The sequence below is a fragment of the Mastigoproctus giganteus genome, chromosome 4 (assembly GCF_048544385.1).
Source record: "Mastigoproctus giganteus isolate SK-2022 chromosome 4, ASM4854438v1, whole genome shotgun sequence".
Classification (NCBI taxonomy): domain Eukaryota; kingdom Metazoa; phylum Arthropoda; class Arachnida; order Uropygi; family Thelyphonidae; genus Mastigoproctus; species Mastigoproctus giganteus.
Genome location: NC_143578.1, coordinates 141,095,613 through 142,054,955, shown reverse-complemented (window position 1 = coordinate 142,054,955; position 959,343 = coordinate 141,095,613). Strand labels below are relative to the sequence as shown.

The 959,343-nt window shown below is 38.6% G+C and overlaps 2 protein-coding genes across 5 annotated transcripts; one reads left to right on the top strand and one right to left on the bottom strand.

The window, feature by feature from the left end:
- Nucleotides 1-60,810: 60,810 nt before the first annotated feature.
- On the top strand, nucleotides 60,811-621,845 carry Dbct (Dihydrolipoamide branched chain transacylase E2). 3 transcript variants are annotated; one of them, XM_090372955.1, is made up of 11 exons: nucleotides 60,811-61,052; nucleotides 102,231-102,304; nucleotides 159,571-159,646; nucleotides 240,617-240,801; nucleotides 317,111-317,250; nucleotides 385,389-385,485; nucleotides 477,197-477,465; nucleotides 548,898-548,975; nucleotides 558,357-558,548; nucleotides 587,139-587,210; nucleotides 621,537-621,845. In XM_090372955.1, exons 1-11 carry the CDS (start codon nucleotides 61,030-61,032, stop codon nucleotides 621,702-621,704), a joined length of 1,374 nt encoding a protein of 457 aa, XP_090229081.1. In that variant the 5' UTR covers nucleotides 60,811-61,029; the 3' UTR covers nucleotides 621,705-621,845. The 3 variants fall into 3 exon arrangements, with proteins under 3 accessions (XP_090229081.1, XP_090229079.1, XP_090229080.1); XM_090372953.1 differs by having other exon boundaries at nucleotides 102,196-102,304; XM_090372954.1 differs by lacking the exon at nucleotides 587,139-587,210 and having other exon boundaries at nucleotides 102,196-102,304.
- Nucleotides 621,846-642,423: 20,578 nt separating this feature from the next.
- Nucleotides 642,424-891,833, bottom strand: LOC150087101 (tRNA (guanine-N(7)-)-methyltransferase). 2 transcript variants are annotated; one of them, XM_090372957.1, is made up of 6 exons: nucleotides 891,705-891,833; nucleotides 857,529-857,662; nucleotides 838,227-838,411; nucleotides 776,190-776,303; nucleotides 722,498-722,599; nucleotides 642,424-642,640 (listed from the first exon to the last, which is right to left on the bottom strand). In XM_090372957.1, exons 1-6 carry the CDS (start codon nucleotides 891,785-891,787, stop codon nucleotides 642,530-642,532), a joined length of 729 nt encoding a protein of 242 aa, XP_090229083.1. In that variant the 5' UTR covers nucleotides 891,788-891,833; the 3' UTR covers nucleotides 642,424-642,529. The 2 variants fall into 2 exon arrangements, with proteins under 2 accessions (XP_090229083.1, XP_090229084.1); XM_090372958.1 differs by lacking the exon at nucleotides 722,498-722,599.
- Nucleotides 891,834-959,343: the final 67,510 nt, after the last annotated feature.

Sequence of the window (959,343 nt, the reverse complement as noted above, 5' to 3'; positions counted from 1 at the left end):
TACAAAATTGTGAAAGAAAGTTCCTCCACTCTGCATTTACATAAAGGCTTATGACCTTCAAACATAAAATGTAAACACTTTTTTTTGGCAGCACTAAAGGGATGAAAAAAATTAGTAAGAGTAAAAGATAGGAAGACATAAAAAGTAAGAGGTTGCAGATACGATTAAAGGGAATTTATCATAGGGTCCTGAGCTGGATATCATCATTCTTCTCTTTCTTGGTGATTCCTTTCTACTTCTCTCTCTCTCTCTTTTGGGTAATTCAGAATTTTTTTTTTTTTTTTTTTTTTTTTAATTTTTTTTTGCCTGGTGCAGCATAAGCCTCAGGCTTCCTTGCACCATAGGGCTAATAATAATAATAATTTTAAAACCTTTATTTTGACAAAATAAATTATAAAAACCTGCTTCTGCATGACTCAGTACATTCACTTTGTTACACACTACTAGGTGTGCAATATAAATTTATTGAAGCAAATGTTAATGGATGGCACAAATTCTACATCATCTGGATCTTCTTCATCTACAGGCCAAACACTTTCTTGAAAGCAATTTGGATGGACTTTTTGTATGCCTAGCTTATTCTCGAGAAGGACTTTCAGTTGATGTTGAAGATTTGAGAGGATGCTGGTCTTTTATAAAGTAGGAATCTAATGAGTTTTGAATTGTGGCTTTTCTTTTCTCTGTAGATTTCTCTATAACAGGCATATTTATCTAAAATACCAGCATTTACTTTGGAACCTCTTTCAAAATTGGGATCCACCTCTTTTCAAAAATGGACATAGCTCTTTCTAAAAGCCTGAATGCTTTTGAAAATTTCTTGCAAGTTTAGGAATGGGATTCGATACATCCTCAGGATGAGAATCCTCTTTTAAGTTCTAGAAGATATTCATTACTTAGGGGCTGTAAATGTGACCTAAGCAGTTCAGTAACATCTTCAGGCTCCACTTTTAACCCATAACTGCCTTGCTATATCTTTAAAAATATTTGTACTAGCCTCTATAACAGGCATATTGATCTAAAATACCAGCATTTACTTTGGAACTTCTTTCAAAATTGGGATCCACCTTTTCAAAAATGGACATAGCTCCTTCTAAAAGCTTGGTTTTCAAACCCTTCAAAATCATCAATAGTAATTGGGGACACAACTTCTTCCAAACACCTTTAAGTGTTGACTTTCACTTCATCTCATGCGTCCCTAATAGTCTTGATGGCATCCAAGATTGTGAAGTCTTTCCAGAATTCTTTAACTACATTTGCTCTATGCATACTTTCAGATTCACTGTCTATTGAAGCTACAGCCTTGGCAAATGTTCTCCTTAAGTAATATGATTTAAATCCAGCAATAACACCTTTGTCCATTGGTTGAAGCATTGTTTGCAGGGAGGAAAATTACTTGAACGTTTGGGTTAAAGTCATCCAGTGATTAAGGTGGCCAGGTGCATTATCCAAAAGAAGTAAAATTTTGAAGGGAATTTTCTTTTCTGTACAGTATTCCTTAACTGCAGGCACTAAATAATTTGAAAACCACTCTTAAAAAAAGTGGCAAAAAGTAACCCATGCTTTTGAATTTCATTTCCACTAAACAGGTAGACTGGATTTTGCATAATTCTTTAAAGCTGTTTGGTTTTCTGAATGATAAATTAGCATAGGCCTCAATTTAAAATCACTTTGCAGCATTGGAACCTAAAAAAAAAGGGTTATCCTATCTTTTGCTACTTTAAATCCCGGCATTGACTTCCTTTGCTATAAATGTTCTTGGAGGCATTTTTTTTCCAGTAGAGGCCGGTTTCATCAACGTTAAAAATCTGCATTTCAGAATAATCTCCCTCATCCCTGATCTTGGCTAGCTCATCAGGAAAATTAGCTGTAGCTTCTGTATATGTATACTGGCTGCTTCACTTTGAACTTTAAAATTATAGAGGTTGCTCCTGTGCTTAAATCTATTAAACCAGCTTCTACTGCCAGCAAATTCAGAATCCTTAGCTGCCTCCCCTCTCCTGGCTTTCATGATCAGTTGGCTTAAAGGAACACACTGGCTAACTTGATCATCTATCCACACCATTGAAGGTTTTTTCATATCAGCAATAATATTGTCATGTTTACGAATTACTGTTATACTGACTGGAGAAGCACTTCACTTAGAATTTTCTCTTTGTTTTTAAGAACAATAATAACTGTAGTGTGAGGTAAGCTTAGCCTACAACCTATCTCATTTTTGATACACTATCATCACTCGTTTTAATAATTTTACTCTTGGTATCTAATGTGAGAGACTGATGGCTCTTCTTCTTTTCACTTTTACTATTATCTGCCATTATTAACGTATAATTATTATATTATAAATATATATACTTATTATAATGCATAAAAGTTTGTACAATAATCAATGCCAAAATACAGAAATAAACAGCACGCAACAATGCCGAATTACAAACTGGGTTTGCCACATGGAGTACACGTCGGTTGATTTCTCATTCCCGTATTATAATACAGGAACGAGATGTCGTTAGTGCAGATCATGTGTCTCAGGAACAGAACATGTGGTATAATTAAAAAGTGTCTTAAATACAGACCATCATAAAGCAGGGTATGCCTGTATAATTTTTGCAGTTCAAATGGGAGAGAGGAAGTTACAGGTAGATGCGATACTGTGTACCTATCTCAGAGTGAAGAATTTCAGAATAGGAATTGTAATAAAGTAATTGAGAGGGGGAGTTATGGTAGGATGCAAATTTTTTTTGATACATTAAAATTTAGGGCATGGATTGAGCCTAGTAGAGAAGGGCCTAGAAAAGAAAAATTTTAAAGTAAAGTATGAAATAATATATTGTCAGTTATACAAGGTAGAATCAAGTTAGTGGAATTAAGTAATGACAGGATAAGTTATAAACTCAATTTTCTTCAGACCATGGTGTGGGGGGGCCTATTCACTGTGTTAATTTCACACATTCTGCTGTTACTGATGTGAGCAGAATATTAATTATTATCCTCATTCCATTATCAAAATTTTGGACTATGTACTTGATTATTGCCTTTGCTCTTATTGAGATGTACTTTTCATAGAGTGCAGTTATTTGGCAATATGATAAGCAATAGCACATTTCTTATAATATGATTAATATGTCATCCTACCTCTTCAGTGTGATAGCTATACTTCCCCTCTACCCCTCCTCCACATCTTTCTGGTAGTCACTGTTCATGGTTTGCATCTGTTATGTTTTTCAGTCATGTTCTGTAACATAATGATGGTATGCCACCTCTTTTCATTAAAGTTAATAAAGGAGTGCATCACTTTGAAATCGACTTTTGTACATAATTTGTTTTTATTACTTTAATCCTTGACCTGTGCATTCTTATAATTTTTTTTGTTTGTATATATTAGCTTTTATCTTACATAATTACCAGTACATATAATAAATTTTTATTTTGTAGTGTGCTTATTCACAATGCACTAGCCTTTATACTGACAGTATAATTTTTATGGTTCAGGTGGAAATTTTCAGGTTACAGTTCAGTGAGACACCAGCAGACCTATCTCAGAGTAAAGAACCAAAAGAATAGGATCTCTATTAGAGTCTTGGGAGGAGGGGGGGGGGTGATAGTAATAAAGTCTCTTAGAATTTATGTTAAGACAAATTTTTTGGTATGTTTTGAGGGTTGGTAGGTTTGAGAGCAAGGATTGTGCCTAGGGCTCACAATACCGGTCAGAATCTTAATACCAGTATTTCGGTATTTTTAACTTATAAAACCGGGATTCTGATTTTAATCCGGTATTCCAAAAAAAAAAAAAAAAAAAAAAAAATTTCTCAAAATTAGGTGCGATAAATTAAGAAAAAAAAAAAAGTAATTGCTTGAATTCATGTTTGAAATCAAACTTTTATTATAATAATAAATATAACAAAAAATTATTTTACATACAGTTATTCTAAAAACAAAAAAATATATATACATATTTAAACTGTAAATTTGGTTATGTCTAAGCATCCACACTACCTGTCCGAATAAAGTGAGTTCTTAAGAAACAAGCAATCAATAGTGTTATCATTTAAACTGGATCTAATTTTGGTACATATTTAATTAGAGGCAGAAAACGTCCTTTTGGATTCTGTGCTGGTTGGTGCTATCTTACTGAGATAGTCGTAGATGAGTTGCAGTTTACCCCACACACACACACACACACACACACACACACACACACCCCTTATTCCCACATCTTAAAAAATTCTTTTCTTTTTTTACTTTTTATGGCACTGTATCCATATTAACGAAAGAAAGGGATTGACATTTAAGCTTGGTGAGGAAACCAAATCTAAGATGTGGGTTATTTATTAATATTTATTTTCCTGTATCGTAGTATTGCCGTCAGAGGCCATTGTTATGATTTTCGTACAGCAGCTCCCCTCAAGTACTAAGGCCCACAAGGTACCTGACTGCGTTAAAAAATCAGATTTTTCAGGAGCTGAGGGATTTTCCCATAGTTTCTCATGAGCAATGGCACAAATATTATAAAACAAAAGTCATTTATCATATAAAACGGCACCTCCGTAGCCAGGTGGGAAGGAGCAGTAGTGCGTAGCACACGCTTCTTGATTAGGCCGGGGTTCGAGCCCGTCACCACCAAATACGGAGGATGCCGAAAGGTCAGGGAATGACCACCGCATATCCCGGAGCAATATGGCCTTAGTTGCTAATGCTCCTAAAAGCCAAATAACAACAATAACAACAACATCATATAAAACTACTTACACATATGTCCATACATAATTGGCATTCATTTACATCTAATCTATTCATTTTTCTCATTTAATCTGTTAATACATGCAATCATTTCCATAAAATTTCTCTCAATTAACAGTATCAACTCTCTACAGCTCAATTCTCTTCACAACAGCAATCCATAAGCTGACTTTATACTAACAATTCCATATATATATATATATATATATATATATATATATATATATATATATATATATATATATATATCTCTCTTAATTTAGCAATACCAATTTTCTTTACAACTTCAACGAATACTAAACATTTCTGTAAATTTCTCGTTATTTCTTCAACTTCATCCTTACTTTAAAATAATTATAGTTTTATCTAAGCACCCTTTTCTATATAACACAGTTAAGAGGACTTACCTTCCTTCTCTTTCATGGTGGGATTTCTTTGTGCGGATTCCTTCCACAGAGTGTGGTGAAGTCTTTCTTCTTAGTTGAATTTAGCCGTATAGCTCTTCCAGTACTAGTACTGTCTTATTTCAGGAACAGTTCTCTGTTAGGAGAACTGTTCCTGAAATAAGGAACAGTTCTCCTAAGAAATCAGCAGTATTAGGAGCCAGGGCACTATCTGACTGACGTGTTACTCAGCTTCCTCATTAACTTCTAGCACAGGAACATGCCCAACAGAACTCTTCACTATATTGCTTGACACTTCCAGAACTACTACTGCAAGTCTGCAACCCCTCCCCACTCTTTTGATGTGAGAACCTTATTTATTTCCTTTTCATTTACATATCTCCTCCAATCTAATTTAAACCTGCCACAATCACAGTGTTATTCTTTAAACTCGCTCTTCTTCTTTCTTTGGTGGGAAAAACAGAATGTATTTCCCACAACAAAACTCTTTCATCTTTTACCTCTAGATCCCCTGCTGACAATACATTTGAACTGCTCTATACCGACGCCCTTTCCCAAAATGCACCAAGTGTCGCATCTTCAAATAGCGGTGTAATAGAGGGAATAAACTATTGTTCAGAAGCTTTTAATTTTAACCCTTCCACACCTCCCATGCAGTGTTCACCATATTCCTTAAGTGCCCTACCAGGCCTACTCCCACTAATGGAAATATTTCCGTAATGATATTTTTGTTATTCTTCAAGTGTTTTACTTCCACACAGTAAATATTTCTTACTAAGAGAAATATATTTGTAAGATTTTATGTCTTTGTTTCATGAGTTTGCATGTTTCCGTTGCTTTTGTATTGCGTATAACACATTTGTATTGTGTATCCCTCATTTGCAAATTTAGTATTAATGATTTATTGTTGTCAATTTTATAACCTTTATGTGAATAAATCATAAACAATTATTTTTTAAATTAGTACCAAAAAAAACGGCATTTTGTATCAATACAGGTATTTCAAATCCTGAAAAATAATGACCAGGATCCTGGAGTCTCGGTATTGTAAGTCCTAATTGTGTCTAATACTTGAGAAGCCCCTAGAAAAGAAAGATGAGTAAATAATGGAAATTGCTTTTTGATTGCCCATGGATTATGCCAAGTTTGTGTTAAGACTTATTTGTCTAATTTCTGTAAAATTGTAAAGGTAATTCTTGATGCTGTATTTTATTTTTCTATTTTGTAAGTTTAAATTCTTAAGTTTCAATAGTAACTAAATTTTTTTCCCCTCTTTAATTACTGAAATATTTTATGAATTTAATTCTGTAATATGTTGTAAGTTTAACTTGTAACATATTGAATTTCTATTATATCTATACTAAGGTAAGAATTTAGTTTTATTATCTTAGCAATTGGTTAAGGGAACAAAGGGGTGCTCTCGCCACAAATGCAATTCTGCAAACTGCAGTGTTTGGAGACTAGACATCTGCAAGGCGATCTGAATGAGGTGTTTAAGGCTTTGAATGGATTGAGAAAGCTCAGTGCTGGTGGGATTCTTCCTTTTGCTCAGACTTCACCCATGAGAAGGCATAAATTCAACTTGGGGAGGCTGCAGAATAGATGTGTTGAAGATTACCTTCAGCTAGGTAGTGTTTGATCATTCGAACAAACTCCATCTGTTGTTGTGGAAGTGGATAGCTTAAATAAATCCAAGGAAGAATTAGACAAACTATTGAAGGGAATTGATAGGTGAAATGGGAAGAGTTTTTTTTTTTTTTAACTTATTTTTTCTTTTTGACTGAACAAATATTTGTGGAATGATGAAGCTTACCACCTATCTGTATCTCTTTCAAAGTGGCATATGACATACATACATTCCATCACTTCTGAAGCTTCTGGAAGCATTACTGACAAGCTTCTTTTGGAATTGACAATACATTCTATGCCCTGTTCTGAATAATTTCCTCAGTTGTTACAAATCTGTTTCCCTTCAAAGGGTCTTTAAGCTTGGGGTGAAAAAAAAAAAGTGTGTGTGTGTATATATACACACACTTTATATGTAAGGTTTACCTTACTCTGTATTGCATATATTAGTAAAATAATAAGAGGAGTTTACCTCAATATAGTGCGTAGAACCCTTCCATATGATACCCTCCAGAAATTAAAACGGAAAAAACGAAAAAATCGACAACTTACCGGTACATTAGAGTAAAATATAAATAATTAAATAATCAATTTAACACGGTTCAAATCAATTTAAAACAATTAAAAATCAAATTAACGCAATTAAAAGAATCTAACGGAAATATTCAAAACGATTTTCCTTCCTGAAGCTGACAACGCTTCAGGAAGAATTTTCATTCCTGTGATCACGACATACGGTCGAAAAGCGTTGTCAGCTTCAGGAAGGAAAATCGTTTTGAATATTTTTGTTAGATTCTTTTAATTGCGTTAATTTGATTTTTAATTGTTTTAAATTGATTTGAATTGTGTTAAATTGATTATTTAATTATTTATATTTTACTATAATGTACCTGTAAGTTGTCGATTTTTTTCGTTTTTTCCGTTTTAATTTCTGGAGGGTATCATACGGAAGGGTTCTACGCACTATATTGAGGTAAACTCCTCTTATTATTTTACTAATATTATTATCAACGTAGAACATATTGAGCAGTACAGCTCTGATTCATACTATCTAATTTGTATTGCATATTTTTTTTTTTTTTCCAGGATACCATTGCCGCGTACATAAGATTTTATGTTTCTTGGGCCGTTACGTTGTACTGGTTTTTCTCGGTTTGCACTATAACCTGCAATTTTTGTGTAAATTACACCATTAGCCTCTACCACTATTACTAACATCTTTAACAGATATTATACTTAGACTATATTAAATATATATATATACATATATCACAGAGCTAAATCCACTAAGTACAGAGAATTGAGACAACAGTTGGTAGAATGCTTCACAAGAAATTCTTCAATGGAAAGTGCCATTCGTGGAATTGTTGCTTTGAATCATGACATTTATCATGATTCAAAGCAACCAGTTCCATGAAGCTCACTTTTCTGGCCGTTTTTCTTTAAAACAGCATCATGAAATTGCCATAAAATTGTTTTGTGGCATTCCTGGCTCACTGTTAGACCATGTGAGACTGATTCATATGAATAATGCCCTATGAGTCATAAAATACTTAAACATAATATACTCTTTTGATAAAGATTGTGTTGCTTTTTTTTTTTTTTTTTTTTCTTCTTCTTCTTAAGAGTAAAACTAGAGACTCAGAAAACTAAGAAACTTAGAGAACCAAACACACTCACCAGAAATGACAAAAAACAATGTGTGACTTGTGATCATCATAAGGATGCAAATTACAAACTTTGTTTAAATACTTCACATTCCCAAATATTTTATTAAAATTGATTCACATTGCCCAAAAGAATTACACAGATTTCACTAGCAACTTCATGGATAGAATGTCAGTCAATCCTGATCAGATCATGAGCACAAGCAATTGAAATTATTAGTTTTTTTTTTTTTTTTTTTTGAAGTTGAATAGCAACCAGAACAAAGACCATCTTTAACAGAAAAAAGTAGCTCTCTTTAAACTTTGGAAACTTCTTGAATAACACACCATCTTCTCTGAAAGCTGGTTTTAACATTTCATGTATTTCTGTTGCAATTTTCCCTAATTTGAAACAAAATTTGCTGCAAATTCCGTAATTAATAAGATAACTCATTTAAAATGTAATGAATACACAAAATACCTTCTATTCAATGCACACTAATTAAGACTGACTGCAGATAAATGGATGATTCATGCATTACTATATCTAGATGAAACAAAAATTGTTGCAACTCATTACAATGCTACAATTATAAGGTACAGTTAGTCTCCATACTTTTTAATCATTCCTCATATGTATATTTATGTAAATACTTCTTCATTATGTTCTGTATCACATAATTGTCTGAACCAGACAATTATGTCATGCAGTTTCCATGCAATATTGTTAAACTTTAGAGAAATTAAATTCATTACATAAATTACCATATTTGATGGCATATAAGACACATGAGCACCCACATGTTAGAAAGGAAAATTAAGGGAAAAACGTTCGTGTATTTAGGCATTTAATATTTATTCTGTGTGTATAGTAGAAAACAGCTCATTCTAAACATGCGACCAGAATAGCAAGAAAAATATTAATACAATATTCATTCAATTATTATTAATTTACCAATACATCAATTTAAATGAGAAGCCTTAGAAAATATTTTTTATGAAGCAAACTACCACTAGAGTTGAAAATGAACAAAAAGACAGTGAGGGAATGGTAAAAAAGCATTAGTGTTCAGCAAAGAGAGAAAGTTCAGTCATTTTGAAAACCAAAAAAATTGTCGCCTTCAAATCCCAAAAACTCTTCCTCCCTGATGTTGGTATCACTGCCTTCAAATAATGCAGTGTGTTCAGTGCCATCAAGGGCATTACTAATTCCAGTCTTCTTGAAAGACTTTCTAATTATTTTACTACTTATATTTCTCAAAGATTCCTTAACCTGTGAAATGGTGGGCCTCTCATACATTTTTTTCACTGTTCTTTCATATTTTGCATAAATGGCTTGTTTATAGACACATCCAAAGGCTGCAGTTGGCTTGTCAGTCCACCAGGAATGGTAACTGCCTCTTTTTAATTACTTCAGGTTCTATGAGCTCTGAACTTAGCCTAAATGAGAAGAGATGATTATCTTAAGAGACCACCAAGGATGCCTTGCCCATATTTTTTTGAGCCATAAATTCATTACAGATTCATCCATCCATCCTTTTGGATGAACATGAATAAAACAAGAAAATAATTCATAATGTTGGGGAAAGAGAAACTTTGTAGCTGCCACCCTCAGAGCTGGAGATCACCTGAAGAAGAATATGAATATTCTTCTAGAATATTCCTTTGCTAGAAGAATTAATTGATGACAATACAGGTGTACCCCGCAGTTACGACAGATTAATTTCTGGGCCTTTGTCGTAAAGTGGATCACTACCCTTTTTTACTCGCAGGTGCACATGATGCTCGAAAGTCACACAAAATTAAGCATAGCACTTACCATTAATGCTGCAATTAAATATTATTGCAAAATTGTGGAAGAAAATCCCTCCACTCTGCATTTACGTAGAGACTTGTGATCTTCAAACATAAAATGTAAACACTTTTTTTTTTTTTTTTTTTGCAGCATTAAAGGGATGAAAAAAATTATTAAGAGTAAAAGATAGGAAAACATAAAAAGTAGGAGATTGCAGATATGATTAAAGGGGATTTATCATAGGGTCCTGAGCTGGATATCATCATTCTTCTCTTTCTTGGTGACTCCCTTCTACTTCTCTCTCTCTCTCTTTGGGTAATTCAGAATTTTTTTTTTTTTTGCCTGGTGCAGCATAAGCCTCAGGCTTCCTTGCACCATAGGGCTTAATAATAATAATAATAAAATACACCTGGAATTTTTCCTTAGGTGGAGTTTTTCTTTTAAATATTAAAAATGGTGTTAGTTCTATGCCATCAGCACAGGCCGAAACTACAATATAATGTTTTCTCATGCCCGGTGGTTTTTATTGACACCATTTTAGACCCTTTAATATTGACAGTTTTGTTGGATGGTGCATCAAAAGTTTAGTGGGACCTCATCCATATTTCCTATTTGGCCAAGTTTAAAAGAAGTTCATTTTCATGCCTTTATTACTAATTTATGGAATTCAGTATTTTTGTTTCATAATCTGTGGTAATTTTTGTGCAATTGATGTTTTTGTATTCATTGATAAACCATACCTTTGCATGAATCGGTAACTTCAACCTTCTGTTCCAGAAAAATTCGAAATTCTCAATAATTCTTTAGTCCTCCCACCCAATGTGGGGTGGGACGACTAAGGTTATGTTTACTTTTTTTAGCAGCTTTAAGTTCTTTTTCTTGTTTCTGCCAGACTCATATCATTTTTCCATAGGCTGTCGCCCAAAAAACTTTTCCACAGCTCTGTTACCATGTTTTTAGCGTGATCTGTTATGTTTAGTTTATATCCGATAGTGTAACTCAACCTCTTTTCTTCTGCAGCCATTTTCCGAGGGTAAAATACTTTAAAATAATACCAAATGTCAAGGTTAAACAATATTGTTATGAAAAGGGTTCTGATTAAAAACAACTGGTATACAATTAACGCTGTTCTTTATTTTATTTCAGTCACCTACAATGATTAAAATTCATTGTCGTGTTTATAGTCACTTCACACACAAATTACACTATCTTACACAGAGATGCACTCAACATCACAAAAGCCTGCACAGAACTAACTGGCCCACAGATTGTGCCACCTTTTAAAGGATCAGTGAACTATTGAGAAACTTGGAGAAGAATCTTGAAGCTTCCACTGCCTTCTAAGGCTTTTTCTGTGTTCCCTGGTTTTTGGAACTGATTCCAAACAACTCTGCAAGTCCAAAAGTACCCTAGGGTGTCCCGTTATCCTTCAGAAATAAAAATATTCTGACTGAACAGCGAAATACAATGAGGGAGGGCTCACTTAAGCATATTATTATTATTTATGATTATTATTAACCATATGGTGCAAGGAAGCCTTATACTGCACCAGCCAAAAAAAAAAAAATTCTGAATTACCCCGAGAGAGAGAGAGAGAGAGAGGTAGAAGGGAATCACCAAGAAAGAGAAGAATGATGATATCCAGCTGGGTGTGCCAAGCCCATACTCAGCAGATGTGAGCCCCTAGTAGGACACGGTGATTTTTCAAGGCATTTTTTTGGAAAAAAAGTGCCTTATATGCCATCAAATACGATATAATTGAATATTTAAAAAATTTGCACAAGCAAATAAAAGGTGGTAATTTTTTAAGTAGTTTGAATTTTATTATTTGCAATAACAACATTATTTCAATAGCGCAGGAGAGGAAAGAAATTTAAATATTCAAAACATAATTATATTTCAGAACAACTAGATTCTGACATGTTCTAAGAAAATTGGTTGGTGGTTCACAATTACCATCTGAACTGAGCGCACTGCATTGGTCAGCCTGAGCTGCATAATATCATTCATCATTTCCGAGAAAAGTTTTTCTTTCATTGTATACCAATACATTTTCAGCATAAGTAGACTTGGAAATAATTCTTTGTACTGAATTTTTATTTCAAACTGTTTCCTTCAAATATGAATTACAAAGAAGTAATAATAGCTTCTAGAAACAGCACCCGAGAGGAGAACTAACTGACTTATTTAAGGCATTGAATGGGCCGAATAAACTAAATGCTGATGGCATCTTCTCTAACGACATGCACAAAAGGGACATACATTTAAGCGAGGTAAACCCTGGCTATTTTCCCGATTGGGTTCTGTTCTTTAAGATTTGTCACAAATAAACGACTTCCCCGATTAACTGGTGGCCCAAATAATTGGAATCCACTGTATTTATTAATAAAATAATTTAAATAATACAATGAATATAACAAAAGAAAAAGAAACTTATGAATATTCGTTTATATCTACAGAGAATTTAACAGCAAATAAAGTACATATAACTACAAAGAAATTAGAAAACCAAATAGTTTGTTTATATATCTAGTATAAAATTATAGAAATAAAATACTGTGAAAATATAGTATGTACTTTTAACGTTATAACATAAATTAAAAATATGCACTGAAGGTGCATTATTTTAATTCAATTTTTCTCCTTTTGAAGGACCTTTTACAAGAAGCTACTGTTACAGGCAGGGTAAGAAAAATTCATAGCGCTATTTCTATATTAAGATAAGATTCTATTAGACAATACTCATGAACGAATTGGAGAAGTTGTAAAGGGGTTACAGATTTTATTCATGTGGAATTGATAAAACATAATTTTTCAAATATCTGTTGAAATATCAACAGATATTTGATAATTTTGTTTGTCCTCAAACAAAATTGTCAAACAAAATTTTTTTTCCAGTGGTTAGCACTGCAGGACAAACCAAAAAGCTCAGAGGTAATAATGACCTCACAAAATGGGCCACACTTTATTGAAGTTTGTAATTCGAGTTTTTGTTATTTTCGAAATTTGTAAAACACTGTTCCTTCCTGATATTTTTTTCCATAAGTGATATTATAAATTGGAGATTATAAATCTTGAATTTATAATTTGTTTTACTTGCACAAAATCACAAAAATTTCTGGAATCATAAGTAGCATGTACAAAGATAATGCAGTATTTCTTTTAATAAAATTTTTATTTTAAACAAAGAACTCGAGTTGACGAGAAGCTATTATCCATGTTGAGAATATGCCTTAAAAATACTGGCTATAGAAAGAAGTTGACTAGTGTGACTTCTCGATTGTGGGATAGCTGGCTGCATGCGTCTTTACATTCCACTTACATTGTGGAACAGTAATCCCTTTAACCCTTAATTTACACTTTTCTAATTGCTTAAATTGCCCAAAGGCCGGAGATGGAAGCAAAGCATACAAAGTTAAGTCTCTCATAATTCGTTCGTTATATGGAAATTTTCTTCATTTTACAGAAACTTTTAAATGTAATTACCAAAAGGAATTAAAAAAATTCCCTATAAAGAAGTTCGTAAAACACAGGTCCGACCATAATTAAATCAAAAATGAAACAATTTAAAATATATAACTGGTCGGATGCGTCCTTAAAATGCTGGATGCATCCGACTTGGGGGCTGAGGCCCTGCTCACCCCACCCTAATTCTGGCTCAGAGTCAGAACTAGGGTGGGGTGAGCAGACTTCCATCTATTATAGTAGCAGTGGGTAGGATAAATAAATTTAAACGATTGAACAAAGCTTATATAGCATCAGCCAAAAAAAAAAAAAAACTTCCCATTTCACCCCTCCATTCACTCCAATTGTTTGTCTAGTTCTGCCTTGAACTTATTTAAGTTCATGAATGAGAGTAGCTCCGTACAGGCGAAGTTTTTCTTAAATTTTTGCCATTTTATTGACTTAAATTGGCATATTAATTTATTTTATAGAAGTAGCTTTATACTGCTAGTTACAATACTTAGTTTATTTTAAACATAGAGATTTTGTAGGTTATAAGTAATAAGTAAGTATCCTACATATATACTTGCATAAATAACTGTATGTAGGTTGTAAGTAATAATGGTATGTAGGTTATAAGTAATAATAGTAAGTAGTATTGGTAAGGGCACAGAGTGGACACTCCCATAAGCGATAATGTTAATATCTTTTACCTGGTAAAGCGCATAGAAAGTGGAGCCATCATTGTATGAACATGGAAACAAGCCGGAACATTCCAAAGAGTTTCTGGAGAATTTTCTACAGTTTTGCAGTTGTGATAGACACTATATCGATTCACTCATTATTAGTATGAGATATTCATAATTAATTATTATTTTTATACAAAAAAAGACACTATGAAAGATGGCAGTATAGTGAAATATAAACATATGTAAATATTTCGAGAATGCCGAAACAACGGTTATCATAGCCATTCAGGAACGCTGCAGACAGCGGTTTTCTCCTTCCTCAGTTCAAATCCATTTATTTTTGCCCCTACATTTTTCTTCCCCCTTTTTTTTTCCTCCTTCTTACACTTGATGTATATTTCTTCAGTGTGATATGGTAGTGTGCTTATGTTTTCACACATATATAATATAATAAGCAGTTTTTTAAAATATTTTTAATGGTTTTTTGATACAATGGCCACTCATTGGCTAAAATGCAGCCTCATCATCATCAGCCATTTTCAATCCACTGCAGGATGAAGGCCTCTCCAGCAACTTTCCAGTTCCTTCTGTTTTGAGCACTGGCCATCCGTTTACTACCCAAAAACTCATGAATTTCATCTATCCATCTCCGCCTTTGTCTTCCAGGTTTTCTTCTAGCTCCTCTTGGGTACCATTCTGTTATTTTCTTAGTCCATTTGTCATCATGTCTTCAAGCTATGTGTCCTGCCCAAGACCATTTTAGTCCTTTAGTTTTGATAAGAATGTCCTTTGCTTGAGTTTGCTGCCTAATCCATGTGTTTCTCTTCTTAACTAACATTCTGATTCCCAATATGATTCGTTCCATTCTTCGCTGTGTAGTTCTCAGCTTCTCTTCCATTCTTTTGGTGAGTGCCCAAGTTTCACTTCCATAAGTCATGGTGGGGAGTATACATTGATTCATTATTTTACGTTTCAGACAAACTGGGATATTGCTCTTCAGTATGTGACTATATTTCCTGAATGCTATCCATCCAAAATTTATTCTTCTCTTGACTTCCAGCCATTTATCATTATTACAGCTAATAACTTGTCCCAGATAAGTATATGACTCCACCTTTTCAATTACTGCTCCTCAATCATTATTTCCCTTTCTGTGGCATACTTGTTCATCATTACTTTTGTTTTAGCCATATTCATCTTTAGTCCAAAATCCTTACTAACTGTGCATAACTGATTAAGATTTTCTCTAATTCTTTGGGATCGTGGCTCATGACCACAATGTCATCTGCAAATCGTAAATGGTTTAGGTACTCTCCGTTCACATTGACTCCTTTCTGCGACCAGTCTAATCTGCTGAAAGCTTCCTCAAGGGCAGCAGTAAACAGCTTTGGAGATATTGTTCTCCTTGTCGAACTCCCTTCTCAATTTTAAATTTGCTACTGTCTTTGTCTAGTCTAATAAAGGAGGTAGCACTCTCATATATTTTCTTCAAAATCATAATATAGCAGAATCATAAAATGCAGCCTAGAAGGAGATTAAGATGACAGTCATGTGTGCCAGTTGCAATAAACATTAATAAATACAGAATTTTATGTACACACTACTGGGTTCAGGTTTGTAATAATAGCAGGTTTCAGTCAGTACAGTGAGACTGGTCTCACTGTACTGAAACCTGCTATAATTGCCCACAATTTTATGTACAGTAGTATATATATATAAATTCTTTATTTATTAATGTTTATTGCAACTGGCACAGAAGACTGTCATCTTAATCTCCTTCTGGGCTGCATTTTAGCCAGTGTCTGGTCATTATATTTTAAAATATTACTTATTTGATCTAAACTCCATAAATCTACATCTGGTCACTTTGACTAGCCTCAACTCTTGTTTCAGGTTTTGATTTAAGTTTTAATTTTTATTTAATTCTTTCCTTTATTTATTTATTATTTTAGGCATGATGCCATCATCCTATGAAACGAACTCTGCATCATTTAGCTGCTAACCAGAGCCACACATATATATATATATATATATATATATATATATATATATATATTTGTATACTACACAAAAATACAAAGAATCTGGAATTAGTGGAAAATTTGGAACACAATTATCTGTGACTAAATTTTGACTGCCGTATTACTGAGTTAGTTATCTTTAACAAAGTAATTTAGCATTCTTTCATATATATTTATATTAGTAAATTAATAAGAGGAGTTTACCTCAATATAGTACGTGGAACACTTCCGTATGATATCCTCCAGAAATTAAAACGAAAAAATCGACAACTTACCGGTACATTAAAGTAAAATAAAAATAATTAAATAATCAATTTAACACAATTCAAAATCAATTCAAAACAATTAAAGTTCAAATTAACGCAATTAAAAGAATCTAACGAAAATATTCAAAACGATTTTCCTTCCTCGGAAAAAAGGAAGGAAAATCGTTTTGAATATTTTCGTTAGATTCTTTTAATTGCGTTAATTTGAATTTTAATTGTTTTGAATTGATTTTGAATTGTGTTAAATTGATTATTTAATTATTTATATTTTACTTTAATGTACCGGTAAGTTGTCGATTTTTTCGTTTTAATTTCTGGATGATATCATACGGAAGTGTTCCACGTACTATATTGAGGTAAACTCCTCTTATTAATTTACTAATATTATTATCAACGTAGAACATATTGAGTATTACAGCTCTGAGTCATACTATCTAATATATTTTTATAGTATGAAAAAAGTGTGAAGAGGGTGCTACAATTACATTCCACCCCTTATGATCAAATTAATCCAAAAATTAAATAGAAAAATAAAAATTACTGAAATATATATTAAAATACATAAGAAAAATAATAGAAAAAGCTAACATCAGTGGCAGCAGAAAAGCACAATCCACTACATGTTGCGTATAATAAGCTAAATTAAAATAGGATATTGCCAGTAGCATAGCAAACCAGTAGAGTGAAAATGAACTGAACCAAATAAAATAACAATAACAGGAAAATATAGGGGGGATAAAGAAGAAAAGGGTAGTGTTGAAGCAACGTTCCTAAAATAATTTAGAAATTAAGCCAATTAAAAGAAATTTAGCGGCGCCCCCCTCGATGGCACTCGTTTCCGAATTATGTGAAATCTCACTAAGGTGGAAACGTAAACTAACAACATTACATGACCAAATAAACTGAAAATTAATAAAACAAAATAGACTGACCATTACACCCCATCTCGACAGAGGACTACGAGGCCAATAATAGGCAGAGAATCACTGCATATCTAATGCTAAACAAATCCATGAAACAACGGAATGATACTAAGATCAAACAGCGGATGCAATAGATTTGCATAGCGGTGCAGCGAAAAATAATAAAACAGAAATCCTAGTACTCGCATGGCCAAACCACCACTGATAAAAAAAAAAAAAAAAGGCCCCAGGTGCCAAGCGATTTATAGAGAGTTAGAAAAAAATATATCAGTTTCTTTAATTTTCATCGTTAACTTTCATTTTTTGCGACACAGCTCTGTCTTACAATCAGTAAGTGAAGACACAGGAAGGAAACTCACCTTTCTTATTTTTTCTCTTAATCTCACTTTACTAACCTAACACAGTAGCTGCTTGGTCACTAAGTGGCACGGCTCTTGCCTCCACGTAGCGGGGCTGGTAACCTGGGAGAGGAAAGTAACACTCCCAGGGTCAAAAGAGCAAACATGAGTAGTAAAATAACTGCTGATACTACAGGGCTTCAAGAGAAAGCCCTACCAAGTAGAGATACAGAAAAGGCAAAGAGACAGAAGACATATGGACCCACCAAAAATACCGACATTCATTGTTATACATGCAACTGGAGATCAGACATTAGGACGTATGTCTCCCTTCGTAATTGAGAAAACGTTAGAGGGTCTAGTAGGATCTCCCAAGTCTGTTCGCAGCCTGAGATCCGGGGACATACTAGTAGAAACAAAGTCCTAATCACTCCCAGAAGTTGCTAGCTACGACAATCTTTGGAGGATTACCAGTAGTTGTAACACCACACAACACGCTGAATTCTTCCAGAGGAGTGATTTCCGAGTGGGACCTCTTAAATGTGTCAGAAGAAGTGCTCACAGAAGAATTAAGTAGCCAAGGGGTAACAGCAGTGAAGAGAATCAATATCCGAAGGGATGGAAATATAATTCCAACAAGACCTCTAATCATAACCTTTAATACTCCAAAACCTCCAACAACAGTCAAAGCAGGATATCTGAACTGCCAAGTAAGACAGTACATACCAAATCCATTGCGATGTTACAAATGTCAGAAATTTGGACATTCGCAAATGGCATGCAGAAACTCGACTACCTGTGCAAAATGTGGTTCTAAAGAACACGAGACTACAGTTTGCTCAGCCAACACCTTGAAATGTACAAACTGTAAAGGGGAACACCCAGCCTACTCAGAAACAGGAGAAACTAATTCAGAAATACAAAACAACGTACCAAGGAGCAAGAAGAATAATGCAGCCATGACCTACAAACGAGCCATCATATGCACAAGCAGTCATCCAATACAAATCAGTAGAAGTTCAAACTGAAATTTCCATGCTGCCAAAAGAATCACTTAGTGGAATGAAGGCACAAAAACAGGAGAAAATGGTGAATACTCCAATTTCTATTCACACAGAACAAATACCAACAAATCAGCACCACAACAAAGCAACCGAACAGATGGACATAGGAAAAATACACACATCCAAAGAACCAGTACTAGAAATTTTCACAGAAGAAGACATGGACAGGCCTCTATACCCTAAAAAAGATGACAAAATATAAGAATGTTCCATTTCGGAAGCAACCCGAAAGCCCTAGGAAAACCCAATAATGGATCAGTTCATCCAGTGGAACTGTAGAGGACTACGAACCAATTACGACGATGTCCAGTATCTAATTACACACCATACGCCAGTATGCTTCTGTCTTCAAGAGGCATACCTTAGAAAACAAGAAACCCTTTCAGTAAAAAATTATACAATGTATAGGAAAGACAGAATAAGAGATGGGCCAACAGATGGAGGAGTAGCAATCTTGGTTCATAATCACATCCCAACCAAACACATTCCTTTCAACAGCAACCTCGAAGTGATAGTTGTAAGAATAACACTAAGATTTCAGTGTACCTACCACCAGGACCAGATATAAATTTTGAAGAAATAGACCAACTAATCTCTGAACTCCAATCACCTTTCTGTATAACGGGAGATATGAGTGGGCACAGTCATCTGTGGGGAAACACTGACATCAACAGACGAGGACGAATAATAGATCACCATAATCTTTCTCTACTTAATGGTAAACATACTTATTTTCACTTTCCTAGTCGTACAACCTCAGCAATAGACCTAACCATATGCACCCCTTCACTCCTACCAGAATTAAAGTGGCAAGTAATAGAAAACCCATACAGCAGTGACCACTACCCAGTAATCACCACACTGATCATGAAACTTCCCTGCCATCCCAGCAGACCATCACGCTGGAAAATAGAAAAGGGCAACTGGGAAAAATTTAGAGAACTCGCAATATTTAATCCACAAAGCATTCAAGAAAAATCAGTCGATGAAGCTGTGAAACACGTCACAGTTACCTTAATACAGGCAGCTGTGCAAACAATACCCAGAACTTCAACTCGTTTTCCGCTACATCCAAAATCCTGGTGGAATGAAGACTGCATGACAAAAAAAGACAACAAAACAAAGCATGGAATAAGTTCCGGAGATGTCCTACAACGGATAATCTCCGAAAATATCAACAAGCACAAGCGCTAGCCAGGTATACCAGGAAACAAGCCAAAAAAAATTCCTGGATCCAGTTTACTTCCTCAATAAATAGAACAACAAATACACAGACAATACGGAAAATGAACGGGAAATACAAAAACCAACCATCCTTAGTATTACACTGGAATGGAGAAAGCATTACTAAACCTTCAGAGACAGCTAATATACTAGGAGAAACATTTGCCAAAGTATCGTCAAAACAATCATATCGTGAAGAATTTTTGACCTATAAAGAGAAAACTGAAAAAAACAGAATTAATTTTAACACCAAACATATTGAATCCTATAACCAACCAATTACATTGCATGAATTACGTGAAGCATTATCAAAAACAAAACCAAGTGCAGTTGGACCAGACAACATACATTATGATATGCTTAAACATCTGAAGCAAAAAGAAATAGAAAACCTTAAACTGTACAATCGCATTTTCCAAGAAGTGCAATATCCTGAGGCATGGCAATATGCAATAGTATTAGCTTTCCAAAAACGCAATAAAGATCAGAACAACCCAAACAACTATCGACCGATAGCGCTCACTAGCTGCTTGAGCAAAGTTTTGGAGAAAATAATCAACAAACGATTAATCTGGTTTTTAGAAACAACCAACTGGTTCAACAGTATGCAATGCGGGTTTAGAGGTAATAGATCCACCTTAGATCACCTTGTAAGAATAGAAACAGACATAAGAGATACATCTAGGAGACCGGCAGAATTGCTTAACAAGTACAGGTCATTGTTGAAAAAAAGCCATGAAATAGGGTTGAATTTGAAAGTGTCTGCAATTCTGCCCAGACACGATAGGAGGGAGTATATGATGAGAGCCTTGTCGATTAATTCGGCCCTGGAAAGATTGTGCAAGTCTCAAGGGGTAGAATTTTTTTCAGCCTGGACTGTACTTGTTAACAGGAGAGATTGCTTGTACAGGGATGGGATACACTTAAATAGAAAGGGTGCAAGAATATTTGCTGATGCTATCGAGGCAGTGTTAGGCGGGTCGGAAAACTGCTAGCTTGGGGGAGACAAAGACGAATAGATTAACAGTACCCACTGGCAGAGGTGAAAGAGATTCTTGCACTGCTTCTATTGGAATGAGCAGAAGCCTGAAAAGCAAGATGCAGGATATTTCAGAGACTGCCGGGAGTCATTGCGGTACAAGTAAACACATGGGTTGTGTTAGGGTAGCTAAGAATAGAAATAGGTGCATGTATACTTGCGTGTACACCAATGATAGGAGTTTAGTAAATAAATTTGATGAATTTGAGGTATTGATCAAAGGCAGATATTGTTGGGATATCAGAGATGTGGTGTCACACAGATATAAGGAATGCAGAACTGGAATTTCGGGTGTACAACGTCTACAGAAAGGATAGACTGGATAGGAAGGGAGGAGGGGTTATGCAATTAGTTAAGGAAATACATAAAATTCAAGGGAGTGAAGCCAGTGGACATCGCTGAACAGTGCAGTGTGGAGTCAGTTTGGTGTGACATAAGCATTGGGAGATCAAAATTGAGAGTAGGAGTGTGCTATAGGCCTAATGACTCTGATGAGTAAAATAAGAAACTGTACAGGGAAATAGAGTGGGCCAGTAAATCAGAGAGTCTTATAATGGGAGATTTTAATTTCCCAGATATTGACTTTAATTTGCGGGTTGGTCACTCACACACTAGCAAGGCTTTTGTGGATTTATTGGATGATTGTTTTCTACATCAGCATGTTCGGGAGGCAACTAGAGGGAGTAATACTCTTGATTTGATTATCAGCAGTGATTCTCCAGGCATTAAGAATCTGCAGATAAATGAACCACTAGGTGGCAGTGATCACAGTATGCTGAAGTGGGATTTACTCAAAGAGGTAACTACCATTAGGGGTAAAGGGAAGGGTTATTGCTTTCGTAAAGGCGACTACGATGGACTGAGACAGTATTTAAATTCTATACAGTGGGACCAACTGATGATGTTACCAACAGCAAATGCAAAATGGGAAGCATTCAAAGAACTTATCTTGGAAGCTACTAGGCTTTACATACCAACTAAGAAATATTGTTCAAGGTTTAGGCCTAAATGGATGTCAGATGAACTGATGAGGCATATGGCAGAGAAGAAACATGCATGGGATACATACAAATTAACACAGAAGCCTATGGTAGATACAAGTTGATCTGTAACCAAGTTACAAAGGAGGTTAGGCAGGCGAAGGCAGATTACGAGAAATCTTTGGTAAGGGATGCAAAGAAAAATAGCAAAGAGTTCTTTACTTATGTAAACTCTAGAAGGAAGGGGATGAATCAGATTGGTCCACTTGATATAGATGGGTCAATTGTTGACGATCCTGCTCAGGTAGCTAACAAACTAAATGAATATTTTGCATCCACATTCACACATGAGAAGTTATTTAGCGAGGGGAAAGCCAGAGGTGTATTCAACTCTAGCAGTAAGCTAGAGAATTTTGTAATAACTGAGAGTAAAGTGGAGGAGAATTTGTTGAAGATAAACACAAGAAAGGCACCCAGGGTGGATGGGATCTATCCAGTTATATTAAAGGAGAGAGCAAAAGAAGTAAGCAAACCCTTAGCCATAATTATGAGAGCTTCCTTGGACTCAGGGGAGGTACCCACAGACTGGAGATGTGCAAATATGACCCCCAATTCACAAAGGAGGATCAAAGGCTGACACTATTAATTATAGACCTGTGAGTTTAACTTCTGTTCCAAGAAAATTAATGGAGGCACTAGTTAAAGAAGCACTGCAGGATCATTTAGACAAGACTTCAGTTATAGCTCGGACACAGCATGGTTTTGTTAAGGGGAAGTCTTGCCTGACCAATTTGATTGGATTCTATGATGCAGTCACAAAGGAACTGGATGCAGGGAATAACTTTGATATTATATACTTGGATCTTAGAAAGGCTTTTGATACTGTTGCACATGGAAGACTGCTGCACAAATTGGAGTAGTGTGACATTGGAGGCAAATTGCTGCTGTGGATAAAGGGGTGGCTGAGGGGGAGAAGACAGAGAGTGGTAATCAATGGACACTGCTCGTCGTGGACGATGATGATGGTATATCAAGCTTAATGCCGAAGTTTGCAGACGATACAAAGGTAGGCAGGGTTGTCAAGGACACTACTGACTCTATGCTGCTGCAACGTGGATGATGGTATATCAAGCTTAATGCCGAAGTTTGCAGACGATACAAAGGTAGGCAGGGTTGTCAAGGACACTACTGACACTATGCTGCTGCAACAGGATCTGGAAAGGTTGAGCAGATGGGCCGAGAGGTGGCAAATGAAGTTTAACATTGACAAATGTAAAATACTACACATGGGAAACAGCAACCTCAGAGCAACGTATCAACTCTGTGGTACTACACTGACAGTGGTAGAGAATGAAAGGGACCTGGGGGTGGTTGTGCAGGCAGATATGAAGTTCTCTGAGCAGTGCAGACGGGCTGCAAGAGTGGCTTATGGTATATTGTCAGTGATATATAGGAGTTTTTCTAACAAGGATAAGGAGGTGATTAATTCCCTTGTATAAGGCAATGGTCAGGTCACACCTAGAGTACTGTATACAGGTCTGGAGGCCTCATTTCAAGAAGGATGTAGAGCTGTTGGAACGAGTACAGAGAAGGGCAACAAGATTAGTGAATGGAACAAAGGGGTGCTCTTTCGAAGAAAAGCCTAAGTTTTGCAAATTACAGTGTCTGGAGACTAGGCACCAGCGAGGTGATCTGATAGAGGTGTATAAAGCCTTGAATGGTTTGAGCATGCTCAGTGCGGATGGGATTCTTCCTCTCGCTCAGAATAATCATCTGAGAGGGCATAAATTCAAATTGAGAAAAGACAGATGTAGGATAGACGTGTGGAAATTTGCCTTTAGCCAGCGGGTGGTTGGTTGGTGGAACAGACTTCCATCCCTTGTTGTGGAAGTTGATAGCCTAAATAAGTTTAAGGCTCAGCTGGACAGGTATTTTGAACGAACAGAGGGGTGAAGTGGAAGTGGTTTTTTTTTTTTTTTTTTGGCTGATGCTGCATAAACTTGCTTTCTTGCATCAAATGCCTCTACTAATGCTAATGCTAATTTATAATTTCAAAACATATGGTTACCATATTTTTTGATATAGAAAAGGCATATGACACACCGTGGAGATACGGTATACTACAAGACATCCACGATGCAGGCCTCAGAGGACATTTACCGCACTTCATCCAAAACTTTATGAAAAATAGAACATTTCAGGTCAGAGTACAGAACACCATGTCAAAAACATATAAACAAGAAGGAGTTCCCCAGGGGTCTGTCCTCAGTGCTATACTATTCGTCATAAAAATAAATGGCATCACAAAACAACTGCCATCCACGGTGTCGCATGCGGTATATGTAGATGACTTCAGTATATCGTATCAAGCACAGAATATGGGAACAATAGAAAGGCAACTACAATGCGCAATTAACAGAATCAGTAGTTGGGCCCAGAAAAACGGATTTAGAATTTCACAACAAAAAACAGTCTGCGTACATTTCTGTAGAAAAAGAAATTTACATCCCGACCCTGAACTAACAATAGAAGGTCACAAAATAGCCGTCAAACAAAGCGTAAAATTTCTTGGACTCATTTTAGACAAGTTAACCATCGTAGAGCATATAAAGCAATTACGAATAAAATGTATGAAACGACTTAACATCCTTAAAGTCTTAACATCAGTATCTTGGGGAGCAGACCGTTATACCCTGCTCAATCTGTACAAAACTAGTAAGATCAATAATAGATTACGGAGCACCTGTTTATGCTTCCGCCAAAAAGAGCGCCCTCAAATGGTTAGATCCAATTCACCATAGTGCAATACGAATAGCAACAGGAGCCTTCTGCACCTCACCTTCATACAGTCTTTGTACAGAAGCTAATGAACTACCATTGTTCCTCAGGAGACAACAGCTGGCCCTACTCTATGCATACAAGATAAGATCCACAAGAAACCATCCGACTTGGACATCATTATTCTCACCAAAATGGGAAAACATATATAGGAATCGCAAAAGTGCAAACAAGCCTCTAGGAATCAGTATACAAGAGCTACTGACAACATATTGTTGATCCATCTGTATAATTTACAACATTTTCAAGATTTACAACATATAATGTTGTAAATCTTGAAAGGCAGATAATACCACCATGGATAAACCACTCCACAACTTGTGAACTCTCCACACAAACCTGGAATAAAAATAATTTGTCAGACATTAACTTTCAACAACTGCATGCAGCACACAGAACTAAATATCCCAACCATGTACCAATATATACAGATGGATCAAAATCAGAGAACCATGTAGGAGCATCGGCAGTAGTCCCAGACACTACACTGGCACGCCAACTTCCAAAAGAATGCAGTGTCTACACTGCAGAATTAGTTGCAGTTCAGATAGCCCTGGAGTACTTCAGAACCACATATCATTTGAGAACAGTAATATACTCTGATTCATTAAGTACAATACAAGCCATTCAAACCACGACCAATATAACCCATCCAGCTCTCGTGCAAATTAAACAGATATTAACAGACTTAACAAAAGAAAAACAAGAAATATTTTTCTGCTGGATACCAGGACACAAAGGGATAAAAGGAAACGAAGAAGCTGACAGAATTGCAAAATCAACAACTAACCTCCAGAAACAACCTTTCCCAGTGCCGTATCAGGATTACAAACCAATCATTCAAAACCGCTCTCTAACACAATGGCAAGAACTCTGGCAAAAACGAACTTCAAATAAATTATATGAAATAAAACCAAAAGTTGAACTTTGGAAAACAAGCACAAGGAAATCAAGGAGAGAGGAAGTCGTTCTGACCAGACTACGAATTGGACATACACACATTACACATGGCTATTTACTGCGTGCCGAAGAACCTCCAAGATGTCAAACATGCAATACTACCCAAACAATCAGACATATACTCATAGAATGCCCAACCTATGAAAATGATCGACGAAAAATTTTCTCATCATTATATAAAGGAAATCAAGACATCACCCTCAAAGATATCCTAGGTGACAAGGAACGTGTATCAGACATTTTCAGATTCATGCAGATAATCAACGTCTACCCTCTACTGTAAATAATGATAGGGTATATAATCACAGAAAATATTTAACTCCCGTGCTTTCGACCAAGATACAGAGAATGAATATGCATACAAAGACATAATATAACAAATGAACTGGCGCACTGTGATCTCCGTTGTCAATGCCAATAAACACAAAACAACACAACCAGCCAACCAACCACTGATAAAACAATAGTTGAACTGAAAATATATAGGAGTGTGATGATGTGCTAACGAAATTGTACTGCCATCTATAGCCTAATTGTTTCTATACAGGGTGTTTCAGTTAAACGTTTCAGAACTTCTAAGAGGGGTAGGGTACATCCTGACAACTCGAAATCATATAGCAATGTGGGGTCGGAAATGCTTTCCTGAAGCGGTGTTGTACACAGAAGCACCATAAAAAGAAAAGAGACCGTAAGTGAGAAATCGTTTTAATAATACATGAAAAGAAGCAAAAGGTACATAGATTAAAGTAAGTGTTCGAAGTTTCTTCAACCTCGTATTGCTTTCGCACAGTGGTATCTTGGAAAATGTGCTATAAATCCCCTTTTTCCTGCTGAAGTGTTGTTTTCCGATGAGGCATCCTTCACAAGGGAAGGAATTTTCAACACGCATAACGACCATATCTGGGCGGTCGCGAACCCGCATGCAATACGACGCTGTGCAGCACAGATTCGATTTTCGGTCAATGTGTGGGCCGGTATTATGGGAGATCACCTCATCGGACCTCACCTGTTACCGTGTCGTCTAACCGGACCTATCTACTTGATCTTTCTGCAGCAAGTATTGCCACAACTTTTCAGAGATGAACAGATTTCTGCATCGACGCAACAGACAATGTGGTTCCAACACGATGGAGCCCCTCCCCATTATAGCGGAGATGTTTGTAACTACCTGGATGTCACATTTGGTCAACAGTGGATCGGACGTGGTGGTCCCGTGCGTTGGCCTGCTCGGTCACCCGACCTATCATGTCTTGATTTTTATTTCTGGGGTCATATGAAATCGCTAGTTTATGACACCCCTGTTGACAATGTTGAGGAGCTGGTTGCAAGAATCGCAGTAGCTGCCGAAGAAATTCGAAATTCGCCGGGAGTATTCCAGAATGTTCGGATGTCCATGCGTCGGAGATGTGAGGCGTGCATTGTAGCCCGTGGAAGAAACTTCGAACACTTACTTTAATCCATGTACCTTTTGCTTCTTTTCATGTATTATTAAAACGATTTCTCACTTACGGTCTCTTTTCTTTATGGTGCTTCTTTGTACAACACCGCTTCAGGAAAGCATTTCCGACCCCACATTGCTATATAATTTCGAGTTGTCAGGATGTACCCTACCCCTCTTAGAAGTTCTGAAACGTTTAACTGAAACACCCTGTATATTTTCAGTTCAATGCTTGTTTTGTCAGTGGTGTGGTTTGGCCATGCGGGTACTAGGCTTTCTGTTTTATTATTTTTTGCTGCATAAGGACCACCGCTATGCAAATCTATTGCATCAGCGGTTTAATCTTAGTATCATTCCGTCGTTTCATAGATTTGTTTAGTGTTCGAAATGCAGTGATTCCCTGTCTATTATTGGCCTCGTGGTCCTCTGTCGAGATGGGGCATAATGGTCAGTCTATTTTATTTTATTAATTTTCAGTTTATTTGGTCATGTAATGCTGTTAGTTTATGTTTCCACCTTAGTGAGAATTCACATAATTCGGAAATGGGTGCCCATCTAGGGGGCGCCGCTAAATTTCTTTTAATTGGCTTAATTTCTAAATTATTTTAGGAACGTTGCTTCAACACTACCCTTTTCTTCTTTAACACCCCCCCCCTATATTTTTCTGTTATTATTATTTTATTTGGTTCAATTTATTTTCACTCAACTGGTTTGCCATACTACTGGCAATATCATATTTTAATTTAGCTTATATATATATATATATATATATACAGTCGAACTTGCCTATAACGAATTCGATAAATCCAGCGAAAAGATTCGTTATAGAGAAATTTCGTTATACAGAGAATATCTTTTTTATTAGAAATTATCTAATTAGAAAAATGAAAACGAATCTACATTTATTTTTAATGTATTTTATTTCAAAAACATACTTATTTAAATTACGTTTACACAATTTTCGCCGGTAAGTATTACAAATTAAAAAAAAAAATCTGTAATTTTCGTTTGCACAGTACAATTAAAAAATTGTCTGATTCTCAAAGAAAACCTCACATTTGTTCAGAGCATTAAAAACATTATCAGGAACATTTTCACAAAACTGTAAACCCATACGAACCGGCGCCTCCGTAGCCAGGTGGGAAGGAGCAGCAGTGCGTAGCACACACTTCTTGATTAGAGTGGGGTTCGAGACCGTCACCACCAAATATGGAAAGGTCAGGGAATGACCACCGCATATCCGGGAGAAATATGGCCTTAGTTGCTAATGCTCCTAAAAAAAAAACCAACAAACCAACCCATACGAATCAAGCGTTAATCATTTCTTCGCGAGTTGGCTTTTCTACAGGTTGTTCTGATGCGTCATGGTTAATTTCTTCGTGATCATGGTCGCATTTAACACTGTTCAGCAGTATTTCATCTTCATTTGGATGTTCTGCTGTGATCTACATAAACAGAACTATCCAGTGTTATTTCATTTTCGATGTTTCCGGACGATTCTAATAATGTCCAAAAGTTTTTCAGGTGTGAAAGAGGCAGTTCATCTAGTTCGTCCAGTCGTTGTTCGACTTCTGTATTCAATGCAAATCCCGCTTTCGAAAAACAATTTTGAATAGTGTATTCAGTGACATCGTTTGTCCAAACTTTTGCCAGTTCAGAGATGCAATCTCTAAGGTTAATTGTAACCTCCAAGTTTCTATTTTCTGATAACGCATTGACAATCTTCATTATTATTCTCTTTCGATAATGAAATTTAAAATTTTTAATAATGCCTTAGTCCATTGGCTGGAGTTTTGACGTTACGTTTGGTGGTAAAAACAACTTCGCACTTTTAACTTTGGCAGAAATACTGGCAGGATGTGCCGGACAGTTGTCAGCTACCAACACGATTTTCCTTTTTTCTTTTGTTATACGCTTGTCTAGTTTTAATATCCATTCTTCAAAAATATCACTTGTCATCCATGCTTTTTTTTTATTAAAAGGTGTAGTCAACTTCCAAAGATTTTGTGCCTCTAAAACATCTTGGGTTTTTTGATATTCCGATGAGTAAAAGTCTTAATTTTTCACTTCCTGTCATATTTGCTCCAACTAGCACAGTGATTCTTTCTTTGCTTTGTTTTCCGCCAAAACATTTATTATCCTTAATGAAATATACATTGGTTTATTTATTTAAATTTCAGCATTTAGCGACTAATTACACCACTTCTCTACTTAAGTAGCATTATATAAGTTAACATACAACTCTAACAGCTCTATTGATTAACCCTATCAAAAGGTTTTTATTCTACATTCATTAAAGTTAGGCAGATGAAACGTAACTATGAACTACCCTCTTATTAAACAATCCTTATGACATTTCTGCACTTATCTATAGAATAAGTATAGAATCAACTATATGCATCCCAAAAGAATTCCCTTTAACTATTATCTATCTTTAGCTACAGTCTTTTGTACTACCTAATGGTACAAATGCCGTTCAGCACTTACTTCTGGTGAGCTGAATACCTCAGCCAATAAAAGGATTTGTCTTTGACGTTCTGCTCTGCATCGGGTTCCACCCTCAGTCTGAGATCGCTTTTCTTCAGCTTCGGAACTGCTAACATCTGCCAGGGACACTATCCGCTTCGCCGATCATTCCTGGTGTCACATCTTTCTTCGCTGTGCCTGATCATTCAGTAGGAGTCGCTTCCCTTTACTTTATTTCTCTCTGTAGGCTGCAGGACGGTCCGGTGTTCTTCCGTAATCATTATCTTGCTGTTTTCCTAAATATATCTCTCGGTGGGCGCTTTCGGACTTCTATGTCCCATCTCGAGAAAGTTCCTTTACTAAAGCTTTAATACTTTACTAAAGCTATCAGAACTTAGTCAACTCACCATAACTGGTTCTACTGGTGGATCACTTCCGGGGACTGTTTCCCGAGCCTACCTCTCCGAAAAACACTTTCATCACCCCTTCTAAAGTATACCTCTCCGAAAAACTTTCATCACTCCTCCGAAAAAACTTTTATCACCCTCTGAAAAAAAAACTTTATCACCCTCCGAAAAAAACTTTATCTCCTCTTTCGCGCTCTTCCCCTTTTATTTCCCAAAATTTTGTAACGCCCCTCCTTTCCTCAACCAATCATTTCTATCGGACCTTCATCATCTCCATTCTCATTAGCCTCGACCCATGACAGGAAGTTCGAGCTCCTTCCGGTGTAGAAAGGAGACTCCCGTTTTCCAGAAATTTCTCGAACTTGAAATTTCTCGCAATTCCACCAAATCAGAATCCTAGAACCATCCAGAAAACACCTGCGTCCATTTACTTGGTTCGTCTCGCCTTATTATGAAATGACCACGCCTGCTCTGTTAACGGTAAACCAGGCTGCACCCCGCTGGCACCCCTATCGTAATCTCTGGAGCACTCCTTCCCTTGCCATGCTATCAATTGACCCCCACTGTTCCGTCTCAATATCTTCACTTGTTGCTTCAGGTAGTGGGGCTGATCGTATATCTCTTTCTAATGTTTATTTTCACGGTATATTTACATTAACTATAGCTTCCACTTAATTTAATTCCATTAGCGTGAGACCTACTATCTATTTGTGACTTTAAGTGTTTTCTTGTAAGGTTTACAATATCACTCTATCTAGCGTTCTTTTTTTAATTATATTGATATTTAATTTAATTTGTAAGACTTTGTGTCTTACAAGAATTAAAATTCAATTCACAAACGTGATCACAATGACCGGCACTTACTGCACATCGTATAGCGAACGGTACTTTACTATGTTGAGTTCGTCGTAACGTGATTTGATTGTACAGTGAACCAATTGTAAAGGGGAGGGTGCATTGTATTTTTAACTATTTACATGAAACTTCTGATAATTGGGGCAGCCGCTTAATCGGGCCAAAATGCACTAGTCCCGATGTGTCCCAAATAATCGGAATGGACTGTATATGACTTTCGTTGGGAAAAGACAGTAATGTCAAGAAGCATACTTCAGAGTGAAACCTGAACCTTATAACTACGGTGTGATTGTTGTCTGCAAATTCCTTGTGTAGGAACGAACGGACTTTAGATCTAGTGACTACCGCTGGGCAGTCTGGAAATTCCACCCCATGCAGCTGTGATGCAGCTGTGAAGTCCCTCTTTCTCCTCATAAATTTTCGTTTACTTACTATGATTAGATTTGTGTAGCAGTTCCTTGCTTCTCTATATAGTTGTCTTAAGGCTTCCACCTCCGATGGAGGTTGACGATTGTCTGGATCTCTGAAATTGTTTCCTTTCCTTTCCTTCGTGACGTCTTTCCTGAGGGCCTGTATCTCTGCTATCTACCATGGTGTCATCCCTAGGGCCGGCGTCTTTCTCTATATGGCTGCTTCACTAGCCTGGGTTATTTTCTGGTCACCTTACTTTGCAGGTAGTCCGGATCCATGTGAGTTATAGCATTTTCATGCTGGGGTCTACCATCTGTCATTAGCAGCTCCTCGAAGAGGTTCCAATTTGCTGACAAAATATATGTTTACCTGTTGCTTGAGTATTGGCATTCTAGTTAGGGATTGGAACATTTGAAAGGAAATAACCCTGTTGTTAGACATGGTCCAGGTGTCTTGAACCTTCCAGTCGGAGATATAACCAGTGAGGTTCCTTGTAGCAAGGGTGACATCAATGTTCACTTCCAACAGAGTGTTACAATAGGTTGAGAGTTTGATTTGGCATGTTAAGCACAGCCAACGGAGAGTTTCCCAGGTACTCCTCAGAAACGACAAATGGCCAGGTACTGGCCATTTGTCGTTTCTCGCTGGTCCTCTGTGGTGCTGTCCCTTGTGGGGGAGTGACAATTTGCTTCCACACCCAATACATGGTCATCAAAAAGGTATCCGTGATTTCCCTTTTAATTATATTCTGTCTGCTCGGGTGGCACAGTGGTATTGTCACCGTCCTCCCCACACTGGGTGGAAAAGGCCCAGATTCGAGTCCCGTCAATGACGCGAGGACCTGCTAACTCTGTAACCAATTTAGTTAGTCTCAGGCGCAGATAGAAAGTGTTTTCCCCCAGAAACGGGTTTTTTTTCTTCTAGCAAGAGAACACTCGCAATTTACAAACACAAATACAGGTTAATGTATAAAATTACGAGTAACTCTAATAAAATAATTATATTCGGAAATATTTGATCGATAGCTGTGACCTTAGCAGCAAACAGTGTGGTAACTCACTAAGTCATTGTTGACACATCAACAATGACCGTGGTTGTGCCATGAGTGTGAGCAGAATGACTCCTATGTGCACCTTAGTCAGTGTCAGTAAGATGGCCGTGCAACAGAAAGCGCAGTGTGTTGTCGTACACTGAATTCAGCGTACCACGTTACACTGTTGTGACAGATTTAAATTCAACGTGCACAATACACGCTGCGCTTTCTGTTGCACAGCCATCTAACTGAAGCTCACTGAGGATGTTGTCAATGGATGTATAAAAATTCTTGAGACCGTATATAAAATTGTTTGTATAATAAGTGACATTTTGTTGTTGTTTGTTTGGTTTTTAGGAGCATTAGCAACTAAGGCCATATTGCTCCGGGATATGCGGTGGTCATTCCCTGACCTTTCCGCATCCTTCGTATGTGGTGGTAACGGGCACGAACCCTGGTCTAATTAAGCATATGATACGCACTGCTGCTCCTTCCTACCTGGCTACGGAGGCGCCTAATAAATGAAATGAGGCACCTGGGGTCTGTGTGAGTAGCACAGTGGTGGCGTCACTGTCATTTCCGCGATGGCGCGAGGAACTTTAATGGGTTTTTTCATTCCGTGGCTGAGTTAGTCGGTCTCAGGCATAGATAGCAAGGATTTCCCCCTGGTAACTCAGTGGTTCGTCCAGCAAAATAGGCAAATCGTCAGCCTCTGACCTGTATAGCGAAGGTATAGGGCTCTTGCAGAATGAAGATATCTTCATTTTCCTCTGCTTTCTTTCGGAGTTGTATTGCCACTGTTCTGTCCCTCTGTGTTTTGTTTGAACATCTTTAGCATGGTGAATTTGTAGTTTTTAAGGCGTGTCCCCATAATCTGTTCTTTTTTGGTGGAAACTCTTGCCTTGATGTAAGTGGGGCATTGTGGGTCCCTAATTGAGTGGGTGTGGTCGATCTTCAGGGACTTGCAATTTTCACAGATCGACTCTTGTCTTATTCGGGCAGTGGGTGCAATCATGCCTTTTCCAGAGCAGTGATCATAAGTGAAGGTGGCCTGGGTTGGGAATTCTGGCTGAATTTTCAGCAACAATAGCATTTAGAGACGGCCACATGTACCCTGAAATGGTGATTTCCCCATTCGATGTGTCTCCTAGACTACTGTTTAAATACTTGCCAGGCGGGTGGTATTAATTCCACAATCCAGTTTTTGGTTGTACAGTTCTTGTCTTGGTAGAGTATTTTGATTGAACCAGGCTTTGTTGCTCGGCCTGTAGGATAATGCCTTGGAGTTCCGCTGGAGGATTTCCTCAGCCAGTTGTTGCGGGGAGAGGTCTTTATCGATATCAGATGTGGAGGGAAACTTCCTTTTCAGTGTTTTTACAGTGAGACCTAGATAAAGAATTTTTGGATTTGCAATTATGGTGTCTATGATGTCCGCTTTCGTCTCGGTTTCAATTAGCATTCCTGCATTTCTAGTTTTCCTGATCACTCTAATTTTAGTAGGTTTAAATCGTCTTTGCGATTGGTCATAACTTTAGCTTTTATCTCTTCGCTCGTATGAGCTCTGTATTTCTCCGTTGGTCTCAGGATGACCAGTTTGACAGTCTAGGCAATGACGGTTTTCCTGTTATTTGGGTTCTTCAGAGCTTCGGCTTATGAGGGAGCATGGTGTGGCATTTGTTTCGCCCCTCCTTCCACGAAGGCTTCAAGTTTGACTTACACCTTCTCCTGCTTAAAATGTTCATTGACGTGTATAGTCTCCATCTTCCAGAGAGTAATTATCTCGCTGCATAGTCTTGCCGTTATCTTGCTGGCTTGCTCAGCCATTAGCTGTACGGTATGCATTTTCTCTAATGTTCTTCCATCTGGGAGGGTTAGATCCAGGGGGTAGGCTCAGGTTGTATGGTCCCTTCCTCCAAGCAATTTGACTGTGCACAACTAGTGTCACTGTGATTCTTAGGTTCAGTTGCAGCTCTTGTCTCCCAGTCACTCTTGAGAACTATAATCTTCTCGTTACGCTCTTTACAAACTTGTTCTGGTTTACCATCGTCAATGTTGTTAGCCGTTACATCAGTGGTCTCTGTATTCTTTTCTTGCTGCAAGCAGTTAAGAAACATGATTTCAGGGTTTGCCATTTTTCGGATAATTAAGGGTTCAGGGATTATCGAGATTAAGCTTTATGACTAAGAAGAGGTTTCCAAATGGAGTTTATTAGTACTAACTACAAGACTTTAGCACAATTTTGAGCTGAATAGTCCTTCAGCAAAGTTTTGGATTACCCCACACACTACATGTGAAGGGGAGGATGCTCACGTGACGAAATACCCCTAGGAGAACGGGAATACGTTCTTATGTTTTATGTGGTGAGGAACATGATAGTGATACTTACTTTACTGTTAGAATAGCAGAAACAATCTTGGTCCATCGAATAAATCTCCCAAATAAAATCAAAAAATCTCGCCACTAATCCACTGATGAAACGTGAACTTTGAGTATTCGACTTCACTTCACGGCCGAATTCCCCATTAGGCACCATAGACAGAGTGCCTAGGGCCTAAGAAGGAAGGGGAAAAAAGCAGTTTATTCTTTTCACTGTGACTAATGAAAAACGAGCTGAGACAACATGCACGCAATCGATTCTAGGAGCTTGAATTCAATACACATAAGCAATCTAGCCACTGTTCTCAAAAAAGTACTGCGTATGGGAAGCAGTAACCCTAGATTAACATATCAAATGCATGGTACAGTGCTAGAGAATGAAAAGGACCTAGGTGTAATTGTGCAGGCAGATATGAAGTTTTCTAAGCAGTGCAGACGGTCTGCAAGCATATGGTATCTTGTCAATGATACAAGAATTCTTCCAGCAGGATAAGGAGGTGATTATCCTCTTGTATATTGCAATGGTCAGGCCACACCTTGAGTACTGTATACAGGTCTGGAGGTTTCATTTTAAGAAGGATGAGCTGCTGGAAGGAATACAGAAAAGGGCAACAAGATTAGTGATGGAACAGAGGGTTGCTCTTAAGAAGAAAGGCTTAAGTTTTGCAAATTACTGTATCTGGAAACCAGGCACCTGTGAGGTAATATGATTGATGTGTATAAAGCGTTGAATGATTTGAGCATGCTCAATGCTGATTGGATTCTTCCTCTTGTAAGAATAATCGCCTGAGAGGGCATAAATTCAAATTGAGGAAAGACAGCTGTAGGATAGATGTGCGAAAGTTTGCCTTTAGCCAGTGGGTGGTTGGTTACTGGAACAAACTTCCTGGCATTTGTCGTTATAGAAGTTGATAGCTTATATAGATTCAAGGGAGAAAAATACAAACAGTGGGGGCTAGTGGATGGGTGAAATGCGAGGGTTTTTTTTTTTGTGCATGGTTTATAAGCTTGCTTTTTCCATCGTGTGCCTTTACTAATGCTAACCCCACTACAACATCAGCTTCAGACGATCCAAAATGGAAAGGTTTTTGCCGAAGCTAAATTTTGTGTTGTGGAAATAGTTATTTCCTTCTAGCTAATATACAGTGTGTCTCAAAAATATTGGTACAAACGTTTAGGGGAGGTAGGTAAAATCTAAAGGAATGTGATTCGCATAGGAACCCATAACCGGAAAAGTCACGAGAAAGTATTAGCAGAGGCACAAGAAGCAGAACGTTTGGCACAAGTGGCAAACATTTATTTGACATAATATTAACAATGGAGTACAAGATGGATGCATTTCATGATGTTAAAACAGATGCTCGAAGGTTCCACCATGAGACGCGATGCATGCGTGACATCGACGCAGCATGGATTGGCGGACACGGTCGAACACACCTGGAGTTTCTTTGACAGTAGCAGCAGCGCAGAGGAGTCTCGCTACGAGATACATTTCAGTCTCCACAGCCAATTTATACATGATAGATTTGAGGGCCCCCCCACAAAGAAATCAAGGCTCTATATAGCAGGTGAGCATAGGGGCCAGGCAACGGGTCCACCACGGCCATTCCATCGATGCGCAAAATGCCTGTTCAAATGGTCACGAACACACCTTCCATAATGGGCAGGCACCCCGTCATGTTGAAACGAAATGTTGCATCTCGCGTTTGCTGGAACATCGTCAAGTAACCCTGGTAGAACGTGTTCAAGAAAGATCCGATATTTAGCGGAGTACATGTGGGACTGTAACAGGTATGGGCCGACTAAGCAGTCACGACCATACCTGCTCACACATTTATTGCGAAGCGATGTTTTGCGCATGGGGGCGCACACCGTGTTGGTTGTCGTGAGCCCACAAATGAGCATTGTGGGCTCACGACACACATGAGCATTGTGGGCTCACGAAATAAGCCTCATCCGTGACCAAACAGGACGGAAAATTCAAGTCTCGAACACTTTCTTGCAAAAAACCACACGTGCAGGATGATCTTGGTGGGAGCAGTAACTGAAACCTTTGGACATGAAAGGGGTGTAACGAATCGTCGTGCCAGACATGCTGTACACTTCAACGAGGAACTCCTAAGGCAGAGGCAACGGCACGTGTGCTGGTAGTAGGATTATTCTGGATGGCATTCAACCCACTTTCTTCCAGGGCAGGAGTTCGCGTCAAACGTGGTCTGCCCGCACTTACTCCTGTTAGCTCTAAATGACCCATAATCGCACAAATTTTGATGCACACGAGCAAACAAACGGTGGTCCGGTACATGTTTGTCTGGGAAGCATTCTCCATAAATTCGTTGAGTGGCTCGTCCATTGCCCTCTGCTAGTCCATGCACTAGGTGCATGTCTGCCAGCTCACAGTTCGTATATCGATGCATGCTCTTTGTGCGGTGACTACTGCTTGGATGAGTAAACCAGAAATTTTCCCTCTCGCGAACTGATAACAGCGCCGTATACCGACTTACAGTGACGTTTCCGGTTATGGGTTTCTATGCGATTCACATTCCTTTAGATGTTACCTATCTCCCCTAAACGTTTGTACCAATGTAAGGCGAGCATGGACCATTTTTAAATTTTAATCAAGATCTTAAAGGTAGGAGGGTTAACCTAAGTTATTAGAATGTGCTACAACAACAAGATCTGAGAAAATCGTGTCAGTGGGCCGAGAAATGGTCGGGGCCATACTGATAAATAGGCTGAGGAGGCGCTAGCTTCGGGCCTCGTGATAAAGGGGCCTGTAATAGGAAATTTTTAAAACGATTTCTTTTTTAAAGCCCTGATCTAAACTAGGGCCCACTTATGCCTACAATGTTTACATTGTAACCAGAGACAGGGGAAATTTACTGAAAGTGTGGATGACTAATTTCTCCGAAAGAACAGATTAATTTCCAGAATAAAGGAAAATCATTCTCTGCTAATTATCTAATACGGTGTAACAATAGAACACAGGCTGGCCGTGGCATATTATCCGCGTCGGGAATATGCCTTAAACTTTTCCACTTACTATGAACACATGAAACCAATGACCAGTGCGAGTTCTCAATATAGTATGTTGGAGAGGTGGTTGTAGATGTATTACGAACAGTAAATTGCGAAGTGTTAATTTTTAGAGCTTTTAATTAGTGTGTTCTATAGCAGCAGCTCTACGGCCAGAGGTGCGAACAATTTGTATCCAGCTCCTGTACAGATTGTTCGCACAAAGAACAATTTCTACCTTTTATTCGCTCTGCAGATCTATTTTAATTGGACCACCCATGGACTTCAGAATCTATATAAGCTGAGACTTGAAAATTTTTACATTTATTTATGTATATATCTATCTCCCTGAAAGTAGTGTTGTAGTTTAATTAATTTTCATTTTGTTGTAACAGATTTTTTTAAATATCAATGTTTCCTTATCTATTGAGACTGTGGCATACGTTTCCTTTACTGAAATATTTTTGTTTTCTCGCTTTAAAATATGAATTGAATCGTGTTAATTTTTATATTGAATCATTATCAGTTGTATTACTTTTAAGCTGATTCTAAAATCTCATTTTAATTAAAAATCTGAAATTGTCAATAAACAATGAATTAAATGAAGCCCTAATTAAAACAATGATATATTAATATTTAAAAAGGCATTGATCATAATAGCAGCAATTCCAAAGAAGAAAATGTTTCAAATATTGAGAATATGTACAATTCATGGATTTAGATTGACATTTCCGAATGTCGAAACAATTCTGAAAATATTTCTCGCAATGCCTGTGACAAACGCAAGCGGGGAACGGTCATTATCTGTTCTAAAACGAGTAAAAAACTATCTGAGAATTAATTTAATTCAAGATAAATGAGTAATTTGCCATTGTTATTTTTTGAACCTGAACTAGTAAAGAGAATTACGATGATTTAATAGATATTTTTGCAAGCAAAAAATATTTATGCACATAAATTGTATGAACTCATAATTTAGCTATTGCATTGCTGTTTTTTAATGCACCTGCTGTGGTGCATTAAAAATTTTTAATTCATGTGGTGCAGGTGCATTAAATGTGGTGCAGGTGCATTAAAAATTTTTAATGCACCTGCACCACATAACACAAGATGTGGATGTATTAATAATATTTTTTAAACACAATTTTTGATATTATTTATATATGCAAGTTTTTTTTTTTGTTTTTTTTTCGAAATATTATCCTAAAAGGGGACTCGCAAGAGTTTAGCGACTCAGTCCCCGAGAAGTGTAAGTACGATCCTGGAAATGGCAGTTTAAGTTTAACATTAACAAATACAGTACTAGATACTTCATATGAGCAGCAGTGATCCCAGAGTAACTTATGAACTGTGTGGTACTATACTGAGAGTAGTGAAAAATGAAAAGGATCCAGTGGTAATTGTCATTCAGATATGAAGATCTCTCTTACAGTGCAGACAGGTTACTAGGGCAGCAAAGTAGCGCCGCGTTCCTAAGTGCATAGTGACATAGTGTTTTTTGACAAGCGGCGCCGGTGCTTTCGCACAACTCCGCATTTGAATCTCTTGTGAAGTAAGACAGTACAGTACTGTCAAGGCCAGATAGCATATGTTAGTGTATGTTCATGTTTGCTTAGTGCGGGTTATGTTGCTCATCTGGCCGCTTGGCCTAGGGTCCGTGGAACACCACAGACCGTTAGTTACCGTCACTGGCACTGGGAGCCGGACCAGGTACAGTCTGTCCTCGTATAGCACGATAGTTGTGTTCCTAGAAACTCTCGTGCAATGCAAAATCGTGCAATATAAACAACAGTCCCTATGGGAAAAGTGGGATTAGGTGCCGACCACCCAAGATTGAACACACATTTGGAACCAAAACATTACCAAATACAATAAATAATCGGGTAATTTTAATCGTTATAAAAAATAATATAATATTTTTTTATTTTTATTATACAATAAATAATAAAAAATATTTATTTTTATTATATTATAAAAAATTTTTTTTTAAATAAAATACGTATTTTATTCGTAAAAAAATTATTATATTAAATAAAATAGTCGTAATAAAATACTTACGTATTTTATAATACGTAAGTATAAATTATAATACGTAAGTCGTAATAAAATGCTTACGTATTTTATTACGTAATAAAATATTGCTACTGCTTTTGCTTCTATCGTAAGCAAACTTGTTTTTTGTTTGATTTTCTATCCAAACAGATGACAGCCGTTCCATCTCTTCCAATTCTTGTGTCTTAATCTAATGGATTTTAATTACACTTTGAGTTGTTCCCGCTATGAAAGTTGTTTTTATTTTCTCCGCATTCTTTGTATTAATTCTCGGCGTTGCCTCATTTAGGTCTGTAGCACGTGCAATATCACATGGTCTTTCATTTCGCTCAAAGCGTTTCACAATTTCATATTTTTTTTCTCTATCGACAGAGGCGGACTGGCCATAAGCCTTACCCGGGAAATCCCGGTGTGATTTTGGCCATAAACTGTAGTATGAGGCCACTATAAATTTTCCCGGGTAAGAATTTTTGATCCAGTCCACCTCTGTTTATCGATATTGCTTTTATTTTTCTCTCTGAATCTGTAGTGTCTTCACCAGGACGCTTCCTTTTCACACCTTTTAAGCATTTTACTCATTTTTAGGGAATAAAGCACAATTACAAAACGAGGAGGCACCCTTAATACACATAACCAAAGCTGCGCACGTATAGCAACTGAATAAACAACATGGTAAAGGCCGAGATACGCTATTAACATCTCACATTTTACTAAAGCACATTTCTAGGGGTTACTACCATAAAACAATAAAAACAATTTCCAGTTTCCTTTCTGCTAGTGGAATCTGTTATAAACTGGTAGTAAACTCCATCTAATTGCATTTGCGATAATACCGATAGCTGGAATTGTGTTAGTTTTTACGTTATTATGGTGAAATGTGTTTCCCCTTCACTGATATAAAACATAAATACATTTTCAGAATCTTCTTCATTCCTATCGTGTTGCGTTCGGTTGGGGTGATTTCGCATTTGACTGCCATTTCTTGTAAATACAAAGGCGAATCGTGCATAAGCGAATTCGGTTCGTGCTATATAAGATAACATTCCCCTATTTATAAATCGTGTATGATCGAATTCGTGTAATGTAAACACCTGTTATACGAGGACCGACTGTATGTGGGAAGAGAACTCTGGCTGGCCGACCCTGGGGTTCGCCTGAGCTTCCCAGGGAGAGCCAAAAAAATAAAAAATAAAATAAAAAAATAATAAATAAAATAAAATTAAATTAAATTAATTTTAAAAAATAATAATAAAAAAAAATAAATAAAAAAATAAATATAAAATAAAATAAAATAAATAAATAATAATAAAAATAAATAAAATAATAAAAAAAATAATAAAAAAAATAAAATAAAATAAAATAAAATAAAAAAAAATATATATATATATATATTTTTTTTTTTGAAATAGGAGAAGGGGTGAGAGATTGAGGTGAAGAAAGAAGGTAAGCAGAAGAAAGAGGACGTGGTAGGGTGGGCTCCCCCCTTTGGGGAGCCCACCCTACCTCGCCCTCAAAGTGGGCTCTCCCTTTGGGGGAAGCCCACCCTACCTCAGGAAGAAGAGAAAAGATTGTGAGGTCAAGTGACCCACAAAGTCAGATTGCCTAATAGCATGACCCTGCATTTGATGTCAAATGCCAGTCCCACTCCCAGAGGAGTATTTATATGAGTTCCTACACAAGTAGGAAAATCAGATATTGTCCTGCAACTTGAAGAGAAGAGGTGCCGGCAAGTGAGTCGGTCCCACATTGGGCAAGGGTCCAGTGTCAGCAATTTAATCTTCTTCATCCAAGGGTGACTTGTAGGCAATGAGCAGTGTCTCACACTGTGTAGAGGACTTGGATAATCTTCTCTTAGGTGATGAGAGGAGGCACATGGATTCATGAAGCTCGAGGATTGCTTGGAGTTCTTGTGTCTATTGTAGAAAAGTCCTTTTTTGGGTTCGTGGGTTTGTCAGATAGTTTCCTTTGTGAACGTCGAGAAATTCCTGTTAGGTCAGGATAAAGATCAATATCCTGTTTGTGTTTTTTTTGATTCCATTCAGGATATGTTCTGTGAATTGAGTTTTGGGTTCATTATAAGATGGGGTGCGTTGAACAGTTTGCTGTGGGTGAATTTGGCGCATTTCAAATACAGTCTGGGCAAAAGGCTTTGTAGTTGGTTTCGTCAATTATGTAGAGATGTTCCTGCCCACTTGGTATATTTCCAGTTCTGGTAATTAGGAGACTTCTGGGTAAATCATAAAGAGGGCAATTATACATGAGGTGAATCCAGTCTTCATTGTCACCGCATGTGCAGAGAGGAGAATCGGTGAGACCCAGGGCATGCAGCTTGGCCCGAAACGATCCATGACCAGGGAGGAAGAACGAGACGTGAAGGCCTGGTGAGTACCACGGAGGAGGTTTTGGTGCAGTTATCATAACTTGTGGAAGAAATCTTTTAGTTGTTTCACCTTTGGTTGTTTGCTCCCAAGATCTTTGCCAATGCTGGAAGAGTTTAGAGTAAATCTGTTTCATTTCGTTTTTTGGATCATTAGCTAGATCGAGTGTTATATCCAGAATGGTGGTGGGAATTCCTCTCTTTATGCGGTATGCAAGGCCGCGACGAATAACCTCCAAGTCCAGAGGAAGAGTACCTGCTAAGACCTGCAGGGCAGGATTACTGACTGTGCGGCAAGCTCTAGTCAGAGTGAGTAGGATATTGCGTTGAATTGTATGTAGCTTTGCTTTATTACGGGCAATGATGGCACGAGGGAACCATATGGCTGCACCATAGCACACAGCTGGTAAGAAGATGGTTTTGTAAAGTAGCATGAGAGTCCTCCTCTTCAAACCTCAGTCTGCTCTGCTAATTCTTACGATCATGGCAGTATAACGACGTATTTTGTTGGAGAGGTAATTAAGATGAGGTAAGAATGTTAATCGGGAGTCGAAGGTTACTCCTAGATATTTTAGTTCTGTTTTGAGTTGCAATGTCTGCCCAGAGATTTTAATTTGGGGCGGTCTTCTTATGTCCAAGGATCCTTTGAGGAGGATAGTCTTCGTTTTTTCCCCAGAGATGACTAACTTGTGGTTGTTTGCCCAATTTTGAAGGATCGTTAAGGCAGGGGAGGCAATTTGCTCAAGCTGAGTTCTAGAATCAGCTTTGATAAGGAGGATGAGGTCATCTGCATAGGCCATGCAGTCCACAGGACCTAGATCCATAAGAAGGAATTCATCTTGTAACAAGTTCCAGAAGTAGGGCCCAAGAACTGAGCCCTGTGGACACCCTCTAACAACTGGTCGGGAGGTTTTCTGAAAATTTGTTTGAACAGTTACTGAGCGGTTGAAGAGGTAGTTCTGGAGACAGGGGTAGAGGTTGAGTGGAATATTGAGTTGACGTAATCTCCTGACAATGCTGGGCCACCAGATGGAATCGAAGGCACCAGCAAAGTCAATGGAGATAGCCAGTAGATATTTTTCTGTGGTTGAGTTTGCTGTGTTGAGGAGATTGTTCATAGCGTCTTCAGTGGAGCATCCTGGCTTAAAGCCATACTGCTTTGGAGAGTCTAAGTTACCTGTCTGGTAGTAGGTGGATAATCTGGATTGAAGCAGCCGCTCCATTACCTTTCCCAAGACCGGGAGAAGAACAATGGGGCGGTAAGATTTGGGTAGAGTAGGATCTTTATCTGAACCTTTTAGGATGAGTCGAAGCACTGCCTGTTTCCAAGAATCAGGGAAAATTCCTTTCGCAAGGCATTTGTTGAACAGTGCTAATAGGTGGTTTGAGAGATGTGTTGCTGCTTTCTTGATGACCTCAGCCTCAATATTATCATGACCAGGGCATTTATTTATTTTTGTTCTGTCTAGTGCTTTGTTCATTTCCTCAGGGGTGAAAGGAGGTTCTATTTTATTGTTGGAGAAGGCCTGGTTGTCTTGTTTAATTTGCTTTTGTTCATCATTGAAGGGACTCTCATCAGTCTGAAGTAGGGCATTCAGAATATTATTCATGGATTCAGCCCATGTGTGTGCCCTAAATGTTGAGTTTTCATAAGCATTAACCAATCTGAAAACAATATCAAAAAAATTTCGGCCCCATCTTGAACTGCCGCCCGTAAGTGATGCTTACCTCACTTACCCACTTGAAGCGGCCATGGGACAGCTAATGAAATTTTGTCAATTTTATACAGCAGGTATAGGGCTAAACTTCGCTAGCAGGGTTAAAGGAGAGCATTAACCTTTTCTAAAAGGGTTAATGCCAGATTTTCAGTATTGTATACAGGTCTGGAGGCCTCACTTTAGGAAGGAGGTATATCATCTGGAATGGGTGCAGAAAAGGCAACCAGATTGGTGAACAGAACAAAAGACTGATCCTACCTACAAAGGCTTCAGTTCTGCATTTTGCAGCTCCTGGATATTAGGCACTTGCAGGGCGAAATGGAACAGCTGTTTAAGGCGTTGAATGGATTAAGTATGTTAAATGTTAGCATTAGCAGTTTTAGTTGTGGCATAGGATGCAAGAAAGAAAGCTTATACGGCATCACCAAAAAAAAAAAAAACTTTGCCCATTTCACTAATCCATTCGTTCCAAAACTAAACCAAACTATTATTTTTAGGCCACCTGAATAATTAAATTCATCTGCCGTGCAGTGTGTCTATTGTCTGTTGATTTTTTTTTTTTTTTATGAAAACCGCAAACACGAGAGATATTAGAACCTATAGTACTTACCACCGTGCTTGGGTTGGAGGTTGAGAAGATGAAAGAAGATATTTGTTGACATTAGACTTGAACTTCTGTAGCCTGTAATGTTCAGGAAATACGTATGTCGGGACGTTGGTCCAGAAAATGGCAGTTGAATGACTAAACGCGGAAGGTGAAAAGTTGGTTCTGTCAGTTTGACGTTGGACAGTAAATGGATGTTGGCTGGAGGCGGCAAGTGTTCAGACTATGTTGAAAGAGGGAGCGGGAATTATAGAAGCCAATTCAGAAGAACAGTGCCCATGGAAGTATCTGTAGAAGAGGCATGCAGCAGAAACAGTACGTCTATGAGACAGCGAGTGGAGAGACTCTGTTAGAGATGAATCATTAATTAACCTAACTGCCCTCTTCTGATTAAGAAGCCTGAGGGAGGTTTTGGGGACACCACCCCAGTTGTGGGAACAATGTTCCATGGCAGGGCGGATTTGCGATTTATACAGAGTGAGCAGCTGTTTGGAAGAAAATTAACGCTGAGAGCGAAAGAGAAAACCAAGTTTTTTTAGATGTAGAGGAAGCAATATTTGTAATGTGCTTGTGCCAAGAGAGATTAGAAGTCAGGGTAATCCCCAAAAGGGATATATCATTTTGCCTAGAAATCGAAGTGTCACTAAAGATAAGCATAGGAGCAGTAGAATCCTTTTTGCGAGATATAAGACAAGACTGAGTTTTAGAAGAGTTGAAATCAACTAAGTTGTCATTGTCCCAGTGGAGAATTACTTGAAGATCGGCATTTAAGGAATTGGTAGCAGATTTTCGAGAAGTTGAAGCTGATTGAGCAGGACAAGGTTTCTCAAAATGGAAAGTGGAATGCAATGTGCTATCATCGGAAAAACTATTGATAGGATTTTCAGTCAACGGAAGAAGGTCGTTAATATACAAAAGGAAAAGAGTGGGAGAAAGAACTGAACCTTGGAGGACACCGACATTAGTGGAGAAGTTACAAGACAGACCACCATCCTACATCACACTGAGCGAGCGATCAGAGAGAAAACTGGATAACCAATTACTAAAAACAGTAGGTAAACCATAAGATGGAAGGTTGTTTAGAAGACCATTCTGCCAAACAAGATCGAAAGCTTTTGAGATGTCAAGAGCAACTACTTGTGTTTCTCCGAACCTTTCCATTGAATTAGTCCATAAACGGGTAACATAAGCCAGCATACCACAAGTGGATCGACACTGACGGAATCTATACTGGCGATCGTTGATCAGACAGAAGGTTTCTAAGTAGTTTAAGAGCTGGCGGTTAATTGATTTCTCCATTACTTTAGAAAGAGTACAAGTAATTGCAATGGGACGATAATCGGATGGGAGGGATTTGTCACCCTTTTTAGAAACTGGCTGGATATGAGCAAATTCCCAAGTAGAAGGAAAAACATCGTTTGAATAAGAAAGTGAAAAAAAGGCAGCAAAGAATAGGAGTAAGTTCAAGAGCACAGGTTTTCAGAACAAGTGGAGAAATACCATCAGGACCTGAAGCTTTCTTAGCATCAAGATTCGTCAAAATACTTCTCACATCCTTTTGGCGGAAGACCACAGGCGGCATTGAACTGAGCGTGTTGGGAATGGTGGGAGGTGTTTTACCAAGATCATTAATACATGAGTTGGAAGAAAAATGGGATGTCAGCTGGTCAGCTTCATCCTTGGCTGAAGCGACAACAGAACCATCTGATTTGGACAGAGATGGGCAAAAGTTGCGGCCGATATCTTTGGCAAGAGACCAGAATGCATGGCTACCATGAGGACAAGAAGCAAGTTTTCTACTCCTAGCCTGTTAAAACTCTAGTTTGGAGTGATTAATAACTGCTTTACAATCATTGCGAGCAGTGGTGTAGGCAGAAAATGAAACTGGAGAATTAGAAACATGCCAATTACGAAATGCAACATTCTTCTCTTGAACAGTCTTAGCACATTTATTGGAAAACCAAGGTTTAATTAAAGGACGAGAGTTTAAAGTGGAGTGTGCAATAAAGGATTCCATTCCTGCAAGAATAATTTCACTGACACGATCTGAACAAACGTTGACAGCAGAAGTTTTGAAACAGTAATCCGACCAAGGAAAAGAAGAAAACAAGTCTCACAGGTCATCCCATTTTGCATTCTTGTAATAACAAACAACACGAGGTTGGGAATAGCCATGAGATAAAAGTTCCATTGGAGAAGAGACAATCACAAAGTTGTGATCTGAAGTGCCTAAAGGACCTCTCACTTCGAATGTGTACTTAGAGGGGTTGTTTGTGAGAAAAAGATCAAGCATATTGGCTGTATGATTGGGATTGTCCAGTCTTCTGGTAGGAAAATGAACAACCTGTGCAAGGTCATTAGTAATTCCAAAAGCCTCAGCATTTCGACCAGCTGGGTCGGTGTGACTAGAAAACGGAAGCCAGCTGGAATTGTGAACATTAAAATCACCAAGGAAAATTACCTCACTGTTAGGAAAGTTGGACTGGAGAAAGTCAAGTTGCAAAGAGAGGAAGTCAAAGAGTTGCAAGGGACTAGTGGAGTTGGGAGAACGGTAGTGACAACAGATGAATTTGACACAATAACGTGGAGAGATTTTAAGCCAGAGAAGATGAAAGAGAGGAGATTCCAAATTGCCAAGCCTCTGGCAGGGAATATCAGAATGGACATATGCACAAGTACCACCTTTGAGGCGAAAGGAATCATACAGCGAATAATTTGGGCACCTGAGATGAGCCGTACTTGAATCATCCGATAACTGAGATTCTGCCAGAAAAAGTACATCGGGTTTGGCAGAATGCAAGTGGAAATGGACATCGTTGAGATTAGAATTGAGACCACATATATTTGTGAAATGAATTAAGAAGTGCTTGGGAAGTTTAGATCTTTTCGCAGATAAGCTTGCTCTATTAGTTTGACAATTCATGGTGTATTCAATAGTAAGAAAAAGTGGATGGGACATGCTGTATGAAGTAATGAAATTTTTGGATATGGTGTACACATGGTAAGAATATACTCAGATCCTTGACATAACGTGGCCTCGACAATGCTTCCCGCATACGCACTACTCGGACTCCCTCCAGTCACTACCTGGCAGAGTAGATTTATCAAGAATAGAAACTAGCTGATCCGGAAGCCTCCTAGAGAGTTACCAATAGGTTCGGTCCGGAGTACTAACTAGCGGCCGGCCTACGAATACCGGTTTAGAGCTGTACACTCAAAATGTAAGGAATATTGGATCTCGCCAGGAAGTTCATCATAACCTCAAAAGTCATCAATCATACTGCATGATGGATTTTTTTTTTTTTTTTTTTTTTTGGTAATTGTTGGCGCATCGGCTTCTGTGGCCATAGTGCACCTCCCAAGGTTTTTGCAGTACTTTGATCCAAGCCCGAGACGGGATTCGAACCCACGACCTTTGCGTTGCCAGGCAAGCACTTTACCTACCCGGCTAGCCCGGTCGGCATTGCATGATGGAAGAGATAAGGAAGGGTTGACCGGGATATTGGATCTCGCCACGATGTTCATCATTACCTCAGAAGTCATCAGTCATACTGCATGATGGAAGAGATAAGGAAGGGTTGAGCGCAGAGGCGGATTTAACGCGGGCGCATTGCGCGCACGCCCTGGTCCCCGACTTCTGAAGGGTCCACGCAAAATCCCAACTTTATACGCAAAACCCCAACAAATTAGTTGAACTAATATGTTCAACTATTAGTTCAAAACTTTTTGATTATTATTAAGCTATTATTAATTATATTATACATATATTGTATTCAAATTTTATTGGAAATAAAACATTAATAGTACATAATAATTTTCATTTATTTAAAAAAATGGTTAACATGTATTGTTATTTTCCCTGTCTCTCTCTTTTTTTTTTAAGGGCACAAAATTTTCTTCTGCGCCCGGGGCCTGAACCGACCTTAATCCGCTACTGGTTGACCGGAAATTAGCTCTAGAGACTAAACACGGGTTCCACCACTTCAAGCCTCCAATAGGCAAAGTGGTGGTATTGCACCGGTTGATGAGAATCAACTACCACATAGTACTGCCTGGTAACATAGAGGGGCGGAATTCCTCCATGTGGTGTTGGTGCCACACCTGGACCCCTGGTTCGTTGGTTCACACGTGCACAAGTACATGGTCACCCACCATGTACTTGTGCATGGAGGTTATGCCCAGGATTACTAACAGTCCCACCGTCGTGAAGGTGCAAGCAGAGGATTTGGCTGTCACAGACCGTCCGGACTTCGTCGAAATTGGGTCCACTTGACTTGAACGTCACCGAATATCAGTTCCATCAGCGTTTTAGACTCCCAGGTAGCAAGTACAGCTTGTCTGGCATATCTGAGAGAATGTCTGTGACAACTTCAAGGACCAAATTAATTGATCACTCCTCTCTGTTAGAGAGGAGTCATTAATTAATCTAACTAAACTCTTCTCAATGGAATTCAGAAGCCAAAGAGAGGTTTTGGGAATACCGTTCCAGATGTGGAAACAATATTCCATGGTATGGCGGATTTTCGCTTTGTACAGAGTGAACAGCTGTTTGGAAGAAAAGTAATGCCGAGAACAAAAGAGAAATCCAAGTTTTTTAAATGCATAGGAAGCAATAATTGTAATGTGCTTGTGCCAAGAGAGATTATCATTAGCATTAGCATTAGCATTAGCATTAGCTTTAGGAGAGGCAATTGATGCAAGAAAGCAAGCTTATGCAGCATCAGCCAAAAAAAAATAAATAATAAATAAAATAAATAATTAAATAAAAAATAACCACTTCCACTTCACCCCTCTGTTCGTTCGAAATACCTGTCCAGCTGAGCCTTAAACTTATTTAGGCTATCAACTTCCACAACAAGGGATATAAGTCTGTTCCACCAACCAACCACCTGCTGGCTAAAGGCAAATTTCCTGACGTCTTTCCTACATCTGTCTTTCCTCAATTTGAATTTATTCCGTCTCAGATGATTATTCTGAGCAAGAGGAAGAATCCCATCAGCACGGAGCATGCTCAAACCATTCAAGGCTTTATACACCTCTATCAGATCACCTCGCCGGTGCCTAGTCTCCAGACACTGTAATTTGCAAAACTTAAGCCTTTCTTCGTAAGAGCACCCCTTTGTTCCATTCACCAATCTTGTTGCATTTCTCTGTGCTATTTCCAGCATCTCTACATCCTTCTTGAAATGAGGCCTCCAGACCTGTATACAGTACTCTAAGTGTGGCCTGACCATTGCTTTATACAAGGGAATAATCACCTCTTTATCCCTGCTAGAAAAATTCCTATATATCATCGACTATACACCATGAGCTACTCTTGCACCCGTCTGCACTGCTCAGAAAACTTCATATCTGCCTGCACAACCACTGCCAGGTCCCCTTCATTCTCTACCACTGTCAGTGTAGTACGACAGAGTTGATACGTTGCTCTGGGGTTGCTGTTTCCCATATGTAATACTTTACATTTGTCAATGTTAAACTTCATTTGCCACCTCTCAGCCCATCTGCTCAACCTTTCCAGATCCTGTTGCAGTAGCATAGTGTCAGTAGTGTCCTTGAGAACACTGTCAACCTTCGTATCTTCTGCAAACTTGGACATTAAGCTTGATATACCATCATCAATATCATTTATAAATACAGAACACAATAATGGACCCAATACTGAACCCTGAGGGACTCCACTAATAACATTAGTCCACGATGAGCAGTGTCCATTGATTACTACTCTCTGTCTTTTCCCCCTCAACCACCCCTTTATCCATAGCAGTAATTGCCTCCAATGCCGCACTGCTCCAATTTTTGCAGCAGTCTTCCATGTGCATCAGTATCAAAAGCCTTTCTAAGATCAAAGTTATTCCCTGCATCCAGTTCTTTTGTGACTGCATCATAGTATCCAATCAAATTGGTCAGGCAAGACTTCCCCTTAACAAAACCATGCTGTGTCCGAGCTATAACTGAAGTCTTGTCTAGATGATCCTGCAGTGCTTTAACCAGTGCCTCCATTAATTTTCCGGGAACAGAATTTAAACTAACAGGTCTATAATTCCTTGTGTTGCCCTTTGATCCTCCTTTGTGAATTGGGGTCACATTTGCACATCTCCAGTCCATGGGTACTTCCCCTGAGTCCAAGGAAGCTCTCATAATTATGGCTAAGGGTGTGCTTGCTTCCTTTGCTGCCTCCTTTAATATAACTGGATAGATCCCATCCACCCCAGGCGCCTTTCTTTTGTTTATCTTCAACAATTTTCACTCCACTTTACTCTCAGTTATTACAATATTCTCTAACTTACTGCTAGAGTTGAATACACCTCTGGCATTCCCCTCGCTGAATAACTCCTCATGTGTGAATGTTGATGCAAAATATTCGTTTAGTTCGTTAGCTACCTGAGCAGGATCATCAACAGTTGACCCATCGATATCAAGTGGACCAATCTGATTCATCCCCTTCCTTCTAGAGTTTACATAAGTAAAGAACTCTTTGCTATTTTTCTTTCATCTCTAGCCAAAGATTTCTCGTAATCTGCCTTCACCTGCCTAACCTCCTTTGTAACTTGGTTAGAGATCAACTTGTATTTATCATAGACTTTTGTGTCATGTGTTAATTTGTATGTATCCCATGCATTTTTCTTCTCTGCCCTATGTCTCATTAGTTCAGCTGACATCCACTTAGGCCTAAACCTTGAACAATATTTCTTAGTTCGTATGTAAAGGCTAATAGCTTCCAAGATAAATTTTTTGAATGCTTCCCATTTTGAATTTGCTGTTGGTAACATCATCAGTTGTTCCCACTGTATAGAATTTAAATACTGTCTGAGTCCATCGTAGTCGCCTTTACGAAAGCAATAACCGTTCCCTATACCCCTAATGGTAGTTACCTCTTTGAGTAAATCCACTTCAGCACACTGTGATCACTGCCACCTAGTGGTTCATTTATCTGCAGATTATTAATGCATGAAGAATCACTACTGATAATCAAATCAAGAGTATTACACCCTCTAGTTGCCTCCCAAACATGCTGATGTAGAAAACAATCATCCAATAAATCCACAAAAGCCTTGCTAGTGTGTGAGTGACCAAACCCCAAATTCCATTCAATATCTGGGAAATTAAAATCTCCCATTATAAGACTCTCTGATTTTCTGGCCCACTCTATTTCCCTGTACAATTTCTTATTATACTCATCAGAGTCATTAGGCCTATAGCACACTCCTACTCTCAATTTTGATCTCCAAATGCTTATATCACACCAAATTGACTCGGCACTGCACTGTCCAGCAATGTCGACTGGCTTCACTTCCTTGGATTTTATGTATTTCTTAACTAATAGCATAATCCCTCCTCCCTTCCTATTCTGTCTATGCCTTCTGTAGACATTGTACTCCCCAAATTCCAGTTCTACATTCCTTATATCTGTGTGACACCACGTCTCTGAAATCCCCACAGTATCTGCCTTTGATGTTTTGAGCAATACCTCAAATTCATCAAATTTATTTACTAAACTCCTAGCATTGGTGTACATGCAAGTATACATGCACCTGTCCTTTTTCTTAGCTAACCTAACACAACCCATGTGTTTACTTCTACCCCAATATTTCCCAGCAGTCTCTGAAATATCCTGCATCTTATTTTCCAGGCTGCAGCTCATTCCAATAGAAGCAGTGCAAGAATCACTTTCACCTCTGCCAGTGGCTACTGTTAATCTATTAGTCCTTGTACCCCCTCCCCCAATCTAGCAGTTTTGCGACCCACCTAACACTGCCTCGATAGCATCAGCAAATATTCTTGCACCCTTTCTGTTTAAGTGTATCCCCTCCCTGTAGAAGCAGTCTCTCCTGTAAAAAGTAGAAGTCAGGATAATCAGCAAAAGAGATATATCATTTGCCAGGAAATTGGAGTGTCACCAAAGACAAGCACAGCAGCAGAAGAATCCTTTTTGCGAGATATAAGACAAGACCTAGTTACAGAAGGATTGAATTCAACTAATTTGTCTTTGCCCCACTGGAGATCGCATTTAAGGAACTGGTAGCGGATATTCGAGAAGTTGAAGCTGATTAAGCAGGGTAAGATGTCTCAAAATGGAAAGTGCAATGCAATTTGCTATCATCGGCAAAACTATGGATAGGATTTACAGTCAATGGAAGAAGGTCATTAATATACAAGGGGAAAGAACTGAACCTTGGAGAACACTAGTATTAGTGGAGAAGTTAGAAGACAGAGAGCCATCTACGAACACCCTAGGCGCCTTCGTAGCCAGGCGGACAGAGCAGCAGTGCGTAGAACACTCTTCTTGATTAGACCGGGGTTCGAGCCTGTTACCACCAAATACGGAGGATTCGGAAAAATCAGGGAATGACCACCGCATATCCCCGGAACAATATGGCCTTAGTTGCTAATGCTCCAAAAAACCAAATAACAAACAAACAACAACAAACCATCACCCTGAGTGAGCGATCGGGGAGAAAACTGGATAATCAATTACTAAAAACAGTTGGCAAACCATAAGATGGAAGAATGTTTAGAAGACCTTTATTCCAAAATGATCGAAATCGTTTGAAATGTAAAGAGCAACTGCTTGTGTCTCACCGAACCTTTCCATTCAATTAGTCCATAAATGGGTAACATAACGCCAGAATATCACCAGTGGATCGACACAGACGGAATCCATATTAGCGATCGTTGAACGGACGGAATGTTTCTAGGTAGTTTAAAAGTTGGCGGTTAATTGATTTCTCCATTACTTCAGAAAGAGTAGAAGTAATTGCAATTGGACGATAATTGGATGGGAGGGATTTGTCACCCTTTTTAGGTACTGGCTGGAAATGAGCAAATTTCCTAGCAGAAGGAAAACCTTTTGAACAAGAAAGTGAAAAAAGGCGGCAAAGAACATGAGTAAGTTCAGGAGCACAGGTTTTGAGAACAAGTGAAGAAATATCATCAGGACCTGGAGTCTTCTTAGCATCAAGATTCGTGAAAATCCTATTTACATCCTTTTGACGGAAGACCACAGGAGGCATTGATGGAACACGTTAGGAATGGTGGGAGGTGTTTTAGAAAGATCATTGATACGTGAGTTGGAGGAAAAATGGGATGCTTGCAGGCCAGCTTTATCCTTGGCTGAAGAGACAACAGAACCATCTGGTTTTGACAGAGGTGGGAGCAGAGATGGGCAAAAGTTGCGGCTAATAGCTTTGGCAAGATTCCAGAATGCTTTGCTATCATTAGGGGAAGAAGCAAGTTTTACATTCTCAGCCTGTTCAAAATCTAGTTTGGAGTGTTTAATAACTGCTTTTCAATTGTTGCCAGCTTTGGTGTAGGCAGAAAATGAAACTGAAAATTTGGAAACAAGCCAATTACGATATGCAGCGTTCTACTCTTGAACAGCCTTGGCACATTTATTGGAAAGCCAAGGTTTAGATAAAGGACGAGATTTTAATGTGGACTTTGAAATAAAGGATTCCATTCCTACAAGAATAATTTCACTGACACGATCTGAGCAAACGTTGACATCAGAAGTTTTGAAACAGTAATCCGACCAAGGAAAAGAAGGAAAGAAATCTCGCAGGTCATCCCATTTTGCATTCTTGTAATGCCAAACAATTCGAGGTTGGGAATTGCCATGAGATAAATGATCCATTGGAGAAGAGACAATGACCAAGTTGTGATCTGAGGTGCCTAAATGACCATTCACTTCGACCGTGTACTTAGAAGGGTTGTCTGTGAGAAAAATATCAAGCGTGTTGGTGGTGTGGTTAGTATAGTCCTGATTCTTTTAGGTAAAAGAACAATCTATGCAAGGTCATTAGCAATTGAAAAGCCTCAGCATGTCGACCAGCTGGTTTGGTGTGACTAGAGAACGGAAGCCAGCTGGATTTGTGAACATTAAAATCAACAAGGACAATTACCTCACTGTTAGGAAAGTTGGTATGGAGACAGTCAAGTTGCAAAGAGAGGAAGTCGAAGAGCTCCAAGTGACTAGTGGAGTTTGGAGAACGGTAGAGACAACAAATTAATTTGACAAAATGAGGTAGAGAGAGAGAGAGTTTAAGCCAGAGAAGATCGGAAAGAGGGGTTACATATTACCAAGTCTCTGACAGGGAATATGAGATCTGACCTATGCACAAGTACCACCTTTTAAGGGAAAGGAATCATACAGAGAATAATTTGGGCAACTGAGATGAGCAATAATTGAATCAGCCGATAACTGAGATTCGGTATCTCACACACACACACACACACACACACACACACACACACACACACACACACACACACACACACACACACACACACACACACGAGAACATTTTTTTGTTCTATGGTCGATTTGTCTGTTTCTGGAAGAACCACTGAGTTACCAGGTGGAAAAACCTTGCTATTAACGCCTGAGTCCGACTAACTGCGCCACGTAGTGAAAAAAGCCCATTAAAGTTCCTCGTGTTATCGACGGGATCCGAACCCGGGCCTTTTCCAACTGCTGTAGGGAGGACGGTGACGATACCACTGTGCTGCTCCCCAGACATTCCATTGGTTACAAATGTTTGTCTTGGTCTGCCTTGAATTTATTTAAACTATAAACTTCCACAACAGATGGAAGTTTGTTCCAGCAATCAACTGTCCGCTGGCTAAAAGCAAATTTCCGCACATCTATACTACAACTGTATTTTCTCCGTTTGAATCTTTGCCCCATCAGGTATGTAATCTGAGCAAGAGAACCCATCAGTATTGAGCCTGCTCAATCCATTAAAGGCCTTATACCCTCAATCGGATGGCCTTGCAGGTGCCTAGTCTCCAGAAGTTGCAATTTGCGGGATTTAGGTTTTTATTTCTAAGAGAAACCCCTTTCTTCCTCTCACCAATCTTAGTTGCCCTTCTCTGTAATCGTTTTGGGACTCTACATCCTTCCTAAAATGTGGCTTACACACTTGTACGCAGTACTCAAGGTGTGGGCTGACCATTGCTTATAAAAGGGGATAATCAACTCCCTATTCCTGCTAGTCAAATTACTGTTTATCACTAACAAGACCACATGACCTACTCTGGCTACCTGTCTGCACTGCTCAGAAATCTTCATGACTGCACAATTACTCCCAGGTCGTTTTCGTTTTCTACTGCCTTAAGTATAGTACCACACATTTGGTACACTTTTGTTGGGTTACTGCTACTCATATGGAGTAATTTGCATTTGTCCATGTTAAACTTCAGTTGCCACTTCTCAGCCCATATATCCAAATTTTCTAGATCCTGTTGCAATAGCACACTTCCATTGCTGTCACTAGAACCTGCACAAACCTGCCAACCTTTGTATCATCTGCAAACTTTGACATTAAGCTTGGTGTACCTTCATCAATAGCATTGATAAATATGCTAAACAACAATGGGCCCTACACCGAACCCTGAGTGACATCACTTATAATATTAGTCCACATAGTGCAGGTCCATTGATTACCACTTTCCGTATTTTCCACTCAACCATCCTTTTAACCATTGTAGCAACTTGTCGTTAATACCATACTGCTCCAGTTTGTACAATGGTCCTCCATGTGCAAAAGTATCAAGAGCTTTCCTGAAATCCAAGTATATGATATCAAAATTATTTTTCGCCTGCAGTTCGTTCGTGACCACATCGTAATATCTAATCAAATTGGTCAGACAAGACTTCCCCTTAACAAACCCACGCTGTTTCTGAACTATTATTTTATTCTTGTCTGAGTGATCCTGCATCACTTCTTTAACCAGTCACTCCATTATTTTCCCCTGAACAGAAGTTAAACTAACAGGTATGATATTACTCGTGTCATCCTTTGTTTCCCCTTTTGTGAAGTGGAGATACAATTGCACGTCTCCAGTATGTGGGGACCTCCCCTGAGTGCAAGGATGATCTCATAATTATGGCTAAGGGTTTGCTTACTTCCCTTGCCACCTCCTTTAATATAACTGGACAGATCCCATCTACCCCAGGTGCCTTTCTTATGGAGACTAGGCAGACTAGGCCCCTGAGTGCAAGGATGATCTCATAATTATGGCTAAGGGTTTGCTTACTTCCTTTGCCACCTCCTTTAATATAACTGGACAGATCCCATCTACCCCAGGTGCCTTTCTTATGGAGACTAGGCACCTGCAAGGCCATCTGATTGAGGTGTGATCTCTTGCTCAGTATACATACCTGATGGGGGCAAAGATTCAAACTGATGAATGACAGTTGTAGCCTATATGTGCGGAAATTTGCATTTAGGCTGCGGACAGTTGATTGCTAGAACAAACTTCCATCTGTTGTGGAAGTTGATAGTTTAAACAAATTCAAAGCGAACTAGACAAACATTTGGAACGAATAGACTGTCTGCGTGGTAGCACAGTAGTATTGTCACCATCTTCCCCACACCGGGTGGAATCCCATCGATGACGCCAGGAACTTTAATGGCCTTTTTTTCACTCCGTGGCTGAGTTAGTCTGTCTCGGGGGTAGATAGCAAGGTTTTCCCCCAGAAACGGGTTATTCGTCCAGCAAAACAGAGAACCCGACCATAGAACACATGCAATTAGCAGACATAAGAAATTTACATTTACTTAATATATATACCTAAATACATTGAAAATTTCCATTTAGGTATATGGTGTTGCAATAATGACAATCGAGTTGCCAAGTATAACTCTACAATATGAGAGATTCCTGATGGTGTGGATTACACTAATATAGATTATGATATACAGTAGTTTAGGGCTGGAGCCTCAAGTTATGTAGGGAAGTTACTAGTGTACAGGTTAGTGGATTTGCATCATATCTGAATGTAGCCAACTACTTTGTAGTTATAAATCGGCATCATTAAGTATATCTCATATTGTGAATACATTCAGAACGAGTCGCCATGATATTGCACTACCTTGAATAAATAATGCTTCAGTATAGGAGCAGACAATAGTCTTCTGCTATGCTGAATAGTATCCGCTGAGAATAAGAAGACTTATTCTCATTGGATACTATCACCCATTGGCATCGTTTCGGACCTTATTGTATATGTATACTGGACAGATCCCATCTACCCCAGGTGCCTTTCTTATGTTAAACTTCAACAATTCTATCAAAATTACAAATCCACTTTGCCCTCAGTTATTACAAATCATTTAACTCCCTGTTAGAGTTTGATAAACATCTGGCCCTCTCCCTGAGTAACTCCTCATGCGTGAATGTAGATGCAAAATACTCATTCAGATTATCAGCTCTCTGAGCAGAATCATCAATAGTCAAACCATTGCTATTTAGTGGACCGATCTGATTCATCCCCTTCCTTATAAGTAAAGAAGTATTTGCTGTTTTTGGTTGAAATCTTTTCCCAAAGATTTCTCATAATTTGCCTTTGCTTGCGTAACCTCCTTTGTGACTTGATTATGGACTAGCTTTTACATAGCATAGTCTTCTATGTTGTCTGACAATTTATGTGCATCCCATGCATTTTTCTTCTCTGCCACGAGTGTCATTAGTTCCTCTGACTTGTGCCTAAATCTAGAGGAGTATTTCTTCGAACAAAAATCTTAGTAGCGTTAAAAATTACTTCCTTTAATGCTTCCTATTTAGAATTTGCTGTTGGCAACATCATCAATGGGTCCCACTGTTTAGAACATGTACCTCTCTATATATGTTGGAGGCATTCTGTAGGGAGATTAACTACCATACAAGTTAGCTCAATTGCGTGATATCTGTACTTAGTCAACTACTTAAATAGTTATAAATTGGCATCATTAAATATATCTCATATTGTGAATACCTTCACAACGAGTTGCCATGATACTGCAGTACCTCGAATAAGTAACGCTTCACCATAGGACAAGACTCTTGTTACTTATTATCATCGGATACCATCACCGAGTTGTAGCTTATTGGGTCTTCATCAGTGGATGGGCAGCAGAGGTTTAGCGCTAAAAAAAATAGTACCGGAACGCTCGTTCTCCAGAAGACTATATGATAACGCCATATCGACTGTACAGTAACTGAATCAGAATTCGGACTCACGGTTCATAGAACAATCAGTTCTAGCATTCAGTTCATGGCGAATCAAATTGAGCATTCGCACGCATCACAGTATATTTCATTCGTTGGATCCCTTTATCTTACAAATTGTACTTGAGTAAGAAACGTTCAAGTTTCATTGCGAAATTTATATTTTTGTTTTTAAATAAAGTTTTAAAGAAATCTATTAATTTTAAAGATTGCTATTAATATATATTTTTAGTAGCAATGAGTAAAATAGATATTTCTCCCTTACCTTTGATTATGCCATTGTTTCATAATATTAGTTAGGTGTATAAATTTAAGGATTTTCTATTATGGCATTTAGAAAAAAGTAACGCCTCCGTAGCCGAGTGGGCAGGAGCGGGAGTGTAGTAGTACACGCTCTTTGAGTAGACCGGAACGTCGTTCTGGTACGTTCTGGGCCCAATACACCACTGGTGGGCAGGTACCCTTGTGTTACAACGATGACAACCCAGTTGCGAAGTATAACTCCACAATATGAGAGATGCCTGATGCACTAACTTGTACACTAGTTAAGCTCCCTATGTAACTTGAGGCTTTTGCCCTAAACTATATCGCAATCTAAATTACTCCACACCATCAAGCATCTCTCATATTGTGAAGTTATACTTCGCAACTGGGTTGTCATCATTGCATCACCAGGGTACCTGCCTACCCACTGATGAAGAGCCAATAATCTCCGAATCGGTGATGGTATCCGCTGATAATAAGTAACAAGAGTCTTGTACTATGGTGAAGCGTTACTTATTCGAGGTAGCGTAATATCATGGCAATTCGTTGTGAAGGTATTCACAATATTAGATATACTTAATGATGCCAATTTATAACTGCTTAAGTAGTTGGCTATGTATAGATATGATGCCATTGCACTAACTTGTATGGTAGTTAAGCTCCCTACGTAACTTGAGGCTCTAGCAGAACTAGATTCTAGTCAGAACTAAACAAACATTTGGAGCGAGTGGATGGGTGAAATGAGAAGGGGTTTTTTTTGGCTCATGCTATATGAGTTTGCTTTCTTGAAACATATATACCTTTACTAAAGCTTATGCTAATACATTGGTCACTTCGAAGTTATTGTCTAGAAAATTTATTGAGTTTTCTTGAACAGTTTGCATTTATATCATAAAGTGTTGTGTTCCATTTCAGTCTAAGAATTCCATGGTTGTTTTCAAATTTTTGTAACCCTAATCCCCAAGCCCTCCATTGGGTGGGGGAAAGCAACAAAATCTCTGAAAATTATGCTTATTTCCGAATTTTGCTTATTTCCTCACTCTCTGATCTTTGTAGTCTCTCCCAAAATAATATTTCTCTTCGAAAATGGGCTTACTTCCTAGTTTTACCATTTGATTTCGCCCACGAGGCACTGAATTTTCAGTTGGTATGATCGCTGTCCTCCACAAACCGATAGAAAAGACTTGAGTTAGAATGATGTCAATGACGTTAGCAATTTTTTAGTCTTTTTTTACAACGTTTCTATGTTAGTCGGTCACAGGTGAGGGTAGCATGATTTTTTTTTCTCCCGGAAGCCTGGGTTTTTATTTCAGCAAACTGCAAATTGATCGCAGAATACACCCAGATTGCAGACGTGGTTATGCACTGCTCAATGTAGCCTAAGTTGCTGATGCGGCTGAAAAAAAAAAAAAAAGAAAAGAAAACAAGCTAAACTTGAGACTTACGCACTCAGCACACACAAACACATGTAACTGTGACAGCCCTAGCACAGGTGGTAAATCGCTGTCACACGGGACGGAAAAAACCCGAGTTCGAGTCCTGTCGCGAGGAATTTTTATGGGTCTTTTCCACAACGTTTCTGTGTTAGTCGGTCTCAGGCGAAGATAGCATAGTTTGTTTTCCTTGGGAAACGCGGGTTTTTTTGACTAACAAGCAGAAAATCTACCAAAGAACACAAGCAATTTACAGATAGTATACACTGAGCAATATGGCCTTAGTTGCTGAAAACTGTACTACTGCTACACACAACAGTAATGAATTTATTGGAAAAATAAAATAAATAACCACAAATCAGCGGTTTAAAACCTCCATCCGGTAGTGTTCCTAGTAGGTGATTCTGTTCAGTGGAAGCTATGTTACATGACGTGAGAGAGTAACATGTCACATGTAACTGTGTTAAATAGTGGACGACGGATTTGGAACTGGACGGAATTGAAGCCTCAGTGTACGTAGTAAAATGAGAAATATGGCGACAGTTTCCAGGTGTATTGGTGTGTTATCAGCTAATATGTGGAAGAATTTCATATATGGAAATTGCAAAGTCACGTGTGTATGTATTAATGTTAAATCTTCTACTTTATTTGCTTATGTTGTGAGATTTTGATTAGATTAAAAATATATATATATATCCCGGAGAGCTTTTATTTGTTAGGAAACCTTATATGAAAAATGAAACATTTTATTTTTTGATGAACGCATGATATGTTATAACATGTTATTAGAACACTTGAAAACACAAGGACACGTGATGTGATTGTTTTTTATCGCTGCAAGCAGGGACGTCGGGTCCCCTTCCCTCCAAATTTCTATTCCCTGTAAAAAGGAATTAATTATTTGCAAGAATAATTAAGATTATGCCTACTGTATGGGATTTCTTGCGTCGACAAGATCACACTCACATGGCACTCACTTGTTTGTGACGTTTGTTTGACCTTAACTTTGGGCCTCACATTGCCATCTCCAGTAGTAAGGAATTTCTTGTGCATTGGCACAACCTTTCAATTTATGGTTGAACTCCAGTACACTGTACCCCGATGAAAGCGAAGAAAGAGTGCGGTGATTGACAGGTGGAGTCACCTCCCACTCAATGCTGTGATTGGGTGATTATTGTGGAGGCATTTTCTTTCTGATTGTTTTGTGTTGTCGAGGAGTGGGGGGTGCTTAGCTTAGGTAGGGTGTTTATCTCCCCCATCCTGCTGTTTTTGAATCGGAAAATGAGTTCGCGATCTAAAAACAGCGGCAAATGGAGGAAAAACACCCTAGGCATATCAGCCTAGGTGGAATCACAACTTGTCAATCGGTGCTTTCCCGCTGTTTTGCCATGTTGGATGGGGTAACCTAATCATGAGTTTTACCCAATTTTGTTTTATATCACTTAAAATACATTGAAGAGCATGGTGTGTGTATATGTATACAGGGTGTCTCAAAAATATTGGTACAGACTTTTAGGGGAGATAGGTAACATCTAAAGGAATGGGAATCGCATAGCAACCCATAACCAGAAACGTCACGGGAAAGTAGTAGCAGAGGCACAAGAAGTAGAAATGACACAAGACAGTAATTAGTGGCAAACATTTATTTGACAATATTAACAATGGAGTATGAGATGGATGCATTTCATGATGTTACAGGTATGGGCCAGCTAAGCAGTCACAGACCATACCTGCTCACACATTTATTGCGAAGCGATGTTGTGCCGTATGGGGGCGCACACCGTGTGGGCCCTCTGCTAATCCATACACTAGGTGCATATCTGCCAGCTCACAGTTCATATATCAATGCATGCTCTTCGTGTGGTGGCTACTGCTTGAATGATTAAACCAGAAATTTTCCCTCTCGCGAACTGATGAACAGTGTCGTATACCGACTTACGGTGACGTTTCCGGTTATGGGTTCCTATGCGATTCACATTCCTTTAGATGTTACCTACTTCCCCTAAACATTTGTACCAATAATAAATAATGTCAAATTTGCATAAATCTTTTTCGGAACAAGTTTTTATAATATTTTGATAAAACTAAATAAGTGCACAGTTAACATCAGAAAAATGTTTAAAAACTCCATGTGAATTTTAAAAACGGGGGTGTCATGACAAAGGAGTTGATTACTCGCTGTTTGAAATTTTTTTTTAAATTTTGAAAAATGGGATTGCACTGTTTCTCTGATTTTTTTTTTTTTTTTTTTATTCTTCTCCTGGTAGCTAGTGTAACTGCCAGGTAAAAATTGTTGAACCAATTAATTGATTACATGGAGATTTGAGTTCTTGTGGAATCTGTGTCCTGTTAGTTCTTACAGAACTCAGGATTGTAAGTATGTCTTTGAACTTCTTGCTCAGTTAACTTGGACCCAGTCATATGCAGTAATCTATCTGTTAGTTTTTCTTATTGGAATAATAAGATGCAGAACTGAATGTATAGTGATTGAAAGTTTGCCTCTTCTTTTTCTCTCCTAAACATTAGTGAACTGGTAAAGGTTTCTTGAATTCATCAGACATTACCTTGATATTGTTGGTCACCTTAGTTTTAGCAATGGCCACATGGTGCAAGGAAGCCTATGGCTTATGTGCACCAGCCAAAAAAAAAAAAATAAATAAAAATAAAATAATAATAAAAATAAAATAACATTAATAAGAAAATTAAAAAAAAGAAAAGAAAAGGAAATAGACAACCAACCATTAGGTAATATTGAATTATCCAGCTGACCTTTGAATTTCCCCAAGCTATCAGCCTCTACTACCCATGTAAGCAACTTATTCCAGTAATTTATAACTCTTTTAAAACTAGTTATTAACCGGCTAAAATAAAATTATTAACAGCACTGAAAAGTAACTAACATTTTACCAATTAATTATAATTATGTGGAACTAATTCTTTTCACTTCATTGCACACATTTTACAATGTAATATTGATTCAACTTTTTAAAATATTTATTTCCTCTTCTGGATGTTAACAAAAATTGAAATGCAACCCATGTTTCATGGATCTTCTGATTTAAAAAAAACAAACATGGCAACAGCATGCACCTGACAACTTAATATGTAATCAAACTTTTTTTACCAATTTTCTACTGAATTAAAATTTGTAATACAACTCATATTTCAGACATTTTGTGATTAATGGAATAAGCAAATAGTTCAAACAAATAACAGGATAATGAAATAATTCATTTACATAAATAGTAAATTCATAATATGAACATCTCACTAAAAAGAAATAAGAGCAACCACTAAGAATCTTTAATTTCTGCATGACTATCATATTAGTATTACCAGTGGCAAATGATGCAAGAAAGCAAGCTTATACAGCATCAGCAAAAAAATAAAATAAAATAAAATAAATACACCTCAAACCTTCGGATATTACCTGCAATCAGCAATATTAAAACAAAGTCCTACACATAGTCAAAAAATAATTTACTACCTGAGCAGGATCCTTAAACAATTTTCACTTGGTATTAGGAAAGAAAAGATTGCAGAAATTTTCTTTCTTATACATTGTTCTTCATTATATAACATGTTAGTACCACTGTCATCATATAAAGCCAGTTCTGCAGAATTAGAAATTGGATCAACATTAAAAATGAAATCTTTACAAAACTTTATTAAAAAAAAAAAAAAAGAATGTCATTAAGAGTTTTCTAAAAATTAAAGTTTTCAAAACCTTGATATTTTTATATGGTTTCTCTGTGAGATATGTGAGGTGTGATCAAAAAATTTCAGTGACTGATTTTGTATATGAAGTTATATTGAATTGTAGCAAGCTGCAACTTGTCACATGTTGGTGACTATCTAGACATAGTAATGCATGAATTGCTTGTTTATCATAATCTTAATTAGTGTGTATTGAATAGAAGGTGTTTGTTTCATTGCATTTAAAATTAGTGATTTTAATGTGCAGAAAATTTGAATCAAATTTTGTTTCAGATTAGAGAAAACTGCAAAACAGAAACCTATGAATGTTAAAAGTTTTTGGAAATTCTGTCATTTGAAGACACTTCAGTAGTTCAGAGTTCAAAGTGGGCCTCGTATTCATTGAAGATGATTCTTGTCCTACCCAACCTTCATCTTCAGAAATCATGATTCATTCATTTGTGATCTGATTGATGCTTAAGTATGGAGTTACTAGTGAAAGCAGTACTTCTTATGGTTGTGACAATCAATTTTAGCATAAGGTTCATTTCAGTGTATTTCAACGAAGTTTGTTCTTCGCATCCTCACTGAGATCAGAGTGAATGGCAAAGTCTCGTATGTTGGATCTTGGTTAACTTGCTCTTGCCATTGACTCGCTGTTTCTTACATCATCCACATACAGGAGCACATACGAATAATATCGAAGCCCAGTGGAAGAAACTAAAAAGTGTAACTAAAGGAGTAAATGGCAGCTGTAAACATATGTTGATGGATCACATTAATGAATATATGTGGTTTCCCAAATTTATGGAAAAAAAAAGAAGATACTTTTCACAATATTGTTACTCAAATTGCGAATAGCTATTCAGGTCCAACTGTATGATTTGTACTCATGAATTTTTTTTTCTGAGAAAGTTTTGTTCTGTTCATTTTTATGTTCTTCATTGTGTTTTTTTTTTTTTTTTTTTTTTTTCTCATTATTAAAAGCAGATTTTTGGAGTTGATGCGTGCTTTTACTGTATTGATTTAGGTTTGGTTACGAAAAAAGGAAAATGTTTCTTTGTTTTTCGTTGTATTTCATAACTTGAGCTTAAATGGTAGGTTAGGAAATAAAAGAAAAGGTTTCCTTGTACAGTCAGTCCTCGTATAACATGTGTTTGCACTACACGAATTTGATCATACATGATTTATAAATAGGGGAACGATATCTTATATAACACGAACCGAATTCACTTGTACACGATTTGCCTTTGTGTTTACAAGAAATGGCAGTCGAACGCAGAATCACCCCAACTGAACGCAACACGATAGGAACGAAGAGAAGGTTCTGAAAAGTATTTGTTCTTTATATCAGTGAAGGGGAAACACATTTCACCATAATAACGTAAAAACCAACACAATTCCAGCTATCGGTTTAATCATAAATGCAATTAGATCGAGTTTACTACCAGTTTATAACAGATTCCACTAGCAGAAACGCAACTGGAAATTGTTTTTATTGTTTTATGGTAGTAATCCCTAGAAATGTGCTTTAGTAAAATGTTAATAGTGTATCTCTGTCTTTATGGTGTTGTTTATTCAGTTGCTACACAGCTTTGTTTATGTGTATCAAGCGTGCCTCCTCGTTTTGTAATTGTGCTTTATTCCCTAAAAATGAGTAAAATACTTAAAAGGCGTGAAAAGGAAGCGTCCTGGTGAAGACACTGCAGATTCAGAGAGAAAAAGAAAAGCAATATCGATAAACAGAGGCAGACTGGGTCAAAAAGTTTTACCCGGGAAAATTTATAGTGGCCTCATACTATGGTTTATGGCCAAAATCACACCGGCCTCCTCCGGCCCACCGGGGTTTCCCCGGTAAGGCTTATGGCCAGTCCGCTTCTGTCGATAGAGAAAAAATATGAAATTGTGAAAGGCTTTTAGCGAAATGAAAGACCATGTGATATTGCACGTGCTACAGACCTAAATGAGGCAACCCCGAGAATTACAAAGAATGCAGAGAAAATAAAAACAACTTTCATAGCAGGAACAACTCAAAGTGTAATTAAAATCCATTAGATTAAGACACAAAGAATTGGAAGAGATAGAACGGCTGTCATCTGTTTGGATAGAAAATCAAACAAAAAACAAGTTTGCTTACGATAGAAACAAAAGCATTAGCAATATTTTATTACATAATAGTCATAATAAAATACTTACGTATTTTATTACGATTATTTATTGTGTTTGGTAATGTTTCAGTTACAAATGTGTGTTCAATCTTGGGTGGTCGGCACATAACCCTATTTTTCCCATAGGGCCTGTTGTTTATATTGCATGATTTTGCATTGCACGAGTGTTTCTAGGAACACAACTATCGTGCTATACGAGGACTGACTGTATTTCGCAACCTAAACTTAAACGTTAGGTTGGGAAATAAAGAAAAAGAAAGAAAGAGTCTTTATATATATATACTGAATAGCTATTAAGGTGCTGATTGACATTATGATACGTGTGTATCCGTATGAGTGTCTTTAAAAATAAAAGTACAGTAATAAAAAATATTAATATTTTATTAATAAACAATTTATGTGCTAGTCCACTCATGATTCTAAATGAAAAAAGGTTAGGTTACCCCCTCCATTTCGGGAGAGGTTTAAGCTCCCATGGGATTCAAGTGGAGGTAACCTGTTATCGTGTGTTGTGTTCGCGCATCAATCAGCACGGCGTTTGCCATGCCTACCTGTCAATCAGTATATTGTTCTCGACTTTGCTCCAGACCGATAACATCTACCATCTGTTTACCGAGTGAGCAGCGCTAGAGTGCCGTATCGGCAAACTAATTTTCCGGGTATGTTATCCGGCGTTTCTCGTCATTCTTGTGCAGGCTTTCTTTACCTTTGCCGCTAAGGCAGTTTATGAGAAATGTGTGGCAAAGAAAGCGAAGAAAAACAGCAAAGACTTCTGTTCTTATCTTAGCAGGTTTTGAATCACACTGGGGCTATGGGTGCCAAGGGTTACAGTGATCAAGGAATTCCCTGAGTGATTTCTAGATCATTTTTTCTCAAAGTTTTATTCATTTGTAGAAGTTTTCTTATGTTCCCATTAATTAATTGTAAACTTAGTATTATGAATTGTAACTAATTTACAGAAAGGAAAACCAACTTTATTTTTCCATCAAATTAACTTACTAACTTTTACATGCCTGGTGACTGTAGTGGCACTGCTCCTGCCTCCCCGTGGTTGGGCCAGTAACCGGAGAAGATCCACTCTCTCAGGGCTGAAAGGAGCAAAGATGGAAAACACTGTTTCCACCTTTAGAGCCATTGAGCTCAAGGCTAGCAACAAGTGACAGCAAAAATTACTATTCTCAACCCAAAAGATTGAAAACAACCCCTCAAGAGGACATACTAGCTTTCCTCATACTGCACTGTCTATTTGAGCAGCCTTTGAGTAAACAATCCCCATTCCTTGTTCAGAAATGCATTGAGTCTTCAGCAGGTTCACCAAAATCAGTAAGCTAACTCCAGTCTGGGGATTTTCTGGTAGAGAGCATGAAATCCCAGCATTCTGCAAAGTTATGAAACATGACTAGTTTTGGCGGACAACCAATAAAACTTACTCCCCATGCCACCCTAAACTCCTCGAAGGGAGTAATTGCAGAATGAGACTTATTAACTGTATCAGAGGAGGAAATAGTTCAAGAGCTACGTGAGTCATCCAAGCAAGGAGAATTATGACAGGAGCATAATCCTCACTTTTAGCTCTCCCATCCTACTGTCATCTGTTTAAGCAGGCTATCTCCATTACCACGTCTGTCCTTACATCCTGAATCTATTTGGGTGCTACAAGTGTCAAAAATATGAACACTCCTAAACTGCATGTCGAGGTGGGGCAATATGTCCTAATTGTCGATCAAAGAAGCACAATCAATCTGAATGCACTGCTAGGGTAATCTAGGGTAATCACCCGCTTTCTCCAAAATATGCAAACAATGGAAGCAAGGGAAAAAAATACAATATAAAATTGAAAACAAAGTCACGTATTCAGAGGTCAGAAGACAAATAATCAAAACAGAGCTAAAACATGCATATGCCAGAGCCACTGAACAATTTCAGTCAGTAGGTATTCAAACAGGTATTACAGTTCCTCCAAATCTATCTCTAATTGGGCATGTTCCATGCTCTGCTTCCAAACAGTGTCCTTTGCAACAAGCCAGTAATACCTCAGTTACCATTCCAGCCGATGTAACCTCCGACAGCAAAACCAAAAGTTACAGAAACCATGGTATCGAAATCACCGATTTTAACCGGAATAGATATTGAACAACAGCATAATTCAAATGATGGAATATTAGAACTTCATGTGACAAATGAAATGGATGTAACACACCCCTTCTTTTCAAAAAAAGACAAAAGTAGATTGATACAAACAAGTCACAACTAAAAAGCAGTCAGAAACAAAAACAACCATCAAAACTGCTATTAGGAAAGGCTCCTTCAATGGAATTATAGAGCCTTTTGCAATAAAAAAAGGCTATTTACATGAACTCATTGACTGTTATAAACCAGCAGGCATATCCCTACAGGAAATTTATTTAAATTCACAAGTTTGTCCAATGTTTAAAAATTTTAATATCTTCAGGCAAGATATCTCCTGTCCGTGGATGGGTGGCAGTTATTGTTAGAATCAGTGTACCATCCAAACATATCGCTCTTCAGACTCCTTTTGAAGTAGTGGCAGTAAGCATTGTAATTGGCATCACTACAATAGCATCTATATATATATATATATATATTCCTCCAAATTTCTCATTCTCTTCAGATGACCTAGAAAATCAAATAGAACAGCTGCCATCTTCATTCTTCTTACTCGGAGACTTCAATGCTCATCATCTGATATGGGGATCTCCAACAATTGACAAGAGAGGTAACACAGACAGCTGACAGAATCCTTTCTTGATACTTATCAACTTACCCTTTTCAACACTGGTGAACCGCCGACCGGGCTAGCCGAGTGGGTAAAGTACCTGCCCGGCAACCCAAAGGTCGCGGGTTCGATTCCCGCCTCGGGCTTGGATCAAAGTACTGCAAAAACCTTGGGAGGTGCAATATGGCCACAGAAGCCGATGCGCCAACAACTACCAAATCAAAAAAAAAAAAAAAAAAAACTGGTGAACCTACCTATATTCATTTTTTGACAGGATTCACGAGTGCAATAGACCTACCAATCCGCTCTCCTTCCATGTATACTATTATGGAGTGGTCTGTTCTTGAGAACTCGCCAAACCGTGATCACCTGCCGATTTTCTGCAAGCTCCAAACACGGGTACACGGGCAAACTTCCTTCACTGTGTCACTCCACTGGAAAATTTGGTGGAGCACACTAGAATGAATATGCCTCTCATGTCCAGTTAGGTGATAAAATAATCCAATCCCAGCCCATAGACAATGTCAGAGAACATGTAACTAACCAAATATTACAAGCTGGCTACCTCTGCAATACCAAAATTTTTATGGGAAAATGGAAACACAGTAATTACTGGTGGAATAAAGATTGTATCACACTGTATCACATTGTACCAAACAGGGAAAAAATAGAGCTTGGAATTTAATTCATAAATTCCCCACAACTAGTAACCTAATTAACTTCAAAAGACTGAAGCCAAGTTCCACCAAATAAGAAGAAAAGCAAAGAAAGATGCTTGGATTAGCTTTTCCTCAAGTATAAACAAGTAAGTAATTTCTAAGAATACTTACCCTTGTATTCTTAGAAAATACAAATACTTAATGGCAGATAGGTTCAGCCCCCAGCTAAAACTGGGGGCTGATTAGTATTTGTATTTTCTGAACTGGGAAGAGAAGGAGTTGTCATCACTGGGAGAAATAGCAAATGTCTTAGTGGAATTGTTTGTCAGTATATCAGCAATATCCACCTACAATGCAACCTTTCAACAAATTAAAGAATCTGGAGAACAGCATAAGATTAATTTTTCTACAATAGTTTCACACCCATACAACCAGCCATTCACATTAACAGAACTTTTAGAGGTGCTCAATAAAACATCCAGTAGTGCTTCTGGTCCAGATGGGATCTACTACATAATGTTTAAACAACTTAACAACAGAGCAAAAAGAACATTGTTAAACTATTACAACTGAATATTCTTAGAAAATACTTATCCAATCTCATGGTGTCACTCTGTAGATCTAGCCTTCCCAAAGCCCGGAAAGGATTGTACCATTCCACACAGGTCGATTCCACTGACTAGTTGTTCAGGCAAAGTCCAGGAAAAAATAGTTCACAGGTGGCTAATGTGGCTCCTAGAAACAAACAACTTGCTAAACAATAACCAGTACATGTTTCAAAAGAATCCGTCCATACTAGATGTGATGTTAAAGACAGAAGCAGACATCCATAATGCCTTCATTAGGAGACAACATCTGGTCATGATTAATCTCGATATTGAGAAAGACTTCGATACCACCTGGCGATATGGAGTACTTCAAGATCTTCATTTGTTCGGCTTGTGAGGTCACGTACCCCAATTTATACAAAACTTGCTACGCCCCAGAACGTTTATACAAATCATTTGAATAAGTGGAAGGTGTACCACAGGGATCTGTGGCACACCTTCCACTTATTCATACCCAATGCAATGGACTGAGAGGTGGCAACTGAAGTTTAACATTGACAAATGCAAAGTAATGCATATGGGTAGCAGTAACCCAAGAGAAACGTACCAACTGTGTGGTACTACACTGACAGTGGTAGAGAGTGAAAAGGACCTGGGGGTAATTGTGCATGAGATATGAAGTTTTCTGAGCAGTGCAGATGGTTTGCAAGAGTAGCTCATGTTGTCTTGTCAATGATATGCAGGACTTTTTCTAGCAGGGATGAGGAGGTGATTATCCCTTTGTATAAGGCAATGGTCAGGCCACACCTTGAGTACTGCATACAGGTCTGGAGGCCTCATTTTACGAAGGATGTAGAGTTGCTGGAATGAGTACAGAGAAGGGAAAAGAGATTGGTGAATGGAACAAAGGGTTGCTGTTACCAAGAAAGGCTTAAGTTCTGTAAATTGCAGCGTCTGGACACTAGGCACCTACGAGGTGATCTGATTGAGGTGTATGGGATTCTTCCTCTTGCTCAGAACAATTGCCTGAGAGGTCATAAATTCAGATTTTGGAAAGACAGTTGTAGGATAGGTGTGTGGAAGTTTGCCTTTTGCCAGCAGGTGGTTGATTGCTGGAACAGACTTGCATCTGTCGTAGAAGTTGATAGCTTAAATAGATTCAAGGCAGAACTAGACAAACAGTTGGAGTGAGTGGATGAGTGAAATAAAAATGGTATTTTTTTTTTTTTTTTTTTTTGGACTGATGCTATATAACCTTTCTTTTTTTGCATCATGTGCCTTTGCTAATGCTAATCTCTGGAGAAAATTCTTATTGTGTAACTATGCAGCAAAGATTAAAAGTATTCCAACCCTTCCCGTTTGCAGTACCTGTTTGACCCTCATTACGTCATATTATATCACAGTAAACTTAATGAAAACTGCTCCACAGGGTTCAACTGCAAGAACTCCTGCTTAGCTGGGACATTAACTTTCACAATATATTCCAAGACCTTGCTACTCCTGAACTTCTCTGGGCCAAATTCTCACCTCTCTGCCACAGTTTTTTTGTATGTTGGGGAAACTCCTCCTTTGCAATCGCCAACTTTGAACAATTACATAGAGCACATTCCTTGGAAAATTCATATGAAGTGCATATCTATACCGATGGTTCCTAAACAGATGCAGCCATAGGTGCTGCAGCATTTCTTCCATCTTCTCAGTAGCTGTGTCTCTTCCTACTGAATACAGTACCTCAGAATTATTTTCAATAAAACTAGCTCTGGATAACATAAACAACCACCGTATCAAGCAATACAGTAATACCCCGAAGTTACGCGATAGGTGGGTCCGACGAAAATCGCGTAAGTCGAATTCGCGTAAGTCGGGGTACAACTTTGCATATAAATACATATAAATTTTGCTTAATTGGGACCAAGGACTAACAAAAACACTAGTTTAGAAGAAAAATATTAATAAAATTGCAGTTCTTTATACATATTAATACAAAATATGTATTAAAAAAAAACAAATGACTTGCGTAAAAAAGTTATTTCGATGTCGATGGCTTCATAAAATCTAACAAATTCGTCTGACGACACAGCGCGTTCTTTTTTTCACGCAGAATTTCTTCGTAGCAAGCTAATAATTTTTTTATTCCTTGCTTTGTAGCTATAACGCGTTCTTCGTTGGAGTCTATGTTTTCTAAAATTTTTAAGCCCTTTACAATTGAGCCCTTTTCAATTTTCAACCTGTCAAGTTTGCAATTGTCATGAGCTTTTCGCCGTTGCTTCATTTAGGCCTGTAGCACGTGCAATATCACATGGTCTTTCATTTCGCTCAAAGCGTTTCGCAATTTCATATTTTTTCTCTATCGACAGAAGTGGACTGGCCATAAGCCTTACCGGGGAAACCCCGGTTGGCCAGTGTGATTTTGGCCATAAACCATAGTATGAGGCCACTATAAATTTTCCCGGGTAAGAATTTTTGACCCAGTCCGCCTCTGTTTATCGATAATTGCTTTTCTTTTTCTCTCTGAATCTGCAGTGTCTTCACCAGGACGCTTCCTTTTCACACCTTTTAATTAAGTATTTTACTCATTTTTAGGGAATAAAGCACAATTACAAAACGAGGAGGCACACTTTATACGCATAAACAAAGCTGCGCGCATGTAGCAACTGAATAAACAACACCATAAAAGCAGAGATACACTATTAACACCTCACATTTCTAGGGGTTACTACCATAAAACAATAAAAATCCAGTTGCGTTTCTGCTAGTGAAATCTGTTATAAACTGGTAGTAAACTCGATCTAATTGCATTTGCGATTATACCGATAGCTGGAATTGTGTTGGTTTTTACGTTATTATGGTGAAATGTGTTTCCCCTTCACTGATATAAAAAAACATAAAAGCAGCAAAGTTGAATTTTGTTCATCTTTCGCTGTCATTCTCCGCCGTCGCACCGTATATCGATAACATATGAAAAACGACCTTGAAGATAGTGGGCGGCAGCGTTGTAAACGAAAAAAATCAAGAACCGCGTAACTCCGAGTTCGCTTAAGTCGGGGTAGCGTAAGTCGGGGTATTACTGTATCTGATATATACAAACTCCTTAAGTGCAATCACTGCCATGCAATCTACCTTTTCTTCCTCTCATCCCATTCTTAAAGAGATCCAATTTAAATTATTTTACTATCAAACAGCGAACCAAAAGGTTATATTCTGCTGCCTCCCTGGTCATGTCGGCATCCCAGGTAATGAACATGTGTATGGGGCTGCTAAACATCTTAATTATGGATCTTCCAATCAACTGAAAGTGCCTTACACTGACTGCAAATCCATTATTAAAACAACATATAGGAAACAATGATCTCACTTCTGGCAAACTGAAATCAATAATAAACTGTTGCAGATAAAAAAGAGCCACATCAGTGGATTTCCACTTTCAGGAGAAGGCGGCGAGAAGAAGTGATTCTGGCAAGACTCTGCATTAGTCATTTCCATCCAACCCATCTGTATTTGCTTCTGGGAGAGAATCCTCCTCAGTGCTTCTTTTTCCATTCACAGTTAACAATAAACCATATTCTCATTGAATGTCCCCAGCATTAATCTATCTGAAAATCCAACTTCAGCTCCCTGAAGCTGGATTTTCAGATAGATGAATGTTGGGTCATTCAATCCAACTTGCAGGAACTCTTAACCTTATCGTACTTCTTAGCAATGATAAAATTTTGCTTAACTGTTTGGCCCCGAGTGCCAAGCGATTTTCTTCCTGTGATTATAGAGTGATCTCCAAAGTGATATAGTTTCTTTATTTTCCAGTGCGGCTGTTATTTATTTACTTGAATTGGTTCTGCACTTTAAAAGTCAAAAGTAAGAACACAGGAAGGCAATCCACCTTTCTTATTCTTTATATATATATATATATATCACTAACCAAATCCACTAACTTAAACAACCGCTTGGTCACTGGTGGCACCGCTCCTGCCTCCACGTGCCGGGGCCGGTAACCTGGGGGGAAAACCAACCCTCGGGGCTGAAAGGAGCAATAATGGAAACAAGTGAATTTCCACGTTTAGAGCCGAAGTGCTCTCAACATGAACATGACAATGACACCGACCATGACTTTTCTCTTTCAAAGAGACTTAAAAAAGACACTAGGAAGCAGGAATCTCCAGCTTTCCTCATAATGCACTCTTTGTCATCCCAACCTGTGAGCAAGCTCTCACCTTTCATCATCCAGACATGCCTAGAAAACGCTGCAGGTTCACCAAAAATGGTTAAACGTCTCCAATCAGGAGATCTACTTGTTACTCAAGACATTCTGATTTATTACTACAACTTACTTCCTTAAGCGGAATACCGATTCAGGTTACCCCACACAACACACTGAATTCTTCCAAAGGAGTGATCTCTGAATGGGATCTATTAAACGTTTCCGAGGAAGAAATTGTCCAGGAGCTAAAAGATCAAAATGTGTCTCATGCAAAACGTATCATGATCAGAAAAGACGGCAACTTAACTCCCACGCAAAACATAATCCTGACTTTCAGTACTCCAAATCTACTGGGTTCAGTCAAAGCAGGTTACTTGAATTGCCGCATTAGGCCATATATCCCAAATCCGCTCAGATGCTATAAATGTCAAAAGTTCGGCCATTCTCAGACAGCATGCCGTGGAGACACTATATGTCCAAACTGCAGCTGCAAAAATCACACACAAGCAGAATGCAAAGCTCCAACACCACAGTGTCCTAATTCTAGCAGCAAGCATCCAGCTTACTCAAAAGACTGTGAATTATGGAAGATAGGCAAAAAAATACAAAAGTATAAAATCAAAAATAAAGTCTCTTACCAAGAAGCGAAAAAACAGATCAACTTAAGTATGCCAAAACGCACTTATGCTTCTACCATTCTCAGACATGAATCAGTGGCATGTCAGACTGAAGTATCCATCTCTCCAAAAATATCAATATCAGACTGGGCACGATCAGTACTCTAGGTCCAGCATCCATCTAAACCAAATTCAATAGACCAAAGCAATAACACGCCACTTACAATTCCAACCCAGAGACTTCCGCATCATCAGGCAGCAGATAATTTGCAAAGATCGTATTCTGCCGAGACGAAAGTATCGTGCCTAACAAGCATGGATACAGATGATACTATCGGTCAAGAAGAACTGCTTGAAATACACACAGAATATGATATGGACGATAGCAATGAATCAGGACGTCCCACTTTTCCCCGAAAAGAAAAACCAAAACCGGACCGTCATAAACAATCAACTTATAAAAAGCAGTCAGATACATCTTCCACGAACAAAACCAAATAATGGAACACATCATTCAATGGAATTGTAGAGGTTTTCGCAGCAACATCGATGATATCAATGAACTAATTCACTGCTTCAATCCTGTTGCCATGTGCCTACAGGAAACCAACTTGACGCCCCATGTTTCCACTACAGTCAAAAATTACACTATCTACAGACAAGATAGATCTGACACTAATAGTGCTCATGGAGGAGTAGCCATCCTGTTGGACTCAAGAGTTCCTTCCAGATGCATTTCATTGCAAACCTCTTTAGAAGCTGTTGCCACACACATAGTAATTGGAATCACCGTTACATTGCATTAGCATTAGTAGAGGCATTTGATGCAAGAAAGCAAGCTTATGCAGCATCAGCCAAAAAAAAAAAAAAAAAAAAAACCACTTCCACTTCACCCCTCTGTTCGTTCAAAATACCTGTCCAGCTGAGCCTTAAACTTATTTAGGCTATCAACCTCCACCACAAGGGTGAAGGTGAAGGCAAGGGTGCTGGCTAAAGGCAAATTTCCGCACGTCTATCCTATATCTGTCTTTCCTCAATTTGAATTTATGCCCTCTCAGGTGATTTTTCTGAGCTAGAGGAAGAATCCCATCAGCATTGAGCATGCTTAAACCATTCAAGGCTTTATACACCTCTATCAGATCACCTCGCTGGTGCCAAGTCTCCAGACACTGTAATTTGCAAAACTTAAGCCTTTCTTCGTAAGAGCACCCCTTTGTTCCATTCACTAATCTTGTTGCCCTTCTCTGTACTCGTTCCAGCAGCTCTACATCCTTCTTGAAATGAGGCCTCCAGACCTGTATACAGTACTCTAGGTGTGGCCTGACCATTGCCTTATACAATTGAATAATCACCTCCTTATTCCTGCTGGAAAAATTCCTGTATATCATTGACAATACTCCATGAGCTACTCTTGCAGCCCGTCTGCACTGCTCAGAGAACTTCATATCTGCCTGCACAATCACCCCCAAGTCCCTTTCATTCTCTACCACTGTCAGTGTAGTACCACAGAGTTGATACATTGCTCTGGGGTTGCTGTTTCCCATGTGTAGTACTTTACATTTGTCAATGTTAAACTTCATTTGCCACCTCTCAGCCCACGTGCTCAACCTTTCCAGATCCTGTTGCAGCAGCATAGTGTCAGTAGTGTCCTTGACAACCCTGCCAACCTTTGTATCATCTGCAAACTTGGACATTAAGCTTGATATACCATCATCAATATCATTTATAAATACAGAAAACAATAATGGACCCAACACTGAGCCGTGAAGGACTCCACTAATAACATTAGTCCACGATGAGCAGTGTCCATTGATTACCACTCTCTGTCTTCTCCCCCTCAACCACCCCTTTATCCATAGCAGCAATTTGCCTCCAATGTCACACTGCTCCAATTTGTGCAGCAGTCTTCCATGTGCAACAGTATCAAAAGCCTTTCTAAGATCCAAGTATATAATATCAAAGTTATTCCCTGCATCCAGTTCTTTTGTGACTGCATCATAGTATCCAATCAAGTTGGTCAGGCAAGACTTCCCCTTAACAAAACCATGCTGTGTCTGAGCTATAACTGAAGTCTTGTCTAAATGATCCTGCAGTGCTTCTTTAACCAGTGCCTCCATTAATTTTCCTGGAACAGAAGTTAAGCTCACAGGTCTATAATTACTTGTGTCAGCCTTTGATCCTCCTTTGTGAATTGGGGTCACATTTGCACATTTCCAGTCTATGGGTACCTCCCCTGAGTCCAAGGAAGCTCTCATAATTATGGCTAAGGGTTTGCTTACTTCCTTTGCTGCCTCCTTTAATATAACTGGATAGATCCCATCCACCCCGTGTGCCTTTCTTGTGTTTATCTTCAACAGTTTCTCCTCCACTTTACTCCCAGTTATTTCAAGATTCTGTAGCTTACTGCTAGAGTTGAATACACCTCTGGCATTCCCCTTGCTGAATAACTCCTCATGTGTGAATGTCGATGCAAAATATTCATTTAGTTTGTTAGCTACCTGAGCAGGATCATCAACAGTTGACCCATCAATATCAAGTGGACCAATCTGATTCATCCCCTTCCTTCTAGAGTTTACATAAGTAAAGAACTCTTTCCTGTGTTTCTTTGCATCCCTTGCCAAGGATTTCTCGTAATCTGCCTTCGCCTGCCTAACCTCCTTTGTAACTTGGTTGCATATCAACTTGTATCTATCATAGGCTTCTGTGTCATGTGTTAATTTGTAAGTATCCCATGCATTTTTCTTCTCTGCCATATGCCTTATTAGTTCATCTGACATCCATTTTGGCCTAAACCTTGAACAATATTTCTTAGTTGGTATGTAAAGCCTAGTAGCTTCCAAGATAAATTCTTTGAATGCTTCCCATTTTGAATTTGCTGTTGGTAACATCATCAGTTGGTCCCACTGTATGGAATTTTTAAATACTGTCTCAGACCATTGTAGTTGCCTTTACGAAAGCAAATACCCTTCCCTTTACCCCTGATGGTAGTTACGTCTTTGAGTAAATCCCACTTCAGCACACTGTGATCACTGCCAAGTAGTGGTTCCTTTATCTGCAGATTCTTAATGCATGAAGAATTACTATTGATAATCAGATCAAGAGCATTACTCCCTCTAGTTGCCTCCCAAACATGCATGATGCAGAAAACAATCATGCAATAAATCCACAAAAGCCTTGCTAGTGTGTGAGTGACCAACCCACAAATTCCAGTCTATATCTGGGAAATTAAAATCCCCCATTATAAGACTCTCTGATTTACTGGCCCATTATTTCCCTGTACAATTTCTTATTATACTCATCAGAGTCATTAGGCCTATAGCACACTCCTGCTCTCAATTTTGATCTCCCAATGCTTACGTCACACCAAACTGACTCGACATTGCACTGTCCAGCAATGTCGACTGGCTTCCCTTCCTTGGATTTTATGTATTTCCTAACTAATATCATAACCCCTCCCCCCTTCCTATCCTGTCTATCCTTTCTGTAGACATTGTACTCCCCAAATTGCAGTTCTGCATCCCTTATATCTGTGTGACACCACGTCTCTGATATCCCAACAATATCTGCCTTTGATATTTTTAGCAATACCTCAAATTCATCAAATTTATTTACTAAACTCCTAGCATTGGTGTACACGCAAGTATACCTGCACCTGTTTCTATTCTTAGCTACCCTAACACAACCCATGTGTTTACTTGTACCGCAATGGCTCCCAGCAGTCTCTGAAATACCATGCATCTTGTTTTTCAGGCTTCTGCTCATTCTAATAGAAGCAGTGTAAGAATCTCTTTCACCTCTGCCAGTGGCTACTGTCAATCTATTGGTCTTTGTCTCCCCCCCAAGCTAGCAGTTTTCCGACCCACATTGGTCTCAATTTATCTTCCACCTAATCGTCCATATTCTATTCAGGAAATCGAAGATCTTGTGTTGCAACTACCAGTTCTGTCTACTAGGTGACTTCAATGCTCACCACCCATTATGGGGTTCTTCCAGCTTAGACAGGCGTGTAAAGCTTGTTGAAACGTTAATAGATAGACAGGATTTAACATTGTTGAATACTGGCTCTCCTACCTATGTTCATTTTCCTACCAGATCAACCTCCGCAATAGACCTTTCCATTTGCTCTCCAGTGCTCTATCCAAGTATCCAGTGGGTAACTCTTAACGACCCTCACAACAGCGATCATTTTCCAATAATATGCAAAGTTCAAACTTCCTGTTCATTACCAACAGACAATCCAGTAAAATGGAAATTTCCAAAGGCTGACTGGATAAAATATAGCACGCTTGTGTCGTTCGACAACCATATCATATAGTGCTCTTCTATGAACCATGTTACTGAACATATAACAAACCAAATTCCAACAGCTGCAACCGCTGCAATTCCACAATACCAAGTCAGGAAAAGGCGAAAATTAAATTATTGGTATAACGAAGAGTGCAACAATGCAAAAAAAGAGAAAAACAAAGCTTGGAATCAATTCCACAAACATCCAACCACTTCCAATCTTATTAATTATAAGCGACTTAGAGCAAGAGCCCGTTATATCAGACGGAAAGCAAAAAAAGAATCTTGGATTAAATTCGTTTCCTCAGTTAATAAAAATACAGACATCAGACTGATCTGGAATAAGATAAAATTGTTAAATGGCAAAATTCCTCCAACATCTACTCCACTAATTAACTGGAATGGACAGGAACTCTCTACTCCTGCAGAAATCGCAAATGTACTAGGATCTGTATTCTCTCAGTTGTCCTCCTCAACTGAGGACAACTGAGAGAATACAGTTGTCCTCCTCAACTTCTTATGACCAATCATTTCAAAAAATTAAAGGTGTAACTGAAAAATCCAAACTAAATTTCACTGACAGATGTGCACTAACATATAATCAACCATTTACCATGGTTGAACTTCAGCATGCTCTTACCAACACAAGGAACAGCGCCGCTGGCCCTGATGGGATATTTTATATAATGCTCAAAAATTTAAATCCAAAGTCACAGTCATCACTGCTGTTCTTCCTCAATCGAATATTCACTGAACATACATACCCAAGCTCCTGGCGTCATTCCTACGTTCTGGCTATCCCAAAACCTGGTAAAGACTATTCTGTTTCTCAAAACTACAGACCAATTTCATTTACCAGCTGTCTGAGCAAAACCCTTGAAAAAATGATTCACCGCCGACTGACTTGGTATCTTGAGTCCCAAAATTTAATCAATAACAACCAATTTGGATTCCGAAAAAATCGATCATCATTGGACCTTATGATTAAAGCCAAAGCAAACATCAGAAATGCATTCATCAAAAAGGAGCATCTCGTTATGGTCTGTCTGGATATTGAGAAAGCCTTTGACACCACATGGCGTTTCGGCATTTTAAAGGATCTGTATTCTCTTGGCCTGAGAAGAAATTTGCCTTATTTCATCCAAAATTTCTTAGAACAAAGATCCTTTCAAGTTCGCTACCGAGGAACTCTCTCTAAAAACTTTGTTCAGGAAGGAGTCCTTCAAGGGTCCGTTCTCAGTGCCACTCTATTTGCAATTAGAATTAATCACTTAACTGAACTTATTCCGAAAACAGTGGACTCATATCTTTATGCCGATGATCTCACAATCTCCTGCCACTCTCAAAACATGAACTACATTGAGAGACAATTGCAGATATCAATAAATCAGATCCAGATTTGGATGACACAAAACGGTTACAGACTATCCAGCCAGAAATCTACTGCCATTCATTTCGGTACCATATGTAAAATGCATCCTGATCCTGAACTCCAATTAGATAACCATCTTATTCCAATAGCAAATAGTATTTGTCTGCTTGGCTTAATTTTTGACAGTAAGTTAAATTATCAAAAACACATTGAACATCTCCAGACAGCTTGCCAAAAGAAAATGAACATACTCAGAGCCTTATCAGCAACAACCTGGGGAGCAGATCATTACACCTTGCTTCACTTATATAGATCCATAATTAGATCTCATCTGGACTATGGCACACCTGTCTTTGATTCTGCTAGGGAAAGTGCCTTATCTCGTCTCAACCCTATTCAACATTCAGCTCTAAGAATAGCTGTAGGTGCGTTCAGAACATCTCCAGTGCAAAGTCTCTATGTAGAAGCCTACGAAGCTCCTCTAAACATCAGAAGAAAGATGTTACTACTGAACTACGCAACCAAGATCCAAAGTCAGTCGACCCATCCTAATTGGTCAATATTTAATGATCCGCCACTCACGATGTTTTATAGAAACAAACCACAAGCAACTAGGCCTGCAGGTATTAGGTTAATGGAACTAGCAGAAAACTGGAATATACAACTCAATAAAGTCCACCAAGAACCTACAGATCACATTCCTCCCTGGTCTGTCATCATGCCGTGTTGTGACTATTATTTCCACCAATGGGGGAAACACTCTTTAATGGGTATTAACATCCAGCAGCTGCACACTGCACATTTACAAAGTTATCCTGACTTTGCGAAAATATATACTGACGGTTCAAAGTCTGAGAATGGATCAGGTGCAGCAGTGGTATTCCATGACACTATCACTTCTGTGTCACTTCCGACAGAATGCAGCAGTTACACCACTGAATTATATGCCAGAAAGCTTGCTCTGGAAAACATTTCCCATCTCTCAATCGAAAAGAGCATAATCTACACAGACTCACAAAGTGCCCTATTAGCAATGCAAAAGATTTCCCCATCTACTCATCCGTTACTACAGCCAATCAGATCACAGTTGATTCGTCTCCGAGATCATCGGCAAAATGTTGTCTTCTGCTGGATCCCAGGCCATTCTGGAATACCAGGAAGCGAAATTGCAGATGATGCTGCCAAGCATCCATCCAGCACATCCCCAATGAATTTTCTGGTCCCGTTCAGCGATTACAAAGTACATATACGAAATATATGTAAGGAACGATGGAAACTACAGTGGCAAACGCACATTCATAACAAACTCTTTGAAATTAAACCTATACCGCAATTATGGGCCTCCAATTTTCGCACAAACAGGCAAGAAGAGGTAGTCCTGGCCAGAGCCCGAATAGGCCACACCCATCTGACCCATCTATTCCTGTTATCAGGTAATGACCCTCCACAGTGTTCACATTGCCACAAGCCACTCACAATAAAACACATACTCCTGGAATGCATCTTGTATAACAACTCCCGTCTAATTTCATTCACTTCTCTCCCAAATTTACAAGAATTGTCACTTAGCCATATCATAGGCGAAAATTCAAACCTTACAGAATTTTTTTTTCTTTCTGAAACGAATAGGATTATATAACCATTTCTAACTGCTTCCATAGAAGCCAATCATATTAGTACTAACTACTATGATAGGTGCAATATGGCCTAAGTAGCCTTTGCACCAGAAAAATCCAAACACAACAACAGCTTAACTGTTTAAGTAGTCAAAATGTATAAGTTTTGTATAACAGCATCTGACCATTAGTGATAAGTAAATCATGAACAAGCACAATATGGCCCAAGAGGCTGTTGTGCCAAAAAAACCTCAAATACAGCAACAATCACATTGGGCCACTTAATGTTTGTGGGTTAACTGTAGATGACCCTGCTCGGGCTGTGACAAATTGAATAGGTATTTTGCATCTACATTCACACATGAGGAATTCTTTAGAATAGGGATGTTAAAAGTTTTTCAAACTCAAGACAAAGAGATAAATGACCTTGTGATAACTGTAAGGAAGGCGCAGGAAAAATTGTTGTGGATGGAAGCAAAAAGGACACCCGGTGTGGATGGTATCTATCCAATTATATTAAGGGAGGCAGTAAAAGAGGTAAGCAAACCCTTAGTCATAATCATGAGAGCATCCTTGGATTCGTGGGAGGTCCCTATTTACTGGAGGAGTGTGATTATATCCTGAATTCATAAAGGGAATCAAAAGGTGACATGAGTAATTATAGACCTGTTAGGTTAACACTTGTTCCAGGGAAAAACAGTGCAATCACTGGTTAAAGAATGCAGGACCATTTGGACAGGCATGCAATTATACTGCAGTCATAGCATGGATTTCAACCAGCTACTTCTATTTTACATCATTTACTAATGACAAGGATGGTCCTGGCAGCCTATGTGTTGTTAAACTCCACCTCCACACAACAACAGCATTGATTTGTCAAGGGGCAGTCTTGTCTAACCAACCTAATAGATTGGTTGTCTAACCAACAGTCTTGTCTAACCTAATAGATTTTTTCCATCCAGTTCCTTGGTCAATTGATCAAGGAATTGGATGGAAAAAATAATTTTGACATCATATACATAGATTTCAAGAAGACTTTTGATACTGTTGCACATAAAACATTGCTGTACAAACTGCAGCAATCTGGCATTAAGGGCAAGTTACTGCTATGGATAAAGGGATGGTTAAGTGGGAGAAGACAGAGACTGGTTATCAGTGGCACTACTCTTTGTGGACTAATGTTATAGTGGAGTCCCTGGGTTTGTAGTTGGGCCCATTGTTGTTTTCAGTATTTATAAATGATGTTGATAAATATCATTGCTTGCTGGCTAAAGGCAAATTTTCGCACATGTATCCTACAAACGTTTTTCCTCTGTTTGAATTTATGCTCTCTCAATTGTGTAATCTGAGCAAGATGAAGAATCCTGTCAGCACTGAGCTTGCTCAAACCATTCAAAGCCTTAAATATCTCAATCAAATCTCCTCGCAGGTTTCTAGTCTCCAATTCTGCAATTAGCAGAACTGAAGCTTTTCTTGGTAGGAACACCCACAAATCTAGTTGCCCTTCTCTGTACTCGTTTCACCAGCTCCACACCTTTCCTAAAATGAGGCTTCCAGTCCTATATGCAGTACTCAAGGTGTGGCCTGACCATTATCTTATATAATGGGATAATCACCTCCTTATCCCTGCAAACAAAATTCCTGTACATCGCTGAAGAGCTTTCCTGGCAGCCTGTCTGCACTGCTCGCAGAACTTCATATCTAACTGCACAATTACCTTCAGCTCTTTTTCATTCTCCACAATTCTGAGTGCAGTACCACACAGTTTGTATGTTACTCTGGAGTTACTGCTAACCATATGCAGTACTTTGCATTTGTCAATGTTACACTTTAGTTGCCATTTCAGAGCCCGTATGCCTAACTTTTCTAGATCCTGTTGCAGTAGCATACTGTCATTAACATCTCTGCCAACCTTTATATCATCTGTAAAATTTGACATTGCCCCTTCATAAATATCATTGATAAATATAGAAAACAACAATGAGCCCAACACTAAATTCTGGGGGGGCTCAACTAATAACGTTAGTCCCTGGAGAGCATTGTCCATTGATTGCCACTCTGTCTACCAACCTTTTTCCATAGCAGTAACTTGCTCTTAATACTGCAATGTAACAAATTGTACAGCAGTCTTTTAAGTGCAATGGCATCAAAAAGCTTTTCTGAAATCCAGTTATATGATATCAAAATTTTGTTGCTTTTCAGTTCTTTGTGACAACATTGTAGTATCCAATCAAATTTGTCAGATGTGATATCCCCTTACATCATCAATATCATTGGACTTTACATCATTGGTGATGTAAGGGGAAATCTTGCCGACAGATATGTTTAGAACTTGGCTTGTTTAGACATGCTGTCTGAATTATAACGGTAGTCTTGTCTACATAACCTTGTACCTCTAACCAGTGACTCCATTATTTTCCCTGGAACAGAAGTTAAACTAATAGGTCTGTAATTACTTGTCACCCTTTGATCCCCCCCACTTTGTGAATTGGCGATACATTTGCAAATGTCTAGTCTGAGGGGACCTTCCCTGAATCCAAGGATGGTCTCATAATTATGGCTAAGGGTTTTCTTACATCCTTTGCTGTCTTCCTCAATATAATTGAATGGATCACATCTACCACAGATGCCTTTCTTAAAACTTCAACAATTTCGCTTTCAATTTCCTCTCAGTTGTTACAAATTCATTTAGCTCCCTGTTAGAGTTCGAGAAACTTCTAGCCTCCTCTTCCCTAGAGAAGTTGTCATGTGTGAATGTAAATGCCAAAATACTTATTCAGTTTGTCAGCTACCTGAGCAGGATCATCAACAATCAAACCGTTGCTATCAAGTGGACCAATCTGATTCATCCTCCCTCCTTCTAGAGTTTATATAAGTAAGTTGCTGTTTATCTTTGCCAAAGATTTCTCATAATCTGGCTTCGCTTGCCTATCCTTCTTTGTGACTATTACAGACTAGCTTATACCTACCATAGACTTCTTTGTGTGACACCTGATATGCCTTATGCATGCCTTCCATGAATTTTTCTTCTCTGCCACAAGTCTCATTGGTTCATCTGACATTCACTTAGGGCTACACTTGAAACATTATTTCTTAGTTATTATGAAAACCTTAGGTTTTTTTTTTTTTTTTTGTTAGTTGTTGGCGCATCGGCTTCTGTGGTCATATTGCACCTCCTAAGGTTTTTGCATTTTCTACTTTGATCCAAGCCTGAGGCGGGATTCGAACCTGCAACCTTTGGATTGCCAGGTAGGCACTTTACCCACCCGGCTAGCCCAGTCGGCGAAAACCCTAGTAGCTTCCACGATTAATTGATTCCTTGAATGCTTCCCATTTAGAATTTGCTGTTGGTAACGTTATCAGTTGATTCCATTGTATGGAATTTAAAAACTGTCTGAGACTACCATAGTCACCTTTACAAAAGCAAAAACTGTTCCCTTTACCCTTGATTGTAGTTACATCTTTAAGTAAATCCCACATTAATACACTGATTACTGCCACCTAGTGGTTCCTTTATTTGCAGATTCTTAATGCATGAATAATCACTGCTGATAATCAGATAATTTCGAACATGCTGCTGTACAAGAACAGTCATGCAATAAATCCACAATTGTTTGTGCAAATGACCAATCCAAAAGTTCCAGTCGATATCTGGAAAGTTAACCTCCCATTATAAGTCATTATGATTTTCTAGCCTACTCTATTTCTGTCCTGTTGTTCATTGTACTCATCAGAGGCATTAGGCCTATAACACATTCCTGCTCTCATTTTTCCTTTTCCAGTTTTTATGTCAAACAAAACTAACTCAACATTGCACTGGCCACCCATACCCATGTCAACTGTATGCACTGTCTTAGCTTTTGTTTCTTAACTAAAAGCATAATCCCTCCTCCCTTCCTGTTCTGTTGTATCCTGTCTGTTCTTTCTTTACGCGTTATATTCCCATATTCAAATTCTGCATTCCTTATATTTGTATGACATCACATCTCTGATATCCTAATATTGTTCACATTTGGTATCTTGACCAGCACTTCAAATTTATCAAATTTATTTACTATGCTAAACTATGTTCACAAAGAGGGCAAGTAATGGAAATAACTGTGCATGTGGAAGTTCTTTCCGAAATCAAGACATACTTCTCTCCCTCATGTTCTTTGCAACAATAGCGTACACACACACACACACACACACACACACACACACACACACACACACACACACACACACACACACACACACAGGAAACCCATATGCCTCTATCATTTTCTGCTGAAAATAGATTCACAAAGAGGGCACAAGTAATACAAATAACATAATTCTGATTTGTAGGATGGCTGCATATCAGAGTTCTTTCCAAATTCAAGACAATTCCTGCTACTTTTAGCTATTTGCTTTGCTGTTCTTATCTAACTTTAATTTAAAAACAATTCACAAAACTAAGAGATCAAAACGAATAACACTACACTTATTTGACGGGCAGTACAAGCTGCACTATTTCAGATTATATGCATGTAGACTAAAGCAACTATGCTATTTCAGATTATGTGCATGTATACTTGCACATATACCAAAGCATGTGTACATGAAAGTCTAGTTTAGTGTGGTTTGTAGTTTATTAGAAATAGTATAGTTTGTGCTACCCAACAAATAAGGGGGATAAGTGTAGTGTTATTCGTTTTGATCTCTTAGTTTTGTGAATTGTTTTTAAATTAAAGTTAGATAAGAACAGCAAAGCGAATGTTTATACCAACTAAGAGATACTGTTCAAGGTTTACACCCAAATGGACTTCAGATGAACTGATGACTTGTGGCAGATTAAAAACATGCGTGGAATGAGTTCAAGTAATCAGTGATATAGATGCCTACAATAGATATATGCAAGGCTGCAAAATCAGCCTCACAAAGAAGATTAGGCAACCTAAGACAGGACACTTTCTTACAGAAAGTCTCTGGCAAAGAAAAGCAGCAACGACTTCATTACTTATGTAAACACCAAAAGAATGAGGATAAATCACATTGGTGCAATATAGCCTGTTCATAGGCTACCAGAATTTTTTGCATCGGCTTTAATTTTGACTTGGTGCATTATGGCTTCATCTGCCAATGCACCATTAAAAACCAAACCAACCAACATTGGTGCAATACACAATGAATGGTTTGACTGTTGATGATCCTGCTCAAGTTGCTGATAAATTCATTTGGTATTTTGCACGTACGTTCACACATTAAGAATTTTTTGGGAATTTCTTGGATGGATGTCAGAAGGGTGTAAAATTTTAACTGGGAGTTTAATTTCTGTTTATACTCAGGGAAGATCACACGGTCAGAGGAGCTCACAAGGTAGAGAGAATACAAGAAACAGCACCGTATTCAGCAGTCACGGGCTTGAACCCAGGTCACTCAAGGCACGTGTACTTATGCATCCACGCGCTTGACCACTCTGCTACAGCATTTTTGTTATAACTGAGAGGAAAGCAGAACAGAAATTGTTGAAGCAAAATGTAAAAAAGGCACCTCAGATGGATGAAATCTGCCCAGTTATATTAAATGTGGCAGCAAAAGAGGTAAGCAAACCTTTAGCCAAGATTATGAGAGCATCCTTGGATTCAGTGAAGTGTGGCATTGGAGGCAAATTGCTGCTATGGATAAGGGGATGGTTGAGTGGCAGAAGACAGAGAGTGGTAATCAATGGACACTGCTCAACGTGGACTAATGTTATTAGTGGAGTTCCTCAGGGTTCAGTGTTGGGTCCGTTGTTGTTTTCAGTGTTTATGAATGATATTGATGATGGGATATCAAGTTTAATGTCCAAGTTTGCAGATGATACAAAGGTTGGCAGGGTTGTTAAGGACACTACTGATGCTATGCTGCTGCAACAGGATCTGGAAAGGTTGAACAGATGGGCTGAGAGGTGGCAAATGAAGTTTAACATTGACAAATGTAAAGTACTACATATGGAAAGCAGTAACCCCAGAGCAATGTATCAACTCTGCGGTACTACACTGACAGTGGTGGAGAATGAAAAGGACCTGGGGGTGATTGTGCAGGCAGATATGAAGTTCTCTGAGCAGTGCAGATGAGCTGCAAGAGTAGCTCATGGTGTCTTGTCAATGATATACAGGAATTTTTCTAGCAGGAATAAGGAGGTGATTATTCCCTTGTATAAGGCAATGGTTAGGCCACATCTTGAGTACTGTATACAGGTCTGGAGGCCTCATTTCAAGAAGGATGTAGAGCTGCTGGAACGGGTACAGAGAAGGGCAACAAGATTAGTGAATGGAACAAAGGGTTGCTCTTACAAAGAAAGGCTTAAGTTTTGCAAATTACAGAGTCTGGAGACTAGGCACCGGCGGGGTGATCTGATAGAGGTGTATAAGGCTTTGAATGGTTTGAGCATGCTCAATGCCAATGGGATTCTTCATCTTGCTCAGCATAATCACCTCAGAGGGCATAAATTCAAATTGAGGAAGGACGGATGTCGGATAGATGTGCGGAAATTTGCCTTTGGCCAGCGGGTGGTTGGTTGGTGGAACCGACTTCCATCACTTGTTGTTGAAGTTGATAGCCTAAACAAATTTAAAGCTCAACTGGACAGGTATTTCGAACGAACGGAGGGGTGAAATGGGAGTGGTGTGTTTTTTTTTTTTTTTTTTTGGCTGATGCTGAATAAGCTTGCTTTCTTGCATCATATGCCTCTACTAATGCTACTAAATGCTACTAATGCTACCTGTGGATTGGAGATCTGCAAATGTATCTCCAGTTCACAAAGGGTGGGTGATCAAAGGGTGACATGAATAATTACTGACTGGTTAGCTTGACTTCTGTTCTAGGGAAAATAATCGGAGTCACAGCTTATAGAGAACCATCTAGAGAGGATTGCTGTTATACTGTCGTTACAGGATGGATTTGTTAAGATGCAATCATGTCTGACTAAGCTGATTGGATATTGTGACACAATAACAAAGGAACTCTATGTGTGAAAAATAACTTTTATATACTTAGCTTTCAGGAAAGCTTTTGATGCTCTTTCATATAAAAGTTTGCATTAGCATTAGTAGAGGCATATGATGCAAGAAAGCAAGCTTATGCAGCATCAGCCAAAAAAAAAAAAAAAACACTCCCATTTCACCCCTCCGTTCGTTCGAAATACCTGTCCAGCTGAGCCTTAAATTTATTTAGACTATCAACTTCCACAACAAGGGATGGAAGTCTGTTCCACCAACCAACTACCCGCTGACTAAAGGCAAATTTCCACACAATCTATCCTACATCTGTCTTTTCTCAATTTGAATTTATGCTCTCTCAGGTGATTATTCTGAGCAAGAGGAAGAATCCCATCAGCATTGAGCATGCCCAAACCATTCAAAGCTTTATACACCTCTATCAGATCACCTCGCCGGTGCCTAGTCTCCAGACACTGTAATTTGCAAAACTTAAGCCTTTCTTCTTAAGAGCAACCCATTGTTCCATTCACTAATCTTGTTGCCCTTCTCTGTACTCGTTCCAGCAGCTCTACATCCTTCTTGAAATGAGGCCTCCAGACCTGTATACAGTATTCAAGGTGTGGCCTGACCATTGCCTTATACAAGGGAATAATCACCTCCTTATCCCTGCTAGAAAAATTCCTGTATATCATTGAAAGCTTATAACACAGGTATTTATTTTATCTTGGGTAGATTGTACAAATCGTAATCAAATATTTTAAACAAAATCTGTCACCTCTTATAGTAAAAAAAATAAAAAAATTAAAATGCTCCAAAAAAGTAACCAGCTTGAGATTATACAAAATTACAAATTGTATTCAAATCCTTTGAATAAAAACTATCTTCTTGTATAGTAAACAAAAAAATAATAAGCCCTATAATAATAATAATAATAAATAAATAAAAATAATGTGAAAAAAAAAAAACAGCTTTGGGAAATTACTTTACTATTTATTGCTCAGCTTTTTTCTGAAAATGATCCTTTAAAAATCACAGTATATTAAGCATATTTCCTGATAGACTTGACCTTATTTTTGTGTTAAAGAGACCAGTGATCGAAAACACTCTCTCAGATTGGACACTTGTTGGTTTAATTGTCAGCAGTGCTCTATAAACTTCCTCCAGCTTTTCACTTCTACTACTAGTTGCCTCCAAAATTTTAAATTCTTTGCTGATTTCCAATTCACTCGGATATTTTGAAGGCTCTTCAGTTAATCTCTTTATTACACTATCATACGCTCGCATGAGTGTATCTCCAACATCGGAACTAGACGAGTCTTTGTTTTCTTCTAAAAGAACAGTTCGTTTATTTTCAGTTTCTTCATTCAACGCTAAGACTCCTTTGGAATGTTTTGCGAATAATCTCTGATAAATCTCTTCAGCATGCTTTTTAAAAACTTGCTGACTTGGAAAATCAAAAGTTCTTGAACCTGAATCTTCTTTCCAAAACTTTTTGGGGTTGTGTAGATAGCTCAGCAAAGCCACAGTTGGGCAGTTTCATCTTACATTGTAACGCTGCAAAAGGCTTTGGTGAAACTTTAAAGCAAATGGGTTTTCTGCTGTATCAAGTAGCAAGCAGAAATTCTATTGAAGACTCTGCTTTAAGTAAGTCTGTATCTTCTGAGGTTATAGCCTTCAGAATCATTTCAACTGGTTGCAAAGTTTCACATAGCAATTCAAGTGGTTTCCAGTCATTGTCAGACACAGCTTCAGTTGACAGTGCTGCACATAGAGCATTTGGAATGCAATTTTTCAGTTTCAAAAATCTGTCAATCATATAGAATGTGCTATGCCATCTAGTCTTACAATCTAATATAAGTTTATATTCTTTCCCATTAAATTTTGCTTTAACAAAATTTTGTAATATGTCATTTTTCGTAGGCGATTTTCGAAAAAGCTTGCAAATTTTTCTGACTTTGTTAATAGTTTGTGCAAATTGGCCATTGGATTGAAGAAATAAATGAGCTCATCGGTAAAGTCGGTTTGATAAAACATGCCTTGCTGTCTTTCTTCAACTTCTTCATCATCACTACTTTCTCATTATTTTCATTTTCTTCATTGTCTTTGGGAGACTCAGAGACTGTGGCACCATAATTGATTGCTTTTTCATAAAGTACCTCTATAACTGACAGATGTATACAATTGGCTATACATCGTTGATGATTAGGCGTAATTTGCTTGCCAAACTTTAAGTTTAAGTTAGGCTTAAGTTTTGCAAATTACAGTGTCTGGAGACTAGGCATCGGCGAGGTGATCTGATAGAGGTGTACAAAGCCTTGAATGGTTTGAGCATGCTCAATGCTGATGGGATACTGCCTCTTGCTCAGAATAATCACCTGAGAGGGCATAAATTAAAATTGAGGAAAGACAGATGTAGGATAGATGTGCGGAAATTTGCCTTTAGCCAGCGGGTAGTTGGTTGGTGGAACAGACTTCCATCCCTTGTTGTGGAAGTTGATAGCCTAAATAAATTTAAGGCTCAGCTGGACAGGTATTTCGAACGAACGGAAGGAAGGGTTTTTTTTTTTTTTTTTTGGCTGATGCTGCATAAGCTTGCTTTCTTGCATCATATGCCTCTATTAATGCTAATCATTGCTGCTCCATCACAAGTTCAAACCAAATTCCTTCAAGTGTCCATTCACAATTTGCTCAGTTCTTCTGCTATCAAGTGAACCATTAATCTCAATAAGACCTAATGACCAATGAATGTCTTTTGAATGCACATTTATATTCATATACCTTTTATTTTGTATAGACGTATATTCGTCTAGAGTGAATGAATACCGTGCACCCAAAACCAATGAATTTTTGAAATTCAGAACGAGTTCTTCTTTCTTAGTTTTATAATAATTCAGAACCATATTTTTAATTCCATTCACTGAGGCTTGGTGGTAATTTATCGTATTTATTTCTCTGAAGGTGAAGGCTTGATTGTATAAACTCACTCTTGGCAATTGAATTAAAAGAAAATCCATCTAAAGCAGCTAATTTTGAAATCTCTTCTTCAATAGATTTTTTAACGATAAAGTTTTCTAATGTTCTTATCATTTTTACGGGAGGTTCACTGTTATCTTGTTTAATGTCAATCTGATGCATTTTCTTTAAATGCAACATCAAAGATGATGTAGATCCTCCAGACGACTTCATTATCTTCTGACATTTCGAACATTGTGCTTCATCTTTTCTTTTTCGAGCAAAATAATTCCATACGTTTGATTTCATTTTAGACATATTAAGAGTAATAAATATTAATTAGTAGGAATTTATATCACCGACAATTTTAAATAAAAATATTGATGATAACAAAGGCACAATACTATGCGTCACTCCTGCAAGCACTGAATGAAGAGTCTAAATGAGGTAAGTTTCAAAATTTTCACGAAAGAAATTTTTTATTTATTTACTTGCAATTTTTTCCCCAATTAAATCTATTGTATTTTCAAAATTACATAAAAGCTAAATTTGGTGAAGCTGCTTTTTGGAGAACATTTGATCGCAAATTTAATAGGAATAAAGAAGCAAAAAACTTTCTACGATTGAAATTTGATGCAATATTCAGCGAATCTGTTTCTAGTGGGTAACCATCAATAAGGCGCGTTCCATAATTTGCCTGGCGAACAAGATAGATGGAACGGAGAATTTGTTGAGCATTTTCTTTTACGCTATCGCTCCGACTCACTCAGTCGTAAATGAGTACACCTGCATCGTGCCATGATACAGGTGGGAAGATAAAAGGTACCCCTCCTAGATTTGGGCCACTTGCCCATGAGATTCGTACCGAAACATAAAATAAAATAAAAAACATGTTTAACACATAAAGCAGTTGAACGATCCAGACAAACGAACAAACAAAAGAAAATGTGCGTAACAAAAAACTATATTCGAGGGCTAACTAAAAAAATATTCGAATCCGGTTTTAGAAGCTCGGTTTTGGTTTTAACAACTCAATATGAAAACCGGATTTAATCGGTTTATAAAACCGGTTTGCAAGCCCTAGTTGATACGTTACTCTGGGGTTACTGTTTCCCCTATGTGTACTACATAGGGGAAACAGTAACCCCAGTACTTTACATTTGTCGATGTTAAACTTAAGTTGCCACCTCTCAGCCCATCTGCTCAACTTTTCCAGATCCTGTTGCAGCAGCATACTGTCAGTAGTGTCCTTAACAACCCTATAGCTCAGACACAGCATGGTTTTGTTAAGGGCAGGTCTTGTCTGACCAATTTGATTGGATACTATGATGTAGTCACAAAAGAACTGGATGCAGGGAATAACTTTGATATTATATATTTGGATCTTAGAAAGGCTTTTGATACTGTTGCACATGGAAGACTGCTGCACAAATTGGAGCAGTGTGGCATTGGAGGCAAATTGCTGCTATGGATTAAGGGATGGTTGAGTGGCAGAAGACAGAGAGTGGTAATCAATGGACACTGCTCAACGTGGACTAATGTTATTAGTGGAGTTTCTCAGGGTTAAGTGTTGGGTCCATTGTTGTTTTCTGTATTTATAAATGATATTGATGATGGTATATCAAGCTTAATGTCCAAGTTTGCAGACGATACAAAGGTTGGCAGGGTTGTTAATGGCACTACTAATGCTATGCTGCTGCAAAAGGATCTGGAAAGGTTGAGCAGATGGGCTGAGAGGTGGCAAATGAAGTTTAACATTGACAAATGTAAAGTACTACACATGGGAAACAGTAACCCCAGATCAACGTATCAACTCTGTGGTACTACGCTGACAGTAGTAGAGAACGAAAAGGACCTGGGGGTAATTGTGCAGGCAGATACGAAGTTCTCTGAGCAGTGCAGACGAGCTGCAAGAGTAGCTCATGGTGTCTTGTCAATGATATACAGGAATTTTTCTAGCAGGGATAGGGATGTGATTATTCCCTTGTATAAGGCCACACCTTGAGTACTGTATACAGGTCTGGAGGCCTCATTTCAAGAAGGATGTAGAGCTGCTGGAAGGAGTACAGAGAAGGGCAACAAGATTAGTGAATGGAACAAAGGGTTGCTCTTACGAAGAAAGGCTTAAATTTTGCAAATTACAGAGTCTGGAGACTAGGCATCGGCGAGGTGATCTGATAGAGGTGTATAAGGCTTTGAATGGCTTGAGCATGCTCAATGCCGATGAGATTCCTCCTCTTGCTCAGAATAATCACCTGAGAGGGTATAAATTCAAATTGAGGAAGGACGGATGTCGGATAGATGTGCGGAAATTTGCCTTTAGCCAGCGGGCAGTTGGTTTGTGGAATAGACTTCCATCACTTGTTGTTGAAGTTGATAGCCTAAACAAATTTAAGGCTCAGCTGGACATGTATTTCGAACGAACGGAGGGGTGAAATGGGAGAAGTGGTTGTGTTTTTTTTTTTTTTGGCTGATGCTGAATAAGCTTGCTTTCTTGCATCATATGCCTCTACTAATGCTAACCCTGCCAACCTTTGTATCGTCTGCAAACTTGGACATTAGCTTGATATACCATCATCAATATCATTTATAAATACAGAAAACAATAATGGACCCAACACTGAACCCTGAGGGACTCCACTAATAACATTAGTCTACGATGACGCCTCCGTAGCCAGGTGGGAAGGAGCAGCAGTGCGTAGCACACGCTTCTTGATTAGACCGGGGTTCAAACCCGTCACCACCAAATATGGAGGATGCGGAAAGATCCAATTTGCGCAGCAGTCTTCCATGTGCAACAGTATCAAAAGCCTTTCTAAGATCCAAATATATAATATCAAAGTTATTCCCTGCATCCATTTCTTTTGTGACTGCATCATAGTAATCAGTCAGATTGGTCAGGCAAGACTTTCCCTTAACAAAACCATGCTGTGTCCGAGCTATAACTGAAGTCTTTTCTAGATGATCCTGCAGTGCTTCTTTAACCAGTGCCTCCGTTAATTTTCCTGGAACAGATATAAACTCACAGGTCTATTATTACTTGTGTCAGCCTTTGATCCTCCTTTGTGAATTGGGGTCGCATTTGCCCATCTCCATTCTATGGGTACCTCCCCTGAGTGCAAAGAAGCTCTTATAATTATGGCTAATGGTTTGCTTACTTCCTTTGCTGCCTCCTTTAATATAACTGGATAGATCCCATCCACGCCAGGTGCCTTTTTTATGTTTATCCTCAACAATTTCTCCTCCACTTCCCTCTCAGTTATTACAAAATCATGTAGCTCACTGCCAGAGTTTAACTCATCTCATGGGTGAATGTAGATGCAAAATACTCATTTAGTTTGTTATCCACCTGAGCAGGATCATCAACAGTTGAACCATCAATATCCAGTGGACCAATCTGATTCATCCCCCTCCTTTTAGAGTTTATATAGGTAAAGTACTCTTCTGTTTTTCTTTGCATCCTTTGCCAAGGATTTCTCATAATCTGCCTTTGCCTGAGTAATCTACTTTGTGACTTGGTTACAGACCAGCTTATATCTATCATAGGCTTCCATGTCACCCATTGATTTATATGTATCCCGTGCATTTTTCTTCTCTGCCATATGTCTGATTAGTTCATCTGACGTCCATTTAGGCCTAAACCTTGAACAATATTTCTTAGTTGGTATGTAAAGCCTAGTAGCTTCCAAGATAAATTCTTTGAATGCTTCCCATTTTGAATTTGCTGTTGGTAACATCATCAGTTGGTCCCACTGTATGGAATTTTTAAATACTGTCTCAGACCATTGTAGTTGCCTTTACGAAAGCAAATACCCTTCCCTTTACCCCTGATGGTAGTTACGTCTTTGAGTAAATCCCACTTCAGCACACTGTGATCACTGCCAAGTAGTGGTTCCTTTATCTGCAGATTCTTAATGCATGAAGAATTACTATTGATAATCAGATCAAGAGCATTACTCCCTCTAGTTGCCTCCCAAACATGCATGATGCAGAAAACAATCATGCAATAAATCCACAAAAGCCTTGCTAGTGTGTGAGTGACCAACCCACAAATTCCAGTCTATATCTGGGAAATTAAAATCCCCCATTATAAGACTCTCTGATTTATTGGCCCACTCTATTTCTCCGAACAGTTTCTTATTATACTCATCAGAGTCATTAGGCCTATAGCACACTCCTACTCTCAATTTTGATCTCCCAATGCTTACGTCACACCAAACTGACTCGACACTGCACTGTCCAGCAATGTCGACTGGCTTCCCTTCCTTGGATTTTATGTATTTCCTAACTAATATCATAACCCCTCCTCCCTTCCTATCCTGTCTATCCCTTCTGTAGACATTGTACTCCCCAAATTCCAGTTCTGCATTCCTTATATCTGTGTGACACCACGTCACTGAAATCCCCACAATATCTGCCTTTGATGTTTTGAGCAATACCTCAAATTCATCAAATTTATTTACTAAACTCCTAGCATTGGTGTACACGCAAGTATACATGCACCTGTTCTTTTTCTTAGCTACCCTAACAACCCATGTGTTTACTTGTACCCCAATGATTCCGAGCAGTCTCCGAAATATCCCGCACTTATTTTCCAGGCTGCGGCTCATTCCAATAGAAGCAGTGCAAGAATCACTTTCACCTCTGCCAGTGGCTACTGTTAATCTATTAGTCCTTGTATTCCCCAATCTAGCAGTTTTCCGACCCACCTAACACTGCCTCGATAGCATCAACAAACATTCTTGCACCCTTTCTATTTAAGTGTATCCCATTCCTGTAGAAGCAGTCTCTCCTGTTAACAAGTACAGACCAGGCTGAAAAAAATTCTACCCCTTGAGCCTTGCACAATCTTTCCAGGGCCGAATTGATCGACAGGGCTCTCATCATATACTCCCTCCTGTCGTGTCTGGGCAGAATTGCCCAGACAAGATAGGAGGATATAGGAGAACAAAATATTACTTTTACCAGGAAAGGTTTCAAATTGCAGTGGATTGAGACTAGGCACCTGTGAGTCGATCTGTTTGAATAAGCTCAATTCTAATAGAATTCTTCCTCTTGCTCAGATTATGCACATGTTAGGACATAAATTCAAATTGATGAATGATGGTTGCAGGGTAGATGTGCAGAAATTTGTCTTCAGCCAGTGGGTGGATGAACTTTGGGAATATGCTACTGTCTGGTGTTGTAGATGTGGGTAATTTGAATAAATTCAAGGATGAACCAGACAAACTGTCGCTGTGGGGGATGGGCAGTTGATATGGGAAGTGTTGATTTTATTTATTTATTTTTTTTTTTTAATGCCATGGAAGCTTACTTTCTTGCATCGTTTGCCACTGCTAATACTAATGTAACTTGCTGTGTTATATTCTTGAAATTTGCCAATAAATTTTTTTTTTAAATGGAATATGAATAAATTCAATTATTATAAATATCTGATAAACGAATTCTAGTGAAAACCTTCATCATTCAAAGAAAGCTTGTGAATTACTCTGTGCTTTTATCATGAAGGCTTCTTTCAATATTGGGATCATTAATTCTCTACGATTCCCACTGCATCTTTTATCTTCTTCATGATTTCTTTTAAATATTTGCTTCAGTCTCTTTGAAGGGATAATGGAGATTTTGTTATCACTATTATCTCCATCTTCAGTCAAATCATTGGTCATGAAATCTTCTTTCTGAGACTCCAGACTCCTCGTGTCTCCAATATCCCTTTCTAGGTTTTCATTCTTGAGGTTTTTTGCCATATTTGTAATATTTTGTGACAATTTTTTTTTTTTTTTTGGAATCTTCATAGTCATGGACAAACTGCAGGTAAAGAGTGCTCCAGTAACCCTTCATAGAAGATTGCTTGGTGATTTCATTCGTTCTAGCTTCTCACTGTCTTTAGAATGTTTCACGATAGGAGGGAGTATATGATGAGAGCCCTGTCAATCAATTCGGCCCTGGAAAGATTGTGCAGGGCTCAAGGGGTAGAATTTTTTTCAGCCTGGTCTGTACTTGTTAACAGGAGAGACTGCTTCTACAGGGATGGGATACACTTAAATAGAAAGGGTGCAAGAATGTTTGCTGATGCTATCGAGGCAATGTTAGGTGGGTCGGAAAACTGCTAGATTGGGGGGATACAAGGACTAATAGATTAACAGTAGCCACTGGCAGAGGTGAAAGTGATTCTTGCACTGCTTCTATTGGAATGAGCCGCAGCCTGGAAAATAAGATGCAGGATATTTCAGAGACTGCTGGGAATCATTGGGGTACAAGTAAACACATGGGTTGTGTTAGGGTAGCTAAGAAAAAGAACAGGTGCATGTATACTTGTGTGTACACCAATGCTAGGAGTTTAGTAAATAAATTTGATGAATTTGAGGTATTGCTCAAGACATCAAAGGCAGATATTGTGGGGATTTCAGAGACGTGGTGTCACACAGATATAAGAAATGCAGAACTGGAATTTGGGGAGTACAATGTCTACAGAAAGGATAGACAGGATAGGAAGGGAGGAGGGGTTATGCTATTAGTTAAAAAACACATAAAATCCAAGGAAGTGAAGCCAGTCGACATCGCTGGAGAGTGCAGTGTCGAGTCAGTTTGGTGTGACATAAGCATTGGGAGATCAAAATTGAGAGTAGGAGTGTGCTATAGGCCTAATGACTCTGATGAGTATAATAAGAAACTGTTCGGAGAAATAGAGTGGGCCAGTAAATCAGAGAGTCTTATAATGGGGGATTTTAATTTCCCAGATATTGACTGGAATTTGGGGGCTGGTCACTCACACAGTAGCAAGGCTTTTGTGGATTTATTGGATGATTGTTTTCTACATCAGCATGTTCGGGAGGCAACTAGAGGGAGTAATACTCTTGATTTGATTATCAGTAGTGATTCTTCATGCATTAAGAATCTGCAGATAAATGAACCACGTGGTGGCAGTGATCACAGTGTGCTGAAGTGGGAGTTACTCAAAGAGGTAACTACCATTAGGGGTAAAGGGAAGGGGTATTGCTTTCGTAAAGGCGACTACAATGGACTGAGACAGTATTTAAATTCTATACAGTGGGATCAACTGATGATATTGCCAACAGCAAATTCAAAATGGGAAGCATTCAAAGAACTTATCGTGGAAGCTACTAGGCTTTACATACCAACTAAGAAATATTGTTCAAGGTTTAGGCCTAAATGGTTGTCAGATGAACTAATGAGGCATATGGCAGAGAAGAAAAATGCATGGGATACATACAAATTAACACGTGACACGGACGCCTATGATAGATACAAGTTGATCTGTAACCAAGTTACAAAGGAGGTTAGGCAGGCGAAGGCAGATTACGAGAGATCCTTGGCAAGGGATGCGAAGAAAAACAGCAAAGAGTTCTTTACTTATGTAAACTCTAGAAGGAAGGGGATGAATCAGATTGGTCCACTTGAGATCGATGGGTCAACTGTTGATGACCCTGCTCGGGTAGCTAACAAACTAAATGAATATTTTGCATCGACATTCACACATGAGGAGTTATTCAGCGAGGGGAATGCCAGAGGTGTATTCAACTCTAGCAGTAAGCTAGAGAATCTTGTAATAACTGAGAGCAAAGTGGAGGAGAAATTGTTGAAGATAAACACAAGAAAGGCACCTGGGGTGGATGGGATCTATCCAGTTATATTAAAGGAGGCAGCAAAGGATGTAAGCAAACCCTTAGCCATAATTATGAGAGCTTCCTTGGACTCAGGGGAGGTACCCATTGACTGGAGATGTGCAAATGTGACCCCAATTCACAAAGGGGGATCAAAGGCTGACACAAGTAATTATAGACCTGTGAGTTTAACTTCTGTTCCCGGAAAATTAATGGAGGCACTGGTGAAAGAAGCACTGCAGGATCATCTAGACAAGACTTCAGTTATAGCTAGGACACAGCATGGTTTTGTTAAGGGGAAGTCTTGCCTGACCAATTTGATTGGATACTATGATGCAGTCACAAAAGAACTGGATGCAGGGAATAACTTTGATATTATATACTTGGATCTTAGAAAGGCTTTTGATACTGTTGCACATGGAAGACTGCTGCACAAATTGGAGCAGTGTGGCATTGGAGGCAAGTTGCTGCTATGGATAAAGGGGTGGTTGAGGGGGAGAAGACAGAGAGTGGTAATCAATGGACACTGCTCATCGTGGACTAATGTTATTAGAGGAGTCCCTCAGGGTTCAGTATTGGGGCCTTTATTGTTTTCTGTATTTATAAATGATATTGATGATGGTATATCAGGCTTAATGTCCAAGTTTGCAGACGATACGAAGGTTGGCAGGGTTGTTAAGGACACTACTGACACTATGCTGCTGCAACAGGATTTGGAAAGGTTGAGCAGATGGGCTTCGAGGTGGCAAATGAAGTTTAACATTGGCAAATGTAAAGTACTACATATGGGAAACAGCAACCCCAGAGCAACGTATCAACTCTGTGGTACTACACTGACAGTGGTAGAGAATGAAAGGGACCTGGGGGTGGTGGTGCAGGCAGATATGAAGTTCTCTGAGCAGTGCAGACGAGCTGCAAGAGTAGCTCATGGTGTATTGTCAATGATATATAGGAATTTTTCTAGCAGGGATAAGGAGGTGATTATTCCCTTGTATAAGGCAATGGTCAGGCCACACCTAGAGTACTGTATACAGGCCTGGAGGCCTCATTTCAGGAAGGATGTAGAGCTGCTGGAACGAGTACAGAGAAGGGTAACTAGATTGGTGAATGGGACAAAGGGGTTCTCTTACGAAGAAAGGCTTAAGTTTTGCAAATTACAGTGTCTGGAAACTAGGCACCAGCGGGGTGATCTGATAGAGGTGTACAAAGCCTTGAATGGTTTGAGCATGCTCAATGCTGATGGGATTCTTCCTCTAGCTCAGAAAAATCACCTGAGAGGGCATAAATTCAAATTGAGGAAAGACAGATGTAGGATAGATGTGCGGAAATTTGCCTTTAGCCAGCGGGTGGTTGGTGGGTGGAACAGACTTCCATCCCTTGTCGTGGAAGTTGATAGCCTAAATAAGTTTAAGGCTCAGCTGGACAGGTATTTCGAACGAACAGAGGGGTGAAGTGGAAGTGGTTATTTTTATTTATTTATGTTACTTTTTTTTTTTTTTTTTGGCTGATGCTGCATAAGCTTGCTTTCTTGCATCAAATGCCTCTACTAATGCTAATGCTAATGTTCTTTTTCCAAAATGGCACGAGTCTGCTACTGATGGGAATTCAGTTGCAGCAGCAGCTTGAGCTGTAATTCTTCTTGAATAATGTTGCTTAAAAGTGAAAATGACTCCTTGATCCATAGACATTTCTTTTTAACTTCAGCAATTCCAGGGGAGTAACTTCACCTTGATTTTGCTTTTTACTCATGTGAACCACATGGTAAAAAGCCCTTCTACAAGTATCTTTTTGTTACTAAAACTTGAGTAGCAGCATTCTTGAGACTGCAGAATAGTGAACGATACCAATGATAACCAACAAAATGATACCAATAGTAAAACCAAAATCTTTGTTTTAGTTTTGCTTTTGGATTTAGAAGGAACGTTAGCTTCTAATCTCATAAATAAATTAATAAATTTTCTCATCACATGCTGAAGGAATATGAACACAAAATCAGGAATATGCAATTTACTGTAATTGTTTACTATGATAACATCATAGTGTGTCAAAGATAGAACTGTACATAACTGCAGATGCATTATTGGTATGGAATACACATATCATTAGATGTGCAGTTACTGAGCATTAGGTGTATACCTGTTTATATTCATTTTTATTTTTATGACTGCACTTGAGCAATCATTTTGAAATGTTGTAGTAATGTTTTCTGGATAAAATTATATTAATTAATTAAAAAAAAAATATATATATATATATCTTTTTGATTGATTCCATTCATACCTTAGTATACTGAGTGTTTTTAAAATTATTAAAGCTAATGATATTTCTAACCTTATTGTTATAGAGAAATTCTCCTGTTCTCTGTTCTCATTCCTGTAGCAGATCCAGTTATTTTTCCATCAGAAGAGTGCTGTCATTTACATTATTTGGAAAAAATATTCATATGACTGCTGGTAAGAATTGTTTTTCTGTTGTAACAGATAGTTAAACATGTATTCTAAATATAGGTTATCCTTTCAAAAATCCCAGGACTCTTCCTGCTTGTAAGAAATCTTTATCATGGAATGTGCAAATAATTTGGCATTTAATGGTGATAATCGATAAGAGCAGAATTGATTTCAAAAGTGTACGATGCCTATATAGAAAGAGCTAACAGAATTTGAAAAGGAAATGAGTGCCACATGTAACATTGAAAAAAATATCTGTATGTACTCAGGAATTAAACATCTTCTATTCTATGTTTGGGCAAGAGCTGATGTGATAGTTAGTTAGCTGATTGATTGTGTATATTGATTAACTGAATGCTTGAACTATTATATCAAAAATTATTTAATTATTTAATCAAATTATTGATTAAAATATACAAGCCTTTGATAACAAAAAGAAACTGCATACCTTTGATTGGCAAAGTGCAAGTTACACTGAACATGAACTTCACTTGAGGAGACATTCTATCCTGATGTCAATGAGGCCAAAGTCTGTGTATAAAATAATACATTTCAAAATATAACTTTAACAACGTTGAGTACAGCAACATGCAAAGTGAAACAAACATAAAACATGAAAAAAGCACTTTACAAACAAATAATTCAACATAAAATGTTAATATAAGAGAGCTAAGCTATTTAGCCTTCATGTAAGGGAATGATACTCTTATGTTATCCATTGGCTGGAGTTTTCATCCCTACCATTGAGGATATGGATCTACTGTCAAGCATATTTGCTCCCCTATGAAAGACTGCATTGAAAAACTTATTAATTAATCTAAAATCCCTCTGGGAATTGAAAGAAGATAAAAATTATTTTTGTTAAAAATCGGTTTAGTCTCTATCCGAGCTGTAGACGATTGTAAATCAGCAGGCAAGCCACAATTTAGCATAACGTGGAGAGTAGGCTCAGGATTTCCATGCTCACACATTGTTGCATTTAGTTTTGCTTCACACAATACACTCGGCCAGACTCAGTTGACTCGAACCATCTCTAGTCACGAGAAGCAGTTTCGAAGTTCAAATTGGAGCCAAGACTTTCTTTTTTTATATGAGACTCCTGTAGGCTTCAGAGTTGAGCAGCCTCTTACAATCAATGTTGTGATAATTTATGAGGTGAAGGGATGCATTGGGGAACATCCTGTCCATTTGTTTTAGTCTGGAGAGTTTGGATTTGAATTGTTGTTGGTGGGAGCTATTATGTTGCCTAGGTTTGGTGAATTGGTTGAAGAAGTAATTAACTTTGCAAGAAGCATGACTCCAGACTCGTTGATCATCTGTATCAGTGGCTTTGTTTTTAAGTTTTTATAAAGCTGTTGCCAGGATATTGTACGGGGAAAACAAAGTTTATTGTTCAGCCATCTAAGGACCCAATAGTCTATTGCAAGGAATTTTTTTACGGTAACTTGAGGAGCGCCAGACCAGATTTCGGAGCTGTAAGACAGAATGGGAAAAATGCATCTCTGAACATGGTTTATGACTTTTTCTATCTTGAATCGCCGCTGTTTCTTGCTTGATCAGCCATTTTGATTTTTGAATTTTTTTAGCAACATATACATAGTGAGAATTAAATGAAAGATTTTTGTCAAAAACAACTCCTAGGTCTTTGTGAGCATATACATTGGGAATTGAAACATTTGCAATTTTAATTTCTATGTGGTTTGGTTGTTTCTGTAAGGAATAAGTTATTTGAGCAGATTTGTTTGTATTTATAGTCAGATTGAGATTCTTCAGATACTTGATGATTCTGCACATCTGTAAATTCGCATCATGGCTAACCTTGGAAATGTCATCACAGGATTTGGAAATAATAAACAATTTTAAATCATCGGCATAAGCAAGCAGATTTGGATTTTCTTGTAGAAGTGGTTGTAGAGATGCTGAAAATATAACACTGGAGAGAACACCTTGAGGAATGCCTGTTGTGGTTGTGACGAGAATATTATCAGTATTAGTGGGGAAGATGAGATTTCTATGATTTAGGCTGTACTGTAGATAGGATATAACCATTCTGTCAATGAGGAAATGATTTTTCAGTATTTCAATGGCTTTCTTGTGATCAATGTTGTCGAAAGCACCTTTGATGTCTAAGTAAAAGACATCACATTGTGCTTTATCCTGAAATGCAGTTTGGATGCGCACAATGGTGTCAGCTAGGCTTGGACTTGTTGTTGTGGGGCGCCCTGTAGGACCAAAATGCATGTCGACAGGTGCATTAGCGAAGATCGCATCCTGAAGATATGGCAGCATGATCTTATCAATAATTTTAGCAATTATTGACGATACAGAAATTGGATGACAGCTTATATGGTTATCACTACTAGCCTGTTTTGGAATCAGGGTAATTCTAAAAGTCTTTCATAGTCTTGGAAGGAATGGCTGGGAGATGCAACTGGAAATAATATAAACTAAAGAATCAATGATGAATGCACTGGACATTTTAATAATAAAACTAGGGATGCTGTCAGGGCCTTCACTACTATCAATTCTTAATTGGTTAATAATTTTGTGAACTGTTGTTTTGTTTACAAGTTGGTTGATTAGCAGGGCTTGACTAGGAAGCATTTCATGTTGCACGCTATTTGCGTGTTTATAAGAATTGAATCTTTTAAATCTGTTTTGCATATCTTCATTGCAGATGTTAAAATTGCATGTTACCATATTGAATTTTATCCATTCCAAAGTCTGGTCATGCTGCGAAGTAGCTCTTGTTTTTGAAGAAAGTGCTCTTTTATTATGCTTGAGCCTGAACGTTAAATAATTTTTGTACGCCTGAATTTTTTTGAGCTGGAACAATGCTCTGCTCTTTTTATACTTTATGTATGTATGTTGATGAAGTGCTGTACTTCTTCCACTGCCTGTGGCATTTTTGTTTCCTTTAAAAGTATGGTTTTAGATGAGATTTGAACTACGGTTTGGATTGAGAAGAAAGTCTTACAAGTTTGGATGAGGCGCTGCCGTAGCCAGGTGGGCAGGAGAAGCAGTGCGTAGCACACTCTTCTGGATTAGACCGGGATTCGAGTCCGCCACCACCAAATACGGAGGATGCGGAAAGGTTAGGGAATGACCACCACATACCCCGGAGCAATATGGCCTTAGTTGCTAATGCTCTTAAAAACCAAATAACAAACAACAAAATTGTGGAATATGAAAGAACTTTTGTCTCAGTGGCAAGACTGTGAAAACCGAATAAAATTTCATATGTCTGATAAAACATGAAATAAAAATTAATGATTTAAGAGATTTCGTCAAAGACAGTTTATCTTTAAAAATCAAGTGAAATTCTCTTTTCAATTAAGAAAGCCAGAAATATCTTTGAAACCATTGTGATTAGCAGTGCTGAAGCTGAGCGAGTTTTCAGTGTAATGAATAATATTGTGTGAACGAACGAATGAATGAATGAATAATGTTGACAATTAAACACGTTGCAGATTATGAAAACCATTTCTTCAATTTGATCCGGATCGTTATGTCAAATCATTCCTCTGTAATCATCACTCTGCTATTGAACAAAGCAGAAGATTGATAACAAATATTGATAATATAATATATATAACAAATATTGATAATATATTGCCATATAGAAAATTCTATATGGCAATTTTTAGAATAAATTTTTCTTGAGTATTTATATAATAATTTATTTTATGTAATCTGTGATTTTTGCGTACCTTTACTAGAATAGTTTATTTTTTATGTAATATTTGTTTTTTTATTGTGGGATGTTTTGTGATAGTTTTTATGTTATTTGTGATATGGGAAATATTTCTTGTTATTATTTATTCGCAATATTAAAATTTTATCATGAAAAAAATGTATCCATTATATTTCCCTAGTTATAAAAAAAAAAAAAAAAAAAAAAAAAAGAATAAAAAAGTTGCGGGTGTGCCGAGCACTCGCAGTAGATGGTTTATTGAAACATTCTTACCGTTTCTTTTAGTTATTTTGATTTGTATATATATTGATTATGAAATAAAAGATTTTTTTTATTGTAAATATTTTATTGATCATTCACAAATTTTCATAATTTCTGGAAGATAAGTAAGAGATGTATACGGGTGATTACAACATATCTAAATATCTCTGGAAAACAGCGTTGATTTAAGTACCGATCTTGTAGATGAAGTGACATACGCAACTGTTAGGGGCACCTAACAATGGAATGTAATGAAAATGTGAGATGAAAAAAATAAATTGTTGACAAATATTTGTATTGTCGCAGTCATATGACAAATACGTGTATTGTTGCAATCATACTTACTGCAGTAGTAAACTCAGGAAGTATGATGTGACATTATACTGTACAAAAATTCTAAAAAGTTAGAACTCCAGACACTGTTGTATCCAGGTATCGTCATAAGGGGAGTTATGACAACCAGGTTTTAAGTTTTTTTTTTTTTTTTTTGAATGGACCTAGGAACATTATACACATACCCTTATACACATGTTTAAGGGGTAATAAGCCCCATCCATTATGCACCAACATAGAGCCATAATGATGAAAAGGTTGAAGAAATGTACACTGAAATTGAGAGTCTTCTAGATGAGCAGAAAACCCACCACACTATTATTATGGGGGACTTCAATGCTAAGATTGGAAAAAGACAAAACAGTGCAGAAAGGGGAACTATAGGAAATTTTGGAATTGGTGAAAGACTTGTGGAATTTGCAGAATCTCAAGGATTCAGTAATCAACCCTTTTTCAAGAAAAGGGTGAACAGAAAGTGGACATGGAAGAGTCCATATGGCTTAACAACTAATGAAATCAACTTCATTCTCACTAACAGAAGATATATTGTGAATGATGTTACCATCCTGAATAAGGTAAATGTTGGAAGTGATCACAGAATGGTAAGATGTACACTTGATATAGATGTAGGAAAGGAAAAAAACTGACTCGAGTAAATAATACAAAGGTCTTTGAGATAACAGAAGAGGAGAAAAAGCAGTATGTTCTGGAACTTAAGAACAAGTTTGAGCTTCTGCAGACTGTTCAGGACCAAGATATCGACGAGGAATATTACGACTTTCTGGAAGTGATAAAGCCCAAGAAACCTATAGGGAAAAAAAAAAAATCCAAAGAAGAAAAAATTAGTCAAGAAACACTAGTTATGATGAACCAAAGGCGACAAATGAAGAGCAAGATAAACACTGACAAGGAGAAAATTGATTATACTGCAGTTATATAAAGTTATACATTAGAAAGAGACTCAGAGAGGACATAAGAAGATTTAACACAAGAAAAGTAGAACAAGCATTAAGGGAAAACAATGGACTTAAATCAGCAGCCATGAGCAGTAATACAGAAACACAAATGATACTGAAATACACCAAATGTCTGAAACGTAAAATAATGAACCAATGTGTACTCCCCACCACGAGTTATGGAAGTGAAACTTGGGCACTCACCAAAAGAATGGAAGAGAAGCTGAGAACTACACAGCGAAGAATGGAACGAATTATTCTGGGAATCAGACTGTTAGATAAGAAGAGAAACACGTGGATTAGGCAGCAAACTCAAGTAAAGGACATTCCTATCAAAACTAAAGAACTAAAATAGTCTTGGACAGGACACAGCCCGAAGACATGATGACAGATGGACTAAGAAAATAACAGAATGGTACCCAAGAGGAGCTAGAAGAAAACCTGGAAGACAACGACGGAGATGGATAGATGAAATTCATGAGTTTGTGGGTAGTAAATGGATGGGCATTGCACAAAACAGAAGGAACTGGAAAGTTGCTGGAGAGGCTTTCATCCTGCAGTGGATTGAAAATGGCTGATGTTGATGATGAAGCCTGACTAGATGTCTACCTCCCTGACTCGAGATATCATACTGGTCACGAAAAATGCGTCACACACTCTAATCTCACTACAAGTAGTGTGAGCCTGGGAAGCACCACTAGTGGAAGCCACGGATGACGTCACTTCTGTGACTGATCAGATTTACTCGGTAGAAAGTCAGAAAAACTGTGAGCCCATTGTTAAAATATTCACAGCTCACCACTGAATACACTTATGTATGAACTTTCCCAAAGCACTGTCGCTGTAATGGGTATTGCCTCAGGCATCCATGTAACTATTCACTGAATGCAATAAAGATATAATTATAAATATGCTGCCAACTTATTAGCACCCTTGTTGGGAAAACAGTTTACATTGTTTCTAGTAGTATGCAAATTTTCGTATTAAAGATTTTACTATTTCTGAGACTGAGGTTATGGTCTCCTTTGATGTGGTTTCTCTGTTCACTTCTGTTCCTGTACAACAGTGTATTTCTGTGTGAGACGTTTTTTGAGCAGGGATATGACATTGGGAGACAGAACCTCACTCTCTACAGACGATATTTGTACTGCTCTCAACCTGTGTTTAATGGGGACATGATCATGTTCAATGACTCTCTGTTTTGCAAATACAGGGCACAGCTATGGGTGCCCTTGTTAATCTTATTGTGGCTAATATCGCCATGGAAGAACTTGAGAGTCAGATTTTCTTGAACTTACCGGTTCCTATCACTCTCTGGTGTTGTTATGTTGATGATATCTTCGCCATTGTCCCTTGTAGATCAGAAACTCGACTGCTGCAGTTCTCTTCAATACTCTTCTTTTGCAATACTCTTCCTTTTTTGGATGTTTTAGCCCAACTTGTGAGTTCTTGTTTTGTAACTTCCGGTTTTAGGAAGCCATATGTGTGCCGGCCAATTTACCAATTATGGGTCTGTGCACGCCCCTGGTCATTTGCTTAGCACCGCTCCCATTTTAGTCTCCCACGCTTGGATGCACTGTAGTTCGATTGGTGACAGGCAATTGGAGATTTCCAAAATTAGGGCAGAGCTTTCAAATTGCAGTTATCCACCTCAGGTTCTAGATTGATGTGAGCTCTAGGCTCACGAATTTGTTGCGCAATCTATCCCTCCTCACATCAATTAATTTATTTCTACCGCCTACATCCCCTATTATCTGGGTGTATCGGAACGTCTTTTTAGGATTTTGCGTCTCCACCTATATATATATATATATATATATATATATATATATATATATATATATATACAGGGTGTCCCAAAAATATTAGTACAAACATTTAGGGGAGGTAGGTAACATCTACATGATAGATTTGACGGCCCCCCACAGAAAGAAATCAAGGCTCGATAAATCAGGTGAGCATGGGGGCCAGGCAACGGGTCCACCACTCCCAGTCTCTCGACGCCCAAAACGCCTGTTCAAATGGTCACGAACACACCTTTCATAATGGGCAGTCGCCCCGTCATGTTGAAACCGAATGTTGCATCTCACATTTGCTGGAACATCATCAAGTATATATATATATATATATATACAGGGTGTCCCAAAAATATTAGTACAAACATTTAGGGGAGGTAGGTAACATCTACATGATAGATTTGACGGCCCCCCACAGAAAGAAATCAAGGCTCGATAAATCAGGTGAGCATGGGGGCCAGGCAACGGGTCCACCACTCCCAGTCTCTCGACGCCCAAAACGCCTGTTCAAATGGTCACGAACACACCTTTCATAATGGGCAGTCGCCCCGTCATGTTGAAACCGAATGTTGCATCTCACATTTGCTGGAACATCATCAAGTAACCCTGGTAGAACTTGTTCAAGAAAGATCCGATATTTAGCGGAGGTTATGCGGGATGGTAACAGGTATGAGCCGACTAAGCAGTCACCGGCCATACCTGCCCACACATTTATTGCAAAGCGATGTTGTGCCGCATGGGGGCACACACCGTGTTGGTTGTCGTGAGCCCACACATGAGTATTGTGCTGATTGAATAAGCCTTTCCGAGTGAAATAAGCCTCATCCGTGAAGAAAACATAATAGGCTGGAAAATTCAAGTCTTGAACACTTTCTTTGAGAAACCACTGCACAAAAGCCACACGTGCAGGATGATCTTGAGGGAGCAGTAACTGAACCCTTTGGTGATGAAAGGGGTGTAAGGAATCGTCGTGCCAGACATGCTGTATACTGCAACAAGACACTCCTGAGGCAACGGCACATGTGCTGGTAGTAGGATTATTCTGGACGGCATTCAACAAACTTTCTTCCATGGCGGGAATTTGCGTCGAACATGGTCTGCTCGCACTACTCCTGTTACCTCTAAATGACCCATAATCACACAAATTTTGATGCACACGTGCAAAAAAACGGTGGTCCAGTACATATCTGTCTGGGAAGCGTTCTCCATAAATTCGTTGAGCGGCTCGTCCATTGCCCTCTGCTAATCCATACACTAGGTGCATGTGTGCCAGCTCACAGTTCGTATATCGATGCATGCTCTTTGTGCAGTGACTACTGCTTGGATGAGTAAACCAGAAATTTTCCTTCTCGCGAACTGAAGAACAGTGCCATCTACCGACTTACGGTGACGTTTCCGGTTATGGGTTCCTATGCGATTCCCATTCCTTTAGATGTTACCTATCTCCCCTAAACATTTGTACCAATATTTTTGAGTCACCCTGTATAAATGATGAGTGCAATTTCCAGGGAGGAAATTATAGTATTATTTCTAAGGTGAAAACACTTGTCCCTCCTCTTCTTCGGAGTGGTTCAGTATACTGCATTACATGTCCGGGTTGTGGGGGGGTGTTATGTAGGTGAGTCAGGTAGGAAATTGAAAGATCGGGTTTCTGAACATTAGGTGGCTCTTCAAACTGCTAATTTTGAACGCTCTGTGGTCGCCGAGCATTATTGGGTTGAGCAGCACAACCTTGATTCCAGACAGGATATTGAAATGTTTACTTGATTACCTCCAGCATTCATGGCTTGAGGCACTGCACATAGCTGGCAGTAATAGTACCATGAATCGCACTAGGGCCAGTGTACGTGTACCCCATTATGTAATCCACTGTTTTGCAGTATGCTTAGTGCTGGCAATCATCACGTACATAATTCTGCTCTACCGACACCAGACTCGTGATGTGTGATCATGCTCAGCTGACTTTTGCTGTTGTAACCAGCTATATACTGTAGTGCACCATTCACCGACTAAGTTGATGAAGAGGCACTTCATTTCGAAAGCTACTGTATATTTTATTAGTTTTATCCATATTTTATTGTATTTAACTGCTTTTATGTTATTGTATTTTAATGCTTTTATTTTATATTTTATCTTTTTGCCTATTTGACTGTGCCAATAAATCGTTTCTTTTTCTTAACGATGCTTCCCTCTAGAGGATGGCTCCTTCCACAGGGATGTCCCTCTATTCCTTTAAATTTCAACTTCCTATTTACAGGTGGAAAGTCTTCCTATCATCCACCATCTTCATCTTCACCCGTTCCTCTTCTCTTCATCTGTCTCCCCTTTTTCCCTTTCCAGAGTTTTTTTTTTTTTTTTTTTTATCAGTGCCGTCTTTAGCAAGCTTAGGTGATGTCCAGGGTTAGCCCCAGCCAGACACTTCTTTACTCCCTACTACCCCGGACTGTCTCCACGGGGTTGAAGGAAGAGCAATGTGGGGTCACAAGGTGCCCTGTGGCTAAATGGCCGGAACAATAGGCCAACAGTACACAAAAAACTTCACTGTCTCTGGCTTTTACAGAATTTGTATTGTGTCACAGAGTACACTATGCAGAGTTGGGGGAACCCCTGGTGCTTCTTGACAATCAACACTATACAGTATATACCAGTAGTACCAACAAGCATTTGTCAGGATTCCATTTTTTCATGCTTTATAAGGCTGATTCCTAAAATTCTGGTAAGTTCCCCTTCTGGCATTTACTTCTACTGGTGGTCAATTTGCTCTGGATCTCTGGAAATGTTTTCTAGCATGATTAAACCTTCACCAGAAAATATCCACTTCAGAGCAGCAGCAGCACCACTGAACTGCATATGATCTTGGTTGTTTCTTTGTCATAGAGATATGCAGCTCTCTGATAATGATTTCTATCAGTTTATTGACCTGTGGATTTGGTTGCATTTCATTATTCCCTTCTGAGGTTTTCCCTGAAAGGAAAGATTTAAGGGTGTCTTAGTATCTTTGCCAGTTTGCTTTTTTGATGTTATATCTGATATCATATATTGGAGAGGGGGGGGGTCTCTGATCCAGTTGGTGCACCAGCTGAAAGATAATAACAAGGTGGTTGTACATAGCCCAGGCCAGTTTATGAATTTGTGTGCTATGGCTGGTGTTCCCATATTATGTCTATCACACTTTCATGCAGCGTACTGCCATATATTGGGAGATTGTGTGGTTGGTTTAAGATTTGTCAGGATTCCTTCTTTTCGAAATTGTGGCTATGATGTGTTCCAGTTTCTGCCCATTGAAGGTTCCTGATCTATCTGGAATATGGTTGTGCCACATAGGACATCTGTAGTTTGAATCCATTGATATAAGAATTTTGGTTAAAGCTGGTTTAGAGTTGTTTTAAGGTACTTGGTAGATGGGCTATACAGGCACTCTCTGACTTACATAAAACTCGACTTACATAAATTCGACTTTAGGTAAGTTTTTGCTGCCCTGTAAAAACTTAAAAAAATCATGGAAACATATTTTGCATACTATAGGAATAAATGGAGATATTGCAAAAATATCGTAATGTGAACCCAATCACATGTTTTTTTGTTAATTTGTTCCAAGACCTCAGAAGTTAATTTTTGCTATATAACTAAGCTATTTATCTAACTAAAAGGTAATTTTTATAATGGAAATTGCACTACACTTTCATTGTTATCATATGTTCTGTTATAAGAATCAATTTTAAATGCCTTTGTGATATTTTTCTAAAGCACATTTCTGGAGGTCACAACCATAACATAATAAAAACAATTTGCACTTTCCAGTTTATTGGGCTTTTCTGTTAGCACAATCTGTTTTAAACAGGTAGTAAACTCGATCGTTTCACCATAATAACTAATAACGATATTAGTTATTATGGTGAAATGTGTTTCCCCTTCACTGAAATATTCAGTCATATAAAAAACATAAATAAATTTTCAGAATCTTCTCTTCATTCCTTATTTTCTATTTCCTATTTACTTATTACAATGATGGAGGGAAAGCTACCAAAGGAAAGTGCATGTGGCGGCAGTACTAGGAAACAAAACAAAATTGATTTTGAAATGAAGGTGAAAATGATTAAGAAGTACAAAGGAGGACAAAGTTTGTCATCTAGTGCAAGGGAATTAGGTCTCGCTGCTTTAATAGTGAATGCTATTTCAAAGGACAGTGCACATATAAAAGAACATGTTAAAGGATCAGCAGTGATCACAAAACAACCTACAGATGCTATACTGGAGATGGAAATGCTATTAATAATAAGGATGGAAAATCAGATTCAGAAGCGAGTGCATCTGAGCTGTTTGTACTGGCACTTGTCTTAATCTTTTTATTGTACATTTCGAAGCACACTTTTGTAATTTTTCCTGCTCGTTAGATAAAAAAAAATTGAATTGAAAAATTGAACATGTACTATTTACATGTTTTTCGAACATTTATTTTTTGCTTCAATCAAATTCAGTGAGCATGTTTGTGAGTGCTGCATAAGCATTTAGGGAAATTCTGACTTACATAGAGTTCCATGAAACGCAACCTTACATAAGTCAGGGAGTGGCTATACTCTGATTTGGTCTGCAGTACATTGATATAATGTGAGGTGATTCCAGAGGGGAGGTAATTTTTGTGCAAACTGCTGGGTACACAGGGTATTTATCTTAGTGACTGTAATGTTGCTATTTCTTATTACTATGGCAGCCACATAGTTTCCACAGTAGCTTCAAGGGTAGGGCTCCTTTGTACATGCTATATCTTTTCGATTTTCTTCCATAACTATTTTTAGCTGATCGATCAACTGGCTATCACAGGTCACCTCCATAGCCAGGTGGGCAGGAGCAGTAGTGCGTAGCACGCTTTTTGATTAAGACCGGGGTTCGAGCCTGTGACCACCAAATACGGAGGATGCGGAAGGTCAGTGGAATGACCACTGCATATCCCCAGCCCGGATAAAGGGTGAGGGTTGGCATCAGGAAGGGCATCCGGCCGCAAAAATTTCATGCTAAAACAATAAAAAGTGCTAACCCCATATAAATGGGAAAAAGTGAGGACAAAAAAAAAAAAAAAAAGACAACTGTCTGTCACAACTGTGTGTTCTTTCTAGACTTTCGTCTGTAAGAATTTCAAAGCCCTGGTCATTATTGTGATTATGGAGAGTATCCATAGGTAGGTTATTTTCTATTTTAGATGGTTTACTGCCTTAGTATAGAATGGTCCTTTAGGATCTCTTACGGAGTGATTATATGATAGCCTAGAAGATTTACATGCATTTTGCTTCCTGTGTTTTTCTGCATTCTGTAGTAGTGCCTTCTGTCTGCTTAGTGGCTCCTTTTTGGGTCTGATTGTTTGTGCGTAGTATGCCTGAAATTCAGACACCTTTATCATTTAGGTAGAGCTTATAATACCGAGATTCCGGGATCCTCGTAATTTTTTTTCTGGTATTCAAATCCCGGTATTGATACAAAAATGCCGGGTTTTCGGTACTAATTTAAAAAATAATTATCATGATTTATTCACATAAAGGTTATAAAATCGACAACAATAAATCATTAATACTGCTGAATTTGCAAATGAGGGATTGTTATACACAGTACAAATGCAACAGAAACCTGAAAACGTCATGAAACTGTTAGACATAAAATCTTACAAATATATTTCTCTTAGTATGCAATATTTACCGTGTGAAAGTAAAGCACTTAAGGAATAACGAAAACATCATTACAGAAATATTTCCATTAGTGGCAGTAGGCCTGGTAGTGCAATTAAGGAATATGGTGAACAATGGTATGGCAGGTGCAGAGGGGTTAAAATTAAAGCTTCTGAACAATAGTTTAATCCCTCTATTACACCGCTACTTGAGGATGAGACACTTAGTGCATTTTGGGAAAGGGTGTTGGTGTGGAGAAACACCCTTCAAGGTATTGTGAACAGGTGATCTTGAGGTAAAAGATGAAAGCGTTTCGTTGTGTGGTAAAAATATCCTGTTTTCCCACCAAAGGAAGAAGAGCGAGTTTAAAGAATAACACCGTGATTAAGGTTGGGTTTGAATTAGATAGGGGGAGATATGTAAATGTGTGCAACCCCTCTGGGGTTTCCACACAAGCTTGCATATAAAAAATTAGTACAAGGGGTGATTGTAACTTGCAGTCAATTCAATAAATAAATGAGAAGGAAATAAATAAGGTGCTTGCACCAAAAGAGGGGTTTGTGTTGTTGTTCAGAGGGGTTGCAGATTTCCAGTGGTAGTTCTGGGAGTGTCCAGCTATATAGTGAAGGGTTCCACTGGGCATGTTTCTGTGCTAGAAGTTAATTGGAAGTTGAATAACAAGCCAGTCAGATAGTGCCCTGGCTTCTGTTACTGCTGTGGTAATTTCCTTCAGTATTAACAGAAAGCTGTTCTCGAAATCCCGAAATAAGTACAGTACTGGAAGAGCTGTACAGCAAAAAATGCAGAGTTCAACTAAGAAGAGAGAGAGAGAGAGACATCACTGCACTCTGTGGTAGTCCTTTGTACCCGTACAAAGGAATCCAACTGTGAAAGAGAAGGAAGGTAAGTCCTTTGAACTGTGTTGTTTTGGAAATGGTACTTAAAGTGGGAGATTATTTTAGAGTAAGGTTGAAGTTGAAGAAACACGAGAAATAAAGAAATGTTTAGTATTGAGTTGGTTTATTGGTCGAAGTTGTAAAGAAAATTGATATTGTTAAATTAAGAGAGATTACGTGGAATTGTTAGCATTAAGGTAGCGACTTATGGATTGCTGTTGTGAAGAGAATTGATATTGGTAATTAAGAGAAATATGAGGAAGTGATTAAGATTGAATTAGTTTAGTGTTTGAAGCCGTAGAGAGAGTTGATTGTTAATTGAGAGAAATTTTATGGAAATGATAGCATGTATTAACAGATTAAATGAGAAAAATGAATAGATTAGATGTAAATGAACACCAGTTATGTATTGTAAGTAGATTTGTATGATAAATGACTTGTGTCATTGCTCTTGAGAAACTGACAGCTTACATATAATATATATATATACAGGCATACCTCGAATAACGAATAGGATGCGTTCCACGAAATTACTTTGTTAAGCGAAACTTCGTTTTCAGAGGTAAAAATACTATGGCCAGAATAGGAATACGTTCCTACGTAAAGAAAATGAAAAGCTTTTTTTTCGAACAAAGAAAAGTTTTTTATTAAATAAACAGTCAACTTACATACAAAGTGAAATCACATTTTAAAATATGAGTCTCAAGTTGATTGTTTATGCTTTTTTTCTCTTTCATTTAACAATTGCCTATACGGAGTTATTGCATTTAACACTGATCGCTTAACAATAACACTTCTTCCTAAATCAGGATCATTTTCACTAAAAAAATTTAAAACGTTTTCAATGTCATTTAAGCACCTTTTTAAATCTTTGGTTGTTAACACTTTTTCGGCAGAAACTTCTTTAACTTTGTCTTCATTATCTTTGTCTTCATTCCTAACAAGGTTTTCTAAATCTTCCACTGAAAAACCATCATCTTCTGCATTCAATAAATTTCTAACATCCTCTTCATCGACATTTTCGAAACCTATTGATTGAGACATCTGGATAACTTCATTTCTAATTTCTTGGATGTTATTTTCTTCTTCTAGTACAACTTCTGGCCATATTTTGCGCCAAATTCCATTTAAGCATTTCTTAGTGACTTCTTTCCAAGAACTATCAATGTTTTCAATTGCGTTTTTAATGGTGTAGTTTTTCCAAAAAAGTTTTAACTGTCATTTCCTCTTTATCCTCTAGTTCATTTATATTGCTTAATGTTCGACGCAGATAATAAGCTTTAAATGATGCTATTACTCCCTGATCCAATGGTTGAATCAGGGAAGTTGTGTTTGCTGGAAGAAACACAACTTTGACAGGAATGCATGTGTCTAATGTTAAGATCAGTAGGATGTCCCGGAGCATTGTCTAACAACAAAAGAGCTTTTTCTTCAAAGTTGTTTTTTTGACAATACCGTTTTACTTCAGGACAAAAGTGGTTAACAAACCAATCAGTAAATAACTCCTTGGTAACCCACACTTTTCTATTTGCTTTCCATATTACAGGTAAATTCATTTTTATGTTACCTTTTAAAACCCTCGGATTTTCTGAATGGTAAACTAATAACAATTTTAATTTATAATCGCTAGAGGCATTTGATCCAAAGAGTAACGTTAAACGGTCTTTGGCTGCTTTGAACCCAGCAGCTGATTTTTCTTCAATAGAAATGAAATTTTTTGTTGGTAGCCGTTTCCAGAACGAACCGCTTTCGTCAACATTGAACACCAAATTTGGTGGAAAATTTTTACGTTCAATTATTTCCTTTAGTTTTTCTGGACACTTATTTGCAGCTTCAACATCTGCACTTGCAGCTTCTCCTGTTAATTTTACACTATGAATCCTGGCCCGTTTTTTAAATTTCTCGAACCAACCATGAGAAGACCCAAAGGTTTACGTAATTTCTTCAGTTTGTTTAGATTTCAGGTGATTAAACAAAAATAATGCTTTTTCTTGAATCACCATTTGACTTAAAGGCATATGACGTTGTGACATATCATCTATCCACAAACTTAACATTTTCTCCATTTTTTCTAAAATTGGATTCCTTAAGCGAGTTAATTTTGCCGCTGTAACATCTGTACAATTCTGAGCAGACTGTTTTATTTTTTCTGATTGACTTAGTATGTTAAAGGTTGTTAAAGTTGATTGCGCTAATCCTAAAGAATGTGCCACATCGGATTTTCTTCCGCCGCTTTCAACACATCGTACGATATTTAGTTTAGTTTCCAAAGAAATTTCTTTTCTTTTCTTTGATTCTGACATTTTAATTAACTAAAACAAAAATATTTCTATTAAAATTTACAAAATCTACGTTATGTAATGCTATCAAAGAACCTACATCGATTATTGCAATGCGCCACACTGAAACAATGTCAATCATGTAAAGGAAATGGAGGACAGTTAAAAATCACGATCTGGCATACTAAGAAAACTGACAGATACAGATCATTGCAATGCACCACACTGAAACACACCCTATGAAGTGTAAACAACAACTAAATTAGGCGAATGAAGTGCAAAACTGTTATAACAGACACACCCGCTGCACTCGGGAGTACGTAACAAGTCGCCGTCAGTCACCAATTGGATGATTGTCGGGCGTTGGCCTTAAATTGGAATATATTTTTTAAGATAAATGGGGCTTGAAATTGCGGACTTCGTTATATCGAAGCTTCGTTATCAGAGGTAACGTTAACCGAGGTATGCCTGTATATATATATATATATATATATGTGATATATATACTCGTGTGTGTGTCTTGGGGGGGGGGATATCCCTCAGCTCCTGGAAATTCTCATTTTTAATGCAGTCAGGTAGCTTGTGGGACTTAGTTATTTGTTATTTTATTTATTTGGTTTTTAGGAGCATTAGCAACTAAGGCCATATTGCTCCGGGAGATGCAGTGGTCATTTCCTGACCTTTCCGCATCCTCCGTATTTGGTGGTGACGGGCTCGAACCCCGGTCTAATCAAGAAGCGTGTGCTACGCACTGCTGCTCCTTCCCACCTGGCTACGGAGGCGCCTATGTGGGGCTTAGTGCTTGAGGGGGAGCTGCTCTATGAAAATGATAAAAATGGTCACTGATGGTGATACTAAGATACAGGGAAATAAAAATTAATAATTAAATTAATAACCTCCCCCACAACTTAGATTTGGTTTCCTCACCAAGCTTAACTGTCAGTCCCTTTCATTTGTTAATACGGATATAGTGCCATAAAAAGTCAAAAAGTAAATAAGATTTTTTGAAGATGAGGGAATAGGGGGGTGAAAATTAAACTGTAACTCATCTACGACTATCTCAGTACAAAGCACCAACCAGCACAGAATCCAAAAGGACGTTTTCTGCCGTTAATTAAATATGTACCAAAATTAGATTTAGTCTAAATGATAAAACTATCATGTTTCTGAAGAGCTCACTTTATTCGGAGAGGTAGTGTGGATGCTTATTTTTTTGTTTTTAGGATAACTGTATGTTCAATAAATTTAAAACGTGAATTCAAGTGATTACTTGTTTTTTCCTTACTTTATTGCACCTAATTGTCATCAAAATTTATTATGAAAAATGTTTTTTTTTTTTTTTTTTTTTTTTTGGGAATACTGGTATCCCGGTTTCATAAATTGAAAATACCGGTATTAAGATTTTGACTGGTATTGTGAGCTCTAGTTACAGGGAAAGTTTCCCCCCATACCTATGGTTACCCATCCTATGTAAATCTCTCTCTCTTGCTTTGTTAGTATTTGCCAGATTCTGAGAGATAACTAGTTATAGGATTGACTGATTGTACTGGATTTGGTTGAGTATTTCAAGTGAAATTCTGAGATTAGGTCATCCCTGGTTATGTAGTCTTGAAAATTTTTGGTATTATTCTCTGTCAAAATCTTGGTTTTAGATTTTTCAATATCAAATATGAGAATATTAGGGCTTCTTGTCATGGGTTCTTCAGTTTTGAAGCCTTGGTTTAGGGCTATTCTTTATTTTTTCAGCATTTTGGAGCTGCCTCAATAACAATCCTTATAGTTCTGATTTTTCTTAATCTTTTTATTTTAATTTTTTGAATTCAGGTTCTGAGTTGGTAGTAACAACCTGTTTTATGGGCTCACTGGAGTCCAGTGTGCTGATTTCAGTTGGCCTTATAATGACTATGTTTACATGAGCTGGTTGTGGTGGGGGCAGGGTCTTTACCACCTGTACAAAAGTCATTTGCTGATTTTGGCATTCTAATTTCCTAGATTCTAGTTTGACTTTGAGAATCTCATTTTGAACATGTAATTTGATTACTGTATTACTTAATATGATACTTCTGCAGACTATAGCAGTTATCATATTCATTTTGTCAGCCATTAATTCTTCTAACTGCAATCTAAAAGAAATTACCTTGTCCAGGGCAGAGCCAGCTGACTGGTGTGTTTTTTTCCGTGCCCTATGTGGTATCTTCATTTTCTTGGTCTATTTCTTTCTCTTTTGGATGCAGTCCTTGATCTGGTTTTAATTCTATTTTTTTGGCGGAAGCATTGTCTGTATTTTTGTTAGATGTTTGTGTTTACCCACTGAAATCAAAACATTATAACAACATTGAGAATCTTTGGGTGGCATTGCAGTTGTGGAGGTGAACAGCGGGTGAAGTTTGAAGCTCCTAATGATAAGTGTTTTGCATACTTTTACCGTATTTTTGATTAATTAACATATTAAATTGTATTTTACAAAGATATTAAATAGGCTTAATAGCGTTCGTAGCCTATTTTTAAATTTAACTAGTGATTATTGTAAGTTACGACTCACTGCTCATGCCACTATTGAATCGGTGTTTGGCAGGAATATTGTAGAACGTAATTAGTAGGGCAGAAGAATACTAGGATTTTAATCATGATTAGGGTTTGAAGGTTTTAATCGCTTATTGGGCATATATCTTTTATATTTAGCTAAAGATATAACTAATTTAACATTGTAATCATTACAGTATAGATTAACTTGATAGTATATATCTCATACTTGATAGCATAAGGTATAGCATAAGAATTTGATAGCGTAAGGTATAACACAAGAACTTGATAGCATAATATGTATTGTTGCATTAGCATAGTGCAGTATTGTAAATAAAATTTATCAACTTTATTACTTTTCATTGTTAATCAATTAAATTGTATTCAAATGGAAATCATGCTCCAGACTCTAGTCTGGGCATGATGGAGCAGCAAAGCGACAGGTACCAAGTAGTGTGAGTGTTGTGACTCAGGGGAGAACTAAAGTGGGCACTTCTTCAATGCATTGTAGCCTAAAAAAATGGGCAACTTGTGAAATGTTTGCAGAGAACAGGACATGATCTAGCCAAGGAATATGTCTTTTTGTGTGCAGAGAGTGTAAAGACATTAGTCGCCAACTCAATGTTCTGATGATAGTTTGAAGAGTTGGGTAGATACCTTTGAAGAAATTAAAATGGGGGACTGATCAAGCTCTCAGTTGCCCGACTCAATGCCACGTCAGTGGCAATCTTCAAGGCAGAATGCACTGGTCCTACAGGAGCTAGTTTCATTGGTCACTGTATCGTCAGGGAAATGGGTAATGTATTGTGCCAGAAGCATAGGGGGAACAGGACCAGGGTATATCTGCCATGGGCAAAAGTTGATGACATTGTAGATCAGATATCATCTTTTAAGGGCACAAATAGTAATATTGTTATACACGTTGGCACTAATGACATTAAGAATAGATCTGCAGATTTATTTAAGAAGAACGGTTCAATGTTGAAAAAGCTGCAAGTTAGGGTTAAATTTGAAAATGTTTGCAATTCTGCCCAGACACTACAAGAGGTATTATGATGTGACCCTAGTCAATCACTTCAGCCCTGGAGACATTGTGCAAGGGTCATGGGGTAGAATTTTTCTCAGCGTGGTCTGTGCTTATTGTAGAAGATACTGCTCCTATAGGGATGGGATACACATAAACAGAAAGAGTGCAAGAATATTTGCTTATGCTATCAAGGTAGTGTTAGGTTGGTCAGAAAACTGCTAGCTTGGGGGGGGGGATTCACAGACAAAAAGATTAACAGTAGCCACAGGCAGAAGTGAAAGTGATTCTTGCACTGCTTCTATTGGAATGAGCAGTAGCCTGGAAACAAGAGTGCTGGAAATGTCAAGGATTGCTGGGAGTCATCATGGAACAAGAAATACATGGGATGTGTTAGGGTAAATAAGAGTAAGAATAGGGGCATGTATACTTGCATGGAATATAGTAAATAAATTTGAGGAATTTAAAGTGCTGTTCATCAAAGGCAGATATTGCTGTGACGTCAGAAACATGGTGTCACATGGTGGTTCCGAAGTGGAATATGGGGATTACAGGAACTCTTCGACTTACATAAGGGTTGTAAGTGGAATATGGGAATTACAGGAACTCCCCGACTTACCTAGCATTCCACGGAATGCTAGATAAGTTGGATTTTATGTAAGCCAGAATTTCCACCATGCTTATACAGCACTTGGAACTGTGCTCCCTGAATTGACTGAATAAAAAAAGAAATGTTCGACAAACATGTAAATAGAATTATTTATTGTATTTATTCAATTTTTTATCTCATACGCAGGAAAAATTACAAAAAAGAGAGGATACAGGCATAACATCAGTAAGTTTTACCTCTTGAGCATCATTGCCAGAATGGATGTCTTCAGCTAACAAGTACGCCGCTGGGGAGGTTGAGTGTTGAAGAGAATCTTCACCAGAAAAGATGGCAATCTGATCTTTATCTGCAATCTGACTTGACCTTTAATACACCGAATTGTCCATCATCCATTAAGGCTGGATATCTGGTATGCTATTAGTATTAGTAATGACCAACATAGTGCAAGGAAGCCTGTGACTTACGCTGCACCAACCAAAATAAATAAAAAATAATAAATAATAATAAAATAAAATAACAAAAAAATAAATAAAATAATAAGAATAAAATCAAATTAATAATAAGAATAAAAAAAAAAAATAATAATAATGAATAAGAGAAAAGGAAATGGACAACCTATGCATTTCCCTCCTCCCTTAGGTAATTATCCAGGCGACCTTTGAATTTCCCCAGACTATCAGCCTCTACCTCCCATGTAGATAACTTATACCAGTAATTTATAACTCACTGGCTAAAATAAAACTTCCTGCAATCCAATCTAAACAACTCCCGCCCGTAACTTGAAATTATGCCCCCTAGTTCTAGAATGATTTATAACCGTGAAAATTTTGGCCTAATTCATTTTGTTTATGCCTCTCAGTGCCTGAAACAACTCAATCGAGTCTGCTGTAAGGTGCCTAATTTCCAAGCTCAGCAATCCACATATTCAAAGTGTTTCTTCATATGGACTCCCTTTTGCCGATCTGACCATGCAAGTTACCCTTCTTTTGGACCCTTTCAAGAAGAACAGTGTCTTTCTTCAGGTGTGGTCTCGATACTTGATCACAGTATTCCAAGTGTGGTGTGGTCTAACAATAGCATTATATAATGGGATTTGACGTCCTTATTTCTACTAGCGATTGTTCGATAAATCATTGATAGAACACTGTGGGCCCTCCTTGCAACCAGTCTACAAAGCTCGGAGAACTTCATATCTGATCGTATCGCAATACCCAAGTCCTTTTCCTCTCCTACCAGCTTTAGTTTAACTCCTCTAAGTACTGTATAACTTATTTTGGGGTTACTGTTCCCCAGGTACAATACTTTAAACTTTGCTAGATTAAAGCATAGCTGCCATTTTTCTGACCCTCTCTTAAGTCTATCTAGGTCATTCTGAAGAAACTCTGCTTGTCGGCACTCATTAAGTACTCTACCAATCTTTACATCATCTACAAATTTAGATATCACGCCTTCTATCCCTGCATCAATGTCATTTATGAAAATCAAAAACAACAGTGGTCCTAATACTGATCCTCGAGGAACCCCATTTCTTACATCAACCCAATCTGAGGAATAACCATTTATCACAACCCTCTGCCTCCTTCCCTGAAACCACCCTGCTATCCATCTAAGGATTTTCCCTGTGATTCCAACCTGTTGCAGCTTATAAATTAACCGCTCATGTGGGACTGAGTCAAATGCTTTGCTGAAATCCAAATAAACAACGTCGAAATTATTCCTAGAGTCCAGCTCTAGAGTGACCCTGTCAAAATAGCTAACCGATTAGTTAAACATGAAACTTAGATATAAATGGAATTCTGAGCATCCTTCAGAATTCCATTTATATCTAAGTGATCCTGAATTCCACCCTTGATCACAGTCTGCATGATTTTCCCTACTACTGAAGTTAGACTAACCGGTCGCTAATTTCCCACTTCACTCTTAGAACTGCTCTTATGTATTTGGAGATACGTTGGCACTTTTCCAATCAAACGGAATCACTTCCGAGTCCAATGATGCTCTCATAATTAGCCTCGAAGTTAGTGCACTCACTTGCTGCCTCCCTTAAGATTATTGGGTAAATGCCATCAACCCCAGGAGCCTTACTGGCCTGTAGGCTCGAAAGTTTTTTCATTAAATAAACGTGAAATTTTAACATCATTAATTACATTTTTTTCAACTTCACTCGCATAATTTCTCATTGACGTGAAGGGTTTTCCTTCTGTAAATATTGATACAAAGTAACTGTTTTGGTTCATGTGCAACTTCAGCCGGGGTTTCTAATACCGTCCCACATCCATTACATAAGGGTCCGATCTAGTTTGTCCTTCTCTTCCAAAAGACGCACCTTTTTTCGAAAAATTTGGGTCTAAAATCTGGGTGCGTCTTATACAGTGGTTGTAGATTTTTTTTTACTTGCATTTCCCGCTTTTTCGCGCTTGTTGTCTTTGCGCTCATTGTTTCGCACTTGTTACCGGTATATTAGGTTACGTTTTGCCACGTTCTGCCCAGAAATGGCTCAGAAAAGAATTTCGTAGTGCTGAATTCAAGTTAAAAGTGATCCAGTTTGCAAAAGTGAATGGAAATCGTGCTGCTGAACGTAAGTTTGGTCCTCCAACTGAGAAAACAATCTGAGACTGGCTACGGGAAGAAGAAATCCTACTGAAAACGCCATGGCAGAAGAAGGCCATGAGAGGCAAAATGGCCTCTCAGCAAAATGGCCTGATTTAGAGAGGGAATTGAAGATATGGATTGAAGAGCAAAGGTTAATTGGAATTCCTGTGTCCACAAAGATGGTTCAGCATGAGGCAAGAAGAATTGCTAATGAAAAAGAAGTTACTGATTTCAAAGGAGGACAATTGGTGCTTCAGGTTCATGAAACGGAATGGACTAAGCATGCGTGCACGCACCAGACTTGCCCAAAAGATGCCTGAAAGCTATGAGCAGGTCATTGAATTTCATCGTTTTGTCATTCAATGTTGGAAGACACATCAGTTTGAGTTGGGACAGATTGCAAATATGGACAAAGTCCCCCTTCAATTTGATGTCCCAAGTAAGAAGGGGGTGAAAACTAATTGTGAAGACAAGTGGACATGAAAAGAGCCATTATACAGTTGTTCTAACTTGTTGTGCCGACAGAACCAAGCTGCCTCCTATGCTGATTTTCAAACGCAAAACAATGCCAAAAGAAGACATTCTTCGAGGAGTGATTGTCCACATTCATGACAAGGGTTGGATGGATCAGGATGGGATGAAGATCTGGTTTGAGAAAGTTTGGAGCAGGAGACCAAGTGAGCTCTTACACAAACCTGCCCTATTGGTGCTTGATCAGTTCAGGGCACACATAACAAAAAACACAAAGAAGATTGCTCCAGAGCAAAAAACAAAATTTGCTGTCATACCTGAAGGCTTGACATCCCAGCTCCAACCACTTGATGTCAGCATTAACAAACCCTTCAAAGCTGCCATGAGAGATGAATGGAACCAATGGATGAAGTCTTCTGGGGACAATTTGACATCAGCAGGAAGAGTGAAGAAACCAACTATAGGAGAAGTTTGTACCTGGGTGAAAAGATCCTTGGATAATATCAAGATTGAGATCGTTGTCAAGTCATTTAAGAAGTGTGGCATTTCAAATGCCATAGATGGAACTGAGGACGAGGCAATATATGAAGACAGTGATTCGTCATCAGACACAGATGAGGACAAGCTAATGGATGGAAGTTTTGACAATGATGAGCAGTTGTATGAATTTTATGATGAATAAAACTTGAGTTCAATAACTTTATGTAATGCATTTTTTTTTTTTCAAATTTCGTGCCCCAAAATTAAGATGCGTCTTATACATGGGGAAATATGGTATATGTGTGAAGAATTCTGTATCCCCCGCTTTGTTCTCTTTGCTAGCGATTTCTCATAAGGCCTTTGCCAGCCCTCTCAGTGTCATTATTACAGATCAATTTGTAGATGTTATAGGCTTCAGTACTTTTTATTGCTCTGTAACTTTTCCATGCCATCTTTTTCTGCTCAAGTAATTTGGTAACTTCATTATTCTTCCAACTAGGAATCCTCCTCATGGAGTATTTTTTTAATGGTATATAAGCATTCAAGGCTTCTGTGATTAATGCTTTAAAGGTATACCATAATTCAATTGTATTTGCTCTCTGTGAGAGATCTACCCAGTTACTAGAGGCCTTATAGCACCTTAAGGCATCGTAATTTTCTTTGCTGAAATTATAACCCATTCTTTTGTCTTTAACTACTGCTACCTCTCTCTTCATCATCCACCGTAGAACTCTGTGATCATTTCCTACTACTGGTTTCTGTACTGTCAGCCCTATTATGTCATCTGATTCATGGATAATGATGAGGTCTAGAGTATTCTATTCTCTAGTACTTTCCCTGACATGCTGATACAAATAGCAATCATCTAGTTGATTTAAAAATTGTCCCTCAAGTGGAGTTTCCCATTTGCTCCAATCAATTAGAAGCAAATTGAAATCGCCCATAATAAGACATTCATGCTTACTTGCCCATTCCATTTGCATGTAGAGGCCCTCATCATAATTTTCACAATCACCTGGCCTGTAGATTACTGCCACTCTCAACATACGTTTGCTTCCAACTATTTCACATCATACAGATTCTATACTACCATGTGAAACATCTGAATCTGGGAAAACTTTCATTGCGCTCATGCTACTTTTGATAAGAAGCATGACCCCCACTACCCCTTCTATCTTCCCTGTCCTTACTAAATAAATTATTCATACCGTACTGAAACTCATCATCCTGTATCTCTGGGTGGTACCACGTTTTCATAAGCTGTATTATGTCAGCGTTACTTGTCCTAACCAGCAGTTCGAATTCCCTCATTTTATTGACGACATTTCTGACATTACTGTATAAAGAATTAAGACTTAGTGTTCTGGTATAGTTAACTACCCTGACACACCCCTTAAAGTTATTTAAGCTCGCTTCCCTGGCATTTGCTGCTCACTCATTTGAAACGTTTTTGCCCTCAGAGCATCTTGCTACTTGAATGTGAACCTTGCTAGAGCTGAATGTGAAATGGTCTGCAATTCTGCCCCGGCATGATAGGAGGGAGTATATGATGAGAGCCTTGTTGATCAATTCAGCCCTGGAGAGATTGTGCAAGGCTCAAGGGGTAGAATTTTTTTAGCCTGGTCTGTGCTTGTTGACAGGAGAGATTGCTTCTACAGGGAAGAGATACCCTTAAATAGAAAGGGTGCAAGAATATTTGTTGATGCTATCGAGGCAGTGTTAGGTGGGTCGTAAAACTGCTAGTTTGGGAAGGATACACAAAATAAAAGGTTAACAGTGGTTGCAGGCAGAGGCAAAAGCGATTCTTGCACTGCTTCTATTAGAATGAGCAGCAGCCTGGAAAGAAAAGCAATGGAGATTTCCAGGACTGCTGGCAGTAACAGTGGAACAAATAAATAAGTGGGCTGGTTAGGGTAACTAAGAGTAGAAACAGGTGCATGTATATTTACATGTACACCAATGCTAGGAGAACAGTTAATAAATTTGATGAGCAGCACTCCACCAGGCCATAAGAAATATAGACAAATGGTATACCCACTCAACCTTCGAGAGGAGTCCCCTCCCAGCCAGGAGGTGGAAAACTAGAAAGATTTACATAAGAAGACACTACGTGGCGGACACTACAATGATCTCCATCAGGACCACATAGATAAAATTTGATAAAATAGATAAGTAAAACACATAGATAAAATACATATGGGAAACAGTAACCCCAGAGCAACGTATCAACTCTGTGGTACTACACTGACAGTGGTAGAGAATGAAAAGGACCTGGGGCTAATTATGCAGGCAGATATGAAATTTTCTGAGCAGTGCAGATGGGCTGCAAGAGTAGCTCATGGTGTCTTGTCAATGATATACAGGAATTTTTCTAGCAGGGATAAGGAGGTGATTATTCCCTTGTATAAGGCAATGGTCAGGCCACACCTTGAGTACTGTATACAGGTCTGGAGGCCTAATTTCAAGAAGGATGTTGAGCTGCTGGAACGAGTACAGAGAAGGGCAAGTGAATGGAACAAAGGGTTGCTCTTACGAAGAAAGGCTTAAGTTTTGCAAATTACAGTGTCTGGGGGACTAGGCACCAGTGAGGTGATCTGATAGAAGTGTATAAAGCCTTGAATGGTTTGAGCATGCTCAATACTGATGGGATTCTTCCTCTTGCTCAGAATAATCACCTGAGAGGGCATAAATTCAAATTGAGGAAAGACAGATGTAGGATAGATGTGCGGAAATTTGCCCGTAGCCAGTGGGTAGTTGGTTGGTGGAACAGACTTCCATCCCTTGTTGTGGAAGTTGATAGCCTAAATAAATTTAAGGCCCAGCTGGACAGGTATTTCGAATGAACGGAGGGGTGAAATGGGAGTGGTTTTTTTTTTTTTTTTTTTGGCTGATGCCTCATAAGCTTGCTTTCTTGCATCATATGCCTCTGCTAATGCTAAAATTGCTTCCAATGCATGGCTCACGAGCGGGACGCTTTTCCCCGAGACTGAAGGATTCATGCTTGCCATTCAAGACCAGGTAACCAACACCAGAAACTATAGAAAATACATCGCCAAAGAGCCTGGAGTGTCCGATGATACCTCTCGACGATGCCACCTGGCCTCAGAAATGATCCAACATATCACAGCGGGATGCAAGTTGATCACCCAGACTGAGTTCACTCATAGACATGACCAAGTGGCCAGGATAATACATCAGAAGCTAGCAAGGAAATACCAGTTGATCGAAGAAAGTGTACCATACTACAAGTATGAATCCTGGGCAGTACTAGAGACTCCAACCCACAAGCTGTACTGGGACGACGCCATAATAACAGATAAAACACTCTCGCACAACAGACTGGACATAACTGTTGTGGACAAGAAGGAAAAAGCTACTTATCTGATTGACATAGCGGTACCACTAGCAACCTGCAAAGAGATGTGGTATATGCAACAAATTACGACCATTGTGATCATCGTGTCAACCACAGGTATGGTGCCAAAGACCCTACATAACAGCCTAGCAGCAATAGGTCTCTCAGCGAACACCTACAAGGAACTCCAGATAGTCGCAATCCTGAACACCTGTAGGATAGTCAGAGAGTTCCTCGACCAACACCAGTAAAACCAGACATAACAACCACCACTCTGTGTACTTGGTAGCAATACCCATCACAAGGTGGAACTTCAAATCTGGGAGAAATATTATAAGATAATAATAATAATAAAGGTTTCTATCTTTTTTGTCAAAGTGTATTGTCAGGTAGTGGAACAGATAGTGGATAGAATCTAGTAGAACAGATAGATGCCTTGGATGGGAGGAACTTTTATGGGTTTCTGTTGCCTTCAAACAGACAGTAGAACAGATAGTAGAGATACATCATGAATGCTTTGGATGGGAGGAACATTTTGGGTCACTCCATTAATGGCAACTTTTATGGGTTTTAATTGCCTTCAAAGGACATGTACTTTGAATGGGTGGAAATTTGAGCTTTTTTTACATGATGGGTATAGGCGCATTATTTTAGCCCCGAAAGTTGGAATTTTCATCCAGTGAAAAAACTCACTGATAATTGTACTTAGAATATACATCTTTATTCACAATATACTGATATATAGTATGGGCTTAGTTGTTTTAATGTAAATTCAAAATAACACAAAAGGAAAACAACTTGGGCCTGCATAGGGTTGCTCTGGTTTCAGTCAGCTATGGAGATGTTTGAATTCACCCTTGGAATATGGTCTGTTGAACAGTTGTCAAATACTGATACTTGTTTTCTTATCTTTATTGCAAGAAACATTACTCATAGAGTTTTCCTCTCTTTCTTTTATTTTTAGTTTATTACTATTATTGTACAAGTTTAAATCAACAAATTTCTGCTCTTTATACCATATTCTCTGTGTCATTACACAAAGAAAATAGAAACCCACAGTTATTTGTTTATATTTTTATTAGCTAATTTAATAATAAGGTATTATTAGTCATTTATTTATTTGTTAAGTGAATAATTTATATAATATGTAACTAGTTATTAGTGGCTTTTTTGTATCTTGGCAGCCAAGAATATATTTAGCATATGAATATGATGTTATATTCATTCTTGAATATGACATCATAAATGTCATATTCAAGAATAGAATATGACATTTATGTCGGTAGCCACCAGACACTTTGCCCATATGGTCGAGTAAATTAGTGCTCCGTTATTTGAGTTAAATTGAGTTAATTATTTTGCGTTTCTCGGATTAAATTCTGGTGTACTACAATCCATATGAGAAGGTGAGTCTTTTGGTGTCTTTTTCATGCTGAACTTCTAAGGCGTTGAACAGAAATGGAGATTTTAAAATTTTCACATCATGTCATTTTTCTCTACGACGTGCACTATGGCGACGCCCTATAGGTTCGGCCGTTGTTCTTCAGATTCTAATTAAGTATAAATTAGAGGTGCTTCAGAGGAAATAACTATAACCATTTTAAATCTTCTAATAGAACTGCAATGCCTTTTTAAATTATGTAACCTGTGAGTTTATCATTGTGTACTCGTCCAGTTTTTTTTTTTTTTTTTTCCCCCGGGAGCTGCTAACTGCTTAGAAAATACAACCACGTGGAGGTGACCATTCCTTCTTCCCTAGTTGAAGAACAAAGGGGTTAGTCTGCGGTGCTTCTGTCACGTGACTCAGTTCCCATTGGCTGACAGTTCGGAGGTTAAAGTAGCGTTGGATAAATTATTTTAGTAATCAAACTGAACCCAATCTAATGATGATATCACGATATGGAATTAATAGTTGATTTTTATTAATATTGTATTATTGGCATCTATTAATAATGATTTTTGATCTTTAATCGGGTGCTAATTAGTGCTAGTTTGTACTGATGTCATACTCCACTGAACTCGTATTACAGTGACGTGTCTTCTAACAGAATACTGAATTAACTATGGTAGATTATGATGCCCCCTTCTAAAAGTAATTGGAACTAATAAATACCAGAAGTAAATCTTTAGCCTAAAATAAATTATCTGGAAACCGACACTAAAATTGGTAGACTGCTCTACCTTATCGGATTTTCATCCAAACCAGCACAAACATAACGTATGAGTTCTCGAGAAGAGTCCAGCTCCTCAGCTCCAGAGGATGTTCCTCAGGATGCGGGGGATGAGGCTGAGGCTTCGGGCCCCCTCCTCCCTAGGGCGCCAGTAAGAACTGCTTCCAGGAAGAAGAAAAAGAAAACTAAAAAGAAATCCATGTACCGGGAGCCGCGCTCTCCCCCTCTGCTTCCCCTTGATGATAACAGTAAGTCTCCTTTTGCCGAGCCCCCAGATTCCGACCCAGACCCGCTGATGTCATCAAAATTAGAATTTAGCATGTCGACACCAGTTGCCAATTCAACTACTAAAAATCCAGCTTCAGATTCTTCTCATCCACAAGCCTCCCCACCACTTCTGAAACTGGCCACTAAGGCTTCTTCTGCATCTCCAGCAGCCTTCCAACTTGCTGCAGTTCAACCGATATTGCCAACCCCAAAAGCAGTTTCCGCATTACTCTTAGCAAGCGATGCTACCCCAGTTCCTGCAGTAACTAGCAATACAGCCTCTACTGCCCAACCAAGCTATTCAGCTGCAGCCACTCCTGCTACTCTAACTGCGGCTGCTCTGACACAATCGGCCCTTGATCAAACTATAGCGGCTGGAATTCAAACCTCCAGCAAGCTGGCAATTCCATCTACATTAGTCCCAACTCTGACTGTCAACACTGATAATACTTCATCTCTATCCCTGCATCAGGTAGTAGCAATGCTACACAAAAAACTGGTTGCATTCCTTAACCAAGACTCCAATAGGATTACAAAGTCAGCTAGCAATACGGTACAAGAGCTTTGGAATAATTTGGAGACTATCTCCACAGCTCTCCTAATAGACAATGAGAAACTAAAAGCAGTTAATGCTGAACTCAAGTCCAAAATCCAGCTATTAGAAAAAGTGGTTGATACAGTCTCCAAGTTCTCACCAAATCTCTCAGAGAGTTCTGAACAAGACATGAGCCCTCCTTTGGAAATTCCACTGGCACGCACCTATGCTGCTGCAGTGAAAACACAGTCCTCCGGAACCAGACCAGAACCAACCTTCAACCTACGGATAAATAGATCAGAAATGCAGAGCCCACAGTATGTCCTACTACTGAGAGCCATTGAAGATTCTGAGTTAAAAACAAGTAGCGCGGTAAAGGACCTTGTTCAAAACACCCCGAAGAAAGAATTTAAATCAATCAAAGTCAAGTCACTGCGCCCTGTAAGAAACAGAGGAGTTATTATTGAAACTGCCTCAAAACAGGACCTGGAAAACATCTCTACAGCGAGTTCATTTCAAACTGCTGGGGTTACAGCTGGTCCTCCAAAGATGAGTAACCCATCAGTGATCATCTATACTATCCCCAATTCAATGACCAACGACGAGTTGGCAGAAGACATGTACCACAAAAACCTGGTGGACTATGGAGTCACCTTGGATGAAATAAAGAAAGGAGTAACATTCAGCTTCTCCACAAGTGCGAAAGGCAGCTCTACTGCCCATAGAGTCATAACACTAGACCCCTATCTTTACAAAAAAGTTATATCGCTCAACAGAATTTTTCTGGGCTGTAGTTCCCACAAGTTCAGGCCATTCACTGTGGTAACCAAGTGCTTCCTTTGCCTGGGCTATGGGCACACTTCTGTCCACTGTGCCCGAAGCGGACACGTTCATTATAAGTGTCCGTACCGAGACGAACTTCCAAGCTACATCAACTGCAAACGGAGAAAGAAAGACCATCAACACTCAGTTAGAGAGGTAAATTGCCCAGAGTATCAACGAGTTCTAGAAACTGCACGGCAAAGGACCACTAATGTATAAGAACCTAATTTCTCAACAACAGCTCACCAGACCTGCCCCGGCAGCATCATCCTCAGCAGCCAGTAATAGTCAGAACTCCAGCCAAATTAAATTACGCATCATGCAGATAAACGCTCACAATTCCCGCACAGTTGCGGATGAAATAAGACAGGCAGCCGAGACTCACCAAATCGACATAATTGCAATACAGGAGCCATACACCATCAAAGTCCCAGCAGAAAACACACACAAGATAGTGGGCTATTCAATGCAGACAAGACTCATACAGCCAGCTAGCACTGACCCTAAGACCTGCATAGTTGTACTCAATAAGCAAATTGATGTCCTTATAATTCACGGGCTCTGCACAAAGTTTGCTACTTGCATCCAGGTTAGGTTCTTTTCAATCACACTATATATCATCTCCCTCTACTGTCCGCCTTCCAGGGATATAGATGACTTCCTAAGATATATTGAGTTTGCCATTGACCTTCTTAACTCTAACAGTATACTAATAACAGCAGACGTTAATGCCAAATCCCCATTGTGGTTCTCAACTTCCTTGGATGCACGTGGGCAACTTCTAGAGGAATTAATTCTGAACAGAAATTTAACCATCCATAACCTACCCAACAATCTTCCGACATATTGTAGCACCACTGGACAATCTAATATTGATGTCACACTAACCACCAATGACTTACGGACATGCATCTGGGATTGGGTCACAATACTGGACTGGACGATAAGTGACCATCGGGTCATCTATTTTCACATTGGGACCAGGTGCCTTCCGACAACTACTAAGGAAAGAGAGACAGAATTAGTCAGGTTTTCCCTAAGAACAGTCGACTGGGATGCCTTCGACTTCTCCATCAATAGAGACTTTCCAACACATGACCCTCTCCAATATGAAGAAGCAACACCAGAAGAATACAGTGAAGTAATACAAACAGCAATTACCAGAGCTTCGTATAGAGCAACAAGGAAGAAAGTCCCATGCAACAGACCTTGTGCATGGTGGAACACAGAACTTATGACACTAAGGAGGGAAGTCCACCGCGCACGAAAGCAGTATCAGAACCGACAAAACTGGCCAGCAGCAGACGTCGAAATACTACACAGGGAATACTTGAATAAAAAGAATACATACACCAAGGCAATAGCAACTAGAAAGCGAGAAACCTGGGCTACATTCGTCCTAGAATCTGGAAATTCAAACCCCTGGGGGTTACTGTATAAAATCACACGGGGAAAAACCTTCACAACAGATATCTCTGGCACTGTCCAGGCTGATCAAAATGAAACCACCAACTGGACTGACTCTGTCAGTGCCATCATAAATAAGCTCTTCCCGGACGACAACCCTCAGAATGACTTGCCGGAACACAAAAGTATCCGGAAGAAGAATGCCGAATATATAACACAGACCCAAGCTGAACCCTTCACCGGTCTGGAATTGAATCAGGTCCTCAAAAAAGTAAATACGAAAAAGTGCCCAGGACTGGATTTAATTGAATATGCCTTCATCATTAGATTTCACAAATTAAAGCCAGAACATCTTCTATTATTGTACAATAAATGCCTCCAAAAATCAAAGTTCCCCCAGCCCTGGAAGGTTGCACTTCTCTGCCTAATACCAAAACCAAATAAACCAATAACAAACCCTCGTTCATACAAACCAATTGCCCTGCTGGCAAACCTGGGCAAGACCTTGGAAAGACTAATGGCCATCCGAATCACGAATCTCTTTCTCTCCAAAGGTATGATTTCACCAGCCCAATATGGATTCACCCAGGGCAGATCATGTGAAGATGCCCTCTCTGATTTGATCCTGCATCTGGAAACTTCGCAATCCAAATATGAACTCGCTCTGTTTATTGACTTCGAAGGGGCCTTCGATAATGTATGGTGGGAAAGTGCACTAGAACGTCTTCGCACAGCAGAATGTCCAAACAATCTTTACTGGCTGTTCAGAAGCTACTTCTCACAACGTACAATAGTAGTTAAGTCGCCGACCGGGCTAGCCGAGTGGGTAAAGTACCTGCCCGGCAACCCAAAGGTCGCGGGTTCGATTCCCGCCTCGGGCTTGGATCAAAGTACTGCAAAAACCTTGGGAGGTGCAATATGGCCACAGAAGCCGATGCGCCAACAATTACCAAATCAAAAAAAAAAAAAAAAAAAAAAAGTAGTTAAGTCAAAATATCGCCAAGTCCTTAAACCCATCCACCGTGGGTGTCCCCAGGGCTCTGTCCTTGGGCCCTTAGTGTGGAATATGGTGCTCCAGAGCTGGCTCAGTAACAGTTTTGAAAAAACGAAAATCATAGCATTCGCCGACGACCTCACCATCGTGGTCGCTGGTCATTCCAGAGCAGCCCTCGAATCCATAGCACAGCGAGTACTCAACCATCTCTCTACCTGGACAACAATCAACAAATTGCAAATCAACCCTGCCAAAACTAAGATGATGGTGTTTAAAAACCGACTCGACTTACAAAGGCCTCCCCAGGTCAAAATCAACGGAACCCAGCTAACCTTCGTAGAACAGACAAAAGTCCTGGGAGTAGTAATAGACAGCCGCCTGTCTTTCTTCCCCCATCTACAGCATATGAGTTCCAAGACCAAAAGATTCTCTGCCGCAATTATACGGATCTCAAGAAGTGAGTGGGGACTATCAAAACGAACCCTTCTTCTTTATTATAAAGCTGTCTTTCTCCCAATAGTAACCTATGCTGCCGGGGTCTGGTTTCACAGAGGTCCCATCATTAAGATGAAAGAAAAGCTAAACTCTATACAAAGAGCTATGTTACTGGCGACCCATCGAATCTGCCATACAGTCTCTACAGCTCTCCAAGTTATAGCAGGCACCCTCCCTCTCGACCTTTACACAATCTACAAGGGGCTCTGCTATCGAATTAAAAAAGGTATTCCGGCAACGATCCTGGATATAGAACTCTCACTAACTACGGATATAAAGCAGGAGAAATCTCGATGTCTCAATGAACTCTTCAATGTATGGCAGACCAGATGGGATTCTTCTACTGTAGGGGTTGTAACTCGGAGTTGTCTTACGGAGGTAACCTTTGCAACCACTAAAAATAACGGCCGATGGTTCTCCCTCAACCTCGAATCTTCCTTTCTCATTACCGGACACGGTTCTCTAAATGAGAAACTGCATACACTGGGACTCATCGACACTCCCTACTGCTTTTGCGGACAAAGTGAAAGTTGGAAACACTTGCTTCTTGAGTGTGTACATTACAACGATATCAGAAACCGTCTCCAGAATAAGATCCAGGACTTCCCACCAGCAGATCTGCATCAACTGATATGTACCCAAAACAACCTCAAAGCCTTCCAGACCTTTGCAGCTGAGGTATTTGCCTGGAGGAGGAGGACACTGATCGCCAATCACCGATGTGAAAATGCCGATCATTAACAATTCCACTGCCAACTGAAAGTCACCCCTTCTACTGACTATTTTTTTTTTTTTTTTTTTTTCTAACCTCCGTTCTGCATTGTTTCCGGGTCCTGCCCTGGAACTAGGAGCAGCTTTGGCTCACCTTTTCTTCTTTCTCACTCTGTGCAGGATAGATAACCACTCTCCCATTTTTTTTTTTTTTTTTTTTCCATTCTCTCTCTGCTGGCACCCGATTTACATCTTTCTCTTCACTGTAGCCAGGGTGTGGGATTAAAATTATTTATTTATTCTTTAATTATTTTTATTTTTTATTTATTTTTATTTTATTTTATTTTTTTATTTTTATTTTATTTTATTTTTTTATTTTTTATTATTTTTTTTTTACTTGAGCTGCTTCTTTTTTTTTTTTTTTTTTACCTCTAACCTGCGTTCTGCACTGGTTCCGGGTCCTGGAACTACGAGCAGCCTTGGCTCACCTTTTCTTCTTTCTCACTCTGTGCAGGACAGATAACCACTCTCACATTTTTTTTTCTTTTTTTCTTACTCTCTCTCTGCTGGCACCCCGACTTACATCTTCCTCTTCACTGTGGGATTAAAATTGTTTAATTATTCTGTAATTATTATTATTATTATTTTATTTTATTTTATCTTTTTTTTTTTTACTCGTGCTCTGTTCTGACACCTGGGATGTGGACTATCATTGGTGCCAGACAGCTCTCACCTTTTTTTTTTTTTTTCATCACAGGGAATTTATTTTATTTTATTTTTCTTATTTTATTTATTTATTTATTATTATTTTTTTTTATTTATTTATTTAATATATTTTCTTTTTCACCTCGGGGAATTATTATAATTATATATTTGTTTATTATTATTATTTTATTTTATTTTATTTTATTATTTTTTTTTTGCACCATGGGAAATAGATTTTGTTTTTAGTTTATTTAATTTTTATTTATTATTTTTTATTTTATTTATTTATTTTTTTACCCTCTCTGGAGTGGGCCCCCAGAGAAATCTGACCCACCTTTTGGCAACGTCAGGTGGTTCAGAGTCTCGTATCGAGACAGTATGTGCTCCATTGGGACTGGCCCACCTTCCCGTGGTGTGGACGAGTACCCAGAATCATCATCTGTCCAGGTGACTGATGCTTCTGGGTAGCCAAGAGGCCAGAACAGAACAACAGAACACACACACAATACACACAAACCGACGTCACACACATCTGGCCCATTTGTAGTGATACTGTTCTTCACAGAGATACGAGGCAGAGTTGAACTCACGTTCTAGGAGCCGCCCTTTACAAAAACACATGTCCACATGACATTTATGTCATTATATAATTTTTACCTGAAAAGTTTAATAATTTTGTTTGTAAACTATCAGTGTGTCCTATATGTGGATTCCAGAGAAACTATTTCTGTATCTTGAAAATTTTCAACTATGTAACAGAGTGATTAGTACGAAAGTACAGAATTATACATGGAAAATGGTCAAATACGAATGATATCACAAAATATGACAGTATTCTAAAATAATGATTTTTAGCGTTTCTCACAAACCATTGAAGTAAAAACGAAAACCTAAATCTTAAAAAGCTTTATATTCAAATTTACAATAAATTTACAGTAGATCAAACAAAATAAATATGATTATACAAATAAAATGTTACTGATAATAAAATAAAATACTGAATTAAGATAGAATAAAACAAATGTAGTTTACAGTGAATGTACAAATAAAATACTGAATTAAATGCAATAAAATATACTAGATTAAAAGCGCTAAAATAACTGAAGCTTTCAAAGGCTTCTGCCTTCTTTCTCAACAGTGCACTTCTATTCTACGGTGCCTCATTATATACCAGCAGGTTCACGGTGCATCTCACTTAAACGTGTACTGTTCCCATACATGTTGGAACTGGAAGCGGCTCGGGAGCGTTCCAGGCAAAAACGTTCATCTCCTCCAAGGATTACCGCCTCAAAGAGGGGATGAATGCGTGTACCCCTGTCTCTATTTATATTATTCCCAATAGAACTAATTCGTAGGCTCTCGAGCCACTTGCGGTCCCAAAATCTATGCACCCGATCAGTGATGACTGCTTCGTCCGGGGAGATATGATGTTGCTTCTCCCAAAAATGTTCAGCTACGGTGGATTTACCATAATCCGCATTTCTTATCGCGTTTGTGTGCTCCCCCAGACGATCTTTGAGGCATCGTTTTGTTTCCCCCACATAACACTCCTCACAATCCGGGCACTTGATGCTATATACGACCCCACTTATATTTTCGTGTGAGATGGGATCTTTCACCTGTGACACGACCGTGTGCAGCTTCCGACCTGGGAGCTGCACACGGCGCGTCTGGTAATTCCTTAGTATACGAGCTATACGCTCGGTTAAACCTGGATAGTAGGGAATGTATGCGGTGGCTATCGGTGTGAAGGACTCACATCTGCTCTGCCCTCCACTAATGTATTTCTCTATGATCCTCTGGGGGTACCCACACTTCAAAAGATCCGACGTAACACGCTCATTCTCTATTTTTCTGTCCTCTGAGGTACTGCAATGCGATTTTGCCCTATCTACTAGTGCTCTTATCACACTGTTCCTGTGATGGTTGGCCTGAGCTGAGTTGTAATGTGAGTATTGTCCTTTGCACATAGGTTTTCTAAACACTTTTGTTTTCAAACGCTGGCCTTCTCTACAGATCAACACATCCAGGAACGGCAAAACCCCTCCTTCTTCTACCTCAGAGGTGAATTGTATGAACGGTGAGAAGCTGTTAAGAAAATTCAACGTCTCATCTTCACTCCCCTTCCGAATAATTGAAAACATATCATCAACGTATCTTTTCCATGGACACATAGGAAGAACCATATCATTGAATAGTCTAGCCTCGAGCTCCTCCATAGCTAAATTAGCTATGATCGCACTGATGGGGGAGCCCATGGCTGCACCATTAACCTGCTTGTACATGGTGTTACAGAACACCATAGTGGTGCTTGAAAGACATAACTCTATTCCCTTACATATATCCTCTAGGCTTAATTGTGTCCTACTATTCAAGGTGGTGTTTCTCTGTAAGGCCATGTACGCACAACATACCCCATGGTCAGTTGGAATGCATGTAAACAGAGATGTCACGTCGAAGGATACCATAATTTCATTTTCTTCTATGCATTGTCCTCTTATAAATTGTGCAAACTCCTTGCTGTCTCTGATACTATGCTCAGAAAGCCCTACTAATGGTGACAGCAGTTTGTCCAGGAAATCAGATAGCGCATACGTGGGGCTGCTTATAAACGAAACTATAGGTCTGAGTGGCATGCCCACTTTGTGTACTTTTGGCAAACAATAAAATCTCGGTATCTGGCTTCCTGTTGCATGTAATCACATGTATAATCACATTTATTTTGTTTGATCTACTGTTAATTTAAATATAAAGCTTTTTAAGATTTAGGTTTTCGTTTTTACTTCAATGGTTGGTGAGAAACGCTAAAAATCATATTATGAATATACCCAACCCCAGAGGCCTATTTGAAGTATTCTAAAAATTTATTTAATAATATAGAATCATTTATTCTATTATTATTATAAATATCAGGGGGCAAAAAAAAGAAATTTTTTTTGGCCCCTGTTAACATTCGGGGTGATCCTTGTAGATTTGATGTTGCTGAATCGCATATTGCAACCATATCGCAGTAACACCCACTAATTAGTGAGAAGAGATTAAAGTCAAAAGGGAGAAGGGATTAAAGTCAAAAACTAAGTTTCTAGTAAAACAGATTTCATATATTTTAAGAAAATATTACACACAGTACCAAATATTGAACAACAGGTCTATTAACCTTATTCTATTTACAAAAAATATTTATCTGATAACAAAACTCTTATTTTTAGCCCTTTATTGTTTTCGTCTATTGGTGTCTCTCGTATGAAATTCAAACAGTAGTTTGAATACAACATATTTGGACTCCATTTTTCCTAGTATGTTTTTTCCTTATAAGAAATATCTTGGTGAAACCTTTTACTCTGTTCATTGGAGACTGCTCCCAGGTTTTAAGGAAAAAAGTCTAAATAGGAATATAGGAAATGACTCTTTAATGACATGTTGCATCCCAACACGCTGTACACCAAATTAGCTCATTCACAATTTCACTGTAATTTTTGTGTAGAAAATTCCATTGTCTAGGAAGTTCCAGCAGGTGTTTTAAAATGCCTTCCAGGCTCTTATTTTGGTATCATTTAATTTTTTAGTGAATTCCTCATCTTGGAATAGCAGTTTGATTTCAGGACCCACAAAAATTCCATCTTTTATCTTGACCTCACTGATTGGGAGGAAAATTTTTGCCTCGAACAGGAAAATCCTTTTTTTGTCCATAGCTTTCACAAATATTTTTATCAAATGTAGACTGATGTGCAATGGAGGTAAATTAGCATTAGCATTAGTAGAGGCGTATGATGCAAGTAAGCAAGCTTATGCAGCATCATCCAAAAAAAAACATTCCCATTTCATCCGTCCATTCGTTCGAAATACCTGTCCAGCTGAGCCTTAAATTTATTTAGGCTATCAACTTCCACAACAAGGGATGGAGGTCTGTTCCACCAACCAACTACCCGCTAGCTAAAGGCAAATTTCCGCACATCTATCCTACATCTGTCTTTCCTCAATTTGAATTTATGCCCTCTCAGGTGATTATTCTGAGCAAGAGGAAGAATTCTATCGGCATTGAGCATGCTCAAACCATTCAAGGCTTTATACACCTCTGTCAGATCACCTCGCCGGTGCCTAGTCTCCAGACACTGTAATTTGCAAAACTTAAGCCTTTCTTCGTAAGAGCAACCCTTTGCTCCATTCACTAATCTTGTTACCCTTCTCTGTACTCTTTCCAGCAGTTCTACATCCTTCTTGAAATGAGGTCTCCAGACCTGTATACAGTACTCAAGGTGTGGTCTAACCATTGCCTTATACAAGGTAATAATCACCTCCTTATCCCTTCTAGAAAAATTCCTGTATATCATTGATAAGACACCATGAGCTACTCTTGCAGCCCGTCTGCACTACTCAGAGAACTTCATATCTGCCTGCACAATTACCCCCAGGTCCTTTTCATTCTGTACCATTGTCAGTGTAGTACCACAGAGTTGATACGTTGCTCTGGGGTTACTGTTTCCCATATGTAGTACTTCATTTGCCACCTCTCAGCCCATCTGCTCAACCTTTCCGTATCCTGTTGCAGCAGCATAGTGTCAGTAGTGTCCTTAACAACCCTGCCAACCTTTGTATCACCTGCAAACTCGGACATTAAGCTTGATATACCATCATCAATATCATTTATAAATACAGAAAACAATAATGGACCCAACACTGAACCTTAGGAACTCCACTAATAAAATTAGTCCACAATGAGCATTGTCTATTGATTACCACTGTCTGTCTTCTCCCCCTCAACCATCCCTTTATCCATAGCAGCAATTTGCCTCCAATGCCACACTGCCCCAATTTGTGCAGCAGTCTTCCATGTGCAACAGTATCAAAAGCCTTTCTAAGGTCCAAATATATAATATCAAAGTTATTCCATGCATCCAGTTCTATTGTGCCTGCATCATAGTATCCAATCAAATTGGTCAGGCAGGACTTTCCCTTAACAAAACCATGCTGTGTCGGAGCTATAACTGAAGTCTTGTCTAGATAATCCTGCAGTGCTTCTTTAACCAGTGCCTCCATTAATGTTTCCGGAACAGAAGTCAAACTCACAGGTCTATAATTACTTCTGTCAGCCTTTTATCCTCCTTTGTGAATTGGGGTCACATTTGCACATCTCCAGTCTATGGGTACCTCCCCTGAGTCCAAGGAAGCTCTCATAATTATGGCTAAGGGTTTGCTTACTTCCTTTGCTGCCTCCATTAATATAACTGGATAGATCCCATCCACCCCGGGTGCCCTTTTATATTTATCTTCAACAATTTCTCTTCCACTTTCCTCCCAGTTACTACAAAATCATCTAGCTCACTGCCAGAGTTTACTTCACCTCTGGCATTCCCCTTCCTGAATAACTCCTCATGTGTGAATGTAAGTGCAAAATATTCATTTAGTTTTTTAGCCACCTGAGCAGGATTCTCAACTGTTGAACCATCAATATCCAGTGGACCAATCTGATTCATCCCTTTCCTTCTAGAGTTTACATAGGTAAAGAACTCTTTTCTGTTTTTCTTTGCATTCTTTGCCAAGGATTTCTCATAATATGTCTTTGCCTGTCTAATCTCCTTTATGACTTGGTTACAGACCAGCTTATATCTATCATAGGCTTCCATGTCACGCATTAATTTATATGTATCCCATGCATTTTCTTCTCTGCCATATGTCTCATTAGTTCATCTGACATCCATTTAGGCCTAAACCTTGAACAGTATTTCCTAGTTGGTATGTAAAGCCTAGTAGCTTCCAAGATAAGTTTTTTTGAATTTGCTGTTGGTAACATCATCAGTTGGTCCCACTGTATAGAATTTAAATACTGTCTCAGACAATCGTAGTTCCCTTTACGAAAGCAAAAACCCTTTCCTTTACATCTGATAGTAGTTACCTCTTTGAGTAAATCCCACTTCAGAACACTGTGATCACTGCCACCTAGTGGTAACTTTATCTGTATATTCTTAATGCATGAAGAATCACTACTGATAATCAGATCAAGAGTATTACTCCGTCTAGTTGCCTCCCAAACATGCTGATGTAGAAAACAATCATCCAATAAATCTGCAAAAGCCTTGCTAGTGTGTGAGTGACCAACCGACAAATTCCAGTCAATATCTGGGAAATTAAAATCCCCCATTATAAGACTCTCTGATTTACTGGCCTACTCTATTTTCCTGTACAGTTTCTTATTATACTCATCAGAGTCATTAGGCCTATAGCACACTCCTACTCTCAATTTTGATCTCCCATTGCTTATTATTATTATTATTTATATGATGCAAGGAATCTTGAGGCTTATGTTGCACCAGTCAGAAAAAAAAAAAAAAAAAAAAAAATTCCCGAATCACCCTGAGAGAGAGAGAGAGAGAGTCAAAAGGGAATTACCAATAAAGAGAAGAATGATGATATCCAGCTTAGGGTGCTGGATGTAGTAGTATTTAGGATATTTCAGAGACTGTTATTAGTGGAGTTTCTTAGGGTACAGTGTTGGGTCCATTGTTGTCTTCTGTATTTATAAATGATATTGATGATGGTATATCAAGCTTAATGTCCAAGTTTGCAGACGATACAAAGGTTGGCAGGGTTTTAAGGACACTACTGATGCTATGCTGCTGCCACAGGATCTAGAAAGGTTGAGCAGATGGGCTGAGAGGTGGCAAATGAAGTTTAACATTTACAAATATAAAGTACTACATATGGGAAACAGTAACCCCAGATCAACGTATCAACTCTGTGGTATTACGCTGACAGTGGTAGAGAATGAAAAGGACCTGGGGGTAATTGTGCAGGCAGATACGAAGTTCTCTGAGCAGTGCAGACGAGCTGCAAGAGTAGCTCATGGTGTCTTGTCAATGATATACAGGAATTTTTCTAGCAGGGATAGGGATGTGATTATTCCCTTGTATGCCGACCGGGCTAGCCGAGTGGGTAAAGTACCTGCCCGGCAACCCCAAGGTCGCGGGTTCGATTCCCGCCTCGGGCTGGATCACAGTACTGCAAAAACCTTGGGAGGTGCAATATGGCCACAGAAGCCGATGCGCCAACAACTACCAAATCAAAAAAAAAAAAAAAAAAAAATTCCCTTGTATAAGGCATTAGTCAGGCCACATATTGAGTACTGTATACAGGTCTGGAGGCCTCATTTCAAGAAGGATGTAGAGCTGCTGGAACGAGTACAGAGAAGGGCAACAAGATTAGTGAATGGAACAAAGGGTTGCTCTTATGAAGAAAGGCTTAAGTTTTGCAAATTACAGAGTCTGGAGACTAGGCATCGGCGAGGTGATCTGATAGAGGTGTACAAGGCTTTGAATGGCTTGAGCATGCTAAATGCCGATGGGATTCTTCCTCTTGCTCAGAACAATCACCTGAGAGGGCATAAATTCAAATTGAGGAAGGATGGATGTCCAATAGATGTGCGGAAATTTGCCTCTAGCCAGCAGGCAGTTGGTTTGTGGAATAGACTTCCATCACTTGTTGTTGAAGTTGATAGCCTGAACAAATTTAAGGCTCAGCTAGACAGGTATTTCGAACGAACGGAGGGGTGAAATGGGAGTAGTGGTTGTGTTTTTTTTTTTTTTTTTTTTGGCTGATGCTGAATAAGCTTGCTTTCTTGCATCATATGCCTCTACTAATGCTAATGCTAATTTATGTCACACCAAACTGACTCCACACTGCACTGTCCAGCAGTGTCGACTGGCTTCATTACCTTGGATTTTGTGAGTTTCTTAACTAATAGCCGAACCTGTCCTCCATTCCTATCCTGTCTTTTCTTTCTGTACACATTGTACTCCCCAAATTCCAGTTCTGCATTCCTTATTTCTGTCTGAGACCACGTGTCTGATATCCCAACAATATCTGCTTTTGATGTTTTGAGCAATACCTCAAATTCATCAAATTTATTTACCAAACTCCTAGCATTGGTGTACACACAAGTATACATGCACCTGTTCCTATTCTTAGCTACCCTAACACAACCCATGTGTTTACTTGTACTGCAATGACTCCCAGCAGTCTCTGAAATATCGTGTATTTTGTTTTCCAGGCTGCTGCTCATTCCAGTAGAAGCAGTCCCAGAATCACTTTCACCTCTGCCAGTAGCTACTGCTAATCTATTAGTCCTTGTATCCCCCGAAGCTAGCAGTTTTCCGACCCACCTAACACTGCTTCAATAGCATCAGCAAAAATTCTTGCACCCTTTCTATTTAAGTGTATCCCATCCCTGTAGAAATTAATACATAACAGCTGCAAAGGCTCAATACGTTCTATGTTATATATCAATTAGTTAAGAAATGATGTCTTGAATTACCTCTATGATGTCTTGTAGTATCAGCACTTCAGTGCTGATACTCTCAGTTGTTGAATAACGATACAAATAGTTTACGTGAATTCCACACCCTCGTAGACAAAATCAGTGATCCAATGCACAATGGAATCGGAGGGTCGCAGATCCCAAGCCTGACCCCAAAATATATTGTGTGATTTGATGTATTTTGGGCTTGGGATCCACATGCCTCCAATTCTGTGGTTCATTGTATCATTGGTTTTTTTTTCTATGAGGGTGTTTGTTTGTTATTTGGTTTTAGAAGCATTAGCAACTAAGGCCACATTTCTCCGGAGATATGCGGCGGTGGTCATTCCCTGACCTTTTCGCATCCTCCGTATTTGGTGGTCACAGGCTTGAACCCCAGTCTAATCAAGAAGTGTGTGCACTGCTGCACCTGCCCGGGACAACAGGTGTTGCTAGTGCATGCTGTACATCTTTCTTGAACTCCTCAAAAAAGTCTCTAAATTGTGATATAAATTGTGATTTATAGCTGTAAAGGTGGCCATTGAGTTCCATTCATAGTACTTCTGTGTGAAATCTTGTAGGGATATCGAAGCTAGAAGCGTTTTTAATTAACGTCGCTCTGTTGTTCTTGCTTGTGTTGGAACGGCTGTCAAAATGGCTGCTCCACATAGGACTGACTATTGTTAATATATTCGTGGAATTTTCTAATTGATATTGTTGCTGTTTTGTACTGTAGAATATTGATTTTTATTGCATTTTTGTTCAGTATGGCTAATTTTTGTAATTGCGCATTTGATTGAGAAGCCTTTGAGACTGTATGTTTTGGCAACTTAACTATAGTTGTTTTGACCATGAAATTAAGTAAGCTTCAAGTCGTCATTGCTTCTTTCCCGTGAGGCGCCTCCGTAGCCAGGTGGGATGGAGCAGCAGTGCGTAGCACACGCTTCTTGATTAGACCGGGGTTCGAGCCCGTCACCACCAAATACAGAGGATGTGGAAAGGTCAGGGAATGACCACCGCATATCCCGGAGCAATATGGCCTTACTTGCTAATGCTCCTAAAAACCAAATAGCAAAAAATAACAGCTTCTTCCCCGTGAAGAACAAAGGCCTTTGTTCCAGGAGTTCTCCTTTGTTTGACGCCATCTTGCCCTGTTGTCATTGGGTGACCACGTGTCTGAAGCAGTAGGTACTTGATTATTGTTACTTATCATAAAGATATTGAATCGATTTTCATGATTATATACAAGATGCATATTTTGGTCTGTAACTTGGTAACTGTTGACTGATTGATTATTGCATTGTAAGCTAGCATAAGGAATACTGTAGTCGTTTTAGGCTGCCTAGTTATAAACTCTAACTGGACATAAACATTGGAAGATTAATATGATTTTTCGCTGCGCCCCTTGACGAGCGTAGTGAGAAACGCAAATTATCGACATCCAACACAAACTTATACTGTTGGCAATTGGCTTTTCATCCCGCACTTTAATCCCGAATTTTTCATCCCAGATTTTGTAACCGCCCTGTCTCAACACGAGCACAGTGCAAAGTTCATCTACCACCACTCTGGATGAACCAGAGGCACATCATAGCCTCATACAACATAAGAACCCCTCAAAAGTCTGTCACTCAACCACAAAAAAGGAAAAGAGAAAAAAGTGCACCGATTATCATTCTCAGGAAGAACTTTAAGAGTGCTCCAGGCCCCCTGACTTTGGTCCTGATGAGACCCAATGTAGTACTGCATGTACGAGAGCTTCCACAGCCACGGACCCCAAACTCTCAACTCTTACGCTTCCTCCTTCAGCCCTTGACCAGACGATTGTAATGGGTCTAAAACCTTCTGAACAATTGGCCATCTCGTCCTCGCTGATGCCCACTGATTGGGAAACCTCTGCTGAATCTACCACGCTTCATCAAACCATCTGCAAGTTCTGCCTCATACTTGTCTCCTATCTGAATAACGACACCAACGGGATTACCAAAACGGCTAGCACTTATGTACAGGAATTGTGGACTAAATTGGAATTGATAGTGACAGAATTAATAATAGATAACGAGAAACTCCGAGCAGTAAATGATGAGTTGAAGACAAGAACAACTATTTTCGAGAAGGTGGTGGATACCCTTTCCAAGCTCTCGCCTTCTCCTGACCAGGCTTCCCCTCTTGGAATGAATGACCTGACTATGACTACACCTGATCCCACTCCATTCTCTTATGCAGGAGCAGTGAAAGCTAGGAAAGTGACCCATGCTGAGGCTGGAAAGCAGCAACTACAACCCCCATCAACTTCTGATAGGAAGATGCAGCATGTGCTACTACTCCGTGCTAGTGAAGACTCGAACCTCAAGACTGGTACTGAGGTGCAGGAGATGGTTGCTAACACGCTAAAGAGTGATTATCGAAATGTCAAAGTCAAATCGCTTAGACCCATCAGGAACAGGGGAGTCATCCTTGAAACTACCACTGAAGAGGACCTGATAAGCATCTCCTCCAGCGATTCCCTCTCATCTGTTGGTGTCCAGGCAGCACCACCAAAGAAAGCTAATCCATCGTTACTCATTTACGATACTCACAAGGATTGGTCTAATGAAGAAATTTTAGACGACCTCTACTACTAAAATCTGGCCGACTATGGGTACACTAAAGAAGTCAAAAGCGAAATTACATTCAGATTTCAAACAAAAACAAATTCCAATCCAACGGCGCTCATGGTCATTAGCCTTTCACTCAAAATCTACAAGAGAGTTCTCTCAGCTGATAGAATATTCTTGGGTTGCTGTGCATACAGATTTCAACCCTTCACAATCGTCACAAAGTGCTTCTTGTGCCTAGGATATGGCCACATCTCCCAACACTGTACCAATAACTCCCCCATGTGTGGCCACTGTGCACGTAGCGGGCATGTACACGTGGAGTGTCCCCGTCAAGATGAGCAGCCTTGCTGTGCCAACTGCAAACGACGGAAGCGAGAGCATTCCCACTCAGTCCGTGATGTTACTTGCCCTGAGTACCAACGTGCACTAGAAATGGTACGACTGAGAACCTCTAATGAATAGTCCAAATACAGTCAAACCAAGCCGAGCCACTGCAAAAAACTTTGATTCTAATCCACAGGCTTCCACCAACTCAGTGTGGTCTAGGGCAAAGCTAAGAATTATGCAAATAAATGGACAGAGATCACGATCCGTCTCTGACGAAATTCGTGTCTCTGCTGAGGACCATGAGATCGATGTTATCGTCATCCAGGAACCCTACACTGCTAGAATACAATCTGGACCATCAACGAGGATTATGGGCTTTCCCATCACCACCAGAGTCATTCAGCCTGTCCCAGAGGAACCAGAATCCTGCATTGTCGTCTTCAACCATGAACTGGACATCTTGGTCGTGCATGGGCTCTGTAACAAATTTGCTACATGTGTTCAAATCATTAGCCCAGTACTGACCTTTTATCTTATTTCACTGTACTGCCCACCATCTGCAGACTTCAATGACTCACTGAATTACCTAGAATTTGCACTCAATTTCCTTGAAAACAAGTCAGTCCTTCTTGTCTCGGATGTCAATGCCAAATCCCATTTCTGGCATAGCAATATCATGGACCTTCGAGGAATAATGCTAGAGGATTTCATTGTCTCCCACAAACTCATAGTCCATAATCAGCCAAACCAGCACACCACCTACAGCAGCTCCACAGGCGAATCTAATATTGATGTCACTGTCACCACCAACAATTTAGGCCCATGTATCCATGACTGGCAGACTATACCAGATTGGACCCTTAGCGATCATAGAGTTATCACATTCGATCTAACCCCAAACGCAACTAACACATCTGGGATGCCCACACCACCTGCATTAGTGCGGTTCTCCATCAAAAGCATCGACTGGTCTTCGTTTGATGACTCTATAGTCAAAGACTTTACTCCACATGAACCAAACTGCCTGAACTCCTGCACAGCCACTGAAATAGCAGACATGATGCAGCAAGTGTTGTTGAAGGCCTCCTACAGGTCGGCTAGGAAAAAATCTATCCGTCCCACTGCCTGCTCTTGGTGGTGTCAAGAGCTTACTGCACTCCGCAGAGAGAGGTCCATCATGCCCGTCGACTTTATCAACGCCATCGCGACTGGCCTCCCTGTGAAGTAGCTAGATTCCACAGCAATTATATCGCTAAAAAGGACGAATATACCAAAGCCATAGCTACCCAGAAGAAAACCACCTGGTCTGAGTTTGTCCGAGACTCAGGGAATTCCAACCCCTGGGGACTTCTATACAAAATAGCGAGGGAAAAGACTTTCAGGCCTGAAATCTTTGGCACTGTAACTACTGGGAACACCGAGACTTCTAACTGGACCGACTCCATCAACTCCACAGTTGACAGACTGTTTCCTGAAGATAATCCAGCAGACGATCTACCTGAGCACAGAGCAATACGATTAGCTAATCAAACCTGTGCTTCTGAGGAAGAAACAAATCCCTTTACAATGGAAGAGCTCACAGCCGTCCTCAACAGGATCAGTCCTCAGAAATGTCCAGGAATGGACCTCATTGAGTACTTCTTTGTCCTTCGTTTGTTCAAGCTTAGACCCCTATATCTCCAATTGCTCTACAACAAATGTCTTCTTGAGGGAGTTTTTCCCAAGGCGTGGAAAGTGGCCCTGCTGCGACTCATAAGGAAGCCCGGAAAACCATCAGGAGATCCGCACTCCCTTAGACCAATTGCATTCTTGGCAAATCTAGGCAAAGTTCTAGAAAGGCTCATGGCTCTCCGAATCACACAACTGTTCCAGGAAAAGAACCTATTCTCCTCAGCGCAGTATGGCTTCACACCAGGGAGATCTGCAGAAGAGGCGCTGTTTGACTTCGTCCTCCATATTGAAAACTCCACATCTAAATTTGAACTGGCCATCTTGGTGGATTTTGAAGGTGCCTTCGACACTGTCTGGTAGGACAGTGCATTAGCATGCCTCCGCCTAGCTAACTGTACCTCCCATCTCTACAAGCTCTTCCAGAACTATTTCACAGAGCGCACTATCATGGTTAAATCCAATCTTCTGCAGATAACTAGACCAACCTCTCGGGGGTGCCCACAGGGTTCTGTCTTGGGGCCCTTTGTGTGGAACATGGTCCTGCACAGCTGGCTTTCTAAAACTTTTGAAGGATGCAAAATTGTGGCGTTTGCAGACGACCTGACTATGATTGTTTCTGTGAAATCATGCTCCGACCTTGAAAACAAAGCAAATCTTGTCCTAGCAGATCTCTACTCCTGGACAGTTCTCAACAAGCTTCAAATCAGTACCAGCAAAACAAAAATGATGCTTTTTAAATCAAAGCTTGACCTACGTCGCCCACCACAAATCAAGATCTCCGGAAAACAGCTTCTTATTGTGACACAGGCTAAAGTCCTAGGGGTGGTCATTGACCATAAACTGAGCTTCCTTCCACATCTACAATACCTAGGGGTCAAAACGAAAAGATTTTCAGCTGCAATCATGAGGATCTCCAAGAGCAACTGGGGACTCTCCAACAAAACACTCTCTCTGTATTATAAAGCTATTTTCATCCCCATTGTGACCTACGCAGCAGGAGCGTGGTTTCACTGAGTAAAACGAGTACATATGAAAGTCAACTCCATTCAATGTGCTATGCTCTTGGCCATGCACAGATTATGCGGAACAGTGTCTACAGCTGCCATCCAGGTGATAGCTGGAACTCTGCCGCTTGATCTGTTTGTTATCTTCAGAGGGCTTAACTTCAGAATTAAAAAGAAAATACCAACGAAGATACAAGGCCTAGAACTAAATCTCAATGCTGACCCCAAAGCAGAAAGAGCTCGCTGTTATAAGGAACTTGTCAACATTTGGCAGTCTAGATGGAACACCTCACATACAGGCTCCGTTACCAGAAAATTCCTCCCTGATGTCACTTTCACAACCCTGAAAACGGTAAAGACCTGGCTTTCCCTCACCTTGGAATCATCTTGCTTGGTTACTGGACACGGGTCCCTCAATGAAAAGTTACATCTACTGGGTTTGCTACCAACAGATCGCTGTTTCTGCGGCAGTTCAGAGAATTGGAAACATCTTCTTTTCGAATGCAGGTTGTACAATGACTTAAGAAGGACCCTGCTGCAGACTGTGCCAGGTATCTCAGAACAGCAACCAGAGCCTCTACTCCAAACACCTGACAATCTAAACGCATTCCAATCCTATGAATCCGAAGTCTTTGAGCGCAGGAAGCAGAGCTACATAGTTGTAACTGCACCTAACAATACCTCTTCAGTGACTTAAAGAGCTCTATATTCGCATGCCACCATCCTCTTCATTTTTTTTTTTTTTTTTTCCCTTCTCCACGTACTGTCTGGAGTTCCCACTCTACTGCAGCCAGTTTATTTATTCATTCATTTCATTTCATTCATTTATTTATTTTATTTTATTTATTTTTCTTTCTTTATTTTCTACATCAAATTATTCTTTTCTTTATTTTCTAAATCAAATGTTAATCAAATGTCAAATTATTCTTTTCTTTATTTTTATTAAATTATTTTTTTCTTATTTATTTAATTTGTTCCTCACGCGCTCTGCCTTGAGATCCCACTCTAGCGCAGCCAATTTATTTATTTATTTTATAATTTTTATTTCTATTTTTATTCTTTATTTTATTTTATTTATTTATTTTTTATTATTATTATTTTTTTATCATTATTATTTAATATATATATTTTTATTAATTAATTTATTATTATTATTTTACTTTTTTTTTTTTTTTTTTTTTTGGGCTCTTCTGTCTTTATCTCCTCCCTCTGGAATGGGTCCCCAGAGGAATCTGTTCCACCTTCTGGCAACAGTAGGTGGGTCAGAGTCTCTCTTGAGACAGTACGTGTTTTTCTGGGACTGGCTCACCTTCCCGTGGTGGGGACGAGTACCCAGAATCATCTGTCCAGGTGACTGATGCTTCTGGGTAGCCAAGTGGCCAGAACATAACAACAGAACACACACATAATACATACAAATGTACGTCACACACATATCTGGCCCATTTGTAGTGATACTGTTCTTCACAGAGACACGTTCTAGGTGCCACCCTTACATATACACATGTCCAAATGCTGCACCTGCCCACCTGGCTATGGAAGCGGCTCTACGAGGGTGTTTGTTTGTTATTTGGTTTTTAGGAGCATTAGCAACTAAGGCCATATTGCTCCGGGATATGTGGTGGTCATTCCCTGACCTTTCCGCATCCTCCGTATTAGGTGGCAATGGGCTCGAACCCCGGTCTAATCAATAAGCGTGTGCTACGCACTGCTGCTCCTTCCCACCTGGCTACGGAAGCGCGACTGCGAGGGTGTGGAATACATGTAAACTATTTGTATAGTTATGCAACAATAGAGAGTATTTTACAAGTCATCATAGAGGTAATTCCTCCATTACTCAACTAATGGAGTTAAATAGATTTTTGACTTATCCACCAAAGAAGGATGTGCTACATTTTTCTGGCCTGGTGTAGTTTCTGAATGGTCTGGCCATTTTCTTACCCTGTAGTGGCAATCCTTTGCTCTGTTGTCCCACTTGCATAAAACCACAGTATTTAGTGTATCCACCTTGCAGCCTAGTCATCAAAGTTAGCATTAGCATTAGTAGAGGCATATGATGCAAGAAAACAAGCTTATTCAGCATCAGCCAAAAAAAAAAAAAAAAAACACACACCACTCCCATTTCACCCCTCCGTTCGTTTGAAATACCTGTCCAGTTGAGCTTTAAATTTGTTTAGGCTATCAACTTCAACAACAAATGATGGAAGTCGGTTCCACCAACCAACCACCCGCTGGCCAAAGGCAAATTTCCGCACATCTATCCGACATCCGTCCTTCCTCAATTTGAATTTATGCCCTCTGAGGTGATTATTCTGAGCAAGATGAAGAATCCCATTGGCATTGAGCATGCTCAAACCATTCAAAGCGTTATACACCTCTATCAGATCACCTCGCCGGTGCCTAGTCTCCAGACTCTGTAATTTGCAAAACTTAAGCCTTTCTTCGTGAGAGCAACCCTTTGTTCCATTCACTAATCTTGTTGCCCTTCTCTGTACCCGTTCCAGCAGCTCTACATCCTTCTTGAAATGAGGCCTCCAGACCTGTATACAGTACTCAAGATGTGGCCTAACCATTGCCTTATACAAGGGAATAATCACCTCCTTATCCCTGCTAGAAAAATTCCTGTATATCATTGACAAGACACCATGAGCTACTCTTGCAGCTTGTCTGCACTGCTCAGAGAACTTCATATCTGCCTGCACAATTACCCCCAGGTCCTTTTCATTCTCCACCACTGTCAGTGTAGTACCGCAGAGTTGATACGTTGCTCTGGGGTTACTGTTTCCCATATGTAGTACTTTACATTTGTTAATGTTAAACTTCATTTGCCACCTCTCAGCCCATCTGTTCAACCTTTCCAGATCCTGTTGCAGCAGCATAGCATCAGTAGTGTCCTTAACAACCCTGCCAACCTTTGTATCATCTGCAAACTTGGACAATAAACTTGATATCCCATCATCAATCTCATTCATAAACACCGAAAACAACAACGGACCCAACACTGAACCCTGAGCAACTCCACTAATAACATTAGTCCACGTTGAGCAGTGTCCATTGATTACCACTCTCTGTCTTCTGCCACTCAACCATCCCCTTATCCATAGCAGCAATTTGCCTCCAATGCCACACTACTCCAATTTGTGCAGCAGTCTTCCATGTTCAACAGTATCAAAAGCCTTTCTAAGATCCAAATATATAATATCAAAGTTATTCCCTTCATCCAGTTCTTTTGTGGCTACATCATAGTATCCAATCAAATTGGTCAGGCAAGACCTGCCCTTAACAAAACCATGCTGCGTCTGAGCTATAACTGAATTCTTGTCTAGATGATCCTGCAGTGCTTCTTTAACCAGTGCCTCCATTAATTTACCTGGAACAGAAGTTAAACTAACAGGTCTATAATTACTTGTGTCAGCCTTTGATCCTCCTTTGTGAATTGGGGTTACATTTGCACATCTCCAGTCTATGGGTACCTCCCCTGAGTCCAAAGAAGCTCTCATAATTATGGCTAGGGGTTTGCTTACTTCCTTTGCTGCCTCCTTTAATATAACTGGATAGATCCCATCCACCCCAGGTGCCTTTTTTATGTTTATCCTCAACAATCTCTCCTCCACTTTCCTCTCAGTTATTACAAAATCATCCAGCTTACTGCCAATGTTTACTTTACTTACATCATTCTCCTTCCTGAATAACTCCTCATGCGTGAATGTAGATGCAAAATACTCGTTTAGATTGTTAGCCACCTGAGCAGGATCCTCAACTGTTGAACCATCAATATCCAGTGGACCAATCTGATTCATCCCTTTCCTTCTTGAGTTTAAATATGTAAAGAACTCTTTTCTGTTTTTCTTTGCATCCTTTGCCAAGGATTTTTCGTAGTCTGCCTTTGCCTGCCTAATCTCCTTTGTGACTTGGTTACAGACCAACTTATATCTATCATAGGCTTCCATGTCACCCATTAATTTGTATGTATCCCATGCATTTTTCTTCTCTGCCACATGTCTCATTAGTTCATCTGACAACCATTTAGGCCTAAACCTTGAACAATATTTCTTAGTTGGTATGTAAAGCCTGGTAGCCTCCAATATTAGTTCCTTGAATGCTTCCCATTTTGAGTTTGCTGTTGGTAACGTCATCAGTTGGTCCCACTGTATAGAATTTAAATACTGTCTCAGTCCATCATAGTCGCCTTTACGAAAACAAAAACCCTTCCCTTTACCTCTGATGGTAGTTACCTCCTTGAGTAAATCCCACTTCAACACACTGTGATCACTGCCACCTAGTGGTTCATTTATCTGCAGATTCTTAATGCATGAAGAATCACTACTGATAATCCGATCAAGAGTATTGCTCCCTCTTGTTGCCTCACGAACATGCTGATGTAGAAAACAATCATCCAATAAATCCACAAAAGCCTTGCTAGTGTGCGAGTGACCAACCCACAAATTCCAGTCAATATCTGGGAAATTAAATCCCCCATTATAAGACTCTCTGATTTACTGGCCCACTCTATTTCTCTGTACAATATCTTATTATACTCATCAGAGTCATTAGGCCTATAGCACACTCCTACTCTCAATTTTGATTTCCCTATGCTTATGTCACACCAAACTGACTCGACACTGCCCTGTCCATCGATGTCGACTGGCTTCACTTCCTTGGACTTTATGTGTTTCTTAATTAATAGCATAACCCCTCCTCCCCTCCTGTCCTGTCTATCCTTTCTATACACATTGTATTCCCCAAATTCCAGTTCCGCGTTACTTATATCTGTGTGACACCACGTCTCTGATATCCCAACAATATCTGCCTTTGATGTTTTGAGCAATACCTCAAATTCATCAAATTTATTTACCAAACTCCTAGCATTGGTGTACACGCAGGTATACATGCACCTGTTTCTATTCTTAGCTACCCTAACACAACCCATGTGTTTACTTGTACCGCAATGACTCCCAGTAGTCTCTGAAATATCCTGCATCTTGTTTTTCAGGGTTCTGCTCATTTCAATAGAAGCAGTGCAAGAATCACTTCCACCTCTGCCAGTGGCTACTGTTAATGTATTAGCCCTTGTATCCCCCCCAACTAGCAGTTTTACGACCCACCTAACACTGCCTCGACAGCATCAGCAAAAATTCTTGCACCCTTTCTATTTAAGTGTATCCCATCCCTGTAGAAGCAATCTCTCCTGTTAACAAGTACAGTCCAGGCTGAAAAAAATTCTACCCCTTGAGCCTTGCACAATCTTTCCAGGGCCGAATTGATCGACAAGGCTCTCATCATATACTCCCTCCTATCGTGTCTGGGCAGAATTGCAGACACTTTCAAATTCAACCCTAATTCACGGCTTTTTTTCAACAGTGACCTGTACTTGCTAAGTAATTCCGCCGGTCTCCTACTCTTAATATCATTTGTGCCAACGTGTACAACTATATCACCTTTTGTACCCTTAAAAGATGATATCCGCTCTACAACGTCATCAACCTTTGCCCCTGGCAGACATACCCTGGTCCCTGGTCCAACCTAAAAGTTATCACTTTTAGGTTGGCACCGATATTCCATTTGTATTCTTGATAGTATATTTTCTGTAAAAGAATCTGTAGGTTCTCGTAACTCTCCTTCACGTTGACTGCATGGCCAATGGTACAGTGGATATTTATTTTAATTATGGAGTAAAACTGCTTTCAAACTGATCTTGGATGAATCAGGGAAAAGTCTCCACTGCTTGGGGACGTGCTGCAGATGTAACTCTTTCAGTAATACCTTGGGATTATTACAATAAACCAAAGCACCATGCATGGAATAATAGGCCATTATGTTAGATTGCCTCTTCCTATCAAAAGACACCTTGACACCCTTTTCAAGAGGATTCCACTGCTGAAGCCGTGATCCTAGTAACTGAGCCTTGGTTTTGAAGAGATGCAAATCTCTGACCAAGAAATTCTGCCTGAGCGATTAGATGTGGCCTTGCAGTATGAAGAGTTGAAAAGTCTGGATCTGTACTCATTCTAGGTTCTGCATCTCCTGGAGACTCCTTTCCTGATCCTGAATCAGAGTCAGGTCCTTCAGTTTCTGGTGGTTTTGTCATGGCATTGTATCATCATGAGGAACCGGCCTTAGAGCAGAAGGTATATTGGGATACTCTACGTCAGTGTTTCTCAAACTTTTTAAGTCCCGGAACACTTTTCAACACTTTTCAACACTTTTGCAACATATTCACGGAACACTTACAAAACACAAGTTTATGAGGAAGCCAAAGAACTGTTTGCTAATATTTTATTACATTTGACACACTGTGCATCAGGAGCATCTTTATTTCCAACATATATAAAGCAGGAATTCAAGTAACTTTCATTATACTTTCGTTTTGGTCTTTTATTAGTTGGTTCCTGTTTTTTCACTTTGGATTTTTGGGGAACAAAAGGCTGCGATTGTACATCCTCCCTTTGAAGTGTGACAATATTGTGTTCGTTTTCATCAACGACAGTTGCAATACTAGAAGTACTTTGCTTCTCGTTTTAAAGTTACTTTTTTTAACCACCAATCCATGGTCACATATTTTAATAATAATATTTTGAAATACTAATAATTATCAAAAAAAAATTTATACAAGGAAGTGAGTTTAGTTATGATATCGGTTCGCTTCCTCCTCTCCTTCAACCCATGTACTCCAGGCTAAATCGCATGCAAATGGCATACTAGAACACCATATTACTACTTTTTTTCCGTAGGTGTCATTACCTCTACTCACACTTCTCTATATAAAAGCCCGCAAAAATAAAGTGTTCTGCGTTCTATTTGATTATTAGTCTATGCCAGTATATTAATAGCTGAAAAAAAAATTATGTTAAATGTTATAATGATACAAAGTGGTGTACTCTACAAATATGCAAAATTTATTTATTTTATTTTATTTCTTTAATTATTAATTGTGATTTTTAGCACTTGTTCACAACTCACGGAACACAGTTTGCTTGGATTTCCCAGAAAAGCCAGAATTATTGGTCCTGCAAAAGTAAAAATCTTTGTGGTTCTTGAGTTTCCCACAATATCACTAGAACATCAAAAGGCATCAATTAATATTATATCTAAGCCAGCCTTTTAATGTCCTAGAACACGAGATAGAGGAAATATTTGGAACCCATACTTTATCTTGATCTCTGACCCTACATCCAAAATAGAGTTTATAGGCTTTTCTCACAAGTTGTGACAGTAGCTTCTGTTGTGTGATTTTAATATCACATCAGGCTTATTTCGGAAAGAATGGGAGATTTTCCATGCAGTTGAGGCATGTGCATTTAAATACAGTTCACGACTTAAACATGCACACACAACACTTGCTTACAAACACTAATTCACTAAAACACTTGTTCACTTTGTTCACCACATGTTCTCTGAAACACGTACACATTTAGAAATATAAAATGCTTGCTTGGTGCAAAACTCACTCATATATACAGGTATTGAAGTTTCTAGAAGGCTCACAATATTCCTAGAGAACTCTGCTTAATTAACCCCGGGGGCTCACACCTAGTGAGTATGGGCTTGGCAAACCCAGGGTCCAGAGCTGGATATCATCATTCTTCTCTTTCTTGGTGATTCCTTTCTACTCTCTCTCTCTCTCTCTCTCTCTCTCTCTCTCTCTCTCGGGGGTAACTTGGGAATTTTTTTTTTTTTTTTTTTTGGCCGGTGCAGCATAAGCCTCAGGCTTCCTTGTACCATATTGCCATTAATAATAATAATAATAATAATAATAAATAATAATGTTATAGAACTTTACAGAAACATCACAACCATTTCCGCTACATGTGACAATATTCTAGAATGTTCCAGAACATTCTCAAATGTTGTAGAAAGCTCCCAAATGCTCTAGAAACCCCCAAATGTTCTAGAAAAAATATAAATAGATAAAATATATGGAAAAGATGATTAAACCAACTACACCTCTTGGTTTTCAGTTATTAACCTATGATATTTGAGAACTCGGGGTGATGAGAACTTGTTGAACATATTTCCTACAAGAATCTGTCAATTATTTCAGGGAGGAAATCGATTATGACAAGTGTAATCTTAAGTTCTTCCAGCTCAGTAGAGCAAGCTAAGTTCCAATATGAATTAGAGAATATGTTATAGATCAATATAACTTTTGGTGTATGTTTTATGTAGTAGTAAGCTTTCAATTGTTAATGTGCATATTTTTCTTTAAAAGGTTTTGAAGTAATTTCTCCAATCATTGATAGGATTTGAATGCAAGAATAGTTTTGAATTATTCATCATTACTAGTAATAATAAAGCTGCTTTAAAAATTACCAATACTTTCTTAGTATGATTTTTCTTCTGTTTTAGGGCACTGGGGAGAATTAGTGTCATTTAAACTTTCTGATATTGGAGAAGGTATTAGTGAAGTTACCGTTAAGGAATGGTAAGCTATGCTCATATAACAAAAAAAAAAAATAAAAAATAAAAAAATGGTTTCAGGAGTGAATCAGATTTAGTTAAGTCAAAAGTTCCTGCTTTTTTTATTAGATAGAACTGACGTGCCGAGGATTTCAGTTATAGTGAACCGAGATTCTGTTTATTTCATTATTGTTACTAGCAGTGGTATGTGATACAAGAAAGCAATCTTATAAAGCATCAGCTAATAAAAAAAATAAAGCATCAGCTAATAAAAAAAAAAAAAAAAAATTATATATTGCAATTTACTGTTAATCTAAGTTAATTTACTTGTTAATCTAAGTACTGACAGATTAACGTGTATATAATCTATATGAAGTATTAACATTTGTTGACAGAAGTGCATTAATGGCATTAGATTTAATGCATTTATTTATATAACTAGGTATATTTATAAAACCTCGGTTGTGTTTTAATTCAGATCTTCTAGTTTGTTCTTATATGTTACCACTCAAAAACTGCTTTTATATATAGAGCAGTATAGTTGGTCATGTCCAGACTTTCAGGGTCAGTCTGATCGTTTGATTATTAGAGATTATGTTTGTAAGTAAAGGCTATCAAAAGAAAAAAAATGGATAAAGTAACTTTTTTTTTCAAAGTAAATTTATTGCTCTAATTGATTTATAGGTGGTGAAAGTGTTATTGTTTTTGATATTGTTTAATTTTTCTTTCCTTGATACTTAGGGACTTATTAATTACAGATCTGCTAGAGTTTTCTGATCTAGTCCCAGTTAGGCTAAATGAATGTTAAATATTGGCCACAAATTGCTATGATTTCCATCACCCAAAATTTGTATTTGAGTAGAAAAGGAAAACATGAAAAATATTCATATTTTGCCACAATATAAGCTTCCAAATACACAATATAAGCTTGGAATACAGCATGAAAAAAAAAAAAAACCCTCTTAATTAAACTATATATTGGGTTCTTCTTGTTAAAATCATATTGGGTAATTAAAATTTCATTAATTTAACCAATTTTCCAATTATCAGGATTTTTTTTGTAATTTCAATTTTGCAATTGCAATTTCATTCATTTAATCATTATTCGATTATCAGGATTTTTTTTTTTATAAATGTAATGTTAGAAGAAAACAGTTTTTTTACTTGCAGTACAATAATTATAAATTTTATAAATCGCATACAGTAAATTAATTTGAAAATATACTTAATATAAGTGAACATAATAAAAAACTAATAAAATATTAAAAATTACGAAAAATATGTCTTGTACATAATGTGTAAAATCGTAATGTACCATGTAATGTAAAAAGAAGAAAATACTGATTAATTAATTAAAAAACTGTCTAAAGTTGATTTTTTCATGTTTCCTTTAACACAAGAAAGTTTTTTTTTTTTTTTTTTGTGAATACCTTAGAAACAAGAGGTATTAGAATCTATAGTACTCAATACCATGAATTGGGTGGAGATTGAGAAAATGAAAGAAGATATTTGTTGACATTAGACTTGAACTTCTGTAGATTGTACTTTACAGGAAATGCATATGAAGGAAGTTTGTTCCAAAAAAACAGAATTTGAATGAATAAACTAAGAAGAAGAAAAGTTGGTTCTGTGAGTTTGAAGTTGGACAGTAAACGGATGTTGACTGATTGCTGCACGTGTTCAGACTGCTTTGAAATAGACAGCAGGAATTATAGAAACCAATTCAGAAGAACAGTGCCCATGGAAGTATCTATAGAAAAAGCATGGAGACGATACAGAACATCTATGAGACAGAGTGGAGAGACTGTTAGAAGAGGTTCTCCACTGATCAGTCATTAATTAATATAACTGCCTTCTTTTGAATGGAATATAGAAGCCTGAGAGAGGTTTTGGAGGCACTACTCCAGATGAGGGAACAATATTCCATGGTAGTGCGGATTTGCGATGTGTACAGAATAAACAGCTGTTTGGAAGAAAATTAACACCTAGAGTGATAGAGAGAATCCTATTTTTTAGGTGCAGAGGAAATAATATGCTTATTCAAATAGAAATTAGAAGTCAGGGTAATCTTCAATAGAGATATATCATCTCGACTAGAAATTGGAGTGTCATCAAAGATAAGCATAGAAGCAGAAGAATCCTTTTTGCGAGATATAAGAGAGGACTGAGTTTTAGAAGAATTGAAATCAACTAAGTTATCTTAGCCCCACTGGACAATTATCAGGAGAAGAGCATTTAAGGAATTGGTAGTGGATATTCATGAAGTTGAAGCTGTTTGGGTGGATGCAATGTGCTATCATCAGCGAAACTATGGATAGGATTTCCGGACAATGGAAGAAGGTCATTAATATACAAGAGGAAAAGAGTGGGAGAAAGGACTGATCCTTGGGGAACACCAGCATTAGTGCAGAAGTTAGAAGACAGAGAGCTATGCCGACCGGGCTAGCCGGGTGGGTAAAGTACCTGCCTGGCAACCCAAAGGTCGCGGGTTCGATTCCCGCCTCGGGCTTGGATCAAAGTACTGCAAAAACTTTGGGAGGTGCATTATGGCCACAGAAGCCTATGCGTCAACAACTACCAAAAAAAAAAAAAAAAAAAAACAGAGAGCTATCTGCTGCTTGGGTTTCACAAAACTTTTCCATTGAATTTGTTCACGAAGGGGTAACATAACACAGAATATCACCGGCGGATCAACACTGATGGAATCCATACTGGCGATCATTGATCAGATGGAAGGTTTCTTAAGAAAATCAATTAACCACCAACTCTTAAGCTATCTTCCATTGATCAGCTGGAAGATAGCTTAAGAGTTGGTGGTTAATTGATTTCTTCATTAATTTAGAAAGAGTAGAAGTAAGTGGAGTGGGAGGGATTTGTCACCCTTTCTTTGAACTGGCTGGATGTGAGCAAATTTCCAAGCAGAAGGAATAAGAAAGTGATAACTGGTAATGTAGAACAGGAGCACATGTAATGTACAACAGTTCAGGAGCACAGGTTTTGAGAACAAGTGGAGAAATACCATCAGAACCTGGAGTTTCCTTAGCCTCAAGATTTGTCAAAATCCTTCTGACATCCTTTTGACAGAAGACCATAGGAGACATTTAATGCTGACTGGGCTAGCCAGGTGGGTAAAGTGCCTGCCTGGCACAACCCAAAGGTTGCGGGTTCGAATCCCGCCTCGGGCTTGGATCAGAGTAAAATGCAAAAACCTTGGGAGGTGCGTTATGACCACAGAAGCCGATGCGCCAACAACTAACAAAAAACAAAACAACAAAGAGACATTTAATGAAGCATAATAGGAATGGTGGGATGTGATTTATCAATATGTAAGTTGGAAGAAAAATAGGATTCTAACATGGTAGCTTTATCCTTGACTGAAGTGGCACCATCTGGTTTTGACAGAGGTGAGATCAGAGATGGGCAACAGTTGTGGCTAATAGTTTTGGGAAGAGACCAGAATGCTCAGCTACCATTTGGACCAGAAGCAAGTTTTCTACTCTTAGCCTGTTCGAAATGTAGCGTGGACTGGCTAATAACTGCTTTATAATTGTTGTGAACTTTAGTGTAAGTAGAAAATGAACCTAGAAATTTCGATATGAACCAATTAGGATATGCAAATTCTTAGTACGTTTATTTGAAAAGCAAATAAAGGACTTGATTTTAAGGTGGGGTGTGTAATAAAGAATTCCAATAAGAATAATTTCACTGACATGATCTTAGCAAACTTTGACATCAAAAGTTTTGAAACAGTAATCTGAAAAGGAGAAAAGAAATCTTGCAGATCATGCCAGTTTCATTTCTTGTAATGCTAAACAACATGATGTCGGGAATGGCCACAAGAGAAAGGCTCTATTCAAAAAATATGCTATCACCAAGTTGTGATCTGAGGTGCGTAGAGTACTCGCTCAACCATGTCCTTAGAAGGGTTGTTTGTGAGAAAAAGATCAGACATGTTGACTGTGTTGTTAGGATTGTCTGGTATTCTGGTAGGTAAATGAACAATCTGTGCAGGGTCATTAGTAATGGCAAAATCTTATGTATCTCAACCAGCTGGGTCCATATGATTAGAAAATGGAAGACAGCTGCTGTTGTGAACATTAAAATCACCAAGGAAAATTACCTTACTGTTAGGAACGGGAAAGTCAAGTTTCAAAGAGAGGAAGTCAAAGAGTTCCAAATGATTAGTGGAGTTGGGAGAATGGTAGAGGCAACAGAAGAATTTGACAGAATATGGTAGAGTGATTTTAAGCCAGAGAATATCAAAAAGTGGTGATTCCAAATTACTAAGTCTCTGACAAAGAATATCAGAATGGCACAAGTAGCACCTTTGCAGTGAAAGGAATCATACAGATGGCTGAGATGAGCAGTGGTTGAATCAATCAATAACTGATATTCTGTCAGAAAAAGTACATTGGGTTTGGCATAGCGTAAGTGGAAATGGACATTGTTGAGATTAGAACTGAGACGATGTTTTTTTGTGAAATGAATGAGGAAGGGTTTGGGGAGTTTAGATCTTTTCGCAGATAAGTTCTCTCTATTAGCTTGACAATTCATGGTATATTCAGTAGTAAGAAAAGGTGGGGGGGGTATATTCTTACCATGTGTATACCATATTTGGATATGACGTACACACGGTAAGAATATACCGTGTGTACCCTTTGACATAACTTGGCCTTGAAAATGTTCCCGCATTCTCAAGGCCAAGTTACTCGGACTCCCTCCAGTTACTATCTGGCAGATTAGAGGCAGTGAGATTATGCACTAGCTGATTCAAAAGCCTCCTAGAGAGGTACCAATAGGTTTGGTCCAGTGTACCAATTAGTGTCCAGCCTGCAAACACCATTTTAGAGCTGTACCCTCAATGTAAGGAAGGTTGGATCTCGCCATAATGTCCATCATAACCTCAAAAGACATGAATCATACTGCATGTTAGAAGAGATTGGGGAGAGTTTACTGGAGCTTTGTGTTCTGGAGACTAAATGTGGGTACATTATATTCGATAGCTTATACAAATGTCAGAACTCTTCTGGCTGTAGCACCTTTCAATTCTGAATTTTTCCTTAAAATAGCCAAAGCTATAACTGCTTTTGAAGACGGTTCTGGCAATGGGGCCATCACTTCCCTGGTATGGCCCTGAGTGCCAAGTGTTTTTTTTTTTTTTTTTTGGTGCAATTGGTAGAGAGGTCTTTCCAAGTGATTACATTTAAAATGCCATAAGCCAACCACTACTTGTGCAGTAGCACATCCGTGGCTTGGATCTTCTTTCAATGGCATGAGAGTTTAAGAATTTACAATTTTGTTGTAATTTAGCTCAAATTTACAAAACAAACTAAACACGCAGCACTTGGCCCAATCTGCATAACTTAATAAGCATAGGTTCCATCCCTGCTTTGTAGTGGCAGGCTTCTACTATCTAGTATTCTAGAAATGTTTTCGGAAAACCACATCAACATAATTATTGAAGTAGATGAAAAGTCTGTTATTAGAAAACAGGGCAAAAAGATGATCCCTCTCAAAAACAACACTGACAGAGCTTTCTAAACTATTTCTCAAATTAACGTATTGTATACAATGTAACGTTATATGTGTTGAAGTTTCTACATTGTCACAGGAACAAAGTCAGAATCACTTAGTTCTAGTTGGGACAGCTTATAAGCCAAGCTATGACCAGTTAGCATTAGCATTAGTAGAGGCATTTGATACAAGAAAGCAAGTTTATGCAGCATCAGCCAAAAAAAAAAAAAAAAACCACTTCCACCTCACCCCTCTGTTCGTTCCAAATACCTGTCCAGCTGAGCCTTAAACTTATTTAGGCTATCAACTTCCACGACAAGGGATGGAAGTCTGTTCCACCAACCAACCACCCGCTGGCTAAAGGCAAATTTCCACACGTCTATCCTACATCTGTCTTTCCTCAATTTGAATTTATGCCCTCTCAGGTGATTATTCTGAGCGAGAGGAAGAATCCCATCAGCATTGAGCATGCTCAAACCATTCAAGGCTTTATACACCTCTATCAGATCACCTCGCTGGTGCCTAGTCTCCAGACACTGTAATTTGCAAAACTTAAGCCTTTCTTCGTAAGAGCACCCCTTTGTTCCATTCACTAATCTTGTTGCCCTTCTCTGTACTCGATCCAGCAGCTCTACATCCTTCTTGAAATGAGGCCTCCAGACAGTACTCTACGTGTGGCCTGACCATTGCCTTATACAAGGGAATAATCACCTCCTTATCCCTGCTAGAAAAATTCCTATATATCATTGACAATACACCATGAGCTACCCTTGCGCCCGTCTGCACTGCTCAGAGAACTTCATATCTGCCTGCACAACCACCCCCAGGTCCCTTTAATTCTCTACAACTGTCAGTGTAGTACCACAGAGTTGATACGTTGCTCTGGGGTTGCTGTTTCCCATGTGTAGTACTTTACATTTGTCAATGTTAAACTTCATTTGCCACCTCTCAGCCCATCTGCTCAATGTTTCCAGATCCTGTTGCAGCAGCATAGTGTCAGTAGTGTCCTTGACAACCCTGCCTACCTTTGTATCGTCTGCACACTTCGACATTAAGCTTGATATACCCTCATCAATATCATTTATGAATACAGAAAACAATAATGGACCCAACACTGAGCCCTGAGGGACTCCACTAATAACATTAGTCCATGACGAGCAGTGTCCATTGATTACCACTCTCTGTCTTCTCCCCCTCAGCCACCCCTTTATCCACAGCAGCAATTTGCCTCCAATGCCACACTGCTCCAATTTGTGCAGCAGTCTTCCATGTGCAACAGTATCAAAAGCCTTTCTAAGATCCAAGTATATAATATCAAAGTTATTCCCTGCATCCAGTTCCTTTGTGACTGCATCATAGTGTCCAATCAAACCGGTCAGGCAAGACTTCCCCTTAACAAAACCATGCTGTGTCCGAGCTATAGCTGAAGTCTTGTCTAAATGATCCTGCAGTGCTTCTTTAACTAGTGCCTCCATTAATTTTCCTGGAACAGAAGTTAAACTCACAGGTCTATAATTACTTGTGTCAGCCTTTGATCCTCCTTTGTGAATTGGGGTGATATTTGCACATCTCCAGTCTGTGGGTACCTACCCTGAGTCCAAGGAAGCTCTCATAATTATGGCTAAGGGTTTGCTTACTTCCTTTGCAGCCTCCTTTAATATAACTGGATAGATCCCATCCACCCCGGGTGCCTTTCTTGTGTTTATCTTCAACAATTTCTCCTCCACTTTACTCTCAGTTATTACAAGATTCTCTAGCTTACTGCCAGAGTTGAATACACCTCTGGCTTTCCCCTCGCTAAATAACTCCTCATGTGTGAATGTCGATGCAAAATATTCATTTAGTTTGTTAGCTACCTGAGCAGGATCATCAACAGTTGACCCATCGATATCAAGTGGACCAATCTGATTCATCCCCTTCCTTCTAGAGTTTACATAAGTAAAGAACTCTTTGCTGTTTTTCTTTGCATCCCTTGCCAAAGATTTCTCGTAATCTGCCTTTGCCTGCCTAACCTCCTTTGTAACTTAGTTACAGATCAACTTATATCTACCATAGGCTTCTGTGTCATGTGTTAATTTGTATGTATCCCATGCATGTTTCTTCTCTGCCATATGCCTCATCAGTTCATCTGACATCCATTTAGGCCTAAACCTTGAACAATATTTCTTAGTTGGTATGTAAAGCCTAGTAGCTTCCAAGATAAGTTCTTTGAATGCTTCCCATTTTGCATTTGCTGTTGGTAACATCATCAGTTGGTCCCACTGTATAGAATTTAAATACTGTCTCAGTCCATCATAGTCGCCTTTACGAAAGCAATAAACCTTCCCTTTACCCCTAATGGTAGTTACCTCTTTGAGTAAATCCCACTTCAGCACACTGTGATCACTGCCACCTAGTGGTTCATTTATCTGCAGATTCTTAATGCATGAAGAATCACTTAGGTGGCAACGAACGTGTAGAGTGGTTCTCTTCAAGATGCCTGGTCAGCATGAAGAGGAAAAGACCAACCCCTCCAGCAATATGAAAATCAAATCAAGAGTATTCTTCCCTCTAGTTGCCTCCTGAACATGCTGATGTAGAAAACAATCATCCAATAAATCCACAAAAGCCTTGCTAGTGTGTGAGTGACCAGCCCCCAAATTCCAGTCACTATCTGGGAAATTAAAATCTCCCATTATAAGACTCTCTGATTTACTGGCCCATTCTATTTCCCTGTACAGTATCTTATTATACTCATCAGAGTCATTAGCCTATAGCACACTCCGACTCTCAATTTTGATCTCCCAATGCTTATGTCACACCAAACTGACTCGACACTGCACTGTCCAGCGATGTCCACTGGCTTCACTTCCTTGGATTTTATGTATTTCTTAACTAATAGCATAACCCCTCCTCCCTTCCTATCCAGTCTATCCTTTCTGTAGATGTTGTACTCCCCAAATTCCAGTTCTGCATTCCTTATATCTGTGTGACACAACGTCTCTGATATCCCAACAATATCTGCCTTTGATGTTTTGAGCAATACCTCAAATTCATCAAATTTATTTACTAAACTCCTAGCATTGGTGTACACACAAGTATACATGCACCTATTTCTATTCTTAGCTACCCTAACACAACCCATGTGTTTACTTGTACCGCAATGACTCCCAGCAGTCTCTGAAATATCCTGCATCTTGTTTTTCAGGCTTCTGTTCATTCCAATAGAAGCAGTGCAAGAATCTCTTTCACCTCTGCCAGTGGCTACTGTTAATCTATTCGTCTTTGTCTTCCCCCAAGCTAGCAGTTTTCCGACCCACCTAACACTGCCTCGATAGCATCAGCAAATATTCTTATTTCCTGATGCAGTTATTAAGAGTGTGTCTTTAAGATCAAATTGTAACCATTGGTTGTCAGTTCCTTGGATTGACAGTGTTCACAAAGGGAAAGAACAGAAAAGTCTTTCTTCCTTTTTCAGACATTTGCCATTTTTCTTACCACAGACCTGTAATTTCCTATAACTTTTAAGATCTGCTCAAGAATATACACAATTGTCTTGTGGACATGATCAAGGATTGGCTTTCTTATGTTGTTCTTAATATAATGTAACAAACCTCTAAGCACACTTCATATTATATAGGCAGTCTCCCTGCAACATCCTGCAGGGCATCAGAAGAAACGGTCCGACAAGCACAAGTGACAGTAACACAAACCTATGGCCTTGAGGGGAACAGGGGCTTAGAGGGGAACAGGTATCCTGTGTGTTATCAGACACTCAGCCTAAAACACTGATGGATCCAATATCTCTCTATTACAGAAGATTTAGGAGAAGTCCGCTTGGCCTGCCTCCCTAAAATCCACTCATGCACACCTTCTCGATGGTAAGCCCTGTTACGTCACTTAGGTGGCAACGAACGTGTAGAGTGGTTCTCTTCAAGATGCCTGGTCAGCATGAAGAGGAAAAGACCAACCCCTCCAGCAATATGAAAGCACGACGAAACAAATGGCCCTCAGTCCCCAGCAGCTTTCACTCTCCCTCTTACGGCAGCGAGAGGATTGGAGTGGAAGCAGAGGGTGCTAAGAATCTCTGGGTACGACCAGGCTGCCATGCACGGAAACTGAACTTGGCCTGTTATAATGTAAGAACACTCATCGGTGAAGACAGGATATTAGAGCTGGAAAAGGAATTAGAAAATGTGAATTGGAATATCATCGGTTTGGCTGAAACAAGAAGAAGAAATGAATCACTTATAAGTTTATCAAGTGGAAATCTGCTGTACACCAATGGAAACAGTGAAAGGAGTGAAGGTGGAATTGGGTTTCTGGTCCATAAAGATTTTAAAAACAACATTTTGGAATTCAAAAGTACATCACAAAGAGTGTCAAGACTAATACTCAAGATTTCTAAGAGATACAAGCTAAAGATTATAATGATTTATGCACCAACATCGAGCCATGATGATGAAGAGGTTGAAGAAATGTACACTGAAATTGAGAGTCTTCTAGATGAGCAGAAAACCCACTACACTATTATTATGGGAGACTTCAATGCTAAGGTTGGAAAAAGACAAAACAGCACAGAAAGGGGAACTATAGGAAATTTTGGAATTGGTGAAAGAAATGAAAGAGGTGAAAGACTTGTGGAATTTGCAGAATCTCAAGGACTGTCAGTAATGAACACTTTTTTCAAGAAAAGGGTGAACAGAAAGTGGACATGGAAGAGTCCAAATGGATTAACTACTAATGAAATCGACTTCATCCTCACTAACAGAAGATATATTGTGAATGATGTTACCGTCCTGAATAAGGTAAATGTTGGAAGTGATCACAGAATGGTAAGATGTACACTTGATATAGATGTAGGAAAGGAAAGGAAAAAACTGACTCGAGTAAATAATACAAAGGTCTTTGAAATAACAGAGGAGGAGAAAAAGCAGTATGTACTGGAACTTAAGAACAAGTTTGAGCTTCTGCAGACTGCTGAGGACCAAGATATCGATGAGGAATATTACAACTTTTTGAAAGTGATAAAGCCCAAGAAACCTATAGGGAAAAAGAAATCCAAAGAAGAAAAAATTAGTCAAGAAACACTTGTCATGATGAACCGAAGACGACAAATGAAAAGCAAGAAAAACACTGACAGGGAGAAAATTGAGTATACTGAGTTATGCAAAGCCATTAGAAAGAGACTCAGAGAGGACATAAGAAGATTTAACACAAGAAAAGTAGAACACGCATTAAGGGAAAACAAAGGATTTAAATCAGCAGCCATGAGCAGTAATACAGAAAGACAAATGATACTGAAACTGAAGAATAGCGATGGTGTACTTATAAACAGCAGAGAAGGCATAATTCAAATAGCAGAAGACTACTATAGAGAATTATACAAGGAGCAGGGGAATGATGCCAGCAGTGGGGAAGATGGATTGCAAAGTAGCAACACATACGACATACCCAATATTCTTCCTGATGAGGTAGAACATGCATTGAAGAAAATGAAGAATCAGAAAGCCCCGGGGGAAGATGAAGTTACTGTAGAGTTGTTAATATTGGGAGGAAGAGACATAACACAAAAACTGGCAAGTCTCTTCACAGAGTGCATTAGAAAAGGTGTGACGCCTAAGCAGTGGAATAATGCAATCATAGTTTTGCTGCATAAGAAAGGAGATAAATCAGAAATTGGAAATTATAGACCAATTAGCTTGTTATCCCACATCTACAAGTTGTTCACAAGGGTCATTACTAACAGATTAGAAAGAATACTGGATGAGAATCAACCGAAAGAGCAAGCTGGCTTTAGGACAGGATTCTCAACTATGGATCACCTTCATGTAATATCACAGCTAATGGAGAAAGCAAATGAATATAAAACACCATTATGCCTGGCATTTGTGGATTATGAAAAGGCATTTGACTCCATACAGCATAAGGCAATGTTTCGGGCACTGGAAAGACAAGGCATTGATACCCCATATATTATGATTTTGAAGAAAATATACGAGAGTGCTACCTCCTTTATTAGACTAGACAAAGACAGTAGGAAATTTAAAATTGAGAAAGGAGTTCGACAAGGAGACACAATATCTCCGAAGCTGTTTACTGCTGCCCTTGAGGAAGCTTTCAGAAGATTAGACTGGTCGCAGAAAGGAGTCAATGTGAATGGAGAGTACCTAAACCATTTACGATTTGCAGATGACATTGTGGTCATAAGCCATGATCCCAAAGAATTAGAGGAAAATCTTAATCAGTTATGCACAGCTAGTAAGGATTTTGGACTAAAGATGAATATGGCTAAAACAAAAGTAATGATGAACAAGTATGCCACAGAAAGGGAAATAATGATTGAAGGAGCAGTAATTGAAAAGGTGGAGTCATATACTTATCTGGGACAAGTTATTAGCTGTAATAATGATAAATGGCTGGAAGTCAAGAGAAGAATAAATTTTGGATGGATAGCATTCAGGAAATATAGTCACATACTGAAGAGCAATATCCCAGTTTGTCTGAAACGTAAAATAATGGACCAATGTATACTCCCCATCATGACTTATGGAAGTGAAACTTGGGCACTCACCAAAAGAATGGAAGAGAAGCTGAGAACTACACAGCGAAGAATGGAACGAATCATATTGGGAATAAGACTGTTAGATAAGAAGAGAAACACATGGATTAGGCAGCAAACTCAAGTAAAGGACATTCTTATCAAAACTAAAGAACTAAAATGGTCTTGGGCAGGACACATAGCTCGAAGACATGATGACAGATGGACTAAGAAAATAACAGAATGGTATCCAAGAGGAGCTAGAAGAAAACCTGGAAGACAAAGGCGGAGATGGATAGATGAAATTCATGAGTTTGTGGGTAGTAAATGGATGTCCAGTGCTCAAAACAGAAGGAACTGGAAAGTTGCTGGAGAGGCCTTCATCCTGCAGTGGATTGAAAATGGCTGATGATGATGATGATGATGATGATGATGATGGCCTTGAGTAAGATACTTCTAAGTACTACTTATTACATATTAATTACTAATATTTCTAACATTTCTAAGTACTTCTTCTTACTACTTATTACATATTACTTACTCTGTGAACCCAAGCTCCAGAGGCTTAGGTCACAATCAGGACAAATAGACAATTATAGAATTAGCAAGGGCACATAATGCAAGAAAGCAAGCTTATATATCATCAGCCAAAAAAAAAACAAAAAAAAAAAAAAAAAAACACACCCACTTCTCATTTCACCCATTCACTCGCTCCAAATGTTTGTCCAGTTCAGCCTTGAATCTGTTTAAGGTATCAACTTCTACAGTGACAGATGGAAGTTTGTTCCAGAAATCACCACGTGCTGGCTAAAAGCAAACTTTCACACATCTATCCAACAACTATCTTTCCTCAATTTGAATTTATGCCCTCTCAGGTGATTTTTCTGAGCAAGAGGTAGAATCCCATCAGCATTGAGCATGGCCAAACCATTCAAGGCTTTATAACCTCAATCAGATCACCCTGCAGGTGCCTAGTCTCCAGACACTGTAATTTGCAAAACTTAAGCCTTTCTTCGTAAGAGCAACCCCTTTGAATGGATTCTATGATGTGGTCACAAAGGAACTGAATGCAAAGAATAATTTTGATATCATGTATTTGGATCTTAGAGAGACTGTTGACCCTGTTGCACAAATTGGAGCAGTGTGGCATTGGAGGCAATGCCACACTCTTCCAATCACTAATCTTGTTGCCTTTCTCTGTACTCGTACAGAAAACAACAATGAACCCAACTCTGAACCCCGGGGGACTCCACTAATAACATTAGTCCACGAAGAGCAGTGTCCATTGATTACTATTCTCTGTCTTCTCCCACTCAACCATCCCTTTATCCATAGCAGCAATTTGCCTCCAATGCCACACTGCTCCAATTTGTGCAACAGGGTCAACAGTCTCTCTAAGATTCAAATACATGATATCAAAATTATTCTTTGCATTCAGTTCCTTTGTGACCACATCATAGTATCCACTCAAATTGGTGAGACAAGACTTCTCCTTAACAAACCCATGCTGTGTCCGAGCTATAACTGAAGTCTTGTCTAGATGGTCCTGCAAACGTGCAGTGTCTCCATTAATTTCCCTGGAATAGAAATTAAAATGACAGATCTGTAATTACTTGTTGCCCTTTGATCCTCCTACTTTGTGAATTGGAGTCACATTTGCACAGCTCCAGTCCATGGGTACCTCTGCTGAGTCCAAGGAAGTTCTCATAATTATGGCTAAAGGTTTACTTACTTCCTTTGCTGCCTCCTTTAATATAGCTGGATAGAACCCATCCACCCCAGGTGCCTTTGTTATGTTTATCTGCAACAATTTCTCCTCCACTTATTATTATTATTATTATTATTATTATTATTATTAGGCTTATGCTGCACCAGCCAAAAAAGAATTCCCAAGTTACCCTGATGAGTGAGTGAGAGAGAGAGAGAGAGAGAGAGAGAGAGAGAGAGAGAGAGAGAGAGAAGAATGATTGTTTGTTTGTTTATTTTAGGATTTTATGGCGCATTAGCATCTAAGGCTATAATGCGCCAAGTCAAAAAGATGTAAAATATAAAACTATAATATTACAATTGTTTGTATATTGCGAAAGAGTATACGATATAAAATGTTCATAAAGCATAAAACAATAAAAACATTCTAGATAGAGTTATTTAGATTAATAGGTTGTAAAAACTTAAATATAGCTGATACGTTGTCATTGTATGATAAAATCTGTCTGAGTGTATAAGGTTCAGGCAGATGGCTAAAACATAAACGACGGTCATTATAAAAAGACGGACATTCAATTAAAATATGACGAACTGTTAAAATGGTGTCACAATTTCTACACATAGGATGATCATCTGCCCTCAGCTGATAGCAATATGACAAGTGACAATGTCCTATGCGGAGCCGAGATAGAACAACTTCCTGTTTTTGGTTCCTGCGCAGACTTGACTGCCAATGTTCAATTACAGGCTTAATCTCATATAACTTGTTTCCAGCCTGTCCATGCCATTAGTGTTGCCATTGGGATACCAGTTTATTTCAAATTACTTGCCTGTAGTCTGTATAGGGGACTAACATACAAGAGTTAAAGAGGTTCACTGATTTGGCTGTAAAGTCTGCCATATCATTTCCTGAGATCCCAATGTAGCCTGGGATCCAGCAGAAATGAACATCAAATTCAGATTATGCAAGGAAGTGCAGCTTCTGCTGTATCCGGATCAGGACAGGATGAGGGTTGGAACTCATCGATGATAAAGCCTGTAATGAACTCAGAGAATCGGTATATATAATATATATTTTTTTCTTGGTGGTTTGTATACGATCTAAGGCTAGCTCAACCGCGTGCAGCTCTGCAGTGAACACACTGCATTCGTTGGAGATCTGTTCAGATGCCGTGGTGTCTGGGAAAACAGCTGCAGATCCGACAGACATTTCTGACCTCGAGCCATCTGTGTAGACGGGCAAGAAGTCAGCATGTTCTGAGTGCTGTGCTAAAAAGAGCTGCAGGTAGATGGTGGATGGAGTATTAGCATTAGTAGAGGCATTTGATGCAAGAAAGCAAGCTTATGCAGCATCAGCCAAAAAATAAAAAAAAATAAATAATAAATAAATAAATAAAAAATAACCACTTCCACTTCACCCCTCTGTTCGTTCGAAATACCTGTCCAGCTGAGCCTTAAACGTATTTAGGCTATCAACTTCCACGACAAGGGATGGAAGTTTATTCCACCAACCAACCACCCGCTGGCTAAAGGCAAATTTCCTCACGTCTATCCTACATCTGTCTTTTCTTAATTTGAATTTATGCCCTCTCAGGTGATTATTCTGAGCAAGAGGAAGAATCCCATCAGCATTGAGCGTGCTCAAACCATTCAAGGCTTTATACACCTCTATCAGATCACCTCGCTGGTGCTTAGTCTCCAGACACTGTAATTTGCAAAACTTAAGCCTTTCTTCGTAAGAGCACCCCTTTGTTCCATTCACTAATCTTGCTGCCCTTCTCTGTACTTGTTCCAGCATCTCTACATTCTTCTTGAAATGAGGCCTCCAGACCTTTATACAGTACTCTACGTGTGGCCTGACCATTGCCTTATACAAGGGAATAATCACCTCCTTATCCCTGCTAGAAAAATTCCTATATATCATCGACAATACACCATGAGCTACTCTTGCAGCCCGTCTGCACTGCTCAGAAAACTTCATATCTGCCTGCACAACCAACCCCCAGGTCCCTTTCATTCTCTACCACTGTCAGTGTAGTACCACAGAGTTGATACGTTGCTCTGGGGTTGCTGTTTCCCATATGTAGTACTTTACATTTGTCAATGTTAAACTTCATTTGCCACCTCTCAGCCCATCTGCTCAACCTTTCCAGATCCTGTTGCAGTAGCATAGTGTCAGTAGTGTCCTTGACAACCCTGCCAACCTTCGTATCGTCGGCAAACTTGGACATTAAGCTTGATATACCATCATCAATATCATTTATAAATACAGAAAACAATAATGGACCCAATATTGAACCCTGAGGGACTCCACTAATAACATTAGTCCATGATGAGCAGTGTCCATTGATTACCACTCTCTGTCTTCCCCCCTCACCACCCCTTTATCCACAGCAGCAATTTGCCTCCAGTGCCACACTGCTCCAATTTGTGCAGCAGTCTTCCATGTGCATCAGTATCAAAAGCCTTTCTAATATCAAAGTTATTCCCTGCATCCAGTTCTTTTGTGACTGCATCATAGTATCCAATCAAATTGGTCAGGCAAGACTTCCCCTTAACAAAACCATGCTGTGTCTGAGCTATGACTGAAGTCTTGTCTAGATGATCCTGCAGTGCTTCTTTAACCAGTGCCTCCATTAATTTTCCAGGAACAGAAGTTAAACTAACAGGTCTATAATTATTTGTGTCGCCCTTTGCTCCTCCTTTGTGAATTGGGGTTACATTTGCACATCTCCAGTCCATGGGTACTTCCCCTGAGTCCAAGGAAGCTCTCATAATTATGGCTAAGGGTTTGCTTACTTCCTTTGCTGCTTCCTTTAATATAACTGGATAGATCCCATCCACCCCAGGTGCCTTTCTTGTATTTATCTTAAACAATTTCTCCTCTACTTTACTCTCAGTTATTACAAGATTCTCTAGCTTACTGCCAGAGTTGAATACACCTCTGGCATTCCCCTCGCTCAATAACTCCTCATGTGTGAATGTCGATGCAAAATATTCATTCAGTTTGTTAGCTACCTGAGCAGGATCATCAACAGTTGACCCATCGATATCAAGTGGACCAATCTGATTCATCCCCTTCCTTCTAGAGTTTACATAAGTAAAGAACTCCTTGCTGTTTTTCTTTGCATCCCTTGCCAAAGATTTCTCGTAATCTGCCTTCGCCTGCCTAACCTCCTTTGTAACTTGGTTACAGATCAACTTGTATCTATCACAGGCTTCTGTGTCACGTGTTAATTTGTATGTATCCCATGCATTTTTCTTCTCTGCCATATGTCTCATTAGTTCATCTGACATCCACTTAGGCCTAAACCTTGAACAATATTTCTTAGTTGGTATGTAAAGCCTAGTAGCTTCCAAGATAAGTTCTTTGAATGCTTCCCATTTTGAATTTGCTGTTGGTAACATCATCAGTTGTTCCCACTGTATAGAATTTAAATACTGTCTCAGTCCATCGTAGTTGCCTTTACGAAAGCAATAACCCTTCCCTTTACCCCTAATGGTAGTTACCTCTTTGAGTAAATCCCACTTCAGCGCACTGTGATCACTGCCACCTAGTGGTTCATTTACCTGCAGATTTTTAATGCATGAAGAATTACTACTGATAATGAAATCAAGAGTATTACTCCCTCTAGTTGCCTCCCGAACATGCTGATGTAGAAAACAATCATCCAATAAATCCACAAAAGCCTTGCTAGTGTGTGAGTGACCAAACCACAAATTCCAGTCAATATCCCGGAAATTAATAAATCCCTCATTATAAGACTCTCTGATTTACTGGCCCACTCTATTTCCCCGTACAGTTTCTTATTATACTCATCAGAGTCATTAGGCCTATAGCACACTCCTACTCTCAATTTTGATCTCCCAATGCTTATGTGACACCAAACTGACTCGACACTGCACTCTCCAGCAATGTCGACTGGCTTCACTTCCTTGGATTTTATGTATTTCTTAACTAATAGCATAGCCCCTCCTCCCTTCCTACCCTGTCTATCCTTTTTTAGACATTGTACTCCCCAAATTCCAGTTCTGCATTCCTTATATCTGTGTGACACCAAGTCTCTGAAATCTCCACAATATCTGCCTTTGATGTTTTGAGCAATACCTCAAATTCATAAAATTTATTTATTAAACTCCTAGCATTGGTGTACACGCAAGTATACATGCACCTTTTCTTTTTCTTAGCTACCTTAACACAACCTATGTGTTTATTTGTACCCCAATGATTCCCAGCAGTCTCTGAAATATCCTGTATCTTATTTTCCAGGATGCGGCTCATTCCAATAGAAGCAGTGCAAGAATCACTTTCACCTCTGCCAGTGGCTACTGTTAATCTATTATTCCTTGTATCCCCCCAATCTAGCAGTTTTCCGACCCACCTAACACTGCCTCGATAGCATCAGCAAACATTCTTGCACCCTTTCTATTTAAGTGTATTCCATCCCTGTAGGAGCAGTGTCTTCTGTTAACAAGTACAGACCATGCTGAAAAAAATTCTACCACTTGAGCCTTGCACAATCCTTCCAGGGACGAATTGATCGACAGGGCTCTCATCATATACTCCCTCCTATCGGGTCCGGGCAGAATTGAAGACACTTTCAAATTCAACCCTAATTCACGGCTTTTTTTTCAACAGTGACCTGTACTTGTTAAGTAATTCCGCCGGTCTCCTACTCTTAATATCATTAGTGCCAACGTGTACAACACTATCACCTTTTGTGCCATTAAAAGATGATATCCGCTCTACAACGTCATCAACCTTTGCCCCTGGCAGACATACCCTGGTCCTGTTCCATCTATCCTTTTTACAAAGCATGTTTCCCGTTCCCCTGACAATAGAGTCACCAAGAACTACTATATCCTTTGGGACCAGCGCATTCTGCCTTGGGGGCTGCTGCTGTGTCGCGCGATGACCAAGTGCAAGCTCTGGCATTAGTGTGGGCAGCTGAGAGCTTGATGGGCCCCTCAATTTTAATGCTGTGAGCGCATCCACCCTGTCCTTCAAGCTCTCATATAGGCCCATAACAATGCTGAGTTGTCGATTACTGAGTACTGTCCTTTCTCCAATTTTTAAGGGAGAAGTTGCAGTTGGGGACACGAGCATGCCAGGGTGGAGAAGGTTGCCCTGGTGATGGGGTAGCATTGTCTAATGTGATATTGAAATCATTGAATAGCCTTTGGATGCAAATACCGAATGGTTGATTGGCAGTCTGGCGAATGTTGTACAGATTTTCCCAACGTGGCTCAAAAATGGGTGTCCACGTCGGATGGTCTGGCAGGGATTTCATTTCCAAAGCATACTGTAGAGACAACTGATTCCTGCGAAGCAAGAACAGTTTGGTGTGACATAAGCACTGTAAAAGCAAAAATAAGAGTAGGAGTGTGTTATAGGCCTAATGACTCGAATGAGTACAGTGAACAATTGTACAGAGAAATAGAGTGGGCTAGTAAATCGGAATGTCTTATAATGGGGGATTTTAACTTCCCAGATATTGACTGGAACTTGTCGGTTGGTCACTCACCCACTAGTCAGACTTTTGAGGATTTATTGGATGATTGTTTTCTGCAGCAGCATGTTCGAGAGGCAACCAGGGAAAGTAATACTCTTCATCTGGTTATCAGCAGTGATCATTCATGTATTAAGAATTTGCAGATAAAGGAACCACTAATTGGAAGTGATCACAGTGTACTGATATGGGATTTACTTAAAGATTTAATTACCATCAGGGGTAAAGGAAAGGGTTTTTGCTTCCATAAAGGTGAGTGCAGTGGTCTCCGACAGTTTTTAAATTCTGTACAGTGGGATCAACTGACGATGTTACCAACAGTAAATTCTAATTGGGAAGCAGCAAGGAATTAATCGTGGATGCTACTAAAAGTTTCATACCTATTAAGAAATATTGTTCAAGGTTTAGGCCTAAATGGTTATCTGATGAACTAATGAGACTCGTAACAGAGAAGAAAAATGCATGGGATGCATATAAATTTTCAAGCGACTCAGAAGCCTATGGCAGATATTAGCTAGTCTGTAATAAGGTCACCAAGGAGGTTAGGCAGGCGAAGGCAGATTACGAGAAATCCTTGGCAAAAGATGCTAAGAAAAACAGCAAGGATTTCTTTACTTATATAAACTCTACAAGGAAGGGGATGAATCTGATTGGTCCATTTGACATCGATGGTTCGACTGTTGATGATACTGCTCAGATAGCAAACAAACTGAATGAGTATTTTGCATCTACATTCACACATGAGGAATTATTAAGGTTTGAAAATGGCAGAAGGTTATCAAATTGTAGCAGGATACTTAATGATTTTGTAATAACCGAAAGCAAAGTGGAGGAGAAATTGTTGCATAAGAAAAGCACCTGGGGTAGATGGGATCTATCCAGTTATATTAAAGGAGGCGGCAAAGCAACTAAGCAAACCCTTGGTCATAATTATGAGAGCAGCCTTGGATTCAGGGGAGGTCCCCACGGACTGGAGATGTGCAAATGTATCCCCAATTCACAAAGGGGGATCAAAGGGTGACAAGTAATTACAGACCAGTTAGTTTAACTTCTGTTCCGGGCAAAATAATCGAGTCACTGGTTAAAGATGCATTGCAGGATCATCTAGACAAGACTGCAGCAATAATTCTGGCACAGCATGGGTTTCTTAAGGGAAAGTCTTGTCTGACAAATTTGATAGGATATTATGATGTGGTTACAAAGGAACTGGATGCAAAAAATAATTTTGATATCATATATTTGGATTTCAGGAAAGCTTTTGACACTGTTGCGCATGGAAGACTGTTGTGCAAATTGGAGCTGAATGGTGTTAAGGGTAAGTTGCTACAATGGATAAAAGAATGTTTAAGTGGGAGAAGACAGAGGGTGGTAATCAATGGGTGCTCCTCTTCGTGGACTAATGTTATTAGTGGAGTCCCACAGGGTTCGGTGTTGGGTCCACTGTTGTTTTGTTTATTTATCAATGATATTGATGAAGGTATATCAGGCTTAATGTCGAAGTTTGCAGATGATACAAAGGTTGGCAGGGTTGTTAATGACAGTAATGGCAGTATGCTACTGCAACAGGATCTAGATAATTTGGGCAGATGGGCTGACTAGTGGGAACTGAAATTTAACCTCGACAAATGCAAGGTATTGCATATGGGTAGAAGTAACCCCAGAGAAATGTAGCAACTGTGTGGTACTACTCTTAAGGTGGTAGAAAATGAAAAAGACTTGGGAGTAATTGTGCAGTCAGATATGAAGTTTTCTGAGCAATGCAGACAGGCTGCCAGGACAGGTCATGGGGTTTTGTCAATGATATATAGGAATGTTGCTAGTAGGGAGAAGGAGGTGATTGTCCCTCTGTATAAGGCAATGGTCAGGCCACGCCTTGAGTACTGCGTACAGGTCTGGAGGCCTCATTTAAGGAAGGATGTAGATTTACTTGAGCGTGTACAGAGAAGGGCAACAAGATTGGTTAGGGGAATGAACAGATCGTCTTACCAAGAGAGGCTTAAGTTCTGCAAATTGCAGTGGCTGGAGACTAGGCACCTGCACGATGATCTGATTGAGGTATATATGGCCTTGAATGGGTTGAGCACGCTGAATTCTGATGGGTTCATTCCACTTGTTCACATTACGAACCTAAGGGGGCATAAATTCAAATTAAGAAAAGGCAGAAGTAGAATAGATGTGCAGAAATTTGCCTTTAGCCAGCAGGTGGTTAATTGCCGGAACAAACTTCCATCTGTCGTTGTGTAAGTTGACGGGTTAAATAAATTTAAGGAGGAACTGGACAGGCATTTGGAGGGAATGGTGTGATTTTTTTTTTTTTTTTTTGGCTGATGCTATGCTGCTTAAGCTCATACACTTGCTTTCTTGCATCACATGCCACTACTACTACTACTATGAAGGCTCATTCGCTACGACATATAGGCTATGGACAGGAGAAGTTCGAAAATCTCGAGTGGCGATACGGATCGCCTGATGATGGATGGAATCCAACCTTCGGAGTATGCTGTCTAGAGGATGTGTATATCTGGCACCCGTAATCTAACTTAGATCGTACGAGTGCACGATAGAGGGCAAAAGGATACATCGGTCAGCGCCCCAAGAATGTGAGAAGATTGCACGTAGGATATTCAAGCCTCTCGTGCACTTCGCACGTAGTTGACGGATGTGTTGTAGAAAGGTCAACTTTCTATCAAATATAAGCCCCAAAAATCTAGTCTCAGGTACTACTGGAATAACATTTTGTCCAAGCCTCAGTTTAGGGTGAAGACTACGCTTTCTGCAAAAATGCATGCAAACAGTCTTTTGTGGAGAGAACCTGAATCTGTTATTCATTGCCCATGAGTTCAGATGGTCAATGGCACGTTGCAGTTGCCTCTCAATTACCCTCATGTTGCAGGAATGACAGAATATGCTAAAATCGTCAACTTAGAGGGCACAGTTTACAGTTGGAGGAAGTTGTTCTGTGATGGAATTCAGTTTGATGGCAAAAAATGTAACACTTAAAACGGATCCTTGAGGTACTCCCTCCTCTTTGCTAAAAGAATGAGAGAGAGTAGATCCTACACGGACTTGGAAAGAACGATGACATAAAAAGTTTTTAATAAAATTGGGGAGATTACCTCTAAAGCCGATGCTGCAGAGGTCTTTCAAAATTTCAAATCTCCAAGTTGTGTCATACGCTTTTTCCATATCGAAGAACACGGACACCAGGTGTTCTCGTTTTAAAAAGGCATCTCAAATGGAAGTTTTGAGCCTGATTAAATGGTCCAAAGTTGACCTATTCCTACGGAAGCCACGCTGCAATCTGGAGAGGAGCGCATTTGCCTCCAAATATCAGATAAGGCGGGCATTGACCATTCTCTCCAGAATTTTGCACAGACAGCTAGTCAGAGCAATAGGACGGTAATTCGTTGGGATTTTAGGATCCTTTCCTGGCTTAGGAAATGCAAGCACATATTCTGTTATATAGAAAAAGTAGTTGGTCCATGGATTTTGCAGACAGATGTTTGATCATATCATAATGGATAAGATCTGGTCCAGCAGCACTTGCCTTGGTAAGAGTTAGAGCTGTTTCTAACTCTTCCATAGTGAAGGGCCCGTTATAGGGATGAGACCTTTTAGATTTAAAGTTAATTGGATGCTTTTCAAATTTATCTTTCCAGACCAGAAATTCTGGGGAGTAAGCAGATGTTGACGAGATAGCAGAAAAGGTCTCCCCAAGTACATTGGCTATTGCTATTGGGTCTGCAATAACGCATCCATTACACTCCAGGACTGATGAATGGTGCTATGTATATTTACCCTTCATTTTCCGGATTTTGTCCCAGATATCTTTACTGCTGGTTGACTGGGTAATAGTGGATGTAAAGCGGATCCATGATTCCTTTTGGCTCTGACGACGAATATATTGTGATTTCGCACGTGCACGTTTGAAGGCTAAGAGATTGGCTGTGGTAGGATATCGTCAGAATATCCCCCAAGCTTTATTTTGTGCCTTATTTGCTGCTATGCATTTAGTATTTCAACAAGGTTTTGGAAATGGCGGAAACCGGGTAGATGTTTTTGGAATTGTAATTGTAGCTGCATGGACAATGCTTTCTGTGATGTACGCCACTGCATCATTGATAGTCTCCTGACTGACTGTACTGATGTTAAAGTCTACCAAGTGTTGAAAGGTATTCCAGTCAGCCTGATCAATCTTCCAATCTGGTAACCTAAAAGGTGGGCAATTAAGTAGGCTGGTTATCACGGGAAAGTGATCACTTCCATAAAGGTTCTCCTCTACCTCCCAAGTGATTGAAGGAAGGAGAGAGGGGGGAGCATATAGAGAGGTCAATAGCAGAGAATGTACAAGTAGGCATGCATTAGCATTAGTAGAGGCATTTGATGCAAGAAAGCAAGCTTATGCAGCATCAGCCAAAAAAAAACCCACTTCCACTTCACCCCTCTGTTCGTTCAAAATACCTGTCCAGCTGAGCCTTAAACTTATTTAGGCTATCAACCTCCACTACAAGGGATGGAAATCTGTTCCACCAACCAACCACCCGCTGGCTAAAGGCAAATTTCCTCACGTCTATCCTACATCTGTCTTTCCTCAATTTGAATTTATGCCCTCTCAGGTGATTATTCTGAGCTAGAGGAAGAATCCCATCAGCATTGAGCATGCTCAAACCATTCAAGGCTTTATACACCTCTATCAGATCACCTCGCTGGTGCCTAGTCTCCAGACACTGTAATTTGCAAAACTTAAGCCTTTCTTCGTAAGAGAACCCCTTTGTCCCATTCACCAATCTAGTTGCCCTTCTCTGTACTCGTTCCAGCAGCTCTACATCCTTCCTGAAATGAGGCCTCCAGGCCTGTATACAGTACTCTAGGTGTGGCCTGACCATTGCCTTATACAAGGGAATAATCACCTCCTTATCCCTGCTAGAAAAATTCCTATATATCATTGACAATACACCATGAGCTACTCTTGCAGCTCGTCTGACTGCTCAGAGAACTTCATATCTGCCTGCACCACCACCCCCAGGTCCCTTTCATTCTCTACCACTGTCAGTGTAGTACCACAGAGTTGATACGTTGCTCTGGGGTTGCTGTTTCCCATATGTAGCACTTTACATTTGTCAATGTTAAACTTCATTTGCCACCTCGAAGCCCATCTGCTCAACCTTTCCAAATCCTGTTGCAGCAGCATAGTGTCAGTAGTGTCCTTGACAACCCTGCCAACCTTCGTATTGTCTGCAAACTTGGACATTAAGCCTGATATACCATCATCAATATCATTTATAAATACAGAAAACAATAAAGGCCCCAATACTGAACCCCGAGGGACTCCACTAATAACATTAGTCCACGATGAGCAGTGTCCATTGATTACCACTCTCTGTCTTCTCCCCCTCAACCACCCCTTTATCCATAGCAGCAACTTGCCTCCAATGCCACACTGCTCCAATTTGTGCAGCAGTCTTCCATGTGCAACAGTATCAAAAGCCTTTCTAAGATCCAAGTATATAATATCAAAGTTATTCCCTGCATCCAGTTCTTTTGTGACTGCATCATAGTATCCAATCCAATTGGTCAGGCAAGACTTCCCCTTAACAAAACCATGCTGTGTCCTAGCTATAACTGAAGTCTTGTCTAGATGATCCTGCAGTGCTTCTTTCACCAGTGCCTCCATTAATTTTCCGGGAACAGAAGTTAAACTCACAGGTCTATAATTACTTGTGTCAGCCTTTGATCCCCCTTTGTGAATTGGGGTCACATTTGCACATCTCCAGTCAATGGGTACCTCCCCTGAGTCCAAGGAAGCTCTCATAATTATGGCTAAGGGTTTGCTTACCTCCTTTGCTGCCTCCTTTAATATAACTGGATAGATCCCATCCACCCCAGGTGCCTTTCTTGTGTTTATCTTCAACAATTTCTCCTCCACTTTGCTCTCAGTTATTACAAGATTCTCTAGCTTACTGCTAGAGTTGAATACACCTCTGGCATTCCCCTCGCTGAATAACTCCTCATGTGTGAATGTCGATGCAAAATATTCATTTAGTTTGTTAGCTACCCGAGCAGGGTCATCAACAGTTGACCCGTCGATCTCAAGTGGACCAATCTGATTCATCCCCTTCCTTCTAGAGTTTACATAAGTAAAGAACTCTTTGCTGTTTTTCTTCGCATCCCTTGCCAAGGATCTCTCGTAATCTGCCTTCGCCTGCCTAACCTCCTTTGTAACTTGGTTACAGATCAACTTGTATCTATCATAGGCGTCCGTGTCACGTGTTAATTTGTATGTATCCCATGCATTTTTCTTCTCTGCCATATGCCTCATTAGTTCATCTGACAACCATTTAGGCCTAAACCTTGAACAATATTTCTTAGTTGGTATGTAAAGCCTAGTAGCTTCCAACATAAGTTCTTTGAATGCTTCCCATTTTGAGTTTGCTGTTGGCAACATCATCAGTTGGTCCCACTGTATAGAATTTAAATACTGTCTCAGACCATCGTAGTCACCTTTACGAAAGCAGTAACCCTTCCCTTTGCCCCTGATAGTAGTTACCTCCTTGAGTAAATCCCACTTCAGCACGCTGTGATCACTGCCACCTAGTGGTTCCTGTATCTGCAGATTCTTAATGCATGAAGAATCACTACTGATAACAAAATCAAAAGTATTGCTCCCTCTAGTTGCCTCCTGAACATGCTGATGTAGAAAACAATCATCCAATAAATCCACAAAAGCCTTGCTACTGTGTGAGTGACCAGCCCCCAAATTCCAGTCAATATCTGGGAAATTAAAATCCCCCATTATAAGACTCTCTGATTTACTGGCCCACTCTATTTCTCCGAACAGTTTCTTATTATACTCATCAGAGTCATTAGGCCTATAGCACACTCCTACTCTCAATTTTGATCTGCCAATGCTTATGTCACACCAAACTGACTCGACACTGCACTGTCCAGCGATGTCGACTGGCTTCACTTCCTTGGATTTTATGTGTTTTTTAACTAATAGCATAACCCCTCCTCCCTTCCTATCCTGTCTGTCCTTTCTGTAGACATTGTACTCCCCAAATTCCAGTTCTGCATTTCTTATAACTGTGTGACACCACGTCTCTGAAATCCCCACAATATCTGCCTTTGATGTTTTGAGCAACACCTCAAATTCATCAAATTTATTTACTAAACTCCTAGCATTGGTGTACACACAAGTATACATGCACCTGTTCTTTTTCTTAGCTACCCTAACACAACCCATGTGTTTACTTGTACCCCAATGATTCCCAGCAGTCTCTGAAATATCCTGCATCTTATTTTCCAGGCTGCGGCTCATTCCAATAGAAGCAGTGCAAGAATCACTTTCACCTCTGCCAGTGGCTACTGTTAATCTATTAGTCCTTGTATCCCCCCAATCTAGCAGTTTTCCGACCCACCTAACATTGCCTCGATAGCATCAGCAAACATTCTTGCACCCTTTCTATTTAAGTGTATCCCATCCCTGTAGAAGCAGTCTCTCCTGTTAACAAGTACAGACCAGGCTGAAAAAAATTCTACCCCTTGAGCCCTGCACAATCTTTCCAGGGCCGAATTGATTGACAGGGCTCTCATCATATACTCCCTCCTATCGTGTCTGGGCAGAATTGCAGACACTTTCAATTTCAACCCTAATTCACGGCTTTTTTTCATCAGATTATCTTGTTGCCCTTCTCTGTACTCGTTCCAGCAGCTCTACATCCTTCTTGAAATGAGGCCTCCAGACCTGTATACAGTACTCTAGGTGTGGCCTGACCATTGCCTTATACAAGGGAATAATCACCTCCTTATCCCTGCTGGAAAAATTCCTGTATATCATTGACAATACTCCATGAGCTACTCTTGCAGCCCGTCTGCACTGCTCAGAGAACTTCATATCTGCCTGCACAACCACCCCCAAGTCCCTTTCATTCTCTACCACTGTCAGTGTAGTACCACAGAGTTGATACGTTGCTCTGGGGTTGCTGTTTCCCATGTGTAGTACTTTACATTTGTCAATGTTAAACTTCATTTGCCACCTCTCAGCCTATCTGCTCAACGTTTCCAGATCCTGTTGCAGCAGCATAGTGTCAGTAGTGTCCTTGACAACCCTGACTAGGACTTTCTCTCCAGCATTAAATATTTTCATAAATGAATAAGCATGCTCCTTTTCTTCATCCAATGCACGATATGCAAGTTTGTAATGTTCAATTCTCTGAATGAAATCCCTGAGTGCTTCTTCTTTGTTGCTATCCTTGTAGTCAGGACTGTGAATTTTAACTTCCCTAACATTGGCTTCAATGATCTTTGGGTCATTACAGACAGATTCTATGTAAAAGAGCTTAAATCCATACTTTTCAAACACTACATTATAGATTAGCCATCTTCTATCAATTGTTGTATTGGTTGCATCATAAACTGCTACTTCTCCCTCTTCTTCCAACCAACCACACATGTCTTCCAAAGCATCTAATGCACATTTGTTGCGGATAGCCATTGCCTCTTTATTATCTGGACGGAAAAAGTCATGGCTTTTGTATGCTTCTGTAGCCTGCCTCCGATATTCACCAACATTAAACACTGTTAAAACGAAACTCTTGTTTTGATGCCAATCCAATTCAAATAATGTGTAAGCTTCTTGGCAATGTAAGTCTTTCCACGAGCAGGTAAGCCGACCATTGCAATGACATGAGGGAGATTAACATAATTGGTGCGATCTCCTCTCATAGAAAACGGCTTAGTTCCATTGATGCAAACATCAACTGAAAACATGCCGGCAAACAGCTACAAAACCAAACGTCCACCGACGTTTGGTTTTGGAAAAAGGTGTTAGTCCCCACATTTAGAAGGGATAGGTCGTTGTCATTGAGCATATGCTCTATGATAATTAACGTTTGCACTATCAGAGGGTGTTTTGTCCATTGAAATCGACCAGGAGTAAGACAGGAGTAGGCAGCTGCACAATGAGATCAAGGTCTTTCTGGGAGATATCAGCCCCAGGTGGCAAATAAACTGAACAGACTATTAATAAGAACTCTACCGTAAGGGGAACCACTACTGCTTCTATGTTGGTGGTGAGCGCAATAGTTTGAAATGGGGTATGGGTGCCCAGCCCAGAAGTATAGCAACACCCCCATGAGCAGGTCCATCCCCAGTTCTGTCCTTTCGAACGATCGTAGTGTTACGAAGGGAAGGGTTTTCATTTGCCTTCAGGTATGTCTCTTGTAAGCAAAAGCAGACTGGCTTATGCTTTTGCAGAAGGACCTTGATGTCATCATTGTTTCGCTGGAATCCACGATGATTCCATTATAGGAATTTAGGCATTATTTTGGCTTGGTGGGTCCATGAGGCGGCTTCTGAGGTGCTGAGGGCTTTCCTTTTTCAGTCCTGGCTTTATCCTTCCTGGGGAAGTATGGGCACTGGACAGTGCCCATATCCTCCTTATCAAAGAGCTCTAAGACTGAATCTTCTTGTATCTCCTTCTCCTCGACATCCATGTTTTCTTGGATACTAGAGGATACTTCAACTTTCTTAGTCTTTTCTTTCGCAATTGCTTTTTTTACTTGTGGAGCATTAGGAGGTACCGATATCGGAGTGGCAGCTGATTGGTCTTTCTGTGCAGGTTTTTGAGGACTTAAGATATAACGTGCGATGGGAGTGAATGATTCTTTTGGAGGGATGGTCATGTCCATCTGAGTTCCAATGGTACATCTCCCTGCTACCTTCTGGCCGTAGGTAGGTTTGTTGATATTCAGAGGTTTCACCGCTTTCCTTGCCTCCTGTTATGATATATTTAGCTCTGCCTTCAGCCGTTGAATTTCTTTTTCTTCTTTCCACCTCTGGCATGCTCGTGAATAGGCTGGATGTTCTCCCTCACAGTTAATGCAGGTGGGTTTTGCGGCTGAACATGCTGTTGTTTCGTGGTCCTTTGCACCACATCGAGCGCATGCAAGGACTCCATGGCAGGCCATTTGAGAATGTCCATATTTCTGGCATTTAAAATACCATAAAGGGTTTGGAACATATGGATGCACTGGACAGTTGATGTAGCCAGCTTTAATCTCATCAGGAGACTTAGGTAAGTTAAATGTCAGGATAATGTTTCTGGTTTTAACAAGTTTCCCATCCCTATGCACATTAATTCTCTTAACAGCAATAACTCCCTGTGGTTTCGATTCCAAGCAGATTTCCTCCTTGGTAACGTCGAGAAGGTCCCACTCTGAAATTACACCTCTCGAATTGGGTGTTCTGTGTGGTGTCACTCTTATGGGTATTCCTCTGATTGATGTTACTCGGAGTAGCTGTTCAGACTGCCTGTTATTTTTAGTTTCAATTAAGAGATCACCAGAATGGAGCCTCTTAACTGATTTGGGTGAATCTACTAACCCATCTAACCCTTTCTGTATAAAGAAGGGTGACATTTTACCAATCGGTTTTTCGCTGGTGGAGTGTATAATTAAGAACCTTGGGTCAGGTCCTGATGGTATTTCAGTTCGCTGCCTCTTTGTAGCAATAGTGCTGTCTGTCATTGTCTATGTTTGCAGATAGAGACCGGGTTGGGTCTCCTGAAGAAGTAAGTTTATCAGGATTCATGGAGTTTTTGAAGTGGTTCAGTGCCCGGGCTCCCCACCCACCATGGAGCCCAAAGGGACGCCCACTACCCGGCATGCAATAAATGCACTTGGGAGTGGAATGGCAGGGCTATCCAGACACCGTACCCGCACTGCCGCCAGCCTGAATCCTGACACTCAGACCATTGAGGGTAGGAGCATGGCATTGACACAGTTAACCCTCGCTGGCGAGCCTACTAGCCGATTGATCCGAGCCGGGCCTTCCAGGACCACCCATCTTGTTGAAGCAGAGGCCAAAGTGGTGTATTGAAGCTGGGCCCCTCAACCATCAGGATCCCCCTTTCCGAATTTCCACGGGTTGCAGCACACTGCAAACATGCCGGATTCCAATTGATGTTAGCCTGGAACCTAGGCTGTGGGCGTTGGATCCCAGTGATACTAGTCTGGAAGTCCAGCAGAGTCACTGGGAGGTTCTCTCACCACGTACAGGTGCCCACGTCGAGGGGAAAAGAATGATGATATCCAGCTCAAGAACCTGAGTGTGCCAAGCCTATACTAACCAGATGTGAACCCCTGTGGTGGATTTTTCTCTCAGTTATTACAAAATCATCTACCAGAGTGTAATTCACCTCTGCCATTCCCTTCCCTAAATAACTCCTCATGTGTGAATGTAGATGCAGAATTCTCATTTACTTTGTTAGTTACCTGAGCAGGATCATCAACAGTTGAACCATCGATATCCAGTGGGACCAATCTGATTCATTCCCTTCCTTCTAACTTGGTAGAGTTCAAGATCAAATCAAGATTTTAGATCATCACTTCCACTTCACATGCAAGAACCACGATAAGGCACAAAAGCAATAACATAAACTGAAGTGCTGATTACAATAAACATCCTTTTGTTTGCATGTATTAGTATACATGTGATTGTGACTTTATAATAATGATAACATTATCTGTGATCACAATAAGTAGTGTGGACTGTAGTTTTGTTTCTTTTATACTGCCATTTTCTCTTTAAGTGCTTCTGAACTGAAAAGGCTTTCAAGTAGGAAGCCAGAAAGGCTAAGAACTGTGCAGATGAAGAATTTTGAGTTCTTTAAAACAGATGTTTTTTGAAAAATTTTTTTTTTTTTTTTTGAATTAATTAACATATTAAATTGTGTTAAATAAATAGTTTTATAGTCCTAGTCACATTCTTTAGCTTATTTTTATGTATATCTAGAAATTTTATAGGTAACAACTTAATGTTTGCTGAGCTTTTGTTCTCGTGAGTTTTTCCAAATATTGCATTACAAAATTAGTATATATGGTAGTGGAATTGTAGGGCTTTAATTGTGGTAAATAAGTAGCCCAAAAGTTCTAATCCTGTAGGTTGGTATATTAGTTTTGTTTTAGCTAAAATTTTTATTTATAGTAAGGCCCTGTTGCTGGACTGGAAACCTCGAAGAAGAAAAAATCACTCTAAAAGGGCTGAAAGGAGCAAAGATGGATAACATGTTTCCATATGTAGAGCTTTCGAGCTCAAGATTAGAGACAAATGATACAATGTGATATTCTCAACCCAACAGGTTGAAAACAACTCGTCATGGGGAGATTTAAGTATTGCTCCTTATGCACGCTATCAAAACAGGGCTGCCGAGTGATTCTTTTTTTTTTTTTTTTCATCCCTTGACAAGCGATTCTTCTCTACATGAATGTAGAGTGCTCTCCAAAGTGATATAGTTTTGTTTATTTTCTAGTCTGCCTGTTATTTTGTTTACGTGATGTGGTTCTGTGTTTTAAAGTTCAAAAGTAAGAACCCAGAAAGGGAATCCACCTTTCTTTTCTTGTTTGTTAGTTTGTTATTTGGTTTTTAGGAGTATTAGCAAATAAGGCCATATTGCTCCGGGGATATGCGGTGGTCATTCCCTGACCTTTCCGCCTTCCTTGTATTTGGTGTTCGTGGACTCGAACCCCGGTCTGATCAAGAAGCGTGTGCTAACGCACTGCTGCTCCTGCCCACCTCGCTACGGAGGCGCCTTTCTTTTCTTAGTCTTTATATTTATTACTAACCAACTCTACTAACTTTAACAAATGCTTGGTCACTGATGGCACTGCTCCTGCCTCCTTGTGGCAGGGCCAGTTACCTGGGGGATAAACCAACCTTCGGGGCTAAAAGGAGCAGAGATGGAAACATATGAATTTCCATGTTTAGAGCCAAAGAGCTCTCAACAAAGTGACAATTCACGAAACTGACCATGACTTCTCTCTCGAAGAGAATGAAAAAGACACTGACAGACAGAAGTCACCAGCATTCCTGATTATACATTCTCTGTCAACAAAACCTGTGTGCAAGCTCTCCCCTTCATTGTATAATGAACTCCCTCATACAGAGATGCCTCAAATGCTGCAGGTTCACCAAAAATGGTGAAAAGTCTCCAAGCTGGAGATTTACTAATAGAGACCAGTCATTCACGACATAACTATTATTACGGCTTACATCCTTGAGTGGAGTCAGTTCAAATCTCACCACATGCCACACTCAATTCTTCTAAGGGAATGATTGCTGAATGGGATTTACTGAACACTCCTGAAGATGAAATGGTTCAAGAAGTCACTCAAGCCCAAAGAATCACGATCTGAAAAGATGGCAGTTTAGTCCCTACCTGGAGTATAATTTTAACTTTCAGTTCTCCAAACCTACCAGCTTCAGTCAAGGCAGGTTATTTTAACTGCAGCATTTGGCCATATGTCCCTTAGGCCTTGAATGGGTTGAGCCCGCTGAATTCTGATGGGATCCTTCCACTTGTTCAGATTACGAACCTAAGGGCATAAATTCAAATTAAGAAAAGACAGATGTAGAATAGATGTGCAGAAATTTGCCTTTAGCCAGCGGGTGGTTTTTTGCTGGAACAAACTTCTATCTGTCATTGTGGAAGCTGATAGGTTAAATAAATTTAAGGAGGAACTGGATTGGCATTTGGAGGGAATGGAGTCATTTTTTATATATATTTTTTGACTAATGCTGCCTAAGCTCATACACTTGCTTTCTTGCATCACATGCCACTATTACTACTATCCCGAACCCCGTAAGATATTTTAAATTTAAATGGCAGAAATTTAGGCATTCCCAGACAGCATGCCGTGGAGATGCAATATGTGCAAACTGTGGGTGTAAAATTCATACATAAACAGAATGCAAGGCACCAAACCCAGCCCCTCGACTTGGGCACTTGTATATGGTGAGGGGACCTCCCAGTAATACGGCTGGCCTTCCAAACTAGTATCACTGGGATCTAATGGCCATACCTTGGTTCCAGGGTTACATCTTTGGAATCTGGCGTGTGCAGCCATGCGCCGTGACCTGTGGAAACTCAGAAAGTGGAATCCTGGTAGTTGAGGGGCCCAGCCTTAACACTTTGGTGCCTGTTTCAACAAGATGGGAGGTCCTGGACCGGTCTGACTGGGATCCGTCGGCTGGTGGTTCGTACTACTAGGGCAAACTGCATTCCAATAAGTCTCCCTCCCTTTGGTCCTGGGACAGGATCAAGGCTTATTGGAAACGTGGGTATGGTGCTCCTAAACGAACTTGGCATCCCATTTGTGTATGCAGTACCTGTTAGTTCACTAGCGGGCATCCCCTCGTAGAGGTACTTAAGGCATCGGAAATTTTTATCTTACTCATATGAGTAATTTAAATCCTTTTTCTTCTGGAGCCCCAACAAGGGCTCCCCCGACCAAATCGATCAGATGAGAATGGCACCAATTCTGTCAAAAGAGCCAGAACTGAGGATAAAACGCCATCTGTGACACTGCTTTTCCTCAGTCTCCATTCCACCGGAGAGCAGTCAATCGGGTAGATGTCACCCTTCTTCATTCAGAAAGGGTTGGCAGGATCAGCTAAATCTGAAAATGACTATGTTCTGGCAACCTTTTAGTCAGAGCTTCAAGCACAAAGCAAGCAGAAAAAATCCTGATAACTACATCCATAGGAAGAATACTGATCAGCGTAACACCACACAAAACTCTAAACTCTTCATGAGGTGTCATATCAGAGTGGGACCTTCTTCATGTTTCTGAAGAAGAGATCTGCTCTAAATTGAAAGAATAAGGACACAAAACTCTGATCTCTTCACAAGGTGTCACATCAGAGTGGGACCTTCATGTCTTTGAAGAAAAAATCTACTCTGAATTGAAAGAACAACGAGTGATGGCTGTCAAGAGAATATCAATGCGAAAGGATGGGAATCTCGTCCCTACCTAAATTCCCATCCTAACATTTAACACTCCATGGTCTCCAAGTTCCATCAAGGTAGGATACTTAAACTGTCCTGTGAGGATTTACATTCCAAACCCACTGAGGTGTTTTAAATGTCAAAAATACGGCCACTCACAAACAGCTTGTTGTGGTAACCCTACCTGTGCTCGATGTGGTGTGAAAGACCAGCAGAGCAAGGAATGTTCAGCTTCCAAAACCGATCTAGTAAATTGCCAAGGAGAGCACCCTGCCAACTGTAGAGCATGCCAGCAGTGGAAGGATAAAACAGAAATTCGAAAACTAAAAACAGAGATGAATATCTCCTACCCAGAGGCCAGAAAATGCATCCAACCAATAAATAGCGGGAAGCCTTCACACAAGGTTTCTGCAAAATGCACTATCGGTACACAAACTGCCTTAGTCGCTAATGCGCCAGTAAAACCCAACAACAAACAAACAAACAAAGTACACAAACTGAGATGACTATACCACTAAGAAAGTCATTCACTCCAATTGCACTCTGTTTATTGCATTCACAAAAGCCTGCCCACTCAAAAAACACAGTCGGCTGCCACTCCTATATCCGTACTTCCTAATGCTCCACCACTACTAAAACTAAGTGGTAAAGAAAAGCCAAAAACATTGGAAGAGCCACCCGTAATACTAGAAACAATAGACGTAGAGGATAAGGAGGTTTTGGATGAATCAGTCTTGGAACTCTTTGCAGAGGAAGAAATGGACACGGGACAATATTCGTACTTCCCCAAAAAAGATAAATCCAAGACTGACTAAAAGGAAGCCCTCAGCACCTAGGAAACTGCCCGATGGACCCACAAAGCCAAAATAATGGCTAAATTCGTACAATGGAATTGTCATGATTTCCGGCAAAATATTGATGACATCAAGGCCCTCCTGCAGAAACACAAGCCAGTCTTTTGTTTGCAGGAGACTTACTTAAAGGCAAATGATGACCCTACCATGCATAACGTCAGAATTTTTCGTAAGGATAGAATTGTGGATGGGCCTGCTCGTGGAGGAGTAGCTATCTTTGTGGACGACCAGACTCCAGTGCAGCCTGTGTTACTTACAACCAGTATGCAGGCTGTTGCAAATCGCCTTACAGTGGGTTTTTTGTTAACCATTTGCTCTATATATTTGCCACCTGAGACTGACATTTTCCAGGAAGACCTTGATGATCTTATAACGCAGTTGACTCCTGCTTTCTTACTTCTTACGGATTTTAATGGACATAACATCTTGTGGGGTAGTATTAGCAACAATGGAAGGGGATGAGTCATAAAGCATATGCCAAATGACAATGACTTCTCCCTTCTAAAGGTGGGAACAAACACTTTCTTCCACATGCCTACCCGTACGTTTTCTGCCATTGATCTTTCTATCTGCTCCCCTTCTCTATTCCTTCACTCACTTGGGAAGTGGTGGAGAACCCATATGAAAGTGATCACTTCCCTGTGATAACCTGCTTACACAGCAGGAAACAGTGTCTTCCTTTCAGGTTATCACAGTGGAAGACTGATCAGCTGACTGGAATGCCTTCCAACATCAGGTAAATTTTGACCTCAGTGCAGTCAGCCAGGAGCCTATCAGTGATGTAGTTATGCACATCACAGAAAATATCATCCAAGCAGCTGCTAATTCCATTCTGAGAATATCCACCCGGTTTCCACTCTTTTCCAAACCATGGTGGAATTCGCAATGCACAGCAGCGAATAAGGCTCAAAACAAAGCCTGGGGGATATTCTGATGATATCGTACCACAGCCAATCTAAAGCTTTTAAACGGACGCATTAGCATTAGCATTAGCATTAGCATTAGTAGAGGCATTTGATGCAAGAAAGCAAGCTTATGCAGCATCAGCCAAAAAAAAAAAAAAAAAAAAACCCACTTCCACTTCACCCCTCTGTTCGTTCAAAATACCTGTCCAGCTGAGCCTTAAACTTATTTAGGCTATCAACTTCCACGACAAGGGATGGAAGTCTGTTCCACCCACCAACCACCCGCTGGCTAAAGGCAAATTTCCGCACATCTATCCTACATCTGTCTTTCCTCAATTTGAATTTATGCCCTCTCAGGTGATTTTTCTGAGCTAGAGGAAGAATCCCATCAGCATTGAGCATGCTCAAACCATTCAAGGCTTTGTACACCTCTATCAGATCACCCCGCTGGTACCTAGTTTCCAGACACTGTAATTTGCAAAACTTAAGCCTTTCTTCGTAAGAGAACCCCTTTGTCCCATTCACCAATCTAGTTGCCCTTCTCTGTACTCGTTCCAGCAGCTCTACATCCTTCCTGAAATGAGGCCTCCAGGCCTGTATACAGTACTCTAGGTGTGGCCTGACCATTGCCTTATACAAGGGAATAATCACCTCCTTATCCCTGCTAGAAAAATTCCTATATATCATTGACAATACACCATGAGCTACTCTTGCAGCTCGTCTGCACTGCTCAGAGAACTTCATATCTGCCTGCACCACCACCCCCAGGTCCCTTTCATTCTCTACCACTGTCAGTGTAGTACCACAGAGTTGATACGTTGCTCTGGGGTTGCTGTTTCCCATATGTAGTACTTTACATTTGTCAATGTTAAACTTCATTTGCCACCTCGAAGCCCATCTGCTCAACCTTTCCAAATCCTGTTGCAGCAGCATAGTGTCAGTAGTGTCCTTGACAACCCTGCCAACCTTCGTATCGTCTGCAAACTTGGACATTAAGCCTGATATACCATCATCAATATCATTTATAAATACAGAAAACAATAAAGGCCCCAATACTGAACCCTGAGGGACTCCACTAATAACATTAGTCCACGATGAGCAGTGTCCATTGATTACCACTCTCTGTCTTCTCCCCCTCAACCACCCCTTTATCCATAGCAGCAACTTGCCTCCAATGCCACACTGCTCCAATTTGTGCAGCAGTCTTCCATGTGCAACAGTATCAAAAGCCTTTCTAAGATCCAAGTATATAATATCAAAGTTATTCCCTGCATCCAGTTCTTTTGTGACTGCATCATAGTATCCAATCAAATTGGTCAGGCAAGACTTCCCCTTAACAAAACCATGCTGTGTCCTAGCTATAACTGAAGTCTTGTCTAGATGATCCTGCAGTGCTTCTTTCACCAGTGCCTCCATTAATTTTCCGGGAACAGAAGTTAAACTCACAGGTCTATAATTACTTGTGTCAGCCTTTGATCCCCCTTTGTGAATTGGGGTCACATTTGCACATCTCCAGTCAATGGGTACCTCCCCTGAGTCCAAGGAAGCTCTCATAATTATGGCTAAGGGTTTGCTTACCTCCTTTGCTGCCTCCTTTAATATAACTGGATAGATCCCATCCACCCCAGGTGCCTTTCTTGTGTTTATCTTCAACATTTTCTCCTCCACTTTGCTCTCAGTTATTACAAGATTCTCTAGCTTACTGCTAGAGTTGAATACACCTCTGGCATTCCCCTCGCTGAATAACTCCTCATGTGTGAATGTCGATGCAAAATATTCATTTAGTTTGTTAGCTACCCGAGCAGGGTCATCAACAGTTGACCCATCGATCTCAAGTGGACCAATCTGATTCATCCCCTTCCTTCTAGAGTTTACATAAGTAAAGAACTCTTTGCTGTTTTTCTTCGCATCCCTTGCCAAGGATCTCTCGTAATCTGCCTTCGCCTGCCTAACCTCCTTTGTAACTTGGTTACAGATCAACTTGTATCTATCATAGGCTTCCATGTCACCCATTAATTTATATGTATCCCATGCATTTTTCTTCTCTGCCACATGTCTCATTAGTTCATCTGACAACCATTTAGGCCTAAACCTTGAACAATATTTCTTAGTTGGTATGTAAAGCCTAGTAGCTTCCACAATAAGTTCTTTGAATGCTTCCCATTTTGAATTTGCTGTTGGCAATATCATCAGTTGATCCCACTGTATAGAATTTAAATACTGTCTCAGTCCATTGTAGTCGCCTTTACGAAAGCAATACCCCTTCCCTTTACCCCTAATGGTAGTTACCTCTTTGAGTAACTCCCACTTCAGCACACTGTGATCACTGCCACCAAGTGGTTCATTTATCTGCAGATTCTTAATGCATGAAGAATCACTACTGATAATCAAATCAAGAGTATTACTCCCTCTAGTTGCCTCCCGAACATGCTGATGTAGAAAACAATCATCCAATAAATCCACAAAAGCCTTGCTACTGTGTGAGTGACCAGCCCCCAAATTCCAGTCAATATCTGGGAAATTAAAATCCCCCATTATAAGACTCTCTGATTTACTGGCCCACTCTATTTCTCCGAACAGTTTCTTATTATACTCATCAGAGTCATTAGGCCTATAGCACACTCCTACTCTCAATTTTGATCTCCCAATGCTTATGTCACACCAAACTGACTCGACACTGCACTGTCCAGCGATGTCGACTGGCTTCACTTCCTTGGATTTTATGTGTTTTTTAACTAATAGCATAACCCCTCCTCCCTTCCTATCCTGTCTATCCTTTCTGTAGACATTGTACTCCCCAAATTCCAGTTCTGCATTTCTTATATCTGTGTGACACCACGTCTCTGAAATCCCCACAATATCTGCCTTTGATGTTTTGAGCAATACCTCAAATTCATCAAATTTATTTACTAAACTCCTAGCATTGGTGTACACACAAGTATACATGCACCTGTTCTTTTTCTTAGCTACCCTAACACAACCCATGTGTTTACTTGTACCCCAATGATTCCCAGCAGTCTCTGAAATATCCTGCATCTTATTTTCCAGGCTGCGGCTCATTCCAATAGAAGCAGTGCAAGAATCACTTTCACCTCTGCCAGTGGCTACTGTTAATCTATTAGTCCTTGTATCCCCCCAATCTAGCAGTTTTCCGACCCACCTAACATTGCCTCGATAGCATCAGCAAACATTCTTGCACCCTTTCTATTTAAGTGTATCCCATCCCTGTAGAAGCAGTCTCTCCTGTTAACAAGTACAGACCAGGCTGAAAAAAATTCTACCCCTTGAGCCCTGCACAATCTTTCCAGGGCCGAATTGATTGACAGGGCTCTCATCATATACTCCCTCCTATCGTGTCTGGGCAGAATTGCAGACACTTTCAATTTCAACCCTAATTCACGGCTTTTTTTCATCAGTGACCTGTACTTGTCAAGTAATTCCGCCGGTCTCCTACTCTTAATGTCATTAGTGCCAACGTGTACAACTATATCACCTTTTGTGCCCTTAAAAGATGATATCCGCTCTACAACGTCATCAACTTTTGCCCCTGGCAGACGCGAGCCAAAGCATGTTACGTTTTACATCATCTATTAACCAGTCCACCAGCACTAAGGTGGTCTGGGATAAAATCTGGAAAATGAAGGGAAAATATATATCTTACCCTTCATCGATTCTAGAATATAATGGATGCACAATTGCAGAGCCAATTTCAATTGTCGATGCTCTTGGGGTAATATTTGCAAACATCTCTGCAACATCTTCCTGTTCCCCAGAGTTTCTGGTCCTGAAACATAAAATCAAAAAACAGCACTTAATTTCATTTACTAAACAGGAACTGAAAAGAGCTTTTATTGTTTCTAAGGCAAGTGCTATTGCACCAGATGGCATCCATTATGAAATGATTAAGCATCTTTCACCAAAATCTATGGATCACCTGCTCTTTCTATATAACAGAATCTTTATTGAAGAGCAGTTTCCAGATGCTTGGCACAAGGCAATTGTTCTTGCCTTTGCCAAGCAAGGAAAGGATACTAAATTCCTTACTAATTATTGTTATATCTCTCTGACCAGCTGTCTGTGCAAAATTCTGGAGAGAATGGTTAATTTTCATTTAACATAGTATTTAGAATCAAACAACCTTCTCTCCAGCATCCAGTGTGGCTTCCAAAAAAAACAGGTCAACTCTTGATCACTTAATTAGACTGGAAACATCCATCCAGGATGCTTTCCTAAAATGAGAACATTTGATGTCGGTATTCTTTGACATTCAGAAATCGTACTTGGAGATACGGCATCTTAAAAGATTTGCATAGCCTCGGTCTTAGAGGACATCTCCCTATTTTTATTAAAAACTTTTTAACCAACTGGTTTTTCCAAATTCATGTTGGATCCTCAATCTCACGTTTTTTTTTGCCAAGAGGAGGGAGTACCACAAGGATCAGTATTAAGTGTCACACTTTTCACCATCAAAATAAATTCCATCACAGAACAACTTTCTTCAACTGTAAACAGTGCCTGCTATGTTAATGACTTTAGCACAGTGGTTTTCATCCGGGTACCGCGACAACATTCCAGGGGTGCCACATAATTTGAGTTTAAGTTACTTAAACTTATTATTATTATTTAATTTATATGTTTATTTCATTATAAAAAAGTGTACGGTATCTTTTTTAATGATCAATTGTGGTGATCTATAATTGATGTTTACTTAGTACCTCTATATAAAGAATAAAATTATATACTGTATATATATATATATATATATATATATATATATAATTTGTATTATGAAATGTAATTTTTATGAAATGTAATTTTTATAATTATATTATTGTGATAAATATCATGTAACATATATATTTTTTAATATTTTATATATATATATATATATATACACAGAGAGAGAGAGAGAGAGAGAGAGAGAATTGGATCTAACAGGCAGAAAATTGAGTAGGAGTGCCACAAAATAAAATAAATTACTTAGGGGTGCTGTTATTAAAAGAAAGGTTGAAACCACTGCTTTAGCATATTCTCTCAGTCATGCAACATAGGGGTTACTGAAAGACAACTGCAAAAAGCCATTGTTCGCATTAATTCTTGGGCACTAGCTAATGGATTGAGGTTCTCGCCATTTGCATACACTTTTGTCTGAAGCGTAATCTTCATTATGAACCTGAATTAGGGCTTGGACAAAATGCTATTCCAGTAGCGTCAGACACAAAATTCTTGGGACTCATTGTTTAATAAGAAGTTGACCTTTCTAGATCATATTCATAAACTCCGTACAAAGTGTACAAGAGGACTAAATATTCTTTGTTCTCTGTCTTGTACATGTTTGGAGAGCAGACCAGTACACCATTGATGCATTGCAGGATCATCTAGACAAGACTGCAGCAATAATTCAGACACAGCATGGGTTTGTTAAGGGAAAGTCTTGTCTGACAAATTTGATAGGATATTATGATGTGGTGACAAAGGAACTGGATGCAAAAAATAATTTTGATATCATATATTTGGATTTCAGGAAAGACACTTTTGACACTGTTGCACATGGAAGACTATTGTACAAATTGGAGCAGAATGGTATTAAGGGTAAGTTGCTACAATGGATAAAAGGATGGTTAAGTGGGAGAAGACAGAGGGTGGTAATCAATGGGTGCTGCTCTTCGTGGACTAATGTTATTAGTGGAGTTCCACAGGGTTCGGTGTTAGGTCCACTGTTGTTTTGTATATTTATCAATGATATTGATGAAGGTATATCAGGCTTAATGTCGAAGTTTGCAGATGATACAAAGGTTGGCAGGGTTGTTAATGACAGTAATGGCAGTGTGCTACTTCAACAGGATCTAGATAATTTGGGCAGATGGGCTAAGAAGTGGCAACTGAAGTTTAACCTTGACAAATGCAAAGTACTGCATATGGGTAGAAGTAACCCCAGAGAAACGTACCAACTGTGTGGTACTACACTTAAGGTGGTAGAAAATGAAAAAGACCTGGGAGTAATTGTGCAGTCAGATATGAAGTTTTCTGAGCAATGCAGACAGGCTGCCAGGGCAGGTCATGGGGTTTTGTCAATGATATATAGGAATTTTGCTAGCAGGGAAAATGAGGTGATTATCCTTCTGTATAAGGCAATGGTCAGGCCACGCCTTGAGTACTGCGAACAGGTCTGGAGGCCTCATTTTAGGAAGGATGTAGATTTACTTGAGCGTGTACAGAGAAGGGCAACAAGATTGGTGAGGGGAATGAAGGGATCCTCTTACCAAAAGAGGCTTAAGTTTTGCAAATTGCAGTGGCTGGAGACTAGGCACCTGCGCGGTGATCTGATTGAGGTATATAAGGCCTTGAATGGGTTGAGCACGCTGAATTCTGATGGGATCCTTCCACTTGTTCAGATTACGAACCTAAGGGGGCATAAATTCAAATTAAGAAAAGACGAATGTAGAATAGATGTGCGGAAATTTGCCTTTAGCCAGCGGGTGGTTAATTGCTGGAACAAACTTCCATCTGTCGTTGTGGAAGTTGATAGGTTGAGTAAAATTTAAGGAGGAACTGGACAGGCATTTGGAGGCAATGGTGTGATTTTTTTTTTTTTTGGCTGATGCTGCATAAGCTCATACACTTGCTTTCTTGCATCACATGCCACTACTACTACTACTCCCACCTTACTACGTATCTATTGTGCACTTGTACGATCCAAATTAGATTCCAAATTAGGGTCCCAGGCAGCCGGAGAGATATGCTTCAGCCAGAGACACTGTCCTTTGATGGCCGGACCCTATCCACCATCAGCCTATCCAGATTGCTACCAGAGCATTTCGAACATCTCCTGGCCAGAGCTGATACATCGAAGCAAATGAACCGCCACTCTCCCTTCGACTTAAGCAGTTGTCTTTAAAGTATGCTTTTAAACTGAAATCCCTGCCAGACCATCCTACATGGACATCCATTTTTGAGCCACGTTGGGAAAATTTGTACAATGCCCAGACTGCCAACCAACCTTTTGGTATTCGTGTTCAAGAGCTACTCAGAGAGTTTGACATCACAGTAGACAAGGTTGCCCAAACACCAAAGTAAACTCTTCCATCCTGGCATGCTCGTTTTCCATCTTACAACTTTTCCCTTAAGAACTGGGTAAAGATGATGGAGTCTGAGATTCCATCATCTGTCTATCTGCACTTCTATTCAGCACACTGAGCCCAACACTCTGACTTCCTGCCAGTTTACACAGACTACTCAAAGACAGAATCGTGTGTGGTTCTGCAGCTGTCTTTCCAGACACTATTATATCTCAGCAGATTCTTCCAGAGTCTTTGCATATACACTGCAGAGCTGCATGCTATAGAGTTAGCCTTGGATCTCATTAGAATTAGTGAATACCAAAGGTCAATAATATATTCCGATTCTTTGAATATATTACAGGTTTTATTTTCTTTGAGACACAACTTCCATCCAGTTCTCTGTTCAGCAGAAGATACATTCTTTTTATGAACGAAAGTTTGATATTCACTTCTGCTGGATTCCTAGCCACATTGGGATTAGGGTAAATGATTTGGCTGATACTGCAGCCAAATCAGCAACTCCCACTGATAATCTTTGCATGTCAGTCCCCTATACAAAATACAGGCAAATAACACACAACAAGATATATTCCCAATGGCAAGAACTATGGCATAGAGAGAGAACAAATAAGTTAGCATTAGTAGAAGCATATGATGCAAGAAAGCAAGCTTATGCAGCATCAGCCAAAAAAAAACCCCGCTCCCATTTCACTCCTCCATTCGTTCCAGATACCTGTCCAGTTCAGCCTTAAATTTATTTAGGCTATCAACTTCCACAACAAAGGACGGAAGTCTGTTCCACCAACCAACTACCCGCTGACTAAAGGCAAACTTCCACACATCTGTCTTTCCTAAATTTGAATTTATGCCCTCTCAGGTGATTATTCTGAGCAAGAGGAAGAATCCCATCAGCATTGAGTATGCTCAAACCATTCAAGGCTTTATACACCGATGCGCCTCCGTAGCCAGGTGGGAAGGAGCAGCAGTGTGTAGCACATGCTTCTTGATTAGACCGGGGTTTGAGCCTGTCACCACCAAATACGGAGGATGCGGAAAGGTCAGAGAATAAACACCTCATATTCCCGGAGCAATATGGCCTTAGTTGCTAATGCTCCTAAAAACCAAATAACAACAACAACAACAACAACAGCTTTATACAACTCAATCAGATCACCTCGCAGGTGCTTAGTCTCCAGAAACTGTAATTTGCAAAATTTAAGCCTTTCTTCTTAAGAGCAACCCTTTGTTCCATTCACTAATCCTGTTGCCCTTCTCTGTACTCATTCCAACAGCTCAAAATCCTTCTTAAAATGAGGCCTCCAGAGCCATTTAGCTTGTAGCCTGACCACTGCCTTATACAAGAGGATAACCACCTCCTTATCCCAGCTAGAAAAAATGTATGTCATTGACAAGACACCATGAACTACTCTTGCAGACCGTTTGCACCACTCAGAAAATTTCATATCTGCCTGCACAATTACCCCAGGTCCTTTTCGTTTTCTACCACTGTCAGTGTAGTACCACAGAGTTGATACGTCACTCTGGATTTACTGCTTCCCATATGTAGTACTTTACATTGGTCAATGTTAAACTTCAGTTGCCACCTCTCAGCCCATCTGCTCAACTTTTCTGGATCCTGATGCAGCAGTATACTTAGTGTCCTTAACAACCCTGCCAAACTTTGTATTGTCTGCAAACTTGGACATTAAGCTTGATATACTATCATCAGTATCATTTATAAATACAGAAAGCAACAATGGACCCAACACTGAACCCTGAGGGACTCCACTAATAACATTAGTCCACGATGAGCAGTGTCCATTGATTACCACTGTCTGTCTTCTCACACTCAACCATCCCTTTATCCATAGCAGCAATTTGCCTCCAATGGAACACTGCTCAAATTTGTTCAGCAGTCTTCCATGTGCAGCAGTATCAAAAGCTTTTCTAAGATCCAAATATATGATATCAAAGTTATTCCCTGCATCCAGTTCCTTTGTGACCACTTCATAGTATCCAATCGAATTGGTCAGGCAAGACTTTCCCTTAACAAAACCATGCTGTGGCCGAGCTATAACTGAAGTCTTGTCTAGATGATGCTGCAGTGCTTCTTTAACCAGTGTCTCCATTAATTTTCCTGGAACAGAAGTTAAACTAACAGGTCTATAATTACTTGTCACCCTTTGATCCTCCTTTGTGAATTGTTGTCACATTTGCACATCTCCAGTCCATGGGTACCTCTCCTGAGTCCAAAGAAGCTCTCATAATTATGGCTAAGGGTTTGCTTACTTCCTTAGCTGCCTCCTTTAATATAAATAAATAAATAAAAAATAAATAAATTTTCTGTTTATACTCCGGCACGACAACCAAGTCAGTAGAGTTTACAATAAAATCATCAATACAAATATTTATCGTATTTAGTGGTCACGGGCTTGAACCCCGGTCCACTCAAAGAACGCGTGCTATGCACTCTCGCTCCTGACCACTGGGCTATGTCAGGCCTAAACTGGATATATCCCCCCCCCCCCCCGGTGCCTATTTTATGTTTCTCTTCAACAATTTCTCCTCCATTTTCCTCTCAGTTATTACAAAATCATCTAGCTCACTGCCAGAGTTTAACTCACCTCTGGCATTCCCCTCCCTGAACAACTCCTCATGGGTGAATGTAGATGCAAAATACTCATTTAGTTTGTTAGCCACCTGAGCAGGATCATCAACAGTTGAACCCTCAATGTCCAGTGGACCAATCTGATTCGTCCCTTTCCTTCTAGAGTTTAGTAGGTAAAGAACTCTTTGTTGTTTTTCTTTGCATCCTTTGCCAAGGATTTCTCATAATCTGCCTTTTCCTGCCTAATCTCCTTTGTGACTTGGTTACAGACCAGCTTATATCTATCATAAGCTTCCAAGTCACCCATTAATTTGTATGTATCCCATGCATTTTTCTTCTCTGCCATATGTCTCATTAGTTCATCTGACATCCATTTAGGCCTAAACTTTGAACAATATTTCTTTAGTTGGTAGTAAAGCCTAGTAGTTTCCAAGATTAATTCTTTGAATGCTTTCCATTTTGAATTTGCTGTTGGTAACATCATCAGTTGGTCCCACCGTATAGAATTTAAATACTGTCTCAGACCACCGTAGTCTTTTTTTGAAAGAAGAAACCCTTCCCTTTACCCCTGATGGTAGTTACCTCTTTAAGTAAATCCCACTTCACCACACTGTGATCACTGTTACCTCGTGGTTCCTTTATCTGCAGATTCTTAATGCATGAAGAATCAGTACTGATAATCAGATCAAGAGTATTACTCCCTCTAGTTGCCTCCAGAACATGCTGATGTAGAAAACAATCGTCCGATAAATCCACAAAAGCCTTGCTAGTGTGTTGACCAACCCACAAATTCCAGTCAATATCTGGGAAATTAAAATCCCCCATTACAGGACCCTCTGATTTACTGGCCCACTCTATTTCCCTGTACAGTTTCTTATTATACTCATCAGAGTCATTAGGCCTATAACACACTCCTACTCTCAATTTTGATCTCCCAATTCTTATGTCACACCAAACTGACTCGACACTGCACTGTCCAGCGATGTCGACTGGATTCACTTCCTTGTATTTTATATGTTTCTTAACTAATAGCATAACCTCTCCTCCCTTCCTATCCTATCTATTCTTGCTGTACACATTGTACTCCCCAAATTCCAGTTATTCATTCCTTATATCTGTGTGATACCACATCTCTGATATCCCAACAATATCTGCCTTTGATGTTTTGAGCAATATTTCAAATTTATGAAATTTATTTACCAAACTCGTAGCATTGGTGTACATTCAAGTGTATACATGCACCTGTTCCTATTCTTAGCCACCCTAACACAATCCATGTGTTTACTTGTACCGCAATGACTCCCAGCAGTTTCTGAAATACTCTGCATCTTGTTTTGCAGGCTGCTGCTCATTCCAATAAAGCAGTGCAAGAATCACTTTCACCTCTGCCAGTGGCTACTGTTAATCTATTAGTCCTTGTATCCCCCTCCCCAAGCTAGCAGTTTTCCGACCCACCTAACACTGCCTCAATAGCATCAGAAAATATTCTTGCACCCTTTCTATTTAAGTGTATCCCATCCCTGTAGAAGCAGTCTCTCCTGTTAACAAGTACAGACCAGTCTGAAAAAAAATTCTACCCCTTGAGCCTTGCACAATCTTACCAGAGCCAAATTGATCAACAAGGCTCTCATTACATACTCCCTCTTATTGTGTCTGGGCAGAATTGCAGACACTTTCAAATTCAACCCTAGTTCATGGCTTTTTTCAACAGTGACCTGTACTTGTTAAGTAATTCTTCCGGTCTCCTACTCTTGATATTGTTGTACAACATGTATAACAATATCACCTTTTGTGTCCTTAAAAGATGATATTCGCTCTACAACGTCATCAACCTTTGCCTCTGGCAGACATACCCTGGGCCTGTTCTACGTTCCACCTATCCTTTTTACATAGCATGTTCCCCGTTTCCCTGACAATAGAGTCACCAACAACTACTAGTTCCTGTGGGACCAGTGCATTCTACCTTGGGGGTTGCCGCTGTGTCACGCGATGACCAAGTTCAAGCTCTGTTGTTGATTTGGGCAGCTGAGAGCCTGAAGGGCCCCTCAATTTAGATCCTACGAGGGCATCCACCCTGTCCTTCAAGCTCTCATATAGGCTCATAACAATTCTGAGTTGTCACCTCATTTCTTCACGCTTCTTATATCGTGCACACACACAAAGACAACCCCCTTGGTAATGTCATGTTCCGTACCTGATTTCTCCGCAAACATCAAGCAAGCAGTGCATTTTAAAAGGCTGTGATTTCGAGGGCAATTGTCCCTTCCCTCAGTTCTCCTCTGAGCCCCAGCATTCCATTTGGCTTGAGCCTTTTGCTTTGCTGCTCTGGTCTGAGTCATGATTTCGACTCAATTTCAGTACAAAAATTATAACCCTAAACTTGTATCCCAATGCAGTTGTAACACTATATATATTTTTCAGTATCATAACAATTCTTCGAGTATTATCTTCGAGTTTCTTTATATAACTTCCATATCAGTTATGTATGAATTAATTAAGTTATGTTTGTAAAATCGTTATATGTACTTAGTTAAAAAGTACAATTTAATTGACAGTGAAGTCCAACAAGATTAATAAATTTTACTGATTAATTGATAATATTATATACTGTGCTATACTATAACTAAGCTAACGCTATCTAGTTTGGGATATAACGTATCATATAACAGTGGCGGCAAGTTACAAACTAAATACTACGGACACTTAAGTATTAATTAACTTCCCAAATCTCGTTATCTCAATTCAGAATAAACCAAGGATCTTGACTTGGTCTATAAGCTACTTATAGAAAATAATTTAATATAACAATTAGTCAATAAAGCTGCTAAATATAGCAAAAAAATTTCCCGTTCGCCGGCTCTGCAAAATTTGTAAAACATGGATTGGATACCCTTATCGATACTAAGTAATAACCTACAAAATCTCTATCTAAGTTAAAATTTAAACTAAGTATCGTAACTAGGAACATAATGCTACTCTAGAAAATAAGTTAATATGCCAATTTAAGTTAATAAAACAGAAAAAAACTTCTCTATTATCCTGAGCCGTAAAAACTTTGCCTGAACAAGGCTACTCTCATTCCCAACCTGCACCAGATATATAGTTATAAAGTTATACCAGATATAGCCTGTAATAGAAACATGGCAGTCTAGTCTGTACAGTAATTGTAACGAGGATGTTGTTCTTGCACTCTATATAGCACACAGCCATCTAACATATTCTTTCCTGCTGAGGGAAGATGACTCTCATATGTGCAAGTCTTGTGACACCATTTTATCTATAAAGCATATTTTAATTGATTGCATTAATTTACCCGTATTAGCAATATATATTTTCCCGCTTTTACCCATCCGACTGGGCTTTATACACTCAGTCAGATTTTATCAGACAGCAGCCATGTGTCAGCAGTTTTAAAGTTTTTACAAGCCATTAATATATTTAGATATGTGTTCAGATATACACACGTATCTAAATTAGATAATTGATTTTTAAACTTATACTGATTCTATTTATATACATATAATATTCTGAAGAGGTAACCTTTTTAAAAGTTATCAGAATCTATTGTTTTTCGTATTTTAACTTTTTCCTGGTTCAGTATAATCACAGTAAAATTGCGCCATTAAAATCAGTCAATCAATCAACCAAACCCGCAGCATTCTTATTGCAAGGACAACCATCTGGCACACTCCAAAGATTGTGACCTCTGGAAATGAGGGAAAAAATTCAAAAATATAAAGTTTAAAAAAGTTCTATCAAGAAGCAAGAAAACAGGTAAAAGTAAGTATGCCAAAATGCTCTTATGCTTCTGTTACTTATAATCCCCAATCATGTCAGACAAAAGTGCTCATCCCTCCAAACACATCGATCTCAGGCTGCTCTCGATAAATCATCTCAGTCCAGCATCCATGTCCACCAAATGTAGTAGACCAAAGCAGTAATACACCACTGACAATTCCATCCCAGAGACTTCCCTATTGTCAATTAGTGGAAAATTTGCAAAAGTCAAAAGCAACCTTCCCTATCAAACATGGATACAGATGATACAACCAACCAAGAAGATCTTGAAATATGTGCAGATGGTGATATGGAAGAAAACAATGATTTGGTATGCCCTGCTTTTTCAAGAAAAGAAAAATTAAACTTGACTGATATAAACTACCCACTCACAAAAAGCAGACACCCATCTGTCTGCTTTTTGCTCATTCCGCTCATAAAACCAAATAATGGAACAAATCGTGCAATGGAATTACAGAGGTTTTTCGCAGCGATATTGATGATATGTATGAATTAATTCACTGTTACAATCTTGCTGCCATGTGCCTACAAGAAACGAATTTAACACCAAAAATCTATTTCAATCAAAAATTAACTATCTTCAGACAAGATCAATCTCTTTCTAACAGCTCCCATGGAGGAGTAGCTGTACTCGTGGACTCAAGAGTCTCCACCAGGTGCATTCCATTGCAGACACCATAAGAAGCTGTTGCCATACATATAGTAATCGGTATCACATTGACACTGGTCTCAGTATATCTTCTGCTGAACTATCCACGTACAATTTAGGAACTGGAAAATCTTATTTTTCAATTACCTTCTCCTGTCTATCTATTATGAGATTTTAATGGACCTCATCCGTGATCCATTGTAGGTGTTCTCTGGTCTCAGATGGAGGTGGTGAGCTAATTGAAATGCTATTGACAGAGAGAATTTGACTCTATTAAACACCAGCTTACCCACTTACATCTATTTTCCTACAGGGTCAACCACTGCAGTAGATCCGCTCTTCGATCCTCTTCCCAACTCTACAGTGGGCAGTACACAACAACCCTCTAATCAGCAGTTGCAATTCGCTGATTTGTAGCATTCAAACCACCCATTCCAAGCAAACAGAAACAAAATGGAAATTTTCCAAAGCGGACTGGACTAAACTCACCAGTCATATCATCTTTTGATGATGACATCATTGAGTCTTCTGCTATTGACACTGCCACCAATCATGTCATAATGCAGATACTGACAGCTGCAACAGCCGCCATTACACAGTCTCAAATAAGAAATCATCAGCATACCAATCACTAGTGGAATGATGATTATAGTAAAGCAAAAAGAGAAAAAAAATGCTGCATGGAACACCTTCTGCAAATATCCTACCACTGCCAACCTTATTAGCTTCAAGAGACTGAAAGTCAAAGCTTGTTACATCCGGTGAAAGGCCTAAACAGGCACATGGATAAAATTTGCCTCCTCAATCAAAAAGATACTGATATCTGAATAATCTGGGAAAAAATAAAGAAGCTAAGCGGTAAATATCATATGTTACCTTTTCCTATTATTAACAGGAATGGGAAAGAGATCTCTTCTCCTGGGAGATTGCCGATGCCTTAGGAATTGTCTGCCTCAACCTCATATGAACAGTCTTTTAAAAAAAAAAATTAAAGCCAAAGCTGAGAGAAGGAAACTGAACTTCAAAGGTACATGTCCTTTTAACAACCACTCACAATATCTGAACTGAAAGAATCTATATATTCCTCAAGAAACAGTGTTCCTGGCCCTGATGGAATTTACTATATAATGCTTCAACATCTCAATCAAAAATCACTATCATCATTGCTAAACTTTTACAATTGGATATTCTTAGAACATATATTCCCCACTTCCTGGAAACATTCTTATGTAATAACTATACTGAAACCTGGAAAAGACCATTTGATTCCTCATAACTATAGACCAATTTCTCTAACCGGCTGCTTGAGTAAGACTGGAAAAAAATGGTTTGCCATCGGCTCTCCTGGTACCTTGAATCCCAAAACATAATCAGTAACAATAAGTTCAGCCTTTGAAAGAATAGATCTTCCCTAGACTTCATGACAAAAAATGGATCAAACATAAGAAATGCATTTATCAAGAAATCAACATCTTGTCCTGATATGCCTCGATATTGAGAAAGCTTTTGATACCACATGATGATACAGCATCCTAAGAGATCTTCATTCTATTTATATTAGAGGCCATTTACCATATTTTATTTAAAGCTTCATTTGGCACGATCTTTCCAAGTTAGGTACTGGCAGGTTTAACTCAAACATACATACAAGGAGTCCAACAAGTTTCTGTTCTTAGTACTACTCTATTTGCAATATGAATAAACAATATCACAATCAGCAATCCAAACACTGTTGACTCGTATTGCAGATGATCTTACCATATCCTTCCATTCCCAGAATATGAACTATATTGAGAGGCATCTGCAAATATCCAAAAATAACATTGAATTATGGATGAAACAAAATGGATGCAAACTGCCAATCGACAAATCTATAACCATACATTTCTGCACAAAGCACAGAATGCATCCTGAACCTGAGTTGCACTGGCCAATCATCATCTACGAATCATGAACAGTATTCACCTCTTAGAGCTAATTTTTGATAAGAAGTTAAAACTTCCATTAGCAATCAGATATCTGAGAACCACTTGCACAAAGAAAATGAATATACTCCAGGTCATCTCCAGTACAACAAGTAGTGCAGGGTATAACAATCTTGGAGTGAAGATTGTTATATCCTACCCTAATTGTATAAGTCCCTAATTAGATCTCGGCTAGATTATGAAGCACTTCTTTTTGACTCAGCTAGGGAGAGCATCTTAGCCTGTCTTCTGCCTATCCAACATTTTTCTCTCAGGATAGTTCTAGATGCATACAGAACATCACCAATTCAAAGTCTAAGTTTGAGGCTCACAAACCTCCACTTAGCATCAGAAGATGTTGCTGAAGAACTACTCAGCTAAAATTAAAAGCCTGCCCACTCATCCTATTTGATCACTACTACGTGATCTTCGGTGGAAAACCAACTATGCAAATAAACCCAGAACAATTTGGCCTACTGGTATTAGACTGCTGAATCTAACAGAATGCTAGAACTAACAGTTCCAACAGCTTGAAAATCTAACAGCCTGATGATATCCTCAGAGAAACAAAAGATCTGGATCAACCGTTGACTACCTTCACGTTTACTTCTAATGAATACTTTGAGCAATGGGGTAAAGATTCTATAGAAAATATTAACATTCAACAACTACATTTTGCTCACATACAAAAGTACCCCCACTTTACCAAGATTTATACTGATGGTTCAAAGTCTGAGAGTCAGGTGGGTGTAGCTGCTGTCTTCCCTATTGTTTCAGTTTTACTTCTGGCTAAATGCAGCAGTTAGACTGCTGAGTTTCATGCCATTAAGCTTACTCTGAAAAACATCTCACTCCTGTAAATAAATAAAAACATAATATATACTGACTCACAGAGTGCTCTTTTAGCTTTGAAAAGCACTTCTTCACCTAACAATCCTTTATTAAAGTTCATAAGACATGAGCTGATATGGCTTCTTGAGCATCAGGCAAACTGTTATCTTCTCCTGGATCCCTGGCCACAGTGGTATTCCAGGAAATGAATGTGCAGATGATGCTGCACACTGTGGAAAATGAAAACAAATCACAAGCTATTTCAACTAAAACCTGAACCACAAGTATGGACTTCTAGCCTTCGTAAAAATAGAAAAGAGGTAATCTTAGCCAGAACCCGAATAGGTCACACACGCCTCGCACATCTCTATCTGTGTACAGGTGTCACGCTTTTCACCATCAAAGCAAATTCCATCACAGAAGAGCTTCCTCCAATGGTAAACAGTGCCCTCTATGTTAATGACATTAGCATATTTTGTTAATGTAACATGAGGGTTATTGAAAGACAACTGCAGTAAGCCATTAATCACCTTAGTTCCTGGGCACTTGCTAATGGACTCAGGTTCTTACCACAGAAGACCTTTTGCATACACTTGTCATAAGTGTAATCTTCATCCTGAACCTGAATTAAGGCTTCTTCAAAGTGCTATTCCAGGAGTCAGACACAAAATTCTTGGGACTCATTTTTGATAAAAATTTGACCTTTCTGGAACATATCTGCCAACTCTGTATAAAATGCACAAGAGGCCTTAATATTCTCCGCTCTCTGCCCTCTACATGTTGGGGTGTGGACCAATGCACCCTACTGTGCATTTACCGTGCACTTGTACGATCCAAACTAGATTATGGTCCCAGGTATACAGTTCAGTCGGAGAGAGAGCACTTCGATGGCTGGACCTTGTTCACCCACAGGCTATCCTTATCGCTTCTGGAGCATTTCAAACGTCACCTATTCAGAGCCTATAGGTTGAAGCAAATGAACCACCACTCTCGCTTCGACATAAGCAGTTGTCACTAAAGTATGCTTTTAAACTTAAATCCCTTCCAGACCATTCTACGTGGTCATCCATTTTTGAGCCCTGTTGGGAAAATTTGTACAATTCCCACCGGATTGCCAACTGACCTTTCGGTATTCGTGTCCAAGAGCTACTGAGAGAGTTCAACATCACGACAGACAAGGTTCCCCAAACACCAAAGCAAGCCCTTCGAATATGGCATACTGATATTCGATCATGCAACTTTTCCCTTAAAAACTGGGCAAAGCCTGAAACTCCATCATCTGTCTACCTGCAGTTCTATTGAGCACACTGAGCTGAACACACTACCTTCCTGCCAGTTTACACAGGCAGCTCGAAGTCCGTATGGGATATGCGTCTGTCTTTTCAGACACTACAATATCTTAGCAAATTCTTCCTGAATCCAGCATATACACTAGTAGTAGTAGTAGTGGCATGTGATGCAAGAAAGCAAGTGTATGAGCTTATGCAGCATCAGCCAAAAAAAAAAAAAAAAAAATCACACCATTCCCTCCAAATGCCTGTCCAGTTCCTCCTTAAATTTATTCAACCTATCAATTTCCATAACGACAGATGGAAGTTTGTAACAGCAATTAACCACCTGCTGGCTAAAGGCAAATTTCTGCACATCTATTCTACATCTGTCTTTTCTTAATTTGAATTTATGCCCCCTTAAGTTCGTAATCTGAACAAGTGGAAGGATCCCATGAGAATTTAGCGTGCTCAACCCATTCAAGGCCTTATACACCTCAATCAGATCACTGCGCAGGTGCCTGGTCTCCAGCCACTGCAATTTGCAGAACTTAAGCCTCTCTTGGTAAGAGGATCCCTTCATTCCCCTCACCAATCTTGTTGCCCTTCTCTGTACACGCTCAAGTAAATCTACATCCTTCCTAAAATGAGGCCTCCAGACCTGTACGCTGTACTCAAGGCGTGGCCTGACCATTGCCTTATACAGAGGGACAATCACCTCCTTCTCCCTGCTAGCAAAATTCCTATATATCATTAACAAAACTCCATGACCTGCCCTGGCAGCCTGTCTGCATTGCTCAGAAAACTTCATATCTGACTGCACAATTACTCCCAGGTCTTTTTCATTTTCTACCACCTTAAGTGTAGTACCACACAGTTGGTACGTTTCTCTGGGGTTACTTCTACCCATATGCAGTACTTTGCATTTGTCAAGGTTAAACTTCAGTTGCCACTTCCTAGCCCATCTGCCCAAATTATCTAGATACTGTTGCAGTAGCACACTGCCATTACTGTCATTAACAACCCTGCCAACCTTTGTATCATCTGCAAACTTCGACATTAAGCCTGATATATCTTCATCAATATCATTGATAAATATACAAAACAACAGTGGACCTAACACCGAACCCTGTGGGACTCCACTAATAACATTAGTCCACGAAGAGCAGCATCCATTGATTACCACCCTCTGTCTTCTCACTTAACCACCCTTTTATCCATTGTAGCAACTTATCCTTAATACCATTCTGCTCCAATTTGTACAATAGTCTTCAATGCGCAACAGTGTCAAAAGATTTCCTGAAATCCAAATATATGATATCAAAATTATTTTTTGCATCCAGTTCCTTTGTAACCACATCATAATAACCAATCAAATTTGTCAGACAAGACTTTCCCTTAACAAACCCATGCTGTGTCTGAATTATTGCTGCAGTCTTGTCTAGATGATCCTGCAATGCATCTTTAACCAGTGACTCCATTATTTTACCCGGAACAGAAGTTAAACTAACTGGTCTGTAATTACTTGTCACCCTTTGATCCCCCTTTGTGGATTGGGGATACATTTGCACATCTCCAGTCCGTGGGAACCTCCCCTGAGTCCAAGGATGCTCTCATAATTATGGCTAAGGGTTTGCTTAGTTGCTTTGCTGCCTCCTTTAATATAACTGGATAGATCCCATCCACCCCAGGTGCTTTTCTTATGTTTAACTTCAACAATTTCTCCTCCACTTTGTTTTCTGTTATTACAAAATCATTAAGTATCCTGCTACAATTTGATAACCTTCTGCCATTTTCAAACCTTAATAATTCCTCATGTGTGAATGTAGATGCAAAATACTCATTCAGTTTGTTTGCTATCTGAGCAGGATCATCAACACTCGACCATCAATGTCAAGTATTTGTCAAGTGGACCAATCAGATTCATCCCCTTCCTTTTACAGTTTATATAAGTAAAGAAATCCTTGCTGTTTTTCTTAGCATCTTTTGCCAAGGATTTCTCGTATACTGCCTTCGCCTGCCTAACCTCCTTTGTGACCTCATTACAGACTAGCTTATAGCTGCCATAGGCTTCTGAGTCGCTTGAAAATTTATATGCATCCCATGCATTTTTCTTCTCTGTTACGAGTCTCATTAGTTCATTAGATAACCATTTAGGCCTAAACCTTGAACAATATTTCTTAATAGGTATAAAACTTTTAGTAGCATCCACGATTAATTCCTTGAATGCTTCCCACTTCGAATTTACTGTTGGTAACATCGTCAGTTGATCCCACTGTGCAGAATTTAAAAACTGTCGGAGACCACTGTACTCACCTTTACGGAAGCAAAAACCCTTTCCTTTACCCCTGATGGTAATTAAATCTTTAAGTAAATCCCACATCAGTACACTGTGATCACTGACACCTAGTGGTTCCTTGATCTGCAAATTCTTAATACACGAATGATCACTGCTGATAACCAGATCAAGAGTATTACTTTCTCTGGTTGCCTCTCAAACATGCTGCTGCAGCAAACAATCATCCAATAAATCCCCAAAAGTCTGACTAGTGTGTGAGTGACCAACCCACAAGTTCCAGTCAATATCTGGGAAGTTAAAATCCCCCATTATAAGACATTCTGATTTACTAGCCCACTCTATTTCTCTGTACAATTGTTCATTGTACTCATTCGAGTCATTAGGCCTATAACACACTCCTACTCTTATTTTTGCTTTCGTAGTGCTTATGTCACACCAAACTGACTCAACGGTGCACTGTTCATCTATATCAACTGGATGCACTTCTTTTGATTTTGTTTTTCTTAATTAACAGCATAACATCTCCTCCTTTTCTATCCTGTCTATCCTTTCTGTACACATTGTATTCCCCAAATTCCAGTTCAGCATTCCTTATATCTGTGTGACCCCACGTTTCTGTTATCCCAACAATATCCGCCTTTGATGCCTTGACCAACACTTCAAATTCATCAAATTTATTTACTATACTTCTAGCATTGGTATGCATGCAAGCATACATGCTCCTGCTCCTATTCCTAGTTACCTTAACACACCCCATATACCCACCTATTTCGGATGACTGCCATCTGTCCCTGAAACCCCCATGCTCCAGGTCGCTACTTATTTTAATAGAAGTTGTGCAAGAATCACCTTCACCTCTGCCTACGGCTACTGTTAAACTATTAGTCTTTATATCCCCCCAAGCTATCAGTTTTCCGACCCACCTAACACTGCCTCGATAGCATCAGCAAATATTCTTGCACCCTTTCTATTTAAGTGTATCCCATCCCTATAGAAGCAGTCTCTCCTGTTAACAAGTACAGTCCAGGCTGAAAAAAATTCTACCCCTTGAGCCTTGCACATTCTTTCCAGGGCCGAATTGATCGACAAGGCTCACATCATATACTCCCTTCTATCGTGTCTGGGCAGAATTGCAGACACTTTCAAATTCAACCCTAATTCTCGGCTTTTGTTCAACTGTGACCTGTACTTGTTAAGTAATTCTGCGTCTCCTACTCCTAATATCATTAGTGCCAACGCGTACAACTAATATCACCTTTTGTGCCCTTAAAAGATGATATCCACTCTAGAACGTCATCAACCTTTGCCCCTGGCAGACATACCCTGGTCCTGTTCCACCTATCCTTTTTACAAAGCATGTTTCCCGTAGAGTTGCATGTTATAGAGTTAGCCTTGGATCACATTAGAACTTGTCAATCCCAAAGGTAATATATTCTGATTCTTTGAGTGTATTACAGGCTTTATTATCTTTAAGACACAATTCCCAATCCAGTTCTCTTTTGGATTCAGCAGAAGATACTTTCTCTTTATGAACACAAGTTTGTTATCCATTTCTGCTGGATTCCCAGCCACATTGGGATAAGGGGAAATAGTTTGCAACAAAATAATATGCAACAAAAAAATACTCCCAATGCAAGAATTGTGGCCCAGACAGACAACAAATAAATTATACCAAATAAAGCCTGTAATTGAAACATGGGAGGCTAGTCTGTGCAGGAATCATAGCGAGGAAGTTGTTCTTGCTCGACTGTGCATAGGACACAGTTATCTAACACATTTGTTCCTGCTGAGGGTAGATGACCCTCCTATGTGCGATGTTCCACTATGGCCATAGATGCCGATGCACCTAAAAAAATCCCTTTACAAACATCTTGTATTGTGACACCATTCTATTTGTACAACATTTTTAATCGATTGCATTAATTTTACTCATGTTCGCAGTATATATTTTATTCATCTGACAGGGCCTTATACACTCAGATTTTATCAGATAACTACCATGTCTCTGCAGTTTACGTTTTTACAAGCTATTAATATATAGACACATATCTAAATTAGACATTTTAAACTTATACTGCTTTATATATATATATATATATAAAAATAAAGTGTCGTTTGTAACATAAATAGTGTCTGTGCAAATGGAAATGAAAAATACACAAAGTGCCTGAACTAAGAGAAGTTTAAAGAATAGTAGAAAGCGAAGTAAAGTAGTGGTGAAAAAGTGAAAGAATTTGAAAAAACCTAGTACTAAAATCAACTGGGACTAAGGAAGCAAACAATATACAAAAATAATTTTGTACAAATAAATAAAAAAGAAATGAATAACAAAGGAATAAATAAATAACACTATATTCAGATATGGGAGGGCAATTTTAGCAAGAGGTCGAATCAAGGGATGGCAAATATGCAAAATCTGAATACAGAAAATGAAAAAATGATGAATGGCCAGGAATTCCATCGGGCGGCTGCTCCTGACCATGTATCAGGCACTGCGTTTCCAAACTTGTCTATAGTATTAGAAAAAGGGGAGAAAAGCAAATATGCAGCCTTTATCGTAATACTAGCACACAATGTAGTCCCTACTCAGTGTAAAAATTAAGTTAAAAATGTAATTTAAAATTAAATATAAATATACAAATGTGTAATGTGAAATATAATACAAATGTTTGTACCGTGCAGAACTGTGCGTGAGGTAAAAGTTAAAAATCATATTAAAAAATTCAAATATACAGCAGAGAAACTTGAATTTAAAAGTGTGGACAAGCAAATGGTATAGGGAATGGTAAAATTCCTGGGGTGGGGAAGGGGAGAAAAAGATGGTCAAAATAAGTGCGAATAGCTAGCGATAGGATGCAAGATAGTTGGAACGTTCATATCACCCTCGTATTACAGTAATAGTGTTACGAATGGGAAAAAAATAGAAAAAAAGACAGTATAAAGATAAACAGTGTAGAAAAAGTTATTAAAAATACTGAACTTACTGGGTGTGTAAGGACCAACCTTAAAGAAAGGGTTCTGGTATTAGCAAGCATTAGTAAAAATGAGTGTTAATACCATAGGCTTGTAGAGAAGGGGAATTGAAACCAAAACTAAAGTGGGTGTTACCTGGAGTCATTAAGTCAAGCGGAGGAGACATGTACACAGCCAAGATGCAAAAGGGGAAACAATGTCAAGTCACCAAATTATATAGCTTTAGAAATACAGATAGTGATGACCTCTATCATTGGGGAAAAAAAAAAAAAAAAAAAAAAATTGTGGGAAAGATGGCCTAAAAACATGAACTTAAGCCCACAGGAATACAAATATGTGAAGGGAACATGTGAAACAAAAAGTAAAACAAGAGTAATTCCGATCTACAAGATGAAAATTTAGTGAAATTTAGGAGATAAATTCTGGTGAAACCTGCATCATTTAACCAGGCCTTTTGGTGAAAACATTTTATCATGGATACGAAAATTCTTCTTCATGGTTTTCAATTTTGCCCTTGTGTTGCCAGGTTTTTTGTCATGCTCTTCAATGGATTCACTCAACCTTAGATGTAGCCAAACAGTGCCTTTCTCTGGCTACAGCAGCTATTTAACTTGGAAGTCTGGAGCCGTGATCAGTAGGCCCTGTTTTCTGATCATCTAAATTTTCACCAGAATTTCATCTCCTAAATTTCATTAGATTTTCATCTCCTGTAGATTGGAATTACTCTTGTTTTACTGTTTTACTTTTTTGTTTCACATGTTCCTGCACATATTTGTATTTCTGTGGCCTTAAGTCTGGCGTTTCATGTTTTTTTGCCATCTTTCCCACATCTTTTTTTTTTTTTTTAAATGATAGAGGTCATCACTATCTGTATTTCTAAAGCTATATAACTTGGTGATATAACTTGGTGACATTGTTTACCCTTTTGCATCTTGGCTGTGTATGTCTCTCCTCCACTTGACTTAATGACTCCAGGTAACACCCACTTTAGTTTTGATTTCGATTTCCCTTCTCTAACGCTTGCTAATACCAGAACCCTATCTTTAAGTTCAGTAATTTTAATGACTTTTTCTACACTTTTTATCTTTTTTTACTGTCTTTTTCTATTTTTTTCCCCGTTCGTAAACCTATTAGCGTAATACGAGGGTGATAAGAAAGTTACTACTATCCTGCATCTTATCAGTATTATCGCTTATTTTGACCATCTTTTTCTTCTCTTTCCCACCCCAAGAATTTTATCATTCCTTATACCATATGCTTGTCCACACTTTTAAGATCAAATTTCTCTGCTGTATATTTGAATTTTTTAACATGATTTTTACCTTTTTTTCCCCCTTTGCACATGGTACCAACATTTGTATTATATTTCACCTACACTTTTGTGTATTTGTATTTAATTTTAAATTATATTTTTAAAAACCCAGGGGCTCACATCTAGTGAGTATGGGCTTGGCACACCCAGGGTCCTGAGCTGGATATCATCATTCTTCTCTTTCTTGGTGATTCCCTTCTACTTCTCTCTCTCTCTCTCTCTCTGGGTGGTTCAGAAATTTTTTTTTGGCTGGTGCAGCATAAGCCTCAGGCTTCCTGTGCACCATATTAGCATTAGCATTAGTAGAGGCATATGATGCAAGAAAGCAAGCTTATGCAGCATCAGCCAAAAAAAAAAAAAAAAAACCCCTTCCACTTCACCCCTCCGTTCGTTCGAAATACCTGTCCAGCTGAGCCTTAAATTTATTTAGGCTATCAACTTCCACAACAAGGGATGGAAGCCTGTTCCACCAACCAACTACCCGCTGGCTAAAGGCAAATTTGCACACATCTATCCTACATCTGTCGTTCCTCAGTTTGAATTTATGTCTTCTCAGGTGATTATTCTGAGCAAGAGGGCAGTATCCCATCAGCATTGAGCATGCTCAAACCATTCAAGGCTTTGTACACCTCTATCAGATCACCTCGCTAGTATAGTATAGTACATAATATAATATTGTCAATTAATCAGTAAATCTATTGGTCTTGTTGAACTGCATTGTCAATTAAATTGTACTTTTAACTATATACATATAACGACTCAGATTAACGTAACATAAATAATTAGCAAAAATAAATAATTAATACTTAACTTGATACGGAAGTTATATAAAGGGATTTCGTAGATAACACTCGAAACTGAAACATAAATATAGCGTTATAACTGTGTTATACTAGTTTAGGGTTCTAATTTTGTACTAAAATTGAAATTAAATCGAAATCATAACTCAGACCAGAGCAGCAAAGCAAAAGGCTCAAGCTAATGGAAGTGTTGTGGCTCAGGGGAGAACTGGGGGGGCAGTTGCCCTCTGAATCACAGCCTTTTAAAATGCACTATTTGCTTGATGTTTGTAGAGCAGTCAGGTACGGGACATGATACTGCCATGGGGGATATCTTTGTATGTGCGCGATGCAAGGAGTGTAAGGAAATCAGGCGACAACTCAGCGTTTTTATGGGCCTATATGAGAGCTTGAAGGACAGGGTGGATGCCCTCGAAGAATTAAAAGTGACGGGTCCATCAAGCTCTCAGCTGCCCACACCAATGCCAGAGCTTGCATTTGGGCATCGCGCAACACAGCGCCAACCCCCCAAGGCAGAATGTGCTGGTCCCAAAGGAACTAGTAGTTGTTGGTGACTCTATTGTCAGGGAAACGGGAAACATGCTTTGTAAAAAGGATAGGTGGAACAGGACCAGGGTATGTCTGCCAGGGGCAAAGGTTGATGACGTAGAGCAGATATCATCTTTTAAGGGCACAAAAGGTGATATAGTTGTACACGTTGGCACTAATGATATTAAGAGTAGGAGACCGGCGGAATTACTTAACAAGTACAGGTCACTGTTGAAAAAAAGCTGGGAATTAGGATTGAATTTGAAAGTGTCTGCAATTCTGCCTAGACACGATAGGAGGGAGTATATGATGAGAGCCCTGTCAATCAGTTCGGCCCTGGAAAGATTGTGCAAGACTCAAGGGGTAGAATTTTTTTCAGCCTGGTCTGTGCTTGTTAACAGGAGAGACTGCTTCTAGAGGGATGGGATACACTTAAATAGAAAGGGTGCAAGAATGTTTGCTGATGCTATCGAGGCAGTGTTAGGTGGGTCGGAAAACTGCTAGACTGGGGGGATACAAGGACTAATAGATTAACAGTAGCCACTGGCAGAGGTGAAAGTGATTCTTGCACTGCTTCTATTGGAAAGAGCAGCAGCCTATAAAATAAGATGCAGGATATTTCAGAGACTACTGGGAATCATTGGGGTACAAGTAAACACATGGGTTATGTTAGGGTAGCTAAGAAAAAGAACAGGTGCATGTATACTTGCGTGTACACCAATGCTAGGAGTTTGGTAAATAAATATGATGAATTTGAGGTATTGCTCAAAGCATCAAAGGCGGATATTGTTGGGATATCAGAGACGTGGTGTCACACAGATATAAGTAATGCAGAACTGGAATTTGAGGAGTACAACGTCTACAGAAAGGATAGACAGGATAGAAAGGGAGGAGGGGTTATACTGTTAGTTAAGAAACACATAAAATCCAAGGAAGTGAAGCCAGTCGACATCGCTGGACAGTGCAGTGTCGAGTCAGTTTGGTGTGACATAAGCATTGGGAGATCAAAATTGAGAGTAGGAGTGTGCTATAGGCCTAAAGACTCTGATGAGTATAATAAGAAACTGTACAGGGAAATAGAGTGGGCCAGTAAATCAGAGAGTCTTATAATGGGGGATTTTAATTTCCCAGATATTGACTGGAATTTGTGGGTTGGTCACTCACACACTAGCACGGCTTTTGGGGATTTATTGGATGATTGTTTTCTAAATCAGCATGTTCGGGAGGCAACTAGAGGGAGCAATACTTTTGATTTTGTTATCAGTAGTGATTCTTCATGCATTAAGAATCTGCAGATACAGGAACCACTAGGTGGCAGTGATCACAGCGTGCTGAAGTGGGATTTACTCAAGGAGGTAACTACTATCAGGGGCAAAGGGAAGGGTTACTGCTTTCGTAAAGGTGACTACGATGGTCTGAGACAGTATTTAAATTCTATACAGTGGGACCAACTGATGATGTTGCCAACAGCAAACTCAAAATGGGAAGCATTCAAAGAACTTATGTTGGAAGCTACTAGGCTTTACATACCAACTAAGAAATATTGTTCAAGGTTCAGGCCTAATGGATGTCAGATGAACTAATGAGGTGTATGGCAGAGAAGAAAAATGCATGGGAAACATATAAATTAACATGTGACACAGAAGCCTATGATAGATATAAGTTGATCTGTAACCAAGTTACAAAGGAGGTTAAGCAGGCGAAGGCAGATTACGAGAAATCTTTGGCAAGGGATGCAAAGAAAAACAGCAAGGAGTTCTTTACTTATGTAAACTCTAGAAAGAAGGGAATGAATCAGATTGGTCCACTTGATATCTATGGTTGAACTGTTCATGATCATGCTCAGGTAGCTAACAAACTAAATCAATATTTTGCATCTACATTCACACATGACTAGTTATTCAGGAAGGGGAGTGCCACAGATGAAGTAAACACTAGCAGTGAGCTAGATGATCTTGTAATAACTGAGAGTCAAGTGGAGGAGAAATTGTTGAAGATAAATACAAGAAAGCCACCTGGGGAGGATGGGATCTATCCAGTTATATTAAAGGAGGCAGCAAAGGAAGTAAAGCAATCTGTTAGCCATAATTATGAGAGTTTCCTTGGACTCAGGGGATGTACCCACAGACTGGAGATGTGCAAATGTAACCCCAATTCACAAAGGAGGATCAAAGGCTGACACAAGTAATTATAGACCTGTGAGTTTAACTTCTGTTCCAGGAAATTTAATGGAGGCACTGGTTAAAGAAGCACTGCAGGATCATCTAGACAAGACTTCAGTTATAGCTCAGACACAGCATGGTTTTGTTAAGGGAAGGTCTTGCCTGAACAATTTGATTGGATACTATGATGTAGTCACAAAAGAATTGGATGCAGGGAATAACTTTGATATTATATATTTGGATCTTAGAAAGGCTTTTGATACTGTTGCACATGAAAGACTGCTGCACAAATTGGAGCAGTGTGGCATTGGTGGCAAATTGTTGCTATGGATAAAGGGATGGTTGAGTGGCAGAAGACAGAGGGTGGTAATTAATGGACACTGCTCATCGTGGACTAATGTTATTAGTGAAGTCCCTCAGGGTTCAGTGTTGGGTCCATTGTTGTTTTCTGTATTTATAAATAATATTGATGATGGTATATCAAGCTTAATGTCCAAGTTTGCAGACGATACAAAGGTTGGCAGGGTTGTTAAGGATGCTACTGACGCTATGCTGCTGCAACAGGATCTGGAAAGGTTGAGCAGATTGGCTAAGAGGTGGCAAATAGTACTACATATGTGTAGTGCTATTTGTCTACATATAAATAATTTGTCTATATATAAATATTTGTCTACAATAGTACTACATATAAATGACAAAAGTACTACATATGGGAAACAGCAACCCCAGAGCAACGTATCAACTCTGTGGTACTACACTGACAGTGGTAGAGTATGAAAAGGACCTGGGGGTAATTATGCAGGCAGATATGAAGTTCTCTGAGTGCAGATGGTCTGCAAGAGTAGCTCATGGTGTGTTATCAATGATATACAGGAATTTTTCTAGCAGGGATAGGAAGGTGATTATTCCGTTGTATAAGGCAATGGTCAGGCCGCACCTTGAGTACTGTATACAGGTCTGGAGGCCTCATTTCAAGAAGGATGTAGAGCTGCTGGAACGAGTACAGAGAAGGGCAACAAGGTTAGTGAATGCAACAAAGGGTTGCTCTTACGAAGAAAGGCTTACATTTTGCAAATTACAGTGTCTGGAGACTAGGCACTGGCTAATATGGCTAATAACAATAATAAACTTTATTTTTACACTGTGTAGGGACTACCTTGTCTGCTAGTATTTCGATAAAGGCTGCATATTTGCTCTCCCCCCTTTTTCTAATACTGTAGACAAGTTTGGAAATGGTGTGCCTGATACGTGGTCAGGAGTAGTCCCCTGATGAAATTCCTGGCCATGCATCATTTTTTCATTTTCTGTATTCAGATTTTGCATATTTGCCATCCCTTGATTTGACCTCTTGCTAAAATTGCACTACCATATCTGAATATAGTGTTTTTTTTTTATTTGTATAAAATTATTTTTGTATATTGTTTGCTTCCTTAGTACATTTCATTTCATTTTAGTACTAGGTTTTTCAAATTCTTTCACTTTTTCACCACTACTTTACTTCACTTTCTACTATTCTTTAAACTTCTCTTAGTTCAGGCACTTTGTGTATTTTTCATTTCCGTTTTCACAGACACTATATTTATGTTACAAACCACATTTTGTTTATACACTTTTGCTTCCTTTACTGCTGCCATGCATGTTTTGGAGCATTAGATCTATGATTACTTTTGCTTTTTTCCTTTTTCTGCTTCTTAACAATTTAATATTACTACTATATATATATATATATATATATATATATATATATATATTACATATTTATTTATATATAATTTCATAATAAATTATATTATTTATATATACAGCAGACTCTTGATTTACTGGGATCGGATTAACCGGGAAGCGAATTAACCGGGACACTTCAAGACTCCAAATTTAAAAAAAAATCAACCAGAAATCATAAAATTCAAGTAATAACTAGAATACGTATAAACAGATGTTTTGCAAGTCATAAATAAGCGACAAGAAGTGCTGTTATAATAAGTCATCGGAAGATTAGTGTACCTATTATCTTGCAATCCCTGCTGTCATTGGAAGCCATGTCATTGACATCCGCTGCTCAAAAAAAAAAAAATAAATAAATAGAAGAAATGTTTAGTGTGTCGCATCGACTGTTGTGCTCTGTCGCACTGCAGAAGGACAAATTTTGTTTTGTTATTTATGTGAAGGATTTTAGATTTTTTTTTGTTTAGAAATCACAAAAATGATGGGCAAATGCAAGAGTTGTGCTTTCAATTAAAAACTTGAAATTATTCAAAAGTTTGAAAACAGTGCATCCATTAAATCTCTAATGAACCTTTATAATGTTGGTGACCAAACCATATGCAACATTGTAAAAAATAAAGGGAAGCTATTAGATTTAAAATCGACATTGTAAAAAATAAATTCCTGTCCAATACGCACTACTCGCGTATTGGACACGCGAGTAGTGTTTGGTAAGTTTTTTCGTTTTTTATCTATCGCCATATTTTTATGTAGGTTGCTGAACATTTTTCGATACGGTAAGCCCCCGACTTATGTAGCTTTGGACTTACGTTACGTAATTTATATATTTTTTATATGACTGAAGATTTCACTGAAGGGGGACACACATTTCACCATAATAATGTAAAAACCACAGAATTACATCTAGATCTATTGGTATTATCACAAATGCAATAAGATCGAGTTTACACTCGTTTATAATGAATTGCACTAACAGAAAAGCCCAGTAACCTGGAAAGTGCAAATTATTTTATGGCATTGACCTCCACAAATGAGCTTTAGTAAAATGTGATCGCATGGGGTGATAATAGTGAGTTTCCGCCTTAACCCTGTGAAGTTCTTTACAGAAAATTTAATTTTGACCGTTATCATGGTACCGACTAAGAGAATAAGTGACAGCGGTACTAGTAAGTCTATCAAGAAAAGGAAAGTGATAAAGTTGGATTAGAAAATTAAAATAATAAGGATGTATGAAAATGGCCAAACATTAACAAGTATCGCGCAGAATTCAGATTTGTCAGTGGCAACCGCAAACACAATAATAAAGGACAAAGAAAGAATACGATAAGGGGTGAAGGGATTGGCATCAATGAAGTCAACTATAATAACCAAGGCTACGAAATAAATATATCAGTTTTTACTGTACAATAACATGCATTTTTCCTTCCTTTTGTTTTCTTTTCTTATGTGCCAAACTGGCTACTTCCCCGCTGTCTCCAGATAAAGTTTTTAATTGAACTAATTAAAAATATATAAATATTTTTCTTCATTCTTCTGGGGATACTGTGGTTTTTGTAATTTTGGCACATCAGGGATATAGTAGCATTATTTTATTAGCCATTCCTGAGTTATGTAAATTCTACTTATGTAAGAAGGCCTGGAATGTACTTCTTACATATGTCCTGGACTTGCTGTATTTTTGAATTATCCGGGAATTTTTTTACCATCTATCCCGGAAAATCGAGAGTCTACTGTATATATAAATAATATAATTTATATATAAATATAATTCTGTTAACCTTTTTGAAGGTTAGCAGAATATATCTTTTTGGTATTTTTATTTTCTTCCCGGCTCAGTATAACCATAGTCGTTTTTGGGCCAGGAAATGATCCTCCGTAGTGTTACGCACTGCTCGCAACCACTTACAGTAAAACATATTCTTGGAATGTAGCTTGTTCAGTAATGCCAGCTGCACTTTTTTCAGTTCCTTTTCAGATCTACAAGAACCTTTGTCTCTCAATAGCCTCATGGTCGTTGACGTTGTCACAGACATTCTCTCAGATATGCCAGACAAGCTATACTTGCTACCTGGGAGTCTAAAACGCTGATGGAACTGATATTCGGGTGACACTCAAGTCAAGTGGACCCAATTTCAGTGAAGTCCGGACGGTCTGTGACAGCCAGATCCTCTGCTTGCACCTTCACGATAGTGGGACTGTTAGTAATCTTGGGTATAACCTCCATGCACAAGTACATGGTGGGTGACCACCCAGGTGTGAACTAACGTAAGCAGGGGTCGAGGTGTGGCACCCACACCACATGGAGGAACGCTGCCCCTCTATGTTACCAGGCAGTACTAAGTGGTAGATGACTCTCATCAACCGGTGAAATACCACCACTTTGCTTATTGGAGGCTTGAAGTGGTGGAACCCATGTTTAGTCTCTAGAGCTAAGTTCTGGTCAACCCTTCCCTAACTCTTCCATCATATAGTATGATTGATGACTTTTGAGGTTATGATGAACGTCGTGGCAAGATCCAATATTCCTTGCATTTCGAGGGTACAGCTCTAAAATGATGTTCGCAAGCCGGCCGCTAGTTAGTACACCGGACCGAACCTATTGGTAACTCTCTAGGAGGCTTCCAGATCAGCTAGTGTATTGCTACCATCCTTTTGACGGAAGCTACCCCTACAGTATTGCTACCTCTACTCTGCCAGATAGTGACTGGAAGGAGTACGAGTAGTGTGTATGCGGAGAGCATTGTCGAGGCCACGTTATGTCAACGATCTGGGTATATTCTTACGTGTACGCCATATCCAAAATTTCATTACTTCATACAGCATGTCCCACTCACTTTTTCTTACTATTGAATACACCATGAATTGTCAGACTAACAGAGCAAGCTTATCTGCGAAAAGATCTAAACCTCCCAAGCACTTCCTAATTCATTTCACAAATATACGTGGTCTCAATTCTAATCTCAACGATGTCCATTTCCACTTGCAGTCGGCCAAACCTCATGTACTTTTTTTGACAGAATCTCAGTTATCAGTTGATTCAACTACTGCTCATTTCAGATGCCCAAATTATTCACTGTATGATTCCTTTAGAGGGGAACAGGTATCCTGTGTGTTATCAGACACTCAGCCTAAAACACTGATGGATCCAATATCTCTCTATTACAGAAGATTTAGGAGAAGTCCGGTTGGCCTGCCTCCCTAAAATCCACTCATGCACACCTTCTCGATGGTAAGGCCTGTTACGTCACTTAGGTGGCAACGAACGTGTAGAGTGGTTCCCTTCAAGACGCCTGGTCAGCGTGAAGAGGAAAAGACCAAACCCTCCAGCATATGACAGCACAACAATACAAATGGCCCTCAGTCCCCAGCAGCTTTCACTCTAACTCTTACAGCAGCGAGAGGATCAGAGTGGAAGCAGAGGGTGCTAAGAATCTCTGGGTACGACCAGGCTGCCATGCACGGAAACTGAACTAGGCCTGTTATAACGTACGATCACTCATCGGTGAAGACAGGATATTAGAGCTGGAAAAGGAATTAGAAAATGTGAATTGGAATATCATCGGTTTGGCTGAAATAAGAAGAAGAAATGAATCCCTTATATAAGTTTATCAAGTGGACACCTGCTGTACACCAATGGAAACAGTGAAAGGAGTGAAGGTGGAGTTGGGTTTCTTGTTCATAAAGATTGGAATTCAAAAGTACATCACCAAGGGTATCAAGACTAATACTCAAGATTTCTAAGAGGTACAAGCTAAAGATTATAATGATTTATGCACCAACATCGAGCCATGATGATGAAGAGGCTGAAGAAATGTCTCTACCGTTCTCCCAATTCCACTAATGTCATGCACACCTTCTTGTCATGCTTCACATCGAGCTCTTTAACTTCCTCTCTTTGCAACTTGACTTTCTCCAGTTCAACTTTCCCAACAGTGAGGTAATTTTCCTTGGTGATTTTAATGTTCACAACTCCAGCTAGCTTCCGTTTTCTAGTCACAATGACCCAGCAGGTCGAGATGTTGAGGCTTTTGCAATTGCTAATTACCTAGCACAGATTGTTCATTTACCTACAAGAATACCGGACAACCCTAATTATACAGACAATGTGCTTGATCTTTTTCTCACAAACAACCCTTCTAAGTACGCGGTCGAAGTGCGAGGTCCTTGAGGAGGCACTTCAGATCACAACTTGGTAATTGTCTCTTCTCCAATGGAGCCTTTATCTCATGGCTATTCCCAACCTCGTGTTGTTTGGCATTACAAGAATGCAAAATGGGATGACCTGCAAGACTTCTTTTCCATGGTCGGATTACTGTTTCAAAACTTCTTATGTCAAAGTTTGCTCAGATCGTGTCAGTGAAATTATTCTTGCAGGAATGGAATCCTTTATCCCATACTCCACTTTAAAATCTCGTCCTTTATCTAAACCTTCCTTTTCCAGTAAATGTGCTAAGGCTGTTTAAGAGAAGAATGTTGCATATCGTAATTGGCTTGTTTCTAATTCTTCAGTTTCATTTTCTGCCTACACCAAAGCTCGCAACAATTGTAAAGCAGTTATTAATCAGTCCAAACTAGAGTTTGAACAGGCTAAGAGTAGAAAACTTGCTTCTTGCCCTAATGGTAGCTGAGCATTCTGGTCTTGCCAAAGCTATTGGACGCAACTTTTGCCCATTTCTGCTCCCACCTCTGTCCAAACCAGATGGTTCTGTTGTCACTTCAGCCAAGGATAAAGCTGACCCGCTAGCATCCCATTTTTCTTCCAGCTCATGTGTTAATGATCTTGGTAAAACACCTCCCACCATTCCCAACACGCTCCATTCAATGCCTCCTGTACTCTTCCGTCAAAAGGATGTCAGAAGGATTTTGATGAATCTCGATTCTAAGAAAGCTCCAGGTCCTGATGGTAATTCTCCACTTGTTCTCAAAACCTGTGCTCCTGAACTTACTCCTATTCTTTGCCGCCTTTTTTCACTTTCTTATTGCAAAGGTGTTTTTCCTTCTGCTTGGAAATTTGCTCATATTCAGCCAGTTCCTAAAAAGGGTGACAAATCCCTCCCATGCAATTATCGTCCCATTGCAATTACTTTTACTCTTTCTAAAGTAATGGAGAAATCAATTAACCGCCAACTCTTAAACTACTTAGAAACCTTCTGTGTGATCGCTAGTATGGATTCCGTCAGTATCGATCTACTGGTGATATTCTGGCTTATGTTACCCATTTATGGACTAATTCAATGGAAAGGTTCGGTGAAACACAAGTAGTTGCTCTTGACATCTCAATGGCTTTCGATCGTGTTTGGCGTAAAGGTCTTCTAAACAAGTTTGCATCTTATGGTTTACCAACTCTTTTTAGTAATTGGTTATCCAGTTTTCTCTCTGATCGCTCACTGAGGTTGATGGTAGATGGCTCTCTGTCTCCTAACTTCTCCACTAATGCCGGTGTCCCCCAAGGTTTAGTTTTTTCCCCCCACTCTTTTCCTCTTGTATATTAATGACCTTCTTCCATTGACTGGAAATCCTCTCCATAGTTTTGCCGATGATAGTACACTGCATTCACTTTCCATTTTGAGAAACCTTGTCCTGCTCAATCAGCTTCAACTTCTAGAAAATCTGCTACCAATTCCTTAAATGCTGATCTTGAGGTAATTCTCCAGTTGGGCAAAGACAACTTAGTTGATTTCAACCCTTCTACAACCTAGTCTTGTCTAATATCTCGTTAAAAAGATTCTTCTGCTCCTATGCTTATCTTTACTGACACTCCGATTTCTAGGCAAAATGATATATCTCTTTTGGGGATTACCCTGACTTCTAATCTCTCTTGGCACAAGCACATTACAAATATTGCTTCCTCTCCATCTAAAAAACTTGGTTTTCTCTTTCGCTCTCGGCATTACTTTTCTTCCAAACAGCTGCTGACTCTGTATAAATTGCAAATTAACCCTGCCATGGAATATTGGTTCCACATCTGGGGTGGTTCTCCCGAAACCTCTCTGAGGCTTCTTGATTCCATTCAGAAGAGGGCAGTTAGGTTAATTAATGATTCATCTCTAACAGATGTTTGTTTGTTTGTTATTAGGAGCATTAGCAACTAAGGCCATATTGCTCCGGGGATATGCGGTGGTCATTCCCTTATCTTTCCGCATCCTCCATAGTTGGTGGTCATGGGCTCGAACCCCGGTCTAATCAAGAAGTGTGTGGTACCCACTGCTGCTCCTGCCCACCTGGCTACGGAGGCGCCATCTCTAACAGAGCCTCTCCACACGCTTTCTCATAGTCAGTCCTCGTATAGCATGATAGTTGTGTTCCTAGAAATCCTCGTGTAATTTAAACAACAGGCCCTATGGGAAAAATAGGTTTAGGTGCCGATCACCCAAGATTGAACACACATTTCTAACCAAAACCTTACCAAACACAATAAATAATCGTAATAAAATACGTAAATATTTTATTACGACTATTACGTAACAAAATATTGCTAATGCTTTTGCTTCTATCGTAAGCAGACTTGTTTTTTGTTTGATTTTCTATCCAAACAGATGACAGCCGTTCCATCTCTTCCAATTCTTTGTGTCTTAAGCTAATGGATTTTAATTACACTTTGAATTGTTCCTGCTATGGAAGTTGTTTTTATTTTCTCTGCATTCTTTGTAATTCTCGACGTTAACTCATTTAGGTGTGTAGCACGTGCAATATCACATGGTCTTTCATTTTGCTCAAAGTGTTTCACAATTTCATATTTTTTCTCTATCGACAGAGGCGGACTGGCCATAAGCCTTACCAAAGGCTGGTGTGATTTTGGTTTGATTTTGGTCATAAATCATAGTATGAGGCCACTATAAATTTTCCTGGGTAAGAATTTTTGATCCAGTCCGCCTCTGTTTATCGATATTGCTTTTCTTTTTCTCTCTGAATCTGCAGTGTCTTCACCAAGACGCTTCATTTTCACACCTTTTAAGTATTTTACTCATTTTTAGGGAATAAAGCACAATTACAAAACGAGGAGGCACGTTTGATACACATGAATAAAGCTGCTCGTGTGTAGCAACTGAATAAACAACACCGTAAAGGCAGAGATTAACACCTCACATTTCACTAAAGCATATTTCTAGGGGTTACTACCATAAAACAATAAAAACAATTTCCAGTTGCGTTTCTGCTAATGGAATCTGTTATAAACTGGTAGTAAACTCGATCTAATTGCATTTGCGATTATACCGATAGCTGGAATTTTGTTGGTTTTTACGTTATTATGGTGAAATGTGTTCCCCTTCACTGATATAAAAAAACAAATACATTTTCAGAATCTTCTCTTCATTCCTATCTTGTTGCTTTCAGTTTGGGTGATTCAACGTTCAACTGCCATTTCTTGTAAACACAAAGGCGAATTGTGCATAAGCGAATTCGGTTTCTGTTATATACGATTTCATTTCGCTTCCCTATTTATAAATCATGTATGATCGAATTCGTGTAGGTTAAACACGTATTATACGAGGACTGACTGTACTGTTCCTGCTGCATGCCTCTTCTGCAGATACTTCCATGGGCACTGTTCTTCTGAATTGGCTTCTATAATTCCCGCTCTCTCTTTCAAAACAGTCCGAACACGTGCTGCCACTAGCCAACATCCATTTACTGTCCACTTTCGAACCTACAGAACCAACTTTTCATCTTCTTCATTTATTCATTCAACTGCCGTTTTCTCGAACAACGTTCCTTCGTACGTATTTCCTGAAAATTACAATCTACAGAAGTTCAAGTCCGATGTCAACAAATATATTCTTTCGTCTTCTCAACCTCCAACCCAAGCACGGTACTAAGTACTATTGGTTCTAATACCTCTCATATTTGAGGTTCACATAAAAAAAAAAAAAAAAAGGTAAAGTAGCAAATCTCTCTGAATTCATTCTCTATTTAAAACAAATTCAAATGTATGACCATTTATAATTGATCCATAGACATCTCTCATATGTAAATCCAATTGATTTGGGAGGTGCAATAGGGCCTAAGTAGCCTTTGTGCCAGAAACTACTATAGACCAGCCCCCTGAGTAAGTAATCGGCATTCCTTGTGCAGAAATGCATTGAGTCTGTTGCAGATTCACCAAAATCAGTAAGGCGATTCCAGTCTAGAGATATTCTGGTAGCGACCACAAAATCTCAACATTCTGCAAAGCTATTAAAGCTGAATTCCTTTGGCAGGCATCCAATTAAAGTTACTCCACATGCCACTGTAAACTTCTTAATGGGAATAACCATAGAATAGGACTTAGCTGTATTAGAGGAGGAAATTGTCCAAGAGCTGCATGAACAAGAATCTTCTAAGCAAGCAGAATCATGACTTGAAAAGCTGGTATTCTTGTTCTCACAAGGAGCATAATCCTCACTATTAACTATCTCTAACTACCAACATCTGACAAAGCAGGCTATCTTCATTGCCATGTCTATCTTACAGGCCCCTAAGCGTCAAGTGATAGTTCTCAAGCAATATTTCTAGTGCGATTTTCTAGCATTTTTCCTAGGGCAAGTACTAGTGCTTTCATAAACCCTCCTCAGCTCGCAACATTACTGCTTCCCTTGATGAGCAACATCACTGATACACCTGTTAGCAACGTTAGTGCTAACCCTGCTTGCAGCATTACTGCTACGTCCGCTAGCAAAGTTCTGCCCTCTCCTCCTCTTCTCTCGATCACTTGGTTACTGGCTGGAACCTCTCCTGCCTCCACGTGCCGGGACTGATAACCTGGAAGAAGAAAGTCCCTCTTCCAGGGCTAAAAGGGGCAAACATGGACTTATATAACTTTCCACCGTTAGCACATACAAGCTCCAGACTGGAAATGTTTGATGTCAATGATTCTAACTAACCAAAAAAAGGCTTCAAAGGGAAGCACATTGCAATGACATGCCAAACTTTCTGGTGATACACTCCCTCTCCACCCAACCCGTGGGCAAGTTACCACCTTTTTTTATTGAAAGATATTTGGAATCCATAGCCGGGAACACCAAAAATGATTAAAAGACAACAATCCGGAGTCCTCTTGTTTGAAACAGCGAACAAAAATCATTCTGAATAGCTGCTCAAAACAATGACATTTGGTGAATTTCCAGTATCTGTCACTCCCCACAATACCTTAAATTCCTTGAAAGGTTAGATCACACCTTTTGAGAACCTACTAACAGTATCTAAAAAAGAATTACTTCAGGAACTGAGCAATCAAAAAGTAATTAATGCCATACTCACTAGGTAGTAGATGATTCTGATCAACCGGTGCAATACCACCACTTTGCTTATTGCAGGCTTGAAGTATTAGTATTAGTAATGGCCGTAGGGTGTAAGAAAGTCTATGGCTTATGCTGCACCAGCCAAAAAAAAAAAAACAAAAAAAAACCCGAATAACACAATGATAAAAAAATAAAATAAATAATAATAAATAATTAATAAAAGAAAAGGAAATTAAACCTATCATCCTATGCGCTTCCCTCACCCGAAGGTGCTATCCAGATGACCTTTGAATTTCCCCAAACCGTCAGCCTCTACCACCCATGTAGCCAACCTATTCCAGTAATTTACAACTTACTGGCTAAAATAAAACTTTCTGCAGTCCAATCTAAACGTTTCCCTCCGTAACTTGAATTTATGGCCCCTAGTTCTAGCATCATTTATAATCTTGAAAATTTCGTCCTCATTCATCTAACTGATGCCTCTCAGAGCCTTAAACACCTCAATAAAATCTCCTCTAAGGTGTCTAGTTTCCAAACTCTGCAACCCACATATTCAAAGTCTTTCTTCATAAAGACGCCCTTTTGCCGATCTCACTAGGCGAGTTACCTGTCTTTGCGCCCTTTCAAGAAGCTCTGTCTTTCTTTAGGTGGGGTCTCCATACTTGAACACAGTATTCCAAGTGTGGTCTAACAAAAGCCTTATATAATGGGATTATCACGTCCCTATCTCTACTTGCAAAAGTTCGATATATGATTGATAGGACACCATGGGCCTTCCTTGCAACCTGTTTACAATGCTCAGAGAATTTCATGTCTGACCGTATCTTAACACCCAAGTCCCTTTCCTCCAGTACTGGGTTTAGTTGAACTCCACCAAGTGAATAAGTTATTTTGGGATTACTGTTTCCCAGGTGTAATACCTTACACTTTGTTGGATTAAAGCATAGCTGCCATTTTACTGACCATTCCTGAAGTCTATCTAGGTCTCTCTGAAGAAGCTCAGCTTGACTGTGATCATTAACTACTCTACCAATTTCAACATCATCTGCAAATTTAGGCATCACGCCCTCTATTCCTTCATCGATGTTGTTTATGAAAATTTAAAACAACAGTGGTCCTAATACTGATCCTTGGGGAACCCCACTTCTTACATCAACCCAATCTGAGGAATAGCCATTTATCACAACCCTCTGCCTCCTGCCCTGAAGCCATCCTGCTATCCATCTAAGATTTTTCACAGTGATTCCAACCTGTTCCAGCTTATAAAGCAACCGCTCATGTGGGACTGAGTCAAAAGCTTTGCTGAAATCTAAATAAACAATGTTGAAATTATTCCCTAAATCCAGCTCGTGAGTGACCCTTTCAAAATAGCAAACCAGATTTGTTAAACATGATTTGCCCTTTACAAAACCATGCTGAGTATCCTTGAGAATTTCAATTCGATCCAAATGATCCTGAATTCCACCCTTGATAATTGCCTCCATGATTTTCCCTACCACTGAAGTCAGATTGACAGGTTGATAATTTCCCAATTCACTCTTAGAGCCACCCTTATGTATGGGAGATACATTGGCACTTTTCCAATCCAAGGGAATCTCCCCAGAGTCTAGTGATGCTCGCATAATTAGCCTCAATGGTTCAGTGCACTCACATGCCGCCGCCCTTAAGATTATAGGGTATATTCCATCAACTCCAGGAGCCTTACTGGCCTGTAGGCTCGAAAGTTTTTTCATTAAATAATCTTGCGAAATTTCAATATCACTAATTACATATTTTTAAACTTCGCTCCCACAATTTCCCATTGCCACAAAAGGTTTTTCGTTTGTAAATATTGATGCAATATAACGGTTGAGTTCATCTGCAACGGCAGCTGGTGTATTTAATACTGTCCCCTTTCACTTACGTAAAGGGCCGATCTGGTTTGTCCTTCTCTTCTTGGCATTTATATATGTGAAGAATTCCTTATCTCCCCTCTTTGCTCTGTTTGCTAGTGATTTCTCATAAACTGCCTTTGCCTGTCGAATCTTTTCTGTGGCTCTATTCAGGTGTATAAAGCTTTGTGAATCAACAGTAAGCCTTGAATGGTTTGACCATGCTCAGTGCTGATTGGATTCTTCCTCATGCTCAGAATAATTGCCTGAGAGAGCATTAATTGAAATCGAGGGAAGACAGTTGTAGGATAGATGTGTGAAAGTTTTTCTTTAGCCAGCTGGTGGTTGATTGCTGGAACAAACTTCCATCTGTCGTTGTTGAAGTTGATAGCTTAAATAGATTCAAGGCAGAACTAGACAGTTATTTGGAGCAAGTGGATGGGAGAAATGAGAAAGGGGGGATCTGTTTGTTTTTTTTGCTGATGCTATATAACCTTATTTTCTTGCCTCATGTGCCTTTACTAATTGTAATGCTAAAGGCAATTATATTTAGCACAGCATTTCATGTTTTTGTGGAAGCAATGTTAATAAGCAGTGCTTTTTTTTTGAATGGTACTGTGTACCAACACCTTTAATAACAGTGACATTTGGACACAGTGCACTTCGAAATTTGTAATATTTGGCAATTTTTTTTCACATGTTTATGTACTGCTCAAATAAGCTTAAAATTATTTAACTAAATTTGCATTTTTTACTGTCTATTTTTGAGATATTTTCTATATAAAATTGTATAACCATTTTTATAATTCTCAGTTATGCAGCCAGGCCTCTGTTTAACGAAATCCCTTTATTGCGAATTATTTTGAATTCCCCTTTGGAAGTTACGTTTAAAATACTCTCCGTTGAGCGAAGAAAATTTTGATATAGGGAACGGATTAGGAGAGAATTAACTCGGTATGCACTGTTCGCATTTCTGGCCTTCAGGTAATTAGTGCTGCTGCATGAATAATGCATTCTACAACTTACTTGTAACCAATAAAACCTATCTAACCACCTGTCCCACATATGGAGGAGTTGCGCTAGTCAAAAGTGAGCAGATCAAAGTGTATTCCCAGTGGGCTCTGGCCCACCTTCTACTGCAGTGGTGTCCAATGTTTTCCAGTATGGGGGCCATATTCAAAAAAATTCAGTTAGATTTCTTTAGTGTGTTATATTTTCGATATCTTGTTGCATGTAAAATTGAAATATTCAAATATTTTATTAAGTACAATACACTGTTACATTTACTGAAGAAAACATTTAACGAGAAAATTTTTTTGATACTTGAAAAAATTTAAAATGCTGTTTTAGTTCACCTTCTTCGTGGACTGTAGGTTGGAGATCTTTGTGAATCAACCGTAAGTTGATTCACAAAGTTGTCCAACCATTCAAGAATTAGAAAAGTGATTTTCTTTTACCCTGGCAAATAACCATCTGTTGTTTTGCAGAAGTGTGAATCACAGTGTTATCCACATTTTTCCATAAAATTTCCTTATCTCTGTTTACATGGTCACAATACCTGAATATCCGAATGACACTGACATTTTGGACAGTTTCAAAAAAAAAGAAAAGAAAAAAATTAAAATTTAAGAACTAGTGACAATACCGATGACGAGAGAAGGAAAATGAGAACAATGAAGGTATTAATCCTTCTAACCATGAATTGTTGGCATTTGGTGAAAGTGAAGTTAGAAAATTGTCAATTAGGTTACAGTTAAACAAAAGAGAAGCAGTTCGTCGATTTTGGGGATACCTAATTGATAAGAAGGTTTCAGAAGAATTAAAGCATTTGATGAATGCTCTTTAGTACGATACCAATTTCATCGAGTGAATTTGAATAAGGATTTTCACAAATGAATCTGATCGGCAACCCAACCAGTGCTTCTTTGATGACAAAAACAGTTTCTTCGCTACTGTTTCTTAAAATTGTAGGCCCACTGCTGACCCGCTTCGATCCATCAAAATATGTCGATTCGTGGCTGCTTCGGAAATGTCATTCAGCAACCGACACACAAAGAGGAAGAAAAGAAGTCGGCATAGGGTAGGGGTCGGCAACCTGCGGCTCATGAGCCGCATGCAGCTCTTTTAACATGTAACTGTGGCTCTTTAACTTTACAGCTCACATGAAGCACAATTTGAAATGGAGTTAGAGGACTTAAAAATCAAGGACGTGGAGTGCAAGACTAAAATGCCTTAAAACTTAAATTGAGGATTTGGAGAGGCAAAAGGCTGCCCTTGAAATTCTACACAAATGGACGGCAGTAGATGAGTTTAAAATGCAGACCAAATTGTGTTCGATGAGTGGAGTAGCTTACTGTACCCATATATAAATTTGAAAATATTTGCGTTTGTGTTTTTGGTTCGACGTATTTCTGCAAGCAAATATTTTTGAACATGAACTATATTTAAAATAAATCAAGAAACTGTTGTCTGAATAATTCGAGCATGTTTAAAGTTCAGCAAGTTTAATTGCGACATACTCACATGATGTTGGAAGACACTTGCTCAAGAAGTTTATCAGCAAAAGTCATTAATTTGTCATTAATTGGATGTTTGTTGCGTTTTTTCAGTATTAATAAATAATATTTCAAAAAATATATTTTTTTTTTAATAAACACCTTCCCACTCTATTCCATTTCTTAAACAACACTAGCCCCCCCTCTCCTCTCTTTTCTCTCTTTAAAAAAAGAGAGATTCTCTCTCTTTTTTTAAAATCAGATCAAAAATGACCCTTCACTCAAAAAAGGTTGCCGAACCCTGGCATAGGGTGTCGGATGAGAACTTAATAAAAATTTGGAATATTCTACAAAAATTTTATTACGAAATTATTTTTTACTTATTTTACTCACATTTTACTTATTTTTTTATATACTTGAATAATAAATTTATGCTGAATAAACTGTGTGTTAATACATTTAATTTGTTGTTCTTATTCTGAAAACATTACTACTAAAGTAACAATATCAGAGAAAAAAATTTTCAGAGTACTTTTCATATCCTTTTAATTTTCAATTTTTCCTGATAGCAAAGAATGAGTACTGGCACCTATTTTTTTACAAAAAAAAGCGCTGTTAATAAGTAAACAGTCATAAGTGTATTTAAATAATATTAAGTACTGATGTAAACTTTTTATTTCGTTCCATTTTAAGTAGAAGCAAAACAGTGTTAAAAATGACATATTTGAACAGAAAATTCTTGAAATTGTAATTTGGCTAAAAAATATTTATTTGGTATTTCTGCAAAAAGGCCTCTAAGGTTGGGGTTATACATACCACAAGTTTAGACAAATACACCAACTGTTTAAATAAACTGATTTAATGATAAAATAATACAGAATAGTATACTGAAATGATACAATAAAAACTGTAAAATAATAATTTACCAAAAACTGATTTACTTTAAAACAAATAAAAATGAACTGATGAATTTAAAATACATTAAAAGTTATAAATTTAAAAGCGATAAAACACCATTGAAGCTTTCGGGGCCATCCGCCTCCTTTCTCAACAGTGAACATGAAATTGTTGAGAAAGGAGGCAGATGACCCCGAAAGCTTCAATGGTGTTTTATCGCTTTTAAATATATAATTTTTAATGTATTTTAAATTCATCAACTCGTGTTTATTTGTTTTAAAGTAAATCAGTTTTTGGTAAATTATTATTTTACAGTTTTTATTGTATCATTTCAGTATACTATTCTGTATTATTTTATCATTAAATCAGTTTATTTAATTGGTTGGTGTATTTGTCTAAACTTGTGGTATTTGGTATTTGTTTTGAATAAAATAATTATGAGATTTCCCTTAATTTTTTTTTTGCTCTGAATTGCCCAAAAATTTGTCTCTTATCAGTTAACCAGCATTGGAGATTAATGTATACATTAATTTGTAGTAAATTAAAATATTTCTCTACTGAAAATTGTGCTTATTGTGTCCTTCCACTGCATTAGCAGTGGGAAGAATAAAGGAAACAGAAGTACAGTTAGTTGTTGGATAAGTACATACACAAATCATTTTGCAATGAATAGTTTTGTAAATCTATATTTTTATTATTACATACTCTAGTTAGGATACATGTTTCTTATGTCAATTGTAGGTTTGTAAAGGAAGGTGACACAGTAAGCCAGTTTGATAGTATATGTGAAGTTCAGAGTGATAAAGCATCAGTCACGATTACGAGCAGATATGACGGTGTCATACGTAAGATCTATTATGAAGTAGATGCGATAGCCAAAGTTGGGCTACCTCTAGTTGACATTGAACTTGAAGACGAGGCATCTGGTTAGTAAATGCTTTCTTTACAAATAATGTAAATAGACTGGTTAATAATAGCTTCAAAATTGTTAGTATACTTAAAACCTTTAGAAGTGTAAGATGCAGATCATTTTCTGACTGGATTTTGTACATGTTGGAAATCCTTTCTAATTGCACAGTATATAAAGGGAATAAATATTTTATGTATAAATTTTGATGATTTAAAAAAGAAATCATGAGTTACAGCTGAATTCGAAAGTGTCTGGTTTTTTGTGAAGCCATTACAGTCAATAATGACTTCAATCAATCAAGCCTTGTCAATCAATTAAGCCAGGGAGAGAAAATAGTCGGAGGCTCATGGCATAGAGTTTCTCTTAGAATGGACATGGCTTGCTAACAATGCCAACAAGTGGGACTGTTTTTATAGAGTTAGGATGCCCTTAATTAAAATGGGTGCAAGAATATGTGCTGATGCTGTCAAGGCAAAGTTAGGAAGTTTGGAAAACTCCTGATGTGTAGGTATGGTGTGTGTGTGTGGGGGGGGGGGCTCAGACATAATAATAATTCTCTATGTAACAAATATTCAAAGAGATTCTGTTTATATGAATTTCTTGGTATTGCTCTATGAATTTCAACATACTGATTCTGATTATGAAGTTAATTTTTGCAATGCATCAGTTGTTTCCCCCAGAAATTAAAGAAAAATAAATATGAATAAAACCCTTTTTAATCACTGTTAATAAAACCATTTACATTTAATTGGATCTTGCTGTGATGTCCATGATAACCTCAGAAGACATGAATCATGCTGCATGTTGGAAGAGATGGGGAGTTGCCAGAGCTTTGCTGTGGAGACTAAACATTGGTTCCACTACTTTCAGCCTGAAATAAGCAAAGTGGTGGTATTGCACCAGTTGAGTCATCATATCACCTTGTTTTGCTTGCTTTTTTTTTTTTTTTTTTTTTTATGAAACCCCTAAACACGAGAGGTGTTAGAACCTATAGTACTTAGTACAGTGCTTGGGTTGCAGGAAGACGAACAATTGGTTCTGTGAGTTTGAAGTTGGACAGTAATGGATGCTGGCTGGTGGCAGCACGTGTTTGGGCTGTTTTGAAAGAGAGAGTGGGAATTATAGAAGCCAATTCAGAAGAACAGTGCCCATGGAAGTATCTGTAGAAAAGGCATGCAGCAGAAACAGTATGTATGAGACAGCGAGTGGAGAGACTGTTAGAGAGGAGTTGTTAATTAACCTAACTGCCCTCTTCTGAATGGAATCTAGAAGCCTGAGAGAGGTTTCGGGGGCACTGCCCCAGATGTGGGAACAATATTCCATGGTAGAACGGATTTGCGATTTTTACAGAGTGAACAGCTGTTTGGAAGAAAAGTAATGCCAACAGCAAAAGAGAACACCAAGTTTTTTAGATGCAGAGGAAGCAATATTTGTAATGTGCTATCGCTGCCTTCAAGTCAATAAGTTCTTCGTTAGATTATTCCTTCTCTTCTTCTTCTGTTAACTCCTTCCTGTCTTTGGCATCAACCTCCAACTGAAGTACCTTTACAACCTTATCTGTAACCACTTCATATGATTTGTCTTTTTCAAATTCTTCAAAGCCTTTTACATACCATGGGCATATTTTATTTCATGCGCCATTTAAACAACTTCTAGTAATTTCTGCCCAGGCCTTATGAATGTTTAAGATGGCGTGGTAAATATTATAAGAATTCCAAAAGTCTCTTAACGTAAAATTTTTCTCATCTTCTACTGCAGGCAATGCCTGAGCAAATGTTGTACGTAAATAGTATGCTTTTAAATTCGAAATAACACCCTGATCCATAGGTTGGGCGAGTGAAATCGTGTTTTGCGGTAGAAATATGACTCTCACGTTCGAATTGATTCTAGATGCGTAGGATGTCTAGGAGCATTATCTAATAGAAGCAAAATCTTGAAAGGAATGTTGTTGTCTTTACAATATTTTTCAACCTTGGGAATGAAACAGCATTTAAACCAATCCTCAAAGAGAGATATTGTTATCCATGCTTTCTGATTCGAACGGAAATGCACGGGTAGGGTGGCTTTATTGATGCCCTTAAATGCACAAGCATTTCCAGAATGGTACTTGAGTAGTGGTTTTAATCTGTAATCTCCCGCTGCATTAGCCCCAAGCAAGAGTGTGGCCCTACCTTTTTATGCCTTGAAAACTGGCATTGTATTTTCCTCTTTGGCAATGTATGCTCGATCCGGCATTTTTTTCCATTACAGAGCAGTCTCGTCAACGTTAAAAATTTGCTGCATTGAATAGCCAGCCGCCTTCATCAATAATTTTTTCCGACACATCACAATTTCTCTGCAGCTGCAGCACGGGCGACTTCACTGCATACTTTAACGTTGTGGAAACCAGCACGATGCTTGAACCTATTAAACCACCCGTTGCTTGCCACAAACTTGTGTTGGGGTTTGCTCTACTTATCCTTAATATCTTTATAAATACTGTACTTGTTGCTGTTGCTTGAATGGTTATTAGACTCAGGGGCACTCGCTTCTGAATCTGATTTTCCATCCATATTATTAACAGCTGTTCCATCTTCGATATAGCACCTGAATGCTGTTTTGTGATCACTGTTGATCTTAAATGCATTGATCCTTTGGCATATTCTTTTATGCACGCACTGTCCTTTAAAATAGTATTCGCTGTTGAAGCAACAAAACCTGATTCCTTTGCAATAGATGACAGACTTTGTCCTGCTTCGTACTTAATCATTTTCATCTTCATTTCTAAATCAATTTTGTTTCATTTCCTGGACTACCACCACTTGCACTTTTCATTGGTCGCATTCCCTTCATCATTGTAATAAGTAAATAGGAATGAAGAGTTTCTGAAAATTTGTTTTTTATATGATTGAAGATTTCACCATAATAGCATAATAACATTTCACCATAATAGCATAAAAACCCACACAATTGCAGTATCGGTATTATCGCAAATGCAATAAGATAGTTTACTACCCATTTATAATTAGATGCACTAAAAGAAAAGCCCAATAAACCGGAAAGTGCAAATTGTTTTTACTGTTTTATTGTCATGACCTCCAGAAATGAGCTTCAGAAAAATATCACAAAGGCATTCAAAATGGATTCTTATAATGGGAACATATGATAAGAATGAAAGGGTAGTGCAATTTCCATTATAAATATCACCTTTTGGAGAGATAAATAGCGTAGTAATATAGTGAAATTTTAAACTTCCAAGGACTTGGAATGAATTACAAAAAAAAAAAAAAAAACCCACAATGAGTTATTGGGTTCACATCACAATGCATTTCAATGATTTTTTTAACTTTGCACTGGCCTGCAAAAACTAGGCACCTCCATAGCCAGGTGGGAAGGAGCAGCAGTGCGTAGCACACGCGTCTTGATTAGACCGGGGTTCGAGCCCGTCACCACTAAATACAGAGGATGCGGAAAGGTCAGGGAATGACCACCGCATATCCCAGAGCAATATGGCCTTAGTTGCTAATGCTCCTAAAAACCAAATAACAAACAAACAACAAACCGCAAAAACGTGCGTAAAGTTCAATTTCTTTAAGTCGAGTATTACGTATGTCGGGGAGTTCCTGTATATGATATCAAAATTATTTTTTGCATCCAGTTCCTTTGTGACCACATCATGGTATCCATTCAAATTGATCAGACAAGACCCCTTGACAAACCCATGCTGTGTCTGAATTATTTCTGTCTTGTCTAGATGATCCTGCAATGCTTCTTTAACCAGTCACTCCATTATTTTCCCTAGAACAGAAGTCAAACTAACAGGTCTGTAATTACTTGTGTCACCCTTTGTTTCCCCTTGGTGAATTGGAGGTACATTTGTACCTCCAATTCACCAAGAATACTCTCATAATTATGGCTAAGAGTTTGCTTACTTCCTTTGCCACCTCCTTTAATATAACTGGATAGATCTCATCTACTCCAGGCGCCTTTCTTATGTTTTACTTCAACAATTTCTCCTCCACATTGCCCTCAGTTATTACAGAATCATTTAACTCCATGTTAGAGATTTGATAAACATCTGGCCTTAATGCCAAGCATAACATGAGCAGCAACTGCTTCTAAAGAAGTTTAAAGGGTAATATGCCTGGAAGTGGTTTTGTGGTCTCTTAAGATTAAGATTACTACACCCCCAATTACTACACTCCCATGCACAGAAGGTTTTTTTTTATATATATATATACAGTTAGGTTTCTAATCTTTGGAGTAATTTGTGGTGTTAATTGGGCCACTTTCAAAAACACAGCTACGAGGTCATGTTGAGAGATCAGATGATGACCATCAATGTTACTACATTAACCTCTGCTTTGATTGATTTCTATTTTTCGGTACAAAAGCAACTGAGGCTATAGTGTACCACCACCAAACCATAACAGATAAAAAAAAAAAAAAATTTTTTTTCATAACCTTTCAGAAATGTTACATCATCAAAAAAAAAAAAAAAAAAAAAAATATATATATATATATATACACAAATATAAAACACAGAGACTAAAAATAAATGCACAATATTACATAAAGCTCTGTAATTCCACTGAATGATCTGTTCCATTATTTACTTTTTAAGAAGGAAGATGAGTCTATCTGATGTTTGTGAGATTTTGTTTTCTGAGAAATGTATGGCTTTGCTTTTTTTGCTGTGTCATTGTCTTTCTTTCTTCTGTACCTTTGTCTCTTGAAGCATATCCAGTTTCTATGTCATCACCTGCATGGATTTCAAGCAGTTCATCTGGAGTGGCAGTATTATCCTCATCCATACTAGTTTAGTTTGGCTGTCTTGCTTTGAAAGTATCTAGTTTATTTGATTTCTCAGCTACCTCATTATCTTAATTATTAGGTGGAATGTGACTAGTGTGTTATTGGTCTGCTCTACCTCAAGAGTTGTTATCTGTTACCCCAACTGGACATATTATCTAGATGTTCTGGGGGCAGAAACGTTTCAAGTGAGCAGGTAGCTAATGCCATGGAAGCGAGCCTGAAAACAAGGGTTGTGTTAGGGTAGTTAAATATACAAGAACAGTAAGTCTTAATTGTTTATATAGTAATGTTAGAAGTGTCATCAATAAAATGAGCGAATTCGAACTACTGGTTAAAACAAGTAATATGGACATAATAGGGCTTACGGAGACATGTTGTCACTCGGAAATAGGGGATGATGAGTTTCAGTACAGCTTGTATAATGTATTTAGGAAGGATAGGGCAGATAGAAGGGGTGGTGGGGTAATGCTTCTTATCAGAAGCAGCCTGAGTACAAAAATAGCTTTCCCGGATTCAGACGTTTCACATGCTAGTATAGAATCTGTATGGTGTGAGATAGTTGGAAATAAAGGTATAATGAGAGTAGGAGTAATCTACAGACCAGGTGAAGATTATGACGAAAGCCTCTACGTGCAAATGGAATGGGCAAGTAAGCGTCAATGTCCTATTATGGGTGATTTCAATTTTCCTCTAATTGATTGGAGTAAATGGGAAGGAAACTCAACATGGGGAACAAAATTTTTAAATCAACTAGATGACTGTTATTTGTATCAACATGTCAGGGAAAGTACTAGAGAAAAGAATATCCTAGACCTCATCATCACCCATGAATCAGATTACATAACACGGCTGACAGTAGAGGAACCAGTAGCAGGAAGTGATCATGGAGTTCTACGGTGGATGATGATGAGAGAGGTAGCAGCAGTAAAAGGCAAAGGAATGGGTTTTAATTTCAGAAAAGGAAATTATGATGCCTTAAGGTACTACATGGCCTCTATTAACTGAGTAGATATCGCACAGAGAATGAATACAATTGAACTGTGGTATGCTTTTAAAACATTAATCACAGATGCCTTGAATGCGTATTTACCCTTAAAAAAAATACTCCACGAGGAGGGTTCCAAGTTGGATGAATAGTCAAGTTGCCACATTACTTGAGCAGAAAAAGGTGGCATGGAAAGGTTACAGAGCAATAAAAAGTACTGAAGCCTATAACAGCTACAAGATGATCTGTAAAGAGCCACAGAAAAGGTTCGACAGGCAAAAGCAGTTTATGAGAAATCACTAGCAAAGAGGAGGGGATAAGGAATTCTTCACATATATAAATGCCAAGAAGAGAAGGACAAACCAGATCGGACCTTTACGTAAGGGAAAGGGGATAGTACAGCGACCCATATGCTGTACTTTGCATTTGTCAATGTTAAACTTCAGTTGCCATTTCTCAGCCCACTTGCCTAAATTTTCTGTTGCAGTAGCAGACAATCATTATTAACCATGCTGCCAACCTTTGTATAATCTGCAAACTTGGACATCAACCCTGATATGCCTTTATCAATATCATTGATAAATATCAATGATATTGATGAGTGACAGTGACAATACAGTTAACAGTGATTGTCATAAGGAAGACTTGTGCCAAGATGCTGAAGGTACAGGAATGCTAATAATGAAAATCTCTTAAGATTGTGACATTTCATCTGGAAAGAGTTTGGATTTCTTCTGGATGAAGATATAAAGCTATGTAACGAATGGTCTATATTCAATGAACTGGATAATGAGCCAGAAGGACCCTCTACTTACCTTAATGGAATTAGCTGATTCTCTGTTTGGGTGAGGTTCTTGGCACAATAAAGAAAATTTAAGTTACTATCAACTATAAAGCCAGATTTGGGTCCTCATATTTAAGAAGCAGTGAGAGGGAAGTGAACCTTAATGGTGAAAATTGCAATTTTCACCGAGGCTAACTCTATAGCATGAAGCTCTGCAGTGTTTATTGCTGCATTCAGGGAGAATCTGCTCAAGTATAATTCTGTCTGGAAAGATAACAACAGATCCTACATGTGATTCTGACATCAGACCGTCTATATAAACTAGCAAGAATTCAAAATGTTCAGCACAGTGTGCTGAGTAGAGATGCAGGTAAACAGATAATGGAGTAACAGACTTTGCCTGGTTCTTAAGGGAAAAGTTGCATGCTGGAATGTAAGCATGCCAAGGTGGAAAGGTTTGCTTTGGTATTTGGGCAATACAAATCTTAGATTAACACTTGGACATGAATACCAAAAGGACAATAGACAGTGTCATGGCATTGTTCAAATTCTCCCATCATGGCTCAAAACCAGCAGTCCACACGGTCTGGCAGGGATTTCAATTTTAAAGCACACATCAGAGACATCTGTTTCTGTCAAAGTGATAACAGTGGTTCTTTTGCCTTGTGTATAGGCACTGGACAGGAGATGTTCGAAATTCGTCAGTAGCAGTATGAATAACCTGATGATGGATGGGGTCCAGCCATTGATGTACACTGTTTCTGGCTGATGCATATACCTGGGACCTGTAATCTAGTTTACACTGCACAAGGGTAAGGCAGATGAGTAGTAAGGTGCATTGGTCTGCACCACAAGAAATAGAGAAGAGAGCACAGAAAATATCAAAGCTTCTTGTGTAATTTGTGTGGAGTTGATGGATATGTTCAAGAAAGGTCACCTTTTATCAAATACAAATCCTAAGAATTTTGTGAGTAGTACTAGTGGAATAGCATTTTGTCCAAGACTCAATTCAATTCAGGATGAAGATTAAGCTAATCATAAAAATGATCTAAACTGATCTAAATTAAAAACTAATCTGGAAAAAAAGTCAGACAACTCAATGGCAAATTTCATAGAGTTGCTTCCCCAATCTGGAATGGACAAAAACTATCCTCTCCTGATGAAATTGCAAATGCCCTTGGAGAAGCATTTTCTGAGTATTCACTTTGGAGAAGCATATTCTGCAACAAATGCATATGATCCTTCTTTTCAAATAATTAAAAATGCAGCAGAAAAATGTAAAGTAAACTTTAACATCCACTTAACTCTGCCTTATAAACAATCACTCACAATGTTGAACTATGACAATCATCAAAAGATCAAACAGTAGTGTAGCTGGTCTTTGTGAACTGTACTATTTCACCTAAATGTCTTGCATCTTTTATTAGTGTTTTGTTTAATTGAATATTCAGTGAAAACATGTATCCCAGCTTCCGAAGACAATTGTTTTACCCTTTCCCAAACCCAAAAAAGATCATTCTGATCCTCATAATTACCAACCAGTTTCTCTTACCAGTTGCCTTGGGAAAACTTATGAAAAATTTATACATAATCATGTGGTATCTTGAATCCAAAGTCCTGATGAATAACTAACAATTTGGCTTTTGCAAATATAGATCTGCCTTAAATCTTATGATCAAACATTCAAAGAATGAAACATACAAAATGCCTTTATATCAAAGCAATATGCCTTTGCTTTGTTATTGATATACTTTGATTGAAATCCTCACATTTCAGGATTCTTTGCTATCTATATTCCTTAGGATATCATGATAACTTTCCATGCCCAATTCAGAATTTTCTGCAAGATAGATACTGTGACAGTGGACTTGAAAGGTTCACTGTCACAATATCTTCTCTCAAACCTTTATTCGGGAAGAAGGAGATGTCCAGGGATCAGTGCTAACCTATTTGCAGTTTGAATAAAGAATATGACAAAAAGATATTGTAAATACAATTGACTCATCATATATGCTGATAACCATTCTACATTGTACCACTCCCAGAATATCCTTAGAGAGGTAGCTCCAGCTTTCAATAAATGAAAATTTACTTGATTAAGTGAATGGATAAACATTCTCTGAGAAAAAAAACATTGCAATAAGCATAAAATGTATTCTGAACGAGAAGTATAATTGGATAACCCAAACTTTGGTTGTCCAGTTTTATCATACCAATTTTTAGTAGCTTTTGATTCATTGGCCTGATTCTCAATAATAAAATTAACTTTTTTGAGCTTTTTTTAATGAAAACCCCAAACATGAGGTATTTGAACCTATAGTGCTTAGTACTGTGCATGGGATGATGGTTGAGAAGGTGAGAGAAGATACTTGTTGACATTAGGCTTGAACTTCTGTAGGTTGTAATTTTCAGGAAATATATATGTGGAGGAATGTAGTTTTAGAAATCAGAATTTGAATTAATAAATGAGAAACAAGAAAAGTTGGTTCTGTGAGTTTGAAGCTGGATGGTAAAAGGATGTTGACTGGTTGTAGCACTGGTTGTTCAGACTGCTTTGGAAGAGAGAGCGAGAATTATGGAAGCCAATTCAGAAGAGCAGTGCCCATGGAAGTATCTATAGAAAAGGCAGGCAGCAGAAACAGAACATCTATGAGACAGAGACTGGAGAGACTATTAGAGATCAGTAATTAATTAACCTAACTGCCCCCTTTTGAATGGAATCTAGAAGCCTGAAAGAGGTTTTGTGATTTGTACAAAGTGAACCACTATTTGGATTAAAAGTAATGCCAAGATAGAAAGAGAAAACCAAGTGTTTAGATGCAGTGGAAGCAATATTTAAAATGTGCATATACCAAGAGAGACTAGAAGTCAGGGTAATTCCCAATAGAGATATATGATCTGCCTAGAAATTGGAGTTTCATCAAAGATAAGCATAGGAGCAGAAGAATCTTTTTTGTGAGATTTAAAACAGGACTGAGTTTTAGAAGGATTGAAATCAACTATGTTACATTTGCCCCACTGGAGATTAGCATTTAAGTAATTGGTAGTGAATATTTGAGTAGTTGAGGCTGTTTGTGCAAGGGCAAGGTTTCTGAAACTGGAAGGTGGAAGGCAATGTGCTATCATCAGCAAAACTATGCATAGGATTTCTGGTCAGTGGAAGAAGGTTATTAATATACAACAGGAAGAGAGTAGGAGAAAGAACTGAACCTTGGGGAACACCAATACTAATTGAGAATTTAGAAGACACTTGCAGTCAGAAGGAAAACTGGATACCCAATTTGTGGGGGGGGGACACCCATAACATGGAAGCTTATTTAGAAGACCTTTATGCCAAGAGTAACTGATTGAGCTTCACCACTCTTTTCCATTGAATTTGTCCGTAGATGGGTAACATAAGCCAGAATATCATCATTGGATTGACATTGGCGATCATTAAAGGTTTTTAGATAGTTTAAGAGCTAGTGGTTAATTGATTTCTCCATTAATTTAGAATGAGTCGAAGTGCCGTATTTCCCCATGTATAAGATGCACCCTTTTTTGAAAAATTTGGGGTCTAAAAACTGGGTGCGTCTTATACAGTGGTTGTAGATTTTTTTTACTTGCATTTCCTGCTTTTTCGCACTTGTTGTCTTTGCGCTCATTGTTTTGCACTTGTTACCGGTATATTAGGTTATGTTTTGCCATTTTCTGCCTAGAAATGGCTCAGAAAAGATTTTTGTACATGCTGAATTCAAGTTAAAAGTGATCCAGTTTGCAAAAATGAATGGAAATCGTGCTGCTGAATGTAAGTTTGGTCCTCCTCCGACTCAGAAAACAATCCGAGACTGGCTACGGGAAGAAGAAACCCTACTGAAAGCGCCACGGCAGAAGAAGGCCACGAGAGGCAAGTCAGCAAAATGGCCTGATTTAGAGAGGGAATTGAAGAGCAAAGGGCAATTGGAATTCCTGTGTCCACAAAGATGGTTAAGCATGAGGCAAGAAGAATTGTTGATGAAAAAGAAGTTACTGATTTCAATGGAGGACACAATTAGTGCTCCAGCTTCATGAAGCAGAATGGACTAAGCATGCGTACACGCACCAGACTTGCCTGAAAGATGCCTGAAAGCTATGAACAGAAGGTCCTTGAATTTCATCATTTTGTCATTCAATGTCGGAAGACACATCAGTTTGAGTTGGGACAGATTGCAAATATGGACGAAGTCCCCCTTCAATTTGATGTCCCAAGTAACAGAACTGTTGATAAGAAGGGGGTGAAAATTGTAACTGTGAAGACAAGTGGACATGAAAAGAGCCATTATACAGTTGTTCTAGCTTGTTGTGCCGACGGAACCAAGCTGCCTCTTATGCTAATTTTCAAACGCAAAACAATGCCAAAAGAAGACATTCCTCGAGGAGTGATTGTCCACGTTCATGACAAGGGTTGGATGGATCATGATGGGATGAAGATCTGGTTTTAGAAAGTTTGGAGCAAGAGACCAGGTAGGCTCTTACACAAACTTGCCCTATTGGTGCTTGATCAGTTCAGGGCACACATAACAAAAAATACAAAGAAGATTGCTGCAGAGCAAAAAACAAAGCATGCCGTCATACCTGGGGGCTTGACATCCCAACTCCAACCACTTGATTCCAGCATTAACAAACCCTTCAAAGCTGCCATGAGAGACGAATGAAACCAATGGATGAAGTCTTCTGGGGACAATTTGACACCAGCAGGAAAAGTGAAGAAACCAACTATAGGAGAAGTTTGTACCTGGGCGAAAAGATCCTGGGATAATATCAAGATTGAGATCGTTGTCAAGTCATTTAAGAAGTGTGGCATTTCAAATGCCATAGATGGAACTGAGGACGAGGCAATATATGAAGACAGTGATTCGTCATCAGACACAGATGAGGACAAGCTAATGGATGGGAATTTTGACAGTGATGAGGAGTTGTATGAATTTTATGATGAATAAAACTTGAGTTCAATAACTTTGTATGTAATACATTTTTTTTTTGAAATTTCGGACCCCAAAATTAAGGTGCGTCTTATACATGAGGAAATACAGTAAGTGCAATGGGACAATAACTGTATGGGAGGGATTTGTCATCCTTTTTAAAAGGAACTGACTGGATACAAGCAAGACGCAGAACAGGAGTAAGTTCAGGAGCATAGGTTTTGAGAACAAGTGCCTCTCATGGTTTACCAAAATCATCAATAACTGAGTTGGAAGAAAGAGAGGCTACTAGTAGGTCAACTTTATCTTTGGCTGAAGTGGCAATAGGACCATTTGGTTTTGCAAAGGTAGGAATGGAGATGGGCAAAAGTTGCAGCCAATAGACCAGAACGCTCGACTACCATTTGGATAAGAAGCAAGTTTTTTACTTTTAGCCTGTTTGAAATCTAGTTTGGTCTGATTAATAACCTGCTTTACAATTGTTGCAAGCTTTGGTGTAGGTAGAAAATGCACCTGGAGATTTGAAAACAAGCCAATACAGTATGCAACACTCTTTATTTTGAACAGCCTTAACACATTTATTGGAAAACCAATGTGGGATTTTATGATGGAGTGTGGAATAAAGGATTTCATCCCAACATGAATAATTTCACTGACTTTTCCAACTAAGGAAAAGAAGAAAAGAAACCTCACAGATCATCCTATGTTACATTCTTGTAATGGCCATTATTATTTATTATTATTATTAGCCATAAGGTGCAAGGAAGCCTGAGGCTTATACTGCACCAGCAAAAAAAAAAAAATTTGATTTACCCTGTGACCCAGAGAGAGAGAGAGAGAGAGAGAGAAGTAAAAGGAAATCACCAAGAAAGAGAAGAGTGATGATATCCAGCTCAAGACCCTGGGTGTGCCATGGCGCATAGGCTGTACTTGCTTCATGCGTCTCTGTTTGCTCACTGAGGAGGATCTTCCCCAGCGAGCAAACAGAGATGCATTAAGCAAGTACAGCCTATGCGCCATGGCAAGAATAAATTCCTCCCTTCTATTTAAATGGATAGCTGATTTCCACAATCTGTCTTAGTTTGTTGTTGTTAGTTTGCTTGCGTGGGACTGCTGTATTTGTATCCATTTGGCTTGATACGCAGTTTGCACAACAGGCATAATAATTAGTGGATGGGACTTTTATTTGAGGCATATCGGTTTCTGTTGGGGGTGTTTGCATTATCATTTCCGGGTATCTCTAAGTGAGCTGCAATCCAACAAAAGATGACTGTTTGATTAATCTTTTGTTACTGAATTAGTATTGGCAATTTCTTTTCATAATAGACTAAGAAGTAGTACAGTTTGGTAATGCCGACATTGTGATGCAGCACTTTGTGAGTCTGTACATATAATATTATTGGAAGAGGATACAATGTTTAAGTTTTCTATTGCTAACTTTATTGCATACAGTTCAGCAGTATAGTTGCTGCATTCAGCTGGGAGCTGTACTAAGATGATGCTGCACCTACAGTGGTATCTGATTTTAATCCATCAGTATGGGGAGTTGTTCGATATAATGACTGGCAAGTGATAGCTTTCCCCACTGACTGACGTAGTTATCTATAGTTGGCAAGTACTGTACCAATGGTAGGCCAGGTTTGAAGTATCTTATGAAGATGTAAATTCCAGCACTCAGTTATCTCTTTCAGCTGAATACTAGAAGGTTTAGTCACATTGGGTTGATTTCCATAATGCATTGTCCATTGAAAATCAAAGAGGTATGAGTGAACATGATGAGATGGATACAACAAGATTCATTAACATACAACAAGATTCATGAGGAAAAGCATCTTCCTCGTACAAAGAAAGAGGAAGTCGAAAAAAAAAAGAGTTCATTTTTTTCAATACATGTATTTTGAACTGGAGAAATTCAAAAAAACAACCAGGACAGTCCTAAGTGTATTGTGCTGAATAATGTTAAGCCATCTTAATGTACTCTCTTGTGAACCATATACTGATATACTGTAGTTCAAGAAATGGACCTGATTAAAGCACAATGCAGAAGTAAACAAGGTCAGTAAACAGTGCCTTACAACACAGACAAGAGAATTCTAAGTAAATTCATTTTCTTTAAACAACTGGTATTTGTATATTTTATATATATATATATATATATAAAATACATAAACAGGGGTCAAGGTGTGCCACCAACACCACCAGGGGAATGCCACTGCTCTGTGCTACCAGGCAATACTAGGTGGTAGATGCCACTCATCAACCAGTGCAATACCACCACTTTGCTTACTGGAGGCTTGAAAATGTTGAACACATGATTAGTGTCTAGAAAAAAGCTCTGGCAATCCCCTCATCTCTTCCATCATGCAGTATGATTAATGTCTTTTGAGGTTATGAAGGACATCATGAAGAGATCCAAACTACATTACATTTTGAGAATACAGCTCTAAAACGATGTTTGCAGGCTGGCCACTAGATAGTCCACCAGAAAAAACCTATTGGTAACTCTCTGGAAGGATTCCGGATCAGCTAGTGTATAATCTTGCTGTCCCATATGCTTCTTGACATAAGGTGGCCTGGACAAACCCCTCCCCCCTTGATACACTACTGTCGCTGAGTAGCATATATGCTGGGGGAGGCATTCTTGAGGTAACGTCATGCATATTTTAGTATATGTACGCCATATATAAAAATTTCATTACTTAATACAGCACATCCTCACCACCTTTTCTTACTATTGAATACATCATGAATCATCACACTAATAGAAAGAACCTTCTAAAGAACCTCTAAACCTCCAAAAACTTGCTCGTTCATTTCAGAAATATACATGGTCTTAGTTCTAATCTCAGTGATGTCCATTTCCACTTATAGTCTGCCAAACCCCATCTACTTTTTCCTGACAGAATCAACCACTGCTCATCTCAGTTGTTCACAACTACAGCTAGCTTCCAGTTTCTAGTCACATGGACCCGGCTGGCCAAGATACTGAGGCTTTTGCAATTATTATTGACCTTGCATAGATTGTTCATTTATATACCAGTGTACCAGACAATCCTAACCACACAGCAAACACGCTTGATCTTTTTCTCACAAACAACCCTTCTAAGTATATGGCTGAAGTGAGTGGTCAACTAGACACCTCAGATCACAACTTAGTGATGGTCTCTTCTCCAATGGAGCCTTTTGCAAATGGCAACAACGAGGTTGCCATTTGCAACCTCTTTGTTGAGAATGACCACGAGAATTCTTGCAATGCCCACACCCCAGGGGCTCACATCTGGTGAGTATGGGCTTGGCACACCCAGGGTCTTGAGCTGGATATCATCACTCTTCTCTTTCTTGGTGATTTCCTTTTACTTCTCTCTCTCTCTCTCTCTCTCTCTCTCTCTCTCTCTCTCTCTCTCTCTCTCTCTCTCTGGGTCACAGGGTAAATCAAATTTTTTTTTTTTTTGCTGGTGCAGTATAAGCCTCAGGCTTCCTTGCACCTTATGGCTAATAATAATAATAAATAATAATGGCCATTACAAGAATGTAACATAGGGTGATCTGTGAGGTTTCTTTTCTTCTTTTCCTTAGTTGGAAAAGTCAGTGAAATTATTCATGTTGGGATGAAATCCTTTATTCCACACTCCATCATAAAATCCCACATTGGTTTTCCAATAAATGTGTTAAGGCTGTTCAAAATAAAGAGTGTTGCATACTGTATTGGCTTGTTTTCAAATCTCCAGGTGCATTTTCTACCTACACCAAAGCTTGCAACAATTGTAAAGCAGGTTATTAATCAGACCAAACTAGATTTCAAACAGGCTAAAAGTAAAAAACTTGCTTCTTATCCAAATGGTAGTCGAGCGTTCTGGTCTATTGGCTGCAACTTTTGCCCATCTCCATTCCTACCGTATAAACTGCTAGATGCATTCGCGTCTCCACCACATCTTTGGTAAACCCATGTAAACAAAGATGCCAAAGCATCAGTATTCTTCATATTTCAGAAGAGAATTGGTATCTATACTTGTTTTTAATTGCCATTTGAAAATTTAACTGGAAATGAACTCAAACACCAGCACTGATTATGCAACCTTGAAAGGTAAATTATGGAAATGAACCTTAGCAATAAATAGGCATAGCAGACTTGTACCATTAAATACTTGATACCAACAACAACTAATGTCCTGTGAATTATATCCCATTTTCTGTTGCCACTCACCAACTTAATAACATTATCACACTCCTTCAAATCTCTATTGTTACCTTTGCTCACCCATTTTCGTAATGGCTGAGTATCAGGTTGGCACTTCATGATGAAATTGCAAAGGATCACAGGAACTTACATTTGGATGAAAAGATGTCACTCTGATCTTTACTTGTATTCTTTACTTCACTTGTATTGTGAAGGTCAGTGTATCATCTTTATATCCAAAGAGCCAACAGCCCGAACTTGCTGCATCAGTGCGCATGCACCTAATCCCCCTTTATCAGAATTCATATGTCCCTGTGAAGTCCTGCATATTAATTACTGTTATTTTTCCCTGCATTGTCATTATTCAGTCTATTTTTACCAATTTGAACATCACAGTTCATCAGAGTTGTTCCTCTTATAATGTGGTATGGATTTACAAATGTCAGTTTTCCCAGTTGATAAATAGGCAAAGTAATTATACTGCACTGGTGAATCGTCTTTTTTTTTTTTTTGTTTGTTTGTTTGTTTTGTTTTGAATGTTCAGTAATAAATAGTCACACAGAAATAAGCTAAGCACACTTGTGATGACATAAACAGTATTTCACATTCATCAAATTTATTTACTATATTAGCATTAGCATTAGTAGAGGCATATGATGCAAGAAAGCAAGCTTATTCAGCATCAGCCAAAAAAAAAAAAAAAACCCACTCCCATTTCACCCCTCCGTTCGTTCGAAATACCTGTCCAGTTGAGCTTTAAATTTGTTTAGGCTATCAACTTCAACAACAAGTGATGGAAGTCGGTTCCACCAACCAACCACCCGCTGGCCAAAGGCAAATTTCCGCACATCTATCCGACATCCGTCCTTCCTCAATTTGAATTTATGCCCTCTGAGGTGATTATTCTGAGCAAGATGAAGAATCCCATTGGCATTGAGCATGCTCATTGAGCAAACCATTCAAAGCCTTATACACCTCTATAAGATCACCTCGCCGGTGCCTAGTCTCCAGACTCTGTAATTTGCAAAACTTAAGCCTTTCTTCGTAAGAGCAACCCTTTGTTCTATTCACTAATCTTGTTGCCCTTCTCTGTACCCGTTCCAGCAGCTCTACATCCTTCTTGAAATGAGCCCTCCAGACCTGTATACAGTACTCAAGATGTGGCCTAACCATTGCCTTATACAAGGGAATAATCACCTCCTTATCCCTGCTAGAAAAATTCCTGTATATCATTGACAAGACACCATGAGCTACTCTTGCATATTCCTAGTTAGTTGCATGTACCTGTTCTTACTCTTATCCAGCCCATGTATTTGCTTGTTCCATGAGCCTCCTCTCCCAGCAGGCCTTGGAATCCCCAATATCATGCTTTCTAGTAGGGCTTGCATAAAACCGAGAAATTTGAAAACCGAGTTTAACCGAAGTTTACTCTTAAAACCGGTTTTAAAACCGATTTTCTCAGACTTAGGGAAAATAATTAAAAGCTTATAACACAAGTATTTATTTTATCTTGGGTAGATTGTACAAATCGTAATCAAATCTTTTAAACAAAATCTATCACCTCTTATAGTAAAAAAAATTAAAATGCTCCAAAAAGCTTGAGATTATACAAAATTACAAATTGTATTCAAATCCTTTGAATAAAAACTATCTTCTCGTATAGTAAACAAAAAAATAATAAGCCCTATAATAATAAATAAATAAAAATAATGTGAAAAAAAACAGCTTGGGGAAATTACTTTACTATTTATTGCTCAGCTTTTTTCTGAAAATGATCCTTTAAAAATCACAGTATATTAAGCATTTTTCGTGATAGACTTGACCTTATTTTTGTGTTAAAGAGACCAGTGATAGAAAACACTCTTTCAGATTGGACACTTGTTGGTTTAATGGTCAGCAGTGCTCTATAAACTTTCTCCAGCTTTTCACTTCTACTGCTAGTTGCCTCCAAAATTTTAAATTCTTCGCTGATTTCCAATTCACTCGGATATTTTGAAGGCTCTTCAGTTAATCTCTTTATTACACTATCACACTCTCGCATGAGTGTATCTCCAACGTCGGAGAAAGACGAGTCTTTGTTTTCTTCTAAAAGAACAGTTCGTTTATTTTCAGTTTCTTCATTCAACGCTAAGACTCCTTCGGAATGTTTTGCAAATAATCTCTGATAAATCTCTTCAGCATGCTTTTTCAAAACTTGCTTACTTGGAAAATCAAAAGTTCTTGAACCCGAATCTTCTTTCCTAAACTTTTTGGGGTCGTGTAGATAGCTCAGCAAAGCCACAGTGTGGCAATTTCGTCTTGCATTGTAACGCTGCAAAAGGCTTGGGTGAAACTTTAAAGCAAGTGGGTTTTCTGCTGTATCAAGCTTAGCAAGCAAAAATTCTATTGAAGACTCTGCTTTAAGTAAGTTTGTATCTTCTGAGGTTATAGCCTTCAGAATCATTTCAACTGGTCGCAAAGTTTCACATAGCAATTCAAGTGTTTTCCGGTCATCGTCAGACACAGTTTCAGTTGACAGTACTGCACAATAGAGCATTTGGAATGCAATTTTTCAATTTCAAAAATCTCTCAATCATATAGAATGTGCTATCCCATCTAGTCTTGCAATCCAATATAAGTTTATATTCTTTCCCATTAAATTTTGCTTTAACAAAATTTTGTAATACGTCATTTTTGGTAGGCGATTTTCGAAAAAGCTTGCAAATTTTTCTGACTTTGTTAATAGTTTGTGCAATATTGGCCATTGGATTGAAGAAATAAATGAGCTCATCGGTAAAGTCGGTTTCATAAAGCATGCCTTGCTGTCTTTCTTCAACTTCTTCATCATCACTACTTCCTTCATTATTTTCATTTTTTTAACTCATTGTCTTTGGGAGACTCAGAGACTGTCGCACCATAATTGATGGCTTTTCCATAAAGTACATCTATAACTGACAGATGTATACAATGGACTATACATTGTTGATGATTAGGTGTAATTTGCTTGCCAAGCTTAACCATCATTGCTGCTCCATCGGTGGTGCAGGCAACAGTATCCTCATCCAAGTTCGAACCAAATCCCTTCAAGTGTCCATTCACAATTTGCTGAGTTCTTCTGCTATCAAGTGAACCATTAATCTCAATAAAACCTAACGACCAATGATTGTCTTTTGAATGCACATTTATATTCATATGCCTTTTATTTTGTATAGACGTATATTCGTCTAGAGTCAATGAATACCGTGCACCCAAAACCAATGAATTTTTGAAATGCTGAATGAGTTCTTCTTTCTTAGTTTTTTAATAATTCAGAACCATATTTTTAATTCCATTCACTGAGGCTGGTGGTAATTTATCGTATTTATTTCTCGGAAGGTGAAGGCTTGATTGTATAAACTCACTCTTGGCAATTGAATTAAAAGAAAATCCATCTAAAGCAGCTAATTTTGAAATCTCTTCTTCTATAGATTTTTTAACGATAAAATTTTCTAATGTTCTTACCATTTTTTACGGGAGGTTTACTGTTATCTTGTTGAATGTCAATCTGATGCATTTTCTTTAAATGCAACATCAAAGATGATGTAGATCCTCCAGACGACTTCATTATCTTCTGACATTTCGGACATTGTGCTTCATCTTTGCTTTTTCGAGCAAAATAATTCCATACATTTGATTTCATCTTAGACATATTAAGAGTAATAAATATTAATTAGTAGGAATTTATATCACCAACAATTTTAAATAAAAATATTGAAGATAACAAAGGCACAATACTATGCGTCAATCCCGCAAGCACTGAATGACGAGTAAACGAGGCAAGTTTCAAAAGATACAAGTGGGAAGATAAAAGGTACCCCTCCTAGATTTGGGCCACTTGCCCATGAGATTCGTACCTAAACATAAAATAAAATAAAACACATGTTTAAAACATAAAGCAGTTGAACGATCCAGACAAACGAACAAACAAAAGAAAATGTGCGTAACAAAAAACTATATTCGAGAGCTAACTAAAAAAATATTCGAATCCGGTTTTAGACGCTTGGTTTCGGTTTTAACAACTCAATATGAAAACCGGATTTAACCGGTTTATAAAACCGGTTTGCAAGCCCTACTTTCTAGGCTGCTGCATGTTCCAAGAAACAGTGTAGTAATCACTTACACCTCTGCCTATGGCTGTTGTTCACTTGTTTCTCTGTGTATAGTCCCCCCCATGCTAGCATTTTTCTGACTTACCTAACACTGCCTTGACAGCATTAGCATAAGGTACTTGACTCAAGAAAGTGTTTTGCTGATTGGACTGGGGTGGGTGCTGTCAGAGGATGCTGTTGATATTTTGAAATTTTATATGTTTATGTAGTAGTTGATTTTAAGTGTTTCGTGGTCAAAGAAAATTGTATTATCCAGCCATTTTAGCTTCTCCCTCAACCACTTAAAAGGATGACAGTGGTGCCACAGGTTTTTGGGCACTGGTTTATTAATTGAAAAAAAAAATTGCAAATATTTTTGTAAAAACTTAAGTCAGAATGTGTGATATCATCTTCTTTTCCTTTGTGACAGTAAATCTTTCAAAGTTCTGCAGGTTCATCTTCATCAAATATCATTGTAGACCAAAGTCTGTGCCTAGCAATTAATGTTTCTATGATAATCTGTTAATGATGGTTTATCAACATCATTCCAAGCATTAGAAACTGTGTAAATGGCATTCTTAACATTACTCTTTTAGAAAGCCCTGGATTCCCATGCCTCTTTTGACTGCATTGTGCATATAGTTAAAAAAAATACATCTTTATATTGGCTCTTCATGGAGTGTGTGTACAATTCCTTGGACATAAAGCTGTCTTTAAAGATGTCATATATTGGCTCTTCATGGAGTGTGTGTACAATTCCTTGGACATAAAGCTGTCTTTAAAGATGTCACATTGGTGGGAAAGTAGATGCTGAAAACATTGCTTTTCACAAGAAGTGATATCATTTTACAATGCTAGTTATCAGGGCCAGATTTAAACTTGTTGTGGTCTTAAGCTATAACATGTATGAGGCACTTCTCTCTTTACCTGTGACAATATTAAAAAAAGGATTTTTTTTGGGATGGAGCGAGGCCCTAAGCTGTAGCTTGTTTAGCTTATGTGTAAATCTGACCCTGCTGGTCGTACAGGGTGCCTATAAATTATCCACCTGATTATGAAGTTTGATTAAAATTTTATTATAGTTTTATTGTAAAAATTAGAGTAAATGCTTGGTATCGGCCTAATGCCTATGATGAGTATAATGAACAACTATGCAGAGAAATAGAATGGGTCAATAAATCCTTAGATATATATATAAAGGGGGATTTTAACTTCCCAGATATTGACTGAAACTTGTGGGTTGGTCGCACGCACGCACGCACGCACGCACGCGCGCGCGCACACACACACACACACACACACACACACACACACACACACACACACACACACACACACACAAGCAAGACTTTTGTGAATTTATTAGGTAACTGTTTCTATTGCAGCAACAAGGGTTTAATTAACAGCAAAAAGGGTTTAATTAATTAGCTCTTGGTCTAATTAACAGCAGTGATTCTTCATGCATTAAGAATTTGTAGATAAAAGGTGCAGTACTTTCAAGGATAAAGGGGAGGGTTTTTGGATTTGCAAGGGTGATTACAGTGGTTTCAGACAGTTTTAAATTCCATACAGTGGTATTATCTGATTGTTACCAACAGCAAAACACTAAATGGAAACGTTCAGGGAAGCAATTGTACTTTTTGTACAAACTACGAAATTTTGTTCAAGGGTTAGACTTGGATGGATGTCAGATGAACTAATTAGACTCATAGCAGAGAATAGAAATGCATGAGTCATGCATGAATTATAAACTAGATAGCAATCAAGTAACAAAGGAGATTTGTCAAGCTAAGGTAGATGAGGGGAAGTCTTTGATATAAGTCGGAAAGAAAAGTCCTTAAAAAATTAAGGACGTCTTTACTTATATAACACTAGAAGAAGCAGGATGCATCATGTTGGTCGCTTGATATCAATAGTTTAACCGTTGACAATAAGTGATCAATACTACTCACATTGACGACAAATTGAATAGGAATTTTGCATCTACATTCACACATGAGAAATCCCTAAGAGAAAGGGTGATGCAAAAGGTTTATCAAACTATAACAGGAAGCTAAATGATTTTGTAATAAATTAGTGGAAAGTGGAAGAGAAATTGAAGCTAAAATGTAAGAAAGGCACCTGGAGTGGATGTGATCTATCAAATTATACCAAAGGAAGCAACAAAGGCAATAAGCAAACCCTCAGCCATAATTATGAGAGCATCTTTGGATTCAGGGTTCCTGTAGACGGGAGATTGTGCAAATGTATTCCCAATTCATAAAGAAGGATATCAAAGGGTAAGGTAAGTAATTACAGACCTATTAGCTTAACTTCTGTTCCAGGGAAAATAATGGAGTCACTTGTTGAAGAAGTAATGCAGAACCAGCTAGACAAGAATGCAATTGCAGTTATACTGCAGTCGCAGCATGGATTTGTTAAGGGGGGGGATCTTGTCTGACCAATTTGATTAGATACTATGATGCAGTAACAAAGGAACTGGATATTATGCACTCGGATTTTTAGGCAAGCTTTTCATATTGTTTCGCATTAGACTTCTGTAAAAATTGGAGCACTGTAGCATTAGGGACAGGTTATTGCTATGGATGAAGGGATGGATGAATGGTGGACGACAGAGAGTGGTAATCAATGGGCATTACTCTTTATGGATTGATGGAGTGGAGTAGCCCACAGTTTAGTGCTGGGCCCATTTTTGTTTTCTATATTTATTATTGATGAAGGTATATTAGACTTGATGTCTAAGTTTGCAGTGATACAGAGGTGTGGTTATTGACAGTAAGCAAGGTATACTACTGCAACAAGGTCTAGAAATTTGAGATTGGCAACAAGATCTAGAAAAATTTGGCAGACTGGCAAAGAAATGGCAATTGAAGTTTAACATTGACAAGTGCAAGATACTGCTTATGGCTGGCAGTAACCCCACATTAGTATACCGACTGTGTGATTCTAAACTCAGGGTAGTGGAAAATGAAAAAGACCTGGAGGTAATTGTGCAGTCAAGTATGAAGTCTGCTGAGTAGTGCAGTACATTCAGGAATTTTGCCAGCAGGGATAAGGAGGTGACTTGTATAAGGCAATGTTTATTCTGCATCTTGAGTAGTGCATATATGTCTGGTGGTCTCATTTTAGGACGGATATAGATCTGCTGGAATGCAGATCTACATCGGGTGCAGAGGAGGGTAACGAGATTGGTAAGAGAACGCAAAGGTACTTTAACTGCTTCATTTCTCCAAATTGCAGTGTTGTCTGGAGACTAGTCACCTACAAGGTGATTTGATTGAGGTGTTCAAGGCTTTGGGTGGATTGAATAAGTGCTATGCTGATGGAATCAGCCCTCTTACACATGTGGGGCATAAATTCAAGCTAAGATATTCATTATTGAGATGGGTAGATGTGTGGAAATTTGCCTATAGCCAGCAAGAGGTTGATTGTTTGAACTTTGCATTGTGGAACTTGGTGTTGTGGAATTGGGTTGGTTAAATAAATCAGGAAAGAACTAGACAGGCTATGTACGATGAATAAGTAATGTGAGTGATTTTAGTGATTTTTTTTTTTTTTTTTTTTTTTTGGCTGATGCTATATAAGCATGATTTCTTGCTTAATTTGCCATTTCTAAAACTTAGTTTGTATTTCCCGAACACTGATATAATCAGAAGGAAATATGATATTTGGAAGATTATGCTGAGAAACCAGTTAGAAACCAGTCTTGAAATGTACTTATAACTTGCAAAAGAAACAATCCCTAACTCCATAGACTTAATGCTAGGTTTTCCATAATTTACTTTATCCAGCTTGTTATTTTTTTATTTATTATCCTAAATTGCTTCTTTTTGATGAAAATTGCAGTTCAAAAAGTCTGATAACATGTGTATCACCATTTAGATGACTGATCCAACAGCATTAGTGATATTCAGATCCTCTTATGTCTGCTAGGCATGCATCAATAGTGGCAAGAAAAGCAAGCTTATACAGCATCAGCCAAAAAAAAAAACCTTCCATTTCACCTATTCGTTCACTCCAATAGTTTGTCTGGTTATAGAATTCAGTTCCAGCAATCAACCACCTGCTGGCTAAAGACATAATAGGCTTAGAATGTCACTATTGCTCTGAATGCCACAGCTGATTATTGAGACCAGCCACCAATTCTGGAGGCATGGATAGGATGTAACGTTAAAAAATAACACTGACAATATTATAGCATCATAGAAGGAGGTCAGGGCTGCAGTGATGGTGTTTGGCCACTTGTAGGGCAGATATTTGTTTGTGTTTAGCTAAAGATATAATTAATTTAACATTGTGATCTTATGGTATAGCATAATGTACACTGGTATTCAAAGAAGAACGGTCATCACACCTTAAAATTGTAATTGTCGTCCGAATAACGTAAGTATATGGCAATATTTCTTACAGATTGCATCAGATAAGATTGACATGCGTAGGTGATGATGTAATATTGCATCATCTGTTACTTTCAGCTATATAAGCATGCTCTGCAAGAGTTAGTCATTCCTTGCTTGTGTCAGGATGGTGAGTTACATGCAGTTGACGCCACGAAGAAAGAGTACTATTGTTGCTTTATGTGAGGAAGGATGTTCTTCCTGTCATATTGCTTATAGAGTGTCTTGTAATCAGTCGACAGTGAGTACATTTCTTTCCAAATTCAAGAATACTGGTTCTGCTGATAGGAAAAAAAAGGGACCAGATGCAAACGAGTCTCTAAGTCAAAACAGGACCGCGTTTTGAAGCACTTATGTTTTAAAAACTGTAAAGCTTCTTTGTCTGAGCTGAAAAGAGAATGGGAAGAACATACAGGAGTGGTAGCAAGTGCAGTAAAAGTCAGAAGATACCTCCTCAAAAATGGACTTGTAGCCCATCGTCCTAAGAAGAAGAAGCCACTCCTACACAAAAAATGAAAAAGGCCCAATTAATTTGTTACAGGTGAAAAAATGGTTGGAAGAACGGTCCATTACAACTCTTAGCTGGCCAAGAAACATCCCAAACCTGAATCCTATAGAGAACTATTGGCATCGTGTGGAATCTGCAGTTGCCAGAAAGAAACCAAAGACCACTTGTGTGAACTTCAGAAGCCATAATTTGTGTTTGGAGCCACAAACTATCAGTTGATTATCTTCAGAAATTGATCTTGTCAATGCTTCAACAGTGTGCTGCTGTCATCTGGGCCAGAGGCGGTTTAACTAAATATTAGTTTGCACCTGGTGAACTTTTCATTTTGTTTTCCATTTAAAATGATAAACTGAAGCAAATTGAGGGCTTCTGATAACATTTCAGCCATAATTGTCGTGTTTACCAAAACTGTTGTATAAAGTTTGCAAATGCTCATTTTGGAATATTTTGAGAGCACCTGTCAAATATTACTTTGCTTTGCCTTAACTATTAATAAATATCTTTTGTTTGTGATGCTAGTCATTAATGTGCTAGTCACTACTACTACTAATGTAACGTACCATCGCAAAAAAGGGTTAGAAATGTGAAATTCCTAGGTGATGCACTTTCTTTGAAGACCAGTGTATATCTGGAACTTGATAGCACTAAGGTATAATGCAAAACTAGATGTTGTAATACATATCACTGCATTTAGTAACCTATTAGCTTAGTTCAGGCCCGTACAAAGCTGGTAATAGGCCCAGGCCAGATGGGAAATGTAGGTCCCATTTCAAACTGCTCATTAAGTATTTTTGTAATCATTGCTAAATACATATGATATATGTATGGGTATGTACATGTAGTGTACATGATGTTCTTACAAGTAATGGAATAAAAGAACAAGAACAATTTATATAAAAAGGTAATGGCAAGCAGTTTTATTCAAAATGTACAAGTACGGTAATAAGAAGCAGTAAATACAATAGTACATTCATGTTTATTCTGTATTCGGAATTTCAGATCAGAAATGGTCATCACTTCTTCGCATTCAGAAATGCTTTCCATGCTTTTCTTTGGGCAAATTCATCTATTTCACCAGAAAAATCAAGCAAATTTGCCTTCTCACTGTTGATGTTCAAAATTACTAATGCATTCAAATGTTCTTGCACCATTGTGGACTGAAAGTATAATTCAATTTGTTTTAAGACACTGAAGCTCCTCTCATTAGAGGCCACTGTTGCTGGAAATGACAGAAAAATGTGCAACGCGATGAGAACATTTGGGAAAACATTGCCTAATCTCAGGTTCAATATTTGACCATAAATTTTCTTCCGTAACACAGCATCGAATTTGAAATTCACATCAAAAATTCTAGTAACGAATGGGCCTGGTGTACTGGGGTCCATGGTTGAGAGAAAAGATCCCCTTATGGAACATGACAGAGCAATCCCGCTTGCCGAAACTGACTAGTCCGCAGTCGCAGAACATTTTTGGGCCACCAACCACGATCTTGATCCCAAACGTGACTTTGAAATAGTAGACCACTCACGACACTTTCGCTACCGCCTATGGCTAGAGTCACTTTACATATTAAACAATCCAAATGCAATAAACCGCCACAAAGGCATACGTTTACACCCCATCCTAGAGACAACCATTTTAATGCTAGATGATCAGTGGTGTAAAAAACAGCGCACGTCCATGCAACAGTAGCAAATGAATAACGTGCCTCACTCAGCTCATTGCACTTATCCGTTGTATTTGTATTTGAATTCAGTTAAAAAAGAGACTCGTTAGTCTTGAAAGCTACTGCCTGTTACTTATTAGTATATTTTATTATTACATTAAACTGGGTTATAATTATACGTATCTATATTTTTTTCTCTCATCAAAAATTCTTTTAAGAAGAAGCACTTCACTCTGAATATCACTTGAAATATGACTTAGGTATCACAGCTGAAACTGTTTAGCTTTCTGTATCAACTCATTCTCATTCTAACTGCTTAAAGTATTTCGAACGAACGGAGGGGTGAAGTGGAAGGGTTTTAGCTAATGCTAAAGTGACACAAAAAATCCACAAACATCCCTGACTGCAGAAAAGCGACGTGAAAGGCCATCAATAACAAAGTCATTTATGATGTAGAAAACATTTACCCTGAAGTAATTTTCGGCATCCTTTTGAGTTCGGTACCCCATGTGAGTTGCAACACTGTCTGGCACACCAATATTGATTGACACATGCCATGCTTCTTTAAGTATATCATTCCATTTCTCTCTTAGTTTCAGGATATCTGCCCATTGTTGATAAATGTTCTCCCTTTCTACATCTAATGTGCTGTCACGAGATTCTAAAACCAAATTGATCTCATGGATCATTGTGAGAACTTTAATCCAAATGACTGACATCAGTTATTCAAAGGTATCCAAGTATTTTTTGATACCCACAAAGATCAGACTTACACTATGCTGTCGAATCAGTAACTTCACTCAGCTCTGCCACTGCATTTCTAACACTATCCAAATGCCATGCAGTTGGTCTTACACATTTAATTCTCGCTGACCATCTTGTTTTTGACATTTTATGCAGTGAGACAGGAAGGTGTTCTTTCAGTATCTCCCACCGCTGGAGACTTGAACTGAAGACATTGAACATTTTCTGTATGATTCCAAAGAATGTTATAGCTTCACTGCAGGCTTCAGCACAATGTGTAACAATGAGATTCAGAGTATGATTTCCACAATTAGTGAAAATGCAGTTCTCATTCTTCTCCTTTAAGATAGTCTGTGCACCACTGTACTTTTCTGCCATATTGGAGCCATTGTCATATGTTTGACCCACACAATCTTCAAAGTTCAGATTGAGACCTACTAAGAATTCTAAGATTTTCTCTACAATTTCTTCATCGGTCTTTTTGGAAAATTCATGAAATTCAAGAAAGCGTTCTTCAATTGAAAAACTGGTATCTTCCCTCTTCACATATATGATGATGAATGATAACTGTTCTTTGTGAGAACAATCAGGCATTCCATCAACAGCAATTGCAAAATACTTTGCAGCTTTTATTTCTTCAATAATACTCCTTTGCACAAATGATTCACAAATTTAATGCACTCATTTTGTATTTTATTTGATAGGAAGTTTACCTGGAGCCATGTTTCATTCTCCTGTGCATTCCATACACGTGCAACATGTTCAGCTAATACTGAATCATATTTGCTCAGAAACTCAACAATACCCTAAAAATTTCCATTATGGCTATCGTCAATTTGTTCAGAAGAACCATGGAAAGCAACCCCCCCTCTCTGACAAAAATAGGATGATATCAAGAATGCGATGAAGAATTTTCTTCCATTTATTACTTTCAGCCTTGAGCTGGTGAAAAATATAATTGTCAATTGAAGTTGAAGCAGCGCTCATTGCTGCCTTACTTACTTCTTTCCATGCAATATAGTTTTCCTTGTTTGGTCCTTGAGGTTCTCACAGACATTCTCTCAGATATGCCAGACAAGCTGTACTTGCTACCTGGGAGTCTAAAACGCTGATGGAACTGATATTCGGGTGACACTCAAATCAAGTGAACCCAATTTCGGCGAAATCCGGACGGTCAGTGACAGCCAAATCCTCAACTTGCACCTTTACCATCGGGGGATTGTAAGTAATCCTGGATATAACCTCCATGCACAAGTACTTGGTAGGTGACCACCCAAGTGTGAACCAACGTAAGCAGGGGTCGGGGAATGCCACCCCTCTGTTACCAGGTAGTACTAGGTGGTAGATGACTCTCATCAACCCGTGCAATACACCACTTTGCTTATTGGAGGCTTGAAGTGGTGGAACCGATGTTTAGTCTTTAGAGCTGAGTTCCGGTTAACCCTTCCCCATGTCTTCCATCATGCAGTATGATTGATGACTTTTGAGGTTACGATGAACGTCGTGGCGAGATCCCATATTCCTTACATTTAGAGGGTACAGCTCTAAAACGGTGTTCGCAGGCCGACCACTAGTTAGTACACCGGACCGAACCTATTGGTAACTCTCTAGGAGGCTTCCGGATCAGTTTGTGTATAATCTTGCTACCTCTACTCTGTTAGATAGTGACTGGACGGAGTCCGAGAAGTGTGTATGCAGGGGGCATTGTCGAGGCCAGGTTATGTCAAGGATTTGGTATATTCTTACTATGTGTATGCCATATCCATAAATTTCATTACTTCATACAGCTTGTCCTACCCACTTTTTTTTTTTTCTTAATATTGAATACACCATGAATTGTCAAACTAATAGAGCAATCCTATCTGGGAAAAAGATCTAAACCTCCCAAAGACTTCCTAATTCATTTAACAAATATACGTGGTCTCAATTCTAATCTCAATGATTTCCATTTCCACTTGCAGTCTGCCAAACCCCATGTACTTTTTCTGACAGAATCTCAGTTATCGGTTGATTCAACTACTGCTCATCTCACATGCCCAAATTATTTGCTGTATGATTCATTTCGCCTCAAAGGTGGTACTTGTGCAAATGTCCATTCTGATATTACCTGTCAGAGACTTGGCAATTTGGAATCTCCTCTCACAAACAACCCTTCTAAGTACACGGTTGATGAGAGAGGTTCTTTAGGCACTTCAGATCACAACTTGGTGATTGTCTGTTCTCCAATGGAGCCTTTATCTCATGGCTATTCTCAACCTTGTGTTGTTTGGCATTACAAGAATATAAAATGGGATGACCTGTGAGATTTCTTTTCTTCTATGCTTTGGTCAGATTACTGTTTCAAAACTTTTGATGTGAACGTTTGCTCAGATTGTGTCAGTGAAATTATTCTTGCAGGAATGGAATCCTTTATCCCACACTCCACTTTAGAATCTCTTCCTTTATCTAAACCTTGCTTTTCCAATAAATGTGCTAAGGCTGTACAAGCGAAGAACATTGAATATCGTAATTGGCTTGTTTGTAATTCTTCAGTTTCATTTTCTGCATACACTAAAGCTCGCCACAATTGTAAAGCAGTTATTAATCAGTCCAAACTAGAGTTTGAACAGGCTAAGAGTAGAAAACTTTCTTCTTGCCCTAATGGTAGCCGAGCATTCTGGTCTCTTGCCAAAGGTATTGGCCGCAACTTTTGCCCATCTTTGCACCCACCTCTGTCCAAACCAGATGGTTCTGTTGTCATTTCAGCCAAGGATAAAGCTGACCTGCTAGCATCCCATTTTTCTTCCAACTCATGTATTAATGATCTTGGTAAAACACCTCCCACTATTCCCAACACGCTCCATTCAATGCCTCCTGTGGTCTTCCATCAAAAGGATGTCAGAAGGATTTTGACGAACCTTGAGGCCAAGAAAGCTCCAGGGCCTAATGATATTTCTCCACTTGTTCTCAAAACCTGCGCCCCTGAATTTATTCCTGTTCTGTGTTGCCTCATTTAATTTTTCTTATTCCAAAGCTGTTTTTCCTTCTGCTTGGCAAATCCCTCCCATACAATTATCGTCCCATTGAAATTACTTCTACGCCTTCTTAAGTAATGGAGAAATCAATTAACCACCAACTCTTAAACTACCTAGAAACCTTCCTCCTGATCAACGCTTGCCAGTATGGATTCCGTCAGTGTTAATCCACTGGTGATAATCTGGCTTACATTACCCATTTATGGACTGATTCAATGGAAAGGTTCGGTGAAACACAAGTAGTTGCTCTTGACATGTCAAAGTCTTTTGATCGTGTTTGGCATGAAGTTCTTCTAAACAAGCTTCCATCTTATGGTTTGCCAACTATTTTTTGTTATTGGTTATCCGGTTTTCTCTCTGATCGCTCATTGAGGGTGATGGTAGTTGGCTCTCTGTCTTCTAACTTCTCCAATAATGCCGGTGTCGCCCAAGGTTCATTTCTTTTCCCCCACTCTTTTCCTCTTGAATGTTAATGACCTTCTTCCATTGACTGGAAATCCTATCCATAGTTTTGCCGATGATAGCACATTGCATTCTGCTTTACATTTTGAAAAACCTTGCCCTCCTAAATCAGCTACAACGTCTCGAAAATCTGCTGCCAATTGCTTAAATCCGGATCTTCAGGTAATTCTCCAGTGGGGCAAAGACAACTTAGTTGATTTTGGTTTTGTCTTATATCTTACAAAAAGGATTCTTCTGCTCCTATGCTTATCTTAGGTGACACTCCGATTTCTAGGCAAAATGATATATCTCTTTTGGGGATTACCCTGACTTGAAATCTCTCTTGGCACAAGCACATTACAAATATCGCTGTATAAATTGCCCTCTGTATAAATCGAAAATCCACCCTACCATAGATAATACCATCTGCTATTGTTCCCACATTTGGGGTGGTGCCCCCAAAACCTCTCTCTCAGGCTTTTTGAGTCCATTCAGAAGAGAGCAGTTAGGTCAATTAATGATTCATCTCTAACAGAGTCTCTCAACTCGCTGTCTCATAGATATACTGTTTCTGCTGCATGCCTTTTCTACAGTTATTTCCACGGGCACTATTCTTCTGAATTGGCTTCTATAATTCCTGCTCTCTCTTTCAAAACAGTTTGAACATGTGCAGCCAACATCTATTTACTGTCCAACTTCAAACTCACAGAACCAACTTTTCATCTTCCTCATTTATTCATTCAACTGCCGTTTTCTGGAACAACCTTCCTTCATACATATTTGAGGTCCTTGACGTTGTCACAGACATTCTCTCAGATATGCCAGACAAGCTGTACTTGCTACCTGGGAGTCTAAAATGCTGATGGAACTGATATTTTGGTGACACTCAAGTCAAGTGGACCCAATTTCGGCAGTGTCCGGATGGTCTGTGACAGCCAAATCCTCTGCTTGCACTTTCACGATGGTGGGACTGTTAGTAATTCTTGGTATAACCTCCATGCACAAGTACATGGTGGGTGACCACCCAGGTGTGAACTAACGTAAGCAGGGGTCGAGGTGTGGCACCCACACCACATGGAGGAACGCCGCCCCTCTATGTTACCAGGCAGTAGGTGTAGTACTAGGTGGTAGATGACTCTCATCAACCGGTGAAATACCACCACTTTGCTTATTGGAGGCTTGAAGTGGTGGAACCCATGTTTAGTCTCTAGAGCTAAATTCCGGTCAACCCTTCCCTATCTCTTCCATCATACAGTATGATTGATGACTTTTGAGGTTATGATGAACGCTGTGGCGAGATCCAATATTCCTTACATTTCGAGGGTACAGCTCTAAAACGGTGTTCGCAGGACGGCCGCTAGTTAGCACACCGGACCGAACCTATTGGTAACTCTCTAGGAGGCTTCCGAATCAGCTAGTGTGTAATCTTGCTACCTCTACTCTGCCAGATAGTGGCTGGAGGGAGTCCAAGTAGTGTGTATGCGGGGAGCATTGTCGAGGCCACGTTATGTCAAGGATCTGGGTATATTCTTACCACGTGTACGCCATATCCAAAAATTTCATTACTTCATACAGCATGTCCCACCCACTTTTTCTTACTATTGCATACACCATGAATTGTCAAACTAATAGAGCAAGCTTATCTGAAAAAAAGATCTAAACCTCCCAAGCATTTCCTAATTCATTTCACAGCCAACCGGGCTAGCCGGGTGGGTCAAGTACCTGCCTAGCAACCCAAAGGTCGTGGGTTCGAATTCCGCCTCGAGCTTAGAATAAAGTACTGCAAAAACCTTGGGAGGTGCATTATGGCCACAGAAGCCGATGCGCCAACAACTACCAAAAAAAAAAAAAAAAAAAAAAATTAATTTCACAAATATACGTGGTCTCAATTCTAATCTCAACGATGTCCATTTCCACTTGCAGTCTGCCAAACCCCGTGTACTTTTTCTGACAGAATCTCAGTTATCGGTTGATTCAACTACTGCTCATCTCAGATGCTCAAATTATTTGCTGTATGATTCATTTTGCCTCAAAGGTGGTACTTCTGCATATGTCCATTCTGATATTCCCTGTCAGAGACTTGGCAATTCGGACTCTCCTCTCACAAAAAACCCTTCTAAGTACACGGTCGAAGTGAGAGGTCCTTTAGGCACTTCAGATCACAACTTGGTGATTGTCTATTCTCCAATGGAACCTTTACATCATGGCTATTCCCAACCTCGTGTTGTTTGGCAAGAATGCAAAATGGGATGACCTGCGAGACTTCTTTTCCTTGGTCAGATTACTGTTTCAAAAGTTCTAATGTCAACGTTTGCTCAGATCGTGGCAGTGAAATTATTCTTGCAGGAATGGAATCCTTTATCCCACACTCCACTTTAAAATCTCGTCCTTTATCTAAACCTTGCTTTTCCAATAAATGTGGTAAGGCTGTTCAAGAGAAGAATGTTGCATATCGTAATTGGCTTGTTTCTAATTCTTCAGTTTCATTTTCTGCCTACACCAGAGCTTGCAACAATTATAAAGCAGTTATGAATCAGTCCAAACTAGAGTTTGAACAGGCAAAGAGTAGAAAACTTGCTTCTTGCCCTAATGGTAGCCGAGCATTCTGGTCTCTTGCTAAAACTATTGGCCGCAACTTTTGCCCATCTCTGCTCCCACCTCTGTCCAAACCAGATGGTTCTGTTGTCACTTCAGCCAAGGATAAAGCTGAGCTGCTAGCATCCCATTTTTCTCCCAGCTCATGTATTAATGATCTTGGTAAAACACCTCCCACCATTCCCAACACGCTCCATTCAATGCCTCCTGTGGTCTTCCGTCAAAAGGATATCAGAAGGATTTTGATGAATCTTGATGCTAAGAAAGCTCCAGGTCCTGATGGTATTTCTCCACTTCTTCTCAAAACCAGTGCTCCTGAACTTACTCCTATTCTTTGCCGCCTTTTTTCACTTTCTTATTCCAAAGGTGTTTTTCCTTCTGCTTGGAAATTTGCTCATATCCAGCCAGTTCCTAAAAAGGGTGACAAATCCCTCTCATCCAGTTATCGTCTCATTGCAATTACTTCTACTCTTTCTAAAGTAATGGAGAAATCAATTAACCGCCAACTCTTAAACTACCTAGAAACCTTCCGTCTGATCAACGATTGCCAGTATGGATTCCATCAGTGTCGATCCACTTGTGATATTTTGGCTTATGTTGCCCATTTATGGACTAATTCAATGGAAAGGTTCGGTGAAACACAAGTAGTTGCTCTTGACATGTCAAAGGTTTCGATCATGTTTGGCATATAGGTCTTCTAAACAAGCTTCCATCTTATGGTTTGCCAACTGTTTTTAGTAATTGGTTATCCAGTTTTCTCTCTGATCGCTCACTGAGGGTGATGGTAGATGGCTTTATGTCTTCTAACTTCTCCACTAATGCCAGTGTCCCCCAAGGTTCAGTTCTTTCTCCCACTCTTTTCCTCTTGTATATTAATGACCTTCTTTCATTGACTGGAAATCCTATCCATAGTTTTACCGATGATAGCACATTGCATTCTACTTTCCACTTTGAGAAACCTTGTCCTGCTCAATCAGTTTCCACTTCTCGAAAATCTGCTACCAATTCCTTAAATGTTGATCTTCAGGTAATTCTCCAGCGGGGCAAAGACAACTTAGATGATTTCAACCCTTCTAAAACTCAGTCTTGTCTTATATCTCGCAAAAAGGATTCTTCTGTTCCTATGCTTATCTTTGGTGACACTCCGATTTCTAGGCAAAATGATATCTCTCTTTTGGGGATTACCCTGACTTCTAATCTCTCTTGGCACAAGCACATTACAAATATTGCTTCCTCTGCATCTAAAAAACTTGGTTTTTCTCTTTCGCTCTCGGCGTTACTTTTCTTCCAAACAGCTGCTCACTCTGTATAAATTGCAAATCCACCCAGCCATGGAATATTTTTCCCACATCTGGGGTTGTGCCCCCAAAATCTCTCTCAGGCTTCTTGAATCCATTCAAAAGAGGACAGTTAGGTTAATTAATGATTCATCTCTAACAGAGTCTCTCCACTCGCTTTCTCACGACTGTTTCTGCTGCATGCCTCTTCTACAGATACTTCCATGGGCACTGTTCTTCTGAATTGGCTTCTATAATTCCCGCTCTCTCTCTTTCAAAACAGTCCGAACACGTGCTGCCACCAGCCAACATCCATTTACTGTCCAACTTCAAACCCACAGAACCAACTTTTCATCTTCCTCATTTATTCATTCAACTGCCGTTTTCTGGAACAACCTTCCTTCATATGTATTTCCTGAAAATTACAGTCTACAGAAGTTCAAGTCTAATGTCAACAAATATCTTCTTTCGTCTTCTCAACCTCCAACCCAAGCACAGTACTAAGTACTATAGGTTCTAATACCTCTCGTGTTTGGGGTTTACAAAAAAAAAAAAAAAAGAAAAGTTTGAATTTTGATCACTTGGAATGCAGTCCTTTAATTTTCTCAGTACCTCATCCTGGATGACTGGTTAATACACTCATATTAGAAGAGACATCCCCCTTGGTAAACAAAAAAACAAGGTGCACAATACAGTGATTGCTTCGCTTGACTCCAATGCAGCTAGTCGCTAGGCGCCTCCATAGCGAGGTGGGCAGGAGCAGCAGTGCGTAACACATGCTTCTTGATTAGACCGGGGTTTGAGCCTGTGACCACCAAATATGGAGGATGCAGAAAGGTCAAGGAATGACCACCACATATCCTTGGAGCAATATGGCTCCAAGTTGCTAATGCTCCAAATAACAACAACAGCCGTTCACGTTCATATTTCTCTCCATTTATCAATGTTACTGTAAAAAGGCGAGTTGGAAATGAGTGATTATCCTTATCCCTGGGGACATCAGTTGGTACTTCAAAGTCCTGAACTTTTAGAAATGATTCAGAATTCTGTTCCTCTTATCAATAAGTCCAATGTCGATTTGTGATGTGGACTCTTTTTCATTATTATCAGCATCTGCTTTAGTTGGCAATTGTGGTTCCTGTTCGCTCCATCAGTTTATCATCAGTTTTTTCTTTGGGAGTTTCGCCTTTCTATCTTGGATTGGATATTTTACTGGTGCATCAGCTTCTGTGGCTATAATGTGCCGCTTTTGTATCTGTAGCCGGTCCTGGTCCAACAGCCTGGTTATCAAGTTGTGTCGTTATTCTCTGATTCACATTGATGGTGATCTCTAATTATGAAGTCAGTAATTGATTTGTATTTTTCGCAGCTTCTTGCAATTTGACATGCTTTCTCTTTGCTGTACCACTTCCATATTTAGATCATTGTCAGAACTGATCTGAAGTGAAAAAAAAATATTAAATAACACATCTTAATTTTGTTCAATCTACCAGGGGGAGTAGCCACCTCAAAACCATAGGCCCATGCTAACTGGCCCACCTGGCTTAGTGTAGTATTTTCAGTTAATCAATTAAATTTATTAATCTTAATAATTTTCATTGTTAATGAATTAAATTGTGTTTAAATGGAAACCACACCCACCCCAGACTTGAGCAGCAAAAAATACGAGCACAAAGTAGTGCCGTGGCTCGGGGAAGAACCGAAGGGGTGATTTTCCAACGCATCACATCCTAAAAACGTGCTTGCGGACCTCTCTAGAATGGACATGATCTAGCCAAGGAGGCTGTCTTTGTCATCATGACTCCTTATTATTTATTATTATTATTATTATTAGCTATATGGTGCAAGGATGCCTGAGGCTTATGCTGCAACAGCCAAAAAAAAAAAAAAAATTCCCTAGTTACCCTGAGAGAGAGAGAGAGAGAGAGAGAGAGAGAGAGAGAGAGAGAGAGAGAGGGGGGGGGGGTTAGAAGGGAATCACCAAGAAAGAGAAGAATGATGATATACAGCTCAGGACCCTGGTTGTGCCAAGCTGATACTCACCAGATGTGAGCCCCCTGGGCAGATCAAACAGTGACCAATCTATTCTCCATAGAACATGACATCAAACATAGCCTTGATAATAACAATCAGATAGACATTTTATATTTGGACCTACAAAAATCCTTTGATTCAGTACCACACAATTTGCTTTGCCTCAAATTAAAGGACATAGGTATATCAAGTAATGCCTTATCACTTATGTTAAACTTCTTCTACAACAGGAAAAGCAGAGTTCTTTTTGATGGAAGTTACTCCTCCACTTTTCATATACAAAGGGGGTCCTGCAGGGTTCTCCTCTCGGACCACTATATTATGACTGAATATATATGAATAAGGTAAAGTTTACAGTATTAGGTATTTGTCAGTTGTGCAACGTTAATGCTACTGTACATAGGGCAATTAGACATTATACGTGCATGAAATTATATTGGTCGATTTTATTTAATTAAATGGTATTTATGTGTAGGGAATTAGGTGTATATGGACCAAGCTAATAAAAAGTAAACTAGCTTTAGCCTGGGTGGCTTATATAACTTTATATTAATGAAATGGAAATAAAATAAAATAAATATAAAATGATGCTAAAAAATGAAAATATCAATAAAAATGACAATAAACAATGCAAATTGCAAAAAGCAAATAACATTCCCTCACTTGGCCATCTCTCTGCTACTTCAATGGGGGCTTTGAGCAAAATTAGCAGACAGATGGCCAAGTGAGGGAATGTTATTTGCTTTTTGCAATTTTTATTGTTTATTATCATTTTTATTGATATTTTCAGTTTTTAGCATAATTTTATATTTTATTTTATTTCCATTTCATTAATATAAAGTTATATAAGCCATCCAGGCTAAAGCTAGTTTACTTTTTACTAGCTTGGTAGCTTGGTCCATATACACCTAATTCCCTACACATAAATACCATTTAATTAAATAAAATCGACCAATATATATATATATATATATTATGACATACAAGATTGTATGCAACATGTAGACCTCAAAGTTCTCTCATATGTAGACAACTTGAAAATATACAAAGCCATCAAATCAATAAAAAATTGTGAAATACTGGAAAATGGATTAGACACTATCACCCAGTGGATTACAAATAATGGCCTAACACTCAACTTAGACAAATGTTGCACCATCTCTATTGCAAACTGTCATAAAAAACATAAAATTAATTATTCCTATAAAATCAACAATCATGAGATAATGAGAGTACAAGAGGTTTCAGATTTGGGGGTATGGTTTTCTGCCAAGGGAAACTTCAACATACATATAAATAAGACTACAGCAAAGGCCTCCAAATTTCTTGGACTGCTTAAAAAATCTGCTTTGACTTTTCTAACGTACAACTCATAAAAACAGCATGCATAATTATCATTAACCGGTACTAGAATATGCCTCACAGATCTGGAATCTGTGAGGCACACACCAAAATTCTCATAAAACAACTGGAACATATTCAGAAATCCATAGTCATATTCCTAGACAAGACAAGACATCTAGACAAGACTTCATTTATAGCTCGGACACAGCATGGTTTTGTTAAGGGGATGTCTTGCCTGACCAGTTTGATTGGATACTATGATGCAGTCACAAAAGAACTGGATGCAGGGAATAACTTTGATATTATATACTTGGATCTTAGAAAGGCTTTTGATACCGCTGCACAAATTGGAGCAGTGTGGCATTGGAGGCAAATTGCTGCTATGGATAAAGGGGTGGTTGAGGGGGAGAAGACAGAGAGTGGTAATCAATGGACACTGCTCGTCGTGGACTAATGTTATTAGTGGAGTCCCTCAGGGTTCAGTATTGGGTCCTTTATTGTTTTCTGTATTTATAAATGATATTGATGTATATCAAGCTTAATGTCCAAGTTTGCAGACGATATGAAGGTTGGCAGGGTTGTCAAGGACACTACTGACACTATGCTGCTGCAACAGGATCTGGAAAGGTTGAGCAGATGGGGTGAGAGGTGGCAAATGAAGTTTAACATTGACAAATGTAAAGTACTACATATGGGAAACAGCAACCCCAGAGCAACGTATCAACTCTGTGGTACTACACTGACAGTGGTAGAGAATGATAGGGACCTGGGGGTGGTTGTGCAGGCAGATATGAAGTTCTCTGAGCAGTGCAGACGGGCTGCAAGAGTAGCTCATGGTGTATTGTCAATGATATATAGGAATTTTTCTAGCAGGGATAAGGAGGTGATTATTCCCTTGTATAAGGCAATGGTCAGGCCACACCTAGAGTACTGTATACAGGCCTGGAGGCCTCATTTCAAGAAGGTTGCAGAGCTGCTGGAACGAGTACAGATAAGGGCAACAAAATTAGTGAATGGAACAAAGGGGTGCTCTTACGAAGAAAGGCTTAAGTTTTGCGAATTACAGTGTCTGGAGACTAGGCACCAGCAAGGTGATCTGATAGAGGTGTACAAAGCCTTGAATGGTTTGCGCATGCTCAATGCTGATGGGATTCTTCCTCTTGCTCAGAATAATCACCTGAGAGGACATAAATTCAAATTGAGGAAAGACAGATTTAGGATAGATGTGCGGAAATTTGCCTTTAGCCAGCGGGTGGTTGGTAGGTGGAACAGACTTCCATCCCTTGTCGTGGAAGTTGATAGTTTAAGGCTCAGCTGGACAGGTATTTCGAACGAACAGAGGGGTGAAGTGGAAGTGGTTATTTTTTATTTATTTATTTTACTTTATTTTTTTTTTGGCTGATGCTGCATAAGCTTGCTTTCTTGCATCAAACGCCTCTACTAATGCTAATGCTAGCGTACAAGTCTAGGTTGGAAATGGACACAAAATCTTATTATGAATGGTGCACTCACTTCGGGATGGTACCACTCTCTCAAAGAATTGCTGTGGCAGACTGCAAATTCCTGATGCATCTTGTGGCTGAAAGATGGATCCCCCCCCCCCCAGCTGCTCTACCTCATCAATTTTAGCTGCCCTCCCTCCAAGAGCCTTGAGAAGACACAATCTGCTGGCACTAGAGCCATTCAGAATTGATAATCTTAAATTCCACTATTTCAATAGACCTGCAAGATTGCTAAATGAATCCAACATTGATATTCTAGCTGAAGATATCAATATCAAAAAAAGAATTGCAAAGGTTTTACAATCAAGTAATTAGAAAATGAGAATAAATGATTAATTTAATAATTAAATGTTCACTTTCGACTCCCATCGTTCCAAGGCTTTGATGGGGGGAACGGTTAAGGGCTTGTAAACAGAAGTGTCCTGCAAGAGCAGCAAGGCTTTTGTCTCGTAATCTGCGCGGTTCATTACGACTGTTCGACGTCCTTTGTCTGCCAGTAGGATGATGATGGATGAGTCTCGTTTCAGTGTCTTAAGGGCAGAAATTTGTTTGTGGCTGAGATTGGAAGGGACGTCGTACAGTCCTAATGAACTGCGCAGATTACGAGACAAAAGCCTTGCTGCTCTTGCAGGACACTTCTGTTTACAAGCCCTTAACCATTCCCCCCATCAAAGCCTTGGAACGATGGGAGTCGAAAGTGAACATCCTCGTCAACAGTTGGCTCAAACAGAAGAAAATAACATTCTACGGACTACCGAAAGTACACAAAGAAGGCACACCACTAAGACCCATTGTATCCTGTTGTGGCTCACCGAGTTATGAATTATTTAAGTTTGTCTCGAGGCTCTTTTCTCCCCTAGTATGCAAGACCACCAACACCGTCTCCAACAGTAGTGAGTTCATAGAAAGGATCCCTACCATATCCATCTCACAAGATCAAGTTATGGCATTGTTTGATGTAATTTCACTTTTTACCTCCATCCCAGTAGAACTTGCCATCACATTTGCAAAACAACTCTTAGATAGTGACGAAACCCTTGGCAGCAGAACCAAACTAACACCAGACGATATCTCCACCGCCCTCAGACTGTGCTTAACAGGCAGTGCAATCATGTTTAATGACTCCATTTACCAGCATGTACACGGCACAGCCAGGGGTTCCCTGGTTAGTTCGGTCACGGTAAACATCGTGATGGAGGAATTAGAGGGTCGTGCATTTACAAACGTACCAGATCGCATTGCCTTTTGGTGTTGCTATGTGGACGATGTGTTCGTAGTTATTCCCAGAAATTCAGGTAACCGAATCTTAGACCACCTCAACTCTCTGTCACCTTTCATAAAATTCACGATCGGGCTAGAGTCGAACAACACCATACCATACCTAGACACCCTTGTCTGGTGCGAGGGCACGTGCTTGAAGACAACAGTCCATCGTAAACCTATGTGTGCTGGCCAATTTACCAACTTCCGGTCAGCACACGCACGTAGCCATCTTCTTGCCACTGCATGAATCTTACTAACTCGCGCCTGGACACACTCTAGCTCCGTAAATGAGAGGCGCATCGAAATCGCTAAAGTCAAGGCGGATCTTACGAGGTGTGGCTATCCCATCAATACCCTTGACAGGTGTGACCTACAGACACGCGACCACGTAGCAACCAACAGAAACATCCAAGGTGATGACTCAGCCACGAGCGCCTTTATCCCATACTATCCAAACCTATCACAACAGGTCTGTAGAATCTTAAAATCACATGGGATAAAGTGCATACAGCTCCCAGGCAAAAAATTACGATCCCTCATCTCTAAGGTAAAAACACCTGTCCCCACCCTACTACAGAGCGGATTGGTCTACCGCATCTCTTGCCGTGACTGCGCTAGCTGCTACATCGGGGAAACTGGGAGATGGCTCGAAAAACGCCTTTCCGAACACAAAAGAGCAATCCGCTTAGCGGATGTAGGGGCACTCAGTTATTGTCGAACACGTTTGGGCAACTCACCACGACATTGACCCACACCGCAACGTCGTGACTGTGGATAAGTCCCGCCATTATCTGTACCGCACCTGGTTGGAGTCGTTAAACATCAAATGCTCCAATACCTCAGTGAACAGGAACAGTGGTTGTCAAGTCCACCCTATCACCGAAGCAACGATCCTGTCCATGTTGGCCACGTTCACATACATCACAGCCACAGGCTTCAACATCAAACAAGCCATGCACTTCACGTACAAGATTGGCAGTACATGCCTCCATTCTAACTGTCATTTCATTTCAACTGAAGAAGGTTTACTAAACAACCGAAAGTTTTTATTTGTATGTATCTAATCTAATCTAATCTAATATATGTACATTTCCTATTATTAAACCTGTCACAATCTATATTTTTGTATCCGTTTCGCTCTGAGCAACTGTAATTTAGTAATAATAATGAATCCAGAGCGCACAGGTCTCTTTAATCAAACAGGAAATATATTGTGCAAAAAGGATAGGTGGTATAGGACCAAGGTATGTCTGCCAAAGACAAAACTTGTTGATGTCAGAGAGCAGCTATCATCATTTAAGGGCACAAAAGGTGATACTGTTGTACATGTTGGCATTAATGACATTAAGAGTAGGAGAATTGCAGACAGACTTACTTAAAAAGTACTGGTCAATGTTGAAAAAAAGTTGAGTTAGAGTTAAATTTGAAAGTGTCTGCAGTTCTGTCCAGACACGACAGGAGGGAGTATATGATGCCTTGTCAATCAATTTGGCCCTGGAGAGATTGTGCAAGGCTTGTGGGGTAGAATTTTTCTCAGCTTGTTATGTTTGTTAACAGGTGAGGGGGGCCCCCTGAGTGCCAAGCGATTTTCTTGAGCGATAAATAGTGATTTTCTGAGTGATTTCAATCCGTTTTCTTTCCAGTGCCTTTCTTATCCTCAGTTCTTTTTAAGTGGTTCTGTACGTAACAGATTTTGAGTAAGAACTCTGGAAGAAAAATCGCCTTTCTTTTCTTAATGTATTAATTAATTATTTTCACTAAAACACTAACCTCTCCAGGCGCTTTATCACTAGGTGGCACTGCTCCTGCCTCCACATGTCGGGGCCGGAAACCTGAAAGGAAAAATAACCCTTTCAGGAAAAAGGAATAACGGTGGACTCTACAAACTAGGTTTCACCTGGATCTATGGATCAAACTGAACACTATCAGCGATAAGATGATCCTAACCCCTCTACTGCCAAGAGACAGAAGAAAGATGTGACCCAGACCATCTCTCCACTGTTTCTAATTTTACATTCCTTATCAGACCAGCTAGTTAGTAAACTTTCTCCCTTTGTAATACAAGGGTGTCTAGAACATATAGCTGGTCCACTGAAAATGGTTTGTCACTTGAAATCAGGTGACCTGCTGATAGAAATGACCAATCACTGAGATTCGGTAATTGGTCAGGACCAGGGTATGTCTGCCAAAGGAAAAATTTGATTACGTAGAGCAGATATCATCTTTTAAGGGCACAAGAGGTGATATTGTTGTACATGTTGGAACTAATGACATTAAGATTAAGAGATCTACAGATTTACTCAAGTACAGGTCAATGTTGAAAAAAAGTCATGAGTTAGTGTTGAATGTGAAAGTGTTTGCAATTCTGCCCAGACACGATAGGAGGGAGTATATGATGAAAGCATTTTCGATCAATTCTGCCCTGGAGAGATTGTGCAAGGCTCAAGGGGTAGAATTTTTTTCAGCCTGGTCTGTGCTTGTTGACAGGAGAAACTGCTTCTACAGGGATGGGGTATATTTAAATAGAAAGGGTGCAAGAATATTTGCTGATACTACTGAGGCAGTGTAAGGTGGGTCGGAAAACTGCTAGCTTGGGGGGGAGGAATACACAGACTAATAGATTAACAGTAGCCACAGGCAGAGGCGAAAGTGATTCTTGCACTGCTTATATTAGAATGAGCAGCAGCCTGTAAAGCAAGTTGCTGGGAATTTCCAGGACTTCTGGGAGCCATAGTGGAACAAGTAAATGCATGGGCTGTGTTAGGGTAACTAAGAGTAGAAACAGGTGCATGCATTGCATGTATACCAATGCTAGGAGTATGGTTAATAAATTTGATGAGCTTGAAGTGCAGGACAAGTCAAGACATCAAAGGCAGATATTGTTGGTATATCAGAGATGTGGTGTCACACAGATATAAGCAATGCAGAATTGGAATTTGGGGAGTACAATGTGTACAGAAAGGATAGACAGGACAGGAAGGGAGGAGGGTTATGCTGTTAGTTAAGAAACACATAAAATCTAAGGAAGTGCATCCAATTGATGATGGTGGAAAATGCAATGTTGAGTCTGTTTGGTGTGATATATATAACCCCGGGGGCTCACATCTTGTGAGTGTGGGCTTGGCACACCCAGGGTCCTGAGCTGGATATCATCATTCTTCTCTTTCTTGGTAATTCCCTTCTACTTCTCTCTCGCTCTCGGGGTAATTCAGAATTTTTTTTTTTTTGGCTCCTGCAGTATAAAACTCAGGCTTCCTTGCACCATGTGGCTAATAATAATAATAATAAGGGACACGATGGCCCAGTGGGTAAGACACTGGACTTCCAACCTGATGGACCCGGGTTCAAATCCTGCCTTGGTGGAAGCGAACACGGCTCTATTACGCTGGGAGACCAATATAATAATAATAAAAAAAACATTGCAAAAGTTGCTCCATTGGACTTGCCTTCCCCAAAGCAAGAGTGATGGCTAAGGCAGATAGTGGTGCCATCTGGTGTCACTTGCGAGAACTAAAAAAAAAAAAATGGACGTAAGCCAAAGCTAAACATGTCCACTCCATAGATAGATGATGTCGCAGAGAAATATTAATTGTACTGCATCGAGTGTGGCGCAGGATAAGGTCACTCGTGTTCAGGCCTTAGGCAGAGGAGTCGGCTCGAAAAGTTTGAGACTCTCCCGAGCAAGACAGTGGAGCAAGTGGCGCTGTCCCCCATAAGGCCACCACAAGAGAAGGGCAAGACCATCCAGCCCCACTAACTGGAAGTGCTTCCTGTGCAACTGCGCTAGTGACCACCCAGGAAGGAAGAAGACACCAACGCATGAAGTGGAGCATTGAAATGAATACGTACATCATGCGAGCATACTATGAAATAACCAGACTAGAGACCGATATGACAATGTACAGGTCGCACTACATATCAAGTGGCTGGAACGATTCCCGGATATTCAAGTCAGCGATTAGCGGACAAAAGGACCATCATCACGAAGAACCTAATAGCTCCAGCCATCTTAAAAAAAATCAAGCAGGATGTGAGCGATCAACTACATAGCACAAAGAATATCGCCAATATGGAACCAGAGGACGAAGAGCAAGAAGAAATACAACCCAGAGTAGGTGAAGTGGAAAGAGATGAAGTCATGATATCCAGAATAGAAGACGAGTGGAAGAAGGCCCTAACAGAATTTGAAGAATGGACTCCACAAGAACCCACGTGATACCTAAGCAGAGGCCAAATAAAATCCTGTGGAGAATAACAGACCAGCTCAATCAGCAAATAATGCCACATTACGTTGACAACAATGGTGCAACGCTGGAGGCTATCCACACAGCCATATACTGTGCTGCCACAGCAGCCACTAGGATTAATGGAAAAGAAAGGAGAGACCAGCAGCAGAAGAATGAAAAACAGAAGGAACTGCCAGCTTGGGAAAGAAGACTTCAGCAGAAGATAGAAGAATTAAGGCGTCAAGATAGGTCAGTTGACCCAGTACGAACAGGGTAATAGAAGTAAGAAATTGATTGGAAAGGTGAAGAGCATTCTCAAGAGACACAGCATCCACAACAAACATGAAATCAGAGAATAGGAGAATACTTGGACACACTGAAGCAGAACCTCCTCGTAGCAGCAAGAGACTACGCCTATACAAAGAGAGCTCCCAAAGGAAAATAAACAACTGAATCTTCATTGAGGATCAAAGAGGTTTGACCCGGACTTCACCCAGTTTCCTTCTACAGGAAACTGGGTGAAGATGAGAAAGCAGGAAACGGACCACCTGAGAAGAAAACGATTGAGGAGTTCTGGGAAATATCTGGAACAGTGAAGTAAGACATGACAGTAGAGCCGCCTAGATGGAAATAGAATGGAAAAAAACCAAGGACATACAAGAGATGAGAGAGTGGGAGATTCGAGAAGAAGAAGTAAAACAGTTGATCAGGAACACCCACAACTGGCGAACCCTAGGAATTAATAACATCCACAACCACTGGTACAAGAAGCTCACTTGCATACACAAGTACGTAGCAGAGCAGTTCGCTTGAATGATAAGGCACCCGGAGACAATCTCGAAGTTTCTCACTGAAGGAGTCACAAACCTGAAATCTAAAGATGAAGATACAAGAAACCCGGCGAAATACAGGATATTTCGCCTGGCTTCTTGTATCAAAACCAAGAAGATATCAGACCACTTAGAGAGTCAGAACATAATGGCCGAACAGCAGAAAGGATGCAAGCAGAGCAGCAAAGGATTCAAGGAGCAATTAACGATAGATGCCGCAGTTATGGAGCAAGCCTACAAGAAGCACCGCAACCGATACATGGCCTACATGATTACCGCAAGGCCTTAGACTCCATACCTCATCGCTGACTAATAAAGACCCCGAAGATCTACAAGGTCAATCCGATAGTGACAAACGTCCTAGGAGCAACAATGGCAAAATGGAGTACCACCATTAAGATTGAGAACATCACAACCTGTCCAATTCCCATTAGAAGAGGAATCTTTCAGGGCCCACTGGGGTTCTGTCTAGCATTCAACCCGCTTTCCACCCTGCTTAATGGCAGCAAGTATGGATATAACCTCAAAGAAGGAAGAAAGAACCTGTACACCCTCACCCACCTGATGTCCAGATGATTTCAAGGTCTACGTGGCAACCGAGAAGCAACTCCAGAAACTACTCTGGATCACTGAAGAATACAGCAAGGATATCAGGATGATGGAATTTGGTTTAGACAAATGCAAGACCCACACACTGCACCAGGGAAAAATAGTCAGCTGAAGCTACCAGCTGCTGACTGTTAAAGAGATCGAAGCTATGACAGAAGGAGAGACCTACAAATATCTAGGGATGATGCAGGCTTAGCAGTTAGAGCACAAGGAAATTAAGAAGTGCCTGACTGAAAAATATCATCAGAGACTCGGAAGTCTGCTGAAAGCAAAATCGAACAGAGGGAATACAGTTAAAGCCATAAACACCTATGCAGCTCCAGTACAGGCGCCTCCATAGCCAGGTGGGAAGGAGCAGCAGTGCGTAGTGCACGCTTCTTGATTAGACCAGGGTTCAAGCCCGTCACCACCAAATACGGAGGATGCGGAAAGGTCAGGGAATGACCACCGCATATCCCAGAGCAATATGGCCTTAGTTGCTAATGTTCCTAATAACAATAACAAGCAGCTCCAGTACTAACATACACCTTCGGGGTCATAGATTGGACTAACACTGAGCTAGAAGGTATAATGCAAAAGACAAGGACAGTGATGACCAAGAGCTGCCAAAACCACCTGAAGTCAGCAGTGGAGAGACTAACAATAGCTCAGAAAGAGGGAGGAAGGGGCCTGATAGAGCAACAGAAAACAGCGATAGTTAACCTGAAGGATTACTTCGAGAACAACATAGCACCACTCCACCAGGCTATGAGGTAGATAAGTGGTATACCCTACTCTACCTAAAAGAGGAACTTCAACCTGCCCAGATGGCACAAGAAACGAAGCTAGAAAGATGGGCAAAGAAGATACTCCATGGCAGACACTACAATTATCTCCATCAAGATCACATTGATAACATTGCCTCCAGTGCATGGCTCACAAGCAGGACACTGTTCCCCGAGACTGAAGGATTCATGCTGGCCATCCAAGACCAGGTAATCAACACCAGAAACTATAAAAAATACATCACAAAGGAGCCGATCCAACACATCACTGCGGGGTGCAAGGTGATGTGTTGGACTCATAGACACAATCAGGTAGCCAGGATAATACATCAGAAGCTAGCAAGGAAATATTAGTTCACCAAAGAAAGTGTACCGTACTACAAGTACGAACCCCAGGCAGTACTAGAGACCAGAAACCACAAGCTGTACTGGGACCGCACCATAATAACGGATAAGACCATCCTGCACAACAGACTGGACATAACCCTTGTGGACAGGATGGAAAAAGCTACCTATCTGATTGATATAGCAGTGCCCAACACTAGCAATGTCCAGAAAACCCAAGAGGAAAAAATTAGAAAGTACTCGAACCTGAGACATGAGGTCGAGATGCGGCACATGCAAGAAGTAACGATCATCGTGTCAACCACTTGTATGGTGCCAAAGACTACATAGCAGCCTAGCAGCAATAGGTCTCCTAGAGAATACCTACAAGGAACTCCAGAAAGTCGCAATCCTGCACACCTGTAGGATAGTCAGAGAGTTCCTCGACCAACAGTAATAACAGACAATACAATCACCCTGTGTACTTGGTAGCAGTACCCGTGATGGAGTGGAATCCCTCAATCAGGGAGAAATAATATAAGAGCAAGAACAATAATAATAATAAGCAGTGAGAAAGGAAAAATGAGAGTAGGTGCGTGTTATAGGCCTAATGAGTATAATGAGAAATTGTGCAGAGAAATAGTGGGCCAGTAAATCAGAATGTCTTATAATCGGGCATTTTAACCTTCCAGATATTGATTGGAACTTGTGGGTTGGTCACTCGCACACTAGCAAGACTTTTGTGGAGTTATTCAATGATTGTTTTCTACAGCAACTTGTTCGACAGGCAACCAAAAGGAGTAATACTCTTGATCTGATTATCAGCAGTGATTATTCATGCATTAAGAGTTTGCAGATAAAGGAGCCACTGGGGGATAATGATCACAATGTTCTGATGTGGGAATTATTAAAGATGTAACTACCATCAAATCTAAAGTGAAGGGCTTTTGCTTTTGTAAAGGTGACTACACGGGGTCTGAGAGTTTTTAAATTCTGTACAGTGGGATGAACTGATGAAGTTACCAACATTGAACTCTAAATGGGAAGCCTTCAGGGACTTAATCTTGGAGGCTACTAGGCTTTTCATTCCAACTAAGAAATACGGTTCAAGGTTTCGGTCTAAATGGAGGTCAGATGAATTAATGAGGCTCGTGGCAGAAAAGAAAAATGTATGGATGTTTATAAATTATCAGGAGACACAGAAGCTTATGGCAATTATAAGCTAGTCTGAAATCAAATCACATAGGAGGTTAAGGGAGGCAAAATCAGATTATGAGAAATCTTTGGCAAAGGATGCAAAGAAAAACAGCAAAGTGTTCTTTATTTATGTAAACTCTAGAAGGAAAGGGATGAATCAGATTGGACCACTTAACATAGATGGGTTGACTATTGATAATCATGCTCAGGTAACTGATAAACTGAATGAGTATTTTGCATCTGCATTCACACATGAGTAGTTATTAATGAGGGGAGTGTAAGAAGTTTATCAAACTCTTACAGGGAGCTAAGTGATTTTGTACTAACCAAGAGCAATGTGGAGGAGAAATTGTTGAAGTCAAACATAAGAAAGGCACCTGGGGTAGATGGGGTCTATCCATTTACATTAAAGGAGGTGGTAAAGGAAGTAAGCAAACCCTTTGCCATAATTATGAGGGTGTCCTTTGGCTCAGTGGGAATTCCCTATGGACTGGAGATGTGCAAATTTATCCCCAACATGAGTACCGTATTTCCCCATGTATAAGATGCACCTTTTTTCGAAAAATTTGGGGTCTAAAAACTGGGTGTGTCTTATACAGCGGTTGTAGATTTTTTGTACTTGCATTTCCCGCTTTTTCGCACTTGTCTTTGCGCTCATTCTTTCGCACTTTTTACCTATATATTAGGTTACGTTTTGCCATGTTCTACCCAGAAATGGCTCAGAAAAGATTTTCGTACAGTGCTGAATTCAAGTTAAAAGTGATCCAGTTTGCAAAAGTGAATGGAAATCGTGCTGCTGAACTCAAGTTTGGTCCTCTTCCAACTGAGAAAACAATCCGAGACTGGCTATGGGAAGAAAAAACCCTACTGAAAACGCCAGGGCAGAAGAAGGCCTGCCGTTTCGGACCCCGGTCTAATCAAGAAGCGTGTGCTACGCACTGCTGCTCCTTCCCACCTGGCTATGGAGGCGCCCCAAAAGATGCCTGAAAGCTATGAGCAGAAGGTCATTGAATTTCATCGTTTTGTCATTCAATGTTGGAAGACACATCAGTTTGAGTTGGGACAGATTGCAAATATGGACGAAGTCCCCCGCTTCAATTTGATGTCTCAAGTAACAGAACTGTTGATAAGAAGGGGGTGAAAACTGTAACTGTGAAGACAAGTGGACATGAAAAGAGCCATTATACAGTTGTTCTAGATTGTTGTGCCGACGGAACCAAGCTGCCTCCTATGCTGATTTTCAAATGCAAAACAATGCCAAAAGAAGACATTCCTCGAGGAGTGATTGTCCACGTTCATGACAAGTGTTGGATGGATCTGGTTTGAGAAAGTTTGGAGCAGGAGACCAGGTGGGCTCTTATGCAAACCTGCCCTATCGGTGCTTGATCAGTTCAGGGCACACATAACAAAAAACACAAAGAAGATTGCTGCAGAGCAAAAAACAAAACTTACCGTCATACCTGGAGGCTTGACATCCCAGCTCCAACCACTTGATGTCAGCATTAACAAACCCTTCAAAGCTGCCATGAGAGACGAATGGAACCAATGGATGAAGTCTTCTGGGGACAATTTGACACCAGCAGGAAGAGTGAAGGAACCAACTATAGGAGAAGTTTGTACCTGGGTGAAAAGATCCTGGGATAATATCAAGATTGAGATCGTTGTCAAGTCGTTTAAGAAGTGTGGCATTTCAAATGCCATAGATGGAACGGACGAGGCAATATATGAAGACAGTGATTCGTCATCAGACACAGATGAGGACAAGCTAATGGATGGGAGTTTTGACAGTGATGAGGAGTTGTATGAATTTTACGATGAATAAAACTTGAGTTCAATAACTTTATGTAATACATTTTTTTTTTCAAATTTCGGGCCCCAAAATTAAGGTGCGTCTTATACATGGCGAAATACGGTAATTACAGACCTGTTAACTTCTCTTCCGGGGAAAATAATGGAGTCACTTGTTAAAGTGACTCCATTATTTTTTCCATTCTTGATGAGAGTCCTGTCGATCAATTCGGCCCTGGAAAGATTGTGCAGGGCTCAAGGGGTAGAATTTTTTTCAGCCTGGTCTGTACTTGTTAATAGGAGAGACTGCTTCTACAGGGATGGGATACACTTAAATAGAAATTGTGCAAGAATATTTGCTGATGCTATCGAGGCAGTGTTAGGTGGGTCGGAAAACTGCTAGATTGGGGGGGGGGATACAAGGACTAATAGATTAACAGTAGCCACTGGCAGAGGAGAAAGTGATTCTTGCACTGCTTCTATTGGAATGAGCAGCAGCCTGGAAAATAAGATGCAGGATATTTCAGAGACTGCTGGGAATCATGGGGGTACAAGTAAACACATGGGTTGTGTTAGGGTGGCTAAGAGGAAGGGCAGGTGCATGTATACTTGTGTGTACACCAATGCTAGGAGTTTAGTAAATAAATTTGATGAATTTGAGGTATTGCTCAAAACATCAAAGGCAGATATTGTTGGGATTTCAGAGACGTGGATTTCAGAGACACAGATATAAGGAATGCAGAACTGGAATTTGGGGAGTACAATGTCTACAGAAAGGATAGGACGGGAGGAGGGGTTATGCTATTAGTTAAGAAACACATAAAATCCAAGGAAGTGAAGCCAGTCGACATCGCTGGACAGTGCAGTGTCGAGTCAGTTTGGTGTAACATAAGCATTGGGAGATCAAAATTGAGAGTAGGAGTGTGCTATAGACCTAATGACTCTGATGAGTATAGTGAGAAACTGTACAGAGAAATAGAGTGGGCCAGTAAATCAGAGAGTCTTATAATGGGGGATTTTAATTTCCCAGACATTGACTGGAATTTGGGGGCTGGTCACTCACACACTAGCAAGGCTTTTGTGGATTTATTGGATGTTTGTTTTCTACATCAGCACGTTAGGGAGGCAACTAGAGGGAGTAGTACTCTTGATTTGATTATCAGTAGTGATTCTTCATGCATTAAGAATCTGCAGATAAATGAACCACTAGGTGGCAGTGATCACGGTGTTCTGAAGTGGGATTTACTCAAAGAGGTAACTACCATTAGGGGTAAAGGGAAGGGGTATTGCTTTCGTAAAGGCGACTACGATGGACTGAGACAGTATTTAAATTCTATACAGTGGGATCCACTGATGATGTTACCAACAGCAAATTCAAAATGGGAAGTATTCAAAGAACTTATCTTGGAAGCTACTAGGCTTTACATACCAACTAAGAAATATTGTTCAAGGTTTAGGCCTAAATGGATGTCAGATGAACTAATGAGGCATATGGCAGAGAAGAAAAATGCATGGGATACATACAAATTAACACGTGACACAGAAGCCTATGATAGATACAAGTTGATCTGTAACCAAGTTACAAAGGAGGTTAGGCAGGCGAAGGCAGATTACGAGAAATCCTTGGCAAGGGATGTGAAGAAAAACAGCAAAGAGTTCTTTACTTATGTAAACTCTAGAAGGAAGGGGATGAATCAGATTGGTCCACTTGATATCGATGGGTCAACTGTTGATGATCCTGCTCAGGTAGCTAACAAACTAAATGAATATTTTGCATCGACATTCACACATGAGGAGTTATTCAGCGAGGGGAATGCCAGAGGTGTATTCAACTCTGGCAGGGAGCTAGAGAATCTTGTAATAACTGAGAGTAAAGTGGAGGAGAAATTGTTGAAGATAAACACAAGAAAGGCACCTGGGGTGGATTGGATCTATCCAGTTATATTAAAGGAGGCAGAAAAGAAAGTAAGCAAACCCTTAGCCATAATTATGAGAGCTTCCTTGGACTCAGGGGAGGTACGCATGGACTGGAGAGTTGCAAATGTGACCCCAATTCACAAAGGAGGATCAAAGGCTGACACAAGTAATTATAGACCTGTGAGTTTAACTTCTGTTCCTGGAAAATTAATGGAGGCACTGGTTAAAGAAGCACTGCAGGATCATCTAGACAAGACTTCAATTATAGCTCGGACACAGCATGGTTTTGTTAAGGGGAAGTCTTGCCTGACCAATTTGATTGGATACTATGATGCAGTCACAAAAGAACTGGATGCAGGAAATAACTTTGATATTATATACTTGGATCTTAGAAAGGCTTTTGATGCTGTTGCGCATGGAAGACTGCTGCACAAATTGGAGCAGTGTGGCATTGGAGGCAAATTGCTGCTATGGATAAAGGGGTGGTTGAGGGGGAGAAGACAGAGTGGTAATCAATGGACACTGCTCATCGTGGACTAATGTTATTAGTGGAGTCCCTCAGGTTCAGTATTGGGTCCTTTATTGTTTTCTGTATTTATAAATGATATTGATGATGGTAGATCAAGCTTAATGTCCAAGTTTGCAGACGTTGACAGGGTTGTCAAGGGCACTACTGACACTATGCTGCTGCAACAGGATCTGGAAAGATTGAGCAGATGGGCTGAGAGGTGGCAAATGAAGTTTAACAATGATAAATGTAAAGTACTACATATGGGAAACAGCAACCCCAGAGCAACGTATCAACTCTGTGGCACTACACTGACAGTGGTAGAGAATGAAAAGGGCCTGGGGGTGGTTGTGCAGGCAGATATGAAGTTCTCTGAGCAGTGCAGACGGGCTGCAAGAGTAGCTCATGGTGTATTGTCAATGATATATAGGAATTTTTCTAGCAGGGATAAGGAGGTGATTATTCCCTTGTATAAGGCAATGGTCAGGCCACACCTAGAGTACTGTATACAGGCCCGGAGGCCTCGTTTCAAGAAGGATGTAGAGCTGCTGGAACGAGTACAGAGAAGGGCAACAAGATTAGTGAATGGAACAAATTGGTGCTCTTATGAAGTAAGGCTTAAGTTTTGCGAATTACAGTGTCTGGAGACTAGGCAACAGCGAGGTGATCTGATAGAGGTGTACAAAGCCTTGAATGGGTTGAGCATGCTCAGTGCTGATGGGATTCTTCCTATTCCTCAGAATAATCACCTGAGAAGGCATAAATTCAAATTGAGGAAAGACAGATGTAGGATAGATGTGCGGAAATTTGCCTTTAGCCAGTGGTGGTTGGTAGGTGGAACAGACTTCCATCCCTTGTCGTGGAAGTTGATAGCCTAAATAAGTTTAAGGCTCAGCTGGACAGGTATTTCGAACGAACAGAGGGGTGAAGTGGAAGTGGTTATTTTTTATTTATTTATTTTACTTTATTTTTTTTTGGCTGATGCTGCATAAGCTTGCTTTCTTGCATCAAATGCCTCTACTAATGCTAATGCTAAAGAAGCATTGCCGGATCATCTAGACAAGACTGCAGTAATAATTCAGACACAGAATGGGTTTTTTAAAGTGAGGTCTTGTCTGACCCATTTGATTGGATGCTATGATGTGGTCACAAAGGAACTGAATGCCAAAAATAATTTTGATATGATATAATTGGATTTCAGGAAAGCTTTTGATACTGTTGCTCATAATAAAAAAAATAAATAAATAATACTGCTGTACAAATTGGAGAGGTATGGCATTAAGGGTAAGTTGCTACATTGGATAAAGCGATGGTTGAGTGTGAGATGACAGAGAGTGGTAATCAATGGACACTGCTCTTCATGGACAAATGTTATTAGTGGTGTTCCCCAGGGTTTGGTGCTCGGCCCATTGTTGTTTTGTGTATTCATCAGTGATATTGATGAAGGTATATCAGGATTAATGTCCAAGTTTGCAGATGATACAAAGTTGGCAGGATTGTTAAAGACAGTAAAGACACTATGCTACTCCAACTGGATCTACATAAGTTGGGCAAATGGGCTGAGAAGTGGCAACTGAAGTTTAACATCGACAAATGCAAAATACTGCATATGGGTAGCAATGACCGAAGAGAAATGTACCAATGGTGTGTGTTACTACACTGAAGGAAGTGGAAAGTGAAAAAGACCTGGGGGTGATTGTGCAGTCAAATATGAAGTTTGCTGAGCATGTACAGTCGGGCTGCCAGAGCAGGTCTTGTCAATGATATATAGGAATTTTGCTGACAGGGATGTGATTATCCCATTGTACAAGGCAATGGTCAGGCCACTCCTAGAGTACTGTGTAATGGTCTGGTGGCCTTATTTTAGGAAGAGTGTAAAGGCTTAAATTTTGCAAATTGCAGCACCTGAAGAGTAGGCACCTGCGAGGTGATCTGATTGAGTTATATAAGGCCTTGAATGGGTTGAGCAAGCTGAATGCTGTTGGGATTCTTTCTCTTGCTCAGATTAAGAGCCTGAGGGACATAGATTAAAATTGTGGAAGACAGTTGTAGAATGGATGTGTAGAAATTTGCCTTTAGCCAGCGGATAGTTGAATTGTGGAACAAACTTGCATATGTTGATTTGGAAGTCAATAGTCTAAATAAATTTAAGGCTGAGCTGGACAGGCATTTGGAACGAATGTAGGGGTGAAATGGAAGGTTTCTTTTTTTTTTTTTTTTTGTGCCGATGCTGCATAAACTTGCTTTCTTGCATTTTATGCTTCTACTAATTCTAATGCTGATTCTAAGCTTCTACTTAAAACAACAACTTTTGGCAGGATTCCCATCAAAGGTGCCCCATATGCCACTTTAAATACATCAAAAGGGATAATCGTGGAATGGGACCTCATAAACAATTCTGAAGTGGAAATTGTACAAGAGTTACAAAACCAGAACGTCATTAATGCGAAAAGAATGCTTATCAAAAAGGATGGTAACCTGTTACCAACCTGTACTATCATACTTTCAAAACACCAATCCTACCAACTTCAGTGAAAGCGGGATACCAGAATTGCCAGGTAAAGCCGTACATCCCCAATCCAATAAGGTGGTTCAAGTGTCGAAAATATGGCCATTTGCAAACAGTGTGCAGAGGAGTAGCTATTTGTGCTACCTGTGGCTCAAAAGATCATAACAATAAAGAATGCAATATAGTCTCCTCGCTGCCCAAACGTCAAAGGAAACCACCCTGCTTATCCCAGAGACTGCAGTATTTGGTAAAGAGAAAACCAAGTACAGAAATATAAAACTGAGTATAAGGTTACATACTAAGAAGATAAAAGGCAGATACCATTACTCCCAGCAGTGAGTTCATATGCAGCTGCATTAATGGCAGTCCAGAAAACAAAAGTAATTGCATCACAAACTGACATCTCAGTTTGTGATGCAATAGCAGACTGGGCACACCTAATAGCTCAGTAGCAGATTGGGCACACCTAACATCTCATTAGTAGACTTGGCATGTACTCTACTCTTACAGACAAAAACTGATCAGCAATTAATACTCCCATTATAATCCCACCATGTGCTAAAGATCCAACACCAACCAGCAATACAAATCCCGCCAGACCTGTAGATAAAAAACAGAAAAATACTGGTACTATGGAAATTGATGAAAAGGAGCAAAATGAACCAGTCCTGCAACTGTACGCTACTGATATGGACAGTGGTGGTGGTTGACCAAATTTCCCTAGAAAAGAAAAAATCAAAACAGATCGGTGCAAACAGGCATCCCATCGTAAATCATCGGAATCATTAACTAAGTCCAAATAATGCATACACTTCTTCAGTGGAATTGTTGTGGGCTTCGAAGTAACCTTAATGATATCAAAGATCTGATTTCCATCTATAATCCTGCAAGTGTGTGTTTACAAGAAACAAACCTCACTCCACATATAACATTTCAATCAAGTACTACAATATAGAGTGATTTTAAATTATTGTTGGGGTTTCTGTGGCCTATAATTTTCAAACCGGAAACAACAAAATAAAACTGCTTACGGAATATGAAAGTGTAACTCAAAAAGTTTTATTACTTATAGAATCAATACTTCAACATGCACGCTTTTCGTGGCACGTCAGATGTCCAAGCAATATTCAATTTCCCTCTAAATGTTCTCCAGCATTTATTATTATTATTACTAGCCATATAGTGCAAGGAAGCCTGAGGCTTATGCTGCACCAACTAAATAAAATTTCCAATTTACCCTGAGAGGGGGGGGGAGAGAGAGAATCATCAAGAAAGAGAAGGGTGATGATATCCAGCTCAGGACCCTGGGTGTGCCAAACTCATACTCACCAGATGTGACCCCCTGGGGTTAATATAAACCATTAACCAGCATTCTTAGTGCCACCTTGTTTGCAATGAGAATGAATCATATAATTGAACTCATTCCGAAAACTTTTTGGAGACCATCTCACAATTTCTTATCATTCTCAATATACGAACACATTACATTGAACGCCAACTACAAATATCAATCTATCACATCCTGACACGGATGACACAAAATGGTTATGGACTATCCAGCCAGAAATCTACTGACATTCACTTCTATACCAGATGCAATATGTATCCTGAACTCAAGTTCCACTTGAATAACCATCCTCTTCCCATAGCTAATAGTATTCGTCTACTAGGATTGTTCTTTGACAGTAAGTTAAATTTTCAAAAGCACATTGAACCTCTCCGGACTACTTGTCAAAAAAACTGAACATACTCAGAATCTTATCAGCCACAACATGGAGAGCAGATCGTTACAGCCAGCTTCATTTATATAGAACCATAATCAGATCATGACTGGACTACGGCGTGCCTGTCTTCAGCTCTGCTAGGGAGAGTGCTTTATCTCGCCTCAACCCTGTTCAACTTTCAGCTCTCAGAACAGCACCGGGTGCATTCAGAACATCTCCAGTCAAAGCTTGTACGTTGAAGCCCATGAACCTCCTAAATGTCAGGAGAAAGATGTTGCTGTTGAACTATAAGGTATTCGTGTCAGACAGCACCTGGGAATTCTCTCATCTCCGCAGTTGAACTATGAAACCAAGATCCAAAACCCAGACGACCCATTCTAATTGGTCAATACTTTATAATCCTCAGTTTTTGACCTTCTATAGAAACAAACCACAGACAGGCTGGTATTAGGCTAAAGCATCTAGCAGAAGATTGGGATATACACTTCAATAAAATCTTGCAAGATCCTATAGATCCTGACCCTCCATGGTCTGTCATCATGCCATCTTGTGACAATTATTTCCACCAGTGGGGTAAACACTCTCTATCAGACATTAGCATCCAACAGCTACACATTGTACATACTCAACGTATCAAGAGATGTCAGAACTTATTTTGACAAACCAAAAGATGTCAGAACTTATTTTGAATAGGTAACAATATGAGCAAAAGGTTTAGAATCATGGTGAAGTAAGTCTGACATATGCCATTCTGTCCCGAAACAGCTTGTATGATGGAGGTTGTTTCAAGTTTATACTGTTATTATTATTATTATTATTAGCTATATGGTGCAAGGAAGCCTGAGGCTTATGCTGCATCAGCCAAAAAAAAAAAAAAATTCCTGAGAGAGAGAGAGAGAGAGAGAGAGAGAGAGTGAGAAAAGTGTAAGGAAATCAACAAGAAAGAGAAGAATGATGATATCCAGCTCAGGACCCTGGGTGTGCCAAGCCCATGCTCACCAGATGTGAGCTCCTGGGTTGAAATCTCAATAAATGGAGGATTTTCAGTGAAATCTCAAGAAATGGAGCACGTGAAGAGGCCAACCAAGTAGAAGAAGCATCCCAGAAAACTTCCTTCAGACCTAGAAAACATAAAAGGAAAGAGGCAAAAAGAGCTGTAGCCAGAAGATGTCACAATTCAGGTCAGGCATATATGAACACAAATTGAGTGTAAGCAGTTTGAAAACTTAGATTGTGGTCATAAAAAAAGATGCATAGAGTCCTTAGCCTAACAGAAGAGAACAATTTGATAATTTTATATCCATGGCTGATTTTTCTCGACAGAATGTATATTTATGCAGTCTTATACATCACGAACCTATAAAGCAAAGGCAGCCTCGGAATGGCAGTTAGGGAGGAAAGCAATGTACAAATCTGTCTTACATTCAAAAAGAAAATACCATAGTACATGTTTGTAAAAAAAAATTTTCTCGACACTTTTGTTGTTATCTGATCGAAGAGTGGCATGAGCTTTAGAAAAAGTAAGGAGGGGAAAGTCTGCAGGAGAACATTTAAGGGGTAAACACATAACGGCTACTCTTACCTTCCAAATGATATCGACAAACAAAAACAATTACGTAAGAATTATATTAATATTTCCCCAGCATTTCAGAGTCATTATACTCGAAAAGGTAATACAAACAGGAAGTTTCTTAGCCTTGACTTGAACGTAAGAAAAATGTATGTGCTTTATTGTGAATGGTGTAAGCAAAAAGACACTGAACCTCTTAAAGTTGTCTGAACTTCTTAAAGTTTATTAAAGAGTATTGCTGTAGGCATGTCTTCAACACAGAATTTAATTTACATTTTCACATTCCCCAAAAGGACCTTGCATGGCCTGTGGCAAGTATAAACAATCAATTGATGTAGAAAAGGACAAAGAAAGGACAGGTGATTTGGAGGGGTAACATGTTTTGCATTCGGCAAAAGCAGAAAAAGCAAGAAATCAATTAAGTGCTGATGAGGAAATTCTGACATTATACAATCGCAATAGATTTACAAAAAGCCCTACCATTCCCAAAATTAACTGTTTCTGAGGTCTACTATAGGCACAATATATGCTGCTATAATTTAGGTTTGCATGACGTCACAAATAACCTTGGCTACATGTATGTTTGGTGTGAGACCATTGCATCCAGAGGTTCACAAGAGATTGCTTCTTGCCTGATTAAGCATATTAAGTTGAACCAAAAAAAAAAGCATGTGATGATACACTGGCCAAAATCAGAACATCAAGAACAAGAAAATCAGAACCTTATCATTAATGAAACTGATTCAAGAAATTTCAGTTGAAGTCATAGACCACAAATTCATGGTTTCTGGCCACTCTTACCTTCCAAATGACCCAGACTCTGGGCTGATTGAGCCAGCTGGGAAAAACAAGATCATCTATGTTCTGAATGGATGGTATGATACTATGAAGTCTGCCAGAAGACACAACAGGTTTATGGTTGTAAAGATGCAACTAGTTGACTTTTTGAAAACATAAGCTCTTGAAAAAGGCATAACAAAATGAAAGAAGAAGAATGTTGAAGGCAAAAGTGTAAACTGGTTGAAGATACAGTGGCTCCATTATGGAAAAGGAAAACCCGTTCACGATTTTCTACAAGTGTACATTGGATGAAGACATCCTTTTCAGGGAACTGAATGTCGAACCCAAATAGGAAGGTCAACCTAAGAGCTTGAAAAGTACTGAACAAGAAAAGTTGTATGATGGTCCTACAGTGTTGAACTTTCTAAAGAAACGAGAAATGCTATATCTTCTCAAATACCTTCTTTAAAGGTATTAGAAGCTCAAAAAAAGTTGATGAATTAGGTCCCTTATCTGACTACGAGAAAGAAAAAAATTAAGCATAAACAGTAGTTTGTTTGTGTTGACAGTGTTTTATGATTATTGAATTAGTGATGACGACTTTTTAATTGCTTTTAAAAAAAATGAGAACATCAACAAAAAGCAACTATATTATATATTTTTTAATTTTGCGACCATCTTTTACATTATAATTAAATTTATTATGTTCATCTTAGCTTTTTTATGATCATTCTGCAACAACTGAGACAGTCTTAACTATTTTGACAAAAAATGCTCAATGTGCCTATCATTGAGGTTTTTAAAATTTTTCATAATGTACTTTTTACAGGGAAAAAATATAATCTCTTCTGTATGAAAATCATAGTGTTGATAACACAGTCATCTCCTTACAGTAATTAACCATTTTAAAATAGGTAAATTACTTAGAAATATAATGATGTAAGCCTATATAAACACTGCTGACCAAAAAAATTGAATGTTAACAAAAATTGTCAAGCTCATGTAAATTTTTAAATTTTTTTAACCTCCAGGCATATCACAATTCATTAAATTAAATTTGTTGAGTTTTTTTATGAATGCAAACACAAAACACCTTGTTCTCAAAACTCAGAATAGACTGACTTACACCACTATGAATCTCAGCCCTCCATATATAATGTAATTACAGTTTTTTGTTCCAACTGAGAATTATTGTTCTAGTTTTAGGCCCAATTGGATATCAGATGAACTAATGAGACTCGTGGCAGAGAAGAAAAATGCATGGGTTGCATTTTTCTTCTCTGCATATTGGGTGACACAGAAGCCAGTGGTAGATATAAGCTAGTATGTAATAAAGTCACAAAGGAGGTTAGGCAAGCGAAGGCAGATTATGAGAAATCTTTGGCAAAGGATGCAAAGAAAAACAGCAAAGATTTCTTTACTTATATAAAGGGAAGGGGACGAATCAGATTGGTGTACTTGATATTAATGGTTTCACTGTAGATGATCATTCTCAAATAGCTGCCAAACTAAATGAGTACAGCCAGGGCTCGCATAACACGAGTTCGATTAACGCAATTTTCAGTTAACGCTATTTGAAAAATTATACCACTTTTCACTTTACACGATGCAGATTTCCATTTAATGCGATCTTTTTTTTTTTTTATGTGATAGTTGAAAAAGATTTGAATCGCACGTTAAGCCTACCGCGAGTCGTACAGGCAATAAACAAACGTTTGCCTGCTGCCCGCCTTGGTGTGTTACTCGTTTGTCTCCTGCTAACAAAGTCAATGCACACTTGCATAAAAATTCAAATTTTTAAATGAGCCAGATAAAAATGTTACCGCAAAGGAGATAACGGTAAAAGAATTAGATGAAATCTTTCGTATCGCATAGGACCTCAAACAAAAGGTTTGAGGTTCTCTGCAATACTTATTTCGCCAGGGTCCAGAGAAGATTGTTGTTGGCTATCGGAAATTGATTGATGAAAAGAGAAAGTCAACACTGTTCAAATATATCCGCAAAAGTCATTTCTTCATTGTGTATTTCATTGTGTGTCATAGGTTCCCAAACTTTCTCGGTTCATGGCGCCCGTCCTTTGTGTCTCAGTAAATTTTTCAAGGGGCACTCAGACCAAAAGAAATACCTAACAGTTCCCTTTAGTAGTTAGGTCCAAACAACTGAATAAGAAATGCTAAAACTGTGAACTATCTCGAGCTAGTAGTTCGCGCAGTGTCCGACAGATGTCAAGTATCGCTGTGTTTCCTTCGAAAATTTTAAATATTCCGCTGCACACAGTTTGGGAACCGCTGTTTTATGCAATAAACATTTAATTCCATAATTATTTTCATTATCTTTTACATTGTATACAGTTAAAAAGTTATTTAAAAGGTATTTTTAAAATTCTTTATGGACATTCCAGAAGATCAAGGACCAATTATAATTTTCCTATTGATTATTATATTCAATTAACGCATTTATGTTTTGCGCGATGTGCTCGCAGGGCGAATTAATCACGTTAATCGAGGCCAGCCTGTATTTTGCATCTACATTTGCATATGAGAAGTTATTCAAGGAGAAGAAGGCCAGATGTTTTTACAAACTCTAACAGGGAGTTAAATGATTTTCTAATAACAGAGCAAAGTGGAGGAGAAATTGAAATTATTAAACACAAAAAAGGCACCTGGGGTAGATGGGATCTATCCACTTATATTAATGGAGGTGGTAAAGGAAGTAAGCAAACCCTTAGCCATAATTATGAGAGCATCCCTGGACTCAAGGGAAATCCCCACGGACTGGAGATGTGCAAATGTATCTCCGATTCACAAAGCGGGATCAAAGCGTGACACAAGTAATTACAGATCTGTTAGTTTGATTTCTGTTCTAGGGAAAATAATGAAGTCACTGGTTAAAGAAGCATTGCAGGATTATCTAGTAATAATTCGGACCCAGCAGTAATAATTTAGACTGCAGTAATAATTCAGACCCAGCATGGGTTTGTTGAGGGGAAATCTTGTGTGACCAATTTGATTGGATACTATGACGTGTTCACAGAGGAGCTGGATGCAAAAAATAATTTTGATATCATATACAGGAACTCCCTGACTTACGTAATACTCGACCTACGCAAATTCGACTTTACGTAAGTTTTTGCTGGCTGGTACAAACTTGAAAAAAAAAATCATGGAAACGTATTTTTCATCCCATAGGAATTAATGGTGGTATCGTGAAAATATCGTAATGTGATCCAACAACACGTTTTTTTTTGAAATTCATTCCAAGTCCTTGGAAGTTGAAAATTTCGCTATATTACTAAGCTATTTATCTCTCTAAAAGGCCCATTTTTATAATGGAAATTGTGCTACACTTTCATCGTTAACATATGTTCCATTATAAGAATCAATTTTATATGCCTTTGTGATATTTTTGTAAAACACATTTCTGGAGATCACTACCATAAAAACAACTTGCAATTTCTTGTTTATTGGGCTTTTCTGTTAGCGCAATCTGTTATAAACGGATAGTAAACTGGATCTTATTGCATTTGCAATAATCCCTATAACTGGATTGTGTGGGTTTTTACGTTATTGTATTATGGTAAAATGTGTTCCCCTTCACTGAAATCTTCAGCCATATAAAAAACATAAATAAATTTTCAGAATTTTCTCTTCATTCCTATTTACTTATTACAATGATGAAGGGAAAGAGACCAATGGAAATTGCAAGTGCTGGCAGTGCTAGGAAACGAAACAAAACAAAATTGATTTAGAAATGAAGATGATGAATTAAGAAGTATGAAACAGGACAAAGTTTGTCATCAATTGCACGGAATTAGGTCTCGCTGCTTTAACAGTGAATACTATTTTAAAGGACAGTGTGTGTATAAAAGAACATGTTCAAGGATCAACATATTTCACACAGCTGCCAGTCTGTTCAGATGCTATATTGAAGATGGAAAAGCTATTAATAATATGGATGGAAAATCAGATTCAGAAGTGAGTCCCCCTGAGTCCAATGGACATTTATGCAAAAGCAAGAAGTATTTATGAAGATATTAAGGATAAGTATGGTAAACCCCAAGCCAAATTCGTGGCAAGCAGCGGGTGGTTTAATAGATTCAAGCTGTGCGCTGGTTTCCAAAACATTAAAATGTGCAGTGAAGTCACCAGTGCAGATTCTGCAGCTGCAGAGAAATTTTGTGATTTGTTGGGAAAAAACCCCTTCTAAATCTCCACAGACCTCGACTTCCACAGCGGTGTGCTTATCAGTTGGAGAGTTAATTCTGGCAACGATGCTCGAAAGTTAAAACTTGTTGATGTTATGTCTGTCAACTCTCTCTTTTTGTAATTTTATAATTTTGAAATTTTTCCTGCATATGAGATAAAAAAAAATTGAATAATTCTATTTACATGTTCATCGAACATTTCTTTTTTGCTTCTATCAAATTCAGCACGCATAGTTGCGAGTGCAGAATTTCTCTAAAGGCTTATTTAGGGAAATTCTGACTTACATAGCATTCTGCAGAATGCAACCCTTACGTAAGTCGGGGATTTCCTATACTTGGATTTCAGGAAAGTTTTTGATACTTTTGCACATGGAAGACTACAAATTGGAGCAGTATGGTATTAAGGGCAAGTTGCTACAATCGCTAAAAGGATGGATGAGTTGGAGAATACAGAGAGTGGTAATAAATGGACACTGCTCTCTGTGGATTAATGTTATTAGCAGAGTCTTTCAACGTTCGGTGTTGAGTCTGTTGTTTTCTGTATAAATACAGAAAAATATATCAGGTATATATTAGGCTTAATGTCCAAGTTTGCAGATGATACGAAGGTTTGCAGGTTTGTTAATGACACTAGTGACAGTACACTATCGCAACAGGATCTAGAAAAGTTGAGCATATGGACTGAGATGTGGCAACTCTACTTTAACTTTGACAAATGTAAAGTACTGCATATGGGTAGCAGTAATCCCAGAGTAACATGTCAACTGTGTGATACTACACTCAGTGTGGTAGACGATGAAAAACACCTGGGGATAATTTAGCAGTCAGATATGAAGTTTTCTGAGCAGTGCAGACAGGCTGCCAGAGTTCATTGGGTTTTGTCAACGATATATAGGAATTTTGCGACCAGGGATAAGGAGGTGATTATTCTCTTGTATAAGGCAATAGTCTGGAAGCCTCATTTTAGGAAGGATAGATTTGCTAGAACGAGTATAGAGAAGTCCAGCAAGACTGTTGAGGCGAACAAAGGGGTGCTCTTACGAAGAAAGGCTTAAGTTCTGCAAATTGCATCCTCTGGAGACTAGACATCTGCGAGGTGATCTGATAGAGATGTATAAGGCCTTGAATGGATTGAGCAGGCTCATTGCTGATACGATTCTTCCTCTTGCTCAGATTACAAACCTCAGGGGCCATAAACTGAAATTGAGGAAAGACAGTTGTCAAATAGATGTGTGGAAATTTGCCTTTAGCCAGCGGGTATTTGATTGCTGGAACAAACTTCCATCTGTCATTGTGGAAGTTGATAGCTTAAATAAATTCAAGGTAGAATTTAAGAACTAGACAAACATTTGGAATGAATGGATGGGTGAAATGGGAAGGGTTTTTTTGGCTGATGGTGTATAAGCTTGCTTTCTTGCATCATATTCCTCTAATAATGCTAAAGTTGTTGTTTCACCTGCCTCATCCATACAAACATAAAACATCGTATCACTAACAGCATTTTTCAATGATAATTTTGTTTACTGTACTCTAGGGATCCGCATTGCAATCTAGCTCTACAAAGTTTTGCCTGCACTTTCTTTACATTTTATAATTTCCTTGGAGTGTAGTGACCTTAAATTACAATATATATTTTAAAAATCTTCTATTGTGATGGAATTTGCAACTCTGCAGGCCCTTTGATATATCACTTACGAGCAACACATACACATGTTCTCAATTCATTCAGTTTGGTTTCACCAGGGAATACTCCTAGAACATTTCCTCCTGGCTTTACCCTCCGCACCAATATCATTCCAATTTGTTAATCAGGTTGTCAGAATCTTCATTCTGACAACCTCCTCAAAGCCATTCCATTTAAGTTTTTATGGCAAACTGTTCTATTTACAGCTAGGTACAAGTAACACTGTACTTAAACAAGATAGGTCTGTGGTCATTAGTAACCAGAGCTTCCCAAACCTTCCACTCAAACGATTTTTTCCCATCTACTCCAGAATACAAAATTATGTCAAGATAGGATTTTTCCATGGACAATGGGGAAGGTAAGAAGCTGCTGCATGTCGTTTGCCACTCCCCACTCATTTGAGTAAAGGAATTCCTCCAGGAGTAAATATCTGTCATTGCAAGAACCCCCCCCCCCAGAGCATAGAGCGAGCATTTTAATCTGCAGCAACTATCCTAGGTTTACCATTCAATATGACATCAACCTGCTCAAGATAATTAATATAGGGTTGTATATCATTCCCATATTTACAGTACAAGGACACCAGATAGACAGAGCCAGTAGGAATACCAATTTCGTAGCACATGCCAGATGCAAAACATAATGATGTAATCATAGTAACCACTAAATTTGGGTTAACCACAATAATCACAGCATATGGCATGTCACCAATCTGTATAATTCTGTACATAACTGGGTATCCCTGGACCTTATTTAGATAAGCGTATAGCTCCAGAACAAGTAAAATGCCATATCACAACTCCACTACCACACAAGTGAGACGAGCAGCAACATCTCATCTTTTGCACGCTGGGTATTCACCTGTAAAATCTTTAGAATAAAGGTATTCATTTCATACCATTTATAAACTACCTTCTTTTTATGGGAGCATTTTTTTTTTTTTTTTGAATGATGCTGCATAAGCTTGCTTTCTTGCATCATATGCCTATGCTAATGCTAAATATTCAGGACATAGTTAAGAACAGCCGAATGCCCAGCGTCAAGCTTCTTCCGACTACAGTTGACTCATCTGGCGGGAAGCTGTCAAGTTAGAACAATTTTTATAAGAATGTGCCTGTCAGGCACACCGACCACAGAAGTTCTCATTCTTACAATAATTAGAGATGTGTCCATTTATTCTGAGGACTGAGCAACAGACTTCTGAATTTATTTATCCATATCCTTCTTAAAGTGAGGATTAGTGGAGAAGTTTGTATGGAGTATTCACAATGTGGCTAAACCATTGTCTTATACAGTGAAATAATTACTTCCTTGGTCCTGCTGGCAAAGTTCTTGTATAATCATTGGCAGAATTCCATGAGCTGTTCCAGCAGTCTGTTTGCACTGCCCAGAGTACTTCATGCCAGAATGTATAATTACCTTTAGATCATTTTTGTTTTCATTTTAAGATGGTGTAAAATGAAAGGAAGCCATAAACATTGGTTGGTATTCTTATAATAATGCTGCTATACAGCACTCTGCTTTTATCACTGTTTAAACAGGTACAAGTACAGCTGCATTTATCAAGGTGCAATTGCAACTTTTCAGCCTATCTGCCTAATTTTTTTGGATATTGTTGCATCTTGATTCCTGTCAATAACCACATTAACCATTGTGTCATCTGCAAACTTAGACAATATGCTTGACATATCCTCATCAGCAACGTTACTAAATATTGAAAACAGTAAGAGGCCCAGCACTGCATCATGAGGGACTCCGCTAATAACATTAGTTCAAGAGGAACAGTGCCCATTATAATCACCCTACCCTCTATCTCTGCTACTTGTCCATCCCTTTATCCATAACAGTAATTACACCAGTACATGATGAGAGCCTTGTCAACAGCTCATTCCTGGAGAGACTGTACTCATGGAGTAGAGTTTTCCTCCATGGTCTCTGTGTATTATCAGGAGAGACTGTGTTTTACAAGGATGGGATACATTTAAATAGAAGGAGTGTAAAACTTTTGCTGATGCTATTAAGGCAGTATTAGGTGGATCAGAATATGGCTAGAGAGGGTGGAGGAAATACACTAGACTTAATAAATTAACAGCAGCTGCAAGTAGAAGTTCCAGGGATTTCAAAGCCAACTGTGTGGAGGGGTGGGGTAAACATGGAACAAGTGAATACATTGGCTATGTTTTGGATACTAAGAGTGAAAACAGGTGTTTTTTTTTTTTTTTTATGAAAACTCCAAACACCAGAGGTATTAGAACCTATAGTACTTGGTACCGTGCCTGGGTTGAGGGTCGAGAAGATGAAAGAAGATATTTGTTGACATTATTAAGGCAGTATTAGGTGTAATTTTCTGTACTGTAATTTTCAGGAAATACGTACGAAGGAAGGTTTTTACAGAAAACAGCAGTTGAATGAATAAACAAGGAAGATGAAAAGTTGGTTCTGTGAGTTTGAAGTTGGATAGTAAATGGATGCTGGCTGGTAGCGGCATGTGTTCGGACTGTTTTGAAAGAGAGCGGGAATAATAGAAGTCAATTCAGAAGAATAGTGCCCATGGAAGTATCTGTAGAAAAGGCATGCATCAGAAACATCTATGAGACAGCGAGTGGAGAGACTCTGTTAGAGAGGAGTCATTAATTAACCAAATTGCCCTCTTCTGAATGGAATCTAGAAGCCTGAGAGAGGTTTTGGGAGCACTGCCTCAGATGTGAGAACGATATTCTAAGGTAGGGCGGATTTGTGATTTGTACAGAGTGAACAGCTGTTTGAAAGAAAAGTACCGCCGAGAGCGAAAGAGAAAACCAAGTTTTTTAGATGCAGAGAAAGCAATATTTGTAATGTGCTTGTGCCAAGAGAGATTAGAAGTTAGGGTAATCCCCAAAAGAGATATCATTTTTCCTAGAATTTTGAGTGTCACCATAGATAAGCATAGTATCAGAAGAATCCTTTTTTGCGAGAAATAAGACAAGACTGAGTTTTGGATGGATTGAAATCAACTAAGTTGTCGTTGCCCCACTGGAGAATTACCAGATCAGCATGTAAGGAATTGGTAGTGGATATTTGAGACGTTGAAGCTGTTTGTGCTGGTCAAGGTTTCTCAAATTGGAAGGTAGATTGCAATGTGCTATGATCAGTAGGACTATGGATAGGAATTTCAGTCAGTTGAAGAAGGTCATTAATATACAAGAGTAAAAGAGTGGGAGAAAGAACTGAACCTTTGGGGACACCAGCATTAGTGGAGAAGTTAGAAGACAGAGAGCCATCTACCATCAGTAAGCGATCAGAGAGAAAACTGGATAACCAATTACAAAAAACAGTTGGAAAACTATAAGATGGAAGCTTGTTTAGAAGACCTTTATGCCAAACACGATCGAAAGCCTATGAGATGTCAAGAGCATCTTGCTTGTGTTTCACCGAACTTTTCCATTCAATTTGTCCATAAATGGGTAACATAAGCCAGAATATCACAAGTGGATTGACACTGATGGAATCCATACTGGAAATCATTGATCAGATGGAAGGTTTCTAAGCAGTTTAACAGTTGGCAGTTAATTGATTTCTCCATTACTTTAGAAAGAATAGAAGTAATTGCAATGGCACGATAATTGGATGGGAGGGATTTGTCACCCTTTTTAGGAACTGGCTGGATTTGAGCAAATTTCCAAGCAGAAGGAAAAAAACGACTTTGGAATAAGAAAGTGAAAAAGGCCGCAAAGAACAGGAGTAAGTTCAGGAGCACAGGTTTTGAGAACAAGTGGAGAAATAACATCAGGACGTGGAGCTTTCTTAGCATTGAGATTTGTCAAAATCCTTCTGACATCCTTTTGATGGAAGACCACAGTAGTCAATGAATGGAGTGTGTTGGGAATGGTGGGAGGTGTTTTACCAAGATCATTAATACATGAGTTGGAAGAAAAATGGGATGCTAGCAGGTCAGCTTTATCCTTGGCTGAAGTGACAACAGAACCATCTGGTTTTGACAGAGGTGGGAGCAGAGATGGGCCAAAGTTACAGCCAATAGCTTTGGCAAAAGACCAGAAGGCTCCGCTACCATTAGGGCAAGAAGCAAGTTTTGTACTCTTAGCCTGTTCAAAATCTAGTTTGAACTGATTAATAACTGCTTTACAATTGTTGCGAGCTTTGGTGTAGGCAGAAAATGAAACTGAAGAATTGGAAACAAGCCAATTACGATATTCAATATTCTTCGCTTGAACAGCCTTAGCACATTTATTGGAAAACCAAGGTTTAGATAAAGGATGAGATTTTAAAGTAGAGTGTGGAATAAAGGATTCCATTCCTACAAGAATAATTTCACTGACACGATATGAGCAAACATTGACATCAGAAGTTTTGAAACAGCAATCCAACCATGGAAAAGAAGAAAAGAAGTCTCGCAGGTCATCCCATTTTGCATTCTTGTAATTCCAAACATCACCACTTTGGGAATAGCCATGAGATAAATGCTCCATTGGAGAAGAAACGATCACCAAGTTGTGATCTGAGGTGCCTAAAGGACCACTCACTTCGACATTGTACTTAGAAGGGTCATTTGTGAGAAAAAGATCAAGCGTGTTGGCTGTATGGTTAGGATTGTCCTGTATTCTTGTAGTTAAATGAACAATCTGTGCAAGGTCATTAGTGATTGGAAAAGCCTCAACAACTCGACCAGTTGGGTCTTTATGACTAGAAAACGGAAGCCAGCTGGAGTTGTGAACATTAAAATCACCAAGGAAATTTACCTCACTGTTAGGAAAGTTGGACTGGAGAAAGTCAAGTTGCAAAGAGAGGAAGTTCGAAGAGAAGATCGAAGAGAGGAGATTCCAAATTACCAAGTCTCTGACAGGGAATATCGGAACGGACATATGCACAAGTACCACCTTTGAGGCAAAAGGAATCGTACAGTAAATAATTTGAGCAGCTGAGATGAGCAGTAGTTGAATCAACTGATAACTGAGATTCTGTCAGAAAAAGTACATGGGGTTTGGCAGACTGCAAGTGGAAATGGACATCGTTGAGATTAGAATTGAGACAATGTATATTTGTTTTCACAAATATACATTGTCTATTATATTTGTGAAATGAACTGGGAAGTGTTTGGGAGGTTTAGATCTTTTTGCAGATAAGATTACTCTATTAGTTTGACAATTCATGGTGTATTCAATAGTAAGAAAAAGTGTGTGGAGGTGGGGGAGGAATGCTGTGTGAGTAATTAAATTTTTGGATATGGCCTACACATGGTAAGAATATACCAAGATTCTTGACATAACGTGGCATTGACAGTGTCTCCCCCCACCCCTCGCATACACACACAACTCAGACTCCCTCCAGTCACTATCTGTCAGAGTAGAGGTAGAAAGATTATACACTAGCTGATCTGGAAGCCTCCTAAAGAGTTACCGATAGGTTCGGTCTGGTGTACTAACTAGCGGCCGGCCTGCGAACACTGTTTTAGAGCTGTACCCTCGAAATGTAAGGAAGATTGAATTTCGCCTTGATGTTCGTTACAACCTTAAAATTCATCAGCCATGCTGCATGAATGGAGGAGATGAGGAAGGGTTGACCGGAACTTAGCTCTGGAGACTAAACATGGGTTCCACCACTTCGAGCCTCCTACACAGTGGGGCAGCATTCCTCTATGTGGTGTGGGTGGTACACCTCGACCCCTGCTTATATTGGTTCACACCTGAGTGGTCACCCACAGTGCTTTTGCATGGAGGTTATACCCAGGAAGGTGCAAGCAAAGGATTTGGCTATCATAGACCGTCCGGACTTCGCCAAAATTGGGTCCACTTGACTTGAATATCACCTGAATATCAGTTCCATCAGCATTTTAGACTCCCTGCTAGCAAGTACGGCTTCTTTGGCATATCTGATACTTGCGTGTCCATTAATTCTAGTAATTAAATTCAATGAAGAATGAAGTACCAGTAAAGTCAAGAAAGGTAAACATGCGGGGTGAGGTGGAATTGGAGACATGATAATATTCAGACCTAACAGAGGCAAAATTTGAATATGCTGAGCACAATGTGTATAGAAAGGTGTAGTGTACGATGTTTCTTGTCTACCAGCACCAGGAGATCCCCCCCAACTCCACATCGTAATTTTGTGATATAATACAAAATCCGTGAAGGCTAGATAAGGTGTGTGATTTGTGCTAGTATGTTATATTGTTTTTCTAACCACTTGGTTTAGGGGGAGGCTCCTCACGGAGTATCGCCAGCCCCTAGTTTCTGTCCTCGGCACTGGGAGCCAGGCGAAGTAAGTAGGGACACACCATAGCTTTGGAATGGCAAACCCCTGTATCAACTGAACTTATCGAAGGAGAGCCCAGTACAGAAAGGACAGTTTAGACAAGATTGAGAGTAGTGGGGGTAGATAATGCTCTGTTTAAAAAAAACTTAAAATCTAAGGTACGTCCAGTTGAAATGTGTGGCCAGTGCAATGTGGAGTCGGTCTGATGTGGCATAAGCACTGGGAAAAGAAGAATGAGAGCAGGAATGCATTTTAGGCTTAATTAGTATAACAAGCAGCTATGCAGACATGTAGTTTGGACCAGTAAATCAGAATATGTGATAAAAATGGGAGACTTTAACTTTAGAGATATTGACTGCAACTTTCATGTTGGTCACTCACACAATAACAAGAAGGTTACGGATTTATTGGAAGACTACACCAGCATGTTACAGAATTAACGAGAGTGTGCAATACCCTTGAACTGATTATCAGCATAGACTTCTTCATGCATTAAGAATCTGCAGATAAAAGAATCACTAGGTGGCAGTGGTCATAGTGTATTGATGTGGGATTTATTTAATGGTATAACTATTGTCAAGGGCAGAGGGAAAGGCTTTTGCTTTCATAAGGTATCTTATAGTGGTCTTAAACAGTTTTTAAATTCTGTGCAGTGGAATTGAATTAAATTCTGTGCAGTGAAATTCTGTTGATGTTACCAACAGCAAATTCTAAATAGGAAACATTTAGGAAAGTAATCGTAAAAGCCACTAGGCTTTTTATACCAATCAAGTGATACTGTTCAAGCCTTATACTTAATTCAGTGTGAGATGAGACTCATAGCAGAGAAAAAAAAATTCATAAGATGCATATAAATTATCAGGTGATATGGAAGCTCACTGTTGATATAAACTAGTCTGCACTCAAGTCACGAAAGAGGTTAGATGAGCTAAGGTGAATATGAAAATTCCTTGGCAAAGAATGAAACTGAAAAGTAGCAAATATTACTTCTTTCTTCATCCCCTTCCGTACAGTAAACACTGGAAGGAAGGGGATGAATCACATTTGTCTATTGCATGCAAATAGTTTAACAGTTAATGATTTTGCTCAGGCTTCTGAAAGACTCAATAGGTATTTTGAATCTGCATTCACACATGAGGTGTTTTTTATGGTTTATGAAATTCTAACAGGTTACTAAATGATTTTGTGATAACCGCGAGAAAATGCTGAAGCTAAACATAAAAAAAGGTACTGGGGTGGATGGTCTTATCAGTGATATCGAGGGAAGAAGCAAAGGAGGTAACCAAACCTTTAGCCATAATTATGAGAGCATCCTTAGACTCAGGAGAGGTTCCTATCTAGACAGGAATGTAATTATATTGCAGTCACAGTATGGATTAGTTATAGGGCAATCTGACTATGCTATATCCTGAAAAAGGCCTCTGAGGTTGGGCAAATTCATATCTTAGCAATAAATAAACTGATACACCAATCATAAGAATAAGTATTTTACTGTAACTGAAAATTTACAAATTAAAATAAATAAAATTACTACACTATGTATTTACAAAAACTGATATTATAATAAATTAAATTATGTACATTGTGAAAACATTAAAACTGTAATAAAATCCTTGCAATAAAATATACTAAAATAAACCGGATTAAAAGCGATAAAAACGATAAGAAACCTGGAGCTTTCGGAAGAATCAGGCTCACGGTACTTATACACTTGGTTCAGTCAGCGGATGGTCTGAACTGGAAGCGGAAACAGCTCGGGAGCGTGCCAAGCAAAACCGTTCATCCGTACTTAGGACAGTGGTTTCAAACAGAGGATGCATACGCATACCTCTGCCCCTATTCATGATATTGTTGTCGGATGAACTCATTCGTAAGCTCTCGAGCCATTTATGGTCCCAGAACCCATGCGCTCGATCCACAATAACCGCATCCTCTGGGGGAGATTTGATGCTGCCTCTCCTAAAAATGCTCGGCCACATCAGATTTGTTGTAATCAGTGGTTTTTATAGCATTTGCATGCTCCCCCAGACGATCCTTGAGCCGCCGTTTTGTCTCGCCCACATAACATTCCCCACAATCCGGGCATTTTATCCTGTATACTACTCCACTACTCAGGTCTTTTACTTGGGACACAACTGTGTGCAACCTCTGCCCAGGAAGCTGCACATAGCGTGTTTTATAACCACGCAAAATTCTCGCTAGATGCTCAGTAACGCCCGGATAGTAAGGAATGTATGCGGTAGCCACAGGAACAAACGGTTCCCGACAGTTGGACTCTTCCAGTTCAGACCATCCGCCGACTGAACCACGTGTATAAGTACAGTGAGCCTGTTATATAAGGAAGTGTTGCAGGAAGTTTTGTTACTGCTGAGGAAGGAAGCCGATGCTTCCGAAAGCTCCAGGTTTCTTATCGTTTTTATCGCTTTTAATCCGGTTTATTTTAGTATATTTTATTGCAAGGATTTTATTACAGTTTTAATGTTTTCACAATGTACATAATTTAATTTATTATAATATCAGTTTTTGTAAATACATAGTGTAGTAATTTTATTTATTTTAATTTGTAAATTGTCAGTTACAGTAAAATACTTATTCTTATGATTGGTGTATCAGTTTATTTATTGCTAAGATCTGACTATGCTATTTGGACACTGTGATGCAGTAACAAAGGAACTGGATGCAAAAAATAATTTCTACATTGTATACTTGGATTTCAGGAGAGCTTTTGACACTGTTACATATAAAACACTTCTGTACAAACTAATTAAGGGATGGTTGAGTGGGAGAAGACAGAGTGTGGTTATCAATAGGCACTGTTCATTGACTGTTGTTATTGGGTTCCACAGGTTTGAGTGCTAATCCGTTGTTGTTTTCTGTGCTTATTAATGATATATTGTATGAAAATAAGGTATGATATTGCAATAAGACCTAGAAAAATTAAGCAGATTGGCTGAGAAATAGCAATTGTAGTTTAATATTGAGAAATGCAAGGTATTTCACATGAGCATGTACCAAATATGTGGTACCACACACCGGGCAGTGGAGAATGAAAATGACCTGGTAGTAATTGTGCAGTCAGATATGAAGTTCTTTGAGCAGTATAGACAAGCTGCCAGGGCTACTCATGGGGTTTTGTCAATGTTATGGAGGAGTTTTGGTAGCAGGGATAAGGATATCCTGTTGTATAAGGCAATGGTTAGGCCACATCTTGAGTATTGCATACAGGTCTCATTTTAGAAAGATGTGGATCTGTAGGAATAGGAATGAGAGATGTGCAGAGGGATCAGTAAGGAGAAGAAACGGTTGTTCTTATCAGGAAACACTTCACTTCTTTTGCAATGCCTGGAGAATATCTGATTATACTGAATACCTGCAAGGAGATCCGATTAAGTTGTTTAGGTCTTTGAATGGCTCATACCATCTGAAATTGAAATTGAGGAATGATGGTTGCATGTTAGTATGCAGAAATTTGCCTTCAATGATCAGGTAGTGTATTGTTAGAATACACTTCCACTGTTTTTGTTGTAGAAATGAGTAGCTTGAATAAATTCATGGAAGAACTAGACAAACTATTAGAGGAGATGGTGAGGTGATATATGAAAGTTTTTTTCTTTTGATTTTGTTGATGCTCTGTATGCTTGTTTTCTTATATCATTTCCGCTAATAATACTAATGTGGAATAGTATGAAAAGCTGCTGAAATCTAAGTATATGATGCAAATTAATTATTTATTTTTTCATCTGTTTCATTTATTACTACATCATAGTAACTATTCAGGCCTCTGTAGCTGAGTGGTCAGGTGGGAGTGCAATAGTACATGCTCTTTGAGTAAACCAGGGTTCAAACCCTGACTGCTAAATACAGTTGATCTGATCTGCAAACCCACACTGGCAGCTTATGGTCCATTTCCCTCAACGTGAATCATTGAGGAGGCCTTCATTCTGCAGTGGTTTTGATAATGGCTGCAGTTTATATATATATTTTTAGTAGCTATTCAAATTGCTCACACAATCAAATCTGTACTATGATTTCTACATAATTATATTCCCTGGAATAGAGGTCAAACTTTACAGGTCTGAAAATTAATCACTATGACCTTTGATTTCCCTTTGTCGAGACATCTTTCCAGTCTATGGAGTACCTCATAGATTGGAGGTGTACAAATGCAGTGATGCCCTTACAGTTATTGCCAGTGGCCTGCTACCCTCTCTTGCTGTTTCTTTCAATATAATTGAATAGATTTCTGTTTAAACATGGGTGCCTTGTTTACTTTTATCTTAAACAATTTCTCTTTCACTTTCTTATCTCAAAATCACTTTGTTTCTTCTGTTATTCCCATTCCAAAAATGTCTTTGTTTGTGAATGCAGATCTAAAACATTTATTCAATTTGTCAGCAATCTGAACATGCACATCAATAGTTATGCCATTCATTCTGGTGGGCCAGTGTTGTTCATCACTTTCCTTCTTATTTTAATGTAAGCAAAATGTTCTTCAATGTTTTTTTTTTTTTACATTCTTAGCCAAATATTTCTCATAATCTGCCTCATCTTGCCCCCCACCTCTTAGTGACCTGATCCTAGACTAGTCTGTAGTTTTGAAGTTTACTTAGTTATTCAAGCTTATTTATTGTGACTCAGTCAGATTGTCTTAGTTTATTTATTTATTATATTTTAGTTGCTTTCAAAATCAAATGGAAAATAGATGATAGTTCTATGGAAGATTATAATGATTTCCTCTGTAGCTTTGTGGAGGGTAAAATGCTCTATATATTCAGCCCTTTCTCCATTTATTGAATGATTGTTATGGTTTGTTTTATTGCTTTTAATATTACACATATGTATAATATGAACTTTAATTATAATATTTTTAGCTAGCATTGAAGAGCAGGTTGATCAAGTTCAGGATCAAGATGCAACACCTAACACTCCAGGAATTGAAACAAGTTTCAATGCTTATTCTAATAAGGCTTTGGCTACCCCTGCAGTTCGTAGATTAGCAGCTGAGCACAATGTATGTATTTCTATGGATGGATATTTACTGTTAGAGCTTTAAATAAATATACATGGGCATAACCAGAAAATCTTCAAAAATTACTATTTACAGAAATTTTTAAGTCTGTTGTCAACAAGTATCATCTTTCATCTTCTCAACCTTTAACCCATGCACAGTATAATACTATAGGTTCTAATACCTTTCGTGTTGTGGGGTTTCATAAAAAAAATCTTCTGGTTTAAAGTATTATTATTTTTATGACAGGTTTTTGTTTGTTTGATGATCTTGTTTGATTGAAAATTTTGTTTGATGAGCTTCAATACAGATTCACATCCAATAAGTGTCATGCTGTATAATAATTATACATCGAGATATAATGCAACATCGGACATAAATTGTTGAAACCATCAGATTTTAAATATTTTTAACACATCATTTTATAAATTGTAGAAAAATAAAATGGTATCAGTAAGTAAATTGGAAATTAAATAAAATCATATGTTTTTAAAACATGAGTGTTTTTTTTTTTTTTTTTTATATATTTCTTTGTTTTTAATTTAGTTCCACCTCTAAGCTGCATTGAGTAGTCATTCAGTTACGAACATTAATTGGCTTTAATCATTCATACAATAATGTTAATCTTTATGCCTGTTTTTAATACATTGCTTGAGACAAAATTACCAGAACACACAGAAAATGTATAACTCGTGCAGCTTGCAATGAAGTGGGACAAAATTTGGTATGACAGTGTACCATAGAATAACAATGAAAATGAGGAGACAACGAGAAACTTCAGACAGGTACAAGGGACATTTATAGGGTCTGTATCAGAATTGCCAAAAGGTCACATTACAGAAGTCGATACAACGCTCAAAAATATCATCACATAACATCAGTGTGGCATATGAACCCTTCAGCGGCAAAACAGGCCTAACAATCGTGCAACAAATCCCATTCTTCCACCAGTGCAGACCTGCGGAGCTGGCTGTTGACTTGCAGCGTGATGCCCAAGGGATTTAAGTCTGTTAATCGTGCTGGCCACAGCATTCATTGGATATCGTCCTTTCAAAATATTCTTCCATCACTTGAGCTCTATGTGTAATGGCATTGTTACGCATGAAAAGAAAATCTTAGCCAACTTCATCCTTAAGGAGTCACACATAGGATTCGAGGATCTGTATTCAAGGATATATAATTTTCTATGAAATAATAATGGAAAAGTAGGATAAGTGTCCCAGATCAGATTAATGCCATTAAATTATCGATTAAACATTACATCAGTCTGTAAAATAATTACTACAGTAAGAGTATATTAAGCACAATAGAGGTATTCAAGAGAGCAGACGTATGATAAGACTTAAGCATGATGATTTAGAATAAAAGTATACAAAGTGAACCATTAGGTCAAAAGAACCAATAATTTAGAATAAATAATTAATAATAAAATAAATATCAATAATTAGCCTCATCAACACTGTTTTATTTCTGCTTTTTATTTTATTTTTATTATGTTGTTATTAATTATTTGTTTATTTATAGAGTATAGCACATTAAACCAACTCAGGCTATCTTAGCCTCTATCATTTCTTTCATCAAGGGTTGGCAGCCAAAACCAAAGAAAACACAGCAATAACCAAGGCCTCTGTTTCTGTTATGATGTATACATGGCAGACAGAAAAAAGCGAGCAAACGTATACATCAAAACTGACCTGACAGAGACCAAAAAGGAAAAGAAATAAACTATACCAAAAACAAAAAATACTATAATACTAAAATAAATAAGTAAAATGCAAAAGTAAGCTAAAATTAAAACCAGTTGATTCCAGTTAAAGAAAAAATTAATGAACAGCAAACAGCCCTACCTGAATTTTAACAAAGGGAGAGAAATATCAGAACGAAAGCAAATAGTCAGGACATACCCCAGGGTCTCATATCTGGAGAGTATAGGCTTGGCACCCTGTGCTCGATACTATCATTCTTCTCTTTCTTGGTGATTCCTTTCTACTTCTCTCTCTCTCATAGGGTATTCAGAATTTTTTTTTTTTTTTTTTTGGCTGGTGCAGCATAAGCCTCAGGCTTCCTTGCACCATATGGCTAATAATAATAACAATAATGTGTCAACTTATTGATGAACCGAGTGAAGCGAATATAACAGGGCTGTAACAGTGATTAAAGAAGTAAACCGATAGTTACCAGCAAATTTATAACAGTAAAGTAACCTTGAGTGTAGGGGGGGGGAAGAAGGTGTGAATTGGTCAAAGTGAACCGTACACGTGTGACAATGGAGTAGGCAATTAAACTGGGAGAAAGTCTTAGAAGAAAAAAAGAAGCAATAGCAGAAAAATAGTATCTTGAATATTGCTTTTGGCTAGCCTAATCACGCACGAGATATAAGATGTAGTGTATAAGAACAGCAAATAGTAATTGGAAGAAGGGGAATGTAGTGGTGCTCGGGCAGTCCAGGATTGCATAACCCCTTACCTAAAGCAGGTCCCTGGACATAGAACTGGCCATATGCCTCATGTATTAAGTCAGTAATGGTATTGTTATTACAAATATGAGACAGAAAAATGTCTAAAAAGAACAATAAAAATAAGACGACAAAACAGTTAGCAATATAAGGCAAACAAAACATAATACCCCCATAGTTAGTCAATCCATGAGCACAGGCTTTCTAACCATGAGACACAACAAAGCCTGGGGGATATATGACTATACATTATGTACACTCCTGAATGTAAAAAGAAGATATCAGCCAGTAATTACGTTGTTGATATCAATAAGTTTTTTAAATTTCATGATATTCAGTTCTTTCCTAAAATGATGGTAAAGGAAGGCTATTACTGAGCAGTTTATTATGGAATACTTTGATATTGTCTAAAAGGTTTGATATTGTTGTTATTGCAAATAGTGGCAATTCTTATGCATTGGGAGAGTATTATATTTGAATGCACATTTTTTGAAATGTAGGAGTGCCAATGTGTGAAACCGACAACATTGAAGTTAAAATCATCTCTTTTATTATATATGTTAATTGCAGTTTGAGGACCGTTGATATTAATGTGCAGGTCTAAGTAATTAGCTGAACAGTCATTAGTTTTCTCCAGAGTAAGTCCTGTGTAAATGTAGGGTAGTTGATTACTAACAAGTCATCTATATATCTGTAAATCTTTGTCTGAGGAAATGGAAGTCTCAGACCGGTATAGGTAAGCTAAAACACAGCCAGCTGGGATACCCATAGTGGTACCTTTGGTTTGCAAGTATACAGTTTTGCCATCAAAAATGTAATTATTGGAAATGAATAAGTTTATGAGATTGTTCCAATATACAGAATTACAACTAATAATATGTTTATAGTTATTGTAAATTTCATTCATCACTGATTTTTGGTTGGTTAGGTCAATGCTGGTGAATATACTATTGAAATAAAACGTTTGAACATGAGTGATGTTACCATTATTTAGAGCATTAATAACTGGTATATTATTATTAATTATTAATAATACATGTCCATTATAGGTTTAACTAACAGTTCTAATGTTTTGAGAATAACTAATGCTTATGAGAATAACTCATAATGTTTATGAGAATAACTGTATTTATAAAAAGTGATGAATCTGAAACCTATGGGGTTTTTGTGGAACTTAGGTATGAAGTAAATAAAATTAAATTTGTAATTATTAATGCTGATTTTTAATTTCTTGCTGAAAGAAGTTAATTTCTTAGTAATTATATACTATTATTTGAGATGGACTTGTAGGTGGCACTGGAATTTATTTCTGCATTTAATGTTTGCAAATAAAAGGCCTTACAGATAATGGCATAGTTGCAAGGAGGCTTTATCCACTGGAGTGATTGACAAAATGTTTGTGTAAATCTGCTAATTTTTGTTTTCATTTGGAAAAATGGAATTTTAATCTAATAGTTGCTTACCACTATGGCACAGATGTCTGATATTGATGCAGCATCTCAGCTAAAGCAGAATTTTGTCCTTGATGTTGTTACAGATATTCTCTCAGATATGGCAAAGCTGTACTTGCTACCTGGAAGTCTAAAACGCTGATGGAACTGATATTCAAGTGACATTCAAGTCAAGTAGACCCAAGTTCAGCGAAGTCCGGACGGTCTGTGACAGCCAAATTCTCTGCTTGCACCTTCATGATGGTGGGACTGTTAGTAATCCTGGGTATAATCCCTATGCACAAGCACACTGGGTGACCTCCCAGGTATGAACCAACTTAAGCAGGGGACAAGGTGTGGCACCCACACCACATGGAGGAATGCCGCCCTTCTGTGTTACCAGGCAATACTAGGTGGTAGATGACTCTTGTCAACCGATGCAATACCACTGCTTTGCTTATTGGAGGCTTGAAGTGGTGGAACCCATGTTTAGTCTCTACAGCTAAGTTCCAGTCAACCCTTCCCCATTTCATTCATCATGCAGTATGACTGATTATTTTTGAGGTTATGATGAGCATCATCGCGAGATGCAATCTTCCTTACATTTCGAGGGTACAGCTCTAAAATGGTGTTCGCAGGCTGGCCATTAGTTAATACACCGGACCGAACCATTTGGTAACTCTTTAGAAGGCTTCCAGAGCAGCTAGTGTATAATCTTGCTACCTCTACTCTGCCAGATAGTGACTGGAGGGAGTCTGAGTTGTGTGTGTGTATGCGGAGGGGGGCCATTGTAGAGGCCACGTCAAGGATCTGGGTATATTTTTACCATGCGTATGCCATATCCAAAAATTTCATTACTCACACAGCATGTCTCCCCCCCCCCCACATTTTCTTACTATTGAATATACCACGAATTGTCAAACAAATAGAGTAAGATTATCTGTGAAATGATCTAAACCTCCCAAACACTTCCTAGTTCATTTCACGAATATGCATGGTCTCAATTCTAATCTCAACGATGTCCACTTCCACTTGCAGCGTGCCAAACCCATGTACTTTTTCTGACAGAATCTCAGTTATCGGTTGATTCAACTACTGTTCATCTCAGTTGCTCAAATTATTCGCTGCATGATTCCTTTCGCCCCAAAGGTGGTATTTGTGCATATGTCCGTTCTGATATTCTGTGTCAGAGACTTGGTAATTTGGAATCTCCTCTTCTTGAACTTCTCTGACTTAAAATCTCTCTACCTCATTGTGTCAAATTCATCTGTTATCTCTACCATTATCCTAACTCCACTAATCACTTGGAGCTCTTTGACTTTCTCTCTTTGCAACTTGACTTTCTCCAGTCCAACTTTCCTAACTATGAGGTAATTTTCCTTGGTGATTTTAATGTTCACAACTCCAGCTGAATTCCGTTTTCTAGTCACACCGACACAGCTGATCAAGATGCTAAGGCTTTTGCAATTTCTAATGACCTTGCACAGATTGTTCATTTAACTACAAGAATACTGCACGATCCCAGCCATACAGCCAACATTAGCATTAGTAGAGGCATTTGATGCAAGAAAGCAAGCTTGTGCAGCATCAGCCAAAAACAAAAAAAAAAAAAAAAACCACTTCCACTTCACCCCTCTTTTCGTTCGAAATACCTGTCCAGCTGAGCCTTAAACTTATTTAGGCTATCAACTTCCACGACAAGGGATGGAAGTCTGTTCCACCAACCAACCACCCGCTGGCTAAAGGCAAAAATCCGCACGTCTATCCTACATCTGTTTTTCCTCAGTTTGAATTTATGCCCTCTCAGGTGATTATTCTGAGCAAGAGGAAGAATGCCATCAGCATTGAGCATGTTCAAACCATTCAAGGCTTTATACACCTCTATCTGATCACCTCGCTGGTGCCTAGTCTCCAGACACTGTAATTTGCAAATTGCTTGATTGATTTTTGATTTTTTCTTAACAACAACCCTTCTAAGTACACGGTCGAAGTGAGAGGTCCTTTAGGCACCTCAGATCACAACTTGGTGATTGTCTCTTCTCCAATGGAACCTTTATCTCATGGCTATTCCCACAGGAACTAGTAGTTGTTGGTGACTCTATTGTCAGGGAAACGGGGAACATGCTTTGTAAAAAGGATAGGTGGAATAGGACCAGGGTATGTCTGCCAGGGGCAAAGGTTGATGACGTTGTAGAGCGGATATCATCTTTTAAGGGCACAAAAGGTGATATAGTTGTACACGTTGGCACCAATGATATTAAGAGTAGGAGACCGGCGGAATTACTTAGCAAGTACAGATCACTGTTGAAAAAAAGCCGTGAATTAGGGTTGAACTTGAAAGTGTCTGCAATTCTGCCCAGACACGATAGGAGGGAGTATATGATGAGAGCCTTGTCGATCAATTCGGCCCTGGAGGGATTGTGCAAAGCTCAAGGGGTAGAATTTTTTTCAGCCTGGACTGTACTTGTTAACAGGAGAGATTGCTTCTACAGGGATGGGATACATTTAAATAGAAAGGGTGCAAGAATTTTTGCTGATGCTGTCGAGGCAGTGTTAGGTGGGTCGGAAAACTGCTAGTTGGGGGGGGATACAAGGACTAATAGATTAACAGTAGCCACTGGCAGAGGTGGAAGTGATTCTTGCACTGCTTCTATTGAAATGAGCAGAAGTCTGAAAAACAAGATGCAGGATATTTCAGAGACTGCTGGTAGTCATTGCGGTACAAGTAAACACATGGGTTGTGTTAGGGTAGCTAAGAATAGAAACAGGTGCATGTATACCTGCGTGTACACCAATGCTAGGAGTTTGGTAAATAAATTTGATGAATTTGAGGTATTGCTCAAAACATCAAAGGCAGATATTGTTGGGATATCAGAGACGTGGTGTCACACAGATATAAGTAATGCGGAACTGGAATTTGGGGAATACAATGTGTATAGAAAGGATAGACAGGACAGGAGGGGAGGAGGGGTTATGCTATTAATTAAGAAACACATAAAGTCCAAGGAAGTGAAGCCAGTCGACATCGATGGACAGGGCAGTGTCGAGTCAGTTTGGTGTGACATAAGCATAGGGAAATCAAAATTGAGAGTAGGAGTGTGTTATAGGCCTAATGACTCTGATGAGTATAATAAGATATTGTACAGGGAAATAGAGTGGGCCAGTAAATCAGAGAGTCTTATAATGGGGGATTTTAATTTCCCAGATATTGACTGGAATTTGTGGATTGGTCACTCGCACACTAGCAAGGCTTTTGTGGATTTATTGGATGATTGCTTTCTACATCAGCATGTTCGTGAGGCAACAAGAGGGAGCAATACTCTTGATCTGATTATCAGTAGTGATTCTTCATGCATTAAGAACCTGCAGATAAATGAACCACTAGGTGGCAGTGATCACAGTGTGTTGAAGTGGGATTTACTCAAGGAGGTAACTACCATCAGAGGTAAAGGGAAGGGTTTTTGTTTTCGTAAAGGAGACTATGATGGTCTGAGACAGTATTTAAATTCTGTTCAGTGGGACCAACTGATGATGTTACCAACAGCAAACTCAAAATGGGAAGCATTCAAGGAACTAATCTTGGAGGCTACCAGGCTTTACATACCAACTAAGAAATACTGTTCAAGGTTTAGGCCTAAATGGTTGTCAGATGAACTAATGAGACATGTGGCAGAGAAGAAAAATGCATGGGATACATACAAATTAATGGGTGACATGGAAGCCTATGATAGATATAAGTTGGTGTAACCAAGTCACAAAGTAGATTAGGCAGGCAAAGGCAGACTACGAAAAATCATTGGCAAAGGATGCAAAGAAAAACAGAAAAGAGTTCTTTACATACTTGAACTTGAGAAGGAAAGGGATGAATCAGATTGGTCCACTGGATATTGATGGTTCAACAGTTGAGGATCCTGCTCAGGTGGCTAACAATCTAAACGAGTATTTTGCATCTACATTCACGCATGAGGAGTTATTCAGGAAGGAGAATGATGTAGGTAAAGTAAACATTGGCAGTGAGCTGGATGATTTTGTAATAACTGAGAGGAAAGTGGAGGAGAGATTGTTGAGGATAAACATAAAAAAGGCACCTGGGGTGGATGGGATCTATCCAGTTATATTAAAGGAGGCAGCAAAGGAAGTATGCAAACCCCTAGCCATAATTATGAGAGCTTCTTTGGACTCAGGGGAGGTGCCCATAGACTGGAGATGTGCAAATGTAACCATAATTCACAAAGGAGGATCAAAGGCTGACACAAGTAATTATAGACCTGTTAGTTTAACTTCTGTTCCAGGTAAATTAATGGAGGCACTGGTTAAAGAAGAACTGCAGGATCATCTAGACAAGAATTCCGTTATAGCTCAGACGCAGCATGGTTTTGTTAAGGGCAGGTCTTGCCTGACCAATTTGATTGGATACTATGATGTAGTCACAAAAGAACTGGATGCAGGGAATAACTTTGATATTATATATTTGGATCTTAGAAAGGCTTTCGATACTGTTGCACATGGAAGACTGCTGCACAAATTGGAGCAGTGTGGCATTGGAGGCAAATTGCTGCTATGGATAAGGGTTGAGTGGCAGAAGACAGAGAGTGGTAATCAATGGACACTGCTCAACGTGGACTAATGTTATTAGTGGAGTTCCTCAAGGTTCAGTGTTGGGTCCGTTGTTGTTTTCGGTGTTTATGAATGATATTGATGATGGGATATCAAGTTTAATGTCCAAGTTTGCAGATGATACAAAGGTTGGCAGGGTCGTTAAGGACACTACTGACGCTATGCTGCTGCAACAGGATCTGGAAAGGTTGAACAGATGGGCTGAGAGGTGGCAAATGAAGTTTAACATTGACAAATGTAAAGTACTACATATGGGATACAGTAACCCCAGAGCAACGTATCAACTCTGCGGTACTACACTGACAGTGGTGGAGAATGAAAAGGACCTGGGGATAATTGTGCAGGCAGATATGAAGTTCTCTGAGCAGTGCAGACGAGCTGCAAGAGTAGCTCATGGTGTCTTGTCAATGATATACAGGAATTTTTCTAGCAGGGATAAGGAGGTGATTATTCCCTTGTATAAGGCAATGGTTAGGCCACATCTTGAGTACTGTATACAGGTCTGGAGGCCTCATTTCAAGAAGGATGTAGAGCTGCTGGAACGGGTACAGAGAAGGGCAACAAGATTAATAAATGGAACAAAGGGTTGCTCTTACGAAGAAAGGCTTAAGTTTTGCAAATTACAGAGTCTGGAGACTAGGCACCGGCGAGGTGATCTGATAGAGGTGTATAAGGCTTTGAATGGTTTGAGCATGCTCAATGCCAATGGGATTCTTCATCTTGCTCAGAATAATCACCTCAGAGGGCATAAATTCAAATTGAGGAAGGACGGATGTCGGATAGATGTGCGGAAATTTGCCTTTGGCCAGCGGGTGGTTGGTTGGTGGAACCGACTTCCATCACTTGTTGTTGAAGTTGATAGCCTAAACAAATTTAAAGCTCAACTGGACAGGTATTTTGAACGAACGGAGGGTTGAAATGGGAGTGGGTTTTTTTTTTTTTTTTTGGCTGATGCTGAATAAGCTTGCTTTCTTGCATCATATGCCTCTACTAATGCTAATGCTAATTGTATGACAGGATAGCCAGTTCTTTAAATTCCCTAAATTCATGATTTTATTTTCAACTATTTTCTGAAACAAATTCTAAAAATTACTTTTGGAAATTAAACTTACTTTGGTCATACATGTCTTTGGTCAAATCTTGAGTTATAAGGGCCTTTGGTTACATGTCTTTGGTTATATCTCCAGGTCTTGAGGCTGCCAGATTTCAGGTAAACTCAGGACCCGGAAATTGCCAGATTTTGTATTTTTACTGTTTCTGTACACTAAATCTAACCATAATGAAATGTCAAAATTCAAGCAAAGATAGAGTGAGAATGCAATTGGCAGTGCAGCTGACTACCTTTTAATTCTACTTCTACATAATTAACTTAACTTTATTAACCTGTAATTGTTCATGCCAGTAGTTTGGAGGATCTTTGCACTCAGGAGAAGTAATCCTGTTTATAATCTTAAAAATCTCTCTCTCTCTCTCTCTCTCAGGGTAACATGGGATTTTTTTTTTTTTTTTTTGGCTGGTGCAGCATAAGCCTCAGGCTTCCTTGCACCATATGGCTAATAATAATAATAATAATAATAACCTTGTATTGTGTGGCATTACAAGAATGCAAAATGGGATGACCTGCGAGATTTCTTTGGTCGGATTACTGTTTCAAAACTTCTGATGTCAACGTTTACTCAGATCGTGTCAGTGAAATTATTCTTCTAGGAATGGAATCCTTTATTCCAAACTCCACTTTAAAATCTTGTCCTTTATCTACACCTTGGTTTTCCAATAAATGTGCTAAGGTTGTTCAAGAGAAGAACGTTGCATATCGTCATTGGCTTGTTCCCAATTCTTTAGTTTCATTTTCTGCCTACGCCAAAGCTTGTAACAATTGTGTGTGGCACCTCCGTAGTCAGGTTGGCAGGAGCAGCAGTCCGTAGCACACGCTTCTTGATTAGACCGGGGTTCGAGCCCGTGCCCACCAAATAAGGAGGATGCAGAAAGGTCAGGGAATGACCACCACATATCCCGGAGCAATATGGCCTTAGTTGCTAAGGCAACTTAAAAAAAAAAAACCAAGACATCAACAACTGTAAAGATGTCATTAATCAGTCCAAACTAGATTTTGAACAGGCTAAGAATAGAAAACTTGATTCTTGCCCCATTAGGAAGCCGAGTATTCTGGTCTCTTGCCAAAGCTATTGGCTGCAACTTTTTGCCCATCTCTGCCTCTGTCAAAACCAGATTGTTCTGTTGTCACTTCAGCCGAGGATAAGGCAGACCTGCTAGCATCCCATTTTTCTTCCAACTATCTTCTTTTCTTCCAACTATCTTTTTTTTTTTTTATATGAACCCCAAACACGAGAGGTATTAGAACCTGTAGTACTTAGTACCGTGCTTGGGTTGGAGGTTGAGAAGACGAAAGAAGATATTTGTTGACATTGGACTTGAACTTCTGTAGATTGTAATTTTCAGGAAATACGTACGAAGGAAGGTTGTTCCAGAAAACGACAGTTGAATGAATAAATGAGGAAGATGAAAAGTTGGTTCTGTGGGTTTTAAGTTGGACAGTAAATGGATGTCGGCTGGTGGCGGCACGTGTTCGGACTGTTTTGAAAGAGAGAGCTGGAATTATAGAAGCCAATTCAGAAGAACTGTGCCCATGGAAGAATCTGTAGAAGAGGCATGCAGCAGAAACAGTACGTCTATGAGAAAGCGAGTGTAGAGACTCTGTTAGAGATGAATCATTAATTAACCTAACTGCCCTTTTCTGAATGGAATCAAGAAGCCTGAGAGAGGTTTTGGGGGCACCACCCGAGATGTGGGAACAATATTCCATGGCAGGGCGGATTTGCAATTTATACAGAGTGAGCAGCTGTTTGGAAGAAAAGTAATGCCGAGAGCGAAAGAGAAACCAAGTTTTTTAGATGCAGAGGAAGCAATATTTGTAATGTGCTTGTGCCAAGAGAGATTAGAAGTCAGGGTAATCCCCTAAAGAGATATATCATTTTGCCTAAAAATCGGAGTGTCACTAAGATAAGCATAGGAGCAGAAGAATCCTTTTTGCGAGATATAAGACAAGACTGAGTTTTAGAAGGGTTGAAATCAACTAAGTTGTCTTTGCCCCACTGGAGAATTACCTGAAGATCGGCATTTAAGGAATTGGTAGCAGATCTTCGAGAAGTTGAAGCTGATTGAGCAGGACAAGGTTTCTCAAAATGGAAAGTGGAATGCAATGTGCCATCATCGGCAAAACTATGGATAGGATTTCCAGTCAATGGAAGAAGGTCATTAATATACAAGAGGAAAAGAGTGGGGGGAAAGAACTGAACTTTGGGAGACACCAGCGTTAGTGTAGAAGTTAGAAGACAGAGAGCCAACTACCATCACCCTCAGTGAGTGATCAGAGAGAAAACTGGATAACCAATTACTAAAAACAGTTGGCAAACCATAAGATGGAAGCTTGTTTAGAAGCCCTTTATGCCAAACACGATCAAAAGCCTTTGAGATGTCAAGAGCAACTACTTGTGTTTCACCGAACCTTTCCATTGAATTAGTCCATAAATGGGTAACATAAGCCAGAATATCACCAGTGGATCGACACTGACGGAATCCATACTTGATCAGACGGAAGGTTTCTAGGTAGTTTAAGAGTTGGCGGTTAATTGATTTCTCCATTTCTTTAGAAAGAGTAGATGTAATTGCAATGGGACGATAATCGGATGGGAGGGATTTGTCACCCTTTTTAGGAACTGGCTGGATAATGAGCAAATTTCCAAGCAGAAGGAAAAACACCTTTGGAATAAGAAAGTGAAAAAAGGCGGCAAAGAATAGGAGTAAGTTCAGGAGAACAGGTTTTGAGAACAAGTGGAGAAATACCATCAGGACCTGGAGCTTTCTTAGCATCAAGATTCATCAAAATCCTTCTGATATCCTTTTGACGGAAAACCACCGGAGGCATTGAATGGAGCATGTTGGGAATGGTGGGAGGTGTTTTACCAAGATCATTAATACAAGAGCTGGAAGAAAAATGGGATGCTAACAGGTCAGATTTATCCTTGGCTGAAGGGACAACAGAACCAACTGGTTTGGACAGATGTGGGAGCTGAGATGGGCAAAAGTTGCAGCCAATAGTTTTAGCAAGAGACCAGAATGCTCGGCTACCATTAGGGCAAGAAGCAAGTTTTCTACTCTTAGTCTGTTCAAACTCTAGTTTGGACTGATTAATAACTGCTTTACAATTGTTGTGAGATTTGGTGTAGGCAGAAAATGAAACTGAAGAATTAGAAACAAGTGAATTACGATATGCAACATTCTTCTCTTTAACAGCTTTAGCACATTTATTGGAAAAGCAAGGTTTAGATAAAGGGCGAGATTTTAAAGTGGAGTGTGGGATAAAGGATTCCATTCCTGCAAGAATAATTTCACTGACACGATCTGAGCAAACGCTGACATCAGAAGTTTTGAAACAGTAATCCGACCAAGGAAAAGAAGAAAAGAAGTCTCGCAGGTCATCCCATTTTGCATTCTTGTAATGCCAAACAACACGAGGTTGGGAATAGCCATGAGATAAAGGTTCCATTGGAGAAGAGACAATCACCAAGTTGTGATCTGAATTGCCTAAAGGACCTCTCACTTCGACCGTGTACTTAGAAGGGTTGTTTGTTAGAAAAATATCAAGAGTATTGGCTGTATGATTAGGATTGTCCGGTATTCTTGTAGGTAAATGAACAGTCAGTGCTAGGTCATTAGTAATTGCAAAAACCTCAGCATCTCGACCTGCTGGGTCAGTGTGACTAGAAAATGGAAGCCAGTTGGAGTTGTGAACATTAAAATCACCAAGGAAAATTACCTGACTGTTAGGAAAGTTGGACTGGAGAAAGTCAAGTTGCAAAGAGAGGAAGTCAAAGAGCTCCAAGTGGGCATCTCCGTAGCCAGGTGGGAAGGAGCAGCAGTGCGTAGCACACGCTTCTTGATTAGACCGGGGTTCGAGCCCGTCACCACCAAATACGGAGGATGCGGAAAGATCAGGGAATGACCACCGCATATCCCCGGAGCAATATTGCCTTAGTTGCTAATGCTCCTAAAAACCAAAAAATAACAATAACAATAGCTCCAAGTGATTAGTAGAGTTGGGAGAACGGTAGAGACAACAGAAGAATTTGAGACAATGAGGTAGAGAGATTTTCAGCCACAGAAGATCAAAGAGAGGAGATTCCAAATTGCCAAGTCTCTGACAGGGAATATCAGAACGGACATATGCACAAGTACCACCTTTGAGGCGAAAGGAATCATACAGCGAATAATTTGGGTATCTGAGATGAGCAGTAGTTGAATCAAACGATAACTGAGATTCTGTCAGAAAAAGTACATGGGGTTTGGCAGACTGCAAGTGGAAATGGACATCGTTGAGATTAGAATTGAGACCACATATATTTGTGAAATGAATTAGAAAGTGCTTGGGAGGTTTAGATCTTTTCGCAGATAAGCTTGCTCTATTAGTTTGACAATTCATGGTGTATTCAATAGTAAGAAAAAGTTGGTGGGACATGCTGTATAAAGTAATGAAATTTTTGGATATGGCGTACATGTGGTAAGAATATACCCAGATCCTTGACATAACATGGCCTCGACAATGCTCCCCGCATACACACTACTTGGACTCCCTCCAGTCACTATCTGGCAGAGTAGAGGTAGCAAGATTATACACTAGCTGATCCGGAAGCCTCCTAGAGAGTTACCAATAGGTTCGGTCCGGTGTACTAACTAGCGGCCGGCCTGCGAACACCATTTTAGAGCTGAACCCTCGAAATGTACGGAATATTGGATCTTGCCATGACATGCATCACAACCTCAAAAGTCATCAATCATACTGCCTGATGGAAGAGATAGGGAAGGGTTGACCGTAACTTAGCTCTAGAGACTAAACACGGGTTCCACCACTTCAAACCTCCAATAAGCAAAGTGGTGTATTTCACCAGTTGATGAGTGTCATCTACCACCTAGAACTAGCTTCTATATTAATGATCTTTGTGAAACACAACGCACCATTCTCAATACGCTCAATTCAATGCCTCCTGTGGTTTTCCGTCAAATGGATTTCGATGAATCTCGATGCTGAGAAAGCTGCAGGTCCTGATGGTATATTTCCACTTGTTCTCAAAACATGTGCTCCTGAACTTACTCCTGTTCTTTGCCGCCTTTTTTCTCTTTCTTATTCCAGAGGTGTTTTTCCTTCTGCTTGAAAATTTGCTCATATCCAGCCAGTTCCTAAAAAGGGTGACAAGTCCCTCCCATCCATTTATCGTCCCATTGCAATTACTTCTACTCTTTCTAAAGTAATGGAGAAATCAATTAACCGCCAACTCTTAAACTTCCTAGAAACCTTCCGTCTGATCAACGATAGCCAGAATGGGTTCCGTCAGTGTCGATCCACTGGTGATATTCTGACTTATGTTACCCATATATGGACAAATTCAATGGAAAATTTTAGTGAAACACAAGCAGTTGCTCTTGACATCTCAAAGGCTTTCGATCATGTTTGACATAACAGTCTTCTAAACAAGCTTCCATCTTATGGTTTGCCAACTGTCTTTTGTAATTGGTTATCCAGTTTTCTCTCTGATCGCTCACTGAGGGTGATGGTAGATGGCTCTCTGTCTTCTTACTTCTCCACTAATGCTGGTGTTCCCCAAGGTTCAGTTCTTTTCCTCTTGTATATGAATGACCTTCTTCCATTGACTGGAAATCCTATCCATAGTTTTGCCGATGATAGCACATTGCATTCCACTTTTCATTTTAGAAAACCTTGCCCTGCTCAATCAACTTCAGCTTCTTGAATATCCACTACCAATTCTTTAAATGCCGATCTCCAGTGGGGCAAAGACAACTTAGTTTATTTCAGTCCTTCTGAAACTCAATCTTGTCTTATATCTCGCAAAAAGATTCTTCTGCTCTTATGCTTATCTTTGGTGACACTCCAATTTCTAAGCAAAATGATATATCTCTCTTGGGGATTATCCTGACTTCTAATCTCTCTTGGCACAAGCATATTACAAGTACTCCTTCCTCTGCATCTAAAAACCTTGGTTTTCTCTTTAGTTCTCAGTGTTACTTCTCTTCCAAACAGCTGTTCACTCTGTATAAATCACTAATTCACCCTTCCGTGGAATATTGTTCCTACATCTGGGGCTGTGCCTCCAAAATGTCTCTCCGGCTACTAGATTCCATTCAGAAGAGGGCAGTTAGGTTAATTTATGACTCCTCTCTAACAGAGTCTCTCCACTCGCTGTCTCCTAGATGTACTGTTTCTGCTGTATGCCTTTTCTGCAGATTCTTCAGTGGGCACTGTTCTTCTGAATTGGCTTCTATAATTCCTGCTCTCTCTTTGAAAACAGTCCAAACACATGCTGCCACCAGCCAACATCCATTTACTGTCCAACTTCAAACTCACAGAACCAACTTTTCATCTTCCTTGTTTATTCCATTCAACTGCCATTTTCTGGAACAACCTTTCTTCACATGTATTTCCTGAAAATTACAGTCTACAGAAGTTCAAGTCTAATGTCAACAAATATCTTCTTTCGTCTTCTCAATCTCCAACCCAAGCACGGTACTATGTACTATAGGTTCTAATTCCTCTCATGTTTTGGGTTTTCCTAAAAAAAAAAAATAAATAAAAATAATCTATAATTGGAAGCCTTTAATGGGGACGTTATGTTGGTAAGAAATCTTAAAACAAAGTTGAGCAAATCTTGATATATCTGTTTTTTGAAAAGTGGGAAGCTGATTTTAGAGTATAATCTGTATTTGAAGCCATAAGACATGATGCTTCTCAGTTCCTGTTTTGGAATAATATTTAGGTTTCCTGTTATGATATGACCAAAATGTGCATCAATAAAAGGTTGAAATTTGGCTGGTGGCCAATACATCAATGGGAAGTGGGCTCAAGAGCAAATTTATCCACGTGGTTGGTTTGATGTTTATAATTACAGACTATGGATCTGAATGGTTTTGCATATCTGAATCTAGATATAATGTTCAAATTCTGGCAGCCAGCAGGAAGTATTTCAGCAAATTGTTAATGCAGCTGTTAATATTGAAGTTATCCAAGCCAGTATTGTATTTAAATATGATGGTAGTATTATCTTGGCTATTCGGATTGATGCTGTATTTTAATGTAAATTTACAAATGTCTGTTATAAGGTGAAGTATTTGTTTAGAAGTGAAATTAAAGGTGAGGATGAACCTGTAAAGGGCCTTTAGGATGCTGTGTTGAGAACAAAATAGCAGATCGTGAATCATCTGTACATTAAATTGACTGTTATTCCATTCAGTGATCGTTTGTTGAAAGTCACCTAGCTTGTATTTATGCATAAGAATAATGGTACTTTTGGGTTTGTGTTTCCTCTAAGGTCTGGATTTACCAAGACCTTTGATTTTGTGATTAAACTTATTGAGTCCTTATGGATAAAGAGTTTTTAATTTTAGCATGAATAATTCTTCCTGTCTATTTGTGGTGCTAGTATCAGGTATTTGTGCTAGTATGGAAATATGAATGTTGGTAAAGCAGCATGACTGGAAGTGATAGTATTTGATTTCTTGTTCAGTCCATATGGATAAAGAGTTTAATTTTAGCATGAATAATTCTTCCTGTCTATTTCTGGTGCTAGTATGGAAATATAAATGTTGGTAAAGCAGCATGAGTGGAAGTGATAGTATTCAATTTCTTGCTCAGAGTTGTTATTGCAGTTATTGTAATTCTTGATATCTGATCTATGTAGGTTAAGCCCGAGGTGAGGTTTATTACCAGTTTTTCCTACATATTGCAGGTTATCAGGTAAGCCACTTTTCTGCATTTTCTGAAAATAGGTTCATCAGTACTATTAAAAACATGCTGTGGATGTATATATGGGCATGTAAGGCAGAACTTGTTAGAACATTTGTTAAATTTTAAATAGGAGTGGGAATGACTGGAATCGGAGGTTGTAATCCCAACACAATTCAGGCTAGAAGCATTGGATGCTGGTTTGCTCTGTTTAGTGTGTGATAAATGTGAATGTTGTAGGCTTGAGGAATATGTTGAGAAGCTGTACAGAGCATAAGCCCCCGGGGTCAGATTTATCCTACTCTGCCCATGTAGTATGTTATTATTGAGTTGACAATTCATAAAAAGCATATAAACAGTTCTAAAATAAAAATACGATAGTATAAAAAATGAAAAGTAGTAATGCAAAAAGAAGCACAATCATAATATTATCAGTAATATTCCAAAAACAATACCAAAGGCAAAGTGCTCAAAAAGAAGAAAAAGTTTATCTCCGAAAAGTCTCCGAAAGGTTTGTAAATGTGAAAAATAATGTTTTTTCACAGGCTACAAAGTTCCAAAGTCAGCAAGGTGAAAAACTGAGTTTGATGGGAGTATAAAGCAATTCAAGTCAGCATAAACAACGCCAAGACAATGTTTATGAAATACATTATATAATTAATAATAATAATAATAAGTTGTAGTGATAAAACGGAATATCTAAAAAAAAGAAAAAACATAATAATAATATATAAAAATGAATTCTGGATCCAGGACACTGCTAGTGATAGCAGAAATGGCTAGCAACCATAATGAAATATAGGCAAATGGATTAAATAAGTGTATGGGCAGTAGTGCTGACCTGACAGGTGTAGCTACAATGTAAAAAATTAAACGTACCCGAAAAATAAAAGCAGATTACCTAAAAAAATTATATGAATAAAATTAAATGAAAATATATAAATGGTACTTAATGCTGTAGGTCCCAAGATTTTAACTATGTTATCAAGGGCCAGCAACCAAAACCAAAGGAAACACAGCAATAAGCAAGGTCTCTATTTCTGTTATAATGTATACGTGGCAGACAGAAAAAGTGAGCAAAGATATTCATCATAGTTCATCTGACAGAGACAGAAAAAAAAGAAAAAACTCTACCAAACTCTATCAATAGTACTGGTCACTAGGTAATATATTATGAAATTCATTATAATAGCAGTTAAAGACTTATTTCAAATTATTATGAGATATACTTGTAAATAGGTTTTTAAAATCAAATGTGCTTATATGTTTGATGATTTGGGTGTTATCATTTAAATAATCTGTATTACTGGTGCATTGTTCATAATAATTTTTGATTCTCCTATGTTACTATAGATAGCGATTCCAGTTTTTTGTGTGGTAACTTTGCATAACTATTTCTGCACGACGTAGTGAATCTAAATCCCATGGGTGCTTTGTGGAATTTTGGTATCCAGTGTATATAAGGAAATTTAGTATTTGGGTTATTTAATTTTAATTTTTTGCACATAGCCATTATTTTCTTAATGATAATACTGCTTTTAACATTCTCAATGTTATATGTGGTACTATTGTTAAGTTCATTCAATAAGTTGGAGGGCTAGAATTTTTTGCATATAATACTATAATTATTTGCTGCTTTATCAATGGTGGTAATTATAAATTTAGATTGTAATTCTAGTAGTTATTGCTTGATCAGTCTTAAATCAAATATCCTGGCTGGTTTAATCCTTTTGTACATATGGCATATTTTCTTTTCTAAAGCTTCGTAAGTAAGTGTAATCCACATTTGATTGGCCTCCAATGGTGTATTATACTTGTAAGCCATTTTTAAACTAAACTGTATCCAGTCATTTCTCAATTGCTTTTTAATTAGATTTAAACTATTTTTTAGGCTAACATTTTTCTTAATTCCATATGTGGAAGTATTGCTAAATTACCTGTTATAAAATGCTTATGGTGTTCATCAAAAATGCTTGATATTTGGGGAGATAACATAAGCATTCTGATTCTTTATCACTTTTGATTAGATTATTAGCCACTTGCTTGTAATTGCAGACGGTTAATCCTATTGGGTTAGTGTAACTAAAATGTATACTGATACTAGGACTTGCAATAGGCAGAGCAAAGTTAAATTGTTTGATAATTTGTTCAGCATAAATATTGTCCATGACTATGTTTATAAATCTTGAGGTGTATAAAGCTTTGAATGGTTTGAGCATACTCAATGCTGATGGGATTCTTCCTCTTGCTCAGAATAATCACCTGAGAGAACATAAATTCAAATTGAGGAAAGACAGTTGTAGGATAGATATGTGGAAGATTGGCTTTAGCCAGCAGATAGTTGGTTGGTGGAACAGTCTTCCATCCTTTGTTGTGGAAGTTGATAGCCTAAACAAATTTAAGGCTGAGCTGGACAGGTATTTGGAATGAACGGAGGGGTGAAATGGGAGCGTTTTTATTTTTTTTTTTGGCTGATTCTGAATAAGCTTATTTCCTTGCATCATATGCCTCTACTAATGCTAATGTAATGCTAATATATAATTCAACATTTGTAATCCATAAATTCCTGGTGATATTGCTAAATTTTGGTTACCACCATTATATCATCCTGGCACTAAATTTACCATATTATGGCTATTAGTAGAAGGTAGTTATAGCTCATAGTTGGCTTCAGTTGTTTTACTCTATTATGTTATATTAATTGGCTAATAATAACATTATGAGCTATTATACTACAAATAATAATAAGATACTACATCGGTTGCGTAGGATAAATTGTACATACAGCATTTAATGCTTTAAGTTCTCAGAATTACTCAAATAATGAGACACACTCATTTACAGATAATTTTGAGACAGGCAATACTACAGATATTAAAGGTAATTTAAATTCTGTAAGTAGACCATTGCTTCTAGCAACTCAGCTAAAGCAACATATAAATCACAATTTTCTAAAAATTAATTCATGTGGTAAACAGCTTTGTCAAACATGTCCAGTCATGTATCCTATGCATAAAACATCAAATGTGGATTATCCAGTTTTTTGCCACACTAGTGGGGTAGTTTGCCTAATCAAATGTAACGAATGTGAATAATAATGTGAATACATAAGAATAAACGTGCTACACATAAGAATAAATGTGCATAGATCACATATAAAAACTTTCAACAATAAAAAAGATATAGAATTGCTGCATTTTCAAGTACATAGTTTCAAAAATATAACTATTACTATTTTAGCTATAGAAAATAATACTGTTAAAAGATTGGGTTTAGAAAACCTCAACATTCTAAAATATAAGTTTCTCTATCCATATGGGCTGAACAGCATATTCAATGGACAATGTTTTACCAGCAACAAGCAAGACCAATGTGTTTATAAAATTTTCCAAATGGTAAAAAGACCAACATTAAGAAACGCACATGTTAGGAATAAAATTATTGACACGTTTCAATAAAATGTACAAAAAAAAAAAAAAAAAAAAACCATGTACAGCCAGCAAAATAGGTAAATTTGCAGAACTTTTAAAATCATGGGATAGTTCAGTTATAAATATTAAGCATATACACGACATTGTTTTTGGTCTAAAGAATAGTATACTAAGAGCCCTTTTAAAAGTAAGTTGCACTTATAGCTATAATAATCATCATTTAAATCACTTATTGATAGGTATATTAAAATTCAGATTGGGTAATATAACACTTGTTTCACCTTATGTTACCCATTTATGGACTAATTCAATGGAAAGGTTTGGTGGATCGAACGAGTGGATCCACTGACTGCACAGGTGGATCGACACTGACTGAATCCATAGGTGGTAGATGACTCTCATCGACCGGTGCAATACCACCACTTTGCTTATTGGAGGCTTGAAATGGTGAAACCCATGTTTAGTCTTTAGAGCGAAGTTTCCGGCATCCCCCCCCATACTTCTCTTTCAACCCATGCATGGTACTAAGTACTATAGGTTTGATACATTTCGTGTTTGGGGTTTCCATAAAAAAAAAAAAATAAAAAAAATTAAATACCAAAGAATATCTTAACTTCAGTTTTATAAACATAGTCATGGACAATATTTATGCTAAACAAATTATCAAACAATTTAACTTTGCTCTGCCTATTGCAAGCCCTAGTATCAGTATACATTTTAGTTACACTAAGGCAATAGGATTAACCATCTGCAATTACAAGCAAGTGGCTAATAATCTAATTAAATGTGATCAGGAATCAGAATGCTTATGTTATCTCCCCAAATAATCAAGCATTTTTAGATGAACACCATAAGCATGTTATAACAGGTAATTTACTAATAGTTCTGCATATGGAATTAAGAAAAATTTTAACAAAAAAGATTAAATCTAATTAAAAAGCAATTGAGAAATGACTTTAGCATTAGCATAGACATATGATGCAAGAAAGCAAGCTTATGCAGCATCAGCCAAAAAAAAAAAAAAAGAAAAAAAACGCTCCCATTTTGCCCCTCTGTTCATTCCAAATACCTGTCCAGCTCATTCTTAAATTTATTTAAGCTATCAACTTCCACAACAAAGGATAGAAGTCTGTTCCACCACTCAACTACCCGCTGGCTAAAGGCAAACCTCCGCAAATCTATCCTACACCTGTCTTTCCTCAATTTGAATGTATGCCCTCTCAGGTGATTATTCTTAGCAAGAGGAAAAATCCCATCAGCATTGAGCATGCTCAAACCATTCAAGGCTTTATACACCTCAGTCAGATCACCTCACAGGTGCCTAGTCTCCAGACACTGTAATTTGCAAAACTTAAGCCTTTCTTCGTAAGAGCAACCCTTTGTTCCATTCACTAATCTTGTTGCCTTCTCTGTACTCATTCCAACAGCTCTACATCCTTCTTAAAATGAGGCATCCAGACCTGTATACAGTACTCAAGGTGTGGCCTGACCATTGCCTTATACAAGGGGATAATCACCTCCTTATCCCTCTAGAAAAAATTCCTGTATATCATTGACAAGACAGCACAAGCTATTCTTGCAGACCATCTGCACTGCTCAGAAAACTTCACATCTGCCTGCACGATTACCCCCAGGACCTTTTCATTGTCTGCCACTGTCAGTGTAGTACCACAGAGTTTATACGTTACTCTGGGGTTACTGCTTCCCATATGTAGTACTTTACATTTGTCAATGTTAAACTTCATTTGCCACCTCTCGGCCCATCTGCTCAACATTTCTAGATCCTGTTGCAGCAGCGTACTGTCATTATTGTCCTTAACAGCCCTGCCAACCTTCGTATCATCTGCAAACTTGGACATTAAACTTGATATACCATCATCAATATCATCATCAAATTTATAAATACAGAAAACAACAATGGACCCAACACTGAACCCTGAGGGACTCCACTAATAATGTTAATCCACGAAGATCAGTGTCCGTTGATTACCACTCACTGTCTTCTCCCAATCAACCATCCCTTTATCCGTAGCAGCAATTTGTGCAGCAGTCTTCCGTGTGCAATAGTATCAATTGCACACAATTGATACTATTGCACACAATTGATACTATTGTATCAATAGAAATTTGAATTTAAAAATTCATATTTTTAAATGAGCCAAATGAAAATGTTACCATGAAAGAGATAATGGTAAAAGAGCTAGATAATCTTTCGTGTCGCAGAGAACCTCAAACAAGAGGTTTGAGGTTCTTTGCGATATTTATTTCGCCAAGGCCCAGAGAAGATTGTTGTCAGCTTTCAGAAATTGATTGAGGAAAAGAGAAAGTCAACACTGTTCAAATATTTCCGCAACAGTCATTTCTTCATTGTGTATTTTATGTCAGAGGTTCCTAAACTTTCTTGGTTCATGGCGCCCTTAGTGTATCAGTAATTTTTTCCTGTGCACCCAGACCAAAAGAAATACCTAACAGTACCTTTGTAGTTAGGTCCAAACAACTTAATAAGAAATGCTGAAACTGTGAACTACCTAGAACTAGTAGTTCGCGCAGTGTCCGACAGATGTCAAGTATCACTGTGTTTCCCTCGAAAATTTAAATTATTCTGCGGTGCACAGTTTGGGAACCACTGTTTTATGCGATAAATATTTAATTCCATAATTGTTTTCATTTAAAGTTATTTAAAAGGTATTTTTAAAATTCGTTATGGACAATCCAGAAGGTCAAGGACCAATTATAATTTTTCCTATTGATTATTATATTTCATTAATGCGTTTCCGCTTTGCACGATGCTCTTGCGGGACGTATTAATCGTGTTAATCGATTCCAACCAGGCCAGCTTGTATTTGCTGTTTGATTACATATTACTTTCAGGCATATACATAATGCATAGTTATATACCCCCTAGCCCCTGTTGTTTCTCACATTATAGAAAGCATGTGCCCACGGATTGGCTATGCACAGGGGTATTGTGTTTTTTTATGTCAGTGTCATTATTTGTATTTCAATTTTTTCTTCATTTTGCATTTCCTCAATGCAGACTCTGCTATACAATATCAATACCTCTGCTATCACTCCTTTTTTCTTATTAAACAAAGTTTAGTTGCTATTTTACACCCCCTTGTTAGTCATTGGTTCTCCCTTTGCTGCCACTTTGCCTCATTTGTTTAATTGTTTCCCCATCACAGGCATGGTTTACTTTGACGATTTCACACCTTCTTTCCCCCCCCCTCACTTAGGGTTACTTCCAACTGAAATAAATATACTGTACAGAGAACTATCGGCTTTCTTCTTTGGGTCTCCGATGTTGCTCTGTAATCACCACACGTAGCTAACTTCACCGATTACAGTCTAAGTAAACTGTAATTTGGCATTAATTTGACTTTATTCTGTTATCTAAAGTTACTTAGTTTAAATTTCATACTGTATGAAATCATACTGTATTTTCATAGTGACGTTTCATACTGTATAGCTAAAAAAATGTCAATTAAATCATTGGCATTTTTTTAGCATTTTAGTTCTATTTTATACTTATATTTTTCTTTATGTTTCAATTTTATAACTTCCTCTTGGTCAATATCGGATCAGCTATGATGTATACGTTTCGCACGTATCATAACAGAACGAGAGACCCTACTATTAGCATTAGTGGAGGCATATGATGTAAGAAAGCAAGCTTATTCAGCATCAGCCAAAAAAAAAAAAAAAATCCTCCCATTTCACCCCTCTGTTCGTTACAAATACCTATCCAGCTCAGCCTTAAATTTATTTAAGCTATCAACGTCCACAACAAAAGATGGAAGTCTGTTCCACCAATCAACTACCCACTGGCTAAAGGCAAACTTCCGCTTATCTATCCAACAACTGTCTTTCCTTAATTTGAATATATGCCCTCTCAGGTGATTATTCTGAGCAAGAGAAAGAATCCCATTAGCATTGAGCATGCTTAAATCATTCAAGGCTTTATAAACCTCAATAAGATCACCCTGCAGATGCCTAGTCTCCAGACACTGTAATCTGCAAAAATTAAGCCTTTCTTTATAAGAGCAACCCTTTGTTCCATTCACAGATCTTATTGCATTTCTCTGTACTCATTCCAACAGCTCTAAATCCTTCTTAATGAGGCCTCCAGACCTGTATACAGTACTCAAGGTGTGGCCCGACCCTTGCCTTATACAAGGGGATAATCACCTCCTTATCCCTGCTAGAAGAATTCCTGTATATCATTGACAAGACACTATAAGCTACTCTTGCAGACCGTCTGCACTGTCAGAAAACTTCATCTCTGACTGCACAATTTCCCCAGGTCCTTTTCATTCTCTGCCACTGCCAGTGTAGTACTACAGAGTTGATACGTTACTTGGGGGTTACTGCTTCCCATAAATAGTACTTTACATTTGTCAATGTTAAACTTCATTTGCTACCTCTCAGCCCATCTGCTCAACTTTTCTAGATCCTGTTACAGCAGTGTACTGTCATTAGTGTCCTTAAGCCTGATATACCATCATCAATATCATTTATAAATACAGAAAACAACAATGAACCCAACACTGAACTATGAGGGACTCCACTAATAACATTAGTCCACAAAGATCAGTGTCCATTGATTATCACTTTCTGTCTTCTCCCACTCAACCATCCCTTTACCCATAGAAGCAATTTGCGGGCACCTCTATCGCCAGATGTGAAGGAGCAGCAGTGCGTAGCACATGCTTCTTGATTAGACCTGGTTTCGAGCCCGTCACCACTAAATACAGAGGATGCAGAACGGTCAGGGAATGACCACTGCATATTCCCAGAGCAATATGGCCTTAGTTGCTACTGCTCCTAAAAACCAAACAACAACAACATAACAACAATTTGCCTACAATGCCAGACTGCTTTAATTTGTGCAGCAGTCTTCCATGTGCGCCAGTATCGAAATTCTTTCTAAGATTCAAATATATGATATCAAAGTTATTCCCTGCATCCAGTTCCTTTGTGACCACATCATAGTATCCATTTAGATTGGTCACACAAGAATTTTCCTTAACAAAACCATGCTGTGTCCTAGCTATAACTGAAGTCTTGTCTAGATGATCCTTCCATGCTTCTTTAACTAGTGCCTCCATTAATTTCCCTGGAATAGAAGTTAAACTAATAGGTCTGTAATAACTTGTTTTGCCCTTTGATCCTCCTTTGTTCACTTGGTTTACATTTTCACATCTCCAGTCCATGGATATTTCCCCTGAGTTCAATGAAGCTCTCATAATTATGGTTAAGGGTTTGCTTACTTCCTTTGCTGCCTCCTTTAATATAATTAGATAGATCCCATCCACCCCAGATGCCTTTTTTATGTTTATATTCAACAATTTCTCCTCCATTTTCCTCTCAGTTATTACAAAATCATCTAACTCACTACCAGAGTTTAATTCACCTCTGGCTTTCCCCTCCCTGAATAACTCCTCACATGTGAATGTAGATGCAAAATATTCATTTAGTTTGTTAGCCACCTGAGCAGGATCATCAACAGTTGAATCATCGATATCAAGTGGAACAATCTGATTCATCCCCTTCCTTCTACAGTTTACATAAGTAAAGAACTCTTTGCTGTTTTTCTCTGCATCCTTTGCCAAAGTTTTCTCATAATCTGCCTATGCCTGGCTAATCTCTTTTGTGACTTGGTTACAGACAAGCATATATCTATCATAGGCTACCCATTAATTTATATGTATCCCATGCATTTTTATTCTCTGCCACATGTCTCATTTGTTCATCTGACATCCATTTAGGCCTAAACCTTGAACAATATTTCTTAGTTAGTATGTAAAGCCTAATAGCTTCCAAGATTAATTCTTTGAATGCCTTCCATTTTGAATTTGCTGTTGGTAACATCATCAGTTGGTCCCACCGTATAGAATTTAAATACTGTCTCAGACCACTGTAGTCACCTTTGTGAAAGCAAAAATTCTTCCCTTTACCCCTGATGGTAGTTACCTCTTTAAGTAAATCCCACTTCACCACACTGTGATCACTGTTACCTTGTGGTTCCTTTATCTGCAGATTCTTAATGCCTGAAGAATCAGTACTGATAATCAGATCAAGAGTATTACTCCCTCTAGTTGCCTCCCGAACATGCTGATGTAGAAAACAATCGTCCGATAAATCCACAAAAGCCTTGCTAGTGTGTTGACCAACCCACAAATTCCAGTCAATATCTGGGAAATTAAAATCCCCCATTACAGAACCTCTGATTTACTGGCCCACTCTATTTCCCTGTACAGTTTCTTATTATACTCATCGGAGTCATTAGGCCTATAACACACTCCTACTCTCAATTTGGATCTCCCAGTGCTGATGTCACACCAAACTGACTCGACACTGCACTGTCCAGCAATGTGCCTGGCTGCACTTCCTTGGATTTTATGTGTTTCTTAACTGATAGCATAACCCATCTTCCCTTAATATCCTGTCTATCATTCCTGTATTCATTATACTTCCCAAATTCCAGTTCTGCATTCCTTATATCTGTGTGACTCCACGTCTCTGATATCCCACAATATCTGCCTTTGATGTTTTGACCAACACCTCAAATTCATAAAATTTATTTACCAAACTCCTAGCATTGGTGTATACACAATGCTAGTATACACACACCTGTTTCTATTCCTAGCTTCCTAACACAACCCATGTGTTTATTTGTACCGCAATGACTCCCAGCAGGCTCTGAAATACCATGCATCTTGTTTTCGAGGCTGCTGTTCATTCCAATAGAATCAGTGCAAGAGACACTTTCACCTCTGCCAGTGGCTACTGTTAATCTATTTGTCGTTGTATCCCCCCAATCTAGCAGTTTTCCGACCCACCTAACACTGCCTCGATAGCATCAGCAAACATTCTTGCACCCTTTCTATTTAAGTGTATCCCATCCCTGTAGAAGCAGTCTCTCCTGTTAACAAGCACAGACCAGGGTGAAAAAAATTCTACCCCTTGAGCCTTGCACAATCTTTCCAGGGCCAAATTGATTGACAAGGCTCTCATTACATACTCCCTCTTATTGTGTCTGGGCAGAATTGCAGATACTTTCAAATTCAACCCTAATTCACGGCTTTTTTTCAACAGTGACCTGTACTTGTTAAGTAATTCCGCCGGCCTCCCACTCCTAATATCAATAGTACCAACGTGTAAAACAATATCACCTTTTGTGCCCTTAAAAGATATCTGCTCTACAACATCATCAACCTTTGCCCCTGGCAGACATACCTTGGTCCTGTTCCACCTATCCTTTTTACATAGCATGTTTTCCGTTTCCCTGACAATAGAGGCACCAACAACTACTAGTTCCTGTGGGACCAGCGCATTCTGCCTTGGAGGTTGCCGCTGTGTTGTGTGATGATGAAGTGCAAGTTCTGGCGTTGATGTGGGCACATGAGAGCTTGAATGGCCCCTCAATTTAGATCTTTCGAGGGCATCCGCCCTGTCCTTCAAGCTCTTATTGCAGTGGCTCCTACGATTTTGGCTGCCAACTCTCTGAAGAAGCTGTTAAAGCCCTAGGACCTGCTGCTTTAGGTAACATTGTTATTATCATTATAATTTTTATGTTAATCTAATTTAATTTCAGGTTATTTGCTTTTACTTTGCTAGCATTCTCAATTTTTTCCATGGTAATTACAATTGATAGTTCAGCACCCCTATCCAATACATGGAAAATAAACATTTGTCTATATTTCATTATGGTTGACGGGTATTTCTGCTATAACTACTAGTGCACCAGATCCATAACTCAGTTTAATACAGGTTGAGCATCCATTATCCAAAATGCTTCGGACCAGAAATGTTTCGGATTTCAGATTTTTTCGGATTTTGAAATATTTGCAAGTACAGTTGGTCGTCGACTTACGACCGACTTCTGTTCTGACTGACAGGTCGTAAGTCGATCTGGTCGTATGTCGGCCATATATTTATTAACAGTATTTTTTAACCTTTCTAATCTTTTTATCATCTTTATAATTTATTTTTATAATCTTTTAAATTTTTATCATCTTTTATTTTTCATTTTAAATACAGTAATGTTTTCATCTTTTATTTAGCGATACTGTACATACCTTCGTTTCTACGCCTAGTTGCGGCCGGTCGTAATTCGCATAGGTCGTAAGTCGACGACCAAGTGTATAGGCAGTTCCCGCTTTACGAGTTTTTTTCTTTCAAGTATCAACAAAATCAAAAATATGAACATTAATTGCAAAAAACGAACGTTAGCATACAGAAATACCGCATTTCAAACCACACTCATAGCTATACAATGCAGTGTACCCCTGCTTTACAATATTAAACCATTCCGGAGACACCATCATATCGTGAAAATATGTGAACCCAATAACACATTGCTTTTTTGGTAATTTGTTCCACAACCTCGGAAGTTGAAATTTTCGCTATATAACTCTCTCTCTGAAAGGTCATTTTTATAGTGTAAAAAGTTTCCAGTTTTATAGTTTCCAATTCAAATAATTAATATGCACTACACTTTCATTGTTATCATATTTTCGTTTTAAGAATCAATTTTGAACGCCTTTGTGATATTTTTCTAAAACACATTTCACGTCACGAGCACGAGCATAAAACAATAAAAACAATTTGCACTTTTTGATTTATTGGGCTTTTTTGTTAGTGCAAGCAGTTATAAACAGGTTGTAAACTCCATGTTATTTCATTTGCAAAAATACTGATACTGTAGCTGGAATTGTGTGGTTTTTTAAGTTATTATGGTGAAATGTGTTTCCCCTTTACTGAAATCTTCAATCATATAAAAAACAAACAACAATCAGAATCTTCTCTTCATTTTGTTTTTTTAAGCTTTGTAAACTTGTTACTCTGTGCAAATCGTTGCTTGGGAGAATCTGGGCGTGAGTGAAAATGTGTATTGCAACTGAAGGGGGCTGGGAGGGTCTTTTTTCCCTTGGGGATGCTGAATAAATTGTCTGTTGTGTGCTTGCATTTTGACTGCAACCTGTCACATGAGGTCAGGTGTGGAATTTTCTACTTGTGGCATCATGTCGGTGCTAAAAAAAAGTTTCGGATTTTCGGATTAGTGATGCTCAACCTGTAATTTAATACTTTTTCTTGCTTGCTTAGTCCTTCAGTGATGTAATCAAATCCTATTATTTTTATCAATATTATATTTATGTGTAATTATATTTAATCTTTTATGAAATAATAATGGAAATATGTCCCAGGTAATGCTATCAAATTATTGATTAAACATTACATCAATTTGTAAAATAATTACTACACTACGAGTGTATTAAGTACAATAGAAGAATTCAAAGTGAGCCTTTAGGCCAAAAGAGTAGATGTATGATAAGACTTTAGAATGATGATTTAAAATAAAAGTATACAAAGTGAGCTATTAGGCCAAACCGATAAAGGCTAATTTAGTCTGAGTTTCTTTAATGCATTATACCCTATAAATAAATTAATAATAAAATAAAAATAAAAAATAAAATAACGATGATACTAATTATTTATAATAGGATACATTGAATGGTATTTTTTTCTATTATTTTTAATCTTTCCTCCATTACCATAAGTTTGTATAGAAATTCAGTGGTTTGGTACATGACCAGGTGTAGTCCACTGATGAAATACCTGATCTATGTATCAGCTTCCTTTAATTTGCATCAAACTTTTTCTTTCCCTGAGTTATCATCTTCCCACCCTCAGTTTGATGCTCTCTATTTTTCTTTACTTATTAATCATATATTTTTGCTTTCCCTTTCAGCTTGTGATGAGGGCTAACACCATTCAATATATCCAATTAATAATCAGAAAGCTCTCTGTTTCTTATCTGCTTTATATGAAATTATATATACCGTATTTCCCCATGTATAAGACACACCTTTTTTCGAAAAATTTGTGGTCTAAAAACTGGGTGCGTCTTATACAGTGGTTGTAGATTTTTTTACTTTCATTTCCCGGTTTTTCACGCTTGTTGTCTTTGTGCTCATTGTTTCGCACTTGTTATCGGTATATTAGGTTACGTTTTGTCATGTTCTGCCCAGAAATGGCTCAGAAAAGATTTTTTTACAGTGCTGAATTCAAGTTAAAAGTGATCCAGTTTGCAAAAGTGAATGGAAATCATGCTGTTGAACGTAAGTTTGGTTCTCCTCCAACTGAGAAAACAACCCGAGACTGTCTACGGGAAGAAGAAACCCTACTTAAAATGCCATGGCAGAAGAAGGCCATTATAGGCAAGTCAGCAAAATGGCCTAATTTAGAGAGGGAATTGAAGATATAGATTGAGGAGCAAAGGGCAATTGGAATTCCACAAAGTCCACAAAGATGGTTCTGCATGAGGCAAGAAGAACTTCTGATGAAAAAGAAGTTACGGATTTCAAAGGAGGACACAATTGGTGCTTCAGGTTCATGAAGCAGAATGGACTAAGCATGCGTACACGCACCAGACTTGCCCAAAAGATGCCTGAAAGCTATGAGCAGAAGGTCCTTGAATTTCATTGTTTTGTCATTCAATGTCGGAAGACATCAGTTTGAGTTGGGACAGATTGCAAATATGGACAAAGTCCCCCTTCAATTTGATGTCCCAAGTAACAGAACTGTTGATAAGAAGGGGGTGAAAACTGTAACTGTGAAGACAAGTGGACATGAAAAGAGCCATTATACAGTTGTTCTAGATTGTTGTGCCAACGGAACCAAGCTGCCTCCTATGCTGATTTTCAAATGCAAAACAATGCCAAAAGAAGACATTCCTCGAGGAGTGATTGTCCACGTTCATGACAAGGGTTGGATGGATCAGGATGGGATGAAGATCTGGTTTGAGAAAGTTTTGAGCAAGAGACCAGGTGGGCTCTTACACAAACTTGCCCTATTGGTGCTTGATCAGTTCAGGGCACACATAACAAAAAACACAAAGAAGATTGCTGCAGAGCAAAAAACAAAACATGCCGTCATACCTGGAGGCTTGACATCCCAGCTCCAACCACTTGATGTCAGCATTAACAAACCCTTCAAAGCTGCCATGAGAGACGAATGGAACCAATGGATGAAGTCTTCTGGGGACAATTTGATACCAGCAGGAAGAGTGAAGAAACCAACTATAGGAGAAGTTTGTACCTGGGTGAAAAGAACCTGGGATAATATCAAGATTGAGATCATTGTCAAGTCATTTAAGAAGTGTGGCGTTTCAAATGCCATAGATGGAACTGAGGACGAGGCAATATATGAAGACAGTGATTCGTCATCAGACACAGATGAGGACAAGTTAATGGATGGGAGTTTTGACAGTGATGAGGAGTTGTATGAATTTTATGATGAATAAAACTTGAGTTCAATAACTTTATGTAATACATTTTTTTTTTTTTTTTTTTTTTTTCAAATTTCGGGCCCCAAAATTAAGGTGCGTCTTTATACATTGGGAAATACGGTATATATATATATATATATATCCAATATTTTAAATAAAATAAATGTAAGCCAGTAGTATGGCAAAAACTGTAGAGCGAAAATTAACATAAAAATAACCCAAATAAACAAATGAACGAAAAAAAGAGTAGACATAAATAGCAGCCCAGAAACCCTTATATAATTTTGAACTTTAATTCCAATTAACAAAACTATACAAAATTTAGAATAATACCAATTTCAAATTAATTTAGCGGTACCCCCCCGAGAGGTACCAGTTCCGAAAGACGTGAAATATCACCAAAAAGAGGGTTAAAGGAACTACCAAACGATAACAAAATCAAAATAAATTAAAATAAAATAGACTGACCATTATGCCCCATATTGACAGAGGACCACGAGGCCAATAATGGTCATGGAATCGCTGCATTTCAATCGCTATACAAATCGTCACCATGGTGAAAAGATCAAAGTACCAATTCACCCTTCCTCCTCCGATCGATCCACCAGTGCAGAGGATTTGCACAGCGGTGGTCCTTATGCAGCGAAAAATAAACTATAGAACAGACAGCACTCTGGAGCAGAGCCACACCACTGACATACTCTAAGCTGAACAGCTTATATAGAAGAACAAAGGAAAATAGATGGCGACACGGGCGCTGCTAAATTAGCATATCGACCCATTGCTATTGAATTATATTAAATGTTAACGAAAGTTAAATTATAATAAAATAAATAAATAATTAAGCTTTCATTAGAGGCAGCAACTTGCAATTCCTCCATATGAAGCCGAAATATATACTACCATTGAATTATATTAAATATTAACATAAGTTAAATTATAATAAAGGAAATAAATGAATAAATAATTAAGCATTCATTAGAGGCAGCGACATGCAATTCCTCCATATGAAGCTGAAATACATCCAATATTTTAAATAAAATAAACTTAAGCCAGTAGTATGGCAAAAACTGTAGAGCGAAAATTAACATAAAAATAACCCAAATAAACAAACGAACGAAAAAAAGAGTAGACATAAATAGCAGCCCAGATACACCCCCCCCCCCGAGAGGTACCAGTTCGTCTTTCGGAACTGGTACCTCTCGGGGGGGGGGGGGGGGGGGGGTACCGCTAAATTAATTTGAAATTGGCATTATTCTAAATTTTGTATAGTTTTGTTAATTGGAATTAAAGTTCAAAATTATATAAGGGTTTCTGGGCTGCTATTTATGTCTACTCTTTTTTTCGTTCGTTTGTTATTTATGTTAATTTTCGCTCTACAGTTTTTGCCATACTACTGGCTTACGTTTATTTTATTTAAAATATTGGATGTATTTCAGCTTCATATGGAGGAATTGCATGTCGCTGCCTCATTAGAGGCAGCGACATGCAATTCCTCCATATGATTCATTTGGTGAAATCCATATGATTTCACCAAATGAATAAATAATTAAGCATTCATTAGAATGCTTAATTATTTATTCATTTATTTACTTTATTATAATTTAACTTATGTTAATATTTAATATAATTCAATGGTAGTGTATATATATATATATATATATATATATATTATGTGAGGTAAAAGTTAGACAAAAGTAATAAAAATAAATAAATATGGCTATGTAGCTATCATTAGAGGCAGCAAATGCACATCCTCCACATGATGCCTAATTATATCTGATAATTAAAATAAATATGATATTTAAAATAAAAACATCAGCCAGTAGTACGGCAATAATACAGAGCGAAACGAAACGCAAAATAATATAAAATAAACAAACAGGGAAGGGAAAGTAGAGATAATAGGACCAAAAGGTAGTCGATAATCCCCTGTATAATTTAGTCAATTAAGTCATTAAACCCAATTAATAAAAAATGATGTAAATTTAAAATAATGCCAATTATAAATAATTTAGCGGTACCCCCCTCGAAGGTACCAGTTCCAAAAGACGTGAAATATCACCAAAAAAAGGTTAAAGAAACTACCAAAAACTAAAATATCAAAATAATAGATCAAAATGATAGACTGACCATCATGCCCCATATCGACAGAGGACCACGAGGCCAATAATGGTCATGGAATCGCTGCATTTCAATCGTCATACAAATCATCGCAAAGGCAGAAATATCGAAGAACCAAACCACCCCTCCATTCTCCGATAGATCAACCAGTGCAGAGGGTTTGCATGGCGGTGGTCCTTATGCAGCGAAAAATAATCTATAGAACAGACAGCACTCTTGATCAGAGACACACCACTGACATAATGCAAGCTTATTTTATTTTATGATATTTTAAATATCATATTTATTTTAGTTATCAGATATATATATATATATAATTACGGTAATTTTGGGGCAGTGATCAATCACTGCCTCAAAATTACTGACCAATCTTCCTCACTAGCTGCCTAAGTAAAACCCCCGAAAGAATGACACACAGATGACTTACACGGTTTCTGGAAACTAAAAACCTATGAACAGCAATCAGTTTGGATTCCGACAAAACAGATCCACTTTAGATCTAATGGTGAAAGCCGAGACTAACATCCATAATGCTTACATCAAAAATGAACGTCTTGTAATGCTTTCGACTCTACCTGGGCTTTCGATTCTACCTGGAGATATCGCATATTGAGAGAACTTTTTTCCGTAAGATTGCAAGGGCACTTACCAGAATTCATCAGAAATTTTCTTCAACAAAAGACCTTTCAGATCTGCTATCAATCTGTACTTTCTCGGTCCTACACTCAAGAAGGTGTTCCCACAGGGATCAGTACTTAGTTCTACCCTATTCTCACTTAGACTGAATAATATAACACAGAACATCCCCAATACTGTAGAACTATATATGTATACTGACGATCTTACTATATCTTGCTGTTCACAAAATATTCATATTATTGAAAGACAGCTGCAAATTTCCATAAATAAGTTGGAGACAGGGGCATAGCAGAATGGATATCATTTATCTGAACAAAAATACAATTGCAGTCCATTTCTGCAATTGGACTGCAATCCAATTGCAATCCAATTGCAGAAATGGACTGCAATTTTATTTTTGTTCAGATAAATGATATCCATTTATCTGAACACATGCTACACCCCTGAACCAGCACTCCAATTAAAAAACCATCTGATCCTTCTCACCAGTAACCTTCGTTTCCTAGGTTTAATGTTGGACACCAAACTACTTTGTTTCACATATCACATACCTCCGAACTGTTTGTTTAAAGAAACTTAATATACTCAGGTCCATTTCTGCAACAACATGGGGTGCTGATAGATATACCCTTTTACAGCTGTATTGGGCTCTTATCAGGTCTCGTTTAGATTATGGTGCTGTTGTCTATGACTCGGCCAGGAAAAGTGCACTGTCCAGACTTAATACCATCCAACACAGTGCCCTTCGTACTGCTCTGGGCGTGTTTAGAACATCCCCTGTCCAGAGCCTGTATGTAGAGGCACATGAACCTCCACTTCACCTTAGAAGGAAAATGCTGCTCCTCAACTGTGCAGCCAAAATTCAAAGCCTTCCAACCCATCCTGTTTGACCGATACTTACCAATCCTTAATGGACAGCATTCTGTAACAGTAAACTGACTGAAAATAGACCCACTAATATTAGATTAAAAAATTTGCTTCATACTTGGAATATTCATTTTGACAATATACTTCAAGAGATTGATGTATCTGATCCACCTTGTTCTGTAAACCTCCCTTACTGTGACACCTACTTTCAGCAATGGGGAAAGAAATCCCCGGCGGACGAAAATATAAAACAGATACATAAAGAACATGCCCCCAAGAATACGCAAAGCTGCCTAATATATACAGACGGCTCAAAAACAAGTTCTGCCGTTTGGGCCGCAGCTGTCTTTCCTTCTTTTCCTTGTCACTTCCGGTTGAATGTAGCAGTTACACTGCAGAATTGAATGCAATTAAATTAGCCCTAGAGAAAATCAACACTTTCCTCTAATGCTAGTAGTGTAATATACACAGATTCCATGAGTACTGTGTCTTCACTGGACAATAAATATTCAGTATTTCATCCCATCATAAAACAAATCCTTTCCTGTTTAAACCATCTAAGGAATAAAAATCATTCGGTGAAATTTTGCTGGATCCCAGGACATACTGGTATCGCAGGTAATGAAAGAGCAGATCAGGCAGTCAAAAAACCAAATAGTACAGCACCAGAAATTTACCAAGTACCATACATGGATTATTTGAAGTATATAAAAGACGTGTGTACATTTCAGTGGTCAGAAATATGGAAGTTGCAAAAGAATATCAAACTGCTCCAAATCAAAGAGGAACCAACATTATGGAATTCCAGTTTCAGACAAAACAGACAGGAAGAAGTTGTACTCTCAAGACTCAGGATAGGACATACGCACCTAACCCATATATTTCTTCTCATCAGGAATGAACCACCCCGATTTATGTATTGTACATCACCACTTACAGTCAAACATATACTTTTAGAATGTACGCACTTTTCCTTTCTTAGAAAAAAATACTTTCCACTCTCAGTCACGATTGCAAGGATCTTTATCGCTTACCCACATCATTGGAAATAATGCTAATCTAGTTGAACTGTATACCTTCCTTAAACAAATACACTTATATGAATCTCTTTGATGCTAAACTGGACCAAATTATTATATAATTATACAATGACAATATAGGAACTGGCACATTTTGGCCTATGCTGCCCTTGTGCCCTTAAACACCAAAACCATTACCATTCACTGTAACACTCATTCACTCTGTCATTCCCTCATACTGGGTTACGCTTTCTTTCACTAAAACTGACATTTATTCCCTTTTACCATAATTCCTATTTCACTCAGTGCTCAGCTTATTCATTCTGTCCTTCATTCTCATTCATTCTACATTACATCCCTTTGCTACCAGCTTACTGATATTTTTCAGCTAATCAGCTTCCCTGGCTGCCAGTACATCTCCCTCTCCTACATGGTTACTTATTTGGTGTGGTACCCCAGATTCCCATTCCCACATATGATATGATAGGTATTTTGGGGATACCCAGGTCAATCTGGTTTTGTCATGTCAAGTTTCTGTCAGGTTGTAGAATACTGCAATCCTGACAGTTTTTAAGTCGTCATCTGGGCGTCATGGGAAATGTGGGCAATTTTAACTTTTGATTATTGTTTAATTGCTGGGGGGGGGGGGTTGAAATGCCATTCTTTGGATAGTTCTGCACATTTCAAATACTTGATGTGTGAAGATTGTTAAAGGCTTTATAATTTTCCTCTTCTATGATGAATAGATGTTCTTCTCCCTTGGGATGGTGGCCAATCTGGGCTATTAGTTGTGTTCTGGGGATGTCATAAGTTATACATTCATATAGAATGTGTGCCCAGTCTTCACTCTTGCCACAGGTGCAGTTTGGGTCATCAGTCAGCCCTAAGGAGGTTAGTTGCACAGCAGCCAGAAAGGCTCAAAACAAAGCATGGGGAATATTTCATCATTACTTCACCACAAATAACCTAATAGCTGTCAAATGTGCACTTGCTAAAACACGTTATGTTAGACCTCAGAGTCAGAAGAAGTCGATCCTAGAACATAATGGATGTACAACTGCAGATCGAACTGCAATTGCAAACACTGTGGGGAGGAGGCATTTGCCGAAGTGTCTGCCAAAACATCATACAACCCTGAGTTCCTAGCAATGAGAAAAAACAAAAAAAAGCTGAAGAGATGCCTTTGAAGTTGTCTTCAAAAAATTGTGAGGTATACAATCAACCATTTACAGAACATGAATTAAAAACGACACTATCTCTATCCAGGGCGAGTGCTGTTGGGCCAGATGACATCCATTATGAGATGGTTAAACATCTTCCATCTGAATCTACTATGGATCGGCTGCTCTGTTTGTACAACAGAATATTTAGAAGACTAAATGCACAAGACATAGTATGTTATGGGTTGAAATTAATTATATAATATTGGTGTAACTACACCACAGTTTACCCATAAGTTTAACTACAAAAGTAGTGTAAAGATGCCTTTACACTACTTATGTAGTTAAACTTATGGGTAAACTATGGTGTATTTACACCAGTATATCTCGTATAAAATCTCGTATAAAACTGATCTTCGAGATATATTCTCGAAGATCAGTTTCCAGACTCCTGGCATAAGGCAATTGTTCTTGCCTTCTCTAAGCCAGAAAGGATCCCAAAATTCCCAATAATTACTGTCCCATCGCTCGGACAAGCTGCTTGTGCAAACATCCTGGAAAGCATGCCCAACTGCCATTTGCCATGCACTGCGACTCATGGAAATTTGGAAAGAGGCGGATCCTGGTAGTTGAGGGGCCCACCACTTTGGCCCCTGCTTCGACAAGATGAGTGGTCCTCAATGGCCTAACTAGCATTAATCAGCTAGTGGGTTGGCTTGCAAGGGTCAACTGTGTCAATGCCATGCCCTTACTCGCATGGTCTGAAGGACAGGATTTAGATGGCGGTGTGGGTATGGTGTCTCCACAGTCCTGGAATCCCACTCCTGAGTGCATTTATTGCTTGCCAGGTAACGGGCGTCCCTTTGGGCGCCATGGCATGTGGTATACCTGGGAACTGAACTAATATTATAGACATGAATCCTGATAAAATTATTTCTTCTAGGGCCCTGACCCGGTCCTTAACTGAAAACAAATATTCCAGAAACAGACAAACAGACCACAAACTACTAAAGTTGTCTCAGGTCCCACTCCCAGATTTCTCTAAATGCTTTTAAACACTGAGAAACCAATTGGAAAAATGTTGCCCTATTTCATTCAAAAGGGTTTATAGGGATTAGCAGGTTCCCCTAAATCAGTTAAGAGGCTTCATTCTGGGGACATCACTTGAAATCAAAAATGGCAAGCACTCTGAGCAGCTACTCCGAGCAACATCAATCAGAAGAATACCAGTTACTGTGACCCCCACACACAACAATAAATTCATCAAGGAATGTCATCTCAGAATGCGACCTCCTTGAGGATTCTGAGGAGGAGGAAAATCTCTCTGAACTAAGGCTACAGGGAGTGATAGCTGTTTAAAGAATCTCTATACATAAGGATGGGAAGGCAGTACCAACTAGGAACCTCATCCTTGAATTTAATTCTACGTCTCTGAATTAGATAAAAGCCGGGTACGTAAATTGCAATGTTAGGCTACATATTCCAAACCCATTGCATTCTTTTTAAATGCCAGAAATATGGGCATTCGCAAATGGCCAGTCATGCAGCACCTGCCTCTGTTCATTGATTTTTCAGTCTTTTGCAGTTCAAAAGACTGGAAAATCAATATATGTAAAGCCACCAAACCCACCTGTGTCAACTGTGAAGGTAAGCACCCTGAATATGCAACGGCATGCCAGCGGAGGAAACAAGAAAAGGAGATACAGTGAAACAAAGCAGAGCTGAATATTCCTTATTAGGAGGCGAGAAAACTGGTAATGCCACTAAGTAGTAATAAACCCACATATGTGCAGAAGTCTGCAGGAAAGCAATGTGTTGGAATTCAAACAGATATAACAGATATATTCCACCAAAAGAATCCTTTGCTCCCATTGCACACTACTTACTGTACACTTAAAAGCCAGTTAGAAACACTGTCAGCTGCCACTCCCATATCTATACCACCTACTGCTCCACCTCCACCTCCACCTAAACAAAATAAAACAAACAGAGGAAACAAAAAAACCTGATTCGCTGCCTGTGACAAATGAAAAAAATGGAGATAGTTGTGACAGAAACAAATGATGACACAGTCTTGGAACTTTTTGTGGGAAAATATATGGACACTGGACTGCATTCATTCTTTCCCAAAAAGGATAAAACCAAGACCGAGAAAGTAAAGCCCTCAGACCTTCAGAAGCCCACAGACCGACGAAATCTGAGTGATGTTCACTTTCAAATTCCGGCAGTGGAACTGTCATGGTTTCTGTTGAACCAGGGAAGACATCAAGGTCCTCCTATGTATGTATGAGCTTGTTTCTGCTTGCAGGAGACATATTTAAAGGCAAATAAGGACCCTCATATGCATAGCTCTTCTATCATCTGGAAAGACAGAACTGGGGATGGACCTACCCATGGAGGAGTCTCCATCCTTGTGCGTAACCATACCTCCCATTCAAACTACGCCACTCGCTACTAATTTAGAGGCTGTAGCCATATGTCTTAGATGATAGTTAGATGAAACCATAGGGTTTCATCTAACTATCTGTTCAATCTATTTGCCACCTGGGAATGACATCTCCCAGGCAAACCTTGATAATCTCATTAGGCAATTGCTGTCCCCTTTTCTGTTACAACGGGATTTTAATGGACACAATACTCTGACAGGTTAGTGCTAATATCAGTGGAAGGGGTTGAACAATAGAACGTGCTCAAAAATAATGACCTGGCCCTGCTAAACATATGATGTGACATCTGTTTCCACACGTTCTATATCGTCCCCCCCCTCTAGTTACTTACTGAACAAGGGGTATCATCCCAGAGTGGGATCCTTGAGGTTACTGAGCAGGAAACCCTCTCTGAACTAAAGCTACATGGAGTTATAGCTGTCCTTCCTGTTTGTACATGGGAAATTGAAGACAACCTTTATGGTAGTGATCACTTCCACATGATATCCACCCTTTGGAATGGAAGACCATGCCACCTGTCTAGGATACCACTGTTGAAGATCTATCACATTGACTGGAATGCCTTCAAAGATCTGGCATCATTTGATACCATCACAGTCAGCAAGGAGCCAATTAATGATGTGGTAAAGCACATTACAGACATGCCCAAGAAGCAGCAATTGCAATTCCGAAGACATCAACTCGGTTTCCATCATTTCTGAAACCATGGTGGAGCATAGAATGCAAAGCAGCAAGAAAGGAAAAAATAAAACAAGGTTCAGGGGGATATTTTGTTGATATCCTACCACAGAAAATCTAATAGTCTTTATACGTGCACGTGCCAAGGCACATTATATTAGATGTCAGAGTCAGAAACAGTCTTGGATCCACTGTACATCTTCCATCATCTGGGTGGCTACACCAAAGGTTGTCTGCGACAAAGTTCAAAAATGAAAGGAAAATACACATCACCCCTTTAACAATTATAGAGCATAATGGATATGCAGTTGTAGACCTAACTGCAATTGCAAACACTCTTGAGTAGACTTTAGCCAAACTGTCTGCCATAACATCCTATACACCCAGAGTTTCTAGCCATCAAACAAAAATTTGAAAAGCAGCAATTAAAACTGTCCTCAAGTGGCTGTGAGCCATATAATCAACTTTTTACACATCGGGAAGTGATGGTGGCACTCATTCTCAGACAATACTGTCAGGTCACATAAAATCCATTATGAGATGATTAAATATTTTTTTGTCAGAATCTCCTTCTGTGGATTGTCTTCTCTGTCTTTACAATCAAATTTATATCGAAGAGCAGTTTCTAGACTTTTGGCATAAGCCAATCATAATTGCTTTCCTAAACCAGGAAAGATCCAAAAATATTGTAAAATTATCATCCTATAGCTCTGACCAGCTGTTTGTGCAAGATCCCGGAAAGAATGGCCAATGCTAAACTCATGATTTTTGGAGGCTAACAACCTTCTTTCCAGGACACAGCGGGGCTTCTGGATAAAATAGGTCAACACTCCACCATTTAATTCACCTGGAAACATCTATCCGTGATGCTTTCTTGAAACGCGAGCATCAGGTGTTGGTTTTCTTTGATATGGAAAAGGCATATGACATGGCTTGGAGATATGGAATTTTAAAAGACATATATAAATGTGGTCTCAGGGGACACATTTTCACCTTTATTAAAAACTTCCTCTCAAACCGGTCGTTCGTTCCGAGTTTGTGTGCGATCTGTTCTCTTTTGGCCATTTTTCCAAGAGGAGGGAGTTACAAGGTTCAGTATTAAGTATAACGTGTTTTGTTATCAAAGTTAATTTTATTACTGAACAACTTCCTCCAACTGGAAACAGTGCTTTCTTCGTTCATGACTTTAGCATCTTTTTGCAGTCATGCAACCTTTATTGAAAGGCACTTGCAGCATGACATTGAACATGCTAACTCTTGGGCAATGGCTAATGGTTTCAGGTTCTCAACTCAGAAGACCGTCTGCATATGCACACTATAGCCACAGCAGCTTGTGTGCCATAACACACACACACACACACACACACACACACACACACACACACACACACCGTCTGTACACTTTTGTTGCAAATGGAACCTTCATCCTGAACTCAAGCTTGGAAAAAACACCATTCCAGTAGCACCCAAAACAAAATTCTAGGGGTTCATATTTTTTAAGAAACCACATATCCCTCAAATACGAACAAAATGCAAAAGGGGATTGAACCTCCTGCGTGCTATCTCCTCCAATAAATGGAGTACAGACCGCTGAACTTTACTCTGCCTTTACCATGCACTTGTCCAATCTACATTAGACTATGAATCCCAAGTGTACCCATCAGCTAGAAACACAATACTATGGTGGCTAGACCCAGTTCACCACCAAGTCATCTGTATTGCTACTGGAGCATTTAGAACTACCCCTGTCCAGAGTTTATATGTCACAGCAGATGAACCGCCACCGTCCCTGCAATGAAAGTAGTTGTCACTAAAATACACTTTTAAATTAAAATCTCTTTCAGACAACCCTACGTGGACATCTGTCTTCAAGTCATGAGGGAAACTTTTTATAACAACCATTATGGCGAACTGTCCCTTTGGTATCTGTGTCCAAGAACTGCTCAGAGAGATCCACATCATTGTTGACAATGTTGCCCAGTTACCAATGCAACTACTTCCACCCTGGCATGCTCGCTTACCAGATCTGTGTCAACCTGGTGGTGCAAGTGGTGTACTGCACCAGGGCGGCAGAGACTGAGGCAGTAAAGACCAATGTTCTGTAAACACTAAAAGAGACGACAAAGACTAAGGGGACTAAAAGTTCAATGTATCGAAGAATGTGTTTTGTTGTATTTTATATTAACAAATAATGAATTTTAAATTTAAAACTTTTGTTTTCAATATTTCTCAGATGTCTGAGGAAGGAAACGACTCTCTGGTTATGATTACAGAAAAAGAAAAAAAGAAAAAAAAAATTAAAAGCAACCAAATAAAAGAAGCAACAAGTTCAGTTACTAGGTCCATTGACTTTGATTTCCTGTAGCTTTACTACTGTTGATGAAGAAACTGAAACATGTGATTTATCACCTGCCCAAGATGTTGACATTCCACTTCAGAAAGAAATACTAGGTGCAAGTGAAACAAATTCGAATGAAGAGGAAAGTGAAGATCACAATAGAGGTATACAAGATCAACTAATTTCGCTTAATGATTCGGTAAATGGCCACAAATTTTAAATAATAAAATAAGAATGACGTTAGTTGAAAACAAAACTGAACAATTAAAAAAAAAAAAATAGATTTTTCCAAAAGATAAAGATAATAATAGAAGAAACTTTTCTATTGAATATTACACTAAAAATTACAAAACAGTGAATCATTTGCGTAATTGGTTACTGCATTCGATTTCATAAAATGATGTCTTTTGTTATAATTGTGAATTATTTTTAAATAGTACTGTTTCAGTTCCACATGTAAACGGTGGATTCAAAGATTGGTGGCATTTAAACAAGACATTCAGATATTCACCAAAGAGCAATGTGCACACTGAATGCACTAACAAATCATTTAATTTGCGTGAAAATTTAGAATTGCAAAATACAGTAGATGCACATCATCAAAGTCTGATAAATCAAGAAAAAATAAGATGGAAATCGGTATTAAAAAGAATTGTTCTTAGCATTCAATATTTGGCAAAACAAAATTTGGCTTTAAGGAGTACTAATTCAAAATTATTCGATAACAATAACGAAAACTTTTTGCAGTTAATACAAATGATTGCCAAATTTGATTCAACTTAATCGGAACACATCCATCATATTCAGATTGATAAACTTCACGTGCCACATTATTTAGGAGACAAAATTCAAAATGATATTTTAAATATAATAGGAAAAGTATAAGAACAAAAATTTTAGATAAGTTACAGGAAGCTAAATATTATTCTTTGATTTTATATTGTACACCTGATGCCAGTCATCAGAAACAATTGACACTTATTTTAAGATTTGTAATTCATAATGATGAAACACAAAGTTTGCACTGTATATAGTTTGAATTTAGTGGTGAATGATGCAGCCAAAATATCTTTTCAGACAATTGTGTGTTTTTTTTTTTACTAGTAGTACTAAACGGTGGACAATATTAAAAAACAAAGTTTTTTTTAGCATTAGCATTAGTAGAGGCATACGATGCAAGAAAGCAAGCTTATTCAGCATCAGCCCAAAAAAAAAAAAAAAAAAAACCCCTCTCCCATTTCACCCCTCCGTTCGTTCGAAATACCTGTCCAGTTGAGCTTTAAATTTGTTTAGGCTATCAACTTCAACAACAAGTGATGGAAGTCGGTTCCACCAACCAACCACCCGCTGGCCAAAGGCAAATTTCCGCACATCTATCCGACATCCGTCCTTCCTCAATTTGAATTTATGCCCTCTGAGGTGATTATTCTGAGAAAGATGAAGAATCCCATTGGCATTGAGCATGCTCAAACCATTCAAGACCTTATACACCTCTATCAGATCACCTCGCCTGTGCCTAGTCTCCAGACTCTGTAATTTGCAAAACTTAAGCCTTTCTTCGTAAGAGCAACCCTTTGTTCCATTTACTAATCTTGTTGCCCTTCTCTGTACCCGTTCCAGCAGCTCTACATCCTTCTTGAAATGAGGCCTCCAGACCTGTATACAGTACTCAAGATGTGGCCTAACCATTGCCTTATACAAGGGAATAATCACCTCCTTATCCCTGCTAGAAAAATTCCTGTATATCATTGACAAGACACCATGAGCTACTCTTGCAGCTCGTCTGCACTGCTCAGAGAACTTCATATCTCCCTGCACAATTACCCCCAGGTCCTTTTCATTCTCCACCACTGTCAGTGTGGTACCGCAGAGTTGATACGTTGCTCTGGGGTTACTGTTTCCCATATGCAGTACTTTACATTTGTCAATGTTAAACTTCATTTGCCACCTCTCAGCCCATCTGTTCAACCTTTCCAGATCCTGTTGCAGCAGCATAGCGTCAGTAGTGTCCTTGACGACCCTGCCAACCTTTGTATCATCTGCAAACTTGGACATTAAACTTGATATCCCATCATCAATATCATTCATAAACACCGAAAACAACAACGGACCCAACACTGAACCTTGAGGAACTCCACTAATAACATTAGTCCACGTTGAGCAGTGTCCATTGATTACCACTCTCTGTCTTCTGCCACTCAACCATCCCCTTATCCATAGCAGCAATTTGCCTCCAATGCCACACTGCTCCAATTTGTGCAGCAGTCTTCCATGTGCAACAGTATCAAAAGCCTTTCTAAGATCCAAATATATAATATCAAAGTTATTCCCTGCATCCAGTTCTTTTGTGACTACATCATAGTATCCAATCAAATTGGTCAGGCAAGACCTGCCCTTAACAAAACCATGCTGCGTCTGAGCTATAACTGAATTCTTGTCTAGATGATCCTGCAGTGCTTCTTTAACCAGTGCCTCCATTAATTTACCTGGAACAGAAGTTAAACTAACAGGTCTATAATTACTTGTGTCAGCCTTTGATCCTCCTTTGTGAATTGGGGTTACATTTGCACATCTCCAGTCTATGGGTACCTCCCCTGAGTCCAAAGAAGCTCTCATAATTATGGCTAGGGGTTTGCATACTTCCTTTGCTGCCTCCTTTAATATAACTGGATAGATCCCATCCACCCCAGGTGCCTTTTTTATGTTTATCCTCAACAATCTCTCCTCCACTTTCCTCTCAGTTATTACAAAATCATCCAGCTCACTGCCAATGTTTACTTTACCTACATCATTCTCCTTCCTGAATAACTCCTCATGCGTGAATGTAGATGCAAAATACTCGTTTAGATTGTTAGCCACCTGAGCAGGATCCTCAACTGTTGAACCATCAATATCCAGTGGACCAATCTGATTCATCCCTTTCCTTCTCGAGTTCAAGTATGTAAAGAACTCTTTTCTGTTTTTCTTTGCATCCTTTGCCAAGGATTTTTCGTAGTCTGCCTTTGCCTGCCTAATCTCCTTTGTGACTTGGTTACAGACCAACTTATATCTATCATAGGCTTCCATGTCACCCATTAATTTATATGTATCCCATGCATTTTTCTTCTCTGCCACATGTCTCATTAGTTCATCTGACAACCATTTAGGCCTAAACCTTGAACAATATTTCTTAGTTGGTATGTAAAGCCTGGTAGCCTCCAAGATTAGTTCCTTGAATGCTTCCCATTTTGAGTTTGCTGTTGGTAACATCATCAGTTGGTCCCACTGTATAGAATTTAAATACTGTCTCAGACCATCATAGTCGCCTTTACGAAAACAAAAACCCTTCCCTTTACCTCTGATGGTAGTTACCTCCTTGAGTAAATCCCACTTCAACACACTGTGATCACTGCCACCTAGTGGTTCATTTATCTGCAGGTTCTTAATGCATGAAGAGTCACTACTGATAATCAGATCAAGAGTATTGCTCCCTCTTGTTGCCTCAGCCGACCGGGCTAGCCGAGTGGGTAAAGTACCTGCCCGGCAACCCAAAGGTCGCGGGTTCGATTCCCGCCTCGGGCTTGGATCAAAGTACTGCAAAAACCTTGGGAGGTGCAATATGGCCACAGAAGCCGATGCGCCAACAACTACCAAATCAAAAAAAAAAAAAAAAAAAAAAAATCTTGTTGCCTCACGAACATGCTGGTGTAGAAAACAATCATCCAATAAATCCACAAAAGCCTTGCTAGTGTGCGAGTGACCAACCCACAAATTCCAGTCAATATCTGGGAAATTAAAATCCCCCATTATAAGACTCTCTGATTTACTGGCCCACTCTATTTCCCTGTACAATATCTTATTATACTCATCAGAGTCATTAGGCCTATAGCACACTCCTACTCTCAATTTTGATTTCCCTATGCTTATGTCACACCAAACTGATTCGGCACTGCCCTGTCCATCGATGTCGACTGGCTTCACTTCCTTGGACTTTATGTGTTTCTTAATTAATAGCATAACCCCTCCTCCCCTCCTGTCCTGTCTATCCTTTCTATACACATTGTATTCCCCAAATTCCAGTTCCGCATTACTTATATCTGTGTGACACCACGTCTCTGATATCCCAACAATATCTGCCTTTGATGTTTTGAGCAATACCTCAAATTCATCAAATTTATTTACCAAACTCCTAGCATTGGTGTACACGCAGGTATACATGCACCTGTTTCTATTCTTAGCTACCCTAACACAACCCATGTGTTTACTTGTAACGCAATGACTACCAGCAGTCTCTGAAATATCCTGCATCTTGTTTTTCAGACTTCTGCTCATTTCAATAGAAGCAGTGCAAGAATCACTTCCACCTCTGCCAGTGGCTACTGTTAATCTATTAGTCCTTGTATCCCCCCCAACTAGCAGTTTTCCGACCCACCTAACACTGCCTCGACAGCATCAGCAAAAATTCTTGCACCCTTTCTATTTAAGTGTATCCCATCCCTGTAGAAGCAATCTCTCCTGTTAACAAGTACAGTCCAGGCTGAAAAAAATTCTACCCCTTGAGCCTTGCACAATCCCTCCAGGGCCGAATTGATCGACAAGGCTCTCATCATATACTCCCTCCTATCGTGTCTGGGCAGAATTGCAGACACTTTTTAAATTTTTTAAACCATTCCCTGAAACTTGTCTGCAGCCAAAGCAATTTAATGTATTATCATTATTTTATTTTTAACATATTTACTTCATGTATCATAATATATGTTATTTTGTGTTTAAAAAATAAAACTTCTCCATCGAAAATTGTGGTAAGGCCACCACCTCACCTTCTATCTACCGACAACTCTGTGCTGCCCACTGAACCAAATACTCTGAATACTCATGCCTGTCTCTGTCTTCACTGATGGCTTGAAGTTAGAGCTGTCTGTGGGATCTGCTGCTGTTTTTTCAGATAGTACTATATCTGAGAATTTTCCCCAGAAATGCATCATATATACAGCCAAGTTGTATGCTATACAATTAGCCTTGGAGTACATTAAAACCCACAAGTCCCAAAGGTGTATACCGACCCTCTAAATATACTTCAGGCTTTATCGAGAATGAGGTATAATACTCATTATACCTCATTCCTGGATCCAGAAGATGCTACAGTCTCTTTCCAAGTGTTCATTCAACATTTGTTTCTGCTGGATTCCAAGCCACATTGAGATCGGGGGAAACTGAACTGGCAGATGCTGTGGCCAGGTCACCAGAACCCCCAACACTCATGGCCCGTATAGAGACTACTGGAAGGTGATAAACCTTACATTACTGTCCCAATGGCAATGACCTTGGCATGGGCAGGTCATGAACAAACTGTATCACATAAAATCTGACACTGGCAGTCTAGTCTGTGCAGGAACCGCAGTGGGGAAGTTGTTCTAGTTCGACTCTGCATAGGATACAGTCATCATATGCATCTATTTCTGCTGAGGGAAGATGTGAGCCTTTATACACTCTGAGATTTTATCTGATAATGACCATGTGTCTTCTGTTTTTAGTTACTTAAAATCCATTAACCTTTATACTCATATTTAAAATTTAATTTTTATTGTTAAATTTTATATATTTTTATGCATTTATTATCATATACAGTTGATTCCGGTTAATTGGGACACATCGGGACCAATCACTTTGGCCCAATTAAGTGGCTGCCCCAATTAAGCGAAATTTTAATGAGCTGAAAAGCACATTCTAACGGAGGCAAAAAAGGTATGAATAAAATAAAGGGAATGTGGTATTTAAAGAAAGCACACTGTATTTAAGTTATATTGGTACAAACATTTATTTAAAAATAACTAAAGCTAAAAGCAAACAAAATGTACGTATGTACATGTGTAAAACGAAGATACAGTACAGAATAATGTCCGTGTCAGGCAAAGGTTACACATTACTTAAGGGTTCTTACTTTGAAAAAATTATGAAGTGTACCCTGACGTGTCCTCTTTATGGACTGCAATTGAACAAAGTCGGCGCAGGTATCTAATGCTGATAAAGGACTGCCTTCATTGCCTTCCTGCATGAAATAACATCTCAATTTAGCGATACATTTCCTGGCATCCTGGTTAGTCACTCGCTTAGGTATATCATCGTCATCATTTTCTTGGTCTTTTGGTGTCTCTGAGTGTTTTGCCGCAATTTGTTCAATAATCGTTTCCTCATAATCTTCATTTCATTTTCATCGTGGCATTGAAGGTTATCGTCAATCGTTAAAAATTCTTCACAATTTTGGACCTGTTGCAGTTCCAAAGCCATTTCATTTTCTGTACAGCTTATCGCGTCTGAATCACAATTAGTCGCGAAACCACATTTAGCAAAACAATTTCGAATTGTTTTACTGGTTATTACTCGCCAACTATCGGCGATAAATTGTACAGCTTTTAACATTGAAACTTTTGCACTAACCTCTATTGATTTCGAAGATGATGTCAGCAGATTTTCCTCAATTGCTTCAAGGATGTGATTAACAAGCTTTCCGCGATAATAGGTCTTCAAATTTTTTATAATTCCCGCATCCATAGGCTGTATCAGGGATGTGGTGTTAGGGGGTAAAAATTCCAGTTCAATATTTTTTAAACCAGCTACATTAGAGTGTGCAGTGCAGTTGTCCAATATCAACAGAATTGTTCTGGACTTCCGTTGCAGTTCCGCGTCCCAGTTCGTCCCAGCCATTGCGTAAAAATATATGTGGTCATCCACGCCTTCTTATTGGCATAATACGAAACTGGCAAACTGCCTATTGTAAGCCCCTTGAAACAACGAGGTTTGGCACTTTTACCAATAACCAAAAGTTTGAGTTTATCATTTCCTGACATGTTTGAGCAGCACAACACTGTTACACGATCCATTGCTTTCTTTGAACCAGACAGTGTTATGTGTTTATAGCTGAGGGAACCATCTGGCGTAGCACGATAATATAGACCTGTTTCATCGGCATTGTAAATGTCATCCCCACTAAATTTTTTAAGCAACTCTGGCAGTTTTTCACATTTCCATTGCTCAGCACTCGTAGCATCAGCACTGTCCTTCTCACCATGTGCTTTTTTGTAACTAATGTCATGTCTACACTTCCATCGAGACAACCAACCATCCGTTGCTTTGAAATTTACGTGACCTAGCTTTTTGGCCAACTCTTCTGACTTGTTTTTTAGCATAGGGCCGCTTACACGCACTCCTCGTTTAGATACAGTGGGAAACCATTGATTCAAAGCATCTTCGACGTCTGGATCTTTGCCTTCCCTCTTTCGCTTATGAGATGTTTTCTTTAAATCCACGCGCAATGTCCACTCCTCTCTAAGTTTTTCTTGTTGCTGTAGCAGTCGTGAAATTGTAGATTTTGGCACCTTTATTATCTCTGCTAGCTGATGATGACTGATGTTAGGAGGTTGACTTTTTATCTTGTCAAGAATAGCGATTTTTTCTGAAAGTGACAAATCTTTACGTGGCATCTTGACAGGGGTCTTAAATGTACTGAAAAAAAGGGGAGGGGGGAAACCAAAATCAGTGCACTGTTCGGTACGGTTTTTAATCTCTTCTAACCCACAAGATGTATACATATGTACCGAGTGTGATCGTAAACAATTGCAAGCAAAATTTCTTCAGAATCCGATTACCACAACACAGAACAAACGTAAAACAACCACTGTACAGCACGACTTCGCAATAACTGGTTCCGCTGCTGCCCACATGATCTCTTTGTTACGAACCATCTAAATTAGTTTATTGTTCAATAAAAAAAATTTTCTGTTTACAGTCCGGCACGACAACCAAGTCAGTAGAGTTTACAATAAATCGCCAATTATCGTATTTAGTAGTCATGGGTTTGAACCCCGGTCCACTCAAAGAACACGTGCGATGCACTCTCGCTCCTGACCACTGGGTTAGGTCAGGCCTAATAAACTATTTTAGATGTTTGTGCGTGCCATCTAAATATAGTTTATTGTTCAATCAAGACCTTCATTGCCCCAATTAATTGGCGAGTTGGCCCAAATAAGCGGAACAAATTCAGGCTAAATATTTGTTTTGTTTCTGTTCTTCATAATTTGCCCCAAATAAGCGGCTGCCCCGATTAACCGGAATGCACTGTATATACTTTGACATAGTGACCTAATTCTTTAGGTCACTGAAATTTTAATTGTATACTTTTGTGATCTGGTTTTACCACATTAAGCACTGAATCCACCTTATTAAAGCTTGAAAATCAGTAGAAACTACTATCTTGGTCCTTGAGGTTGTCACAGACATTCTCTCAGATATGCCAGACAAGCTGTTCTTGCAACCTGGGAGTCTAAAACGCTGATGGAACAGATATTCGGGTGACACTCAAGTCAAAGTGGATCCAATTTCGGCGAAGTCCGGACGGTCTATGACAGCCAAATCCTCTGCTTGCACCTTCATGATGGTGGGACTGTTAGTAATCCTGGGTATAACCTTCATGCACAATTACATGGTGGGTGATCACCCAGGTGTGAACCAACGTAAGCAGGGGTCGAGGTGTGGCGTCCACACTACATGGAGGAACGCCGCCCCTCTATGTTACCAGGCAGTACTAGGTGGTAGATGACTCTCATCAACCGGTGAAATACCACCACTTTGCTTATTGGAGGCTTGAAGTGGTGGAACCCATGTTTAGTCTCTAGAGCTAAGTTCCGGCCAACCCTTCCCTATCTCTTCCATCATGCAGTATGATTGATGATTTTTGAGGTTATGATGAATGTCGTGGCGAGATCCAATATTCCTTACATTTCGAGGGTACAGCTCTAAAACGGTGTTCGCAGGCCGGCCGTTAGTTAGTACACCGGACTGAACCTATTAGTAACTCTCTAGGAAGCTTCCGGATCAGCTAGTGTATAATCTTGCTACCTCTACTCTGCCAGATAGTAACTGGAGGGAGTCCGAGTAGTGTGTATGCGGGGAGCATTGTCGAGGCCACGTTATGTCAAGGATCTGGGTATATTCTTACCACATGTACGCCATATCCAAAAATTTCATTACTTCATACAGCATGTCCCACCCACTTTTTCTTACTATTGAATACACCATGAATTGTCAAAATAATAGAACAAGCTTATCTGCGAAAAGATCTAAACCTCCCAAGGACTTCCTAATTCATTTCACAAATATACGTGGTCTCAATTCTAATCTCAATGATGTCCATTTCCACTTGCAGTCTTCCAAACCCCATGTACTTTTTCTGACTGAAACTCAGTTATCAGTTGATTCAACTACTGTTCATCTCAGATGTCCAAATTATTTGCTGTATGATTCCTTTCGACTCAAAGGTGGTACTTGTGCATATGTCCGTTCTGATATTCCCTGTCAGAGACTTGGCAATTTGGAATCTCCTCCCTTTGATCTTCTCTGGCTTAAAATCTCTCTACCTCATTGTGTAAAATTCATCTGTTGTCTCTACCGTTCTCCCAACTCCACTAATCACTTGGAGCTCTTTGACTTCCTCTCTTTGCAACTTGACTTTCTCCAGTCCAACTTTCCTAACAGTGAGGTAATTTTCCTTGGTGATTTTAACGTTCACAACTCCAGCTGGCTTCCGTTTTCTAGTCACACCGACCCAGCACGTCGAGATGCTTAGGCTTTTGCAATTACTAATGACCTAGCACAGATTGTTCATTTACCTACAAGAATACCGGACAATCCTAATCGTACAGCCAATACGCTTGATCTTTTTTCTCACAAACAACTCTTCTAAATACAAGGTTGAAGTGAGAGGTCCTTTAGGCACTTCAGATCACAACTTGGTGATTGTCTCTTCTCCAATGGAACCTTTATCTCATGGCTATTCCCAACCTTGTATTGTTTGGCATTACAAGAATGCAAAATGGGACGACCTGCGAGACTTCTTTTCTTCTTTTCCTTGGTCTGATTACTGTTTCAAAACTTCTGATGTCAACGTTTGCTCAGATCGTGTCAGTGAAATTATTCTTGCAGGAATGGAATCCTTTATCCCACACTCCACTTTAAAATCTCGTCCTTTATCTAAACCTTGGTTTTCCAATAAATGTGCTAAGGCTGTCCAAGAGAAGAACTTTGCATATCGTAATTGGCTTGTTTCTAATTCTTCAGTTTCATTTTCTGCCTACACCAAAGCTCGCAACAATTGTAAAGCAGTTATTAATCAGTCCAAACTAGAGTTTGAACAGGCTAAGAGTAGAAAACTTGCTTCTTGCCCTAATGGTAGCCGAGCATTCTGGTCTCTTGCCAAAGCTATTGGCCGCAACTTTTGCCGATCTCTGCTCCCACCTCTGTCCAAACCAGATGGTTCTGTTGTCACTTCAGCCAAGGATAAAGCTGACCTGCTAGCATCCCATTTTTCTTCGAGCTCATGTATTAATGATCTTGGTAAAACACCTCCCACCATTCCTAACACGCTCCATTCAATGCCTCCTGTGGTCTTCCGTCAAAAGGATATATCAGAAGGATTTTGATGAATCTTGATGCTAAGAAAGCTCCAGGTCCTGAAAGTATTTCTCCACTTGTTCTCAAAACCTGTTCTCCTAAACTTACTCCTATTTTTTGCCGCCTTTTTTCACTTTCTTATTCCAAAGGTGTTTTTCCTTCTGCTTGGAAATTTGCTCATATCCAGTCAGTTCCTAAAAAGGGTGACAAATCCCTCCCATCCAATTATCGTCCCATTGCAATTACTTCTACTCTTTCTAAAGTAATGGAGAAATCAATTAACCGCCAACTCTTAAACTACCTAGAAACCTTCCGTCTGATCAACGATCGCCAGTATGGATTCCGTCAGTGTCGATCCACTGGTGATATTCTGGCTTATGTTACCCATTTATGGACTAATTCAATGGAAAGGTTCGGTGAAACACAAGTAGTTGCTCTTGACATCTCAAAGGCTTTTGATCGTGTTTGGCATAAAGGTCTTCTAAACAAGCTTCCATCTTATGGTTTGCCAACTGTTTTTAGTAATTGGTTATCCAGTTTTCTCTCTGATCGCTCACTGAGGGTGATGGTAGATGGCTTTCTGTCTTTTAACTTTTCCACTAATGCCGGTGTCCCCCAAGGTTCAGTTCTTTCTCCCACTCTTTTCCTCTTGTATATCAATGACCTTCTTCCATTGACTGGAAATCCTATCCATAGTTTTGCCGATGATAGCACATTGCATTCAACTTTCCATTTTGAGAAACCTTGTCCAGCTCAATCAGCTTCAAGTTCTCGAAAATCTGCTGCCAATTCCTTAAATGCCGATCTTCAGGTAATATTCCAGTGGGGCAAAGACAACTTAGTTGATTTCAACCCTTCTAAAACTCAATCTTGTCTTATATCTCGCAAAAAGGATTCTTCTGCTCCTATGCTTATCTTTTGTGACACTCCGATTTCTAGGCAAAATGATATATCTCTTTTGGGTATTACCCTGACTTCTAATCTCTCTTGGCACAAGCACATTACAAATATTGCTTCCTCTGCATCTAAAAAACTTGGTTTTCTCTTTCGCTCTCGGCGTTACTTTTCTCCCAAACAGCTGCTCACTCTGTATAAATCGCAAATCCACCCTGCCATAGAATATTGTTCCCACATCTGGGGTGGTGCCCCCAAAACCTCTCTCAGGCTTCTTGATTCCATTCAGAAGAGGGCAGTTAGGTTAATTAATGAATCATCTCTAACAGAATTTCTCCACTCGCCTTCTCATAGACGCACTGTTTCTGCTGCATGCCTCTTCTTTGCGCCTCCGTAGCCAGGTGGGAAGGAGCAGCAGTGCGTAGCACACGCTTCTTGATTAGACCGGGGTTCGAGCCCGTCACCACCAAATACGGAGGATGCGGGAAGGTCATGGATGACCACCGCATATCCCGGAGCAATATGGCCTTAGTTGCTAATGCTCCTAAAAACTAAATAACAACAACAAATAACATGCCTCTTCTACAGATACTTCCATGGGCACTGTTCTTCTGAATTGGCTTCTATAATTCCCGCTCTCTCTTTCAAAACAGTCCGAACACGTGCCGCCACCAGCCAACATCCATTTACTGTCCAACTTCAAACCCACAGAACCAACTTTTCATCTTCCTCATTTATTCATTCAACTGCCGTTTTCTGGAACAACCTTCCTTCATACGTATTTCCTGAAAATTACAATCTACAGAAGTTCAAGTCCAATGTCAACAAATATCTTCTTTCGTCTTCTCAACCTCCAACCCAAGCACGGTACTAAGTACTATAGGTTATAATACCTCTCGTGTTTGGGGTTCTCATAAAAAAAAAAAAAAAAAAAATCTAGGCAATTTTTTTTCTTCTAGACCAACGTCAAAAGGAGAATATGCACTGCTTCTTCCTTTATTTCTGCTACCTTTGACTCATTTGCTGTTGATCCTCTGATACCTTCTGCTCCAAAACTATTACCGTATTTCAGGATCCCTTACTTGCAAGTGGTTCGACAGTTACTTTGCGATTGCGCATTTATCTTCTCTAACCAATCCACACACTGTATTTGGAATATTAGCTTAGGCCTGCCCCAAGCAAGAGTCCTCTTGGCCTTGCTCTTTTCCTTCAAGTGAACTGAACCTGATCTTCAGATTTTATGCTGATAACATTTTCTATATTTTTCAGGCCCTTCTGGCAATGTTGGTGTTTTAAATTCTTTTTGCTCAACAACTGAGTGATAACTTCCTGGATTACATTGAACTTTTTGGTTTCCATATCAATCACTTGAAGACCAAGTATCTACCATTTGCTCTTTTGATAGACTCCTCTTTCCTAAACAATACAATCTAAATTAATTTCACTATACTCTAAATTACATTTTTAGAAGTATATCCAGATTCCAAACTTCTTTTCTGAGTCCATTGCACAAAGTTATAACCTATCAATTCAACAACATTTTAGTTTATGAAGTGCGACTCACTTGGATGAATATAGTTGTCAAACTTAGACATCCTACCATGTAATCTTGACATCAACTGTACCAAGAATTGAATACTGTTGGTATGAGAGAAGAAAGAAGAAAGTTGAAAGAAGATATTTATTGACATTAGACTTGAACTTTTGTACACTACAATTTTCAGGAAATACATATGAAGGAAGGTTGTTACAGAAAACGTCAGTTGAATGAATAAACGAGGAAGACGAAAAGTTGGTTCTGTGAGTTTGAAGTTGGACAGTAAATGGATGTTGGCAGCATGTGTTCAGACTGTTTTGAAAGAGAGTGGGAATTATAGAAGCCAATTCAGAAGAACAATGCCCATGGAAGTATCTGTAGAAAAGGCATGCAGCAGAAACAGTACATCTATGAGACAGAGAGTGGAGAGACTCTGTTAGAGATGAGCCATTAATTAACTTAACTGCCCTCTTCTGAATGGAATCTATAAACCTGAGAGAGGTTTTGGTGGCACTGCCCCAGATTTTTGGAACAACATTCCATGATAGGGCAGATTTGCGATTTGTACAGAGTGAACAGCTGTTTGGAAGAAAAGCAACACTAAGAGCGAAAGAGAAAACCCAGTTTTTTAGATACAGAGGAAGCAATATTTGTAATGTGCTTGTGTAAAGAGAGATTAGAAGTCAGGGTAATCCCCAAAAGAGATATATCATCTAGCCTAGAAATCAGAGTGCCCCCAAAGATAAACATAGGAGCAGAAGAATCCTTTTTGTGAGATATAAGACAAGACTGAGTTTTAGAAGGATTGAATTCAACTAAGTTGTCTTTTCCCTATTGGATAATTACCTGGAGATCAGCATTTAAGGCATTGGTAGCAGATATTCAAGAAGTTGAAGCTGATTGAGCAGGATGAGGTTTCTCAAACTGGAAAGTGGAATGCAATGTGCAAATCAGCAAAACTATGGATAGGATTTCTGGTCAGTGGAAGATGGTCTTTAAAATACACAAAGAAAAGAGTGTGAAAAAGAACTGAATCTTGGAGGATACCAGCATTAGTGGAGACGTTAGAGGGCAGAGAGCCATATGCCATTACCCTCACTGAGCAGTCAGAGAGAGAAAACTGGATAACCAATTGCAAAAAAACAGTTGGCAAATGATAAGATGGAAGATTGTTTAGAAGACCTTTATGCCAAACACGATCGAAAGCCTTTGAGATGTCAAGAGCAACTGCTTGTGTTTCACCAAACTTTTCCATTGAATTTGTCCATAAGTGGGGAACCATACTGGCAATCGTTGATCATATGGAAGGTTTCTAGATAGTTTAAGAGTTGGCGGATAATTGATTTCTCCATTACTTTAGAAAGAATAGAAGTAATTGCAATGAAACAATAATTGGATGGGAGGGATTTTTCACCTTTTTTAGGAACTGGCTGGATATCTGCAAATTTCCAAGCAGAAGGAAAACCACCTTTGGAATAATAAAGTGAAAAAAGGCAGCAAAGAACAGGAGTAAGTTCAGGAACACAGGTTTTGAGAACAAGCGGAGAATCACTGTTAGGACCTGGAGCTTTCTTAGCATCAAGATTCATCAAACTCCTTCCGACATACTTTTTATAGAAGACCACAGGAAGCATTGAATGGAGCATGTTGGGAATGGTGGGAGGTGTTTTTACCAAGATCATTAATACATGAGTTGGAAGAAAAATGGGATGCTAGCACGTCAGCTTTATCCTCGACTAAAGTGACAATAGAACCATCTGGTTTTGATAGAGGTGGGAGCAGAGATAGACAAAATTTGCGGCCAATAGCTTTGGCAAGAGACCAAAATGCTTGACTACCATTAGTGCAAGAAGCAAGTTTTCTACTCTTAGCTTGTTCAACATATAGTTTGGATTGATTGACTGCTTTACAATTTCTACGAACTTTGGTGTAGGCAGAAAATGAAACTGAAGAATTGGACACAAGTGAATTACGATATGAAACATTCTTCTCTTGAACAGAGGGGCTGCATTCCTCCATGTGGTGTGGGCACCGCACCTCGACCCCTGCTTACATTGGTTTACACCTGGGTGATCACCCACAGTGTGCTTGTGCATGAGGGTTATATCCAGCATTACTAACAGTCCCACCATTATTAAGATGCAAGCAGAGAATTTGACTGTCTCAGACTATCTGGATTTCACCGAAATTGAGTCCACTTGATTTGAGCATCACCCGAACATCAGTTCCATCAGCATTTTAGACTCCCAGATAGCAAGCACAGCTAACATATCTGAGAGAATGTCTGTTACAACATCAAGGACATAATGTACAAAAAAGTATTTTAGATTCACTCACATCAAACTTTTTTAACTTTTATAAACTTCTTATCTCCATTTTGTTAAGCTTGTTACATTTTTATTTTATTCATTTTGTTAAAGCAAATTACACTTACCTATTTCATATGATATTATTATCACTTAATTATTATTATTATTATTAGCTATATGGTGCAAGGAAGCCCAAGGCTTATGCTGCACCAGCCAAAAAAAAAAAAATTCCCGAGTTACCCAGAGAGAGAGATAGAGAGAGAGAGAGAGAAGTAGAAGGAAGAATGATGATATCCAGCTCAGGATCCTGGGTGTGCCAAGCCCATACTCATCAATGTGGCCCCCAGTGGTTTATGTAATCCCATCTAGCTTTTTTAATGGAGTATTGCCCTTACTTTTTTGGATATCAATAAATGATTTTATATCTGTATAGTTTCTTAATTCAGCATATTTAATCACACATCTAAATTCCTCGTAAATACAAGTACATGAATAAGATTCAGATCTATAATTGGCATGCACCATTCTATGGCAAACACAATTATTATCAGACACTTCTTCTTCAGTAACATGGCAAGTTTTAGGAGTATAGTAAATGAATTTGATGTGCTGATAAAGACATTCAAGGGGGATATTGTTGGAATATCCCCCTTGAATGTCTGGAATATCAGAGACTTGGTGTCACACAGAGATAAATAATGCAGAATTGGAATTTGGAGAGTACAATGTGTAGAGAAAGGATAGAAAGGGAGGATGGGATGATGCTGTTAGTTAAAAAACACACAAAATCTAAGGAAGAACATTCAGTTGACATGGGTGGACAGTGCACTGTTCAACAAGTTTGGTGTGACATAAGTACTGGGAAAGCAAAGTTCAGAATAGTGAGAGTATTGAGAGCTGATGAGTACAACGAAAAACTGTAGAGAGAAATAAGAGTGGGCCAGTAAATCAGATTGTTTTATATTGGGGAATTTTAACTTCCCAGATATTGATTGGAATTAGTGGGTGGGTCACTCACATGCTAGGAAGACTTTTATGGATTTATTGGATGATTATTTTCTACAGCAGCATGTTCGAGAGGCAGACAGAGGGAGTAATACCCTTGATGTGATTATCAGCAGTGATTATTCATGCATTAAGAATCTGTAGATAAAGGAACCACTAGGTGGCAGTGACCACAGTGTACTGATGTGGGCTTTACTCAAAGATGTTACTACCGTCAAGGGTAAAGGGAAGGGTATTTGCTTCAGTAAAGGAGAATATAGTGGTCTTTGAAATTTTTTAAACTCTATCCAGTGGGACCAACTGATGATGTTACCAACAGCAAATTCCAAATGGGAAGCATTCAAGGAATTAATCTTGAAAGCTAGTAGGCTTTTCATACCAACTAAGAAATACTCTTCAAGGTTTTAGGCAGTGGTGGGATTCAAATAATTTAACAACTGGTTCGCTGCCCTAATGACCGTTCTAAGTATAAAAAAAACTATATACCGAAAGGTAGTTTATTATTTCATGCAGTTAATACTTAAATAAGAACAATAAAAGAGGTCCAAAACTAGATTATGTTATAAGAAAGAGTTTTAAAATATTAAATAATACCTGACAAAAAACCAAAACTGTTATTTATGATATTTCCATATTGCTTCTTGATTGGCGTCCTCGCTTGCAATTTTCTTTGCTTTTATCCGAGCATCATTGGCTGAGTGATTTATCCTTAACCACTGTAGGAGTAGGATCCCATTCCTTTAGAGGTAGGCGGATTAGACTAATAGTCATTGTGTTTGATATATTAGAAACAGTTAAGCGACTTCTCTTCTCTGACCATATTATGTTCATCTTTGAAAAACCTCTTTCTGCTTCTGCTGAACTTACAACAATTGTTCTGACAATATTTTTAGCTCTTTGAACACTTTCAAGAATTGCATAATTCTGGGAATTTTTTAAAACGTTTTCCAAGAAATCTCGATAATCATTAATATCAATTTGGTAATTAAAAATGTCATTAAATACGAGCAATTGTTCTTCAGCTGCTTTCCATGGAACTAGTACTTCTTCAATATTCCAGTAATCTGGCTCCAAAAAATTGAGAAATTGTAATTTATTCCTATCTTGAAATTGGCTACAACTTGCTTTTAAATGTTCACAATCCATTAGTCTTTTTTTTCAAATTCGTTACGATGTTTTCTAAAAGTCTTTCTCGAGGAAGCCCGAAACAAATCGATGATTTTCTACAAATTTTATATTTTTGAAGGTTTCTGAAGTAATTAATTCATCAACTTTTTTTTCGTATGGACCCTTTTCCTTTCCAAGCATTTGAAATGCTTTAATAGATCTTATCACGAGTTTTTCAGCCTTTATTATGTCTATATTTCTTGCTTGCAGTGCATTTGAAAGAAGAGAAATTTCGTTTAAAATATCAATCATCAATGCCAAATCAGTTATAAAATATATATTTTCAAGATGGGCAGCCATACCTAAGTACTTTTTATTTGAATAAAAATAGTGATGTAGCGCTGGATAAGCGCCACACAGCTAGGGTTTACCTTAAACTACAGGCAACCCATCTTGGTCCCAAAACTCTACCAATCTTTATAATTTCAATTCCAAGTTGTTCGGATATTCTGGAAAGTTCAATTTGGTTCTTATTGGATTGATGAAAAATAGTATATATCTTATCAATAAATATTTTAAAATGATTTACTTGCTTTGTTTCCTTTATCGAATCATCTAAAACAAAATGGAGGCGATGATTTAAACAGTGCCATATTATTATGTTTGGAAACTCTTTTGCAATCCTAGTGCTCACTCCAGATTTTCTCCCAAGCATAACGCTGGCACCATCGGAGCAAAATCCTATTAAATTTTTTTGTAGGTAGTTCTTAGTAAGCCCAACATTATTTAAACTTTTCATAACTGAAGAACATATTGTCTCTGCATCTTGTTTTTCCAATTCAACTAGTTCAACGAAAATTGTTGGTGATGTAACTGAATCCAAGACCAATTCTAATACAACAAATTCTGATTTTAGTTTCTTATTGAAAAAAATCTGTCAAACTCTGTTGCCTTTTCATCCTTTTAAGGGCTACTGCAAAAAATTTTAATAATGTTTTATTTTAATATATTATAGAGCAGGAGCGGATATGTGCCAATATATTTGAATATTTTTACTGGTTCTGTCCACGTGTGGTCATATCTAAACTTTTATAAACAAAGCACTATGCTTATACCATTGATAAACATCAGTCAGAACATACATTTTCTTCATTTTATCGATACTAAACGAAAATTTCTTGCTGAATTAATAAATGGCATAGAATACCAGGCATCCACCTTAGAGAGAACCCTAATCACAAGTGCCATTTTAACAACCGGTTCGCCGAACTCAACAAAAAATTAGGTATCGGTTCTGCCGAACCGGTGCGAACCGGCTGAATCCCACCACTGGTTTTAGGCCTTATTTATATGTTTTATATCAAAATGGATGTCAGATGAATTATTGAGTCTCATGGCAGAGAAAAAAAATGCATGGGATATATATAAATTATGAGGAGACACAGATGCCTATGGTAGATAGGATAGTTTGTAATCAAGTCATAAAGGACATTATAAGAATGCTTTGGCAAAGGATATAAAGAAAAACAGTAAATACTTCTTTATGTAAATTCTAGAAGAAAGGGGATGAATCAGATTGCTTCACTTGATATTGATGGTTCGATTGTTCACGATTCTGCTTAGGTACCTGACAAACTGAATGAGTATTTTATTTGCATCTACATTCACACCTGAGGAATTCTGGTGGGCAGTGGAGGCGAGAAGATTATCCAGCTCTAACAGGGTTGTTTAATAACTGAGAACAAATGAAAAAGAAATTGCTCTTGTTAACAATAAGGAAGGCACCTGGGGTGGAAGGGATCTGTTCAGTTATACTAGAGGAAGGAGCCAAGACTCAGGGGATTTCCCCACAGACTGGAGATGTGCAAATGTATCCCCATTTTACAAGGGGAGGATTGAAAGATGACACAAGTAATTACAGACCTGTTAGTTTAACTTCTGTTCCTGGGTTAAATAATGGAGTCACTGGTTAAAGAAGCACTGCAGGATTTTGACAAGACTGCAGTTGTAGTTCAGACATAGCATGAGTTTGTTAAAGGTTTTGTCTGACCAATTTGATTAGATACTATGATATGGCCATAAAGGAACTGGATACAAAAAATAATTTTGATATCATATACTTGGATTTTAGGAAAACTTTTGATATTCTTGCACATGGAAGACTACTGTACAAGTTGGAGCAGTGTGGCATTGAGGGCAAGTTGCTACAATGGATAAAACGATGGTTGAGTGAGAGGAGACAGAGAGTGATAATCAATGGACACTGCTCTTCATGGACTAATGTTATTAGTGTAGTTCCCCAGGAGTCCGTTTGGACCCATTGTTGTTTTTTGTATTTATCAGTGATATTAATGACGGCATATCAGGCTTAATGTTCAAGTTTGCAAACAATACGAAGGTTGCAAGTTTGCAAACAATCACATTAAGAATGGTACAATATTGCTGCAGAATCTAGGAAAGTTGAGCAGATATACCGAGAAGTGGCAACTGAATTTAACATTGACAAACCCAAAATATTGCATGTGGGTATCAGTAACCCCAGAGTAACATACCAACTGTGCAGTACTACACTCAGAGTAGTACCATGGAGAATGCAAAAGACCTGGGGCTAATTGTGCAGTCAGGTATGAAGTTTTCTGAGCAATGCAGAAAGGCTGCAAGAGTAGCTCATGGGGTCTTGTCAGTGATATATAGGAATTTTTCTAGAAGAGATATGGTGGTTATTATCCCCTTGTATAAGGCAATGGTCAGGCCACACCTTGAGTACTGCATATAAGTCTGGCGGCCTCATTTTAGGGAAACTGTTCCGCTACTAGTACAAGTACAGAGAAGTGGACCAAGATTAATGAGTAGAATGAAGGGTTGCTGCTACCAAGATAGGCTTAAGTTCAGTTCTGTAAATTGCAGTGTCTAGAGAACGCAAGGTGATCTGATTGAGGTGTATAAGGCCTTGAATCTCTTGCTCAGATTCAGCACCTGAGGGGACAAATTCAAATTGAAGAAAGACATTTGTAGAATAGATCTGGGGAAATTTGCCTTTAGCCAGCGGGTCAATGATGACTGGAATAAACGTCCCTCTGTTGTTGTGGAAGTTGGCAGCTTAAATAAATTCAAGGCTAAACTAGACAAACTTTTGGAGTGAAAGAATGGATGGATGAAATGGGACAGATTTTTTTTGGCTGATGCTAATTGAGCGTGCTTTCTTGCATCATATATGCCTCTACTAATGCTAATGTTTTTAGTTACATGCTAATAGCTCTATAGGTTGCATGTGTCTGTATATAATATTAGTGTTTTACTGGTATTAGTTACAGATACATTATGGGTGCCAAGTTTCTATTAATTTTATTTTTGTATAATATAATTAATATAAATTTTGATAGTTATATAAATAATGTTGAAATCTTCAAGTATGGGCTTGCCAAACCCAGCGTCCTGAGCTGGATATAATCATTCTTCTCTTTCTTGCTTTTTCCCCTTCTATTTTTGACACACACACACACACACACACACACACACACACACACACACACACACACACACACACACACACACACACACACACACACTCTCTCTCTCCTCTCTCTCTCTCTCTCTCTCTCTCTCTCTCTCTCTGTAATGCGGAAATTTTATTTTTGGCTGGTGTAGCATAAGCCTCAGTAGCATAATAAATTTTAATGTATCCTCTATAAGGAGCTTAAAAACCAGGTTACGAAATTTATAGTTCTTATATATTTTACCTGTATCTTTTACCTTTTATATTTCATACAAAATAAAACATACTTTATTTAGCATTAATTGAGGAACATGATGCAAGTTGAGGCATATGATGCAAGAAAGCAAGTTTGAACAGTATCAGCAAAAAAAAAAAAAAAAACCCTTCCCATTTGACCCATCCAGTCACCCCAAATGTTTGTCTACTTCAGCCTTAAATTTATTTAAGCTATCAACTTCCACAACAATAGATGGAAGTCTGTTTCAGCAATCAACTACCCATTGGTTACAGGCAAACTTCCGCACATCTATTCTACAACTGTCTTTCCTCAATTTGAATCTATACCCCCTCAGGTTCTTAGTCTGAGCAAGTGGAAGTATCCTGTCTGCATTGAGTCTGCTCAAACCATTCAAGGCCTTATACACCTCAATCAGATCACCTCACAGGTGCCTAGTCTCCAGATGCCACAACTTGCAGAACTTAACCCTTTCTTAATAAGTGCACCCCTTTGTTCCTCTCACCAATCTTGTTGCCCTTCTCTGTACTCATTCCAGCAACTCTACATCCTTCCTAAAATGAGGCCTCCAGACCTGTATACAGTACTCAAGGTGGCCTGATCATTGCCTTATGCAAAGGGATAATCACATCCTTATCTCTGCTAGCAAAATTCCTATATATCATTGACAAAACTTCTTGATCTGCTCTGGCAGGGCTCCTGCACTACTCAGAGGACTTCATATCTGACTGCAAAATTACCCTCAGGTCTTTTTCATTCTCCACCTCCCTGAGTGAAGTACCACAGAGTTGGTAAGTTTCTCTTGGGTTACATATTATCCATATGCGGTACTTTGCATTTGACAGTGTTAAACTTTAGTTGCCACTTCTCAGCCCATCTGCCTAACCTTTCTAGATCCTGTTGCAGTAGCATACTGTCTTTAGTGTCGTTAACAACCCTGCCAACCTTTGTATCGTTTGCAGACTTGGACATTAAGCCTGATATATCTTCATTGATATCATTGATAAATACACAAAGCAAGGGTCCAGCATAGAACCCTGCCGGACTCTGCTAATGACATTAGTGCACGTTGAGAAATGTCCATTTATTACCACTCTCTGCCAACTCCCACTCAACCATCCCTTTATCCATTACAGTAACTTACCTTTAATGCCATACCGCTCCAATTTGTACGGTAGTTTTCTATGTGCAACAGTATCAAAAGCTTTCTTGAAATCCAAGTATATGATATAGAAATTATTTTTTGCCTCCAGTTCCTTTGTGACCACATCGTAGTAACCAATCAAATTGGTCAGACAAGACTTCCCCTTAAGAAACCCAAGCTGTGCCTGAATTATTGCTGTTATCTTGTCTAGGTGATCCTGTATCACCTCTATAACCAGTGCCTCCATTGTTTTTCCCAGAACAGAAGTTAAAGTAACAGTTCTATAATTATTTGTGTCACCCTTTGAACCCTCTTTGTGAATTGGGGATACATTTGCACATCTCCAGTACATGGGGAACTCCCCTGACTCTAAGGATGCTCTCATAATTATGGCTAAAGGTTTGCTTACTTCCCTTGCTGCCTCCTTCTTTATAACTGGATAGATTCCATCTGCGCCAGGTGCCTTTTTTTTATGTTTAACTTCAACAATTTCTCCACTTTACTCTTAGTTATCACAAAATCATTTAGCTCCCTGTTAGAGTTTGATAAAGTTCTGGCATTTCCCTCCTTGAATAATTCCTCGTGTGAATGTAGATGCAAAATACTCGTTCAATTTATCAGCTAATTGAGCAGGATCATCAATAGTCGAACCATCTATATTAAGTGGACCAATCTGATTCATCCCCTTATTTCTAGAGTTTACGTAAGTGAAGAACTGCTTGCTGTTTTTCTTTGCGTCCTCTGCCAAAGATTTCTCTTAATCTGCTTTTGCCTCCCTTAACCTCCTTTGTCACCTGATTACAGACTAGCTTATATCTGTCGTAGGCTTCTGCGTTGCCTGATGATTTATATGCATCCCATGCATTTTTCTTTTGTGCCACGAGCCTCACTAATTCATCCGACATCCATTTAGGCTTGCACATTATTTAATTTTCTGTTTATACTCCGGCACGACACCCAAGTCAGTAGAGTTTACAATAAATCATCAATACAAATATTTATCGTATTTAGTAGTCACGGGATCGAACCCCGGTCCACTCAAGTAACGCGTGCTATGCACTATCGCTGCTGACCACTTGGCTGCGTCAAGCCTATTGGTTGGTATGAGATATCATACCTCTTAGTTGGTATGAAAAGCCTAGTAGCCTCCAAGATTACGTCCCTGAAGACTTTCCATTTAGAATTCCCCATTGGTAACATCATCAGTTGATCTCACTCTATAGAATTTAAAAACTGTCTGAGACCTCTGTAGTCACCTTTACGAAAACAAAAACCCTTCCCTTTGCCCTTGATGGTAGTTACATCTTTAAGAAAATCCCACATCAGTACAATGTGATTACTGTCACCTAGTGGTTCCTTTATCTGCAAATTCTTAATGCATGAATAATCACTGCTGATAATCAGATCAAGGGTATTACTCGCTGTGGTTGCCACCCGAACATGTTGCTGTAGAAAACAATCCTCCAATAAATCCACAAAAGTCTTGCTAGCATGCAATTGATCAACCCCCAAGTTCCAGTCAATATCTGGAAAGTTAAAATCCCCCATTACAAGACATTCTGATTTACTGGCCCATTCTATTTCTCTGCACCACTGTTCATTGTACTCATCAGCATCATTTGGCCTATAACAAACTCCTACTCTCATTTTTCCTTTCCCAGTGTTTGTCACATGAAATTTACTAAACATTGCACTGCCCTCCCGTGTCAACCGGATGCACTTCCATAATTTTTTTGTGTTTCTTAACTAACAGCATATCCCCTCCTCCCTTCTTACCTGTATATCCTTTCTGTACACATTGTATTCCCCAAATTTCTAATTCTGCACTGCTTATATCTATTTGACACCATGTCTCTGATATCCCAACAATATCTGCCTTTGATGTCTTGATCGGCACTTCAAATTCATCAATTTTATTTACTATGCTTCTAGCATTAGTGTACATGCAAGTATAGATGCACTTGTTCTTACTCTTAGTTACCCTAACACAGCCCATGTATTTACTTGTTCCATGATGACACCCAGCAGCTCTTGAAATCCCCAGCAACTTGCACTGTAGGCTGCTGCTCATTACAATAGAAGCAGTGCAAGAATCACTTTCACTTCTTCCTGTGGCCACCTTTAATCTTTTAGTCTGTGAATCCCCCAAAAATATATATAATTTTTTTAGTGGGGAAATTACATTTGAAATAGGAATTTATGTACATGTATTTGTTATATTTGTGCAATTTTTGTCTACATCATATTTGAATCTCCTTTTGTTTGTATATTTATAAGCCTCTCAATATTTAATTGTTTTGTAGTGATATTGGAGGAGTATTGTACAAATGAAATGCATCACTTTAAATTTATATGTATTTGATTTTTTCTGATTAGGGTGTATGTATATCTGTGAGCTGTTTGAAATTGCACTCTGAGAAATAAAATGGTCTAATGTCATAATTGATCTGTGAGATTTTTTTTTTTTTAATTTAAATAGCTGCAAACCTAAAATTAAAATATAAATTTTAATAATTTTAGCAACCACATAAAATATTCTTCAAAATTTAGATGTCTGGAAATGTTCGATTTAATTGATCACACCATGAATGGTATGTTTTGGTTTTCTTGAAATATAAAGCTTCCATTATATAATTAACAATTTACCTTTATGATCCTTTTTTACTTTTTAATTAACAGCTCCATATTGCAGATATTCGGGGAACAGGTAAAGATGGACGAATTCTGAAAGAGGACATATTCAAATTTTTAGAGGCTAAGAAATGGAAACACCAAAGTAAGTAATTATTATTATTTTTCTTTATTGATCTTAAACATTAAGTTGTGGTAAGCAATAGCACTCTGCTAACATTGGATGGGTTAAGGATAGGCTCATGATAATTCTTTGAGGCCAAAATGGGACGATGAATGAGTTGATGCTTTGAACCGAATTCAAAGTTTTCTCTCAACATCCTTATGTTTCTAGCTACATAGATGTTGGTTAATGTCACTCCTACCTTCATGAGCAACAGAAAACTGAACATTACAATGTTGACAAACCACTTTTGTTTTGTAATACCAGTTGTCCAGTTTCATAAATTTGAATTCTTTTTGAAGGTTAAAAGTAAAATTTTTCATTTTCGTCATCTTAAATTTGAGGCTTAAAACTTAAAATTATAAAATAAAAATTTTCAAGTGTGTGCATGTGACAAGCATACAGAACAAATGCCGACTGTGGGCTACCGATCAACTACTGACACTGAACTAATGTTAAAGGCCTATTACAAAAATTGTCTGTCTCTTTCAGTTATGGTGGTAACCACCGGCAGATGAAATTCTCGGAATTCAATCAACGTGCCACTAGGTGTGGACTCAGGGGAGCTTCCCACGGACTGGAGATGTGCAAATGTATCCCCAATTCACAAAGGGGGATCGGAGGGTGACACAAGTAATTACAGACCAGTTAGTTTAACTTCTGTTCCGGGTAAAATAATGGAGTCACTGGTTAAAGATGCATTGCAGGTTCATCTAGACAAGACTGCAGCAATAATTCAGACACAGCATGGGTTTGTTAAGGGAAAGTCTTGTCTGACAAATTTGATAGGATATTATGATGTGGTTGCAAAGGAACTGGAGGCAAAAAATAATTTTGATATCATATATTTGGATTTCAGGAAAGCTTTTGACACTGTTGTGCATGGAAGACTGCTGTTCAAATTGGAGAGATATGACATTAGGTGTAAGTTGCTACAATAGATAAAGGGATGGTTAAGTGGGAGAAGACAGAGGGTGGTAATCAATGGGTGCGGCTCTTCGTGGACTAATGTTATTATTGGAGTCCCACAGGGTTCGGTGTTAGGTCCACTGTTGTTTTGTATATTTATCAATGATATTGATGGAGGTATATCAGGCTTAATGTCAAAGTTTGCAGATGATACAAAGGTTGGCAGGGTTGTTAATGACAGTAATGGCAGTGTGCTACTGCAATAGGATCTAGATAATTTGGGCAGATGGGCTAAGAAGTGGCAACTGAAGTTTAACTTTGACAAATGCAAAGTACTGCATATGGGTAGAAGAAACATACCAACTGTGTGGTACTACACTTAAGGTGGTAGAAAATGAAAAAGACCTGGGAGTAATTGTGCAGTCAGATATGAAGTTTTCTGAGCAATTCAGACAAGCTGCCAGGGCAGGTCATGGGGTTTTGTCAATGATATATAGGAATTTTGCTAGCAGGGAGAAGGAGGTGATTGTCCCTCTGAATAAGGCAATGGTCAGGCCATGCCTTGAGTACTGCGTACAGGTCTGGAGGCCTCATTTTAGGAAGGATGTAGATTTACTTGAGCGTGTACAGAGAAGGGCAGCAAGATTGGTGAGGGGAATGAAGGGATCCTCTTACCAAGAGAGGCTTAAGTTCTGCAAATTGTAGTGGCTGGAGACTAGGCACCTGCACGTTGATCTGATTGAGGTGTATAAGGCCTTGAATGGGTTGAGCACGCTGAATTCTGATGGGATCCTTCCACTTGTTCAGATTACGAACCTAAGAGGGCATAAATTGAAATTAAGAAAAGACAGATGTAGAATAGATGTGCGGAAATTTGCCTTTAGCCAGCAGGTGGTTAATTACTTTAACAAACTTCCATCTGTCGTTGTGGAAGTTGATAGGTTAAATAAATTTAAGGAGGAACTGGACAGGCATTTGGAGGGAATGGTGTGATTTTTTTTTTTTTTTTTATTTTGGCTGATGCTGCATAAGCTCATACACTTGCTTTCTTGCATCACATGCCACTACTACTACTACCTACGATGGCAGCCATCCTAAAAATATAGGTTATGTTGCACCCATATTTAAACGTTTTTTTAAACTTTTTTTTTTAAAAATGGGACAAATGATATTTTTACTAAAACAACAGGACGGTTGGGTTATAGCAAAAGAAACGGCACTGTCCTGTTGAAAACAGGACATATGGTTAGCCTTGTTAAGGATCATAAAAAAACTTGTTAATATTTGATTTGAAGTTTGGCATGTTATAGTTTTCTTGAAATATAAAAAGATAAGGGAAAGTTATAGTTTTCTTGAAATATAAAAGGAAAAAGCTGGTTCGCTAAGTTCGTAAGTTTGAAATTGAACCATGAAGATGCTGGCTATTTAACCTAAAATGTTTGGATTTGTGTGTGGAATTGCTGAATACTAATTGAAAAGGTGGGAATTCTTACTGATTGAAGTTTTGACTGGGACTTCTTTTTTTTTTTTTTTTATGAAGATGTCAAACACAAGAGGTATTAGAACCTATAGTACTTATTACCATGCATGGGTCGAAGGTTGAGAAGATAAAAGAAGATACTTGTTGACATTAGTCTTTAACCTCTGTAGATTGCAATTCTCAGGAAATGCTGTATGAAGGAAGATTGTTCCAGGAAATGGAAGTTGAATGAATAGATGAGGAAGAAAAAAAGTTGGTTCTGTGAGTTTCAAGTTGAACAGTAAAAGGATCTTGACTGTTGCAGCAAGTGTTCAGACTGCTTCAAAGAGAGAACAAGAATTTTCAGAACAGTGCCCATGGAAGTATCTATAGAAAAGCCACGTAGCAGAAACAGAATGTCTATGAGACAGAAAATGTTGCGACTCTTTTGGAGATGAGTCCATTAATTAACCTAACTATTCTCTTTTGAATGGAATCTAGAACCCTGAGAGAGAGGTTTTGGAGGCACTGCGTCAGGTGTGGGAACAATATTCCATGGTAGAGCAGATATACGATTTGTACAGAGTCATTAATCCCGGGGGCTCACATCTGGCGAGTATGGGCTTGGTACACCCAGGGTCCTGAGCTGGATATCATCATTCTTCTCTTTCTTGGTGATTCCCTTCTACTTTTGTCTCTCTCTCTCTCTCTCTCTCTCTCTCTCTCTCTCTCTCTCTCTCTCTCTCTCTCTCTCTCACACGGTTACTCGGGAACTTTTTTTCCCACCTGGTGCAGCATAAGCCTCAGGCTTCCTTGCATCATATGGATATTAATAATAATAATCAGCTGTTTCGAAGAAAAGTAATGTTGAGAGTGTTAGAGAAAACCCAGTTTTTTATACGTAGCAGAAGCAGTATTTCTAATGTGCTTGTGCCAAGAGAGATTAGAAGTCAGGGTAATCCCCAGTAGAGATATATGGTCTTCCCTAGAAATAGGAGTGTCATCAATTGTAAGCATAGGAGCAGAAGAATCCTTTTTGCTAGATATAAGACAGGACTGAGTTTTAAAAACGTTTGTAATCAATAGTTATCTTTGCCTCAATGGAGAATTACCTGGAGATCAGCATGTAAGGAATTGGTAGTGGATATTTGAGAAGTTGAAGCTGTTTGTTCAGGTCAAGGTTTCTCAAATTGGAAGGTGGATTGTAATGTGCCATGATCAATAGGACTATGGATAGGATTTACAGTCAGTGGAAGAAGGTCATTAATATACAAGAGGAAAAGAGTAGGAGATAGAACAGAACCTCGGGGAATGTCAGCGTTAGTGGAGAAGTTAGAAGACAGAGAGGTATCTACCGTAACATGTAATGAGCGGCGCCTCCGTAGCTAGGTGGGAAGGAGCAGCAGTGCGTAGCACACGCTTCTTGATTAGACCGGGGTTCGAGCCCGTGATCACCAAATACGGAGGATGCGGAAAGGTCAGGGAATGACCACCGCATATCCCGGAGCAATATGGCCTTAGTTGCTAATGCTCCTAAAAACCAAAATAACATAACATAACAACATATGTAGTGAGCGGTCAGAAGAACTGGATACCCAATTTAAAAAAAAAAACAGTTGGGAAACCATAGGATGGAAGCTTATTTAGAACACCTTTATGCCAAACATGATCAAAAGCTTTTGAAATGTCAAGAAGTTTTAAAATGCTTGAATTTCACCAAACGTTTCCGTTGAATTTGTCCATAAATGGGTAACATAAGCCAGAATATCACCAGTGAATTGACACTGACAGAATCCATGCTGGTGATCGTTGATCCGATGGAAGGATTCTAGGTAGTTTAAGAGTTGGCGGTTAATTGATTTCTCCATTACTTTAGAAAGTGTAGAAGTAATTGCAATGGGATGATAATTGGATGGGAGGGATTTGGCACCCGTTTTAGGAACTGGCTATATATATATATATATATGTGCAAATTTCCAAGTAGAAGGGAAAACACATTTGGAATAAGAAAAATTAAATGAGGCAACACAGAACAGGAATAAGTTCAGGGACACAGGTTTTGAGAACAAGTGGAGAAATGTCATCAGGCCCTGGAGCTTTCTTTGCATCAAGGTTGATCAAAATTCCTCTGACAGCCTTTTGATGGAAGACCGCAGAAGGCATTGATTGGAGTGTAATGGTAGGAGTTGGTTTTTTAATATTATCAATGCACAACTGTTTAAAAGTTTCTTTTAGCATTAGCATTAGCATTAGTAGAGGCATTTGATGCAAGAAAGCAAGCTTATGCAGCATCAGCCAAAAAAAAAAAAAAAAAAAGTAACATAAATAAATAAAAATAACCACTTCCACTTCACCCCTCTGTTCGTTCAAAATACCTGTCCAGCTGAGCCTTAAACTTATTTAGGCTATCAACGTCCACGACAAGGGATGGAAGTCTGTTCCACCCACCAACCACCCGCTGGCTAAAGGCAAATTTCCGCACATCTATCCTACATCTGTCTTTCCTCAATTTGAATTTATGCCCTCTCAGGTGATTTTTCTGAGCTAGAGGAAGAATCCCATCAGCATTGAGCATGCTCAAACCATTCAAGGCTTTGTACACCTCTATCAGATCACCCCGCTGGTGCCTAGTTTCCAGACACTGTAATTTGCAAAACTTAAGCCTTTCTTCGTAAGAGAACCCCTTTGTCCCATTCACCAATCTAGTTGCCCTTCTCTGTACTCGTTCCAGCAGCTCTACATCCTTCCTGAAATGAGGCCTCCAGGCCTGTATACAGTACTCTAGGTGTGGCCTGACCATTGCCTTGTACAAGGGAATAATCACCTCCTTATCCCTGCTAGAAAAATTCCTATATATCATTGACAATACACCATGAGCTACTCTTGCAGCTCGTCTGCACTGCTCAGAGAACTTCATATCTGCCTGCACAACCACCCCCAGGTCCCTTTCATTCTCTACCACTGTCAGTGTAGTACCACAGAGTTGATACGTTGCTCTGGTGTTGCTGTTTCCCATATGTAGTACTTTACATTTGTCAATGTTAAACTTCATTTGCCACCTCGAAGCCCATCTGCTCAACCTTTCCAAATCCTGTTGCAGCAGCATAGTGTCAGTAGTGTCCTTGACAACCCTGCCAACCTTCGTATCGTCTGCAAACTTGGACATTAAGCCTGATATACCATCATCAATATCATTTATAAATACAGAAAACAATAAAGGCCCCAATACTGAACCCTGAGGGACTCCACTAATAACATTAGTCCACGATGAGCAGTGTCCATTGATTACCACTCTCTGTCTTCTCCCCCTCAACCACCCCTTTATCCATAGCAGCAACTTGCCTCCAATGCCACACTGCTCCAATTTGTGCAGCAGTCTTCCATGTGCAACAGTATCAAAAGCCTTTCTAAGATCCAAGTATATAATATCAAAGTTATTCCCTGCATCCAGTTCTTTTGTGACTGCATCATAGTATCCAATCAAATTGGTCAGGCAAGACTTCCCCTTAACAAAACCATGCTGTGTCCTAGCTATAACTGAAGTCTTGTCTAGATGATCCTGCAGTGCTTCTTTCACCAGTGCCTCCATTAATTTTCCGGGAACAGAAGTTAAACTCACAGGTCTATAATTACTTGTGTCAGCCTTTGATCCCCCTTTGTGAATTGGGGTCACATTTGCACATCTCCAGTCAATGGGTACCTCCCCTGAGTCCAAGGAAGCTCTCATAATTATGGCTAAGGGTTTGCTCACCTCCTTTGCTGCCTCCTTTAATATAACTGGATAGATCCCATCCACCCCAGCTATTCTTCTTCTATTTATTTTAAAACAGTACTTGATTTACAAACTTTAAGCAGGTTTTCAGAAAGGAAAATAAACTTCATTTTTTTCCCCTCTTTTATAGTAACACTAACTGTTAAACTGATTTGTCACTCCACTGGCACTGTTTCTGCCTCCCTGTGGCAGAACAATAACTATCCAGTAAATAAAATCAATTTGCATTGTCTAGCTTCCAGCTAGACAAAGAAGCTTCTCAATTTGTTTTGTATAGCTGGAAGCTAGACAAAACAAATTGAGAAGCACAAGCTACTTGCCATCTTATAACAGCAACAAACCTCCATTGATTCCAACAAGCTACTGAATACTGCAGAATTCACAAAACCAAAAACATCTACAAAATTGCCCACACATCTGAAACCATAATGGAATGAATCATGTCACCAAGCAAAATGAGAAACTCAAAGCATGGAATACTTTTTGAAAATATCCTACCACAGACAATTTAATCAAATACAATTAAGCAAGAAGTAAAGGCAGACACATAAATACTGAGTCATGTCATCAAGCAAAATAAGAGAAAATCAAAGCAGGAAATATATTTTCAAAATATCCTACCACAGGCAATTTAATCAAATACAAAAAAAGCAGGAGGTAAAGGCAGACACAATATAAATACAGGAGCCTCTTGATGTACCGGATTTGGATTAATTGGGACACTTCAAGACTCCAAAAAAAAAAAACAGTTGAAAGAGAACAAATGTTTAGTTTGTTTTAGTGCATCACATGGATTATTGTGTTCCATTGCACTGCAAAAAGACAAATTTTGTTTTGTTATTTATTTTGTTGTTATTTTTTGGCATATTTAATTTGGTATATAAAATTTTTTTTATAATAAATATATATTTTTTTTTTTTTTTGTTTAGAAATCGCGAAAATGATGAGTAAACACAAGAGTTGTGCTTTCAATTGAACAAAAACTAGAAATTATTAAAAATTTTGAAAATGGGGCATGCATTAAATATTTAAAGAACCATTATAATGTTGGTGACCAAACAATATGCGACATCATAAAAAATAAAGGGAAGCTATTAGATTTTGCGGTCACATCTGATAGCATTAAAGGCATGACTATCAGAAAACGACAAAACAGTCGACATACGAGGATCTTGACAAGGCAGTGATGTTGTGGTTTAGCTAATAATCAGCAGGAAGAGCCAAGGCAAAATATTTTTTGATGAATTAAATTAACATTGCAGGAAGATTTTACCGCATCTTCTGGGTGGTTTATGTGGTTTAAACAGAGGCACAGCATTCATCAGATTGCCGTTCAAGGTGAAAAACTAAGCAGTGATGGCACCGGCTGCCCAAGAATTCGCCAGTGAGTTTCAAAAATTTATTGAAACCACTGAACTTGTGCTTGAGAAAATTTACAATGCAGATGAAACAGGATTGATTGTAAACTGTCTATTCCAGTGCTTCACAATGCCATAGGATGGGGCTTCATCCTAATACAACAGTCATCTCCTCGTGGATATCTTTAGGAGATTTCCCCTTCAAGAACAGATAACGGATTACAGCTCTGGCTTCACCTTTGTTCATGATGCTACTTCATCACACATTCATGGGGTGAAATTTTACACCTTTAGTACAGAGATATGTATGATGCTACACACAAAATATCATCACTTTGCGATATGTGGAAGTAGGTGAGGGTGATTCTTTGTTTGAACCACCCTCATAAGTCACTGACACAAATCCCAGACATGCTGTACCTTGCAACACCTTTTGGGTGATAGAAATAATTCATCAAAAGCCTTTGACTATCTAAAATTAACATATAACCTAATATAATGTAAGACACCAAAAATAGATATTGAAAACTTTCCTTCAAAAAATGTGTAAAACAGGACCTTATAAGGTAAACCAGAGTAAGATAGATGATCAAACTGTGAGAGGCACATTATAGCCACAGGAACTGTTGCACCAATAAACACAACAACATACAGCTGAGAAAGTTAAACATAAATTTTATAAATATTTCAGCACTGGTCAATATTTAAATAAAATTTTGTGCAGACATTTATAAATTCTTGGTTTTCAGAAAGAATGAATGTGTTTTCAGTGACGTTGAAAAACCAACAGGGCACTAGAGGATAACTGTGCTTAATGGGAGAACATTTGCTAAAGTTTAGTGAGTTTCAATTTGTATGTTGTTACATTTGCTAAACTTACAATTTTCATTCTGTTAACTACATAACTAATAGTTAGTTATGTAGTTAACTAATTAAACAATTAGTTTCTTTAAATTGGTTTAAAGAGTTTTTTTTAATGAAATGGATGCAAGGGCTAAGGTAAAGAAAGCCAACACGAGAACCATGGAAAATTACTGAAAACTTAATGTACAAAGTGGTTTGTTGCTACCGCACTTTCTCCCTGCATTCTCGCTAAACAGACAGTACGTGTTATTGGTAGTAGCAGTAGAAGTTGAGAACGATATATTGATTGACACATAGGTGGTAGGTTCTAGATCAGTGGTTTTCAACCGGGTGCCGCGGCACATTAGGATGCCACAACAACATTCCAGGGGTGCCACGTAATTTGGATTTAAGTTACTTAAACTTAGTATTATTTTCTTTTTTAATTTATATGTTTATTCCATTATAAAAAAGTGTACAGTATCTTTTTAATTTTGTGATTATCTCTAATTGATGTTTACTTAGTACCTCTATATAAAGAATAAAATTATTATATATACTGTATATATATATATAATTTGAATTAAATTTGAAATTATGAAATGTAATTTTTATAATTATATTATTGTAATAACTAATCATTTAACATATTTTTTTTATATTACACACACACACACACACACACACACACACACACACACACACACACACACACACACACACACACACACACAGATAAACGGATCTAACAGGCAGAAAATTGAGTAGGGGTGCCGCAAAAAAAACATAAATGAGTTAGGGGTGCCGTTATTAAAAAAAGATGGAAAACCACTGTTCTAGGTGGTAGATGACTTTCATCAACCGGTGCAATACCACCACTTTGCTTATTGGAGGCTTGAAGTGGTGGAACCCATGTTTAGTCTCCAGAGCTAAGTTCCGGTCAACCCTTCCCCATCACTTCCATCATGCAGTATGACTTTTGAGGTTGTGATGAACATCGTAGCGAGATTCAATCTTCCTTACATTTCGAGGGTACAACTCTAAAACGGTGTTCACAGGCCAGCCACTAGTTAGTACACCAGACCGAACCTATTGGTAACTCTCTTGGAGGCTTCCGGATCGGCTAGTGTATAGTCTTGCTACCTCGACTCTGCCAGATAGTGACTGGAGGGAGTCCGAGTAGTGTGTATGTGGGGGAGCATTGTCGAGACCACGTTATGTCAAGGATCTGGGTATATTCTTACCATGTGTACACCATATCCAAAAATTTCATTACTTCATACAGCATGCCCCACCAACTTTCTTTTACTATTGAATACACCGTGAATTGTCAAACTAATAGAGTAAGCTTATCTGTGAAAAGATCTAAACCTCGCAAACACTTCCTAGTTCATTTCACAAATATACGTGGTCTCAATTCTAATCTCTGTCCATATCCATTTGCAGTCTGCCAAGCCCCATGTACTTTTTCTGACAGAATCTCAGTTATCGGTTGATTCAACTACTACTCATCTCAGTTGCCGAAACTATTCGCTGTATGATTCCTTTCGCCTCAAAGGTGGTACTTGTGCATATATCTGTTCCGATATTCCCAGTGAGAGACTTGGTAATTTGGAATCTTCTCTTTTCTATCTTCTCTGGCTTAAAATCTCTCTACCTCATTGTGTTAAATTCATCTGTTGTCTCTACCGTTCTCCCAACTCCACTAATCACTGAAGCTCTTTGACTTCCTCTCTTTTCAACTTGACTTTCTCCAGTCCAACTTTCCTAACAGTGTGGTAATTTTCCTTGGTGATTTTAATGTTCACAACTCCAGCTGGCTTCCGTTTTCTAGTCACACCGACCCAGCTGGTCGAGATGCTGAGGCTTTTGCAATTACTAATGTTGTTGTTATTATTTCATTTTAGGAGCATTAGCAACTAAGGCCATATTGCTCCGGGGATATGCGGTGGTCATTCCCTGACCTTTCCGCATCCTGCGTATAGTGGTTGTGGGCTCGAACCTCGGTATAATCAAGAAGCGTGTGCTATGCACTGCTGCTCCTTCCCACCTAGCTACGGAGGCGCCCAATTACTAATGACCTTGCACAGATTGTTCATTTACCTACAAGAATACCGGACAATCCTAACCATACAGCCAACATGTTTGATCTTTTTCTGACAAACAACCCTTCTAAGTACACGGTCGAAGCGAGAAGTCCTTCAGGCACCTCAGATCATAACTTGGTGATTGTCTCTTCTCCAATGGAGCCTTTATCTCATGGCCATTCCCAACCTCGTATTGTTTGGCATGACAAGAATGCAAAATGGGATGACCTGCGAGATTTTTTTTCTTCTTTTCCTTGATCGGATTACTATTTGGGTGAAATATATGTCACCCAAAACTTCTGATGTCAACGTTCGCTCAGATCGTGTCAGTGAAATTATTCTTGCAGGTATCGAATCTGTTATCCCACACTCCACTTTAAAATCTTGTCTCCTTTATCTAAACCGTTGTTTTCCAATAAATGTGCTAAGGCTGTTCAAGAGAAAAATGTTGCATATCGTAATTGGCTTGTTTCTAATTCTTCAGTTTCATTTTCCGCAAAAACCAAAGCTCACAACAATTGTAAAGCAGTTATTAGTCAGTCCAAACAAGAGTTTGAAGAGGCGAAGAGTAGAAAACTTGCTTCTTGCCCTAATGGAGCCGAGCATTCTGGTCTCTTGCCAAAGCTGTTGGCCCCAACTTTTGCCCATCTCTGCTCCCATCCAAACCAGATGGTTCTGTTGTCACTTCGGCCAAGGATAAACCTGCTGGCCAAAGATAAACCGGCCAAGGTTGACCTGCTGTATCCTATTTTTCTTCCAACTCATGTTGGTTCTGTGAGTTTGAAGTTGGACAGCAAATGGATGTTGGCTGGTGGTGGCACGTGTTCGGACTGTTTTGAAAGAGAGAGAGCAGGAATTATAGAAGCCAATTCAGAAGAACAGTGCCCATGGAAGTATCTGTAGAAGAGGCATGTAGCAGAAACAGTACATCTATGAGACACTGAGTGGAGAGACTCTGTTAGAGATGAATCATTAATGAATGATCACCAGTATGGATTCCATACTGGCGATTGTTGATCAGATGGAAGGTTTCTGGGTAGTTTAAGAATTGGCGGTTAATTGATTTCTCCATTACTTTATAAAGAGCAGAAGTAATTGCAATGGGACGATAATTGGATGGGAGGGATTTGTTACCCTTTTTACGAACTGGCTGGATATGAGCAAATTTCCAAGCAGTAGGAAAAACACCTTTGGAATAAGAAAGTGAAAAAAGTTGGCAAAGAATAGGAGTAAGTTCAGGAGCACAGGTTTTGAGAAAAAGTGGAGAAATACCATCGGGATCTGGTTTGGACCGAGGTGGGAGCAGAGATTTGTTTGGTTTGTTGTTTGGTTTTTTTTTAGGAGCATTAGCAACTAAGGCCATATTGCTCCAGGATATGCGGCGGTCATTCCTTAACCTTTCCGCATCCTCCGTATTTGGTGGTGACGGGGTCGAACCCCGGTCTAATCAAGAAGCGTGTGCTACGCACTGCTGCTCCTTCCCACCTGGCTACGGAGGCGCCTGGGAGCAGAGATGGGTAAAGGTTGCAGCCAATAGCTTTGGCAAGAGACAAGAATGCTGGGCTACCATTAGGGCAAGAAGCAAGTTTTCTACTCTTAACCTGTTCAAACTCTAGTTTGGGCTGATTAATAACTGCTTTACAATTGTTGCGAGCTTTGGTCTAGGCAGAAAATGAAACTATAGAATTAGAAACAAGCCAATTACGATATGCAACATTCTTCTTTTGAACAGCCTGAGCACATTTATTGAAAAACCAAAGTGTAGAAAAAGGACGAGATTTTAAAGTGGAGTGTGGGATAAAGGATTCCATTCCTGCAAGAATAATTTCACCGACACAATCTGAGCAAACGTTGACATCAGAAGTTTTGAAACAGTAATTCGACCAAGGAAAAGAAGAAAAGAAGTCTCGCAGGTCATCCCATTTTGCATTCTTGTAATGCAAAACAACACAAGGTTGGGAATAGCCATGAGATAAAGGTTCCATTGCAGAAGATGCAATCACCGAGTTGCGATCTGAAGGGCCTAAACGACCTCTCACTTCGACCGTGTACTTAGAAGGGTTGTTTGTGAGAAAAAGATCAAGCGTATTGGCTGTATAATTAGGATTGTCTAGTATTGTTGTAGATAAATGAACGATCTGTGCAAGGTCATTGGTAATTGCAAAAGCCTCAGCGTCTCGACCAGCTGGGTCGGTGTGACTAGAAACGGAAGCCAGCTGGAGTGGTGAACATTAAAATCACCAAGGAAAATTACCTCATTGTTAGGAAAGTTGGACTATAGAAAGTCAAGTTGCAAAGAGAGGAAGTCAAAGAGCTCCAGGTGACCATTGTGGAGTTGGGAGAACCATAGAGACAACAGATGAATTTAACACAATGAGGTAGAGAGATTTTAAGCCAGAGAAGATCAAAGAGAGGAGATTCCAAATTGCCAAGTCTCTAACATACAACATCAGAATGGACATATGCACAAGTACCACCTTTGAGGCGAAAGGAATCATACAGCAAATAATTTGGGCATCTGAGATTAGCAGTAGTTGAATCAACCAATAACTGAGATTCTGTCAGAAAAAGAGCATAGGGTTTGGGAGACTGCAAGTGGAAATGGACATCGTTGAGATTAGAATTGAGACCACGTATATTTGTGAAATGAATTAGGAAGTACTCGGGAGGTTTAGATCTTTTCGCAGATAAGCTTGCTCTATTTGTTTGACAGTTCATCGTGTATTCAATAGTAAGAAAATGTGGGGTCGGACATGCTGTATGAAGTAATAAAATATTTTGGACGTGGCGTACACGTGGTGAGAAAATACCCAGATCCTTGGCATAATGTGGCCTCGACAGTGCTCCCCGCATACACACTACTCAGACTCCCTCCAGTCACTATCTGGCAGAATAGAGGTAGTAAGATTATACACTATCTGATCCGCAACCTCCTAGAGAGTTACCAATAGGTTCGGTCTGGTGTACTAACTAGTGGCCGGCCTGCAAACACCGTTTTAGAGCTGTACCCTCGAAACGTAAGGAATATTGGATCTCGCCACAGTGTTCATCATAACCTCAAAAGTCATCAATCATACTGCATGATGGAAGAGATAGGGAAGTTTTGACTGGAACTTAGCTCTTGAGACTAAACATGGGTTCCACCACTTCAAGGCTCCGAATAGCAAAGTGGTGGTATTGCACTGATTGACGAGAGTTATCTATCACCTTCTACTCTTTCTAAAGTAATGGAGAAATCAATTAACCGCCAACTCTTAAACTATCTAGAAACCTTCCATCTGATCAACGATCGCCAGTATGGATTCCGCCAGTGTTAATCCACTGGTGATATTCTGGTTTATGCTACCCACTTATGGACTACTTCAATGGAAAGGTTCGGTGAAACACAAGCAATTGCTCTTGACATCTCAAAGGCTTTCGATCGTGTTTGGCATAAAGGTCTTCTAAACAAACTTCCATCTCCCAAGATTCAGTTGTTTTTCCCACTTTTTTCCTCTTGTATATTAATGACCTTCTTCCATTGACTGGAAATCCTATCCATAGTTTTGCCGATGAAAGTGCATTGCATTCCACTTTCCATTTTGAGAAACCTAGCCCTGTTCAATCAGCTTCTACTTCTCGAAAATCTGCTACCAATGCCTTAAATGCTGATCTCCAGGTAATTCTCCAGTGGGGCAAAGACAACTTAGTTGATTTCATTCCTTCTAAAATTCAGTCTTGTCTTATATCTCGCGAAAAGGATTCTTCTGCTCCTATGCTTATTTTAGGTGACACTCCGATTTCTAGGCAAAATGATATATCTCTTTTGGGGGATTACCCTGACTTCTGATATTTCTTGGCACGAAAACATTACAAATATTGTTTCCTCTGTATCTAAAAAACTTTGTTTTCTCCTTCGCTCTCAGCGTTACTTTTCTTCCAAACAGCTGTTCACTCTGTACAAATCGCAAATCCACCCTACCATGGAATGTTGTTCCCACATCTCTGGTGGTACCCCCAAAACCTCCCTCATGCTTCTTGATTCCGTTCAGAAGAGGGCAGTTAGGTTAATTACTGATTCATCTCTTTAACAGAATTTCTCCACTCGCTGTCTCATTGACATACTGTTTCTGCTGTCTACTTCCGTGCACACTGTTCTTCTGAATTGGCTACTGTAATTCCCGTTCTCTCTTTCAAAACAGTCCGAACACGTGTCGCCACCAGCCAACATCCATTTACTGTCCAACTTCAAACTCACAGAACCAACTTTTCATCTTCCTCGTTTATTCATTCATCTGCCATTTTCTGGAACAACCTTCTTTCATACGTATTTCCTGAAAATTACAGTCTACAGAAGTTCAAGTCCAATGTCAACAAATATCTTCTTTCGTCTTCCAAACCTGGAACCCAAGCACTAAGTACTATAGGTTCTAATACCTCTTGTGTTTGGGGTTTAAAAAAAAAAAAAAAAAAAAAAAAACATAGTTTAGCATTAGCATTAGTAGAAACATTTGATGCAAGAAAGCAAGCTTATGCAGCATCATCCAAAAAAAAAAAAAAAAACCCACTTCCACTTCACCCCTCTGTTCGTTCAAAATACCTGTCCAGCTGAGCCTTAAACTTATTTAGGCTGTCAACCTCCACCACAAGGGATGGAAGTCTGTTCCACCAACCAACCACCCACTGGCTAAAGGCAAATTTCCGCACGTCTATCCTACATCTGTCTTTCCTCAATTTGAATTTATGCCCTCTCAGGTGATTTTTCTGAGCTAGAGGAAGAATCCCATCAGCATTGAGCATGCTTAAACCATTCAAGGCTTTATACACCTCTATCAGATCACCTCGCTGGTGCCTAGTCTCCAGACACTGTAATTTGCAAAACTTAAGCCTTTCTTCGTAAGAGAACCCCTTTGTTCCATTCACTAATCTTGTTGCCCTTCTCTGTACTCGTTCCAGCAGCTCTACATCCTTCTTGAAATGAGGCCTCCAGACCTGTATACAGTACTCTAGGTGTGGCCTGTCCATCGCCTTATACAATGGAATAATCACCTCCTTATCCCTGCTGGAAAAATTCCTGTATATCATTGACAACACTCCATGAGCTACTCTTGCAGCCCGTCTGCACTGCTCAGAGAACTTCATATCTGCCTGCACAACCACCCCCAAGTCCCTTTCATTCTCTACCACTGTCAGTGTAGTACCACAGAGTTGATACGTTGCTCTGGGGTTGCTGTTTCCCATGTGTAGTACTTTACATTTGTCAATGTTAAACTTCATTTGCCACCTCGAAGCCCATCTGCTCAACCTTTCCAGATCCTGCTGCAGCAGCATAGTGTCAGTAGTGTCCTTGACAACCCTGCCAACCTTTGTATCGTCTGCAAACTTGGACATTAAACCCGATATACCATCATCAATATCATTTATAAATACAGAAAACAATAATGGACCCAACACTGAACCCTGAGGGACTCCACTAATAACATTAGTCCACGATGAGCAGTGTCCATTGATTACCACTCTCTGTCTTCTCCCCCTCAACCACCCCTTTATCCATAGCAGCAACTTGCCTCCAATGCCACACTGCTCCAATTTGTGCAGCAGTCTTCCATGTGCAACAGTATCAAAAGCCTTTCTAAGATCCAAGTATATAATATCAAAGTTATTCCCTGCATCCAGTTCTTTTGTGACTGCATCATAGTATCCAATCAAATTGGTCAGGCAAGACTTCCCCTTAACAAAACCATGCTGTGTCTGAGCTATAACTGAAGTCTTGTCTAAATGATCCTGCAGTGCTTCTTTATGAAAGTTAGTTATATTAGTTGTGAATTAGTTGATTATTTTTTTATGATTAGTTTTTTTATGATTAGTTTTTTCCTCATTATTAAAAGCAGATTATTGGAGTTCATGTGTTTTCACTATTAAAAAAACATATTACTGATATTTGTATGTTTTTAAGGAAAAACCTGAAATCTTTTTTCTTAAACTAACTTTTTAAGTTTATTTTAGGAAAAAAGTAAAAGATTTACCGGTTTTTGCCAACTTCAGAAACGGGTGTGCACCCCAGACTATCAGTATTTTTAAATTGTGTGGGTTATTTTTAGTATGTGTTTTTTTTTTTAATACTTTCATTTTTTGCTAGTGAAAAAAGGTGAGGTTATGTTATGCTGGAGTGTGCAGCGTCTTATGAAGTTTTACCACGGTTTCTTTGTAGTTCCAGTATGTTTTCCATTAAGGTTATTATTAAATTAAAACCACTACTACATGAAAATTAATAATATAGTTTATTAGTCTGTTTGCCTATATGACTATACATTAAGATGATGTTTCGGATATCATACCCATCATCAGACCAAGCTGTTTTGGGGAACAGAAAAATATAAAGAGTTACAAATTTGAATATTTTAGAATATTTCAATGCCAATAATACAATTACAGTTACCAATTTACAATTATACTGAGTGGACGGAAATCATGGGATACCTACCAAGCAATGGGTAGGCCCAACTTTCTTCCAGATAAGGGCAGTCACATGGCGAGGCATCGAGTCCACTAGTTCATGAAAGCGTTCCACAAGTATTTCCATCCATGCTTAATGCATCACTGTCCATAATTTCGTTGCATTCATATGAGGGTGGACAATCCAAAGCTCGAATGGATCTTTCCACAGCATCCCGAAGATGCTCCACACGGTTTGAGTCTCGTGAACAGGGAGGCCATTCCACGGTGGTAAAATCTGCGGAATGCTCTTCAAACCATGTTCTAGTCACCACAGCTCTGTGGGAAGTGCATTGTCCTGCTGGAAGAGTCCATTGCCCTGTGGGTGGATGATGACCATGATGGAATGCAGATGGTCTGCAAGGATGGATGCATAACCTGGACTGGTTCATGTCCAGGTTATGTGTCCCAATGTATGCCAGTTGAACATGCCCTAGACCATTACCAACCCTCTGCATGCCTGAACATTTCCTTGTTGACATGATGGGTGCATAGCTTCGTGCGGTTTCTGCTAGATATGCACCCTCCCATCTGCTCGAAATAACTAGAAATGGGACTCATTGGACCAGGAGACCCATCCTCAATCATCCAAGTTCCAGTGCCGATGTTCTTTCGCCCAGTTGAGGAATAGAGTCCTGTGTCATGGTGTTAGCAATGGGACTCTGGTGAGTCAGTGGCTCCCATAACCTATTGCAGTTAATGATCGCCTGATGGTCTTGGTGCAGACATCAATGGCCATGTTCATCCACCACCTTTCTCCGCCCACAGCACTGTCCACGATATTCCAGAAATGGCATATTCCCGATACACTTTTGATACTGTCAAATGGGAATAGTGCAATTTCTGTACCACCTCCTTTATAGAGTGACCCATGCTTCGGGCACCCACTATCATCTCTCTTTCAAAGTCGGTTAACTCAAGGTGTTTATCCATATTGTCATTGAATTACTGTCTACACGGATGCAGTCATGCAGTGTACCTATATACCTGCCAAGCGGTGGGTTTGTCCACCAGTGAGAGGGGGTGACAGCGTGGTATTTCCCAGGAACCAAGTATCCCATTAATCCTGTCCTTTCATTGTACAATATTACTATTACAATTACCAATTTATAATTACAGTATTACTATTACAATTACCAATTTATAATTACAATATTACAATTACCAATTTACAGATTATGGTTCTAAAGTATTAAATTTTAATTTTTGAATTGCCGTTACAATATAAAACAGGAAATCTAAGATAATTACGAAGAGATTAAATTCTTATCTGCTGTCAGACTCCTCTTGCAGAATTAGAGAAGCCCGGTTGGCATGCCTCCCAAAAATCCACACTTTCTCGTTGGTAGATTCCTCTTCTATCTACACTAAAGGGTAGATAGTATGAATCAGAGCTGTAATACTCAATACGTTCTACGTTGATATTAATATTTGTAAAATAATAAGAGAAGTTTACCTCAATACAGTATGTAGAACACTTCCGTATGATACTCTCCAGAAATTAAAACGAAAAAATCAAAAACTTACATTAGAGTAAAAAATAAATAATTAAAAACCAATTTAACACAATTAAAAATCAATTTAACGCAATTAAAAAGAATATAACAAAAATATATTCGTTAAATTCTTGAGAGTGTCAGTAATGAACACTTTTTTCAAGAAAAGTGTGAACAAAAAAGTGGACATGGAAAAGCCCAATGGATTAACAACTAATGAAATTGACTTCATCCTCACTAACAGAAGATATATCATGAACAATATTACCTTCCTAAACATGGTAAATGTTGGATGTGATCACAGAATGGTAAGATGCACACTTGATATAGATGTAAGAAAAAAAAGCCCAATGGATTAACAACTAATGAAATTGACTTCATCCTCACTAACAGAAGATATATCATGAACAATATTACCTTCCTAAACATGGTAAATGTTGGATGTGATCACAGAATGGTAAGATGCACACTTGATATAGATGTAAGAAAAAAAAAAGGAAAAAATTGGCACGAGTAAATAATACGAAGTTCTTTGAAATAACTGAAGGAGAAAAATGGAGTATATATACTGGAATTTAGGAACAAGTTTGAGCTTTTGCAGACCTTTCAGGACTAAGGTATCGATGAGCAATACAACTTTCTGAAAGTGATTAAGCTCGAGAAACCTATTACTTATAAGTATAAATTGAGAAATTCAAGGAAGAAAAAATTAATCAAGAAACACTTGTCGTGTTGAACCAAAGACGACAAATGAAGAGCAAGATAAGGACCTGACAAAGACAAAATTGAGTAATACTGAGTTATGCAAAACCATTAAAAAGAGACTCAGAGAGGATATAAGAAGATTTAACAGAAGAAAAATAGAGCAAGTATTAATGAGCAGTCATGAGCAAAAAGACAAATGATACTGGATCTGAAGAATAGTGATAGTGTCCTTATAAATAGCAGAGAAGGCATGATTCAAATAGCAAAATACCACTATAAAGTATTACATACGAAGCAAGAGAACGATGCCAGCAGTGGGGAAGATGGATCACAAATTTGCAACTCATACAACATACCCGATATCCTTCCTGATGTGATAGAACATGCATTGAAGAAAATGAGGAATCAAAAAGCCCCAAGAAGATGAACTTATTGTAGAGTTGTTAAAATTGGGAGGAAGAGACATGACACAGAAACTGGCAAGATGCTTCACGCAATATAATAGGAAAGGCATGAGCCCTAAGGAGTGGAATAATGCAATCATAATTTTGCTGCATAAGAAAGGAGACAAAACAGAAATTTGGTAATTATAGACCAATTAGCTTGTTATCCCAAATTTACAAGTTGTTCACAAGGGTCATCACTAGCAGATTAGAAAGAATACTTGAGAGCTGGCTTTAGGACAGGATTGTCAATTATGGATCACCTTCACTGAATATTACAGCTGATGGAGAAAGCAAATGAATATAAAGCAACACTATGCCTGGCACTTGTGGATTATGAAAAGGCATTTGACTCCATACAGCATAAGGCAATGTTTCAGGCAATGGAAAGACAAGGCTTAGACACTCCATACATTATGATTTTGAAGAAAATATATAAAAATGCTACCTCCTTTATTATACTAGACAAAGACAGTAGCAAATTTAAAATTGAGAAAGAAGTTCGACAAGGAGACAATATCTCTGAAGTTGTTTACTGGAGTTGTTTACAATATCTCTGAAGTTGTTTACAGGACTGGTCGCCAGAAAGGAGTCAGTATGAATGGAGAGTACCTAAACCATTTACGATTTGCAGATGACACTGTTATCATAAGCCACCATCCCAAAGAATTAGAAGAAAATCGTAATCAGTTATGCAGAGTTAGTAAGGATTTCATACTAAAGATGAATATTATTATTATTAGCTATATGGTGCAAGGAAGCCTGAGGCTTATGCTGCACCAGCCAAAAAAAAGTTCCTCAGTTACCCTGAGAGAGAGAGAGAGAAAGAGAGAGAGAGAGAGAGAAAGAGAGAGAGAGAGAAAGAGAGAGAGAGAGAGAGAGAGAGAGAGAGAGAGAGAGAGAGAGAGAGAGAGAGAGAGAGAGAGAGAGAGATCACCAAGAAAGAGAAGAATGATGATATGCAGCTTAAGACCCTGGGTGTGCTAAGCCCATACTCACCAGATGTGAGCCCCTGGGGATCTGGCTAAAACAAAAGTAATGATGAACAAGTATTCCACAGAAAGGGATATAATCGTTGAAAGAGTAGAAATTGAAAAGGTGGATTCATATACTTAACTTGGTTGGAGAGCGTCCCCAGGTCATTAAGGTCTGCTGACTGTGATCATTACATATATGCCATTCTTAGATCCTACTTTGAAAGGTTTGTAAAAGTTTGTGCAAAACATCTTAATTACAATGCCCAGATCTCCAGAGGATGTTCCCGTGGGTCGGTTTTGGGACTGCTTCTCTGGAATGCTGTTTTGGACCAGTGGTTAATACAGCAACATCCAGAGGTATTAAAGATTGCCTGTGTAGACTATCTTGTGGTTTTTATTGAAGGCCGTTCTCGTAAAATACTACAAGAGAAAATGCAGTCATTACTTGATGACCTTGTAGCATGGGCGAGTATGAACAAGCTAAAAATCTCTACAAGTAAATCCAACTTCATGACTTTTAAAAATCACTTCAATTATGCAAGACCCTTTAATCTTCTGAACCATTCACAATTACCGTACATCTCACAAACCAAATATCTTATTATTGGATAAAAAACTGACCTTTTTGCCACATGCAACTAATTTGGTACATAAAATCTGAAATTTTACGCCTGCTGCTACAAGAATTTCTAAGAAAGAATGGGGTTTAAATTAGGAAACATTGAGACTGTATTACAAGACGATATTCTTACCTATTGTCTCGTATGCTACAGGCATTTGGATCAGAATGTTGTTAAGGTTGCTCTGAAGAGGAAGTTAACATCAATTCAAAGATCTGTTGTTCTAACTATTCACTGCATCCCTCATATGGTTTCAAATAATGCACTCCATAGATTTATATATTTCATTCAGTGGCACAGCCTACAAGTTAAAGAAAAGGATATCTACAATGTTTTTGGACTTAACATCAGACCCAGCAAATGATATTAAAGTAGAAAAGAAAAGAATCTGGATTGAGATAACAGCTGTTTGGCAATCCAGATGGAACAAATCTGTGTCTGGACTGGTAATAAAAAAAGTTCATTCAACAAGTGACTTTTGTGACTTCTGTGGGAATCTGTTCATGGTTCACACCATCTATGACTACAGCATATTTACTAAGGTCATGGTTCTCTCAGGGCTAAGCTGCATAAGATGAGGCTGGAGCCAGATCTGTTCTGAACTTGTGGTCAGGATGAGAATTGGGAACATGTCCTGTTAATGTGCCCACTGTACTCGGAACAGAGACGACATCTTTAAATTGTTTCCCCAACCTATTGGTGGATAATGTTCATATCCTTATAGAAAATGAACAAAATTTTAACAAAATTTTACCGCCCTCCAGATCTTCTCAGTGTCAGTTTTTCAGAAGAGATCTGAACTTAGGAATCAGCTTGGTTAATTAATTTGAAATCAAATTGGTGTGCAAGTTTTCATGAGCTGCATTTTAATGAAAGAAATAGCCTAATTTGATTTATTGGAATACCTGATTACACTTGTTGTACATAAGGCAGATATCAAGTAAACAATGTTAATAATAAAACTATAATACTAGGAGGGAAGGCGTTCTTGGGATACTTGGGGGGGGGGACTCTTAAGTTCATTATTTGAATCTTGTAACCTCCCACTTGTTAGACTCCGGAAATAGATACCATACTGATCCGACACCACATAGCCCAATATAAAAGTCAAACTACATGCTCAAAAATGCCACTTTTGGATTAGATAATATAAATTGTGCCATGACAGTCTCATTATGACTATTCACAGCAGCTTTCATCACTCGTAATTTTCTGATCAAATGATTTCCTAGACTTGACTACTTGGGAAATGATGAATTGTGAAATAATATATTATAGAGGCACTGTCTCATTGTGACTGTTGACCTCCTTCCTGACTCTACAGGCTTTTGTCATCTGCATCCAGTACATCTCTTCTGTGGAAGATTGAAAAGCAAGATATCTAATTGTTGAGTACTTTTGACTTGGAGGATGATAAGGATCATTATGCTCTTCGTGGCAGTGGTCTCTTGTATGGTTATATTTCAAGTTGAGTAACATCGTTTTGGACCAGCTAATGTTAATGGGCTGTGACAGTCTTATTGTGGCTGTTCATAGCAATCATCATCAGCATTAAATTTTTGATCAAATTTTCCTGAATTTGATTGCGTGGCAATCAGTGCTTTATAAAGAAATAGTCTCATTGCGGCTGTTGTTTCCCTGTTGATGCTGCTGGCTTTATCATCTGCTTCCAGGACGCCTCTTCTCGTGGAAGATTGTAAAGACATATTTCATTGCCGTGTATCTTAGAGCAGAAGTGACGAATATCAACATGCTTCCTATGGCAGTAGTCTCATCATGACTACTTGCCTCCGCCTATCCTTTTTAAATGCTTTTGTATATAGTTAAAGTGTTAACTTTTAAATTTTCCTTGCGTTGTACTATCTAAAAGTTAAATCCAAGTAAGGTAAAATTTCAGAGTAAAATAATTACTTTGTTAATTTACACAGATTTTTTTTTTTTTTTTTTTGCTGGCTCCTCATTTGGGCAACCTGGGAGTGGGATTGCTGGTGTCCACCAGTATAGCATTATCTCTGGTGGTTGTGGGATTTTGTGCATTTCAGCACTACAGGTGATAGCGGACCCAAACCAGCACATAAGGTTGACACGAGCACTAGCACTTTTTCAGACCCAATCTGCAGAAGTTCTGCACCACCACCACCATCACAGGTGAACAAGGTGGAGATAGGCAAATGCCTAGGAGCCACGACACACACACACACACACACACACACACCCTTGAACAAGTCATTAGCTGTAACACTGATAAATGGCTGAAAGTCAAGAGAAGAATAAATTTCAGATGGATAGCATTGAGGAAATATAGGCATATACTGATGAGCAACGTCCCAATTTGTCTGAAATGTAAAATAAAGAACTAGTGTATACTCCCCACCATGACTTATGGAAGTGAAACTCTGGTACTCACCAAAAGAATGGAAGAGTAGTTGAAAACTACACAGCAAAGATTGGAACGAATTATATTAGGAATGAGACTGTTGGGTAAGAAGAGAAACAAATGGATTAAGCTGCAAACACAAGTAAAAGACATTCTTATCAAAACTAAAGAATTGAAATTGGCTTGGGTGGGACACATAGCTCGAAGACATGATGACATATGGACTAAGAAAATAACAGAATGGTACCCAAGAGGAGCTAAAAGAAAACTTGGTAGACAACACTGGAGATGGACAGACATGAAATCAAGAGTTCGTGGGTAGTTAATGGATGACCATTGCACAAAGCAGAAGAAACTGGAAAGTTGCTGGAGACGCCTTCATCCTGCAGTTGATTGAAAATGGCTGATGATGACATCTCACATCATCACAACAGCCATTGAAAATGGCTGATGACATTTCACATCTCCAGTTTGTGGGGACCACCCCTGATGTGTTACCCATAGTGCTTACACCCTTCCACATTCATTCAGCACACAGTCCAGTCATACTGCTTGCATTCCACTCCAACCAGTCATTCACTCACTTTCTAACATTCCACACATTCAATTTTTTTCTGAAGCATTGCATTCCCAGGAACCTCAGCTTACCATTGTTTTTAAGCTGAGGTACAGCCCCGCCCCGCATGTACTATTCCGTCCCTTATAATCTGATTAGTTAGTATGGGCAACCCCAATTTCTGAGGCTCCCCACCATGGCAGGGCAGCCCAGGGGAAGATGCCCTGTCACCAATCCAGTAAATAGTCAAACCTTGGTGTCTTTGCAGGATGTTGGAGACTATTCCAATTTACCCCATCAAATAAAAGTGTCAATGTCTGGAGACATGAGCAGCTTTAACTACTGGTTATTGTTTACTGTGGGGGAGACTATAGGACTTATCTTTGCAGGTTTGTTCTTATTTAAAAAACTTTTTTAGTAAAATTTGCAAAAGCTGTATATATTTATTTTCCTCTAGTATGAATAAATGTTCTTGTCCACTGGGCAGGGAGCCAATCTCTACTATGAGCTGTGTTCTTGGTATCTCATAAATTGTCATTTCATATATAAGGTGTCTCAAAAATATTGGTACAAACTTTTAGGGGAGGTAGGTAACATTCAAAGGAATGTGAATCGCATAGGAACCCATTACCGGAAACGTCACCGTAAGTTGGTAGATGGCACTGTTCTTCAGTTCGTGAGAGGGAAAATTTCTGGTTTACTCATTCAAGCAGTAGTCGCCTTATGAAGAGCATGCATCGATATATGAACTGTGAGCTGGCAGACATGCACCTAGTGTATGGATTAGCAGAGGGCAATGGATGAGCCGCTCAATGAATTTTTGGAGAACGCTTCGCAGACAGACATGTACCGGACCACCGTTTGTTTGCGCGTGTGCATCAAAATTTGTGCGATTATGGGTCATTTAGAGGTAACAGGAGTATTGCAAGCAGACCATGTTTGACGCGAACTCCCGCCATGGAAGAAAGTTTGTTGAATGCCGTCCAGAATAATCCTACTACCAGCACACGTTATTGTTATTTTATTGTTATCGTTTTTAGGAGCATTAGCAACTAAGGCCATATTGCTCCGGGAATATGCGGTGGTCATTCCCTGACCTTTCGCATCCTCCATATTTGGTGATGACGGGCACGAACCCCGGTCTAATCAAGAATCGTGTGCTACGCTCTGCTGCTCCTTCTCACCTGGCTACGGAGGCGCCTACCAGCACACGTACTGTTGCCTCAGGAGTGTCTCGTTGCAGTGTACAGCGTGTCTGGCACAACGATTCCTTACATCCCTTTCATCTCCAAAGGGTTCAGTTACTGCTCCCCCAAGATCATCCTGCACGTGTGGCTTTTGTGCAGTGGTTTCTCCAAGAAAGTTTTCAAGAATTTTCCAGCCTATGTTTTGTTCACGGATGAGGCTTATTTCACTAGGGAAGGCTTATTCAATCAACACAATGCTCATGTGTGGGCTCACGACAACCCACACGGTGTGCACCCCCATGCAGCACAACATCGCTTTGCAATAAATGTGTGGGCAGGTATGGTCGGTGACTGCTTAGTTGGCCCATACCTGTTACCATCCCACATGAACTCTGCTAAATATCAGATCTTTCTTGAACAAGTTCTATCAGGGTTACTTGACGATGTTCCAGCAAATGTGAGACACAACATTTGGTTTCAACATGACGGCGCACCTGCCCATTATGGAAGGTGTGTTCGTGACCATTTGAACAGGTGTTTTGGGCATTGATGGATTGGCCGTGGCGGAAAGCTCATCTGATTTATTGAGCCTTGATTTCTTTCTGTGGGGCCCTCAAATCTATCGTGTATGAATCGCCTGTGGAGACGGAAATGGATCTCGTGGCGAGACCCGTCTGCACTGTTGCTATTGTCAAAGAAACTCCAGGTGTGTTCGACTGTGTCCGCCAATCCATGCTGTGTCGGTGTCATACATGCATTGTGTCTCATGGTGGAACCTTCGAGAATCTGTTGTAACATCATGAAATGCATCCATCTTGTACTCCATTGTTAATATTATGTCAAATAAATGTTTGCCACTAATTACTGTCTTGTGTCATTTCTGCTTCTTGTGCCTCTGCTACTACTTTCCGGTGACGTTTTCGGTTATGGGTTCCTATGCGATTCACATTCCTTTGGCTGTTACCTACCTCCCCTAAACGTTTGTACCAATATTTTTGAGACACTCTGTAGAATACATTTAAAAGAGTAAGAGATTACCTCAATCTTTTGCATAGAATGCTTCCAGTCAATGCTCTCTAAATGCAAACAAATAAAATAAAACAAACGGATAAATGATTTTAATGAATTCTCTCATTCATAGAGACAACTGATCTGATGCACAGCAGAATCAAAAGCCGACAGCCCCAGCCCATCCCAGAAACACATCAAACCAAGTCAGGAAAAATCATGAGTGTGAGAAGACATTCTGTCAGAATAATTAAAATAGTTAAAATCAGAAAACCATATACAAGAATAAATAATTTAAAATCACGATTATAAAATTTGGATACACATATTGACCTACAAATTAAACAAAATTCACTGCATTTTCCTCCTTAAGCAGACAACACTTTGACTATCCGTCTTGATCACAGGATGGAAATAATGCAGAGTCCGTGTGTGTTAAGTTCTTAAATGGAGAGATTATTTATATTGGCACATGTGTAAAAAAGACCAGAAATCTAAAATTAGGTAAGGATGCAACATGTTGATAGAATTTGAGTGAAACTTCATTTCAAGGGTCTGGGAAATCAATAATTTTAAGTAATTATTTTGTATATTTAAGATTTTCGCTTCATTAAATAGGAATACATGGCCTTCATTGATGGCATGAAATGCTAATTCCAATACGTTTGCATGTGATGTGTGGACCGAAGCAGCGTGTTGTTTCACGCATAAATCAAGAGTACACTGAGTTAACCCTTGATACAATGAATTGCACTGACCACAAGAAATAATCATCAAAAAGACAGTGTGCCCCGAACCTGTTGCTCAAAATCATCTTCACCCCAACAGTCACATATTCATCTGGCACATGGTATCACAATGTCACAACTGTTGTCAATAAACGAATCATTCTCTCGATTCACCGATCAATCCTTCTGACCATTACTCGAGCTTGCAGCACAGTGAACACGCATGCCCTGCAAGTCCTTTCTGGTGTCCTTAGCATTAGCATTAGCAGAGGCATATGATGCAAGAAAGCAAGCTTATTCAGCATCAGCCAAAAAAAAAAAAAAAAAAGAAAACAACCACTACTCCCATTTCACCCCTCCGTTCGTTCGAAATACCTGTCCAGCTGAGCCTTAAATTTATTTAGGCTATCAACTTCAAGAACAAGCAATGGGAGTCTATTCCACAAACCAACTGCCCGCTGGCTAAAGGCAAATTTCCGCACATCTATCCGACATCCGTCCTTCCTCAATTTGAATTTATGCCCTCTCAGGTGATTATTCTGAGCAAGAGGAAGAATCCCATCGGCATTGAGCATGCTCAAGCCATTCAAAGCCTTATACACCTCTATCAGATCACCTCGCCGATGCCTAGTCTCCAGGCCCTGTAATTTGCAAAACTTAAGCCTTTCTTCGTAAGAGCAACCCTTTGTTCCATTCACCAATCTTGTTGCCCTTCTCTGTTCTCGTTCCAGCAGCTCTACATCCTTCCTGAAATGAGGCCTCCAGACCTGTATACAGTACTCAAGGTGTGGCCTGACCAATGCCTTATACAAGGGAATAATCACATCCCTGTCCCTGCTTGAAAAATTCCTGTATATCATTGACAAGACACCATGAGCTACTCTTGCAGCTCGTCTGCACTGCTCAGAGAACTTCATATCTGCCTGCACAATTACCCCCAGGTCCTTTTCATTCTCTACCACTGTCAGCGTAGTACCACAGAGTTGATACGTTGATCTGGGGTTACTGTTTCCCATATGTAGTACTTTACATTTTTCAATGTTAAACATCATTTGCCACCTCTCAGCCCATCTGCTCAACCTTTCCAGATCCTGTTGCAGCAGCATAGTATCAGTAGTGTCCTTAACAACCCTGCCAATCTTGGTATCATCTGCAAACTTGGACATTAAGCCTGATACACCATCATCAATATCATTTATAAATACAGAAAACAACAATGGACCCAACACTGAACCCTGAGGAACTCCACTAATAACATTAGTCCACGTTGAGCAGTGTCCATTGATTACCACTCTCTGTCTTCTGCCACTCAACCATCCCTTTATCCATAGCAGCAATTTGCCTCCAATGCCACACTTCTCCAATTTGTGCAGCAGTCTTCCATGCGCAACAGTATCAAAAGCCTTTCTAAGATCCAAATATATAATATCAAAGTTATTCCCTGCATCCAGTTCTTTTGTGACTACATCATAGTATCCAATCAAATTGGTCAGACAAGACCTGCCTTTAACAAAACCATGCTGTGTCTGAGCTATAACTGAATTCTTGTCCAGATGATCCTGCAGTGCTTCTTTAACCAGTGCCTCCATTAATTTTCCTGGAACTGAAGTTAAACTAACAGGTCTATAATTACTTGTGTCAGCCTTTGATCCTCCTTTGTGAATTGGGGTTACATTTGCACATCTCCAGTCCATGGGTACCTCCCCTGAGTCCAAAGAAGCTCTCATAATTATGGCTAGGGGTTTGCTTACTTCCTTTGCTGCCTCCTTTAATATAACTGGATAGATCCCATCCACCCCTGGTGCCTTTTTTATGTTTATCCTCAACAATTTCTCCTCCACTTTCCTCTCAGTTATTAGAAAATAATCTAGCCCACTGCCAATGTTTACTTCACCTACGACATTCCCCTTCCTGAATAACTCCTCATGTGTGAATGTAGAAGAAAATACTCGTTTAGATTGTTAGCCACCTGAGCTGGATCCTCAACTGTTGAACCATCAACATCCAGTGGACCAATCTGATTCATCCCTTTCCTTCTTGAGTTTAAATAGGTAAAGAACTCTTTTCTGTTTTTCTTTGCATCCTTTGCCAAGGATTTCTCATAATCTGCCTTTGCCTGCCTAATCTCCTTTGTGACTTGGTTACAGACCAACTTATATCTGTCATAGGCTTCCATGTCACCCATTAATTTGTATGTATCCCATGCATTTTTCTTCTCTGCCATATGTCTCATTAGTTCATCTGACAACCATTTAGGCCTGAACCTTGAACAATATTTCTTGGTTGGTATGTAAAGCCTGGTAGCTTCCAAGATTAGTTCCTTGAATGCTTCCCATTTTGAATTTGCTGTTGGTAACATCATCAGTTGGTCCCACTGCATAGAATTTAAATACTGTCTCAGACCGTCATAGTCGCCTTTACGAAAGCAAAAACCCTTCCCTTTACCTCTGATGGTAGTTACCTCCTTGAGTAAATCCCACTTCAGCACACTGTGATCACTGCCACCCAGTGGTTCCTTTATCTGCAGATTCCTAATGCATGAAGAATCACTACTGATAATCAGATCAAGAGTATTACTCCCTCTAGTTGCCTCCCGAACATGCTGGTGTAGAAAACAATCATCCAATAAATCCACAAAAGCCCTGCTGGTGTGTGAGTGACCAACCCACAAATTCCAGTCAATATCTGGGAAATTAAAATCTCCCATTATAAGACTCTCTGATTTACTGGCCCATTCTATTTCCCTGTACAGTATCTTATTATACTCATCAGAGTCATTAGGCCTATAGCACACTCCTACTCTCAATTTTGATTTACCTATGCTTATGTCACACCAAACTGACTCGACACTGCGCTGTCCATCAATGTCGACTGGCTTCACTTCCTTGGATTTTATGTGTTTTTTAACTAATAGCATAACCCCTCCTCCCCTCTCTATCCTTTCTATACACATTGTACTCCCCAAATTCCAGTTCTGCATTCCTTATATCTGTGTGACACCACGTCTCTGATATCCCAACAATATGTGCCTTTGATGTTTTGAGCAATACCTCAAATTCATCAAATTTATTTACTAAACTCCTAGCATTGGTGTACACACAAGTATACATGCACCTTTTTCTATTCTTAGCTACCCTAACACAACCCATGTGTTTACTTGTTCCGCAATGACTCCCAGCAGTCTCTGAAATATCCTGCATCTTGTTTTCCAGGCTTCTGCTCATTCCAATAGAAGCAGTGCAAGAATCTCTTTCACCTCTGCCAGTGGCTACTGTTAATCCATTAGTCTTTGTCTCCCCCCAAGCTAGCAGTTTTCCGACCCACCTAACACTGCCTCGATAGCATCAGCAAATATTCTTGCACCCTTTCTATTTAAGTGTATCCCATCCCTGTAGAAGCAATCTCTCCTGTTAACAAGTACATTCCAGGCTGAAAAAAATTCTACCCCTTGAGCCTTGCACAATCTTTCCAGGGCTGAATTGATCGACAAGGCTCTCATCATATACTCCCTCCTATCGTGTCTGGGCAGAATTGCAGACACTTTCAAGTTCAACCCTACTTCACGGCTTTTTTTCAACAGTGACCTGTACTTGTTAAGTAATTCCGCTGGTCTCCTACTCTTAATATCATTAGTGCCAACGTGTACAACTATATCACCTTTAGTGCCCTTAAAAGATGATATCTGCTCTACCACGTCATCAACCTTTGCCCCTGGCAGACATACCCTGGTCCTGTTCCACCTATCCTTTTTACAAAGCATGTTCCCCGTTTCCCTGACAATAGAGTCACCAACAACTACTAGTTCCTGTGGGACCAGCGCATTCTGCCTTGGGGGCTGCCTCTGTGTTGCAAGATGACCAAGTGCAAGCTCTGGCGTTGATGTGGGCAGCTGAGAGCTTGATGGGCCCCTCAATTTATTTCCTTCGAGGGCATCCACCCAGTCCTTCAAGGTCTCATATAGGCCCATAACAACGCCGAGTTGTCCCCTAATTTCCTTGCACTCCTTGCATCGTGCACACACAAAGACATCCCCCATGGCAGTATCATGTCCCGTACCCGATTGCTCCGCAAACATCAAGCAAACAGTGCATCTTAAAAGGCTGTGATTCAGAGGGCAACTGCCCCCCTCAGTTCTCCCCTGAGTCACAGCACTCCCATTAGCTTGAGCCTTTTGCTTTCTGCTCTGGTCAGAGTCATGATTTCAATTTAAATGTCAATAAAATTACAATTTCAGAACAAAATTAAAACCTTAAACTTGTATCTTAACACAGTTATAAAGCTATATTTATTTTTCAGTATCGAGTGTTATCTACGAGTTCCCTTTATATAACTTCCGTATCAAGTATGTACTAATTATTTGTTACGTTTGTACTCTAAGTCGTTATATATATATAGTTAAAAGTACAATTTAATTGACAATGAAGTTTAACAAGATTAACAGATCTACTGATTAATTGACAATATTATATTATGCACTATACTATAATTCTGGATATGCTGTATTGCGTTTCCTTAACGAGTGTTATCTACGAAATCCCTTTATATAACTTCCGTATCAAGTTATGTATTAATTATTTATTTTTACTAATTATTTATGTTCCGTAACCTAAGTGGTTATATGTATAGTTAAAAGTGCAATTTAATTGCCAATGAAGTTCGACAAGATTAATAGATTTTACTGATTAATTTTCACGCAACAATGGCGGCTGTTTATGAACGGTAAACACGTGGATTTGATACCCTTTCCGATACAAAGTAATACCTACAAATCTCTATCTAAGTTACTTTAACTTTAAATACCGTAAATAGGAATATAAAGCTACTCTAGAAATAAGTAATATGTCAATTTAAACTAATAAAGCAGAAAATAAATCAGAAAAAACTTCTCTGTTCCAGGAGCGGCAGAAAGGCACGTCCGCACAGGAAACTCTCGTCCTCAAACTTTCGACCTAGTTGTACACTTTGGCACTAATGATATTAAGAGCAGGAGACCGGCGGAATTACTTAGCAAGTACAGGTCACTGTTGAAAAAAAGCCCTGAATTAGGGTTGAATTTGAAAGTGTCTGCAATTCTGACCAGACACGATAGGAGGGAGTATATGATGAGAGCCTTGTCGATCAATTCGCCCTGGAGAGATTGTGCAAGGCTCAATGGGTAGAATTTTTTTCAGCCTGGACTGTACTTGTTAACAGGAGAGATTGCTTCTACAGGAATGGGATACACTTAAATAGAAAGGGTGCAAGAATTTTTGCTGATGCTGTCGAGGCAGTGTTAGGTGGGTCGGAAAACTGCTAGTTGGGGGGGATACAAGGACTAATAGATTAACAGTAGCCACTGGCAGAGTGGCCACTGGAAGTGATTCTTGCACTGCTTCTATTGAAATGATCAGAAGCCTGAAAACAAGATGCAGGATATTTCAGAGACTGCTGGGAGTCATTGCCGTAAAAGTAAACACATGGGTTGTGTTAGGGTAGCTAAGAATAGAAACAGGTGCATGTATACCTGCGTGTACACCAATGCTAGGAGTTTGGTAAATAAATTTGATGAATTTGAGGAATTGCTCAAAACATCAAAGGCAGATATTGTTGGGATATCAGAGACGAGGTGTCACACAGATATAAGGAATGCGGAACTGGAATTTGGGGAATACAATGGGTATAGAAAGGATAGACAGAACAGGAGGGGAGGAGGGGTTATGCTATTAGTTAAGAAACACATAAAATCCAAGGAAGTGAAGCCAGTCGACATTGATGGACAGGGCAGTGTCGAGTCAGTTTGGTGTGACATAAGCATAGGGAAATCAAAATTGAGAGTACGAGTGTGCTATAGGCCTAATGACTCTGATGAGTATAATAAGATATTGTACAGGGAAATAGAGTGGGCCAGTAAATCAGAGAGTCTTATAATGGGGGATTTTAATTTCCCAGATATTGACTGGAATTTGTGGGTTGGTCACTCGAACACTAGCAAAGCTTTTGTGGATTTATTAGATGATTGTTTTCTACATCAGCATGTTCGTGAGGCAACAAGAGGGAGCAATACTCTTGATCTGATTATCAGTAGTGATTCTTCATGCATTAAGAATCTGCAGATAAAGGAACCACTAGGTGGCAGTGATCACAGTGTGTTGAAGTGGGATTTACTCAAGGAGGTAACTACCATCAGAGGTAAAGGGAAGGGTTTTTGTTTTCGTAAAGGCGACTATGATGGTCAGAGACAGTATTTAAATTCTATACAGTGGGACCAACTGATGATGTTACCAACAGCAAACTCAAAATGGGAAGCATTCAAGGAACTAATCTCGGAGGCTACCAGGCTTTACATACCAACTAAGAAATATTGTTCAAGGTTTAGTCCTAAATGGTTGTCAGATGAACTAATGAGACATGTGGCAGAGAAGAAAAATGCATGGGATACATACAAATTAATGGGTGACATGGAAGCCTATGATAGATATAAGTTGGTCTGTAACCAAGTCACAAAGGAGATTAGGCAGGCAAGGGCAGACTGCGAAAAATCCTTGGCAAAGGATGCAAAGAAAAACAGAAAAGAGTTCTTTACCTATTTAAACTCAAGAAGGAAAGGGATGAATCAGATTGGTCCACTGGATATTGATGGTTCAACAGTTGAGGATGCTGCTCAGGTGGCTAACAATCTAAACGAGTATTTTGCCTCTACATTCACGCATGAGGAGTTATTCAGGAAGGAGAATGATATAGGTAAAGTAAACATTGGCAGTGAGCTAGATGATTTTGTAATAACTGAGAGGAAAGTGGAGGAGAGATTGTTGAGGATAAACATAAAAAAGGCACCTGGGGTCGATGGGATCTATCCAGTTATATTAAAGGAGGCAGCACAGGAAGTAAGCAAACCCCTAGCCATAATTATGAGAGCTTCTTTGGACTCAGGGGAGGTACCCATAGACTGGAGATGTGCAAATGTAACCCCAATTCACAAAGGAGGATCAAAGGCTGACACAAGTAATTATAGACCTGTTAGTTTAACTTCTGTTCCAGGTAAATTAATGGAGGCACTGGTTAAAGAAGCACTGCAGGATCATCTAGACAAGAATTCAGTTATAGCTCAGACGCAGCATGGTTTTGTTAAGGGCAGGTCTTGCCTGACCAATTTGATTGGATACTATGATGTAGTCACAAAAGAACTGGATGCAGGGAATAACTTTGATATTATATATTTGGATCTTAGAAAGGCTTTTGATACTGTTGCACATGGAAGACTGCTGCACAAATTGGAGCAGTGTGGCATTGGAGGCAAATTGCTGCTATGGATAAGGGGATGGTTGAGTGGCAGAAGACAGAGAGTGGTAATCAATGGACACTGCTCAACGAGGACTAATGTTATTAGTGGAGTTCCTCAGGGTACAGTGTTGGGTCCGTTGTTGTTTTCGGTGTTTATGAATGATATTGATGATGGGATATCAAGTTTAATGTCCAAGTTTGCAGATGATACAAAGGTTGGCAGGGTTGTTAAGGACACTACTGACGCTATGCTGCTGCAACAGGATCTGGAAAGGTTGAACAGATGGGCTGAGAGGTGGCAAATGAAGTTTAACATTGACAAATGTAAAGTACTACATATGGGAAACAGTAACCCCAGAGCAACGTATCAACTCTGCGGTACTAACTGACAGTGGTGGAGAATGAAAAGGACCTGGGGGTAATTGTGCAGGCAGATATGAAGTTCTCTGAGCAGTGCAGACGAGCTGCAAGAGCAGCTCATGGTGTGTTGTCAATGATATACAGGAATTTTTCTAGCAGGGATAAGGAGGTGATTATTCCCTTGTATGAGGCAATGGTTAGGCCACATCTTGAGTACTGTATACAGGTCTGGAGGCCTCATTTCAAGAAGGATGTAGAGCTGCTGGAACGGGTACAGAGAAGGGCAACAAGATTAGTGAATGGAACAAAGGGTTGCTCTTACGAAGAAAGGCTTAAGTTTTGCAAATTACAGAGTCTGGAGACTAGGCATCGGCGAGGTGATCTGATAGAGGTGTATAAGGCTTTGAATGGTTTGAGCATGCTCGGTGCCAATGGGATTCTTCATCTTGCTGAGAATAATCACCTCAGAGGACATAAATTCAAATTGAGGAAGGACGGATGTCGGATAGATGTAAGGAAATTTACCTTTGGCCAGCGGGTGGTTGGTTGGTGGAACCGACTTCCATCACTTGTTGTTGAAGTTGATAGCCTAAATAAATTTAAGGCTCAACTGGACAGGTATTTCGAATGAACAGAGGGGTGAAATGGGAGTGGTGTGTTTTTTTTTTTTTTAAGCTTGCTTTCTTGCATCATATGCCTCTACTAATGCTAATGCTAAATGATCTTGTATACTATATATAAATCATCTTATATAAATGATCTTGTATACAATATATAAATCATATTATATAAATGATCTTGTATACAATATATAAATCACCTTATATAAATGATCTTGTATACAATATTTTTTGTGGTCAGTGCGATTCATCGTATCAAGGGTCAACTTATTGTACTCTATTTACACGTGAAACAACACTCTGCTTTGGTCTGCACATTGCGTGAAAATGCATCGGAATTGGCATTTCATGCTGTCAATGAAGGCCATGTATTCCTATTTAATGAAGCGGAAATGTTAAACATACAACATAATTACTTAAAATTATTGATCGCTGAGACCCTTGAAATGAAGCTTCACTCAAATTCTATCAATGTGCGTCATCCTTACCTAATTTTGTTTTTCTGGTCTTTTTTATGCAACATTCATATGAGATACAAATAATCTCAATACAAATAATCTCTCCATTTAAGAACTTAACACACACACACACACACACACACACACACACACACACACACACACACACACACACACACACACACACACACACACACACACTTTGCATTACTTCCGTCCTGTGATCAAGACAGATAGTCAAAATGTTGTCTGCTTAAGGAGGAAAATGCAGTGAATTTCGTTTAATTTGTAGGTCAATATGTTTATCCCAATTTTATAATTGTGATTTTAAATTATATAATCTTGTATATGGTTTTCCCATTGTAACTATTTTAATTATTCTGACAGAATGTCTTCTCACACTCATGATTTTTCCTGACTTGGTTTGATGTGTTTCGGCCATGGGTTGGGGCTGTCGGCTTTTGATTCTGTTGTGCATCAGATCAGCCATGTCTCTACGAGTGAGAGAATTCATTAAAATCATTTTATCCATTTGTTTTATTTTATTTGTTTGCATTTGGAGAGCATCGACTGGAAGCATTCTATGCAAAAGATTGAGGTAATCTCTTACTCTTTTAAATATAATGTTTAAAACTTAGAAGTTATTGAGCCTAGTAGCTCTGTATTTTTTACAAATTCATATAGAATGTATGCTCAGTCCTAACTTTTGCCGTTTGGTTCATCAGTCAGCCCCGAGGAATTTAGTTTTGCCTTTTGAGAGTCGTGACCAGTTGAAATGTAGGTGTCATATAGTTCAAGTAAATACCACTTTGATGTCTTTGGGCTGACCATAGCCACCTGTGGAAGAAACCTCTTCATGACTGTATCTCATGTTTCCTGCTCCAAATTGTTTTGCCATGTCTCAAAGAGTTTTGGGGCAACTTTTTTCCTTTTAGCCTTGATGACATTGGCTGTGTCTAAGGCTATCCCCAGCAATTCTGTTGGTATGCCCTTCCTGAATCTATAGCAAAGTCCTCTGCAGACAAATTCCAAGTACAGTGAAAGAGTACCAGCCAGCACCTTGCAATGCTGTTGTGCTCACAGTGCAACATGCTCTGGTGATTGTGAGAAGTATTGTTCTTTGTATAGTTTCCAATTTATTCTTGTTTTCAACCATGACTATATGGGTGAACCATTCTCCAGCTCCATAGATGACAAATGGAAATTGATATTGTGGAAAGTATCCCTGAAAGAGAGCTTATAAAGACTTATTTTTACTACAAAAATTTAAAAAATATAATGACAATTGATGAATTTTTTTCTGAGCAATTCCAGTTAAAGAGAGGTACTAAGAGTATAAAAAATGGCCAGTTGAACATCTCCTTTTCCCTCATCTCCTTTCTTGCATCACATGCCACTTGTATGCTTATGCAGCATCAGCCAAAAAAAAAAAAAAAAAAATCACACCATTGCCTCCAAATGCCTGTCCAGTTCCTCCTTAAATTTATTCAACCTATCAACTTCTACAACGACAGATGGAAGTTTGTTCCAGCAATTAACCACCCGCTGGCTAAAGGCAAATTTCCGCACATCTATAATACATCCGTCTTTTCTTAATTTGAATTTATGCCCCCTTAGGTTCGTAATCTGAACAAGTGGAAGGATCCCATCAGAATTCTGCGTGCTCAACCCATTCAAGGCCTTATATACCTCAATCAGATCACCGCGCAGGTACCTAGTCTCCAGCCACTGCAATTTGCAGAACTTAAGCCTCTTTTGGTAAGAGGATCCCTTCATTCCCCTCACCAATCTTGTTGCCCTTCTCTGTACACGCTCAAGTAAATCTACAGCCTTCCTAAAATGAGGCCTCCAGACCTGTACGCAGTACTCAAGGCGTGGCCTGACCATTGCCTTATACAGAAGGATAATCACCTCCTTTTCCCTGCTAGCAAAATTGCTATATATCATTGACAAAACCCCATGTCTGCATTGCCCAGAAAACTTCATATCTGACTGCACAATTGCTCCCAGGTCTTTTTCATTTTCTACCACCTTAAGTGTAATACCACACAGTTGGTACATTTCTCTGGGGTTACTTCTACCCATATGCAGTACTTTACATTTGTCAAGGTTGAACTTCAGTTGCCACTTCTTAGCGCATCTGCCCAAATTATCTAGATCCTGTTGCAGTAGGACTAAAAGGACAACAGAGAATTTAGCTGGCTGGACTAGCCATAGGTTCTGGAAGCACTTCCCTGTTAAAAAGTGTTTTAACTGTCTTAGGTATGGTCATGCTGCCAGTGACTGCACTCAGAAAACTCCTGTCTGTGGCCACTATGCAGTCATTGGTCATAATTTTAAAAATTGCAACAAAACTTGGCATCCAAAATGTGCTACTTGTAAGTCAGCCAGGCTGTCTGACTCATTGTATGGTATCAGGGATATAAATTAACCCTGTTATCAAAACATGACCAAGTTAATCCAATCTAGAACTAATTATGGGTCAGACTGAGAACATGAATGTGATTAATGCTCTAAGCTTCATCCATTTGAATGCTCAGAGAGCACATACAATTGTTGATCAGATGAAGCTCAAGCTAGAGCCAAGTGATATATATATATATATATATTTTGGTACTCCAAGAACCCTATACACACATTGGTAGAGTTCATGTATCATAGAACACACTACAGGCATCCCTTCTACTGCAATAGTTGTAAAAAATGCAGACTTCACTGTCACAAGTGGTGCAATATAATGTGATAGTTTTTGCACCATAAAAATCCAAACCGAAACAAAACTTGCGTTGGTAATTTGCTGCCATTGTTATACGATACAATGTTATATCCCGAACTAGATAGTGTTAGCTTAGTATAGTATAGTATATAATATTACCAATTAATCAGTAAAATTTATTACTTTTAACTGTCTTAGATATTAATCTTGTTGAACTTCATTGTGAATTAAATTGTACTTTTTAACTAAATACATATAACGACTTAGATTTTACAAACGTAACATAATTAATTAATACATAACTGATATGGAAGGTATATAAAGGAACTCAAAGATAATACTTGATACTGAAAAATATATATAGTATTACAACTGTGTTGGAATACAAGTTTAGGGTTATAATTTTTGTACTGAAATTGAAATTGAATTGAAATCATGACTCAGACAAGAGCAGCAAAGCAAAAGGCTCAAGCTAAATGGAGTGCTGTGGCTCAGAGGAGAACTATGGGGGCCAGTTGCCCTCTGAATCACAGCCTTTTAAAATGCACTGCTTTATTGATGTTTGTGGAGCAATTGGGCACGGGACATGATATTGCCAAGGGGGATGTCTTTGTGTCTCTGCACGATATAAGGAGTGTGAGGAAATAAGGCAACAACTCAGCATTGTCATGCCAATATGAGAGCTTGAAGGATGGGGTGGATGCCAACGAAGGATCTAAATTGTGGGGCCCATCAAGCTCTCATGTGCCCACATCAATGCCAAAGCTTGCACTTGATCATCATGCAACACAGTGGCAACCCCCAAGGCAGAATGTGCTGGTCCCACAGGAACTAGTAGTTGTTGGTGCCTCTATTATCAGGGAAATGGGGAACATGCTATGTAAAAAGGATAGGTGAAACAAGACCAGGGTATGTCTGCCAGGGGCAAAGGTTGATGACATTGTACAGCAGATATCTTTTAAGGGCACAAAAGTTGATATTGTTGTACACGTTGGCACTAATGATATTAAGAGAAGGAGACCGGCAGAATTACTTAACAAGTACAGGTCACTGTTGAAAAATAGCTGTGAATTAGGGTTGAATTTGAAAGTGTCTGCAATTCTGCCCAGACACGAAAGGAGGGAGTATATGACGAGAACCTTGTCGATCACTTCGGCCCTGGAAAGATTATACAAAGCTCAAGGGGTAGAATTTTTTTCAGCCTGGTCTGTATTTGTTAACAGGTGAGACTGCTTCTACAGGGATGGGATACACTTAAATAGAAAATGTGCAAGAATATTTACTGATGCTATCGAGGCAGTGTTAGGTGGGTCGGAAAACTGCTAGCTTAGGGGGATACAAGGACTAATAGATTTACAGTAGCGACTGGCAGAGGTGAAAGTGATTCTTGCACTGCTTCTATTGGAATGAGCAGCAGCCTGGAAAACAAGATGCACGGTATTTCAGAGACTGCTGGGAGTCATTTCGGTACAAGTAAACACATGGTTTGTGTTAAGGTACTAAGAATAGGAACAGGTGCATGAATATATGCATGTACACCAATGCTAGGTAAATAAATTTTGGTAAAAAAATTTGATGAATTTGTAGTATTGCTCAAAACATCTAAGGCAGATATTGTTGGGATATCAGAGACGTGGTGTCACATAGATATAAGGAATGCAGAACTGGAAATTGGGGAGTACAATGTATACAAGAAGGATAGACAGGATAGGAAGGGAGGAGGGTTTATGTTAATAGTAAAGAAACATAAAATCCAAGGAAGTGAAGCTAGTCGACAGTGCAGTGTTGAGTCAGTTTGGTGTGACATAAGCAATGGGAGATCAAAATTGAGAGTAGGAGTCTGTTATAGGCCTAATGACTCTGATGAGTATAATAAGAAACTGTACAGGGAAATAGAGTGGGCCAGTAAATCAGAGAGTCTTATAATGGGGGAAATTTTAATTTCACAGATATTGACTGCAATTTGTGGGTTGGTCACTCACACACTAGCATGGCTTTTGAGGATTTATTGGATGATTGTTTTCTACATCAGCATGTTCGGGAGGCAAATAGAGGGAGCAATACTCTTGATCTGATTATCAGTAGTGATTCTTCATGCATTAATAATCTGCAGATAAAGCAACTACTAGGTAGCAGTGATCACAGTGCGCTGAAGTGGGATTTACTCTAAGAGGTAACTACCGTCAGGGGTATAGGGAAGAATTTTTGCTTACATAAAGGTGACTACGGTGGTCTGAGACAGTATTTAAATTCTATACAGTGGGACCAGCTGATGATGTTACCAACAGCAAATTCAAAATGGAAAGCTTTTTTGTTTGTTATTTGATTTTTAGGAGCATTAGCAACTAAGGCTATATTGCTCCGGGATATGCGGTGGTCATTCCTTGACCTTTCCGCATCTCCGTATTTGGTGTTGATGGGCTTGAAATCTGCTCTAATCAAGAAGCGTATGCTACGCACTGCTGTTCCTTCCCACCTGGCTACGGAGGCGCCAAAATGGAAAGCATTCAAAGAATTAATCTTGGAAACTACTAGGCTTTACATACCAACCAAAAAATATTGTTCAAGGTTTAGGCCTAAATGGATGTCAGATGAACAAATGAGACATGTGGCAGAGAAGAAAAATGCATGGGATACATATAAATTAATGGGTCACATTAATTTATGGGCCTATGATAGATATAAGCTGATCTGGAACCAAGTAACAAAGGAGATTAAGCAGGCAAAGGCAGATTATGAGAAATCCTTGGCAAAGGATGCAAAGAAAAACAACAGAGTTCTTTACCTATGTAAACTCTAGAAGGAAAGGGATGAATTAGATTGGTCCACTGGATATTGATTTTTCAACTGTTGATGATCCTCTCAGGTGGCTAACAAACTAAATGAGTATTTTGCATCTACATTCACCCATGAGGAGTTATTCAGGGAGGTGAATGCCAGAGGTGAGTTAAACTCTGGCAGTGATCCAGATGATTTTGTAATAACTGAGAGGAAAGTGGAGCAGAAATTGTTGAAGATAAACATAAAAAAGACACTCAGGGTGGATGAGATCTACCAGTTATATTAAAGGAGGCAACAAAGGAAGTAAGCAAACCCTTAGCCATAACTATGAGAGCTTCTTTGGACTCAGGGGAGAGGTACCCATGGACTGGAGATGTGCAAATGTGACCCCAATTCACAAAGGAGGTTCAAAGGGCGACAGAAGTAATTATAGACCTGTGAGTTTAACTTCTGTTCCAGGAAAATTAATGGAGGCACTGGTTAAAGAAGCACTGCAGGATCATCTAGACAAAACTTCAGTTATAGCTCGGACACAGCATGGCTTTGTTTAGGGAAAGTCTTGCCTGACAAATTTGATTGGATACTATGATGCAGTCACAAAAGAACTGGATGCAGGGAATAACTTTGATATTATATATTTGGACCTTAGAAAGGCTTTTGATACCGTTCACATGGAAGACTGCTAAACAAATTGGAGCAGTGCGGCATTGGAGCCAAATTGTTGCTATGGATAAAGGGATGGCTGAGTGGGAGAAGACAGAGAGTGGTAATCAATGGACACTGCTATGATGCAGTCACAAAAGAACTGGATGCAGGGAATAACTTTGATATTATATATTTGGACCTTAGAAAGGCTTTTGATACCGTTCACATGGAAGACTGCTAAACAAATTGGAGCAGTGCGGCATTGGAGCCAAATTGTTGCTATGGATAAAGGGATGGCTGAGTGGGAGAAGACAGAGAGTGGTAATCAATGGACACTGCTCATCGTGGACTAATGTTATTAGTGGAGTCCCTCAGGGTTCAGTGTTGGGTCCATTGTTGTTTTCTGTATTTATAAATGATATTGATGATGGTATATCAAGCTTAATGTCCAAGTTTGCAGACAATACGAATATTGGCAGGGTTGTTAAGGACACTAATGACAGTACACTGCTGCAACAGGATCTCGAAAAGTTGAGCAGATGGGCCCGAGAGGTGGCAAATGAAGTTTTATATTGACAAATGTAAAGTACTACACATGGGAAGCAATAACCCCATAGTGATGTATCAACTCTGTATTACTACACTGACAGTGGTAGAGAATGAAAAGGACCTGGGGGTAATTGTGCAGGCAGATATGAAGTTTTCTGAGCAGTGCAGACGGTCTGCAAGAGTAGCTCATAGTGTCTTGTTAATGATATACAGGAATTTTCCTAACAGATATAAGGAGGTGATTATCCCCTTGTATAAGGCAGTGGTCAGGCCACACCTTGAGTACTGTATACAGGTCTGGAGGCCTCCTTTTATGAAGGTTGTATAACTGTTGGAATGAGTGCAGAGAAGATCAACAAGATTAGTGAATGGAACAAAGGGTTGCTCTTAAGAAGAAAGGCTTAAATTTTGCAAATTACAGTGTCTGGAGACTAGGCACCTGCGAGATGATCTGATTGAGGTGTATAAAGCCTTGAATGGTTTGAGCATGCTCAATGCTGATGGGATTCTTCCTCTTGCTCAGAATAATCACCTGAGAGGGCATAAATTCAAATTTAGGAAAGACAGATATAGGATAGATGTGCAGAAGTTTGCCTTTAGCCAGCGGGTAGTTGGTTGGTGAAACAGGCTTCCATCCTTTGTTGTGGAAGTTGATAGCCTAAATAAATTTAAGGCTGAACTGGACAGGTATTTGGAATGAATGGGAGCGTTTTTTTTGGCTGATGCTGCATAAGCTTGCTTTCTTGCATCATATGCCTCTACTAATGCTAAAATGCTAAAACAACAACAAAAAAAAAAATCACTGTCACAAAGTTGTGTCATCTCTGCTTTGGCAATGATTTGCACACATCATCAGTGCTGTAGGGTAGTGTTACATTATTTCATTGTATTTCAGGCAAGGTGAAGGTATAGATCTTACCATTCAATAACTACAAACAGTTACAACTCTCTTGCCAAATTCTTACATAATAGTTTGTGCCGACATTATAGGTACCTGCTCTGTTATCTGCCTTATGGCATAGCTGTGCAGAAGACAGAGCAGGTACCTATAATGTCCAAACCCTGTCAGTATATTGCTATATTCACATTTCATGTGAATCAGCCTTACAGCCTATATAGTTTTAGCAGTGCTATGTGGGATAGTGACATTGAGTTACTCTTCCTATGAATTCCATAGCATATAGATTTTCAAACTGGTTTGGCCAGCCAACCTGGACAACATAACATCATAAAGCAATAACCTTTACACTAAACATACAACTACAGACTGCTAACCAGTCTCTTTCTCTCTTGGATGTAAGAAGATATAACGTAAGGAAAGCAAACTGGAACATTTTCACTGAACTGACAGCAGCATAGCTGCAGAAACAGGAAAATGAGTAGTCTTGATGAAACAACAGCTATAGCCTGGACGACCATGCACTATGACTGTGACTGACATGATTATTAAAACTTCAAACCTGTCCATCCCAAGGAAAAACCCAGGAAGCAGGTAATCCTCTGGTGGTGCCCTGAACTGACTATACTCGTGAGAAGAGTAGTAGTAGTAGTGGCATGTGATGCAAGAAAGCAAATGTATGAGCTTATGCAGTATCAGCCAAAAAAAAAAAAAAAAAAATCACACCATTCCCTCCAAATGCCTGTCCAATTCCTCCTTAAATTTATTCAACCTATCAACTTCCACAACGACAGATGGAAGCTTGTTCCAGCAATTAACCACCCGCTGGCTAAAGGCAAATTTCCGCCGCACATCTGTTCTACATCTCTGTTTTCTTAATTTCGATTTATGCCCCCTTAGGTTCGTAATCTGAACAAGTGAGAATTCAGCGTGCTCAATCCATTCAAGGCCTTATATACCTCAATCAGATCACCGCGCAGGTGCCTAGTCTCCAGCCACTGCAATTTGCAGAACTTAAGCCTCTCTTGGTAAGAGGATCCCTTCATTCCCCTCACCAATCTTGTTGCCCTTCTCTGTACCCGCTCAAGTAAATCTACATCCTTCCTAAAATGAGGTCTCCAGACCTATACGCAGTACTCAAGGCGTGGCCTGACCATTGCCTTATACAGAGGGATAATCACCTCCTTCTCCCTGCTAGCAAAATTCCTATATATCATTGACAAAACCCCATGACCTGCCCTGGCAGCCTGTCTGCATTGGTCAGAGAACTTCATATCTGACTGCACAATTACTCCCAGGTCTTTTTCATTTTTTAATTTTTTACCACCTTAAGTGTAGTACCACACAGTTGGTACGTTTCTTCTACCCATATGCAGTACTTTGCATTTGTCAAGGTTAAACTTCAGTTGCCACTTCTTAGCCCATCTGCCCAAATTATCTAGATCCTGTTGCAGTAGCAGACTGCCATTACTGTCATTAACAACCCTGCCAACCTTTGTATCATCTGCAAACTTCAACATTAAGCCTGATATACCTTCATCAATATCATTGATAAATATACAAAACAACAGTGGACCTAACACCGAACCCTGTGGGGCTCCACTAATAACATTAGTCCAAGAAGAGCAGCACCCATTGATTACCACCCTCTGTCTTCTCACACTTAACCATCCTTTTATCCATTGTAGCAACTTACCCTTAATACCATTTTGCTCCAATTTGTACAATAGTCTTCCATGCGCAACAGTGTCAAAAGCTTTCCTGAAATCCAAATATATGATATCAAAATTGTTTTTTGCATCCAGTTCCTTTGTAACCACATCATAATATCCTATCAAATTTGTCAGACGAGACTTTCCCTTAACAAACCCATGCTGTGTCTGAATTATTGCTGCAGTCTTGTCTAGATGATCCTTCAATGCATCTTTAACCAGTGACTCCATTATTTTACCCGGAACAGAAGTTGAACTAACTGGTCTGTAACTACTCGTGTCACCCTTCGATCGCCCTTTGTGAATTGGGGATACATTTGCACATCTCCAGTCCGTGGGAACCTGCCCTGAGTCCAAGGATGCTCTCATAATTATGGCTAAGGGTTTGCTTAGTTGCTTTGCCGCCTCCTTTAATATAACTGGATAGATCCCATCCACCCCAGGTGCTTTTCTTAAGTTTAACTTCAACAATTTCTCTTCCACTTTTCTCTCAGTTATTACAAGATCATTAAGCACCCTGCTACAATTTGATAACCTTCTGCCATTTTCAAACCTTAATAATTCCTCACGTGTGAATGTAGATGCAAAATACTCATTCAGTTTGTTTGCTATCTGAGCAGGATCATCAACAGTCGAACCATCGATGTCAAGTGGACCAATCAGATTCATCCCCTTCCTTTTAGAGTTTATATAAGTAAAGAAATCCTTGCTGTTTTTCTTAGCATCTTTTGCCAAGTATTTCTCGTAATCTGCCTTCGCCTGCCGAATCTCCTTTGTGACCTGATTACAGATCAACTTATATCTGCCATAGGCTTCTGAGTCGCTTGATAATTTATATGCATCCCATTCATTTTTCTTTTCTGTTACGAGTCTCATTAGTTCATTTGACAACCATTTAGGCCTAAACCTTGAACAATATTTCTTAATAGGTATGAACCTTTTAGTAGCTTCCACGATTAATTCCTTGAATGCTTCCCACTTAGAATTTACTGTTGGTAACATCGTCAGTTTATCCCACTGTACGAAATTTAAAAACTGTCGCAGACCACTGTACTCGCCTTTACGGAAGCAAAAACCCTTTCCTTTACCCCTGATGGTAATTAAATCTTTAAGTAAATCCCACGTCAGTACACTGTGATCATTGCCACCTAGTGGTTCTTTTATCTGCAAATTCCTAATACATGAATGATCACTGCTGATAACTAGATCAAGAGTATTACTTTCTCTAGTTGCCTCTCGAACATGCTGCTGCAGAAAAGAATCATCCAATAAATCCACAAAAGTCTGACTAGTGTGTGAGTGCCCAATCCACAAATTCCAGTCAATATCTGGGAAGTTAAAATCCCCCATTATAAGACATTCCGATTTACTAGCCCACTCTATTTCTCTGTACAATTGTTCATTATACTCATTCGAGTCATTAGGCCTATAACACACTCCTACTCTAATTTTTGCTTTCGCAGTGCTTAAGTCACACCAAACTGACTCAACAGTGCACTGTTCATCTATATCAACTGGATGCACTTCTTTTGATTTTATGTTTTTCTTTATTAACAGCATAACACCTCCTCCCTTCCTATCCTGTCTATCCTTTCTGTACACATTGTACTCCCCAAATTCCAGTTCGGCATTCCTTATATCTGGGTGACACCACATCTCTGATATCCCAACAATATCCGCCTTTGATGTCTTGACCAACACTTCAAATTCATCAAATTTATTTACTATACTTCTAGCATTGGTATATATGCAAGTATACATGCACCTATTCCTATTCCCAGCCACTCTAACACATCCCATATACCCACCTGTTTCACGAGGACTGACATCCGTCCCTGAAACCCCCAACACCCCTCGCTCTACGGCTACTGTTAAACTATTAGTCCTTGTATCCCCCCCAAGCTATCAGTTTTCCGACCCACCTAACACTGCCTAGATAGCATCAGCAAATATTCTTGCACCCTTTCTATTTAAGTGTATCCCGTCCCTGTAGAAGCAATCTCTCCTATACAGTCCAGGCTGAAAAAAATTCTACCCCTTGAGCCTTGCACAATCTTTCCAGGGCCGAATTGATCGACAAGGCTCTCATCATATACTCCCTCCTATCGTGTCTGGGCAGAATTGCAGACACTTTCAAATTCAACCCTACTTCACGGCTTTTGTTCAACAGTGACCTGTACTTGTTAAGTAATTCTGCTGGTCTCCTACTCTTAATATCATTAGTGGCAACGTGTACAACTATATCTCCTTTTGTGCCCTTAAAAGATGATATCTGCTCTACAACGTCATCAACCTTTGCCCCTGGCAGACATACCCTGGTCCTGTTCCACCTATCCTTTTTACACAATATATTTCCCGTTTCCCTGACAATAGAGTCACCACCAACTGCTAGTTCCTTTGGGACCAGCGCAATCTGCCTTGGGGGTTGCCGCTGTGTTGCGTGATGACCAAGTGCAAGCTCTGGCGTTGATGTGGGCAGCTGAGAGCCTGAAGGGCCCCTCAATTTAGATCTTTCGAGGGCATCCACCCTGTCCTTCAAACTCTCATATAGGCCCATAACACCAGACATGGAAACTTTTAGAGAGCCAGAACATCTTGTCCCCAAAATGAAGCTGGTGCCCTGAGAGATACCTATAGGACTCTCAGGAAACAATGCACAGCCCTCATTAGAGAAAAGAAAAAGGAATCCTGGTGATACTTGATGGGGAAATCTGTAAACACTTATCCTTGGGGAGTTGTGTGCAGAATTGTCACCAGCAAGCTGCCAAGAAGAGATGGCACACAGAAATCACACTTAAACCAGACAGAACTCCAACACTGTATTGGGCAGACTCTATTAATAACATATTAAACACTGTTATCCAGACTGAGGCTGAGGATTATTCTCCTACTCAAAATGCCATAATCAATTAGAATACACACTATGGAAATGCTAACATAGAGCCTTTATTTACAGTAGAAGAATTACAAGCAGCTTTAATTAAAACCAAAAATAGTAAATGTCCTGGATTTGATCTCCTAGAAATGGAAATAATTTTAAAAAATTCTGAAATTGTACCTGATAAACTAATAGCTCTGTATAATCACTGCTGACTAAAAGAAAATTCCCTAAAATTTGGAAAACAGACTCATACTGAAGAATCCTGAGAAATACAACCAACAGATCCAAAATCATATAGACCTTTAGCTCTCCTCTCAGTAATGGGGGAAAATATATGAAAGATTGATCTATAATAGAATATCAGCATACTACACTGAAACAGGATATCACTCAATCAGTATGGCTTTAAGCAGGGCAACTCTATGGAGGATACCATGCATCACCTATTAACAACAGTATAAAGCACATGTATAGTCTTAAGAGTAATGTGGCTCCGGGGGTTTCTCCCAACTCGTGTGAAGCAATGCGACGAATACAAAACTATGTAAAGGCCAGATTTATGTAGGTTATTGAGTGTTCGTTTAGTATTAGTGTGGGAGTTGTGGGAGATGTCATCATCGTATCCATGGGGGGGGTGGGAGAGACACACATTTACTTCATTCATAATCCGCATTCTCACTCTACTTACATTCTATTTTTATACTTTTTTCTTACATTTTTTATAATTTTATACTTTTTTAAAATATTTTCTGTTATATATATATATATACAGTCCATTCCGGTTATTTGGGACACATCGGGACTAGTGCATTTTGGCCCGATTAAGCGGCTGCCCCAATTATCCGAAGTTTCACGTAAATAGTTAAAAATACAATGGACCCCCCCCCTTTACAATTGGTTCAGTGTACAATCAAATCACGTTACGACGAACTCAACATAGTAAAGTACCGTTCACTATAATGTGCAGTAAGCGCCGGCCATTGTGATCACGTTTGTGAATTGAATTTTAATTCTATTAAACAGCAATTCTAATTAGCGAAAATAGGAGGAATATTATCCACAGGCTATAAAAGCAAAGATATATTAAGCACAAATTTACGTGAAAATCGGAAGAATATACGTGATAATCGGAATAATTAATACGTACTGTACAAAGGGTACTAGGAAAGTTTTGCAATATGACACAACAATGAATCACAGGAAGCTGCTTGTTGCTGCATGTTGAGACATGTTCATACGTGCATAGTAGCCGCCGCGCCAAGTCGATGGGCTTAGTTATTCATTAGTAGTGAGAGTGTAAAGTGCTTGCGATGGCATCGTGGTCACGAAATGAGATAAGGACAGTTTTGCGGTATAATTTCCTGCGTGGTTTAACCATAGACCAGTGCTTAGAAGAAATGACTCTTGCACTAGATGATGATTGTCCACATCCTACAACGATATTCAGGTGGTATAGAGAATTCCAAAGGGGAAATTTCACTCTGGAGGATTCTGAGAGGCCGGGAAGGCCACGAACGTCAGTTACGGAGGAAAACGTTACTGCTGTGAGGAAAATGCTTGACGAAAACAGGCGAGTGACCTACCAACAGATAGAGGATACTTTGGGCCTAAATGCACCAGCAATTCGTTCGATTCTGCAAGATCATTTGCACGTGAAGAAACTTTGTTCTCTCTGGGTGCCGCATCAACTGACTGAAGAGCAGATGACACGACGTGTGACTTGGTGCCGGGAGATGTTAAAAAAGTTTGATAAGGGACAATCTCGGTATGTGAACAACATCGTGACAGGTGACGAGACTTGGCTGTACTATTACGATCTGCCGACCAAGGCTCAAAACAAAGTTTGGGTCTTTGATGATGACGACACACCCTTAATTGTCAGAAAATCCCGATCTGTAAAGAAGAAAATGATAGCTGTATTTTTCAAATCGAGTGGAATTGTGGAACGTGTCGTTTTGGACACGCAGAAGACAGTCACAGCTAAGTGGTATACTGAACAATGCCTGCCTAAAGTCATTGGATCTATGAAGAACCTGTGGCCAAAGTCAAGAATGGACACCTGGTACCTCCATCACGATAATGCTGCAGCTCACCGCGCCAAAGCCTGCACCGAATATTTGACCACGACAGGACTGAAACTTCTCGAGCACCTCCCTACAGACCAGACCTTGCTCCCTGCGACTTTGCACTGTTCCCGCATGTGAAAATGAAGCTAAAAGGGAGGCGGTTTTCCAGTGATGAGGACCTTCTACGGGCTTGGGACAACGAGTGTGCTTTACTCCCTAGTGAAACTTGGCAGAACTGGTTTAAAGATTGGTTTCGGAGGATGGAGAGGTGTATTGAATGTAGAGGAAATTACTTTGAAAAAATTAAATAAACAAAGCTTTATTGCAAAACTTTCCTAGTACCCTTTGTAATATGTACATACGAACTAGTTGATTGACATTTCTGTTCACTGACATTTGTGGGTGGGGGTTAAAATTTAAAACAGTAAACAGATAAGCAATCAATAACAAAGAACAGGGCACACACAAATTGCAAGTAACACAATACGCGCAAGTGAGAACGGAGTAACGAGTTGAAAAGCTTTAAAAATAGGAATGAAGAGAAGATCTGAAAATTAATTTTTTTATTTGATTGAAGATTTCATGGAAGTGTAAACGCATTTCACCATAATAACCCACAGAATTCCAGTGTCGGTATTACCGCGAATTCAATAAGATGGATTTTACTGTCCGTTTATGATAGATTTCACTAACAGAAAAGCCCAATACACAGGTGACTGCTAATTGTTTTTATTGTTTTATGGTTGTGACCTCCAGAATTTCGAGCGAGCCACGTGGTACCGTCGGAGACAATCGTAGGGTAATCTCCAGTGCTGCGGTCTCCTGCCCCAATTAAACGGCATGCTGTCCCAATTAAGCGAAGTAAATCCTGGCTATTTTCTCGATTGGTTTCTGTTTTTTAAGATTTGCCCCAAATAAACGGCTGCCCCGATTATCCGGTGGCCCAAATAACCGGAATCCACTGTATTATACAGGGTCATTATAAAGTACTTGTACTACAGTTTTAAATTTTCATAACTTCCATTCTGTACATATTAAATTAATCTGCAAACAACATAAGTGTAATTTAGTGAATTTTAGTATGTACTAAGAGTGATTCATTTATTTTATTAATATTATTAAGTTTTATTTATTTATTTATTTATTTGCAGAATTAGGCTTGAAACCATAAAAACCATAAAAATGGCTTCAACAGAAGAGAAAGTAAATTGAGCGCTGTGGTTGGCTGAGTTAAAGTCTGTACTCACAGTTAAAAAAATATTTAGAACCCATTACAACAGAGATGCACCACACAGGAATTCTAAAACTAACTGGATAAAAAAGTTTAAAGAAATAGGTTCCGTCGATGATAAACTATGATTTGGAAGACCATGGATGCTAATAGTGAGAGTTATTTGGAAATGCTGCAAAATTACTTTATTCCTGGACTAACATGTTTAGGACTTATAGGTGATACAGTGTTCCAGCAGGATGGTGCACCTTGTCACTTTTCTCTCAGTGTTAGGCAGTTTCTAAATGAAAATTTTCCTGACAGATGGATTGGAAGAGGTGGACCGATCTCTCTTGGCCACGACGTTCACTAGATTAGAGCCCATTGGATTTTTTTCTATGGGGACACGTTAACAACAAAACCTTGCTCTTTAGACGATCTTCTGACTAGGATAGCTAATGCGTGATTCAGGGTATTACTGAAAATCAACTGCAAAATGTATTTGTAAAACTTCAGAATCGTATCTCAGTTTGTATATGTAATGGCGGTGGACATGTTGAGAATTAACAATTCTAAGAATAAATGTATGTAAAACTGTAATAAGTTCTTTCCCTTACCCTTTTTACAGATTAAATTTATCATGTATAGAATGGAAGTTATGAAAATTTAAAACTCCACAAGGACTTTCTAATGACCCTGTGTATATATATTTTTTTATTTTATTATTTTTTTTTCTCATATAATAAGATTATATGAGAAAATAAGATAATATAATAAGATTATATGATATATTTCATCATATAATCTTATTATTATATGATGTGTAATGTAAATTTGAATGCTAATGCAGAATAATTAAGCAAAATAAGTTAGAATATTGAAGGTTAAAACTAGGGTTAATGTGTACTTAAATGTAATATTCATTGTTTGTGTTCTTTCTCTTACGTACTTAGGCTCATTCATTCTTCAGGCTTTCATATCATTTGTTCAACTCTTGCTTTCTGCACTGTACACTCTTTGGGCTTACTATTATTCTTCATTTGTGGTGCAGGCCTAGATGCAAATTTTTGCAGGCCAAGGGAGAATGCAGTGATGGTGTTTGTGTTTTTAGTAAATATTTGTTAATATATATAAAGTAATATAAGTTTGTATTCTTTTGGCCAATTACATTCACCCTTTCACTCTTCCATTCACTATAACACTCATTCTCTCTCTCTCTCATGATGGGTCACTCTTGCTGCTAGCATACTAATATTTTTCAGCTAATCTGCTTCCCTGGCTGCCTGTATACTCCCTCCCCTATATGGTTACTTATTTGGTGTGGCGCCCCAGGTTCCTGCACATGGCAGGGTAGTCCTGGGGGCTACCCACGTCAATCTGGTTTTGTCATGTCAGGTTTCTGTCAGCGTGCAGTATATTTGTTAATATTTGTTTGTATATATCTATTGTCTTGACAGGTGTTTTTTTTTTTTTTTTTTTTTATGTCATCGTCTGGGAGTGATGGGAGACTTGTGCAATTTTAACTATTGATTATTGTTTAATTGCTTGGGCTGAATTGCCCTTCTTTGGATAGTTCTGCACATTTCAAATACTTTTTGTATGAAGATTGTTTATTTAGTCTTTATAATTTTCTTCTTCTATGATGAATAGATATTCTTCTTCCCTGGGAAGGGGGCCAATCTGTGCTATATTTGTGTACTGGGGATGTCATAAATTATACATTCATAGAGAATATGCCCAGTCTTCACTTTCGTCACAGGTGCAGTTTGGATCATCAGTCAGCACTAAGGAGGTTAGTTTTGCCTTTAGGGTGCCGTGACTGTCAATATAAATGTAAAAACTCGAGGGGCGTACCATTTTGGTAGCTTTTGGGCTAACCGTTGCCACCGGTGACAGAAACCTTTTGGTAACCAGACTTCTGGTTTCCTGCTCCCAATTTCTTTGCTAGCTAATGGAGCTTTCTGGCTATTCTTTTTGTTTCAGACTTGATGGTGTTGGCTGTGTCAAGGGCTATCCCCAGAAAGTGGGTATGCTTTTTTAAGTCTATAATATAAGCCTCTTTTGGCTACTTCAAGGTGAAGTGGGAGAGCTCTAGCCAGCACCTGTAGTGTAGGTGTGCTTACTGTGCAACATGCTCTGGTAATAGTGAGAAGTATTGCCCTTTGTATTCATTCTAATTTATTATTGTTTCTTACTATGGCTGAGTGGTTAAACCATGCACCAGCTGCATAGGTGATAACAGGTAAGAACACTGCACAATATATTGCTGCCAGGGTCTTTCTTTTGAGCACCTAGTCTGCTCGACTGACCCTGACAATCATACTTGCATAATTTCTGACTTTCTTCGCCAAGTTGGTCAAATGGGGATAAAAAGTTAATTTTGGATCAAAGACTATTCCAAGTTATTTCAATTCTGTTACCATTTTTATAGTGTTTATGTTAATTTGTTGGCAAATTGCCTTTTAGAAGTATTTGTTTGGTTGAAAGCACAGAGGACAAATATATGTTGACAATTTCAATAGACTTTGCCAGGCATTTGTTCCTTCTGGTGGCATAGTGTCCTCAGGAGACTCCACCGAAGAAATGTCCCACAAAACCTCTATCAAGTAATCAATAGCTGTCACAAAGACAGAAGTGTTTCAGTTTGTAGAAGGCTCCAGGAATTGTTCACACTCCCTGTGAACAAAGGTTGTCCTCAGGGCTCAATCCTTAGGCCTTTCTTCTGGACAGTTGTTCTGGATGAATTTTCTGGATCTGGTCCCAATGGAAACCTTAGCCTTTGCTGATTTTCCTTTTAAAAGGAAACACAAGTGTGGTTGTAGAGCAAAGATCAAACGCCTTCCTCATGCAACTGCAAGAGTGGGCACAAATGCACATGCTCAGGAAATTACCTGAAAAAACTAAATCCCTACCTTTGAAAGGAAAGTTAAGGAGAGTCTCCTCAAATTAAAATGAATGGAAAAACCATAAAAATGGTATCAGAACTAAAATTTGACTCAAAATTAACTTTTTATCCCCATATAGCATACTTGGTAAAAAAGTGAGAAACTATGCAAGCATGATTGCCAGGATCAGTTAGGGTGACTGGGGGCTCAAAAGCAGGACCCTGGCAATCGTATGCTAAACAATGTTCTTGCCTCTATCAATGTTCTTGCCTCTATCTTATCACCTATGGAGCCGGTGTATGGTTAACCCCACATTTTCATAGTCAGAAACAGGAATGCATTAGAGAACAATACTTATCACTATCACCAGAGTATTTTTCACTGTGAGTGCACCAGCACTGCAGGTGCTCGCTGGCATTCTCCCACTTCCTTTGGAAATAACCAAAAGAAGCTTATATTATAGACTCAGGAAGGGCATACCCACAGAATTTCTGGGGATAGCCCTTTACACAGACAATAGCACCAGGCTGAGAGAAAGAGAAAGCCACAAAGCTCCATGAGCAATGACAATCAAATTGAGAGCATGAAACTGGAGGTGCTGTTACTAAAAGGTTTCTGCCACAGGTCACAGTGGTTAGCCCAAAGCCACCAAAGTGATATACCCCTGAACTTTTTACAACCTTCATATTTGACAGGTTATGGTTCCCTAAATGCAGTACTCACTTCCTTAGAGTTGAGTGATGATGCAAATTGTACCTGTGGCGAGAGTAAAGACTGGGCACCCATTCTTTATGAATGTACATTCTAATGTAAATATTAGATTAATGTAGTAAAGATTAATGTAATGATGTGTAGAGAGCTTTATCTTAAAGTTCTCTACACATCATTACTACCCCCAGGTTTGAGAAAGAAGGTGGATACATGACAGAAAAAAAATAAATAAATAAAATACAGGCGATCCCCGCTTAACGCTGATAATTTGTTCCCAAAAAAACAGAGTGCTAAGCGAGCATTGTATTCCCATAATGTAACATGTGTATCTGTGAGATAGTGAAAAGATGCACAAATGTCAGTCAAAATATTTAATATTAAAAAATTTGTACATATAAAATATTCTCCATTACATACATACATATATAATTATGTGGGAATTAACTACATTTCATATCAAAATTAAAGTTAAAATGCCAATTAAAATCATGAATTTATTAATCCGATAGCCTGGGCTGTCAGGTTCTCATAACTTTGGCCGATTTTGGGTTGTACTTTGGCCATCTTCCTAGTAAACTAAAAGGGGTTTTACTTTAAAATCCTAGCAGCATTACCACATAACAATAAAGTCAACCAATCCTTCGCTGTTTTGAAGCCTGGCATGTTTTTTTTTTTCTCCCTTCTTTCGAGATGAAACTTCTTTTAGGCATTAGTTTCCAAAAAGTCCTGTTTCATCTATGTTAAAAACTCGTTGAGAAGTTTAACACCACTCTTCAATAATTTTTAGAAATTCTATTTTGAAAGTTTTGGCTCCTTCTTGATCTGCATTTGCGGCTTCTTCCTGGATTTTAAATCTATCTTACCAGCTCTTACTAGCTTTAAATGGTTCTTTTTTCTTTTATTTTTTAAAGGTGAGCTTTCATCATATAGGCTAATCGCTTTTTCTTTAATAATATTTCTTTAATTAATAATATTAATAATTAATTAATAATAAATTTCTTTAACTTAATGGAATTGTGCGTTGGATATTGTCTTCAATAAAATTGTTTAGAAATATCTCCATTTCAATTATAATAGTCGGCCTAGTTGCTTGCAGTGGAACAGCTGTCTTTCCCACTGCTAAAATTAATTCTCTATTTTCTAATTGTTCTTACAGTTGAACTGGCAGTCTGAAATTATTGCACACATCCACTTATTGTTGAACGGAATCGATTCGCCTCAAAACGAATAATTAAATTTTCAAATTCAGTATTTTTTTCTAACCTTGGTAGGCTTCATACCACATCCAGACATTGTTCCTTTTTAATTCTTATTCGCCATTATTAATCTTCAAAAATGTAACTGCATTGCATTAATTATGATACAATGTTTGAGTAAACTGTCCAGTCTAATGGTACAGTCTAACACTGTACCGAGTGATGACTAGACTTCGGATAAATGCATATAACACAAATATTACAAGGAATATACTTGATAATTTTTTAAAATGTTGATCTCGGAACCATGTCGATCCACTAGTGATATTCTGGCTTATGTTACCCATATATGGACAGATTCAATGGAAAAACTTGGTGACACACAAGCATTTGCCCTTGACATCTCAAAGGCTTTCGATTGTGTTTGGCATAAAAAGGTCTTCTAAACAAGCTTCCATCTTGTTTCAGCTTCCAGCTTCCATTGGAGGCTTGAAGTGGTGGAACCCATGTTTAGTCTCTAGAGCTAAGTTCCGGTCAACCCTTCTCTAACTCTTGGATCATGCAGTATGATTGATGACTTTTGAAGTTATGATGAACGTCGTGGCGAGATCCACTATTCCTTAGATTTCGAGGGTACAGCTCTAAAACGGTGTTCGCAGGCCGGCCGGCCGCTAGTTAGTACACCAGACCGAACCTATTGGTAACTCTCTAGGAGGCTTCCGGATCAGCTAGTGTATAATCTTGCTACCTCTTCTCTGCCAGGTAGTGACTGGAGGGAGTCCGAGTAGTGTGTATGCGAGGAGCATTGTCGAGGCCACGTTATGTCAAGGATCTGGGTATATTCTTACCATATGTACGCCATATCCAAAAATTTCATTACTTCATTCAGCATGTCCCACTCACTTTTTCTTACTATTGAATACACCATGAACTGTCAAACTAATAGAGCAAGCTTATCTGCAAAAAGATCTAAACCTCCCAAGGACTTCCTAATTCATTTCACAAATATACGTGGTGTCAGTTCTAATCTCAACGATGTCCATTTCCACTTGCAGTCTGCCAAACCACATGTACTTTTTCTGACAGAATCTCAGTTATCGGTTGATTCAACTACTGCTCATCTCAGATGCCCAAATTATTCGCTGTATAATTCCTTTCGCCTCAAAGGTGGTACTTGTGCATATGTCCGTTCTGATATTCCCTGTCAGAGACTTGGCAATTTGGAATCTCCTCTCTTTCATCTTCTCTGGCTTAAAATCTCTCTACGTCATTGTGTCAAATTCATCTGTTGTCTCTACCGTTCTCCCAACTCCACTAATCACTTGGAGCTCTTTGACTTTCTCTCTTTGCAACCTTGACTTTCTCCAGTCCAAGTTGACTTTCTCCAGTCCAACTTTCCAAACAGTGAGGTAATTTTCCTTGGTGATTTTAATGTTCACAACTCCAGCTGGTTTCCGTTTTCTAGTCACACCGACCCAGCAGGTCAAGATGCTGAGGCTTTTGCAATTACTAATGACCTAGCACAGATTGTTCATTTACCTACAAGAATACCGGACAATCCTAATCATACAGCCAATACGCTTGATCTTTTTCTCACAAACAACCCTTCTAAGTACACGGTCGAAGTGAGAGGTCCTTTAGGCACTTCAGATCACAACTTGGTGATTGTCTCTTCTCCAATGGAACCTTTATCTCATGGTTATTCCCAATCTCGTGTTGTTTGGCATTACAAGAATGCAAAATGGGATGACCTGCGAGACTTCTTTTCTTCTTTTCCTTGGTCGGATTACTGTTTCAAAACTTCTGATGTCAACATTTGCTCAGATTGTGTCAGTAAAATTATTCTTGCAGGAATGGAATCTTTTATCCCACACTCCACTTTAAAATCTCGTCCTTTATCTAAACTTTGGTTTTCCAATAAATGTGCTAAGGCTGTCCAAGAGAAGAATGTTGCATATTGTAATTGGCTTGTTTCTAATTCTTCAGTTTCATTTTCTGCCTACACTAAAGCTCGCAACAATTGTAAAGCAGTTATTAATCAGTCCAAACTAGAGTTTGAACAGGCTAAGAGTAGAAAACTTGCTTCTTTCTTGCCCTAATGGTAGCCGAGCATTCTGGTCTCTTGCCAAAGCTATTGGCTGCAACTTTTGCCCATCTCTGCTCCCACCTCTGTCCAAACCAGATGGTTCTGTTGTCACTTCAGCCAAGGATAAAGCTGACCTGCTAGCTTCCCATTTTTCTTCCAGCTGATGCATTAATGATCTTGGTAAAACACCTTCCGCCATTCTCAACACGCTCCATTCAATGCCTCCTGTGGTCTTCCGTCAAAAGGATATCAGAAGGATTTTGATGAATCTTAATGCTAAGAAAGCTCCAGGTCCTGATGTTATTTCTCCTCTTGTTCTGAAAACCTGTGCTCCTGAACTTACTCCTATTCTTTGCCGCCTTTTTTCACTTTCTTATTCTAAAGGTGTTTTTCCTTCTGCTTGGAAATTTGCTCATATCCAGCCAGTTCCTAAAAAGGGTGACAAATCCCGCTCATTCAATTATTGTCCCATTGCAATTACTTCTACTCTTTCTAAAGTAATGGAGAAATCAATTAACCGCCAACTCTTAAACTACCTAGAAACCTTCCGTCTGATCAACGATCGCCAGTATGGATTCTGTCAGTGTCACTCCACTGGTGATATTCTGGCTTATGTTACCCATTTATGGACTAATTCAATGTAAAGGTTTGGTGAAACACAAGTAGTGCTCCTGACATCTCAAAGGCTTTTGATCGTGTTTGGCATAAAGGTCTTCTAAACAAGCTTCCATCTTATGGTTTGCCAACTGTTTTTAGTAATTGGTTATCCAGTTTTCTCTCTGATCGCTCACTTAGGGTGATGGTGGATACTCTCTGTCTTCTAACTTCTCCACTAATGCTGGTGTCCCGCAAGGTTCAATTCTTTCCCCCACTCTTTTCCTCTTGTGTATCAATGACCTTCTTCCATTGACTGGAAATCCTATCCATAGTTTTGCCGATGATAGCACATTGCATTCAACTTTCCATTTTGAGAAACCTTGTCCTGCTCAATCAGCTTCAACTTCTCGAAAATCTGCTACCAATTCCTTAAATGCCGATCTTCAGGTAATTCTCCAGTAGGGCAAAGAGAACTTAGTTGATTTCAACCCTTCTAAAACTCAGTCTTGTCTTATATCTCGCAAAAAGAATTCTTCTGCTCCTATGCTTATGTGACACTCTGATTTCTAGGCAAAATGATATATCTCTTTTGGGGATTACCCTGACTTCTAATCTCTCTTGGTACAAGCACATTACAAATATTGCTTCTCTCTTTCGCTCACGGAGTTACTTTTCTTCCAAACAGCTGCTCACTCTGTATAAATCGCAAATCCGCCCTGCCATGGAATACTGTTCCCAAATCTGGGGTGGTGCCCCCAAAACCTGCCTCAGGCTTCTTGATTCCATTCAGAAGAGGGCAGTTAGGTTAATTAATGATTCATCTCTAACACAGTCTCCTCATTTGCTTTCTCATAGACGCACTGTCTCTGCTGCATGCCTCTTCTACAGATACTTCCATGGGCACTGTTCTTCTGAATGGGCTTCTATAATCCCCACTCTCTCTTTCAAAACAGTCCGAACACGTGCCACCACCAGCCAACATCCATTTACTGTCCAACTTCAAATTCACAGAACCAACTTTTCATCTTCCTCATTTATTCATTCAACTGCCGTTTTCTGGAACAACCTTCCTTCATATGTATTTCCTGAAAATTATAATCTACAGAAGTTCAAGTCCAATATCAACAAATATCTTCTTTCGTCTTCTCAACCTCCAACCCAAGCACGGTACTAAGTACTATAGGTTCTAATACCTCTCGTGTTTGGGGTTCACATAAAAAAAAAAAAAAAAAAATCTTATGGTTTGCCGACTGTTTTTTGTAATTGGTTATCCATTTTTCTCTCTGATCGCTCACTGATGGTGATGGTAGATGGCTCTCTGTCTTCTAACTTTTCCACTAATGCTGGTGTCCCCCAAGGTTCGGTAATTTCCCCCATTCTTTTCCTCTTGTATAATAATGACCTTCTTCCATTGACTGGAAATGCTATCAATAGTTTTGCCGATGATAGCACATTGCATTCCACTTTCCATTTTGAAAAACCTTGCCCTGCTCTATCAGCTTCAACTTCTCGAATATCTGCTACCAATTCCTTAAATGTCGATCTCCAGGTAATTCTCCAGTGGGGCAAAGACAACTTAGTTGATTTCAATTCTTCTAAAACTCAGTCTCGTCTTATATCTTGCAAAAAGGATTCTTCTCCTCCTATCCTTATCTTTGGTGACACTCCGATTTTTAGGCAAAACGATATATCTCTTTTGGGGATTACCCTGACTTCTAATCTCTCTTGGCACAAGCACATTACAAATATTGCTTCCTCTGCATCTAAAAAACTTGGTTTTCTCTTTCGCTCTCAGTGTTACTTTTCTTCCAAACAGCTGTTCACTCTGTACAAATTGCAAATCCGCCCTACCATGGAATATTGTTCCCACATCTGGGGCGAAGCCCCTAAAACTTCTCTATGGCTTCTAGATTCCATTCAGAAGAGAGTAGTTAGGTTAATTAATGACTCTTCTCTAACAGAGTCTGTCATAGTATATCTCATAGATGTACTGTTTCTGCTGCATGTCTTTTCTACTTCCATGGGCACTGTTCTTCTGAATTGGCTTCTATAATTTCTGCTGTCTCTCTCTTTCAAAACAGTCCGAAGACGTGCTGACACCAGCCAACATCCATTTACTGTCCAACTTCAAACTCAGAGAACCAACTTTTCATATTCCTCGTTTATTCATTCAATTGCTGTTTTCTGGAACAACCTTCCTTCACATGTATTTCCTGAAAATTAGAGTCTACAGAAGTTCAAGTCTGATTTCAACAATCTTCTTTCGTGTTCTCAACCTCCAACCCAACCATGGTACTTAAGTACTATAGGTTCTAATACCTCTTGTGTTTGGGGTTTTCATAAAAAAAAAAAAAAAAAATGTAACAAGTCACCATAGTGCAATTAAATTAGTTTGGGAGAAAATTTCACTGAGCGTGGGAAAATTTCGCAAGTCAGCATGGGAAACTTTGCTATTCATTTTCTATCGATTACATCAGATGAAATGTTTTCGTTAAACGTGCCAAAAATTCAATATGTATGCTGGTAAAAGAGCATTATAGTGAGTTGTGAGATGTGGGTTATAATATAAGAACAGCATTTTAGCGAATCAGTGTAGAGCAAACTGCGTTATAAGGAATCAGCGTATAGTGAACTGCGTTATAGCGAATCAGCGTGGAGCGAAGTTTCGGAAACAATGTCGAAGAGAAAGTGTTAATGATAAAGAAAAGATTCTTCGTGATATTGACCAGGGTTTTAAGAAAAAAGATATTGCAGAGAAATATGGCATACCTGCAAGCAGTTTTATCTACGATTTTAAAAAATCGAGTATCAATTTTAAATTGAAGGAGGAGCAGACAAGAAGCAAATTAAGTTGTGTACATACGAAGATGTTGATAAAGCTATTCTAAAATGGGTGCAAATGATACGTGAAAAGAATATACCAATATTGGGTCCAATAATTAAGCAACAAGCTCTGAAATTTGCACAGTCCCTTGGACATACAGAATTTAATGTGAGCACTGGGTGGTTAGATAGATTTAAGAAGCGCCACAGAATTGTGGAAAGGGTTATTTGTGGAGAAAGCATTAATGTAAGCGAAGAAGGTTGCAACAGTTGGAGGAACAATCCCTTAAAGAAGATTTTGGAAGAACATGACCGTAAGGATGTTTTTAATGGTGACGAAATGGTTTTATTCTTTAAATGTTTACCGAATAGAACATTTGTTTTTTAAGGATGATAAATGTTTTGGCAGAAAACAAAGCGAATAACGAATCACTGTGCTAGTTGGAGCAAATATGATAGGAAGTGAAAAATTAAGACTTTTAGTCATCAGAAAATCAAAAACCCAAGATGATTTAGAGGCACAAAATCTTTGGAAGTTGACTACACCTTTAATAAAAAAAAAAAGCATGGATGACAAGTGATATTTTTGAAGAATGGATATTAAAACTAGACAAGCGTATAATAAAAGAAAAAAAAAAATCGTGTTTGTAACTGACAAGGTCAAGGTGTATTTGTTTCACTTGCGGTCTCCAGGGTTCCCCTATACCTTTTCAGATGCTGTAGCATCTGGAAAGGTGAAGGCTGGCAAGTGTATGTGTGTAGGTGTGTAAGTATGTATCTTGTTATGCTGAGTGCCAGCACTGGCGACTTTGCAGCCAGGGGGCAGGGGACCCCCTGACTCCCAACCTTGGCCATGAGGAGGCACGCCAGGGTCCACTTTCCAGCTGAGATTCTTACTGGGGCTATCAGGCAAGCCTGGGAGCCCCAAGGTGTTTAGGGAAAGGAAGTTATTTGGTGTTTTTTTTTTTTTTTAGGAGCATTAGCAACTAAGGCCATATTGCTCTGGGAATATGGGAATATGCGGTGGTCATTTCCTGACCTTTCCACATCCTCCGTATTTGGTGGTGACGGGCTCGAACCCTGGTCTAATCAAGAAGCGTGTGCTACGCACTGCTGCTCCTTCCCACCTGGCTACGGAGGCGCCCGGAAAGGAAGTGGGGATAACAATTGAAGTATGGGGATTGGAAGGGATGGGGAGGTTGGATAGAAGATAAGGGGAAGAGATAGACCTCCCATGAAATAGAAAAGTTTACAATAGTGTATAGAGTGGAAAAAAATAATAATAAAATTGAGTAAACCCCCGCTATTCACGGTCGCTGATTTAATATAAAATGAAACCTAAAAAGATGTGAATTTTAAAGCGCCGTGAACAATTTCCGCCATAAAAAAACATGGGCGTGGCTAAAATTATCTTTCCCGGTCAAAACAGCACTCAGTGATTGGGGGAGAGGGGTGACAAAATTGCGATCATGAATGTTTCTTGCTAATCCTTGTTCAGTATGTGTTATGCACTTGTCGTGGAAGGTTTTGTCATTTGCTTTTAATTTATATGATTATAAATTGAATAAATTTATCAATTGATATGCTTACAAAAGTGATAAATCTACCGTTTTGCAGTGTAAAACAGACTTTTTCTAGTGTGTTAATGGAAGAAAGTGACTTTATTGTGGACAAGGTCTTTCTAACCCGTACAAAAATATGGCTACGAATAACAAGGGAAATGTGAAAAGATCAAAGATGACATTAGTGAATAAAATTGAGTTATTAGATAAATTTCTAATCGTGAAAGTGTCTCCTCAGTGGCAAAACATTATAAAATCAATGAGTCAACGGTACGATCAATCAAGAAATCGGAAGAAAAAATCCGCCATAGTGTCCGTGAAAACGCGCTAATTGCTTCAAAAATTTTCTATGTAACTCCTGATGTTAAATTCAAAAAAATGGAAAAAGCTTTAAATCTGTGGATAGAAGACCGAATTCAAAATAAAATTCCGTTAAGTTCACTCATCATTCGTGAAAAGGCAAAACTCCTTTATCAACACTTTAGCGAAACTGGTGATAGCACTGGCTGGATAAGTTTTTTAGCTAGCAAAGGTGCTGGTTTGAAAGATTTGTTTGAAATTTCTAATAAATATTACATTTAATATTAAATTGTGTCTTATTTTCATTTCGATGCCATATGCTTGCATTTCACTATGTACTGTCTATGTACATAGTCATATTATGAAGGTACATATAATACATACATAGACAAAACTTTAGACTAGTTTTTCTTATATATATTACCCCAGGGGCTCACATCTGGTGAGTAGGCTTGGCACACCCAGGGTCCTGAGCTGGATATCATCATTCTTCTCTTTCTTGGTGATTTCCTTCTACTTCTCTCTCTCTCTCTCTCTCTCTCTCTCTCTCTGGGTCCTAGGGTAAATTAATTTTTTTTTTTTTTGGCTGGTGCAGCGTAAGCCTCAGGCTTCCTTGCACCATATGGCTAATAATAATAATAATAATAATAATAATATTTCATACTTTGGAACGGAACCCCTTTATAACTATGGGAGCCATAACTCAGTATTTGCGGCATTTCTCAGGAGCGAATAGCGGGGTTTACTGTATAATAAAAAATATATATATAAAAATAAAATAAAATATAACAAAAAAAAAAAAAGTACCTATATACAATGTTTACTATAGCTAAGTGAGTACGATCACCACTCCTGAGGGGCTTAATCAGAAAACCAAAACTATAAATAACACTTCATTACATTAATTAACACCATTTCAAAAGTATTACTCTTAGGCCACAGCAACCAGACACACTTGTCCAGTCATTGTAGAGGGCTGAACCACTTTGCTTCTTAACTTTTTTTTCTTTCCTTCTCTCTTCCTTCCTTCATTTTTTTTTTTTCCTTGTATTTTTTGCTCCTTCTCTCTCTTTCTCTTTTTTTTTTTTTTTTTTTTTTTTTGCTGATGCTATGTTTGCATTAAACTCAGACAGCAAATGGCAAGACACTAGGTAGCACCTTGTCAGCATTTTACAATTCAATATCATATTTACAACATGCATAGCCAACTTTTCCTCTGTACACAAAATCGCTATTAATATCCTGATAGTCTTTACAAGTCACATCTTGACAGAAACCACACTCGGCTCAAGAACCATTAACACAACCAACAGACAACCTCTCTGTTAATTCTACTAAATCCAATTTTATATTTATAGCAAATAATCTACAAAACACAACATCATTACCATCGTGGAACCAACATATTTACTTAAGAAAAGAAAACTAAGTACTGATTTACAGAAAACTTATTTAATGGACAAAAAAGCATAATAGTTCTTGTCCTTGAACACAAACTCTGGATTACTTGGCATTACTCTTTACAGATCAACTCCAATTAGTCTCTTCCTACGTGCAAACAATTTATCTGCAAAATTAGAAAAAGCTAGGAAATTTTCTTTATCATTGACAAAACATGGTAGGTCATCTTCATTGTACACTTCTGTAAGAAGCTGTAAATTATTTCTTAAGTCTATATTGAGATAGCAGTTAAATATTAAATGCTCCAATGTCTCAGGAGCACCACACTTACATAATGGAAAGGCAGCCAACCCCAGAGTGAACAGTTTGGAGTTCAAGCTGCCATGCCCTGTTATTAGAAAAGATACATTCAGACCTGGGCAAAACCAGGCCAACCGTTGCTTGGTAAATTCTAATAGGTTAGGAAGGTAACTAAAAGTAACTCTACCAACCTCTGCATTGGACCAAGTTAATTGCCAACTATTAACAAACTCTCTTCTAATTCTACAATTATCATCCTTAGTTGGTATGTCTAAATTAATTGAATAGTTGCTCACTCTTGCAGGCAGAGCTTTCCGACGATAATATTGTAAGTAATGGTACATAACTTCAGATTGAATGGGAAGTTTTCCACTCAGTACTTGGAGTGCATTGTCGACACTGTTCTGCAATTTCTTGTGATTTCAAATAGAAAGAAATGTTGTGCTTTAGTCAAATACTTCAAGACTAAACAGTTATTAACACGATAACCCCATGCATCTGCAGCATAACAAATTATTGGTATAAAAATAGACTCTTAGTATAACTTTAAAGTTGCGGGTTTAATTACCCAGACATTTTTAGTTATTTTAATGATTTTACCAGTTAAGACTTTTATTTTGTTCAGCACATATTTTTGCGTGGGCTACAAAATTAAATCTATCGTCCATCGTTATTCTAAGATATTTATACGTTCTTATAATTTTAATGGATTGATTATTAATTTTTACATTGGGGGGGACTTTTCAGGTTCAAATGACCTTTCAAAAGCATTTGTTTAGTTTTGTCAATAGAAATCTGTAGTTTGTGCACACTACACCAACCATCAAGGTCTCCCAAATTTCGTTCGCACGTTTTTCAAGTTCCCTATGAGACTCTTCAAAAACCAATACGGTCAAGTTGTCTGCATATGCTGCCTTGAAAATTTTGTCGTGCTGTACTCCGATCCACCCATCAAGAACCAAATTCCAGCAGACTGATCCTAGGACTGATCCCTGAGGGCAACCCCAAGTAACAGCACGAGTAAACGAACAGACACCAGAATACACCACAAGGCTACGACCATGGAAATAATCAGAAAACTAGACGATAAAGGGGAGCAGACACTTTGCCACCATAAGGTGTCAAAGGCCCCTTTGAAGTCCACAAAGAGGCCGAGGACATACTTGGAATCCGCATTTGAGACCGAATCCATTACAAACTTTATAGCATCAACAGTTGAACAGCCTTTTGTAAAGTCAAATTGAGTGTTTACTTGTAAATTTTTAGTCTTATAATATTTCATAAATCTAGTTACAATAACCTTTTCTAAAATCGTGCCTAGCACTGGTAGTAATGCAATAGAATGATAGGTAGAAGGAACATTGAAGGGTTTGTTAGGATTTTTAACCAGAATTTTAAGATTGTCTTGCTTTCAGGGAGTTGGAAAATGCCCATCAGCTAAACAGGAATTAAGAAAATTAACAATTAGTTGTGGTTTGATTTTTCCAGATTATTTTTAATATTGCAACTTCAAGTAAATCTAAGCCTGGGCATTTGTGATCCTTCAAAGAATCAATAGCTGTGCCAATTTCAAGATTAGTAAATGGGTCCTCATCAGTTAATCCAGAATACATCAAGTGCTCCAACCTTAAATTTGTTTGTTCCATACTCTCTGGTACACAGATGTCCTGGCAAATAATGCCATCCAATATTGCATTCATAGACTCTGTCCAAGAAAGAGTCTCTTGCCCATCAGCCAAGATAGACGAAGCGATCTCAATAGGGTGCAATTTCTCCGCTACAATTTTGTAAGCACGTCCCCATGGTTCATCCTTTAGTGTCGATTTAACCAGTTGGTAACCGACAACTGTCCGGCACATCCTGCCAGTATTTCTGCCAAACTTAAGTGTGAAGTTGTTTTTACCACCAAACGTAACGTCAAAGCTCCAGCCAATGGACCAAGGCATTATTAAAAATTTTAAATTTCATTATTGAAAGAGAATAATAATGAAGATTGTCAATGCGTTATCAGAAAATAGAAACTTGGAGGTTACAATTAAACCTTAGAGATTGCATCTCTGAACTGGCAAAAGTTTGGACAAACGATGTCACTGAATACACTATTCAAAATTTTTTTCCGAAAGCAGGATTTGCATTGAATACAGAAGTCGAACAACAACTGAATGAACAATGCTAGAAGTATAGTAAATAAATTTGATGAATTTATTTTGTTGGGATAGCAGAGATATGGTGTCACACAGATATAAGGAATGCAGAACTGGAATTTGGGGAGTACAATGTGTATATAGAAAGGATAGGAAGGGAGGAGGTGTTATGCTGTTAATTAAGAAAAACATAAAATCAAAAGAAGTTCATCCAGTTGATATAGATGAACAGTGCACTGTTGAGTCAGTTTGGTGTGACATAAACACTGCGAAAGCAAAAATAAGAGTAGGAGTGTGTTATAGGCTTAATGACTCGAATGAGTACAATGAACAATTGTACAGAGAAATAGTGGGCTAGTAAATCAGAATGTCATATAATGGGGGATTTTAACTTCCCAGATATTGACTGGAACTTGTGGATTGGTCACTCACACACTAGTAAGACTTTTGTAGATTTATTGAATGATTGTTTTCTGCAGCAGCATGTTCGAGAGGCAACCAGAGAAAGTAATACTCTTGATCTGGTTATCAGCAGTGATCATTCGTGTATTAAGAATTTGCAAATAAAGGAACCACTAGGTGGCAGTGAGCACAGTGTACTGATGTGGGATTTACTTAAAGATTTAATTACCATCAGGGGTAAAGGAAAGGGTTTTTGCTTCCGTAAAGGGGAGTACAGTGGTCTCAGACAGTTTTTAAATTGTGTACAGTGGGATCAACTGACGATGTTACCAACAGTAAATTCTAAGTGGGAAGCATTCAAGGAATTAATCGTGGATGCTACTAAAAGGTTCACACCTATTAAGAAATATTGTTCAAGGTTTAGGCCTAAATGGTTATCAAATTAACTAATGAGACTCGTGACAGAGAAGAAAAATGCATGGGATGCATATAAATTATCAAGTGACTCAGAAGCCTATGGCAGATATAAGCAAGTCTGTAATCATGTCACAAAGGAGGTTAGGCAGGTGAAGGCAGATTACGAGAAATCTCTAGCAAAAGATGCTAAGAAAAACAGCAAGGATTTCTTTACTTATATAAACTCTAAAAGAAAGGGGATGAATCTGATTGGTCCACTTGATATCGATGGCTCGACTGCTGATGATCATGCTCAGATAGCAAACAAACTGAATGAGTATTTTGCATCTACATTCACACATGAGGAGTTATTAAGGTTTGAAAATGGCAGAAGGTTATCAAATTGTAGCAGGGTGCTTAATGATTTTGTAATAACTGAGAGCAAATTGGAGGAGAAATTGTTGAAGTTAAACATAAGAAAGGCACCTGGGGTGGATGTGATCTATCCAGTTATATTAAAGGAGGCAGCAAAGCAACCAAGCAAACCCTTAGCCATAATTATGAGAGCATCCTTGGACTCAGGTGAGGTCCCCATGGACTGGAGATGTGCAAATGTATCCCCAGTTCACAAAGCGGGATCGAAGGGTGACACGAGTAATTACAGACCAGTTAGTTTAACTTCTGTTCCGGGTAAAATAATGGAGTCATTATTTTACCCGGAAATTGCAGGATCATCTAGACAAGACTGCTGCAATAATTCAGACACAGCATGGGTTTGTTAAGGGAAAGTCTTGTCTGACAAATTTGATAGGATATTATGATGTGGTTACAAAGGAACTGGATGCAAAAAATAATTTTGATATCATATATTTGGATTTCAGGAAATCTTTTGACACTGTTGCGCATGGAAGACTATTGTACAAATTGGAGCAGAGTTTTATTAAGGGTAAGTTGCTATAATGGATAAAAGGATGATGGAGTGGGAGAAAACAGGGGTGGTAATCAATGGGTGCTGCTCTTCGTGGGCTAATGTTATTAATGGAGTCCCACAGGGTTTGGTGTTGGGTCCACTGTTTTGTATATTTATCAATAATATTGATGAAGGTATATCAGGCTTAGTGTTGAAGTTTGCAGATGATACAAAGGTTGGCAGGGTTGTTAATGACAGTAATGGCAGTGTGCTACTGCAACAGGATCTGCATAATTTGGGCAGATGGGCTAAGAAGTGGCAACTGAAGTTTAACCTTGACAAATGCAAAGTACTGCATATGTGTAGAAGTAACCCCAGAGAAACGTACCAACTGTGTGGTACTACACTTAAGGTGGTAGAAAATGAAAAAGTCCTGGGAGTAATTGTGCAGTCAGATAAGAAGTTCTCTGAGCAATGCAGACAGGCTGCCAGGGCAGGTCATGGGGTTTTGTCAATGATATATAGGAATTTTGCTAGCAGGGAAAAGGAGGTGATTATCCCTCTGTATAAGGCAATGGTCAGGCTACGCCTTGAGTACTGTGTACAGGTCTGGAGGCCTCATTTTAAGAAGGATGTAGATTTACTTGAGCGTGTACAGAGAAGGGCAACAAGATTGGTGAGGGGAATGAAGGGATCCTCTTACCAAGAGAGGCTTAAGTTCTGCAAATTGCAGTGGCTGGAGACTAGGCACCTGCACGGTGATCTGATTGAGGTGTATAAGGCCTTGAATGGGTTGAGCATGCTGAATTCTGATGGGATCCTTCCACTTGTTCAGATTACGAACCTAATGGGGCATAAATTCAAATTAAGAAAAGACAGATGTGCTGAAATATGCATTTAGCCAGCTTGTGGTTAATTGCTGGAACCAACTTCCATCAGTCGTAGTGGAAGTTGATAGGTTAAAAAAATTTAAGGAGGAACTGGACAGGCATTTGGAGGGAATAGTGTGATTTTTTTTTTTTTTTTTGGCTGATGCTGCATAAGCATACAAGTGGCATGTGATGCAAGAAAGCATACACTTGCTTTCTTGCATCACATGCCACTACTACAAGATGAACTGCCCCTTTCACAACTGAAAAATTTTGGACATTATTTGAATTGTCCAGAAACTTCGAAAAAGAAATAACATTGGATAGTTATGTTTATGTAGATCAAGATCTGACTACAACAGAACATCCAAATGATGATGAAATACTGCTGAATGCGACCATGATCACGAAGAAATTAACGGCGGCGCTGAAGACGCATCAGAATAACCTGTAGAAATCCAACTCGTGAAGAAAAGATTCACACTTTTAACATGGTTTGCCTGGGTCTACAGTTTTATGAAAATGTTCCTGATAATGTTTTTAATGCTCTGAATAAATGTGTGGTTTTCTTTGAGAATCAGACAATTTTTTAATTGTACTGACTGTGCAAACGAAAATTACCGATTATTTATTTATTTATTTTTTAAATTTGTGATACTTTCCGTCGAAAATTGTCTAAATGTAATTTAAATAAGTGTGTTTTTGAAATAAAATACATTAAAAATAGGCGCCTCCGTAGCCAGGTGGGAAGGAGCAGTAGTGCGTAGCACACGCTTCTTGATTAGACCGGGGTTCAAGCCCGTCACCACCAAATACGGAGGATGCGGAAAGGTCAGGGAATGACCACCGCATTTCCCGGAGCAATATGGCCTTAGTTGCTAATGCTCCTAAAAACCAAACAACAACAACATTAAAAATAAATGTAGCATTTTCTAATTAGATAACAATTTCTAATAAAAAAGATTCTCTGTATACCGAAATTTCTCTAACACAAATTTTTTCACTGGATTTATCGAATTCGTTATAGGGAAGTTCGACTGTGTATATATATAAAGCATTTACAAACTTTACTCAACAAATATTTGAGATTAGATGAAGCATACAGAGACAGGTCCTGCAGTCTCTGCCACAGCCAGTCAATAGCCAAAGTGGCCATGTCTTGCACCACGCCAAGATGATGACATTTTAATCTAACAGGGCAGCCATAACCAACACCCTAAAAGACTTCTGACAAGACACGAGTGAATTGATGATTGAGCACTGCCACCAGGGTCACCCCACCATGAGTAGGACTCACTCACCACTCACTCACTCACCAAGTAAATATAAAGGGAGATATATACAGGAAACCAGGGAAGCAACTTTGCTGAATAATACAAGTAAGCTTGTTGCAAAGGGATGCAATGTAGAATGAAAGAAGATTGAAAGACAGAACTGAGTGAATGTGATAGGGTGCAATCGAAATCGTGGTGAAAGGTAAAGAATGTGGAGTTATGGTGAAAGAGTGACCCAGCATGGAAGCTAAATGAAAGCAGGGGCTCACATCTGGTGAGTATGGCTTGGCACACCCAGGGTCCTGAGCTGGATATCACATTCTTCTCTTTGTTGGTGATTCCTTTCCACTTCTCTCTCTCTCTCTCTCTCTCTCTCTCTCTCAGGGTAATAGGGAAAATTTTTTTTTTTTGTCCGGTGCAGCATAAGTCTCAGGTTTCCTTGCACCATATGGCTAATAATAATAATAAAAGTTTTGGTAAGTGGGAGTGAATGAAGGTGTGAATGTAATATAGTCTATGGAAACACACTTGTTATATAGTTTAACTGTATACATACTAACATAAATGAATTTAGTGAATAACAACACCAACACATCCGCTGCATACCTCCCCAACATGCAAGACCTGAAGCACCCCTCTGGATAGTAATAGTAAGCTGAAGGGCCTTCATCTATTCCAATCTCTTTGCACTACAGGATGTAGTGCAAAGAGATTGGAATAGATGAAGCATTGGAATAGATGTAGATGAAGTATTGGGGGCATCCAGCTCTCCAGCCATGAGATGCATCAGTAATTTGCAGTCTGCCACAGCCCTTCTTTGAGAGAGTGGTACCATCCCGAAGTGAATGCACCATTCATAATAAGATTTTGTGTTCATTTCCAACCTAGACTTGTACACTAGAAATCTGACTATGGATTTCTGAATATGTTCCAATTGTTTTATAAGAATTTTGGTGTGAGGATTCCAGATCTGTGAGGCATATTCTTGATTGGGTTAATTATCATTATGCATGCTGTTTTTATTTTTATTTTATTTTATTTTATTATTTTTTTTTTTGGTAGTTGTTGGCGCATTGGCTTCTATGGCCATAATGCGCCTCCCAAGGTTTTTGCAGTACTTTGATCCAAGCCCAAGGCGGGATTCGAACCCGCGACCTTTGGGTTGCCAGGCAGGCACTTTACCCACCTGGCTAGCCCGGTCGGCAATGCTGTTTTTATGAGTTGTATATTGGTAAAGTCAAAGCAGATTCTTTTAAGCAGTCCAAGGGATTTGGAAGACTTTGCTGTAGTCTTATTTACATGTGTGTTGAAGTTTCCCTTGGCAGAAAACCATATACCCCCAAATCTGAAACCTCTTGTACTCTCATTATCTCATGATTATTGGTTTTATAGGGATAATTAATCTTGTTTTTTTATGATAGTCTGCAATAGAGGTGGTGTAGCATTTGTCTAAGTTTAGTGTTAGGCAATTGTTTGTAATCCATCAGGTGATAGTGTCTAACCATTTTCCAGTATTTCACAGTCTTGCATTGATTTGATGGTTTTGTATATTTTCAAGTCATCTGCATACGAGAGCACTTTGATGTCTATATGTTTAGTCTATGGAAACACACTTGTTATATAGTTTAACTGTATAAATTAATATATATTGCAAAAAATAGTGGTCCGAGAGGAGAACCCTGTGGGACTCCCCTTTGTCTAGGAAAAGTGGAGGAGTAACTTCCTTCAGAAAGAACTCTGCTTTTCCTGTTGTAGAAGAAGTTTAACATAAGTGATAAGGTATTACTTATTATACCTATGTGTTTTAATTTGAGGCAAAGCAAATTGTCTGATACCAAATCAAAGGCTTTTTGTGGGTCCAGATGTAAAATATCAAGGCTATGTTTCATGTCATGTTCTTTGGAGAGTAGGTTGGTCACTGTTGACCTGCCCATAAGGAAGCCATGATGAATGTGGCTGAATTTGTTTTTCATAAAGCAGCAGAGCTGAGAGTATAAGATGTTCTCAATGATCTTGTTTAGGGAGTTAGCTTTGTGTATGGGTCGAAAGGAGGCAGGGTTGTCTTTTGCACCCTTTTTAAAAAGTGGGGTAATGGTGGTTTCCTTTAATCTTGCGGGGAGCGATCTCTTTTTGAAAATGGCATTTATCAGATGTAGAAGTTGTTGCAGGACAACAAAGCAGTGTTTCCAGAAAGCCATGGGAAGACTGTCAGTGTTTGTGTCATAGCTTAATTTGAATTTATTAAGGGTATACAATAAAATCTTTGGATTGACTTCAAATTGTGTCAGGATATCACTGAATTATGAGGAGGAAGAGCTGTTATCCAGCTTACTATTGTGATCAGAATTTTCAGTATATAGTTCACTGTAGTATTTTGCAAATTCGTCTAATTTAATGGTCTCCATTTTGTTCGTATGTTTGTGATTTTTATAACCCATTTTCCAATGCCTCCAGAATGGACCTATATCATTGCATTTTGTAGGTTGGATAAGTAATTTTGGTAGGCCAAATTGATATTGTTTTTTATCTGACTTCTTAGATTGGAAAACTGGATATAGTTGTCATGTCTCTGTATTGTTGTTGTTGTTATTTTGTTTTTAGGAGCATTAGCAACTAAGGCCATATTGCTCCGGGAATATGCGGTGGTCATTCCCTGACCTTTCTGCATCCTCTGTATTTGGTGGTGACGGGCTCAAACCCCGGTCTAATCAAGAAGCGTGTGCAATGTCTCTGTGTTTTTGTATTTGATGAACATTTGCTTTTTTTTTTCCTTAAGTAATTGAATTATTTCTTTTGTGAACCACACAGGAAATTTTTTAGTGTTTGACTTCTGTTCCGGGTAAAATAATGGAGTCGCTGGTTAAAGATGCATTGCAGGATCATCTAGACAAGACTGCCGCAATAATTCAGACACAGCATGGGTTTGTTAAGGGAAAGTCTTGTCTGACAAATTTGATAGGATATTATGATGTGGTTACAAAGGAACTGGATGCAAAAAATAATTTTGATATCATATATTTGGATTTCAGGAAAGCTTTTGACACTATTGCGCATGGAAGACTATTGTACAAATTGGAGCAGAATGGTATTAAGGGTAAGTTGCTACAATGGATAAAAGGATGGTTAAGTGCGAGAAGACAGAGGGTGGTAATCAATGGGTGCTGCTCTTCTTGGACTAATGTTATTAGTGGAATCCCACAGGGTTCGGTGTTAGGTCCACTGTTGTTTTGTATATTTATCAATGATATTGATGAAGGTATATCAGGCTTAATGTCGAAGTTTGCAGATGATATAAAGGTTGGCAGGGCCAACCTTTATATCATCTTGTTAATGACAGTAATGGCAGTGTGCTACTGCAACAGGATCTGCATAATTTGGGCATATGGGCTAAGAAGTGCCAACTGAAGTTTAACCTTGACAAATGCAAAGTACTGCATATGGGTAGAAGTAACCCCAGAGAAACGTACCAACTGTGTGGTACTACACTTAAGGTGGTAGAAAATGAAAAAGTCCTGGGAGTAATTGTGCAGTCAGATATGAAGTTCTCTGAGCAATGCAGACAGGCTGCCAGGGCAGGTCATGGGGTTTTGTCAATGATATATAGGAATTTTGCTAGCAGGGAAAAGGAGGTGATTATCCCTCTGTATAAGGCAATGGTCAGGCCACGCCTTGAGTACTGCGTACAGGTCTGGAGGCCTCATTTTAAGAAGGATGTAGATTTACTTGAGCGTGTACAGAGAAGGGCAACAAGATTGGTGAGGGGAATGAAGGGATCCTCTTACCAAGAGAGGCTTAAGTTCTGCAAATTGCAGTGGCTGGAGACTAGGCACCTGCGTGGTGATCTGATTGAGGTGTATAAGGCCTTGAATGGGTTGAGCACGCTGAATTCTGATGGGATCCTTCCACTTGTTCAGATTACGAACCTAAGGGGGCATAAATTCAAATTAAGAAAAGACAGATGTAGAATAGATGTGCGGAAATTTGCCTTTAGCCAGCGGGTGGTTAATTGCTGGAACAAACTTCCATCTGTTGTTGTGGAAGTTGATAGGTTGAATAAATTTAAGGAGGAACTGGACAGGCATTTGGAGGGAATGGTGTGATTTTTTTTTTTTTTTTTTTTGCTGATGCTGAATAAGCTCATACATTTGCTTTCTTGCATCACATGCCACTACTACTACTTTGTATGGCTCTTGGGTGCATAATTTTTGATAATTGAGTCTAAGTTGTCATACAGCACATCCAAAATTGTTTTGAGATCTTTGACTACTAAATAAGAATTGCCAGTTAGCATTTGAAATTTCATTTCTAATTTTGTCCCAGGGGGCTCTCCTAAAATTATAGGAGCATTGCCTGACTTCATTGATGATGTTTGGTTTTGAGATCAAAGTCAAACAGTAAGGCTAGATGATCTGAATGGAAATAACTGGAAGTATAATTAATATTTATGTCAAAATTTGTGAATACTAGGTCAAGGAGTTTCTCTTTTCTGGTAGAGAGTTTGCATTTTTGTTTCAGGTTCAGTCTGAGGAACATATCCTTCAAAAACTGCAATAAGTAGCTATTTTTATTATTAGGGTCTTCCTTACCCAATCCATACTCTAAGTGAATGTTGAAGTCACTTAGCACTATCGTTTTGACATCACTCCTGGAGGAAATAAGTATGAGTTCTAGTCCCTGCTCAAGTTTTTTTTTAAGGTGGTCTTTTTTGACTGGGGGGTGGTAGGTATAGTCCTACCAGCTGCACTGTTATGTTGCCAACTTTAGCTTTGATGTAAATGCCCTCAATATCTTCTTGGGAGATGATATCAGAGATGACTATTTTTTGGTGCAGTAAAATCATTACTCCTCCCCCTTTCCCTATCTTTTCTGATAATTTGAAAATCAGAGTTTAGCTAGGTTTCCGTAAGGACCCAAATATCAAAGTCAGAGTGGCTAACCTCTGTTTTAAGTTTATTGAGCTTCTCAATGATGCTTCTACAATTTTGGAGGTATATATTTATGAAGATTCTTTTCTATTTGTTTCTGCCATGAGTATTAATATTAGTTGATTGCTATTTAGTGTGGTTGCTTTTAGCCGTTCCAGGGCGATTTTTATTGTAGAAGGTATTGTCCTTATAATGTTTTCTGAATCTAAAGACCTGAACTGTAACCCCATCAGGGAAGTTATGTTTATATTTCATTAGTTCTACATCCTTTTGATCAAAGCTGATCTTAAAGGAGGAGTATATTTTGGGATAAAGTGACTTAATTTTCTCAGCTGATATATTAACGTTAATTTTTTTCTTGAAGTGGCATTCTAGGTCAGCCTCCTTCATGGAGGGTGCCAGCTGGAGACATGCCAGGAAATCTTTTTAGGAACAACTAAGAGGTTTCCTCTATCAACCTTTCCAATGAATTTTATTTTGCTATCATTGGAGTTACTGAAAGAGACATGATCAGTAGTGACCTTGACCTGGTGAGTTTTCATTCCATCATCACCTATCCCCTTCTCCTTTCAGTGAATTTGACTTTGTTTTTTTAGATGTATTCAGAAATCCATCATCAGGAGTGTCACTGGTGTGTTTAGGTTTTGAATGATCATCCTTAGTCTTATTATTGGATCTGGGTTGGTTTTTAGGACCCTTTGATGTCAGGGCTGTGGATTGACTGGAGTGAGTGAGAAATGTAGTACTAAATTGTATAGAGTTCTCACTTTGAGAAGCCTATTTCAGATTCTTCAATGGATGAGAAGAGGAACTATAGTTCTGAGAAATGTACCTGGGGTCAGGTTTGATGGCTTTGTTCACAGGTTATTCCTGCTCTTTGGGATGGCCGCTAGAGTTATATCGCAGGCAGTCTGGGTTTGCTTGTTGGAAGTCAGTGATGAAGCCTCAATGTGAGTTTGGGTTGAGGCAGATTTTTTATTATGGCTGTGGTTGTACTCAGTGTTGGTTCTTTTATGTGAGTACACTTGATTTGAACTGAGTGTTGCCCAGGGTTGAATTGCTGTTTCATTCAGCTGACATTGGCTCCTTGTTTATTCTCCTTTCACTATCCTTTCCTGCTTGGTAGAAGTTAGAGTATGTATCCTGCAGCGGGCTAACCGACCGTGACAGGTCTATTAGGCTCTTGTTAAGGTTTCTGAATTCTTTATTAATATTGTTGTTTAGGTTGGCAAGACTTGCCTTGAGTTCCTCAAACTTCAAGATTCAATGGGATTCTGAATTGTGCGTTTTCTCACCTTTGGGAGTTGGATCTTCAGAGCAGCTGTTCCTCTGTTCCAAATCCTTATGGGAAGGAGACAGCAGTGCTCGAGGAGAGCCTTGGTCACAGGAATTCTTCATCAGCATTATTAGGGTTGTAAGGTGCTGGGTTAGGAACTCATTCCTGTTTTCCAGTTGGTGAAACCCCTTTTCCACTGTCAGTTTTAATTTGGAAATTTTGATGACAAAGTGTCTGGTTTGCGCATTCGGAATGCTTTTGAGTGTCATCCCTATACGGGATTTTAAATTATTATCGAGAGCTTCCTCAGTGCCTGAGCATGCTTCGTCAAAGTCCAGGGCAGGAAATGGTGATATATAAGAGGTTTGCATTTCTTTTATGGATTGTTTTGGAAGTAAGTTTATCTCTGCTAGTATGCAAGTCAGTGAGTTCATGATGTTGGCACTGTCGCAGGTTTTACATAGATGATTTAATGTTGGGACGCATAGGCCGCCGTAGCCTAGTGGTCAGGCGCGCGGGTGCATAAGTACACGTGCCTTGAGTGACCGGGGTTCAAGCCCGTGACTGCTGAATACGGTGCTGTTTCTTGTATTCTGTCTATCTTGTTAACTCCTCTGACTGTTTGGTCGTCCCGGAGTATAAACAGAAAATTTATTTATTTATTTATTTACTACAGTAAGGCTTACTGCAGATAAAGCAGGAGGTTAAATTAGATTTTGAATCTAGGCAATAGTTGCATAAACTAATATTATGCAGGATGCCTTGGCACGAAAAATTAATCCCTCCATCCGAAGTTCCGTTATTGCCATTGCTCCAGGGTATGTACTTCCGCACTGACTTCTTGTTTTGCAGTTCATAGCCGCCATCTTAGTTGCTTCATAACGTTGAAATAGAGACACGCGTGTGCAAATATGATGATAATAATAGCTGATAGTGGGAGAGCGTTATTCCACTTTCTGAGTCAGTAGCATGCAAATATTGTAGACTGAAATCATCACTTAATTTCTAGAGTACAGTTTCTCAGGCTGCACTGATACGAGAGGTTCTACTTTCTCGAGCACTTTTCTGGGTCTTCGCTTCCGCGTTGTTTATGTATTTCACATTAGGAAGCCGCCATCTTAGCAAGCACATATCGTTGAAACATAAACCATCTTAAAATATAAGAAATAAATACCTGTATGAGTGGAAGAGACTGCCCGTAGATATAATTTCACTTCCAGAGTAGGCAGACTACTTTTATAAGAGTATTAAAGCACAATTTGATATCAATAATTCACTATTTAAACAGCACTAAACACATTGTGTCTCCGTCAACAAGAGGCATCAGCCCCCACTATCTTTTTTTTATTAATACTAGCCCTTATTTTAGCTGTTCTTTAAACAAATTTTCTTATTCAAGTTAATCTTAATTTAAATATTTTATCTTAAAGCTCTTTACACATTATCATCGGACATTTTCAATCCACTGCAGGATGAAGGCCTCTCCAGAAATTTTCCAGTTCCTTCTGTTTTGTGCAGTGGCCATCCATTTACTACCTACAAACTCATGAATTTCATCTGTCCATCTCTGTCATTTTCTTCCAGGTCCTCTTGGGTACCATTTTGTCATTTTCTTAGTCCATCTGTCATCATATCTTCGAGCTATATGTCCTGCCCAAGACCATTTTAATTCTTTAGTTTTGATAAGAATGTCCTTTCCTTGAGTTTGCTGCCTAATCCATGTGTTTCTCTTCTTATCTAACAGTCTGATTGCCAATATAATTCTTCCATTCTTCGCTGTGTCATTCTCAGCTTCTCTTCCATTCTTTTGGTGAGTGTCCAAGTTTCACTTCTATAAGTCAGGGTGGGGAGTATACATTGGTTTATTATTTTATGTTTCAGACAAATTACGATATTGCTCCTCAGTATGTGACTATATTTCCTGAATGCTATCCATCCAAAATTTATTCTTCTCTTGACTTCCAGCCATTTATCATTATTACAGCCAATGACTTGTCCTATTTATAATTATTACAGCCAATGACTTGTCCCAAATAAGTATATGACTCCACCTTTTCAATTACTGCTCCTTCAATCATTATATCCCTTTCTGTGGCATACTTGTTCATCATTACTTTTGCTTTACCCATATTCATCTTTAGTCCAAAATCCTTACTAACTCTTCATAACTGAGTAAGGTTTTCCTCTAATTCTTTGGGATCGTGGCTTATGACCACAATGTCATCTACAAATCGTAAATGGTTTAGGTACTCTCCATTCACATTGACTCCTTTCTGCTACCACTCTAATCTTCTGGAAGCTTCTTGTAGGGCAGCTGTAAACAACTTCGGAGATATTGTATCTCCTCGTCGAACTCCTTTCTGAATTTTAAACTTCCTACTGTCTTTGTCTAGTCTAATAAAGGAGGTAGTGTTCTCATATATTTTCTTCAAAATCATAATATATGGGGTATCAATGCCTTTTCTTTCCAGTGCCCGAAACATTGCCTTATGCTGTATGGAGTCAAATGCTTTTTCATAATCCACAAATGCCAGGCATAATGGTGTTTTATATTCATTTGCTTTCTCCATTAGCTGTGATATTACGTGAAGGTGATCCATAGTTGAGAATCCTGTCCTAAAGCCAGCTTGCTCTTTCAGCTGATTCTCATCAAGTATTCTTTCTAATCTGTTATTAATGACCCTTGTGAACAACTTGTAAATGTGGGATAACAAGCTAATTGGTCTATAATTTCTAATTTATCTCCTTTCTTATGCAGCAACACTATGATTGCATTGTTCCACTCCTTAGGCATCACACCTTTTCTAATGCATTTTGTAAAGAGTCTTGCAAGTTTTTGTGCCATTCTCTTCCTCCAAATTTTAACAAATCTACAGTAACTTTATTTTCCCCTGGAGCTTTCTGATTCTTCATTTTCTTCAACACATGTTCTACCTTATCAGGAAGGATATCAGGTATGTCGTATGTGTTACTAATATGCGATCCATCTTCCCTACTGCTGGCATCATTCCCTTGCGCCTTGTATTAATATACTATAATTCTCTATAGTAATACTACTATAATTCTCTATAGTAGTCTTCTGTTATTTGAATTATGCTCTGCTAGTTATAAGTACACCATCAATATTCTTCAGTTTCAGTATCATTATCTTTCTGTATTACTGCTCATGGCTGCTGGTTTAAGTTCTTTACCTTAATGCTTGTTCTACTTTTCTCGTGTAAAATCTTCTTATGTCCTCTCTAATTCTCTTTCTAATGACTTTGCATAACTCAGTATACTCACTTTTCTCCTTGTCAGTGTTTTATCTTGCTCTTCAATTGTTGTCTCCGGTTCATCATGACAAGTTTTTCTTGACTAATTTTTTCTTTGGATTTCTGTTTACATATAGGTTTCTTGGGCTTTATCATTTTCAGAAAGTTGTAATATTCCTGGTCGATAAGTTGGTCCTGAGCAGTCTGCAGAAGCTCAGACTTGTGCTTAAGTTCCAGCACATACTGCTTTTTCTCCTCTTCTGTTATCTCAATGACTCGAGTATTATTTACTGAAGTTATTGAGAGTAAAAAAAACTGACTTTTTTCTTTTTCTTTTCAGTTTCTTTCATTTCAAAAGAAAGTCAGTTTCTTTCATTTCTTTTCTTACATCTATATCAAGTGTGCATCTTACCATTCTGTGATCACTTCCAACCTTGTTCAGGATGGTAACATCATTCACAATATATCTTCTGTTAGTGCGAATGAAGTCAATTTCACTAGTTGTTAATCCATTTATGCTCTTCCTTGTCCACTTTCTGTTTACCCTTTTCTTGAAAAAAGTCTTCATTACTGACAATCCTTGAGATTCTGCAAATTCCATGAGTCTTTCATATCTTACATTTCTTTCACCAATTCCAAAATTTCCTTTCTGTACTGTTTCGACTCTTTCCAACCTTTGCATTGAAGTTCCCCATAATGATTGTGTAGTGGGTTTTCTGCTCGTCCAGAAGACTCTGAATTTCTGTGTACATTTTTTCAACCACATCATTACTACCCCCCAAGTGTGAGAAAGAAAATGGATACATGATGGAAAAATAAAAAAAAACATAATTTAACAAAAAAAAAAAAAATTATAAATATGTAAGAAAAAGCATAAAATAAAATTAAATGCAGAGTGAATGAGAGTAAGTGTAACAAATCTTCGGGTGCCACTCAAATCAAGTGGACCAAATTTCAGTGAAGTCCGGACAGCTTGTGACGGCCAAATCCTCTGCTTGCACCATTACAGTTGTGGGACTGTTAGTAATCCTGGATATAACCCCCATGCATAAGCACACTGTGGGTGACCACCCAGGTGTGAACCAACGTAAGCAGGGGTCGAGGTGTGGCACCCACACCACATGGAGCAATACTAGGTGGTAGATGACTCTCATCAGCTGGTGCAGTACAACCACTTTGCTTATTGGAGGCTTGAAGTGGTGGAACCCATGCTTAATCTCCAGAGCTAAGTTCCTGTCAACCCTTCCCCATCTGTTCCATCATACAGTATGACTGATGACTTTTGAGGTTATGATGGATACCATGGCGAGATCCACTCTTCCTTACATTTCGAGGGTACAGCTCTAAAACGGTGTTCGCAGGCTGGCTGGCTGCTAGTTAGTACACCAGACTGAACCTATTGGTAACTCTTTAGGAGGCTTCCGGATTAGCTACTATTGTATAACCTTGCTACCTGTACACTCTGCCAGATAGTGACTGTAGGGTGAGTACTGTGTATGGGGGGGGCATTGTTGAGGCCATGTTATGTCAAGGATCTGGGTATATTCTTACCATGTGTAGGCCATATCCAAACCCCCCCCCCACACACTTTTTCTTACTATTGAATACAGCATGAATTGTCAAACTAATAGTTTAGAGCTTATCTGCGAAAAGTAGTAGTAGTAGTAGTAGTAGTGGCATGTGATGCAAGAAAGAAAGTGTATGAGCTTATGCAGCATCAGCCAAAAAAAAAAAAAAAAAATCACACCATTCCCTCCAAATGCCTGTCCAGTTCCTCCTTAAATTTATTCAACCTATCAACTTCCACAACGACAGATGGAAGTTTGTTCCAGCAATTAACCACCCGCTGGTTAAAGGCAAATTTCCATACATCTATTCTACATCTGTCTTTTCTTAATTTGAATTTATGCCCCCTTAGGTTTGTAATCTGAACAAGTGGAAGGATCCCATTAGAATTCAGCGTGCTCAACCCATTCAAGGCCTTATACACTTCAATCAGATCACCACACAGGTGCCTAGTCTCCAACCACTGCAATTTGCAGAACTTAAGCCTCTCTTGGTAAGAGGATCCCTTCATTCCCCTCACTAATCTTGTTGCCCTTCTCTGTACACGCTCAAGTAAATCTACATGCTTCCTAAAATGAGGCCTCCAGACCTGTACGCAGTACTCAAGGCGTGGCCTGACCATTGGCTTATACAGAGGGATAATAACCGCCTTTTCCCTGCTAGCAAAATTCCTATATATCATTGACAAAACCCCATGACCTGCCCTGGCAGCCTGTCTGCATTGCTCAGAGAACTTCATATCTGACTGCACAATTACTCCCAGGACTTTTTCATTTTCTACCACCTTAAGTGTAGTACCACACAGTTGGTACGTTTCTCTGGGGTTACTTCTACCCATATGCAGTACTTTGCATTTGTCAAGGTTAAACTTCAGTTGGCACTTCTTAGCCCATATGCCCAAATTATGCAGATCCTGTTGCAGTAGCACACTGCCATTACTGTCATTAACAAGATGATATAAAGGTTGGCCCTGCCAACCTTTATATCATCTGCAAACTTCGACATTAAGCCTGATATACCTTCATCAATATCATTGATAAATATACAAAACAACAGTGGACCTAACACCGAACCCTGTGGGATTCCACTAATAACATTAGTCCAAGAAGAGCAGCACCCATTGATTACCACCCTCTGTCTTCTCGCACTTAACCATCCTTTTATCCATTGTAGCAACTTACCCTTAATACCATTCTGCTCCAATTTGTACAATAGTCTTCCATGCGCAATAGTGTCAAAAGCTTTCCTGAAATCCAAATATATGATATCAAAATTATTTTTTGCATCCAGTTCCTTTGTAACCACATCATAATATCCTATCAAATTTGTCAGACAAGACTTTCCCTTAACAAACCCATGCTGTGTCTGAATTATTGCGGCAGTCTTGTCTAGATGATCCTGCAATGCATCTTTAACCAGTGGCTCCATTATTTTACCCGTAACAGAAGTTAAACTAACTGGTCTATAATTACTCTTGTCACCCTTCGATCGCCCTTTGTGAATTGGGGGTACATTTGCACATCTCCAGTCCGTGGGAACCTCCCCTGAGTCCAAGGACGCTCTCATTATGATTAGCATTAGTAGAGGCATTTGATGCAAGAAAGCAAGCTTATGCAGCATCAGCCAGAAAAAAAAAAAAAAAAAAACCCACTTCCACTTCACCCCTCTGTTCGTTCAAAATACCTGCCCCGCTGAGCCTTAAACTTATTTAGGCTATCAACCTCCACCACAAGGGATGGAAGTCTGTTCCACCAACCAATTATGGCAAGGGTTTGCTTAGTTGCTTTGCCACCTCCTTTAATATAACTGGATAGATCCCATCCACCCCAGGTGCTTTTCTTAAGTTTAACTTCAACAATTTCTCCTCCACTTTGCTTTCAGTTATTACAAAATCATTACGTATCCTGCTGCGATTTGATAACCTTCTGCCATTTTCAAACTTTAATAATTCCTCATGTGTGAATGCAGATGCAAAATACTCATTCAGTTTGTTTGCTGTCTGAGCAGGATCATCAACAGTCGAACCATCGATGTCAAGTGGACCAATCAGATTCATCCCCTTCCTTTTAGAGTTTATATAAGTAAAGAAATCCTTGCTGTTTTTCTTAGCATCTTTTGCCAATGATTTCTCGTAATCTGCCTTCGCCTGCCTAACTTCCTTTGTGACCTGATTACAGACTAGCTTATATCTGCCATAGGCTTCTGAGTAGCTTAATAATTTATATGCATCCCATGCATTTTTCTTCTCTGTTATGAGTCTCATTAGTTCATTAGATAACCATTTAGGCCTAAACCTTGAATAATATTTCTTAATAGGTGTAAAACTTTTAGTAGCTTCCGTGATTAATTCCTTGAATGCTTCCCACTTAGAATTTACTGTTGGTAACATCGTCAGTTGGTCCCACTGTACAGAATTTAAAAACTGTCGGAGACCACTGTACTCACCTTTACGGAAGCAAACACCCTTTCCTTTACCCCTGATGGTAATTAAATCTTTAAGTAAATCCCACATCAGTACACTGTGATCACTGCCACCTAGTGGTTCCTTTATCTGCAAATTCTTAATACACGAATGATCACTGCTGATAACCAGATCTAGAGTATTATTTTCTCTGGTTGCCTCTCGAACATTCTACTGCAGAAAACAATCATCCAATAAATCCACAAAAGTCTGACTAGTGTGTGAGTGACCAACCCACAAGTTCCAGTCAATATCTGGGAAGTTAAAATCCCCGATTATAAGACATTCCGATTTACTAGCCCACTCTATTTCTCTGTACAATTGTTCATTGTACTCATTCGAGTCATTAGGCCTATAACACACTCCTACTCTTATTTTTGCTTTCGCAGTGCTTAAGTCACACCAAACTGACTCAACAGTGCACTGTTCATCTGTATCAACTGGGTGCACTTCTTTTGATTTTATGTTTTTCTTAATTAACAGCATAACACCTCCTCCCTTCCTATCCTGTCTATCCTTCCTGTAGACATTGTACTCTGAAAAGATCTTTACCTCCAAAACACTTCCTAGTTCATTTTACAAATATACGTGGTCTCAATTCTAATCTCAACGATGTCCTTTTCCACTTTCAGTCTGCCAAATCCCATGTACTTTTTCTGACAGAATCTCAGTTATTGGTTGATTCAACTACCGGTCATCTCAGTTGCACAAATTATTTGCTGTATGATTCCTTTTTCCTCAAAGGTCATACTTGTCAGAGACTTGGTAATTTGGAATCTCCTCTTTCCAATCTTCTCTGGCTTAAATCTCTCTCTACCTCATTGTGTCAAATTCATCTGTTGTCTCTACCGTTCTCCCAAATCCACTAATCACTAAAGCTCTTTGACTTCCTCTCTTTGCAACTTCACTTTCTCCAGTCTAACTTTCCTAACAGTGAGGTAATTTTCCTTGGTGATTTTAATGTTCACAACTCCAGCTGGCTTCCGTTGTCTAGTCACGCCGACCCAGCTGGTCGAGATGCTGAGGCTTTTGCAATTACTGATGACCTTGCACAAATTGTTCATTTACCTACAAGAATGCCGGACAATCCTAACCATACAGCCAAAACGCTTGGTCTTTTTCTCACAGTCAACACTTCTCAGTAGACGTTCAAAGTGAGTGGTCCTTTAGGCACCCCCAGATTACAACTGGGTGATTGTCTCTTCTCCAATGGAGCCTTTATCTCATGGCTATTCCCAACCTCATTGGGAATAGCCATGGTTTTTGAATAAATGTGCTAAGGCCATTCAGGAGAAGAATGTTGCATATCATAATTGGCTTGTTTCCAATTCTTCAGTTTCATTTTCTGCATACACCAAAGCATGCAACAATTGTAAAGCAGTTATTAATCAGTCCAAACTAGATTTTAAACTTGCTTTTTGCTCTAATGGTAGCCAAGCATTCTGGTTTCTTGCCAAATCTATTGGCCGCAACTTTTTCCCATCTCTATAAAAACCAGATGGTTCTGTTGTCATTTCGGTCAAGGATAAAGTTGATCTGCTAGCATCCCATTTTTCTTCCAACTCATGTATTAATGAACTTGGTAAAACACTTCCCACCATTCCCAACATGCTGTATTCAATGCCTCCTGTGGTCTTCTGTCAGGAGGATATCAGAAGGATTTTGACAAATCTTGATGCTTAGAAAGCTCCAGGTCCTGATGGTGTTTCTCCACTTGTTCTCAGAACCTGTTCTCCTGAACTTACTCCTGTTCTTTGCCAACTTTTATTCACTTTCTTATTCCAAAGGTGTTTTTCTTTCTGCTTGGAAATTTGCTCATATCCAGCAGTTCATAAAAATTGTGACAAATTCCTCCCATCCAGTTATAATTCCATTGAAATTACTTCTATTCTTTCTAAAGTAATGTAGAAATCAATTAACCACCAACTCTTAAAAATCTACCTAGAAACCTTCTGTCTGATCAACGATTGCTGGTATGGATTCTGTCAGTATCTATCCAGGTGATATTCTGGCTTATGTTACCCATTAAGGACAAATTCAATGGAAAAGTTTGGTGAAACACAAGCAGTTGCTCTAGTCATCTTAAAGGCTTTCGATCATGTTTGGCATAAAGGTTTTCTACACAAACTTCCACCTTATGGTTCATGAACTGTTTTTTGTAATGGTTATCCAGTTTTCTCTCTGGTAGCTCACTGAGGGTGATAGTAGATGGTTCTTGGTCTTTTAACTTCTCCACTAATGCTGGTGTCCCCCAAGGTTTAGTTCTCTCCCTCACTGTTTTCCTCTTGTATATTAATGACCTTCTTCCATTGACTGGAAATCCTATCCATTGTTTTGCCAATGACAGCACATTGCATTCCACTTTCCATTTTGAAAAACCTTGCCCTGTTAAATCAGCTTCAACTTCTAGAATATCCACTACCAATTCCTTAAATGCCGATCTCCAGTGGGGCAAAGACAACTTAGTTGATTTCAATCCTTCTAAAACTCAATCTTGTCTTATATCTTGCACAAACGATTCTTCTTCTTCTATGCTTATCTTTGATGACACTTCGATTTCTAGGTAAAATGATATATCTCTTTTGGGGATTACCCTGACTTCTAATCTCTCTTGGCACAAGCACATTACAAATATTGTTTCCTCTGCATCTAAAAAACTTGGTTTTCTCTTTCACTCTTGGCGTTACTTTTCTTCCCATCAGCTATCTATAGTGTACAAATCACAAATCTGCCCACTGTTTCCACGTCTGGGGTGCTGCCCCCAAAGAGTTTCTCAGGCTTCTAGATTCCATTCAGAAGAGGGCAGTTAGTTTAATTAATGATTCATCTCTAACAGAGTCTTTCCACTCGCTGTCTCACAGATGTATTGTTTCTGCTGCATGCCTTTTCTACAGATATTTCCACAGGCACTGTTCTTCTGAATTGGCTTCTATAATTTCCAATCTCTCTTTCAAAACAGTCCGAACACGTGCCACCACCAGCCAACATCCATTTACTGTCCAACTTCAAACTCACAGAACCAACTTTTTATCTTCCTTGTTTATTCATTCAGCTGCTGTTTTCTGGAACAACCTTCCTTCATATGTATTTCCTGAAACTTACAATCTACAGAACTTGAAGGCTAATGTCAACAAATTATTATTATTATTATAGTTACGGCTTTTGCTGCACCAGCCAAAAAAAAAAAAAAAAAAAAATTCCGCAGTTACCCCTGTGTGTGTGAGAGAGAGAGAGAGAGAGAGAGAGAGAGAGAGAGAGAGAGAGAGAGAGTCAGAACTAAAAGGGAATCACCACGAAAGAGAAGAATGATTGATATCCGGCTCAGGATCCTGGGTGTGCCAAGCCCATACCCATCAGATGTGGCCCCCACTGTGGTTTATGTAAACCCATCCAGCTTTGTTTAATGGAGTATTGCCCTTACATTTTGGATGACAATAAATGATTTTATATCTGTATAGTTTCTTAATTCAGCATATTTAATTACACATCTAAGTTCCTTTTAAATACAAATACAATCCAGCTCAGCCTTAAATTTATTTAGGCTATCAACTTCCACAACAAAGGATGGAAGTCTGTTCCACCAATCAACTACTCGCTGGCTAAAGGCAAACTTCCGCACATCTATCCTACAACTGTCTTTCCTCAATTTGAATTTATGCCCTCTCAGGTGATTATTCTGAGCAAGAGGAAGAATCCCATCAGCATTGAGCATGCTCAAGCCATTCAAGGCTCTATACACTTCAATCAGATCACCATGCAGGCACCTAGTCTCCAGACCTGTGTACAGTACTCAAGGTGTGGCCTGACCATTGCCTTATACAAGGGGATAATCAACTCCTTATCCCTTCAAGAAAAATTCTTATATATCATTGACAAGACACCATGAGCTACTCTTGCAGACCGTACTGCACTGCTCAGAAAACTTGAGATCTGCCTGCACAATTACCCCCAGGTCCTTTTCATTCTCTACCACTGTTAGTGTAGTACCGCACAGTTGATACATTACTCTGGGGTTACTGCTTCCCATATGTAGTACTTTACATTTGTCAATGTTAAACTTCATTTGCCACCTCTCAGCCCATCTGCTCAACTTTTCTAGATTCTGATGCAGCAGCATAGTGTCAGTAGTGTCCTTGACAACCCTGCCAACCTTTGTATTGTCTGCAAACTTGGAAATCAAGCTTGATATACTATCATCAGTATCATTTATAAATACAGAAAACAACAATGGACCCAACACTGAACCCTGAGGGACTCCACTAATAACATTAGTCCACGAAGAGCGGTGTCCATTGATTACCACTCTGTGGTCCAAGAGCTCTGAATTGGCTAGTTAAATTTTTTAATGACATCTTGCAGAATGGTAGGTTCCCGTCTTTGTTTAAGAGAACTAAAATAGTTGCCATCCTAAAGCCTGGGAAAAGTGGATCTTGCCCTGAAGATTATTGCCCAATTGCACTTTTAAATATATGTTATAAATTAATTGAAAGAATGGTTTACAATAGAATTTCAACCACAACCTTCCAACACATACCAATTGAACAAGCCGGATTCCGACCAGGCCGAAGCTGCTGCGATCAGGTACTGGCACTTACCAGCCATATCGAGAACGGATTCCAAGATAAGAAGAAGACCCTTGCAGTCTTTGTGGACTTGACATCAGCTTATGACACAGTATGGCGACAAGGAATGATTCTGAAGATTATTCCTTGTAAGCCCCTTGCGATCCTACTTAACAATATGTTATGCAACAGAGTGTTTGAAGTACACTTAAATGGCAGAGTGAGCAAGCCCTATATATTAAACGATGGTTTACCACAAGGATCAGTTCTAGCCCCATTATTATTTAATATCTATACTGCAGATCTTCCAGCAACTGCTTCTAGGAAATTCATGTACGCAGATGACATAGCCCTGACTGCCCAGTCTACTGACTTCAGTGCAGCCGGAATTGTACTTACAAAGGATCTTCATAACCTGAATAGATATTTTCACACATGGCGACTTAAACCTAATTTAAATAAAACCGAAGTTAGCTGTTTTCATCTGGATAATCATAGGGCTAACTATATGCCACAAGTGGAATATAAAGGTCAACGACTGAAACACAACCCTTGCCCAAAATATCTGGGAATTATAATGGACCGAACACTGACATATAAACAACACCTTTGTAATATTGCAGCAAAGATAAAAACTAGGAATAACATCTTGCATAAACTCAGTGGAACAGGCTGGGGAGCAAACGAAACGGTGCTACGAACATCAGCTCTTGCCCTAGTCTACTCAGTTGCAGAATATTGTTGCCCCGTATGGCTTAATAGTGCACACTCTGTAAAAGTTGATACCCAACTGAATGACACAATGAGGACAATATTAGGGACCATTAAATCGACACCTTTAAAATGGCTACCAGTGTTATCTAACATCTACCCCCCTCATATAAGAAGAGAAATAGCCTTGCTGAAAGAATGGCAGAAATGTCAAAGAAATCCTCAATTGCCCATACATCAGGATTGCAAGCCCCAGAAGCCGGAGAGATTGAAGTCTAGGAACCCCTCATGGAAGCTAGGCGAGAAACTTATCAAGTCACATTTTAATGCTGACCACACCTGCCGCAAAGACTGGACTACTTCAAATCCCGACCACCTGGGCTTAGTCAGTGATCCATGCAGAGCTGTTCCAGGTTTCAACTTGCCAAGAAAGGAATGGACATCCCTGAACAGAATCCGAACAAATCACGGAAGATGCAAGTTTTGGCTGCATAAGTGGGGAAAAACTGAAAACCCATTCTGCGAATGTGACAACGTGCCCCAGACCATCCAGCATGTCATCTCGGAGTGCCCAAAGAGGAGATTTGAAGGCTCCATCCAAGATCTACATAGTGTTACTGATTGATGCTATTAAGTGGCTGAGTAAACTGGACGTTACATTTTAATTCATCAAATGTTACTTATAATTTTTTTCTGTAAATATTGTTTTTAGGCTTATTGTAATTTATTTATTTATTTTTTGACATTGTTTGTTACAAATGTATCCTCATTTTTGCCATACGAAATAATAATAAACCACTCTGTTGTCGCCCACTCAACCATCCCTTTATCCATAGCAGCAATTTGCCTCTAATGCCGCACTGCTCCAATTTGTGCAGAAGTCTTCCACGTGCAACAGTATCAGAAGCCTTTCTAAGATCCAAATATATGATATCAAAGTTATTCCCTGCATCCCGTTCCTTTGTGACCACATCATAGTATCCATTGAATTGGTCAGACAAGACTTCCCCTTTACAAAACCATGCTGTGTCCGAGCTATAACTGAAATCTTGTTTAGATGATCCTGTAGTGCTTCTTTAACCAGTGCCTCCATTAATTTCCCTGGAACAGAAGTTAAACTAACAGGTCTATTTTAGTTGTATTCGCATTTATATATGCGTTTTCTTTTGAATATTTGTGTTAATCAACATGCGGCCTCAGCTCATGCTTCTCGTTCAGCAGCATCAGAATTAGCTTTTCACGCCGTTAACGAAAAACATACTTTTTTATTTAATGAGGCTAAAATACTAGTGTCCAACGTAATTATATGCAACTATTAATTGCAGAAACAGTAGAAATTAAATCACCCAAATATTCTGTTAATTTTCGTCTGCCATATCTGATCTCCGATTCATGGGCTTTTACATGCATGCGCGAAGACTAAATATCCCTATTTAAGTGTCATGCACAACCCTATTTGGTAATTTTCATTCCTGTGATCACGACATATTGTAGAAAAGCGTTGTCAGCTTCAGGAAGGAAAATCGTTTTGCAATTTTTTCTTTAAAATTCTTTTATTTAATTTTCTTATTTTTAATTGCATTAAATTGATTTTTAATTGTGTTAAATTGGGTTTTATTGGATTAAATTAATTTTTAATTATTTGTTACTCTAATGTAAGTTTTTCAATTTTTTTTCGTTTTAATTTCTGGAGAGTATCATACGGAAGTGTTCTACGTTCTATATTGAGGTAAATTTCTCTTACTTTAGAAATACATAGTTTAAATTTATGGGTAAACTATGGTGTATCTACAGCGATATTATATAGTTTATTAATACTTAAAACCCATATATAATTATGCCTTGAGCATTTTGTGTTTGAATATATTAAATATTATAAATAATACACCATTAATAATAATTTTACTAATTTATTTTTCTAAAATATCAGATCATGCTTCTCTGTCATCGGATGAAGTTTCATCTACAAAATTACCTCTACCAGTATCTGTGACTGCAATAGCTGAAAAAGATAAAAGAGAGCCAATTAAAGGATTTAGAAAAACTATGGTAAAAACAATGAGCCAATCTTTGCTTATTCCACATTTTGGTTACTGTGATGAAATTGATGTCACTACATTATGTAAATTAAGACATGAATTGAAGAAATTAGCAGAGAATCATGGAATAAAATTTTCTTACATGCCTTTCTTTATAAAAGTAAGTACTAAAAAGGGATAAAGTTTTCTTATTTCTATTTGCAATTAAGTTTCTGTTATCTAAACAAGATCAAATTCAAATAATTGAATATTTATAAATGAACATAAAGAAAATCTGATTCATGTTTAATGGATGCATGCAATATATATGAAGGTTACTGAAAAATATTTTCCTACCCACAGTGTTTTACCCATTAAAAATGTATTAAAGCTGAAAACTAGTTTACAATAAAACTCAACTTTATCCCCGTCAGATTAAAGAATTTCAAACATTCTGATAGACAGCACTAAAATAGACTGTTTCCAAAATGGAATCAGAAACAAGGTTGAGTATCAAACTAAAGAATTTAAAACTAAAGATTTAAAAATGTTCTGATTGATAGTGCTAGAATAGTCTGTTTTTAAAATGGAGTCATAAATAGTTTTCAAATGGAGTCAAGGTTTGAGTGAAGGAGATGAAGGGCATTAGTTAAAAATGCAGGAGCCATCAATTTGTAAAACATTGTTTTACAAGCATTATACTGATTGCAAAGACATAATTTGGAAAACTTTAATTTAATAAGGTTTTCTGAATATAATCAGTATTTAATTAATGTTTTCTTAATATTTTCTAAATTATGTCCTCATTCTGAGTAATTTGTTTGTTTTATTAATGGCAAAGATTCAAACATTCAAATTAACTAATATTCAAATTGTCGATGTCTTAAGGTTTTACACATGAAAATTATAACTGGAAGTAACGTCATTAAGTTCAGACCAAAAGCTTCAATTTGTCACAAGCTATGAAATCTATAAAATGTCTTTGTATGTGTTGGGTATAGTTAGCTGTGAGCAAACTGGGTTTGCTACTTATGCATCAGTATCGTATTATGGAGGCAATTTGTCACAAGTTTCCTCTGTATAATACTAGTCTAAATGAAAAGCACTGATCCAATGGAGAAGTATACCACTACTCATACCCGGCCTTTTATCCTTTTAGAAATCTCGTTGGTGGGCAAAATAGCGATTTTGAAGACCTGAACAGCCCAGTGATGAGATATATCTGCAATATGTGAGAAGAAAGATGGGACAGTAAGTGATGTATACATAATTAAGTTCAGGACAAAAGCCTCAAGGTGTGATACTTACAAAAAATAATTTTTCATATATTCTGTATATAGCTGTTTGAAAATAGTGCATTGGTCTCATGTTATGGAGGCATTTTGCCTTGAGTTGCCTTGCCTTGGTATAACACTAGTCTAAATAAAAAGCACTGCTCCAATGGAGAAGTATATTGATTTTTATTTAAACTCCATGCCACTACCCCGATCTGGGTTTCGATTTTGGGATTTAAAAAAAAAAAACTCCAAAATCTCAAAAAGTCATCTGATAGAGAGTAGACAAAAGTAGACAAGAGTAGACAAGAGACAGCCATAAAACAGAAGAGGCCACTTCAAACGAGCAAGCTCTCAACCTCTGCTTAAACTTAGCCCAGGGCTGACTTTACCCAGACTCGGCTTTTACTTTTGGAATTAAAAAGAACCTCAAAATAAATCTTCTGATAGATAGCAAAAAAATTGGTAGAAAAGAAAGGGAAAGAGATGGACATGAGATGTGAAACCCCAGTCAAACAGAAGACGCCTCTGCAAACAATCCAACTTAAACAGTTCTACCCAGACACAGGTTTCCATCCATTTTTGGCCCCGGGTGCCAAGCGTTATTGTGATCGAGCGATTCTTTGAGCGATTTACAGAGCGTCTTCTCAGTGCTACAGATCTTGTTAATTTTCAAAAGTTTTTCTTACGTTTAAGGTAATTTACCATTAACTTATTCTTACGATTTGTAAGTAAGTTTAAGAAAGGAAAACCACCTTTCTTTTCTTTTCCTTAAAACTAACAAATTAACTTACACCGCTTGGTCACTCTAGCGGCACTGCTCCTGCCTCCCCGTGGCGGGGCCGGTAACCTTGGCAGAAAAGGTTCTCTGCCAAGGGCTAAAAGGAGCTAACGGATCACGAAGTCCGTAATCCATCTGTTGAGCCTCATGCCTCAACTTATTCAAGGACAGATCAAACTGACTTTGACAGTTCCCATCCCAAGAGACAAAGAACAGAAGGATCCAAAAAGGAAACACCACTGTTTCTTATTATACATTCTCAAACAAGTCAACAAGTAGGTGCACTTTCTCCATTTCTTATCCAGAAATGTCTCGAGAATGCTGCTGGGCCACCTAAAATGGTGAAAAGACTCCGCTCTGGAGATCTACTTGTAGAGACAATGAATAGCAGGCACTCTGAAGCCCTGCAAAGAATTTCAAAATTCGTGAATATTCCTGTCACAGTAACTCCACATTCCTCCTTAAATTCATTTAAAGGAGTGCTGTCTGAATGGGACTTAATAAATGTTACCGAAGAGGAATTAGTCCAAGAGCTACAAGACCAAAAAGTTGTACGGGCAAAGCGAATTAAAATCAAGAAAGATGGTGAATTAGTTCCCACTCGCAGTGTTATACTGACCTTTTCTACACCAATCCTTCCAGCTACAGTTAAGGCTGGATATCTGAACTGCCATATTTGACCTTATATCCCCAATCCTCTCAGGTGCTTCAAGTGCCAAAAATTTGGCCATGCTCAAACAGTGTGTAGAGGGGTTTCAGTGTGCCCCAACTGTGGATCTAAGGAACACACACAAACAGACTGTCCAGCACAAACATCAGTATGTCCAAACTGTAAAGGTAACCATCCAGCTTACTCGAAAATCTGTGAAACCTGGAAAACTGGAAAGAAGATACAAAAGTACAAAATAGAAAACAAAGTGACTTACCAAGAAGCAAGGAAACAAGTTTTACTCTCAGTACCAAAACTCACATATGCAGCCGCAACATAAAAACACAAAACGGAAGGAACTCAAACTGAAGTGTCTATACCACCAGCTACATCCATTTCCGACTGGGCACGAGCTGTCCTAGCAAATCCGCTGGAGTCCCCTAAAGAACATGTAAAAGACCAAGCAAATAATACCCCAGTCACCGTACCACCAGCTATTACTCCATCACACTCAGATATTGAGAGTCTCAGAAATATTAAACCTCAAAAGATTCTAACCGCAGATATGGAAATCGATGACAAAATTCATAATGATGAAACAGTTTTAGAAATACATGCTGAAGAAGACATGGATACTGCACGACCCACTTTCCCAAGAAAAGATAAAATAAAATTGGAATGCCATAAACAGATTGGATCTAAAAAACAGTCAGAAACGCCTACTTCAAAACTAAATAATGGATCAGTTGATTCAATGGAATTGTAGAGGCCTCCATAGCAACATAGACGATATTCACAATTTGATAAACCGGCATCATCCAGTAGGCATCTGTCTACAAGAAACGAATCTTTCTCCGCAAGTGACACTTTCAGTTAAAAACTATACAATATTCAGGCATGACAGGATCTCTCCACATGGTGGTGTAGCTATAGTAAAATCCCTTGATAGTAAAATCCCTTCCAGACGCATACCCCTACAAACCACATTAGAAGTTGTTGCAGTACGCCTTGCTCTTGGTAAAACGCTTACACTTGTATCAATATATATCTCACCAAATCAGATCTGTTCGATAACTGAACTAAATGACCTTATCCTACAACTACCCTCTCCATTCTGCCTGTTGGGCGATTTTAATGCGCATCACCAGTTATGGGGATCTTTGCAGACAGACAATCAGGGTCGCACGATAGAGGCTTTTCTTGTAAAGAATAATCTCACTCCGCTTAACACAGGCTCCCACACATATGTCCATTTTCCAACAGGCTCAACCTCTGCTATAGACCTGTCGATATGCTCACCCACATTATTTCCAGACTTCGATTGGAGAGTCTCAGAGAACCCATTAAATAGTGATCATTTCCCTATAATCTGTAAGCTCTGCACAAGGACAAACTTACCAGTAAGCAGTCGATCTAAATGGAAATTCTCAAAAGCTGACTGGAATAAATATGCATCTAGTATTACACTAGAGGATGATATTATCCAACATCACTCCATAGATAACGCCGTTAAACATATCACAGAACAAATGTTGACAGCTGCTGCTACTACCATTCCTCGAACTTCACATAAAGGATCCAAACACAAAAACTATTGGTGGAATTCAGCATGTAACACTGCTAAGAGAGAGAAGAACAAAGCGTGGAATCAGTTTCGAAAGAATCCAACCACTGCTAATTTCATTATATACAAGGAGGTTAGGCAGGCGAAGGCAGATTACGAGAAATCCTTGGCAAGGGATGCAAAGAAAAACAGCAAAGAGTTCTTTACTTATGTAAACTCTAGAAGGAAGGGGATGAATCAGATTGGTCCACTTGATATTGATGGGTCAACTGTTGATGATCCTGCTCAGGTAGCTAACAAACTAAATGAATATTTTGCATCGACATTCACACATGAGGAGTTATTCAGCGAGGGTAATGCCAGAGGTGTATTCAACTCTAGCAGTAAGCTACAGAATCTTGAAATAACTGAGAGTAAAGTGGAGGAGAAATTGTTGAAGATAAACACAAGAAAGGCACCCGGGGTGGATGGGATCTATCCAGTTATATTAAAGGAGGCAGCAAAGGAAGTAAGCAAACCCTTAGCCATAATTATGAGAGCTTCCTTGGACTCAGGTGAGGTACCCATAGACTGGAAATGTGCAAATGTGACCCCAATTCACAAAGGAGGATCAAAGGCTGACACAAGTAATTATAGACCTGTGAGCTTAACTTCTGTTCCAGGAAAATTAATGGAGGCACTGATTAAAGAAGCACTGCAGGATCATTTAGACAAGACTTCAGTTATAGCTCAGACACAGCATGGTTTTGTTAAGGGGAAGTCTTGCCTGACCAACTTGATTGGATACTATGATGCAGTCACAAAAGAACTGGATGCAGGGAATAACTTTGATATTATATACTTGGATCTTAGAAAGGCTTTTGATACTGTTGCCCATGGAAGACTGCTACACAAATTGGAGCAGTGTGACATTGGAGGCAAATTGCTGCTATGGATAAAAGGGTGGTTGAGGGGGAGGAGACAGAGAGTGGTAATCAATGGACACTGCTCATCGTGGACTAATGTTATTAGTGGAGTCCCTCAGGGCTCAGTGTTGGGTCCATTATTGTTTTCTGTATTTATAAATGATATTGATGATGGTATATCAAGCTTAATGTCCAAGTTTGCAGATGATACAAAGGTTGGCAGGGTTGTCAAGGACACTACTGACACTATGCTGCTGCAACAGGATCTGGAAAGGTTGAGCAGATGGGCTGAGAGGTGGCAAATGAAGTTTAACATTGACAAATGTAAAGTACTACACATGGGAAACAGCAACCCCAGAGCAACGTATCAACTCTGTGGTACTACACTGACAGTGGTAGAGAATGAAAGGGACTTGGGGGTGGTTGTGCAGGCAGATATGAAGTTCTCTGAGCAGTGCAGACGGGCTGCAAGAGTAGCTCATGGAGTATTGTCAATGATATACAGGAATTTTTCCAGCAGGGATAGGGAGGTGATTGTTCCATTGTATAAGGCAATGGTCAGGCCACACCTAGAGTACTGTATACAGGTCTGGAGGCCTCATTTCAAGAAGGATGTAGAGCTGCTGGAACGAGTGCAGAGAAGGGCAACAAGATTAGTGAATGGAACAAAGGGGTGCTCTTACGAAGAAAGGCTTAAGTTTTGCAAATTACAGTGTCTGGAGACTAGGCACCAGCGAGGTGATCTGATAGAGGTGTATAAAGCCTTGAATGGTTTAAGCATGCTCAATGCTGATGGGATTCTTCCTCTAGCTCAGAAAAATCACCTGCGAGGGCATAAATTCAAATTGAGGAAAGACAGATGTAGGATAGACGTGCGGAAATTTGCCTTTAGCCAGCGGGTGGTTGGTTGGTGGAACAGACTTCCATCCCTTGTGGTGGAGGTTGATAGCCTAAATAAGTTTAAGGCTCAGCTGGACAGGTATTTTGAACGAACTGAGGGGTGAAGTGGAAGTGGGTTTTTTTTTTTTTTTTTTTTGGCTGATGCTGCATAAGCTTGCTTTCTTGCATCAGATGCCTCTACTAATGCTAATGCTAATGCTAAGAAACTAAAAGCCCATGCCCGCTACACCCGGCAAAAAGCTAAAAAGGAATCTTGGATTCGTTTTGCTTCATCTGTCACTAAAGACACAAGTGCAGGACTAATCTGGCGGAAAATAAGATTCCTTACTGGTAAATTTCCATCAATTCCTTCCCCAATCATCGTCTATAAAGGACAAGAGAAAACCCTTCCAGAGGATATTGCAAACATCCTCGCGGAATCTTTTGCTCACCATTCTTCCTCAACCGCTTATGATCCAACTTTCCTAAAAGCCAAAACAATAACTGAAAAATATAAAATAAATTTCGGAACGAAGTCAGCCCCCTCTTATAATAAACCACTAACCATGTATGAATTAGAAGAATCCTTAAAAAATTCAGCCAATAGTGCACCTGGTCCAGACGGCATATACTACCTAATGTTAAAGAATCTAAATGAGGGCACACGTTACTCCCTCCTAAAACTTTTTAATCGAATATTTGTTGCAAATTATTTTCCTATTTCCTGGAGACATTCTGTTGTTCTACCCTTTCCAAAACCTGGAAAAGACCAATCAGACCCGCATAATTATAGACCAATCTCACTTACTAGCTGTCTGGGTAAGACTCTGGAAAAAATGGTACACAGTCGCCTCACCTGGTATCTTATAACTCAAATTACTATGAACAACGATCAGTTTGGATTTCGTAAAAACAGGTCTACCCTAGATCTTATGATTAAGGCTGAGGCAAATGTGCGAAATGCATTCATAAAGAACGAACATTTGGTCATGGTGAGCTTAGATGTAGAGAAAGCTTTTGAAACCACGTGGCGTCATGGCATCCTTCGTGACTTACATGCCCTAGGACTAAGGGGGCATTTACCATCATTAATTCAGAGCTTTCTCGAATATCGAACATTTCAGGTTCATTTTCAAAGTTCACTCTCGAAAATCTGCATACAGGAGGAAGGAGTCCCACAAGGGTCAGTCCTCAGTGCTACACTCTTCGCAGTTAGAATACACACTCTAACAACAGCATCCCGAATTCGGTAGAAACTTATCTTTATGCTGACGATCTCGCTATATCCAGTCACTCGCAAAATATGTTCTCCATTGAAAGGAAACTCCAGCTGTCAATAAAAAAACGCAATCATGGATGTTACAAAATGGCTACCGACTATCACCTCAGAAAACGTTTGCTATACACTTCTGCAAGAAACGAAAACTGCACCCTGATCCTGAATTGCGCCTGGGAAATCATGCTATTCCAGTCAATGACAATATTAAATTCCTAGGTTTAATATTGGACAAGAAATTAAACTTCCTAAAACACATACAGCATGTACGAACTATTTGTTTGAAAAAAATGAATATCCTTAGAGTTCTTTCTGCATATCCTGGGGAGCTGACCGATACTCCCTTCTTCACTTATATAAAACCATAATCCGATCCAGACTAGACTATGGTGCACCTGTATATGACTCAGCTAGAAAGTCAGCATTACAGTCCGTAAATACCATCCAACATAATGCACTTAGAATAGCTCTAAGTGCCTTCCAAACATCTCCAGTGCATAGTCTATATATTGACGCACATGAACCTCCATTATCCTTAAGGAGATAGATGCTGCTGCTTATGTACGCTGCAAAACTTCGGAGTATGCCCTCGCATCCTATCTGTCCTTACCTCTTTAACCCGTCTTTCATAAATTTCTACAGGAATAAACCAAATGAAAATAAACCTGCTGGAATCAGATTGAAGTATGTTGCTCAGTATTGGAGTGTCCCACTCGACAATATCCACCAAGATACAGGAGAAATAGAGCCTCCATGGTCCACTTTTAAAACTTTATGTGATGACTTTTTTCGAAATTGGGGAAAACAACAATGAAAATATACAGCAGCTACATTGAGCTCATGCATCAGCAAACAAACACTGTCTGCAAATATATACTGATGGATCCAAATCTGATACAGATGTGGGCGCTGCAGTAGTACTTCCCACTTGTGCAATCCCTCAAAAACTTTTCCCAAGTTGCAGTATTTACACCGCTGAACTTCATGCAATAAAAATGGCTATCGAAAACATCAAAAACAGGTCTAATGAAGAGATAATAATCTATACCGATTCCTTGAATGCAGTAACCGCTTTACAACATAAATGTCCGAACTCTCACCCTATCCTGAAAGAAATCAGAGCAGAGTTAATTAATCTCACAGAGTATAACACAGACGTAAGATTCTGCTGGATTCCCGGGCATGCTGGAATCCAGGGAAATGAAAAAGCAGATCAAGCAGCAAAAAATCCAATCAACCCACTTACCTCGATTCCTTATATAGACTGTAAACTCATCATAAAACAGTTATGTATTGACCAATGGACATCAGTATGGCAGCAACAGACCCATAACATAACAAACTTTTCCAAATAAAGCAAAAGCCACAATACTGGAAATCTAGTTTGCGATTAAACACACGAGAAGAGGTTGTCCTTGCAAGGACACGCATTGGCCATTCCCATCTGACCCACCTCCATTTGTTAACAAGGGGATCAACCTCCTCACTGTTGTCATTGTTCAGCCCTACTTACAGTGAAACACATTCTCCTTGAGTGTCCCCACAATCATGCTGCTCGACTAACAAATTTTAAATCGGTTTTAACTCAAAACAATTCATTAGAGATGAACCATATTCTCAGTGATGACGCGAATTTATCCGATTTATTTAATTTTTTAAAACAAATTTATTTATATGAACTTATCTGACATATGACTGGAAAAAAAAAAAAAAAAATATATATATATATATATATATATATCATTTGCAGAATTACTGTGACAGGCACAATTTGGCCTTAGTTGCCCTTGTGCCAATAAACTTCCATTAAACCAACCAACCATCCATTTTTGGGAATCTTATCAGGCATGTTAGATTTCATATTCAAGCTTTAAACTTTAAACAGTATTTTCCTCCTGTAGTAAAGCAAATTAAAGTGGAAGTAAAATGGAATGTTTGACCTCCCCCCCCCACATTGTGAAGATATGAATAACCATAGACAAGATATAGCCACAATATGTAAGATGTTATTGCTATATCTCAGAGCAAAAGCCTCAAGTTGTATGATAAGTCATTATTGGGAATAGCCCCTTTCTCTCCATATCTGCAAGGTGGATGTACTAAGTAGCAAGCTCAGTTTGCTTACAGTTTTATACAGAATGAGGGTATGCCCAACATGTTCATTGACTTTTTATAGCTTTCATAGCTTAAGGTCTTTAGCCTGAAGGTATGAAAGCAATAAAAAGGCCTCTTGGGTTTTAATAGGGTGTTACATGCCTAATGTCTATTCTCTTTTCTTTTTGCCAACTTTTTGCTTTCATCTTACCTATCAGAAGCCTTTTCTATTTGAAATTTGAAGTCTTTTATGTCCCAGAATTAAAGCCTGTCTGGATAGCAGCATATACTTTAAAGTAAAAGCAATGTATGCCTTCATTTGACTTTTATTTATAGTATGCATTATGTAAAGTTTCTCCAAAAATGAGATTAGTTTACTTAGTAGACAGATTTCGTATTTTGGAAATCAGTTTAACTGGGAAATTAACTTAAAAAAAAAATAAAGGTAAACTGCAGCCATTATCAACTCACTGCAGGATGGAAACCTCCTCAACAATTCATGGTGAGGGAAATGGACCATAATCTGCCACACTGGTCCAGTGCGGGTTGGCAGATCGACCGTATTTAGCAGTCAGGGGCTTGAACCCCAGTCTACTCAAAGAGTGCGTGCTACTGCACTCCCGCTCCTGACCACTCGGCTACGGAGGCCTCGGGAAATTAACTTACTTCAGTTTAAAAGATCATGAGAATGCTGGAATCCTTCCCTGGAAGATTCCTGTGCACTGCAGACTGACACTGGAAAGGAGCAGGCGTCCACTTCAGGCTGAAGAGAAGGGTTGTCAGGCAGTTCTTCTATATTCAGTGGGTGATTAATGTGGGAGTAATATTTTCTTCTGCAAGAAACTGTAGGAAAGGAATGGAGGATGGGGTATGTATATATCTTGTTTGAATGTTACAAGGCATTCTTGACAGATATCACTTTTCCAAGAGTGAAATTTAATTAAAAACAGGAGGGAGGGGGGGGATGGCTCTTTATAAGTGGTTACTTTTCTGTTTATCTTACCCTGGCATGTTAGATGTGGAATTCATATTCAAGCTTAAAACTGGAAACAGTATTTTCCTCCTTTAGTAAATTAAAGTGGAAGTAGATGGGAATGTTTGATCCCCCCTGCATGCGCACGCACGTGCGCGCGCGCGCACACACACACACACACCCCAATGAAGTGTACAATGATCTCATATGATCTTGCTAGCCTGCTGAACAAGTTATTCAGGTTTTGGATTGTGCAGATTTGTGGTGGGGAATGATATTCCAATTGTCAAGTTGTGTAGTGTTTAGATATTAATAAAATGAGCAAAAATACCAGAGGATTTATTTCTGTTTTAAGTCCTCTTTAACTTGCCAACATTTATTCAAGAACCACTTAACACAATGTAAAAATGACTGTTGTCCTCTTAGCTGAAGGCAGTTATTTATAAAAACTAGAAAAGGACAAAAGACGCTTGAAACAGTTAAAAACAGTTAAAGAAACAGTTGAAACAGTTGCATGAACTGTTTATGTTACTTGCATGGAACAGTTAAAACTGTTCCATGCAAGTAACATAAACAGTTCTTTAAAATGACTGTACCTTTAAAACTACAATCGAAAAATTAATTAAATATTGCAACTGTTCTGCAGTGACCAGAAAGGGTTTTCCTTATGTCACAAGTGTGAAATTATTATTAGCTATATAGTGCAAGGAAGCCTGAGGCTTATGCTGCAACAGCCAAAAAAAAAAAAAAAAAAAAAAATTTCCCCAGTTACCCTAAGAGAGAGAGAGAGAGAGAGTAGAAGGGAATCGCCAAAAAAAGAGAAGAATGATGATATCCAGCTCAGGACCCTGAGTGTGCCAAGCCAATACCCAGGGTTAATGCTAGAGTTTAACTTACTGTCAACTAATAACATTAAACTGGGGTTCAACTTACTGTCAACTAATAACATTAAACTCAGTTCAACTAACTACATATAACAACTTTTAAAGATTATTGAATATCTTTTAGTAAATGTTTTCTAGTGTATACAAAATTTTGAGCATGCTAATTACAGTTACTTTAACTTCTCTCTCAAAACAAGTTTACAAAAGCCAAACAAGAATAATAATATGGTGGCCACTGGATTAAAACTATACATTATGTAAGGGTAATATTTAGTTTTAATCGTGTAAAAAGCTAGTTATCTTTGACACAGATGAAGAACTTGGTCTCTTATTTAACACCATTTTTATGTGTTTTCTTACCAAAATTTTTATATTACATCATTAAATTCCTTACTTCAATGTATGCATTTTGAGAATGCCACAAACTTAAACACTTCTTTAGCGACCTCTTTTCTTGTTTATGAAAATATTAAGTTGTATCCTTTTTTTACTGTGAATAATACTTTTATGTAATCGTAAAATATATTAAATGGACCTCAAATGCAAAATTAAATTTCTTGTGTTATCCTTCATTGTTTAAGATTTCTATTTAAGTTTAATTTAGAATAAAACTTCTGACATCCATTTAATTTCTTGAACTATTGAATTATCTATGCCTTCATTTATAAATGATAGTTGTGGATAATGTTTCTTTAACAGTTGAACTGATCATTTAATGGCATTATTTAGAATGTTGATACAGTCGGTCCTCGTATAAAAAGTGTTTACATTACACGAATTCGATCATACACGATTTATAAATAGGGGAACGTTATCTTATATAACACGAACCGAATTCGCTTATGCACGATTCGCTTGGTGTTTACAAGAAATGGCAGTCGAACGTGGAATCACCCCAACCGAACGCAACACGATAGGAATGAAGAAGATTCTGAAAATGTATTTATGTGTTTTATATCAGTGAAGGGGAAACATATTTCACCATAATAACGTAAAAACCAACACAATTCCAGCTATCGGTATAATCGCAAATGCAATTAGATCGAGTTTACTACCAGTTTATAACAGATTCCATTAGCAGAAACGCAACTGGAAATTGTTTTTATTGTTTTATGGTAGTAACTCCCAGAAATGTGCTTTAGTAAAATGTGAGGTGTTAATAGTGTATCTCGGCCTTTACGGTGTTGTTTATTCAGTTGCTACACGCGCGCAGCTTTGTTTATGTGTATCAAGCGTGCCTCCTCGTTTTGTAATTGTGCTTTATTCCTTAAAAATGAGTAAAATACTTAAAAGGTGTGAAAAGGAAGCGTCCTGGCGACGATACTGCAGATTCAGAGAAGAAAAAAACAGAAGCAATATCGATAAACAGAGGCGGACTGGATCAAAAATTCTTACCCGGGAAAATTTATAGTGGCCTCATACTACGGTTTATGGCCAAAATCACACCGGCCTCCGGCCCACCGTGGTTTCCCCCGTAAGGCTTCTGTCCGCCTCTGTCGATAGAGAAAAAATATGAAATTGTGAAACGCTTTGAGCGAAATGAAAGGCCATGTGATATTGCACGTGCTATAGACCTAAATCAGGCAACACCGAGAATTACAAAGAATGCAGAGAAAATAAAAACAACTTTCATAGCAGGAACAACTCAGTGTAATTAAAATCCATTAGATTAAGACACAAGAATTGGAAGAGATGGAACGGCCGTCATCTGTTTGGATAGAAAATCAAATAAAAAACAAGTTTGCTTACGATAGAAGCAAAAGCATTAGCAATATTTTATTACGACTTACGTATTATAATTTATACTTACGTATTATAAAATACGTAAGTATTTTATTACGACTATTTTATTTAATATAATAATTTTTTTACGAATAAAATACGTATTTTATTCGTAAAAAATACTTTTTTAGTATTAAAAAATACTAAAAATACTTTATTATAATATTTTTATTACGTATTTTAATCGTTATAAAATACTTACATTTTATAACGATTAAAATTACCCGATTATTTATTGTTTGGTAATGTTTTGGTTCCAAATGTGTGTTCAATCTTGGGTGGTCGGCACCTAACCCTACTTTTCCCATAGGGCCTGTTGTTTATATTGCACGATTTCGCATTGCACAAGGTTTTCTAGGAACGCAACTATCGTGCTATACGAGGACAGACTGTATTATATTTTTTAAAAAAATGCAAATATAGAAGATCATAGAAGATCAATGCAAATATAGAAAATAACTAATCAGATGTTGAAATTTTATGCAAAGCAAACTAAACTGTCATCAACATCTCTTCTAACCAAATTTCATGCTAATAATACAATAAACTAGAATAATATGTAACAAGATAGCACCAGAAATACTTCTCTTGAACTGTCAAATATTACTTTTAATTCATAAAATCTTCTCTTTTGTTTACTCTAATTTTAATATCGTTGCTATTTAAACCCATTCTTTGTGAGTTAATGATGGCAGTGATGAGGAAATCCTCCAGTAATGCTACTGGGATTCCAGATTAGCATTACTGGGATCTAATGCTCATACAGGATTTCCAGTGTGTGTGTGTGCAGCCATGTACTGCTACCCATGGAAACTCAGAAAGGGAATTCTGATGGGTAAGGGGCCCAGCCCTAATACACTAAATTGGCTCTGCTTTGTCAAGACAGGTCTGGTACCATCATCCTGACTAGGATGAATCGGTGCGTGGTTCTTACTAGTAATAGTAATGGCCATATAGTGTAAGGAAACAACAGGCTTTCACTGCACTAGCCAAAAAAAATGGTATATAAGAAATATAAATTATTCACTTCCCTCCTCACACACATAAATTTATCTGAATTTATGTAAAGGCAATCTGTTCCAGCAATGAAAGACTCATTTGGCTAAAAGAAAAACTTCTTACAATCTAGTCTAAACCTCCTCCCTGTAATTTGAATATATTCCCCCAAGATCTCCAATTCTCTATAAAAGTGAAAATTCAACCTTCATTCATTTTAATAACCCCCTTGCAGAGCATTATAAACCTCAATCAGGTCACCTCTGAGTGCCTGGTTGCCAAGCTCTGTAGCCCACATAATTGGAGTCTTTCCTCATATGGTCACCGTTTTGCCATTCTCACCATGCAAGTTGCTTGTCTGTGGATCATTTCAACAAGCTCAATATCTTTTTGAAAGTGAGGTATCCATACTTGAAAACAGAATTCCAAATGTGGTCTTACAACTGCATTCTACAGTGTGATTATCTCTAGAGAATAATGTTTGACAGTAGGATAACATGGGCATTCCTGTCTGCCTGTTTACACTTCTCAGAAAACTTCATATCTGCCTAAGGTATAACTCCCAGATCTCTTTCTTTATCTACTGTTTTTAATTCAACCCCACAAAGTGTAAAATTTATTTTATTTGCTATTCCCCAAGTGCATGATCATGCATTTTATTGCATTAAAACATGCTATTACTATTGTGACCATTCTTGTAGTCTGTTCAAGTCATCCTGAAAGAGCACTGCTTGGTACTGATCATTAACTAGGGCACCTCCATAGCCAGGTGGGCAGGAGCAGCAGTGCATAGCATATGCTTCTTGATTAGACCGGGGTTCGAGCCCGTGCCCACCAAATACGGAGGATGCGGAAAGGTCAGGGAATGACCACCGCATATCCCCGGAGCAGTATGGCCTTAGTTGCTAATGCTCCTAAAAAACAACAATAACAATAACGATCATTAACTATTTTACCAGTATTTACATTGTTTACAAATTTTGACATCAAATCTTCTACTCCATCTTCAATGTTGTTTATAAAAATCAGAAACAACAGTGGTCCAAAACCTGACACTTGGGGACTCCCGCTTCTAATGTTACCACAATCTGAAGAATATCTGTTAATCACACCCTTCTACCCAGCAGCCACCTGGTAATCCAACTTAGAATTTTTTCCAATAATCCCAACATATTCAGGCTTATACAGTAACCTCTTGTACTTATACAGGTACCTATTTGTACCTGTACAAGGGAACCGGGTTTGAACACCCAGTTCATATCGCCAAATGGCATGTTGGCAGCAAAGCCGCAGTATGTCTCCGTCGGTGATCGTTGTCAGGTCCCTGCAGTGCCGAATCTGGTTGGAAGGTCAAACTGCCCATCCTGCTCTGGGAGTGGGATATATTAGCTGACAGTGGGGAACGCACCAGGCGAAGGGAGAGGAATAATCTCTCCTTGCCAGGTGGGGGTGAAATACATATTTACTTCATTCATAATCTGCATTCTCACTCTACTTCCATTCTATTTTTATACCTTTTTCTTATAGTTTATAATTTTTTTTCCTCCTAGGTTATATATATATATATATATATATATATGTATTACAGGAAGTAACAGTTTAAAATGTTATTAATAATTATTATGGATTATGGACCTATTGTTCTCCATAATTAGCTTTACTAGTAACGTAACGTTAACACATTGCCTTTCATGACTACTAACTTAGATATATATATATATTTTTTTTTTTTTTTTCACTCATCTTTTTTCTCACACACTAGGGCTCCCCTAGTGTGTGAGAAAAAATTTCATCCCTAGTGATGAAATTGTGTATAATGTAAATTTAAATACAGTAAGACCCATGTATCCACAGGGGATATGTTATAAGACTTACGGTGGATATGAGCGAACACCTGCTGACCCCATATATGACGTGATTTTCTTGTAAGTACAGTAATACCCCGAAGTTACGCGATAGGTGGGTCCGACGAAAATCGCGTAAGTCGAATTCGCGTAAGTCGGGGTAAAACTTTGCATATAAATACATATAAATTTTGCTTAATTGGGACCAAGGACTAACAAAAACACTAGTTTAGAAGAAAAATATTAATAAAATTGCAGTTCTTTATACATATTAATACAAAATATGTATTAAAAAAACAAATGACTTACGTAAAAAAGTTATTTCGATGTCGATGGCTTCATAAAATCTAACAAATTCGTCTGACGACACAGCGCGTTCTTTTTTTCACGCAGAATTTCTTCGTAGCAAGCTAATAATTTTTTTATTCCTTGCTTTGTAGCTATAACGCGTCCTTCGTTGGAGTCTATGTTTTCTAAAATTTTTAAGCCCTTTACAATTGAGCCCTTTTCAATTTTCAACCTGTCAAGTTTGCAATTGTCATGTGCTTTTCGCCGTTGCTTCATTCAGGCCTGTAGCACGTGCAATATCACATGGTCTTTCATTTCACTCAAAGCGTTTCACAATTTCATATTTTTTCTCTATCGACAGAAGTGGACTGGCCATAAGCCTTACCGGGGAAACCCCGGTGGGCCAGTGTGATTTTGGCCATAAACCATAGTATGACGCCACTATAAATTTTCCCGGGTAAGAATTTTTGACCCAGTCCGCCTCTGTTTATCGATAATTGCTTTTCTTTTTCTCTCTGAATCTGCAGTGTCTTCACCAGGACGCTTCCTTTTCACACCTTTTAATTAAGTATTTTACTCATTTTTAGGGAATAAAGCACAATTACAAAACGAGGAGGCACGCTTGATACGCATACACAAAGCTGCGCGCATGTAGCAACTGAATAAACAACACCATAAAGGCAGAGATACACTATTAACACCTCACATTTCTAGGGGTTACTACCATAAAACAATAAAAATCCAGTTGCGTTTCTGCTAGTGAAATCTGTTATAAACTGGTAGTAAACTCGATCTAATTGCATTTGCGATTATACCGATAGCTGGAATTGTGTTGGTTTTTACGTTATTAGGGTGAAATGTGTTTCCCCTTCACTGATATAAAAAACATAAAAGCAGCAAAGTTGAATTTTGTTCATCTTTCGCTCTCATTCTCCGCCGTCGCACCGTATATCGATAACATATGAAAAACGACCTTGAAGATAGTGGGCGGCAGCGTTGCCAAACGAAAAAAATCAAGAACCGCGTAACTCCGAGTTCGCGTAAGTCGGGGTAGCGTAAGTCGGGGTATTACTGTATAATAAAGTTTAATTGATAAAGTAAACACACAGTAAAACATTACCAACATTAAATATAGTAATAATGAAGTGCAGCACGACTCTCGATTTACCAGGATTGGATTAACCGGGACACTTCAAGACTTGAAATAAAAAAAAATAATAAAAAATAAAAATAAATCGACCAGAAATCATAAAATTCAAGTAATTACTTGAATAAGTATAAACAGATATTTTGCAAGTTGTAAATAAGTGACAAGAACCGGCATTATAAGTCGTCATTGGGAGATTAGCATTAGCATTAGTAGAGGCATTTGATGCAAGAAAGCAAGCTTATGCAGCATCAGCCAAAAAAAAAAGAAAAAAAAACCCACTTCCACTTCACCCCTCTGTTCGTTCCAAATACCTGTCCAGCTGAGCCTTAAACTTATTTAGGCTATCAACCTCCACCACAAGGGATGGAAGTCTGTTCCACCCACCAACCACCCGCTGGCTAAAGGCAAATTTCCTCACGTCTATCCTACATTTGTCTTTCCTCAATTTGAATTTATGCCCTCTCAGGTGATTTTTCTGAGCTAGAGGAAGAATCCCATCAGCATTGAGCATGCTTAAACCATTCAAGGCTTTATACACCTCTATCAGATCACCTCGCTGGTGCCTAGTCTCCAGACACTGTAATTTGCAAAACTTAAGCCTTTCTTCGTAAGAGCACCCCTTTGTTCCATTCACTAATCTTGTTGCCCTTCTCTGTACTCGTTCCAGCAGCTCTACATCCTTCTTGAAATGAGGCCTCCAGACCTGTATACAGTACTCTAGGTGTGGCCTGACCTTATACAATGGAATAATCACCTCCTTATCCCTGCTGGAAAAATTCCTGTATATCATTGACAATACTCCATGAGCTACTCTTGCAGCCCGTCTGCACTGCTCAGAGAACTTCATATCTGCCTGCACAACCACCCCCAAGTCCCTTTCATTCTCTACCACTGTCAGTGTAGTACAACAGAGTTGATACGTTGCTCTGGGGTTGCTGTTTCCCATGTGTAGTACTTTACATTTGTCAGTGTTAAACTTCATTTGCCACCTCTCAACCCATCTGCTCAACCTTTCCAGATCCTGTTGCAGCAGCATAGTGTCAGTAGTGTCCTTGACAACCCTGCCAACCTTTGTATCATCTGCAAACTTGGACATTAAGCTTGATATACCATCATCAATATCATTTATAAATAGAGAAAACAATAATGGACCCAACACTGAGCCCTGAGGGACTCCACTAATAACATTAGTCCACGATGAGCAGTGTCCATTGATTACCACTCTCTGTCTTCTCCCCCTCAACCACCCCTTTATCCATAGCAGCAATTTGCCTCCAATGTCACACTGCTCCAATTTGTGTAGCAGTCTTCCATGTGCAACAGTATCAAAAGCCTTTCTAAGATCCAAGTATATAATATCAAAGTTATTCCCTGCATCCAGTTCTTTTGTGACTGCATCATAATATCCAATCAAGTTGGTCAGGCAAGACTTCCCCTTAACAAAACCATGCTGTGTCTGAGCTATAACTGAAGTCTTGTCTAAATGATCCTGCAGTGCTTCTTTAACCAGTGCCTCCATTAATTTTCCTGGAACAGAAGTTAAGCTCACAGGTCTATAATTACTTGTGTCAGCCTTTGATCCTCCTTTGTGAATTGGGGTCACATTTGCACATTTCCAGTCTATGGGTACCTCCCCTGAGTCCAAGGAAGCTCTCGTAATTATGGCTAAGGGTTTGCTTACTTCCTTTGCTGCCTCCTTTAATATAACTGAATAGATCCCATCCACCCCAGGTGCCTTTCTTGTGTTTATCTTCAACAGTTTCTCCTCCACTTTACTCCCAGTTATTTCAAGATTCTGTAGCTTACTGCTAGAGTTGAATACACCTCTGGCATTCCCCTTGCTGAATAACTCCTCATGTGTGAATGTCGATGCAAAATATTCATTTAGTTTGTTAGCTACCTGAGCAGGATCATCAACAGTTGACCCATCAATATCAAATGGACCAATCTGATTCAACCCCTTCCTTCTAGAGTTAACATAAGTAAAGAACTCTTTGCTGTTTTTCTTTGCATCCCTTGCCAAGGATTTCTCGTAATCTGCCTTTGCCTGCCTAACCTCCTTTGTAACTTGGTTGCATATCAACTTGTATCTATCATAGGCTTCTGTGTCATGTGTTAATTTGTAAGTATTCCATGCATTTTTCTTCTCTGCCGTATGCCTCATTAGTTCATCTGACATCCATTTTGGCCTAAACCTTGAACAATATTTCTTAGTTGGTATGTAAAGCCTAGTAGCTTCCAAGATAAGTTCTTTGAATGCTTCCCATTTTGAATTTGCTGTTGGTAACATCATCAGTTGGTCTCACTGTATAGAATTTAAATACTGTCTCAGTCCATCGTAGTCGCCTTTACGGAAGCAATAACCCTTCCCTTTACCCCTAATGGTAGTTACCTCTTTGAGTAAATCCCACTTCAGCACACTGTGATCACTGCCACCTAGTGGTTCATTTATCTGCAGATTCTTAATGCATGAAGAATCACGGCTGATAATCAAATCAAGAGTATTACTCCCTCTAGTTGCCTCCCGAACATGCTGATGTAGAAAACAATCATCCAATAAATCCACAAAAGCCCTGCTAGTGTGTGAGTAACCAGCCCCCAAATTCCAGTCAATATCTGGGAAATTAAAATCTCCTATTATAAGACTCTCTGATTTACTCGTCCACTCTATTTCCCTGTACAGTTCCTTGTTATACTCATCAGAGCCATTAGGCCTATAGCACACTCCTACTCTCAATTTTGATCTCCCAATGCTTATGTCACACCAAACTGACTCAACACTGCACTGTCCGGCGAGCAATACCTCAAATTCATCAAATTTATTTACTAAACTCCTAGCATTGGTGTGCACGCAAGTATACCTGCACCTGTTTCTATTCTTAGCTACCCTAACACAACCCATGTGTTTACTTGTACCGCATTTAGTGTACCTATTACCTTGCAACCCCCACTGTCTTTACACCTATGGCTCAAAAAAAAAAAAAAAAAAAAGAGAGACCAAATGTTTAGTTTGATTTAGTGCGGCGCGTCGATTGTTGCGTTCTGTCACACCTCAAAAGAACAAATTTTGTTTTGTTATTTATGTCAGGAATGTCAGAATTTTTTTTTTTTTTTATATTAACTAATTTTTTTTTTTTTTTTTGTTTTGTTTAGAAATTGCGAAAATGATGGGCAAACACAAGAGTGAAATACAGCCACTTTGCTTATTGGAGGCTTGAAGTGGTGGAACCCATGTTTCGAGTCTAGAGCTAAGTTCCGGTCAACCCTTCCCTATCTCTTCCATCATGCAGTATGATTGATGACTTTTGAGGTTATGATGAATGTCGTGGCGAGATCCAATATTAATTACATTTCAAGGGTACAGCTCTAAAACGGTGTTCGCAGGCTGGCCGCTAGTTAGTACACCGGACCTAACCTATTGGTAACTCTCTAGGAGGCTTCCGGATCAGCTAGTGTATAATCTTGCAACCTCTACTCTGCCAGATAGTGACTGGAGGGAGTCCGAGTAGTGTGTATGCGGGGAGCATTGTCGAGGCCACGTTATGTCAAGGATCTGGGTATATTCTTACCACATGTACGCCATATCCAAAAATTTCATTACTTCATACAGCATGTCCCACCCACTTTTTCTTACTATGGAATACACCATGAATTGTCAAACTAATAGAGCAAGCTTATCTGCGAAAAGATCTAAACCTCCCAATGACTTCCTAATTCATTTCACAAATATACGTGGTCTCAATTCTAATCTCAACGATGTCCATTTCCACTTGCAGTCTGCCAAACCCCACATACTTTTTCTGACAGAATCTCAGTTATCGGTTGATTCAACTTCTGCTCATCTCAGATGCACAAATTATTCGCTGTATGATTCCTTTCGCCTCAAAGGTGGTACTTGTGCATATGTCCGTTCTAATATTCCCTGTCAGAGACTTGGATTTTTGGAATCTCCTCTCTTAGATCTTCTCTGGCTTAAAATCTCTCTACCTCATTGTGTCAAATTCATCTGTTGTCTCTACCGTTCTCCCAATTCCACTAATCACTTGGAGCTCTTTGACTTCCTCTCTTTGCAACTTCACTTTCTCCAGTCCAACTTTCCTAACAGTGAGGTAATTTTCCTTGGTAATTTTAATGTTCAGAACTCCAACTGTATTCCGTTTTCTAGTAACACCGACCCAGCAGGTCGAGATGCTGAGGCTTTTGCAATTACTAATGACCTAGCACAGATTGTTCATTTACCTACAAGAATACCGGACAATCCTAATCATACAGCCAATACGCTTGATCTTTTTCTCACAAACAACCCTTCTAAGTACACGGTCGAAGTGAGAGGTCCTTTAGGCACTTCAGATCACAACTTGGTGATTGTCTCTTCTCCAATGGAACCTTTATCTCATGGCTATTCCCAATCTCGTGTTGTTTGTCATTACAAGAATGCAAAATGGGATGACCTGCGAGACTTCGTTTCTTCTTTTCCTTGGTCGGATTACTGTTTCAAAACTTCTGATGTCAACGTTTGCTCAGATTGTGTCAGTAAAATTATTCTTGCAGGAATGGAATCTTTTATCCCACACTCCACTTTAAAATCTCGTCCTTTATCTAAACCTTGGTTTTCCAATAAATGTGCTAAGGCTGTTGAAGAGAAGAATATTGCATATCGTAATTGGCTTGTTTCTAATTCTTCAGTTTCATTTTCTGCCTACACCAAAGCTCGCAACAGTTGTAAAGCAGTTATTAATCAGTCCAAACTAGAGTTTGAACAGGCTAAGAGTAGAAAACATGCTTCTTGCCCTAATGGTAGCCGAGCATTTTGGTCTCTTGCCAAAGCTATTGGCCACAACTTTTGCCCATCTCTGCTCCCACCTCTGTCCAAACCAGATGGTTCTGTTGTCACTTCAGCCAAGGATAAAGCTGACCTGCTAGCATTCCCATTTATCTTCCAACTCGTGTATTAATGATCTTGGTAAAACACCTCCCACCATTCCCAACACGCTCTCATTCAGTGCCTTCTGTGGTCTTCCGTCAAAAGGATATTAGAAGAATTTTGATGAATCTTGATGCTAAGAAAGCTCCAGGTCCTGATGGTATTTCTCCACTTGTTCTCAAAACCTGTTCTCCTGAACTTACTCCTATTCTTTGCCGCCTTTTTTCACTTTCTTATTCCAAAGGTGTTTTTCCTTCTGCTTGGAAATTTGCTCATATCCAGCCAGTTCCTAAAAAGGGTGACAAATCCCTCCCATCCAATTATCGTCCCATTGCAATTACTTCTACTCTTTCTAAAGTATTGGAGAAATCAATTAACCGCCAACTCTTAAAACTACCTAGAAACCTTCCTTCTGATTAACGATCGCCAGTATGGATTTCATCAGTGTCTATCCACTGGTGATATTCTGGCTTATGTTACCCATTTATGGACTAATTCAATGGAAAGGTTCAGTGAAACACAAGTAGTTGCTCTTGACATCCCAAAGGCTTTTGATAGTGTTTGGATAAAGTTCTTCTAAACAAGCTTCCATCTTATGGTTTGCCAACTGGTTTTAGTAATTAGTTATCCAGTTTTCTCTCTGATCACTCACTGAGGGTGATGGTGGATGCTCTCTGTCTTCTAACTTCTCCACTAATGCCGATGTCCCCCAAGGTTCAGTTCTTTCCCCCACTCTTTTTCCTCTTGTATATCAATGATCTTCTTCCATTGACTGGAAATCCTATCAATAGTTTTGCCGATGATAGCACATTGCATTCAACTTTCCATTTTGAGAAACGTTGTCCTGCTCAATCAGCTTCAACTTCTCGAAAATCTGCTACCAATTCCTTAAATGCCGATCTTCAGGTAATTCTCCAGTGGGGCAAAGACAACTTAGTTGATTTCAGCCCTTCTAAAACTCTGTCTTGTCTTATATCTCGCAAAAACGATTCTTCTGCTCCTATGCTTATCTTTAGTGACACTCCGATTTCTAGGCAAAATGATATATCTCTTTTGGGGATTACCTTGACTTCTAATCTCTCTTGGCACAAGCACATTACAAATATTGCTTCCTCTGCATCAAAAAAACTTGGTTTTGTCTTTCGCTCTCAGCGTTACTTTTCTTCCAAACAGCTGTTCACCCTGTATAAATCGCAAATCCGCCCTGCAATGGAATATTGTTCCGACATCTGGGGTGGTTCCCCCCAAAACCTCTCTCAGGCTTCTTGATTCCATTCAGAAGAGGGCAGTTAGGTTAATTAATGATTCATCTCTAACAGAGTCTCTCCACTCGCTTTCTCATAGACGTCCTGTTTCTGCTGCATGCCTCTTCTACAGATACTTCCATGGGCACTGTTCTTCTGAATTGGCTTCTATAATTCCCGCTCTCTTTCAAAACAGTCCGAACACGTGCCGCCACCAGCCAACATCCATTTACTTTCGAACTTCAAACCCACAGAACCAACTTTTCATCTTCCTCATTTATTAGGCGTCTCCGTAGCCAGGTGGGAAGGAGCAGTAGTGCGTAGCACACGCTTCTTGATTAGACCGGGGTTCGAGCCCGTCACCACCAAATACGGAGGATGCGGAAAGGTCAGGGAATGACCACCGCATATCATAGAGCAATATGGCCTTAGTTGCTAATGCTCCTGAAAACCAAATGACAACAACATCCTCATTTATTCATTCAACTGCCGTTTTCTGGAACAGCCTTTCTTCATACGTATTTCCTGAAAATTACAATCTACAGAAGTTCAAGTCCAATGTCAACAAATATCTTCTTTCGTCTTCTCAACCTCCAACCCAAGCACGGTACTCAGTACTATAGGTTCTAATACCTCTCATGTTTGGGGTTCACATAAAAAAAAAAAAAAAAAAAAAAAAAACTTGAAATTATTCATTGTAAAAAATAAAGGGAAGCTATTCCATTTAAAATTGACATCATAAAAAATAAAGGAAAGCTATTTGGTTTAAAATCGACATCATAAAAAATAAAGGGAAGCATTGTACTGGAGAAGCGAGAGTATCTGTTAATTTTTTTCATTTTTTTTCCCGTGGTTAACCGCAGGCAACTGAATCAGTGGATACGAGGTCACAACTGTACTAATGCTTAATAATTGAGCTAAATAAAAAGAATATAAAACATTAAAACTAGAGTTAATGTGTACTTAAGTGTAACATTTATGGTTTGTGTTCTTTTTCTCATGCACTTACACTCTCATTCATTCTTCTGGTATTCATTTCATTTCTTCGACTCTTGCTTTTTGCATTGCACTCTCTGGGCACTTCAATTTACTGTTATTCTTCCGTTGTGGTGCAGGCCTAGCCACAAATCTTTTGCAGTCCAGGAGAGAGAATGCAGTGATAGTGTTTGTGTTGTTAGTATATATAAAGTAATGTAAGTTATTATTAACTTTGTATTCTTTCAGCTACATTTGCTCTTCCACTCATTCCCATTCACTGTAACACTCATTCAGTCTCTTTCCCTCATGCTGGGTCACTCTTTCTTTCACCAAAACTGACATTTATTCCCTTTTATCATAATTCCTAATTTATTCTTTCATTTAGTGACTAGCCTATTTATTCTGTCTTTCATTAGCATTAGAATTAGTAGAGGCATATGATGTAAGAAAGCAAGCTTATGCAGCATCAGCCAAAAAAAAAAAAAAAAAAACCTCCCATTTCACTCTTCCATTCATTCCAAATGCCTGTCCAGCTCAGCCTTAAAATTATTTAGGCTATCAACTTCCACAGCAAAAGATGGACGTCTGTTTCACCAATCCACTACCTGCTGGCTAAATGCAAATTTCTGCACATCTATTCTACAACTGTCGTCCTCAATTTGAATCTGTGCCCCCTCAGGTTCTTAATCTGAGCAAGAGGAAGAATCCCATCAGCTTGCTCATCCCATTTAAGGCCTTATACACCTCAATTAGATCACCTCGCAGGTACCTACTATCCAGGCACTGCAATTTGCAGAACTTAAGCCTTTCTTGGTAACAGCACTCCTTTGTTTCCCTCATCAGGTGAAGTATGTTCTTCTTTGTACTTGTTTTAGCAACACTGTATCCTTCCTAAAATGAGACTTCCAGACCTGTACACAGTACTCTAGGTGTGGCCTGACCATTGATTTGTAAAAAAACGGGTTAATCACCTCCCTGTCCCTGCTAGCAAAATTTCTATATATCATTGACAAGACTTCATGATACTGTTTGTCCTACCCTGTCCATGTCCTACCTTGGCAGCCCATCTGCACTGCTCAGCAAACTTAATATTTGACTGCACAATAACCCCCAGGTCTTTTTCAATTTCCACTTCCCTGAGTGTAGTACTACACAGTTGGTACGTTTCTCCTGGGGTATTGCTATCCATATGCAGTATTTTGTATTTGTCATGGTTAAACTTCAGTTGCCACTTCTCAGCCTACTTATCTAGATCCAGTTGGAGTAGCATACTGTCTTTACTGTCGTTAACAACCCTGCCAACTTTTATCATCTGTAAACTTGGACGTTAAACCTGATACACCTTCATTAATATCATTGATAAATATAAAAAACAACAATGGGCCCAACACCGAACCCTGGGGAACTCTACTAATAACATTTGACTGTGAAGAGCAGTGTCCATTGATTACAACTTTGTCTTCTCCCACTCAACCATCCCTTTATCTATTATAGCAACTTACCCTTAATGCCATACCTCTCCAATTTGTCTTCCCTGTGCAACAGTATCAAAAGCTTTCCTGAAATCCAAGTATATGATATCAAAATTATTCATTCTCATTCATTCATTGGCCGAGTTATTTGTTATTTGTTATTTGGTTTTTAGGAGCATTAGCAACTAAGGCCATATTGCTCCGGGATATGCGGTGGTCATTCCCTGACCTTTCCGCATCCTCCGTATTTGGTGGTGACAGGCTCGAACCCCGGTCTAATCAAGAAGCGTGCGCTACGCACTGCTGCTCCTTCCCACCTGGCTACGGAGGCGCCCAATTCATTGGCCGAGTGGCTATAGTGATTCTTGAGCAATTGTAAGCTATTTTCTTAAAAGAGCGATTGATTGTAGTTGAGCGTTATTTTCTAATTTCTGAAGTTATATAATTTTGCTCTCCTAAAGTAAAGAAGTCAGCTTACTCAACAGAAAGGAAAGCCACCTTTCTTCTTGTATATAAGACTAACTGCTAACGCACTAACACTAACAACCTTATCACTTGGTCACTGGTGGCACCGCTCCTGGCTCCATATGACGGGGCTGGAAACCTGGGAGAAGAAATCCACTCTCCCGGGACATGGACAGTGCTGACTATGGACAGCACAAAACAATCCAACTATGGATCTATTGATCCCGATTCAAATAGACATGATGACCATGATAATTTGAATATATCCCATGCCAAGAGACAAAAAAGAAGGGACAGATCTTTCTGCTCTGCTCTTTTTAATATAACATTCCTCCACAGACCAACCACTGAGTAAGCTTCTCCCCATTTTTGATTCTGAAATGCATTGAAAATGTGGCTGTCCCTCCAAAAATGCTTTGGCGAATTAGATCTGGAGACTTATTAGTGGAGATGAGTGAACACAGACATGCTGAAAGACTTGAAAATATCTAACTTTAGTGGAATTCCCACAAAGGTTACTCCACATTCCACCCCTTAATATCAGAATGGGATCCTAAATGTATCAGAGGATGAACTTGTCTGTGAACTAAGCAACCAAAATGTAGTCTATGCAAAAAAAAAAGAATTGTCATCAAAAAAGATGGAGAGTGTAAGATTAAGCTTAATTTTTTCTGAAAAAGAAAAAATTTAAAAAACTTTACGTGGAAAGTTCGACTTACCTAGGGGAGGTCAGGTCAAAATTCAGGGAATCATCGGTAAAAATGGGATATATAAGGACTGGTTTAGTAGCATTAAGTTAGTTAAAGAGGGAGGAGTTGTAGAGGTGGTAGTGATAGAGGGAGGAGTTGTAGAGAAAGGAGTTGTTCCATGAGAGTAATAGTCGGGAAACAGTGAGAATATTGTCGGATTACAGACGAGAGGATTTGCCAATGTAAGGGCATGAGTCATTCATGCAGCGAGTAAGTTAGTAATCGAGGAAAGTCGTGTTTGGGTATTGTAATTAGTTACAGTTATGCAACTGGTAGTTTCAAGTGTTCATAAAGTTAAAATAAGTGGGCAGTTAATAAGTATATACCACTTCAAAGTGGTTTGATAGAGGAGAGTTTAATCTGATGTGGAAACCATTAAAGAAAGTGCTAGAAGATAAAGGAACTGGTCCAAAAGGTCGGAGAAGTGAAAATCATTGTAAGTACTGTTTTTTATTATTATTTCTGGTCAAGAGAAGATCCAAAAAGGGGAAGAAAGGCATTCTAAAATCCTAACTGTGATATTTTGAACTAGCCCAAGGAATAACGATAAATAAATTGGACATTGTAAAGGAACTATTGTTTCAATTTAGTAACAAGATATGCTGAATGAACTTATTGTTTTGGCTTATCCCAGTGAGGAATGTTTTGTAATATGAAGAGTTTTGTTGATCAATTTTGGGCGCCTCCATAGCCAGGTAATCAGGAGCAGCAGTGCGTAGCACATGCTTCTTGATTAAACTGGGGTTTGAGCCCATGAGCCACCAAATACGGAGGATGCGAAAAGGTCAGGGAATGACCACCACATATCCCCGGAGCAATATGGCCTTAGTTGCTAATGCTCCTAAAAAAAAAAACCAAATAACCAAATATTGATCAATTTTGTAAACCTTTAAGTCAATTTCTATAATTAAGCATGTTAAACTTTTTAAGTGTATTTGTCAATTGCCTCACTCAATTCCTAGCTAAAAATGCAATTAAACCTGAAATCTTGTAGAAGCAGTCAGAGGTCTACTAAGTTTAGCTTAGTAGCCAAGGATATATGGTTAATAATAAAAACCAAAGAATTTATGCCTACAATTGGCGAGGCAAAGTATAAAACCCCTTACGATTGACGAACCAACCAGGATTACAATTGGCAAGTCAATACAATAAGGTAAAAAGAGCCTGTCCCTACTCGAACAGTCATATTGACATTTAAGTCACCAAATCTCCCCACAACTATAAAAGCTGGAGATCTCAGGTGCCACGTTCAACCATACATTCCCAACTCAGTCCGGTGCCGTAAGTTGTGATATTCGGAATTTAAGAATGACCAAAAATTCTGTCAATCGCAAACTGTGTGCAGAAGTGTAGTCACTTGTGGTTCAAAAGAACACACATGTGGTCTGTAATAATGAAACTTAAAACTGTCCTAATTGCCATGGTAATCATTTTGCCTTCTCTAAGGACTGTATCCAATGGAAAAGAGAGAACATTCAGAAATACAGTCAGTCCTTGTATAGCATGATAGTTGTGTTCCTAGAAACCCTCGTGCAATGCAAAATCGTGCAATATAAACAACAGGCCCTATGGGAAAAATAGGGTTAGGTGCCGACTACCCAAGATTGAACACACATTTGTAACCAGAACATTAGCAAACACAATAAATAATCGTAATAAAATATGTAAGTATTTTATTACGACTATTACGTAATAAAATATTCCTAATGCTTTTGCTTCTATCGTAAGCAAACTTGTTCTTTGTTTGATTTTTCTATCCAAACAGATGACAGCCATTCCGTCTCTTCCAATTCTTTGTGTCTTGATCTAATGGATTTTATTAAACTTTGAGTTGTTCCTGCTATAAAAGTTGTTTTTATTTTCTCTGCATTTTTTCTAATTCTCGGCATTGCCTCATTTAGGCCTGTAGCATGTGCAATATCACATGGTCTTTTATTTCGCTCAAAGTTTTTCACAATTTCATATTTTTTCTCTATCAACAGAGGCGGACTAGCGATAAGTCTTACCGGGGAAACCCTGGTGGGCCGGATTCCAGTGTGATTTTGGCCATAAATGCTTGTATGAGGCCGCTACAAATTTTCCCGGGTATGAATTTTTGACCCAGTCCGCTTCTGTCTATCGATATTGCTTTTCTTTTTCTCTCTGAATCTGTAGTGTCTTCACCAGGACGCTTCCTTTTCATACCTTTTAAGTATTTTACTCATTTTTAGGGAATAAAGCACAATTAAAAAATGAGGAGGCATGCTTGATACACATAAACAAAGCTGTGTGCGCGTGTAGCAACTGAATAAACAACACCGTAAAGGCAGAGACATTATTGACACCTCACTAGCTCAAATTTTACTAAAGCACATTTCTGGGGGTTACTACCGTAAAAAAATTCCAGTTGCGTTTCTCCTAGTGGAATCTGTTATAAATGGGTAGTAAATTCGATCTAATTTACTACCCATTTGCGATAATACCGATAGTTAGAATTGTGTGGGTTTTTACGTTATTATGGTGAAATATGTTTCCCCCCTTCACTGATATAACGAACATAAATATATTTTCAGAATCTTCTCTTCATTCCTATTGTGTTGCGTTCAGTTCGGGGAAAGAATAACTTTTCCGAAAATGGAGCAATGGGGAAAGAATAACTTTTCCAATATCAACATTAGACAAATACATATGGCTCACTCCACCAAGTTTAGTAGTTTCATTCAATTATACACAGATGGATCGAAAACTGGTAATAAAGTTGGCACAGCTATGGTGCCACCATTTCCAGACAGCTCCAATCAGATTGAAGTACTTATACCTCAGAGTTGTATAGTATTCTACTAGCCCTAGAGAATATAAAAGAAGCCTTGTGCACTAAATCCATCATATATATGGACTCGTTAAGTGCTGTTAATGCTCTACAGTGTAAATCCTTCCCTAGTTATCCTCTGATACAGAAAATTCAGTTATTAGCACTTCATGGACATGGACAGCTCATTTCCTGGACACGTTGGAATCCTAGGAAACAAGCAGGCAGATTTAGCTGCTAAAATTGCTACAATTGTGATGCCGTCTAATTTCAGGACTCCTTATAGTGATCATAAGTCCTTTACCAAACAGACATATAAAGAACTGTGGACATGCATGTGGAAAGATCAAACAAATAATAAACTTTTTGAAATCAAGAGAGAACCTAAACAGCAGCAATCCAGCCTGAGATGAAACAGAAAGGAAGAAACCATCCTAGCCAGATTATGCATTGGTCATACATTCCTCACTCATAGCTATCTACTAACAAACAGTGATCCTCCACAATGTAGTAATTGTTTATGCCCATTAACAGTAAAGTGTATCATCATAGAATGCCCGCAATATCAAAAAGAACGGAAGACAGCTTTTTCCTCTAATTTTCATAATTTCAATCAGTTAACACTACAGTGTGTCCTAAGAGATCAAGAGAACATGGATGACATTTTTCTTTTCCTAAAATTGATAAATAAATATCACCTTATCTGAACTCCTATCACCTGTAAGAAAAACACAGGAGGAAGAAGTACAGGCAGCCAGGGAAGCTAATCTGCTTTCCTGCGTGCCTGTACTTCTTCCTCCCCTATATAGTTACTTATTTGGTGTGGGGCCAAAATATGGCAGGGTAGTCCTGGGGAAGGGGGGGTTACCCAGATCAATCCAGTTTTGTCATGTTGGGTTTCTGTCAGGGCACAAAATACTGCTGCCCTGACAGTTTTTAAGTCATCGTCTGGGCATGGTAGGAGACATGAGCAATTTTAACTATTGATTATTGTTTAATTGCTGGGGGGCTGAATTGCCATTCTTTGGATAGTTCTGCACATTTCAAATACTTGCTTTGTGAAGGTTGTAAAGGCTTTATAATTTTCCCCTTATATAATGAACAGATGTTCTTCTACCCTTGAAAGGGGGCCAAACTGTTCTGTGTTCTGCAGATGTCATAAATTATACATTCATATAGAATGTGCCCAGTCTTCACTCTTGCCACAGATGCAGTTTTGGTCATCATTCAGCCCTAAAGAGGTTAGTCTTGTTTTTAGAAAAAAAAAATGGACATACCCACTGAATTTCTGGGGAGACATACCTGTCAATATGAATGTTGTAAAAAGTCCAGGGGCGTACCACTTAGGCTGCCCATTGCCACCCATAACAGAAACCTTTTGGTAACTAGACCTAGTTTCCTGCTCCCACTTTGTTTGCCATAGCTCATGGAGCTTTGTGGCTACTATTTTTCTTTCAGCATTGAAGTTGTTGGCTGTATCAAGGGCTATCCCCAGAAATTCAGTTGGTATGTCCTTTTTAAGTCTTTAATACAAACCTCTTTTGGTTACTTATATAGGTTTGTGGGGCATTTGCCTGGCGGAGTCTCCTAAGGACACTAGGAAACCAGAGTGAGTCAAATAGAGATTGCTAGCATATCTTTCTCCTCTGAGTTTTTAATTGTTGTCAGTAGATGGTGAATGGCATCCTCCATACGGTTGCCTGCTTAAAACCATACTGATTGTTGGAATGTAAACCTGCTTCTGTGTAGTATTGAGGTAATCTGCCATTTATTAGTCTTTTGTGTATTTTCCCTAGTACAGGTAATAGGACTATTGGTCTATATCATTTGGGATCATCAGGGGGTTTCTCAGGGTTTTGAGAATTAATCTTGACACAGCTTTTTTTCCATACTTTTGGGAATATACCTTCTGTCATACAGTTATTATATAGTGCTATTAATTTGTCTGGTGCTATTTTTGCTAATTTTTTGATAATCTCAACCTCTAAGACTTCAAAAACTGGGCATTTATTGTTTTTGGTTTTAGATAGTGTTGTTTCTAACTCTTGTATAGTAAACAGAGGTTAAATATTGGCATTGTCATATTCAGTATTTTTGTTTATAAGGTCTAGCTAGGTGGGTGAATGATCCCCAGTTTCAGTCTGAATAATACTGTCTAGGATGTTATTTACAGAGTCTGCCCAATACAGAGTTGGGGTTCCATCTTGTTTGAGAGTAGTTTCTAGACATCTCCTCTTGGCAGCTTGTTGGTCACTATTCTGTAGACCCAAGGGTTATCGTTTCCATTAGTTCCCACCAAATGCCTCCAGCATTCCTTTTTCTTGTCTCTTATGAGGGCTGTATACTGATTCCTGAGAGTTCTATAAGAATCTTTCAGTGCATCTACCTCATTTTGTGGTCAAGATGTTCTGGCTCTTTGAAAATGTCTCCTCGCTTGGTGTATCCTACTTCTGAGTATAGTCAGTCTGCGGCACCGCCTGGGAACTGCCTGCTTCCTCGTTTTTTTCCGTAGGATAGACAGGGTTACTGTTTTTGTTAAAATGTTTGTCATAGTCAGTGTTTGCTCATCTGGGCTACAGTTGCCTAGACTCGTTTTTTTGTTTTTGCAGCTGAGCTGCTGTATGTTCTGCGAAAATCTGCCAGTTTGCCTTTTTGAGGTTATACCTTTTGATATCCAACAAGGAGTGTTGGGGTGCTTATAATTGCCTGTTTAGTTTGAAGGTGATGGCTCTATGATCCGATGTGGTCTCGACCGGCTGGACACACTAGTCTGTAATTTTATAGCTATTGAATTAGTGGCAAGAGTAACATCAATGTCACTCTCCCACATGGTACTGCTAAAGGTTGGGTGGTTATTTGGTTGGTTTAGCACTTGAAAGGGTGTGGTGGCTATATAGTCTGAAAGTATCTGGCCGTTGTGTGTGCCTGCTCTGTCTTCCCTATGGCTATGCCATAAAGCTGACCGGCAGTTGACATCAGCACACACTATGTTTGCAGTAGGTAGCAGCGTGTGCGAGAGGCAACCAGAGGGAGTAATTTCAAAGATAATCAGCAGTGATAATTCATGCATTAAGAATCTGCAGATAAAATAACCACTAGATGGCAGTGATTACAATGTACTGATGTGGGATTTACTTAAAGATGCAGCTGCCATCAGGGTAAAGGGGGGGGGGATTTGATGTGAAAACATCTTTATCAGCACCTACTAAATTTCAGATTGAAGTAAAACCAATTTGTCATGAAAATGTGATATGGAAATGACATAAATTATGTCGCTTCCTAAATGACTTTCCTTCCTGAATCAACTAATGTTGATTCGGTAGAGTAAGCAGCGGACTGAAGTAACGTGGTATCAGAAATGTGAGTGGAAATGACAAAAATGATGTCATTTCCGTAAAGATTACTAATCTTCTTGTTTCTTTTAGGCATTTTGGGATCATTTTGGATGAAAAATTGCCATTCTTACCACATATCCGGAATCTTTCCAAAAAAGTTAAACCTTTTACGGCCATGTTATTCAAAATATCTCAGCAGGATTGGGGTTAATTCCAATTAAACCCCTTTTTTTAAAGGGAACTCCCAGAATTCTATACTACACAGTTTTATTCCAATCGTTAAACTCTTGATGTTTTCCCAAAAAAATGGGAGTAAATGCCAAATGTAGAACATCTGCCGGTTTTATAAGTTATGCAGCCAGGACATGGTTTCACGGGACCAAACTTATTACAGTTCAAACCAAACTAGACTATTCAATAGACCTTTTTGCTGGCTCTTCTGAGAACATATAGAACAGTTTCAACTGCATCTGTACTAGCTATCACAGCTTGTTACCTCTGGATCTATATATCATGTATACAAAGGTTTCTCTTACTATATTCCAAAAGGATATCCTCTGACTTTTTCTGATTTGATCTATAATCCCACTTCCAGTCCAGAGAATGAAAAAGCAAAAAGTGGGACTGAGTTACATAAAAGATTGCAATGGAGATGGAATTCCTCGACCAAATGAGCAGTGAACAGATGTTTTATACCTTAAACAGATATTTTATGCCTTATTAAACTCACTACCACAAAAAGTAATAGGTTTTCTTCTACCGAAACGTTGTTACTTCATAATTTTAGCTAGCCATGGTTCTATGAATGCTCATCTTCTTAAATTCAATCTAGATACCATCAAGATACAGGTTTCTGTGGCACTGCTGAAGACTGGAGTCATGTCTTATTCTTTTGCCCAGTTTACCAAGACTTACAGCAAACCTCTAGCACAGTACATAATTTCTCTCCTAGAAATTAAAGATATCTTATTACAATTCAAAATGCCTTCTCAGCTCTACAGGATTTTGCTTCACAGGCTTTTAATAGACAACGCTCACGACTGAATTGACTTCTGTACTCAATAAAACTACTCTTACAACCCTCTTGAGTTGAAGTTCAGCTTTATTTACTTGGGCTTCATTATTTTCTTATGGTAATGATAAATTTTTTACTCTCTCTCTCTCTCTCTCTCTCTCTCTCGCCCTTCCCTTTTTTCTTTTTTTTTTTTTTCTTATATTTAATTTTTGTTATTTTAATATTTCATTTATTTATTTATTGTTTTATAATTTTCTTTTATCATATAAGGTTTTTTTTTTTTTTTTAATGCTAACCCATTTGGGGGCAGGATTCACCGGTCTCCAGTTTTCTAGAGACATGATTTTGACTTGTTTGTACCCAGATTTGGGTTTCCTGGATATGGGAACTGCTGGCTGGTATTACACTATCTGCAGTGGATGCAGGATTCTTTGGATTCCTACGTGATTGTAGGAGACTGCTGCAGCCATGTGGGTAGCGCTTCTTCGTATTGGGTGCTAGTAATAATAATAATTTAGTTTAATGTGTGTATAGTTGTGACCCGCCATCTCGCATCGTGGATTGCTACTAGAAAGCAGCCTTCCTGATGATCGCTACTTCCTGCTAGCTAAGTGACCAGAAGCAGCTAAACAACACAACAAACATGAACTATGCAAACATAGCACTAAACTCATTTCTGGGGATTGTGCAGAGTTTTGTTTATCATCACAGAGAAACATCACAGAGTTGAACTAACGTTTAGAGACTGCATTACATAAGACACAACACACGTCCATATTCTTTTAGGTATTTTGATTTCTATATATTGATTACAAAATAAAAGAGCTTCAGTATTGTAAATATTGTATTGATCATTCACAAATTTCCATAATTTCAACTGCGCCTGTGTAGCCAGGTGGGCAGGAACAGCAGTGCATAGCACATGCTTCTTGATTAAACCGGGGTTTGAGCCTGTGAACCACCAAATACAGAGAATGCGGAAAGGTCAGGGAATGACCAATGCATATCCCCAGAGCAATATGGCCTTAGTTGCTAATGCTCCTAAAAACCAAATAACATAATTTCAAATGGAAGACGAGATACAATAGATTTGCTAGCTAAGTGACCAGAAGCAGCTAAACAACACAACAAACACGAACTATGCAAACATAGCACTAAACTCATTTCTGGGGATTGTGCAGAGTTTTGTTTATCATCACAGAGAAACATCACAGAGTTGAACTAACGTTTAGAGACTGCATTACATAAGACACAACACACGTCCATATTCTTTTAGGTATTTTGATTTCTATATATTGATTACAAAATAAAAGAGCTTCAGTATTGTAAATATTGTATTGATCATTCACAAATTTCCATAATTTCAACTGCGCCTGTGTAGCCAGGTGGGCAGGAACAGCAGTGCATAGCACATGCTTCTTGATTAAACCGGGGTTTGAGCCTGTGAACCACCAAATACAGAGAATGCGGAAAGGTCAGGGAATGACCAATGCATATCCCCAGAGCAATATGGCCTTAGTTGCTAATGCTCCTAAAAACCAAATAACATAATTTCAAATGGAAGACGAGATACAATAGATTTATGCCTATATGGATTTGTGCATAATTGTCTAATTTCTGTGTGATTGTCATCAAAGAATGACTGATCTATTGGGATTTTAAACGATTATCAACCAAATATTGAAACCTTTAAACACTCGCTTTCTTTCTAACCCAATCAAATAGCTGGACTCTGTTTTCTTTCGTTTTACATGCAATTTTATACAATAATATTCTTCAGTCTCCCTTGGCAAGTGACGTGCATTCGTGTTGACTGAAACAGGGACATTTATCACTTGGCCAAGAATGCTGTGTTATCCATATGCATGTCTCAGGCACCTTATCTGCATAAATGATAAGCAAGGAGAAATAAGCCTCTCAGTGAATCCAATTTCGGTAAATTCGATGGAATTTTTGGGTAGATAAAGATATTCGATTTAGATAGCTCTGGAATGATATTGTTCTCAAGTGATCCTCTACAGATACTACACATAAGGATCCTTTCGACGTCAACATCAGGAAAAGCAGTGCATATCAATGGTGCATTTTTAGGAGCTGCTTTCTTTGTGTAGTTTTCCAACCATAGAGGATCACAAATGTAGCATACAGAACAGAAATCATTTTTTATAAATCCCCTTTCACACTCTTGATATGTGTTCTTATGTAAATAGTAGTCATTGTAAGGAAAAGCAGTTTGATCATTTAAACTTATCTGCTCCACAGTTGGAGAAATGTTCCATTGTACATAATTAATATTGACTTCAGAAACATCAGTGTTAGATGGAGTGGCATTGCTAAATCCAATGCTGGATTTTATGTTCATCTGTTACGCAATCTGTGAACCACCAAATACAGAGAATGCGGAAAGGTCAGGGAATGACCAATGCATATCCCCAGAGCAATATGGCCTTAGTTGCTAATGCTCCTAAAAACCAAATAACATAATTTCAAATGGAAGACGAGATACAATAGATTTATGCCTATATGGATTTGTGCATAATTGTCTAATTTCTGTGTGATTGTCATCAAAGAATGACTGATCTATTGGGATTTTAAACGATTATCAACCAAATATTGAAACCTTTAAACACTCGCTTTCTTTCTAACCCAATCAAATAGCTGGACTCTGTTTTCTTTCGTTTTACATGCAATTTTATACAATAATATTCTTCAGTCTCCCTTGGCAAGTGACGTGCATTCGTGTTGACTGAAACAGGGACATTTATTACTTGGCCAAGAATGCTGTGTTATCCATATGCATGTCTCAGGCACCTTATCTGCATAAATGATAAGCAAGGAGAAATAAGCCTCTCAGTGAATCCAATTTCGGTAAATTCGATGGAATTTTTGGGTAGATAAAGATATTCGATTTAGATAGCTCTGGAATGATATTGTTCTCAAGTGATCCTCTACAGATACTACACATAAGGATCCTTTCGACGTCAACATCAGGAAAAGCAGTGCATATCAATGGTGCATTTTTAGGAGCTGCTTTCTTTGTGTAGTTTTCCAACCATAGAGGATCACAAATGTAGCATACAGAACAGAAATCATTTTTTATAAATCCCCTTTCACACTCTTGATATGTGTTCTTATGTAAATAGTAGTCATTGTAAGGAAAAGCAGTTTGATCATTTAAACTTATCTGCTCCACAGTTGGAGAAATGTTCCATTGTACATAATTAATATTGACTTCAGAAACATCAGTGTTAGATGGAGTGGCATTGCTAAATCCAATGCTGGATTTTATGTTCATCTGTTACGCAATCTCAATAGTCTTTGTCATGCTTGCACACTCATTAATATCTCTGTCTTTATTTTCTTAGGTTGGCTTGCTTGATTCTCTGGACAACACTCTGCATTTGACTTCGGCAGTGTTGAACACATATGATGAGGTCAAGAATGTGGTCAAGTAGTGCGGCATTCAGTCTATTTTGCTGTACAAATGTATCCCTAATTGACAAGGGGGATCAAAGAGTCCAACTTATTCCAATCAATATGTGACACAAGTAATTGCAGATCTATTAATTTAACTCTAAGGAAGTAATGCAGGACTGTCTAGACAAGACTGCAGCAATATGGCCTTAGTTGCTAATGCTAAAGTTGGTGCTAAGGATAAAGGGATAGTTGAGTGGGAGAAGACAGAGAGTGGTAATAGTTCACACACAACATAGGGTTTTTTTTTTTTTTTTTATGTAAACACAAACACGAGAGGTATTAGAACCTATAGTACTTGGTACTGTGCTTGGGTTGGAGGTTGAGGAGAAATCTTGTCTGACCAATTTGATTGGATACGATGGTGTGGCCACAAAGGTACTGGATGCACATAATAATTTTTATATCATAGACTTGGATTTCAGGAAAGCTTTTGATACTGTTGGACATGGAAAACTGCTGTACAAATTGGAGCATTATGGCATTAAGGACAAGTTGGTGCTAAGGATAAAGGGATAGTTGAGTGGGAGAAGACAGAGAGTGGTAATGAGTGGACACTGCTCTTCATGGACTAATGTTATTAGTTGAGTCCCCCAGGGTACGGTGTTGGGTCGATTGTTGTTTTGTTTATTTATCAGTGATATTGGCAAAGGCATATCAGGCTTATTTTTCAAGTCTGCAGATAGTATAAAGGTTGGCAGTGGTGTTAATAGCAGTAACTACGGCATGCGGCTGCAACAGGATCCAGTAGAGATGGGCTGAGCAGTGGCTGCTGAACTTTAATATTGACAAATGCAAATTACTGCATATGGGTAGCAGTTACCTCAGCGTAATGTACTAACTCCATGGTACTACACTCACAGTAATGGAGAATGAAAAAGATCTGGGGGTAATTGTGCCATCAGATATGAAGTTTTCAAAGCAGTATAGACAGGCTGCCAGAGCAGTTCATGGGGTCTTGCCAATGATAAACAGGAACTTTGCTAGCAGGAATAGGGATGTGATTATCCCTTTGTCTAAGGCAGTGGTCTACCTTGGGGTTACCTCATACAGGTCTGGAAGCCTCATTTTAGGAAGGATGTAGAGCTGCTGGAACAGACACAGAGAAGGGCAAAGAGATTGTTCAGGTGAAGAAAGGGGTGCTCTTACCAATTGCAGCATCTACAGATTAGGCAAATGCGAGGTGATGTGATTGAGGTGTTTCAAATATTAAATGGTTTGAGCAAGCTCAATGCTGATGGATTTTTCCTCTTATTAAGATTATGCACATGATGGGGCTTAAATTCAAATTCAGGAAAGACAGTTGAAGAATAGATGTGTGTGGAAATTTGCCTTTATCCAGCTAGAGGTTGAGTGCTGGAACAAATTTCCATCTGTAGTGAAAGTTTATAGCTTAAATAAATTCAAGAACTGGACAAAATTTTGGAGCAGTGGAGAGGTGAATGGGAAGTGGATTTTTTTTTTTTTTTTTTTGGCTGATTCTGTATAAGCTTGCTTTCTTGCATCATATTAACATTAGCATTAGTAGAGGCATACAATGCAAGAAAGTAAGCTTATGCAGCATCAGCCAAAAAAAACCCCTCCCATCACCCCTTCATTTGTTCCAAATGCCTGTCCTTCCACAACAAAAGATGGAAGCCTGTTCTACCAATCAGCTACCCACTGGCTAAAGGCAAATTTCCATACATCTATTCTACAACTATCTTTCCTCAATTTGAAACTGTGCGCCCTCAGGTTCTTAGTCTGAGCGAGAGGAAAAATCCAGTCAGCATTCAGCTTGCTCAACCCATTCAAGGCCTTATACACCTGAATCAGATCCTCGCAGGTGCCTACTCTCCAGGCACTGCAATTTGCAGAACTGAAGCCTTTCTTGGTAAAAGCACCCCTTTGTTCCCCTCACCAATCTTGTTGCCCTTCTTTGTACTCGTACTAGCAACTCTACATCCTTTCTAAAATGAAGCCTCCAGACCTGTACACAGTACTCTAGGTGTGGCCTGACCATTGCCTTGTATAATGGGATAATCACCTCCATGTCCCTGCTAAAAAAATATGCCACTACTAATGCTAATACACTCTCTGATAGCCTCCCTCAAAATTACTGGGTATGTGCTATGAACTCTGGGAGCCTTAATGCACAAAATTTTTCTAACAAATGCAGCCATCTAATTTGAAAATCACTAATTTCATATGACTAAGCCTCACTCATGCACAGCCTCTTCTCAGCACAAAGGGCTGTTCTTCAGTAAAGACAGATGCAAAGTACCTGTTCAATTCATCTGCAACAACAGCCTGGTTGTCTAAGACTTTCCCACACGTGGTACACAAGTGTCCAATTTGATTTGCTTTTTTCTTCCTTGTATTCACATACGTGAAAATTTCCTTGTCACCTTTCTTTGCTCTCTTAGCCAGTGCATATGACAATGCACTGGCTAAGAGAGCAAAGAAAGGTGACAGTGCATTGTCATATGCAGCGTTTGCCTCTCTAACTTTATCTGTAGTAATATTACAAATCAACTTGTAGTTGTCGTAGGTTTCAGTAATTTTCATCACTCTGTAACTATCTCCTGCTATCTTTTTCTGTTCTAATTGACTGGCCTACACTGCATTCATCCATTTTGGCATACTTCTTCTGTAATCATTTCTTAATGGTATGTATGTCTTCATGGCTTCTATGATTTTAGCTTTAAAGGTATTCTATAATTCAAATGTATTTCCCCTCACTCTGCAATCTGCCCAATTAATAGATGCCATATAGCAGCTTAAACTGCTGAAGTCCCATCTTCTGAAATTAAAACCCTTTCATTTACCTTTAACTGCTGCAGCATCTATCTTCACTTTCCAACTGATGACTGCTTAATCACTACATCTCAGTGATATCAAGAAAAATGTTTCCCTCCAACTTATTCCAATAAATGTGGGACAGATTAAAGTCACCCATAATAAGACATTTGTGCTTGCTTGTGCATTCCATCTGCATGTAAAGACTCTCATCATACTCTTCACAATCTTGTGGTCTGTAGATCACTCCCACTCTCATTATGCATTTACTTTCAACTAACTCAAGCCCCAGGTGCCAAGCGTATTTTGAGGGTTTTTCCTCAAAATACGCTTGGCACCTGGGGCCTGAGTTTTTAGGATTTATAGAGTGCTCTTGTAAAGTGACTAAAGTTATTTTTTAAGTTCCTACATTTCTATCAGCGGTCTTACTTTAAAAACAGTTCTGTACTTGAAAAGCCATAATTAGAACACAGAAAGGAAACACACCTTCTTTACCTTTTATATTTCTAGTTCTACAAAAGAACTAGCACTTCAACTGCTTGGCCTCCTAGTGGCAGTACTCCTGCCTCCCTATGGTGGAGCCGGAAACCATTGCAGAAAAGTCCTCTTGACAAGGGCTAAAAGGAGAAAACATGGCAAACAGGAATCATCAGGACATTGAGAATGACAATTCAAAGATAGAGAAGACTAATCGGATCGAGCAACCCTTCCCACCGTTTTTTAATCTTCCACTGTCTCCCTATTCAACCTATGAGTAAACTGTCTCCTTTTCTCATACAGAAACATCTGGAGGATATTGCAGGATTTCCTAAGATGGTTAAGAGACAGCAATCAGGAGACACTACGAACCACAGACAGTTCGAAAAGCTTTTACAACTAACACTTTCCTGACATCCCATAAAAATATCTCCTCCTTACGCAACCCAGCTGGTGATTTTACTTACAGCAAATTCTAAATGGAAAGCATTCAAGCATTTAATTTTGGAAGCTATTAGGCTTTTCATACCAACTAAGAAATCCTGTTCAAGGTATAGGCCTAAATGGATGTTAGATGAACTAATGAGACTCGTGGCAGAGAAGAAAAATGCATGGGATGCATATATCATATGACACTGAAGCCTATAGTAGATATAAGCTAATCTATAATCAAGTCACAAAGGAGGTTAGGCACAAAGACAGATTACGAGAAATCCTTGGCAAAGGATGCAAAGAAACACAGCAAAGACCTTTACTTTGCAGAATTTTAGAGGGGATGAATCAGATTGGTCCACTTGATATCGATGGTTCTGCTGTTGAGGATCTTGCTCAGAGAGCTGAGAAACTGAATGAGTATTTTGCATCTAGATTTACACATGAGGAATTCTGTAGGGAAGTGGAGGACAGAAGCTTATTAAACTCTTTGAAGGGAGCTTAATGATTTTGTAATAACTGAGAGCAAAGTGAGGAGAAATTGCTGAAGTTAAACAAGAAAGGCACCTAGGGTGGATGGTATCTATATAGTTATATTAAAGGAGACAGAAAAGAAGTAAGCTAAACTTTAGCCATAATTATGAGGGCATCCTTAGTCTCGGGAGATCACCACAGACTTTAGATGTATCACCAATTCACAAAGGAGGATCAACAGGTCACACGAGTAATTACATATATGTTAGTTTAACCTCTGTTACAGGGAAAATAATGGAGTCACCGGTTTAAAGAAGCATTGCAGAACCATCTAGACAAGACTGCAGTAATAATTCAGACACAGCATAGGTTTGTTAAGGGGACGTCTTGTCTGACCAATTTTATTGGATACCATGATGTGGTTAGAAGGGAACTGGATGCAAAAAAGAATTCTAATATCATGTATACTTGGATTTCAGGAAAGCTTTTGATACTGTTGCACATTTAAGACTACTGTACAAATTGGAGCAGTATGGTACTTTATTTGTACTTTATTTGTTAATAAATATCTGGGTATAACTGTATATATCTGTATTTGAATCAAAAAGTTTGTCCAGTTCTTCCAACCATTCGCTCTAAACGTTTTTCCAGTTCTTCCAACCATTCGCTCTAAAAGTTTCTCCAGTTCTTCCTTGAATTTATTTACGCTATCAACTTCCACAACAACAGATAGAAGTTTGTTCAAGCAATCAACTACCTGCTGGCTAAAGGCAAATTTCCAAACATATATTCTACAACTGTCCTTCCTCAATTTGAATTTATGCCCTCTCAAGTTCGTAATCTGAGCAAGAGGAAGAATCCCATCAGAATCAAGCCTGCAAAACACATACAAAGCGTTCTACATCTCAATCAGATCACCTCGCAGGTGCCTAGTCCCCAGATGCTGCAATTAACAGAATGTAAGCCTTTCTTAGTAAGACCACCCCTTTGTTCCCCTCACCAATCTTGTTTCCTTTCTCTGTACTCATTCTAGCGCAACTCTGCATTCTTCCTAAATGAGGCCTCCAGATCTGTACGCAGTACTCAAGGCATGGCCTGACCATTGCGTTATACAAAGGAATAATCACCTTCTCCCAACTGGAAAAATTCCTGTATATCATTTACAAGACCACATGACTTGCTCTGGAAGCCTGTCTGCACTACTGAGAAAACTTCATATCTGACTGCACAATTGCACCCAAGTCTCTTTCATTCACCACTACCCGGAGTGCAACACCACACAGTTGGTACATTTCTTGCCCTTCAGGTTATTGCTACCCATATGCAGTACTTTGCATTTATCAATGTTAAACTTCAGTTGCCACTTCTTAGCCCACATGCCCAACTTTTATAAATCCTGCTGCAGTAGCATACTGTCATTATCAACCCTGCCAACCTTTGTATCATCTGCAGACTTGCACATTATACCTTCATCAATATCATTGATAAATAAACAAAACAACAATGGGCCAAACACCGTAACCTGGGAAACTCCACTAATAACATTAGTCCGCGAAGAGCAGTGTCCATTAATTACCACTCTCTGTCTTCTCCCACTCAACTACCCTTTTATCTATTTGTAGCAACTTGCCCTTAATGTCTAATTGTGTCGGTGCTGGAGCCATTCCAGCACCGACACAATTAGACGAGCCATTCCAGCACCGACACAATTAGACGAGCCATTCCAGCACCGACACAATTAGACGAGCCATTCCAGCACTGACACAATTAGACGAGCCATTCCAGCACCGACACAATTAGACGTAACGAGATCTCCCGTGTGAAGGCGGACCTAACCAGATGCGGTTATCCATCCCATGTACTAAACAGATGCTTGTTACAGGCAGAAGAACTTACATTCAACCCAAGACCTCCGAAGCAAGTCGGCATATCGTCCGCCTACATTCCGTACTATCCAGGAGTGTCAGGACGTATCTCGAAGATCCTTAGAAGTTACAACATCAAATGTGTACAATTACCCGGTAGGAACCTACGTTCACTTGTCTCCAGTGTGAAGACCCCTGTCACACCTGCCTTACGCAGCAATGTAGTGTACCGTATCACCTGTAAGGCCTATAACAGTTGCTACGTAGGTGAGACATCGAGACGTCTCCAGGATCGCCTCACGGAACACGACAGAGCAATCCGGCTTGCCGAAACTGACCAGTCCGTGCTCGCAGAACATTTTTGGGCTACCAACCACGATCTTGACCCCAAGCGCGACTTTGAGATAGTGGACCACGCGCGACACTTTCGCCACCGCCTATGGCTAGAGTCACTAAACATAATAAACAACCCTAAGGCATTAAATCGCCAGAAAGGCATGCGTCTGCATCCCATCCTAGAGACAACCGTTTTATTGATGGATGATCACTGGCATAAGGCAGCACACGTCCGTGCTACAACAATGACGCATGATTAACGTGCCGCACTTTGCTTGTAGTGTATTCAAAATTTTATATTAACTTATCAGTTGATAAAGGGACACGTGTTCCGAAAGCTACTGGTTTTTGTACTTATATTTTATTTTATTTGTACTTTATTTGTTAATAAATATCTGGGTATAACTGTATATATCTGTATTTGAAACTATGGACCCCAGTAGTTGGGATGTATTAAATGTCACAGAGGAAGAAATAATCCAAGAGCAGAAAGGACAAAACATAATTGAAGCAAAACGAATAATTATTAAAAAAGATAATCAACTTAAACCTACCAGGAATATTATTTTCACCTTCAATACACCCAACTTACAATCCTCTATAAAAGCAGGTTATTTACTCTGCTGCATTTGCCCCTACATTCTCAACCAATTAAAATGTTATAAATGTCTTAAGAATGGTCACTGTCAAACTGTATGCAAAGGAGTTTCTGTCGGCTCCAACTGTGGGTCCTCAGACCACATTCAAAGTGACTGTTCGGCTACAAAAATGACCTGCCCAAAGTCTCAAAGGTCCGGCATATTCCAAGACGTGTAAATTACAAAACTGAGAAAAAAAAAACAGTGAAATACAAGGTTGAGAACAAAGTCAGTTACCAAGGAACGAAAAACTGGTTGCACCTACTATAAATAAAAATATTACCTATGTGAAAGCCATAAAAAAGTATTAGTCTCCGTTTAAACTGATGTCACATTTCCCACTAATAAATCAGTTTCTGATTGGGCTAGAAATGTCCTCTCTGAGCAACAACGAAGTGTACCTAAGCAACAATCCAACTTCTCAGACCAGGCAAATAATACTACTCTGACAATACCAGCAGCATCTCCTCCTTCAATGATTGCTATCATACCTTATATTACAAAAACTCAAATATAATGAAAAATATTCAGGACACAGATGGCACATCCATACAGGAAAATCCTATTTTAGAAATCTATGCTGAAGAAGGAATGGACAGTGGTTGGCCAATTTTCCCAAAAAAAGTAAACTAAAATTAAAACATCATAAGCCACTCACCTTCAAAAAAGCAGTCAGATACAGCCCCATGAGCTAAATTCAAATAATGCCTTGAATTTTACAATGAAATTGCAGAGACTTTTTTTGCAACACAGATGATATCCAGATGTAATTAACTGATATTCTCCAGTTGCCCTAACCAATATTTTCCAGTTGTCTTTAGGAAACTTATCTAACCTCACAAATTTCTCCTTTGATAAAGAACTATTGCCTTTATTGAAGAGATCATAATACAACTGATGCTGCCCATGGTGGTGGGGCAATCCTGATAAATACTAACATCCCAACTAAACATATCCCACGTCAGACAGCCCCTCAATGTGGGCACTATCATGGTGAGAGGACCTCTTAGCTGGTCCTCCAGATTAGCATCACTAGGATCCAGCACCCACAGCCTAGGTTCCAGGCTAATATCAGTGGAATCCAGCATGTTTGCCATGTGCTGTGACCCATACAAATTTGGAAAGGGGGGATCCTGGTGGTTGAGGGCCCAACTTCAACACACCTGGATGGCCTGGCTAGTGGGTTTACCTGCAAGGGTCAACCGAGTCAATGCCATGCCCCTACAGTCATGGTCCAAGGGACAGGATTCAGGCTGGCAGCAGTGCAGGTATGGTGTCTGGGTAGCCCTGGCATTCCACTCCTGAGTGCATTTATTGCTTGCCAGATAGTAGGCTTCCCTTTAGCCTCTGTGGTGGGTGGGGAACCCAGACAATGAATCATATTAAATAACATTGTGAATCCTGATAAACTTATGTCTCTCAACCACCCCTTTATCCATAGCAGCAATTTGCCTCCAATGCCACACTGCTCCAATTTGTGCAGCAGTCTTCCATGTGCAACAGTATCAAAAGCCTTTCTAAGATCCAAGTATATAATATCAAAGTTATTCCCTGCATCCAGTTCTTTTGTGACTGCATCATAGTATCCAATCAAATTGGTCAGGCAAGACTTCCCCTTAACAAAACCATGCTGTGTCCGAGATATAACTGAAGTCTTGTCTAGATGATCCTGCAGTGCTTCTTTAACCAGTGCCTCCATTAATTTTCCGGGAACAGAAGTTAAACTCACCGGTCTATAATTACTTGTGTCTGTCTTTGATCCTCCCTTGTGAATTGGTGTCACATTTGCACATCTCCGGTCCATGGGTACCTCCCCTGAGTCCAAGGAAGCTCTCATAATTATGGCTAAGGGTTTGCTTACTTCCTTTGCTGCCTCCTTTAATATAACTGGATAGATCCCATCCACCCCAGGTGCCTTTCTTGTGTTTATATTCAACAATTTCTCCTCCACTTTACTCTCAGTTATTACAAGATTCTCTAGCTTACTGCTAGAGTTGAATACACCTCTGGCATTCCCCTCGCTGAATAACTCCTCATGTGTGAATGTCGATGCAAAATATTCATTTAGTTTGTTAGCTACCTGAGCAGGGTCATCAACAGTTGACCCATCGATATCAAGTGGACCAATCTGATTCATCCCCTTCCTTCTAGAGTTTACATAAGTAAAGAACTCTTTGCTGTTTTTCTTCGCATCCCTTGCCAAGGATCTCTCGTAATCTCCCTTTGCCTGCGTAACCTCCTTTGTAACTTGATTACAGATCAACTTGTATCTATCATAGGCTTCTGTGTCATGTGATAATTTGTATGTATCCCATGCATTTTTCTTCTCTGCCATATGCCTCATTAGTTCATCTGACATCCATTTAGGCCTAAACCTTGAACAATATTTCTTATTTGGTATGTAAAGCCTAGTAGCTTCCAAGATAAGTTCTTTGAATGCTTCCCATTTTGAATTTGCTGTTGGTAACATCATCAGTTGATCCCACTGTATAGAATTTAAATACTGTCTCAGTCCATCGTAGTTGCCTTTACGAAAGCAATACCCCTTCCCTTTACCCCTAATGGTAGTTACCTCTTTGAGTAACTCCCACTTCAGAACACTGTGATCACTGCCACCTAGTGGTTCATTTATCTGCAGATTATTAATGCATGAAGAATCACTACTGATAATCAAATCAAAAGTATTACTCCCTCTAGTTGCCTCCCGAACATGCTGATTTAGAAAACAATCATCCAATAAATCCACAAATGCCTTGCTAGTGTGTGAGTGACCAGCACCCAAATTCCAGTCAATATCAGGGAAATTAAAATCTCCCATTATAAGACTCTCTGATTTACTGGCCCACTCTATTTCTCTGTACAGTTTCTTATTATACTCATCAGAGTCATTAGGCCTATAGCACGCTCCTACTCTCAATTTTGATCTCCCAATGCTTATGTCACACCAAACTGACTCGGCACTGCACTGTCCAGGGATGTCGACTGGCTTCACTTCCTTGGATTTTATGTGTTTCTTAACTAATAGCATAAACCCTCCTCCCTTCCTATCCTGTCTATCCTTTCTGTAGACATTGTACTCCCCAAATTCCAGTTCTGCATTCCTTATATCTGTGTGACACCCCGTCTCTGAAATCCCAACAATATCTACCTTTGATGTTTTGAGCAATACCTCAAATTCATCAAATTTATTTACTAAACTCCTAGCATTGGTGTACATGCAAGTATACATGCACCTGCTCTTTCTCTTAGTCACCCTAACACAACCCATGTGTTTACTTTTACCGCAATGGCTCCCAGCAGTCTCTGAAATATCCTGCATCTTATTTTCCAGGCTGCTGCTCATTCCAATAGAAGCAGTGCAAGAATCACTTTCTCCTCTGCCAGTGGCTACTGTTAATCTATTAGTCCTTGTATCCCCCCCAATCTAGCAGTTTTCCGACCCACCAAAAAAATTCTACCCCTTGAGCCCTGCACAATCTTTCCAGGGCCGAATTGATCGACAGGGCTCTCATCATATACTCCCTCCTATCGTGTCTGGGCAGAATTGCAGGCACTTTCAAATTGAACCCTAATTCACGGCTTTTTTTTCATCAGTGACCTGTACTTGTTAAGTAATTCCGCCGGTCTCCTACTCTTAATATCATTAGTGCCAATGTGTACAACTATATCACCTTTTGTGCCCTTAAAAGATGATATTCGCTCTACAACGTCATCAACATTTGCCCCTGGCAGACGTACCCTGGTCCTGTTCCACCTATCCTTTTTACAAAGCATATTTCCCGTTTCCCTGACAATAGAGTCACCAACAACTACTAGTTCCTTTGGGACCAGCGCATTCTGCCTTGGGGGTTGCCGCTGTGTTGTGCGATGACCAAGTGCAAGCTCTGGCATTGGTGTGGGCAGCTGAGAGCTTGATGGGCCCCTCACTTGTAATCCTTCGAGGGCATCCACCCTGTCCTTCAAGCTCTCATATAGGCCCATAACAACGCTGAGTTTTTGCCTGATTTCCTTACACTCCTTGCATCGCGCACATACAAAGACATCCCCCATGGCAGTATCATGTCCCATACCTGACTGCTCCTCAAACATCAAGCAAATAGTGCATCTTAAAAGGCTGTGATTCAGAGGGCAACTGCCCCCCTCAGTTCTCCCCTGAGCCACAGCATTCCCATTAGCTTGAGCCTTTTGCTTTGCTGCTCTGGTTTGAGTCATGATTTCAATTTACTTTCAATAAAATTTCTATTTTAGTACAAAATTAAATCCTAAACTTGTATCCCAACACAGTTATAACGCTATATTTATGTTTCAGTAACGAGTGTTATTTACGAAATCTACGAGTGTTATCTACGAAATATTTATGTTTCAGTGACGAGTGTTATCTACGAAATATTTATGTTTCAGTAACGAGTGTTATCTACGAAATATTTATGTTTCAGTAACGAGTGTTATCTACGAAATCTATGAGTGTTATCTACGAAATATTTGTTTCAGTGACGAGTGTTATCTACGAAATATTTATGTTTCAGTAACGAGTGTTATCTACGAAATCTACGAGTGTTATCTACGAAATATTTACGTTTCAGTAACGAGTGTTATCTATGATATATTTATGTTTCAGTAACAAGTGTTATCTACGAAATCCCTTTATATAACTTCCGTATCAAGAGTTATGTATTAATTATTTATTTTTACTAATTATTTATGTTACGTAACCTAAGTGGTTATATGTATAGTTAAAAGTACAATTTAATTGCCAATGAAGTTCGACAAGATTAATAGATTTTACTGATTAATTTTTCCGTAACAATGGCGGCTATTTATGAACGGTAAACACGTGGATTTGATACCCTTTCCGATACTAAGTAATACCTACAAAATCTCTATCTAAATTACTTTAAACTTAAGTACCGTAAATAGGAATATAAAGCTACTCTAGAAAATAAGTTAATATGTCAATTTAAACTAATAAAGCAGAAAATAAACCAGAAATTGCTCAGAAATTCTGAGCAAGATTCTTCCTCTTGCTCAGAATAATCACCTGTGAGGGCATAAATTCAAATTGAGGAAAGACAGATGTGCAGAAGTTTGCCGTTAGCCAAACGGGTAGTTGGTTGGTGGAACAGACTTCCATCCTTTGTTGTGGATGTTGATAGGCTAAATAAATTTAAGGCTGAGCTGGACAGGTATTTGGAACAAATGGGGGGGGTGAAATGCGAGCAGTTTTTTTTTTTTTTGGCTGATGCTGCGTAAGCTTGTTTTCTTGCATCATATGCCTCTACTAATGCTAACATATCTGCTGTCAAGGATAATGGGAAAGGCTTTTGTTTTTGTAAAGGAGACTACAGTGGTCCCAGACAGTTTTTAAATTCTATGCAGTGGCACTAACTAATGATGTTACCCAGGGTCCTGAGCTGGATATCATCATTCTTCTCTTTCTTGGTGATTCCTTTCTACTTCTCTCTCTCTCTCTCAGGGTAACTTGGGAATTTTTTCGGCTGGTGCAGCATAAGCCTCAGGCTTCCTTGCACCACATGGCTAATAATAATAATAATAATAATATGGTGCAAGGAAGCCTGAGGCTTATGCTGCACCAGCCAAAAAAATTTCCCGAGTTGCCATGAGAGAGAGAGTCAGAACTAGAAAGGAATCACCAAGAAAGAGAAGAATGATGATATCCAGCTCAGGACCCTGGTTATGCCAAGCCCATACTCACAAGATGTGAACCCCCTGGTGTGAATTTGTTAGTCTCCATGTGAATAATAATACTCTCTTTAACTCTCCCTCAAAATCTGACAGTTTGTTGGGAACATCATCAATTGTTGCTTCCATCAAACACACCTTGTTTCTGGTCCACCTATCTTTATTACAAAAAATCTTTCCTGTTTCCCTAACAATAGAGTCTCCTTATAAAACTAGATTACTAACAACCAGAGCTATATGCACTTAACTATTCTTACCTGACCTAAATCAGGGTGCATCGCTTGATAGATCATGAGATACTTGAGCTCTACCCTGCTGAGCTCTCAGTTATAATGGTTTCTAGGGCAGGTACTCATTTTTTCAGTGATTCAAATTTTTCTCGTAATGCACCATTCTAATTTGAGGTTGGACCACTTGTTACATCAGGTGCAAAGAAAAGAACCTAGGTTTATTAGATCAACCCTAGAATATATTCCACAAATGAAGGTATCATCACTCACACCAGAAATTACCACAGGCATTTTTTCTGGTCATGATGTCCTTGGACTTTGTACTGTTAGTGGATCTTGTAGCAACCATTATTGGTTGCTACAAGAAACAAAATAATATTAACTGCCCTACCATTCATTGGATCATTCATCAAGAAGCACTCTGTGGGAAATCTCTACGTAAAGTCAATGCCATGAAAGTAGCTGTAAAAGTAGCCAATATTATAAGAGGAGCTTATAGATCTCTAACCCATCGTAAGTTTCACAATTTCTTGAGAAAAATGGATGCTGCATATGGCGATTTGCTGATTAAGTGCCGGAAAATGTCTGGAGCGCTTTTTTGCCATTCAGAAAGAAATACCCATATTTCTTAAAAACAAAGTGAAGTTTGACACAACAGAACTTGAAAATCAAATGCAAGAACCCACCTTTTTTATCTGACTTGCATTGTTAACAGATATGACCAACCATTTGAATGAGTTGAACTTAAAGCTGCAGGGCAAACAACACAATATTGTCAACTTATATGGTCATTTGAATGGTTTTAAAAGTAAATTAAAGCTTTTGAAATCAGCATTGGCCAATAATATTTTTACTTTTTTTTCTAATTGCAAAAAACATTTTGAAGAAATGAAGAATTTTGAGAGAACATAATTTTCAGCTCACATAAAGTGCATTGAAACAACAATGGAGGATTTTGAGAATCTATTTAGCGATATTAAGGAAATTGAAGAAGATATTTCAGTTTTCATTCAACCATTGACTGTCGGCATTGAAAACGTAAGATCTTACCTCCAAGGCGCCTCCGTAGCCAGGTGGGCAGGAGCAGCAGTGTGTAGCACACGCTTCTTGATTAGACTGGGGTTCGAGCCGTGCCCACCAAATACGGAGGATGCGGAAAGGTCAGGGAATGACCACCGCATATCCCCAGAGCAATATGGCCTTAGTTGCTAATGCGCCTAAAAACCAAATAACAACAACAACTGACCTCCAACTGGAATTGTGCGATTTGCAATCCAACCCTTTTTATACTGGAAGAATCAAAAAAGCAGAAGTTTTTTTAAATTATTACCAAGAGAGCACTATCCGAAATTTGAGGGACTTTAGACTCAAGATGTGCTCAATGGTCAGGAGCACATATCTTTGCGAAAGCATTTTTCAACGATGAAATTCATAAAATCCAAATACAGATGTTCATTGACTGATAAATCACTTTTACATTTTACATTGTGGGCACCTCCGTAGCCAGGTGGGCAGGAGCAGCAGTGCATAGCACACGCTTCTTGATTAGACTGGGGTTTGAGCCTGTGACCACCAGATGCGGAAAGGTCAGGGAATGACCATCGCATATCCCCGGAGCAATATGGCCTTAGTTGCTAATGCTCCTACAAACCAAATAACAACAATAATAATAAAAAATTGTATCTTGTCTACTGTTTCAATAAAAACTTTTATAAGCAACATGACTCCTTTTATTATGAAATAAAGGAAAAGCCACGATGCTTGCTAAAACTAACGGTAGGACTCTCCAAATATTTTAATATCTGTACTGTATTTATTATTCAGAATGTGGCCCTCGGATTACCTAAGGTTTGACAACCCTGATCTATAGAATCAATACTGCAGAATGCTAAACAACTTCAACATGCATGCCTTTCATTTCACGTAAGATGTCCAAGCGATATTCAATTTTCTTCCAAGTGTTCTCTAGCAATTGCAGTGTAGCTGTTTCAATCGCAGCAACAATTCTGAGCTCCAATTCACTTAGGGGAGGTCACAGTGATCTTGTACACAATGTCCTTCTCATATCCCCACAGGAAGAAATTAAGCGGCATAAGATCGGGTGAGCGCAGAGGCCACAGAATCCGTCCACCACCCAAACCAGCGCCCAGGAAAATGCATGTCAAGAAATTCTTGGACAATAAGAGCCCAATGGGCCATTGCACCATCTTTCTGGAACACCACATTTGGCTGATGATTTTCCAACCGGCGTAATAGATACAACTGTAGCATGTCCAGATGGGTCACTGCTGTCTGTTTTTTCCGCAAATAAAAAGGGCCCCAAAACTTCAGAACATAACAAAGCACAGCAGACATTGACCTTTGGACTATCTCTTTCGAATTTTTGAATGGCATGAGGATTTTCTGATCCCCATATTCTGTAGTTATGACGATTTATCCTCCCTGATATGTAAAACATTGCTTCATCACTAAATCTCCATCTCCGAAAGGTAATTTTCATCAGCTTCTACGTTTGACAAAATGTTGTGGGCAAATTGGAAATGGCGGGGTTTATCGTTCGGCTTTAAAAGCTGCACAATCTGCAGTTTGTAGGTATGGAGGTGAAGGCGGTTAGAAACAACCCTCCAAACAGTCGTTTGTGGTATAACTAACTGCAAAAAAGCTCGTCTATCTGATTTTTGTGGGCTTCGAGAAAACACTTTGTGGATTCAATCAACATCTTCCTGGGAAGTGCTCGGTCTTCCTGCTCCTTTTCGGTGCAGAACACTACCAGTCTCTTGAAATTGCTTTAACCAATGTTGGCTAGCATTATCTGAAGGTGGATCTTTTCCATACTGAGTTCTGTAATGACGTTGCATTTTGATAACAGACTTTGTTTCGAAAAAACAAAGTACGCACATTGCCTTCTCTTGACCAGTCGCCATTTTGAAGTAATGCCGTCAATATTTCCCAGACATCAATGTGACGAGTACAGTGTTGCCAAATGAAACTTTTTCAGTTACACTTTCATATATGGGCACCTCCGTAGCCAGGTCGCCAGGAGCAGCAGTGCATAGCACATGCTTCTTGATTAGACCGGAGTTCGAGCCCGTGACCACCAAATACGGAGGATGCGGAAAGGTCAGAGAATGACCACCGCATATCCCCGGAGCAATATGGCCTTAGTTGCTAATGCTCCTAAAAACCAAATAATATCAATATTAATATATACTTTCATATATTCCTAAACAGTTTTACTTTGTTGTTTCCAGTTTGAAAATTATAGGCCACGGAAACCCCGACAATAATTTAGAATCACCCTGTATTGTTCAAGGTTTGGGCCTAAATGGATGTCAGATGAACTAATGAGACTTGTGGCAGAGAAGAAAAATGCATGGGATGCATATAAATTATCAGGTAACAGAATCCTATGGTAGATATAAGCTAGTCTGTAATCAAGTCACAAAGGATTTGAGGCAAGCAAAGGCAGATTACAAGAAATCTTTGGCAAAGGATGCTAAGAAAAACAGCAAGGATTTCTTTACTTATATAAACTCTATAAGGAAGGGTATGAATCAGATTGGTCCACTTGATATCGATGGTTCGACTGTTGATGATCCTGCTGAGATAGCTGATAATCTGAATGAGTATTTTTCATCTACATTCACACGAGAAGTTATTAAGGGAGGAAAATGCCAGAAGTTTATCAAACTGTAACAGGATGTTTAATGATTTTGTAATGACTGAATGCATAGTGGAGGAGAAATTGTTGAAGTTAAACATAAGAAAGGCACCTGGGTGGATGTGAATTATCCAGTTATATTAAAGAAAGCAGCAAAGGAAGTAAGCACACCCTTTGCCTTAATTACAAGAGCATCCTTGGATTCAGGGAAGTCCCCATTGACTAGAGATGTGCAAATGTATCCCAAATTCACAAAGGGCGATCTAAGGGTGACATGATCAGTTAGTTTAACTTCTGTTCTGGGGAAAATAATGGAGTCGTGGGTTAAAGATACATTGCAGGACCAGCTTGAGAAGACTGCAGTAATAATTCAGACCCAGCATGGGTTTGTTATGGAAAAGTGTTATCTGATCAATTTGATTGGATACTATGATGTGGTTACAAAGGAACTGGATGCAAAAAAATAATTTTGATATCATATACTTGGATTTCAACAAAGCTTTTGACACTGTTGTGCATGGAAGACTACTGCACAAATTGGAGCAGTATGTTATTAAGGGTAATGGAGAGTAGCTACAATGGATAAAAGAGTGGTTGAGTTGGAGAAGACAGAGTGGTAATCAGTGGATGCTGCTTTTCTTGGACTAATGTTATTAGTGGAGTCCTCCAGGGTTCGGTGTTGGGCCCACCGTTGTTTTGTATATTTATCAATAATATTGATGAATGTATGTCAGGCTTAATGTCGAAGTTTGCAGATGATGCAAAGGTTGGCAGGGTTGTTAATGATAGCAATGGCAGTGTGCTACTGCAACAGGGTCTAGAAACTTTGGGCCGATATGCTGAAACATGGCAACTGAAGTTTAACATTGACAAATGCAAAGTTACTGCTTATGGGTCGAAGTAACCTTAGAGAAACGTTCCAGCTGTGTGGTACTACATTTAATGTGGTGGAAAATGGAAAAGCCCTGGGAGTAATTGTGCAGTCATATATCAAGTTTTCTGAGCAAAGACAGACTACCAGAGCAGGTCATGAGGTATTGTCAATGATATTCAAGAATTTTGCTAGTAGGGAAAAGGAGGTGATTATCCCTTTCTATAAGGCAATGATCAGGCCACACCTTGAGTAATGCGTACAAGTCTGAAGGCCTCAATTTAGTAAGGTTGCAGAGTTGCTTGAACGTGTATAGTGAAGGGCAACAAGATTGGTGAGGGGAACGAAGTGGTCCTCTTACAGTGGTCCATCTGTCATTGTGGAAGTTGATAGCTTAAAGAAATTCAAGGAGGAACTGGACAAACTTTTAGAGGGAATGGATGTGTGAAATTGTGTTTTTTTTATTTTATTTTTTAGCTGATGCTACATAAGCTCATATGATTGCTTTCTTGCATCACATGCCTCTATTATTATTATTTCCTACTGTATGAGGATGTAATTTGTCTATCAGTTAAATTTAGCATTAGTTTAACTTTCAGTGCAGTGAAACAACATAAACAAGACTTCCTGACTGTTTGACCTGATTAAGGTGAGGTGTGATTTCAAAAACACTGGTCAGTATGACCATGTGCTGGATAGCATTCTGCAGGCTATTATGCGATTGAAGGGTTGGTTGAACAAATCAAGATCTGAAATTCAAGTTTTAAAACTGAATTTAAACAGATCTTTGAATAAAACAATTGAAGATCATTTTCTGTGTTGCAATATATGAGAGGTTTTTACCAAACTGAAAATAAACAAAAAAAAAAAAATTGTTTAATCCACAAAATCTAATAGTATCTTTTGCTTTTGACTTGAACTGTTTGGTTGGTTGGTCTAAAACAAAACAAACTAATAGCTCATTTGGGATTTTCCAATTGGCACTTTAGGCCTCACATATACAAAACTGTAAAAAATGGTTTGAATTAAAAACACCATTGGACAAAAATTGTACAATTGATAAACAATAACAACGTTAATTTCACACTGGAAAAAAGGCAATGGCAAGCCATTAATGAAAGAATGATATCAATTGTACAGTTTTTAGCAGGCCAATGGTTAGTCTTTAGGGGTGAAAATGATAAATTATATCAAGCAAATAATGGGAATTTTTGGAAGGCTGTAGAAAAATTGGCAAAATTTAATCCAGTTATTTCAGATCATGTTAATAGCATAAAAAAATCTGAACATCTTAAAAGCATATCCTCATTACATAGGCCATATGTTTCAAAATGATATTATACCTGTATTAGCAAATGGTATTAAATCAAAAATTGAGAATTTTGAAAAACACTCTAAATATTTTTCTGTAATTCTCAACTGTATGCCAGACATCAGCCACACTGAACAGATAGCATTTATTATTACAATTGTCAATATTAGCACTTGTAATGTTGCAGTTCAGGAATTTTTCTACAGTTTTATCCAATATTAGACACTACTGCGGAAAGTTTACATAATTACTTTTAATTACCTTTAAATGAACTTTTAAAACATGATTTAGACATCCAAGATATGGGTGGACAAGGTTATGACAACATATTGACCTAAAAAATAGAATTAAAAAGAAATCAGAGCACTTTATTTATACATTGCACCTCATTCACTGAATTCAGTTGTAAATGATGCCGCCAAGATAACATTTGAACCCTTTAATTTTTTCAACATCGTTCAAGAAATTATACACATTTGCTTTTGTATCCCCTTACAGATGGGATATATTGAAATGTAATGTCACCAGATTAACATTAAAAATTTTAAGTGATACTCAATGGGTGAGTAGAATAAAAGCAGTGTGACCTCTCAGATTGGAATTAAATTAGGATATTAAAAGTTTGAATGACATAACAGAAGGCAATTCTAGAGAATTGCCTTGTTATGTGAGACAAAAACAAAACATAAAAACGTGATATCAATTCATTGTTAAATCAAGTTGTATCTTTTCAGTTTTTATATTCTATGGAATGACATTTTATCAAAAATAGATATTGTAAGGTAAATGATACAATTCCCACAGTTTAATATAAATGAATGTATTTTCCAATATAAATGAAAGTTTTGGATGAATTCGTTAAATTTTTTAATGGCACTACATCCAGTGAAGCTTTCAATGAATATGATAGTGATGCAAAAGCTTTTCAATAGAGGAAGAATTTCCAGCCACACAGAGTAGAATCAGACTTCGTCATTTTATTTTAGAATATGTTGACGTCTTAAAAATCCAAAAGAAGATGTTTTTAGTTGAATTTTTTCTAACAGTTGTAGATACAGCTTTAACTGCTATCCAAGAACAGTTTCAAATGTAATGTTTTATTTTAATTTCTATGCAAATTTTATGATATGTCTGAAGATAAAATAAAAAAGGGCTTTTGCTTGCCAATGGTTTCCAAAAAAGGGCTTGCTTTGATTTTGCCCTGCAAGTTGTTAAAGAAAATATGATTTCTAAAGATATTTATTGTGGTATTGGGTTGTTTAATGAGTTAATGTCACATAGAATACTACAAAGGACACAGTAGACTCATTAAAAAAAAACTTGGAATATATTGTACAAAATAATTACCATTTCCATTTAAATCATTTTATAATTTAAAATTTTGATTTCCATTTAAATCATTTTATCATTTAAAATTATTTCCAAATCTGTTTATAGCTTTGAGAATTTTTTGACATTACCGATTACTGTAGCATCCAGTGAAAGAGGTTTCTCAAAATTAAAAATAACAAGAAATTATTTAAGATCTTCTATGAGGCAAGAGAGGCTAAGTTATTTGAGACTCCTATCAGTCAAACATGAATTGTGTGAAAGTGTAGAGATATCCAACATCACAGATGAATTAATGAATAACAAAGCTAGAAGGGTGCAATTTTAATAATAATTTTTTAAGTGCAAGTTTTTTTCTATTGTTTTTTATGTATATTTTTTATATTTTGGTTTCAATAAAAATGACATTAGAGGAGAAGTTAGAGACATGTACCATCACTCTCTGAGAGCAGCCAGGGAGAAAATTACCTAGTTTCTACCCAGTAAGATACAAAGTAGTTACATAGAATGAAAGCTTGTAGGAAAGACCTACAAGACCTAAAGAGCAGCTGTCTGAGTTTCACCAAACTTACCATTGAATGTGTTCATAGATGGTTAATATAAGCCTTGGTGCTTCTGTAGCCAGGTGGGAAGGAGCAGCAGTGCATAGCACACGCTTCTTGATTAGACCGGGGTGCGAGCCCGTCACCGCCAAATACGGAGGATGTGAAAAGGTCAGGGAATGACCACTGCATATCCCAGAGCAATATGCCCTTAGTTGTTAATGCTCTGAAAAACCAAACAACAACAATATAAGCCTTATGTTACCAGTGGATCAACACTGACATAATCCATATTGCTTGTCATCAGTTAGATGAAAAATTTCAAGATAGTTTAAGAGTTGGCTGTTGGATTTCTTGGTTCCTTTGGAAAGAATTGCCCTAATGCACTTAGTTCTGATCTTGTAAGTTAAATGAGAATTTGTAAAAGGCAATATAGACACAAGCAGGCATGGAAGCACAGGTTTTAAAAACAAGTGAAGAAATGTTATCAAGACCTGCATCTTTCATGGCATCACGATTGCTCTGAATGCTTCTAACATTCCTTCTGTTGGTAGACCGTAGGAGACACTGAGCATACTGAGTACAGTAGGAGAATGTTTACCAGGATCAGCCATACAAGAGGTAGAAGAAAAGCCATATCCCAGTAAGTCAGCTTTTGTGTTTAGCTGAGGATTCAGTAGCACCATGATTTTAACAGATGTGGTGGTATAGATGGATAGAAGTTGCAGCTAAGAGCTTTGGTACTAGACTACAATGTTGGACTGTTATTTTGACAAGAAGTAAGTCTTTTACTCATAGCCTGTTCAAATTAAGTTTGAATTGATTAATAACTGTTTTACAGTTGTTGCAAGCTTTAGTGTAGACATAAAATGAAGCTGTAGATTTGGATGCAAGCCAACAGCTATCTTGAACAGCACTGACTACATTAATTGGAAAAACAAGGTTTAGATATAGAACAAGGTTTTAAGGCGGTGTGTAAAATAATGGGCTTCATACCTAGAAAGAATAATAATACTGACATAATCTGAACAAAATTTGGGATCAGAAGATTTAAAATAGTAATCCTGCCAAGGAAAAGAAATATGTCTTGCAGATCATCCAATTTCACATTATTATGGGGCAAAAAATAGGCCAAAAATGGCTACAAGAACAGTCCATCACCATGTTTTTGTGATAACTGAGAGCAAAGTGGAGGAGAAATTGTTGAAGTTAAACATAAAAAGGACACCTGGGGCAGATGGAATCTATCCAGTTATAATGAAGAAAGCAGCAAGGGAAGTAAGCAAATCTTTAGCCATAATTATGAGAGCATCCTTAGAGTCAGGTGAGGTCCCCATGGACTGGAGAAGTTCAAATGTATCCCAAATTCAGAAAGCGGGGAGATCAAAGGGTGACACAAATAATTATAAACCTGTTAATTTAACTTCTGTTCTGGGGAAAATAATGGTGTAACTGGTTAAAGAGGTGATTCAGGATCACCTAGACAAGACAGCAGCAGTAGTTCAGACAACATAGGTTTGTTAAGGAGAAGTCTTGTCTGAACAATTTGATTAGATACTACGATGTAGTCACAAAGGAACTGGATGCAAAAAATAATTTTGATATCATATACTTGGATTTCAGAAAAGCTTTTGATAATGTTGCTCATGAAAGACTGCTGTACAAATTGCAGTGGTATGGCATTTAAGGGCAAGTTACTGCAATGGATAAAGGGATGGTTGAGTGCGAGATGGAAGAGAGAGTGGTAATAAATGGATACTGCTCTACATGAACTAATGCTATCAGTGGAGTATCAATGGGCCCAGCACTGAACCCCAGGGTTTGGTGCTGGGCCCATTGTTGTTTTGCATATTTATTTATGATATCAGTGAAGGTATATCAGGCTTAATGTCTAAGTTTGCAGATGATACAAAGGTTGGCAGGATGGTTAATGACACTAAAGACAGTATGCTACTGCAACAGAATCTAGAAGTTAGGCAGGTGGGCTGAGAAGTGGCAACTGAAGTTTAGCATTGAAAAATGCAGAGTACTGCATATGGGGTAACAGTAACCCAAGAAAAACGTACACACTCTGTGGTACGACACTCAGGAAGGTGTAGAATGAAAAAGAACTGGAGGTAATTGTGCAGTCAGATATGAAGTTCTTGAGTAGTGCAGATGGGCTGCCAGAGCAGGTCATGGAGTTTTGTCAATGATAAATAGGAATTTTGTTAGCAGAGACAAGTAGGTTATTATCCTTTTGTATAAGACAATGGTCAGGCCACACCTTATCAGTACTGTATACAGGTCTGGAAGCATCATTTTAGGAATGATATAGAGTTGCTAGAATGAGTACAGAGAAGGGCAACTAGATTGGTGAGAGGAACAGAGGGGGTGTGCTTATTAAGAAAGGCTTAATACCTACAAGTTGCAGCTTCTGGAGATTATGCACCTGCGAGGTGATATGATTGAGGTGTATTTTCTTATTTATTATTATTATTATTTTTTTTCTGAAAACCCCAAACACAAGAGGTATTAGAACCTATAGTACTTGATATTGTGCTTGGGTTGGAGGTTGAGAAGACGAAAGAAGATATTTTTGACAGTAGACTGTAACTTTCAGGAAATATGTACAAAGGAAGGTTTTTCCAGAAAACAGTAGTTGAATGAATAAATAAGGAAGATGAAAAGTTGGATCTGTGAGTTTAAAGTTGGACAGTAAATGGATGTTGGCTGGTGGCGGCACGTGTTCGAACTGTTTTGAAAGAGAGATTGGAAATTATAGAAGCCAGTTCGGAAGAACAGTACCCATGGAAGTATCTGTAGAAAACACATGCAGCAGAAACAGTACATCTAGGAGACAGCGAGTGGAGAGACTCTGTTAGAGAGGAGTGATTAATTAACCTAACTGCCCTCTTCTGAATGGAACCTAGAAGCCAAAGAGAAATTTTGGAGGTGACGCCCCAGTTGTGGGAACAATATTCCATGATAGGGTGGATTTTCGATTTGTACAGAGTGAACAGCTGTTTGGAAGAAAAGTAACACCAAGAGTGAAAGAGAAAACCGAGTTTTTTAGATGCAGAGGAAGCAATATTTGTAATATGCTTGTGCCAGGAGAGATTAGAAGCAAGGTAATCCCCAAAAGATATATATGAACTTGTCTAGAAATCGGAGTGTCACCAAAGATAAGCATAGGAGCAGAAGAATCCTTTTTACGAGATATAAGACAAGACTGATTTGTAGGATTGAAATCAACTAAGTTGTCTTTGCCCCAATGTATAATTACCTGGAGACCGGCATTTAAGAAATTGGTAGCAGATAGAGCAGGGCAAGGTTTCTCAAAATGAAAAATGGAATGCAATTTGCTATCATCAGCAAAACTATGGATAGGATTTCCAGTCAATAGAAGAAGATCATTAATATACAAGAGTAAAAGAGTGGGGGAAAAAACTGAAACTTAAGGGACATCAGTATTAGTGTAGAAGTTAGAAGACAGAGAGCCATCTACCATCACCCTCAGTGAGCGATCAGAGAGAAAACTGCATAACCAATTACAAAAAACAGTTAGCAAGCCTGTTTGATGGAAGCTTGTTTAGAAGACCTTTAAGCCAAACACGATTGAAAGCCTTTGAGATTTCAAGAGCAACTGCTTGTGTTTCACCAAACTTTTCCATTGAATTAGTGCATAAATGGGTAACATAAGCCCAGAATATCAACAGTGGATAGACACTGATAGAATCCATACTGGCGATCGTTGATCAGAGGTAAGGTTTCTAGGTAGTTAAGAGTTGGCAGTTATTCGATTCCTCCATTACTTTAGAAAGAGTAGAAGTTATTATTGCAATAGGACGATAATTGGATGGGAGGGATTTGTCACCCTTTTTAGGAACTGCCAGCATATGAGCAAAATTTCCAAGCAGAAGGAAAAACACCTTTGGAATAAGAAAGTGAAAAAGGGCAGCAAGGAACAGGAGTAAGTTCAGGAGCACAGGTTTTGAAAACAAGTGGAGAAATACCATCAGGACCTGGAGCTTTCTTAGCATAAAGATTCGTCAAAATCCTCCTAACATCCTTTTGAAGGAAAACCACAGGAAGCATCGAATAGAGTGTGTTGGAATGGTGGGAGGTGTTTTACAAAGATCACTAATACACGAGTTAGAAGAAAAATGGGATGCTAGCAGGTCAGCTTCATCCTTGGCTGAAGTGACAACAGAATCATATGGTTCAGACAGAGGTGGGCAAAAGTTGCAGCCAATAGCTTTGGCGAGAGACCAGAATGCTCAGCTACCATTAGGGCAAAATGCAAGTTTTCTATTCTTAGCTTGTTAAAAATCTATTTTGGACTGATTAATAACTTCTTAACAGGAGAGACTGCTTCTACAGGGATGAGATACACTTAAATAGAAAGGGTGCAAGAATATTTGCTGATGCTATCGAGGCAGTGTTAGGTGGGTCGGAAAACTGCTAGCTTGGGGGGGGATACAAGGACTAATAGATTAACAGTAGACACTGGCAGAGGTGAAAGTGATTCTTGCACTGCTTCTATTGGAATGAGCAGAAGCCTGGAAAAAAAGATGTAGGATATTTCAGAGACTGCTGGGAGTCATTGCGGTACAAGGAAACACATGAGTTGTGTTAGGGTAGCCAAGAATAGGAACAGGTGCATGTATACTTGCGTGTACACCAATGCTAGGAGTTTGGTAAATAAATTTGATGAATTTGAGGTATTGCTCAAAGCATCAAAGGCGAATATTGTTTGGATATCAGAGACGTGGTGTCACACAGATATAAGGAATGCAGAACTGGAATTTGGGGAGAACAATGTCTATAGAAAGGATAGACAGGCTAGGAAAGTAGGAGGGGTTATGCTATTAGTTAAGAAACACATAAAATCCAAGGAAGTGAAGCCAGCAGACATCACAGGACAGTGCAGTGTCGAGTCAGTTCGGTGTGACAAAAGCATTGGGAGATCAAAATTGAAAGTAGGAGTGTGCTATAGGCCTAATGATTCTGATTAGTATAATAAGAAACTGTACAGGGAAATGGAGTGGGCCAGTAAATCAGAGAGTCTTATAATGGGGGATTTTAATTTCCCAGATATTGACTGGAATTTGTGGATTGGTCGCTCACACACTAGCAAGGCTTTTGTGGATTTATTGGATGATTGTTTTCTACATCAGCATGTTCGGGAGGCAACCAGAGGGAGTAATACTCTTGATTTAATTATCAGTAGTGATTCTTCATGCATTAAGAATCTGCAGATAAAGGAACCACTGGGTGGCAGTGATCACAGTGTGCTGAAGTGGGATTTACTCAAAGAGGTAACTACCATCAGGGGTAAAGGGAAGGATTATTGCTTTCGTAAAGGTGACTATGATGGTCTGAGACAGTATTTAAATTCTATACAGTGGGACCAACTGATCGTGTTACCAACAACAAATTCAAAATGGGAAGCATTCAAAGAACTTATCTTGGAAGCTACTAGGCTTTACATACCAACTAAGTAATATTGTTCAATGTTTAGGCCTAAATGGATGACAGATGAACTAATGAGACATATTGCAGAGAAGAAAAATGCATTGGATAAATATAAATTAACATGTGACACAGAAGCCTATGATAGATATAAGTTGATCTGTAACCAAGCTACAAAGAAGGTCAGGCAGGCGAAGCCAGATTACGAGAAATCTTTGGCAAGTGCTGCAAAGAGTTCTTTTCTTATGTAAACTCTAGAAGGAAGGGGATGAATCAGATTGGTCCACTTGATATCGTTGGTTCAACTGTTGATGATCCTGCTCAGGTAGCTAACAAACTAAATGAATATTTTGCATTGACATTCACATAATAGAACCATGCTAAGACACAGCATGGTTCTATTAAGGGGAAGTCTTGCCTGACCAATATTAAAAGAGGCAGCAAAGGAAGTTAGCAAACCCTTAGCCATAATTATGAGAGCTTCCTTGGACTCAGGGGAGGTACCCATAGATTGGAGATGTGCAAATGTGACCCCAATTCACAAAGGAGGATCAAAGGCTGACACAAGTAATTATAGACCTGTGAGTTTAACTTCTGTTCCAGGAAAATTAATGGAGGCACTGGTTAAAGAAGCACTGCAAGATCATCTAGACAAGACTTCAGTTATAGCTAGGACACAGCATGGGAAGTCTTATTAAGGGGAAGTCTTGCCTGACCAATTTGATTGGATACTATGATGCAGTCACAAAAGAACTGGATGCAGGGAATAACTTTGATATTATACAGGGTGTTTCAGTTAAACGTTTCAGAACTTCTAAGAGGGGTAAGGTACATCCTGACAACTCGAAATCATATAGCAATGTGGGGTCCGAAATGCTTTCCTGAAGCGGTATTGTACACAGAAGTCGTCGTGCAGCACAGATTCGATTTTCGGTCAATGAATGGGCCGGTATTATGGGAAATCACCTCATCGGACCTTATCTGTTACCATGTCGTCTAACCGGACCTATCTACTTGATCTTTCTGCAGCAAGTATTGCCACAACTTTTGAGAGATGAACAGATTTCTGCATCGACGCAACAGACAATGTGGTTCCAACACGATGGAGCCCCTGCCCATTATAGCGGAGATGTTCGTAACTACCTGGATGTCACATTTGGTCAACAGTGGATCGGACGTGGTGGTCCTGTGCGTTGGCCTGCTCGGTCACCCGACCTATCATGTCTTGATTTTTATTTCTGGGGTCATATGAAATCGCTAGTTTATGACACCCCTGTTGACAATGCTGAGGAGCTGGTTGCAAGAATCGCAGTAGCTGCCGAAGAAATTCGAAATTCGCCTGGAGTATTCCAGAATGTTCGGATGTCCATGCGTCGGAGATGTGAGGCGTGCATTGTAGCCCGTGGAAGAAACTTCGAACACTTACTTTAATCCATGTACCTTTTGCTTCTTTTCATGTATTATTAAAACGATTTCTCACTTACGGTCTCTTTTCTTTATGGTGCTTCTGTGTACGACACCGCTTCAGGAAAGCATTTCCGACCCCACATTGCTATATGATTTCGAGTTGTCAGGATGTACCCTACCCCTCTTAGAAGTTCTGAAACGTTTAACTGAAACACCCTGTATATTTGGATCTTAGAAAGGCTTTTGATTCTTTTGCACATGGAACACTGCTGCAGAAATTGCAGCAGTGTGGCATTGGAGGCAAATTGCTGCTATGGATAAAGGGGTTGTTGAGGAGGAGAAGACAGAGAGTGGTAATCAATGGACACTGCTCATTGGGGATAAATGTTATTAGTGGAGTCCCTCAGGGTTCAGTGTTGGGTCCATTATTGTTTTCTGTATTTATAATTGATATTGATGATGGTATATCAAGCTTAATGTTCAAGTTTTCAGACGATACAAAGTTGGCAGTGTTGTTATGGACACTACTGAAGCTATGCTACTGCAGCAGGATCTGGAAAGGTTGAGCAGATGGGCTGAGAGGTGGCAAATGAAGTTTAACATTGACAAATGTAAAGTATTATATATGGGAAACATCAACCCCAGAGCAACGTATCAGCTCTGTGGTACTACACTGACAGTGGTAGAGAATGAAAAGGACCTGGGAGTAATTGTGCAGGCAGATATGAAGTTCTCTGAGCAGTGCAGACGGGCTGCAAGAGTAGCTCATGATGTCTTGTCAATGATATACAGTAATTTTTCTAGTAGGGATAAGGAGGTGATTATTCCCTTGTATAAGGCAATGGCCAGACCACACCTTGAATACTGTATACAGGTCTGGAGGCCTCATTTCAAGAAGGATGTAGAACTGCTGGAACGAATACAGAGAAGGGCAACAAGGTTAGTGAATGGAACAAAGGGTTGCTCTTACGAAGAAAGGCTTAAGTTTTGCAAATTACAGTGTCTGGAGACTAGGCACCTGCGAGGTGATCTGATAGAGGTGTATAAAGCCTTGAATGGTTTGAGCATGCTCAATGCTGATGGGATACTTCCTCTTGCTCAGAATAATCACCTGAGAGGGCATAAATTCAAATTGAGGAAAGACAGATGTAGGATAGATGTGCAGAAATTGCCTTTAGCCAGCGGGTTGTTGGTTGGTGGAACAGACTTCCATCCCTTGTTGTGGAAGTTGATAGCCTAAATAAATTTGTAAGGCTCAGCTGGACAGGTATTTTGAACGAACGGAGGGGTGAAGTGGAATTTTTTTTTTTTTTGGCTGATCCTGCATAGCATAAGCTTGCTTTCTTACATCATATGATGTTGTTATGTTTGCAGATGATGTTAAAATTGTTATTATGTTGTTATGTTTGCAGATGATGTTAAAATTGGTAGAGTAGTTAATGATCACTGTCAAGCTGAGCTTCTTCAGAGAGACCTAGATAGACTTCAGGAATGGTCAGAAAAATGGCAGCTGTGCTTTAATCCAACAAAGTGTAAGGTATTACACCTGGGAAACAGTAATCCCAAAAAAACTTATTCACTTGGTGGAGTTCAACTAAACCCAGTAGTGGAGGAAAGGGACTTGGGTGTTACTATACGGTCAGACATGAAATTCTCTGAGCATTGTAAACAGGTTGCAAGGAAGGCCCATGGTGTCCTATCGATGATCTATCGAACTTTTGCAAGTAGAGATAGGGATGTGATAATGATAATCCCATTATATAAGGCTTATGTTAGACCACACTTGGAATACTGTGTTCAAGTATGGAGACCGCACCTAAAGAAAGAAAGACATCGAGCTTCTTGAAAGGGTGCAAAGAAGGGTAACTTGCTTGGTGAGATCGGCAAAAGGGCGTCCTTATGAAGAAAGACTTCGAATATGTGGGTTGCAGAGTTTGGAAACTAGACACCTTAGAGGAGATTTGACTGAGGTGTTTAAGGCTCTGAGAGGCATCAGTAAAATGAATGAGGACAAAATTTTCAAGATTATAAATGATGCTAGAACTAGGGGACATAAATTCAAGTTACAGGGGGAAATGTTTAGATTGGACTGCAGGAAGTTTTATTTTAGCCAGCGAGTTATAAATCACTGAAATAAGTTGCCTTCATGGGTGGTAGAGGCCGACAGTTTGGGGAAATTCAAAGGTCATCTGGATAGTACTTTCGGGTAAGGGAATCGCATAGGATGATAGGTTTTATTTCCTTTTTTTTTTTTTTTTTTTTTTATTAATGATTATTATTTAGTTATTTATTTATTTATTTTTTATTATTATTTTTTTTTGTTTTTAATCATTGTTTTGTTCGGATTTTTTTTTTTTGGCTGGTGCAGCATAAGCCATAGGCTTTCTTGCACCATGCGGCCGTTACTAATACTAATATGCCTCTGCTAATGCTAACTTCTTTACAATTGATACAAGCTTTGGTGTAGGCAATAAATTAAACTGAAGGATTGGATACAAGCCAATTTTTTATATTCAACTTTTTCTCTTGAACAGCTGTTTGTTTGTTTGTTATTTGGAGCATTAGCAACTAAGGCCATATTGCTCCGGGATATGCCGTGGTCATTCCCTGACCTTTCCGCATCCTCCATATTTGGTGGTGATGGGCTCGAACCCCAGTCTAATCAAGAAGCGTGTGCGATGCATTGCCGCTCTTTCCCACCTGGCTACGGAGGCGCCTCTTGAACAGCCTTAGCACATTTATTGGAAAACAAAGGTTTAGATAACAGACAAGATTTGAAAGTAGAGTGTGGAATAAAGGATTGCATTCCTACAAGAATAATTTCACTCACACGATCTGAGCAAACGTTGACATCAGAAGTTTTGAAACAGTAATTCAACCAAGGAAAAGAAGAAAAGAAATGTCGCAGGTCATCCCATTTTGCATTCTTGTAATCCCAAGCAACATGAGGTTGGGAATAGCCATGAGATAAAGGCTCCATTGGAGAAGAGACAATCACCAAGTTGCGATCTGAGGTGCCTAAAGGACCACTCACTTCGACCGTGTACTTAGAGGGTTTGTGAGAAAAAGATCAAGCGTGTTGGCTGTATGGTTAGGATTGTCCAGTATTCCTGTAGATAAATGAACATTCTGTGCAAGGTCATTGGTAATTGCAAAAGCCTCAGCATCTCGACCAGCTGGGTCGGTATGACTAGAAAATGGAAACCAGCTGGAGTTGTAAACATTAAAATCACTAAGGAAAATTACCTCACTGTTAGGAAAGTTGGACTGGAGAAAGTTAAGTTGAAAAGAGAGGAAGTCGAAGAGCTCCAAGTGATTAGTGGAGTTTGGAGAACGATAGAGACAACAGATGAATTTGACACAATGAGGTAGAGAAATTTTAAGCCAGAGAAGATCGAAAACAGGAGATTCCAAATTACCAAGTCTCTGACAGGGCATATCGGAATGGAAATACGCACAAGTACTACCATTGAGGTTAAAGGAATCATACAGCGAATAATTTGGGCAACTGAGATGAGCAGTAGTTGAATCAACTAATAACTAAGATTCTGTCAGAAAAAGTACATGGGGTTTGGCAGATTGCAAGTGGAAATGGACATTGTTGAGATTAGAATTGAGACCACGTATATTTGTGAAATGAACTAGGAAGTGTTTCGGAGGTTTAGATCTTTTCGCAGATAAGCTTACTTTATTAGTTTGACAATTCATTGTGTATTCAATAGTAAGAAAAAGTGGGGGAGGGACATGCTGTATGAAGTAATGAAATTTTTGGATATAGCATACACACGGTAAGAATATACCCAGATCCTTCACATAACGTGGCCTCGACAATGCCCCCCCCCACATACACACTACTCGGCCTCCCTCCAGTCACTATCTGACAGAGTAGAAGTAGCAAGATTATACACTAGTTGATTCAGAAGCTTCGTAAAGAGTTACCAATAGGGTCTGTCCAGTGTACTAACTTGCGGCCAGCTTGCGAACACCGTTTTAGAGCTGTACTCTCGAAATGTAAGGAAAATTTGATCTCGCCTTGATGTTCATCATAACTTCAAAATTCATCAGTCATACTGCATGATGAAAGAGATGGAGAAAGAGATGGGTTGACAGGAACTTAGCTCTGGAGACTAAACATTTGTTCCGCCACTTCAAGCCTCCAATAAGGAAAGTGGTGGTATTGCACCGGTTGATGAGAGTCATCTACCACCTACTATTGCCTGGTAACACAGAGGGGCGGCATTCCTCCATATGGTATGGGCGATAAACCTCGACCACTGCTTACATTGGTTGACACCTGGGTGGTCACCCCACCATGTACTTGTTCATAGAGGTTATACCCAGGATTACTAACAGTCCCAACAACATGAATGTGAAGCAGAGGATTTGGCTGTCACAGACCGTCCGGACTTTGCCAAAATTGAGTCCACTTGACACGAATGTCAGCCTAATATCAGTTCCATCAGCTTTTTAGACTCTCAGATAGCAAGTACAGCTTGTCTGGCATATCTGAGAGAATGTCTATGATAACCTCAAGGACCATATATATAAGGCCTTCAGTGGTTTGAGCAGACTCAATGCCGACGGGATACTTCCACTTTCTCAGACTATGAACCTGAGGGGGCATAGATTCAAATTGAGGAAAGACAGTTGTAGAATAGATGTGCGGAAGTTTAACCTTAGCCAACTGGTAGTTGATTGTTGGAACAGACTTCCATCTGTTGTTGTGGATGTTGATAGGTTAAATAAATTTAAGGCTGAACTAGAGAAATATTTGGAGTGACCAGATGGGTGAAATGGGATGGTTTTTTTTTTTTGGCTGACGCTGTATAAGCTTGCCTTCATTTCTTGTATCATATCTGGTTAATATGGGCTTGGCACACCCAGGGTCCTTAGCGTAATATCATCATTCTTCTCTTTCTTGGTGATTCCTCTCTCTCTGAGGGTAACTCGGGAATTTTTTTTTTTTTTTTTTGGCTGATGCAGCATAGGCCTCAGGCTTCCTTGCACCATATGACTAATAATAATAATAATAATAATATGCCTCAGCTAATGCTAAGTTGTGATCTGAGGTACTTAGAGAATCACTAATATTGATCATGTATTTTAAAGGGTTTGTGAGAAAAATATCTGAGGTGTTGAGTGTGTATTTAGTATTGTTTGGTCTTTTGGTAGGTAAATGAACAATCTCAGTGAGATTATTCGTAATTGTAAAATCCTCCACATCTCAAGTAGCTGGGTCCATGCACTATAAAACTAAAACCAGCTAGAATTATGGACACGAAACTGATCAAGGAAATTACATTACTTTCATTAAAGTTAGATTAAACAAAGTTGAGCTTCAAAGAAAGGAAGTCTAACGATTTCAAATGATTAGTGGAGTTAGGCAGCAGAAGAATCTCACAAAATGGGGTAGAGAGATTTTAAGGTGGACGAGATCAAAATGAGGAGATTCCAAATTAGGAAGTCTGGCAATAAATACTAGAGCAGGCATATGAGCAATTATCACCTTTCCAAAGTGAAAGGAATCTCAGAATGAAAAATTCTGGGAACTGAGGTGGGTAGTGGTTGAAACAGCCGATAATTGAAATTTTGTCAGAAAAAGTGCATCAGGCTTTACAGGCTATAGGATGGAAATATACATCATTGAGAGTAGAATGCTAACTGTTATGCTGATTAACATTTCATATGTGATCCTGCAATTTTCTTGATTTCTCAGCAATTAATGAAGATGCGTTGAATCTTTAATAGAGAAATTAAGGAAAACACATGTTTTTGAAGATTTCGTTTTGAAGATTGGGTGAATAAGGCGGTTGAATAGTGTGAAGGACCAATAAAGGTAACACAAATGTTTCTTTTGTGCAACATGTATATTTTTATAAATATGTGCTATCTCTTGTATCACACTAATAACTTTATTCATATTTTTGAATTAATTTAAATTAACTTTTTAAATTTATTTCTATTATTCATTCTTAATAGATTATAATGTCAAAATCAAGTTAGCATTACAAAGTGCAGAAGTTTAAATTATTCATGCCTTTATTACAAGTATAATTGAATGGTGGAAAAGTCTATCTTGTGCCAACAAATATACTTTTTCACACATGCAGTAGATAGTTAACATAATGAAATTCTGCTTGCATAAACAACTTATTGGAATATGCAGATTCCTAATGGTTGTGGACATAGCAGCATTTGAAAACAAATTGGAGAAAAGTAAATTTGACTATTCTTCTTTATTGTTGTGATAAAATTAATAATGTATTTCCATAATAAACATGATCCACATATTTAACCTTATCCTGTTGCTTTTTTGAATTCTAGGCTGCATCAATTTGCTTACTTCAGTATCCAATATTAAATGCTTCACTAGATGAAAAATGTGATAATATTATCTATAAGGTAAGAATCTTATTCTCCCTTCCATTGGATGTATATTTTGATACATACTGTATTAATAACAAGCAAGCAAGCCATATGTGCTGTAATTCTGGCATATATAACCTTTGAAACACTAAAAAATCATCTAAACTTTTGAGGTCAACTTATGTAACAGGCATAAAATTCTTAACATTAATTAGTGTTGTATGCTTTAGAAAGATATACAGGCAGTTTTCGCTTTATGAGTTCCCGGGTTTACGAGTTTTTTTTTTCAAAAATATGAACATTAAAAAAATGAATGTTAAATGTTTTTATGAACGTATTAAGTGAACGAGTGTTAAACGTAGTTATGAACATTTAGTTCATAAGTAGTGCATTTCAAACCACGTGCGTAGCTATACAATACAGTGTACCCTGCTTTATGATGTTAATCTGTTACCATTCTATTGCAAAAATATCATGTGAACCCAATAACACATTGTTATTTGTCCGCAACTTCTGAAGTTCAAATTTTCGCTATGTAACTCCCTAAAAGGTCGTTTTTATAGTTTAAATTGTATTAGTTACCAATTAAAATCATTAAATGCACAATGTAGGTGGTAGATGACTTTCATCAACCGGTGAAATACCACCACTTTGCTTATTGGAGGCTTGAAGTGGTGAAACCCATGTTTTGTCTCTAGAGCAAAGTTTCCGGCATCCCCCCCATACTTCTCCTTCAACCCATGCACGGTACCAAGTACTATAGGTTTTGATATACAGGGTTTGTACGTGTTTGGGGTTTTCATAAAAAAAAAAACACTTTCATTGTTATCATATGTTATAAGAACCAATTTTAAACGGATTTGTGATATTTTTCTAAAGTATATTTCTGGAGGTCACAACCATAAAACAATAAAAACAATTTGTACTTTCCAGTTTATTGGGCTTTTCTGTTACTGCAAGCAATTATAAACGGGTGGTAAACTCAATGTTATTGCATTTGTGAAAATACCAATAACTGGAATTGTGTGGGTTTTCATGTTATTATGGTGAAATGTGTTTGCCATTTACTGAAATCTTAAATCATATAAAAAACAAATAAATTTTCAGAATCTTCTCTTTATTCTTTTTTTTTTTTTTTAAGCTTCGTAAACTTGTTACTCCACGCAAATCGTGTTAGTTGCAATTTGTGCGTTCCGCTAAAAAATGCTTATGCATCTTTTGAAATTTAAAAAGAAAAGAAGATTATCTTGGAAATAAATGCCTCTTGAAGCATTTCTGAAGAAGACGACTCCTTGAGCAACAAACCAACGAGTGCGCATTTAGTCGATGATGATGATGATAAAGAATAAACATTCTTTAACATTTGTAAGTCATAAATAATTTCTCTGTTATTATAATTTTTTGATTTTCAGTCTATGTTTTCATTTCTTTGGATAAATCAATCATTGTTTAAACATAAAGTGATTAGCTAACGAATTTTATTGTTGAGAATGTAACCCCTATTTTTAACATTGTGTATGGGAAATAAATTCCCACTTTACGAGTGCATCTAGGAACGAATTAACTCGTAAAGTCGAGAACTACCTGTACATATATTTACAATTTATTACATATATATTTTTACACAAATATGCAGTGTTGCACACCTTTTAATGCATAATAATTTCTTTTTCTTCTTCGTCATCATCATCAGGGAATTATGTTTTCAGGTTTACTTTTGAAGATTGTCATTTTTATAGTAAATTCTGTATTCTACATTTAATAATTTTTATTCTTATATTGAGGCATTGTTTACTGAATAAACTAAATAGCAGTACAGCACAAATTGGCAACAAGGAGTGGCTAAGTCCATGTAGTGTAAATCCAATAATAACAAGCAAGCCATACAATACATATATAGCATCAAAAAGAGCAATATCATATCATCATCCGTGCCTGTAGATTTTAGTTTTTATAACCTTCTACATAAGGTAGTTCTTGTATACACATATTGCTTTCTTTAAAATTCCAATGAATTTGCACACATTGACATCTAAACTATGAAATACTATGTAATGTATTAAAATATAAAAACTGAAACACTTTCTTTCACAACAAATGCTTACCTTCTGTAGGAATTTTTTGTTGAAAAAATAAGTAATTATTTATTACAATTATAAAATAAAATTTTGAAATAAAAATACAAACTGGGAGAAAAGTGAAATTTTAAACAATTCAACCTGTTTAAAATAAAATCTGGTTTAATTTACACAGGCAGCTTTAAATTAAGATAGTATGTGAAATTAATGATGCTTATGCAAGCCAAAGCATTGTATATGCACAGTAAAGTCCACTGCATTTATAAATGGTCATCAGTGATTTTGCACAAACACTGTATTTTGTAATTAGTCACTTGTAGTTTAAAATACATTGTAGTATTTTACATTGTAGTAAAATACAGCATTTTAAAATGTAGTAAATAAGTAGCTTTGACGGAAAGTAGTAAATAAGTAGCTTGTATTCAACTATGAATTGAGAAAGTTAGTATTGTATCTAGAAACATGATAATGTACTATGTACACTGTCTAAGCTATACAGCAGAATATTAAGAATGATAATCACCCTCACTCAGACAGATCTGGAATATCCGGACTAAGTTAAATCAGAAAAAAAAAACCCCTCTCACATTTCACCCCTCCCTTCGTTCCAAATACCTGTCCAGCTGAGCCTTAAATTTATTTAGGCTATCAACTTCCACAACAAAAGATGGATGTCTGTTTCACCAATCAACTACCCACTGGCTAAAGGCAAGCTTCCGCACATCTATCCTACACCTGTCTTTCCTCAATTTGAATTTATGCCCTCTTAGGTGATTATTCTGAGCAAGAGGAAGAATCCCATCAGCATTGAGCTTTCTCAAACCATTCAATACACCTTAGATAAATTATAGAATTCTTAAAGTACCGGGTTGTTTCAATCCCATCAGCATTGAGCTTTCTCAAACCATTCAAGGCTTTATACACCTTAGATAAATTATAGAATTCTTAAAGTACCAGGTTGTTTCAATAGATAAAGCTTAATATATGGTATAAATCTTAATATACGATACTTATATACGGTATAAAGCTTAATATACTCACCTTAAACGATCTGAAAATTGTTATTTGGGTGAATTGATGACTAAAATTTTTTTTTTTTTTTTTTTTTTTATGAAAACCCCAAACACGAACGGTATCAAAACCTATAGTACTTAGTACCGTGCATAGGTTGCAGAAGTATGGGGGGGGGGGGATGCCGGAAACTTTGCTCTAGAGACTAAACATGGGTTTCACCACTTCAAGCCTCCAAAAAGCAAAGTGGTGGTATTTCACCGGTTGTTCGGGTTTGGGTAATTTAAAAATTGGAAAGTTTTATGGGATGAGAATAAAGAATAGGCTTTCAATGTTTTCAATGTCGATGAGATAGGTCTTTGGTGGAGAAAAATGGCCAACGTTATTTCAAAAAAAGAGAAAACTGCACCAGATTTTAAGGCATCAAAAGTTCGTGTAACTTTGCTTATATGCAATAGATTACACATCAGGAGATTACATGATAAAACCTATGCTAGTTCATAAGATCCCCTAATCCTCATGCAATTAGAGGTGTAAATAAAATTGAGTTACTGGTATATTGGAAAGCAAATAAAAAAGCTTGAGTAACTTCCAATTTATTTAAAGAATGGTTTCTAAGTTGATTTGTGCCAGCTGTAGAAAATTGTTTGAAGTGAAAAACATCTAGCTTTCGAAGTTTTATTACTATTGTGTAATGCACCAGGCCATCCAAAAGATTTAAGTCTTCCAAATGAAGTGATGTTCCTACCACGTAATACAACTTCTTTAATTCAGCTATTAGATCAAAGCATTTTATCTGTTCCTTTAAAACTTATTACATCAGAAAATCATTACAATGGATTTGACAATGGGAAAAATGTATGGGCAGAGAGAGTTCATTCAAGAATCATGGTTGAACTGGCAGAAAATGGATTTGGTGTGATAGAACTTGCTAAGTCCGTACGAGGTGAAGGTTTTGGTGATATATTAGCATTAGCATTAGAAAGCAAGCTTATGCAGCATCAGCCAAAAAAGGAAAAAAAAAAAACTTCCACTTCACCCCTCCATTCGTTCGAAATACCTGTCCAGCTGAGCCTTAAATTTATTTAGGCTATCAACTTCCACACCAAGGGATGGAAGTCTGTTCCACCAACCAACTACCTGCTGGCTAAAGGCAAATTTCTGCACAGCTATCCTACATCTGTCTTTCCTCAATTTGAATTTATGCCTTCTCAGGTGATTATTCTATTAGATCAAAGCATTTTATCTGTTCCTTTAAAATTTTTTACATCAGAAAATCATTACAATGGATTTGACAATAGGAAAAATGTATGGGCAGAGTGAGTTCGTTTAGGAATCATGGTTGAACTGGCAGAAAATGCATTTGGTGTGATAGAACTTGCTAAGTCTGTACGAGCTGAAGGATCCCTTCAGCATTGAACATGCTCAAACCATTCAAGACTTTATACATCTCTATCAGATCACTTCACTGGTGCCTAGTCTCCAGACACTGTAATTTGCAAAACTTAAGCCTTTCTTCGTAAGAGCAACCCTTTGTTCCATTCACTAATCTTGTTGCCCTTCTCTGTACTCGTTCCAGCAGTTCTACATCCTTCTTGAAATGAGGCCTCCAGACCTGTATACAGTATTCAAGGTGTGGTCTGACCGTTGCCTTATACAAGGGAATAATCACCTCCTTATCTCTACTAGAAAAATTCCTGTATATCATCGACAAGACACCATGAGCTACTCTTGCAGCCCGTCTGCACTGCTCAGAGAACTTCATATCTGTCTGCACAATTACCCCCAGGTCCTTTTCATTCTCTACCACTGTCAGTGTAGTACCACCGAGTTGATATGTTGCTCTGGGGTTGCTGTTTCCCATATGTAGTACTTTATATTTGTCAATGTTAAACTTCATTTGCCACCTCTCATCCCATCTGCTCAACCTTTCCAGATCCTGTTGCAGCAGCATAGCATCAGTAGTGTCCTTAACAACCCTGCCAACCTTCATATTGTCTGCAAATTTGGACATTAAGCTTGATATACCATCATCAATATTATTTATAAATACAGAAAACAATAATGGACCCAACACTGAACCCTGAGGGGCTCCACTAATAACATTAGTCCATGACGAGCAGTGACCATCGATATTGTGATTTTAAATGTTTCTTACCAACCAATAATAAAATAAAACACAGAAACTAGAATTTTGAAAACTATGTTTACTACTATATATTTAAAATAACTTGACTACTAAAAAAGATAAAAAATATTTATATACATGGAATAAAATACATTAAAATATCGGGTGTTAAAAGCGATAAAACCGACCGTCTTTTGAAGGCTGCCAGGTGGGACGGAGCAGCAGTGTGTAGCACACGCTTCTTGATTAGACCGGGGTTCGAGCCCCTCACCACCAAATACAGAGGATGTGGAAAGGTCAGGGAATGACCACCGCATATCCCCGAGCAATATGGCCTTAGTTTCTAATGCTCCTAAAAACCAAATGACAACAACCTTCTTCCTCAGCGGTAGCTTCCTTGTACTGCAGTGCATCTTAAGTACCAGCAGGTTTACGGACTAAATCACGTGTTTATCGCCATGTGTTCTCCTAGGTACTGGGACCGGAAGCTGCTCGGGAGCGCATCATACGAAATCGTTCATCTGTTCTGAGGATCGTAGCCTCAAAGAGGGGATGAATCCTCAAACCTTTGTCTCTATTAATGTTCTCTGTTGAATTAATCCGCAAACTCTCGAGCCACTTGCGGTCCCAGAACCTATGCGCCCGATCAGTGATGATAGCGTCATTGATTACCACTCTCTGTCTTCTCCATCTCAACCACCCCTTTATCCATAGCAGCAATGCCACACTGCTCCAATTTGTGCAGCAGTCTTCCATGTGCAACAGTATCAAAAGCCTTTCTAAGATCCAAGAATATAATATCAGAGTTATTCCCTGCATCCAGTTCTTTTGTGACTGCATCATAGTATCCAATCAAATTGGTCAGGCAAGACTTTCCCTTAACAAAACCATGCTGTGTCCGAGCTATAATTGAAGTCTTGTCTAGATGATCCTGCAGTGCTTCGTTAACCAGTGCCTCAATTAATTTTCCTGGAACAGAAGTTAAACTCACAAGTCTATAATTACTTGTGTCAGCCTTTGTCCTCCTTTGTGAACTGGGGTCACATTTGCACATCGCCAGTCTATGGGTACCTCCCCTGTGTCCAAGGAAGCTCTTATAATTATGGCTAAGGGTTTGCTTACTTCCTTTGCTGCCTCCTCTAATATAACTGAATAGATCCCATCTACCCCTGGTGCCTTTCTTTTGTTTATCTTCAACAATTTCTCCTCCACTTTACTCTCAGTTATTACACGATTATCTAGCTTACTGCCAGAGTTGAATACACCTCTGGCATTCCCCTTGCTGAATAACTTCTCATGTGTGAATGTCGATGCAAAATATTCATTTAGTTTGTTAGCTACCTGAGCAGGATCGTCAACATTTGAACCCTCAATATCAAGTGGACCAATCTAATTCATCCCCTTCCTTCTAGAGTTTACATAAGAAAAGAACTCTTTGCTGTTTTTCTTTGCATCCTTTGCCAAAGATTTCTCATAATCTGCCTTCGCCTGCCTAACCTCCTTTATAACTTTGTTACTAATCAACTTATATCTATCATAGGTTTCTGTGTCACATGTTAATTTATATGTATCCCATGCATTTTTCTTCTCTGCCATGTCTCATTAGTTCATCTGACATCCATTTAGGCCTAAACCTTGAACAATATTTCTTTGTTGGTATGTAAAGCCCAGTAGCTTCCAAGATAAGTTCTTTGAATGCTTCCCATTCTGAATTTGCTGTTGGTAAAATCATCAGTTGGTCCCATTGTATAGAATTTAAATACTGTCTCAGACCATCATAGTCGCCTTTACAAAAGCAAAACCCTTCCCTTTACCCCTGATGGTAGTTACCTCTTTGTGTAAATCCCACTTCAGCACATTGTGATTACTGACACCTAGTGATTCCTTTATCTGCAGATTCTTAATGCATGAAAAAATCACTACTGATAATCAAATCGAGAGTATTACTCCCTCTAGATGCCTCCCGAACATGCTGATGTAGAATCCAATAAAAGCCTTGCTAGTGTGTGAATGACCAACCCACAAATTCCAGTCAATATCTGAGAAATTAAAATACCCCATTATAAGACTCTTTGATTTACTGGCCCTCTCTATTTCCCTGTACAGTTTCTTATTATACTCATCAGAATCATTAGGCCTATAGCACACTCCTACTCTCAATTTTCCTCTCCCAGTGCTTATGTAACACCAAACTGACTTGACACTGCGCTGTCCAGCGATGTCGACTGGCTTCACTTCATTGGATTTTATGTGTTTCTTAACTAATAGCATAAACCCTCCTCCCTTCCTATCCTGTCTATCCTTTCTGTAAACATTGTACTCCCCAAATTCCAGTTCTCGCATTCCTTATATCTGTGTGACACCATGTCTCTGAAATCCCAACAATATCTGCCTTTGATGCTTTGAGCAATATCTCAAATTCATCAAATTTATTTACCAAACTTCTAGCGTTGGTGTACACGCAAGTATACATGCACCTGTTCCTATTCTTAACTACCCTAACACCGGCGCCTCTGTAGCCAGGTGGGAAGGAGCAGCAGTGCCTTGCACATGCTTCTTGATTAGACCGGGGTTCAAGCCCATCACCACCAAATATGGAGGATGCGGAAAGGTCAGGGAATAACCACCGCATATCCCGGAGCAATATGGCCTTAGTTGCTAATGCTCCTAAAAAAACCAAATAACAATAATGACAGCTACCCTAACACAACCCATGTGTTTAGTTGTACCGCAATGACTCCCAGCAGTCTCTAAAATATCCCTCGATAGCATCAGCAAATATTCTTGCACCCTTTCTATTTAAGTGAATCCCATCCCTGTAGAAGCAGTCTCTCCTGTTAACAAGTACAGACCAGGCTGAAAAAAATTCTACCCCTTGAGCCTTGCACAATCTTTCCAGGGCCGAATTGTTCGACAAGGCTCTCATCATATACTCCTTGCTATCGTGTCTGGGCTGAATTGCAGACACTTTCAAATTCAATCCTGATTCATGGCTTTTTTTCAACAGTGACCTGTACTTTTTAAGTAATTCTTCTGGTCTCCTACTCTTAATATCATTAGTGCCAACGTATGACTACTGAAGGTGTTCAAGAATGGCTGACGAAGCAGATTTGGTGGAAATGGTATCGGAGGTAAACCAAATGAATTCAGAGGATGATAGCACAGATGAAAATTCTGAAGTTCTAAATTTTACATTAAAAAAAAAACATAAAGGAAGGAATAAACTTAGCCGAGCAATTATAGTCTTAATTTTTGAATGCAGATCCTTCGACTGAAAGGAGCACAAAGTTCAAAGGGGAGCTTCAAAAATGCTTAGCTGCATACCATGAAATTTACAAAGATCTATCAAGCAAAAGCAAAACAAACTCAGATTACTGATTTTTTTATAGAGCAGAAGTACACAAAATCTAGTTGCCGCAGAAGAAAGTTCAGAACTTGAAGATATTTTGCAACAGGGAAAACATTCTAATTTGAATGTGCTTATCAGTGATGAAAGGGAAGAAAATCAACTTTCATTTAATTTAGTTTGTGACCTATAAGTATCACAGTTTGTGATACTTCCAGGTCAGAAATTTTACTATTTTTAATAAAAATTAAATTTCCAATAGTTAAAAAAATGGTCTTTTTTCTTAGCTTTTGGAACATAACCCCTCCCCCCTTTTGCATTGGTTCTTAGTCCCGTATAATATGGTTTCGCACTACACAACATTTTATGGGAATCTAACTACCGTGTTATATGAGGGTTACCTGTATTTAACTTTACTATAGTTAGGTGCATTATGGAATTTTTGGCCTTACACTGTAAAGCTCATAAACAAACAACAGCCAATGTGTATCTCACTTCTCAACCAACACACAAGAAAATACAATAAAATCTCAAATGAAAATGAACTACAAACATCAAGTGCACATCATTGTGATGCTACTCAATATTTCTCTTACAAATTAGACCAGAGAGAAATTAAAATTAAATTAAACCAGAGAGTGCTATTGAAGACAGCAAGTGAATTATAACTATTATTACTTCTGAAAAGATTACACTGTATGGTGTATTCTTTTCAGAGTCAGCTCTTTAAATTGTAATATACAATTAGTTATTTATCAGTAAACGCATTTACATAAAGTAAATGAGACAAGTTGAATTAAAGTTCATAAAGAATTAAGTGTACTTTACATAATCATTGCTTTTTTTTTTGATAGGCATCCCATAATATTGGCATAGCAATGGATACACCCGAAGGATTAATTGTTCCAAACATTAAAAACGTACAGAACTGCACTCTATTGCAAGTGGCATCAGAGCTTAACAGATTACAAAAGTTGGGATCATCTAGTCAACTGAGAATGGATGATCTTTCTGGTGGTACATTCACACTCTCTAATATTGGTACAGTAAGTAATTTTAATCAGTAAGCATTTAGTTTTCTGCAAAATATAATGTAATTTTTTTTATTTTTTAACATTTGGTTGATCATAAATTAAAATGGCTATGAAACCTCTATCTAGTACTGAGGTTTTAATTAACAACCACAGAGCAATGTTGAAAAAAAAATCATGAGTTAGGATTGAAATTGGGATCATTTGGGTCCAGACAATATAGAAGAGAGTGTGGAAGCATTTGCATTTGGGTACAGACATTATAGAAGATAGTACGTGATGAGAGAGCCTTGTCAATCAATTTGGCCATGGAGAGACTTGTGCAAAGTTCATGGAGTAGAATATTTTCAGCATGCTGTGTGCTTGTTAACAGCATAAAGGCTGTTTCCAGGATAGCATAAATTTAAATAGAAGGGTTGCAAGAATATTTGCTGATGCTATTAAGGGGGTGTTAGGTGAGTTGGAAAACTGCTAGCTTGGGGAGTACACATACTAATAGATTGACAATAGCTACAGGCAAAGATGAAAGTGATTTTAGCACTACTTCTTTCCAGCAACCTCGAAGCAAGGTGTCAGGGATTTCACAACCTTCTGAGGGTCCTTTGGGAACAAGCAAATACATGGGCTACATTAAGGTTACTAAGAGCAAAAACAGTTGCATGTGGGTACTTGCAGGTACACTAATGCTAGGAGTATAGTAAATAAATTTGATGAATTTGAAGTTCTGGTCAAATGATCAAATGCAGATATTTTGGTTGTTGTTTGGTTTTTAGGAGCATTAGCAACTAAGGCCATAGTGCTCCGGGGATATGTGTTGGTCATTCCCTGATCTTTCCACATCCTCCGTATTTGGTGGTCACGGGCTCGAACCCCGGTCTAATCAAGAAGCATGTGCTACGCACTGCTGCTCCATCCAACCTCGCTACGGAGACACCAGGTCATTTTGGTGTCGCTCAAATACATGGTATTCACAAAGTTTGGAGAGTACAATATGTCAGCAAAGATTGACAGGATGTGGTGGGTGGGGATATGACCTTAGGTAAGAAGCATATAAAACCATAGGCAATGTGCAATGTTCAGCCAATGTGGTGTGACTTTAGCACTCAGAAAATAAAAATCAAAAATAAGAGTAGGAGTGTGTTATAGGTCTAATGATTGCGATGAGTAGTAGTAGTAGTAGTGGCATGTGATGCAAGAAAGCAAGTGTATGAGCTTCTGCAGCACCAGCCAAAAAAAAAAAAAAAAAAAAAAAAAAAATCACACCATTGCCTCCAAATGCTTCTCCAGTTCCTCCTTAAATTTATTCAACCTATCAACTTCCACAATGACAGATGGAAGTTTGTTCCAGCAATTAACCACCCGCTGGCTAAAGGCAAATTTCCGTACATCTATTCTACATCTGTCTTTTCTTAATTTGAATTTATGCCCTCTTAGGTTCGTAATTCGATACTAAAGGTTCGTAGTTCGATACTAAAACATAAATATAGCGTTATAACTGTGTTGGGATATAAGTTTAGGGTTTTAATTTTGTACTGAAATTGAAATTTTATTGAAATTAAATCGAAATCATGACTCAGACCAGAGCAGCAAAGCAAAAGGCTCAAGCTAATGGGAGTGCTGTGGCTCAGGGGAGAACTGAGGGGGGCAGTTGCCCTCTGAATCACAGCCTATTAAACTACTTGCTTGATGTTTGTGGATCAGTCGGGTACGGGACATGATACTGCCATGGGGGATGTCCTTGTGAGTGCGCGATGCAAGGAGTGTGAGGAAATCAGTCCGCAACTTAGCGTTTTTATGGGCCTATATGAGAGCTTGAAGGACAGGGTGGATGTCCTCGAAGGATTAAAAGTGAGGGACCCATCAAGCTCTCAGCTGCCCACACCAATGCCAGAGCTTGCACTTGGTCATCACGCAACACAGCGGCAGTCCCCAAGGCAGAATGCGCTGGTCCCAAAGGAACTAGTAGTTGTTGGTGACTCTATTGTCAGCGAAACGGGAAACATGCTTTGTAAAAAGGATAGGTGGAACAGGACCAGGGTATGTCTGCCAGGGGCAAAGGTTGATGAAGTTGTAGAGCGGATATCATCTTTTAAGGGCACAAAAGGTGATATAGTTGTACACGTTGGCACTAATGATATTAAGAGTAGGAGACCGGCGGATTTACTTAACAAGTACAGGTCACTGTTGAAAAAAAGCCATGAATTAGGGTTGAATTTGAAAGTGTCTGCAATTCTGCCCAGACAAGATAGGAGGGAGTATGTGATGAGAGCCCTGTTGATCAATTCGGCCCTGGAAAGATTGTGTAAGGCTCAAGGGGTAGAATTTTTTTCAGCCTGGTCTGTACTTGTTAACAGGAGAGACTGCTTCTACAGGGATGGTATATACTTAAATAGAAAAGGTGCAAGAATGTTGCTGATGCTATCGAGGCAGTGTTAGGTGGGTCGGAAAACTGCTAGATTAGGGGGATACAAGGACTAATAGATTAACAGTAGCCACTGGCAGAGGTGAAAGTGATTCTTGCACTGCTTCTATTGGAATGAGCCGCAGCCTGGAAAATAAGATGCACAATATTTCAGAGACTGCTGGGAATCATTGGGGTACAAGTAAACACATGGGTTGTGTTAGGGTAGCTAAGAAAAAGAACAGGTGCATGTATACTTGCGTGTACACCAATGCTAGGAGTTTAGTAACTAGGTGGCAGTGATCAGTGTGCTGAAGTGCGATTTACTCAAAGAGGTAACTACCATTAGGGGTAAAGGGAAGGGTAATTGCTTTCGTAAAGGCGACTACGATGGACTGAGACAGTATTTAAATTCTATACAGTGGGACCAACTTATGATGTTACCAACAGCAAATTCAAAATGGGAAGTATTCAAAGAACTTATCTTGGAAGCTACTAGCCTTTACATACCAACTAAGAAATATTGTTCAAGGTTTAGACCTAAGTGGATGTCAGTTGAACTAATGAGACATATGGCAGAGAAGAAAAATGCATATGATACATACAAATTAACACGTGACACAGAAGCCAATGATAACAAGTTGATCTGTAACCAAGTTACAAAGGAGGTTAGGCATGCGAAGGCAGGTTACGAGAAATCTTTGGCAAGGGATGCAAAGAAAAACAGCAAAGAGTTCTTTACTTATGTAAACTCTAGAAGGAAGGGGATGAATCAGATTGGTCCACTTGATGGGTCAACTGTTGAAGATCCTGCTCAGGTAGCTAACAAACTGAATGAATATTTTGCATCGACATTCACACATGAGGAGTTATTCAGCGAGGAGAATGCCAGAGGTGCATTCAACTCTAGCAGTAAGCTAGAGAATCTTGTAATAACTTAGAATAAAGTGGAGGAGAAACTGTTGAAGATAAATACAAGAAAGGCACCTGGGGTGGATGGGATCTATCCAGTTATATTAAAGGAGGCAGCAAAGGAAGTAAGCAAACTCTTAGCCATTATTATGAGAGCTTCCTTGGACTCAGGGGAAGTACCCATGGACTGGAGATGTGCAAATGTGACCCCAATTCACAAAGGAGGATCAAAGGGCGACACAAGTAATTATAGACCTGTTAGTTTAACTTCTGTTCCTGGAAAATTAATGGAGGCACTGGTTAAAGAAGCACTGCAGGATCATCTAGACAAGACTTCAGTTATAGCTCAGACACAGCATGGTTTTGTTAAGGGGAAGTCTTGCCTGACCAATTTGATTGGATACTATGATGCAGTCACAAAAGAACTGGATGCAGGGAATAACTTTGATATTATATACTTGGATCTTAGAAAGGCTTTTGATACTGTTGCTCATGGAAGACTGCTGCACAAATTGGAGCAGTGTGGCATTGGAGGCAAATTGCTGCTATGGATAAAGGAGTGGTTGAGGGGGACAAAACAGAGAGTGGTAATCAATGGACACTGCTCATCGTGGACTAATGTTATTAGTGGAGTCCCTCAGGGTTCAGTATTGGGTCCATTATTGTTTTCTGTATTTATAAATGATATTGATGATGGTATATCAAGCTTAATGTCCAAGTTTGCAGACGATACAAAGGTTGTCAAGGACACTACTGACACTATGCTACTGCAACAGGATCTGGAAAGGTTGAGCAGATGGGCTGAGAGGTGGCAAATGAAGTTTAACATTGACAAATGTAAAGTACTACATTTGGGCAACAGCAACCCCAGAGCAACGTATCAACTCTGTGGTACTACACTGAAAGTGGTAGAGAATGAAAGGGACCTGGGGTGGTTGTGCAGGCAGATATGAAGTTTTCTGAGCAGTGCAGACGGGCTGCAAGAGTAGTTCATGGTGTATTGTCGATGATATTTAGGAATTTTTCTAGCAGGGATAAGTAGGTGATTATTCCCTTGTATAAGGCAATGGTCAGACCACACCTAGAGTACTGTATACAGGTCTGGAGGCCTCATTTCAAGAAGGTTGTAGAGATGCTGGAACGAGTACAGAGAAGTGCAACAAGATTAGTGAATGGAACAAAGGGGTGCTCTTACGAAGAAAGGCTAAGTTTTGCAAATTACAGTGTCTGGAGACTAGGCACCGGCGAGGTGATCTGATAGAGGTGTATAAAGCCTTGAATGGTTTGAGCATGCTCAATGCTGATGAGATTCTTCCTCTTGCTCAGAATAATCACCTGAGAGGGCATAAATTCAAATTGAGAAAAGACAGATGTAGGATAGACGTGAGGAAATTTGCCTTTAGCCAGCGGGTGGTTGGTTGGTGGAATAGACTTCCATCCCTTGTCGTGGAAGTTGATAGCCTAAATAAGTTTAAGGCTCAGCTGGACAGGTATTTCGAACGAACAGAGGGGTGAAGTGGAAGTGGTTATTTTTTATTTATTTATTTTACTTTATTTTTTTTTGGCTGATGCTCCATAAGCTTGCTTTCTTGCATCAAATGCCTCTACTAATGCTAATGCATTTTTGTTCTCTGCCATATGTCTCATTAGTTCATCTGACATCCACTTAGGCCTAAACCTTGAACAATATTTCTTAGTTGGTATGTAAAGCCTAGCAGCTTCCAAGATAAGTTCTTTGAATGCTTCCCATTTTGAATTTGCTGTTGGTAAAATCATCAGTTGGTCTCACTGTATAGAATTTAAATACTGTCTCAGTCCATCGTAGTCGCCTTTACGAAGGGAATAACCATTACCCCTAATGGTAGTTACCTCTTTGAGTAAATCCCACTTCAGCACACTGTGGTCACTGCCACCTAGTGGTTCATTTACCTGCAGATTCCTAATGCATGAAGAATCACTACTGATAATCAAATCAAGAGTATTACTCCCTCTAGTTGCCTCCCGAACATGCTGATGTAGAAAACAATCATCCAATAAATCCACAAAAGCCTTGCTAGTGTGTGTGACCAGCCCCAAATTCCAGTCAATATCTGGGAAATTAAAATCCCCCATTATAAGACTCTTATTTACTGGCCCACTCTATTTACCTGTACAAAGGGTACTAGGAAAGTTTTGCAATATGACGCAACAATGAATCACAGGAAGCTGCATGTTGCTGCATGTTGAGACATGTTCATACGTGCATAGTAGCCGCCACGCCAAGTCGATGGGCTCAGTTATTCATTAGTAGTGAGAGTGTAAAGTGCTTGCGATGGCATCGCAATTTCGTGCGTGGTTTAACCATAGACCAGTGCTTAGAAGAAATGACTCTTGCACTACATGATGATTGTCCACATCGTACAACGATATTCAGGTGGTATAGAGAATTCCAAAAGGGGAAATTTCACTCTGGAGGATTCTGAGAGGCCGGGAAGGCCACGAACGTCAGTTACGGAGGAAAACGTTACTGCTGTGAGGAAAATGCTTGACGAAATCAGGCGAGTGACCTACCAACAGATAGAGGATACTTTGGGCCTAAATGCACCAGCAATTCGTTCGATTCTGCAAGATCATTTGCACGTGAAGAAACTTTGTTCTCTCTGGGTGCCGCATCAACTGACTGAAGAGCAGATGACACGACGTGTGACTTGGTGCCGGGAGATGTTAAAAAGGTTTGATAAGGGACAATCTCCGTATGTGAACAACATCGTGACGGGTGACGAGACTTGGCTGTACTATTACGATCTGCCGACGAAGGCTCAACACAAAGTTTGGGTCTTTGATGATGACGACACATCCGTAATTGTCAGAAAATCCCCATCTCTAAAGAAGAAAATGATAGCTGTATTTTTCAAATCGAGTGGAATTGTGGAACGTGTCGTTTTGGACACGCAGAAGACAGTCACAGCTAAGTGGTATACTGAACAATGCCTGCCTAAAGTCATTGGATCTATGAAGAACCTGCGGCCAAAGTCAAGAATGGACACCTGGTACCTCCATCACGATAATGCTGCAGCTCACCGCGCCAAAGCCTGCACCGAATATTTGACCACGACAGGACTGAAACTTCTCGAGCACCCTCCCTAAAGTCCAGACCTTGCTCCCTGCGACTTTGCACTGTTCCCGCATGTGAAAATGAAGCTAAAAGGGAGGCGGTTTTCCAGTGATGAGGACCTTCTACGGGCTTGGGACAACGAGTGTGCTTTACTCCCTAGTGAAACTTGGCAGAACTGGTTTAAAGATTGGTTTCGGAGGATGGAGAGGTGTATTGAATGTAGAGGAAATTACTTTGAAAAAATTAAATAAACAAAGCTGTATTGCCAAACTTTCGTAGTACCATTTGTACAGTTTCTTATTATACTCATCAGACCTATTGCACACTCCTACTCCCAATTTTGATCTCCCAATGCTAATGTCACACCAAACTGACTCGACACTGCACTGTCCAGCAATGTCGACTGGCTTTACTTCCTTGGATTTTGTGTATTTCTTAACTAATAGCATAACCCCTCCTCCCTTCCTATCCTGTCTATCCTTTCTGTAGACATTGTTCTCCCCAAATTCCAGTTCTGCATTCCTTATATCTGTGACATCTGTCTCTGAAATCCCCACAATATCTGCCTTTGATGTTTTGAGCAATATCCCAAATTCATCAAATTTATTTACTAAACTTCTAGCATTGGTGTACACACAAGTATACATGCACCTATTCTTTTTCTTAGCTACCCTAACACAACCCATGTGTTTATTGGTACCCCAATGATTCCCAGCAGTCTCTGAAATATCCTGCTTTTTTTTTCCAGGCTGCGGCTCATTCCAATAGAAGCAGTGCAAGAATCTCTTTCACTTCTGCCAGTGGCTACTGTTAATCTATTAGTCCTTGTATCCCCCCCCCAATCTAGCAGTTTTCCGACCCACCTAACACTGCCTCGATAGCATCAGCAAACATTCTTGCACCCTTTCTATTTAAGTGTATCCCATTCCTGTAGAAGCAGTCTCTCCTGTTAACAAGTACAGACCAGGCTGAAAAAAAATTCTACCCCTTGAGCCTTGCACAATCTTTCCAGGGCCGAATTGATCAACAGGCCTCTCATCATATACATCATATACTCCCTCCTATCGTGTCTGGGCAGAATTGCAGACACTTTCAAATTCAACCCTAATTCACGGCTTTTTTTGAACAGTGACCTGTACTTGTTAAGTAATTCCGCCGGTCTCCTACACTTAATATCATTAGTGCCAACGTGTACAACTATATCACCTTTTGTACCCTTAAAAGATGATATCTGCTCTACATCGTCATCAACCTTTGCCCCTGGCAGACATACCCTGGTCCTGTTCCGTCTATCCCTTTTACAAAGCATGTTTCCCGTTTCCCTGACAATAGAGTCACCAACAACAACTACTAGTTCCTTTGGGACCAGCGCATTCTGCCTTGGGGGCTGCCGCTGTGTTGTGTGATGACCAAGTGCAAGCTCTGGCATTGGTGTGGGCATCTGAGAGCTTGATGGGCCCCTGATTTTTAATCCTTCGAGGGCATCCACCCTGTCCTTCAAGCTCTCATATAGTCCCATAAGAACGCTGAGTTGTCGCCTGATTTCCTTACACTCCTTGCATCGTGCGCGCACACATAAAGACAACCCCCATGGCAGTATCATGTCCCGTACCCGACTGCTCCACAAACATCAAGCAAGCAGTGCATTTTAATAGGCTGTGATTCAGAGGGCAACTGCTCCCCCTCAGTTCTCCCCTGAGCCACAGCACTTCCATTAGCTTGAGCCTTTTGCTTTGCTGCTCTGGTCTGAGTCATGATTTCGATTTAATTTCAATAAAATTTCAATTTCAGTACAAAATTAAAACCCTGAACTTATATCTAAACACAGTTATAACGCTATATTTATGTTTCAGTATCGAGTGTTATCTACGAAATTCCTTTATATAACTTCCGTATCAAGTTAAGTATTAATTATTTATTTTTTACTAATTATTTATGTTACGTAACCCAAGTCGTTATATGTATAGTTAAAAGTACAATTTATTTGACAATATTATGTAATGTACTATACTATATTAAGCTCATGCTATCTATTTCGAGATATTTTGTATCGCGTAATAGTGGTGGCAATTACGAACGATAAACACGTGGATTTGATACCCTTTCCGATACTAAGTAATACCTACAAAATCTCTATCTAAGTTACTTTAATCTAAGTATCGTAAATAGGAATATAAAGCTACTCTAGAAAATAAGTTAATATGCCAATTTAAGCTAATAAAACAGAAAATAAATCAGAAAAAACTTGTCTGTTCCAGGAGCGGCAAAAATGTACATCCACACAGGCTGCGCTCGTGAAACATCCTGATATATCTGGATGTTTTATCTGGATTTATCTGGGTTTATCTGGATATATCTAATCATGATATATCTTTCTTCGAAATTGAAAACATGGGAAAGCAGTAAGGGGAACCAAGAGATCTATTTTGTAATTTAAAAAATTTGCGATATGTCAGCTTACTCTCATTCATATGAACAGACGCAGATTAAAAAACCACCACATTGAGCAATGTATACATAAACCATTTGGAATGGATTTCAAATTAGCACACTTCAAAATTCATAAATTCAAGAATGTTAGTATCACAATTGTTACTGGAATTAAATGTACTAGCAAATAGGCTTATTACACAGCATTTCTAGAATTAGAAATAATTATTATTCCTTATTCTTATTCTTAGCAATGGCAATCTAAGCAAGGGAAATAGCATACATAACCTATTTAAACTCAGCCTAAAATATTCAACTGAGAGAAAGGGCAAATAAGAAAAAAAAATGAGTCAACAAATCACGTAAAAATACTGACAGCAAATCAAATAAAAATACAGGCAACCAAAAACTCCATTTCAACAAATGCAGAAAGATTGGGATCATGCTATCCATTGCAAAAAAATGTTTGTTTTTCATTTGTGGTGTAATATTTGTGCCTGCTGTACTGACAGAATTATTGTAGTATCATACATTTCACATAAACAGCAACATTTAAATTTATTAATGTTGTTTCTATTCAGTTGTTTTTTATAGTCATGGCACTGTCAGCATTAATAATTATAACAAATGTGTTTACCTAGAATTCTGGCTGTCATCTATTTATATTTCATTTAAACAATCAGAATAAACTGTGTTTATGTTCAGTATTTAATGGCTATCAGTGTTTTCTTTTTTTCTTTGTCTTCCTCTTCCAATTACAATGTTCTCAATGCACAACTCTGTTTTCCAATTTTAAAATTGGTTTCCTCTCTGTATTGCCATCTATTTATGCTTTTTATAAATTATCTCAAAATTAATTGATCTTTATTTTTGCTAATGGCAGACTGCATTTTTTTTTCAGTGTAGAAATCACAAAATAACATATACAGGTATTTCTCGATTTATGTCGGGGTTAGTTTCCTTGGGGAGACAGGCACAAATGGAATTCTCCAAGGTTCAGTTCTTTCCCCCACTCTTTTCCTCTTGTATATTAACGACCTTCTTCCATTGACTGGAAATCCTATCCATAGTTTTGCCGGTGATAGCACATTGCATTCCACTTTTCCATTTTGAAAAACCTTGCCCTGCTCTATCAGGGCAAACCTTGCCCTGCAGATATCATCTTTTAAGGGCACAAAAGGTGATATAGTTATACACGTTGGCACTAATGATATTAAGAGTAGGAGACCGGCGGAATTACTTAACAAGTACAGGTCACTGTTGAAAAAAGCCGTGAATTTGGTTTGAATTTGAAAGTTTCTGCAATTCTGCCCAGACACGATAGGAGGGAGTATATGGTGAGAGCCCTGTTGATCAATTCGGCCCTGGAAAGATTGTGCAAGGCTCAAGGGGTAGAATTTTTTTCAGCCTGGTCTGTACTTGTTAACAGGAGAGACTGCTTCTACAGGGATACGATACACATAAATAGAAAGGGTGCAAGAATGTTTGCTGATGCTATCGAGGCAGTCTCAGGTGGGTCAGAAATCTGCTAGATTGGGGGGATACAAGGACTAATAGATTAATAGTAGCCACTGGCAGAGGTGAAAGTGATTCTTGCACTGCTTCTATTGGAATGAGCAGCAGCCTGGAAAATGGGATGCAGGATATTTCAGAGACTGCTGGGAGTCATTGGGGTACAAGTAAACACATGGGTTGAGTTAGGGTAGCTAAGAAAAAGAACAGGTGCATGTATACTTGCGTGTACACAAATGCTAGGAGTTTGGTAAATAAATTTGATGAATTTGAGGTATTGCTCAAAGCATCAAAGGCGGATATTGTTGGGATATCAGAGACGTGGTGTCACACAGATATAAGTAATGCAGAACTGGAATTTGGGGAGTACAACATCTACAGAAAGGATAGACAGGATAGGAAGGGAGGAGTGGTTATGCTATTAGTTAAGAAACACATAAAATCCAAGAAAGTGAAGCCAGTCGATATCGCTGGACAGTGCAGTGTTGAGTCAGTTTGGTGTGACATAACCATTGGGAGATCAAAATTGAGAGTAGGCGTGTGCTATAGGCCTAATGACTCTGATGAGTATAATAAGAAACTGTACAGGGAAATAGAGTGGGCCAGTAAATCAGAGAGTCTTATAATGGGGGATTTTAATTTCCCAGATATTGACTGGAATTTGTGGGTTAGTCACTCACACACTAGCAAGGCATTTGTGGATTTATTGGATGATTTTTTTCTAAATCAGCATGTTCGGGAGGCAACTAGAGGGAGCAATACTCTTGATTTGATTATCATTAGTGATTCTTCATGCATTAAGAATCTGCAGATACACTAGGTGGCACTGATCACAGTGTGCTGAAGTGGGATTTACTCAAGGAGGTAACTACCATCAGGGGTAAAGGGAAGGGTTATTGCTTTCGTAAAAGTGACTACGATGGTCTGAGACAGTATTTAAATTCTATACAGTGGGACCAACAGATGATGTTACCAACATCAAACTCAAAATGGGAAGCATTCAAAGAACTTATCTTGGAATCTACTAGGCTTTACATACCAACTAAGAAATATTGTTCAAGGTTCAGGCCTAAATGGATGTCAGATGAACTAATGTGACATATGGCAGAGAAGAAAATGCATGGGATACATATAAATTAACATGTGACACAGAAGCCTATGATAGATATAAGTTGATCTGTAACCAAGTTACAAAGGAGGTTAGGCAGGCGAAGGCAGATTACGAGATATCTTTGGCAAGGGATGCAAAGAAAAACAGCAAGGAGTTCTTTACTTATGTAAACTCTAGAAGGAAGGGGATGAATCGGATTGGTCCACTTGATATCGATGGTTCAACTGTTCATGATCCTGCTCAGGTAGCTAACAAACTAAATCAATATTTTGCATCTACATTCACACATGAGGAGTTATTCAGGAAGGGGAATGCTATAGATGAAGTAAACACTGGCAGTGAGCTAGATGATCTTGTCATAATTGAGAGTAAAGTGGAGGATAAATTGTTGAAGATAAATACAAGAAAGGCACCTGGGGTGGATGGGATCTATCCAGTTATATTAAAGGAGGCAGCAAAGGAAGTAAGCAGTCCGTTAGCCATAATTATGAGAGCTTCCTTGGACTCAGGGGAGGTACCCACAGACTGGAGTTGTGCAAATGTAACCCCAATTCACCCGTGAGTTTAACTTCTGTTCCAAGAAAATTAATGGAAGCACTGGTTAAAGAAGCACTGCAGGATCATCTTGACAAGAATTCAGTTATAGCTCAGACACAGCATGGTTTTGTTAAGGGAGGGTCTTGCCTGACCTATTTAATTAATTGGATACTATGATGTAGTCACAAAGGAACTGGATGCAAATAATAATTTTGATATCATATATTTGGATCTTAGAAAGGCTTTTGATACTGTTGCACATGAAAAACTGGTGCACAAATTGGAGCAGTGTGGCATTGGTGGCATATTGTTGCTATGGATAAAGGGATGGTTGAGTGGTAGAAGACAGAGAGTGGTAATTAATGGACACTGCTCATCATGGACTAATGTTATTAGTGGAGTCCCTCAGGTTTCAGTGTTGGGTCCATTGTTGTTTTCTGTATTTATAAATAATAATGACGATGGTATATCAATCTTAATGTCCAAGTTTGCAGACGATACGAAGGTTGGTAGGGTTGTTAAGGACACTACTGACACTGCTGCAACTGGATCTGGAAAGGTTGAGCAGATGGGCTGAGAAGTGCCAAATGAAGTTTAACATTGACAAATGTAAAGTACTATATATGGAAAACAGCAACCCCAGAGCAACGTATCAACTCTGTGGTACTACACTGACAGTGGTAGAGAATGAAAAGGACCTGGGGGTAATTGTGCAGGCAGATATGAAGTTCTCTGAGCAGTGCAGACGGGCTGCAAGAGTGGCTCGTGGTGTCTTATCAATGATATAAAGGAATTTTTCTAGCAGGGATAGGGAGGTGATTATTCCCTTTTTACCTGGAGCTTTCTTAGCATCAAGATTTGTTAAAATCCTTCTTACATCCTTTTGACGGAAGACCACAGGAGGTATTGAATGGTGCGTGTTGGGAATGGTGGCAGGTGTTTAATCATGATCATTAAAACAGGAGTTGGAAAATAAGGCAATGGTCAGGCCGCACCATGAGTACTGTATAAAGAGGCCTCATTTCAAGAAGGATGTAGAGCTGCTGGAACGAGTACAGAGAAGGGCAACAAGGTTAGTGAACAGAACAAAGGGTTGCTCTTACGAAGAAAGGCTTAAGTTTTGCAAATTATAGTGTCTCGAGACTAGGCACCGTCGAGGTGATCTCATAGAGGTGTACAAAGCCTTGAATGGTTTGAGCATGCTGAATGCTGATGGGATACTGCCTCTTGCTCAGAATAATCACCTGAGAGAGCATAAATTCAAACTGAGGAAAGACAGATGTAGGATAGATGTGGGGAAATTTGCCTTTAGCCTGCGGGTAGATGGTTGGTGGAACAGACTTCCATCCCTTGTTGTGGAAGTTTATAGCCTAAATAAATTTAAGGCTCAGCTGGACAGGTATTTCGGAAGAAAGGAGGGGTGAAGTGGAAGGGGTTTTTTTTTGGCTGATGCTGCACATAAGCTTGCTTTCTTGCATCATATGCCTCTGCTAATGTTAATGCTAAACAAGTGGAGAAATACCATCAGGACCTGGAGCTTTCTTAGCATCAAGATTTGTTAAAATCCTTCTTACATCCTTTTGACGGAAGACCACAGGAGGTACTGAATGGAGCGTGTTGGGAATGGTGGCAGGTGTTTTATCATGATCATTAAAACAGGAGTTGGAAAAAAAATGGGATGCTAGCAGGTCAGCTTTATCCTTGGCTGAAGTGACAACAGAACCAACTGGTTAGGACAAAGGTGGGAGTAGAGATGGGCAAAATTTGCGGCCAATAGCTTTGGCAAGAGACCAGAATACTCAGCTACCATTAGGGCAAGAAGCAAGTTTTCTACTCTTAGTCTGTTCCAATTCTAGTTTGGACTGCTAATTAATAAACGTTTCATACCTGTTAAGCAATATTGTTCAAGGTTTAGGCCTAAATGGTTGTCAAATGAACTAATGAGACTCGTTGCAGAGAAGAGAAATGCATGGGATGCATATAAATTATCAGGTGACACAGAAGCCTATGATATATATAATCTAGTCTGTAATCAAGTCACAAAGGAGGTTAGGCAGGTGAAGGCAGATTTTGAGAAATCTTTGCAAAGGATGCAAAGAAAAACAGCAAGGATTTTTTTACTTATATAAATTCTAAAAGGAAGGGGGTAAATCTGATTGGTCCACTTGATATCGATGGCTCGATTGTTGATGATCCTGCTCAGATAGCAAACAAACTGAATGAGTATTTTGCATCTACTTTCACACATGAGGGGTTATTAAGGTTTGAAAATGCCACAAGGTTATGAAATTGTAACAGGGTTCTTAATAATTTCGTAATAACTGAGAACAAAGTAGAGGAGAAATTGTTGAAGTTAAACATAAGAAAGGCACCTGGGATGGATGGGATCTATCCAGTTATATTAAAGGCGGCGGCAAAGGACGAAAGCGAACCCTTAGCCATAATTATGAGAGCATCCTTGGACTCAGGGGAGGTCCCCACAAACTGGAGATGTGCAAATTTGTCCCCAATTCACAAAGGGGGGATCGAAGGGTGACATGAGCAATTATAGACCAGTTATTTTAACTTCTGTTCCGGGTAAAATAGAGTCGCTGGTTAAAGATGCATTGCAGGATCATCTAGACAAGACTGCATCAATAATTTAGACACAGCATGGGTTTGTTAAGGGAAAGTCTTGTCTGACAAATTTGATTGGTTATTATGATGTGGTTACAAAGGAACTGGATGCAAAAAATAATTTTTATATTAGCTAATGCTAATATAGTAGAGGCATATAATGCAAGAAAGTAAACTTATGTAGCATCAGCCAAAAAAAAACCTGCTCTCATTTCACCCCTCCCTTCGGTCCAAATACTTGTCCAGCTGAGCCTTAAATTTATTTATTCTATCAACTTCCGCAACAAGGGATGGAAGTCTGTACCACCAACCAACTACCCGCTGGCTAATGGCAAATTTTTGCACATCATTTACTTGGATTTCAGGAAAGCTTTTGACACTGTTACGCATGGAAGACTACTGTACAAATTGGAGCAGAATGGTATTAAGGGTAAGTTGCTACAATGGATAAAAGGATGGTTGATTGGGAGAAGACAGAGGGTGGTAATTAATGGGTGCTGCTCTTCGTGGACTAATGTTATTAGTGGAGTCCCACAGGGTTCGTCTTGGGTCCTCTGTTGTTTTGTATATTTATCAATGATATTGATGGAGGTACATCAGGCTTACTATCGAAGTTTGTAGATGATACAACGGTTGGCAGGGTTGTTAATGACAGTAATGACAGTATGCTGCTGCCACAGAATCTAGAAAAGTTGAGCAGATGGGCTGAGAAGTGACAAATGAAGTTTAACATTGAAAAATGCAAAGTACTGCATATGGGTAGAAGTCACCACAGAGAAACGTACCAACTGTGTGGTACTACACTTAAGGTGGTAGGAAATGAAAAAGACCTGGGAGTAATTATGCAGTCAGATATGAAGTTTTCTGAGCAATGCAGACAAGCTGCCAAGATAGGTCGTGGGGTGTTGTCAATGATATATAGGAATTTTGCTAGCAGGGAAAAGGATGTGATTGTCCCTCTGTATAAGGCAGTAGTCAGGCCATGCCTTGAGTACTGTGTTCAGGTCTGGAGGCCTCATTTTAGGAAGGATGTAGATTTTCTTGAGCATGTACAGAGAAGGGCAACAAGATTGGTGAGAGGAATGAAGGGATCCTCTTACCAGGAGAGGCTTAAGTTCCTGCCAATTGCAACAGCTGGAGACTAGGCACCTGTGAGGTGATCTGTTTTCAGGGTATAAGGCCTTGAATGGGTTGAGCACGCTGAATTCTAATGGGATTTTTCCACTTTTTCAGTTTACGAGCCTATGGGAGAATAAATTGAGGAAGGAGAGATATAGAATAGATGTGCGGAAATTTGTCTTTAGCCAGTTGGTGGTTAATTGCTGGAACAAATTTGGTTGATAGGTTTATTTATCCTATCAACTTCCATCTGTCGTTGTGGAAGTTGGTAGGTTAAATAAATTTAAGGAGGAACTGGACAGGCATTTGGGGGGAATGGTGTAATTTTTTTTTTTTTTTTTTTAGCTAATGCTGCATAAGCTCATACACTTGCTTTCTTGCATCACATGCCACTACTACTACTGCTTTACAATTTTTGAAAGCTTTGGTGTAGGCAGAAAATGAATCTGAAGATTTGGAAACAAGCCAAATATGATATGCAACGTTCTTCTCTTGAACAGCAGCACATTTATTGGGAAACCAAGGTTTACATAAAGGATGAGATTTTAAAGTCAAGTGTGGAATAAAGGATTCCATTCCTTCACTGACACAATCTGAGCAAATGTTGACATCAGAAGTTTTGAAACAGTAATCTGACCAAGGAAAAGAACAATACAAGGTTGGGAATAGCCATGAGATAAAGGCTCCATTGGAGAAGAGACAATCACCAAGTTGTGTTCTTAGGTGCCTAAAGGACCACTCTCTTTGACCGTGTACTTAGAAGGGTTGTGCGCCAACCGGGCTAGCCGAGTGGGTAAAGTACCTGCCCGGCAACCCAAAGGTCTCGGGTTCGATTCCCGCCTCGGGCTTGGATCAAAGTACTGCAAAAACCTTGGGAGGTGCAATATGGCCACAGAAGCCGATGTGCCAACAACTACCAAATCAATCAATCAGAAGGGTTGTTTGTGAGAAAAAGATCAAGCATGTTGGCTGCATGGTTAGGATTGTCCGGTATTCTTGTAAGTAAATGAACATTGAACAGATTCAAGTTCATTGAACAGATTCTTCAAGGTCATTAGTAATTGCCTGAGCATCTCCACCAGCTGGGTCGGTGACTAGAAAACGGAAGCCAGCTGGAGTTGTGCACATTAAAATCACCAAGGAAAATTACCTCAGTTAGGAAAGTTGGACTGGAGAAAGTCAAGTTGCAAAGAGAGGAAGTCAAAGAGCTCCAATTGATTAGTGGAGTTGGGAGAATGGTAGAGACAATAGATGAATTTGACAGAATGAGGTAGAGTGATTTAAGCCAGAGAAGATCGAAAAGAGGAGATTCCAAATTACCAAGTCTCTGACAGGGAATATCGGAACGGACATATGCACATGTACCACCTTTTTGAGGCTAAAGCAATTTGGGCAACTAAGATGAGCAGTGGTTGAATCAACCAATAACTGAGATTCAGTCAGACAAAGTACATGGGGTTTGGCAAACTACAAGTGGAAATGGACATCGTTCAGATTAGAATTGAGACCATGTATATTTTTTAAATTAACTAGGAAGTGTTTGGGAGGTTTAGATCTTTTCGCAGATAAGCTTATTCTATTAGTTTGACAATTCATGGTGTATACAATAGTAAGAAAAAGTGGAGAGGGAGGACAAGCTGTATGAAGTAATAAAATTTTTGGATATGGCGTACACATGGGAAGAATATACCCAGATCCTTGACATAACGTGGCCTCGACAATTCCCCCCCTCCCCCCTCATACACACTACTCGGACTCTCTCCAGTTACTATCTGTCAGAGTAGAATTAGCAAGATTATACACTAGCTGATCTGGAAACCTCCTAGAGTTACCAATAGGTTCAGTCCAGTGTACTAACTAGCGGCCGGCCTGCATATACCATTTTAGAGCTGTGCCCTTAAAATGTAAGGAAGATTGTATCTCACCGTGACATTCATCATAATCTCAAAGGTCATCAGTCATACTGCATAATGGGAGAGAAGGGGAAGGGTTGACCGGAACTTAGCTCTGGAGACTAAACATGGGTTCCACCACTTCAAGCCTCCAATAAGCAAAGTGGTGGTATTTCACCGGTTGTTGCCTTGTAACACAGAGTAGTGGCATTCCCCCATGTGGTGTGGGTGCCACACCTCGATCCCTGCTTACGTTGATTCACACCTGGGTGGTCACCAACAGTGTGCATGTGCATGGAGGTTATACCCAGGGTCACTAACAGTCCCACTGTTGTGAATGTGCAAGCAGAAGATTAGGCTGGCACAGACCGTCCGGACTTCGCCAAAATTGGGTTCATTGACTTGAATGTCACCCGAATATCAGTTCAATCAGCGTTTTAGTCTCCCAGGTAGCAAGTACAGCTTGCCCTGGCATATCTGAGAGAATGTCTGTGACAACCTCAAAGACCGAACTTTTCGAATATCTGCTACCAATGCCTTAAATGCCGATCTCCAGGTAATTCTCCAGTGCGGCAAAGACAACTTAGTTGATTTCAATCCTTCTAAATCTCAGTCTTGTTTTATATCTCGCAAAAATGATTCTTCTGGTCCTATGCTTATCTTTGATTACCCTTTGATTTCTAGGCAAAATGATGTATCTCTTTTGGGGATTACCCTGACTTCTGATCTCTCTCCTGACACAAGAACGTTACAAATATTGCTTCCTCTGCATCTGAAAAACCTGGTTTTCTTTCTTGCTCTTGGCATTACTTTTCTTCCAAACAGCTGATCACTCTATAAATTGCAAATCCGTCTTACCATGGAATATTGTTCCCACATCTGGGGCGGTGCCCCTAAAACCTCTCTCTCCAGCTTATAGATTCCATTCAACAGAGGGCAGTTAGGTTAATTAATGACTCCTCTCTAACAGAGTCTCTCCACTCTCTGTCTCATAGACGTACTGTTTCTGCTGTATGCCTTTTCTACAGATACTTCCATGGGCACTGTTCTTCTGAATTGGCTTCTATAATTCCCGCCCTCTCTTTCAAAACAATCTGAACACGTGCTGCCACCAGCCAACATCCATTTACTGCCCAACTTCAAACTCACAGAACCAACTTTTCATCATCCTCATTTATTCATTCGACCGCCGTTTTCTGGAACAACCTTCCTTCATATGTATTTCCTGAAAATTAGTCTACAGAAGTTCATCTAATGTCAACAAATATCTTCTTTCATCTTCTCAACGTACAACCCAAGCATGGTACTAAGTACTACAGGTTCTAATACCTGTTGTGTTTGGGATTTTCAATAAAAAATGAAACTCACCAAAATGGAACCCTTTATATAATCGAGTCAATCAGAAATCACAGGGTTAGGTTCCGGGCACCAAAAATTTTGCATACTACTTTGCATCGATTGTTTTATTTTATTAGCATTCTTCATAGTGTAGTAATAGTTGACGGAGGCATATTCATAGCCCTACACACATTAGGGTGGCTTTCAGCAGATTCCATCCTCCAAATATTGTACTAGGATTCAATGAACTTCTTTTACCAGACATGGCGGGTGCAATATGGCCTGAGGAGCCCTTGTGCCAAAAATAACAATAACAATAATGGGCATAGGATTTATTTATTCTATTAAATTAAAAACTTTAGAACACGATTGGCAAAATCTGCACACGGATATCACTATTAATTTTATTCAATATATAAAAGCACAATTAATAAAAAATTCTACCATAATAAATTTCCAACGTGGGAATAGCGTAAACAACAACCAACTGAATGGTTCACCGTATGGACCTTTACTATCCGGATCCACGAGTGTTTAGTTTGAGGGCAGGAATCTTTCTCGTCTCTGATACGGATGTGCTAATTGTGAATTGCCTCAGATTGTCCTAAATCATGTGAACAGTGGATAGCACAGTATGATGTCGATAAATTTTGTCTGACGATTTTAAACTTTCAATTTATAAAAAATTTGCGAAAAAAAAAAAAAATTGAAAAACAAAATAAATAAATAAAAATGGCATTATGGTTAGTGATTGGTGCTATTGCGAATTGGCGGAAATCGGACCAGCGCAAAACGAGGGCTACCTGTACTCTGTGTTACGTTGAACTATTTAAGCATGCCATCACAATCTTCTGAAGGCCTCTCTGTTGCTGGCGCCTCCGTAGCCAGGTGGGCAGGAGCAGCAGTGCATAGCACACGCTTCTTGATTAGACCGGGGTTCGAGCCCGTGACCACCAAATACGGAGGATGCGGAAAGGTCAGGAAATGATCACCGCATATCCCCGGAGCAATATGGCCTTAGTTGTTAATGCTCCTAAAAACCAAATAACAAATAACAAACAAGCCTCTCTGTTGCTGAAAATTGAGAAATTAGTAGACCTTACTGAAGAAAATCAGATTAAAAATAGGAAACCCATACAAATAAGTTAGCTTCCAACTGTTCCATGTGTTGTTTATGGGTTTTTGTTTTATTAAAGGATTTTTTGGTGTTATCATGACTAAATGGAAAAAACTGATATAAAGAAGTATTGGTCTATCTACAGGCAACATTCATTTTAGAAGAATGTATTTAGCAGGAAGGGATATTTATAAACATTTTGGATGTCACATCGCTGTCCATGTACAAAAAGACAAGTAAAAGGAATTCAAAATATATACTCTAAAATAAAAAAATATTTTCGGATATCTAGATGGAAAATTTTGTGGAAAAAAAATTTTTCAAGGAAGAAATTTTGCTTTAGAGCTTTTAACATGTTTGCTTCCACCTTTATTTCAGGGAGTGCATTTAGTGTGACATAATTTTAGGTATGTTGAAAAATAAAAACATTCCAAAAATGTATAAATAATCATCGTAAAAGTCCGGAATTCAATAGTTAAAAGTGAATGCTTACTTTTGGACTGAGCTGTAAATCAGAACAGAACTTAAAAAAAATTTATTGAAAGTTTATTCTATGTATATAAACTGTCCTCAACACAAGCAAAAAAGAAAATAAAACTGTTTCAAGTACTGTTATGCTTATAGCCCAGATTTTTCAGTCAGTTCACACAGTGTGCTGACAGAATTGTGCAGTTAATTTCACCTGCCCTTATATTTTTACACCACTCATTGATTGCTTAATGACTGCCTATATGTGGTGTGGCACGTTGGGTGCTACTATGCATTACTACAGAGATCATGTTGAACTGTGTTCTTGTGGTATTTTTTCATGGTATTTTCTTTATTTTTATTAGTTTTAGTGTAAACTTAAAAATAAATTTTTTGAACATCCTATTTCAACTTTTTTTCTTTTTTTCATGAAACCCCCATACACCAAAGGTATTAGAAGCTATACTACTTACTACTTGTGTGCAGATTAAAGATTGAGAATATAGAAAATACTTGTTGATATCAGACTTAAATTTGCATAGATTGTAATTTTCTGATAGCACATGTGAAGGAATGTTGTTCCAGAAAACAGTATAAGAGATAAATAAGAAAAGGTTGCTTCTGTGGGTTTTTGGATTGGACAGTAAATGAATGCTGATTGCTGGCGTGCAAAATCTATGACACAGATAATAAGAGGTGGGTCATTAATTAACCTAACTGTCCCCTTTTGAACAGAGCATAAAAGATTGAGAGAGGTTGAGGGCACTGCCCAAGATTTGTGAACAATATTTCATGGTAAAGTGGATTTGAGATTTGCGTAGAGTGAATAGTATCTAGAAGAAAAGTAACCTCAAGAAAGAAAGAGAAAACTTTTTTTTTAATACAGACAAGGCAATATTTATGCTTAGGCTGTGTTTATGCCAAGAACTCTGGGTAAACCCAGTAAAGAAAAGTGAATTTGTTTGGAAATCTAAGTGTAACCAACGATGAGAATAGAAGCAGTAAGATTCTTTTCACAAAAAATAAAACAATTAATATACATACAATACAAACAATGAATATAGCTTGCTTCAGAAATTTGTTTTTAAAAGAAAACCCTAAACACAAAAGGTATTAGAACCTATAGTACTTAGTACCGTACTTGGGTTGGAGGTTGAGAAGACGAAAGAAGATATTTGTTGACATTAGACTTGAAATATATGCACAAAATTTAAAATATATGTTTAGAAAAATTTTGAAAATGACAGTGAATAAAAGTATCTAATATTTATACTCATTTTGGCTCCTGTGGTCCCATGTCACTGTCTTTGCAACTCTGATTTGCACTGCCACAACCATCACTACTGCTGGGTTGGGTAAAATTCCCTCATTTTCACACTGTTAAAATGCAGCAGTCTGAAACCTTCCTTTCTTTCTTACTTACAGAAAAGTGAATTTGTTTGGAAATCTAAGTTTGGAAATGTATGTGTTTGTTTTAAATAACAAAGCATTTTTTTAAATATTTCATTTTTTATTTAAAAATGAAAAGTTTCATACATTAAATATTGCAATTCATTCAGAAAAGATGAAATACAGTAAAGTGTCAGTTATCCAAAATAATTAATTTTAGACCTCTTCTGGATAGCCAGATTTTCCGGATAATCGAATGCAAGGTAAGATTAAATAAATTCTGTTATAATGTATTAAGGTAAAAGAAAAATACTTTAAATATTGTGAAAAAAATGAATTTATTTAATTTAAAAAATAATAAAAATTTGTGCATTTACATATTCGTAGCCGAGTGGTCAGGAGCGGGAGTGCAGTAGCACACGCTCTTTGAGTAGACCAGGGTTCAAGCCCCTGATTGCTAAATACGGTCGATCTGCCAACCTGCACTGGACCAGCGTGGCAGATTATGGTCCATTTCCCTCACCATGAATTGTTAAGGAGGCTTCCATCCTGCAGTGGGTTGATAATGGCTGCACTTTACTTTTTTTTTTTATATGTATATTTGTACAGGTATTTTACTTCAAATTTTATGTAGAAAAATTTTAAAGTAATTTTTTTAAATAATGTTCAATCATTTTTTGTTTTGTTTGTTGTGGTCTTTTTTTGCTACTAAAATTCCTTAACAATATCACTTTGATTATATTGCATTCTTCCTGTTTTCCTGTCTCCTCGTCCTAATTTTAGCGCTGGTTTCTTTTTGTTGATATTTTACTGTAAAAAATTGAGAAAAATAATAAATTGCACACATGGGTGTCAACAGAACATTTTCTGGGGGGGGGGGGCAAAGTTTGGAGACAAATAATTACATCAATAAATTTTTATTTAATTTTTTTTTCACAAGTAGATCACAAGTAGAATACAGTATTGCATCAATACAAAATCGACCTAATCTACCTGTTAATAAATCAACTTTTAAAAAACTGTTATATCTAGATTTATTAAAATACTGCTATGAAACAACAGGGATTACCTTTATTTTAGATATAGGAAGCTTCTTTTCCAACCAACTCTCCTAGTCCAACGCGCTAATAATTCTTTGGGAAGGCGATATCAATTTTACAAAACATGTGGAACATCTTCCCCACTGTCAGAACCGTAGGGTTCAGCCCCCTCGGTCTCAACATTGAGCGCTCAAGACTTCTGTCTTCAAACACCATACCTCTGGCAGCAAGGAAACCATTACGTGGATTGACATAAAATTAAATTTTTAGGTCTAAACCGCTTAATAACAGGGATTACCTTTATTCTTTCACCCAGATTTCTCTAACGACAGAAATAAATGAATTAACTAGAAGATTCTCAAATAGGGGTTACCCGCTAACCTAATATAAACAAAGTTAAAACAATAGCCCGTGAAAAAATAAATAACAACAACCTCACAACAAACATTGCACAAAAATCCAACAAGACCAAAATGCATTTCATCACCATTCTATGTCGAGTGCTGGTACAATAAACTTAACCAAATATGCAAGGGAACTGACATGAAAATCATAGCAAAACCTATGAACAAATTATACACATTCTTCAGAAATCGACCTTCAAACACAACATTCCAATCACAGCATGACCTGGTATACAGCATTCCATGCAAAAATTGCGACACTGTTTATATAGAATCTACCATGAAAGTGGCACAGCTTCGAGCAAAACAACACGAAGCTTCTGTGCAGGCGGGTCGTTCAAATGCATCGGAACTTTCGTTCCACACAATAAATGAACGACATTCATTCGGGTTTAATGAAACAAAAATTATAAATATTCAACACAACTACCACAAACTACTTATTGCGGAAACCTTAGAGATGAAACTACATGAAACTTCAATCAATATCCGTAGACCATTCCTACTGTCCGACAATTGGTCACTTATACACATGCGTGAAGAACAAACACTACAACATAAGACAAAAGTTTCAGATTAATTGTGAGTTGCTCTATTCCTGTGAACTTGACGCTCCGAAAATTTATAGTCCGACTTAAGGAATGTAGAGAATAAACCTCCCATATCCATTAAACTTTTTAGACCCCTAAATTTAACTCTAATATCAAGCTACAGGACCGAAGAAAATAATTGGTCCATATTTATTAAGCGGTTTAGACCTTCAAAATTTAATTTTATGTCAATCCACGTAATGGTTTCCTTGCTGCCAGAGGTATGGTGTTTGAAGACAGAAGTCTTGATCGCTCAATGTTGAGACCGAGGGGTCTGAACTATGGTTCTGACAGTGGGGAATATGTCCCACATGTTTTGTAAAATTGATATTGCCTTCCCAAAGAATTATTAGCACGTTGGACTAGGAGAGTTGGTTGGAAAAGAAGCTTCCTATATCTAAAATAAAGGTAATCCCTGTTGTTTCATAATATAACAGAATATAGGAATTATCGAGCACTTAATAGCTCTCTATTATCAAATCTATAAAATACTGCATACAAATATAACATGCCGGTTGAGGCATACCACATGTGGCTGTTCACAATGCTAAATATCATATTTAACAAATATGATATTTAGCATAATCTAAATAATACAAAATTAATAAATAAGTAGCTCAAAGAAATACACAAACATTTTGTAATTACTCCGGTTGACAAAGCTGCTTGCAGTTATGCGTAAGTCATATTACATAGAAATTATTAAAAATGAACTGCAGTCCAGTAGCACATACAAATACATAGCATCTTCCCCTAATGTAATAATCAAAAAACTAATAGCATTGCATAAAAAATTAAAATACAATAACCTAAAATATCTATTTATATAGGGTATACCTACATTTCATAAATCACCTATTGCATTTAGAAACATAACATCATGTAGAGATAGTTATGCTAAAATTCCAGGTAAAATGTTAGAAAAGTTACTAAAAACTATATTAAATAATGTAAATAAAACTATTATAATAAATAACAATTTACCGATTATAAATGCAATAAAAAATAACAATATTCAGCAAATACAAACATTTGACTTTAACCGTTTATTCACTTGTATCAATCTCGACAATTTAAAAGATGTTTCCAAAAATTATATTTGGAACATAAAAATGCTATAAAGTTTGATTTAACCTACTGTGATACTCTAATAAATTTATGTATTTTTAAGAATTACGTATATGACGGAACTTCGTTATACTTGCAAGTGAACGGCACCCCCTATGGGAAGTCCAGCATCCTGCATAATTGCAAACCTCTATCTATATTCTACAGAAAGAACATTCCAAGATAACCTACTTATGTTCAGATACATAGATGATCTATGTGGGTGTAATTGTCCGCATTTCATTCAGGATTACAGCAAATTATATCCAGAAGAACTTGTATTGGAAAACACTAACAGTTCTGATACTATAGCAAATTACCTGGATCTTCGTATAGAAATATTCCATAATAATATAGATGTAAACGTATATAATAAAAGAGATGCATTTAATTTCAATGTAGTCGGCCTTACAAACTGGAGATCTAATATATCAAAATCAGTGCATGCTAATATCATTTTATCCCAATGCCTGAGGATTGCTTCTATTTGCAGTAAAAACACAACCTGTGCAGCAAACATAATAGCATTGTACAATAAGTTGATAAATAATAATTTCCCTATCGCTTACCTGAAATACTACTTCAGGAAGGCGATAAATATAATTAATTTCAGAAATTTATTTTCTGGACCCATTGCTTCAATATAATTACCATAATTATGGATTTAGAGCCATGTATATTATGTACATAGGATACGCTTTGCTTTCTTGGTGTCTTACGGCTTAGAAAACTTGTACCCACTGGCCTGCAAATTATAGTGTATCATTTATTTTATTTTATCTTATCTTATCATCACACTGTATATACTTAAGTTCACGCTAAGGTGACATGCAAATTCAGCTCAGGGTCCGACTATAGAAACGGGTTTGCAATCCTGGGCATACCCGAGCTACCACTTATATCTTGTATTGTCTTTAAGCTGTCCTACACTCTTTGTTCTTATTTCTCCGAAATTATTAGGGTAATCCGAGGATGTAGGAGAAACTATTTCTTATTTGTACTGCTATATTTTCGCCTTTATGGAGTTCAGGTTCTATTATTCCTACTCTATTAGTTTTTATTCTTCTTACTATCTGCATGTTTCTCTTTGCGTTAACTTAACTTTAATTAATTAATTATTTTTACCATAACCATCACATAGGGGTCAGCACATATATACTCACTAGAGGGATTATTATTTCATAACGACTAGTTGTTACATTATATCCTGGATATGGTAGATATGCCTTATACTTTACATTTATTCTTATTTTAATTATTAAATTACATTCTCTATTGGGTCAACGATGTTCAATATATGCTTACATTTATAATATCTTTCTTTTGGTTATAAAAAATTTTTAACTACCTTTAATTGGTTTAGATTCAAATTACTTAATCTCAGAATGTTTATATACCTTAGCAGATATTGATCATTACAGAAACAGAGAACTCCTTGTCGTTTTTTGCCTTCAGTCTGGGTGGGTGGTTGGCCCCAGTTGAAGTCATCTAGATTTTGGATAGACAATGATAAGTTTTATGTGTGTATATATATATATATATATTTTTTTTTTATATATATTTATATCCCTTGCATTTCTTTAAATTAGCTTGGTATTGTCTGCTTGAATTAACTTCTATATTATTATCTTCAATATTATACAAAATATTTTATATATATATTTGTAATTAACCTTTTTTTTACAAATCAGAAAAAGATGAACCAAAATCAGGAACACGTGTTTTATTGCTGCAATAGATGAAACACGTTATAGTTTGTTCGATGGTTACCCTACCGAGGGCCGAAACTGGCCAACCTGTAATAAACGTTTAAGGCAGACAAAGTGTCCCATAGTCAAGGGTGTAAGGTTACCTACCTCAATCACTTTTACGATTATAATTAGTGGAATTTTTTCTTGATCCCAGGGGAGGACAAGTGCCTTGTTTGCCCCCCCCTCTGCAGACGCCCATGATTGCACAGCTTCAAGCTGAAACCAGATTCTTACTGAATCTGGAGCTAAACTAAACATAATATGAAATGAAAAGAACAAAATATGCCATTGAAAATTGGATTCACAGAAACGAACGACTAAACTCTATCACCCATGGTTTCCTAATCCAACACTTCACCAGATATATGAAGTAAAAAAACAGATAGAAATGCTCTTGTAACATAATAAAAATTTGTCTCGCATACTACCATTAATTTAAAAAAAAAAAATCAGCCTTTAAAATTATTACAGATGACTGACATTCTGGATAACCGACCTTCTACTGTTACAGTTACAGCAGAACACTGGTAACAGAGGTAATATCTAAGCAGAATTCAAATCATTTTTTTTAGAAATAATAAAAGAAAGCAGGCGCTTGTGATCCCAAGAGTGTTGGGTAAAACTCTGTCATTGAAAGCCATGTTGTTAAAATGCAGTGATTGTGGAACTAAGGAAAAGAAAGGAAGCACTGCTTCCACAGAATTGTCAGGTCCACTGTATTCAAAAAAAAAACTTATTCACTGTACTGAGCAAAATATCAGAATCAGTTTAAAGCACATTCATAATATCAGTATGGTATGTAGGCTTGAGTAAAGTTTCTTTATAATGTTATAAGTTATAGTTTGTAACTTCCTTAACCAGTTCCCATTTTGTTAAAAACATTTAGTCTCAATGAGAATTTTACAAATGTCCATTTCAGAAATGTGCTCTTGTAATCACCTTTATGGAAAAAAAAAAAAAAATTCCTTCTCTACTTTAACATAAGCTGTTTATAACAAAATCTGTTTTAGGAAGCTGTGGTCTCCTTTTGACTTGATAAAACCCCAACACACACACACACACACATGAAATGCTTATAAGCATTGCTAGAAATTGTTTCCTGGTAGTCCTTTCAGTAGCGCCTGCACTCGGAAACTGTGCTGATTTCCTATTTTGATAATAATCAACCAAGTATTCTATCTTCAAGGATTGGAATGATTATGGAAGCACAATGATAAAAAAAATTGGGTGTTTAGTGGATTTTATGTTCAAATGTGCATCCCACACAGCTGTTTTGAATAATAAAATTAAATAAATATAGCCATACTTGCCTAAGAGAATACCATGCTTGCAACTTTGATTTTATATTCTCGAAACTGAAAAAAACTTCTGGAAAGGAGTGTTTAAAGGTGAAGGATCTCCAGAGAATTATCTCCAGGCATGGTAAGATGTGTTCATGTGTATGTGTGCTTGTGTTTAAGGAAGGTACTTTGAGGGTACACTAAAGATTATCTTTAACACTAAAGATCAGATTTCAGAAACATTTTATAATAAATAAATAAATTTTCTGTTTATACTCCGGCATGACAACCAAGTCAGTAGAGTTTACAGTAAATCGTCAATACAAATATTTATCGTATTTAGTAGTCACGGGCTTGAACCCCGGTCTACTCAAGGAACGCGTGCTATGCACTCACGCTCCTGACCACTGGGCTATGTAATTTTTATTTTATTATAAAAAGGTACATTTCCTAAAAGTACAATAATTAAAGAAAAATTTGTATATGTGTGATTTCAGTTAGGTGGTACATATGCAAAACCAGTTATAGCACCTCCTGAAGTAGCTATTGGAGCAATTGGAAAAATTCAAGTAAGAAGTTTAAAATTGATTCGTAACATCATTTTGTTATTTCATATGCAGATGCAGTCAGATTCAAACTAAGTAAGAATATAATTTACATACATGAAAATTAATTTGCAATATTGTTAATATGAAAAAGAAAATGAAGAGAAAGTGTTAATGCATAGAGGGAATTGTCAAAGTAAGTTATAAAATAGGGTGCTCATTTCAAAAGTAAACTCAAAAAGAATCTAATATTATTTATTTATTATCAGAATAATTAACAAATAATAGTTTATAAACAATGCTGGAAGTGTCCTCCATGCAATACATACAAAGTTTTTGTCACTCCTGACTGTATTTTTTATAATGTGCTTGCTTTAAACTGCTGAATGCTATGTGGCTTGTTTTTACAAGCCACATAGCATTCAGCATTGTTTTAATAATCCCTGAAAAAAGAAGTCTGGGGATGTTAAATCAGGAGACATAGGTGGTCAAAGGCCTTATGATTCAATCTCCAAAAAACTTACAGCATTTTGGTGATTTAGCATGTGGTATAACAGATTTCCCCATCCTGTTGGAATCAGATGTCTCTTTCATTTTACTCTATCATTATGATTCTTTGGTAAACATCTGAGGTGACAGCCTATTCAAAAATTATGGGCCCAGCTAACCTTCTTCTAGATCTTTTGTTGGGCCCATAAGTATATGGGCCCAACAAAAGCATACACTAACTTTAAGATATGCCATCTTAAAGTTAGTGTATGCTACACCTGATGGTGTGGCATAAACTAACACCAATTTTTTTAGACATGTAATGTGATTTCCAAAAAAATGTACAGATTTTCAGTATTCTCCATACTCTCCAATTTTGAGAGTTGCTACCAACAGTGGCTGTTGATGTAGCCACTAAAACAATGCTTTATCAGTGGGCCCCAGGTGTGAAGCAGTTTTTTGCTTCACACAATTGATAGCCCATAGTTTACTAGTTCAGGAAGGAAATTAACCTACTTTTTTCCTTTTTCCATTCTTAATACTAATCCACCAGTTGGTTACAAGGTGGCTCTACTCCAAAGTATCAAAATGAAGCAAGCGACATCAATTCCCAGAATCCACTGGATTTTCAGACTAGAATGTAATAGGTTATAAACAGGACGAATCTGGTTCTCCCTATCTCACCAAAGTGTGAACAGACTGATGTAGATGGAATCTGTGACCCAACTTTCCTAATTATCAATTCAACCTATTGGAAAACTCTCCTTTTCTGGTACAAAAATTCCTAGAAAATGTAATAAGGTCTCTACTCTAAAGACACCTGAGATCAGGGGGACTTACTAGTTAAAATTTCCACTGCTAGACAATCTGAGAAAAGCTCACAATAGCTTGCCTCCCTGAATACACCAAAAGGCATCATTACCAAGTGGGAGCTGGATCAATCTATCAGACGAAGAACATGATTTGTTCAACAAATCATAAGAAAAAAAGAAGGTATGTTACATAATTCTTACCTTCAATAATCCCAGGCTGACAACAGCGATCAAGGCTGGCTACCTAAATTGTCATGTGAAAGCCTACATTCTGCATCCCTAATGTTGCTGCTAGTTTGGGCACTCACAGGCAGTCTGCAAGTAAGCAGCAGTGTGCAGTACATGTGGTTTACTGTGCATAACCAAACTGACTGCAAAGCCACAACACCAAATGTCTAAACTGCAAACAAGAACATCCTGCCTATTCAAGGGAATGTCTCCTCTGGAAACAAGAAAAAAAGAGATTATTATTAGCTACATGGTGCAAGGAAGCCTGAGGCTTATGCTGCACCAGCCAAAAAAAAAGAAAAATCTGTATTACCTTGAGAGAGAGAGAGAGAGAGAGAGAGAGAGAGAGAGAGAGAGAGAGAGAGAACAAGAGTCAGAAGTAGAAGGGAGTCACCAAGAAAGAGAAGAATGATGATATCCAGTTCAGGACCTTGGGTGTGCCAATCCCATACTCATCAGATGTGAGCCCCAACAATATTACAAAACTGAATATAATGCGACTTCACAGGAAGCCAAAAAATCCTACCAGTCCCAACCATAGACAAGCAAATATACGCTTAAGCAACCTTAAGAAAAGGAGTATCAGCAGCCACTCAAACGGCAGTAATCATCCCACTCAGCAAATTTAGATAGAAATGGAATTCTGAGAGATACACAGCATGGTTTTATAAAGGGAAAATCATTTTTGAAAAAAATCTGGTTAGCTATTTTTATGGGGTCACTCATGAGCTGGATTTAGGAAATAATTTTGACATTGTTTATTTAGATTTCAGCAAAGCATTTGACTCAGTCTCACATGAACGGTTACTTCATAAACTGGAACAGGTTGGAATCACAGGGAAAATAATCCTTAGATGGAAAGTAGGATAGCTTCAGGGTAGGATGCAGAGGGTTTTCTCAATAACCATTAATGATTATTCCTCAGATTGGGTTAATATAAGAAGTGGGGAGAGGGTCCCAAAGGATCAGTATTGGTACTACTGTTTTTGATTTTCTTAAATGACATTAATGATAATTAATGTCATTTAAATGATACATTTGCAGATGGTGTAAAGATCGGTATAGTAGTTAATGATCACTGCCAAGTAGAGCTTCTTCAGAATGACCTAGACAGACTTCAGGGATGGTCAGAAAAAAGTGGCAGCTATGCTGCCAAATGCACGGTCTTACACCTGGAGAACAGCAACTCCAAAATAACTTATGCACTTGGTGGAGTTGAACTAAAGTCAGTAGTGGATAGTTACCTATGGGAGGAAGGAAATGCATAGGTTGTCTATTTTCTTTTATTTATTTTATTATTATAATTTTACTGTGTTTTTTTTTTTTTTTTTTTGGCTGGTGTAGCATAAGCCTTATGCTGCGGTATTGGCGTGAGATAGTTGGAAACAAAGATATAAGGTAAGGTATGTTCGTGTCAGATGGCACCTGGGATTTCTCCCATATCCGTGTGTGGGCCATGTCTGTGCAGTGTGATGTGTTGTGCCCATTGTTTGTCCAGCTTATTGGCTGCCAGGCCCCTAGTGGGGCCCGACATTGCCCATACCTCGCCACGTGGAGGCTAGCTGGGTGTGTCCAGTATCAACAACAAGTTACTCTGGCAGGTCCTGCCACCTAGTTTCCTGGGATTTCAGTGGCTAGGACCTAAAAAAAAAAAAAAAAAAAAAAAAATCACACATTTGACATTAATGCTTAATGGGAATGCTGTTAGGAAATCGCTGGTTGAGGTTGAACACTAGAGAGGTGTTAAAAGGCCTAATTAGGTCGGGCAAAATTTTGATGTTATTAAATTTAGATGTGAGGCTATACACTAGATGAAAGATAATAATGTTAGTTGTCCCCTATTGGGACCCACCCTTGCTCACACTTTGCCACAAGGAGGCAGGTCAGGCACCCAGCAGATATAAAAAAAAAAAAAAAAAAAAAAAAGGAAGGGGTGTACACTAGAATTTGGCCGAAAGAGAATTACACGAAAGCCATAGAATTTGGACGTTGATTAGAATTTGGTGGCATTGTTAAGGGGTGTACTCAGTTGGTTTAGTGAGATAGCGGGAGAATGAAAACCTGGGGGGACAGATAGAAGAATAGGGACAATAGAGTGGGCATTCCCAAAGAGGTCAGTGGAGACAAGCCCACCAGGCGAGGTATGGGGGTCAGGCAGGTCTCTGTATCCTCCCCTTCCTGCTTGGGGGGAACTGGGTTAGAGTACCCAGTTCAGATCACCAAATGGCATGTCGGCTGCAAAGCCACAGAATGTCTTTGTCAGTGATGGTTGTCATGTCTATGTAGTGTCGAATCTGGTAAGAAGGTCAAGTGCAGATCCCGCTCTGGGGGTGGGATATGTTAGGAACCCACCAGGCGAAGGAGTGGAAAAGACACTTTATTCATAATCTGCATTATTACTCTACTTGCATTAATTTTTTTTCCTTTTATACTTTTTTTTCTTATAGTTTATATATATTTTTTTTTTTACTCACACTCATTCATCTTTTTTCTCAAACACCAGGGGAGAATGCAATGATGTGTAATGTAAATTTAAATACTAATTAAAACTAGGGTTAGTGTATACTTAGCTGTAGCATTTATGGTTTGTGTTCTTTTTCTCATACACTTACACTTTCATTTCATTTATTTGACTCTTGCTTTCTGCACTCTGGGCACCTCAACTTACTGCAATTCTTCAGTTGTGGTGCGGTACTAGCCGCAAGTTTTTTGCAGGGCCAGGAGAATACAGTGTCTGTGTGGTTAATAAATGTTTGTTAGTATATATAAAGTAATGTAAGTTATTCCCAATCTCGGCCGACCACATTTGCTCTTCCACTCGTTCCCATTCACTCTCTCTTTCCCTCATGCTAGGTCACTCTTTCTTTCACCAAAACCGCCATTTATTCCCTTTTCAGATAATTCCTAGTTCACTAAGTGCCCAACCTATTAATTCTGCCTTTCATTCTCATTCATTCATGCTACATTGCATCCCCTTGCTACTAGCTTACTGATATTTTTCAGCTAATCTGCTTCCTGGTTGCCTGTACATCTCCCTCCCCTACATGGTTACTTATTAGGTATGGGGCCCCAGGTTCCTACACATGGCAGGGTAGTCCCGGGGAGTTTTGTCATGTCAGGTTTCTGTCATGAATCATGTTTAAATCATCATCTGGGCATGGTGGGAAACTTGGGCAATTTTAACTATTGATTATTGTTTAATTGCTGGAGGGCTGAATTGCCATTCTTTGGATTGTTTTGTGCATTTCGAATACTTTCTATGTGAAAGATGTAAAGGCTTTAATTTTCCACTTCTATGATGAACATATGTTCTTCTCCCCTGGGAAGGGGGCCAATCTGTGATATTAGCTCTGTTCTGGGGATATCATATATTATACATTCATATAGAATATGTGCCCAGTCTTCACTCTCACCGCAGGTGCAGTTTGGGTCATCAGTCAGGCCTAAGGAGGTTAGTTTTGCCTTTAGGGAGCCGTGACCTGTCAATATAAATGTTGTAAAAAGTCCAGGGGCATACCACTTAGGTGGCTTTGGGCTAACCATTGACACCCATAGCAGAAACCGTTTAGTAACCAGACCTCTGGTTTCCTGCTCCCACTTTGTTTGCCATAGCTCATGGAGCTTTGTGGCTATTCTTTTTCTTTCAGCGTTGAAAGTGTTGGTTGTATCAAGGACTAGCCCCAGAAATTCTGTGGGTATGCTCTTTTTAAATCTATAACTTAAGCCTCTTTTGGCTACTTCCAGGTAAAGTGGGAGAGCTCCGGCCAGCAACTGTAGCACAGGTGTGCTTACTGTGTGACATGCTCTGGTAATAGTGAGTAGTATTGTCCTTTGTATCAATTCTAATTTATACCTATTTCTTACTATGGCTGAGCGGGTGAACCACGTATCAGCTCCATAGGTGATAACAGGTAGGAACATTGCACTGTATATGAATGCCAGGGTCTTTCTTTTGAGTCCCCAGTCTGCTCAACTGATCCTGGCAATCATGCCTGCATAATTTCTCACTTTTTTCGCCAAATAGATCAAATGAGGGAAAAAAGTTAATTTCGAAACAAAGACTACTCCAAGATATTTTAGTTCTGTTACCATTTTTATAGTGTTTGTGTTAATTTTGATTTGTGGACGTCTTCTTATGTCCAAATTGCCTTTTAGAAGTATTCGTTTGGTTTTTTCAGGCGGTATTTTGAGCATGTGCATTTGTGCCCACTCCTGCAGCTGCAAGAGGGCGGCATTTGATCTTTGCTCCACAACCACTCATGTGTTACAAGGAAAATCATGTCATCTGCAAAGGCCAGGCTTTCCATGGGGCCCAGATTCAAGGCCAGAAATTCGTACAGAACAATGTTCCAAAAAATAGGGCCAACAATTGAACCCTGCGGGCAGCATTTATTCACAGGGCGTGTCAATTCCTGGAACCTTGTGTGTACTGAGACACTTCTGTCTGTAAGGTAGCTGTTTATTACCTTATAGAGGTTTTGTGGGGCATTTGCCTGGTGGAATCTCCTAAGAACACTAGGCCACCAGATTAGCAGAAAAAGCACCAGAAAAATTAATAGCACTATATGATAACTGTATGACAGAAGGTATATTCCCAAAAATTTGGAAATTCCCAGAGTGAGTCAAATGCCCCAGCAAAGTCAATGGAACTTGCTAGCATATATTTCTCCTCTGTGTTTTTAACTGTTGTCAGTAGGTGGTGCATGGCATCCTCTGTAGAATTGCCTTGCTTAAAACCATACTGATGGTTGGAATGTAAACCTGCTTCTGCATAATATTGAGCTAATCTGTTATATATTAGTCTTTCATATATTTTCCGTAGTACAGGGAGTAGGGCTATTGGTCTATATGATTTGGGATCAGTAGGGATTTTTCACGGTTTTTGAGAATTAATCTTAACACTGCTTTTTTCCATACTTTTGGGAATATACCTTCCGTCACATGGTTATTATATAGTGCTATTTCCGCTAATTTTGATAATCTCAACCTCTAAGAGATCAAAACCTGAGCATTTGATTTTGGTTTTAGATAGTGCTATTTCTATTTCAGTTTGAATGATACTGTCTAGGATGTTTTTTACAGAATCCACTCAACACAGGGTTGGGGTTCCATCTGGTTTGACAGTAGTTTCTAAGACATCTCCTCTTGGCAGCTTGTTGGTCACTATTCTGTAGACAACTTCCCAAGGGTTATTGTTTCCAGTAGTTCCCACCAAATGCATCCAGCATTCCTTTTTCTTGTCTCTTATGAGGGCTGTATACTGATTCCTGAGAGATTCTATAAGAATCTCTCAGTGCATCCACCTGAACACTTCCCTATCCAGGTGCTTCCGCTATGCACTGCTGCTCCTTCCGTGGGAAGGAGCAGCAGTGCATAGCGCATGCTTCTTGATTAGACCGGGGTTTGAGCCTGTCACCACCAAATACGAAGGATGCAGAAAGGTCAGGGAATGACCACTGCATATTCCCGGAGCAATATGGCCTTAGTTGCTAATGCTCCTAAAAACCAAAACAACAACAAACAAACTTCCCTGAATCTATGACTGGTCCAGCCAGCATAGATTCTCTGTTCCCTCCATTCCTTTTGTTTTTTGTTGCTCTTTTCAGCAGAAACTCAGCAACAAATTCATCTATTGTCATTTCATTGTTAAAGTTTTTGAAGTAGATGTCCATCACGAATTCTTTTTCTATTACTGACACAGGTACATCAAGGATTATAATATTTGGGTTTTTCCCTTTTGGGTTTTCAGGGAGCAAGCCCAGTTTTTCCATCTCAGGATGGTTTTCTATTTTTCTTAGATCTTCTTTGGTTGCTACCTCGATCAGGACTCCATTATTCATAATTTTCCGCATGTTGTTTATCTTTTATTTCTCTCAGATGAGGCCTCAACTTTGTTACCACTGTGTCCTTAACTGCCTCACTGGTTTTTTGGGTAGAGTCACTTTTTTGCTTTCAGAATAATAATGTTGCTTTCCTTGTTTATATTAGGTTGCTTAGTAGCTATTTGTTTTGCTCTAGTTATGTCCTGTTTGCCATTAACCTTTGCACATTGGGCATAGGTTAATGTGTTCATTGTTTTATAGTTGTTCTTCTCCTCAGTTGTAATCTCTAATTTTGATTTTAACACTTGGTTCTCTGTGTTTAATTCAATCAGGCACTGCTCAAGCAGTGACCAACAGTTCACTATCTGCAGCTTAATTGCAGAAGTAATCCTGTTGGTATGCTTGTGCTATATTCTTCTAGATACATTCTGGTTTCCTTTGCCTGTTTGATTAGGGTTACCATCCGTCCTCTTTTAACTGGATTTGTCTGGATTTTCTGTCTAAAATTTTTGTCCGAGTGGATTTTTATAAATTCGTCTAAACGTCCGGATTTTTATATTATACGCCATTTTTTTTTTTTAATGCAAGCTCGACGAAAACTACTGAGTTACGTTATACAGAATCTTTTTCGGAATAGGAGACGATTCTTCAATTCGAATTTCTGTGTTGACAATTAGGCGGAAGACCCCGACGATGCTCAGTTTAGTGCATTGAGATTGTTACCAACCCATGCCTGCTTCAGAATTTATGCACATATAAATTTTATATAGTCTAGCAATACAGTATTTTGGTTTAGAGAGTAGATAACGCGTGAAGATCAGATGGTGTGCTAGAAAAAGATATATAAATTACACGAATTTCAGCATGTCAAATAAATATTGACAGTTAGTGGGACTGTTTTCTATAGAAATTGATTGCAGTATATGAAAACGTGGATTTGAGCTGTGTGCACACAATTGATTGATCGAAAGTTGCGTACTGTCGACTAAATTTGGTATACTTATCAACGATCCAATCAATAGGCAGACACTAGTTTATTTAATACCAAAGTTTACCCTTTTTTTTTATATACTGTTTTTCACTTTAATTACAAAAATATTTATTATCCATCTTTATACCTGTAGCTACTTTTCTGCAATTAGGTTAGTTTAGTTATTTTTTATTGTAAGTAGTGAAGCATAAAATTTATGCTTTATTATTTACAATAAAAATATTTATTATTATTTCAATTATAAAAATTAATATTATAAAGAAGTGCATGTTTACAGAAGAGATGAAAAACAAATTTCCATTATTTCCATATTTTGTATCTGGCCAAGAGGAATGGGAAGCTGAATGTAAAGTTTGCAGAATGGGGACTTTTGTTTCAGTTAGCCAATAAAGGGGTTGGTGATTTGAAGCATCACATTGAAACTGAAAAGCACAAGAAAGCAGTTCAAGGTGAGGCCTCTTCTGGAAAGATTACAGATTTTTTTTGTCAAAGCTGTCAGTAAAATAGAATATGATCTGGCTGCTGCAGAGGGTACCTTTTGCTTTTCACACTGTTAAACATCATAGTAGTTACAAATCAATGGATTGCACTTCTGTCATGTTAAAAAATGTATTTTTTGATTCTGAGATAGCAAAAAGATTTTCCTGAGCTAGAACCAAGACAGAAGCCATTGTAAACTTTGTACTTGCAAATCATTCTCTTAATGTTACTGTAAAAACTTTAAAAGAAAATAAAATTGCATACTGTGGGGTCTCAACTGATGGAAGTAATCATGGTTCTGAAAAAATCTTCCTATTAATTATTCAGTATTTTGATGTAAATGAAGGAGGGTTACAAACAAAATTAATTGAATTCCAGAAGATGCCTAATGAGACTGCAGATACCATTTCTACATATGTTAAAGAAACTCTTGAAAACAATGGTTTGTGTCAAAAATGTATTGCATTCACTGGGGACAGTTGCAATACAATGTTTGGAGGACTGAGACGAAATGAAGAACGGAATAATGTCTTTGCAAAATTAAAGAAATTGTTGCATAACAAGACTTTGATTGGAGTGGGCTGCCCTGCACATATTTTGAACAATTTGCTTCAGAATGCCAGAGAACTTTGGGAAGTTGATATAGAGAACATTGTTTTTAAAATTTACCAGTATTTTCATAATTATACAGTCCAGACTGAAGAGATTAAGGAATACTGTAAGTTTGTTGAGATTGAATATAGACAGCTCCTTTCTCACAGCAAGACGAGATGGCTTTCATTATTTCCAAGCATCACAAGGCTCATAGATATGTTTCCAGCTTTACAGGCTTATTTTCTGTCCCAAGAAAAATCTCCCATTGTGATTAAAAGGTTCTTTGAAAATGGATTTAGTGAGATTCATCTTTGGTTCATGCAATCACTTATGAGTGTATTCCATATACACATACAACGAATTGAAAGGGAAAGTAACTCAGCTGCAGAAGTGCTAGATGTCTTAGTCTCAGTGAAAGAAATTATCTCGAAACGGATGGATCACAACTTCATGCCATTAAGGGGAAATGCTATACAAAAAAACATGATGAAGGACTTGTACTTGAATGTGAGAAATTTTCTAGTGATACAAAAAGTCTGTATAGAGATTGCATGGAATATTTAGATAAGTGGCTTCACCATGTGGAATCCATTTCCTGTTTTATGTGGATGAAAATGGATGCAGTACCAAGCTGGAATGATGTAGAATGTTCTATTTCCTACTTGATTGACAAAGGGGTAACAATTGATGATGTTAAGTGTTTTGACCAATTTAACAATTTGAAGAAATTTTTTGAGGGTCAAATGCACGCTTATACATAAAAAGTGGGCCAAATATTTTAGTAATTCACAAAATATTGAATTCCATTCAGAATTGTTGAAAATTGCCCAGTTTTTCTTTGCAATTCCTCCTCACAATGCAAATGTAGAGTATTCTCTCTAATGCAAAGTCAGTGGACGAAAGAAAGGAATAGGTTAAATGTCAATTCTGTAAAAGGTATTTTGTTTTTGCAGTACAATTTCAAACATATGTCATGCGTTGATTTTGGAATTGGTGAAAGAAATAAAAGAGGTGAAAGACTTGTGGAATTTGCAGAATCTCAAGGAATGTCAGTAATGAATACTTTTTTACACATATTTGAGAGGCAATCCAGAGCTATTGAAAGAAATAATTTCTCAAGACAAATATAAATGTACTAATCCTAAACATTAGTAAATGTGGTTTACATTGTCTTTATTTTATTATTTGCATAATATATTTGTCCTCTTTTTTAATCCAAGATGAACTTTTTGTCCTCTTTTATTCGCCGCAAAACATGTAAATGTCTTCTTTTTATGAGTGCAGAAGATGGTAACCCTATGTTTGATAGCGTCAGCTAAATTTGTTAAGTAGTCTAGTTTTAGTTCTTGTTCTGTCTTTTGTTGCATCTCTGGAATTTCTATAGTTTCTTGATTTTTCCCTCTCCTGCCCTTCTTAATACTGAGGAGGCCAGCTATCCAGTTCATTACCATTTTCCTCATTAGTAGGGGCTTTCTCACTGAGCACTCTAGCTTCATTTTCAGAGGAGTCTTTTAAGTCATTGTTCAGAATTTTGTCATTATTTGATTTTTCAGTCATAATTTCTGAATTAAGTTCACTTTGGAGTACTTATTTCCAGTGTAGGCCCACTAGAAGTCAAAATCGCGATTTTTCAGTTTTCACGGGAAACGCCAGTAGACTATACTTAGCTTATAAGAGAAAACTCTCTTATAAGCTAAATATAAGTTTATTCTGGCACTAGCATTATATTTTCCATACAAAATAACCTTATCACAAGCAGTCTGAAGTATAATATATTCAAAATTTTTGGACTTTTGAGATCAGTACTCAAATCAGTGGCTACGCCCAGTAGGTTCGCTGGTGCTATAGCAAGCAAAAATAGGCAAATACAATCACAAAAAATTTTCTTACCCGACTTAATTTACTTACCTTCATCTCTGATACTCTTCAAACCTGAAAAATCCATGTCGTAATACTTGAATAAATCGAAGATCGCGCAATATCGTCATCAATCGCCGTCCGCCGTTTACATCAAGTGGAGCGTCGTGCAGATGCGTCCGTAGACTTCTGCGACCGCAGCGCCCTTATCAAAGATATAATGAGAGCCTCTCATGCAAATGGAATGGGCAAGTAAGCGTGCATGTCTTATTTTAATTTGCCTCTAATTGATTGGAGCAAATGGGTAGGAAACTTCACAGGGGGACAAAAGTTTTAAATCACCTAGATGATTTTTATTTGTACCAGCATGTCAGGAAAAGGGGACTTAGAAGGGAACAGGTATCCTGTGTGTTATCAGACACTCAGCCTAAAACACTGATGGATCCAATATCTCTCTATTACAGAAGATTTAGGAGAAGTCCGGTTGGCCTGCCTCCCTAAAATCCACTCATGCACACCTTCTCGATGGTAAGCCCTGTTATGTCACTTAGGTGGCAACGAACGTGTAGAGTGGTTCCCTTCAAGACGCCTGGTCAGCGTGAAGAGGAAAAGACCAAACCCTCCAGCAATGAGAGCACAACAATACAAATGGCTCTCAGTCCCCAGCAGCTTTCACTCTCCCTCTTACGGCAGCGAGAGGATCAGAGTGGAAGCAGAGGGTGCTAAGAATCTCTGGGTACGACCAGGCTGCCATGCACGGAAATTGAACTTGGCCTGTTATAAACGTACGATCACTCATCGGTGAAGACAGGATATTAGAGCTGGAAAAGGAATTAGAAAATGTGAATTCGAATATCATCGGTTTGGCTGAAACAAGAAGAAGAAATGAATCACTTATAAGTTTATCAAGTGGAAATCTGCTGTACACCAATGGAAACAGTGAAAGGAGTGAAGGTGGAGTTGGGTTTCTGGTCCATAAAGATTTTAAAAACAACATTTTGGAATTCAAAAGTACATCACCAAGGGTGTCAAGACTAATACTCAAGATTTCTAAGAGGTACAAGCTAAAGATTATAATGATTTATGCACCAACATCGAGCCATGATGATGAAGAGGTTGAAGAAATGTACACTAAAATTGAGAGTCTTCTAGATGAGCAGAAAACCCACTACACTATTATTATGGGGGACTTCAATGCTAAGGTTGGAAAAAGGCAAAACAGTGCAGAAAGAGGAACTATAGGAAATTTTGGAATTGGTGAAAGAAATAAAAGAGGTGAAAGACTTGTGGAATTTGCAGAATCTCAAGGAATGTCAGTAATGAACACTTTTTTCAAGAAAAGGGTGAACAGAAAGTGGACATGGAAGAGTCCAAATGGATTAACAACTAATGAAATCGACTTCATCCTCACTAACAGAAGATATATTGTGAATGATGTTACCATCCTGAATAAGGTAAATGTTGGAAGTGATCACAGAATGGTAAGATGTACACTTGATATAGATGTAGGAAAGGAAAGGAAAAAACTGACTCGAGTAAATAATACAAAGGTCTTTGAAATAACAGAGGAGGAGAAAAGGCAGTATGTACTGGAACTTAAGAACAAGTTTGAGTTTCTGCAGACTGCTCAGGACCAAGATATCGACGAGGAATATTACAACTTTCTGAAAGTGATAAAGCCCAAGAAACCTATAGGGAAACAGAAATCCAAAGAAGAAAAAATTAGTCAAGAAACACTTGTCATGATGAACCAAAGACGACAAATGAAGAGCAAGAAAAACACTGACAGGGAGAAAATTGAATATACTGAGTTATGCAAAGCCATTAGAAAGAGACTCAGAGAGGACATAAGAAGATTTAACACAAGAAAAGTAGAACAAGCATTAAGGGAAAACAAAGGATTTAAATCAGCAGCCATGAGCAGTAATATAGAAAGTCAAATGATACTGAAACTGAAGAATAGCGATGGTGTACTTATAAACAGCAGAGAAGGCATAATTCAAATAGCAGAAGACTACTATAGAGAATTATACAAGGAGCGAGGGAATGATACCAGCAATGGGGAAGATGGATTGCAAAGTAGCAACACATACGACATACCCGATATTCTTCCTGATGAGGTAGAACATGCATTGAAGAAAATGAAAAATCGGAAAGCCCCGGGGGAAGATGAAGTTACTGTAGAGTTGTTAAAATTGGGAGGAAGAGACATAACACAAAAACTGGCAAGGCTCTTCACAAAGTGCATTAGAAAAGGTGTGATGCCTAAGCAGTGGAATAATGCAATCATAGTTTTGCTGCATAAGAAAGGAGATAAATCAGAAATTGGAAATTATAGACCAATTAGCTTGTTATCCCAAATCTACAAGTTGTTCACAAGGGTCATTACTAACAGATTAGAAAGAATACTTGATGAGAATCAACCGAAAGAGCAAGCTGGCTTTAGGACAGGATTCTCAACTATGGATCACCTTCATGTAATATCACAGCTAATGGAGAAAGCAAATGAATATAAAACACCATTATGCCTGGCATTTGTGGATTATGAAAAGGCATTTGACTCCATACAGCATAAGGCAATGTTTCGGGCACTAGAATGACAAGGCATAGATACTCCATATATTATGATTTTGAAGAAAATATATGAGAGTGCTACATCCTTTATTAGACTAGACAAAGACAGTAGGAAATTTAAAATCGAGAAAGGAGTTCGACAAGGAGACACAATATCTCCGAAGCTGTTTACTGCTGCCCTTGAGGAAGCTTTCAGAAGATTAGACTGGTCGCAGCAGAAAGGAGTCAGTGTGAACGGAGAGTACCTAAACCATTTACGATTTGCAGATGACATTGTGGTCATAAGCCACGATCCCAAAGAATTAGAGGAAAATCTTAATCAGTTATGCACAGTTAGTAAGGATTTTGGACTAAAGATGAATATGGCTAAAACAAAAGTAGTGATGAACAAGTATGCCACAGAAAGGGAAATAATGATTGAAGGAGCAGTAATTGAAAAGGTGGAGTCATATACTTATCTGGGACAAGTTATTAGCTGTAATAATGATAAATGGCTGGAAGTCAAGAGAAGAATAAATTTTGGATGGATAGCATTCAGGAAATATAGTCACATACTGAAGAGCAATATCCTAGTTTGTCTGAAACGTAAAATAATGAATCAATGTATACTCCCCACCATGACTTATGGAAGTGAAACTTGGGCACTCACCAAAAGAATGGAAGAGAAGCTAAGAACTACACAGCGAAGAATGGAACGAATTATATTGGGAATCAGACTGTTAGATAAGAAGAGAAACACATGGATTAGGCAGCAAACTCAAGTAAAGGACATTCTTATCAAAACTAAAGAACTAAAATGGTCTTGGGCAGGACACATAGCTCGAAGACATGATGACAGATGGACTAAGAAAATAACAGAATGGTACCCAAGAGGAGCTAGAAGAAAACCCGGAAGACAAAGGCGGAGATGGATAGATGAAATTCATGAGTTTGTGGGTAGTAAATGGATGGCCAGTGCTCAAAACAGAAGGAACTGGAAAGTTGCTGGAGAGGCCTTCATCCTGCAGTGGATTGAAAATGGATGATGATGATGTCAGGAAAAGAATATTCTATACTTCATCATCACCCATGAACCAGATGACATAATAGGTCTGACAGTAAAGGAAACGGTAGTAGGAAGTGATCTTCTACTGTGGACGATGAAGAGAGAGGTAGCAGTAGTTAAAGGCAGTGGTTAAAGGAAATGGGTTATAATTTAAGAAAAGGAAATTCCTAAGGTGCTACGAGGCCTATATTAACTGGGTAGATATTGCACAGAGAGCGAATACAATTGAATTATGGTATACCTTTAAAACATTAATCACAGAAGCCTTGAATGTGTATATACCATTAAAAAAATACTCCATGAAGAGGATTTCAAGTTGGATGAATAATAAAATTGCCAGATTACTTGAGCAGAAAAAGACAGCATGGAAGGGTTACAGAGCAATAAAAAGTAATGAAGACTATAACAGCTACAAAGTGATCTGTAATAGTGCCACAGAAAAGGTTAAGCTAGCAAAAAGAGATTATGAGAAATCGATGGCAAAGAGTGGGGATAAGGAATTCTTCACATATATAAATGCAAAAAAGAGAAGGATAAACCAGATCAGAACCTTATTTAATAGACACGGGATAGTATTACATACCCAGCATCGATATTTATAGAAGAAAAATCCCTTATGTCAAAAAGAAATTATGGGAGTGAAGTAGAAAAATATGTAATTAATAATATTGAAATTAATTTCACGAGTATTTAATGAAAAAACATTCGAGCCTACAGGCCAGTAAGGCTCCTGGGGTTGATGGCATATACTGATTGGCAATCTGTTCAAATGATATACAAGCTACTGTCCCTTGTACTATGGCTTCCTGGACATCTCAACATGGCAAAAAAAAAAAAAAAATCCCAATGGAACATATTGAAATTGAATGTGTTACTGACAACCCAATACGCACAATTCACCCTGTTGTATACAGATGGATCTGAATCTGACAGTAATGTTAGTGAAGGAGCAGTTCCCCCTCAATATCACCCTAGCTAAGAAACTTGCAATTAATTGTAGAGCTTCACTACAGAACTCTGTGCAATTATCACAGCATTAAATTTCATATGCTAAATTTCATATTCAATCAGACTATACAGTGGAAGAACAAAAAGAATGATAAAAGAAAAAAAGGAAAAATGCATTAGTAATCATAATCTATTAATAATAATAATCCATTAAGAATAATCCTACAGATATGGGATAATATAACTAAATGTAAATAGGCAGTGCATCACCTTCTGCTTGATCGCTGATCAAAGCCTATCCTAGAAAACAAGTGTGCAGGTTTAGCTGCCAAAACTGCAAGTAACACCATTGATTCCTCCTTCAGTGTACCACCCTCAGATTACAATTTTATTATTAAACAGCAATGTGAAACAAACTAGCAATGAATTTGGGAAAACCAAACCAACAACAACTTATTACATATAACTTGAGTCCTGAAAACAGGGAAATCCAGCATCAGAGAGAACAGCCAAGAAGAAGTTATACTCACTAAACTATTAGATCACACCTACCTAACTCATCTGTATATACTTAAAACCAATCCAAATTGTAATACACAGTTCATAATCTACTTATGGATTTCCCATACAGACTAAGAACATATCCAAAATTTTAATACTTCATGGTAAAATTTAAAACCAGTGACAGTACCCTAGCCTGAAAACTTATCCTAAAATCAAAATTTACCATGGATTTCGTATGTGTAAAAAAGGTTTTGGCATTTTCTTACAAAGAAACCCAGTGATATCTAATTTTTAAGGCCGAGTTTCTATACCAATTTCTTTGTAGATTGTAAAATTGTTTGTGATGTGGTCTAAAGAGCAGCATATAAGACCACCTTTTCTTCTTTTGTGTTCATCATTCACCGGTTCCACACTTACAAAACTTATTTAAATATATATATATATCTTGAAAATTGCAGCTGTTCATGGACAGTTTAGGGATTTTACAGACATTATAAATTTTTCCCCCCAACAAACTTTTATTGACGTGGACTATCAGACTTTGATTCCAAGTAAGATTCCGCTAAAAAAACGTGTTTCTTGATACAGCATGGTGTTTATTCACCAGTAGTAATGCGTAGTGTAAAAAGTTATGGAAATCCTAAAGTCTCAAAACTTATTAGACATATTAGACATATTGGACCGCTTCTTGATTAGACCGGGGTTCGAGCCCGTCACCACCAAATACGGAGGATGCGGAAAGGTCAGGGAATGACCACCGCATATCCCCGAAGCAATATGGCCTTAGTTGCTAATGCTCCTAAAAACCGAATAACAACATATTGGACAGAGAAGTTGTATGGTCGAGACCCACTAATTTTTGTCAAGTCGGACAAATGCTAATTTATTGTGATTTTCTCTTGTAGATTTGTTCTCATTTTGAATTGAGAATAAGTGGTATGAATTTAACCTAATAGGATAGTGTAGGCTGTTAAGAAGTATATTTGGAATATTAAATTTTATATTTTAAGTCAGAAATTCTCTTACCTGAGATTAATCAGGTATAGCTGCATCCAGTTGAGATGTAATTAGAATAGTATTGAAATGAAATGGATGAAGGAATAAAAGCAATCTTTGATCCTAAATCCATGTATGGGGAAATAATTAGAAGTATAGAGTCCCTTTATAGTGAAAGTCTGACTGCACAATTACCCCAGGAGTCTTTTATATGCAACAGTATCAAAAGCCTTCCTGAAATCCGAGTATATGGAGTCAAAATTATTTTTTGCACCCAGTTCCTTGGTTGCTGTATTATAGGAACCTATCAAATTGGTTAGTCAAGATTTCCCGTTAACAAAACGTACTGGGTCTGACTGCAGTCTTGTCTAGGTGATCGATCCTGCATTACTTCTTTAACCAGTGATTCCATTGTTTTCCCCGGAACACAAGTTAAACTAAGTGTCTATAGCTACCTTTGAACCATCTTTGTGAATTGGGGATACGTTTGCACACCTCCAGTCCATGGGGACCTCCCCTGAATCCAAGAATGTTTCATAATTATGGCTAAGGCTTTGCTTACATCCTTAATATAATTGGATAGATTCCAATTATTCCCCAGGTGCCTTTTTTATGTTTATCTTTAACAATTTGTGCTCCACTTTCCTTTTAGTTATCAAAAATCAAAAAGTTATTTAGTTCCTTGTTAGTTTGTTAAACTTCTGGTATCTCTTCCCTAAAGAATTCCTCGTGTATGAATGCAAAGTACTCATTCAATTTTTTCCTCAACAGTTGAACCATTCATATCAATTTGATTCAGCCCCTTCGTTGTATTATTAATATAACTAAAGAAAACTTTGCTGTTTTTCTTTGCTTCATTTGCCAAAAGATTTCTTGTTACCTTTCTTCGCTTGCCGTACTTCCTTTGTGACTTTATTTACAGGCTAGCTTATATCTACTATGGTTCTGTGCTGCCTGCTAATTTATTTGCATCACTTTTCTTCTCTGCCACTTGTGTCACAGTTCATCTGACATCTATTTAGGTCTAAGGCCTTGTGAACAGTGGAGAGTGGGTGCGAGAGTACATTTGAACAGGCGAAGTCTTTACGGCTCCAGCAAATAGAGATGTTTTTGCTTTTTTATTGACTTAAATTGGCATATTAATTTATTTTTTAGAGTTGCTTTATATTCCTAGTAGCAATACTTTAGTTTAAATTGAATTTAGATAGAGATCTTGTAGGCTATTACTTAGTATCGGTAAGGGTATCAAATCCACATGTGGACAGGTTTTGCAGCTCGCGCGGAAAAAAGTTTTTAATTATACTTAGCCGCTTTATTGACTTAATTGTTAGGTTAATTATTTTCTATAAGTAGCTTATAGACCTAGTCAAGCTCCGTGGTTTATTTTGAATTTAAATAGTGCAATTTGGAAAGTAAACAATACCTCGTGTCCGTAGATTAACCGTTCGTAACTTGCCGCCATTGTTATAACATAAGTGTGCTAGCATAAGGTTTAACTGAAAACTAGATAGCGAGTATAGTAGTATTAATTAACCAGTAAAATTTATTAACCTATAAGCTAGATAATTTATGATGTTGCAAATGTAACATCATAAATTAATACATAATAAGTTGATAGGGGATAAGAAAGTTATATAACGTAACTCTGAGATAATATTCGATACCGAAATACATATATATAGTGTTATAACTGCATTGGGATATAGGTTTAGGGAATTTTATTCAACTTGAATAGAAATCATGACTCAGACCAGAGCAGCAAAGCAAAAGGCTCAAACTAGTCAAAGTGCTGTGGGTCAGGGGAGAACTGAGGGTGGCGGTTGTCCTCTGAATCAGTCTATTGAAATGCACTGCCTGTTTCATGTTTGTGGAGCAATCAGGAACGGGACATGATATTGTCAAAGGGAATGTCTTTGTGCATTTGCGCAATGTAAAGAGTGCGAGGAAATAAGGTGCCAACTCGGTATTGTTTATGGGCTTATATGAGAGCTTGAAGGACAGGGTGGAGGCTCTCAAAGGATTTAAATTGAGGAGCCCATCAAACTCTCAGCTGCCCACATCAATGCTAGAGCATGCACTTGAACATCATGCAACACAGCAGCAACCCCCCAAGACAGAATGCACTGGTCCCAAAGGAACTAGTTGTTGTAGGCGAATATTGTCAGGGAAACGAGGAACATATTGTGCAAAAAGGATAGATGGAACAGGACCAGTATATGTCTGCCAGGGGCAAAGGTTGATGACGTTGTGCAGATATCATCCTTTAAGGGCACAAAAGTTGATATTGTTGTACACGTTGGCATTAATGATATTAAGAGTAGGAGACGGGCAGAATTACTTAACAACCCCAGTGGCTCACATCTGGTGAGTATTGGGCTTGGCACACCCAGGTTCCTGAGCTGGATATCATCATTCTTCTCTTTCTTGCTGATTTCTCTCCCTCTGGGAAACTCAGAATTTTTTTTTTTTTTTTTTGCCTAGTGCAGCAAAAGCCTCAGGCTTCCTTGCACCATATGGCTAATGATAATAATGATAATGAAAGTACAAGACAATGCTGTGAGTTACAGTTGAATTTGAATGTGTGTACAATTCTGCCCAGACACAATAGGAGGGATTATATGATGAGAGCCTTGTTGATCAATTCGGCCCTGGAGAGATTGTGCAAGTTCAAGGGGTAGAATTTTTCTCAGCCCGGTCTGTGCTTGTTAACAGGAGAGACTGCTTCTACAGGGATGGGATACACTTAAATAGAAAGGGGGAAGAATATTTGCTGATGCTATCGACGCAGAGTTAGTTGAGTCGGAAAACTGCTAGGTCGGGGGGGAATACACAGACTAATAGATTAACAGTAGCTGCTGGCAGAGGTAAAAGTGATTCTTGCACTACTTCTATTGAAATGCAATTGAGCAGCAACCTGAAAAGCAAGACAATAGGTATTTCCAGGACTGCTGGGAGTCATAGTGGAACAAGTAAATACAAGGGCTGTTTTAGGGTAACTAAGAGTAGAAACAGGTGCATGTATACTTGCATGTACACCAATGTTAGGAGTATAGTTAATAAATTCGATGAGCTTGAAGTGCTAGTCAAGACATCAAAGGCAGATATTGTTGGGATATCAGAGACGTAGTGTCACACAGACATAAGCAGTGCAGAACTGGAATTTGGGGAGTACAATGTATACAGAACTGATAGACAGGACAGGAAGGGAGGAAGATTTATGCTGTTAGTTAAGTAACACATAAAATCTAAGGAAGTACATCCAATTGATGTGTGTGGACAATGCAATTTTGAAAGGAAAAATAAGAGTGGGTGTGTGCTATAGGCATAATGAATATTATGAGTATAATGAGCAATTGTGCAGAGAAATAAGAGTGGGCCAGTAAATTAGTGTCCGAATATTGACTGGAATTTGTGGGTTGGTCACTCACACACTAGCAAGGCTTTTGTGGATTTATTGGATGATTGTTTTCTACAGTAGCATGTTCGGGAGGCAACTAGAGAGAGTAATACTCTATCTGATTATCACTACTGATTCTTCATGCATCAAGAATCTGCAGATAAAGGAACCATTAGGTGGCAGTGATCACATGAGCTGAAGTGGAATTTACTCAAAGAGATAACTACCATCAAGGGTAAAGGGAAGGGTTTTTGCTTTCGTAAAGGTGACAAGGTGGTCTGAGACAGTATTTAAATTCTATATGGTTCAACCAACTGATGATGTTACCAAATTCAAAATGGGAAGCATTCAAAGAATTCAAATCTTGGAAGTTATTAGGCTTTTCATACAACAAAGAAATATTGTTCAAAATTTAGGCCTAAATGGATGTCAGATGAACAAATTAGACATGTGACATAGAAGCCTATGATAGATATAAGCTGGTCTGTAACTAAGTTACAAAGGAGGTTAAGCAGGCGAACGCAGATTATGAGAAATCTTTGGCAAAGGATGTAAAGAAAAACAGCAAAGAGTTCTTTACTTATGTAAACTCTAGATGGCAGGGGATGAATCAGATTGGTCCATTGATATCGATGGTTCAACTATTGATGATCCTGCTCAGGTAGCTAACAATCTAAATGAATATTTTGTATCGACATTCACACATGAGGAGTCATTCAGGGAGAGGAATGCCAGAGGTGTATTCTACTCTGCCAGTAAGCTAGATAATCTTGTAATAACTGAGAGTAAAGTGGAGAAGAAATTGTTGAAGATAAACACAAGAAAGGCACCTGGGGTGGATGGAATCTATCCAGTTATATTAAAGGAGGCGGAAAAGGAAGTAAGCAAACCCTTAGCCAAACCCTGAGAGCTTCCCTGGACTCAGGGTAGGTACCCATGGACTGGTGATGTGCAAATGTGACCCCAATGCACAAAGGAGGATCATAGGGAGGCACAGCTAATTACAGACCTGTTAGTTTAACTTCTGTTCCAGGCAAAGTAATGGAGGCACTGGTTAAAGAAGCATTGCAGGATCATCTAGACGCTTCAGTTATAGATCGGACACAGCATGGGTTTGTTAAGAGGAAGTCTTGTCTGACTAATTTGATTGGATACTATGATGTAGTCAAGACACAATGGAACTGGATGCAAAGAATAACTTTGATATCATATATTTGAATCTTAGAAAAGCCTTTGTTACTGTTGATACTCCAATTTGATACAAATTGGAGCAGTGTGGCATTGGAGGCAAATTGCTGCTATGGATAAAGCGATGGTTGAGTGGGAGAAGAGAGTGGTAATCAATGGACACTGCTCTTCGTGGACTAATGTTAGTGGAGTCCATCAGGGTTCAGTGTTGGGTCCATTGTTGTTTTCTGTATTTATAAATGATATTGATGACAGTACACTGCTGCAACAGGATCTAGAAAACATTGAGCAGATGGGCTGAGAGGTGGCAAACAAAGTTTAACATAACATTGGCAAATGTAAAGTACTACATATTGGAAGCAGTAATCCCAGACTAATGTATCAACTCTGTGGTACCACACTGACAGTGGTAGAGAATGTAAAGGACCTGGGGGTAATTGTGCAGGCAGATATGAAGTTTTCTGAGCAGCAGTGCAGATGGTCTGCAAGAGTAGCTCATGGTGTCTTGTCAATGATATACAGGAATTTTTCTAGCAGGGATAAGGAGGTGATTATCCCCCTGTATAAGGCAATGGTCAGGCCATACCTTGAGTATTGTATACAGGTCTGGAGGCCTCACTTTAAGAAGGATCTAGATCTGTTGGAACGAGTACAGAGAAGGACAACAAGATTAGTGACTAGAACAAAGGGTTGCTTTTATGAAGAAAGGCTTAAGTTTTGCAAATTACAGTGTCTGGAGACTAGGCACCTGCGAGGTGATCTGATTGAGGTGTATAAAGCCTTGAATGGTTTCAGCATGCTCAGTGTGGATGGGATTCTTCCTCTTGCTCAGAATAATCGTCTGAGAGAGCATAAATTCAAATTGAGGAAAGATTATTATTTTTATTATTATTATTAGCCATACGGTGCAAGGAAGCCTGAGACTTATGCTGCACCAGCCGAAACAAAATTTCCGAATTACCCTGAGAGAGAGAGAGAGCAAAAAAAAGTCAGAAGTAGAAAGTAAAAAGGAATCACCAAGAAAGAGAAAAATGATGATATCCAGCTGAGGATCCTGGGTGTGCCAAGCCCATACTCACCAGATGTGAGCCCCTGGGGTAATGGTTGTAGGATGTGCGGAAGTTTGCCTTTAGCCAGTGGGTGGTTGATTGCTGGAACAAACTTCCATCTGTCGTTGTAGAAGTTGATAGCTTAAATAGATTCAAGACAGAACTTGAGAAACATTTGGAGCGAGTGGATGAGTGAAATAAGGGTGGTTTTTTTTTTTTTTTTTTTTTTTTGGCTGATGCTATATAAGCTTGCTTTCTTGCATCATATGCTTTTCCTAATGCTAATAGCATTTCTTTGTTGGTATATAAAGTATGGTGGTGAAAAAAATAAAATGTTGGTATATAAAATATGGTGGTGAAAAAAATAGTCATCCAAGAAGTCTGCAAAATCTTGCTAATGTGTTAAACCCACAAATTCCAGTCAATATTTGGAAAGTTAAAATCTCCCATTATGAGACATTCTGATTTGCTGGCCCACTCTATTTCCCTATATAGCTGTTTTGGCTAGTCATCACAGTCATTAGGCCTATTATTATTAGCACTATGGTGCAAGGAGGCCTGAGGCTTATGCTGCACCAGCCAAAAGCCTTCTCCGTAGCCAGGTGGGAAGGAGCAGCAGTGCGTAGCACACGTTTCTTGATTAGACCGGGGTTCGAGCCCGTCTCCACCTAATACGGAATATGCGGAAAGGTCAGGGAATGACCACTGCATATCCCGGAGCAATATGGCCTTAGTTGCTAATGCTCCTAAAAAAAAAGAGCCAGCCAAACAAAATTCCCGAGTTACCCTGAGAGCAAGAGCAAGAGTCAGAAGTAGAAAGGAATCACCAAGAAAGAGAATAATAGAAAACAGGCCTTGTGTGTCAGGTTGCATTATACTATCAAAGTTTCTTGTGACAACTGACTGACTGGGTAAAATAAATTTATTAAAATAAAAAGATATATATACATAAGATAAAAGAGTTAAAATATAACATAATAAAAGCGTTAAAATACATAGTAGCTTTCAAAGTGAAGTGCCTCTTCATCAGCTAGTCTGTGAATGGTCGTTACAATAGCACAAGTCAGCTGGGCATGATCACACTCCCTGTTAAACCCAGATTGAGAGCACTCAATCTGGGTTTAACGGCGGGCGTGATCATGTTCAATGACTCTGTTTCGCCAAATACGGGGCACAGCTGTGGGTGCCCCTGTTAGTCCTATTGTGGCCAATATCGCCATGGAGGAAATTGAGAGTCAGATTTTCTTGAACTTACATATTCCTATCACTCCCTGGTGTCTATGTTGACTATATTTTTGCAATTGTACCCCAGGGATCAGAAACTGGGCTGCTTCAATATCTCAATTCCATGTTGCCCATCATTCAGTTTATGACTGAACTAGAGGTTGATAATACCCTTCCTTTTTTGGATGTGTTAGTCCAATGCGTGGATTCGCATTTAGTAACTTCCATTTTTAGGACGCCAATGTGTGCAGGCCAATTTTTTCTTTCTTTTTTTTATGTGAACCCCAAACACGAGAGGCATTAGAACCTATAGTACTTAGTACCGTGCTGGGGTTGGAGGTTGAGAAGATGAAAGAAGATATTTGTTGACATTGGACTTGAACTTCTGTAGATTGCAATTTCAGGAAATACGTATGAAGGAAGGTTGTTCCAGAAATCGGCAGTTGAATGAATAAAGGAGGAAGATGAAAAGTTGGTTCTGTGGGTTTGAAGTTGGACAGTAAATGGATGTTGGTGGCACATGTTTGGACTGTTTTGAAAGAGAGAGCGGGAATTATAGAAGCCAATTCAGAAGAACAGTGCCCATGGAAGTATCTGTAGAAGAGGCATGCAGCAGAAACAGTACATCTATGAGAAAGCGAGTGGAGAGACTCTGTTAGAGATAAATCATTAATTAACCTAACTGCCCTCTTCTGAATGGAATCAAGAAGCCTGAAAGAGGTTTTGGGGGCACAACCCACATGTGGGAACAACATACCATGGCAGGGCAGATTTGCGATTTATACAGAGTGAACAGCTGTTTGGAAGAAAAGTAAAGGTGAGAGCGAAAGAGAAAAGCAAGTTTTTTAGATGCCAAGGAAGCAATATCTGTAATGTGCTTGTGCCAGGAGAGATTAGAACACAGGGTAATCCCCAAAAGAGATATATAATTTTGTCTAGAAATCGGAGTGTCACTAAAGATAAGATTAGGAGCAGAAGAATTCTTTTTGCGAGATATAAGACAAGACTTGAATTTTAGAAGGGTTGAAATCAACTAAGTTGTCATTGCCCCACTGGAGAATTACCTAAAGATCGGCATTTAAGGAATTGGTAGCAGATTTTCGAGAAGTTGAAGCTGTTTGAGCAGGACAAGGTTTCTCAAAATGGAAAGTGGAATGCAATGTGCTATCATCGGCAAAACTATGGATAGGATTTCCAGTCAATGGAAGAAGGTCATTCATATACAAGAAGAAAAGAACTGAACCTTGGGGAACACCAGCATTAGTGGAGAAGTTAGAAGACAGAGAACCATCTACCATCACCCTCAGTGAGCGATCAGAGAAAAAACTGGACAACCAATTACTAAAAACAGTTGGCAAACCATAAGATGGAAGCTTGTTTAGAAGACCTTTACGCCAGACACAATCAAAAGCCTTTGAGATGTCAAGAGCAACTACTTGTGTTTCACCGAACCTTTCAATTGAATTAGTCCCTAAATGGGTAACATAAGACAGAATATCACCAGTGGATCGGCAGAGACGGAATCCATACTGGCGATCGTTGATCAGACGGAAGGTTTCTAGGAAGTTTGAGTAGAAGTAATTGCAATGGGACGATAATTGGATGGGAGGTATTTGTCACCCTTTATAGGAACTGGCTGGATATGAGCAACTTTCCAAGCAGAAGGAAAACCACCTTTGGAATAAGAAAGTGAAAAAAAGCGGCAAAAAATAGGAGTAAGTTCAGGAGCACAGGTTTTGAGAAAAAATGGAGAAATACCATCGGTACTTGGAGCTTTCTTAGCATTAAGATTCGTCAAAATCCTTCTGACGTCCTTTTGACGGAAGACCACAGGAGGCATTGAATGGAGCGTGTTGGGAATGGTGGGAGGTGTTTTACCAAGATCATTAATACATGAGCTGGAAGAAAAATGGGATGCCAGCAGGTCAGCTTTATCCTTGGCTGAAGTGACAATAGAACCATCAGGTTTGGACAGAGGTAGGAGCAGAGATGGGCAAAAGTTGCGGCCAATAGCTTTATCAAGAGAATAGAATGCTCGGCTACCATTAGGGCAAGAAGCAAGTTTTCTACTCTTAGCCTGTTCAAACCCTAGTTTGGACTGATTAATAACTGCTTTACAACTTTTGCGAGCTTTGGTGTAGGCAGAAAATGAAACTGAAGAATTAGAAACAAGCCAATTACGATATGCAATATTCTTCTCTTCAACAGCCTTAGCACATTTATTGGAAAACCAAGGTTTAGATAAAGGACGAGATTTTAAAGTGGAGTGTGGGATAAAAGATTCCATTCCTGCAAGAATAATTTTACTGACACAATCTGAGCAAACGTTGACATCAGAAGTTTTGAAACAGTAATCCGACCAAAGAAAAGAAGTCTCGCAGGTCATCCCATTTTGCATTCTTGTAATGCCAAACAACACGAAACCAGTTGGAAATAGCCATGAGATAAAGGTTCCATTGGAGAAGAGACAATCACCAAGTTGTGATCTGAAGTGCCTAAAGGACCTCTCACTTCGACCGTGTACTTAGAAGGGTTGTTTGTGAGAAAAAGATCAAGCGTATTGGCTGTATGATTAGGATTGTTCGGTATTCTTGTAGGTAAATGAACAATCTGTGATAGGTCATTAGTAATTGCAAAAGCCTCAGCATCTCGACCTGCTGGGTCGGTGTGACTAGAAAACGGAAGCCAGCTGGAGTTGTGAACATTAAAATCACCAAGGAAAATTACCTCACTGTTAGAAAAGTTGGACTGGAGAAAGTCAATTTGCAAAGAGAGGAAGTCAAAGAGCTCCAAGTGATTAGTGGAGTTGGGAGAATGGTAGAGGCAACAGATGAATTTGACACAATGAGGTAGAATATCAGAACGGACATATGCACAAGTACCACCTTTCAGGCGAAAGGAATCATACAGCAAATAATTTGGGCATCTGAGATGAGCAGTAGTTGAATCAACCAATAACTGAGATTCTGTCAGAAAAAGTGCATAGGGTTTGGCAGACTGCAAGTGGAAATAGGCATCGTTGAGATTAGAACTGAGACCACATATATTTGTGAAATGAATTAGGAAGTGCTTTGGCGGTTGAGATCTTTTCGCAGATAAACTTGCTCTATTAGTTTGACAATTAATGGTGTATTCAATAGTAAGAAAAAGTGGGTGGGACATGCCGTATGAAGTAATGAAATTTTTGGATATGGCGTACACGTGCTAAGAATATACCCAGATCCTTGACATAACGTGGCCTCGGCAATGCTACTCGCACACCCTCCACTAGAACTCCCTCCAGTGACTATCTGGCGGAGTAGAGGTAGCAAGATTATACACTAGCTGATCCGGAAGCCTCCTAGAGAGTTACCAATAGGTTCGATCCGGTGTACTAACTAGCAGCCGGCCTGCGAACACCCTTTTAGCGCTGTACCCTCGAAATGTAAGGAATATTGGATCTTGCCACGACGTTCATCATAACCTCAAAAGTCATCAATCATACTGCATGATGGAAGAGATTGGGAAGGGTTGACCGGAACTTAGCTCTAGAGACTAAACATGGGTTCCACCACTTCAAACCTCCAATAAGCAAAGTGGTGGTATTTCACCCGTTGATGAGAGTCATCTACCAGCTAGTACTGCCTGGTAACATAGAAGTGCGGCGTTCCTCCATGTGGTGTGGGCGCCACACCTCGACCCCTGCTTACGTTGGTTCACACCTGGGTGGTCACCCACCATGTACTTGTGCATGGAGGTTATACCCAGGATTACTAAGTCCCACCATCGTGAAGGTGCAAGCAGAGGATTTGGCTGTCACAGACCATCCGTACTTCGTTGAAATTGGGTCCACTTGACTTGAGTTTCACCCGAATATCAGTTCCATCAGCATTTTAGACTCCCAGGTAGCAAGTACAGCATGTCTAGCATATCTGAGAGAATGTCTGTGACAACCTCAAGCACGCAGAGCCATAATTTACCAATTATGGCTCTGCGTACGCTCCTGGTTATTTACGTAGCACTGCTCATACTTTGTACTCCTGCGCATGGACGTACTCTAGCTCGATTGGTGACAGGCAACTGGAGATTTCTAAAATTAGGGCGGAGCTTTCAAATTGTGACTATCCACCTCGTGTTCTAGATAGATTCGTGTGAGCTTCAGGCTCACGAATTTGTTACGAAATCTAACCCACCCTGTGTGAATCAATTTATCTCTACCGCCTACATCCCCTGTTATCCGGGCATATCAGAACGTCTTGTTAGGATTTTGCGTCTCCATCATATACGATGTGTGCAACTTCCGGGGAGGAATTACAATCTATTATTTCTAAGATGAAAACACCTGTTCCTCCTTTCCTACGGAGTGGTTCCATATACCGTATTATGTGTCCATATTGTGGGGGGTTGTTATGTAGGTGAGTTTGGTAGAAGATTGAAAGATCGGGTTTCTGAGCATGAGGTGCTTTGCGAACCACTAAGTTTGAATGCTCTGCAGTCGCCAAACATTATTGTGTTGAGTAGCACAATCTTGATCCCCAGTGGGATATTGAAATCATCGACTATTCACGTGATTACAGCCCGCGCTCTTGGCTTGAAGCACTACACATAGCCACCAAGAATATTACTATGAATCTCACAAGGGGAGTACACTTACACCCTATTATAGAATGTACTGTATTGCAGTGCGATGAGCGCTGCCGATCATCACGAGTACGTAATTCTGCTTTACTGACACCAGACTCATGATAATGCCCAGTAAACATCATTATATACTGAAGCACACTATTCACAGATTAGCTGATGAAGAGACACTTCACTTCGAAAGCTACTATGTATTTTAATGCTTTTATTATATTATATTATATTTTAACTCTTTTATATTATGTATATATCATTTTTATTTTAATAAACTTATTTTAACCAGTTAGTCGGTTGTCGCAAGTAACTTTGAAAGAAAGCGAAGAATGATGATATCCAGCTCAGGTCCTGGAGTGAAATTAAATACACTCCAACTCTCATTTTTTTCCCCAGTGCTCATATCATCTCCTTATCGCTGAAAAACTTCCTGTATTTCCTGGCAGCCAAATTACTGATAAATATTGAAAAAGGATAGATTATGCTCAGAGAACTTCACATACAATTACACATTTACCTCCAGGTCATTTTCATTTGCCACTATCCTGAGTGTAGTACCACATAATTTTGTACATTAATCTTGGATTACACTATGCATGTGTAGTACATTTGCATTTGTCAATGTTAAACTTCATTTGTTAGCCCATCTGGTTAATTATTTAACTCTCCATATATTCTTATATCATCCTGATGTTGGGTTGATGAGATTAATCAATATATTTTAAATCTACATAACTTTATTTCATGCAGTTAAATAGTTCAATTATTGCTTTATTATATATATATATATCAGCCGCCGACCGGGCTAGTCGGGTGGCTCCCTTTTCGAAAAGGGAGTATCCGTTAAATCTTTAATGAACCATTATGATGTTGGTGACTAAACCATACGCAACACGTAAAAATAAAGGGAAGCTATTAGACTTAAAATCAACATTGTCAAAAATAAAGGGAAGAATCGGATTGGACACGCGAGTTGTGTGTGGTAAGTTTTTTGTTTTTTTGTTATTTTTTACATAGGTTGCTGAGCATTTTTCAATACAGTAAGTTCCCGATTTACGCAATTACGGATTTACGTAACATTTTTTTGAACTTAATTTTTTTTTAGGATTGTAAAATTTAAAACAAAAAAAAATAAATAAAATACGCAATCAATAACCACAGAATTACAGCTATTGTTATTTCTGCAATTGCAAAAAGATAGTTTACTACCTGTTTAAAATTAGATGCACGAACAGAAAAGCCCAATAACATGGAAAATGCAAATTGTTTTTGTTTTATGGTAGTGAGCTCCCGTGACGTGATAATAGTGAGTTTTTGCCTTAACTCTGAGTTTTTTACAGAAAATTTCATTTTGATGATTATCGTGGTCAAATTAATTAAGTTGCAGCGGTACTAGTCAATTTACCAAGAAAAGGAAAGCGATCGATTTGAATCAGAAAATTAAACTAATAAGGATGTATGAAAATGGTCAAACATTAACAATTATCACGCTGAATTCAGATTTGTCAATAATATAATATAGTAGCAGTATGTTATTAGTCATTCCCGAGTTACGTAAAACTCGACAAAGTCCTGGAATGTATCTCTTGCATATGTCGGGGACTTCTGTATTTTTGGGGCGCCTCCGTAGCCAGGTGGGAAGGAGCAGCAGTGCGTAGCACACGCTTCTTGATTAGACCGGGGTTCGAGCCCGTGACCACCAAATACGGAGGATGCGGAAAGGTCAGGGAATGACCACCGCATATCCCCGGAGCAATATGGCCTTAGTTGGTAATGCTCCTAAAAACCAAATAACAACAACAACTGTATTTTTGGATTAACCGCGAAGTCGATTATCCGGGATTTGTTTTTTACCATCTACACCGGAAAATATGGGGTATCTGTGCCTTCTTTCCAGTGCCCGAAACATTGCCTTATGCTGTATGGAGACAAATGCTAGGCATAATGGTGTTTTATATTCATCTGCTTTCTCCATTAGTTGTGACATTACGTGAAGGTGGTCCATAGTTGAGAATCCTGTCCTAAAGCCAGCTTGCTCTTTAGGTTGATTCTCATCAAGTATTTTTTCTAATCTGTTAGTAATGACTCTTGTGAACAACTTGCAGATATGGGAATACAAGCTAATTGGTCTATAATTTCCAATTTCTGATTTATCTCCTTTCTTATGCATTTTCTGAAGTCTTGCCAGTTTTTGTGCCATATCTCTTCCTCCCAATTTTAACTACTGTACAGTAACTTCATCTTCCCCTGGGGCTTTCTCATTCTTCCTTTTTTTCAATGCATGTTCTACCTCATCAGGAAGAATATCGGGTATGTCGTATGTGTTGCTACTTTGCAATCTATCTTCCCCACTGCTGGCATCATTCCCTCGCTCCTTGTATAATTCTCTATAGTAGTTTTCTGCTATTTGAATTATATCTTCTCTGCTATTTATAAGTACACCATCACTATTCTTCAGTTTCAGTATCATTTGTCTTTCTGTATTACTGCTCATGGCTGCTGATTTAAGTCCTTTGTTTTCCCTTAATGCTTATTCTACTTTTCTTGTGTTAAATCTTCTTATGGCCTCTCTGAGTCTCCTTCTAATGGCTTTGCATAACTTTGCAGTATACTCAATTTTCTCCTTGTCAGTGTTAATCTTCCTCTTCATTTGTCATCTTCGGTTCATCATGACAAGTGTTTCTTGACTAATTTTTTTCTTCTTTGGGTTTCTAGGGTGTCATCATTTTCAGAAAGTTGTAATATTAGTCATCGATATCTGTCCTGAGCCGTCTGCTGAAGCTCAAACTTGTTCTTAAGTTCTAGTACATACTGCTTTTTCTCCTCTTCTGTTATCTCAAAGACCTTTGTATTATTTACTTGAGTCAGTTTTTTCCTTTCTTTTCTTACATCTATATCAGTGTGCATCTTATCATTCTGTGATCACTTCCAACATTTACCTTGTTGAGGATGGTAACATTCACGATATATCTTGTTAGTAAGGATGAAGTCAATTTCATTAGTTGTTAATTTGAGCTCTTCCATGTCCACTTTCTGTTCACCCTTTTCTTGAAAAAAGTGTTCATTACTGACAATCCTCGAGATTCTGCAAATTCCACAAGTCTTTCTCCACTTTCATTTCTCTCATCAATTCCAAAATTTCCTATAGTTCACCTTTCTGCACTGTTTTGTCTCTTGCCAACCTAGCATTGAAGTCCCCCATAATGATAATGTAGTGGGTTTTCTGCTCATCTAAAAGACTCAATTTCGGTATATATTTCTTCAACCTCTTCATCATCATGGCTGATGTTGGTGCATAAATCATTATAAACTTTAGCTTGTACCTCTTAGAAATCATGAGTACTAGTCTTGACACCCTTGGTGATGTACTTTTGAATTTCAAAATGTTGTTTTTTATATCTTTATGGACCACAAAGTCAACTCCACTTTTGCTCCTTTCGCTCTTTCCAACGTTCTACAGTAGATTTCCACTTGATAAACTTAAGTGATTCATTTCTTCTTGTTGTTTCAGCAAAACCGATGATATTCCAATTCACATTTTCTTATTCCCTTTCCAGCTCTAATATCCTGTATTCACCTATGAGCGATCTTATGTTGTAAAAGAGCAAGTTCAATGTCTGCGCATGGCAGCCTGGTCGTACCCAGATTCTTAGCATCCTCTGCTTCCACTCTGATCCTCTCACTGCCGTAAGAGGGGGAGTGAAAGCCGCTGGGGACTGGGGGCCATTTGTTTCGTTGTGCTGTCATGTGCTGGAGGGTTTGGTCTTTTCCTCTTCGTGCTGACCAGGTGTCTTGAAGAGAACCACTCTACATGTTTGTTGCCACGTAACAGGGCTTATCATCGAGGTGTGCATGAGTGGATTTTAGGGAGGCAGGCCAATCAGACTTCTCCTAAATCTTCTGATATAGAAAGAAATTGGATCCCTCAGTGTTTTAGACTGAGTGTCTGATAATACACACACACACACACACAGTGGATTCTGGTTATTTGGGCCACCGGTTAATCGGGGCAAATCTTAAAAAACAGAAACCAATCGAGAAAATAGCCAGAGTTTACTTTGCTTAATTGGGACAGCATGCCGTTTAATCGGGGCAGGAGACCGCAGCACTGGAGATTACCCTATGATTGCCTCCGACGGTACCACGTAGTTCGGTCGAAATTCTGGAGGTCACATCCATAATGCAATAAAAACAATTAGCAGTCACCTGTTTATTGGGCTTTTCTGTTAGTGAAATGGACAGTAAACTCGATCTTACTGAACTTGTGATAATACCGACAGCTGGAATTCTGTGGGTTATTATGGTGAAATGTGTTTACACTTCCATGAAATCTTCAATCATATAAAAAAAATTAATTTTCAGATCTTCTCTTCATTCGTATTTTTAAAGCTTTGTAACTCATTACTCGGTTCTCACTTGCTCATATTGTGTTACTTGCAATTTGTGTGCCGTGTTCTTTGTTATTGATTGCTTATTTTTTACTGTTTTAAATTTTAACCCCCACCGACAAATGTCAGTGAACAGAAATGTCAACTAGTTCGTATGTACATATTACAGTACATATTAATTATTCTGATACGATTCTCACGTATTTTTTAATTGGTAAGGTTTCTGCTTAATATATCTTTGCTTTTATAGCCTGTGGATACTATTCCTCCTATTATCGCTAATTAGAATCGTTGTTTAATAGAATTAAAATTCAATTCACAAACGTGATCATAATGATCGGCGCTTACTGCACATCGTATAGTGAACGGTGGTACTTTACTATGTTGTGTTTGTCGTAATGTGATTTGATTGTACAGCGAACCAATTGTAAAAAGGGGGGGATACATTGTATTTTTAACTATTTATGTGAAACTTCGGATAATCGGGCCAAAATGCACTAGTCCCGATGTGTCCCAAATAACCGGAATGGACTGTATATAGTTCCAGAAAGTAAAAATAGCACGCATTGACTGCTGCATACATCTACACAGCTCAATTTATTTGATAAAATTATAATATATTATGAGGAAACTCAGTTTTTGAAGATGAAAATGCCCCATATGACATTTGTATTTAAAATATAACAGAATTATAGCACAGTAATGGGTGGTGCTTCCCTTTGGGCCAACTAGACACTGAAGGTTTCAGAACATCTTCCTGGAAGGTCAGGAATCATAATGCTGAAGAAGATCATTGTTCTCTGATGGGTATTTAAAGTCTAAGCATGATTAGTCATACCATTAAAGAGAATGTAAGGTTTTTTTCAAGAAGTTGTCAATTTTATATAGATTTTAGTGTTGCTGACCTCAGAGTGTTCCTTATAGGTTATCAGAAAGTTATTGTGCTATTTAGCATAAATCCATCAGCCACTCAAGAATTTTTTTTTTTTTTATTATGCCTAATAATTAAAATTCTACATTTAATGTAAGGAACTGTTTTCATTCTAGGAATGCTTATTTAAATATGATAGATTATGAGTATCATTAGGTATATCGTTTGCAAAAACGTATGTTTGAATAACTTATCAGATTTTATTTCTTAAACCCTTAGGAAGTTCCTCGTTTTGATACTAATGACAAGGTGGTGAAAGTTCATGTAATGCATGTTAGTTGGTCAGCTGATCATAGGATAATCGATGGTGCTACAATGTGTCAGTTTTCCAATCTGTGGAAATCCTATCTTGAAAATCCAACATCAATGCTATTAAGCATGAAATGATTCTTTTTATGGAATTTCAAAAAAAATTTTCAAATAAATTGTATATTGACTAATTTATCATGTTTTCAAACTTTTTTTTACATTTATCACAGTCACTTGATAGAATTTTTTTGAGAAGAAATAAAGTATATTGCTTGTTCATTTGGAGATTTGTTTAATGAATAATGTATATAATGAATAATATATACATGAATAAAGAGTATTATAAAAATATTTATAATACTCTTTATTCATATGTTTCTTCCTATGACCACAAAGCAAAAGATACAATTCTTTCTTATGCTCAGCAAGCAGGTGTCTGATGATGGGTATCGGTAAGATGCCTGAAGTTATACATTACTTACAAGTTATACCAAACAACTATACATTTCCCCGTCTCTTCCATTATGCAGTATGACTGATGACTTTTGAGGTTATTATGAACATCATGGCAAGATCCAATCTTCCTTACATTTTGAGGGTACAGCTCTAAAACAGTGTTTGCAGGCTGGCCACTAGTTAGTACACCTCTTTAGGAGGCCTCCAGATCAGCTAGTGTATAATCTTGCTACATCTACTATGCCAGCTAGTAACTGGAGGGAGGAGTCTGAGTAGTGTGTATGCAGGGAGCATTGTCGAGGCCACGTTATGTCAAGGATCTGGGTATATTCTTACCATGTGTATGCCATATCCAAAAATTTCATTGCTTCATGCAGCATGTCCCCCCCACACTTTTTCTTACCTACTGAATACACCATGAATAGTAAAACTAATAGAGCAAGCTTTTCTGCAAAAAGATCTAAAAAATATATAATTACTTAAATGTATAGTTGTTTGGGCTATAAGCTAAATAAACATTAATTATCAAAATTCTCATTGTTATTAAAATCAAAATTTTAAATTCAAAATTTTCATTGTTATTAAATATAGTAATTAATCATCATATGAATTCTTTGTTAGATGAAAAGCTGGATGATTGGAAAAATATTTAAAAAATTAATGATAAATCCAGAAATAAAGTTATCTAGTCTATAGAAGAATTTACAATTAATATGAATATGTTTGTTGGCATGTAAAACAATTCTTAAAATTGTTCTACAGAGTGTTTTATATTCTCGAAATTGCGGGCAAGTCTAATAAACATTTAATTAAGTTCAAGAATATTATTACTAAGTCTGAAAGATTTAATAAAGATACTTTTCTGCACTACTTATCTTTGCTAATCTGGATTAAATGCATGAGAGATCATCCGTATTAGTGAACCAAAAGATAGCCTTAAAAGGCATAAAAACTTAGGATAGAAATATATGGAAGATTAAATGATATAGTTAGTGATATAGATAAATGATATAGGGTCTTAGAGGGGGAACAGGTATTCTGTGTGTTATCAAATACTCAGTCTAAAACACTGATGGATCCAATATCTTTCTATTACAGAAGATTTAGGAGAAGTCCAGTTGGCCTGCCTCCCTAAAATCCACTCATGCAGAACTTCTCAATGGCAAGCCCTGTTATGTCACTGAATACACCATGAATAGTAAAACTAATAGAGCAAGCTTTTCTGCGAAAAGATCTAAAAAATATATACATTACTTAAATGTATAAAAAAAAGTACCCACATGAAGCGATATAAGCAATAACATTCGTCCAATTCAAAGTCAACAATGATACTGAACATCACGCAAGACAATGCGATATATATGTTCTGCCTCTCTTTGCGCAGTCAGAGGGAGTCATCTTCTTAAATCTTGCGTGTCTTTCAGTGTACTCTAATGTTTGTCTAGTTCTGCCTTGAATCTGTTTAAGCTATCACCCTCAACAATGACAGATGGAAGCAATCAACCACCCACTGGCTAAAGGCAAACTTCCGCACGTCTTTCCTCAATATTTTTTAAACTGTAAACAGAAAATTTCATATTTCGATCTGGATTAGCAAGGGTTTACTGTAGTTTAGTAGTTTATTGATATGCAAAGTGCTGGGCTTTAACTACAGTAACAATCTTTCTATTATCTGTAGACTTTGATGGTATGCCCTCTATTGGTGTCATATAAGAAAATCAAAAACACAAGACTGGTCTTAGCAAGCAATTTATCATAATATGCTAATCTGCCCAAGGAGGGCTTTCCTGATGCTGCTGTTCTACAGAGTAGCATCATCGATCCAACACCAACAGCCAACTGTTTTTCTTAATTGGTTAACCAGTTTTCTAGGTGATCGCTTGCTGCAGGTGATGGTACTCTGTCTTCTAACTTTTCCACTAATGCTGGTATTTTACAAGGTTCAGTTCTTTCTTTTCCTCTTGTATATTAATGAATTTCTTCCATTGACCGGAAATCCTAACCGTAGTTTTGCTAATGATAGCAGTTACATTCCACCTTCCAGTTTGAGAAACCTTACCTTGCAGCTTAAACTTTTCAAATATCCAACTACCAATTCCTTAAATGCTGATCTCCAGTGGTGCCAAGATAACTAAGTTGATTTTAAACCTAAAACTTTGGCCTGCCATATCTTGCAAAAAGAATTCTTCTGCTCCTATGTGTATCTTTGAAGACACTCCAAGTTCTAGACAAGATATCTCTATATTGGGGATTAATTATCCTGACTTCTAATCTCTCTTGGCAATAAGCACAAAAAACTGGGTTTTCTCTTTTGCTCTCAGCATTATTTGCTTCCAAAAAGCTGTTTACTCTGAAGAAATCACAGATCTCCCCTACCATGGAATATTGTTCCCACATCTGGGGGTGGTGCCCCCTCAAAACCTCTCCCTCTTTTGACCAGAATCTACTAGGTTCCATTCAAAAGTTAATTAATGATTCATCTCTAACAGAGTCTCTCTGCTCTGTCTCATAGACATTCTGTTTCTACTGCATGCCTTTTCTACAGATACTTCCATGGGCACTGTTCTTCTGAAATGGCTTCAATAATTCCCATTCTCTTCCAGAGCAGTTCAAGCAAGTGCTACAACTGGTCAACATCCTTTTATTGTGCAACTTCAGTTTTTGGAACAACCTTTCTTCATACATATTTCCTGAAAATTACGATCTACAGCAGTTAAATCTAATGTCAACAAATATCTTTTATCTTCTCAACCTTCAACCCATGTAAGGTACTAAGTTTGTTTGTTTTAGAGTTTTATGGCGCATTAGCATTTAAGGCTATAATGCGCCAAGTCAAAAGGATGTAGAATATAAAATTATTTGTATATTATTGTAAAAGAATATACGATATAAAACATTCATATAACATAAAACGATAAAAATATACTAGATAGAATTATTTAGATTAATAAGTTGTAAAAACTTAAAAACAGCTGACACGTTGTCATTGTCCAATAAAATCTGTCTGCGTGTATAAGGTTCAGACAGATGGCTAAAACATAAACGGCAGTCATTATAAAAAGACGGACATTCGATTAAAATATGACGGACTGTTAAAATGGTGTCACAATTTCTACACATAGGACGATAGTCTGCCCTCAGCAGATAGCAATGTGTCAAGTGACAATGTCCTATGCGGAGTCGAGATAGAACAACTTCCTCTTTTCGGTTCCTGCACAGACTAGACTGCCAATGTTCAATTACAGGCTTAATCTCATATAACTTGTTTGTAGTCTGTCCATGCCATGAGTGTTGCCATTGGGATACCAGTTTCTTTCGGATTACTGGCCTGTAGTCTGTATAGGGGACTGACAGGCAAGAGTTAAATAGGTTCGCTTATTTGGCTGCAGTGTCTGCCAAATCATTTCCTGAGATCCCAATGTGGCCTGGGATCCAGCAGAAATGAACATCAAATTTGAATTCTGCAAGGAAGTGCAGCTTCTGCTGTATCCGGGTCAGGACAGGATGAGGGTTGAACCTCATCGATGATAAAGCCTGCAATGAACTCAGAGAATCGGTATATATAATATATTTTTTGTGGTGGGTGGTTTGTATACGATATAAGGCTAGCTCAACCGCATGCAGCTCTGCAGTGAACACACTGCATTCGTTGGAGATCTGCTCAGATACCGTGGTGTCTGGGAAAACAGCTGAAGATCTGACAGACATTTCTGACCTCGAGCCATCTGTGTAGATGGGCAAGAAGTCAGCATGTTTCGAGCGCTCAGCTAAAAAGAGCTGCAGATAGACGGTGGATGAAGTATTGTCCTTTCTCCAATTGTTAAGGGAGAAGTTGCAGTTTGGGACACGAGCATGCCAGAGTGGAAAAGGTTGCCCTGGCGATGGGGCAACATTGTCTAATGTGATGTTCAAATCATTGAGTAGCCTTTGGATACGAATACCGAATGGTTGATTGGCAGTCTGGTGAATGTTGTACAGATTTTCCCCAACGTGGCTCAAAAACGGGTGTCCACGTTGGATGGTCTCGCAGGGATTTCAGTTTCAAAGCATACTGTAGAGACAACTGTTTCCTGCGAAGTGATAACGAGGGCTCATTCGCTTTGACATAGAGGCTATGGACAGAAGTTCGAAATGCTCCAGTGGCAATACGGATCGCCTGATGGTGGATAGGATCCAGCCATTGGAGTACGCTGAGTCTAGAGGACGCATATACCTGGCACCCGTAATCTAACTTAGATCGTAAGAGTGCACGATAGAGGCACACGAGGGTACATCGGTCAGCGCCCCAAGAATGTGAGATTGCACGTAGGATATTCAAACCTCTCGTGCACTTCGCACATAGTTGACGGATGTGTTTCTAGAAAGGTCAGCTTTTTATCTAATATAAGCCCCAAAAATCTAGTCTCAGGTACTACTGGGATAGCATTTTGTCCAAGCCTCAGTTCAGGTTCAGGGTGAAGATTGCGCTTTCTGCAAAAATGCATGCAGGCTTTTGTGGAGAGAACCTGAACCCGTTATTCGTTGCCCATGAGTTCAAATGGTCAATGGCACGTTGCAGTTGCCTCTCAATTACCCTCATGTTGCAGGAATGGCAGAATATGCTAAAATCGTCAACATGGAGGGCACAGTTTACAGTTGGAGGAAGTTGTTCTGTGGTGGAATTCACTTTAATGGCAAAAAGCGTGACACTTAAAATGGATCCTTGAGGTACTCCCTCCTCTTGACTAAAAGAGCGAGAGAGTAGATCCTACACGGACTTGGAAAGAACGGTGACATAAAAAGTTTTTAATAAAATTGGGGAGATTACCTCTAAGGCCGATGCTGTAGAGGTCTTTTAAAATTCCAAATCTCCAAGTTGCGTCATACGCTTTTTCCATATCGAAGAACACTGACACCAGGTGTTCTCGTTTTAAAAAGGCATCTCGAATGGAAGTTTCGAGCCTGATTAAATGGTCCAAAGTTGACCTATTCCTACGGAAGCCGCACTGAAATCTGGAGAGGAACCCATTAGCCTCCAAATACCATATAAGGCAAGCATTGACCATTCTCTCCAGAATTTTGCACAGACAGCTAGTCAGAGCAATAGTTCGTTGAGATTTTTGGATCCTTTCCTGGCTTAGGAAAGGCAAGCACAATTGCCAGGAATCCGGAAACTGCTCTTCTTGAAATATTCTGTTGTATAGAAAAAACAGTTAGTCCATGGATTTTGCAGCAGATGTTTGATCATATCATAACGGATAAGATCTGGTCCAGCAGCACTTGCCTTGGTAAGAGTTAGAGCTGTTTCTAACTCCTCCGTGGTAAAGGGCCCGTTATAGGGATGAGACCTTTTAGATTTAAAGTTAATTGGCTGCTTTTCAAATTTATCTTTCCAGACCAGAAATTCTGGGGAGTAAGCAGATGTTGACGAGATGGCAGAGGTCTCCCCAAGTACATTAGCTATTGCAGTTGGGTCTGCAAAAACGCATCCATTATACTCCAGGACCGATGAAGGGTGCAATGTATATTTACCCTTCATTTTCCGGATTTTGTCCCAGATAGCTTTACTGTTGGTTGACTGGGTAATGGTGGATGTAAAGCGGACCCACGATTCCTTTTGTTTCTGACGATGAATATATCGCGCATTCACGTTTGAAGATTGGCTGTGGTAGGATATCGTCGGAATATCCCCCAAGCTTTATTTTGTGCCTTTTTTGCTGCTGTGCATTCAGTGTTCTACCAAGGTTTTGGAAATGGTGGAAACCGGGTAGATGTTTTCTGAATTGTAGCTGCAGCTGCATGGATAATGCTTTCTGTGATGTACACCACTGCGTCATTGATAGGCTCCCGACTGACTGTACTGATGTTAAAGTCTACCAGGTGTTGAAAGGTGTTCCAGTCAGCCTGATCAATATGCAATGGTGGTAACCTAAAAGGTGAGCATGGCGTCCCTTTAAGTAGGCTGGTTATCACGGGGAAGTGATCACTTCCATTAAGATTCTCCTCTACCTCCCAAGTGATTGAAGGAAGCAGAGAGGGAGAGCATATAGAGAGGTCAATAGCAGAGAACGTACAGGTAGGCATGTGGAAAAAGGTGTTTGTTCCCACATTTAGAAGGGATAGGTCATTGTCATTGAGCATATGCTCTATGACACGTCCCCTTCCATTAACATTTACACTACCCCACAGGGTGTTATGACCATTGAAATCGCCCAGGAGTAAGACAGGAGTAGGCAGCTGCACAATGAGATCATCAAGGTCTCTCTGGGAGATATCAGCCCCAGTTGGCAAATAAACTGAGCAGACTTAAGAACCCTACTGTAAGGCGAACCGCTACAGCTTCTATGTTGGTGGTGAGCGCAATAGTTTGATATGGGGTAGGGTTGCCCAGAATTATAGCAACACCCCCATGAGCAGGTCCATCCCCAGTTCTGTCCTTTCGAATGACAGTAGTGTTACGAAGCGAAGGGTTTTCATTTGCCTTCAGGTATGTCTCTTGTAAGCAAAAGCAGTGTTTAGTAAGAGTACCCTCTTGTTCCCTTCACCAGCCTCGTTACCTTTCTCTGCACCCATTCCAGCAGATCCACATCCTTCCTAAAGTGTGGCCTACAGACCTGTATACAATACAAAAGAAAAATCACTGCCTTATTCCCTGCTAGCAAAGTTTCTGTATATTATTGACAAGACCCTGTCAGCTGTCCTGGCAGCATGTCTGCACTGCACAATTAGCACCAGGTCTTCTTCATTCTCCACTACACTGGGAGTAGTACTACAAACTTGATAGTTACTCAGCGGTTATTGATACCCATATGCAGTACCTTCCATTTGTCAACTTCAACTACCATTTCTCAACCCATCGACCCAATTTTCCTAGATCTTGTTGCAGTAGCAGTTGAAGTCTTGGTCCTCGTGACCATTATTAACCAATCAGCCAACCTTTCTATCATCTTTCTAATATATAACCTTTCTAATCCACAAATTTAGACATTAAACTTGATATACCTTCATCAATATCATTGATATTGATGAAGGTATATTGATTAACAACAATCGTGTGCACTGAACCTTTTGAAACTCCACTAATAACATTAGTCCAGAAAGAGCAGTGCCCATTAATAACCACTCGTATTCCACTTAACCATTCCTTTATCCATAGCAGCAACTTGCCCTTAATGCAGAATTTCTCCAGTTTGTAGCAGTGTTATATGTGCAACAGTATTAAAAGCTTTCCTGAAATCTAAGTATGCAGTGTCAAAATTATTTTTTGCATCCAGTTCATTGCATCATAGTAACCTATCAGGTTGGTTACACAAGACCGCTCCTTAACAAATCCATGTTGTCATTTCAGTATAATTGCATGTGTATCCAGATGGTCCTGCATTACTTCTTTAACCAGTGATTCCATTATTTTCACTGGAACAAATGTTAACCTAAACAGGTCTGTAATTACTCATGTTCCATTTTGATCCCCCTTTATGAATTGGGGATATATTCACACATCTCTAGTCCATAGGGAATCCAAGGATGCTCTTATAATTATGGCTAAGGGTTTAATATAATTAGATAGATTCCATCCAGCTGCTCTTTCGTGACCATCGTAAACAATTTCTCCAACACTTTCCTTTCAGTTATCACAAAGTCATTTAGCTCCACGTTAAAGTCTGATAAACTTCTGGAATTCCCCTCCCTAACAAGTCCTCATGCAAAACACCTATTTAATTTGTCCACAACTTGAGCAGTGTCATAAACATGTTAACCCATAGACATCAAATGGCCCATGTGATTCTACCCCTTCCTACTGTTAATATAAGCAGAGGTCTTTACTGTTTTTCTTTGCCAGAGACTTCTCATAATCTGTCTTAGCTTGCCTAACCTCCTTTCTGACTTGATTACAAAACTAATTTATATCTACCATAGGCTTCTGGATCACGTGATAATTTATATGCATCCCATATAAATCCAAATCACCCATTATGAGACATTCTGATTTGCTTGTCCACTCCATTTACCTGTATAGATGTTTGGTTAGTCATCACAGTCCTACACTCAATTTTGTTTTCTCAGTGCTTACATCACACCAAACTGACTCAGAATTGCACTCATCACCCATGTGGAATTGGATGCACTATTTTAGATATGCTTCTAAACTAAGCACCTAACCTCTCCTCTCCTGTCTGGCCTTCATGTATACATTGTACTTCTCATTTAAACTTCGGCATCACTTGTGCCCAATACCATGTTCCCGCTTTTCCTACAATGTCGGCATCATGATCATCCATTTTCAATCCACTGCAGGATGAAGGCCTCTCCAGCAACTTTCCAGTTCCTTCTGTTTTGTGGCACCTCTGTAGCCAGGTGGGCAGGAGCAGCAGTGCATAGCACATGCTTCTTGATTAGACTGGGGTAAGAGCCTGTGCCAACCAAATACGGAGGGTGCGGAAAGGTCAGAGAATGACCACCACATATCCCCGGAACAATATGTCCTTAGTTGCTAATGCTCCTAAAAACCAAATAATAAACAAACAAACCTTCTGTTTTGTGCAGTGGCCATCCATTGCACAAAATGTTATTTTTTGTTATTTTCTTAGTCCATTTGTCATCATGTCTTCAAGCTGTGTCCTGCCCAAGACCATTTCAGTTCTTTAGTTTTGATAAGAATGCCCTTTATTTGTGTTTGATGCCTAATCCATGTATTTATCTTCTTATCGAATAATCTGATTCGTAATATAATTCATTCCATTCTTTTGCTGAGTGCCCAAGTTTCAGTTCCGTAAGTCATGGTGGGGAGTATACATTGGTTCATTATCTTATGTTTCACACAAATTGGGATATTACTATTCAGTATGTGACTATATTTCCTGAATGCTATTCATCCAAAATTTATTCTTCTCTGTATTACCAGCCATTTATCGTTATTACAGCTAATGACTTGTCCCAGATAAGTATATGAATCCACCTTTTCAATTACTGTTTTAGCCATATTCACTTTTAGTCTGAAATCCTTTACTTAACTCTGCACAACTGATTAAGATTTTTGTCTAATTCTTTGGGATTGTCGCTTACGATCACAATGGCATCTGCAAATAGTAAATGACTTAGGTACTCTCCATTCATATTGACTCCTTTCTGGTGACCAGTCCAATCTTCTGAAAGCTTCCTCAAGGGCAGCAGTAAACAGCTTTGGAGATATTGTGTCTCCATGCCAAACTCCTTTCTCAATTTTAAATTTGGTACTGTCTTTGTCTAATCTAATAAAGGAGATAGCATTGACATATTTTTTTCAAAATCATAATGTATGGGCTATCTATGCCTTGTTTTTCCACTGCCCGAAACATTGTCTTATGCTGTATGGTGTCAAATGCCAGGCATAATGGTGTTTTATATTCATTTGCTTTCTCCATTAACTGAGATATTACATGAAGTTGAGAATCCTGTCCTAAATCCAGCTTGCTCTTTTGCTTGATTCTCATCAAGTATTCTTTCTAATCTGTTAGTAATTACCCTTGTGAACAACTTGTAGATGTGGGACAGCAAGCTAATTGGTCTGTAATTTCCAATTTCTGATTTATCTCCTTTCTTATGCAGCAAAATTATAATTGCATTATTCCACTCCTTAGGTGTCACGCCTTTCATAATGTATTTTGAATCTTGCCAGTTCAATTTCAACAACCCTACAGTAACTTAATCTTCACCCGGGGCTTTCTGTTTATTAATTTTCCTCAATGCATATTCTGCCTCATCAGGAAGGATATCGGATATGTTGTATCTGTTGCTAATTTGTGATTTATCTTCCCCACTGCTAGCATCATTCCCTTGCTCCTTATATAATTCTTTATAGTTGTCCTTGTCAGTGTTTATCTTGCTGTTCATTTGTCGTCTTCGGTTCATTGTGACAAGTGTTTCTTGACTAATTTTTTCTTTTGATTTCTTTTTACCAATAGGTTTCTCGGGCTTTATCACTTTCAGAAAATTGTTATATTCCTCGTCAATATGTTGGTCCTGAAAGGTCTTCAGAAGATCAAACTTGTTCTTAAGTTCCAATACACACTGCTTTTTTCTCCTCTTATGTTATCTGAGAAATCTTTGTATTATTTATTCAAGTCAGTTTTTTTCTTTTCTGTTCTTTTCTTACATCTATATCAGGAATTCTCAACGGGGGCAAAAAAATCATGGATATTTCGGTGCTTTGTGGCCCTCAAGTTCAACCCTACACAACATCTTATTCCTTAATATAAGTCTGTGTGGGTAGCACAATGGAATCGTTACTATCCCACACCGGGTGGAAAAGTCCCGGGTTCAAATCCCATTGATGAGAGAAGTTAGTTGGTCTGAGGTGTAGATAGCAAGGGTCCCCCTTCCCCAGCAAAACAGGCAAATTGACCATAGAACACATGAAATTACTAGACCTAAGACACAGCACAGTAGATGAATTTAATTATTCGGGTACCCTAAAAATAATATTTTAGTTTAATTTTTAGTTATTCCTTAATATTTAATTTCTCTCATTGGGTTTTCTTTTCCCGAGACAAGTGATTTTTAAGATATATGTATATTATATTAGGAGTGAGTGAGAAATTTTGATAAAAGAAAGATAGAGGGCACGATTTAATTCAACCATGTTTGCTTTTCATAGGCATTAAATGCCTAAGTGCTTTCAGAGGTAATATCTCCAAAATCCTTGCCATTTGCACCTTTTCAACAGCTGCGACCCTTGGAGGCAGCGTTGGTGGGCATGGTTTATTTATTTATTCTTTTGTTTCATTGGTCAATATAGAAGGCGCCATAGTCACGAATAGTTGTTAGTATAGTATCTCAAATAGAGAGCTTTATGGTAACTGAAAAAGGTTTCTAGTACCCCAGCTTGGCCTAAAACTGGGGAACTAACGAACACGCTGTCTATTTGAGTCTTTCCAGTTTGTACAATATGTTGTGAATGACAAGGGTGGGAGAAGCAACTCCGCTTTCTTCCTGGAGAAGTGATTCTATTCATAATATTGCAAAGCTGTTGAGTATCTTGGAGTCATCATCATCAGCCATTTTCAATCCACTGCAGGATGAAGGCCTCTCCAGTTCCTTCTGTTTTGAGCACTGGCCATCCATTTACTACCCAAAAACTCATGAATTTCATCTATCCATCTCCACCTTTGTCTTCCAGGTTTTCTTCTAGCTCCCCTTGGGTACCATTCTGTTATTTTCTTAGTACATCTGTCATCATGTCTTCGAGCTATGTGTCCTGCCCAAGACCATTTTAGTTCTTTAGTTTTGATAAGAATGTCCTTTACTTGACTTTGCTGCCTAATCCATGTGTTTCTCTTCTTATCTAACAGTCTGATTCCCAATATAATTTGTTCCATTCTTCGCTGTGTAGTTCTCAGCTTCTCTTCCATTATTTTGGTGAGTGCCTAAGTTTCACTTCCATAAGTCATGGTGAGGAGTATACATTGATTCATTATTTTACGTTTCAGACAAACTGGGATATTGCTCTTCAGTATGTGACTATATTTCCTGAATGCTATCCATCCAAAATTTATTCTTTTCTTGACTTCCAGCCATTTATCATTATTACAGCTAATAACTTGTCCCAGATAAGTATATGACTGCACCTTTTCAATTGCTGCTCCTTCAATCATTATTTCCCTTTCCATGGCATACTTGTTCATCATTACTTTTGTTTTAGCCATATTCATCTTTAGTCCAAAATCCTTACTAACTGTGCATAACTGATTAAGATTTTCCTCTAATTCTTTGGGATCGTGGCTTATAACCACAATGTCATCTGCAAATCGTAAATGGTTTAGGTACTCTCCGTTCATATTTTTCTGCGACCAGTCTAATCTTCTGAAAGCTTCCTCAAGGGCAGGAGCAAACAGCTTCGGAGATATTGTGTCTCCTTGTCGAACTCATTTCTCAATTTTAAATTTCTTACTGTCTTTGTCCAGTCTAGTCTAGTCTAATAAAGGAGGTAGCACTCTCATATATTTTCTTCAAAATCATAATATATGGGGTATCTATGCCTTGTCTTTCCAGTGCCCGAAACATTGCCTTATGCTGTATGGAGTCAAATGCCTTTTCAAAATCCACAAATGCCAGGCATAATGGTGTTTTATATTCATTTGCTTTCTCCATTAGCTGTGATATTACGTGAAGGTGATCCATAGTTGAGAATCCTGTCCTAAAGCCAGCTTGCTCTTTCAGTTGATTCTCATCAAGTATTCTTTCTAATCTGTTAGTAATGACCCTTGTGAACAACTTGTAGATGTGGGATAACAAGCTAATTGGTCTATAATTTCCAATTTCTGATTTATCTCCTTTCTTATGCAGCAAAACTATGATTGCATTATTCCACTGCTTAGGCGTCACACCTTTTCTAATGCACTTTGTGAAGAGCCTTGCCAGTTTTTGTGTTATGTCTCTTCCTCCCAATTTTAACAACTCTACAGTAACTTCATCTTCCCCCGGGGCTTTCCGATTCTTCATTTTCTTCAATGCATGTTCTACCTCATCAGGAAGAATATCGGGTATGTCGTATGTGTTGCTACTTTGCAATCCATCTTCCCCACTGCTGGTGTCATTCCCTCGCTCCTTGTATAAATCTCGATAGTAGTCTTCTGCTATTTGAATTATGCCTTCTCTGCTGTTTATAAGTACACCATCGCTATTCTTCAGTTTCAGTATCATTTGTCTTTCTGTATTACTGCTCATGGCTGCTGATTTAAATCCTTTGTTTTCCCTTAATGCTTGTTCCAGTTTTCTTGTGTTAAATCTTCTGTCCTCTCTGAGTCTCTTTCTAATGGCTTTGCATAACTCAGTATACTCAATTTTCTCCCTGTCAGTGTTTTTCTTGCTCTTCATTTGTCGTCTTTGGTTCATCATGACAAGTGTTTCTTGACTAATTTTTTCTTCTTTGGATTTCAGTTTCCCTATAGGTTTCTTGGGCTTTATCACTTTCAGAAAGTTGTAATATTCCTCGTCGATATCTTGGTCCTGAGCAGTCTGCAGAAGCTCAAACTTGTTCTTAAGTTCCAGTACATACTGCTTTTTCTCCTCCTCTGTTATCTCAAAGACCTTTGTATTATTTACTCGCGTCAGTTTTTTCCTTTCCTTTCCTACATCTATATCAAGTGTACATCTTACCATTCTGTGATCACTTCCAACATTTACCTTATTCAGGACGGTAACATCATTCACAATATATCTTCTGTTAGTGAGGATGAAGTCGATTTCATTAGTTGTTAATCCATTTGGACTCTTCCTGTTCACCCTTTTCTTGAAAAAAGTGTTCATTACTGACAGTCCTTGAGATTCTGCAAATTCCACAAGTCTTTCACCTCTTTTATTTCTTTCACCAATTCCAAAATTTCCTATAGTTCCTCTTTCTGCGCTGTTTTGCCTTTTTCCAACCTTAGCATTGAAGTCCCCCATAATAATAGTGTAGTGGGTTTTCTGCTCATCTAGAAGACTCAATTTCGGTGTACATTTCTTCAACCTCTTCATCATCATGGCTCAATGTTGGTGCATAAATCATTATAATCTTTAGCTTGTACCTCTTAGAAATCTTGAGTATTAGTCTTGACACCCTTGGTGATGTACTTTTGAATTCCAAAATGTTGTTTTTAAAATCTTTATGGACCAGAAACCCAACTCCACCTTCACTCCTTTCACTGTTTCCATTGGTGTACAGCAGATTAGTATTAGTAACGGCCGCATCGTGCAAGAAAGCCTATGGCTTATGCTGCACCAGCCAAAAAAAATAATAATCCGAACAAAACAATGATAAAAACAAAAAAAATTAAATAAAATAAATAAATAAATAAATAAATAATAATTAATAAATAAAAAAAAAAAATAAAAAATAAATAAAAAGGAAATTTCCACTTGATAAACTTATACGTGATTCATTTCTTCTTCTTGTTTCAGCCAAACCGATGACATTCCAATTCACATTTTCTAATTCCTTTTCCAGCTCTAATATCCTGTCTTCACCGATGAGTGATCGTACGTGGAGTATGTTTGATTAATTTTAAGTTGAAAAAGCATTGAAATATGCATAGGAGTATTTTTGACAATAAAATAATTTGGAAATCAAGTAGCTCTCTCATTCAAGCAAGAAATTCCAGGATTTTCGAAGGTTTTCTAAAGTATGAAGCAGCAAGATCTAGAAAAAATTAGGTAGATGGGCTAAGAAGTGGCAAGTGAGGTTTACCATTGGTAAATGCAAAGTACTGCCTAACGGATAGCAGTAATCCCAGAATAACATACGAATTAGGTGGTATCTCATTGTGGGGATGGAGAATATAGAGACTTAGCGTTAACTGTACAGTCAGACATGAAGTTCCCTCAGCAGTACAGACAGGCTGCCAGAACAGCTTATGGGGTTCTGTCAATGATATACAGGAACTTTGTCAGAAGGGAAAAGAGGTGATTATCCCATTGTATAAGGCAATGCTTAGGCCATTTTGAGTAATGACCACAAGTCTAACATCCTCGTTTTAAGAAAAATCGGTTTCTTAGAATAAGTAAAGAGATGAGTAACTGTTAAGCAAGAAGATTCTGATAATTTATTTGTTTTTTTATATGACTGAAGATTTCATAGAAGAGGAAACATTTCACCATAATAACATAAAAATCCGTAGAATTCCATCTATTGATATTATCATAAATGCAATAAGATTGAGTTTACTACCGTTTATAAACTGGAAACTGCAATTTTTTTAAATTGTTTTATGATTGACATGTACTTTAGAAAAATATCACAAAGGCATTCAAAATTGACTCTTATAACGAAATACAATAATGATGAAAATGTAGTGCATTTTAATGATTTGAATTGGTTTTTTGGAAATTTGATTTTATAAAGTGACTGATTCTACTATCCACTCATCATGTTAACCAGTGCCTACATATTTCACTTTATGATGGACTTACAATTATCTCCAACTGGACCATATGGTCCTTCCCTCAGCCAATAGCATTTGTAAACGTGTTGGCTGTGTGTTTTGTTTTTGCATTCTTTAGTTGAAGTGATTTTTTGTGTTGTGCTTTAATCAATATATTAGTTTTAATTAATTTTTTTTTAATATGTACAATTTCCATTATAAAAATCACCTTTTAGAGATATAGTGAATGGTCATATAGTGAAATTTTAAACTTCTGGGGTCTTTGAACAAATTACCAAAAAACAGTGTTATTGAATTCACATTACGATATTTTCATGATACAATGGTGTCTTTGCAATGGATTTTTCTTCTTCTTCTTGGTCCTTAGCTGGCAGCTGGGGGAAGCGGTTGGCCACGCAACCAGTATGCTGCTGTAGGTGCTGCAGGGTTTCGGACTTGCTCTGTGATGTTCTTCCATACTTTACGATCCTTGCAATGGATTAATATCATAAAGCAGGAGTCCACTGTACTACTACTACTAATAGTAATAACTGTGGCTCGCAAGGAAATGTGGACTAGAAAAATTCATGCCTAATAATTCATACCTTACTATTAATAATAATAACATGAAATTTAAAAAAGTTGTTAAAATGATGTCGTTAACTGATTTTGAAATGGTTTCAGCTGAAAAGTAAATTTTTACTGCATAAACAATTTTTTGTTTATTAAAAATCACCTACACATTTCTAAGACTAGCATCTCTCAAATCTTCAAACATTATCTTGTTTCACCTATTTTCAGGATTTATTCTTGAACTTGAACATGTTGTGTGTCTGGTTATTACCACTGCTTCATATGGTTGTTAATATTCTTACTCCATGAAAGAAAGTATCTGTACTCCTATCAATCTGATTACTTTATATTAACGCTTTTATAATTCTTGATTTCAGTATTTTGGTTTTCATGGATTTTCAAAAACACCAACTTTCTCGAAGAAATACAGTGGACAATTAAATTTATTTTGTAATATTTTATTTCTGTCCACTATACCTTTTTATGTACAGATTTCTGCTCTGCATCAATAAAGCTGCATTCTTGTTTTCATCGGTTACTGTTATAAAGCAGTGTCCTGAAGTGATCACAATAAGTGGTATCCAAACACTTAAGAAACAGACGTATTGACATTGTTTCTTCTCGAGTGAATGGCTTTCCAACCAAATTATGTATTGATCATTATAAATAAGACCGATTTTATTCTGCCATGATCTAATATTGCATACAAACACTTACTTATAAGGCCACTGATTCACTTTCCTAATTGTTGAATGGACACCCACAGCTGAATAAAGGCATTAGTTCCTCCTTTAGTCAATTTTATGGGCCAGTCATTATGATGCTCAAGAGTAGTTTTTGTGTGTGTGTGCGCGCGCGCATGTGCATTAGCCCAATGTTTTTTACTCTAGTCAAAAACAAACTAAACATGTTCTATTGATACTCAAAAAGGACTTGAGTACAGTCAGTCCTCATATAACACGTGTTTACATTACACGAATTTGATCATACACGATTTATAAATAGGGGAACGATGTCTTATATAACACGAACCGAATTCGCTTATGCACGATTCGCCTTTGTGTTTACAAGAAATGGCAGTCGAACGCAGAATCACCCCAACTGAACGCAACACGATAGGAATGAAGAGAAGATTCTGAAAATGTATTTATGTTTTTTTATATCAGTGAAGGGGAAACACATTTCACCATAATAACGTAAAAACCAACACAATTCCAGCTATCAGTATAATCGCAGATGCAATTAGATCAACTTTACTACCAGAAATGCAACTGGAAATTATTTTTATTGTTTTATGGTAGTAATTCCTAGAAATGTGCTTTAGTAAAATGTGAGGTGTTAATTTCTGCCTTTATGGTGTTGTTTATTCAGTTGCTACACGCGCGCGCAGCTTTGTTTATGTGTATCAAGCGTGCATCCTCGTTTTGTAATTGTGCTTTATTCCCTAAAAATGAGTAAAATGCTTAAAAGGTGTGAAAAGGAAGCGTCCTGGTGAAGACATTGCAGATTCAGAGAGAAAAATAAAAGCAATATCAATAAACAGAGGCGGACTAGGTCAAAAATTCTTACCCAGGAAAATTGTAGTGACCTCATACTAGCGTTTATGGCCAAAATCACACCGGCCTCTGGCCCAACGGGGTTTCCCCGGGAATGCTTATGGCCAGTCCGCCTCTGTCGATATAGAAAAAATATGAAATTGTGAAACGCTTTGAGCGAAATGAAAGACCACGTGATATTCCACGTGCTACAGACCTAAATGAGGCAAAGCCGAGAATTACAAAGGATGCAGAGAAAATAAAAACAACTTTTATAGCAGGACTAACTCAAAGTGTAATTAAAATCCATTAGATTAAGACAAAGAATTGGAAGAGATGGAACGGCTGTCATCTGTTTGGACAGAAAATCAAACAAAAAACAAGTTTGCTTACGATAGAAGCAAAAGCATTAGCAATATTTTATTACGATTATTTATTGTGTTTGTTAATGTTTTGGTTACAAATGTGTGTTCAATCTTGGGTGGTCAGCACCTAACCCTATTTTTCCCATAGGGCCCGTTTTTTATATTGCACGATTTTGCATTGCACGAGGGTTTCTAGGAACACAACTATCGTGCTATATGAGGACTGACTGTATTCCTTTCTTATATTTTCCCAAAGTTTCTAGGCTTGTAAATATACACACTGGGCTTGTAAGTAAACAAATAATATAATTTATCAACAATATACCTGGGTTATTTTGACCTAAACAATACTAATATTAATAATAATATCCTGAACAGTGCACACAACTGAATTTCCTAACTCATAAGGCTCAAATGACATTCATGAAAAGTTACATGACAGTGCATACTACCATCCTGTTAAAAATTTGCTTGTGTTATTTTGTATACTAGTGGAGAAAAAGTTATGTCCACTTTAAATATTACCTAGTAAACAGAAAGGAAGATACGTGTGATATATAGCTCTGCAGGATTACTTTACTTTTGTTATATAAAGGTAAGTTGTTCTGATTTCCAGATCCTTTATCAATACCAACTCCTCCTCCACCCCACCCCTGCCAAACTCTCACTTCAGCAAATGCCTTGCCAACAGTATTAGAATTTTAAATGTTCAGACTAACTCTAATGCAAGAATTATTGTCTAAAATCAATGGACCACCAACCCACCCACCCACTTATAAAACTTTTGCTAAAGGAAGTGTTTATTTGCATGAAGAGTGGACTAACAACATAATCATTATGAATTTTGCATGATTACTGAAATTAACTCCAAAAGAAAGAGTCTGTATTGCAAAGTATTGTCTAATTATCATTAACATAAGCTAGATATTTAAAAGGTGGCCACTGTTAGGTTTAAAAAAGCTAATGTTAGTCAGTCTGAATTTTTGCATGTAGTTGGCAATCATCATGATAATGCTATAACTTTGTATGTATATACAGGTAGCCCTCGTTTTGCACTGATTTGCGATAGTACCATTCACTAACCACAAGGCCATTTTTATTTATTTTTGCAATTTTTTTATAAATTGGAAGTTTAAAATCCTCAGACAAAATTTATCAGCGTCGTACTGTACCATGTACTGTTCACGTGATCAAGGACAATCTGAGACAATTGGGGATTAGCATGTCCATAGCATAAGCCAACCAGAGACGAGAAAACTTCCTGCCCTCGAAGTAGCCACTCGTGGATGCAGGTGCTAAAGGTCCATGCAGTGAAGCATTCAGATGGTGATTGTTTACACCATTTACACGTGTTGGAAATTTATTAAGCTAACATTTTTTATTAATTGTGCTATTAATACATTAAATAATAATAGTGATAGCTGTGTGAGTTTTTGCCAATCGTGTTATAAAGTTTTTAATTTAATAGAATAAAGAGACACCATGTCTGGTAAAAGAAGTTCAATGAATCCTAGTGTAAATGAAAGTGTGAAAAAGGCAAGTCGATCCATCACATTGGAAAATAAGATGGTTTTTCGGATGATGGAAGCTGGTGAAAGCTGTCCTAATGTATGTAGGGCTATGAATATGCCTCCATCGAATATTACTACAATTATGAAGAATGCTGATAAAATAAAACAATAAATGCAAAGTGGTAGGCAAAAATTTTGGTGCCCCGAACCTAACCCTGTGATTTCCAATTGACTCCAGGATATAAAGGGTTCCATTTGTGCCAGGCCACAGCATAAATCAAGGGCTACCTATATTTAGTTGTAACTTTAAAGATTCAGAATATAATCTTTTTTAGAATATATATATTTTTTTTTTATAGAAAAAAAGGTCTGTTTATTCATTTCCCCAACACATTACATTCTTTCACATCAAGTCAGTAGTTAACAAAAATGAAATGTTTCTGGGCTAGGAAACCCATACTAAACTACAGATTAATTCTGAGAACACAAATAGCAAAAGGGAGAGGGAGCAGTTATCGAAGTTGTCTTTTCAACTTTATGATCGATTTTGTTTAGTAAATAGTCCAAATCTGTTTGTTAGACAATGGATTTAGTTTGAATTTCCTTTTGCCATTCTTGGAAATTATAGTAAAAGACAAATGTCAGGGATTACAAAAACCAGAAGGAAATCAGAAGAGAGTGGCATGCAGGTCCTTGTTGAATACTCTAAAACAGGGGCCACGGAAATTGATATTAGTTCCAGAATAATATGCGAGGAGCTGCATGGCAATAGATTTTACAGACAAACTTAACCACAAAAACCAAATATCACAGTGTTCAATACACAATATTTACTTACTTGTGTACAACTCAATGAATTGGCCCTTGGAACAAGGGACAGATGTGTTATGGAGTGTTGAAATCATAATACACAGTTCTGTAATCTGGTGACCATATTTAAATCTGGCAGGTGCTTGGACAATGCTATTTAACAGAATGTGTTATCCAAACTGTAAAGTTTGGAGGAGTTGTTGCCACTGCCTGCAGTTGATTTTTGTGATTTGCACTTGGACAATTTTTTGTGGAACAGTGAATACCAAGTGGCATGGAGAAGGCCCTTTGCTGTTTCAGCTTGTAATGCATCATATGCAACCCCGGGGGCTCACATCTGGTGAGTATGGGCTTGGCACACCCAAGGTCCTGAGATGGATATCATCATTCTTCTCTTTCTTGGTGATTCCCTTCTACTTTTGACTCTCTCTCTCTCTCTCTCTCTCTCTGGGTAACTTGGGAATTTTTTTTTCCCTGGTACAGCATAAGCCTCAGGCTTCCTTGCACCATATGGCTATTAATAATAATAATATCATACTATGACAAAGCTTTTATCATGTCTTCAATCAATGGCATGAAAACATGATAAGTTTCCTTGACATATGCAGATGCCCAGATCTTTGTGGTGACAATATAGTGTAAATTACATAAGTGACATTATACTGTCACAAATTGAAATTTGAAGGTTGTATGAGTTTTCATTGGAGTGCTAATATTTTAATGGCATATTATTTCAGTATTGTATCAGAGAATTCACAATACCACTTAATAATTTATTAATCTATATATTGTTAATGACACACAATCCATATAACTTTGTACCAAATGATAAATCACTCTCTCTTCCCACCCCAATCTTCATTCTTTAATTCTTCTGAATACTGCTATATATTTATTCCCATTATTTCTTGTAACCTTGCTACCTTCCTCAGTGGCACTACAAATCTTCTCTATAATTATATCCCCTTCCTGAAATTATACATTCACTATATCAAGATCTTTAGTGATACAGTTCATGTCATTCATTTAATTAACTCAAAGTTATAGAAAGAAGAAAAACAGAATACTAAGCATTATTGAAAATTCTATTTACAATCAAATTTTAACTTCTTTTTGTATAAACAAACTGCAAAAAATAAAATAGCATCCAAAATTTAAGAAAACTGTTTCACAGCTAAAGAAATGTATTAATAAAGGACTGTAAAGGCAACCCAACAGCGATTATTTATTTTATTATTTGTTTTGTTTTTAATTTTTTATTTTTATTATGTTTTATAATATTGAGCCCATTAATATTCACTAATACAAAAACAGTATATTTTAATTTATGGTTCAGTTTATTTTCAACAAAGTTACAAGTGCACATGATATGGAGAGAAGCAGCATCTTAATAACCAAATCTTGCCCACTGCAATCCCCCCCCCCTTTGTTAAAGTAGTGTACAACATTCTATATGTATGTGATTGAAGCAAATCAGCAGACTATGTTTACAATCATAGAACGGTGTTCTTCTTACAGATGGTTTTATAACAAATGTTAAATATTTCTCATTTCACATTTATGTAATTAAAAAGTATAGTAGAGCATCAGTTATCCGGAATAGCTGATGTCAGACTTCTTCCGGATAACTACATTTTCTGGATAATTGAATTGGAAAATTTTTCTCGTAAAATTAAATAAATTTAATCTTACTTTACGATTAAATTAAATAATTAAGATTAATTAAATTTTAAAAAATATATAAACTAATCTCAGAAAACAGAAACATCCATGCAGGCATTTTTATGATTTTTATACAAAATAGGAAAATTAGAAAGATTTTTAAATGCTCTTGGTTTTTTCGACTTACCGATAACAAGCAAGGACAAGCTGTGCATCCCAGTGATATTTGCGCACATAGCAATTGTAACTCGCTCTTTTCTCATCTTAAAACTTGGTGCAGGCATTTCCATTTTAGTGGCTAGAGTTTTTCTCAGTAATGCTTGCCATAATAAGCCCATATCATCATTATAAATGTTTTCTTTCTTGTAATTTGCTTAACTGAAATTTACAGTAATCAAATTCTGCATTTTAAAAAAAAATTCACAGATGTTTTCTCAGAAAAGGATGATTCCGAATTATTTTGTAATGCTGATTTCAAAAATGACTTCTATTTGTTTCCATCATGTTAGGTTTCTTCAAAAACCATGAAAGAAAATTTGATTTTTCACGAATTTTTATTAATTTTGGCAGAATTTGTGCATTACAATTATAACAAAATGCTACTTTTACTAGACTTTTATATTTAAATACATATTAAGAACTGAGGGGGGGAGTACACAAAAACACACATTTTAAAAACCGATCAATGATGGGTCAAATTTTCTTATACTTTATAGTCCCTCTTCAACATCCATCATGTTGACATTCCACCTCCTGTGGTAACTAATCTCCATGTCTTTAATATCCTGGTGAAACCTCTCACCCTGTTTTCTTCCCTAACACTTCCTAAATTTTCTGAGATATTCAATTAACTCAAATGCAGATGGGTAAAAAATGTACCTCAACACTCATCTTGCATCCCAGCTTCTTGAAGTTTGCCAACATATATTCAATTATGTTCTTATAGTCTGGTTCCTTGTTATTCCTAAGATGTTCTCAACAACAGATGTGAAGCTAATCATGCCTGTTTCTCTCTTTTATTCATAGTTCCCTTGAAATCTCAGTCCCTCATCAGTTTATGGTATTGAGGTCCAATAAAAATACCTTGTTTTAGTTTTTCTTGGGTGATCAATGGAAATTTAGTATAAAGTAGCTGAAGCAGGGACCTTCCTGAGATAAAACTTTCAAAAACTGTTTCATCAAACCCAGTTTGATGTACAAGGGTGAAAGGGGGACAGTTTTAGTGCTTATCAGTGGTTTATGAACAATGCTGTTTGATTCAGGCAACAAACTGCCACTATGTTCAGACCATTACTCGACTGTCTCGCTCACACAAAAAAGCAAGGCATTTATGTTCTTTGATCCAGACAACAAACTGCCCATCTTTGGCTAGACCCAGATATCCCAGTACTTACCTGATTGCTGTCCAAGTAACATGCCTATCACTTTAAAATCAGCACAGACCAAACAACCATGCTCTTCACAGTTAATACTTGTCAGCATCTTGAAGTTCTCATAATATTTCTTTCAAATGCACAGAGTGAGCTACTGGAATTGACCCATATTTATTTTCATTGTGTAGAAAAACAACTTTGGGACTCCTCATGAGTCAATAAAACGTCTCCACTGTTTAGGATTGTAACTAATTCCTAAATAGTTAATCATAAAATCTCAGAAAAGTAGGGGACTAGTTTTCATTCTCTGTGTCTATATAATGTGAAAAATGTCCCATGTGCTAGAATATTTTTACTTACATCTGGAACCAAGGAGTTCTGCACATTCAGTTTGTAAATTTAAATCTTTTACCAGATCATTGAATTCATGCTGCAAAAACATTGAGGGCCGGATTCAACGTCTCCAGGCATGTAGGCTTCACTTTCAGCACTCTCTGCTACATTCTCAAATATAAGTGGAGGACATGGAATTGGCAGGTTATCTTCATGTGGGACTGGTCTAATGGCAGATGGAATATTAGGATACACATTGTATATCCCTCTAGCTCTACATCCTTCTTCGCAAGATTATCTACCAAGATGATCTTGTAATCATCAGAGTTTAGTACACCCCTGGCATTCCCTTTCCTGGATAACTCCTCATGTGTCAATGAAGACGTAAAATATTCAATTAGTTTGTTAGCTATCTGAGCAGGATTATCAACAGTTGAACCATCAATATCAAGTGAACCAATCTGATTCATCACCTTCCTTCTAGAGTTTACATAAGTAAAGAAGTCTTTGCTGTTTTTCTTTTCATTCTTTGCCAATGATTTCTCCTAATCTGCCTTTGCCTGCCTAACCTCTCTATGGCTTGGCTACAGACCAGTTTATATCTATCATAGGCTTCTGTGTCACCTGTTAATTTGTATGTATCCCATGCATTTTTTTTCTATGCCACATGCCTAATTATTTCATCTGACATCCATTTAGGCCTAAATCTTGAAGTATTTCTTTGTTGATATGAAAAGCCTAGTAGTTTCCAAGATTAATTCTTTGAATGCTTCCCATTTTGAATCTGCTGTATAGTAACATCGTCAGTTGGTCCCACTGTATAGAATATAAATATTGTCTCGGACCACCGTAGTCACCTTTACGAAAGCAAAAACCGTTTCATTTACCCCTGATGGTAGTTACCTTTTTGAGTAAATCCCACTTCAGCACACTGTAATCACTGTCACCTAGTGGTTCCTTTATCTGCAGATTCTTAATGCATGAAGAATCACTACTGATAATCAGATCAAGGGTATTACTCCCTATAGTTGCCTCCTGAACATGCTGCTGTAGAAAACAATCATCCAATAAATCCACAAAAGCCTTGCTAGTGTGTGTGTGTGAGTGACCAACCCACAAATTCCAGTCAATCTCTGAGAAATTAAAATCCCCCATTATAAGACACTCTGATTTACTGGCCCACTCTATTTCTCTGCACAATTGCTAATCAAATTCATTAGGCCTCCTATAACACACACCTACTCTCATTTTTCCTTTCCCAGTGATTATGTCACACCAAACAGACTCAACATTACATTGTACACATTGTACTCCCAAAATTCGAATTCTGCACTGCTTAATATCATTGTGACATCATGTCTCTGATATCCCAACAATATCTGCCTTTATGCACTAGCACATCAAGCTCATCAAATTTATTAACTATACTCCTAGCATTGGTGTATATGCAACTATACATGCACCTGTTTCTACTCTTACTTACCCTAACATAGCCCATGTATTTACTTGGGCTGTGTTAGAATCACTTTCACTCTGTCAGTGGCTACTGTTAATCTATTAGTCCGTGTATCCCCCCCCCCCAAGCTAGCAGTTTTCTGACCCACTTAACTCTGCCTCGATAGCATCAGCAAATATTCTTGCACCCCTTCTATTTAAGTGTATCCCATCCCTGTAGAAGCAGTCTCCTGTAAACAAGCACAGACCAGGCTGAGAAAAATTCTACCCCTTGCACAATCTCTCTAGGGCCGAATTAACTGACAAGGCTCTCATCGTGTCTCCCTCCTATCGTGTTTGGGCAGAATTGCAGACACTTTCAAATTCAACCCTAACTCACAGCTTTTTTTCAACATTGACCTGTACTTGTTAAGTAATTCCGCCAGTCTCCTACTCTTAATATCATTAGTGCCAACGAGTACAACAATATCACCCTTTGTGCCCTTAAAAGATGATATCTGCTCTACGTTATCAACCTTTGTACCTGGCAGACATACCCTGGTCCTGTTCCACCTATCCTTTTTGCACAATATGTTCCCCGTTTCCCTGACAGTAGAATCACCGACAACAACTAGTTCCTTTGGGCCCAGCGCATTCTGCCTTGCCACTGTGTTGTGTGCAAGCTCTGGCACTGATAGCTTGATGGGCTCCTCAATTTAAATCCTTCGAGGACATCCACCCTGTCCTTCAAGCTCTCATATAGGCCCATAACAATGCTGAGTTGGTATCTGATTTCCTCACATTCAAAGACAGGAATATCATGTCCCATTCCTGATTGCTCCACAAATATCAAAGGGGGTGGTTGTTCTCTGCGATTCAGAGAACGACTGCCTCCTTCAGGTCTCCCTTGAGGCACAGCAATCACATTAGTTTGAGTCTTTTGCTTTGCTGCTCTGTTCTGAGTCATAATTTCTTTTCAATTTCAAATAAAATTGTAATACAAAAGATAACCCTAAACTTATATTGTAATGCAGTTATAACACTATATACAGGTCAACTATCACTAATCCGGTTCCACCGCTAATTCGGACATAATTTTCTCGAAAGTAATTTCAAATTTTTCAGGTTGGCACACCGACCTCCTCCTGATGTTTTGGTGGCATTGGTTGCAGCATCAGCTGTTGGCGCGAACTTGTAAACACTGGCAAGCCATTTCCACTTGTTTTTCTGCATTTATTATTATAACCTGCTCGTATTTAGCCCCGGAAAGGGTTCTAATGCATAAAGGAAGTGCCTCTCATGGTGTAAAGCGCAAACACTGTACATTGTCTATAACAGATATAAAACTTCTGAAAAAACTCGACGGTGGTGTGTCTGTGAGAACTTTAACTCTGCTTAATTTTAAATTTCAGCAATTTCTCTCACTTTCATCAACCGGTGAAATACCACCACTTTGCTTATTGGAGGCTTGAAGTGGTGAAACCCATGTTTAGTCGCTAGAGAAAAGTTTCCGGCACCCCCCCCCTCCCCCCATACTTCTCCTTCAACCCATGCACAGTACTAAGTACTATAGGCTTTGATACCTTTCGTGTTTGGGGTTTTCATAAAAAAAAAAAAAAAAAATTTTTAGTAATTAGCCATTCCTTTTTATTTATTTATTATTTTTTTTTTTTTTTTACAACACACTGTACAAACTTGCAACACAATATGATGATAATATAGCGAGCTAATGAAGTTGTTTTCACAAAATCTAACAATACTGATAAACATTGCAACGTTTGAGAGTTTATTTTATCGCAATTAGTTTTGTGGCACTCGCCATGTGTGCAATAAACTAATCACCAACGACCTTCATATGTATGCCATAATAGCATCACACGTATGTGGCTGATATGGCTTCTCAAGATTTATTAACCTACTGGGCCATGTCGGCCACATATGTGACAAAAAAAAAAAAAAAAGACTTTTTTTTCATATTTTAAAGGAAAAAATGACATCACTGGTATTACAATCTTTATTTTAGAATCACTAATCAAATAATTTGCTAAATATTTTTGGCCCATGGGGAATTTGTCGTTGCCCCACTAGATATCGACATTTAAGGAATTGCTAGCGGGGCAAGGGCAAGGTTTCTCAAAATGGAAAGTGGAATACAATGTGCTATCATCAGCAAAACTGTGGATAGGATTTCCAGTCAATGGAAGGTCATTAATATACAAGAGGAACAGAGTGTGAGAAAGACATGAGCTAAAAGATGGAAGCTTGTTTAGAAGACCTTTATGCCAAACACATTGAAAACCCTTTGAGATGTCCAGAGCAACTGAACTGTGTTTCACCGAACTTTTCCATTAAATTAGTCCATAAATCGGTGGCCAAAATATCACCAGTGGATCGACACTGATGGAATCCATACTGGCGATCGTTCATCAGACGGAAGGTTTCTAGGTATTTTAAGAATTGGCAGTTAATTGATTTCTCCATTACTTTAGAAAGAGTAATTGCAATGGGACGATAACTGGACAGCAGGGATTTGTCACCCTTTTTAGGAACTGGCTGGATATGAACAAATTTCCAAGCAGAAGGAAAAACACTTTTGGAAAAAGAAAGTGAAAAAAAGCAGCAATGAACAGGAGTAAGTTCAGGAGCACAGGATTTGAGACCAAGTGGGGAAATACCATCGGAACCTGGAGCTTTCTCAGCATCAAGATTCGTCAAAATCCTCCTGACATCCTTTTGATGGAAGACCACAGGAAGCATTGAATGGAGTGTGTTGGGAATGGTGGGAGGTGTTTTACCAAGATCATTAATCCATGAGTTGGAAGAAAAGTAGGATGCTAGTAGGTATTCGGGTGACACTCAAGTCAAGTGGACCTAATTTTGGCGAAGTCTGGATGGATCTGTAATAGCCAAATCCTCTGCTTGCACCGTCACGATGGTGGGACTGTTAGTAATCCTGGGTATAACCTCCATGCACAAGTACACGGTGGGTGACCATCCAGGTGTGACCAACGTAAGCAGGGGTCGAGGTGTGGTGCCCACACCACATGGAGAAATGTGACTCCGCTATGTTATCAGGCAGTACTAGGTGGTAGATGACTCTCATCAACCGGTGCAATACCATCTGGCACATTATAGCCTTAGTTGCTGATGCACCAATAAAACCGAACAAACCAAACCAAGCAGTACCACCACTTTGCTTATTGGAGGCTTGAAGTGGTGGAACCCATGTTTAGTCTGTAGAGATAAGTTCTGGTCGACCCTTTCCCATCTCTTCTATCGTGCAGTATGATTGATAACTTTTCAGGTTATGATGAACATCGTGGCGAGATCCATTATTCCCTACATTTTGAAGGAAAAACTCTAAAACGGTGTTTTCAGGCCAGCCGCTAGTTAGTACGCTGGACAGAACCTGTTGGTAACTCTCTAGGAAGCTTCCGGATCAGTTTGTGTATAATCTTGCTACCTCTACTCTGGCATATAGTGATGGGAGGGAGTCTGACTAGTGTGTGTGCGGGGGGCATTGTCCAGGCCATGTTATGTCAAGGATCTGGGTATATTCTTACCGTGTGTACGCCATATCCTAAAATTTCATTACTTCATACAGCATGTCCCACCTACTTTTTCTTACTATTGAATACACGCTGAATTGTGAAACTAATAGAGCAAGCTTATCTGCGGAAAGAAGTAAACCTCCCAAACACGTCCTAATTCATTTCAAAAATGTACGTGGTCTCAATTCTCATCTCAACAATGTCCATTTTGCAGTCTGCCAAACCCCATGTTCTTTTTCTGACAGAATCCCAGTTATCAGTTGATTCAACTACTGCTAATCTCAGTTGCCCAAATTATTGGCTGTATGATTCCTTTCGCCTCAAATGCAATACTTGTGAATATGCCCGTTCTGATATTCCCTGTCAGAGATTTGGTAATTTTGAATCTCCTCTCTTCGATCTTCACTGACTTAAAATCCTCATTGTGTCAAATTCATCTGTTGTCTCTCCCAACTGCACTAATCACTTGGTGCTCTTTCACTTCCTCTCTTTGCAACTTGACTTTTTCTAGTCCAACTTTCCTAACAGTGAGATAATTTTCCTTGGTGTTTTTAATGTTCACAACTCCAGCTGGCTTCCGTTTTCTAGTCACACTGACCGAGCTGGTCAAGATGCTGAGGCTTTTCCAATTATTAATGACCTTGCACAGATTGTTCATTTACCTACAAGAATACCGGACAAACCTAATCATACAGCCAACATGATTGATTTTTTCTCAGAAACAACCTTTCTAAGTACACGGTAGAAGTGAGAGGTCCTTTAGGCACTTCAGATAACAACTTGGTGATTGTCTCTTCTCCAATGGAGCCTTTATCTCATGGCTATTCCCATCCTCGTGTTGTTTGGCATTACAAGAATGCAAAATGGGATGATCTGCGAGATTTCTTTTCTTCTTTTCCTTGGTCGGATTACTGTTTCAAAACTACTGATGTTCACGTTTGCTAAGATCGTGTCAGTGAAATTATTCTTGCATTACAGGAATGGAATCGTTTATCCCACACTCCACTTTAAAATCTCGTCCTTTATCTAAACCTTGGTTTCCCAATAAATGTGCCAAGGTTGTTCAAGAGAAGAATTTTGCATATCATAATTGGCTTGTTTCTAATTCTCCAGTGTAATTTTCTGCCTACAGCAAAGTTGCAACAATTGTTAAGCAATTATTAATCAATCCAAATTAAGAGTAGAAAACTTGCTTCTTGCCCTAATGGTAGCCGAGCATACTGGTTTCTTGCCAAAGCTATTGGCCGCAACTTTTGCCCATCTCGGCTTCCACCTCTGTCCAAACCAGATGGTTCTGTTGTCAATTCAGCCAAGAATAAAGCTGACCTGCTTTATCCTTGGGTGCGAGACTACATGTGAACAGGCAAAGTTTTTACGGCTCCAGCAAATAGAGAAGTTTATACTTTTTTCATGACTTAAATTGGAATATTAATATATTTTTTAGAGTTGCTTTATAACCCAAGTACTTTAGTTTAAATTGAATTTAGACAGAGATTTTGTAGGTTATTAATTAGTACTGGTAAGGGTAATCTAGGTGTGGACAGGTTTTGCAGCTCTCGCGAACAAAAACTTTTTAATTACACTTAGCTGCTTTATTGACTTAATTGTTACATTAAATTATTTTCTATAAGTAGCTTATAGACCTACCCAAGCTCCGTAATTTATTTTGAATTTAGATAGCGTGATTTTGAAAGTAAATAATACCTCGTGTCCGTAGATTAACCATTCGTAACTTGCCGCCATTGTTATAAGATACGTGTGGTAGCGTAAGGTTTAACGGAAAACTAGATAGGGAGTATAGTAGTATCAATTAATCAGTAAAATTTATTAATCTTATTAAATTTGATTGTCAATTGAATTGTACTTTTTTAACTAAATAAATATAGCGACCTAGTTATAACAAACGCAACATCATAAATTAATACATATAAGTTGACAGGGGATAAGAAAGTCATATAACGTAAATAGGAGATAATATTCCATACCGAAATACATATATATATTGTTATAACTGCATTGGGATATAGATTTAGGGTTATATTTTGTATTGGAATTTAATTGAACTTGAATAGAAATCACGACTTAGACCAGAGCAGCAAAGCAAAAGGCTCTCAAACTAGTGGAAGTGCTGTGGCTCAGGGGAGAACTGACAGGGGCGGTGGTCTTCTGAATCACAGTCTATTTAAATGCAGTGTTTGTTTGATGTTTGTGCAGATATCAGGAACAAGACATGATATTGCCAAGGGTCTTTGTGTGTGCGCGCGCGTGATGTAAGAGAAGTGCAAGGAAATCAGGCACCAAGTCGGTATTGTTATGGTCTTATATGAGATGTTGAAAGACAGGAAGGATGCCCTTGAAGTATTTAAATTGAGGGCCCATCAAGTGCTCAGCTGCGCACATCAATGCTAGAGCTTGCACTTGAACATCACGCAACACAGCGGCAACCCCTAAGGCAGAATGCACTGGTCACAAAGGAACTAGTTGTAGGTGACTCTATTGTCAGGGAAATGGGGAACATATTGTGCAAAAAGGATAGCTGGAACAGGACCAGTGTATGTGTGCCAGGGGCAAAGGTTGATGATGTTGTAGGGCAGATATCATCCTTTAAGTGCACAAAGCATGATATTGTTGTACATCTTGGCACTAACAATATTAAGAGTAGGAGACCGGCAGAATTACTTAACAAGTACAACACAATGCTGAAAAAAAGGCGTGAGTTAGGGTTGAATTTGAAAGTGTCTGCAATTCTGCCCAGACACAATAGGAGGGAGTATATGATGAGAGCCTTGTTGATCAATTCGGCCCTGGAGAGATTGTGCAAGGCTCAATGGGTAGAATTTTTCTCAGCCTAGCCTATGCTTGTTAACAGGAGACACTGCCTCTACAGGGATGGGATACACTTAAATTTGTTTTTTTTTTTTTTTTATGTGAACCCCAAACACGAGAGGTATTAGAACCTTTAGTACCGTGCTTGGGTTGGAGGTTGAGAAGACGAAAGAAGATATTTGTTGACATTGGATTTGAACTTCTGTAGATTGTAATTTTCAGGAAATACATTTGAAGGAAGGTTGTTCCAGAAAACGGCAGTTGAATGAATAAATGAGGAAGATGAAAAGTTGGTTCTGTGGGTTTGAAGTTGGACAGTAAATGGATGTTGGCTGGTGGCAGCACGTGTTCGGATTGTTTTGAAAGAGAGAGCGGGAATTATACAAGCCAATTCAGAAGAACAGTGCCCATGGAAGTATCTGTAGAAGAGGCATGCAGCAGAAATAGTGCATCTATGAGAAAGAGAGTGGAGAGACTCTGTTAGAGATGAATCATTAATTAACCTAACTGCCCTCTTCTCAATGGAATCAAGAAACCTGAGAGAGGTTTTGAGGGGCAACACCCGAGACGTGGGAACAATATTCCATGGCAGGGCAGATTTCCGATTTATACAAAGTGAGCAGCTGTTTGGAAGAAAAGTAACGCCGAGAGCGAAAGAGAAAACCAAGTTTTTTAGATGCAGAGGAAGCAATATTTGTAATGTGCTTGTGCCAAGAGAGATTAGAAGTAAGGGTAATCTCCAAAAGATATATATCATTTTGCCTAGAAATCGGAGTGTCACTAAACATAAGCATAGGAGCAGAAGAATCCTTTTTGCGAGATATAAGACAAGACTGAGTTTTAGAAGGGTTGAAATCAACTAAGTTGTCTTTGCCCCACTGGAGAATTACCTGAAAATCGGCATTTAGGGAATTCGTATCAGATTTTCGAGAAGTTGAAGCTGATTGAGCAGGGCAAGGTTTCTCAAAATGGAAAGTTAATTGCAATGTGCTATCATTGGCAAAACTATGGACAGGATTTCCAGTCAATGGAAGAAGGTCACTGATATACAAGAGGAAAAAGGGTGGGGGAAAGAACTGAACCTTGGGGGACACCGGCATTAGTGGAGAAGTTAGAAGACAGAGAGCCATCTACCATCACCCTCAGTGAGCGATCATAGAGAAAACTGGATAACCAATTACTAAAAACAGTTGGCAAACCATAAGATGGAAGCTTGTTTAGAAGACCTTTATGCCAAACACGATCAAAAGTCTTTGAGATGTCAAGAGCAACTACTTGTGTTTCGCCGAACCTTTCCATCGAATTAGTCCATAAATAGGTAACATATGCCAGAATATCACCATTGGATCGACACTGACGGAATCCATACTGGCGATCGTTGATGAGACGGAAGGTTTCTAGGTAGTTTAAGAGTTGGCGGTTAATTGATTTCTCCATTACTTTAGAAAGAGGAGAAGTTAGCATTAGCATTAGTAGAGGCATTGATGCAAGAAAGCAAGCTTATGCAGCATCAGCCAAAAAAAAAAGAAAAAAAAACCCACTTCCACTTCACCCCTCTGTTCGTTCAAAATACCTGTCCAGCTGAGCCTTAAACTTATTTAGGCTATCAACCTCCACCACAAGGGATGGCAGTCTGTTCCACCAACCAACCACCCGTTGGCTAAAGGAAAAATTCCGCACGTCTATCCTACATCTGTCTTTCCTCAATTTGAATTTATGCCCTCTAAGGTGATTTTTCTGAGCTAGAGGAAGAATCCCATCAGCATTGAGCATGCTTAAACCATTCAAGGCTTTATACACCTCTATCAGATCACCTCGCTGGTGCCTAGTCTCCAGACACTGTAATTTGCAAAACTTAAGCCTTTCTTCATAAGAGCACCCCTTTGTTCCATTCACTAATCTTGTTGCCCTTCTCTGTACTCGTTCCAGCAGCTCTACATCCTTCTTGAAATGAGGCCTCCAGACCTGTATACAGTACTCTAGGTGTGGCCTGACCATTGCCTTATACAATGGAATAATCACCTCCTTATCCCTGCTGGAAAAATCCTGTATATCATTGACAATACTCCATGAGCTACTCTTGCAGCCCGTCTGCACTGCTAAGAGAACTTCATATCTGCCTGCACAATCACCCCCAAGTCCCATTCATTCTCTACCACTGTCAGTGTAGTACCACAGAGTTGATACGTTGCTCTGGGGTTGCTGTTTCCCATGTGTAGTACTTTACATTTGTCAATGTTAAACTTCATTTGCCACCTCTCAGCCCATCTGCTCAACCTTTCCAGATCCTGTTGCAGCAGCATAGTGTCAGTAGTGTCCTTGACAACCCTGCCAAACTTTGTATCATCTGCAAACTTGGACATTAAGCTTGATATACCATCATCAATACCATTTATAAATACAGAAAACAATAATGGACCCAACACTGAGCCCTGAGGGACTCCACTAATAACATTAGTCCACGATGAGCAGTGTCCATTGATTACCACTCTCTGTCTTCTCCCCCTCAACCACCCCTTTATCCATAGCAGCAATTTGCCTCCAATGTCACACTGCTCCAATTTGTGTAGCAGTCTTCCATGTGCAACAGTATCAAAAGCCTTTCTAAGATCCAAGTATATAATATCAAAGTTATTCCCTGCATCCAGTTCTTTTGTGACTGCATCATAGTATCCAATCAAGTTGGTCAGGCAAGACTTCCCCTTAACAAAACCATGCTGTGTCTGAGCTATAACTGAAGTCTTGTCTAAATGATCCTGCAGTGCTTCTTTAACCAGTGCCTCCATTAATTTTCCTGGAACAGAAGTTAAGCTCACAGGTCTATAATTACTTGTATCAGCCTTTGATCCTCCTTTGTGAATTGGGGTCACATTTGCACATTTCCAGTCTATGGGTACCTCCCCTGAGTCCAAGGAAGCTCTCATAATTATGGCTAAGGGTTTGCTTACTTCCTTAGCTGCCTCCTTTAATATAACTAGATAGATCCCATCCACCCCGGGTGCCTTTCTTGTGTTTATCTTCAACAGTTTCTCCTCCACTTTACTGCCAGTTATTTCAAGATTCTGTAGCTTACTGCTGGAGTTGAATACACCTCTGGCATTCCCCTTGCTGAATAACTCCTCATGTGTGAATGTCGATGCAAAATATTCATTTAGTTTGTTAGCTACCTGAGCAGGATCATCAACAGTTGACCCATCAATATCAAGTGGACCAATCTGATTCATCCCCTTCCTTTTAGAGTTTACATAAGTAAAGAACTCTTTGCTGTTTTCCTTTGCATCCCTTGCCAAGGATTTCTCGTAATCTGCCTTCGCCTGCCTAACCTCCTTTGTAACTTGGTTGCATATCAACTTGTATCTATCATAGGCTTCTGTGTCATGTGTTAATTTGTAAGTATCCCATGCATTTTTCTTCTCTGCCATATGCCTCATTAGTTCATCTGACATCCATTTTGGCCTAAACCTTGAACAATATTTCTTAGTAAAGCCTAGTAGCTTCCAAGATAAGTTCTTTGAATGCTTCCCATTTTGAATTTGCTGTTGGTAGCATCATCATCAGTTGGTCCCACTGTATAGAATATAAATACTGTCTCAGTCCATCATAGTCGCCTTTACGGAAGCAATAACCCTTCCCTTTACCCCTAATGGTAGTTACCTCTTTGAGTAAATCCCACTTCAGCACACTGTGATCACTGCCACCTAGTGGTTCATTTATCTGCAGATTCTTAATGCATGAAGAATCACTGCTGATAATCAAATCAAGAGTATTACTCCCTCTAGTTGCCTCCCGAACATGCTGATGTAGAAAACAATCATCCAATAAATCCACAAAAGCCCTGCTAGTGTGTGAGTAACCAGCCCCCAAATTCCAGTCAATATCTGGGAAATTAAAATCTCCCATTATAAGACTCTCTGATTTACTGGCCCACTCTATTTCCCTGTACAGTTCCTTATTATACTCATCAGAGTCATTAGGCCTATAGCACACTCCTACTCTCAATTTTGATCTCCCAATGCTTATGTCACACCAAACTGACTCAACACTGCACTGTCCAGCGATGTCGACTGGCTTCACTTCCTTGGTTTTTATGTGTTTCTTAACTAATAGCATAACCCCTCCCCCCTTCCTATCCTGTCTATCCTTTCTGTAGACGTTGTACTCCCCAAATTGCAGTTCTGCATCCCTTATATCTGTGTGACACCACGTCTCTGATATCCCAACAATATCTGCCTTTGATGTTTTGAGCAATAGCTCAAATTCATCAAATTTATTTACTAAACTCCTAGCATTGGTGTACACGTAAGTATCCCTGCACCTGTTTCTATTCTTAGCTACCCTAACACAACCCATGTGTTTACTTGTACCGCAATGGCTCCCAGCAGTCTCTGAAATACCATGCATCTTGTTTTTCAGGCTTCTGCTCATTCTAATAGAAGCAGTGCAAGAATCTCTTTCACCTCTGCCAGTGGCTACTGTCAATCTATTGGTCTTTGTCTCCCCCCAAGCTAGCAGTTTTCGACCCACCTAACACTGCCTCGATAGCATCAGCAAATATTCTTGCACCCTTTCTATTTAAGTGTATCCCATCCCTGTAGAAGCAATCTCTCCTGTTAACAAGTACAGTCCAGGCTAAAAAAAATTCTACCCCTTGAGCCTTGCACAATCTTTCCAGGGCCGAATTGATCGACAAGGCTCTCATCATATACTCCCTCCTATCGTGTCTGGGCAGAATTGCAGACACTTTCAAATTCAACCCTAATTCTCGGCTTTTGTTCAACAGTGACCTGTACTTGTTAAGTAATTCTGCCGGTCTCCTCTTAATATCATTAGTGCCAACGTGTACAACTATATCACCTTTTGTGCCCTTAAAACATGATATTCGCTCTACAACGTCATCAACCTTTGCCCCTGGCAGACATACCCTGGTCCTGTTCCACCTATCTTTTTTACAAAGCATGTTCCCCGTTTCCCTGACAATAGAGTCACCAACAACTACTAGTTCCTTCGGGACCAGCGCATTCTGCCTTGGGGGTTGTCTCTGTGTCACGTGATGCCCAAGTGCAAGCTCTGGCGTTGATGTGGGCAGCTGAGAGCTTGATGGGCCCCTCAATTTAGTTTCTTCGAGGGCATCCACCCTGTCCTTTAAGCTCTCATTTAGGCCCACAAGAACGCCGAGTTGTTGCCTGATATCGATACACTCCTTGCATCGCGCACACACAAAGACATCCCCCTTGGCAGTATCATGTCCCGTACCCGATTGCTCTGCAAACATCAAGCAAACAGTGCATTTTATAAGGCTGTGAGTCAGAGGACAACTGCCCCCCTCAGTTCTGCTCTGAGCCACAGCGATTCCATTAGCTTGAGCCTTTTGCTTTGCTGCTCTGGTCTGAGTCATGATTCTATTAATTTATTAATTAATTATAATTAATTACGTTATGTTTGTAATCTAAGTCGTTATATGTATTTATTTAAACGTACAATTCAACTGCTAACGAAGTTCAACTAACGCTATCTAGCACGGCATACAACTATCGTATCACAATGGCGGGAAATTTACGAACGGTAACGGAGTTGAAACACGTGGAAACCTTTACCGATACTTTTATGCAATTACAAGGCCGAGTAAAGAATAAATACACCAAGTTAATCAGAAAATCACAAAATAATGTTATACTACTAAATTTAAATCAAACGTTTTAGAAAAACAATAATTTCAAATCAATAAATAAGAAAAATCCACTTAGCGGCTTGGAACACGACCGTCTCTAGTAGCCTCGTCAGCAGACTGCAGAAGTAATTACAATGGGACGATAATTGGATGGGAGCGATTTGTCACCCTTTTTAGGAACTGCTTGGATATGAGCAAATTTCCAAGCAGAAGGAAAAACAACTTTGGAATAAGAAAGTGAGAAAAGGACGCAAAGAATAGGACTAAGTTCAGGAGCACAGGTTTTGAGAACAAGTGGAGAAATACCATCAGGTCCTGGAGCTTTCTTAGCATCAAGATTCATCAAAATCCTTCTGATGTGCTTTTGACGAAAGACCACAGGAGGCATTGAATGGAGCATGTTGGGAATGGTGGGAGGTGTTTTACCAAGATCATTAATTAATACATGAGCTGGAAGAAAAATGGGATGCTAGCAGGTCAGCTTTATCCTTGGCTGAAGTGACAACAGAACCATCTGGTTTTGACAGCGGTGGGAGCAGAGATGGGCAGAAGTTGTGGCCAATAACTTTGGCAAGAGACCAGAATGCTCGGCTACCATTAGGGCAAGAAGCAAGTTTTCTACTCTTAGTCTGTTCAAACTCTAGTTTCGACTGATTAATAACTGCTTTACAGTTGTTGCGAGTTTGGTGTAGGCAGAAAATGAAACTGAAGAATTAGAAACAAGCCAATTACGATATGCAACATTCTTCTCTTGGACAGCCTTAGCACATTTATTGGAAAACCGAGGTTTAGATAAAGGTCGAGATTTTAAAGTGCAGCGTGGGATAAAGGATTCCATTCCTGCAAGAATAATTTCACTGACACGATCTGAGCAAACGTTGACATCAGAAGTTTTGAAACAGTAATCCGACCAAGGAAAAGAAGAAAAGAAGTCTCGCAGGTCATCCCATTTTGCATTCTTGTAATGCCAAACAACACGAAACCGGTTGGAAATAGCCATGAGATAAAGGTTCCATTGGAGAAGAGACAATCACCAAGTTGTGATCTGAAGTGCCTAAAGGACCTCTCACTTCGACCGTGTACTTAGAAGGGTTGTTTGTGAGAAAAGGATCAAGCGTATTGGCTGTATGATTAGGATTGTCCAGTATTCTTGTAGGAAAATGAACAATCTGTGCTAAGTCATTAGATTGCAAAAGACTTAGCATCTTGACCTGCTGGGTCGGTGTGACTAGAAAACGGAAGCCAGCTGGAGTTGTGAACATTAAAATCACCAAGGAAAATTACCTCACTGTTAGGGAAGTTGGACTGGAGAAAGTCAAGTTGCAAAGAGAGGAGGTCAAAGAACTCCAAGTGATTAGTGGAGTTGGGAGAACGGTAGAGACAACAGATGAATTTAACAGAATGAGGTAGAGAGATTTTAAGCCAGAGAAGATCAAAGAGAGGAGATTCCAAATTGCCAAGTCTCTGACAGGAAATATCAGAACAGACATACGCACAAGTGCCACCTTTGAGGCGAAAGGAATCATACAGCGAATAATTTGGGAATCTGAGATGAGCAGTAGTTGAATCAACCAATAACTGAGATTCTGTCAGAAAAAGTACATGGGGTTTGGCAGACAGCAAGTGGAAATGGACATCGTTGAGATTAGAATTGAGACCACGTATATTTGTGAAATCAATTAGTAAGTCCTTGGGAGGTTTAGATCTTTTCGCAGATAAGCTTGCTCTATTAGTTTGACAATTCATGGTGTATTCAATAGTAAGAAAAAGTGGGTGGGACATGCTGTATGAAGTAATGAAATTTTTGGATATGGCGTACATGTGGTAAGAATATACCCAGATCCTTGACATAACGTGGCCACAACAATGCTCCCCGCTTACACACTACTGGGACACCCTCCAGTCAATATCTCGCAGAGTAGAGGTAGCAAGATTATACACTAGCTGATCTGGAACCCTCCTAGAGAGTTACCAACAGGTTCGGTCCGGTGTACTAACTAGCGGCCGGCCTGCGAACACCGTTTTAGAGCTGTACCCTCGAAATGTAAGGAATATTGGATCTCGCTACGACATTCATCATAACCTCAAAAGTCATCAATCATACTGCATGATGGAAAAGATAGGGAAGGGTTGACCGGAACGTAGCTCTAGAGACTAAACATGGGATGGGTTCCACCACTTCAAGCCCCCAATAAACAATGTGTTGGTATTTCACCCGTTGATGAGAGTCATCTACCACCTAGTATTGCCTGGTAACATAGAGGGGCGGCATTCCTCCATGTGGTGTGGGTGCCACACCTCGACCCCTGCTTACGTTGGTTCACACCTGAGTGGTCACCCACCATGTACTTGTGCATGGAGGTTATACCCAGGATTACAAAAGTCCCACCATCATGAAGGTGCAAGCAGAGGATTTGGCTGCCACAGACCGTACGGACTTTGCCGAAATTGGGTCCACTTATTTGAGTGTCACCCGAATATCAGTTCCATCAGCGTTTTAGACTTCCAGGTAGCAAGTACAGCTTGTTTGGCATATCTGAGAGAATGTCTGTGACAACCTCAAGGGTGCAAGAATATTTGCTGATGTTATCGAGGCAGAGTTATGTGGGTTGGAAAACTGCTAGCTTGGGTAATACACGGACTAATAGATTAACAGTAGCCGCTGGCGGAGGTAAATGTGATTCTTGCACTACTTCTATTGAAATGCAATTGAGCAGCAACCTGAAAAGCAAGGCAATGGGAATTTCCAGGACTGCTGTTAGTCGTAGTGGAACGAGTAAATACACGGGCTGTGTTAGGGTAACTAAGAGTAGAAACAGGTGCATGTATGCTTGCGTGTACACCAGTGCTAGGAGTATAGTTAATAAATTCGATGATGTTGAAGTGCTAGTTAAGACATCAAAGGCAGCTATTGTTAGGATATCGGAGACATGGTGTTACTCAGACATAAGAAGTGCCGAACTGGAATTTGGGGAGTACAATGTGTACAGAAAGGATAGACAGGACAGGAGGGAAGGGAGGGGAGGTTATGCTGTTAGTTAAGAAACACAGAAAATCTCAGGAGGTGCATCCAACTGATGTTGGTGTACAATGCAACGTTGAGTCCGTGTGGTGTGACATAAGCACTGGGAAAGGAAAAATGAGAATAGGTGTGTGTTATAGGCGTAATGAATATGATGAGTTTAATGAGCAATTGTGCAGAGAAATAGTGGGCCAGTAAATTAGTGCGTTGCATAATGGGGGGATTTTAATTTCCCGGATATTGACTGGAATTTGTGGGTTGGTCACTCGCACACTAGCAAGGCTTTCATGGATTTCTCGGATGATTGTTTTCTACAGCAGCATGTTCGGGAGGCAACTAGAGGGAGTAATTCTGATTATGAGTAGGGAATCTTCATGCATCAAGAATCTGCAGATAAAGGAACCACTAGGTGACAGTGAACACAGTGTTCTGAAGTGGGATTTACTCAAAGAGGTAACTAAAAAATGAATAGCAAATGAAATAGAAAACGGTACTCACCTTGTATAAATCTGCAATAAATTTTGTTGGTAGATGGTGGTTAAATTTAGGTTGGAATAAGCATTAAAGAGAACTAAGGTGGGGAATGGGGTGGAAATATTTTAAACAGATTTTAAAATGAGCGCAAGGAAGTAGAAATGCAGATCTCCAATCCTTGGTTGTCATAAAGAGGTTAAAAGACGTAAATGAAAAAAAGAGAGAAGACTGGTGATGCCAATAGTCATTACGAGGGACTTTCATAAGTAAACCGTCATTGGTTGGCAAATGGAAGAGAAGTGAGCGCGTGTTGTATTTAAAAGTTTATCTAAAGTCCCATGATACTCTTTGTGAACTTTAGCCGCGAGAGGTTCCAAGCCGGTGAAAGGTTGAAGGGAAGTTTAGCGTTAATAATGTTGAGATCGGAATGGTGTCGGTACCATTCGATGGTGAGGGCTTCGTATTGAAGAATTCTGTAGCTCGATCTAAGTTTAATTATAGTGATCGCAGAGTCAACAAGGGGGGGTGTGGTTGTGGGTTTGAGCATGGGTTGTTAACTCAGTGCAGGATTGACTTGTCTTGAAACTGTTGAAGTGGTAGTATGCGCGGGTATTAGAAGTTGGGGAGGAACCGAATTTGGTGGTAGTGCTGCTGATGTAACAGGTGTCGCAGTTTGGTTGGCATTTTATGAGATATATTATGTTACTGAGATCATTGATGGGATATTTGTGTGTATCTTTATAAGAATTAAATAGGGAACTTAGTTTATTGTAAGTGGAGAAGGTGAGGGAGATGTCGGTATCTTTGAATGTACGTCGGAATTGTGCTGCGAGTTCACTATGGTAAGGGAGAACTATGCGAGTATTTGTCTTGTGACTGTGTCTGGTGGGGTTATTAATACTGTTTTTAACGGTGGATATTGTGTGTTGGATGTGTTGAGGGGGGTAGCTCCTGGCTATGAATTAATCAGTAATGTTTTGAAGTTCATTGTGTAGATCGTTTTGTGAAGAGGTGAATTTGATAGCGTTGTAGATTTGGTTGTGTAGGATGGCTTTTTTGGTACTAAGGGGATAATGTGAAGTGAAATGTAGATATTTACCGGTGTGCGTGTGTTTTCTGAAAATCTTGGTATTTAAATTTGTGTCTGTTGTATAAATAGTGAGATTAAGAAAATTAATCTGGTTGTCCGTTGCGATTTCGAGGGTAAGGTTTAGCCTGTCATGTATTGTATTGAATTTTAAAAAAAGATTATGTATGGTTGTTCTGTTGCCTATTATTAGGATATAATCGGCATAGCCTCGTAATTTCAGAGGTGAAAGGTTGTAAAATTTGGTTTTCAATAGTGGCGAGATAAATTTCAGAAAGGGGGCAGAAATGCCTAAACCCATTGGTAAACCAAATGTTTGTCGATAAATTTTATTGTTCAATCTAAATTATCTAGCGTCTAGTAAAAGAGTTGTAAGTTCAAGGATGTGGTCAACTGAGAGGTATGTTTCGTTAAAGTGTCATCAGCTGTTAGAAGTACGCGTAATGCTTGTAGGGTGAAAGGGATATGCACATTAGTGTATAGGGATATGACGTCAAAAGAAGCTAATACGTCTTCATCGGATATGGTGGTGTTGTTGATTTTTTGGAATCCTTGCTTGGTATTATTAATTTTGAATGTAGGGAATCGAGTGAGTGGGGATATAATTTTGACAAGGAACGTGGATAAATTAGCAAAAGCTGACTTACTAAACAAAACGATAGGTCTTAGTGGGTGGCCAGGTTTGTGTAACTTGGTTATTCCGAACAAGTGGGGCAGAATGTTGTTGCGAATACCTATTTGTTGTAATGTAAAGAGGTTGATTTCTTTGTTCTGTCTGAGTTTTCTGAGAATTGTGTCAAGTTTATTTTTAAGTTTTGTAATGTTGCGTTTGCTGTCATTTGTATATGTATCTTGGTCGGCTAAAATTAACTCCATTTTTCCTGTGTAGGTGTTCTTGTCCAGGATAACGATTGTGTCTCTTTTGTCAGCTTTTTGGATGATAATATTAGGGGTTTTGCTTAGTCTTAGTAAATCCGAGAGTCGTTTTTTTATGTTAGGGAGAGATGTGAGTTTAGAATTTATTATCCTATTAGACTGGTGTATAAATTGCCACTTATCGGGATGTTGATCGAGTTTAGACTGGAGTTCGATTATACAATCTTTTATTGGATAGTGTTGTTCTGTAATCGCAAAATTGAAGCCAAGTTCTAGGCCGGAGAGTTCGGAAGGGGTGAAGGATTTTGAGGAGAGGTTAATGGTGGAGATTTTTGGGGGGGTTTTGGATGTGAGTGTGTTCCATTTTTTGGTGTCTTTTGGATGTGAGTGTGTTCCATTTTTTGGTGTCTTTTTGTGCTATGTGTTGGATGGTGGCGTTGATATTTTTGTGATTAATATATTCAATGCAGGCGTCCAGTGGCATGTCTCTTTTGAGGAAGAATCATAATTGGAGTATACACTTTAAGAGTTGGTGTTTTTTGTTAAATACAGCATTCAATATGAAGCTACAGAATTCTTCAATATGAAGCCCTCACCATCGAATGGTACCGACACCATTCAGATCTCAACATTATTAAATCATGGGAGTTTAGATAAATTTTTAAAAAAAACACGCGCTCACTTCTCTTCCATTTGCCAACTGATGACGGTTTACTTACGAAAGTTGCTCTTAATGACTATTGGCACCACCAGTCTTCTCTCTTTTTTTCATTTGTGTCTTTTAACCTCTTTATGACAACCAACGATTAGAGATCTGCATTTCTACTTCCTTGCGCTCATTTTAAAATCTGTTTAAAATATTTAAAATATTTTCACCCCATTCCCCGCCTTAGTTCTTTTTAATGCTTCTTCCAACCTAAATTTAACCCCCATCTACCAAAAAAATTTATTGCAGATTTATACAAGGTGAGTACCGTTATACAAGGTATTTATACGCGGTGGCAAATGAAGTTTAACATTGACAAATGTAAAGAACTACATATGGGAAGCAGTAATCCCACAGAAACGTACCAACTCTGTGGTACCACACTGACAGTGGTACAAAATGAAAAGGACCTGGGGGTAATTGTGCTGGCAGATATGAAGTTTTCTGAGCAGTGCAGACAGTCTGCAAGAGTAGCTCATGGTGTCTTGTCACTGATATACAGGAATTTTTCTAGCAGGGATAAGGAGGTGATTATCCCCTTGTATTAGGCAATGGTCTGGCCGCACCTTGAGTACTGTATACAGGTCTGGAGTCCTCATTTTAAAAAGGATGTAGAGCTGTTGGAACGAGTACAGAGAAAGACAACAAGATTAGTGAATGGAACAAAGGGTTGATCTTACAAAGAAAAGCTTAACTTTTGCAAATTACAGTGTCTGCAGACTAGGCACCTTCGAGGTGATCTGATAGAGATGTATAAAGCCTTGAATATGATCAATGCTGATGGGATTCTTCCTCTTGCTCATATTAATCACCTGATAGGGCATAAATTGAAATTGAGGAAAGACAGTTGTAGGATAGATGTGCCGAAGTTTGCCTATAGCCAGTGGGTGGTGGATTGCTCGAACAAACTTCCATCTATTGTTGTAGAAATTGATAGCTTAAATAGATTGAAGACAGAACTTGACAAACATTTGGAGCGAGTGGATGGTGAAATAAGGGTGTTTTTTTTTTGGCTGATGCTATATAAGCTTGCTTTCTTGCATCATGTGCCTTTGATAATGCTAGCATCCCATTTTCCTTCCAACTCATGTATTAATGATCTTGGTAAAACACCTCCCACCATTCCCAACACACTCCATTCAATGCCTCTTGTGGTCTTCCGTTAAAAGGATGTCAGAAGGATTTTGACGAATCTTAATGCTAAGAAAGCTTCAAGTCCCGATGGTATTTCTCCACTTTTTCTCAAAACCTGTGCTCCTGAACTTACTCCTATTCTTTGCTGCCTTTTTTCACTTTCTTATTCCAAAGGTGTTTTTCCTTCTGCTTGGAAATTTGCTCATATCCAGCCAGTTCCTAAAAAAGGTGACAAAACCCTCCCATCCAATTATCGTCCCATTGCAATTACTTCTATTCTTTCTAAAGTAATGGAGAACTCAATTAACCGCCAACTCTTAAACTGCCTAGAAACCTTCCATCTGATCAACAATCGCCAGAATGGATTCCGTCACTGTTGATTCACTGGTGATATTCTGGCTTACGTTACCCATTTATGGACTAATTCAATGGAAAGGTTCAGTGAAACACAAGTAGTTGCTCTTGACATCTCAAAGGCTTTCAATCGTGTTTGGCTCAAAGGTTTTCTAAAAAAACTTCCACCTTATGGTTTGCCAATCAGTTTAACTTCTCAAAAATCTGCTACCAATTCCTTAAATGCGTATCTTCATGAAATTCTCCAGTGGGGCAAAGGCAACTTAGTTGATTTCAATCCTAAAACTCAGTCTTGTTTTATGTCTCGCAAAAAGGATTCTTCTGCTCGTATGCTTATCTTTAGTGACACTTTGATTTCTAGGCAAAATGATATATCTCTTTTGGGGATTACCCTGACTTCTAATCTCTCTTGGCACAACACATTACAAATATTGCTCCCTCTCCGTCTAAAAAACTTGGTTTTCTCTTTCGCTCTCGGCGTTACTTTTCTTCCGAACAGCTGCTCACTCTGTATAAATCGCAAATTCGCCCTGCCATTAAATATTTTTCCCACATCTGTGTTGGTGCCCCCAACACCTCTCTCAGACTTCTTGATTCCATTCAGAAGAGGGCAGTTAGGTTAATTAATGATTCATCTTTAACAAAGTCTCTCCACTCGCTGTCTCATAGACGTACTGTTTCTGCTGCATGCCTCTTCTACAGATACTTCCATGGGCACTGTTCTTCTGAATTGGCTTCTATAATTCCCCCTCTCTCTTTCAAAACAGTCCGAACACGTGCCGCCACCAGCCAACATCCATTTACTGTCCAACTCCAAACTCACAGAACCAACTTTTCATCTTCCTTGTTTATTCATTTAACTGCCATTTTCTGGAACAACCTTCCTTCATACGTATTTCCTGAAAATTACAGTCTACAGAAGTTCAAATCCAATGTTAACAAATATCTTCTTTCGTCTTCTCAACCTCCAACCCAAGCACGGTACTAAGTACTATAGGTTCTAATACCTCTCGTGTTTGGGGTTTACATAAAAAAAAAAAAAACTGTATCCAGGAATGTTTTTATGGCTTTTCTTCTAATTTGTCATGCTTTAGCTTAGGGTTTCCTATATAAGGTTTGGAGGAAATGGGAGAACCTTTGAAACAGATTACAGACTGTGTTGGAAGTGGGTTTTTTTTTTTTTTTTCTTGCATTGGTACAGGCTTCATTGAATCAGTACTTTTGGGTGTTCGTAGTATTGTAGTATTGCTTCAGTACTTTTGGATGTTCGTGTTTAGCTACAGAAGATTGCAGTATTGCTTCAGAAGCTGTTGTCAGGTTTGGTAGCATGCTCAGAACAGGATCCACTGTCCTTTAATAAGTTGCCCATCAAAAGAGACAACAGATAAATATTTGGCATAATTAACCTTTGAGAAATTCTTTGTTTCTTGATAATTTGGGCATGGGTTTTGCTGGTTGGATTCTATATATCATTGGAATAATCTAAAACTATCCACTCTATACTTGATACTAGAGTGGGGAGGCAAAATGAATAGGTCAACTTCTGAAGTGGATCCTGTGGGAGGGCAAGTTTAGGTATGCAGGCCAATCTTTGATAGAATTAGATACTGTAAAATCCCAATTGGTTCATTTAGGTTCAGGCTGTCCCCAGTATTCATGAATGCAAAGGGAGGCTTCTTATTTCTACTGATGTTTGATGTTATTGTTACTGAATTGTTGGGCTGAAATTGAAATATTGTTCCCTTGTTCAGCATTCCCATCCAGGAAGCTCAGACGACCCCGGGGGCGTCCAGCCAGAGAATAATGGGCTTATCTCGTAGTGGTGTGTGGCAACATGGGGTCCTACAAGGGGTTCTGTGGCCAAAAGCTCGAACACATCAACAGAACCCAGCATAATACCATACACATAGAACACTTTTTCTGGCTTTTACAGGTACTGTACTGTATTTCTTCACAAGAGCACTTATGGCATAGATGCGGGAAACCTTTTGTGGTGCCCTCTCCCCAGATGCTATATGTGCTTTTTTCAGTAGCCTGCTACTGAATCATAAGCATAGACCACACCTATTCTGTAATAGAGATAAGAATGATTTGTATGGAGCATTTGTGCACAGTTACACTTTGGCAGGGTTGCAGGATACTTTTTTTTTTTATGTGAAACATCCTTGGGGCACCTACAACTGAGAAAATCTGTACGTTACAAAAAATGTGTTCCACCAGAAGTGCTTCCAACACTCCCACCACTAGTTTATGCCTCACTAGTAGTGTGATTAGAGTGTTTGACGCATTTTTTGTGACTGGTAAATCTCTAATTCTAGTGAACCGATTTACAAAATTCAAACGCCAATAGTTTGAATTTCGTCGAACTGAATTAAAAAAAAAAAAATTTTTAATTAAAAAAAAAATAAAAAACCACTTGTGTACCATGTATGCAAGAAAGAGATTTTATTTTATGTGAAAACATCCTTGGCTTGGAAGAGGTTATAGAAATCCAAACCACTAGCCTAATTATCGATTTGATTGTAGCCATTTGTTGAATAGTACGATTGCAACAATACAAGTATTTATCATATCACTGCAACATTACAAATATTTGTCAAAATTTATTTTTTCATTTTGCATTTTCATTACACTCCATCGTTACGTGCTGCTATAGAAGTTTTCACAACAATAATTTTGGAAATGGTGTTCAATGATGCTGAAGTCAAGTGCAGAGCATTCTCGTATCGAGAATGCTCTGCACTTGAGTGTCGAGTATCAAGTAAAAATGAAAGCAACTTGACCTAAGAAAATAAAGACAAAGGTAGCAATGAGTGTGCAAGAATGAAAGACTCAAGATTGTTTAAAGAAGAAAGAAAATCAAGTGTTGGATTTACTTTCAACCAGCAATCTTCTTACTTACGTACAATGCAACATTTCTCCAATTGCAGAGCAGATGAGTTTAAATGACCAAGCTCCTTTTCCTTATGCTGACTACTAAGAACACGCATTGAGAGTTTGAAAGAATATTTATGAAAAATGATTTCTGTTCTGAATGCTACATTTGCAAACATGTAGGGTTTGAAAACGATGCAAAGAAACCAGCTGCTAAAGATACACCATTGATATGCACTGCATTTCCTGATGGAATCCTTGTATGTAATAGCTGTAGAGGATCACTTGAGAACACTATTCCAGTGCTCTCAAGTCGAATGGCTTTGTCTACCCAGAAATATCATTGCATTTACCAAAGTAGGATTTAGTGACAGAGGCTCATTTCCCCTGCTTATAATTCATGCAGAGACACCTAAAACATATGGACAATACAGCATTCTGGGCTGCCAAGTGATCAATGTTCCTGTTTCAGCCAACACAATGGTCCACCGCTTGCAAAGGGATATTGATGATTGTATAAATGTGCATACAAAATGCAGGAAAAAACACAAGTCCAGCTATTTGATCAGGTTAGTAAAAAAGTGTGGCTTCAGCATTTTGTTGACACACCTCTCTACCAATTGTATCAAATCATGATAAATCAGTCATCCTTTGATGACAGTCACATAGAAATTAATTTTGGCTAAAGACAACATAAGCAAAGTGGTTCCGATCGAGGAAAGTCTCATTGCCCAGCAGCAGACATTGTGGAGGGACGATATGTTGTTGTTGTTGGTACTGGGTTTAACAACACAACGGTTACCAAGGCCAACTTGTGTCTGTTCATTGTTTATTTACAGGCAACATATAGTTATACATGTAGCATTTAATTGTCTAATTGTACAATCAAATCACTGTACGATGGATTCTATATAAAATACACTTCACTATATGACATATAGTAAGTGCAGAGGTGAACTGGGTCAAAAATTCTTACCAGGGAAAACTTGTAGTGGCCCCATACTAGTGTTTATGGCATATTGTTTACGGCCAAAATCACACCAGTCGTCTCTGGCCCACCGGGGTTTCCCCTGTAAGTCTTATGGCCAGTTAGCCTCTGAGTGATTAGCATTAATAGAGGCATATGATGCAAGAAATTAAGATTATGCAGCATCAGCCAAAAAACAAAAAAAACTCCCATTTCACTCCTCCATTAGTTCCAAATGCCTGTCCAGCTCAGCCTTAAATTTATTTAAACTATCAACTTCAACAACAACAGATGGAAGTCTGTTCCACCAATCAACTACCTGCTGGCTAAAGGCAAATTTCCACACATCTATTCTACAACTGCATATCCTCAATTTGAATCTATGCCACCTCAGGTTCTTAATCTGAGCAATAGGAAGAATCCTATCAGCATTCAGCTTGCTCAACCCATTCAAGGCCTTATGCACAGTGGTGAGCTATGAATATTTTAACAAAGGGCTCGCAGTTTTTCTGACTTTCTACTGAGTAAATCTGATTGGTCATGGAAGTGCCTTCATCTGCAGTTTCCGCCAGAAGCGCTTCCCACACTCACACTACTAGTAGTGTGATTAGAGCGTGCGATGCATTTAACATGACCTGTATGATATCTCGAGTCAGGGGCGGATTTAGGGGATGGACAGATGCAGCATATTACCCCCTTAACCATGCATATAAGTGAACGTGTTAAACATTCCTAGGTCTATCTAAAAAATAAAAAAATAAAAAAAACAACTTAAAAACCTGGTCATCATGCCTTACCTTACGATGATAATTGGATACAACAGTGTCTGGAGTTCTAACTTTTTAGAATTTTTGAATAGTATGACGTCACAACATACTTCCTGAAGTTACCACTGCAGTAAGTATGACTGCAACAATACAAATATATGTCAACAATTTCTTTTTTCGTTACATTCCATTGTTAGGTTCCCCTAACAGCTATGTATGTCACTTCAGCTACAAGATCCGTACATCAATCGGTGCTATTTAACAGAGATATTTAGATAAGTTGCACTCACAAGTATACATCTCTTACTTTAGTTATCATAAATCCATTGTATCTTGTCTTCCAGAAATTATGAAAATCTGTGAATGATCAATAAAATATTTACAATAAAAAACCTCTTTTATTTCGTAATCGATATATACAAATCAAAACACCTAAACGAAACGCAAAGGATATTTCGCATGAACCATCTACCATGCGTGCTCAGCACACGCACAACTTTGTCTTTTTTTTAACAACTAGGGGAAATATAATGGATACATTTTTTTCATGATAAAATTTTAATATTGTGTATAAAAAATAAAAATAACATGAAATGTTTCCCATATCACAAAACATTCCACATTATAAAAACAAATCTAGAAAAGTTACACAAAAAAAAATCACAGATTACATTAAAAAAAATTATTTCACAAATATTCAAGAAAAATTTATTCTAAAAATTGCCATATAGAATTTACTTCTTTATTAATATTTGTTGTTTTTGTTGTCGATCTTCTGCTTTGCTCAATTGCTGAGCAATGATTACAGAGGAATGATTTCACGTAACGATACGGATCAAACTGAAGCTCACTCAGCTTCCGCACTGCTAATCGCAATGTTTTCAAAGATATTTCCTGGCTTTCTTAATTGAAAAGGGAATTTCACTCGATTTTAAGGATAAACTGTCTTCGACAAAATCTCTAAAATCATTAATTTTTATTTCATATTTTATCAGAAAACTTAAATTTCTTATTCGGCTTTCACCGTCTTGCCACCGAGATGAAAGTTCTTTCATATTCCACGATTTCAGTTACATCATATTTTTAAAATTTCTTTCATCAGTATCGTTATTTTCTTTATTTAATTTTAAATCACCCAGTTGCATTAATAACTTATCCTTTAAGGATAAAACAATGCCCTTAATAATTTGTCACGAGGTAAATTTTTTATTTTCGATTTTGATTCCGTCAAATTCTTTCTACTTCAACATGCTCTCAATTTTAGCTTCATAATTTCATTCAGAATTTTTCAAATTAGCAATAGCACTAATAGTTCGAATAATTAATTTATATGCTTTTACAATTGTGATTCTGTAAAGCTACTGAAAGGTAAGAGAGCTCCCTGCAGGATGTCGATCATTAGTGCTAAATGGTTAATAAATTCCAGATTTAAAAGTCGATTTAATAATCTGGAATATTTAACTTCTGATTCAAAATGTTTGCACAAAGCGGGATAATTCCTCCAACCCACAATATCCGTCTGCAAGCTACAAGCTGCTCATCGTGGCCCAAACGTTTTCACATCAAGTTCTTTAGCAATCATCCTTAATTCGCACTAGTTTTTTGGAGATTGGAATTATTTTTTAATTATTGCTTGTATGCCATTATATTTTAGAACATTTTCTATGCAGTGAAAGGCCTGACAAATTTTCAAAATCTGCCAACATTTCATCTTGTTTATATAATATCTTAGTTGCCTCAATCCCCCCCCACCCTCTATGATGCTACTCTCACTAGTACTTTGAATACAGTGCAACATGTTGGAATCACATGGATATTCAGCTAATGTGACCATGTAAACATAGACAGGAGAAATTTACCGGAAGACATGAATCACTCACTTCTCCAAAAAACATATGCCTGTTTGTAGGAGTAAAGGGGAACCGCAACGCAGGTTGATCAGAGGCTATAATCCGTGTCGAGAATCTTCTTAATCCTCTGACTGATTTTTTTTTTTTTTTTTTTTTGATTTGGTAGTTGTTGGCGCATCGGCTTCTGTGGCCATATTGCACCTCCCAAGGTTTTTGCAGTACTTTGATCCAAGCCCGAGGCGGGAATCGAACCCACGACCTTTGGGTTGCCGGGCAGGTACGTTACCCACTCGGCTAGCCCGGTCGGCTTCCCCTCTGACTGACTATGGAAAGAATATTGACCAGCACGACTTCTCGGTATGTGTCTTGCATAGGTTTTACGGACACCACTAACGCTGTAAAATGGTAATCCCTTTCGCCCTTAATTTGCACTTTCTAATTACCTAAAGGTCAGAGGTGAGAACAACGCATACACGGTTGTCCCTCCGAATCCGTTCATTATATGAAAATTTTCTTTGTTCAACGGAAACTATTTTAAATGTAATTACCAAGGGGAATTCAAAAAAATTTGTTATAAAGAAGTTCGTTAAACAGTGGTCCGACTATAATTAAATCAAAAATGAAGCAATTTTAAAATACATAACCGATCGATTGCACCATTAAAATGCTGGGAATGAAACCCCGCTTGCCCCACCATACTCTCAAGTCTGGATACTCAATAATTGCATTTGGGATTTCATTTGTAAAATAAATCATCATTTCGACAATGGGCTCGCAAATTTTCAAAAAAACAACAATGGTCTCCCACGAGCCCACTAACCTCATCACTTCTTATACACCTCAATCAGATCACCTTCAGATCAATCAGATCTACTCTCCATGTGCTGCAGTTTGCAGAACATAAGCCTTTCTTGCTAAGGGCACCCCTTTGTTCCCCACACCAATTTTGTTGGCCTTCTTTGTACTCGTTCTAGCAACTCTACGTCCTTCCTAAAATGAGGCCTCCAGACCTGTACACAGTACTCTAGATGTAGCTTGACCACTGCCTTGTACAACGGAATAATCACCTCAATGTCCCTGCTAGCAAAATTCCTGTATATCATTGACAAGACTCCATGACCTGCATTGGCAGCCCATCTGCACAGCTCAGCGAACTTCATATTTGACTGCACAATTACCCCCCCCCCCCCAGGTCTTTTCCACTTCCCTGAGTGTAGTACCACACAGTTGGTATGTTTCTCTTGGGTTATTGCTATCCATATGTAGTACTTGGCATTTCTCAATGTTAACCTTCAGTTGCCACTTCTCATCCCATTTGCCCAACTTATCTAGATCCAGTTGAAGTAGCATACTGTCTTTACTGTCGTTAACAACCCTGCCAACCTTTGTATCATCTGCAAACTTGGACATTAATCCTGATTTACCTTCATCAATATCATTGATGAATACACAAAACAATAATGGGCCCAGCACCGAACCCTGGGGAAATGCACTAATAACATTTGTCCACGAAGAGTAGTGTCCATTGATTACCATTCTCTGTCATCTCCCACTCAACCATCCCTTTATACATTGTAGCAACTTACCCTTAAAGCCATACCTCTCCAAATTGTACACCAATCTTCCATGGCAACAGTATCAAAAGCTTTCCTGAAATCCAACTATATGATATCAAAATTATTTTTGACATTCAGTTCTTTTGCAACCACATCATAGTATCCAGTCACATTGGTCAGACGAGACCTCCCTTTATCAAACCCATGCTGTGTCTTAACTATTACTGCAGTCTTGTCTAAATGATCCTGCAATGCTTCTTAAACCAGTGACTCCATTATTTTCCCCTGAAACACTAGTTAAACTAACAGGTCTATAATTACTTGTGTCACCTTTTGAACCCCCCCCTTTGTGAATTGGTGACACATTTGCACAACTCCAGTCCATAGGGACCTCCCCCTGAGTCCAAGAAAGCTCTCATAGCTAAGGGTTTGCTTACTTCCTTTGCTGTCTCCTTTAATATAGGAGACAGCAAAGGAAGGAACAAACTGGATAGATCATGTACATCCCAGGTTCCTTCCTTATGTTTAACTTCAACAATTTCTCCTCCACGCTCTCAGTTATTATAAAATCACTTAGCTCCCTCTTAGAGTTTGATAAATTCTGGCATTTCCCTCATTGAATAACTCCTCGTGTGAATGTAGATGCAAAATAATCATTCAGTTTATCAGCTACCTAAGCATGATCATCAATAGTCAACCAATCTATGTTAAGTGATCCAATCTGATTTATCCCTTTCCTTCTAGAGTTTACATAAGTAAAGAAATCTTTGCTGTTTTTCTTTGCATCCTTTGCCAAAGATTATTCGTAATCTGCCTTTGTCTGCCTAACCTCCTTTGTAACTTGATTACAGACAAGCTTATATCTGCCACAGGCTTCTGTGTCACCTAATAATTTATATGCATCCCATTCATTTTCCTTCTCTGTCACGAGCCTCATTAATTCATCTGACATCCATTTAGGTCTAAACCTTGAACAGTATTTCTTAGTTGGAATGAAAAGCCCAGTCGCTTCCAAGATTAATACCCGAAGGCTTCCCATTTAGAATTCAACGTTGGTAACATCAGTTGATCCCAATGTACAAAATTTAAAAACTGTCTGAGACCTCTGTAGTCACCTTTACGAAAGCAAAAGCCCTTCCCTTTAGTCTTGATCTTTAAGTAATTTCCATATCAGTACATTTTGATCCCTGTCACCCAATGGTTCCTTTATCTGCAAATTCTTAATGCATGAATAATCACTGCTGATAATCAGATCAAGAGTATTACTCCCTCTGGTTGTCTCTCGAACATGCTGCTGTAGAAAATAAGTCATCCAATAAATCCAAAAATGTCTTCCTAGTGTGCGAATGACCAACCCACAAGTTCCAGTCAATATCTGGAAAGTTAAAATCAGCCATTATAAGACATTTTGGTTTACTGTCCCACTCTATTTCTCTGCACAACTACTCATTATACTCATCACATTCATTAGGCCTATAACATACACCTCCAATCATTTTTTCTTTCCCAGTGCTTATGTCACACCAGACTCAACATTGCATTGTCCACCAACATCAAATTATTATTTTATTATTATTATTAGCCATATGGTGCAAGCAAGCCTGAGGCTTATGCTGCACCAACCAAAAAAAAAAAAAAAAATTCTGTATTACCCAGAGAGAGAGAGAGAGAGAGAGAGACAGAGAGAGAGAGAGAGAGAGAGAGAGAGAGAGAGCGAGAGAGAGAGAGAGAGAGAGAGAGAGAGAGAGAGAGATGTATGCACTTCCTTAGATTTTATGTGCTTCTTAACTAACAGCGTAACCTCTCCTCCCTTCCTGTCCTGTCTATCCTTTCTGTACACATTGTACTCCCCAAATTCCAATTACACACTGCTTACATCTGTGTGACACCACGTCTCTGATATCCCAACAATACCTGCTTTTTGATGTCTTGAATAGCAGCACTTCAAGCTCATCAAATTTATTAACTATACTTCTAGCATTGGTGTACATACAAGTATACATGCCCCTCTTTCTACTCTTAGTTACCTAAGAGTAGAAACCTAGCCCATGTATTTATTTGTTCCACTATGACTCCCAGCAGTCCTGGAAATCTTCGTTGCCTTGCTTTTCATGTTGCTGCTCATTCTAATAGAAGCGGTGCAAAAATCACTTTTGCCTCTGCCTGCGGCCACTGTTAACCTTTTAGCCTGTGTACTCCCCCCCCAAGCTAGCAGTTTTCCGACCCACCTAACACTGCCTCTATAGCATCAGCAAATAATTCCGTTATGTCTTGCATAAATAATTCCATCAAAGCATAACTGTGTGATCATCAGTGGCACAAAGGAGAAAGCGGAATCAGTTGTGCAAGATATCTTCATGGGTTGCACGAATGGACAGCAAGAAGCATGCAGTCACCAGAAACTCAATAAAATGTCAGTTATCGACATTAGCAGATTACCCTATGAGCTCCCACTGGTCATTGGAAAGCTGTATATTGTCACTACTAATGTGGACATTATTGATGGGTTCACTAATGCCACTGTGAGTAAATTATCCAAGTCAAATACAATGAAGAGCAACAGATATAACAATTGTGACCTGAATTTACCATCCAGCCTAAGATCGGAAAATTAGCTCGCAAGAAGGTGGAGAGATACATGAAAACATATATCCTGCAGCCATGCTGCTTGCAATACGAACTACAAGTATATCATTGAACAATAATCACTCAATCTGTGCTAAAAGTACTCTTTTCTTTCATATCAACTTGTGCAATGATGATACACAAGTTGCAGTTTCAATAGTGGTTTAAGATTATGAAAAGGGGCACAAACAGCAGCTGGTTTATGCATCACGTGACTGACATCAATGGACTTGACATCATCGTGCTGACTGGCAACAAGATTCTACCACAGCCCGAGAAATGCTACCTCAACCATCGATCTACAAAATGAGTTTGCCAGGCACACGACTAATTGGCTACAAACAAGACAGACACCTTGCTCAAATTCATCCACGATAAGAAGGAACTCTCAGTTCTTATACTCAATTGCCAAAGCCTACAGGCTCATCACACCAACCTCACCGACACTGTTACACAGCAATGCCAAATCTTGTTGCTATCTGAGACTTTGTTAGACAATAAAGAGAGTGTCAGTATCCCAAACTTCAACTGCATGGTTCAATTCAAGCATGAAACCAAATGGACAGCTGGAATCACAATATATCACAACAAGATGGACAAGGTACATGTTGTTACACCATACTTTGATGTCATCTATCGACAAACGACTAGTTCCACAGGTGTTTCTTTCTTTAATCTTTATTGTATACAAACATGGTATATACAATAGACCCTTCACAGCAGCAATGCCAGGGGTTAATGTTTGGCCAATTGGTGATATATGTACAAGGTGTAACAAGTTAGGTAACAAGGAGTGCTTGTTACCCAACAGCAAAATGATACAACATTTGTCTATATTTCTTCTAACGGTGACATACAGAATATAATTGACTTCATTTTGTTTTGCTGCTATACTCAATTCAAGGTGCAGCACTGTTAAAGGTAGATTTACATAAAATATCCATGATTTTGAATGGCAATTTCAACTAACTTCATATTGGAAGAAACTAAACTGTTAATATCTTTCCTGCAAGAAATGTTTTATCAACTCTAAACACTAATCCCTCAATTTCAACTAAAAGTTTGGGTACCATAATCAACATTTTCCAGAGACATTTATATATGTTGAAATCGCAAGTATACGTCTCTTACTTTAGTTATCACAAATCCATTGTATCTTGTCTTCCAGCTGTAATTATGGAAATATGTGAATGATCAATAAAATATTTAAATGCTCATTTATTTCATAATCAATATATACAACTCAGAATACCTAAAATAAACACAAAGAATGTTTCACATAAAACCATCTACCATGCGTGATTGGCACAAGTGCCATTTTTATTTATTGTTTTTTTTTTCTTCTTGGTAGGTTATTCTTTGTTCTGTTTTGTACTACTGAATTTTGCTTTCCTTTTTTCAACAGCTATTTTCTGAGTAAGCTAGTTGATTGCATTAACTGGAACAAAAATAAGGACACAGGTGCCATCAGCTTGAGGGCTGGTCGTTGTCATTCAATTTATTGGTGCAATAGCAACTAAGGCCATAATGTGCCTATCGCAGCCTTAGATGGTACAGGTTTGGTCTACTAAGTGGGTGAATTCAGAGAAGACGGTATTTCGAGGAAAGTTTATCAGTTTTACGAAAGTGAAAAATGATCAATCTCATCCGCCTCCCAGAATCTGCTGTAATGTTAGTTTGATTAGAACACAGATAAAAAGAGAATGATATTTGTAGATCTCTTGAATACAATGGGCATTCAATGGCTTTGAGAATACTAATACAATACAATGACACCAGCTAAAACAGGGTAGTAATTCTCACTGCAGATTCTACTTAACAGTTGCAGAAGAAGAGGTAGAGATTCTCCATTCAAATGATCGATCACAGGACAATGAACACATTCAGAGACTGCAGCATAATTCTTTGGTTGTGCAAGTGCACTGCATAATTCCGTCATGGTAAGAGGTACTTTATATGGAAGGTGGCATTTGGTATTAAAATTCAGATTTTTTTTGTGTACTTTGTGTGATTGGCTCATATGCCGTTACAGCTGAAAGCATTTCAAATGTTTCAACTAAAGAATTGTAAATTTCAAGAGGATCAAGGATTTCTTTTAGATGTAGTATTAGAGCAGCCACAGGAGGTTATTTCCCATTAATTCTTCTGATTTTATTCCAGACTGTTTCTATGTCTGTAAATCTGTTTATAGCAAAAATATATTGGGTTCATGCATCTTTCTTAGTCATTCATAGTACATGATTGGCTTTAACTCTTGTTATCTTAAATGGTAACAGGTTAGCAGTAATTGGGTAATTGCAAAATAAATTCCAGTATTTATTCTTCGATTTTTTTTCCGCAGTTACAGGCTCCGTTGCACATTTTCAGGTGGCACTCTATTTTAATAAGCGATTTTGGTATAGTGGATTCTGCTGCTGCCATTATCTAGTGCTTGATATAGTTTACTGCAGAGTCAATGGTGAATTTGCATATCTAAATGTGCCTTTTTCGATATTTCATCCAGTTAGTTTTGTAAAATTTACACTGTTTTCTAGTGATAAATGCGAATGTTCTATATATGTAGATTGTTGTACCCTGAATATGTACATAAAAAAAAAAAAAAAAGTTATACATGCAGGTAAATATGTGAGTGGCATTCACTCATATGTATATATGGTGAGTGAATAACATGTCATCTGTGTAAACTATGCAGTGACTGAGTGAATATTTGTGAATAGTATACAGTCTGTCACCAACATACATAAGAGATACGATCGGGAATGACTAATAAAATATTGCTATTATATCCCTGATATGTCCAAACTATAAAAACCACTTAATATCCTCAGAAGAATGAAGAAAAATAGTTATATACTATAACAATTAAAAACTATTTATCTGAGGACGGCAGTGAATTCACCGCAGTGGCACATAAGAAAAGAAAACATACAGGGATGAAAAAAAGCATGTTATTGTACTGTAAAAACTGATATGTATTTCATACGCTGCACAGGCTACTAAGGGAATCAAAACCAAAGTGTACATATTTAAGAATATTGGTTTATACCACACAATGAATCAAAGTTTCAGGTGTGATGAACTGAAGGTAGCTTAAAATTAACCTGAAGCATTAATAAGGTGGTGGATGACTCTCATCAACCAGTGCAATACCACCACTTTGCTTATTGAAGGCTTGAAGTGGTGGTCCCCGTGTTTTTAGTCTCCAGACCTAAGTTCCGGTCAACCCTACCCCAACTCTTCCATCATGCAGTATGACTGATGAGAGATCCAATCTTCCTTACATTTCAAGGGTACAGCTCTAAAACGGTGTCTGCAGACTAGCCACTAGATAGTACACCGGACTGAACCTATTGGTAACTCTTTAGGAAGCTTCCAGATCAGCTAATGTATAATCTTGCTACCTCTACTCTGCCAGCTAGTGACTGGAGGGGGGGGGGACTTTGTCGAAGCCACGTTATGTCAAAGATCTGGGTATATTCTTACCAGGTGTATGCCATATCCAAAAATTTCATTACTTCATACAGCACGTCCCCCCCCCCTCTTTTTCTGACTGTTGAATACACCATGAATTGTCAAACTAATAGAGTAAGCTTATCTGAGAAAAGATCTAAACCTCCCAAATTATTCCTAGCTCATTTGACAAATATACGTGGTCTCTAATTTCGACAATGTCCATTTTCACTTGCAGTCCGCCAAACCCCATATTCTCTTTTTCTTTTCCTGACGGAATCTCAGTTAGCGGTTGATTCAGCTACTACCCATCTCAATTGAACAAATTATTCGCTGTATGATTCCTTTTACCTCAAAGGTGGTACATATGTCCGTTCTGATATTCCCTGTAAGAGACCTGGTAATTTGGAATCTCCTCTGGCTTAAATCTCTCTACCTCATGTCAAATTCATCTGTTGTCTCTATTGTTCTCTCACCTCCACAAATCACTTCCTCTCTTTGCAACTTGACTTTCTCCAGTCCAACTTCCTTCACAATGAGCTAATTTTGCTTGGTGATTTTAATGTTCACAACTCCAGCTGGCTTCCGTTTTCTAGTCACACCAATCCAGCTGGTCGAGATTCTGAGGCTTTTGCAATTACTAATTACCTTGCACAGATTGTTCATTTACCTACAAGAATACCCGACAATCCTAACCACATTTAACCCCGGGGGCCCACATCTGGTGAGCACGGGCCGGGCACACCCAGAGTCCTCAGCTGGATATCATCATTCTTCCCTTTCTTGTTGATTCCCTTCTACTTTCTCTCTCTCTCTCTCTCTCTCTCTCTCTCTCTCTCTCTCTCTCTCTCTCTCTCTCTCTCTCTCGGGATAATTCAGAATTTTTTTTTTTTAGCTGGTGTAGCATAAGCCACAGGCTTCCTTGCACCATCCGGATAATAATAATACAGCCAACACGCTTAATCTTTTTCTCCCAAACAACCCTTCTAAGTACACAGTCGAAGTGAGTGGTCCATTAGGCACCCCAGATCACAACTTTGTGATTGTCTCTTCTCATGGTGCCTTTATCTCATGGCTATTCCCAACCTCATGTTGTTTGGCATTACAAGAATGCAAAATTGAATGACCTGTGAGGTTTCTTTTCTCCTTTTCCTTGGTTGGATTGCTGTTTCAAAACTTCTGATGTCAACATTTGCTCAGATCGTGTCAGTGAAATTATTCTTGTAGGAATGGAATCCTTTATCCCACACTTCACTTTAAAATCTCGTCCTTTATCTAAACCTTGGTTTTCCAATAAATGTGCTAAGGCCATTCAGGAGAAGAATTTTGCATATCGTAATTGGCTTGTTTCCAATTCTTCGGTTTCATTTTCTGCCTACACCAAAGATCACAACAATTGTAAAGCAGTTATTGAACATTCCAAACTAGATTTTGAACAGGCTAAGAGCAGAAAACTTGCTTTTTGCCTAATGGTAGCCGAGCATTCTGGTTTCTTGCCAAAGCTATTGGCCACAACTTATGCCTATCCCTGCTCCCACTTCAGCCAAAGATAAAGCTGATCTGCTAGCATCCCATTTTACTTCCAACTCAGTTAGTAATGATCTTGGTAAAAAACCTCCCACCATTCCCAACATGCTCCATTCAATGAATCCTGTGGTCTTCTGTCAAAAGGATGTCAGAAGGATTTTGATGAATCTTGATGCTAAGAAAGCTCCAGGTCCTGATGGTATTTCTCCACTTGTTCTCAGAACCTGTGCTCCTGAACTTAGTCCTATTCTTTGCCGCCTTTTTTCACTTTCTTATTCCAAAGGTGTTTTTCCTTCTGCTTGGAAATTTGCTCATATCCAGCGAGATCCTGAAAAGGGTGACAAATCCCTCCCATCCGATTATCGTTCTATTGCAAATACTTCTACTCTTTCTAAAGTAATGGAGAAATCAATTAACTGCCAACTCTTAAACTGCGTAGAAACCTTCTGTCTGATCGACGATCACCAGTATATATTCTGTCAGTGTCGATCTACTGGTGATATTCTGGCTTATGTTACCCCTTTATGAACAAATTCAATGGAAAAGTTTGGTGAAACACAAGCAGTTGCTCTTGACTTCTCAAAGGCGTTCGATCATGTTTGACATAAAGTTCTTCTAAACAAGCTTCCATCTTCATCATCATCAGCCGTTTTCAATCCACTGCAGGATGAAGGCCTCTCGAGCAACTTTCCAGTTCCTTCTGTTTTGAGCACTGGCCATCCATTCACTACTCCTCAAAAACTCATGAATTTCATCTATCCATCTCCGCTTTTGTCTTCCAGGTTTTCTTCTAGCTCCTCTTGGGTACCATTCTGTTATTTTCTTAGTCCATCTGTCATCATGTCTTCGAGCTATGTGTCCTGCCCAAGACCATTTTAGTTCTTTAGTTTTGATAAGAATGTCCTTTACTTGAGTTTGCTGCCTAATCCATGTGTTTCTCTTCTTATCTAACAGTCTGATTCCCAATATAATTCGTTCCATTCTTCGCTGTGTAGTTCTTAGCTTCTCTTCCATTCTTTTGGTGACTGCCCAAGTTCCACTTCCATAAGTCATGGTGGGGAGTATACACTGATTCATTATTTTACGTTTCAGACAAACTGGGATATTGCGCTTCAGTATGTGACTATATTTCCTGAATGCTATCCATCCAAAATTTATTCTTCTCTTGACTTCCAGCCATTTATCATTATTACAGCTAATAACTTGTCCCAGATAAGTATATGACTCCACCTTTTCAATTACTGCTCCTTCAATCATTATTTCCCTTTCCGTGGCATACATGTTCATCATTACTTTTGTTTTAGCCATATTTATCTTTAGTCCAAAATCCTTACTAACTGTGCATAACTGATTAAGATTTTCCTCTAATTCTTTGGGATCGTGGCTTATGACCCCAATGTCATCTGCAAATCGTAAATGGTTTAGGTACTCTCCATTCACATTGACTCCTTTCTGCGACCAGTCTAATCTTCTGAAAGCTTCCTCAAGGGCAGCAGTAAACAGCTTCGGAGATATTGTGTCTCCTTGTCGAACTCCTTTCTCGATTTTAAATTTGCTACCGTCTTTGTCTGGTCTAATAAAGTATGTAGCACTCTCATATATTTTCTTCAAAATCATAATATATGGAGTATCTATGCCTTGTCTTTCCAGTGCCCAAAACATTGCCTTATGCTGTATGGAGTCAAATGCCTTTTCATAATCCACAAATGCCAGGCATAATGGTGTTTTATATTCATTTGCTTTCTCCATTAGCTGTGATATTACGTGAAGGTGATCCATAGTGGAGAATCCTGTCCTAAAGCCAGCTTGCTCTTTCGGTTGATTCTCATCAAGTATTCTTTCTAATCTGTTAGTAATGACCCTTGTGAACAACTTGTAGATATGGGATAACAAGCTAATTGGTCTATAATTTCCAATTTCTGATTTATCTCCTTTCTTATGCAGCAAAACTATGATTGCATTATTCCACTGCTTAGGCATCACACCTTTTCTAATGCACTTTGTGAAGAGTCTTGCCAGTTTTTGTGTTATGTCTCTTCCTCCCAATTTTAAAAACTCTACAGTAACTTCATCTTCCCCCGGGGCTTTCCGATTCTTCATTTTCTTCAATGCATGTTCTACCTCATCAGGAAGAATATCGGGTATGTCGTATGTGTTGCTACTTTGCAATCCATGTTCTCCACTGCTGGTATCATTCCCTCGCTCCTTGTATAATTCTCTATAGTAGTCTTCTGCTATTTGAATTATGCCTTCTCTGCTGTTTATAAGTACACCATCGCTATTCTTCAGTTTCAGTATCATTTGTCTTTCTGTATTACTGCTCATGGCTGCTGATTTAAATCCTTTGTTTTCCCTTAATGCTTGTTCTACTTTTCTTGTGTTAAATCTTCTTATGTCCTCTCTGAGTCTCTTTCTATTGGCTTTGCATAACTCAGTATACTCAATTTTCTCCCTGTCAGTGTTTTTCTTGCTCTTCATTTGTCGTCTTTGGTTCATCATGACAAGTGTTTCTTGACTAATTTTTTCTTCTTTGGATTTCTGTTTCCCTATAGGTTTCTTGGGCTTTATCACTTTCAGAAAGTTGTAATATTCCTCGTCAATATCTTGGTCCTGAGCAGTCTGCAGAAGCTCAAACTCGTTTTTAAGTTCCAGTACATACTGCTTTTTCTCCTCCTCTGTTATTTCAAAGACCTTTGTATTATTTACTTGAGTCAGTTTTTTCCTTTCCTTTCCTACATCTATATCAAGTGTACATCTTACCATTCTGTGATCACTTCCAACATTTACCTTATTCAGGATGGTAACATCATTCACAATATATCTTCTGTTAGTGAGGATGAAGTCGATTTCATTAGTTGTTAATCCATTTGGACTCTTCCATGTCCACTGTCTGTTCACCCTTTTCTTGAAAAAAGTGTTCATTACTGACAGTCCTTGAGATTCTGCAAATTCCACAAGTCTTTCACCTCTTTTATTTCTTTCACCAATTCCAAAATTTCCTATAGTTCCTCTTTCTGCACTGTTTTGCCTTTTTCCAACTTTAACATTGAAGTCCCCCATAATAATAGTATAGTGGGTTTTCTGCTCATCTAGAAGACTCTCAATTTCAGTGTACATTTCTTCAACCTCTTCATCATCGTGGCTTGATGTTGGTGCATAAATCATTATAATCTTTAGCTTGTACCTCTTAGAAATCTTGAATATTAGTCTTGACACCCTTGGTGATGTACTTTTGAATTCCAAAATGTTGTTTTTAAAATCTTTATGGACCAGAAACCCAACTCCACCTTCACTCCTTTCACTGTTTCCATTGGTGTACAGCAGATTTCCACTTGATAAACTTATAAGTGATTCATTTCTTCTTCTTGTTTCAGTCAAACCGATGATATTCCAATTCACATTTTCTAATTCCTTTTCCAGCTCCTGTCTAATATCCTGTCTTCACCGATGAGTGATCGTACGTTATAACAGGCCAAGTTCAATTTCCGTGCATGGCAGCCTGGTCGTACCCAGAGATTCTTAGCACCCTCTGCTTCCACTCTGATCCTCTCGCTGCCGTAAGAGGGAGAGTGAAAGCTGCTGGGGACTGAGGGCCATTTGTATTGTTGTGCTCTCATTGCTGGAGGGTTTGGTCTTTTCCTCTTCACGCTGACCAGGCGTCTTGAAGAGAACCACTCTACACGTTCGTTGCCACCTAAGTGACGTAACAGGGCTTACCATCGAGAAGGTGTGCATGAGTGGTTTTTAGGGAGGCAGGCCAGCCGGACTTCTCCTAAATCTTCTGTAATAGAGAGATATTGGATCCATCAGTGTTTTAGGCTGAGTGTCTGATAACACACAGGATACCTGTTCCCCTCTAAGCCCCGCTTCCATCTTATAGGAAGTGCTCATGGCCGTCATTCAGTGCAGCCACGATTTCTCGAGCTCCTGAATTTTGAATTATTTAATGTGTTTAAAGTGTTTTCTTCCACTGGGAAAGTGTGCCAGCTGAAAGAACTAAGTAAGCGGATTATGTGGGTGAGAAAATTTTGTCATTACCAGAGTTATCTTGAGAGAACCCTCTCGTTATCTACTTAATCTCATTAGGCTTAACATTCTGCTGACCGCATGCTAACGCGTTTTGCTGTAATCACATACGCATTGTTGAAAATTAGGCTTAGCGGTTTCACTATTTCAATTTAAAAATAAGAAACTGGGGTTTCAATGATATTGGCTCGTTCCCACTAGATTGCTTCTTAGTTTGGACAATAACTATCAACCGTTTTTGTGTCCGTGGAGTTTTCATAACGACGAAGCTCATCCTGCCTCCTGAATCAGGTAAATAGAATTTACTGTTTTTCCATATTCGTATCACTGCAAACGAATAAGAACGCTATAGCACGTTGTATTCTGCCAGCCTTTGTTCACCAGCCATAGCCCCGGGTGCTGAAAAGCTTACTTTCTGATCACAGCATTAGGCTGAAGTGCGCCCTTTCTTTTCACTCAGCTTCCCGCTTACTCTGCTTGCTGTACTATTTCGACTGTGCGGAAAGTTCGCAATCCCTAGCCCGAAGCCAACTCACAGCAAGACATCCACGTAGACTACGCAAACGCCCGTCCATTGAATATCCCCCACTGCTTTCCTCCCAAATATGAGCAGAAATGGAAAACCCCTAAACTCGACACAGAAATGTGCCCTTTGCTATCATTTGGCTGTTGACGTCATCCTCTGTACCAGCTGTGATAACCCCATCTGTCCCGGATGTTCGGGCCTGTCCCCATCCAGCTGGAAGAAACTTTCCCTTGCTGCCAGGCTGAAATTCAAGGGATCATGCTGCAAGAAGCTACGCTCATTAGGCCACAAGGACAACCCGAAAATTTCCAACAATAACTCACAGAACTCGCCATGCACAGCCCAAAGCGCAAAGCAAAAACAGCCTAGTGAGGTAGATTTCACGGAAGTCGCGTCACCACTAGATAATACTCAGCACTATGCCAAGCTGCAAGAAAATATGGGCAATAATACCTACGAGACTGACATCATCGCTACAGATATAACGACTCATACCGACGCCTCCTACAGACCAACACCAGGCCACCTGAACCTGCCCACATCACATGCAAGCATCGATGACGTCAACAGCCAAATGATAGCAAAGGGCACATTTCTGTGTCGAGTTTAGGGGTTTTCCATTTCTGCTCATATTTGGGAGGCTTCAACAACCCCTCAGACACCTTATATCATGCCAATATCTGAAAATAGCCAAAGCGCACCTGCGCGGAGGGACGAAGGGTGCCAAACCGAAGCAGAAATTAACATCCAATACTTAAAGTCATCCCTAAAGCAAATCTTTGACAGCAAAATCAACGAAATAGTGGAAGTCCTCATAGATAAAATAACTAGTTGCCTAACAAGTCACGAAATCAATGCCAGTCCGCAAGCCAACTCTCACACACTGGAAAGCATGACGTGCAAATGTGCTGATACATCAGCATCACCCCAACATGGCTGCACAGCCCTAAGAAACATCCATGATGCACAACCTTCAGAGTCCCCCCGGGATAAGTCATACGCAGAAATCCTGGCCACCGAAGTGAGCAATAGTGACAAAACCATCAAAGGTCAAGCTCTAACATGCACCGCGATAAAATTGCACAGTTCCCTACAAACTTCAATCCATCACAGTGACCTAAACCCATCGCTGACTTCCCAACGCAGTCAAGAAAATATACCGACAATCTCGTCAAGCCACGTCAACGCCCAAGCGAGCTCAATCGACATAATTCAAAATCAGACGAATGGCAACCACGATAACAACACTGCCCAATCTGTAGCAGCTTCACTAAACGGCGATACCAGACAAGAAACCGGCACTCAGAGAAACTCTATAAAGTACGGCATAGCAATAAACTCCAAGCTACGAGCTTTCAGGACTCAAGACACTATCAGAAACAGTACAACCAGCCTTTTCGTATCTCGACTGGATCCATGCACAACCCCTGAACTAGTCAAACAGGTTATATATGAAGAGCTGAATCTACGGCCAACTGTACATAAACTACAAACTAGGAGTTAACAATATGCTGCATTCAAAATTGACTGTAGCCGACAGCAAGTAGACCTGATAGGAAGCGTCGCCATTTGGCCTGTCGGAACGAGGATCAGGCCATTTGTTCACTATCAATCAACCTCGAAACCTAAAGCGACTACTCAGATCCGACAAAAGTACTCCCACCGAAGCCCAGCTGACTTGGCGAGTATAATTGCCTGCCAGAAAGGATGCCAGCACCAGAATCTTCCCACACCAACATACTGGAACAAACTCCGCCCAAGGTTGGTAATACCATCCTCCAACGCGAGAGAACCCGAGGTCGCCTCATCCCTGTCCTGATCTCTCATTATCGAGAGCCTCTACTTGTTCACAGCCGGGAAGCAAGGCTCCCTCCTGTGAGGATAAACATTACAACCTCTCCTACCATCCGCGTAATGTTCCCGAATATCAGGTCCTTAAGAAATAAACTTAATACACTGGAAGAGATTCTACTCTCAAACTCACTAGACATATTGTGCCTCGCTGAAACGTGGTTAGAGGCGAACCAGACAGATATCAGCTGCTCCATTCCTGCAGGCTTTCATGTACTGGCTGCCTCTCGCGATAACCACAGAGGGGGTGGAGTTGCTATAATTTTCAATACGACAAAGTTCTCCATCATACACTCTGTCTCAAATATCTCTCAAGACGTGGAAGCCTTAATGATAACTCTGGAACATCAAGGTACCACTATAGACGTCGCGTCCCTGTACCTTCCTCCAACGCCAACTATGATGGCCATTGATGCAGCCACTAACTGGTTAATAAATATTCTCCACCCAGCAGCCACTCACATCGTATGTGGGGACTTCAATCTTCCGCCATCTACCCAACACCTCAAAAGTCGTCTCACAGAATCTCTCCAATCAATCCAAGTTAACTACCAGCCAACGAGAGACCGAAACCTACTGGACATAGTCTATTCCTCGGCAACATGCCAAGTCGAAGAAACCACAGCCGACATGTTTCAAGCAGACCACCAACCAATCATATTTACAGCTCTTCTACCCAAAAAATATTTCAATACCCCCAAAACCAAATCTGTAAAAAAGGTCACTGCCCCAAAATTTCTGAATCCAGCACTCTGCATTGAAGCCGCATCCACAGTCCCATGGAACATCTTAGATGGATGTGAACTGAGCCTCGCAATCGATTTAATGACCAAATGGATCAATACCATAGCCCTTCACACCGCTACCAAGACAGTCACCATTACTCCGCGCTCCAGAGCATGGTGGACTCCCCAGCTCAACCAAAGTTTCCACTACAAACAATTACTACACGCCAAATGGAAAGCTTCCGGCGATGTCCAAGACCGCATTTCATTCTCCAAAGCCAGGGCCGAATTCAACAGAAACAAATCAGCTTCAATTAAAAAGCACCTCGAAAGAACCCTAAAAAGGGAAAAACCATTCTACAAAATAAAGGCTAGTTCTTCCAGCAACATCGACCCAATTGACTGGCTCAACTACGTCGCCAGATTTTCTAATCAACCTCCAGCTCTACCTAATCGGCCACTCCTCAACCGCTCTCATCTCACTGATAGTCTCGCTACGATCCGAATTTCCAAGCAACAACTGATGCAGGCCATTAATACTCTCCCTCTCACAACAACCACCGGTGACGATGGCAACCCCCAGTTCATAATCAAATGTTTAAGTGTCTTCATCATCGACTCACTCCTCAACCTATACAACAGATGCCTCGAAGTTCATTTCTTTCCACCCCAGTGGAACAGGTACTCTGTCTGGCCCCTTCCTAAGCACCAACAATCGACGCTCCCAAGCCAACATAGGCCCATCGCTTGCGCCTCTGTATTGCTAAAAATTCTGGAGTAAGCATTGCTACCGTCTGTCACCCATCAAATTCTCCGTGACAGTCCTCAGCAAATACACTATGGGATATCAGGAAGGTCAACTATAACTAACCTTGTAACAACCACTCTGCACATCTTAGATGCCTTCGAACAAAGACAGGAATTGTCAGTTATATATCTTGACATCCATTCCGCTTTTGATGCCATCTATATACCTAATCTCCTACGTCTCTTAGAAAACTACTTCAATTTTCGCGACGATGTTCTCTGGTTCCTAGAATCTCTCCTATCGAAGAGGACCCTTGTTCTAAAGATCGGAACAAAGACCTTCACGCGCCACATAACTGCCGGTGTACCTCAAGGGGGGGTCCTGTCTGGCATTCTCTTCTCAGCAATCATGGTGCCATTTGTGACCAATAAGTGCAATTGGATCACATATGCTGACGATGTCAAGCTCCTTACTAAAATATCGCCATCCAACTCGGCAGCCGAAATCACTCAGCAAATCACTAGCAAACTGCAGGACATGGCTGACTACCTCAATACCTTCAACCTCCAAATCAACCCCCTAAAATCAGCACAAATAAGTTACTCTCTAAAGGGCAGCCCAACAACGTTGGAGCCTGTGCTTAACGGCTCCTCAGTTCCAAGTGTTCAAACACACAAAGATCTGGGGGTCGTTTTCGATTCCAAACTATCTTTCAACGATCACATAAACCTCATACAGTCGAGGCTGAACTCACTACGCTGGGTCGCCAAACAACAGCTGCTCCACACCACCGACCCACAACTGGTAAAAAGATACATCGTATCAATCCTTTACCCGACAATACTGTATGCTTCAGAGATATGGGCCTCGGCCGCCGAATCCAACATAAAAAGAATATTCTCTGCCGAATTCTGGCTTCTAAAATGGGCCAACAGCAAACTCTACCTTCCCCCAGCTCTCAGATCAACGCAGTTAGCAGAAGCTCTTCAACTACGCAGGCTCCGGTCCTACATCGCAGAAAGAAGGCTGCTGTTCACCATCAAGATGGCCACCGGTAAAATTACAGAGCCGAACTTCTGGGATCACTGCTCTTGGCGCATTCCTCCTCCTTATCTCCGGTCTTCAGCACAGCTGCTAGCAAACCGTAACCGGCTAGTACTAACCGACAGATTCCTGCCAAAGCAAATGCTGCCCTCACTGCAAGCCATTGATGGGGACCTCCAAGAAGTGGTCAATAATAAAAAATACAGGAAGGGTATCCTCGTCGAACTGAAAATGTAAAACTGTGCTTTGTTAATAATCTGATTTATCTTTTTTTCTCATGTGTATCTCTTTTGTAAATATGTTTTGTTAACCCCTGGCACCACCATGCCGTGACGGGACTAATTGTATGTCTATCATTGCTGCAATTAAAGATTCTATTCTATTCTATTATGGTTTGCCAACTGTTTTTGTAATTGGTAGTCCAGTTTTCTCCCTGATCACTCACTGAGAGTGATGGCTCTCTGTCTTCTAACTTCTCCACTAATGCTGGTGTCCCCCAAAGGTTCAGTTCTTTCCCCCACTCTTTTCCACTTGTATATTAATGACCTTCTTCCATTGACTGGATATCCTATCCATACTTTTGCCAATGATAGCACATTGCATTCTACTTTTCATTTTGAGAAACCTTGCTCTACTCAATCAGCTTCAACTTCTCGAATATCCACTACCAATTTCTTAAATACCGATCTACAGGTAATTCTCCAGTGGGGCAAAGACAGCTTAGTTGATTTAAATTCTTCTAAAACTCAGTCTTATATCTCTCAAAAAGGATTCTTCTGCTGCTATGCTTATCTTTGGTGACACTTCGTGTTTTGGGAAAAATTTATATCTCTTTTTGGGATTACCCTGACTTCTAATCTCTCACGGCACAAGCACATTACAAATATTGTTTCCTCTGCATCTAAAAAACTTGGTTTTCTTTTTCCTTCTAGGCATTACTTTTCTTCCAAACAACAGCTGTTCACTCTGTACAAATCACAAATCCACCCTACCATGGAATATTGTTCCCACGTCTGGGGCAGTGACCCCAAAACCTCTCTCAGGCTTCTAGATTCCATTCAGAAGAGGGCAGTTAGATTAATTAATGACTTATCTCTAACAGAGTCTCTCCACTCGCTGTCTCATAGATGTACTGTTTCTGCTGCAAGCCTTTTCCACAGATACCTCCATGGGCACTGTTCTTCTGAATTGGCTTCCACTCTCTCTTTCAAAACAGTCCAAACACGTGCTGCCACCAGCCAACATCCATTTACTGTCCAACTTCAAACTCACAGAACCAACTTTTCATCTTCCTTGTTTTCTGGAACAACCTTCCTTCATACATATTTCATGAAAATTAAAGTCTACAGAAGTTCAAGTCTAATGTCAACAAATATCTTCTTTCGTCTTCTCAACCTCCAACCCAAGCACGGTACTAAGTACTCGAGGTTCCAATAAATATATCTCATGTTTGGGGTTTTTATTAAAAAAAAAAAAAAGACTCATTAAACACATTGTGTTGTAGGCTGAGTAGAGGGCATGAAGGTAGTATGTCATATGAACTCTTTGATCTTTGTCTGTTTTGTATACTTTTTTTTTTTCTCTTCAGAAATTTTGCAATAAGCAATCTTGAACTTTTCTATTTTCAAGAAATGTTCAGTGTTCAGACATAGAGACCTTTCTCAATTTTACAAAATGCTTCTGCCATTTCCTTTAATTTGAACTGCTCAATTTTGAATTTCCTCAATGGATTTGGCTCTTCCTTGCTCCTGAACTATTTGCACATTCAACTGGGTTCCATCTTCTGTTTTTAAATCTTCACCTTGTTCATCCACAAGCTCATTTACATTTTTGTTCTCCAGGACTAGCTGGAACTTCTGTGCTAAGTTTACAATTTCTTTGGTAACAGAAGACATCAGCTCATCTTTGTTGAAACCTTTGTTGTTAAGCCCGGAATTTTTTTAGAAGTTTTTTCCGAACTCTGCTCATACAAGTCGTTGTCAAATCATTAGGCTCTTTAAATGTTGTGCATTCCTTCAAGGATGTTAAAGGACTAGAGTGTAATTCTCCGAAGAAATAGCCGATGGGACACCGTTCAAGTGGCTTAAACATTGTGGGGGTTTCTCTGAAGTGCTTCAATGTAGTTCACCTGTCTCAAACACATGTCGAATATCGTTAAAAATTTTTAAAGCAAAAAATGAAATTTATTTACCTAGATTCTAGTTACGCCGCAGAGTTATTATCCAACATAGTTTGTATGGGAATGAAAATAAAAACTTATACCGATTGTTCCTTCATTTGACTTCACTCTTAAAAATTATACAGAAAGTAACTTTACGATTTTACCAAAAAAATTTACATAGTCCGAATTTATGTAAGTCGGAGATTAACTGTACTTTAAAAAAAATGTGATTGTCTGAAAATTGCCATGTTTAGGTGGCATCATTCTAGCTGAATGACGATGCGTGTGAGAGAGTTTTCCTATATTATACTATTCAGTCTGCCCCTATATAAGTCAGTAAATAAAAGAAAAGTGTGTAGTTGTGTGACAGGTGTATACATGAGTCAAATATATGTGGAGTGTGCGTATTCTGACAGCCCCCCCCAAATTAGACTGCAGTGGACAACCTATTAAGAAACCCTCCATGCCATGCTGACATCATCCCTTTTCCCTCCTTGAAGCATGGTGTGGGAAGTGCTGACACTAGCCCACTGGTGTGGCCAGTGTGGGATCTCATACAGAGAGAGATCCACTGTGCATCCACAGTGTGGATCTCCCCCCCACAGCGCATTCTGGTCCTATATGGGGGAGGATCACACTGTGGATGCACAGTGACTTTATCCTCAACCAATCCCATATCCCTTTTCCCCACCCAAATATTTCACTCTCCACCACTAACTGTTCTCCCCTAACTTCCTATGATCCACCTTCTTTATCTTCATCTGTTCCCTCCTACCTTCACTCCCCCCTCTTTTTTCACCCAGTTTTTCTTTCCGTTCTGGCACCCTCCCTGGCAAGCTAAGGCACAGACCAGAGGGTTTGCCCTGCCAGAGACTACATCTATCTGTTACTATAGCAGCTTTCCCATCCACTGATGGGCAATATGGGGTCCCACTAGAGCCCCAAGGTTAAATGCTAGAGGAACACCAGAACAATACAACCCAACACTATACAGACCAATACCATCGCTGGCATTTACAGAGTTTGTACTGCAACACAAAGTATACTACACAGTTTTAAGGGAGACCCTTGGTGTCACTTTACAATAAACACTATACTATGTCCTATCTTACTAATTGTTATGCTGAAAAGGGAGGACAACAAGCCTTCCTGCAAAGTGGATCAATATTTGGTGATGACTAACTATTATCTAGAAAGCAGTGCCAAAAGGAAAAGATAGATTTATACAGTTTCAACAGATATATGGATTCAAGTAAAAAAGATTTTGAAGTACCATTTTTCCCCATGTATAAGACGCACCTTTTTTTGAAAAATTTGGGGTCTAAAAACTGGGTGCATCTTATACAGTGGTTGTAGATTTTTTTACTTGCATTTCCCGCTTTTTCGCGCTTGTTGTCGTTGCACTCATTGTTTCGCACTTGTTACCAGTATATTAGGTTATGTTTTGCCACGTTCTGCCCAGAAATGACTCAGAAAAGATTTTCGTACAGTGCTGAATTCAAGTAATGAGGAGTTGTATAAATTTTATGATGAATAAAACTTGAGTTCAATAACTTTATGTAATACATTTTTTTTCAAATTTCAGGCCCCAAAATTAAGGTGCGTCTTATACATGGGGAAATACGGTATGTCTTTGGTTATATGTAACTAGACTTGCAGGGCAGTAGAATTTGTCATTACTCTTTTTTTTTAAATCACTAGTAGTGGCACTGACTCTTGTTCAAATCCAAATAATTGAAATTTTGAAAGATCTGAAAATCCAAAAATTTTGAAAGAAGACAAAATGATGAACTCAAAAACTTTACATTGCAAACTTCTGGTAAAAAAAATCCTAGAGAAGCCAAGTAAGCTGATAATCCTAGGTATGCTTCACTCATGCAGAAAGTCTGTTCATGTTCCTCTCTTCTGGCTTGAACAAAGCAATTTCCTTATTTGCATCAGTTCCACAGACTGATGTTGCTACTCTTATACATATTGAAGAAAATCACTGTGCAAATTATTATACCAAAAGTGTTTACGTTTTCAACTTCCAGTTTGGACACTGATTATCATAACAGACTAAACCATAAGGATGATCCAGACTTCATCATAGGTATTTCTAATGCAAAGGTTGTGGAGAATCTAAAACAAGGAGACGATTCTGTTCTTGTGTTTAGTGCGGAAGTACTTCATTGCTACTTAAACTTACTTTAAGTCAAAAGACTTACTGGTAGAAATAGTTGAATAAAAACCTACAGAAAAAATACAAAAAGCAAAAACCTTTGGAAGAATATACTGATAACACATCAAAAGGAGCCACCACAGAATGGGACTTCTTGACATCCCAAAAAAAGATATTCAATAAGAAATAGAAATGCAATGGGTTATTTAAATGAAAAGAATCACATTCAGAAAAAATGGAATGACCATCCGAACAAGGAATATATCCTTGCTATCAACACACAAAATTCTCCAACGGCTCTTAATGCTGGGTATCAAAACTGCAAAATCAGGCCTTATGTACCAAATCCAGTTCAATGCTGCAAATGCAAAAAAATAGAGGGATAGCAGTATGTGCTACATGTAGATCATGAGACCACAAACATTAAGGCTGCAGAGCTCAAAACCCAAAATGCCACAAATGTAAAGATTAACCATAGTTGACAACTATTGGCCTTCAAAAGGTTTTGGGCTAAATAAGGTTAAAAACAGGATTTCTGCAAAAAGCAGATTGTCAAGGAAAACAGGACAATTTTTGCAAAAAAAAGAAGCAGACTCTCAAGTAAAATATGAGATTTTTTTGAAAACAGGAAATTTTTGGAATTCACATTACATCCTAAATTAAATTTTGTTGGTACACATTTTATATAAAATACAGCCATAGGGGTTTACCAATATAATATGCTTTTAAACATTAGCTTTGCTAAATTTTTTTGGCTTTTTATTTCTGTTTGGATTGTCTGATATCAACTGATCATGATTGCTTCAAGAAAATTAATTTAATTGGTTTTGTACTCCTTCAGAAATGTTTAGTCACAGGTTATAACAGTGGCACTGCTGTTCAGACTTGGCTGTCAAGCGCATTTCTAAAACTGCACCAGAAAAATCGAATTCACTTTTTTTTTTCACATGATTGAATATTCTCTGACAACTTCCTATTATTATGAGTAATTTAATTATTAAAATATCAAGAATGACTTGGAGTAAATTGTTATATTTCATGCTTTCTCTTACACTTGTCAGTTTCCTGTCCAAGAGCCGCTGTATCTCAATTCTTTCCACTTTCATAATAGTGTCTTGTATTTTCTCAATTAAGATTGACAAAACGATGTGCAAAATATCATTTCTTTAGCTTACAGATATTGAGTGTCAGGTATGTTCTCACATTAAAACTGACAAAGGATAGTGCAAAACATCTATTACTTCATCTGTTTATTTATCTTTAATAATATCTTCACACCTAATATGGTATACTTTTAATTTATGGGGTTTTTATATTAAAAAAAATTTCAATGAATAAACAAGCAGATGAAAAAGCATCTCCCTTCTTAAAAAGGTTTTAGAAAAATTTCAGGACTTCCTATCTGTTTTTTCTTTCGACCTGTTTTTTTTTTTTTTTTTTTTTTTATGAAAACACCAAACACGACAGGTTGAAGAACCTATAGTACTTAGTCCCGTGCTTGGGCGTGAGGATGAGAAGATGGGAGCAGATGTTTGTTGACATTGAGACTTGAATTGCTGCAGACTGTAATTGTCAGGAAATACGTATGAAGGAAGGTTGTTCCAGAAAACAGCAGTTGAATGAATAAATGAGAAAGATAAAGAGTTGTTTCTGTGAGTTTGAAGTTAGACAGTAAATGGATGTGGCTGGTGGCGGCACGTGTTCGAACTGTTTTGAAAGAGAGAGCGGGAATTATAGAAGGCAATTCAGAAGAACAGTGCCCATGGAAGTATCTGTAGAAAAGGCTTGCAGCAAAAACAGTACGTCTATGAGACAGCAAGTGCAGAGACTGTTAGAGATGAGTCATTAATTAGTCTAAATGCCCTCTTCTGAATGGAATCTAGAAGCCTGAGAGAGGTTTTGGGGCCACCGCCCCAAACGTGGCAACAATATTCCAGGTTAGGGCGGATTTGCGATTTCTGCAGAATGAACAGGTGTTTGGAAAAAAAGTAACACCGAGAATGAAAGAGAAAACCAACTTTTTTAGATGCAGAGGAAGCAATATTTGTAATGTGTTTGTGCCAAGAGAGTTTAGAAGTTAGGGTAATCCCCAAAAGAGATATATCAACTTGCCTAGAAATCGGAGTGTCACCAAAGATAAGCAAAGGAGCAGAAGAATCTTTTTTGCGAGATAAATAAATAAATTTTCTGTTTATACTCCGGGAAGACGAAACGGTCAGAGGAATTCACAAGATAGACAGAATGCAAGAAACAGTACTGTATTCAGCAGTCACAGGTTTGAACCCCGGTCACTCAAGGCACGTGTACTTATGTACCCAAACGCCTGACCACTAGGCTACGGCGACATAAGACAAGATAAATAATTTTAGGATTGAAATCAACTAAGTTGTCTTTGCCCCACTGGAGAATTACCTGGAGATCGGCATTTAAGGAATTGGTAGCAGATATTCGAGAAGTTGAAGCTGATTGAGCAGGGCAAGGTTTCTCAAAATGGAAAGTGGAATGCAATGTGCTATCATCGGCAAAACTATGGATAAGATTTCCAGTAAATGGAAGAAGGTCATTAATATACAAGAAGAAAAGAGTGGCGGGAAAGAGCTGAACCTTAGGGGACACCAGTATTAGTGGAGAACTTAGAAAGAGAGCCATCTACCATCACTCTCAGTGAGCGATCAGAGAAAACACTGAATAACCAATTACAAAAATTGTTGGCAAACAATAAGATGGAAGCTTGTTTAGAGTACCTTTATGCCAAACACAATCGAAAGCCTTTGAGATGTCTAGAGCAACTGCTTGTGTTTCACCGAACTTTTTCATTGAATTTGTCCATAAATAGGTAACATAAGCCAGAATATCACCAGTGCAACATTGATGGAATCCATACTGGCGATCACTGATCAGACGGAAAGTTTCTAGGTAGTTTAAGAGTTGACGGTTAACTGATTTCTCCATTACTTTAGGAAGAGTAGAAGTAATTGCAATAGGACGAAAATTGGACGGGAGGGTTTTGGAACTCTTTCACACTTTTTAGGAACCGGCTGAATATGAGCAAATTTCCAAGCAGAAGGAAAAACACCTTTGGAATAAGAAAGTGAAAAAAGAAGGTGGCAAAGAGCAGGCATAAGTTCAGGAGCACAGATTTTGAGAAAAAGTGGAGAAATACCATCGGGACCTGGAGCTTTCTTAGCATCAAGATTCGTCGAAATCCTTCTGACATTCTTTTGATGGAAGACCACAGGAGGCATTGAATGGAGCATGTTGGGAATGGTGGGAGGTCTTTTACTAAGATCAGTAATACGTGAGGTGGAAGGAAAATGGGATGCTAGCAGGTTAGCAACCAACGTGACAAGGTTGACCAACGTGACAACAGAACCATGTGTTGTGATTTTTTTTTAAATGTTTCTCACCAAACACATTAAAATTAAATAAGAAACGGAAACTGAAATTTTAAAAACTGTGTTTACTACTATATATTTTCAATTAAAATAACTTACAAAAAAAAAAAAAAAAAAATACATAAAATATTTAAAATATATATACAGTGGAACTTCCCTTTAACGGACAGCCATGGGGAATGAAAATTTGTCCGTTAGAGAGAAGTGTCTGCTAACAAAAAGTCTGAGGGAGGAAACAAAAAGAAAGAAAAATCGTTAAACATTTAATGTAAAATTAAATTAAAATATATACAGATTTTGAACAATATTTTTGTAAATAATATACATACAATTGTACTATGCATATTATGACTTTATCTTCAGAAAAATGCATACAGTAATCACTTATTTTCTTCTGCACCTTTTTCCGGCTGATAATTTTGTTTTCAACATTTGTTTGGAGTGAAGAAACCATCGAAAGTCCTTCAGTATCTTCTTCAGTGGCGAAAATCATTTTTAAACGATTGATTTGTGTGAGCACTTCTATTTTCATCGGTGGTTCGTCGTTAATATGTTCTTCGGCAGAATGATCTCCTTCCATTTCTTCATCCTCATGAGGAACTTCATGAAAAATATCGATGATAATGTCGTTGATATCTAGAGCACCATCTTCTGTAGTGAGGTTCGAGTCTATATCTTTGTAGCCAGGGTCACTTGTAGCAGAAGTATCGTACATTATCAATAGCTGTTGAAGTTCTTGTTCTTCTTGGTGCTCCACATTGCTGTTCACAACTTCAATTTTTGCGTTTGAGAAGCCAGACTTTACAAAACAGTTCACGACAGTTTGTTTTCTAATTGTGTTTACTGAAGAGGAAATCCACTGAATCGCATCTAGGATGCTGAGTTTCTTTGCAAGGTCACTCGCACATACATGTTACATCGTTCATGTTTGCAATGAGATGTCTTAAAACACTTTCTGTAGTGAAGTTTAAAATTTTTTATTATCCCTTGATCCAAGGGCTGACACTCTGCAGATGTGTTTGGTGGCAGAAAAACAATTTGAATGTTGGACAATTCAATGTGCAGGTGAGATGCAGCATTATCCATGAAAAGAATCATTTTTTTGTTTTGATGAATCATGTTTTGGTTAAAGTGACTTATCCATTCGCTCATGATATCTCGTGTCATCCACGCTTTTTTATTAGACTTCCAGTCAACATTCAAAAGATTCAACTTTATGCCCTTGAAACAACGAGAATTGTGTGGTTTTCCTATAACAAGAGGTTGTTCAAAGTCTCCCAGCATATTTGTACACAATAGTACAGGTCAAGCGTTCCTTAGAAATTTTTCCGCCCTGGCACTTTTCGTTTTTTAGACTCATTGTTTTTTCAGGAAGAGCTTTAAAAATCAACCCTGTTTCATCACAGTTGTAAATATCCTTAGCTTCAAAATCACGACATAAATCTTCCAATTTGACGGTCCACTCTGTTACAACCCCAGTATCAACAGATCCACCTTCACCACTTACGGTTTTCCAAGAAATTTTATGCCAAGTTTTGAACTTGTCTAGTCATCCTACAGAAGCTTTGAACTCATTTACTCCCATAGATTTCGCAACCTCCAAAGCATTTTCCCTAATAATAGGCCCATTAATGGGAATTTTTTTAGCACATGCATGACAAAACCACTCATACGTAACATTGTCAATTTGAAGTCCAACAGTTTTCAGGAATGATTTTTGAACCTGATCATTTCCATGTTGCCAAAATTGTTTGAGCAGTTCATTTTTTTTCTTTAGGATGTCGCTTACCGATTTTGAATTTTGCAGCGAGATTGCAAACACTATTTTTTTGCTAAAGTTCAATAAAGTTTGATAAAGTTCAACTTTATCTTTTAAAGTTAAATGTTTACGAGAAGACATTGTGCACTTCACACGACACTGAACAAAACTGAAAACTGAAACTCAAAAGACGAAAGGCCAACAAAATTCCAACAAGCGTGTTGGCTGTACGGTTAGGATTGTCCAGTATTCTTTTAGGTAAATGAACAATCTGTGCAAGGTCATTAGGAATTACAAAAGCCTCAGCATCTCGACCAGCTGGGTCAGTGTGACTAGAAAACGGAAACCAGCTGGAGTTGTGAACATTAAAATCACTAAGGAAAATTACCTCACTGTTAGGAAAGTTGGACTGGAGAAAGTCAAGTTGTAAATAGAGGAAGTCGAAGAGCTCCAAGTGATTAGTGGAATTGGGAGAACAGTAGAGACAACAGATGAATTTGACACAATGAGGTAGAGAGATTTTAAGCCAGAGAAGATCGAAAAGAGGAGATTCCAAATCACCGAGCCTCTGGCACGGAATATCATAATGGACATATGCACAAGTACCACCTTTGAGGCGAAAGGAATCATACAGTGAATAGTTTGGACAATTGAGATGAACAGTAGTTGAATCAACCGATAACTGAGATTCTGTCTAGCACTCAATCCGCTACCCACCATGCTCAACACCAGCAAGTATGGATATAACTTCAAAGAAGGAAGATGGAAGAAAGAAGGAAGGCCAGATATGCAATTTGAACAGAGTGAACAGCTGTTTGGAAAAAAAGTAAAGCCAAGAGCGAAAGAGAAAACCAAGTTTTTTAGATGCAGAGGAAGCAATATTTGTTATTTGTTTCTGCCAAGAGAGATTAGAAGTCAGGGTAAAGAGATATAGCATCTTGCCTAGAAATCTGAGTATCACCAAAGATAAGCATAGGAGCAGAAGAAACTGTTTGCGACAAATAAAACAGGACTGAGTTTTAGAAGGATTGAAATCAACTAAGTTGTCTTTGCCCCACTGGAGAACTACATGGAGATCAGCATTTAACGAATTGGTAGCGGATATTCAAGAAGTTGAAGCTGATTGAGCAGGGCAAATGTCTAAAACTGGAAAGTGGAATGCAATGTGGTATCATCAGCAAAACTATAGATAGGATTTCCAGTCAACGGAAGAAGGTCATTAATATACAGGAGGAAGATAGTGGGGGAAAGAACTGAACCTTGGGGGACACTGGCATTAGTGGTGAAGTTAGAAGACAGAGAGGCATCTACCATCACCCTCAGTGAGCGATCAGAGAGAAAACTGGATGACCAATTACAAAAAACAGTTGGGAAACCATAAGATGGAAGTTTGTTTAGACCTTTATGTCAAATATGATCAAGAGCCTTTGAGATGTCAAGAGTAACTATTTGTGTTTCACCTAACCTTTCCATTGAATTAGTGCATAAATGGGTAACGTAAGCCAGAATATCACCAGTGGATCGACACTGATGGAATCCATACTGGCGACCGTTGATCAGACAATGTTTCTAGGTAGTGTCAGAGTTGGCGGTTAATTGATTTCTCCATTACTTTAGAAAGAGTAGAAGTAATCGCAATAGGACGATAATTGAATGGGAGGGATTTGACACCTTTTTAGGAACTGGCTGGATATGAGCAAATTTCCAAGCAGAAGGAAAAACACCTTTGGAATAAGAAAGTGAAAAGAGGTGGCAAAGAATAGGAGTAAGTTCAGGAGCACAGGTTTTGAGAACAAGGAAAGAAATACCACCGGGAACTGGAACTTTCTTAGCATCAAGATTCGTCAAAATCCTTCTGACATCCTTTTTAGCATTAGCACTAATAGAGGCATATGATGCAAGAAAGCAAGCTTATGCACCATCAGCAAAAAAAAAAAAAGATCACATCTCACCCCTCCATTCGTTCCAAATACCCATCCAGCTCAGCCTTAAATTTATTTAGGCTATCAACTTCCACAACAAAGGATGAAAGTCTGTTCCACCAACCAACTACCCGATAGCTAAAGGCAAACTTCCGCACATCTATCCTACATCTGACTTTTCTCAATTTATATTTTTGCCCCCTCGGGTGATTATTCTGAGCAAGAAGAAGAATCCCAGCGGCATTAAGCATGCTCAAATCATTCAAGGCTTTATACACCTCAATCAGATCACCTCTCAGATGCCTAGTCTCCAGAGACAGAATTTGCAAAATTTAGACTTTCTTCGTAAGAGCAACCCTTTGTCCCATTAACTATTCTTGTTGCTCTTCTCTGTACTCGTTCCAACAGCTCTAGATCCTTCTTAAGTTGATGCCTCCAGACAAGTATACAGTTCTCAAGGTGTTGCCTGACCATTGCCTTATACAAGGGCATAATCACCTCCTTATCCCTGCTAGAAAAATTCCTGTATATCATTGACAAGACACCATGAACTACCCTTGCAGACCGTCTGCACAGCTCAGAAAACTTCATATATGCCTATACAATTACCTCCGGGTCCTTTTCTTTCTCTATCACTGTAGGTGTGGTACCACAGAATAGATACGTCACTCTGGGGTTACTGATCCTGTTGCAGCAGCATACTGTCATTAGTGTCCTTCACAACCCTGCCAACCTTCGTATCGTCTGAAAACTTGGACATTAAGCTTGATATACCATCATCAATATCATTTATAAATACAGAAAATAACAACGGACCCAACACTGAACTCTGAGGGACTCCACTAATAACATTAATCCACGATGAGCAGTGTCCATTGATTACCACTCTCTGTCTTCTCCCACTCAACCATCCCTTTATCCATAGAAGCAATTTGTCTCCAATGCCACACTGCTCCAATTTGTTCTGGAGTCTTCCATTTGCAATAGTATCAAAAGCTTTTCTAAGATGCAAATATATGATATCAAAATTATTCCCTGCATCCAGTTCCTTTGTGACCACATCACAGTATCCAATCAAATTGGTCAGGAAAGACTTACTTAACAAAACCATGCTGTATCCAAGCTATAACTAAGTCTTGTCTAGATGATCCTGCAGTGCTTCTTTAACCAGTGCCTCCATTAATTTTCCTGGAACAGAAGTTAAACTAACAGGTCTATAATTACTTGTGTCGCCCTTTGATCCTCCTTTGTGAATTGGGGTCACATTTGCACATCTCCAATCCATGGGTACCTCCCCTGAATCCAAAGAAGCTCTCATAATTATGGCTAAGAGTTTGCTTATTTCCTTTGCTGCCTCCTTTAATATAACTGGTAGATCCCATCCACCCCCCGGTGCCTTTCTTGTGTTTATCTTCAACAATTTCTCCTCCACTTTTCTCTCAGTTATTACAAATTCATCTAGCTCTCTGCCAGAGTTTAACTCACCTCTGGCATTTCCCTCCCTATATATCTCCTCATTGGTGAATGTAGATGCAAAATTCTCATTTAGTTTGTTAGCCACCTGAGCAGGATCATCAACAGCAATATCCAGTGTACCAATCTGATTCATCCCTTTCCTTCTAGAGTTTACATAGGTAAAAAACTGTTTCATGTTTTTCTTTGCATCTTTTCCAACGATTTCTCATAATCTGCCTTTCCCTGCCTAATCTCCTTTGTGACTTGGTTACAGAACAGCTTATATCTCTCATAAGCTTCCATGTCACCCATTAATTTATATGTATCCAATGCATTTTTCTTCTCTACCATGTTTCATTAATTCATCTCACATCTATTTAGGCCTGCCTTGAACAAAATTTATTAACCTTGAACAAAATTTCTTAGTTGGTATGTAAAGCTTAGTAGCTTACAAGATTAATTCTTTGAATGCTTCCCATTTTGAATTTGCTGTTGGTAACATCATCAGTCGCTCCCACTTTATAGAATTCAAATACTCTCAGACCACCCTAGTCGCCTTTATGAAAGCAAAAACCCTTCCCTTTAACCCTGATAGTAGTTATCTCTTTAATAAATCCCACTTCAGCACACCACCTAGTGGTTCCTTTATCTGTAGATTCTTAATGCATGAAGAATCACTACTGATAATCAGATCAAGATTATTATTCAATCTAGTTGCCTCCTGAACATGCCGATGTAGTGACCAGCCCACAAATTCCAGTCAATATCTTGGAAATTAAAATCCCCCATTATAAGACTCTCTGATTTACTGGCCCACTCTATTTCCATGTACAATTTCTTATTATACTCAAAAACGTCATTAGGCCTATAACAAACGCCTACTCTCAATTTTGATCTCCTAATGCTTATGTCACACCAAACTGACTCGACACTGCACTGTCCAACGATGTCTACTGGCTTCACTTCCTTGGATTTTATTTGTTTCTTAACTAATAGCATAACCCCTCCTCCCTTCCTATCCTTCCTGTACACATTGTACTCCCCAATTCCATTTCTGCATTCCTTATATCTGTGTGACACCATGTCTCTGATATCCCAACAATATCTGCCTTTGATGTTTTGAGCAATACCTCAAATTCATCAAATTTATTTACCCAACTCCTAGCATTAGTGTATATGCAAGTATACATGCACCTGTTCCTATTCTTAGCTACCCTAACACAACCCATGTGTTTACTTGTACCGCAATGACTCCTAGAAGTCTCTGAAATACCTTGAATCTTGTTTTCCAGGCTGCTGCTCATTCCAATAGAAGCAGTGCAAGAATTACTTTCACCTCTGCCAGTGCCTACTGTTAATCTCTTAGTCCTTGAATCCCCCCCCCAAGCTAGCAGTTTTCCCATCCACCTAATACTTTTGACGGAAGACCACAGGAGGCATTAAATGGGGTGTGCCGGGAATGGTGGGAGGTCGTTTATCAAGATCATTAAAACGGGATGCTAGCAGGTTAGCTTTATCCTTGGCTGAAGTGACAAGAGAACCATCTGGTTTGACAGAGGTGGGAGCAGAGATGGGCAAAAGTTGCGACCAATAGGCAAGAGACCAGAATGCTCGGCTACCATTAGGGCAAGAAGCAAGTTTTCTACTCTTTGCCTGTTCAAAATCTGGTTTGTACTGATTAATAACTGCTTTACAATTGTTGCGAGCTCTGGTGTACGCAGAAAAGGGTGACACAAATAATTATAGACCTGTTATTTAACTTTTGTTCCGGGGAAAATAATGGAGTCACTGGCTAAAGAGGTAATGCAGGATCACCTAGTCAAGATTGCAGTAATAGTTCAGACACAGCATGGGCTTGTTAAGGGGACGCCCTTGTCTGACGAATTTGATTTGGATACTATGATGTGGTCACAAAGGAACTGGATGCAAAAAATAATTCTGATATCATATACTTGGATTTCATGAAAATTTTAGATACTTTTGCACATGGAAAACTGCTATACAAATTGTACTGGTATGGCTTTAAGAGCAAGTTGCTGCAATGGATCAAGGGATAATTGAGTGGGAGACAGCAGAAATTGGTAATAAATGGACACTGCTCTACGTGGACTAATGTTATTGGTGGAGTACCCCGGGGTTCGGAGCTGGGCCCATTGTTGTTTTGTGTATTTATCAATGATATCAATGAAAGTATACAAAGGGTACTAGGAAAGTTTTGCAATATGACGCAACAATGAATCACAGGAAGCTGCTTGTTGCTGCATGTTGAGACATGTTCATACGTGCATAGTAGCCGCCGTGCCAAGTCGATGGGCTCAGTTATTCATTAGTAGTGAGAGTGTAAAGTGCTTGCGATGGCATCGTGGTCACGAAATGAGATAAGGACAGTTTTGCGGTATAATTTCGTGCGTGGGTTAACCATAGACCAGTGTTTAGAAGAAATGACTCTTGCACTAGATGATGATTGTCCACATTGTACAACGATATTCAGGTGGTATAGAGAATTCCAAAGGGGAAATTTCACTCTGGAGGATTCTGAGAGGCCGGGAAGGCCACGAACGTCAGTTACGGAGGAAAACATTACTGCTGTGAGGAAAATGCTTGACGAAAACAGGCGAGTGACCTACCAACAGATAGAGGATACTTTGGGCCTAAATGCACCAGCAATTCGTTCGATTCTGCAAGATCATTTGCACGTGAAGAAACTTTGTTCTCTCTGGGTGCCGCATCAACTGACTGAAGAGCAGATGACACGACGTGTGACTTGGTACCGGGAGATGTTAAGAAGGTTTGATAAGGGACAATCTCGGTATGTGAACAACATCGTGACAGGTGACGAGACTTGGCTGTACTATTACGATCTGCCGACCAAGGCTCAAAACAAAGTTTGGGTCTTTGATGATGACGACACACCCGTAATTGTCAGAAAATCCCGATCTGTAAAGAAGAAAATGATAGCTGTATTTTTCAAATCGAGTGGAATTGTGGAACGTGTCGTTTTGGACACGCAGAAGACAGTCACAGCTAAGTGGTATACTGAACAATGCCTGCCTAAAGTCATTGGATCTATGAAGAACCTGCAGCCAAAGTCAAGAATGGACACCTGGTACCTCCATCACGATAATGCTGCAGCTCACCGCGCCAAAGCCTGCACCGAATATTTGACCACGACAGGACTGAAACTTCTCGAGCACCCTCCCTACAGTCCAGACCTTGCTCCCTGTGACTTTGCACTGTTACCGCATGTGAAAATGAAGCCAAAAGGGAGGTGGTTTTCCAGTGATGAGGACCTTCTACGGGCTTGGGGCAACGAGTGTGCTTTACTCCCTAGTGAAACTTGGCAGAACTGGTTTAAAGATTGGTTTCGGAGAATGGAGAGGTGTATTGAATGTAGAGGAAATTACTTTGAAAAAATTAAATAAACAAAGCTGTATTACAAAACTTTCCTAGTACCCTTTGTATCAGGCTTAACGTCCAAGTTTGCAGATGATACAAAGGTTGGCAGGGTTGTTAATGACACTAAAGACAGTATGTTACTGCAACAGGATCTAGAAATGTTAGGCAGATGTGCTGAGAAGTGGAAATTGACGTTTAACATTGAACAAATGAAAAGTACTGCATATGGGTAGCATTAACCCAAGTGAAACGTACTAACTGTATGGTACTACACTCAGGGAGAAGGAGAATGAAAAGACCTGGGGGTAATTGTGCAGTCGGATATGAAGTTCTCTGAGCAATGCAGACGGGCTGCCAGAGCAGGTAATGGAGTTTTGTCAATGATATATACGAATTTTGCTAGCAGAGACAAGGTGGTGATTATCCCTTTGTAAAGGGTATTGGTCCGGCCACACCTTGAAGGAGATGTACAAATGTATTCCCAATTGTACTACATAGAGGTCTGGAGCCCTCATTTTAGAGAGGATGTAGATTTGCTAGAACAAGTACAGAGAAGGGCAACAACACTGGTGAGAGGAACAAAGGGGTGTGCTTACAAAGAAAGGGTTAAATTCTGCAAGTTGCAACATCTGGAGACTAGTCACCTGCAAGTCTATAAGGCCTTGAATGGTTTGAGCAGGCTCAATGCTGACATGATACTTCCGCTTGCTCAGACTAAGAACCTGAGGGGACATAAATTCAAATTTTGGAAACACAGTTATAGAATAGACATGTGAAAGTTTGTCTTTTGCCAGGGGTAGTTGAGTGCTGGAACAGACTTCCGTCTATTGTTGTGGAAGTTGACAGCTTAAATAAATTTAAGGCTGAACTAGACAAACATTTGGAGTGACCGGATTGGCAAATGGAAAGTTTTTTTTTTTTTTTTTTGTCTGATGATGTATAAGCTTACTTTCTTGCATCATATGCCTGAACTAATGCTAACAATGGGCTCCACCTAAAGTTTGCTAACCTGTGTTGAAGCACTGAGATTGTGGAAAAATGGCAAAAAGCATATACCATTAGTTATTCGCACGATTTGGCAGGAGCCTGCAAACCACTGTAATGACTGTTACTTTTCTTAGTTAATGTAGAGGGATACAGTGCAAAGAGTAAGAACTGCATTATGTATTCTAATATTCCATCTACCATTAGATGAGTCCCACATGGAGATAACCTGCCGATTCCATGCCGTCCACTTATATTTGAGAATGTAATAGCAGAGGGTGCTGAAAGTGAAGCCTCTAAAAAAGAAACTGATCTTCACGTCTCCAGGAGTGTAGATGAAACCAATCTACATGCCTTCAGGCTGAGTCCAGCCCTTAACTGTTTTCGCAGCATGAATTCAGTGATCTGGTAAGAAATTTAAATTTACCAAAGGAATCTGCAGAACTCCTTCATTCTAGACTTAAGCCAAAAAATCCGCTAGCACATTGAGATGTTTTTCTCATTATATAGACATGGAGAAAGAGAACTAGTCCCCAAGTTTTCTGATAATTATTCTATGGTTTTTTGCAGGAATATTAATGAAATAATGAACTATTTAGAAATTATTTGTTCATTAAAATACTTTTTATTGATTCATCAAAGAGGAGTCTCAAAGGTATGTACAAAGGTATTTATGTTCATTATGTACTTCGTAATGAACATAAATATGGGTCAATTCCAGTAGCAAATTCTATGCATTTGAAAGAAACATATGAGAACTTGAAGAAGTTGCTCACAAATATTGAGAGTGTTGAACATGGTTGGTTGGTTGGGCTGTGCTATCTTTAAAGTGAGGCAGGTTACTAGGAAAGCAGTCTGACTACACCAATGCCTTGTGTTTTGCATGAGTGGGGCAGTTGGGCAATGAGTAACCGCTGAGATATCAAGGTATGGCCAAAGAGAGGCAGTTTGTGACCTGGATCAAAGAATAGTTCATAATCTTTCAAAAAAAATAGTTTAAACCCAAAACTGTCCTCTTTCCACATCAAACTGTGTTAACATTAGTAGAGGCATATGACGCAAGAAAGCAAGCTTACATGATACAGCATCAGCCAAAAAAAAAAAAAAAAAAAAAAAACCCATTCCCATTTCACCCATCTATTCACTCCAAAACTTTATACAGTTCTTTTTCTTTGAATTTATTTAAGCTTATCAACTTCCATGACAAATGGAAGTTTGTTACAACAATCACCTGCCCGTTGGCTAAAGGCACATTACCACACATCTATTCTACAACTCACTATCCTCAATTTGAATTTATGTACCCCCCCCCCCCAAGATTCGTAATCTGAGCAAGAGGAAGAATCCCATCAGCACTGAACCTGCTCAAATCATTCAAGCCCTTATACACCTCAAACAGATTACCTCGCAGGTGCCTAGTCTCCAGGTGCTGCAATTTGCAGAACTTAGCCTTTCTTGGTAAGAACACCCCTTCGTTCCCCCCTCATCAATCTAGCTGCCTTTCTCTGTACTCATTCTCGCAATTCTACATCCTTCCTAAAAAGAGGCCTCCAGACAGGTAAGCAGTACTCAAGGCACATCTTGACTACTGTCTTATAAAAAGTGATAATCACCTTTTCCCTACTAGAAAAATTCCTGTATATCATTGACAAACCCCATGGCCTGCTCTTTTTGTAGTACACTGACAAATGCAGTATTTTGCATTTGTCAATGTTAAACTTCATTAGCCATTTCTCAGCCCATCTGCCCAACTTTTCTAGATCCTGTCGCAGTAGCATACTGTCATTATGATCATTAACAACCCTGCCAACCTTTGTATTATCTGCAGACTTGGACATTAAGACTGATATACCTTCATCAATATCATTTATAAGTATACATAGCAACAATGGGCCCAACAGCGAACTTAATGTTATTAGTGGAATCCTAGTGGATTCCACTAAAACCATTTGCACATGAAGAGCAGTGTCCATTGATTACTACTCTCTCTCCCTCTTCTCCCACTCAACCATCCCTTTATCCATAGCAGCAAACTGGCCTTAATGCCAAACTGCTCCAATTTGTAATAGTCTTCCATGTGCAACAGTATCAAAAGGTAAAGATAAACTGCAGCCATTATCAACCCACTGCAGGATGGAAGCCTCCTCAACAATTCATTGCTGAGGGAAATGGACCATAATCTACCATGCTGGTTCAGTGCGGGTTGGCAGATCGTATTTAGTAGTCAGGGCCTTGAACCCCGGTCTACTCAAAGAGCATGTGCTACTACACTCCCGTTCCTGACCACTTGGCTGCGGATCCAAGTATATGATATCAAAATAATTTTTTGCATCCAGTTCCTTTGTGCCCATATCATAATATTCAATTAAATTGGTCAGACAATACTACCCCTTGACAAACCCATGCTGTGCTTCTTTAACTAGTGAATCCATTATTTTCTCTGAAACAGAAGTTAAACTAACAGGTTTGTAATGAATCGTGTTATCCTTTGATCCACCTTTGTGAATTGGGACATCTGCACATCCCCTGAGTCCAAGGATATTGTCATAATTATGCTAAATGTTTGCTTAGTTTATAACAGGATAGATCCCATCCATCCCAGGTGCCTTTCTTATATTTAACTTCAACAATTTCTCCTCCACTTTGCTCTCAGTTCTTACCAAATCCTTAACCTCCCTGTTAGAGTTTAATAATCTTCTATTCTCCAATTCCCTACAGAATTCCTCATGTATGAATGTAGATGCAAAATACTGGTTCAGTTTGTCAGTGATCTGAGCAGGATCATCAACGTTTGAACCATCAATATCAAGTGGACCAACCTGATTTATCCCCTGCTTTCTAGAGTTCATATGAGTAAAGAATTCTTTGTTATTTTTCTCTGCATCCTTTGCCAAAGATTTCTTGTGATCTGCCTTTGCTTGCCTAACCACCTTTGTGACTTGATTACAGACCAGCTTGTATTGTCATAGTCTTCTGTGTCACCTGCTTATTTATATGGATCCCGTGCATTTTTCTTCTCTTAGATTTTCTAAGAGAAGAAAATGGTCATATGGCACAAGGAAGTCTAAGGCTTATGCTGCACAAGCCAAAAAAAAAAACAAAAAAAAAAAAAATAGTAAAATAATAATAAAATTAAATAATTAATAAATAATAAAAGAAAATGAAATAGACAACCTATGCATTTCCCTTCTCCCATAGCTGACTTTTGAATTTCCCCAAACTGTCAGCCTCAACCACCTATGTAGGTAATTTATTCCAGTAATTTATAAGTCGTTGGCTAAAATAAAACTTCCTGCAATCCAGTCTAAACAACCTCTCCCCCATAACTTGAATTTATGCCACCTATTTCTATAATCATTTATAACTGTGAAAATTTCAGAGTAATTCATTTCACTTTTGCCTCGCAGAACCTACATGACCCCACCTCCCTTTCTATCTGCCTTATCCTTCCTAAATATGTTGTACATACCACACTGAAACTCATGTTTCAGTATGGTATCCCACCTGGATTTCTAGGTGGCACCACATTTCAGTAAACCCTATTATGTCGGCATTACCTGTCCTAACTAGCAGTTCGAATTCACTCATTTTATTGACGACACCTTCTGACATTACTGTATAAACAATTAAGACATTGTTCTTGTATAGTTAACTACCCTGACATACACCCCTTGAAGTTATTTAAGCTTGTTTCCAGCTCATTTGAAACGTTTCTGCCCTCAGAGCACCTTGCTAATATGATCTGGTGCAATAGCAAACAAGAACTCTTGAGGTATATACAAGTGATACTTTGACCAATATCAATAAATAGTTTGTGAAAGCTTTACTTCAGGGAGGTCCCTGCTTCAACTACCTTTGTACTAAATTCCCATGAATCACCCAAGAGAAGCTAAAACAAGGTATTTTTATTGAACCTCAGATTCACAAACTGATGAGTGACTGAGATTTTGAAGGAATTATGATTAAATGAGAAAAACAGGCATGGATTAGCTTCATATCTGTTGGTTGAAAACTTCTTAAGGAACAAAGAGGAACCAAGCTTCATATCTGTTGGTTGAAAACTTCTTAAGGAACAAAGAGGAACCAAACTTCAAGAATATAGTTGAAAATATGCTGTGGCAAACTTCAAGAAGCTGGGTTGCAACATGAGTTTCAAGGTACAGTTTTTTTCACTGACTACTTCCCAGAAAATCTAGGAAGTTTTAGTGAAGAATAGAGCAAGATTTCACCAGGACATTAAAGACATGGAGATTAGCTACCAGGATAGGTGGAATGTCAACATGATGGCTGACTATTGCTGGATGTTGAAGAGGGACTGTAAATTAGAACAATATACTAGAAAATCAAAAAAATGAAATTTTAACCGATTGGAGATCAGTTTTTAAAATGAGAGGTGAGTGTTTAGTAGACTTTTTACTACACTGTCCTTTTTAACATCGTTTCAACACGTATTTAAATATAAAAGGCTGGAAAGAGTAGTATTTTGTTAAATGTCAGAGCGCAAACTCTGCCAAAATTAATAAAAATTTGTGAAAATTTAAATTTTCTTTCGTGACTTTTAAAGAAACTTGATGTGATGGAACAAACAAAAGTTATTTTTGAAATCAGCATTAGAAAATGATTCAGAAGCAGTGATTTTTTTCAAAATGTAGAGTGATGTTTTCCTTCAATTATTTTCATGTTTTGATTATAAGTGCAGTTCTGTATGTATTTTATCAATGAAATGTCTGTCTACAAATAAACAAAATACACTTACCACAGAATCCATACACACACACCTCATTTTGCATACGGATTTGGCCCAGAGTTATCACGAATTATGTTCCAAATGTGTCTAGATTTTGAAGTACATTCACTGTCCACTGATAGACACATATAGGTTTTGCAATTATGATGCCACGTATTATCACCTACAGAGTCACTTGGTCTACAAGGATCAGAAGTATCGTTTTCACTACTATTAGATTCCTTGCCTCTTTCATTAATTTCATTTCATTTCCCTCTTTCATTTCTCTGGACATTTTTTAATCTGCTCTTGGGTAAGACCACAAGATTGCCACATTTAATAACGCAATCTAACTAGCACTGCAGAAATTGTTGAAATACCATTCCATCTATAAAGTTTCACCCAGACTAAACTAAAATGGCACAGTGCAGCAGCATATAGTAGTGGGCATGTTCTTGCACAAACCATAGGGTGATTTGATTCACAAATGTTTGTCACAGAGTAAATAAATGCAAAAACTTGATTAACTGCATAAAAATTAGCTAATTTTATCAAAATTTTACACACAGTCAAATGGAATGCTTTAGCGGTTTTAGATACAGACCTAAAATTTAAAAGAAAAATGTGTTCACAAATAATTTTGATCACATTTATTTGCAATTGTGCATGTTCATAGTAAGTTAAGTAAAATTAAGTGCAACTAGGCATCATATTTTTAAGAGTATACATTATCTATATAATATTGGTGTTTAAGAGTTGTCTGTGGTGTATTTACACCAATATTATATAGTAAGTTAATGGAAAGTTAGGAAATGTCATGGACTCACACTTCTGTAGTTAAAAGGGTTGCAAAACTGCATTAATTTAAATAGGCAAATGATAAAATTGACCATTGCAGCAGTTCTAGTGTTAAATAAGTGCATTGAAAAATTGTGATTTTGTAGATCTGGTAATTAGTTTGAAGTTTTTAGTTATTAGTATCAGAAAAATGATGCAAGGGAAAACATTGGGAATCACCCATGGCTATTTCCATTTTTGTATATCTGTCATTAATAAAAATTAAAAGTTCTATTATAAATTAATGACTGTATTAACTAGCAAAGAAAGGGTAAATGTTTACAAAGATTTGCAAGTTTATAATAGAGCTTGTTGAAAATTAATTATTTATAGAAAAAAAATTTTTTTAATTACTAAATTATAAGGGTATGAAATGTGTCCTTAAATGGAAATGTACTAAAATATTTCAACATAAGTCACTTGTAAAAATGTTACAATTCAAGTTGTTGCCTCTACTTATGACATCAGGATATTAGCATTAGCATTAGTAGAGGCATTTGATGCAAGAAAGCAAGCTTATGCAGCATCAGCCAAAAAAAAACCCACTTCCACTTCACCCCTCTGTTCGTTCAAAATACCTGTCCAGCTGAGCCTTAAACTTATTTAGGCTATCAACCTCCACCACAAGGGATGGAAGTCTGTTCCACCAACCAACCACCCGCTGGCTAAAGGCAAATTTCTGCACGTCTATCCTACATCTGTCTTTCCTCAATTTGAATTTATGCCCTCTCAGGTGATTTTTCTGAGCTAGAGGAAGAATCCCATCAGCACTGAGCATGCTTAAACCATTCAAGGCTTTATACACCTCTATCAGATCACCTCGCTGGTGCCTAGTCTCCAGACACTGTAATTTGCAAAACTTAAGCCTTTCTTCGTAAGAGCACCCCTTTGTTCCATTCACTAATCTTGTTGCCCTTCTCTGTACTCGTTCCAGCAGCTCTACATCCTTCTTGAAATGAGGCCTCCAGACCTGTATACAGTACTCTAGGTGTGGCCTGACCATTGCCTTGTACAAGGGAATAATCACCTCCTTATCCCTGCTGGAAAAATTCCTGTATATCATTGACAATACTCCATGAGCTACTCTTGCAGCCCGTCTGCACTGTCAGAGAACTTCATATCTGCCTGCACAATCACCCCCCCAAGTCCCTTTCATTCTCTACCACTGTCAGTGTAGTACCACAGAGTTGATACGTTGCTCTGGGGTTGCTGTTTCCCATGTGTAGTACTTTACATTTGTCAATGTTAAACTTCATTTGCCACCTCTCAGCCCATCTGCTCAACCTTTCCAGATCCTGTTGCAGCAGTGTAGTGTCAGTAGTGTCCTTGACAACCCTGCCAACCTTTGTATCATCTGCAAACTTGGACATTAAGCTTGATATACCATCATCAATATCATTTATAAATACAGAAAACAATAATGGATCCAACACTGAGCCCTGAGGGACTCCACTAATAACATTAGTCCACGATGAGCAGTGTCCATTGATTACCACTCTCTGTCTTCTCCCACTAAACCACCCCTTTATCCATAGCAGCAATTTGCCTCCAATGTCACACTGCTCCAATTTGTGTAGCAGTCTTCTATGTGCAACAGTATCAAAAGCCTTTCTAAGATCCAAGTATATAATATCAAAGTTATTCCCTGCATCCAGTTCTTTTGTGACTGCATCATAGTATCCAATCAAGTTGGTCAGGCAAGACTTCCCCTTAACAAAACCATGCTGTGTCTGAGCTATAACTGAAGTCTTGTCTAAATGATCCTGCAGTGCTTCTTTAACCAGTGGCTCCATTAATTTTCCTGGAACAGAAGTTAAGCTCACAGGTCTATAGTTACTTGTGTCAGCCTTTGATCCTCCTTTGTGAATTGGGGTCACATTTGCACATTTCCAGTCTATGGGTACCTCCCCTAAGTCCAAGGAAGCTCTCATAATTATGGCTAAGAGTTTGCTTACTTCCTTTGCTGCCTCCTTTAATATAACTGGATAGATCCCATCCACCACGGGTGCCTTTCTTATGTTTATCTTCAACAGTTTCTCCTCCACTTTACTCCCAGTTATTTCAAGATTCTGTAGCTTACTGCTAGAGTTGAATACACCTCTGGCATTCCCCTTGCTGAATAACTCCTCATGTGTGAATGAAGATGCAAAATATTCATTTAGTTTGTTAGCTACCTGAGCAGGATCATCAACAGTTGACCCATCAATATCAAGTGGACCAATCTGATTCATCCCCTTCCTTCTAGAGTTTACATAAGTAAAGAACTCTTTGCTGTTTTTCTTTGCATCCCTTGCCAAGGATTTCTCGTAATCTGCCTTCGCCTGCCTAACCTCCTTTGTAACTTGGTTGCATATCAACTTGTATCTATCATAGGCTTCTGTGTCATGTGTTAATTTGTAAGTATCCCATGCATTTTTCTTCTCTGCCATATGCCTCATTAGTTCATCTGACATCCATTTTGGCCTAAACCTTGAACAATATTTCTTAGTTGGTATGTAAAGCCTAGTAGCTTCCAAGATACGTTCTTTGAATGCTTCCCATTTTGAATTTGCTGTTCGTAACATCATCAGTTGGTCCCACTGTATAGAATTTAAATACTGTCTCAGTCCATCGTAGTCGCCTTTACGGAAGCAATAACCCTTCCCTTTACCCCTAATGGTAGTTACCTCTTTCAGTAAATCCCACTTCAGCACACTGTGATCACTGCCACCTAGTGGTTCATTTATCTGCAGATTCTTAATGCATGAAGAATCACTGCTGATAATCAAATCAAGAGTATTACTCCCTCTAGTTGCCTCCTGAACATGCTGATGTAGAAAACAATCATCCAATAAATCCACAAAAGCCCTGCTAGTGTGTGAGTAACCAGCCCCCAAATTCCAGTCAATATCTGGGAAATTAAAATCTCCCATTATAAGACTCTCTGATTTACTGGCCCACTATTTCCCTGTACAGTTCCTTATTATACTCATCAGAGTCATTAGGCCTATAGCACACTCCTACTCTCAATTTTGATCTCCCAATGCTTATGTCATACCAAACTGACTCTGCACTGCACTGTCCAGCGATGTCGACTGGCTTCACTTCCTTGGTTTTTATGTGTTTCTTAACTAATAGCATAACCCCTCCCCCCTTCCTATCCTGTCTATCCTTTCTGTAGACGTTGTACTCCCCAAATTGCAGTTCTGCATCCCTTATATCTGTGTGACACCACGTCTCTGTTATCCCAACAATATCTGCCTTTGATGTTTTGAGCAATACCTCAAATTCATCAAATTTATTTACTAAACTCCTAGCATTGGTGTACATGCAAGTATACCTGCACCTGTTTCTATTCTTAGCTACCCTAACACAACCCATGTGTTTATTTGTACCGCAATGGCTCCCAGCAGTCTCTGAAATACCATGCATCTTGTTTTTCAGGCTTCTGCTCATTCTAATAGAAGCAGTGCAAGAATCTCTTTCACCTCTGCCAGTGGCTACTGTCAATCTATTGGTCTTTGTCTCCCCCCCAAGCTAGCAGTTTTAAGACCCACCTAACACTGCCTCGATAGCATCAGCAAATATTCTTGCACCCTTTCTATTTAAGTGTATCCCATCCCTGTAGAAGCAATCTCTCCTGTTAACAAGTAGAGTCCAGGCTGAAAAAAATTCTACCCCTTGAGCCTTGCACAATCTTTCCAGGGCCGAATTGATCGGCTCTCATCATATACTCCCTCCTATCGTGTCTGGGCAGAATTGCAGGTGCTTTCAAATTCAACCCTAATTCTCGGCTTTTGTTCAACAGTGACCTGTACTTGTTAAGTAATTCTGCCGGTCTCCTACTCTTAATATTATTAGTGCCAACGTGTACAACTATATCACCTTTTGTGCCCTTAAAAGATGATATTCGCTCTACAACGTCATCAACCTTTGCCCCTGGCAGACATAACCTGGTCCTGTTCCACCTATCATATTAGAGCTATATTAGAGCTGGAAAAGGAATTAGAAAATGTGAATTGGAATATTATCGGTTTGGCTGAAACAAGAAGAAGAAGAAGTGAACCATTTATAAGTTTATCAAGTGGAAATCTGCTGTACACCAATGGAAACAGTGAAAGGGTGAAGGTGAAGGTGGAGTTGGGTTTCTGGTCCATAAAGATTTAAAAAACAAAATTTTGGAATTCAAAAGTATATCACCAAGGGTGTCAACACTAATACTCAAGATTTCTAAGAAGTACAAGCTAAAGGTTATAATGATTTATGCACCAACATCGAGCCATGATGATGAAGAGGTTGAAGAAATGTACACTGAAACTGAGAACCTTCTAGATGAGCAGAAAACCCACTACACTATTATTATGGGGGACTTCAATGCTAAGGTTCAAAAAAGACAAAACAGCGCAGAAAGGGGAACTATAGGAAATTTTGGAATTGTTGAAAGAAATGAAAGAGCCGAAAGACATGGAATTTGCAGAATCTCAAGGATTGTCAGTAATGAACACTTTTTTCAAGAAAAGGGTGAACAGAAAGTGGACATGGAAGAGTCCAAATGGATTAACAACAAATGAAATCGACTTCATCCTCACTAACAGAAGATATATTGTGAATGATGTTACCGTCCTGAATAAGGTAAATGTTGGAAGTGATCACAGAATGGTAAGATGTACACTTGATATAGATGTAGGAAAAGAAAGGAAAAAAACTGACTCGAGTAAATAGTACAAAGGTCTTGGAGATAACAGAAGAGGAGAAAAAGCACTATGTACTGGAACTTAAGAACAAGTTTGAGCTTCTGCAGACTGCTCAGGACCAAGATATCGAAGAGGAATATTACAACTTTCTGAACGTGATAAAGCCCAAGAAAACTATAGGGAAGAAGAAATCCAAAGAAGAATAAATTAGTCAAGAAACACTTGTTATGATGAACCGAAGGCGAAAAATGAAGAGCAAGATAAACACTGACAAGGAAAAAATTCAGTATACTGAGTTATGCAAAGCCATTAGAAAGAGACTCAGAGAGGACATAAGAAGATTTAACACAAGAAAAGTAGAACAAGCATTAAGGGAAAACAAAGAATTTAAATCAGCAGCCATAGGCAGTAATACAGAAAGACAAATTATACTGAAACTGAAGAATAGCGATGGTGTACTTATAAACAGCAGAGAAGGCATAATTCAAATAGCAGAAGACTACTATAGAGAATTATACAAGGAGCGAGGGAATGATGCCAGCATTGGGGAAGATAGATTGCAAATTAGCAACACATACGACATACCCAATATTCTTCCTGATGAGGTAGAACATGCATTGAAGAAAATGAAGAATCAGAAGGCCCCAGGGGAAGATGAAGTTACTGTAGAGTTGTCAAAATTGGGAGGAAGAGACGTAACAACAAAAACTGGCAGGGCACTTCAAAAAGTGCATTAGAAAAGGTGTGACGCCTAAGCAGTGCAATAATGCAATCATAGTTTTGCTGCTTAAGAAAGGAGATAAATTGGAAATTATAGACCAATTAGCTTGTTATCCCACATCTACAAGTTGTTTACAAGGGTAATTACTAACAGATTAGAAAGAATACTTGATGAGAATCAACCGAAAGAGCAAGCTGGCTTTAGGACAGGATTCTCAACTATGGATCACCTTCACGTAATATCACAGCTAATGGAGAAAGCAAATGAATATAAAACACCATTATGCCTGGCATTTGTGGATTATGAAAAGGCATTTGACTCCATACAGCATAAGGCAATGTTTTGGGCACTGGAAAGACAAGGCATAGATACCCCACATATTGTGATTTTGAAGAAAATATATGAGAATGCTACCTCCTTTATTAGACTAGACAAAGACAGTAGGAAATTTAAAATTGAGAAAGGAGTTCGTCAAGGAGACACAATATCTCCGAAGCTGTTTACTGCTGCCCTTGAGGAAGCTTTCAGAAGATCAGACTGGTCGCAGAAAGGAGCCAATGTGAACAGAGAGTACCTAAACCATTTCCAATTCACAGATAACATTATGGTCATAAGCCACGATCCCAAAGAATTGGAGGAAAATCTTAATCAGTTATACACAGTTAGTAAGGATTTTGGACTAAAGATGAATATGGCTAAAACAAAAGTAATGATGAACAAGTATGCCATAGAAAGGAAAATAATGATTGAAGGAGCAGTAATTGAAAAGGTGGAGTCATATACTTATCTGGGACAAGTTATTAGCTGTAATAATGATAAATGGCTGGAAGTCAAGAGAAGAATAAATTTTGGATGAATAGCATTCAGGAAATATAGTCACATACTGAAGAGCAATATCCCAGTTTGTCTGAAACGTAAAATAATGAACCAAAGTATACTCCCACCATGACTTATGGAAGAGAAACTTGGGCACTCACCAAAAGAATGGAAGAGAAGCTGAGAACTACACAGCGAAGAATGGAACAAATTATATTGGGAATCAGACTGATAGATAAGAAGAGAAACACATGGATTAGGCAGCAAACTCAAGTAAAGGACATTCTTATCAAAACTAAAATGGTCCTGGGCAGGACACATAGCTTGAAGACATGATGACAGATGGACTAAGAAAATAACAGAATGGTACACAAGAAGAGCTAAGAGAAAACCTGGAAGACAAAGGCGGAGATGGATAGATGAAATTCATGAGTTGTGTGTAGTAAATGGATGGCCAGTGCTTAAAACAGAAGGAACTGGAAAGTTGCTGGAGAGGCCTTCATCCTGCAGTGGATTGAAAATGGCTGATGATGATGACATCATGAACTTGTTAGGCTTGTTATTCGGTTGATGTTGCTCTCAGCCCATTTAATTTACGTCTTAAGTCCACATCTGAAAATACAACTGAAAGAAAGATAAACTTCCCATAGAACTAGAAAGGATACACAATTTCCAAAAATTTTCTAGAAAAATAAGATAATTTCATAGATCTTTGTGTTGTAATCTTAGCATTAGTAGAGGCATATGATGCAAGAAAGCAAGCTTATGCAGCATCAGCAAAAAAAAACAGATCCCATTTCTCCCCTCCGTTCATTCCAAATACCTGACCAGCTCAGCCTTAAATTTATTTAGGCTATCAACTTCCACAACAAGGGATGGAAGTCTGTTCCACCAACCAACTACCCGCTGGCTAAAGGCAAACTTCAACATCTGTTGTTATAGCTGTAGCTATGCTACATCTGTCTTTCCTCAATTTGAATTTATGCCCTCTCAGGCGATTATTCTGAGCAAGAGGAAGTATCCCATCAGCATTGAGCATGCTCAAACCATTCAAGGCTTTATACACCTCTATCAGATCACCTCGCAGGTGCCTAGTCTCCAGACACTGTAATTTGCAAAACCTAAGCCTTTCTTCGTAAGAGCAACCCTTTGTTCCATTCACTAATCTTGTTGCCGTTCTCTGTACTCATTCCAACAGCTCTACATCCTTCTTAAAATGAGGCCTCCAGACCTGTATACAGTAGTCAAGGCGTCGCCTGACCACTGCCTTCTACAGGGGGATAATCACCTACTTATCCCTTCTAGAAAAATTCATGTATATCACTGACAAGACACCATGATCTACTCTTGCAGACCATCTGCACTGCTCAGAAAACTTCATATCTGCCTGCACAATTACCCCCAGGTCCTTTTCGTTCTCTACCACTGCCAGTGTAGTACCACAGAGTTAATACATCACTCTGGGGTTACTGCTTCCCATATGTAGTACTTTACATTTGTCAATGTTAAACTTCATTTGCCACTTCTCAGCCCATCTGCTCAACTTTTCTAGATCCTGTTGCGGCAGTGTACTATCATTAGTGTCCTTAACAACCCTGACAACCTTCGTATCGTCTGCAAACTTGGACATTAAGCTTGATTTTTTTTTTTTTTTTTTTTTTTTTGATTTGGTAGTTGTTGGCACATCGGCTTCTGTGGCCATATTGCACCTCCCAAGGTTTTTGCAGTACTTTGATCCAAGCCCGAGGCGGGAATCGAACCCGCAACCTTTGGGTTACCGGGCAGGTACTTTACCCACTCGGCTAGCCCGATCGGCTATTAAGCTTGATATACCATCATCATTATCATTTATAAATACAGAAAACAACAATTCTTAAGTCTTCTCCCAATAAACCATCCCTTTATCCATAGCAGCAATTTGCCTCCAAAGCCACACTGCTCCAATTTGTTCAGCAGTCTTTCATGTGTTATTTCTGTGTGACACCACGTCTCTGATATCCCAACAATATCTGCTTTTGATGTATTGAGCAATACCTCAAATTCATCAAATTTATATACCAAACTCCTAGCATTGGTGTATACACAAGTATACATGCACCTGTTCCTATTCTTAGCTACCCTAACACAACCTATGTACTTACTTGTACTGCAATGACTCCCAGCAGTCTCTGAAATACCCTGCATCTTGTTTCCCAGGCTGCTGCTCATTCCAATAGAAGCAGTGCAAGAATCACTTTCACCTCTGCCAGTGGCTAATGTTAATCTATTAGTCTTTTGTATCCCCCCCCCCCAAGCTAGCAATTTTCCAACAAGAATATTTGTTGATGCTATTGAGGCAGTTAAATATTCTTGCACCCTTTCTATTTAAGTGTATCCCATCCCTGTAGAAGCAGTCTCTCCTGTTAACAAGTACAGACCAGGCTGAAAAAAATTCTGCCCCTTGAGCCTTGCACAATCTTTCCAGGGCCAAATTGATCAACAAGGATCTCATCATATACTCCCTCCTATCATGTCAGGGCAGAATTGTAGACACTTTCAAATTCAACCCTAATTCACAGCTTTTTTTCAACAGTGACCTGTACTTGTTAAGTAAGTTTTGAATGTTAAATATGTTTTGAATATTATTGAATGGGAAAAAAATCTCACAGAAATATCTACTTATGGCCATTTTTAACTGTAAGTTTCGAAAACTTACAATTTAAAAAAATAATTATGTATAAAAAGCATTTAACAGTTTTCTATCCACTTTAGTCAAGTTATTTTTTGTGAAAATTAATGACTTACTAAATCTTCATTAAGTATTCTTTCAAATAAAGGGTGTTCAGTAAGATGTTTTATCATCCATTCATGAAGATCTCTGACATCAGTAACAGTATACAACATTCCCTATAATAAAGAAAGTTGTAATTTATATCATAATATAAATAAGACAAGGTAATTTGATTACCAGACAGAATGCAAATTCCTTCCTTAATACCTGTACAAAAATATAGTACAATATTATGCAGTTAATCATTAAAGATATCACTCTAACTGAATCATTATTATGGAGATTTAAAGGAAATTTTGTGATATACATTTAATACACAGAATGTCTCTTATATAAGACGTAAATGTGATAATTTAATGCAAGGCTTAAGCGATATTCAATTAAACATATCACTTAAACTTATATGATAATTTCAATATGTTACTTTGTATGGTAAGTTTAACAGAATTACCGATAACCCTCATATAAAACAGTAATTTGGTTCCTACAAAATCTTGTGTAGTGCAAAACTATGTTATATGGGACGAAGAACCAGTACAAAAAGGGGAATTATGCTCCAAAGCTAACAAAAATGCACCATTATTTTTATAATAGTAATAACTTAAATAGTAATAACTGAACAAATGTTTTACCTTACAAACTGTGATGTGTCATATATGTCAGATAATGTATGTTCATTTAATTTTCTTCCTCTTCGTTGCTGCTAAGAACAATCAAACGAGAACATTTTCTCTGTTGCAGAATATCTTCACCTTCTGAACTTTTCTCTGTCGCAGAATATCTTCACCTTCTGAACTTTTCTCTGTTGCAGAATATCTTCACCTTCTGAACTTTGCTCTGCAGCATCTAGATTTCGTCTACCTTCTGCTCGCTTTAAAAAATCAGTAATCTGGGTTTGTTTGCTTTTGCTTGATAGATATTTGTAAATTTCTTGGTATGGAGCTAAACATATTTGAAGCCCCCTTTTGAACTTTGTGCTCCTTTCAGTAGAAGAATCTGCATTCAAAAAATAAGATTCTAATTGCTCAGCTAGGTTTATGCTTTTTATAGTGTGAAATTTGGAACTTTCAACTGCGCTACCATCCCTGAATTGAATTGGCTTACCTCCGATGCCATTTCCATCAAATCCACTTCGCCGGCCTCTTTTTCTACCAATAATTCGTGAACGTCTTTATTAATCATATCATCAAAACCTTTCCCTCCTACCGACGTAGCAAGTTCTACTATCGCACAATTGCATTTTCTGCCAATTCGACCATATTTATGTAATGAACTGACTCTGGCCATACATTTTTCCAAAACACGCATTTGGTGTTGACAGTTTTACTTCTTTGAGCGATAAAGCTATGATTCCAATACAGTCACAATTTAAAAACTGTTTCCATGCCTCCATCACTTCAATAGATTTGGAATCTATTTTTTCCAAAATACTTTGTAATGATTTTCTGATGTAATGAGTTTTAGAGATAGATATAATGCCTTGATATAATGGCTGAATTAAGAAGTTGTATTAGGTGGTAGGAACATTACTTCAACGGTTGGATGATTTAAACCTTTTGGATGGCCTGGAGTGTTATCCAATAGTAATAAAACTTTGAAATCTAGATTTTTCCACTTTAAATACTTTTCCACAGTTGGCACAAAACAATTTAGAATCCATTCTTTAAAAAAAATCAGTAGTTACCCAAGGTTTGGTTTGGTTTTTAATGGCGCATTGGCAGCTGTGGCCATAATGTGCCAAATCAAAAATAAAACATACAAAAATATTGGTATTAATATTGGTATCAAAAAGGTAAATATGACACTATGGTTAAAGGTATAAAATATAAACTTAAATCTTTGTGTATAAATTGATCGAGTGTAAAAAGTTAAAAACGTCAGACATGTTGTCTCTGTCACCTAAAATCTGACTGAATGTAAATGGTTCAGCCAGATTATTAAAAGTTCTAAAAAAAAGATTGTCTAAAGACAGGGCATTCGATAAAAACGTGAGAAACAGTTAAAATAACGTTACACATCTCACACATAGGTGGGCCATCTGCCCTCAGCAAAAAGGAGTGTGTTAGATGGCCATGACCTATGCACAGCCAAACAAGAACAACTTCCTCTTTTCGGACCCTGTGTAGACTGGACTGCCATTCCATGATAACAGGCTTAATATGATGTAGTTTATTTGCGGTCTGTTCGTGCCAAGAGTCTTGCCATTGGGAACATAATTTAGAGCGTATTATTTGCCTGTAGTCTGTATAGGAGACTGACAGGCATTGATTATCCAGGGAAATGGCTGATTTGGCAGCAGCATCAGCCAATTCATTTCCCCAGATCCCAATGTGGCTTGTGATCCAGCAGAAGCAAATGTCAAATTCTGGTTCAACAGCAGAACAAAGCATCTGCCGGATCTGGGGCGGGACCAGATGAGAGTTGCACCTCATCGATACTAGAACCTGTAACACGCTCAATGAATCACAGTAAATCATGTACTTTTGGTAATCGCTATTTATAATGAACTCAAGGGCTATTTCAATTGCATGCAACTCTGCAGTATAAATGCTAGTTTCTTGTGGGATCTTAAATGATAATGTCTTGTGAGGAAATACGACAGCAGATCCCAAATAAGATTCTGACTTTGAGCCATCTGTATAGACTGGCAGAAAATCAGAGTACTGCTCCCTATGTGATGCAAAGAGTTGTTGGTAGACGGCCGGCGACATACTAGCGTTCTCCATGATCTTAAGGGAGAAGTCACACGTTGGCAGATGTGCATACCAGGGTGGAAGGAGTTGCCTTGGTGACTGGGCAACGTTGTCTACCGTCATGTTTAGTTCATTTAACAGCCCTTGGATCCTAATATCAAAAGGTCTGTTGGCAGTCCGACGGGTGTTATAGAGATTTTCCCAATGTGGCTCAAAAACTGATGCCCACGTGGGATGATCAGGCAGGGCTTTCAATTTAAAGGTGTAATGTAAAGACAACTGCTTATGTCGAAGAGATAGGGATGGTTCATTTGCTTCAACGTAAAGGCTTTGGACTGGAGATGTGCGAAATGCTCCTGTGGCTGTCCGAATGGCCTGATGATGGTATGAAGTACGCTATCTCTAGCAGATCCATATACCTGGGACCCATAATCGAGTTTAGAACAGACAAGGGCTCGATAGAGAAGAAGGGTAGACCGATCTGCGCCCCGTGAAGCTGACGAAAGGGCACGAAGGACGTTAAGCCCTTTAACACACCTTGTCCTAAGCTGACGAATATGTTGAAGAAATGTCAGCTTTCTGTCGAAAATAAGTCCAAGGAATTTGACTTCTGCTACGACTGGGATGTTGTTTTGTCCAAGCCTTAAATCTGGTTCAGGATGAAGATTATGTTTGCGACAGAAGTGTACACAAAGTCTTCTGTGATGAAAATCTGAACCCATTAGCCAATGACCAAGATGTAAGGTGATCAATGGTTTTTCTGCAGTTGCCTTTCAATGACCCTCATATTGCATGAATGACAAAATATAGTAAAGTCGTCAACATAGAGGGCATTGTTTATCGTGGGAGGAAGTTGTTCTGCGATAGTTTATTTTGATTGCAAAAAGCATGACACTTAGAACGGACCCTTGTGGGACTCCCTCCTCTTGACAAAACTCTCTCGAGAGAGTGGATCCTAAACGGACTTGAAAATGGCGATTTGAAAGGAAGTTTTTAATAAAGATAGGGAGGTTACCCCTAAGACCAAAGTTGTAGAGGTCTTTTAATATTCCAAATCTCCAGGCTGTGTTGTACGCTTTTTCAATATAAGAGAAAACTGCTACCAGATGCTTGGATTTAATAAAAGAGTCACGAATGTATGTTTCAAGTCGGATTAAATGATCCAAAGTGGTTCAGTCTCTTCGGAAGCCACACTGTCCTGGAAAGCAGACTATTTGTTTCCAAATACCACACAGGGCGGGCATTAACCATTCTTTCCAGGACCTTGCACGAACAGCTTGTCAGAGCAATAGAACGATAGTTACTTGGATTTCTAGGATCCTTTCCTGGTTTTGGGAAAGCAAGAACGACTGCTTTCCACCAGGAATCTGGAAATTGTTTATTAAGAAAAATTCTGTTAAACAAAATTAATAGGTGACACGGTGGGTATTTTCCCTTCATTTTCCGGATCTTGTCCCAGACTACTTTTGAGTTGGCAGTCTGGGTTATGGATGATGTAAAACGGATCCAAGATTTCCTTTGGCTCTGACATTGGATATAACGTGCTTTTGCACGTGCACGTTTAAATTATATTAGATTATTGGTCGTGGGATACTGGCGGAATATCCCCCAGGCTTTGTTTTGTGCCGTTTTTGCTGTTGTGCACTCTGAATTCCAGAAGCCTCCTAAGCATAAGTTCGGTCCGGTGTACTAGCTAGCGGCCAGCCTGTGAACACCGTTTTAGAGCTGTACCCTCGAAATGTAAGGAATAATGGATCTCGCCACGATGTTCATCATTACCTCAAAAGTCATCAATCATACTGCATGATGGAAGAGATAGGGAAGGATTGACCGGAACTTAGCTCTAGAGACTAAACATGAGTTCCACCACTTCAAGCCTCCAATAAGCAAAGTGGTGGTATTGCACAGGTTGATGAGAGTCATCTACAACCTAATACTGCCTAATAACATACAGGGGCAGCATTCCTCCATGTGGTGTGTGTGTGCCACAACTCGACCCCTGCTTACACCACCCAGGTTCACACCTGGGTGTTCACCTGCCATGTACTTGTGCATGGAGGTTATACCCAGGATTACTAACAGTCCCACCATCGTGAAGGTGCAAGCAGAGGATTTGTCTGTCACAGACCGTCTGGACTTTGCCGATATTGGGTCCACTTGGTTTGAGTGTCACCCGAATATCAGTTCCATCAGCGTTTTAGACTCCCAGGTAGCAAGTACAGCTTGTCTGGCATATCTGAGAGAATGTCTGTGACAACCTCAAGGACCAACGAGTTAATCTGTTCCTAGCACGCACGCTCGTAAAGTGGGAATTTATTTCCCATATACATAAAGTTAAAAATAGGGGTTATGTTTTCAACAATGAAATTAGTTAGCTAATTAGTTTGTTTAAACAATAATTGATTAATCCAAAGAAATGAAAACATTGCCTGTAAAATCAAGCAAATTATAATGACTTAGAAATGTTGAAAAGAATGTTTATTCTTCATCATCATCGACTAAATGCACACTCGTTAATCATTCATTATTGACTCGGCACTCAGTTTGTTGCACAATGAATTGTCCTCTTAATAAATGCTTGAAGAGGCATTTGTTTTCAAGATAATCTTCTCTTTTCTTTATAAATTTCAATAGCATGCATGAGCATTTTTTAACGGAACACACAAACACGATTTGTGCAGAGTAACAAGTTTACGATGATTAAAAAAAAGGAATGAAGAGAAGATTCTGAAAATTTCCTCATGATTTTTATACGATTGAAGATTTCAGTAAAGGGGAAACACGTTTCACCATAATAACATTTAAAAACCACACAATTCCAGCTATCGGTATTTTTGCAAATGCAAAATAACATGGAGTTTATAATTGCTTGCAGTAACAGAAAAGCCCAACAAACCGGAAGGTGCCGTTCAAAATTGGTTCTTATAACAGAACATATAACAATGAAAGTGTAGTGCATATAATGATTGATTTGAATTGGTAACTAATACAATTTACACTATAAAAACCACCTTTTAGAGAGTTATATAGTGAAAATTTCAACTTCTGAGGTAAAAAAAAAAAAAAAAAAAAAAGCAATGTGTATTGGATTCACATTACAATATTTTTACAATACAATGGTGTCTCTGGAATGGATTAATATCGTAAAGCGGGGTACACTGTATCGTATAGTTACGAGCGTGGTTTGAAATTCGGTATTTATGAATGTTCAGCATTCATTTTTTGTAATTAATCTTCATATTTTCGATTTTGTTGACATTTAAAAAATAAAACTCGTAAACTGCCTGTACTTGGATTTCAGGAGAGCTTTTGACAGAGTTGTGCATGAAAGGTTACTGTACAAATTAGAGAGCAGAATGCTATTAAGGGTAAGTTGCTAAAATAGATAAAAGGGTGGTTGAGTGGGAGAAGACAGAGAGTAGTAATGAATAGACGCTGCTTTTCGTGGAATACTATTAATAGTGGAGTCCCACAGAGTTCAGTGTTGGGCCCACTGTTGTTTTGTATATTTATCAATGATATTGATGAAGGTATATTAGGCTTAGAGTCAAAGTTTGCAGATGATACAAAGGTTGGGAAGGTTGTTAATGACAGTAATGACTGTGTGCTACTGCAACAGGATCTAGAAAATTTGAGTTTTGCAGATGGTGTGAGAAGTGGCAACTGAAGTTTGACAAATGCAAAGTACTGCATATGGGTAGAAGTAACCCCAGAGAAACGTACTAACTACGTGGGACTACACTTAGGGTGGTAGAAAAAGAAAAGGCCCTGGGAGTGATTGTGCAGTCAGATATGAAGTTTTCTGAGCAATGCAGACAGGCTGCCAGAGCAGGTCATTGGGTATTGACAATGATATAGGAATTTTGCTAGCAGGGAAAAGGAGGTGATTATCCTTTTGTATAAGGCAGTCAGGCGACACCTTGAGTACTGCATACAGGTCTGGAGGCCTCATTTTAGGAATAATGTAAAGAGTTGCTTGAGCATGTACAGAGAAGGGAACAAGATTAGTGAGGGAACGAAGGGGTCCTCTTACCTAGAAAGGCTTAAGTTCTGCAAATTGCAGCAGCTGGAGACTAAGCACCTGCAAAGTGATCCGATTGAGGTGTATAAGGCCTTGAATGGGTTGAACACACTGAATTCTGATGGTATTCTTCTTCCACTTGATCAAATTACGAACCTGAGGAGGCATAAATTCAAATTGAGGACAGACAGTTGTATATTTGATGTGTGGAAATTTGTCTTTTGCCAGCGGCTGGTTTAATTGCTGGAACGAACTTCCATCTCTCAATGTGGAAGTTGATAGCTTAAATAAATTAAATTCAAAGAAGAATTGGACAAGCGTTTAGAGGAAATGGATGAGTTAAATTGTTTTTTTTTTTTTTTTTTTTTTTGGCTGATGCTACACTTGCTTTCTTGCAACACATGCCTCTATTACTACTACTTCTACTAATACATTAATTCCTTGAATGCTTCCCATTTAGAATTTGCTGTTGGTAACATCATTAGTTGGCCTCACTAATGATGTTACTGATGATAGAATTTAAAAACTGTCTGAGACCACTCTAATCACTTCTGCGAAAGCAAAAATCCTTTCCTTTACTCCTGATGATAGTTAAATCTTTGAGTAAATCCCACATCTGTACACTGTGACCACTGCCACCTCGTGGTTCCTTTATCTGCAGATTCTTAATAGATGAATAATCACTGCTGATAATCAGATCAACAGTATTACTCCCTCTGGTTGCCTCTTGAATGTGTTGCTGTAGAAAACAATCATCCAATAAATCCAGAAAAGTCCTGCTAGTGTGCAGATAACCAACCCACAAGTTCCAGTCAATATTTAGGAAGTTAAAAATCCCCCAATATAAGACAATCTGATTTACTGGCCCACTCTATTTCTCTGTACAACTGTTCATTGTACTCATCAGTCATTAGGTCTTTATCACTCCTACTCTCAGTTTTGCTTTCCAGTGCATATGTCACAGCAAACTGACTCAATATTGCACTGACCACACATGTAAACTGAATGCACGTCCTCAGATTTTGTGTTTCTTAACAAACAGCATAACCCCTCCTCCTTTCCTATGCTGCCTATCCTTTCTGCACACATTGTACTCACCAAATTCCAATTCTGCATACCTTATATCTGTGTGACATCACGTCTCAGATATCCCAACAATATCCGCCTTTGATGTCCTGACCAGCCATTCAAATTCATCAATTTATTTACTACACTCCTAGCACCGGGGCACATGCAAGTATACATGCACCTGTTCTTACTCAGAGTTATCCTAACACAGCCCATGTATTTACTTGTTTCATGATAACTCCCATCAGTCCTTGAAATCCCCACAACCTTGCTTTCCAGGCTCCGGCTCATTCCAATTGCAAGAAACACTTCAATCTCTGCATGCGGCGACTGCTAATCTATTAGTCTGTGAATCTCCCCAAGCTGACAGTTTACTGACTCACCTAACATTGCCTCGATAGCATCAGCAAATATTCTTGCACCCTTTCTATTCAAGTGTATCCCATCCCTGTAAAAGTAGTCGCTCCCACTAACAAGCACAGACCATGCTGAGAAAAATGCTACCCCATGAGCCTTCCACAATCTCTCTAGAGCTGAATTGACTGGCAAGGTTCTCCTATCATGTCTGGGCAAAATTAACAGACACTCTCAAATTTAACCCTAACTCACAACAGGTGAGGCATATGATGAATGAAAGCAAGCTTATACAGCATCAGACAAAAAAAAAAAAACTTCCCATTTCACCCATCCGGTCACTCCAAATGTTTCTCTAGTTCATCCTTAAATTTTTTTAAGCCATCAACTTCCGCAACAACCGATGGAAGTTTGTTCCATCGATCAACTACCTGCTGGCTAAAGGCAAACTTCCGTCATCTATTCTAAAACTGCCATTCCTCAGTTTGAACCTATGACCATCAGGTTCTAAAACTGAGCAAGCAGAAGTATCCCATCACCATTGAGCTTGCTCAAGCTCATTGGTGATGGGATACACCTCAATCAGTTCAACTCGCACGTGCCTAGCCTCCAGATGCTGCAACTTGCAGAACTTAAACCATTCTTGGTAAGAACATGCCTTTGTTCCTTTCACCAATCTTTTTGCCTTCTTTGCAACTCTATATCCTTCATAAAATGAGGGGTCCAGACATGAATGCAGTACTCAAGGTGTGGCCTGCCTATTGCCTTATACAAGGGGATAATCACCTCTTTGTCTCTGCTAGCAAAATTTCTATATATCATTGACAAGACTCTATGACCTGCTCTGGTAGGCCATCTGCACTGTTCAGAGAACTTCATATCTGACTGCACAATTACTCCCAGGTCTTTTTCATTCTCTACTTCCCTGAGTGTAGTACCACACAGTTGTTCCGTTTCTCTTGGATTACTGCTACCCATACGCAGTACTTTGGATTAATTGTTAACTCAATGTTAAACTTTAATTGCTACTTCTCAGCCCTTAAATGATGATATCTGCACGTCATCGACTTTGGCCCCTGGCAGACACACAATGGTCCTATTCCACCTATCCTTTTTGCACAACGTATTTCCTATATGGTCAGAAAAAAGGTCAGAATGGTCAGAAAAATGGCAGCTATGCTTTAGCATTAGCATTAGTAGAGGCATATGATGCAAGAAAGCAAGCTTATTCAGCATCAGCCAAAAAGAAAAAAAAAAAAAACCCTCTCCCATTTCACCCCTCCGTTCGTTCGAAATACCTGTCTAGTTGAGCTTTAAATTTGTTTAGGCTATCAACTTCAACAACAAGTGATGGAAGTCGGTTCCACCAACCAACCACCCGCTGGCCAAAGGCAAATTTCCACACATCTATCCGACATCCGTCCTTCCTCAATTTGAATTTATGCCCTCTGAGGTGATTATTCTGAGAAAGATGAAGAATCCCATTGGCATTGAGCATGCTCAAACCATTCAAAGCCTTATACACCTCTATCAGATCACCTCGCCAGTGCCTAGTCTCCAGACTCTGTAATTTGCAAAACTTAAGCCTTTCTTCGTAAGAGCAACCCTTTGTTCCATTTACTAATCTTGTTACCCTTCTCTGTACCCGTTCCAGCAGCTCTACATCCTTCTTGAAATGAGGCCTCCAGACCTGTATACAGTACTCAAGATGTGGCCTAACCATTGCCTTATACAAGGGAATAATCACCTCCTTATCCCTGCTAGAAAAATTCCTGTATATCATTGACAAGACACCATGAGCTACTCTTGCAGCTCGTCTGCACTGCTCAGAGAACTTCATATCTGCCTGCACAATTACCCCCAGGTCCTTTTCATTCTCCACCACTGTCAGTGTAGTACCGCAGAGTTGATACATTGCTCTGGGGTTACTGTTTCCATTATGTAGTACTTTACATTTGTCAATGTTAAACTTCATTTGCCACCTCTCAGCCCATCTGTTCAACCTTTCCAGATCCTGTTGCAGCAGCATAGCGTCAGTAGTGTCCTTAACGACCCTGCCAACCTTTGTATCATCTGCAAACTTAGACATTAAACTTGATATCCCATCATCAATATCATTCATAAACACAGAAAACAACAATGGACCCAACACTGAACCTTGAGGAACTCCACTAATAACATTAGTCCACGTTGAGCAGTGTCCATTGATTACCACTCTCTGTCTTCTGCCACTCAACCATCCCCTTATCCATAGCAGCAATTTGCCTCCAATGCCACACTGCTCCAATTTGTGCAGCAGTCTTCCATGTGCAACAGTATCAAAAGCCTTTCTAAGATCCAAATATATAATATCAAAGTTATTCCCTGCATCCAGTTCTTTTGTGACTACATCATAGTATCCAATCAAATTGGTCAGGCAAGACCTGCCCTTAACAAAACCATGCTGCGTCTGAGCTATAACTGAATTCTTGTCTAGATGATCCTGCAGTGCTTCTTTAACCAGTGCCTCTATTAATTTACCTGGAACAGAAGTTAAACTAACAGGTCTATAATTACTTGTGTCAGCCTTTGATCCTCCTTTGTGAATTGGGGTTACATTTGCACATCTCCAGTCTATGGGTACCTCCCCTGAGTCCAAAGAAGCTCTCACAATTATGGCTAGGGGTTTGCATACTTCCTTTGCTGCCTCCTTTAATATAACTGGATAGATCCCATCCACCCCAGGTGCCTTTTTTATGTTTATCCTCAACAATCTCTCCTCCACTTTCCTCTCAGTTATTACAAAATCATCCAGCTCACTGCCAATGTTTACTTTACCTACATCATTCTCCTTCCTGAATAACTGCTCATGCGTGAATGTAGATGCAAAATACTCGTTTAGATTGTTAGCCACCTGAGCAGGATCCTCAACTGTTGAACCATCAATATCCAGTGGACCAATCTGATTCATCCCTTTCCTTCTCGAGTTCAAGTATGTAAAGAACTCTTTTCTGTTTTTCTTTGCATCCTTTGCCAAGGATTTTTCGTAGTCTGCCTTTGCCTGCCTAATCTCCTTTGTGACTTGGTTACAGACCAACTTATATCTATCATAGGCTTCCATGTCACCCATTAATTTGTATGTATCCCATGCATTTTTCTTCTCTGCCACATGTCTCATTAGTTCATCTGACAACCATTTAGGCCTAAACCTTGAACAATATTTCTTAGTTGGTATGTAAAGCCTGGTAGCCTCCAAGATTAGTTCCTTGAATGCTTCCCATTTTGAGTTTGCTGTTGGTAACATCATCAGTTGGTCCCACTGTATAGAATTTAAATACTGTCTCAGACCATCATAGTCGCCTTTACGAAAACAAAAACCCTTCCCTTTACCTCTGATGGTAGTTACCTCCTTGAGTAAATCCCACTTCAACACACTGTGATCACTGCCACCTAGTGGTTCATTTATCTGCAGGTTCTTAATGCATGAAGAATCACTACTGATAATCAGATCAAGAGTATTGCTCCCTCTTGTTGCCTCACGAACATGCTGATGTAGAAAACAATCATCCAATAAATCCACAAAAGCCTTGCTAGTGTGCGAGTGACCAACCCACAAATTCCAGTCAATATCTGGGAAATTAAAATCCCCCATTATAAGACTCTCTGATTTACTGGCCCACTCTATTTCCCTGTACAATATCTTATTATACTCATCAGAGTCATTAGGCCTATAGCACACTCCTACTCTCAATTTTGATTTCCCTATGCTTATGTCACACCAAACTGACTCGACACTGCCCTGTCCATCGATGTCGACTGGCTTCACTTCCTTGGACTTTATGTGTTTCTTAATTAATAGCATAACCCCTCCTCCCCTCCTGTCCTGTCTATCCTTTCTATACACATTGTATTCCCCAAATTCCAGTTCCGCATTACTTATATCTGTGTGACACCACGTCTCTGATATCCCAACAATATCTGCCTTTGATGTTTTGAGCAATACCTCAAATTCATCAAATTTATTTACCAAACTCCTAGCATTGGTGTACACGCAGGTATACATGCACCTGTTTCTATTCTTAGCTACCCTAACACAACCCATGTGTTTACTTGTAACGCAATGACTACCAGCAGTCTCTGAAATATCCTGCATCTTGTTTTTCAGACTTCTGCTCATTTCAATAGAAGCAGTGCAAGAATCACTTCCACCTCTGCCAGTGGCTACTGTTAATCTATTAGTCCTTGTATCCCCCCCAACTAGCAGTTTTCCGACCCACCTAACAAAGTGTAAGATATTACACCCGGGAAACAGTAATCCCAAAATAACTTATTCACTTGGTGGAGTTCAACTAAACCCAGTACTGGAGGGAAGGGACTTGGGCGTGTTACGATACGGTCAGACATGAAATTCTCTGAGCATTGTAAACAGGTTGCAAGAAAGGCCCGTGGTGTCCTATTGATGATCTATCGAACTTTTGCAAGTAGAGATAGGGACGTGATAATCCCATTATATAAGGCTTTTGTTAGACCACACTTGGAATACTATTCAAGTATGGAGACCGCACTTAAAGAAAGACATTGAGCTTCTTGAAAGGGTGCAAAGACGGGTAACTCGCCTGGTGAGATCGGCAAAAGGGCGTCCTTATGAAGAAAGACTTCGAGTATGTGGGTTGCAGAGTTTGAAAACTAGACACCATAGAGGAGATTTGATTGAGGTGTTTAAGGCTCTGAGAGGCATCAGTAAAATGAATGAGGATGAAATTTTCAAGATTATAAATGATGCTAGAACTAGGGGAAATGTATAGATTTGACTGCAAGAAGTTTTATTTTAGCCAGCAAGTTGTGGCTGGCTAAAATAACTGTCAGCCTCTACCACATGGGTGGTAGAGGCTGACAGTTCGGGGAAATTCAAAGGTCATCTGGATAGTACCTTCAGGTGAGGGAAGGGCATAGGATGATAGGTTTAATTTCCTTTTCTTTAATTAATTATTATTATTTTTTTTTTTATCATTGTTTTATTCGGGTGTTTTTTTGTTTTTTTTTAGGTGGCTGGTCAGCATAAGCCATAGGCTTTCTTGCACTGTGCAGCCATTACTAATACTAATACAGAGAGGTCTGACTGTATTTCTGTTCATCAATAGAAATTTAACTTAAACACACCTTATATTTGGATAAACAGTTTTTTTTTGTTTTTTTTTTTATGTATAAAATATGATGTTAGCATCAATACAAATATGGATGATAGCTTAATGGTGTTGTTACACTTAGGCAGCAATCTTCAAACAACCAAACAAAGAAATCTGATACAATCAATAAAACCGCTAAAGACAAACTGGATTATGAGTAAAAGTAAAGTAAATAGTTAAGGACAATCCATCATTTGATAACAACTGTGAGGAAATGAACAGCATCAATGTTACATTACACGTAATCATTCGACAGTACCACATTATGATCAATTTCTACCAGTTATGCAAAACACAGTAAAATCAGAAAGGCTTCACAATAATAAAAAAGCAAAACAGAAAGAAAAAGTACTCTTCAACAAAAAAAAAAAAAAAAAACATCAGTAATGCTAATTTGTGCATGATGTGGTGTTAACTAAATATATTGACAAATAAAGTGGAGTAAAAGTTGAAGTAAATAAAATGAAATCAAAATCCACTCATTATTTAAAGTGAAGTTAAAACAGCATGAATATAAGATTACTGATAGTGAAAACTGGTTGGAAGGAATTCTAATTATGCCTTTCAATTTCACATATACAGTCGGTCTCTCTTTAACCAAAATCTGTATAGCGAATTCTTTTGATTTCCCCTCGGTCATTACATTGCAAATAGCTTCCGTAAAATGACGCAAATTTCCATATAACAAACTGACTTCGAGAGACCTGGTAACGCATTGTTCGCCCCTCTAGCATTTAGGCAATAGAGCTCATTCTGTAGAAAGCATGAATTAAGAGCTAGAACATTCCACAATTTAGCGGTGCCCGTAAAACCTATACAACCGTCTCTACTGTACCGAGAAGTTGCACTGGTCAGCTGATATCTATGTGTCCACAGCCATTGGCAAACATTAAGGCACATTCCTGACATGGACTTTGATTCCAGTCAACCTGTTTTGTACTACGAGCACCCTTTAGAGCATCGTTTCCCAAACTTTTTTAGTCACGGAACACTTTTCATCTCACAACATATTCACGTAACACTTTCAAATCAAAATACAAATTTAGTGGGAGCCAAAGAACTGTTTGCTAATATTTTATTACATATGGTGCACTGTGCATCAGGAGCATCTTTATTTCCAACATATGTAAAGCCGAGATTCAAATAACTGTCATTATACTTTTGTTTTGGTCTTTTATTAGTTGGTTCCTGATTTTTCACTTCAGAATTTTGGGGAACAAAAGGCTGCAATTGTTCATCACTTTGAAGTGTGACAATATTGTGTTCGTTTTCATCGACCACAGTTGCCCTACTGGAAGTACGTTGCTTCTCGTTTTAATGTTCCTTTTTTCAACTACAAATCCATGGTCACATATTTTAATAATATATCGAAATACTGATAATTATCAAAAAAAATTTATACAAGTGAGAATTTATAAAAATTTATACTCCAGGCTAAATCGCATACAAATGGCATATAAGATCACTAAACTGCTACTTTTTCTAAGATATCATTACCTCTACACATACTTTTCTATGCAAAGCCCACCAAAATAAAGTGTTCCGCAGCATATTTGATTATTAGTCTATGCCAGTATATTAATAACCAAAAAAAAAAAAAAAAAATATTAAATATAATGATGCAAAAGTGGTGTACGCTACAAATATGCTAAATTTATTTTTTTTTAATTATTAATTACAATTTTTTACGGAACATTAGTGTTCCGTGTAACACAGTTTGGGAAATGCTGCTTTAGAGAATTAGCAAAGAATGAATTTCCTTTACCCCAGAAATTCATCTGTTGTTTCGCAGAAATAAGTCAACCACACTTACACTAAATTTCACCCGTCTCTGTTTACGTGGTGGGTACAAGTGGTCCCTAAATCAGTTTTGTTTTAGCTGCTGTGCAAGTCACCTTACAATGTCTAAGAGGAAATCCTTCAGTGTAGTGGAAAAAGTGGAAGTGCTTAAAGCATATATTGGGGTGTTTAAAAAAAAAAAAAGAGAGAAAGAAATGGTTTTAAAATTTGGTATCCCTGACAGTAGTGTGTCAACCATTCTGGAAAACGATGCTTTGATTCTCAAACTATTTGAGGAAAACAGGATCCGATAAGAAGTATGCGAAAAAAGCAGATGAAGCAGTTTTTAAGCGAGTGAAGTTAATTCAAGATAAAAATATGCTGATGTCAGGACCATTAACAAAAGAAATGGCTATGGAGTATGCATCTTTTCTGGAGCATAAAACATTCCAAGCCAGTTCTGGTTAGCTGAACAAATTTAAAAAGCACCGTAGCTTACTTGAAAAAGTTAATTCTAGTGAAAGTGGAGTTGTAATCAAAGAAGACTGTATCCATTGGAAAGAAACAGTTTAGAAAAAAAAAAAAAAAAAGTTATGGAGGATGACGAGCCGACAGACATTCCACATTGAAGAAACGGGCCTATTTTTTAAATGTCTGCTGAACAAAACATGATGTTTAAAAGGTGATAAATGTTTACGTGGTAAAAATTTACAGTCTCGGTTGGTGCAAATATGGCTGGTAATAAAAAACTGAAGCTTTTGGCAATAGGCAAAAGTAAACAACCACAATGTTTCAAAGGAGTAAAGTTGGTTAGAGTTGGACTACAACAAAAAGTCTTGGATGACAAGTGAAATTTTTGAACAGTGGAGTTTAAATTTTGAAAGATGATGAAAGAAAACAAACAAATTGATTATTGATAACTGTCCTGCCCACCTTCACTCGGTAATTTGAACTTACAGGTGAAGCTGGTTTTCTTTCGCCTGAATACCTTGTCTAAACTGCAGACAATGGACCCTAGCATTATCAGGAATTTGAAAATGCACTACCAAAGGTGAATACTGAAAAAAAAAATTATACTGAGAACAGAAATCAACCAATCTATAGATTCTATTATAGAACTGCAGATGTGCATATCAGAGTTGGCAAAAGTGTGGAGTCAAGATGTGACGAAAACAGTGATTAAGAAATGTTTTGCAAAAGTAGGTTTTGCTAAAACACCAATTAACAGCGATGAGAGGGATGAACTACTAAAAGATATTGAGCAATCTTGGGAAGAACTCCAAGTGAGAGGTTGGATCAGTGGAGAAATTGTTCTTGAAGGATTTTTTATGAGTCGATAAAAATGTCGTAGCAGCCAAATATACAACTGACTCCAACATTTTGGAGAGTATTCAAACTGGTGACAATATCGATGATGAGTTGGATGAAAGTGAGGACAACGAAGGCAAAGATAGCAATATTAAATCTTTCAAACATGAAATGTTTGCAGCATTTGAAACTTTGGATCAAGGCCTTCAGTGTGAAGAAAATGAGCTAAGAAAATATATTTGAGTGTTTAAACAAATGCAAACATTTTTACGAACGATGTACAGTAAAATCCAGGGTACAATAAAAAATAACCAAACATTTTACAAAATAATTCTTAAAAATGCACTAATATATTGTGTGTACCAGGTAAGTAGTCATTTCTTGATATACAGAGTGATCACCCCTATGAAAACTGAATGCAACCCGTTGACCACGTGAGGTACAAGAGTGCAGAGATAGTCGACGTATGTAGCATAGATAAGGTGTCAGTGGTTCAGTAGGTAGTAAAATTCCGAGCGTGATGGGTAAAGGAAGGATTTATCGGACTTTGATAAAGGCCAGATTTTGGGTGCTCGACGAGCTGGTGCCTCAATTTCCCAAAACGGCTGAACTGGTGGGGTGTTCAAGAGCCACCGTAGTTAAAGTGTACCAGGACTGATGTCAAAATGGTCAAACAATTTTGCAGTTTTGCTATCGGGTCAAACCCGACAGCAAAACTGCAAAGATCAGTGAAAGGTTGATGTTAGAGGTGAGTGCCAGGTCCGACGACTCGAACAGGTGTGGCACTGTTGAAGAGTTGTGTGCCCAATACAACATGGGCCAACCCAGAACAATATCTGGCATGACCATGCGTCACACGTATGGGCTATACCGGCAGATGACCCATGCAGCATCCTCTTCTAACCAAGGTTCATCGGCATAAAAGACTCACCTGGTGCAAAGAGCATGCAAGTTGGACGTTAGAAGACTGGAAGGTGTGCTGGTCGGATGAGTCACATTATATACTCGACACCATGGATGGTCGTGTACGGATTTGGCATCAACAACATGAAGCTCTTGATCCATCATGCATGGTATCAAAAGTGCAGGTTGGTGAAGGCAGTTGTATGATGTCACGCATGTTTCACTGGCAGGACCCCTGGTGCATGTGGAACAACGTATCGGTGGTCTCCACTATTGTCAATTGCTTGCTGACTGTGTACACCATGCTATGCCGACCGGGCTAGCCGAGTGGGTAAAGTACCTGCCCGGCAACCCAAAGGTCGCGGGTTCGATTCCCGCCTCGGGCTTGGATCAAAGTACTGCAAAAACCTTGGGAGGTGCAATATGGCCACAGACGCCGATGCGCCAACAACTACCAAATCAAAAAAACACCATGCTATGTTACACTTTTCCTAAATGGCAGATTTTTTTTGGTAGTTGTTGGCGCATAGGCTTCTGTGGCCATAATGCACCTCCCAAGGTTTTTTTGCTGTACTTTGATCCAAGCCCGAGGCGGGAATCGAACCCACGACATTTGGGTTGCCAGGCAGGCACTTTACCCACCCGGCTAGCCCGGTCGGCCTGAATGGCGATGGTGTCTTCCAAGAATGAGCAGAGGCCTGAAAAACAAGATGCATGGTATTTCAGAGACTGCTGGGAGCCATTGCGGTACAAGTAAACACATGGGTTGCGTTAGGGTGGCTAAGGATAGAAACAGGTGCAGGTATACTTGCGTGTACACCAATGCTAGGAGTTTAGTAAATAAATTTGATGAATTTGAGGTATTGCTCAAAACATCAAAGGCAGATATTGTTGGGATATCAGAGACGTGGTGTCACACAGATATAAGGGATGCAGAACTGCAATTTGGGGAGTACAACGTCTACAGAAAGGATAGACAGGATAGGAAGGGGGAGGGGTTATGCTATTAGTTAAGAAACACATAAAAACCAAGGAAGTGAAGCCAGTCGACATCGCTGGACAGTGCAGTGTTGAGTCAGTTTGGTGTGACATAAGCATTGGGAGATCAAAATTGAGAGTAGGAGTGTGCTATAGGCCTAATGACTCTGATGAGTATATAAGGAACTGTACAGGGAAATAGAGTGGGCCAGTAAATCAGAGAGTCTTATAATGGGAGATTTTAATTTCCCAGATATTGACTGGAATTTGGGGGCTGGTTACTCACACACTAGCAGGGCTTTTGTGGATTTATTGGATGATTGTTTTCTACATCAGCATGTTCGGGAGGCAACTAGAGGGAGTAATACTCTTGATTTGATTATCAGCAGTGATTCTTCATGCATTAAGAATCTGCAGATAAATGAACCACTAGGTGGCAGTGATCACAGTGTGCTGAAGTGGGATTTACTCAAAGAGGTAACTACCATTAGGGGTAAAGGGAAGGGTTATTGCTTCCGTAAAGGCGACTACGATGGACTGAGACAGTATTTAAATTCTATACAGTGGGACCAACTGATGATGTTACCAACAGCAAATTCAAAATGGGAAGCATTCAAAGAACTTATCTTGGAAGCTACTAGGCTTTACATACCAACTAAGAAATATTGTTCAAGGTTTAGGCCAAAATGGATGTCAGATGAACTAATGAGGCATATGGCAGAGAAGAAAAATGCATGGGATACTTACAAATTAACACATGACACAGAAGCCTATGATAGATACAAGTTGATATGCAACCAAGTTACAAAGGAGGTTAGGCAGGCGAAGGCAGATTATGAGAAATCCTTGGCAAGGGATGCAAAGAAAAACAGCAAAGAGTTCTTTACTTATGTAAACTCTAGAAGGAAGGGGATGAATCAGATTGGTCCACTTGATATTGATGGGTCAACTGTTGATGATCCTGCTCAGGTAGCTAACAAACTAAATGAATATTTTGCATCGACATTCACACATGAGGAGTTATTCAGCAAGGGGAATGCCAGAGGTGTATTCAACTCTAGCAGTAAGCTACAGAATCTTGAAATAACTGGGAGTAAAGTGGAGGAGAAACTGTTGAAGATAAACACAAGAAAGGCACCCGGGGTGGATGGGATCTATCCAGTTATATTAAAGGAGGCAGCAAAGGAAGTAAGCAAACCCTTAGCCATAATTATGAGAGCTTCCTTGGACTCAGGGGAGGTACCCATAGACTGGAAATGTGCAAATGTGACCCCAATTCACAAAGGAGGATCAAAGGCTGACTCAAGCAATTATAGACCTGTGAGCTTAACTTCTGTTCCAGGAAAATTAATGGAGGCACTGGTTAAAGAAGCACTGCAGGATCATTTAGACAAGACTTCAGTTATAGCTCAGACACAGCATGGTTTTGTTAAGGGGAAGTCTTGCTTGACCAACTTGATTGGATACTATGATGCAGTCACAAAAGAACTGGATGCAGGGAATAACTTTGATATTATATACTTGGATCTTAGAAAGGCTTTTGATACTGTTGCACATGGAAGACTGCTACACAAATTGGAGCAGTGTGACACTGGAAGCAAATTGCTGCTATGGATAAAGGGGTGGTTGAGGGGGAGAAGACAGAGAGTGGTAATCAATGGACACTGCTCATCATGGACTAATGTTATTAGTGGAGTTCCTCAGGGCTCAGTGTTGGGTCCATTATTGTTTTCTGTATTTATAAATGATATTGATGATGGTATATCAAGCTTAATGTCCAAGTTTGCAGACGATACAAAGGTTGGCAGGGTTGTCAAGGACACTACTGACACTATGCTGCTGCAACAGGATCTGGAAAGGTTGAGCAGATGGGCTGAGAGGTGGCAAATGAAGTTTAATATTGACAAATGTAAAGTACTACACATGGGAAACAGCAACCCCAGAGCAACGTATCAACTCTGTGGTACTACACTCACAGTGGTAGAGAATGAAAGGGACTTGGGGGTGGTTGTGCAGGCAGATATGAAGTTCTCTGACAGTGCAGACGGGCTGCAAGAGTAGCTCATGGAGTATTGTCAATGATATACAGGAATTTTTCCAGCAGGGATAAGGAGGTGATTATTCCATTGTATAAAGCAATGGTCAGGCCACACCTAGAGTACTGTATACAGGTCTGGAGGCCTCATTTCAAGAAGGATGTAGAGCTGCTTGAACGAGTACAGAGAAGGGCAACAAGATTAGTGAATGGAACAAAGGGGTGCTCTTACAAAGAGCACCCCTTTGTTCCATTCACTAAGGGGTGCTCTTACGAAGAAAGGCTTAAGTTTTGCAAATAACAGTGTCTGGAGACTAGGCACCAGCGAGGTGATCTGATAGAGGTGTATAAAGCCTTGAATGGTTTAAGCATGCTCAATGCTGATGGGATTCTTCCTCTTGCTCAGAATAATCACCAGAGAGGGCATAAATTCAAATTGAGGAAAGACAGATGTAGGATAGATGTGCGGAAATTTGCCTTTAGCCAGCGGGTGGTTGGTTGGTGGAACAGACTTCCATCCCTTGTGGTGGAGGTTGATAGCCTAAATAAGTTTAAGGCTCAGCTGGACAGGTATTTTGATCGAACAGAGGGGTGAAGTGGAAGTGGTTTTTTTTTTTTTTTTTTTTTTTGGCTGATGCTGCATAAGCTTGCTTTCTTGCATCAAATGCCTCTACTAATGCTAATGCTAAAGATTGACAATGCATCGAGCCAACGGACACTTGTTGTGCAGGAAGGGTTTGAGAAACACAGTTCTGACTTCCAGCATATCGACTGGCCTCCGAACTCCCTCGATATCAATCCCATAGAGTACTTGTGGGGCATTATGGAAAGGCATATCAGGTGCCTGGATAAACAAATCACCACCATACCTGCATTGCTGACCGCATTACACACAGCTTGGTTGGCCATACCTCCCAAACGCTTCCGACATCTTGCTGAATCAATGCCATGTCGAATAGCTGCTGTACTGAGGTCAAAAGGAGGACCTACGAAGTATTAGGTAGGTGGTCATAATTCAGTAATCACTGAATTATGACCACCTACAGTGTGTATATATATATATATATATTATATAAATTAATTGTTTTAAAATGAGGAAAAATTTATTCATTCCCACAAATTTCTGAATCATATCCTGTCTTTTACTATTATATTTCTGAATGTTGAATTACATTATTTTTCATTGTTGAAAAGGTTATATTTCTTTATAATGAAATTTGTTTAATGAATTTTCCAAGCAAACAATCGATTTTGTTATATAGACATTAGACTATATTAAAAACACCTATGACAACATAGAAAGCAGCAGGAGATACAAAATCAATGGAGGCCATAAATCCAGCAGAAGGTTGACAGCTATCAAATAAAAAATCATTCATATGGAAAAAATAACATCTCCTGCTATTACTGTAATGGGAAATAAATTAAAGGATATCCATAATTTAATACACGTGATGAGTGATTGTTGGGGGAGGGGGGGAGAGAGAAGGGTGTTTGTATAGAAATTGTATCAAACCACACCAAAATGATGATACTTTTAGTATATATTCCTTCTAATGTAGATAACAGACTTCCAAAACTTTGAAAAGAGAGATCAGATAATTAGTCTAAGAGCAAAAGCTCAAATATGAATGAGAATTTGTGATTTTAACATGTTCACTGCATACCATGCACCGTCTCCCACAAATGCCAATTCATGATCTCTGATCAGTAAGTTTCAATGCATTTCACTCACTTATTTGTTGTATAGGATAGATACCCTTTACCTATCAGAATGAACCATTGCCTCAATCTTATATTTATTGATTTAAGTGAATACTGTGCAGCCCAGTGCTCTCTCCAAATCACCTCACAAACCCATAGTATCCACCATTTCCAGATTACAATAGTCATATTTATGACCAATGCTTACAAGTTTAATAAGGTAAATTTGACCCAAATAAAGTCATATAACATCATATCCTGAAACAATATTTATGGAGATAATATCCTATAGCAGAGGTTCTTAACCTAGCGAGCAAGATTTTGCAGCTTACAATACATGCAAGCACCATATATTAAAATATAAATTTTTTTGTTTAAAGATTAAAAATGCATTTTTTAATTAATTTTTTAGCCGTATTTTGTAATATTTTTAGCCATATACAAGAATTATATTTCTCAATTAAAATTTTTGGGAGCGAATATTTATTACCTTATCAGTGTGAACCTTGGCTTTGAAAAGATGATGCCAAACTTCTGAAATTAATTTCTCTATTATAAAGAGATAACCACAAATTTCTTCCAAATGTGATGTCAACAGTCTTGTCCTTTTTTTTTTTTTTGATTCATATTGTTCATTATTGAAAAAGCACTTTCACACGTGTACGTTGATCCGAACATAGAAAGTACTTTGAACGCTTCTCTTTGTAATAAAGGAAATTTTTTGCAGTTGGAAGAACCCCAGAATTTTAAAATAGCTTTGTGTTGAGAAAGACATTTCAGAGCTAAAGATGACCGCATATCAACAAGTTCTAACTCGGCAGCTGCTACTTCATTTTGATTGAAAATTTGTTCCAAGTTGCTGGAACAAATTTTCAAATTGCTCTAATTTATCGTTAACTCAAATTTTGGGTGCTTCTCTTTCAAGGATTAAAATCTTTCTTGGAATTGGTCACTAAGGTCTTTGATTACATTCATTATAAACGATGGGCACTCTCCAGCAGTTTCCTCCAGACATTTTGAAGAGCAGGAAAATGAAGCAAATTTTCTTTTAAAACTTTATTCTGAAACACTTGAAGTTTTTTCTCAAATGCTATAATCTCCTCGTATAAAACTACCACAAATTTTTGCGAGGTAACCTGTAAGTTGAAATTTTTCTTTTCCCTGTAGCCTCGAATTTAACTCATTTAAATGGCTGAAAATGTCCATGAAGAGCAATGTCTATTAACTACCACTCTGTGTCTTCTTCCACTCAACTATCCCTTTATCTATAGCAGCAATTTGCCCCCAGTGCCACACTGCTCCAATTAGTACAGCAGTCTTCCATATGCAACAGTATCAAAAGCTTTCCTAAGATCCAAGTATATGATATCAAAATTATCCTTTGCTTCCTGTTCCTCAGTGATCACATCATAGTATCCAATCAAACTGGTCAGACAAGATTTCCCCTTAAGAACCCAATTCTGTGTTTGAACTATAACTGAAGTCTTGCCTATATGATCCTGTAGCGTTTCTTTGACCAGTGCCTCTATTAATTTCCCCGGAACAGAAGTTAAATTAACAGGTCTGGCATTATTTGTGTCATCCTCCTTTGTGAATTGGGATCACATTTGCAAATCTCCAGTCCATGGGTACCTCCCCTGAGTCCAAAGAAGCTCTCATAATTATGGCTAAGGATTTGCTTGCTTCCTTTGCGGCCTCCTTTAATATAACTGGATAGATCCCATCCACCCCAGGTGCCTTTTGGTATCTTCAACAATTTCTCCTCCACTTTCCTCTGTTATTACGAAATCATTTAGTTCACTGCCAGAGTTTAATACACCTCTGACGTTCCCCTACCTGAATAACTCCTCGAGTGTAAATGTTGATGCAAAATCAGTTTGCTAGCTACCTCAGCAGGATCATTAACACTTGAACCATAGATATCAGGTGGACCAATCTGATCATCTCCTTCTTTCTAGAGTTTACATAAGTAAAGAACTCTTTGCTGTTTTCTTTGCATTCTTTGCCAAATATTTCTTGTAATCTGCCTTTGCCTGCCTAATGACTTGTGACTCGATTACAGACCAGTTGAATATATATATATTCTGCATGTGTATAACATGATCGTCAAACTAATGAGATGCAACATCTATTTTTTCATATCTTTCTTTGCAGTGTATGCTGTCTTCACACTTATTTATTTGCAAATGTCTGATATCATATTTTTCACCACTTGAATTTCATAAATCACATACAAACATGGTAAACAAGGCAAACATGTCATCTTATTCATTTTAACAATACATGAAAATCTTGCAAATACATCTTTGAAATTTTACACAGTAAAGAAATTTTACATAGTGCCAAAGAACTTTCAGGCTATTATCACGTGTATTTTTCAACATAGATCATCATTCTTGGTTTCATGCGGGACCACTAGCTGTTGTGATAGTAACAGTATTGCCATTTAGTGCAAGGAATCCAAATGTTTTTCCTACACTGACAAAAAAAAAAAAAAAAAAAGTTGATAAAATACAAATTATATGCTTTCCTCCTCACACAGACAACTATCCAGTTGACCTTTGAATTTATTCAAACTGTCAGCCTTAACTAACCATGAAGGCAACTTGCTCTGGCAATCTACGACTCCCTGGCTAAACGAAAACTTCATACAATCTAATCTAAACCTCAACCCTGGTAATTTGAATTTTTGATCTCTAGATCTAGAATTATTTATAACAGTGAGAATTCTGCCTTTGTTCATTTTCCTAATCCCTCTCAGAGCCTTATAAACCTCAATCAGGTCACCTCTGAGGTGCCTGTTCACCAAACTCTGTAGCCTACAGAATCGAAGTCCTTACTCATACGGGTTTTCCTTCTGCCGATCTCACCATTCGAGTTGCTCATCTTTGGACCCCTTCAAGAAGCTCGATGTCTTTTTTTCAGATGAGGTCCCCATATTTGAACACAGTATTCCAAATGTGATCTTACAATTGCCTTATGCAGTGGGATTATGACCCTGTTTCTACAGGATAACATTCAATAAATCATTCGATAGAACACAACGGGTTACCTGGCTGCCTGTTTACACTGTTCAGAAAATTTCATATCTGCCCCTATTGTAACTCCCAGATCCCTTTCCTCCTCCACTCTTTTTAATTCAACTCCATCAAGTATATATAATTTTTTTGTGGGTCGCTATTCCCACATGCAAGAGCGAGCTTGAATTTAGCAGCATTAAAAAAATAGCTGCAACTTCTCTGATCCTCTTTGAAGTCTGTTCAAGTCATCCTGAAGGAGTGCTGCTTGGCACTGATCATTAATGACTCAGCCAATCTTTATGTCATCTGCAAATTTTGCCATCATGCCTTCTATCCCTTCATTGATGACATTTATGAAAATGAGAAACAACAGTGGACCAGGAACAGGTCCTCGAGGGACCCAATCCAGACAATAAACCAATCTGAAGAATATCCATTAACTGAAATTGAACCCTCTGCCTTTTTCCCTGCGCCACCCAGCAATCCATCTTAGAATCTTACCAGTAATCCCAAGCTTATACAGTAACCTCTCATGAGGGACCGAGAGAAATGCTTTGCTAAGATTCAAATAAACTATGTTGAAGTTGTTCCCTAAATCCAGCTCATGAGTAATTGTGTCAAAATAGCTAAGTTTGGATAAAAATAAAAATCAGGAATCATGATATTTATCCATAAATCAATTCAAGTAATATTTCTTACGATAAATATTTAAATGACAGAATCCTAGGAAGTAATGCTGAAAAAAGTACAGAAACTCCACGACTTATGTAATAGTCGACTTACAGAAATTCCACTTTACATAAGTTTTTCCCGGCCCGTGCAAACTTAAAAAAATCGTGAAAACGTATTTTGCATCCCGTAGGAATAAATGGAGGTATCGTAAAAATATCGTAATGTGAATCCAATAACACATTGTGTTTTTTTTGTAATTCATTCCAAGTCCGTGGAAGTTGAAAATTTCGCTATATTAATAAGCTATTTATCTCTCTAAAAGGTCATATTTATAATGGAAATTGCACTACCCTTTCATCGTTATCATATGTTCCCATTATAAGAATCAATTTTGAACGCCTTTGAGATATTTTCTAATGCACATTTCTGGAGGTCATGACCAAAAAACAATATGCACTTTCAGGTTTACTGGGCTTTTCTTTTTTTCATGCATCTAATTATAAATGGGTAGTAAACTCGATCTTATTGCATTTGCGATAATACCGATAACAACTGTGTGGGTTTTTACACTATTATAGTAAAATGTGTTCCCCTTCACTGAAATCCTCAAATCATATAAAATACAAATTTTCAGAAATTTCTCTTCATTCCTATTTACGTATTACAATGATGAAGGGAAAGCAACCAACGAAAAGTGCAAGTGGTGGTAATGCCAGGAAACGAAAAAAAAATTGATTTATAAATGAAGATGAAAATGATTAAGAAGTACAAAGCAGGACAAAGTTTGTCCTCTATTGCAAGGGAATTAGGTCTCGCTGCTTCAACAGTGAATACTAATTTAAAGGATAGTGCCCGTATAAAGGAACATGTCAAAGGAACAATGCACTTAAGATCAACAGTGATCACAAAACAGCGTTCAGGTACTATATCAAAGATGGAACAGCTGTTAATAATATGGATCGAAAATCAGATTCAGAAGCAAGTGCCCATGAGTCTAATGACCATTCAAGCAAAAGCAACAAGTACAGTGGAACCTCTACATTCGTCAGCCCCTATATTCATCACGAAAAGTCACCCACCGTGGTCATCCTAGCCTCGTGCAATCGCCCACGTAAAGGTCTTCTTGGTTTGGACAATGCTCCTGGTCATCCCCCTGGCTTGGAAGACAATTTGGCAGGGGAATACAGCTATATTCGCATTAAATATCTACCACCAAACACAACTCCTCTAATCCAATCCATGGATCAGCAGGTCATTGCCTGTTTTAAAAAACTTTATACAAAAGCTCTGTTTTAAAGGTGTTTTGAAGTGATGTCGGAGACAGAACTTACATTGAAAGAATTTTGGAAAAAAATCACTTCAATATCCTCCATGTTTGAGGATAACTGATAAGACATGGGGGGGGAAGTGTCTTCCAGGACAATGAACTTGGCCTGGAGGAAATTGTGGCCAGAGTGTGTACCACAAAGACTTTGAAGGTTTTGGGTCAGAGCCTGTTGATGAAATTGTGTCTCTGGGCAGGTCCATGGGATTGGAGGTTGATAGTGAGGATGTAGAGGAATTGATGGAGGACCATGGAAGGAAGCTCACCACAGAAGAACTATTGGACCTTCATAAAGATTGATTTGATTTGATTTTTTGTGGCACAAAAACAGCAAGGTTATAATGCGCCATGAAAAGATTAAAATTCAAAAAAGATAAGACTGGTTACTTCTAAAAAGGTTACTTCATCTAAAGGTGCATATATATACAGACATATCAATAAATAAAATCAGTACAATGATAAAAGCAAATTGTATATTTCACATGAGTGTATACATATTGATCGATTTTAAAAATTTAAAAACTGCTGACACATTGTCATTGTCATTTAAATTCTGAGTGTATATAGCTCAGTCAGATGGGTAAAAACAGTAAAATGAGCATTTCTAAAACTGGTACAATCACATAAAATATGTTGAATAGATAAAATGGTGTTGCACTGCTCGCACATAGGAGGGTCATCAGCCCTCAGAAAAAAGGAGTGTGTCACATGACAGTGTCCTATGCTGAGCCCAACAAGAACAACTTCCTCTTTGCGATCCCTGCATAAGCTGGACCGCCAAGGATGGATCACAGGCTTAATTTGACATAGTTTGTTTGTAGTAATCAGGCGGTGCCACAAATCTTGTCACTGAGATTGTAAGTTACTACGGATCACTTGCCTGTAGTCTGTATAGGGGACTAACAGATCAAGATTATCCTCTCAGGGCTGCCGATTTGGCTGCTATGCCAGCCAAATCATTTCCTCTAATCCCGATGTGGCTGGGGATCCAGCAGAAGTGGATATCGAATCCACTTGCATAGAGGCTATATATTATCTGCTGAATTCGGGACTGGGTTGGATGATTAGTGCATGACATCGCTGATAAAGCCTGTAGTGCACTCACTGAATCTCCATATATAATACACCGTTGGTATCGGTGTTTTCTTATGTGATCTAGAGCTAACTCTATAGCATGCAGCTCTACAGTGTAAATGCTGCAGTCAAGGAGTATCTGCTCTAATATGGTATTATCTGGAAAATCAGCAACAGATCCCACATACGATACTGACTTCGAGCCGTCTGTGTAAACGGGCAAAAAGTCCGAATGTTCTGCACCGTGTTGTGAATAGAGCTGAAGGTAGACAGAAGACGGAGTATTAGACTTCGTCGCAATCTTGAGCGAGAAGTCATATGCTGGTGTTTGCGCATGCCAGGGTGGAGGGGGCTGCGATGGTGATCAAGCAACCTTGTCTACCGAGATGTTAAGCTCATTGAGTAGCTCTTGAACACGGATGGCGAATGGGCGATTGACGGTTCATTGTGTGTTATAAAGATTTTCCCATCATGGCTCAAAAATGGATGTCTACGTGGGATGGTCTGGCAGGGACTTCAGCTTGAAGGCATACTGTAGAGACTACTGCATTCGTCGAAGCGACAAGGATGGTTCATTTGCTTCGGCATACAGACTTTGGACAGGTGAAGTTCTAAATGCACCGGTAGCAATATGAATGGCTTGATGATGGATGGGGGTCAAGCCAACGGAACAGTGCTATTTCTGGCAGATGAATACACCTGAGACCCATAATTTTGAGTGTATTAGTGCACGGTATAAATGGAGTAGAGTGCATCAGTCTGCACCCCAAGAGGTAGAAGAGAGAGAGCGGAGAATGTTAAGCCCTCTCATGCACTTTGTGCGTAGGTGACGAATATGTTGGACAAATGTCAACTTTTTGTCAAAAATGAGTCCAAGGAATTTTGTCTCTGATAAAACTGGAATGGTGCTTTGTCCAAGTCGTAATTCAGGCTTAGGGTGGAGGTTATGTTTGTGACAAAAATGAATGCAAACGGTCTTCTCCGGTGAGAACCTGAAACCATTGGCTGTAGCCCAGGAGTTAAGATGGTCAATAGCTTGTTGCAGTTGTCTCTCAATAACCCTCCTATTGCATGATTGAGAAAATATGCTGAAGTCATCGATGTAGAGTGCGCTGTTTATAGTTGGAGGAAGTTGTTCGGAAATAGTTTATTTTAATGGCAAAAAGCATGACACTTAAGACAGATCCTTGGGGTATCCCCTCCTCTTGGCAAAAAGACCGAGAAAGGGCGGATCTTACATGAACTTGGAAATAACGGCAGGATAAAAATTTTTTAATAAAAATGGGAAGGTGACCTCTTAGACAGAGGTTGTAAAGGTCTTTTAAAATACCATATCTCCAAATTGTGTCGTATGCTTTTTCCATGTCAAAGAAGATGGACACCAAGTGTTCTCTTTTTAGGAAAGCAACTCAGATAGATGTTTCCAGTCTAATTAAGTGGTCTAGTGTGGACCTGTTTCTTCGAAAGCCGCACTGAAAAGCGGGAGAGAGGGTCGTTCGATTCTAAATACCATAAGAGATGAGCATTGACCATTCTCTCCAATATTTTACACAGACAGCTGGTCAGAGCAATAGATCGATAGTTTTTTGGACATTTAGGATCCTTTCCTGGCTTGGCAAAAGCAAGAATAGTTGCCTTGCGCCAGGTATCCGGAAAATGCTCTTCAAGAAAGATCTGTTGTATAGGAAGAGCAGACGGTCCATGGATTCTGGTGAAAGATGTTTGATCATTTCATAATGAATGTTGTCTGGTCCAACAGCAGTAGCCTTTGTACAGGCAAGTGCTGTTTTCAGCTCATGGATAGTAAATGGCCCATTACATGGGTGGGAACCCTTCAATGTGAATTTAAGGGCCTGTTTTTCAGTGTTGTGTTTTAAGACCAGAAACTCTGGGGAGTAAGATGATGTTGCAGAGATGTTAGAAAATGTTTCCCCAAGAGCATTGGCTATTGCAGTAGAGTCTGCAATAGTACATCCATTATATTCAAGGACCGATGAGGGGTGTGCTGTGTATTTTCCCTTCATTTTCCAGATTTTTTCCCAGACCACCTTAGTGCTGGTCATCTGGGTAGTGGATGATGCGAAACAAATCCACGATTCCTTTTGACTCTGACGGCGGATGTAGCATGCTTTGGCTCGTGCACGTTTAAAGGCTAATAGGTTGACTGTGGTAGGATATCACTGAAATATCCCCCAAGCCTTTTGAGCCTTTTTGGCTGCTGTGCATTCTGTGATTTTAGAAAGGGAGGAAACCGTGTGGATGTTTTTGGAATCGTGGTTGCAGCTGCATGGACAATATTTTCTGTTATGTACGTGACTGCATCATTGATAGGCTCCTGACTGACTGCAGAATTGTCAAACTTTGCCAGGTGTTGAAAGGCACTCCAGTCAGCCTGATCAATATTCACCGCGGTAACCTGACAGGAAGACAAGGTCTCCCAGTAATTAAGGTGGTTATCACGGGGAAGTGATCACTTCCCAACTCTACCTCCCAAGTAAGTGAAGGGAGAAGGGAAGGCGAGCTGATAGAAAGATCAATGGCAGAAAATGTACAGGTAGGCATGTGGAAACAGGTGTTTGTTTCCACATTAAGAAGGGAGAGGTCATTGTCAATGAGCATAGGATCTATGACTCGTCCTCTTCTATTAATGCTAGCACTACCCCACAGGGTGTTATATCCATTAAAGTTCCCAAGAAGTAAGAAAGGGGGAGGCAACTGCATTACGAGATCATCAATAGCATCCTGTTGATGATCAATCACTAGCATCCATCAATAGCATTACAATAGCATCCTGGGGTCTTTCTGGCAGATGTCAGTACAAGGTGGCAAATATATAGAGCAAACAGTTAGTAAAAACCCCACTGTTATTCAAGTTGCTACTGTCTCTATGATGGTAGTAAGTCGCAGATGTTTAAAAGGGGTATGGTTGCCCACAAAGATTGTGACTCCTCCATGAGCAGGGCCATGCCCAATTCTATCCTTGCAAATGATAGTAACATTATGCATCCTGGGGTCATCATTTGCCCTTAGGTAAATCTCCTGTATGCAAAAGCAAGATGGTTTGTGCTTTTACAGGAGTGCCTTGATGTCTTCTGCATTTTTCTGGAATCCACAACAATTCCATTGTAGGAATTTAGCCATTATTTTGGCTTTGTGGTTCCTTCAGGCGACTTCCAAGGTGCTGAGGGCTTATTTTTGTCAGTCTTAGATTTATCCCTCCTGGGGAAGTATGGACGCTGTCCCGTGTCCATATCCTCCTCAGGAAAGAGTTCCAAGACTGTTTCTTCGTGTACCTCCTTCTCCTCAACATCCATTTTTTCCTGAGAACTAGGATGTACGTCAGATTTCTTATTCTTTTCTCAAGAAACTGGTTTTCTAACTGGTGGGGCATTAGGAGGTAGATATTGGAGTGGCAGCTGATTGGTCCTTTTGTGCGGGTTTTATTGAACTTAGCAGGTAGCGAGCAATAGGAGTGAATGACTCCTTTGGTGGTATGGTCATTTCGGTCTGAATTCCGATGGAACATCTCCGTGCTACCTTCTGAGGGTAGGTTGGTTTATTTGTATTTAAAGGTTTCAGCGTTTTCTTTGCCTCTTTAAGATATGTTCAGCTCTGCCTTAAGTCGTTGAATTTCTTTTTCTTGTTTCCAACTCTGGCATGCCCTTGAGTAGGCTGGGTTCTTGGCAGTTAATGCAGGTTGGTTTTGCAGCTGAACATGTTGTTTTGCGGTCCTTTGCACCACACCGAGCGCATACAAAGGTTCCACAACAAGCCATCTGTGAGTGTCCGTATTTCTGGCACTTGAAGAACCGTAACGGATTTGGGACATACGGACGCACTGGGCAGTTAACATAGCCAGCTTTGATTTCATGAGGAAAAGTTGGTGAATTGAATGTTAAGATGATATTTCTAGAGGGAACTAATTTCCCATCCCTACGCATGGATATATGTTTAACAGCTGTCACTCCCTGTGGTTTTAACTCGGAACAGATTTCCTCTTCAGTTACATCCATCAGATCCCATTCAACGATGACACCACGGGATGAGTTCAGTGTCTTGTGGGGGGTTATAGTTACAGGCATTCCCCCAACAGATGTAGCACGGAGGAGCTGTTCTGAGTGTATATCACTTCTGGTTTCTACAAGTATGTCACCTGAACGAAGCCGTTTGACAGACTTAGGAGAGCCTGCCAACCCTTCCAAACCCTTCTGGATAAAGAAGGGTGACGTTTTTCCTATAGGCTTTTCACTAGTTGAGTGAATTATCAGCAACCGAGGTGTTGGACCTGATATAACCTCCTTTTTCTGTCTTTTTGCAGAAGTGATGTTCTCTTGGTCTATGGTAAAATTTTCAGTTAGGGACCGGGTTGGGGCCCCAGAAGAAATTAGTTTATCACGGATTTAGTTTTTTAAGGGATTCAGTGCCTGGGCTCCCCACCCACCACGGACCCCAAAGGGACACCCACTACCCAGCATGCAATAAATGCGCTCAAGAGTGGAACGCCAGGGCTACCCAGACACCATACCCGCACCGCCGCCAGCCTGAATCCTGTCCCTCGAACCATGAGGGTAAGGGCATGGCATTGACACGGTTGACCCTCCCAGGCAAGCCAACTGATCCTAGCCGGGCCTTCCAGGACCACCCGTCTTGTCGAAGCAGGGGCCAAAGTGGTGTATTGAAGCTGGGCCCCACAACCACCAGGATCCGCCTTTCCGAATTTCCACGGGTCGCAGAGGACGGCAAACATGCCAGATTCCATTGATGTTAGCCTGAAACCTAAGCTGTGGGCGTTGGATCCCAATGAAGCTAATCTGGAAGCCCAGCAGCATCACTGGGAAATCCCCTCACCACGTACAGGTGCCCACGTCGAGGGGCCTTCATAAAGAACAGGAAGCTGAAGCAGGGGAGGAAGGGTCAAGTAAAGGCAGCATCCCAACTTCTGACATTAAGGAAATGCTGTCCAATTCCATTGACTGGAAATCCTATCCATAGTTTTGTTGACGATAGCACATTGCATTCCACTTTCCATTTTGAGAAACCTTGTCCAGCTCAATCAGCTTCAACTCCTCTAAAATCTGCTACCAATTCCTTAAATGCCGATCTTCAGGTAATTCTCCAATGGGGCAAAGACAACTTAGTTAATTTCAACCCTTCTAAAACTAAGTCTTGTCTTATATCTCGCAGAAAGGATTCTTCTGCTCCTATGCTTCTCTTTAGTGACACTCCGATTTCTAGGCAAAATGATATATATATTCGTAGTGAGACGAGAGTAGCCTGTGCAGACGTACATTATTGCCGCTCCTGGAACAGAGAAGTTTTTTCTGATTTATTTTCTGTTTTATTAGCTTAAATTGGCATATTAACTTATTTTCTAGAGTAGCTTTATATTCCTATTTATGATACTTAGTTTAAAGTAACTTAGATAAAGATTTTGTAGGTATTACTTAGTATCGGAAAGGGTTTCAAATCCACATGTTTACCGTTCGTAAATTGCCGCCTTACGCGATAATAGATAGCATAAGCTTAATAGAGTATAGTATAGTATAGTATAGTATAGTACATAATATTGTCAATTAATCAGATAATTAATCTTGTTGAACTTCATTGTCAATTAAATTGTACTCTTAACTATACATATGACTTGGGTTATGTAACATAAATGATTAGTAAAAAATAAATAATTAATACTTAACTTGATACGGAAGTTATATAAAGGGATTTCGTAGATAACACTCGATAATGAAACATAAATATAGCGTTATAACTGTGTTGGGATATAAATTTTGTACTGAAATTGAAATTTTATTGAAATTAAATCGAAATCATGACTCAGACCAGAGCAGCAAAGCAAAAGGCTCAAGCTAATGGGAGTGCTGTGGCTCAGGGGAGAACTGAGGGGGGCAGTTGCCCTCTGAATCACAGCCTATTAAAATGCACTACTTGCTTGATGTTTGTGGAGCAGTCGGGTATGGGACATGATACTGCCATGGGGGATGTCTTTGTGTGTGCGCGATGTAAGGAGTGTAAGGAAATCAGGCGACAACTCAGCGTTGTTATGGGCCTATATGAGAGCTTGAAGGACAGGGTGGATGCCCTAGAAGGATTAAAAGTGAGGGGCCCATCAAGCTCTCAACTGCCCACACCAATGCCAGAGCTTGCACTTGGTCATCACGCAACACAGCTGCAGCCCCCAAGGCAGAATGCGCTGGTCCCAAAGGAACTGGTGACTCTATTGTCAGGGAAACAGGAAACATGCTTTGTAAAAAGGATAGATGGAACAGGACCAGGGTATGTCTGCCAGGGGCAAAGGTTCATGAAGATGTAGAGCAGATATCATCTTTTAAGGGTACAAAAGGTGATATAGTTGTACACGTTGGCACTAATGATATTAAGAGTAGGAGACCGGCAGAATTACTTAACAAGTACAGGTCACTGTTGAAAAAAAGCGGTGAATTAGGGTTGAATTTGAAAGTGTCTGCAATTCTGCCCAGACATGATAGGAGGGAGTATATGATGAGAGCCCTGTCGATCAATTGGGCCCTGGAAAGATTGTGCAAGGCTCAAGGGGTAGAATTTTTTTCAGCCTGGTCTGTACTTGTTAACAGGAGAGACTGCTTCTACAGGGATGGGATACACTTAAATAGAAAGGGTGCAAGAATGTTTGCTGATGCTATCGAGGCAGTGTTAGGTGGGTCGGAAAACTGCTAGATTGGGGGGATGCAAGGACTAATAGATCAACAGTAGCCACTGGCAGAGGTGAAAGTGATTCTTGCACTGCTTCTATTGGAATGAGCCGCAGCCTGGAAAATAAGATGCGGGATATTTCAGAGACTGCTGGGAATCATTGGGGTACCAATAAACACGTGGGTTGTGTTAGGGTAGCTAAGAAAAAGAACAGGTGCATGTATACTTGCGTGTACACCAATCCTAGGAGTTTAGTAAATAAATTTGATGAATTTGAGGTATTGCTCAAAACAGCAAAGGCAGATATTGTGGGGATTTCAGAGACGTGGTGTCACACAGATATAAGGAATGCAGAACTGGAATTTGGGGAGTACAATGTCTACAGAAGGGATAGACAGGATAGGAAGGGAGGAGGGGGTTATGCTATTAGTTAAGAAATACATAAAATCCAAGGAACTGAAGCCAGTCGACATTGCTGGACAGTGCAGTGTCGAGTCGAGTCAGTTTGGTGTGACATAAGCATTGGGAGATCAAAATTGAGAGTAGGAATGTGCTATAGGCCAAACGACTCTGATGAGCATAATAAGAAATTGTACAGGGAAATAGAGTGGGCCAGTAAATCAGAGAGTCTTATAATGGGGGATTTTAATTTCCAAGATATTGACTGGAATTTGGGGGATGGTCACTCACACACTAGCAAGGCTTTTGTGGATTTATTGGATGATTGTTTTCTACATCAGCATGTTCGGGAGGCAACTAGAGGGAGTAATACACTTGATTTGATTATCAGTAGTGATTCTTCATGCATTAGGAATCTGCAGGTAAATGAACCACTAGGTGGCAGTGATCACAGTGTGCTGAAGTCGGATTTACTCAAAGAGGTAACTACCATTAGGGGTAAAGGGAAGGGTTTTTGCTTTCGTAAAGGCGACTATTTTGGTCTGAGACAGTATTTAAATTCTATACAGTGGGACCAACTGATGATGTTACCAACAGCAAATTCAAAATGGGAAGCATTCAAAGAACTTATTTTGGAAGCTACTAGGCTCTACATACCAACTAAAAAATATTGTTCAGGGTTTAGGCCTAAGTGGATGCCAGATGAACTTATGAGACATATGGCAGAGAAGAAAAATGCATCGGATACATACAAATTTGTCTGTAACCAAGTTACAAAGGAGGTTAGGCAGGCGAAGACAGATTACAAGAAATCTTTGGCAAGGGATGCAAAGAAAAACAGCAAAGAGTTCTTTACTTATGTCAACTCTAGAAGAAAGGGGATGAATCAGATTGATCCACTTGATATCGATACACAAAAGAAAGGGGATGAATCAGATTGATCCACTTGATATCGATAGGTCAACTGTTGATGATCCTGCTCAGGTAGCTAACAAACTAAATGAATATTTTGCATCGACATTCACACATGAGGAGTTATTCAGCGAGGGGAATGCCAGAAGTGTATTCAACTCTGGCAGTGAGCTAGATAATCTTGTAATAACTGAGAGTAAAGTGGAGGAGAAATTGTTGAAGATAAATACAAGAAAGGCACCTGGGGTGGATGGGATCTATCCAGTTATATTAAAGGAGGCAGCATAGGAAGTAAGCAAACCCTTAGCCATAATTATGAGAGCTTCCTTGAACTCAGGGGAAGTACCCATGGACTGGAGAAGTAGAAATGTGACCCCAATTCACAAAGGAGGATCAAAGGGCGACACAAGTAATTATAGACCTGTTAGTTTAACTTCTGTTCCCGGAAAATTAATGGAGGCACTGGTTAAAGAAGCACTGCAGGATCATCTAGATAAGACTTCAGTTATAGCTCAGACACAGCATGGTTTTGTTAAGGGGAAAGTCTTGCCTGACCAATTTGATTGGATACTAATGATGCAGTCACAAAAGAACTGGATGCAGGGAATAACTTTGATATTATATACTTGGATCTTAGAAAGGCTTTTGATACTGTTGCACATGGAAGATTGCTGCACAACTTGGAGCAGTGTGGCATTGGAGGCAAATTGCTGCTATGGATAAAGGGGTGGTTGAGGGGGAGAAGACAGAGAGTGGTAATCAATGGACACTGCTCATCGGGGACTAATGTTATTAGTGGAGTCCCTCAGTGTTCAGTATTGGGTCCATTATTGTTTTCTGTATTTATAAATGATATTCATGATGGTATATCAAGCTTAATGTCCAAGTTTGCAGACGATACGAAGGTTGGCAGGGTTGTCAAGGGCACTACTGACACTATGCTACTGCAACAGGATCTGGAAAGGTTGAGCAGATGGGCTGAGAGGTGGCAAATGAAGTTTAACATTGACAAATATAAAGTACTACATATGGGAAACAGCAACCCCACAGCAACGTATCAATTCTGTGGTAGTACACTGACAGTGGTAGAGAATGAAAGGGACCTGGGGGTGGTTGTGCAGGCAGATATGAAGTTTTCTGAGCAGTGCAGACGGGCTGCAAGAGGAGCTCATGGTGTATTGTTGATGATATATAAAGGAATTTTTCTAGCAGGGATAAGGAGGTGATTATTCCCTTGTATAAGGCAATGGTCAGGCCACACCTAGAGTACTGTATACAGGTCTGGAGGCCTCATTTCAAGAAGGATGTAGAGATGCTGGAACGAGTACAGAGAAGGGCAACAAGATTGGTGAATGGAACAAAGGGGTGCTCTTACGAAGAAAGGCTTAAGTTTTGCAAATTACAGTGTCTGGAGACTAGGCACCAGCAAGGTGATCTGATAGAGGTGTATAAAGCCTTGAATGGTTTGAGCATGCTCAATGCTGATGGGATTCTTCCTCTTGCTCAGAATAATCACCTGAGAGGGCATAAATTCAAATTGAGGAAAGACAGATGTAGGATAGACATGAGGAAATTTGCCTTTAGCCAGCGGGTGGTTTGTTGGTGGAACAGACTTCCATCCCTTGTCGTGGAAGTTGATAGCCTAAATAAGTTTAAGGCTCAGCTGGAAGGTATTTCGAACGAACAGAGGGGTGAAATGGAAGTTGTTATTTTATATTTATTTATTTATTATATTTTTTTTTGGCTGATGCTGCATAAGCTTGCTTTCTTGCATCAAATGCCTCTACTAATGCTAATATCTCTTTTGAGGATTACCCTGACTTCTAATCCTTCTTTTGGCACAAGCACATTACAAATATTGCTTCCTCTGCATCTAAAAAACTTGGTTTTCTCTTCGCTCTCAGCGTTAGTTTTCTTCCAAACAGCTGCTCACTCTGTATAAATCGCGAATCTGCCCTGCCATGGAATATTGTTCCCACATCAGGGCTGGTGCCCCCTTTTTTTTTTTTTTTTTTGTAGTTGTTGGCGCATCGGCTTCTGTGGCCATAATGCACCTTCCAAGGTTTTTGCAGTACTCTAATCCAAGCCCGAGGCGGGATTCGAACCCGCGACCTTTGGGTTGCCAGGCAGGCACTTTACCCACCCGGTCGGCTGGTGCCCCTAAAACCTCTCTCAGGCTTCTTGATTCCATTCAGAAGAGGGCAGTTGGGCAGTTAATTATTCATCTCTTACAGTCTCTCCACTCGCCGTCTCATAGACGTACTGTTTCTGCTGCATGCCTATTCTACAGATACTTCCATGGGCACTGTTCTTCTGAATTGGCTTCTATAATTCCCGCTGTCTCTTTCAAAACAGTCCGAACACGTGCCGCCACCAGCCAACATCCATTTACTTTCCAACTTCAAACTCACAGAACCAACTTTTCATCTTCCTCGTTTATTCATTCAACTGCCGTTTTCTGGAACAACCTTCCTTCATACGTATTTCCTGAAAATTACTGTCTACAGAAGTTCAAGTCCAGTGTCATCAAATATCTTCTTTCGTCTTCTAAGTCTCCAACCCAAGCATGGTACTAAGTACTATAGGTTCCAATACCTCTCGTGACAATAGTGTTGAATCTCTTTAAAAGTTACAGCTGACAGTTACAGTCTCCGCAAAAACGATAAGTGTTTGCCTTTTATTTACATGATTGTTATTTTATATTGTACTTAATACGTAGTCATATAGTTATAGTTACGCTGGTTATTTTTTATTTTTGATTTAGATAAAGAGTTTTTGTGGATTTTACTTACGATAGGTAAAGCCGTTATTTCGTTCCATTTGTAGCCATTGTTTTTGGATATAGTGGTAGGGAATTCAAAATTTTTAATTGAGGTAGCTAGGTAGCTCTAACGCATAATTATATAGTAATACGCTTCACTGTTTCTATTTAATAGTTTCTATTCAAATACTATTGATATTTTTATTGATTTTATTAATTTAAACTACCATGCCCCAGACTAGAGCAGCAAAGCAACGGGTACAAAGTGGCAGGAGTGCTGTGAATCGGGGGAGAACTGAGGGGGGCAATTCTCCAACGCATCACAGCCTAAAAAAATGTGCAACTTGTGAAATGTTTGCCGAACTCTCTGGAACGGAACATGATATTGCCATGGGGGATGTCTTTGTGTGTGCGCGATGTAAGGAGTGTAAGGAAATCAGGCGACAACTCAGCGTTGTTATGGGCCTATATGAGAGTTTGAAGGACAGGGTGGATGCCCTCGAAAGATCTAAATTGAGGGGCCCATCAGGCTCTCAGCTGCCCAACTCAACGCCAGAGCTCACTCCTGAGCATCAGGCAACACAGCGGCAATCTCCAAAGCAGAATGCGCTGGTCCCAAAGGAACTAGTTATTGTTGGTGACTCTATTGTCAGGGAGACGGGGAATATATTTTGTAAAAAGGATAGGTGGAACAGGACCAGGGTATGTCTGCCAGGGGCAAAGATTGATGACGTTGTAGAGCGGATATCATCTTTCAAGGGCACAAAAGGTGATATAGTTGTACACGTTGGTACTAATGATATTAAGAGTAGGAGACCGGCGGAATTACTCAACAAGTACAGGTCACTGTTGAAAAAAAGCCGTGAAATAGGGTTGAATTTGAAAGTGTCTGCAATTCTGCCCAGACAAGATAGGAGGGAGTACATGATGAGAGCCTTGTCGATCAATTCGGCCCTGGAAAGATTGTGCAAGGCTCAAGGGGTAGAATTTTTTTCAGCCTGGACTGTACTTGTTAACAGGAGAGATTGCTTCTACAGGGATGGGATACACTTAAATAGAAAGGGTGCAAGAATATTTGCTGATGCTATCGAGGCAGTGTTAGGAGGGTCGGAAAACTGCTAGTTTGGGGGGATACAAAGACTAATAGTTTAACAGTAACCGCAGGCAGAGGTGAATTTGATTCTTGCACAACTTCTATTAGAATAAGAAGCAACCTGGAGCGAGGGGTGTTGGGGGTTTCAGGGACGGATGGCAGTCATCATTAGCATTAGCATTAGCATTAGTAGAGGCATTTGATGCAAGAAAGCAAGCTTATGCAGCATCAGCCAAAAAAAAAAAAAAAAAAAAAAAGTAACATAAATAAATAAAAATAACCACTTCCACTTCACCCCTCTGTTCGTTCGAAATACCTGTCCAGCTGAGCCTTAAACTTATTTAGGCTATCAACTTCCACGACAAGGGATGGAAGTCTGTTCCACCCACCAACCACCCGCTGGCTAAAGGCAAATTTCCTCATGTCTATCCTACATCTGTCTTTCCTCAATTTGAATTTATGCCCTCTCAGGTGATTTTTCTGAGCTAGAGGAAGAATCCCATCAGCATTGAGCATGCTCAAACCATTCAAGGCTTTGTACACCTCTATCAGATCACCCCGCTGGTGCCTAGTTTCCAGACACTGTAATTTGCAAAACTTAAGCCTTTCTTCGTAAGAGAACCCCTTTGTCCCATTCACCAATCTAGTTGCCCTTCTCTGTACTCGTTCCAGCAGCTCTACATCCTTCCTGAAATGAGGCCTCCAGGCCTGTATACAGTACTCTAGGTGTGGCCTGACCATTGCCTTATACAAGGGAATAATCACCTCCTTATCCCTGCTAGAAAAATTCCTATATATCATTGACAATACACCATGAGCTACTCTTGCAGCTCGTCTGCACTGCTCAGAGAACTTCATATCTGCCTGCACCACCACCCCCAGGTCCCTTTCATTCTCTACCACTGTCAGTGTAGTACCACAGAGTTGATACGTTGCTCTGGGGTTGCTGTTTCCCATATGTAGTACTTTACATTTGTCAATGTTAAACTTCATTTGCCACCTCGAAGCCCATCTGCTCAACCTTTCCAAATCCTGTTGCAGCAGCATAGTGTCAGTAGTGTCCTTGACAACCCTGCCAACCTTCGTATCGTCTGCAAACTTGGACATTAAGCCTGATATACCATCATCAATATCATTTATAAATACAGAAAACAATAAAGGCCCCAATACTGAACCCTGAGGGACTCCACTAATAACATTAGTCCACGATGAGCAGTGTCCATTGATTACCACTCTCTGTCTTCTCCCCCTCAACCACCCCTTTATCCATAGCAGCAACTTGCCTCCAATGCCACACTGCTCCAATTTGTGCAGCAGTCTTCCATGTGCAACAGTATCAAAAGCCTTTCTAAGATCCAAGTATATAATATCAAAGTTATTCCCTGCATCCAGTTCTTTTGTGACTGCATCATAGTATCCAATCAAATTGGTCAGGCAAGACTTCCCCTTAACAAAACCATGCTGTGTCCTAGCTATAACTGAAGTCTTGTCTAGATGATCCTGCAGTGCTTCTTTCACCAGTGCCTCCATTAATTTTCCGGGAACAGAAGTTAAACTCACAGGTCTATAATTACTTGTGTCAGCCTTTGATCCCCCTTTGTGAATTGGGGTCACATTTGCACATCTCCAGTCAATGGGTACCTCCCCTGAGTCCAAGGAAGCTCTCATAATTATGGCTAAGGGTTTGCTTACCTCCTTTGCTGCCTCCTTTAATATAACTGGATAGATCCCATCCACCCCAGGTGCCTTTCTTGTGTTTATCTTCAACAATTTCTCCTCCACTTTGCTCTCAGTTATTACAAGATTCTCTAGCTTACTGCTAGAGTTGAATACACCTCTGGCATTCCCCTCGCTGAATAACTCCTCATGTGTGAATGTCGATGCAAAATATTCATTTAGTTTGTTAGCTACCCGAGCAGGGTCATCAACAGTTGACCCATCGATCTCAAGTGGACCAATCTGATTCATCCCCTTCCTTCTAGAGTTTACATAAGTAAAGAACTCTTTGCTGTTTTTCTTCGCATCCCTTGCCAAGGATCTCTCGTAATCTGCCTTCGCCTGCCTAACCTCCTTTGTAACTTGGTTACAGATCAACTTGTATCTATCATAGGCATCCGTGTCACGTGTTAATTTGTATGTATCCCATGCATTTTTCTTCTCTGCCATATGCCTCATTAGTTCATCTGACAACCATTTAGGCCTAAACCTTGAACAATATTTCTTAGTTGGTATGTAAAGCCTAGTAGCTTCCACGATAAGTTCTTTGAATGCTTCCCATTTTGAATTTGCTGTTGGCAATATCATCAGTTGATCCCACTGTATAGAATTTAAATACTGTCTCAGTCCATTGTAGTCGCCTTTACGAAAGCAATACCCCTTCCCTTTACTCCTAATGGTAGTTACCTCTTTGAGTAACTCCCACTTCAGCACACTGTGATCACTGCCACCAAGTGGTTCATTTATCTGCAGATTCTTAATGCATGAAGAATCACTACTGATAATCAAATCAAGAGTATTACTCCCTCTAGTTGCCTCCCGAACATGCTGATGTAGAAAACAATCATCCAATAAATCCACAAAAGCCTTGCTACTGTGTGAGTGACCAGCCCCCAAATTCCAGTCAATATCTGGGAAATTAAAATCCCCCATTATAAGACTCTCTGATTTACTGGCCCACTCTATTTCTCCGAACAGTTTCTTATTATACTCATCAGAGTCATTAGGCCTATAGCACACTCCTACTCTCAATTTTGATCTCCCAATGCTTATGTCACACCAAACTGACTCGACACTGCACTGTCCAGCGATGTCGACTGGCTTCACTTCCTTGGATTTTATGTGTTTCTTAATTAATAGCATAACCCCTCCTCCCTTCCTATCCTGTCTATCCTTTCTGTACACATTGTACTCCCCAAATTCCAGTTCTGCATTTCTTATATCTGTGTGACACCACGTCTCTGAAATCCCCACAATATCTGCCTTTGATGTTTTGAGCAATACCTCAAATTCATCAAATTTATTTACTAAACTCCTAGCATTGGTGTACACACAAGTATACATGCACCTGTTCTTTTTCTTAGCTACCCTAACACAACCCATGTGTTTACTTGTACCCCAATGATTCCCAGCAGTCTCTGAAATATCCTGCATCTTATTTTCCAGGCTGCGGCTCATTCCAATAGAAGCAGTGCAAGAATCACTTTCACCTCTGCCAGTGGCTACTGTTAATCTATTAGTCCTTGTATCCCCCCAATCTAGCAGTTTTCCGACCCACCTAACATTGCCTCGATAGCATCAGCAAACATTCTTGCACCCTTTCTATTTAAGTGTATCCCATCCCTGTAGAAGCAGTCTCTCCTGTTAACAAGTACAGAACATCATGGAATGATGTTCACCATATCATGGAAACACCATATCATGGAACAGTTGGGTATATGGGATGTGTTAGGGTAACAGGGAATAGGCATAGGAGCATGTATGCTTGCATGTATACCAATGCTAGAAGTATAGTAAATAAATTTGATGAATTTGAAGTGTTGGTCAAGACATCAAAGGCAGATATTGTTGGGATAGCAGAGACGTGGTGTCACAAAGATATAAGGAATGCAGAACTGGAATTTGGGGAGTACAATGTGTACAGAAAGGATAGACAGGACAGAAAGGGAGGGGGTGTTATGCTGTTAATTAATAAAAACATAAAATCAAAGGAAGTGCACCCAGTTAATATAGATGAACAGTGCTCTGTTGAGTCAGTTTGGTGTGAGATAAGCACTGCGAAAGGAAAAATAAGAGTAGGAGTGTGTTATAGGCCTAATGACTTGAATGAGTACAATGAACAATTGTACAGAGAAATAGAGTGGGCCAGTAAATCAGAATGTCTCATAATGGGGGATTTTAACTTCCCAGATATTGACTGGAACTTGTGAGTTGGTCACTCACACACTAGTCAGACTTTTGTGGAGTTATTGGATGATTGTTTTCTGCAGCAGCATGTTCGAGAGGCAACCAGAGAAAGTAATACTCTTGATCTGGTTATCAGCAGTGATCATTCGTGTATTAAGAATTTGCAGATAGAGGAACCACTAGGTGGCAGTGATCACAGTGTGCTGAAGTGGGATTTACTCAAAGAGGTAACTACCGTCAGGGGTAAAGGAAAGGGTTTTTGCTTCCGTAAAGGGGAGTACAGTGGTCTCAGACAGTTTTTAAATTCTGTACAGTGGGATCAACTGACGATGTTACAAACAGTAAATTCTAAGTGGGAAGCATTCAAAGAATTAATCGTGGAAGCTACTAGACTTTATATACCGATTAAGAAATATCGTTCAAGGTTTAGGCCTAAATGGTTATCAAATGAACTAATGAGACTCGTGACAGAGAAGAAAAATGCATGGGATGCATATAAATTATCAGGTGACGCAGAAGCCTGTGGCAGATATAAGCTAGTCTGTAATCAGGTCACAAAGGAGGTTCGGCAGGCGAAGGCGGATTATGAGAAATCTTTGGCAAAAGATGCTAAGAAAAACAGCAAGGATTTCTTTACTTATATAAACTCTAAAAGGAAGGGGATAATATGATTGGTCCACTTGACATCGATGGTTCGACTGTTGATGATCCTGCTCAGATAGCAAACAAACTGAATGAGTATTTTGCATCTACATTCACACGTGAGGAATTATTACAATTTGAAAATGGAAGAAGGTTATCAAATTGTAGCAGTGTGCTTAATGATTTTGTAATAACTGAGAGCAAAGTGGAGGAGAAATTGTTGAAGTTAAACATAAGAAAGGCACCTGGGGTGGATGGGATCTATCCAGTTATATTAAAGGAGGCAGCAAAGGAACTAAGCAAACCCTTAGCCATAATTATGAGAGCATCCTTGGACTCAGGGGAGGTTCCCACGGACTGGAGATGTGCAAATGTGTCCCCAATTCACAAAGGTGGATCGAAGGGTGACACGAGTAATTACAGACCAGTTAGTTTAACTTCTGTTCCGGGTAAAATAATGGAGTCGCTGGTTAAAGATGCATTGCAGGTTCATCTAGACAAGACTGCAGCAATAATTCAAACACAGCATGGGTTTGTTAAGGGAAAGTCTTGTCTGACAAATTTGATTGGTTATTATGATGTGGTCACAAAGGAACTGGATGCACAAAACAATTTTGATATCATATACTTGGATTTCAGGAAAGCTTTTGACACTGTTGCGCATGGAAGACTATTGTACAAATTGGAGCAGAATGGTATTAAGGGTAAGTTGCTGCAATGGATAAAAGGATGGTTAAGTGGGAGAAGACAGAGGGTGGTAATCAATGGGTGCTGCTCTTCGTGGACTAATGTTATTAGTGGAGTCCCACAGGGTTCGGTGTTGGGTCCACTGTTGTTTTGTGTATTTATCAATGATATTGATGAAGGTATATCAGGCTTAATGTCGAAGTTTGCAGATGACACAAAGGTTGGCAGGGTTGTTAATGACAGTAATGGCAGTGTGCTACTGCAACAGGATCTAGATAATTTGGGCAGATGGGCTAAGAAGTGGCAACTGAAGTTCAACCTTGACAAATGCAAAGTACTGCATATGGGTAGAAGTAACCCCAGAGAAACGTACCAAGTGTGTGGTACTACACTTAAGGTGGTAGAAAATGAAAAAGACCTGGGAGTAATTGTGCAGTCAGATATGAAGTTTTCTGAGCAGTGCAGACAGGCTGCTAGGGCGGGTCATGGGGTTTTGTCAATGATATATAGGAATTTTGCTAGCAGCGAAAAGGAGGTAATTGTCCCTCTGTATAAGGCAATGGTCAGGCCACGCCTTGAGTACTGCGTACAGGTCTGGAGGCCTCATTTTAGGAAGGATGTAGATTTGCTTGAGCGTGTACAGAGAAGAGCAACACGATTGGTGAGGGGAATGAAGGGATTCTCTTACCAAGAGAGGCTGCTTCATTCCCAAGGTTGAAAAATATTGTAAAGACAGCAACGTTCCTTTCAAGATTTTGTTTCTATTAGATAATGCTCCTGGACATCCTATGCTTCTAGATAATTTCAATTCGAATGTGAGTCGCATTTCTACCGCCAAACACGACTTCACTCATCCAACCTATGGATCAGGGTATTATTTTAAATTTAAAAGCATACTAATTACGCACAACATTTGCTCAGGCATTAGACTTTGAGAAATATTTTACATTAAGAGACTTTTGGAAATCTTACAATATTTACCATGCCATCTTAAACATTAATAAGGCCTGGGCGGAAATTACTAAAAGTTGTTTAAATGGCCCATGGAAGAAAATATGCCATGGCACGTAAAAGGCTTTGAAGGATTTGAAAAAGATGGTATCATACGAAGCGGTTACAGATAAGATTGTAAAGGTTGCAGAGGAACTTCAGTTGGAGGTTGATGCCAAAGACATGGAGAAGTTAATTGAGAAAGAAGAGAAGGAATAATCTAATGAAGAACTTATTGACTTGCAGGCAGCGATAGTAAAAGAAGAAAATGCTGACGAAGCTTAAAATGAACCAAATGAGGTGCCAAGACGTTTCATCACGTGAAATTGCATCGGCAATGACGAGGTTTGAGAAGATGGATCCTGGCAACGAACAATTCTTAAAAGTTAAAAGAAGGGTGAATGATATGCTTGCTTGCTACAAATAAATCTATGATAAAAAGAAAAAAGCCATCGTCCAGTCATCCATTAATATGTTCCTTTCATAAGGTTGAGTGGCTTCTAAATCTCCACAGCCCTCAACCTCTGCAGCGGCATACTTATCAGTTGAATACATTGATTCTGGCAATGATGCTCGAGAGGTAAAACTTACTGACATTATGCCTGGCCTGTCTCTGCAGTTTTTTTGTAATTTTATAATTAAATTTTTTTTTTTTTAAATTGCACGCTTTTCTAATTTTTCCTGCACCTGAGATAAAAAATTGAATAAATACAATAAATAATTCTATTTACATGTTCGTTGAACATTTCTTTTTTGATTCAATCAATTCAGCGAACATAGTTGCGAGTGCTGCACAAGCATGGCCTAACTTACCATGGCCTATCATTCCACGGAACACAACCCTTACATAAGTCGGGTAATTCCTGTAAAGGATATCTCATAATTATTGGCTTCTATGACCTGAGGAAGGAAGAGGAGGAGACAATGATCAGTTTTATTTACAGTTACAAAGGATCAAAGTTGAGGTTAATACTAATGACTATCTTCTTATAATGGGTAATATGATGCCCGAGTGAATACCCCATATGGAGCTAATATAGGGACAAATGGAGAATCAATTTGTAATAAAAATGAGAATGGATTAAGAGATTTTGTTATCGGTAATGAATTAAAAATTATAAATACATTTTTTAAACATAAAGAATGTCACAAGTATACATGGGAAGTTAGCAATGTTAGAAGTGTAATAAATTATATTATTGGCAATAGGAAAATAGCAAATATGATTACGGATGCCAGGGTATACACAAGTAATGAAATTGAATCGAATTATTATCTGCTAATAGAAAAAAATGGAAAAAATGAAATCAGAAAAGTGAATCAAATTTGACTAGAACTTTCAGAGTTATTCTATTAGATGAAGAAGGTATTCTGCTGGGAGTCATTGCGGTACAAGTAAACACATGGGTTGTGTTAGGGTAGCTAAGAATAGAAACAGGTGCATGAATACTTGCGTGTACACCAATGCTAGGAGTTTGGTAAATAAATTTGATGAATTTGAGGTATTGCTCAAAACATCAAAGGCAGATATTGTTGGGATATCAGAGACGTGGTGTCACACAGATATAAGGAATGCGGAACTGGAATTTGGGGAATACAATGTGTATAGAAAGGATAGACAGGACAGGAGGGGAGGAGGGGTTATGCTATTAGTTAAGAAACACATAAAATCCAAGGAAGTGAAGCCAGTCGACATCGATGGACAGGGCAGTGTCGAGTCAGTTTGGTGTGACATAAGCATAGGGAAATCAAAATTGAGAGTAGGAGTGTGCTATAGGCCTAATGACTCTGATGAGTATAATAAGATATTGTACAGGGAAATGGAGTGGGCCAGTAAATCAGAGAGTCTTATAATGGGGGATTTTAATTTCCCAGATATTGACTGGAATTTGTGGGTTGGTCACTCACACACTAGCCAGGCTTTTGTGGATTTATTGGATGATTGTTTTCTACATCAGCATGTTCGTGAGGCAACAAGAGGGAGCAGTACTCTTGATCTGATTATCAGTAGTGATTCTTCATTCATTAAGAATCTGCAGATAAATGAACCACTAGGTGGCAGTGATCACAGTGTGTTGAAGTGGGATTTACTCAAGGAGGTAACTACCATCAGAGGTAAAGGGAAGGGTTTTTGTTTTCGTAAAGGCGACTATGATGGTCTGAGACAGTATTTAAATTCTATACAGTGGGACCAACTGATGATGTTACCAACAGCAAACTCAAAATGGGAAGCATTCAAAGAACTTATCTTGGAAGCTACCAGGCTTTACATACCAACTAAGAAATATTGTTCAAGGTTTAGGCCTAAATGGTTGTCAGATGAACTAATGAGACATGTGGCAGAGAAGAAAAATGCATGGAATACATACAAATTAATGGGCGACATAGAAGCCTATGATAGATATAAGTTGGTCTGTAACCAAGTCACAAAGGAGATTAGGCAGGCAAAGGCAGACTACGAAAAATCTTTGGCAAAGGATGCAAAGAAAAACAGAAAAGAGTTCTTTACCTATTTAAACTCAAGAAGGAAAGGGATGAATCAGATTGGTCCACTGGATATTGATGGTTCAACAGTTGAGGATCCTGCTCAGGTGGCTAACAATCTAAACGAGTATTTTGCATCTACATTCACACATGAGAAGTTATTCAGGAAGGAGAATGACGTAGGTAAAGTAGACATTGGCAGTGAGCTAGATGATTTTGTAATAACTGAGAGGAAATTGGAGGAGAAATTGTTGAGGATAAACATAAAAAAGGCATCTGGGGTGGATGGGATCTATCCAGTTATATTAAAGGAGGCAGCAAAGGAAGTAAGCAAACCCCTAGCCATAATTATGAGAGCTTCTTTGGACTCAGGGGAGGTACCCATAGACTGGAGATGTGCAAATGTAACCCCAATTCACAAAGGAGGATCAAAGGCTGACACAAGTAATTATAGACCTGTTAGTTTAACTTCTGTTCCAGGTAAATTAATGGAGGCACTGGTTAAAGAAGCACTGCAGGATCATCTAGACAAGAATTCAGTTATAGCTCAGACGCAGCATGGTTTTGTTAAGGGCAGGTCTTGCCTGACCAATTTGATTGGATACTATGATGTAGTCACAAAAGAACTGGATGCAGGGAATAACTTTGATATTATATATTTGGATCTTAGAAAGGCTTTTGATACTGTTGCACATGGAAGACTGCTGCACAAATTGGAGCAGTGTGGCATTGGAGGCATATTGCTGCTATGGATAAGGGGATGGTTGAGTGGCAGAAGACAGAGAGTGGTAATCAATGGATACTGCTAATCAATGGACACTGCTCAACGTGGACTAATGTTATTAGTGGAGTTCCTCAGGGTTCAGTGTTGGGTCCGTTGTTGTTTTTGGTGTTTATGAATGATATTGATGATGGTATATCAAGTTTAATGTCCAAGTTTGCAGATGATACAAAGGTTGGCAGGGCTGTTAAGGACACTACTGACGCTATGCTGCTGCAACAGGATCTGGAAAGGTTGAGCAGATGGGCTGAGAGGTGGCAAATGAAGTTTAACATTGACAAATGTAAAGTACTACATACAGTGCAGACAGTCTGCAAGAGTAGCTCATGGTGTCTTGTCAATGATATACAGGAATTTTTCTAGCAGGGATAAGGAGGTGATTATCCCTTTGTATAAAGCAATGGTCAGGCCACACCTTGAGTACTGTATATAGGTCTGGAGGCCTCATTTTAAGAAGGATGTAGAGTTGTTGGAATGAGTACAGAGAAGGGCAACAAGATTAGTGAATGGAACAAAGGGTTGCTCTTACGAAGAAAGGCTTAAGTTTTGCAAACTTAAGCCTTTTTGCAAACTTAAACCCAGGTGCCTTTCCCAGGTGTCTGGAGACTAGTCACCTGCAAGGTAATCTGATTGAGGTGTATAAAGCCTTGAATGGTTTGTGCATGCTCAATGCTGATGGGATTCTTCCTCTTGCTCAGAATAATCGCCTGAGAGGGCATAAATTCAAATTGAGGAAAGACAGTTGTAGGATAGATGTGCGGAAGTTGCCTTTAGCCAGCGGGTTAAGATTGCTGGAACAATTTCCATCTGTCATTGTAGAAGTTGGTAGCTTAAATAGATTCAAGGCATGACTTGCAAACATTTGGAGTGAGTGGATGGGTGAAATAAGGGGTTTTTTTGGTTTTTTTTTGGCTGAAGCTATATAAGCTTGCTTTCTTGCATCATGTGCCTTTGCTAATGCTAATGTTAATTCTAATTCACGTTGGTAGCATCATTAGTTGATCCCTCTGTATAGAATTTAAAACTGTCTGAGACCACTGTAGTCACCTTTACGAAAGCAAGAGCCTTTCCCTTTAGACTTGATGGTAGTAACACCTTTAAGTAAATCCTACATCAATACACTGTGATCACTGTCACTCAGTGGTTCCTTTATCTGCAAATTCTTAATGCATGAATAATCACTACTGATAATCAGATCAAGAGAGTTACTCTTGTTGTCTCTTGAACATGTTACTGTAAAAAACATGTCATCCAATAAATGCACAAAAGTCTTTCTAGTGCGCGAGTGATCAACTCATAAGTTCCAGTCAATATCTGGAAAGTTAAAATCTCCCATTATAAGACATTCTGATTTACTCGCCCACTATTTCTCTGCATAACTGCTCATTATACTCATCATATTCATTAGACCTAAAACACACATCTACTCTCATTTCCCCTTTCCCAGTGCTTATGTCAACACCACACTGACTGAACATTGCATTGCCCACCAATGTCAATTGGATGCAGTTAGTTCTTTAAAAAATTTCATGTGTTTCTTAACTAGCAGCATAACTCCTCCTCCCTTCCTGACCTATCTATCTATCCTTTCTGTATACACTGTACACTCCCCAAATTCCAATTCTGGCCTGTTTATATCCGTGTGACACGACATCTCTGATATCCCAACAATGTCTACTTTTGATGTCTTGACCAGCCCTTTAAACTCATCAAATTTATTAACTATACTTCTAGGATTGGTGTACTATACTTCTAGGATATATGCACCTTACTCTTAGTTACCCTAACACAACCCATGTATTTACTTGTTCCATGATGACTCCCAGAAGCAGTTGAAATCCCTAGAACCTTGCTTTCCAGGCTGCTGCTCATTCCAGTAGAAGCAATGCAAGAATCGCTTTCACCTCTGCCTGTGACAACTGTTAATCTTTTAGTCTGTATATCCCCCTCCAAGCTAGCAGTTTTCTGATCCACCTAACACTGCTTGATAGCATCAGCAAATATCCTTGCACCCCTTCTGTTTAAGTGTATCCCATCTCTGTAGACGCACTCTCTCCTGTTAACAAGCACAGAGTAGGCTTAGAAAAATTCTACCCCATGAGCCTTGCACAATCTCTCCAGGGCTGAATTGGTTGACAAGGCTATTATCATATACTTCCTCCTATTGTGTCTGGGCACGATTCCAGACACTTTCAAATTTTACTCTTTATAACTCGAGACGTTTTTTCAACCTTAACCTGTACTTGTTAAGTAAATCCACAGATCTTCTACACTTAATGTCAATAGTGCCAATGTCTACAACGATATCACCTTTTGTGCCCTTAAAAGATATCTGCTCTACAAAGTCATCAACTTTTGTCCTTGGCAGACATACCGTCATCCCATTCCACCTATCCTTTTTGCACAATATATTTCCCATTTCCCCTAACAATAAGTAGCATAAGAGTCACTGACAATATGTAGCTACTGTGGGACTAGCGTATTCTGCTCTGAAAATTGCCACTGTATTGTCTGGTGCACAAGAGGGAACTCTGGCATTGAGTTGGGCAGCTGAGAGCTTGGTGGGCAGCTTTTTGATTCCCCGTTTTAATTCCTTCGAAGGTGTCTACCCAACTCTTCAAACTCTCATAGATGCCCATCAGAATGCTGAGTTGCCACCTAATTTCTTAGTGTGTGCACCTAGCACATACACAGAGATATCGTCTATGGCTAAATCATGTACTGTTCCAGAAAGATCCGCAAGCATATTACAATTTTTTTTAGACTGTGATGTGTTGGAGAATCGCCCCCTTCAGTTCTCTCCCGAAACACAGCACTTCCGCTACTTTGTGCAAGTTGATTTGGTGCTCTAGTCTGGGGCATGATTTCTGTTTAAATACAATGTAATTAAAAATAACAATTAATAAGATTTATAAATTTAACTGATTAAATGACAATACTATATTAACAGATTCCTAATACAATGCTACGTATTATGCTATCTAGTTTTAGTTATACCTTATGCTATCAAGTTTGAGATATACATTACGCTATTCCATATCGATCTAATATACTACAGCAATGGCGGCAAGTATTGAATGGTACAATGCTCTTCCAGTACTAAGTACTAACTTACAAAATCTCTATCTAAATTAAAAATAACTAAGTAGTGTAACTAGGAATATAAAGCTACTTCTAGAAAATAAATTAATATGCCAATAAGTCAATAAAACAGCAAAAATTTAAGAAAAACTGCATGTTAGCTGGAGATTTTATGGCTGGAGCCATAAAATCTTCGCCCGCTCAGAGATAATTCCAGCACATTGAAGTTTATAGAGTAATGTTTCATGTAGGATTTGAAATAATACTTTGCTGAAATCCAAGTAAACAATGGCAAAATTATTTCCTAGATCCAGCTTATGAGTGACTGCCAAAATAGCTAATCAGGTTGGTTCAACATTCTTTTCAGTTCTTCACAATTCCATTTCTATCTAAATGATCCAGTACTGCAATTCTGATTGCTACTTCCAGTATTTCCCCTAACACTGAAGTCAGACTGATGTTCAGTAGTTACCCACACATGCAAACACAAACTAGCACACACAGCTACTCTTCTCTCTCTCTCTCTCCCTCCCTCCCTCCCTCCCTCCCTCCAGGAAAATGCCTCAGAATTCCTCTAGCATTCCAATCCATCACCATGATTATTCCTTCTCTTCAGTGACCACTTTATGAACCTCATATACTCATATATAGTAGTACTTTATGAGGTGACCACTTTATGAACCTCATAAAGTGGCCACCTCATAAAGTGGAAACTAATCAGCTTTCAGAAATGAAACTATTTACAACAAATGTATTTTGAACATTTTATATTTTTAATGTAGTTTTTTTAGATATTTTATTTTTTTTACCAATTTTTGTATTTAACAAAAACTAAGTACAAATGTGAAATGGCAGTGAAGGTTGGTTGTTAACATGGTTGAAATAACACTAAGGACTATCTCAGTATGGCAAGTATTAGCTACAATTCATTATAATAAAAAAAAACTACCTGAGCTATTATTAGTTCCTGAAACAGCCATTAGCTGGCATTAATTAATGCACACTAAAAAATTATAATGTAGAGAGATTATTACAGAAGTAGTACATTCATAGAACCATAGCTTATGATTTTATGATATATCGAAAATAAAATTTCAAAATATTAAATTGATATTTTATAAGAAACACTGTCAGGTAACACAGCTTGTAATGTAACAAAAAAAAAAAAAAAAAAAACACTTAAACACTTACACTTTCACAAAGAACATAAGCATATTCTGCCAATAGCTGCGAACTGATAATTCTCCACTTGTGTTTTTGCTTTTTGAAATGAGGGTCAGGAAAGAGAAAAAACATCTTGCTCAGCTGAAATAAGTCACAGTAATAATCATGAGAATTTAAGAATAATCAACACATAACATTATTTAATGCATTTTGCTTTAAGAAAATTTGCATGCTAACCATAAACTAGATAGGCCAGTCAAATGAAAGTGAGAGTCCACACTTTGAATGTTTAAAGACTTGATAATAACAATGATGAATTACACAATTGTTAGAACTCAATTGTGACAGTTATGTGCACCACACAGGTGATAAACCTATGGAAAATCAAAAGATTCAATATGATGTAATTAATTCCTACTAGACAGAGTAACAACGCAAGATGTGGAGACTACTATGTCCCTGGCAGCAGTAGGGAAAAACAACCGCTTCATCTACTGAGGGTGAATACAAATGTGAGGGACAATGAATTAAGATGATTCGCAATTAGAAAGTTGAGAGTTGTTGTTATTTGGTTTTTAGGAGCATTAGCAACTAAGGCCATATTGTTCCGGAGATATGCGGTGGTCATTCCCTAACTTTTCCGCAACCTCCATATTTGGTGGTCACGGGATCGAACCCCGGTCTAATCAAGAAGTGTGTGCTACGCACTGCTGCTTCTGCCCACCTGGCTATGGAGGCACCTACAATGAGAAAGTTTTAAGTGGATAAAAGCAGATATAAAGTTTCTCCTTACTGTAGTCAGGTGGTCAAGAAAACTCGGAGCATATTATCAAGATCTACAAGACCTTTGCTAGCAAGAAGAAAGATGTTATTTCTCTTACCAAATTTTTGTGAGAACACATTTGGGATGTTGTATTCAGGCTTGAAAACTTCAGTAAAGAAAGTACACAATGCATCATATTTCAGGCATGTTTAATTTTTTTTCTTAAATTGTTTTTTTCTTCTTTTTCTGTGATTAGCAGAAGTAAAAAGTAAACATAGTTATCTCCTTATAAATTAATTGTGAAAATAATTAATTAGAAGTGAAAAGTAAATATAGTTATCTCCATAAATTAATTACTAAGATTATAACTTTATACGATACTTAATAAAACCATATAGTTTTACAAGGCCATTCAACTTAGCCATTCAATTTAATTACAACTGTATAATTTTTACTCTCTATATATACAGTAAGTGCCGGCAGTTATAGTGATCACTGGTTATTAGAATCAGCTGCTTTACAGAATCAAATTTCAAAGAACCGATTCAAAACAATAAAATGCACTACATTTTCATTGTTAATTAGAATCACATCTTTGGTTATAAGAATCAATTTGTGATATTTTTCTGAAGCACATATCTGGAGGTTACATTCAAAAAACAATAAAAACAATTTGCAATTTCCAGTTTATGGACTTTTCTGTTAGTGCAATAAACTCAATCTTATTGCATTTGCAATAAGACCAATAGCTGAAATTCTGTTTTCACTTTATTATGGTGAAATGTGTTTCCCTTCACTGAAATCTGCTCTTCATTTCTATAACTAAACTTCATCTCACTTGCGCGTGTCGTGTTAGTTCCAATTTGTGTGTGCTTTGTTATTAATTGAAGCTTATTTTTTTACTATTTTAAATTTTACTACCAAAAAAAAAGATGTCAGTGAAAAGAGCATGAATTTGAGTGTAAAAGAAAAGTTATGAATTATAGAAACATAAGATAAATTAAACTTAGGCAGTAAGTCTCAAAGGGAAGAGGCAGTAAAATTAGGAGCGCCTCAGTCATCTTTTTCAAAATTATTAAAATCAGATCACACATTAAACACTAATGTAATTAGAGAAACCAGAAAAGGGAAGCATGAAGGTAAATGCAAAATAGTAGGTGAAGCTCTACTGATAGTAGATGAATGCTTGTTTGGTTCAAACAGGCCCGCTCATTTAATGCACCAATGAATCGTAGCATTCTTCTTTAAAAAGCTAATGATTTTGCTGAAAAACTACAGAGTTTAAGGCGATGGACAGATGGCTGACAAGATGGAAGGAGAGGCATAATATTGTTTACAAAAAACTTCACAGAGAAAAACAGGATTCCAATAGTTCTGCAAGTGACAACTGGTTGAAAACCTCTTGGAAAACTGTGTTAAGCACTCATAATCCTGAAGACATTTTTAATACACATGAAACAGGGTTGTACTACTGGGCTATCCCAGACCATTGCATGATTTTTAAAAATTCCTCTACGTCTGCAGAAATAGGATCAAAGACATGATTACAGTTCTTTTAACATGCAACATGATGGGAACAATCAAGATGTAGCCATTAATTATAGGCAAGAGGAAATCGCCTAGATGTTTTAAAGGAGTAAAACAGCTGCCTGTTGAATACGCCAACAATGCCAATGCTTGGATGACAGCTTCTTTATTTGAATATTTTCTTTGTAAATGGGATTTGTAATTGGATAACAAAAACAGAAAAATGGCATTGGCTTTGGCCAACTGCTTAGTTCATCCAAAGCTGACTTTCAAAAACATTGAATTAGTTTTTCTACCTTCGAATACCACATCACTGATTCAACCTTTCGACCAGGGAATAACAAAAACCTTTAAGACCTTTTATAGATCAGATATGAGGTGAAGAATCATCCAGTCTATAGATGAAGGTTTGGAAACATCATCATCTGATATCACAAAGCAGATGACTGTTCTAGATGCACTTCATATGACAATGAGTTCCTGGAATGAAGTTTCCAAAACCTACATTAGCAATTGTTTCAAAAAATGTGGATTAATTATTCATGATGATCAACTAAATCACGATACTGAAAAGCCTGAAGACATAAGCAAACAAGAGTTTAATGATTGGATGGACATAGCTGGTGATCTGGAGTTACTACAGCCTTAACAGATGAAGAATTGCCCAGTCTGTTACTCATAATTTCACCAAGTAGGAGGAGGAAAATGAAGATGAACCCGAACAAATTCCAATTACAAAATGTCAAACTCATGAAGCTATAGCCATCCTAGGGAGAGCGTTAAAAGAAACTGGTGCAAGTGATCGTGAATATAGACTATTATAAAATCTATAAAAAAACTTTGTAGTGATAATTTAAAGCAATCTAAAAAATAAGTGACTTTTAAATTATAATCATATTACAAAGTGCTATGTTTAATTATGTATATTAATTAAGCTATGTATGTAAGTATAAATTCATTTTTATTTTGCTAACCTGTGGATAATATTATTCTGATTTTCATGTATCATTTAATTGGTAATATTATTCGGTAATAAAGTGTAAATTTGTGCCTTATATCTTTATTTTTATAGTCTTTGGAATATATTTGGATATTTTCCATTTATTAGCATCAAAAAAGGCACTTGGGGCAGACAGGCATTTAACAAATTATACTGAAAGTGGCAAAAAATAAAATATCAGCAATCTTTTAGCCACAATAATGAGAGCATTTTTGATTCAGCAGAGGTTTACAGGGACTAGAAATATGCAAATATATCCCAAATTCACAAAGAAGGGATCAAATTTTAACATAACAATTACAGACCTGTTACCTTGACCTCTTTTCCAGGGAAAATTATGGAGTCACTTGTTAAAGAAGTAATGCAGAGCCATCTAGATCAGTGTCTTTTAACACATTGACTGCCAAGGCTTATTTGGGTGAACTAGTCTCCGACACCAATTTGAGTTAGGCAGGTTAAATTATTCAAAATCCAAATTATAATATATATTTATCACCAAAACTTATAAAAAAAGCTTAATGTTGTAAAAAAAGCATCGTGAATTATCTTGTAGTTGGCGTATGTAATAGAAAATTTTTCATGGCAGCCAACTATGAGTTAACTCGATTAAATCAGATGTGTTGTAACTTGCAGAATTCTCTGTATATGAATCAGTGCTGTGCTTAATCCTGCTGCAGTGACACAGACTTTGCCATGTACGTTGTATTTACTACTTCGTTACGTACTAAAAAGAACCTAAAACACGGATAAGAAGAGACCAGTGATCAAAGAAGAGCTTGAGCTCTATGTTAATATGAGTGACTCGGATTTTGAAGTTTTTTGACGAGTCATACGGTCCTGGTTCACAGATCGATCAGATCAAATGCTCTCGTATTATTTAGCGCTAAGAAAAACCATGAGATGTCCAAAAAAACTGCATTACATATTATAGAAATATATATGCATAACACATACATGCTTTTCCGTCAAGTTACCAATTTCTCTGAATTTCGGACGTTTTTGGTGGAACCCGTAACTTGACGGAAAAGTTACATTGAATCTTTGATTGGAGAAAAAATTCTAAACCACGGCCGACTAAGCTGTGCTGAGTATGTACGAGAAATAAAAAATGCCACGGAACATGCTATTATTGTCCAGTGCGCTAAGAGAAGCTAGCTCTTTGTGTGAAGAAAATTTCTTTTTGTGACTAAATTCTGTATGCTGATGCTGTGGTTCATTTTTTCATTCTTATCTCAGAAGCCAACTATCCATCAGTTGCATATATTTGCTATGAATATACTCGTAGCTGCGTCTGAAAGGCAAGTCAAAGCAGTTCGAGTTAACTCGTAGTCGGCATCCTGGGCCAGATCGCCAAGTACAAATTAACTCGTAGTCGGCATTCAACGTGTTAACAACCAGTCTGTGAACTGGCACCAGCCCATGGCCTATCACTTGCCAGTCTGATTAGCAAAACCCTGTAGAAAGTTTAAGAGAAGCTGTATACCTCTGAAGTCCTGTACTTTAAAGGAGGATGAAAAAAGGCCCTATGATCTTTCGCCCTTTTCCCTTTCTTGTTACATTTGACTGTAGAATTCACAAGCCCCCAACCTTTCCCCTCCTTTGATGAATTTTTGCTTACATGTGGTATTCAAGTGGTTTTGCTGAATACATTGTTTTACAAACATTTTATTTGTACTTATCTATTTTACAAAAGCCAGACTTTTAAACAACTTAACTAATTAATTTAAGCTAATTAAAAAGGGTTTTTTCCAGTGACATTTACTCTCAAGGTTATTACCCATAACTTTTCATCACTGAAAAAGTATTTTGTGCACTCCTCTGCCAGTCTTGGCTTGCTAGTTACTGAAGGAAAAACTCTACGTTTTTGCACTGTGCTCTTTCTTATGCACAGATTAGTAGTGTTTTTTGGTGATCTATTCAAACAACTAATATCAGATAACTAACTATTCAAACAGCTAATATCAGATAACTAACAACTAAAACAACTAATAATATCTATAAATTAAGTAAAATAAATATTGGCTGAATTGTGTGGTAATTTCAAAAATTCATACAACCTATGTATAAGAAGTCAGAAGTTGTAAAGTCATTTTTCATTTTTTTAAATAGCTAAATTGCTCAAATATGATATTTTCATCATTAGTGTAATTCCATTTAATTAAATTAAAGCTGCCTACAAAATAAGACATTACCAATATTTAATTTACTGTAAATAATTACTATATAATATGAACACTTCCTCCGTAGCTCCGTAGCCAAGTGGTCAGGAGCGGGAGTGCAGTGGCACACGCTCTTTGAGTAGACCGGGGTTCAAGCCCCTGACTGCTGAATACGGTCGATCTGCCAATTCGCATTGGACCAGCGTGGTAGATTATGGTTCATTTCCCTCAGCATGAATTGTTGAGGAGGCTTCCATCCTGCAGTGGATTGATAATGGCTGCAATTTACTTTTTTACTTTACTTTTATGAACACTTCATTTTGTTTTTACTTATAATAAATTTTAATGAGAAGCTTGTTTTCTGCAGACTTGTAACTTCTCATTAAAACTCAGAACGGTAAAATAATTGATAATCAAATACTGATAACCAATGTTGTTTAAAATGAGTGACAAATGGAAGAAAGGAACATTGCTTATTTATTTATTTATTTTTTTTTTGTAAAGACAAGCCAAATACTACAAATCCATCAATCAGTAAGAACAAACTAGTTTTGTTAAGAGATATAATAATGGATATTTAAAATTTGATTTCACTGTATGTCCAGAGGCAGAAATGCTTTTAACAAAAACCACATTGTCTAATTTATGGAAATATTCTATTAAATGAATGCTTGAAACCTGCAAAGCTTTCTCATTGCTAAATGCAAGACACCATATTCAATTGGTGAAGAATTGATAAAACCTTGTTTGAAGTTTGTAATGAAGTTTTAGGATCAACAGTTGGGGCCAAAAAGAGAACACCTTCTTCCAATGATACTGTTGAGCAAAGGATTTAGCAACAAGAAAGCTAAAAGACATACTCATGCAATCAGTAAAAATTGTACATTTTATGTAAAGAATTCACAACTTTTTTCTATCTCATTAGAAGAAATGGGCACTGATCATGCGCACTTACTATTTGCATAAGTTCGATAGCTATTGAGAGGAAAAGTTTTGAAAGCATTGTTTGAACTAAAGTAAGAATATGGAAATATTCTTACTCTCAGAGCTTGAAGGATAGGGTGGATGCACTCGAAGGATCTAAATTCAGGGATCCATCAAGCTCTCAGCTGCCCACATCAATGCTAGAGCTTGCACTTGGTCATCACACAACACAGCGGCAACTCCCAAGGCAGAATGCGCTGGTCCCACAGGAACTAGTAGCTGTTGGTGACTCTATTGTCAGGGAAACGGGGGAACATGCTTGGTAAAAAGGATAGGTGGAACAGGACCAGGGTATGTCTCCCAGAGGAAAAGGTTGATGACATTATACAGTAGATATCTTTTAAGGGCACAAAAGGTGATATAGTTGTACACGTTGGCACTAATGATATTAAGAGTAGGAGAACGGCAGAATTACTTAACAAGTACAGGTCACTGTTGAAAAAAAGCCGTGAATTAGGGTTGAATTTGAAGGTGTCTGCAATTCTGCCCAGACACGAGAGGAGGGAGTATATGATGAGAGTCTTGTCGATCAATTCGGCCCTGGAAATATTGTGCAAGGCTCAAGGGGTAGAATTTTTTCCAACCTGGTCTGTACTTGTTAACAGGAGAAACTGCTTCTACAGGGATGGGATACACTTAAATAGAAAGGGTGCAAGAATGTTTGCTGATGCTATCGAGGCAGTGTTAGGTGGGTCGGAAAACTGCTAGATTGGGGGAATGCAAGAACTAATATATTAACAGTAGCCACTGGCAGAGGTAAAAGTGATTCTTGCAATGCTTCTATTGCAATGAGTGGCAGCCTGGAAAACAAGACGCAGGATATTTCAAAGACTGCTGGGAGTCATTGGGGTACCAATAAACACGTGGGTTGTGTTAGGGTAGCTAAGAAAAAGAACAGGTGCATGTATACTTGCATGTACACCAATGCTAGGAGTTTGGTACATAAATTTGATGAATTTGAGGTATTGCTCAAAACATCAAAGGCAGATATTGTTGGGATATCAGAGATGTGATGTCACACAGATATAAGGAATGCATAACTGGAATTTGGGGAGTACAACGTCTACAGAAAGGATAGGCAGGGAGGAGGGGTTATGCTATTAGTTAAGAAACACATAAAATCCAAGGAAGTAAAGCCAGTCGACATCGCTGTACAGTGCAGTGTCGAGCCACTTTGGTGTGACATAAGCATTGGGAGATCAAAATTGAGAGTAGGAGTGTGCTATAGGCCTAATGACTCTGATGAGTATAATAAGAAACTGTACAGGGAAATAGAGTGGGCCAGTAAATCAGAGAGTCTTATAATGGGGGATTTTAATTTCCCAGATATTGACTGAAATTTGTGGGTTGGTGACTCACACACTAGCAAGGCTTTTGTGGATTTATTGGATGATTGTTTTCTACATCAGCACGTTCGGGAGGCAACTAGAAGGAGTAATACTCTTGATCTGATTATCAGTAGTGATTCTTCATGCATTAAGAATCTGCAGATAGAGGAACCACTAGGTGGCAGTGATCACAGTGTGCTGAAGTGGGATTTACTCAAATAGGTAACTACCACAGGGGTAAAGGGAAGGGTTATTGCTTTCGTAAAGGCGACTACGATGGTCTGAGACAGTACTTAAATTCTATACAGTGGGACCAACTGATGATGTTACCAACAGCAAATTCAAAATGGGAAGCATCCAAAGAATCCTTCCCATTCAACACAGTGATCACTTGCACTAGGTGGCAGTGATCACAGTGTGCTGAATGGCATTTACTCAAAGAGGCAATTTGATTTACTCAAAAAGGGATTTAAAAGGGGGATTTACTCAAAGAGGTAGTTGGTTGGTGGAACAGACTTCCATCCCTTGTTGTGGAAGTTAATAGCCTAAATATATTTAATTCTCAGCTGGACAGGTATTTCGAACGAACAGAGGGGTGAAATGGAAGTGGTTTTTTTTTGGCTGATGCTGCATAAGCTTGCTTTCTTGCATCGTATGCCTCTACTAATGCTAATGAAGTTGAATTATGCAGTTGAACTTGGTTATAACAAGATCATGAGCAAAACAATACTGGACAATCCTAATCATACAGCCAACACGCTTGATCTTTTTCTCACAAACAACCATTCCAAGTACACAGTCGAAGTGAGAGGTCCTTTAGGCACTTCATATCACAACTTGGTGATTGTCTCTTCTCCAACGGAACCTTTATCCCATGGCTATTCCCAACCTCGTGTTGTTTAGCATTACAAGCACTTCCTAATTCATTTCACAAATATACGTGGTCTCAATTCTAATCTCAACGATGTCCATTTTCACTTGCAGTCTGCCAAACCCCATGTACTTTTTCTGACAGAATCTCAGTTATCGGTTGATTCAACTACTGCTCATCTCAGATGCCCAAATTATTCGCTGTATGATTCCTTTCGCCTCAAAGGTGGTACTTGTGCATATGTCCGTTCTGATATTCCCTGTCAGAGACTTGCCAATTTGGAATCTCCTCTCTTTGATCTTCTCTGGCTTAAAATCTCTCTACCTCATTGTGTCAAATTCATCTGTTGTCTCTACCGTTCTCCCAACTCCACTAATCACTTGGAGCTCTTTAACTTCCTCTCGTTGCAACTTGACTATCTCCAGTCCAACTTTCCTAACAGTGAGGTAATTTTCCTTGGTGATTTTAATGTTCACAACTCCAGCTGGCTTCCGTTTTCTAGTCATACCGACCCAGCAGGTCGAGATGCTGAGGCTTTTGCAATTACTAATGACCTAGCACAGATTGTTCATTTACCTACAAGAATACCGGACAATCCGAATCATACAGCCAATACGCTTGATCTTTTTCTCACAAACAACCCTTCTAAGTACACGGTCAAAGTGAGAGGTCCTTTAGGCACTTCAGATCACAACTTGGTGATTGTCTCTTCTCCAATGGAACCTTTATCTCATGGCTATTCCCAACCTCGTGTTGTTTGGCATTACAAGAATGCAAAATGGGATGACCTGCGAGACTTCTTTTCCTTGGTCGGATTACTGTTTCAAAGCTCCTGATGTCAATGTTTGCTCAGATCGTGTCAGTGAAATTATTCTTGCAGGAATGGAATCCTTTATCCCATACTCCACTTTAAAATCTCATCCTTTATCTAAACCTTGGTTTTCCAATAAATGTGCTAAGGCTGTTCAAGAGAAGAATGTTGCATATCGTAATTGGCTTGTTTCTAATTCTTCAGTTTCATTTTCTGCCTACACCAAAGCTCGCAACAATTGTAAAGCAGTTATTAATCAGTCCAAACTAGAGTTTGAACAGGCTAAGAGTAGAAAACTTGCTTCTTGCCCTAATGGTAGCCGAGCATTCTGGTCTCTTGCCAAAGCTATTGGCCACAACCTTTGCCCATCTCTGCTTCCACCTCTGTCCAAACCAGATGGTTCTGTTTTCACTTCAGCCAAGGATAAAGCTGACCTGCTAGCATCCATTTTTCTTCCAGCTCATGTATTAATGAACTTGGTAAAACACCTCCCACCATTCCCAACTCGGTCCATTCAATGCCTCCTGTGGTCTTCTGTCAAAAGGATATCAGAAGGATTTTGATGAATCTTGATGCTAAGAAAGCTCCAGGTCCTGATGGTATTTCTCCACTTGTTCTCAAAATCTGTGCTCCTGAACTTACTCCTATTCTTTGCCGCCTTTTTTCACTTTCTTATTCCAAAGGTGTTTTTCCTTCTGCTTGGAAATTTGCTAATATCCAGCCAGTTCCTAAAAAGGGTGACAAATCCCTCCCATCCAATTATCGTCCCATTGCAATTACTTCTACTCTTTCTAAAGTAATGGAGAAATCAATTAACCGCCAACTCTTAAACTACCTAGAAACCTTCCGTCTGATTAACGATCGCCAGTATGGATTCCGTCAGTGTCGATCCACTGGTGATATTCTGGCTTATGTTACCCATTTATGGACTACTTCAATGGAAAGGTTCGGTGAAACACAAGTAGTTGCTCTTGACATCTCAAAGGCTTTCGATCGTGTTTGGCATAAAGGTCTTCTAAACAAGCTTCGGTCTTATGGTTTGTCAACTGTTTTTAGTAATTGGTTATCCAGTTTTCTCTCTGATCGCTCACTGAGGGTGATGGTAGATGGCTCTCTGTCTTCTAACTTCTCCACTAATGCCGGTGTCCCCCAAGGTTCAGTTCTTTCCCCCACTCTTTTCCTCTTGTATATCAATGACCTTCTTCCATTGACTGGAAATCTTATCCATAGTTTTGCCGATGATAGCACATTGCATTCAACCTTCCATTTTGAGAAACCTTGCCCTGCTCAATCAGCTTCAATTCTCGAAAATCTGCTACTACTTCCTTAAATGCCGATCTTCAGGTAATTTTCCAGTGGTGCAAAGACAACTTAGTTGATTTCAACCCTTCTAAAACTCAGTCTTGTCTTATATCTCGCAAAAAGGATTCTTCTGCTCCTATGCTTATCTTTAGTGACACTCCAATTTCTAGGCAAAAGGATATATCTCTTTTGGGGATTTCCCTGACTTCTAATCTCTCTCTCTCTTGGCACAAGCACATTACAAATATTGCTTCCTCTGCATCTAAAAAACTTGGTTTTCTCTTTAGCTCTCGGCGTTACTTTTCTTCCAAACAGCTGCTCACTCTGTATAAATCGCAAATCCGCCCTGCCATGGAATATTGTTCCCACATCTGGGGTGGTGCCCCCAAAACCTCTCTCAGGCTTCTTGATTCCATTCAGAAGAGGGCAGTTAGGTTAATTAATGATTCATCTCTAACAGAGTCTCTCCACTCGCTTTCTCATAGACGTACTGTTTCTGCTGAATGCCTCTTCTAACAGATACTTCCATGGGCACTGTTCTTCTGAATTGGCTTCTATAATTCCCGCTCTCTCTTTCAAAACAGTCCAACACGTGCCGCCACCAGCCAACATCCATTTACTGTCCAACTTTTCATCTTCCTCATTTATTCATTCAACTGCCGTTTTCTGGAACAACCTTCCTTCATACGTATTTCCTGAAAATTACAATCTACAGAAGTTCAAGTCCAATGTCAACAAATATCTTCTTTCGTCTTCTCAACCTCCAACCCAAGCACGGTACTAAGTACTATAGGTTCTAATACCTCTCGTGTTTGGGGTTCTCATAAAAAAAAAAAAAAAATTCCCCAGTGCGGCAAAGACAACTTAGTTGATTTCAACCCTTCTGAAACTCAGTCTTGTCTTATATCTCGCAAAAAGGATTCTTCTGCTGCTATGCTTATCTTTAGTGACACTCCGATTTCTAGGCAAAATGATATATCTCTTTTGGGGATTACCCTGACTTCTAATCTCACTTGGAACAAGCACATTACAAATATTGTTTCTTCTGCATATAAAAAACTTGGTTTTCTCCTTCGCTCTCACCATTACTTTTCTTCCAAACAGCTTCTTACTCTGTATAAATCGCAAATCCGCCCTACCATGGAATATTGTTCCCAATATTCCATGGTAGGGAATATTGGGATACACCCCAGATGTGGGAAGGTGCCCCCAAAACCTCTCTCAGGCTTCTTGATTCCATTCAGAAGAGGGCAATTAGGTTAATTAATGACTCATCTCTAACAGAGTCTCTGCACTCGCTGTCTCATAGACGTACTGTTTCTGCTGCATGCCTCTTCTACAGATACTTCCATGGGCACTGTTCTTCTGAATTAGCTTCTATAATTCCTGCTCTCTCTCTCTCTTTCAAAACAGTCCGAACATGTGCTGCCACCAGCCAACATCCATTTACTGTCCAACTTCAAACTCGCAGAACCAACTTTTCATCTTCCTCGTTTATTCATTCAACAGCCCTTTTCTGGAACAACCTTCCTTCATACGTATTTCCTGAAAATTACAGTCTACAGAAGTTCAAGTCCAATGTCAACAAATATCTTTTTTCATCTTCTCAACCTCCAACCCAAGCAGGGTACTAAGTACTAAAAGTTCTAACACCTCTCATGTTTGGGGTTTACATAAAAAAAAATTTCTAATATTTCTTGTTATAATGAGCATTCTACACTGATATACCGTACAAATTTTGGCAACTATGCAAACAGACTTAATTGCTCGGGGTCGAAAATTGTCAAATACAAGACAATCGGGGTCGATTGTCTTGTATTCACTGAACCATAAATTTATTTCGGGACCTATAAGAATTTGTATGCATTTCAGGACTTCTAAGAATTTTGTATGCAGATCACTTTACTGTCATTTTAGATAAAATCAGTTAGAAACAAACCCTTCCTTCGGAAACATTTCTACTAACAAAAGAAGGTGTCTGTCGATTGCAAAAAATTCGAAATTATTCGTGAGTTAGAACTTGGTGCAAAAAAATGTTGAAGTGTGTAAAACGTTTTTGTCCTCTTCAGCAGTAATGACATTGTGTATGTTTACATATCGGCACGGGAAAAGGACATAACCAGAAAAAAATAATGATAAAAAATTTAGAAAGCGTGAAGTTACAAACACCGATGAAGCGTTGCATCAATGGTTTACTACAAAGAGAAATGCTGGATTTTCAATAGGTCCGATCTTGAAGGATCAAGCGGAAAAAATTTGCTAAACAATTTGGATGCGACAATTTTGTATGGATCCAGCCAACTGTTGTTGCAGTTGGCTGGATCAATTAAAAAACAGAATACAAGCATATTAATAGAAATAATATGTACATATATACTAATATTTTTTTTCTCTAATATTTCTTGTTTTTTGAATCTGTATTTTTACCAAGTTATTGAGAATTAAAAAAAAAAATAGGAGGTAGATTTAACTCATCACTGATATAGTGATATAGTGAGACGGTTGTAACAACAAAATTATGCCGGTCCCTTGATGCTCTTTATAACCAAATTCGACTGCATTTACATGGAAAAAGAAATGCATTTCCTAGCTGTTTCAGTTGCAAAGAATGGATAAACAAATTAGCATATTTATCTAATATAGTTTCCCATGTACATGAGTGAAGCTCAGCCTTCAAGGGCACATGACAGCTGCTTTTAATTTGAACAAGAGACTGAGTTAAAAAAGTTAATACTTTGGCATGCAAGCAAGTACATGAAAAAATTATGTTTTCTTTATTTTCTGATTTTATGGATTCAGCAAAATTGAATATCATAAGCATTAGGAGAATTATTTGTGAACATTAGCATTTTAGCATTAGTAGATACATTTGATGCAAGAATGCAAGCTTATGCAACATCAGCCAAAAAAAAAAAAAAGACTTCCACTTCACCGCTCTGTTCGTTCAAAATACCTGTCCAGCTGAGCCTTAAATTTATTTAGGCTATCAACTTCCACAACAAGGGATGGAAGTCTGTTCCACCAACCAACTACCTGCTGGCTAAAGGCAAATTTCTGCACATCTCTCCAACATCTGTCTTTCCTCAATTTGAATTTATGCCCTCTCAGGTGATTATTCTGAGCAAGAAGCAGATTACTATCGGCATTGAGTATGCTCAAACCATTCAAGGCTTTATACACCTCTATCATATCACCTCGCCGGTGCTTCAATTCCAGACACTGTAATTTGCAAAACTTAAGCCTTTCTTCGTAAGAGCAACCCTTTGTTCCATTCACTAATCTTGTTGCCCTGCTCTTTACTCATTCCAGCAGCTCTACATCCTTCTTGAAATGAGGCCTCCAGACCTGTATACAGTACTCAAGGTGTGGCCTGACCATTGCCTTATACAAGGGAATAATCACCTCCTTATCCCTGCTAGAAAAATTCCTGTTTATCATTGATAAGGCAACACAAGCCACTCTTGCAGCCCTTCTGCACTGCTCAGAGAACTTCATATCTGCCTGCACAATTATCCCCAGGTCCTTTTCATTCTCTACCACTGTCAGTGTAGTACCAGAGTTGATACGTTGCTCTGGGGTTGCTGTTTCCCATATGTAGTACTTTTCATTTGTCAATGTTAAACTTCATTTGCCACCTCTCAGCCCATCTGCTCAACCTTTGCAGATCCTGTTGCAGCAGCATAGCATCAGTAATGTCCTTAACAACCCTGCCACCCTTTGTATCGTCTGCAAACTTGGCCATTAAGCTTGATATACCATCATCAATATTATTTAAAAATACAGAAAACAATAATGGACCCAACACTGAACCCTGAGGGACTCCACTAATAATATTAGTCCACAATGAGCAGTGTCCATTGATTACCACTCTCTGTCTTTTCCCCCCTCAACCACCCCTTTATCCATAGCAGCAATTTTCCTCCAATGCCACACTGCTCCAATTTGTGCAGCAGTCTTCCATGTGCAACAGTATCAAAAGCCTTTCTAGGATCCAAGTATATAATATCAAAGTTATTCCCTGCATCCAGTTCTTTCGTGACTGCATCTTAGTATCCAATCAAATTTGTCAGGCAAGACTTCCCCTTAACAAAACCATGATGTGTCTGAGCTATAACTGAAGTCTTGTCTAGATGATCCTGCAGTGCTTCTTTAACCAGTGCCTCCATTAATTTTCCTGGAACAGAAGTTAAACTAACAGGTTTATCATTACTTGGGTCGCCCTTTGATCCTCCTTTGTGAATTGAGGTCACATTTGCACATCTCCAGTCCATGGGTACCTCCACTGAGTCCCAAGAAGCTCTCATAATTAGGCTAAGGGTTTGCTTACTTCCTTTGCTGCCACCTTTAATATAACAGGATAGATCCCATCCACCCCCGGTGCCTATCTTGTGTTTATCTTCAACAATTTCTCCTCCACTTTACTCTCAGTTATTACAAGATTACCTAGCTTACTGCCAGAGTTGAATCTCTGGCATTCCTCTCACTGAATAATTCCTCATGTGTGAATGCCGATGCTAAATATTCATTTAGTTTGATAGCTACCTGAGCAGGATCATCAACAGTTAAACCATCGATATCAAGTGGACCAATCTGATTCATCCCCTTCCTTCTACAGTTGATATAAGTAAAGAACTCTTTGCTGTTTTTCTTTGCATCCCTTGCCATAGATTTCTCGTAATCTGCCTTCGCCTGCCTGACCTCCTTTGTAACTTGGTTACAGATCAACTTATATCTATCATCGGCTTCTGTGTTACTTGTTAATTTATATGTATCCCATGCATTTTTCTTCGCTGCCATATGTCCCATTAGTTCATCTGACATCCATTTAGGCCTAAACCTTGAACAATATTTCTTAGTTGGTATGTAAAGCCTAGTAGCTTCCAAGATAAGTTCTTTGAATGCTTCCCATTTTGAATTTGCTGTTGGTAACATCATCAGTTGGTCCCACTGTATAGAATTTAAATACTGTCTCAGACCATCGTAGTCGCCTTTACGAAAGCAATAACCCTTCCCTTTACCCCTGATGGTAGTTAATTATTTGAGCAAATCCCACTTCAGCACACTGTGATCACTGCCACCTAGTGGTTCCTCTATCTGCAGATTCTTAATGCATGAAGAATCACTACTGATAATCAAATCAAGAGTATTACTCCCTCTAGTTGCCTCCCGAACATGCTGATGTAGAAAACAATCATCCAATAAATCCACAAAAGCCTTGCTAAGTGTGTGAGTGACCAACCCACAAATTACAGTCAATATCTGGGAAATTAAAATCCCCCATTATAAGACACTCTGATTTACTGGCCCACTCTATTTCCCTGTACAGTTTCTTATTATACTCATCAGAGTCATTAGGCCTATAGCACACTCCTACTCTCAATTTTGATTGCCTAATGTCACACCAAACTGACTCGACACTGCACTGTCCAGCGATGTCGACTGGCTTCACTTCCTTGGATTTTATGTGTTTCTTAACTAATAGCATAACCCCTCCTCCCTGCCTATCCTTTCTGTAGACGTTGTACTCCCCAAATTCCAGTTCTGCATTCCTTATATTTGTGTGACACCACGTCTCTGACATCCCAACAATATCCGCCTTTGATGCTTTGAGCAATACCTCAAATTCATCAAATTTATTTACCAAACTCCTAGCATTGGTGTACACACAAGTATACATGCACTTGTTCTTCTCCTTAGCAACCCTAACACAACCCATGTGTTTACTTGTACAGCAATGACTCCCAGCAGTCTCCGAAATATCCAACATATTAATATTAGGTGGCAAATGATGCAAGAAAGCAAGGTTATACAGCATCAACCATAAAACAATAATGACACTTCCCATTTCACTTGTTCATTCCATCCAATAGTTTATTTGGTTCTTCCTTGAATTCATTTAAGCTTATTCCAGCAATCAACCACCCACTGGCTAAAGGCAAACTTCAACACATCTATTCTGCAACTGTTCTTCCCAATGAATTTGTATCCTTCTCATGTATGTAGTCTGAGCAAGAGGAAGAATCCTATCAGCACTGAGCTTGCTCAATCCATTCAAAAGCCTTAAACACCTCAATCAGGTCACCTTGCAGGTGTCTAGTCTCCAGATGCTGCAATTTGCAGAACTAAAGCCTTTCTTGGTAAGAGCATCCCTTTGCTCCACTCAACAATTTCATTGCTTATCTGTACTGAGCACTAGTATTAGCAGTGGCATATGATGTGAGAAAGCAAGCTTATACAGCATCAGCCAAAAAAAAAAAAAAAAAAAAAACTTTCATTCACTTATCCATTTACTCCAAAAGTTTGTCCAGTTCTTCCTTGATTCTATTTAAGCTATCAACTTCCACAATGACAGATGGATGTTTGTTCTAGCAATCAACCACTCATTGGCTAAAGTCAAATTTCCACACATCTCTTCTGCACTTGTCTTTGCCCAATTTAAATGTATGCCTGCTCAAGTACATAATCTAACCAAATGAAAGAATCCCATTAGCAATCAGCTTGCTCAAACCATTCAAACCCTTCTACAGCTCAGCCAGATCACTCACAGGTGCCTAGTCTCCTTAAGCCTTTCTTGGTAAGCACACCTCTTTGTTTCTCTCCCTAATCTTGTTACCCCTCCCTGTACTTATTCCAGCAGCTCTACATCCTTCCTAAAATGAGGCCTCTCCAGACCTGTATGCATTGCTCAAGGTGAGGCCTGACCATTTCCATATACAAAGGAATAATCACCTCCTTATCCCAGCTAGCAAAGTTCCTGTATATCACTGACAAGACTCTGTGAGCTGCTCTTTCAGTCTGTCTGCACTTCTCTGAAAACTCCATATATGATGGCATAATTACTTTTTCATTCTCCATTACCCTGAGTGTAGTACTGCACAGTTGGTACATTACTCTGGGGTTACTGTTATCCATATGCAGCACTTTGCATTTGTCACTGTTAAACTTCGGTTGCCACCTCTCAACCCCATCTGCCCAACTTTTCCTGATCCTGTTGCAGCAGTATCATCGTGACTGTCATTCGCAACGTTGCAACCTTTGTATTATCTGCAAATTTGGACATTAAGCCTGTTATACCTTCATCAATATTACTGATAAATATAACAAACGACAACCGTCCCAACACTGCCACCCAACAGAGGAATATGTACGATTAGGAAATCTGTAGATCATTTGCTTAAAACCAGCCTTTAATTCAATGAGTGTGTATCAATTTTGGCTAAATCTCAAGGCTGAATATACTTTTTAGAGCAGCTCTACATCCTTCCTAAAATGAGACCTCCAGACCTTTATGCAGGACTCAAGATGTGGTCTGACCATTGCCTTATACAATGGGATAATTACCTCCTTATTCCTGCTAGCAAAATTCCTGTATATATATCATTGACAAAACTCCATTAGTTGTCCTGGCAGCCTATCTGCACTACTCAGAGAACTGATATCCAATTGAAACTCTTTCTCACCTACTTTGTACCTGGAAGTTGTTCTAAGACCATAGTCACAAAAGTGCAGTTAAATGGGTGTTCGCCTTGGTCACAATAAGTACCTTTACAATCTACTGTTTGCAAATGACCAAGATGTGGTAGCATAGGACGATGATGATGTCTTCTAGTAACTTTCTGCCCACTACATGGGCAGAAAGTTACTAGAAGAATATAAAACATGGGAACTGACAGTTAATTTTAACAAGACAGAGTACATGAATCGTAGTGAGGGGGTTCTGGATTTCGATGGAATACAGATGAAACTGTACAGCAATTTAAATACCTGGGTGCAGTTATTCAGGCTGATGGATCATCTGCACAGGAAATTGAGAGAAGACTGGGTGAAGGTATAAAGGTCATAGGAATGCTTAATTCTGTGCTAGGGAATAAAAATATTATTAACAAAATAAACATCAAATATATAATGCAATATTACAAAGTGTTTTATTATATGGAAGTGAGAAAATAAACTCCTGGCCATTGAGATGGATTTTTGGGGAAGATCGGCAAGAAAGCCTAGGACCAAAAAAGTTAGAAATGAGGTGATAAAGAATACAATATGCCCAAAAAACCATCAATAATAAAATAGAGCATAAAAGAGACTGGAGTGGTTTGGCCATGTGAAGAGAATGGAGGACGACAGATTGCCCAGAGGAGCCGTGGAGAGGAAGACCAAGAAGGACGTGGATAGAGGGCGTGAGAGCAACCAACAAATAGAAGAGGACCGGTGGACGGAGATCGGGAAGACAGAAGAAAATAGAAAAAAAGAATAAAGGAATGACTTTTCGATGTTACGTTGAGGAGAACCTTATTACTAATAATGGAATAAATCCTGAGAAGAAGCTCTTTCTCAAGCATTCAACGTCTATTACAATTAGAAAATTTGTGGGTTATAGATCTGCTTGCAGTATATGAAAACAACAAGCTGATTAACACCGATTTAGACTTTAGACTTCAGATTCAAGATTAAACCGAGCCTTCAACTCAATGAAAATGTGTCTCAATTTAGGCTGAATCTCAAGACTGAATTTACAGCACTGTATGAAAAGTAAATACAGTTTTACTATCAATTTCAACGACCAATTTCATGCAAAATCACCTTTTAAACCATGACTGCAATAAAGAAAAAAGAAAGAAATCAGCTTGATGATACTCATACACACTATGTTTTGCAGTTGCACCTCAGTAATAGAAAAAGTGACAGGCTAGAAGGACATGTGTTTTGTAAACGGCGGCTCCTAGAACGTCAGTTCAACTCCACCTCATATTCCTGTGAAGAACAGTATCACTACAAATGGGCCAGATATGTGTGTGACTTAGATTTGTACACGGTGGGTGACCACCTAGGTGTGAACCAACGTAAGCAGGGGTCGAGGTGTGGTGCCCACAGATGGACGAATGCCACCCCTCTGTGTTACCAGGCAATACTAGGTGGTAGATGACTCTCATCAACTGGTGCAATACCACCACTTTTCTTATTGGAGGCTTGAAGACTAAACCCATGTTTAGTCTCCAGAGCTAAGTTCCGGTCAAACCTTCCACATCTCTTCCATCGTGCAGTATGACTGATGACTTTTGACATTACGATGAACACTGTGGCGAGATCTAATCTTCCTTACATTTCGAGGGTACAGCTCTAAAACGGTGTTCGCAGGCCAGCCGCTAGTTAGTACACTGGACCGAACTTATTGGTAACTCTTTAGGAGGCTTCCAGATCAGCTACTGTGTAATCTTGCTACCTCTACTCTGCCAGATAGTGACTGGGAGAAGTCCAAGTAATGTGTATGCAGGGGGCATTGTCGAGGCCACGTTATGTCAAGGATCTGGGTATATTCTTACCATGTGTATGCCATATCCAAAAATTTCATTATTTCATACAGCATGTCCCCCCCCCCCACTTTTTCTTTCTATTGAATAAACAATGAATTGTCAAACTAATAGAGTAAGCTTATCTGTGAAAAGATCTAAACCTCCCAAACACTTTCTAGTTCATTTCACAAATATACGTGGTCTCAATTCTAATCTCAATGATATCCATTTCCACTTGCAGTCTACCAAACCCTATGTACTTTTTCTGACAGACTCTCAGTTATCAGTTGATTCAACTACTGCTCATCTCAGATGCTCAAACTATTCGCTGTATGATTCCTTTTGCCTCAAAGGTGGTACTTGTCCATATGTCTGTTTCGATGATCCCTGTCAGAAACTTGGTAATTTGGAATCTCCTCTTTTCGATCTTCTCTGGCTTAAAATCTCTTTACCTCATTGCCAGAGGCGGATTTAATGGTGGGCACACCGGGCGGATGCCATGGGCCCCGACTTCTGAAGGGCCCCGCTAATCCCCAACTTTACACTTTTTTCTAATGACACCAAGTTTGGTTTCATATGTGCAATTTTAATTACGTACAAGTTTACAATCAGCGGTAAAACCTGATAGTAAAGAGGACATTGATTCAAGTAATTTTAAAGATGAGTTGGAACAGTTTTTAATCTCTTTAGATGAAGAAAACAAGCGATCAATTAATAATATATACAAAAAAGCATTAGATATGAAAGCAACTTTTCCAAATGTGGAAATTATTTTTAAAATTTTGTTAACCATGCCAATTTCAAATGCATCGGGGGAATGCTCATTTTCTTGTCTAAAAAAGAATAAAAAATTATCTAAGAAATTCAATTTCGGAGGAAAGACTAAATAATATGACTATTTTATATATAGAGAGCGATTTACTTGAAATTATTGATTGAAATGAGATAGTTTAAGTGCAAAACGAAAAGCAAGAAATAAATTTATTTAAATATTTTCACATTTGTAATTTTAATTTCAAGTAAAATTCTATGATTTTTTTGTTCAAATTTCTAATTGTTACTCCTATTATATGTATACTATCAATAATTATAATAATACTATTACATATGCTCAACGATTAGTTCAAAACTTTGTGATTATTATTATGCTATTATTAATTATATTATACATATATTATATTCAAATTTTATTGGAAATAAAACATTAATAGTACATAATATTTTTTATTTATTTAAAAAAATGGTTAACATGTATTTTTATTTTCCCTGTCTCTCTTTTTTTTAAGGGGGCCAATATTTTCTTCTGTGCCCGGGGCCTCAACCGACCTTAATCTGCCTCTGCTCATTGTGTCAAATTCATCTGTTGTCTCTACCGTTCTCCCAACACCACTAATCATTTGGATTTGGTTTGGTTTTTACTGGCGCATTAGCAACTAAGGCTATAATGCGCCAATCATTTGGAGCTCTTTGACTCCCTCTCTTTGCAACTTGGCTTTCTCCAGTGAAACTTTCCTAACAGTGAGGTAACCTTCCTTGGCGATTTTAATGTTAACAATTCCAGCTGGCTTCCGTTTTCTAGTCACACCGACAAAAACTTCTGATGTCAAAGTTTGCTCAGATCCTGTAAGTGAAATTATTCTTGCAGGAATGGAATCCTATATCCCACACTCGACTATAAAATCTCGTCCTCTATCTAAACCTTGGTTTTCCAATAAATGTGCTAAGGCTGTTCACAAGAAAGAACGTTGCAGATCGTAATTGGCTTGTTTCCAATTCTTCAGTTTCATTTTCTGCCTACACCAAAGCTCGCAACAATTGTAAAGCAGTTATTACTCAGTCCAAACTAGAGATACTACTTGAGATACTGATTCTTTACCAATTACTAATGACCTTGCACAGATTGTTCATTTACCTACAAGAATACCAGACAATCCTAAACATACAGCCAACATTCTTGATCTTTTTCTCACAAACAACACTTCTAAGTACACAGTCGAAGTGAGTGGTCCTTTAGGCACCACAGATCACAACTTGGTGATTGTCTCTTCTCAAATGGAGCCTTTATCTCATGGCTATTCCCAACCTCATATTGTTTAGCATTACAAAAATGCAAAATGGGATGACATGCAAGATTTCTTTTCTTCTTTTCCTTGGTCTCATTACAGTTTCAAAACTTCTGATGTCAACGTTTGCTCAGATCCTGTCAGTGAAATTTTTCTTGCAGGAATGGAATCCTTTATCCCACACTCCACTATAAAATCCCGTCCTTTATCTAAACTTTGGTTTTCAATAAATGTGCTAAGGCTGTTCACAAGAGAAGAACGTTGCAGATCGTAATTGGCTTGTTTCCAATTCTACAGTTTCATTTTCTGCCTACACCAAAGCTCGCAACAATTGTAAAGCAGTTATTATTATTATTAGGCATATGGTACAAGGAAGCCTAAGGCTTATGCTGCACCAGCCAAAAAAAATTTTCTGAACCACCCCGAGAGAGAGAGAGAGAGAGAGAGAGAGAGAGAGAGAGAGAGAGAGAGAGAGATAGAGAGAGAGAAGTAAAAGGGAATCACCAAAGGAGAGAAGAATGATGATATCCAGCTCAGGACCCTAGGTGTGCCAAGCCCATACTCACCAGATGTGAGGGTTTACTCAGTCCAAACTAGATTTTGAACAGGCTAAGAATAGGAAACTTGCTTCTTGCCCTAATAGTAACCAAGCATTCTGGTCTCTTGCCAAAGCTATTGGCCGCAAGTTTTGCAAATCTCTGCTCCCAAGTCTGACAAAACCAGATGGTTCTGTTGTCACTTCAGACAAGGATAAAGCTGACCTGCTAGCATTCCATTTTTCTTCCAACTCACGTATTAATGATCTTGGTTAAACACCTCCCACCATTCCCAACATGCTCCATTCAATGCCTCCTGTGCTCTGAAAAGGATGTCAGAAGAATTCTGACAAATCTTGATACAAAGAAAGCTCCAGGTCCTGATGGTATTTCTCCACTTGTTCTCAAAACCCGTGCTCCTGTTCTTTGCCGCCTTATTTCACTTTCTTATTCCAGAGGTGTTTTCCCTTCTGCTTGGAAATTTGCCCATATCCAACCATGTCCTAAAAATGGTGACAAATCCCTCCCATTCAATTATCCATTGCAATTACTTCTACTCTTTCTAAAGCAATGGAGAAATCAATTAACCGCCAACTCATAAACTACCTAGAAACCTTCCATCTGATCAACGATCGCCAGTATGGATTCTGTCAGTGTCGATCCACTGTTGACATTCTGGCTTTTGTTACCCATTTATGGCCAAATTCAATGGAAAAGTTCGGTGAAACACAAGCAGTTGCTCTTGACATCTCAAAGGCTTTCGATCTTGTTTGGCATAAAGGTCTTCTAAACAAGCTTCCATCTTATGGTTTGCAAACTGTTTTTTGTAATTGGTTATCCAGTTTTTTCTCTGATTGCTCACTGATGGTGATGGTAGATGGCTCTCTGTCTTCTAACTTCTCTACTAATGCTGGTATCCCCCAGTCTTTTCCTCGTGTATATTAATGACCTTCTTCCATTGACTCGAAATCGTAAACATAGTTTTGCTGATGATAGCACATTGCATTCCACTTCCAATTTTGAGAAACCTTGCCCTGCTCAATCAGCTTCAACTTCTCGAATATTCATTACCAATTCCTTAAATGCCGATCTCCAGGTAATTCTCCAGTGGGGCAAAGACAACTTAGTTGATTTCAATCCTTCTAAAACTCAGTCTTGTCTTATATCTCGCAAAAAGGATTCTTCTGCTCCTATGCTTATCTTTGGTGACACTCCGATTTCTAGGCAAGTTAATATATCTCTTTTGGTGATTACCCTAACTTCAAATCTCTCGTGGCACAAGCACATAACAAATATTGCTTCCTCTGCATCTAAAAAACTTCGTTTTCTCTTTCACTCTTGGCGTTACTTTTCTTCCAAACAGCTGTTCACTCTTTACAATTCGCAAGTCCACCCTAACATGAAATATTGTTCCCATATATGGGGCGGTGCCCCCAAAATCTCTCTCAGGCTTCTAGATTCCATTCAGAAGAGAGCAGTTAGGTTAATTAATGACTCATCTTTAGCAGAGTCTCTCCTCTTGCTGTCTCATACACTTATTGTTTCTGCTGCATGCCTTTTCTACAGATAGTTCCATGGGCACTGTTCTTTTGAATTGGCTTCTATTATTCCCGCTCTCTCTTCAAAGCAATCCAAACATGTGCCGCCACCAGCCCACATCAATTTACTGTCCAACTTCAAACTCACAGAACCAACTTTTCATCTTCCTCATTTATTCATTCAACTGCCATTTTCTGAAACAACTTTCCTTCCTATGTCTTTCCTGAAAATTACACTCTACAGAAGTTCAAGTCTAATGTCAATAAATATCTTCTTTCATCTTCTCAATCTGCAACCCAAGCACGGTACTAAGTGCTATAGGTTCTAATGCCTTTTGTGTTTGGGATAAATAATAAAAAAATAAATTTGTGTGTGTATGTTTTGTTGTTGTGTCTGGCCGCTTGGCTACACAGAAACATCAATCACCTGGAGAGATGATTCTGGGTACTCGTCCACACCACGGGAAGGTGGGCCAGCCCCATAATGCTCGTACTGTCTTAATTTGAGACTGACCCACTTGATGTTGCCAAAAGGTGATACAGATTCCTCTGGGGGGCCCGCTCCAGATGAGAAAAAAATAATAAGGAATGAAATGGAAGAAAGTATGTGTTCCTGTGGTGTTAAAATATAATAATAATAATTATAATAATAAAATAAAACAAAAATAATAATAATAGTAAACAACAAAAAATAAATAAATAATAATAGTAAAAAAAAAGAAATAAAGAAATAAATGTGGGTGTGTATATATATATATATATATATATATATATATAATTATTGATAAAAAAGGAAAGAAAGAAAGTTAAAACGACAATAACTGTAACTAATATGTAACTAATATTTATGGGTCAATGCAATTGCAAGCAATCATGCAATACACCCATAATGTCTATAGAATATTAAGGATAATATAAAGAATTATTAGAAAAAGTAAATCAATCCAATAATAATACCATCAGGGACCTAAGAAAATGCAAAAAAAATATATATATATCTTATCGCTTTTTACTGACAATCTAGATGACTTCAACTGGGGCCAACCACCCAGAATGAAGGCAAAAAACGACAAGATGTTCTCTGTTTCTGTGATGATCAATATATGCTAAGTAATTTTATTTTATATTAACTTTGCTTTTATTTTATTTTATATTAACTTTGCTCTTATTATGTCACTTTAATATAACAATAATAATATACTACATCGGCAGAGTAGGATAAAAGTGACCGAGGATACTATTGTTGCCCTGGATAGTAATCCTAACCATGTTAATACATTGACACATACACAAATATCACACACTTTACAGAGCAGTTTAGCATATAATGCTTCTGGCACTAATATCCGATTACCATCTCTTAAATTTCAACCTTGTAACAACAAATTATGTCTTACTTGCCCCTATATGCATCCAAATCATGCTACAATTAATACGAATTCACATATATTCTGTAAAATGAATAACGTCACATATATGATCACTTGTCGTACTTGCAATGTTAAATATATTGGTCAAACTTGCAATAAACTAAATATTAGAATGAACCTTCATCGTTCCGATATTAAAACTTATAATAACAAATCCAGTAAGAAAACAGGTAATCTGGAATGTGATATTGAATTCAGACATTTCCAAAAACATACTTTTGGTAATATTTTCATTTCAATACTTAACGTAATTAATAACGCAAATGAAAGATTATTGCAAGAAGTAATTAGCATGTTACAATATAAAACACTATATCCATACGGTCTAAATAATAAATTTAATCAAAAATATATGATGAATAGTTTAAAAGATATTTGTGTTTATAATATGTTTCAAATTGCCAAACTTCGTAAATATAATCGCAATAGGAAATATAGTAAATCCAATACATATAAAAGCAACCGAGAACATCTAGGAGACTTCATAGATTTATTCAAAATACTAAGGCCATATTGCTCCGGGATATGCGGTGGTCATTTCCTGACCTTTCCGCATCCTCCGTATTTGGTGGTGACGGGCTCGAACCCCGGTCTAATCAAGAAGCGTGTGCTACGCACTGCTGCTCCTTCCCACCTGGCTACGAAGGTGCCCCAACATCTTCCTCTAATATAATAATCAAAAAAATTAATTGCATTGCATAAAAAATTAAAGTTAAAGTATAATAACCTAAAATATCCATTTATATATGGCATACCCAAATTTCATAAATCACCGATTGCTTTTAGATTCATAACATCATGTAGAGATAGTTATGCTAAATTTCCAGGAAAAACGTTAGAAAAGTTACTTAAAATTATATTAAATAACTTAAATAAAACTATTATAATAAATAACTTACCGATTATAAATGCTATAAAAAATAACAATATTCATCAAATACAAACATTTGACTTTAACAGTCTATTTACAAGCATCTTGTAACTTAAAAGTCGTCCTCCAGAAACTATATTTAGAAAATAAAAATGCTATAAAGGTTGATTTAACCTATTGGGATTCTCTAATAAAATTATGCATCTTTAATAATTATGTATATGACGGAACATCGTTATACTTACAAGTGGCTGGCACCCCTATGGGAAGTCCAACATCAAGCATAATCGCAAACCTTCATCTATATTATACAGAAAGAGCATTCCAAGATAACCTACTTATATTCAGATACGTAGATGATCTATATGTGTTTAATTGTCCACATTTTGTCCAGGATTACAGTAAATTATATCCAGTAGAACTTGTATTGGAAAAAACTAATAGTTCCGATACTATAGCAAATTACTTGGATCTTCATATAGAAATATTCCATAATAATAATATAGACGTAAACGTATATAATAAAAGAGATGCATTTAATTTTAACGTAGTCAGCCTTACAAACTGGAGATCTAATATATCAAAATCAGCGCATGCTAATATAATTTTATCGCAATGTCTAAGGATTGCGCAATAGTAATAAAAATTGTTCAGCGGGCTTAACAGCGTTGTACGGCAAGTTGATTAATAATAATTTCCCTATCGCTTACCTGAAATATCACTTTAGGAAAGCGATAAGCATAATTAATTTCAAAAATTTGTCTTCTGAACCTATTGTTTCAATATAATTGTCATATTTAGTGGCATGTATATATGTACATAGGATACACTTTGCATTCTTGGTGTCTTACGGCGTAGAAAACTTGTACCCACCGCCTTGCAAATTACAGTGTATCTTTTTTTTTTTTTTTTTTTTTTATATACATATAGTTAAATTCATTTAAATTTACTTAAGTTCACGCTGAGATAACATGCAAATTCAGCTCAGGGTCCTACTATAGGAACGGGTTTGTGATCCCGGGCATACCCGAGCCACAACTTATATCTTGTAATGTCTTTAAACTGTCCTACACTCTATTTTTATTTCTCTGAAATTATTAGGGCAATCCGAGGACATAGGAGAAACTATTTCTTATCTATACCACTATTTTTTGCCTTTGTGGAGTTCAGGTTCTATTATTCCTACTCCTTTAGTTTTTCTTCTTACTATCTGCATGTTTCTCTATGCATTAATTTAATTATTTATTTATTTTTACCGTATCCATCACATAGGGGGCACCACATATTATTTTGACGACTATTATATTATGTCCTAGATACGGTCAATATGTAGTATGTATTATATATTTAATCTTTATTTTAATCATTAAATTACGTTCTCTGTCGGGTCAACGATGATTAATATATGCTTACATTTATATTTTACTTATATTTCTTACCTTTGATTCTAATATTTCTAAATTTTCTTAACTTTTATCATTCAATTTATATTTGGCTTATATTGGTTTATATTTGGTTTAGATTTAAATTACTTAGCATATATTGATCATCACAGAAACAGAGAACATCTTGTCGTTTTTTGCCTTCATTCTGGGTGGTTGACCCCAGTTGAAGTCATCTAGTTTGTCGGTAAAAAGGAATATTATTTTTTTTTTTTTTTGGCGTTTTCTTAGGTCCCTGATGGTATTATTATTGGATTGATTTACTTTTTCTAATAATTCTTTATATTATCCTTAATATTCTATATATATATATATATATATATATATATAAAAAGCAGGGATAAGGAAGTGATTATCCCCTTGTATAAGGCAATGGTCAGGCCACACATTGAGTACTGTATACAGGTCTGGAATCCTCATTTTAAGAAGGATGTAGAGCTGTTGGAACGAGTACAGAGAAGGGCAAGAAGACTGCTGAGGGGAACAAAGTGGTTCTCTTATGAAGGCAGGCTTAAGATCTGCAAATTGCAGCTTCTGGAGACTAGGCACCTGCAAAGCAATCTGATTGAGGTGCATAAGGTCTTTAATGGATTGAGCAGGCTCAGTGCTGATGGGATTCTTCCTCTTGCTCAGATTACAAACCTGAGGGGGCACAAATTCAAACTAAGGAAAGACAGTTGTAGAATAGATGTGCAGAAACTTGCCTTTAGCCAGTGGGTAGTTGATTGTTGGAACTAACTTCCATCTGTTGTTCTGGAAGTTGATAGCTTAAATAAATTCATCAAAGAACATTTGGAATGAATGGATCAGTGAAATGGGAAGGTTTTTTTTTTTTTTTTGCCTGATGCTGTATAAGCTTGCTATATAAAACTATGTGGAAGATGTGATGGCATATCTAATGGCACAATAGGATGTGCGCCGACCGAGCTAGCCGGGTGGGCAAAGTGCCTACCTGGCAACCCAAAGGTCGCGGGTTCGAATCCCGCCTCGGGCTTGGATCAACGTACTGCAAAAACCTTGGGAGGTGCATTATGGCCACAGAAGCCGATGCACCAATAACTACCAAAAAAAAAAAAAAAATAGGATGTGCAAAAAAATTTTCCAAGAAGCCAAAAAAGAAGTTATGAATTTTAAAAAAAATAATTTTACAAAATTTATCTTATGCTTATGGACTTCAAAAATGTGTTTGCCAAGGCTCCAAACTGTCAAAATCTGGCAGTGAGAGTAATTTAAATTCATCTTTAAAATTCAGCATGAAAAATTTTTAAATATTAAAACTTGTAAAAATACAGTAGGCCCTCGATTTAACAGACTAATTGGGAGAAGGGGTGTCCGCTATTGCTGAATGTCTGTTAAATCTAATGTATTTTAAAAACAAACTTATAATGTACAGGATGTACATTACATTATAATGTCAGAAGTGTTGTCAATAAAATGAGTCAATTTGAACTGCTGGTTAGAACAACTAATACTGACATAATAGGACATACAGAAACGCAGTGCCACCCAGAGATAAGGGATGATGAGTTTCAGTATGGTATGTATAATATATTTAGGAAGGACAGGGAAGATAGAAGGGGTGATAGGGTCATGCTTCTTAGCCTGAGCATGATGAAAGCTTTCTGGGATTCAGACATTTTGCATGCTAGTATAGAATCTATATGGTGTGATATAGTTGGAAGCAAAGGTATAATGAGAGTGGGAGTAATCTACAGGCCAGGTGATTGTGAAGAAATGGGAAGGAAACTCCACAGGGGGACAAATTTTTAAATCAACTAGATGATTGCTATTTGTATCAACATGTCAGGGAAAGTACTAGGAATAAGAACACTCTAGACCTCATCATCACCCATGAACCAGATGACACAATAGGGCTGACAGTACAGGAACTAGTAGCAGGAAGTGATCATGGAGTTCTACAGTGGACGATGAAGAGAGAGATAGCAGTAGTTAAAGGAAAAGGAATACGTTATAATTTTAGGAAAGGAAATTACAATGCCTTAAGTGCTACATGCCTCTATTAACTGGGTAGATATCTCACAGCAAGCAAATACAATTAAATTATGGTATACCTTTAAAACATTAATGTGCATTGAATGCTCATATACCATTAAAAAAATACTCCATGAGGGTTCCAAGTTGAATGAATAATGAGGTTGCCAGATTAAAACAGCATGGAAAAGTTACAGAGCAATAAAAAGTACTGAAGCCTATAACAGCTACAAATTGATCTGGAATAGTACCACTGAAATGGTTAGGCTGGCAAAGGCAGATTATGAGAAATTGCTGGCAAAGAGAGCAAAGGGTGGAGGGGGATAAGGAATTCTTCACATATATAAATGCAAAGAAGAGAAGGAAAAACCAGATTGGACCCTTGTGGGGTAGTATTAGATACCCCAGCTGAAGTTGCAGATGAACTCAACAGTTACTTTGCATCTATATTTATAGAAGAAAACCCTTCACGTCAAAGATAAATTATGGGAGTGAAGTTGAAAAAAATGTAATTAATGATGTTGAAATTTCAAACGTTTATTTAATGAAAAATCTTTCGAGCCTACAGGCCAGTAAGGCTCTGGGGGTTGATGGCATTTACCCTATAATCTTAAGGGAAGTGGCAAGTGAGTGCATTGAACCATTCAGGCTAATTATGAGAGCATCACTGGACTCGGAAGTGATTCCGTTGGATTGGAAAATTGCCAATGTATTTCCAGTACATAAGGGCAGTTCTAAGAGTGAAGTAGGAAATTAGCAGCCAGTTAGACTAAGTGCGGTAATAGGGAAATCATGGAAACTATGATCAAGGTTGGAATTCAGGATTACTTAGATAGAAATGGAATTCTGAAGGATACTCGGCATGGTTTTGTAAAGGGAAAATCATGTTTAACTAATATGGCAAAAGGGTACCAATATGATGAAAGACTTCAAATATGTGGGTTGCAGAGCTTGGAAACTAGGCACCTTAGAGGAGACTTGATTGAGGTGTTTAAGACTGAGAGGCATAAGGAAAATGAATAAGGACGAAATTTTCACGGTTATAAATGATTCTAGAAATAGAGGTCATAATTTCAAGTTACAGGGGGGGAAGTTGTTTAGATGGGATTGTAGGAAGTTTTATTGTAGCCAGCGAGTTATAAATTACTGGAATGGGTTACCTACATGCAGTGGTGCGCTAAAGTGGGCTCGCGAGAACCCATTGTTATTTTTTTTTTTGAAAAATTGTTGAGACGATCATTTATTTCACAAAATCCTGAATTCAAATATTGAGTATCCAGAGTTGAAACTAAAGTGGGACGAGCGGGGACCCACCCACAGCATTTTAATGGCACAATCGATCAGTTATGTATTTTAAAATTGCTTCATTTTTGATTTAATTACAATCGGACCTCTGTTTAACTTTTTTATAGCAAATTTTTTTGAATTCCCTTGGTAAATACATTTAAAATGGCTTCTGTTGAACGAAGAAAATTTCCATGTAACTAACAGATTAGGAGAGACAAATTTGTATGCTTTGTTCTCACTGCCTGCCTTTAGGCAATTTGGGTAATTAGAAAGCGCGAATTAAGGGTGAAATGGATTACCTTTTCACAATATTAGTGGTGTCTGTAAAACATATGTAGTCACATACCGAGAAGTCACGCTTGTCAATATGCTTTCCATAGCTCAGAGGATTAAGAAGATTCCCGACACGGATAATAGCCTCTGGTCAATTTGTTTGTGGTTTCCCCCCTTTACTGCAACACACAGGCAGATGTTTTTCGGAGAAGTGAGTGTCTGCGCCTTCCAGTAAAAGTAAATTTCTCCCGTCTATGTTTACTTGGTCACAGTAGCTGAATACTGTGTGATTCCGACATTTTGCACAATATTCAAAGAACTAATGACAGTAGCAACATAAAGGGGGCAGGGGATTGAGGCAACTAAGATATATAAAATTTATGAAATGTTGACAGATTTTGAAACTTCGTGGAGGCTTTCACCGTGTAGAAAATGTTCTAAAATATAATGGCATACAGGCAATAAATTTTAAAAAAAATGTATCACCAATCTCAAAAAAACCAGCACAAATTAGGGATGATTGCTAAAGAATTTGATGTTGAAACTATAAAGATCGGTGATGTGTTCAGGCCACGATGACCAGCTTGTAGCTTGCAGACGGCAATTGCAGGTTGGAGGACTTATCCAGCTTTGTGCAAACTTTTTGAATCAGAAGTTTAATATTCTAGATTATTAAATCGACTTTTAAATCTGGAATTTCTTAACCATTTACCACTAATAAATTCGACATCCTACAGGAGCTCACTTACCTTTCGGAAGCTTTACAGAATCACTATGATAAAAGCAGTTAAATTAATTATTCGAACTATCAATGCTATTGTTAGCTTGAAAAATTCTGAAGGAAATTATAAAGATAAAATTGAGAGCATGTTGAAGTGGAAAGAATTTGAAGGAATCAAAATTGAAAGTAAAAAAATTACCTCATCAAAAGTTATTAAATGCAGTTTTATCCTTGAAGGATAAGTTATTAATGCAACAGAGTGATTTTAAATTAAATAAAGAAAATAACGATACTATTGAAAGAAATTTTAAACATATGCTACCCGTAATCTTGGAATATGAAAAACTTTCATCTCGGTGGCAAGACAGTGTAAACCGAAAATAAGAATAAAAATACAGTTCCTGCCAGAGTTGACATGAGTGCAATCTATAAACTGAGCATGTAATTGGGTAGAAATCTACCTGATTAATGATTACAGTTAAAACCTTAACAAAAATTCTTAAACACACACAAGAAATTTAAGTTTTCTTCATTTTTTTTTATGTAAACCCCAAACACGAGATATGTTAGAACCTATAATACTTAGTACCATGCTTGGGTTGGAGGTACAGAACACGAAAGAAGATATTTGCTGACATTAGACTTGAACTTCTGTAGACTAATTTTCAGGAAATACATATGAAGGAAGGTTGTTCCAGAAAACAGCAGTTGAATGGATAAATGAGGAAGATGAAAAGTTGGTTCTGTGAGTTTGAAGTTGGACAGTAAATGTTGCCAAGTGGCGGCATGTGTTCGGACTGTTTTGAAAGAGAGAGAGCGGGAAATATAGAAGCCAAATTATAGAAGAACAGTGCCCGTGAAATATCTGTAGAAGAGGCATGCAGCAGAAACAGTACATCTATGAGACAGCAAGTGGGGGGAGACTGCTTGAGATGAATCATTAATTAACCTAACTGCTCTCTTCTGAACGGAATCAAGAATCCTGAGAGAGGTTTTAGGGGCACCGCCCCAGATGTGGGAACAATATTCCATGGTAGGGCAGATTTGCGATTTGTACAGAATTAACAGCTGTTTGGAAGAAAAGTAACACCAAGAGCGAAAGAGAAAACAGAGTTTTTTAGATACAGAGGAAGCAATTTTTGTAATGTGCTTGTGCCAAGAGAGATTAGAAGTCAGGGTAATCCCCAAAAGAGATATATCATTTTGCCTAGAAATCGGAGTGTCACTAAACATAAGCATAGGAGCAGAAGAATCCTTTTTGCGAGATATAAGACAAGACTGAGTTTTAGAAGGGTTGAAATCAACTAAGTTGTCTTTGCCCCACTGGAGAATTACCTGAAGATCGGCATTTAAGGAATTGGTAGCAGATTTTCGAGAAGTCGAAGCTGATTGAGCAGGACAAGGTTTCTCAAAATGGAAAGTTGAATGCAATGTGCTATCATCAGCAAAACTATGGATAGGATTTCCAGTCAATGGAAGAAGGTCATTGATATACAAGAGGAAAAGAGTGAGGGAAAGAACTGAACCTTGGGGGACACCGGCATTAGTGGAGAAGTTAGAAGACATAGAGCCATCTACCATCACCCTCAGTGAGCGATCAGAGAGAAAACTGGATAACCAATTACTAAAAACAGTTGGCAAACCAGAAGAAGGAAGCTTGTTTAGAAGACCTTTATGCCAAACACAATCAAAAGCCTTTGAGATGTCAAGAGCAACTACTTGTGTTTCACCGAACCTTTCCATTGAATTAGTCCAAAAATGAGTAACATAAGCCAGAATATCACCAGTGTATCGACACTGACGGAATCCATACTGGCGATCGTTGATCAGACGGAAGGTTTCTAGGTGGTTTAAGAGTGGTGGTTAACTGATTTCTACATTACTTTAGAAAGAGTAGAAGTAATTGCAATGGGACGATAATTGGATGGGAGGGATTTGTCACCCTTTTTAGGAACTGGCTGGATATGAGCAAATTTCCAAGCAGAAGGAAAAACACCTTTGGAATAAGAAAGTGAAAAAAGGCGGCAAAGAATAGGAGTAAGTTCAGGAGCACAGGTTTTGAGAACAAGTGGAGAAATACCATCAGGCCCTGGAGCTTTCTTAGCATCAAGATTCATCAAAATCCTTCTGATATCCTTTTGATGGAAGACCACAGGAGGCAATGAATGGAGCGTGTTGGGAATGGTGGGAAGTGTTTTACCAAGGTCATTAATACATGAGCTGGAAGAAAAATGGGATGCTAGCAGGTCAGCTTTATCCTTGGCTGAAGTGACAACAGAACCATCTGGTTTGGACAGAGGTGGGAGCAGAGATGGGCAAAAGTTGCGGCCAATAGCTTTGGCAAGAGACCAGAATGTTCGGCTACCATTAGGGCAAGAAGAAAGTTTTCTAGTCTTAGCCTGTTCCAACTCTAGTTTGGACTGATTAATAACTGCTTTACAATTGTTGTGAGCTTTGGTGTAGGCAGAAAATGAAACTGAAGAATTAGAAACAAACCAATTACGATATGCAACATTCTTCTCTTGAACAGCCTTAGCAAATTTATTGGAAAACCAAAGTTTAGATAAAGGACGAGATTTTAAAGTGGAGTGAGGGATAAAGGATTCCATTCCTGCAGGAATAATTTCACTGACACGATCTGAGCAAACGTTGACATCAGAAGTTTTGAAACAGTATTCCGACCAAGGAAAAGAAGAAAAGAAGTCTCGTAGGTCATCCCATTTTGCATTCTTGTAATGCCAAACAACACGAGGTTGGGAATAGCCATGAGATAAAGGTTCCATTGGAGAAGAGACAATCACCAAGTTGTGATCTGAAGTGCCTAAAGGACCTCTCACTTCGACCATGTACTTAGAAGGGTTGTTTGTGAGAAAAAGATCAAGCGTATTGGCTGTATGATTAGGATTGTCCGGCATTCTTGTAGGTAAATGAACAATCTGTGATAGGTCATTAGTAATTGCAAAATCCTCAGCATCTCGAACTGCTGGGTCGGTGTGACTAGAAAACGGAAGCCAGCTAGAGTTGTGAACATTAAAATCACCAAGGAAAATTACCTCACTGTTAGGAAAGTTGGACTGGAGAAAGTCAAGTTGCAAAGAGAGGAAGTCAAAGAGCTCCAAGTGATTAGTGGAATTGGGAGAACGGTAGAGACAACAGATGAATTTGACACAATGAGGTAGAGAGATTTTAAGCCAGAGAAGATCAAAGAGAAGAGATTCCAAATTGCCAAGTCTCTGACAGGGAATATCAGAACGGACATATGCACAATTACCACCTTTGAGGCAAAAGGAATCATACAGCGAATAATTTGGGCATCTGAGATGAGCACAAGTAGAATCAACCGATAACTGAGATTCTGTCAGAAAAAGTACATGGGGTTTGGCAGACTGCAAGTGGAAATGGACATCGTTGAGATTAGAATTGAGACCACGTATATTTGTGAAATGAATTAGGAAGTCCTTGGGAGTATTAGTATTAGTAACGGCTGCATGGTGCAAGAAAGCCTATGGCTTATGCTGCACCAGCCAAAAAAAAAAAATCCGAACAAAACAATGATAAAAACAAAAAATAGATAATATATAAAAATAAATAAAACGGAAATTAAACCTATCATCCTATGCGCTTCCCTTACCCGAAAGTACTATCCAGATGACCTTTGAATTTCCCCAAACTGTCGGCCTCTACCACCCATGAAGGCAACTTATTCCAGTAATTTATAACTCGCTGGCTAAAATAAAACTTCCTGCAGTCCAATCTAAACATTTCCCCCCGTAACTTGAATTTATGTCCCCTAGTTCTAGCATCATTTATAATCTTGAAAATTTTGTCCTCATTCATTTTACTGATGCCTCTCAGAGCCTTAAACACCTCAATCAAATCTCCTCTAAGGTGTCTAGTTTCCAAACTCTGCAACCCACATATTCGAAGTCTTTCTTCATAAGGACGCCCTTTTGCCGATCTCACCAGGCGAGTTACCCTTCTTTGCACCCTTTCAAGAAGCTCGATGTCTTTCTTTAGGTGCGGTCTCCATACTTGAACACAGTATTCCAAGTGTGGTCTAACATAAGCCTTATATAATGGGATTATCACGTCCCTATCTCTACTTGCAAAAATTCGATAGATCATCGACAGGACACCATGGGCCTTCCTTGCAACCTGTTTACAATGCTCAGAGAATTTCATGTCTGACCGTATCGTAACACCTAAGACCCTTTCCTCCAGTACTGGGTTTAGTTGAACTCCACCAAGTGAAGTTTTGGGATTACTGTTTCCCAGGTGTAATACCTTACACTTTGTTGGATTAAAGCACAGCTGCCATTTTTCTGACCATTCTTGAAGTCTATCTAGGTCTCTCTGAAGAAGCTCAGCTTGACTGTGAACATTAACTACTCTACCAATTTTAACATCATCTGCAAATTTAGACATCACGCCCTCTATCCCTTCATCAATGTCGTTTATGAAAATTAAAAACAACAGTGGTCCTAATATTGATCCTTGGGGAACCCCACTTCTTACATCAACCCAATCTGAGGAATAGCCATTTATCACAACCCTCTGCCTCCTGCCCTGAAGCCATCCTTCTATCCATCTAAGGATTTTCCCAGTGATTCCAACCTGTTCCAGCTTATAAAGCAACCGCTCATGTGGGACTGAGTCAAAAGCTTTGCTGAAATCTAAATAAACAATGTCGAAATTATTCCCTAAATCCAGCTCGTGAGTGACCATTTCGAAATAGCGAACCAGATTTGTTAAACATGATTTTCCCTTTACAAAACCATGCTGAGTATCCTTGAGAATTTCAATTCGATCCAAATGATCCTGAATTCCACCCTTGATCATTGCCTCCATAATTTTCCCTACTACTGAAGTCAGACTGACAGGTCGATAATTTCCAACTTCACTTTCAGAGCCACCCTTATGTATGGGAGATACATTTGCACTTTTCCAATCCAAGGGAATCTCCCCAGAGTCTAGTGATGCTCGCATAATTAGCCTCAATGGTTCAATGCACTTGGTTGCTGCCTCTCTTAAAATTATAGGGAGGTTTAGATCTTTTTGCAGATAAGCTTGCTCTATTAGTTTGACAATTCATGTTGTGTTCAATAGTGGGAAAAAGTGAGTGGGACATGCTATATGACATGCTTTACCCCGCTGGAGAATTACCTGGAGATCGGCATTTAAGGAATTAGTAGTGAATATTCAAGAAGTTGAAACTGATTGAGCAGGGCAAGGATTCTCAAAACTGGAAGTGGAATGCAATGTGCCACCATCAGCAAAACTATGGATAGGATTTCCAGTCAGTGGAAGATAGTTATTAATATACAAGAGGAAAAGAGTGGGGAAAAGAACTGAACCTTGGGAGACACCAGCATTAGTGGAGAAGTTAGAAGACAGAGAGCCATCTACAATCACCCTCAGTGAGCAATAAAAGAGAAAACTGGATAACCAATTACAAAAAACAGTTTGCAAACCATAAGATGGAAGCTTGTTTAGAAGACCTTTATGCTAAACAAGATCAAAAGTCTTTGAGACGTCAAGAGCAACTGCTTGTGTTTCATTGAACTTTTCCATTGAATTTGTCCATAAATGGGTAACTTAAGCCAGAATATCACCAGTGGATCGACACTGATGGAATCCATACTGGCGATCGTTGATCAGACGGAAGGGTTCTAGGTATTTAAGAGTTGGCAGTTAATTGATTTCTCCATTACTTTAGAAAGAGTAGAAGTAATTGCAATGGGACGATAATTGGATGGGAGAGATTTGTCACCCTTTTTAGGAACTAGCTGGACATGAGCAAATTTTAAAGCAGAAAGAAAAACACCTTTGGAATAAGAAAGTGAAAAAAGATGGCAAAGAACAGGAGTAAGTTCAGGAGCACAGGTGGAGAAATACCATCAGGACCTGGAGCTTTCTTAGCATCGAGATTCGTCAAAACCCTTCTGACATCCTTTTGACGGAAGACCATAGGAGGCATTGAATGGAGCATGTTGGGAATGGTGGGAGGTGTTTTACCAGAATCATTAATACATGAGTTGATTGTTTTTTTTTTTTTTTTTTTGGTTGTTGTTGGCGCATAGGCTTCTATGGCCATAATGCACCTCCCAAGGTTTTTGCAGTACTTTGATCCAAGCCCAAGGCGGGAATCGAACCGCAACCTTTGGGTTGCCAGGCAGGCACTTTACCCACCCGGCTTACATGAGTTGAAAGAAAAACAGGATGCTAGCAGTTCAGCTTTATCCTTGGCTGAAGTGACAACAGAACCATCTGGTTTGGACAGAGTTGGGAGCAGAGATGGGCAAAAGTTGCGGCCAATAGCTTTGGAAAGAGACCAGGATGCTCGGCTACCATTAGGGCAAGAAACAACTTTTCTACTCTTAGCCTTTTCAAACTCTAGTTTGGACTGATTAATAACTGCAATTGTTGTGAGCTTTGGTGCAGACAGAAAATGAAACTGAAGAATTAGAAACGAGCCAATTACGATACGCAGCATTCTTCTCTTGAACAGCCTTAGCACATTTATGTGCTAAGGCTGTTCAATAAAAATTAATGATTTTAGAGATTTTGTCAAAGACAGTTTATCTTTAAAATCGAGTGAAATTTCCTTTTCAATTAAGAAAGCCAGAAATATCTTTGAAACCACTGCGATTAGCAGTGCTGAAGCTGAGTAGCTTTCAGCATAATGAATAATGTTGACAATTAAAAACATTGCAGATTACGATGACCATACATCTAAATGTAAAACCATCGCTTCAACTGGATCAGGATTGTTACGTCAAATTATTCCTCTGTAATCGTCGCTATTGAGCAAAGCAGAAGATCAACAACAAATATTTATAGAGAAGTAAATTGTATATGGCAATTTTTAGAATAAATTTTTCTTGAATATTTGTGTAATAATTTTTTGTGTACTTTTTCTAGAAAGTTTGTTTTTTATGTAATATTTGGTTTTATATTGTGGAATGTTTTGTGATAGTTTTTATGTTATTTGTTATAGGGGAAATATTTCATGTTATTTTTTATTTGAATTTTAAAATTTCATCATGAAAAAAATGTATCCATTATATTTCCCTATTTGTTAAAAAAAAAGACCATCTACCGAGCATGCGCAGTAGATCAAGACAAAAAAAAGAAATTGTTGACAAATATTTGTATTGTAGCAGTCATGCTTACTGCAGTAGTAACTTCAAGAAGTATGATTGTGACGTCATACTATTCAAGAATTCAAAAAGTTAGAACTCTAGACACTATCGTATCCAGTTATCATCGTAAAGGGGGCCATGACAACCAGGTTTTTAAATTGTTTTTTTTTTTTTTGATAGACCTAGGAACTTTTACACATTCACTTATACACATGGTTAAGGGGTAATAAGCCCCATCTGTCCACGACCCTGAATCGAGATATCATACTGGTCACGAAAAATATGTCACGCGCTCTAATCACACTATTTGTAGTGCGAATGTGGGAAGCTCCTCTGGTGGAAGGCGCAGATGATGTCACTTCCGTGATCGATCAAATTTACTCGGTAGAAAGTCAGAAAACTGCAAGCCCATTGTTAAAATATTCACAGCTCACCACTGCCTACATGGGTGGTAGAGGCTGACAGTTTGGGGAAATTCAAAGGTCAGCTGGATAATTACCTAAGGGAGGAGGGAAATGCATAGGTTGTCCATTTTCTTTTCTCTTATTAATTTTTATTATTTTTGTTTTTCATTTTCTTCTTATTATCATTAATTTGTTTTTATTGTTATTATTTTTTTTTATTTATTATTATTATTATTTTTTTGGCTGGTGCAGCATAAGCTATAGGCTTCCTTGCACCGTGTGGCCATTACTAATACTATAAGTATGAATAAAATATTATTATAATGTACATTGAGTAATTTACACACTCCACTAAAACATTTGTTAAAAATATAAAAATAAATTTATGAGAGGAACCAAACTTTATCTTAATTAACCATGTCAAAAACTATACAATATAGCTAATGGAGTTTTCCCAAACTTTTTTTTGTCTTAAAGCTCACACAAAGTTGTTTTCAATGTGAACATTAGTTTTTTTCATTTAAATCGATTTTAGATGGGAAAAAAATACTTTAAAATTCTTAAATTCCACTTAATAAAAAACATCAAAAAAAAGCTACATAATATTCAATATTAACTGAAATAATCACAATTTTCAGAGTCATAAACAACTGTCATATGGAGGGAGAGCTGTTAATTCCTTGCCTGGTAGAGGGTTCTGGTGAAACAGATCCAGTTGATGAAGTGGTCTTGAAGAAATCATCAAGCTTCAGTTGCCTTACACCTTGGTGCTGCTTCCTTATTAATGTAGATCGAAATTCTCTAAAATGTTCATAAGTCAAAATTTAGGACTGAAAAGCCTCAAACTACAGAAAAGATTTCTGACATACAAGTTGGTGCTATGTATCAATTCTGGATGTAATAAAAATAACTGAAGTTATTTACAAGACATCGTTTTGTTGAATTTCGTATTGCGAATGCCTTCACGAGTTGTCTGTCGTTGTACTGCTTCTAATAAGTAACACTTTCCTAATAAACAAGGCTATTTTTACTTATCAGTGTCTGATGAAGATTCAATATAATGTATTATGTCATCCATATGTTTTCTAATAACAGACAATTTAGGATGAGGTGCAACTGATTCTTCGTCTTTGTCATCATCGACCTCTTGTTCTCCATGAAGAACATTTTCCGCAATCGCTACCTCAGAAAAAATTTGATAGCCCGGATCACCTTCATCATTTTCGAGCCACTGTTCCACTTCATACTCAGTTGCATTTTTTTGCCGGCCCTCAGAAGAGTGGCCCAAAAATTAAATGCCTCAACTCCCTCAAAGTCCATTTTAGGTTCTTTTTTTTTTTTTTTTTTTTTTGTTAGTTGTTGCCACATCGGCTCCTGTGGCCATAATGCACCTCCCAAAGTTTTTGAATTTACTCTGATCCAAGCCAGAGGCAGGATTCAAACCCACGACCTTTGCATTGCCAGGCAGGCACTTTACCCACCCGGCTAGCCCAGTCGGCCATTCCAGGTTCTACCTCTTACAACAACTTCTTCGAAGCATTGGACAAGGTAGAAATTTTCATATCTTTCCACACAGCTGTTAAGTTGAAGATAGCAGATCTGATGTTGCATGCATGTAAATTTTGGAGTGTCCTGGTGCTTCTGCATCTTCTGTTTCTTCCAAAACAACCATCACCTCTTCCAAAAACTTCTTATACAACCTCTTACATGCAATGATTACATCTTGATCCATCGGCTGTAACAGTGAAGTAGTGTTAGGAGGCAGAAAAACACACAATTCTCCCATCCCTGCTAACTAACCTCTCAGCATTAGGGTGAGCAGGTGCATTATCTAGCTGTAAAACACGTTTTATTTCATGAGAAAGAATTTTCAGCACATCTGTCTGATAGCATTGTGCATCAGGAATAAAATGGCTAAAGAACCAGTCACAGAAAATATCCATTGTAAACCAGGCATTTTTTGAGTGGGAATATATCAGCAGTAAACTGGTTCATTAAATCCTTTAAAGCATGAGGTTTTTTTTGCCTTACCAACTATCATAGGCTTAAGCCAATACAAGCTATCAGCATTTGCACAAAATAAAACTGAAATTCGCTCCTTATTTAGCTTATGACCAGGGGTGCTTGTTTCATGCTTGTAAGCCTGGGTATTTTCAGGAACACACAATAAAAAAGTCCAGTCTCGTCAACATTATAAAGCTGTGATAAAATAAGGCCTTCATTTTTAATGAGCTTATTTAGATATTTTCTGAAAGCATCAACTTGTTCTTCATCTGCACCAAAAGATTCACCACATGTTCTTTTATTAACAATGCTGTTGTGCTTTCAAAAACACCACATCATCATCATCAGCCATTTTCAATCCACTGCAGGATGAAGGCCTCTCCAGCAACTTTCCAGTTCCTTCTGTTTTGAGCACTGGCCATCCATTTACTACCCAAAAACTCATGAATTTCATCTATCCATCTCCGCCTTTGTCTTCCAGGTTTTCTTCTAGCTCCTCTTGGGTACCATTCTGTTTTCTTAGTCCATCTGTCATCATGTCTTCGAGCTATGTGTCCTGCCCAAGACCATTTTAGTTCTTTAGTTTTGATAAGAATGTCCTTTACTTGAGTTTGCTGCCTAATCCATGTGTTTCTCTTCTTATCTAACAGTCTGATTCCCAATATAATTCGTTCCATTCTTCGCTGTGTAGTTCTCAGCTTCTCTTCCATTCTTTTGGTGAGTGCCCAAGTTTCACTTCCATAAGTCATGGTGGGGAGTATACATTGGTTCATTATTTTATATTTCAGATAAACTGGGATATTGCTCTTCAGTATGTGACTATATTTCCTGAATGCTATCCATCCAAAATTTATTCTTCTCTTGACTTCCAGCCATTTATCATTATTACAGCTAATAACTTGTCCCAGATAAGTATATGACTCCACCTTTTCAATTACTGCTCCTTCGATCATTATTTCCCTTTCCGTGGCATACTTGTTCATCATTACTTTTGTTTTAGCCATATTCATCTTTAGTCCAAAATCCTTACTAACTGTGCATAACTGATTAAGCTTTTCCTCTAATTCTTTGGGATCGTGGCTTATAACCACAATGTCATCTGAAAATCGTAAATGGTAATTTACGATTTTCAGAATTTAAAAATAGTTAAAGTAAAATAGTTAAAGAATTTAGAATTTAAAAATAGTTAAAGTAAAAAAAAACACCACAGCCATCCATTACTCCACTGAAATTTTAGACCCATATGCTTAGCAAGCCTTTCAGCAGCTTACTTTAACTCAACACCTCTAACAACAACAACACCACTTGAGCACTGATGAACAAACCACTTATACACTGCTTCCTCTAGGTTTTTATCTTCGGCCACTTGCATATGTTTCCTACCAACAACTGTAGAAGTAATCTTGGAACAACCATCTACACTGTATTTTAATGCATACTCCTTAAGTTTTTTATTATTTTTATTTTTGCAAATGTCTGAAACTTTGCTTTTTGACTCTATAAATCTCGCACACACGTGCAACAGTTACACCACTTTCAAGCTTCTCAATCAGTTCTAATTTTTGTGCAACACTTAAGTTAACACGTTTACACTTTAGTTCTTTATCACACAAGGCCATAATGATAGACAAATATTTCATAATTCACAAAAACAACCAAAATGTAAACAATAGAACAGGATGAACTGTACCGGAAGACTGACAGTGTTGACACACACCGCTAATCACTCCACCTCTATTAAGCCCCTCCCTCACCTAGATGACGTAATACCCCGAGCCCAACACCGGATGCATGATAAGATAATGCTGACTCATTGACCTAACCTTTTAACATGCTCTATTTGCGAATAAAAAAACAAAAAAGTTCTAAATTTTTCCTTTAGGACAGAAATGTTTTGTCTGTTAAATCCGAAGTCCGTTAAATCGAGGGCCTACTATACTATACTTTCTACAGGGCAGATTACATCCTGACATTGTATGCACAGTATAACCTCAGGGTGATTTCTGCAATCATTCCAAATAAGAAAAATATTCATAATATTAATAAAAATTGTATGTGCATGAAAAAAATAATAATAAAAAAATGAATAGCATCCATGTACCAAATAAAGCACAAATTATTCACACCATGTATATGTCTGCTTATTGTTTTCTTTTTAATATTTCATTATTATTTTTTATCATTGTTAACTCCATAACCATTTTTAGGTTTTTTTCAGACCACTTCAAATTTCATTAAAATTGCATCAACAGAAATCCAACAATTATTATTCCTTTGCCTTTGTTGATCCACATGTAATAACTTGACTCTGAGAAGGTGGATTTTTATAAAATTTTAAATTTGGACCTACTTAGAAAGATTTGTTTAGCCATGCCAAAAATTTCATTGAAACTGGACTAACAGAAAACAGATAATTATTATTTTTTTAACTGTCCACCTGTCTGGATGTAATAAATTATCATGACATTTTATATTTCACTCTTTAAGAATGAAATATAATTTTCTTTTTTTTTTTTCATATTTTAGCTGAAACATTTCTAAATTGCAGCTATTGCTTGTCACCATGTGCTGGTTAGAAGAATGAATTAGAAACAGTTATAAATTATGAATTTATACCTGTTCTATTCATGAATCTATTTGCTAATGAGCCTGAAATGTAACGAACTATGTACATCACATAACTTGTTCAAAATTCAAATAGTTACCGTATTTCCCCATGTATAAGACGGCACCTTTTTTCGAAAAATTTTGGGTATAAAAACTGGGTGTGTCTTATACAGCGGTTGTAGATTTTTTTTACTTGCATTTCCTGCTTTTTCGCGCTTGTTGTCTTTGAGCTCATTGTTTCAACTTGTTACCGGTATACTAGGTTACGTTTTGCCAAATGGCTTTTCTGAGCCATTTCTGCCTAGAAATGGCTCAGAAAAGATTTTCGTACAGTGCTGAATTCAAGTTAAAAGTGATCCAGTTTGCAAAAGTGAATGGAAATCGGGCTGCTGAACGTAAGTTTGGTCCTCCTCCAACTGAGAAAACAATCAGAGACTGGCTACGGGAAGAAGAAACCCTACTGAAAATGCCACGGCAGAAGAAAGCCATGAGAGGCATGTCAGCAAAATGGCCTGATTTAGAGAGGGAATTGAAGATATGGATTGAAGAGCAAAGGGCAATTGGAATTCCTGTGTCCACAAAGATGGTTCAGCATGAGGCAAGAAGAATTGCTGATGAAAAAGAAGTTACTGATTTCAAAGGAGGACACAATTGGTGCTTAAGGTTCATGAAACGGAATGGACTAAGCACGTCTACACGCACCAGACTTGCCCAAAAGATGCCTGAAAGCTATGAGCAGAAGGTCCTTGAATTTCATCGTTTTGTCATTCAATGTCGGAAGACACATCAGTTTGAGTTGGGACAGACTGCAAATATGGACGGAGTTCCCCTTCAATTTGATGTCCCAAGTAACAGAACTGTTAATAAGAAGGGGGTGAAAACTGTAACTGTGAAGACAGTTACAGTTTGAAAAGAGCCACTATACAGTTGTTCTAGCCTGTTGTGCCGACGGAACCAAGCTGCCTCCTATGCTGATTTTCAAATGCAAAACAATGCCAAAAGAAGACATTCCTCGAGGAGTGATTGTCCACGTTCATGACAAGGGTTGGATGGATCAGGATGGGATGAAGATCTGGTGTGAAAACGTTTGGAGCAGGAGACCAGGTGGGCTCTTACGCAAACCTGCCCTATTGGTGCTTGATCAGTTCAGGGCACACATAACAAAAAATACAAAGATTGCTGCAGAGCAAAAAAACAAAACTTGCCGCAGTACCTGGAGGCTTGACATCCCAGCTCCAACCACTTGATGTCAGCCTTAACAAACCCTTTAAAGCTGCCATGAGAGACGAATGGAACCAATGGATGAAGTCTTCTGGGGACAATTTAACACCAGCAGGAAGAGTGAAGAAACCAACTATAGAGAAGTTTGTACCTAGGTGAAAAGATCCTGGGATAATATCAAGATTGAGATCATTGTCAAGTCATTTAAGAAGTGTGGCATTTCAAATGCCATAGAAGGAACTGAGGACGAGGCAATATATGAAGACAGTGGTTCGTCATCAGGCACAGATGAGGACAAGCTAATGGATGGGAGTTTTGACAGTGATGAGGAGGTGTATGAATTTTATGATGAATAAAACTTGAGTTCAATAACTTTATGTAATACATTTTTTCAAATTTCAGGCCCCAAAATTAAGGTGCATCGTATACATGGGGAAATACGGTATATCTCAGTAACCACTTATTATCAGATCTCTCTTAATAACACTTTTTTTTTTTTTTTTTCCAATTCACAAAATGACGAAATCGCATTCTGCAGTAATCATATTCTTCATAAGCATAGTTACAGAGGGAAGCAACAGAGGTGATGCACTTGACGCGATTTTCCAACACTTGGAAACACTTTGGTAAATCAATTTTTAAATCACCTGAAAACCAAGTTATTTTATGCACATTATCAATTCATCGTCCTTCTTGGGTTTCTTTCTTATCCCCCCCAGTCTAAGAAACAAACGTTTAGGGTTTCTTTCTTTCTTTTAATATCTTTTATGTTCATAACAGTATTGCTTCTTTTATTTTAATATCTATGTATTTTTATTTTTAAATTAAATTATTTAAAAGAAAAAAAAGAATACAGAAGAAATGCAAAAATGTATAACAATAAAAAATATGTAAAGTGGGTACTATAAAAAAGGCCCTAAGCAGCAGCCCCCATGGCAGAATGCGCTGGTCCCAAAGGAACTAGTAGTTGTTGGTGACTCTATTGTCAGGGAAACGGGAAACACGCTTTGTAAACAGGATAGGTGGAACAGGACCAGGGTATGTCTTCCAGGGGCAAAGGTTGATGACGTTGTACAGCAGATATCATCTTTTAAGGGCACAAAAGGTGATATAGTTGTACACGTTGGCACTAATGATATTAAGAGTAGGACACCGGCGGAATTACTTAACATGTACGGGTCACTGTTGAAAAAAAGCCGTGAATTAGGGTTCAATTTGAAAGTGCCTGCAATTCTGCCCAGACACGATAGGAGGGAGTATATGATGAGAGCCCTGTCGATCAATTCAGCCCTGGAAGGATTGTGCAAGGCTCAAAGGGTAGAATTTTTTTCAGCCTGGTCTGTACTTGTTAACAGGAGAGACTGCTTCTACAGGGATGGGATACACTTAAATAGAAAGGGTGCAAGAATGTTTACTGATGCTATCGAGGCAGTGTTAGGTGGGTTGGAAAACTGCTAGATTGGGTTGATACAAGGAGTAATAGATTAACAGTAGCCACTGGCAGAGGTGAAAGTGATTCTTGCACTGCTTCTATTGGAATGAGCCGTAGCCTGGAAAATAAGATACAGGATATTTCAGAGACTGCTGGGAATCATTGGGTTACAAATAAACACATAGGTTGTGTTAGGGTAGCTAAGAAAAAGAACAGGGGCATGTATACTTGCATGTACACCAATGCTAGGAGTTTAGAAAATAAATTTGATGAATTTGAAGTATTGCTCAAAACATCAAAGGCAGATATCGTGGGGATTTCAGAGACGTGGTGTCACACAGATATAAGGAATGCAGAACTGGAATTTGTGGAGTACAATGTCTACAGAAAGGATAGACAGGATAGGAAGGGAGGAGGGATTATGCTATTAGTTAATAAATACATAAAATCCAAGGAAGTGAAGCCAGTCGACATTGCTGGACAGTGCAGTGTCGAGTCAGTTTGGTGTGACATAAGCATTGGGAGATCAAAATTGAGAGTAGGAGTGTGCTATAGGCCTAATGACTCTGATGAGTATAATAAGAAACTGAATGGGGAAATACAGTGGGCCAGTAAATCAGAGTCTTATAATGGGGGATTTTAATTTCCCAGATATTGACTGGAATTTGGTTGCTGGTCACTCACACCCTAGCAAGGCTTTTGTGGATTTATTAGATGATTGTTTTCTACATCAGCATGTTCAGGAGGCAACTAGAGGGAGTAATTCTCTTGATTTTATTATCAGTAGTGATTCTTCATGCATTAAAAATCTGCAGGTAAATGAACCACTAGGTGGCAGTGATCACAGTGTGCTGAAGTGGAATTTACTCAAAGAGGTAACTACCATTAGGGGTAAAGGGAAGGGTTATTGCTTTCGTAAAGGCGACTACGATGGACTGAGACAGTATTTAAATTCTATACAGTGGGACCAACTGATGATGTTACCAACAGCAAATTCAAAATGGGAAGCATTCAAAGAACTTATCTCGGAAGTTACTAGGCTTTACATAACAACTAAGAAATATTGTTCAAGGTTTAGGCCTAAGTGGATGTCAGATGAACTAATGAGACATATGGCAGAGAAGAAAAATGCATAGGATACATACAAATCAACACGTGACACAGAAGCCTATGATAGATACAAGTTGATCTGTAACCAAGTTACAATGGAGGTTAGGCAGGCGAAGGCAGATTACGAGAAATCTTTGGCAAGGGATGCAAAGAAAAACAGCAAAGAGTTCTTTACTTATGTAAACTCTAGAAGGAAGGGGATGAATCAGATTGGTCCACTTGATATCGATGGGTCAACTGTTGATGATCCTGCTCAGGTAGCTAACAAACTGAATGAATATTTTGCATTGACATTCACACATGAGGAGTTATTCAGCGAGGGGAATGCCAGAGGTGTATTCAACTCTGGCAGTAAGCTAGAGAATCTTGTTATAACTGAGAGTAAAGTGGAGGAGAAATTGTTGAAGATAAATACAAGAAAGGCACCTGGGGTGGATGGGATCTATCCAGTTATATTAAAGGAAGCAGCAAAGGAAGTAAGCAAACCCTTAGCCATAATTATGAGAGCTTCCTTGGACTCAGGGGAAGTACCCATGGACTGGGGATGTGCAAATGTGACCCCAATTCGCAAAGGAGGATTAAAGGGCAACACAAGTAATTATAGACCTGTTAGTTTAACTTTTTTTTTTTTTATGAAAACCCCAACATGAAAGGTATCAAAACCTATAGTACTTAGTACTGTGCATGGGTTGAAGAAGAAGTATGGGGGGGGAGGGGTGTACCGGAAACTTTGCTCTAGAGACTAAACATAGGTTTCACCACTTCATGCCTCCAATAAGCAAAGTGGTGGTATTTCACCGGTTGATGAAAGTCATCTACCACCTACCATCTGTTCCTGGAAAATTAATGGAGGCACTGGTTAAAGAAGCACTGCAGGATAATTTAGACAAGACTTCAGTTATAGCTCAGACACAGAATGGTTTTGTTAAGGGGAAGTCTTGCCTGACCAATTTGATTGGATACTAAGATGCAGTCACAAAAGAACTGGATGCAGGGAATAACTTTGATATTATATACTTGGATGTTAGAAAGACTTTTGATACTGTTGCACATGGAAGACTGCTGCACAAATTGGAGCAGTGTGGCATTGGAGGCAAATTGCTGCTATGGATAAAGGCGTGGTTGAGGGGGAGCAGACAGAGAGTGGTAATCAATGGACACTGCTCATCGTGGACTAATGTTATTAGTGGAGTCCCTCAGGGTTCAGTAATAGGTCCATTATTGTTTTCTGTATTTATAAATGATATTGATAATGGTATATCAAGCTTAATGTCCAAGTTTGCAGATGATACGAAGGTTGTCAGGGTTGTCAAGGACACTACTGACACTATGCTACTGCAACAGGATCTGGAAAGGTTGAGCAGATGGGCTGAAAGGTGGCAAATGAAGTTTAACATTGACAAATGTAAAGTACTACATATGGGAAACAGCAACTCCAGAGCAACGTATCAACTCTGTGGTACTACACTGATAGTGGTAGAGAATGAAAGGGACCTGGGGGTGGTTGTGCAGGCAGATATGAAGTTTTCTGAGCAGTGCAGACGGGCTGCAAGAGTAGCTCATGGTGTGTTATCGATGATATATAGGAATTTTTCTAGCAGAGATAAGGAGGTGATTATTCCCTTGTATAAAGCAATGGTCAGACCCCACCTAGAGTACTGGAGGTCTGGAGGCCTCATTTCAAGAAGGATGTAGAGATGCTGGAACGAGTACAGAGAAGGGCAACAAGATTAATGAATGGAACAAAGGGGTGCTCTTACGAAGAAAGGCTTACGTTTTGCAAATTACAGTGTCTGGAGACTAGGCACCGGCGAGGTGATCTGATAGAGGTGTATAAAGCCTTGAATGGTTTGAGCATGCTTGATGCTGATGGGATTCTTCCTCTTGTTCAGAATAATCACCTGAGAGGGCATAAATTCAAATTGAGGAAAGACAGATGTAGGATAGACGTGAGGAAATTTGCCTTTAGCCAGCAGGTGGTTGGTTGCTGGAATAGACTTCCATCCCTTGTCGTGGAAGTTGATAGCCTAAATAAGTTTAAGGCTCAGCTGGACAGGTATTTCGAACGAACAGAGGGGTGAAGTGGAAGTGGTTATTTTTTATTTATTTATTTATTTATTTGTATTTTTTTTTTTTTTTTGGCTGATGCTGCATAAGCTTGCTTTCTTGCATCAAATGCCTCTACTAATGCTAATATTGTACCAGCCAGCAAACTAGTTTTTTTTTTTTTTTTTTTGGTAGTTGTTGGCGCATTGGCTTCTATGGCCATAATGCACCTCCCAAGGTTTTTGCGGTACATTGATCCAAGCCCGAGGCGGGAATCGAACCCGCGACCTTTGGGTTGCCAGGCAGGCACTTTTACCCACCCGGCTAGCCCGGTCGGCAGCAAACTAGTTCAAAATAAATAATTTTAATCAGAGAATTTTAATTACATATACACATAAAGTAAAAATTAAATACAGTGGTACCGTGGATTACGAGTAACTTGGTATGCGAGTGTTTTACAAGACGAGCAAAAATTTTTAATAAATTTTATCTTGATAAATGAGCAAGGTCTTGCAATACGAGTACAGTATTACCTATATGCTTTGTCTGCGAGCGTCACGTGATCAAAAGCCGCTCGGGATTGTGGGTAATCGTCTCGCATGCTCAGTCTCAGTCGGCATACCTCATTCATATAGTCAACATTCGTGCTAGCGTTGTGACCATGTGTATATGCGTAAAGCATTTTTTTATTTTGTGTCCAAATGTAGCGACTGTTCTTTATTAACAGTACTACGACAATGACCCCAATGAAGAAAAGTGTTGAAAAGGAAGGCAGTACGAAGGAGATGATTACAGTAGAAGTTAAGAAGAAAATCATCGGAAAGCACAAACAAGGTGTACAAATGGCCGCCATCGCAAGATTTTATAAGAAGTCTACGTCAATGATTTGCATAGTATTAAAGAAGAACTAAGGGGGGCTAGATGTAGCAAAAGGAGTCACGAGAATATCAAAGCAACGGCCACGTATTCTGGAAGATGTAGAAAAGTTGCTTTTGGTGTGGATAAATGAGAAGCAACTAGCAGGTGATACTGTAACCGAGAACTTGATCTGTGAGAAGGGAAAGGCCTTGTACGCCAACCTCGTAAGTAAACTGCCAGGTACGTCTACAGAAAACTAAGAAGGCTTCGAGGCGAGCAGGGGATGGTTTGATAACTTTAGGAGGATAAGTAGCATCCATAGTGTTGTGAGGCATGGAGAGGCTGCGAGTTCGGACGCTAAGGCAGCTGAGGCGTCCGTTGCCGAGTTCCAGAAGCTCATGGTTTCCGAGTGTTACCTGCTGCAGCAAGTTTTTAATTGCGATGAGACGGGGCATTTTTGGAAAAAGATGCCAAAGAGGATTTACATTACAGCAGAAGAGAATGCAATGCTCGGTCACAAGCCCATGAAAGACCATCTCACCCTCTTGCTGTGTGCTAATGCAAGCGGTGATTTCAAAGTCAAGCCCCTGCTTGTGTATCATTCTGAGAATCCACAAGCCTTCAAGAAATGCAAGGTGCAGAAGAGCCAGTTAAACGTTATGTGGAGGTCCAACAGCAAGGCTTGGGTCACTCGTATCTTGTTCGTTGAGTGGATCAACAAGGTCTTCGGTCCTGCAGTGAAGAAATACCTTTTAGAAAAAAAATTGCCACTCAAAGTCTTGCTGCTTATGGATAATGCTTCTGCTCATCCTCCAGGCCTTGAGGATGACTTACTGGAAGAATTTGAGTTCATTCATTAAGGTCAAGTTCCTTCCTCCCAACACTACTCCTCTACTCCAGCCCATGGATCAGCGGGTCATTTCGAACTTTAAAAAGCTTTGCATCAAGGCACTATTTCAGCGATGCTTCAAGGTGACTGAAGGAACTAACCTTACCCTCCGAGAGTTTTGGAAAAATCATTTCCACATCGTAAACTGCCTCAAGATCATCGATAAAGCCTGGGATGGGGGTCACCAAGAGAACCCTCGATTCTGCTTGGAGAAAACTGTGGTCTGATTGCGTTGAGGGGTTTGCTCATGAACAGGAGCTGCCTGTTGTCGATGAAATTGTGTCCTTGGGGAAGACCATGGGACTGGAAGTGAATAAGGACGACACTCAAGAGCTGGTGGAGGAACATGGCCAGGAGTTTACTACCGACGAACTGATGTATCTGCCTCGCGAGCAACAGCAAGAGGTTATGGAGATCTCGTCTGAGGAGGAGGAGAAAAAAAACTGAGACATCCCTCTCTTCAAATGAGATTAGGGAAGTGTGTAAAATGTGGGAAACTGCAAAATTTTGTAGAAAAGCACCACCCGAGTATGGCTGTGACAGGTGCGAGTGATGAATCTGTTTAACGACAATGCAATGTCTTATTTCCGTGAAATCCTCAAAAGGAGGCAAAGAAAGAGTCAACAGACAGCAGTGATTCCATTAGTGACAGTGAAAGTCGTCCTACCCAATAATTAATAAATTTGATTGTTTTATGTATAGTAAATTTAAATATTAAAAATATAAAAAGGTATATATGTATTTTGTATTAATCATTTTTATATAAATATTTTTGAGTTTTGGAACAAATCATCCGGGTTTCCATTATTTCTTATGGGAAAATTCGCTTTGATATATGAGTGCTTTGGATTACAAGCACATTTCCGGAACGAATTATTCTTGCAAACCAAGGTACCACTGTATTGAGAATTGTATAAAAAAAGTGCTAAACACTATATGCAAAAAACTAAAATTAAATACACAAAACCAATATAAATCCCTTATGAGAAACTTTCAAGGGACTGTGCCTCTTTGTCAACTCAAAATAAAAAAAAAAACACTACAGCAGGTCAATATATTTGGCAGAAGAACAGCAGGATCATGTGCAAATCATTAGTTGGCAGAAGGGAGGGGGAAAAAGTGAGAAATGGAAAGGGGTGGTGGAATGTGAAAGAGAAGAAGAACATTACTTGCTACATCCTGCTAACTCAGCACAGCGGATATTGGCGATGCGATTAGACCACCATTTCTCATCACGTGGTAAAATAACAGCCTTCTTAATAGGCATCTTCTGCTAATATATTGACATACTGCCGCGTTTCTTGTTTTGAGTTGACAAAGAGGTACAACACCTTGAAAGCTTCTCACAAAGTGTTATATTGCTTTTGCATAATTTATTTTTGTTTGCTGTATATATACAGTTTTTAGCACTTTTATTTATACAATTCTCAGTATGTAATTTTTATTTCATACATATATATCATTAGTTATGTATATATAATTAAATTATGCTTGTGTAAAGACTGTATAAAAGGTACATGTTAAATAAGAGTAAAAAGTTTTAATGCATTTAAATAACTAAAAATGGCTCACACTTGCTCCTTGATGGATAAAATCTGACTGAGTGTATAAAGCTCACTTGAAAGTTAATCAAGTTTGTGTCTAAAATGTGGACATATGTATAAATCAAGTTTGTGTCTAAAATGTGGACATTCAGATAAAGCACTGAATTAGTAGTAATAATGGCAAATAATGCAGGATAGCAAACTTATATAACATCAGCCAAAAAAAAAAAAAAAAAAAAAAACACAATTCGCCCATACAATTCCCTTGCATTTATTCAACCCATCCACTTCCACAAACAGATGGAAGCCTGTTCCAACAATCAACCACCTGCTGGCTGAAGAGCTAACTTCCACACATCTATCCTGCAACCATCTTTCTTCAACTTGAACTGATGCTCCCTCATATGTGTACTCTCAGTAAATGGAAGAATATCATTAACATTCAGCTTACTCAATCCAGTAAAGGCTTTAAACATCTCTTTAAACATCTCCGGTCTCAAAACCTTACACAGATGTCAGGTCTCAGAACATTGCAATTTGCAGAATTTCTAGGTAATTTGAAACCTCTCTAGGTGAGAGTACCCTTTTGTTTCCTTCACAATCTGGTTGCTCTTCTTGGCACCAGTTCCAGCAGATCTACATCCTTCCTAAAGCTAGGCCTGTATAGCAGCTTATACAAAGGGAAAATTATACAAGATGAGGCTTATACAAAGAGAAAATCACTTCCTTATCACTGCTAGCAAAGTTTCTGTATATTATTCGCAAAATTCCATAAGCTGTCTTGGCAGCATGTCTACACTGTTCAGAGAATTTCAGGTCTGATTGCACAATTATCCCCAGGTATTTTTCATTCTCTACTACCCTGGGCGTAGTAGCACACAGTTCATAAGTTACTCTGTGGTTACTGCTATCCGTGTGCAGTAAATTGCTTGTCAATGTTTGACTTAAAATGCCATTTCTCAGCCCATTGACCCAATTTTTCCAGATCTTGTTGTAACAACTCTCCCTGATGACTGTCATTAACAACCGTGCCAATCTTTGTATCATCTGGAAACTTAGACATTAAGCCTGATATACCTTCATCAATATCATTGATAAATATTGAAAACAACAATCAACTCAGCACTGAATCCTGGGAAACTCCATTAATAACATTAGTCCATGAAGAGCAGTGCCAATGATAACCACTCTGTCTTCTTCAACTTAACCATTCATAGCAGTAATTTGCTTTAAATGCCACAATGCTCCGGGTGTATGGCAGTTTTTTATGTGCAACAGTATCAAAAGCTTTCCTGAAATTCAATTTAATTAAGATCGTAAGAGTGAAAAAGCTCAATAGGTCCTACTAATGTTATTCTTATAAACTATTAAAGAAAACCTCATACCTTTATGTAGGATGAGAATTCTCTCAACACTCACAGTAGATGTAATTATATGATTATAGGAATAAATTACCCATATTTAATATGAAATAAAATCAATTACAAAACTATATTAAAATTATATAAATAGATATGTATTAAAAGATTGTCATGCATTCAATTCTCATCAACAATATAATGCATCAAGCAAAGCCAGGAGAAGCCGACAGGCATCAACACCCCCAAAAACCCAACCAATATCAATGTTAACATGAGAACTGAAAATAATTGTCAAATTAATCCTTAAGAAACATGAAATAAATGTACATCGAAATTAAAATTGTCTAAACATCTTATATGGGATCAAACTTATTCAGATACTCCGTGATCACAAGAAGTAGCGTGTTTTGTGAATGAAATCCCCCTTTAAAATATACATAAACTTATCGAATACCTGATACGAGATTATTTACACTAACCAATGATTGAATTGACAGATGTGCAAAAAAGTCCACAAGTCTGAAATAGTATAAGGCCTACAAACATTAATGGAATTTGCATTTAATCTCATTTCCAGAGATTCAGCAATTAATACTTTAATATATTCTTGTTGTGTGTTTAAAACTTTCACTTCATTAAAAAGGAACACATGGCTATTATTGATAGCACGAAAAGCAAGTTCCGAGGCACATGTCCTTCTTGCCCTAATCAATGCCGCATGTTATTTTATCCTCATCCAGAGATAATTTTGTGTCGAACCAATGTACGAGGAATTGCATTCACCACAAGAAATATTATAAACAACATTGTGTGCATCCATGACTGAAACGAAGCTGACCGCTCTATGCTTCAAAACATCATTAATATAAGGAGAATATATTAAGTTATTAATTGCTGAAACTCTGGAAATGAGATTAAATGCAAATTCCATTAATGTTCATAGGTCTTAAACTTTTTTGGACTCATGGACTTTTTCACGCATCTGTGAATGGTAATTCACGCATTGGTCAGTGTAAATAATCTCGTATCAGGTATTCGATAGGTTTATGTATATATAACAGGGATTTCATTCGTGAAAAACAGGTGATTTCATTTGTAAAAAACTACTTCTTGTGAACATGGAGTATCCGAATAAGTTTAATCCCTTATAAGAAGTTTAGCCCTTTTTTATTGTTTTTAGATATTTTAATTTCAATGTACATTTATTTCATGTTTCTTAAGGATTAATTTGACAACTGTTTTCAGTTTTAATGTTAACATGTGATATTGGTTGGGTTTTTGGGGGTACTGATGGTTGTCGGCTTCTCCTGGCTTTGCTCGATGCGTTATGGTGGGGATGAGAATTGAATGCGTGACAATCTTTTAATACATATCTATTTAAATAATTTTAATGTAGTTTTCCTAATTGATTTTATATAATATTAAATATGAGACATTTATTCTTATAATTATATAATTACATCTACTGTGAATGTTGAGAGAATTCTGGTCTTACATAAAGATATGAGGTTTTCTTTTATAGTTTATAAGAATAACATTAGTAGGGAATATTGAGCTATCGCTCTTACGATCTTAATTAGTATTCTACAGATTGAATAATTTGGCTTATTATTCAGTTCTCTCCCTCACACGATATAGTATAATTTCTGATTACTAGTGCCATTTCTTGTTAGTAATTTCTTGTAAGTATTCATACTTAAGTATATCTTGTTAGTTCGTTTAAGACAGATTTTCATTGTGCCAACATTAGAGATTATACCATTTAGTCCACACATATATTGATATTGTAATGCAATATGAAGCACAGAAATTTCACATGAGATTTTTAAAATATTGCTTAAGTGAGAACTTAATTCCAAAATTTGCAAGAGTGTCCCTAATACAGAGAATTTCGGGTATAAAGAAATTATCGTTTATGGTCTCACAAAAAATTGTTAGGATGACCTTAGATTTTAGGGTTTGCAAAAAGAAAAGGTATTTTTGCCAATTACAACGTTTATGCAATAAAGTAAAGAGGTACCTATATGATAATGATTGGGGTTATTTAAAATCAGTTATCGAAATTAGGAAACAAGCACTATCAGATGAAATAAATACCAGACACTAATAAAATACACTGTTTACTCCTTATGAAAAATAAATACATTATGGAAACTGCATTGCAAACAGGTAATGGAACGAGGCAAGTTGATGGGGAGGTAGGTACACCACTAATATACAACAGATTATTTCAGATATAGTGACGCAAAATAATACTATTAAATTTAAAGAAACACATACACACACAGGATAACATTACTGTTAATTTATCTTCGTATGATTTTTATGCACCTCAGATAAATATTTTAAGTAGGGGTATTAATTACCTCCTAGACGACTCCCCATAAAAAAACAGTTATTGAATTTGAATATGGGTTAAGAAATGCAAAAAATAGGGAGGGACTAATACAGCAGATTAATGGGGTTATTAATCAATCTAGGGATCCTTATAAACCTAAGTTTTCTTAAGAAGAGATATTGAGCTACAGAAATTAAGAGAATAACAATATTATCATACAAAAAAGCAGATAAAGGAGATACAGTAGTTGTTTTAAATAAAAGTGATTACACAGACAACCTCATGAGTATTGTATGATAGTTTCATTTACCAACTGGTAGAAAAAACAATATTTGATGATTTAATCAAACAGTTTAGTAGAATGTTAACTGAATACAGGAAAAAAGATTACATTTTGATGGCACTGCTAAAAAATCTAAAAGCTAAAACTAATAACGTACCCACTCTTTTTGGACAGGTGAAGTTGCACAAAATGGGACATTGTCTCTAATATTAGACCCATTGTCTCTAATATGTAGGTTAGTGCAAATGCATCATTTTAACATAGCTATCTACCAAAGTAGTTAAATTAATTAATTAAATTGGCATCGTTTTGGTTATATCTCATATTGTGACTGCCTTCACAACGAGTTGCCACGGTATTGTACTACCTCGAATAAATAACACTTCACCAGTGGAGAAGACTATTGCAACACCAGGGTACCTGCCCACCCACCGAAGAGAAGCCAACAAGCTTTGAAATGGTGCCGTCTGGATGGTGGTATCCACTGAGAATAAATAACAATAGTCTTCTCCACTAGTGAAGTGTTATTTACTCGAGGTAGTACAATACCATGGCAACTTGTTGTGAAGGCTGTTTGTTTGTTTGTTGTTTGGTTTTTAGGAGCATTAGCAACTAAGGCCATATTGCTCCAGGATATGCGGTGGTCATTCCTTAACCTTTCCGCATCCTCCGTATTTGGTGGTGACGGGCTCGAACCCCGGTCTAATCAAGAAGCGTGTGCTACGCACTGCTGCTCCTTCCCACCTGGCTACGGGGGCGGCTGTTGTGAAGGCAGTCACAATATGAGATATAACCAAAATGATGCCAATTTAATTAATTAATTTAACTACTTTGGTAGATAGCTACGTTAAAATGATGCATTTGCACTAACCTACATATTAGTCATTCTACCTCGTAGCAAGAGGCCTTTGCCCTTAAATACTTTATAACCCATTGTCGCTTATAGAAATTCAGCCTTTTCATCACTTGCGACATATTTATATTGGATTATCAAACCTTTACGTTCGACACTAATATTTAACTTAAAGAATTCGGATATGTTGTTTAATCAGTTAAAAGAGAAAAAGTTAAAGACAGATGATAAATTATTCTCTCTAGATGTAGTTTCTTTACACACGAATGTACATGTCGCGTATGAATTGGACACAATGTGGGATCTTATTAACGATGATTCAGTAATTTTAAATAAGTCTGATTTACCAAATAATGAAATATTTTACCTAATTAAGTTTCTTGTTCAAGCCAATTATATTCATTTCCAATCTAAAATTTATAAACAAATATTAGGATTATTGATGGGTCTTAGCCTGAGCGAACTATTGCCAAAATTTATCTTAATAAAATCGAACAGTTACATTTAACACCGTTTCTCCCAAATCTAACATTTTATGGTAGATACGTGGATGATATCTTAATAATTACAAAGGATAATATAGTAAATTATGTTTTGGATTTATTAAATAAGATACATACCAGATTTAATTTTACTTTAGAAATGGAAAATCCATAGAAAAAAAGCTATAAATTTCCTAAACTTCACTTTAACTAGAGTTAACGAGAATATACATTTTGAAATTTATAGAAAGCCTACAAATACTGGCAAATTTTTACTGTTCCAGCTATCATCCATTTACATTTAAACGGAGCATTATTTTTAATCAGTTTTACAACACACATAAACTCTACTCAGAAGTTATTATTAGATGTACAGTACTTATAGAACTTACAAGAAGATTTCTCAATAGGGGTTATACGTTTTGTACCATTATGAAGATCAGGCAACAAACAAGTCAAACTAGAGACTGGTATCAGGAATAACAGGTCTGAGTGGAAACATTTTATTAAAGTTCCATATATACAGTACTGGTAGAAACAATTCATTAATATCTTTAAGAACACTGAATTTAAGATTGTTGCCCAACCCACTAGTAAATACCATGATGTTTTGAAGCATAGAGCAGTCAGCTCCATTTCAACCATGGATGCTTACAATGTTGTTTATAATATTTCTTGCGGTGAATGCAATTCCTCATGCATTGGTTTGACACAATGAGGATACAACAACGTGCAGCATCGGTTAGGGCAAGAAGGACATGTGCCTCGGAACTTGCTTTCCATGCTATCAATGATAGCCATGTGTTCCTTTTTAATGAAGCAAAAATTTTAAACACACAACAAGAAATATATATTGTTATTAATAGCTGAAACTCTGGAAATGAGATTAAATGCAAATTCCATTAATGTTCATAGGCCTTAAACTATTTCAGACTCGTGGACTTTTTCACACATCTGTGAATGGTAATTCACGTATTGGTTAGTGTAAATAATCTCATATCAGGTATTTGATAGGTTTATGTATATATAACAGGGGATTTCATTTGTGAAAAACACTACTCCTTGTGAGCATGGAGTATCCGAATAAGTTTGATCCCTTATTTTAGCTTAGCCCTTTTTTATTGTTTTTAGAGATATTTTAATTTCGATGTACATTTATTTCATGTTTCTTAAGGATTAACTTGAAAATTGTTTTCAGTTTTGGTGTTAACATGCGATATTAGTTCGGTTTTTGGGGGGTGTTGATGGCTGTCGGCTTCCCTGGATTTGCTCGATGCGTTATGTTGGGGATGAGAATTGAATGCATGACAATCTTTTAATACTATCTATTTAAATAATTTTAATGTAGTTTTTGTAATTGATTTTATTTAATATTAAATATGAGACATTTATTCTTATAATCATATAATTACATCTACTGTGAGTGTTGAGAGAATTCCAGTCCTACATAAAAGGTATGAAATTCAAGTATATGATGTCAAAATTATTTTTTGCATCCAGTTCCTTGGTCACTGTGTCATAGTACCTATTCAATTGGCCAGACAAGATCACCCCTTGACAACTCCATATTCTGATTGCAGTATAATTGCATGCCTGTCCAAATGGTCCTGCATTACTTCTTTAATCAATGATTGCGTTATTGTTAAATTGTTAAAAAGGTGTCAAGTTCTCACACACAAAGGAGTCATCTGTCCTTAACAGGAAGGAATGACTATATAAGATGACTATATATCCTATGCAGAGGCAAGCAACAATTTCCTCTCTATGATTCCTGCAAAGACTACACTGCCAGCATTTGAATACAAGCTTTATCTGATATAGCTTGTTCATTACCTGGCCATTTCTATTTCCATTTGGAGAAAACAATCTGTTGCATATTACTTGTCTGTAGTCTGTATAGGGGACCAACAGGCTAGGAGTGTTTATGAGAATGTGGTGATCTGAACACAACATCTGCCAGTTCATTACCCTCAATCCCAATAGCTCGGGATCCAGCAGAAATGGATGTTGAATTCAGAAAGAATGTAGCATCTGCTGATCTTGGCCAGGAATGGATGAGATATAATACTCTGTGTACACCACATAACATCTTTGGTAAATGCGACTTTTAATGTGGTCTACGGTTAACTCCATGGCATACATTCATTGGGAATCTTCTCAGACAGTGTTATCTGGGAAGCTGGCAGCAGACCCGACCAATAAACTGCCTTTGGGCCAGCAGTGAAGATAGGCAAGAAGTCACAGTATTCAGTTCAGTGGGCAACAGAGAGTTGTAGGTAGAGAGAAGACAAGAGTGGTAGCCTCTCCCCAATTTATAATAGCAAAGTTGTATGACAAGGATAGAAGTGGTGGTCTTGATAACTCAACAACACTGTTTACTGTAATGTTCAATTCTCTCAGTAGCTCTTGGATATAGATAGCAAAGGGATGGTTGGTAATCTTGTGGCCATTAGATGTTTTTCTAAACGTGACTCAAAACAAATGGTCTGGCAGGAATCTTAGTTTAAAGGTGCAGTGTAATGACAACTGCTTTCTTCAAAAGACAGTTCAATTGCTTCAACATATAGACTGAACAGAAGATGACCAGGAAAACCCCCAATACAAATGGCCTCATGATGGACTGGCAAGCCATCAACTGTATAGTTTAGTATGCACAAGTGCACGAGAGAGTTGAAGTAACATGCAAAGATCTGCATCCCTCTTGTTCGAGGATACTGCCCATAATATGTAGACAATTATGGGCAATATCCTTTGTGCACTTTGTTCAAAGCACAATGGAATGCGTTGAAGAAATATCAACTTTTTATTGAATATAAGCTGATGGAGTTTTGTTTCAGGTGCTACTCAGATTGTGTTTTGTCCGAATTTTGCTTATGGTTCAGGGTGAAGGTTCCACTTCTGACAAAGTGGACACTTTGACAAAATGGTCTTCTGGAATGAAAACTTGAATCCATTAGCCACTGCCCAAGAATTAAGACAGTCAATGGCTTTCTGAAATTGCCTTCTGAATTGCAACTTATGGTAAAAAATCTTATTATTCCAACAAACCCCACAAACTTTCATCTATCTAATTAAAATTGCCTTGAAAGCCTTGGACAGAGACCAAACAAAAATCAAAATGCACATAATTTTTATAAAAATTGCACAAAAAAAAAATCGTGTAACAAAATATGTAAACAGAACAATTCAAAGCATACAACTAACACTGTAAGTCAACTTACAGTGTTAGAGACCTGAACTGACTTGTTTACATATAAAGCTTATTAATTTATAGAAATTCACAATTAAAAATTTAAACTTACCTGTCCCTTCCTGAAATAATTCGGCATATACTTCATAGCATTGGTACGTATACATGCAATATTTTCATACTGACCAGAATGTTGTGCCCTAAGAGCTTGTATACGATTCTGGACATAATCAGAAACTTTGACTCTAATCTCAAGGCCAACAATCAAGGTATTAGGAAACAGAGATGACAATTCCACTAAAGAACACATCAAAAGGTTATTATATGTTATTTTTAACTAAGACAACTGAGTATCTAATTATTAAGTCACACCTGCTACAGTGAATTTTAATATATCCAAAATATCACATTTATCAACAATCACCATAAGAATAGCAGAATGATAAAAGGAAGACAAAATATCCATCATTATATGTTCTCTGCCACAGCAGAGAACAAACACAGTAACACCTCTGCCTCTCTATTCCTTCGCCCTCTCATTCAGTATGTCAGTCTCTATCAAATCATCCAGCAAACCAATTCTCCTTTATCTCATTCTCTTGCAAATTACCTAACCTTCAGTTAGGTAATTTGCAAGTTTAATCTGGGAGGAGAGTTTAAGGATTAAACTCTCCTCCCACCCCAAACTCTATCTGTATGTACATTTCACTCTTTCAAACCTCCTCCACACTACATATCAGAAAGTTCAATTCCTCTAAAACCTTTAGTGCTCATGTTCCAATTGGATAAAGCATGACACAATACATTTAATTAACCTCTTCATTCTGTAAACATCCGAATATTCTTCTCCTCAAAGGCTATCTTACCCACTGCAATTGTATGAGGGTTGTAACAAAAAAGTAAAGGCAATTTTTTTTTTTATTAAATCAAGGATAACTAAAATATGCAACAATTTTAATTTTGCTTTTCTACATAATCCATTATTTCTCACATTGGCCCACAATATTCTTCATGCCATCTAAGAAAACTGCAGTTGTTTTTGAAGACACTTATGCACTGCTGCTTTGACTTTGCCATCTTGAAAAATGACATCCAATAATGATTTTTCCAGAGGGTCAAAAACAATGACATTCCAAAAAGGTAACATCTAGATTGTATACTCGGTGAGGGAAGAAATTCAAAATCAAGTTTTGAGATCATTTCAACAGTTGCACTGTTTTATTGTCAGTATTGTCATTTTACCTTTTAGCATCAAACCTCTACATTTACTGTGATTAGTACGTTTAAGTTTCTCTTCCAACATGGCACAATATTGACAGTCTCTCCATATTCCTGTTCACATTATAGAATATCCCTTTTTCGAATCACAAAACAACATTGACGTGATTCTGCCAAAAGAAGCATACTGATTTATTTTTTTTGACATGTATTTCAACTCCATGCTTTGCTACTTGCTTTCACCTTGTAGTTCACCTTTTTCATCATCCATAACAATTCACCATAGGAATGCCTCTTCTTCATTGCAACAGCTTCAAAACTTGAATGTATATCCCCAGAGGCATTTATTTATGCTCATTCATGAGAAGTCTGAGGAGCCAACTTGAACAAACTACAATATTTGAGGGTGTTATGATGACCAAGTATGCAGACCATAGCTGATGTCCAGACTTCCACCAATAGCACAAAAAGTAATCAGACTGTTTCACAAATGAGAACATTAACTTGATTAGTACTGTTTACCATTACTGAAGTTATCAGTTAGACTGAATGGTCTTTTTCACAACCACAACTGTTATGACACTTCTGCCCTTTCAATCACAAAAATATGATCATAGCACATTATTCACTAACAGTGCAATTGAAAAGCAGAGCCAACATGTTTGCACCTTGATTGTATAAAAACAGACATTACAAGCAATTGGCAACACATTTACATGTTTTAGTAGGCAAGATAGCCCTAAAAGTGTGTTCTGACACAGGGTGTTAGTTTTACATAAAAATTGTCTTTACTTTTTGATCTATCTTCAGTAAAATTTCTGATTACTAGTGCTGATTACTAGTTAACTATTATGAGTAGTGATTCTTCATACATTAAGAATCTGCAGATAAAGGAACCACTAGGTGGCAGTGGTCACAGTGTGCTGAAGTGGGATTTATTCAAAGAGGTAACTACCATCAGGGGTAAAGGGAAGGGTTTCTGCTTTCGTAAAAGCGACTACGGTGGTATGAGACAGTATTTAAATTCTATACAGGGGGACCAACTGATGATGTTACCAACAGCAAATTCAAAACGGGAAGCATTCAGAGAAATAATCTTGGAAGCTACTAAGTTTTTCATACCAACTAAGAAATATTGTTCAAGATTTAGGCCTAAATGGATGTCAGATGAACTAATGAGATATGTGGCAGAGAAGAAAAATGCATGGGATACATATAAATTAAAAGGTGACACAGAAACCTATGATAGATATAAGCTGGTCTGTAACCAAGTCACAACTGAGGTTAGGCAGGCAAAGACAGATTATGAGAAATCTTTGGCAAAGAATGCAAAGAAAAATAGCAAAGAGTTCTTTACTTATGTAAACTCTCGAAGGAACGGGATGAATCAGATTGGTCCACTTGATATCGACGGTTCAACTGTTGATGATTCTCCTCAGGTAGCTAACAAACTAAATGAATATTCACACATGAGGAGTTATTGAGGGAGGGGAATGCCAGAGGTGTATTAAACTCTAGCAGAAAGCTAGATAATCTTATAATAACTGGGAATAAAGTGGAGGAGAAATTGTTGAAGATAAACATTAGAAAGGCACCTGGGATGGATGGAATCTATCCAGGATAGAATATATTAAAGGAGACAGCAAAAGAAGTAAGCAAACCCTTAGCCATAACTATGACAGCTTCCTTGGACTCAGGGGAGGTACCCATGGATGGGAAATGTGCAAATGTGACCCCAATCCACAAAGGAGGATCAAAGGGGGAGACAGGTAATTACAGACCTGTTAGTTTAACTTCTGTTCCAGGGAAATTAATTGAGGCACTGGTTCAGTTATAGGGCAGACACAGCATGGGTTTGTTAAGGGGAAGTCTTGTCTGACCAATTTGAATGGATACTATGATGTAGTCACAAAGGAACTGGATGCAAAGAATAATTTTGATATCATATATTTGGATCTTAGAAAGGCTTCTGATATTGTGGCACATGGATGCACAAATTAGAGCAGTGTGGTATTTAGAGGCAAATTGCTGCTATGGATAAAGGGATGGTTGAGTGGGAGAATACAGAGAGTGGTAATCAATGGACACTGCTCTTCGTGGACTAATGTTATTAATGGAGTCCCCCAGGATTGAGTGTTGGGTCCACTGTTGTTTTCTGTATTCATTAATGATACTGATGATGGTATATCATCAATATCATTAATGAATACAGAAAACAACAGGCTTAATGTCCAAGTTTGCAGGCGATACAAAGGTCGGCAGGGTTGTTAATGACAGTATGCTGCTGCAACAGTATCCAGAAAAGTTGAGTAGATGGACTGAGAGGTGGCAACTGAAGGTTAACATTGACAAATGTCAAGTACTGCATATGGGAAGCAGTAACGTATCAACTGTGTGCGGTAGTACACTAATAGAGATAGAGAGTGAAAAGGACCTGGGGGTAATTGTGCAGGCAGATATGAACATTTTTGAGCAGTGCATACAGTTTGCAAGAGTAGCTCATGATGTCTTGTCAATGATATACAGGAATTTTTCTAGCAGGGATAAGGAAGTGATTATCCCCTTGTATAAGGCAATGGTTAGGCGACACATTGAGTACTGTATACAGGTCTGGAGGCCTCATTTTAAGAAGGATGTAGAGCTGTTGGAATGAGTACAGAGAAGGGCAACAAGATTAGTGAATGAAACAAAGGGTTGCTCTTACGAAGAAAGGCTTAAGTTTTGCAAATTACAGAGTCTGGAGACTAGGCATCGGCAAGGTGAACTGATAGAGGTGTATAAGGCTTTGAATGGCTTGAGCATGCTCAATGCTCATGGGATTCTTCCTCTTGCTCAGAATAATCACCAGAGAGGGCATAAATTCAAATTCAGGAAAGACAGTTGTAGGATAGATGTGCAGAAGTTTGCCTTTAGCCAGCGGGTTAAGATTGCCGGAACAATTTCCATCTGTCATTGTAGAAGTTGATAGCTTAAACAGATTCAAGGCAGAACTAGACAAACATTTGGAGTGAGTGGATGAGTGAAATGAGAAAGGGTGCATGTTTTTTTTTTTTTTTTGGATGATGCTATATAAGCTTGCTTTTTTGCATCATGTGCCCTTGCTAATGCTAACTATTAAATGGATGATAATACTCTTATCATCCTTTTAACAGTCATATTGTTTTCATTCCATCCCATCATAACCATTACCATCATAATTTTAGTTCTTATAAAAATTTATTCTCATTCCATATTCCTTACAACTTTCCTTATGTCTTCATGCCATAAACTGTAACACTTCTTGTATATCCAGTGTCAATGATCAAAGTTTTCACAAATCCCCATAACTTTTGCAAATTGTCTGAATAATTTTACCTTTATATCATCCTTCATCTCTCATTCCATCTCCATCCATGACCTCTTTCTTATTATTACCTCTATATTTACCTAATTTGTGGATTGGTTACTCACACACTGGCAAGGCTTTTGTGGATTCATTGAATGATTGTTTTCTACATCAGCATGTTCAGGAGGCAACTAGAGAGAGTAATACAGTAAGCCCCCGCTATTTGCGGGGGTTACGTTCCTGAGAAATGTCGCGAATACCGAAAACGCGAATACTGAGTTATGGCTCCCATAGTAATAAAGGGGGTTCCATTCCAAAGTATGAAATATATAAGAAAAACTAGTCTAAAATTTTGTCTATGTATGTATTATATGTACCTTCGTAATATGACTATGTACATGCAAGCATATGGCATCGAAATGAAAATAAGAAAAAACTTAATATTAAATGTAATATTTATTAGAAATTTCAAACTAATCTTTCAAACCAGCACCTTTGCTAGCAAAAAAACTTATCCCGCCAGTGCTATCACCAGTTTCGCTAAAGTGTTGATAAAGGTGTTTTGGCTTTTCACGAATGATGAGTGAACTTAACGGAATTTTATTTTAAGTTCGGTCTTCTATCCACAGATTTAAAGCCTTTTCCATCTTTTCTAATTTAACATCACGAATTACAGAGCAAATTTTTGAAGCAAGTAGCGCGTTTTCACAGACACTACGGCGGATTTTTTCTTCCGATTTTTTGATTGATCGTACCGTTGACTCATTGATTTTATAATGTTTTACCACTGAGGAGACACTTTCACCATTAGAAATTTTATCTAATAACGCTAATGTCATCACCTTCTTTGATATTTTCACATTTCTCTTGTTATTCGTAGCCATATTTTTGTAGGGGTTAGAAAGAACTTGTCCACAATAAAGTCACTTTCTTCCGTTAACACACTCGAAAAAGTCTGTTTTACACTGCAAAACGGTAGATTTATCATTTTTGTAAGCTTATCAATTTATAAATTGATAAATTTATTCAATTTATAAGCATATAAATTAAAAGCAAACAACGAAACCTTCCATGACAAGCGCATAACACATACTGAACAAGGATTAGCGAGAAACACCCACGCTTGCGATTTTGTCACCCCTCTCCCCCCACCCACTGAGCGCTGTTTTGACCGGGAAAGATAATTTTAGCCATGCCCATGTTTTTTATGGCAGAAAATATTCACAGCGCTTTAAAATTCACATTTTTTTAGGTTTCATTTTATATTAAATCGGCGATCGCAAACCCACGAATAGCAGGGGTTTACTGTACTCTTGAATTGATTATAAGTAGTGATTCTTCATGCAATAAGAATCTGCAGATAGAGGAACCACTAGGTGGCAGTGATCACAGTGTGCTGAAGTGGGATTTATCAAATAGGTAACTACCATCAGGGGTAAAGGGAAGGGTTATTGTTTCGTAAAGGCGACTACGATGGTCTGAGACGGTATTTAAATTCTATACAGTGGGACCAACTGATGATGTTACCAACAGCAAATTCAAAATGGGAAGCATTCAAAGAACTTATCTTGGAAGCTACTAGGTTTTACATACAAACTAAGAAATATTGTTCAAGGTTTAGGCCTAAAAGGATGTCAGATGAACTAATGAGACATATGTCAGAGAAGAAAAATGCATGAGATACATATAAATTAACATGTGACACATAAGCCTATGATAGATACAAGTTGATCTGTAACCAAATTACAAAGGAGGTTAGGCAGGCGAAGGCAGATTACAAGAAATCTTTGGCAAGGGATGCAAAGAAAAACAGCAAAGAGTTCTTTACTTATGTAAACTCTAGAAGGAAGGGGGATGAATCAGATTGGTCCACTTGATATCGATGGGTCAACTGTTGATGATCCTGCTCAGGTAGCTAACAAACTAAATGAATATTTTGCACTGACATTCACACATTAGGAGTTATTCAGCGAGGGGAATGCAAGAGATGTATTCAACTCTGGCAGTAAGCTAGAGAATCTTGTAATAACTGAGAGTAAGGTGGAGGAGAAATTGTTGAAGATAAACACAAGATAGTCACTTGGGGTGGATGGGATCTATCCAGTTATATTAAAGGAGGCAGCAAAGGAAGTAAGCAAACCCTTAGCCATAATTATGAGAGCTTCCTTGGACTCGGGGGGAGGTACCCACGACTGGAGAAGTGCAAATGTGACCCCAATTCACAAAGGAGGATCAAAGACTGGCACAAGTAATTATAGACCTGTGAGTTTAACTTCTGTTCCAGGAAAATTAATGCAGGCACTGGTTAAAGAAGCACTGCAGGATCATCTAGACAAGACTTCAGTTATTGCTTGGACACAGCATGGTTTTGTTAAGGGGAAGTCTTGCCAGACCAATTTGATTGGATACTATGATGCAGTCACAAAAGAACTGAATGCAGGGAATAACTTTGATATTATATACTTGGATCTTAGAAAGGCTTTTGATACTGTTGCACATGGAAGACTGCTGCACAAATTGGAGCAGTGTGGTATTGGAGGCAAATTGCTGCTATGGATAAAGGGGTGGTTGAAGGGGAGAAGACAGAGAGTGGTAATCAATAAGTACTGCTCTACATGGACTAATGTTATCAGTGGTGTCCCTCAGGGTTCGGTGTTGGACCCATTGTTGTTTTGTATATTTATAATGATATTGATGAAGGTATATCAAGCTTAAAGTAAAAGTTTGCAGATGATACAGAGGTTGCCAGGATTGTTAATAACAGTAATGACAGTATGCTGCTGCAACAGGATCTGGAAAAGTTGGGCAGATGAGCTGAGAAGTGGCAACTGAAGTGTAACATTGACAAATGCAAAGTACCGCATATGGTAGAAGTAACCCCAAAGAAATGTACCATGTGGTGTTACACTCAGGGTAGGGGAGAATGAAAGAGACCTGGGGGTAATTGTGCAGTCAGATATGAAGTTTTCTTAGCAATTCAGACAGGCCGCCAGAGTAGGACATGGCCTCTTGTCAATGATAAATAAGAATTTTGCAAGCAGGGATAAAGGAGGTGATTATCCCCTTGTATGTGGCAATGGTCAGGCCACACCTTGAGTAATGCGTACAGGTCTGGAAGCCTCATTTTAGGAAGGATGTAGAGCTGCAAGAAAGAGTACAGAGAAGGGAACAAGACTGGTGAAGGGAACAAAGGGGTGCTCTTATGAAGAAAGGCAAAAGATTCTGCAAATTGCTGCTTCTGGAGACTAGGCACCTGTGAGGCAATCTGATTGATGTGTATAAGACCTTGAATGGACTGAGCAGGCTCAATGCTGATGGGATTCTTCCTCTTGCTCAGACTATAAACTTTTGGGGGCATAGATTCAAACTGAGGAAAGATAATTGTAGAATAGATATGCAGAAGTTTGCCTTTAGCCATAGGGTAGTTGATTGCTATAACAAACTTCTATCTGTTGTTGTGGAAGTTGACAGCGTAAATAAATTCAAGGCAGAACTAGACAAACAGTTGGAATAAATGGATCAGTGAAATGGGAAGGGTTTTTTTTTTTTTGGCTGATGCTGTATAAGCTTGCTTTCTTGAATCATGTGCCTCTATTAATGCTAATATAATAGAATTACACAGCACAAATTTTTAAAATGTAAAGGCTTTCAAAGAGCTGCTATTTAAGTGCTCACTGCCATAACACAGCTCAGAAAGAATGGAAAGCACTTCTGATCACCTTCAGCTCGGACCAGTGTCAATGAAAGTTTCCACAAATCCCACACCAGATGACGACTCTAAATCAAACTGAAACTCATGACTCCAGCAAGAGAATGCAACTTAATAATAGATCTGAGAAAATTAACCGAAAACTCAGACACCTCTCTAACATTACTATTGCATTTGTTGTCAATCTCCTCTATTAGCACAGCCACTGCAGTGTACATGGATCCATGTACACTGCAGAACTTCATCGAGAGCTAAATAATGTTGGTGCTGAGCCAGAGTTTAAAAAACTTGCTAAAAATTCACCAAAACTGTGACCATCAATCCATAAGTGTCCTGACCACTCAAAGCAATTTACAACTAGAAGAGATACTAAACAGGAGGAAACCTCAGAATATCAATAATTGAGGTTATCAGGACTAAAATTGATCATCTCTGTCTCCTGCCAGAAACTTGCCTTCCACAAGTGCTTCAAACCACAAATATGCATGAAGAGCTGGCAAGCAAACAGGCCATCGAACACTTCACTGTCACCAACACTGCTCTGCCACAGTTGAAAGCTAAAAGTACAGCCTCAGACACAATGACTACCAACTATAGCACAATCACAGCAAGGGTGACTAATCCACTTTCTTCAATTCACCAAAAAGAGGAGCATGCCGATGTCTCTGAGACCCAGTCTACAAAAGAATAACTGATACTATACCTGTTGTCTAGGCTACAGATAATCCCATTCATAAAACTTAATCACTAATGTAAATGGGAAAATGACAAACACTACAAAAAGAACCCACTCAAGAATCAGCAAAAATAGAGATATAACTATGAGCTATGTACCATCATCAGATACAGTTAACTACCAAGGAAAAAATGGCCAACCTCGGCTGAAATAGTTGCTCGACAGATGCACCCCAACAAACGTTCGCATTCATCCATACATCCAATGCTTTTCTCACTGAAAATTCAAGTAAGCCATATGCTGTAGTAGGGACATTAAGAACCTCCAAAATAAGGCCAATGTTGCAGCCACAATGTTCCAGTAAAACAAGTACAGGGTGGCCATAATTAAAGTATCCCTATTCAGAACTCTCTGTAGCTCTAAGTAATAAGCGGAATGCCACCAAAGTAAGTAAACTATTCATGGAATGGGGAGAAAGATCCCGTGAAAAAAAAATTTGTTCCAAAATCTGCCAGTAGGAGATAATATGGTGCTGTACAGGAGGAAAGATATTATTATTATTACTAGCCATATAATGCAAGGAAGCCTGAGACTTATGGTGCACCAGCTAAAAAATATTTCCAAGTTATTACCCTGAGTGTGTGTGAGAGAGAGAGAGAGTGAAGTAGAAGGGAATCACCAAGAAAGAGAAGAATGATGATATCCAGCTCAGGTCCCTGTGTGTGTGCCAAGCCCATACTCACAGATGTGAGCCTCTGGGATTAATATGACAAAGTACCAACAAATAAATAACGAAGACAAACCTTATTGAAATTACAAAATTTTATTTGTGCCCTTTGAAAAAAAACAGAAAGAAACTGAATTGCACTAAAGATTGTAATCCAAACTAAAAAATAAGATACCTAAAAGAGCAGAAAATTTGCATAAATCTGAGTTAATTTTATTTTCCCAGCAGCAAAGAGGTATAAAGGCACAACACAAATATCACAAGTGTATTCTGCAATTTTACTGTTAACAATGGGCCTCACTCTGCCTGATCGTGCTATAATTGTGAAGTTCTTCTATGTTAATGGATGCAATGCAGCAGCCGCACTGCGTGAATTTAGAAGCGTAAGAACTTACATCAAGGTCCTTCATCAGCTGTGTTAGTTAGAAGGATGATTAACAAATTTGAGGAAACTGGGTCCTTTGTTGTTAAGCCTGCAAGAGGAAGAAAGCCTTTTTCATAGCACAGGAAGTTGCAACAGCTATCGTCGACCAATTCATGGATGCTTGGATCCTGCTGGAACTAGTAGCAGTGCACAGAGAGTAGCAAGGCAATAGGATCTCCCATATTACACTGTGTGGAAAATTCTTTGGAAACTAATCCAATATTATCCATACAAGATCAGTTATCAGCAGCAGCTGCAAAGAGATGATCTTGAAATATGAATGACATTTACTCTTAACGTTTTTGTCCAGAATGGAAGTCTACATGCAAAAAGTTTATCAATCTTTACGTACCTCAGCAATTAAAAGAGAGAGGATTAAAACTAGTACATTATTTTTTCAAGCACAGCCTAACTATGAAATTGAATTAATTGCTCTCATGAGCATTTTTAATTTTCCTTTAAAAGTTACTCTGCCGCTGAAACAGAGCATTTTGACAGATTAAAAGTCCGAAACCAATTTTCCTATCTATGGTTAGACCTTGGCTTTGCATTAATAATGCCCCCTTGTGTAGGAATTAACATTAGCATTAGTAGAGGCATATGATGCAAGAAAGCAAGCTTATGCATGGAAAGGTCAGGAATGACCACTGCATATCTCCGGAGCAATATGGCTTTAGTTGCTAATGCTCCTAAAACCCAAATAAACAAACAAGTTATATGTATCCCACGCATTTTTCTTCTCTGCCACATGTCTCATTAGTTCATCTGACATCCATTTAGGCCTAAACCTTGAACAATATTTCTTAGTTGATATCTAAAGCCTAGTAGCTTCCAAGATTAATTCTTTGAATGCTTCCCATTTTGAATTTGCTGTTGGTAACATCATCAGTTGTTCCCACCATATAGAATTTAAATACTGTCTCAGAAGACCACTGTAGTCACCTTTATGAAAGCAAAAACCCTTCCGTTTACTCTTGATGATAGTTATCTCTTTGAGTAAATCCCACTTCAGCACACTGTGATCACTGCCACCCAGTGGTTCCTTGCAGATTCTTAATGCATGAAGAATCTCTACTGATAATCAGATCAAGAGTATTACTCCCTCTAGTTGCCTCCCGAACATGCTGATGTAGAAAACAATCATCCAATAAATCCACAAAAGCCTTGCTAGTGTGTGAGTGACCAATCCACAAATTCCAGTCAATATCCAGGAAATTAAAATCCCCCATTATAAGACTCTCTGATTTACTGGCCCACTCTATTTCCCTGTAGCGTTTTTATTATACTCATCATAGTCATTAGGCCTATAACATACTCCTACTCTAAATTTTTAATTCCCAGAGGTTCTGTCAAACCAAACTGACTCGCACTGCACTGTGCAGCAATGTCGACTGGCTGCACTTCCTTGAATTTTATGTGTTTCTTAACTAATAGCATAACCCCTCCTCCCTTCCTATCCTGTCTATCCTTCCTGTACACATTGTACTCCCCCAAATTCCAGTTCTGTATTCCTTATATCTGTGTGACACCACATCTCTGATATCCCAACAATATCTGCCTTTTATGTTTTGATCAACACCTCAAATTCATCAAATTTATTTACCAAACTCCTAGCATTGGTATACATGCAAATATACATGCCCCCATTCCTATTCTTAGCTACCCTAACACAACCCATGTGTTTCCTTGTACTGCAATGACTCCCAGCAGTCTCTGAAATATCCTGCATCTTGTTTTCCAGGTTCTGCTCATTCCAATAGAAGCAGTGCAAGAATCACTTTCAACCTCTACCAGTGGCTACTTTTAATCTATTAGCCCGTGTATCCCCTCAAGCTAGCAGATTTCCGACCCACCTAACACTGACTCGATAGCATCAGCATCGAGGCAGTGTTATAGGTGGGTCGCAATATTCTTGCACCCTTTTTATTTAAGTGTATCCCATTCCTGTAGAACCAGTCTCTCCTGTTAACAAGCACAGACCAGGCTGAGAAAAATTCTACCCCTTGAGCCTTACACAATCTCTCCAGGGCCAAATGAGCTGGTCTGTGATGCTGTTGAAGGCCCAATACCACCATAACAGCTGATATAATATGTAGTTTGCACATATGGTGATCAGTTTTTGAGTATGCAAGAAAGAATGGGTCAACATCAAGATCATTCCAACTTTGAACATGAAATAATTGTGGGGACAAGGTATGCAGGTCCCCATCTCTCAACAACAGCCACAATGGTTAAGGTCTCCTATTCTGTGGTTAACAAATATGCTGTGACTGGCTCAATAGCAATTGAACAACCACCAAATGTCACATATAGGACAGTCACGTGTAGTTAACATCCATGAATGATAATCATTGTGTGTTTCATCTTGTAACACAACAGTGCTGCACAATCCCCTAACTAATCAAACAATACAATGCAGGAACAGCAAGCCCAATATCCATCAGACAGTAGCTTCTATAGGCTGAGGCAGTTGAGAGCCATCGTGAGTACCCATACACACTGGTAGACACAAGAACCTGCACCTTGCATGGGCATGTCAGCTCCTTCGATGCAGTTAAGAAAATAGAAAAAGAAGAAAAAGCAATCTTAGGTAGTGTATACTTAACCCAAGCAAAGCTTATTTCTTAACTGCATCGATCCTTCTTAATTTTACCTTCATGGATTTATGATTGCGCATCTTGATTTTATTTTATATTATATTAACTTTGCTTTTATTTTATATTAACTTTTCTCTTATTATGTCACGTAAATATAATAATAATAATATACTACATCGGCAGAGTAGGATAAAAGTGACCGAGGATACTATTGTTGCCCTGGGTAGTAGTCCTAACCATGTTAATACATCAACACATACACAAATATCACACACTTTACAGAGCAGTTTAGCATATAATGCTTCTGGCACTAATATCCGATCATCATCTCTTAAATTTCAACCTTGTAACAACAAATTATGTCTTACTTGCCCCTATATGCATCCAAATCATGCTACAATTAATACGAATTCACATATATTCTGTAAAATGAATAACGTCATATATATGATCACATGTCGTACTTGCAATGTTAAATATATTGGTCAAACTAGCAATAAACTAAACATTAGAATGAACCTTCATCGTTCCGATATTAAAACTTATAATAACAAATCTAGCAAGAAAACAGGTAATTTGGAACATGATATTGAATTCAGACATTTCCAAAAACATACTTTTGGTAATATTTTCATTTCAATACTTAACGTAATTAATAACGCAAATGATAGATTATTGCAAGAAGATTACAATATAAAACACTATATCCATACGGTCTAAATAATAAATTTAATCAAAAATATTTGACGAATAATTTAAAAGATATTTGCGTTTATAATATGTTTCAAATTGCCAAACTCCGTAAATATAATCGCAATAGGAAATATAGTAAATCTAACACATATAATAGCAACCGAGAACATCTAGGAGACTTCATAAATTTATTCAAAATGTGGGACACGGATCATATAAATATTAGTAAAATACACAACACACTTTTCACTATTAAACTCAGTGTACTCAAAGCACTAAATAGAAAAACCAACGATTACGTCTTTGTATCTTCTCATCTTATGCACATCATATCAGACATTGTCAAATTCAGATGTCATATTTTGAATGTTAGCAAGCAGCCGGAAAATTCTGTCCTCATCTTATACTTTCAAAATAAATTAATGGATGATTTAGATATACATAAAACTATTAATTTACGTAATGACTTGCTGCCTATTAATAACTTACATATTAATATCAGATTTAGATATTCTAGACCATTTGGTCTTAAAGCGTGTAACTATAAAACAATAGCTACAAACCTTCACAATATTAACATCGGACAAGATATATGTGTTTGCCACAAACCTTCATTTCATAGGTACGTGGACCCTAACCATAATCACATTATAACCGGCAATTTAGATATAATCCCATATCCTGAACTTAGAGATATTTTATCACTGGGTTTTAAATTTCGACCTAATTTACCTATTAATAAATCAAATTTTAAAAAATTGTTATATCTAGATTTACTTAAATATTGCATAAGATCAGCATACAACCATAACATACCGGTTGAAGCATATCACATGTGGCTATTTACAATGCTTAATATCATATCTAGCAAATATAATCAATTGAAATTCATACAAGATAATCTATATAATACCAAATTAATAAATAGGCAGCTCAAAGATATACATGAACATTTTGTGATTACTCCCGTTGATAAAGCTGCTTGTAATTATGCAATCATATGTAAATCATATTATATAGAAATCATTAAAAATGAACTACAGTCTAGCCATACATATAAACAGATAGCATCTTCCCATAATATAATAATCAAAAAATTAATTGCATTGCATAAAAAATTAAAGTTAAAGTATAATAACCTAAAATTTCCATTTATATATGGCATACCCAAATTTCACAAAACACCAATTGCTTTTAGATTCATAACATCATGTAGAGATAGTTATGCTAAATTTCCCGGAAAAACGTTAGAAAAGTTACTTAAAATTATATTAAATAACTTAAATAAAACTATTATAATAAATAATAACTTACCTATTATAAATGCTCTAAAAAATAATAATATTCATCAAATACAAACATTTGACTTTAACAGTCTATTTACGAGCATTAATCTTGATAACTTAGAAGTCGTCCTCCAGAATCTATATTTAGAAAATAAAAATTCTATAAAGGTTGATTTAACCTATTGGAATTCTCTAATAAAATTATGCATCTTTAATAATTATGTATATGACGGAACATCGTTATACCTACAAGTGACTGGCACCCCATGGGAAGTCCAGCATCTAGCATAATCGCAAACCTTTATCTACATTATACAGAAAGAGACTTCCAAGATAACCTACTTATATATAGATACGTAGACGATATATGTGTTTTTAATTGTTCACATTTTGTCCAGGATTACATTAAGTTGTACCCAGTGGAACTTGTACTGGAAAAAACTAATAGTTCTGATACTATAGCTAATTATCTGGATCTTCATATAGAAATATTGCATAATAATAATATAGACATAAACGTATATAATAAAAGAGATGCATTCAATTTTAACGTAGTAAGCCTTACAAATTGGAAATCTAACATATCTAAATCAGTGCATGCTAATATAATTTTATCACAATGTCTAAGGATTGCTTATATCTGCAATAGTAATAAAAATTGTTCAGCGGGCTTAACAGTGTTGTACGGCAAGTTGATCAATAATAATTTTCCTATCGCTTACCTGAAATATCATTTCAAGAAAGCGATAAACATTATTAATTTCAAAAATTTGTTTTCTGAACCTATTGTTTTATTGTTGTAGTGTAATTTTCAATATAATCGTATATTTAGTGCCATGTATATATGTAAATAGGATACACTTTGCATTCTTGGTGTCTTACGGCGTAGAAAACTTGTACCCACCGGCTTGCAAATTACAGTGTATCATTTTTTTTTTTTTTTTTTTTTTTTTTTAATATATAGTTAATATATAGTTAAATTCATTTAAATTTACTTAAATTCACGCTGAGATAACATGCAAATTCAGCTCAGGGTCCTACTATAGGAACGGGTTTGCGATCCCGGGCATACCCGAGCCACAACTTATATCTTGTAATGTCTTTAAACTGTCCTACACTCTATTTTTATTTCTCCGAAATTATTAGGGCAATCCGAGGACGTAGGAGAAACTATTTCTTATCTATACCACTATTTTTCGTCTTTGTGGAGTTCAGGTTCTATTATTCCTACTCCTTTAGTTTTTCTTCTTACTATCTGCATGTTTCTCTATGCGTTAATTTAATTTAATTATTTATTTATTTTTACCGTATCCATCACATAGGGGGCACCACATATTATTTTGACGACTATTAGATTATGTCCTAGATACGGTCAATATGTAGTATGTATTATATATTTATTATATATTTAATCTTATTTAAATCATTAAATTACGTTCTCTGTCGGATCAACGATGATTAATATATGCTTATATTTATATTTTACCTATATATATATATATTTCTTACCTTTGTTTCTAATATTTCTAAATTTTTATTATCATCTTTATATTCGATTTATTTTTGGCCTATACTGGTTTAGATTTAAATTACTTAGCATATATTGATCATCACAGAAACAGAGAACCTTGTCGTTTTTTGCCTTCATTCTGGGTGGTTGGCCCCAGTTGACGTCATCTAGATTGTCGGTAAAGAGCGATAAATTTTTTTTTTTTTTTTTGCGTTGTCTTAGGTCCCTGATGGTATTATTGTTGGATTTTTTATATTATCCGTAGTATTATTATTATATATATATATATATATATATATATATATACAGGGTGGACACAAATTAGTTAGACAATTTAGTAACTGAATAATTTACGAAATATTAATTGTAAGGTACCAGTTCAATGGCAGATGAGTAGTATTGTCTACATTACCTCACATATGAGTGAGATATAGTTCATGGTTGTTCATCATTCTTTCTGTGTTCTTGTAATGATAGAGACGTATAACGCCGCTGAAAAAGCGAAATGCTGTCTGTGGTTTCATGAAACTTCCGCTGTGCAAGTGCAACGAAATTTCGGTCAAGAATACCAGAAAAGTTTCATTTTCCAACAAGATGGCATACCCTGTCACTTCCACACAGCGGTTACTTCTTACCTCAGTGCTGAAGTCATAGTTTGGATTGGCCACCACGATCACCAGACCTTTCACCCCTAGATTTCAGTGTATGGGGTTTTGTAAAAGATCAGGTTTACAGTCCGCTGCTTCCGACATCCATTCCTGAATTGAAATCACGAATCAGCACTGCACTTGGTTTGATCGATGTGAACATGCTCAGAAACATATGGCTAGAACTGATTTACTGATGGGACATTTGCAGAGTAACAAAGGGCAGCCACATCGATCATTTGTGAAAAATGTAAACTTTATGTGTTTATCTTATAATCATGTGTACTCTCATGTTTGGCTGTATACCTATGCATAATAAACCATTTATTTTGCCCAACTAATTTATGTACACCCTGTATATATATTTATATATCTAAAATATTAAAAAATATATAGAGGTACTAAATAAACATCAATTATAGATTACCACAAAATTAAAAAGATACTGTACACTATTTTATAATGAAATAAACATATAAATTTTTTAAAAAAATAATAAGTTTAAGTAACTTAAACCCAAATTGCGGGGCACCCCTGGATACCTGGAATGTTGTTGCTGCACTCTAAGGTGCCACGGCATCCCGGTTGAAAACCACTGCTCTAGACCTTAAACATCCTTGATGAAATACAGAACATTTCAAGAGCCTGGAATGATATGACAACTTGTATGAGCAGGGTTTGGAAAAATCTTCTAAAAATTTCTAAGCTTAACAACGAAGACTTCAACGAAGATGAGCTGATGTCTTCTGTTACCAAAGAAATTGTAAACTTAGCCCAGAAATTCCAGATGTAGATGAGCTTGTGGATAAATGAGGTGAAGATTTAAAAACAGAAGACCTAGTCCAGTTGAACATGCAAATAGTTGAGGAGGAAGGGAGAGCCAAAACCCGTTGAGGAAATGGGGAAACCCAAGAAGCTGTTGTTGTTGTTATTTGGTTTTTAGGAGCATTAGCAATTAAGGCCATATTTCTCCGGGAATATGCGGTGGTCATTCCATGACCTTTCCACATCCTCCGTATTTGGTGGTGACGGGCTCGAACCCGGTCTAATCAAGAAGCGTGTGCTACGCACTGCTGTCCTTCCCACCTGGCTACGGAGGCGCCTACCCAAGAAGCAGTTCAAATTAAAGGAAATGGCAGAAGCATTTCATAAAATTCAGAAAGGTCTCTATGTTTGATGGAATGTATGAAAACACCGAACGTTTCTTGAAAATAGAAAGAAAAGTTCAAGATTGCTTATCACGATATTTATAAAGAGGAAAAAAAAAAACATACGAAACAGATGAAAATCAAAGAGTCCATATCACGTACGACCTCCCTGAACTCTACTGAGCCTACAACACCCTGTGATTAATGTGTCTTATTATTAATGCTTTATGTCCATTTTAAGTTACCTCCAGTTCATCACACCTGGAGTGTATAAACTTTGATTCTTTGTGTGGTGTAGACCAATTTTCTTAAATATGTACACTTTGGTACTGATTCCCTTAGCAGCCCTTATAAAGCCTATACACCCTATGAAATACATATCAGTTTTTACAATACAATAACATGCGTTTTTTTCTTCCTTTTATGGTTTCTTTTCTTATGTGCCCCTCCAGTTAATCCACTGCTCTCCCCAGATAAAGTTTTTAATTGTTATGGTATATAACTATTTTTCTTCATTCTTCTGAGGATATTATGTGGTTTTTGTAGTTTTGACATACCAGGGATATAGTAGCAATATCTTATTAGTCATTCCCGAGTTACGTAAAAATCGACTTACATAAGAAGTCCTGGAGCGTATCTCTTACATAAGTCGGGGACAGATTGTACAATTAAATCAATGCCATTTACTACTACTGTAGTTTTTTACTACTAAGGAAAACTATGGTGATATATCACTGATATTCTTATATTGAATTATCAATCTCTAGCCTAATACGCCTTGTGCATTTATTCTTTTTTGTATATAGATGTTATATATACTAATGCATACAGTAATTACTGTACATATATAATTTAAAAATTAATCTAACTACACTTTATAATCAATGCAAAATGTACAATCTTCATTTTGTCTATTATTGTAGTGCATATTCTGAAGTACATTATACTACATTGTATTACTATAATTACATTAAATGTTCAAACTTTTCTTGTTCTTTTGCAGATTTTATGAACTGTTGATATAATGACCATTTTTCTCATTTCCTGAAGGATCGCTAAAGAGCTTCGACAGGGAGTTCATTTTCTGCAGTCCTTTCTTATGATCTTTATGTATCTTTTCAATATTTATCATTATTACAACCATGTAATAAGAATATTATTAGTATCATATAATAATTGTTGGATTTTCATATTTAATTATTAAATGTAGAGAAAACTAAACCTTAAATACACACATTGATAAAAAAAAATTAAATCTTTTTTTGAAAAATGCATAAGGAACTGTTCTTGCTGGCCAGGAAGAAGACACCTGCAAAAGCCCATGACATCTACTTCTCAGCATTTATCTCAATAGTCAAAACAGGTTGTATACCCCTGTATAACTAAAATGTACTGTGACCTAGAACACATTTTATCAATACATTATAGATTAAATATTATATGTATTTTCTTACCAAGCAAGCCTCCATAGCCACATCCAACATCAACAAATTCTACCTGTGATTTGCAGGTTTCTTCTTTATTTGGAAAAGATCGATAAAGCTTCGGGAAATAAGAAAACCATTCCATTTGATCTGGTGAAACAGGGCTAGATTATACGAAAGGAAAAAAGAACAAGAAAATAAAACTACTAACAGGGCATCAAAGTAAACTTAGGTCATAATGAAATAAAAATATGTTTATAAATGTTGTGCTAGGGTTATGTTGTGCCAGAATCAAGCGACCTCTGACATAGTTCGGGCCTCATATATGATGCAATCACACACAGTTGGGCAAGGTACTTCAAATATACTTAAGATACCTGCTGCAACTATGCTGTTTGTTTGTTTGTTATTTGGTTTTTAGGAGCATTAGTAACTAAGGCCATATTACTCTGGGATATGCGGTGGTCATTCCCTGACCTTTCCACATTCTCCGTATTTGGTGGTGATGGGCTTGAACCCCGGTCTAATCAAGAAGCGTGTGCTACACACTGCTGCTCCTTATCACCTGGCTACGGAGACGCCTCGCAACTACGCCAAAAAAGCCATAGAGAGTGGGAAGTCAACAGGACCTTATACCAAAGAGATTTAACTCCTGGGTACAAGCCCTCAAGGGCATGTTGCTTGGTGGGTAAACAAAAAAGCACAAGAAAATGAAACACAAAAGCAAATTTATGTGAATTGAAATAGAAACATGTTTACAAATATGCTAGTATTATCATTGTTCAGTCAAGTGACATAAATAAAACAATTTTAAGTTAAGAAATCTTGATAATAATGTGGAAAATTAATTTTAGAGAATACTGGTTTTCTGCAGGGACAGAAACTTTCATTTCTGAGTCAAAAAAAAAAAAAAAAGAGTATAAAAGAAGAGCTATAACAGTATTAAATAATTTTTTTTTAGGATCCTTTTGAGCAGGTGGTTCAGTACTAATAGTAATAGCCACATAGTGCAAGGAAGCCACAGGCTTTTGCTGCACTGGGAAAAAAAAAAAACAAAAACCAACAAATAGATAAGAAAACAAATTTTTTGCTTGCCTCCTCACACAGGAAGTAACCAGTAGACCTCTGAATTAATTCAAACTGTCAGCCTCAACTACCTGCATGGTCAACTTGTTTGTCCCAACGACTCGATATTAACAACTGTCAGATATCAATGAATCATTGGCTAAAAGTAAACTTCTTACAATCTAATCTAAACCTCAACCCCCGCAATTTGAAATTATGGCCCTTCGTTTTGGAATTATTTACAACATAGTGTATAATGTTAACTGTAATGCAGCTACAGGGGTTTCCCCCAACTCAGATATATTTAGGTTAGTGAGTGTTCATGGAGTATTAGTGTGGGATTGTGTTGTTTAGCCGGCCTCTTAGCCTATGTGCATGCGTTTTCACACAAAAACCTCTGGTTTACTGTCCAGCATCACGAGGAGGTGAGCCGGGCAGTGGAACATGTAAAGCACTGTGGTGGCCAAGGTTATAGACAAGGAGAGCCCAGCTAAAAAAAAAAAAAAAAAAAAATTCATTCCCTCCAGGCTGGAGGAGGAGGATGGGGGAATGAGAGAACAAGCAACCTAGGTGATAGGAATGAAGGATCATAGGGAAAAGGATCCATATGCTGGAGCACCTGCGTTGGTTTTCTAGCCCACACTGGCCAAGGGGCAAGCCCTGTTGGTCAGTGTTCCACACCACGCCTGCTAACTAGCAATGGCATTGTGTCTACTTGGATAGACAGGGGGCCACTAGGGCCCTCTATGGTATCTGTCAGGGAGCTGGACACAGCTACCCTTCCAATTTAAAAAGCCATATCTAGACGGTTTGAAAGACTTGGGCACTTTGGCTATGGAATATTGTTTTGCTGTGGGGGTTGTAAGGCCCAACTCAGGATGCTTCTACAGTTTTCAAATACTTTTTTGTGTAAAGCTTGTGAAAGCTTTATAGTTACTTTCTTCTACTAATAAATAAATGTTCTTGTCCCCTGGGTAGGGAACCAATTTCTGCTGTAAATTGGGTTCTTGGTATATCATAAATTATTATACATTCATAGAGAATGGCATGAAGGGTTTGTAAAGGTGTACCTAAGAACATTACAGTAAGGATCGTAATGTGTGCCCACTCTTCACTATCGTTACAAGTACAGTTAGGGTTATCGGTCAACCCTAAGGAAGTTAATTCGGCCTTTAGGGAGCTGTGCTGTCAATATAAATATAGTGGATTCCGGTTATTTGGGCCACCGGTTAATCGGGGCAGCCATTTATTTGGGACAAATCTTAAAAAACAGAACCCAATCGAGAAAATAGCCAGGGTTTACTTCGCTTAATTGGGACAAAATGCCGTTTAATCGGGGCAGGAGACCGCAGCACTAGAGATTACCCTACGATTGTCTCCGACCTTACCACGTAGTTCGGTCGGATTTCTGGAGGTCACAACCATAAAACAATAAAAACAATTAGCAGTCACCTGTTTATTGGGCTTTTCTGTTAGTGCAATCCATCATAAACGGATAGTAAACTCGATCTTACTGAATTTGCGATAATACTGACAGCTGTAATTCTGTGGGTTATTATGGTAAAATGCGTTTACACTTCCATGGAATCATCAATCATATAAAAAAATTAATTTTCAGATCATCTCTTTATTCCTATTTTTAAAGCTTTGTAACTCGTTACTTGCAATTTGTGTGTGCCATGTTCTTTGTTATTGATTGCTTATCTTTTTACTGTTTTAAATTTTATCCCCTGACCACAAATGTCAACTAGTTTAGTTAGTATGTACATATTACAGTACGTATTAATTATTCCGATTATCACGTATATTCTTCCGAATTTCACTTATCATTTAATTTTTTAATTGGTAAGGTAATAAAGGGTAAATTTGTGCTTAATATATCTTTACTTTTACAGCCTGTGAATAATATTCCTCCTATTTTCGCTAATTAGAATCGCTGTTTAATAGAATTAAAATTCAATTCACAAACGTGATCACAATAACCGACACTTACTGCATATCGTATAGTGAACGGTACTTTACTATGGTGAGTTCGTCGTAACGTGATTTGATTGTACAGTGAACTAATTGTAAAGGGGGGTAACATTGTATTTTTAACTATTTACGTGAAACTTCGGATAATTGGGGCAGCCTCTTAATCAGGCCAAAATGCACTAGTCCCGATGTGTCCCAAATAACCGGAATCGACTGTACTGTGAAAAGTCCAGGAGCATACCACTTTGGTGGCTTTGGACTAACCATTGCCACCTGTGGAAGAAACCTTTGGTAACCAGACCTCTGGTTTCCAGCTCCCAATTTGTTTGCCATAGCTCACAGAGTTGTAGCTATTCTCTTTCTTTCAGCCTTGATGGTGTTGGCTGTGTCAAGGGCTATCCCCCAGAAATTCATATGCCCTTTTTATGGTACATAAGCCTCTTTTGGCTACACCCAAATAAAGTGGGAGAGCACCAGTCAACACCTGCAGTTTCGGTGTACACACAATGCCACATGCTCTGATGATAGTGAGAAGTACTGTTCTCTGCATTGTCTCTGTTTCTGACAACACAACGGGGAAACCACACAATGGCTCCATAGGTGATGACAGGCAAGAAAACTGCTCAATACATGATTGCCAGGGTCCTTCTTTTGAGTCCCAGTAAGATCGACTGATACCAGCAATAATGCCTGCATAGTTCCTCACTTTTTTTGACAAGTATGCCAAATGGGGATAAAAAGTTATGTTGAGTCAAAAATTTTAGTTCTGATACTATTTTTACAGTTTTTCCATTAATTTTAATTTGAGGGGGTCTCCTTTTAAAAGTATGGAATTAGTTTTTTCAGGTGATATCCTGCGTAAGTACATTTGTGCCCACTGCAGTTATTAATCAGTCCAAACTAGAGTTTGAAAAGGCTAAGAGTAGAAAACTTGCTTCTTGCCCTAATGGTAGCCGAGCATTCTGGTCTCTTGCCAAAGCTATTGGCCGCAACTTTTGCCCATCTCTGCTCCCACCTCTGTCCAAACCAGATGGTTCTGTTGTCACTTCAGCCAAGGATAAAGCTGACCTGCTAGCATCCCACTTTTCTTCCAGCTCATGTATTAATGACCTTGGTAAAACACCTCCCACCATTCCCAACACGCTCCATTCAATGCCTCCTGTGATCTTCCATCAAAAGGATATTAGGATTTTGATGAATCTTGATGCTAAGAAAGCTCCAGGTCCCGATGGTATTTCTCCACTTGTTCTCAAAATCTGTGCTCCTGAACTTACTCCTATTCTTTGCCGCCTTTTTTCACTTTCTTATTCCAAAGGTGTTTTTCCTTCTGCTTGGAAATTTGCTCACATCCAGCCAGTTCCTAAAAAGGGTGACAAATCCCTCCCATCCAATTATCGTCCCATTGCAATTACTTCTACTCTTTCTAAAGTAATGTAGAAATCAATTAACCGCCAACTCTTAAACCACCTAGAAACCTTCCTTCTGATCAACGATTGCCAGTATGGATTCCGTCAGTGTCGATCCACTGGTGATATTCTGGCTTATGTTACTCATTTATGGACTAATTCAATGGAAAGGTTCGGTGAAACACAAGTAGTTGCTCTTGACATCTCAAAGGCTTTTGATCGTGTTTGGCATAAAGGTCTTCTAAATAAGCTTCCATCTTATGGTTTGCCAACTGTTTTTAGTAATTGGTTATCCAGTTTTCTCTCTGATCGCTCACTGAGGGTGATGGTAGATGTCTTCTAACTTCTCCACTAATGCCGGTGTCCCCCAAGGTTCAGTTCTTTCCCCCACTCTTTTCCTCTTGTATATCAATGACCTTCTTCCATTGACTGGAAATCCTATCCATAGTTTTGCCAATGATAGCACATTGCATTCAACTTTCCATTTTGAGAAACCTTGTCCTGCTCAATCAGCTTCGACTTCTCGAAAATCTGCTACCAATTCCTTAAATGCCGATCTTCAGGTAATTCTCCAGTGGGGCAAAGACAGCTTAGTTGATTTCAACCCTTCTAAAACTCAGTCTTGTCTTATATCTCGAAAAAGGATTCTTCTGCTCCTATGCTTATGTTTAGTGACACTCCGATTTCTAGGCAAAATGATATATCTCTTTTGGGGATTACCCTGACTTCTAATCTCTCTTGGCACAAGCACATTACAAAAATTGCTTCCTCTGCATCTAAAAAACTTGGTTTTCTGTTTCGCTCTCGGTGTTACTTTTCTTCCAAACAGCTGCTCACTCTGTATAAATCGCAAATCCGCCCTGCCATTGAATATTGTTCCCACATCTGGGGTGGTGCCCCCAAAACCTCTCTCAGGCTTCTTGATTCCATTCAGAAGAGGGCAGTTAGGTTAATTAATGATTCATCTCTAACGGAGTTTCTCCACTCGCTTTCTCATAGACGCACTGTTTCTGCTGCATGCGTCTTCTACAGATACTTCCATGGACACTGTTCTTCTGAATTGGCTTCTATAATTCCCGCTCTCTCTTTCAAAACAGTCCGAACACGTGCCGCCACCAGCCAACATCCATTTACTGTCCAACTTCAAACCCACAGAACCAACTTTTCATCTTCCTCATTTATTCATTCAACTGCCGTTTTCTGGAACAACCTTCCTTCATACGTATTTCCTGAAAATTACAATCTACAGAAGTTCAAGTCCAATGTCAACAAATATCTTGTTTCGTCTTCTCAACCTCCAACCCAAGCACGGTACTAAGTACTATAGGTTCTAATACCTCTTGTGTTTGGGGTTCACATAAAAAAAAAAAAAAAAAAAAAAAACTCCTGCAGTTGCATGAGGGCAGCATTTGATCTTTACTCTACAACCACTCTTGTGTTTCCTTTTACAAGGTTAAGCTTTCAATTGCACCCAGATCCAGGGACAGAAATTCGTCTAAAACAATTGTCCAGAAGAAAAGGCCAAGGACTGAGCGGACAACCTTTGTTTCACAGGGTACGTCAATTCCTGGAACCTTGTGTGAACTGAAACATTTCTTTCTTTAAGGTAGCTGTTAATTACCAATAAAGAGGTTTCATAGGGTATTTGTGTGGCGGTCTCCTAAGGCCACCAGAGTGAGTCAAATGCCCCAGCAAAATCTACAGAAATTGCCAACTTGAACTTTTCCTCTGTATTTTTCACTATTGTCAGTAGGTGGTGCATGGAATCGTCTGTGGAGTATAATACACAGGTACCCTATTGTAAATTATTCTTTCATATATTTTCCCTAGTACTGGGAGCAGAGCTATTGGTCTGTATGATTTCGGATCAGTGGGAGGTTTCTCTACATTCTTCACGATTAATCTTAGTACTGCCTTTTTCCAGATTTTTGGGAATGTTCCCGCTGTCGTGCAGTAGTTGTATAAGGTGCTATTTCAGCTAAGTTTCTGATGATTTCAACCTCTAGAAGGTCAAAACCACGGCTTTTGTTGATTTTGGTTAGAGCTACATACATCATCGAAAATCCAAATGTCAATAATCCGAAAAAGCCAGTGTTTATTTATTTATTTTTTTTATGCTGGTGCCATAAAATAACTGCAGTAAGCACCAGCTATTGCGATTACATTTACAGGTTGAATTTTTATTCTATTAAACAGCAATTGTAATAAGCAAAAATCAGAGGAATATTATCAAGAGGCTATAAAAATTAAGATATAAAGCACAAATTTATACTTTTATTTTACCTTACCAATTAATAAAATTATATGATACATGAAAAATTGGAAGAACCACAGGTTAGCAAAATAAATTTACGATTATGTACACTGCTTAATTAATATACACTGAGTGGACAGAAATCATGGGATGCCGACTGGGCTAACCGGGTGGGTAAAGTGCCTGCCTGGCAACCCAAAGGTCGCGGGTTCGAATCCCACCTCGGGCATGGATCAGAGTACTGCAAAAAAAAAAACCTTGGGAGGTGCATTATAGCCACAGAAGCCAATGAGCCAATAACTAACAAAAAAAAAAAAAAAATCATGGGATATCTACCTAATAACGGACATGCCCACCTTTCGCCTGGATAAGGGCAGTCACATGGCGAGGCATTGAGTCCACTAGTTCACAAACGCATTCCACAGGTATTTCCATCCATGCCAGCTGCCCATAATTCCATCGCATTCCTGGATGGATGATCCAAATCTGTAACGGACTTTCCACAGCATTCCATCTGCTCTTAGAACCATGTTCTAGTCACCATGGCCCTATGGGGAGGTGCACTGTCCTGCTGGAAGAGCCCATTGCCCTGTAGGTGCACAACAACCTTCAAGGGATGCAGATGGTCTGCAAGGATAGACATGTAACTTTGACCATTAGAGATACATCTAGATGTACCAGAGGTCCCAATGTGTGCCAGTTGAACACACCCCAGACCATTACCAACTGTCCACTTACCTGAACAGTTCCTTGTTGACATGACGGGTACACAGCTTTGTGCAGTTTCCACCAGATACACACCCTCCTGTCTGCTTGAAATAACCGGAAACAGGACTCATCGGACCAGGAGACGGGTCTCCTGGTCCGATGAGTCCCGTTTCCGGTTATTTCCAGTCCGACGAAGATATGTCTTGATAACTTTTTAATCCATGTTTTTTTAGTCAAAGAAGTTTCCATCCCTTCAACAAGGAGGCTGGCTTCTACTATCTAGTAATAACTTTTTCCATCTTCTAAACACAGCACTTACAAAGTCATTAAAATACTTAATCTTTTCTCTGTGAACAATGCCCAGAGAGCCTCTTTTAAGTCCACACCAGAAGACATCTCCAAGGTTAGTCCTAAATCAACATAATATATTATGTTGGAATGTCGAATGTATTATGTTGAGTATTCCAACACTCGACAATAGTGTTGAGAAGTAACCCCAGGGGCTCACATCTGATGAGTATGGGCTTGGCACACCCAGGGTTCTGAGCTGGATATAATCATTCTTCCCTTTCTTGGTGATTTCCTTCCTTCCTTCCTTCTCTCTCTCTCTCTCAGATTTTTTTTTTTTTTTTTTTGGCTGGTGCAGTATAAGCCTCAGGCTTCCTTGCACCATATGGCTAATAATAATAAGTTCCTTGCTCTTTTAAACCTAGTCGGAACAATCTATATGCCAAGCCTTCCTTTATTAGAATTTCACCAGTCATTTTGCTATAAAGCCATCAGTTTTTGCAATATTCATGCTTTCTCGATTTTAAGATCCGATCGCACATAAACTTTATTTTTATCTGGGCAAGATGACACTCCCAGAATAGTCTTTCTTATATTTTTCTTGGTATAATATAATAAACCACTCAGCAGTATAACATACTTAATAGGCATTTTCACAGATATGTAGAGCCTGTGAGAAGACAGTTTTGCATGACCTAGTCACACCCAATAAGGCAAATCTCTGTGCGTATAAAGTACATTTTTGCATTACCACCTTATTTCTTCTATGTACCCAAGCTCCTGAGGCATATGTGATATTGGGACAAGTAGACATTCACACAAAAGGTTTTATGGTCCAGCCTTTTATACCCCAATCAGACCTTATAACCCTCTGAAGCTTGGCTTACAATGTTTGAATCTTATTCTTAAGATATTTAGCATGCTCAGTAAAGAACAGCCTTTCTTCAATTTGTATTCCTAAATATTTTGGGACTTTCACATACCGAACTGCCCCCCCCCCAATTCAGCCTGACAGTCAGTGCTCTATCCATGCTTAACTTAACTTTCAATAGCATTTGCACAGTCTTTTCTTGCAAAATCTGCAACTTATTTATTCTTGGCCATCTGTACAATTCTGTTAATACATTTTCAGCTCTGTTCTCTAATTGAGAAGGAGAATTCCCGGTAATCAGAATTGCTAAATCATAGGCATAGGCTATACATCTTGTTCCTTCTATGACTTTATTTAAAAATTCATCTAAGACAATATTCCAGACGAAGGGACCTATCACAGAGCCTTGAGGACATCCACATAATACACTTCTTGTAATTTCAGTATATAGTGTCTTAACTACAATTCTTCAATCCCAAAATAGTCTCTAAACACTGAATATCAGGTACCAGAAGATTCAGTTATTCTGATTCTTGCTATAACACTCTTCCACCAGAGTCAGTCAAAAGCACCCTTGAAATCAACATAGATTGCTAGTACATATCTCGAATCACACTCCCCTACAGTCCAGACTAATCTATACACTGCATCCTCAGCACTTAATCCTTTTTTGAAGTCATATTGGCTTTCTGAGGACATAGATTTTTCAATACAGTGGATTCCGGTTATTTGGGCCACCGGTTAATCGGGGCAGCCGTTTATTTGGGGCAAATCTTAAAAAACAAAAACCAATCGAGAAAATAGCCAGGGTTTACTTCGCTTAATTGGGACAAAATGCCGTTTAATCGGGGCAGGAGACCTCAGCACTGGAGATTACCCTACGATTGTCTCCGACCGTACCACGTAATTCGGTCGGATTTCTGGAGGTCACAACCATAAAACAATAAAAACAATTAGCAGTCACCTGTTTATTGGGCTTTTGTGTTAGTGCAATCTATCATAAACGGACAGTAAACTCGATCTTACTGAATTTGCGGTAATACCGACAGCTGGAATTCTGTGGGTTATTATGGTAAAATATGTGTTTACACTTCCATGAACTCTTCAATCAAATAAAAAAATTAATTTTCAGATCTTCTCTTCATTCCTATTTTTAAAGCTTCGTAATTTGTTACTCCGTTCTCAGTTGCGCGTGTTGTGTTACTTGCAATTTGTGTGTGCCGTGTTCTTTGTTATTGATTGCTTATCTTTTTACTGTTTTAAATTTTAATCCCCACCCACAAATGTCAGTGAACAGAAATGTCAACTAGTTAGTATGTACGTATTAATTATTCCGATTATCACGTACTGTATATTCTTCTGATTTTCACATATCATTTAATTTTTTTAATTAGTAAAAGGTAATAAAGAGTAAATTTGTGCTTAATATATCTTTACTTTTATAGCCTGTGGATAATATTCCTCCTATTTTCGCTAATGAGAATCGCTGTTTAATACACATCGTATAATGAACGGTGGTTCGTCGTAACGTGATTTGATTGTACAGTGAACTAATTGTAAAGGGGGGGGGGGATAAATTGTATTTTTAACTATTTACGTGAAACTTCGGATAATTGGGGCAGCCGCTTAATCGGGCCAAAATGCACTAGTCCCGATGTGTCCCAAATAACCGGAATCGACTGTATATTTAATCATCAATCGGCCCACACGTTCATAAACTTTGCCCAGAACCAAAAAGAGAGCAATCAGTCGGCATTAGCATTAGTAGAGGCATATGATGCAAGAAAGCAAGCTTATTCAGCATCGCCAAAAAAAAAAAAAAAAAAAAACACACAACCACTACTCCCATTTCACCCTTCCGTTCGTTCGAAATACCTGTCCAGCTGAGCCTTAAATTTCTTTAGGCTATAAACTTCAACAACAAGTGATGGAAGTCTATTCCACAAACCAACTGCCCGCTGGCTAAAGGCAAATTACCGCACATCTATCCAACATCCGTCCTTCCTCAATTTGAATTTATGCCCTCTCAGGTGATTATTCTGAGAAAGAGGAAGAATACCATCGGCATTGAGCATGCTCAAGCCATTCAAAGCCTTATACACCTCTATCAGTTCACCTTGCCGATGCCTAGTCTCCAGACTCTGTAATTTGCAAAACTTAAGCCTTTCTTCGTAAGAGCAACCCTTTGTTCCATTCACTAATCTTGTTGCCCTTCTCTGTACTCTTTCCAGCAGTTCTACATCCTTCTTGAAATGAGACCTCCAGACCTGTATACAGTACTCAAGGTGTGGCCTGACCAATGCCTTATACAAGGGAATAATCACATCCCTATCCCTGCTAGAAAAATTCCTGTATATCATTGACAAGACACCATGAGCTACCCTTGCAGCTCGTCTGCACTGCTCAGAGAACCTCATATCTGCCTGCACAATTACCCCCAGGTCCTTTTCATTCTCTACCACTGTCAGCGTAGTACCACAGAGTTGATACGTTGATCTCGAGTTACTGTTTCCCATATGTAGTACTTTACATTTGTCAATGTTAAACTTCATTTGCCACCACTCAGCCCATCTGCTCAACCTTTCCAGATCCTGTTGCAGCAGCATAGCATCAGTATTGTCCTAACAACCCTGCCAACATTTGTATCGTCTGCAAACTTCGACATTAAGCTTGATATACCATCATCAATATCATTTATAAATACAGAAAACAACAATGGACCCAACACTGAACCCTGAGGAACTCCACTAATAACATTAGTCCACGCAGAGCAGTGTCCATTGATTACCACTCTCTCTCTTCTGCCACTCAACCATCCCTTTATCCATAGCAGCAATTTGCCTCCAACACCACACTGCTCCAATTTGTGCAGCAGTCTTCCATGCACAACAGTATCAAAAGCCTTTCTAAGATCCAAATATATAATATCAAAGTTATTCCCTGCATCCAGTTCTTTTGTGACTACATCATAGTATCCAATCAAATTGGTCAGACAAGACCTGCCCTTAACAAAACCATGCTGTGTCTGAGCTATAACTGAATTCTTGTCCAGATGATCCTGCAGTGCTTCTTTAACCAGTGCCTCCATTAATGTTCCTGGAACCGAAGTTAAACTAACAGGTCTATAATTACTTGTGTCAGCCTTTGATCCTCCTTTGTGAATTGGGGTTACATTTGCACATCTCCAGTCTATGGGTACCTCCACTGAGTCCAAAGAAGCCCTCATAATTATGGCTAGGGGTTTGATTACTTCCTTTGCTGCCTCCTTTAATATAACTGGATAGATCCCATCCACCCCAGGTGCCTTTTTTATGTTTATCCTCAACAATTTCTCCTCCACTTTCCTCTCAGTTATTAGAAAATCATCTAGCTCACTGCCAATGTTTACTTCACCTACGACATTCCCCTTCCTGAATAACTCGTCATGTGTGAATGTAGATGCAAAATATTCGTTTAGATTGTTAGCCACCTGAGCAGGATCCTCAACTGTTGAACCATCAACATCCAGTGGACCAATCTGATTCATCCCCTTCCTTCGAGTTTAAATAGGTAAAGAACTCTTTTCTGTTTTTCCTTGCATCCTTTGCCAAAGATTTCTCATAATCTGCCTTTGCCTGCCTAATCTCCTTTGTGACTTGGTTACAGACCAACTTATATCTATCATAGGCTTCCATGTCACCCATTAATTTATATGTATCCCATGCATTTTTCTTCTCTGCCATATGTCTCATTAGTTCATGTGACAGCCATTTAGGCCTGAACCTTGAACAATATTTCTTGGTTGGTATTTAAAGCCTGGTAGCTTCCAAGATTAATTCCTTGAATGCTTCCCATTTTGAATTTTCTGTTGGTAACATCATCAGTTGGTCCCACTGTAATGAATTTAAATACTGTCTCAGACCATCATAGTCGCCTTTACGAAAGCAAAAACCCTTCCCTTTACCTCTGATGGTAGTTACCTCCTTGAGTAAATCCCACTTCAGCACACTGTGATCACTGCCACCTAGTGGTTCCTTTATCTGCAGATTCTTAATGCATGAAGAATCACTACTGATAATTAGATCAAGAGTATTACTCTCTCTAGTTGCCTCCCGAACATGCTGGTGTAGAAAACAATCATCCAATAAATCCACAAAAGCCTTGCTAGTGTGTGAGTGACCAACCCACAAATTCCAGTCAATATCTGGGAAATTAAAATCCCCCATTACAAGACTCTCTGATTTACTGGCCCATTCTATTTCCCTGTACAGTATCTTATTATACTCATCAGAGTCATTAGGCCTACTCCTACTCTCAATTTTGATTTACCTATGCTTATGTCACACCAAATTGACTCAACACTGCCCTGTCCATCGATGTCGACTGGCTTCACTTCCTTGGATTTTATGTGTTTTTTAACTAATAGCCTAACCCCTCCTCCCTTCCTATCCTGTCTATCCTTTCTGTAGATGTTGTACTCCCCAAATTCCAGTTCTGCATTCCTTATATCTGTGTGACACCACGTCTATGATATCCCAACAATATCTGCCTTTGATGTTTTGAGCAATACCTCAAATTCATCAAATTTATTTACTAAACTCCTAGCATTGGTGTACACGCAAGTATATATGCACCTGTCTCTATTCTTAGCTACAATAACACAACCCATGTGTTTACTTATACCGCAATGACTTCCAGCAGTCTCTGAAATATCCTGCATCTTGTTTATCAGGATTCTGCTCATTCCAATAGAAGCAGGGCAAGAATCTCTTTCACCTCTGCCAGTGGCTACTGTTAATCTATTAGTCTTTGTCTCTCCCCAAGCTAGCAGTTTTCCGACCCACCTAACACTGCCTCGATAGCATCAGCAAATATTCTTGCACCCTTTCTATTTAAGTGTATCCCATCCTTGTAGAAGCAATCTCTCCTGTTAACAAGTACAGTCCAGGCTGAAAAAAAATTCTACCCCTTGAACCTTGCACAATCTTTCCAGGGCCGAATTGATCGACAAGGCTCTCATCACATACTCCCTCCTATCGTGTCTGGGCAGAATTGCAGACACTTTCAAATTCAACCCTACTTCACGGCTTTTTTTCAACAGTGACCTCTACTGGTTAAGTAATTCCGCAGATTAGTATCATTAGTGCCAACATGTACAACTATATCACCTTTGTGCCCTTAAATGATATGCACCAGTATCATTCATTAGTCTATATGTTCCTTTCAATATAAGTTTCAATTGTGCTTCCTTCCAACTCCACACGAAAATACCATCATTTAAGCACTTATTCATCATCATCATCAGCCATTTTCAATCCACTGCAGAATGAAGGCCTCTCCAGCAACTTTCCAGTTCCTTCTGTTTTGAGCACTGGCCATCCATTTACTACCCACAAACTCATGAATTTCTTCCATCCATCTCCGCCTTTGTCTTCCAGGTTTTCTTCTAGCTCCTCTTGGGTACCATTCTGTTATTTTCTTAGTCCATCTGTCATTATGTCTTCGAGCTATGTGTCCTGCCCAAGACCATTTTAGTTCTTTAGTTTTGATAAGAATGTCCTTTACTTGAGTTTGCTGCCTAATCCATGTGTTTCTCTTCTTATCTAACAGTCTGATTCCCAATATAATTCGTTCCATTCTTCGCTGTGTAGTTCTCAGCTTCTCTTCCATTCTTTTGGTGAGTGCCCAAGTTTCACTTCCATAAGTCATGGTGGGGAGTATACATTGGTTAATTATTTTACGTTTCAAACAAACTGGGATATTGCTCTTCAGTACGTGACTATATTTCCTGAATGCTATCCGTCCAAAATTTATTCTTTTCTTGACTTCCAGCCATTTATCATTATTACAGCTAATAACTTGTCCCAGATAAGTATATGACTCCACCTTTTCAATTACTGCTCCTTCAATCATTATTTCCCTTTCTGTGGAATACTTGTTCATCATTACTTTTGTTTTAGCCATATTCATCTTTAGTCCAAAATCCTTACTAACAATACATTACTGATTAAGATTTTCCTGTAATTCTTTGGGATCGTGGCTTATCACCACAATGTAATCTGCAAATCGTAAATGGTTTAGGTACTCTCCGTTCACATTGACTCCTTTCTGCGACCAGTCTAATCTTCTGAAAGCTTCCTCAAGAGCAGCAGTAAACAGCTTCGGAGATACTGTGTCTCCTTGTCGAACTCCTTTCTCAATTTTAAATTTCCTACTGTCTTTGTCTAGTCTAATAAAGGAGGTAGCACTCTCATATATTTTCTTCAAAATCATAATATATGGGGTATCTATGCCTTGTCTTTCCAGTGCCCTAAACATTGCCTTATGCTGTATGGAGTCAAATGCCTTTTCATAATCCACAAATGCCAGGCATAATGGTGTTTTATATTCATTTGCTTTCTCCATTAACTGTGATATTATGTGAAGGTGATCCATAGTTGAGAATCCTGTCCTAAAGCCAGCTTGCTCTTTCGGTTGATTCTCATCAAGTATTCTTTCTAATCTGTTAGTAATGACCCTTGTGAACAACTTGTAGATGTGGGATAACAAGCTAATTGGTCTATAATTTCCAATTTATCTCCTTTCTTAAGCAGCAAAACTATGATTGCATTATTAAACTGCTTAGGCGTCACACCTTTTCTAATGGATTTTGTGAAGAGCCTTGCCAGTTTTTGTGTTATGTCTCTTCCTCCCAATTTGAACAACTCTACAGTAACTTCATCTTCCCCCGGGGCTTTCTGATTCTTCATTTTCTTCAATGCATGTTCTACCTCATCAGGAAGAATATCGGGTATGTCATATGTGTTGCTGCTTTGCAATCCATGTTCCCCACTGCTGGCATCATTCCCTCGCTCCTTGTATAATTCTCTATAGTAGTCTTCTGCTATTTGAATTATGCCTTCTCTGCTGTTTATAAGTACACCATCGCTATTCTTCAGTTTCAGTATCATTTGTCTTTCTGTATTACTGCTCGTGGCTGCTGATTTAAATCCTTTGTTTTCCCTTAATGCTTGTTCTACTTTTCTTGTGTTAAATCTTCTTCTTATGTCCTCTCTGAGTCTCTTTCTAATGGCTTTGAATAACTCAGTATACTCAATTTTCTCCCTGTCAGTGTTTTTCTTGCTCTTCATTTGTCGTCTTTGGTTCATCATTACAAGTGTTTCTTGACTAATTTTTTCTTCTTTGAATTTGTTTTTCCCTATAGGTTTCTTGGGCTTTATCACGTTCAGAAAGTTGTAATATTCCTCGTTGATATCTTGGTCCTGAGCAGTCTGCAGAAGCTCAAACTTGTTCTTAAGTTCCAGTACATACTGTTTTTTGTCCTTTTCTGTTATCTCAAAGACCTTCGTATTATTTACTCGAGTCAGTTTTTTCCTTTCCTTTCCTACATCTGTATCAAGTATACATCTTACTACTTCCAACATTTACCTCATTCAGGATGGTAACATCATTCACAGTATATCTTCTGTTAGTGAGGATGAAGTCGATTTCATTAGGTGGTAGATGACTTTCATCAACCGGTGAAATACCACCACACTTTGCTTATTGGAGGCTTGAAGTGGTGAAACCCATGTTTAGTCTCTAGAGCAAAGTTTCCGGCATCCCCCTCCCCCCATACTTCTCCTTCAAAGTACTATAGGTTGTGATGCCTTTCATGTTTGGGGTTTTCATAAAAAAAAAAAAAAAAAGTTAATCCATTTGGACTCTTCCATGTCCACTTTCTGTTCACCCTTTTCTTGAAAAAAGTGTTCATTACTGATATTCCTTGAGATTCTGCATATTCCACAAGTCTTTCACCTCTTTCATTTCTTTCACCAATTCCAAAATTTCCAATAGTTCCCCTTTCTGTGCTGTTTTGTCTTTTTCCAACCTTAGCATTGAATTCCCCCATAATAATAGTGTAGTGGGTTTTCTGCTCATCTAGAAGACTCTCCATTTCGGTGTACGTTTCTTCAACCTCTTCATCATTGTGGCTCGATGTTGGTGCATAAATCATTATAATCTTTAGCTTGTACCTCTTAAAAATCTAGAGTATTAGTCTTGACACCCTTGGTGAAGTACTTTTGAATTCCAAAATGTTGTTTTTAAAATCTTTACGACCAGAAACCCAACTCCACCTTCATTCCTTTCACTGTTTCCATTGGTGTACAGCAGATTTCCACTTGATAAACTTATAAGTGATTCATTTCTTCTTCTTGTTTCAGCCAAACCAATGATATTCCAATTCACATTTTCTAATTCCTTTTCCAGCTCTAATATCCTGTCTTCACCGATGAGTGATCTTACGTTATAACAAGCTAAGTTCAGTTTCCGTGCATGGCAGCCTGGTCATACTCAGAGATTTTTAGCACCCTCCGCTTCCACTCTGATCTTCTCGCTGCCGTAAGAGGGAGACTGAAAGCTGCTGGGGACTGATGGCCATTTCTTTTGTCGTGCTGTCATATGCTGGAGGGTTTGGTCTTTTCCTCTTCACGCTGACCAGGCATCTTGAAGAGAACCACTCTACACGTTCGTTGCCACCTAAGTGACGTAACAGGGCTTACCATCGAGAAGGTGTGCATGAGTGGATTTTAGGGGGGCAGGCCAACCGGACTTCTCCTAAATCTTCTGTAATAGAGAGATATTGGATCCATCAGTGTTTTAGGTTGAGTGTCTGATAACACACAGGATACCAGTTCCCCTCTAAGCACTTATTATACATACTTAAATACAGCTCCGGAGTTAGTGAATTCATAACAATAACTTCGATTTTATCCAGCCCTGGTGACTTGCCGTCCTTTGTCCAGTCCATTGCCAAAGTTAACTCATCAAAAGTAAATTCTCTTTCTTGAACATCTGCTTTATATTGTAAAAATTTTTGGAAACAATTTGCCTTTGATGTAGCGTCTCCATGTCCATTTTTTCCTGTGGAAAGAGGCTGTCCGGGATCTTGTTCACAGAGTCAGCCCAAGTTAAAGTTTGCTCACTACCATTCCCTATAGTAACTGGTTATCCAACAATTTTCTCTTATTAGTTATTATAGTAGACTCTCAATTTTTCAGGATAGATTGTAAAAAACAAATCCCGGATAATCGATTTCCTGGTTAATCCAAAAATGCAAAAGTCCCCGACATAAGTAAGAGATACATTCCGGGACTTCTTACTTTGGCGAGTTTTACGTAATTTGGGAATGGCTAATAACATATTGCTACTATATTATTTTTGACAAATCTGAATTCCACAAAATACTTGTTAATGTTTGGCCATTTTCATACATCCTTATCAGTTTAATTTTCTGATCGAAATCAATGGCTTTCCTTTTGTTGATTGATTTACTAGTAGCACTGTCACTTAATTCTCTTAGTCGGCACCATGATAACGGTGAAACTGAAATTTTCTGAAAAAAACTTCACAGGGTTAAAGGGGAAACACACTATTATCGTCTCACGTGAAATCACATTTTACTAAAGCACATTTCTGGAGGTCACTGCCATTAAACAATTTGCAACTTCCGGGTTACTGGGCTTTTCTGTTCGTGCATCTAATTATAAACAGGTAGTAAACTCGATCTTATTGCATTTTCGATTATACCGATAGCTGAAATTGTGTGGGGTTTTACATTATTGTGGTGAAATGTGTCCTCTTAACTGAAATCTTCAGTCATATAAAAAAAAAATAATAAAATAAAATAAATTGTAAGAATCTTCTCTTCTTTCCTATTTTTTTTTTTGCTTGTTACTCGGTATCTCACTTGTGCATGCCATGATCGTCGTTATTGATTGCTTATTTTATTTAATTATTATTTTTGTTTGTTTTAAATTTTACAATCCTAAAAAAAAAAAAAAAAGAATAGAGTGAAAAAAAATTTACGTAAAACCATAGTTGGGTATATCGGGGACTTACTGTATCGAAAAATGTTCAGCAACCTACGTAAAAAATATGGCAATAGATAAAAAACTTACCATGCACTACTCATGTGTCCAATACGATGCTTCCCTTTATTTTTTGCAATGTCGATTTTAAGTCTAATAGCTTCCCTTTATTTTTTCAATGTTGCATATGGTTTGGTCACCAACATTATAATAGTTCATTAGAAATTTAACAGATGCACCGTTTTCAAACTTTTGAATAATTTCGAGTTTTTGTTTAACTGAAAACACAACTCTTTCGCGTTTACCCATCATTTTTGCAATTTCTAAACAAAAAAAAAAAAAAAAAAATTTTACTCTAAAAATTCTGACATCCCTGACATTAATAACAAAACAAAATTTGTCCTTTTGCGCTGTAACGGAACACAACAATCGACGTGCACAACTTGCAGCTAGAAAACCACAGACAGTGGTTTTCTAGCTGCAGTCCCTGGCAGGATGACCATATTTACGACAATTATAGAACTTATAGGGGGGGGGGGTTCCCTGAACCTATGGCTGGTCCAGCCAGCATAGATTCTCCGTTGTTGCTTTAGGGCTGTCTATATTCTTGGTAATATTTCCACAATTACATTTAACTAACCTTTTTTTTTTCTGCTCTTGGTTCTCCTTTTCAATATAAATTCTCTAGCAAATTCTTCTATTGTCATATTATCCTTAAGTTTTTATAATATAGATCCATCATTAATTCCCTTTCAAGGGAATTAATGATACTTCTATGATACCAAAGATAATTATATTGGGATTTCTCCCTTTGGGCCTTTCAGCTTCTAATCCCAAATTGGTCACTTCTGGGTTGCTTTCTATTTTATTTAGGTCTTCTTTGTTAGCTAATTTAATTAAAACTCCATTGTTTCTAGTTTTTCTAATATTGTTCACCTTTATGTCTTTTATGTGAGGGTTTCAGTTTGGTCATAACAGTTTCCCCTCACTGCCTCACTAGATTTAAGTGTTGATTCAGGTTTTGCTTTAGGATTACTATGTTATTTTCCTTGGTTTTAGGGTTTTTCTTTTGTCTACCGTCTGGGCTGAGCCATCTGTGTTTTACTGCTTCCTATCAGCATAACTGAGTAGTCATGGTTTTATAATTCTTTTTCCTCAGTTACAAACTCTATACTTGCCTTTAGTACTTCATTCTCTGCATTTAATTCTATTATAATTTGTTCCAGTAGGGTCCAACAGTTCACTATCTGCAATCTTGTTGCAGATGTGACCCAGTTTGCCTGGTTAACTAAGTAAGAATTCTTTTAGATACAACTTTATCTCCTTTATTTGCTTTATTGGATCAGTTATGGCATTTAATACCTCTAATTTTTTTCTTTTCCTCTGATTTCTGAAAATCAGGCTCTGTACTTTCTTTGTCCTCAGGTTGTTCCCCCCCCTTTCTGGCACTTTTTATATTAAGGGAACCTGGGAGACAAGTTGCTAGTTCTGCTGTATTTTCCTCATTTGGCAATCATCCTCCGTGATTTTAGTTACATCAACCTAAGGAAGGTTATCCAAGTCCATGTCACAATCGGTTAATTCCGATTTTTCGCATTTTTCGCCAGAATTTTGGTCTTTATGAGCCACAATAAGGTAACACTCTTGTTCGTTAGATCTTTGGGAGTAATTTGTTATACAGGGTAGACACAAATTAGTTGGGCAATATAGTAACTGAATAATTTGCAAAAGATAAACTGTAAGGTACCAGTTCGATGGCAGTTGAGTAGTATTGTATCATAAGTTTGCAGTTAGAGGCCGCCGCTTCCGACATCCATTCCTGAATTGAAATCACGAATCAGCACTACACTTGGTTTGATCGATGTGAACATGCTCAGAAACATATGGCTAGAACTGATTTACTGATGGGACATTTGCAGAGTAACAAAGGGCAGCCACATCGATCATTTGTGAAAAATGTAAACTTTATGTGTTTATCTTATAATCATGTGTACTCTCATGTTTGGCTGTATACCTATGCATAATAAACCATTTATTTTGCCCAACTAATTTATGTACACCCTGTATATATATTTATATATCTAAAATATTAAAAAATATATAGAGGTACTAAATAAACATCAATTATAGATTACCACAAAATTAAAAAGATACTGTACACTATTTTATAATGAAATAAACATATAAATTTTTTAAAAAAATAATAAGTTTAAGTAACTTAAACCCAAATTGCGTGGCACCCCTGGGTACCTGGAATGTTGTTGCTGCACTCTAAGGTGCCGCGGCATCCCGGTTGAAAACCACTGCTCTAGACCTTAAACATCCTTGATGAAATACAGAACATTTCAAGAGCCTGGAATGATATGACAACTTGTATGAGCAGGGTTTGGAAAAATCTTCTAAAAATTTCTAAGCTTAACAACGAAGACTTCAACGAAGATGAGCTGATGTCTTCTGTTACCAAAGAAATTGTAAACTTAGCCCAGAAATTCCAGATGTAGATGAGCTTGTGGATAAACGAGGTGAAGATTTAAAAACAGAAGACCTAGTCCAGTTGAACATGCAAATAGTTGAGGAGGAAGGGAGAGCCAAAACCCGTTGAGGAAATGGGGAAACCCAAGAAGCTGTTGTTGTTGTTATTTGGTTTTTAGGAGCATTAGCAATTAAGGCCATATTTCTCCGGGAATATGCAGTGGTCATTCCATGACCTTTCCACATCCTCCGTATTTGGTGGTGACGGGCTCGAACCTGGTCTAATCAAGAAGCGTGTGCTACGCACTGCTGTCCTTCCCACCTGGCTACGGAGGCACCTACCCAAGAAGCAGTTCAAATTAAAGGAAATGGCAGAAGCATTTCATAAAATTCAGAAAGGTCTCTATGTTTGATTGAATGTATGAAAACACCGAACGTTTCTTGAAAATAGAAAGAAAAGTTCAAGATTGCTTATCACGATATTTATAAAGAGGAAAAAAAAAAAACATACGAAACAGATGAAAATCAAAGAGTCCATATCACGTACGACCTCCCTGAACTCTACTGAGCCTACAACGGACTTTGCCCCAGCGGACTTTTTTCTATCTTTAACTTCAACAATTTCTCCTCCAATTTGCACTCAGTTATTACAAAATCACTTAGCTCCCTGTTAGTATTCAATAACTTCTGACATTCCCCTCCTTGAATAACTCCTCATGTGTGAATGTAGTGGAAAATACTCATTCAGTTTATCAGCTACTTGGGCAGGATCATCTGGAGTCAAACCATTGATATCTAGTGGACCAATCTGATTCATCCCCTTCCTTCCAGAGTTTACATAAGTAAAGAACTCTTTGTGGTTTTTCTTTACATCCTTTGCCAAAGATTTCTCATAATCTGCCTTCACCTGCCTAACCACCTTTGTGACTTGATTACAGACTAGCCTCAGTTCCTGCCATAGGCTTCTGTGTCCCTGATACTTTATATGCATCCCATGCAGTTTTCTTCTCTGCCATGAGCATCAATAATTCATCTGACATCTATTTAGGATTGAAACCTGAACAGTATTTCTTAGTTGGTATGAAAAACCTACTAGCTTCCAAGATTAAGTCCCTGAAGGCTTCCCATTTAGAATTCACTGTTGGTAACATTATCAGTTGATCCCAATACATAGAATTTAAAAACGGTCTGAGACCACTGTAGTCACCTTAATGAAAACTAAAACCCTTCCCTTTACCCTTGATGGTAGTTACATCTTTAAGTAAATCCCACATCAATATACTGTGATCACTATCACCTAGTGGTTCCTTTATCAGCAAATTCTTAATACATGAATAATCAGATCAAGAGTAATACAAACAATCCTCCAATAAATCCACAAAAGTCTTGCTAGCGCTTGAAGTGACCAACCCACAAGTTCCAGTCAATGTTTGGAAAGTTAAAATCCCCATTTAGAAGACATTCTGATTTAGTGGCCCACGCTATTTCTCTGCACAACTGTTCATTGTACTCATCAGAGTCATTAGGCCTATAATACACTCCTACTCGAATTTTCCCAGTCCCAGTGTTTATGTCACACCAAACAGACTCAACATTGCACTGTCCACCCATGTCAACTGGATGCACTTCCTTATATTTTATGTATTTCTTAACTAACAGCATAACCCCTCCTTCCTTCCTACCCTGTCTATCCTTTCTGTACACAATGTATCCCCCAATTCCAATTCTGCCCTGCTTATATCTGTGTGACACCATGTCTCTGATATCTCAACAATATCTGCCTCTGAAGTCTTGATCAGCACTTCAAATTCGTCAAGTTTATTTACTATACTTCTAGCATTCGTGTACATGAAAGTATACATGCAGCTGTTCTTACTCTTAGTTACCCTAACACAGCCCATGTATTTACTTTTTCCATGATGATTCTCAGCAGTTCTTGAAATCCCCAGCAACTTACTCTCTAGGCTACTGCTCATTACAATAAAAGCAGTGCAAGAATCACTTTTGCCTGTGGCTGTTAATCTTTTAGTCTGTGAATCCAATCTAGCTAGCAGTCTTCCGACCCACCTAACACTGCCTCAATAGCATCAGCAAATATTCTTGCATCCTTTCTATTTAAGTGTATCCCATCCCTGTAGAAGCAGTCTCTTCTGTTAGCAAGCAGAGACCATGATGAAAAAAATTCTACCCTCTGAGCCTTGCACATTCTCTCTAGGGCCGAATTGATTGACAAGGCACTCATCATATACTCCTTCCTATCGTGTCTGGGCAGAATTGCAGACACTTTCAGATTTAACCCTAACTCGCAACTTTTTTTCAGTATTGACTTGTACTTGTAAGAAAATCAGCAGATCTCTTACTCTTAAGGTCATTAGTGCCAACATGTACAACAATATCACCTTTTGTGCCCTTAAAAGCTGATACCTGCTCTAAAACGTTATCAACTTTTGTCACTGGCAGACTACCCTGGTCCTGTTCCATCTAATCTTTTTGCATAATATATTTCCTGCCTCCTTAACAATAGAATCACCAACAATAACTGTGGAACCAATGCATTCTGCCTTGGCAATTGTTGCTGTGTTGCCTGATGCACAGGAGTGAGGTCTGGCGTTCAGATGGGAAGCTGAGAGCTTGATGGGCCCTTCACATTACTTTCTTCGAGGGCACTTACCCTAAAAATAGAGCAACCTCCCATGAGGGAGGAAGTAAAATGCTTTGCTAATATCCAAATAAACTAGGTTGAAATTATTCTCTAAATCCAGCTCATGAATAACTGCATCAAAATAGCCTACTTTGTTAGATAAGCATGATTTACCCTTAACAAAACCATGTTGTGTTTCCTTCAGAATGCCATCTCTCTCTAAATGTCTCTTGATTGCACTCTTAATCACTATCTTTAAAATTTTTCCTACCACTTTAGTCAAACTAAACAGTCTAGTTAACAAAAAGTAGAAGATCCACACAGTGGGACTTTTAACAGCTGCACCACTGTGTACACCATATCACTCAATATATTCAGAAAAAAATGCACCTGGAGATAAGTTGAAGGAGCCCCAAAGCAACCTACTTCATTTCAGTTCAGAAACTAAAATACTTCTAAAATAAATGTATCCATAAAATTTGCATAAAAAAATTAATACACAAGGCAATGCATAAAACAAAAAAACTTGTTAGTTAATGTACACAGTGCATTACATTTCAGGAGCATTATCAAATATTAACCATAATTTATAACAAATTAAGTTAATCCATCGGCATGAAAATTTGTTACAAATATTTCTAAAATATTCTAAGCAGGCATTGAAGTTTTGATCTGGATCAGAGCTACCGTTCCAAATTTATAATAATATTCCTGTTGGGAAACTGGGAAGGAAAATGCTATGAAATCAGAAATGAACTTAGAAACACCCAAGAGGGATGGTTCTAGGATGACAATTTGGTAGCAATCTGCATTTATCTTGTAAATTAAGGCATAAACAAACTTTTGTTTTTGAATAGATTTCTGTGGTGGGGTGGGAGAAATGGAGACTATGATTGATCTTAAAAACTTTCCAGGGACCAAAGAAATATATCCTGAAAATGTGACATCGACTAAACTTTTCTTAATTAAATATGTCTAAACATCTGATAACATATCGCAAGTAGGTAATGTATGAAGCATATTACATCTGATAACATATTACAAGTAGGTAAATAACGAATGTATTTCCATTACAAGTAGGTAAATAATGAATGTATTTCCATTACAAGTAGGTAATGCATGAAGTATGTTACATTTCAGGCACATTATTTTTTTCTTGAAATTAAATTTTTTTTTTTTTTTTTCTGTGATTAACTGAAGTGAAAAGTAAATATCAAAAAAAGTAATTACTAAAATTATAACTTTATAGAACATGTAATAAAATTCTATAGTTCTTGGAACTTAACTGTTCAGTTTAATTACTACAGTATAATATTTATTATTCTATACACCATATAGCCTTTTTTTAAGACACTCTCTCTCTCTCTCTCTCTCTCTCTCTCTCTCTCTCTCCACTCTATATAAAATATATATATATATAAAATATATATATATGCTAGTAGGTTATGCTTTTAATGTGGAGAGAACAGCAGGTAGTGTAATCAACCAATGGGCTAGATAACATAGAAAGGCAGTTATAAAATAACACAATTTGAACCTACAACAAAGAGTCAAAAATATTATAAGTATGTAGTGCTGTATTTCAGATGCTTTCAATGTCATTAACGAGGGCCAGCCATCGAAACCAATCAAAATGCAGCAAAAAGTAATGCCTCTGTTTCTAACATGAAATATACGTAGCACGTGGTAAAAAGATTCCAGGCTTTTTAGTTTATTGTTGATGTTCTGAAGTCATGTTAATTGTAATGCTAACGTATATATCATGGCTGAAAGTCATTACCACTCCTGTATCTATTACTTAAATTCTAAAATATATATATTCCACCCCTATGACTAATTAGCTTCTTAATACAATTATTCTTTACTATATATATATATATATATATATATATATATATATATATATATATATTTCCTTGAAGTTTAATTTATATATATATATATATAAATGTGTTTGTGTGTCTTCACAAGCAACATCGCGTTCGCAAGCCTTACATAAAATGATATGTAGCATCCACACATAGCAATGCCACTGCTCTGTGTCATCAGTGCAATACCACCACTTTGCTTACTGAATGCTTGAAGTAGTGAAAACCATGTTTAGACTCCAAAGCAAAGGTTCGGCAACTCCTATCACTTCAATCATGCAGTACAACTGATGTCTTTTGAAGGTATGGTGGGCATTGTGACGGGGGTACAGCTACTACCACTAGAGAGTCAACCAGACCAAAAACTATAGGTAACTCTCTAAGCAGGCATCTAGATCAGCTAGGGTCTAATCTCACTGCCTCTATTCTGCCAGATAGTGAATGGAAGAGGTCTCAGCTGTGTATGCAGAGAGCACTCTCGAGGCCATGTTTTGTCAAGGAGCTGAGTGTAGTCTTGCCATGTGTTAGCCATATCCAAAAATTTACATTACTTCGTACATGTTATTGCCACTTTTTCTTACTATTACATCATCAATACTCAAACTAATAAAACAAACATCTGCAAAAAAAAAAGATCTAAACATCCAAAATACTTTTTAGCATTAGTAGAGGCATATGATGCAAGAAAGCAAGCTTATGCAGCATCAGCCAAAAACAAAAAAAAACACCCTCCCATTTCACCCCTCCATTTGTTCCAAATGCCTGTCCAGCTCACCCTTAAATTTATTTAGGCTATCAATTTCCACAACAAAAGTCTGTTCCACCAATCAACTACCTGCTGACTACATGCAAATTTCTGGACATCTATTCTACAACTGTCTTTCCTCAATTTGAAACTGTGCCCCCTCACTGCTTAATCTGAGCAAGAGGAAGAAGAATCCATCAGCATTGATTTTGCTCAACCCATTCAAGGCCTTATACACCTCAATCAGATCACCTCGCAGGTGCCTACTCTCCAGGTGCTGAAATTTGCAGAACTTAAGCCTTTCTTGGTAATAGCACCCTTTGTTCCCCTCACCAATATGTTGTGTTGCCCTTCTTTGTACTCATTCTAACAACTCTACATCCTTCCTAAAATGAGGCCTCAAGACCTGTATACAGTACTCTAGGTATGGCCTGATCATTGCCTTGTATAACAGGATAATCACCTCCCTGTCACTGCTATAAAAATTCCTATATATCATTGACAAGACTCCATGACCTGCCCTGGTAGCCCATCTGCACTGCTCAGCGAACATTTATTTGACTGCATAATTAACCTCAGGACTTTTGCACTTTCCACTTCTCTGAGTTCAGTACAACACACACACACACACAGTTGGTACATTTCTCTTTGGTTATTGCTACCCATATGCAGTACTTTGCATTTGTGAACGTTAAACTTCAGTTGCCACTTCTCAGTCCATTTGCCCAACTTATCTAGATCCAGTTGGAGTAGCACACTGTCTTTACTGTTGTTAACAACCCTGCCAACATTTGTATCATCTTCCAACTTGGCCATTAAATATCATTGATAAATATACAAAACGACAATGGGCCCAACACCGACCCCTGGGGACCTCCACTAATAACATTTGTCCACGAAGAGCAGTGTCCATTGATTACCAATCTCTGTTGTCTCCCAATCAACCATCCCTTTATCCATTGTAGCAACTTACCCTTAATGCCATCCCTCTCCAATCAGTACAGCAGTCCCCATGTGCAACAGTATCAAAGGCTTTTCTGAAATCCAAGTACTGTATACGATATAAAAATTATTTCTGGCATTCAGTTCCTTTGTGACCACATAGTATCTAAACAAATTGGTCAGACAACAATTATTACTGCAGTCTTCTCTAGATGATCCATCAATGCTTCTTTAACCAATGATTCCATTATTTTCCCTGAAACACAAGTTAAACTAACAGGTCTATAGTTACTTGTGTCACCTTTTGAACCCCCTTTGTGAATTGGTGTTACATTTGCACACCTCCAGTACATGGGGACCTCTCCTGAGTCCAAGGAAGCCTTTAGCCAGAGGGTAGTTGGTTAGTGGAACAGACTTCCATCCTTGTTGTGGAAGTTGATAGCCTAAATAAATTTAAGGCTGAGCTGGACAGGTATTTGGAATGAACAGAGGGGTGAAATGGGAACGGGTTTTTTTTTTTTTTTTGGCTGATGCTGCATAAGCTTGCTTTCTTGCATCATATGCCTCTACTAATGCTAATAAAGCTCTCGTTATTATGGCTAACGGTTTGCTTACTTCCTCTGCTGTCTCCTTTAATATAACTGGATAGATCCCGTCACCCCAGGTGCCTTTTTTGTGTTTACCTTCAACAATTTCTCCTCCACTTTGCTCTCAGTTATTACAAAATCACTTAGCTCCCTGTTAGAGTTTAATAAATGTCTGGCACTCCCCTCATTGAATAACTCCTCAAGTGTGAATGTAGATGCAAAATAAATAATTCATTTTATCAGCTACCTAAGCATGATCACTAATAGTAAACCTATCTATGTTAAGTGTTCCAATCTGATTCATCCCTTTCCTTCTAGAGTTTACATAAAAGAGTAAACATAGTTTACTGTTACTGTTTTTCTTTGCATCCTTTGCCAAAGATTTCTCGTAATCTGCCTTCGCCTGCCTAACCTCCTTTGTGACTTAATTGCAGACTAGTTTATACCTGCCACAGGCTTCTGTGCCACCTGATACTTTATATGCATCCCATACATTTTTCTTCTCTGCCACTCATTAATTCATCTGACATCCATTTAGGCCTAAACCTTGAACAGTATTTCTTATTTGGAATGAAAAGCCTAGTAGCCTCCAAAATTAAGTCCCTGAAGGCTTCCCATTTAGAATTCAACATTGGTAACATCATCAGTTCATTACACTGTACAGAATTTAAAACCTGTCTGAGACTCTTGTAGTCACCTTTATGAAAGCAAAATCTTTAAGTAATTCCAACATCAGTACATTGTGATCACTATCACCCAGTGATTCCTTTATCTGCAAATTCTTAATACATGAATAATCACTGTCGATAATCAGATCAAGAGTAATACTCCCTTTGGTTGCTTCTCGAACATGTTGCTGTAGAAAACAGTCATCCAATAAATCCACAAAAGTCTTGCTAGTGTGAGAGTGACCAACCCACAAGTTCCAGTCAATATCTGGGAAGTTAAAATTCCCCATTATAAGACATTCTGATTTACTGGCCCACTCTATTTCTCTGCACAATTGCTCATTATACTCATCAGATTCATTAGGCCTATAACACACACCTACTCTCATTTTTTCCTTTCCCATTGCTTACACCAAACTGACTCAATGCTGCATTGTCAACCAACATCAATTGGATGCATTTCCTTAGATTTTGTGTGTTACTTAACTAACAGCATAATCCCTCCTCCCTTCCTGTCCTGTCTATCCTTTCTGTACACATTGTACTCCCCAAATTCCAATTCCTTTTAGTCTGTGTATCCCCCCAAGCTAGCAGTTTTCCGACCCACCTAACACTGCCTCAATAGCATCAGCAAATATTCTTGCATCCTTTCTATTTAAGTGTGCCCCATCCCTGTAGAAGCAGTCTCTCCTGTCAACAAGCACAGGCCAGGCTGAAAAAAATTCTACCCCTTGAACCATCTCTACAAGGCCGAACTGATCGACAAGGCTATCATCATATACTCCCTCCTATCGTGTCTGGGCAGAATTGCAGACATTTTCACATTCAACCCTAACTCGCAACTTTTTTTTCAACATTGACCTGTACTTGTTGAGTAAATCTGCAGATCTCTTATTCTTAATGTCATTAGTTCCGACGTGTACAACAATATCACCTTTTGTGCCCTTAAAAGATAATATCTGCTCTACAACGTCATCAACTTTTGCCACTGGCAAACATACCCTGGTCCTGTTCCACCTATCCTTCTTGCATAGTATATTCCCCATCTCTCTGACAATAGAGTCACCAACAATAACTAGTTCATTTGGGACCAGTGCATTCTGCCTTGGAGATTGCCTCTGTGTTGCCTGATGCACAAGAGTGAGATCTGCCACTGAGCTCGGCAGCTGAGAGCTTGATGGACCCCTCGTATTAATTTCTTCGAGGGCATTTACCCTACACATCAAGCTCTCGTAGATGCCCATCAGAATGCTGAGTTGGTGCATAATTTCTTAACACTCAACACCTAGCACACACAAAGGCATCCTCCTTGGTTAGATCATGTCCTGTTTTAGAAAGGTCTGCAAACATTTCATATTTCGCACATTTTTTGAGACTGTGATGCATGGAAAATCTCCCCCGTCATTTCTCCCCCAAGTCACAGCACTATCACTAGTCTGTGATCTTTGCTTCGTAGCTCTAGTCTGGGTCATGATTTCCATTTAAATACAATTTAATTAACAATGAAATTTAATAAGATTAATAATATTTTTGATTAATTGATAATACTATACTAAGCTAACAGATTCCTAATATAGTGCTTCGTATTACGCTATCTAGTTTTACTTCATACCTTACACTATCAGTTTGAGATATATACAGGAAACACTTGATTAGTGTGGTTAATGAATCCTTGAAATATACCGCACATATTAAAACCACACTAATCAAACTTAAGAAACAATGGGAATAATTATAATGAATCCTTGAAAATTATGAAATTGTAAAAACATATTTTTTCTTACTCAATACGTACCTATAATGCACTGCATAGTTCTTAAATTATTAAGGAATAAATTTTAAAAAAGATAATATGATTTAAATTTTATTTTTTCCAAAAAAAACTTATCTAACTTCAATTGAACAGTGGTAGCTTTCTTCCTTTCCTCTATGATTTTGCAATAACAATCAATTTGCTTATCTAACCCTCGACGAACGTTAATGCTTCTCTCTGCATCTGGATCAATCTCTAGTATGAGTTCCTTTGCTTTTTAAAGTGTATTAAATAGTTCAAATTTTTTGAATGAAATTTCTTTGGAAGCAAATTGCTTTTCTTCTGCTTCATTTTCGTCTTCTTCCTCGTATGCATGTTGATGCTCAATTTCAAGAAGATCGTCGTTACTTAAGTCTTTTGAATGCGATTCCAATAATTCTCTTAACGTTTTCTGAATCTACTTCCTCAAAGCCGAGGTCTTTTCCAATTGTAGTAATTTCATCAATAACTTTGTTGACAGGATTAATGAAACTGCAAAAATCATTTGCGCATTCAGGCAAAAGATTCTGCCAGAAGCCGACCGGGCTAGCCGAGTGGGTAAAGTACCTGCTCAACAACCCAAAGGTCGCAGGTTCGATTCCCGCCTCGGGCTTGGATCAAAGTACTGCAAAAACCTTGGGAGGTGCAATATGGCCACAGAAGCCGATGCACCAACAACTACCAAATCAAAAAAAAAAAAAAAAAAAAAAAAATTCTGCCAGACTACTCTCACGCAGCTGTTCGTCATTTCTTCCCACGATTTGTGTATGTTCTCAACTGCTTCTTTAATATCGTAATATTAAAGAAGTTTAATATTAATAATAAAAGAATATGAGTTACCAGAGCAAATTTCAATTTCAGAGTGGTATGGGGTGCTGCTGTCGAGTGTTTTGGAGTCGATTCCCATTCATTTAAGTTAGAAGACCCTGGTGAGTGCGTGTCACGTATTTGCCGCTTCAGGCGCCGTTGTGAGTTGCCAAGCACAGCAAGAAAAAAAACAGCGCACTAATCAAATTTGATTAGTATTTGATTAGATTTGATTTGATTAGTATTAAGGGGATAGTATCAAAAAAATTTTGCGCACTAATTAAAACCGTATTAATCAAGGGTTTCCTGTATATATACATATATGAAACTAATAAACTGTAACCAACAAACTGTAACTAATAAATTACTTATAAGCCAATGCACTGTGACAGCAATGAATGCATTAGGACTATAATGTTTTTTTTTTTTTTTTTTTTTTTGTAGTTGTTGGCGCATAGGCTTCTATGGCCATAATGCACCTCCCAAGGTTTTTTTTTTTTTTTTTTTTGCAGTACTTTGATCCAAGCCCGAGATGGGAATCGAACCCACGACCTTTGGGTTGCCAGGCAGGCACTTTACCCACCCGGCTAGCCCGGTCGGCGGACTATAATGTGTATATATTATGTTGTATATAGTAATTAATATTGAAGACAATCATATATACCCTGATAGATTTATAGAAAACACAACGGATAATGTAAATTTAGTAAAAGGAAGAATAATATACAAAAGAATAAAATAGAACATATAAATTAAAAAATATATATTTTAATATATACAAAACATCACTATTTATCCACAACCTATGTGATTTCTTCCAGGGTCAACCACCCAGACTGAAGGCAAATATTGATCATTACAGAAACAGAAGATTCCTTGTCACTTTTTTGCCTTCAGTCTGGGTGGTTGAGAGTGCCTGCAAGGTAAAAGGTGAACTGAACAGACTACAATATGCAAAAAAAGCCTAGTGAACATAGGTCCTTAAGTGAATCGTGTTCGAGATATTGCACATTTCTAGTTGGGATCCACCACTAACAAGATGAACTGTACAGAGTTGGGATCCACCATTGACTTGTTTGTTTAGGTTAGATTATGCTCATTCTTTCCTTTCCCATCTCTCAATGCTCTGAGACATAGCAGGCATATTAGTACTTTCAAAGGATAGTCAACATGGAAAGAGGTTACAGCAATGAAGAGTTTGGAAGAATAATATAAAGCCAACAGCAGTGCACTTCAGCTGCACGTTTGTACCAAGAAGCATTTCCCTGCTGAAGGCAGCCCAACAGGCACACATTCATCAGGGTACATCAACGCCTTAGAGAACATGGGCGTTTCACACGTGGAGTACGAGCAGGTAGGGCCAGAAGCATAACACCTGATGTTGAGAAAGGGGTGTTAGAAAGAACATCCTGTAACATATAACATCTGTAAAATCCTGTAGTGTAGAAACCAAAAATTAAAAATGTATTATCTTATGTTTGATAAAACCACCCTTAGCAAAGGATTCACAGCTTTTTTCTAAACTAGTGCTCCCATAGTCAGCGGCAGATCTTAACAGAAAATGTGCATTATCTCGAAAACGGTTCATTTGCGACCCGATATTCACTGGGACTTTTTGCTTATTTTAGTTTGTACTTTTTGCCTTTAAATTATTGACCATCATTTTTGAAACACCCTGTATATATTGAAGATTAAAATGAAAAGTATGAAGAAAATTGAAATTGATTATGCACAAAGGTAACTAATAGTTAGAAAGGACCTAGCGGCCATACATAGTAAATAAAAGTAATAGAGACAACAGAAGTAAGTAAATGAAGGTAGTAGAGATAAGAGAAATAGGTAAATAAAAGTTATAGAGATAAGTGAGGTAAGTAGAGTGTGACAGATGAAAGTAAAGAAGAGTAAAAAAAATATATAAATAACAATAATAATAATACATATCTGGAAATAAGTCAATATTATTAAACATAATGTGTCATATTCAAGTGTCCGCCACCAGAATTGCCCTACAGGAAGAGAATATAGTGTCATCTGTTTCTAACATAAAGTCCATGCCATAGCAAAATAGAATAACGTCTAAATATAGTCCATCAGAATTCCATCAGGATCCCATCAGAATTCAGCGTGCTCAACCCATTCAAGGCCTTATACACCTAAATCAGATCACCACGCAGGTGCCTAGTCTCCAGCCACCGCAATTTGCAGAACTTAAGCCTCTCTTGGTAAGAGGATCCCTTCATTCCCCTCACCAATCTTGTTGCCTTCTCTGTACACGCTCAAGTAAATCTACATCCTTCCTAAAATGAGGCCTCCTGTACGCAGTACTCAAGGCGTGGCCTGACAATTGCCTTATGCAGATGGACAATCACCTCCTCCCTGCTAGCAAAATTCCTATATATCATTGACAAAACCCCCATGACCTGCCCTGGCAACCTGTCTGCATTGCTCAGAAAATTTCATATCTGACTGCACAATTACTCCCAGGTCTTTTTCATTTTCTACCACCTTAAGTGTAGTACCACACAGTTGTTACGTTTCTCTGGGGTTACTTCTACCCATATGCAGTACTTTGCATTTGTCAAGGTTAAACTTCAGTTGACAATAATTAGTCCATCTGCCCAAGTTATCTAGATCCTGTTGCAGTAGCACACTGCCATTAACAACCCTGCCAACCTTTGTATCATCTGCAAACTTCGACATTAAGCCTGATATACCTTCATCAATATCATTGATAAATATACAAAACAACAGTGGACCTAACACCGAACCCTGTGGGACTCCACTAATAACATTAGTCCACGAAGAGCAGCACCCATTGATTGCCACCCTCTGTCTTCTCCCACTTATTCAACTTACCCACCAGAAAATGGAGTTTGGGAGAAAAAATATAATCCCTGATCTATTTATACGCAAATTATTTATTTTAAAATATCGATATCAGCTCTGATACATCGTAACAATTATACCGATGTAAAAGCAGCGATATCAATAAAATTTACGTTATCTTCAAAAATGTTTTCCGAAAAATGTATATATTTTTTTTTTTAGTACCGTCACTTTTCTCGCGATGATGCGATATATTTCATGGATATATGATTTCAATTGCTGCACGAAGGGTACAGTACTTATTTCGAAAAAAATTATTTCGAGAGCACTCAGTTAAAACCGCTGCTAAGTTCCTTACCCTTCTGAGGAAAAAATGTAGTTAACAACAGCCAAGACAACTAGCAAAATTATAATAAAATTCCAAGAATAAATGCTTCTTTAGCAACATAAGAAGAATCTTACTATTTAAAACAATGGTCAGCTATAGGATTTGAATGAGCACGTTGCCTGTAATACCGCTTTTGTGGCAACCTTACAACCGCCATTTCCAAAATTATAGTACTCTGTGATTCTTCTCGGCTAAAATTTGGGTACTACTTGTATCCACGTAGTGGACGTGGTCGTAGAGCGAAGTGATTTTACGGTCGAGTTCTGTGATTGGGTGATTATTGTGAGGACGTTTTCTTTCTGATTGTTTTGTGTTGTCGAGGAGGGGTTGCTTAGGAAGGGTGTTTTTTTTTTTTTTTTTTTATGTGAACCCCAAACACGAGAGGTATTAGAACCTATAGTACTTAGTACCGTGCTTGGGTTGGAGGTTGAGAAGACGGAAGCAGATATTCGTTGACATTGGACTTGAACTTCTGTAGATTGCAATTTTCGGGAAATACGTATGAAGGAAGGTTGTTCCAAAAAACGGCAGTTGAATGAATAAATGAGGAAGGTAAAAAGTTGGTTCTGTGGGTTTAAAGTTGGACAGTAAATGGATGTTGGCGGCACGTGTTCGGACTGTTTCGAAAGAGAGAGCTGGAATTATAGAAGCTAATTCAGAAGAACAGTGCCCATGGAAGTATCTGTAGAAGAAGCATGCAGCAGAAACAGTACGTCTATAGAGAAACAGTACGCAGAAAGCGAGTGGAGAGACTCTGTTAGAGATGGATCATTAATTAACCAAACTGCACTCTTCTCGATGGAATCAAAAAAAGCCTGAGGGAGGTTTTGGGGGCACCACCCCAGATGTGGGAATAATATTCCATGGCAGGGCGGATTTCCGATTTATACAGAGTGAACAGCTGTTTGGAAGAAAAGTAACGGCGAGAGCGAAAGAGAAAACCAAGTTTTTTAGATGCAGAGAAAGCAATATTTGTAACGTGCTTGTGCCAAGAGAGATTAGAAGTCAGGGTAATCCCCAAAAGACATATATCATTTTGCCTAGAAATCGGAGTGTCACTAAAGATTAGCATACGAGCAGAAGATTCCCTTCTACTTCTGACTCTCTCTCTCTCTCTTAAGGTAACATGGGAAATTTTATTTTTTCTTTTTGGCTGGTGCAGCATAAGCCTCAGGCTTCCTTGCACTATGTGGCTAATAATAATAATAATAATAATAATAATAATAATCCTTTTGGCGAGATATAAGAGAAGACTGAGTTTTAGAAGGGTTGAAATCAATTAAGTTGTCTTTGCTCCACTGGAGAATTACCTGAAGATCGGCATTTAAGGAATTGGTACCAGATTTTCCAGAAGTTGAAGCTGATTGAGCAGGACAAGGCTTCTCAAAACGGAAAGTGGAATGCAATGTGCTATCATCGGCAAAGCTATGGATAGGATTTCCAGTCAATGGAAGAAGGTCATTAATATAACGAGAAAAAGAGAGGGGGGAAAGAACTGAACCTTGGGGGACACCGGCATTAGTGGAGAAGTTAGAAGACAGAGAGCCATCTACCATCACCCTCAGTGAGAGGGTGATGGTAGATGGCTATCTACTATCACCCTCTCACTGAGAGAAAACAGAGAGAAAACATAATCAGAGACAAAAATGGATAACCAATTACTAAAAACATTTGGCAAACCATAAGATGGAAGCTTATTTAGAAGATCTTTATGCCAAACACGATCAAAAGCCTTTGAGATGTCAAGAGCAACTACTTGTGTTTCACCGAACCTTTCGATTGAATTTGTCCATAAATGGGTAACATAAGCCAGAATATCTCCAGTGGATCGACGCTGACGGAATCTATACTGGCGATCGTTGATCAGACGGAAGGTTTCTAAGTAGTTTAAGAGTTGGCGGTTAATTGATTTCTCCATTACTTTAGAAAGAGAAGAAGTAATTGCAATGGGACGATAATTGGATGGGAGAGATTTGTCACCCTTTTTAGGAACTGGCTGGATATGACCAAATTTCCAAGCAGATGGAAAAACACCTTTGGAATAAGAAAGTGAAAAAAGGCGGCAAAGAATAGGAGTAAGTTCAAGAGAGCAGGTTTTGAGAACAAGTGGGGAAATACCATCAGGACCTGGAGCTTTCAAAATCCTTCTGATATCCTTGTGACGGAAGACGACAGGAGGCACTGAATGGAGAGTGTTGGGAATGGTGGGAGGTGTTTTACCAAGATCATTAATACATGAGCTGAAAGAAAAATGGGATGATAGCAGGCCAGCTTTATCCTTGGCTAAAGTGACAACAGAACCATCTGGTTCGGACAGAGGCGTGAGCACAGATGGGTAAAAGCTGCGGCCAATAGCTTTGGCAAGAGACCAGAATTCTCGGCTACCATTAGGGCAAGAAGCAAGTTTTCTACTCTTAGCCTGTTCAAACTCTAGTTTGGACTGATTAATAACTGCTTTACAATTGTTGCGAGCTTTGGCGTAGGCAGAAAATGAAACTGAAGAATTAGAAACAAGCCAATTACGATATGCAACATTTTTCTCTTGAACAGCCTTAGCACATTTATTGGAAAACCAAGGTTTAGATAAAGGACGAGATTTTAAAGTGGAGTGTGGGACAAAGGATTCCATTCCTCAAAGAATAATTTCACTGACGCGATCTGAGCAAACGTTGACATCAGAAGTTTTGAAACAGTAATCCGACCAAGGAAAAGAAGAAAATAAGTCTCGCAGGTAATCCCATTTTGCATTCTTGTAATGCCAAACAATACGAGGTTGGGAATAGCCATGAGATAAAGGTTCCACTGGAGAAGAGACAATCACCAAGTTGTGATCTGAAGTGCCTAAAGGAGCTCTCACTTCAACAGTGTACTTAGAAGGGTTGTTTGTGAGAAAAAAAAAAAATCAAGCATATTGGCTGTATGGTTAGGATTGTCCGGTATTCTTGTAGGTAAATGAACAATCTCTGCTAGGTCATTAGTAATTACAAAAGCCTCAGCATCTCGACCTGCTGGTCGGTGTGACTAGAAAACGGAAGCCAGCTGGAGTTGTGAACATTAAAATCACCAAGAAAAATTACCTCACTGTTAGGAAAGTTGGACTGGAGAAAGTCAAGTTGCAAAGAGAGGAAGTCATAGAGCTCCAAGTGATTATTGGAGTTGGGAGAACGGTAGAGACAACAGATCAATCTGACACAATGAGGTAGAGAGATTTTAAGCTAGAGAAGATCAAAGAGAGGAGATTCCAAGTTGCCAAGTCTCTGACAGGGAATATCAGAACGGACATATGCAAAAATACGACCTTTGAGGCGAAAGGAATCATACAGCGAATAATTTGGGCATCTGAGATGAGCAGTAGTTGAATCAACCGATAACTGAGATTCTGTCAGAAAACGTACATGGGGTTTGGCAGACTGCAAGTGGAAATGGATATCGTTGAGATTAGAATTGAGACGACGTATATTTGTGAAATGAATTAGGAAGTGCTTGGGAGGTTTAGATCTTTTCGCAGATAAGCTTGCTCTATTATTTTGACAATTCATGGTAGTAGTAGTAATAGTGGCATGTGATGAAAGAAAGCAAGTGTATGAGTTTATGTAGCATCAGCCAAAAAAAAAAAAAAAAAAAAATCACACTATTACCACCAAATGCCTGTCCAGTTCCTCCTTAAATTCGTTCAACTTATCAACTTCCACAGCGACAAATGGAAGTTTGTTCCAGCACTTAACCACCCGCTGGCTAAAGGCAAATTTCCGCACATCTATTCTACATCTGCCCTTTCTTAATTTGAGTTTATGCCCCATTAGGTTCGTAATCTGAACAAGTGGAAGGATCCCATGAGAATTCAGCGTGCTCATCCCATTCAAGGCCTTATATACCTCAATCAGATCACCGCGCAGGTGCCTAGTCTCCAGCCACTGCAATTTGCAAAACTTAAGCCTCTCTTGGTAAGAGGATCCCTTCATTCCCCTCACCAATCTTGTTGCCCTTCTCTGTACACGCTCAAGTAAATCTTCATCCTTCCTAAAATGAGGCCTCCAAAACTGTACGCAGTAATTAAGGCGTGGCCTGACCATTGCCTTATACAGAGGGATAATCACTTCCTTTTCCCTGTTAGAAAAATTCCTATATATCATTGACAAAACCCCATGACCTGCCCTGGCAGCCTATCTGCATTGCTCAGAAAACTTCATATCTGACTGCTCAATTACTCCCAGGTCTTTTTCATTTTCTACCAGCTTAAGTGTAGTACCACACAGTTGGTACGTTTCTCCTGGGTTTCTTCTACCCATATGCAGTACTTTGCATTTGTCAAGGTTAAACTTCAGTTGCCACTTCTTAGCCCATCTGCCCAAATTATCTAAATGGTGTATTCAATAGTAAGAAAAAGTGAGTGGGATATGCTGTATGAAGTAATGAAATTTTTGGATATGGCGTACACGTGGTAAGAATATACCCAGATCCTTGACATAACGTGGCCTCGACAATGCTCCCCGCATACACACTACTCGGACTCCCTCCAGTCACTATCTGGCAGAGTAGAGGTAGCAAGATTATACACTAGCTGATCCGGAGGCATCCTAGAGAGTTACCAATAGGTTATGCCCAGTGTGCTAACTAGCGGCCGGGCTGCGAACACTGTTTTAGAGCTGTACCCTCGAAATGTAAGGAATATTGGATCTCGACACGACGTTAATCAAAAAATCATTTTACTCCAAAACAGCCGAAGCTTTACAGAGGAGGAATATGGCAGTAGCAATAAAGTAATAATTCTATTTACATTCAGTATGCAATGTCAGATCTTAATATACAAGGTCAATTTACAACGTTTACAATGAATAACTAACAATACAAGCGATTTGCGTTTGAGCAAAGATGGGGTGACAGAGAAATTGTATTTTTTAAGCATTTTTGATGTTATCTTTTCTTATCCTGAAAAAGGCCTCTGAGGTTGGGCAAATTTATATTTTATCTTTAAATCAGCTCATACATCACATGGCATTTTCTAGTTACTTGATTGGTTGGTGTATGAGCTGATTTAATGCTAAAATAGTTATCTTTTCTTGTTTGTTCACAATGAGTAGTTACATTGATTGATTTGTGTTATTATTCTTATAGTTATCAATTTTTTTTTTCATTTATTTTAATTATTTCTGATTATTATATTTGTTATTTATTATCTTTGTTTATTGAAAAATTTATAGCTAAAATATACCTAATTTTTATTTTATTCTTATTATTAATTTAATCATTTATTTTCATTTTCTAGTTACTTGATTATAAAACCTTTGCAACTCTTTTTTTGATATTGATGTCTTCATCTAGAATATCAATGTTGCATTCATTTAGCAATTTTGCAGTTCTTTTATTTATTTATTTATTTATTTTTTGTTAGTTGTTGGCGCAGCGGCTTCTGTGGCCATATTGCACCTCCCAAGGTTTTCGCATTTTGTACTCTGATCCAAGCCCGAGGCGGGATTCGAACCCGCGACCTTTGAATTTCGAAATAGGCACATTACCCACCCGTATAGCCCGGTCGGCTTTGCAGTTCTGTTGAAGTAATGAAATCTAAGTTGATCAGTTCTGAATGGTTCTTGTGCCAGCATATTGTGTCTTATCAATGCTCTTGGAGGACAGCTGAAATTGATGAGGTAGAGCAGCTCGGGGGCATCCAAATTTCCAACCATGATATGCATTAGGAATTTGCAGTCTGCCTCAGCCCTTCTTTCGTAGAGTGGTACCATTCAGAAGTGAATGCATTATTCATAATAAGATTTTGTGTTCATTTCCAACCTAGATTTGTACATTAAAAATCTGACTATGGATTTCTTAATATGTTCCAGTTGTTTTTTTTAAGATTTTTAGTGTGAGGATTCCAGATTTGTGAGGCATTTTCTAGAATCGGGTTGATTATCATTATGCAAGCTGTTTTTATGAGCTGTATATTGGTTAAGTCGAAGCAGATTCTTTTAAGCAGTCCAAGGGATTTGGAGGCCTTTGCTGTAATCTTATTGACATGTGTGTTGAAGTTTCCCTTGTCAGAAAACCATACCCCCAAATTTGACACCTCTTGTACCTTCATTATCTCATGGTTATTTGTTTTATAGGGATAATTAATCTTGTGTTTTTTGCGATAGTCTGCAACAGAGATAGTGCAGCATTTGTTTAAGTTTAGTGTTAGGCCATTGTTTGTAATCCATCGTGTGATAGTGTCTAATCCATTTTCCAGTGATTCACAGTCATGTTGTTTTGTATATTTTCAAGTCATCTGCGTATGAGAGCACTTTGATGTTAACCTTTGCATACAATCTTGTATGTCATTAATATATATAGCAAAAAGTAGTGGCCCCAGAGGAGAACCCTGCGGGACTCCCCTTTGTATATGGAAAGTGGAGGAGTAACTTCCTTCAAAAAGAACTCGGCTTTTCCTGTTGTCAAAGAAGTTAGACATAAGTGATAAGGCATTACTTGATAAACCTATGTGCTTTAATTTGAGGCGAAGCAACTTGTGTGGTACCGAGTCAAAGGCTTTTTGTAGATCCAGATATATAATGTCTATCTGATTGTTATTATCAAGGCTATGTTTGATGTCATGTTCTATGGAGAGTAGGTTGGTCACTGTTAATCTGTCCATAAGGAAGCCATGATGAATGTGGCTGAATTTGTTTTTCATGAAGCAGCAGAGCTGAAAGTAAAGGAGGTTCTCAGTGATCTTGCTTCGGGGGTTGGCTTTGTGTATTGGTCGAAATGAAGCAGGTGTGTCTTTTGGACCCTTTTTAAAAAATTCCAGTTCTGCATTCCTTATATCTGTGCGACACCACGTCTCTGCTGTCCCAACAATATCCACCTTTGATGTCTTGACCGACACTTCAAATTCATCAAATTTATTTACTATACTTCTAGCATTGGTATACATGCTCCTATTCCTAGTTATCCTAAAACATCCCATATACCCACCTATTTCACGATGATTGCCATCCGTCCCTGAAACCCCCAACATCCCTCGCTGCAGTTGGCTACTTATTCTAATAGAAGTTGTGCAAGGATCACCTTCACCTCTGCCTGCAGCTACTTTTAAACTTTTAGTCCTTGTATCCCCCCAAGATAGCAGTTTTCCGACCCACCTAACACTGCCTCGATAGCATCAGCAAATATTCTTGCACCCTTTCTATTTAAGTGTATCCCATCCCTGTAGAAGCAATCTCTCCTGTTAACAAGTACAGTCCAGGCTGAAAAAAATTCTACCCCTTGAGCCTTGCACAATATTTCCAGGGCCGAATTGATCGACAAGGCTCTCATCATATACTCCCTCCTATCGTGTCTGGGCAGAATTTCAGACACTTTCAAATTCAACCCTAATTCACGGCTTTTTTTCAACAGTGACTTGTACTTGTTAAGTAATTCTGCCGGTCTCCATAGGAGACCGGCAGAATTACTTAACTTAATACTCTTAATATCATTATTGCCAACTTGTACAACGATATATCACATTTTGTGCCCTTAAAAGATGATATCCGCTCTACAACGTCATCAACCTTTGTCCCTGGCAGACATACCCTGGTCCTGTTCCACCTATCCTTTTAACAAAGCATGTTTCCCAGACAATAGAGTCACCAACAACTACTAGTTCCTGTGGGACCAGCGCATTCTGCCTTGGGGGTTGCCGCTGTGTTGCGTTATGACCAAGTGCAAGCTCTGCCGTTGATATGGGCAGCTGAGAGCTTGATGGGCCCCTCACTTTAGATACTTCGATGGCATCCACCTTGTCTTTCAAGCTCTCGTATTGGCCAATAACAATGCTGAGTTGTCGCTGATTTCGTTACACTCCTTGCATCGCGCACACACAAAGACATCCCCCATGGCAATATCATGTCCCGTACTCGATTGCTCCACAAACATCATGCAAGCAGTGTATTTTAAAAAGCTGTGATTCAGAGGGTAACTGCCCCTCTCAGTTATCCTCTGAGCCACAGCACTCCCATTAGCTTGAGCGTTTTGCTTTGCTGCTCTGATCTGAGTCATGATTTCGATTTAATTTCAATTTCAGTACAAAATTATAACCCTTAATGCATAAAGAATTCCTAATGATAATCAAATCAAGAGTATTACTTCCTCTAGTTGCCTATGTGTTATTCCCTAATTGTTAAAAAATACATTTCACACGTACAAATAGGGGTGTGAAAATAAGAAAAATTTGCAAATTTCAGGGGACTTTTCTCATTTCTATTGCCATAGCAGAATGTTCATGTATGAAAAATCTATTTTTCTGATCTAAAATTAAATCAGAAAAATAAATTCTTAATCTATGCTGTTAACAGAACCAACAAAATGTGTATTAACAAAATTGTGTAAAAAACGAACAGGTTAACTAATAAGTTGTTTTATCATTTATAATGATAAAATGTATGTAATGATCAAAAGTAAGTAAAAATAAATATAGCTCTTTATTGTTTGGTTAGACCGTTTATTTAAAAATATAGAACTCTGCAGGATTACAGGTTGATTATGACTTTTCGGGTTTTTCATGGAATTCCAGGTACTTAGTGGCTTTCTTTGTTCAGCACGTTTATAAGGCCGTACATATTTATTCATGAAATCTAAAAACACTTGAAAACGTAATGATTTGAGTTTTCCAGTAAGTAGACAGGATTATGGACATATTAGCATGCAAATTACAGCGTTTCTCACAAATTCTGGGAAAACCTTTGAAAAAATGTTGTGGTTATCACTTAATTGCACAGCTAGTTTATGATTGGTTAAACTCGCACGTGACCATAGTTGTACTTCAGTTGCCTTTATCCGTGGGGTTGGGGTTAAATCGTTATTACAATTTCTGTATCTTGTGTTGGTTTTTGTGAAATTTTCAACCGTCCATTCAGATTCTTGTGTTGTTGTTGTTATTAAAGTGGAGTAGAAATTTCCAGAATTGATAAAATATTTGCAGTAAACGGAAGACAAGGAATCAGCGATTGTGGCTCTGGGTAGCATACAATTTCAAATACAATCCATACTTGTTCAGTGTGTAAAATTTTACTCAGTGGAAATAAAAAATGTGAGCTTTGTGTGTTCTCTACTAAAACTAGAAATAGTGTACTCCACTAAAACTAGGTGAATGGCTTTGTATGTTATGATTTAAATTCCTTGTATCTTGCTTTTGAACTTTCTCTTTGTGTGTAATATGTTAAAACTATGTAAATAAGTTAAATTTAACTGCTAACTAGATCGTATGTATAGCTTAGCTTAATTTTCAGCACTCACCTCATAGTAATCCGCTTAGCTGGTGGAGAGTGTTACCACATACATAGTGGTTATAGGATTCTAATAACTTATAGGGATTATGGGTTTAAAAGTAAGTTATGGGCTATAAAAATTTTCCTAAGAAAGGAAATGCAATACCTCACCAAAAAATTCATCGACAGAAAATACCCCTCACAACTAATAAAAGAAACCATCACCAAAGTTCATAACAACACTAAGAACCCAAACAAAATTATTAACCACGTGAACAAGAATAAGATACATAAACCCCTTATCGCGCTCCCATATCATCAACAATACGCTAGAAGACTTCAACAGATTTTTAAAAATACAGATATCAAATTAATATTCACATCTTATAACAAATTAAGTTCCAAATTCAATTCATACAAGAGAACACACGAGTACAAGACACAAGATTACCCACAACAACATTATATGCTTGATAAGATGCCAAGCATCTTATCAAGCATATAAGATGCCAAGATGCTTGATAAGATGCCAAGCTTGATAAGATGCCAAACATAGGCAGTACAACAGCAAAAATTTCTAAAACGCGTGCATACTACCACTTTAATAGCTTCAAAACTAATTCAGCAAGTACAGAACACGTCCAATCTCAAAATCACAACCCACTCATCAATTCAGCCATCACAGTAGTTAAATTAAATTTCAGCTACAAAATCCTTGAAAACGAAGCCCTCGTCATCGAATGGTTTAAGCGCCATACATCACTCGACGTGTTAAACAAAAAGATTCCCGCCAATTTCTCCCCCATTTGGAATTTAGCACGTATTAAGTTTCCACGTGCACTGAAATGCATTTCGGGAACCCAACCAGTATATAACACAAGCGCTCTCCCCCCCCCATAGCTAACTGAGGACAAATTTCGAAAGTCGCTCGTGCGCGGCTATTAGCTTCTATTTTCATTTTTTTTCTTCTTTAATTTAATTTGGCAACCATGGAAGGTGCACTTTCCTTTCTTAGTAAATTTTTATAGCCCATAACTTAGTTTTAAACCCATAATCCCTGTAAGTTATTAGAATCCTATAACCACTATGTATGTGGTAGTAGTGGCATGTGATGCAAGAAAGCAAGTGCATGAGCTTATGCAGCATCAGCCAAAAAAAAATACCTGTCCAGTTCCTCCTTAAATTTATTCACCCTATCAACTTCCACAACGACAGATGGAAGTTTGTTCCAGCAATTAACCACCCGCTGGCTAAAGGCAAATTTCCGCACATCTATTCTACATCTGTCTTTTCTTAATATGAATATATGCCGCCTTAGGTTCGGAATCTGAACAAGTGAAAGGATCCCATCAGAATTCAGCATGCTCAACCCATTCAAGGCCTTATATACCTCAATCAGATCACCGCGCAGGTGCCTAGTCTCCAGCCACTGCAATTTGCAGAACTTAAGCCTCTCTTGATAAGAGGATCCCTTCATTCCCCTCACCAATCTTGTTGCCCTTCTCTGTACACGCTCAAATAAATCTAGATCCTTCCTAAAATGAGGCCTCCAGACCTATACGCAGTACTCAAGGCGTGCTTTACAATTGCCTTATACAGAGGGATAATCACCTCCTTTTCCCTGCAAGCAAAATTCCTATATATCATTGACAAAACCCCCATGACCTGCCCTGGCAGCCTTTCTGCATTGCTCAGAAAACTTCATATCTGACTGCACAATTACTCCCAGGTCTTTTTCATTTTCTACCACCTTAAGTACCACACAGTTGGTACGTTTCTCTGGGGTTACTTCTACCCATATGCAGTACTTTGCATTTGTCAAGGTTAAACTTCCGTTGCCACTTCTTAGCCCATCTGCCCAAATTATCTAGATCCTGTTGCAGTAGCACACTGCGATTAACAACCCTGCCAACCTTTCTATCATCTGCAAACTTCGACATTAAGCCCGATATACCTTCATCAATATCATTGATAAATATACAAAACAACAATGGACCTAACACCGAACCCTGTGGGACTCCACTAATAACATTAGTCAAAGAAGAGCAGCACCCATTGATTACCATCCTCTGTCTTCTCCCACTTAACCATCCTTTTATCCATTGTAGCAACTTACCCTTAATACCATTCTGCTCCAATTTGTACAATAGTCTTCCATGCGCAACAGTGTCAATAGCTTTCCTGAAATCCAAATATGTGATATCAAAATTATTTTTTGAATCCAGTTCCTTTGTAACCACATCATAATATCCTATCAAATTTGTCAGACAGGACTTTCCCTTAACAAACCCATGCTGTGTCTGAATTATTGCAGCAGTCTTTAGCTTTAGCATTAGCAATAGTAGAGGCATTTGATGCAAGAAAGCAATATTATGCAGCATCAGCCAAAAAAAAAAAAAATAATAAAATAAAAAAATAATAATAAATAAATAAAAAATAACCACTTCCACTTCACGAAGTGGAGTGGAAGTGGTTATTTTGATAAAATGGTTATTTTGATAAAGTGGTTATTTTCGAAGTGGTTTTTTGATAAAAAAATAATAATAAATAAATAAAAAATAACCACTGCCACTTCACGCCTCTCTTCGTTCGAAATACCTGTCCATCTGAGCTTTAAACTTATTTAGGCTATCAACGTCCACGACAAGGGATGGAAGTCATCATCATCAGCCATTTTAAATCCACTGCAGGATGAAGGCCTCTCCAGCAACTTTCCAGTTCCTTCTGTTTTGACCACTGGCCATCAATTTACTACTCAAAAACTCATGAAGTTCATCTATCCATCTCCGCCTTTGTCTTCCAGGTTTTCTTCTAGCTCCTCTTGGGTACCATTCTGTTATTTTCTTACTCCATCTGTCATCATGTCTTCGAGCTATGTGTCCTGCCCAAAACCATTTTAGTTCTTTAGTTTTGATAAGAATGTCCTTTACTTGAGTTTGCTGCCTAATCCATGTGTTTCTCTTCTTATCTAACAGTCTGATTCCCAATATAATTCGTTCCATTCTTCGCTGTGTAGTTCTTAGCTTCTCTTCCATTCTTTTGGTGAGTGCCCAAGTTTCACTTCCATAAGTCATGGTGGGGAGTATACATTGATTCATTATTTTACGTTTCAGACAAACTGGGATATTGCTCTTCAGTATGTGACTATATTTCCTGAATGCTATCCATCCAAAATTTATTCTTCTCTTGACTTCCAGCCATTTATCATTATTACAGCTAATAACTTGTCCCAGATAAGTATATGACTCCACTTTTTCAATTACTGCTCCTTCAATCATTATTTCCCTTTCCGTGGCATACTTGTTCATTATTACTTTTGTTTTAGCCATATTCATCTTAAGTCAAAAATCCTTACTAACTGTGCATAACTGATTAAGATTTTCCTCTAATTCTTTGGGGTCGTGGCTTATGACCACAATGTCATCTGCAAATCGTAAATGGTTTAGGTACTCTCCGTTCACATTGACTCCTTTCTGCGACCAGTCTATTCTTCTGAAAGCTTCCTCAAGGGCAGCAGTAAACAGCTTCGGAGATATTGTGTCTCCTTGTCGAACTCCTTTCTCGATTTTAAATTTGCTACTGTCTTTGTCTAGTCTAATAAAGGATGTAGCACTCTCATATATTTTCTTCAAAATCATAATATATGGAGTATCTATGCCTTGTCTTTCCAGTTCCCGAAACATTGCCTTATGCTGTATGGAGTCAAATGCCTTTTCATAATCCACAAATGCTAGGCATAATGGTGTTTTATATTCATTTCCTTTCTCCATTAGCTGTGATATTAAGTTAAGGTGATCCGTAGTTGAGAATCCTGTCCTAAAGCCAGCTTGCTCTTTCGGTTGATTCTCATCAAGTATTCTTTCTAATCTGTTGGTAGTGACCCTTGTGAACAACTTGTAGATATGGGATAACAAGCTAATTGGTCTATAATTTCCAATTTCTGATTTATCTCCTTTCTTATGCAGCAAAATTATGATTGCATTATTCCACTGCTTAGGCATCACACCTTTTCTAATGCACTTTGTGAAGAGCCTTGCCAGATTTTGTGTTATGTCTCTTCCTCCCAATTTTAACAACTCTACAGTAACTTCATCTTCCCCCGGGGCTTTCCGATTCTTCATTTTCTTCAATGCATGTTCTACCTCATCAGGAAGAATATCGGGTATGTTGTATGTGTTGCTACTTTGCAATCCATGTTCCCCACTGCTGACATCATTCCCCTGCTCCTTGTATAATTCTCTATAGTAGTCTTCTGCTATTTGAATTATGCCTTCTCTGCTGTTTATAAGTACACCATCGCTATTCTTCAGTTTCAGTATCATTTGTCTTTCTGTATTACTGCTCATGGCTGCTGATTTAAATCCTTTGTTTTCCCTTAATGCTTGTTCTACTTTTCTTGTGTTAAATCTTCTTCTTATGTCCTCTCTGAGTCTCTTTCTAATGGCTTTGCATAACTCAGTATACTCAATTTTCTCCCTGTCAGTGTTTTTCTTGATCTTCATTTGTCGTCTTCGGTTCATCATGACAAGTGTTTCTTGACTAATTTTTTCTTCTTTGGATTTCTGTTTCCCTATAGGTTTCTTGGGCTTTATCACTTTCAGAAAGTTGTAATATTCCTCGTCGATATCTTGGTCCTGAGCAGTCTGCAGAAGCTCAAACTTATTCTTAAGTTCCAGTACATACTGCTTTTTGTCCTCCTCTGTTATTTCAAAGACCTTTGTATTATTTACTCGAGTCAATTTTTTCCTTTCCTTTCCTACATCTATATCAAGTGTACATCTTACCATTCTGTGATCACTTCCAACATTTACCTTATTCAGGACGGTAACATCATTCACAAGATATCTTCTGTTAGTGAGGATGAAGTCGATTTCATTAGTTGTTAATCCATTTGGACTCTTCCATGTCCACCCTTTTCTTGAAAAAAGTGTTCATTACTGACAGTCCTTGAGATTCTGCAAATTCCACAAGTCTTTCACCTCTTTTATTTTTTTCACCAATTCCAAGATTTCCTATAGTTCCTCTTTCTGCGCTGTTTTGTCTTTTTCCAACCTTAGCATTGAAGTCTCCCATAATAATAGTGTAGTGGGTTTTCTGCTCATCTAGAAGACTCTCAATTTCAGTGTACATTTCTTCAACCTCTTCATCATCATGGCTCGATGTTGGTGCATAAATCATTATAATCTTTAGCTTGTACCTCTTAGAAATCTTGAGTATTAGTCTTGACACCCTTGGTGATGTACTTTTGAATTCCAAAATGTTGTTTTTAAAATCTTTATGGATCAGAAACCCAACTCCACCTTCACTCCTTTCACTGTTTCCATTGGTGTACAGCAGATTTCCACTTGATAAACTTATAAGTGATTCATTTCTTCTTGTTGTTTCAGCCACACCGATGATATTCCAATTCACATTTTCTAATTCCTTTTCCAGCTCTAATATCCTCTCTTCACCGATGAGTGATCGTACATTATAACAGGCCAAGTTCAATTTCCGTGCATGGCAGCCTGGTCGTACCCAAAGATTCTTAGCACCCTCTGCTTCCACTCTGATCCTCTCGCTGCCGTAAGAGGGAGAGTGAAAGCTGCTGGGGACTGAGGGCCATTTGTATTGTTGTGCTCTCATTGCTGGAGGGTTTGGTCTTTTCCTCTTCGCGCTGACCAGGCGTCTTGAAGAGAACCACTCTACACGTTCGTTGCCACCTAAGTGACGTAACAGGGCTTACCATCAAGAAGGTGTGCATGAGTGGATTTTAGGGAGGCAGGCCAACCGGATTTCTCCTAAATCTTCTGTAATAGAGAGATATTGGATCCATCAGTGTTTTAGGCTGAGTGTCTGATAACACACAGGATATCTGTTCCCCTCTAAGCCCCTTGATGGAAGTCTATTCCACCAACCAACCACCCGCTGGCTAAAGGCAAATTTCCTCACGTCTATCCTACATCTGTCTTTTCTCAATTTGAATTTATGCCCTCTCAGGTGATTATTCTGAGCAAGAGGAAGAATTCTATCGGCATTGAGCATGCTCAAACCACTCCGGGTAATCTGATAGAGGTGTATGGTTTGAGCATGCTCAAACCATACACCTCTATCAGATCACCTCGCCGGTGCCTTGTCTCCAGACACTGTAATTTGCAAAACTTAAGCCTTTCTTCGTAAGAGCAACCCTTTGTTCCATTCACTAATCTTGTTGCCCTTCTCTATACTCGTTCCAGCATCTCTACCTTCTTCTTCAAATGAGGCCTCCAGACCTGTATGCAGTACTCTAGGTGTGGCCTCACCATTTCTTTATACAAGGGAATAATCACCTCCTTATCTCTGCTAGAAAAATTCCTATATATCATTGACAATACACCATGAGCTAATCTTGCAGCCAGTCTGCACTGCTCAGAGAACTTCATATCTGCCTGCACAACCACCCCCAGGTCCCTTTCATTTTCTACCACTGTCAGTGTAATATCACGGAGTTGATACGTTGCTCTGCGGTTGCTGTTTCCTATATGTAGTACTTTACATTTGTCAATGTTAAACTTCATTTGCCACCTCTCAGCCCATCTGCTCAACCTTTCCAGATCCTGTTGCAGTAGCATAGTGTCAGTAGTGTCCTTGACAACCCTGCCAACCTTCGTATCGTCTGCAAACTTGGACATTAAGCTTGATATATCATCATCAATATCATTTATAAATACAGAAAACAATAATGAACCCAATACTGGACCCTGAGGGAATCCACTAATAACATTAGTCCACGATGAGCAGTGTCCATTGATTACCACTCTCTGTCTTCTTCCCCTCAACCACCCATTTATCCTAGCAGCAATTTGCCTCCAATGCCACACTGCTCCAATTTGTGCAGCAGTCTTTCATGTGCAACAGTATCAAAAGCCTTTCTAAGATCCATGTATATAATGGATCTTAGAAATAAAAGAAATTAAAAAGAAATTAAGAAGAAATTAAAAAGAACTTAGAAATTAAGTTATTCCCTGCATCCAGTTCTTTTGTGACTGCATCAAAGTATCCAATGAAATTGGTCAGCCAAGACTTCCCCTTAACAAAAGCATGCTCTGTCTGAGCTATAACTGAAGTCTTGTCTAGATGATCCTGCAGTGCTTCTTTAACCAGTGCCTCCATTAATTTTCCAGGAACAGAAGTTAAACTAACAGGTCTACAATTACTTGTGTCGCCCTTTGATCCTCCTCTGTGAATTAGGGTCACGTTTGCACATCTCCAGTCCACGGGTACTTCCCCTGAGTCCAAGGAAGCTCTCATAATTATGATTAAGGGTTTGCTTACTTCCTTTGTTGCCTCCTTTAATATAACTGGATAGATCCCATCCACCCAAGGTGCCTTTCTTGTATTAACTTCAACAATTTCTCCTCCACTTTACTCTCAGTTATTATAAGATTCTGTAGCTTGTCTAGATGATCCTGCAATGAATCTTGCAATGTGGTAAAACTCTCCACCAGCTAAGCGGATTACTATGAGGTGAGTGCTGAAAATTAAGCTAAGGTATATATACGATCTAGTTATTACATTACAGCATATAAGGACTCCTTAAAAATCAAGAGTCAATTTAACACAAATCTTTTAACTATATACATTTGTATTACACCGCTTCCGCATGCCTATCATTTCCCCAATGCATTCAGATCTGCACGATAGGAACTCCATTTCACGAAACTATTAGTTAAATACTTTTCCGACAAACTCCACATCACATTCTTAAAGAAATGTCTCATGTATGACATAGTCCCCAATTTCGCTCGTATCTGCACCAAAAACACTGTTAAAAAATACCCTTTCATCATACACCAAGTCTCTATTTCCATAATTAAAGCCGAATTACGGAAAAGATACAGAGAAAAATATCTCCTTTTAGATCAAATACATACCCTTAAATTCAAACTTAAAAGAGAACTAACTCCAAGAGAACATACATCACTCAACGTCTTAAACAAAAAGATTCCCGCCAATTTCTCCCCCATTTGGAATTTAGCACGTATTAAGTTTCCAGGTGCACTGAAATGCATTTCGGGAACCCAACCGGTTTATAAGACAAGCGCGCTCTCTTCCCCCCCCCCCCCCCCCACTATAGCTAACTGAGGACGAATTACGAAAGTCGCTCGTGCGCGGCTATTAGCTTCTATTTTCCTTTTTTCTTAATTTAATTTAATTTAATTAGGCAACCATAGAATGGAAGGTGCACTTTCCTTTCTTAGGAAAATTTTTATAGCCCATAACTTAGTTTTAAACCCATAATCCCTGTAAGTTATTAGAATCCTATAACCACTATGTATGTGGTAAAACTCTCCACAGCTAAGTGAATTACTATGAGGTGAGTGCTGAAAATTAATCTGAGCTATACATACGATCTAGTTATTACATTACAGCACATAAGGACTCCTTAAAAATGAAGAGTCAATTTAACTGCTAAGTACTTAAACTTAGCATCACCGACGAATTTCACGTATAATTTTTGTGGGCTCGAAAGTTTTTCCATACTACAAGTGCTGAACACTTTCTGGAACTATACTTGAAGACTTCATACGGGGGAAAAAAAAAAAAAGAAAAAAAATGGATTGTCCTCAAACAGTATGCAAAAGTGGAATTGAGAATTTTATTTTTAGTAAAGACCTGTGAATATTGTCTCTTTAGAATTCCAATAAAAGCTCGTTAAAACTGTGAAGATTTTAGAAATTTAATCAGAATAGTAAGAACGTTATATATCTTGGAAGTGACAATGCTAACCTTATAATTTTCGCACAACTTTTGGGAAATTTCCTTTAACTTTTTAATTTCTCCTTAGAATTTGTCTCATTGGAAATAATTTCAAACTTTATACATAATAACTTACAGGCACATTATAATAAAAAATTGAATTTTCTGAGAATTAACCATAGTGTGGAAATTGTTTCATTTAACTTTATAATTTCTCCGTGTTATCTTTGGTTGGCAAGATAAATAAAAAAAAAAAAAAAAAACACATTGTGTTCAAATAATAGCACTAATTAATTTAAAATTGTGTTCAAAATAAATAACGCTCATTAAACAGTTTAAAAATAATTCATTTGTTAGTAAATACTGTTAATTAAAAAAATCTGAGTTCAAATAATCAAAATAAATGAAATAATTCTGCTCATTAATTTGTTGATTAAAAATAAAAATAAAGACCACACATTATGTGCAAAATAATAGTAGTTTAAAAAATTTGATTTCGACTTGCATTCTAATACTGTACTAGTTTTGCAGTGTTGTAAGTAAATAACTCAGTCGCCACTGGTAAGGCACCTGCCCATAAGTTTATAATGTTCGGTTCAAATCCCACAAACTCTTTTTATGAAAAAGCCTGTGGCGCCATCCAGCAGAAAAATTAAAAAAATAAATAAATAACGAAGTTCAGTGAGCGCAAAGGATCATGGGAGTGAAAACCGATGAGGTGATCGCGAAAAGCATCATGGGAAGGCAATGGAGAGGAGAGTCACGTGATTGAGACGTCATCACCTTCGGTTCAAACTTTCCCTAACCTATATGCCACGATGGTGCCGCCTAACGGCGACTGTCCAAATTAAAATGGGTTCAAAATATTTCAAATGGTGCACCCTCTAGCCCTGACGTGGGGAGTGGCTGGGCGGGTGGTAGACCACCCGCTGTGAAAATCTGTTCAAAGTGCTTCGACGGCTACCACCCATGAAATTCTGCTCAAAGTGCTCGTACCCCTACTATCATAGTATCCAACCAAATTGATCAGACAAAACGACCCCTTGACAAACCCATGCTGTGCTTGAATTATTACTGCTGGCTTGTCTAAAGGGCCACTATTTTTTGCCATATATATTAACGACATAGGAGATTGTATGCAACATACAGACATCAAAGTGCTCTCATACGCAGATGACTTGAAAATATACAAAACCATAAAAACACAAGATTGGTTTGTTTTTTTTTTTTTTTTAGGAGCATTAGCAACTAAGGCCATATTGCTCCGGGATATGCGGTGGTCATTCCCTGACCTTTCCGCATCTTCCGTATTTGGTGGTGACGGGCTCGAACCCCGGTCTAATCAAGAAGCGTGTGCTACGCGCTGGTGCTCTTTCCCACCTGGCTACGGAGGCGCCTACAACACAAGACTGTGAATCACTGGAAAATGGATTAGACACTATCACCTGATGGATTACAAACAATGGCCTAACATTAAACTTAGACAAATGTTGCACCATCTCTGTTGCAGACTATCGCAAAAAACACAAGATTAATTATCCCTATAAAACAAATAACCATGAGATAATGAAGGTACAAGAGGTTTCAAATTTGGGGGTATAGTTTTCTGACAAGGGAAACTTCAACACACATGTAAATAAGACTACAGCAAAGGCCTCCAAATCCCTTGGAGTGCTTAAAAGAATCTGCTTCGACTTAATCAATATACAGCTCATAAAAACAGCTTGCATAATGATAGTTAACCCAATTCTAGAATATGCCTCACAGATCTGGAATCCTCAAACAAAATTCTTATAAAACAACTGGAACATATTCAAAAATAGGTAGTCAGATTTTGAATGTACAAATCTAGGTTGGAAATGAACAGAAAATCTTATTATGAATGATGCACTTCGGGATGGTACCACTCTCCCAAAGAAGGGCTGAGGCAGACTGCAAATTCCCGATGCATCTCGTGGCTGGAAAGTTGGATGCCCCCGAGCTGCTCTACCTCATCAATTTCAGCTGTCCTCAAAGAGCCTTGAGAAGACACAATATGCTGGCATATTGTGTCTTCTCATATCTATTCAGAACTGATCAACTTAAATTCCACTATTTCAATAGAACTGCAAAATTGCTAAACGAATTCAACATTGATATTCTAGCTGAAGACATGAATATCAAAAAAGAGTTGCAAAGGTTTTACAATTAAGTAACTAGAAAATGAAAATAAATGATTAACTTAATAATAACAATAATAAAAAATAGGCATATATTCTAAGAAATAATACAAAACAAGTAACATAAAAAAAAATATATTAAAGTCAATTCCTACTTAGGTCAACAAAGAAAAATTTTATTTTAGTTACTTTTTATTAAATAATTACAATTAATATAAATATTTATATACATATGACAGAATCACAATATTAAGTGGCAAAATAGAAAGCGAATTTCCTTGCAATTTTCCATTTTCCTTTCTATATATGGTGTTGGACTATTATTTTTATTCACATGTTTCATTTTCCATTTTGTTCCCTCCTTGACCGAGACTACAACCCAGAATGAAAAAAGAATCAGAAAAAGAAATTTTTTTCCAGCGATCTACACACTTCGCCCTGACGGTATTTATTCCTAAATTTATATCCTGCTAAATATCTTATATAAGAGAAAATTTTTTTCTCACATATAAAATTAAAATTAATTAATTAAATTTAATTAATGAATTAATATTTGAAAAAACTGTATTAACATCAAGTGTCATCCACTACAAGTTTAAAAAAATTTATTTGAACTTGAGTGGATGAATAAAAAGTCTTTTATTAACGATTGAAAATTTGAACAAGATATATAAATATATGTAGGGAGAGTGTGAACTAATAGTAGGAATTGAAAAAAACAATGGACAACTATAATAATTTTTCTTTTTTATCCTCGCCATTTCCCATTATTATGGGTGACGCCAACCCTCATCCTTTATCCGGGCTACGAACATGCGGTGGTTATTCCCTGAACTGCCGCATCCTCCGTATTTGGTGAGTACGGGCTGGAACTCCGATCTAATCATGAAGCGTGTACTATGCATTACTGCTCCTGCCCACCTGGCTACGGAATAATAATAATACAAATCAATCAATGTAACTATTCATTGTGAGCAAACAAGAAAATATAACAACAAAAGTGTTTAGAAATACAAAATTCTCTGTCATCCCATAGATTTGCGTTTAAGCAAAGCTTAAACGCAAATCTCACTTGTAACATAAGATATTCATTGTATAGGCTGTATATTGACCTTGTATATTTCATATATATTGAGATTTGACATTTTATACTGACTTTAAAGAGAATTATTACTGTATTGCTACTGTTACATTCCTCCTTTGTAAGGCTTCGGTTGTTTTGGAGTAATAAAAAAATAAATGAACATGCAATCATGGGCGTCCACAGAAAATTTTCCAACGGGGGGGGGGAGGAAACCTTGGGAACAAATAATTACATCAATAAATTTGTATTTAACTATTATTTTTTTTTAACAAGTAGGTTATAGAAAACAGTATTGCATCAATACAAAAACACGTACATAATGTATATAAATTTACAATATAAAGGAAACAAGAATTAATATATATATTAGTAGTGAACATTTTTTCACAAATCAGAAAAGGATGAACCAGAAACAGGAACACGTGTTTTATTGCTGCAATAGATTATTATTATTATTAGCATATGGTGTAAGGAAACCTGAGGCGTATACTGCACCAGATAAAAAAAAAAAAAAAAAAAAAAATCTTGAATTGCCCTGAGAGAGAGAGAGAAAGAGAGAGAAGAATTAAAAGGGAATCACCAAGAATTTTTTTTTCAGCCTAGTCTGTACTTGTTAACATCAGAGACTGCTTCTACAGGGATGGAATACACTTAAATAGAAAGGTGCAAGAATATTTGCTGATGCTATTGAGGCAGTGTTAGGTGGATCGGAAAACTGCTAGCTTGGGGGATTACAAGGACTAATAGATTAACAAGTAGCCACTGGCAGAGGTGAAAGTGATTCTTGCACTGCTTCTATTGGAATAAAGAAGCCTGGAAAACAAGATGCAGGATATTTCACAGACTGATGGGAGTCACTGCGGTACAAGTAAACACATGGGTTGTGTTAAGGTAGCAAAGAATAGGAACAGGGGCAAAAAAAAAAAATATCAAATTATTATTTTAGGGTTCCCGTAATTAAATACATTATCCCGTATTTGTGTCTGTAAATTGCGTATGTTCTATGGTCGATTTTCCTGTTTTTGCTGGACGAAAAAACCCCAGTTACTGGGGAGAAAAACCTTGCTATCTACGCCTGAGACCGACTAACTCAGCCACGGAGTGAAAAAAGCCCATTAAAGTTACTCGCTTCATGGACGGGATTCGAACCCAGGCCTTTTCCACCCGCTGTGGGGAGGACAGTGACGATACCACTGTACTACCCGCGCAGACTAGGAACAGATGCATCGATACTTACATGTACACCAATGCAAGATAGCCGGGTGGGTAAAGTGCCTGCCTGGCAACCCAAAGGTCGCGGTTTCGATTCCCGCCTCGGGTTTCGATCAAAGTACTGCAAAAAAAAAAACCTTGGGAGGTGCATTATGGCCAGAGAAGCCTATGCGCTAACAACTACCAAAAAAAAAAAACACCAATGCTAGGAGTTTGGTAAATAAACTTGATGAATTTGAGGTATTGCTCAAAGCATTATAGGCGGATATTGTTGAGATATCAGAGACGTGGTTTCACACAGATATAAGGAATGCAGAACTGGAATTTGGGGAGTACAAAGTGAACAGAAAGGATAGGAAGGGAGGAGGGGTTATGCTATTAGTTAAGAATCACATAAAATCCAAGCAAGTGAAGCTAGTCGATATCGCTGGACAGTGCATATTCGAGTCAGTTTGGTGTGACATAAGCATTGGGTGATCAAAATTAAGAGTAGGAGTGTGTTGTAGGCCTAATGACTCTGATGAGTATAATAAGAAACTCTACAGGGAAATAGAGTGAGCCAGTAAATCTGAGAGTCTTAAAATGGGGGATTTTAATTTCCCAGATAGTGACTGGAATTTGTGGATTGGCCACTCACACACTAGCAAGGCTTTTGTGGATTTATTGGATGATTGTTTTCTACATCAGCATGTTCGGGAGGCAACTAGAGGGAGCAATACTCTTGATTTGATTATCAGTATTGATTCTTCATGCATTAAGAATCGGAAGATAAAGGAATCACTAGGTGGAAGTGATCACAGTGTGCTGAAGTGGGATTTACACAAAGAGGTAACTACCATCAGGGGTAAAGGGAAGAGTTTTTGCTTTAGTAAAGGCGATTGCGATAGTCGAGACAGTATTTAAATTCTATACAGTGGGACCAAATGATGACGTTACCAACAGCAAATTCAAAATGGGAAGCATTCAAACAACTTATCTTGGAAGCTACTAGGCTTTACATACCAACTAAGAAATATTGTTCAAAGTTTAGGCCTAAATGGAGGGCAGATGAACTAATGAGACATATGGCAGTGAAGAAAAATGCATGGGATACATATAAATTAACATGTGACACAGAAGCCTATAATAGACATAAGTTGATCTGTAACCAAGTTACAAAGGAGGCGAAGGCACATTGCGAGAAATCTTTGGAAAATGATGCAAAGAAAATCAGCAGAGAGTTATTTACTTTTGTAAACTCTAGAAGGAAGAGGATGAATCCGATTGGTCCACTTGATATCGATAGTTCAACTGTTGATGATCCTGCTCAGGTAGCTAACGAACTAAATGAATATTTTTCATCGACATTCACACATAAGGAGTTATTCAGCGAGGGGAATGCCAGATGTGTATTCAACTCTGGCAATAAGCCAGATAATCTTTTAATAACTGAGAGTAAAGTGGAGGAAAAATTGTTGAAGATAAACACAAGAAAGGCATCCAGTTATATTAAAGGAGGCAGCAAAGGAACAAAGCAAACCCTTAGCCATAATTATGAGAGCTTCCTTGGACTCAGGGGAGGTACCCATAGACTGAAGATGTGCAAATGTGACCCCAATTCAAAAAGGAGGATCAAAGATTGACACAAGTAATTATAGACCTGTGAGTTTAACTTCTGTTCTAGAAAAATTAATGGAGGCACTGGTTAAAGATGCCCTGCAGGATCATCTAGTTAAGACTTCAGTTATAGCTTGGACACAGTTTTGTTAAGGGAAAGTTGTGCCGAACCAATTTGACTGGATACTATGGCGAAGTCACAAAAGAACAGGATGTATAGGATAATTTTGATATTACATACTTGGATTTTAGAAAGGGTTTTGATACTGTTGCACATCGAAGACTGCTGCACAAATTGGAGCAGTGTGCATTGGAGGCAAATTGCTCCTACATTTAAAGGGTTGGTTGAGGGGGCAAAAAGACAGAGTGGTAATCAATGGACACTGCTTATCGTGGACTAATGTTATTATCGGAGTCCCTCATTGTTCAGTGTTGGGTCCATTATTGTTTTCTGTATTTATGAATAATATTGATGATGGTATATCAAGCTTAATCTCCATGTTTGCAGACCATACAAAGTTTGGCATGGTTGATAAGAACACTACTGACGCTATGCTGCTGCAACAGGATCTGGAAAGGTTAAGCAGATGGGCTGAGAGGTGACAAATGAAGTTTAACATTGACAGATGTAAAGTACTTTTAATAACTGAGAGTAAAGTGGAGGAAAAATTGTTGAAGATAAACACAAGAAATTCATTCAGTTATATTAAAGGAGGCAGCAAAGGAACAAAACAAATCCTTAGCGATAATTACGAGAGATAATCTTTTAACTGAGAGAACTACATATGGGAAACAGCAACCCCAGAGAAACATACCAACACTCTGGTACTACACTGACAGTGGCAGAGAATGAAAAGGACCTGGGGTTAATTGTGCAGGCAGATATGCAGTTCTCTGAGCAGTGCAGACGGGATGCAAGAGTAGCTCATTGTGACTTGTCAATGATATACAGGAATTTTTCTAGCAGGGATAAGGAGGTGATTATTCTCTCGTATAAGGCAATGGTCAGGCAAAACCATGAGTACTGTATACATGTCTCATGGTGTTGCCTGGAGGCCGCATTTCAAGAAGGATGTAGAGCTGTTGGAACGAGTACAGAGAGGGTCAACAAGATTAACGAATGGAACAAAGGGGTGCTCTTACGAAGAATGGCTTAAATTTTCCGAATTACAGTGTCTGGAGACTAGGCACCGGCGAGGTGAACTGAAATAGGTGTATAAAGTCTTGAATGGTTTGAGCATGCTCAATGCTGATGGGAATTCTTCCTCTCGATCAGAATAATCACCTGAGAGAGGGCATAAATTCAAATTGAGGAAGGACGGATGTCGGATAGATGTGCGGAAATTTGCCTTTAGCCAGCGGGCAGTTGGTTGGTGGAGAAAATAATAAAGCAGATATTGTTGGGATTTCAGAGACGTGGTGTCACACAGATATAAGGAATGCAGAACTGGAATTTGTGGAGTACAATGTCTACAGAAAGGATAGACAAGATAGGAAGGGAGGAGGAGTTATTCTATTAGTTAAGAAACGCATAAAATCCAAGGAAGTGAAGCCAGTCGACATCGCTGGACAGTGCAGTGTCGAGTCAGTTTGGTGTGACATAAGCATTGGGAGATCAAAATTGAGAGTAGGAGTGTGCTATAGGCCTAATGACTCTGATGAGTATAATAAGAAACTGTACAGAGAAATAGAGTGGGCCAGTAAATCAGAGAGTCTTATTATGGGGGATTTTAATTTCCCAGATATTGACTGGAATTTGGGGGCTGGTCACCCACACACTGGCAAGGCTTTTGTGGATTTATTGGATGATTGTTTTCTACATCAGCATATTCGGGAGGCAACTAGAGGGAGTAATACTCTTGATTTGATTATCAGTAGTGATTCTTCATGCATTAAGAATCTGCAGATAAATGAACCACTAGATGGCAGTGATCACAGTGTTCTGAAGTGGGATTTACTCAAAGAGGTAACTACCATTAGGGGTAAAGGGAAGGGGGATTGCTTTTCTAAAGGAGACTACGATGGACTGAGACAGTATTTAAATTCTATACAGTGGGATCAACTGATGATGTTACCAACAGCAAATTCAAAATGGCAAGCATTCAAAGAACTTATCTTGGAAGCTACTAGGCTTTACATACCAACTAAGAAATATTGTTCAAGGTTTAGGTCTAAATGGATGTCAGATGTCAGAAGCCTATGATAGATACAAGTTGATCTGTAACCAAGTTACAAAGGAGGTTAGGCAGGCGAAGGCAGATTACGAGAAATCCTTGGCAAAGGATGCGAAGAAAAACAGCAAAGAGTTCTTTACTTATGTAAACTCTAGAAGGAAGGGGATGAATCAGATTGGTCCACTTGATATCGATGGTCAACTGTTGATGATCCTGCTCAGGTACCTAACAAACTAAATGAATATTTTGCGTCGACATTCACACATGAGGAGTTATTCAGCGAGGGGAATGCCAGACGTGTATTCAACTATGGCAGTAAGCTAGAGAATCTTGTAATAACTGAGAGTAAAGTGGAGGAGAAATTGTTGAAGGTAAACACAAGAGAGGCACCTGGGGTGGATGGAATCTATCCAGTTATATTAAAGGAGGCAGCAATGGAAGTAAGCAAACCCTTAGCCATAATTATGAGAGCTTCCTTGGACTCAGGGGAGGTACCCATGGACTGGAGATGTGCAAATGTGACCCCAATTCACAAAGGAGGATCAAAGGCTGACACAAGTAATTATAGACCAGTGAGTTTCTGGGAACTTCTGTTCCCAGAAAATTAATGGAGGAACTGGTTAAAGAAGCACTGCAGCATCATCTAGACAAGACTTCAGTTATAGCTCAGACACAGCACGGTTTTGTTAAGGGGAAGTCTTGCCTGACCAATTTGATTGAATACTATGATGCAGTCACAAAAGAACTGGATGCAGGGAATAACTTTGATATTATATACTTGGATCTTAGAAAGGCTTTTGATACCGTTTCACATGGAAGACTGCTGCACAAATTGGAGCAGTGTGGCATTGGAGCCAAATTGCTGCTATGGATAAAGGGGTGGTTCAGGGAGAGAAGACAGAGAGTGGTAATCAATGGACACTGGTCATCGTGGACTAATGTTATTAGTGGAGTCCCTCAGGGTTCAGTATTGGGTCCATTATTGTTTTCTGTATTTATAAATGATATTGATGATGGTATATCAAGCTTAATGTCCGAGTTTGCAGACGATACGAAGGTTGGCAGGGTTGTCAAGGACACTACTGACACTATGCTGCTGCAACAGGATCTGGAAAGGTTGAGCAGATGGGCTGAGAGGTGGCAAATGAAGTTTAACATTGACAAATGTAAAGTACTACATATGGGAAACAGCAACCCCAGAGCAACGTATCAACTCTGTGGTACTACACTGACAGTGGTAGAGAACGAAAGGGATCTGGGGGTGGTTGTGCAGGCAGATATGAAGTTCTCTGAGAAGTGCAGACGGGCTGTAAGAGTAGCTCATCGTGTATTGTCAATGATACATAGGAATTTTTCTAGCAGGGATAAGGAGGTGATTATTCCCTTGTATAAGGCAATGGTCAGGCCAAACCTAGAGTACTGTATACAGGCCTGGAGACCTCATTTCAAGAAGGATGTAGAGTTGCTGGAACGAGTACAGAGAAGGGCAACAAGATTAGTGAATGGAACAAAGGGGTGCTCTTATGAAGAAAGGCTTAAGTTTTGCGAATTACAGTGTCTTGAGACTAGGCACCAGCGAGGTGATCTGATAGAGGTGTACAAAGCCTTGAATGGTTTGAGCATGCTCAATGCTGATGGGATTTTTCCTCTTGCTCAGAATAATCACCTGAGAGGGCATAAATTCAAATTGAGGAAAGACAGATGTAGGATAGATGTGCGGAAATTTGCCTTTAGCCAGCGGGTGGTTGTTAGGTGGAACAGACTTCCATCCCTTGTCGTGGAAGTTGATAGCCTAAATAAGTTTAAGGTTCGGCTGGACAGGTATTTCGAACGAACAGAGGGGTGAAGTGGAAGTGGTTATTTTTTATTTATTTATTTACTTTAATTTTTTTTGGCTGATGCTGCATAAGCTTGCTTTCTTGCATCAAATACCTCTACTAATGCCAATGCTATGTTGCAGCGCCTGCAGAGTAGGCACCTGTGAGGTGATCTGATTGCGGTGTATAAGGCCTTGAATGGGTTGAGCAAGCTGTGATGCTGATGTGATTCTTCCTCTTGCTCAGATTAATAACCTGAGGGGACACAGATTCAAATTGAGGAAAGACAGTTGTAGAATAGATGTGCGGAAATTTGCCTTTAGCCAGCGGGTAGCTGGTTGGTGGAACAGTCTTCCATCTTTTGTTGTGGAAGTTGATAGCCTAAATATATTTAAGGCTGAGCCGGATAGACATTTGGAACAAATGGTTGTGTTAAATGGTAGGGCGTTTTTTTTGGCTGATGCTGTACTTGCTTTGTTGTATTTTATGCCTCTACTAATGCTAAAGAGAAAAATGATGATATCCAGCTCAGAACCCTGGAGTTAATGAAACACATGTTCTATGGTAACCCCACTGAGGGCCGAAACGGGCAACCCCTAATAAAATTTTAAGGCAGTCAAAACGTCCCAATGTCGAGGGTGTAAGTTCATATCTCAATCACTTTTGCGATTATAATTAGTAGAATTTTTTACTCCATCCTAGGGGGGAAGTTCCCTGTTCTGAGATGTGGCGACTGAAGTTTAACATTGACAAATGCAAAGTACTGCATATGGGTAGAAGTAACCCCAGAGAAACGTACCAACTGTGTGGTATGATACTTAGGGTGGTAGAAAAGGAAAAAGACCTGGGAGTAAATGTGCAGTCAATTATGACGTTTTCTGAACAATGCAGACAGGCAGCCAGAGAAGGTCATGGGATCTTGTCTACGATATACAAGAATTTTTCGAGCACGGATAAGGAGGTGATTATCCCCTTGTATAAGACAATGGTCAGGCCACACATTGAGTACTGCAGACCTCAATTTAGCAATGATGTAGAGCTGTTGGGACAAGCAGAGAGAAGGGCAACAAGATTGGTGAGGAGAACGAAGTGGCTCTCTCTCTCTCTCTTTTTAGCATTAGCATTAGCATTAGTAGAGGCATTTGATGCAAGAAAGCAAGCTTATGCAGCATCAGCCAAAAAAAAAAAAAAAAAAAAAGTAACATAAATAAATAAAAATAACCACTTCCACTTCACCCCTCTGTTCGTTCGAAATACCTGTCCAGCTGAGCCTTAAACTTATTTAGGCTATCAACTTCCACGAGACGGGATGGAAGTCTGTTCCACCCACCAACCACCCGCTGGCTAAAGGCAAATTTCCGCACATCTATCCTACATCTGTCTTTCCTCAATTTGAATTTATGCCCTCTCAGGTGATTTTTCTGAGCTAGAGGAAGAATCCCATCAGCATTGAGCATGCTCAAACCATTCAAGGCTTTGTACACCTCTATCAGATCACCCCGCTGGTGCCTAGTTTCCAGACACTGTAATTTGCAAAACTTAAGCCTTTCTTCGTAAGAGAACCCCTTTGTCCCATTCACCAATCTAGTTGCCCTTCTCTGTACTCGTTCCAGCAGCTCTACATCCTTCCTGAAATGAGGCCTCCAGGCCTGTATACAGTACTCTAGGTGTGGCCTGACCATTGCCTTATACAAGGGAATAATCACCTCCTTATCCCTGCTAGAAAAATTCCTATATATCATTGACAAAACACCATGAGCTACTCTTGCAGCTCGTCTGCACTGCTCAGAGAACTTCATATCTGCCTGCACCACCACCCCCAGGTCCCTTTCATTCTCTACCACTGTCAGTGTAGTACCACAGAGTTGATACGTTGCTCTGGGGTTGCTGTTTCCCATATGTAGTACTTTACATTTGTCAATGTTAAACTTCATTTGCCACCTCGAAGCCCATCAGCTCAACCTTTCCAAATCCTGTTGCAGCAGCGTAGTGTCAGTAGTGTCCTTGACAACCCTGCCAACCTTCGTATCGTCTGCAAACTTGGACATTAAGCCTGATATACCATCATCAATATCATTTATAAATACAGAAAACAATAAAGGCCCCAATACTGAACCCTGAGGGACTCCACTAATAACATTAGTCCACGATGAGCAGTGTCCATTGATTACCACTCTCTGTCTTCTCCCCCTCAACCACCCCTTTATCCATAGCAGCAACTTGCCTCCAATGCCACACTGCTCCAATTTGTGCAGCAGTCTTCCATGTGCAACAGTATCAAAAGCCTTTCTAAGATCCAAGTATATAATATCAAAGTTATTCCCTGCATCCAGTTCTTTTGTGACTGCATCATAGTATCCAATCAAATTGGTCAGGCAAGACTTCCCCTTAACAAAACCATGCTGTGTCCTAGCAATAACTGAAGTCTTGTCTAGATGATCCTGCAGTGCTTCTTTCACCAGTGCCTCCATTAATTTTCCGGGAACAGAAGTTAAACTCACAGGTCTATAATTACTTGTGTCAGCCTCTGATGCCCCTTTGTGAATTGGGGTCACATTTGCACATCTCCAGTCAATGGGTACCTCCCCTGAGTCCAAGGAAGCTCTCATAATTATGGCTAAGGGTTTGCTTACCTCCTTTGCTGCCTCCTTTAATATAACTGGATAGATCCCATCCACCCCAGGTGCCTTTCTTGTGTTTATCTTCAACAATTTCTCCTCCACTTTGCTCTCAGTTATTACAAGATTCTCTAGCTTACTGCTAGAGTTGAACTCTGGCATTCCCCTCGCTGAATAACTCTTCATGTGTGAATGTCGATGCAAAATATTCATTTAGTTTGTTAGCTACCCGAGCAGGGTCATCAACAGTTGACCCATCGATCTCAAGTGGACCAATCTGATTCATCCCCTTCCTTCTAGAGTTTACATAAGTAAAGAACTCTTTGCTGTTTTTCTTCGCATCCCTTGCCAAGGATCTCTCGTAATCTGCCTTCGCCTGCCTAACCTCCTTTGTAACTTGGTTACAGATCAACTTGTATCTATCATAGGCGTCCGTGTCACGTGTTAATTTGTATGTATCCCATGCATTTTTCTTCTCTGCCATATGCCTCATTAGTTCATCTGACAACCATTTAGGCCTAAACCTTGAACAATATTTCTTAGTTGGTATGTAAAGCCTAGTAGCTTCCACGATAAGTCCTTTGAATGCTTCCCATTTTGAATTTGCTGTTGGCAATATCATCAGTTGATCCCACTGTATAGAATTTAAATACTGTCTCAGTCCATTGTAGTCGCCTTTACGAAAGCAATACCCCTTCCCTTTACCCCTAATGGTAGTTACCTCTTTGAGTAACTCCCACTTCAGCACACTGTGATCACTGCCACCAAGTGGTTCATTTATCTGCAGATTCTTAATGCATGAAGAATCATTACTGATAATCAAATCAAGAGTATTACTCCCTCTAGTTGCCTCCCGAACATGCTGATGTAGAAAACAATCATCCAATAAATCCACAAAAGCCTTGCTACTGTTTGAGTGACCAGCCAAACAACAACCAAACAACCAAACTCTTACTAAGAAAGGCTCAAGTTCTGCAAATTGCAGCTTCTGAAGAGTAGCCACTTGCGAGTGGGTGATCTAATTGAGGGGTATAAGGCCTTGAATGGGTTGAGCAGGCTTAATTCTGATGGATTAAGAACTTCCTATTGTTTAGATTACAAGCCTGAGGGAGCATAAATTCAAATTGAGAAAGACAGTTATAGAATAAATGTGCGGAAATTTGGCTTGGCCAGCGTGTAGTTGATTGCTGGAACAGACTTCCATCTGTTGTTGTTGTTGTAGAAATTGATAGCTTAAATAAATTCAAGGAGGAATTCGACAAACGTTTAGAGGGAATGGATGTGTGAAACGGGATTTTTTTTTTTTCTTGGCTGATGCTACTTAAAAAAAAACAACCAAACTATTAATTTTAAGCCACCCGAATAATTAAATTCATCTACCGTGCTGTGTGTCATATGTCTGTCAGTTGCATGTGTTCTATGGTCGATTTGCTGACGAAAAATCCCAGATACTTGTAGAAAAACCTTGCTATCTACGCCTGAGACCGACTAACTCAGCCACGGAGTGAAATGATGCTACATAAGCTTGCTTTCTTGTATCACATACCTCTACTGCTATTACTACATACATACTGAGAGGTCGAGCTGGTAACTACTTTCTATGTGTCCATAGCCAGCGGGCAGATCAAGGGTATTCCACGTTCGGACAATAGGCTCTGGTCAATCTTCGACAGTAAGCATCATGTTAGAGTTTTATGAGAGAATGGTTTTCCTGTACCCCAACAAAGGGTGATTTGTTGTTTTGCTGAAGTGAATAACAACACCTTGGCCTAAACCTTGAACAATATTTCTTAGTTGGTATGTAAAGCCTAGTAGCTTCCAAGATAAGTTCTTTGAATGCTTCCCATTTTGAATTTGCTATTGGTAACATCATCAGTTGGTCCCACTGTATAGAATTTAAATACTGTCTCAGTCCATCGTAGTCGCCTTTACGGAAGCAATAACCCTTCCCTTTACCCCTAATGGTAGTTACCTCTTTGAGTAAATCCGACTTCATCACACTGTGATCACTGCCACCTAGTGGTTCCTTTATCTGCAGATTCTTAATGCATGAAGAATCACTGCTGATAATCAAATCAAGAGTATTACTCCCTCTAGTTGCCTCCCGAACATGCTGATGTAGAAAACAATCATCCAATAAATCCACAAAAGCCCTGCTAGTGTGTGAGTAACCAGCCCCCAAATTCCAGTCAATATCTGGGAAATTAAAATCTCCCATTATAAGACACTCTGATTTACTGGCCCACTCTATTTCCCTGTACAATTCCTTATTATACTCATCAGAGTCATTAGGCCTATAGCACACTCTTACTCTCAATTTTGATCTCCCAATGTTTATGTCACACCAAACTGACTCCACACTGCACTGTCCAGCGATGTCGACTGGCTTCACTTCCTTGGTTTTTATGTGTTTCTTAACTAATAGCATAACCCCTCCCCCCTTCCTATCCTGTCTATCCTTCCTGTACACATTGTACTCCCCCAAATTCCAGTTCTGTATTCCTTATATCTGTGTGACACCACGTCTCTGATATCCCAACAATATCTGCCTTCGATGTTTCGAGCAATACCTCAAATTCATCAAATTTATTTACTAAACTCCTAGCATTGGTGTACACGCAAGTATACCTGCACCTGTTTCTATTCTTAGCTACCCTAACACAACCCATGTGTTTACTTGTACCGCAATGGCTCCCAGCAGTCTCTGAAATACCATGCATCTTGTTTTTCAGGATTCTGCTCATTCTAATAGAAGCAGTGCAAGAATCTCTTTCACCTCTGCCAGTGGCTACTGTCAATCTATTGGTCTTTGTCTCCCCCCAAGCTAGCAGTTTTCCGACCCACCTAACACTGCCTCGATAGCATCAGCAAATATTCTTGCACCCTTTCTATTTAAGTGTATCCCATCCCTGTAGAAGCAATCTCTCCTGTTAACAAGTACAGTCCAGGCTGAAAAAAATTCTACCCCTTGAGCCTTGCACAATCTTTCCAGGGCCGAATTGATCGACAAGGCTCTCATCATATACTCCCTCCTATCGTGTCTGGGCAGAATTGCAGACACTTTCAAATTCAACCCTAATTCTCGGCTTTTGTTCAACAGTGACCTGTACTTGTTAAGTAATTCTGCCGGTCTCCTACTCTTAATATTATTAGTGCCAACGTGTACAACTATATCACCTTTTGTGCCCTTAAAAGATGATATTCGCTCTTCAACGTCATCAACCTTTGCCCCTGGCAGACATACCCTGGTCCTGTTCCAACTGTCTTTTTTACAAAGCATGTTCCCCGTTTCCCTGACAATAGAGTCACCAACAACTACTAGTTCCTTCGGGACCAGCGCATTCTGCCTTGGGGGTTGCCTCTGTGTCACGCGATACCCAAGTGCAAGTTCTGGCGTTGATGCGGGCAGCTGAGAGCTTGATGGGCCCCTCAATTTAGTTTCTTCGAGGGCATCCACCCTGTCCTTCAAGCTCTCATATATGCCCACAAGAACGCCGAGTTGTTGCCTGATATCGATACACTCCTTGCATCGCGCACACACAAAGACATCCCCCTTGGCAGTATCATGTCCCGTACCCGATTGCTCTGCAAACATCAAGCAAACAGTGCATTTTATAAGGCTGTGAGTCAGAGGACAACTGCCCCCCTCAGTTCTGCTCTGAGCCACAGCACTTCCATTAGCTTGAGCCTTTTGCTTTGCTGCTCTGGTCTGAGTCATGATTCTATTAATTTATTAATTAATTATGTTATGTTATTAATTATATTACGTTTATAATCTAAGTAGTTATATGTATTTATTTAAACCTACAATTTAACTGCTAACGAAGTTCAACTAACGCTATCTAGTACGGTATATAACCTACGGTATATCTAGTACGGTATCACTTGAGAGGGCATAAATTCAAATTGAGGAAAGACAGATGTAGGATAGACGTGCGGAAATTTGCCTTTAGCCAGCGGGTGGTTGGTTGGTGGAACAGACTTCCATCCCTTGTGGTGGAGGTTGATAGCCTAAATAAGTTTAAGGCTCAGCTGGACAGGTATTTTGAACGAACAGAGGGGTGAAGTGGAAGTGGGTTTTTTTTTTTTTTTTTTTTTGGCTGATGCTGCATAAGCTTGCTTTCTTGCATCAAATGCCTCTACTAATGCTAATGCTGATGCTAACACTTTGCCATAAATTTTCTCCCTGTCTGCTTATATGGTTAGAGTAATTGAATATCCGAGTGTCTCCAACATTTCGTACAGTTAAAAAAAAAAATTATTATTATAATTATAATCATAATAATAAAATTCAAATTTAAGCCAGGTCTGTAAACAATTAGAATGTTTTTTTCTTTTTTTAAATTTATTCTTTATGCAGTCTTTCTGCGCGATATGCGCCTTTTTTCTTTGGTGGCATATCTAAAATTAATTGGTCTTTTGTTGTTATATTTAGCATTAACATAGGCATATGCAGCCAGAAAGCAAGCTTATACAGAATCACCAAAAAGGAAACCCTTCCCATTCCGCCCATCCATTCGCTCCAAATGTTTGCCTTGGATTTATTTAAGCTGTCAACTACAACGGCAGATGACAGTTTGTTCCAGCAATGAACCACCCGCTGGCTAAAGCCAAACTTCCGCACATGAATTCTACAACTGCCTTTCCTGAACTTGAATGTTTATGTCCCTTCAGGCGATTAATCTGGGCAAGAGGAGGAATTCCACCAGCATCGAGCTTGCTGAAACCATTCAAAGCCTCAATAAGATCACCTCACAGGTGCCAAGTCTGTAGACCCTGTAATTTACATAACTTTAAGCTTTTCTTCGTAAGAGCAACCCTTTCTTCCATTCACTAATCTTGTTGCCCTTCTCTGTACTCGTTCCTGCAGCTCTACATCCCTCAAAAAATGAGGCTTCCAGACCTGCATACAATACTCAAGGTGTGGCCTGACAACATTCCGTGCTGTATACAGGGATCAGCAGTTAATTATTCCCGTATATACAAGGGGATAATTGCCTCCTTATCCCTGCTAGAAAAATTCTTGTATATCATTGACAACACACCATGAGCTACCCTTGCAGACGGTTTGCACTGCTCAGAAAAGTTCATATCTCACTATACAATTACCCCCAAGGTTCCTTTCATTCTCTGCCACCCTGAGTGTAGTACCACACAGTTGATACATTACTCTGGGGTTACTGCTACCCATATGCAGTACTTTACATTTGCCAATTTTATGTTAAACTTCAGTTGAAACCTCTCAGCCCATCTACTCAAATTTTCTAGATCCCGTTGCTGTACAGTACTATCGTTAGTTTCATTAACAACCCTACCAACCTTCATTTCGTCTGCAAACTTGGACATTAAGTCTGATATACCTTCATCAATATCATTAATAAATACAGAAAACAACAATGGAACCAAAACCGAACCCTGGGGTACTCCACTAATAACATAAGTCCACGAAGAGCATTGTCCATTGATTACCACTCTATCTTCTCCCACTCAACCATCCCTTTATCCATTCTAGAAACTTGCCCTTAATGTCACGTTGCTCCAATTTGTAGTCTTCCATGTGCAACAGTATCAAAAGGTATCCTAAAATCCAAGTATATCATATCAAAATAATTTTTTGCATCCAATCAAATTGGTCAGACAAGACAATTCATGCTTTGTCTGAATTCTAACTGAAGTCTTGTCTAGATGATCCTGCAGTGCTTCTTTAACCAGTGCCTCCATTAATTTTCCTGGAACAGAAATTAAACTAACAGGTCTGTAATTACTTGTGTCACCCTTTGATCCTCCTTTGTGAATTGGGGTCACAGTTGCACATCCCCAGTCCATGGTACCTCCGCTGAGTCGAAGGAAGTTGTCATAATTATGGCTAAGGTTTTGCTTACTTCCTTTTCTGCCTCCTTCAATATAACTAGATAGATCCGATTCACTCCCAAGTGCCTTTCTTATGTTTATCTTCAACAATTTCTGCTTCATTTTGCTCTCAGTTATTATGAAATCATTTAGCTCATTGCCAGAGTTTAATACACATCTGCCATTCCCCTCTCCTCATTTGTAAATGTAGATGCAAAATACTGATTCAGTTTGTTAGCTACCTAAGCAGTTGAACCCTTGACATGAAGTAAATGTAGATGCAAAATACTGATTCAGTTTGTTAGCTACCTAAGCAGTTGAACCCTTGACATGAAGTGGACCAATCTGTTTCATCCCCTCCCTTCTACAATTAACATAAGTTATTCTTTGCATCTTTTTCCAAAGATTTCTCGTAATCTGACTTTGCCTGCTTAACCTCCCTTTTGACTTGATTACAGACCAGCATACATCTACCATAGGCTTCTGTATCACCTAAATTAAAAATCACAATATTCACGATCATCTGTTTATATAGCACAAAAACAGTACATACACATTATAACTTCAAACTTATTCGGTATCTCAGAACGTACACAGTTCTTGTATTGCTTTGTTTGTTATTTGGTTTTTAGGAGCATTAGCAACTAAGGCCATATTGCTCCGGGGATATGCGGTGGTAATTCCCTGACCTTTCCGCATGCTCCGTATTCTTGAATTGCGAAGTGGTGTGCATTCGAGCATGTACCGATGAAGCGGTCGCTTGATTGGTCCCTTAAAAGTTGCATTCTGGACGGCAAATAGTTGTATTCTGCTATGCAGTATGTACTCAGATTTAAGGATGAATGCAGGCTTGAATCGCCCTCTGAAAACACGCCATTTGGCAAAAATTTATTTTCACCCTGCCCTCTGCTCTGATCCTGATGCGACATCTAGCGCTATTTCGTCAGCTAGCCTGAGCTGTTGAAATAGCTTGACACGGTACTGATATGGTCTGTCAGTGGCGCCCCTCTGATACCAGCGCCCTCGGAACCTGCCACAATGCCAAGGCGTTCTTATGCCACTGGTTATCAGTGACAATAAAAGCGAAGAAGCGTGCACACTGCCATCTAAAAAAGATGCCCAAAATGCATTGAACATAATAGAGAATGTGATGGCCTGCAGTAATGTTGATAAAGAAGCAACTATTGCATTTGATAATGTCTGTGCTGTAGTTAAAAATGTATATAGGATAAAAATTGTTGGCAAACAACATTGGATTCTGTCTTTAAATTAGATTAATTTATTAAAAAGTTAATGGTTTGTATGTCTCCTTTTATATTAAGATTGTAATTCTTTTTACTGTGATACTAAAAAATTGTATATACTGTATATCAAAATATATACAGTACTGTACAATATTTTCATTTCCGTTAATATTGCTTTTCTCTTAGTTTATCTTACAAATAAAATACAATCTTTAAAAAATATATGTTATTCTTATTACTGTATTGTTAGACAAGGCTTTGTTTTTTTTTATTAATTTATTTTTGATATTATTATTCCTAGATATGCAGTATGTACCAAAAAAAAAAAAAAAAAAAAAAAAAGGTAAAATTTTGACACTTCGTTATTTTAAACGTGAAAATTTTGTATTTTTTTATTTATTTATTTATTTTTTTATGAAACCCCCAAACACGAAAGGTATCAAAACCTATAGTACTTAGTACCGTTCATGGGTTGAAGGAGAAGTATGGGGGGATGCCGGAAACTTTGCTCTAGAGACTAAACATGGGTTTTGCCACTTCAAGCCTCCAATAAGCAAAGCGGTGGTAAATCACCGGTTGATGAAAGTCATCTACCATTAACGAGATTCCATTGTAACTGCTGGCTAAAGGCAAACTTCCACACATCTATTCTGCAATTGTATTTCCTCAATTTGAATCTATACCACCGTCAGGTTCCTAATCAGAGTAAGAATCCCATCAGCATTGAGCCTGTCGTTATTTTGTTTTTAGGAGCATTAGCAACTAAGGCCATATTCCTCCGGGGGTATGCGGTGGTCATTCCCTGACCTTTCCGCATCCTCCGTATTTGGCTGTCACGGACTCGAACGCCGGTCTAATCAAGAAACGTGTGCTATGCACTGCCGCTCCTGCCCACGGAGGCGGCTTGAGCCTGATCAAATCATTCAATGTCTTGTTCATCTTAATCAGATAACATAGCAGGTACCTAGTCTTCAGATGCTGCACCTTGATGAAATTAAGCCCTTCTTGGTAAAAGCACCTGTTTGTTCCTCTCACCAATCTTGAGAGAGAGAGAGAAGGATGATATCCATATTCGTTCTAGCAACTCCTTCCTAAAATGAGGCCTCCAGACCTATACACAGTACTCAAGGTGTGGTCTGACCATTGCCATGTACATTCCATTTTTTTTACATTTATTTGTACACAATTATTACATATATATATATACAATATTTACAAGAAGATATATATATATATACAATTTTATATACATTAACATTCTCGTTACACATATTTAAGATACAATATTATATTTGATCTCCCGGTGCATTGCATACGTGTATCCCAGAATCAAGGGTGGCTCCTAGGCAAAAGTGCATCATCACCCAGTTCATCTGTTTTGTTGTAGAACCTCAACAAACCTAAAAATATGTGTGAGGTATTATATCACCGCCAATACAAGGCAGCTGCTGCCCAGTGCCTTACTCTAGGCCCGGGATGTATGTTATCTGTTTGTGTCGAATGCACAAGTCCCGCACCCACCAGATGGGTGCTGACAAGTGAATTACTAATGGAGAACTGCCACAAATTATCCTCACTACCACAGAGAAACGGTAATTATTATATTAAATAGATATATACAACACTTGTTTTAAATATGCTCAGAGTCTCTGAATTCTTGAGAACCAGGAAAACAATATACAATTAAATTACATACAATGAACAATTAACAATACAGTTCGCTAGAACTTTCAAACCTATTGACGAGCGCAATGAGATAGCTACTAAATGTCTCTCATAAACCAATCTTTACAATAACAGTTGACATAAATCAATTCAAAATTAATTAACATAAATCAACACAATAAAAATCTACATAATTAACACAATAACAACAATCCACATAATTCAACACAATAACAATCCACATAAATCAACACAATAATAATTTACATAAATCAGCACAATAACAATTCACATAAATGTTCTGTTTACACATAAATCTTTTGTGAAGTCAATTCCCAGGAGAAGCTGAAGTTCTTAACTGAGTCCTCAATATGAAAACTGTTAAGGTTTGCAGAGCAGTAAAGTTATTACGATCTTCAACTAAGATATTTACATTGTTTTCCAATAAGTTCGGAACTGCAGACATTAAATCCACTTTAGGCTGAGAGTACAATGGACAGTTCAGAAGTACATGAATCCACGTTTCATATTCCACACATGTGCAGTACGGATCAGGCTCCAGGCCACGCTCAAATAACTTAGCCCAGAGTGACCCATGCCCTGTTAGCAGATAAGAAATTTTCATAGAAGGCCTAAACAACGAAATAACTCCAGTGGTTGTTGAGAATTCCACTTGCGCAATATACTTTCTTGTTACAAGCCCAAATTCGCTCTTGTACCATCTTTTATTCGAGACAACAGTAAATTCCTTCCAAAGCCCTTTCTTCTCCGTTTTAAAGTCGCTGGCTGGGTCAGTCATAATTCCAAGCAATGTCTTAGACTGTCCTTTTTTAAGGTAGTAAATCAAACCCCGGAAAGCAATATATAAATCTACAGGAATCACACAACCAAGTATTTGGAGTGCGTTGTTTGAAAGTCCTTGGAATATTATTGATCGTCAGAAGAACTGATCTTTGTGTGGAAATGTTTGTTTCACTTTTATCTTTGATACTTTTTGGTACCAAACACTTGCTGCATAAGATATAATAGGCAGAAATATGGTTTTATAGTAAAGGTTCAAGGTTTTGTTTGATAATCCCCACTCTTTCCTGGAGACTCTGATAACTGAGACTGAAAAAACGGATTTAGTCCTGGAGTTTTGACACATGAGGCAGAAAGCTAAATTTATCATCCAAGGCGATACCGAAATACTTAGTTTGGGATACATAGGGGATTTGGGGATTATTTAGTCGGATTCTGGGCGGTCTATTGAGGCTAAAATGGTTCATAAAAGTCATAAAACTAGTTTTACTGGGGATATTTTTAGTTTGTCGATTGCAACCCACCATCAAATAATCCAAGATAGGCTACATTTACTCTTCAGTTACGCATATATACAATAATTACAAGAAGATATATATATATACAATTTTATACACATTAACATTCTCGTTACACATATATAAGATACAATATTATATTTGATCTCCCGGTGCATATTCTCCTTGTACTTCCATCAGCAACGATCACCAAGTCATCTGCATAGGCTGTCTTACTGATATCATTGTGGTCCCTCGTTAACCACTGATCCAGCACAGCGTTCCAGAGGAGAGGTCCCATCACTGACCCTTGGGTGCATCCTCTTGAAACCCGACCCCAGTAGGTAAGATGTTTTGCCACCACCTTAATGTCTGTCGATAAAGTACGATCGCTTAAAACTGTAGATATGGGCTCACATCTGGTGAGTATGAGCTTGACACACCCAGGGTCCTGAGCTGGATATCATCCTTCTTCTCTTTCTTCGTGATTCCTTTCTACATCTGACTCTCTCTCTCTCTGGGTAACACGGGAATTTTTTTTTTTTGGCTGGTGCAGCATATTGCTAATAATAATAATCGTGTCAACTGCAGGTATGGTGCCAAATACCCTACAAAACAGCCTAGCAGCAATAGTTCTCCCAGCGAACAGCTACAAGGAACTCTAGAAATTAGCAATCCTGAACATCTGCAGGATAGTCAGAGTTCCTCGACCAACAGTAACACCAGATATAACAACAACCACCCCATGTACTTGATAACAATACCCGTCACGAGGTGGAACTCCCAATCAGGGAGAAATAATATACAATACAATAATAATAATAATAATGTCATAACAGCAAAGCACCCTAGATAGCAGTAGAACGGAAGAAAACGAAGGACATGCAAGAGATGAGAGAGTGGGAGATTCGAGCAAAAAAAGTAAAACAGTCCAACAAGAACACCCAGAACTGGGGGAACCCCGGGAATTGATAACATCCACAACTACTGGTACAAGAAGCTCACCTGCACACACAAGCACCTAGCAGAGCAGTTCACTCGAATGATAAGGCACCCGGAGACAATCCCAAAGTTTCTCACTGAAGGAGTCACATAAGTCACTGAAGCCTAAAGATGAAGAAACAAGAAACCAGACGAAATACAGGCCAATCACATGCTTCCTAACGATGTAAAGCATCATGATCAGCTGCATAACTAAGAAGATATCAAACTACTTAGAGTCAGAACATAATGTCTGAACAGCAGAAAGGATGCAAGGAGCAATTAACCATAGATGCCAGTTATGGAGCAAGTCTACAAGAAGCACCGCAACCTATACACGGCCTACATCGATTACCGCAAGGCCTTCGACTCCGTACCTCATAGCTGACTAATAGAAACCCTGAATATCTACATGTTCAATCCAATAGTAACAAACTTCCTAGGAGCAACAATGGCGAAATGGAGTACCACAATTAAGGGTGAGAACATCACGAGGCCAATCCCAATTAGAAGAGGAATCTTTAAGGAATATGCTCTGAGCCGAATGTGGTTCTGTCTAGCACTGAACCCGTTATCCACCATGCTTAACGGCAGCAAGTATGGACATAACCTCAAAGATGAAGAAAGAACCTGTACACCCTCACCCACTTGATGTACATGGATGACATCAAGCTCTACGCGGCAACCGAGAAGTAACTCCAGCAACTACTCCAGTTCACCGAAGAATTCAGCAAGGATATCAGGATGGAATTTGGTCTAGAAAAATGCAAGACCCACACACTGCACCAGGGAAAATTAGTTGGCCGAAACTACCAGCTGCTGACTGGTAAAGAGATCGAAGCTATGACTGAAGGAGAAACCTACAAATACTAGGGATGATGCAGGCTCAGCATTTAGAGCACAAGGAAATCAAGAAGTGCATGACCGAAAAATATAATCAGAGACATAGGAGTCTGCTGAAAGGAAAATTGAATGGAGGGGACATAGTTAAAGCAATAAACACCTATGCTGCTAAAGAGGGAGGAAGGGATCTGATAGATTTTCATCGATTACCGCAAGGCCTTCCACTCCGTACCTCATAGCTGACTAATAGACCCCGAAGATCTACATAGACCTGATAGAGCAATAGAAGACAGCGATAGTTAACCTGAAGGATTACTTTAGGTTAAATATCGCTGTTTTCCCTGGGGAACACCGGCACCAATCAACCATGCCACAAGGAAGATAGATAAGTCGCAGACCCCACTCAACCTAAGCGAGGAACACCCTCCTGCCCAGCCGGTACAAGAAATGAAGTTAGAAAGATAGGTAAAGAAGACACTCCATGCCAGACACTAAAATTACCTCCATCAAGATCACATCGATAACATTGCTTCCAATGCATGGTGCACAAGCGGGATGCTCTTCCCCGAGACTGAAGAATTCATGCTGACCATCCAAGACCAGGTAATAAACACCAGAAACTATAGACAATACATCGCAAAGGAACCCGGAATGTCAGATGACACATTAGCATTAGTAGAGGCATACAGTGCAAGAAAGCAAGCTTATGCAGCATCAGCCAAAAAAAAGAAAAAAAAAAAAAAAAACACTCCCATTTCACCCTTCCGTTCGTTCAAAATACCTGTCCAGCTGAGCATTAAATTTATTTAGGCTATCAACTTCCACACAAAGGGATGGAAGTCTGTTTCACCAACCAATTACTCGCTGGCTAAACGCAAAAATTTCCGCACTTCTAGCCTACATCTGTCTTTCCTCAATTTGAATTTATGCCCTCTCAGGTGATTATTCTGAGAAAGAAAAAGAATCCCATCGGCATTGAGCATGCTCAAACCATTCCAGGCTTTATACATCTCTATCAGATCACCTTGCCCGTGCCTAGTCTCCAGACATTGTAATTTGCAAAACTTAAAAGCCTTTCTCGGTAAGAGCAACCCTTTGTTCCATTCACTAATCTTGTTGCCCTTCTCTGTACTCGTTCCAGCAGCTCTACATCCTTCTTGAAATGAGGCCTCCAGACCTGTATACAGTACTCTTAGTTTTACCCTACTAATGACTAGTCGTTGCAATAAGGTGTGGCCTGACCATTGCCTTATACAAGCAAATAATTACCTCTTTATCCCTGCTGGAAAAATTCTTGTATATCATTCACAAGACACCATGAGCTACTCTTGCAGCCCGTCTGCACTGCCCAGAGAACTTCATATCTCCCTGCACAATTACTCCCAGGTCCTTTTCATTCTCTGCCACTGTCAGTGTATTACACAGAGTTGATACGTTTATCTGGGGTTGCTGTTTCCCATATGTTCAGGAGGCAAATAAGGGAATAATACTCTTGATTTGATTATCAGTAGTGATTCTTCATGCATGAAGAATATGCAGATAAATGCACCACTAGGTGGCAGTGATCACAGTGTGCTGAAGTGGGATTTACTCAAAGAGGTAACTACCATCAAGGGTAAAGGGAAGGGTTTTGCTTTCATAAAGGTGACTACAGTGGTCTGAGACCGTATTTAAATTCTATACGGTGGGACGAACTAATGATGTATCAACAAATAATTCAAAATGAGAAGCATTCAAAGAATTAATCATGGAAGCTACTAGGCTTTACATACCAACTAAGAAATATTGTTCAAGGTTTAGGCCTAAATGGATGTCAGATGAACTAATGAGACATATGGCAGAGAAGAAAAATGCATGAGATACCTACAAATTAACACATGACACAGAAGCCTATGATAGATACAAGTTGATCTGTAACCAAGTTACAAAGGAGGTTAGGCAGGCGAAGGCAGATTACGAGAAATCTTTGGCAAGGGATGCAAAGAAAAACAGCAAAGAGTTCTTTACTTATGTAAACTCTAGAAGGAAGGGGATGAGTCAGATTGGTCCACTTGAAATTGATGGTTCAACTGTTCATGATCCTGCTCAGGTAGCTAACAAACTAAATCAATATTTTGCATCTACATTTGCACACGAGGAGTTATTCAGGAAGGGAATGCCATAGATGAAGTAAACACTGGCAGTGAGCTAGATGATCTTGTAATAATTGAGAGTCAAGTGGAGGAGAAATTGTAGAAAATAAACACAAGAAAGGCACCTGGGGTGGATGGGATCTATCCAGTTATATTGAAGGAGGCAGCAAAGGAAGTAAGCAAAGCCTTCTCCATAATTATGAGATTCCTTGGACTCAGGGGAGGTACCCATGGACTGGAGATGTGCAAATGTGACCCCAATTCACGAAGGAGGATCAAAGGCTGACACAAGTAATTATAGACCTGTGAGTTTAACTTCTGTTCCCGGAAAATTAATGGAGGCACTGGTTAAAGAAGCACTGCAGCATCATCTAGACAAGACTTCAGTTATAGCTCAGACACAGCATGGTTTTGTTAAGGGGAAGTCTTGCCTGACCAATTTGATTGGATACTATGATGCAGTCACAAAAGAACTGGATGAAGGGAATAACTTTGATATTATATACTTGGATCTTAGAAAGGCTTTTGATACTGTTGCACAGGGAAGACTGCTGCACAAATTGGAGCAGTGTGGCATTGGAGGCAAATTGCTGCTATGGATAAAGGGGTGGTTTAGGGGGAGAAAACAGAGAGTGGTAATCAATGGACACTGCTCATCGTGGACTAATGTTATTAGTGGAGTCCCTCAGGGTTCAGTATTGGGTCCTTTATTGTTTTCTGTATTTATAAATGATATTGATGATGGTATATCAAGCTTAATGTCCGAGTTTGCAGACGATACGAAGGTTGGCAGGGTTGTCAAGGACACTACTGACACTATGCTGCTGCAACAGGATCTGGAAAGGTTGAGCAGATGGGCTGAGAGGTGGCAAATGAAGTTTAACATTGACAAATGTAAAGTACTACATATGGGAAACAGCAACCCCAGAGCAACGTATCAACTCTGTGATACTACACTGACAGTGGTAGAGAATGAAAGGGACCTGGGGGTGGCTGTGCAGGCAGATATGAAGTTCTCTGAGCAGTGCAGATGAGCTGCAAGAGTAGCTCATCGTGTATTGTCAATGATATATAGGAATTTTTCTAGCAGGGATAAGGAGGTGATTATTCCCTTGTATAAGGCAATGGTCAGGCCACACCTAGAGTACTGTATACAGGCCTGGAGACCTCATTTCAAGAAGGATGTAGAGCTGCTTGAACGAGTACAGAGAAGGGCAACAAGATTAGTGAATGGAACAAAGGGGTGCTCTTATGAAGAAAGGCTTAAGTTTTGCGAATTACAGTGTCTGGAGACTAGGCGCCAGCGAGGTGATCTGATAGAGGTGTACAAAGCCTTGAATGGTTTGAGCATGCTCAGTGCTGATGGGATTTTTCCTCTTGCTCAGAATAATCACCTGAGAGGGCATAAATTCAAATTGAGGAAAGACAGATGTAGGATAGATCTGCGGAAATTTGCCTTTAGCCAGTTGGTAGGTGGAACAGACTTTCATCCCTTGTCGTGGAAGTTGATAGCCTAAATAAGTTTAAGGTTCAGCTGGACAGGTATTTCGAACGAACAGAGGGGTGAAGTGGAAGTGGTTATTTTTTCTTTATTCATTTTACTTTAATTTTTTTGGCTGATGCTGCATAAGCTTGCTTTCTTGCATCAAATGCCTCTACTAATGCTAATGCTAATTTCCTCAACCAACAGTAACACCAGACATTAATCCGCCCTGTGTACTTGGTAGAAGTACCTGTCACGGAGTAGAATCCCCAGTTAGTGGGAAATAATATAAGAGCAACAATAATAATAATAATAATAATAATAATAAAAGCATCACACTCTGCAGAGCTCAAGCTCCTGAGGTCAGTTTCCCACCATAAAGTGTCAAGTGCGTCCTGAAAGTCCACAAATGCAGCGAGAAATTATTTAGCAGGTGAGTTGGACACATAGTTGGTCAGAAGATTTATAGTATCTTCAGTTGATCATCCTTTCTTGAATCTGTATTGTGCTTCCGAACATAACTGATGATCTTCGAGCAATTTTTAGATTCTTAGGGCTAACATTCGCTCAAACAATTTCCACAGGCTTGCTACCAGTGAAATAGGTCTGTAGGCCTATGGATCTGATATTAATTTCTCAGGCTTGTTGAGTCTGTTTAGTAGAGCTATTTTCCATTGAAGAGGAATTATTCCTTCTAGGAAACACTTATTCATCAAATTTAAAAGCATGTGTGGAAAAATTTCAAAAAATGTAACTATTACTGTATTCTCAATCAGGTCAATACCTGGGCATTTCTTACCATTGAGCTTTGCCACATCAGAGCCCAAATACAGGAGTGTAAAGGGTTCAATGTCCGATGGTCCTTCATACTTTTCATTATCATGATGTATTTGGATTTGTTCGGGTGAATCTAGATCCGATATATCTTTGGGGAATAGGTTGTTAAATATCGAATTCAGCGTAGACATCTAGTCTTGAATCTCTTGACCATCTACTTTAACTGTTATAAACACCGCAAGACATTTTGTTCCTTGATGTCCGGTAAACCAAACTCCATGGTTCTTTATTTCTGATATCCATTACGAAATTTTTCCAACACCTTTCTTTTGAGTTTGCAATTGCCTTTTGATAGTTTTTCCTTAGGGTACTGTAAGCTTTCCTGTAGGTCCGAACATACTCGGCAGAAAGGTGCCTATGTCGTTGGAATTCTTTTCTAGCCTGTTTAACTTGCTTTTGCAGGTTACTTAATTCTGAAGATCACCAAGGAACAGAAGTTCTGGTTTGCTTTCTTTTGCCTGAGTACTCCATTGCCAAATACAGGTGGGTATGGACAAAATTTGTAAATTTCATTGTCGTCATAACATTTAAACTGTCTACAACATCTGCAGAGAAAATTGTGAGAAGGTAATTTTTTCAATTTGTTCCATTTAATGGTATTCATTGAGAAACGTCTAAGATCTTGTGGCTGTGAATCATTATATTGCTGTCGAGGCTTCAAACCAAATACAATAGCGCAGTGGTCGCTATTCACAAGGCTTGGAATAACATCCCAGTCATTAGAATTTCATCTATTTTAACCATGGTAAGAGTGACATCTATGTTTGATTTGCCATTCAGTAGAGAATGTCAACGACTTGTCAGGCAGGTTTTGCACACTTAAGTTGTACAATAAAATTAAATCCTCGAGAGCTAATCCTCTAGTGTCAGTAAAACCACTGTGCCAGAAGCTGGATTTGCTACTTAGATCCGCTGTTATTATAAGATTTTTAGAAGCGAAATTAGTACATATATTATCCAAATGATGGAAAGTCAATTGTGTCTTCAGTTGGTGGACACGAAACTGACACAATGTAAAAACTTATGAAAGGTGTAGAAATCATTAAACAGGTCACAATTTCTATGCACAGACCTGTAATGTTGGTAAGATCTAGATCATTATTTAAAACAACTATGGCACTTTTTGGAGGTTTGTCAAACGAATGAATAATTCTTGCCAAGGTGGGAAAACCCATAACTTTCATGGCCAACCCCCTACCTGCAAATAATGAAGGGGTTCCTGTATGCAAATAATGAAGGGGTTCCATATTATCTAAAATTGGATTCTTATCAGCCAACTCTGTTGCTGAATTTGAACCATTATTACTCATGTTTGGTTCTGCTGTCTGCAAGTTGTATCACTTTCAAGTATTCTGGATACTTGGCATCCCTTAAAGAATGATTGTAATCTCTACCCCGTCTCTTGCAGTTGATACATTTTGGAGAGTCTTCTTTAGGGGGGACAATCTCCATACACGTGACCAGGTTCATAGGAGTACTTCCGTAATCCCTTTACACATATGTAATGTGCCTACACACAATCTTGCGAGCTTTAGGTCAAGTACATATGAGTTCATCTATGACCCCACCACATGTGTAAAATGTGCTTAAACACAATCAGAATGCTTCAGCTAGTATTCTAACACTCCCTGGTCCAACATATCTACATATTAACAGTTACAAATCTTTCCTCGTATATGCTATCGCTGGACCAGATTGTACTTTTATCCAAAGGATTGTACAAGACTATTACTTTCAGAAACCACTGAAACTAAATTACACGAGAATTCTATTAATGTTCGTGGTCCATATATAATCTCTGATTGGTGCTCATTTCTGTGGATGTCATATGAATTAATGAGCCTCGTGACAGAGAAAAAAAATGTATGGGATGCATATATATAGGCATTAGGTGAACAGAAGGCTATGGCAGATATAAGCTGGTCTGTAATCAAGTCACAACGTAGGTTAGCTGGATTACGAGAAATCTTTGGCAAAGGATGCAAAGAAAAACAGCAAAGAGTTCTTTACTTATGTAAACTCTAGAAAGAAAGGGATGAATCAGATTGGACCACTTAACATAGATGGGTTTACTATTGATGATCATGCTCAGGTAGCTGATAAACTGAATGAGTATTTTGCATCTACATTCACACATGAGGAATTATTCAATGAGGGGAATGCCAGAAGTGTATCAAAGAGCAAAGTGGAGGAGAAATTGTTGAAGTTAAACGTAAGGAAGGCACCTGTGGTGGATAGGATCTATCCAGTTATATTAAGGGAGGTAGCAAAGGAAGTAAGCAAACCCTTAGCTATAATTATGAAAGCTTCCTTGGACTCAGGGGAGGTCCCCATGGACTGGAGGTGTGCAAACTTATCACCAATTCATAAAGGGGATTCAAATGGTGACACACGTAACTATAGACCTGTTAGTGTAACTTTCCGGGGAAAATAATGAAGTCACTGGTTAAAAAGCATTGCAGGATCATCTAGACAAGACTGGAGTAATAGTTAAGACACAGCATGGGTTTGTTAAAGGGAGGTCTTGTCTCACCAATTTGATTGGATACTATGATATCACAAGGGAACTGAATGCCAAAAATAATTTTGATATAATATACTTGGATTTCAGGAAAGCTTTCGATATTGTTGCACATGGAATGTGCAACAGTTTGTACTGCTGTACAAATTGGAGAGTTATGGCATTAAGGATAAGTAGCTGCAGTGGATAAAGGGATAGCTGAGTGGGAGATGACAGAGAGTGGGAATCAATGGACACTGCTCTTCATGGACAAATGTTATTAGTGGAGTTCCCCAGGGTATTGGGCCCACTGTTGTTTTGTATATTTATCAATGATATTGATGAAGGCATATATCAGGTTTAATGTCCAAGTTTGCAGATGATACAAAGGTTGGCAACTTTGTTAACGACAGTAAAGACAGTATGCTACTCCAACTGGATCCAGATAAGTTGGGCAAATGGACTGAGAAGTGGCAACTGAAGTTTAACGTTGACAAATGTAAAGTACTGCATGTGGGTAACAATAACCCAAGCGAAATGTACCAACTGTGTGGTACTACACTCAGGGAAGTGGAAAGTGAAAAAGACCTGGGGGTAATTGTGCAGTCAAATATGAAGCTCACTGAGCAGTGTAGACTGGCTGCCAGGGCAGGTCATGGAGACTTGTCTATGATATATAGGAATTTTGCTAGCAGGGACAGGGAGGTGATTATCCTGTTATACAAGGCAATGGTCAGCCCACACCTAGAGTACTTGTTTGTTTGTTATTTGGTTTTTAGGAGCATTAGCAAGTAAGGCCATATTGCTCCGGGGATATGCGGTGGTCATTCCCTGACCTTTCCGCATCTTCCGTATTTGGTGGTCACGGGCTTGAACCCCGGTCTAATCAAGAAGCACGTGCTATGCACTGGCTTCCTGGCTATGGAGGCACCACCTAGATACTGTGTACAGGCCTGGAAGCCTCATTTTAGGAAGGATGTAGAGTTTCTAGAACGAGTATAAAGAAGGGCAACAAGATTGGTTAAGGCGAACAAGGGGGTGCTCTCACCAAGAAAGGCTTAATTTCTGCAAATTGCAGAGCCTGGAGAGTATGCACCTGCAAGGTGATCTGATTGAGGTGTATAAAGCCTTGAATGGGTTGAGCTTGCTTAATTCTGATGGGATTCTTCCTCTTATTCAGAATATTCACCTGAGAGGGCATAGATTCAAATTGAGGAAAGAGAGTTGTAGAAAAGATGTGCGGAAATTTGCCTTTAGCCAGCAGTTGTTGAATGGTGGAACAGACTTCCATCTTTTGTCGTGGAAGTTGATATCCTAAATAAATTTAAGGCTAAGCTGGACAGGCATTTGGAACGAATGGAGGGGTGGAATCGGAAGGGTTTTTTTCTTTTTGGCTGATGCTGCATAAGCTTGCTTTCTTGCATTGTATGCCTCTACTAATGTTAATACTAATGTTTCCATGTATGCATGAAAACATACAATCTTGCTATTTAAGATCCAAGCTCACATATACTCCATAATTTCTATTCCTGTGATCAAGACATATGGTCAAAAATCCTTGTCGCTTCAGGAAGGAAAGTTGGCAAAATTTACGTTAAACCTTTTAATTGATTACTGTAAGCATTTCGCATTAATTATATATTGGTTTTTATTTCTGGAGGGTGTCATACAGAATTTCTGTATGACACTCTCCAGAAATAATGAGGTTAATTTCTGTCATTCTTCTACAAAAGCAAATGAGGATCTCAGCAACCCTTGTAATATCCCCCATTCAACTTGCTTTACAGGTAATACTAGAAAAGAATCAATTTCACCTGTACTTATGGCTCCTCTTATCCAAACTAGCAGTGTTTTGACACACTGCCTTGATCACAACAAAAAATATTCTTGCAGCCATTCTATTTAATTGTATCCCAACACTAATATACCTGTATAATATGTGTATCCCAACGTCCCTCTTGTTAAGAAGTGCAGGTCATGCTGGACAAAAATTTTACCCTGTGGGCCTTGCACAATCTCTCAAGGCCTGAATTCATTGATAAGGCTTCAACATGTCTATGATGCCTGAGCAAAATTTCAGACACTTTCAAATTTTGCCCTAACTCATCGCTTTTTTTTCCACACTGCCTCATACCTCAGATCACCTAAGTTTAATATAGTTAGTACCAACATGGAAAACAGCATCACATTTTGTGCCTTTAAAATATGGTAACTGCAATATCATTAATTTTTCCCCCGGGAGGCATACTCTGATCTATTCCACTTATCCTGTTAGCATAGAAGATATTTCCCATATCCCTGACAATAGAGTCACCAAAAATAGCTACTTCCTGTTCCTGTGGGACCAGCACCTTCTACCTTTGGTGATCCTACTCTGCTACTTGAGTGCACAATAGTAGGCATCAGAGCAGTACAGCTTTGAATTATGCAGCTGAGTACTTGATGGCTCCCCCTTTTAATTGCTCTGTTGTCCTAGCATCCATATTCTTCAAGCACTCAAATTTTCCCACCAAACACTGAACTTTCACCCAATGCTTAATCTCCTCATACTCATTGCATTGAAAAAGATACCTTTGTGTATTTACATTGTATATATAAAAAGTCTTCTCCTGTGGCTCTATTGTCATTCTCATAGATGCTGCAAGCAATTGAAATGATAAGACCATAATTCACAGAGCCTCCATCAGCAATTCATTTTAAATAGACGTTTTACTTCCATACATCACTTGGCCACTACTTAGAACACTTACACCACAACTTATTCACATACATTTATACCACAACATATTAGCATATGTTCACTAACACAGACCGCATGCCAGCTGATAAGAAATCAACAAGCTTTTATCAAACAGCTATCCTGGCAATATCCTAAATTTTTTTTTTAAACATATAATGGACTCATCTATTTGGGTGATGCTATACAATTTAAAAAGATATCAGCAACTTAAGCAGAACCATGGATAATGGTATTTGCCTCAAAGTTGAACATAAGCCCAAGCATTAGTGCTAAGTACTCCACACTCAGTATTCTGCTACAATGAAATATCCCTGCAATCCTATAATTATTGTATTACATACTACATTATACATTTTATGATTTATACTTTATAAAAACACTCACAGTATTATTTATACTGTGAGTGTTTATCCTGTTTATCACAGTATAGAAAAGAATATTAAAGAGTGTTTATATCATGCTTATATTTCACAATGAACATAATGGTGGCAAAATCTTCTCCTGCCTTGACAATCATTTTTATGTGAATTGTTTGCACAAGTATGCAAATATTTCTCCTACTTAATTAAGCAAATGCATATAATACCTGCACTATAAATTTTAAATGTATTATTAGCCATAAAAGTAGTGGAAAATGATGCAAGACAGCTTATACAGTATCAGAGAATAAAAAAAAAATAATAAAAAAAACATTCCCACCTGTCCATCCCCTCTAACAGTTTATCTAGTTTTCTGGAATTCATTCAAACCACTCACCTCCACAATACTGGAAGGGAGTCTTTTCCACAACCGACCACCCTCTGGCTGAAGGAAAATTCCTGCATCTCTACAACTATTCTTCCTCAATTTGAATTTATCCCCCCATGTGTGTAGTCTGAGAAAAAGAAAGGATTAGATTGGTACTGAGCCTACTCAATCCATTCAAGGCCTTAAGTGCCTCATTCAGATCTCCACATGCTGCAACTTGCAAAACTGAAGCCTTTCCTGGTAAGAGCATCCTTTTGCTCCCATCACACTTGTTGCTCTTCTCTGAACCCATTTCAAGAGATCCATGTCCTTCCAAAAACGAAACTTCCAGACCTGTGTACAATATTCAAGATGTGGCTTAACCAATGCTTATACAAAGGAAAAATCACCTCCTTATCCCTCCTGGCAAAACTCATGTATATCATTGACAAAATTCCATGAATTATCCTGGCAGCCTGTTGCCTCTGCTCAGAGTACTTCATACACAATTACCCTAAGATCTTTTTCATTCACAACAGCCTGAGTGGGGTACCACATAGCTGGTACCGGTACATTAACCTGGGATTGCTGCTCCCAATATGAAGTACCTTGTATTAGTCAATATTAAACTTCAATTGCTACATCTCAGCCCATCTGCTTAATTTGTTTAGATCTTGTTGCAATAGCATACCCTAATTACCATGATTAATCTGATTAATCATGCAAACTGATTAATTTGATTAATCGTATCAACCTTGCAAACTTTTGTATCAACTTTGGTTTTAAAAAGCATAGACATAGGCCTTCTCAATCAATTCGGCCCTGAAAAGATTGTGCAAGGCTCAAGGGGTAGAATTTTTCTCAGCCAGGACTGTGCTTGTTAACAGGAGAGACTGCTTCTACAGGGATGGAATACATTTAAATAGAGAGGGTGCAAGATTATTTGCTGATGCTATTGAGGCAGAGTTAGGTGGGTCAGAAAACTCCAAGCTTGGGGGCCTACACGGACTAATTGATTAACAGTAGCCACTGGCAGAGGTGAAAGTGATTCTTGCACTGCTTCTAATGAAATGAGCAGCAGCCCAGAAAACAAGGTGCAGGGGATTCCAATGACTGCTGAGAGTCATTGTGGAACAAGTAAATACATAGGCTGTGTTAGGGTAGCTAAGAATAGAAACAGGTGCATTTATACTTGTGTGTACACCAATGCTAAGAGTTTGGTAAATAAATTTGTTGTATTTGAAGTGTTGGTCAAAACTTCAAAGGCAGATATTGTTGGGATAACAGAGACATGGTGTCACGCAGATATAAGGAATGCAGAACTGAAATTTGAGGAGTACAATGTGTACAGGAAAGATAGATAGGAGAGGAAGGGAGGAGGGGTTTTGCTGTTGGTTAAGAAACACATAGAATCCAAGGAAGTACAGCCAGTCTACATGGCTGGACAGTGCAGTGTCGAGTAAGTTTGGTGTGACATAAGCACTGGGAAAGCAAAACTGAGAGTAGGATTGCGTTATAGTGCTAATGTTGTTGTTGTTGTTTGTTTTTTAGGAGCATTAGCAATTAAGGCCATATTGCTCCAAGGATATGCAGTGGTCATTCCTCTGACCTTTCTGCATCCTCCGTATTTGGTGGTCACAGGCTCGAACCCCGGTCTAATCAAGAAGCGTGTGCTACCCACTGCCGCTCCTGCCCACCTGGCTACGGAGGCGCCTTGTGCTAATGACTCTGATGAGTATAATAAACAACTGTACAGAGAAATAGAGTGGGCCAGTAAATCAGAGTGTCTTATAATTGGAGATTTTAATTTCCCAGATACTGGTCATTCACACACTAGCAAGGCTTTTGTGGATTTATTGGATGATTGTTTTCTACAGCAGCATCTTTGGGAGGCAACTAGAGGAAGTAATACTCTTGATCTGATTATCAGTAGTGATCCTTCATGCATTAAGAATCTGCAGATAAAGGAACCACTAGAGGGCAGTGATCACAGTGTGCTGAAGTGGGGGTTTACTCAAAGAGGAAATTGCTATCAGGGGTAAAGGGAAGGGTTTTTGCTTTCGTAAAGGTGACTACGGTGGTCTGAGTCATCAGTTGGTCCCATTGTATAGTATTTAAATTCTTTACAGTGGGACCAACTGATGATGTTATTAACAGCAAATTCAAAATGGGAAGCATTCCAAGAATTAATCTTGGAAACTACTAGGCTTTTTATACCAACTAAGAAATATTGTTCAAGATTTAGGCCTAAATGGATGTCAGATGAACTAATTAGACATGTGACAGAGACGAAAAATGCATGGGGTACATATAAATTAACAGGTGACACGGAAGCCTATGATAGATATAAGTTGGTTTGTAAACAAGTCACAAAGGAGGTTAGGCAGGCAAAGGCAGATTGCAAGAAATCTTTGGCAAAGGATGCAAAGAAAAACAGCAAAGACTTCTTTACTTATGTAAACTCTAGAAGGAAGGGGATGAATCAGATTGGTCCACTTGATATTGATGGTTCAACTGTTGATGATGCTGCTCAGGTAGCTAACAAACTAAATGAATATTTTGCATCGACATTCACACATGAGGAGTTATTCAGGGAGGGGAATGCCAGAGGTATATTCAACTCTGGCAGTAAGCTAGATAATTTTGTAATAACTGAGAGGAATGTGGAGGAGAAATTGTTGAAGATAAACACAAGAAAGGCACCTGGGGTGGATGGAATCTATCCAATTATATTAAAGGAGGCAGCAAAGGAAGTAAGCAAACCCTTAGCCATAATTATGACAGCTTCCTTGGACTCAGGGAAGGTACCCATGGACTGGAGATGTGAAAATGTGACCCCAATCCACAAAGGAGGATCAAAGGAGACACAGGTAATTACAGGCCTGTTAGTTTAACTTCTCTTCCAGGGAAGTTAATGGAGGCACTGGTTAAAGAATTGCAGGATCATCTAGACATGACTTCAGTCATAGCTTGGACACAGCATGGGTTTGTTAAGTGGAAGTCTTGTCTGACCAATTTGATTGGATTATATACTATGATGTGGTCATAAAGGAACTGGATACAAAGAATAATTTTTATATCATATATTTGGATCTTGGAAAGTCTTTTGATATTGTTACACATGGAAGAATGCTGCACAAATTGGAGCAGTGTGGCATTGGAGGCAAATTGCTGCTATGGATAAAGGGACTGTTAGCATTAGCATTAGTAGAGGCATATGATGCAAGAAAGCAAGCTTATTCAGCATCAGCCAAAAAAAAAAAAAAAAACCCTCTCCCATTTCACCCCTCCGTTCGTTCGAAATACCTGTCCAGTTGAGCTTTAAATTTGTTTAGGCTATCAACTTCAACAACAAGTGATGGAAGTCGGTTCCACCAACCAACCACCCGCTGGCCAAAGGCAAATTTCCGCACATCTATCCGACATCCGTCCTTCCTCAATTTGAATTTATGCCCTCTGAGGTGATTATTCTGAGAAAAATGAAGAATCCCATTTGGCATTGAGCATGCTCAAACCACTCAAAGCCTTATACACCTCTATCAGATCACCTCGCCGGTGCCTAGTCTCCAGACTCTGTAATTTGCAAAACTTAAGCCTTTCTTCGTAAGAGCAACCCTTTGTTCCATTTACTAATCTTGTTGCCCTTCTCTGTACCCGTTCCAGCAGCTCTACATCCTTCTTGAAATGAGGCCTCCAGACCTGTATACAGTACTCAAGATGTGGCCTAACCATTGCCTTATACAAGGGAATAATCACCTCCTTATCCCTGCTAGAAAAATTCCTGTATATCATTGACAAGACACCATGAGCTACTCTTGCAGCTCGTCTGCACTGCTCAGAGAACTTCATATCTGCCTGCACAATTACCCCCAGGTCCTTTTCATTCTCCACCACTGTCAGTGTAGTACCGCAGAGTTGATACATTGCTCTGGGGTTACTGTTTCCCGTATGTAGTACTTTACATTTGTCAATGTTAAACTTCATTTGCCACCTCTCAGCCCATCTGTTCAACCTTTCCAGATCCTGTTGCAGCAGCATAGCGTCAGTAGTGTCCTTAACGACCCTGCCAACCTTTGTATCATCTGCAAACTTAGACATTAAACTTGATATCCCATCATCAATATCATTCATAAACACCGAAAACAACAATGGACCCAACACTCGAACCTTGAGGAACTCCACTAATAACATTAGTCCACGTTGAGCAGTGTCCATTGATTACCACTCTCTGTCTTCTGCCACTCAACCATCCCCTTATCCATAGCAGCAATTTGCCTCCAATGCCACACTGCTCCAATTTGTGCAGCAGTCTTCCATGTGCAACAGTATCAAAAGCCTTTCTAAGATCCAAATATATAATATCAAAGTTATTCCCTGCATCCAGTTCTTTTGTGACTACATCATAGTATCCAATCAAATTGGTCAGGCAAGTCCTGCCCTTAACAAAACCATGCTGCGTCTGAGCTATAACTGAATTCTTGTCTAAATGATCCTGCAGTGCTTCTTTAACCAGTGCCTCCATTAATTTACCTGGAACAGAAGTTAAACTAACAGGTCTATAATTACTTGTGTCAGCCTTTGATCCTCCTTTGTGAATTGGGGTTACATTTGCACATCTCCAGTCTTTGGGTACCTCCCCTGAGTCCAAAGAAGCTCTCATAATTATGGCTAGGGGTTTGCATACTTCCTTTGCTGCCTCCTTTAATATAACTGGATAGATCCCATCCACCCCAGGTGCCTTTTTTATGTTTATCCTCAACAATCTCTCCTCCACTTTCCTCTCAGTTATTACAAAATCATCCAGCTCACTGCCAATGTTTACTTTACCTACATCATTCTCCTTCCTGAATAACTCCTCATGCATGAATGTAGATGCAAAATACTCGTTTAGATTGTTAGCCACCTGAGCAGGATCCTCAACTGTTGAACCATCAATATCCAGTGGACCAATCTGATTCATCCCTTTCCTTCTCGAGTTCAAGTATGTAAAGAACTCCTTTCTGTTTTTCTTTGCATCCTTTGCCAAGGATTTTTCGTAGTCTGCCTTTGCCTGCCTAATCTCCTTTGTGACTTGGTTACAGACCAACTTATATCTATCATAGGCTTCCTTGTCACCCATTAATTTGTATGTATCCCATGCATTTTTCTTCTCTGCCACATGTCTCTTTAGTTCATCTGACAACCATTTAGGCCTAAACCTTGAACAATATTTCTTAGTTGGTATGTAAAGCCTGGTAGCCACCAAGATTAGTTCCTTGAATGCTTCCCATTTTGAGTTTGCTGTTGGTAACATCATCAGTTGGTCCCACTGTATAGAATTTAAATACTGTCTCAGACCATCATAGTCGCCTTTACGAAAACTAAAACCCTTCCCTTTACCTCTGATGGTAGTTACCTCCTTGAGTAAATCCCACTTCAACACACTGTGATCACTGCCACCTAGTGGTTCATTTATCTGCAGGTTCTTAATGCATGAAGAATCACTACTGATAATCAGATCAAGAGTATTGCTCCCTCTTGTTGCCTCACGAACATGCTGATGTAGAAAACAATCATCCAATAAATCCACAGTTAAGTGGGAGAAGAAAGAGAATGGTAATTAATGAACACTGCTCTTTGTGGACTAATGTTATTAGTGGGTCCATTGTTGTTTTCTGTATTTATTAATGAAATTGATGATGGTATGTCAGGCTTAATGTCCAAGTTTGTAGACGATACGAAAGTCGGCAGCAATGTTAATGACATTAATGACAGTAAGCTGCTGCAACAGATTCTAGAAAAGTTGAGCAGGTGGGGCTGAGAGGTGCCAACTGAAGTTTAACATTGGCAAATGTAAAGTGAAATGGACCTGAGGGTAATTGTGAATGTAGATATGAAGTTTTCTGAGCAGTGCAGACGGGCTGCAAGAGTAGCTCATCAATGATATACTGGAATTTTTCTAGCAGGGAAAGGGAGGAAATTATTCCTTTGTATAATGCAATGGTCACACCACACCTTGGGTACTGTCTACAGGTCTGGAGGTCTCATTTTAAGAAAGATGTAGAGCTGTTGCAAGAAGTACAAAGAAGGGCAACAAGATTAGTGAATGGAACAAAGGGTTGCTCTTACGAAGAAAAGCTTAAGTGTTGCAAATTACAGTGTCTGGACACTAGGCACCTGCGAGGTGATTTGATTGAGGTATCTAAAGCCTTGAATGGTTTGAGAATGCTCAATGCTTATGGGATTTTTCCTCTTGCTCAGAATAATCACCTGAGAGGGCATAAATTCAAATTGAGGAAAGACAGTTGTAGGACAGATGTGCAGAAGTTTGCCTTTAGCCAGTGGGTGATTGATTGCTGGAACAAGTGTCCATCTGTCATTGTAGAAGTTGATAGCTTAAATAGATTCAAGGCAGAACTAGACAAACATTTGGAACGAGTAGATGGGTGAAATGAGAAGGATGTGTGTGTTTTTTTTTTGGCTGATGCTATATAAGCTTGCTTTCTTGCATCATGTGCCTTTGCTAATGCTAATTAAGCCTGATATGCATTCATTAATAAATACAGAAAACAACAACAGGCTCAGCTGAATTGGGGGTCTCTGCTGATAAGAAGAAAAGCTCGCTCGCTCTCTTTCTCTCTCCCACTCAGCCGTCCCTTTATCCATAGCAGTAACTTGACCTGAATGTTACACTGCTCCAATTTGTAAAGGCCTTTTGTGTGCAACAGTATCAAACGCTTTCCTGAAATCAAAGCATATGACATCAAAATTATTTTTTGCATTCATTTCCTTTGTTACTATATCATAATATCCAATCAGACTGACCAGACAAGATCTCCATTTAAAATATCAATACTGTGTCTGCTGTATGATTGCATTCTTGTCTAAATGGTCCAGCATTACTTCTTTCACCAGTGACTTAATTATTTTCCATGGAACAGAAGGCAAGCAAATGATAGTGTCTTTGTGAATTGGGGAATATACAAATTTGCACATCTCCATTCCGTAGGGATTCGCCAAATACAGGATGCTCTTATAATCATGGCTAAAGGTTTGTTTACCTCTGTTGTAGCTTCCTTTAAAATAACTGAAAGGATCCCATCCACCCCAAGTGGATTGGATCTATTCAATTTTTTTATATTTAGCTTTAACAATTTCTTCTCCAGTTTCCTCTCAGTTATCACAAAATTATTCAACTCTCCACCAGAATTTTACTCACTTTTGGCATGCTCATTACTAAAAATTGTTCACTTGTGAATGCAGATGCAAAATACCCATTCAGTTTGTCAGAAACCCGAGTACAATCATTGCCAGTTAATCCATTCCTTCTCTTCCACCTAGTGTTTATATACATAAAGAAGTCCTTGCTGTTTTAATTTGCATATGTTGCCAAAGACATCTCATAACGTGCCTAACAACCTATGTGACTTTTTGCAGACTAGTTTATATCTACCATCCATTTAGGTCTATGCTTCAAGATAAATCTCTTAGTTAGTATAAAAAAGCATAGTAGTTTCTGCAATAAAATCCCCAAATTCTTCCCATTTAGAATTTGTTACTGGTAACTTCATAAGTTCGTCCCACTGTGTTGAATTTCAAAACTGTCAGAATTGCTGTGAGAGAAAGTCACCTTTACAAAAGCAAAAGCCCTTTCCTTTGACAGGCAGTTATGTCTTTAAGTACATCTCACATCAGTGCATTCTGATCTCTGCCACTTAGTGGGTTTTTTTATCTACAGATTCTTAATGCAAGAAGGGTTACTGCTGACAATCAAATCAAGAATATCACTTGCTCTTGTCTCTCTAACATGCAGTGTAGCAAACAACCATTCAATTAATTCACAAAAGCCTTGCTAATGTGTGAGTGCCAAATCCACAGGATCCAGTCGAAATCTGGAAAGTTAAATTACCCCATTATAAGACAATGTGATTCACTTGGTCTGCTCTTTATACCTCTACAGCTGTTCGTTCTATTCATAAACAAGCCATTAGGCCTATAACACACTCCGTTCCTCATGTTTGTTCTCCTAATGCTTATATCGCACCAACCTGACTCAACATCGCACTAGCCACCTATGCCCACTGGATGCACTGCTTTAGATTTTATTTTCTTGTTAACTAAGAGCATACAACCCCCCATATCTTGTCTGTCTCTCCTGTACAGAATGTACTCGCTACATTCAAATCCTGAATCCCTTATATCTGAGTGGTATGATATCTCTGATACCCCCGCAATGTCTACATTTGATGATTTGATTAACACTTCAAGTTCATGTAATTACTCGTTCCATAATTATCCAAATCAAGGTTTGATATCTGCAACAGCTTAGTCTCCAGTATACTGCATCTACCAATAGCAGCAGTGCAACAATGACTCTCACCTCTACCTACAGCTGTAATCCCCTCAAACTAGCAGTCTTCCAACCCACCTATCACTGCCCCAGCAGCATCGGCAAATATTCTCACACCCCTTCTATTCAAGTGTGTCCCATTCCTGTAGGAGCAGTCTCTCCTATCAACAAGCACAGACCATCTGAGAGAAATTCTACCTATAAGCCTTGCACAATCTTTCCATGGCCGAATTAATTGACATGGCTCTCAGCATTTACTCCGTCCTGTTGTGTGTGGGCAGAATTGCAGACACTTTCAAATTTAAATGTTCCTATAAAAGCAGTGCAAGAATCACTTTGGCTTCTGCCCATAACTCTAGTTATTCTGTTAGTCTGTATATCCCACTGCCTCAATCTATCAATTTTTGGACCCATCTAACCCTGGAATGCATTAGCCTGGAATTTCTAACCCTGGACTGCATCAGCCAATACCTTTTGTGGTGCATCTAAAAAACTTGGTGTTCTCTTTTGCTCTCGGCGTTACTTTTCTTCCAAACAGCTGCTCACTCTGTATAAATCGCAAATCCGCCCTGCCATGGAATATTGTTCCCACATCTGGGGTGGTGCCCCCAAAACCCCTCTCAGGCTTCTTGATTCCATTCAGAAGAGGGCAGTTAGGTTAATTAATGATTCATCTCTAACAGAGTCTCTCCACTCGCTGTCTCATAGACGCACTGTTTCTGCTGCATGCCCCTTCTACAGATACTTCTATGGGCACTGTTCTTCTGAATTGGCTTCTATAATTCCTGCTCTCTCTTTCAAAACAGTCCGAACATGTGCCGCCACTAGCCAACATCCATTTACTGTCCAACTTCAAACCCACAGAACCAACTTTTCATCTTCCTCATTTATTCATTCAACTGCCGTTTTCTGGAACAACCTTCCTTCATATGTATTTCCTGAAAATTACAATCTACAGAAGTTCAAGTCCAATGTCAACAAATATCTTCTTTCGTCTTCTTAACCTCAAACCCAAGCACGGTACTAAGTACTATAGGTTCTAATACCTCTCGTGTTTGAGGTTCACATAAAAAAAAAAAAAAAGTGTTTCCCAACCCTGAAAAAATTGTCTCTCCTGTTAACATGCACAGACCACAAAGAAAAAATTCTATGGCATGAGCTTTGCACAGCTTCTCCAGGGCCGAATTGTTTGACAAGGCTCTCATTGTGTACTCCCTCCTATGATATCTGTGCAAAATTTCAGACACTTTCAATCACGGTGCCTCCGTAGCCAGGTGGACAGGAGCAGCAGTGCGTAGCACACGCTTCTTGATTAGACTGGGGTTCGAGCCCATGCCCACCAAATACGGAGGATGCGGAAAGGTCAGGGAATGACCACCGCATATCCCCGGAGTAATATGGCCTTAGTTGCTAATGCTCCTAAAAAAAAAACAAACAAACTTTCAATTACAATCTTAACTTGCAATTTTTTTTTCATACTATTAGCCAACTATTAGCATTAGTTGTGGAAAATGATGCAAGAAAGTAAGCTTATAAACATCAGCAAAAAAAAAAAAAAAAAAAACCTACACACTTCATCCATCTATATCCTCCAAGAATTTGTCTAGTTCTTCCTTGATTTCATTCAACCCCCCCACCCCCACAGTAATGGAAGTTTGTTCCAACCAATTGCTTGTGCCCGAAGATAAATTTCTGCACATCTATCCTACAACTTTCCTCAAGTTGAATTTATGCTCCTTCATGTACGTAGTCCCAGAAGGAGGAAGAATGTCATCAATAGTTAGCTTACTCAATCCATTCAAGGCCTTAAACACCTCAATCAAATCTCATAACAAGTGTCTAGTCTCCAGATGCTGCAGTTTGCAGAACTGAAGCTATTCTTGGTAAGACCACCTTTTTTTTCTCAACACCAATCTGGTTTACCCTTCTTTGTACCCATTCCATCAGATCTACAACTTATCTAAAGTGAGGCCTGCAGACTTCTATAGCATACTCATGGCATTCAAAAAATGATAATTCCTACTAACAAAGTTTCTGTATATCATCAACAAAACTCTACGAACTCTCCTGGCAGCCTGTTTGCACTGCTTAGAGAACTTCATATCTCATGGGCAATTATCCCCAAGTAATTTTTCATTTTCCACTACTCTGAGTGCAGCACCACACAGTTGGTATGTTAATCTGGGATTACTGTTTCCCATATGCTGCGACTTGCATTTGTCAATGTTAAACTTAAACTGCCATTTCTCACCCCATTGACCTAATTTTCCTAGATCTTGTTGCAGTAGCTCACCCTAATTACTCTCATTAATCACTCTACCAAACTAAGACATTAATCACTCTACCAAACTAAGACATTAAGCTTCATATACCTTCATCAACAATTAATAAATATTGAAAACAATGAGCCCAGCACTGAACCCTAGGGGATTCCACTAATAACATTAGTCCATGAAGAACAGTGTGAAATAACCACTCTCTGTCTTCTCCTACTCAACCATCCATTTACCCATAGCAGTTACTTGTCCATAATGTCACACTGCTCAAGTTTGAACAGCCTTTTATGTGCAACAGTATCAAAAGCCTTCCTGAATTCCAACTATATGATATCAGAATTACTTTTTTGCATACAGTTCCTTGGTCACTGCATCTTCACATCCAATAAGAGTGGTTAAACTAATCTGTCCCTTAACAAATCCATGCTGTGCCCGAAGTATAATTGCATTCCTGTCTAGATGGTCTTGCATTACTTTTTTAACCAGTGACTCCATTATTTTCTCAGAAACCTACTTTATGCTAATGGATCTGGAATTACTCATGTCACTTTTTGATCCCCCTTTGTGAACTGGGGATACATTCACACGTCTCCAATGCATAGCAACCTCTACTGAATCAAAGGATGCTCTCATAGTTATGGCTAACAGTTCGCTTACGTTCTCTGCTGCCTTTCTATATGAATAGATTTTATCCACCCCATGGGTCTTTTTTTATGTTTAGCTTCAACAATTTCTCTTCCACTTTCCTTTCAGTTATCACAGATCATTTAGTTCCCCATTACAGTTTGTTAAACTTTTGGCATCCCCTTCCCTAAAGAATTCCTATGTGTGAATTGTAGATGAAAAATACCTTTTCAATTTTTCGACAACCTGAACAGTGTCATCAACTGCTACTCATTGACGTCAATGGCTCAACCCCTTATACTGTTAATTTAACCTTCCTTCTACTGTTAATATAACCATGGAAGTCTTCGCATTCTTTGCAAGAAACTTCTTGTAATGTACTTAACTTCCTTTGTGACTTGATGACAGACTAATTTATATATATATATATATATATATATATATATATCATTGGCTTCTGTATCGCCTGATAATTTATATGCACATTATTTTCTCTTCCAGAACTCTCTTCAGTTCATCAGGCCTTGAAAAGTATTTCTTTGTTGGTATGAAAAGCTTAGTGACTTCTTTGGTTACTTCCCATTAAGAATTTGCTTTTGGTAATGTCATCAGTCAGTCCCACTGCATAGAATTTTAAAACTATCTGAGACCACTGTAGTCACCCTTACAAAAGCAAAACCCTTACCCTTTACTCTTGACAGTAGTTATGTCTTTAATTAAATTCCACATCAGTACACTGTGATCACTGCCACCCGGTGGGTCTTTTACCTGCAGATTCTTAATATATGAAGAATCGTTGCTTGCTTCCTCTTGTTGCTTCTCTTACATGCTGCTAAGGCTATATACTTACTAAAATAATATTTCTTGGTGAAAATTAAAAAAAAAAAGTCAAAATATATGATTAGAAAAAACTCTGAGTTTAAAATTAAACTCTGAGTTTATCACAATTAAAACCTACAATTCCAGCACTCCTAATTCTCCTAGTTATGTGCTATGATATTTGTGCCAAAAGACTGATACAAAGCTCTATGAATAATAAGTTGTAACTTACAAAATATCTAGCTAAATTTAAAAGAAGCTAATGAAAGTGACTAAGCCAATTAAATTATTTGTCAAACACAATTTAATATGTTAATTAATCAAAAAAGATGGTAAAAATTTCCAAAAAAACTTTTCCGATCCCAGGAGCTCAATATTCTTCATCTGCTGACTTCATAATCCTTCTATAATACTTGAGTAAATTCTCAGATCTCCTACTCTTAATATCATTGGTACCAATATTTATTGGTATCATTATCACATTTTGTACCCTTAAAAGATGATAGCTGCTCTTCAATCATTGACTTTTGCCTTTGGCAGATATACTCTGATCCTATTCCACATGTCCTTTTTGCAAAATATATTTCCAGTTTTTCTCATGATCGATCACTAACTATAGCTACTTCCTCTTGCTTCCTCTTGTTCCTATGGTACTAAACAGAGGATGTCTTTGTGTTGTCTTATGCTAGAAGCATTGGGCTTGGAAGCTTATTCCTCTTTTTACCTTCGAGAGCATAAACCTTCAAGCCCTCATATAATCCCATCAGAATGGGAGGAGATCAAGGTTATGCTCGATCTCCTCCTGTTATACACAAAGGCATTCCCTACAGCTGTGTCATGTCCTGCCAGAGGAAGCTTAGCAAAAAAAGCAAAAGCAATCATAAAAAGAGCACATGACATAATCCTGATTTATCGGACAACTTCCGAAATGATTTCTTCCCTGAATTAAAGCATTCTAACTACTCTGAACCCCTTTCTTTGCTGCTCTACCATGAGGCATTATTTTAATCTAAACTTTATTTAAAAAGAACACTACTCTAAGAGATCAAAAAGAATAAAGTCATGTAAATCCAACAGTAGAACAAACCAAACTTTTTTAGATTACATTACAAACTCTGTGATAAAGTCACATAATTAACTGCTATAAATTCTATGTAGAGAAATCTTCGAGTATTGCCAATATCAATACTATAACAGTGGTGGAAAAATTCGAACCTTCTTATTGATATAACACGATAGTGAAAAAATTGAAATGTTCTTATCAATATGGCAACAGAAGTTGGCTGCGGTTTCTTAATCAGTTACAAAGGTTTATTTCATTATAAAATGGTATACAGTATCTTTTTAATTTTGTGGCAATCTATAATTGATGTTTACTTAGTACCTCTATATAAAGAATAATATTATTATATACTATTATAAACTGTATATATATGTATATATATTTTGTATTATGAAATGTAATTTTTATAATTATATTATTGTAATAACTACCATATAACACACACACACACACACACACACACACACACACACACACACACACACACACACACACACACACACACACACACACACACACACACATATATATACACACACACACACACACGGAGAATTGGATCTAACAGGCAGAAAATTGAGTAGATTGAGTAGGGGTGCCGCAAAATAAAATAAATTACTTAGGGGTCCGTTATTAAAAAAAAGGTTGAAAACCACTGTGTGGTTTTCAACCTTTCCATAAGACTATGGAATAATGAAAAAAAAAAAAAAATCCTAGTATTCATTTTATTTTAATATTTACATTGTTTTATGGCATAATTAATTTCACATCTGGATGTCATTTTTACTTGTTTTATTTAAATTTATGCTATTTATGTTACTTTGACCCTGTACTTACATGTTCCATTTTTTGAGAATAAATTATTACAGAAAAAATAGTCTGACAGCCTAATAGCTATGATAGTTAGACATTACAGAGTATAATTAGATTACATTCCAATGGTCTGCAAAATTAATACAGTGAAAAATTAGTGAATATTGTCATAAAATATCTGAAAATACACCTATCATCTGAAACATTTTATCTCAAAAAAGGCTGATTTGACAATACTGTACTATCAGAATTATGTTGCAACAACTCCATGGTTTGTCATATTACTCTCATAAACAAACAGATGTTTAAAACTATTTTTTTTTCAAAATTTAGAAAGGTCATTTATAACACTGACACTGAACAGCTTTGCATTAGGAACCCCCTCCCCCCACCAAAACATAACTTCATATACAGCATTTTCCACTAAAGTATTCAATAGAATGGTGTTCCATGCAAAGTATGGGTCAGAGACTTAACTGAGTACCAATGGGGGGGGATGATATTTTGAGGCACGTTAGTGGGGATAAATATTTTGGAAATGGCCATATTCATAGTGTTATCTGCAGCTGGGTCTTACGTATCAAGAGTGAACATGATCATAGAAGAACCCCAAGGGTCCCATATAGGCCACCCACCCACTGTTGCCCAAAAGGAAAGAGAAGAGAGACTCCAATTTGTTGTCTAATAGGGCAGATATGCAGCTGTTCCAGCTGGCCATGTAGTACAACATGGAGGAATGACTTGTTTTGGCACACCCCATGCTTCAGACACTATCACAATTGGGCTATTGGCAGCTATTAGCCCACTGGGTATCCTTGTTGATGTCCCACCACAAGCAAATGAGCCTACAGTGGCAGACAGTAGATGATGGGAAACAGATTGCCT

What these genes read in the sequence shown, in the direction of transcription:
- LOC150087101 (XM_090372957.1), bottom strand. Translation starts at nt 891,787, where the DNA reads ATGGCGGTTGTAAGGTTGCCACAAAAGCGGTATTACAGGCAACGTGCT. An exon ending in GCTGACCATTGTTTTAAATA is followed by an intron (nt 857,663 to 891,704) that starts GTAAGATTCTTC and finishes CGTATAATCTAG; the next exon opens with CCCTGTTTCACCAGATCAAA. An exon ending in TGGCTATGGAGGCTTGCTTG is followed by an intron (nt 838,412 to 857,528) that starts GTAAGAAAATAC and finishes TGTGTTCTTTAG; the next exon opens with TGGAATTGTCATCTCTGTTT.
- Dbct (XM_090372953.1), top strand. Translation starts at nt 60,960, where the DNA reads ATGAGAAATATGGCGACAGTTTCCAGGTGTATTGGTGTGTTATCAGCT. An exon ending in GAAGTTACCGTTAAGGAATG is followed by an intron (nt 159,647 to 240,616) that starts GTAAGCTATGCT and finishes TGTCAATTGTAG; the next exon opens with GTTTGTAAAGGAAGGTGACA. An exon ending in ACTTGAAGACGAGGCATCTG is followed by an intron (nt 240,802 to 317,110) that starts GTTAGTAAATGC and finishes TAATATTTTTAG; the next exon opens with CTAGCATTGAAGAGCAGGTT.